The following is a 1,072,229-nucleotide window of genomic DNA, read 5'->3' on the forward strand; positions in this document are numbered from 1 at the left end:
AACAGGAGTCAATTGTTGAGTCCACAATATGCTTCTGTAAAACTGGGACTCTTCATTTTAGTCATCATTAGTTAGAGAATAATGACCAAAGGAAAGAAGCGTTGCACTGAGAGGAAGAGAGCGTTCAATAAACCATGACAATGTGCCAGCAAAACCTGACGGGGAGAAACAGAGCAGCACACAACAGGAGTTCCAAATGAAATTTCACTTTGAAGGACCTTATTCTGAAAATTGAGTTCACTACCTGGAAAATTTGACAGTACCTGCAGGCCACTGATGTGGGACTATTGTAGAAGGTGTTGGCTCACTGAAAACGTGTGCGTGAGACAGTTACATCACCTTACATCATAGGCACAGAGCTGTGTTTGTCTTTGTTTGTCCCAGAACACAACCTCAGATAAATAAATAATCAAAATACGACAGTAGATTAGTTTAGGGTGGAGGATAAGGTGACTGAACCTGTCGGTTCACTGTTTTTGTTGTAGGAAAACACACAGTAAAGTTTGGTTGTGTGTTTATAACCTGCTATTTATGGTCTGGCATTTTCTCTGCACAGTGGTCTGCAGTGAATGAAAATCAATTTCATTGCCACAGTACAGTATCTAATCAGACCAGACACAAGGTGAAGAGGTTATAGACCACAGAACATTAAACACATGTTTTTACTGTCTGTCTGTAGAAAGATTACTTGAACTCCTGACTGGATTTTAATGACATTTTTAATGAAAGAGGTGTTTTGGCTTGACCCAAGGACAAATACGTGAAATCCAATTAAAGTATTTAAAATACCAATTAAATTATTGAATGGTTTAAGTATAAGCTGCCTGTTTTGTAATGTGAAGCAGGTGTAAATTGTTTTCTCAACAGTGTAAGCTCTGTGGACGCTTGTGTGCTCTGCAAACAGCAGCTATGTTAACATACAGCAGGTACAATGTTCCTGGCAGTGTGAACAGTTTGTATATCATTTTAAAATGTGAACATATTTGCTTGTCAGAGGCACAAAGGCCCTGTTGCCTCACATCAAGAGAGTCACCAGCTCAAATCTCAGTTCAACCGAGGGCCTTTCTTTATGGAGTTATGGAGCCTTTTCTCCGTCACAGACCAAAAACATGTAGAGGTTTACTGGACACTTTAAATGTAGGTGACTGTAGGTGTGAATGTGAGAGTGAATGGTTGTTCATCCCCGCGATGATCTGGGGACGTGTCCAGGGTGTACCCCACCTGTCGCCCTATGTCAGCTGGGATTGACTCGAGACGATAAAGCAGTAAACAGTGAGAGTGAGTGAGGCACAAATGAACTATTGGCTAAAGCATTGAAAGGAGACAAAAGCAGATGTGAAGTGTTGGCATACGTGTTTGCACTTGATGAAACATCATGTAAAGATAGTGCTAAAATGCTCTGTATTTAAACTGCAGTGTAAGTAATGTTGGCATGTATCTTGTCCTAGTTTCTCTTGGACACAGAACACTTCTTTTGTTGTTCACATGCATTTCTGTGGCTGACTTGTAACCAAAACATTTTGTTGTTGTTCCTGTTTGTCTCAAGTCACTGTGGAGTTGAAAATGTGAGTAGGTGGAGCTGACAATGTTTTGAAATCAAGTAATATTTGAAGCAGATCTTTGCTGACATACCATTTCTTCCCTCTAAACCTGCTGTCCTGGTACAGACAGCTGGACCACAACTGTGGCAGCGAGATAGTGATGGCTCTTCCCCCTTTTGTTACATATCGACTGAAGGTCTTACCACGTCAGACAGCAGCCCCGACATTTCTGTTCAATATGACAGCCCCTGTCAGAGCAACAAAAGAAAAAGAAAAGGAAGGGAGGGACTTATTTGTAGTGTGCCCTTCACAATCAGTCTCAGGTGAATTCATCTGGACATTGATCATTTGTGCCCCGGTGCTTTGTCAAGGCAATCTCAAAAGTACAAACTCTGCTCTTTGTTTTTTGCCTTTTTCATGATTATGCCTTGGCTGAAGGGAATAAAGTTCACACAGGTAATTTAGACAAGATTTGCACCTAACTTACACACCTTTGTGTCAGCTCATTTTTAAGGAATGCGTTTAGGAAGAACGTTACCAGATCTGTGGCATTTGAGCACCATTTTTTAAATTGCTATTAAATGTCAATAGCGCATGGTGCTTCAGTTTAAAGTCGATGAAAAAGCACTTGAAGCTATCGGACTGAAATTAGAATTCAGATGACGGCACAAAGAATGGTTTTCTTTTGGGAGGATGATATTAAATCTTGCTTTGTAGGCCCATCAAAGAGGTGTCATCCCTGAGCCACATCAATCCTATTCTGCTTGAGAGAGGCCGGTCTTTAATTACATCTGTGTAATCTGTGATGAACCTTCCTGGGAGCAAATACCAAAACAAATATCCAGCTCCAAATATTAACTAAGTACATACAACAATTGGACACCTTGGACAACAGTGTAGAGACACCAAAGCCAATAAAAAAAAGACAGAACAACAGTGATTGTTTAAATGTACAAATTTGCACAGTTATTTTATCAGTATTTGAAAATATTCAACAATTAAAGTTAAATCAAACAGTAAGAATAAGTAACAATAATTAATATCAGCAATAATAGCTAGACTTAAAATCAGAACTTTTTAAATGTTTTTAAAATCTTTTTTACTGAAACACCTGAGGGAAGCAAATCAAAAGAGAACCCAGAAAAAAAGAACCACTGGAGTTTAGAAGAAGAAAAATAAATCACAAAATATTGTCATGACAACTCACACAGGATCACTCACTTCATATGTATGTACAGCACAGTCACTCTATAGCTGTACAGGACAGCGTTAATGACAGTGAACAGTCATCTCTGCAGTCGAACAGCCCTAACATCTGTATTGGCATCTGTATGGATTCCACATGTAAAGGCAGGGTGAAGCAGAGGAAACAACAGAAACAGGAAAGAAAAACACTTGGAGCTACCTGGCAAATTCTTTCTTTTTCCTTTGTATCACAGTTAGAGAAGTGACAGGCCTCCATTTGTTACTCAGACAGGACTGAGAAAGCATTGTCCTGTTCCGACAGAAACGAACAACCAAAAAAACCAAAAAAACATGGTCCCTGGCTGCATAAGACGCTGCCACAGTCCTGACACCTCCTCACTTCATTCAAGCTTGTTTCAGCAAGAAACATGACATCAACATTAGTTCAGAGGTGGATAATCATGTTTGTCTGTACATTAATCAATTACAGTTCATGTAGTAAATGTTCCTTTCTGTCAAATCTCACCAAAAACACGTTAACTGGAAACGATGGAATAGAAATGCAAAGAAACCTTTGGTCAAAGAGCGAAGCTACTCACAAGGAAAACAAAAAAAAATCATTCATCAGTTAAGATTCATAAAAACGACAAAATCAAAGAGCAAAACTCAAGTGGTTTTCTAAACGTTTCTCCCTCTTTCCAACAATATAGTTCAACCCTCTTCCCGTACATTTGGGTCTGCAAGTTATACTGTTTCCTCACAGAGGAAAGAAGGAATGAAAAAGGTGCTCTTTTCATGAAAGTCATGTTTGTTTTTGATTGTCCACAAAAAAGAAGTGCCAGCAGAAAGTAACCCCGGCCCAACCATATACAATCACAGCGTAAAACGACAACATCCTTTCCAGGGAAGGAATTTAAGGTCTTTAAGACGCTCTTGAAATTCTGAACCTGCTGAGAATCTGTGTTTGTACTTATGACTGTGTGTGTGTGTGTGTGTGTGTGTGTGTCAGTTGTTGGGTTCAGTCTTATATCGAGGCCGTCTTATCCTGTGTCTCTTCATCCTGCAGGCAACTCTTACGAACAACGGGCAGCGGGTGAGCTTCTGTGTTGAAGACCCAGTCCTCCAGTGGAAGGAGGTCATCGTCAGAGAACAGCAGGTACAAATACCTAAACACACAGGGAAATCATCCAATTTACATTCATTTATTCATATCTCACTGCATACTTAACTTAAAGACTACTTTTCAGGCCACATGAATACAATTTAAAGTTTGATTCCCTACTATACATTTGACTGTGTGGTTTTGACACTGGGATGTTATTGGCTGCAGTGGAGGTTGGTGTATGTTATTAGAGGACAATATGAAAAGAATCTTGATACAATCCAGGAACAATGTACTTTTTATTATGGGACAATTTGATGTCATAGAGTTCTTTATTTTCAAATGCAAATCACAAAATGCCAAGTAAATCACTATTTATCTTTGGTGTCAAATTAGACCAGTGCATCTTATGTATATCTTTTATTAGATTGCACAAATAATGCCTGAATTATTTAAGCACAGTTCGATTAAAAACTTGAGGCCAGCTTTGACAGTTGTGAGGAAGCCTTAGCTCTTTTTAGCCCGACATGTAATTTATTACATTTTCAAAGCCTGTCTAAAACTGAGAACAAAATGAATCTAATAGTTTCACTTATGACACAAATTAGAGCTTAAGTACAAAGGGAGATGAAAAATACTATTGGATACAGAGCAGTGTGTCAGCTCATTGAGATGGTATCAAAGTAATACTGCATCTTAGAGACATCCATGTTCTATTTTTTTTAAATGTCTTAAGTGCTTCAGCCAAATCATTTGGACTTCACAAGTAAGGTAACATAACACCTAAGATCAAGATTGTTATTAGTCTGGATTATTTTAGTTTGAAGATGCAGTGAGGAAGAGCAGAGCAGCTGGTTCTATACAGTGTATTGGTTTATTGTTAACATATTACTGATTTGTATATGTAACCCTTTCTTATGTGTTACTGTACTGTTGTACAGTGCATTGATTCAACGACACTTTCTGCTGAATCATACAAGCCATATTTTCTTCAAAGACTTATCTCTGCTTTCATCCGCTCTCTGGAGCAGTTTTATACCACTGGCCTCATTTTGTCACACAACATTGCTTTGTGCTTCCACCTACACCAACTTTTATGATCAGTCTGTTTTTAAGAGGATGTACATTAGTATTAGTGCTGAAGAGGGTGATACAGTAGCAAAGGCCAGTGTCGTACTGTCAGCTTGTCCTTGTCTTGTGTCTAACACAAACCATGTAGCATCCTGAATGCTTCTGTTGCTTAATGACCTGAGGACAAACTTGTAACTGCACATTTACCGTTCATGTTTGATCGTTTTGTTGTTTTCAAAAAAGGAGGATGACCTTTGTTGACTCCTAAGCATTGATGTAGAGATTGTCTGTGTCTCACAGTACAGTTCATGGATGGAACAGATAATGAGCTTCCTAGTGTCTTTATCCATTAATGCAGAATGCTACATCAAACATTAAGTAAGTTACACAGGTGGATGTCACAGCAGAGGCAGCACAGAAACCGAAAAGAATTAAGGAGAAGAGGAGCCTGGACAGGGGTGACCTGTTCCTGTTCCTGTTGGACTAGTAAGCGTTAATTGTTTGCTTATCATCTGTGCGTGTCAGGCTGTGTCATCCATCTCCTTCATAAATAAAGTCATTCAATGTGCATACGATGAACAAAAGAGCAGCAGAAGAACATAAACACCATGATTCCTTTATCTATTTATGAATACATGCATGTGTGTATGTGCTGGGCTGTAACACATATACAGTAAAAGTTATATCCCGTACACGACGAGCATGAATGAGTCGTCCAGTGAGAGAGTTATATTATATATAATATATGGTAGAGGAAACACTGACCTCGATATATATTTAATGACCGTTGTAACAAACGATACCGTTTACCAACTGTGGGGAAACAAACCTGAGAGCTAAGCCTACGTTGTGTTACTAACACAAGAGTTATAAATTAGTTATGGCCAGCACCCCATAAGCCAAGGGCCTCCTGCCTCCAGTAACCCAGGTTTGATTCCAAACTGCGGTCAATTGCTGCGTCTCTCACCACCTCTCCACCATTTGGTGCTGTGCTGTCCAATCCAATAACTAAATGCCCCATAAAACCTTAAAAATTAGATTAGTTGTTGAATGCATGTGCAACTCTTTGCACTGACACACTACGGCCCTTCTTAATATGTCATTAAGCAATAATTTACTAATAATAACCTTCTCATGGAAGTTGATGTCTATGTCTGCACCAAACATTGGCATACATTTTGTGAAGTGATACCAAAATAGGACCTACTTGAGTGTCTCTGAGAGGAAGAAGCTCTGTTGCATGTTGTCGTGACTGACTGTCACGGTGTAAACATCTCTGATCCCAGAGAAGCCAGACTCCACTCTGCAGTGCTCCTCAAGGGCCTGACAGGAAACAGACAGGGAGCCGGTGAGTGGAAGTGTGCGAACATACATTCAAAAACATTTATTTATGGACAAGGTAAAGACTACCTCTCACAGTTGCAATTTGAGCGCACTAAGTGATTGAGTATTCATTGTTCATGCATATTTAATCTGCCCTCACAGAGATGCCAGAGATGTACTTCTGTACGGACAGAAAACCAGATATTAATCTTATGTCAATGATTTACTCAGCACGTGTGTCTGTGTCTGTGTCCACCCCAAAGTGCATCAAGCCTCTCAGCCGTCTACACAATGGAAGTTTAAGCAAAGCTAAACCTGACTAATGCTCATGGAGAGTGGCTGAACTAACCAAGCAGATTAGCACATTATTAGCCGTGCTGCAAAAGGCTGGCTTTTACACACTAATTAACAAAGATCCCAATGTGTAAATGCTTGATGTTCATCAGAGAACAGTTGAACACGGCTTTCAACGTCTGTGCCAGATAATTAAAGGCCTGTCAAACTCGTCAGCCTGATCCCTGCACTTCTCTACCCACTAAATTAATGCTAAATATATCATGCTGCTCTTCTACACTTTACTGTCTATTAGCACATTAATAATGGTGCTCCCCACATCACCTTCACCTCATGATAGTGGGGTAGCTTAATCTAGAATGTAATGTCAAGTGCCACAAAATATCAGGGAAGCTATTACAGGGTAATTAAGGGTGTTAAAAGGAATTGACATAATCAGTGAGTGCAGTTTGTAAACTCCATCACTCTCAGGAAGGAACAGGGTAAAAACTACCAAACTACCTTGTCTGTGGATATTTAAGTGATACTAATCATTCATACTGTAAAGTTACCATTTTGTTCTCCTCTCTTTTTTTACCGCCTTCAATTTAATAATCTAAAGACAAAACAGTTCATACGGATAATGGCACTGGGATTTATGACCTAGTACAGCACATAACCTCCTGTAAAAATGTGTAAAACACTTAAAAGTAAAGCTGCAAATATCTTCTAATATTAAGGCCCACAACAAAAATGTTTACACATTAATATATTTTCTATGTTACCTCAACAGCCTCCCAGCCCCACTCTCTGTACTTGGGGTCGTGCGTCAGTCTCCACATGTACATGTAGCTCTCGATCACTTCTGGTCGTAGGATGTAATATCTGTCACTCAGCCTCGTCGCCGTGGCCTCAGCGCCGCTGTCAAATCTGAACGCTTCAGGTCCCAGTTTGGTGGCTGATAGAAATTAAGGACAAGACGACAGAAACATTAATCCCTGTCAGGTAACAGATCTGCAGGGGATTTCAAAATGTAACATCATTCAAAGCACACTAAAATGTTCCTGCTTTATTTAAAGGACAAGAGAAATATCATCAGTTTGACTTTTTTGTCATTCTCATTTTATCCCCTTCAACAACAATTCAGCAGAGCACAGATCCTATTCATGATGGTGCACAAAGAAATCTATTCTTGGCTAAGACAGGAGCGTTGGAATACCAACCTCTTAAATTTAGAAACACTTACATTTCATTATGATTTTTTTATTGTATCATATTCAGAAGCATGATATCCTTAGTTGGCTTTCTTTATGATTATTGATCACTGCTAAAACCAGAAGGGACTGAACCTTTGTTTATGACCTTTGTCTATTTAACTCCAACTTCTACATGTATGTTTAGTAAACTAAATATTTTTGATTACATCATATTTTAGTATAAACCATCCTGGGTTTGTTGGTTGATATTAGCATAAACTGAATATCTAAGCCTTAAGTGTGTTTGTATAATGAGTAATCTCTTTCAGATAAAAAAATCATTTGGTTTCTTTATCCTTAGAATACATGATAACTAGTTTGCTTCTGTCACACTCATTTCTCAAATCTTATCCCAGTTTTACTTTGAAAGGTAAAAATGCTTTATTATTTCTTTGTCATAACATTGACCAAGGTCTGTAGTTGCCCCTTTAGTGCAGCCACAAGTGGATACATGCAGTTTCAAAGGTTGTAGCAGTGACATGATGATATACAGTAAACTGCTTTTAGCAAATATAGAATCATAAAAGTGTGAATGTTTATTTATGATGCCTCTGTAGTGTCACAAAAACACAGCTCGTGCTACAGAGTATTTCAGAATGTCAGTTGGCTGCTGCATGGTTAAAAAGCTCATTTCCAGATAATGACCTCAGTGAGCTTTATTCAGGTCTGTCTGAGCAAGACAAACCTGGCATTTAAATAATTATAACAACACGTCAAACTCCTGTAATGCAATTGTCCCTCTGCTTGTCCTTTAATGGAAATAATATTTTCCATATTCTTCTATACTGAATATTAATCAGTGGACAAACATAGCAGTAGAATGAGTGTCATTATGGTATCAATATTAAGCCCAGGGTTGAACAGCAGCCACTTAAAGCGTATCTCTGACAGACAGCTACTCCAAAGACTACTAACCACCATCCAGTACCTTTTAATGAGAAAAGAGAAAGCTGGTGGATGACAATGACAGAGAGGGCCACAGGTTATGATTTGAATCACATTAGCTTACTTTAAAAGCAAAGGCAGAAGGAACCTGAGGATGATTCAACAGAAGAAGGGGCAAATAAAAGCTTGAAATTAGGAGAGGAGATTATAGTTAGGGCAAAGACAGATGCCAGGGAAGAGATCAAACATAAGTCTTCTCAAGAAAATCGAAAGTGGGTTTGCTCATCATTTTTTCCCTTGTTCACTTGTTCTTGCATTTTTCTCCTGGGGAAATCTTATAGTCTGTGACTGCAACCACGTCTTATACTCAGCCTAATTTATAGGTTAGAACCACAGTAAATTTCCCATGGAATCAATTTTTATCACAATGTTCTCTCTTCCATACACCATCTCCCTTTTTATTCTTCCTCCTAAATTACAACAAGCTGTTGCTATCTAACACACTTAGAGGCACCTTCACATCTGCTTCTTACAGCTGTAAGAAATAAGCAAGTTTCTGGCTGCTTCTTATTAAGCCTGCTGTCCCTCTGTTGAGGTGAAGACAAAACAAATGTTTCTCCTATTGAGTCAGGAAAACAAAGTTATTTGGATATGTGCTTGCACAAGGTACTGATGCATAGTCAACAATGATTGTGCTCGCTCTCACTGAAAACATTACTACCAGCATAGACACCATGGAATCAGATTTTTAGCAACTTTAAAAATAACATATATATATACCCACTAAAGTCTATGATATCTCCAATAATGTTTTATGCTTCTTCATCTTTATCTGGCTGTTTGACAGCCTTTCCAAACTGGAAAAAGAAGTCTGTGTAGCATTGTAAAACACTCACTCCCAGTGTCTGTAGAGAAAATCTGTAATTTTACTTCAATTGCATTTGTGACTTTGGTGTTTGAAAACATACATTTGGATTTACTTAAGTGACACAAACTTACTAAATGATGCAGCATTAGAGCAGCAGCCCCTGTATCCACATAAGCTAAAAACACAGGTTTTCTCTCTGGATTTATGGTATAGATTTAATTAGGTGAGCCTTTTGTTTAAAAGCATTAGATGTAAATCTGATTTTCTTGTGTTCCCACTGGCACCTAAAGTAGGACCTTGCCTCCCTATCTCTTCAAGGGTAAAATAAATGATATGTATACAAGTAACTTATCTTTTGATTTGACATGGAGGTCTTCATAATCCTAGACTTTTGCTCTCACCTGAGCGTGTGTAGCTTTCATGGCATGTGTGTGTAATCTCAGCAGCCAGGTCCAGGTAGTGTTGTCTCTTCTCTGGAGCGCCATCATCAGCCCCAATGCCGATCATTCCCCCAGAGAAGCAGGCCAGGTGACCCATCTTATGATCCAGGATCCCACCTCTCCACTCAGCCATGTAGGTCAGACCGCCAGGCGACTTCTGTACCAGATTAGCTTCAATTGCCTGTAGTCACATGCAGATGAGAATACTTCAGTAATGAATGACATGGACATCATTTTGATCCCCTAGGTAAGGTAAAGGTAAATAGAAAACTGTTTTTTGTTAATTTGTCTACACTTCATGTACAAATGAAGCCTGAATGTGTTTCCTAATCTGCATAATCCTACATAATGAGTTGCCTGTGTATTACTTTCCCAATGTTTGCAGGAATTACTGCCTGAAACCTGATAAGGTATTAAGACCACACATTATGTTCTTGCACTTGCAGGTTTGAATTTCTTACTTTTTATTATTTTAAATGTAGAAGCCATTTAATGCAGTAATAATAAAGTAATTCTCATAATTGATGGAATGGTTAATCATGTTCTTTACATGGGCCAGAGTCCTGACCTGACCCACCATCGTTGCTTTAACATGCATCCTTTTCTCACATGCCTGCCTGTGTTCATTTAATTGTTACTTTATTTATTTATTACCTCCATTCTACCTTGCTATAGTTCAAGTATATTTTATGTTTTAGTGGTTGGTGTCTGCCTTACACCAGTATTTTCCACTTGTGTGTCACATGGAGATTAAACTATAAACATCTGCATTTATACCCTTAAATTATGCATTTGTAAAACACAATCTCTGCTCTCCATTGATGGGAAAACAGTGTGAGAAGGTGGTCCTATGCAAATCCTTTAAAGGAAAATTTCAGTTTTTCAACTTAGTGCAGTACCAGCAGAACTAGCCTCTTTGTTGCCATTCGTTGTCAGTGTTTCGCAATCCATAAGGGAGAATACAGAAGGAAATCTCATGTGATCATTTTTAAATGAGTCATCATTTTCCCTCTTATACCGACTGTTTTTATGTCCCTCTTGCCCATTCTGTCTGGCCTGCTACTGCATTTGAATGTGGGTCTGTGATATTCTGCAGCTGCCACTCAGAAAGTTCTGATTATTAAAGTTTAAACTTTTTCAATCATTCATCAACTTTATTTTTAACATCTCTTTTAGGAATAAGGGAATAAAGGCAGCCCCTTTCAGATCTGCTCTAGCTAGGATGAGTGGGGTATTTGATAACGGTATTGTATTAGAAAAGTGAAAACCAGCATAGCAGCATGTAGTTCTCTCCTCAGAAACCTGTATTTATGATGAGGGTTGATCAAAAATACCGCCTGCAGTAACAGACAGACCAAAGTAATGTGTATCATATAAAAGCTAATACAATGCATTTTCTTTTATAAAAAAATCTTGAGGGTTGAGAGATCATTTTCGCAGTAATTATAGCACAGAATAATTGGAAACTGTTCTCTCATTCAACTTTGTTTTAATTAGTAATCTACTTTTATTTGAATACCAAAGATAATGAGTTGTGTTGCGCCTTAACCTTAGATCCCTCTAGAAACATACAGCAGTGTTTGTCAATTAAAATTCAGTGAGGTCCAGATAAACACATTTCCCCAAGCAATGGTCCGGTACATCGTCATAATATTAAACAATATGTTTTAGCAGAGTTTTTTGGAAATCATAAATAAGTTACCCCCCAAAAAACTTGTTTTTTCTTTTGTCATATCAATTATTTAAAAAATTAAATTGGGCCTGTGTAACACCATTTAAATATAAGGCACACAAGTACCTATTTTTAGAAGGTAGGGGAAATAATAAAATACAAAGGTTAAGTTCCCAATTTACCTTTAATGTGAATCTGTCTAGTTTGGATTAAAAACTCTGTTTTGGCCCATTTTATTTGCTGTGAATGAATATACTGTATTCGCCCTCTTCCCTCTACTTTGTGTGTGTCTCACTCACTGACAGTAGCTCATTGAGATTCACAGATGTGACTGGCTGACTCATGTCTTATCATTTAGAACATGTTATTGCTCTTTATTTCCCAGACTTCTAGTGCTGTAAAGGCTATAAAGGCTGCACCAGTTCAATCAGAAAGCCTTTGCCAAAATGTGGACATTCTCAGTGATTTATCAAGGTTAGAGCTGAGTTTTACTGTGTCTGAGTCCAGATTTGGACTGTGCTCTGCTTATTGGAAACCTCTGTCATACAACATATAACTTGATCAAATAACACATGGATCCTTGGCCATTAAATACCACATCACAGGGGAAAAGGGGAGTCTGTAATTAATGGTTCTGCCGCTGGCTTGACCTTTTGATGAGAACTGGTAAAAATCTCAATGACAATCTTAAATTACTGTCCTAAATGATTGCAACACTGTAATTGTAGCTGGAGGAAATGTTCTTTACTCTGACATTATCTTCATTAAAGAGGAACACAGACAGCTTCTCATCTATGTTATGCATACATGTACAGTACATTGATTTGATGAATACACAAGTAAAGCACTAATCACATTATGCAGTGCCAGGAACCTTTTCTTCAACAAAAGGCTTCAATTAGTGTTGATGCCACAGCACTGCAAGGTTAATGATGTACAAGATGACATCTTGTACATCATTTCAGTAGTATAATAATTTTTTTGGTAAAAATGAATCTGCCTACAGACAAACAAACACAACTATTCTTCCTTAATTTGATCACTTTTTAACTCTGAACCTGAGGACAGCATTGTACAACAAAAGAGCTGTTAAGAGCTCTAACACCATGTGTAACATTAACAACACTAACACTTTTGTCTGAAAATAGAAAAACAGATATTGTATTTTATCAGCCTTTTTGTGATTTTGTCTGTCTTTAGTTTGTCTTGGATAAAAGCACTATGTATAATATGTTATACAATGATGCAAATGAATGAGTAGAACACAACACAAGGTTACATTTTACATACCTCCAGTGCACTGTAGTACATGGTCTTTGCATCGTCATCTGTCTTGTCAGACATAAGATATGATTTGATGAGATACTCGTAGAAACTGTCCCCAAGGCCACCGATGGAAACATGATCTAATGAGGGAAACACATTTGTGTGTAAACAATCAGCGGTGTTATCATCAGTTCCATAGTCCATAATGTATTTGCAGGTCTCAAACTCTTTAAATCATTAAATCTAGATTCCTCTCAGCTGTAAGCAACAGCTCTTAGTTTTAAAATATTTATTGTAACTGATTCCAGATGCTGAGAGGGAGATGTTACACACTTTGAAAGGTGTGATTGTTGCCACACTGGTCCGTGCTGCGGGAGGCTCAATCCATTTTTGCACAGTTGAATTCATCACCATCAAACCATTTGCATGAATCATCTCTTCACAGACACATACTTAAAATAAATCCTATCTGGTTCCTATCAGTGATGGTAAATGTGGGGCATTCTATGTGGTATTAAAGAGTGAATGACTTTGAAAAAAAAAAAACAATGAACCATACCAGACTAACTGGAATCAAAGTGTTGTTGGTATCTGAAACATGTGGCTTCATTCTTACCCTATAGTAAAACAAAATGTAACCCTTCCTGGCTTTTATGGTGGACTAAACTATTTTTTTTGTCAAAACCTTAATTATGTAATCCACTTAACCCTAGGAGGAGAAGTTTAAAAAAGGGGTTGTTGATTTTCCTAGTGTTTGCTCCTGAAGATGAGTAATAATATTGCTGTGGAGGCGTGAATGAGTGTTCATCTATCCACTCATGCTCATTGTGCGCACGCACACACACACACGTGCGCGCGCACGCACACACACACACACACACACACACACACACACACACACACACACACACACACACACACCTTTACCAACTCCCCCACAAGGTTATCACAGTGCTGCTGTGTTTGTCCTTGATGCAGACAGATGAGGGAAAGCTGTGAAGCTAAAGCTTCTTTTTCCTTTGGGGCAGTAAATATATACAGTTTTGCTTCTCTGCCAGCTCACACAAAACACGCTCTCTCTGTAATCATCCAGATTACTACCTTAACAGTGGCAGCATCGTGTAATCCCCTTTTTTTGTTGTACCTCATTTTAGGTAAACCTCAAAGATCCAATTTCCTCAAGTAATTGAAACCATTAGCATTTTAATAACCCCGAGCAGTGGGAGCCATATAGCCACTGCTATGAGCCTGATATTAACAATGAAAGGAAATAGACAGATGCATGGATGGATGAAACAGCTAAAAGAGCTTTTGCACATGAGGTTGCTGAAGCTCTGCATGTGGTGTGAAAGCAGAGGAAGAGGTAAGAATATGGAACGATGTTTAGTGACTTCAAATATTTGTTAATTTGACCCACATGAGGGCACAACACAATTATTAAAATGAATGAATATGGAATTACAATAACCCTACTGGGGGGATTTTTAAATACATATGACACCATATTAAAAATATGTAAAAAGGTAACTATACTTGTCTTTCATTACAAAAACATGTTCACCTTTCTCTTGAAACCTAAATATAACCCTACATATTCTGTGTGTAGTAATTCAATGACTTACGTTGGACCCAGTTGCCACTGACTGGACTCAGGAAGTTGGGATACAGGCCGTGGGGTTTTTCAATCTTGTTGAGTAGTTTCCTGATGTTTATCACCTGAAAAATGCCACAGAACAAATGAGTATCAACAGGCTAAAGCACTTCAGGCTGTAAAGCATCTTAAAGGGAAATTAAGCTATTAAAGACCTGGCAATGGTTCAAAAAAATGTGATCATTGCTAATGAAAACTATAGCTCTAAGAAATCAGGGCTCATGTAAAACAGATTCCACATGCATTTTAAAACAAAGGTGCAAATACAAACATCATTTGTCAAACCTTTTCTCTGTAGATGGGATTGTTGGAGAGCTCAGTCAGATGGACAAATTCGAGGTGAAGGGTCCCAAACTCAGCCAGGATGCTGCTCCCGGCTGAGGCCCAGCCCCAACTCCAACTGGTTCCACTACAGCAGAAACAAAATTCAAAACAGGAAGACTAAGTACCATACATATCACACATAGATCATACACAGGTACATAGTGACATGTACATCGTGATGTCAGTCATAAGAATCTGAACTCCCATTTTTAAGCCTTGAGATCTGTGATTTGACCAGCACCATGTTGCTGCTGGAAATAAACAGACATCACCTGCACCCATTGGACGATACCTGTTTTCAACACACTGGTGTCCACACGTGCAATACTTTATCTTCTGGTTTTGAAAAGAGGACCGCCTCACTGAGAGGTGGACATCTCGGCCATTTGCACTCAAATTCTGTTTAATGTTTGTTTAATCTTTATCTTTTATTTCCTTCTCAGATAGAAATCAGTAACCATCTAATGTTTGACTCCAGTGGTCTTTGAACTATTCAAACATTAAGCTCTTACAGCTTATGGTTTTTAGTCTGTTTAACATATTAAATGTTTTTTGTGGCAAATGAGCTACATGTAGCATTTACTGGTTACATCTTCTAATACATATAGATTTGTAGATTTCATTCTTTTATTTGTTTTATTGTGATAGTAAATTGAATATCTCATGTTCTGGACTGTTGATCAGACAAGTAAAGATATCAACTTGGGAAATTATAGCAACCATTTTTCACCCATTTTTCAGGTTTTCAGAGTTATCAGAGCTTGTTTCAAAGTAACAATTTAGGATTTTAAAATTCAAATGTCTGCAAGATTATTTTGATGGTACATTAAATTACAGCAGGGTGAAGGGCACCACTGTTAAAGCAGCAGTCTGCATCGCCTGCCTATGGAACATCTGGTTTCAGGTCCATGCCATGCATACATCTCTAAAATTAAAGTTATGACAAGAGAGGTGTGCTGTTTATAATGAAGTCAGATCATCATCATCATCATAGTACACATTATTAGATTTACTGTGACTTGTACCTTCCAAAGACATCACATCCACAAATTAATAGCTGAGAATTGCAGTGGAAGGAACTTCTAATACATTATTTTAATAGTATTATCATTTCTATACATTTAAAGAAGGCTGAAATAAAAACAATGTGTTATATCTTTGCCCACATTATAACTTTATATTACTTCTTTACATCCCCTGTAGCATCATGCTAGAAGACAAGAATTGTAACACTTTAAAGTTCCATCATTTCACTGAGAAAATAATTGGCAGATTAAAGGATAATGAAAAGAAGTTGCAGTGCTATTAAACACTTTAAGAGGTGGAAAAAACTGACACCATGAGAAGTTTATAAAAGAAGGGTTAAATAAGAAAAAGACAGGACATTTATCCTCCACATGAGGGTCACAAGGCCGCTGAAGTCAATCCCAGCTGACATAGCGTGAACGACCCTGGACACGTCGCCAATCCATCGCAGGGCCAACACACAGAGATGAACAACCATTCACTCTCACGCTAACATCTGTGGTTAATTCAGAGTGTCCATTAACCTCTGCATGTTTTTAGACAGTTGGAGGAAGCTGAAGAACCCAGAGAAAACCCACACACACACGTAGAGAACATGCAAACTCCATGCAGAAACCCAGATATTGTTGCTGTAAGTGCGAGCCACAATGCTGCCATGTGGCCCATATGGGATTTATTTGTGGATTAATTGTATCAGTTTTGATGTATTCCCAATAATTAAAGTTGCGGATGAACAAGCAGCTGCTTAACATTTGTAACTCATTTTGTAAATACTTTGCTTTGTTCTTTTTATTTGTACCTTCACACCTTCTAATTATGACTGCATGAAATACTGGTTGGAACTTCAGATACTAAATTGGGTGCTTGCAATTAAGTTGTGTGCAGATGTCTTAATCTGATTAAAAAAAAAAAAACTTGGCATAAAACACCCACTGCAATATGTCCAGCAAATTAGTTTTCTGAACTCAATCTGTAAAATTACTGTTGCCATTAATTACTAAATTAATTTAGTGTTAACTGCACTGGTTTTCTTTTTTATGTAACTTTCTTCTTTTAACTTAGCTTGAACATTATGTGTCTGATAAAAGTCTTCAAGTGATAAAATGTCACTTAGAATCTATGAACATCAAGGGAGTCCTTCAGTGTTATTTCCTTAATGCTGTACAATGAACGTGTTTGTGAATGGTCACAAAGAGATTAGTTGAGGCAGAATGTACAGACTTTACATGACCTCTGATAGATGTTAGGGAGGATCAGGCATCCAGTAATGAGTTGAAGTGAACCCGAGAGGATGGTGTGGGTGAAGGCAGAGCAGAATCAAACTGTTTACAACTCTGCTGAATGCATCCATTAAAAGTTTGGTGGCTGCATCATTAGCAGCTCTGACTCGAGTCACATCTGATTCTTCTTCTTTAAGAAGAATCAATCTGAGAATTTAAGTGGAGGTGCAGAGCAATGGGTGATGAGTGGTGCTTGGCTGGAGAAGGGAAGCAGGGGGAAGAATAGGGGAAGCAAAAACACTAGGGGGTTAAATGGGGGTGAAATGATTTATGAATGAGTGCTTAGCACACACTAACTACCTTCCACATCGATCAGAAATATAACAAAATAATAATGGAAAGCAAAGTCAATATCTCTTAAAATTGTCATTTTGTGTTTTTTTTTTAGGATGTAAAATGCTATCTTTGGTAGGATGACACACATGTCATAATAACGTGTACGTATAAGTATTAAAATAATATTTCCAATGTTTACAAAATAAAATGTATATCTTTTTGTCCTTAAGGTTTGGGATAGTCATGTCATTGGCTTGTTTATTAGGCATAGAGAACTAAAAAGTTAGTGAATTATTCATTAGCTAATCCACTTTTATATGTTTAGAAAATGTACAGTTAAACTGTAAACTTGTAAAATAATGAAGAGCTGTTCCACCCACTGTCCAAAAACATGCAGAGGTTAATTGGACACTCTAAATTCCAGTGGCATGTAAATATACCTTTTCATGATTTTCAAAAGGCTGACATAAGATGGAAAAGTCAAAATGCTCCAAAATGTATTGACACTGACAATCCACTAAGAGATCAGAGGTATTTAACAATCCTCCAAACTGAAACTAAAAGTATTTTAAACAGTGGCAGAAGCAAAAAAAAAAAAAAAATATATATATATATATATATATATATATATATATATATATATATATATATATACACATATACATACATACAACAATCATCATAGAGTCACTTTTTATCTGTAGACCTATGGCAGTAAAACATACTTACAATCACACATGACATTATAGCATTATAGGAACAATTTGTCACTTTTGGTTTGTGAGAAGAGACTTCCCACACAATGTGACGGAGCCACAGGCTGTGCACCAGAACTCGACTCCCCTGTGTGCACAACGCTCGCTGACGGCTTATATTCTGCTGCATGTTGCATAATTATGTTCTCCTCTAAACGTGACGTGTGTGTGTCACATACACTCCATGTGACCACACTGTGGACCACATGGTTACTCTTTCCCATCTGCATCACAGACTAATGTTGGTGATGTAGCAGGAATTAACTGCAGAATAAGGTAATTAAATCTGCCAGCAGCTGTCCACTTTTCTGGGCGGGTTAATTGGTAACAGGTGGATGGCAGAAGTGCCAAGAAATGTATAAGATTAGGAAATGAAAGGAAGATGAGGATTTAGTGTTGAGCTCATATCTTATAAACATGCAGACATTGGAAGAAAAAACTTTGTCTGAGAACATTAGTTTTCAAACATGGTTGAATGACTGTGATACTTTAAATCCAGTCTCGTCGTCACACGAGCTGTTTTTTTGTAAAATGGTAAGAAAGATCAAGCAAAGTTGCAGCGTGGGTTTGTAAACTGACAATGTTCATTTGACTGTGACATTCACTGACAGTGCTGTTGTCTGCCCTTAATAAGGGTTCAAGACACATACTGTATATACAGAGAACATTTATTATTAATAATAATAATAATAATAATAATAATAATAATGTACAATATGAATTTAAAAACATGCACATATTATTCATATGATCCTCCAAAGTGTTTATGAAGATATGAATTCATATCCAAATGTCATTGGTATTATAAAGTCAAGTTGCCTGTCAAGTATGTTCAACATTTTTGAAGAAAATATCTTAACCTAGTTGGTAAACAGGATAAAAATCAGTATTGTTCACTGATAAATGCCTGTCAAGCAGATCATCTTTTATCAAGGATGGAGGAGGACAGTTGGAGGTGAAGGCTGGTGCTGAGACTTACCTCCCCAGGTTGATGACTCCTCTGGGAATCCCTGTCGGTGTGTTGAAGGCAGGCAGCAGCTTCTCTCCCAGCTCCATTGCTTTACTCTTAAACACCTGGAAAAGAAATACAGAAGGCGGCAACTTTTAAACCTGACAAACCAGTAACACAAAAAACACATTGACACTGTGAAACAAAAGTCATTACAAATGTGTATTTTACATAGAGGAAATAAAAGCAGCATGTCCTGTCTAGTGCTTATAGCACTAATAATCACTGTGCTTGGTTAGGATTTAGAGGCCCTGCACACTTTTCCTCCAGTTCTCCATCAATAGCTAATTATATGAAACCAAATGCTTGCTCCAACTGAGCTCCAACAGGATTAAGGCAATCTCATGGATGTCATCTACAAGAGTCCATTTAAAAATGATCTTCCTGTCAATCTTCAACAACATCCTAAAGGCTGGGCTAAAGTTGGTGCATCATCTTATGAGCTGGTGTATCACTTCCTATATTGTCTTTAGCCAGTGGGAACAATGTTTGGGAAAAATGTACTACTCTGAAGGAAGATACTGAAAACTTAAAAGAGACATCTGAGGCGTAAAGGGTGAAGGTAGTAATGCAGAGGCGAGAGGAAAAGGTGACATTCATACGACAGAAAGCCTTGGGGACGAGATGGAGCAGAGAAGTGACAGACGAGACAGATGTGCTACAACAGAGGGAAGGATGTCTAGACAAAAACAAATCAGAACAAAGGCAGAATGTGAGTTGGGCACCAATGTAGAGCAGTGACTCAACAGATAATTGAGGGAGATAATAGAAAAAATAGAGAAGTTAATAGTTAAGTAGAACTTTTCAACCAAGACTGTTTTTTTTACCATTACAGTTAAGCTGAATTAGTTTCTTGCAATCAGATTTGATGGTTCACATTCAAAGTCTTGCAGCATCTCCTGACTGCCCTATGTGCAAATACCTTTTTGCCTGCTTCATCATCAACAACCAAAATTAATGTTACATTTGTGAGAGCACTCGGCAGCAGATAGGTAAGAAGAAAAAACACTTGATCTGCTACAACCATCTATGCAACAAATGCATGGATTCTGATGCGACTGTTCTCACTCATGTTGCATTGCCACGTATCAGATATATAGTGTATTTAATCTCAGACCACATACTGTCGCATCAAAGGAAAAAAGAAATCAGACACAAGTCACTTTGGCCTGGTAATCTGAAAGTAGCCTATGTTCTCAGAAACTGTATGTCACACTGAACCCAGTTATGACTCGGAGAATACAATTTTGCAGTAAATTGGAGAAAATGGGCGCAAAGCAGTTTCTAGGTACCTTCATTTTTTCCATGGACTTTGTGTTGCTCTGCTCCTCAAACAGTTTGCTGTGTTAATAACTGGGCCAAACTGGTTACAGTTGGTTTCAGAACACTTGCATGCACCTCAGATTGCATATTTAGAAATCTCTAGAGAAATGCACTGTGGTACATGCACGTTTAAAAACAGGAGATAAATTGCAAAGGCAACACCTACACTATCTAAAAGACACCTGAGAGGCAGCAGTTTATATTTCACTCGTTCATTCTTGTTTACTTTTAAATAAGTTACATGATTAATAATAGTTAAACCCCTTTGGTTGGCATCTACTCTATGATTTACTGTGTGCCGCGCACAAGCTAACTCAAAGGCCATGTTCATAAATCTGTCTTTGTGCAGCACCACAGACCAACAGCATTGTCACCAGAGAGCCTCCTCCAGCACCGCAACTTCATTACTGAAGTGCTACAGTAATTAGACTTAATATACACTGTGTTTGCACCCTCCTCATCCAAACAGCCAGACATTGTGTAAACTTTCTCTAACTGTCTAATTGTGCAACAAGCACACAGCACTGATGTGATGTGACGGCCCACAGGTCCCTTTCTCCTCTTTCAGTTGAAATTCTCAATGAGACGACAGAGTAGGGACTGGACACAAATGGCTTTTCCATCACATGCGTCAGGTGTGTAGTCCTCTCTCTCATAGTAAACAACATCAGAGGCCGGCAGAGAGAGAGAGAGAGAGATTCTCTGAGAAACTTTTCTTGGCCTGCCACTTCTGCTTACCTCAAAAACCTTTGTATCTTGGCTTGTCAGCTTGTTGTGGCTGCAGTCTGATCACTGCATTGAGTGGAACACAGCACAGTCTGACTGACAGCTTATTTGCTATTGTCTAGGTTTCCCTTTACGTACCTGCTTCATTGTGATGCACCCAGGTGGTGACTTTAGCAAACCATCTACTTATCATATCACTCTGACATGCTTTTTGGGCCTTATTATTATCTTTATTTACTTTCATGCCTGCTCATTAAATTCTCATTCTTATTACACATTATATTGACAGACACAGCTCTCAATCCTTAGTCAGCTTCCGAATGTTTGTGTTTTTAACGTAAAGAGTGTTCAATTAAAGATAAGACTTGGCATGTTAACAAGTAACCCTAACCTTATTAGTTTTAAATTTAAAACTGTAACTGTCCAAATGCTTAAGAGTCTACATAGTATGTCACACTAAAAAGAATTCAGGCAAACACTTATTTCTCATTGCATATTTCGATGGTGAGAAAGTAGAATATCACAAGATTGGCATGAATCGCAGCCACAACTTAATCATACAAAGGAAGCCAAGCGCACTTGGTTTCACTTTCTTTTTCTCATTTGCAGGGACAGTGAAAATGTAATGCTGCAAATAAAGGACTGTCTGACTGGTTGATGGTATATTTTTTTAGCAGCCAGCAAAGAACTTCATCAGCTACACAAACTCCTGATTGTGTCAATGATTGTGAGTGAAAATGTGGGCTTTTATTGAGAGGCTCTTTATTTATTGTGAGGCCTGGAGATTGTAATGGATAACACGAAGGCACATTTTATCACCACTTCAAACGACATGCATGTGGTTTTCTTGATTGTGGGTCCAAATCACGTGAAGAGGAAATGCATAATGTTGTCTGGATAAGACACAGAGACGGTTATTTCATGCAAGCTCTTTTATTTTTGTGTTTCATAAACAGCCTAATCTAAAAACTTGCTGTGAAGCTTCTGATGTTCACTGGCTGAGAAGAAATAAAGGCATCTTCTTTAGACCACAGGGCTGCAAACTTATCTTTTCTACCTTTGATATTTTGTGCCATCACTCTAAACAAAGAGCCACATTTGCAGTATTTCTGTGCTACACTGGTTAAAGCAGTGTGCCAATTTTACCGTTAAGCAAACTTGTCAAATGACTTCACACAATGCTGATTAAGTCTATCAGCTCCACACAACTGTGTCTCTCATTATGGCAGTGTTTAGATCTCGTGTCACCTGGCAACATTCCCAAACCGCACACAGGAAGTGATTTGATTTGTCATTACAGACAAAGGCAACAGCAATATTGTGTTAGTAAAGTGAGATGACTGAAACCACACACAGAATTCAGTGATTTCTACTGCTCAAAAAAAACAGCAATTTGATGTGATAAATGCTATTTGTCTCCACCCGCACCCTGAGCTGCTGCTGCTGTATAATGTCCTTACAGATAAAGGAAACATCATAGAAATATTTAATAATTTGTGTTCATGAAGACCACAGACTGTTTTCATTGTTGAATAAAGTGTCAACAATGTATTTCATTGTTTGTTACAATGTTATTTACAGCCTACTAAAGCCCATGTTAATGTCTGTAATTGCCCCCTTTGATTGACTTAATCAACCAAAGGGGGATCATCTGAACATCTGTGCATGAAAAAAAATGATGTAAAGATTGATAACCAAAAGAGTTGACTTTGAAGAATAACTTTGCCACAGCTATTCACTAAGCAATTTTGATTCTAGAAACAAAGAAACAATAATTAATTTAATGTCAAGCCTAATATTCTAAATCTTTGGTTGCAAGGTTTTAAAATGTAATTAAATATTCTCCTAAAAACCCAATTGCATTTAAAGTTTGTCTTTTCTCATTGTGCTTCTTTCTCTGAACAAAGATCACAGAACCTTAAAATAAATGATAGTTTGAACTGTGGTCTGCATACAGTATGCTGTTGGCGTGGAAGATTTTTCCACCATGAAACACTAACATATTTGTATGCTGCATCCTTCATCTCAAAATGGGCTCTGTCAAGCAGCTGGATCTGACAAGACTGGCAGGAGTAGAACTTCTCTTGCACATTGATTTTATTCTTCATTTCACAAACTGCTGGTGTGAGCAGAAGAGTGCTCAGGTCACAGCGCCATCACTCTACTATGATTCAAGTCTGAATCTCAGCACCATGAACATCTTTGCATTTCAATATAACACCATTAGTGGTGTGTAATATTCACATTCATACATATTCAAGGTCAACAATGACAGCCTGCAATGTCTTTTGTTTTCATTTTATTATGATTGTCATCTGTGGCAGTGATTTCATCTCGGTGTTCTGCTCTTTCATTCCTCTAAGCTGTCATTTTCTGCCTGCAACACTTTTCAACATCTCACGTGGCAAAGCTGGCTGAGTAAGCGTGGATGCCTAAATCAGCCACTCGTGCCTGACATCAGTCTGCATAATTTATACAGCAAACCACTGCCTGAGAGATAGTTGGGGAACTTGTGAAAACGGATCCAATGAAATAGACATGAGGACTTCTCTGAAAATGAACCACAGCGGTAAAATCAGTAAGTTAGAAAACAAACAAGTAGTAGAAGTTCAATCAAGTTCTCACTGGACTGGAGCAGCTCTACTGTAAATGAGTCCACATTAAAGTTACAGTATAGTGTTAGCAATGTTCATCAGATTAAGAGAACCTCTCTCAAGTACATGAGCCACCCACCTATTTTCTACTCCTCCCTATGACTTGCTTAACAGGCCTTATACAAATGATTTCACAGTTTGCTGACTTCTGCTGTAGTGTTTAATAAAGCAGTTACAGTTACAGTCAATCATACTATTTTAGTATCTACAGTATATACTCTGTGTATCATGGCACAACTCCTGCTGTTACCCACAGCCTAATTATTATGAGTAAGATAGTACATCATTATATCTGCCCTGTGTGTTCACAAAAGTCAGGAATTAGGGTTAAGGGTGCATTAAGGATTCCGTGTGGTTGACTGATTATCATAAACACAGTATTTTTGTTACAGGGATGTCTCAGTTACAATCTAATTGGATTAACTGATTGATTGTATATTATTATAATCACAACAATAATAATAATAACAATCATCATCATGTTATTGTTATTACAACACATATTACAAATACCACTTAATAAAAAAAACCCTTGCTGATGTTTCAGACAAATTTATAGATATGTACTGTTCTATACTGTCATGATTACTGCACTGCAATATTTCCAGATAGGTGTTCTTAATTCATCACAATGAGCAAAATACAGAAGAAACTGTGACTCATTCTCAATTTCACCTAATTAACATAATTTTACCCAACCGGTTTTCTTCCTAAAACATTTAAAATATGCCAGCGTCAAGGGCAAGAGGAATGATTCTGTTCTTCGCAAAGCAACTAAACTAATAACTATAAGATGATATGTTTTTGCATAATAATTATGCTTGATGTTGTTGTTTTTTTTCTTTCTTTTTAGATTTAACCAGTAATGTACTTGTAAATATCATGAATCACTTTAATCTGGTTAAACCACAAAGAATTGCATGATTTACACCAAAGGAAAATCTTTGAAATTCACCCTTTTTTCTAGGATATTAAGCAGAGATTCCACAGTTAAATCATTTTACATTCATGTCTTTTTGACCCAGGAGTCCAACGAATATCAGCCCAAATAGGAGTAAATGTATGCACAACAGCAGGCAGCTATATGTTGTCGAATTTTACACTCTTTAAACCCCCTGATACCTGAAGCATCATTTATTTTGGGAGAAATGCATGCAGCATAGAGTTACGAGTACCCAAGATCTTTATGTGCTTTAAACTTTTCATCATCATTTCAAGATTTCAACTCCTGTGTCAAGAGTGTAACTCACAGTAAGTTCTGTAATTTCTTGGAATACCTCCTGAAATCAATTATATTTGCATATTACTGCATAGCCACCAAGTGGCAGTGTATGCTTCAGTATTCTTTGGGAAATCAGACAGTTATTTTTCCATTTAAAACTAATTGTTGAGTACAATGTTTTTGCAAAACCATGACCTACATGACATGAGATCCAGAGGTAAGAGTTAATACCAACATTGATAAGCTGTTAAGAAAGATACATGGAGCCCCCGGACATGTTTCTGGAGCCTTCTGTGAGCTCTCTGTCACGTCAAATCACTGTGAGTCATTGTATTCACACCTTGAAGGATAACAATGTTGGCACAATCAGCTACACTGGTGCCATACACAATGCTCCACGCACCAACAATAAGAGCTTTCCTGTCACATAGCAACAGCGTTACACCTGTTAATACGCCGGTAGATGTCATATATGATCAGTCCTCCCAGTCTCAACAGATCATACAGACCCAGTGCTCCATCAATAATTTAACTTTAATTTACGATTGACATCATAAATGAGGGAGAAAAACAGGAAGAAAAAGGTGAGGCTGATGGGGTGTTGAGAGAAGCAGTGGTTAGAGATGATGTCAGGTCCATTTCTCATTAGGGTCATAGCTGAGTTTCCCAGGCCTTGTGTGGGAGGACAGCAGGCACCTCCTGGCCTACTCAGCCAGACAGAAGAGCTAACAGGTAAAAGCCTGTGTGGGCACAGTCAGACACTACTCCCCAAGATACTGCTGGAAATGAGAGATCTTGTTGAAGTCTATGACAGGAAAACTGTCTGACACTGTCTGTCAGTTACATACAAATGGCTGAGACATTGCAGGGCAGTGTGGATAATTAACATCAACAGGATCTTAACTTCTTCTCTCAGAGCCTGCAATGTTTGTTAGTTACCTCATGTCGAAATATACTCATCATACAAAACAAGTTGGTCCTAAGGGAGGTGCTGGAGGGCAGGCTATGTGATCATTGAAATTCATTTACAGACTTGAAAGTACTTCTAATTTTATGGCCTGAGTTTGGAAAGTAGGGAGTTGGCAACCGTGTTAAGAGTACATTCTTAAGAGGTGATCAGATGAGAAACAACAATCCAGGTGAAAAATGACTTCACCAGTCTATCGGTTCTACCAAGTGCCTGAAATCGATGATACATTTGCAATTTGAAAGGGAGTTCCAAGGAAATCCCTCAAAGCAGCCAAATCATTTTAACACAACCTTTTTAAGACGTTCAAAGGTCAAAGGGGTGCATTGAGTTTCTAAAGTTAGCGCTAAGCCAGAGAGAGAGTGAACAGGACAGTTTGGCAACACAATTACTCACTCAGCTGTCGGTAAAGAGGTACTGCAATGAAAACAACTTACCCTACAGTAAGGACAGTGACAAACCAAAATAAATATGACCTAAATAATTAAATTCATATGCCTTGACTACTAGCTGCTGTCTATTGTAGAAAGTGAAGAGTTCAGCTGACCCATGTCCTATTTGGATCCACTACTCTACACTACACTCTACAAGGGACTAAATATTACAGTATAGAATAATGTTTTGGTTAGGGTTGGTAGTCATTGAACTGAGGTGAGGTGATGGGCTATGGGATGTATTGTGTCAGTAAATGTGACCCCAGGGATAGAGTTTGTGTGTCTCTGGCTGAGCAAAATAAACCTGATACGGTTTTTCAATGTCTATTTATATAGATATCTTGCCTGAATAATTGATAATATGAGCTATAGCTTGAAATGATGTTTTCTTCCTTTACAAAACAGTAAAGGAGTAAAGCATTATGTAACAAATGCATACAATACAAAAAGTACTTTATTCTTCTCTACTCTATTTCTTCAGTTCTAAAATTGAGTGTGTAACCTGACCCAGTTTCCCCTTGGTGATTATTAAAGTGTTTCTAGCAGAGCCAGGCTTCAAAGCATCGCTGGCCTCATCAAAGACTCAACACAGTGAGGGATATGGCTACTGTGATGCCATGTGTCTGTGAAAGCCAAATAGAAAGACAGATGTTTGTCTGAGACTGTGTTTATATCCTCTTTATGTATATGTCTCAGCTGTAAATCATGATGCCATATGACACACTTTCAAAGATTTATGTCAGAAGTGTAAAATTCTTGATCGCTGCTTCTGCAGGAGGTCATTGTGCTGTCAAGCAGCTGACTGAGTCGAAAGGCAGTGAATAGGTGCAATGGTGTGGGCAGAGCATACTTGTGCTGTCATGCATGTCAGCCCAAAAAGTACACACAGTTATTGACAAATATTTTGGTGATGTATCGTCCTAAAAACAGCCTAGATAAGAGCCAGTCAGAGCCATGACATTTCACTGCATTTCCTTGAAAACTGATACTCCAAACAGGGTGGGAGCAAAGGCATCAGCTCATTTCTTATCATGACAAGGTAGCTATAATATAATATACTCTGTATTAAAAAAACAAGTTTACAATTAAAAGCATACAAGGTCAAACTAGATTCCTCTTGATGCGGCTGTTGTCACAAGGTACAGTCTCCAATGGAACTATTGAGAATATGAGATGAGAATATAATAATAGGGGTGTACGAGATATTCTGAATTTACTGTCATCACAATAAACATATTGCAAACAACTGCTTGAACTGCAATAAGTGTTTCCATTTCATTGATTCAGCAGAGCTGAGCTCTCAGGGTGAGCAACATGCCCTGTCTCTAGATTAAGCAGGCTAAGAGTTGACTCTACCACTTATGTTTAGGGTTATTTTGAGGATTTGTAGCGGAACTTGTTTTACTTTTGTTTTTGCAGTTGCAATGCTCTCTAGTGAAATAAACAAAGTGCACCATCTTTCTTACACACACACACACACACACCACATGCCAGAGACAGCAGCTCAGCGCGATGCCGGTGAAAACTATTTTGAAGCTTGATATACCAACACCGTCTACTTTTCCGTCCACATGTCTTGTTAAGGTTTTACAGTTTTTTCTTGTTTATTAAAAACCAAAACCAATAAACAAACACAAAACTGCTCATAGTTAAGCAGCACTGGTACAGCAGCTGTCAGTGTTTATCTTAACTGAAACTGTTGATAGATTCTTTGAATGCTTCCCCACAGTTCAAATTAACTTTCAAACAGATGTAAATATAATACATTGTTGTTGCTGCTGTGCCTGGAAATGTCAACTGCCAAGAGATTGCAGTCTGTAAAATGTGTGTCACTCAGGTGCTTGTGAGTGTGTGTGTGAGTGAGTTTATACGTGGTTAAAATGAAGAAAAGTAAACATATCCACATGCTCAGTTTTCTTCTTCAGATGCCAATCTCTTCCTGTCCCAGGCTTTGACCAGGAAATAATTGTAGAAGCCAAGATATAGAAGACGAAGACAGCGGTGAGAAAAATAAGGTGAACTCCAGAGTGAATTTTTGGACTGACGATGATCCTGAATTTATGCTGTGCTTTGTCAATTTTATTAAATCACATATTGAACAATCAACTCAGCTCTTGAGTCAATGAGCTTGTTCAATGAGTGTGAGGAAGTAAGACTATCATTCACTAACAGGGCCTGAGGTCAGGTGCATGCAGAACATACTTGAGTGAGACACTGAATCTTTTATCAGTTGTGAGGTTGCTGTTATGCAGGTGATCAGTTAAGTGAAACCCCACATTTCCAGTGGGTACACTTCAGAAATACAGTAACAGAAGTGAAAATCGGGTGAATTTAGAATTCCATTGAGGCAGCTCCTTTATAATGTGTAAACTCTAAAAACACATTCACCATTGACATGCCTTTGAGCTTGAGTCAGCTTCTGTTTAATAACACTGCAGAGGTGTTGCTCATGACATGCCATTTTGGCTGTGATCTAAAATGATAGTTGTTGAAGCCCATATGGAATCAGCCCCTTAGGATATAAAGCATATGGTGTTATATTCCTCTCAATCTTCCATAAGCGTGATGAGGGAGCCTTCTTTCTGCACCAACCTCCATTTGTTAGGCTATCATCCTCTATGAGTCTACCTCAGGGACCTACTTAGATGGCAGTGCTTTCTCCTTGTTGATAGGCTTTGCAGGCTTCCTGTTTCCGTGTGGATGCTGTTGCCATGGCTTTGGCTGGAACTGTGCTGCAGTGTTTGCTAGCTCAATCTGTCTTGGGTGTCAGCTGGGTGGAAAATGTTGTGATTCCACTCATTTTCTCAGTGGTAGGTCACATCCATCCTAGTGCCACTCCTCTGTCTTCTCAATGGCACATATCAACACAATTCCCAACTTGGGTCGAGACACAGCTCGACAGTAAAGAGGATTGTTGTTTGGGGTTGGATGTGCTTCATCAGCTTGAAGGCAAAATAATGTTAGTAAAGCTGAAGAGAATGGCTTGACTCCTGCCAAAAGGCCCAGGTGCAGGATTCAGGCAATAACTACAGTAGCACTCATCAGCCAAAACAGAAAGGTCATATTAGCAAACCAGCTTAAATTTTATAATTAAACTACTATGCCAGACTGCTCAAAGTTTTCAGTTTGTCATCCACAAGGAATACCCGATATTTTTCCACTACTGCATCCTTTCTACATTATGCTTGCTATGGATGGAAGGGTTTAATTATGTAAACATTGCCATTAGTTGGCATTAGCATTATCATTAAAAACTAGAGATGCACCGATCTGTTATTAATATCGGCTCCAATGTTGACTGAATAGCCGGATTGGGTATCAGATAATGGCACAAATCTATGATGCCGATCTATTAACTTCAATTCTACATTTGCAAGTGTAACACTACGTCTTGCTATGTCATGCGTCATACACATGGGGTGAGTGAAAAAACTGTGTTCAGAAGTATTTTACTCTTGCTATGCCAACTAGTTTGCTGGGTACTACTGCAATATCTGCAAGGTAAATGTTACGAGGTGGTGGTAACACCACAACATACAACACTATGAACTAATCAAGCTCCTCCAAAGGGTCCATGCTAAAGAGCATGTCGAGTTTGTTGAAAAAAACAAAAGGAGAAGATGGTGAAGCAGCTGACTTTGGCGGACGCATTGTGAAGATGGGAAAACTTCTAGCCAACAGTGTGATGCAACACTAGTGTAGAGAGTGAGAGACCATTTAGCACAGTCTCCAACATTGTGGATGAGAAAAGAAACAGACTCATGTCTTAACGAGCAGAAATGCTTGTTTTCATGAGAAAGAACCTGCCATTGATGCTTCAGTGAACATTCTGGGTACAGACTGGGAGACGTTCACAAAGTGTGATTTCATAGTATGTGTTTGACTTAGTTAAGCTACTTGTTTGTTCTCAGTTCCAGCTGTATAGAATTATAGAATTTGGTATTCCACAGCAGTGGAAAGGTGGTCACCATGTCTGCAGAAGTAAAACTGCTGTTGGATCATATTTGACTTGCTAAAGCCTTGTCAGTAATACACTATAAAGTGAAGTAAAAGTGCTACACGTTATTGTTGTGCTTTTATGTTATGTGTCTGCAGACTTTTCAGCAACTACACATAATATCATATCCCATAGTTTATTCAACGACATTCAGGTTTGTAAAACCTGAATGTCGTTTGTCGTTTGAATTTGTTTTGAGTATTTCAGCACCAGAATACTGTCAACCTGAAACAAGACTCCTCTATATTTACTTTAGTTTTTGGGCTCAATTTTCAGCAATACAATAACAATAGGGAAAACAATAATGATCTTGGTCATTATAATTGTGATAATAAATGTTATTGTTACATCTCTGATTAGCTTCTAGGAGTGGGAAATGTGGACATGTACTGGCTGAATGAGTGTAAACAGTTAGTCCTGGTAACATTGGTGCTGCACTGATTGTGTGAGCCCATGGCAATGCCAGAGCAAAGCCAGGTTCTAAGCTTTTCCACCTAAGATTAGCACGAGTAAAATTGTGGTTACTGGCCCTTAGCCATTTCTACTGCAGTGTGCCAATATGATTCAGTTCACATTTTCCTCAGGCTGTTGGACAGTCTGATGAAACAGTAGTCAGACCACTAACTACAAAAAGAAATTGGACGGCAACAGCTGAAAGAAAGGCAGTTTTAGTCATGCCCAACAATATAACTAACCATGAGTCACTCTAACACTACCTCTTCAGAGGAGTATTTGGAGTTTTCACAAGAACTGGAATGTCACTCTGGGTCTGGACTGGAGAGGTTGGCTGAATATTTTTTCAACAGCAATGGTATCTCATACTAACTGGACCCCTCAATGTGCGAGGTCCCAGGGTCATCTGAGGCATCCCTGTCATGCCACAAATGTACCCAGCTCATAGATATTGCATTGCATCTAGCCTTTGATGCTAATTTAATGTTACTGCCCACCAAGTACAGGAAGAGAGACAGTGATGTGGAAGAGGAACACGAATAAGGGAAAGAAAGACGGACAGGAAACATTTGCATGACTGAGAAAGCAGGGATGTATAAATTATGGTTTTGCTTTTCTGTGAATTGAACATTAGGGGCTAAGTCAGTAAATGACATACAGTACATGAAACAAAACTATGTTGAAACAAGGAAAAATACTTGCCAATGTAACGCAACCTGTAACATTCTCAATTCTAATCACATCTAACAAGTGGTGGAGTAAGGTCCAACATTGTTGTTGTTGTCAACAGTAAGACAACATGGCCAGAAGTTCAGTATGTTCAATATATCTGTCCACTAAAGTCCACTAAGTTTTATGCCCTGCAAAACCCCAGGTATGACAAGGAAGAGGATAAGAGGAGAAGTAAACAGAGAGCAGAGCAACGGTTGGCACAACACAACAAATGGACGACTGCCAAACTGTTCAGAAAGCCATGCTTGAGTGGTATGTATCCCGTAAAATCTGCAGGGCTCCAGACTAACTTTTTGCAGTGGTTTCATTAGGTGGGTGCACCAGCACCAAATTTAGGTACGCCCAAAAGTTTTCAATGTGTCGCCTTTTATGCGTTGCCTTTTTGTCATGTTTGTTAACAGATATAGTGTGATGTGCTCTACTGTAGTGCGTTCAATTTAATTTTATTTGTATAGCCCCAAATCACAACATACATTATCTCCAGGAGAGAAAAAAACTCCCTTTTGACAGGAAGAAATCTCTGACTGAACCAGACTCAAAGATGTGCAGCTGTGCTCGAGTATACTGTCCTCCACACAGAGATTGGCCCTACCCCAGCACCCCACTCCTATGGCACATTTAATGGTGACAGTGGTTCGCTGGTTAGATAATCAACAGGTAGGGAGATGATATTAATACTGTGTACTGCTGATTCAGGTCCAGGCTGTTGAAAACACCCAGAACGTGTCACATTCTTCTTGGTTCTATACTTCTAACTGTGATCCATTGGTGAGCCCAGCCCACTCTACCACCATCATATAAAAAAAAGATTCACACACTCAAGGCTGCATGAGATTTCAGCACACCAGGACAATGGCCTACAGAAACAGAGCATTCATGAAGAATTTGATTTTATTTGTTTTGTCAGATTATCAGATTACCTCTGATACAGAGCTGAAAGGCTCTTCTGGACGTAGATCACGCTGAAGTTTTGTTTAAAATTTACAGTACAGAAGTACAGAAGTAGCTTTGGCTTAAATGCTTGCAGGGGGCTGTTTACACCACCCTGGAGGTTTTGAATTATAAGATGGAGACTTTCTGCTCATTTTATTTTGAAAACTCTGGTTGATGGCAAAAACATACGCAGTAAAAAAAAGGGACACATTAGCTTCCTGGATATTATCAGTCATGAGCTGACCAACAGTGAGTGCCAACAATTCCACCTTGCTGCCAGTCCAAGAGGAGAAATCCCAGTTCTTATTTTTTTTTGTAGATAGTCAGTCTACACAGAGTCTGACTTCAGTCACCTATGTGTGTGCATGTTAGTTGGTGTGTGGACGTGTCTCATCTGAGTGCCAGTGCTGTTATGCGGATCAGTGGTTGGCCCTAGGTCGGGACTCGGATGTTTAAAAGTTATTTTATTGATGCGTGAAAAACAATCCGCTTAACACAGAGCTACATTACCACTTGTTTGCTGATTTGTAACAACAGGGCAAATCCTGCACAGACGGGTGTGCAGCTGCACTCAGCGCAATAAAGGGTTGTTCAAGCATAGATTTGCTTATATTCTTTGGGGTGACCTATCTGGACAAATGAGTACTTGGTGAAAGTCATCTTGGTGTGGTTATTTCACTTATCCAAGCCTAAGCCAGCTGTAATCAAGAGAGTGCTTCATGCTGAGTGCCATTCATTAATGACCGAGCTCAGGGAGGGCACCCAGACTTTGTTGGACGAGTCACAGGTTCTGTCACCCTGAATAAGCCTGCTGTCCCTATCAAGCCTTAGAGAGCCGTGTCCTGGTCAGCTTGGATTAAATTCAGAGGGCTTCAGGGACATGCTGTATTCACAGTGGTGACAATAACGGAGCCAAGGTGTCTCCTAGGAAGGCATGCTGTCACTCCTGCCACAGTAACATCCATACTGGAAGCACATCTTTTTCTTTTTAATTTCTTTCTTTTCAGCAGCACCTAGGACTGCTACAACTTATTCAAAACCACAGTGGCATGTGAGAAAAGCCGAATTGTCTTTGTACAGGTATGTGCAAAGAACAGTGGATGCTGGCAGCTTCTCTAGTCCCCTAGCTTGAAGCTTGAGGTGGAGGATGTGTCACATTGTGAGGGCAGCTACCTGCTTGACAGCTGCAAACCATCAACAGGGCCATTTGTCATTTTTTCTTTTCTTCTTTTCTGTCTTTGTTTATCCTCATATGTCCTAATATGACTTCCTAGACAACTGAACTACCAATTTTCCATCAAACATCCCATTTAACAGACAGACATTAAAAACATCTTTAGTGTTCAATCACACTTAAAAGGTCAGCGTATAAAAACATAGGACTTTTAGATTCAGTGCAATGTGCTGTGACAAAAAGCAGTTTTCACATGCAGATTGCAGTTACAGTCGTCCAAGTGTCTGCACGAGTGCACAGCTCAACAACTTTGGCTCAATTAAATAAAAACAAACGCTTTTTCTTACATTTCCCATTCTTATATTCGTAGATGCTTTGTAAGCTTTATATTGCACCTATTATGCATCAGTGGCTTTGAAGTTCAATTTAGTTCTTTCTTTCTTATTTTCTCACAGCAGGGATTATTATGTTACGTTTACTAATCCCCTTAAAACTACTTACCCATTTTTAGTTTTTAGAGGGCCAACATTATAAGGCCAACAAGGCAAGGAGCAAGTACAACTTTAAGGAACTTTATATTGCATATACTTGACTTGACTTTCATATTACCATAGAATAATACATTTTGGTTACTTTGAAGCCAGCAATATGTTTTATCTTTCTTTTACCACTTAACCATATAATTACATTCTTTGAATGTCTCTTTATGACCATGGAAAAATGTTTTTCCATGTATAATATTGATTTTTCAGAGACAACACCCAAAGCTATACTTAATTCCATTAAACAGTCTTAATTCAATGGCCACTTAATTTAATGGTGCTTTTAAGTGCATCTCATAGTTTTAATCACAAGATGGAGATTCAGCTAAAAGACAATTGGACAAAACCTCTGAAGACCATGATATCCTGTTGAAAGTTCTCCAAAACTCCAGATTAACTGGTCACACTACTGCTTCTGAAATAATCCACTTCCACACACAAGTAGCTTTGTATTGGCAACAGACTGAAGTAATCTCCTTAGAGAACCAGACATGTTATTTCAAGAAAACAACACATATCAGTCAATAATTCAAAATGTGATCTTCCTGTAAAGTACACCTTGTTTAAACATTAAACTGCCTGATTGTACGGCATCCAGTAATGCAGAAAAAACAAGATAAAGTCCCACCTCTCTGTGCAATACCTTAAGCAGAATGTGGGCAGAATGTGAAGATATTTGGCACAAAAAGAAAACCATGCCCAGTCCTACTATGCTAGCCCTGTGCCCAATGGGCTTCAGCCAACTTCCTCACTTTGAAGCTGTCAGGACATTTTCTCAGTGTGAATGCCTGACAGACAAATCAACATGTACTCCCCACTGAGTTGCTACACAGGTTGATGCAATCACAGACCTGGTGACGGAATCTTGCCACAATGAGGTTCATTAAGGCCCAAATTAGCATGTCACTTTAAAAGCAAGTGCCCTGATTGGCTATGATTGATGTCAGTATGAGGGCATTGATTGTGCCAGTGCTTTGACAGAAAAAGGAAACTCTTCCCAGGAACAGAAAAAGGAAGCATTGACCTGATATGAGAGCTGAGTGAAGGTCACCATGTGTTCAATTCTTGGCTGTAATGAAATGCCGTGCTTGATGGAATTGGCCCAATCTCAGTCTCCAAAAAACAGTTTGGAAGATAGTAGAGGGATTGGTTGGAAATGAGCTCAAGGGGAGCAGAAAGAGTGGTGGAATTACCACAGAGAATTGACATGTACTGGATTCACTTTGAGTCAATGATGTGAAGGAGGCAGGTGGAGACAGGAGGAACAGGGCTGGTGCATCACAATGTCTCCTGGGATGTAATTACAGGTTAATTAAATGATCATGTTGGGGTGATATCTTTCACTTTTAATTTAGAGCATGTCTGTACATGTACAAGGAACAAGCTTTGCAGTAAATTCTTTCACACATTAAAAATCTTGCTGAGAGCTCAGGAGTGATATGCAACAACATGGAATATTGCCATGACGATATGACTTATGATGAATAAACAAGGGGAAAATTATGTCTGGTCCATTTAAACCATACCAAACAAACACTGTAAAACAATTCAAATGCATTATTTTAATACCCCCCCCCCCCCCTTTTCTACTCTAAACAAAAACATCCCTTACTACCTTCAATTGATAATACAGGAATAAAAATGCCAATCTGAAAATAAACACATTTTTTAATGAATGTAATCATTATAAATTGAGCCCAACTGCAATATTTTTTAATGTGATAGTCTAACTTATAATGAATAAGTGTAACATAACCTAATTACATTAAGTGCTTTGGGCTGGAGTTGGGTTCTGACATGGAAAAAAATGCCTCTTGAGTTTGGATCAGTCTTGGTTTCCATTCTCTGGAATATGGAATAGAAAGAAAGGACAAAAAGCTAAGCAAAACCAAACATGGAGCCCACGCCTGGCACTATGGAGCAATGGAGACACATGACCACATTAATGTAATCAGGATAGAGACATAAATGTATTTAACTTCAATCAGCAGATGCATTTTAAAGCTACAGTAAGTGTGAGTGGAGTTACAGAGACTCTGCTGACTGGCTCCAACTGGATCCATTTGCAGTGAACCATTGTGATGCATACCAGGTGCATAGCCAGGTACACATTTCAGTGTGTGTGTAGAAAAGAAGAAAGTTCAAAGAATCTGTTCTTCAATGAAACACGAGTTCAGTGAAGAAGCAGATTCAGGCTTTTTTTGGTGAAGGGATTGAGGAGCAGAAGTGAAGTGGTCACTGGCACCATGGTGTGTCCCAAAGCATTATGGGTAGATTATGCAATGTGAAGACATCAAAACAAATATGGCCCCTTCTCTTGTCCCTTCCCTTTTCCAGTTCCCTCAATTTCATATATTGTGCTGTTTTCATGTTGACATGGATAAGGTTAGACCATAGGTTACGTATCTTATACTAACAGATGACTCTGTTTCCTGTAGAAAGAAGCAGGCTGTTGACTGGCTAAAAATGTCAGTATGAGACCCGAGTTTAGCAGTTGACTCCTTCTTCCTGCCCAGTGAATTTATCATCAATTTAACATGTTGATTGACACCTGCCAACTCCAGTTACAGACTCAGTCAATAAGCACCAGCATACTCATCACAATGCAGTGTGTGTGTGTGTGTTTGAGAGAGAGATGAGTGAGAATGTAAGTAAGAATGTACAGTTTTATGGTGAATCAATCTTTTCATGGACTCAAATTAAGGGACCTGAAAACCCCAATCATCATCTCAGCTCATAGAACTCCTTCTGCTATTATAACAGTCTGCAAATGAAATTTAGAACAATAAATCTGATATTTATGGAAACTGACAAATTCAAAGGTTGCTTCTTTTGTTACTTACATACATACATATTTTAGTAATGCTAATGATCAGTCACTTTTATAAAATCTAAACAGTCAAGATGATAGCTTAAAATAGAACATTTTCTTTAACAAACTTTTCAGAATGAGGGAGAATCAGCTTCTAAAAGACAGGGTATTTAATGGATTTCTCAGTAGAATGTTTAATTGAACATCTCTGGGTATCAGACAGTTGGCCAGATGAATTGTCTTGGTCTCCAATTGGCAATTTCCCATTATTGTATTGCGTTGCAACGTGTTTGTAATAAAAACGAGAGAAAGCACTCTGAGAACGCAAACTACTGCCAAGGCTGCTCAGTTTCCCACATTGTCAATACAATTCTGTATATAGATCATGATTTTCCTACCTTGGGCCATAACCCACAATTATAGAAAATTTGACTTGACTTTTTGAGTTGCTCATAAACAGACTGACACATGTGGTTTCCTTGGTGGAAATTTAAAAAAAGAAAAAAATGACAACTGAAAAGCAATAAAATAACAGTTAGCTCCAACAAAACAGAAAAAGACCCATGTTTATGCCAAGCAAGGCTGCCTCTCTGTAACAAAAGAAGAAGAATTAGAAGCTGGTGGGGGAATGGGAGCATACAAGGACCGCATGTATTGACTGAATGATCATGATCAGCAGCATCTCTCTGCTCTAATGGTGTAACTCATGAGCCCATTTGTTGTTTACCAGACCCACAAAACCTACACAATGTAGATTTTTATCATCAGCTCTGCTCTTCATTGTCAGGTTATAGGTCCATACACCAATTGTAATTTTATGTCAGCAGAATTGTATTGCATGCATTACAAAATTCTGTATGAATTTCCAAACTGTTTTCTTAATTCATGAGGAAGTCTACAGTTAATGTTTCTGTTAACGCAAAAACATAATATTGGTGCTTAAGTTTCTGCACCAGCCAACACTCATTGTTTTGTTTACAATGCCAATTTTATGTTGCTTTACTTCTTTAATTATCATCTATTAATTTACCTGATATCAGCTTTGTTTCTGCAGCCTGAAAGAGAAACACTTGCACTTGTAACTCAAGACAAAGATGTTTCAGCTCATTCTATCACCAGTTCTGGTTGGACATTTTTCAGGGACAAAAATAGTAAAATCTATAAATATGCATAAACAAAAACAGCAAAGAAAAGGGTCACTATTATATAAACACATCTCTATTTTGGGAAACTACAAATTATAGACGGAAAGAAAAAGGCAAGTAGCCAGAGAGATAAATACAATGGGTGTCACAATATTCCAAATCCTCATTTTAATTTTCGATTTTAAAGTCACTATTAGATTTTGGTATTGCTGTATTTATTTATCTTTTAAACACAGAAGGCTGCGCCATTTTTGGTTGAGGGAGACTTGTATTTTACCAATATAAATAGTTAAAATGTTTAATTTTTAATTACAAACACTGGGTTTAGAGGTAAGAGGTTCAAAGCAGGTTTGAGGAAACCTGATGCTGCTGAAACATGTCTTATCTGAGTGTTTTGCACTGTCTTGGCACATCTGCCGAACATGACCAAGGAAGGGATAAATTATCGATTCCCCTTTTGATTTTGATTATGACACAAACCATTATTGTCTCTGTGTATATTCTCAGTCATCCAGGTAATAATTATCAGTCATTGATTCAGAAGCAACTGGACATGTAGATTTGTTGGTTTCCTTCTCTTCAACAAATCTACAATTCCAGTTGCTGCTGATTCAATGACTTTTGATCAAATCCATTTTTGATTATCCCTCTGAGAACTGTATACCTTCAGGACCCTGAAGAGGGCAGAGGAAATTGAGGTCCATCAGAACCAAAACCTCTCACAAAAAAACCTGCTTCTTTCCCTGAGCTGCCAGCCTCCTCACAGGCCAAGGTCCTCCAACTGTCACCTCACTGGCATCATAAACTGCTGTTTTTTGCACTCCCATATTACAAGATTGCCTCTAATTCTGATTTATTTCGAGATTGTGACAGCTCTAGTAAATCCAGAAAAACTAGTTATGAATGTGAAGCTTGGGATTACAGTCAGAGCTCTTGAAGTTGAATTCCTTCCTTCCTACATGTTTTGTACCATGCTGTGTGTGTATGTGTGTGTTGCTGCTTCCTCTATTTCAGTGTGTATTTATCTTTTGGCAGTCTACCTGTACAGTACCTAATCTGTGGTCTCACACATTAAGGTTTCATTTGTACTATACATGTACCCACTAAATGTGACATGTACCACCTGGCTACTGTCACCTGGTGATAAAATAGCTTCCTAAAAAGATGGCAGTTGTCCTACTTTTCAGAAAAGACCAGTCTTGGCCTTTCAGCAGAGTTAATACCTGATCTATGCACCTCTCCACTTGGGAACAGGCCCAGAACTGCGAGCTTAAGCCTGCATGCATATTAACCAATATATCAAACTCCTTTTCAACCCTGACTGTCAGAATGCGCTATAATCCTATTTCTAACCCTCTCAGAGTGATGGGTTCACTATGCCAGAGCTACCAGAGTGTGAATACAAATCCTTTTCGTAAAGTCAGCATTCATCTTCACCTGCACATTACTGCAGACTGAAGAAAACAATCTACAGCCTGAGATTAATGTCATGCACAACTGCAGCTTTTTTCCTTAGAGAAGGAAAAACTCCAAAAAGATATTAAGCTGGGGCAGTAATGACACTCATTTGCCTCCATGACTAACATTAAAATGTACCCATACTCACTCCAACTAGTTAGAAAGCAGGTTATACTGGAAGGCTCCCATGGTAAAGGATCAAACTAATGATTCCATTGGGGATGTTAGTTGGCAGCAAAGCACATAAAGAGGGACTCAGTAAAGACGAACAAGAAAAGGACAAATGAGGACTGTATAAATAATAAATAAGCAATTTACACATGATGTCTTACTAAATACTGTAGATGTCTGAGGGTTGAGTAAGATAAATGTATTTGTGCACCGGCATGGTTAGCTGCAGTTATTGGAAAAAGCTACAACACAAGAACTTCAAGCTCATCAGAAATAAAACACAACAAGTTATATAATTGTATATGAGTATTAAATGCTGCATTTAAAGACATTTTAAAGAGCAAACATATTAATTGAGAAAATATTCAACAAAGCTTTTGATAAAGAATGTATTGGTTCCTGCATGTATCAGCTCTATCATTTTATTACCATAAAACACAAATACACTATTTATATTATACTTAACAAAGGTGAACACCATGTACCTTTCACATTTTTCATTATCATCATCATTAACAATTCCAACACTGATAATACAAAGAAACTTGTAACTGATCTACAACATTTGCTCTCTGGTGACAGATCTGCTCAAGCCGTGTTAGCATCATGGTACAGTTAGGTTTGGTAAATTACAGTGCGATGTAGAACGGTAAAGCCCTGGGTCAGGCTTATGTTTTGACTGAGAACTGTACCTTTACTTGGTAGGCGGAGTGTGGGCTGTGCTCGATGGCCATGTCAGTGAGATACATATCGTGACATTGTACCGTTGCGACAACAAACAACGACATTGAGCGCGACACAGACAACAACGGAGGATATTCAGCAGCTTGTTTTTTTTCCTGCTTGGTTTCTTAGAATTTCTTATTGTACCTGACTAGGCTGGGAGACTGTACACTTAAGACTATGGTTTATGACTGAGGAGAAGCGCTATTAATCTGAACACCTCCCATGCAGACCGCAGGTGCTGGTCCCCTAATGCACCAAGTACTGCAAGCATTAGAGTATTCATAACATACAGCACAGTAGGATGGAATTAACACTTCCTGAATGGGAAATCACTGACAACAGGAGGAGCCCCAACAGCAAAATGTAATCCAACAACTAAAATGTAATAATACATTGTTTCAATAGAACTGATGATCAAATCCTTAACTCCTTCACAACATCGAGGAACCCTCTCTATGGTCGTCCTCTTTTCCTCCTGCCTGGCAGCTCCATCTTCAACATCTTTTGTCCATTTCTCAGCATCTTCAGCTCCACCACCCAGTTCCTCCTCCTGTCTTTGAGGCAGTGCTACTGTCTCCAAGCCATAGATCATAGCTCATGTCCGCCTTGTAGACGTTCTCTTTCACTTTTGCTGCTATCCTTCTGTCAAACATCACCCCTGCCCTTACACTCGTCTCTACCCACTCCATCCAGTCTGCGATCCCTTCTACACCTCTCTTGTGCACTGTCAATTAATGAGGGCATTTACTCATAAAAATAATCTGCATGTGACAGACTTTAAATGATGTAGTAGTAGTAGTAGTAGACTGGAGTAGAAAACTCCAGTGCATGAGAGTTAGTGGCCATGAGGTGCATTCATATACTTGTGCAAACACACAAGTAGGTAACTAACTAAATGCCTGCGGATGATGCATTCATGGAAACTCATGAATTTCAAACACACATGCAGGCCAATAAACAATCTGCTGCTGCCACCTTGTGTTAATAGGTTCACAACTAATTAGGTTGTCAGTAGATTAATAGAGAAGTATGTAAATGCACTTAACCCGTTTTAACGATAAATACATCAATTATCAATTGTTGTTGGAATTTTTTTTTGTCTCCCTTGGGAAAGGGGTTATGGGGCTGTCCACCTATCAATCGACATCTACTTGCCATTCATGGCTGCAACACTTTTTTTTACACTAGACAGTTTATCATCATTGCATCTCTATGGAAATGTTTGGATGCATCCTTTTGATTGATGGTTGAGGGACATCTCAGCAGTGGCATCCCTGAGCTCCATTACCCACACAGAAAACAACAGGACATGCACTGCAGCTGTAATGATCCATTGAAGACAGGAAGGGGTGAGGAAGAGCAAAGAACTGCCACTATGGCTCTGACGGCCATACATCCTCCCCAATCCTCAGCTGTGAAAAGAGTCCTTTCAAGTCTTTGTCTGCATGACAACCAAGAGCCTTGAAAAGCATCAGCTAATTGTGTTACACTAAAGGTGAAGAAACAGATCAACTGCAACCCCTGTCTGGTATCAAGATAATGTGTGTTATAATGTGTGTGTGTGTGGACGTGGGTGTCTTTATGTGCCTGTGCATGTGCTAATGTGTACATTGTAGCTAAAGCTTCAGTACAGTCTTTGGTGAAGATGTTAAGCCAATAATTTACCTGAGCTGTTACAGAGACGTGAAGCTTCCCCCAGGGATGACGTGAGGATGATAAATAATTGAATTTACCCAGGCAGTGAATAGAGAGATTTCATTCATTATTTACGGATAATTGATTACAGCCAGAAGGCCTTCTGACCTGTCCCACAATTAATGTACGCCGTTTTGGGTGCTTAATTAATGGCTACAGCAGCTTCATGATAAACACACACTCAATTACATTTGGAATTGAGAACCTATAGTTATGTGTGTGTGTGCTCTTTATTTCTATACTGAAATACAATTCAATAAGACAGACTTACAGTAGTCTTCTAAACCAAACAGGAGTATTTTTCATATTGCTGTCATGTTGCCTCTGTGGCAATGTTACAGAAGAAGTTTTCCTCTTGACCCAAAATCTGTCTACATTTCTGCTTTGGCTTGTTTGATCTGCAACCGTTCCTATCCCCAATTCAAATTCCTCTGTGACTGCAGCTGTTGCTGGAAAATATTCAATGTGGTACAGATTTCATATATAGATGGGAGTCACTGTTTTGAACATCAGCAATAAAGGCACAAAGAACCATTTACACCGGCTGTGTGAGATGCACGTGAGTAAAGCAAGCAATGTTTTTGGGAGTAGATCTCTCGTCTATTTTATGCACAAGCTGCATTCATCTCGCAGTAAGATGGTGAAAATGATCCTTCCCTGTTTCTGTGTCTGTATTTGTCATGTCACAAACACAGCACATCCTGTTTCTGTTTCAAAGTAAAAGCACTCTTAGTGTTTCTGATTCCATACATTTTTCTTTCAAAAAGGTTTGAGAGGATTTAAGTCTTTTTATGATGACAGACTTAATGTAAAACATAACTGAAGCTCCACGACGGGAGACACCTACACCTGGTGTGAATGACAGAGCTGCATACTGCATACACATCCAGTGTGAAACCAGCGTACATACTGTACATACTGGACAGACTCAACTGAATATGCTGCAAAACAATGATGTAGTGTTGAACACATTTTCATGCTGAGGCTTTTCATCTACTCTTCATTCTCACCTTCATGTCTAACAGGTATTTATTTTGTTTTTCTTTATGGGTTTCACTGTGAATGCAAATCTACATAATATGAATACATTACCAAGTCTCCTATGGTCTCCAGTGACAAATCAGCCACCAGCCTCAACACACACACACACACACACACACACACACTTTCCAGGAAGGCATTGATTGCAGCCAAAGCTGACAGAATCAATACTTTCAGTAATAAAGACCAGCTACTTGACCGTTTAAATACTGTTGCATACTGCACTGTAGGCAATAACTAGGCCTCTTTTACAAAATTCTTAGCTAGAGGAAAAACAAAAATATGTTTATTGCATGTCTGTTAATCAAAAGTATATTTTGAAATAGTAGCAGTTTTTTTGGAATGTATTCATCTCTTCCTCAAAAGCAATAACAGGCTTTTTATTCCTCCTCTGCTTTAATTGCTGATGGATGGAGAGGTGCACTGAAGCCTGAACATAAAGCCCAGAGGCTGTGAGCTATGCAAAGTCTGAATGAAAAAGCCTGAATGCTCTGAGGCTGACATAATTAAAAACAGCGTAATGAGCCACTGGATTTGATCAGTTTGGTCTTAGTTGTGCATTTTCTGACAAATATGTGTGTGTGCTCGCGTGTGTGTGTGTGTTTTTAATCAACAGATTGACAGACAATTATTGATTAATTGTGGGCGAAAAAATGTTAAACTTCATCAGTGATGTTGTTAGCCGTGAGTCTCTGACGCAAATAATTCAGAAAGGACGCATTTACCTCACCGCTGTTGCATTGATGGGACGCACACTGTATCCACTACAGTGCACATAAAGTAATTGTGATGCCCCATTGCAACAGAGCCTACACAAAATGCGTAGAGGTTGGTAGGTCTGACATTAAACTACGCTGCTATGATGTGTCACGCAAGAAGGGAATAGCGGCTTTCAGTTTTATTTTCCTTTATTTAACCAGGTAAAAAACTCATTGAGATTTAAAACCTCTTTCAAGAGTGACCTGGCCAAGACGGCAGCACTAACGCAGAATGTTACACCAAACACAAGACACAAGTAAAATACGATCACACACTACAGGAAAACAAGAGTGGGATTACAGGATTACACAGTGCAATCACAAGAACCAATTGATCTTATTTCTCTGTCTTTTATAATTGTCTTAAATTCCCCCAGAGCTACGAGATGTGTCAATTTCAAGTCCTTCTGCACAGCGTTCCAGGTAGACGGGGAACGCTGGGTAAAAAAGCATTTTTACCCAGTGAGAGAATCCACGGACATATGGGCAATGTGCGACGGCATATAATTAACAGTGACGTACACGATAGCTGCAGCCAGTAATAAAACGCAAAGCACAGTGGTATACAGAATCCAATTTCTTTAACAACTGATCAGGAGTGTTCATAAAAAGCAGGTCTCCATAGACCAACAAGGGTAAAAAAGTTGTGGTGATCAAATGTTTTCTGACTTGCAATGAAAAAGTTAATTTGTTTATGTGCATCAGTGCAGCAACTTTAGCAACTTTAGCCTGCTGGGAAAAGACGACTCCAACCAGTCATTGCGCTCGTTTCCATCCCAGCGTCCCGGCTAGTTTCCACGGGAGTACGGCACTGAAAACCATTCCAACGCTAAATAGTGTGTGTGTGTGTGTGCGTGTGTGTGTGCCCCTGCAGTTGATAAACATGACGTCCGATAAGGATACTGACAGGGAGAGAGAACAGCAGAGAATATGTGCCCCGCAGAAGTCTGTAAGAGACATTTTTCAGTTATTTCTGTCATGATAAGTCCTGTTGGAGGGACATAACATGTCCTTTGTGATTGTCAGTTAGCTTATGTCAAACATATTAAGACGTACATTTAAAGTGAATCAGAGTAATATAAACAACTGTATGGGTTTAAAAGGAATGTTAAATAAAAATGACCTTTTCTTCTTATAGAGTTCTTGTTTTCCTCATTGTCTATTTGTATGTTGAATATCTGACATAGAAGTGAGTGGGGAAGTGATTAGTAAGCATTTGAAAGATGCATATTAATTGTATGTGGTCAGCCAAAATGACAAATCAAAAGGTCATCGAAAAAGTGCATCATTTTTTCCTGGGACCCATCTAAAAGACCACCATTGAAAACCTAGCAACTTCACTGCTTCATGTTGTCACCTGGATCATATCTGAGGCACAAACATATCCTTCTAAGAGTCTTTGATTTTTGTGGGGGATGAGGGTCCTCATTGTATACAACAGTAAATTGATGGAACTGTTGCTCTGTAACATATATCTTGGCTGTTGTCCTGGCAAATATGCTGCTAGCATATTGAGTGACTCATTTATTTTGGCAGAGAGGTATTATTGGCCAAGCATATAAACAGCATATAGAGTAAGTTGCATGCTATGATGCATGTAGTATTTGAACAAGCTATAAATGCACAATTTGTGAGCTGTTGGTTATTAGATATTGTTCTTTCTCCGTGCCTCTTGACTCCATAATAAAACTGTAAGATGTTGGAGTGGAGCTGAGCACAGTTTTATTTTTTACTCTGCACAAATGGGATTAGGTGTTTGTGCACAGAGCAAAATGGGGTTATTTTGGACAAGAAGCTTTCCTTTCACAGCTAAGCTTACAGTGGGGACTACAGAGCACGGGACGGTTATTGTGCGATTATGATGATTCCCTTTCATCTATGGAAATGAAATTTCTTTCAAGTCCACATTTCAGCCTTTTAGCAACATACAGATAAAATGTACAGTTAAGTGTAGTGGTCGCACACATGCTGCAGAACACACACTGTCTGTTAACACATGGCACAAGAACACCAGTACCTTTCTTTAAAAGAAACACTATCATGATCATTTCACTTCCTGTGCTGAGATATAAAGTGTGTATATAAAAACTGTATATATATAATAGATATCATCTAAATGCCAATATCAGCATGATTACATGCTCAGTGATGGACTTTTTAAGATTAAGATTAATCCTGAATGAATTTCTTGTACCAGGTTGTTCCAGGTTGCTCCAAAAATGACAATGAAAATGTAAGATCACATCTTAATTTAGAGCTTTAGCATTCTGACATTGGCTAATTCAAATTAAAGCATAAGCATATGGAAGTGTCATTGGTTTTGAAGTACTGCACTAAATAGCCATTCTAAACAACAACCCAACATTAAAATCAAAAGACAGATATACCACACTTTTATTCATTTATCCCATATCTCATGTATTCTCTTAAAACTCAAGAAGCACAAATCTGCTTCTACATAATCAACAGGCACATATTGCATCATCTACACAATAAATAACCTCATACAATTCCTCTTGCAGTGGAATACAATACATCTCTCAATTCAACCCAAATCCCATATCCTTTTTACCCTCTCAACACAGCTTTTGTAAGAGGCAGCAATTTTGACAAGGGATGGTGTGTCAGAAAAAGCCCTGTACCCTTCAGCTCCCTTCAGCTTCCTTCAGCGAGCAGGAGAGTATATTTCTGCCTCTGCTTAAAGTATGGCTGAAAAGTGATCCTTTACATGCACAGTCTGCTCAGTGTACCACTGAGTCTTGGGTTGATTCAGTTGGTTCTTCTATATATATAGTAAATGATTATACTGTTAAAATAATAAAGAAAGAAAACCAGCAGGCATGATTTTTTTTTCTCCACTACAGCCTAACCTGTTCCACAATCATGCTCAGTAAAAGCACAGAGGCTGATATGATTTCTTTATTTCTAGCTGCTGCAGTGGGTGATGGGACAGAAATTAAAGAAGCAGATTGACCCAAATACTTAAGGTCCAGTGTGTAACATTGAAGTGGGTTTATTGGCAGAATATACATTTACTACCCACAAATATTTTTGTCACTTTAAAACTCAAACTGTTTGGTTTTTGTTTCAAATATTTTTATTTTTACAACAGTGGTATAGACTATTATGGCGCATTTCCACAGTCTCTACTCGCCTCGCCACGGCACGGTTTAAGTAGCGTTTCCACTAGCCTAGTACCTGGTACAAGAAATCAAGCCGAACAGAGCCAAACTGTAGATCACTTAAAACTACTTAACAATCCTAACAACGTGGGTTAATCTCCAACAACTGTATATGTTAAGATTTTATCGATACCCCTTATCGGTACCGAAACTTATTGATACTATAACATGTCATTTTGAGTAAAAAAATAAGGACGTTACAAGATGTTAAAAGATTCAACCTTTTTTTTATTATTACCACAAGGTAATAAAAAAGCTTCAACACAAAAGAAGCTATGTAATTACAAATGCTTTTCAAAAAAATTGGGGAGATGGCAAAAGCCCCATTCATGTTCAACCCAACAGAGTGTAAGTACAGACAGACCCATACATCAAACAGAACAGTGTAGAGGAGGCGCTTCTCAAGCTGCATTTGGTCCTAACAGTTTTTGTTAAGGAAAAACAACATATTTACTTTCTCTGGCAGCAGCCGAGACCTCTCTGGACAGACTGTGTCTCCTGTGGTTGAGAACACTTGTTGAGAGAACTTAACAAACTTACAACAAACTTACGGTGACTTGACGTCACAGAAAGGAAATTGGGTCCCGCTGCAGTCTTTAGTGCTAGCCGGGCTGCTAACTTTACTTGCTTTGTTATAGCAGTTAAACACGCCGCACTCCCTTTAGCTTCATACTAGGGACACAACAGTATATAAACTTGTGGAGTAAGGAGTTGAACCTTCTGCCACTCAGCCATAAGGGCATGGCTTCACAGAGGAAAAAGCTAAGCTTACGACACTACAAACAACTTCCTTTCTGGTATGCAAGGGTCAATGTAGTTCCCTGGCATGCTTGGGAAAGGGGGGGTTGAGCTCACCAATAGATATCACTAATTCTTACACACTGGACCTTAAAGCTGAAACACAGGGAGGTTTTCCACAATCACACCTGATGAACAACACAGAAGCTGAATGTGATTTCCAGAAGCAAGTAGGGAAGAGACAAACCAACAAGAGCCAGTGGGGGAAAAACTGTTCTATCATGCTGATAAAACCAGATGCAACTGTACTGAGGTGTGTCTTCAAACATTAATTCACATCACACATTTCAGTGCCACACAGTTTAGAGGTAATTCAGTGCTGCTTGGTGCAGGTGCATATTGCATGACAGCTGACATTTGGGTAATATTGTGGCCAGGGGCAAATAGTGCAAATGCAGCGCAGTTGGAAATGAGGTCAAGTTAGGAAAGAAATGACCAGCTGGATTACCTCGGCCAGGCAACAGTCACGACTAAGTAAATCACCTGTTTTTTTTGTTCCTCTAAAAGCTCATGCTTTGTCTCACAGCACTGTGATGTCCCAGAGTGGGAGGTGCAGAATCACCATTTGAGTGCCATTAATTAAATTAGCTTATGTTTGATGTTGTTCTGGTGGTGAAGTGTTTAATGTACAAAACAGTTCAGTGAACATGAATTCATACACAACCAAACACAGATGTCAGTCCATTAGTCTCTACTGTCCATTAAGGACATAAGAGTATGACACTCCATATGAGTACAATGAACTTTGTTTTTCCAATAACATTGTGATGGAAAATGTAATGAATGTCTGGATTAGGTTTATCAGCAAGTATTTCTACAGTCAGAAAAAGTGATGAACCTTTCAGACCAAAATACCAGAGATACCAGACAGTTTCTGAAAGTATCCAGTCCGTCCTGAATGTGTCTTACTAATGATCACAAAAATACATTTGGTGTTTGCTCGGATGGGAATGCACATGGTCACATTACTCAACAGGCTTGAATTGCAATCTGTCATCAGGAAGTATTAAAGACAGTTTCCTCAGCTTACGTCCTCTGACCTGTTGCAGTTTCACATTATTTTTACACTTCTCAGCTGACACACGTTGACTTATTTGATGCCACCTACTGCCACAATATTAACACTGATGACTCTGTAGTTTCTCTTTTTTCCTAATGTTTAAAATGGTATGTCGTGTTAAAGCAGTGTGGGTGGTTCTTTAATTAACTCAGCTCCTCCCAGCACTTTTTCACACATCAGATTTTTTGTGTGTTTAACTGAAACTGCTTTTCTTAACATTAACAAAGTGGCATCAGTGATTATTCATGATTTACTGACTGATTATTCATAGTAATAGAAGAAAGCGATAAATGCATATGGTGAGCATTGTACCGACATGGTCAGTGTTTATACTTTGTGGTTTGTTACATACTTTTACTTCTAATCATTTAATCATGCTGGTGAAATTCAAGTTATATTACATTATTCCACACATTCCATACATTATAGTATTTTTATTTTCAAATTTCTAAATAAACAATACCTCTGCTTACCTCTGCTAACATCACAACGTCAGATGCTAGGTCAGTTATCAACTCCTAAACTAACTTTATATATTTAAAGTTAATTTATATATATATATTTGTATAAACCTTGGAATTAAACTCCAAAATGCCACAGAATGGAAATATTCCCATCTGGTTATAAACATGTGCCATCACTGGTGTGACTGAGTAGTAATCACACTGGATAGTTTACAAGAAAAGACTTGCACCTGCAAACTGCTTAATTTGATCCAGAACATTATATTTAGAGCCTCACTCTTATCGTGAGGTGAGTTTGCAGATTAGCAGAATAACATTAACCTTTATCACACCATGCTCACAGATTGCCTTGTCAGTGTCATCAGGTTCTTTTTTTTTTTTTTTTGGCCTTTAGGTTGAATCTGAAATAAAAGCGAGCCAAAAATATGCTTAATACATTCACTCTGACACCAAATGCTCCCCCTTCTTGGTAATCTCTCCACTCTTTGTGATAACTCTTTGCTCCTCAGCTCTGTGACACTTTCACTTTCATAATTCTATGTAATAATTGCGTGTGTTTAGCAAATTAATAAGAGAATAAGGAAAATGAGAACTATGTCTATTTAAAAAATGAAAAAAGAAACAGATGACGGGCCTGGTGGGAAAGTTTATTAATCTGTGTGTGCCTGAACATCTTGTAACTCAGTAATGCCAACTACCGTGACAACCCTAATTATCACTGAATCTAATCAGGGGGAGCTGAAATGTTCTGGAGGCCTAGCAAGAATGGAAGAGTGAAAGATCATTTCCATATTCTTCTTGAGTATCAGACTGTAATTGAGCTTTAAGACATATTGATTGGTATTAGATGTGTTATGAATATCAATTTGCTCTGCGTGATTTTTGTCAAGCAGGCAGATAAAGGTCAAAATGACTGAGTCATAGAGCAAACATTGTTCCTCTGTTAAAGCTTGCAGCACTCACTGCAAACTAACATGGAACTGAGTTCTCTCTGCATTTAATGCAGTGACTTAATGGTGTTGTGACAGAGGGAAAACATCCAAATAGAAAAACATCTAAGATGAGAAAAATAAGTCATCTCTGAATAAAGTCTACATTTCTTGTGCAAAGTTGTGCTTGTGATATTTATATTGAGTGAGCCTTCCTCTGTCAAAATAAAACCATATTTAGATAGAGAAGTGGGACACCCAAATTAGAGGGAAACATGGACTCGTGAAAACATTATCAAAGCTCAGAAACCACATTCCCTCACAAAGAAACATCTAAAAGTACCAATTTTGTGTATTGCAACCAGATTTTAGCAACAGACACATACAGCCCATAGACAAATCATAGTTTCTGAACTTTAGAAGAGAAGCAGGGTGTCACAGTGTCTTCATCTTCAGCTGTTTTGGAGTAAAGTGGTAGAAACTGCATTTTCTCCTAACGGTAACGGTTCATTCCTCGTTTGGATTGAAGACCAACTAAGCATGAATGTGATTCTGCATAGAAATATCAAGTCACAAAATAAAAAAAAGTAGAATAGTTGCATTTTTATTCTCAAAAGAACATTCTGTGAAATCAGTTGCTGTGTTCCACTCATGCAGTTTATTTCTAGAACAAGAGCGTTGACCTTTACTTGTTGGACTGACAGGATTTTGCTAAGTAAAATGAAGTTCACAATGTGACTGTTACCAATGACTGTAGTCTGACTCATAATCCTCACCCGATAGGGCACAAAGATATGACCCCCTCTCTCTGCCTCTTATACTCCTCCTTCATTATTTTTTTGCTATCTTTTTTCCCAGCCTCCCATTCTGGCTTTCAATTTTTCTTTTTTTGCTTTACCTATTTGTGTATTTGCCTCTAGTCTGTCCATTGTCCTCCACACCAGTCTTTCTTCTTCTCTGCTTCTGAGCATCTTCCATGGGCACAAACTATCCATCACACGTGGGAGAGAACCAATAACACAAAGTATTTGGGGACCTTTCCCCTGGAAAATGTCACGTCTCTTTCATTTGTTATGATAAAAAAATCAAATAAGAAAATGAAAATGTTGTTCAGGTGATACAAAATGACACACTCTTTTTTAATATAATTTCCAGTAGCATTTTTAGTATTACCTTTTCTTCAAATGATTACACCAAACCTATTTACATTTTCACTTCCTTCACACACAGTATCACAATATTGGCAGCGAGCTAGACACTAGCCTGACCATCTGGAGCTATTTGAGGTTAAGTGTGTTGCTCAAGGCTGTCCACTTCAACATGTTGAGAGTAAGAGCTGTGGATGAGCCTCAAATCCTCCTGGACAACCTACTGAGTCACAGCCAGCCATTTTACTTAAGATGTTATCTGAATAACTAAGTTCCTGGTTCACATGAGATGTGTTGTGTGTGCGTTGCGTTTCTTCTGCGTTATGCTCGCCTGTCTCCCTCCCCACAATACCAGTATGTTTATGACGGCATGTTCCCATATTTTTCACTGGTGCCTGTGTGTGTGTTAGTGTAGCTTGTTTTAAATTCAAGACGGACTGATCGACTACCTGTTAAAAAGCACTGTGCTTTTTTCTGACATTCTCTGCTTGTTTTTAGTGGTAGTTCACAAACGTAACTACATTTGTGCTGAATTATACAGACTGTGTACTGAAATAGCTTTATTTATGACGACAGTTGCTTATAAACATAATCATGTTTTCCTCTGTTAAACAAGTGTGATTGTTGGTTGTCTTCACTGTCAAGCCTCTACGCCTTTAGCGTAGACACTAACACTTATGTGAAAGTGTCTAATATAATATCACGCTTGAAAACTGAACGAGTAGCATGAGCTCAAAAAATAGATGATGCGCGCCTCACGCGCTGTGAACACTCATTTGTTTACATTGGGGCCAAAATGAAAATGCAACATTTCTTATACAGTGCAAGTAGAATGGATCTGAAGAATGGTTACGTACTTATATCTAAAGCCAATGCTGGTGCTGGTGCAAACACATTGTTGTATTTTCTACATATTGGACAAACACACAATGAAAGCTATGCCAATGAGCTTTGCGGTCGAATACAACCAATTCCTATTTAGGTTTTTCACAAAATCTTCAGAATAATGTTGTTCATTTATACAAGTGCCACCACAGTAAACAAAAACATGAATTATATTCCAACAAGCAATTTATTGTATTAATATTACCTACAATGTTTGGAAAGTTAAGTAATGAGAGGGGTAGAAAAAGGCAGTTAGATGCCTTATGACTAACCACATGCTTTTTTTGTCTCTTTGAAATGTAATTCATTTCAATACAATAATATTGTAATGGAAATAATACTATTGTAATATTGTAACGTTTTACTATATTATGGTACCTCCTCAACATGGGCGGAGTCATCACAGCACGGCTGCATGAAACTTGACTCACTTCACTTCATTGTGAAACAAAAACAAGTACCAGGTACTATCGCTAAAGGAAAAGCAAAATAACCATGCTGAGGCAAGGCAAGTCGTGCTAGTGGACAAGGGCCAATAGAGTATGCCTAGCTGGCCATTTTTGGATCAGGCATTGCAAAAAGTTAACCATCTACTTTACCGTCATGCAAATTCATTTCAATGGCATTTTTCTCTGATGTCCTGCTAATTTCCTACATTAATACATACTATGTATATGTGATGAGTTGATACCAGAGGATGAAACTTGTCTGGTACTAGATATACAGCTTTCTTTCTTTCATACTGTCATTCTCTCTTGAGTCACCCCCTTGCACTGCTTCTCACCTTCTCATGCACTCTCACATTTGCTGATCAGCATAAAAAAACACTTCTTCTCTCTTCCTCACCTCTCCTGATCCCATTCTCCCTTTATCTTCTCTTTCCTTTTGCTGATGAGCATACAAACACATCTTTCTTCCCCTCTGCCAGCTGCTGCCTGCTTCTCTCTGTCCCTGCTGCTTTAGTTCAGCCTACAGGCAATTTTCACACGAGGCTGATTGAATTCGTTCACTTCCCCTTTTCTTACCCTTCACTGTTCCTGGGATGGGAAGGATATGAGACAATACGTTCTCAACACCACATTTTTATGCATACAAATGGACACAAACAAATGAAACACACTGCATTGACACACTTGCACAGGTCTACAGGTAGACATGCAGAGGTTGAGTTAACATACACACACCTACACTGAATGTAAATGGATGCATAGAATATGCACAAGTACCTGAACAGACACATGTTAATCCATGTGTATGTAGTGAATCAAACAGAACCACATATGAATTGATCCAAGGAGAAGAGATGCTACCATGATGAGAACACTGGGGGACATGTATGTATGAGTGACTGTTGAAAGATGCATATGAACCTTGAAGAATTTGATGGAAGGTATTTAAATTAGTGATGCAATGGAAAATACATTAAAAACAAATAGTGACATAGAATGTAAAGTGTGTGGCACCACATATGGCATTTAATCTGCTCTCATAATTGTCTCATAAATGTTAGTAAACAAAGCTTTTTGATGGTCAGATGGTACAAATACATCAAAATGATTTGTGAACTTACATCATAAACACACTTTGGAGTTTGTTGTTGTTAAAAAGCTTTTTCCCATTCAGTAATAACTCTGGAACTGAATTGTGTGCCAATTACAAAACGGCAGTATAAGTAGCAGAGATACAGTAGGTATTTTGTTCAACTTGTATAAATATGTATTAGCAGCCAGTTTGTAACTACTCCCTCAAAGTAGTCATTAGGTTTCTTGGACAACTGTTATGATATATGCATACATTTTGTTGTGCCGCCTTCTAGTATGACTCAATTTTTAATTAACAATTATCAATGAACTGTTTCATAAAATCACAATAGAAAACGTCCGTTCAAGGACAACAGCAAACATAGGCATCTAATGGCTACTTTAAAAGCCCTGCTGTCAGTGCCATCAAGTTGTGTGGGGTGGTGAACGATCTGAGAGCAGAACAAGCAGGAAGTGTAACAACCACACCCATCTGATGTTTAACCCAGGCACTGCTTCCTTAAGGATTAACCCTTCACCAAAATGCACACATTAACAGTGCATAAACAGGATCCAAATAACAGGATATTAATGGGCAGGTGGTCAAGTTCTGGTCAAGCACTTTTCCCGCAAACTGCTTTCCTCAAGGAGCCATAATCATTAACTGCTCCACAGCAACATTTTCAGCAGCACCAGCTGCCCAGTATCCTCTGGTCAATCTGGTTCCACAGTCTTGTAATAGTCTTCCACACTGTATCTCAGGTGCAGCAGCAAAGCACATTCACACCGTCACCTTTATCAATCAGATGAAACAGCAGACTCAGAGCAACAAACCCCTTATGTGGTTTGGGGTGGGGTGATAAAGGTAGCTATAAATCTCACTCAGAGAGACCCTTCACAAAGACCATGCGAGTGAGTCATGTGATGGATAACTGCGCCAGTGTAAAGGGCTCCAATACGTCTGTCAGGAAACTGAGATGGTGTTCTCCATCTCAGGAGAATAATGTGTACCACAAACAGTAATAAAGTCCAAATGCAAGGAAAACAACACATGGAAAGGGTCTGTAGTTGGCTGACAGAGATGGATGTTGGCACTAATCATACAATCTGAGGTCACAAAGAGACATTTTTTTCTCCAAATTTACTTCGGTTTGTTCTGATGTCCTAGTGTGACATGGCGAGGTCAAAGCACACTTTGTTTGCATGCTCATGTCTAAATGCTCGGAATAGATAATGTCATGTACCACTGATTAACATGTGATTCACATGTATGAATGGAATCGTAGATTCAGGTCTCTGTTGTGCTTCAGTAATGTATTCATATTTCACTTATTCAGCAGCTCTTTTTAATGCCGCTCTTGCCTCAATTCGCTGGGCCTGCAAATCAATGTCCATTAAAGCGACTTGAGCATTCATATGTCGCTGGATCCTGTGTCCATCAATTCTGCTCCGGCACAGATATCAGCCTCCTCAACCGAGTGGCCTTCAAAACAGAGTGTGTACATGGTCCAGGAGGCTGCTACAGGCACATTATGGTGACACGCTGACCTCCAGTGACTTCACAATAGACTGATAATGAAATGAAATGTTGTGTGGTTGTCACAGACACGTTTTAAACCTGCATTTACTCAGCCAGGAGAGAGTCTTTATACATGTTGGCGAGGCTATGCTTCACACCGTGATGCCACCCATCTTAACCACAGGCCTTTACAAAACTGTGACTTCTTCAAGGACACAACTGTCGCAAGTTTTTCAAGTAGAGCAAAGTAATTCTCATCCACTTTGCCTCATGAATTCAACCATGTCAATGTCAATTGTCAGCATGCTTCTCTTGCCTTTATGCAGCAAAGCAATGCTGAGACAGAATCACAAAGAAAAGTAACCTTGGGGCTGACTGCTTAAAAAGCATTTTCAGTTTGTTTTTTATTAATTTTTTTTATTGCACCTGATATAAATAATATGAATATGAAAAATAGAATAAAAAAGAAGCTGTGATCCTGGCATCTTAATTAACTTTAATTAACTTTCTCACTAAATTAAACTAAGTAGGCTGTGGTTGGGGTAAATACATGGGGAGAGTGTCTTCTGTGTTACTCAGAGAATACTTAAATGACGTAGGAACAACTCCTTCCTCATTTCCTTTCATTATATCATCTTACCCATCACATTACACAACAGGGTGCACCAGATGATGTACCTTCTGCTCTACATAGGTAAATACAATATGGTATTCATACAAATGTAGACCATCAACAGTGTTTACATTTTCTCAATTAACTAGAAAAATAAATACACACACACAAATGCATATACAGAAAAACAGGGACACTCCATTCTCATCACCAAACTGTAGGCCAGGTTGACCAGAAGCAGCAGATCTCAGCAAAGGAGGAAGATAGCAGGTATCTATTAATCTTACCTCTTCTCCTGTCAGGTAGTATGCCGACAGCAACCCACCAACGTAACGGATGTTCACCTCAAAGAGCGAAGCCTCGCCGTTCTGTTGAGCCGAGAGAGAGAGAGAGAGAGAGATTGTTTTGTCAAGTATCCTAATCAGTTAAGGTCTCAGGTAAGCAGCACCATTTATGGATCAATTAAAAACAACATAGTCATTATATTTTTTAACAGCTGGGATAGCTGGTAGACTAATTGTCCTGGATATACTCCGACCCAGATGTGTAGATAAATAATACACATCCAGCTGTGAGATGCCAACAAAAGACCGGCCTGTGAACAAAACTGATCACAGCCAATTTGCTGGCTTTTTAATAGATTTCCTTCCTGTATCAGATGATGTTATATATTTATACATCATTCTGGACTGTCTTTGTAGGCTTTGTAAAGTGTAGGATATACAGTATAAACACAAGAATCTTCTTTGCAGTATACAACAAAAAATACATGTACCCAAAGAATAGCTATATAAATAATGTCATTACCAATATATTTCTGATCATAGCTGTCAATCATATAGATCAACATTGTTGTATTAAGTTGTTTAAAATAAAAGCTGTTCTTTTTTTCTGTCTGGGGCTAAAAATATTGAATGATTTATCCGAGTTAATTTTCACCATACAAGGTAACAATAATGTAATTTTTTTTTTTTAAAAGATTTAAGATGCTTGTGATGACTCAGAGGAACCAAGCCTTGGGCGATAGTGGCAGTGAAACAGCTGGGTGCATTCCATGGCATATGGCAATCCACCATGTTTCAGACCTGATAGCTAGTTCTGTCACAACTGATGCATCTGATTGATTTTAATCTTCATGTACCAGAAGCTTAATTTTGTTCTATTGCATATTCACTGTGTTAAACTGTGTAAAAACTAATGTTAGAGATGGGTACTCAATGCCATACAAAGCTAATAACTTGACGTACAATGTAATGACTTGACTTTGATTCAATCACTGTCGTAAACTGTATGATTGCATTGTGTTAAAATGCCTGTTAAGGCTTTCTGACTTGTTACCATTTGTTGATGTGGTCAAGTTACTAAATTTCTAGGGTTTGTGTTTTTGCAGTTTTCATCATGATCAACACAATTAAGGTCGCATGGGGATATTTTTGACAGAATTACACAACTCTACTGATGAATTGATTAAATGTAGTCTCATTCATGAGTAAATGATGATGTACTCACAATTATGACAGTATAATACAAGGAAGTCAATAAAGTGGTGCAGTTAATTGCTAATGTCAATTTTAGTGCATTAGCATTAGCCTCACTGCCAGATCACTATCCCCAAGTGTGGTATAGTTCAGAGGGACGGCTGCCAGAAAAAATGTATTCATATAATTAAAGAAAGTCCTAAATCTTTACCTCAGTCAATATTCTACTTTATGTGGCTTGGGGTATAACACCAGAGGATTGCACTTTATTTCTCAGAGGCATTCAGGAGCAGGTTGTCTGTTGGTTGATGGACACATTAACCACTGTGGGAATAAGACTGATCTTCACTTCTTCTTATAAAGTAGTCTCTCTGACAAGCAGGCTCCCACGCTCCCCCACCCTTCTGTCTCTTTGTAAGCCTGCTGTAATGAAGATACCCTCTCCAAAGAAATCCAGGCAAGCCTCAAAAATCATTGTTCCCCAGTGTTTTGTTTTGTTTTGTTTTTGTCAGTGTATCTAACAACTCAATGGCGATTTGATGCAGATAAAGTTCACTCAGGCTCAAATGTCCTTCAACTCAAACCGTGCTGCTGTATGCTTTTCAAATGTAACGTGATGCTTATGTAATGTGGGATTACTGGGTAATTCCTACAGAAGTGCCAACCATTTACCAGTGTCATCTGTAAATGGAAACGTGCTTCGACTCACAATTTCTTATGTCAAATTTCTAGTAATCCTTTTATAAGGTGGCCTAGATTTGAATTTAAACTTGACTTACAGCTTCCCTCTGGTGTTACACCAATGACATTTCCCATGTGAGTGGCATGCTTAGTGTGTTATATTTAGGAGGTTTTATTGGCAGAAACTGAATAAACTACCGATAAATTTGTTTGCACAAATGTATAATCCTTTTCAAATAAAATGTTTTGGTTTCTGTTAACTTCGAATAAGCTTTGTTTACGCATGTACTTTAGGCCACCTTCTGCGCTGCCACGTTTCTGAATAGACAAACCAGCCAGAGCATGCAGTTTGCATTTTAACATGTAAAAAGACAACTTTTTACATCTGTGTTGAGTTGTCATCCATTTGTTACAATTGTTTCCATCTGTAAAGCAATACTAACAAAAACAATAACCAAAAAAGATGAAAAACATCCAGTAGTTTATACTGTATTTTTTTTCACTACAGCTGCAGAAACAAATATTGTCTTAAGGAAGAAAAACAAATAAGCACACAACACCTGGAAGTTTGCACAGGAAAACTAAAAACCATAGAACCTAAAGGGATTGTGCTATTGCTGTTTTTGTTTGCACACACAACATGCACTTGGTCTAATTCCTTTTCAAAGCGAAATAAAAAGTAATGCTACATGCGTTTCAATATGTCACCATAATTATTGCCTCTTACACTAGATGAAGGTTGAAGGATCCCGATACTCATTGACGGAGACCCATTGAGAAGAAAATTGCTATCTCAAGAGCGGATGATAAGGAAACTATAATTGGGTACCAGAGAGAGCAATTAGCTCCACACTGAAGAACAGCATGGAAATGAAGAGTCACTGGCATCTGTTCAGTTTCATATAGTATCATATAGATCTCTGTTTTTATAGATTTCTATACTCGCATTTTGTATAATAACGCTTAATGTACGTCAATGATCTTTAAAATGTGTTTGTCTCTTGATCTACGTCTCAGAGGAGCAAGCAAAATGTCTCCTTAAAATATTACTTCACCTCTCAGCAGCTTGGCAACAGAAACATTTTACAGGAACACATTTTGCAAATATAAACACTGATATCACTGAATAAATATGACTTATATCAGCTATATATTTGCTGTATCTTAACATATTTTCACACATTAACATGACAGCAGCTTGACTTCTTGTGTAACGTGTTTGTAACACTTTCAAACAAAGAACTCAGAGAGCAAACCTCACCCAAGGCTGATCAGGTTCAGTCAACACAGTACCATAACCAGATCACCATCAAAACCTCATTTCTTTCTTGAGCCATAAGCAACCTTCTCATTATCCAATAATGTCCTTTAAATGTTGAGCTATGCTGCTCAGACTGACAGACACATGCAGCCAAAAACCTCTGCTTCTTGTTGAAGGTAACAATTCCACAGTCTTTGTCGTGCATTACATAACTATGGATTAGGTGGTAAGAGTAAGGTGTTGAAAAAAAGGTGCGAGCTCCATTCCTAAAGTCAGCACACTGGTGACATTTCATGAGACAAAGCACCGTCGCCTCTGGCAGGGCAACGGAGCTGAGCTGTCTTGCCAACCCTGAAACGAGTAGCCCATTCACAGTAATGGGACTGCGATGGCTGTGATTAGGAGTGGGGTGTCTATTTATCACCAGTGATGGTGGTATTCAGCAAAGACAGAGGAAGGTACAGTGAAGGAGGAGTAAAGTAATGCTGACCAAGGTTTTGCAAATTAGACTTTTACTTCCAAATACAGGCTTAATAAATCACTTATATGGCTTTGTGTAAAACTTCTATTCATACTGATTCAACGAACTGAAGTTAGATACTGAACAATCCCGCAGGCACCGTTTCAAATTAAAGGACTTTGTTGAATTCAGTTTTTGAATAATATATTCCTCAGAAACATCAAGCAATTTATTTCATCATTGTAAACCGGACCAGCTGTTCTGATTTACACCTCATATCAACAAAAAAGCCAAACCCTGAGGCTCTGAAATGCAGCTTACACACACGAACCTGTTTAAATCTGTTTAATTACTATTACAAGGAATTGTGTCAACATTGATGTCTCACAATCACTGCATTGGCTTTAGTTACAGAAGGTGAAGATGAATAACAGCACAGCAGATTTTAGACATCTTCATTGTAAAACTGGTAAAAAACACTTGGACTAAATCAGCAGTATGTCGCTGCATGTACAGTCATAATCCAAGTTTATTTTTTAACATGAGAAACCTCCATCAAGGCCTCTCACTTTGTCTGTCTGTGAGCCACACAATTCAAACAGTCATGGATGGATGTGGATGGAATTTTACTTTGCTGGAGCCCAAGAAATAAAAAAAATATTATGCAATTTTGTTATTTTTTTAACAATTGCCAGCCTTGCGAGATAAGAGAGTGTAATGACACTGTGGGAGGGTGAGTGGAGGTAATTAAGCCAAAAGTAACAACATTGCACAAGTTATCCGAGCTCTGCACTTGGACTATTATAAAGATTATTTATCTGACTGATGTGGCTGCACGTAATATCATGTAACACCTATTTTTCTATTTCTATTTCCTATTTATCTTTTCTGATAAGGTTTTGATAAAAAGAAGAGATTAAAAATGTTTAAATGTGACTGACGGCATGAATTCATGATGGGGGGGAAAAAATCAATGTGAAGTAAATCAGAAATAATTATGAAAACTGTCATCATATCATGTAGTGCCGTCCCATGGTTTAATTGTTTGAACATTAATCCTTATCTTGAGTATGAAGATGAGTATAACTCACCTAAATTCTATTTTATGCAGTTTTCATACATTTGGTTCTGTCAACAATGTACTTGCAGATAAATTTAAGATAAAATGAGGGATCTCTCAAACCACTTTCATCCCCCCCAAAAGTAATTGTCAATGTAATCCACCAAATGTAAGTCAATACCAATTTAATTTACTGTGCTGCATCTCCATTCAAAAAACAAACATGTATGCATCAAAAATAACTGTTATCCTGCACGCAAGACAAAGGAATCAGTTTAGTTAACAACATCCCTCCTTTTTTTGTTTTTATCTGCACAGTGATCAAGCAGTGAACCTAATAAGTAGACAACATGAGGCTGTCACCACCACTGACACCAAGATAAAAGTCTGCCTCCAATTTCTCCATTCCCTTCATTACTCAGCCTGCTGTCTGATCACTGAACAGCAACACATTTGAAATGCAAAGTTCAGGCCTTAAAACTAAGAGAAAAAGTAAAAAAAAAAAGCAAAAGCACAAGCAAAACAAGTTAAGATCCACTATAAATACTCAAGTATTGGCTTTGGGTGAAAAACAATAACAATGTTTGGAGCAATAGTGCATGCAATAGAAATGATGTCATTGCAGCCAGCATGTTGGACATGAGAGCTCCAATAGTTTTAACCACCATAAACAATAAACACATCGAACAGAAGACTGGCCTGGCAGATTTAGCTTTTGCACCTCTATATGACCACAGACACAATTATATGGTGCTATATTTTTGTTGAGGAGCTTTGATGGAGCAATTAACAAAGTCCCACAGAGAAAAGTCAAATGTACGCTGAATCAAATACAGTTTGAGACTCCAAGATTTACCAAATCTGTCTCTTTTACTCTTTTACAGATGTTATTCTAGTAATATGTTATTATTATATTATATATTTGTTTAGTCGCTGCCTATCTACAAAGTTTATTTGTAGGCTGCATAGCCCGACACACAATAACATGCTGTACATAAATGCCTCTGTGACTGCTCGTAGGGAATGCACTTCTTTGGAAGCTGTGCCAGCTCCTTGTGCGTGTAAACAAGGCTTGATACACTTAAGCTGTTGTGGTAAATAAGTCCAACAACAGCAACATTTTTAATGTAATTTTAGCATAAATTCAAAGCTAAACTACTAATACATCCATGTGTTGTTTATGGTCTGTTTCAGAGTGATAATCCATCAACAAGTAATGTATATATTTATACAAGTCATTTGTCAACCATGGTAACACCAAGAATACAAGAGGCAAAATTAGCATTTTAATTGCTCTACATAACGTCTAATTGTACTGTACATAATTGTTTTGCAGAAGAAGCTACAGCAGAACAGAAAACTGATTAATGAGTGTAGTGACGCACTACATACAATTCTTATTTAACATGTATGTGTTCTGCTTCACCAGCACCATGCATTGCTGCTGATTGTTGGGTGGTGGTGTCTCTGTTGATGAAGATTCAACAGTCATGGCAAAGACTGCCATCGGACTCAGAATTGCCTGGGACACCAGCCTGACTGGCAATGGCTGCTGTGCAGTTCTATGCCAAGAAGCTGACAAGACTGATGCCCAGTGGGATGTCCTGCTCTGATGCTAATATAATGATTTACTGCGAATAAAAAGGCATCATTGTCACCGGGCACATGACTCTGAGCATCACTGCCATCGCGGCTTTTATTAGCTCCAACATTTCAAAGCCAAATTGACTGATGTGACGGAAGAAAATGACCAAATGAGCCACAGATAAAAAAAATTAAGCAGATGATTGCTTCTCTATCCAGAGCTGCTGAATCACACTAAACTGGCTGTGATTTAACTTAGCATTGTTAATTAACAGGGCCATTTGGTGGAGTAGTGGCTAGCACTGTTGCCTTGCAGGAAAAAGACCCGGGCCTTTCTGCATGGAGTTTACATGTTTAGGTGTGTGTGTGTGTGTGGGGGGGGGTTCTCTGTGTTCTCCGTGTTCTCCGTGTTCTCCAGTTTCCTACCACAATCCAAAAACATGCAGAGGTTAATTGGAGTGAGTAGTTGTTTGTCTCTGTAGGTTGGCCCTGCGGTGAACTGGCGACCTGTCCAAAGTGTACCTCATGTAGAAAGCGACAATGAACAATGAATTAATTAAAATGCAGTAACATTTTTGTAAAATGAATGTTGATTAACATGGAGAAATAGTGAAAGAGAACAATATTCTAATCTGTCGGTAGTTTGCCGAGTCTGGTTCAGGCTGCTCTCCACCCAGCACCTTCACGACAGAAAGCTGAGGCTGCTTTTCCTTTTATTATTCTATAGTATGCTTGAACTACACCTAAGCTATGATTAATGACCACTAAACCTCAGAAGCATGCTGAGCAGCATGTTAATGGAAAAGAAGCTCTTAACTTCATGTCAATAAAACAAAAATCCACACAGTTCAATATGTATTTACATTTTGTAAAAAGAGTGTGATGGGACATTTTACTTTTTACAGATTTCTTTTATATCAGTTTAAAGACTGTGGTGATAATTTTGTTAAGTTTTTTTTCTTTTTTCCAGAAGAAATAATGTATTATTACAGTACATTGACACGCTAACTGATGACAGACAAAATAAATTATACAACTAATTAAACAGAATTCAAAAAGAGATTTTGTTGGCTGCAGTAGGATGTGTATTTTAATTTCCCAGCAACAATCGAAACATCAAAGATGTCATGTCTCTGTAGCTCTCACATTTAAATTTTTCACAGCATATGTAATTATTGTGAGGGAGAACATGAGGACAGATGGTATAACAGAAGTGGACACAAGGGAGAGGGCAAGGTGGAGGCACATGATCTGATGTGGCGATCCCTAAAGGGAGAAGCCAAAAGAATATGTCATGGTTATCAGTCAAATGTAAATGTTTTTTATGAACATGACTCTTACAGTGGTCATATTCCCATAAGTGTAGTATATACGTCCAAGTAGAGGGGCATTAAGATAAACTACTGGCTCATGGTTCATATCCAATCAGGTTTGATTTATGTTATTTCTTTAAATAGGCTTATATTGTAAAGTATGGTAATTAATCAGCAGTAAACATCTCCCTAAACATTATCATAACACAAAAGAGAGAGTGCATATCATAACCATCTTCACTAAATCCATTAAAACATAAATTAACTGCCTAGTAAATTATTGATCAAATACTGACAGAGAGGTAAATTAGAGCTGAATTACAACCCAACACCCATCATGCCGCCATCTTATTCACTTGGATCCTGAATATCAATAAAGTATCTGTTTATTTCCACAGCTCAGAGCTTGTTTTCAGAGGTCTTGGTGTTCTCTTTACGTTTTGTGAACTCAAATACACACACGTGCAGGCAGCATCAGGAGCGCAGTACAGTGTGTCCAGCTCTCTGGTTTCTTCAAGGGGGATCGGTGGCTCCCCACCCAGTCCTTTATCACAATAATCCCGTCACATTGGATCATTTGATATACTTGGACTCACTGTTGTTATTCATCCTGCTTCAGTCCATCTTCACTCTCCCTCTCTGTGTGTGTTACTGTCTGCCTGTGTGTTCCATCATATGCCTCCCACTGTATTTATCCATGCTGACTGAGCCATGTCCCTCACTGGAGCGTCACTCACTCCCAGCGTGCAACCTGAGCTGCCTCTGCTACTGTATATTCACATGATTCACATGATATATTAAAGGCACATGTGTGAGAGGTCATTCACTGAGCTAATTAATGCATCATTTAAGTTTCAATACACTTTTCGACACAAATTACTGTACCAGTCCGTTCAATAAAAATATATTCAATTTGACCTTTTTTGTTTATTTAATAGTGGAAAAACTCAATCTTTTACAATTGAATGTTGTTCTTACAGCTGTAAGTGTCTACCACACACATCGACATGACCAAATAACTGCAATACCAGGTATATATCAGGTCATATGCAAGTATGCACTGTATGAATACTGCTGACTGCAAAACAAATCGTCCCTCAGTGATAGTAAAGATATTCATATCAGCCTCTTCTCAAACTTGAGAATGCTGAGGCAGAGTTTAGAATCTGAAAACACCCTGTGGCCCACCACAACATTTAATTATAACTCTTATCAACAAACACACACTTTCCTTTTTCCGCATGAAAGCAACCGCTCTATGTCTGACCCAACAAAACTGGCAGCTTCCACCCATGCGCTTACAATAAGAGATATATTACAGTGTGAATGTGAGGGGTGAACACATTGGGTGGCACCTGATACTAGCTCCCCACAAATCCATGGGTCTTTTTATTATGTATTTTACTGATCATGAATATTTACAATTATTTGAAACTTAGTTGCAAAACTGAAAATTAAAAACTTAAATGACCTCACCAATCTGCAGTACCTTTAAATCCCACCAGGGGGCTATGGCCAACACTGTGTGTATGATGGATGCAATGTGTCATGTGCTGTAACAGTAAAGCCACTTTAACAGATTTTGTCTGTTAAAGTGGAGTCAGCGTATTAAACGGTAAACAACACTGTGAACATCACCTGGTGTATATTAAAGCCTTTTCAGACCTGGTATAACTGGGAGAAATAATCCATCCTGACTCATCCAATCACTTGCAGTCAGCTTCAAGTGCTGGTTTGAAGACCCCCATAACATCCTGAATGTGACCTCAGATTCAATCACATACATTTGGAGGTGGGTTGGGGACACATGTAGACACATTCCAGATGCATGAGCACAATCTGTCCACCTACACAGCTGACAGGGTGCAGTTGCCTTTAAAGCAATGCAATCCACTTTACTCAGGACGGATGTTAATAGCTGGTCTGAAGAGGGCCATAAGGCCTCTGAATCTGATCCAAATCTGACCAGTAGCCTAGGTTTGCATTTACCAAATGAGCCCAAGAGGACAAAGATCATGGATGGTACAAAACATGCTGCTAAATATCTGTAATGATGGACCATCCACACAAAATGTCCTTTGCCCTCGATATCCTGAGAGAGAATGTCAGCTCAGCTTGACCTCAGCTTCAGGGCACAGTGTACTCACTGAAGCATCTCACTGGCACAGTAAATGACACTGCTTTCACTCAGACTGGGAGTGAGCTGGGTTTCGTTTAGTGCGGACAGGAGGTTGATAGGGGTCAAAAACAGTTCATCAGAGGTAAACAACAACCTTGCTGCTGTCACTTTCAAACTCAAACAAGCGTGTGAAAACAACTCACTAACAAATGCTTCAAAAACACCATAGAAATGGCCAAAGACTGAAAAATCTGCCTCAAGAACATGTGAACATGTTACATTAAGAAATAATAATTACCGTAAATTTCGGCCTATAAACCGCTACTTTTTTCCCACACTTTGAACCCTGCGGCCTACACAACGGTGCGGCTTATTTATAGATTTTTACTGGCTAACGGCCACCGGGGGGCACTCTCTAGCAGTAAACGCAAAAGTGAGACAGACGCGGGGAAAGATTTCGGCTGAAGATGAAGACTTCTAGTGCGCAAGAAGAAGATGAAGAAGTGTTTTCTTTTCTAACCAGGCGTGTTACTGTCGTGTTGGTGCAGTGTTTATTTTCTAACCAGGCATGTTGATGCCGTGTCGGTGCTGTTTTATTTTCTAAACATGCAGGCATGTTCACCCCGTGTTTTAATAAAAACAACAACGAAAAACTTCCATGTCGCGTCTTTCTATATAAATATCTCATGTTACAACCATATGCGGCGTTACAGGTGGGCCCACTTTTGCCCGTGGCCCACTCATTCAGTGCTAGTCACGTGCACTCACTCGCCATTCATAAAGTTGTTACATTCATTAATGATGCATTCATTAACTCCTTTGATAAGAGATTGAATCCGCTACTGGTTACAACATGAAAACCTGCAACCTATAAATGTACAAAATTAATTTCTTTCAAATTTAGCTGGTGCGGCTTGTAGTCAGGTGTGCTCAATAGGCTGAAATTTACGGTATATTTTAGCATTAAAAATTTAATTTTGAGCTTCTACATACTGGTGTATCTAAATCCCCAATACTGTTAATTTAGGGCAACTGTGGCTTTGGGTGGTGGTCTAAACCACCAGAGGTGTAGCCTACTGCAGATATTCATTTTTAAATGGAACAACCGTTCTAATATTTAATATAGTTGAGTGCACACACTGTATTGTCTAGATGTAGATTTCATAAGGTTGCTCTCCCCATCAGCCCCTGAACCAAACTTCCTCTTGTGTGTGGAAAAAGGTTTGTCCTCTGAGAGTCTGCAAGTAAATTGTGTACAGCACAAATCTTTCTGGCCTCTGGGCCTCTGTATCCACTTTTTAAGGTTGAACACATTTTACAGCAATAACATACCTGAGATTATTCAACCAAAAAAAATCCATTGTATCTGGATTATTTCAGCACTAGTATGAATACACAAGAGCTATTTTCTATGACATTTTGATCTGAGACATTAAACTAAAGCAGACATATTGTGTCATACATACTGTAAGCTGACATGAGACTTCAGGGAGATTTAATTGTATTTTTTTAGCAGGATGTATGGTCTTCCACAACAATCTTAAATTCCCACATTCTGCTTCATTGCTACTGACACAATGCCAGCTGTGCTTCTTTACATATGCCGGAGCACAACACTATACAGAGGCAAACAAACAACACAAAGAGGGCTTAGAGTCTGCTGACAGCTGTACAAGGCTGCACCTAGGCACAGTAGTGCTTTAAGCTAATGAGCACTAAATACAAGGTGTAACTGAGAATGATTGGAGGTGGGGAGGGTTGTCAATACTTCTGCGTTATCATAAACCAAAATAATTCCTGGTTTAAGCATTGAGAGATCATGCTAATTCACGAGAGAACACGTGTGTATCCGGTAACTAAAGTCAGGGGATCATGGGATGTGACTTGTGTTCGTGTACGGACAATGAATGTCTTTATCAAATATTTTCCAAATCCATTTACTAGATAATTAAATGGTTTGATCAAAGTGCTGAGTAGACTGTCATGATGGTGTAATTTCAAACTGTGTAAAGTGGACACAATAAATACATCTTTTTAATACACTTCATATCACTGTCAACATTTTGACCTGTATGTTTTTAATATTGGTGAAGTCCATCCAAGCCCACTCTGTTGTGGTCCTTTCATGATTTCTGTCCTGTTTAGTGATTCTTTGCTTACACGTGTCAACATGTGCACTTCCCACTTTTGTTTAAAAGCAGAAAAATGCAGCAGGCAGCATGACAGAAAACCACAGCTTCTTTCTCCAGTTACCCATGAGACTTCACACTCACTTAGGTCTCATGTGAAATGTGGAATTGTAGGTCAGAATGTGCTAATTATCGAGTCACTGTGTTGTCCTGCTTTGGCTCAGGAGACTTCCACTGTGGTTTATCCAGAGTTGCTGTCAGTGCATGTTGCTGAAGCAGCTTCATGAAAGCCATCGTATCAGTGATTGTGAAGGCAGAGTAGATGTAGTCTTCTGAGGAAAATGTGCTCTCTTTAGCTTCTGAGCTAGATGATTCAGGGTAAACCAGAATAGACACGTTCATTTTTGCACTATGTAACTTTTTATTACCCAAAAATAAGAGCTTGAAAATCATTTTGATTTCATTTTGAGTCACTGACTTATCGGGAGAGAATGCTGCCTCTTTCATTTCCACTCTGCACGTACACCTCTGTCCTTGCACTGTGTGAGTTTGGTGAGCGAGTAGAAGTGTGTAACTGCCAGAATCAAGCTCGGCAACTTCAAGGGTAATGCTGAACTGAGGTCAGTTAAAAAGTAGTAAAAAAAAAAAAAAAAAAAAAAAAGGCTTTCACCATGGAGTACATGGCAAAAATTAAATAATACTCATATAAAGAGAAAAGTATTATTTTTACTTTTTGTATATTGAACAAAACAGACTTCTTGAAAACTAACCCTCAAAATAAACGACAAAAGAATGATTGTGCTTGTATTTGCGGAGGTTACATTTTCAACAGGCCCATATAACCTATGTCTCATTCTCATTCTCATTGTTTGAATCACTTATGAAGATGAGATAGATAAGAAGACAAGATGACTTCAATAACACAGCTTGGTGCAAAACATACACACTAGGTAACAATTAATGCTTATTACTACTCTAGGTTTTTTTGGGGGTACTATTTACACTGTTGTAAGTTGATCTTGGAAACATTATTTGAAGGTCAAAATCCTACATTGTGTTGATTTGAATGAAAGAAAAAAAAAATCAGTTCATCTCTGAATTGTATATCAAACAATAACCATCAAGCTTTGTTGAGTGAATGAGCACAGAAACCCTTCATAAGCCTTAAACCCGAATTAACGAGAGCACATCGAAATGGTGAGGCTTGACTCTGTAAAATAACTCTATTTGTGGTTTATCTACTCTAGCATGGAACATCCTGTTCAACAATTATCGACTCTTTCCTCTTCTTTTGGGTTTTATCAAGTCAATATATGAGTGGATCTAACCTAAGAGAATGAAAGAAAGCAGGCAAAAGCCCTGACAAAGACAGAATCTTTGAGTTAAATGATCTGTGGTTTAATTTTACCTGAGATTCCATGACAACGCAAGATGAAAAATTCTGAACTAGGCAGTAGCTGTGATAGGAAGTAAAAATAACACTGAACAAAAGAGCAGGAGGAAGGAGATAGAGATGAATAATAAAGGTGATATGAGAGAATACAAACCAGTCTAAATGTCTTCATTAATCACTTTTCATTATTCTTCTATTATTAGTGAGAGGAGCTGTGATTCTATGCCCATAGACAATTATACAACCACAATTATTCCTGGTTACATTTTGTGTTATTAGAGATCCCTGTAATAAAACAAAACTTTATAACAATATGGTCACTCTAAATTGACCTTAGGTGTGAGAGGGAGAGTGAGAGTGAATGGTTAAATGGTTGTTTGTCTCTATATGTGGTCCTGTGATGGACTGGCAAACTGTCCAGGGTGTGACCCCCCCCCCGACCCTCCTGTGGATGATAAAGTGGTAGAAAATGGATGGATGACTACTCGTAGAGAGCATCGGCTGATATCAGTGTTTGCTGATCAGGTTGGACTGAAACGTACAGAACTGCTACCACATTTGTGTCCTGCTCTGTCTGTCTTTGTTTCACTGCTAACAAGTTATAGACCGGCTATCACTGTGTCCAGCTATGGATTATGGACAGGCTGGAACAGATAAATCTGACAAACTACTTTGCAGTGTCAGTGTAATGTAATTAAGAATAATGTGTGCAAGGAAAATCCCTGAGTGTGGAAGCAGAGGCACATGGCCTCTGCTTCTTTATTTTCCCTTACTGTAAATGCCTTTGTATGCAAAATGGATATGTTATAATTAGAAATTGATGCTATGCTTTTCTGGAACAAGATCTAAATACTCCAAGGCCATAAGACAAGTTTATTTGGACATATTAACTATTATTCAGTATACTCTTTGAGAGTATGGGGCAGAGATCAAATGCGAGAATCACTGCATAAAATAAAAACCAGTGTGGAAATTAATAACACCTTATTAATGGCTTCAAAATTTAACCCATTAACCATTGTTGGCTGATAATCTGTTTAACTGACCAAACTATATTGACAATAATATAGTGCAGTGGTTCTCAAACTTTTTCTGTTGGGCCCCCCTTTGGAGGAAGAAATTTCCCGGGGGCCCCGCAACTCTCACGAAATTGTAACAATGTGTCAAGTATAACATTTATTGAATCAATATTAGAAGAAACGTTTCACTTTTATTTCAATAATCTGTTGTGCAAATAACATTTTTGCTTTAGCAATACAAATAACCTCAATACTGCTTAGTGAGAAAGCAATTTTCAAATCAAAATATGAAATGTGCATTTATAACCATAATAGTGTCATTTTTTAAACAATAAATACATTTATATAACAAAGAATACTTAACTTATATCAATAATTTGCTGTGCAAATACCATTTTTTTTGTTTTAGCAATACAAATGCTGTTCCCTGCCAATGTTTTGAGACACAACACACAGAGAGGTCTTTGGTGACATTTTCTCTGCTTGGGTTTTGGTCGTCGTGAATCATTGAAGAATATATTTGTTAATTCAACCATTATGCCTATTCTGAGGGATGTAGTTATGTGATGCAGTTAGATTGCACTGCATTATTCCGACGTGTATCTGACAGATTACCATACAACGATATGTTTTCACTACTTTCAACACCAAACACAAAAATATGTGAAAATGTCCATGATTTAGTATTTATCTAAAACCATTCCATTAAAAATTGAACATAATAACCTTCATGGTCAAATATTTTGCAGAGCTGTTATATTACATGGTAACTCTCTCTAATGAAGTAGCAACTGAGCGTGTAATATAAAATGTGCAATTCAAAAAGAAAATGCATATTATGTATATTATTCATTAAAACAAGCAAAAATTACAATTTGGGATTTAATAATACATAATGTTATATTAACAGTATACAACAGATACTTCTTTAAGTTGTATCATAATGAAATTAGAACATTAGAACATTTCCTCAGGCTCTTGGGAAGCTTGGTTCAAGTGTGACTGGCAATTTGTATTTTGAATCAGTGAGTTATTTTCTCGACAAGAGCATTGTAGATGTGCAAACTACACGAGGCAGCACACTATCAACTCGATCATATTCTGCAACACAATGTTTGTAAAGCATACTGCAGATCCTCTGGGACTTTACCCTTATTTAGGATTTAAAACACACTTTTGTGTGTGTGTGTGTGTGTGTGTGTGCGTGCGTGCGTGCGTGCGTGCGTGCGTGCGTGCGTGCGTGCGTGCGTGTGTGTGTGGTATCTGTGTTTTTCTAGGTTAACAAAGCCTGACGCCATTCACACTCTCTCTCTCCCCCCATATTCTACTGTTCATTCATGACTCCATTCACCATTCAGGTAGAAAAACAGACCCATCAAATCCATAGTGCACAGATGAATTCTGATGAACTACTGTTCCTGAAAAATAACTGAATGTCATCACATCTATCAAAGAGCAAAGCCGCCATTTCTAAGGACTTGTAGATTATCCACTCCTACATTATTTGCATGGTTAATGAAAATAGCCCACAATAAGTCAGGTTTAATTGTCTCATAGGAGATGGTGAAGCTGCCTGGTACGATTGACCACCCCAGAAACCACCGATGAAGGCATGAGGAGTTGAGGCTGACGGATTGTGGCAGATCACACCCATGACAAAGTGTGGTGCGAAGTGTAAATCAGCGTCTGTTGTCTCCATGATTGGTGACTGTGTGGCGGCTTGTCAGTGGCTGCCATTGCTGGCTGTGTGCACTCGGGCTGTGACAGCTGACACAGCCAACAGCTACAGTCTCTCTCAGCTTCAATAGTCATCTGCATTCACCAGGACAGACTCGCCACTAAAAACTAGGGGTGATTTCATGTGTGTGCGCTCGTGTCAGTTGTCATGCCTCTCTTCGTTTGTGCCTTTAGTGAGAAACATGAGTGGGTGAAGTTAACAATCGTTGCACATTTGTTTGACCTTGAAACTAACAGTGATCACAACAGTGCTGAGCTCTACAACAGGTCACTTGACAGGCGTCATACTTGGCAGATGACTTACTAAGAGGACCAGCGTGAGCAGTGCTGACATTGACTTTTGGATGCAAGAGATATTGGTAGACATGCAACAGAGAGAGGTGCTAGACTAGCCAGGAATCAAACCTCTGGTTGAAAGACGATAATATGTCAATAATTTTCGATGCACAGTTTGTTTATGTTGACGGTGGCCGTGTAGGTGTGACTCCGCCTCCAAAGTTCGGATGCGAATTACAACGCACCCTCCCATACACAGCAAGCATGATACGAATAAAAGAATAAACAATGTAAGTGTAAGTTATCAACAACACTGATTCGTTAGCTGTGGATTTGTCTCTCGGGACAATCGACCACGATCCGAAAAAATAAGTTGCAATTTTGCACGTCAAAATTACTCGGCCAATGTGAATGCTGCATCGACAGGTTTGAAAAATATTTCAAATGTGCAAATAATTTGCACAAAAAAAAAACCCAAAATAAAAGTTGCTTTCAAAAGCTAATTAAGATAAATATTGTCATCAAACAAAACATCGCAAAGTTTAAATGTCATTGTCATTCTAGCCTTGACATGATTATTGGTTATAGCCTCTAAAGCCCAGCATTGACAGCCATAATGACAGAGCAGAGTTTGTAAACTTTATGTAATTACACACCAGTGCAAAAAAACACCACTTTTCCACATGGTGACAGTGAGGTAGCCAGGAAATGACCTCTCTACTTTACAAAACCACAAACAAACACGCCATCACAAATCTGTGAGCAGCACACCAGGCTTGCTGAATACAAGTGCTCTGCCACTTGTTGCACTTTTCTCTCCCTCCGTTTTCTACCTTAAACACCCCCATTTGATGCTCCTCTTTCCCTTTACTGTTTTATCACATTTTCTGCCTTGCAGAGACCTTACAGAGAGGCAGAGAATCCCATCAGTTGGTAATGCAGTGTGGCGGGTGGCCACACAGGAAGCTTTTGATTCCTGCTGGAATGTCTCCCTTTGGAAACCTGTCAAACCCGGGGCGACACAATGTTTGTGTTCAAGCACAAAAGCACGGCTTAAAATCAATCCAGCATGTGAGGCGACTGGTGACAACTTTATCGTGTTAATATAATCAGAAGGTCTTAACACCTTATGGTGGGTCAGTGGTTTGCAAGGGGAAAACCGATATATTAAAGGGAGCCACAGAATAACCAGGAAATAATGTAAATAAAGTGTCCAATTAGACAACAAGAAGGAGCATCTTACAGAGTTAAGGTCCAGGCTGTTCTGCACCCACTCCTTGGCATCATTATATTCTTCCATCAGTCCCATTATATACAGTGTGTCCAGTGAATCAATGACGGATGCTCCTCTCAAGCCACCTGTAAAATACATGAGAATTCAGTTAGTACCTGAACAAACACACATATTTAGCCATTGTGAGTCGAATATAAAGAATAAACTGCAATATGGTTATAAGTAAATAAGGACATTTTAAGTATTAATTAACTGTAAATCATGGGACATATTTTTCATGTAGACAATAATTTCATATGATTTAGTTGCATGTGATTGACAATGATGGACATCTGTATATGTACCTCTGTTTGTTCTTACCATGCCTTCAAGTGGTTTTGTGAAGGCTTCAAACTGTTCAAATGTTAACATGTTTTTGTAGCATTTGTTGTTATAACAGTTTATTATAAATATGTTTGACAGTTCATCCCTGAAGCAGGGAAGTTGCCCAACCAGATGATATTTTCTCTAAAGAACACCAAAGATGTCAAATGATTAATTTATTTGAGATATTTGAAAAAGACTGAATCAACAGAGAAAACGGAGTGAGTAGAACAAATAATGGGCTGCTACGTAAGTGGAGTTCTTGTACGGCAGTGTGAGTGATCAGACTTCACAGAAAGTCTTTAATGTTCCGATAAGCAACAGTAACTAGACAGTGTGGGTGATAAAAAGTAAAACATCAAAGTCATACATGTGGAGCTTCTATAATTGCTGCACTGATGTTGAATGAAGATGCTAAAACAGTTTTGTGTGACCCAGAAGCATCTTTTCTCTTAGATGCAAAGCACCAGTGATAAAGCATGAGCCACTGTATCATGGAAGTCAAGTCATTGAGGAATCAAACCACCACAGGGGAAACAACGAGTACTGATGCATTGATTACAGCAAACATCTATCAGCTGTGACAGGATTACACTGAGAAAGCTTCCCTTTATTACCTTACATGTTGTACATTATGTGGGAAATCTCATTTCAAGCATGGTTTCAGTGCACACCAATAATCTTACTATTGGCTTCATTCTGATTAAGACATTATTCCGATTACGATGTTTGCACGGCTGGCTAAAGGAATATTCCATTCATGCTCCAGTTTACATGTTACAAAGTATAATCTGATCTCACATGAGACTCACATCTCAGTTGCTTCTACTACTGTTAAATCTTCAATAGATCAATATGATCAAGATTGAAAAATGCCTGTTTTTCCCAGATGCACCGAGATAAAAAAAAACAATTCCAAATATTTTTGGATTTGAAGTGAGTTGTCTTTAACCTGACTTTTTACTTTAGTTGAGTGGGTTGAGTCAGGGAGGTTGAGTAAACTGCTGTAACTTCATTGTCATCTAATTGCACAGGTTTTGGTTGCTTAGTAACAACAGGGATGATAGGAGCACAACTGGCTTGAATACAAAAAGACATCAAAAAGCATTTCACAGGTTTTTTTGATGCTACATCGGCACAACCCCCCAAAACATGTACAGGGCTTCGCAAAATGGAATGCTGCATGTCATAATCTAGTCGTTATTCTTCCTGAGTGTGCACTTATTCTTGTAAATGTAGTCGGGAAATGCTGTTGTATGGCTGTGTATTTCTGAGACTTGTAAAGACTGTAAAGACAGTCATTGTTGAGTCTTGAATTTGTGCAGTGGATAAACCAGAAAAACACAACAAACGCACTCTACAAGTACTTTCTACAAGGTTTCGTTTGTAAAGCATATTTGTAACAATTATGTTGTGGATAGTTTCATTTCAAGTTAGCCCCTTGCTCTCGCTGTTAATTCTCATTTATTCAGGCATTCAGTCTGCTATGAACACACCATTTTGATTAGAATGCCTCCACCACACCCCCACACTCACTGATGGATGTCTTTAGACATCATCGTATGCCAACTATACTATAAGAACTATACTACATCTAAATGTAAAATGCTAAAGGGTGCTTATTCCACCCTGGCTGTCCTATGAGAGATTGTGCAGCCTATTCTGAACAAATATTATGCAAATGTTGCAGAGTTTCAATGACAAAGCTATAAAATAACAACAACCTTAATGAATAATAATAAAGAGTTCAAGGGCAGTTGGAAGTTTATAAACAATATTAGAATATTAGATAGATAATATTAAAATGAGAATAATAATTGAATATGTAACTAAATAGGCTGTGAATCAAACTGCTTGCAGGCTCACATTGTGGCTGACTTGAAAAAAATGCAATAGTGTGAAAACTGACATGGAAAAGTGATGAAAATTCCCAAGTGTTCATCACTGAGAACAATGTAGCCCGGAGTAGAACTGATCTGATGCAACCATACAGCAACCTGGAAACACAAAATCTTATAAAATAATTGCACCGGTGAGATTTAATAGTGATTCCAGATAACATCAAATATGCTAATGAACTTTGGGCAACACAAAATGATGAAAAGAAGAAAGTCTCTTTAAGGATTCTGCTCTCCATATAGCCCCATTGTTTGAGTTTGGATAGGTTGTAGTCACCTCCCACTTTCAAGAAGTTTGACCAACAGACATAGATGAAAGTCCCTCTGTACACAATTGGATAGACCTACAACCAGTCAAACCAATGATCTGGATGATGAATGCAGAGCAACGAAAAACATATCAACAAATGTGTTTGTTGTTCTTTTCTAGGAGCTATCGAGTAATGGCGTCTAATGACTTTTGCCAGGAGGAGGTCCGTGGATCAAGTTGCTTATAATGGAAGAGAGCGCCCAATTAGAAGACAGCTGCTCTTCGGTGGGCGCCACGCTGGATGTATACAAAAGCTGCAAGACGTTGCTTCTCAGCCATCATCGCGGTAAGCCCACCTCTTGGTTGCCTTTTTTTCAGTGTTTCTAAAGTTGGACAAAACCCCATCCTTGCTAGATTTGTTTGCGAGGACAAAACCAAATCACTGACTCTCACATGAGTTCACCCAAACTAGATTATAATATTTGTAAATACAGAACTACAGGTGTCCGAGGAAGAGAAATGCAGTTTTAAAGATAGTTTTTCTTTGTTTTTTTTTTAATTGTCTTTGTCCTGGAGGTTTCTCATAAAGCAACAAAACATACCAGTACTCGTCTTGTTGAATAGTACTATGCCATGGCTTTTATACAGTATTTCTATACAGTTCAGATAAACCACCCACTTCTAGTCTACTCTCTGAATACCCATTGTCTTTGGTTGTCTGCTGGCAAGTCACACCATCCCGTCAGGGCAGTGCCAGCCTGAAGCAAGACACATGTAGTACTACATAACTCTGCAGCACCATCTGCCAAGGTTGTTAGCCATGTTCTACTACATATGTAGTGTGAAGCAGATTTATGGTATTTACAGAAGTAATTCAAACTGTCACTCTATGATATAGGATGGGACTTTTTCAGTCTGCTTACTGAGCAGCCCTATCTCTATTCCATCACAAATGGTGATGTGACAGCCGAGAGGAGGAGTGTAATCAAATAGCTATAATGCCCTCTGGTTACCCAACCCAAGAGGCAACTCTCTGTGGCTGCATGCAAACTGCAGAGTGACGAAAATTTCTTTCTGAAAACAGCACCAAACCTAAGATGATTGATTGACTCTGAGGATAGATGCAGCAGACCAATCACTCACAGTGAACTCCTTTGGATTCCATGGTCTAAGGCCATATTTATTTCAGTAGCCCTTTACTTCAAATAGAAGATGCCCTAGGGATTGTTTGAAGAAAGGCACAATGGGTATTTGCTAGTGTGTATGAAAACTAATAATCATGCTCATTATGAAACTCGACTTTCTGATAACACAAAAACCTGTAGTGTTTTTCTTTATTTGCATTTGTATGCATTATAAAGTCCTCAATACATTTCACATCAAATTTGATGGCTCATCAGACTCATAAGTAATATTCATTTACTTACTATGAATGCTTTAGATAATGACTGAACAAATATGAATGAAAGGAATGGTTCACATTTTATTGGTCTAGTGATAAACTGTTACTATCAGTCAATGAAAGAGCTTCAGATTCACTACATTGGGTTGTATCACAAAAATGTGTGCTAATATGGCATTGGTTACTATTACTATCAATGTCAACAGTACCAGATCACAACACAAACGTAGGTACTTTTTTTTGTGCCAGAGCTGTTTCCATGAACCATTGTTTAAGTGGCATCACTGCTTTTCTTTGGAACTCTGCTACCTCTCACCACACACACATACAGAGGTTTGTGCAGTTGTTCTTCTTAGGTCACTACATTGACTTCCATTTATTTAGACTAAACAAAACATTATCCTTAACCATAACTAGTTTATGCCTGACCCAAGTACGCCCGCGCGCGCACACACACACCAGTGTGGAACCAATGGGTTAACACAAATATATTACAAGACTGTAATTTCCTGAAGCACTATTGTAATGCAGTTTGCTTTTATTTATTCTTTGAATTTGTTGTAAACCCAGTACCCAACCCAATCAACAGCTACACATGCCTCACAGCTTTGCATTTTACAAAATGCACTGCAAGCTAACAAACGAAAAATCTAAATCAAATCAATATTTGCTGTGACCACGCTTTGCCTTCAAAATAGCATCAATTATTTTAGGTATCCATGCACAAAGTCAAAGATTTTATAGGATTATAATCAGGCATATGGTTAACCACCTATAACAAACAGGTGCTAATGATCATCATAATGGCCTTCATATGAAGGTTGAATGAGAACGTGTAATTTGTTCTTTCGTTCTTCCTGTTTATCATGGAAGACGAATCGACTTACATGATTTTCGTAATCCTGTAGCAGCCTCAGCAATAAAACCATGAAGATCAGTTTCAACTGTTCTCTATGGGACGACACAGAATATTTTTTTTTTCATTGTGGTGAGCTTGACGGTGATTGGAGAAATGCAGTAAAACATCACTTCCAGGGAAGCTCAGCTTCTCTCAGACTCAATGGAACAGTGGGTGGGTCCAGACACTGGGCTTCTGCATGATGATTGGAGGAACAATCTTAAAGGTGGAACCCGTATTTGATTTGCAGTGTTGCAGAAACATCTAACAGCGGAGCCTTTTCTGCCTCAGTCCTGTGTGGATTTTGTGAGATAAGTCTTTAGACAAATTAGCTGGTCATTGTGTGATAATTTGATATAGACCATTTTCGTTTGTACATATACATATAATTATCGCGTTTCCTTCTTCAAGTTGTTCGTTTGGAAAATTTATGTAAGAATTTATGTAAAAGTAACTGGGCCTGAAATTAATTTCTCTGTTTCAAAGACCAGCATCCACCACTGCACAGGACACTTCAGAGGTCTTCTCAGGTCTATGGCTGGCCAAGCAAGAGCTGTTTTAGTAGACCAACAGTATTGGACAACTGTTGTGGCTGATCAGTGTTATGTGTGTTTAGGCAAGCTAAGTACACAGAAAGCCTTCAGTGTGACACTGGCTGGTGGATGTCCATTCATCATGGCTGTCACAGGCCAGTAAGTGTTGGTCAAGGAAGGGTTACATTAGACAGCCAGAGTCCACATTATCAATCACTCACTGCAGGACGGTTGTATGTCATGACAGCACTTCTCGAATATGCACCCAGCAGTGGCTTTATAGCACTGTTGAAATATGACCGCATCCTCTGATTTTTTTTTAACAAGAGGAAAAGAGGGAGGAGCAGAGACAGCTTATTCTGAGACTTGTATGCTGTGTTTTGTTGGTGAGAAAGACTTTCAAAAAAGTAAAATCAGTATTGACCAGTGCTATTGGGAAGACAGCGACATGACTCATTGCACAGCTTGGTTTTAATACTCGATTGTAATTGTTCAGTAGCTTCCTTCATCAATCTATTTCTGTATAATAGACCATTTTTATGTGTAATGGACTAATAGCATGAAGAGCGTCGTATGTATCATTGTACAGAAGTCCAGTCATTTTATCAAAGTGTAACTCATCAGATACATCTCTGCCACAGTGGAATATTTTCCTAATATTAACATAAACTTACGTAAGAAGAAGGAGACCGTGTTCATGCTCCATAGTCGAGGAGCACAGAGGAGACGAATACTGTTCCAGATCCAAAGAGGTGGAAATGTTTGGGGTTACCCCAACACACATGAATCCAGGTTCTGGCTCAAAGGGTTTTGGCATTTTGCCGACAAAACAGCTTCAACCGCTTTACACTGAGCATACGCTGCTCTGCTACCACTGTAAGTCTTTACACTGAGAAGGTTGACGTGCCGGTGCTTAAAAGTGTTAGTGCCACTTAGTTTTTGTGTTAGCATTACTCAGAGCACCGTCATTCTCATTGTTTATTTGTAACTTTTTAATTCTACTCCTGCGCAGTACTTCCACATAACCAGGACGAGCCCACAGTGTAAAGAAATAAAAAATAATTTACTTTAGGGACATGTTGCTAACAACGTTAGCAGTTCAAATCCCACGTAAGCTAACAAACTATTATTTTACTATGAGGAAGTAACACAACGTTTTCCTAATCAATAAAATAACTCTCGAATCAATACTTTGTTTCTGATTATTTGTTTTCATTGGAAGAAGGCCTACTGCCCACAGCTCTGTATTTGGGCCTTACTAAGCATGAGCTGTGCAAACTCTTAAAGGTCCAGTGTGTAATAATTAGTGACGCCTACTGGTGAGAATGTAGAATGTGGACTAACTGAGGACTACCACAATCACCCCTCCCTCTCCCAAGCATCAGGCAACTACGATGGACTTTGAATACCAGAAAGATATGTAAACACACTTTTTCATAACTCCTTCCAGTCTCCCACGCTGCTGTTTCCGCCTTCGTTGGTTTATGTATCAGACTTCTGTAGGCAGGTCTGTTCTTCTGTATTTGTAAAGTAAACTACTGCCTTTAAATGCAAAATGCATGTCTGATCAGGCTGCTGAAGAAACATGTTGGTGCATGCTGGTAGCCTCCAGTAAGCAAGTATTTGCCTAAATTTCATGAAAAGCTTAATCTAAGAGTATTTTAAAGCCATTATACACCATACTTAAATATATGTATAAAGAAACACTGAACTTCCTTCTAGTATTTTTAATATAAGTACTGTACATAGTTATTGAAAAGATTAAACATTTATTATATTCAATTAAAGAGTATGTGCCCAAATCTGGACAGACCATTTACATGGTATACACTCAGTCCTCAGGAGTTCTGAGTCCAGGGGACACACATTGCATAATACTGTAGTATACATGTATACACAACATATATACAGTATACATTCATCAGGGCAATTACTTATTATCCCTGAGGATATGATTCAGTGAGAACATGTATTCTCTAATTTAGTTTAACCAACATGTGTAGTGTATGATGTGCATGCACAATGTATGCAGACATGACTGAAATACCACTTCAATGTTCATTGTAAATTCCACTGACTGACTTCATATTAGAGGCTTAACCAAACAACAAAGATCAGATTTAAAAAAATGAGGTGCATGGGAAATCAAGAACAACAACATAGTTATAAATCTTTCATTTCAGCTTGAGATTCATGACACAAGCAAACAAAAGAATAAAATAAAAATATGTGGTCAATAACCCACCCTGTTTATCCTATTCACCACGTCAAAGTAAAGATAACTGATCCAGACACAGGGCGTCACACTAATTACACCACTCTGTATCCAACGGTTGCAAGTGACCAATTATCCATCGCAAGGGCAATGAGCATCTTGTTAGTGCTAATGCTACCTGGCACCAGAGAGACAGGGCAAGCCACTGTGATGTTAATGATATGTAGCTGCTTGTTATTCAGGTCACATGGTTAGTGCTGCAGAGAAAGTACATGGGGGAGATGACTCTGTAGGTGAGTGGACTGCAGGTAAGACGATGGCACTCACCAACAGATCGGTTATTAAAAAAAATAGAGTAAATTGAGAAAATGCCAGATTAAGTAGTGTTTTGGTTTTTGATTGAATTTTTTTTTTTTAACTCAAGACTCAAAATTTGTTCTCTTCACACTGGACAATTTGTGTTTGCAATTTATTTCGCATCCTCCAATCATCCTTTGAGAAGATGGAGTCTCAAGTAGTCCTGCAAACAGGATGGAGTTACCATGAGTGCAATAAGATCTGATAGCTTTGGTGCTACAAATCACTCATCATCTCAACCTGAAACATTTCTCCAGACAGGAAGAGCCATATTTGAAGAGAATCTGGGTGAGTAGGTGAAGGCCATAGAAAAAGCTGTTTGATCCATTTACTCTGACACATTGTTTAGATCATAAGAGTCGGGAAAGCCAATACCACTTCAAGGAGTATGCATTTGAGTTGTGTATAAGACACTGATGTAGTACCCATGGGGAGGTGGTATGGCTCAGAGAATGGAAAGACCTTCAGTTAGCTGCTGGAGCAGTGACATGTTAAAACTCTGAGTGTCTTTATCAGGGAAGAATTCCATATTGTGTGAGTATGACAAAAAAAAACTGGTAATCTTAATATGTTTTCTGGAGCTCTCAGTGATAGTATGATCATGGAAATGAAAATGTTGCTTTTTATCTAGTCATGTATGGTGCCTCCCGTAGATGGATCTCACACTTATGCATTACTTTAACACTCGATAGTGGGAATGCTTGGTGCTGAAGTAACTGTGTAACACAGGCATAGGTAGTGCAATGTTTGTCATGGTCAAATACACAGCAAGAAATTGGTAATGTTGCTTAATTAATGGCAATGTGATGTCTACTGTGTCTGCCACTGTTGGGTACACTCTGTCTGACAAAACACACTGGCCACAGGGAGAACAAACTTGTCTGAGAGGACAGGATTTGGAGGGTGTGTTGTTTGAGCGTAAGCACAAATGACATGATTGGCTATTTCTTTGTTGGAATATTTGCACCAGATGATTTCATTGGCTTATGCTTGCGCTGCTGCTTCTGAACTTCTGAGTGAGGCAACCAACCCACAGTGCAGTTCAGCAGCCCTCGAAAGCCTCCACCGTGTGTGTGAGTCAGCCTTTACAGAATACATTGATTGATAGTTGTGTGATAATTGACAGTCATTTGAAATAGAATAAGGTTTAGTGGTAGGGTGAGTTGTCTTTCAACTGGAAGGTTGTGGGTTCTAAATGCCAATGTGTCCTTGGCAAGACACATAACATTCCCCCTGACAGCTGTGCCAGCAGCGTGTGAATGAAAATGTACTGTATGAATGTGTAAGTCAATGGGTGTGAACGGGTGAATGGCAAAAACTGTGCTGTAAAGCAGCTGATTGAGTGGTCATCAAGACTAGAAAAGCACTATATAAATACAGACCATTACCATTTTATGCAATGGCATGCCTGAACAAATGAGATGAAAAAAAGTCTTTCTAACCTTTCCCAAACAACTGGTTAGTTCCCAGAATTGCCCACATGGACAAAATTTGAGGAAACAATTTCTGATTAGATCACATATCACCACGCACAGCCTCAGCTCTCTCCCACGCTGTTGCTCCATTTTCACCATTATTATAATCACGCAGATGAACTGCCCAGCAAAATTACTTGCATCTAATGTTGATTTGTGCTTTCCAGCATCATAGCACTAGGTTGGCAAGACAAAGGAAGGGCAGAGAACAGCAGATTAAATGTTTTCCATTATGAGCCCATCAAGGAGGAGGAGAAGGAAACTGAACCACAGGCTTCAGCTAAAATCACAGACAGCAGGAAACCTTTATCTGAAAGCATATCAGTGTTGAGTCTCTGCATGTTGCACTGTGCTGCTGATGAATATCCATCAGAGAGAAACGGTATTGTCTCTTATTGATTTCTGAGCTGCTGTGGGCTTTCATGAGTATCATTCTTCCACTTTTTTGAGCAAGTCAAGTCTATAACAATATATTATACTGCTGGAATATATAAAAGAGCTGAGGAACAGCTCTAAACCTCTGCTTTAAATGAACAATAGCTAAAGCCTATTTGAAAAAGCTAAATGTTGCTGGATAATTGATAATAAGATAATCACCACATCGAAGACATCATTGCATAGGTGTGAATGTGAGAGTGAATGGTTGGTTGGCTCTATGTGTGGCCCTGTGATGGACTGGTGAAATGCCCAGTGTGTACCCCGTCTATCGCCCTCTGTCAGCTGAGATTGACACAGCACCCTCCGCAACCCTCGATAAAGCGGTAGATAATGGATGGATGATATTACATACAAAGTCAATTGATGTGAATTTTACACTGGGTGTAAAATTATTTATTATTTGTCTGAACAGCAAAAACTACAAACATGTATTTATTTATTTTTTTTGATCAATTTGACAACAATTATCTTTTGTGTAATGAGAAAACTGTGGTACAGATTTTATTTGAGTAAACATGTAGGGTGGAATGGGGTATCAGCTTGAGGTCAACCAAGAAGGGTTGTTTTTCTGTTATAGGCAAAAAGAAACATAAACTAACTTAAATTAGCTAAATATGTATTTAACTCAAATCTGTGTTGTGTGTATGCACTGCAGTGCCTTTACATATTGTATATTAAAACATTTATAAAACAATATTAAATACATTAAAAAAATGTCTGTGAAATGAACTATGTTATTATGTTTTTGTTTATCAAAAATGGAAATAAAGAGCACAGTATCTGCAACTGAGGTGTTGGACTGTTGCACCTGTGAGTCTAAAAGAGTTTTAAAGAATACATGTCCACATACATACATGTTGACTGGTAATTTTACAGTGGAGCAAGAGGGTTTGATAGTTGATAGCTGGCTTTTAACAAAAATTATCAATAAACTACCAAAATGTCAAAGACTAAGCAGCCAATTTACACACCTTTACACAAATTAATCTAATCACAAACAGATACAAAATGCAAACTACCCAGAAATGATTAAAGAGGCGCCAGACCCTCAGCTATACACGTCAATCTAATTGCAGCAATCTAATTTGCCATAGTGGGGGTGCGTGTGTCAGTGCGGCAGCCCTGTCTGATATGACAGCCTCTCAGATGAGATTACACCGCACGCAGTGTTACTGAACCCCTCATCTCCTCTGCGTCCCAAAATCCTGTCTCTTGTATTTATCAGCAGAGTTGCCAGTACAATAGGAGAAGGGGATCATACATCTGATGCTATGTCAACCCACAACACCTGATTGGGGATGACAGCTAAAGCGAGAGGCCCTGATTAAGCAATAGACTACGGCACCACAGCAACGACTCAGTCAAGTTCATCTAAGTCAAATCCACAAAGTAAACAAGTGAAAGAAAAGTCCAGAATATCCCATTATTGATAAAACCTTACGCAGGAGGAGGTCAGCGGGATGAAAAATGAATTAAATGTTCAGTCTCAGGCTTTTGTGCGACACCTTGATAAATCAACCTTGCAAGCTTAATCTCAGATATCCAATGGAGATAAAAACGGGGCAGTGCTTCACACCCACCTACCAGACTTTATCTCATCTGAATGGAACTTTATGGCTCACTGGCTGTGCACTGAAAAATGTGCAGCCCAGCCAATTTAGGAGTGCTATAATAACCTGTTGACAAAGAGCACCCGTCAGCTGGAGGAATTAAACCAGCCATCTTAAAAGAGCAGCCGCTCTGCATCATTGGTGCAGCCCTGTGGGTATAACCTAGAGTTAGAGATGTATGTGTGAGTGTGTGCAAGTACTTTTTGTCTGTGCACATGAGCTCTTCTGTACATCTAGTTAGCACCTAAAGGAAAGTACTTTACTGTCAGGTTTCTAAAAGGCAGCAAAGAAAAAAAAATGTAGCCCCCTGGCATATGTGGTTGATTGAAACTGTAAGATTATTAAAAACACGATTTTAATCAAGTAAAAGACATGAACTTGCCCTTATTTAAATCAATCTGTATGATGCAAATTTAGAGAGCAATTCAAAAGTGACTGCAAATTGAACAGTACCGCTGCTAGCCCATCCACAATTTCACACTTAACTTCAGAGGAAATACAAACTTTCAAAGAAAATTAACAACACTTACTCAATATCAATTTCTATTTCACAGCTTTGTCCTTCCTTCTGTGAATGTCAGTGTCACCGTCTTCCATTTCCAGGACGCCAAAGGCTGTAGACACCATTCACAACCCCTCCCACCACCACCAAGTGTGGCCCATTGACCGTCAGGCTGAATGCTCAAATTTTTAAAGAACTACAGCAGAATATCAAGACAAAAACTATTTATTTCATGCATTTTACCACCACCGACATAGAAAACTTGAGACCTCATCCTGCCAAAAAATAGTGAAGATGAAAGTGCATCTGCGCAGGAGCTTGAGAGACACTAGACTGCAGAGGTCAACCTGTGCTGTTTTTAAGTGTCTGCTACACTCCCAGAGCCAAACGGTTTAAGCTATGATGATCACTGTAGGAGCAAAAGGACTTTTGCTCTGTGGGTCACTGGTGTGAGAAGAATTGAGACAACAGCAACAGAGACACACAGAAAGCGTTTTCACATAAGGCAACATTACTGCCGTAATGTGATAATTAATAGAGAAAATTGGAAACTAAAACATTCAAAACAAGTTAATTCAAAATAAATATGTTCAGACAGTGATGAATATTTGAACAAAATTAATGTAATTACTTTGTGTATTACTTTTTCTGAAACTAATCTTTTGGAATGGAATGTTTCAGAGCTGGAAAATTAACATTTAAAAAGAAAAGCTCCAGTAATGTAATAGAAATCTGTTAAAGTCGGCTTTATAGTTAAGAACACGAACCAGCCAGAAGTTGATCATGATGATGACACATGAGCTATGGTGCAAATAATTAATTGTATTCAATTATGTATAATTTTCTGGGCATATTTATACATTTTTTTTAAATAACTGGTATATTTATTTTGAAATTGATGTTTTATTTGACACGTATCTTTATTATTTAACACATTTCACTCTTTATTACCATATGTATTGATTAATCTATTTATTTTTCATTACGGAATTTTGGTCGTCCAAATGGAATGAATGAATGGTGTCTGAGGTGGAAATTCAGTGGAATTTCCACTGGGGATTGTCGTTGAGAAGACTAGAGATGTGATGAGTAACAGTGAGGCGTTTCAAAGATGACAAATGCAGAGATGACAGAATGTGTTAGCACTTAGGAGTCTTTTTTACTCTTCAGCTTAGTGAAATCTCAATCATGCTGTCACGGTGACAGCATGCAATCAGGCAAAGCTAAGAAGAAGTACTGTATATTAATACTCCTTAAAGCAAGTTAATGAAAGAAAATCTGCTTCCTAATACCACCACAAGCTGAAGAGGTTGGCAGGGAACACTTGTGATTAAAACTGCCAAACTCCATCTGATTACTGCACACCAAGCAACATGTTTCAGAGTGTAGACGTCATCAGCAAGATGACTCCAGCTCTGCGTCACTCCAGACTGATCAGTGAACACAGATTACATAAACTCAAAGTTTATGCATCCTAACAGAAGTGACTGCAATGAAGAAACAAAGCAAATTTGACCTTCATCCTAGTATCCATCGGCCTGTGACAGAATCATCACAGTAAAATGGAGTACAATCCCTTATCCTAATCCTCCTGCTACGTCATAAAATTTGCGAGCAGTTTTCATCATTTTGTTTATAATCCCCGATGCAGAGGCTTGATGATGTGTTCATGCCTGCTGAGGATGGCTTGTTCTAATCCAGTGGGGAAAGGAAAGGCATAGAGTTGTTGTTGAGGATAACAAAAGATATGCTTTGATGTTTTCCCATTTCTCTGCAGTAAAATGACTTTCTTCACAATGAAAAATTATGAGATGATCGAGGTCATGAATTTTGGTTTCTCAACTTATCTTTAGATAACAGGCAGAGTTATCTAAACTCTGCCTGTCTCCGAGTCCTTAACTTCCCAAAGTAGCTGCTGATCCTCATGAAACACTCCTGATCTTGAAAACAGCCATGCCATTATAATGCTGTCACAATCTCTGAGCACAGTTTGGGTTTGCTCTGATACCCCAGGCAGTTGTCGCAGCTTTAATGCCAGCAGATGCACAGCTATGCAGCCAGGACCATTATTATGTGCAGCGGGACAAAACCTGCTCTGACAGCAGGTTCACCCCCAGAGTGGATTATCAGAGGCTCGCTGTCAAGTCCCTCATCTGTCTACACCTTAACTGCTCCAGCATGCAACAGCAGTAAGGGTGAAATATTTTTCTCCATAGTTTGATCTCTGAGTGTAACTGAGTTCACAGAGTGAACTTTGCCAACTTGTCCTGACTAAAAGTTGATAAGAGCAAAACTATGTGGTTGTCACATTGGCTCCACTGTGTTGTTCTCAGTCCCTATGTACAATAACAAAAGGTTTATTGCATTATTTACACATGTAATGCATGTATATTCTTGCTTAAATGACTCACTTATAATATATTTGCTATCCTGTAAAGTGTAGCATATCCCTGCTGTGTGTTTGGACTTGCAGTCATTAGGTGAAAACTGGAAAACATGTTTTTTTTTTTTTTTACAGAATTGGAAAAATTTGCTTAAAAATCAACAGTGATTTTGATTAAAAATGATTTGTACCAAGTTCAGTGTTATTTAGATACAGATATTTTAAATGATCTATGGTTCTTAGGCATTACTGGAAGTGTGTCACTGGTATAAATTATCTCCCTTCCCCCACTGGAACTGTAGATTTCCATGACGATAAAATTGTTTTATGCCCAACAATTATATGACGTGTCCAGCCAGCAGTTTCAGCTTGAGGCCTTATCTGCCCCAGAACAAATAGGCGTTATTGAATGAGGGTTGGGATGTGCTCTCCAGACGGGGGAAAGACCAGATCCTGATTTGTCACCTAGCACCAGTCGCTATGGAGACAGATGATTTCAGCCCATGATGTAGCCCCATGGGATACAGAAATGGATGGGGTAGAAATGGAAAGTAGGTGGTGGATGGTGACAACTCTTCACTCTGTGACTCTAATGTGACAGCGGGTGATAGGCGCCATTCGTTTAGCCCTCCGTTTAAATCTAATGATAAGAGACGTTAACCACTCCCTCCCTTGTTCTCAGTGCCTGAGAGCAGACACAAGGCCTGCTTGTGTTGCTAATTGCAAATGAGGAGGGGGAAAAAAACTCAGTGCTTTGGCTAAAATGTGGGCGGGGGAGAAAGCAAGTGATTGTAAGTGGAAGTGTTTTCCAGCTGAATGCTTTAAAAAAAAAAATGTTCTTTGGATATGAAAAAGAGGTGGGGTTTGCAAATGAAAGGGGTGTTCAAGGTTAAGACTCACCGAGTCGTAACAGCAGTGTTTGCATGTGTGCATGTCTGCGTCCCGTCTTTGTGAATGTGCCGTCTCCGCAGAGAGATAGATGACGTGATGTTAGTGCTTTGTTTGCTGTGCAAGATTATAAAACCCCTCACCTCTGCAAAGGGGATCAGCTGTTTTATAAAAGTATTTCCCCTTTCAACTGCACCTTCAGCTAAAGATAACTGAATGATAAATAACCAATCATTTTCGCCATTGATCCAAGATATATCAAGTCTTCACTCGCACTCCTCTCTCCTCCACAGTTACCCATCACATATGAGCACATGGTAGAGCTGTACATCATCTGAAGAGCCCTTGGGATTTTCTAATAAACAGTACTGGTTTTAAATGGTCCCCAAGAAAACCATGAGAGGAAATGTGACAGCTTGGGCCTGTTTCACTGACGTAGCTCATTCTGCATTCCAGAACAGTTTGCAGCAAGAAACAGTGACCTTATGCTCTATAATTGCACCTCCTGGGATGAAGAAGGGAAAAGAAAAAAATGAGAGCAAAGTGGGGGAATAGATTACATGTAAAAATGGAAAAGATTATATAATCATAAAATAAAGGCAGACATTTTTTTTGTGCAGGAAGGTCTTTATTTTTATATTTATTGGAAAAGAACTAGATAGCAAATGTGAATTGCAGCATGTGGCCAATCCCCTTAACAGCCATAGGACATCTATTGTTGATGAAAAATCTCTGGCGTGAGGGAGGGGCAGCTGTGACACCTAATGTGATGTTCTCTCTTCTTTAATTACAATCACAGGCCTTGTCCCAGGCATCTGTTGGACTGTGGTTTTGGCTTTGTATTTAATGTGCCGTGTACCTCACTTAGGGACCCACATATGTAGGCACGAGTGTAATCACGTTCACAGAGGGATAAATATCCTTTTAGTCCCCCATTTAGGCCCTGGTACCTGTTGGCCTCTCACTTTGTAGCAACTGTATAAAGTGATTGAAGACAATGAAGTGAGCCTTACAGGATTAAGATGCCTCAGAGCTGTTACTGCATTAACATGTCACTAGTGCTCTCATGTTGTTGTTTTTTGTCAAACATTGTTTCATTATCTTAAATTCTGAGGTCACTTAATTACTGTACAGCCTGTACAGCCCTGCGAGGCAAATTGAGTTTATGTTGGGCTAATATAAATAATTTGACTTCTATTGTTATCTAAAGTTTTGTCAGTTATCCATTCCATAGTGATTCATTATCACAAACAGCTTAAAGCGGACCACGGTCAGCTTTTAACTTTATTTGTCTTGAATACAGTTTAACAATAAATAAGAGATTTGATCTTGTGCCTGTGATTATATGATAGATATGAATAATTATTCTTTAATTATTCTATTACTGTAATTTAATTCTCATGCCCAACAATCTGCAGGAGGTTAATATCTCATATATCTCACATCTCTGTTGTAGGCACAATGACATTATACTTTAATTATAAATACTTCCAGTCTTTCAAGAGCTTGAGACTAGTTGACAGAGTTGACTTGAGAAGGCCTTGACTGTGACTAAGGGAAAAAGAGACACTTCCTGGAGCCATAGAGCCTTCACAACAGAGTTCTCTTGAATTAGCATTCTATTCAGACTATGGCCTCAGTTGTAGCTCTCTTATGATTAACCATTTCTGGAGTCTGGTTTGCTTCCAGCAATACGATGGTAAATTAAAGTATCTAGTAAAGGAAATTCCAGACAAAAATGTCACAGAGTAGTCATAAACCAATTTAACTGAAGCAAAGCTGTGTTCATCATTTAATAAAAACAGAACAACAATGTCCTTGCTTGGCTTAGCTTAGTTTACATCAATCTGCTGGCCTGGAGTAGAGCTTTTCTAGATCATATAAGGATTTATTTTTAAGAATCGAGAATCTGTGCAACTTTTTTGCATCACGATTCAAACTGATGCCCTGTTTGTGTTGAACAACATTTATATTTAAAGCCAAGGGCTTCCTTCTCTTATGTTCTGAGCTACAAATACAGAACCATCACTACTGATACTTGTAGTTAATGCAATCCACCATAAAAGTAGGTCACGAGAGCTCTGGGAGCCAAACACTGAAAATGATTCACTGTACCAAGGGCTTTGGTTTGCAAGTTGTAGAGTTAACTAGTGTCCTAAAGAGAATGTGCAGCATTTTCCCACACACATTAATATGTTCCTTTTTAAAATCTTAAAAAGCTCACAATATCGTGACATCCTTCGTAAGCCATTTCCTCTTTCCTCACTTTTCCTCTAAAATGTGCCTTTTTTACAGTGTCATACGTCCCTGCCCATCATCTGTCTCACTATGACCTGATCCATGATGGCAAAAGCCCACCCTGTCTTGAACTAGCTGTCAGGTTTGTTTTTTTGAGGCTCAAAAAAGAGAAGGTAGGGAAATGACAGGCTGGGAAAATAACAAAAAGAAGCAAACAGAGGCTACAGCAGTGCTATCAGACAGTGACTTTTAGAAATATAATATGCAAAGAGCTACTGATCTCAAACTGAGGCATTTTCATCCACACTTTCGTTCCTTTGTCACTTTGATGAGTATTTGTTAGACGTGTATGACAACAGTCTGAAAGGGTGTCTCATTATGGTAACCCTATTACTATTGACTTACATATACATGTATAGTAAAACAGTGTATGTATGAGAATGAATGTATCAACTATGGTTAAGACGGAGCCTCTTTCAGCCTTGAGAGTCATGACAAAGAAAAGAGGAGATGGTTTACAGTAGAAATAGAAAGGAATGGGGGGTTGAGGGAAAAACTCAAAGGGAGATTACAGTAAAATGAAAGGATGCCAGGGAAGCTGTTAGGGGAGGAAAACGACTCGCTGTCCCTTGCTGTGGTTTGGCCTGTGTTTCTTTGGGTGTAGAGCAGCAGGGATGTTCTGATGATTCTCGGCATATTGACAAGCTTCTGACTACAACACTAACTGTCAATCCAGACTTGCCACATCTCTGTTTACTCTAGGGATTAAATTAAAAAACACAGCATCCAATTTCATACCTGGCTTCCCGCACCACTCTTAACAGAGTGACATTTACTCACTTGTACGATGCCCTTTTTAGCCTTCTCTCCCTGACTCTTAGTCTCTCTCTCTCTCTCTCTCTCTCTGAACTAGTCATAGGTAATATACTGTGTAGTAAACAACAAGAGCTGGATTTACACTGAATTGAAAATGGAAAAATAAATTTGATTATGGGATTATTATTATGGGAACCCCACTAGTAGAAAGGGTGTTCCTTCCCTTCCCCCCCAACACACTGGCTTAACAAATTCATCTTTTAGTGGATAGTCCCACTGAAAAGATGAAGATGGTGAGACGATGAGGGCTGAACCATTCATTGTGAGAAATGTTGTCAGAGCTCTTCAGAGAATAATTATTTTTAAAAAGTGTGGTAATGATAAAAAAAATTACACTTTGCATTTAAATCTTTCATACCCCAGGAGAAATTAAATCAACTGTTTTTGTAGGAATTTGACACTGAAAAATATTTGAATATTTATCCTGGATCAAACAAGGCACCAGGCTTAAGAATCTATGCCAGAGGTCACCACTAGGTGGAATGCAGTCTAAATCCAAACCCAGATGTTGTATTCAGCGTCAAATTATCTGCCACATTTAAAATGGAATAAAAAGTGGGACATCTCACTTTTTATTCAAGCACATATGTATGTGTGTGTTATTTGTAATATTTAACCTGAAATAAGAAGAGCATTTAATTTATAACCCATCCAGTTCAATGTAAAAAGTGAACATTTTAAATGCTGATTATTTATGATCCTTTATTTTGATTTGTTGACAACACGCAAATGGTGATGCTCATATTTTACAGTGCATCGCACTTAACCAACTAAAACGCGTTGGACATTATAATTTTCCAGACCTCTGCTTGAGGAAATGTTCTCTTTCTGGACCTCTCATGATTTTAAATGAACACCCCTGATCTTTGCCAGATCATCAGTGTAGAGAAGAAAGATGAGATTGAAGTAAACAATCCGTTGTGGCAACCTGTATCTGCGAGCAGCCAAAAGAACAGGATGATGATCATACTGGTACAAAACAAATTCCTCTGATGTGAAAGATTTGGCAGAGCTGCTATTCTAATGATGATTCATGCACCAGTTGGCAAACAATTGCTTTGCATTTTAGCTGCTGCCACCATTCTCATTTACTGAACATCGTGTGTGTGTGTGTGTATGTGTATTTATTAGGGCATTAACAGAAAAGCCGACGTGTCGACGTCAGTGGCACAAGTTGCCAAGTCATGTGTGGAGTCGACAAGGTGCGTTTTATGCACTTACAATTTCCTGACAATTCAATCATATTAGCTATATGTTTTGTTTTGTTTAAATGTCTTTGAGAAGACATGTTGATTCCTTTGTTTTTTACTATACATATTGAGTGTTAATGTTACAGAGAACTTTATTAGACTTAAGACTTTATTGACAGATTCAATTAAATTCATTAATGTCCTAGTATTAATGCCCAAGTACGCCCTAGTATATATGCATATATATATACAGTGGGGCAAAAAAGTATTTAGTCAGCCACCGATTGTGCAAGTTCTCCCACTTAAAATGATGATAGAGGTCTGTTATTTTCATCAGAGGTACACTTCAACTGTGAGAGGCAGAATGTGAAAAATCCTGGAAATCACAATGTAGGATTTTTAAAGAATTTATATATATATATATATATATATATATATATATATAATATATGTATATATTATATATATATATATATAATATATATACAGTATATATATATGATATATAATATATGCATATATATATAAATATATATATATATATATATGCATATATATATATATGCTCTCACGCTAGAGACATAGAGATACATAAAGTGACAGACATGAGAAGTCAAATTACAAAAACAGGACTGTGGTTCCCATAATAATAACAATAATAATAATAATAATCAGATTTTGATTGGATAGAAATCTTCAATCATTGGCATCAATAGCAAAGCAGCCATTAACCTCTTAGTTGAAGATAAATTCAGCTTTAACAGCACAAACCACAGCTTAACACAAGCAGTTGGTGCTGGATCGGTAAGTAATATAGAGTGATTGTTTGCTAATATAATAGCCATAACATTTTTATGAGTCGATATCAAGGCTCATTGCTGCGAGGCTGCTTTGGAGTCTACTGTCTGCCCTGCAGCAGACAGAAAATGTGTAATGCAAACAAATCATTGCAACTGACTCTATCAAGTTTAGGAATGATAGAGATGACTTGTCAATGGATTGTTCAAGTTCTAATACTGACAACACTACAGTCCATTAGCTTCTAATGTCCTTGGCTGTTAGTCCCTGCTAATGATGCCTTATATCACAAGTAGTGTGAGGAGAAAGGGCCATGAAAACTTATCTTGAGACATTACTGGTATAACTAAGAGAGCTCTTTTGCTTACAGCATATAAAAAGGCCATTCAACAAAGAAAAGTTAATTCAGTTGAATACATTGAAGTGAGTGGGAGATTCACTTTGGCATAAGTTACTTTATTTTGCACCAATAAAATCTGATGCTATAAATGTACTTATATGATTTAAATCTCACATCGCATCACTTATTCCTTCAACTCAAATGTATTGTTGAAGTTAAAGTTAGAACTATCACTATTATTGAGTGGAACTGTATCTTTGATAATCAGAATTTATTAAATTTGCATCAAACTTCACGCAAAATCTGTGTTTGTGTGAATTATTTGCCAATCTTGTAGAAAATAAAACCCTAGTTTTGAAATACAACAGATGAGCACGGTAAAAAGCAAAAGGACTCCTGTTAACTAGGAACTTGGCAACCTTGGAGCACTGACGGTGTAAAAACCAACACTGGAGAGCTTGCATCATCTCCTTAATAATCCTAAATCACATAGTTGTGAGGGCGGTAGTCTGCAGGAAGAGCAGACGGTACCATCCAAGTCTTATTAAGCGCTGATTCGCCCTTTATTAAAGGACTTTATTGTGGTATTTCCCTGTGGCTCAGCAGTGTTAAGTGACTGATATGCTCCACTGCAGAGGACCTGAGGACCCCACTGAGTCTACCTTCAATTAGAGGCTGTTGGGAACTGTGACACCTCTGGCAGGTTTTCCCAAACTGAGTGAAACATAAGTAGGATACAGTGACAAAAGCTCACTGAGGTGCAAACGGGTGCTACTTGATGATTTTCAGCTGATGGCTCACAAGAGATAAAGAACAGAGAAATCATTTAAAAAATATTAAATTTATTCCAGTAAATACAAATAATACTGGAAGGACTAAAAAAAGTTATTTTTGAATTTCTTTTGATTGTGGGAGACTATTATCAAGTTTGAGTGGTGAAAAATGTTTAAACTCACTTTTTTCTTTTCTTGCATAAACCCATTCAACAGAAAGGTCAACATGTCTTACAAAAAAAACTGCTGGATGACCTTCCAGGCCCAGTGTGCCTAAGGCAAAATGCTGACACTCACCGAACATGTTGCCAATATGCCCGTTTTTCGTCAAAGGCCGGAGCTCATTCTTGCCCCAGGCATACTGCTTGTAGTTGTCCCAGGCAAACTTCATCATCTGTAACATAAACAGAAACAGCCGTCACTGGGCTGATAGGCAGACAACCCAAACGTAATTAAATTGGTATAGCTCAAAGGCAAAGGAATGATAGCTTATTGATCAGGACAGGATTAAGGACAAACAGGCAATTATCACACATAAACAATAAGACTGACATTTCCCCTGCAGCTTCTCCTCCTCAACTCCTCGTAAATTGAAGATGAAATGATGTATGTCGTTAAAACGCAAGTTTAATGGATAAAAACATGTCTTAAAGAAGAAAGTTTTTTTAAATTATGCACTCCCCAACTAATGAAAGAAGTAAAAGATGCAATTTGCACAGAAGCAAACCAACTTTGATGCAGTAAAAAGTAAAACACACAGGAGAGAAACACATCTCTAGCAACACATTTACATTTAACTTTAGTGAGGGAGGGCTCAAGTTTTTTAATCTAATGAATATAGGAATTCACAAACAGAGAAATACACAAATAGAAATCATATCATCAATGGATTTAAATGTGTCTTTCTTTGGCATGTACTTTACATGTAGAGGAATTTCAACACAGTGTAAATTTAAATGCAGATAAAATGAAAATTCATATCAGTTCAGCAAAGGATTGTCATGCTGAATACACAATGGCTGGAAATAAAAAATTATAATGTATACTGTACATGTGCTCAGGGCAAAATAAAGTTAATTTAATTAAATTGCTAATTGCAAAATTAACCAAACGCAAATAAGTCGGTGCTCTCTGTGCAGTCAGTCACAAGATGGACAATGAGAGTGGAATTCCATTTTACCCCTGTGTGGACTTCACAGTAAAACAGTGTCATCTCCATTATTGCTACAAGAGACTCCTCCCTCTCTCAATGTGGGCTCAAATAAGTATGTGAGAAAAAAACAACATGAATCCGCTTTCCTCTCTGATGAGGCCTGGAGCTCAAACTCTTCTCATGCTGAGAACCTCATTACTGAAGCCTCAAATAATATACAGCACCAGTCTCACTTTTCACACTACAAAACACCAGCTCCTATAAAGTCTTGCTTAAAATAAATGTTACACATACTTGAAGGTGATTTTGATATTGTACCAGTTTGTTTTGTGGTTTATCATTTGTACAGCACCACACTTAAATGCATTAAGCACTGAAAAACATTTGCAGGTTAAAAGATAAAACCACCTCTGCTTTCAGGTATTTTTTTTTCTTTTGTTGCCTTTGTGTAAGGGATCAAGTCTGATTTCAACCAGTGTTTTTACAAACATATTTAGTGTACTTACAGAAGAACTCTTACAGTGTGAGAAACAAGCACAAAATGTGATTAAGGGAAAAATGCCAGTGAATCATACGGTGGAAATCAAGTGTGTTCACAAAGGTAATACTTTCTTCAGAGTGTTGAAAGAGGAATAATAGAACATTCTTCATCCATGGCAGAATGAAATCAAGAAAAAGTTTCACGTTTTATGTGAAACTTACTCCATAACTTATTCCATCTTGTATAATGTCTCACTCCTCTGCAGCTTTAAAAGCCAAAGTGTTTGTAGAAAACATGTTAGAACTCTGTGTTCCTCTCACTTTCTTCTAAGAGATGTAATGACAGACTAAACATCCCAACACAACCTCTGCAAAGAATTATCAAATGGCATAATGAAAACGGTGAGGGAAGCAGGACCTTATGACCATCAAATAAATAAATGTTGGGCAGAGTGGAGAACAGGCAGATAGGTATTCTGAAACTGCATGATTGAAGGCATAGAAACTTTCCAGTGGTAACATCAATCTGCTTTGACCTGGTGATTCAAGATTCTGAGAGATGTATTTAGTACAGGTTTACTTGTACTTAAAATGAATCTATCAATACTATGGATATAAGTCAATAGCAATGATATACAAAATGCTTTTAAAGTATCACTCTCTCTTGATTGCCTCAGAGTTTTCAAAAAAAAAAAAGGATCATGACTCAACACACATGGCTTGTTACGCCACATGCACACCGCACTCCTAGCTTATTTGGATTGACTGGACCAAAAAAGTCACATATGCTAATATTTGACTTATCGCGAACCATACACACCTGTGGGGGTAGTGTTAGAATCTGTGGTTGCTTCAGTTAGTCAGGTCTAGATTCAGCAACATTATGTGCCCAGAGAAATGAGGTCAGCTGACCAACTGACTGCGTTATTCAGGGATATTTCAAGATGACAAAATATGATTCATTGGGTTTAAATGGTGAAAGAATGGTTCAGGGAGCATGACACATCATTTTCACACATGGATTGGTCACCACTGAGTCGCAACTGTAACTCCACTGAAAATCTTTGGGATGTGCTGGACAAGACTTAACACATTGTTCCAACTCTCAACTCATAAAGTTCATCTACCAGTCAATTCCATCTACTGTATCTGCACAATTACACTCACATGTTCTCCAGCTACAACTCATGTCCAATTATGCCAATGTATAAGCCACCCCCACACTCAGCTCTCTGCCAGAGTGTTCTTTACCTTCAGCAGGCAAGTCTATCCAGAGTTTACCCCTGTTTTGACCTCCTGTTGCCAACTCTGCCTGTGACCTGCTCTACTCATCCTTGCCCTGGTAAACACAACAGCCTTGTACCTCTGACTCTGAGTTCTGCCTCTGCCCTGTCTGGCTTCTGTCAGCTCATTCATATGGCTGTCTGGCATTTCAGCAGAATCCCCTCGATGTGGGAGTTTGTTTCTCTGTTGCCTGCTGGATTCTCCTGGTACCACATCATCTCAGCGACTTTGTTGACCAGTGCATTCGTTGCTTGTCATTTGTCAGTGCATCACATCTCCACTCATCAGCCACTTCTGGGTTGGCAATCAATGAGTGACATCATCATCCTTCTCCAATTAGACTGCATTAAGTCTATGGCAGATCTTTGCATCCAGAGCTATCCTGTTACCAGGCTACAACCAGGCTATCAGGCTACAACTGCTCTATCAAAAATTTGAGTATGTTTTTTTTTTGCAGTGAAGAAATAAAAACATTATCAAGGCCAAGGTCCATACATTCATCAATTTTCTACTGCTTTATCCTCCACATGAGGGTCACAGGGCTGCTGGTGCCAATCCTAGCTTACATGGAGAAAAAGGTCACCAGTCTATCGCAGGGTCAACACAGATGGACAACCATTCACTCACACACTTGCATCTACGTGCAATTTTAGAGTGTCCAATTAACCTCTGCATGATTTTGGACATGTGGGAGGAAACTGGAGAACAATTTAACAATACACATATCCCATACATCGGTGTACATCAACTGGTCAACAAGTGTTAATACTGAAACAATTGGCCCTTTAGATCATTAATCAGACAGACAAAAAATGCTTATCATGTAATATACAACAACTTTCAGCTTGTTATAAATATTACGGTAAATAAAGTATTCCAACCTGATTTTCTTTCATGTTATCAATACACTCCCCTATCTCACAATGTACACAGTTATTTGAAAAACCTTCCGTGTCCTCATCAAAATGAAATAATTTATCAGCAAAGTCATGCTGCTCACAAACAAACAGACAATCACAGCCAAAAAACATAAACTCTATGACCAACATAATTCAAGAAATCGTAAGAAGATGTAAAACTGTCACACTCCATAACAACTTTTGGCCCAGTTTCCCTCTTCACAGTGAATATGTTTCATTCCAGTGGAGGGAAACGAATAACTGACATTGTCTTTTTTTTTACTTCCTGCTGTTGTGTGCTGTGAAGGGTCAAAGTGTGGGAAGACTGAGGTCATACAGCCGTAGGATTGCTGGTGTAACAACCCATCACTACAACACACACAGTGCTAATCAATAGCTGCCGCCAAAGCAGATCATGCCGCCCCTAAAGCTGCTTCTCCAATAGAGCAAACAGTTGAATGATTCTTTTTCTGAGGGCAAAAAGAATGCGGACATGATCTGACAGGACACCGTCTGTTCTTTGGTTAAAATAATTGGCTGGTTGTAGGGCAAACAAGATCAATAACTGAACACAGAGCCAGTGATTAAAATGAATCAGGGATTGACCAGAGATTCAACATGCCAATGCTAAGATTGTAGGTCAGGAGTCATGCGCATCAGGTCACACAGCAGCCACATCATTAAGTGACACATGCTGTATACAGTATTTGGTTACGACTGTTTCCTGTTTAAAAAACTACATTATGCTTAAAGGCGACATCGAATGCTTGTATCACACATATATGTTAGTTATGGAGGTCTACTTACATATATTAACTTGTTTTCATGGTTATAAACCTACTAGTCGCTGCAAACGAGCCGATCAAAATATCTCCTCACTGACGCTCTCATCAGCCGCGCTGTTTCAGACCAAAACCACACCCCCAGAATGTGGACTGTGTTGTGATTGGCCAGCCAACGAGAGCTTTCCTACTGTCCTGTGATTGGCCAGGTACCTGGAAGTGACGTAATAGATAGGCCAGCTCTCAGATACACAGCTCCCCTTCTGGCACGGTGGATGCTCTGCATCTCAGCAGCTACAACGAGAGTAGTTCTTCTTCTTCTGCGGTTGAATGTACGCAACCGGATGTGCCCGGACTTGTGCCGCACCAGGAGGTGCTACGGTGGTGAGAGGAGGGGTGAGGATTTCTGATGACGACATCAGATTAAGGAAGTGCCGATCCGCTTCGCAGAGCCCAGGAAAACAATAAAACCCTATTTTCTCAGCAGTGGCTGAACTGTTGTTCTGAAACTTTAGGGTTTCATAAACGAGGTAATTACGCAGATACACACACACAAACGCAGCGCAAATTGGAGCTTCCGGTCTATGTCGCCTTTAAGTTTTCTGTCTTGATGTTTCATGTAAATCATCCATTCATCCTTCATTGGAGGAGTCTGCTACCAAACATGGCATTCTGACACATAGACCAGCACCTGCGTGGTCCTGAGGTTGTGCTGTAAATTGAACACAGAACCCTATGAACCCTATTGAACACTAACCCCCTGCCCTATGTCAGAGTTTTGACGTATAATATAGGCATATAATATCACATAGACATACTGCATGTCAGAATTCCACTGAAAACTGAGAGTAGATCACGACAATCAAGTGTGTTCAAGCTGGTTTGCCCCTTTATTATAACCTAAAGGTGCAATGTCAAGATCAGAATCTAAAATTACTTAGAGAATTTAGGATTCTATATTTTAGACACTAATAAATGCACTATTATATTGAGGTTTGACTGTGTATAATGAACAACCTGACTGGATACAGGACACAAGCCAGCGTGATCTTCCTCAGGTGAGGGTGTATTAAGATAATGGCTGAAAATGACAATGTGTCCAGACACTTGTTTGTGTTTAAATTCCCTTAGCTGATCACTAAATTAGACATACATGAAATGTTTTGATACATATTCATAATAACAAAATGAATAAATCAATAATTGGCCAAACTGAGTAACAAGTTTTTAATAACAATTAAAAACCTGGATTATAGTCTTAGTCTCTATAATCTAAAATGATAGGCCAGGTTCGTCCCCTAACAAGGTGGTGAGTCACTAATGTTTGGCGACCGACATCTGATCTCATGTTAAGAACCTAAATCCTATAACAAATACAACAAGAGCACAGACATCCTGTAATTTAGACCATATTCATTTCCCTTTTCTTTATATGTATAATTAAAAGACATTGTATACATTATTTCATGAGTGACAGTTTTGAAATGCCACTTCAGTCTCACATGAAATCCATCCATCTCAAGTCTAAAAAAGCTTTTCATAAAGACCTTAACTCTGCTCTTCTCAGATTATCTAGAAACATACCATGTTTCCTTTTCAGGTCATAACACTCCCAGAGGAAATGACACCACAAGCGGGTTCAATTATCTGAGTGCTGGACCTCTTCCTCCTCACCAGCATGGGCCCTCAAGTAGTCTGCAGGGTATCCACTGCACTGTTCAGACTCACTGCACTAGTTTTGAAGAAACAACAGGATATGTGACCTTTATATGCTTCTGTAACACTAAAGCCTGGAGAAACTGATCCTTTAGGCCACACAGTATTGAGAAAACATGAAAGGAAACATATGTAATATGAACCAGTTTTGTTTTACTGAATATGTGCATCTGCCTTGTTTATGGTCTAACCCTGGATTTCCACTGGACGCGGAACGGCCGCGGAACGGCCGCGGCGCGGTTCTGCTTCGTCCTCTCCCAAACGTCAATCCCCACCGGGCGCGTTACGGCAGCGGCGCGGAGCCTTGGGAGCCAGCGGTATTCACGGAAGATCGCGCGATAATCTCGAACGGACGCGAGATCCCGCGATAGACTGTGTGTATAAAGGAAACAACAACAACACAGCTTCTTTCATTTCTCCACTTCCATAATCAGTCTCTCGTCGTCCATTGTCTCCGAGACCCTCGGATCAAATGACTGTTGACCTGGGAGCACCGTAACGTTGAGGTGAAGTTGTGACCTGCGTATTGTGTTTTATTTTGAAAGGGAGGCGGAAGTGTTTTACTTTGATACTGTGTCGGACTTCCTGTCTTGTGCGATCTGCTTCGTTGAAATTTACGAGGTTCAGCAGCGGCAACGGAAAAAATAGAACTGATTCCTATCGATAGCGCTGCGGCGCGGCGAGCCGCTTCTGGGCCGCTGCTGATCCGCGCCGCAGCGCGGCCGGTGGGAATGCTCACATTGATTAGAATGGAAGCGATTTGCAACGGCTACCGTTCCGCGGCCGTTCCGCGGCCGTTCCGCGTCCAGTGGAAATCCAGGGTGAGGACAAGCTGTCTCACTTTGATGGATATGTGCGTTTCTAAAACTCAAGGCTATAATCAGCCAGTCTCTGTATCTCCGTCTGTTGGAAGCACATCTGCTTTGCACAAACTGAAACTCTCCAAAGATACATAATCACAGATTGCCAACGCCAGTGAAGGGGGGATATGTAAATTTGGAAGTCACGTATGAAAAGGCATGAAAGACTGAGAGGGAGAGGGGGATTTCCAGAGAATTTCCAGAGAACTTCCAGAGAACTGCTGATCATTAGCGATTACATATTAGGGGGTGGAAACTAAGCCTCTTGTATGAGTTAAAAACTATTTAGGCAAAGTTGGATTCTTGGTGTATTGATTTGGAAACAGAGACCGGAACTGCAACCTGCTACTTCTGCTGCAGGTGCAGCCCATATAGCTGTCATTATTTTACTAATGTCCCAAAACTGTTTTTCCATATCACAATTAACACTAGAACACATGAGTTTTTTATTTCAAATTGTGTTTTCATTAGTGTATCATAACCTGATATTAACAATAGTTGTGTTTTCTTTACCACCTGAGCCCTTTATTTATACCAGGAGTGGATCCTCTTCCATAGAGTCCACCATGTTGCACTGCTGTTTCCTTGAACCTATTCAGAAATGGTATTAACATCTGGCTTGAAATGATGCAATCACACACTGACAGCACTAAGTATGAGAACAGAAACAACATGTAGAGGTGGTTTGGGGACACATGGCTATATTTTTTAGCTGACATCCTCTGAATCACTTCAGTTTTACACTGAACTGAGAGGATTCTTTTTTTTTTTTACCTTCACATAATTTACACATCTTTCTTTTGAACTGACATAACATCAGTGTGTATTTTAATACAGCACAGGTGCAGCCACATACAGTCACATGTGGTTACAGGAGATGCATCCAGGACATATGTCAATGCCAGATGTGAACAGTTGTACTTAACACTGTCCAAGAAGGCTTTTTGCATTAGTACATAACCTGAGGGCTACTGTACTTTCTACACTTTTAACTTAAGGTGTAAATATTACACCTTATAATAATGTATTGGTCCAACTATTGTGATTACCCCTCAGGTACTGTATAACGTATGCTTGTCTAATTTTCTCAAGTTGGAGGATAACACAGACATTACAGACAGCCTTGACATATTCAAGTCAGCAGTGTGGGGACATTTTTGTTTATCTCCAAACAAATGTATAATGTGAAGAGTACATTTACAGGATCACAACACCAGTGGCAAAGGGCAGCAAAGACATTAAAGTTTCTTTTAAATATCCTTTACTCCACTACTGCAAAGAAGGTCAGTGTTTAACAGCTTCAATGGATGACCCAGAGGGAAAGGTTTCTCTAACACAACATGCAAAAATAACAAGCAGACAGGAGAATGTCTACATCTGGAGCTTGGTAAGATTAATCCTCTGAGAGGATTATTGTAACTAATCTTACACATGGCTATCTATTGCAGCTGCAAACTCAATGCAACACAAACATAAACATGGTATATTGTCTTGCTATTCTCAAGGAACACTGTTTTTCCTTCATGATTTGACGATTCCAATTCTAAATTTTAAGTCTCCTTTTGTCTTGCAGCTCACTGACAAAAAATTGTGAATAAACAGCTACTTCATGCATGCAGAAAATACCAAAAAAATAAAAAAGCAGAAAGGTTCCTGAATTTTCAAGTCAAGTCCAGATATGTGTAGCTATATGATATGTGTAGCTGCCATGAAAATTCACATTCACTGTGGTTATATAGCTAATTAGCAAGAAATGTGGGCTGACGTAGTACTGACTGCTGGGTTTGGATTCAATGGCCCCCTGTGGCTTGGGAGAGGTAGATACACAAAGATCAATTGTTGCGCTGCATAATTTGTAGCTTATTCGGGACAATTAATTAGAGTGTAAGGCACAGCAACAGTGTTGGTATCACTGTCATCAGTAGTAGTGTGAGTTTCTCTACAGAACTGCTGCTGTGAGATCTCACACAACCTAAATACTTAGCCTTATATTAAACATCAGCTTGGATTTCACAGTGTTACAACACACAGTGAACTGGTGTCTGACAGCACGTGGGGGGGTTGTGGTGGTACAGAATTCAGCTTGATGCAGAGCACAAAACATTCACCTGCAGCTTTTTATTTAACTGGTGCTGAGCATCTCTGTCGCTGCTGGTTTGTCATATCAGCTGCAACTAATTAACTTAATAACAGTCCTAAATTAAACATGGCTGTTGATGGTTTGGGAGCTCTCTGCACTCAAAGATGCCACTACTTGGACTTTCAATTCATGAAACAGGCTAATGAAAAGAATGTCAAGGTGGTGAATTTATATATAAGTGCATGTTATGAAGCATTTGGTTTATACAATTATATGAATATAATTCTTGTTTGTTTTCTGTTTGAATTCTGCATGATATTTCAGGTTTTTTTCGGTCACTGGTACATTTCTCAAATCTTCATAAGTATTTGCAAAGCAGTAAGTGAATTTCTCAAAACGATCAGTACAAAGAGCACCACACACACGACAGCTGCTGTGATACATTATTTATCTTTCAAATATAAATATTTAAGTTAGTGGAAATGCTGGTGTCAGAATGACAAGTCATTGTTTGTAAACATGATGGTCAAAACGTTTAGTCACGTTGTCAATATAATGAGAGTATATTTTATGTAAATTGTGGCTGGGATTTTGATAACAATGATTGAAAAATTAATAAGGCTGCATATTTTCTGTCATACGACATGTATGAGTTTCAATCTTCCAATCTCCCAAGAGATTGGACAGGATCCATATTTACATTTCACTCTAAGTGATGATCTGTCAACAATGGTCTGGTCGTAGGTCTGTCAAAAATAAATTACATATATTTTAAAAATGAAGCATCATAGTAAGTATGAAAGATTACACCTCAGCGTGTATTGTTGAAACAGATATCTGTTTTCTCAGCAGCTCTGAGAGCTGCTTGATGTGATGACCGGCCCCCTGTCATTAGTGAAGGTCAAGATTCACCAGAGAGTACTCCAGCGATTGAGGACATACAAAATGGCTCAACCTTTTTCTATGATTTATAACTCATCTGTTCCAGCATAGTTTATGTGATGACTGACGTGATTAACTAATACCTACATGTTACAAAGTTAGAGTTCAAATTGTAATCTAAGAAGTGTACAAAAGTAACTGCGAAAAATTGTGACAGTATCAGTTTAAGACTTTAATCCAAATGAATGAAAATCTTTACTGCAAATAAAAAACATAAATCTAAAAAATAACAGTCCTTTTTGTTTCCTGGTCCATTATGATTATGAGAGAGTGGGGGTGATGGCAGATCCACACAGGATTCTAATATACTTCCACAGGAAGAACTGCCACTGGGACCATTCATGTGGAAAGAGTACACACTTGCGGTGCTGTCTGGAACTTTGGAGAACAGCATCCATCAAACAGCATGTGGTATGAGAGGAGAAGCATCCTCTCATCAATCTGAGTTTTGACAGGAAGAAATTTATTGCATTTGATTGTTTAAAATAGAGAAACCGGAGGACCGCAATGTAAAGTGTTGAAATTTGTTTTTGTGGGAACACGACTGTCACAGCTATTTAGAAACTGGTAAAGCCTTCATCATCCTCCAATCTGACAACAATCCCATCTCATCTGGTAACAGAGTTGAATGGAGGGATCTGCTGCTTTTCAGCATTTTCAGCATTTCACTGTGCTTTTAGTCCAGTTGATCCTTAGTTGCTGCGAGAGGTCATTATGTTTTGCTGTTGTGGTTGTGGACCAAATTGTAATCACTTCATATAAGAATCCAAGTGAATGTTTATAACATAATTGAAACATGTGCTTGAGACATTATGGACAAAACTGAGGTGGACGATCTTTTATACAGTGATAGAACGTAATCAGAACAAGACATTCCAACTCACTCAGTTCAAAAACACTCACACAACTGACAGTGGACCAGTAGCACAATCATTCTTTCTTAGCATAAACAACCATGGACCATTTTATACCACCTCAACAAGTATATCTTAAATGAATTCTAAATATTACAGTATACAGTATATTACAATATATATACAAATATACAATCCCTATAATCTGGGAGGCTTTGGGTGGATCATGGATTATGCATCACAGCCCGGCACCACAGGATAGCAGCCCCAAGACACTGCTGCATTAATGAGCTGCTGTGTCATCACCTGAAACCAAGGGGACCCTTGGCAGAGAAAGTACAGAATCAGCTTGTCCTCATTGTTTTGTCATGCACTTCCCACCTTAACTTCCCTCAACGCTACCCCACGCATGGAAAAAACACACGCTTCCTCTTGTTTCCAGCATTAAACCTGGTCTACACAACAGCCATTTCCTGTCTATTAATACCCTTTTTATGGTAACAGAAACTTGAGTGTCTCTGAAGGCCAGTGAGGGCTCATCATGAGTCAGCACAACACTGGTCAGTTACAAGCAAATCTCAATACAAATGGCAAGGTAGGGCAGCCAGGCAGGCAGCACTGAGCTGCAGATCAGCCATGCATGGAATTAATGAATGGTATCAACAATGGCTGATCAGCAGAGCAATAAAGGCACTGCACAAACACTAGTTAATGGCCTGAAATAGTGCTCCACCTTTGTTCCAAAAACTGTTTTTTTCACATAAGTTACAAAAAAGTGCAAAGGAAGAGAACCCCTAAAACTACAAGATATTTCTGTTTAGAATATGTCCTCAAACTCCTTGTAATTATGAATAATTGACTCTGCATCCTTTGGTGCGCTCAAAATTGCTTACACCTTCTTGCAAGACATGGTTAAATTAAATTAGCCATGAGACCAGAGTAAGACCAGAGTAAATTACAACTGATACAGACACGGTTTGTGAAGATAATGCCCAAATATTATCTTTCATATCCAGTGGTGGTCTGTCAGGGCCAGCAGGGCCTTCTCTGCTGGCCCTGACAATATCAAAAAAGTATTTTTTTTATTATTATTATTATTTATTTTTATTATTTGTGTGTCTGAACTTGTCTGAATTCAATTACTTTTTCAGTATGCTACGATTATATTTCCAGAAAGAATATGGTTATTAAACGCATCATAGCTCCGTGGACCTGCTCTAGTAGTATTGCTGGCCTTGCTGGCCTTTCGTTGAAGCTGCCATTTCCTATTTGGTTATAACTTTGACTTACGTCAACAAAACTGTTGATCGTAAATAGTGCCGGGGACGTGTTCCCCGCGTAGCTGACGCCTATGCTTATGTGGAAGCTTGTTTTTGTGTCATATGGTGGCTTGTGAAATTGCGGTTGCTGAGTGACATAACGGAAGATGTGGTGGTAATGATGCAGTAGCCTATAGATGCGCAGTGGTGTGCGTGTGCGCTATGGTTGTTGCAGATCAACTGTCTCATGAATATAGTGCATAATAGTGTGTTTTGTATGTGGTTGTGTTTGTGTGTGGGTTTTTTTTTTTACTGAAGGCCCTGACTGAAACCCCACAGTATGCTACTGTTCATATCCTATGTGTTCTTTTTTTCATGTATTCTGAAAGATTTCATAAAATAACATCCTATCTAGTTATGTGTATTATTTGCAGCCTTATCAAAATTAATATCAGAGCAAATCTTCTCAATGCAACTGTACTATGTTTTTTTTTTGTTTTGTTTTACAAAATGTGCACAAACATTTCTTGAATCCCTCTCAGTTTGGCAGGTGTCCTCACCGTTCTCTCCAAAACCCATCATTAGAAGAGATATGTGGCTTGTGCCAACTCGTCTCCTGAGTGCTTCCCACTGGTGGGTTGTGGATGCCAAAGCACAATAAAAGATTCATTCCAAGAGAGGGAGAATCGCCACAAGGAGCCCATTAAAATGTCTGGACTGGGGTCTTAAATTGTTGGGGAGGTAGACCTGGAGCATTAACGTGCCTAAATGGTCCTAGTAGAGCCTGCTGGCGGTGTAAAAAATGGGGAGAAAAAAGAGCAATGTGACAATAGTTTTGAACAGACATTTAAAACGATGCAGAGTGTTGCTGATAGTATGGCAGGTTCACAGCACATACATCAATGTTGAAGGTGCAGTAATGCCAAGCCAGCTACTCATAACCCTACTTAATACATGTCTCAGAGATTCTCAGGTGGTACGAGTCTGCACTGCAACCATGCCAGCTCTGTGAACCCTGGAATGACCTACTGTCCCTCAGTGTCAGTTTTGACACTCACAAGGGCAAAAGGCAACATAATGTGCAACAGCCGTTGTAAAAGCAGCCAACTGGGAAACAACAAAGAGAATGTATAACAGAGGAAAGTGTTGTGTGATGGTGTAACAGTGAGAGCAACAGACCAGGTGACAGACAACGCATGCCGTTCTACCTGGGAAATATGTGTGCTTAAGTCTAAATACTGAAACCAAAAATAAATCTGTCTTTGAAAGGATGTTTTTCAAACATTTTGACTGTGATAGTCACAGAGACTATGTTCCATGTTCATGTAACATCCAAATATAATCTTCCAGCTTGTTGGTCTGTTTTACAATCTTATTTTATTTTGTTCACCGTCATTAACATACTTGGGTGAATAGTAAAACAGAGAATGGATATTGGACTTATCCATATTCAGTGGTTGACCAGATGCATAACTTAACATCCATCCATCCATCCATCTTCTACTGTTTTATCCTCCACAGGAGGGTCGCAGGGGATGCTGTGCCAATCTCAGCTGATATAGGGGTACACACTGGACAGTACGTCAGTCCATCACAGGGACACATATAAAGACAAACAATCATTCACTCTCACAACACGCACACACAGGGAGAACATGCAAACTACATGCAGAAAGGCCCTCGTTCCAACAGGGGCTCAAACCCGGGTCTTCTTGCTGCAAAGGCAACCATTTAGGGCTAACCACGACACTAACCATGTGGCCCGCATTACTTAACATGATTTTCATATTGCTCTGTGTATGCTGATTTCCCAACATGTTCACTGCAACAATCTTTTAATCTGAAATTCATCAATCTAACCAGGTTCAGCAACAGAGCAGTGGTGGCTTCTACTTGCTTGAACCTGGGATTTGAACAGAACCTTCCTGCTGTGAGGCATTAGCCTCCATTAAAGATTAATGATTCACAAAACATTTAACTAAAACATACTAAAGATGTATACTCAGAGCTTCAGCTGGAGTCATTCTTTAAACTGACAACTCAAACAGTAAATTAACAATAAACAATATTTCCAGAATTCAATATTTACTTTCCAAAATGATGTCTGTGTGCACAAGAGCTCTCACGGCTCCAGTCGAACTGTTGTCCATCCTCCTACTCTCTCTGGATCACCAGACCAGCCAAAAGAAAGACCTTGCAAGAAAAGTTGATGGCATCTGAGCGGGGAGCAAAACTTTGTGGAGTGAGGAGTGGAGGAATTTTACCGCAATTGTTGTATGCCACAATAATTCAACAGCTAAGCTGCTGTCCTGTCCTCCCCTCTCAATCTTCCTGCAGGCATCAACCCCTTCCTTAAAAAAAGCAATACAATTACAGGGATAAGGGGTTAGTGAGAATTAATACAAACTATTCCAGAACTCTTACAGTATCACTGCAGAAAGGAAGTTAATGGAACAAGGGAGTAGTGACAGAATGACATACAGAGGAGGGAGAAGTAATTTGTCTGCAAGAAATTGCCAATTTGAGTGGGCTGCCTGGGAACAGGTTTCCCTCTCTGGGAACCACGATGTGTCTGGTGAGATTCACGATGGTGAGCCTGCCATGCTTAATCGAAATGAATTCTCAAGGTCCCCTGTGGAAAACTTCAAACAACACCACTACAGGTGTTTTTACTACAGGCTCTGGCAACTGAAGAGAGACTTTTACCAGAAGGGAATTACAGACAAGTAGCTGATCCACTTGTCTAGCTGAAATACACAGGGGACAGCAAATGGGAGCATAGCTAATAGATTTGGGTAAAATGAGAAGAGCTGCATTTTTACAGTGACACCAGTGACCTTTTTTTGTTTCAACCTGCTGGGAGCCATTTTCAGACTAATTTCACCTCATGCCTGCAACCAGATATCACCAACCCCCCATCACGATGTGCAAATGGCAAGTGTGCATTTTGTCTTTTTACCTGACAGACTATTCAGATGTGTGTTAGACTGAGGTAGTATCTGCTTCCACCAGCAACAATGAGCAACAGCACACTGTCAACTCAAAATAATTACCATTGTTGAAGAGTGGCAGGCATTACTCTATCTTTTCCTGTGCTGAGCTGACCATTGTGACATTTTGTGAATCTGCAGCACTGCTACATTTGGATAGAGAAAACTTTTCAGACAACTAACTGCAGCATCCGAGACAATACTGACATTCTCAATGATGTGTTGTGTGGATGTGTTTCACCTGATGAGCAACACTTGTCAAATATGGTTGCAGGTTTTGTGCATTTTTCCTCGACAGAAAGTTGAACTGGCTAATATGCAATAGTAGAGTCATCACTTAAGCTGTAGTATTTAACTTTAAATACAAACAAATGTCCGCTCTGCTCCGCTTAACTCTCTGTATTTCTCAGTATAACAACGATATGGTCTCATGTAGACAGCTGATCATCTGATAGGAAAATGCATGCTCTGTCAAGAGAACACAAAGCAAATAAATCACTCCCCAAAACAACTGCTTGACTACATGCCTGCACTTGCCAGTCACACACCTGCTGTTGTTTCTGCACCACACAGCACAACATTTCCAGGACAAGTAACTTTACATGAAAAGACAGATATACAACACATACAAAACAAAAATCAAATGTCTTGTGCAGCAGACATCTCTGCGTGTTTGTGCATTTGTGTCAGAGGGGAGGGAGAGAGGGATGTCGACAGCAACACAGTTGGCACAAATACGACCAAAGCTGAGTGACTGTGAAGACGCTTTTTGCAACTGTGCAGTAGAGGGTTAAGCATATGGCATATATGCAATGTTCAGTTTTCTATTTTCTATTTGGCTAAATACAATTTTTAAAGCAAGAAATGAGCCATAATTGTACAAATTCATTGTGAACTGCTAAACTGTTGGCTTTTGAAACACCTTCCTTTTACCATTGGACTCTTCACACCCTAAAGTTCTGAAAGCCTCTGAACTCAAATATGTTATGAACTACTTTCATCTTAAATGAGCAACTTCTCAGAAATGTATTTGGATACCAAATGTCAGGAGTAAATTAGCTTTGCATGTTTCCCCTGCAAACAGCAATAAATTACATTTTAAAAAAAACACCATTTGCATACCATGAGTTTGTGTTTTTGATGAACTGGATTGGTATGATGATGCAGACCAAAAAGATCGCATTAATGATGTAATTTATTATTTTCCAAACAAAAACAGACTGCTGCCATTTTTCTCAGTGGAGACAAAACCACCCGCGATGCCTTACTCTCATTTACCTTATAAATCATTCATTAAAATAAGTATTTAATAAAACTGATATAAAAGCAGAGCTCTGCTTTGCATTAGAACAAAAAAAAAACACTTCTGAAATTGTAATTTAATAACTGGGCCTGCAGACGTCACAAGCACAGATAAGTAGAATAACTTCGGAGAGGAACAATTCTGGAATTTCTTATCGCGATTGGACACCAGCAATTTAAAATGCAACATGCACTTCACTGTGTCATAAACGCAGGTTGATGGAAGTTATTCTTTTTCTTTGCCTTTGAGGTAGCAGGGAGACATGAGTCATTTTGGCAAAACAGGTCGACAGTTCTATTCTCTCACCATAATGAAATCCCAACTAAGAAAAAAAGCCCATTTTAATACTCAAGACAAAACCCCACTCACACAACAGTATACGCATCTGATCCCACAAATATCATCTTCCAGTAAAAACAATGGGAACAGCTTTGGAGTGGATCATGATAATATTAGCACATCAATGGACGCCTTTATAATTTTTTTTTTAACATTCTGTGACATCTGGCTACCGAAACAGATAATCACTCAGTGAATGTGCAACATGTTATTACAGATTAAGGTCAGAATGGCTGCAAACTGCATCTCTAATATAGGTCATAAATTCAAGAGAAATTTCATATTCGCATGCCATGTCAATAGATCAGATGTTATGAACTGAGACACAGTCAAGCACCATTAACAGTCTGAAATATGCTGGGATTTAGAGGTCAATAGTGATATTGGTATTCATTAATGATAAATCAGTTGAATCGAAGGTGTTTTGACTTGACAGACAGATACTAAAAAGTATTGAATTGATATTGACTCATTTTTAACAGTCACAAAGCTCCACAGTGAACTGGGTGTTTTCTATTTGAATAATCAAGCTGTCTAGTCAGTGTCCTCTGGTATCATCAGCATTTCTGTTTAATTAATGGCAGACATATTTAGTGGAGGTGGATGGAGGCAGGCGGGTGGAGGCAGACTCGTTTTCAGGTGATTTACAGTTAACTTACATTAGCAAGAACATTTCCAATACTTTAAATCAATGTTTTTGAATTTTGACGTCATCTGCTCGGGTTTTGTCCTGAAAGTCATAGCAGAGACGGTAAGTCTCTGCTATGACTTTCAGGACAAAACCCGTATGAGTGTGGAAGGAAATATTCTGTACTACTAGTTGGGCAGTGTGTTTTATTTACCTCTCCGAGGTTATCTAACTAGGTCTTTTGTTATGTTATTGTTTTGCTTGAGAGACCCCTAAACTGGCAGATACAACATTCTGTGCGTTTACCACTCAACAAGAAATTGGTTCTCTGTTAGTCATGCAAATTGATAGAGCTATAGTCTGCTACAAATAGTACCAATATATACTTTTTCATGTGTGTTATACTACATCTACATTTGTTCTGATGTTTTAAGTATTGCTGATTTCTGCCGATATGAGCTCTAATAAAACCTTCAACTTCATCATAAAACTTTGCTCTTGATAATTTGCTGTATTTAAAACACAGATAAGAGATTTATACAATAGAGAGTGAAGTGATTTTAATCAATCAAAACATACGAAGCCATCCCAATCTTTGCAAACCTCCTGCTGTGATACATAGTCATTCCCTGGGGGTTACAGTCATGACAACAATGTTTATGCAAACTGTAGAGGCAAAGCTCCCTACAGAAGCTCTCAACATCCAATAAATACCCACTCTGATGAAAATAAATAAATTATAGTGCCATAATGTGGCAGAAAAGATGCATAAATATTAAATATGGAAAGCCTGTCTGTGTATGATGCAGCTCCATTCTCTCTAAAGCAACCCAGGAAAAAAGTATATGCTACCTTGGCAGAGGACGGACCTTGAACTGGATCTTTTCAGACAAGGCAAATGTTCCTGCATAAATGACACAGCTCTAGTGCACTTAGTGTGGCTTAAATTATTACACATATTTCCATACAAAAAAAATCTCAACTAAAATCAGATTGGTCTTTATGTTAAGCTAGTGCAGGGAGAGTTACCACCACATTCAGCCGTTGTTGGTCCCCTGAGTTCTCCCACTGCCACAGACCAGGAACATGGTGTTAAAGTAGTTCTCTGGAATTAGGTCTCAGAAAAGCTTTCTGTGACCGAGTTTAAATCCATTTTACCCCCTAAAATGTGTCTCGGGAGGAGATGAAAATGAGTTAGCGTTAGTGCAGAGCCTTGCTTTTTTGAGCGTGGCAATTACAGAAGATCCACAGAGACAGAGTGAGGAATCTAAACGAATAGTGAGGTCCATCTTGGCTGTTTGGTGCGAGATTATTGTTTCACCTCTTGATCCTTCCCGTTTTCAGTGTTTCTTTTTTTTGTTTTTTTTTCATTTCCTTGTTTTCTCTCGTCTCATCTGTGCTTACCATTGTTTAGTAGTTTTATCTTTAATTCTCTTCTTCTTTAATTTCCCACCATGCCTGTTTCCATCTCTGACGTTTAAAGTTACCATCTGTTGTTTGCATGATTGACTTATGACTGAAGAGTAGGGTGGTCCTTATTAGGGACCAAAAAAATAAGTTCAAATGTTCATTGTTCTGACCCTCTAATTATGTTCTACTCCCTAAAATAATGGCACATGTAAATTTTTGTGAAGTTTATTTGATGTTTAGTGGTAGCTCAAGCGTCACAAAAATTACCTGTTGATAAATAATGCAAAACATTCCTTTCAGTTTAGTGTTTTTGTGTCCAATGTAAACATCCCACATAGAATCCCAATTCAGCAATTATTGTGTTTATTTAGGTGACATTTTCACTATGCAGTATGTTTGCTGAAAAATTGCCATTTATTCCCTTTAAGTCGTTGAAATATGGTAACTTCAAACTAAACGTAAGAAAACAAAACAGCTATTATCAGTTCTGATAAACATTTTCAGCCAGTTGTTTTTCTGTCGCTACATTCATCATGGTCTGCTTACATGCATCTGGGACATTCTCAACGGACAGATAAGGACTTTCTCTCTTGCATCCTTGAACTCTTGTCGCTCCTGCCATGTGGAAGAGCCATGGTTCTCAATGAGGAAGACAAAAGCTCAATGTGGACCTATACATTATGGCCATTCAGTTGTTGAAGTTCAGAGACCCTTTTTCAGCTACTTCTAGCTTCTTTAATCGACAGATACTGTTGAGACTGATGTCTGCCAAATGCATGCAGTCATATCCATTGAGCTGGAATTTTAAATTATTTTCTGCTCCTGTGCTGGTGTCCCTGTGAAATGCTGATAAGTCTCTGAAAGACTCACATTACAACCTTCTTTCTCTTTCTCTCTTTTGTAATCACCCCGCTGGGATTTGACTTATTACTATAAGTGTGTGTGTTTGCATGTGAGAATGTCTTATGTGTGCTGAAGAAAGGCAGACAAAGAGAGAAAGAGAAAGGAATAGAAAGTACAAGTGTGATTGGAAATAGGAGTAAAGGCACTAAAGCAAATGGAAGTAAGAGAGGAGGAGGAAGGCTTAGTTGGTCATCTTCACAGAGATGTTTGGAGGCAAATGTCTGCGTCTCCACTTGGCAGGCTGAGAGCAACGGTGAAACCTGTAGGTAGCTGACTCGAAAACAACACAGTTTTGTGTCTGTTATTGTAAATAAGAGTCTGATGTGCACACTGCAATAACAAACATCTGAAAGCCAGGTTTTTATGTTGGGCTTAAAACTAATGATGGCACGCCACCAAACATGCAGAGTTTCATGGCTCATCTGAATTCACATGCAATCCCGTTCATCAATAGCTATCAGGGCCAAGTAACTGCCCAAACACATTGATAGATAGTTTTCACTGACTAGACATTGATTAGAAGTGAAAAGTCCAGACTTGATCCAGACCTGGTCAATATGTGGTTTCAACCTGGAGGCTGCAGTAGATCATCATTATTTGTAATATAAAAACCTCTAAACTTTTCACCTGAATGTAACACTTTGTAACAGTACATTTACAACAAAATCTATTCACAATCTCACCTCTATTTTTCAACATTTTTATCATTTTTCATGTTTTCTTGTTGCCTGTGTGTTGCTTGTACAAACACCTTGGAGTTGGCCAGCCAAATAAAAACACGGGAGTAGCCATTAGCAAAAATGTGGCTTGGTCTGAAGCTTATTAATTAACATGTACAATTATGTATAAGACTTTTTTTCTTAGTGCCTTAACAGCATTGGAATGGTCTAGAGTCACAGAGAAGTTGCCTGCTTTAGGAATTCTGCATTGTTAGTTCACAACTAGAGCTGATCCCCAATAAGAACTCCTGAAAAGCCATTCATACACTGATGCAGGGCATGGCCTGGCTCAGAGGTGATCACAACAATAAGCACATTTATGGAACGTTCAAGAATGCGACTGGCATTTGCTTGATTACTTTTAGCTAGATTACTACATACGTATGTCATGGCATTGATTCAATAAGCTTATGCAATGTCACAACATTTATTTCTATCTACATTTATATTAATTTGAGCCTGATGGATCCTTGGTATTGTTGACTTGAAATACGCCTGAAAAATGTGCTCATCCACATTATTTTGGTGAACCTAGACTTGAACAATGATGCCCAAAATACACTGGTTGCAAAACGGTTGCATCGGAGCTGATATGCATCCATTCTAGTCAGCTGTGTGTCGGGTCTGCTCAGTTGCGGAAGGTCGGAGTGGATACGCAGCACTTCTATTTCTGGCGGATGCCACAGCAGAGCCACATTAATTCAGTAGAATCCATCACAAGCGGGAGAGGAAGTAGGAAAATAAAACATCCGGTTCACTTTTCAGAATAAAACACCCCGTGTTGACACCACATCGTATTTCACTTAACTACATCATGGAAAGAATCCTTGCAAGGCCAGTGGAAATTGGCAGAGCTCTGTGGATCAGAGCGCAGCACATCCATTCTTCAGTGCATTGGTTCTGCAACCAGTGTATTTTGGGGGTGAGGCAATCCCATAATAAAACTGCCCCCACAGGATTGTACAGTAGGCACAAAGCTAAATATTAAAGCACAGCTTTTTTGGACAGGCCATGGTCTTGCTCAAAAATGTTGCTGAAATGTTCCTATAAAAGGGGCTGATGAAGAAAACTTCAACAGAATGTCAGGACTTCAGTGCACATCTAAAAGCATCTCACCAACATCCATGCGATTAATATTTTGCTCATGGTCACATTGACTGTTTACCTCTTGACCCATTTCACCACCAAAATGTTTCCAGTCAGTTACAGTAATGATTACTGTCAAAGTGTAGGCCTATTTTAACCTCTATTTGGAGCTGCTGCTCCCCCTCCCTTCCCTGGAGTGGGCGCATCAAGATTCCCATCAGGCCCTCTTTGACTGAGAGGGCAGATGTCATTAGCATTGATCTCACCCTGTGAAAAACACACTGACAAAGGGCTGAGACAAGCCCAGGCTAGTCTCCTTGTCCTGGCACAAAGTCATCCCTCGCCCATTTCCCCTAAAGTGTTCAGAAGGAGGAAAACGGAGAAAACTGATTTTTTTTGTTCTCACCCACAAGCAAAAAGATTACCTCTATTCTCGAACAAAGTAGAGAGAGAAAGAATAAAGAGAGGGACAGGCTGAGGGAGAGGGGCTGAACTCAAAACAGGCCATGAATATTAAGGCAAAGGATAAAGAGAAATAGGAGTAGGACAGAGGAGGAAAAATAAAGCAGTGGGAGAGAGAAATACAAAGAAACAGAAAACATCTGGAGTCTCAGTTACTTTGAACCCAAATGCTTTATGAATTCAAATTTCAGTCAGTGTTCTCCCATTTCTCATAAAATGGGATAGATAAGGAACAAGTTCAGAGCTTTTGTGTGTGCTATTTGCAGCTTTATTTTATTTTCCTCGATTAGCTATTTCTATGTATGTATGTAATTTCCCATTTTACACTTCCATTCACTTTGAGAATCAACATCAACAAAGTTCTACAGAACTGATTTTTCTACAAAAATCTAAACTGCTAAGCTGTCCCCAGAGAATTGACATGACTGTGTAAAGTGTTTAAATCAGTCTCTGGAAAAACTGACAGTACAAAGAACAGCTCACTAACCCAGACAGAAATATCATTAGAATAAAAAGTGGAAAATTGTTAGTTTACAGCTGTTAAGTGTGTGGTGGAGTATGGAAATGGGACAGAAAAATGATGCTGGGAAAAAAACATTTGTTTCAACACTTGATTTTTGCTCAATTAGCATGCAGCTTAGGCTCAGCTGTAGAGCTGTTCACACATATATGCATGCATAAACAAAGCCATCCTTGATCACATGAGTGCCCAATTCCATTTTATGACTACACTGCTAATTTGACTAATGTGTTAGTGGGCGCTTGAGTAAACCAGCAGAAATGAAATCCGATCGAATTACAAACACCTGGATGGAGACAGAGGTGCGTTAAAATCTTCCACTGTCACCACCACTGGTGCAGCTGCCCTGATGACAGTGCCAGGTGCTAATCCACATAATCATGTATAAAAACAATCAATCAGACCGATAAATCCAGAGAATATCTGTTAAAAGGGTTTGGGTTAGACAGCGTATAATTTAGCAGCATGTAGAGTGACACCACACCAACAGGGAAGGAGGGGGTCTCAGGCTACAGTCATACTACTCTATTTTAAAAATGCATACATTCTGCTCCAGATATGCCTGCCATCCACACTACCCCAGCATATTAAGAAACGTTTAAAAATGTATAAAAACACCAGGGCTGCCCCCTCAGTATGAACGGGGGCAAAAATGGAGACACATTTGGAAACAATGATGAAGTTTACCCACATTCACTTCCTGACTGGTTCTTTTTAGCTACAACACGACTATCAGCTGTGAAGGACAAGTCCTGTTAACATGTTCAGTGACATACATTTAAGAGGTGTTTGTAGTGATGCAGAATACTTTTCATATGGAGCTGAAATAATGGTCTGGATGCAGATCACTTTTATTTGAAAATGTCTGTCTTCTGTCACACAATCTTCTTATAAACATAGAACTCTTGGCACTGAACAAACTCCTAAATGCACTGTCGTTAAAAGCATGTGTCTGTTCTTCCTAATAAAAAAAAAAACAGTCTGTCACATGATTTAGGGACCTCAGTGAAGAGTAGCAGTCGGCAGTTATGGCTCTAACAATTAATTGATTAGCAGTATCAACTGTTAATAACTGATAAATGAAGTGAATATGTTTTGGGGGGGTTTCCTCTATGACACTGAGCTGAATAGTGGAAAAACAAGACATTCATAGACAATTTCTATGAACAAATAATCCATAAACCAAGGGACTAACAGACAGGTTAATCAATAATGAAAATTGGTAATTGTTAGTTGCAGTAACACAGTCTGTAAAATTTGCCAAAGCTACTTGTTAGTTAGATAGTATTGTTAGCTACTTGCTAGTATTTGTATTGTCATGCAGGTGAGTATTTCATGATCCCTAAATACACAAATATGTGACCGTAACTCCACTTTTATCCCAAGGCTGAGTCCAGCAGTCTCTGCAGTCCCATAAAAGCAGCAAAATAAATACCTGCATCCACAGCACAATTCATCTTTAATGCTTAAGGTGCTCAGAGCTATGGCCTTCCAACACTTGTCCACCCCAACCTGGCCCTACGGACATTACTTACACCCTAGTGAGTGATGAGAGTGTGTGTGTGTGTGTTTGTGTGTGTGTGTGTGTGTGTGTGTATTTCAGAATTTATGTCTGCTCTTTACAGCTGGCAGAGGGTTTCTTGAAAGATGAAAGCACCCCCCCCATCAGGGTAAGGTCACTTAAGCCACTTTACATGACCTGGAGGGGAAACATGAACTGGGGCGCATGTGGAAAAGCCTCAACGGCTTTACTGGTTGTTAAACCAAAGAAAACAACATTCCCATAAGAAGGGCAACAGATAAAATGAATGTGATCAATCTCAAACAGGTCAAGGTGATTTCTGTGAATATACAGTCTGCATGCAGCGGGTGAATTGGACTAGTATCAGTATTAGGGCAAGAAATAAAAAGAATCTTAAAAAATGCTGTGCATGTTTTTGACATCTGAAGTGTAATTAAAACCAGATCTGTTTATTTAATAGAAGGATAAACAATATGGGACCAAAGAGAGGAAATGAGAGAAATTATACTTCTGTGAAGATCTAAAATGAAGTGGAGAAAAAAAACAGAAAACTCTCTGAAGATCAACACTACTTTGGTGGCAAAATCAAGCTTTTCTGTTGCTTAAACTGCTTTTCATGTCTAAATATCTCCCTTCTCAAAATCAGTTCCAACTCCATGTTTCTTATGAGTTGTTGTTTAATCCCTTTATTGGTCTAATTTGTTAATCTTAAATGGTTTGTCAAATAAGAAACATTAATACAGGGGGAAAAAGTAAATGAATATGTTTCTGAATTTAGGATCCTCAGATCCTGGGATTATTTTTCACCTTAACTAATGACTGTCTCTTCTTATCAGACTGGAGTCTCTGGTGTGATTTCTAGTCTGTGCTTTTAGCTTGGTCCCACAAACCTTCTCTGATCCCTTTTGACTCAGTCCACATGAGTTCTAGATGACACAGTCTGGTGAAGTGAAGGGAGGGAACATAAGAGAACATCATGCCTGTCTGAGCAATAAACCCACACATGCCTGCTACCGCTGCCCCTCAGTCATCCAGCAGGACATGGAAGCTCTGACTGAATGATAGGATACTTATCAAATATGCATTATGCAGTATAATCAGTCATGTAATGTATGGTTAGTGCCATCAGTATGTGGCAAGATGTGAATTATTCAATCCAGGGCAAACAGACAAGCACATTTGTTGTCATTGCTCTTTGACTTCATCCCTTTGCAAACACTGGAGTTTTTGAATCCAGATACTTTCTTTGCACAAAGTAAAAAGGCTGCAGATCTAATTGATTCTGCTCCTTCGTTCATCTCTAAGTAAAGTGCATTAGCCCCATCTATTATTCTACTCAGGCCCCATCGTCACAGTGCCCCATGAATAAATATGCAGTAATGTAATGTAAATGTAAATGTGATGGCTGCAGCTTTAGTATCAGTCTAACAACACAATCAGATTGTCCTCTGATTGTCAGAGTGACTCCAACCTAATTCAAAGTCAAGAGGAACTCTCCTGACAAACGCTGGACTCCTTAAAAGAAGCATTCGGATAAAATCTTATCAAGAGAGGTTAAGTTGGGTCACTCACACTAATGTGGAATAAGACGGATTTGATGTCAGATGTCACATTTGACTGGCAGACAAGAGGGGACAAGAAGTGACAATAATCTAATATTAAGATGTTAAGATCATTTCAAGTATAGTCAAAGCATAACTTTATCAACTAACAGATAACTCAACACACTTGTTGAGGACGACATCCTTTCTGATTGTGAAAAGTTCCCTCACACTTGGTAAAAGGAGAGATGAGATAAGGTGGTCATAGCATGGTACTACTGTATGTGTGTGAGTCACTGTGTAGTTTGCCAAACTACAATGGAGAGATTTCTAACCCTTCAGATGATCCACAAACATACCACAATCTACACTGTACGAGCAAAACAGGCTACAGTCATGATAACCTCTAATATTACAATTAAACATTTAATTTGAATCATTTAAGCAAGTTAAACTTCTTCATATGTAAATAAATAAAACAAATATTAAATGTTTTTAAAAATGTTAAATTTAAATTCTGAAAGCAAGAACACAGCTGAAGTTCTCACGGCAACACAAATTCTCACAACCCAAAACAATAATAAAAAAATTAAATGAAGTGGGTCAAGCCCAAGATCAACAGAAAATAAATGAGGCTATTACTGCGAGTAAACACAAAGAGCCAGCATCCATATCAACGTGAAACAAAAACAAAAAACTTGTATTAACTAAGATTGGAGTTAGTAAGGAACTTTACATGTAACACACCCTTTGGGACCATTTTGGATCTGTTACTGTTTGTTTGGTGATTGCACATAATAAACAAAAATCAACTGCCTCCACCTTGTCCTCTCCGTTGTGTCCTCTGATGTTACACTAACTATTCTCATGTCCTCCTTCACAACATCCATGAACTTTCTCTGCAGTCTTCCTCTTTTCCTCTTGCCCGGCAGCTCCATTTTTAACATCTCAACCTCGACTCTCTTACTTTATTTCCAAACCGTTTAACCTGAGTGAGCTGTGCACTCCTTCCTAAAACCATAAAATGTTATGAAAAGTGTTACGGTCCATGGCACGCACACAGTCAGATCTCACAGTTTCAGCTACAGTTGTAATGTGCATCTGTGAGTGGCATGCAATGACTTGTTTTCCCACTCTGTAGTCTGTGTGTGTATCAGTCAGGCTCTGTTGTGTCTGAGAGTCAACTGTGTGCATGTGCAACCAGGTTTTAATTTATAATTTCTGCTGTTGTTGATCCTCCTCGTTTTCTCTTTTGCAAAGTCTAAAAGGACACGTGCACATTCTTAAAAAACATCTAAAAAATTATTGTTGATTTGTTGTTGTTTTTTTCCCCCCCATCTTCAAAAAATGTACTTTGCGATTTATAAAGTCATTGTCCTTGGTTTTAAGTGGTGACAAATCTTAAGAAAACATTTTTTAATCTCAATGCGACTCAAGTCATCGTCATTCAGTGGCAAGCAAGGGAGCATAAGTCTGCATTTGTTTTTAGAAAACGCAAAATAGCCATTATTGTTAAATAATGGTACCCAAAGGACAACACATCCTGTGATGGGAGGTTTTGCTCCAGGACTGAAGACGCTTCATAATTTTCCATACATTAAATGATACAAAATATTTACTAGTGTTTATATATATATATATACATATATATATATATATATATATATATATATATATATATATATATATATATATATATATACAGTATATAATTAATTTCCACTGATCAAATTTTCCAAAATTATGTTTCACTCCTGTGTTATCAATTACTATTTTTTATTGTAAAGAATGTTGCAACAGTGTTCAGATATTAATATTGTCATCATTGTGCAGAGCAGTCTGTCATTTATGATCAGCTCAATTGCAACAACTGAAGCCGCTCAGATTCAATCAGATGTGGAGGGTATAAAAAGGAATATTATCACAAGGACAACAAAAGGCTTATTTGTAACTGTGAGAGGATGAGGCAAGCGGAAGCTTCACAGGGAGAGAAGTTTCAGAGACCAGTAAGATCTGCTGGCCAGTGATGAGGAATGGATTGTGAGCCAGTTCTGACTTCCACCCACTGTCCTGCTGGATCTCTGTGTCACACTGGATCCCAGCGTCAGCACACACAGAGTTCCACTTTGACAAACAACCCATCTTACAATGTCTAAACCCTCCAACCATTCCCTAGCCTTGCAGGCGACAGTTAATACACACATAAGTGGTGGCTACTCAGTCCTTTTCCCCCCGCAACCCACAGTACGCAGAGGAGTGGAACTTGAATGTGCGCTGGTGTGGAGCAGCACCATTGGCTTTCTGCGGTCACAGCATTTGCCACATTCTGTCACCCTGACACCTTTTTTGGCATTAGTGATGATAACACTGTCGAAAACGTTTTTTTTGGCCTCGATTTCTCATTAAGTGAAATTCCTCTTCTTGCCTCTAATCGCTGCGTTTGCCAGGAATATTTGGTCACTCCTGATCAATGAATACCAATCTGGGGAGTTTTCTGACTATTTATAGGCAACTATGGGCATTACCTGAAGCCCGCAAAAGCTTGTAGATGATGATTTGTTGATTTATAAAGAGACAGTGGCATGAAGCGTGCATGCGCATGGTTTCATAAATGAAAAGACAGACACTTTCTGTTTGTCAGGCATACCTACACAGTTTTATTAATGAGGCCCCTGGTCTTTCTCCTCTGTCTCTACGCTGCCTCTTCTTCTTTCCTTTTCTCTCCCCCTCTTCTCTGTCCCCCATTTTCAGCCCAACTGGCGAGGCAGATGGCTGCACATCTTTGAGTCTGGTTCTGCCAGAGAATCTTCCCTGTTAAAAAGGAATGGGTTTTTTTTCTCCACTGATGCCAAGCACTTGCTCATTGTGTGATCTGTTGGGTTCCTTTCTTTTCTCTGTCTATAGTGATTTGAGATATTTTAATTGGTTTGATACGAATATTAAGCACTTTGTAACAAGAAACGTGCAAGATTAATTTTTTTATGATTATTATGAAGAGTTCACACGCCCCCCCCCCCCCGATTGTACAGAAAGTGCCTATGAATGTCAAAGTCAAACCAATTAAATTACCATATACAGCTGCCATGAAACATACATTTTTGGCTGCTATCTTTATTTATTTTTTAATATGTATAGGAATGTGTGACCTCCCTGACCTGTATACTACTGTGAAACCGAAGTAAATGAGATCTGACTGGCACTGGGTGTAGGTATGTACTGATTGGCTCATTTGAATTTCTTCACCCTGGTGAAGCAAGTCACTGACATCCACTGCTGCCTTGCAGCACAGGAATCAATGCAAGGACAAGCAGCCGCACACGCACAACAGCACAGATTGCTATGACGGAGCATGTCACAGGTCTCCATGCAAACACACAGACATTTGCATGTGCACTGCAAATGCAGAAAGGTTCTGATAATGTCAACATGTCCACATATATTAAGCCAGGGGGATATGAGCCACTCATGTCATCTTTTTAACCACACTGAGCTCCGAGGCAACCTGTGACACTTTCTCCTCCTGCAGCTGAATACTGATCACACACGAGAGGAGAGAGTGAGAGTGAGACAGAGTGATGTAGCTGAGATAAGAAGAGAGTGTGGGTGAGCTACAGTATGCAAGCAGGGGGATTGCTTCTGATCAACTACCCAACTCATACATATGCAGCCGGTCACATGGGAGCAGACACACACACTGATCTAAACTACAAACTAATAGAAAAAAAACTGGGATGTTCTGCCACAACACCACTTGAGATGATTGAGGTGTCTGAATCCCATATTCAACATCCAAATATCGTCAAAGAATCAATGAATAAATGCAAATCCAAATTGTTGACTTCACCACATGCCAGCTGGCTGGTGTGACTTCTACCATAATTCTTTATGTATGAGCCCGCAAGGTACGGTGTCTGCTTTATTCAGGACTCTGAGGATCTGTGCTGCTGATACTGCTCAATTCCTTCAAGAGCTGCATTATGTAAAAAGCAAACAAATCACTATACAGAGGCTGAGTCATGTAGGTGCTGCTCTGTTCACCCCAATAATCGGAGAACAAACTAGAAAGAAGTGTAAGAATGGGCACTATTTTTTTTGTTTTGTTGTTGTAACTTTTCCAGTCACAACAAAGGCATAAACAAACTCAAATGAATGATGCGCTGAAAATAGAAGCAGGAGCTTTCACTGCACATGGAAAACACACAGGTTTATGTAACTGTGACGTAATATGCACATTAACCTTCTCCTGATTAACACACAGCTTGATTATACATAAGCTTAAATAATTATCGGTGTTTGGCTGAGGTGACATTTTGCTTCACATTTATTAGCAGTGCTGCTACGTGGCATGACAATATAACATTACTTACATTACATAACATAACATTATTTATTGTCTCTCTAGAGGTGAAATGAGACAAATTGTATAGAATTATATGTATGTAGGTATGTATGGAGCAGACTCATCTATTTCCTCCACAGAAGCGTACAGCTAAAGTAATGGGAGCGTTAAAGTAGTAGTAAGGGATGATGATTTACAGTGGCTTAATAGCATGGTAGCAAGGTCGGCAGTATTACTGCAAACACACTCTTAATTGTGCATATGTACTTGCGGGTATAGACTGCAGCTTAGCAGAAGAAAGCTATCTTGGTTGCCACGCATCGCATGAGTCTTCTTTTATTGCTACTACCAAGGAGCGTTTCCCTCCAACAGCTGGCACACTGACACTGCTCCATCTACAATATCTCCGGCATCAGCATGGCTGTGGTTTTTTTTTGGTGACATAAATGGTGTTTATGTCACCAAAAATGTTACAATAACATATTACTCAGATACATACTTTTACTAAACATTTTAAAGTGAAAGAAAATAAATTTAAATAGGGTTTAATCATGAAGTCCTGGAAAGACTGGAGGACTTCCCCCTAGTGGCACTTCAAATCATAACACGAGTGTATGTTGGCAGGTAACAGAGCCGGCCCTGGGCATAGGCAGTATAGGCAAATGCTAGGGGCGCCGTCATCCGCAGGGGGCGCCGAAAACGGAGGAAAAAAAAAAAAAGATGTTAGAGGAGGACTGACTGTAGCTCAAAATTAAATAAAACCACAGGACTTTCTGTAGTCTTTCTGTCTCCTGTGGGTTGGGCTAATGGTTGGGCCAAAATACTGAAAACAAGGGGGGTGTTCTCTGCAGACACACTGTGATCTGTGGAACAGGGGTGCTCTGAAAACACCCCCATTAGCACTTGGTACAGTCCTCCAGATGAAATCAAATTAACAATAGACTGTATGAAATTAACACGCAAAAAGTCAACTTATCAGAATTTGAGTCGAAACAAAATGTATCGATTGATTAATCGACCAGTCGACCGGGACTTTACAGCCCTACACCACAAAGTTTCCTCCCACGGCAGGTGCAAATTTCTGAAGGATAAAACAAAATTTTTTGCAGAAAAACTATCTGCAGTGAAGAAAGCTGCGAAGTGAAAGACAGCACTCTTCAATCAAAGAGGGCAGCCATCAAGATAAGACCGTTATCAGATTCACAAGAGAAACGAGAGGCTGGACAAAGGCGGAGGAATATGATCCGCTGAATAGCTTCATTGTTGCTGCCAACAAAACAGAGACTCGTTAAGGAAAAGAGGAATTCTTCTGTTAAAGTCCTCACATGGGACGAAGGATATATATCACAGTTAGAAAAGAGGAACCTTTTGAAAGGATTAGTGGATACTTTATTCGTGTGGTAAAGTCTTTGGAAAAAAAACATATAGAGCTGCTAATAAAGTCAAAAGTATTGTGTTATTCCGAGTTCAACAGAAGGGGAATGAATCTTGCTTTAGTGGACACCTACATTCACTTGCAATAAAACACAGAAACTAAGCAATTAAAACAGAAATTCAAACCATTCATGCAGCTGAGGTCAGAAACATAAAACTATCTATAAAAAGTTTAATAAAACATATACAGTATAAACTGAAATAATTGCAGGTATAGGTAGAAAGAGAGCTAGTGTTTCTCCTTGCTGACAGAACAAGCTACTCTTTGTGGAAATGGAGACACCTGGGAAATTTAGTTTGCACTTTCCTCCCTGATCAGCTGTTTATTGTCCACAGCTTCCTGAAAAAAAGCTGAGCTCGACAACTGTGTGCCACTATTTCTTCTCAACTCTCTGGGATACGTGCTGAGACCACCGCGTAACTGACAAAAAGGTGATACGTATTGGAGACGTGCAGTAATTGGGTGATCCAGCTGGTTTGCTTTTGCCTGGGATACTGAAGGTGACATGAGAAGATTTTGTAACTTTATCAAGAGAAGATGTGAACAGATGCACACCTAATTGTGCCCTAGGGCATTCATCCCTATCTATGGGTGGACCAGAGTACAGTGAATCATTAATCTTTCAATGGTGGGCCTACATGGACATATTCTGTGCATTTCAAGGACTCCTGTACTCCTGCTTTGAATTCCTAGGCCCAAGAGGGTGCATGCATGGGCCAGCTGCACATCACATGACACACACAGAGCAGCATATGAACATAAAAGTAAAGCATCTACAGAGAGAGAGACATGCACAGATACACACGCAAAGTGAACTATTCACACACATACAAAAAACACATTCAGACCTTCAAACACACATAAGGCACGTACTGGTCATCATTTATTTCATCGTGTCACTGTGCATAGATGAAGAAAATGTCATTAAAATCAAAGGCTACAAACATCATAAACATGAAGGACATATGAACAGAACAAGTGTTTCAACTTGACAAAACAAAACGAGGTATTGGGCCTAAAACACTTGTATCACATGGACCCCCAAACAGGATTCAAAATCCACAACAAAATCCTGGTCATATCACACACACACCACCACAACAGGCAGTGCTTTAAGGCAGTGGTCCCCAACCACCGGGCCGCGGACCGGTACAGGTCCGTGAATCAATTGGTACCGGGCCGCACAAGAAATAATTAATAAATTCAGTTTTATTTATTATCCAAGTATGAACAATCTTTTATTTTGAAAAACCTTTTATTTTGAAAAATGACCGGATTCTCTCGGTTACATCTGTGGGCCAAAATTTAACCCACAAGCTAGCAAAATGAGTAAGAAACAGACGTCTTTGGAAAGTTTATTTGCGAAGGGGAAAAGGCCCAGTGAAGAGACAGAAGAAGAGCCTACGACTTCCAAGAAAAATAAAGCTTTTAAAATTTAACAGACAATACCAGGAGAGCTACTTAGAATATGGATTTATTGCGACATACCAAGCCCGCTCTGCATAATATGCGGCGACCGGCTTGGACATAAGCAACACACTTCGGGTGTCATTGTCTACCATCACTCCCAGATGGGACCGTCTCATTACAGAGAAACAAGCTCAGGGCTCCCATTGATTTGGCGTTATGGTGAGTTAAAATTTTCATTCACTTTATATTCGTTTTTGTGGCGTATCGGTATCTTATTTTGCAGGCATGTTTATACGTTACCATAGCAACTAGAGTTAGCGTTAGAGCAGTGGTCGAGAAGAGGAGAGCTTGTGAGTCTTAGCGGGCACACAAACATGCAGAAGCGTGATCTGACGCTTCAAACTTTATTTCAGCTGTTTAATAATAAATAATATATTACAATATAATCAGCCCCCCCCCCCCCCCCCCCCCCCACCCGGGCCGCGGTAAAATTGTCAAGCGTTGACCGGTCCTTGGTGATAAAAAGGTTGGGGACCACTGCTTTAAGGGAAACCATCTGAACCATCAGACATCCATTTTGTTGCAATAACATTATGTCTGCTGGTGATAAGGTCATCGGTTTGTTTTTGCTCGATTAATCAAGAGTCCTGTTTCATAATCAACCTTTCAAACCAGGAGCTCAAAGTCATGCTGTCTGCGTTGACTGATGAAAATGACAGCAAACATATATTGACTTCATAATTATGCCATCTCGCACAGACTCTTGACTCCGACAGCAAACTAATGGGGCTACTCTTTAGGTGGTATCCCAACGTTCTCTGTAGTTTACAAACGACCTGGTGTCATTGCTGTGAGGCTGTATCAGTCGCTGGCTCTTTCAGTTATATTTTATGATCCTGGTACATACTGTATCTTTCTGTTAGCGTGTTAGCTTTTTTTTAATCCATGTGATACCTTTTATGTTTTGACGAGAATAAAATTTAAACTTACTACTATTGACATGACAATAAGAATGAGAAAATTAGGTGGTTCCATTGAAGAGAAAATGTTTGTGTCTATTTTGCATTTTGCAACAAAATATAAAGGTGTTTGTGACATGAGAACAATTCTACAGGCACAAGACATGAACAAGACATGGAAAAAGTGTCGAGCAACTAAATTCAGAGCGGAGTCAGCTGATATGTTTTTCTGCAAAGTCTGCCAGCGCGCGCGCACACATACACACTCGACTGGACCCATAAAAACACTAGTGACGACCTCTTAGCTTCTAAATCTCCTAAGAAAAACAAGGACAAACTGCATGCTAACAAGAGCACCCCTCTACAAAGCTATAAGCTTACAACTATAAGCACAAAGGCAGATTCAAAACAAGAATTTGTCTAAGACAGTCAGACAGTCCTCTAGAAAAACTTAGAAGCTCCAGTCATTTCTTTTTCTTTTTTTTTTCCAACTTTATTTATAATTTTTCCATATCAAAAGTATTTATACAAGCATTTATTGCACAAGTTGTTTATTTTTGTTACTTATCAGGTTGTTGCATTTTATTCAAACACATTTTAAGATGCTTCTTGCTGGTAAAATTAAAGAAAGAAGGAAAATTCAGTGTGCTCCCAAAAAACAACAGCTGTACAGTATCTTAGGTGAGACTCTGCATGGACTAAGTTTATCAGAATATAGTTAAACAATGGCAGTAATTGCCGTCAGTGACACTCGGTGCATTTACATGCCTGTTAAAAAAATAGTTATAGTCATATTAAGACAATAATTTGGTTCTCTTAATGTCATGTAAACACATTATTCTGGCTAAAAATCAAGCTAGTCTTAATCGGACTAACATACCCGGATAATGAGATTCATAATCTGATAACTCCTGCATGTATATGCTTAGTCAGACTGGAGTCAGACTTGGCGTTCAGCGCATCCTCCCTGGTCATTGAACCAGAAGTAGAGGGAGACGACATATAAACTGCAATGGCAGTGTTCTTCTGACAACACAGCAACCACAAGAGCCATGCGGGATCTAATTTGTATCATGATTAGCACGTACAAAACATACAGAACCACAGGATGGTAAAACGCGCCATTTGCGGTTTGTTTTTCCATGAGCTAAAGGTCAACAGGAAACTGATTTAATACACACTTGTGATACGGAGGCAGAGTCAGACATACATGGCTAATCCATTTTCTCCTCCGCATGTATGCATTTTTGTAATCACACATCACAGTATCTGGTAACTCAAGAAGAAGTCTATTTATTTTTTAAGTGAGTGAGGGACACATGGCCTGTTGAGCCAGCCCCTCCCCGTCTTCCCTTCAGGGTTCCCACATCCCACATCAATGTGACAAAAATCTGTGCAGATGGAAGCGGATTGTGACCCATGGGCCGCTTTATTCACGCTATTAAATCTGGATAATCCCAGATGCTTAGCTTGCTGCCTTCGACTCTCCTTTGGGCCCTAAAATCTTTCCCTGCAAATTAATCAGTTCATAATCTCTAACCTCCATCTTAACACTCAATGGAGGCAGAGACCAGCAACCAGCATCACAATTGTTGCAAGGACAGGACCCTAATCCACACAACACACACACACAACACAAATAAACATGAGCATTACATCCCAAAGCGCACATATTCTCTGTAATGCATTAATTTACACTTGGTAGTCATTTTGGATAACAAAGCCTGTCACATTATGACATTTTGACTCCATTAACAGCCTCCTGAGGTTATTCATGAGGCTATAACCACAAACACATCTGCCCAGGACAAAAAAACATGGGGAGAACACACTTGAGGAAAATTTGAACTGCACATGCAGAGACTGAAAATGTGCAACTGCATCAAATCTAACCTCTAAATAACCTGCAAACAACTACTGTGGGAGAGACATGATCTGTCACTGCACAGCTGACACTGCCACAATTCAGAGATAAAGAACAAATGTAAGTAAAATACACACTGTGCACACAGATGGACAGAGAGATAGACAGGCAGTGGAATATGAACTGGTGCTGCGTTAAAAAGGATGTGCTATCATGTCATGCAACCTTTGACACAGCCATTTCCCGCACCCCTAAAAACACCATCTACAGAAAGACAAACAATTCCAGATGATCTTTTCAATTATGTAGCTTACCACAAAGGGAAAGCAGAGCATTGGGAAGAAAGATGGGGCAGCACAAAGAGGTTAAAAGAGGAAGAGAGGGGCGATGATGACCATAAGCAAAGACTGAAAAAAGTGTAATAGAAGGATGGCTTACAACCACTCAGAATTAGGAAAATGAAATGAAAGCAAGAGAGTAAGAGAAGGAGCAGAGAGGCTGAGATGGAGGTAGGAAAATATTAAACAACAACAACCCTGGGATTGGGCAGTGGGGCAAACAAAAGCCCCAAAGTGACGTCAAGGGATTTGAAATATGGACAGTTGTGAGTGCAGTATGGCATACATACACATACACATACACATACTCGCACTCCTCGAGACATACACAAGATAGGCCTCCGGAGATTAAACTGAGGTCATTTGACCTTACTGAGGCCCACACAAACCACGCAGATCTAACCCAAGAGCAACTCAACTTAAAGCCACTGCTGTATCCTGAGGCGGGAGATTTTTATTTTTCCTTCTACTTCTTTATGCTCCTTTCAGACTAGCTACTCCAAAAATACATTGCCCTGGTAATGCTCTGGAAATTCCCGTAGCCAAGTTTATATCACAGTGAGTTGCATTTTTGTTGTTTCAACCTCACCCCTGAATCTGCTCCAAAGTGTAGTCTTTTTTTGTCTCCTGTTTCTTCTATTCTTTCACCACAGAAGCAGGAGACAGTTTAAGTGAAGATATATGTAGAATAATATATATATAGAACAATATATGTATGTTCAAAACTCTCACACTATTATGTGAAGGCTGGGACCTCACAAAATAACAGATACAACTGATAGAGAAAGAGACCACATTACCTGTTGAAAAGTGGCAGCAATCAGCACAACAGCAAATGTGGAAAAACAGAGAAAAGAAAAACAGGTTAGCAATTTTATTCATAGATAAGTAGTGAGCATTAAGCTTCTGAACAGTTCAAACTAAATTCTTCCAGAAAACAGGAAACATCCACTTCGTACACAGGTATACACTAAAACCAATGCACAGCAGACTTGTTAAGGCATTCGTTAGCATATTGATTACTCAGCTTGATGTTGTTCATTTTGTGATTGGCCAGGAGAGTTATAGTGCTGTCAAATCACACCAACATGGTTTTATATGGAAGCGCTTGATTGGGCCTATTGAAACATATAACACACACTTCCGCCTGCTCTGCCAGTGTATCTTTTTTTTCTAGAGGTAATTGTCATGCAGTGTTATAGGGTCTGTATTTGGGCCGGATAAGAGATGAAAATGCATGAGTGCCCTCATCTCCTCCTCACTGATATCTGAAAAGTCTAAGTGCTGGTACCTTTGCAGAGGCTGTACTTCTGCAAAACAACATGTCAGCCTGGACCATGAGAGTCTGCCAAACTAACAACAATCAAAAACTGTCTCATTATCTCCGTCAAACTCGCTATCATTTCATGCATGTCCACGTCAGACTGATGTAGCTGTCTGTTTTCAACTGTTGAACTGCTTTCTGAATCAATGAAGCAGACAAGACCCAACTTTTGGAGAATAATCAAGTACAAGAACCTTAAACAAATCCTAGTAACCAAGAACGAAATCAAAAAAAAATGGTATACACAGTTCAGCCATGTGATGGCTCTGCCATTACCAATTTTTTCACAGGAGACATTAAAGTTTTTACCAGTCTACAAGGAGGGTATGCTTTTGGATAGATTTGCCTGTCTGTCTATGATCACCATAACTCAAAAAAGTAAAGGATGTTTTTTTATGTACCAAAGAAGAGATTATTACATTTTGGTGCTGATTTCAACACATTTTTTTTAAAACTTGAGAGATAGGAGTATACAAACGTGTGGGAAACAGTGCAGAGGTAGCAATCTTACTCAGCGTGCTTCCTCTAGTTTGTTTGTTACCCCGGGATTCCACTGAATGCACATGCATCATGTTGTGTCTCTGTTGTGGCATCGGCAGTGATTTGCATCCACTTTAGTCAATGTGTGCTTTCCCTGCTTTAAACAAGTAATGGCTTGTAATGTTGTGGCTGTGTGTAAACATACATACACTGTTCTGTCGCAACAATAAAAACAAACCAAACCTTCCTTGTTTTACTGTTGGCTGAGCTGTGTGCTTTGACATCCCTCATCCTGCTGGTCCTTACTTACATGTGTCTCACCATGCAAAACACTCAGACACAACATATACTTTCCTGTAATTACTTCCCAACAAAAAAAAAGCGTTATGCCTTGAAAGACAAGGCATGACAAATGGAGGATACCAGAAAATAAATGCAATAACTGGGAAACAAAGTGTCAGTCTAAGCCCACTCTTTGTCCTCTATATAACCATCTAATGCAACAAGGTGTGGGGGCTGCAAGTGGGAGTTTACGCACAATATACAAGCTCTTTTTGAATTGTCTTAATCTTATTTTTCTTCACTAATATGCAGCATACACACCATACATAAACATATCAGTCTTTCAGACAGATTGAGAAGATAAAGCCTCTGAGCATCCATCGTACCACAACTGTTCATTTGCCTTACTTTTTTAAATAAACTTGTGCCTGCCCTTAAGCTTCAGTTCACCTTGAATGAATTGCAGACTTATTGACAAAGAGACACTTGCAGGATAATTTCACTGTCAGAGGCTTTATGTATAGTAAAGGGTCTCATATAAAAGGCTTCATGTCTGTCACAAATGTTTTAACATCATATGGACTGCAATGCAGCCTGTATCATTTTGGGGAATCTTTGATGTTGGCGGCATCACAAAAGACTCAGAAGAAAGCAAGTCAGTGCGTGCAGATGTGATTGACACAAGAGGCTGGGCAGCTTGTGTGGTTTCTTAATGATGCATAATGTAGACCCAGGAAGGGCTCTACAATTACACTTCAACAACATCTAGATATTCTTTACACCAGGAGAGAAAGGAAGACGAGGGAGGGTTGAGGCTGATAATAAACCTGTCATTCAAGATCTGAAAAATTCAAGTTGTTTTATGACACGAACACAGATCCCAAATGTGCTGCTAAGTACTGTACAAATATTGAAAGAAAAATCTCTTGCTGGTCAATATCTTTCATTTAGAACAAACAACAGGAAAAAAAGGCATGGAAATTAAGGATGCAGACTTATAAGCAAAACATCCATTATCAGCCCATTTTCACCATGTTGTCAGTAATCAACCTTTTATCAAAGATGGTATTCATAGATGCAGACGATGCTGTTCAGCTTGGAGGAAAACATTCCTCTACTTGACAAAGTAAACTTTTTGTTGTGTGTGTGTAATCAAAGGTAAGGCCTGGGCCACACTGGATGTGTCGCGTGTGCGTCACAGCTGCGTTGAGCTCACGTGCCTGTTCACACCAGCTGTGTTTCAATCGCACTGCATCTTGCTCATCTCCCCATACACGCTAATATGATTATGACATCATCTCTGAGAATCTGCACAGCTGCTAAAATAGTTCTTAAAAGAACTATTAAAAACATAATATTTATGTTTTTTTCTGTCTAGACACTAGAACTACACAGAGAAGTGTCCGTTTTATGTAATCACGCTGGAAGGATGTCAATAAAATTATTAACATATCTTTTCTCTGTCTATTTCACCTGGGAATGGCACGCATCAGACGTGAAAAAAGGCAAGACAGCAAAGCTCAAAAATAGACAGACACGTCTCACATGCTTCAGACACATGTCTCACACTTGCAGTGTGACCACTCATTTGTGAACATGGTGTGAACCAGGCCTAACATTAAATGTTATTTTTTTTAATATGTGCGTTTGACTGGATTATTCAAATATGCGTGTCTGGCGTGCATGCAGGACGTCACACTGGGGGTGTGGTTTAACCCTAGATTCCACATTGCTTTCAAAGGTCAAGATGGTCATTGGGATCAATATTCAATTTACAACCTAGATTGTGACACCCCTATTGCAACCCTGCGCTTTTTCACATGGCACACCTTTTACATTACATTACATTACATGTCATTTAACAAGGGAATTGAGTACAACCTGCCAGGGGTGGAGTTGAACTTGCGACCATGAAGTCGTTTGCACACAGGGTACACAGGGTACCAGTCTTAACCACTAAGCCACTCCACCCTGGTAACATATACAAAAATATATATAGATGAATTCTGAGATAACCTAAAATGTCCCCCTTAAACACTGGCATTTGCGCAGAATTTTGGAATCAGTGTGCCGAATAATGAAAAAATATGTTTGCATTTCTATGTTCTATGTAGAACTCTAGAGTACTGTACAAAGTCTATACACATAGGAAGCTAGTGATGAAAATAACAACTGCTCCAGCAGTGAGAAACAGCATGATGTGACCCCCTGATGGGTTGACGAAATTCAGGTATGCTTGTAATTATGTTTGAGACTAACACAGACACACAGACTGAGCAACCAGTTTCAGATGGAAATATGATTTTTTTTCTCCTTGTAACATCCTTCTGAAGTCTGTTTCATGTTGAAAAGAAAACATTAACCTGTGGTTTCATGATTCGCTGTTTGTTTATTTCACTTACAGTAGCAACACTGCATCTCCAAAATATTTAAATTTACTTGTGTTTGTTAATCATGGATTATTAAATTAAAAGCTAATCATAAAAAATGCTTGCATTTCTTCACTTGCTTGCAGGGATTCCGAGTGAGAAGAGCTACAACGACTCGTCAGTTCCACGAGTGCCAGAATATCAAACCGAGTTACAGCATGTGATGATTTGTCTCTGTACACACGCACACACGCACATATTGAGGAATAGGAATTTGTAGCAGATACTTTTCATCCCACTTTAAGATACAAAAAAATATTCATTGCTTAATTAGAAAGGGAATTGTTGGGTTAATAACATGGAGAACTGTAACCACTGCCATGCATGTACAGTAAATATAATAGCTAGGTACTGCAGCAAATCTAAGAATAACTATTTCCCAACATATTTTCATGATGCACCTCCTCTGATCTACTAATATTTACCAATATCTCTAAAATCAGTACTGCACAAACTGGCGTCCTTAGTAAGTCACCTGCCAAATTTGAAGATAGTTAGATAGTTAGATAGTTATGTGATTAACAGACAAATGAACAGAATATCTGTGTGTGTGTGTATGTGTGTGTGTGTGTGTGTGTGTGTTGGGGGTCGTGAACTGTGTGACAGAAGTGTGTCTTTTAGCAAGTTCTACTGATATCTCTTGCATTTCTTATCCAAATAACCTGCATACTGGTGCCCTTAGTAACTCACTTGCCAAGTGTAAAGACCTGTTGGACAGTTGTGCAATTAACAGATGACCCTTGAATTTATAGATAAAGACCACTGCATGTAGCAAACTATTCAGCTTGTGAGTGCACAGAGGAAACTGCCCCACTCTTTGTTTCTTTTGTGTGAGTGTGTGCAGTATGTTCAACATGTGTGTCCCAGCTTCTTTCATGTGAAACTGTGATTACATGTGTGCTGTGAGCTCATAAGAACAACAGGCAAGATAATCTTGATTCGGTGGTTGGTTCTCTTTGAAAAGACGTACCTTTACCTGCCGATTGGAATCAATCTGTTTGTTATAGTTATAAAAGATAATTTACTATCATTTCTTACATTCTGCTGAGAAGAGAAACTGAACATTGCAGATGTCATTACAAACTTAAAAAGGAAACATTTCCCACTTACCAAACTTTAAGTGTGAGTCAATAGCACAAACCCAAAATGTCAATAAGAAAAGTAGCAGAAAAGATAAGAAATGTCACACTTAATCCAAACAAGCACACACACACTCACGCACTAAGCCTATTAACAATCCCAATAAGCTAATGAAGGCTGGCTAAATCATGAGTTACTGAGCGCCTTTATACAAGGGGCTCTAATTGATCCAATAAGGCCATTAAGAGTTTGTGTGAGATGAGAAAACAAAAGCTAAGGCCATTTCACTGGCAAACTGCAGCTACTTACTCTGTGTTCATCAATAACCCACGCTAAGGAGACACAATGGAATTCAGACAAATGCATAGTCATTCACTGATATTAAAGCAGAGGCCTAAAGCCAGTGACTGTGCATTTAAAAAAAAAGCATCAAGGATATTTTACATGGCTTTACTTCTCAGCAAAAAACTCACAAGGTACTACCAAAACATTAGCTACTCTGTATTCCAATCCAAGGATGAAGACTTGAAGATCTGAAATGCTTCCAACATTTGCATTTATTACACTTTGTTTTTATTCAGCATAGGACAATCACCAATACAACAGTAATCTCAAAAACTGTGGTTAAATAAGGTGATTAAAAAGATTCTTACAGGGCCTACACTTTCCTTATTGCATTTTTTCAAATTGTGATTTCAATTTCAAAAATGATTTATTGTGTAGCCCTACTCTATGGTTTAAAAAAAAAAAAAAAAAGTGTATGAAAAGCCAATAAAACGAGGTAAAATCTTTTCAGGGTTTGTTTTCCTACTCCAAACTTCTGAAATACGTTTATCATCTTCCACTGAGAGATAAAACCTCTCCAAACAATACAGGCCAGAGATTTGTGCCAGGTTCTCTCCTCCCTAACCTCAGCATCCCATCCTCCTGTCACCATAAAACATTTGCCCAAAGACAAGAAGAGAGAGTTATCGATACACAAGTCAATCTATCCACTTCAGCTCCCTCCAAACACAGGAAACCAACTGTGTCAGCCCCTTGCAGATGGTGCAAGGGGCCATAAAGTCAATACCATATCCATCAGCTAAATAGACTGCCTCGCTCATGATTGTTTATGGTGGGGGGGAGACGGAGTGTGAATGTGTGTGCATTTGGTCTTTATAGTTTAGCCGAAGAAGTTGTGCAAACGTGTTCTCTCCCTCTCAGAGTGAGTCAATATGTTCTGTGAGGACAATAATGATTCCGAGAGGATCTGTTTTACAACTTCACAGTTCATCACTTGGGCTCAGAGCTTGCAAAGGTTAAATAGGTAAAGACATCTATGGTATACTAAACTTACTACAAAGGCCAATGCACTTCTATTAAGTCAAACACTTACTGCCCTGGGAAAGTAACTCCTCCGGGAGAAAATTTTGTGTGAGTGCAATGGGAGACTACAATCATTAGCCAAAAACCTGTTGTCTGCCTCTTCCAACTCCATCTCCTTCATACCCCCAATCAAATATGACACCTCAAACCCTCTATGTGTCGGAGTGTCTTTGTCTATCAGGCCAATGCTCAAGCAAGGGGACCCTGAGGAGGACAGCAATGTGACACAGTGACTGGCAGAAGGAAAAGTTATACCTGTATCTATATCTACTGCCAAAAGAAAGCTCTCAAAACACAGAGACTTCCCACAGTTACAAAAATATGTGATGGTACTTTCAGTTAGACTGACAGATGGAAACAGACCAGGATCTTAACTTTCAAGTTATTTTCAGAGCCTTTGTTCTTGCATATCTCTTTAAGTAATGTAGTAATGGCTCACTACAGAGTTAAGAGTAGAGAGAGTCCCCTGCAGTGAAATGCTTGGAGCATCTTAATATTCAGTGGAAGCTCAGGCTGGAATTATCAGAACCAGTCATGTAATAACAGCCAGTAGTTGTACCAGCAACCTCACTGTATGTATGCCATCGTAAATCACTATCAGACGGTATAAATCATTTTATGCTACTATTACTACTACAACTACTAAAAACGTCTAATCATATTAATAATCACAACAATATTTTGAATATGAATATGTTGAATATAAATACAATATAAAAAATAATGCACTTGGTTCTGCCACTCTTAATCATCCTTGGCAATGATCCCAGTAATGTGCATATGCACACAAACAAGACTGCTCCAAATCAGCACATATGCTTCCTTGATACACAAATAAATATCCCACCATGGATATCAAGTTACCCCCAACCATGACCTCCATTATGCTGTTAATGCTGCTAGATACGAGACAGATCTGCTTGCCTATGTCAGCTAATGGATAAACAACAACAGAGTGCATCTGGAGTCGAGGCTTGTCAAACAGTCAGCAGCATTCCTGCTGTCTTCTATGACTCATAGCTGGGAGTCAGTCATATGACCAGCCTCAGCATATAGGTTTCAGATACCACAGTAAACATAACTATAGCAGGCATAGCACTGCATAGTATAGCATAGCAAACACACACATTAGTACATCTCATGTTATGCTTGCCCGGAGAGTTAAGGGATCATCACAACACTAGCCTGATTTTGATTTTGACATTACTGGACTTAGACATTGGAACACACTAGAGCAGCGGTCTCAAACTCAAATGACCTATGGGCCAATGACTGTCTTGTCTGGTCAGTCGGGGGCCAGTCAAGTTAAAAAAAAGCCCAACTTTTTTTGGGAAAAGCAACAGTTGTGGTGGACATTATGAGCTCAAAATTACATATCAATATGCCATATTAATTCATTTTTTTATATGTACTCTATTGCCTCGTGCAAGCTTTTCCGTCTTTTACTTCTTGTTTTAATATGGAACAATAAAAAAAAAACATATTTATGATGCAAAATTAATCTATTAATTTAATAATAAAAACATATAAGAAATGACTTGTTACAACTTGATATTGTTTGGAGGGCCACATGTGGTCCCTGGGCCGCAACTTTGAGACCACTGCACTAGAGCATTAACAGAAAAGCTGACAAGTTGACGCGTCAACGTCAGTGGCACAAGTCGTGTGAGGAGTGGACAACTCTTATGTTTTTAATTCCTCTTTATGTGTGTGCGCTTGTGTACACAATGCAATCTCTCTGATTTAATTGAGAGTTGGGTCACCGCACCCCACTGGGGTGAGAGGTTCTGAGTGTGGCAGCGTGTGGTCAGAGGTCAACCTCATGTCCCTTAATGTCCCTTAAAGGACGAGTTCAATCATTTTTGTGTTTGCCACACTTATAGTGCAATCTTTTCTTTTTCATTCTGCCTCCTGTGCCTCAAAAGGCCCAGAGTAAAACAAACGAAACTGCATTAATCAAACTGAGTTTGTGTGTGGGGTTCTGTAAGACAACACCAATGTTAGTTTGTTTGGAAATGAGTGGCAAAGCATTAGACACTCATCTGTGCACTCTATCACTCCACTCAAATATCTGATCCACACAAGATCCCTGTCAAAACAAGGTTCTGACATAAATACTAAACTGGGAAAAGGTTTTTGACATTCATTGTCTCCTAAATTATTTGTCTGTAATATGTGTTGCTGATATGTTTCCTGTTCATGCGAACTGCTTGATTCAGCAGGCTTGAACCTGCTAAATTTTACATATAAGTAATGACTAATGTGAAGTCCCAACCACACTGATTGGCTTCTCCCTACTATCATGACAGAAGTTGTTATAAACCCTAATAGATTTCTGAACAGCTCACTTGTCTGATGCTAGCTGTTAGCTAGACTACAACAGGATAATCACCACTTTGATGCTAGTGTTAAATGATCCGTCTCTAAAGGATGACAGGAGGCTCAGCGGATGTCTCAAGGACAGTCAGCTCAAGCTACAAGGTTGGCCAAACAAGCACCTGACAGAAATGATAATGATTACCTCAGGAGAGGTTATGCTGTGTGGCCTCAGATTTTCTCACAGGAAGCAAATTTGTAGCTACATTACAGTAATTTGAACCTCATTGGAGGACACAGCCCATTTATTCCAAAGAGGGACCCACAAATTATAAGTTTGCATTTGTTTATATCTAATCCATGTAGGCTTGGCCCTACACTAAAGTGCCATGGAAGTACTACTATGGAGTAAATGAGGGGTTCTGCCACCCTCCACATAAACCAGTAAGTCATATGCTATTGGTCTGTCAATCCAGTTTTGTGGCACTGGGATTTGAAGAAAAGATAGCTGGTGGGTCATGTTTGTCAGCTGCAGTCAGTACTAATTGATGACCTACACTTCAGTGTTATTACAGACAATATTGCTGTGTGATGATTAAAAGAGTGCTGCTGTGGTCACTGAGGAGTTTATGCAGTTTGTTTACAGAACCATAATCATCTAGTATGCTGCTGTGCGCACCTACATTTTCATTCTGCTCTTTGAATCTCTTTATCTTTTTTCAGATTTTGCATTGTGCATTGTTTAGACCAGCTCCAAATTTCTGGACTAAACTGCTCATTCTGAGACTACGAAGATCATTCCTTTCCAATTTAGCACAAGGTCACAAACGTTTTAAAAGAATTGCATATCAATGCAAATATGTAGATCTATTTCCTTCTTAAGCATTTTGCTATAAAATATGTATAAAGGAAAGACAAATTTCAGCTATAACCCGAGAGATTAAAGTAAGTAGGGCTTTGTTTAATTATAGGTTAGACAAGGTTAGACATAAAGACATACAAACACTAAGATGGTAGATGCTGTAGAATTTAAACTGATTATGCTTTATGTAGGGGTGTCACAATCAGTGGCGATTTCTGGTCTTTGAAACAGGGGAATCTTAAAGGCTCTGCTTTCATGTATGTTTCTGCAGCGCTGTCAATCAAAATCTGGTTCCGACTTTCAGACCGTTCCTCCAATCACCCAGCGTCTTCAATCTTTTTTCTCTCTTTTAGCACAGATGGGTCTGCCATTTTTGGACTTGTCTAGTTTAGTCTATGATCGTTGTTTTTACGTCATGGGGAACCGAAAAATATTTCCACACTGGTAATTTCAGAGAAGTGGGAGGGGGTTCAGTCGATAAGTTGCCCATATTGGCAGTTGCCATGGTTACTATTAGAAAGACCGGTACCCTGTGTGCAAAAGATATCATGGTTGCAATGGTCGCAAGTTCAACTCCACCCCTGGCTGATTGTACTCAATTCCATTGTAAGTCGCTTTGGATAAAAGCGTCTGCCAAATGTAATGTAAAGATTCCCTGGCTTTTGCTCCTGTCATACACATTTAGCTTTACTACAGGGAAAGGGGAAGGAACTGCAGCTTAAAGCGGGGGGAGGGGGGGTCAGAAGATTAGTAAAATGTCAAAGACTGGGACTGTTCTTTTTCGAAATAAATAAAAAAAATGTAAGTTCCTGGCACATTTTGAGCCACAGCAAGAACCCCTGGTCATCTTTTCAGCTATCTTTACATTTTCACACTCAGTTTTTTGACAAGCACTATGCATCACCAACAACAGATAAAAGGAATGGAGAAGGCCAGATTATAACAAAACAAGCCTAGGCAGGCAGGCTTTTGCAAAACACAAAATAAGCTATGACCTCAAGGAAATGAAAAGGCTCCTCCAAACGCCTCTCTACGCTATAGACGTCAAGGTTTCGACAGGTGTTCTCAAACTACCCAACTCTGTAACCATCTAAAATTCATTTTCATAGGAAACTTTTCAGCTAAATCCAACAAAAGATAGTTTTAGAGAAGAGGCACATCTTACAGCTCAGCATTTGGCTGCCAACTCTCCACCTACATCTAGGCCAGATTATGCAATGTGGTCTGCTGACCACATTTGCCTGTATGACTAATCAGTGTGACAGGGCAAGCCTTTAGCCAACACAACTCAATACTTGCATTTGCGAGCAAACAGAGACACACTCAAATGGACAAAGACTTTGATCACTGGCTTAGATATAATCATATGACGCTAAGTGCAAAAACCCGAAAACATCTATTTTGGGCTGTGAGACACTTTATCATGTTGTGGAGTAGGGTTGGGCGATGTCCACTTAATTGCCATCATGGTGTTTATACATTAGAACACCATAGACAAAAGAACTGTTACTCCCCACACACACACTTGTGTGGTGTGGTGGTACTGCTGGCTCAGCAGGATTGGTGGCAGGTGAATTGACTGGCATGACTGTAGCAAAATGTCTGATCATGCAGTTTACCTTAATGCAGTAGTGGCTGGACTTGGGACCATCACACAAGATGGGATGATCAGGGATCTCGTTTCAGACTCATGCCAAGATAATTTCCAAATTCCATATTGTTTTTTTTCTTTCTTTTTCTGCCTTTTTGTCAATATCATGTAAAGCTTCATGCAGCTAACTGGAGCTGTTCAAAAATACCTGTTGGGGGGAGGGGACACAAACCAACAACAGATGTGAGACTTATCTCACCATAGCTTGAGGCTCCCTTTAGAATCCTTGGCTGGTAGGAGTGGACAGACCCCCCTCTGTGAATTCAATACATCATCTTGCACAATCAGCTCAAAAGTCACTTTCACCATGCTGGCTTCAGTGTCTACCAGCTACTGTCTACCATGCACATAAGCTTTTCCAAGGTCACCACATAACAAGTATACAGTGATACAGTGGATCTGAAATCACCAAAGGTCAAAAGTGCAGCAATCAGTCTTGTTTGGTTTCACCTCTCCTGTACAGACAGCACAGATCGTTGGCCTCGCTGGCTAATGCTGTCAATGGCTGAGCATGCAGTGCGACAGTAACCTTATCAGGCAACACAGTGATTACAGTTCAGGTAATGAGAGAGACATTTCTCATTTGTCATGCTCTGTGTGTGAAGCTGTGACCAAGCAAGACTGATGGAGCCATCTCATCACAGACACAATACCTGTAAAGTTGCAGGCCACAATTAATTGTACTACATATTAACACTTCAGAGCCAAATCCATGGTGATTGTTTTTGTTTTAATGGTTTTTGGTTTGATTTCAACTTTAGACAGGGTTATCTGTGTATGGCGTTTGTATGTTCTCCCTTTGTCTGTATAGGTTTCCTCTTTGCTCTCTGGTTACCTCCCACAGTCCAAAGACATACAGAAGGAGGTTAAGTTACCTGCAGACTAATTATGTGAACCTGGCAACCTGTCCACAACCTTCCAAGGATAAGTGGTATAGATAATGGATGAATAAATAGCAATTGGAGATAACACATTACAATAATAGCAATGTTGGAGCCAATATAATTGAAATACATTTTTTTTTTATTTGCAAACAGCAAGGTCTGTTTTGAGTATTGGTCTGTTGTTGTCACCCACCACCATCTACCCAGTAACTCAACTTATAGCGCTTCAACACAATGAATGCCAGCAGAGCCAGCATGTTATGGCCTGGGGTGTGCTTGTGTTATGTTTGGTGTACTTGTCTTCCCCTTTTTTTTCTGTCTCTTGTGTTTACCTGCAGTGTTGGAGGGTGGCGGAGGAGGAGGAGCTAACCACTTCTGACAAGGGCAGTGAGGCACACCTGGTTTCAATTCTCACCTGATTTACCTCCCCATAAAACCGGCTTTGACTTCACTCCTGTGCCAGATAATTCCGTCAAATCGGTAGAGCCAGTAGAAATTCTCCAGTTAAACTGCTCATGTGAATTTTTTGTGAACGAGTCGAGCATTAAAGGCGACATAGAATGCTTGTATCACACATATATGTTAGTTATGGAGGTCTACTTACATATATTAACTTGTTTTCATGGTTATAAACCTCCTAATCGCTGCAAACGAGCCGATCAAAATATCTCCTCACTGACGCTCTCGTCAGCCGCGCTGTTTCAGACCAAAACCACACCCCCAGAACGTGGACTGTGTTGTGATTGGCCAGCCAACGAGAGCTTTCCTACTGTCCTGTGATTGGCCAGGTACCTGGAAGTGACGTAATAGATAGGCCAGCTCTCAGATACACAGCTCCCCCTCTGGCACGGTGGATGCTCTGCATCTCAGCAGCTTCAAAGAGAGTAGTTCTTCTTCTTCTGCGGTTGAATGTACGCAACCGGATGTGCCCGCACCGGGAGGCGCTACGGTGGTGAGAGGAGTGGTGAGGATTTCTGATGACGACATCAAACTACGGAAGTGCCGATCCGCTTTGCAGAGCCCAGGAAAACAATACAACACTATTTTCTCAGCAGTGGCTGAACTGTTGTTCTGAAACTTTAGGGTTTCATAAACGAGGTAATGACGCAGATACACACACACAAACGCAGCGTTAATTGGAGCTTCCGGTCTATGCGGCCTTTAATTCTAACGTTTCCCTTTTTCTATGTTTGTTCTCGAGCGCTGCGCCTCGCTGCCCTTCGTTTTTCTGTAGACCTGCCTCCTGCCACCAGCCGCCTGCAGCAGCGGACACTTTTTGTTCAATTAAGTACTTGAAAAACCCTTTTTGTTAAATAAACTGTTGATCATCTACAGCCTCTTGCGTTTGGGTCCGCCTCTGTTCTCCAGGCCGTAACACAGCAAAGCAGCTAGCTGCTATGAATCAGAATGTTACCTAACCTAAAAAGCCTCACTACCTCTCTCAAACCCTCTCGACTCGACCAGAGAACACAAACAATGGTCTGCAGGGGTGATGCGTTAAAATATAGACAGCTGAAAGTGAAGAGGAAGTCAGTGCTGCTACTTTTCTCCTGGACAGGGAAACAAAACAGGGAATATCAGCCTAGATTCTCTCTCTCTCTCTCTCTCTCTCTCTCCCCCTCTCTCTCTCTCCCCCCCCCCTCTCTCTCTCTCCTTCTCCCTCTCATACGTTGTCAATTGATATTCAACATTCATCATTTTTTAATGGTCCTTTATTGTTGTTGTCTCCTCTCCTCATGTAACAATTATCATAAAAATGTAAACATCTGGACACTTATGTTTGTGGATGTGCATGATGTGCATCTCTGTATTTTGGAAAATTTGGCAAATACAATAACAATGTTTTAAATGGGATTGCAGCAACCATTTGAAATGCTTAAGTTTTCTTTTGTGCATAATTTTGCATATATCACCTTTAATGTTATCACCATAAAAATGTAATATTTTCATTTCTCATTTGTTCAGTATATAATCAGTCATCAGTCATCACCTACCGCTTTATCCTCCACCAGAGGGTCGCGGGGGGTGCTGTGCCAATCTCAGCTACATCGGGCGATAGGCGGGGTACACCCTGGACAGTTCGCCAGTCCATCGCAGGGCCACACACAGATAGAGACAAACAACCATTCACTCTCACACTCACTCCTATGGTCAATTTGGAGTGTCCAATTTACCTATCCCCACATTGCATGTTTTTGGACTGTGGGAGGAAGCCGGAGTACCCGGAGAGAACCCACGCAATTCAACTAATTAAATAAATTAGCCGTTCCTCAGAAGCTCTCTCAGAAGCATTCACACAGTCATTCTCCCATCTCTCAAACATACACATTCATGCCCTGGAGGATAACATGCATCTTTTTGAGGAGTTTGAGTGTATGAGACAAGTGAAGGTGCATAACACGACTGTAAAAGTAACAACTGTTATCACATTATGCACATACAGACAGATGCACAAGCTGAGAAAATGTGGCATGAGACACAGAGATTTGAAGTTGAAGTTAGGACTTGTAGGTTGTTTTCACACCTGATAGTCCTCTAGACTAGGTACAATTGGGGACTCAGTTCACTTGGGGGTTGCAACATTCAGCCGGTCCGAGTTTGCTTTCACTGCTGCACTTTAGTGAAAAGAACCGAACCTTTTGAATAACATGTTCCCCTTTCTCACTTGAGGTGGCGCTGCATCAAGAATTACTGAAGGAGGAACAAGGAACAAGAAAACTCGCTCATCTATTGGTTAATGCAGGCCAACAAAAACATGGCGCTGCATCTGTCTTGTTTTTTTTATTTTGTTTTTTGCAAACATACTACACATATACACTCTGTCATTGTTTCCTGGGCATCGTTCTACATCCACGTATGTTTTGGTTGTGTTTACCCACAACGCCCTGCATTATACTCACAATGCCCTGTGTTGTAGTCCGCTTCCTGCATTTGGTTCACTTAAAGCGAACCAAGACCTACGTTTTAAGGCGGTTTGCTTCTGTGATGCGCATCAGAGTTTGGTTGCGCATTCACACCTCCCCAAACAAACAGGACTTTCCAAGAAAACAAACTAGGAGGGCTGGTGTGAATGCACCCTCATAGATCCAGGACATAGACCTAAGGCACTGTAACATGGTTGGAATGACAAAAGAAACTCAAAGTGCTACAGTCTACAAGTATAATGTGGAAACAGGAAATTGTCTTGGGGATAGCCTTGTATACATATAAATAGAATCTGGCTGATTTTGCAAGCAAAGAAAACTTTCCAAAAATTGATGCGCAAGTTTGAGTGACATAACTTTTTTACAGCATACCAATATAAAGTGCATGCATGTAAAATTCCCCTAGAGACAAGGAACTATAGCTGTATTATACTACAAACTATAGCTGTAGTATATTACAAACAGTAGTCTATTGTATACAACTGCTGAGTGGTACTGGATTGTACCAGAGTGATGACATACATCATACCACCATTTTTTTATTCCAGCTTTTATCTTCAAAAAATAGATGCCTTTTATTTAGGCGTAAAATTCATGACATTTCCTCACTATTATTGTCAAACATTATTAAACATAAACATTATTATTGTGCTAATAGAAAATTGTACAAGCGAAGCAGCTTGATAAAGCACATTGGGAGGAAAAAAATTTAAATGTTAACCTTCACAGGATAGATATAGAACAACTATTTTTTCGCGATTTCATGGGCACCAGCAAAGAAAAATATTAGCCTGGAGCTAAAAGCTCAGTGTTGTGGATGTTATTATGCTAGTTGTGAACAAAAGTTACCTGTAAAGTTAAAGACAAGCAGTATTCACAGTCAGTCACCGGGTGTTTCTTCTGTTAATGGGTGGTTGATCCACAAGGCCAATGTTATCAACTGTGAGAGAAGGCAGCCAATTACAACACTGTGGAATGGGACAGTCACTCAGCTAAATGGCCTTCTCTTTGTCCACAGTAAGAGCCTCAGTCAGAGTGATGGAACTAAAGGTGAAACATAAAGAAGAACAGTGTTTTTCTTGTGACTGAAGGAATGTGGGTGTCAGGGTCCAACGACAACAAAGGCCAGAGGGGACAACCTGTGCTTTGCCACATACTTAATGCAGCGCGACTGTCAGTGATGACAGGAATTGAAAGGCTCAAGGAAGTGAGCTGGATCGACGTCTCCAGCTGACCCTTAATTCAGCTGGGTGCTCTCACATCCCTCATAATCCTGCCAAGAGCTGGCATTGTAAGAGTCCTTTGAATGAGTCCCCATCAATCCCCAGATTAGCTTAAAACAGATGTGACGAGAAACCACAATGAGGGTTGAGACTATTCAAATAATTCATTTACCAGAGCATACACACGCTCTGCTCTGCATGCACTTCAATATAGATATTACTATGGATGGTTGTATCAAAATATGCATTCATTCATACATATAATCTTAGTTTCATGAATCATAGTTTAAACCTGTAAAGTCAGAGCATTTAGTGATCTGCACATATTCACACCTTTACACTTTCCTATTTTACTAATCCCCATTCTAGGGTTTATAGAGATTTACCCCTTACACATTTGATCTTCGTGAGTAAATACATTGATCTCCTTGTAGCTCCAAAGAAACTGCCATGTCAAAGGTGGGATGTCAGAACATTAGCATAAAAAAAAACGACGAGATGTCAGTTGATGTAATGCCAACTGAACATTTGAGCATACAGCTCAAAGAGTGTTATCACATCCTACCACAGCATCCTGTTTCTTCATTGGAGGGAACGTGTGAAACCACAAGCCAACGAGCAAAACGCGGCTGCTGTTCGTCTGCGGAGCACAAAAGCCTGCTCTCTAGTAGCAGGCAGTGACTGGCTAATTGGTGCTCGGCGGGGGGACACACAAAAGCTGCAGTGATGTCATGGGGGACACTGTGGGGGATGCCTCCCCGAATGGTACACAGCATGTATGGCCACCCCTCTTTACCCTTCCAGACCTATTCATCACAACAACTCATGCGAAAGCGTCTGTGGATTTCAACTACGACAAAGAACGACAGTGTTATTGCCATTTTAAAGAGGCTCTCTGGTCAAGACTGCCTAAGTGTAGCTCTCCTTCTACACAAAAGGTTCCCAGAATTCCTTGGTATGATAAGTGGGTTGTCACTCACAACATTAAGCGTCTGCGGCCTCCCTCCAATTCTTGTTTTTGGGGTGTATGCCTTGTTCGCCCCACCCTCAGACCAGACTGTAAAATAATGGACGTCTTTGTTTCTTCTCCACTTCTCATCAAGGGGGTTGGGTGCTGGAGCATGAGCAGGAGGAGATGAGGTTTCTTCTGTGTCTCAGCATTGCACAAAAACAAGTGCAGCCTCTCGTCATGTACATCTGTGCCAGCTAGAGATGTGTTTGGATTGACACAAAGAAAGCAATGCTGCCTTTTGTGAAAGAGAGACAGGCTGGGTATCACTGCCTGCTGAAGCCTCAACTCACAAATGTTTCATCCTCTCGTGTCTCTTTCATCACTGTCTCTCGATACTCTCCATTTATCTCTCTCCCAGAGAGAGGACTACTCATTTTCTAACGATTTGCCCCTTCTGTCTTACTCTGTCACTGAGACTATCACTTTTATCCGGAAACATCAAACGTTGTTACACATTTAGACAAACATCTCGCAGAGAACAAACATACATTGGTTGTAAGTTATGTTCATCAGCCAGAGTATCAAAACCAGTTACTGGCATATTGGTGTAGAAATTCAATCAAGTCAGGAAACTGGAGGAATAGAGTTGCTGAGGATAGAAACTATAGTGTATTTTTTGTAGATATAGATGTGTATGAAATGTGCATGTTGATTGTCCAATGGTTAGTTTTGGATTAGGGCTGTGCAATTAATCAAAACGTGTGTTCCCATTATGATTATGATTACATTTACAAAAACAAAATTATAGAAACAAATCGATGACAAAATAATTAATTTTATTCTGAAACTACCACTTTTTATGTTGTAACAGTGTCTGACTTCCTGTCTGGCTCCGCATCCAGCAAACAGTATTGCCATGGGGGAGGTCGCTATATTTAGCGAGTATTCAGACCCCTCTAGCCACTCTTTTTCAAAAAAGCGACTCGACAAATCAAGCAACTTTTTCTGATGTTATTGGAGACTTTTGGAGACTGTGATGTGAAAGCATGCGTCGCTCTACAGGTCTTTGCACACAGGAAAGTGCAAACAATTTGAATACGTATTATAACGCACCCTCCCATGAACGTCAAGCAGGATCAAAGACACTTTGGTTACTGTATGAGGACAAGGGGAAGAAACTGACAAGGTCACATCCTACATAAATGATTTTTTTACCAGGTATCACAATGCCACTTGAAAACATGACATTAGTCACTGCGCTTCTTTGTGCCTCGACCTCTATTAGGAAAAACAAACAAAAGTGTAACTCTATATAGCAGATGCTTTTGAACAAAGGCAGGAGAAACAGGGCACTTGATTTCAGTGTGACTGGGGGGTAATTTTGAGAAACAACTAACAGAGGCTCTCATGTCTAACTTGGGTACATTGCAAAGGTATTTATTATATTTATATTTACATTCAAACAGAATGCAGTTTTCATTTTAAATTAATTTCATATCACTTGACTCTAGCCACTGCCTGTTTTCAGTTCCACATGTCGCACCGCTACAAGAGGACAACAGTAAACTCTTTATCTAACTCGCCATTCATTATAGTCTGTCACTTTGATTTTACCCATTTCATATCAGATGTCTGTCCTACATAGCAGGAACAAGAGTTGTTCACTTTTCATCAAGATAATTCACCATGGTAAATTCTGCTTCACACCAACGTCAATGGATCATATCAAAATCACCAACTAATGTCCAAGTAGATCAATGCAATGCCCTAATAGACCACCAACAGCCCAGTTTTCATTACTTTATTAACTCAGTAGAGTAAGATGGAAAAAACACTAAATGGGAAATCACGACAACAAGAAGAAGCTCCAACAGCTTTTAACTAACATGTAATAATGTTACAAAAATGCTTTGACTAAAACAAAGGGCCTAAATGGGAACTACATTTTAATCTGCCAGAAACACAATCTGTCAACCTGATCAAGATCAAGTGTGGCTCCTTCTTTATTTACAATATAACCTGTGGATGAGAAGATGTGTTCAGACACACATATGTCTCTGGAACACACCCATATTTATAAGCCAGTTTACAGAGAGAAAGAGGTTAGGTTATAAGCAGGTATTTGGTGCACAAAAAAGCAGAGAGGAGTCTCCTTAATGTACTGTAGGCTTGCATCTTCAAGATGTTGCTGCTGCTGTGCCTGCAGCTGAAACTGTCATGACACGGTAGAAAACCTTAAATGTGCCCTCTGCTGGATTCTAAGGGGTTCTATTAAACAGGCACTGTCGAGATGGCAGCCTGCACTTCATGCCAATAATTACATAAACAAAAACATCTACACACTATAATATTGATTAAATATATATGATTAAAATAGGAACATTCCAGTGAGATAGCAACTTTTCCTCTCTGTGACATTTATTATAGTTTGTGCTTTATTCGACAAAAAACTAAATCAATAAGAAAGTCCAGTTCTTATTAACAATATATCCATGGCCTAATTTGTCAATTATTTTACATTCTACAGTCTTTTACTCGGTTTTGTTACCAGACTGTGCAATGATAATGCTTGATAGGTTTGTGATGCTAACTCACCTAAACTGAGACTGACAGCATCCATTAGTGAATTTAAGTGTGCTCTCCATGTAACCAGGTGGAGCGTCTGCATCAATGTAAAAACCCATCCTCATTGCCATGCAACCCAGCTAACCAAGCATGCCCTTAGTGCCTTGACAAGCAAATAGGCCACTTCACTGGCACTGCTGCTGTAATTGGAGAGAAGATTTCACCTGGGTATGGCAGTGAAATCGCATGGCTCAGTGATATACCCAGAGTATATTCTGCAGGCAATTTACCGAGAGCTGCATTCTTGACACCAGGTGCTGCCAGCACTGCCTTCATCCTTGAAGGGAGATTACATACATGAAGCTTCAGGGAGATGCTCTGAACTCATTTGAGTGGGCTAAGAAAGCCAATAGCAACATTTGAATGCAGTGGCTGCTGTTTGACCAGAGAGGCGGTAGATTTTAATCACAACATGTATAATTTCAATACTTTACACTTAACAGTGAAGATTTGCACTTGGATCAACAAATACCATTACACCTAAACAAGTGGTTTAGGGGTTTAGTTACACATTAATGTTTTTTTTGACAGACGTCTGTTAGGATAAAATGCCTTTTTTTCCCTTCTTTTTCTTGCTTTCTTTTAAACAGCTGTTGGGACTCAAAAAATCCAACCTCTGCTATTTCTCTAAGGAGGAGGAGAAAGGAACAGGATGCACAACACTATGCTTGCTCATTACAAAAATCCAGGAAGTGATCATGGCATGGTTTTCATCCCAGTGGCTAAAGGCACTTTAACAATGTCAGACCCCCACATAGATCAGTCAGGTTGCTCAGTTCCCTGAATTCTTAAGCTAATCCTCTGAGAATTCAAAACACCATGAGAGCAATACACTAATTCTGTTTGGTTTGTATTGTTAAGATTCCCCTCACCAGCTGTCTCGTACTGCTTACACATTTGTAACAATGCCCTTATACATACTTATAAATTCTTCATTAATTAAGAAAGACTGGACTTCAAAACAAAGAAAATTAAGAAACTGCAAAAGCACAAATTTAATTATTCTATTTTTGATAGTTGTATTTTCTATAGCAATGGAAATATAACCCCTGGTATTTTTGTTGTTTTAAATCTATTACATAGTGAATATTGAATTGAAGCTCAAAATTAAAAAAATTAAATTGCAATCGCAATATTGATCACAGAAATCGCAATGAGATATTTTCCTCAAATTGTCCAGCTTGTTAGCTGCTGAATAATACGAGGCAAACAAAGGCAGATGTCAGATGGGCAAAGGATGTGAAAAAGACTGAATTGCTCGAAACATGTAACACAAATGGAAAGGTCATTAAAGTTAAGGTAACACTGAAATAGCTGTTGAGACATTACTAGATTTACAACTAATGATTAGAGGTGAACACTTGACTCACCAATAAATTGACTAATTGTTTCAGCTCTCACACCCCACTCTTTGTGCCACAGAACAGCTTTGTCCCATCCAGAACATGAAATATCAATTCTTCTATATGCTAATGTGATGTCAAAGGGGGCTGTAAAATCTTATTGAGTAGTTTTTCATAGTCGGGATCACAAAATGAGACAAGCCATCAGCCAGTGTACAGAAATTTCCCTTTATGGGCTTGACACAGTTCTAGTTACACACTTCAGCAGCTTAATAACTTACATTTAGGGACCCACGAAAAACAGATATTCTTACCTATGAATATACAAGACTATGCCACATACAAGGAAAACTGAGGGGGTGATTAACAATGAACAGATGTGACACTAAGTGAAACCATGATGGGGTGTATCTCCTTCTGCTCTACGACGTTGCCGAAGCTACTTGTCAAGCATTCACTTAGGTAAGCAAGGCAATATGTCTAATAGCACGCTGCTACCTATCCTCGTAACTGTCCCCTAAGAGTAAATAACCTACGTGTCAGCGGCTGACCTGACAGAAAATTGCCTTATTGATCCCCACAACAAATTCCTGGTGTGGCCTTGTCTCCCAGTACCCACAGCAGCAGTTTTTCAGAGGTACCATGGGGGAAACAATGTATAGCATGCGTGTGTGAGAGTGTGTGTGTGTGTTTGGACAAAAAGGTTTATCGGGAACTGGGAGATTACATTGTACTGCTGAGTCATTTTCCTTAGACTCTGGTGAGACACAGGAAATCGCTCTTGCACATTATCAGTTGCAATGAAAACTAAAATAGGGAAAGAACACATATGGCTTTACTGAAGCGGCTATGGGGAAAACATTTCTTTGGAAAATCAAACACATACAAAACAAAAGGTAGACATGCGCTTACTTCCATTTCAATTCTGTATATGGAGCTGTAATCTACAGGATGCACCTGGGGTGAGATTTTGACTTAAGCAGCAGCCTGTCAGTCCTCTCAAAGTATTCAGCCTCAAGGCACTGTTCAACACACCTTAGAGGGAACGTGTCAAATCATACACACAAACACCATTCCCCTGTGTGATCTTTGATTTGCTCTGGCCATCTGATAATCTTTTCTTCCTGTATTTTTTCTGTGCATTCAGGCTGCATAGGAGGAAGATTAAGGAAGATTAAGGAGGCTGGTTACTCTCACAACCTGCCCCAAAATAAACTGTTAAAAAAATCCTCCTGGTTCTCTTCTCTAATTTTAAATTTCTGAAGAAAATGTGGTGCACGGTCATGTGCTTCTTTTTTCATGCCACTGTACTAAGAGGTTTCATTGGTATACTACTTAACTTTAGACTATTTCAACACAAGCTGGGTGAAAATGAGAACTCTGAGACTTAATGATCAGCCCATTCTCATTCCAAGAGCATCATATACTGCCGCTCTGGCACGTACCTCAGCATCGCCTTACAAACACACAGGGTATCCTTCCACGTCTGGAGGAGATGCACCGGGCACATTAGCTCATCCACACTGTAACGTCAAGCTGGTACTAAGCAGTCACTAGCAAGAAACACATATACTACTGTTACTTATGATTATTTACGATATATTATTGGTCAATGCTGATAATATTGACAAAATAAAAGTCTGTCTAAGCCAACAGAGAATATCCCCTAAGCCTGTCCTGGATATTTATCCTAACACTAACCTCATACTATGCTATGAGGGGGAACTATTCCATTACATTTACTCTGTATACATTTACCCTTGTTTTAAAGATTGCTACTCCAGCTCTGGCAACAACTTTTAAAAGAGAGGCAGACAATAAATACAATTAGATGTATATTAATATTAGCAGAGCGTTTCAGACATGCTGAATCTGTCCCGTACGAACATACCAGTGAGTCTGTACATGCTCTAGTCTAGAGGAGCTCAGGACAAAGGGTTGTGATCACAAAACATGAGCATGTTCATCACCTCTGCATTACACTATGTTTCCAGTGATTCCGTTACTGCAGCTTTACCGAGAAGGAGTCCCTGTATCCCTTCTCTAACATTAGACGATCATATGTGTGTGCCAAGAAACCACATCAGGGGTTTATGAAAACAAATGCTTTAGTACATTGGTGTTCGACTCTGAGTGACAAGAACTAAATTAGAGCCAGACGTTTCATGGTGTTATCAGCCAACAGTTGACCCCTGGGGACTCATAAGACCTCAAACACAATTCAAAGATTTTCCAGAAAGCGAAGAGGAGGCACATGAGTGGGCTAAAGGAAAAGACTGCAGGATTATAAATTAAAGTGAATGATGAAGGAAGGAGTGAAAGAGCAATAACTTACATAGGGCCTTTAGCTAGGAAAGCAGAATTTCAGTGAAAACAGCCACATGACCCATAAATCGCAATTGTTTTCCTTGAGTAGTCCAATAAAATAAGGTAGTTCCACTCACAGGCTGGGGGTGGGAGACTACAATGTGCTGAACGGGCACTTTCCAAGAGCTGCTCTCCTGGACCCTGTGTCAATAACCGGCTGCAGGAAATTCCTAACCCTGATTCATTCAGACACTGTTTTTGTTAGTGAGGATGAGTGCGAGGTGACCTCTGGCCCGAATATCATCGACATGATGACAGTGAGAAGGCAGAGAGGACTGTGATAGTGCTCATCTCTGAGGGGAAAACAAACTGCACCCTCTGCGAAGTCAACTTCGCAGAAGTTAGTGTCTATAATGGACAACTTCAAAGCAAGATTTGCTAATGTTTCTAAATTTATGGCGATGTGATGTCTGTCAGTATTAGGTGGCCTTTGTCCAACAAAAAACTTCAGCAACAAGGAGAATGGTCTTGTCCAAGAGCTCTGTTTGGACAGTTTTACTGTTTGAGCTAAACACATAAATGTGATTTGTCTGGTTGGCACTTATGGTGGCGCTTGGAAAGACAAACATTTCTCAACTTCTGCCACAGACAACTTGAACAAAACAAAACAGACTCACAATGCAGTTCGGTGATGCTTGATGCTTGAGTTCTCAACGGGCCTGAAAATTACAACCCGACCCGACCCAGCACGCAGATCTGGTCGGGTTTTTCGTCCCATTTACAATCAGTGAGAAGTGTTTCAGTTGATGCACGGTAAACATTCAATCACTTAATGAGACTATTCAAGATTAGATTAAAAAGATACATTAGGTGATTGATCAATTCATTTCTTCGTCCTCCTAGTCACATGTATCCTTGTCTATCTATGGTCCTAGTGCTTTAGGATGTATAGGGTCTGTAGAGTACTTTTCTTCTGTACTTTAAACCTGTGGCAGGGTGTTGTAGAGTAAGGAGGAGGAATATGAATATTCATTGGATAATCCCCACCAACCAATTTTTGTTTGAAATGCCCATTGCTACCGTGTATGTGTGAGTCAGCCTTAAGAGTGATCGTTATCTGTCGGGAGGTAAGGATAGTTTGACAGTGCAGAGCCTCATCAATCAGTCTCTACCTGATGAAGATGGGTCACTAACATCTATTGGAAATAACATGATGAAATGAGATCGGAGATTACAGTTGGGTGCAAATCTGTTCTGGAAGCAGTAATTACCCACATGAACATCTGCAAAGAGGTTTGGCCGAGGCTGAGACAAAGCAACTTCCCTGCAAAATATATTCCAAGAAAGACAACATACACTGTACATTAACGCAGATCAAGCAAATGATGATGTATGTGTGTGTATGTGTAGAGGATGAGCTCAGCTGCTTGCTACAGTATGCAGAACCAAAATGATGCATGCAAATCACATGAGAGTTGAACTGATTGAAAAACCGCAAAAAAAAGTCTGGAATGTTCAGAGCATTTAGAAGCCGTACTGTTTATGCTAATGCGTGTCGGGAGACTTCAGGTACCCCAAAGCAATGGCACATTAACATTCTTGCTCAAATGTTAAGTGGATGAAAAAAGGGCTGATTCAGCACTTATATTACTGGGGGGGGGGGGGGGATAAGCAGGGGCCTATGGCACAAGGCAAAGACAGGAGAGAGTTGCGATGAAAGTGATACGGACATAGAATGGGGAGTTAACAGGCTGAAAAGATGTACTAATCAATGAAAATGAATATGAAAACTACAGGGGGAAAAAAAGAAATATCACTGTTGTTGTGACAGATGCTTCAACAACCTTTCATCCACCTCAAGGATGTTGGATGTCTATGTTGTGAATATAGAACTAACCTCAGTCATCATTCTAAACCCATAGATCCACACCTGCCCACCAGTTATGACTTAGAATTTTCCATGTCAGCTCATCACCTGACCCCATCGTCTGCCAGCCAGCTGCTCCTCTTTCACAGTTTACACTCTAGTATGTATGTATATATATATATATATATATATATATATATATATATATATATGTATATGTATATGTATGTATATATATATATATATATACACACATATATATAAATATAGATGATATCTATTAGTTACAGTGCTTCTCAAATCTGCTACATAGCCTTAGAATCTCTGCTTCCTCCCTACTGCCTCAACCTGCTATGATCAAAACCTGTTTGTCATCATATAACAGACATCTCTGCCTAAGTAATATTGTTTTATTTGGTCAAAGTGAATTTTGTGTGAACTTTAAGTGTAAGCTACCCTCAGGACCTAGTACACATTATTATTCGCACATGTACTCACATGTAAATTATTTGACTAATGAAAAGTATTACTAACTATAATACATAAATAATATATAAACATATTACCTAATTATTGACAAATAAATAGTTTATTACTGCTGCATGAATGGTTCACGCATTTGGAAAATAAAATAATCATTCTGTCTCATCAGTTCTACCTCCTCCGTGGTGTTGGACATGATATATAATGATTAAAAAAACAAAACAGAGGAAATGCCACTGGTGATTCTAGTTTGAAGATTTAGTAGCTCCTTCTCCAAAAATGGTCACAAAAATGTGACAAAATGGTTGCAGTGCAGAGCCAAGACTTGACCTTTTACCATTACTTTAATCACATGGGGGGTGGTACACTACATTAGATTAACAGTGGGACACCTCAAGGAGACTGTAAAAATAATGTATCCTCTGATACTTAAGTGTTAAGTGTTCAGGAGGACACTGCACTAGATATGGACACATTGTTTAAAAAAAACAAAAAAAATCCCCAAGAGCAAATCCCATGGCAACAAAAACTCCTCAGTGTGGGCCTGTGTTTTAACTGGGTTTTATCCAGTAATATTCAGCCCGTGTCCAATAGTGTGGGAGTGGTTATGCTTATTAATCAGCAGCCAGCTACCCTCTCTGAGCTGTTGGGCAGCTTCCTACTTGTTGGCACACGAATTGGGAATGGAAGCTGTTTATACGGTTTTGCTGTCTGAGGCAAACACACTGATTCATGTCTCCATGACATCAGGGTATGTTGCATTGATTTGGATTCAGTGCCCAGAGATTGCTCTAACTTTTACCATAACTGGCTTTTTCCCCAATTTTAACCTCAACTTAAATCTAACCTTAAAGTCGTCATCATCAAGGTCAAACATTAATGAACAAGTGTACTGTTTATTGATGTTTTACAGAAATGAATTATACTACCCAGAAGGATGTTTTTAAGTGTGTAATTGCTATAAAAAATAATTTAGTTTTTCTTAGCTTTAGAATAAGTCATGTACCGTAGGCATGTACTTTAGGCAATGGCCTTGCTTTAAAGAGGCCACCATCTTGCTTCTACATTTTTCTACAACAACACTAATAGTCTTTTTGTCCCTATGAAGACAACGAGCCCCCTTAATGTGACCGGTTGTAACAGTATCCACAACAAGGAGGGTAATAACTAGATGTCATGTGACATGAATGAAATTAGGTTCTGCCCCTTTAGGAACAGGTTTTGGTCTCAATGAAGACTGCTGGTTTTGACAAGGTCAGTGTTTATTCCAGAAAACATGCTAAAGAGGTAACAAAAACAAATAAACACACACAGAGTCTGGTTTCCATTACTTCAGAGGACATTACATTGACTTACCTTAGTTTTCTACTGGCCTAACCCTGACCTCATCCTAACATACCACATGTATGCCTTTAGCAAGTCAACCATAATGTGACTCTGTACACTAATGGGTAAAGCTAAATAATCTAAATATTCCTCAACAGTTGGGCTATGATATTGTACAGATGCATGTTCTGCAAAACGCTGTCAGACTCGAGTCTGTCTGTCGGTGCAGATACACGATATGCAAAACCCCCCCTTGTTGATTTTTAGTCGAAATTTCAGAGTTTCAGTAGACCAAGAATTTCTTTGGTTGATTACAGCCCTAATTCAGACACTACCTTTTTAAAGAGGCAACAGACAACTTTCATGTCCTTAGTGGTTTCTATGACTGCAGTAAAGACATAGCAGTAGCAAAACATTAGTAAAGACACCAGTACTTTTCCTCAGAGCTGATGTGTTGCATCAAAATAAGCTACAGTATTCTCTCTTTTGTCTGACACACAGCCTAGAAGCCAGACTTGGCCTTTCACAGCAACATGCTGATGATATGCCCCAGTGTGGTTTACATTACTGATGAGTTATATAATTACAGACAGTGTCACTGTCATCATTGGATATTAAGGTGACAGACAAACCAAAGTGACAGAGCAATGTAGCCCAGATTATAATATTAGTGAGTGAAACAGCATGGCCTCTAACTAAGAATACTTTATGTTTATTTCACTGGGCAGGATGATGGGAGCTAGGCAGACTTGACAGAAAACTCTCAACAGGCCGAGTATACTTGTAGAGCAGCACAGAATTTCTAATACAGAATAAAGACGGAACAACAAACTAGCAGATGGTGCAAAAAAGACAGAAAAGGAGAGCGAGTAAACGAAGGAGACTGAGAAATGTTAAAATCATATAAAACAATGTGCAGGTAGTGATGCAACAGAAGTGGAAATCCGAAGTTAAAGATTTAAGACGAGTTCTACAACCAGAAAGCTAATGCTCCCATTCATTCATACTCACAATAAATTATTGACGACACCACTGAATAAATGTGTTCAGCGTACAGGGAGGGGAAGATGAATTGCCCAGTGTGAGTCCCCCAAGATAACCTCTAGATAACAGCTGTAAGACCTGGTTTATCAAAATCAATGACTTGTTTTTAACCAACTACCCTGTTTACACACTAATTCTGTAAAGTGTGCCATCATGTTGACCACTCATTTCAAATTTGTGAAACGCTAAGTGTGTACTATATAATGAAATTGAAAATAGAAAGAGAGTGCAAAGCAGTTCAACAGCAGCTAAGTGCAAACTGCAATATTTATGCTAAATTCTCTAATGAAAATCATATATGCTGTTATTAGTTTGAGTCTTCAGAATGTTAAGAAAATCAGATAGTAATTCCAAATAAATCACTCATATAAAATTAAAGGCAATCTCCCTTTAGGTGGATTTAATATAGTTTATCAGATGGCAATAAGGAGGAAAACATCCTCCAATTAAATAGAGCAGAAAATCTTGATTTATCAGCCCACATAAAATTACTCTGCAATTATTTTCTTAGTCAATCAATCATTAGAGGCTTTAGTGGAAAACATTCCCCACATACAGATTCTCAGTTGTGATTACACACTGCTTTTCTTTGTCTTATGTAACAGTAAATTCAATTGCTCCGTTTATGTTATCCATCAAAAGCCTAAAACTCAATTTAAGGAAGTCACCCTGAAATTAAAAAAAAAATAAAATAAAAAAATTGATAAAGGTCATTTGTTCTAATAATCAACATTTTATTGACAAAATGATTAACCAATAGCAATTAGTAGTCGGGCTGATTGTTCATGATCATTTGACCTTAGTGTCACAACTTTTATGGTCTTAAACTCAGATAGTTACACCTATAGCTCTAAGCAGTTATTTAGATTTGACTTTCCTCTGAATGTCAAATTCAGTTATCTCCAGGGGTCTGAGAAGCAACATCAATCCTCTCTCTGGCAGGTTGCTGTGTGACTCCATGGGGAAATAAGCGAAAATCAATGCCAAAGTTTGGAAAACACTTTTGCATTAATACGAATAGTGCTTTTTGTAGCAGTGCCAACCCCTCCACTGTCAGCTTGGTATGCCTGTGGCGGCCTGTGCTGAACAAGAGTCCCATGTTTGTTTTGGTTTGGACTTTTCTGCTCCGTTAGCTCCTTCAGCTCTGTTAGCGTTGTGACTTCACTTCTGGGGCCAACAGACCCTGCATGTTCTGTTGCGAGCTTTGCTTCAGAATCAAATTAAGTAAAGACACATATCCAGATATTAGCCAGCTGCCGGAGGGAATATGAAACACGGATGAGTCAACTCACCACAATAAAAAAGTATTTGTATACATTCATTATCACTTATGAGTGCATCATTTCAAGCTTAATGCATTACTAATTACCCCCGCCAATGTTTTCAGTATCATCTGTCGGTTCCACTGTTAGCAGAAAAAGCAACTCAGCTGATTTTCTTGACCTTTCTTGACTTTTTGGTGGGAGAGTGTAGCGAATCTGAGTTAAGGATCAAATACTGGAGATGACAACATTGCCAGACAGGATGTTTTTCAATGCAATGGTTTCACAATAAATCCATCTAAAATATAAAAGGTATATTGGTACAGGTAAAATTTGGTGCAGATCTGGATACATCTGGATTTGAGTGTTGCCAGGGAGTGTGTGAGGTTATTTTGTTTTGACAAAAAAGAAAAAAAAACACTCCCTAAACCAGATCTGCATTGACCCAAGTAAACAGCAATTGATGCAAGTAAAAGGTATGGATGTTGTGCATAATTATTTCAACACAGGTAGGTAGTTAGATAGATACTAATCCTTATTTGTCAATAAACCTCACTGCTTTTAATTATGCACCAACACTGTTGCAATCTATACAAACGGCCCATGATGTCAGAATCAGTTATGCAAGCTTTAAATTACAACAGTAATTGCATCAGAGTCATTTAGCTACACTCGAGATTTCAGAAAATAATTGGACCCTGATGATAATCAGCATCATGCACCTTTCCAGTTTAGTCATTTAAAAAGACCACAGAAAATGTTGTAGTATGTTCATTTCCTCCTTGTGTAGCTCGTCTTAAACACACCTCCAATAACTGAGCCTTGAATGTCCATTTGTAACCATGATTCCCATGCTCTTTGATCCAACAGTATACTGTATATCTTTGCATCTACTGTAATTTATGCAAGATGCTCTGACAGCAACAAACCTTGAGGTCAGTTAGAAAACCATTTGCAAAAATAACAGCTAATCAGTTCTTTAACACATCACGGTGCTATTCAGCTCACAGATTACTCTACAATGTTAACATCTTTATGTTTCTTCATAGACTATTCACTATTGTACTACTATATAACAAAACAGTACAATGGAATCAGGCAATTGCTCTTTGACAGTAAGGCAAGCTCTGCTTCCTCTAAAATATCATAAAATAAATGGTTAAATGTGTTTACATTTCATTACTGGAAGTGCCCTAAATGCGATCAACGACATGACTGTTTTGTTCAGCTGTTTATCACAAACTGTCTGAGACAATTTTCCCCTCATACATTCCCGCAGCCGAACAGCACATTAAAACCAGTGGAAGCTCACAGAAACATAGACAACACAGAACAGTTTTTTTCAGAGCAGAGGGCAGAATTTAAATAACTGGGCCTGACATGAGCTTCCCCCATTTCAAAAACCAGCAACAATAGCGCAATAATACCACATATATATTATTTTGTATGTATGAGCCAGAATGACACCAAACACACAAACTCTAGTTCTGAGCACATTCACACTTAATTACCACCAATTACTGGCATAACAAGGATGTGACGTTAAACAGTAAAATGATTAATCCGTTCATGCTAGCTAATCTTTAGGCAAAAAGCACAGCTCTGAATAAAGAGCTGTGTTTTTTCACCAACTGATTTTTAAAAAACAAAACAAAAAAACAAATTTACCTACCATGATAAAAAAGTTACTTTGGTTTGTCTGGTCAAATTGAAAACACTTTAACTCATGGCTCACTGATACCTAACTGACAGAAATCAGTCGTAACAGAACTTTAATGAGATACACAAGGCCTGAATACACATTTAGTTTTTCTGCATCTGCTTTTAGAGAGCTCTAGTTAAATACAACAGCAGTAGTTTTATCTTTTATTCAGTTTCATATTAAAATGTCCTTTTGTATGTTTTACAGTTGCCAGCCTGTTTGCAGCTGCCTCCACATGACTGTATTCGCTTGGCCAAAAATGCCAAATATTATAATCTTATTGTAGTTTCTGTACCAAACCAGTCTACAAACTGCAGTAATGCATCTGTGCTTGGAACTGAAACACACACAACTGGCAGAAGCTGAAACAGATGTTGAATGGACTTGTCAGCATATAGTTGTGTCATGTAAAGACTCAGTGAGCTCTAAAGGTTTCAGGTTGAACTGTGTTTAAAACATTAATGTACAAATGTGCAAAGAAACATGCAGACTGCATCGAGCTCATCTGTTCGAGTCTCCTGCTGCTCTCTTCCGCTGAGCTCAGCACTTTAGGAAACGGTCATTGCTGAATTAATTGCAACTATCCATCTCATTTAGAAACTTAGAAAACACAATAGCAACGTTACTTCTACTGCACCTGCCCACAGCCTATCTCACACACACATTTTGCAGAGATGGGTCTGGTTTTCATTTACCATCATTTATCTCTTTCATAAGAATTTCAAAAGACGACATGCCAACATATGCTTTACATCTCAGCATACACATTCAATTCAGTGTTTTTACAAGTTAAATCAGTTTCAGACCCAAGAATATGGCTTTTACATTTGCTCTTTATAAAGAAAGACTATGATTTATTACAGCAAGGTTTTATCTATGGTTTAGTAACAAAAATGAGGGAAATGCACAAATGACAATACAGGTGGTCATACAGGGTGAAAACACACAGGTTAGTCAAATGAATGGTTAACAAAGGAAGGTTAACATGCAAATTTCCATCCAAACGCTATGGTAAGCTACATTCATACCATTATACATTTATACCACGTGAATAGTGACAGCTCTGAATCAGCAGTAATCTGAGTCCATAATAACCTAAAAGCACATCAGGTGACTATTCAAGTTCACTGGACATACACATGCACATGTACACAGGAAGCTTTGCTTAGTTTCAGTACAACTAATGAGAAACAATAATGTTGAAAATTAAGAACATATTAAAGTATAAAGTATTTCCGTTTTGAACCTGAACCTTTTCGTTCACTGCTGATATAACAATATGAATTTTTTGTGTACCACATATTATAAAAAAACGGGGGGACTGTCCTCCAAAGAAACCTCAAGTGTGGATGAAGACTTAATATTTACCACTGCTTACATCCAGCCATCAGTATTAACTTATTTCTTCTAGTTTTTTCTGTTTAATGTTTAATGTTTTTATACAGTTTTTCTGACTGGTTGATTGCTCTGTTTATAACAATTCAGTAACAGTATATAAATGAGTATAAAAGGGCCTGATGCATTGCACCACTAACCCATCTTTTTATTATTTAAGATTGTTACAATGATGTGCCCCATTCTTTGTGTTTGCATGAATGCATGACATGTCCTTAAGAATATCTGAAAAAATTGTGACCCCAAACCGTGATATGAACCAAGCCGTAGATTTTATTAACCATTCTACCCCCAGTAGCTTTATTCCATAAAAAATGCCTTGAACCACTTTCAAACAGTGCTGAACACATGCCTCAGCTGGTTTTTGAAACAGGACTTCAGGCCCTCGTAAGGTTGAGAGAAGTGTCAACATTGTTATGAATGGAACTTTAGGTATTTGACATGCAGCTTTATGAACACAAATACTGAATTGATTTTAGGGTTCATGTAATCGCACTTCAAGCTAACTGTTTTGTGCTTACGTCCGTTACACTTGACAGTTAAGGAGCTATCGATTTTCTTAATAAATTCAAGTGTTGCTAAGCTGCACATCTGTGAAGACAAAAATCCACCAGTGTGCCACGGACAGACCTATTAGGAAATCAAATCTTTCAGTAAATTCTGTCAAAATTTAGACTGACGTTAGTTCAGAGGGTGAATTTCATTTCAATACCACCAGCCATAAAAAAATACTGCACTTTATCATAATAAATGTTCTTATGTCAAATCTGTAATTATCATTATCATAACTGGGATATTGCTGCTTTGCTTTTATCATGTGAATGCCATTTCAATTTGCATTTTTACTTGGGGTAATTTAAAGTGACACAATCTCAGACAGGGATACAATAATTCTTCCACTGTAGGTAGAAGCCTTAATCTTTGACACGGGTCATCTGGGAGTGATGCATCATTGTCATTGCCACTGCTCTCACAGTGTCCTTAGATGCACAGCAGACATCATAATGAGAGAGCGGATGGCCAGACTCACATCACTAGTGTGAGGGAGCCTGATTTCGTTATAGCAGCAGGCTTCCACTCTAATTGTAGGGCAAATTAACGCAGAGATGGATCATGTTTTCAGCAGGGTTAGCACATGAAAAGTCTAATGAGATCATTTGCATGACCCAGAAGCACTCTGGTTCCAACACAATGGATAAAGGTAGAAAAGGATTTTGTTGACTGATTTTATGACAGTTGGTAAATGCAAATGTTGCTAAAAAATAAAAATAAGTGGGCATCTATTCAATTCTACTATTCTACCATGTAACTGTCTGGTTTGATTAAATGAAAATGGTCAGATATCTACTTTCCTACTCAATAATATTGTAAGTCACCAATTGTAAATATAACAGACAGAACAATCAAACATTATTATCAACTATATTATAAACACATTAATCTTATTATTCTTTCCACTAAAAAAGCTTCAGCGTCTCAATTCTCTGCCATGTGATAATGTATATTTACTTTTTGGGGATTTTCAAGTTGCCACCACCAAAGGCAGTCGTAAATAAAAATTGGCATCTATCATTATTCTATGACAAATCTATAAATCAATGCAGCATTGGCAGATAAACTGAGGTTTGTTGCTGCATCACTGAAAATGAAACCAGTAGTCATTATCGTGATGTCGCTGGTTAAAAATGAAAAGGTTGTACTCCCTTAAATGTACCCAACAGTCTTCAGTGAGTGAAAACAGCAGAAAAGTTTGATGTGGATTAATGTGACAATTCATATGAGCTATGAAAGAGAGGAAATTTTTAAGTTACAACAACCCTGTTTCAGTCTCATACCAGGCCAGAATACATTTTCAGTTTTGTTATTTTAGCATGTGAAACCTAAGAAAACAAATGCTTTAAGAACATGGAGGTCATTCACAGGTTATTATTATCAGTAGTAGTAGACTAGTGTTGTCACTCTTATTGTTACTAGTTACAACTACTAGTATAAACAACACTATTATAAACCATATTACAACTGTCTTAAAAACTACTCTGACAGCACTAAATACAGCTGTTATACTGTACATCTGTTCCTGGTCTCTCTCTTCTTTCTCAACCTCAACCTCAAATTTTTTTGCAGTTCAAATCATGTAACATTTGACTAACTGAAACATCACATTCAGGACTTCTTCATAAAAACAGCTGTCATAACTTTCGAAAGTAGACAGCTAGTTACACCCATTTCCTGTTGTTGAAATACTCTGTATCATCAACCACTCTTTTTTACATGAGAAAATGAAACCTTCAAATATTTGCTAAGGAGCTGGATAAAAAGAAAAGAGAAATTTTAAGGGGGCTAAAAGCTCAATGTCAATCTTCTTCACATCCTGTTGACATTATAAACTATTGTGTCAAAAATAGGAGTAAACATAAAAGTTCCAGTTTTAGTTTACAGTTTTAGAACATTCAAAGCTTCAAAGACAGACCCTTCTTTCAAAACTTATTAAAGAAGGACCCACTCTGTACACACGATCTCTCTCACATCCATCCAGTCGTCTCAGTCCAGTATAATATTTAGGCACAGGAAATGGGCCGAAGAGCCTGCACTGACACTCGTCACCCAATCAATGGTCAGAAAACTGGTTGTCCTCACATACAAAAACAGTCAGTCGATAGTGGAAAATCAAATCTGTTCCATTTGTTATTTCCTTTCCTTTCCACTGACGGCGGATGGATCAAATCGGCAATTATCTAGCCGGCCCATCATCCAACCTTGACAGACTCAAGAGAAATCTATACTGCTCCCTAATGAGCACTGAGCACCGTTGCAGCCATTTGATTAGGGACTTAATTGTGATAATAATGAACAAATACACCCAGTGCTGGCTAAAATGGTTTTGTAAGCATTCAGCTAATTAATGGCTATTTGCCCACTGATGCTGATGAATGAGAAAATCACAAGGGAGACACATTTTCTTCTCAACAAATGGAAAGCTAGACAGCACTGTGCTGACCATGAAACCCATATGAAGCATTGTCCTCACTTTGGGGGGAAAAAAAACCCAGATCCCAGTCACTTAAGGCCACTACATAAAAGACGTCTTCCTCAAAGCCAACTAAATTGTAGATAATAATCTTGACACCATTATTCAGCCATCTTGAAAATATGGGTGAAACCATGACACAACATGATAACAACAATGAACACAGACCAATCTGCAACGGTAGCAGCCGGGCAGCACACACTGGCCTCTAGTGATGCAGACGAAGGAATAATTGGCAAAGCAGGGGCAGTAAACATGCTGGAAGCCACACATCGCTAAGAAGCAGGAAGCAAGATAGAAAAAGAAGACAGAGAAAAGGTAGTAACCGATTCAGTGGCATTGCAAAACCACAACTAGGACTCAAAAGATGAGCAAGGAATGAGAAGAGAGCCAAGATATGTGGGGACACGCCAGGTCTTCTGGCCAACTCTAATGTTTCGCTGATACCCTGTGAACACAGGCATGTATGTTGTTTCTGACCAATTAGGCAGGCATAAAGGCATGAGGCTGGAACTCAGCTGGGGCCTCAGTCCACTGGTTACATGTAGGCCAGTCTCTCTACTTCTTTCCGATTTCTGCCTGAGCAATGAGGCCATAGAGGGAGGGTGATGGGTAGTTGGGAGGGACAATTTCATTTGGCCCGTGCAAAGGATGTCAAGCAGAGTCTGCTGCAAACAAAGCCATTCCTGGACCTTTCATCTTCTCCATTTTCAAACACATACACACACAAACCCGCACACAGACACATGATGCACACACACTGGCTGAAGCATGCGATGAATGTGTCTGGGCTAAAAGCATCTGTGCCGTGTGGCAAGGTTGTTGTATGCCCTTCTACTATGTTCCTTGTTCATATAGAGCTAATGATGCCAGCAAGAACAGGGCAAAAGCATGCCTGAGAGCCCTTTCTATTTGTGCCCGACCGTCATGACCACAGAGAAAGTAGAGAAAGCCATAGTAAAGGCAGAATAACGATGCAGATTTTTTGGTGGATGCAGTCTCATCAGAGTCATTATCCAAAAAGATAACAATGAGTAAGCATCTAGTCATGAATAAATGTGCATTTTCTGGTAATCATAGGCCTTCAAATGCCAGGATTAAGAGGTAGCTGTACAATGACCCCATTATGTCAGTAGTGCCGTTAAGTCAAGATAAATGGACTTCCATGGAACGCACTGCAACATCACAGCAATGGAAAGAGGGACACAGAGAGCAAAAAGATATTTGAGAGTCGGGTGACGCAACCGGAGAAACGTGTGACGATACTTTAAAGACAACGGCCAAAAAAAGTTGCCTAATCTGAGCTTTGCACTGTGTAAAATGTCGACAAATTCTGGTCTGGGACGTGACTGTCTGCTTTTACTGGCAAGTGACGCAAAACCTGTGGGCTACGGTAAACAGAGAGAAAGGGGGGCTTGGACAAACACAGCAAACAAGTAGATAGCTGATGCCTAATGTAAAGACTCAAATAAGAGCAAATATGGACATAAAAAAACTGTATTAACGAGGAACAACCTCTCCAAACTGTTGACTAGTCATCAGGGACCACAAAAAATATGAGCTGTGTAAGACTTTAAAATCGCTGAGGGGCATTTCTATTTTTCACATGCACCAACCCCCATACACATTCAAACACATAGGTACAAAAGCCCTTATGTTGTTCAATTCTGGGTGAAGAGTAGAACCTTACCTTTAAGGGGTAGGGAATTTTATTTATTTATAGTGTAACGCATGACGCACATCCATCCGCCTCTGGTCACACCAACACACAAACCGTCCACAGGAAAGCACACATCTAAACAAACAAGCATACTTGGACAAACATTGCTATCTTTGAGGACTCTTGCACTTACACAAAGGGGTATATTCACAGACAAACACACACTTTTTGAAAAGCATACCCCAACAGAGAGACCTACCCTGAAGTAAGTGGCCCTACCACAGAGGGAATGGGGGAAGAAATCTGCCATGAATGCAGAAGGGATGTGAACAACAATCTCCCCCTTCTCACCTCACTTCCTTCCTTTTTCCTCTCTCCATTTCACCCGATCACTGACTTCCTGCAGTAATTGCCTGAGGGAGAAGACCTGGTGCTGTATAGCTTAATCAGCTTTTACTGTCCAGTGAAAAGCAAGCCTCACTGCTTGGCTGTGATGTTTTTACCTGACATTTGGCTGTCTTACTGTTATTCTGCAGAAAGCTTATCCTGGATGCGGCGGCTTTGGACTTTAGGGTCATCTATCGAGGGTCCCAAGCCCCCTACGTTGTTTTTAATTGTGTCCATGCAGACAAGATGTTTTGTGCTGACTTCAGTGGGCAGCAAGAGAGTTCGCTGTGAAGCAGTAAATCCAAACTATAGTTTCCAGCATGCAAGCTTTTCACTGGTCAACACCACGTCAGCATAGAGCAACTGTAGTAAGAATGTTCAAGTGCAGCATTCAGCACACAGATAGTTGCTGTTTTAAACAAAAAGCATGAAGTGGAACCTTTTGAAGTACCACTATAGAGGAAAAAATGTATTGTCATGTGCATGCATAAGAATGATGAGATAAATATCACTGCTCAAGGCTTAACAGTATTTTACTCATCCACATGTAGCAGAAACAAACACCGAAACATGTCATAAGAAATTAAGACAGAAGAGCAGGTCAAAATTCTTCCAATGTTACAGTAGCTTGACTCATCACCATTAAAACAAAAAACACTCATGATTAAAATGTGCAATAACGTGCACTTTGACATTACATTAGTCTTACTAATGAGCTGGAAAAATAAACATAATTTGATCTTTTAACATGACAATAGTGAGTGTGTTCTATCAGAGGTAAGAAATATTTTAGAAAGTAACCAATGCCTAAAATAAGTATCTCGTAGACAATGTACTTCAGCTGGAGCTTTACAGTATTTAAATCAGTGGCAGAGAAGTTCTGGATCACATTTGAAAAATTAATAGTATTTGTCCCTGTTGCTATATTTTGCACGACATATCCATATGAAGCAGGCAGAGCTGAACCGACTCCCCCGCATAAACAAACCAAAGATAACTATGGGTGCACATTTGAAACACCAGCCACTGACATTTGCACAGCGTCCACAGAGAAGAGGAACACAAATGTTTCAGCTCTGTGGAGCAGTGTGCCTTTTCTGAAGACTTTGTTCGTCTATGGTTTCTTTCTCCTTGCTCAGTGGACAGCCATTTTCCTGGCTCAGACTGAAGGTTGTTTGGCACACCAGATTCGTAGTGGGAGACAGCAGGGGAAGGGAGGAAGGTCATGGTGTTCAGAGGCAGCTACAAGGTGCCAGCTTAACGGCCACATTTTATTCACACAGACAGCCGACTCACGGGTCATTATTACTGTAAGTTCATCAGTAACAAGCTCACTTATTCTTTAGGTTTTTTGCCTCTGGGCAAAAAAATGTTGTCTCAAATTATAAAAAGAAAATGCTGCTACCAGCAATGACAAAATCATCACCCTCAACACCCACAGCTACAGCTATCACACATGAAACCTTTGACAACAGACCACAAGGAAAAACTAGCTTACTCCACTTAGCAAGTCATGTTTTTGGATCCACAGATTTATGTCAAGACTGTCCGTAAAGGGGTTACCCACAAACAGCATTGATTACTTAACAGATGAAAAAAACTGCTACTTCCATTTCAAATTAAACACAGATTGCAAGCCGTACTAGACAGACTCCCCCAGCCCTTGCTTGCATGCCAAAGCATAACTCACACCAGGCCCGGGGGCCTTGTTTATAAAGCTTGCATACGCACAAAAGGTGGCATACGCCACTTTCTACGCAAAGTTTGGGATTTATAAAACACAAACCTGACGGGAAACATGCGGTCTTTCACGGAAACTCTGACCCATACGTAGGCACATTATTATAGTATTTTCTTTGCACACACTTACGAGACGTATTTTTAAACAAATAAACAACTTGTTAGTCCCTGAAACGCACACACACGCACTCTGTGCCACACTGCATCCAGGGTCAGCATGCACAGGAACTGGCTTCTACAGCATGTGATTACTGTACGTACAAATACAAACTGGCAAACAACACTCTTACAATGTCTAATGTCCTCGAACATTCACTAACCTTCGGGCGACAGTGGATACATATAGGTGGATAGCCCACTCACCCGCCCCAAACCCACATTGCGGGACTTAGGAGCAGGACTTAAGTGTGCGCTGTTGACTTTCACCAATATTGACCTTCTGCATTTACAGCATCTGACGCTCTGTCGCTGACTAGTCTCTCTCTCTCTCTCTCTGAGATTTGCAGTTTGCGGCTTTTCAGCTTCATGCTCGTCTCTCCCTTGGCAAAGGTCATGCCCTGTGGGTGCTCCTGCTGCCCGGGGTCTCTTAAGGTGTTCACTGGCATTGTTCCCGGACCCAGAGCCCACAGTGGCTGGCTGGGTCTCTGTCTTGGACAGAAAGATGCACTTTAGACGGACAGAGTCAGGCAAAAAGAAAAGGGCCCAGAAACACAGTGTTACCAAACCCGAGAGAAAGAGCAGAAAGACTAATTTCCGGGACAGGCGCAGACCCATGCCCGATGCCGACACGCCGGGCAACTTTCGGAAACCATTTAAACTTTTCTTGACACACTTGCCTTGCAGTGTTTTCTCCGTGGTCTTGACAAGAGTCCGAGACCATATGCTGCCTCCAGGCATGTGTACAGGAAAAAAAACAAACATATATTTTCGAAGAAGGATCGCGAAAAAAGTGAATCCTGAGAGAATATATTGAAGCTGGGCACAAATTAAACAGCAGACTCTGGCAAATGTGACAAACACAGCTCAAATAACAACTAAATGGATAACTACATATCAAACTTCGTATGGAACCGTTGCGTCAACCCACTTCGCCGCATTTCTAGATCTAACACTCCAACATTTTGTCCAAAACACACTCCATTCAAATGAAAGCTGAGAATATGCTGTTCCCAATGGTATACACCAAAGCATTACAGAGATCTAAGCCAAATAATTAAGACAAACATCGAACAGAAATCGGTTCGCCGAACGACAACTGTAAAATTGCTCTTACCTTTGATGTTTCAAGTGAAATTTTCCGCGCAAACAAAGCTCTGTCTGGTTAGAAGGACTTCCTGTGTTACATTCATACATTCCGGGAGTCTCTAACTGATGCAAAGACCCTAGGGGAAGCATTACCCTATCCTAAGGCAGCAGCCAGTCACGTCACAGCCAGGCGTTCTGCTGCTTCTCATTGGCTAACAAAACTGTCAATCAAAATTCCGAGATGACAGCATCCTTCTTTTAGCTGTGAGGAAGCCAATGAGATGTCGTCATATAGACCCGCTGAGATACAGGAGAATTAATTAATACATGAGAAAACACAAATGGCACAGATGTTTCCAAAATGTGCCAAATGAGTCCTCACCTCTAATTTCTGTACTAAAATCTCTCTGCTTCACTTGATCAAAATCCGACTTTGCAGATGATGTTCACATGTTGTACTTTGATCTGATTGAGTTTAGAGCTTCATCCCCATCATTGTGAACTTATTCTCTGTGTGTTTGCCATGACTTCAAGCTCTACAGAGACAGGGATACAGTTGGGCGTGTAACCAGATGGATAAACACAGTGACAACATTTCCAACTATAACTGTCAAACTCCGCATGCATGTCCATGCAGTAGTTGCACCTGTTCACTGTTAGCAAACACATAAACGAGACAAAGAAGCCCCGAGGACTTGTACTATTCCACTGGAGGAGGCTCTGCCACAAAAGGCTGCAGTGTGTCCCCCCTTTCACTGCAGTACTGACCAGCTCCGTCTCCTCCGTCTGCTACCCTCTTTCCATGTGAATGCGTCATACATTAAGAGGCCATATACAATATAGCCCACTTTCCTGACGCAAAGACCTTCATTTCACAGTACTGATGAAATCTGTGTCATTCATTAAGCAGATGTAAAATGCATTCGATACAAGGTGCTATAAGAACTGCAATAAATGCACACATCTAGTTTGATGTACGTGATATATTCAAGGCCAACAGAGGAGAGAGGGATGGAGGCTATAGTCTGTGAGCGAGGCTGGGTCCTTGAATTGATACAGAGCTCCCATCACTCTCTAATGTCCTCTTAGCTCTACAATTGCCATTTGTTTGGATGTGCTACATGGGCACTTTCACCATCTAGTATTTATTTCTTCACTGTAAGTAAGTTCTGACCTTACTTTAGGTTTCAGTCAGTAAAATACTTGATGATGATGATTCATTTAAATTCTCTGATTTCAGCTTCTTATATGTCAATATGTTCTGGTTCCTTTGCTCTTCAGTAACAAAGGAACAGTAAACTGTACATCTTAGGTTTTGTTTTCAATGAATAGACCAAACTATGCATCAATTAGTTAGATTAGACAAATTCATGAATGATTAAAATCATCACTAGTTGCAGCCCTCATGTTACATAGCTCTAAACTACAACTACCAAAGAAACTTTGAGTATCCCATGACAAATCATCCAATCAGGAGTGAGAACTCCACAAAGAGGTGTCCCTCTGTGCTCGTGTGGTTAGACAGTTCTTTCTCCTCTTCTCACCAAACACATTGATGAGGTCACAGGGAAGAGATAGGACAGACAGGAAGTGAGCCAAAAGTTGGCGAAAAGACAATGTTGCTGACAGAAGCTTTAATGTAAAAAGACATCAGCATCAAACTCCGCTGTTGCTCAGGTGCACATTTCTGTAGCGTGATCCCTGCAATCAATCCACTAATGCTGGAGCCAAGGAGGCTGCAACATAGCAGGCGACTCAGTGAGCCATGACATCACAGAACAAACCGTTTGAACATAATCATATTCATCCTGTTGGCCACTTTCAGAGGAGAGTGAACAGTCAATTATAAAGGACTTGCTGAACTGGGTAAACAGATTTGTTGGCATCCTATAAGGTCCTAGCTTGTGGTAGGCTGCCTTCAAACATTTGCCTTGTGTGGTCGGGCAGTCATTGTCCCTTGTATCACCCTCTCTTGGCAGTGGGTGCACACACAAGAGGGGGAAAGGTGGTAAGTCTGCTTTGCTGTTGCTGGCAGTTGAGAAAAACTATGTCCAGTCAAAGTTTAGGGATTGAGGCACTGAGTAGGCTGGACCAGACCATTTCTGTTGGCTTTGGGAGGGGAGACCCTCTCTCTGCTTTCCTTTTCAGCGGAAAAAAAGAAACTGCTTTTACAGAGCCGCTCTGTCTGTGCACCACAAGTCAAGCTAAGAGGATGACTAATACAAATTCAGTTCTGCTTGATTTTTCATGCCTCACAGAAACATACATCAAACTATGTTAGTTTTGTTGTTATAGTTACTCTTTGGTTTTGCATGTATGGACCTGGACAAAGCACAAGCTCACAATGTGTCAGCATGTGCTGGCAGCTTGAAATGTGAGCCTCTAGAAGAAAAAGAGAAAAGAAAAAAAGAAGTAATCTGGAACACTGCCAGCAGGCTTGAGACAGTGGGAACTGTAGCAACAACTATGGAACGTGGACACGAACACAGCAGCATGCACTGCATGTAAGCAGGGGCTGTCTGTTCTTCCAATGCCTTAATAAAGTGCCTCACTTCAAGGACATGCAATTAATATTCTGCAACAATAATTAGGCGGCAGAAGAGGGGTGACAAAAAAATAACAGACCGTTTCAACCCCAAGGTAAGAATTGAGCTCAGCATAACAGAGCAGGCAAGCAGAGTTATATTAGGTTGGCTTCCATCGGGCTGTTTTTATGTACAACCTGACTGGAAATCTTGAAATATTGTATCTAACATTTTACACTTGAGAGAGTAGGAAAAGTTGGCAAATTGATAAAAAGGTGGATGCAAATGAGTGAAGTGGAGAGACTTTCGGCAAATAAAAAAAGGGTTCTTAGGATTTCTAAGAACCCTTTTTTTATTTGCCAAAAGTCTCTCCACTTCACTCATTTGACTGCATCGTCCCTCCCACTTCTGCATTTCACTGTACTGGAAAAAACAGCAGAAACGGTGGATCCAGCAGGTGAGAGGAACGTGTGGACTGATGAGGAAACAAAAACATTCCTCCACTTGGTGCAAGAAGCAAGTATTATGACAATAATTAATTGAAGTGGCAACAAAATACACTGTACATCAGCAGCTATTGGCGCGCTTTCATCAACTGGTACCTTGTTATCCTTTTGTAGTGACACACTTTTGTGCCACCTACTGCTCAACTCAGCTCAAGTGAACTAATTCTTAATATTTGCTGTACAGCAGCTGACTGAAACACCAAAAAATGTGCTTTAATTTTAACCTAATCTTTGTTATTGGAAATGTAATATTTGACTTGCATTAGAAAAAGCATCAAAAGGAGATGCTACAAGTCAGTGGAAGCTCAGTACATGAGGGCAAATGACCTTCTCTGTCCTCTGATCTCTCAGCTATCATGTAGCACTTCACCTCTAGGTATGGAAGGCATGCGAGTAAGCAGCATGACACAGGGATAGTGGGCTGCAAGCGAGAGTGACAGCAGGACTTAACCATGTCACATGCCAAGGGTGAAACCCATCTGCACAATCTGCCCAATGGCTTTCCTGCTTCACTCGCCATTTCCTCTCCTCACCAGCCTTGAGTGGGTACAGATGTGTGATCCACAGACGGTCCCACTCTGGAGTCCTTATTGGACCCACAGGGCTCAACAGAGGTTGGCAGACAGCTTGAAGAGCTTCTGGCCAGAGTGGCACTGCACACAGTCAGTTGCAGGCAATTGTGTGCAGGAGATAGAGGTGCTGCTGCTCAGTGCAGGACAGTTTATCATTTAAACTGACATGATGGAATGGTTATTTACAGCTAACATTAACAACAAATGAGGCCCTTTTCATAATATGTGTAATTACATCCATGTAGCTAGATTATCCGTTAACTGGAAAAAAATAAATTGTCTGCCTCCACAGTAGAGCATGGATATTCACACAAAATCCAGAAATTATGGGTCTTGTTCATGACGATTGTAACATGGTAATTTCAAGTTCTTTTGGTGAATAGCCTGAAATCAGGTGATTTTTTAATTGCAGTGTATGTTTCCTCCTGGATGTCACGATAACTTGTTATTGTTGTTTGCCATGGTGATGGCACAACTCCATGTGGGCAGCACACGCACCTAACACCAACAACACACACACACCACACTTTTCCCTCTCCTTTTCTTCCTACTTTCCTGTTGCAATAAATCAAAGCTACAACCACCTGTATGACAGTCAAAGTACACACTCCAATGCACAGCTCAAACATCCTCACATGGAGAGATTATTTTTTTCTTCTCAACACACTTTTGTAACGTTTGCAGAATGTGATTTCACTTAATCTCATCAACAGACAGCAGAAACTTCCATGTCATCTGCTCTCCAACTTTGTAAAAAAAGAAAAGGCAAACTGCACTGGGTAAATTTAACTGATATGATTGAAGGAGATTTATTTTGTCTGTTTGACAGCAGCTTGGCAAACAACTTCTCCACTGTTTCTATAGAGATTTTCTGTATTGTCAAGACACAATCAATTTAATGACATAAATAGCAACTTCTTTCAAGTCTGTTTCATAAATCTGAATATGACAGACATCTATTCATCTGTTGTGTTCATGTTGTGACAGCATGACAAACTCATTTATTTCATGTGCATTAAAGAAGCACATTAACTCAGTGCTTTTATGTGGAGGAGGTAAATTCATCTAATATGTCTGACTGGATTATTTGAGCAGTGTGATAGATTACACCAGTGGTTACCAAAATATGAGATGTACACTCACATGCCACTTTATTAGATACACTACAGATGTTCATGCACAACCATCTCTGGTGTTTACAGAGAATGGTACGTTAATGCCAGAGGTCATAGGAGAATGACCACACTGTACAGAAGTGATACTAGGCAACAGTAACACAAATAACACTCGTAAGGATCATTGAATAACTGAATATTGCAGTATGACTTTCAGTCTAGTGTAGCAAAGGTCAAAACATAAATATTTGTATGCATTGCTCAAAGACACTTTGAGGTAAAATACATGTAATTACTTTGAATGTGTTACCTCACACCTATACAGAATATTTATGTGCTTAAGTATATTTGTTGTTTTCTGTCCATAAAGTTTAAACACTTTTTTTTTCTTGAATTCTCTCAATTTATACTCAAGGCTTTTATAACGATTATTGATAATGAATAAAAAATGTTGTATCATATATATTACTATATGGTCCCAACCTTACCACTTGATACAAATAAGATTTGCAGAAAACCCCTTGTGAATGCAGAACTCATTGAACTAAGGGTGCAACTCCTGACAATTAAGTGTCCTGTATACCTGATAGGTCTACATTTTTACTTGTTTTCAGAAGGCAACAGAATATAAGAAATTGTACAGTAACATCCGTTTTGTAATCTGATAGTTTATAGATTACTTTCTTATCAAACAATTATAATCAAATTATTCCGAGGGGCAAATTGAGTCTCAAAACTTCCAAATTACACAGATGAACTGCCCTGGATTAACCCTCGAAAATCTTATCTTCTTTAACCTCAGTTCTCAGTCTGCTGTATGACACCTGTCAACCCCCCTGCAGAAACATGTAGCTACCATGAATATGCCCCTGCACAGTCACTGTCAGTCTTACCTCTTTGACTTTCTCCCGGCGCTCGTTGGTCCTGGGGTCGCTGGGTTTGCCGTGCTCCCTCCCCAGCGGCTGTTTGAGCAAACATCTTTGAAACACCTTGTAACTGAAAGTATCCGTGTTAGCAACATGATCAGAGGACGTCTCTTTCTCTGAGGTGGACTCTGTATTAGACCTGGACAGCGTCAAATCCTCCTGAGCTCTGCCGCCGACCAGTCTCTCTCTCTCTGTCGCCTCATGGTGAGAGATTTGCGGTTTGCGGCTCTGACTTTTCAGCTTCGTGCTCGTCTCTCCCTTCGTTGAGGTCATGCCCCGCGGGTGCTCCTGCTGCTCCCGGGGTCTCTTAAGGTGTTCATGGGCATCGTTCTCGGACCCAGAGCCCACAGTGGCTGGCTGGGTCTCTGTCTTGGACAGAAAGATGCGCTTTAGACGGACAGAGTCGGGCAAAAAGAAAAGGGCCCCGAAACACAGTGTTACCAAACCCGAGAGAAAGAGCAGAAAGACGAATTTCTGGGACAGGCGCAGACCCATGCCCGATGCCGACACGCCGGGCAACTTTCGGAAAACCATTGAAACTTTTCTTGACACACTTGCCTTGCAGTGTTTTCTCCGTTGTCTTGACAAGAGTCAGAGACTATCCGCTGCCTCCAGGCATTTGTACAGGAAAACAAAAAAAACAGATACGCGAGATGTTTTAAACACACCCCCGTGACACTTGCAGAGCAGCGTGCACAGCACAGTTGGCTTTATCTCTCTATCTGCTGGATCTGCATAAGCCAAGGTTATCCCTTTAAGGCCTAAGCCTATTTTGTAGGTCTCTGCTCGAAAATTGAAATGCTCATAATGAAACGAGTATCTCTCTGCAACCACAAGGTCTATTTGAATACTTTGGGTGTCATAGTAAAGGGAACACTTGTGGAATTTGCTACTATGTGTAAATACCAGTATACTTGTTACTGGTACTGTTACTGGTAAATGAAGATGGCACCCAAAAAAATAAAAACATAAAAAGTCATTTCGGGATGAGTATCTCTTTGGAATGATGCAGATGTAACTCTAAACTTAGATCAGATCAAAATACAATATGTGAGCATCATCTCTGCAAAGTTTGATTTTGATCAAGTGGGGGGGGGCTGTCTGACACGAGCTGATTTTATCTACATCACACAATCACGATGAGCAAATCATACGCGCGCACGGACACACTCACACAACTGGATGTGACCAGAAAACACTATAACACTACATACAGTAGAAACGGTGCTGACATTTCACTGAAGCACTGAGCTACAACGATAACAGCGACAGCGGGACTACTGCTGTGCAGCGTGTGCGCCGTCCTGAAGGATACACGCACTTTTACGAGAGATAATCGCACGCCTCGCGGTCTGTCACGCCCGTGAACAAAGTTGTGTCTCGGTGCATGTTATTCCACGCCGCGCAAACCGCCAATAACACACGCGCTGGCTGCGGTGCAGAAACCTCAAGCGTGCAGCAGCTTCTTCTTTTCTCCTCCTTGTCTCCGTTTATAACAGACCGCAGAGCCACGCTGCTGCATTATAAGCTCCGAAAATCACATTAAAAAAAATAAGAAAAATAATAATTAATTAAAGCGCACGTCGTTTATTATTTGCTTTTCTCTCGTGCAGCTCAGCTGGAGGACGCAAATATTCATGTCCTCCTGTCTGATCAATCTCTCCTGTCAGTCCGCGCTCCAACGGTATCCTCCGGTTTCTCCTCTGGCGTCAACAACACGGGAAACAGATTAGTGGATGGCGTTTAAAAAGGAGAAGACGTGTTTTTGGGGGTTTTTTGTCCCGAGCCAAGTTGTCCTAGCCCAGACGATACAAATCCGTAGAATAAATAAATCCGTGCAGTGCAGCCCGCCTGGGTTTCCAACAAAGACAGACACGCCGCTGCCTCCGCCGCCGCCGCTGCTGCTGCTGCTGCCGCTTCTGCGTTATCGTCGCTCCGGTACCGATCGTGTCTCTCTCCCGCTCCCTCTCGCTCTGTGTGTGTGTGTCTCTCTGTCTTAGCTGTGTCGCTGTGCCGTGGGCGCTTGCGTGAAACATCGAGATGAGAGGAGAGAGCTGGAAATGCAATGTGGAAATGTGGGAGGAGGGAGGAAGAGGGGGAGGAGGGAGGAAGAGGAGGAGGAGAGACGAAACGGAGCGGCTCCACCACACAGAGGGCTGCCGGGATTTAGTGATGGATATTCTCAGCGGATTAGCGAAGCACTATTGAAGTCCTCTGTACGTTAGGAAACCACACACACTCCCGAGAGGACATGTTTGTTTAATCCCGGACTTTGTAAATAAAGCTTTAAATGCACATGTCTCACGAGTCTAAAATAATTCACATTAAATATAAACAAAAACGCCTATTATTAGCCAGTTATTCTTCTTTTAAAGTGCTGGCGTAGTTCCACAACCTCACTAGTTAGGGACAGGCCAACTTGATGTGGAATTTACTCACTTAATAATCATTTATCGTGTTTGTCAGTTGTTAGCTTTTCGTTAGCACCGGTTTGTGCCCGGACATAGATATCGTTCCCATGCACGACAGAGTTTGACACTGACTTTACAAGAAGCACAAGTTTGAAAAGCTCAGGAAATGATGTTTGTTTTGTGTATGTCACACTTACCGCTGCTTTGAATATTTACAGACTCCTCTACCAACATGAAACGAACAACCAAAAATACATCCCCTGGGATTTACAGTAACTTTCTCACAGGTGCAACTGCTAATTATTGCTGATTAATTTGGTACCGGAAGTGACGCATGTCGTTGAGTGTCAGCAATCAGCGTCACCTGTGTGTGTGTGGTTCCTCTTTACTTTCTGATAGTAAGATTATTTAAATGTACTAAAAAAGAGTAGCTTAGCATTTTTAATTTTAATTTTATTTGTTTTACTTTAGAATTTCCACATGGACATGGACAGTGATGGGGGGGTAAAATTGCGATGATGATAAGATTAATAAAAGGCAAGCTACATAACAATACTAATAAATACATATCATTAGAAATGAGCAGGAAACCACAACCCCCGTGTAGATCTCCTCTGTTTCTGTATGACAGCGTGGTCCTGTAATCACGTGTCATTTTATTGTTCTTGACGTTTTTCTATATTTGCACAAAGCTTCAGCAGAGGATGTGACAAATACAAATGAGGGGGGGCTAAGCCGTCTTTAAGACCACTTGTGGCGCGAAGTCTGTGGAAACCATGATGGAGACATTTCACTGGGAGTTCTGTTCTGTGTTTTTTATAGAGCAGTCTGAAACTGTCTTTAAAACTGTGTTGTCAGAATAGCCACAGGAGGTTTCCAAAGGCTATTTCAGAAAAATAGATACTTCACCATAATCATCGATGCCTCTGATAAATGTTGTTGTTCATGAATGCCATCAAACAGCGCTGAATGTTCACACGGGGCATCAGAATACTGCTAATGCCTTTGGGTAACTGTTTGGTTTTGTTATAATTTCACCCACTGTCTTTTTGATTTCAAACTCAAAGAATTGTTGTTTGCTAACACATGTCTCAGATTATTTTTGCCTGTTCTAGACTTCAGATTGCACTGTTGAATAAATACAGTTGACTTTATTCACAGAATAGAAGCATATTGTGTGATGAGCAATGATAACAAAGTGAACAAAGAAACCCCAGATGAAGGTTTTACTCACTCACCAGCTTTTTCTGGGGCTTTCAGCCGTATCATGAGGTCTTCATCGGTGGATAGTTTGCTCAGTTGTCATGGAGACTGAAGTGATGGCATGCAAACTCAGTGGCTGTTCAAATTTATCTCCATGATTGAGCAAATTCCATCTGCTGAAGAAGACTGTGTGATATGGTAAAAAAAACTTTGATTGTCAAATACATTTTCCTAAGCTCAAGAGTGAGCTTTCCAGGCATGTCTATAGAGATGCGAAGGTTCCACGGCCTACTTCAAATTAAAGCGACGCATGCAAGTGACATTGGGTCTTGTTAGGCTGTTTCTAGTCATGGTAAGATTGTTGGCTCATATCCATAGATATTTGTCCATAATGAATGTCATAAATACATGTGATATTTCCATATCCCTGTTTGAATCATGTTTTGTGTTATATTGGCAAACAGGGAGTTCATAAGTGTGTTTACATAAGGTTTGCATGAGCAAGACAGAAGATAAACGATACAGACAGTGTTTTCTTGGGTTTAAAATAAGATAGATGAGCTCATGATTTGGCCCTGTACCAAGGAGCCCACGCAGCACTATTCAACTAATTCACCTTGAGAGAACAAATGTCTGATTGGTTTTAATATTGGACTTTAATTGCAACCTCCAGCATCACCCCTCACAAAAGGGGGTGTGTGGGGGGGGGGGGGGGGGGGGGCTCTCTGTGGGTTCTCAGCGATCCGGTTGTCACTGTGTTGCCTTAGGTTATCCTTAAAATCGATGTATTCAGTGGAGATGATCAATGTCATTGGCATTCGTAACGCTGTGATGAACCTGAGACTCACACTGCACTCTCTACTGTCTCTGTCTCTGTGGTTGGAGAATTTCAGCCTTTCCTGCGAAAAAACCTGTATCTGGCACACGAAACTCCTTGGGCATGTTCTTTTGTTGTCACTCGTAGTCGCAAATGGCAGGATGAGCTAATTTTATGGTAATATGTACTGCATTTGACCCCACATTTTCACTGCTAAGCCAGCTCCCACTGCAGCCCTAATTGAGTCAGACTGGTTCTCTGTAATTTACAGAACAGAGAGTGAGGAGAGGACAGAACAATCGAATTAGCCGTCCTAGTTTGTGATCCCGGAGCATTTCCTCCGAGAGAGGGTAAATCTACGAAGCATGCTGTGGGCTTCATTGCAGGCTAAAGGACAGTGTGTCGTCAGGGAGAGGGGCTTTGTGATGGCTGAGTGTCTGTGTATGATGAGGATTAAACTCGGATTAGATTGAATCAAATGCAATGCAGTACAACTCTCCTGAAGTTATGCAGACACAGTTTTCAGTTTTAGAAATGTTAATTAAAGTTTATGTTTAAAAACACTGAGAGCAGGTCATATGTTTCTCATTCTCTGGCCCCTGGAAATAAAAATAGAAATAACACTTAAATACAATAAGATCAAGCACACAGCCTTTCTTTAACTGAGACCTAGATAATAAACATGGAATTGAAATTTTACTTTTTCAACAATGTCCTCATTTTTTGTAATTAGTTTTTTATTTATTCAGTATTTTCATATATTAACATGAAAAAATATATACAGTACATTATACATTGTTGTTGTAATGTAACATGGAATAAGTCCTTGGTTGTCTTCATATCCCGTGCAGATAATGTCCTCTACTCTACTTACCATTCTTACCACCCACAAACCACCTAAAATACACTTTATGCCTATGTTATTTAATAACCCTCAAGTAAAAACCTGGAAAAATCTCAGCAAATACATTTGGCGATCTTTGACTATGTCTGTCCATTGTTAGAGGGTTAGAGATTCAGGTTTATACCACTTATTTGTCATTGTTCTTTTACAAATTTTATTTCATATCCCACTGTATTTGTTCATAATTCTTTTCTCTGAAATATTTACATTTTTTGGGCACAACAAAAGATATAGAGATGATTGGCATCCAACTTTCTACCAACACTGTTTTTTTTTTTAAAACAGTGACAGGATTGACTTGGAGTCCACATGTCGCACAGTCCCTGAACAAAGACTTAATGTTAATGTAGATTTTTTTTTGGTACATTTTAGCTCATGGAAAATGTATATGTCGAATAATGTGCTTATTGTCGAAAAATAAAATACCAACTGCTGCCTTTATAAAACAACTCAATAGACAAATCAAGTCAGTATTTCTGAAAGGGCCAAGTTCTACACCAGACCTGTCGTGGAGCTTGCATGAAACTGCATCTGCCAGTGACAGCCTAGTTTATCACCAGGATAGATGAGTAAGGCAATACAGTCTTACTGCTACCAACAGACAGAGGTGAAATCAAAGCACAGGCATTTTTCACTGAAAATAAATGGTTTATTTAGATAAATGGCTCCCACAGAAGCCCATTTCTTATATAGTTTGCATTCACTCCCCACCGCCCCTGAAACCAACTGATGTCCAGATGCAGTAAATGATTTCGCAGCAGAAATGTCAATCATGGCGTCTGCTGACTTTTCATAATGCAGCACTACCACACACACACACACACACACACACACAGCATTTGAGTCATTAACATACTGGTGTTTTTTCCATTCATGTACAAACTGTATTTATAAGCACGCAGAGTAGATCTGGTGCTTCATGTGAAGCCATTTGGATGTGATTAATCAGGACACAGCTCTCAGCTGGGCTTTGTTATCAGACTCACTCACAGTTTAGAAGATGGGAAGTGATTTCACAAACAGAATGCAATAAGGAATAGAAGCAATGATTTGGTTTATCTTATTGCCGTTGATAATAATGTGAGTAGATATGTACTGTAAGAAAGTAACTTGCTCTCAAAGACACTGGCATTTTAGATTTGTTGTACAATCACATAGCGACCATTAATTTTCTCTGAAGCTGGATGGGAGATGCAGATAACAGTCTTTGAAACATTTCCTGCAGATGCTCACCGACTCTAATATACCCCGTGATCCATAACCGCTCCTACTCTTGTATTCAAAGATTCAGTTCTGTCCCAACCTGCGCTGATGTTTTATTCATCAAACGGGATGCCAATGAAAAAGTCCATCTCTGTGTTCTGCTCATTCCAATACATCAAACATTCAGCAGAGATGTATTGGCCCATGTCAATGTGTCCAGATTCATAATGTCACCGGCCCTGCGTGTTGTTTCTTGAAGCACTGCAGCAAAGCATTCCTTGACATTGGGAATCACGGGCGAGCTGCAGGATGTTTGATGCCGGGCCATAAATATCAGGAATAGCTTCATGGGGCGGGGCTCTGACCCGGGAACATGGTGTTAGAGTGACATAAACACAGTCTCTTCTTCACAAAGCATATTGTGGACATGGACCCCACTGTAACCGTACATGGACTCTGGGTCACTTGACAGGATGTGACACTGGCACCTGAATAGAGATGCGTATTCTCATTTAAATGGATGCTGTATATGTTTTTGACAGCACAATGTAAAAAAAAGAAAAAAAAGAATGAGTTTTACAAGAATTACAGTGGCCTTCACATACCAAAAACGATGTTGTGCACATAGTGAGTTTCCACTTCAAAATGTAAAAAGCACACTTTGACTGCTTTGTGTGTTCAGGGTTGCTGTGGGAAAATGGCAGCCTCTAGAAATCAGGGTCCATTGCCATAAGTACAAAACAAGAGGCACATTCTATCTATTCAACCAAATTATGTTTTTACTTTAAAGTGGTTATACGTTTATACAATCATACTTATGGGTAATATATTCAATTTCGATTGCCAATAGAATTTTTTTTTGTGTACATTTATTAGCATTTAATCGTATCACTGTAACTGCAACTACAAAACCTTACCTGTCAAATAAATGTAGCAGAGAAAAACATTTGAAACGTTTGTCATTCGTTAAAATGGGATATATGCATGTGCAATTAGAGAAGCATGGAAATTATAAAGGAAAAGAGAATTGTACTTTCAGCATGAAAGCAAATGCACTCACACGTGGTCACATTGCACCACAGCTACATGTTCACTACTTTGCTTACTGTGTGATACATTTATTTTGAAAAACTCTGCATCTTAACTGGCTTGGTGCATCCCTCATCTCTCCGCTCAACATAAATAGAACAGAGCTCAGATATTCACAGTGCAAATAGTAACAGTGGAACAAGAAGCTCAGCATTATTGCTCTGTCTGTGTGTATGTGTGTGTGTGTGTTTTCTTGTACTTCTTACCTTTTTAGAACCTTTTCTGGCATAAACAATGGTTTATGGTCTTAGTGAGGCAGAACATAATTTTGACGGGACTGGTTAAGTTTGGGAAAATAACACTTTGGTCCGGCTGTCCAAAAGAATAGAAGTCAGTGAGGGTCTCTAAAAGCAGATTTGCACAAACCTGTATGTGTGTATGTTATCCTCACATCTCATTGTGTAACAAAATATTTCCAAAGTACAAGCTGATGCCGAGAAACGGGAACATTCAGTCACTGTTGCAGTGGTGCAGGGTTTCTCTTGCTTAAACACAACAATTATCCATACATTAGAGAGCAGTATATGGACCATGTAAATGAGAGTGAATGCAACAGCAAACACACCATTAAGCTGATATAATGGGGCCATAGAAAATCTGACTCTGTTCCCCAATACAGCAATTAAGCGTGTCAGTATGTTTTCATTGTGCTAACAGATCATACAGTTAAATTAAAGGTGAAAAAGTAGACGCTTGCTCAGTAATGACAGGGCTTGTGTGGCTACACAGTGCCACCCATTGATTACTTTGTGTATCACAAGCAGAAACCTGAGCCCTCACCACGGCTGAATTTGAATACCTTTCATCCTGCAATCATTAAAAATTATTGTATTATATAATATTCACCGTTAAGATGTTGTGCACTGTGCATCACTAAAAAGCTAGAAGTCGCTGTCCGTCACAGAAGATTGGCAAATAACCACAACACTCTCTCCGTACCTCCATTTTATTCTGAGGCGACTGAGGGTCAGAGAGAGGCTGCTTCAATATTCAAAACAGGCAGCATCATTATGCGTAAAGAGCAACAATTCTAAACAATAATGAAGGATCCTGGGGGAAATAAACAGAGACACAACACAACCAATTTATCCCATACCTGCTAAATTTGCAGCACCATGAAAGGTTTAGTAATGAATCTGCTTTTACGGCACATTATAAAAACACAGTGTACCACTCCAATTCAAGAAAAGATAATAGAGTACAATGCAACCTCAATGGATGGATTATTCAAATCCTTCCTTATGCAAATATGTGTATGTATGTATGTATGTTGCATGGGCTGATATCAAAGACAGGAAACAGGTAAAACTGCAGATGCCTGACATTGTTCATTTTTAATTATTTCAACATTTCTCTGATCTTTTCAAGCCTATAACAGTTTCATGGTTAAAGCAAACACTTGAAAAGTGCTCTGTAAGAAGCTTGGCTTAGCTGTCTGTCAGTGATGTGGGGTTTTACTCTTCATTTCCCATGAATTCCTCTGGATGAGTATCAGCCACAAATGCAAATATGAAGCGGATTTTCCAGGCGACAACAATTTCAATAATTTGACTCTCAAATTAGAAGTCAGTTGACCTCACAGAGTGATGCAATTCAACAACAGCAAACAATTAAAACAAGTGAATTGTTTCAAGTGAGAGATTATCCGTTCCATGTACTATTACAGAATGAATGCAGCTTTCAGGCCAAGCTGGTAATTGTCATTTCCCATTTAAACAGAAAGAGAAGTGGAATAAACAAATGGTCTCAGCCAAGGTGGCTGCAGCATTCTCTCTGGATGAAAACCGCTGCACTGCCAAGCTGAATAACAGCATTACACGTTAACAAGGCCGACAGGTCAGACTGACTTTATTAGACTCCATTACCAAGTATGCAATTATAAAATGTACTCTAGGTACACAAATCCAAATCCTCCTCTCTAAAGAATACTTTAGGGACTCACACTGCAGTGTTTATTTTCTGTATAGCAGCTGACTGTACTGGTTAATTACTCTGCACGGCACTCCTCCTCCTTCTGGCCAGAGGAATTATAACAGGCCAAGGTGCCTGTGTTGATCCTGTATGTAATAAATCATTAAGCACATTCTAAATCACAAGATTAACTTATTTAAAACCACATCAGCCGAACCAATTACTAGTTTTCATGTTGTGGCTGATGTGTGCATACCTAGCTTTATACTTAGCTTCTCGTTAGTGTTCAACATTGCACGTGTTTGACATTTTACATACAATACATATGACAGCCGTGACTCACCAAACCAATCAGGCTCGAGTTTTGTGCATGAAACAGGTTTCACCAAATAAGCCTTCGTTGTTGTTTTGCATGAGAACAGACTTTGACACTCACATTGATTCTAAGGCAGATTGTATTACACAGGCAGTTTAATGTATATATATATCTCAGTACTACCTGTGATATCTTATTTTCTGGCGCCCCCCAGAAATGATCCTGCGATCCCTGAATCACGGTTAAGAACGGTTATATTAGATTAGCTCCACCTGAAGCAACTACTAAATCTAAGCGCTTGTAGTTGTGGTTTATTGTTTTGAGTCTTTATGCTAAGCTAAGACAACTGATCACTGGTAGTAGCTTCATATTTATCATGCTATCACAAGGATAACGTTAAAGCTACAGAGTGTAAAAAATTGCAAAAATAAAATTGCATGTTGCAGCTTGTGTGTTGGAGAACCATTGTTGCCTTCAGTTAGCATCAACATGCAAAATAGGTTTAGTTTGTCAATTGTGGGTTATTGCAAAAACCTGATGGTCTAAAATGGCGGACTCCAAACAGCTGATATAAATATAAAAGTCTCATTCTGGGATAATGAAAAACAAAAAAAATCAGTCAGTTCGTACACTTAAAAATATTAAGAATAATTATTTTGTCAATTCAATTTCTGCCAAATGAAAATAATGTCCAATAAATTTTACTCCCTTTAATCATCTGTTAAAAAAACTGAAAAAAGAAAATGTTGAACTATTCCTTTAAAACTGTAGTCCATAACTTTTAAACATGAATAAATGATCACACAATGCTGATTAAGTCCCTCTGTGTTTCTCAGTATAGCGGTGTTTAGATCGCATGTTTCACAGAGTCTTTACTGCGCTGCACACAGGAAGTGATCCGTTTTATGGCGAGACAGACGGAGGCAACAGTAACGTTGCGCGAGTAAAGCAAACAGACGCCTGCAAACAGGTTGGAGTTTGACTAAAAACACAAAGAAGCAGCCATGAAGTTTCACAAGTGAATTCCACTGCTCTAAAAACCTGCTCATTCAGCTGCTTGTCCCCGCCCGCCCCTGTGCTGCTGCTGTATACACACAAACGCTCCCTCAGTCAGGCCTGATAGTCAGGTGGAGAAAAATAGCGTCACAATACTTGTCTGTTTCTAAATCCAAATAAAAATCTGTGGTTAGTGACAACACGTGGACACAGCTGCATCATAAAGTAAAACTTTAATTTTCATACAGTTTCTGACTTTTGCAGTTTCACCTCGGGTTGTTAGTTTTCACTAGTCGTTACAGGAATGGAATGCTTTACGGCAAAAGTTAGCAAGAGAGTGCACACTTATTGTTCAGATTCTTATTTGTACATCCTTATAATAAATGTCTAATATACCTTTTTTTAATTTATATATTTATGTATGTATAGATATATATATTTCCTAGTCATGTGTATAGAAAATAAAACAATCTCATTATTGCAAAATTGAAATAGTCAAACTGCAAACAAGTAAATCCAACAAACACATGAAGATCAGCAAAACTAAAATGTGAGAAAAAGACAAACAAAATGGTCACCGCTCTGTCATCGAGTCATATCACGACGTTTGCCGCCGAGCAAAGACAGACAACATCCCTTTTTTTATAAGGCCCATCATGAAGTACATTCCTTTCCCCTGTGATGTGTATGTGTGTGTGTACGTTACATTAAAGCCACTTATTGCTCTCTCTAACATCAGCACGATGAGTTAAAGGTACTGCTTTGTTAAAGTGCTCAGTCACGCGCTTGTGTGTGTGTGTGTGTGTAAACAGAGGAACACAACAGGAGCTGGAATAGAGATTGATGAGGTAAACAAGGGAGGAAAACAGTCTTTAGGTGGTGGAGTAATGACAACACACTCATTACTGTATACTGGAAAAAAAGTATGTATACATCATGAAGCAAAATTAGTGCTCAACACTTTTCAAAGCACACTGCAGTTCTCAATCATTTCTACCGGTAAAAACGGCCATTAGAAGGTGTTTAGTCAACTGTCGCATGGCACTGTAGTTTGTCAGCCTGATTACATGAATATGCATCACGCAACAAATAATGTACCCGACTTAATAACCTGATGTTCATGGTGATGAATCTGAAGCAAAGTCTCCATAATAAACCACTCTGCATTTAACTCATCCTCTACTAGAAACCTTCCTAGAATTAGGAGCAGCAACCCTTCGGTTACAAGCCAAGTTCCCTTTCCACTTGGTTATGAAGACGCTGCTATGTCGATGAACATGAAAGTAAACTAATGGTTGCCTAACACAAATGTAAAACATGAAAGAACACCAGAGTGGCCTTATTTAAGAGTTTGTTATCAGCGTGTTTCATTGATTGAAGTTGATGCCTTCACTTTAAAGCGTTTAAGCTGCACAAGAACGTTGGAGTTTGGTTACAGGTAAACATGAGCAGGAAATATCAAAACAGAAGAAAACAAAAACAACAGAAAGTATCTGCAGTTCACACAAATCCTGATAAAGATAACAAAAGGGACTCAGACGTCCCTGAAAAACAAAAAATGTTTTTTTGTTTTTGTTTTACAGTAAAGCACTTGAAAGAGTAAAGCAGAGAATAAAATCATAAAGCTGAAGTGAATGAACAGTTTTAACGCTGTGATTCAGTCCAACACATTCAATGAAAACATCTGACATGACTTAACATATTTCACCAGTGTTTAAATAAAAAAATGATCCAGATTAAAGATAAAGACACGAGTGGTTAAAGCTAAACGATGTGTACGACATTCAGATGTTTGCCCCCAAAAAGAAGCATTTGGTGTGAAGAAGAACAACATGTAAACAATGATTCCCCCCCTTCTTTGAAAATAAGTCTTTGGACTAAATTAAAGGATATGCATGTTTTTTTGGTTTCCCTCTCCCTCTCAATCACAGCCCAAAACAATGTTATTCATGTTTTGTTTGGACAGGAAAATACTGCTTTGTTTACAGTCTTTATGTACAAGTGTTTATGAAGAAAGAAGCGACTGTGACCTTCCTGAAACCTGACGAAAGGTCTGAGACTCAGTTACTGCGGCACGAGGAGTTGAATTTGCGGCCAAATCATGAAGCCTGTGGTGAGACGATGGTGGCGTGAAACATCCGCGCTCAGATGGAGAGAAGCTTTTCTCACACACACCATTTTAGAACCCAATAAAAGTAATGTTGCACATAAATGTCCCCGTCCTTTTTTCACAACAATAAAAGACGCATGTGAGGATGAGGGAGAAGGTTCCGTCTGTCCTTGAGTCCTTCAAGGGTTTTTAACAACCGGACATATTCACCTCCGATTCCTTGCAAGTTAGTAACAATAATCATACAGCATGTTTTTTTAAGCGAGATCTAACAGTGCTCGTGTCTGTCTGTCTCCATGTGTGTGGGACGTTTCGACCAGAGACAGACGGGGATTATCCTGTGTGTGTGTGTGTGTGTGTGTGGCTGCTGCTTGTTTAATGAATGAAGCTATGTTGAGAAGATCTAACGTGACACGACAAAGGGAGCAGAAAATTGGACTAGCTGAAACAAAGAGTCATGTGTAATGTCTTTTTTTTTGTTAAAAACGGTACCAATTTCATAAAATTGGTATGGGGCAAAGTACCGTGGAGGAATCGGTATAGAGGTCCACATATTATCGATGATTTCCAGCCCTGTCTCTCTGCTGCATCTCTCAGCTCATGCATATGCAGAGGCTTCTCAGAAGAAACTGAACATGACTCACACAAGGAAACCAGATGCGAACACGATCATCACTCAGCTGCTATTCTCCTTTTAGAAAGTGGGACGAAGGAAACATGTCCGGGGCATGAAAGGGACTTAACACCCCCCCCCCCCCCCCCCGACTACGGATTTTTAATACAAGCACAAACAAAATACCTCATTAATAATCTTGAGTAACCATAGAAAGGCTTTTTTTTCTGATTTCCCTAAGCTGTAATGTGAGCCTTCCTGATGTAAGAGGATCATGGAGGATCAAATGGTCTTCAACACCTTGAAAACAGCTGGAAAAGTAGAACACTGACTCACTGAAGCTACTTTAGTCAGTCTGTCAAAGAAATAAACAAAGACTATTCTTCCTTTTCCTCACAGTGGGTACCGTGGAACATAGAATCTAACTGTGATTGGCACTTTGCTGTTCTGACTGTGAATGGTGCATTTATGTACAGTATGAGACATGAGAAACATGGATGTTACATTCACTGACTACACAGATTTACAGTATCAGTAGACTACTACCTTTCAGTCTTGCTCAGATGTGCAAACAGAGTTGTAAACTGTTTTAGTTTCAATGATTGCATTTTAATGCCCATATTTGTCTTTAGCATTGGTTTCTCTCAGTGTTTTGCATTGTTATACGTTTACAACACTTTAGTTTTAAAGGGTTTTCATAAATATAAGATACTATGGCATTTTTTCTTCTTTTTACATATTTTACACACCTATACTGCATAGAGTTGCATTTTTGTTTTGCAATGACATGCCTAATGTATCATATTTCTAAATGGTGAGGGCGGCGTGGATGGATTCCTGTGCAAACCTTAACTTGTTGTGAGTTACGCAGGACACAAATGCTGTAGAATGAAAGAAGGCATGTGCTAACATGTTATATACCAAAGCATATTTTGTGGCATAAAAGCTTAAAAGGAGTGTGAATTGGACAAAAAAATACTCTTACAACGCCAACAGTTGAGGTGTAAAGTGTTATAAAACATAACAACAAAAATGTTGATGCAGAGAAATGTGGTCGTGGAGTTAAACGGCAGTTGGTGTCCTTCATTTTGCAGAAATGTGACGTGACAACATGTAATTCAGCTGCAGAAGACGGGGAATCGAGCATGAGACTGACATCAAAAACATCTGTGCTGCATCACTGCCTGTCCAACAAGTCCCTCAAACAGCTTCGCTCCACATATGTAGGTCAAAACTATGCAATACAATATTAAGGGATTTCTCAAGTCCACATCAACTCCCTCCATAACCACTGGACAAGGCCATGACTATAAAGAACAGTGGTTCTTTTGCACAGAGACTAAAAACATCCACCTCAAACAATTAGACGTAAGTACCCATGAACTTATACATACATACATATATACACATATATATGTATAAATATATATGTGTATATATGTACACAGTATGTACTGTATATATACATATATGGTAAAACTAGCTTCAACTGGCAAAATCCAGCAATTTCAAGTGACATAATAAAAGAAAGAATGTAAAAAGTGGACCGAAGCGTTGATAGTGGAGGACCAGCATGTATCAGAGAATGTAGGTGTAAAGGTAAAACAAATATGTTAGCGTCATGGTCAAAAATAAGATCAACAACGACATCAAGAAGGATAAAGTAAAAAAAACAACATTGTCTGACAGTAAAACAGTCCAGACCTTTGGTAATGCATAGTTCTTTCCTGAATGTCTCAGACTATCAATCATAAACGCCACAACCTCTCTGTTTATCAGTGACAGCTGTACTCATCCCATCTAAAAAAATAAAGAGCAATGATAATAACAAACTAATGGCTCTCTTTGTTATTTTCAGTCTCTTTTTGATTCTAATTTCTGCTTTGTACAGCATCAGCAGTTTTGGCTTGTTTGGTTTCTGAACCAAAGTGATAGACGTAGAGCAGAGCAGCAAAGCAGCCCCGTGTAGCCTCATCCCTCTCTGTCTGCTCTGCCATGTTAAGGCAGAAAGGGTTCGTCCTCGTCCTCGTCGTCCTCTGCACTGGGACCTGGGTCACTGAGACACCTCATCAGCTTCTGCGGATCTTTCGCTGTATCCCCCTCCTCCTCAGTCTTCTTGTTCGGTCCACCTGGTCTATGGCGAGGCCTCATCACGAGGCCCTGGTCGTCCTCCTCCCGGTTGGCCCGTCTGAACTCATCGATGACGCTGACAGACTCTGGAGACTGAGGAGAGGCAAGGTCCACCTGAATGGATGGTACGGTGCCAGACGCCGGCTTCATACTGTAGGCTTGAGGGTCTATTGACAGAACAGTCGATGAATTCGCTTAAATGAGGATTTAAATACAGAACTATTGACATTCAGTCATTCCAGCAGCGTGCAGGAGCATATAATGTAAAAGGAGAGGGAAATGTGACAACACAGACTACACAGAGTAGACAAGAGCGGGGTTTAAGCTCTTTAAGAATATTTACAGAGCCCCAGACATGACATGGGGGGAAAAAAACTCATACTAATTGTTAGGTAAAACATGTGCATGAAATAATAATTTGATGCCAGGTTTTTGAGAATATCTTTGTAACTCATTCCCAACCTAAAATAAAACTCAATCACACTATCTCTGTCCATTTCCAAGCTTCAGTCCTCCAGGTAATTCATGAGAATGTTATTAATATTAATTTTGTGTACACATTATACCTATTTCACCCCGTGTGTGTGTGCGTGGGTTTTCACACTCACATTGAGATTGAATGGTTGTTTGTCTCTATATGTGTCCCTGTGATGGACTTGGATATGTCCAGGGTGTGACCCCGTCTATCGCCCTATGTCAGCTGAGACTGTGACCCTCATGTGGAGGATAAAGCGGTAGAAAAAGGATGGATGGACATTTTACCTCCACGGATCAGAGTTTTTTTCCCCCATGTCATGTCTGGGGCTCCGTAAATATTTAATCATATAACAGAAATAAAGGAAATCACAGTCATTTCTGATGCAACACATGCTAAATATTTCAATTTTAAAGTGATAGTTCAGGGTTTTTTTTAACATTGACTTTGCCATAAATGTGGCCCCAACACTCTGCCGTCACGGGGAACCAGCCTGAAACTCCCCCTTACTGTAAACAGATTTAAGCCTCACAACAAAAGGGTCACCTGATGAAAGCTATGCTTTGTCCACATCAAAGTCCATAAGGAAAATCAGCATTTTTAGCTGCTGGTCTACTTCTACCTCATTTGGTTTTTTTTCATTATGGAAAATCTGAATGAAGGATTTTTCGTTTGAGCTCACTGATGGAGACAACAACTCCTATGTGCCATGATGTAACACTGTCTGTGTAGATTCTCATTCATGCAGCTCAGAGTTTTCCAAGAGTTATTAAATCAATAGCAACTGGAGTCAAGAAGTCCAGCTGCTATTGATTTGATTCAATGACTTTAGGATCCCTGCATTTTCTCTATGGACTTTGAGGACTGAGGGGAGGGGAGCTGTTTAGGAAGCGACACAAAGTTTGCTTTAGCTATTCTCAAGATTCGTAAACAGCTGGTGATGTCTTGTCTCAGGCTGGTTTCCGGCGATAGCAGCGTCTTGGCGGCCTGCACAAAGTCAGCACTGACACACTGATGTGTCATTACCTCATAAAACAATACTTGAAAAAAAGCCTCAACTATCCCTTAATGCAAAAACTGAAACAAAAAACACAATAAAAGTGAGACTTTCCACGTGTAACATGCTTAACTACAATCACTGTTTCTTGGCTGTAATTAATCCTTTGAATGTGGCCTCTTCGATCATGTCATGACATCCCCTCATTATAAAATAAACAAAGAAATATGAATGTTAATAAGGGGGATCACTGGAGCATGCATGTTAGACTTGCTACTGCGTTATCACAACTTAAAAATAGACTTTTCTCTACGCTCACTACATACCTTCACAGATTCTGTTCCCTTTCTGCTGCTGAGCAGGTTTGAAATCAGTATTTCTCCCTAAAATGAAACCACACACTGGTTTACATGCCAGCTCACATGAGCAAACACATATCCGTCAGTGGGGAAACATCTTGCCACAGCTGCGTAGAACAGCAGTGCCTCCTACAGCGTTCACGGTGTGGTTGACTGCAGCTGTGAGCCTCGCAGAAATATAAAGACTGATCCCCGTGGGTTCAATCAAAGGTCTCCACTCACGTGGTACCTGACAGTAATATGGCGGTGGAAATAGAGTGTCTGCATTTGGCTGAGACGGAGACAGATGCGTTTACCTGAGGCCAGTCTGGCTCTGCACATTGTCGGGGAATCAGGAGGAGCAGCAGGCACTGTCAGGTAGTTATTCATCTCCTTTATCTACAGAAAACACGAGGATATCGATCGTTTATGGCACAACTTAGCTTTCTGTGTGTAATCGAAATGCAACTGCTGTGCAAAAAAAAACTTCTTTAGACATTTACAATCAATATATACAGAGCTCAGATGAAAGAAAAATGAGAAGAAATACATTTTGTGTCCTAGTCTCTCCTTTGGGAAGCAGAGCAGCCAAACTTAAAACAGCACAGCAAAACTCCATTAATCAATATCTCAAGACGCTTCATTAAAATGACGCCTTGCTTTTTTAGGTCTCTGTAGAAATCCTCTTCAGTCTACAGAGGCCTCTCTCACATTCGATTAAAACAAAATAAAAGATTCTATTTGCATTATGTAATTACAGCGTGATTAACTCAAAGTTTGTGGTGCGGCCACTCGCACGTCCAAATAAATCAGCCCTCGTTTGTGTCGAGGAAATTAATTTGGGGGACTGAAGGTGGACTCTAATTAGAGCACGTATCATCGTTTTAGCTGAATGACTTTGCCGCTGGTGACTTGTTAGGAAATTAGAAAAGTTGCTCTTTATCTCTTTAAGTATTTTTGACAACGACTGTCATAAACTGCATGACACTGTTTATGGCCCACTGCTAGTGTATTACCTGATCTGAATTTTATAAGCTCTCTTAAACTGACCAATCAAGACATGTTTGATCATGCTGGGACCAAGCAGCTGGTTATTTTTATTTTTTATTTCTCCTTTATTTAACCAGATAAAAGACCGATTTAAGTTGCTTTGCCTTCACTTAGACTGGTAATCGTACCTTCTTCTCCAGGTCAATCATCTTTTGTTTCTTTATAAGTAATTCATTGAATCCGTCCTCGTATGGATCCACCACCAGAGTGTGTCTGTTGTAGGAGCGCAGCTAAGGAAGACAAAAAAAGACAGTTTAAGGAACAAGTGAAAGTGAAATGACATGAAAAAAGATTTGGCTTTGTTACAAAACTTTAATAAAATTAAGTTCAGTGCTACTGATTTAATAAAAAAAAAGAACAATCAATACAATATAAAGTAATGTGGCAGGGGTACTTCATCATTGTAAATTGTTTTATACTCTAAGTTAATCATAATACAAGACAATAAATCTTTAGCTAATGAGAGAAACACATGCAGTAATCTCTCTCTGACGTTCCAGATGATAAGAGAAGCGTTACCCTCTGTCGTGTCCTCTGAAGGTTACTGCGCAGGATATTCCTGATCTCCTCCTCGCGGCCTCTCGTCAGCTGTGGCAGAGCTCTCTCTGCAGACTTAGCAATAGGAGGCTTCTTCGGCTGGATGTTCCTGAGAAACACACGGGGAAAAAAATGACTGTCGACGACAACAACTCATGTCTGTCATGTTTAGTTCTGGGAAGGCACAGACCCAAACTTCTTTTATGATAATCAAATAACACTTTCTTTGGGAGTCTAGTAGGGGTGGGATTCGCCAGAGACACCACAATACGATATTATCACGATATTGCAAAACACTTACATTGCGATATTCACACAACAGCTCTAGTGAGAGTGAGCACTTGGCACCATCTAGTGGACTGAGATGTTTATTTTTATTTTTATGCTAATCGCAATATTTCACTGTATTGATCAAATGTCTCCGAGCGAGTTGATCATTTTGTGGCTTTAAGAGGGAGATGAAGTTAATGTCAGTTCATTTACAAGTCTGATCTTGTCTCAGTCTTAGAGTGCAGCACAAATGAAAGCTGCTCGACAGACTGTGGAGATGTGTTTTTAAAAACACTCACACACTCATACATATAAAAAACAAGCTGAGCCCTGTGGTAAAAAACAAAACTGTTACTAAATGGTGGAGCAGACCAACAACCAATAACCAATAAATCAATTATAAAGTTTTCATAATTGTCAGAAATTGACAGAGGGACAGACTGATGAACTACTCATGGCCTAAACTGAAAAGAGAAATGTGGACAGTAATGAGTTTTAATCAAAACAAAAGTAGAATTTTTTGTTACTTTAATTCAGTTTATGAAATTAATTTAGACTTTTATTTTATTCCCTAAAAGTAATAAGCACTGTATATGCAAATTTTAAATGGGAAATAAAGTGATTCTTTTTTTTTTAATCTTTCTATACAAATATTTAAATTAGGCCAAGTAAATTGATTAAAATATTAAACTGCAATTAATCGCATGATTGTCCTTCATTAACTTGCGATGAATGTAACATTTCTTCAATCAATTCTAAATGTGCCTTGAAGGGAGATTTGTTATGTTTTTCGTACTCTTATTAAAATACTAATATTATGGTGTGGACAAATTGGTCTATTAAGATTCCCGCTGCATTGAATAGGGAGCATGCATCTATTCAAGACTCACTGCATGGAAACGGTGGAAGGCATCGCAGAAGGCAGCTTGACTCCCCCTCCACTCGCCACCAGCTCAATGGCCTGTTTCATCTCCATCTTGTGATAGAAGGCGATGAGCTGTGGCTCCTTGGAGCGCTCGCCTGCAATCAGGCACTTCTTCACATACTTCTTGTTGAAGCGGTTCAGTCTGAGAGCAGCAGAGCAGTGACAGAGGAAAACATTAGACATGGGGTTAAGAGCAGGACAGAGAGTGAGAGAGAGATTGGGCAAAGAGCACATGTACAAGCCAATTTGGTTAAATTGGCTTAATTAATCACCGAGTGCAATAACGTGACATTTATAATAACGCAGGGCTAGAATAATGAGCAGATTCTGACTGAACATGTACCAATAATTAATGAGTTTTTTAGAAAACAATCCAAGCTAATTATAATAAGTAGAGTTTGTAAACTTTTCTTTGTCAAAGTTTCACTGAGTGTGAGTCTGCATTTTAAATCACGTTAAGCATTTATCAACATATTAGATGTTGTATAGCTGAAACAATTAATCAGTAAACACTGCAGGTCTCTGGAGGACCACAAGCCGTAACGTCAATTCACTGTAAACCGTACTTGTCCTTCCAGTGGTGGTGTCCATAGTGTCCACAGATGTCCTCAATTCCAGTCAGTAGGTGGTCCAGGAACTGGGGATTTAAAAGATTATAGAAAGATTTGCATCAGACTCTTTTATATTATAATATTTTCAATCATTTTAACACAAGAAAGTTAATTAGAATCTAAGATCTGATATACAGGCCTGACAGGCGTCCATGTCACACCTGCTGCAATGTAATATCACTTTAAGCAATTTAGATCATTTATTTTGATACCACACACTCACACATGCCCCACACTGGAAACAACCTCCCCAGTTAGATAACCGACATCATTATCTACAACAGCAGGCAACTAGTTTGAAAACGGAAAACCAGCAGCAGCAGAACTCAGGTGATTGATTGGACTGTGTTTATTAACAGTGACAGCACAGCAACAAACTACCAGAGAAATGTAGCAGTGAATTTGTTGTTCAGACTGCTGCTGGCCCCGCAGGTCGCCCTGGTGCACATGACAGCCCGACAAACAGGGTTGCTATGGGAACAAGTCATTAAGCAGAGCCACAGAATTTACCTCTGCTTAGTCAGAAGTGGCTGATTAATACAAAGGCTCTCCTTCACTGCACAGATTAGCGGGTGTACTATATTTACAATACCGTAGATATAATAGTATATATATATATATGTTATGTACTGGTCAACAGTGTCCTCAATCTGGAGCTTTATGACTGTTTTACATTTTTATTTAAAAACAGGTAGTGCTTAAAAACATATTGTTTTATCTCATTCTTCCACAAAACCTTGCAAATTGAATGACTTCTAATTACGCAGTAAAGGCATATGATTTAAGCTTTTGCAATAGTATATATATATATATATATATATATATATATATACATATATATATATGACTGTACAGTATTAACTGTACTGTAGTGTGTATCAGTTGTCATCCCAGCTACAAACAGAGCAAATAAAACCTTTGAAAGATGCTTGAACGGAAACTCGGGGACGGCAATAGTAAATAAATATATAAATAATGCATTCATTCACAGCCTGCATAACAGTTGGATTGTAGCTCCGAAGACTGAATCACTGGTGTTTTACAGTGAAGGAGAAGCCTTTTGAACGCCGTGCTTCTCTAGCCTTAAGCACTGGTGAGTCACAAAGCCCTAAAGAGGGTCGGCTGTATGTATCTCTGCGTGCGTGTGTGTGCGTGTGTGTACGTGTGTGTACGTGTGTGTGTGTGTGTCTATCTAAGCTGTATTAATAGCTTCAAACACTCAGGGATTGTGGACCACGGTGGTCGCTCATTAAACTGTCTAACACGATAAGCAGAAGCTCTGTATCGTCATAAATGTCCATATTCTCTATATTTTCATATACAGTACGTTTATATATGTGATAATTTAGCAGTTTAAAAGGCTGTTTGATATATAACTAAGCGGGAAGATTGTTTGAATGGTTTTATGATCTATTGTCATTCATTATGCTAAACCAGAGATGTAGTATCACTGTGCAGCCAGTAGGTGGAAGCAGCAATTAATATGTGATAAAGAACTGGATGGATGGATGATGAATTTGAATGAATTTAACATCCCTTTCCATCCATTTTCTACCGGGTTGTGGGGGGAGCTGGAGCCGGCAACAAACAACTAGTCACTCTCACACTCACACCTATGGTCAATTTAGAGTGTCCAATTAATCTGATCCCCAATCTGCATGTGTTAGAGTGGGAGGAAGCCAAAGTACCTGGAAAAAACCCACACACACATAATGAGAACACACACTCCACACAGAAAGGTCAACAATTTTACATCATGACAAACATTAGTAATCATTTGTGCAGCACCTGTGTTTTCTCAGTCAAGAGAATAATGATATTCTTGGTGACATTTGTATTTCTGAAGCCACCTGTGTGCTGAGGAAGTGAGAATATCTTGCCTAGCAGGGGGTTACCTAACATTAGCCTGCTAAAAGAGGAAGATGATAAATATCAAAGTATCCGTCAAACCTCTTTCACATTCATTAATGTGGAAAACACTGTGTGGGCTTCAAAACACGTTGGAAGCTTTGTGACATTGTATGTGTCAATGTCAAAGAAAATCATCCACTTGTGACGGTGAAGGCTGTGGATGTCTGTGGGGATAATTTTACCTGCGTGTGGATTTCCTCATTAATGGAGCGCTTGGCCTCCTGTTTCTTCTTCACTGCCAGCAGCTCCACCAGTGGTTTAATGGTCATGCCCTGCAAAAGGAGCAAGGAGAACAAAACAATTAAAAAATAATAACTTGGACCCGTGATGTTCTCATGACCTTTCTCTAGGTGTCAGATTCATGTACAAAAAAACCTAAAGGTCTCCATGTACTCTGGTAATGATACTCGATGATCAGCACATCAGATCCTGAGTTACAAAGCAGAAAAGGCCCTCATGCGTTCATTCACTGACATCAAGTGTAAGCCGATCACAATTTAACAGCCTGACACATTTTCCAAATCTCTCAACAGCTGATGAACAAACATCAGCAGATTTCCACACAGCCTTTCTGCAGCAACACCTACTTTCTTTACTGTCAATCTCTCATCAGAGGGTGAAATGTTTTTCAAGTTGTCATAACTGTATGTTCAATGTTCAATTTCTAGTAAGATGAACATAGTACACAACTATAATATGACTGTGTGTGTCCACTGTTCCCTGGACATACAGTAGATTATTTGACAAAAACAAGGGGCACAAAATGTGACTCACATATAGCTTATAATTTTAATGTCATTTGCTGGAGTCTGTAAAAGAGCAAATCTTACCAGAATTTGTGCAGCACTGCAGAACTTCACCATAATGCTCATTTTATCTTTGTCAAATAACTGCAGTGTCTTAGGTTTTTGTTTATTGCACTTGGTCATATTGCGATTTCAGTCATTTTGTGATTAATTGTGTCTGTTTGATGGATTTTCACTGAGTGTAAAGCACATTATTATTTTGATACACTAGATAACCTGGCTAAAAAGTAGCTTTCATGGTGGATGACCATTATATTCTCAAGAGGAATATGATTATATCCATCAAAAGAACATTTTCAATACAAATAGTTGTAAAGGAGGATTTGATGTGTTCTTTAACCCATTTAACTTGTGACAGATTAATCAAAACAAACCAGCCCCTTTCTCAGAGGGTTCGCAGATTTCAGTTCTGCTTTCAATATGATCCAGAAATTGCACCATCTTAACGCTGTCTGTCTGATACATCTGCTCCACAACTTCCTCTCCAACAGGGTTAGGGTTAGGCACAACAACCACACATGCTCTCACCACCAACACTGGAGCGCCACAGGGTTGTGTCCTGAGCCCTTTTCTATACACACTGTACACAAATGACTGCACCAGCCCCTCAACCACTACCATATTCCTCAAATATGCAGATGACACAGCCATTCTTGGCCTCCTCACAGACTCAAACTCAATTCAGAAATGAAATGCAACCCACAACCCCGTCTCCTCCTCATCATCATCATCATCAGGAATGGCACAGTAGAGACAGTAGACCATTTCAGATACAGTGGACTCACAATTGATACATGACTCACTTTTTATTACCACACAACAGATATCAAGTAAAACGGCAATCAATCACCTACAAGCATTGTACAACCTATGTTGCTACATTGCTCCACCTGTTTCCTTAACATGCTCACCATAAAAAAATAATAATAAACACGACAACTAATACTCTATCAGATAAGCAACACTGCCACAAGAATAATTGGTCTACAAACTCCAAACCTAGAAAAAACAGCATTGCACATGCAATATCACAGGACACCTCACACCCACTCAGCCATCACTTCCAACTAGATTCAAAAGTATGAAATGCAATAAAGCATCTAATAATACCTTCAGCCATCTGCACCTTAAACAAAACAAAGCCATACTGTATATGTAATGCATGTTATACTCTGTATGTCTGATCTTTTTATGTCCTGTGTTTGATGCATGTTTGAGATATGCAAATGTACAGAAACTGTTGAAACTCATTTCCCCAAGGGGACAATAAACAAACTAACTAAAATGCTAATTCTCTAATTGTAGATAACTTTAGACGGTTAAAATTTTTAATTTAATTGCATTGCCTATTTTTACGTACCTGGTAGCATGACCCAAAGAAGAAACAATTACATTTAGAGTAAATATTACAAGATAAAGCATTTTAGTCATATGTAAATTATGAAAATAGGCATACAGTATATATGAGCACTTTCTAGTTCATCAATAGGACTGAAAATGCATAACCAAACATCAGTATGATTATAACCAGTGTGTGTATCTGCTTGATCACATCATTCTGAAGTGGACAGCAAGCAAAGGACCCTGCATACATTCATGTTTATTCTAAAGAAAGCACACACAAAATTACTAAGGACGTTATTAACTAGTAACATCCATTCCTTTGTAAATATATTCCTTCACTCCAAAAAAATAGAATGTGAATAGAAATCATGGTTATTCTTAGTATTTGGGTCACTTTGAACAGCTTTCTCTGCGTGTGATGATGTTTAAATCATCATATTAAGTACAGTAACGGTAACCACTGTGGAGAAATACAGACTCTTAACTGGACACACACATTGTACCTTTTACCTGCATCAGTTTTAGCGTCAGGCAGCCAGTGCTGAATCGAGTGGCATGAATAAAACATGCTTCTAATCCAGCCGGTAACGAGAGGGCATACGTCTCCCAGGTTTTATTTTCATCCCTGCCACTCACGATCAAATTCAGTTCCCAGAAATTTGTCCCACATTTTTATCAGGAGACTGGTTTATCTGAAAGCACCGAGGGGATGCAGCGCACAGTGGAAATAAAAATAAAAAATTGCTGCATAAATTCGCTCACCACCACCAAACCAGCATAGACAGATGCAAATGACAGAGCATGTAAGTAAAATCATACTGTCCATTCAAGTCCTGTTTTTAGAACAACGCATATAAATATAGGAACATATTTGCATTAGTTCTAAAAAAACATACAGTGAGGTGCTCATACCTGAACGAAGACGGTGAAGAAGATGACGGTGATGATGGCAGTGAGGAACATCTCTCTCATCGGGAAATGTTCCTTATTCAGCAAGAAGCCGAGGGAGAAGGCGATGGCACCTCGCAGACCACCATAGGCTATGATGAACTGGTCTTTGGTGGTCAGCTTCACAATGCGGAACTTGTTGATGATGAAGGTCAGGCCAACCACACCTAGGAGAGATTACATAATTAGGGTGGGTTTTAATGTCGCTTGTCCATTTTACATATTATTGTTAAATAGCATTCTTTCAAACCTTTTAAAGAAGGCATGAGCCAATACTATCAGTGTGAGAGCGATCAAAATCACTAAATTGGGAAAAAATGCGAGACAAAAGAGAAGAATGTACATATCTGCTATGGTGTATTGATTTATTTAAGCTATGTGGACTTTCATTTAAGATAAAGAGAATTTTGTGAAAAGACTGTATTGGAGCGACTTCGGTATCAGTAGATACTGAAGGCTGTGATATCAGTATCACAGTCAAAGACGCTAAGGCACAGAGCTGCCACTGAGTTTAGACAGTGACGAATAAATATATGAAAGTCAAAATCATACATTCTTTACCATAGTGTTTATAATTGACACATCTTATACAGCCAATTGTGATTTTCACCATGATTGGTTTGTGTGAAAATAAATATCTGTTTTTCTTTGCTCCCTATTTAGACACTGTTGACGCTTTAAAAATCAATCTGCACTCGCAGACATGATGCAGTTTTAATGAGCTATCCATTTCTCACAGACTCCGCTGTATGAATTTCACATCACAGCAATACACAGGAGAGTAGAAAATGCTATTTAAAAAGGGTACAGTACGAAGGATTTGTTTTGACATTACTGATCAATAACTTCATAATAACTCCTCATCATAATGTTACTGAAGTGATTTGAGAGAGAGAACGACACTTGTGCATCTCCACCTTTACGACCTCACAACTCAATCTGTAGTGTCAGTGTAGTTTTTTAACAATTACATGGCAGTTCATAGAGAGTGTGTGCTCCACTACAACTACTCTGCATACAGGTTGATTCGGTGGAATCCTTGCTATTCAAGCTCCTCCAACAACTTCCTACACTGCAAATAAACCTTAAAAAAAAGCAAAGTTTCAGACAACAAACACAAGAAAACGTGTCTGTCTGTGTTCGTCTGACGAGAGAAGTTCAGGACAGAGAACCACTATCCCAAAATCCTAGTGTTTTTTTCCAATTAACTGCAAATAGAAGCCAGCAATCAAATAACATTACAGCAACTCTGTCTATTGCAGATTAAAAAGTCACTAAAGATGTTCCCACAGAGTGGAACAGTCCAGTCACAGACTGATTATATTAGGAAACTTCAATCCATCAATCTTTATTTAAATAGCACTTTCATACATAAAAAAATGTGCTTTACATAAGAGCATCCCTACCCACCACACCCAATTACACACTTACCCACCCAGATACTGTTCATTCATACACCTTGATAGACACAACTAAGACAAATGAGCTGACTCATCAGTCTCATCAGTCTGCAGAACAACAACAGGAAATAAGAGCCAATACAAATATAAATTAAACAATACTAAAATAAACATCGGAATTCAATTAAAAGCCTAACTAAAAAGGTCGGTCTTGAGTCTACTCTGTTCTGCCCGTGGTTTTCAGGAAGGCTGAAGGAAATCAGCTTGATCGACCCTCAGCTCCCGAGGCTGTCAGTTCAAGACGACTTAACACAGCTCATCATTCTTTCAATTTCAGCCTCGCTCTTCAGTCTGTCTGCTTCTCTCACTCTCACTTTACAAATCACCAGCAGGATGACTTGTGACAAACTCAAATCAGCATGGAAATCATCATCAGCAGCGGCAGCGGTGTGTGTGTGTGTGAGATAAAACATAATGTATTTATGGTTCCTATTTTTTGGTGTGATTTTTGATTGAAAGTAAACCCCTATTAATTACTCCAAGTAGAAATCTGCAGTGACTGTCAAACCATGGAACCTCACTGTAACAAAGCAACATGAATTAATCACCAACATCCATGCATTTACCACAACTGCTCTCTTACATGTTATCCCTTATTTCCCCTTCAATTTACTTGACATTCGTGCATGGAAGCATTTCCAATTACTCATTGTGAGAAATGACGCAACAGCACTCACCCATAACTCGTGCCACCAGACACAAGATGACGGTGACTGTGACAAAGGTCCAGTTCCATGAATGAGGTCCGTCCACGGTGGCCACGCCCAGAAATATGAAGATCAGCGTCTCGCTGACACTGCTCCACATTTTGAGGAAGTACTTGATGGTGGTGTGGGACTTGTGGGATATATTGGCCTCAACATAAGGACGCATGACTGCTCCGCATGCTATTAACCTGAAAGAAAGAGGAAATTGTTCCAAATGGTGAGATGTCACTCAAAATGTAATGTAAGATTATTTTATATATCTTAAAAGAGATACTTGTGCTTGTGTGAATAGAGCCATCAGCAACAGTAAAGTCCACAGTTATTTATAAAACACAATGAGTGCTCCTGGCAGTTACCCTGCCTGAGTTCCACACTGATTATAGGAACATGTGACTTCGATAAAGATGTCTCCATCCCTGTCAAGTGACCACTTCTCTATTCCACTCTTGTGTCATGCAGTGGAAAATACAAAAAAAAGACACAATTCGTGTTTGATAAGCTGGAACAGCTGATCAACATTCACTGCATTCCTCGACCATGTCAATATTGGTTTGGCCGATTTGGTTTGGAGATAAAAGGAATTTAAACCGGTAGGTTCACTTATTCCTTCATATTAAAGGTTTTTAAACAACCACAGACAGCAGAGTGGCCATCACAGCGGGGCCTTGACACAGAGGGGACGCTGTCAGTTTATTATCACCGTCCGTCTCCAACATCAATAACTCAAAGCACCTTAAACAGAGAAGTGATGGCGGTGGTGATGAGATATGGCACTTCAGAGAATGTGGAGAGGACAGTAAATTTAAGCTTGGTTTAGATGGCATTCGATGAGATTAATTCATTTCAACCGTGGTTCTACTCGATGTAATATGCGGCTGACTTACTGTCCTAGAGGAGCAGCCTAAATGGATTTTCCCTGTGGTAGGAAGGCTGTATATATACTTGACATCTTATCACTTACAGCACTAAAATTCCAGCTACTTGCTTTAGCAAGTCCAGTGCCTACAGCTAACTCCTGAAGATGAGTGAGAAACCTACACAGACCTTTGCCAAGCAGGCAAGTTGTCGTTTATGTTTGTGTCCTTCCAGACTCGTACAGTATGAACCTGATGTCATGATGTACGTGCACGATAGCACAGCATAAAGGCAGGTTTACACATGCTTTTAACAGCAGCGTGTGTGCTGCAGGAGCACATACAGACAAACTGTGTTTTTCACACTCATCCAGTACGCAATCATAGGGGTCATTTCCTTTATATCGAAAGTGTCGGCTCAAAGATGGATAAGGGGAGGAGTACTCATTTAGAGCATGGCTCGGGCTGCATTTTTCTGTCTGAACTGAACTAAGCACCATGCAATTACTAAGCTGTATGCTGACCAGAGTTGTTGTTACCCTGTCCCCAGCGAGGAGCTGTTTCCATGGTTACTGCTTGATACATGTACTGTGAGTGACAGTCAATGCACAGATAAATGTGAAATAAAAAATTAAATAAAACCCATCAGGTTTTGTTTAAGCTGCGATGGAGTATACACACTTTTAACAGTGCTTATTATATTCTTCTTTTTTATACTATAGTTTTGTGAATCTCTGTTATTTTTCTATTCTTCGTTGAAGTAGCTTCTGAAAAAAAAAAAAAAAAATCCCAGAGAGATTCATAAAGTATTTTTGGCCTTTCTTTTACTTACGCCATGATGCCGGAGAGGTGGAACATCTCAGCTGACAGATAAGCCATGTAGCTGTACACAAAGACAAAAAGTGGCTCGATGACCCGTGTGTGGGAGGTGAAGCGTGAGGTGAAGGCAGACAGGATACCATAGATCGCTCCGACAAGAACACCACCCACAGCCACTATCAGGAACGAGATGACTCCAAGGAAGCAGTCCATCACCGTTACGGTGCCAGCACCTGCATATTCCTCAAAAAGGTGGTACAGCACCTGCAGGAGAGAGGAACAGGAGAGGGAATTCACTATTTGTTCTCAAATAGAACAAGACCAAATGTTCTCAAGACAAAAACTATGCACTTATGATTATCTGGCTAAGAGGAACATAAACTAAAACAGCCATGATGTCACACAGTGGATCATAAATCTATAGTAGAAGTTTCAGCTACCTCATCAATGCTATTTTCAAACATGAACTCTAGGTAATTTCTGGAAGACTGGGTGAGGACAGGGTTACATGGTCAGATGCATTTACCACAGCATGAGAATTTCAGGGACATCCAGGTGGGGAGTGGAGCCTGGCTTGAGCATACAGGAGACCTGTCCACTCTCTTGTTTTGGATTATCCAGAGCTGTTCACGCTGTGTTGTCACAGAAAATGTCCAGAGGGACGTTTACTGAAATGTGTTTTGTCACATACAGCAGAGCCCCCGAGGACTATTTCAGAGAAATGTCTGTACTTCTGCGCATGTGTGAAAGAAGCTGAAGAAGTCAAGTGACATTTATATTGCGATTGTGAAATACTTATTTTAAATATAGGATTCAAAGTAAAGGCTATTAAAGCTAACCTATTGAACCGGCACATTTTGCTGGTGCCAAATTGATAATAATACACCTAAAAAGTTCTGTGCCATGCATTCAATAAGTATTTTACTACTGAATTTATTATACCAACTCATAATGCCAGACAAGCACTCCTGGCTTTGAGCAGAGGCCAGTGATGAGTGGCATCCAGCTTGAGTAAGAATACACTGAAGCTAAACTTGTAGCTGAACATATGACCTGGAAACAATGAGCATGTAGAGGATATACTGGGAACGATTTATGGCACATGTTCCCTCTCGCAGATGTTTTTGTTTCCGCTCAATATCAAAAACACAACTCATTAAAGGTGACATTGACTGGCTGCATTGGAACGAGTCAACAGCTGCTGGTGCAGTGAGCTCACAGTAAGTGTTGGATCACATACTGTACGTTTGCAGCACACTGCAAGTCTAAAGCCCCAGTGTCATACTGTGGCAAGCTACACAGCACTGAACTGCTTATTAGAAACTATAAGATAAAGAAAATGAAAATACCCAGTAGATGTTCCAGTTTAATTAGATGATGATGCTTTAAATAGACACAGAGTTACAGCACCTAACTACTTAACTAGGCTGCAACAATGATGAAGGAACTTCTAAGGTCTACAAGCAACACTTCTGTATCTGTATTCTTAGCAAAAGACTGCCTCTTATCTCCTCCTTACTGAAGCACAGTCAAAACAACAAATGCAGTTTCTTATAATAAATGGAAGAATGAAAGTCTCCTACAACCACAAAAGGTCCTGCTTTTGTTCTAGTCACTCACCACAGTGACAGCATCGTTTAGCAGCGATTCGCCAAACACCAGGATGTGCAACAGCTCATTGATATGGATCTCCTCAAACACTGCTAGCACGGCAACAGGATCCACAGCTGAGATGATGGAGGCAAAGAGCAGGCAAGGCAGGAGCTCCAGTTGGTGGAGGTCAGAGGGGTTGGCCGGCTGTATCTGACATACAGCGTACAGCAGGCCCCCGATGAAGAAGGCGTTCCACAAAGTTCCCACAACAGCAAACATCAGGATTGTGCCCAAGTTCTCCATGAAAGGGCGGATGGGCAGGAAGTAGCCAGCATCCAGGATGATGGGGGGCAGCAGGCACTGGAAGAACAATCTTGAGTCCAGCACTGGTGGGACCTCCTCTCCAGCCAGTTTGATGAGCCCCCCTACCAGCAGGCCCACAACAATCAACAGGCAGCTTTCTGGCACAATGCCGGACAGACGAGGAATCAGGTGGAACCCTGGCAAAATAGATAGAAAACAAACTTCACATACAATGGCAATGAATGAAGTCACAGTAGAATTCAGATATGAACAGGTATTGTAATTCTAACTAGTACTAAGTGTGTGTGTGTGTGTGTGTGTGTGTGTGTCTGTCAGATAACACACAGATAACACACATTTCTCCCATCTGTTTTCTCATTGTGAAGCAACATGAAGCTCAGAACAGTACAGGAGCAATGAGCTGTGACATACTACAGTTCAGTGAGTGCTAGCACCACCCAGGTAGACCAAGTCTAAGTCTAGATGCTACAGAGCCTCACAGAAATACAAAGCAGTGTGCTACATGAATTAAATAAAAATGTTTTACACACAATTAAAGCTGTAGAAAGCAGGGTTAAAAAGGGTGACTGCACTCAAGGTGGATTGTCCCTTGTGACTGTTTGTTTGGCCATGAACTTACCAGCAAGAAAGACAATATGGCATTCTTTAACTTTAATTGGTGGGCAGAGAAGAGAAGATAACTGGTTAGACAACTACATCAAGAAGCATTGAATTTGGGTTGAAATTATTATGATTATACTGCATGTTTATTATATAAATTTGGATCATCCATTACTAAAACGTATATATACAAAGGCAATAAGAATGTGCAACATAGAGTGTCTTATATCGTTTTTTTCAGCACAACCTATAGGCAATCTGATTTTTATTTTTCATTTTCACCATCTATATAAACACACCTAAGCAAAAAGCACTCAAATTTCTTTTAAAATCGGATTGAATTTGTGAAATTTAGAAATACGTCAAAGTTCAAAGTTTTCTTGGCTTGTTTTTTATGAACAAAAATAAAAGAAAAATGGTCTATTATGTGACTTTTGCACAATTTTCACTATTATTATTATTATTATAATATCGCTTTTTTACATATATATATATAAAATAAATAAACTAATCTTATCTTTGACTCAACAACAAAATGCATTTTTAAACCCTGAAGATATGACCTATAAACACACACCCCAGGATGTCCATATAAGGAGTTGTGTATTATTCCCACTGCAATTTCCCAAGGGTGCACCTGCGGCACTGATCTGTCCCGTGTGAGCACTAAGGGTTAATGTCAAGGTCTTTGGAAACCCAAAGAGTAAATATATTAACACTGAGTACTACACTGAGTATTACACATGGGTTTGTTTTTGTTTTGTTTTTATAAATCATTACATTATAGCAATATTCAAGATTATCATGTGTTATCTTAATATCATGCAGCTCTAATCTCCAGGGTGCAAAATACTAAAGTTTAGACGTGAAGGCTCTCTGTGAGCCGCTCCCACCAGATAAGCAAAGATGGATGTACACATTGCACAGGAAACTGAAGACCTGATGCAATCTCTCCATCTCTAAGAGGGCTTCACCCATATTGACAAACGTTTAATGATATTTATTTATTGAGAGGAACCTTTCCACCCAAGGGACATGTACAGTTGCTTAGCATAACACAGATTGGAGCACCCTCTCTCATCAAACTACCCTCTGATTGGCATTAAAGTTAATACAGACTTGTGATTTTTATATAGGGTGTAAACAACACTTTCTGTAACAACCACATGCAAAAACATCATGTGTCTTTGTTGAACCTGAATACCTCTCCTGTCCTGAAGCTATAAGCCAGGGAAAGACTGTGACAACAAAATGAACACAGTATGTTAATATTATGGCCTTTTTGCTGACAGTAAAAGCTGTTTTCAATTCGAATACACTGCCATGAGCTCACATTCAGGAGGTGAGTGAAGCCGAAGCACTATGGAAATCTGTCAGCTTTCATGTGTCTCCTCGTTTATGAAATAATTCAATTTCAGAGCAGCTCCACATAATCGAAACAACCTTTTTCAATTATCTGCCATAACCAGAGGCTGCACAGGTCGTACATCGCAAATGGCAATGCCTTTACAAGCACATCAGGGAGATCTACTCCCAGACAACTGATGCTTTAAAAAGCCCGGCTCACACAGATGAACACCATCACCTTGTGCTGCTGCTCAGTTTCACATGAAATCACAAACTAAGTGGTTGTACACACTGAGGTGATCGACAAGACAACTGCAGCCTCGGCTTAAATTGTTAACGAAAAGGAATGAAGACATCAAAGTCATCCTCTGGTTATATTTACTACATACACACACACACACACAGCAAAGTGTGGCATGTTATTTCCCAGCTGGCAGTGACTGGACAAGCTCACGGCATTGACACACAAACACAAAAGAAATATGAGCCAGGTAAGGCTACATGCTCACATGCAGGCTAAACAATCTAACAGGGGTAGATAACAGAAAATTGTATATCATGGTGAAATACAAGCTGGAAGCACTGTGAATAATAATGCCACTGGAATAACGTGATAGCATATCTGTGATAGAAGTAGTGCCTGCTAACGATGACCTATATTTTGATCGACTGAACTACAACGACTACTTTATTTTCTCTTAGATTCTTTTGAAAATCAACACATTATGACTTGTGTTTTGGTACCAAAATGCCACGCCTACTAAGGGAAACCCAGTGTCAGTGACTTTGTTTACAAGGATCAGATTATTATTCTGAATAGTGCATGATTTCAATAATGATTTAATAAGAATATTTCATTCATACTCTTGTGTACATCATGTCACAGAGCTCACACCTACATTATGTAATACTCCACTAGGGCTGAACGATTTTGAATAAATATCTAATTCCGATTATTTTGACAGGAAATGCGATTGTGATATGATTCGCAGTATCAGAGGGAATGGTAATGTAATTTATTATTAAAAATAATAATAATAATAATGATAATAATAATTAATCTAAAATTATATTTTGACACACATTTTGGATTGAACAAATATTGCGTCTCCTGCGATTTGAAAATTGCAGTAAGCTATTTCGATAAAATTTCAATTAATTGTTCAGCCCTGTACTCTCTATACTGTATATACATAGAGTATATAATCCTATTATTCCTAAAGGTCAGGTCAGACTATCGTCTTTGGTTAATAATAGATTATTGCACTCAGTGTGAACACAATCAGTGAACCAGTAAGCACAGTTGTAATAAATACATAACAATGCTATTGATTGGCTACATAACGGTGTAACAAAATGCAAGAAACATTGTTATTGTCATGTAGCATTTGTGTTAAAGGGGCTTTCACTGATATTTGTCTTGGAGATCAAATGTGCTGCCTCATTCTATCAAGATCAGTGCCAAAAAAAAACAAAAAAAAACATGACTGCTGAGACCAGTCGCAGCACATATTTGATGAAACACTAAAAAAGGGCTTGGGACAAGTTTAGTAGAAAGCTATTTCAAGTTTACTGCAACAAGAGTGGGCCATAGCTACCTTCCTGTCACCATACATCCATCAATCTTACATTCAGGGCCTCTGTGAAAAGGTCTGCTACTGAATCTCTCCTCATAGTTGCATAAATGCTCGAGTCGATGATGATTTTTTTTAAGTATAAGGTATTCCATTTGTAAAACATAAGTTTGTATATTGTCAAGTAAGAAAACATGTATTATTGTGTAGAAAGCTTTAAAATACGAGACACATGCTCTGGTTGGTTAGTTCATTTGGGCAAAGCATGACCCTTGTCTTAGTAAATCTAAAATAATTATTCCAAGGCTACAAAAACTAAAAAGCAACAACTTTATTCACAACTGATTGCAAAGAAACATATTTCTGGGTAAAAAACGTAATTTCTTCTTCATATATCATCACACATTGGGCCTGAAAAAGTCAGTGTCTTATTATTAAATGTTTGGCAATTACATAGGACTGCATTTCGTAGTTTCTGCTTTTATAGAAACTACAGGAATTGTGTTAAGTAAGCAACAAAAACAAGTTTGACACACCTGCTGTAGCATGGACAAATGTGACCAATCCCTTTAATGGCAGAATGTTTCAAATGGAAATTTTTATGCAGAATTTGAATTCTGCTGACAGACTGTAAAAACATTCACAGCAGCCCATGTTTAAATACCTACACAAGCTGCACAGCTATAATGATCAAGCTCTTTAGGACAACACTGGGCAGCTCAGTGACACCATTTAGCACAATAGCCACAAAGTGTGCTCCCCCCGGGGCAAAGAGGGGAGGGGTGGGCAGGTAAACAGCTTTGGTTTGCTCCGCTTTGCTTACATTTGCACAATCAGCACGGTGGAACACCTAATTAACATTCACTCATCAGCTCAAAGCACTGTCTGTTGTGCAATGACCAGACCTTTACAATCACTCTGTCAGTAATAAACAATAGATTATTAGATTATTAGAAAGATTATCAACGCGTACAAGCCGGCACCATGTTTACACTTAATCATTACACTGTTACATGTTTTTTTTTTTTAGAGAGATTCTCTTTAGTAAAATCAGACATCTGAGTGAGGGGGCACATGTATTTGTACTGGGGCAGCAAGAAAACAACACTGTTCCTGTTCATGTTTCAGCAAACATGCTCAACAAGTGGGTGTGGGGGAATTATGGAGTTCTACGGAAAGATACTCAGAAAGCTTTTATTCTAAACAGTCCCAAAGAGGCCGGACATCCCCACATCTAGATGCTGGAGCCTGAGTGCTCTTTTCTTTCCAGAGATATTTATTAGAAACCACACACCACTCTCATCTCTACAGAGACTATAACAACCAGCTGGGTTAACAAAGATATTTTGTGAAAATTTAAAGTAAGCAAAACCTCATGTGTCTCCCTCAGTGAGATTATGTAGCAAGCAGGATGTGAATTCCAGTTTGTTCTTCAATTATCCAAAGCGCAATGCTTCTTCACAGGAAAGCAGGCTTCCAAATCAATGATAAATTCATCTCAACCCTCCACAGTCACTGTTTCATAACTAAGAAGCTTTCCCTTAAGGTGTCTTAGACATTTGGTACATCAGGGATCTCGACAGTGTGGGAGACACACGATAACAGAGCGCCTGCAGTTTTCCAGGATGCTAATTGTTTGCACACATTAGATTACACTGAGGGACTGGGTGATGACTTCACAATAATTACCATGATCATTTTCTTATCAACAATATAGAGCTCAATACATATCTGTACAATTTGTATGCATTACATTGTATACAACTGCTTTACATGTATGAGCATTCCTCTGTTTTGTGTTCATATAGACGTATGAACTTTTACTCATAACATTTTTATTTCCCACAGTTAACATTTTGACTGTAGCAATGATGAGTTTGAAGGGTTTAATAGGAATGTTTTTATTACTGGGGGATGAGCTTGTTTGGCCTGTTACAAGATTAAACAGGGAAAAAACAAAGAGCAGAAATGACAACAAGGTGTTGTGGATTCCAAAGAAATTAGGTCTGCTAACACAGAGCACCTGTTTCTGCAAGTCAGACAGTGGGGAACCTGTGACATTGCTGAGCTTTTCTGTGTGATACAGAATCCATCCTGTATGTTTCGATTACTACTAAAAAAAAAATGAAAAAAATGTTCTCTGTTGTAGATATGATTCTGCCTCTGTTTGGTCTTTGTGAACAGAAACAATATCACATGCTGCGTCACCTCTGACAACAGGCTCTGTGAAGCAATATTATTAGACCTGACTGAAGGAGCGTCTGTGTGTATACAACAGCAGCGCAGGAGCAGGCACAAGACACCCTGGTTTTTTTTATAGAGCAGTAGAATTAACTTCTGAAACATTTCATGTGCGCTTCTTCATGTTTTCAGTCATACTTCTGAACTGCAAAACACAGAGTGAGCCGTATGGAGTTGATAGGCTTAATTAACACTGTTTGACAATGGAATGATTCTAACAGACATTTGTTTATATTCAAATGTTACACAGTACATGCTCATTTTTAGATATGACCGCTGGGATTTCTTCACAGTAAATATGGTTTCCCTATTCCCTATGTCTAAAGTTACACTAACCTAACGTACAATCTGCTGTTTTCAACTGACTTTTAGTCCAAATGGTACATGTGCTCACATCACAGTTCAGATAAAACCTGATGACAGAACTCTCCATTCATCAAACCCTTTATAAAATGAATCAAGCACCACTGAATCCTGAAGTTGACTTGGAAGATCAAGCAGATTACATTATTAGAAGAGAAGAAGTCCACCGTCCCTCAAGTCAGAGTGACATTAAGCAATGAACCTGAGCCAGAGTACTTTCAGCTCACAGACTTCTGAATCTGAATCATGGGATTAAAAAAATATGCCACAATAAATTGTCCTTTAAAGCTCCAAAAAGTCAGTAAATGAATAGCGGCCATATAAAGATCATTAGATGTTCCTGCCAATGGTTTAATAGTAGTAAAACTGTATGGTATACACAGTACTTTATCACATTTGTATACTATAGCATAGTCAATCGGATTTTTGAGAGTTCTTCTACAAAAAAAGAGACTATCACCTGGATCAATGTGAGGACAAGAATTTAAGTTTTTATCATACAAACTTTACATACGTTTGTTAATAATACAGCATATCATTGTGTCCACATTGATCAGCCCAACAGGCACCATGGAAGACTATTCAGTAAATCACAGGTACTGAAATGAAACTGCTTAGCAAACCTTTCCAAACTGTTCTTATGACCAAGTGCTGCATTTACACAACACATTCAGTAAAATGACTACACTGTCCTCAATGAAAGGGCAAACAGGTCATGGCTGAATGAAATGAACGTATTACTGCTCTGGTGCCTCAAGCAATGGTGCACTCACCACTGAATCTAGAAATGACTCTCTTAATGACTGTTTTTATTCATGGGAGATCAGAAGGGACAAATGACTGTTCAACCCCAAGACAAAAAAAGCTCTCATCATGTTCAAGACCAAGGACAAAAGGCTTTGGTTAGGAAATCCCGGGGTGTCCAAACCTAAGTGGTGACAGTTAACACATTCTCAAGTCTCCCTTTCATGACTCCTTATATGGACTTCTGAGCTCTCCTCACTACAAGAGATTAGTAAAAACAGCCAGTGATCTTTGAAGAACCACTCAAGACATGGCCCATGTTGTCAAGACATATGGAGATATACAAGATAAATGTGAAGTGTACTCTTGCGACAAGCCATACAATATACATCTTGGCTGCTTGTCTATAATGACAGGTGCTACAGTATGTCACTGCCTCACACCCCAGCAAGGTCCTTGAAAACAGGGGAAGTGCTCTTTGACTTGTGAGCATGTGTACATGGTGTCAGTGTAGCCTGGTACTGGCTGCGTTAGCATTTCCAAAGCCAGGAACTGAGACCTGTTGCCAGGTAACTAATTGTGCATGGCTGGCCATGAAAAAAATATTTACACAAAAGTTTTAAGCAAAAAAAGGGACTAATAATACAATTATGTCATTGTTTTCCTAGAAACCTGCTGTCCATCTTTCCAACACTACTGACACGTTGGTGTTTGCAGGAGGGTTAAAATGTCTATTTTAGTTGTGAAAAAGATGTTTGTGTAAGTCAGTGTATGATTGTTTGATGCTGACCGTTGTGCGCCTCAAGTTGCCTGTGCAGCACCAGTGTTGGTTTAAATTATTAATGATGGCATACAGCTGGTATATGGTATTTCAGTATGATCCCCCATGTTATCTGCAGGTTTACACAGGCTATAGCACACAAGGGTGAAATTCCAAGCCGTGGCAATGGTTGTAATGTTACTAGAAATCTACTCTAAATGGAGTAAAATTCAGTGATGGTATTGACTATAACTATACACGCACCTTTCAGGGAGTGTGTGATAGTTCAACTGGGAATAAAACAGAGGGATTTTGAAAAGTAGTTGCAAAAGGAAACTGGAATTTACCAATTGTACAAACACAATAGATGGTGTGGTGTATGGCGCTGGTGTATGCACTGATAAGAAATAACCTTTACCTGTATGATAAAACAAGGCGCTGGCATACCAAAGAGGTCACCTTTTAAATCAAACATAAGAACGACTCTGCCCACTGCAATTAGGTTAATTATTAATATGCCCTAAGCCTATTGTGCCTGAAATGATGATTATGGCTTGTAATGCTGATTCATGCAAAGAATGTCAGAACCGTCAGACCACTACATTTTATGACTGCTAATGGCTACTGATGCAAATGCTTTATGCACTGACTGGATGTGTAATGAGCTTGTTCAATGCTAAGCAACGCTTTCCAAGATAAAGGCCATATGACTTTTTTTCTGTCATAAAGCTTCAGAGTTGACGATAAGGTGCAATTTGCTTTGACTAAAACTTTGCTTTAGGTGTGGTTTCTAATGAAGTACCTGGAATTTGTCCCAGTCATGATAGACAAGATCAACATGTCTTCAATAAATGCACTCACTCCATCATCACAGTCATGTAGAGAGTCTTAAAAAAGCTGGGACTGCGATTTAAAAAAATGTGACACTCACTAAACATATTCATCACCAGTTCTTTACTACAGAAGAAGCCTTTTATGGTCTGGACAGGTCTCATAGGGAACCATTCATTTAGTTATTCAAATACAGTACTGTGCAAACGTTTTAGGCCAACACCAGCTTTGTTGTCTTTATGTCTGTCATAGTCTGGGAACACTGTCATTGTGATTGGAACAATGTGACTGAAAGTTGGTCTGCAAGATGTTCATGAACTTAACTCATACAACATGTGTATGTAATGTCTTGAATAACCTGGTGTATTAGACATTTTTCACAGCAGATATTAGGCAGGTTCCAGTCCAGGTTTTATAGAGCCAGGGTCATGCTACTGTTACTAATACATGAAAAAAAAAATAAAAAAATTTTAAAACCACATATATGCTCTTGTGTTTTCTGGATGCTTTCCAATAAAGTGATTGAGAAATAATTATACGGTATGGTCATTATAGCATTATAGCAACAGGACTTTTGCACAGTACTGTAAATGCCCCATTTTTTGTGTTAATAGTGATGTTGTAGTCTTTCGAAAATAAATGACATATTCAATCAATCACAAACTATGACAACTAAAGGGTAGAATCATTTTAAGGTGCATACATGCATATTATAAGTTGTAAGAATGAGAAAAAAAACAAATCAATTAAGAAATGTACTATATGAAAGTGGTTTTTCCCTGTAAAACCACATGACACTAATGTTTACCATTGATGAATGACCACTCTATGAGCTACTTCTTACTAAATCTCTCTATGAATGTTTACAGTCTTATGCAGCACTCCTATTTCATATGGTCATAGTCTTTTAAGCAAGCCCATATCATGTATCATTACCAACTGTAAAGTAATTGTACTTTAAGACTGTTTAGCTTATGTTCACTCCCTTTCTACACTGCTACTCATAAGAATCAAGGTTCAGGTTGTAGTCCAACTTCCACTGCAACAGCAAATACAGTTTACTCATAACAGCAACTCTGAGTAATGTACCTTTTGAGGAGGTAACACGCACCTTCTCTTGAAAATTGTTTGACTAGTTCTGAATTATAAATAGCAGGTTAGACTAACTAGACTTGTTCGACACGTAGCAAGAAAGGATGTGACCGCTGGAAACAAGCAACAATTAACAAAAGGGCGTGTCCCTCTGCTCACTCATTTTACTCTACATCGGATATAAAAAAAGTCAAAGGTTCAATGTGACAATACATTCTTAGAAGATAGTAGTTTGATAATATAATGAATATTATTACACATTATTTAAACACAAGCCACACTCAACACATCATTGTTTGTAACTACTGGTAATGTTGTTTATGAAGTATTTTACGAATAACATTTAAATATAATGATGTATATATGGATTAAAAGCCTGTAGTATACCTGGATATAAGTAAAACGATGATGTCAAACACCCATTTACTAAACCCAGAGATAAAAACTTAAAGACTATACACTAAGTAAAGTCATTTCAGACATGAGCTCCAAGTTATGTCTGGAGAACTGGGTCCAGACTTTCTCCAGAGTTTGATGTTCACATACGATGAAAGCGGGAGTTTGCATTGGGGTAGACATGTTCACAAAAGCAGGAGAATCTCTGGAGGATCCAGGTGAAGGGGGTGGCACCTGGTTTGAGCAGGCAGGCAGCAGGACACTCACCCATTCATTCACTGTGGATTCTCCAGTTTCTCCTGCTGTATTCTCCCTCAGAAATGAATCAGAGATTATACTCAGAAGCTGGCAGGACAATCTCTGAGGCCACCTCTGCAGACATATGCAGCCTCACCACACAATCTCCAGCCTTCAGTGCATGACTGAAAGTGGCTTAAGCTTCCCATGGCAACTGTAGCGTTTAAGTCATAAGTTGAAGAAGAAGTAATTTCTGTGTAATACTTGTCTGCAGCCTAATCACAGGAGTGAAAATAGAGGGTGCTTCAGGACGTTAGCAATTACTGCACACTGACTCATGTCAGGGCAGAAAAAAATCACACACCCTGTCTTTTGACTTATATAAAAAGCTTTTGCACTTAAAAGTATTTGTGAGAAAAGACAAGAGGAAAGGATACCAGGAAAGGTGCTTTAGATGTGAATGGACTGTGGACATGATGTAGAGCCTGTGTGACCTCTCTAATGATGAATCAAGAGTCATGGCTGAACAGTGCAGCAGTCACATCAAATTACCCACAGCTCATTTCAGCAGTTCTGAGATAATCTGAGGCTTAAGGTCACCACTGTTCAATGCTGCTGTCGGCTCGCAAACCCATGTGGTCTCTTTTCTTTTCTGCCACCCTTCTACTTCATACACATTCATAATCCTTCAAGTTATCTCCTCATCTTTCATTTTCACTTCATGTCCTAATGTTGTGTCCTTACAGTGATCCATCCAAACCAGGCGGTCCCTCTCTGCCCTAACACTCCCCAGAGACACTGATGTTCCTGCTCAGGCAGTGAGACAATATCCTCTTCCTTGGCTTCAGACTGGCGTTCAATCAGCCCCCTGATGTCACAGGCAGCTGTCAAGCTGCTGGCTGCTCTCAGAAAAAAAGATTGAAGAGGACAATGCAGTGCTGGAAATTAGAACACAGTGAAGGATTGACAATAGGAGCAGACAGGAGAAAAAAGAGCAATAGGGGACGAAAAAGGAGAAGCACTAGAGAAAAATAAAAAGTTAGACAGACGTCTTTCAATGTTTATCAAAGCTGGGAAAACACCGCCAGTCAAGTCTAAAAAAAAGTCGTTACTTTTGAGACAACCCTCGTTACAACACTGGAAAGCACTGACACAGCAGGCATACAATAACAGAGCAGGAGGTTCCTCTGTGTTGAAAACGTGCCAGAGAGTCACTTTCCAACATCCACACTGCTGCACCAAGTTGCTTCATCATCACCCTGGCAAGAATAAGTACAACTCTGGCAAAAAGACACAGTACACGTGCCGCTGACACGTCTGATGAGTAACGATCTGTGTGACCAGCAATAAGGATCTTTGACCTGGACAAAACTGGTTGAGCTGTCCAGGTCAAAGTGATGTCAGCATACCGGTGGCATCTTTACTTGGTGATTAACAGGTGATTCAACACTTTCAAATCTATATCAGAATTTGAATGAACGCAACTTTGACATACTGTACGTATAGTGCAGAAGATTTGGGGTAATCTATCAAGAGAAACTGAATGCAATATTTAAAGTTACATTTTCATTAATTTATCCTAACTAGAACATTAAGAACTGTTGTCTTTTTATTACCTAGTAATTAGCCCTGTATATTACACAGCATGTCCTCTTTCAAGGTGTCACCATGTATTCCATGGGATTCCGTTACCTACGATATACATCACATCATTCCAATCCAACTGCCAATAATCACAAAACCTCACAGACATAAAAAAAGAGACCTTTGCACACTACTGTACAACTTTGCCCCGAGATGTCAATAAACCTTACATGCAGGTCCATAAATATTTCGATGGTCTCCTATGGTTTTTGACTGTTGCAGACTGAATACTGAAGTGAAGCTGACTATAAACAATTATATTACAAATCAAAATGTAGCACCTGTAAAAACAACAACAACTAACCGTTCATCCCAGAGGTGTCAAATTGACGGCCCGCAGGCCACATGCGGCCCCCAAATGGATTACTCGCGACCTACAACTTAATATCATGGTAGATGATATATAACACACAGATCGTAAACACAGCCTGTGTGGCTGAGGCACAGCTGCCAGCAAGGTAGCAGAATATAGACAGAATATAATACTAAATATATCTGCTGGCTTTATTTTGTCTTTATTATCTCATTATTAAATGTATTAATTTCAACATTAGATTACATATATAAGCTTGTTTGGAATTTTTAATTACAGTTGCCAACATTATTATTTACTTCATTTCAATAATAGATTTATTTTGCATCATAAATATGTTTTATTGTGAAGTATACATCATACCATATCCAAAGAAGCGCTGATGTGTGTGAGGTGTGCTGATCAGGGGTTATCCTTTAACTGCTCAGTGGCTTAACTGATAATTGAATCGGTTATTGTGCAACGCCAATAACTATGTTGCAATTTTTAGACTTTTTATTTATAGACAATCTCTTATCAGTAGTTTTATCAATAAGCATATAGTAGTAAAACAACGTCTTCTCTTTGTCAGTGCAGACTGATTAAATGTGTGTTTGTTTAACTGTGCATCTGAGCAACAGGCTGCAAACACACTCACCTGCAACAAACACACACACCTACAGGTCTACAGTGAAAGGCATTTCCTGAAAAGGCTGAACTGTTGGGCGACAGACAGACAGACAGACATTTAAAAGACAGACATGGCATCCGCATGATACTCACCTAATTTCATTAAAGAAGCCAGGAGAACCCATAATGAGATTTCAAAGGGCGTCTGTATGTGATGGTAGTCGAGGCTGAGCACAGGGAAAGCCTTTTTAGTGAAGTTATGTCCCACGTCCGCCTCTCTGTGGTTGTCTAGACTTTCCTTGTGGCTGACATCCGGAGAGCTGGCAGCTCCGTGGGGAAGGAAGAAGCCTTCCAGGACCACCAGCACCACCAGCAGGAGCAGCCCCCGCTCCGGCAAACTCCTGCCGAAGCCGGCGGAACCTGTCCTCAGAGGCATTTTGTTGAGCAAATTAAAGGCGACGAAAGAATAGTGAATATGTTAAGTCGGCTTTACAAACGCCAAACTAATTCAAGGAAGTTGGCTTACACTGAGTTAAGTTATAACTGCGCAACGTCTGCGTAACTAACGAATTCCTGCACGACCAAACGGACTTTTAACGTTTGACTCGACTACCTTTATCCCGACCAGAACGTTCTCTGCGGTCACGTTAGCTAGCTTGACTCCGGTGCGGTCGCTCGCAGTCAGGTGAACAGTCAGTCACACACAAAAAAACAAGACGATATGAAGAGTTCACTTTTACAACCCCACAGACAATAACGCTGTAAAACCGGAGCCTATCCTATTCTGCTATGTTTACAGCCGTGTTTCACAAGTTTCCCTCCGTGTCAGTGACCACAAGCAACGTCCTCGTCGGCGAAATGTGTCATTGGTGATGATGGAAGCGAGGAAGACACTGCAGCGGCGGCAGCAGCGGCATCATCCCATCCCTTCCGCGCCCCTTCCTCCTCCACGAAAGCCGGACAAATTTGGCGGTGCTCCGATACTGACCTTGAAGAGAATCCACGCAGCTGCCACATTGTATTTTACCGAGCACCTTAATGTACCTCAACTTTTTAACGTCAGTGCCCGTGTATGCGGCTCCCCTCTCTCTTTTCTTCGGAAGGACAGGACCTTGATCGGGGGCCCAGGTCGTTGACGGGATGGGATGTGCTGGTCCCGGGCTTCAGCTCACAGGCTTGACCCTAGTGGAGAAACCGAGTGACGAGTGCGCTCCTCTCTGCAGTTTATGTTTGGCTTCGCTCAACCTTCAAAACGCACACCCTTTCGCGGAGGTTTGGATGATGGGAGGAGGAGAAGGAGGAGTAGAGTGGAAGGGGAGGGGTATCTCCGACTATAGTGACACCTATAGGAATGGAGGGAGACCACCGTTCACCTGAGACATCCTGGGGAAGTCAGTCTGGCACCAGGATGAATCAGAATCACAGTCTGTTTAATTTCCAAGTCGGCATTCACATTCAAGAAGCTCACGTTTGGGATTTTGGTGCAGAGCAAACACTGTATCAAGAAAAGCCAAAATACTCCAAACAATAAAATAATGATGAATCAGATGAATAAAAATGAAGGTTCCATCCAAATCCTGTCCTTGCCCTTGATCTGCCATGTAAGAATATGTTAATGCCTTTGATCTACCCTCCAAAAGTCAATCCAAATGGAAATCTAAATATTTAAAAAAGTATAAAACTCTGAGGAAAAAAAATTCATGTTATATAGTATGTTAACAGGTCAGTAGAAAAGGGATACAATGCAATATCTAATTGAAGATTATATACGCACAGATACACAGACACACGTATATAAGGTTGAGAGGAGAGTCCCTGATATATACACAGTGCTGTGCACAAGTCTTAGATTCAGTATGTGTTCAATGGAACACGTACTGAAAATTCATGAATCTCATCCAATCATTTTATTGTTCTCCATAGTTTTATTTTTATAGACACATAAAGCTCAAACAGAGGGGGCAGATAATACAACTGAGGCTGAAAACCCCCTGTACACCATCCTCATGGCACCAGGACCATGAGGATGGACCATGAGCCTGTTGCTTCTGAAATTAATTTCACCTTTACGGACCTGTTCATGGATGGGATGGAATGTGTTTATTATGCCAGAGACTCACACAGAAAGATTGAAGTTGCAAAGTGGCCCAAATGACATATTTAAGAACCTGTATTTACATTGCCATCTTTATTATAACCATATTTATAATAGCATGTGTAAACAATTCATATTTCATTAAAGCTAATCCATCAAGCAGAGGTGTATACTGACTGTAAGTGTTTACACCGTGTGTCTGCATACTGTATATACTGCATGCATGAGCTATAAATGAATATAAACCTGTGTATGAACCTTAGCTTAGTGTGTTGAATAAGCACAAAATGCATTTTATAATGTACACAGTTTTGTTATGTTTAAGGGTCCTTCCATGGGACATGTATAGGAAAGTAGCAGCTGCTTTCTCTGGTTAACTCATCATTTAGTGAGTACTGCTATGGATTCTGTGTTGTGTTTTGTGTGGAAGCCAGTTGGGCGTGAGATGCACAAATGATTAAAAATAGGTTTAGTAGGCTTAAGCAAATGTCAGATGCAAAGGTCCTACAGACACGTGAAGCCAAGTGAGCCAAAGCAAACCTTTACAGTACATGTGGAACACAGTGAAATCAAACTTTATGAACTCCCAGCCCCTCACATCTCACATTATTTAATCATGCCCTGTTCTTCTAAGATAATCTGAAAGTATTTTAAAGCGCTCTATAATAATAAATTGGTGAAAGTGCCTTAATCTAAAGATGCTACAGAAAGTTTGGAAGCTGTAATATCTGCCAAAGTGAGCATCACTGTGTGGTTACTTTGTAAGGTGTCCAAGGAGAGAGTATACAGTACATAATTTCGGTGGGGGCTGTATTTTTCTTATAAATATGTACGATGCCCAGGAGCATCCAGGCGTTTGTGGTATTTTTTCCCCTCAAGGACACTGTAGGAATAATCTACATGCTTGTTGTCACTCAGCTTTAATATTCATCTCCTTGAATAACTGACTTGCCTGTTACTGCTAGTGTGACTATGATCACATGAATATAATTTTGGAAAAATGTTTTAGTTTAGTCTCAATCTCGGATTATAAAAAAAATCATGTCTGAAGATAGACATTCCCTCCATTGTCTGAATTCTTATGAAGCATGACCCAGAATTCTGAGCAGTGATATTCACAATAGCAGACTGAGAGGTGGTGAGAAGGAAGTAGGCTATACATTTCCTTTAATGATGCAACGTTTGTCAAGATGTCAAGGGTCAGTTTCAGCTTCCAACCAATCAATAGGACACTTCAGCAGAGCACAGGGACACTATTGAACCAAGATATGCAAAGATAATGACACAGGCCTCTATCTTATCTGCTGTTTGCTTTTGTTGGTTGGGTGTGTAGAAAAGGGAGTGGCCATATACTTGCATTGCAAGTTCACATTTATGAATGAATCAACATACTGGTGGATTTTAGCGCTGCACCGTTCAACGTATAACCCACATATAGTCACAAAGCAGTGACTTAAAGTGGGTCCGCTGTTATACAAGGGTGGGTTACAGGAATCAGCACTTCATAAAGCAGAGATTGTAAGATGTGAGATTTTTTTTTTTTATTTATTTTGATTCTTTAGAGACTAAGAGATTGAAAGCATACACTCACCAACCACTTTATTAGGAACACCATTTGTTTTAGGAGCAATGAGAGGTCTATTTTTATAACTTCTGCAGATTTTGCAGCTCCTCATTCCTATGGCTAACGCTGTGTTCTGTCATGTCCCAACGGTATTCTAATGAATTCAGATGTGGTGATAAGGAGGGCCACTGACGTTCACCAAACTCATTATCATGTTCATGAGACCAGTTGAAGCATTATGATGCTGGAAATAGCCATTAGGAGAATTGTTCAAGAGAATTGTGGCCCCAAAGGAGTTCACATAATCAGCTGCAACATTCAGATTGGACTGACTTGTATTTAGGGGACCAAAGTGTGAATGTTGGTCTGAAACCACTGGACTCACTTCTGCAACAAAACGGCGTACAAGTGTTGCGATGAATTTAGATTTGCTGCTCTTCTTGCATAGCTACAGTTTGTCTCAGCCTCAGTGTGTGTGTGCTAAACTGCCTATTATCCTTAACAATTAGGCCACTACAACAAGAAATGAAGCAAGACACTCGATGATTATAGTTTTGTGCTGCTTTCTTGTCTTTCAGACAGGAAATTAACCTTTGGGCGAAGACTCAGAACATTAATTGCTCAGAGGCAAAAAACCCTAAACAACAATGGACTAGACAATGTCTAGTCTGTCACCATTAATTAGGTATGGTTAGTGCTGATAACAGTTTACTGCACGACACACACATGCACTTCGACATTCTCAAAAACGTAAGGAGACAAAGCTGTTAGTCATTTCTGACCCTACCTATGTGTTTATCACTCAGTGTGACTGTGAGCTGTTTCAGAGGTTTAACAATGAGGAGAAACAGAAAACGGGTAGAAATCCACAACAATCCTCTGTTGTTGTCGTCACTTTTACCCCAAGTATAGAGCCTTGTCTGTACGATTGGCAGTTTTCATTTCTCTGTTACATGCTGCTGGTGCGACTTATACTCTCATTCTAACTTCTCTGTTGATTGTTTGTGTGTTTTGGAAATGTGTTTTGTATTACCCAATGTTTTAAGATCTTATTACTTGTTTTTAACCTCCAGCCCTCCACGGCCTGGCTCCAGATTATATTTTAGACTTTTAATCACTTACACCCCAGCAGCAACCACGGCTCTATCTCAGAGTCCAGATTGAAAGAAGGAAGACAGAGCCTTTGCTATCAGAGCCCCAAGACTCTTGGGGGGGACCTGCCCAAAGAAATAAGGCTGCCTGAGTCCGTCTCTTCATTTAAAGGTCCAGTGTATAAAATTTAGGTGAAATTATTTTCATTTGGCAGAAATTGAAAATAAAATAATGACACTTATCAGGTGATTGACACTGTGTACAATCACCTGATTGTATGAATTGTTTTTCATTACCCTAGAATGAGACTTTTATATTTATATCAGAAGTAGGGTCAGCTTTGCAGAGGCCATCATTTTGGACTACCATAATTGTACACACTGTTCAGATCCAGTGTAAAACATTGGCAGACATTAATTGTACTACCCCATTGAAGTATATCTGCACAACTATATTATCATTTTAAAATAAATGTATATGTATACAAGTATACAGCAGTTTATTTCATCACATTTAATCAGTTTTCAATTTGACTTCACCTTTTATTGGATTTTACTTTTCTGCATGGTTAAGCTCTTTGTGTATTGTTTTGATAAGCTTGTCTTTTCATTTTTATTATTATGCCGCTATCACTTACTCTTCTTGGAGTTTCTCTTTCTTTATTCTCTGATGTATATATGCAGGACTACTTTGGCGCTGCTTACACATGGGGTGGTATCATTATCACATATATGATTGGCTAAGCTGTACTCAGCCACCTCCCTGTTTGGTCCACGTCAAACCATAACCTACCTCTACCCACTCAGCTCTGTTGTGATATATTTATGATGCCAAGAGCTTTGCAGCATGAACCTGGATTTCTACAGCGTGAATCCAAACATCATCAAACCCATGGAAAACAAAATCATAAGCATATTTCTGTGGTCAGAGGATATGAGGGAAAACAACTCAAGAGGATGGAGCTAAGCACATGCCTGGCCAATCATAGACTACTTATAGCAGATGGACTATGTGCTGTTGGAGCTCATGAAACAAAAACTCTGTGGCTTCAAAGCTGCACTCTTGCAAATTGAGCCAGAAATTTAGATTTGATCAAAGGTAAATTGTGCCCTTCAAAAACAAATCCACAGAGTGCGGAAAATGTGGAAAACATCATTAAAGGTCAGGCAAAACATAGTCAACTCAAGTGTCAACAAAGCCTGCAGTCCAAAACATATTTTCCTCTGATTTTGGGAGGCTTTACATAATAATCCAGATGCAAAAAGAAAGCACAGTTCCAGTCAGAGTCAATTATCACCTGCAAAACTTCAAGGTTCCAAAGAGATTTCCACTGGAAAATATTTTTCTGCACATTGACAGCAAATTACTGGCCACCAGTTGCTACTAATTACTAGATGAATATTTACAGTCATTACTGTGTCCCAGATACTGCATTTTTGCAGTAGGTTACTGTATCATTTCATAATAAATGACTGTATATTGAGAGTTGTTTATTGTAACTTCACGTATGTCGTAATACTGTGATTTAGCAGTTCCTTTATAAATATTGTATTTAACTGGATAAATCATACTTAAAAAACTCACGTCAGGGGAGTTCCTTTATAGCCACACACACACACACACACACACAATAGTTTTACAATAATTTACGATGTGTTTTTATTGTAATTTGTGATTTATGGTGAAGGCGTACCAAGTCACAAGATATACAGAGCACACAAAAAAGCAGGGTGAAGTGATCTGCATACTTGAGTAAAGGTCAAATTAATTTTATTAATCAGACACCAAACTGCCTTCTCTTTGAGTGGATCACTGTCTTCACTAATCTTGTGATGGCTGAGCTGCATCACTATGGCTACAGCTGCAAGATCCACCACTGTCACCTCTCAGATTTATGATGATGAGCCAGCAGGATTCTGGGATGATACTTGGAAAAACAAATGGTGTCATGGCGCTGCTATGGATAAGCTCTTTACATGATGACAAGCTCTGACAGCATGTCCGTCTCCCAGCAGGGACAGAGGCAACAATATTTTGATGTTTTTAAGATCACTGTTGGTCAGAGGTTGTCATTTGAGGATTCTCTGGGCTTTGCAGTCATGTCTGACAAGAAGCAGAAATATCTGGAAAATCCCTCTCTCTCTTTCTCTCTCTCTCTCTCTCTCTCTCTTCATCTGTCTGGCTCGTTGTAAGATTGAGTCTGTTGCTGAAACATCTTTCACCCCCGTCTCCTTTCAGCCATTTTGGTATCACTGCTGTACGTACTGCCAGATCACATCATGCTTGATAAGAGCACAGTGGCTCCTGCAGAGCACTGGTGTCCTCAGGGTATCATTTTCATTATCTGAGATTAAGGCAAAGGTGTATCTTCATAATTATGGCCATGTGGTAGTCATTGACCTCTAAGGGTCAGACAGTGTTACACATACTGTAATTTCTTGTTGGAAGCTGACTGTGGATGACGAGCCACTGTAACCAGTTATCATTAAATAACCAAGAACCATCATAACGTCACAATGAAGAAATGTCACGTGCAGCAGGGGGTCTGTTCATGACTTGAAATATGTATGTGCACTGTGCAGAGTCGTGCTGTCCTGGACGTAGGAGTGGCAGCAAACTGAGCACAGCAAATGTAGGCGTTCAACTGGTGGTCTTCACTAAAAAAATGCAATATTAACTCAGTTAGTTGATTTCATAGTCTTCAAATCAGGTTTCTCTTTATTTTGACCAACATGTATGCCTTAGTTTGCTGGCATTTTATATCATTTTTTTTGTTTTAATATTACAAATATAATGATAAAATGACAGATTATGTAGTTCATTTATTGATATACTTTAAATATTTAAACTGAGCTGTGTGACCTTGATAAATTACAGTAATTCTAAATTACTACAAAGTTGCTTCTCGTTAAACTCCCTTAAAGTCTGAGTAATTCATTGAGAAAGACATCAGAGAAACATTTATTTACACTGGGAAGGAAGAGAACTGTAAGGCAGTGGTGACTTTACCAGACTATACTTTCGATAGACATTATACAGTGCAAATTTCCCAGGCTATCACTAGGACTAATAGTCATAATAGACTAATAGTTGTTTTAGCAAAGGTAAAGTTATTTCTTATGTTTATTATTAAAATACACCAGAAAATCCAGGAAATCCAGTACTTATGTCAGCTGATGCGGATGTACACACTGTGTTTGCAGCTTATTGGCTTCTTCGTGCGTTGAGTGGTCACGTGAAACTCGGCCTGTACGTGTGTGTACGTGTGTGTGTGTGCGTGCGTGCTTGCATCGACGCGCGCGCGCGCGGTCATGTGTGTTTAGTTTCATTTCCGCATTAGCCCGTAGCCTGTTAGCTTCTTGGCTATCCACTTGTCACATTTTGTGGAAAAGGCACGTTTATTATCCAGGACAGACAAACGCGAGACTAATGACGCTTACATGCAAACATTCCGACCACGTACACGTTTACTTAATTGTGTCTCCATGACAACAGCGGAGCCGTGTTGCGGATAAAGTCAAGCAGGAAGCGACTCCAGCGCGAGGAGACTCCCTGCATCATCCACTGTCTTCATCCGCAACTTCTGTCATCTGTCAGCTAGTCTGTGTAAAACGAACTGGTTTCTCCCACTCGTCCACAGTAGAAGTGATGAAGGTAGGCGCTGACTGACCGAGCACAAGTTCAACTGTCACATCTGCTCTCATAACTGTGTGTTTCTTGCCTCGTGCCTGGAAGAAAATACATTTTGCATGCACATGCTCTATATCTAGTTTTCCAACTTTAGCAATTTCAATGACTTAACTATTTTATATAAGCTTAAGCTACTGTAACCTTTACTAACTGTACAGTGTAAGTGTTTGCCTCCTTGTTGTATCCAGGAAACACTTGATTCTTATCACTTATTAACAAACCATCCTTGAGTACACATCCTCCATTGTGACATATTGTTTTTTTACAGTATTTGCCAGGATTTGATTTGGCTTAATTTGTTGATGATCAATAGTAGGGCTGATGTTAGTTTTTAATTAATAATAGAACAAATACTAACAAGGAATAAATAAATTGGTAATAAAACAACACATCATCAATAAAAACAAAAACAAAAAAACAGGATTAAGAATCACAGTGTTCACAAAGAGTTGTCATGTATAAATGAATAAGTAGTTTCCCACAGATTCAATACTCTGAAATGCTGATGCAGATACTGAAACTACTAGCTTCTGCCTTGAACCTTATCATGCATTCCCAGAAAATTCTCATCCTTTTTTGAATTATGCTGCTGAAAGACAAACATTATCAAAAACTATGATTATTCAGTACTGAAGTTATCCAGCCTTCATAGCATGTTTGTTCAACCGCTTTGTGTCCACCTCGGCAAACTGCAGTAAAGACGATGGAATACACTTTGCAATAAATAAGTCAAAGCATTTCTTTCCAAAGAAGGTGTTGTGATAACTTTCTTTGCTTGTATCATGTTCCAGGTGTTTGTCTGTCCCAGTAGAAGGCCCTTCCTGGTCTGGACCCTGACTCTTCAGCTGATCCTGTATGGTTGTGTGGTGTTTGCCGCTGAGGGCATCGACAACTGCAAATTGCTCTATGACTCTAAGTCCGACAGGAAAATCCTAAAACAACTGGAGCCACTCATCAATAAGAGGTAAGAGGTTCACGGTCTGTCAAAAACAAGCGACAATTTCATTATGTCATTTAGAATTAACAGCATCATTCTGACGGATGGTCCATTTAGTGTTGACTGTGTCTTGTATGTTATTATTTACATTTACTGTGATTTCTCTCATGTTGACAGCTTCACAGTCGAGAACACGAATGAAGGAGAGAGCTACACGTATGTGTTTCAGCTGTGTGGGGATGCAGGAGGTGTTCCAGGTGCTGGGGTTATTCAAGTGGACAGCAAGGGGAGTGAAAAGAAAACTACTGTGATTGGATTGTACAATTCAACACAAGCCATTGGAGGAAGTAAGTCTGTGCAGGATATTAAACATTTGTCATCCACATTTACAATGAAACAAAGGAAACTCGTTTATTTTATACATAAATTCTTCAAAAGTCAAAATCATGAAACAGGGTGTGGAAAATGCAACAAAAACGCTTGTCTGTACATATGAGGGCAGTAATGCAACATAATGGATGCCAACTGCAGTCATACACCACTAACAACATACTGTACTAGCACTCGTTGTACACACTTGATCTATCTCTGTGTAAAGAAACCACAGTATAGGTTAAGTTGCCGTTTACTACTGTAGGACATTTAAAACAACCCTGATTTACAAATATTATAAATTCAGAGGTTCACAGCAATGATATTGCCTGTGTCATGATGTCTTGATTTCCCATGTTTACAAATACTGAGATGATGGATACTGTTGTCATGACAATAGCCATTGTAATGGCAGTTTGAGACATTTCCCATTAAGTTTATTTGCTATTAAAACACAGACAGGAAGTGTGATCTTACACAGCAGACCCGTGTTTTATTGCAGTTTTATTGTTATTTGTTTATGCAGATTGTTTGACAAACATACCGACTTTTTCCCTGTTTCTGTGTTCCACCTCTGCGTGGGTCTGTGTAAGATCACCCTTTGTGCCTGTGTGTTATTGGCAAATAAACTTAATGGACAATGTTTTAAACTGCCATTACAATTAAGTGAGAACTGTGTACCCTCCTCCTACCTGTGCGTGCAATTAACACCACCAGGTGTCCCAAATAATATTACTAAATAAATATTTGTGACATGCCAACAATCAACATAAATGGCTCATACACGCATGCTGTCACATAGGAAAGAATAAAAAAGACTAAAATCATCTTTCTTCACCATTTTAGAGCAGATGATGCATTTGCAGGGTTTAATGGAATGCTATAAATTGTGATTTTCAAATTGTTTAGACACAAACTACAAGCATAAAAAAGCTGAAATTAACAGTTGAAATATTCAAATGACTCAAAGGACCAAATGTTTAGTATTATATTTGTCTCTTCTTCCTTCCCAGGTGACTGGATGATGTTGATCTACAGAAATGGTGAGGCGTATAATGTTCACTGCTCCAAGGAGAAGAGGAAAGCATTTGTTATGATCTCCTGCAACAGGAAGGCAGACATGGTAAAATCATCTAAATAATAATGAGCTTTATCTATATAACACCTTTCAAACCACAGTTACAAAGTGCTTTTGAATTCAGAAAATGGAGAGAAACGAGCTATAAAACCAGAGGAAAACAAGTAAGTAATATGAAAAACCACCTTAAAGAAGTTCAGTTAAATAACCCGGGGCTGTGAAAGTCAGCAGCAAAATCTTAAAATCAGTCCTGAAGGCAACAGGTAATAATGTAGGCCAGCCAAGGTAGCAGTCATATGGTCCTATTTCTCAGTCCTGGTCAGTATTCTGGCAGGAGAATTCTGTATAAGTTTTAGCTGATTGAGGGATTGTTGTTTGCTGATACTAGTCCAGTAAATTACAGTAATCTAATCTGGAGTTCAGGAATGCATGAATAATGGTTTCTAGGTTGTGTTTAGAGATATTTCTGAGCCGGTGGAAACAGGGCGATGAGCTTTTGATTACAAAACAACTGCATTCAGCAACTGTATGTGTCTGACCACAGCCTAATTCTCCCCACATATGCCGTGTTTTCTTGCCCCCTGATTCCTTCTTTAACTGTGTTGGCTTTCATTGATCCTCCTGCCAGGGCCAGCTGGAAGTGCTTCTGGAGGAGAGGGAGAGGGAACAAGACTGTTTTTACCTCTTTAAAGTGGAGTCGAGTGCCGTGTGTCCAGCTCTCCCATCCAAGCTCAGCACAGGCTCCATATTACTCATCATGTGTGTAAACATAGTAAACACAAACACTGTAAAAGCTGGAATGTAAAATGTTATGAATGATCAGTCACCATTCACTCTCTCCTCTCACAGTGGGATTTGCCTTCTGGCTGTTTACCTGATTGGAGGTTTCCTGTATCAGCGGCTGATTGTTGGAGCCAAAGGGATGGAGCAATTCCCAAATTACAACTTCTGGGTGGAAGTTGGCAACCTGTCAGCAGTAAGCCTGAGCCGTCTGAAAAAAACCTTGTCAGTAAATGTTCAGTGTTGCGTGGACTTTCATTTAAATCTTAAACTCTGCTTTACAGGATGGCTGCGACTTTGTGTGCCGCTCAGGAAATCGAGAGGATTCCCCGGCTTACAGAGGAGTTCCCACAGAGGCTTTGGAGGAAGAGCCAGAAGAGAGAGATGACCATTTACTACCAATGTGAACTCAATATGTCAGAGATGGGACAGAATTTTTCACAGTGTGACACAATGTACTCTTTTGCAGGTTAGATGAAATTGCTGCTAGACACGTCTGTTTTGTTTTTGTGCTGGTTAAGGTCAGGACCTGTTCACTTTTAGTGTTTATCCCAGAGCAACTACAGTCACCTAAGAAGGTTGTTAATCACAGGTCCGATAGACTTGTCTTTCATGCATCTCATGCTAAACATTTGGTGTCAGACAAATGAGCAATTCATAGAAGACTGCAAAGTGACAATAAAGCATGACTCTTCTTACATGGAAGTCCGTCCCAAATGGGAAATGTTAAGAAGTTGGATTTCTGTGTGATCTAAACCTAATGACATGTTGCTCTTTTTTTCTGCTTGGCTAATTATTGTTTTTTTGTTGTTGAAATGTGCGTGCAGGTTTCAGCAAGCTTTTCTTCCATGGGTCCTTAATGTACACTGACAGTCGCAGGCTATGAAACACACACACATGCTTTTGCCAGTATAATACGGCTTTAATTGAAATTATGAGAATGTAAGAGCTTAAATACTGTGACTGTGCTTTCAGCGTTGTTACACAAGTAGAAACCACTGGGGAAAAAACATAGAAAATGTAGATTTTAATTTCTATTTTTATAGGAGAAAGCTTGCGCTGACATCTATTCACTGCTTAGTGTCACTTTCTGAAATGTGAGTGTGAGGGTTGTAAACAGCACTTCCTCTAATTTCTTTCAGAGAAATTAACATTGTGGACTTCCTGTGTCAGACCTCCATGGTTAATGCACTCAGTCCAGTGAAGGACAATAAGAGGTCATTCACCTAGGAATTCTGCAGTTCATAATTTAAGATTCTTGAAGGCAGTCTATGTACTTGTATTTTTGTATAGAATTCATTGTCAAATATTGAAAAATTCCAATGTTTCCCATGAGAAAAGAAAGTAATAATGTAGTGTGCAAACTGAACTGATCTGCTTACCTAATGTGAGGTACACAAACATTATAGTCTGAAGACTGTTTAACCACATTTTAAAAGTCTTCTGGTGTCAATATAATTATATTATAATATATTGACGTAATAATAAGGATTTGATATTTTTACATAGATCTGGTATAATTATTGCTGCTCAGACGTAAAGCAGACCTTTTTTTACCTTCATGCGAAAAGTACAAGGACGTTTCATTGAATCAAGTTATTATGTTACTTTGAGTGTGAGCACTTTGCGTTTTTCTGTTTGCTTTTTGAGTTTTTTTCTTTTTTCTTTTTTCTTTTAATGTTGATGTTTCCTTTGCTTATTTTAGAGAAATATTCTGAGTCACAATCTGGTGGGGAAGCTCACAGCTGTGGTTGTTGTGAACTGAACAGCCTTCAGATTCTTATAATAGCCTGTTTGGTTCAAGGATGACTTACACACACACACACACTTTTGATTGCATTAAAAGAAATACCGTATGAAACTTGCTTCTGGTTTATTATGTCTTTTGAGGTGATGAATTCAGATAACACCAAAGTGCACTCAACTTTTGGCATTTATTGGATCTGAGTGTGTTTTGATAAGAACATTAAATGCATAATACATTTTTTATCTGCTATTTATATTTAAATGAACTCCACGGTTAAGATCCTGGATAATGAGCTCAGTTAATTATGTACAATTCGTCTCAGCAGATATTTAAGGAAACAGAATCGCTTTAAACCTTTAACACCGAGCGTATCGCAGTTGACACGTTGGCGCAAGCGCACTGTGCATTACCGTAATTACGTGACGGTTTGTGCTATCGGAAACACGCCAACGGTTTCTGAGAAGTTGCACGTCAAAGCCAACATGTGGTTATTACGGTAATTTCACTACTTTTCGCAGGAAGCTGGCGAATCAGAGGAGAGAGTTGGAAAAACGCCTGTCCATAGTTTCCATTTTTCTAAATTCTGGTGTTCATGTACAACTATAGTGGGTCTTCACTTTAAATTGTTAATACACAATTTTAACATGCAGTAAATTCAAAATAACTGCCAGATATTTAAGGTTATTTTGGAAAAATAACCACAATCACTTAGTTACAGGACATTCTCTGGTCCTGTAAGTAATGGACAGGCTTAGGTGTTAAAGGGTTAAATAGGTTCAGTTGAACAAATATTCTTAAGCCAGGCCTAAATGCTAAAAACATTTGTACTGTGAGAAATATTTTGATAGCACTTTACATTACGGTATGGTAACAATGTGGTAACTGTATGATATGGATTATTTCTACAGTTATCACCAAGGAGGTTGGTAATAATAATAGAAAATGTGTGTGGTGCATGAAGGAGGATGGATTTTATTTTATGGTAATCCCTTTTGATTCATAACATGGCAGATTCAGGAATCCCAAGGAATGAAACAGACAAAATATTAGTAATGGAATTCCAACAAGAAAGGAAATGTAGAACCTGATTTTCAAGGTCAAATGAGAAAATCATGGCCTGTGAAAGGATGATGTAATGCATCAGTGCTGGGACAGTGAGGAAAACTGAATATATTTGCATAAATTCAAATCAAAGTGGGAGAGGGCAGAAAAATAGGAGACAGCTGAAAAGAGCAGGTGATCATGAGGACAATAGTTCACAGTCATTTGAATAGTATACTTTATTCAAACATCCCATAATCACTGTGACAGAGAAAGTAGAACATGTTCTGAGTGAATAGAAAACAGTATGAAGAAGAGAGACGAGATGACAAAAACAATGTGTATGTTTAGATTTTCTAACCCTAACCCAAGACTGTAATGGATGATTAAATCCAGAGGGAGGCAGTAGTGCAACAGAATAAATGCCAACTGCTGTAAAATACCAAAGAAGTAGAAGAAGAAAAACCTAATAAAAAATAATGGAAGAATTGAGTCCAAAAGAAAGTTTATAATTTAGTGCCCAGTGGAATATTTTATTTTATTTTATTGTTCGGGGGTTTAGATAACCCTGGTCAATACTCCAACATACTAGGGGGCAGTAATGAACCTTAACGCAAGGTTTTGTTGTTGAAGAAAAAGACGAAACAGAAGAGAAGAGGCGGAGTTATGTTGGAGGCAAAAGATTGAGGCACTTTCATCGTTTGCAGCAAACAAAGACCAAACCATTAATTACATTTCATTTGGTTGTTGATAGGGACAGTTATATCAAGGTAAGGAGATTACTTTCACCTAGCTCGTCAATACTTTGTGATTTCTTGTCGGGTTGGGAGCCACGTAGCTGCTACCTTTTTGTGTACTAGCACTGCTAGTTTGTTAGCCCATCTCACTAACCTTGTGTTTTCCAACCAGTAAACGCCACTAATATAACGTTTTAAATGCTTTCCACGTTTTCTTTTTAAAATGCTGCACCTTTTATGCAAACGAGTGCTGCGTTTTAGACTTAGGTTCAATTACAGATAAGTAGTCAAAGTGTGTTGTAGTTAGCCTCAGCAGTTTAGCCACTGTCTTTCTTAGTGTTTTTGAGCGTTGCTCCGTGTTCTTTCTCTGATATTCATCAATCACGTTGACAGCTGGTCGGTTAAAGAAAACACCACGACGCTTCTCTTTGCTACGATGAAACTGTGACGGTGGTAACATCTGCCAAGCTCATATCAGTGCAGGCAGGGATGGAGCTGGCTGTGATTTATGGGCCCCTCAATACTAATACCTGTCATCTCTGTTTATAAATAAGTAACCATCGTTTTAGAAACGTTGAAGGGAGGGCCCTTGAGGTTTCTATTTCGTGCCAAAGAGGCTTGTAATTTGGGACTCATTTAAAACATAAACATAAAAACTTGGAATTCGATATAACCAGTAATGACTAATAAATAAGTTTTTTTCATGCAAATGTATCTGAGTCTGTATTTGCATTTTTATTAAATTATATAAGGTGTTTAGTATATGGGCCCACTGAGGGTTACACATTCAACTAAAAGTCATGCTGGGATACTACATGATAGAAATTACCAGTTTAAGTGATAATGGTGAAAGATCCATACAGACACTAAAAAATGAAATGCATCATTTCCATTTCAACAACATGGTGTTATAAAGAAAATAAAAATGGAAACATCTTAATGACCTCTTAAAACATTTTCTCTAACTATAAACACAAATGACACTGATTGCCTGGATTATCAAAATAAATAATCAAACATTTGAAAACAAGTTACATATTATGTCATTGTAAACATAATAATTTAAGATAAACTGCACTCTACTGCAATCATTTAATCAGTTCTGTCCTAATTTTTAAGTTCCAATATGAGGGGTGGGATTTCAGTCAAGTGGGCTGCCATTCTGTGAAAATGGTGAAATAAAAACAAAGAAAACTAACATGAGGAACAATATTCAGTTATAGTAGTTCAAACTATCTTTCACAATATGAATGTTGAGCATGTTGATGTCACAGTTACGCTTAACTTTTGATATATTGTGCAGCTGTTGTAGACATGTTTATTGTGTTTAGAGCACAAGTGTTTATCTCACAATTGCTTTTGGTATTGTGCAGAAAACATGGACGGAGGTGAAGACCAAAACATAAGCACCACCACCAATGGAAATCCTCAGCCGAGTGGGAACTCCCGCACACCCCAGATAGCCCACATGTCACTGTATGAGCGACAGGCTGTACAGGTGAGATTTTGTGTCCATAATATATTGCATATGTGAAAACTAATGTTTTACATGTTTCATTTACAATAATAGTTTTCTCTGCTGGATCCATCTTAAAACTCAAACTCCAATATGTCTGTTTTCAGGCTCTTCAAGCGCTACAGCGACAGCCAAATGCAGCTCAGTACTTCCAGCAACTCATGCTGCAGCAGCAGATCAACAACGCCCAACTTCATAACTTGGCCGCAGTACAGCAGGTAACTATAGCTAAACCAGAAAAACACAGGTATTAAAGGAAATATGGTCCGCAGAAGCATCACACTCATCCATTTAATGTCTGTATTAAAACCAGGCCACACTGGCAGCGAGCCGCCAGTCCAATACCCCAAACAACAGCATGTCCCAGGCAACTACCACTGTAAGTTTTAATTTCCGATATGTTTTCTAAAGGTTAATCACATGACTGGTTTATAAATGTAATGTGCATTTTTGATAAAAGTCTAATTTCCTATTCCTCACAGGTCAATCTTAGTGCCACGTCTGCAGTTGGGACGGTAACTAATACCCGTCCCCATGGCCCTGTCACCTCTACAACAACTCCAGCACTCAATCAGTCAGTGTTGCTTGGTGGAAACTCAGCAGGACAGGGACAGATGTATCTTCGGGTGAGTTCAAAATTATGTAATAAGAAAAGATGGTATTACTCATGTCTATGTCCCTGATAAATTAACTTTTATTTGTTTATGACAAAGCATATTGATTTGGTGATATTGAGCTTTCTCACACTGATAATCTCTCCCTGGTTCCTTACATAGGTCAACCGCTCTCTCAGGGCTCCCCTTGCTTCTCAGCTCATCTTTATGCCTGGTGGTACAGCAACAGCTACAGTAACAACTGTGGCCCAGACACAACCCCAGCAGCAGCAGCAGCAGCAGCAGCAACAGCAACAGCAACAGCATGATGTGGCTCCTACCAGTGCCCAGTCTGACAATGACCAGGTTTGAACACATCACATATATCTGTAATTTAAAGGTCAAAAAGGCAATAGCTGGGTGCAGAGTCCTCATTGTTGAGCATACATGTCAGAACAAAGTTGAAGCGATCATTACAGCTAATCCCAGTAAGCTGTCATGCCCGTTCAATCCAGTCACAGATGAAAACAGACAAATAACAAAATATATTATACATTTTATTTACCATGTCAGGGAACAAAAGGCTAGTTCTTAGTCATTTTGGAGCCCTTTTGTTGTTGGTAGAGCTCTTCATCACAGACATGCCTGAACAATATTGTCTGAAGTATTTTTAAACAAAACTTCAAACTGCTAGTTTCTTTTATTAATTACTTTCAAGCAGCTCATTACTCACTCTGGTGTGAAGTGGAACTTGGGAACAACACTCTTAACCAAAACAATGCAATTTTGTCATTCACTTCAGTGTAACCAAACGCATCAAGGGAGACTGCTGCAGAGGCAATTGTCATGAGGTTCTGTGTTTTTCAGACAGACAAATTCTCATGGCCGTTTTAATGTTATTTTGAAGGCTGAAACTGCACTGTGATGCCACACTCGATACTGGTATCACCAACGCCACTTCGGCCAGAGTCTTAAAGTCTGGGAACATTTCTCCAAGTGATTTCCCGATTCTGCAAGCACTCGCTTGAGCGGTAGAAAATCCCGCAGCATTCGCTCCTTTTGCCCCAGGGGCAAAGCTGCGTAATGGACACAGACGCTCTCCAAGGCCTCCAGTCCTTAGCTTTTCAATAAGCTGTCAGCACCTGGATAGCGAGAGGCATTTAGCACGGTGACGAGGTCGGAGATGATGCCCAAATGCTCCGAGGGGAATCTTTTTTCTGATGGATGTGGTTATCTCCTTGATGGTACTGTAAAGTGGAAAATTCTTGCGTGTCTAAGTGCGTGACTGTGATGTCTCAGAACCTGCCGTTGGCGTGACAAGGTAGTTATCTACGGCAGACACGGCACCGTCGGGATCATATTTAATTGTACAGGATCACTGTTAAGCCACTGTTTACGTGGTTAAGTGGTTATTGACGGTTAGTTATGGCAGCTCAACGTCTGTGTTCAATCTGTCAAAATGACGGACAGCCTTCAGATTTTTTTCTGTCATGGTAGAAAAATACCCTTCAATGATGGAGAATTCTCGGTTAACGCGACCCCTGGTCTCGATCGCTGGGGATTTAAAGTGAGCAGTGGTCTGAGCTTGAAACTGGCACTAGTGTTGTTGAGATTTGTAGAACCTTTTCCTTGCACCATGGCTGTGTAAATAAACTGAATGGCATGGCATCTGGAGCTCTATGATGTCATCCTGACCTCTAAGCTTTCAGAAAACTTTTTTTTGAATATGAGGGAGTGCTAAAATTGGCTGAACATAACAAACATTCCCATTTGAAAACAACAAGCTCTTGGTTTTCTCTTGTCCTTCAATGCAGCTGCCATCAGAGGCCCTGATAACAACACACAGATGTTTCTGTCACTCTGCTCAAGACATCAACACTGATCTATACATTAACATAAAATGTGTTCCCTGGTTTCTTGTAATGCTGAATGTTGCATATTCTTACAGGTTTTTTTTTCTCTTTTTCAGTGTAAAAACATGACTTTTTCTTTATGTTCCAGGTTCAGAATCTGGCTCTACACTGTGTGTCCACTCCCAGAGCAGTTTCTGTCAAATCTGAGCACCCAGAGCGGAAAGATGGTTCCAGTTTTCCTCTCGGTCAGCAGCAGCAAACTTTCTCCCAGACTGCTCAGCAGCAGCAAGTACAACCACAACAGCAACAACAAATGGTCAAACCCAATTTTGCTCAGCAGTCCTCTACCAACACTCTAACTGTTAAAGCTGGAAACCAGGCCATGACTGTCACCCCTGCTGCTTCTGTAGCTCCCTCCTCCACCTCCTCTGCAGCGCTCCCTCTTTCCCAGCTACTCCTGTCCTCCTCCACTGCCCCTGTGATCTTGGTGCCCACTTCAAATGTTTCTACCTCCACTCAGGGCTACCCCATCGGCTCAGTGACCCAAAAAGCAAACATGAACACACAGACTCTGGTGGTGCAGCCTCTTCAACAGGCCAGCACCACTGCAGATAAAGGACCCGTGCCTATCCAGCCCAAGATGGCTCAGGGCCACCGTTTACCCTTGCAGTTACCGCCTAGACACCCACCTCCCATTCTCCCAGCACCACCTAGCAACAGCCAGGCTATCGCTGGAGGACACAACCCTCCCCACATCCCCGTGCAGCTTGTAGGAGCCAGGCAGGGCTTAGCTGGAAATGCTCAGGCTGTGGCCCTGGCACAGGCTCGGGGCACCACGGCACAGGAAAGCTCAGCTGCTGGGAATGTTATTACAGCGTCTAACAACAATGTCATGGTAAGATCAGTGACTGAAAGGATGTACCTCAACAGTGATGTGGTTTTGGTTAAGCCTTGTTCATGCTACGACTGGGAGGATTTGCTTTTGTCACAATTTGATTAAAATTTTGCTATCCCTGCTAATAATAAAATAAATGCCATCCGGGCCAGAAGGGAATAGCAGGGTTTATTTTAGCTTTGCCTACTCAGTGTTCACTGAGCTAGAGCTGTAAGAATATGGGAAAAGATTCTGAGCCAAAATGAAAAATGCCTCTCAAACCCGCACAAATTTGAGCCTTTGAAATAACATGCTTCAAATGAAGCACAAAAAATATCTTGTTAAAACCCTGGGTTGTGGATAACACTGATAAACAAAATACTATAAAGTCTAATACTTTTATTTTTTATTTTTAGATAAATTGGCATTTGATACTTTAAGCTGTAAGAAAATGATTTTTCAATTCATTCATTTCATCACCCTAATAATTCAGTCACAGAAGTCGCAGCTAATTGTAGTGTATTGGCTTGTGATCAGCAGTTGCTAAGTGTGAAATATTCGAAGACACAATCCGCAGAAACTCGCCATTGCCTGCTGAATGTCACAGATCCATGTCATCATTTTAGCATGCTGGAGATCTGATCTGAGATCTGAGCAGTCAAGCCACCCCTGCCAAATTTAGACCAGGATAAAGGTGGCTGAAACGTGAACAGGAAAATGACAACGGCTCAGAAGAAGAAGAAGAGGGCAAAGAAGGAAAAATAGATAACAGCATTTAAAGTGACAGTAAAAGCTCATGAACCTGACCTAAATGAATCCTGGTTTAAATAACTCTTTTTTTGTGCTTTCATGGGGAGACCTGCTAGTATGGGCTCCTTCTAGTAAAAGATTGTTAACCATCACCACTCGCTCTTGTGTGTGTGTGTGAACTCGCAGTAACTCCCAATGAGAAGACGGCACGGTGTGTGATGCACAGTGGTCCCACGACTCTACTAGCTGTGTGGTGATGAGTTGTCTTTAAGTATTCGGTCACGGATCTAATATTTTCTGCTGTTTTCTTCCCACTTACCATCAGACAAAGCCTGTTGTTGGCTCTTTGAAGAGGAAATCTGACTGCGACGTACCAAATGACATGGTGACAGAATCCTCGGAGTCTGCAACAGTGAAAGACTCGGCACCTCCGTTATCACCTGCCCCTACAAAGGACTCAGGTAAGTCAATTTGTCTCCTTAATGAAAGCGTAAATTATTAGTTGTAATTCTTGAATGTTGTCATTACAAATCGGTTCCTTCTTTGTGTCTGTCCTCACTGTAGCTCCTCCTGTCACCGCTGCATTTTCATCTCCTCCCACCCTGTCCTTACCTGCACCACTGCCAAGAGTCGGGCATGGGGACAAAGACAGAGCTCCTGTTCCTCAGGCAGTAGTCAAACCTCAAGTTCTCACTCACCTCATAGAAGGCTTTGTTATCCAGGAGGGAGCTGAACCTTTCCCTGTAAGGACACTCTGCCATGAAAACACACATTTAATCATAGCTTGAATGTTGCTGGTTTTCCACTCTTTTTTTTTTCTGTGAAAGAAAGTTAATTGTCAGGCTTATATTTGACGTAACAGGTCGTAGGACTCCTCAAAGACCGAGATTTTGCTCTGGTTGGCCGCTCAGAAAACGGACCTCCATGTAAGTGGAGGAATGGATTTAAGAATGACACCATAAAGCTCCTTGTTCAGTATTTACTATTTGTAATTGTATCCTTTTCTCTTTTCTCAAGTGTTAAAGTGTGAATACTGCGGAAGCCTCGCACCAGCCAGTCAGTTCAGAGGCTCGAAGAGGTTCTGTTCAAATACGTGTGCTAAGAGGTAGGATTTCCACTAACATCCACTTAGAGTCACTACGTTTAGGTTTGGTTGTATTGGTATCCAAATTCTGATGCTGTAAAGACATCTCCACAATTTTACTGCAGTATTTTATATATACATACACGTGTGTGTGTGTGTATATATATATGTATGTATGTATGTATGTATACATATATATATATATATATATATATACACACACATATGTATGTATATATATATATATATATATATATATAAAATATATATATATATGTATACTTACATACATGCTTACATACATAATGTGACTAATTAAAAATGACCTCATTGAGCTCAGAGGGAGTGCCAAAATAAACCAATGATTATGTAACAGCTCAGAAGTGTTTATTCTGTATTGTCATGTCAATTCATAAGGCAGGTTCAGGTGACATGATGGCTAATATTTACACTGGCTATTGACGTTAGCAGGACAAACAGAGAGAGAGAGAGAGAGAGAGAGAGAAAAGGTGTTATATACTCAGTCTCTTGTTTAATTTGTGTTATTTCTTTAACCTTTCTCCTGGTCTCGTCCCTTAAAGTAAATTCAGTGGAGTTTTGTTAATGGAGAAGCCAAAATATTATGTTTTTTATTTAAATTTCTGGGTTTCGTTTTCTGGGTTTGTGGAAACCAAGGTTCGAGAACTTGTATTAACTTAGTTGACCAGGTGTTGTTTATCAGGTGTTTTTTTTTTTCTTTGGGACCAATTTGCTTGATGTGTGGCTTCCCATCTTTTTTTTTTCCTTTTTTGCCTCCTCTATAAATTTTATTAAAGTTAATCTCCTGATTCAACAGTCAAGAAAAACATACCAAACTTGAAACTTGCACTCATAGACAGATGTGTTGGGCAAACAACTTTTAAGTGTTTTTTTAAGGCCCACAATATATACACATTGCACTAAATATATGTTGTAATTATTTATATTTTTTAATTTCCATTACCATAATTTAGTGATACTCAAAAGGGTGGGTCATTGATAATGATACATAATGATGCTACCTGTTAAACTCATTGTTTATTGACTCTGCCCCTGGATCTGCAGGTATAATGTAAGCTGCAGCCAACACTTCAAGACGAGCAGGGGGAGAAGTGGTGCAGGAATGACACCACCTCAGTCGTCTTCTGAGAGTGCTGCCAAGCGCAGAGGCCCCTCACGCAGGAATAGTTCTAATATCTCCAGCAATAAAATGTCCAGCAGACATCTACCTGTCAAGGTAAGACAGTCACACTGGTGTTAACTTTGGTACGGTGCCGTGCTTTATCATCTATTTTACCCTCCAAATGAAGAAGACCATAAAACCTGTAACTGAGACCATTAACTCCTCAGGAAAATATTTACTGATGGTATAAATCAAGTGAGAAGTAGAAGCTAATTGACTTTATAAGAATCACTTTCACGTTGTTCACTTTATTATTCCTGAGTGACTCCTCAGACGAAATTGGAAGACTCAATACATTTTTAAATGTCATTTGTTTTCGATCCATCAACATTTCCTCTTTGTAAAGATTTGAGTCTTTGACCTGAAGTCATGTCATGTGACTATATTACTAATGAATGAATGCTGTTTACTGTCATTACCTTGTGTATTTGAATATCTGCACTTTTGGGCGTAGTGTCACTCTGAGTCCAGTCGCTCTGAGGACATGTCCAGTGACGAAGAGGAAGAAGAGGATGATTCCCCTTCACTTTCCCCGAGCTCTTCACGCTCCTGCTCCAGAGCAGAGCACAGTGCTCCTCGCTCTGACAGCTCGGCTCCTGGGAGCCTCCCAATAGAGGGCGCCAACTTTCTCTCAGCAACTCCAGCTCAGTGGGGCGTTGAAGAGGTCTACAGATTCATCTCCTCACTTCAAGGTTAGTGTTCAGTGATGAGAAAACAAGCAACAATTAGCTGGTCTCTCTCTTTGCACTGATTGTGTCATCTTGCCTTTTTCTGTTCAGGGTGTGAAGAGCTGGCTGCTCAGTTCCTGTCGCAGGAAATAGATGGACAGGCTCTCCTGCTCCTGCGAGAGGACCATCTCATCTCCACCATGAATATCAAGCTGGGTCCTGCTCTCAAGATCTGCGCCTCCATCAACAGTCTGCGTGAGTGAATGCAGCGGGGTGAATAAGAGGAACAGTTAATCCAGTTAAAACCTAAGACTGAGATCTCCTGGGACAGTGAGGGTGGGTTTTTATCAATAACATAACAATGGTGCTCAGTCCTTTTGTGAGGTGACATTAGGATGGACAGTTTACATTCTGAACAGTGAATGTGTTAAAGATAAATAAACAAACATCACTGGTCACTTTATTAGGTACACAGTTCAGAGATGGTCTTCTGTATACCTTTGTTGTATGAGTGGTTATTTGAGTTAGTGTTGCCTGTTTTTTCCATTTTCAACCTGTCTGTCCATTCTCCTCTGACCTCTGGCATCAACAAGGCTTTTTTGCCTGAGTGCACTGAGTTGCTGCCATGTGATTGGCTATTAGATATTTGTGTTCACAAGTAGTCGGACAGGTGTACCTAATAAAGTGGCCGGTGAGTGTGTGCATACACGTGTGAGTGGTGATCCTGGACAGGCGTTTGTCAGTTGTTTCCGTCGCTGTGTGTGGAAATCTTTTGTATGTATCCTGCACTGCCTGTCCTGCAGTAAATGCCTTTTGGGCAAAGATAATGTTGCCTTCTTGCTGTATTTCAAACAGTGCTTTAACTTTAGTGATTTGAATTGTGATGTCAGCAACCACATCTTCATTTCAATGTTTAAGTCTTTTTCGTAGTTGTTTGTGTTTTTGTACCATAGATGTTCAACACAGGCTCCAATCGCACCAAGCAAAGGACACTCAAAAAAAAAAGGCCTTGTATTTTAATTAGTTAATTTTACCAGCCATTAAAAGTTTAGTTTTTATACCTTTTCCATTTTATACTACAATCAAAATTATTTTTTCATGGATATGATCTAGTTTTAGTAGCTTTAATCAATCTAACTACCTGAGAATAGGTATTTCCTCACAGTTTACTCTGTCCTCAGGGCTAAGTGGAAGTTCTCTGTGTACATGTATGCAATAATCATACCAATAAAAAACTGTTACTGGAAGTGGTTGTGCGTGTTTTTACAACTCGTTGATGACAGCCATTGGGGAAGGAAATGGTTTATTCCAATGTAAATAGCTGTAGAGAAAACATGGAGTGTAAAAATAGATTATAAATATATAACAAAATCCTTTTCAATATACACTGGCACCAGGTTGTAAACATTTGTAAACCATCATATATTAGCAGAGTCCGCTACAAGTCCAGAATGCAGCAGCTGTACACGTGTCAAGTTTACGGATCTTAAAAAGTCTACGACTACAAATTAATGTGGTGTATTTTCCCAACAAACAACCTCATTTAAATTACAACAAATGCTTCCCAAATGTAAATCAATTATTTACCATATGCATGTTAATTATTTAACATAAAAGTTTCTCATTTTTTAACCTTAATGAAGTAGAAGTAGATGAAGAATACACAACAACATAAAGGCACAACATCAGTGTCTAACGCACTTGTAAACAGACACATTGCACATTGTGATGTGTGTCATCAAAGTGCACCACTGGGGCATTTGAGGGTAGTGCAATTTTCTTTTTTAAACGTGTTTTCCTGTTACAGGCAGTGATTAGAAAACTGTGTAGTTGTTGGCTTCCCCATATCCTGCTTCCTGCAGGTAGTGCTCGATGTTCACTGTTCCAGGCACCTTGAGGACTTTGTCAGAAGCTACTTTCTCTCCTGACGCCACTTTCTTGCTCACGTCGGCCAGTGAGGGTCGATCCTGATCCTTCCACTGGCAGCAGCTTTTGATGATGGAGTGCCTGAAGAAAGAAAGACGGCATGAACGGTGGGAGAAGTTCTGCATCAGAGCTGCGTGTTTTATCCTCTTTGTTAGATACTTACAGTGTGTTTGAGCAGTTGGAAGGTTTCTTCAGACTTTTTCCTCTTTGATGAAATTGTAGAAGTTCAGTAACGGGGATTTCTGAAAATGGAGCCTCACCTGGAGAGTAAGTGGAAAATATACTTTTACATTACATCACATCATTGTTATTTAACACATGTTCAGGAATAAAAAAAAACTATCTTTAGATAGATAATCCTTTCTATTTTTGGCCAGTACAGAAAATGAATTTGCCCGATATATCAAGTAAAGTAAAGTAAAGTTCTATTGAAACCCATTGTCAGTATAATTAAATGCTCTGTTTTGATTTTAAATTTAAATACTTCCTACACGATCGCCTAATAATGCAATCAGAGTTACTTTATTAGAGGATATGGGAGTGTATGGAACTCGCATAATATTATTGTATTAGACTGATTAATTGGTTGGCACAATTAAATAATAATTCTAAGTATTCATCAATTGATTTTCTGAATATTACATATTTATGTCATTTGTTATCTCAACTTGATAGATGTTGCCAAGTGCACTAAAGCTATTTTTTTAATTCAAATTTTTATTTGACAAACTTTAGTTTTCTGCGACTTGTTCCATGTATTTAATATTTAGTTGCTGAATAAATGTTTTTGGTAAGGAATTTTATGTATCATTTCTTATTACTAAACTGTTATATTTTATCAGATGGAAGGAATAAAAAGACAACTATCCAAAAAATCAAAACAAAACAAAAACATGGCACCAAGTATCGATTGGCATCGGCCACACAAAAACCAATCAGTTCACCTCTAGAATACAAGGTTTTAAATACAGTAAGGAGTTTGAGAAGAACGTACCCAGTGTTGCCATCTCAAACAGTAAGATGCCAAACGACCAGCTGGAAAGACACAAACACAGGTGAGTAGTGATTAGACAAACATAGACATCATGTCCTACCCAAACACATGAATTGAACTTACATGTCACTGCTGTTACTGGCAGGCTTCCTGGCTAAAACCTCTGGTGCCTGCCACTTCTTCATGCTGGGATCCTCTCTGTGACTGGGTCCCTGGTTCTTCCTCGTGTAGACTCCATGCAGACCCCAAAGCTTGGCCGTGAACTCCCTGCTGACCAGAACGCTGCGGGCGCGAATGTTTCCATGGAGAAGATCTTTGCTGTGAAGGAACTCCTGATAACACAACAAGACATCCCAAGGTCATTTTATATCTATTATATCATTTATATATATATATATATATATATATATATATATATATATATATATTTATATATATATATTTATATATTTATATATATATATATATATATGTGTGTGTGTATTTATATATATATATATATATATATATATATAAATATGTGTGTGTGATTTTGTTGTGTGTTGTGATCATGATAAAGTTCCATTACTAAATAATTGTGAATTGGTGAAATTGTTAATATTTCGACCGGGATTCTTTGAAAATGATGTCTAGCTCACCAACATACAGACCTAGTGATTTATTTTGAAGCGCCACAAAGGGGGAGCCTGCATTTTTCCAGTCTTTTGATACATTCTTGTTTTGTTTTTTCACTAAAAATATGTAGCCTATCTGTGATGCAAATAACTCATTCATAAGAACAAACTGTAAGTGATTTCATTGTTTAGAGCCATTTTAAGAGTTTAATGCTTTTATGATTGCCAGTTAGAAATGATTAAGTTTGTAGCATGACAACATTTGTAAAAAAAATTTGTAACATTCGTTCATTTGATTCCACTATCTGTAACCTTTCATGTGCATGAACCAAGTAAAGGGCGACAACAGACACAAAGTCTGTCAATCTAAATCTTTATATTTAAACATAAACACATACATTTCCATACAGGTGCATCAGGTCAAAAGATCATACCACTAAATTTGAAAGTCAAACATGCACCTTTGAAAAGTGTGTGTTAGTTATTAGCATGCTCACCAGTGCTGAGGCCACCTGTTTGGCCATTGTAAATATTCTTCTCTCAGTCATTTCACACGGAGCATCCACATTTTCCTGAAAATCAAAAAGAAGTTATTCTTCAGTTTCAGGGTGTTCATGTCATTTCATGTCTGAATGAAATGTACCACACATTTCCTACCTGTCTGCATTTCCACAGGAAGCTGAGCAGGTCTCTGTTCTCCAGCTCCTCCACCACGGTGACCAGAGGAGCTCGCAGGGAGACCACGCCGAGAAGCTCTGGCAGGAATGGATGAGGGCCAAGCTGGGCCAGGAAGGATGCAAAACCCAAGAAGTTGTGTCTCTCTTCAGCGTCAGCAGTGTCTGTGGTAACGAGGAGGTGAGAGTGAACGGTGACAGTGCAACACTGCAGCTACAGAAGTCTGATGAGATGACATCATTAAAGGTGCCATATGTAAGAAATGTATTACCTTAAGACTTTAAATGACCATGATGTTTCATCAGAGATTACCCAAAATTAAAATACTGGCTTCACTGATAACAACTGATTACTTCTTTAGTACCTGCTCTGGTGAGGTTCCAAACGAGCTGAGCCGATACTAAACGTGAGTGTCGTCACAGGAAGAGTCATGAACGCGATGTCCGACACAAGAATCGAACCAAACAAATGCGGTCACCGTAGATTAAAAATCCTGAAAACTAATCTTTGCAGCCATGCTGTGATGCCCCCGCCCACGTTGAGGAGGTACTGTATTGTAATGGAAAACCAACCAAACCGCATATAGAGTAGAGCCGTGCCGTGCAGAGGCGAGTCAAGGCCGTGCCGGGACCGTGTAGTGGAAAAGCGGCATTACTGTGTTTATGTTTTGGGCTGTTGCCAACCACCCAATACTGCAGCTGGAAAAGCACTTAAACATGGGATGCCTGTAGAATGAAAAGAGCTGCTAAACCCTAACCCAACCCTAAAAAAGCCTCACTACATCGCTCAAAAACATCTTGACCAGAGGAAAAGATAAGTCTTTAGTAGAAATGCGTTAAAATGTAGATTTGGAAACGCAGAGGAAGTTATATACTGGTGTGGATACTTTCTCCTGGACAAGAGAAAAACAGAGAACTTTAGCCAAAGTAAGCCAGCTCTCTCTCTCTGTTTTTATGGTCTGTTATTGCCACACTGTCATCTCCTCTCGTCGTGTGAAAATGATTCGATGCTGCTCTAAAGCACACATTCACTCTCAATCTCCACCTGTTTCTGACACTTGAGAATTAGATTCAGTGTTTATAAAAATAAAACAGATGTTGGGAAAATGATGTATGTGTAAGTGTTGAATACAGTGTCACAGTGGCATTTTAAATGACCGAGCTCACTGTTATCCTTATTTTACATATATAACATTTAAGAAATCTTTGGAACAAACTCAACAAAAATCTCAGTTCAACCAACTCACCATTCAGAACCCGGAGAACCACATTCCTGTTTTCCATGCGAGCCCTGTAGAGGGACACAGAGGAGTCGGTGCGCAGGCTGAAGGCAGCAGGCAGCGCGCTGACCAGGTTGAAGGACTCAGGCAGCCTCTGGCGGGGCAACTCCCTGGGCTGGGCCACAGGAGTGAAACTGGCCTTAAAGGGCTGCAGTGAAGGCTCAGGCGGGAGAGTGGATGACCTCATAGACACTGAGAGGCTCTTCGAGTTGTAGGTGGTCGGGGGACTGAAGGTGGAGTAGGAGTTGGACATGTCCAAAGCGATGCTTTCATGCTCCAGGACATTGATACCTGGTGGAGCTGTGAGGACAGACATGAAGTTTTTATTTTGGATAATTACATGTTTAATATTATGTAAGAATAGATGAGTGGATTTGATTCTTTGCTTGCTTTGCACTGTATATTTAAAACATTGGAAATACTTTTTAAGTTTAAGAATTAAAGTGTTTCCTAAGTATATTAGTAGTAGTTAAGGGATTTTCATTTTGTCATTCATTTTTTCCTTTTTAAAATTGCATTAAAATGTAAAATAATAAATGACAGTATACATGTCTTACAGGCCGAGCTTACAGTATTCAATTATCCCCCTCTGTTATCTTGTCTGTCCCAGTGTCTTACCATCTATACCATGCAGTATTCTCCTGGTGGTGGACTTTGACGACTGTGGACGGATCCGGTCGACTTTCTCCGGACAGAAATGCAACAGCAAAATGAAGACCAGAGTGACCAGGAAGCTGGCCAGCAGCAGGACGGGCACAATGATCACCTCCTGCTCATAAACACGGATCTCTGTCAACAGGAACACAGACACAAGGAAATAGCAGTGTGTGTAATGACTGAGCAACAATTAAGTGATCTCTGAGTAAGCAGGGCAGACTTGTTTGCACAGCGTGTGCCGGTATGTTTGTTCATCTCTCAAATGTCAGGACTTTATCATGTTCGAACACAGAATCCTCAAGGTACAATGCATGTGTGCAGATACAACTTACCACAGATGGTATCTCCATGGTCGCAGCGGTAGTCTGCTTCTGATAACGACATTCTGGCAAGCGTGGAAAGACGTGAGATTATTTTAGTCGCAGGTATTTATTATTTTCTAATGCACTCTCCTGTCCACACCCTGTGTGTTTGCAGTTATGGCTTCAGGATGTTCTGTCACAAACAGGTGAGTCCTTGTCGTACGTAGACAAATCAATGAACATGAATAAAACAACAGATTAAGTCACAGTGGGAATCCTGAACCCTGATGATGCCTCTGGAGCAGAATCTGTGAAGAGTAACTTGATTCTCTCAGGTAACCAGTATGAGACAGTGAAACTCTAACCAGGGACTAAAACTGTTGTTGTATATGCCACAGGTGGTGCCCCCGCAGGTAGAGGCAGGAGCAAGACACTTTTTTACCGATTTCTTTTCCCACTTCCTTCTATGGCCCATAGCATCAATTTCCAATTGAAAAAGTATAATAAATGGCGTCTGTTATCATGTCTGTATAAGTCAAAGTAAATAAGTCAATTTAACATCAATTTTAATGAGACCAAATACATTCTGGCGTATTTCTCGGGTGTATTTAACAGTTTTTGTGTAAAAGAATCAGTTAAGTTTAATTTAACATGATTACAGAGTGTATTTTTGTTTAAATGGGAAATGAGAAATGATTAACTCATGCATTGACTTTATTTTAACCCTCTGTCTTGTCTCTTGGTGTGGTAACCTCTCAGTAGGAAACTAAAGTCGTCGGTCTTGTATTATTCACACAGCCAGCGAGATTGTTGGAATATATATAGCAGACATCTATGTCAGACATTTGGTGCGAAAGGCAAGGCCGGTTTTAGCAAGCAATCACCATCCTCGAGTAATGGTGAGGAATTTGTTCCTCTCCCATCTATCGTAAGTTTGTTTTTGTTCCAAATGCAATTAATGCATCCGCTTTATCCTCTTTGACACTTTAAGCAGCACTGTATCATTTTGCTTATTTGTTTAATTCTTTATGTTGCTGATATATCGGTAGATGTCGGATTTTTGTCTTGTGTCCTTATGTCTTTTGTCTTTTTAAGAATTCTAGTGTTTGCTGCAAACCAAATTTCCCTCTTGAGAGACAATAAAGGTCTGAACTGACAACTGACAACAACAATGTGGTTCAAACATTCTAAATAGGCCTATGAAACGTCTGCATGTTATTGAATCAAGTAAGCAAAACATTTGCCACTCTAATCTTATAATCACCTCTCTTTCAATTAATAATTATAAGGAGTGCCCTTTTGTCTATGTAGGTCCCTGCCCCTGAAATGTCTGTGCACACCCCTGCATAGAGCAGTGATTCTCTATTATTTTTTGTCATGTCCCCCCCAGAGGACAGAAATGTTTTCACGCCCCCGAATTGAAATACCTGAAGATTGAAGAACCTGATCATTTTTATTTATTTATCTGTATAAACACAGTATAAGTCGTCCTGCCCTGCCTCTCACGTAAACATGGGCAAAGTCACTTAGAGGGAAAAATGTAACCTCATTATCATCAGCTCCAAGCTCTCCAAACCTGTCCATCTGCATTTTTGGACACATTAATCCAGCGTTTGCATTACACACCCACAACACAAACAGAAATGACGCAAACTGAAATGTCAAATCTGCACTCGGCTCGCTTCAAAGTACTAGAAATCAAAAGTCATGATGATGGCAGCAAAGTGATAGCTTTTAATAAATGAACACCAGCTCACTCTACCTCACAGCTTCTTGAGTATATGACCTGCTGTCACAGCATGAAACTGTCAGACACGAGAAATGTTGTGAAGAAATTCCTACCTGAGCTTCAATTTCTTCTTCTTCTTCAAAGAAAATGTCAGGTCCTGTTTATTACTGGCTCATGTTTCCCTTCTTTATGAAATCAGGCACTTTTCACACATCCTCCCAGTCCCAGCTGAATGTAGAGTGAAGGTTCAGCAGTGTGCTGTTCAGCTCTTCATTGTCTTGTGTTTCTCAGGCAATGTCAGGCTCAGGGGATCAATGTGCTGCTCTCTGTTTGCCCACGATCCACCGTCAGTGTTGTCTCAACTCCACCCTCCTCACCTGCTCCTTAAATGTCTCCTTCCTTCTCTGCTTCTTTCTGCCTCTGTGCTGCTCAGCTCAGGTGGTGATGCACCACACACTCACACATCAGGTGTATGGTAATCCAGTGCTGTACTGCCTCTCTACCACTTTGCACCATCACGTTCTGTAATTTCCTTTTTTTTGTTTTTCACTGTTGAAGCCGTCTATTATCAGCTGCGTAAAGCCCTGCCTCTCTTGTCTTTGTTAAGGAAAACAGGTCCTGCAGCTCCTTGCCATTTTTAGTCTCCAGCCTTTTGTAATGTATGTTTGGCCTTCATTGCACAGGAACTCGTATGACAAGCTCTGCGGTCTCTGGAATTTAGCTGACTTTTTCTTTCTATGACGAGGCATCAAAAACACTTAAAATATAAGAATATATTAACTTAAAATATAAGAATATATGAACATAAAATATAGGAATATATGAACTTAAAGCTCACTATAATTTTTTTTTTAATAAATATTTGTTTATACTGTACACTCACTGTAAACTAATGGCAACCAGGTACATTATTTACAATTTATAATGCAAGTGTGCTAGATACTTCTTTAAAGGGCTGTTTCACCCATTTTCCCCCACTTGGTCAAATGAAGAATAAACTTAAAATCATTATGATGTTGCTGTGTTTGTTTAATTCGAACCCATTTTTTTATTTATTTAATTTTTCCTGATCTTTTACTCATAAAACTTGTCAGAAACACACTTAAGAGTGGTTTAGGGCTCTTATTTTGCTAAGCAGTGCCCTGGAGGTTTACACAGTATGTAAACTCAGTATAATATACTGTATATGAAATTACAAAATCACAACGTACATTGTCTCAACAATCTAACAATTTCCGTTACATTTACAAACTGAATTACCTTTTTAATTACCACGCATTTGACAGCTTGTTACATGTCATTCAAACTATTTATTTGTTATTCACTGGAAATGTGCTGCTTGGTTTCAAAAAGCATTTACATTTTAAAACAATCAAAACCAGAGAGAGAGAGAGGCCACCCATAATTTATATCAAATGTAGACTACACCCTGAGAGCTTCATGTATAAAAAATGTTTGTTATTGAAGGCATACTTCCTGTTGCCAATATGTGGTGCAATTGTTATAGAATAGAATAATGGAATCCAATATTTGATAATGCATGTTAAAGCCACTATTGGCTGATATCCATATCACATTGTGCATCCCTAGTTTTTAGTAGTTGTTCTTATAGAAGAAATACTTTTTCAAGTTTTTTGGTTTTTAGTCGTAATTATTTTAAAATAAAACACACTTTTTTATATAGTATATCTCTATAAAATAAAACTCGTGTTTTTATGTAATTTTTTGTTTTAGTTGTCATTCCACAACTGTCTTTTCTTTCATTTTTTTATTCCATAACTGTCAGCGTCATTCGTGGTGAACCGGAAGTCGTCACGCTTCGCGCATGCGCAGAACAAATGGGGTTAGATAACAGGTGACATCGACGCTATTGAATGAGGGTGAGAGAAAGGACAACTTGGATCTGCGTTAAAGAACCTGGAACTGTAGAGGGCAGCGTTGCACCTCTTTGTGTACAGACTACCGGAACTTAGGGAGAAGAAGGCGGACGTCGGACTCCTCTTGAGAAACGTGAAAGTGTTTCAGAGCATGAAGATCATCGAGTCACTAAAAACAAAGCAACAACAAAGAGGGAGGTACTACTTAAAAGCCCTTATTTGCTAACAGCTAAATCACTGTTGTTAAAAACAACTTCCGAGATTTTTGTAGACTAGTGTGACGTCACAGCCAGCAGCCCTCTGTCAGGTTAGTTGAACTCTGTGCTCTGACTTTTACCCGAGTCATTACAACGTTTCATAAACTCCAGACTTACCACTGCTAATACTAAAGCTGAGAGCAGTGAGAGGAGAAGATGACCTCCAAGAAGGTGATCCACTTGTTCTACGACGTGGTCTCTCCATACTCATGGCTTGCCTTTGAGGTGTGTGCCTTTTCATACTGTGACTGACACAATAACAATCTGTGGCATGAACACATCTTCACACTGCTGTTGCTCTCATTTGTCTTTACAGGTCATGTGCCGCTACAGAAACGTGTGGGACGTGGAGGTCAAACTGCGACCTGCTTTCCTGGGTGGCATCATGCAGAAAGCAGGTAAATCAAGAGTTACTGTTGTAGTTACCACCTTCTACTATGCATTACATGTGCTGCAGCTGAGCAGCAGTCATTTGACACGTTTTACCTTACACACTATGACATGATTAACACATCTGTGCTGATGCATCTAACACCTAGTCATTTCAAGTTATTACAAAGACATCATTCTCTAACTGTGTAACAAATATTATTCTCCCATAAAGAAGAGATGAACAGGCCACAACATGACTCACCTTAAATGCTATTGTGGATTTTTTATATCCATTTTTAGTCTGTAGATAGTGTTGTTTGGAGAATCAGTATCAGACTGATACTGATTCAAGATTCTTTATCGTCATTTCACATGGTATTAGTGAAAATACACACGTTGAAGCGGAACGGTGTTCCTGACAGTGCAAAATTCACAATGTAATAAATAGCAGAATAAAAAAGGAAAGCTAAGAACTAAAACCAATAATAACACAAGACTCTGTGACAAGACACACAGTAAAAACACACAACACAGTAACGGACAAACACAACTTGACTCAACTCGACTTGTTTTCTTTTTTACTTTTCCATTAGTTATAGTACCTGGTACCCAGTGTTTTTTTTAGTACCTGCTCTAGCGAGCTTCTAGAAGTGCCGAGCCGATGCTAAAAAGTGACGTCAACAGACTGCCGGCCACTGATTGGTCAGAGAGTCTTGTCACTGATGTCCGTCACACCCACCATAAGCGGCAAGAGCGTTACAGCGAGGATACATGTCTGCTGTTCCCAAATATACACTGTTGTCTGTCAACGAGGTGCAGACGTTCCTGTGCTTGGTGGCTGACAGGCCAGACAGAGTTGGACAGAGCCACCAGAAAAGAGTACTTCCATGTGAGAAAGTACTCTGAAGTGATGGAAAACAACGTGCCTTATACCAAACCGAGTAGAGCCGAGTAGTGCTAGAACTTGTATAATGCAAAAGCACCAATAGTGGGAATGTTTTTCTCCTGGAACACACTGTCGCACATCTGCCAGGCTGAAATGTTCTTCATATGGGTTTTCACTGATACTGTCCACCAATTATAATTTTCGCTCTTCAGTCTTTCTGTATTTACTTTCACAGTGGCTCTCTGCTGATAGATCTGCCCTCTGACTCTCTTGGTGCTGTGTTTAAGACGGCTCAGAGATACCACATTGATTAAAAACAGGACGTACCTTATTTTTTGCCAAATATGGGACGAGGTTTGCAACCCAAGAGTCACCCTACCATTACAACATGTGTTGTCACTCATGTGTCCTGCTTCTCTGCCATGACAGGCAACAAGCCTCCAGGCCTGGTTCCAAACAAGTTCCTGTACATGACAAAGGATCTGCAGCGCTTGGCTCAGTATGTGGATGTTCCTCTGAGTCCCCCCGATGACCCCTTCGAGGCCATGTTCCAAAAAGGTACGTACAAGAAAGATTAGACTGAATCACTACTGTATGGTGGACTACTGTGTATATATACTGTATTTTATAGGTAGTTTAGTCTACATGTCTACATGATTATTGCTACATGTTCACTGACGTAACATGCATTCATGTAGACCTATATTCCATGTAAACACAGCTGTAATATTAAATGAATTTCGGTCTTATTCTTGGTGTAATTAGTGTTGTTTTATTGTCTGTAATTGGTGAGCCGAAGACAATTTTCCACCTCAGTGGACAATAAAGACCTATTCTATTCTATTCTACTCTACTCTACTCTACTCTACTCTACTCTACTCTACTCTATTCTATTCCATTCCATTCCATTCCATTCTATTCTATTCTATTATCTGTGAGGTCCCCGGGATATGGTGTTAAAGGATCCAGTCAGCCTCTTGAAAACACCAGAATTCAGCTGTGTTTCTCACCGCCTAATTAATTGAAGTCTGTTATCCACACTTTTCTATTTAAATGTCAAAAACATCTGGCATTTTTATTGCTGGGCAGGCGATGTGAAAACAGTTGCTTGCTGTGACTTAACTCAGACTTGATAAGAGCACAGAGAGCAAGCCAGAGCATTAAAGTCACAGGCTGCAAACTTAAAATGATGAGCTTAAAGACGTGGAGTGATCATGTTCTGCAGGTTAATGACTACAAGCTGCACATTTGACATTTCTCTCATCTCTTAATATGAAAGTAAGGATCAGTGCAGTTTTAAGATGTAAAAATGCACTGAATTTCTCCTGAGATTGAGCTGAGGGGTTGTTTGTGGATGATTGTGTGAATGCAAATATCCCATGAAGTCACTTCAAAACATTCTCTGGAGATTCTCCTGCCAGACATAATATCCAAATGAGTTGCATGAGTGAATGCACCAGGAGAAATTTAGGAGAGTCTTCAGTGAATGAGTTTGACATTTAAGTTCTGTGTTCTCTTTTCTTAGGCTCGTTGGCTGCGATGCGATTTGTGACAGCTGTACAAGAGAGGGAAAAGGATGGAGACAGACAAGTGGAGCAGGTGTCCCGGGAACTGTGGAGAAGAATCTGGAGTGAGAACAAAGACATCACCGAACCTGCATCACTGTCCGAGGTATCAGAATATTTAACAGGCATGACTGGTTACTTGGGCTTTGTCACAAGGTCTCCTTATTTTCTTGCAGGCAGCAAAGAAAGCAGGTCTGTCTGACGGTGAAATTAAAGACGCGCTGGAGCTGTGCACCACACAGCACATCAAAGACAAGCTGAAAAACACAACCCAGGAAGCTTTCGACGTTGGGGTTCGTTGTTTTTCTGTTTCTCTTGTGGATTCAGACAAGAAAGACAAAATATTACAAATATAACAATCAGAATCTTTTTTGGTTTGTCTTCACAGGCGTTTGGCCTCCCCATGTTCATGTATCGTGTTAATGGAAATGCAGAGATATTCTTTGGATCGGACAGATTTGAGCTCATGGCTCACTGCATTGGTGAGAATACTGTTACAGTGAGACGAGATAAAAAAGTAAGATTTTTTCACACATAATCCTTTTTATTCTCTGTTTCAGGAGAGAAGTGGCTGGGACCTCAGCCGCACAAATCAACGTCCAAAATGTGAAGACTGCCCTCAAATGTGTGCTTAAAGAATCTCCACTTTTCATCTTTATGTAATGATAGATTTGATTCTTACTAATGTTTTAAAATTCAAATGTGCCTTCTCAAGCTAAGCAGCAGATTTCCAGTAAACCTGAATAACAAATAATTTGTAATAATGTAAAGAACCATTGTCCTGTGAAATACGTGCTAATTAAAAAGGTCATTCAGTCTCTAAATGACACAAATATACATGTATGGTTTCAGTACTGTTAATATCTAGATCTATATCTAATATAATTAAATGTATATACCAATAGTTTCTAAAGTACCAGTATTCTAAAGTATTCTGGACTGGATTTTGAAGTGAGCAGTGTTTAACATGCTGGTAAAGTTAACTGGAAAAAGGACTAATGCTGGTTTACTGTTGCACGCACAAACTAATAATTCAGCCTCAGGAAAGTATAATCTCATCTATAATAGATGGTTAACCACTGAGGACACAATCACAGACTGATATATGATATTTTATATACATTATGTTTGATTTAAATAATCTCAACCTGTAAAATACCTGTTTAAATACCGCTAAATATTCAAATGTGCTCTCTGAACCAAGCAGCATTCAACTTGACATGAAATGTACATGTGTCCCATTAAAATACCACACATAAGAGTGAAATTTGACAAACCAGTGAACAAACTGAACTCATCAACTTTGAACCTTTGCTGTCAGTTTAATATGTTGCACTTTTCAACAAAATACAAGTTAAAGATTCTTAGCAATGTCACTGATATGTCAGTAAAATATGCATTTTCACAGGAATGCTATTTATTTATTAACTTTATTAACTTTTTACAAATTAAGTTATCCACAAGGGTGATAAAGTTGTAACCAAACAATGTCTACAATGTCTAAAATCTGTAAATGTACTGTATGTTTCCATTTATGTCTCCTCTTGGGGACTCGCTTGATCTTTGAGTTCAGTTGGACCCAAACTGTCAGGCAGAGGTCCTGGAGATTTGTCACTGAAAACCAGGGAAAACAGTATCACTTTGTCTTTAAGTAAATCGACCAGAAACATGCGAAGGATACATTTTTCACCTGTGCCATGTGTCTTACCTCTCTCCGTCTTTCTCCGTCTGTAAAGAAATTTCATAAGAGTTATTGGCTGAAGCTTTTATTCTATGATAAAGATCTTCTGTCTCGCTGTAGGTTTTTACCTTTGGCTTCTGTGATGTGCTGCCACTTGTCTTTTTGGTAACACCAAGAGTGTCAAAGGAATGGCTCCGCACTCTGATGGCTCTCTAATAAGATGAACACAAAGGGAAGAAATGTCAATTTCAAGTCGTGGTTTTAGGAGTTTTTGAAAGTTCAGAGACAAGGGAGGCTGACATGAACCTTAAAGTTTTCAATGAATCCTCCACTACCCTCAAACGCCCCCCGAGCACCATCAGGGCCGGGCAGAGCAGATGGTGATGGATCCCCCATCATGCACTGGGAACGTGAGGTGAGTTCAGCCTGCAGACTCTCTAGGAGCGATGAACGGGTCCGGTGCTTTGTAAAGAGGGAAAGCAAACAAGGCAGGAAGTTTCATTTGCCCAAGCAAACACCCTTAAATAATTAAATGAAGTGTTGTGCCAAAGAACCCGTCTACCTCTAATTTGCTGAAGCTCTCGGCCTTGTAGCAGGAAATCTCTGCGTTGATCAGCTTGGTCAGGAGAAACTCTCTCAAGAGAGATCGCTTCAAGTCAGAACAGAGGAGAAAAGAATTTGTGGAGCATCTAAAAAAAAAGCTGAATTTAAAAATTAAACTATTTGGGAAAGCAAGGCATGGACTGAAATGTTCACTGGGAGCTCAAGCGGAGGGAAATCCAATTCTGCTGGGTTGATGATCAAAGCAAAAGTGTGTAATTTAAAGCAGAAAAGATGATTGATGATGATGATGACTACACCTGTGTTCTATGGGCTCTTTGCACTGCAGTTATTTGACATGTAACAGGAGGAAAATCATAAGTGTAAATTACACTAATAGCTGAGTTCCATTTAGCTTCCTCACCTTCAGGGTGCATGCAAGTTCACTGTCACGGAAACTGAACAGGGCAGTGATTAATGTGATACGGTAACACTCGTGCTGTTCATGGCTGCAGAGCAGCGGGCCCATCCAACTGTCTCTATGAGCCAGGATGCCAACATGAACAATAGGAGGGCCCTAAAACAGACGCAACTAAATGGAATTCAGCCATAACTCACTGTGCTATTAACACTAGTACTTTTCTTCTGCTGACTCATGCTGCTTTGTGAACAGGTTTTTAATTTCTGTTTAGCTACTTTTTTTTCCCTTCCACCTTCTGTGTTTCTGTTTTTTGGATTTTGGTCATGTCTTTCATTATGTTGTATTTGTCTAGTTTTACCGTTCTATTTCATTTTCTTGTTTTTTTAATTGCTTTTTTTCCTCCAGTGTTTCTTTGCTATTCCTCTGCCTGCTCACTCCTTCCACACCTGCCCTCCCACTGCCCTGATCCAAGTGTTTTTCTTTGAGCCGATCCCCTTCCATTCTGTTTCTCCTCCTCATTCCCCTTCACCTGTGTGTCTCCTTCAATTCGGCCATATTTTAGTAGTCCAAAATTTAAGTTCAGTTCTTTGGTCAGCCGGTGCAGAGTCTTTTAGTTATGTTCCTGTTTGTTTTGTACCCTGCTAATCAGCTTTGATGAGAGGGCATTCATTTGGAATACATTTGAACTCTAGCATTTTGGTCCAACTCCTGAACTCTCTGGAGTAAGATGAGGTTATGTTTATCTGAAAGTTGAAGGCCAGTTGCTGGTGTAAACCGATTGAGTGACGTGATGTCCAGAGCTCCATCGCTGTATATATGGGGAGTTAAAAAGGGGAACTGATAACAGATGTGTGGGTGTGGCGATCCTAAGTAGCAGACAGGAAGGAGACAGGGATTGCAACAAGCATTACCATCTAAGATAGGTTTTTGTGAGTATTGAAAAACATAAAAGCAGCAGGTGACTCGTTGCACTTGTTGATTCTTACGTCAGTGAAGATGGGAGGTTCTGGGATGACTGGACCAAAAGGAGGAACGTCCTCTCTGGCAGTGACAGACACCTGTGGAAATCAGATAACAACTGTGGGAGCATGTCTCATAAACTGACTCCAATGCTATTATGAGCTAATTACAGCTTTTTACAGATATGGATATCACCTGAGCTTAATATTGACAAAACATTGCATTCCATTTCATAGTTTGTCCATCAGGGGGCAGTGACAAACACATTTTTCAAGTGTAAAATGTCCACATACTTAACTGCCTTGATCAAAGAACCAAATGTGGGATCACGTTATCAAAAAACGATTTATATGCTTTTTTTTGAAAAAACCCATTGATGCCCTTGCTTTTTATGTAATGTACTGGTATAGAGGTGATAGGTTTAAACCCAGGACTCTGCAGTAAGAGTGTTCCCACTGTTTCAGATACCAATTGCAGCATTGTTTTCCAAAATCCAGAGCCTATTGAGCTTGATAAAACTTTAGAAGAAAATCTGTAATCAAATTCAATGCTCTTTATTAACTCACCTGGTATGATGGTCCACCTGTCTCCTCCTCCTCCTCCTCCTCCTCCCTCTGAATCCTCCTGACCACCAGGAAACAGTGCAGGAAGTGAGACTTGACAACATTGGAGAGAAAGGGAGTTTGGCCCTCCTGGTACACCAAAGCTACAATGTCGTTACCAATGTGCCTTTTTCTTTGTAACTGTGTAGGATGTTGGCAAAGAGGAGGGGGAAAGGTGTGTCAATGTCTGATCAAGTAAGTTGCTTTAAAAAAGAAAGTGTTCATCTAGCAATCAGTAACTGACCTGCTGTGGGTCGCCCTCTGTGAAAGGCAGTTTAGTTGCGACATGGAACATGATTTCTCTTCCTTGAAAGGAAGTAAAGACTGCTTCACTTCCTGTCTGGCCCTGACACACATCCAGTCCTCCTCTGAACCTGGGAAAGGGAGCGTGAGGAGGAGAAAAGGTTTAATTGTATGCACTGCATTTTTTATTTCTGCAACAAAACAACAGCATCACACTTTTTACCCTGTGAAGCCTTGCAGCTGAACTGTCTCTCCCATAACGGACAGGAACTCTTTAAACTCATCACTTTCATCATTGTTACTAAGTATGTCCTCCTCAGTGAGCTAAACAGAGACGGATGGTGTCTGAGAGGGCGTGGTTAAGACACGGTGCCATATTTTTTAAATGAAAATACAGGACACTGTGAAGTCAAGCACCAGCCCTTACCTGTCCATCTCTCTGGTACAAAATGCCAAACTTGAAATTAGGAGACACTCTGTGTTCGTCAAATGCAGTGATGAGTTCTGGAGCCTGAGGGATAAGAAAGAGTGGTGAAATTAGATTATTATTGGTCTGTCTTTCCTGATGATTAGTAGTAATATTAGTTATGTTAGAGAGTGACTGATGTTAGACCGTTACCTTGAGGTAACTGACTGCTTCAAACTTTGACACAGTCACTCTGTCACAGAGCATCTAGGGAAAGAAGATTGGTTTCTCTTTAGATAAACCATCTGTGACAGAAATGTACATTCTAGAGTCAGAATATTTTTATAGCATGATTTTAGTCGAGCAGTCTTACCTTTGTTAACTCAACAGCTGATGGGATGTGAGGGAAGAGAGACGTTGAGAAAATTCCATGCAAAGAGCACTCCTTCATCCTGTGAGAAAAAGCAATATTTTTCTGTGAAACAGGAAATTACCAAACGCAACTGACTGAGTCATTCAAAGACAAATTCTCACACATGCAGGAATATTCTTGCTATTCTTTATATTAGATCTGCTGTGGACATCATTCTATCCAGTGAAGCTCAAACATCCAAGTGGGCAAATAAACATAAAAATAAACTCACCAGCCACTTTATTAGGTACAAATGTTCAACTGCATGTTATCACAAATGTCAAATATATCTATTATCAGCCAATTACATGGCACCAACTTAATGCATTTAGGAATGCAGACATTATCAAGACAACCTGGCGAAGTTAAAAAAATGTCTCAATGATGCCATAGGTAAAAGTACAATGACCTGACCTGGTAACTTAAGATTTAGAGTGGCAACAATTTACCACAACAGTAACTCAAATAACCACTCGTTACAACCAAGGTATGCAGAGAAGCATCAGGTCAAAATGTCCAGAGATCTTAACCTTAGAATGACCCGCAGTTTATTCTCCTCTTCCTCCAAACACACAGAGAGGACCAGTGGCCCCAAAGATGGATCCACTGCTGTGAAGGAGTGGTGGTACTAGGGAGGAAAAGTGATATATTTATTGAGATTGTACAAAAGTTATTCATTTATATCCTGAGATAAAACATTTTTTATGACAACTACAAACCCTTGAGCAGAAGACCTCACGGTAGACTTTGGCTTCTCCATCTCTTTCCATAATATCGTAGCTCTCTGGATCAAGGCCATAGTGGGAGGATGTGGGACTTACATCTACAAGCTTCTCCAGTGGGGGGTCTATCCACCAGCCCCCCGACTTTGAAGGGAGAATGAGTGGCAAGTCTCCATCTAATGTTAAAATCTGAGACTTAAATAGACACAAAAGATCACCTGATACAGCTGATGAGGGCTTGACTTCTTTATTGTTTATGTTTATGTTAAAAATGATCATGAAAAGTCGGTGTCAACACACACACACACACACACACACACACACACACACATGCACAAACACAAACACAAACACAGTGTGAGAGTCATTTCTGTGTTTGTTTGTAATTCTCAGATAGAAGACTAACCTTCAGAGGCAGAGGAAACTCGCAGCGCTGCTCATTGATCCTGCTGCCCTGATGGACAAGAACAACCAGAATAAACCTCTGCTGTTCAGGTATAGCTGGACACACACACCCACACGTAACACAACACAGATCAATCACCCTGCAACTCACCTGCAGCTTTTCAATGATTTCAAACAGCTCCGTGTCCTGATATGAAAACCACAGTCAGATAGAAAGCAGATGGAGAGAAAGAGGGGGAGAAACATGGGGAAGAAGAGGAACATGACAAATGACTCAGCTGTGAGTGAAAGCTGACTTCTCAGATCCGTCTATGGAAAGGCATTTAGGAGATTTGATTAGACTAAGAAAGGAAGGCGTATAATGAACATGATAATGGTATCACCCTCTGGTTGCTGCTGGCAGAGTGGGACGACTTGCTGTCACTGGCAGGAGAATCCAGGATGTCCAGTATGTTGTCTCCTGCAGGTTCAGGTCTGCAGCAACAGGTTGTTTTACACAAGACAGCACACTGTTTCCCTTCTCATGCAGTTTTGCTGGTGTTATAATGTTTACAATATACAATAAAGTTTGAATATTAACACAAAGGAGCTGTGATAAAATGGACACCTTATCCTCACCTCATCTCATTCCCACATGTGAATTTATCCACGCTGTAAACGGAAAGGCAGTGAGAGATACTCAGAAAGTACAACGGTCATTGTAAACTGACAGGATGACTAAAAATGATGCTGTAGATTCAGTATTTGTAGCTACAGATGTGACTTTTAGTCATTGTTAGTAAGAGATAAATCATGTGTTTACTCACCCTCCATATGCACCGAATGTGAAACTTCTCTTCCTGGAGAAGGACATGTCATTCCTCTTCTCTCTTTGCGTGGCTTTGGTGTCACTGTCACTGTTACATGTCAGTGTGTAGCACAGTCAATCAGGGCTGGCTAAGGGTTGAATTAATTCACTCTATCATTCTGACTCTCCTCCTCCTTCTCCTCCCTGCCCCCTGCCTCTCACTCATTTAAGCTTCCCTTTCCTCCTCTCTGTCCTGCTGTCAGACAGACAGACAGGCAGGCAGCTTTAACCCACTCAGGGTCGCAGGTGCAGGACCCTTTACCACCCATGCAGAGGACACAGTCAGGCTGTTTTTATGTGCCATTAACACAGTGTGCTTAAGTAAACACGTGTTTCGCAGGTAGCCTGAGCTGTAAACAAAACAAAACAAAGCAAAACAAAGCAAAAACTTGTAAATAAATGAAGAAAGGAAGGAGACATTTCCTCCCAGGCCAGTTACCCTTTGAGTCAGTGAAGAGCATCAATTATTAACAGCACACACAGTGAGGGTGAGGAGATAGACAGCAGGGAAGGGTGAAGCAGGCCTCTGGGAGAGAGACAGAGAGAGAAAGAAAGAGAAAGTGAGTGAGAGAGAGAGAATGTGAGGAGGGGGAGAAGAGAAAAATTTTGGTGCATGTATAAATGATCTATCATGACACATTATGACATTATGTCTATTAACTCTGAATATGAATTACAGTAAATTATGTTTGTGCAAGAAGTTGAAAGTGAATTTATCAAAGTGCCCAAAGTAAAATGTTTCTATTATAAATAAGTTAAACCATGGGGGGAGAAAGTACAGATGTAGATGTACAAATGCCACAATGTAAAAACAATTCATTGTGTGTTAAAGTCTGATTGACACAATGTACTGTTGCTATCAGTGTGAAGGAAATGTTTGTCCTGCAGAAAAATAGCCATGTGTCATTAGTTTATTTTTGTTGTAGATTAGGTTTAGAGTAACCTGAACTACTTTATACACAGTCTGGAGAAAGGCGTCGGGTCCCTTCCAGAATCAAATATAAATCTAACATGTTGTAAAAATGAATAAAGATTGATGGTGCAAGAAAATAGAATGACATTTTGGACCTTTTAGTGGTGCTTTTGTCTGTTCCTTTTTGTGAAATATTTGTGATTTTGAATCTTCACGATATATAATTGTGCCATCGGAAGTTTTGGAACTCTTATAAATCTGGAACTGCTAATCAATCATTGAAGTTCAAAACATTCAACACACAGACCCAAATTAAGACGTATAATAACGTAATGATGAACAATGTAGAATATTTCTTTTATAACAGTAACTAGGCCCGGGCTGTTTAATAGATTTAAATAAGTGAGTTAAAATCTATCTATCTATCTATCTATCTATCTATCTATCTATCTATCTATCTATCTATCTATCTATCTATCTATAGATCGATATACAGTACACACACACACACACACATATATATATATATACACACACATATATATATTACAATATTACAATGACATATGACATATTACAATGACAGAAATGTATCTGTATCTTTAAACACCACACTCACTTTTCTTTCACACTTTTCTTTCTGTCAGCCACTACATCCATTAGTCGGACAAGTATCTACAGAGAGCTGTTTATCTGTTGGTCAATTATTTATAGAATTCATACAAGTAGATGATTCAAATTCAAAATAATCTTAAATCCACTGAGCTTTAGTATTGTGTACAGTAGGCGGTAACAGCTTAAAAGAAGTGAACCAATTGGTCACTTATAACGTCACTCAAATAGTTTTGTACAGTCATTGGTTGATGTGTAAAAATGTCCCCGCCCCATTACATCGTCTATCGTACCCGCGGAAGTTGGTTTGTAGAGAGAGGACGCGATGTTGACAATTTGCGTGAAATAGTATGACACATAGCGACATTTTATTGTTGTTCCGCCAGATATTTTCGTACACGGTTGCAGAAATAGAAGAACGGTAAGAGGAAAGACACACATATATTACGTCTCGCCCTCTTTAAATCGGAGGGAAAAGGAGCAGTCTAAGTTAGCTTGCTAGCAAGTTAGCATCGGTATTTAGCCTTCAGCGGTCGGCGTTACCTGCAAATATTACCGCAACTTAATAACAGCAGTTTTGAGTGTGTTGTTGTTATATTATAGAGACAACGAGCGCACTGTTAACTATGTAGCGACACATTCGAGACAGAAAGAGTCACAGTGAAGCTGAAGCGTAGTAAAGCTGTCTAAAAGTAAACAGTGGAGTCGATGCCACCGTATCGTTACATCCTGCATTTAGCTGTTTTCGGAGTTCACGTGTTTTGTGACTTGGTCCTATCGTAACCTCGGTGTCAGAGAGACATGTTGGAGTGTGGCATGCTGGAGCGGGACAGGCAGACTTTGCGGAGACACTCTGCCGTCCTCTGCAAACAACTGGTGGTGGATGAGATGCTGCTTCAGCTGCTGCAGGCAGAAAACATCCTGACTGAGAGCATGGCAGAGAGCATCATGGTATGAGAGCAGCGATACATGACATGTACTGTTAGTTACACTATTCACCTTACTTTAACAACATACAACTTGAATGTAACGTGTTTAAATTGTTGTTAGTATGTTGTTGCATGGTCATTAGCAGCCTCTGATCAAGTTACGCTAAGTAAATATAGGGGCATCCTAATTTCATCAAAAATCTTTTAAATAAATAGTATAAAAGGGGGAATTAAAAGGTAGCCAAACATAAAAAAACAAATCATTCATGGGCCATCGTCAGCCCTTTCAAAACATCAGCCATAGAAAAACTCATACTGGTGCACGTCTAATCACTTTCTTTAAAAATGATTCTGTTTTGGAGTGTCCAAACATTGTCACACAGTGGCAAGCCAGAGAACTAACCTTGTCACATCAGATAACTCATACTTTTCAGGTTTCATTACCATTACTTGTGTGTAAAACAAGTTGAATCAATTGTGGCAATACAGATTGTGGTTATATGTTTTTATTCAGTGGTGGTGCACTTTATAATACAATTTTATTGACATGTGACAAAAGTGTGAAGTCAATGTTAAGAGATGTGGAAATATTGAATAACATGTATGATTCCTCTAATCTTTTGTTTTCCAACGTGATTCCTTCTACTCTAGGCTGAACAAACATCTCAGAAACGATGCTGGCGTTTGCTACTTATCTTACCAAAGCGAGGGCCCAAGGCTTTTGCCAATTTCTGTGCAGCTCTGCGAGAAACTGAGCAGCAGCATCTGTGTGAACTGCTTATACAGTCACCAGAAACAGATGGCAGAGACACGCACATAGAGGTGAGTGAAAATGTCAATTAAGAGCAGTGCACATCACTGCACACACAAATCACACCCCTATAATCAGCAGATTCTTACCAAATGTAGGGCAGTTTATAGACTGTTCTTTTTTACTCGCAGAGTATTCAGCCTGAGGAACAACCAGAGGCAGGGCAACAACTCATACAGACAACAGGAAAGAAGAGAGAGGTGAGCAGAACACTTACAATCCCTTCACAAGGATAACTGCAGGTATTTATTATATTGCTGACTTTCATGAAGCAAGTACTGAACAAAAACTACTGTTGTTGTTCGCTGCCAATGAAGAGAAGAAAAATCTGTTTTTTAACAGATTATGTCTTAAATAATGTAACCATTTTTAATTTCAGATGCCTTTGGACTCTTCTTTCCCATTTCCCACCCAGGAGGATATTACAGCCAAGAGAGTGAGAACACAAGGTGAGTGATATTAGTAAAGTATTGTTTGCATTCAGTATTGTATTTGGTGTTATTGTTCTGTTTCTTGGAGACCCAGGGCCGTGTCTGACTTTTGAACAATAGAGTTTATCTGTTGTTCAGTTTTAAAACATGACTAATATGAATGAACATAAAAACATCCTAGGATTAACCAGCAGCAATTTAGGTGAAGTTCATCTGTTTGCGTTGTTCCTTATGTAATCTTATCACTGAGGAAAGTGTAAGCCTCTTTTGGTCTGTCTGTGTGTACCTGCAGGCACCACGCCCCATCAATGACTCATTAACAGCACAAAGTAGTGTTGTCACAACACTGCTGCCGGCAGGAGCACACTTTTATTTCAAAATCTTCATCAAAATTTTGGTTTATATCCATGAACTGTATATATAAATGGACATGGTCTTCTGATTGTGAACCCTCATGATTCACAATTTGACCAGTTTAACAGTTTTTGCAAGCAGAAGTTCACCACTGTCACTTGCAACCAAGCTCTTATTGGATGATAAAGGCTGTCTGTTACACTGGTGTCCACTCATATGTGTCGTATTTTATCATCTATTTTCCTCTAAATGGGAACCTAATTTACTAAATGGACCTTCTGTTCTATTGAAGAAGACCTGAAACGTTTACCAATGTTATAAATCAAGTGAGAAGTAGCAGCTCATTTCCCCCCTGGTAGCTATTTATTATACTGTTATTTGTACTAATGGCTCTATATTTGTAACAAGCAAAGCAAGGTTGTGACAATTTGTTTGTGCTACAGAGTCCATGGAGTTCAGCCTGGATGCAGACAGTCCCATCAGCACTCCTGTTCTCCCGTGCACTGTCGACTTTTACCGTTCCCACTGCCAGCAGGTAAAAACACTTTTCTTCACAAGGTCAGCTTAATTCTCTTGTGTTTTCCTTGTGGCATCTTAAGAAATACATGTTATAAGTCTTCAGTGTCATACCAATTTTCCACATGTGAGTAAATAAAGAGCACTATATGCATACAACTTTAAATCATGGGCAGAATTATTTTTCTCATTCATCTATTTTTTCCTGATTTTTATGCTGTTTTTTTTTTATATTAATTTAATGGTTTGTTTTTCCACTCCAGTCCTACAGAATGAATTCATCGCCTCGTGGCTTTGCCTTGGTGATCAGTAATGTGACCTTTGACCCTTCTGCTACTGCTGAACTTGATACCAGGAAGGGAGGAGAAGTTGACGATGAGGTCCTCAGGAAGGTCTTCACAGAACTAGACTACTTGGTTTCTGTCCACAGAGACCTCACTGCTCAGGTAACTCACTCACACACGCACGCACACACACGCAGGCTTTAGATGGAATAACAGGATGTTGTTTGTTGCTTGAAGTATTCATTTTATTCACTTGACAACTTAAAACAGGAAGTTGTTAGAGGAAAACACTTTGACCTTGAATAATTTTTAAAAATAGAGTTTGTAGAAAAGATGCAAGTTTGTTTCACTAACATTGTCTGATCTTTTTTCTGGTCACGCAATCACTAAACAAACCCATTAAAATTATTTAGCCTGCTGAGTATGGTTGTCATGGTATCACTCTCAGCTTCACACATACATGTGTAATTATTGGCTGTTTAGCTTGGGCCACACTGGATGCGTGAGCAGCATGTTTGTGTTGTGGAACATCTTGCTTTTCATTTACACACACACATTATCATTTTAGAGCAGAAGCCTTTCTCTTCTACAATAATAGAAGCACTAGAATAAAGCTCTTGCCTACTTTCTTGATGAGACATGCACAGTTCACAGCAAAACAGACCAACAAAATCATCTTTCACCACAATTTTAATGTCTATACCTATTGAATATGTCACAAACACCTTTTGTACCTGATGATTTTAGTTTACTCAGACGCACAAAGAGAGATAGAGAGAAAGGCCCCATTACACCTGGCATTAAAATGCGTTTTCTGTGATTGGATTACAATTGGATACCGCCTGACCACGTGTAAGTACAGGTGTAAATACACCCAAGGCACATATGTGACCATATTGAACAGAAGACGAGGAGTCCATACAATAGCGCAACTTCGCGTCCGGCTAACGTTGTTGATATAGCGACACACAGGATGTGGCGCTGTAGTCTGCTACTGGAAATCTTTGCAGAAGAAGAGGGGGAGGTGACGTAAGGGGGTGAGGACTGTGATCGGATAGCGATTAGATCTTGATGTGACACTGGAGACACATGTTAAATCCAGGTGTAAATGCGTGTGGTGAAGCTCTATCGGAACACTATCTGATCACAGAAAACGCATTCTAATGCCAGATGTAAAGGAGGCCAGAGAGAGAATCTGCTATTCACATTATATAATTAAAACGTACATAGGGGTTTCCTGGAGTTGTAGAGTCCACTTTCTCCAATTCAGACTACTATACAGCTACAATATTTTTATTCCGATTCAGTCTAGATACTAAAACTGCTGTGAAAGGTGTCACTTTTATGTCATTTGTTGGTGTAAATTTCATTATCAACAGAACTTTTATCTATTTTGTTAGGAACCATGTGTGTCACGTGTGAAAAATAGGAGATGCCGAAAGTCAAAAATAGTGTGTGTGAACACTTTAATCTGTTAAATATGGGCGCTGAAATTAAAAACATGACAGAACGCAGCAGCGTCGCACATGCCACACATCTGGTGTGAACCAGGCCTTAGACTAGAGGGACTGAATCAAATTACTACTTCAACGCAGAATGACTGATCATTCAGTTCAGTTACTTCCACTTATTTTATTTGAACAATTTGTTTGCTGGTACCTTCCTTTTGCCAACATTGTTGGAAAGGAACAGCATCAGCTAAAGACGACACGCAGAACAGAGTGACAACATATGACATTGGTATGTGTCAGATACAATATGAAAAGTTGGCTAAGCTTGACTTTGTGGCCTGCCTGAACGAACACAGTCCTTAATTATCAAAAAAGAAATCTGCAAACCAGATTATAGAAGCTTATCTATATTTCACCATGTCTCTCCTCTTTATTATTTGTGTAGGACATGATGTCGTGCATTGAAAACTTCTCCAGACGACCAGAACACCAGACTGTGGACAGCTGTGTGGTGTGTCTGCTTTCCCATGGAGTGGAAGGAGGGATCTACGGCACAGACGGACAGCTCCTGCAGGTCTGTTTCTCCTTTCCTTCAATTTGAGGTCAAAAAATGTGTAACTTCTTTTCAGACATTAACATGTGACACTTGGTCATTTTCAGCTGGACTTGGTGTTTAAGGCCTTTGACAATGCACACTGTCCACTGCTGCAAAATAAACCAAAGATGTTTTTTATCCAGGCCTGCAGAGGAGGTAAGTCTGTGTAATTAGGAAGCAATCCAGATAGCTGTCAAGAATCATAATAAACGTAATACAATAAATATAAAACTGATGTTTTTAGTGACTACTATGATATCTGAGTAAATGTTAGTGTTTATACTCTATGTACTGTATGTGTTAAATCTCTGCTGCATCCTGAAACCAGGAACAGACGACAGCCCAGCCTGTTCCCCTACATGTACACATACAGTACATGTCTTTTCTTTAGTTAGAGCGTGTAATTATCCTGTAACTTAACATGCTCCCAACTAATTATTCAGTCTCTGTAATAATGGAGGTTATGGCTCTGACTACATAGATGATGGCCCTGACAAATCCTCACACCCCTCAGGAGCAATTCTAATTACTGTCTCCTCACTTCACCACAGAGCCCACTGCAGGTGCCAGGGCATCATGATGTGGTTAGCCAAATATTGTTGTGCTCCGGTGTTCAGGATTTAATGGGTTATGAAAATGCTGCTGCTGTTGTTGTTGTTTTCATAATAACTCTGCTGAACATTGTGTCCCCTATGTGATATTTTAGCTTGTCCCTGATCAATAATCAGGCTTTGTCTGGGATTTACTCTGAAGTTACATGATATGTTTCTGCATGGCTTCTGCACATCAACAGTGACATGATTGTGTAAATAATTTGAAAAGGACAAGATACAAATTGCTTCACAGGCAGAAACAGGTGGAGTCATTGTCTAGTGAGGAGTTGTTTAGTCATTTTACATGAATTTAGGATTTTGAGGAAGTTTTAGTTTCGTGAACACGGAACAGTCCCTGCTTTATTTGAATATTTTACTTCTTCTGTTATTGGCGACCCCTAAACGGAGAAGGTGAAAGAAGAAGTGTTATCAACAATGCACATTCTGATTGGTTAGATGTGTAGCAGACTTTGAAAATAACAACAAAAAGTGAACATTTGTAGAAGGCCTTTAGACTTTGAGCCTAAGTCGACTTCATAATTGGGTCTTATGTCGTAGTCTTTAGTCTTACAGACTGAATTTCAGTACCTCAGCTCTGTTTTTTCATCAAATATACAGTGTGTACATATGCTGTATATATAAGAAAGTCAGATGTTGGAGACTAAAGTGATACCTCGTTGTCTTCCAGAGGAGATGGACTGTGGAGTGGAGCAGATAGACGGACCAGAAAGAACCTGCTCACCGGGCTGTGAACAGCGAGATGCAGGGAGGGAAGGACAGGGTGATTCAGACCCCAGACAGAGAGGAAACCTGGGGAGGCCAAGGATTAAACTGCCCCAGCGATCGGACATGATCTGTGGTTTTGCATCTCTCAAAGGTCAGACAATTTGTAAGTTTGTACCTCTTTGTTACTCTGGCATGTATTTGTTTGTACAAATATGCAAATGTATCATTAACTGAAATATTAAAAAAAAACTGAAAAAAACAACAACTTACAAATGAACAAGTTGCTTCAGATATGCAGTAGTGGACACACACACACACATATATATATATATATATATATATATATATATATACATAAATATATATATATATGTATGTGTATATGTATATATATATATATATATATATATGTGTGTGTGTGTATGTATGTATATGTACATGTATGTATATAATAGAACTAATCAACCAGAGACAGTTGGGGGGGGGGGGTATATATACTATACTATACTACGTTTATATCAGCGCAATATCAACTGTTGAGGAATAATTAGATTATTTGTCTCTGTCCATGTCCTCACACAGAGTGACACTGAACATAGGAGCTCAGCTTCGCGGCTGAGACACAAATAGAGGTAGAGATGATTATTAGACTAAAACATTGAAATATGCCAATTCTGATATGATCATGTACTCCAAACGGACGGAGCAACATAACAAAGACAAGTTAGCTTACTGTTTTTATATGAGCTGTGATATGCAAACTGTTGCTGGCAAACTTTGCATTAGACTTTTTTATTGCCATCTATTTTTGTAAAATGCTGCCACACTGCCGATGTCAGCCAAGGTGTGGGAACCCAGCTTTTCTGTTTCCAGTAATTTACCTTCCAGATACCACCACAGCTCTGTCCTCCTACGTCCAATCTCTATGTACTGAACTATTTATTGTTTTATCACTTCCTCATGAAGGCACAGCAGCCATGAGAAACACCAAGAGAGGATCCTGGTTCATCCAGGAACTCAACACAGCACTTCGCCTCCACGCCAGAGACACTCACCTTGCAGACATTCTGGTGCAGGTGAATATAAAAGCACTAAATGTTCATATAGTGAATGCATGGTGTGAATTGTGCTGTCATGGCTGTGGTTTTCTCATCCCTTTTCTGTCTGTCTGTCTTTAGGTCAACAGGCGCATCAAGGAGCGGGAGGGCTACGCTCCAGGCACCGCCCACCATCGCTGCAAAGAGATGTCCGAGTTCACCAGCTCATTGTGCAAAGACCTCTACCTTTTCCCCAAGTACCAGCCCTAGTGTTAATGATATGCAAATATGAACATACAATGATTCTTACTCTCAGATCATTCCTTACAGTGAAAGCACACTGTTTATTCCTCTTCAGTCACTGCCACACACACATTCACAAATATCCAGCGGATATTTTCTGTGTTAAAACAGAAATACATATATATATATATATATATATATATATATATATTTGAACTTGGAACTGAGCAAGATATTAGCATACAATGTACTCATTTATCTGTGTCCATGCCAGTTGGTGGGTTTAGAGTGTAATCCTTTTTAATCTAAGACAAATTAGTTTTTTGTTTTCTCACTGCACAGCTACTTTGAGGTTTCATGCGTCTCTCTTTTTAAACTATTTTGTACACAGATCTATTTTTGTGGCTTTATTTTGTATGAGATTGTTTTTCTATTTTTAAAATCCCTTTTTGTTTTATTTTTACATGTTTGGGACGAGTTACCATTTCTTTGTTTTGTTTTTTATTGTAGTGACAGACAGGGGGCAGCACAGCAGAGAGAAATACATTTCATCTCTCTAGTCAATATTCTGCTGTATGTCCTACAGTTCAAAATGATCTTTGCTGTTATGAGCTCAGTCAGTGACAGTAATGAATTAACCGTAAATTGATAGCTGCAGGATTTGAACCACTCTCATCAGAGCTTTTCACTCTTTTGTTTTTTACTCGTACACTTAGAGGCAGCTTCAAACCAAAAACTCAGTGTTTTTGCTTGTGGATGTTCAGTCCACACACATGATTAGTTTTTTATGAACCGCAACTTTTATGAAGCCGTCCGCTACAACCCTGTTAAATTCTCCTCACCTCAGCTGTGTTACTGTGTATCTGTCAGGGGATTGTGGTGCTACATGTGGGGTCTTATACCTTCTGTATGAACTCTGACCTTTACACTTAACGGACTCCTTATAGTGTTTCTCCCTGTGCAAGTGCTACACACTTAGTCCTCCTCACCACACTGTGGTGTTAATGTATTTTATCTGATACCGTAATGGAAAAATATGAAATTCTTATGTCTTCCCAGTTTGCTACAGCCATGTGTGCCATGTGACAAAGATCTATCAGACTAATTTATCAGTGTGATGGTGCTGTCACAATAGATTGTGTCACTGAGGCACCCGCACACTCTTAGGAAATCTATTTCTCCAGACTGTGTGAGCATTGATGGTTCCCAGAAAAGGCCTGATCAGGCAGATTATGTTTTAGTTACAACAGTGTTGTAGTGAAGAAAAGAGAATATATGGTCGAAAACAGTATCGAACGTTTACCATCTGTAAGCAAAGATGCCTTTTAACTGTGTCAGGTGTTCCTGGTACACTTTATTCTGGTCTGTGCTGTGCTCAGGTCCATGGTAATAATCAGGGAAATGCTTCAAAAAAGGAAAGAATCATTGGAATAATCAAAAAAAACAAACTAGTCTTCCTGCGGAGTGACAAGTTGTGACAGTTGACGTTCACTGTCAAGATCTACTGTTGTGCCGTGTTGGGGGTTGGGAGAAGTATTTCATTCTGTCAACACCAGTCACTGCCAAATGTCCTATACAATAAACAGGCCATGGCTTTTAAACCAGACACATTTAAGTTGTCTTTCTTAATGTTTCATGTGCATATGTGGTTGTGTGTACAGACAGAGTGCATGAGGCTTCTACACCACCATGGCTGTGGCTGCTCCACTTTATGTGATCCTCCTTGCTGTTGCTGTGTTTGTGTGTGTTGTTCCCGGCGTACAGCCCGTCCTCTCCGTTCTCAGGTATAGTATAACTGGCACCCCACTATTCCGCTGCGCTCAGGTCTCTCTCTCTCGTGTTGTGAGTGGGACGTATGTATGTATCCGTCACGCTGCCTGCTGCCCAGTGATAATGTTCTTAGTGTATCAGATAGAGGCCCAGCCAGCTGTCCACAGTCATTCTCCCTTGACACACACACACGCACATGCACGTACATACGCACTGGCGGTCAGAGTAACACATTTCTCGCTGGCCTCCGGTGTAGAGATTAGGTTGTTATGTGCTGGCGTGTGGTCCATAAAGCTTGGCAGGGTTAAAGGGGATCTGTGTGTGTTTGTGTGTCTTTGTGTTTTTTTTTTATTTCGGCCGCCTGTCTCATCAGCATGAACCAGAATTCAGCGCAGTTCGAGATGTTTAGATCAACATGCATGAGTGGGATGTGGTCTCTGGGGGTGTGGAGCGGTGGTGGTGGTGGTCTTCCCTGAAGGCTTGTGAGCTTTTAGCGAATGATGTACAACATATATGCGCTGAGCTGTTTCAACCCCTCTGGATATCTGAACCTGCTACAGAGGTTAAGCAATATGGAGATCACTTTACAGTTCTGTGCATTTTTGTGGCGTGTGTTTTAGTGTAGGAGGGTACTTTTTTTCTTTCTCGCTCTCCTAAGGAGGGGGCGGCCATAGCATGTGAATGTTAGGAGGGATTGCCTTGCATCATTGGTTGATTAAGTGTGAGCTGTCATTGGGGTGTCGTGTGCACCTTTCCTGCTCACGTTGCAGGGGCAGCCCTATGGGGGGTGCCCTTCCAACCCCCACCCCACCACCACTGTCCAAACAAGAGCAACCCATCCAAAAACACACACACACACACACACCTAATGGCCGGCCGGCTGGTTGGGAGGGTGCTAAGGCTGCTAAGGGCAACAAGTGTGTGTGTGTGTGTGTGTGTGTGTGTGTTATTAGGTGTCTGCAGTTCTAATAAAGGAAAGCGCTGCGTCCTTCACTGCCTCATCAGATGGCTTTACTATGCTTTGTCCACTCGTCTGATATCTGTCCCTGTGCTTGTCAGTTCTGCAGTGGAGTTGAATGGCTCGCAGCCTCTGGATCACCTGAAGAACTGCTTTGTTGTTCAGGAGGGACGTGGGTTTTTTGGTTGTTTCTGTGTTTAACAACACGCTTGCTGTTTGAGCAGGATGTTTGTGTGTTTGTTTCTCATGGTGTAACGTGTGTGTACACAGTGTATAAGTGAGAGAGAGGGGGTGTTTGTATGGTGTTGCCCTCGTTATTGGAAATGCTGGGGTGTCCAGCGAGATTATTTTTGGATCAGTGACAGCGTGTCAATGGCTGCAGATGCGTCGCAAAGGAAGGCTCTGAGATACCAACAGACTCTGGTAGGGCTTTACCAAATCTTCTTTTACCTGCCTGCCTGTTTGCTGTCCTGCCCATCTCTAAAATGTCTCTCTCCTCGGCATTTAATGCTCCATCACCTGCTTATCTCATCTGCATCTTCCTACCTGTTGCGGCCGAACGGTTTGGGGAAAATGCTTAATTGTACTTTTTTCTGACAGGTGCTGGGATTGCAATTGACAATATTATGCAATATTATTTTTTAAGGCAGCTTTCAGCCATTCAGTATTCATTTTTGTAATGGATTAAAAATTGTTATAGAATGTTACCGCACAGCGTCGTTGAAAAAAATTAAAGGACGTAAAACATTAAAAGTGTTTAGGATTTGGTGGCATCGGGGCTGGAGTTACACACTGCAACCAACTGAATCCCATGGCGGACATGTGGACTGTTGCTGTGTAACATTAACGGCTCATTGTAAGATAGTGAAAACACAACGGTGCATAAAAAAAAAAATATGAAAACATAATTTTAATAATCCCTTAAATTCAATTTCTGTGAATAGATGCCCCTGAATCCTCCACATTGGACCTTTAACTACACTTCTTATTCAAGATGCGGTTGAGAATTAAAGATATGTATTGTTTCTAACACATTAATTGAATTGCTTAGATATCAAAAAATGTCGTTTCAAATTTTGTACAAATTATGATATACATTTAAAAAAGGGATTACTGTTATCTTTACCTTTAATCTTCCTATTCTGTATCTCATCTGCCTTCCTCCTCCTCCTCCTCTTCCCCTTTGCTGTTTTTCTTCACATTTCTGCAAACTCCATGTCATATTTATTTGTCCAGTCCTCAAACACATTATTGGTCTCTGCTTGCTTCACAACACCCACACCATGAAACATGATAAATGGAAAGTCATCCCTGCAGTAAACAGAGATTTTATTTAATATTTTCTGCGGTTCAAACACTAGGCTCTTGCATTTGAACAGGCATTGTTTTTCTTTGGATAGCCCAGGTTCTATCCTGAAGTACATTGCTCCTGTATGAACCTTCCTTCTCTCACCTATCTATCCTTCTACGCCTTCTTCGGTTGCAGCCTGGTAAAGTCATTGCTGTTTTCATGTGTTGGTGGATATAAATACCTATATACAGGAAACCTGAGCAGACAGGTTAGATGTACTTGTTGAGATGAAGTCATGTCACGATATCCTCCAGTTCATCTGTTAAAATACTCTCCCTGATTGATGGTCTTTCTTCCCAGGAACATCCTGAGATGTCTGCTGGTGCTTCACCACCACAGCCTCTTTTTTATTTATTTATTACAGTGGATGATTTTAAGTTTGATGATTTTGTGTTTGCATACATTTCTTTTAAACGTTGTTTTCTGCAGTGATGATGAATGATTGGATGGGTGAACGATAAATCAGCCAAGGTTAAAGCATTTGTTTTGTGTCTGTGTATGGATAACATACTGCATGTTAAAGGAGTGAGGATGTTGGCTCCTCTTCTCCTTTAAAAAAAAAAATAAGTCTAAATCCTGAATAAATCCTGAAACATCTCTCTCTATCTATATATAGATATAAATATAAGAATAAACCTCAGTTAATCACACTAATTACTGACTTCATGTCTCGCAGTGAAGTCGCGTGTTTCTCAGGTGTGAGAGCTTTGATTGCATCTGTGCGTGTATGCGTTTGTGTGTGAGAGGAAATTAGAGCCTTGAAGGATTTCAGGAGTTTATGTGTAGAGCTGTTAATAGATTGTTCATATAATTTATGTATTGATCGCAACATTATCTGAAGGTGTATATTTTCAGTTTGATGATTTAGCCAGCACAGTCTCCACTGATGACGGGAGTATAAATGGTAGACGTCCTCCTGTGTGTGTAAGTGTAGAGGTTAAGTGTTTTATTAAGTGTTTGGATAACTCATAACTGTTGTTTCTATTCCAGTTAATTGATAGTTTGTCATGTCAATTGTGTGTCACACTGAAAAACGGTCCCCATGAAACAAGGTTTAACATTATTATCTTTACACAATATACAGTAGAATAATACATATGCAATAATGTAAACTGAAATTTCCAAAGGTTGAACAGATTGTAAAATAATACTTAATTATTTGATATAGTAAATACAATAATATGAAATTAAATGCATTAATTCTTATAAATAAGAAGCATTAGGGTTCTGTAACCAGAAAATACAGGACATGTGTGCGCTAATATAATCTAATATTAATAAATAAACAAAGCACAATTTTCAGAACAAAATGGCTTCTACAGGCAAAGTCAGTATTTATTTAATGCGACTTCCCTTGACACCTACTGTATTATCTGGGGGGGGGGGGGGGGGGGTACTGTCTTCAAGATTTCTTAAGCAGCAATAATAATAATCCTTTATAGAATTATAATGTATGTTGAACCTTTCAAAACACAGTTCACAGTACTTTACACCGGGACACCGTTAAAAATAAAAAAATAATGTGATGAATAAAACCCTATAAACAGTAAAAGGAGAAAAGACACAAAGATAAGTGACGTTATATCATAACTTCATTCAGTGTTTAGAATGGTAAAGGTCATACACCAAGTACATGGTAAAAAATGTGTCTTTAAAGAGGAAAATGAGCTTTTCCATGAGATTCCCTCAGGCAGGTTATTCCACACTGTGGACGACCTGGTCACCCTGAGACTTCAGCCGAGTTTGAGCAATGACAACTAATCATATGGTGAATTATACCAGGCCTCATTCAGCATTTCTTTAGAGAGAGTTTTTTTCTTTAGATTAACTTTGTTATTTACGTCTTTCTTGGTACAGATGATCCTATGCTGCCTCTGTAATATTAGCTCTGTGTTTTTCTATCCAAATATGATTGCGCTGCATTAGTCAAATCAGGCAGTTTCCAGAGGGAATGGCAGACATGTATTTATGGTTATTATAGAATATGGTGGCCCAGTACTTTATAAAAGAGCTGCATACATATTTAGTAAATGTCTTGGAGGGAATAGCCTTCAGCTAATTTCATCTTGATTTCAACACAGACAACTTTTGACCTCTGAATCACCAATCTAATGCTGGCTAGGTGTGTAAAGCTGTGTTAACTACCTCAAAGTCAAACAGCTGTTGTTGACCCCTGACCTTAACAGAGAGGAAGCTCCCTGTGTGGACACGTGTCACACTGACACACAGACTCCTGCAGTGGGACGGGAACACTTAGCTGCTTGTGCTGGCTTACTGTGTTTGTGCTCGCCTCCATACACCTGGTTGTGTGTTACAGTGTTCGCCATGGCTGCGAGTTAAAGTCCAGTTTGTGTTGCGAGTCCCAATCTGTGAGAATGTCAACAGCAAGGAAATGGATCTCGTAAGTCTCATATGTTACAGCCTAATAAAAGGGATCATGTTCACCTGCCAAAAGTCTCACAGGCTGGAATGACTGGGACGTAGACGATTAAGCCATTCAATTTCACATGATATTGCAGTCACTTGATGTGTCTTTTCAATTACAAAGGTTACTATACTGTTACAATTAAACGAGGAGCCATTCCGTCAATGGCTACATGAAGAAATGCCATGTTAAGGTTGCAATAGTCTCAGGAACTTGTCATTGTTTTCATATAAAGGTTAAAAGCCTCCATCTGTCTCTACAAGCAGCCTCCTGGGAGAGGTGGGCCCAAACAGACAAACAGTGTGAGTGAGCGTGAGGTGTGGAGAAGTGTGTCGGTGAACATTGGGTCACACAGCTGCTAAATTTATCCACGAGTAAGGTTTCACCTCAGGGGTGGGGGGGTTGGATGGATGGCAACAAGGGGTGGTGAGAGGGAAAGTTTCAGGGGGAAGAGTGAGGGAGAAACGTGAAAGAGTTCAGGCACAGGTGACATGAGCTGGAAGAGCAAGTGCAAGGAAATCTGGCCGTGACATTTAAATGCAGTTAAATCTGATCTCAACTGTGTCTTAGTGTGGCTCTAATGTATGTGTGGAAAAGAAATAAAATACAAAACTGAAGATAATATGAATATGATAAGCCGGACTTAAGTAATGATGGTATTGTTGACACTATCTAGATAGATAGATAGATGTTCTTCATGTTCTCAGTAGAACACAAGAGTAAGTTTGGCTTTAAATGTGACCATTTCCATTACCGTCCTGGATTAAACTGACGTTCTTTTTCCTTTTATTTATGTAAAATGTGTATTTAGTATATTCTTTTAAACTGATTTATGCTTTTACTTTTTTTTTTACTTTAATTCATCTGTTAGACTGTTCCATAATTGAATCCAAGAGATTGAAACACATACGTTTTAGTTGTTTTATAGAGAACAAGATGGGTTTGACACTAGAGTATATCATAATAATATAAGTATATATATATATATATGGAGAGACAGCAGAAAACTAATTGTTTTTGGTTGATTGGTGGTTTAAATTGAAAGTTTATGTTCAAGTGTGGTTTTGTGAGGTACTGACTTACAGGCGACATCCGTACTACTATAGTTTTTCCTTTGAAAAAGGCATTTTTCAAACAAACACAATCTGCGTCCAGGCTAGTGATGCAGCTCCATGTTAGAAGTCATCTGCGTCCACACTAACACACCTGGATATATATCACGTGACCTTTCAATGGTGAAAAACAAGTGCAGACATTTGTTTTACACCTCAATGTTGAGAGGTAACTCAGGATACTGAAAATTAAACTTTAAAGAGTTAATTAGGGCTCCAACGAATATTCGATGAATAGATTATTAATCTATTACTACATAAATTGTGAACTATTTTGATAATTGATTAATCGGTTTGAGTGTTCAGTTTTCTGATTTCTTGACTTCTTAAATGTGAATATTTTCTGGTTTCATTGCACCATATAACAGAAATCTTTCAAACGCAACCCTTGGTGAACAAAACAAGACATTTGAGAACATCATTCTTTCCAGGTTTAAGAAACATTTTTCAACATTTTCTGACATTTTATGGCCCAAACAGGAAATTACAGACAGATTATTCACTGATGAAAATGACCATTAGTTGCAGCTCTAGTGTTAATTGAGCTTTCCATTCACCAGTGATGGTTGAGTTGTGGCCCATTAAAACCTCTCAGACAGTGATTGTGGGTAAGCGCCTCGTGATTTTCGAAGGTCTCTCGTTTCTGCCTGTTCTGCCTGCTGCGTCTTTAAACCTGGTCTCAGGATTGCTGGAGTAATGTGACAAGGGAAAAAGGAAAACATAGTAATATATAGTAATATAGATATAACCAGTGCTGCTGACTGCCGTGTTTGGTCCTCTGCACCCCACAGATGCTCGCTGTCTTCTAGTGGGGAAACAAGGAAAAAACAGATTTTTGCTATGTGCCAAAGGGCTCAGCTCATAAAATCTTTGCCTGCTTAAGCCTGCGATATCTTATGTTTGACACTTTATTTTTCTTTTCGACAGACTTTTCTGAATGAGAATCATAGAGAAAATCATAGTGTTTGAGGAGCTGCTGGTCTACTGCTGCCTTGTTTGGTAAGTTTGTGTCACTTGGGCACATTTGAGTGAAGGATTTCAATCACCAAAGTCACAAAATAATACACCTGAAGTTACTGGTGGAGGCAGTAAAGGATCAACAACTCCTGTGTGCTGTGAGTGAGCCTTTTATAGAGTGACACAAAGTTTCCAACCAATCGAGTGGCAAAACCTGCTCTTAGACTAGTAGAAGGCATAGATTTGATCAGGTGGAGCTAATATGTGTTCTTCCTTGTGTACTCGTTAGCAGCCAAGTTTCCAGTGCGGTTGAGACCTCTGTGTTTCAAGCAGTTTCTCAGCTTGGGACGTGCATTGGTGATGCTTAGCACGGATAAAGCTGACTATGTACTCATTTAACCACACTTCAACAACACCTGAACAGTGCTATCCTTCATTTCTTTACTAATAAAAAGCAGAATGTTTTAATGTACACAACATGATACAAAAAGAACCTTGTGCAAGTGCATGGTTTAAATCAAATCAGGTTTCTACATATATGCTGGTACGCTGCTTCCTTTGATCCATCCTTGTTTAGTGAACAGTGTAAGTGTATCCTTGTATGCATCAGCTTAAAAAGCACTGGGAATCTTATTATAGTAATCAAAACTTAATGAAACTAAAATGAAATCATGTTTTGGTCGGACTGACAGCAGCTGCTCCACATCATTCAAGACCAGTAACGAAGGATCCAACTTCCAGTGCAGCCACAGCAACCTAAATCACCACTGTCCAACAAACTGAGTGAACCCTGCTGTTTTTCACAGACAAATGCAAACATGTACCTGATGGGAATGAAAACCAGCAGCACTCTGGTCCACAGCGCCCCAGAAACCGTGTGTGTACTACTGGGTCACTGCAGAACAGCAGCTAATGACCCACTTTAGGTTCCACTATAGAGAAACGCTCATCTCAGGTTTAAGTTGTAGTGTAGCGAATGTAAAATTAGCCTCATAATGATTTATCACAAGCTGGAAGATGTGCATTATCCACCATTAAGGACTAAATTATTGTTTATTGTCCCTGTGCCAAATCTGGCTTTAGTAGATCATGTCATCTATGCTGAAGGTATTTAAAGTACAGTACAGTATTATCCATTCTCTTTGGCTCACTGTTAATGTTATGGCCGCCGCTCATTTATCAGGAATTTATCTTCATTCCTTCAGCTTGTGTCCCGTCCGCCTGGTAACATAGAATCTGCGGGATCAACCGTCTGACTGAGAATCAACGCTGCTGAATTAAGAGCTGCTGACAATTTATTGTCAGGCCTCAAGTGTCTGTATTAACCTCTACTGCCTTCCCCCTGTAAGTCTGTGTCTGTGTGTGTGTGTGTGTGTGTGTGTGTGTCTGTGTGTGTGTGTGTGTGTGTGTGTGTGTGTGTGTGTGTGTGTCTGTGTGTGTGTGTGTGTGTGTGTGTGTGTGTGTGTGTGTGTGTGTGTGTGTGTGTGTGTGTGTGTGTGTGTGTGTGTGTGTGTGTGCAGCTCTGACCATACCTGTCAGTCACTGAGCTCTATACTGTTTGCAGGTAGCAGGTTCTCTCTGTCTGTCACTCTGGCAAAGACAAGACAAAGGTATCCAGGAAAGGAATCATTTTATTATTTAATTTTATTCCCAGTGTGTGCAGCGACCTGCAGGAGGGACAGCTTACAAGATGCGGGAGCGAATCAACACTTTTCAGACAGTTCTGAACATTGACCAGTTCCTGGTAAGGTTAATTAGTTTAACTCAAAATGCTTTCTTACTGAAACTGGAACTTTCAGTCTTTGCAAGGACCAACACACCAGTGACTTAAGGGAGAAGTTGGCAACACTTTTTTTCTCTTTCTTGCTTCTTTTTTCACTTCAAATTAAATATTCCATGGTATGTCAACGCTAAGTTACATGTAAACCAGGACAAAAAAGGCCTCTGCGGTTGATTTTTCTCGGATTACTTGTTATGAAGGTGATATTCCAGGCTCGTGCATAACCCAGAACTTTACAGTTTGGTTGTATTTTCTCTTGGTCACGGCGGCGTGCCTTAATTAGAACATGACAGCTCGAACAGTGTTTGTGTGAGCCGTGGCAATGTTGTTGTTCAGGTTAATTAGTGTGTGCATATGGACGTGTGTGTGTGTGTGTGTGTGTGTGCGTGTGCGTGTACATGTGTGAGTGTGTGTGTACGTGTGTGTGTGTGGGGGGGGGGGGGGGGGTAATCTCTTGATCTGTCCGTCAGTGAGTGGGTCAGATTTTATCATTAACCTTGTGCTAAGGCACAGGACTATATTGTTTTAAGGCCTCAACACACACACGCACACACACACACAAAGAATCCATTCATACATACTTTTAAACACAAATGTATGCTTAAGAAGCTACAAACACACAAATATCTATGAATATGCAACACTGACACTAACCCTCTCATAAGATACACAGGAATGTGTTGTTATTTTTTTAATTAACACTCAATGTCACTCTGTCCTTGAACCTCTGCATCTATTAGCAGCTCTCACTACGACTGAAGCTCTCTCTCTCTCTCTCTCTCTCCGTCTCTCTCTCTCTCTGTCTGTGTCTACAAGCCTGTTCCTGCTTGTTTACACATGAACGTATTTCCTACCTCTCGCCTTTCTTATTTATTGTAGCGCTGCAGCATTATGCATTACCTTGCTAAGGGCTGCTCACACAGGTCAAATCCACAAATGAATTCAGAGGTCCTGACAGCTCGCCAGTGAAACCTAACACAGGCTTTGTATTTCTAACAAAGCCACGGGAGAAATGGTTTACATTCTGCCGTCTTCTTCATCCCGTGAGACCTGCAGTAAGCACAACACTAAAAGCTTGAGGTGTTACAATAGGGAAAGAAAATAATGATGCTGGGTGCAAGTGTCAGAGTCATACAGCGACGACCGACTATGTTCTAGTGTTTTAGAAAGATTAGAAAGGGAGGGAAGTGCAGGGAAATAATAAGAGCCACCAGGGGAGGTAGAGAGAATTTAGCTGGAAGTAAATTAGTGCAAGCAGAGGAGGAAGAGAGGAGAGGAGTGGGTGAGGGGGAGGGACATAGTCTGTCCTTGGATGTTCTTGACTGTGTGTGGGAGTCGTGGAACAGATAGAGAGCATAGAGACGATGGTGTGAATGTTCGGAGCGTGTGAAAGTTGGGAAAATGTCGGTTAGCGATGTCATTTTTTGGGCCCTACGTGGTTGGGATTGACGTAAACACAAGGTCACACGGTGACACAGAGGCAAACACACGGTTGAAAGATGGAGACAGAAGAGAGTCAGCTGACGTGAATGAATCACAACATTCAGTGTTTTTCTCACACTGCCGTCTTTGTCTCCTTTAGGTTATTTTGCCTTTTCAAATTCATTTCCCTCAACCAATTCAACTGTCTTTATAAACAATAGCTACATACAATATGCAATGATGATATGACTCGTGATAAATGAACCAATACTTACAGTATACAATAGTAATGTCTCCTGCTTTGTGTGCGCTGCTTACATACAAACAGAAAAACATTAAATGCATCATTTTCATCCAGCAACATAATCCTAATTGACTTTTTTAATCACATTCTGCATGTTGAGTTGAGTCTAAAGCAACATATGTAATACACTGCAAATCCAGTGTAACATGTGAACACATTATATAATGTTCAAATATTTAATATAGAGATTTTTTTTTCTATATCACTTGGATGTACAACAACAGCAGCTCTGTCACCACAGTGACAGCACACAGGTTGCCCTTGTGACTGTACTTGCTGGTTTTGATGGAGTCTGGTTCCAGCTCCTGTTTGATGATGATGGTGATGGATGAGTGTGTTGGTGTTAATGTGTAGTGCAGCAGTGGTGGCTGTGGTGGAGGTAGTCTGCAGTGTAGGACAGGACAGGACAGGACAGGAGACAGGACAGGACAGGAGACAGAGCTGCTGCTACATCATGCTGAGGGCAACTGATGAGAAACAGGTAAAAACATGACAGCCAAAGACTGCACCTGCTCTGGGTTTTTTAATGCTGTCATACTTAATGACACCTCCAGGCTTCTTCTTCTTCTTCTTCTTCTACTTCTTCTTCTTCTTCTTCTTCTTTTTTTTAAAATCATATATTACCTTTGGTTTATTTCCAATAATAGCTTTATTGGGTTCTGCTGTTTAGGAAACTAGATGCTGTGTGACTTACAATGTTCAATGTTGAACAAAAATTCAATTAAAACAAAGTGATATTAAAAACTCAATATTTAATACATGTATATCCTAGGTCTCTTTATGCTCAAGACAATGGATTTCATCTTTGCACATAATATTTGATTCATTTAACCAAAAGACGATACTTGGTTAGCTGTAATGTAGTTTTTTCTATTGGAGAATTTTTTTTTTATCTGACTTAAATCTGTAGTTTGTAACTCCTAAATATGTATATTAGTTCACACTATGCTGATTAAACACTCTCCCTGTGTTTCTCAGTAAAGTGATGTTTAGCTCTTGTGTCGCTCAGCAGCGTTCGTGCCCTGCACAGTGCACACGGTCACTGATATGTTTTATATGGACAGCTACTTAAGCACACTAGTAAAGTGAGACGGCTGCAAACAGGTTGTCCGTGAAAAGTTTCAGAAGTGGATTTTACTCTTCAAAAAAACCCATCATTCAGCTGTTTGATGGGATAATCACGCTGTCCCCACCCGTCCCTGCTCTGCCACTATATACATGCAAGTGCTCTTTCAGTCAGGTCTGATGGTACTGTTTGCATACAAATAATGTTGCATGATTTCTGTTCATAAAGAGCAAACAGGCAGAAGACCTCTGTAACATAATAACATCAACATCACTAAAAGTTACACACTGCAGCTTTAAGTGCCCAGCGTGAAGTGAGATGTAGCGGTGCGACTGCAGACTGTAACCAACTAAACCAAAATAAAATAAACTGTTGGATGATTTAAAGGCATTGAACAAAAACAGTGCACCTGTTTAAATTACACACCTCTATTTGAGGCTCTTTGTCGTGAGGTTCATGTATTACAGTGAACTGGTTGTGTGAAGCCATATTTTTTGAAGAAAGTGTCATCAAAAGGTACATTTATCAACTTTTCCTCGTCTTTAAAGGATTTAAACTTTTTTTTTCTCCTAACACCAGATAAGATTTCTGATTTGTTTCATACTTAAATTATCACTGCATGTAATTATGAGCGTTTAAGCTTTTGTCCTGGCGGGGCCTCGCAGTTGGATGTGTCAGCTCTCTCTCTCTCCCTGAGTGTGTGAACATGAGACAGAAATGTGTGGCAGCCTGCACTCGGTGCAATTTAGCGTCTTGCTTCTCTGTTTGCTGGGATGCATGTGATCTGAGGGGCTCAGTTGTATAAAGTAGCTGCTAAGCCTGGATCTGCACTATTTTATAGCCCAGTGTGAAATATGAAACCCACATGAAGTTACGTGAAATTATCTCTTATTATTTTTAACATCACTTATCATTGGACATTAAACACAAGTTATTACCTTTAAAAAAAATAAACACTTCGTCTTGATTAATTTTCAGCTCTGTTTAAGTGGTTAACCTTTATCTAACTTAAATAGTACAGATAAGGAAACATTTAAGTAACTTATGTATTTAAAAACAAAAGTCAACCTCACTTAAATGACAATTAGTTATTAGTTAACTGCAGCTTTAACTAGTAGATAAGTAAATAACTTTTACTAATCTTCTAGTCAAATATATGCAAGTTAAATAATGCAGTTAATAACCTTTAGTGATTTGTTTTGTTGTGGATGTTTTTATTCTTACTTTGAAATTCATGGACAGAAATATTTTTCCTTCATCTGAAAATGGGCTCCATCAAGCTCTACTATCAGATCTGAGGGAGCATGTGTGAGTATCCACCTGCAGCACAGGGGCGAGTGGGACAACAAGCATGTATCCTGTCAAACTGTTGGATGAATGGGCTTTTTTGAGCAGTAAAATTCACTTCTGAAACTAGTGCATTGTTGTCTGTCCTGATATAAAACAAATCACTTCCTGCGTGCAGCTCGTCAAACATGTCAGTGAGCGAGGCGAGGTCTAAACACCGCTCTCCTGAGAAACACGGAGCGTGTTGTGTGGAGCTGATAGACTTAATGAGCATTGTGTGAACTCATTTGTAACAGGCTTAAGTTGAATTTCCCCCTAAATGTGGTCACAGTGCATGGTTTTAGCGAGGGCTGTGCAAAAGTCTACACACAGGAGCACATGGTCTCAGTTTTCTGCCCATCATTGTGTGTGTGTGTGTGTGTTCATGTGTCTCTGTGGTCGTAGGTGTAAAGCACACACATAGTCAGAAGTGGAAGATGTGGAATGTCCGCTCTTCCTGGATCTCTTCCTCTGGATCATTTCCAGTCCCTGCCTCCACAGCAGCAGGAGGGGGGGCGGGGGGACGACGAGGCGTGCGGGAGGGTATTTTCCGATCTCTATGCCAGTTTAGTCTGTTTCTGCCAGCCAGGGTATTCAGGCTGGAGTGTATCCCTTACTCACATGCCACAACACCCCTCTCTGTTTTTCTCATCTCAACTCTGGATCTAGTTTTATCCTTCCCCCATGTCTCAGTTTGTCAGATGTATTTCTCCCCCTCTCACGCCTCTCTTCCCCCCCAGCTTCCATCTCTCATTTCTCCTCTCAGCAGCAGGTCTATCAAGCACATGATTTGTCGACTTGGTGCTTTCTCTTCTGAAGCTCATTTGCCAGTGTTTCCCCTCGTTCACAGCTGTACGGCGAGTACAGGGAGCAGCTGGGGAACTTTGCCAGACGGGAGGCTGCCCGTTTGCTGACAGAGAGACAATGGAGGAGGAGACAGGCGGGGGACAACGCCACGGCCTCGGGCCGCAGAGGCCTCGGCCGACGGCATCCCCACCACCACCACCATCCTCATCATCACCCTGTGACCCTGGAGTCAATCCACAGCCACACTTCATCCACCAAGAAGCCTCGTTCCTACTCCAAATGCCAAGGTGACTGGGAGGAATGTGATGACAATTACCAACATTCATTAGAAAGCTGTACACTTTCCATGGTTATAGTAGTTGATTCACTCAGTGTGGTAACCAGGTAACAGAGGTAAAAAAAATAGAAATAAAACAAAAACAAACTCCCCCAATTTAACTAAATACATGTCTGATCTACTGGTACTTTATTCAGTTATTCATTTCTTTCCCTGCACTGTTTGCCAGAGACAATTGAAAGCAAATGTGATAGTTGGGAAGGGTTTTACACAGCGTGTTACTGTGGGGAAGCTTCACTAAGTGCAAGAAAATGACTCACTTTTATAATTTTGCTGTCTGAGGAGACTAGAGCTCACCTTGTTCTCAAAGACTATAATACTTTATAGGAAGCCTGTGTCACAGCAGTAATACTGTGTTCTATGCGTGCCATTTTTATTTCAGCAAATGACTACCAAACACTACCACAGCTCCCCCTGTTTGTAATCTTCCTTTCTTTATTGCCTTTTGTGTTGTTTTTGCAAACAGTGCACACACATGCATTCATAAATGTGAGCACACCACGGAACATCCAAACCATTCTCTATACGAGGGGCAGCAGGGGATGAGCTATGTCTTCTTCACCATGTCCATAATCACACTGAATGATTCCCTCTCAGGCATTGTTATAATAAGCAACTGTCAGTAATTAATTCCAATGATGAATGGCTTTGAGGTGAATCATTCATTTTATCTCTGTCCTAGATTGTTTGGCCCGTGTTCGGCGGTACATCGTGAACAAGATGGGGGAGGACTGGATTTTCCTGGTTCTTCTGGGCCTGACTATGGCTCTGGTCAGCTGGAGTATGGACTATGCCAGTGCCAAGAGTCTGCAAGGTATCAGTGGCCAAGGTCAGAGGAAGTATTCATGTCAAGTCCCTTCTCCTTTTAGTTCTGTTTTTTTTCTTCCTTTTTCAGCCTATAAGTGGATGCATGGAGAGCTTAAGGGCAACGTGGCACTCCAGTACCTCGCCTGGGTTACGTACCCCATGATCCTTGTCATGTTCGCCTCGCTCTTCTGTCACCTGGTTTCCCCACAGGCCATCGGTAAGCTCTCCATCGCCTGTCAGCATCTCCCATCCTCTCCAGCAGCTGGTTTTACTTCTCTTTCTTTCTTCTCTCTAGTTTACTCACACGCACTTTTTGTTTTTTGTTTTTAGGTTCTGGAATCCCAGAGCTGAAAACAATTCTTCGAGGTGTTGTCCTGAAGGAGTATCTAACGCTGAAAGCCTTCGTAGCCAAAGTTGTCGGCCTGACTGCTGGCCTGGGCAGTGGCATGCCAGTGGGCAAAGAGGTAAAAAAAAAAAAAAAAAACATAATCTCCATCTTTTTCTTTGTTATTGTTTTACCAGTTGTCTTTTTCTGTATCTATCATTAATCCAGTGTGGTCATCCTCATCATTTCTTTGCCCTGTACTTTTCGTTGCCCATCACTCCATCTCTCCTTTGTCCAAGCTTGTAGAATGATAAATGATCTTCTGTCATGTTTTTCCCCTCTCCCTCCTCTCACGGGACTGAGGCAAATTATTCAAGCAGAATGCATTCATTCTTCCTGTTTCAGTAGCAGGGCAACTGTCACATCCAGCAACTTATAATGTAATTCATCTTCTCTTTTACACCGTGTCCCAGTTTAGACCCTTTGTTTTACCGACAATGTTTTACAGTGTCAGTGTAGATAACGTCCACCTTGTCCCATCACCTGCAGGGTCCATTTGTCCACATTGCCAGTATCTGTGCTGCAGTGTTGAGCAGATTCATGTCCATCTTCTCTGGAGTCTATGAGGTAAGCCAAGGCCTGGACCAAAACTGACTGTGTAAGCTATGAGCCTCATTCACCTCAAAGGAATAGTTTCAGTTCAAGTGTGGTTGTGTGAGGCATTGACACATTATCAACACTGACTTTGCCCCAGGCCCTGGACATTAAGGCTACCAGCAGGACGGAAATAAAAACTGATTTTAGACACTTAATAAAAGACTCACCTAATAAAATCAGCACCCCCTTAGGGGCATGATACTTTAAGAATGTTTGCCACTATTTCAGGCTGTTCGACAGCTTTTTCCTGCTGGAAACTGGAGTTTGTAAACTCCCAACAAAGAAAATACACACAGCACCATTAAGTAGGGGTGTGAATCACAGGGTACCTCACAACAAATATATATATATATATATATACATACAATATGCGATGCATGATCCACGATACCAATAATATCATGATTAAAATTATTCTATAATAATCAGTATATTGCAAGGGCAAGTGATGCTGACTATGTGTCAGTACCTTAAGAACCACACTTTGAAATATCCCTTTAATGCATTAATGAATGTTGTGTTCTGTCATCAGTTCATGTGTCTCAGGGTTCCCACAAACTCCAGAAAACGTTCTTTCCAGATTTGAGTGAAATTCATTGTTGGTTTTTTTTTTTGGCCATAATGTAGAGTTCATGAGATGACATCACTCATTCACTTCTTTGGACTCAGTCACCTTAGCAACCACTAAACAGAACTCCATGAGATGTTGTATGATGTAGATATTCATGCTCCCAGTCCTCTGTGTTTTCTCTGAATGGAAATGGGACATCCACATGTTTGGTTTTCAGTGAAATGTCTCGCTAGCCTCTGTCCTGCCCTTGACTTTTCATTCCTCTCCATTATCAGGCCAACTTCTGCAAGCTCTTAGTCTTGTTCTGAAAATGATTAGATGTCCTTGAAGATGTCATTCCTAGTCCTTCACTTCTATCAACACTTTGTAATTGACATGGTCTTAACTCACATGAGGCAGCAGCGATGCCAAACGGACCAATTTTGCGTGCTCTAGATTCATGGAAAGGTCCCTGATTTCAGCAGAAAGACAGAAAGTGGAAACCCCTTGTGTCCCTGTGTTGGCCTCGTCCTGCTAATGCCCTCCCTTCCCAGGTTCCCCTGTGTGTTTTTTTGTTTTTTTTTTGGCTCTCTCCCTCACACCTCGTCTGTGTTTGTGTCTCACTGTATTATTAGTGTGATGGTAATGTCTGGCATGTGAATTAACAGTGACCCCCCTCTCCCATCCATGTCTCCCCCCTTTTCCCTGATCTCTCTCTATCTCCACCCCCCTTTTTTCTTTCACCCCCCCCCGACCCGCACTTCCAACCCTCTTCCATGTCCATTTCCACCCGTGACCCTTAACCCCAGAATGGCACTCATAACCAGGACCTGTTGGTGTGTGCGTGTGCTGTGGGAGTGGCCACCTGTTTTGCTGCCCCTGTGGGAGGCAAGTCCCGCCCCCTTGGCTTGCTTTGACACAGGTCTCCGGTCAGCTTTGTCCTCCCGAAATAACATCAGCGGCACAACTGTGGAGATCAAATCTGACCTCAGACCAGTGTACTGTATTATAAGTGATGAGTAACACTGACTGAACTGAATAAACATTTAAAAGTATCATAATAGTATGTAATGTTCAGTCGACACCAGGAATACTTACACACATTTATACTGAGGGAATATTTATACCACTTTTTTGGTCTGTACACTAAATCTGACGGTGTAGTCATGAGCTATTTAGTGTGAACACATGGGCAAAAAGCTTGTTTGGGAAACACCATAAGGTTACAAAATGTAAGGCGAACAGGGATACATGTACAGACATGAAAGTAGTATAAGTATATACTCGAAACATGAACAAAATATCACCTACAACTTTTTAAATGACTGGTGCTTAATATTTGGACATGCAGCTATCAGCAAAGCTAAGCATGATGAGATTCTTTGTGTTCTCAGGCCTTTTCTGATGGTGTCAATAATAAAGTGTCATTTCAGAGAAGTTACAGGGAGCAATGTCATTCAAGGTCATGAATAATAAATACAAATGTCCTATTATTTCACAATCTATGTGATGTAACCTCTAAATAACACTGATTGTTTATTGCTGTCATTGCTGTGTGTATCCTCACCTTTATATTCTCCAAGTGTGATTTTTCTCCTTCTTAATCACTTTATTGTTTTGCCGCCACGCTCCAGTGAGCATTATTTATTCACTTTATTCCATTTTGCTTCCCTTCTGTCATTTCTCCCCCTGTGGTTCCACAACCTGTCCTCTCCACCTTGATCTTTTATTCCCTCTTTCTCAAACTCTCTTATCTGTCTGTCCACGCTTGCGTTCCTTCATCACATTTCATTTTCCCCTTCATCATCCCTCATTCTATCTCACCCCTTCACTCCCCCATTTCCCCTCCCCCTCTCTGTTTTCTGTGTCAGTAGAACCCTTATGGTTACACAGATATACTGACTGTTGGCTGTGCTGTGGGAGTGGGATGCTGTTTCGGCACTCCACTAGGAGGTACTGTACATCTGCACCACACAGTTTCTCTGTCGAGCTGAATGAACACTAACCCGTACACTAGTCTCAAGTGTTAGTTTTTTGTTTTTTTTTATTATCTTAATTGTTGAAGCATCTTTTTTTTAGCCATATTCACAAAACAAGCAATATGTCTTTTGTTTGCACAATTTTCTTATATTTTAAAGACAATTTTGTAAAAGTGCTCTGTTAATCAATATCCAGAGATATGAAAAGATACATTTGTTGATAGTAGATAAGTTAAAAACAACATAGAAAAGGAGGAATAAAGACACACTGTTTTACCTCCTTGTCTTCTGTTTAGCTGTTCGTCTTGTTCAGAATAATTTGATCTGATGCTCTGATGTTTATTTAACTTCTTCAGATGCTGATTATGCCCTTGTGTGTGTGTGTGTGTGTGTGTGTGAGTGTGTGTGTGAGTGAGTGTATGTTGAAGAGACTACATGCACGTGTGTGTGTGCGTGTGTGTGTGTTTTCACTCCCTGTGGTCTCCCTGTTGTGCATAATTACACCCTCAGCTTCAAGTGTTTTTGGTCTCATTCTGCATATTTAACTCATTTCTGTTGCCCCCCCCCCCTTCTATTTCTGTTTCTCTCTCTTCCTCTTCTTTACACTATCCATCCTCATTCCTCCTCTCCCTCTGTCCTCCCCCCCTCTCTTTCTCTCCACCACCACCAGGGGTGTTGTTCAGTATTGAGGTCACGTCTACCTACTTTGCGGTGAGGAATTACTGGCGGGGATATTTTGCCGCCACATTCAGCGCCTTCATATTCAGGGTGCTCTCTGTTTGGAACAAGGATGCTGGTGAGAGGAAGAGCGGACATGCACGCAAATACACAAACCATGACATTCTGCTGAGCCAGCGAAAGGATATGCTCCTTAGGAAAAACCAGAAGTGTTTTAAATCATCTTAAATCATCTTAAATCATCAGCATTGTGCACAGTTCCTGCATCCTGCCTCTTTCATTAGTTCAACAGCATCAACTGATTTTACTATATATCAATGTTTTAATAACTTTCTAACTGTGCAAGACACAATTTACAAAGGGAATCATTCCATTATTTGTATGGATTCACACGTTCACTCTCACTCAGAAAGTCATGAAATCGGCATCATTCAAATTCAAAGTGTCATCATTCATTCAAATGCCAAATAATATTAAATATTTCTGACTATGTTTTTTATTAATTAATTTCCTACTGCGTACTCATTGAGAGTCTCAATAGGGAACCGATCTTAGCCAATATCAACTTGTACACCAGAGATAATTTGAAATAGTGAAATATTTTAGATCATCTCATGTCTCAGTTTGGAGAATCCATAACCGTTAAGTCCAGCCTGACAGTTATACCCTATAAATATCTCACTGAATGGTCAATTATTGCATTTAGTTTGAAATATTTAAATTTGACAGTTGGCCTCTACTATTAAGAACATTCCCAGATACGAAATAACTCACGGTTCATTCTGTAGATGTACTGATCACAATTAATGGATTCAATAGCATCTCACATAAAGGTCCAGTGTGTGACATTATTTATTGTTTTATTGGCAGAAATTACAAACCATAAGTATTATGAGTTTCACTTTAATATATATGTATATATACATATATATACATATACAGTATATACATATATATATATATACATATATACATATATGTCTTTCTTTGGTTTTCTTAGAATAAGCCATGGGTAAATGTGCCTATGATGTGTGAGTTATACATTTTCAAGTAGACAGTTGCTATGCAAACATGGAAGAATGACCTAAAGAGAAGGCCATAACAATTTTCACCATTAGGTTCTTATTCACTGGAACTTTAAACTGCTATATTCAATATTTAATATTTCTATATCATTAATAAATCCAGTGAGTCCATGTTCTGTGCCTGTGAGAACAGTTCTGTTTTCAGACACACTAGGCCTCTAATGAACCCGACCAGCAGACAAAGTTAGTGACTAGCTGGCGAACACAGAGCTGCACTCACACTTCCATTCATCAGCAGGACAGAAACAAGACTCCAAATGAGTTCACAGCTTGTTTTGCTGCTCCCAAGTGGCCAGAAATAAGGCAATGCAGGTTTTAAACCTTACCCTATTTTGATCATAACACATGTAAATAAACAAAGTGAAGACATCACATTTTGAATTGGTCTGTAAAGGATTGTTTCTTACAGTTAGTTCCTTTTTTGTCTCTCAGTCACAATCACAGCTCTCTTCAAAACTAACTTCAGGATGGACTTTCCCTTTGACCTGCAGGAGCTGCCTGCGTTTGCAATAATAGGGTGAGGATTCTTGTGGGGATGAGAGTGTGTTCGTCCCTGTGTTTGTGTGTGTAGACATTCACATTTATAACACTGCTGTTATCTCCTGTGTTAGGATCTCATGTGGCTTCCTGGGGGCTTTCTTCGTCTATCTGAACAGGCAGGTGGTTCTCTTCATGAGAAGACCGACAGCTCTAACACGCTTCCTGACCAAACAGTGAGAACCCAACTCACACACACACACACACACACTGGTTTGCATGACTTCAGAGGATATGACATAGACTTACATTCCTTTCCTGGAGACTTACTCTAACCTTAACCATAATTGTTAGTACCCTAACCTCAGCCTAACTCAGCCTAACATTTCTTCTAGATATTTATGTGATGGGAACTTGATTTCATAAGGAAGTCCCCATAATGTGACAGTGTAAACAGATTTAGGTCCCCACAACATAAGGAATACACACAGCTATTCTCCTTAGAAAGCTGTATTGACCTTAACCTTAACTTTAACCTAACCACAATCAGATCTTAGTCTTAAATGTAACCAGTTCCTCAGAAATGAGGTTCTGCCTCATTAGGACCAAGTTTCTGTCTCCATGAGGACTACAGGTCCTGACAAGGTCAGAGTTTTTGCCAGGAAAGGTCCTAAAGAGGTAACAAATACACGCACATACACTGCTGAAGTGGATTAGTTCAGCATTTGGCTTAACAAAACACTGGGACTCTGGTAGCAGATTCATTCAAATGCAGTTTTTCTTCATGTCCCTCAGCTCCACTCTCTGTACTCATCAGTTTCACAACACCGGGCCAGTGCAGCAGCAAAGCCTTAACAACCTTTCAGCCACTTATTCACTCAATGGGTAGATTCACTTATCCTCCGAGAGTCGACAGTCAGGGAACATTACTCTTCACCATTAGACACCGGGGGAGAACCTGTACAATCACTCCACGTGCTCACTCACATTCAGGCGTTCATTACTGACATGTGCATCCCTTTCCTAGTCACGTTGGAGGTGTATTAGAATGAGCTTAACGTTTGTATAATGATTTAGTTGAATGATGCTCATATGTATAATATAATGTTGTTGTTTTAATATTTTAGGTGTGGGAAGTAAAATAGTTGGGAAAAGTATCATGGAAACTTCAAACCTGTGAACAAATAAATAAATAAAATACAAGCGAACATCAATGGGCTTAACTTCAATGTTTGTGTGCGTTTGTGCTCCCAGTCGACTGATTTATCCAGGTGCTGTGACTCTGATCATCGCCACCCTGACGTTTCCTCCTGGATTTGGACAGTTCATGGCTGGAGAGGTTAGACAGAATCCGTCTTCCTGGTGTGTGTTCATTTATATGCTATATGTGCTGTAAAATGAGGTGACTGGAGTCTACTGTGTGTTGGCATGTTTATGCTCTAAACGCCATGATCATTTGAATTTGATCTGCCACTTTAAGAGGAACTCCACTGATTTTACACATCAAGGTCTGTTCACACATCTCGTGGCCGACGGCTGCACATATGGAAAAATGCTGTAACAAGCCTTTTGTTGCGCTGAGGCGCGTGAAGTGTGATAAACATCTGATGAAGGTGTCGTCTGTGTTTGAAGTTGTATTTTCCGTCTAACTCAGGGCTTCCCCTGTGTACTTCAGGTTATTTGTTTATGTGAATGGGTTTGGAAAATGTGTGTTAAAAGAAAAGGGCTGCACAGAGATGAATGTGTAAGTGAAACCTGTGGTGTAAAGCACTTTGAGTCATCATCAAGATCAGGGCAACACTATATAAACATTTACTTTTAATAGTGCATCCAGATTCTCACATTATCTGGAATCTATATTTACCGGCATATGTCTAAATGGTCTGTATTTATGCAACACTTTTCTAGACTTGACGACCACTCAAAGCTGCTTTACACTACAGTCACTCATTCACACCTACCACTCACATATTTGAACAGCGTATCCATGTGCAGTGCTTATTCCATCACACATCGTTCATACCCATTCACACGTCTTTTGCCTGGGGATACATTAGCATGTAGGCTGGTGACTGCTGAACCACTGCAGCGACAGCAGCATAACTTTAGCATAAAGTTATGGATTGTCACTGATTGTTTTGGGGATGTGGGTTTTGGCCCAAACAAGACGGAATGATTGGATTTTGCTGGTGATACAAATACACACCCAGGAACAGTGATTGTGTTTGTTTTTCTGGCAGCTGATGCCCAGAGAGTGCATCAACTCCCTGTTTGACAACTTCACCTGGACCAAAATCTCAGGATCTCCTTCCCCGCTTGGCCTGGGACTTTCCTCAGCGTGGCTGCATCCTCACGTCAGCGTATTTGTCATCCTCGTCCTTTTCTTCATCATGAAGGTAAGTATTCCTCTAACCTGCGCTGTGCACAGCAGGTATTACACTTACATATACTGTACATGATAGCATGAAAAACGTCCGGGGCTTGTCTCGGTCCTACCTTGATCCTGTTTTTGTGTTGCAGTTCTGGATGTCAGCAGTTTCCACCACGATGCCCATTCCCTCAGGTGCCTTTATGCCAGTGTTCATATTAGGTAAGAGGATTTTGTAATGTGGGTGTAGTATCTTCTGCTGAGCTTCAGTTCAATTTGTCTTCAACAGCAAGTCTTATCTCTCTCCCCAAGGAGCTGCTTTCGGTCGCCTCGTAGGAGAGATCATGGCCACACTATTCCCTAACGGAATCCTGTTTGATGGGATAGTCTACCGCATCCTGCCGGGAGGTTACGCTGTCATTGGTCAGTCTGCTATCCTTACTGCTTGTGTTCCCTGAGCATAGCCCTAAGTACTTAAACTAAGTCATTTTTGTTTGTTGTTTTGGTTATTATTATTTTGCCCCTGTGAGTAAATAATTGTTAGTATATAAAAGTTATGCAATACAGCTTTAACGTGTATAGATTTGAGGAGAATGAATTCTTTAAACATTTATATATGTCACCTGGATTTTAATATTCTGGTCCTCTGTCTGCCCTGGCATTTAAATGTCTCATCCACAGGCAAATATGTTGATAAAGTCATCTGTATACCTGAGAGGCAATTAAGCTATTTGTTCTTGACCTGGCAGCAGCTTTAGTCAATATGTTATTTTGAAGATGACCTTGGAGTCTTACCACCAATTTAACCTTCAAAAGTCATTGAATACTCTGTCTCAGTGTGGTGTTCTGTTTCACCACGGAAATGAACAGATTTTACCTCATTAACTCCAAATAACCACATTATAACATATTACCCCAGATTGTCAAGGGTACATTTTTACTGCCTCTGGTACTTTTCACAATATATTTTCTGGGACAGGATCCAGTGAATGGTTATAAGCTGCAGATGGATATTTTTCTGCCTAACTCTCAACACTGTTAACAATCTCTTTCCAATGTCTGCTATTTTATTTTAAAAATACATGTATTTGAACAATTTCTCTGATATTTTAAAAATACATGTATTTGGACAATTTCTCTGATATTTCAAGACATTTGAGAACATCATCATTTTGCTGTTTGAGAAACACCAATTAACATTTTCTGACATTTCAAGCACCAAAAACCTAATAGATTCTGAAAATAATCATTAGAGTCAGCCCGAATACCGTGTAATCACATGTCTTACGTCGTCTTTGCCCTCCCCTCTGCTCTCTGACAGGAGCGGCTGCAATGACAGGAGCTGTCACACATACAGTTTCCACAGCAGTAATCTGCTTCGAGCTGACAGGTCAAATCTCCCACATCTTACCCATGATGGTGGCAGTCATCCTAGCGAACATGGTGGCCCAGGGTCTGCAGCCGTCTCTCTATGACTCCATCATCCAGGTGAAGAAGCTGCCCTACCTGCCTGAGCTGGCACTTGGGCACATCAGGTAAAGTCCGCAGCGATTTACGTGTTGACATTTTCCAGGTACACACCAGTTATTGTATTATCTCTGTCTCCTCAGCAAGTATAACATCTTTGTGGAAGACATCATGGTGCGCAGGGTGAAGTTCTTGTCTTCTCAGTCCACTTATCGACAACTAAACCATCTGCTTGAGAGCACAGCCCTGAAAACCATCCCGCTGGTCGACTCCAGAGGTAGAACCACTCACACCATCATAATGGCTGACTTACAAATGCTAAGTGGATATGTATACTTATTTGTACGATCTCATAATGGTGTTTGCTTTCTTGCAGAATTAGGGGCACAAAGTCAATTATTAAGCACAGATATCAGGATAACCAAAACAGCTAATTAAATAACTTCCCTAAAGGTTTGACGACTCTTTTAAATCCCTAGTGTTAAAATCTGCAGTCTTGCCATCACATGTCACTATTTTGTGACATCTGATGGCAAATGTGCAGATTCTAATAATGAAGGACTCCTCTACTTACCCCTTCCTTTCCCAAGCTTGTCAGGGAACTGAGCTCTGGCTCATCAGGCTGCTGCAGAAATACAGCGCTGCAAGATGGTGACCTCTAGCAAGGCTTTTGCCAAAATAAAAGGCTTGTTCTGAGGCTGAAATAGAAACCACACAATTGTATTTGATATTTGATTATATGCTTCTACAAACATACAGTAATGATGGGTTGTATATTCACTTTCTGCCAATAACTGTCCCTCTGCAGAATCCATGATTCTTCTGGGCTCCATAGAGAGAACAGAACTTCTGGCCATCTTTGATTGGTGGCTGTCACCAGAGAGGCGGATCTTTGAAACAGGTCCCAGTTCACCGGGCCAGGGCTGCAAAGTGAGCTGGGAGTCCTTCACCTTTGTTGACGAGGAGGGCGGAGAGGAGAGTGCAGACAAGGTGTAAAAAAACAGACCATAATTTGCTTTACAGATGTATGTTTCGAGTGGAGATTTTCTTTATTATTCTCTTAACTGTGTCCTCAGACCTCTCCAGTTCAGGAGGAATGCAATGGGCCGATCCCGTCCCCGAAACCTCAAGAGGCCTCCAGCAACCACGCAGGCTCAGGTGACAAAGCACTTCCATGCTACATACAGACAAGTGAACCCATCATACGTCACTTACTCTCTCCTCTAACATGTGTTGCTGTTTCATGTCGTCAGACCAGGGCAAGCTGCCATCTGTCAGGAGAGCCCTTCAGAGACTCTTCTCCACAACGTCTTCATCAGTCCAAGCTGAAACTCAGGTAAGCTACGAAGATCAACCACGCATGCTCATCACTTTGACCCCTAATGCCCGAAGGAGCAACACATCAGTGATTACTCTGTAGAGCTGGCAGTGACAGCTCAGACAGGGGCATCAGTCCAACATGGCAGCCCGAGCCAACCTCCCAAAGGAGAATCATGACATGCATGACAAACAAGGAGGAGCTGACCATGTCCTGCAGAATGATCAAACCACCAGGGGGCGTGTTATCGTCAACATCAGTATAGCTGTTTAAACTGTCCAACCACGTGTCCATCAGTCTTTCCCCTGTCTTTCCTCAGAACACCACGCCCCCTGCACTGACTGACACCATGTCACCAGAGGAGGTACTGTACACTATTGATTCAGCATCCACACAATCAAAGCATCCAAATCAATAACGAGAAACCCTGTACACTCCGAGTCTATTTCACTTTACTGTGATTGGCTGGTGCAGATCAAAGCCTGGGAAGAGGCAGAGCTGGACAAACCAATCGATATGGAGCAGATACGTATAGATCCCTCCCCATTTCAGCTGGTGGAAAGAACATCTCTGCACAAGGTGATCACTACATACAGCAGTGACCTGTTGAACATATGCTAAGAAAATGCACAGACATTGATTATTTGTGCAATATGATCAAGCTGTAGATTTCACAGGAATGTTGTAACACTATGTTTTTGGACATTACATATTAATTTTTGAGCTTTTGATGACTAACTTGGGATAATCTGGCAAAAAAGACGAGGCATGCTTAATTGTTGCTGGCAAAGGAAATACTTAAGATGCAAAAGCACATTCTTTTTTTTACTGATGTACAGACTGACTGACTGCGCTGAGATCCCGTCTGAGTCACAAATGCTCACTCTCAATGAAAACATGTTGGGTCACAATATACAAAAGATTTGAGACAATCCAACACCCAATAAAATACAGTATTTTAAGTATATTGAAACAGGATTTCCTGCACCAAAGTCTACAAAGAAAATCACCCCTTTAACTCTGACGCTGATGTCACAAAATAACACATTTGAACTTACAAAAGGAAGGAGTGAGCGCTTAAAAAGACCGTGGAAAAGACTGTCAGTGGTGAGGAAAGAGTGGTGAACATATTCTCAATATTCTTGTTCTTAATTTTAAGTGGCCAAACTCAAACTTTCCCCCATGATTTGACTGAGAGTGAGCCTCTGTCTCTTACTGGTTCACGGCACGGGAAAGTCAGCATTGACTGTGTGTTACTACATCATACAACCATGCTTTAAAAAGCAATGAACATGTAATGTAATGACATGTAATGTAATGTAAAAGCCTGAACTATCCCTTTAGTGCTTAGCACATGTGGCTATCCTAAATATTTATTAGTACACAGAATACAGACATTTAGTCAAAGCCCCAAATGTTAAATTATTCATTGAAAACAAAGAGGAAAAGGTCTTCATTTGAATATTCACTTTGTGTTTTTATTTATTTCCAGTGAAGACAGAAATCTGTTGCATGGCTCACTGCAGCTCGTTCTATGTTCATACGACCGTAAGGCTTTGAATCCCGAATGTTGGATTTAGTCGTGTGACTCATGTGGTGTTGCAGAGCCATATATGTATCACCTCTTCTTCCTGCAGTGAAATGTTTATGAGGAACAGTGTAGCCATGCAAGCATTATACTATCAGTGTGTAATGTGTTTCACACTGAGTGGATCATGTCACTGTCTCTGTCTTTACCCAGACCCACACTCTGTTCTCTCTGCTGGGTCTCAGTCACGCCTATGTCACCAGTATTGGAAAGCTGGTGGGTGTCGTGGCTCTGAAGGAGGTAATGGCTCTCTCTGTTTTTTAATCATTTTGCGTGTTTTGGGGTCACCCCCTCCTGGTGTGATGCTGTAACGCAGCCCTGACACAGAGCTGTGACGATCGCACGCTGTCGCTCTGCTCTTGTGTCACAGAGTGCATCTCTGCTTTATGCTGTGATTCATGGGATTATTCCATTCACCGCCCTCACAACTCAAACTGCCTGGATGTTCACTTAAGTAATCCCACATTGTCACGTTAATGTCTTCGAGGAATTCATTTTACTTCACCATTATGTCCTCAATAATATTCAAAATGACAAAAAAATCAAGCGGGTATAACAAAGGTATAATCCATATATAAAAATATGATGTATATCAATAGGTTTATGCACTTTGAGCTCTAATCTAAATCTAAATCTCGAAAGATTCACAGTTTAACAGGATCACACTGAAGCATTAAGTCTATCCAATTGTATTGGATCCATTGTGGGGGTCGATTAAATGATGTGATTAACTGTATTCATGCCTTTCTTATCTCATGTGCTTTGTGTGACATTGCAAATGAAGCTGCTTTGACAAAATGATGCAAGAAAATGTTGGATATTTGTCTAAGAATAAAGTGGTTCTGTTGTTATCTTAACCTTTAACCTCTTCCTCTTCCCCAACAGCTGCAGAAGGCCATAGAGGGCTCCACTCGTAGCGGGGTGAGACTTCGTCCCCCTTTCGCCAGCTTCAGAGACGCCAGCAGGAAAACCAAGAAGCACCAGCCTCCCTCGTCCACCCCTTCCTCCCCCACTAGAGACAAAGACATGTGGGGGGAGGGGAGCAGACATGAGGGGGAGATGGTGAGGAAGGAGTCTGAAGAGGACCTTGGAGGGAAAGCCTCGTCTTCTAAAGCAGCCGTAGGTTGTGACACTGCTCCGTCCTCACCCAGCAACGAGGAGAGCAATGGTGGCAGCTCCTCAGCCACGGGGGGAGACAGTGAGCCTCCTCAGGAGCCACTGTCCCCTTCTATCACCTCCCCTACCTCAGATTCACCTCCTGCCTCCCCCCTGTCACCCACCAATCCTGTCCTCACGCTGTCTTCCTTGCATGAGGCTGGAGACAGTGAGGAGTCAGATGAGCCCATATAGGAGGACTGGGTTGAGAAGAAAAGACTCTTGTCTGATTTCACTCACTTTGTCCCTGAGACAGAGCTGCTGTCTGGGTAGAGGAGTCGGCTCGACCTGCAGCCCTCACAGAACTCTCAGCTCTTAGCAGCAGGTGCACACAGCGCTCCTGACACTTGTAGTACAGGATGTTTTTCTACTCTTACAACGATCTCACTTTTTCACTCTCAGGTGTCTTCCTGTGTCTTCTGAACTGCAGATGGACAAACATATCCAGTCCTACATGTCAGTCACGTTAACACTGTCCATCCATATCCTGGAAATGTTGAATGTAACTATACGTCATATGTACTGCTGTCTGTCATTTCATTAACTGACAGCAATGAATTGTATGATAATGAACTAATACATTGATGAAGACTTAATGAATTTGACCGCAGGGTTAAAAACAATCATGCATTTAAAGTTTACTGATTGGAGATCATTTTAAATTATAACTTTTGCTGTATAGTAAATATTCAAGTCATTTTTAGAAAGAATAACTATTAAACCTGTCCACTATAGCTTATTTTAATCATTCATATTACAAATGATGACGAGCAACATGCTGACATTTACTTATTGGCATTGAACACAAAGTACTGAGACTGATGGTAAGTAGAGGGAAAGTTAAGGAGTGGAGGGTGTGAGTTACTTGTGTGGGTTAGTTAGTTTTAGAGTAAACAGTGGTGAACGTTCTTCCTGTTTGGAGAGAGATATGATACAACTGGAACATAAGTTACGCATTATTTTGATTTGAATGAGAACATCTGAGAAAAGCCCTGTAAAAAAAAAAAAAAGGTCTACCTGCTATATCTGGAAAACATTCAGTGGTTTACTGGGCTGTCAGACGTGTGCCTGTGCATGTGGGAATATGTTGAGAAAATCAAGTGCTAAGAAAATGGTTGTCTGACAGCATTTCAAACCTTCAAACCAAATATTCCAAATACAGCACATAGACAGGATGTTTTATTTAAGCTGGGCTTCGACAACATGTTCTCACTGCTGTTCCTGTTCACATCAGAACAACACGCACATCATGGTCCAGTTCTCCCTCTGCAAACACACTCACTCTACTCTCACACACCTTTCTTTATGTCTTTATTGAAGTGAAATGGAAGATTCTTTAAGGATGTTGATTCAAAATGACTTCAGCCACGTGTGAATGGTAGGGTCTATTGAATTTGGCTCAGTTGCTTGACAACAATAGCAGCCAGAAGAGGGATCGCAGCAGTGGCCAATCAATTACATGCAAATTCACATCCCTGAAAAATGAATTTGTGAAGTGAATGCTGTATTTCTACTGTTGTTCTTGCAATTGTTGCGGCGATAAAATAACTGTCTTTCAAAGAGGTGGAGGTCTGTGGCCTCACTGCCAGGGTCATCCATTGAAATTATAATTCAGGATATGTTTCTTTCTCCTTCTTCTATTTTTACAAAAGGCTTCAGATACAGCAAATAAAAAGTAAGTTTTCATTTTGAAATCAAATTATTAATGGAAAATTGTCTAATAAATGTTTCTGTTTGTGTTGTTAAACTTTGCAGGAGGTCCTCGACTTAGGAAAGAACCCTGACATGGCGTCTGATCAGCACTAATCGCTTCCTCACAGAATATTTCACATACTCATCAGTCTACGAAGCAACATTCTCTCACTAATACTTGTCACGCTCAATCTTCCATGAGATATTTGGGCTGTTGACATGGCTGATATCAGCATGTGAGTAACAGCATTCAGGGCTGAAAGGAAAATATCAAACTATGAACATGTTTATGATGTCAAGTCGTGTTCCAGACTCTTCAGTCTATATGTGAGCACGAACAAACAAGCTGTCATTAACATTCTTCTGGTGCAAAAGAGTCCCTAATAAGAACCAGAGAGGGAATGCCTTTGGAAAAGTATGTCAGGCCAGATTACACTGCTGCCACTTCCACGGTGATAATTGTTTCTCCTGACATCACCAAGGAGCTGGTCGCAGATTACAGTTTCCACCAAACACCCTTGAGAATGTAATTGTATGCACTTTGTAAAAAAACCCAAACATGTCCAGTCATTTGCACAAGGAATGCTGTTAGTTGATTTGTTTATTTGCTCTTTCTCCACTGGAGGAAAAGAAGAGGAGACAGGTATAGAAGGTGGGGGTCAGGGGGGGTCGGGGGGTCGGGGCAGTGGGGTGGGCTGGAGGTTCTGTCGTGCAGGAGAAAGAAGAGAGACAGGAAGAAAACAGAGTTGTTGACAGAAGTGAGAGAGGGAACCGTATGGAAGAACCATTCTGTGACAGCCGTCCAACAAGCATGCATAGGTGTGAGTGTTAGGAGGGTGCACTGGTTTCACCAGCCACGCTGCCTCATCTCAAACTAATATACCCAATTTCATACAGTTTTACAGAAGCCATCCAATTTTATACAGCATTTTTTTATACAGCACTTCTTTTGCAACACACTTCCAAATTATATCCATGTCCCATGTCTGACTAATTCATCATTAGCATTGTTACAGTTATTTTTTTGTTTTAGGCAGTGATTCTTCGGATAAGACAGCAGACAACTTACTGTACACTGACTGACAGACGTAGAGACACACACAAATATACACAACAGATACAAAGAGATAGAAAGAGAGAGACAAGGAGAAAGGGAGAGGACCAGAAGCAGATTTTGAGCGACATGCCTGCAGACAAGTTACTGTAACCCTTGGAAGATGGCAGTAGAATTATACAAAAAGAGGAACTCAACTGCAAAATCAGTCACTTATCAGGGACGTGGTCGGTAAACCTTAACATCCACAGAAAGATATTTGGCTTCTTGTTATTAGTGTATTCATTCATTGAGATTTAGTTCAAATAAAATGACCCAAACTGAAGCAGTATCTTTTCTGGCTAAATTGAGTCTATGTACATTTCTTTGAGAGTCCAGATAAGCTTTACACATGTTGCCCTCAAATAATATATAAGCAATAGTCTCCCCACCTCATTATGTCTGAGACTGATGAAACTGAGACTCATAGTGAAAAAGATACTGCTCCCAGAAGGGTTAGTACCTACATGAAACTATAGGCTGTACAAGCTGTCACATTAATCCTCCCCACCAAGTAATTGTTCAATAAATAAATGAATATGTGCCATTGTAAAGACATCCTGTTAGCAGTTTTGAGCCCTCTGAGTTGTAATGGTCCAAACCAGGATTAGTGAAGTTATCATTTAGAGCTGCCAATCTGTCCTTTTGATGTTTTTTTTTTGTATGTGTAAAGTGCTCAAAACTACATCAACACAAGTCTGCTTTACAGCCATGACACCTATTCTAACTTATACTTGAGGGGATTTCAACAAGTTAGTAGAAAAATAAACATTGTCCCCATCATTGCATAAAGAAGCAATCATAAAATAAATTCATTCAAGTCAATAAACCGTATATATATATTTTTTAAAAGTTTCTCACACAATCATCAAAGTGAGGGGAGAAGGTGCTCCCCCATAAACAGGGAAAAGATGGAAACAGTGAAGTTTGTCAGTGAGACATGCACAGAAAGTCCACTTTGTTCTCTGTCTCTGTTGAACTCCCCTCCTTGCAAGAACACACCCATTCTTCCTCGAGCAAAAGAGAGAAAAACAAAAAAAGAAATGACCCCATGCTTCCTCAAACATCATTCTAATCACTATCACACTCCAGGCAGCTGCTTCACAGTAATCATGATGAGCAGGAAGACACCGATCTATTCGGCTTTAGTGTTCAGCCCAAGCCTTCTGTTCTAATCCCTGATTGGCAGATTGAGCGGCACACGGGCTCGCTTTTCCCCACATGATCTCAGACCGACTGCTGTTTCCCCACTGATGGATTCACCAGGTGAAACTCTTTGATAGCTTGAGTGATCGCTCGATTTGCAACACAGACATTCCTACGTAGTATTTTTATGTGGAAAAAACAAATAAAAAAGAAAGCTATGAATGAGAGCTCGAGGAAACTCTTCCATACTCAGACTATTTACATCTATGCGACAGAGCCGACACTGGTCTGATGGTAAACCAGTGTCCTGCCTGCCTATTGCTGGTTACAATTTAGATATTTGTGTATGTGTACGTCGCTGTTGGAGTTAGTTCATTGGGGACAGCTTCAAGGGCAAAAGCTGTGTTGGAAAAAACTGAGGTTAAAGTCAGGGTTTGGTAGAGCTGCATGATATATTCAAAATATTTGAAAATGATCATGATATTTTTACGGATATAACTGGATATTACACTTGGCTGTATTGAGATTTCCTTTCCAATTCATTTTGCAGCCCTAGGTGTGTAGTCTAAATAAGTCTATGCAGTGTCCCCCAAAAGTGACCTGTGACAATGTGCGTGCAGGTGAGCCAGCAGTGAATCCATTTCAATCCGAGATAAATCTGAAAGACTCTCTGATTTATTGTTGCTTATCAAGAGAGTGTTTGGTCAAAAACAACCCTCATGTACTGCCTCCAGTCTGTCCTTCAGTACATTCAAACCAGTGCTTATCTAATGTACATCTGTGGAAAGAACACAAGCAGCTGAGGGTTCTGTGTTGTTAAGTGGCTCGGTTTTGGTTGTCGGTGGTGCTGAAAGCTTTCAGAGAGGGAACTGGGTAACATCAACAGTCCAAAGGCAACCTCTGATCTGTTGGATTGCATCAGTGCAAAAGAGATTCGCTTATGCAGCTCTGTCCTTTTTTTTTTTTCTTTCTATCCAACACTCAAGCCCACTGCAGGTCCACTGTGGCCCCCACCTGGGATACTACGGTTCAGTGCAAAGTCTATACAGTGCTGTATAGTACAGGTACCCCATAGTATTCTGAGGAAACATGCATACGACGAGACAGAGTAGGAAGCACACTATCGTACAGTACAATCCTTTTCTGTGCAGTGTTTGGTGTGTGCAGTCAGCAGGACAGGCTCGTCCCTGGGTTGTGCCTCAGGCATCCTGGTACCACAACAACGTCTAAAATGTATTTTTAGAGGGTTAAACTGCATTTCACTGAAATGCTGAAATATTTGTCTACTTTAATTACACGTGAGTTTGGGGTGAAAAAAACGATACTGTGTGTGTGTGTGTGTTTGATATACCAGGGAAATGAATTTGGTTGAACATGATCTAATACTGTATGTCGAGAAACAGCTGTAAACAAAGTAGTTCTCCCATAGGAAAACTATAATATCTTATCATACACTTATACATTGGTTTTTTCTTGTGTTCTTTTCTTTGCTTTATTACAAAATCATCCTTATTATTATTATGTTTTATTATGTTAGATTTTCATTATCATTATGATGACAGGGTCAAGTTGCTTGTCTTCATAAAAAGCATGCATGTTTCCAAGTCTCCTCCTCTTCACCTCAGCGTGGTTTCATTTCCTTGAAAGGAAACGTCTCTGTCGGTTAGTGCTCCTCCTTCTCCTCCTCTTCACTTTTCCACCCTCACTCTCCTCTTCCTTTACCTTTGGGATGTAAGGCTTACAAAGAAACAGGTGTCCTTTGTTGCGTCAGCTCGTGTCTCGTCAAGAGTCCAGTTCCAAATCTGTTTCGAAGAAGAATTCATCTCGCAAACCAAAAAGTCATGTTTGTGATACCTGAAAAGGAACAGATTAATAGATATATATTGTGTTATTACGCTCATTCCTCGCTGACTCCCTGATCAGTTTGTAATAAGGAGTCTCTTAACAGCCAGGAACTCAGTTGGTTGCCATGGAAGCGACAGGCCCCTCCTCTTCTTCCTCCTCCTCCTCCTTCTCCTCTAGTGTCTGAATGAGGCCTGAGGTGACATCGGAAGCCTTCCGCTCTGTGATTGGCTCGGCTGGCGGTTGCCCTGGACTACTGCCTCCAGAGGCATCCCCTTGTTGCGTGGGTGGAGTCAACGTGGCCGACTCCAGCTCCATGCACAGTGTCACCTCCTCTTCCTGGCCAGGACAGACAGACAGAGCCAAACACACAGCAGGTTCAATCATCTTAGCTTAACCAGAGCTTTGCAGCTAAATATATGAAAGGTCTGCCCTGATGACTAAGCAGGCTATTTTCATGTGACTCAAACACCAACGTCCAGTCTATTAACATAAGTTTATAGACTGATTTGTTCTCTAGGAGACTTTTGAATTTAAATCTACTATAAATGTGTAATTTTTTTAAAATCCAGCACTTTGTGTTCTTTATGTTTGTCTCCTCTTTGCTTCAGGGACCGTTTCTAGTTTTATGTTGGCTAATGACCTTGATACAAGATTTCATGTGTCAAGGTCATTTGGTTTGTCTTCTTTGTTACTGGTGTGTCCAGGAAGATTTAACACCCAAGGTCTCAGCTCAGCAGTTGCAAAGGTTTTGCATTCAAGGGCAAAATCTTATCATTATCATCATGAAGAAGATGTACAGTGTAAAAAATGGATGTAGTCTTCCAAATGCAAAACAAACTCTTGTTCTGAAGCTTCAAGATTCATGTTTTGACTGACATCATGTCAGATTTTCAAACCAGAAATTCACAGATGTGTGACCTACAACTAGGCTCCTACTATCTGTCAATCACAATTTTGTCCACTCTTGTGTGCAGCGATTATTATTTCCCTCTAAATTAGAGCATGATTTACAAAGTCGACATCATGTTCTATTGAGGGAGACCTGACATTAGCGCAGTGCTTTAGAGATGAGAGATTGCCTCGAGTCATTGGTCTTTTAAGAGATACTTCAGCAAGTCGGTGGTAAATTTACATAAAAATTAAAGATTCAAAATAAACAGAATGGTCCGATTGCAGTGAGGCAATACACCACAATGCAACCTCCCATGAATCCAAATACACGGCGAAAATGTTTCAAGGTTAAACCAAGGTTATTATAGTACATTTTGGAAATCTTCCATAGGGCAACAAAAGCCATGGAAATTGTGAAAATGTCCCCTAATATGTGCTAATATGACTTTTTTTTTAATGTAAGTTTATTGTTGTTTGTGGTTTTCTGTTTTCCTTGTTTCCTGTTTTATTTTGTAGTTTCTCCATGTGTGTACATTATTAAGTTGTACTTCCTGTGCTGTCTTCCCTCCTGATTGTCTGCCCCGCCCTAATGAGATTCACCTGTGTGTGATTAACCCTGCCTCCCTGGTGTGTTGGTATTTGTTTCAGTTGACCACGTTTTGGTTTGTTGCTGTAGTTTTCTTGCGTTCCAGCTCCCTACAGTTAAGGTATTTTATATTTTACTTGTTGCCTTTTCTTCCTCCTTTGGATTGTTGTTTTTAATTTAAAGAATAATTTCTCCATCTTTGTAACAAACAATGTACAAGTTACATGAAAGACAAACTGCAAACCCTCACATTTGATGACTTAACACTTGAACAGCAGATCTTATCACCTCAAGCAAACCCATGTCTAGAGGATTGGAAAGAGAACAGTGGAAAGTGTATGATGAAGGCAAATGCTGTGTCATTTGTGGTTAATTGAATAAAACCATCAGTATGTTCTTATATGGTGCAAACTCGGCACTTTACAGATAAAAATGAATCACGGAGGATGAAAATTGACGGAATCAAACTTGATGTCACCTCACCTTGACCTCATCCTCATCCTCCTGCTGCTCCAGCAGGGGGGAGTGTTCTGTTCCCACCATGTCATCTCCAGACATTACAGAGAGACCCGGCTCCACCACTGCCGCTACACCCATGTAGCCTCCGGCCTCGGCCTGAAAGGCCTCCATCTGCCCCGTGTTCCACAGATCCACCAACGGAGGGTGAACGTGATGGACCAGACTGTGGATGGTGCTGTTGGGCGTAGCTTGTAAAGAGTGGTTGGCGCTGTGCAGCCTGTGCTCCAGAGCCTAAAGGACAGAGGGATGAGACTGTGATCAGAACAGTTTGTGGCAGGTTATCCAAATCAAATCTGTCTTCATGACGTGCTGCAGGGTGACACAATTGTGGGGCAAAGGTGGACAAGATAAAATAATACTTTTATTGTCCATTTGTATTGTCTTGCATTCACCATTCTGACAGCCGTAGACAGCAGGGAGACATAAGACAAAATCAGACCCAAAAATGCAGCTATAAAAATATAAGTCTTTAACATGCATTACATTTTTAAATATGAATATAAAATACAAATCCCTAAAAACCTTCTCAACGGCCTTCCTAAGGGATTACTTTTGGTTCAGGAGTGAGATTAAGTAAACTGAGCACCCTGTAGCGCCTTCCTGAAGGCAGGAGCTGGTATTCCTTAAACAGGACATGAGACGGGTCTGTGGAGATCTTTGCAACTGCTGATGAAGCAGGTCTCCAAAAGTTGACCCACCACCCTTTTAGAACAGATGTTGAGAAGTTTCTAATACAAAGTGATGGTGGTTTGATGTCTGCCATCGTTGGGTGGATTTGTTCCAACAAAAAAGTATCATATCAGGGAGAAGAACCTCATCCAATAGCTCTGTGTGAACGGAGTGGTGTTTGGGCTAATAATTAATCATGATTGGATGATTTGATGTACTGATGCTTGTAAAGTTTAACTTTTGTCATCTTCTTTTGCGAGCAAAAACAAAGCAGCCGACCCACAGTGCAGTTCAGCAGCCTTTGAAGCTCCTCCATTCAAAGTGAATGACAAATGTTTCAGTTGACGCTTTCACCACGTATGTGAGAGTCCACTGTTGGTGTTGACGGAGAGAAAAATACACAAGCAAATCAATCCTGTTTACAATGCAGTCCTTGTACACGATACAGGAGTCATTAGGTGCTTTTGCACCACAGGATCGTTTACACTGTTTGACAGAACTGTGGGTAAAATATTGCCTTTTTGGCGTGCTCACATTGCATAGGAACTGGGAATGATCATAGTTCTATGCGAGTGAGTGATGTTTGTGTACATTGACTGTCCAAACTCATAAGCAATGGAGTGTTACTTACAACTTCCGCTAAAACATAAGCCAGCTCCTTACTTCTGGTCAAAACTTGGACTTCTTAAGGTAATGTGAGTGATTAGTTGTTTTAGTAGTTAATCCTGGGGCATTCAACATGGCCTAAAATGGAAAAGACAACATCTGTAGAACATCTCTGCATCTTTGGCTGACAGCTTACCGAAAACAGTCGTACTGGCTTTTTGAAAACCGGGAAGAGACCGTGCTTATAGTCAATTCTAGCAACGGCTGGGAACGACCATTCTTCTGTTCTATTTATAAGTTGCACAGATGGGTTCTCTTTTATAATGTCTGCCATGTTTGTTCAATAGCCCATAATGGACAAATCAAACGCTGACTCTAGGGAGGGCTTTTTGTGTTTTTATGTGAAGGCTCGTGTAGTTTACATATACAAAAGCAAAAGGTATTGTGTTGGTTGCCATCTGCAACTTCATGCCTAAATGCCACTAAATCCTACACACTGGTCCTTTTTAAAAGTTTCAGTTTAGATATTAAATAAGTTGAACTTGAACAAAAGCATTTCCCATGTGTTTAAGTTACTGTCTCTTTTCAAGTTACACTCACGATTAAGTTACATTAATCGTGAGTTCAATGTGACCTGTGATTAATACAAAATATCATAGTTCCTGAGTGAAACCTGTGTCTACAAGACTCAAAGAACCATAAAGAATCATGTCTGATAAATGAATCTAGTCACTTTGGAGTTTCAGAGATATCTGAAGACACAGAGGACCATGTAAACTGTTATTATAGTATTATTTTTTTGCTTGATAGAGACAATATCTTGATATAATCTGTGTCTGCTCTGAGCATTTGAAGTCCTCAGTGACTGCTCCAGTGCTCAAATGTTTATTCTGCTCACATATTAAATCTCAGCCACTTGTGCTGGAGCGTCTCACTGCAGCTACAGCCACACTTTGAGTCACACGCACAGACCTGGGCCTCCACCAGCTCTCCTACAGTCACCTGTTGCTGCTGATACTGCAGGAGCTGCTGCTGCTGGTAGTGCTGGATCTGCTGTATCTGCTGCAGCTGCTGTAGTTGATTCTGCTGCTGTAGACTGAACTGCTGCTGCTGTTGCTGCGACAGTAAGTGAGCTGCCGACTGCCCGTCGAACCCATTGGTCCCCATTACATAGGAGCCAGCGGCGGGAGATGCCACGCCAGAGGGCTCGTTGGTGATCGGCTCCCAGGCATCAGAGGAGGAGAGGCAGTAGTGGCCCTGGGACACGTATGTGTGAGGCCACACCTCTGCTGACGAGTGGTGCAATATCTGATCTGAAAGAAACAACAACAACAAAACCAGCAGCTGCAATGAATATGTTTCATGCTGATGACAGTTTTGAAGTTAATATGACAGTTTTGATATAATGAATTATACAAAGAGAGAAATGCATATACTATGTAGCTGTTCAGAACAAAGGCCTAGTTTAGACCAGATATTAACATCCATCCTGAGAGATCAATGGCACTTTTTCTGTCCCATAGAATACCAATATCACAACCTCGAATTTCACCAAAACTGATATCAGATCAACCCAGTCTTTTACCCCTTTTAACCCTTTAAACTTAGCTGGTAATAAGGCATTTGTGCTGATGCATTTACCACCTATCTATAACCTGTGTGGCAGACATCAGCATTTACATCATATCAGAGTTTACGGATCATAGTAGAACTGACTTTCCTTTTTGCGATATCCGATCCAGTGATTTTTGGCCAGTGTATGTGTGTGTTTTTGTTTGAATTTATATCTCCATGAGGACTAAAAAACATATAAACCTAAGGAAATGAGAACATTTTGGGAAAGTGAGGAGATCTTGGCGAGTCCTCATAATTTTAAAGTGCTTTTTCAAGGTTAAGTCTTGATTTTATGTTTTGTCCCTGAGTGTGAACAAGAGTGTGTGTGTGCGTGAGCAGTGGCGTGCACAGACATTTGGAAGGGCAGGGGCAAAAATTAAAAGGGCACCTACTGTGCACCGGTGGGGCAGGCACCATTACTGTATAATTTCCCACATTCTCACACGCCTGTGTAGACCTAGGGACACAGGGACATCCTTTACTGCACAGTATCATTTTCTATACAGCACTGAATATCATGTCCTCTAAGGACAGTCTTTGGGACACTTATGTAGGGACAGTAGGGAACTGGAAGGACACCCATAGAAAATGAAGTTGCAAGGTCATCTTACAGGGCACTGCATCCCTTTGCTCCCCTTGACAGGCACTCCTTTAGAAACAATCAATGTTTCAAAGTTTATATTTTGCTTTAGAGGCCACAAATGAATGGCAGCCAGTAGAGCACTTCCTCATGGTTTTAACCAGTGTAGAGGGTACTTTAGTGCGCGTCCTGTGACTCGAGGGCACTTTAGCACACAGCGTTTTCGTCCATTAGGGCACCAGGCGATTATCCCCCCCCCCCCCGTGCTCGCCACTGTGCGTGTGTGCCTGTGTGCATATGTAACTGCGTGAGTGGAAGGTAGAGAAAGAGAACAACAACATTGTAGTGGAAACTACACTGAGAAGTGTGATCAAATGGCTCAAGATGGATGTTAATACCATGCTTAACTGAGCCACACATGAGTCCTTGACCATTTTAAAACTCTAATGACATGGAACAACACAAACGTCATGGTTAATGTTTAAAGAGTAAATCTGGTTTTCATACGGTTAAGGAGAGTGTGAGGAAGTAATAAGTTTTAATTTTGACTTTGGTTTGTCCTGGAGCAAAGTGTTTGACTGGGATCTAGACCAAGAAAAAGAGAAATGCTGGCAAACAGAAAAGTTTTCAAACTGAATAATGTATTGACGGTAACTCTCTGGCACACCTTTATACTGTTCATTAATCACTTATGTCAAACTGCATAATGTAGACACAGCTTTGATTTTAGGCAGTTTATCTTTCTCACAAGAGAAGAGAGTAAACTGGGCCCAAGAGTAAACACTGCAAAACATTCTGTGCTACAGGTTCATTTGCTTAAAAAGGGTGATATAATTTTAAGTAAATTAATTAATGGAGCCTCATACCCTTAAGGAAGTTTATCTTAACAGCAGCTCACTGTCGCTATAATGAGAACGAAGTTTGCACTGCTGTGGTGTGGACTAAAAATATCTGCAGTCATGATACTATAAACAGATACAGTGGGCGGGATTACCTTCCAACCACCCATGTTGTAAAATGTGAAATTAATAATGAGTGAACCCTCTGCCCTGGAGATGGAACAGTCTGTTCTCGTTACTAAGCAACAAGACACATGTTATAATACAAAGTGACAGCACCTTTAACACAAATGTTTTGAAGCCTGCTGACCATGGGCGCTAGTCCAGAGTAACCAAGATTTACTTGTAGTTTATATATTCTATTACTTACTCCTACATTTCAGAGGAAAGTATTGCAAGTGTTACTGCTAATCAATATGTAAATTGATTACTGATTATTGTAAAGATTTTACTAGACGTGTTTAAGTGATTTTCAGAGTTACCGGTCCAGTGATTATGAATTAGTGACATGTAATGGTGAGACTGCAGATTGAAACAAACACAGGACTCCTGCGCTCACTCACGTTCTCATGCACGTCAGTGGCCGTCACACACACTATTTGAGCTGTAAGATGGCTCCCTCCACAAAGCAAGGTTCTTGCCTAAATTACATATGAAAGGCTTATTCTAAAGCTAAGAAGACCAAACCATTTTCATTTTAAAGCAATTACACACTTACACAAACATCCTTTTGAGAAGTTTGTTGTAATATATTCAATATCTCCTAAACGTTACATATCGGAGCTTAAATTTGTCCAATTACCCTATTAAATCATCTCGTGTTTTTAATATGAATTAATGTAATGTTATTTTGTAGAAATGCTGCATTAAAGATGAGGGTGGAATAAAGAATAAGGAAGGAGAAGAAGTAATGAATAATGAAATCCACAATAAGGCAGTCATACAACATCACGGAGGCCAACTGCAGTAAAAAAATAAAACCAATACTGAATTCAATGCATATTATATATTGTAAACATAAGTGTATTTGAGTAACATTTAACTTTGACTTAGTTTTTGTGACATCATATTGTCACATGTTTTAATGTATTACATGTATTAATAACAATGTTACCACATTGTTACATCATTGTAATGATTACTAGATTCTGTGGTACAAGCTGTGTTGATATGAGTTGCAGTCATGTTTATAGATCTTTACCTCGACTGGTGATGCTCTCCTGGTTGACCTCGCTCAGATGAGCCATGCTGCCCTGGTTTGATCCCGACCTCGGGCTCTCTCCGTCCATCGATGTCCAGGCTAGAAGTGTCGCCTCTGAGATTGCAAACTGCTGCAGGATACCTGAGGTGAGGATTCCAAGGTCGAGTCAGGATCATTGTGTGGGCCTGCCTTCTGTTAAATTGGCTGAATCGCTGGCATGCATCCCACAGAGTGAGGTGATGAGCACATAATTCTGCTGATGTGAGTTAACAGGCTCTGTGGAGTGCCTGTCCTCAAATCTCCCTGTGTGTTTTTGAGAGTGTGTTTGCACACCTGCAGCGAAGCGGGCCTCCTTCTCTCCATCGCTGAGGTCACTGTAGGCGTCATTTTCCAGCCGCCGCTCCTTTTCCCGCTCCTGTGTGGTCAGTCGACACTGGGAAACGCCCCCTGGACCGACCGTCTGCATACCCCAGTTCTGCCATTCAATCATGTGAGCGACACGACCCTGAGCCATGGCAGTGGGTTTTGTCACCCTTTCCTTCATGGTGCGAGAGACTCCTGGTGTAAAGAAAGGCCGCAGTGATAGAGTGGGATGTATGGCAATGAGGAGGATTTGAGTAAGGGGAGTCACAGAGTGATGGTTGATTATATGAGTGGATGGAAACAGAGTTGTGGCAGGAGAAATTGAAGAAGTGGATTTGATATTTGAGTTGTGTGGACAGTTGATGGAAAGAGAAGAAGAAAAGACAGACAGAAGTGAAATATGTTAATTTCAAATGAATTTCACTCTTTGGTTATCGGAGCTGTGATGACTGATGGGACTTTGGATTTCCAGTAGGGTTGGACTGATAAACAGTGTTGGCCATTTCATTGCATTACTGTTGCATTATTAATAATCACCATAGTCGTTGTTCTGAACTAGGTTTGATTTCCTTATAGTATATGTGAACATACTATAATGATATTAAAATGAGTGATTTTAAATTAAAGCTTTAATTGAATCCTGGATATTGTCATAAAGTATTATCTATTGGTAGGCTCACCTAAAGATAATTCCTTAAAAACATCAGTCAAATCCTGCTGTACTAAATTATGGTCTGCGTGAACATGGATTATGAGATTGGCTTGATGACAATGGTGGTGGAGATGACTGTTGCGTGTTTAATGAGACTAAGCCAACGCTTGTTCACTCTACATGGGGGAGAGGAGGCAGTGGATGTGTCTGACACAGGTGCATCATGGGTTGGAGCAGGTTAATTGGGGTGATGTGGCATGAGTAATGAGAGGTTGCCTTGTTGACAGGATCACTTACACATCTCTGCTTAACTGTGCTGGCTGAGCAAAAAACACATAACCTGCTCCTCCTCCTCACTGACTGACTGAGAATCTAACTCATGAATCACTACATGATGTTTATTGTTGTTGTTTTTAATTAGGATAAATAACTGCATGCAACAACAAAAAATACCAGCTGATGTCTTCACTATGGCTGCATTCCAATTTCTCATGTGACCAACATGTGATGACAAACACTGTAACACCCTGCGTCTGTGTGTGATCCTCTCTGATGGTGGCGCATGAAGATGAGGTTTATGAATAAATCAGAGGACAAATCAGTGCCACAACACACAGCGTGGCAGCTGCACTCCATTACACTGTATGCTGAAATACACTTCACTGCACTGCACTGTACTGCACAAGACAACTGGAGGAAACCAAGGACACTGGACTAAAACTGCACTGAACTGCACACAGTACAAAAACATCAACGCTAATGCTTGTTCAGGACGCCACAGTTTCACAACCATTTAACATAAAAAAAAACAACTACACTTCCCACTTATCACTCACCTGTTCTTAGAAAGAGCAACAAGATGATGATGTTTGTTTGTGCGTGTGCGTGTTGTGTTTATCATGCTGAATTCATTCCGTCAATGACTCATGAGGAGCCATTGACGAGTGTTATCACAGCGTGGAGAGGAAGTGATACAGGGGAACCCGTTAAGGGTGCCATGCTGACTCCAGCTCCCACTGAGGAAGGAGCCAACATGGGGTCGGTTTACCAGTTACAGCACAGACACACACCTGACACACCTGACAGAGAAGACTTAGCCAGTGCTCCGATGCTGTAGGGATTTGAGTTCCTTTTGAGCCTTGGCAGGATTGACGTGGTGTCTTCCATAGACAGCTAGAGGGGAAGTAAAACAAAAGAAAGAGAGAGGAATGGAGGAGGGGGAAAAAGTGTGGAGGAAATGACCGTATGGCAGGTGTGACAGGGCACACAAACACATCAGGACAGCGTGTGTTAAAGAGGGGTGAGTGGAGAGGAGAAGTGATGGAGATTTTGGGTTAATACAAAAGATAAACACTACATTACCCAAAGTTATTGCAAACCAGGAAGTGATTCTGACTGTGCTCACTACTGTGCACTACTACCATAAAATTGAAATAGACTGTAAAGCCAAGGGGTGAGGGAGGTCTTGTGGAGGGGGGGGGGGCACGAGCTGATTGCTAAAGGGTGAGTTAAATCAAATCAGGAGAAGGAAAGAAAGAAAAAGATAAAGAAAGAAATGTTGTAGATGAAGGAATGGTGTCACAACACTTACATTGATTCCTTCCCATGAAAATTCTGAACGTCCATGCTGAGGAGGAGAAAGGGGAGGACAGAAGGATGGGGAAAGAGTAAGAGTGACAGGACAGAGAAAAATGACATGCATGGAAGGGAGACGACAAAGAAGAGAGACGAGAAGACGTTTGCACATGGAACATGCAGAGGAGGTTAAAGAAATACAGAAAAAGGAGAGGGGAGAAAAGACGAACATAGAGGTTTTCCAAGAACAAGGAAAAATCAAGAGTCGAGGAGCAGGATGACAAGGAGAAGGGAGGGGATTAAACAGTTTATATTTGCTTATTTATGTACAGCAGAGTGAATATGCGGCAGACTCTCCTCTGTGATTACATGAGCTGACAAAAACACTGCAAGCCAGCTGAAAATTGTGTGTGTCTGAGAGAGAGATGTCAAACAGTATCTGATGCTGCAGACAGACAGGGACAGGGCCGAGGCTAACACGAACGTGTGCATGTGTGTGTGGAGGCTGGTGCTGGGGACAAAGCAGATAAGCAACAGCCACTGCCGCACCATGTCTCTCTATCAGCAGGACTGACACGAGTGAGAGCGGGGACATTCATGGGTTAGTAGCTGCCCTGATATGTTTTAACCTTCCTGCAGAAATGGACAGACAGTCCAGGGTGCACAAAATAATTTACTCAAATTAAAAATCAAAATTGGGCACATAAAGCACAATGTCTCTATATCTACTGACTGGGATTCCTGCAGTGCTCAGTTCCATTACCTACATTTGAAACTTTAATTGTACATCTTTTATGCTAAGCTAAGCTAATCATCTGCTTGTTGGAGCTTCATTTTTTCAGTACAAACACATCAGTAGAGGTTACCCACTGTGGGGTTTTCTGTGCAGAAAACCCCACAGTGCAGCCAGTGGCTGAAATATGATGCTGATATTTCATGTTTATATCAAAACATGTTATCTGACAAGTTCAAAAAGCATTAAATACACCAATGCAGCTTAAAACTATACTTGTACATCATTTCCACCACTGGTCTACAGACCAGCAAAATGGAACATACATGTAATATGATACTGGATGACATAATGAGGAGGAGAGACCAGGGCAGTGTTCACTATCTCCATTAACCACATGCAGTAGATATCCAGATAACCCGTGCAAATCGATATCAGCCTCTTCCCGTTTCTTTTCTTCTCTTCTTCTTTTCCTTGTAATGCTATTCTTTGCTCTCACTTGCTCCATCTCCGGCTCTGTACTCATCTCTCTCACTTTCCTTCTTCCTCTCCCATGTGGGTGTGTTGACAAATTTAACACACTATAATGGCATAGAGCTAAGCAGCATTTCCAATGTTTGTTCCAAAAGGCATGACAATGCTGGTGTGTGTGTGTGTGTGCGCGCGCGCGCGTGTGTGCACTCGTGTGTGTGTGTGTGTGTGTGTTTGAGTGTGCATCCTCTCCATGGGACTGGAGGGCATTCTGGGGCGCAATACATGAATAAATGATGGAATTAGTCGACAGTGCATTTGCTGGAGAGTTTTCAACATTTTAGTCCAAAAATGGTTTCCTCTCCTGTGTCCTGTCTCAGAGAGGAGAGGAGAGGAGAGGAGAGGAGAGGAGAGGAGAGGAGAGGAGAGGAGAGGAGAGGAGAGGAGGAGAGGAGGAGAGGAGAGGATGTATAATGTAGTGGAAGTTAAGTGACTGACATTGACATGACCTGCACTACTTTTCTAAACTACTACCATAAGCACCTTGAGTTACAGAGAGCTATAGTGGGGGGGGGGTTTAGCTCCACATGTACTGTAACTGCTGCTTATTTCAACCCGCAGCCATTTTGGTTCACCAGGTGAAGTGAGAACAGTCCTCTGTCAATAGAAGTCAACAAGCATGGCAACGTAGAGAGATCGATAAACACATACCTGCTCTCCATCCTTCTGGACCGGCACGCCATCTGCCGCTGAGAGCAGGGTGAAGGAGGAGAAGGAGAGACATAAAGTGGGAAAGGAGGGAGAGATATCAGTTTATTATTTGTGTTTAACTTAATTTGGTGATTAAACTAATCTTAAATCAAACAGAAGAATTGCTTTCACATATATTCATTTGTCCATATATTCATGAAAGGCAAAAATAAATAAACATATCAACAACACACCAGATCATACTTATTTATAAAAACATATATAATGAAATAATAATAAATGTAGGGTCTTGACACCATCGCAGCAACTGGATTGATGTCCAATCATGAAATGTAGCAGGTTGCCCCACACATGCTAGAAATCATTACAACACAAGGTAACAATTACCGATAATTAATCTCCAGTGAAACAGAGGGAAGATTACTTTTCACCAGAGTGCAAATAACTCATGGTGTCCTCTTGATGATTACATTCTGATTTATTTACATTCACAAGTGGGAAATTGCCATGTCTGACTAATTATCTTTCTGGCCGAGTTCCTCAAGAAAATCAGTCATTAAATGTGATTGACATTCTGTTTTCTGTCACAATTTCATTCACATGTCCATATAAAAGTATGTTCAGCTCCACATAATACTGTATACTGGGTTCCTCATTTTAGATCTTGTGTCGCCCAGTGACATTACCATGCTGCACATAAAACATGGATTTGTTTCATGTCTACACTGACAGAGGAAACAGCAACATTGCGGTAGTAAAGTAAGACAGAGGCAAACAGGTTGGAGTATGAATGAAAACACAAAGAAGCGCCCACAAAAGGTTTCAGGAGTGAACAATTCCTCTCAAAAAATCCCAGTTGTTCTGCAGTTTGATGGGATAAATACTCCTTGCCCCCGCCTGCCCCTGCACTTCTGCTGTATACACACAAACGCTCCCTCAGTCAGGGAGACCAAACAGAGGCAGAATAATAATATAATCACTGTGTGCTGTGTGATAACATCTCTTGACTTCCTCTATTATCGTTATTGTTGTTGTTGTTGTTGTTTTTACATACATCTTTTTGCAACCCTCTGTCTTTGAATGCAAACTTTTTTTTGTTTTTGCTGAAAAAACATATTAAGCTGCTGCATAATCATCTGATTTGGTCACTTTTGCTGCAGGACAGTCTGACCATTCAGCCACTCACCACATCTCTATCATCACCATGACCTTCATGATGTCCAGCTAATTAAAGTGAGGCCATGCTCCATCACCACAACTGTTTTGATTCTCGAGCATCCCTCATAAATTCACACTGTCTTCACCGTTTCAATGCTCTTCTAATCTCCCTCCACTTATTGAAGTCCTCAACATGCAAATTACATCTCCACAATGCCCCTATTGATACCAAGTGGATGATCATACACAAACGCATCCATCCAATCATCTGGAATACACTCTCTGTTGGATAAATTAGCATTATCATGGCTCCTCTCTCCTGGCTGTCCAAATCCTAATTAAAACATTGGTTTAATTAGATAGACTGTACTGGTAATGGAGTTTAAACACTGCTCTGGTCTCTGGGTGCCTGCTCTCAGTATCAGAGGGTCTATGCTCTGTGTGTGCAACTCTCTGAGGGGCGCACTCCTGTGTTAGCACTGTGTGTCGGTGTGGATGTGTGGATGTTGCTGAACGAGTCACGTTTTCAACAGCTGCACTTCCTCCTGAACTTGAAGTAACGGAGCAGAGTTGTTGGCTTTCTGGATGTCCAGTGATGCCTTTGACCCACTGACCCAGTGATTCAGAAACATCCGCTTGACTTTGTCTCTGTTGGGCTCTCAGATACGACCCAATCCCTCTGAACTCCATCCAAACACATCAGACCATGGCAAGGGCAGCAGACAGGGGAGAGACTTCATTCCAGAAAATTGACCCTTTGTACTCATTCAGGGAAGGGTGTGCCAAGTACCAGTCGGTACTAGCTTTATTTGTGCAGTTAACGGAATGTTTTTATTGCATATTTACTTTAGTGTTTTGCATCCTGCTTTGTTTGACCCACTTTGAATCAACCCACTTTTGTTATTTCTTCAATAGTTAGCAGCTTCTTCTTTCTATACCTGTGGAGATCATCACAGTAGGTACATGAAGTTACTGTATGTATAAATAACTGCTTGCTTTTATATTGCCAGGGTAAATTTACCTTAAAGGGGCACAATGCCAATTTTATGTGTCACAGTCAATTCAGTATTCACGCAGCAGGCTACACAGCCTAAACAAAGCAGATGTGTAATGCGTTCTGTCGCTGTGCAGAAGCAACTTAAACCGCTATAACAGTTCAGATCTTCACCACAAAACCTCTCTTACAAACCCTAAGTGTGTTTGGATGTATCCATTTACAATAAATAGGAACGAGATACAAAAAATGCTAAAGAGCCTTTGTAACTCAACATGTGCTTGGGTCTGAAAGTCTGCATCTGTATTGTTCCTTTAAATCTTCAGCTTGGAACGTCTATCGCCCCCTTGAGGACTTCTGAGTAATTATCAAAGCACTGCCAGCATCTCTACATGACCTACTGCTTCTATGCTTCTGTGGTACTCTGGTAAGTTAAGTGTTGTATATCTGTCTTTTATGGTAGCGTTACTCGTCCAAACTGCATCCAGAAAACTAAAATGCATAGTGCGGAAACAGCAGCAGCTGTGATAGGCATATCCAGGCATGAAGTCACACGGTTGTTTCGTGTTTTACTTTGTGTTCAGCTGGAAGATGATGCATTTTCAATATTGGACGAGCACATTTGTTAGAAGCCTGATCAAGATTAGAATCAAGTAGAATCCACTTAGAAACTTGTCACTTTACCATCACACTGTATAGCTGTTGTTCCTCCAACTTGCCTCCATCTGTCGTGATGTACATGGTTAATGGTCTGTATTTATATAGTGCTTTTCTAGTCTTGATGACCACTCAAAGCTGCTTTACACTACGGTTTTGCCATTCACCCATTTACACCCATTCACTCACACTTTCACGCAGCGCATCTATGTGCAGCGCATTTTCTGTCACCTTAGAATATTCTATACCCATTCCCACGCTCCCGGCACAGCTGCCAGGAGCAATGTGGGGTTAAGAGTTTTGCACAAAGACACATCAGCTGCCAACTAGTGGAGCCAGGAATCTAACCCACAACCTTCGAGTTGAAACACGTCTTGCTCTACCACTGAGGTACGTGCATCACTCAGCCTCACTCTGTGTGCAGCATGTGAACATCACTGGGCAACATGGAAAACAATGGAAACACATTGGTGTACTGAGAAACACAGAGAGAGAGTCCTGTGGAGCTGATAGCCTTAATCAGCCGTGTGTGAATTCATTTGAACGAAGCAGACGTTTGTTTATTTAAACCGTATGCACTACAGTTTTTACTACTTTAAAAGTGTTTGAGGGCACTGTAGCTGTGTCCTGTACTCACGTTTTCTATGAAAACAAAGAGCTTTGGATCAGCTGGAGGAGACCTATAACTGTCGATGTACAGACACTACTTAGCATTGGGTTTGTCACGTTTTTTCCGGGGTGTACATGTTTAAATTCTCCAGTTGAACTTTAACAAATTAATTATGTGTGACCACCGAAGGATTAGCCAGGCCATGTTTGATTTTTGGCACTGTGGAGAGTGGCGTGAGGTGATTACTTATGGCCGATATCAGTCAGACAAAGAGAGTTTTTTCATTTTCTGCCCGGGTGGGAGAGAGTGTCCCAGATTTCCTCCTCTTCTCAGTTGAAAATCTGCTCCGCAAACACAAACTATACATGACTATATGCACACACCCACACACTGTACACTGGGCCTGCAGCAATGTACAATATAATGCAAAGGGACACACACCGTGCCTCTCTCTTATCTCCATCTTTTTTCTCTTCAGTCCTCTCATTGCAATTTTTCAATCTCACTTGGCCAATTAGTAGATTAGCAGTCACTCAACCCCCCCATGACTCATTGCGTGGCTCACAAATTCTGTGGACTGCAGCAGTACAAACTATGACTTGGAAGCCCTTCAGCCTGAGCACAGCAATGCACCAGAGTGTGCACCGCTGTGTCTGTATGTTTATTATTTACTGTCTGTGACTCTCATATGTGATTACATCAGAGCACGAGCTTTATCATGCTGTGATTAGCCAGAGTTGGTTATAGCTCTCACAGTGTCACTATAAACGATGGTTCAGTAGTCACTGCCCTGCATCTCATTGGTCATATGGGACACTGAGTATTCTGAGTATTATTTCACTCTGGTACGTGCCGCTCTTGAGCAGCAGCACAGTAAGCAAATGCGTAATTCTGCTCCTGAGAAGGCAGACAGGATGCCTCCTTGAGAAAACAGCAACAACAGAGCACATGACCAGAGCTCTGAGCCAGTTTTTCCTCCCCTGGCACTCTCACTCCTCCCTCACACACACACACACAGCACTACAGCACTGGATACCCCCCTGTGGTCATAGGGGAGCCAGGCTGAGCTCAGGCACGGAGGAGGGAGGGGTGTGGTGGTGGGGGGGGGGGGGGGGGAATGGAGGGAGCAGTGCAGCCGTGCGTAACGAACAACCAAAGATCTGCAGCGACTGCACTGTCAAGTCGAGCTCTGGCTGTGGTGGCCTGACGACTCCTTCTGAAGTGGGAAGCATTTGAGCATCATCTGTCATTTTTACTCCTTTTGCCCTGCAGCAGTAACAGCGAGGAACCAGGGGTCTTGGTGCCTCTTCACTGTGACAGCTGCAGAAAAGCTGGTTGTCACGATGGGGTACCAGCTTGGACCGCAGCCCTCTTACAGCGATAGGAGCAGATGCTGAGTGACTGAGCTCCAAACTTCAGCAAGAACACAGCTGAGCGCCTCGGCCCAGATGGTTGGTAGAGTTCTTGTAGTGGAAATGGAGTTAAAGTGTGTCTCAGGAAAGATACAATCCACTCACACACAGGGGCTCTGATATACTTTTGCTGAAACACTCAAACACAGCACACGTTACTCCCATTAAGTTGGTGAAATGGCATCCCCACTCTGCATGTCATCTGTAGTCCTGACACGTCCCATTAATCTGTTTAGGCATGGATGATGTGACTGCCATCCCATATAAGGCTTCATCACTGACACAAGCTAAATAGGTAACAGTTGTCATCAGTGCACTGACTGAACTAACTGAACACCTACAGCACATAATATCTTGGCACAGTCTGCTGCAGCTCACTATCATAAACCTGATCATCCTAATGGCCTGCTAAATATATAATGAACATTTAGACCTGAAATGGAAAAATGCAGTTATTATCATTTCATTCTGTCAAGATGATGTGAAGAAAACCATCCAGTGAAGTTTGCAGCGGATGGTCCTTTGTAGGAAAGAAATCTTTGTGTGTTCTTGCTCTTTGATATTCAAAGTAGAAATCCTGCCTTTGAAAAACAGCATTTTTCTTTATCAGTGCAGTGATTAGGAGGCGCACGTAACACAGACACCATCAGCACTTGTCACAGACTAAAGCTGAGCACATTTACAAATGTCCATAAAATCACACACACACACACACACACACACACACACACACACAGATCAAATTGTTCTCCGTTTCATCTCATTATGTTTCAATTTTGTAACTTACTCACTCACTGTGGCTGAGTCACATTGTTTACAGTATAGGTATTTTATATATTTTTTTTTTTTGAGCAGCCACATACACGTACAGGCTGAAGATGACAAGCACAAGGACACTCACACATACACAGCTATAAACATTTTAATCAGAGTCCTGTCTATAATGATCCAGGCCTTTACCTGGCACCCATGACAAGGCAAACCATAACAGCACCCATTAGAGAGTATGACACACACATAAGACTTAATGCTCTATACATGCTACACTGAAGTCCTTGGGCTGTATGAGCATATGTGCTCATGCCCTAACACATGTGCAGGTATAGGGTCATCAGGCTGCACCATATTCCTGAGCTACTACATCACCGAGTCATTCACCTTGAATGTGTTCATGCGCTTCAAGGCTTTACCAACCTGGACGGAAGCCAATCAATCAGCCTTTGCCTCCATCTGTCAGATTGACTGTGTTTACACAGGGAGACTGGCAAAACTGCCAAATCCTGGAAATGGCATGAGCTTTTCACTGAAAATGTCTGAAGGCACGGTGCAGCGGAGGTGTTGTGTTTTTTTTGTTATTTAATGGAAGGGAATCCCACTATAATGCAGTAGAAAAGACAAGATGGTGAGAGAATGTGGTGACGCGCCTCACATTCTCGCACTACTGTTGATATTTACATGCACTGGCCTATAGGCACATAAATATAACAGCAAGAGTATGAATACATGAGGTAAACTGGAGGTCAAATCACAAGGGGAGGCATAAACACGTGTGCACATGTGACTATACACACACACCCACACATAGCCTACATTAACACAGGCTCAGTATGTTTAAATGACTCAATACTTTCATCGGCTGTAAAAAAAAAACATGGACACAACTCTGATTGAGAGGCTTTTAGATTTGCGATTTGATCAGCACCATGTCAGTTTTCAAACTTGAAATTCATAAGATCATATCACCTGCAATCACATTGGTGTCGACTCATATGTGCCATATCATCTATTTTCTTCTAAATGGGAACATAACTTACAAAATTGACACCATGTTCTATTGAAGAAGACCTGGAACTAGAAAATCAGAAAATTGAAAACTCAGGAAAATGTTTCCTGATCAAGTGAGAAGTAGAAGCTCATTTTCCCATAGACCAGCAGATTCACCCCCTGGTGGTGAACTGCTACTTCCGTGCTTCTTCGTGGGTGAGGACTATGTCCATTGTTATGTACTATCTCTCTACAAATAAATATGATATGTGAAAGGCTCTGCTTCTGGACAAACAGGTGAAACCTGTCATAGACTGCTTTAACTGCTGCAACACTGATCTGTGACATTTCTACACAATGAACTCAATGCCTTAAATTATGCCATGATTCATGTTCCCAGCACTCATTGGTACAGTGCAGCCCAATAACTGGATTAAGAAAAATGTCTCTGAAGCCTTCAGCACATTTATGAGTAACAGCATTATCAACATTACATTTAAAGTTGTGATCAATATTAGAAGACTATTACAAACTCTGTATTCAGCAGATGAAGGAATTTGCTCTGAATGAAGCATAATTATGAACAACACACATTGATTCACAGTGGAAAAAACATGGTTTGCCATTATTGTGTGCACCTCCCATCGACTGCATCTCAAGGCTTTTGCTCTCTGAGAGGGTGATGGATGGGGGACATCTCATCTCCACTGCATCCATCAGTGTCTGTGCTAACACTGATGATGGAGAGCTAAGCCAGATGTTGGGGGTCACTACTTTTTCCTATTAGTTTAAAGCACAGATGAACTTTGAACTCAGCCTGTTGTGATCGATTCTTGGTAGATTTCATCTTTAAACTTTGTAAGAATACGTTTTGCACAGCTAAATATTTTGATGTTCTTGGTTTTAAATAAACACAATAGGTAGGGCTGCAATTATTCAGCAGCAGTATCTCTATATAATGTGTTCCAGTAGCAATATAATCAAGCTTCGATATATAAAATATTATGTATACTGTGCATACACACAACACTTTTTAGAGTCTCCAGAATTGCGATTTGGCCTGCGCCACGTTGAGGTTTTGCAACCGGAAGTTCAGAAGTGTCACCTGCAACCAGGCTCCTGTTGGACGATACTTTATCTTTGTCTATTTCCCTCTAAATGGGAGCACAATTTGGAGAATTCACATCTTGTTCTATTGAAGAAGACCTGAAACCAGTGACTTGGACCAGGAAATAGACTTATTTTCATTCCATTAAAATCTTATTTTAACCAATGAAGCCACCCCGTAGTGACTATTCAATATATTCTTATATCCTGGTTGGCTTCAGGAAGATTATTTAATTTATTTACATATATGATCTATGATCTGCTCTCCTGAAGGTAACAGTGAATTGTATGTACTAACAACTTCCATGTGTCTGCAACTTTTGATATTTGGGGGATTTGGTTTAAAATAGATCAAACAAAGAGACCTCTAACAATCATATATAGCAATGTTAGATTCTGGGAAGTATAGGGGAATTCTATTAATTTTTCTATGACTATTACGAGTATGAATAAACTATGACTACAGAGACTCTATGATAGTTTTTCATTATGAATTTCGGTAGGTTTGCCTGCCATTGCAATGTATTACAAACAGATACTACTGAGTACTACAGCAGTGTGCAGGTACAATTAGACATCAGAGCCGGACCACGGAGCACACTCCCAGATTTGATGGAGGTGGAGGAGATAGTGTTACCAGACAAATACGTCAGGGGCTACTCCCGTGCAGAAACACATCCAGTCCTGCTGCTCCTGTTGATCTCTGCTTGGCAATCTGGACTGCAGTTGAGAAGGCAGATCAATAGCACACACAAAAGCCATTCTCACCCAGGGTAAACACAACCACGCCTCTACCCGACAGTGCCGCTGCTGATTATTATTGCATACAAGAGATTCACCGACGTGGGCAAACACACATGCTTGGGCTTCCCTTTGTTTACGTGTTCATGTGAGATTACATAGTGCACAGCTTTGGGTAATATTTGCAAAATGATAAATTATTCTATTAGAGAGAACTACATGAGACTGACAGCAGACACCGTGCTTTGAATGTGTACTCAAGCAATTTTATCACAGCTCCTCGTCGCTGATTAAAGAATGTAACTCATGTTCACGGAGCAGCCTTACTGGATCTGTAAGCTTCTGTGATCACTCGTATATAAATGAGCATCAACATTCGGGTGGCTCACAATCAGATTAATGTGGCACCTTTTCCAACGCCTTCAATCACATACTTTCAGCATCTGGAGCTGCCAAGTGTGTCTGGACTCCTGTCTTGACCTGAGTGTTGACAGCTGGATCCCAAATCTTCTTTCCTGCTCTGCAACGAGCCTGAGCTCAGCTCTGCTGTTGTATTCAGTTCACACCTGCCTCCATAACTGTGTCACTTCATACTCCTGGTCTAGTCCTGAACAATTAATTGTTTTCTAATTGTTCTGTTCTTTTACCCTATGTTCTATTCCAATTTAAAACAAATGCATTGAATTCTCATCCTTGTGTCAGAGAAAACTTATATAATATTTTGACGATATCTCATGTGGTAATGCTCCATCTTAAATTTAAATCTGTAAATACTGAATTAAAAATTGAGGTAAAAAGTTTCATTGTAAAATAAAATCTCAATTGCAATATATGTCAGAAATGTGGAATTGCTTGAAACACTCAGCCATACTTTCCACTGCATGTTTGTATTCTAGATTAATCAAAAAAATTCATCCCCATCAAGAATTTTCATTAATTACATTTGTGTTAAAGAAAGCAGTGGGTTGCACATACAGAAGCACACATGTGATCATGTCTGTGACCTGGTTTTGGCATCCATGACTCCTGTAAAGAGTGACACTCAAAGTGTTCAGGGGGATGTTGTACCATAGATATATTTAACATTTAAGTGCCTAATGTGCTAAGTGACTCATTAATATTAAACATCACCGGAGGTCTGTGTTTATTTTTACTTTGAGCATGATTCCTGCTACGTGCAGTACATGAATGTGCAGTGGAACATATCTCAAAATATATTCATACAAGCAATTCTTTTTTTTTTTTTTTACCTCAAATTAGTATTTATACAACCCCTCCCATCCTACTCTTTGCCGCTTAGCATCAGTCCTGGTTCTAGTTTCTTTACATGTCGTAATAGTTTTATCCAGGAGGGTCCTCACCTGCAAACCCCTCGCACCATTGCCTTCACACGTATGTCCCTCCCTTTGCCCTCTCTCCATCACTGTCCATCCATCCCCTCCTCCCTGCCAGCCTGCATCACAATTCCTCCTCTGCTGCTTGTGTCTCTCTCCCCCCTCTATCCCAATACTGTTCATGCAAATAATCAACTGTGTCATCACCCCTGAAAATGACATTATCCCTTTGCTTCTTTCTTTCTCCTGCCTTTCTCCAAGCCATGCCGTCCTATAAATAAGCACTATCAGAGCATTTCCATCTCCCGCCTCTCGCCCCTTCCTCGCCATCCTCCTCTACCTCCTACTCACACACATACATACTGCCATACAGCATCATAAATCAAGGGATTGGAGGAGGGAGGGGGGCATGAAGGTGGGGGATGCAACCACACACTCAGTAGCACATTTTAGCACATACCGCCTCTGACATCTTGCCTGTACACTGTGTAACCATACACTCACAGCTTGCTTTAACACTGCAATGATTTGCAAACAGCTTGCACACACAAACCCAGAAAAAAAAACACATACACACAGCCTTGTCCTGTCTCTATACAAACCATCTCTCCTGCAGGACCCTCATCCTGCTCCTCCTCCTCCTCCTCGTCATCCCACCACCCTTACACCCCCAGCCCACAATAAGCAAAGGACGAGAAGCTTACTCAGTCTCCTGGAGCCGATGCATCCCATGGTGTATTCACAAAGGCCCTGGATACAAGCGTGGAAGTGTAACCCAGACACCGTGCATTCTCCCTTCTTCCTCCTGCGACTCTCTCGTTCCCTTTTGCTTCTCTTTCTTGCTCTCCTGTGCTCTCTCTTTTTCTCTCTCTCCCTCCTGTGCTTGCTCGATCACTCTCTCTCCCTCCCTCTCTTTCTCTCTCACTCCCTTGCGCTATCGCTCTGTCTCTCTCTCTCTGTCTCTCTCTCTCTCTCTCCCTCCCTCTCTCTCTCCAGTGCAGTGTCTTAGAAGTGATCTGGTTAGTAAGTCAGTATGCCTGAGGGAAACAAATTGGACTAAATAAAGATGTGAGGCATCATCAACAATAACATATTTTAGCGAAACATATACTTATTTTATTATTGAAATATTAACGCATCAATATTACTGTAATATGCCTGTAATATTAGATTCATAATTGTGATAATAAAAATAATAATTGTCACTTTGGACCAAATAGCACATGTATTTAACAGCTCAGTTGCTGAGAGTGACACTGCTAATGTGGTTGGATTATTTGTTACCCGGAAAGATCCAAACAACCACAGGCAATAATCTAATGAGAGGTTAAAACAGCAATTAGAATGACAGTGTGTGTATTGGTGTTGCCAGTATCAGATCAATAGCACAGAGCTGAGAGTGCCCGGCTGCCATTGTTGTAGATATCTGCACTGCTGTAATATTGTTGAGCTAAAATGGGGGATTCTCTCTCTGTCTCCCTCTCCTGTGTGCGCTCAGCCTAACAATACACTGCAGCGGTTTCCTCGTGCCTCTCCCCTCTCCATCTCCCTCTCAATCACCCGCCACCTCCTCCTCCCTCCTCCTCCCATCCCTCTCTCTCTCTTTAACACACATGCACTGACCACTAAAAAAAACTGCAGGCACACAAAACCAAAACTAACACACACACACGCACACACACAGTACTCTGAGTGAATCACAAGTGTAGATCTTCCTCTACACCCTTTTTTTGTTTTCACCTCCCTCCCCATAATATGAGAGGAGTGGCTCTTTGATATTCATCTCTCTCATTTGACATGCATCTGTATCTCTATTACAACACTTAGATCCTGTCTTGTCACTGAGCTTTACAGTTGTACATCAGCACTTTGTCTGTTTTCTGTTTTTACTCCCCTCTGTGTGGGCACACCGCTGCACCTCTCCATGCTGATTACAATTTTTTCTGTGTGCCTGTTTTCGGGAAGTGTTTGCCCTGCAAATGATGCAAGCACAGTCTGGAGAGTGAGTGAGAGAGAGTGAGTGAGAGAGAGCAAGGGAGGGAGAGAGAGAGAGAGAGAGAGAGAGGGGGAGAGAGAGAGAGAGAGAGAGAGAGAATACTGTATGTGTGGACGGGGGATCTGTGTAACGTGGTCACTCATGTTTTGTTGACTAAACACACACTAAGCAAAGAAGAAAGAGGGAAGTTGAGCCGGACAGATGGAAGGACAGAACAAACAGATAGATGGGCAGATTGGGGGAGTGATGGGCAGGAAAGCAAAGAACAGTTGAGTCATGTGCCAGTAAGTGGAGATTAGTCTGTGTGAAATAAAAATAAAATTAGCACTCCACAATGGACAATCTTACTTATTTAAAGATCTGGATAGATTAAGAAGACACAGAGAGACGAATGAAGCAGCGACGGGTTATATGGTGGATGTGTGACTTTCCAGACATAACAAATCATATACAATCCAGCCAATCCCTGCATTGTGGGTTTATATATAGATGTGTTAGCTCTCTCTCTCTGTCCCACTGGAGCAGAGGAGATAAGGCTCTAAAATGCTGCTAGGGTCAGCTTCACTCACATGCACGTAATTGCTGCTGAAGGGAAAACTATGGATATTGTAGTCTAGTGTTTTCTTTACATGTTTCCATCTCTGAGCCTCTGTTCCCTCTCGATGTGCTTGGTGTTGTGCACAGTGTGGATTTTTTCTTTTTTTTTTTAGTTGGGAGTTATTTCTCCTTTATAGGTCATGCTACTGAGTCTGGAGTTGCAACTCGTTGAAAATAAATATGACATATTGAAGAGAACACAGAGGTAGTATTTGTTGTTGTTGTTTTTCTTTCTGTGAGAAAAGTTTTGTTTACATTAGCAAGAACCTTCTATAGTGCCATTTATCAGGAAATCTTAGTGTTCTCTTTTGTGTTGTTTGCTGAGGAGAAAACATCTGTGTTCATGACAAAAAAACAGAATCAAAAAGTGTATAAGAAAAAAACACTTGCTCTGTTTACAAAGGTCTTTTGTCCCAGCTGCACTGAGATTTTTCAAATTCAGGTGAAACTATTTTCATTTGACAGAAGCTGAAGATAAATACTTAATGTTTTAGTATTTTTAGTAGAATCATCTTGCTATTTTTCATTAAGCCTTTTATATTTATATCAGGAGCCTAGGGCAGCTCAACAGAGGCCACCATTTTGTACCATCCTGTTTTTACAACAGTGGACAACACTACCTTTAATGCACACTTTTAAGCTTTTGCTTTGATTTATCCATGTGATTGCATAGTTTATACTGTTGTATGTGTGTACTGTTTTGGTGGCAAATGAGATTAAACTTTCTCTAATCTCTAATATAATTTTGTTTTGGACTGCTGATCACCCAAACAAAATAGTTCCAGAAAGTAGCACCCAGTATTTTCCACAGTTTCCTGGTGTTTTGTGCTGTAAAGTGAGTGTATAGTCTTCAGATCACCCATTAATGGAAATAAGTGCTACTTATAGCCCTATCGCACACACTAACATGATTCATATTCATCTGTGACAACATGATGATCTATGGTAAAGACCATCAATGGCAGACAAGGTCGACCAAAGCGGGAAGAATTTCTTGACACTAATCTCAGTCATGATACATGAGCCGTTCACAGAGCTGACTGCCTCTCATGGTCTCTGTCCATTCCTTCCTTACACACAGTCACAGACACAGTCACAGCCATGCTAACAAAGCATGTTCCATGACATGAAACTGCTTTGCTACACATGACACAAATGTCGTCTATTATGTTCCTGTCAACACATCTGTTGTGTTCTTATCTGGTGTGATGATGCTGCACTGCATTTAAAATTCAACACAGCGCCTGATTAATGTTATCTTCAGGGTTTGCACACACCTCAATCCTATAATCAGTGCCTTTCATGTATCTGTCACTATCCGTCTGTCAGCTCCTGGCTGTTATGTCAGATTGCACCTCAAGGGTAATGAATAGCAGCTTTAGTACTGTGTCGTTCACACTGATGTCACACTCATCTGTATTTTCTAATTATAATATTCATACATTTCATTTATTCCCTGCTCTGTTAAAGCCACTGTTGCTGGTCTCTGTTATGATGCACATGTGTGTGTGTGCACGCACGCACACGTTACCTCATTATAATCTTTTCTGACCTTGTCCAGTAGTCCTCGTGTGGACCAAAGCCTGGTCCTAATGAGGCAGAACCTCATTTCTGAGGCTCTTATTTGAGGTTAAGGTTAGGTTAAGATGAAAAATGTAGTTAAGGGTGAGGTTAGGGGTAGTCATTAGTGGTTATGGTTAAGGTTAAGGGTTTGCCTGCCTACCCTAAATGAAAGTGGTAAGGTAGTATGTCTCAACAAGGAGAGCTGCACTAATGTGCGTGTTGAGGCTAAAAGGAAGGGGGTGTGGGTGGATGGAAGGTGAAGAAATCGATGAAGAGGAAGTTGATAAAAAAAGGGGTAAACAGTAAATACTGAGTGGTTTGTTGTGAGGGAAAGGGTTGCGATGGCGTGTGGGGCCAGTGGAGAGATATAAGTGTTGTTTTGAAAGGAGGATGTCTCTGATAAGGTGATCTCTTGTGATGATACTGATTTGTTTTGGGCGGTGGGAGATGGAGATAATGTGTATGATACTGTAAGTTGATGCCCTGGTATAAATATTCAGCTCACATCTTTTTGGGTGTGTTGTATTTTTTTGTTTTAGTGGATCTCTGCACATGTGATGTCTGTGTTTGTGCACTCCAGTTCTTATGCACTAGGAGTTCCCAGCTCTCCTCTATTATTTACAATTCCCTCTCCCTCTCTCTTTCTCTCCTCAATTACCCTACATTCACCCCAACCCTCCTTGTCTAGACCTACACCAGTTCTTCACTGTTTATCCTGATGCTTCTGTGTTAAGCCTGTTTCTCTTGTGTCTGTGCTTCTCAATAATCCTGTCTCTTCAACAGCGATTGAGTCAGTACCTATGCGTTTACATTTAATGTGCCCTCCTGTTTATTTCCAGCTAATGTAGATTTACTTACTGTCTGGTATTCTGGGGGAATCTTCTTCCACAAAGACATTTTAGTGTGGTTTGTGAGGCACAGTACAGCGTATGTGTCTGACATCTGCTGGCAGAACTGAAGCACTGCAGTCTAGTCCTAAAAAGCCAATGTATCAGATATCAGAACAGATATATTGATATTAGCCTGTCAGATATATTTCAGTTTATTTATTTTATTGATTTAGTAAACAGGGATAGTGTACATTAATTACCATTTCTGTAAATGCACCAGTGAGCCTGGGACTATTCTTCATCTGAAATCCCTGGACAGATGTTCCTAGTCAACCTAAAAGTAAAACACAATATTAAAATACAAAATCAATACATTGCCATTAAAAGTGAACAGAATAACAACAATAAAGACAAAAAATGTAAAATTCAAACGATAACTTAACAACACACAAGTGATGTAATAAAACAAAACAACACTAAGACAACATGCGAGGATATAATCTTTCATTTGAAGTTCCATGCTTGCCACTGATTTGATTTTGAAGCATTTTTATTCATGTTATTTGATAAGATCCTCCTCACATTCTGACACCAATCAAAAAATAAATTTGTCTAAGAAACGAAGGTGGTGTAGAAGTCTGGAAATGGTTGCAATAGCAGGCTACACTGCCACTGATGCAAGCGATACACCCTGTAGCTGCTGTTGGGTCTCTTGTCAAAGATCGGCCCTTAAAACACACACTGTCACTGTCTGAAGCCAAGAGGAGGAGAGAGTGTGCCATTACTCACCTGTAAACACTGTAAACACCAAACACTAAACCAATCAGTTTGGTCCTCTGATATACCTGTCACTTGGTAATTGGCTACTGACAATGTGTTTTTTTCCTTCTATTTCCATGCAACTTAATTTACAGATGGCTATTATGGCATTCATTTCAACAAATAACATAAGAACTGTTTAAGAAACTAATTACAGACTTTTGCTTTGAGCTATTTTAGTGGATTGTGCAGCTTTCCGTCTTGCACCTCCATCGTAGGCCACACTTTATGTTTAAAGGTAGACATCTGTGCTGTTCTACATTACAGCATCACCTTTGTCTGAAACCCCATAAGCTGCATAAAATCCAAACCTATTTAGTGTATCATTGTTCATATAAATGGAGTTTATGATATAATAGAAGCGTCTGCAATACCTGCCACATGATTTACCTCTAAAAGTTGAATCAACACCTTCCAAAAAACTTTGCAACAAAATCTTAACTGAGTATTGTTCAGTTTGCCTTCATGACTGCAGGATTTTTTGCAGAGATTGTATTAGGTTTTAGCAAGGAAAGAGAGAAGGGGGAGAGAGAAAGGTACTGACTCACAGGCAGCAGGAGATGGAGAGGGTGGAGTGGAAAGAAAGATGGGGAGGGAAATAAAAGAGTAATGTATGAAAGGCATGCAGGGAAATGGAAGGATAGTGGAGGGGTGAAAGAATCCAGCATGGGGGGTGGGGGTGGGGGTGATATGACACTTTCAAGAGGGAGAGGAACTGCTCGTTTCAAGGTTTGGCTGCATTCCAGGCTGTCTGGCTCTGATTCTGTTGGCCTCCTGTGTTTTTTTTTGTCGTTTTTTTTGTCTTACCTCCAGACTGACTGGACCCTAGAGCTGCCTTCTCCTTGCCTGATTCAAACTTTCCAAACTTCAGTCAGTAAGGTACCACCCATTGTCTGCAGCTTGCTGAAAAGGGACAGAGGAATGTTACATATAATGTCGCTTCTTACTGCCCTCACTCATCAAACAGGAAACAATATTAGCTCATGGATCAGCAAGAACAAAGAGCGACAAACAAACATAGACCTCTGCTCACAGATCATGCATGTCATGGGCAGTTTAAATGGGTTGAGATTTTTACCTCCAGTGCAGCATCAGCATTTGTGTGGAAATTTTTGAGTGGTAATACGACACATTTTTCATCCCAGTGGAAGTGGGGAGCCTGGAAACATTCTTGCGGGACAATGGGCTATCAAAGACCCCAATGACCACTCCCTGTCGTTCACAAACATGAGTCAGGGAACAGCAGGTTACACAACACTGACTGCAGAGGTATGCATGTATAATAACTCAACCAAGACCTTGGACATGCTTTCACAACATTCAAACGTAACTCTGCTCTATCTTAACCTGAGAGTCAGTGATCTGTCAGGGGGTGACAAACTCACCAAGACTGCAGTGAATCATATCATATAGACTCAGTCTTACATAAGTGTCGCAGTGGGATGAATTAATTAAATAATGAAATGAGTTTCCTTTTCTGTAAAAAAAAATTCCATACATTTATTTGATCAAGATTTGCTCATCGGATGTCAAACAAGAATGTCACAGTTTCTTATAGATTACATGAGCTATTAATTGTTGATAAAATGTTTGATTTTCTGATCATTTAAGCTCCAAACAAACAATAAGGTATTGATATCACACAGGTGACAACTGACTTAATCAATTTAAAGGTTTGTTGCTGGCATTTTACAGCAGTTGACGTCCTTGTGTTGCATTTCTGCTTTCCTCTTCTCCTCATGATGCAATGTGCCCTTTTTAGCTTCTTTAAAATTAAAAATGTGGTGAGTATAATGTACAAAATGGCTAGTGACAGTAATTTTACATTTCTACCAGTGTGTGTGTGTGTGAGAGTGAGAGAGAGATAAAATAACCTTATGTAATAGATCCTGCAGGTGTGCAGGATGGGAGGTGTCATTTATTACCAGGTTAAGGGGGATCACATCCTGATAGTTGCAACAGCTTGTTCATGATTTGCCCATGGTGTTCAGAAGTGTAGTCTGGAAAGCATTACATGTGTATTCTCTATAATGGAGCAAACTAATCATGTACAAAGAGATAGTAGTTTAGTGTAAAACAAACAGCAATGTGGCAGACAGAATAATGCCTTTACAATCGACTTTCTTGTGAAGTGAGAGGAACACATAAAAAACTGTCTTTTGTTGTTCAAGCAGTAACTGTCAACCTTTAACACAATGCAGCTCAGTTTGGACATACTTTCTTCAGCCACTGTACCTCACTGTGTTTAAACCCCAGACCGCCTTCACTGTCTGTATCTAATCAAGCCTCTCGCCCCATTATCTCTCCCTCCCTATGGCTCCCTCATTCCCTCAGTCTGACCTTACAAGGAGAGGCAACAGGGTTGATGTCACTGAATGAAGAATGCTGCAAGAATCCAGAGAGAAAAGAGAGCAGGAGGAGGAGGGGTCTGAGTGAGTGAAGAGTTTATGAACACACAGAGAGAGAGAGAGAGAGAGAGAGAGAGTGAGAGAGAGAGAGAGAGAGAGAGAGAGAGAGGTGCTGTTTACATAGTAATACACAAGTCCTGGGCTCAAGTCAAACAAGAAGGAACTTGTTTGGAAGGATGGTGTCATTCCTTTTCCAGACTGAAAAGCACAGGGGGAGGGTCTAGTCTAATAGCTGGAGAGAAGAGAGAAAGAGAAGTTCCCTTTACAGAAGTTTTTCACTCAGCTGCACCTAGAAGAGAAAAAGGAGAACAAAAGAAAGAGGGGGAAGTAGTAAAAGGGATATATCCACACGGTAGCTGCATTACCAAGGTAAGTGATTGTATCTGTATGACAATTGTAAGATAATAATAGGAAGTATTGGTCTGTCCTACTTTTTTGGAGCAGACTGGCACAGGTTATCTAATACTTTTTTATTATTATTATTAATGCATGTTAGGATGACAAAACAGATTTCCTTATCAGTCAGCTAAGTCTCTGGTTAACACCTCAGGGAATGACACTTGTGTGTAATATTTAATTTGACATTAAAAAGACAGAAAAAGGGTGTTTTTTAGTTGGGTAGGTCTCACTCAGTGGGCGCTGTTCCTCTGTCGGCTTTGTATTTGTTTGGCAAATGTAAATAAATGTTGCTGGAAGTACTGGAAGGTTGCTCCACCAGCAGCTGATGTGTACCGGTGATACGGAGTGAGCAACGCGGAAGCTTCAGGAGGAAGTCAAGCTAACAAAAAAGTTGACGCCGGAGCTTTGCTAGGCAGCCATGCAGCTGTAAGCTTTTATGTGCAGCGGTTCTCAGTCATTACTCTTGATGACAGCGGGGTTCACAGAGGCCGTATGAGGTAAGTACAAATGGGGCGGTGTTAGGAACGTTTTTGCTATACACTCTAGCTGCTGCTGAGCCGGGAGCTCAGGAAATTGGTAGACGAGAGTGTGAGTGCATCGATTGGAAGCTAACGTAGAAGCTGCCTGCTGTGATTGATGATAAGCCCCGGAGGTAACCTCACCTACACCTGTAGGTGAGTACATTTCTGTCGGTAGAGGCTAACTTGTGTTGAAGCCGTGGCGCTAAGTCAAATGGAGCTAAAACCATGCTAACGTTGGTACTAGTATAAACAATAAAGTGACTTCATTTAGCAACGTTCGCTTGTTAATGGGCAGCTATAGCTAAAAGGTTTAATTTAATGTTTTACAGTTCCACGTTTAATATCTTGTGAAAAGGGTTAATTATTTCCTGCTGAGTGTTTAGCTTGACCATTTACCCATTGCTGTCAGCTGTCAAAGCGCTAGCTAACAGTCGGCTATCTAATCAATGGTGTGCTAAGGAGGGTGGACCGGTATTTAACTGGGCGGTGACTAAGTGACGTCATTGCACAAAGGTTAGAGGCTTACAATGGACAGTAAAACGATTTTTGTTTGTAAGCAGTCCGATTAATGATAATCTCTTCATGATTATCTTGTCAATTGAGGCTCATTTGAGACAAAAACACTTGGTGAAAATAGGTGTACTTACAATGGATTTACAATAACAATGTGTGAGGCAGAGCTTCCCAGACATTAGATGTTTTAGGCCTTTACATGTTTTTCAAAACTTCTACAGCAAGAACGATTTTTGGGAGAGGAGACCATAATGCAACATTACTGATGCCAAGTTGCCAACTGCAGTAAAACACCAAAGAATAAGAAAAAGAGCTTTCAAGGTCCACACCCAGATTTGTACATTAGTAAGAATGTAGCTCAATGCTGAAGTAAACTGAAGCAGAACTGAGAGGAAAAATATATGCTTTAAATAATTTGTATATCCCTTTTTGGGGCCTACACTTTTGGGAAGCACTCATGTAGTGCAGTTCAGTACAGCACATCACTAATTTGGGTTTTGGTAACCGTAAACAAGACATTTGCAAATGTCAGCTTGGGATGACATTTCTATATTTATTTATTTTTTAAAGAAAAACACATTGATTGATAAATAGAAAAATACCACGTTTTATAATTTTGACTTTAAGCTGCAACTCTAATATAAATATCCTATTCAGGTCTCTGAGTACATTTTGTTCAGACAGAAGAAACAACAACATCCAGAAACCTGGAATGACATGTCGATAACCAGGTCACTCATGTTCCACGAAAAGTCTATACCCAGAAAGTGATCAAAACCAGGATGAGAGCCAAAAACTGGATAATAAGATGGATGTCGGGAGATTACATGTTAAATAAGGCTATTTTAGCATAGAATTACTTTAGTCAAACTGTAGAATGTGAAAATCCAGTGATTATCAGTCTCAGCCACACAGCTGTTGCCGTGCCTCTCTGATTTGTCTTTTCATCTGCGAGATAGGATGGAAGCATCAGTCTGCAGCCACAGTAAGCCATGTTCAAGAATAATTTATAGTGAGACAGCTATAGTCTGAGGTTTGTGTGGTGCGTCTGTTTGAAGAGTCTGGGATTATAGTTGCTGATGCCTCAGTAAATAAGTGAGGCAAAACGAAAATCTGTGAATGAAGATGATCTATGACTGGATACATGCTGCTCATCACTCACTGGGGTGACGAGAATTTCTCCTTTTAATCGTAGCCAACAAAACTCAGGTCATGCACGCTATTTTAGGGCATTCCTTTGCCTCAAATCACTGCATGTCTTGTCTTCCTCTTTGATTTTGACTCCCACTGTCTTGTGATGGTTCATTGTGCTACATCATTTCACTGCATGTCAGTTCAAGCAGACACAACTGTTCTTGTGAGAGCTTGACACGGAGCCCATCGGCTTATGTTGTCACCAGTTTCAAAATGATGCAGTTTCAATCATTCACCAACTGCTGTACTTCAGAAAGCACCACACTGGTTCGGATTGCATGGCCAGTGACCTGTAAGAATGGTCTCAAAAGGGTCGTCTGTCCCCACATTAGTGATCCCCAGCCCAGACACGCTTTCCCAGAAACTGTGTGCTATTTACATCAGAACAATAGAGAGTTTCGTAAACAACACACCAGCCACTGATGTAATGACTGACCAGATACAGAAGGAATTATGGGAAGTGCTTTCTGATTTTCAGGTTCTTGTTGGGTCAATAGATAAGGAACCTGCTTTATAAATATGGAAAATATGTCTGTTTTTTTCTTATTGTTTTCTTTTTATCATTACTTTCAAAGCATTAACAATGGTAAGCCCATTAAGGATGTTTACCAGAGTTGTTTTTACAAAGGGATATCCCCAAATGTTTAATTATAGCATCATAGCACATTGTGGTTAAAATGCTGTATAGAAACTTTCCACTGTGTGAACACGCACACACACATTTTGGTGGAAAAAGGAAGAGGGTTGACTTAGACATCATCCTATGACATTTCCACATATTACCCTTTGAAAAGTATTTGCTCTATGTAAACTAGAATGTAGTTCTTCTATGACCACAAGGCAATGAACTTCTACTCGGTGAAACAGTAAAAGGTGTAATAAACTCCACCTCACAGCTACTCTAGCTCATAGTCTGTGCCTCTATGTGAATCTTATCAAGAATGAGATTAAACACAAGGACAATAGAAAGTGCAGGACCTCAAATGCTGAGTCTCAACAAATAAGTCCTTGTTTGTTTTCCTTTCATGAAGAAGTGTCAGACAGTTTTCTAGGGCAATGATTTTTCAACTACGTCACTGAGTGCCATAGTCCTGCTGGTTTTTATATGCTACAAGGCAGTTAGGCTTATTACCTTCTCCCTCCACCCCATGTCTAAGTCAGTCCCTGATAAGGTGGAATGAAAACCAAATGGGCTGTGTTACCCAAACCAGAGCTGAGGACCAATTTTGTAGCCTGTAAAAAAACCATGTGGAGTTTATACAAAGTTCAAACGCTACATTACAGTATGTGACATATACTGAGGCCTACACATGGCTTCCTTCATCACAGCTGTAAAATAGAAATAATCAAATGCAGCCTCTACTGATGTTATCCAGATCAAGCATTTGGGTGACACCACTGAGTAAATAAGGAATGTACAAGAAAAAAAATGGTTTTAGTCTGTACATGGAATTATGAGAGTTAGGGAATGAAGAGAAGGGGGTTGATTGTAGTGTAACTGAAAACAAAAAAGGTGATGTCATTCAGTTGTAGTGCCAAATATGTTCCTTAGCTGAGGGTCCCTCTCAGCGCAAGCATCAGGTTTCAAGATAGATTTGAAGTAGGACTGTTGGGGCTGAGTGTGTAGCTGATCTCACCATATTAAATCCCTTTGGACCATATCAGGGAACAGATGGAACCTGACTGCAAGTTATTATGACTGTTGAATAATTGAGAGGGTCTTGGCTCTTAAAACATGGTAGCTTAAGTATAGTAATGAAAAGGCTTAATCACACGCTGTTGTCAAGTACTTATTATAGAAAGCCATTGTAATTCCAGGTGTTAGGTTTGAGTACTCTGTTGATATTCAAATGCTCAAATCTCATTTAAAGCCAAGAGCTTTATCTTCTTGACCAGACAATCTGTGTCCATATTAAGAGTCTACTCCACTCGACATGAAGAAGTCTCTTTAAGTGTGTAGCCAGCTATTTTCTTACTTAAAAAGCAACTGAATTTTATAGGTGTGTTTTTTTTACCATGTACCTTTTAGTAAGTGTGTGATTTATCTTTACGTTGCTGCATTTAATCAGGTTGACAAAATATTCACACAAAAAAAACACTTTGCCTCCACTGTCTAGAGCTTCACTATCTTCTAGACACATTATTTAATCAAGTTATGTCTTGTGGTGGTAAAACCTATTTTCGATTGCTGTGATTAATCATTGAAACTGTTGTTGTCAAATGTCTCATCTGGATTTGTCAAGGAAAACCTTGTCTGGTGACGTTGAAAACCTGAAACAAAATCACCAGGTTCATCTTGGATTCAGCTAAAATGTATATAAATAATATTTTTCTAATTACATGACAAAACCACAACAGTGTTGTAACTGTATGTAGAAGCTACCTATTAGAAATTAGAAATTAGAAATTAGAAATTAGAAATTAGAAATTAGAAATGCGTAAAGACTGAATCATGTCCATGTGGACTAAAGGTGTTGTGTAATCAAAAGTCTTAATACATCGGTGATTCATAATGGGATGCCGTATGACACAAAGCTCCAACTGACACCTCTGTCATAGCCTTGGCCTGGCCATATATGGATAAAATTATTTAACATACAAAAAAAACCATTCACTGGAGGAAGCTGATCCAAAAAAGCAGAAGCAGAGCTTCCTTATCAGAGGAGCTAGTTCTCTCATGAGCTTCTTGAGAGATGTTTTCAGGGGCTGTGAGGGTTTTCTATCTTGTCAGAACTTGACATCTACCTATGTGTCCCAACAACGAGGAATGAGGATGAAACACTCAGGCTTGTCCTGGTATGTTTGTTTGGTTTTTACTGTTAAGTCTCTCATCTAGTTGATAGTTTTCCAGTCCATGTCAGACTTGATCTTATTATAAAAAGGATGTCCTCCAAGAACTAACTCAATTACATATAAATAACTTGCCTTTGCTTTTGAGAGGGGTACAGCTGGAGATGCATGAATATAAAAAGTTAAAATTGGCAGAGATACGACAACTTTAGCTCTACAATAAAGCTCTAGTACTGTATTTTCAGTTTTTGATATTTTTTGGGTGACAATGTTTCTATTTTCCCGTTTATGGAAAAAACTTAATGCAGTGGGTTGTGATGCACTTTATATGAAATACCTATATACCATGTTATTATCATCATAATAAGGCATATGCAACAATTTCAGTGTAGCCTCAATGAATATTTAGTTTAAAAAACATCAGCAGAGTGTGAGTACAGATGTGTGCGTGCATATGTGTGTTTCCGTGTGTACAAGAGTAGGACTAAAGGACTAAAGGTTATGTTTAAAGGTCTCGTGGCCTTCAGGGAAATATGTTCAGACTTAGTGAGAAATCCTGATAGAGACACTGAAGTTTTTTTGTAACCACAAGAGTGTGAGGTAAATATTTGAGTGAACTCACTTTCTGACGCACCTCACATGAAAATGTTATGCCAGTTGCTATATTCTGCTTCAAACTAGTGTCTGTCTTACAACTTTAATACAGCTGTGTAAGTCACTTTAAACAGATGTGTGTTTAATATTGTAAATTAGCTTTGGTGTCGAGGAGTGTCACAATGTCCCTTTGTATTGGCTCTGTACAAAAACATGGCCAGAGGATATGTTCACACTCTGTTCACTGTAGCTCCTTTGGCAATGTGTTTTGTGGGTGTTGTAAGTGGATTCAATAACACTGGATTTATAAAATGTGCAGCATTTGTTTTTTTTACTACTACTTCTCTCAGTCACTTTTAATTGTTTTGGCTAAACACAAGGTGTCAAATCAGCTGGAAGCAAGAGTAGTAAACAAGTAAACAATAGGTACCAGTCTGCATAGTGTACTGTTTTGCCAGTCAATGTAAAAGTAGTTCATGTTTTGTATGAATAGGAAATTCCAAACAATATGCACATAATAATTATTTCTGCAAGCAATAAGGACACTCCTGCCAAACTAAACGGAGTGACAGGAAAGCTTTATTAGTGTAGTTGTCTCTGCAGCCGCCTCATTACCATCCACAATTTGTATTACATTTTACAAAAAGGAATTGCTTCTTTGTTAACGTTTTGCAGCGCTTCGGAGGACTGCTTTTCATCAACACTGCACAAAATGTAGTCTGAGTGCAATTGAACTCAGACCTTTGTGTGTGGATTGGAATTGTGACAGGCCATATGTTTAGTTGAGGAGCTGTCACCACTAATTCACCTGCAAAAGACCCAACATGCATGCGCTGACAGTCTGCTGATTTATGTTGGTTTCGTGTAAGAGTGAGACTCTGCAGTTGTTTGAACTTTACTGTGGCCTGTTCCATGTCCTTGTTGTGAAACAGCCTCCACAATAAGAAATGATGCTGTCCTGTGTAGCATCTTACTGTTATCCATCATGGTTCTTGTGTTTGTCCCCAGATAAAAACATAATAAAATGGAGGACTCCAACAGCAGCAAGCCGTTCTTGGTCACCTCCTCTCTCAACTTCACAGTCACCGCCCCATCATTCTACAACCAGCCAAAGAAGTTTGCTTCTGTAGCACCGCCACGGCCCAAAAGCCAGACACCTCCATCAGCTCCATCACCGGTACCAGTTGGCACCGGTGTGATTGGTCGGGTGGGAGATCTGCCTCCACCACCCCCATCGCTATGTGATTGTAAGTGCTCTCAAGTCTATCTAATGCTTAGGGATGGTGTTGTTACAGTTTGGCACAGTTAGCAATTCTTTGCAATTTGATTGTCAGAAGTTAGACGATACCAAAATAACTCATCTGTCCCACTTTTTTTGGCACAAATCTGTTGCCTTACCTGGCATTTTGGCTGACAGAGAATCATCACTTCCTTGACTGAATGAAATGGGGGGGGAAACACAAAACCTGCCATTATTAAATATATCCTGCATTACGACAGAGAGAGGATTCAAGACCAGGTGTCTTTCTTTTATAATGAATAATCAGCAGGCTGGTGACACTGTGTCAGCTATCATCATCCGGCTTGCAAGCCTGCAAGCGCTACATAGCGAGCTGAACTACACTGTACCTCTTGGTGTAAATGCAGCTTATGCAGAGGATCACAGATGAGATTTAAAAGAAAAACACAACAGTTGTATGTTGCTGTAAATTTCAAATAGTTCATAAATCTGTGGATTAAGAGGATAGTTGATGTTTTTGTAAGAAACACGTGTAAAAGCGTAAAACACATCACAGAAATCTGACAGGGAGACATTCTTATCCACCTCTGACTCATATTTTCACTTCAGGAAAGAAGCCATCAGAGGAACAGACTGAGGTTTTTAGTCTGTTCCTCTGACAGTTTTTTTGTTTACCTTTTGTATTCATGTTCTTTTTTTTGTTATGATCTCATAATTTTTTTCAAAGCATTAAGGATGTCTGATATGATTGACAGTAAAAGTAGACTGGGGTAATTAAAGACTTTTCTTTTATCACAACTTTTAACCAATCAACCCTCCTCATTTTTGTCAGACTTCCCACCCCCTCCTCCACCTCCTCCACTGGAAGATGATTTGCCAGCACCTCCCCCTGAATGTCATACCTCACCCTCTGCCCCTGATGCCCCCCCTCCCGCATTTCCTGCTCCACCCCCAGTGGCAGATGACCTGCCCCTCCCAGCTCCCCCAGAGGAGAGTGCCTGTCCACCCACCTGTCCTTCTCCCCCTCCTCCCCCACCCCCTCCACCTCTCCCTGCATCAGGTACCAGTCTTCCCAGTGCTGCTGTGAATCCACAGGTAAGTCATGATGGTATCTGAAGTTGCTTGGGCTGTCTGCATGTTTCTTGCTTGTGCTACATTTACAGTAGGTATAACTTTATAATGCGTTAAGACACTGCGTGTCTTGTGTCCTTTTGAGATTTTCCTGCAAATTATATTAGAATTAGTCTAGGGTAAATTGCTTCTAACAGGATTATTGCACATTTATGTCACTGACATCAGTTTTTAGACATGCAATGAATGGCTTATTGTATTCATGTCAAGCGTAGGAGTTAATTGCAGTTGGTTCGTCAGTTACAAATGCGTCAGTGAACAGAATTGATTGAATTATCGAGTGCGTCAAAACAGTACAAAATTCAAAAAGTGGTTTGACAGGACTATAACCCTTAACCCAAGTAAGCAAGGTGTTTCTAAATGCCTCTCAGAAAAACTTAAATTAATTGAAAATTAAATAATTCAACATTCAATACTCCTCTCATCCAACCAGGAAAATCAAATTCAAATGCTATTCATTTATTCATCCTCATTTATCAAATCATTCATTTTGTTTGTTTGTCATTCATTCTTGGGTTCTTGGTGTTCCGCCTCAGTAACTGCAAGTAACTGTATAAACAATAAGACATTTATTTTGTTGTGACTCTTTCTTCTTTCTGTTGTCCTCTACCAGAGACAGATGGAGAAGCAGACTAGCTTTGATCAGCAGCTGGACTCTCTGACTGACTTACTGTCTGAGATGGAGACCAGAGGACCCTTTAACCCAAAGGTAGCAATGTTGGAACAGGGAACACGCTCATTGAAACAAACGTTTTATGACACCAGTTGATAGAACTACATTCTGTAAAGAGCCTAAGAGCAGATGACGATGGTGTGAGGAAAGACATCAGACTTTAACCAAGAGGAGACTCACTGCACAAACAGGAGAGTCAGGCAGAAGCAGAACAAATTAACACTAGGTAGGTCAGTGGAAGTGGTTTGGAGAGATGCCAGGCTGGTTTTATGAGTCTTTCCTCATCTGCTCGGTTGAAAGCTCAATGATAAGTGAACTGCTCACGCAGCACACAGACTGAAAAAAAACAAGATGTGAGGTAGCTGGTGATCCACACTGAGGGGGGAGAGAGAGAAAGAAATGCACACAGAACTGAGTGGAGATCATGAGAGTGTGATGAAAACAAAGTGTGCTGCCAGAGGCCCAGTGAAAGGGCCATAAATGGAGAGTGTTTTTATCCAACCGGGAGGTACTGGATCAGGCAGAATAATGTTTGGCTCAAAACTGCAAAATAAATGTCAAAAAGATTAAGCTCTTCTGATAAGCTCAAACTGCATGGTGCTTCCAGTGTTTACTCTTAATCAAAGTACCTCATTCAGTATGATAAAAGTATCTGCTTAAAGCATTTCCGTGTGGTCTTTTACACTAGATGTGAAGTTTATTGTAATGATAACATTTTATTTTTTCCTGAATATATTCAAAACTAGGAACAACTTCTCTGGGATTTATTTCGCAGTAAATCAAATGTGAAAATCTCATTAACTTGTGTTTGTGTTCTATCCTCAGTTACCAAGCCAGTATTCTTCAGCACCAGCACCAGCACCCAAGCCTTCAGGTCCTCCTCCCACTGCTCCTAAACCAGCACTCTCCTTCCTCCCACCGCCTGAGATGGGAGACCGCCCACCTCCAGCACCTTGGGCCGAAGAACTAAGAGCCAGAACCAACCGTCAAGCCAATCACAACTCTGCACCAAACTCTGCTGCTCAAGCATTTCCGAAGGCCCCAGCAGTGGCACCTAAGTCTGGTTTTGGAGGGAGGACAACTTCAGCGGCTGCTCTGGCACAAAAACTGAACCAGAATCTGAACCAGACCCCTGCTCCAGTCAGTGTAGCACCGAAACCTTCTCCCCCCTTTGCCTCCAGCTCTTTCCCTCCACCACCCGCAGCACCCCCTGCAGCACCCCCCGCACCTCCAACTCCACCAAACAGCATGGTAGCTGCTCCAGCCTCTAATCACGTAAAGAGTTCCCCCTTTTCCACTCAAGTGAACCTGAACCAAAACCCTCCTGTGGCTGTGCCGCCTCCTCAACCCAAGACGATGGTATCTCCACCCTCTTCATTTAACCAACCAATGAAAACTCCCCCGTCATCAATGGTATGTTCCTACTTTATGACAGCGACTTTTTTTGTGTTACATAAAAGGACAGGAAGGTCCATGAAGTACTGAGAAATAAACCAACAGTTGAGCACTAACAGTGTTTTCAGATTGTTTATTTATGCTGTATGACACAATGTAAATAATGTATAGGTATGCACTAATGGCTATGTGTGTGTTTGTGTGTCAGCCCTCACCTCCTGCCCCAGTTCCTATCCCAGGTGGAGGCGTTCCTCTAAATATGAGGGAAGTGGAGGAACTCGAGAGAATGACTCAGGATTTCATTAAAGACATGGACAAACATCCATCAGTCATCACCTCCGCTCCTTCAGGTACAGCCATTCATGTTCAACAATATTATGCACATTCAGGTTTTTACACTTGAGGGAAGTTTAAAAAAAAAAAAAAAAGGTGATTCGCAAAAAAGGTAAAGACAAACAAGTGCAATGAAAACAGATTCAGTAATTAAATGATGATTTCTAGATATCCGGTGACTGACAAGGATTCCACGCAATTCCTTGTTTTAGTGCAAAAATAACATTTTCTATTCTATTCTATTCTATCACAGTTTATCACAGTTCATTGCAGTTCATGACTTCAGTTCATTGATATTGCAGCTTGTTGTCCTTTTGAAACCAGCCCACCAGCTACTGCTCATCTCTGTGGGCTGTCTCCTGATAATTGCTGAAACAGCAGTGGATGGAAACGCGCATAACTGAACATTTGTTTAAAATTTGCAAAACATTTTAATGGAAACCAGGTTGTTGTTGCTAATTACAGTCAGTGAGTACAGTAGCTTTAGCAGTACAACAAACCAAAAGTTAGGAACCGAGTGCCTGTAATATTCTTGGTGAGATCAAAAACAAATAGATTCATAAAGTATGTCCAGCAACTGTTTTATTTTTCCCACACACACACACACACACACACAAAAGAGAGAAAGCAGTTATTTTGTAATTTTGCTGACTGGTTGCAAAATGCAAACCATTAATGGTTATTAAAATATATTTATGATTCATCCTTTATATTCTACAGTTTAAATGGTGGACTTTTATTTATTCTTTGCTGTCTTGGCTCTTACCTTCTTTTCTACAATTTGATTAAAATGAATTATATTAGTAGACTCTTAACTATCTGCATTCCTCTCTCAACATTTCAGAGGTTTGTGGGAAATGTGGCGAAGCTCTATCCCGAAGTCAACCAGCAGTGAGAGCCATGGATAAACTCTTCCACTCCAACTGCTTCTGTTGCATGAGTTGTCATCGCCCCCTGCAGGGCATGCAGTTCTATGACAGGGATGGCGCTCCTCAGTGTGAGGACTGCTACACGGTGAGGACGATGTCACACAACCACATACAGAAACATGCTGAAAGTACATGACACAGACTATCTGCTGAGGAAACACCAATAATAAAGTGTTTGGTGCATAATCACAGTGTATGGAATGTGTTGACATGTTGACTTTTCTGTTTCCCAGGCTGCTTCAGGTTTATGGTCTTTCATTGTCTCGTCTTATTTTCCTTCTTCTCTGCCTCAGAGTTCCCTGGCAGTGTGTTCCAGATGTGGAGAGAGGATCACAGACCGTGTGCTGAAGGCAGTGGGCCAGAGTTTCCACGCCCACTGTTTCCGCTGCAGCACCTGCTCCTGTGTACTTGAGGGGGCGCCCTTCATCACAGATGACAACAACAACCCCTACTGTGTCCAGGATTACCACAGGTGGCTACTGGCTTTTCATTAAATGAGTCATTAAGCTAATAAACTCTTATATATTCATTCATTTCTCAGGAGAAATAATTGGTTTACCAAGAGCATATTTTCATCATTTTCACAGTGTATCCGTGTAAAAAACAGTTGGTTGGCTTTACAGGCTGTGTTTTTTTATTTTTTCAATTTCCTTCCTTTAACCAAGAGAACACTGGATGTTGTGAAGGAAAAGGGCAGCAACAGCCACTGAAATTTGGCTATGTCCCTACAGTGCTCCATGTTTATAAGAACACCCTTAGATTGTGCCCTGGATATGCCTGCCCCTAACATTCCCCTGGCATTTATAGCCAGGAAACACCACTGTAGCCATTTTACTTTGAAAACTCCAGGGCTGCCATATCAGTGTGGACGAGCAGAAACTGAGAACTTTGAAAATGTTGACAGTTTCAGTTAATTACTGTACATTCAATTTCTGATTGTTTTTTTACTGGCCACATCTATCAGCTGTGAACAAAAAGCTCCATTAACACTTACCTGTTTACACCAGCGCATGCATGCTCGTGTACCGGAATGGTCATGTGACACATATCATTTATTTCTGAAAATTATGTTTTTAAATGAAAAGGTTGTCATATTGATGTATCTGTACTTTTCCACCTCCTGCTGATACTGAATGAACTGATGGGATTTAACAGGGTTGATTAATCCTCACAACCATCAAGCACAGAAGCAACACATTTAATTTTGTCTCATTTGAAAATGTTGCATAAGATGTTCTGTGACTCTGAGTGTGACTGTATGAGGCCGTTTGACTGACAGCCTCTTTTCCACCTCTCTGTTCCAGGCGTTTCTCCCCTCTGTGTGTGAGCTGTAATGAGCCCATTATTCCAGCTCCAGGCAGCGAGGAAACAGTCAGAGTGGTGGCTCTTGACAAGAACTTCCACCTCAAGTGTTACCGTTGCGAGGTAAGACTTTTGTCATATTAAAATATATAAAGTAATATAGTGTATTTAACAAACGGTTGATAAATATTCTTGTTTTGTTCCTCGCAGGATTGTGCTCGCCCCCTCTCCATAGAAGCGGATGATAATGGCTGCTTTCCACTGGATGGTAAAATCCTGTGTATGAAATGTCACACTCAGCGAGCCAAGCAGGCTGCACAGTGATTGTGTTTCACAATGAACCAAATCCAAAAGCACAGGATTCACGCGGCTACCGTTTTTGCCTTTGCAACAGGGCTTTGTTCAGTATGTATTTGCAGGTGTGAATGTGAATGTGCTGAGTGAAAATGTTTGCATGCAGATACAGTGTAGTGTTCCCCTCGACTTTGTTCACTTCAGTGCAGAAGTAATGTACTGCATTGGAAAAAAAAAATCTCCCATCATCGTTTATTCCTAATCTCTCCACTCTCCAATCTCACATTTAGCCAATCTTTGTGAGCTTGAGCGTTTATTTTTGTGCCAATCTTATGTTTACTCTTAAATTTCCAGCATAACTTGCACAAGAACAGTTCAAAAAAGTCTGAATATAAAGCTGCCTTTCTTTGTTTCTCGCCTCTATATTGGTAGTATAGCACCATGTACTGAGATACTTCCATCTTAAATCTTTCAGTGGCTTCTCTGTTTCCCTGTGAACAATTTAACGATACTGACGTTGCTGAAACAGATTGTTGCCGTAAGGTGAGGAGTAGTGAGAACCTCCCACTGACCATTCCACAGTTTTACCACTTTTTGGCAATTGCTGCGCCTGCAAGCATGGTTAATGATGCTTCCCTAGAAAGTGCTTTATATCAGCCGATCTGCTCTGATAGCTTTGTAAAGTCAGCTAGGGCTAAATGTTGAATGCAAGAAAAAAGATCAAAACAGTGAATGTCGTTCTTAGTCTTTGTGATGTGAATCTGAGCATTTATGGGCATGCATTGAATTACGACCTCTTGCATTCTTTTGAAAAGAGAAGAACAAAAGAAAAATCAGCTTTTAAAAAAAAAGATGATGATAATAATGTTAAATGCTGATAGAACAGTGTTAAGTGTTTTAAATGCATGCTTTTTAGATGCACAAACATGTGAACAAACAGTATGACGCATATTTGCCACGCACAGATCCCATCCCACTAGTTAAAATATCAGCTGTATGGCTGACAGTAGGACCTAATATGTGATTGTTGCACAATTTCATCGTGAAATAAAATATTTCTTCAGAGTCACTTTGACTCTAAAGCCCCTGCACATGATAAAATCTTTAGGTAAGCACCATCTGGAAACATGATACTATAGTTTTTGTGTTCTCCTTTTGCTTTAATTCATATAATTTAAGGATTTTCTTTTTTCTACTATGTATTATGACTTCATGTGAATCAGTACTCAAATGTGCTGTTGTTACAGCAGGATATTCATCAGTAGAAGTGGTAGCTTTGAGCTTTAGGTAGCAGATGTTAAACACAGTGATCAAATATTTCAGAGCTGTTAGAAAGATTAAGAGCACTAAATCATACCCATGTGATATTTTGACATGTCATGTATGCTTTTGAGCCCTGTATTTTTTTGGTCTTTATCTTTTCTGTTGATTCAGTAAATACCACTATTCTGTCCATTATTCAGCTTTTCTACTTCAGTCGGTTCATGACACTTATATACCACTTTATTCTACTGTTACTGTACTGAATTTCATAGATAAAGGCCTAAAATAATATGTTTCCATGTCTATTTTGGGGATGTGCCTCCACTTCCTCTTGTTTTCATTCTTCCTTTTGATTTTAGCCTGATTTTCAGTTCCTCTTCCTGTGTAAGAAAATAGTTGTTACTCGTGCTTGCGTTGAGCCTGGTGCGGTGTAACACCAGAAAGTCTTTACAAGACATAACAGCAGTGATTCAGCATTGCATGTTAACTGTGTAGGCAGTGGCAGCATCTCCTCTAGTATTATTATGTCTTTTGTTTGCACCAACTGCTCCACCTTTGTGGAGGCCCTGCCTTTGTCATCACCATGTGGTATTTAAACATATGATGATGCCTTTACAGTTGCATTTAACTTTGTTGTGTTTTGTCCTATTGTATTACTTGCTGATGCCTTGTCTTTTCATATAACTTTTTTTTTTTTATAAGTTCCTGTGTATTATGTGTGAATGTGTATATGTTTAAAAACAATATTTAGCCCCACCCCTTTTCTCCACTGGCTGTATCAAACGATAAACAACTAAACAAATAAAAAAGCTAAATAACAAAATGTTTATTTTATCATATTTATTTATGCCAGCAGGTTCGCTCCACGTGACATCATGAAACGTGTTTCCTCCCAGATTCTCGATGTGCTGCCTCTTAACGCGAGCATCAGAACGTAATAACTGCTCTATCAGTTGCGACCAGCCATGTGTTGCGCTGATAATGACGACAGCGTCCATGTGTGCGTCTGCTTCTAAGGTGTGTTTACTTTCCAGGAAGAAGTGCTTGCCTTCATTCAATGCAATTATGACAATGTGTAGGCAAAAGCAACGTGCCGGCCTTGACTCACGACTTCCTGCTTTCTGTTCCCAAGCCTTTGCAAAAACTCAAAATACAAATCTTCATGTTGGTTTTCTTCACAAACCACAAAACATCCGCATGATTGTGAGGGAAATGAGACCATAGCCTTTGCTTCTCAGGGTCACATGTTGCTTGCAGACTTATTTTTATCAGTGTGGGATGAGGAGAGAGTGATAGAAAGAGATAGAGGCCTGAGATGACAGCTGTTTGACAGAGGGACAGCAGGAGGGGGTGCACGTGAGAGACATCGCATTTAAAAGACAGAAGAAACCCAGAGCAGGACATCCATATGCTAAGAATGAGTGAAACTCCAATAGAGCTTGAGGTAAGCTATGGTTGCTATTTTGTTATGAAGCTGTGTTTGCCATGTTCACATGGTAACGAGGCTGATGTGGGTTTTAGTTGCTGGAAACTGGAGTGAAGCCATATAACTCCAGTTATGAGGTTTTCAAATGTGGGGTTACTGAGTGAGGTCTGCACTGCTGAATAATGCTGGAAGCCAAAGGGCAAATAAAAGGAGCTTGTGTTAATCAGCATTTTCCAGTAAATGTTTACAAAGTAGCATAAACATGCTGCTCATATTATAGTTGTTTTTCCTTAAATGCTTTGGTACATTTCTCAAATTATCACTAATATTTGCACAGCAGCGTGTGCACTTCTTGAAAAACGTGTCCTCAAAGTGTGTGTCCTAATAGTCGAATACATTTCAAGGTGCTGTTGAAACAATATATTTTATCTTATGGGTTTTATTAAATATATCTTATGACTGTGACGTCTGTCTGAAACACCGGAAACACCGGAAGTGTGTGTGTGAGAGAGATTGTGTTTCTTATTTTTGTTCATTGCATGATATGAAGACAGTTGTGTTTTCATGAACCACGGTAAAAATAGCTGCTGCAGTGCAGTCTCTAATGATGGATCCTGATAACCTCACTAACTAAATACAGGAATAAAAGTTGCTGAGTCAAGTATCACATGTCATGTGTCAGCTGACCTTTTTCATGTAAACTATGGCTGGATTTTTAATGATAATGAAACACTTTTTCTGACATGATGTACTGTATATCTCTTTCAACAGTTACACAGAGTAACTCATTGCTGTATGTGAGAGATTGATAACAAGGGATTGGACAGGATCCACATTTGTAATTTACTCTATTGTTATTGTTGCTCTGTCAGCAGTGGTCCGGTTGAGGTCTGTTAAAAGACTGTGATATGAATCATAACAGTATGTATACACTATCACAGCTCAGTGTTGGATTAGACACCTGTTCTCTGTTGATAAGATGCACCTCTATGTGATAAAGTATGGAAATGGGCCCTCTGTCACCACTGTGATGTAGTCTATCAGTCCTTTGTGTGAATATACACTCACCAACCACTTTATTACGTACACAGGACACCTTATGAAGTGTCAGGACCTGGTGTGGTTTTACTTAACCTATCAGGAGTAAGGATGAGTAAGAATGACTGTGCATACTTTAGAATGTTGAAGTCATTGTTAAAGGTCCATTGTGTAACATGTAGGAAACATTATTATATATAAATGTAATCTATTAGCCATTAGTAAAAAAACAAAAAACATTTGGATTTTAATGCTTTAGAGGAAGCGTTACTAACTTTAGGCAAGATCCATTTTACAGCAGGCCATATGGAAACAAGCCACAGTGTGCATTTCATACAAAGAAAACAACATCGTCTCTGGTGTGTGAAGGCCACTGACGCACATGGGACTGGGAGGGGTGAGCAGAGGAGTCCTTGCAGTCTCACCACACTGGAACTTTAACTCTTCTGAAATGGTTGTGGGTTCACTCTGCACCTTTGTGCGGTTTATCAATTATATCATAATTAGGAAAGGTGTTACCAGATGATTAATAGGTTAGGAGGAAGAGGAAAAACACTCAGTAACACAAACTGTTTTTCATAAAATGCTCATAGACATCATGCAACTTGTGAAGAGGAGTTAGTGGTGAACATTGTTTAGGGTTGCAACTAGTAAAATGTCTTCTTTGGGCTTCTCCCTGTTGGGCTCTGTGTCCTCTCCCTTGTGTCCTCTTCTGTTACACTAACTGTCCTCATGTCCTCCTTCATTCTGTGGTCTTTGTATTTTCTTCTTGCCTGGCAGCTCCACCTTCAACATCCTTTGTCCAATATAATCACTATCTCTCCTCTGCACGTGACCAAACCATCTCAACTTTGCCTCTCTTATGTTATTCCTAAACTGATCAACCTGAGGTGTCCCTTGAAAGTGCTCATTTCTAATCCTGTCCATCCTGGTCACACCCAACGAAAATCTCAGCATCTTCAGCTCTGCCTCCTGCATCACAATCTCTTCTTCACCTCTCTTGTGCACTGTCCATTGCTTTGGATGGTTTAAACTCATCCACTTTCTCTACTCTCTACTCCTTGCATCTTCACCATACCACCTGTTCCACTTTTATTGAGTCTGACTTGCTCCGTCTAAGCTTCATTCCTCTCCTCTCCAGTACACACCTCCACCTCTCCAGGATCTCTTCCATCTGTCCTCCACATTCACTACAGATGACAATACAGTATAATCTGCAAACAACATAGTCCTGTCTGACTTCATCTGTCAGAAGAATATAAAAGACATTTTGCAAACATTTTGGCACCGTTGTTGTATCTAGTTTTTAGGATTTGGTTTAATTTAATTTCTTTTATTTATTCTATTCTATCCCCTCTTTATTATTATGTATTATGTTTCTCTAATTTCTGCTAGTTTATTTTGTTGATGTAATTTTACATTTATTTGCAGAAAAGTGGTAAATGTCATTCATTTAACGTTACTTCCTTACTTTCTTTCAACAACTAACACAGCATTGGGGCTAGCAATGGTCTGAATGGAGGTAAACTGCATTTATTTCTCTTACAATGTTAAACACGTCCTCAACAAGTGGTTAAAGCACTATGTTTTTCCACGTCTTACTTTTATTCTGTTTTTAAATTTGTATTACCTAAACCTTACACAAATAAGAGAGTTTGACTCTAATTTCTGCTAGTTTATTTTGTTGATCTTCTTTAATTTTACATAATAACCTATTATTACCTCTATGGAAGTGTTTAACATTGTCTTTTATATTCTTCTTCTGTCAAGCGGCACAGAGCTGACCCCAGATGTAGTCCCACCTTCAACTTGAATCCACCCATTACTCCAACTGCACACCTCACCACTGTCTAACTCATACAGTACGTCATCTAGATTCACAAAGATACAGTGCTAGTCACCCGGACCTTCTCTACACTTCTCCATCAACCCTCTCAGAGCAAACATCTCATCTTTGGTGCTCTTTCTTGGCATGAACCCATACTGCTGCTCGCTGAGCTTCACTTCTTTCCTTAACCAAGCTTCAACAAGTTGTGTTGTATTTTGTTAAACAATCTGCTCCAAATGTCCACTGCTGTCTCTCCAAGACATCTCCATATTTCCACAGGTATGTCATCTGGACCTCTTCATAGCTGCCCTCACTTCCTCCTTACTAATCCATTATCTCCCCCCAATCTGTCCTCCCCTCTCTCTCACTCCCATTTTCCTCATTCATCAGCTCCTCAAAATACAGATTTTCTTAGCACACTCATTACCATCTCTGCACATTCTTTCCAGCTCTGTCTCTGTGTCTAGCCAATCCATACAAGTCCTTCTCTCCTTCTTTAGTGTCCAGCCTCTCATAAACCTCACTATAAGCCTTTTCCGTTGCCACCTCTTTGTCAAACAGTTAGACTCCTGCCTGCTTAATCTGCCTTGCTGCCCCTCTTTCCACCATTTTATCCTTAGCTCCGCCTTGACATGCTTCCTTTTCTCAGTTTCCAATTCACGTGCTTCCTCTTCTTGCTTTCCTTCTTGGTTTTTCTTAGATTGCAACTACTGGAGTGGCTACATTTTGATTAAGGCCATCCGCTTCACACAGCTCTCAGAGTTTCTCAGTAGGTTGTATGTTTAGATCTTGTGTCACCTGCTCTGCATATTTGGAAGTGATTTGTTTCGTGTCAGGAGAGATGGAGGTAACCGCAACAGTGCACGACTGCAAACAACAAATATGAATGTAGTTTCAAGTATATTTGTTTTAAAATATTCAATTTCTACCATAAAAATAGTCAAATGTGAATACCATGTGGTATATTATATTGTTTTAACACTTGCTCTCTTCCAGCCTCAGCTGTCAATCCAACCACCATTCCAGCCAGAACTTGGGAAGAGGCTGAAGCCTCCTCCTCTGTTACTGGCTGACACTGAGCAACAAACACAGATTGAGCGTGAGACACACCAGCACCAAGCAAAACCACTGTGGATAAAACATCGAAAGCTGCTTCTCCTCTTGCTGGGCTTCTCCTTGTGTGCTGCCTTGGTAGGATGCATTTACATTATCTCTCGGAATCCTCAAAGCAAAAATCAGACAGGCCCTGGTAAGTCTCCACAGAGAGATGATGATGTAGCCCAGTAATCAAGTAAAATGAAGAACTTAAGAAACATTTTGTCTAACTTGTGTCACTCTTTCCCGTAGTGACATGTGTTTCCCCAGCCTGTCAGCAGGCCTCGGCCCGTCTGTCCGCGTCCGCTGACCCCTTCACGAAGCCATGCGACTACTTCTTGTTCACATGTGGATCTGACACCTTCACACCAGAGAGCAGGGGGAGAAGAATGGTGACGGACATTCCCGGATCTCCATGGAACTGGGATGGGACCACAGAGAGAGAAAACAGAGAAGTGAGAGAGGAAAAAATACTGGACAGGGAAATGGAGCTGCTGCAGTATCTGAGGGAGATTCTGGGTAAGAGAAATAATGACCTCTAACCTACACCACTCTGAGCAGTACTGCAGGTCAATAAAGGGTGTGTTTATGATATGAACTGTGTTTTCACAGAATCCCGTGATATCAATAATAGTTCAGCTGTGCAGAAGACCAGAACATTCTACCATTCCTGTTTGGACACAAGCTCTATAGAGACTGCGGGTGTGAAGCCATTCCTCACACTCATCCAGAAAGTACGACTTTCATATACTATACAACCATACTATATCAAAGCTTGTTGAATCTTCTTGAATGATATATATATATATCATTTTCATCCAACAGTCAGTGAAAAATTGTGACAAATAAGAATAATAATTAAAAAAAATATTTCTTGCCATATACATTTATTCTAGTATTGGTCAAGTGTTTGTGTTTATTATGTATTTAAAGTCTTGATTAGTGGAGCATGGATCACTTTTATATCACTCGTTTCACTTTGTTTTATAATTCTTTTATTTTATGTCTAATGTCAGGTCCAGTGTTGGGCAGTTTGCTATACTTAGAAATAATATTATTGCAATATTATTACCCCTTAATGAGTAGTATAAGAAACTACAAAGCAGTTATAAAATTATTTTTTTAATGCTTTACTAGATTGCAATTGGTTTATGTCCTTCAATGTTTGATTGTATTTACAAAAGTTATATTGGAATATAACAAGAAAACTTTTTACTTTCGATGCAAGAAATACATAAAGTAATTTAATTACTTTTCGACTAAAAAGTCATATTTAATAAGTAACTTATTGCTCTTCCAGGAATATCTTACACCAACACTAGTCATGTCAGGAAAATATGTGATAAAGATGTGTATGTCTTAAAACTGCAAAACAAATCTATCTGTGTGTACAAATACAGGGAGTAACAACTGTGTGTGTGTGTGTGTGTGTGTGTGCAGCTGGGGGGTTGGGCAGTATCAGGCCCGTGGAATAGGACTGATTTTAACTCCACACTGAGCACGCTGATGAGAGACTACGCCACCTTTCCATTCTTCAACGTCCATGTGGGGAAAGACCCAAAAGACGCTGCCCATGGAAAGACCAAGCAATACATACAGGCCAGTATGCATTAGGACTAATTGTAAGTACTAATAATGTGTGTTAGGGAGGAATGCTGCCACAGCAGAGAAGGCTTTGTGTCATTATTTAAAGTAGATACTGTATATGTACGATGTATATATACAGTATACATCCCTCAGAATTTAAAATGGTTACTGCAGTCCCACATTGTACAGCACGGTTGCCAAAGTTTATACTTATGTATACATAACTATTTGGTTCATTTCAGTGTGTCAGCAACCGGTGGAGATTGAGAGTGAAAGTGTGTCTGTCTGTCTGTTCTTCTCCCCTGGTTGAGACGTTTTTGAGAGGGGTAGTGGGGCTTTTTAGGTTTGGGAATGTTCAGCATTTCGTGCCCATAGCTGCAGCTTGCTGTGTTCAAGTAAGTGTCCTGTGTGTTGAAGCACTCCGAGCTGTGTTATTGGGTGGATGGCAGGTGGTTGCATAGCTGTTCAAAACCCTGAAACTAAACACAAACTGCACAATTGTAGATTTAATGTGATACATTTCTTACATGTCGCCCCAAAGTCTGTACTAAAGTCTCCTCTTTGTCAATAGATTGATCAGCCGGACCTGTTGATCCCGATTGAATGGAACAACGAGACGCAGAAGTCTCGAGCTAAATCTGAGGTTAATGTCCAAGCTCTCACTGACTACTAAAATCTTTTGATGAAGGCAACGTTCATTTATCCCATGTCTTATTTTCAATCCAGACACTGCGTCCCTTCTTGGCATTGTGTCAGCGGTACCTGGCTTTACTGGGTGCTCCTCCCAGCAGCAGCATTATGCATGTGGGCACATTCATGTCTCTGTCCTCTGAGCTCGCCGTGGCTGCTACGCCTCTGCAGCATCGTCTTTCTCAAGGCCAGCTGTATCAGCGTATGTCCATCAGGGAGCTACAGGTACAAGAGGCGAAAGGCTGGGAAACTCTACTATGTCTGAATCCACTTAATTAACTGATTTCTTTTTATGTCAATGCTCCCACAGATCCAGGCGCCTGCCATTGATTGGTTGGGTTGTCTACAGGCTATTTTCCAACCACTGCCCCTAGAAGAAAATGATCACATCCTTGTGCACAACCTACCTTACATAGTGCACATGTCCAGCATCATTGGAAAATGGCAGAACAAGCACGAGCTGAGCAACACGTAGGTAACAGGGAGCTCAAACATGCAAAAGAACCTTTACTTTGTTGTCAAGGTTCTTTTTGACCCCTTTGCTGACTCATTTGATTCCACACAGTGGTCCCCTTCAAACCTATATGGTCCTGAATCTGCTGAACACCCTGATGCCTGCATTGGACTCCAGATTCTCTGAAACTGCAGCAACTTTATCCGAGGTTGTGGATAAAAGTGATGGGGTGAGTCAGTCAACACAATGAACCATAACACAGTAAACATAAACCATATGTTTACGAACCGTTTTGTCTAAGTCATGTCTTCATGTCTTCTTTGTGGACCGACTCACCAGGTAGCTCCTCGCTGGAAACGCTGTGTGTTGGAGACAGAGAGAGGGTTTGACTCGGTCCTTACACACCTTCTCAGTGAGAGGACATCACACAAAGAGGTGAGGAGAGAATGTGGGGATTTAGAACATGATGAATGCAGAAGTGATGCTGAGAAACAGTTTAATCTGGAGTTTTATTGTTCAACAGGCTGAGGAGATTATTCATAATATCATGTCCACCTTCAAGTCTCAATTACACAAACTTAAGTGGACGAATCAGACGTCTCTCCAGACTGTTATGGAAAAGGTAACGCATAAAGCAAGAATTGATATTGTTCATGTACTTTGAACTGTGTCATGAAACATTCATGATATCATTTGTCCGCTGTCCAGGTTCAGTCTTTAATTCCAAGGACCACGCATGAGATCTCTAGTGAAGCCGAGCTTGATCTGCTTTTTTCTACGGTACACGACATTATGACGTAACAACAGATTTGGTTTTGAAGATATTACACTGAATGCAATACAGCTGTGTACATTAAAGAGATAGTTGAGGTTTTCTGAGGTATGGTTGCACAAGGTGATCAACACTGACTTTGCTGAGCATGCCACCAACGCCTGGACACCACCTTTTCAGGCTGGAAACTTAAACCTGTTAACTGTACTCTACTCGCACCAACGTACACAGAAAATCAGCAATGAATGCTGCCTCCATTAAAAAAAAAAAGAAGTAGTTTCCCTAGTGTGGGAGAATTACAGGTTTCCAAAGTTCAGTTTCCAGGTGGAAAGGTTTAACAATGAGATGAAGCAGCAAACATATTTTAAGATATCACAGACGTTTTATTAGGTGAGCCTTCTGCCAAGGGGCTACATGTGTTTTTCTTTAAATCCCTGCTGGCATGAAAGCAGTGCTGCACTCAGAGACATGATACGGAAGTCAGTGTGTCAAAGTATACAACCATACTTCAAAGAGCCTGAAGTCTCCCTTTAATATCTTATTTATCAACATACAGACATGGTCACTATTCTTTTAGATTTACATGAGACACACCAAGTATTTGGCCTTCAACTGCGACGTGAATGACGTTGACTTAACTCGTGTGTTTGCAGGCGTCAGTGAGCTCTCACAGCTTCTTCTCCAACTACGTCCAGCTGCTGTCCTTGTGGCAAAAGAGACGCAGAAAAGTCTTGAGTGAGCAAACCACACCGGTTAATAGGTGAGTGCTGGTTAAAATAAAATAGACAACAATTTCCAATCATTTGTTTAATGTTTGCTCATCTCTTCCAGTCTGTCTGTCACTCCCCTTCTCCTGGGTAACAAGCTCCTCTTTCCCATGGGAATGTTTATCCCGCCTGTCTTCCATCCAACCTATCCCAGGTAAAGAAATGGCCGGTTTTAAAAGCACTATATTAATATTAATATTATTTTATTTATATTGATCAATTTCTTTGACAAACAGGGCGATGAACTATGGTGTAGTGGGTTTCCTTATCGCCAAAGATATTCTCCACTTGCTTTTGCCCGACAGTAAGAGAAGCTCACGTTTGTTGTCTGATTGCAGTGTTTCTGAAATATACACATTGATATACTGTTGCCTGCGCTGTGACATGTGTGTGTGTGTATGTGTGTGTATGTGTTGTAGTTTACTCTCAGAGTGAGACGGTGCATGCTGTGGGGGAATGCGTGTGGACTCACTATCTCACAGTGACAGAAAATGTGAGAAGAGGTGGAGTGTTGTCTCTCTCTGTAGAGGAGCGGCAGGAGGTGTGGGTGCAGTATTCTGCACTGCAGATAGCACTGCAGGTGAGAAACCAGCTTCAGTCTGTGTGTGTGTGTGTGTGTGTGTGTGTGTGTCAACAACAATAAGCTCACAAATTCATATTTTGTCCATTCTGGTCCATTTAGGCTTATCACCAGAGTCTACAGACACGTCCGAGGGACACGTTCATCTTGGGTTTCTCACACACTCGCCTGTTCCTCTCTTCTTTTTCTCAGGTAATTTTTTTTTTTTTTTTTTTTTAATTCTTGCTTCCTTTCACCCCCCTCATCTTTTAATCTAACCTTCCCCCAGGTTAATTGTGACATTGACCTCTACCATGAGTTCATGCCCTTGGAGCCCTCCTTCTTGGTCACAGTCATTTGTGCCACATCTCACCTGTGTCCTACAAGCCTCCGGTGTCCCAGTAAAACCCAGCAACCTTTCTTACAAACATGCTGAAGAGACTTTCTGCTTTTTGTTAGTTAGAATTGTCTGACAAAATACTGACATCCATGTGTTGCTGTATAAATAAGCCAAGCTCACAGCGGATGTTGGTGAACTGTTGAAAGGATGAAAGTTTATCTACTGGTTGTACAAACACAGAACCACTGACATTCTTCTGTATAAGCCTTGATTGTTTTAAAGATGTGTTTGCATGTTTTGTCCATTGCACAAGCTGTTTAGTATTAATGTAAATAATGATTAAAAAGGATTTTTGAGATTTCTGTACAGAATTGCATCAGTGTGTAAGGAACAGATTACTGTTGTGTCTGCTTGTGAAACCAGTAAATCAAATGTATTTGTAATCACGTTGCTTTGTTCAGTTGTTACCAGTGAAAGACATTTCACTATTTTTCTTTATTTTATGCTCAGATTAAGTCGGGGAATCCTTTTTTTCCCCCACGGTATAATATATATGATATAATATATCATATTCTTACATCACAAATTATCAAGTGGTAAATGTTTTAATGGAAGTGTATTACAATCCATAGCTTCAGGAATTGGTTGCAACATTTGGTTATGGTACAAAAACATGGAAAGGGAAAATTTGGTAAGAAAATGAACGTATAGTCCACATGGTGGCTCATATACACTGAGCCAAATACATGTCTACGCTCGTCCATATAGTCCACGGAAAAACAGACATGTGACGCAATCTTTCTCCATCATATCCACGACGAGTCCACTGAAAAAGTGTCCATGTGGTCCCAACACAAGTCCATTCATCTGGTCACAGGACACCCCACACCTCCTCAAAGGCAGAGCACATCTTGGCACAGGTAAGCGCCGCAGAGAGCGGGTAGTTACTGATTGACACCGTCTTTTCTGTGTAGTCCACATTCACCTAAAAAAACAAACCAAAAAAACCCCCCAGAAAAGATCAGTCACCAACACTGCATTTAAAAAAAAAAATGCCGTGAATCAGCCGCCATGTAAAATGTAAACGCTGTTTCTCACCGCTCCATGTGCAAATGCTCCAATCACCACTGCAGCTGGTCCTTCTGGCACTACAGTCCGGGGACAGACAGCCTCTCCTGAAGAGAAGGAGGTGCTGATGCGAGGGCATCCGGGAGGCAGGTGGTCGGACACCGGGTTTTTAATCATCCTCAGAAGCTTCTGTGGACCATCAGCAGCTCTGACACTCAGCTTGTGCAGCAGCTGAACTGAGATGACGACAAAAAGAGGAAAGTAAGCAACAAAACGGGTGAGAAACTATGACACAAATGTCTAAGACCGATTGCCTACATATCAAAATATGTGCTTTATACACAATAAAGACACAACTGAGGTGGTATTTTACCCATAAGGCCACAGAAGCGGGGGAAGGTCCTTGGTATACGGGTCTGTGGGTTGATCTCGATTAAGGCGTTTTTCTCCGTGTGGATGTAAACCTGCAGCAGGCCTGCACGATTCAGTGGACTGTCCATCAACATCAGCAGACACTGCACAAGGCAAATAATATCACTATCATTATTATTCAGGAAATGTGTTATTAGTAGGAGCCAAAAAGGAAAGAAGTATCCACTTCATCTACCGCACACAAACAAATAATGCTACACAAGTGAGTGTGCAGTAACACACTGATACAACATACATCACTGTGGGGCTGCAACGATGAATCGATCATTTGATTACTAAACTAATCCTAATTTATAAGTGTATTTTTTATAATTCAAAAAAGCTCCCTGATATTTTGAGCTTTTTGAACATTTTCTGTTTTTTTTCCCTCCATTTAACAAAGAAATTATTAAAACATTTTCTGACCTTTTATGGACCAAAAACAAATGATATAGTTAGTTTGCCTGTATGAATATTTATACTAAGATATACATATTATATTAATAACCTGTATAAAATATTTTACCTACATTTTTGGAAGTTTGTTCAACTAAAGGCTGTTATGCTTTATAGATGAGTTTACAAATCAGTAATTACTAATCTTATGACTTTAATTCACCAGTGCATACCAATTTTGTACCAATATAATTAAAGCTGATAAAACCCATAATACAATATCATACTGTAATGGTGAACTTGATTATTAACAGTTTCAAGATGAGAATAATAAATACAATTAACTATACATTGCTCACCGTGTGTGTGAGTGTGATAATATAGTCACACAGCCATATAAATATAATTATATGGCTGAGCTTGAGACGCTGTAACATGAATGGGAGATTTCACAGTTGAAACATTAAGCCCTCTAGTGGCAAAACTGTGTAATAGAAATATTGTCTCTAAATTACTTCAAAATAGTACACTATACTGTTCTGCTTTTTCCTTCTTTTATCTTAAAAAATATCCACACAGCTGACATGGTTACTATGACAACAGTAGCATCTTTATTTCCTGTGTTTAGGGAAGCATTTGCATGATTATGTTTTGTTTACAGAATGCAACAGACTTACATTTTTGCTTTTTCTCATATTAGATTAGTCATTTTGACAAGTATCAGACTGACACTCTTCAGGGCTGTGTGAGCAAGAATCTGCTGATACAAATCACAGATCGTGAAATGTGGGGTAACGATCCAAGACTTTGTGCTGGGTTGGGGCTACGTGGGAGCTGAGCTCCTATAAAGAGTGTTTGAGCTCCCATGAAGGTAGTAAAATTGTCCATCTGTGGGGGGTTATGGGGGCATTATATGGTGCATGGGTGTGAACTGTCATACTGTCTCATTTCATATGTCATTTAAATAATTGTTGCAGTCTTCATGATATAATTTACCAAGTAGTGGACTGTTTGTGTGTTATTTTATTTTGATGTCAGTTATTAGAGACCCCCACAAAGTTGAGATTATAGCTCAAAACCTGACTTTGTGATATAGAGAGGTTTTCCCCCTTCAAAATAATAAGAAAAACTCTCACCTTTCCCTTTTTAAGCAACCAATAAAACACATTTAAATAAATAAGTTAAAAAATGGATTCTAAAAAAAGTTGCATTGACAAAAAGCAACACATAAGTGAGTACCTGATGTGTGATGTCTGGTCTTATGTGTCCTGGATTTCTTCCACTTTTGACGATCATATTTTTGTGCTGATCACAGTTTAACAGCTCAAAGGTTTTTCCAACCTGGAAAAACAAAACAAATCAATCAGTTCACTTGATTCCACACACATAAATCAATACCAATGTGTTTATAGAGACACATGTTTGAAGTTGACTTTAAAAGTACTTCCGTATATAGAATATATGGTGTTTTTGTACGTATGGCGTCATTGGTTCCAGTAGTTATGACAACAACACAGTGAAACCTTTACCTTGACCGTCTCTAACGAGGCTCCCTCCAGAATAACCACCAGTCTCCTCTCTGCCATGCGCGCGTGTAGGCCGCGCATGTATTTCACAGGTTTAGGTTCATATTCATCCAAATGTTCGAAGCCACGCTTGTTCTCAACTGGTTCCGCCATGTTGCTTTCTACGAGACTGTCGCAGGCGGTGTGCGTCAGAGCATACGTGCGCGTTCACGAGTGGATAGTAAACGCATAAACGTTTTTATGTTTTTAGTTTGCTTATCATTGTTGCTATTTTGAAAACAGAAATAAAGTGTTGTTGAAAAATAGTCATCTATCTCTAATTCTGGAAACTAGGGTTAACGTATGTGACACTCGTTCATCTGTGGTCAAACTGTTTGACGCTGAAATTCAACGCCCTCCTTACAAAGGCTGTTACGGTAAAAGCCTGCGAACCAAAGAATCAAGCTGATTTGTAAGGATATCTACATCCGTTTTTCAAAATAAATAGATGTCATAGATGTCCTGAACACAACTGTGTCTTGTCCAGAATTTATGGAAAGCTTTGATTGTATTACATCTCAAATTGAGAATTGGTTTCGATTAAAAAGGTGCAAATGTGGGATGTTTAAATTTAAATATCTCTAAAACTTTACAGTAAACATGTTTGGTTTTCAGTTTGCTAGTAGTAGTAGTCAGTCGGTCTTGAATGTCAGTCAGAATGGAGAATTTAAATTATTTTTTCCCCTCAAATATTATGTGCTTTCAAACGGGCACAGTGGTCTTGGTCTTTTATTTTGAAAACCGAATGTTGATATCTTTACAAATCAGCTAGATTGGTTCGCAGGTTGTTTATTTTTTTTTACCGTAAAAGCCTTTGTAGAGAGGGCATTAAAATTCAGCGTCAGATAGTTTGACCCCGAAGAAACCAGTGTCAGATTATTTGACTGCAGTCAATAATTGGACGTACGTTGAAGTTGTGTATTACATCTATGTATGGGTTTGTTTCAATCAAATAAACGTAGATTTTAGTCACACTTTTTTTTATATAATACTCAGATTATTTCACTGATGTCTGTTAATATGTACGTATACACAGTACACAGCCACAGAATTGAACTGCAAAAAACTCTAGCTAATGGTGTGTGTGCGCGCGTGCACAGGTCACCACCATGACAGCGTCATCAGTGTGCGCCGGATGTTCCTCTACAACGTGCTGTTGGAAGATTCACGTGTGAACATTTTGATCTTCCACATTTTCGCTAGAAGTTGGAACATAAAGTCACAGAGCAGTCGGTGAGTATGTGAACGTTTGTCGCTGAGATTCAGTGAGGCGAACACTCATGTGAATTAATGAACGTGATCTGCGTAGCTTTTATTTATCGACGCTGCGTGCGCTCAACTTGTGTAAAAGCTCCTTATCTTGTAATAACGTCACCTTCTCATTGCTGCTTAAATTAAACATCATGTGTTCAGTGAACAACCACGTTCGGTTTGGAAATGACCGTCACTGAGATCGTTTAATAACATGTTTGTCTGTCAACAGCCATGTCCTGAGTTTAAACGACCCAAAAACGTGTACACATTATGTACAAGGCAGACAAATTGGTAATAATAAGCAATAATAACCCATTTTGCAACATGAGAAATAGGTTTTCAATGCAGGCTAAAAATGTTTAAATGTTTAAAACTAAAAGATAGTCATGGTTAAAGTAAATACAGTAAGTTAAAAGTAATAATCCTAATAAAGAGAGGGGCCTATTTTTAAGGCCAACATCAAGCAGATTTTTCAGTGCCTTTTGTATTTTGATGCATTTATTTGCAGAACTTGGAAATTAATTTAAGTAATTGAAGTTCAGATCAGGGGATTTTTCAAGGTGTTTGAAGTGTGAAAATATTTGATGGCAGGTGGATCTGGGCTCTAAAGAGAAGTGAGGTAGACGGGTAACATGCTGACACAACAGTGATGTTTGCCAGTTTTGTCCACAAATCAAAACCATTCAATTTTATTGATTTTTTTTATATATATATATGAAGCAAAGAAACCAAAAAATATTCACATTTTAGAAGCTAACAAACACAAACTGATTCATTGATTATCTAAATTGTTGACAATTAGTTTAGTAATCAATTAATAATGGATCTTGCCCTATGTCAGCTGGGATTGGCACCAGCACCCCCGCAAGTCTCATGTGGAGAATAAAGCGGTGGAAGATGAACAAATGATTAATAATCGATTAATCGCTGCAGCCCTAGAAATGAATGCTGACTGAACAATTATTCGAATGATAAACTTCAATAGATTGCCATCTTCTGTATTTCAGGTTACTTGTGTGTAGCTCACCTTGGAGTCATGGGTCGGAAGTTGGATCCCACCAGCCATGTGAAAAGAGGGCCTGGAAAAAAATCCAAGAAACAGAAGGGAGCAGAGACTGAGTTGTCCAAGTTTATATCTGATGGTGACTATGGTTTCCTTTCCCCATCATGTTTTCACTGTGGAAATGTAAACAAAACACAATCTAGGCTTGGTCACTAACATGGTCTGTTTTTTTCTGTTAGAAGAGGAAACTGGACCAAAACGTATGTCAAGCAGATCCAGGAAAAGGTAAAATATTGACTGAATATGCACATCACGCTTGTTTGCAAGTAGCTTATTCATATTGTTTTGTTTTCAGAGCTGCAAAGAGAGTCCAGAATGTGAAAACACCTCCAAATATTGCAGAGAAAAAGCCCAAGAAAGGTAAACACGTCATTGTCTGTTAATGTGGTGGTGATGTTTTGCAGCATCAACATTTTCTTGTGTGTAAATAAACCCAGAGTTCCTCAGTGTTTGCTTTAACTGTTGCCCAAAACACTAATGATTTTATAAATGAGGTGTGGATGAAATAATTTCTGTAGGTGTCAGAGTATCTGCATTATTCAGAGTGTAATGCAGTGCAGATATGATGATGATGTGGACTTAATAAAATAATACAGCAACTGGTAAAGAAATTTATGTCAGAAATGATAAAAATGAAAAAAAGTAATTTACTGTATTTTTTTATCATTTCTCTCTTGCTCAAGGATTCACTGATGAGAACAGTAAATGGTTGAAACCTGCAAAGAAGAACCTCAAAGTTGGTGAAGCTGAAAGTGAGGATGACAGTGATGAACACTGGGAGGAAGATGATGAGGAGGAAGACGTGGAGGAACAGCCAAAGAAGAAAGGAGGCAAAGACCTGGAAAAGAAGGTTGTAAAAAAATCAGAAATTAAACAAGTGGAGGAAGAGGAGGAGGATGAAGACGAAGAGGAGGAGGATGAGGGCGATGAGGATGATGATGACGATGATGAAGAAATGGTCGATGATTACGGCACACTTGAGGACGGCAGTGGAGAAGAAGCCGCAGAAGATGAAGAAAGTGATGGAGAAGAAGTATGTGAAACTACCAACAGATTGTTTAACAAAGAAATATTTTTACTGGATAAAACTGCACATTTTGTAAATGTTTAAGGGATTGAATGTGGTAAATATATATGTTTTATATAATTATTGAATAACTACTTTCCTTGTTTTTTATTTCATATTCAGCTCCTTCCTATTGAGCGTGCAGCAAAGAAAGACAAGAAGCTGAAAAAAAGCATGGGTCTTGAGAGTGATGATGATGATGACGACGATGAGGAAGATGACGACGACGACGACGATGATGATCAAGAGAAAAAGAAATCTGACGGTGACATGGATGAGGAAGACACAGTACAAGCCAACATTGATGAAATGGATATATTTAGGCTGCCTGGGGCGGAAGAGAGTGAGAAAGAGGGTGAGCCATTTAATATATTATTCCAATAATATATTATGTGTTGAAGCATATTTACAAAAAATATTCTGTCATTTATTTCTTCTCTTCTGCATTTTTAAGGTGTCCTGGCTGTAGACCTGAAGACAATTTATCAAAGGATAAAGGACAACGTCGATGTCCTCTGTAATTTCTCCACAAAAAGGGAGGTGGGGAAAGACAGAAAAGAGTACATCACTCTCCTGAAGAAAGATCTCAGCACCTATTACAGCTACAACAACTTCCTCATTGAGAAATTAATAGACCTCTTCCCTCTATCAGAGGTGAGTGTGTGTGTTTTCTCATTCTCCTGTGGTACAGAACAAAACTTGATAGATTTAAAATGACATTTTAAATGCATAATAACAGCTTCATATAATCTTTTTTCTTAATTTCTCACCAACAGCTGGTTGATTTCCTCGAGGCCAATGAAATTCAGAGACCTGTCACAATTCGTACCAACACACTGAAGACGAGGAGGCGGGATCTTGCACAGGTTAGTGATGCCTTACATCTCACAAATTGAACAATGTGCTTGATTAATGCAAAAACTACCAGATAACATTTTGGCAGAATTCCTCATTGAGTCATTTGGTTCTTGTCAAATACTGATAAAAGCTGCCTCACACACTGAACATGTTGGTCTGTGTTTTTTTTCTTGTTAAGGCTCTGATCAACAGAGGAGTGAACCTTGATCCACTGGGGAAATGGTCTAAAGTGGGTTTGGTGATCTATGACTCTTCAGTACCTGTAGGTAAGTTTCACTACATCCACGTCAAAGATAAGACCGAAGCAAAGTTCACACGACTACACAACGTTCAGAGTCAGAGGATCATTGTCCATCCCACATATATTACTTTTTATAAAGATATGTCTGGTGAAAACCTGTGGCCTTTGTTTGGGTCAGTCCTGTCTCCTGCATTACACCATATTACACAAGGAGGAGTCGCCATCTGATGTGTCTTGTCACGGATATGTCTGGTTATGAAAACATATGTAAGAAGTGACATGTGATGTGTTTTCTCTGATTAACCACTGTTGTGTTCCTGTTTATTTTCCAGTCAAAGACTGTGTATAAAAAGAAAAAACCCATGGAAATGACATGGGGAATGATCAAAGCCAGGCTTAATTTAGTTACCTGGTTCACCAGTGGACGGATTAACTTTTACTATAGTAGTGCCATCACTGTTGTGTCTGTTTTACCGTCTCCCTTGGATTTCAGTAGTCTTCACCGGCTCCCTGCTCTCTGATTGGCTCTGATGGTTTAAGTCATTGTCGGATCAAATTTGATTGTGGTCAGCAACACAGCACAGGGGGGTCAGTGGGTCTTAGCGAGCCGTGCCGTTGAATATGTCACAATCATTAGCTGTGACTTGCCAAAACTCATTGGAAGCAAATAATCAGGCTACAACTCTTGTTGTGTGAGCGAGGCTCTTCTTGGTAGTGTTATTGGAGAATATCTCAGACCAATTGTAGCCTCAAAAGATTAAAGTGTAATCTTTGTCATATGTAAACAGGTGCGACTCCAGAGTATCTCGCTGGTCAGTACATGCTGCAGGGCGCGTCCAGTTTCCTGCCCGTCATGGCACTTTCTCCACAGGAGGGAGAGTTGGTGTTGGACATGAGCTCAGCTCCAGGAGGCAAAACCACTTATATTGGTAAGTGTCATTTGAATTATGAACAAATACTATAACCATGAGGTTTTTCAAACATCTGATTTTCTTGATAATTGAAAAATATTTTTTTGAGTTTTTAAAAAATTGTCAAGAATATGTGAGATTATTGGAACCAAACGGCGTTCTTTATTTTCGACCAACAGTCAAATACTTTAAATATTCCATTTTCACTTATCTGATAAGCTTTAAATAACTTTTGCTTTAAAATTTACTGAAATAATGCATTGAAAATCAAAGGAGTGAAATGCAACGACAGTCTGCTTAAAGATAAATGTGAATGTTCTACCTTTAGCGCAGCTGATGAGAAACACCGGGATAATTGTGGCGAATGATGCTAACGCTGAAAGACTGAAGAGTGTGGTTGGAAACATCCATCGTCTCGGCGTCACCAACACTGTGATCTGTAACTACGATGGCAGGCAGTTCCCGAAGGTACCATCCACACCTCCGTCCACAAAAACATGATCTCTGGTGTTAACATGTTCTTCAGAGTTTTATAGTTTGCTTTCTTGTTGCAAACATTGCACACAGGTAATGGGCGGATTTGACAGAGTACTGCTCGATGCTCCATGCTCAGGCACAGGTGTTATCGCTAAAGATCCAGCGGTGAAGACAAGCAAGGTAAAGCACTCTTTACACATACACCCATGTAGATAAGTTTCAGTGTCAGATCATGTTTAATGCTGTGTTCCTGTGATCCTTCTGCTTCTTGATAGGACGAGGCAGACATAATGCGCTCTGCTCACCTGCAGAAGGAGCTGATTCTGTCTGCTATTGACTCCGTCAATGCTGAGTCACCCACAGGAGGATATCTGGTCTACTGTACATGTTCTATCATGGTAAGTAAATAGGTTTTCTACCATGTGCACTGCATTTATCTGAGTGTGGTGTAGATTATGTTGGAGAAAGGCTTGGATAAAGATCATTAAATATTCCACTAGGTGGAGGAGAATGAATGGGTGGTGGACTATGCGTTAAAGAAAAGGAACGTCAAATTAGTTCCCACCGGACATGACTTTGGCAAAGAAGGTTTCACCAGGTAAATAAGATAACCATTTTGTGTTTTTCTCATCAAGTATTTGATTGCAAATACTTTGATCGTCAAGCCTACATTTCTTTTTTCATTCTTGTAGGTTCAAAGAACGCAGATTCCACCCTTCTCTGCGACTCTCCCGGAGATTTTATCCTCATTCCCACAATATGGATGGATTTTTTGTGGCCAAACTGAAGAAGTTCTCTAATGTAATCCCAACAGCTTCATCAGGGAAAGGTAACACATGTTAAATGACTATAAAACAGCTTTATTCATTAATGCTGCAATACTGAACATTTTGTGGTTTTGGTTGTTGGTGATGTTATTATTCTACCTGCGTTTAGACATGATGAACAGAAATGATGTAACATTATTTGTATACTGGGTCCTTCATCTGAAAATGGGCTCTGTCAAACAGTACTATCAGATCTGACTGAGGGAGCATTTGCGTGTATACCAGATTTCTCTTTTCTTGGGTGGTTCTGTGTTTTCAGTCATACTCCAACCTGTTTGCAACCGCTTCGCTTTACTAGTGCAGTGTCTTGACAAAAAAATGTAATCAAAATAACAAATTAACTGTGACGGGATGACGGGTTTAATCAGCATTGTTTGAACTGTTGACAGTGTTTTAAATCTAACATACATTTGTTTATATTTAAAAGTTACACACTGCAGCTTTAAGTAAGAATTGAATTGCTGTATCTTGTTGACTAACATAATATTTCTGTTACTAATTTAGAAGAAGAAGATACTTCAGAGGCTCCTGAGTTGATCGCAGTTACAGAACCTCCTCAGGCCAAACCATCCAAAGGTGACAAGACCAACAAGACTGTCCCCAGTCAAGCAGGTGACTCAAAGGAAAAAGCCCAAGCCAATGGAACAGCCGGCAAGAAAAAAGTAAACCTCGAGTCAAAGCGCAAAAATGCCTCGCCTGCTGGACCAAAGAAAGCAAAGGTCGCCAAGCTGGATAGAGACACTGTGAAAGGGCCAGAGGCTAAGAAGCCCAAGGAGAAGACAACGGACGATCCCACAGCAAAAAAGGCTAACAAACAAGGAGAGAAGAAAAAGCAGGCCATAAAAGTGAAACCAGGCAGCGAGAAAAAGAACAGAATGGGAAAGAATAAATTCAAAAAACTGAAGAATATGTTGGAAAAACTCGACAAAACAGTGTGACATTGTACACAGTATGTTAACATGCACCAGGTAATGTAAGAGATTTGTAGAGCTCCATTACAGATTTACTTCCCTGTGCTCTGTTGCCTTGTCTGCACAGTATGAAACATGTACAGATGGATTGGTCTGGTCAATGTTGTGCTCATTCAAGTTTAGTCCTTTTTTTATTTGTATTAATTGTGTTTCTTGATTAAATCGCAGAGTGGGACAACTTCCAGAAATCTGTGAGACATAATAAATTTTAACCTATTTTTCTCATCATTTTATGATTGTTTATCAGCATGTGTTTTACTTGTCTGTTAGGTTCATCTAAATTGTGGTTCCTCGCTCTTTTTTTCCGGGGCCATGGATACGTTACAGAAGGGAAACAATTCTAATGACCTCTTAAAACACCTTAACACCACACCAGCATATTCCTACTTCAATATGTGCTACAGTTAAAAACTCTAGTATTGTCTTTTCCCCTGTCATTAACTCGCACTGTTACAATACTACACAAGAGAGCCAAAATACCAGTGAAGATCTCTTTCATGCTTGAATGCAGTGCATAGCATTAACGTTCTGGTTCAGACTTTGCTCATGCAGTAAATATACAAATGTCCACTAGCTCACGAAAGCATCTATATTTCAGATTATTTGTTTACTTGTTGTTCTGCCTGATAACTTTATAAATTATTGCTTAACGCATTTAATTTAGCTCACTCAGAATAGTTTTAATTTTAACCAGTTATAATTACATTTTGTATGAATAACTTTTTTTGGTTTTGATTTAATTAGAAATATAGTTATTAATAATAATAAGTAATTCCTTAAGAAATATAATCTTCTATTTACATTATAAGCAGTCAAGTACAATGAAATTATCTTGGACTTAATTTTTTTTTTTTTATTTTAAGTCATCTTAAGTTATTCAGAACAAAACTGGAGCCACTTTTAACCAGGTTCTCCATTGAACTCCCTATTTTACTAAAATTGGTTGCAGTTTGTCAAGATATATTTTGTATTGAAAATTAAACTGGTTACAGATACATGGAAGGTGTACTGTCATATACATATATGTGTATATATTATACACACACACACACACACACACATATTTTTAATCACTTTTATTACTACTTAAATGAACTAGTGCCACAGAGTTTTGCAGAAGTAAATTCAGTGGGAACCTCCAGTCACGTTGGTCCATTCCGGACAGGAAGCTGTGGTGTTTACATTTTCCAAGATGGCGGCGGGGATGTATTTGGAGCATTACTTGGACAGTAAGCTGTTAAACGTGATTTAAACGTGTTGGGAAAACATCTCTACGTCATTAGCTCTTTTACGTGTTGTGTTTGGTCTTTTATTAAAGCTAATAGTGTATCCAGCAGTATGAGAAAAGGCGCTGCAACTGTTTCCTGACGGTCGGCGGTTTTAGGCTCAGTCTAATTGCTGAAATAAGCGTCGCACTGTAGCGATGGAAGGGGTAGATTCGTCACACTCACTGACCGTTTAATATATATTTGGTTTCTATTAACTTGTCGCTGAAAATTAGCTGCATCTGTACCTGTAATTCACTGCCATAGCCAATTTGGTAAAGCTAATTTAGTCGCTATTTGAATAGTGAGCTGGTCATCACTCCACACTAGAATAAGCTAGCTATCCTGCTTTCGTGATCATTTCCTCTCGATCTCGCTGAAAACGGGATTAAACACTTTGTTTGTTTCCTTTCATTTCACCAGGTATTGAAAACCTGCCTTTCGAGCTGCAGAGAAACTTCAATCTGATGAGAGACTTAGATCAACGCACAGAGGGTGAGACAAAGAAATCAGAAATAAAGGGATGTTTTACAACAGATCTAATATGTGGTAAAAGAACCATGTTAAACTTTGGCAAAAAAACAAACAAACCCATGTATTATGCTTCGGTTTCTGAGAGATTCCATTTGTTGGTCACACCATGAAAGTTTAATGTTCATGCTGCACAATATGAAGTTAATTTTTGACTTATCTTAACTTTAATCTTTTTGGGAAATACTAGACGAGTTCATCTTATTGGACATTTAAAATATTTCCAATGAAACAGTTATTTGCTTGATCTTATTAAAGTTAATTCCACATTAATGCCATATCATGGTGATGAAGTAAACATTACTTCATTGCAAAGTTCTGGTGTTTGTAGTACTGAGATTAGAGTACTTATTGAGTGTTAAAAGTCTTAAAATATCTCATATTTACTTATGAGTATGAAAAGTAATTTGGTATTCGGTGCACTTAAGTAGTGAGGTACAATTTAACGTGAGAATTATGATGGTATTTCATGACCTAAACCTGAGCATGGAGGTAAAAGAAATGGTCTTTAAAGCCTGAAGGATTTAAAAAACGAAATCAATTTTCGGTTATGCCTTTTTGCATTTGCTCAGGGTTAACCAGTGACTAAAGTCTAGCTTCCCCAATCTTGATTGTCTGTCCCAACCATAGGTCAGTGGTCCCAGCATCATTGGGCTTCCAAATTTCACCCTTATTTCCTAAAAGTAACAGTGTAACAAAGTTACAGGTGGAAAATGTATCGGAATAAAAGTAAGCAATTTATTTAAGCAATGTAGTTGAGTAAAATATACAAATATAGTACTATATTTGTTTAGTACTATATACTATAGTACTAACTAAACTAAATGCAGAATATGTCTTAATGAATTATGATTAATGATGAATAATAATAATAATTCACTTATTGTGGTACATTTTGCGTACAGACATAAATAAAATGATGTGCATGTGTTTGTTAAACTAGAAGGAAAATAAGCATATATCACCACTGTATTTGTTTTATGTATATGTAAAGATGGATATCACATTTGGTTGTTGTTTTACAATTTTTACTCTTTGTCTCTTTTTCTCAGATCTAAAAGGACAGATAGACTCTCTGGCGAAAGAATACACAGCCAATGCTCGGACTCTTTCCTCTGAACAAAAGCTGTCGATACTGAGGCAGATTCAGCAGTCTTACAGCAAATGCAAAGAGTTTGGAGATGATAAGGTTCAACTGGCCATGCAGACCTATGAAATGGTTAGTATGTTATCTATGAACATATGAACATTTTTATTAACATTTATTGAAAGTATTAGTAGGAAAACAATATATAGCCTCACAGTGCTGAAGTGAGATGATCTATTCTGCACCACAGTCTGGTAAAGTTCTATTTTTGTCCAGGTTGACAAGCACATTAGACGTCTTGACACAGACCTTGCACGTTTTGAGGCTGACTTGAAGGAAAAGCAGATTGAGAGCACAGACTATGATTCCACCTCCAGTAAGGGAAAAAAAGGTGTGTTTCCATTATTTTTCTGTAGTGACATGGGAAACTTTGTAAATCTATTCTTAGTTATATTTGTCACTTGTGGTTGTGTTATTTTCAGGAGATTCCAGACAGAAGGAAAAGAAGTCAGCTAAAACAAGGTCTAAAGTGAAGAGTTCAGATGAAGATGGTAGTCCCAAAACTGCACAGAAGAAAGTAAAACTTCTTCAGCCGTAAGTTGTGTTTACTTTTCAGGTTTGCAGTTAATAGTCATTCCTAGTTTGCTTTATGAATGTACACTCATTTGAATATGTTTGGTGCATCCCCAGAGGAGAATTCAACAACCCTTCCGCTAACTTTGGGAATGTGCATCCATCTGATGTGCTGGACATGCCGGTGGACCCCAACGAACCTACATACTGTCTGTGTCATCAAGTGTCCTACGGCGAGATGATCGGCTGTGACAACACGGATGTGAGTTTGGTTTTGTGTTGCAGTCTAGACTTGCATGTGCAAATGCCATTGCTTATTGCAATTCTAAATACAAAATCCACAAAAATACATGCAAAGAAATTGTGTCATAAAATTAAAAACATAAAAAAAACGTTATACGGTCATGGCAATATTTAGAGACAATTAGTATATTCTAGGTATCCTCAAAATAACATGTTTATATTTGTACAAAATGTTATTGGGTAGTTACTTGTAAATATTCCTAATTTCTTTTGACCTTTATCAGCCTGCCCAAAGAAGACATCATTTTATTTTATTGCTGTATTTGTTTAAATAACATAAACATTACGTATAATTCACATATCACATATAATTCTCATATCACGTAAAGGTCAGGATACTTTTATGGCACAGTCTTGACATTGGCAGGATAATCGCAATAAATTGAAATCATAATAATGTTATATATCAATAATTATATACACAGTGGACATTCATCCTTAAATATCCTTAAATATATTTCCTACATGCTGGAATTAAGAGGTTTAGGAGTCCTATTTTAAAAAAATATATAGTGTAAAAGGATTGATTTTGTTTGATCTGATAATGTGTGTAATGTAATATAGATAATGCTGTTTTGTCTCTATTCAGTGTTCCAAATGCAGGACAAGTAACAGTGTGTTATTTATTTTTTTCTCTGTAGTGCTCCATTGAGTGGTTCCATTTTGCGTGCGTGGGCCTGACGACAAAACCAAGAGGAAAATGGTATGACAATGAGACTCCACAATGCAAGCTGTAATGCAGTGTTTTTATTTTAACTGTGCAGGAGATAAAAGAGAATCAATCACCTAACCCAATCTTTCTATATATATTATGCAGGTATTGTCCAAGATGCTCCCAAGACAGAAAGAGAAAATAAAAAGCCTTGGTTTCCTGGTGCTGACCAAATGTGGACATAGAACAGTTGGAAAATGAGAAGAATATTTCTTTTTAAGTTACTCAAACATTTGGTTTCTCATTTCTTAACGTTTGGTGCTTTTTCTTTTGGTTTATAATATGTAATTTGCCTTGGTCTGATGCAGTGTGTGAGGGAGCCAAGTGGTTACAGTTATATTTAAATATTGATAAACTTTTTGTGTTAAACATTTTTTTTTTGTTTTGTTTCTTTTGGTGCTCTTATGGTTTGTGTGTGTGTGATTTAATTTTTTTTTTTTTTTAAACACAGATAAATAGTGAACACTACAACTGACCCTAATGGTTTAACAGTTTACATTTCCACGATACTCTATACTGTATCTACATATATGACCACAAACTTTAAGCATTTTCTCTAAAGGCAGATTTGCCATGGGTATGTTTTTGCTTTGTTGTATGGTTAGTTTCTTGTGCTTAGCCTTGGAACAGTTTTATTTTTTTAGTGTAATGAAGGCAAAAGAATATGACAACTAATGCTGCATCGTGACAGTGTTAGTCATCTGTGGTAGTGAGTTAAACCATTTCATTTTAACATTTGATTGAGTGCTGTATAGAAAGTAAAACATTTTGTGAAAAGTATTTCTGTAGCTGAAACATTGGTACAGGACAGAGGGGTTGATTTTGTTGTCAATCATTTGAATACAGCTACTACCTCAAAAACTGCCTATGTGTACTTTGTTTTGTAATTAATTTAAATCGAGGTCGACGTTTTAAATGCATCACTACATCTTTGCTGCTGTTTGTTGGTTTTCCAGTGGATGGTGCTGTTGTACCACTCCTGGTAAACACAGGCGCTTTAAAGTGACGTCATAGCTCCGTCCCTTTGGCGCGATGTTGGAGCAAATTTAAATCTGAACGTTCGGTGGCGGTGAACGCAGAGCACAGCACAGCACACTACACGGCAGTTACTGGCTGATATTGTCACTAACAGTACTGCGAGCAACAGAGGTGAGAGTTATCAGTAATTTCGTTAAGTATGAGTTGTTAACCGTCTCCAGCAGCAGCCTTTTCCCCCAACAAGCTACTTTAAACACTCGGTACACACGGTATGGTGGCTCTATAATTAGCATTAGCTAGTTGGCCTGTTAACTTTACTTACAGTAGCCGTTAGCTTGTTAGGCTAGCTAATTCACAACAACAAAGCCATAGTAGTGTTTGGTTATTATAGACTTATACGAGTTGTTAAACTTTCTGGAAAAATTACAGCTCGTGAAAAGTTCGTGTTGAAATAGTGTTCCAGACAAAATTAAGTATTGATGTGCTTGTTGCGGTCATTATTTAAAACTACGTGTTTTCCAACTTTTGTCGTCTGCTGTTCATATGGGTCGAAACAACACGTCCATTTTAGTTTTCCACCATGTTTCTCACTGTAGCTGGTTAAATTCTGCTATGGCTTGTATGACCAACGTTAGTTCTAAGAAAAAAGAGTTAGCAAATCACAAATGTAGAATACGTGTCTCCCGACAATACATTGTATTTTGATATTTTATGTACCTTCTTTATAATGCTGTTTAAGTATACTAATCATTACGTTGTGTTTTTCTTGAAGCAGGGATGTCGTGGGATTTCTTTTTACCTGTGTGTTTAGGAGACCTGGTTAAGACTGGTGGAATCAACCAGTATGTTGTCCAGGATGTGGTATCCCCAAAGCAGCTGCCATCCAGTATCAATAGTAAGTATAAAGGTTGATTTATAAATTTGAATCTGTAAGTTGTTAGCTTTGGGTATTTTCATAGTGAAATATTTTCATTAAAGCAAATTGGGCATTATTACATTAAGATATTCATTTCCTTCATATAGAATTTAAGGCTGCATTGCGGAGTCAGGGGCCTCTGTGTATACTGGAACACTTTGATACTGGCTACAGTGTGCTACAGTAAGTGTGGATCATACAGCTTGCTTTAGTGAGTTCTAACAATATCTGTGCAAACTAAAATCCACTGTCTTTCCTTTTTAGGCACTGTAACTCAGTGGAGCTGGGTGTTAAGGAGGATACTCTGGAAATACTAATACAAGGTTAAGCCTTTCTTGTGTTGCTGTGTTTAAACTGACTGAAATACAACCTTGATGTTCTCTGAACATGTATTAAATTGTTTCTTTTCAGTGGTTAGTGGCCTAGCAGGTTCCCTGCCAGCGGTCCTTATCACCGCGTCCCTCACAGCTGAAGAGCGCAAAGAGAAACTTAATGCATTAAAAATGAGTGTCTTCCTGCTCTGCAAGCTCACAGAGACCCTTGAGAGTTACTCATGCAGGCAGAGTTTTGTCACAGCACCTGGGAAGGTATGATTAATAATCACTCTGATGGCTAAGAAATGTTCAGATATACACCACTGCATGGCTATGACAGCCACATTGTTTGTCCAGCTGCTATAAATGCCCATTGATGAGATCATGGCAATTGTAATGATCCTGTCAGACCAGGAGATTGCAGTCTCTAGCCTGCTGTTAGATGGGTAGTCTTGGTGGTGTGGTGGAGTTTTATTGCACTGCTGTAAGGGCCCACCCACAGTAATGTGTCACCTTCTACATCTCCTGCCTCCCCCCAGAGCTGTGGGGTGGGATAGATACAAGATGACAAACAATGTATGCATGTTTGTTAATTTTTGTGTGTAAGTTATATGAATGTATGTGTATCAGCAGGCAAGAACTGCAGTCTCGTTAGCTGGTTTGGCAGGTATGAACTAGTCTTTGGTAATCTGAGGGCATTTATTGGCATATATTGTACTTTTATTTTTTATATTTGTTATCGCAGGGATTTTCCTAGTGTACTATTCATGGAAACTGATTGTATGAATGATGAATAATCAAGTATTTATTCCTTAAACAGGGTGGTAAAAAAGGTAAAGCTGGTGGAGAGGGACTGCTGCAGTGGGATTCAGAGAGAGAGAAAGTTCTGCAGGCCCTTATCCAGCTCCTCCAGCTGGATATCCGCTCCCTCTGGAACCTCTCCCTGGTGGAGGAAGAGTTCATCAGGTACTCTGTGCTATATGGGGATCTCTGAGCGTTAATACGGTATCAGTCTTAGCTGTCTTAATTGTAGTTTCCCACTTTCTTCTAGCATTTATGAAAATAGCTTTATTTTCACTACCATACCTTTTCAACCTGGAGCAATCCTTCAACTTCACAGTTTGTAGTTATTAAGTGAAGGGCTGCAATGGTTAATTGATTGCTAAATTAATGCCCAACTGGTTTCTTTGCTCCACATAACAATTAAATGATTATTATTATTTTTTTTTTTATTATTTTTTTCTTTGTGGACAAAACTAAGACGTTTGAGAACGTTATCATTTTTATGTTTGGGAAACACAGATCAACATTTTCTCAGACCAAACAACTATTTGATTAATCAACAAATTGACAATAGAAATAACTTGGCTGGAACCATAATTAGGTCTGAAACTCTTGTGTGCATCATGTTTAATTCCAAATGTATCACACCACAACATGAATGCATTTTTGTTTTGTGCCATTGTTCTCAAAGCTGTGTGACCTGCTGTTGTTACAAACTACTTGAGAACCCAACCATCAGTCATGTCAAGAACAAACCCACCAGGGAAAGTATAATCCACTTACTGGGCGTGTTGATCAAGAAGTACAATCACCTCCTTGGTAAGCCTTCACAAGCATGGTTATCCTATCATTAAGATTTGTAATTGAGGGAAAATAATAATAATAATTTTATTTATGTAAAATTTCATTGAGTACTTTCTCTGAACTCCTGCAGGTGCAAGTGTAAAGGTGATCCAGTTACTACAGCACTTTGAGCATTTGGCATCCGTTTTTGCTCAGGCCGTGTCTGTGTGGAGCACAGAATATGGCGTCAGGACTATCATAGGAGAAGTGATAAGGTCAGACCATCTTGTTTATGTGCACACTATGATTATAGTAAATATTGTTGTGGAAATATGATTTTTTACATCAGGTTGTGTAGAAATTAATGTAGTGTTTTTTTTGTTTTGTTTTTCAACCTTCTTACAGGGAGATCGGTCAGAAGTCTGGTGAGGAGCTTGCCAGGGAGGGGTCTGGGGTCAAAGCCTTTGCTTCCTTCCTGTCAGAGCTTGGAGCCCTGGTCCCTGATTTAATGATCCCCACAATCAGCCTGCTCATTACTCATCTGGAAGGAGAGGTACTGCACACCTGAACACTTTCTTTCTGCAATTATTGGGTTGGATGTGAACAAACTACACTGATGTAGACAGAGTCTGTTTGAGAGAGGCTGATTCCCAGTGCCCATGATATTCTTTGGGTCATCTGACAAGTGTATTATTGTATTAAACTGGGCATTTTAGCATCACATTAATGATGGTGCTTTACAGTTCACGCAAGTAGGGGCAGTGTGACAGTGAACCAGCATATGCCCCTGAATTGAGGACATTAAACTAAGCCATCATTCATTTAAATTACAGACCTGTGATTTTTCTGACCGCGACCAGCCATAATGGCTGCTGTGCAAAGAGTTCTCTGGCAGAATTTGTTATGGTAAAATAAAACCCCAATTTAATTGTTCAACTCTCATTTTATCCAATGATGAGACCAAGGCGAATATTAGCTCACTGACTGGGAGCGGGGTTCTTCTTTGCCTTGACTGGCAGGTAATCTTGGCAGTGCAGAGGAGGATTTTTGCTCTGCTGTAAGGGCCTGCCTACAGTGAACTGGCTTGACCCAAATTATTCCTCAACAGTCATTTTGGACTAATTGCTGGGATGATGCCGACAGTGTGCACACAGGTTTAAAAAGGCAAGAAGTTAACCCTGCTCCCTTTACTGTTCAGTTAGCTGTGATTTCTGTCTTTGGTAATCTGAGGGTAGGTTCTTGCTTTGACGTTTCCATGAAAATGCTGTAATGCATCACCCTTTTTCATGTAGGACTTCACAACTGTGGAAAAAAATTGTATTTCACTGACATTAATTTGATCAGTTCTCTAAAACCCTGTGTTTTCCAGAGCCATACAATGCGTGTTGCAGTTTGTGAGGTGCTGGGAGAGACCCTTGTCCGTGTCCTGTGCGGCGACAGCCTTGATGAATCTAGTAAAGCTGACCGTGACAGATTCTTTGACACTCTTCAGGAACATCTGCATGACACACACTCCCATGTTAGGGCACGTGTGTTGCAAGTATACACACGAATCGTCAACAGCAAGGTGTGTTCATTACACTTGTGTATGATTGTAAAAGCATGACATTAAGTTCCAATCTGGTAACAAAAACTGTCCTTTATGTGTTTAGGCACTGCCTTTGTGCAGGTATAGTGAGGTGATGGAGCTTGCTGTTGGGCGACTGATGGACAAATCTATAAATGCTGTGAAGAGTGCTATCCAGTTGTTGGCAGCCTTCATTGCACACAATCCATACAGCTGCAAGGTAAATCAATATGATTCAAAATGTAACTATTGGACATTGTCAAGTTTCACTATCTCACAGAAATGTCTGTCTTTTAGTTGAGCAGTGCAGATCTGAAGAAACCGCTGGAGAAAGAGACAACTAAATTCCGAGAGATGAAAGAGAAACTGGAGGGGAAAGCACCAGGTGTGTACAAACTGTGTTAAAGTCATTTATTCTTATGCCAAACTGTCATTTTGCCCAATGATGAGACCAAGGCGAATACGAGCTCACTGACTGAGAGCTGGGTTCTTCTTTGCCTTGACTGGCAGGTAATCTTGGCAGTGCAGAGGAGGATTTCTGCACTGCTGTAAGGGCCTGCCTACAGTGAACTAGCTTGACCCAAATTATTCCTCAACAGTCACAGTGGGGCAATTCTTGGGATAGTGCTGACAGAGTGTGTGCGTGTGCATGCATGTGAATTTATAAAAAGCAAGAAGTTCACCCTGCTCTCTTTGCTGTTCAGTTTGCCATGAGTTTCCTCTTTGGTAATCTGAGGGCCAAATTCAGAAATCCACTTACACTGCATATTATGACATACCAGCTTTTGCTTTAAGTTTGCATTTTGTTCAATTGAGCAAATTTGCATCCTTCTGATATCCCTTCCTGGATAGATCAATCAATTTTGATCTCCTCCTGCTAGTCTTTTATGTTTTAAATTGTCTGGTGTTTCAGTCACATTTATTATCATCTTAAGATGAAACACAACCATGTGTAGTTAATAAAAACATTCAGTGGCAAACTTTCCATTCTCTCCTGGCAGTGGCAGTGATTAAAGCATCTGAGCTTTGGGCCGCTATGGAACCTGAGCTGCTCATAACAGTCAGTACAGAGCTGGAACCACAAAGTGATACGGAGAAGGTGCATCAGGAAGATGAGGACGGCGGAGATGCAGAAGAAGAAAAAGAGGCAGAAGACGACAGGGCTACTGCAGTGATGATTGCCCAGTACCTCCGTGTTAACAAATACAGGTAAGTCAATGACCACGGTTGATCTGGGTAAGAGCTGACTTAAGGGAAGAATATTTTCCACCATACTGTCAATGAATCATAAAATGGATTTACATTATTTTCTCTGTGTTCAAACTCTATAGGAATGCTGTGCGTCTTTGTGTAAAAGCTCACAGCTGCTTCCCTGAATCTGAGATGTTTGCCTCTCTGTCCACTCTCACCCCTGAGACTCTAATGGAAACACTGGCTCTTATTTTCAAAGGTAAAGACTGCACTCACTTTATCAGCTACTCCTGTAGAGTGCTCTCAACTTTTACATTTTATTAAGAGCAAAAATGAAAACCTTTAGTAATCAGTTCTTTGGAGGAAGTTCATTTTACATTATCTTTCCATTTCATTTCATTAGTCAATAATTGTCTTAACCAGAGTGTATTCAAAGTATAGAATACTTCTCAAACCAGCTGCGTCATCCCTAATTTATTTCATTACTTTAAATGACTTGAGTTCAACACAGAACCTACACCAACACTTTGCAGCAGTTGAACTGTCACACTCCATTCAAGTCTTGTATGATTTCTTCTCAAGTCAAAGTCTTAACATTAAACTGCCTTTAATGTCCTCAGGCTCTGATGATGATGATGCCGCTGAGCTCAGCCAGAATATGCCGCCTACCCCACAGAAAGAGGGGGAGAAAGAGGGGGAGGATGGGGAGCTGAAGAAGCAGGAGATGTTGGTGCAATACCTGAAAGATACAGAAACTTTTGCTTTACAAGTGGAGAGGGCAATTTCTGTTATCAACACCATGCTCTATTTGAAAACCGCATCAGGTAGCAGGCAGTACAGTCACTCAACCAAACTTGTTCATATAGTAGGGCTGCACAATATACCATAAATCTATCATCATCGCAATATACATATGGCAAAAGACAGCTTAAACTGTGATAAATGTTTCCCCCACAGTCAACAGCGGCACCCGCTGTGAGTGCCGAGCAGCGCAGTGTATGTGTGTTTTCTGCATTATTCCTATAGCTTGAAATAAAATTTAATTACATTTTTTTTATATACATTAAACAATGAGATGAATTATAAATATAACAAATGTAAAACAAACATTTATTTGTATTCATTAATTATCACAAGTGATATCGTCATCGCAATATTCCTCAACGATATCGCATGATTTCCTAATTGTGCAGCCCTATCATATAGTGTTTGAATTTATGCTATAATGAGGGTATTGTAATAGTAAACGAAGGTTTTTGTGTTTGTAGTGGTTCAGGAGGCTGTGCAGTTCTGCGTGACAGTGTGCGAGTTCGGTGTTGCCAACTCTGTCAGTGGAGTGAGGAAGATGTTGCCACTCGTCTGGTCAACTGACACTGCCATTAAAGATGCTGTTGTTCAAGCCTACAGACGACTTTTTCTGAACCCTCAGGGAGACAACGTCAGGTTTGTAAAACATACCTGACAGCATGGGAAAACCAAATGCACATCATTTTCAGCCCCTAATGTAACATATGCCTGTTCTAATCTCATAACATGTATTTCCATGTTATTGTATGTTTTAGGTTCTAGGTAATTCAGTTGCCACTATCTTCTAGATTCCAGTTAATATCTAATGCATGCCATGTGTCAAATTATATGAACATTTGTGGTTAAAATTATGTTGTTATGCTTGCAGAAATTGAGTTTCATGTTGATGTTTATATTAGGATGAAAGCCCAGACTCTAGTGGACAGTCTTTCAGAGCTAATGGTGGATGCATCTCTGGGAACAATCCAATGTCTTGAAGAGATAGTGAGTAACTATGTTATTATTCTCACATGGCTCATTTCTATTTTTGATGATAAATTTAAACGGTTATCTGGAATATTTGAGAACACATTTGCAACAGCCATAAAATGCATACTGTATTTGTGCTAAAATATCTCTGTAGGTACAGGAGTTCTTCGGCAGTGGCAGCAATCTCCAGTCCACTGTTGTGCAGGTCTTGTGGGAAAGGTTTACTGGGAAACGAGAGACTTCCGGTGTACACAGACGAGCGGCAGTGTTACTGCTGGGTATGGCTGCACGGTAAGACCCAGATAACTTTGAATATCTTAAGAAATTAAGATAAGATATGTAAATAATCTGTATTTATATAGTGCTTTTCTTGTCTTAGACAGACATTTTGCCAATCACCCATTCGCATACAGCACATTTATATTCAGACAGAAAATAAAAATTATTTTCATAATTGATTAATCTCTCAATTTTATAATTGTATTTGTGGATGCTAATAAATAATAAATTAAGATGTTTGGTCCAGAAAATTAGAAATGTTAATGTTCCCCAGACTTCAAAATGTTCTCAAATGTCTTTTATTCCATTTATAATGTTTTGTAAAATGAAGCAAAGAAACTAAATATTCATATTTAAGAAGCTGAAAAATCAGAGAGCTTCTATTCATTATTTTTAAAATCACTGATTTATCGATTTTCAAATTTGATGGCAATTTATTCAGTAGCTGATTAATATTTGCAGTCCTATGCAGCAGGTTTTTTTTGTTTTGAGGGTTTTCTATCACACAGGGCTAAACTAGCAGATTAATTTGCTTCGTGAGTATGCTCCATAGAACACAGGAGTCATTTTATTATTTTTTCTCTTTCTCTCCCTTCCCTTTTTTCTGCGGGCCTGCAGTTTCATGTGTGGCCAAAGGAGCTGATCACAGAACAAGGGAGCGAAATTGCTTATGTGTGCTCTGGTTATGTCATGTCTGCTTGGCCTTTCATTTATATCTTTTGATTTATTTGACAAATTTTTGCTGGAAGAAGAAAATCAGTACTGCGGAAATCTTAATCGCATGTCACACCCAATCACTGCCGTCAGGAGCAATTTGGGGTGAAGTAAATGTAAGGGTTTGGCTTTTCATGCATTTGACTGGCTAATCATTTCGATATAATTTGCTAATGTGGCCTTAATAGGCAGCCCCATGTGATCCATCCCTGCCCACACTTGTTTTGTGTTTAAACCAGGGGAAAAAATGTTGCCAAATGTGAATCATTTAACTACCGTTTTTCTCCTGGCACTTGGATTTGTTTTAAGGAAACTAGGAAGTCCCATCACAACTTGTGTTGGTTCACACATTATGTGTTTTTGTTCACATTGTTATTTGATATATTTGTCACAGTGAAGAAGAGTAGGTGTGAACAACCAAAATAAGTGTGCCAATTTGTAGGATAAATAGAAATTGTGCAGCAGTATTTGTAAATAGAAACATAGCAGGTGCTGTTTATAATTACGTCATACTGTGGTTGAGAAAATTGCTTTTTGACTAGTAAGAATAAACCTGAGTTTCTCAACAACAATTTTGGAAATTATACTTAGAGCCACATGTAAATACAAAGGGAGACATTAATGCTTATACGCCAGTCAAACAATATAGGTGCAAAAATGAATACATACCTGTACAAATCATGAGGCAACTATATAGGAACATATGTCATGCATTTGCATATTATGATTATAGTTTGTAGAGATTGTACATTTTCAGCAAATTGGACTTTGTTCTTCAATCAGAAGTAATATTGATCAGAATCTCATATCTTAAACATTACCTTCAGATCCATTTTTTTAGTACAGGTGTAAGGTGGAATTTGAGATAACATGTCGTCATAAACTTAATTTCTTATTGTATAGTAAAATAAATGGGACTGTTTGTATTATTACTATACTATTGGTAAGAGAAAATCTTTTTAGTTCAAAGTGTTGAAAGTGTTGAAAGTTGATTGTTTTTATGGAATAGCTACAATATTTCTCACCACTCAAAGGCATTTTCCTTTTAGTCCTGCCTCAGCTACTTGACATTCAGCAAATCCTCTCGTTAGTCAGACTACAAGCTCAGCCTCGGCTCCTCTTCATTGTAATCAAAGTCACGACCATAACTAGGCTCCTTGCCAGCACATATCACTGAAAAAAATATATATATATTTTCTGTGTGTATGTGTTCCCCCTCAATCTACCTCAAAGAGTGCTGTTACTGTAGGGAGAGAGCAAAGAGACTATCTGCAGTCCACCCACACTGCTGCCTCTCCTCATCCAGCCAGCAACATTCAGAACATATTAAATCTTATGTGCTTCTCCTAACCCATCCTCCTACACGCATTATCTGGGCAGCAGCCTGGCAAGGCCAGCACACAGCAGTCGGGGTGATACAGGGCAGAGATGTTAATACTTCACTTTGCATAATCCTTTGATCATTATGGACTCTAACATATTTTACGAACTTTATGCTGTCTTGTAAAATCGCCTGTTTTGTATGTATATTAATCTATCAGGGCAGAGAGAGAGGTGGTTCTCAGTAATCTGGACACTCTGTGCTCCGTCGCTCTTGGAGAAAAAGTGACTGAAGACTTCCTTCTGGCCAGAGACTCAGTAATGACCATCGGCAGTATCACTGACCATGTCAGGGTAAGAAAATGGGAAATTTCACCTTAATCAAAGGGCCAAGTTGACTTGACATTAGTGGGTCAATGTGACAGTGTTAAAAAATTGTAAGACTCAATTTATATTGAAGGAATTTGTATGTTTCCTCAACTTCTAAGAGTTGTCCTGAATTCACTTTTGAGTTTTACACAGCACTGTACCTCCAGGATGTGTTTCTTTGAATTTCTTTTATTACGGTTTAAGTATAATAAAAGATCTGAAACATAATTTCTATCAATAGCCACAAAAATGTACTACTAGTTCTTATGGCATTCATTATGAAATATATCCTTAACAAAGAACCTCTAAATACAACACTGTAATGCAAATTCAATATCATGCATTTCAATATTTCCACCAGCAATCAAAAGGTGCTCCATTCAGATTGCCCCAGGACCATCAGCTCTTCAGCTGCCTGACCCAGGCCATTGCTGACGGTAAATGCAGATAAATGTGCCCAGTAAGAATATTCCTAGTGTTTGTCTTTGCCACTCATGTCTTCTTGAAATTGTTGGTATTTATTCCAGGTGTGGTGATGGCAGACCCTTACTGGCAGAGCTTCATGGAACAGGCTGTACGTCTCATCTACTTCCTAGCTGAATCCCCTGATCAGCTGTGCTCTCGGCTGCTCCATCGCAGTGCTCGCCTCTTGTTGGATCAGATTGCAGAAGGTGGGGAAGTTAACAAAGATCCTGACCAAACGCAAGATGGATCTCAAGAGTCCAGTGAACAAGGTGAGTTCCCACGTGTCTCCTTCTAAAGTGGAAATTTGTAGTGTAATATATAATCGGACTAGGCATTTTCTCTTAATCATGTGTCTGCTTGTCTCTGTTTCCTGCAGTGAACTGTGTGTGCCTAGCCCAGCTGTTGGCTCTGTGTGGCTGTGTGGCCTTCTGGCAGGTGTCCCACCTTGAGCGCAGTGTGAGTGCAGAGCTGCGGAGGAGAAGAGGAGAGACAGAAGAGAGGGAGGAGAAAGAGAAAGGCCCATCCAGCAAAGCCAAGGTGAGGAGGCTGCTGGATACATCTCTATTCTGTCTTGTTAATGTTGGTTGGCAGTGCATTTCCCCAATAATAATCATTATGTATTAGATTAATGAACAAAAAGATGAGTGATGGCATATAATTGTTCAGCTCATCAGGGAACAAGAAGATCAATGTCACCCTAATTAGAATTAGAAACCTTTTTAATTATTTTTTTTCAAATAAATGAAACAGTGGTTGAGTGGCATAAAACAAAATTCAGTTTTGACTTGCAATTTGATTTTCCCAATTTACTCTACCATGATATAATTGAGGGATATTTCTCACAAAAGAGAAGTTTCCATTGATTACTTAACCTATGGAAATCTATCTGTATTGACATTCAGTACAGCCCCTTTTTAAGTTGTTTTTGTTACTCAAAATACTGAAATGTCTATGTTGAGATTTACTCTTATTAAACTGTGTGAGCTTGTATGGCTAGTGTGTTAAAAGTAGTCTTCAAATTAACAAAATTGTAAATTAAAAGACATTTAATTATTTTTACAGTCATTAACCACAATCGCAGCATAACGGCAATCCTTCTTCTCAGCTGCTGGTATGAGTTATTAAATAATCTTAACCAAAGGTAGTTCCTAAATGAGACCAGTCAATGAGATCTGTCCAAAGAAGAAATATTGGAGAAGAAAGTGGCTTTAAAAAGACATTGTTTTTCAACAGCAAGCAGCCAATGAGAGCGCCATGGAGGAGGAGCTTGGATTGATGGGTGCTTCTGCTGAAGATACAGAGGCTGAACTCATCAGAAAGATCTGCGAGACTGAATTACTTGCTGGTAATAAAAACCTCTTGTCCGTTGCTTTAGTCTCCCACATTAAACAGTATTCAAAGGCCCTGTATAACCGGCATGAGTCCCAGAGTGAAAAAATCTCAAAACGCCATCCTTGCATTGTTCTGTATACAATCAATAGGAAACCGTGCTCTTGCATTTGCCATCTTCCTCATTGTTTCTTATTATTGTGTTTTGAGATTGCTTGTTTTACTCACTTAATGTTAATTTTTTTTCCTCCATTATGTCTCCTGGCATGGTTCAATCTGCCTCTCTTTCTGTGATTGTTTACATACTAGTGATATATACTTCTTCAAATAAAGATTTATTTAGAAAAAAAGGTTTGTACATATCCTACATGTTGTCTTGGTTTTTGGTGTATTACTGTGGCAGTGTTACATACATGCCTGGCATATGTACTCTAGTGTTATGTCATTTTGGGGGTTCCGTGTCTATGAAGGTATTTCTTGAAATTATGCAGTGTTTACGGAAAATGTAAAAAATAAAAAGATTGTGTCTAAGGCTTAAGCACCCTCTCCTACCACCCATTACAATCACAGATTTTGCTTGCACTGTATTTTCATATATATTTTTAACATGGTCTCCTCACACTCATCTTTTTCTTAGAGGAGAACTTGCTTTGTGCATTTCTTCCCCTGCTGGTGAAAGTCTGCAGCTCCCCTGGACGTTACTCCCACCCACAGCTCACCACTGCTGCCTGTCTGGCACTCTCTCAGTACATGATGATAAGGTAAACACACTGCCCTCATATCTGATTTAAGCAGTTGGTTGGTCAAAACTAAATCATTTCACCATTTTAGTTTATGAAGTAAAATACCAGCAGATTGACTGATTCTATTTTAGAAAGGGTGAATTGCTACGTTTCAGGATATTTAAACCTTTTTCTGCGTTTGTTCTTTTGTTTGACCTGATCCAATAATTACAACATTTTATCTTAAGCTGTGTGACAAAGTGGCTGGAAATCTGAAAGTTTTATGACATTTTATATGCTATAAAAACACATAATCAAGATAACCTCCAGATCATTTAGGTTTGTATGACTGCTAATTAATTAATTTAATTGTTGGGATAACATTTAATACTGTGAGGTTTTTTTTTTTTTTGCTTTTTGCCAGCCCATCTGTGTGTGAGGAGAACATCCGTCTCATGTTTACCGTGCTGGAGCGCTCTTCTCTTCCAGTTGTCAGAGCTAATGCAGTAATTGCCCTTGGAGACCTTACTGTTCGTTTCCCAAACATTTTGGAGCCCTGGACACAGAATCTCTATGCCAGGTAATGTCATTAAATTGATCAATCCCGAATGTTGAATAAATTTGTCGAACCCAGATCAGTGCCGAACTTAAACGGAGGGAAAAGAAAGAAGACGCTCTTCTCCATGACCCTGCTCAATGCTCATGAACTGCCTGTAATCAGACACAGCTGAGCGGGAGGGCTTTTATTGAACATGCTCAGTATCACAGGTGGTCAGTTTCACAAATTCAGTTTGCCCAACATCAATAAACAATAAATACAAATAATATTGAGGGCACAGTTCAACAGGGACTCATGATTATTATTACCGTACACTAACTGATGTTCTTTTAATTAGGTCCACATTATCATAATATCCATAGATTTTGTTGTTTTTCTGTGCCCAAGCTGAGGGAGGAGTTGAGTGGGTGGACTGTAAATGATGTTTAATCTCAGCCAACATTTCCCTTATGCTTGTACACTTGAGCCATCGACATCCAGAACCCACCACCACCGTCACCATGTCTGAGCGTGTTGTTCTTTCAGCCAGTGAAGTGTTGCTGCTGTCACAATGCTCCACTGAGCCACATGATGGAAAAAGTTTACTCTTTCCATCACGACTTTTTAATGGAGAGAAGCAAACTTTGAGATGATCTACGATGGTACAACTGTGATATCTTCCTTGTATACTGACCTCTGCAGTTGCCATGGGAACTGGCCAGCATTTCATGGCTTGTATAAACCCTCCCTCTGGTGAACTGGGGAGGAGTCTTAGCCCGAACAAGACAAGGGCACTTTTAGACAACGAACAACTTAATTTCTAGTGTGTTACAGGCTGTGACTAGGACCAATGACTAGTGTGTCGTAATTACATAGAGCGGTTGAATGAGCAGAAGGGAATAATTTGTTTGAAGTCAAAGGTTTTGCAAGCGTTTATGCTTGTAGGTACACTTTCATTTTAATAACACTTTATGGTTTCTATCTGTTTTTCCTGCACAAAGTTACACTAGTTCCCTATAGTCAAGGCAGAAGCTGACGTTTCTTTTGATGAAGTGCAGTTTTAATTGGAATGCCTGATAATGCTCTCATTGAGTTGTTTTGGGTGTGTAAAACATTCTGTTCTTTTCATAATGTGTTGGTGCCCTCATAATGTTCTTACCTGATAAGCATTTCAGACTGCTTCTTAATTGTCTCCTGTTCACAAATACCTCACTTTTCTCAAGGCCGCTGTCCTGGAGCTTACTGATAAGAGCATTAAAAATTAATTACCCTGTTCCTTACTGTTGTAAGCCCCTGCAGTGGTATATGATGTATGCCATGCACACGTGTCTGATCCTTTGCCAGGAGTCCTGCTCTCTGGCATACGTTAGAAATGGTTAATGAGTTTCTTTTATTCTGTGGTTTTGGATGAGGCCAAATCTAAATTGTTGTCGGAATGCAATCAGATTGTCCTGCCACAGCCTGTCCACTCCCATTGTCCACAGCTGAGGCAATGACAGTTATTTGGTTTCACTAATGTTCTGGGTAATTTTACTCTTGTAGAGAGCCTTTTTGTTTAGGATGGGGAAATGACAGCACCAGGCAAGGTATTTTGCATCCACTCTTTTCTGGGATTTTTAGTTGACATATTTACAGAGTGTTTAATGGAATGGATGTATTGGTCTGTCAGGCATTTAATTGTGTTCCCAAGAGGACAAATCCATTGTGGTCACCTTTTGTTTCCTCACATTGGTGCAATATCTAAAACAAAAAAACAACAATTTCTTAAAAATTTTTATTTTATTTTTTTAAGAATTAATAATCTTTGTTTTGTTGACTTTTCTTCAAGGGCAACAAGAGGTTCATGTGTGGTTTTGAATGGAATGAAAATGTTCCCTTTCAGAATGTTGTTGAGAATCCCTCTACTACTACAACTACTACTAAATCTACTAATAGATTTGATTCAAATTGTGTGTAATATTAAATATCCATAGCCACAATAAAGCTGAAAAGAAAAAAAATCATACAAGAATTTAACACTCAGACTGTTTTATTTTGGTTTGATCAAATACCTGTTGAAATGAATGTCCTTTCTGTCGAGTTGTGTACTGCTGATTAGCAAAGTTTAGTATGCTGACAAGTTAAACTCGGACGATAAGGAGACTGCAGTCTCTTTGTCTTGGCACCAAAGGGGAAGAAAATGATCTTGTCAGTAAGTTAACAGCCTCTTCTCCCCCTTTCAGGCTCAGTGATGAGATTCCGTCAGTGAGGCAGACAGCTGTGACAGTTCTTACCCAGCTGGTACTTAAGGATGTGCTCAAGGTCAAAGGACAAGTCAGCGAGGTGGCTGTGCTGCTAATTGACCCTGAGCCGCACATCGCCAGCCTCGCACTGAACTTCTTCAATGAATTGGCCACCAAGGTACACACACACCCATACAGAAGTCTCACTGTAGGGGGGAATAATTGGGAAGGTTTTTTAATTGTACTCACTGGTGTCACCCATTAGGACAATGCCATCTATAACCTTCTACCAGACATCATCAGTCGCCTGTCTGATCCAGAGAGGGGCATGAGCTCAGATGACTTCAACATTATCATGAAGTGAGTGTCGCTTGGTGTCTTTTTTTTGCGCGTTTGCTGTATTTGTCTATGCTGTGCAGGCAGATTCTGGACAAAGTGATTAGTTTGTTGATGCCGTTTTGTTTGTAAATGTTTTTAGGCAGCTGTTCTCCTACATCACCAAAGAAAGACAGACTGAGTCTCTGGTAGAGAAAATGTGTCAGCGCTTCAGGACTGCCAAGTGAGTATATCTCCACCTCCCATTTCCCATCTTCACACCTGTGACCTGTATCTTTTATTTTTCTTCTTTTTATTTTTTACCACAATATACCGTTTCCTGGCTCACATCTAAACTGCAGGGTATCATTTGTACAAGATGTGGGGGTGGATGAGCGGTAATTAGTGGGTGAAAAGAGATGGACAATTACAGAGGGTTTAACAGTTGAATTCACCTGTCACCTTCAGTCAGTGACATCGCCTTTTTCACTCATTTTGTCATGGAAACTGTCTTCCCATGTAGCTGAGGAATGTAGACAAACAATTGGCGCTCTTGGGCTTCAGTCAGCCTCTGACTCATACTCCATCTGTACTCGAGCGCGCACAGGAAGGGCATTTTATATTATACAATGGCAAAGTGAATTTAGATACAAAAGGTTCCTGGAAAATGAGATTTGTTCCAAATGCCAGAGCGAAGCCATACTCATGAGTAATGAGCTAATGAGCTTTTTGTTGTGCAGCTTGAATTTCTATGCACTTCACATAGTTTCAAATCTAGTTTAGTCCCTAATTCCAATGACTCTCATTGTACTTCTCTCCTCAGGACGGAGCGTCAGTGGTGTGACTTGGCCATGTCTCTGTCTCTGCTGTCTATGTGTGAGCGTGGCTTTAAGAGGCTGCAGGAGTGCTGGGAGTGTTACAGTGACAAGTTGACTGAACCTGGAGTTTACCAGCCTCTACTCTCCATCACTGCCAAGCTCCGCCGTGGAGCTAAACCCCAGTTTAAGGTACAACATACGAACATATAAAGAATTGGAGTATTTTGCCATTATTATTTTTTTGTGTGTACTTATCATGACTTAATTAACCAGGCCCAGGTAGATGAGTTTGAAAAGCGTCTGACTGCAGTTCACACACGTGGGCTGGAGAATGTAGAAAGCCCTGAGATGGACGAGGAAACCCAAAAAGAAGCACCCTCTGAGAAGACCGTCATGCGTACACCTTTGCCCGCCCGGGGCCGTCAAAGGACCAAGAGAGGTCAGTACTCCCTGGCTTTGTCGTTCAAAGGATTCTGCTAATTGTAAATGTGTGGATACAAGTAAATGAGGTGTGATTGAAATTAGCAAATGCTTAAAATCTACAACCTCTAACACAGGTCAAACAAAGCCTTCAACATCCAGCCATGGTGACGACAGTTTTATGACGCCTCGGAAGTCTCGCAAGTCCAAGAAACCGGTGATCACCTTTAGTAGTGATGAAGAGGAGGATGAAGAGGGTGAGTTTAACATCTTTCTGTGTAATATTTTTTTAAAATGTAATATAAAATTAATACACAGATGGATTCATCGCATATCATTTTATTTGACTTTTCTGGATTTACTTTATGAAATTGTCAGAAAGGTAATTTTACTTAAATGATAAATAAGGTGATTTATTACTTTCTTTCAGTTGATTTAATAGGTGTTGACATTTATTAAATTGATGGTGTAATGTGTAGAATTTAATTTCCTGTGTTTTGTATGTCTTATACTTACAAAATACTGATTATTGATTTTACAAGGATCAGTGTTTGGATTAGACCAGATTAAGATTTAGGACTGTTCTAAATCATCCTTAGATGCTTATAAAAACAGCACTAATTCAGAATCTGAGGATGTTTCTACTCAAGTTGCTAAAATAAATATACTGGATGATGTTTAGGTATTTTTTCTTTGCAGAAAAACATGATCAAATCAAAACTATAGTCAGTCAGAACACTTTCAGCTTGAGACGACTTGTCTTTCTTAACCTATTACTGTTTTCCTATCAGATGCTCTAATGGCAGAGAGTGAGACGCCTAAAGTGACAACACCCATCGCCCGTACATCCAGAAGAGCTCGCCTCAGAAACTGATTTTCTGTTTTTGTTGTATTTGTCTTATTTTTGTGTAACTTTTTAATCTTTTATCCAAAATGAAATTTTTTTGCCTTTTTTATTTTTTTAAAATCTTGTATATTTTTAAGATACTGGTTCTTAGCAGCAAACGGCAGTCATCTAACATGTAATAACAGACCCGAAACATCTTTTTATAATAAACCTGTTTGTGGTTTTGAACTCTTTGGCTGTCTGTGTCAGTTTGAGCTGTCATTCACAGGCATTGCTCGGATGCTGACACCAGTAAATGTGTGAGGAGTTTGGGTATATGCTGGGTCACGTCGAGTAAATTTATGCCATCTTTACAAGCAGCTTTGAATGTCTTTGTATCATGTGTTTGGACAGCGGTGTTTAACGGGCTGTCACAGCTTGCTCAGACAGTATAACTACCTCACATGCTTCAACACTTACTTTTCCTGAATTTCATTTTTTGCTCTTAACAGCATTTTCTGATATCAGACTTTTACCAGAAGAGAAAAAATACCTCCAAGTGCAGCTGTGTTTATTTGCAACTGTTCCCCCCTCTTGTTCTGTCTGACACATTTGCTGTTGCCTAGTTGGCCACCTCTGTTCTCCTGTAATCAATCTCTTTTGTGGGTCTCTCTCTGTTCTCTGCCTGCCACTTTTTTTTCTTCCTCCCATCTTCCTCCTACTCTCCGCTGCCTGCTTTTCCTCCTCCAGCTCCTCACTTCATGGACATCACATGTACAGTAGTTTAACCCCCTCCTCCATCCACTCCTCATCACTTATCTCGCCCACTTCCTCTCCCACACGTCCTCTCCGAAAAGATGAGAGGGGTGCGTTTCTGTATGTGATTGTTATGTTATGTAAAAACACTTTACCAACAACAGGCTAACGGTATGATTGCACTAGTAGTTGGGTTTTATCAGAGTTTAAATGAGTTTAGTGGGTGCTAAGAGAACAGACCTCTAACTTACAGCGTACAAACCTAAATTGTGCTTGTGGGTATTTAAACTTTCACGACACATGTTGCCTACAGCATGTGTTTTAATTAAGAGGACACTGATTGAAGCGTGTGACAGAGGTGAACAATCGCGGCTCAGTGTCTGATGCACATTGGTAATTGCAGTGTTTTATTTACTTGAAATAATTGGAGGCTGCTGAACTTTGAGGTCTGTGAGTTGGATGGCACGGCTCCTGTGTGTATTGTAATTTTGGTGGCAGGGGGTACAGGGAGCAGATGGCACTGACAGACTGTAACTTACACAACAGAGAGCAGGGAGGTCAGTGCATGCTGGGAAAGACCACAGAGACAAAGGTTGAGAGAGGGAGGCTAACATGCGCGAGGAGCATTGTTGCCACATGGCAAATGTATAATTCAGATTAGGCCGTGACACAAACCATGTGAATCCAGCCAGGTCACTTCATAACTCACTGCCCTCTTTGACAAAGTACTGGATCACTACTGCCCTCTGACCTTGATTTGTGCAGTGCGGCTGTGGCATCAGGATGGTGCACAGTACACACAGTCACCTTGGCAATGACAATCACTCTCCAAGGCTATGACATCACTCCACAAAAAGATGTGGAGGAGGAGAAGAAAATGGGGGTGGGGATCATGTCTTTCTCTACAAAAACCCTGCAGCATCCCAGCTTGATGCCCCAACATCCAGCTTCTTTCCGAGAGGACGGACGAAAAAAAATCATCCCTTCACTTCCATCACAGAGCGAGGAGTGGGAGGAGTCAGGCGAGTGAGATAGTGATGCTCCAGGCAGGTGCCAACAAGTGAGAGGTAGCTGCAAGACCAAGAGTGAGGGGGATGGAGAAGAGTCTGTGAGCGACAGAAGACGTTCGGAACCGTGACAGAAAACCAATAGGTGAGCACTTTCAATTTTCCTGTTTAGATCACGTCAAACCAAAAGTAAGACTTAATTCCATTGTTTTTTTTGTGAGCATTATTTTGCATAGAAAATTAACACATTGATAATATCTTAAAAATGATGCTGACTTATTTTGAATATTTAAATTCCATAATCCATGCAGCATAAAAACAGGGCAGAATTCTAGTATGTCATTAAAAATGATAACATCTCATTACGAACAGTTTTATCTTAAATCAAATAATCTTTTTATCCATCAATTTAGACCTACTACAGGAGAAAGTTTTTAAGTGTTTTCTTCATACATGTTTTATATAAATTAATGATGTAAACAGTATTTATATCCTATATGAAGTTACAGATGACTATTATGTGACTACCTTATGATTTGTTCTTTGTTTTTGTCTACTAACCACTTTCTTGTGATATGCCAATTTTTATGAAGGTTTTTAGGATAATCTTAATCCTCCTTCATATTCTCATGAAATTTATATTGTATCTTTTTTTTTATCTGTGGAAACATAATTAAATGAATAAACAATAATTCATTCCCCCTGGTTCTGTTTTATGAAACTGTAAAAATGCTTGAATGTGAACTGGGACAGCTAGAAGCCCCACATAATTATAATTTTTTAACATGTTAACATTTACATGTTCTTTGATCTTTTATAAAGAAATGCCATCAGTGCAGTTTTCTCTTGCTCTCTCACTGTATATTTATTTAGAATTGACTAAACTGCTTATGTCAAGACCATTTATTTTCTATGAAATGTTTTTCATGTGTGGAGATGCATTTTCTCCAACTTATTTCAAATCTATTTTTGTTTGTTTTTTTTGCAGCCAGAGTGTTTACAGTTTTCTCTGCACCGTCAGTCTGTCGTGCTCCTTATCTGCGCTGCCATGCTGTGTCCTGTGCTGCTTTGTGCCACTCTGCTCCTCCTGACTCCAATGGAAATCACGGAGTCTCGCGCTCTGCATCCTTCTCCTGATGCTGTGCAGGTAGAGTGAAAGGGAGGGGGGAGGAAAGGGGGAGAAAGGGGACCGAAAAAATTGAATGAGAAGTAATCTGAGTGGATGAATGGAGGATTCAAAGAGAACAGTCCAGATTGAAGGAGGGAGGAGTAATGAAATGCATCACTGATTGAATTATTCTCCCTCCTACACTCGCTGACAATTAAATTTAAATCTTTTATTTTTTTTCCCCTCTGCAGTTTATGGAGCAGTTTCTGGAACGTTACAATGACCTTTTGACCCTGGATGACCTGGAGAACCTGTTGAACAGTCCAGCAGAGGAGCAGTCCACCCTCTCCTCCTCCTCTGGGGTCAAATCAGCCGAGTATCCCAAATGGGCTGATGTACAAACGCAGCCGGAAACCCCCTGGCTGCGTCTGCTCAAAGGCGCTCTGGCCAATCAGAAGCGAGCAGAACCGGACCGGTCACGGAGAGGCTGGAACCGGGGATGCTTTGGGCTGAAACTGGATCGGATCGGGTCCATGAGTGGACTGGGCTGTTAGTGGAGGAGAGAGAGAGAGAGAGAAATAAAGACTGATGACATCCTTCTTAGCAGTGGCGTGCACAGACAATTCAGGGGGTAAGGGCTTCACAAGAAACAAGTTTCTATAAAATTACTGTATAAAAAGTGACTAAAATTACAACACAAATGCGTTTTTGGGACATTATTATACATTTTAATTAAGAGTTAATGCTATGGGCTGCGTTTAAAAAAAACAAACAAACAAAAAAACAATAGGAAATTAATATATACATATGTTTTTCAGAAGGGGGCTCTTATTTGGTCAGAGGGCAAAACAGCAGGTGCTTGAGCACCACCTTGAGTCTATCTGTGCACGTCCATGCTTCCTAGATTATAATACAGAGACACACACAGAGGTGTTGAGCTGCAGTGAAGGATGGTTACATGTCTGTAGACTTCATGTGGTGTGTGGTGTAAACTTGCTTATGTGGTGTCATGCAGCGTAGATCACATGCTTCACATATTTCTGTGTTCTGTTCAGCAGAGCAGCTGTAGCCTATTAAAAAAACCGTTATTCAGTGTTTATTAGAACATGTGAGCAGTCATCTTTACTTGTTGGGCGTGTATTTTTTTTTAGTCGATTGGCTCTTTATGTATCTGTAGTGTTGTCTGTGTACAGTACATGTGAAGATGTGTAGACATTCTGTGGCCAGAGGACTGTTTAAAATCAGGTGTAACGCACATGGATGTCCAGAAATGGTGGCACCTGCAATTCCTGAAGATTGTTTTCTATGTTTACTTATGATTTGCATGAATAAATGGATTTGTCATTTGCCATGTTGCTTTGTTTTTTCTCAAAGAAATTTGAATGATTGTGAGAGTCACTGACTCTAACCGCTTGTGCGTTACTAAATCGTGCAGTGACTCCTGGACAAAGTGACGTTTCCTCCACAGTCCTTCTGGAATATTTTTGGCAAATTGTAATTTAACAGCCGTATGTATGTACGCAAGTAAAGCCTCTGCTCTGCTGCTGATGTCACGCTAACACTGCAGCCAAGAACCCGGGGAAAAAATATCACATAGACATTCCTCCTTTTTTGAGGGATAATCCTTTTTTCATATTTATAGATTATGTATGCGTAAATTTGACGAAAGCCATACATACATATGTCATTGTGGCGCTGCCAGAACATGAACGGGTTAGTTCATGGAGGCAGTGATTTACATTTTAATGTGTGGAGAAAAAATAAGATCATAGTTATGCGTCATTGGGTGAGTTTTAAAAAAAAACAAACATGAAAAGATGGAAATATGGAAATTTAGAAAGAAGAAAAACAAAAGTTTTTATATGCAATGAAAATACTGACATAATTATCTAATAACCTAAAATATGTGTGACCATGAGAGTCATCCATTGTCCTGTAAATGTAGGATCTATTTAGAACTTTATTACCAACAGCAGATTCGTGAATGGAAATTTGGTCAACGATGTTTTCTCAGGCACAAAATGGTCGTAGATCTCCGGCAAACAGTTAGTTTCCTGTTCAGGATAAATAAAAACTGAAAGGCCTCCATCTTGTTCTGTTTAAAATCTTTGTACCTCTAAAATATTTGAATTATAAGAAAAAAGCAAACAAAGGAAATTGAAAGTGCCCTGGGCTCCATCTTCTTCAATATTGTCTGGCATTTGCATTTAATCATTATCATTATTTACAGTTAAATGTAACAAATACAAATATTTAATACAACATTTTAACTTTATATTAATTCTGTATAGATTTTGTTTTATTCAAATAGTTGAAAAAGTATTCAGTGTTGTTTACTCACTCAACACCAGATGGCAGTCTGAGTCTATTCATGTTTAGGTGTTAACATATGGAAACACTTGTGGACTTTGTACTGATCATTAAATAGAGGACAAAGTTTTACATACGTCCGTGATGTTGCGGAAAACCATTCCATTTATTATTGCTGTACTTTCTGTCATAATACAGTTTGTGTACTATATACACATATATATATAGATATACATACTGTATACCTATATATACTGTATGTAGCGAGAGAGAGAGTTGGTTGCTGTGTTGTAAAAAGAAAGAACATGTGTTCTGTATATGCAGCAGCATTTACAGTACTGAGAGTATAATATGGCCCAAGTGTTGAGTCTCCAGCCAGCCTCTAAACTTAGCCTGACCTTTACTTCCCCTCTTTGACCTTAAGCTGCAAAGCAGAGGCCAACACTGGCATGCACTCACTCGGAGTTGAGTTAGTTCAGCAATGCTCGGACCATTGGACTGCGACCATAAAACACACCAGCACTGTCAGGTTTAGATACAGACGGACAAGTCTGTCAGTCAGTATGTATATATGTATATATATATATATATATACATATATATATATATAAAATAAAAACTTCCCGAAATGACATCTTTGGTGTATGCTGTACAATCAGAGAGGAGAAGCCAGGCCATGGATAAGGTTTCAATTCACAGTGATGAAGCTCAGTGTGCAGCCAGAGAACCATTTCCAACACATTAAACAAATGTCTGTTACATTCAAACCGTAGTCAAATGAGTTCACACAGTGCTGCTTAAAGGTCCACAGTGTAATATTAACAAAGGGTCTAATTTTTCTTATTATTTTTCACCAGGTTTCTGCAGCAGCTCTAATGCATAAACCATTCAGAGTGTGCATTTGTTGCAATCTGCAGTCGCACTATTCTTCTTATCTGGACCTTTAAGTTTGAAGTGTATCAGCTCCACATGACTCTCTCTCTCTCTGTTTATCAGTATAGCCGTGTTGCCATCATGGTACAGTTTGGTTTGGTACACTATGCTACGGTTTGGATTGCTAAATCCATCGGTCAGGCTTGTGTTTCGACTGAGAACAGAACCTTTACTTTGTTGTGCGCTGTGCCCGATGGCTGCGTCAGTGACACACATATAGAGGTCGGTTATTTTGGAAACAAAAAAAAAATGTACCGTGCCATACCGAACTCAACCGAACTGTTCCACGAGGTGGAAACACGGCTTAGATCTCACCCATGAACGTTCCTGCACTTCACACAGGAAATGATTTGTTTTGTTTCAAAACAGATGGAGGCAACAGCAACATTGAGCTAGTAAAGCAAGACTTCTGCAAACAGTTCCAAATGTTCAGAAGTGGATTCTACTGCTCACCAGTTAAGGGGTAAACTCCCTTTGTCTCCACCTGCCCCTGCTCTGCTGCTGCTGCATACACACAAATGTCAGTCAGGGCTGATAGTTTTGCTGGACAGAGCCTGTCTTCAGATGAAGAGAGTAGCATGCAAGTAATGTTACATCATTTGTGTTCACAAAGACCAAACAGAAAATTTGATCAAATCAACAACTAAAATCATCAAAAGTTACACAGTGCAGCTTTAAACTGACATTCTCATTATTTAAATATTTTATAACATCCCTGCAAGTACTTTTATTTCTTTAACAATTCTCTAACAAATAATACATGTAAACAAAGTGTGACGTGACAGGACGTCATTCAGATTCTCATCTTTAAATAACTCATAACTTTTTTTTGAAAGAATTGAATGCAAAATGAGAAATATAATTGTAATTAAACTTTTTTCTTTTCTCAAAGGGATGGGGCAGCAGAGAGGAGAGGTGAGAGCATCTGAAAAGTGAAGGGTCATGGTCTTTGGACATTAAATGTCAGAGTCAGAAGACAGAGATTTGATCCCCCGTTTGCTCGCTCTCTGTGTGTCTGTATTTACTCAGAAGGTCACCAAGGGAGCCCACTCTTTTTTCACTCCTACATTACAACATATCTGATACCAAGGCCTCTTAAAGGCGGCAACAGTGGTGGCGCTGCATTGGAAATAATGTAAACTAAACAAAGGAACGTCTATAATAAGCAGCACGGGCTGTGAGATAAGAGAGAAGGTTCTGGCCTGTTTAACTCACATGAATTAAAGTGGCAGTGGCCCGTGTTGCATGCCTGACGACCTTGACATTCAGAGGAGGCGGGGCAAGAAGTAGACACCATTTTAGGGGTGTGGCTTCAAAACTTTGGTCAATCATAAAAAGTCACGGCGAATCTTTGCTCTTCCCCACTCACACTTGGAGTCAAGACAGACTGAGGCTTCTCACAAACGGTAAATGACTCAAGTAACTGAACAATTTCAGCTGCTGCTGCATGAACCAGCTGCAGGAGGGAATCAGTAGATGACGACCACCTGTTTGACTGAGCCTTGTGTGAGGTCAAAGAGGTTCACTTTGCTTTGTGTTGTTTTAGGTGTGAAAATGTAGAAATACAGTTTTGTTTAAATGAAGAAAAATCTTGTTACCGAACAGATTTCCTGGACCGTGGTCGTCACAAATATGTTATCAGTGGAATAATGTAGCAGGTTCTTTTGAACTCTCTTCTTATCTAAACAACTGTTAATGGCATCCAGTGACTGATAGTGTATGGCACAGTACATGTTTGGTTTAACACATCCTTCTCCTTCCTTCTCTCCCTGCAGAGGACTAGATCAACCCAGGCAAAATGGTGAAAGTCGGAATCAATGGGTAAGCAAACCTTTCTAATTTCAAACTGTATATTACTTCAACACTTAAAACCTCTGCCCCCCCCAAACTCACACTAACACACCCTCTAGTCACAGCCTTAGCTGATGACAACAGCTGTCTTTGTCTTTGTCTGCACATAGAAATACCCTGTGGTTATTTCTCACTGTGACTCTGTTTAAGTAAGAATTTAAGTATATTACTGAAACATTCAACTTTGTAGAAGGGTATGAATCAATTATGGGAAAGTGTAAAAGTAGTTTGTAGATAATAAAACATTTAATAGATGAGACTGCCAACCATTTGTTTCAGTTTTGAAGTGACAGAGCGCTTCAAAGGAATCCACAGCTCAGTATCTGTTAGTCTGTGAATAACTTTATTTTTATCTCATTCGTTTAAATGAGTGAGTCATTATTTTTGCCTGATAGACAGACAGAGAGACACTGTACAGCTGCAGGAAAAGTACAGACATGTTTTGTAATGCAGAGCCACATATAGCTCATCAGTGGTCTGTTATGTTTTTTTTTTTGTGCTCTTTGAACTTTAGCCCTAAGCTGATAACAATGTTGGCACTAACTTTTGACGTGCAGAGTGGATTGTTTTTCTGCAATGTGACGCAAGCGATAGGAGACGTGTGTAACTTGAATGATATCTAACGTAATCTGATGTCTAGTGGGTCTGCTCTTTATCTCCTCCTCCGTGTCCCCCCAGTGTGTGAGGACATTTGTGCCACAATTCTTGACCTGTGGTTAAAAAGTAACTGAGCTGCTGATCAAACAAGGCACTGCAGTCACCAATATTACCACAGCAGTGGTTGATTTCGACTTTAGCCCCCACAGAGGGAGCACGTCAGAGCTGTGCAGCATGTGCCTCCTCCCTGGGCGCCTCCTCCTGAACCCTGCCCTTTCTCTGCCTGTGGTTTCAGGTCTCTAAGTGTTGGAGGGTGGAGGGATATGTATGTCACACAAAGGGGGGAAAAAGAAGCTATAATCATAATGAACTAGGCCAGGCTGTAGTGAAACTTTATATATTAGACATTAGGTTTTTATAAAACTAGTGTTCATTTAACAAGCAGTTCTATTTTCACATTTAGTCGGACATCACGCCTCCTCCACTAACCTGGTGTCACACCACCATCTAGAGGCCAACCTGAGAAACAACACTGTTCATTTTTCAGATTTGGCCGCATCGGTCGTCTGGTGACCCGTGCTGGTTTCAGCTCCAAGGTGGTGGAGATTGTGGCCATCAATGACCCATTCATCGACCTGGAATACATGGTGCGTATTCCGTTCTTTTTTTCTTTTTTTTTAATTAGTACTATAATACTAGTAGACTTTAAAGTGATGAGTTTCAAGTTCTTTTAGAGACTGAGGAACTTGGAATATGTGTGTGCACACATTTTTCCCAGCTGCTCTTCATCTCCTCTCTTTAGGTCTACATGTTCAAGTATGATTCCACCCACGGCCCCTACAAGGGCGAGGTCAAGGTTGAGGGTGACAAGCTGGTCATCGACGGACACAAGATCTCAGTTTTCCATGAGTGCGTTTGAGTTTCAACCATCCTGCCTTTCAGTGAAATGAAGCCATTTCAATACACATGCACAACAGGGAGACTATGTGGAGTCTATGTGTGGGTGTATTTGTGTTTTTTATTATCCTTCACACCCTGCTTTCCTTTCACCTGCTTGTAGGAGGGACCCTGCCAACATCAAATGGGGTGACGCTGGTGCCCAGTATGTGGTTGAGTCCACTGGTGTCTTCACCACCATTGAGAAGGCCTCAGTATGTACCTGTGTTCTTCTGACACATTCTCTTTATGAGCTGCCTTTTCCATCAAATGATGCAGATCTAATTAGATTCAAACATATTTTAGGCTCACCTGAAGGGCGGTGCCAAGAGGGTGATCATCTCTGCACCCAGCGCTGATGCTCCCATGTTTGTTATGGGTGTCAACCATCAGAAATATGAGAACTCCCTGAAGGTTGTCAGGTAAGAATCAAAGTATCTCAGACAGTTTGGTTATTAGGTTGATCTGAAATTTAGTTTGAAGTTTTTTTTTGTTTTTTTTTACTTTAGCCTTTTAAGGCAATAGGAGGGATTCCATTAACCCATTCATGTTTTATTTTCAATATGTGGAATAGAAACACATTAAAAATTGAAGGAATAATTAAAATCACACACATTTTTACCTTGAGGGCAGAGGAAAAGTTAGCATATTGATTAAAAATGTAAATGCTGTAAGTAGTGACACACTTTGTGCCACCAACTGCTTATTTTGGTGAACTTACTCCCAATATTTGCTTAATAGAAGTGACTGAAAATCCAAAAAATGCTTTGTTTTCTATGGGATTTGTTACATTTGTTAATTGATGCATTAGACTGGTGCAAAGCTCACTAATGCTGTTCCTAATTCCTTCACAGCAATGCCTCCTGCACAACCAACTGCCTGGCTCCCCTGGCCAAGGTCATTAATGACAACTTTGTCATTGTTGAGGGCCTGATGGTGAGGACCAAACTTCTGAAGACAATATGGCAGCAAGATGATGTGTTGAGCTTATAATTTAATCTCTTCCTCTCTGTATTTGTCCATCAGAGCACAGTTCATGCCATCACTGCCACCCAGAAGACCGTGGACGGACCCTCCGGCAAACTGTGGAGGGATGGCCGCGGTGCCAGCCAGAACATCATCCCCGCCTCAACCGGTGCTGCCAAAGCTGTGGGCAAAGTCATCCCTGAGCTCAACGGGTCAGTATCAGAAACGTGATCTAAATATGTCTTCAAGGCTCTCTGTAAATACTCTTCTGATCTTGCGTTCCTGTATGTTGTGTTTCACAGCAAGCTGACTGGCATGGCTTTCCGTGTCCCCACCCCCAACGTGTCAGTGGTTGACTTGACTGTTCGTCTGGAGAAACCCGTGAGTATTTAACTTTACTTATTTTCCAAGGCTGGAATAATCACCTTTTGGTTAAATATAGTACAAGTTATGCTTTAATAACTTTATATTTCATAAAATTCTACGACTGCGTTATATAAAACAAAGCCTCTACTTTGCACCTCAGGCCAAATATGATGACATCAAGAAGGTTGTGAAGGCTGCAAGTGAGGGACCCATGAAGGGCATTCTGGGATACACAGAGGACCAGGTATGGTTTTTTTTTATTGTCATTTTATCCTTGTAGTGATGTGTTGATTTGTTTAATGTGGAGCATTTTCCTTGTTCTCCTGCAGGTCGTCTCCACAGACTTCAATGGTGATTGCCACTCCTCCATCTTTGATGCTGGCGCTGGCATCGCTCTCAACGACCACTTTGTCAAGCTGGTCACATGGTAAGCCATCAACCAGGATGACCTTGATGCCCTCACTTATGTCCAGTCATGCATGCTGACTCTTTTTTGCTCCTTTACCAGGTACGACAACGAGTTCGGCTACAGCAACCGTGTCTGCGACCTGATGGCCCACATGGCCTCCAAGGAGTAAACCAACCAACTAGCTAGTTGACCGTCCCCTGCACTGTGCCACATCTACTGCATTCGTCTGAATCCAGAGTTATACATTTAATACAATAAGTACAATAAGACTTGGTATCATTTATAACTCTGCCTGTTCCATCTGACAGTCGACCCCCATTATACGTCTGAGGAAAGGTCCCACAGTAAACTAAAAAAAATATCAAATTTGGTGACCAAGTGTTTTCTTTTTTATTTGTTGGGTTCCTTGTTCTGTTCTTGTGTGAGATGGAGTGAAGGTGTGAGAGTCTGTCTGTAGCACTGAGGTGCTGCAGTCAGTGATGGAATAAAGTCCTCGGTTTGTGAGATCCATGACCTCCTTGTCTTGTTTTGTCACTGCACAAAACACATTTTAAAACTGCACCAATGAGATTAAAGGTCCACTGTATAAGCGTTAGTGACATCTAATGGTGAGACAAAATGTAACTTATCCACACACCCCTTCATTTTGAAAGTGTCAGAGCTACGTTGGCCTTCAGACAGGATGTTGTTCTGCATAGATGCTAAATAAAGCCAGGCCGTTGCCTATGTTACGTAAAGGCTTATTCTCCTATAAATACATCAAGTCAAACATTTTTTAAATGCCCACTGGAGCTTTGATGCTTGCAGTATTCAAGAAATGATATTTGTTTGACTTTGGGAAATGATTAGAGTCAACCAACTCACATTTATTGTTGCCCTGCCACTTAAAGTCACATTTGTTTTCTTAATTTGTATTAAATAACTGGGTGCAGTAGCATGGCTAACCTGATTAAACGCATGATTCCTTTATGGATAATTCCACAATCTTTTAGTATAATCTGATCGACTGTGACAATCCCTAAAGGGAGAATCCCAAAGAAGAAGGATTCTGTGCCCCCTCTGAGCTCAGTGTAAAACCTTACAACCACTGGCTTCAAGTTTAATCAGCTATCACAGGTCAGTATGAGATTTTCATATGAATACCTGCAGGTTGTGCAAACTAATTTACCAGATTCTTGAAATATTGCTGGCTTATCCATCTGTATTATTACACATGGATATGTATATATATATATATATACTGTATATATATATATATATATATAATATATATATAATATGAGATCCTAGTCTTTACTCGATAACGCTACATAGATTTGTGTGATGCACAAATTAAGGACGATAATAATGAACTGATTATCAAGCATTTTAAAAATTTAGGTCAAAGAACAAGTCAAAATCAACAGGATGAATTAAAATATCATTTTAAAAAGAAACAGGGTAAAACTATTTTGATAAAAGTAAATTTGATTTAAAAAAAAAAAGACATAAAAGACATCACTGACTGCACTGAGCTGATCTCCTCCAGCAGGTCATTCCACAGTCTTGGGACTGGAACTGCAAATCTTCTGGACCTTCAGGATCTCAAAGCAATAAATAGCGTGTGGTACTAAAAGGTCTGAGATAGAAATTGGGCAGAGTCCATTAAGAGACTTTAATGTCAATCAATGAAGTCTTGGTAGAGAGCCAGTGTAAGGCAGCTAAAACAGGGGTGATGTGATCCTGTTTCTTTGCTCTGGTTAAAAGTTTGGCTGCAGTGTTTTGATCAGTTTGTAATCAATCAATTGCTTCTTGATTCATGCAGGTAAAAAAACCCAAACAGTTGCAATAGAACAGACAGGATGAAATAAGAGCATGATAAATTGCCTTTGTATATTTAAAATATTAAACTGTTCAAAAACTGTGCTGTTTAAAACTCAAGATGTTGTTTTAACATGTGAATGTTCAAACTGATGCAGTGGAAATGGCTAAATGAAAAGACACAGCCATAGAAGAGATATGGTTGAAAGTCTGTGCCTCTGGTGTTACTCATGCACACACAGCAGTTCACTTTTTCCACCGTTGTTCACGTTTCCTCTCAGATGATACAACTGTCCAATTGCACAGTGAGTAGTGGTGCTTGCCTGATCGCTCAGATTGTTATCCTTCATTACATCCGATTACTGAAAACATTAATGAATAATTAATACTGTTCCATCAGTGAGTCATCTGTAATGAAACCATTTCTTTGATAAGGCAGCTGACTATCACTACAACTGAAGACTATTTATCAGAGAAGAGTGCATGTGTATTTTCTGTCGTTTGAATTATCTGTCAGACATGCAATCCTTCCTGTAAACTACAGTAGTAGTTGGTCTGACACAGTTGTGGTGAAAAGCCCCCCCCCCCCGCCATCACATGATTTTCTATTCTATGATCTATGAATGATGCCATCGGAGACAAATGCAGTGTCTAAATATATGTGGAAAATGTGTGTAAGAGGAAATGCTGGGAGCTGCTAATGAATGCTGATGAATTCAACTAAAAATATTCAGTCCCTGCACTGACAGTATGAATATGATCATAACATTTATTATCATAGTATAGTATAGTCACTTCTTTGAAGAGAAGATGACTTTTAACAGCTCCCACTGACTCCAGACTTTGAAACCACTGTCAGTTTAACTGCTCTACACAGAAAGATATATATATTATATATTATAATACAATATGAATATTGATATTCAAGTAAAACATTTTGTTATTAGCTTTCATGTCTTGTGACCCACTGAATCCGAATTATTTCATATATTATTACTAATTGAAACACATTGTGAATCGTCTTTTATGAAAATATTATAATTTAAAAAAAAATATCATGTGACTCTAAAGCAAAATGACACATAGTTTTTTTGTTTATTTGTGTTTTTCTTCTTATTATTAATGTTGTTATTATTATTATTATTATTATCATCATTATTATTATTATTATTATTAATATTATCATTGGTACTAGTAGTAATAGTAGGCTAGTAGTAGTTGTGGTGGTAGTGGTGGTGATAGTAGTAAAACGTTATTGTCTGTGTATTTATTTACTTATTGTCTATTATTTAACTATATCATTTATTATTTTCACGTTAGTAGCTGTATGTTTGTGCTCCACAGATACAGAGCCTGATAAGAATGATCCGCTGTGTTTGTTAATCCACGGAAAACCAACAGTTAAGGGATCAGTGCTCCTCTGGTCGCGTCATTACGGTAGCTGTGCTCCTCCAATCCCGCAGCACCTGCTCCTGCCTGAGCTCAGCTCGCATCTTGTTGCCAGAACTTCAGAGACGCGGTGACTGTGGATTTCTTTGTTATTTATTCACGCTCTGCATCATTTTCCCCCCTCATTTCTTTGCTTTTTTGTAACCAGAACATTTCGCCGGGGTGAAGACGTAACGTTGCCGCACTGTGCAGCTCATCTGGAGGATGTTTATTTGTCGTGGATCTCCAGAGAGCTGTGATTCATCGTCAGCGGACGTTAAGACTTGTGAGCTTTAAGGATAAAATTGTTATTTAGAAGCTGATCCACTATCGGGTGACTGTTACTATCGGCGCTCACGTCTCCCTGCGTTTTTCCAGCTAAGTATTATTATTATTATTATTCATCCATCATTAGAGATTCTGTTGTAACAAGACATTCGCCGTCCGTGTTCATGCCAGATCTGCAGCGCTTTAGTTTTCCATACTATAGCATGAATCCATTGTTGGGGACCAACGCGCATCTCCATCAGCATCCACAGCAGATCCACTCTCCCGGACACCCCGACTCTCCCTCAGGTCTCCTGCCCGACGCCGTGTTCGGTGGACCGGACACAGCCTCCTTTTTCCTGGGTGAGCAGGGAGGCCCAGGGCCTGATCAGCCGGGGCCTGACTTCACCACCGCGCCCTCCCAGACCTCACCTTACCGCCACCACAACCACAGCAGCCTTTACCAGCAGCACCGCGCCGCGCCGCATCCTCCCGCAGCCATGGCTCTCAGAAACGACCTGGGATCAAACATCAGCGTCCTCAAAACCCTCAACCTGAGGTTCAGATGCTTTTTAGCCAAAGTGCACGAACTAGAGCGCAGAAATAAGATCTTAGAGAAGCAGCTGCAACAGGCACTGGATTCCAACCAGGGCTGTCAGGGTGGATGCTGTGGGAACAGGGCTCATACCCAGGAAGCAGGTGTGCAGACTGGATTTGTTGGTACCATACCTCTCAGGCCCGGCTCCCTCCCCTTCCACAACACCAACAACTCAGCCAGGAGACCTACAACACTCTTCACAACCCCTCTCACTGAGAACACCAGTTCAACCCAAACAAACACAAGTAACCCATCCATCACCATCAGCCACTGCTCCCCCTGTATGGACTCTCCTGGCTTCAGCTCTAAAGCAGTCTCAAACTCGGGCAACTGCACCAACCCTCCTCCAAGGTTCCTTCCGGGCACCATCTGGTCATACAACCACACGCGCAAGTTTGGCGCTGGTGCGGAGCGTCTGACCAGCCCTGGAGTGTCCTGGGTGCACCCGGATGGAGTCGGGGTCCAGATCGATACCATCACCCCCGAGATAAGAGCACTGTATAATGTCCTGGCCAAAGTGAAGAGGGAGAGAGATGAGTATAAACGCAGGTAAATAGACTGATTTTATGACACTTTCTCACTGGGCCTGGGATTGTCCTGCAGTTCACTTAATGCTCCACTCTGAAGGAGTGAGTAAGGTTGTAAAGCAGCTGCAGACCAGCTGTCTCCCACAGGAGCAGAGTCAGCACAAAACCTCTCCATCCATCACCTCAGCAGCCTGATCCTGTGTCCACTTCATGCGTGACCACAGAGGCAGGTGCTGCTGCTGGAAATACACCCGGAAAAAATTAACACGTCATTGGCTAAGTATAAAGAAGAATGAAGGTCAAAGCTTAGCGGGCTTGTGTTTGGATCGGCCACTTCAGAGAGAGCCGAGTCCTGGGCGGGGGCTTAGTTTACAGGAATATTAGGGATAGTCCATCAGAAATAAGGCTCATGTTGATGGGACAACAGATTATTAATTTGTCAGGCTGAACAACTTGAAAGACAAGACAAACTCCTGGCAGCTTTCCACTCAGGCTAATGTGGAGAATGATACAGACACTGTGATGCTTTGAAAGCACTTATATTGATTTTAGTGGGATGTACAGCATGACCTCGCAGTTGTAAGACCTACATTTAACTGAAGTAAATGTTTAAGTCCCTTCTTACATACACACCATACAAAGCATTCTCTGGTCCCAACAGGAAAGGCACTTTTTCGTTTACGCTACGTCAGATTAACAGCCATGGTGTTTAAATCTGATGAATTACAGATCAGATTTAACTGTTCACATTCATAAACTACAAGTGTCTTGCATCTGAACAGGACTGCCCTCTCAAAGGGGATCCATACATGCTAGAATGTTATGAGTATAATACAATTTCAGACTCAACATTAACCACAACTATCTACATAATCCAACCATTGTGGTTTCTTTTAAAGTTGTGGGGGAAAGTGATAGCATCCGCCATGAATGGCTTTCAGTAGCCTCTGTGTTGCGTTCACAGAAACACTAGGTTAATCACTTATCAGTTTCTTATTATGTTTAATTGTGGTACATTTGTTTATTAAATGTTTACACTGTGTTTTCTGTAAAGCAACACCGAGTCCAACAATCATTTTAGATTTTTGTCCAAACCCAACTCAATCTGCCTGGTCCCGATGGTCTTGGTCGGATATTTGTGCACTAAAGCGCACAAATATCTTTTTTTGCATGTCATTGTCAACAGAAAACATATTGAATCGCCAGGAAAATATAAGATGTACAATTATTGATCCTCCAAAGAGGAAATTCAGAAACTGAAGCTGTTGGTGCTAATCTGTGGGTGAGATTTAGTTCTTGAGGACTAAACTCTCCTTCGTTGTTCTTTGATTGTTGCTGTGCTGCTTGTGCAGACAGACTTAGCATATGTTTACAGGCAAAAACCCACATGGAGTCTGGAGACTGTTTTCACTCATGTCACATGGCCACATAGTGACCTAGGACAACATAGTGACCTAGGACCACATACTTTGTCCACACAGCTCTGAGAAAATCAGATCTTAGTCACTTTAACTGAAACAAATGAGTCATTTCAACCTGGTAATGTGAGTGTAGCCCAAGATATTGTGATGGAACTTCACTGTCACGCAGCTCTGTCACAGGTAATATTTTGACATTTTTAGAAACCCTTTAAATTAAAATGTCAAAAAGCTTTATCTCGCCAGGGTAATGTTTTTTTTTTGAATTTTTTTTTCAAGTTCTGAATCTTTATCCAGATCACCACCAAATTCCAATTATTTCTTCCTTTGACAATAATCCACATGCTCCCTGAATTCCTCCTTTACTTTTTGAGCTATGCTACAATGTATCATTAGATTAAATGATGATGATTTCACTTATTTACACTCTGTCCACATTTCCAGCATTGTGTATTCACACCATAGTCCTGCAGCTGTCTGTAAGTCTGGACGATGACTCAACTGTTCAAAATCACTGCAGTAGAACAGCGTGAGCTCTCCTTCAGGCTGGAGAACCATTTTCTTTTCAATTCTGTCATGAAGGATAGTCAGTTCAGTTCAGTTGTCTTTATTTATACCTGTAGGTAGATTATGTTTGCAGTGAACAGGGGCGTCCATATTTCACACAGACAAAACCACACATAACATGGGGATGGTTATGCACTGACAAAGGATTTAAACAGAATAGAAGAAGATAAGAAACAATGCAAAACACTAAAGACCATAAAGAAACCAGAGTGCCACAATAAAAGACCTGTTTTGTCGTCTTATTTAAACAAATTATTGCTGCAGAGATGAAGTTGTTCCTGTAGCACTTTGTCTTTGTCTTAGGACTTTAAATCTAACACCACAAGGAAGGTGCTAAAATTGGGAGTCATCAGTACAAATGGAGCTAGTTAGCCGCTGTAACTGTCTGGTATACAGCCACTCTGGGCATGGCTGTGACTCCACGATCAGCCAACTGGACCATTTCATGATCTGGTTCAGTGCGTTCTTGTCTCTAAAAGGCAGGTTTACAAACCCTAACACAATTCAGTGTAGTATATTTTCAGGATACGTGCTTTCTTTCAGAGTTTACTGCTGTACTTCCCGTATCCCAGCACATTCAACAATGACGGTTCCCTCATGTTATGTCCAAATGAGCAGCCATGCGTTCTTCCTAGAGAAGAATTACTGCAGTGCAGGAGACTGTTTGTGAATGAGGGAGAAGGAAGACTTGAACCTGCCAAGTGTGTGACATTGGACTTGGATTATTTGCAGAGCCTATAGATGATAATTCACTGTTAAACACTGTTACTATTCCACGTCTCCTTTTTGTTCAAGGACAACTTTTGTCCCTCCTCTTTCTCCTGTCCCACTCTCTGCCCACCACACTCTCCGTCCCAGGTTCTGTTTCTCATGTAAACCCAACACGATCCCACCCACACAGTGAACTCTCCCTCTCCTGTTCTCTGTCTCTCCTCTCTCACTGCACCCCCCGCCCCCCCGCGCTCCTACCCTCCACACCGTATCTGCAATGCAGCATACACTGTGAGCTGCATCTACTGGATGCGGGGGCTTGGCTTGCAGGAGGCGGCGCTTCTCGACTTTCTGTGCACTCTCACCTTCCCCGATCAAATGAAGATCCTGTTCGGCAACAACAGCTTGCGTTTCATGACTCAGTTTTCTTTCAGATTTAGTGTACCCCTCCCAAACGCCCCACCGCGCTGCAGCATTCTGCATTTTAAGCAGCATTTAAGAAAGAAGTTGCACTCTCTGCAGTGAGTGGATTTCCTTGGGGCACAAATGCACCATGTGAGGTGACTGTATCTGAGATCACATGCAGGGATGTGAGCTCAGGCTTTTAAACATACTGTATATACAGTAAGTGCAGACTCATGGGTCAGTCTGCAGTATCATATTGAACACTGATGAGATTTCTATTTTCTAATGGTTAAAGGTTATTTCATGCTCCAGTGTTTCGAGGAGAGCTTTGATTCACTTGAGCTCATCTTGTGTGTATTTGAATTAAGGCCGGGGATGCCAGGTCTGATCATATGTGGTTAGAGGAGATGCATCCAGGACGCATTTTAATGCCAAGTAATGAACAGTCATACTTAAGGCTGTCCACAATTGGATCAGAGGACTTAAGTTAATACCAGGTCTGAATGTTGCCAACGGGCTGTGGGGTTTTTGTTTTCACTTGTGTGATTAAGTCTCAAATGGCTGTAAAATATTTATGATACATTTTGATACATTTTTTATGTTTATGTGGATGGATTTTTTTTTTTTATAGATAATTTAAGGAGCGCTTTGTTTGGTACACCAATAATGAAAGTAATGATTTGAAGTTCAAGTATTGTTTTTTTGCTCATTTATAAAAAAATAAATTATATGTATATGGAAATATTTGAGTCCTAAGCTCTGAAAAACAAACTTTGGGATCAGTCTATTTCTCACACACACACGCACACACGACGCACGCACGCACGCACGCACGCACGCACGCGCACACACACACACACACACACACACACACACACACACACACACACACACACACACTTGGTAGAGATCACATCAACAACTCTGTGAATCCTGTTTCCCTGAGATAAACAATGATTTCCTTAATTTAAGAGCAGGGGTCATTGACGCTGATGTTCCATGCATGGTTTCTGTGACCTGTGTCTATGTCTAAGGGGACATTTGTTTGGGACAGAAGTTCTCTGTTAGTTTTCTTTCTAAAGTAGTTCCATACAGTCTATCACAGTCAACCTGAATCTTATTAATGTGTGTCTGCTCTGTTTGTTACATTATGGGACAGACTAAAGCTTATTCTCTCTCTCCTCGTTGTGTGTGTTTCAGATGGGAAGAAGAATACACTATGAGGATGGATCTGCAGCAGAAGATTGCAGACCTACAAGAGGTAACATTATATATGTGATCCTGTACTGGAAGCAAACAAGGCCGCAGACTAATAAAGTCCTCACATGACTGTTCTGAGTCAGAAAAATAACCAATGCTTAGATGATAGTTTTTCATAAAACTGGTACAAACAGGAAAGACTACTTTTTATTTTTGGTCTTTTTTCTCTCTCATTGGTGAGGAGTAAGCTCTTCATTTGCTTTGTGCCGCATGTGTCACAGCGCCGTTCCACTCTGTTATAAGTCAGTTTTCTTTCTTCTTCAGCCATCGATCATTCATCTCATTTAGCAAATTAAACTTCATTAATGTTGAACTGAAGAAAACTTTATGATGATCCTCCACCACATCTCACCTGCCGTCAGACTGACTGCCTTATCTGTGTTTCCTGTAGTCGTGTCTTTATAAATGCAATGGTTTGTTGATTTCCTGTGTCGAAGGTGCACGTGTGTGCACCATTGCTGGGAATCTGTACCTGACCCCATTTAGCAGACACAAGCAGCAAAACCCCATGTGAGACTGTGGGGGCCCTGACCAGTGTTCCTGTATGTTGAGACAGTTATAATGCCGTCAGAAAAATCTACTGCTCCCCTGACGAGATCATACAGTTACAACTTATAATGTTTATGGGTGCTTTGTAGATAAAATCTTGTTGTTTTAAAGAGCTAGTTCAGGTGTTTTGAAGGGTTTTTTGATGTATGAGGTAGTGCACACAGAGTCAATGTGCACGTTCTCCAGCATGCTGCTATCGCCAGTAACCATTTTGAGACACACACAGATATTCATCCTCACTGAAAACATTAAGGACACAAAGAGAAACGACATTTAAGCAACTTACAACCATGTTAACCTATAAAAAACAACAACACTTGCTTAAGTCTACTGTATCTCAAGAATGTGTTCACCAGTTCTTCTTGAAATTGGACAGCATTTTCAGACAGGAAACAGTAGTTTGTGTCTCTCACTCACTCTTCCACACCAAAGTCCGAAAATCAAAGTAGAGAAAATCAATGTTTTTACATCCCTGCCACACGAGTTGTTGATCCACTGCTGCCTCCATCACTAATTCCAAATGAATTGTGTCGTGACTTTGGTGTTTGACATCCTCCTTCTGAAATTACCAAAGTGACACAAACTTACAGAACAAGGCGACAGTCGTCCAGTTTCCACCTCCTAAGATATCCTAGCAGGCATAGATATTGCTAGGTGAGACTTTTTAGTGGTGAAAATCAGTTTTTCAGTGCGTCTTTGTCTCTGGTTCGCAGCGATGGCAGCACTCTGGAGGAAATCATAGCAACAATAGCATCGACTCTGTGTCAGTACTTCATTTTACACAAGCACACTTACACAAAACCTGAACTATCACTTTAATGATATCCACCTGCATGATGTATCCTGTCATTTCCAGTAAGGACAAGACTTTGTCAGGACATCTCTGTGTCAGTGTGTGCATGTCACACCTAGTGCTGACATGTATGTGTATGTGTGTGTGTGTGTGTGTGTGTGTGTGTGTTCTCCATGGCTTCCTTCATATTTGCAGGACCTGCAGGAGAGTGAAGGCTGTCAGGATGAGCTGGCTCTCAGAGTTCAGCAGCTGAAGGGAGAGCTGGTTCTCTTCAAAGGTCTCATGAGCAATGTGAGCACTGAACAGCCATTACACTCTTCTACCTGTCATATGAATATTTAGCTATTGGTAGTGAGCAGCTGTCCATATGCATTGACTGTTGCATGCATTTCTCCAAGGAAATATGTGGAAATTCATTGAATTATGTTTTGTACCACTGCTCCAATGGACAAGGTGCTATATCAGACATCTGATGTTTCTCAGAGTCAAGGAAGGATCCTCGGATGGCTGAATTTGAAGAGTGTTTCATCATTGGACTCCACTGCATGTTGTGAATCACAATCCTTTGCACATGCACGCCAGGTGGAACATTCTTGTTGAAGAAATGATGCACGTTGGCTAGTCTTTATCGGAGCAGACATGGAAGGATCCTTGACTTTGAGAAACACCATTTGTGACCCTACCAATGCATTTATCACAGTCAGCAGTCGTGTTTCCCTCCAACTGTGTTTTCGTTTCCTCCTTCTGCCTGGTCTCCTCTGTCCTCGCTGCAGAACTTGTCTGAGCTGGACAGTAAGATCCAGGAGAAAGCCATGAAGGTGGACATGGACATTTGTCGCAGGATTGACATCACGGCTCGTCTCTGTGACGTAGCTCAGCAGAGGAACTGTGAGGATGTGATCCAGATGTACCAGGTACGAGGATTAAGATAAATTTAACTACCTCTCTGTTTTGTTTTTAGATTATAGTTTGTTAAAACTTTGACTTTGAATATGTGCCTCAGGTGCCGAACAGCCAGTCATCCTTAAACTGCCGCCGGAAACAAACTCCCCTGTCGTTTAACGGGAGCGAGTGCGACGAGCCTGTGAGCACCTCTGAAAGCGACGGGGGCGTGGCCAAGGACGAGGAGCACTGTGGCTCATCAGCCAATCAGATCAATGAGGAGATGCAGAGGATGCTGAACCATCTGTAAGTGAAATGTGATGAGTGTAACAGAAGTGTCCTTCACTTTTGCACTTGCACTAATTCTCTCTCTCACTCCCTCTGTGTGTGTGTGTGTGTGTGTGTGTGTGTGTGTGTGTGTTTTGTTCAAGGCGTGAATGTGAGTTTGAGGATGACTGTGACAGTCTGGCCTGGGAGGAGACTGAAGAAACACTGCTCCTCTGGGAGGACTTCCCAGGATGCACTCTGCCTCCTGACCCCGCCCACCCACCAGGGGAGGTAGTGTTTTGATTTGAATGGCTGCACCAAGATCTGCACTCTGCTATACTTGTAATGCTCAGCGTTTGTTGAAAGGATGAGGCGATGATTTATTTAACGTCATGATGACGTGAGGAGATTGCAGTGGATTGCATGATTTCCACATGATTGCACCATGTAATTACACTAAAGCTGCTGTCACTGATTTGACTCTTTTGACCTTCGGTAAATATGTCAGTGACCAGAAACCTCCCAACTTGTGGATTCACTTTTCACCTTGATAGAGATGCAAAAATGTGCGTCCCATTTTTCATTGGTTCACTCGTCTGTCCAAATTAATTTGATGTGAAATATTTTTAAATACTTCAACAGCTAAAATGTATGTTTGTGATTATTTTATATGAATTAATGACAGAGCATGTCACAGATTTCAGCTTAAATTAGAATAATACAGATTTTTCTTCAGTTCATGACAAAGCCGCTCGTTGAAAAGTGTAATCAATTCAGTTTTGTTTAGTTTTATTCAGCAATATTATTTATATAGCACCACATCACACAACACCTGCATTCAAAGCAGTTTATGAAGTAAGGTTTATGTCTGTGGTTTACAAGATGTTCACAAATAGTTTATGCCTGATGTCTTATCATTCAGCTCTGTTTTTACTTCAATGTCTGGTGAAGTAGACACACATTACACGCCAGTAATTGCATCTGCAATGTTGACCTTGTCAGCACCAGTAGTCCTCGTGGAGACCAAAAGAGAACCTTACTTATGAGGAACTGGATAAGTTGAATTGTGATTCAGTTATGAGGTTATGAGGATATAAGGATGTGGTTAAGAGTGGGGATAACACTTTGTTTAGGTTGTCCAAATGAATGGAAGTCAATGCTTTGTCCTCTGACGTCATGGAAGCCAGACTGTGTGTGTGTGTGTGTGTGTGTGTTGTCCCTGCTGGAGAAGCTGCATCAGTCAGTGAAATTTGAGCTGATGGAAGCAGGAAGGCAGCTGTGTCTGATTGTTAAACGATTAGCAGACAAACACAAACATGTTTCTGTCTCTACGTGTCCGTGTATTTTTATCACTTGCAGATTTAACCTGTCCACAGATGACGACACACTCAAAATGTCTCTGTCCTTGCTCTCCCTCTGTAACCAGGAGGACACTCTGGAAAAGGTGATAAACGACACAGAGTGTCTGTTTAAGTCCCGAGAGAAGGAATACCAAGAGACAATTGACCAGATTGAGGTCAGACATTTTACTTTTTGATATCGTACTTCATGAACACTACATGCTTGTTTTTACAGTGTGTAAGTATGTGCGTGTGTATCAGGTTGATGCAGCTTCATTTAAGATTTAAAGCTATAATATGGACTATTTCCTGCATTGATATCCAAAAATGATGATTTAGTATATAGAGTAGTGTACTTGCATGAGCTAAAATGTTCCCAACACTCTGTAAAATTCATATAAATCTCTCTCTATAGATCTGTTTTCTTGGTAATGAAGTGTTTCATTGTGGTTGCTTTTTTATGACGTCATCTACATTATCATCTCTGCTTTAACTTCATGGACAAACCCCTAATGGAACTTTAGAGTGAGGAAAGGAAATATTCTGTAATAATATTCATTAGTCAGTGTGTCATGTTTTGCTTTTGCATTTGTTTTGTGTGTGTCTTTATCATTCATGGGTCTCGATTACTCAGCTTTCCTCGTAAAGGGCAGGAGAACTAAACCAGTCAAGGTTTTCCACATATCATCTAACTGGGTCTTTTCTTCTTGTTTTGATTGCGGCAGGAATTGCAACTGTGCGTTTGCGAGATGTATTGATTCATGCGTAATACGTATCAATGAGATGTCTGTTTTTCTGTTTAGATTTTTTAATATTCTACTGTTGTGTCACAAAACTTAAGCAAACACTTCAAGTACCGGAGTTTTAGGAGTGATTCTATTCATTTCTTTCCTCTTCCTCTGGTCCAGTGTGTAATATTTACGAGGCAGACATGAAATATTCCAGCAGTAGTTTGCTTTAAGACAGCAAATATAGACTGTGCTGTATTTACATTTCAATACTAAACGTGCGCTAGATCGTGATTTGAACGTGTCCCTATAGTTTGTTCAGAATCAGCTGTGTGTAGACTATTTTCATGAGTACATATACACTGTAAAAACACTATTGTAGCATTTCAGTTTTAGTTTGTTTGCTTAATGATTTAAAGATAAAAAAAAATCATTTGGTATGTATGAGTAATCATTTGGTTTTCATTGTGTACTGCCTGAACGGAAAAACCAGCCAGAGTGTGTGTTTCTTACTACACAGATGACAAAGGAAGGCTCTGATTTATAAACCTAAGAGTAGAGAGTGGAGAGAGTTGAGAAAGAGTGGTTACATCCTTTCCTGTATGTGAAGGCCACCATAGTTCCCTTGCATGCTTAGGAAAGGGAGGAGTCCTCAGTTTGATGCAATCTGCAGGGATACCATTAGATATCACTTATTCTTACACATTAGGTCTTTAATTCATGATCTTTTGTTTGTTTTTTGTTACAGTGAAACCGCAGCAGGGGTGTAATCTAGTTCATGTCTGTGATTTTACGTCATGTTTTCTGATTCCAGCTGGAGCTGGCCACGGCAAAGAGTGACATGAACCGACACCTGCATGAGTACATGGAGATGTGCTCGATGAAGAGAGGCCTGGATGTTCAGATGGAGACCTGCAGGAGACTCATCACACAGAGTGGAGACAGGTAACACACACACACACACACACACTGGCTCTCAGTTTGTTGTTTCTTTGACACTCCTCTCGCTTAGTTTTTCTTCTTTGTATTATTGTTAATATAGGTTTCAGATATTGTATCTTTTAATATGAGGACAGACAATAAAGCAGTCTTTTAATATGTTATATGTGTTATCTATATTAATATCGTATCTATATTATATGTGTTAATTTCTCTTTAAATAATGTGGAGATGATTCATTTAAAAAAAAGATCAGGCCTACTGCATGTAGAGTGCTGTTATTTATGTGGGGTTAAAATGAGGTGCAGATCTGGATCATGAGCTTATTGTTGGTGGCGTGAAGCACCTTTTAGTCTGGATAAGTTTGTCTGTATGTGTCTCTCACAGTAACTCTGCAGCGCCGTCGTCCTCTGACGAAAGTGATCACAAAGAAAACGACAAGTCGTCGGCGTCTCCACCTTCTTCCTCGAGCACTGGCAGATCCTGACACCTCCTCACACTGGCAATAACAGAGGCTGTGGTCATGTGACCTCGGCTGCATCCAGCTATACCACACCCACACGATATATACCCATGGCTATGGCAACACCATGTTTACATATGTACCTCTCCATTTAATGACTCATATCATTCACTCTAGTGCTGCCGGTGCGAATCAGCTTTGGTGTGAGTTGCAGCAAAGCTGGATGACGCTTGACGATTGCAAATTTACCGTAAGTCACTGGGATGAGGTCACTGTGATACAGCGAGGCAGTGCATTGCTGCAGGAAAGCTGAGCATGACTTATTCACTCCACACTCAGCAACAAACACTTGTTAACCTGGGCGTCTCTATGTTCATCCATGAGCTTGCACCTTTAAATAATCGTGTATTGTACAGGAATCCTGACAGCTTTAGGGCCAACTCCACCAACTATCCAGTCCTTTCATTTCTCTTAACAAACCAACAAAAACACAGTAGGCAGATGTCAGTCTAACAGTGTGGCAGCAGTAGGTTGAACTGGAATTGAGCCATGGGAGAGAAACTGATGGGTGTCAAATGTGAGATTGGTATTGATAATGGTGAGTTTGAGTTTTTAGAGCCTGATAAATGTCATGATTCAGCATTTTACTGCCTTCCAGCTGCAGATTCACTGCTTGCTTTGTATCTGTGTCATTTAAACCATGGGCAAAGCTAAAGGCTAAACCTAAATAAGTCATAACATCTGCGCAAATAAAATTCAATTATTTAAAATAAACAAAAACATGAGCGGCGTATAAACTGGAGCAGCAGGGGCTGTATGTCTGCTTCCCAACATGACAATATTGTTGGGTATAATACTCAAACATGTCGATCTTGTCGGTCTAATGATTATTTATTGGTCCCTTTCAGGTTCATTCCCTGAATTCAATCAGTTTGACCATATTGTCTGATACTGATGTGCTTTGCATTTTGTGGCTAAACTAAAAATACTGTTATAATGTTTCCACTACACTTAAAACAAATCTCTGCGGCTCCTATACAGCGTTGGCAGTAAGTACCAGCATCATTCTGGATGTTGCAGCTCTCAAATACAGATAATAGCATGATCAGCCACATCAATTTCTCAGTCTTGCACAACATAGAAGAGCCAGCAAAGCATTTTCAGAAAACAGGGGACACAATCAAGACCACTGACAGTGTTTCATAGCAAACATGTTGTACATGTGAAATGCATTGAACATCACAGATAATGTCTGTCTGAGGTTAATGAGAGACCTTAAAGCAGCACTGAAACATCCTGTTAATGTCGTCAGTTTAAAATGTAGAGCTGTGAGGCTCACACACGGAGAGTCACACACACACGCAGTGACACGCAGGTGTCACATAGGAGCTGTTAATACCTTTTATTTTCAGCAGAAATGCTTAGTTTAGAGTTTGTGCAGAGCTGCATGGTGAGTCACTTAAGGATAATGTGAGAGGGTTAAAAATAATGTAAGTTAACTGTGAGTGCCAAAAATAAATGAACTTTGACATGACTATAGAGGAAATTGCTGAGAAAAAAAGAAATTAATATAGCTGCCAAAGCTATTTCACCAAGGTGCTTGATGTATATGACTAAACCTCTTTTTGAGCCTATAAAAGTTTGCACACAGAAAGGAAGAGCAAAGCAAAAATGTATGAAACAATCAGCACTATTACTTGTAACACGCTGCGAATAGATAACTATACTCCTTCTGTTTGTATTTCCACATCTGTTTTAGATGTTGTAGGGCTGGGTCATAGAATAATCAATGGAAACTGATTCCATACCTCGTTTTTACTTTATATTTGTTTGTTTCTGGGCACAGTTGTATGTGATGTTTCATCCACACACTCACTGCTACAGTAAAACATGAATGTTTTAGGGGAAAAGCTCCCTTCTCCTTCATCATGGATTTATTATCAGACACTGTTGTCTCAATGTAAGTCCTGTCTGTAGTTTTCTGTGTGTGGTTCATCCAGGTGAAATGTGTTTCCTTGCTTTTGCCACGACTCACATTAGGTTACAATTTCAAAAAAAAACAAAAAACAACAACAACATCGATTGTTTAGGGTTTCACTTTAGTTTTTTTTAGGATGTCTGAAACATACAACGCACAAGTTCATTTAGTATAGTTTTACTTTTCACGCACTGAGTGAGTCTCTGTATGCATGTGCCAGTGTGTGTGTTTTTGGGTGTAATATGTAAAGTGAGTGTTTTTAAGGCTTTTACTGTGGCAAATGTACAACATGAAGAAGTTAGAAAACACCAACTCAATTTGATGTCAGTCTAGGACGTTGACTTAAGTTGTTAAAATGTGACACTGAAATGATTTTTGACTGCAATCACCTTCAAAAAATACACGTAGATTAATCAAATGACTGTAAAGGTTTTTTTTTCCATTGGTACTTTCTTTCTGAGTGTATGTGGTTGCCAAGTAAAGTCGCCTTAAGAAGAACTCAAGATTAAGAAATGAACTACTAATATGCAAATGCTTTAGCGAAATGACTGTATGATGGCTTTGATATATATACATATATGTGAAAAGGTAATTCAGCTTTGCATATGTACTTGTGTTTAAAGACTGCAAAAGAACAATGTCCACATTAACAAACCTGGAAAGAAACTTGCTTTGAATTAATATACAAATCTCATTAGCTTTTCAGTGGAGTTTACAGTGTGTTTGTTCATCACTTCATCTGTTTGAAACTTTGCCTCAAGACATTTTGATCACAATTGGCACCACACAATTTGATGATAATCCTGAATATAGAGCTGGTTCTCCAGATGTGTGACTTAGCAGCTTTAAACATCAAGGCAAAGCAATTCTGGCTAAAAAGCTTCAGTGCAGAGCTACAGTATGTAACGTGTCAAGAGGGAGTGACAGAATAAAAGATGAAACTGAATAACAACATGTGTGATTTTTTTTTTATCTTAAATACAGCAATGTTTGTCTCAAACAGAGGCTTTTTTCCGTTCAGCTAAAAATGAAAGAGTCATTCCTCAGAAAAGACAAAGAAATGGAGATATCGGGGTCTTTTGTGCGCAGGAATTCAACAGCAGCCTCTTTATCTTTCCAGTGACAAGGGTTCAGATACTGTAAACAACTGTCAAATTTCAGTTACATCAGAATCTGAAGGGGAAAAAAACCCTTTGGAGAACTACTGACTAAAGTGAAAAAAATTGAGGGTCCTTTAATGAATGGTTGCTCTCCCACAAATGGAAATTTCCCCCTCAACCTCTGAGAGGGTTTCAGGGGCTCCTGACACAGTAGGAAAATCTCAGGTGTAAATAACTGAATGAATGATGACTGAGGTTCATTTGCAGGAAGAATGATTCTCCAAATACTCAACTTTCCCATCCATGTTGTCGAGACCTTGATGTACTTTTAAATTGATAAAAAGAAGATGTCTTTAAGTTTTATGATGATGATTAAGTACTGTTAATGTAGTTAATCATGCTAAGTATGATTAACTACATTTACAGTTTTGGTGAAGGAATCCATAAGCAGTTGAGCAAAGCCTTTGTAGGTGCTCACCTTTGATTGGATGTGACTTTTTCCCTTTAAGGAGGTCATGTTTATCTGCCTTATTGCGATTAAGTCCTCATCACTTTTTCCATACTTTGGTGGCATAGCATCACTCTTGTTATGAAGACAAAATGTTCCTCCGAGATCCAAGGCTGGCACTTAACATGTATAGACAGTCTATTGCAAATGAATGAAGTGTTAGGATAACCACAACAGAAGGATAAAGTAGTCTTTTTTGTTGTTTCCAAAGATTGAAATACTCGCACACCATCCATGGATAGAAAAGCAATCGGCTTCCTCAGAATCAGGGTGCTAAAAACATGTAGGCAAATTGGACACTCTGAATTCACCGCAGCTGTGAGGGTGGATGGTTGTTTGTCTCTATATGTGGCCCTGTGATGGGTTAGCCTTTCACCCTATGTCAGCTGGGATTGGCACCAGCAATCGTCTTTCACGTGTATAATATTCAATAGCTGCTGTAGAAGATTATGTAAGAAGATCTTCTAAATATGATGAAAAATACGTTGTGACTTCAAATCTGCTGCTCCAACATGTTGAGGCAAGTTCACTGCTAAGAACATTTCGGTCTTTCTCTGCAGTCTTCGTCAGTTTCTACAGTTTGCATGGAAAGTGACGAGGCTTTGATGCTGTGATGTGATGAAGTGTTAGTCAGAGAGCAGACGAGGCACGAGAAGAAGCACGTAAACAGGACAGCAGCAGTCTGCCAAAGATCAGTAGGCGAGCGAGAAGACTGTAAGCAGGTAAGGAAACACTGAGACGGAGGATGGGCAGAGGGGCAGAGGGTGAGAGAGAGAGAGTGAGAGAGAGAGAGAGAGAGAGTGAGAGAGAGAGAGAGGAAGAAGAGACACACCTTGGGCAGGTTAACAAAACAAAAGCAAGATAAGCAAAGACACATCACATTGAAGGTAAGAGTTATTTTTTCATTATTATTTGTTGCTAAATTTCATCATATTTTAAGATCAAACCTTATTTTTACATGATACTTAGTATTAGATGCACTAAATGTTACAGAACATTGATTTGAATGTAGTGTATTTAGCACAGCATGTGATATCTGCCACTGATTTGATCGTTTTCCACTTTTTTCCTCGGTAGAATGGGACTTGTGCAATACTTTGTGACTGTCCCGTTGTTATGTGCCCAGTTGGTGCTCACCTCTCCGCTGGTAACAAACACCTTCCTCTTCACTGTTTGTGCCTGATTTATTGTATAGTCTTACAGATTATTTTCTCTCAAAGAATAGAAAATGTCTCCCACAGTCAAATATATGAACATGCCCTGTGTGATAAGTAGTTTAGGACTTTGCTGCATTGTTACAGTGGTTGATGTCTACTTGTATAAATGTGTTATCAGCTCCCACGGATGTACGATGGCACAAGTTCTGAAATGTGCCCTGCAGGTAAGGAAATTGTGATATTTGGCATGTGCTTCTTTTTTTGTGTCTTTTTCTTGTTTGGCTTTGACTCACTGCTATGATTAATATTTGGAAATTAAGAAACACTTCATAACTCAGTTCATATCTCTTCTGTCTGCTTTTTCTTGCACATTTCTGTCTTGTCTTGGGGAAAATTGATGCAGTGCAGCACCCTGAGTGCGTGCTGTATGACCACATCCTTAATTTACATGCAGCACGCTCATGTTCTCACTGACATCCGGTTGTTCTCACTCATGTCTCTCGCTGTCAGGTGAATATTTGAAGCACTCAGGCACAGAGTGTGAGCCTTGTCCTGCTGGAAGCTTCACAGCTGACTTTAACCGTGAAGACAGTTGTCATCGCTGCTTTGGAGACTGCAGATCAGGTAAACAAACTCCTGCAGTGAGATTGCATGTATGATAAACTGCTGTTATTAAAAAAAGAAACAATCACCATTATTTTCCTTTGTGTCAGATTATCATCTGAGGGTGGTTCAGAAATGCACCAGCACGTCCAATATAAAGTGCGTCTGTGAGGTTGGATTCACATGCTCTGAGGTGGTCCAGTACACAGAAAACTGCAGATTATGTGAAAAGATCCATCGACAAAACAACTCCAGTGGTAAATACTGAGCAGTTCTGACTTTCAACCAGGGTTCAACTAACCTCAACGTAAACAAACACACAGTTTCACTGACTTTAAGATAATGACTAATGCTGATACTGAGACTATGCATCAGTTTCTTACTCATGTGACACATGAGTAAGAAATAAGAAATGCTATCTTAGCCTTACCATTTCACTGAAGCAAACATCTTCAGTCAAAACAACCATTACAATCACCAGCCCTCCATTCAATTCCACTCAAATAATCAAAAGCATGGTTAATATGGGAAATATGAGTGTTAGTCATGTTAGACTGTTTTCTTGTGTTTTTACTTCACTAGTGATGCAGTTCTAAACATTTAAAACAGGTATTGGGTTTCTCCTTCAGTTTTTAACCAAGTGGCATGAATTGTAATAAGTCATTAATATGATAATTAATTCTGTTATGAAGTCAGTTGGAGTTGTCTCCATAGACACTGAAAAGGATTTGTTTTGGCAACACAAACATTGCACCTATCATAGTTTTATAAATGCCTCATAAAACACACATACATACTGTATTAATCATGGATAAACTCATTAACTATGGCTTATTAACATTTCATAAGGCCCTTTATCAGAAAGTAGGAATAAGTGAGTACAAAAATGCATTGGAGTCAAAGTGGAACAAGAATGTAACATCTGGTGCTTCTGAAGTAATCATTTGAAATGATCATGTGTAAACAATATAATGTCAAAGAGGCAACTCAGCTGTTTGCTCCTCAAGAAAACCCAAAATATACGCTCCGCGTTCAGCACTACACTGCAGACCATTGAGTACAGTGGAATTGATTTTAGTTCATAATTAGTCTCTGTCGCCCCCAAGTGGACAAAAAAGGGTTTGAACATATTACTGTTTTCTGTAGAGATTCATGGCCAAAGATTGTGATAACAAACAAACGAACAATGTCCAACTAGACAGTAGTTGTTGTTTTAAAGTCAGACATGGTGACATTTCCTCTCTGGTTTTTGAAAAATATGACATGACACACTGTGAAGGAAAGACTACACATTATCGCACACACACACACACACACACACACATAGACCACCTTCATGTCAGTTTTGTCCTCTGAAACAAAACCTGCGATGTTTTTGTTCTCCAGCAGTTGCTGCAGCCCCAGGAAATAATAAACAGATACCTCCCGCAATTTCCTCAGGACATAGCAGCACTTCTGCCAAACCCTGCCAACATTCCAAGTAAGTGTTGATTTCCCGAAATCCACGGACTGAATACTACTACTGCTCGCAGAGTTTTTTTGTTATTAAAGCTCTACATTATGGCTCTCACAATCTAGAATCTTAAAATGCTAGATTATTTTAGCATTTAATACAAACATTACAGAATCACAGAATAATTACAGAATCACTGTGATTTGTGCCTAATTAACACTTCACCCTTATCTCACACAGATGTGATTCTCAGTCTGACCCATCAACACCTAATGAAGGTGAGTGTGTATGAGTGTGGCGAAAAGTGCGTGTGAGAATACAATATGTATTGATATGTATTGTTCTAAGAGTCAATCATCTATTTTTTAGCTGTAGGTTTATGGTTTCATGGATGAAAATGTTGATCAACCTGGGTCAGGTTGCCATGGTTGCTGCACGGACATGATGAATCCAGCAGACTGGATTGTAGTAAAATATACAATATATCACAAACAGTGTGTGAACTGACATTATACAGAGAATACATCCTACTGACATTAATGACCTTCTGACCTTTCCTGAAACATCATCCTCAAACCTTGTCAACATCGTCTCTATATCAGTTAAGAGCTAGTATACAGAGAAGATAGTTTACAGCCAATTATTCTTCTTAATTTGAATCCTGTTCAGTTCAAACCTGTTTCTTTATCTCAGACACGACGAGAAGCCCGCTGGCAGCCATCTTGTGTCCTGTGGTTGTTATAGCATGTCTGGCTCTTGTGATCTTGTTCTGTGTCCAGCAGACGAGAGATGGCGCCTGTTTTAAGCAAGGTAAGCTTGTGTTTACCAGAACATGGTTAGTGTGAGTTAAACCTTTCATCTTTCATGAGTATGGCAGATATATGTTCTTATATATGATTGATAATTGTTAAGTTATCACTGGTGGATGAGCAGAGAAAATGACTTAATCTACTATTTTTCAGCTATTACAAAGCTACGTGATGAGGTAAGTGTCTAAAGGATTCTAGTGCTTATTCTTATAACATGTATTTTATATAAATGACATGTTTTTTCCCCCCTTTGTTTGTATGTTTGTCTTTAGGGGAGACAAGCTTCTGCTTCTTTCAAGTCAAAGGAGTCAAGTCAGTTCCCCAGAGACTCATTCAGTGCTAAGCAGCAACCACCATCTGTCTCAGCAGCCAGTCTGGGTACTTATGAATCAAATAAAAACTTTTTGATGTGAAATATAGATAAATAACTGTATGGAGTCAATAAGATAATGACAACAGGGGGAAATATGCAGCTGAGTTACTGTTAGGTTTCTGAGTCTGTCAGCAAGTCACTTAAAGCATTCCTCAATGACTACTCTTTACATGCTCATGTTCCTCAAGGTCCAGTCCATTTCCATAATCCAGGCACAGTCATCTTCAGCCTGCTCAGCCAGTTTTCAGGACAAGTTGGAACAACAGTTGTAGGCGAGAAGATGACCGATAGAGCGGGTGCCGAGGAAGACAACAGAACAGAAAGTCCCGTGTGTCATCCCTCATCTTCTCCCAGTCTTCATCTCTCTGAGGAGGAAAGGAGCGCAGAGAGCGACAGCATTTTCTTTCCGTCCCAGGAGCAGGGGAAGGACTGCCACATGTCCAAAGAGGAGGAGCTTTGATGCACCGCAGAGCTCCCAGAGGATTGGTGTCGCTGGTTTGGGACTATGACTCTAAGCACATTCTTTTAAAGGAATAATTTATAGACTACAGATGATTGTGGAGCACATTTCATTCCACCTCAGACAAACTGGGAGGGGACAAAAGAGCTCCGTGTGACATTTTTTTCTTCAGGTTTTGGGAAATAAGCAACTGGAACTTGATACATATTTTTAAGTTATAATTTAAGAATTCCTCTGTAATAGTTTTTGATAAGCTCTCTTATCTCTATCTAGTATTTGATATGATTGTTTTAATTTCAATAAAACAGTAATTTGAAAGAATACAGTGTAGACTTTTATTCACATATTTCATTCACATGGTGTGAATACTAAATACTGCAAAAATGCAGCAAAAAAGGTACAATGTAAAGATATTCTTTGTACCATCGTACATACGTACACCTTTTATCAACACAGTGCACATTCTCATGCACTTTAATCATCTTAAAGTGACAAATGTCAGAGTCATATCTGCACCCAGAGAAACACATCTGTCTCCAAAGCACGTCCTCTGTGGGTCCATTCACCTGCACTCATTGGAGTCATATTTTGTACCATTAGTCATAAATGTCCTGAGCAACAAAAGACGTTCTGCATCATCTGCGACTGCCTGTCAAATTCTTGCTCATCCAAGTTCAGCTTCAACACTCATCATCAGAACATAAATCAATAGGTTGGTCACATTTCCCACACACTTCTTGCACAGGCTTGGACACCACATCTTCCTCAGAGCACGGCGGCACTGGAACTGGTTTTTCAGTCAAAAAGTAGCCTGCACAACAAGAGAAGAGTGTGTGGAAACAACATTCAAATATGATTTAATAATCACTCAGTGAAAATAAAGAGTATATTATATAAAACATATAGTATATCCCTGCTTAAAGGTAATTTAGAAATAAATATATTGCTACAGGCTTGTCTGATTTGCAACAAAACCTACCACGCCTGGACCTGATCCAGCGAAGAAGTGGCTTTATTTTGGCAACAACAACGAGTGCTATTCCTGTACACAAGAGAGCAGTTATCACCAGGAACCACACGGTCTGATCTGTAACAATGAATGACAGAGACAATTTTAGAGAATGTACATAAACACTCACTGAAGAGAAAGTCCACTGATTTCATTTTTACATAACAGTGATCTTACATTACCTCTGATGGGTTTAGGGGATACAAGTGTTGTTGGGGCCTGAAGTGTAGAAGCTGAAAGGAGACGACATATGTATATAAAACATGGTGTTAATGATTTAGTCATTGTAAAAACATTTACAATATTACAAAGAGAAGAGAAATCCAACAGTTCAAAGTCATCAGTGGAGAGAAAAGACTGTAAAAGATTTGATTTAATTGCCTTTAACTGTTCGTATTAATAACTGTCCTCCTATAATAACTGCCGTCCCCGTCCCCCCCGCCCAGTTGCTCGGCCTCCTCTGTGTAATAAGTGTCATTCGTGATGAGACCCACCACCTCTGCAATATGTATGATGTGGTTGGATCTGGATCTGGCAGTTCCATTGTTGTGAACTGCATCAGCAAGGGGCACTTTTAGACGTTTCTTTGTATCTAATTATTTTGTATACTATTATTGGTTAAGTTTTCCTTTTGCTGCTCAACAGAGATGGTAGTTGTGGAGCCACATGCTTGAAGCAGAAAGTTAAATATATTATTATTTATGTGGTAAACTTGGTGTAGTTTGTTAATCACTTTTGTTAAATATACGACCAATTATGATTTACGTTATATGAAATACGTTTCATACGTTTATATGAAATGTGGTTGTATCATACCTGTAGTGGGCGGCGGGAGGGTGGTGGTGGTTGGAATGGGCAAGCACTGTGTGCACTCTTGGTCTCTGCATTTGTATCCAGCTTTACATCGGCACACTGCGTTATGTGTTGTGTTACAGTGAGACTTGTACTCCATGTTTGCTGCAGAAACAAAGCACAACAAACAAGCAAGTGTTATTCAAAAATAAAGCAAAGTCATGAGTCTGAGTGTGTGTCTTTACATGAATTCAGAAAATGTGAAATGACTCACACGTTGGGCAGGGCAGGTAACGAGTCTAGTTTTAAGTCACAAGACAGTTACATCGTCACTTCTGGAACTAACACTTTGCTGACAATGCTTTTTTAATGTTTTATGTAAAGCACTTTGAATTGCCTTGTTGTTGAAAGGTGCTACACAAATAAACTTGCCTTGCCTTGAAAACAGCATTTTATGCTTCATCGCAGGACTAGATTAAGACATTAAGTCATTTGTCATGAAATTACAATAGATTTGAGGCCTGAGGGTGAGGTCATGTGAGGTAAAAAGTGTGGCTTCTTTACCCTCTGTTGTAGACCAACTCAGGACAAAGTGTTGTTATATTGCAAGATAAATGTATGAAATATTGAGTGGGTTAAATCATACTTTCCACTGCTTTAAATAGAATAAACCCTGTGTTTGTGAGAGTAGTAGATTTTGACATGTTCATAATAAAGCTTTAAAGAGGTTTAAATTGAGACAATAAAGAGTTCTACATGTATAAACATATTCAAAGTGTTTAGGGCCACTTTTCTGCATTCTGGGTTGAAATAAGTTAAAAAACAAAAGTCAAGAGACTGAGAGTTTGTGTATTCTCTCTTCTGTGATTTCCACAATGACATTAAAAAAAAAAAAAACCTAAAACAGAATAACAGGCTGTTTCCTCACTTGTAGCAGAATAAAGACCTGAGTAATAACAAATGACATTTGAGTCTGAAGATCTTTCCGATGTTTACCACTTCTCTGCGTTTTTTTCTTTTTTTCCACCAACATGATGATGGTCTACTTTTTCAACATCCTCCTTCATCACTGGTGGGCTACGCTGCTGCTGCTGCTGCTGCCAGATGAAGAGACCCACCCTAACTCTGAACTGACACCCTTCCACTCTCTTTCATCTCTCTCTAACTGTGTCCCACCATCAGACATAGAATGGGAAATCCCCCGACCTTTGGTTTCATGGGCAAACTTCTCTGAAGTCATAATGTATACACACACAGAGATGAGTAATAGCCTGCTGCCTTCAAGAAGGTTGTTTGCTGTAACTGGTCAAGATTCGTGGTCATACACATCAAACAGATGTTTGGCATTTTACCAACAGTTGTCATGACATTATTATTATTTTTTTTTTTTTTTTTTTTTAAAGATCGGTGACCCTTTCTTTTTTGACTGTTTATCCACAAGTGAGATGCAAGATATAGACTTAAAATACTTGTTCTCCGTGCCTTGGATGATAATGCATGGATTGGCAGCTTTAAGGATTCGAATCTCCCGCGGAGCAGGAAGAGTTTGTTCATCTCTGTGACCAGTAAATAGCATAGCTCTCCATGTGGTACATCTAAAACTGTCCACAAGTAAAACTGTTACACAGATTGGATTGGGTCTCAAATATACCTTAAAATGCAAAACAAAATCAGAATTCTGGACTTACTTTTTTTGCAGCTTTTGCAAAGATTGCAATTCATGTCCACATTGTAGGAATCTCTGTATAGGCCCTCTTTGCAAAAGTCACACTTTATTTCACAAGAGGTTTCTTGACGCCAATCCATATATTTACCTGGAACATACACAGTCATTCACAGTTATAACTTATAACTCTGCAGCAAGACTGTGAAATATATCAAAAAATCACTGTACCTGGTTCACACTTGTTACAGCAAAACTTGGCTTCCTCCACTGGCCAGGCATATTCTGTCTCACTGCACTGTAGAGAATGTATAGAAGGAAGACTGCACAGGAGACTAAACGCAACATAACAAAGTAGCTGCATCTAAAGGGAACACAAGAAGAAGAGGGAGGAAACCATTAATGAATACAAAGTATTGGCTGACACCTGCTTTAAGATTCAAGCACACCTCAAATCATCTGTTTACCAATCTAAAGACAGCAAGTGAGGTTCCATGAACATTCATCTATGATATTCACCATAACGGGACAAGTTCTGACCCACAGCTATGGCTGAACATGTCTGCATTTAGTACTTACAGTGGAGGAGAAGCTGAGCCAAGATGTAACCTGAGACCCTCTGAGTATGAGACTGAGCAGGGGAGAGAAGAGTGTCAGGGGATTATTCATAAAATGTAAGTGGTGACTCAATATGAGAGTCTAATTTTGACAGTGTCTTTGCTCTTTTGCTCTGCCCCACTCTTTCTCTCAGCTTGCCTCTGTCTCTACTGCGACCCCCTGGCTCAGTGCACAAAAAAAATGCCATCCTCCAATTGCCAATTTTTTTTTTTTATTCTATTTTCCCCCACAAACACCTTGTTTCTCATTTCATACTCAATCAATCTTTTGGCTCCTAATCATTTTTCTTTTGAGCAGCAAGCTCAGCTGCATAATCAAATAGCAAACACTACTCATTTAACTTCACAACGTCAGGTAGCTCTTACAGAAAGCTGTTGAGTTGATCATTCCAAGAAATAACATTGCACTGACAAGCTGATTTGAATCTTTATGACACACAGGAGTGAGCAATACAAAGCTTTCATCTAACAGTACTAAATTCACACACAAAACCTCATTGAAAAGTGACATTAGTCATAGCTTGTGTGGACATATTAAATTATAAAATATAACGTGAGAACAAGGAGGCATCTTAGAAAGTACACAGTATGTTGGTATGTCCTTCCACTTTTACTGATGCTTATTTGTTTTCCATCACACTTTATTTCATCCACAGCAAAGCAACTCAAAGTGCTTCATAGGATAAAAAAAACTAAATAAATGACCAAAACACATAATAATAATAATAGTAGTAGTCGTGCAGTTAACAAAGCCTATCTAATAAAGCTAATAAATTGGTGTACTGATAAGGAAACAATGACTAAAATATAAGAATAGATAAATGAAGCGTTGGACAGCAGACATAAGAAACGATAGTAGTTCAGTAGAATGAAATTCAATTATAAGCAGACTGAAGCTGTCCAGGGTGTAACCCTACATCAGCTGAGATTGGCACAGCACCCCCCTCATGTGGAGGATAAAGCGGTAGAAAATGGATGGATAATATAAATTATACCAAACTGTTCTGTTCAGACAAGTCACATGTGATGCTGGACATAAAGCGAATGATGTTATTCTAAGAAACGACGTCTCTTCCAGTGTAAACTGAGTGGTTTAAGTTAATAAATCATAAACAACAAATTTGCATTTTCGTGCAGGTCTTCCCCGAACGCAATGACTAGTTTCTTTAAATGACCTCCAGTGTCTCCTCTGCAACTTCTCAGACTGAACACGAGGACTGGGAGGGTGAAGTGAGACCACTCAGGCGTTGCGTTGTACTTCTCTGTCCTTCAGCTCAGTTCTTACAGCAACCAGACCACAACATGTCAACCGTGAAAATAAGGCCTTTATAGTAGCATCTTAAAGGGGCTGCCACTGAGTCTGCGTGTGACGCTCTACAAGCAGCAACACAGAAAATACAGTACAGTGATGACTGGACAAGAGATGACTGAGCAGCAAAATCATCCTAACTGACTTACAGAAACTCAGATCACGCTTATCTTGAGGTTTCACTTTTAGTGTTGCTTGACCGTAAGGATAAGTAAATGTTAGTTTGATTAGAGATTTGAAGAATTCTTTGCCAGGAACATGTTGGTGTTGTTCCAGTGAAGTGCAAAACACAGACAAAAACCGAAGACATTGTTAGAATGTGTGCAGAGTTAGACAAAGACACACAGAGTTCAGTCCTCAGAGCTGAACTGACTTACTGCTGGAAACTGTGCACGAGTTTTTTTTTTTTTTGCTCACTGAAAAGGATGTGGTTTTTCTGAGGAAGTATTTGTCTCGCTCTGCTGACTGAGCTCTGTTGTGTACCAGCACATTCGTGTGAGGCTACACTGCTGGCTTGCTAATCCTAAGCCTTTTTTTAAATTATTATTATTGTTATCTTGCATAATGTTTATGTTATGTTTGATATCCCGAATTATGTGTACCTCTGTTTGCACATAATCTTTAGAGGAACGCCATACACCTAAATTACAATGTTAAACTGTGAAAACAAATCACAGATCCTGTGTTTTATTTGTAAACGGTAGTTGGTGATGAGGGGTAATGGTGGATGTTTTGTATCAATAATGCATCCACTCTTACTTTCCTCTCTTAAGCAAAGGATTAAACTCAGGAATAGCCAGTGTCCCTTTGTTCTCGTGGATTGTTCGGAGGGAAAAAAGGGGGGTCAAAGGGCGGAAGGGGCGGGTTATATAGGATTAGGGGCGTGGTCCAGGTAGGTGTGGCAGTGACGAGGCAGGTGAGGAGGAGACAGGTAAAGTGGAGACTTGGGATTTTAACAGCCACCCCTTCAAATGGTACATTTGAATTCTACAAATCACAAGTTAGTCGTCAGAGTTAGGTTCAAGTGGTGGAAGAATGAAGAGCCGGGCCACTGGTCTAAGAAACTTCTTGTCTTTAGATGTAACCTCTACAGTTCGGGTCCTTCCATCATGACTGGGTAGGATGCGTGATACTTTTCCTACAGACCATAAGCCTCTAGGCAACTGGGGGTCCATCAAGAGTACTACAGTCCCCTCCTTCAGATTCTGGGTGTCCTTTTGCCACTTACTCTGTGTTTGTAGGTTGGGAAGGTAGTTTCTAATAAAACAGGACCAAAACTGATCAGCTAATATTTGAGCCTCCATCGTCTCCGTCCAAGCATGTTAGTGTCTGCATACACAGCCTGTGGAAGGGAAGCATCTCGCCGCCCCATCAAAAGGATATTTGGAGTTATAGGGTCAGGATCTGCTATGTCAGAGGATGCATATCCAATTGGCTTAAAATTCAGAATTCCTTCTATTTCCACTAGGGTTGTGTGCAAGACCTAGTCAGAAACGGTTTGACTTCCTACAGTTACTCTGAGAGCAGTTTTAATGGACCTGATTTCTCTTCCCCACATTCCGCCAAAATGAGGGGCATTTGGAGGATTAAAGTGGAACTGTATCTGGGATTTACTTAACTGTTCTCTCAGGTGTGGATTCATGGCAGCAAATGCATCTCTCAGTTCTCTGTTTCCTCCTTTAAAGTTGGTGCCACAGTCAGAAAGGAGCTCAAAGGGCTGTCCTCTACGTGCAATAAAACGCCTGAGGGACATAAGAAAACTGTCAGAGTCAAGGCTATTCAATAGTTCAATATGAATGCATCTGGTGGTCATACACTTGAACAGTATTCCCCATCTTTTTTCTATCCGTCATCCCAGTTTAATATTTAGGGGGCCCTCAGCCTGGAGGAAGGTAGGTCTGCCATTTTCGGATAGACTGGTTTTGCCCGCCATTTTCTGCACTCAGTACATGACCATTGATGTTTTTTAACAGCTTGTCTGCCTCGGAGGATCCAGTAAGCACGGCGTATTTCGGCAAATACTCTATCAGGTCCTGGGTGCAAGAGTCTCATGTCATAGTCCTGAATCAGAAGCTGTGTTAGAGGATGTTTAGGGTCAAGTACTATGGGATGGATAGTATCAGGATCAAGATCTGTAATCTGTCTAAGTCTGCCACCCACTCTTATCACTTCCAGTGTTTCATCAAACTCGGGAGAAAGAGATAACAGACGGCTATGGGGGGAAATTTCTTTACCGGATTTCAGTGCTTGAAATTCCTCTGGGAAACTCTCAGATTGGGCATGAGAGATTAGTGCAATTTCAACTTTGGTTCTTGATATGCTTGTAGGGTCAGAATTTAAAAGACAGGTTGCGGTTTGCATTATTTTATAGGTGGCATCTAACAGATTTGTCCAGGAGCTGTATTCCTTTGGATCGGGTAAGTCATATGGCTTAGCGGTTTGTGTGAGACCACAGAAAAGAGGTTTTCTCAACTCTGTGGTTATCTCTTTAGCTGGGGTTGGACAGACAGGCCATTGACTAGAAGGGAGGTGAAAGAATGCAGGACCATTATGCCATCGATGTGTGCTAGTCAGCTCTTTGAGTGGCTTACCTCTGGTAATATCGTCTGCTGGGTTTTGTTTGGTGTCAACATACCTCCAGTCTCTGGCTGAGGTTAGTTCAAGTATCTCCACAGTTCTGTTGGCCACAAATACCTTATACCTGCAGGACTCAGAGTAAAGCCATGTTAATACTACAGTGGAATCAGACCACAGGAAAGTTCTGTCAATGGGGACCGTTAGTTCAGATTTGATCAGTTTACTTAGCTGGGCTCCAGTCAGGGCTCCAGATAACTCCAAGCGGGGTATAGTTAGCTGCTTCAGAGGAGCAACACGTGATCTGGCCATTACAAGTGAGACATTAGTTTCCCCCAGCTCGTTTGTTGTTTTCATATATGCTACTGAACCATATGCCTTTTCTGAAGCTTCACAAAAAATGTGCAGTTCTCTCTCTGTTACTTTTGATGAAGCATGGGGGTTGTTACCGTCGTACCACCTGGGAAAGGAGATGTGGGCCAGATTTGGAAGTTCACTCTCCCACTCATTCCAGGCATGTTCTAAGTCACTTTTAAGTATTGGCTGATCCCATTGCTTGTTATTTACCCAGAGCTGCTGGAGCAGGACTTTGGCTCTGGTGGTAAATGGGATAATGTAGCCCAACGGGTCATATTGTGAGGCCAGCACTTTATACACATTTCTCATGGTTAGAGTTTGGTAGGAGACAGGTCTGTGCCTATAGCCCAAGGTGTCAAAAACACAATGCCAGCTGGAACATTCCTTTAATATCTCCAGTCATAGCAACTCTATGTTGGTGGAAACGCAGTAGTACACCAAGCAGTGATGGACCTAATGTCGGGCCAGGGAGGAGCTGGTCATTTAGTGTTTGGTCTTCATATGTAAAAGAACAGTTGAATACAACACGGTGTTTACCATTATGCTCTACCAAGTGATGGGGAATATACCATGATTCTTGTGACCCTGTAATCTGTCCTGCATCAAGCTCTGCAACATAACCGGTCTCCTTCAGTTTGTTGATCTCATTATTGTAGATAGGCCAATTTAGGGTTTTTCTCAAGTTTGCGCTCAGATCGGCGTAAAAGTGGCATCCCCGATTCAAATGGGGCAGTCAGTTGTGGTGCATTTTTCTTTCTCAGCAAAGGGGTTGCATAACGTTGAGTTCCTCCTATGTCTAATCGTCTGGTCTTTGCATTCAAAAGGTCCATGGCTTCTTTATCTTGTTTTGATCTAGTGATTAACTTTTCATTTCTGAAGGGAAGGGTGTCTACCTGCCATAGTTTCTCTACATCATGTTTTAGCTCAGCATAAGGGTTAGCTTGTGATGTGAATAGGCATTGGGTGGAATCGTATGACTCACCAAGAGAAGTAGGTCCTTGTAGGGCCCATCCAAGCCTTGTTCTCACTGCAGCAGGTGCTCCCCTCGGACCATATTGGATTCTCTCCATCGGTGTGATGAGGAATGGGTTGTCTGATCCAATGAGGATGTGTGGCTGAACTTTAGAGAAAGATGTAAGTGGGAGGTCACGTAAATGTTGATAGCGTTGCTTGAGTTTCTCAATTGGATAACTCTGCTCAACAAACATGATTGTGTCAGCGGTGAAAGCCCTGTCAAACGAAAATTTTCTCTCAGGGCATGAGGCAGCAGATAGTTTGAGGTTTACTGTTCTGCCTTCTAGGGTCTCTGTCTGCTGTCTCACTGTGCGCAGCTCAAGGGTTTCTGGCTCTCCCTCCAAACCAAGATACTTAGCAGCACCTGGTAACAACATTGTACGTTCTGAACCATCATCTAAGATGGCATATGTATCAAATGTCCTATTTTTGTTGAAAAGTCTCACTTTAACTATTTTTAGTAGTACTTTGGGTGACATACTCTGTGGGTTCACATACAGCACCTTTGATGCTGTTTGGGTTTTATTTACATCATGTAATACACCTAGGTGTCGGCCATTACATTTGGGGCAAGGTTTCCTCAGGGTGCAATCCGCTGCTTTGTGGGTCCTCCCACATCTCCAGCATCTGTTTGTTTATCCTTCAACCATTTTGTCACTTTGTCGGTGCTCAAATCTTTCAAGCTTTCACAGTTTGTGAGGTAATGGGAGGTTGACTGACAGTATGCACACGGATACCTCGTTTGGGGTTGTGGCTGATATCCTGATGCAGCTTGTCCTCGTGGTAAACCTCCGTTCAGCACTGTGAAAAATGGTAGCCGATGGGGATTTGAATCTTTGACCTGCATCTCTCCTTTGAATTTGGGGACCACTGATTTGAAGGCTGTTAGCTTGTGCCACTACTGCCTGACATTCTGACTCTCCTTCCAGCCATGCAGAAAAGTCCACCAGGTTGTAGTGAGTATTGGAAGAGGCTGAGCGGGTGTGTCTAGCAAAGTTGGAAACTAGCTCTACTGGGAGTTTACTCAACAATCGCTGCACATGTGAAGCACAGGCCAGTTCTGCATCACCTTCTCTTGATTTCAGGGATTGTAACATGCCAACCAATGACCTCACTCTAACGGCAAAGTTTTGAAAACCTTCAGCATCTCCACGAGCTAATTTTGGGAGATTTAATAAGGTCTGGATCTCTGTTAGGGCCAGTTGATGTGGCTGACCATACTGACGCTCTAAGGCTGCCAGCGCCATGGTGAAAGGTTGTGGGTCATGGGCATAGGAAATTGCAATATGGCGAGCAGAGGGGAGACGTAAATGATCCAATAGAATATGAAATTTGTACAGTTCAGTTTCCTCTGCAGGTAGCAGATTAGTAAAAGCCATCTTTAACATTACAAATTCATGAGGATCATTATGAATTAAATAAGGGAATGAGGGTCCCTCAACTCGTGATGGATATCTGTTACTCACAGTTTGCTGTACAGGAGCCGCCGGTAGTAAGAAACTCGGATTGGGGGGAACTCCTGTAAACTGGGGGGCATATGAAACAGGGGCTGACTGGGATACAGAGTATTGAGGTTGAGGCTGTTGCACAAGCTGGTGAGGCACATGATGATGCTGGTATGAAACTACATTACTTGGGTGGTATGCAGACGGCCTTGAACTGGCTGATGGAGCTTGAGGTGTAGGGATAAGTGGAGGCTGCATTGCACGTGAGGGAGGCAGAGTCCCCTGAGCTGGTGGCCACTGACTGTGAGGGCCATAGCCAGCTAAGGCTATGCCAGCCCCCAGAGTTGGTACTGTGGGGCATGGGATGAAGAGGCTTGTGGCATATGGGTTGGTAGCATTTGAGGAGGCATGCTAAGTGTTGGTTGAGACAAAGGAGGGCGAATTTCATGCATGTGGGTAGAAGGGGCATCAGAAGATAGGGCTGATCTTACAGGCACATAGAGACCAGATTCTGAAGCTGTTGAGACTGAGCTTTGAGGCATATATGAGGCAGTTACTGGGTTTGGTGCTACCTGAACTAATGAAACTGAAGGTAATGGACTTGAGGGCTCCTGCTGTCGAAACTCTGGCTCATGTCTCACAAAGGTAATTGAGGGAGGTCTCTTCTGTTCACGTTCTACAAAGGTGGAGGGCTTATGGACACAAGGAAAAAGTGTTTGGACTGATTGGGAAATCTTTCCAGGGTTTAACACAGGTGCTGATTCGGTTAGGTTAGGTTCAGATTGGGCTTTCTCACACTGAGCTCCTGTGTCAGTCGGTACAGGCTGGTTCCATTCATATGCTGCTTGAGATTCCTGGGACTGTATGCCAAACTCTTCCTCTGAACCTCCCTCTGAATAACTCTGTTCATACTGTTGAACTCTTCCAGTTAACTCTTGCACCATACTCCTTAACTGTGCTACTTCCTGTCTTAATAAAGCTGTGTCTGAAGTCTCTACTCCAGGTTCTGCACATGCTTTTGTTTGTGGGGGGGGGGGGGCCTGCCATGAATTTCGGTTTGGTAATCTCGCAGATATTTCGGTGGCACCCTCTGTCGCTGTGGCCTTCCTTCCTGTTGTCTGCCATCAGCGTCGTCCTCATCAGGTAAAACAGCATGTGGATCCATTTTCCAACATAGATATTTATCTGGCTCGAAGGACCATGAAAAAACTGTACACTATAGTGGCGGTGATTCACTGAACATCATATGTTGGGTGCACATTTAAACACAGGATCCAGGCAGCTTTCCAAGTTCCAATATTTTATTTGTAAACGGTAGTTGGTGATGTAATGGTGGATGTTTTGTATCAATAATGCATCCACTCTTACTTTCCTCTCTTAAGCAAAGGATTAAACTCAGGAATAGCCAGTGTCCCTTTGTTCTCGTGGATTGTTTGGAGGGAAAAAAGGGGGGTCAAAGGGCAGAAAGGGCGGGTTATATAGGATTAGGGGCGTGGTCCAGGTAGGTGTGGCAGTGACGAGGCAGGTGAGGAGGAGACAGGTAAAGTGGAGACTTGGGATTTTAACACTCCTCATCAACACAGTAACACTTTCACAAAACACTTAATCCAAGTCATGTGACCCACTGACACATGTTGGATATGTTTGTTTCTTGCATTGATTGATTGATATTTGTCAATGTGTTTCTTATATTCATATTCATATACAGTATAAACACAATTGTACAGTATGTAGTAAAAAGTGTTTTGTCCTGTGCATAGAAATATCTGACATGATCTGGGGTCAGTTGGTCAGATGATATTGAAGCCACTGAGAAAGAAGATTAAAGTTTAAACAAAAATAAACTAAAAACACTTTTTTTAAATCTTGGTAAAAGTGAGTTGCTGTGATGTGATAGCTGTGCGATGGAAAGATGAACAGCCAACAACATTTAAAAGATGGATGATTCATGCATGTCAAATTGCCTGACATCATAATACAATTTGTGTATTAAATACAAAAGTGTATCACATGGCTGGGAGGCTGTTATTAAAATGCTGTTATTTTGTTCTCATAGAAGTTTTATTGATGGTAAATTTAGTAAAAAAAAAAAAAACATGTGATAAGGAGTGACTTGTGTCCGTCAAAATATCAAAGGAAAAACGTGTACTATATCAATCAAATAAATAAATATCAATTAAATTGAATATTGCAGTAGGAAAAAATATGGATGTAGTTTTTCTCCTTTATGTGTATTTGAGTTTCATCATAAATGTAGGAAGATTAATCATAATCCTGAAATGCAATGTTTGGATATGGATTAGTTTTGATATCCCTTTAGGGCTTTTTTTCTGGCATAAACACAGTGAATTGTGGTTAGGTTAAGGTATTAACTGGTTATTGTTACGGTGAGGGATAAGGCTTTGGTACAGGCTGTCCAAAGGAATGGAATTCAGTGGAGTCCTCATCAGGATAGCAGTGCAAACATGTGTGTTGTTATCTTCATAATCTATTCTCACAGTGAGTCACCCTGCTAACTGGCATTTAATCTCTCACTGTCGGGGCTTGTGTGCGTGTGTGTACAGTGGTTTTTTGTTGCTTCTTTATGATTTGTTCTGGTAAAAAAAAATCAATCAAAGACCACTGATCTTGTCAGGACCAGCTCTTAGGGATCATAGTCTGGTCCTAATTAGGCCAAACCTCATTTCTGAAGAACTGGGTGAGGTTATGGGTAAAATGCTAGGGTTACAGTCACTTCCATTAACCATAACCATAAACCTTAACCAGAATTATAATCAGTTGACTTTAGTTAGGCTGTCAACGTGAATGGAAGTCAGTGTATTAGGATATGGATTAGGTTATAATACAGTGAATGTGGGTGAGTCACCTCTAGTTGTCTTCATTCTCAGACTGGTGTGTGTGTGTGCGTGCGTGTGTGTGCACGCGCGTGCCTTCTTGCCAAAAACCCAACTTGTCTCGCAATTCCTTGAAACGAGCGCGTGACACACTCGTTTCCCGTTTGTGACCGCCTCCTCCACTCGTCCTCAGTCGAGAGGGTCGACAACCGTGGCGCTGCGCTTCCAATGAATACATCTATACCGTTTATTCAAACAATTATAGCACTTAATAAGTGGATTTATTGTGGAGCTGGAGTGAAGGAGTGTGCCTTTGGCGTGACAGTGGTTGTTCAGGTAAGTGACGGTAAAATCCTGACTGTGGGCAGCCAGAGGTGATTCATATCAGACTGAGTGAGACTGCGGTCCTGTAGGTGGAATGCGGTGCGTTCTGTGGAGCTAAACGGAAACCATTGAGACAAAAACGAACTGTAAAATAGACTGACTGTACATTATTATCGTGAATGCGTCAAGCATTGTTAGCAGTGAAGCTTATGAAGCTTGTTAAACTTTAGCCGTGTTGTCTTGTCAGAGCTACAGGGAAGTGAAGCCCGCGAAGCTGCCAACAAATATGTGGGAGTTTTTCTGCTTCGTTAATGTCTGTGTGAACGGTTTCCCGTAACATTAACTTATTTTCACACTGGCTTCCTGTTGTTTTAAACTATTCAACTCAACTTTGTTGATTTTGTCAATAACACTGATGCTATTGTCGCCGTAGCATTTTACTGTAAGTTTGTTTTATTGTTGTTTATTGTTCTCGCTTGTCATAGTTTGGAAAACTGTCTAAATTAGGTTAAATGACAGGTAAAGGTGTCACGTTCATACTGTTAGATATACATCGTTTGTATGCAGTGCAACGTCTTTAAAGTGAGTCCTTCAGGTTATACCTTATATCAGCTGTTTGTCCCACAATGTGTAGTTGTTTTTCTATCTATTTATTTAAAGTCTTTCCAGCAGGTTTGTTCTTGACAAGCTGTACATTAAACATTTTAAGCCAAGAGAATTGATCAAAAAGAATGGGGCAATTAAAAAAATGAATGTCTAAAAATAAAATATAACGGCACCAAAGCACAACACTGTACAACACTGTTGCTTTTGATTCCCTAGAATAACTTTTACCAGGAAGTGTGGGAAACACTGGGTCTGGAAAACCCAGCTCCCATTAACTCAGTGGAAAACTCAGCTAAGAACTAATCATGAAAAACACACATCAAGTATAATTATATTAAAGCTAATATATTTGAGATTTATCCGGTCTCTCCGTTTTCCTCCCATAGTCTAAAAAAATGGATTTAGGCAGATTAAACACTCTAAATGAGGGGAGTTAAATTTAAGGCCTGTGGGCCACACATGGTCCTCCAGTCAATGTCCTGCGGCCCTACATTTATTTTAAAATTATAATGAAAACTGCCCCAAGCTGACCAACAGTGGACAGTATTTTTAGAATAATAATCATAATACATTAGGTTACATTCATTACATTATTAAATTAAACATTCAATTATATATAAGCTTCTCTTGCCTATATTACAATTCTCTACATCAGGAGTGCCCCACACTTTTTCAGTTTGGGAGCTACTTTTAAAATGACCAAGTCAAAAAGATCTACCTTAATCTAGACCACCTGAAATGACCCTGCTTACATTCAGTTGTCATCTAATAAAAGAACTTTATCAGCTCAGTTTAATGTGAAGCCAGGGTTGTATATATAGTACCATTAAATAAAATGTGATTAAACAAGATTCATTCTGTCACTTTATTGTACCTTGTAGCTAAATAATAATGCATTTTTCCAGTCCACCATGACCCTGCTATCAGCTCAGTTTATTGTAACTGAGGTTTCACAATTAAAAGCTTCAGTTTCATTTTGCTCACACTGCTCATATGTTGAAGAAACCACAACCATAACTCGGGCCCCTTCCCCATTCTCATTACTCACGTTTACCCACAGACTGTCTGAAATATAATTATAGAATAGAAATTATGAATAAATACTAATGTAAATATAAATTAGTATCAATATATTTACCTGTGCTTTTGTCCACACAATATACCTGAGAATATTACTAAAATCGGTTGTACTGTGTATTGTTTAATTTGACCTGTGGTTTTACCTGCAGATGGCCTCAGATGGACTGAGTTAACCCTGTACGATGATGGAGGGAGCTGGAATAAATTGGAATAAAAAATCCCCTGTGGGCACAACACTACTCTTCATGGTGAGACGAACCTTGTACTTCACTGAATATTTTAAAATTGCATGTTAACATGCAAGATGAACAATACACTTACAATACACTTACTGATTTATTTATTTTGCAGTGTCTGGTCATTCTGTTGGCTTTGTCACAAACTGAAGAAGTGCACACGTGTCCACCTGATGACTACACCATAGAACAGGGGATTTGTTGCAACAAATGTTCTCCAGGTACACAAACGGTGGTTTCTCATAACTGGAAGGACCAACATTGGACATTGTCTGTCCCTATTAGATCAATTCTTCTGAAGTCTTCACCATGTTTACATGTGGCATTCATGTTTTCCAGGTTTTAAGCTTTTGGAAAAGTGTCGTGCTACAGGTCACAGAAGTACCTGCACACCATGTCCTCTTGGACAGTTCATGGACCAGATTAACTTTTCCCCCAACTGCAGGCGATGCCGACGCTGCAAAGGTAAACTATCACAACCTTTTTGTCTGTCTCAGTTTCACCTTCTCGATTTATCAGTGTTGCAGTTAATGGTTTGTTTTGTCCAATCTGTTCTTTCTTGTCAACTTTTTTACAGAAGCAAAGCATGAATATCAGGTGTCGCCATGTAATCGAGTCAAAGACACTGAATGTCGGTGCAAGGATGGCTATTACAGATTTTTCATAGACTCTGATACGTACGAGTGTCGCAGTTGTTCAAAATGTGGATCTGATGCAAAGGAAATACAAAGATGTAAGTGTTCAGACATGACACTGCATCATCATGTAGAAGCTATTCTATTTTTCCTTTTTTTACCTTTTTAGTTTGTCAACTGTGTTGTTTAAGTCATTAATATTTCATAATTACTTTCATTTTTGCACAGGCACATGGGAGAAAAACACTGTTTGTGAATGTAAGGAGAACTACTACAGTGTCAAAAACAAGTGTGAACCTTGCAAAACGTAAGTAATAACATACCATAATATGCGCTGTGAGCTTTTGGTGCATACATCATCATGCTGTGTAGTACGATTTTATTTTAAGCCATTGCTGGGGAAGTAAGTTTGTTGAATTGAAACTTGCTGTGCACTTCCAAATTTGGTCAATCTTTCCATTAGTTAGTTTCAGAAGAGGGAAGTATAAGACCCTAAAACTGGGATACTAACATTTGTTAAATATTTTGACCCCTGGGCTTCCTGTTTAATTTATATAATAATTTAAATTTGATCCATTTATCATAAACGTAACATAACATATTTCTTGAAAATGTGAAATTACCCATTCAACATAACACTAATAAAAAAAGTGACTGATGTTTTTGGAGGTCAGATATTTTATCATCTTTAAAAAGTGGGTATTTTTTAAAAAAAAGCTTGGGAAACAAAAGCTTGGTTTAGTTTTGTCACTCACTGTTAATAATTGTGACATATTATCACTCTTTGGTGTGTGTGAACATCCTGTGCAGTGGCCCCATTGGCTGGTGTATAAAATATGTCTCGGCCTTTATAGCAATCACTTCCTCTTAGGACGATGCCTCTTCCTCATCAGTGTTGTGAAACATTCTCTCTGTTCTCCACAGTTGCTCCCCCGAGTGCAAACATCACTGTGCAACGACTCTGAATACACAGAATACAAAAGGTGAGCACTCGTATCAGATACATGGTTAACAGAAGCGCTTTCACAAATGCAGTAGAACATATAGTGCTTTCTTATGTGCCTGTGCAGAGGTCAAACACATGCTGCAAAACTTGACTACAAGAGATACATCACACTTCAGAGTAGAGGTTGACACACCCAATGGCCAATATATATGCTATTATTATTATCACCATCATTATTATTCTTATCAATTATCTTTTTCTACCAGATAAAATACACCATTGCTTAACTTAAGTAAACATTTTTTGGACAGCATTTATAGCCCATGGGCCCTATTTTATCAATCTATAGCACATAGTCTTAAGTGAGAGGCACAAGTGCATAAGGGCGTGTCCAACTCTGCCTTTGCTGGTTACACGCCACATAGTCTAGGTGCAAAGTGAGGCACAGAGGTGTTGTATTTATTGTTCATCGTGTTACTTATCTCATATGAACAATTTTGATCAATGCTGGTGTAAAATTTAACATGACAAACCCTGGAAAATGTGTTTTTGCTGTTTAATGAAAAACCAAATGTATGCTTTTTTAACACGTGCCCATCTCCATATGTTTGAATTCTCATGAAGATCCTGATGCCGGACAAGAGTTTCTTATCAGCATAATTGCTGGAGTTGCAGTTTTGGCAGTGGTTTTGTTGGTGATGGTGTTCTTTATCACCCATGTGGTCACAAAATGGTTTACCAAGAAGAAGTTGTTAAAGGCATCCATCCAAGCATCTGATTTCGCTCAAGACTCTTCTGAGGTACAATGGTCTGACTATGTGCTCTTGTTTTATCTCCCTCTTCCTTCTATAGTCATTTTATTCTAATGTCTTGTTTCTTAGCAGGTTCTGATCAGATGTGAGGAGAATTTCAAAAACAACAGTGTCCAAGCTGTGCCCGAAAGCCTTGTGATTGAACAGCAACAGTCCAAACTGCCTGACTGTGTCCCACTGGAAATCAAGAGTGAGTATATTTGATACTGTACATAGCAACACAGGCTCCCCTGTGTGCAATCTCAAACATACAGAACGCCCATTGTTCCTACTCTCATCTTTACCCCTCATCACACTGCCCCTCTTCACTCCCCTGTCTGCAGTCGCTGACCTGATCTACACAGTGCTGGATCTAGTTCCTGTGCTGCAGGTGAAGCAGCTGGTACGTCTGCTCGGTGTGAAGGATACGGAGATCGAACAGGCGCAGTTGGATTACCGATCCTGCCGGGAGGCTCACTACCAGATGCTGCGGGTGTGGGCGGAGAGAGGCTCTCATGGTGGTGGTGGACGGGGTGGAATGCTCTACATGCCATTGTTGCAGGAGTTGCTGGACAAATTGAAAATGATGCTTCTGGGAGGGGTGGCTGAGGAGCTGGAGACAAAGTATGGCATTCCGCCATAACCCGAGCCAAGTGGAACAAAAAGCTTATGAAACCTAGTATTGTCCTCTTTAAGAGACGCACTCATGGACAGGACAGACTCAAAGTATAACAGACACACGATGCTAAAACCACAGCAGCAGTTTTTCTTTTTTATAAAGTGAACCAGCCTCACAGAGTGCTCTACCTCTCATACCCTTCATCTGCTCACAAGACGAGGTCAAACTACTGAGCGAGGCGGAAGTTCAGGGAGGCAGAGCCACAGGAAGCTGTTCTTTGCACAGTTAAATTCTGCTCCACCCTTTGCAAAGAACTTTCAGGAATGTATGTATATATGTACTTAATGTATGTTTGTTTTTTGAAGATGAATGGAATAGTTTTGAACCTTTTTTATGAGATATGTATGTTGTTCTTTTCTAGAGCTAGATGAGAAGATTTGATACCAAATGTGAGAGTTATTTTTAGTTTTCTATTTTAAAGCTGCTGTCAGTGAATTATGTAAGATCAAATACATTTTTAATTGCTTAATATTCTGACAACTATGACTGATGAAGATAGTCAGTAATTCTCATAACCCATTCCCTCTGGTCAAAAAAGCCATTGAATCCCGATGTAAATGGGTTTTTCACCAGTACAAAAATGTTCCATCTGCACTCCCAGGTGAAAGTGGTGGAAAAAAACACCAAAAGGTGTTAATTGCCTTTTTTTTAAAAAAAATCCATTTTAGTGTGAAAAATGGATTGTGACTGAGAGACCACTGAAGCCTCAGTGGTCTCTCAGTCTCAGGGGTCTGCAAACTAAACTTGTTGAATCACATCTGGTTAGTAAAAACCTCCCTTCATCAAATGCATTTATGAGGTGACCGTAGCAACAGACTAGAAGTGAGCTACAAGACAACATCACTGACAGCAGCTTTATCTCAATGATGTGTGAATATGCATATTTCTTTTTTTTTTTTAAAACATCTCTAAATAAATCAAAACATTTTTAAGACGTTAGTATCATATGATATATCTTTGGAAATAGAGAGGATTATAGTCTTTATGATTTGATACTGGTTTGTTCAGTACATTCATTGTTGAGTGCAATTTGTACTGTATCATATTTTCCTATAGCTTTATCAGATTTCTTTTTATTAAGAAGCAAACCATTATGTAGTCTAAGCCAGTTAAGCTACTCACATTTCAATGAGAAGTCATTGCAGGACGACCTGACAGCTCAATTGTTAGGGAGCAAAGCACATGGACAGACTCCTGACAGTGTCGTCTGACTCCTAGACTGTATACTTCAGAATACCAAAGAAAATCTTCCTAACCAAAGTTAGTACTCAGTAGTACACAGTATTACAAACATTCTTTTCATTTGTGTTTGTTGCAGAAGGAAGTGGAAAAGTTATTTGTTCATGTTCAATACTTCCTGGTCCTACTGACAAAAGGGATGACAAAAAAAGGGAACCAGACCCCTGCCACATCATGTCATAAACTTCACAACTTCATTAGCATTCTTTAAAACCCCTTTTATACAAGCATTATTCATTGCTGTGGAAAAACAGGACACACCTTGTCTCCGTCTGTCTTTGCCAAGCTATTTTTTTTTTTAAAAGACCAGTCCCAGCCTGCACATTCAGATATGAATCAGTCACTCTGTTGTGGACTGGAGACTTTTTCAAAGCACCTTTATCTTGTATCATACTTTATAAGACAGAAATGATTATTGAGTGAACGACTGTGGACAACTTTAAATGACAAAATAAAAAAAATAAAGATTTCATGTGTGTCTCTTGCACTATGACTGTCTGGTGTCATTAACAGGCTGTAAACCTTGTGCAGTAAACTTGTATTTAACTTGAGGCACACATTCCAGTGTGCAGCCTTTGACATTATTCAAATTTATAATGATCTCTCATCTGCTGCAGATTCAGCTGCCTTGTGTTTGGCCTAACCTGACAGTTTTTCCCTTTAATGTCGCTACATTCTCACAGCTTGTTCCATAATTCACTTCACCTTTTCCACTCTGTTCTGCATTTTTACCACGCAATCAAACACCAGGCTCTCATGGTTGACTGGCGTATTGTTCTCTTAAGAGCAGAATCAACTGCAACAACAAGGCCTGAGTTTTTAAAGTGATTTCTTCCCGCTTGCTCGGAGTGACCAAAATTCCCAGTTGACCTGAAATAACAACAGATCACCCTCAAAGAAACCCATCATGGCGCCAGCTCCACTAAGCACTTTCAACTGCGACACATTAACCAGCCCCGAGCACTGATTTGTTGGCTGCAGAATCCAGTTGTTCTCGTCGGGCCAGTTGAAGAGGGAAGGGGTGCAGGTGAAAGCCAGAGAGGGAGGGACCCATGAAGGTAAAGAGAGAGAGAGGAGGAGAAAGCTAACAGAAACCAAAGATGACTCGGTGAAACGCAATGGATTCAACCAAACCCAGGTAAATCACACAATATTATCTACAATAAAGTAAATCAGGTGGTGTGAAAATGTACAGGAGTGCAGTGTGTAGGAGCAGTGTGTAGGAGCAGCACAACAGACACCTCCACCTTAAAGCTTTTGTGTGGATCTGTGGGCTTTTCTTTAGCATTTGATTGGTTGTTTTACTGAGGCTAAAAAAAACAACTAAAATGCCTTTTTCCTGTTTTCCTTAAATGGGCCAAATCAAATGTAATTGTCTTCCAGACATGTGTAGTGTGTTATTGTGGGATAGAGACAGCAAATGTAAACATGTATGACACCGTGATGAAAGCACTTGCGTCAGTCTCTTGATGTTTGACATGTAGTATGAACAGATTAGTGCGGTGTTCCTGGCTGCAGTTTGTTTACTTGAGTAAGCTTTTTAGTAAAACTAGACTAAACCATGCAAATATGATCAGGAATGCCTCAGCACTGCTTCCACGCTGCACTTCAAATCCTGCTTTTTCTGTCAGGCAACACCATTGAGTCAGCAGAATGGAAACAGCATTTCTCTGCAACGACTGCAGCCGCAGATAGTGACATAATTCATTGAGACACAGTAGCTTCCTGAGAATGGAGATACAATCTTCAATGTAACATACAACCTGAGTAAGTGAATCGTGAGGTCAGGTCTGTGGGACCCAACAACCACAGATAAGACCTGGAGTAATATTGCGGTCTGCATATCTGTGTAACTGGAGATGCAGCCATGTGAAACACTAACAGTGTCCTGTTAAATTAGTGGGATGGTCTGAACATGCAACACTGACAGTCTAGTTACCTGCCTCACTTTTGCTATTTACTTACTTGCAATAGAAAATCATTTGCTTATGTATTACAAGATATTTAACATTTTATGGTATTTCAGTATTGGGAATACCAACTTTTGCATCAACAAATATAAACATTAAGTGCAAGTTTTGTGCTTTAATTTTAATCTAAACTATTCATACATTCTTATCCTAACACAGCAGCTCTTAACTTTGGGGTTGTAAAAAGAATGAATCGAGCCAGCTGTACAAAATCAGGACAGAGTTTATACAGCATCAGTTTCACAAATCAAAACATGACAGAAAATCACACTTGCGCACACAATGCGTTCTCACCATTGCCATATTCTGGTAATAAACTCACTTTGTGAACCTAATAAAGGGTCTGGTGTGGTCTTCTGCTGCCGTAGTTCACCTGTTTAAAGTTTTGATGTGGTGTGTGTTCAGAAATGGTCTTCTGAATACCTCAGTTATTATTAAGTTGTTATTTGAATATCTATCAGGTCATTCTCCTCTTAACTCTGGGCATCTTTTATTCTGAAAGAACTGCTGCTCACTGGATAGTTTCTCTCTTTCTGAACATTCTCTGTGAACAACGAGATGGTCGTGTGTCACAGGAGCAGCTTCTGAAATGAGACCAGCTCGTCTGTGCCACGTTCAAAGTAACAAATCATGTTTTTTCCCCACTCAGTTGGAACCTCAGTAGATCATATTAACCATGTCTACATGCCTAAATGATTTGCTACCATGTGATTGGTTGTTTAGATATTTGCGTTTTTGTACTTTGGTAGTATTGGTGTATTTTAATAAGTGTTTACTGTACAGTGAACATTCTACATACTGTATTTTGTCACATAAACACACTATATATACTCTATCTAGTTTTGACATATGCAACCTGCAACATGCAGACTCAGCTTTATTTTGAGGGGTCAAAGGCCGAAACCTAACCTGGCTTAAACACAGCTGTGTATATTTGTTTGTTTAAGATTATTAAAGATTCATAAAGCTTTAGCCCTGATAAGGAAATCTTAGTCAACTCCTTAAATTAATATGAGGGCACACACAGTCCCTTGATCTCACTCGCCCTAATTCTGGCAAAGATTAACCATGCGTGTGTTTCTCCTCAGCTTTTCCTCAAAATCACTGCATGTAAACAGTGGTGGAGAAAATGAGTCACAGACGGCGGAAGGGCCGGTGCTGTGGAAGGACACTGTGGACTGGGAGAGGCAGAGGGACAGTGAAAGCAGAGAGACGGATGTTGTCAATGGGACGCCACCAGCTGCAGAGATAAACCTCCACCACAAGGGGTCAGCAGACAAACAGAAGTTCAGTACACTGGGCTATCAGGCAAGTCAAAAAACTTCCATGTAGTTTTTTCATATATTGTGGATTATTTGATGAGCATTTGTTGAGGCTCAAAAGATGGTGTGTATATATTATATGTATTTGTTCTGTTGTATAATTCATTGTTTTATTGTTCCACTGTCATTGCTCTATTTTATATTGTTGTTTAACTCTGATGTAAGGTGGGTTTTAGAAAGGTGCATATGGATAAATGTGTAGTTATTATTTATTACTAATGAGCCAAGTTTTACTTTACTATGAAAAATGAAAACAATAATATTAAATCAAATTAACATTTCTCCCCAGCATATCTCTCTATTACTTCGTCTGTCTGTCTCTCTGTCTGAAAGCAGCTATTTCAATTTAAATCTTTCCTTTAAAAATACCTTTTGCTTGAGACTACTGCAGTAAGATTATATCAATGTGTACCTTTTCTCGACATGAATATGATTTGAGTGTTGAAAAATCTGAGGAAATACCATATACATACAATGTTCCCTGAATTCTGACTGAGACAGATATATTTACAGAGGCTTTTGCTTAGGCTTTTAAAATTCTGCACAAGTTCTGCACAAGTTGAAATGTACAAATGTCTGACTTTCCAGAGAAGGACCAAACAGAAGGTTGTGACTGACTTTGCAACAGTGAGTAAAGGAACATCTGCGGGGACCAGACCTAGAGCGGCGCTGAGGCAGGTCCTGTTCAGTCAGGGAGTGTCTGACAAGAACCCCGTGTCTGAGGTATTAACTTGTCTCATGTCTCATGCTGACATGTTTGGAAACAGATACAGACTTGCTCTCGAACCCTGTACGCCCACTCAAATAACTGAAACAACTGCACCGCTTTGGCGGCATATATTTTTTTTAGACTTCAGACGTTATGACCAAACTCATGTGTTCACAACGGCTGATTCATCTTTCCATCTCTCTGCCTTGTGCCAACTCCTCAGGAGCGAGGTCAGCTGGACGTGTTGAAGCGGGAGCTGGAGGCCTTCGCTGTGCCAGTCAGCCTGAAGTGGAAATGGAAGGAGGAAAGTCAAGGAACAACACTGGAAAACAACTGGACAGATATAGTGCACTCTCATTCAGTATGGGTCCTTTTCTTCAAGTACAATACCATAAAAATGAGACTGAATTGAAGTAGGAGGTTCCCTTTGTAGTTGAAGGCTGATACGGCTTATTCCTTTGTGCGTTAGAGCTCTACTCTTGTTCCAAACGTGTTCTGCTCTGGCAGACATACACATCGCTTTATTGAAACTCTACTCTAGTTGGAATAATGGTTCTTGAAACCAGAGAACGTATTCAACGTTGGTCGACAATTTCAAGCCCATTTGTAAGACAATTCTTCACCATTGCAAACGGTAGCAATAGACAAATTGAGACACCTTTTTTTTTTTAGAAATATCCATAAAAAATCCACTCACAGTTTTTGTTTACATGTGGCCCTAATCCTCTTCCATAACTGTGTTTGCCCATTGCAGTGATATACATCAACATGTCAGCCATCTTACCATCTTATCATCAATACATTACATACTGAATTTAATGCTCTAACACTGAAATGTAACTGATTTGGATTCATCGTTTTTATATTTAATGATTTATATTCATTTTCATTCATGACAGAAAATGATAGAGATCATAACATACCTTGACAAACATGGAGACATGCTGTAGGTGACTTGTTACCAGGGATACTCAGCAGTGTTGCATCCTTGTCACTCTCGATGCCGGCAACAGTTACACACTCTCCAGCGGTCAATATGACATCTACATATATGTGTCTATGCTCACTCCTCCCTTTTCCAGGTGTGTCAGGAAACCTTCACATACCAAAAAATATGTTTTTATTTGTTTGAATAGTAGCTTCTGCTTCAAAGAAACACACACTCTGGTTGGCTTGTCCATTCAGGCCCCTGTAAAGAAAAGTACTTACTTTTATTTTAAGGAATTCAGACACTTATACAAGCATACTTATGGGAAGTATTTTTACTGATTGTCTTCTTACTTTCCTTTTTTTCCCACACTCTTCCTCTCTGTCATTCTCATGATCAGACTATGTCCAAGATGCAGAGACACCAGCAGGAGGCGCTGTGGGAGTTTGTTCACACTGAACTCACCTACATCAACAAACTAATTATCATCAAAGATGTAAGATGCTGCTCATCTCTACCTGCTGCCGTTGTCAGATTCATATTGATGTAAACAGAGCTGTGGTTTTCCCTCACAGTTGGTGATCGCCGCTCTCGTCAACCTCCACCTGCATGGATTTCTCCTGGAGGTCAGTGTGCAGAACATATGCAGCCTCCCTCATCTACACTGAAAACACAGCACCTCACCAAAACTCATCTACAGGCCTATTTTCCACTGTTCTGCATACCACTGACACAGATCACCTTCCACACACAGAAACATCCGCTCAAGCTCATACAGAACACAACAGACAAGCACAAATGGAAATGTAGCACAACCAACACATTTCCACTGAGAGGATGGAAACTATCACAGCAGGGGAGTTTAACTTTAACACTTTCATTTTGGTTTTTAATGATGATTATTTTTGTTTTGACTCCCGCCTACTGATAGGTGACGACCGAGCAGCTTTTCTCCAACGTCTCCTCCATTCTCAGTGCACATCAGCTGCTCTGGCAGGAGGTCATCTATCCTATGTTACAGGAAGTCCGCACGACAGGCAAGCCCTTTGACCCAATGATGTTAGAGGCCGGTTGTCTGCAGGTAACAGCTCACTGTTTAAAATGCACTAAACACACGTGTGTTTTTCTGCCCGTCAGCAAAGCAAAACAACAAATTATCCATATACATAATTCTTCAGCATTTTAATTTTCATGTGACAGTTAAACTGATTTTAATGAGTAAAATACTAATACTAATAGTATTTTTAATTGTACTTTTCACATTATCAACCACTGTTTTCTCTTTGTGTCTCAGTTCCATGAACGTTTTCCCTCCTATCAGCACTACTGTTGGGAGGAGGAAAACAATCTTGAATTCACGCGCAGGCAGATGGAGAGCAACCCACATTTCCTCACGTATGTTCAGGTACAGTGAGGCAGCGTCCATGTGTACGACATGCAACATTAAACACGTTTAACTCACATTACATGTAGCAGACGCTTTTATCCAAAGCGACTAACAACTCGTGGTTAAACTTCACAAACTGAAATACTAACCTGAATGGTGGCTGAATGGCAGTCTAAGTGTAATGTAATGACTGTTCTGTTATTGGTGGCTCTGTGTGGTTGGTTACATCACTAACCTGAATGCAGGAATGTTATGAGAAATTAAAGTGTATAACAAGCAGCACCTGGAAATGCAGTAATGCAAAAAAAAACACATTTTAATTAGACATTAATGATGCTCTCTTGTGCATTAAAGCTCCAGTCCGTACCTTTTGGTGATTCTTCTGAAATTGTCCCTATTATGTTAATATTCTACCTCTGTTTGGTAGTCATGAACAGAAAAGATATTATTTGAATGCTTCATCCGTCATCTGAAAAGGGGCTCTGTCAAGCAATACTATCAGACCTGTCTGAGGGAGCGTTTTGAGCTGATGAATTCACTTCTCAAACTTTTCGTGGGTGCTTCTTTGTGTTTTCAGTCACACTCCAACCTCTCTTGCTTTCCTAGCGCAAAGTCGCTGTTGTCTGCACCTGTTTTTATGTAAAACAAATCACTTCCTGTGTGCAGCGTGCGAATGTCGCCAAGCAACACAAGACCTAAAACCTGCTTTACTGAGAAACACGGAGAGCGTCAAGTGGAGCTGAACCAGCATTATGTGAACTCACTTGACAATAGTTCAAATGTGACAGACGTGTTTGTTTTTAAACTTTACTTACGTACTTCACTTTTGAAGCAGACGCCTACTATTTACTGTACGTTTGAATTCAGCCCGTGCCTCTTGACGCTTGTCATACCTTTGCACTTGTCAACGTGAGTGGGAGGTGATACGTCTTTGTTGAACAGTAAGAGACTAAGAGATTACCTGGAAATGATTACTCGGGTGGGTGTTGAAGGGTCTGAATAGTATGAAACAATAACATCTTACTCACCCCGAGGGGTGGTTTATATACAGTATTGCTTTATTTGGAGATACATCATACTCCGTCTTCTGCTTTCCCACCAGTGGAGACAAATGGAAGAAGTGAGAATATGTTTCTCGAAATTATATATATATATATATATATATATATATATATATATATATATATATATATATTCCGTTTTCAGAAACAATATGCATACATATTAAGCAAAACTACAATTCAGTCATTGCAAAAGTCTTCACATATATATATACACTGTCTTGTTTAGAATTCATGAAGCTGCTTGCTTTTGTGTTGTCCCAGTGGGTGGAGACTCATCCTCAGTGTGACCGCATGCGTCTCGGGGACATGCAGGCCAAACCTCATCAGAGGGTCACAAAGTACCCGCTGCTGCTCAAAGCTGTGCTCAGAAACACCCAGGACCCTCATGTGCAGCAAATACTCAGAGGCATGGTGAGGATCTGAGACGCTTACACAGTACCATGACGCCTGTTTGTCCTCTACACAGCAACATAGTCGCCACTGACACACAGAAAAGCTAACTTTCTGCTCCTCAGCTGTCCAGCGTGAACAGTTTCTTGGATAGCATCAATGACTACCTGAGGCTAAAAGATGAGGAGCTCGCTCTGTCCATCTCTGCTCAGAGGGTGGAGGGATATGAGGTGGAGGGAATAAGTGAAGAAATTGACAAGGTAGCATTTATATCACATTTAAAAAAAATTGAAATTTAAAGTAAAATGTGTGTAAGATGTTATAGAGAAGATGTAATCTTCAAGTCCTCTAACATAATCACTCATGATGCATTTCCTTGACAGCATGTCAGAGAGATCAGCCAGTTTGACCTCACGTGTCCCATCAGAGGAGTGGGTCCTGGGGTGGTGCGTAGGCTGCTTCTGGAGGAGAACTTAAAGATTCGTGACAGAAAGGACAACAAGGTAATCAGAGTCCATGGACACACAGTATATTTGAAGTACAGCCTTTCCATAATTTTTTTTCTCACTTGCTCGTGTCTCCTTGCACTTGATCCAACGCAGCTAGAGGTGGTGGCTCTACTTTTCTCAGATGTTCTTCTAATGACGAAAGTCCAGAAGAAAGGAGAGCGACTGAAGGTGGTTCGACCTCCTCTGGCCCTGGACAAAACGTCTTGCATCGCACTGAAAGATGGCTGTGAGTGAGAGCATTTTGTTGTAGACACTGAGGCTTGTGGATTCTCTGCGTATAGATCTGATTATCATCTTCACTCTTCTTCTGTCAGGTTCATTTCTTCTCGTGGAGATAGGTGAGCTCAGGAGTGTTATGAATGTCTACATATTTGCAGCCGGCACCGCAGAGAGCTGCAGCACGTGGGTCTCGACCATCCACCAGGCAAAGGTAGAAAACAATATTTCTGACCAAACAGTGGACAGGATAGTTGTCCCGTTCGACTTGTAGCAACACGTGTTGGTTATTTGGAGTTTCAGTTGAATGGATCCTAATGTCTTTGCTGAGTTGATGTCATTTTGTTTCAGTGAAATATCTCCTCAGTGTTGATCAATGTAACATTTAGATAGCTAGATATGCATGTCCCAATCAGGATGAATCATCCTTGCCAATAGTTTAAATTATCCTCATGCTTAACAGGTACAACAGGTCTTTCATAGATGTATAAAGGGAAGGCTCTTTCTTTCTCGCCTTTCATAGCAACAATAAATGGAATCCTGAGAACTTGACTGAATTGTTATGTGAAACAGTATTACGTACAAATAACAAGTTCATCATTGGTTTATTTATCTTTTTATCTCTGTGTTTCATTGTCAGGTATCTCTGACAAACATGAGAAAGATGGAGAGCAACAAACAACTGGAAAACTGGAAAATCCAGCTGGAGACCAAACCTGTGAAAGAAGCACCGACAGATCATATGGAGACAAAAGAACATTTTGACGATGGACTTTCTGAGGACCTTAATATGCCACCGTCATTAAACGGGACGGTGGCATCTAAAAACGCAGAGGCACAGTACCAAACTGCAGATGATGTGATCGCTAACAGTGAATTAGCTTTTTGGCAGGCCCAGCCCAGTGACAGTAAATATAAGTCAGTACTTAAGAGTGTTCATGGTCAACAACAAGCATTCAAAGAATATGAATGGATAGAAATGGGAGTGAGAGGTTATGGAGTTGAGAACTACGCAATGGAAGACGAGCAAATAGTTGAGTCTCACATGATGAAAGAGCAAAGCATGGCCTTTAACCAGAGCACACAATGGACCCCTAATCTGGATCTTTTCAATCCTAGCACTGCTGAAGATCCAAGATCAAATACAATTGGGAGACCAAACAATTTTTTACCGGTAGGATTACCAGATGTGGACTACCCAACTGATGAAGATAGCACTTTAACGTTTTCTTACCAACCAACACTTCCCAAGGAAGAAAGGGGAGGTCCTCAGTTTCAAAGAGTACCAGGAGAAGGAGGACTATTAAGAAAAGGACATTCTCAGTCTGTGAATGAAGACATCAGGAGAAGGTCCAGTCACTCTGCAGACATGAAAGCGTCTTCAGAGGTTTGGGGGGTTTCAAAAGATTTGAAGACACCTCGGTTACAAAGGAGGAGGCCGGTTAGCGTCCACCAGGGTCTCTTCACCCAGACGTCCAGGCAGTACGGCTCTGCGCAGACTTGGACTGCAGCAAGCAACTCGTCTTCTAACTCTGACTCTGACTACAACCTCAAAAACAAGAGAAACTCTGTTCCTTCTGGCCAAAACACCGATTCACTCCGTGTCCTCAAGCTTGGATCCCTAAAACCAAACCAAGGCATGTTTGGGTACATGCATGATAGGGACACATCAGACCCAGTGACATTTTCTGAGTCTGAGCTGCCTAATCTGAATTTGCAGAACAAAATGAAAACCCAAAGGAGCGCTTCCATTCCTAATATTATGATTGAGGGAGGTCATGGACTTCGCCTGCACTCCAGCAGCCTTTACACTTTACCCCAAGAGCAAGACATACCTTTTCCTAACCCAGGACATTGTCCCTCTCGTCTGGAGGGCCTTCTGGAGAGAGCCAAAGTGAGAGTGAGGGATCGAGATGGATTAAATCCAGGGCGAAATGTGAAAAAGACTAATTCAAGGCCATATCCTCCTCCCTCCCCCTCATTTTCCAACACACCTTCACCCTCGCCCAGTGAGGGAGACCGTGACACAGAATGGGAGGAGGAGGAGGTGGAGCTGATGAGACACCGAGCGCTCACAGTGAGTCAAGGATGGAAAGAGCAGCTGGTAGATGGAGATGAACACGAGAGTAGAAACAGGTTTGTATGACCAAAAAGTACTCTGTTCATCATTAATTATGTTTAAAAGATTAACACACTGCCATTTATTAATCTCCATATTACTTATTATTTATTTGGAACTTCATTAGCTGGCACTAAGTAGCAGCTCCACTTCCTGGGGTCCACTCACAAAATGTGACAAAACATAACACTATGGAATAGTAGGTACAAAAAGTCTCAACAAATAACAGCTATGTGAAAAGAAACAGAAAAGAGTGAATAGTGATAGTGATTTGTACATATGTAAAAATAACTGTTATGTATGTGTGAACTCAAAATATGTAAATTGGAAAAAACAGACTATATCTGAGGATTTCCTTTCACTCTTAATATTAACAATAATAATTATAATCTCTTTCTGTTATGTATATATAATAGAATAATAAGATGTTATTTAACTTACAGCTCAGGTTTTCTTTAGATTGTCCCCACTGTCAACTCTCTAACTAGTGTCTTCAGAGCAGCATTTCATAGATTTTACATCACATGACAAACGTCATTCAAAGGAAAGACAGATGCATACTCTCAAGTTATTCATATTTGCTGGCATTGACTTGTTTTGTGTAATTGATCTTTAAGCCGTCCACCGAAATTGGTTCAATCAGGAGAGTGAATGAAAAGTGTTACTGATGAAGCCCCTTAAATCCCAGGAAGTGATATTTCCTTTGTATTTGTGCACATAAGATAAGGATAATAAAGCAATAATTCATAAGGCAATGAATTGAGAGCATGCATGTGTGAGTGAGAAGTGATGTAGTGTAAATAAACGCCCCGGCTGGTTTACCCATTCAGGCTGCTGCAGAAACAGGCACAAGATGGAGGCCATAAAGCAAGGCCATTGACTAAAGTACATGTAAAAGATAAAGGCAATGAAAACCAAACAAGTTAAACTAACATACTGAGCGTGTACATTTCTGCACATAAACTTGTGACGTAATATGTCACATCATACCTATACACAATAAATGTTTGTTTTACATTTGCTAAAACATGTTTTAATGTTTTAAAATTTGACATAAGAGACATTACATTTCTTTTCTTCAGTGTACCCTGTAGCCCATAATGTAATGAACTAATCAGAGTATTATTTAGATAGACCTAATCAATGATAGCTTATGATATTCTTGGATATTCACTATATTGATGCAATTTTACTTCAGTACAAGTAAAAGTACTGGTCTAAAAATTTACTCAAGTTAAAGTTAAATAAAAAGTAGCATGTTTAAAATGTACTAGTAAAAGTAAAAAGTAAAAGTTACTTAGTCACTTTTTTAACAAGGTTGGGGTTCTTTCTTGTGTTGTGCAAAAAGGAGAAGGGGACAGAAATCTCACATGAACTGTTTTTAATTTAAGGCAAACCTTTACAAATTAAAATGCTGACAAAATAAAATATGTAAACACATAATTTATCAGTCAGTGGGTCAAAGGTCACAAATGCTTTAACGTTCTCACTCACTCAGGGACATTAAAAACGCCAGTTCAATTTTCAGTTCAATTTAAAATGTAGTCAAGTACAGTACTTCAAAAAAACATACTATAGTAAAATATAATTATAACAAGTAAAGGTAAAATTACAAATTTAAAAAAAGTATACAAGTATACAAAAAACCTACTCAATTATAGTAATGCGAGTAAATGATTAAGTCATTTTATATTTTTGGCATGATGGAAACTCCTCATTAACTCCGTCCCTACAGTTATGATAAAATGTAAATTTAAATGTACTATCCATCGTGTGGCAGAGACCATACAGGCCCGGGAAATGTTAAATAGTTATGGTTTCTTTCTCTCTCTTTCAGTGTTGCCTTTTCAGAAGGTGTAAATGTGGACTGGCCAGGCTGGTGCTTTGATGATGAAGAAGTCATGGACCATTTACAACCTAGAGATGAAGGACTTCTGGAGGACATCACCCGTTCTTTGTCCTTTTTTGATTTTCGCCACTTTTCAGAGCATGAAGAGGGCGAGTGTAGTCAGGTGTAGTTCTGCTGCTGAACTGTACTGCACAGCCACAATCTGAGATCACGGAATGCAACACACCACATTTTTTGGCTTATCTTGAAAATGGAGTAAATAGTTTTAGTCTGGGAGTTGCAGCTCAGTACACTTTTCGTCGACACATGCCTTTACAGAAGGTATGATCATTGTACGAACCTGTAGTTAATGTATAATAATGTGTTTATTTTATTTTTACCTACAGTACATACAGATACAAATTTGTGTAACATATTTTTATATAATTAATTTATATCAATAACAATCTGATTTTATATAATGTAACAAATAAAAAAAACAGATTTATTTTTCTGTTAAAATGCACTTTATGTACAAAGCAGTCTGTTGTCACAATGTATATACATGCAAAATACAATCCTTGCACAGAGCAATTAAAACATTTACAGCTGAAACAGCACGATATACTGAACATACAACATTTCATTTTTTATTATACAATAATAATGTATTGGGGGAAAAAAACTGTGCAAACAAAAGCTTCCCAATTTGTATGAAGAAGACAGACTTAACTTAAGGACTATTTTTTGTCTTTAATGGATTTTTACTGTTTCACTTGGTTTCTTTCTCTCTCCTCACGCTCATTGGCGATGGTGTGAACAATTGTTTCCAGGGCTGGGTATGCAAACACTCTTTTCCTCTGTGGAGAGTAAAAAAATGCAAAATTATAATTATGAAACTAAATAGCACAATTAGAATGTATTACCTCATGTTTATATACATATATATATATGTACAGTATATGTATATATATATACTAATACATATACATATATACAGTATACACACATTGTATTATATTTTCATTGCACACATAAAATGAAAACTGTCAATGACATAGTTAAACACAGCATTCTCAGGAATCAAGTGACTTATTTCAAAACAAGCTACATTTTAGTAAGCGCATGCATTTATCACAAAGTCTTCAAAGCGTCAGTGCAGAGCAAATGAAACGCTTTAAAGGCAGCATTTAGATTTAAGGACATTCTTTTTATTCAACTTCTTCATTAAAATGTGGCTGTTTTTCCACATTCTTTGCTCCCGCTCAATTCTCAACAGACATAATGGTGTTTTCTTATTTCAGGATTTTGCTTGGAAAAGAACTGTAAAAGTATTCCAGTGAATGTCAGTTTTTGAAAGAAGCTCAGATATTTACCCTTTGGTGGTTCTTGTACATTTGAGCCACAACCAGCAGCAGAAAAAGTAGGAGCAAACTGAGTCCGACCAGAGCAGTGGTGTTGTGTGAAAAACCTGTGGATTCCTGTCCACTCAAACCACCTGTAGACAGAAACAAAAAAAAAGGTCAGATAAAGACACAATATGACGTTTTATGTGGACATCAGTCCAGCATGTCTTTGTGTCTTCCACTTACTCATCGTTTGAACATGGTAGGTTATGTTTCCCAGAATGCCTTCTTTGCCTGAGAAGCGACATACCCATGCGCCCCTGTTCTCCTCTGACACCGGGCTGATACTCAGCGTCTTCCCCGTCTGAATGGACTCAAAAGACTGTGTGCCGTTGACATCATAGCTCACATGAACCCATTCATAGTTGGTGACGTCCTTGTCGTCGGACAGCTGGCAGGTCACGGTCACGTAACCTTTTCTCTTTGATGGAACACTGCTTTCAACTGAAACGACACAACAATAACATGTACTTTACCGTCGCAAATGTCACTTAACATACAAATGTATTCCTTTGCCGTCATGTGTCTTCACATTTTTACGCATATTTTATTCTGCATAGCTATATTTTATATTTTAAGAATAAGGTTGCTGAAGCAACGCTATATGAACACACCTATGTGAACTCAAGCACAATCTGAAACCATGTCAGCTTACTTTTAGCGATGACCAGTTGCATGTCCCGAGTCAGCTTTTGTCCTTGTATGGTCCCAGAGCATCTGTACTTGCCCACATCCTTTAAACCAACCTCATTCAAAGTGGTAGACTTATCCCAAGGATTCTGAGAGGAGGGTGAGGATGGAGAAAAGGAGGGCAGCGGGAGACTGGGAGACGGTTTAAAAAGAGACCCAGGCTGCAGTTTCTCCCACGCTGGTGAGGAGGGAATCAGGCCCGGGGAGAAGATGCATGGGAGTGTGACTGAAGAGCCCACAGCAGCATACACCTTAGTGTTGTCAGTGGGTGGTTGGATGATTCCTTAAATGGACACAAAGGATTTTAAGAACATCTGCATGGAAAAATGACCATGCACAGTGTGATGTTTTTACAAAATGTGTGTTTTCTATGGACTATTTCTCCAACATCTCTCACCTCTCACTGTCAGGTTTGCTGAAGCTCGCCCCTCTTTGCCCTTGTAGCTCACCACACACGTCCAGTTTCCTGACAGCCTCGTGGCCAACTTTTTCCTCACAATGCTGTTAGAGCTGACCCCGTCTGAGGCGACCGCGGTCTCCGACGAAACTGGACTGTCGTTCAACATCCACCGCACAGAGGCTCCATAAGGCCATGGAGTCACATCACAGGTGACTGAAACGTCCCTGCCCAGTATGGGCTCGGATGGAGAGATGGACACTGTGATGGAGGATGAGATTCATGTTATTAGTATTAAAATAAATGCATGCAATTTCATGTAGAATTAAGGTACAATATTATATTCTTAGGAGAATATAGTATTTTAAATAACATTTGTCTTAATAAAATTAATACAAATTAATTAATTTGTCTTAATAAAAGATGTCTTTGTTATGTGCTAGAGTTACTATGAGTGTTGGTGTGCTTAGTGAATGCTTAGAATATGAATGCAAGAAATGAATAAGAACATGGGATTTGCCATTTTCTTTCTTACTTCACAGAACAAGTTAGGGGGCAAATAATCACAGTTAGTGACCAAGTTATTTAATATATTAAGGTCAATAAATATGAAAGATTAGTGTATATAGTTTATAATAAAATTGCAAGTCAAGTGTCAAATGGAATAAAACTAATGTAAAAAAAAAAACTCAACAACTGGCAATATAAAGAAAAATAATTGTGTGGTTCTTCTTTGATATCTGGGCCAAATAATACGCATTCCAACTTGACCATACTTTTTCTTTATTTCTGCCACATCTGGGCCAAATGTCTCTGCTTAGTGTTTATTAGCTGTGTAGATGTTTATTACCTGTGATGATTCTGAGCATGACCAGGTTTTTAGTGACCCGTCCTCCAGCCTCCACGCTGCAGGAGTAAAGTCCTCCATCATCCTGCCGCACATTGTTAATCAGCAGGCTGTAGTCGCCTCTTTCAAACTGGGGGTGAGGGCATTGGACACGTTGGATCCCTTTCTGTGTCCAACTAGAACCCCAGTACTGCAGGCCACTCTTTAGCTTTCTCCAAACTGTGCTATGGTAGGAAGTGTAACAGTACAGCGTCATTCATCAGCATATCAACAAAAGATTTGCTATGAATGTAGAGGGATTTGACAAGAAACAGGGAAAACATTAATAACAAGTGAGAAAAACAAAAAAGTGTCTTACCCTTTGTTAACTTTAGTCCAAATGATGGTAGAAGGAGTATTGTCTGTAGATTTACACAGGAGTTCAGCTGGAGCGCCTGCTTCAGCAAACACCTCTGTTTCATCACAATGAGCTCCTGAGAAAGAGACATTCACTTCAGAGAGTCTGCAAACACAAATCTACTTTGTTATTACAAATTAAGATGGTTAAAGTAAAAGGGAAAAAAGTTTAAATTTACCTGTCATTAGAAAAGTCATGAAAACAAAGGTGAAACACACCAACGACATCATTCTGCTTTTCAAATAAATCCACAGATGTCTCGGTAATCTCTTTCACTAACATGTGTTTTCTCTCCACTTCCTGAAAACTCTTTCTCTTTGCGTGATGTGCTTGATGTGATTTTCTGAGTTGGGCCGATGAGGTTTATATATATATACTGTATATGAGCCCGTGGGTGGTGACGGGGTAGAGTGTTTGGTAGTTCCTCTTCTGATCATGTGACTTACTTTGATGTGGTCTGACATTGACAGCCTGGAAACTATAAGACTGAGAGATAAACAGGGAGACCCACTTTCTCCCACGGATTCTCTCTTCTTCTTCTTCATTATGTTTTCTTACACATAACAATATGGCATTTATTATTTATTCATTTTAATTTTACTGAATTTTATTTATTATTTATTGAATTATTTGCAAAGTACAAACTACAGTACATATTCATATTCAGTGTAGTCTACATGAATGGCAGCATCATTTAGACTTGATTTTCAGAAATGGTTTGTAACAAATAAACACAGGTATCCTTTTTATTATATCATTTTGTTTTTGCATGGCTGCTACCTTGACCAGACCTTCTTTGTAAAATAGATTTCTAATCTCAATAAATAAGCAACATTGTCCAAATTCTGACACTGCAATAATGTGACTTGTTTACAAATACAGTCTTCTGTGTTATTCAGGGAAGCTCTGGTTGTTGCTGTGAAACTGAGATAAACAGAACTGCAATGCTAAAACCACTGTTATTCCATCATGCCGGTAGTGACGGCAGTAGTGTTTACAACTACGCGGTTAACTCACACTTCTCACCATCATCATCACCATTATCATCAGTATGATAGTGCACTACTATGGGAACAAGGCCATTTAGTGTCTTGGTTTGATGGATACTCATGAAAGTGAATCATCACCCCCATTCTCGCTTCTTTGTTTTCCTTGTCGTCAGTTCTTGTAGCACTGCCGCTAAAGTAGAAACAGGCCTACACTGCCAGAAAAACTCTTATCAAACACGCTGTGATCTGCTGTGGTTAATTGAAACACCTTAACACTGATGGGAACTAATGACTCTGTACTTAATTAGACTGATTTGATGCTTAAGGAGTACGATAAGGCTGAAGGTGCTTTAGAGACACTTTTAGTCCCATTTTGTGTAGCATGCAAAAAAACAGGATTCATATGAAATACAAACATTTACTAATGCTGTAATCAAAAACTGAAGTAAAAGATAGATATTATAAATATACAAATACTGTAGTTTTAATGTAAAAGATTCTATCTATCTATTGATCTATCTATCGATCTGTCTGTCTGTCTGTATGTATGTCTATATGTCTGTATGTCTGTCTGTCTGTATGTCTATATGTCTGTATGTCTGTCTGTGTATCTGTCTGTCTGTCTGTCTGTCTGTCTTCTGTCTATCTATCTAGCTATCTATCTATCTATCCATCCATCCATCCATCCATCCATCCTTCTATCTATCTATCTATCTATCTATCTATCTATCTATCTATCTATCTATCTATCTATCTATCTATCTATCTATCTATCTATCTATCTATCTATCTATCTATCTATCCATCCATCCATCCATCCATCCATCCATCCATCCATCCATCTATCTATCTATCTATCTCTCAGTCTGTCTCTGCAGACAGACAGAAGTCACGCTGATGGATAGCACCACCTAAGAGTGTGTGGGTGAAACCACAGAGCTGTTTTTCTTGTGGAGAGATAGACATCTTCCTTGGTAACAGCCATGTGACTGCTGTGTGACTGACAGTACAATCTTTTCATCTCCTCCACTCTTCCATCCACACATCATGTCAAAGACTTTCAGTCTTCAAATTTAAATATGTGGTCCTATAGTTGCTTTGGTTTATGGCTTCAGCTTGGTGTAATGTCGAAAACAAAGCTGGAAGAACAGTGGAGGTGAAGACTCAGGGGTTATCACAGTACAGTACAGCTGATGTTTAGTCACTACCACTGTATCTGAATATGAAGTGAAGGGACTGTGGGGGAAAATGCCCCTCATGTGGAAACAATTGAACTCTGAGCTTAAAGGGATGATGAATAAGTAAAAAAAAAAAAAAGGAGGGGGTGGAAAATAGTCAAATTTCTTCTGTAGAAATTTCATCAAATGACTAGTTTGTTCCTGTCCTAAGATCTCACAGATTTGCCTCTGCTCATGTCACTGACAAGAGCAGAGAATAAGACGAAGAAGAATAAGACACATTTTCTGAATTATTCTAACCACAGCTGTGGTTGGTTGTCAATAAATGATATGAAGATGGCATGGTAATCTATTCTGAATGTGTAGGTGATGATAAGTAATGTTCCACTTAGTTTTACTGGCAGAGGAAGTAGAATGCTGATGACAAAAGCGTCTCAGACATTTTAAAATTTCTCATGTCAGCATTTTGTCCAGCGCTGTGTCATCAGATAAACACTTTAGCAAAAAGGGGGGTTATTCTAACATAAAACAGTAGATTTTAACGCATTAATTGACTTTTACCCAACTACTTTGTATTGGTTAATTTCATAAGCCTGTGCACAAGATAGTCAAAAGTTAAAGTGAAGTGTGCAGCCACGTCCTACACACTTACAGTAAAGACACCGACCTTTCACTGCACAGACGTTTGTGTGGTGTGTTATGTTAAAGTTGAATGTTTTGTCTTATTTAAATTTCCACATGCCTATCGACATCTTAGCAAGAACGAAATAAAGACAATGATTTGTGCAGCAGTTGTTTCTTTGAAAATGACAAATATTCCACCCAGTTCTTTTAAACAGTAAGAATGAAAGTAACCGATTGCGTCTCTCCCTCGCTGTGTGTGTGTGTGTGTGTAGGTGTGTGTGTGTGTGTGTGCGCGCGTGTGTGTGTGTGAGAGAGTCTACAATGACGTTAGAAGTACAAACATAAAACCAGAAGTACAAACACAACATAGAGGTAAGTATAGTGGAAATATTCCCCTATAACATATCATGGAGTTGTAGTAAAAGTACCAAATGTGTGCTATACTTTTATCATTACCATTAAGTCTATGAAGCAATAACTGCACTTTGTAGGTCAGCAGTTTCATGCTTTCAGTCTTTTTTGTCTTTTATTTTTGCTGACACTGCTTCAGAGAGAGCTGCACAGCTGTGTTTGTACACTGATTCTCTGTGAGCTGATGGACCCTTCTTCTGTTTCTATTATATAGAAACAGAGACTTACATTTTCTATTGTAAGTCGCTTTGGATAAAAGCGTCTGCTAAAGGACATGTAATGTAATGAAATGTAATATATGATTAAACGGAAAAAATTAAACTTGATAGAAGAAGGAAACATGGAAACATGGTTGAAAAGAACAGCAACAGGTAAAATCATGTGCAGTGTGATTGTAGATGTTATGATGGTCCAGTGGCAGGCATGAGTCAATTTGTGTTCCCAGATATTTAAAAACTGGTACCTGCTCAGTGGATTGCTTTGAAGATCTACGGCCCCTCTGGGATTATCCAGTCCAGGTCTGACAAGTCTAGTGTCTGACCTGGTCTAGTATGGAGGACCAAAAGGTCCAAAATTAAATAAATAAATACACCATTAAATAATTAATTAATTAAATAATTAAATAATTAAATAAATAAATAAATACATGCAATTATTTAATGACACATTTAATTATTTCATGACACATTTAATTAATTAATTAATTGTGGCCCTTTTGGTCCTCCATTGTCTAGTGTGGTCTAAAAAGCAGTAGAATGTCCCTTTTTTCTGTAAAATGTTTCACAAATTTGGAAACAGTGTTTTGAAGACCCCAAAACACTTCAATTCATTTACAAACTTAGTTGGGCCACATTATTAAACCGAGAAATTTAGCTAGGCCAGACATTTTCCACAGCCAGCAAACTGCAGGTGATGACAAATTTAAAACCAGCGCACATGCATGTAAGGCACATCCAAAAGTTTCTACACCTGAACAGAATCTGGAGTACTGTTTTACCACTTTGAAATAAAACTATTTTGGTCAGTCTGTCCTCAAAGTGCATGAAAGCAAAAAAAAAGTGCACAGTAGTAGCTTTAACAATAGTTTCTCTTTACAATTAAAAAAAAGAAATGAGATTATGAGCATAATATTAGCAACAGCAACTCTTTGAAATAAGATCAATATTTGTCACATATGATCCACACAAAGAGCATCTGTCAATGCTATCAAACCTATGAGGATTCACAGAGTGCTGCATTCATGGTCAGCACTAGTGTAGGAATTTATGTAGGAATCTTAAGGGACAGTGAAAAATGTTTGTCCAGTTGTTATTTTCCTGATTGTTTCTGGTAGTAACACTGGCCGGGCCACTAACAGGCGTATTCGCAGTCTGCTGCTTCAGCGCAACTAGCGCCCTCTGCTGGACCTACTTGCACAATTCGCTACCGATGACGCTGTGCATTGTGGGACACACCACAAGATGGACGCGGCCACTGGTAGCATGTCGCAGCCTCAGTGAATGTAGTTTTAAAACGTTCCATGTTTGTATGAGGTTATACTTATATATATATGCTGTTATCATAACAAAGAGGCAACATTGTCGCGAGGTTGTTGACTGACGTGTAAACAGGTATTTGTTATGCTTATACTCTAACATCATGTGCTAGCTAATGCTAAAGCTAAGGGTCAGTGTGGAGGAGTTAAAGAGTAAAAGCCGACTATCAAACGCTTAAAACACCATCACTTACAGTCGCAAAGGTAATGATATATGTATGAGAACACAGTTAACTGTTCTACGGACGTTTTATCGTAGAAAGCGTCGGACATGTCCGTTGTGGGAGGTTTGCTGAGAGCTGGAGCGTCCTTCTGTCGGAGTGCTGCGAGCCTGCTGCAGTCAGCGAGGACTGTGTCCACTGGTGAGCACTCAAACAACAACAACAACAACACACTCCTTCATTTCATCTCAAATTCATTTCAAATATTAACAGGAATTCGATGCATTTGAGAAGCAACTCGTAGTCAAATGTGTTATTTTGCTCGATATACGGCTTAAATCAAACCATCAGAAAGTGTGGGACGTTGCCCCCCGGTGACCCTTAGAGGTATTGCAGGCTCTAGAACGTTTGCTATGTTTATAACATTCATAGCAAATATCTTGGTACCAGGGTATGTGGTCTGAGTGGAGCTGATACATTTTGAGTGTGTAGAAAATGAAACAAATGATACATTAAAGAATAATAAAGAATCACCTAATCTCTCACTCCATCATAATCTAATCTCACTATACCAGTGTCTAAGTAAGAGTAGGATGATGAGAGTGCAAATTATTTTATTAAATCTGCCTCCTGTGAAGTCCGTAGCTGTCTTTGCTCAGCCTATTTACACCTCTGTATTTAAATGTTGGCGGTACTTGGAGAGATCCATACTTTCTTAGGTGGTACTTAGTATAAAAAGTTTGGGAAGCACTGGCAGATACATATATATATATATATATATATATATATATATATATATATATATATATATATACATATATATATATATATATGCACTGTGGAAATGATAAGCTTCTTAGTTATGGCCAAATTGTTAATTTCAGTTATTTTGGTCAATGTAGAAATCATGGTTTATATTATGATTAATTATAGGCAAACATTGTTTAAATGTAATTTGTTTACTTCAGTGTTCTGTGTTTGCTAATGTAAAAATCTTGGCATTGCTTTTAAATGTCCATTTATTGTTTTATTAATTCTGACTTGAAACCTTGTGTTGTTTGCAGGTTCATGCTGCCGCATCCGGATGCATGCCATCCCTCAGCCTAAGGTTGTGGACAGGTGGACTGAGAAGAGGAGCATGTATGGAGTTTATGATAACATAGGCATATTAGGCAAGTGTCCTGAACATGATTCACTTCATTAGAGATGGAAAATCTCTCCATATCAAGTTAAACTGGCCATCCCAGCCCAATAATTAAAACTATTTGGTATATAGTCTGCAACTAAGGATTAAGCTGTGGAAGTGGTTATATGATATGAAGAACAAAAGACATAAAAGTTTGTGTTAGTTCTTGTTTTGACTAAACAAGAATACAAAACAAGACTATAAACAGTGTGTATAGTCTTACCAGAACTGTAACAAATGCAATTATAATTTTAAATACATAGATCTATTATCAGCGTCCTAAGCTAAGTCTAAGACTGTCCATAAAGTGATACTCTTATTTTTGTGCCTGCAGGAGATTTTAAAGCTCACCCCAAAGACATTATCAAGGCCCCCTGCTGGTTGAAGGGTTTCAGAGGTAATGAACTGCAGCGACTAATTCGGAAGAGGAAGTTGGTGGGAGAAAGAATGATGACTCTGGACAGACACAACATGGAGAAGAGGATCAATTTCCTCTACAGACGCTTAAATCGCACTGGCAAACATCGCTAAAGCTAAAGACTGTTTAAGTCTTAGCTTTGTTTATTCCTCTTCTCAATGTATATTGAAGGTTTTTTGTTATTTACTGTTTATTTTTCAAACATTTATTGGTTGTCTTTGAACTTATTATGGACTCACGATAATGATTGTCTTGACAAACAAATGACATGAGATAAAAGCCTGAAAATACTTTAATAAAACAGATTTGAAAAGAAGCCTTGTTAGTTTGTTTTTTAACCAAAGTCGAAGATTTTTTGTAAGAGTGAACACTGTCATTTTTGTTAATTGTTAATACTAAAATATAAAAGTTCCTTGCCTGAGTTTGGCCGAAAGACTATAAACTGAACTATAAAACCAAACAAAGTGTACACAGTTTTTCATGATGTACTGAGGTCATTGGCACTTAGAATGTTGCTGTAACAGGCTCCAGTCTTCTGGAAAGACTTTAAATAAGACTGTTAATGAAGAGCATGTATTTTGACCTCACTGTATGCACAGGGGCAGTGTTGGATTGAAACAAGAGAAAGGAACGTTTTTAGATAACGTCACTGTCTTAAACTGTTGGGAAAGTACATATATATATATATATATATGATGTGTCAAACGGGTTGTGAGATATTGAATTAACAGAAAAAAACTATTATTTTGTGGCTCATATTTATATTATACCTTTGCCAAGAGTTTTTTTTTATATATGTTTTTACTCTGAGTAATAACTCTGGGGGATAGGTTATGGTCAATTGAAGAAATGGGTAGTTTTTGTTGGTGATCTGGATCTGAGATCAATTTTTTAATTTATTTTTCTAAAGCAGCAAAGGGTCTGTGTCACTGTTAAGTTGGGGCGAAATCCAGATCTTGTTTTTCAGTGTCTTATGTTGGTTTAACCAACACTGGTCTACATTTCAGTGGATGTGAAAACAGCAACACATGTGCGGACTGTGGTGTCCACATGTGTCCTTTGTTTTTGTCCCGAGACTCGTGCACCTGTCCCCAGTGACCACTGTGTCTCCTGTCACTTCTCTGAAATACTGTATGCAGATGGTGAAAATCAAAATGGAAAATGTATAGATTCAAGGGCAGCAGCAGAAATGAAACAGAGAGATGTGATCCAGGATGAGCAGGAGCAGGAGGAGGAGGAGGGGCTGGGAGAATCCCAGGCCAGGGAGGAAACAGTCGAGTCAACACTGTATAGGCATCATGCACTGTACCGCAGTGTCGTCCTGCCGCCCCATCTACTCTGAGAGCTGCAGTACTGCGAAGTGTGAGGAGAGCGAGAGAGGGAGGGGGGAGGGGAGGGGAGGGGGGAGGAGGGAGGAGGGGGTACCGCACTGTCGATACGAGTCCAAGTGGAGGAAGCAGGAGCAGAGACGCATTATTGCAGTAGCCTACAGAGCCACAACACTTTGCGCGGACGGAACGCGCACAGAGAGAGAGAGAGAAAGAAAAAGAAAGAGGAGGAGGGGGTTAAAGAAATCAGCTGAATTTCATGACTGGACTTTTTCATTCATTCTCCTCTTTTAAAAAAAAAATTCACGCAGTTTTTCCAGCAGCTTCAGACGCTTCTGACTGAGGCAGCCGCGTGTCTGTGAGGACGCATCATCACCACCATCATCAGCATCACCAGGAGCATCGAGCTGCAGGAACCTGAAGTGGATTTGTGACTTTCCTCCTCCTCCTCCTCCTCCTCCAGCTTCTCCGGCTCACTCGTCCGCACAGTATTGCGGCACTTGGCCACAGAGAATCCGCTCTGCTCCACTGCGCCAACAACAACCTCCATTTTCCTTTTTTCATCAAAGCCTGGACTTTGTTCGGAACCACTGCCCACAAACCCAGTCTCTTTCGTCCCCTCTGTGATCTTTCATCTCTCTTTTTCCTGTCGTGGTGGTACTTCAGACCCTCCCTCCCTCGCTCCCTCTCCTCCCTCCCTCCGCTGCCGTGCGTCACTTCTAACAGCTGCATAGAAGATGTGAGTATTAATGCGGCTTTTCTGCTGCGCTTTTTCCCCCTTTACCTTCCACACAATAACAAACGCAGCATCTATAACCTGGAGCTGCACACGCACGCGTTTATAAACTAATGTTGATTTGCTTGTTTTATGTTTTCAGTCAAACTGAACTGGTTTCTCTCCGCTTGAGTGATTTTGCTGACGCAAGTGAAATTTTCCAGTCACATCTTCACTAAATAATGTATTGTAGAGTTGGCTGTTTTCACTCTTCAATGTTCAGACCGTGTTAAAACTTAAATCATCTCATAACACAGTATTTCCTCTTTAATGTTTTCTCTTAATTGTGATTTTTACGTGTATTCTTGCTTTGTATTATATTGGCCCTGTGTCATTTGCCCTGTTTCTGTTGTGCGCACTTTTCTGCTGTTTTAAAATAGTTGCAGTATTTATTTATTTTTAAAACCTGTAAAATACGGTGTTATAATACATGAGGTTATTATGGATTAGTTTGTAGGCTGCTTGATGACGAGAAACATTCATGTCACTGATGAGACTCAGACTCTTTGGTTCTTCATCTGTAAATGTATATTTCTTGGCCTCCAGGACTGACAGAGTGATTTGTATGAAACTGACCTGCAGCTGAGTCAGTGCTGCTCCTGAGCTGCTCAGCTTTGTGTCCCCTGTTCTCTACATGTTCCTCTTCCCTCTGCTGGTTTAACCCATTCCTCTTTTACTGCAAATCACTTTCCATCCTCAACTTCTCTCTTGCTATCACTGTACAATCCAACACTCTGAAATCCATCATATAATATTCTCTCCTCTCTTTTTTTCTCCCCTAAAATGTCTGGATTCTTTCTCTTAAACCAAATATGTCCTTCCCATTCCTCGCTTTCCATCTTGTGTCCTAGATTGTATCCCCTTTCCTTTAAACCTCATTTTAAATCCTAACCCTCTTCTCTCACCTGCTCATCTTTTCTCTCTCTCTTTTATTTCCCTCATTCCTCGCTCTACATCTACATCTCTCTTCTGCATATGCAGTTTTTCTCTTTTCATCTTCTTTTGCTGCATCTAACTGAATCCATGTTCTCCTTCAAACGATTGACACAAAACCTTTTCACCTTATCTACCTGCCTTATTAGTTAGCAGCTTAGTGAACTGTATATTATTGTTATATTTCATTCCTCCTCCTCCTTCACGTGCTTCGTCTCAGGTCTGCCCCAGATGCTGCCCCAGCTGGAGCCCCTGGTGCTCCTGGAGCCCCTGGTGCAGATGGAGGCCCAGCTGGCCCACCTCCAGGCCCACCCAACACCTCCAGCAACCGCAGGCTACAGCAGACTCAGGCCCAAGTCGAGGAGGTGAGCTGACCCAGACCAGACTAAGATAGAGAATCTCATCATCAAATACAAAGAGCCAAACCAAGTGTAAAATACTGTACGTCAGAGCTGTTCTCGTGTTTTTTTCTTACCAGCCTCTGCTATAAACTGCAAATGGACTTAGACTACTTATTTATTCATGCTTGTAATTTACAGCACACTATCTTCAGAAACTCCGTAACTGTGTTATTGTTCCTGTCATCTCCCCTCCACACCACTCCCAAATGCTTTCTCATCCTCGTCACTGTGGGCTAGGTGGTGGACATCATGCGGGTGAACGTGGACAAGGTTTTGGAAAGGGACCAGAAGCTCTCAGAGCTGGATGACAGAGCGGATGCTCTCCAAGCCGGAGCCTCTCAGTTCGAGAGCTGTGCAGCAAAGCTAAAGAACAAGTACTGGTGGAAGAACTGCAAGGTAGCTACATTAGTGAGGGTCCATTAAACAGACACTGAAATAAACTCATCATGTATTCACATTATGTCTGTTAGTATCTACTGTTGTGTATATAATGTGAATTAGCTGCAACATAGGATTCAAATTAAGAGTAAAAGTGCTATGGAGGTCTGAACAGATGCTTCATTGTAGAGTTCAAACTAGAGACTGAGAAATAAGCAGAACAAGACTCTCCGGTGTCCTATTTAGTTTTGTAATCACATGAAGTTATTGTATATAGATGCTCCATTATAGTGTCTTTGTCTTCTTTCAGATGATGATCATGATGGGCATCATTGGAGTCATTGTGGTTGGAATAATATTCTGTGAGTAGTGGATACACTTCTGTCATGTTGTTGAGAAGTGCAAGTGTTTATGAACATATGACTTTATTTATCATTATTTTAAAGGGGGAATTATCATTACATTTTATCTTAATGATTACATGTACATTTATAAATGCATATAAATGTAATCTTATTGGTCGAAAGTCTCAGCCTTTATCAGCTGCGTTTGGCTCCAGCTCCACCCGTGACCCTCGTGTGAAGGATAAAGTGGTAGAAAATGGATGGATGAATGGTTGAGAGAGCGAGAGAGAGAGAGAGAGAGAGAGAGAGAGAGATGAGTTTTTACAAAAATATACACTTATTTTTAATGTCACCGTATCATTATTACACATTGGCTTTCCTCCACATTTGCCATTTTACATTTAGAAAACACACCAGCTATTTATAATATGATGGCATGTAGTGTGGATGTGTCTGTGCAGCTCATTTTACAGGAAATGAAAGTGCCTAGATTGTTGTTATCTTATGATGGATGCCAGCAGGTATAAAGCAGCGTGATATGTTTTCATTTCTTCTCAAACATGGCCACATCTGTCTTGCCCTCTTCTGCTCTGATTCTTAATTATTCAGGACTTCTCGTGACCAAGTTTTTGTTGAAACCTGTAAATACAATATCAGCGAGAGTTTTCTGTTTAGTTTTAAGTGACTTAATCTTAGACTAATGACTTCCTCTCTTCTTCATCCACAGTATACTTCTTCTACTGAACTCAGCCCATCCGTTTAGATGGGTATGGACTTAAGAATGATACAAGAGGGAAGAGGGAAAAGAAGAATGCAACTCCTCCCCCTTTTATCTGTCCTCTCCTCCCTCTTTTCACAGTCTTCCATCAAACCATCTTGCACTTAAACATGACTCCAGTGTTTGTAGGTGTCTCTGCTTTCTTTGTCCCCCTTTCCCCTCCCTTGTTTTTGCTTTCTTCCACTGGTTTGACGTGAAGTCACACTCACTCTCTCCTGCCTCTGCACCTCATGTGCTATTGAAGGTCGCAGCAGGCAGAGAGAAAGGTGAGGAAGAAAGGGAACGAGGGAGAGAGAGAGAGAGAGAGAGAGAGAGAGAGAGAATCCCTGTGACGGGAACACGTGGGGCGAAGCCCAATGAACGGAGCTTTGGGGGCAAATGTTCAACGTACAGAGGGTGAACGTGTGCAGCGAGATTGAACCAGTCCTTTCTACACCCGATACACCAAAGCTTGTTCATATTAACGTTTTTGAAAGTCCTGCATTTGTAAATTGATACTGACAAGACAAAACTAACACACTCTGTCTCATTTCTGCTTATTAACACAAGGTCATGTTAGATTAAGATTATGCTCAACTTTGTTGTAAGCGTAAGTATTTGTGATCCAAAAACACAGTAGCATATAGCTTTTTCCAAGTTTAGCTGATTAGGGCTTTTATTAGTGAGTTTCATTTACTTTCCTGTCTAACATTTTCTCTTGCGTAGCTTCTTATTTCTCCAGTGTTTAGTATAAGTGAAGTAGATGAAGTGACTGTGTAAGAATAGTAGTTTTTTCTTTTTCTTTTTTTTAAAAAAAAGGAAGAATTCAGGGAACGATAGTAAAAGCATAGAAACTTTTTTTTCTGTCTAAATGAGTGAAATATTTCTCGACTGATAAGAAGTTATTGACAAAGTAGTTCCTTAGTGATGGTCGATTTTGTACTGGGGGTTTCGTACCACAGGAGGTGGTATGGTCAGTAGCAGCAAGGTGAACAGACGAGCAGCCACTTACAGACAATCTAACGTACACATGAACTGACCGCTCCGGCCCAGAGGAAGGTCTCTCAACTCTGACTTCCAGCGAGTCAAAGCCATAGACAGACGAGTGTGTCGTGTCACATTTCAAACAGGTACAAATGTCCACTTGATTCAAGAGTCCTGCTGAAAAAGTCTTTGATTGATTGTGGTTTAAGTCGACTTGATCTAAAAAAAAAGATAAAAAGAAAAATCGGAGCCATTCATTCCCTCACCCCGATCCACCCCGATCACATGACAACAGACTCACCTTCAGTCCAGTCACGGCCTAAATGAGGCGTTTGTTTCTAACTTGCATGGCAAACGGTGTCCATAGTTTTACCTTTTTGTGTGACCTGTGTATCTGCCATCTCTGAATCTAACTGCCGACTGTACATTTTCTTTCGTTAGTGGTATTATGGACCTATGTATATTTTCAGATCTGATAATTACTGCTTATGCAATGCAATGATGCTGAAGAGTTTGCCAAGACTTAAATTTACTTGCTTTAAGAAAAACAAAACAATATTCAGAGACTGAAATCATCTACTACTATTGTGACCTGTTAAAAACATGTAGTATTGTACAAGTACAACTATAGTGCACATCTGTCAGACTATGCTCCTGAATGTGTTTATAAATTCTTTCAGGTTTTTAGGGAGTTGTTGGAGAAAAGAAAAGCTATTTATTTTCTCTCTTTTCAGACTGATTTGGAGAGTGGATACGATTGTGAAAATATGAAGAAACTTATGCATTTATGTATGATTGTAGCAGTTTTCCAAAATTATCTGGTGATATTTTACAATATCACCAGATAATTGACACATCAGATATGAAAATGTGAGATTTACAACCTGAAAATGCAGTAAGAAATGCAAGTGGAATTGCGAAAAATAAATGCATGCTTACCACTTTTGCTGATGCCAATAAAGAAATCATCAATAAAACTGATGATTCATCGTTGTTTCATTTTTTTTTTCTTTATTGAACCAGTATGAACATGGTTATTTTCACAACAAATGCTGTACATTAGACAAATGTACACAACACAGCGACATATTAAAATACAACTATTTTCCACACTTTGGCAACTGGTAGGGCCTCCAGAGTCCCAAATATAAGTATTGAAATGGTAAAAAAGTTGATTTTGCATAATATGTCCCCTTTAACAGAATTACATTTATTACAGTATTTACTTATTGTAAAAACTGACGAATAACTTAAAGACTCACAAATGACACAAAGGAAGAGCTCAAGTTGAAGTCGGGATAATCTACCAGAAAAACTTATTTCATAACCTGGTAGAAGAAAATGACAGTGATGATGAGGAAACCCAGAATCCACCGATAGGAATCTGCAGAGAGAAAGACGAGCGTTAACATCCGGCTCAAGACAGTAAATGTACTGCAAATCAGCCACATTTCAACATGAAAACGTCAACAAATCCACTGTGTATTACAATTTGCTCAAATATTATATTTAGCGATTTCTAAATGTTGACATACACTAAGACTCTCTGCAGCATAACAATATTTATTCTTCACAAATAGTTTATTGTGACAAAATAACCCGTTTACATCTGTGCTGTTTAAACTACAGCTGTTTGGCTTAGCTTAGTATGAAGACTTTTCTTTTCTTTTCTTTTTAACACCTCAGTTTTTGTATAGATATAAATTTGTGTGTATTTCTGCAGTGACCTGTCGACCTGCCTGAAAATCACTTGAGTAATGCAAGTAAACACAAATGATCCAAGGACGCTGATTTCTTGATTAATACAATGTGACAAATCACTTTTCACCCCACTGCACTGGCGGGTATGTGTTCTTACTTTTAGTTTAATCAAGGGCACTGTTTACCTCAGGTTTTCCAGTCCATATTCAAATATCTTGTTACATTTACATTTAATAAAGAGTGTGTTTTTAAAAAGACAATGCAGAGCTTATACATTAAAATTTTAACTCTGGGTTAAGCAAGAAAATTCTGGAGATGATGTACAAGCATCTGCATGTTTCAGTACAGTACGTTGTCTTGGGCTTCACGTGGTCAATACTGCAAGCCAAATCCTAGGGAAACCACAGACGCAGCAAAGTGACAAGTATGCTGAGCATCAAACAGAAGACTTTTGGTTTTCCTTCAGTAAGGAGTTTTAGACTTGATGATTCACAAAAAAAAAAAATAAAACATGTCTACAAGAAATCGCAGTGCCGTTAAATCATTCAATTATGGAGCCTGGGTTTTATTGTCCATAGTGGAAATCCAAGCGCTTCAGGCTTTGCTGTCCTTCTTTTTGAACAGTCATTTGTATTTGTATTTGTATTTCCCACAAACACCAAACTGTTCCCTATAAAGACAACAAACATAGTTTATACCTGGTTGTGGACTTTGTACCAACACGCTCACAGAGAGCGGAGTGTCCAGGGCTGGGTGAGACACCATGCAAATGATTTTGGTGCCTGGGGAGACAGTGGGGGGCACAGCAAGGTGGGACGACAGGGAGAATGTCCCATCAGCATGCTGTCGATGGCTGGAAAGAGAGCCCTGATTCGGAAAGACGACGTGCTCTGTAGCGGTCGGAGAGAGATAAAACCATTCCATCTGAAGGGCAGAAGGAAACAGACAGTTATGAGCCACAGACAGTTAGGATCACTCTGTGTCTATGGCTTCATCCTCCACAATCCACCGCAGGACAAACACACAGAGACAAACAACCACTCACTCTCACATTCACACCTACAGTCAATTTGAAGAGTCCAATTAACCTCTGCATGTTTTTGGACTGTGGGAGGAAACCACAGAACCTGGAGAAAACACACACGGACATGCAAACTCTACACACTTAAGATTAGTAACTCAATCAAATATTGTCGCCTTAGTCAGATTGTAAATCAATCAATCTGTAAATGAGGAAGTATGCTCAGAGCTCATTTACTGTGTGTGATTTCTAGATGTAAAATATATAGGGATGAACAAATGCTTATTCTATTTCTGGTCAAAAACAAATAATAACCAGTGACGTGGTGACGTCCCACATAACAATCTGCAGTTCCATTATAAAGCCTCCAGAATCACCATTTGACCAGTGCCATGCTGACATTTGCAACTGAAGCTCAGAAGTGTCACCTGCACCCTGGCTCCTACTGGACAATACCAGCTGTCAATCACACTGCTGTCCACAGGTTATTACAATAATTTTCATTTTTGGGGACAGCAGCTCACTGGACACTGGACATATTGTGATTACTGTCCAACCCTCTCTAAACAGAGCCCAGTCATTCTGTTGATTTCACTTATTATTGAACAATAAAGCCAAAATCCTGCCAAATGCACTATTACTACCCGAAGACCCTCATCGGGTAGATTTTAAATGTTTGTTGTCTCTACGTTTATAATCCATTAAGGACTTCAAATGCCATGAGAACGTTATAAACTGAAGTTTACATTGATTTTATGTCTTTCTTTGATGTTGGTGATGGTAAAAAGTGATATTATACAGTATAAGGCTTCATCTAAATACATAGTTACAGACCTGAGCATCCAGGGGATAGTATTTACTGCAGTGACAGCTCAGTGTCTGCGGGGACTCTGTCTTCAAAACCAGCTTCTCCTCTGAGAGTGAGACACTGGGTGGTTCTGAAAAATGATGACAAACAGAGGATTGTTTTCAAAGTCCCTCTGTTGTAGATGCTCTGGATTTGAGAGATCAGATTATTGTACCACTTACGATGAACATGGAGTTTAATGACTTGCTGTGCGTGGAAACGGCCTAAACTGACGGTGCAGATGTACGTCCCCTCATCAGAAACCTTCAGCTTGTTCAGAGTCACAGAGACATTACCCTCACTAACAACCTGGGTGGCATCCATTCTCAAGTCTCTCTTGTCTGAATACACTGAAAACAGAATGAGACACATGTTGACCTAACTGATGAAACCATCATATACCAGGTTAAACCCACATGCATGTTCAGTGAATGTGAGACGTCTTGACCACTGACTGTTCCTTTTTGAACTACAGCACTTACCCACTGTGTTTCCATCTGCATTATCCAACCTTGTCCTCATTTCAAGCATCCTGCGCCCCTTCCCTCTGTGCTGCAGTCGCCATTCAATGCTCACTTCCTGCATTAACAGTATTTCATGCTGCTTGAAACCACAGTGGAGGAGGACGTCGCCTCTCAGCGGCGCAGGTACAGACGTAATGTGGGAAAACACCATGAATATCACTGGAGGACGGGGAAAAAAACAGCAGCAGGGACACCGGGATGAAGAATCTTATTGCCCGCCAAACATAAAGCTAGGAATTGAAAAGATTCAGTGAAATGATTCATGTATTAAAGCATCAAAGTGTAAGGAAGTAATCAGACTTCCTTACACTTGCCTTTCGCATGTGCTTCAGGGAACTATAGTGGCCTTTGCATACCAGAAAGGATGTAAACACTTTTTTAATAACTGTCTCCACTACACTCCTTTTTTTATTTTACAGAGCCAATCTCCGATGGTGTAGTAAGCTTCAAAAAGCATGTACTGGCTGGTTTGTCCATCCAGGCTACTGTAGAAACATGGCAACAAACGATGGTGGCCTCCACAAAACAATGCCCTTACTTAAAGTACATAAAATCAGCTTATGTTAAGGCTAAAAAAAATAATAAAAAATAGTTCTATATATGCAGTGCAGCTCACCCTCAGTCAGCAGTGTGCCTGCCTGGCTGAGCGGCAGACCCAGCTTGGGTTGCACCAGCGTTGTGTGGTTCTTCTCTATCACCAAGGTCTGCAGAATCAGTGAAGTGCTGAACTGAACTTCTTCAACATCAAGTGACACCATGAAGTAGGCTGGAGAGGAACTTCCCTCTGATCCATGCGGAGTGTAATGGCTTATTTCACACATCACTTCCTGATCATTGCAGTCAGCATGGAGCAACACCTCTATATGGGGGATCTCAACTGATGACACTGCTGCAGAGGAAAGGAGAGGTTCAACACAGTTTGTCTTCATATCTCAACCAATTTTACTTGTGAAGAAGGTGGGTGGGGTGCGGGGGGACCTTTGGCCTCGAACAGGATGTGGTCTGGATCAGGGACTGAGGGTGGGACAAACGGAGTGAGTGTTTCCAGCGATTCGTCGAGGGTCACTGCCACATCGCGAAAGACAAGAGTAGCTGGAGATCGTGCGAAGGCTGGTCCCATTCTTCCCATTCCAGCTCCCTCCTCCACCAGGTTGCACGACAGTACCACATCTGCGACTCCAGCAGCTGAGAAACAAAGGGGAGGATAGATAAAGATTTATTCTAGTGATGTCTTAAAAAAATGTAATTTAACCATGACTATATAAGTTATCCATTTTTACTTAATTGTATTTACCAAATGATAACCTGCATTCCATATTTTGTAGGTCTACATTTTTATCATAGTTTCCTAATTGAACACAGTTGCCTTTTCGATTACCTAGTGATTTGTTGATCTTTGCTTATTCATTGATTGGTTGTTTGGTTCATAAAATGTAAAGATTGAGATTGCAACAAAAGGAGGACTCCTCCATTTGCCCCTCCCTTTCCCAAGTGCACCAGGGAAACCGTGCCGTGGCGAGGCGAGTAGAGCCAGCGGAAATGTGCCATAAAAGTTTAACCAGTTATACAAACATATTGATGGGGGTTATATGAAATGTAAACAAAGTGACAATGTTACATACTGCACCTTTAAAGATGACATCAGGGACCTTCTATTAAAGAAACACTCAAAGCCATGGATTATCACAGAGTCGGCCCATGGCATTAGTAAACTGAACACCTGCTTAGGGCCCCGTGTTCACCAGAGGGCCCCTAGAGCATTTAATTATGTTATTGTTTGTGCATAATGGTGAGTCTTTAGCACATTTACATATGTTTTCAGACATATGTTCTTAAACCATTTTTACTTGTTTCAGATTCTTCAAGTATTTGATCATTTTATTTAATACTGTATTTTGGGAGTTATTTGACTTTTATTGTAGTGTTATGTTTTTATTTCTACTTTAATATCTAATGATAATGTAATAGTATCATTTAATATAGTTAATTTGTGGGTCACTTTAATTGTATGTAGGTACTATTATATACATATATACTATAATATACATATATACATATATTATAATATATGTATATATATATATATATATATATATATATATATAAAATGTATAATATATATATTTTTCTTAGTTTTGTGCCATTTTAAATACTAATCAACCATTCTTCTAACATTGCTACCATTTTAGTTTCCATTTTAGTTTCCATTTTAGTTTCCATTTTAGAATCCTCCCAGAAGCATCATGCTTATATACTTGCTGGAATATCAATATAACTGATGCTTCTGAATTTCTCTTTGAGATGAATAAAGTATCTATCTATCTATCTATCCATCCATCTATCTTAATTTAGTAATCATAATCTATAGATTATACATGGACTTCAGACAAAAATCATATGTTTTACACTGGCTATAAGATCAATTATTAGAAGGTGTATTATAAAGGTGTTTTTTTTTATGAATTTACACGTAATTAATGCAGATGATTTTGTTTGATAGGAAATTGGCAAGCCCCATTTCCTTAAAACATTCATCACTGATCTGAGACTTTATTTATTCATATTCTTACCACAAACGCACGTCTGGAAGAATCCAAACAAAATGACTTCAATCATCATCTTGAAGTCTGATTCCGTTGTTGTTTGTAAGGTTTCAGCTCGAGGAACATTAAAAAATAAATAAAGTGAACACAAACGCAGCACTTTCGCTTTTGATTCTATCTCAGCTGCAGCGAAAACAACAGACTGCGCCAAAACTGTTTAGTCTTTCTTTATCCTGATGAACAGCAGGCGCATTCTGATAAATATAAAGTCTAAGCTAAGAGACAAACTTGTGAGGTAGAAGAGCTGATATGTTCACCCGTGTGTGTGTGTGTGCGTGCGTGCGTGCGGGGAACACACGCAGCAGCGGAAGAGTAAAAGTGAAAGTAAGCAGCGGGATCGTCCAATCACAGAGCAGCATGGGCCGCGTCATCAGTCACGATGGAAACACTGAAAATATTAAAGCGAACCAATCAGGCAGCCCTTTACAGTTAAGGTTATGTTCGGAGAACCACAGGAGTCACCGAAATAGTAATAAAGTTGTAATAATTAAACCATTAATAAAACAAATATGCTACACACCAAAGTAATGATAAAATGTACCGATGAAACAAATCCATCAATACATTCTTTGACACAGAGTAAATATATTTTCCACAAATTTTTCCTCATATTTTTTTCTTTTCTTGACGTCAGTGTCACCGTTCTCGTGACCTCATTATGTGATTATGTGACATCCTTCTTGAAGAAGATTAACATATGTATTCTGTATATGATATACATAGAATAGTATAGTATGGAAGCCCATTTCCTTCACTTGAAAAATAAAAATATCTAGCCTATTGAGAGGCTAGATATTTTTAGAATAAAGTATTGTTATTAACCATCTCATAATAATGCAATACCAAGTCATAACTCAGTCATAATAATGAGATATCGTTGCATAATAATGGGCTACTATGTCAGAATTGTGCGATACTAAGTCAGAATTGAGACATTCCCATAATAATGATATTATTGCATAATTATGAGATGCTAAGTCACAATTCAGAAATAGTATCTCATTTTTATGATTGATAGCATCTCATATTATCCCAAAATTATGACTTACTACCTCATAATTGGGTACTTGGGTATGCATAATTTTTTCCCCCATGTGATATATTGTATATAAACAGGCTTCCATAGTAGTGTTGTGATGATGGCAGATGTTGTTATTGAACAGCTAATAACATGTATTAGTGCAGGCACGTCGTCTGCATTGTATGCAGTTTGGCTTTAATGTGAAGGAGTGCACTACAGACAAGATACTGCATTTGAATTTATTCCACTTTGTCACATTTTATTTTCATCATTCTCTCATCAGGTTGTAACTTATTGCTCAGTTCTCCTGCATGGTTTTTTGGACCCAGTCCACATAGTTTGCAACTTTGGTATAAACCCCATATTTTCCCTCCTTTCCACACTCGACCCCCCAGCTGACAATGCCTGCAGCCCAGAACTGACTGTTTTCCTCGATGGCGTAGGCACTTCCACTGTCACCTTGGCAAGAGTCCTTCTTACCTTCAGGAACTCCAGCACAAAACATGTTATCTGTCAGATGTGGTATTAGATTATTGCCTTGCTGCTTCATCTTAGCAAATGTTTGACTGCACACCTGCTGATCCACCACAGGGATGTGCACATATTTCAGCTTATTTGTTAAAAACCGTCTGGTGCCTTCATCTGTAATACCAAAGCCTGACACCATTCTAAAAAAGACACACAATGAACACATATGGTGAAAAAGACTCTTCATAAAACCAAGAGCAGATCAATTAAAAAATAAATAATAATTTAAATTGAATAATAGTTTTTTCTTACCCCATTGTGCCAGTGTGATATGCAGCATCCTGTGCTGGCAAACATAGGGGCATTATGGATGCCCTGAATGTGACCACTTCTTGTAGTTTGATCAAAGCAATATCATTGTTATAGTTGAGGTTGTCGGAGTTGTTGTATCCTGGGTGAATGTGGATTGAGGCAATAGACAATGAGGTCGGCAAGGTTTGAATATCAGTACGTCCCATGTGAATCTGGAAATCAACAACACAGGTGGAGATGAATGTCAATCCAAAACATGTTGTGTATGGACATGTACAGTATTGGTGCACTTACCTGTACAGAGCCAGTTGGTGGTGGATCTCCATATTGTGTTAAGACGTGAGCTGCAGTCATGATCCAGCGGTCTGCGATCACCATACCTCCTCCTCGCCCATTTACACTCACTAACACTTGCCAGGGGATGGTGTCCGCTGGAGCAGAACTGCCTCCAACGATCCTCTGATAGCTGGTGGATGAGAGGCTTCGAGTTGGCCGACCACAAACTGGATGGAATTCAGAGATGTTCACATATGAAAGGAAGCCGTGTTGTACTTAAGTATTAAAATTCACATATCTGTACTTTACTTTGTTATTTATATTTCTTGCAACTTTTACTCCACTACATTTCCTCTAAATATCTTTTACTCTTTATAACCTAATAACCTCAGAGTTCGTAATGATCTGTATTTACATAGAGCTTTTCTGGTCTTGATTAGCTGCACTACACTACACCTTTCACCTATTCACACACTTCAACATGGGGTTAAGTGTCTTGCTCAAGACAATTCAAGAGTCAGGAATTGAACCCACAACCTTGTAGTTGAAAGATAACTCGCCCTACCACTGAGCCACCATGGCTCAATCCTAACTCCTCACAAACTTAATTACAGTTTATATCAGAAAATTACAGTAAATGTCATATACTTTAAGACGTTTACTTAATATTATATTAAAAAAAATGTCATTTTCTGGTGAGATACTTTTACAAGCACAAGTATTTATTTTAGGGACTTTATACAAGACTGAAAGGAAGTTTGACACACTCAAACAATCTCCTCTTGTATCAATATTAGGTTATTATTCTGAATTGAAAAGTGATACCTGGTAGGCAAGTTGGTAGGACATGAATATCATTGTCGGACCTCCACTTCCTGTCTGCATCACAGGTGTAGTTGACTGATGAGCAGTGAGAACAGAACCAAATATATTAAAAAAAACACAAGAAGGTTCTAAACGAGGACCATCACATCATTTGTATAGATCACAACTGAACATTTACGTAATAGTAATCTTCATTCAAAATACTTCATGAAACATTCTATATATGTGTGTGTGTGTGTGTGTGTGTGTGTGTGTGTGTGTGTGTGTGTGTGTAAACGTGTTTCCAAGCCTCCAGTCATGGACTCTAGTCATGTAAATATCTCACCATTTTCACGTCCCAGAGGAGTATAAAACGGTTCATTGCAGCTGTACTGAACGACAGAATGGTACTGATTCTCAGAGCCGGACAGGAAATCCACCTTTCCATTCAGCAAGGATTCTGGTTTTCCACAATCAATGACTGCAGAAAAATAAAACAAGGCCATGTTGTTGTTGTTTTTTGTTGTGTTGAGACATGTATTTTGTTTTTGTTCTGAGATTAAAGATGACATACTGTGACACTCTGGCAGAGGGAGGTGCCAGTGTCCGTTGCTTTGGCACATGGTCGTGAAACTCTCAATCTCTTCACCGTCCTGAAAGTAGAACAATGACGGGAAATGCGTAGAGTCTTTTCATTTACAATGTCTAATATCAACATTCATTGGTGATACGAAGGCTTAAAAGTGAAGTGTGTGACTTTTAAATGTAAACAAGGCAATCAGAGGTGGCAGACTTCACGCCATTCACGCAACAAGCCTCTGTCGGCCTCTGTTGGTCATATTGGTAAGTGCAAGTGCGGAAACACAAACATATAAATGTTTACTACATTGTTACATGAGTTCAAACCATACTGATGAAGTCTATCAGCTCCACCACTCGGTGTTTAGATCTCGTGTTGCCTGGCAACATTCCTTAACTAACTGCTTTTCCAACCAGTGATTAAGTAATAATTACTTACAAAAAAAAAATTATAATTGTTGCCCCTGACAGTGTCATTACCCAAATAAAACAGCACATCTGTCTTTGTCTGTCCAGCCCTATGTGTGGAACCAAGGTGTCTGGACTATTGTAATAGTCTAAATAAGAAGGAGCTTGACCCCATTCAGGTCGTCCAAAACTCTGCTGCAAGGCTTTTTAATAGAATGGGCCCTGTTTTAGCCTCCCTTCACTGGTTGCCAGTGAAATAAGTATACATTTTAAAATCTTGACCCTAACCTTCATGGACATGTATTGGTGCCTTGCATGGTCAAGCTCCTCACATCTCAGCTCACTGACCTGCAGTCTGAGGTCAGTGGGCCAGATGTTACTTGTGGTGTGACATCTGGCTCTTTAACCCAGGTTAATGACCCAGTTGGAACAAGGGCCTTTGTGCATGGAGTTTGTATGTTCTCCCAGTGTGTACGTGGGTTTTCTCCGGGTTCTGCAGTTTCCTCCTCTTAGGTAAAATTGGACACTCTAAATTGACCGTAGGTGTGAGTGTGAGAGTGGATGATTGTTTGTCTCTATATGTGTGCCTGTGATGGACTGGTGAACTGTCCAGGGTGTACTCTATCCCCTATGTCAGCTGAGATTGGCACAGCGCCCCCTGTGACCCTCCAGGATAAAGCTGTAGAAGATGAATGGATGTTTTTAATTTTTACCCTTTCTGAATTGTATGTATTTTACTTGTGCCTTGTGGAGCTCTTTGTGATTCCATATCTGTGAAAGGTGCTATATAAATAAAGTGTATTTACTTAAATTTACATGGAACATAAAGAGGATTTCAACAAATAAGTTTTAAAAAGTGTTTTAGAAACCATTTATGAACTACACTTTTAAATATGATTGCTCAGTGTAATGAGAATAAGAAAAACAGAAAAGTCTGATCTAACCGTCATCAGCTTGTATCCTTGGTCACAGCGCACGTAGATGTAGTCTCTGTAGAGATATGCAGGCAAGTTGGGTGTGACCCTCCCTTTAGCTATACTGCCAGGTAATGGACACGGCACTCCTGAAGTGCCACAGAGAAGCATACAACAGAAGGGATTCATTAACTATCACTAATCAGACAGGACAGTGGCCAACATGTTCCGCCAATGGCACTTGTTACCTGGAAAAACCTCCAGTGGGTCATTTACACAGCAGCCATTTTGACATGACTCAGCAGGAACAGCACAGGTGTTACTGATCACACTAACGATGGCTGTGTCCTGTTCCTGGTGTGACAGTGAACCTGCAGGCACCATGGAACTGAGGGAGCTAAATGGAACTCAGCCATCATTCATTTGATGATTTACACCTACGGTGCGTTTCCTACTGTGATCTGTCAAAATGGCTACAGGGCAAAGGGCTCAGTGTAGTGTATAAGTGTTCATTGGCTTGTTACTTGTTACTGTGGTTGCTGTGTGTCTCACTGTGTGTGCTGTACTCCAGGCTCCAGCCTCTGCTCAGGCCGTCGTCATCAGTGTGGTAGTCCAGCGTCACGGTGTTGGAGTTTGTGACTATCACGCCTGGACTCGTTGTACCACAAAGCTTCACGGGGTCTCTGTCTGGAACGGTCACCTTTTAAGAAGAGAGATTAGTGCTTTATGTACTGTTTAACGTGTCAATGTATTTATCTTAGATCATGTATATACAGTATATAGCAGTGCTTCCCAAAGTGTGGGCCATGGCCCTCTGGTGGGCCTTGGAGGTAAAGCAGGTTGGCCTCAGAAAAAATTGTTGTTCTCAAGGAAAAATTTAAAAAAGCATTTTTCCTTTTTTGTTGCATTAATGTTGTCTGGTCTGTACACCATGTATTTGCAATCACTTTTTCCTCAATATTGATCTCACTGATTATTATTACTCAGTGGTACTTTACTTCAGTGTTGTACTGTATTGTTTTTAGTATTGTGCAAATCTGGGTGAGGGACTTGGAAGTTGTTTCATATTAAACCACTGAACTTGGGAAGCTCTAGTGTATCATATCTGATTCTTATTACTTGCAGCCAGTGATAGACACAGACTGGCCCTTGCTCGGTGTCCACACTCTCGATTTGGAAGTTGTCCGAAAAGTTGAGAGAGACAATGAATCCAGATTGTACAGAAATGATGTACTGACAGGAAATAGCATGTGGTGGGGAGACTGGATATCCAGGACTAAATAAGGTTCCTTCTGCTTCATTAAAAACGCCACCAACACAGGATACTGTAAAAGAAGAGAAGGGAATGAAATCACAATGATGTTTATACACCACCATCTAAAGGTATTATTATTATTCATCCTCTCAACTCTCTCATTCAATCTGCTGACAGTATGGTGACACTTTAGGAGACACAAATCTGTAGTAAGAGTCTAATAATATAATACTGTGTCTCACTGACTACCATTACTGTAAGATGCCACTCACCATGACCACCCCAGCCTGATCCTTAAGTGTTATTCTCTCAGTATCATTTGGCCTCATTCACTAATGTCTGCACAGAAATGTTTTTGATCTCCACACAAAACAAGTGGACAAGGAACAACAACTCTGACAGCCCAGGACGAGAGGCTGCAGAAATGATTAAGCATGTCGTCCTCTCCTCCTGCATCCTTTATATCAGTTTAATTTATTACGTAATTAACGTTTAAAAGGCAAGGTGAAGCTGTTTTCAGTCAAGTGAACTCTAGAATCTTGAATTACAACAAAAACACACACACACACAAGAGATTTTTGGGAGTGACGTAGACCAGTAAACAATTCAAGGAAAGGCCAAACTGTCACTTTTCAATATGAATATTCTCATGTACTCCACTATAAACATGACCAAACTGGTGTAGTTGAAGATTTGAACTGTGACTATAAAAAAGATGAAGATGATGAAAGAGCATCGATTTCAAGGTTAATACATTTAGTCAGTACTTTAATACATTATTGTTGTTGTTTTTAAATCTTGGGAAATTAAATTGAGGTTTAATATACTATGAATTTATATATATTTATTGAAATGGGTTAATTAAATTCCTTTTTATGCTGAGCCTTCATCATTTGTGAACGCAGAGAGTCTAAGGAAGTCATTAAGGTCCGATTATACTGATGAATCCAAGATTTATGCATCAAACATTCACACTCTCTGTGAATGAGGCCTGTTGTCTTTACTGAGTTCAAATGCTTGTTAAGTGTGGATTCCAGGCAGATTGCATGCATCACATTTTCTTATATTATTGTTTAGCATGAGCACACAAACTGTATATGGAGGAAATGTATGTGTGTAATACACACATGTACAGGTGTGCTGGTCTGAGTGAAGTTTGTAGCCATGGTGACAGGCGCAGAGGAATGAGCCCAGGGTATTTAGGCAGATCTGATCACAGAGTGGACCTGAGTTATCTCCTGGTGTGGCAGCAGAACACTCGTCTATGTCTGGGGGTGAGATCATTATTCATAAGTAGGGAACCATTCAGTGGTGAGAAAAAGGAAGTGACTGTAAGGTTGACAGAAGGAGACATGTTACCTATTGCCTGGTAGTAAGCAGAGAAGCCCACATTGTTCTGGCGTTCTGGGTTGCTGTTATCCGTCTTGAAGATGAGGGTGAGTCTGTTGCCGGGAGACAGGATGGGCTGGTCGCCGGAATGGTGGCCGTCAGCAGAATTCTCATTGCCACAAAACCTTCCCAGGACCCTTTCACCATAGAGAACCTAAGGGAGTGCAGTGGATTTAAAATCCTCATCAGGATGAAGAACATTTGTTGTGAAAACATACAGTGGTGTCTGATCCCAGTCTTGAAGAAACCACTTATTTGGGCTTTGATGTATTTTCACACTTGCTTTTTTGAAATGTATAAGACGACACTATTAAACCTTATATCATCAGATCTATATATATGTTTTAAAGGCAAAGTGCCATTTAAATCAAGGCACAGGTCTATAGTATAAACATGTGAAGACATCGAAAATGTCAATATGTGTGTAAATAATAAGATAAAGTGACCAATTTCAGTCAGGTTTGACAACGTTATCTATCAAACACTACCACATTCTTGTTTATTGAAACATTGCTTGAGACAAAATGTGGCGCTGACTGTGAGGGAGTCGTAGTAGCAGCTTGCAGAAGCTTCGATGTCCATGTGTGTGAAGGTCAGTTGGATCTGGTAGCCCTCAGGTACACTGAGGTCCCACCGCTGCTCCAGGTTGGGAGGGTAAGGCTGGGGATACTCAGGAGACTGGAGCTCACCGTACATCAGAGGCTTAGAGGGGGGCAGCAGCCAGCACTCACACACTGACCCTAACAGAAACCTAAACAGGAGTTTGATCTGTTTATCAGTTTGTGGTCATCTGAGCTGCTGGTTCAAAGGTGAAGCAAACAGGGAATGACAAACACAGTCAACATAACTGTAGACGCCACATTACATTAATGCGTCAATGCATTTTGAGACATTTACTCAAACTAAAAACCAGTAATATTGATAATAATAGTGAGGTACAGAAACGACACAACACAATAAAATAAGATATGAATCATACGAAACAAGATGATATACACCAGACATCTTGGAGTCAAAAAATTAATTCATAACAAATTGTTTTTTTGAAACATAAAAATGTCTGCAAATGTTAAAAATGAACTCACGGGATGATACAGAAAGTCCACTCCATCTCTAAATGTCTCTCTGAGTAATCTGATCAGCTGTTAGAGGAGCAAATGTCTCACATTCAGGTGAAACATTCATGTAAAACCAGTTTTGTGTTTCATGTGTGTAGCAACACACTGCGTTGATGCCAGTAATGTGTCTTGTTTGTCTTGGCAAAATCAACTTGACTTTGAATTGTAGACAGAAAAACAAGATATAATTTGGGTAAAATTCTTTTCTGATCAGAAGTAAATTACAGTTCAAATAAAATATAAAGAACAGTCTTGATTTATTTAAGCTTTTCTTTGAAAGTTCTCACATTTTTATGCCCCTTTCTCAAATTTTGCTCATTCATTCACTACCCTGATTCCACCACCAGAGGGAGTCACGCGTGCTCCTCAAAGACACATCTTGTGTCTGTCAATGATTTATCCCATCAGTTGACTATTTCAGTGAATGGAGACCCTGAGAGAAAGATTTTATATGAATCTTGATAAGAATAAGAATAATAAATAAAAAACACATACTCTGCAGGTGTTTTGTTGTTTTTCCAAAATGCCCTTTAATGCAAAAGTGAAGTATGAAATCATTGTCATTTTGTGAATACAGAATCTTTATTTTCATAACCATTGATGGTTTCAAAGTCTAAATCAATCCTGACATGGACTCAGGATTTGTAGCAAAGCATTTTCTCTGTATCTTTCCCCATTCTACGAGTTATCCACCGTATCGATGGTCTCCTTAATCCAGTCTACATAATTTTCAACTTTGGTATAATAACCCTTGTAATTCCTCAGTTTACACGGGGCACCCCAGGACACAATGCCAGTCATGTAATAGGGCCCCTCTCCTGCTGACACCATAGGTGAAACAAATGCTCCTCCACTGTCTTGCAGACAGCTGTCCTTCCCCGGTGCTCCAGCACAGAACATGTTTGCAGTGAAATCCATGTGACTGCCAGCCTTATCGTTGTAAGGTGTATTCTGACACTCGTTCAGGTCAGAATAGACCGAGATATGAGCATATTTCAGCATGTGAGATGTGACAAACTTGTTATTCTGCACATCTATTTTCCCCCAGCCTGAAATGGTACCTAGGTCGCCTTCCTCTAACCTTGAGTTTACCCCTGGCAGACATATGGGGAGGAGGTTTGGCCCAAACCTGACCCTGGAAGCCAATCTGATAAGTGCAATATCATGGTTAAAATTGGTGCGAGAAACAGTACCTCTGATGTACCCGGGATGAATTATAATCTTCTCACTGTTCATGACAACTACATCAGACAAGCTATTTGATGTCAGCCTTCCATCTACCACTCCACCATACAGCCGCAAAGAGGCTTCTCCTATATTTTCCACGACATGAGCTGCAGTGACAGCCCATCGATCGCTAATTAGTGATGCTCCTCCTCTATTTGGCGCTTTTATCAAAAGTGCCCATGGTATTTCTCCCAGCTTCGCAGTGACACCTCCCATGATCCTGCCTGCACTTGGTTGGACTGTTTCAGGCTTCCCGCACACTGAAATACACAAACAACGTCACTCGTTTAAAACACCAAAGGACGCACATCCAACATACGATGAGTTATATTAAAAAAAAAAAGGCATTTGAAGTCAAACCTGGAATGCATGTGGGCATCTTTGATGCTCCAGCAGCTGATATCCACTCACCACTCGCACTGCAAGTGTATGAGTCTGAAAGATTGAAGAAAGCGTAATAGAGGATTTAAATATGTAAAGAAAAGACAAAAAAGGGACACAAAACAGTAATTAGACATTGCAAGTTAGAAAATGAGCAGGAATACATTTACCCTTAGTAATTCCCTTCCCCTCTTTCACTCAATACTTATATACATCAATCATACATCATACTAATCATCCCTTATTATATACTGTATACAACTTGATACCATATAAACATGAAATAACACATTTCCTCATCCATCTAAGTACGTCTACATTTAAAAAAGGAAAGCCTCATCACCATCTCCTTCCAGTGTGTAGTACTTTGAGCTGCAGTTAAACTCGATCCTGTCTTGATACTGAGTGTGCAAGTTGTCTGAGTCCACCAGCTGAAGGATGCCATCATTAGGGATGACAGGATGACCGCAGTCCACAGCTACACGTGAGAACATGTGGAAGTATGAAAGATAGAGAAAAGGGAAATGAGACAAACTCCAAGATTTAATGAGAAATTGTTAGTAAAATCAAATTGGTGATAGTTGGACTCACGTTCACATGGGTAATTAGGGGTCCATGTGCCTGTACTCTGACATGTTGCCTTATACTGTGTTGGCAGGGTCAAGATGTTCTTCTATTTTGCAGAAGAAGAACTTAGTTCGTTTAAAGGCGATATATGAAAGAAGTGTATCATATTGACCATGATGTGTCATTGGAGATTGAAGAAAAAAAGTTAAAATACTATTTTCAATGATAACAACAGTGCAGCCAGCATAATAACACAATACATTTTCATTTAAACAAGCAAACTGTGTTTGTGTTTTGGTCTGTTGACACTGTTGACTAATATGCTTAACAAGTACCGAATAATCCAGGACTTAAAAAGCCTTGGTGCCCCTCTCAAAAACATCTTGGCCCAGTGGAGAAGAAAAACAAGGGTCTACAGTGGAAATGCATTAAAACACAGATGACTGAAAGGATGCTGACGACAGACAATAGTTCCAATGACACAGTTTATATGTTTTGGTAGTGTAAGTATATCTTGGTCGAAGTGCGTTTGTTGGAATATCTGGCAACCATGCCCCTGCAGTGTTTTCACTCAGGATTGCAGTGACTGTTTTAAACCCACAAGGTCACTGTTGCACACATTTCACATATATCTTTAAACATTTAAATATACAACGGATAAAGTTTAGTTTGACTGAACACTCACAGTGTTGACAAAATAACCAGGATCACACGTCACTGTCACTGTTTGACCAGGCTGATGTTGTGGTCTCAGAGGAGCTGCAGTAGAGTGTGAGGTCACCACTGCTCGACAGACCTTGGCTGAAATGAACATGTAAAAGAGAAATAATTTGCAAGGAGTTTCTTTACAGACTTTACAATAAATACTCCTTTCCTACTGTATGGCAGAGACAAGGACATGGCACCACATTACGTCTGGTCTTGAAGTCTAAAGTGAAGCCTTTGTTGGTGCCGTAGCCGTCAGTGGTGAATTTGATGATCACGTGGTGTGAGTGAGTAAGGAGTGGTGATGGAGGAGGTTTGTGACCACAGAATGGTCCCAGAGTCTCAGAGCCAGTCTCAATCTGGAAACAAAACATAAATATTTACCTTTGTTTAACTGACCACAAAAAATAACATGGCTGTAGATCTGACAGAGACAATGAATCCTCAATAACTGAGCTAGTGTTAGATGGAGATGAAATGAAGAAAGATATGAGCTGACATTAGAGAGATGTATTGTATATAGCAACACCTGGACAGGTGCTTTAGCAGATGAAGCTTTATGGAGAGAAAGAGAAGAGCAGTCTTGGGAAATAATTCCAAATATACTGGGAAATCCTGTCTATAGGAGATGTGCACAGTTTTCTTTTCTTTGACAAAACAATGGCCCCAGCATTAAAGCCAAAGCTGCTCAGAAAAGGGTTTAAAACAGCAAGGATTATGTTCCGACATTGCTGAGGAAAGAATTGTGATGTGCAAAAATCTGAGAAAAATAGTAACCAGTGGAGTGCCACAAGGTTCAGTATTAGGACCTATGTTATTTATTGATTGAAACTGTAGAAAAAAGTTAATCAAATTGAAAATATGGTTTGACTTCAATAAGTTATCACTAAATGAAAGTAAAACAAAATGTATGATCCAAACCTTGTTGGAAACTACACATAGAACACACTAAATCTAAATTATACAAATATATTGCTATTCTTTATATTGTTTATAAAAATGAACAGTTTGAATAAAAACTGCCTTAGGATATTGTATTGTTTACTTGTAATATGAAAGTCACACTTACAAAAAAATAGAAAAATACACAAAACATTTTTAAAATGCCTTATAAAATGCCTAGAATTAAACTTCAGAAAAGAGCAATTATATATATTAATATAAATAATAAATATAGCTGGATATCTGGAATCTGCCTAATCAGTTTTTCAAAGGAACTTTTATGTTACAATTTCTAGACATTGTATATTCTAAAACATTAGAGATAATTTTTTTGTGTGGTGAATAAAACTCTTCCTGTTTGCATTCAGACATTCTTTAGATTAAGAGAAGGAAATATTAAATGTAGATGTGTGTCAGTTTAGGGCGTAAAGTTATGCAATAAACTCAATGATGAAATGAAATTGTGTAAAACTCTTTTTGGAGTTCAAAAAAAGTTTGAAATGAAAAATAATTACCGCTTACACTGCAAATTGAAAGTCTAGTACTATAATTGTAAGTGCAATGTTTTATGTATTTTCTTGGTATTTCCAAGGCAAAAATAAGCCATGTGTTTCAGCCTATTCCTCTTTTGTTTATTGGCATTATTGTGTTTACTTTGTATATGAATGTAACCTAAATAAAGATAATCATTCATTCAAAAATCTTACATACAAACAGTGGTTTATATTTTATAACACAGGATTACCATGGAAACAGCCAGAATAGGATGAAGGGGTGTAAAAAATAAATTGCAGTCAAATCCACAAACATTTTCATGTGAACTTCCTCTCTGTTTGCTGCTCTGTTAGGTTTGAAGCTTTTGCAGCAACATGCATTCATGTGGTGTTTACAGTATGTCGTCTGACTCAACACGTACCCTCAGCGCGTCTATGCATTGACCGTCAGGGCTTTGCTCCACATCAAACGCCTCAGAGAAGTGCAGCACCAGCTGCAGGTGAGCCTCCACAGACAGCCTGTACTGACAGTTAGCATTCTGTGCGTACGAGCCAGGCCACGACGGACTGGATATCAGGCCTTTTTTCATTCCTGACAGATCCTCGCTACAGCTCACTGTGAGGAGGGATGGAGGTGAACTGTTATCACCATAATCACCATCATCATTATCATCAAAAGCACAGACACAGTCACCCGATTTCTTCATTCCTCTCCTCTTCATCATCCCACCCTCCACCCCTGTCACTCCCTGCTGCTCCTTCCTCTATTTATTCCATTCTCACTTCATGTTTCATTTTTGTTCCATCCTTCTTCACGTCTCTCTTCCTGTTTTCTTTGTTTGCCCAATAACCTTTAACAACAACAGTGATAAAAACAATAATACTTCTTACAATAACAATAATATCTGTACCAGTGCAAGTGTGGTTGTCTGTGCTCAGGAAGTAACCATGGTGACAGGAGCATCGGTACCCTCCGATGAAGTTGTGACAGAACTGGCTGCATTTGTTATCTGGGTCCTCACATTCGTCAAAGTCTAAACAGAACAGAGCAAATAAATCAGAGGTCAGCGGCAGAATAGCACAATACAACATTCATTTGTCGTATAACAAACATCCAGTAATTACTATTAACTGTATATAGACGCCAATCCATTATTTTTTATTTTGTTTATTTATTATTTTATTATTATTTTAGCAGGTTTGTTTCAATGTATCATTCAGTTATCTCTTTATTTATGTAAACTGACACTTAAGGGTCATATTATTTAATGAAGACATTCACTTTAATCATGTGTAATGAAACGGAAATCATTTTAATTACATTTTGAATTACATTTTTTCAAAACAAGCTTTGTTAGCTTTTTAGGAACAGGAATGAGTTCTTTCAGCAGAATTGAAAGTAAAAGTCTCATGCTTTTTAATTGGTGTGCTATAGATCCTTCATTTGTGAAACAATGTCACAATTACATGCAATTAGATCTGCAACTAACGATAATTGATTAATCTGTTGATTATTAGATAAATAATAAATTAATCGTTTGGTCCATAAAATATCAGAAAACCTTCAAAAATGTTGATCGGTGTTCAAATGAGGAAATGAGGATGTTCTCAAATGTCTTGTTTTGTCCACAAACCAAAATGATTGACTTTTAATGATTTCTTTCTTATCCAGAGCAAAGACATGAAGGAAAAACTCACATTTAACTTTGGAAAATCTTGTTTTAATCATGAAAACCGATTAATCTATTATAATAATTAATTCAGTAATCGATTAATAATCAATTCATCGATTCATTGTTTCAGCTCTACATACAATAGCAGTGTGACTGTGCTTTTGTTATATTCTGTGTGTGTCTCACCTTCCTCACTGTAAAAGCCTCTGAAGCCAGTGTACCTCCTGGTGTTAGAGAAGTCTGAGTGGAAAGAAAGAGAGAGGCAGCCGCCCGGAGTGGAGGCCAACGATGGATTCACTGTGGACTGAAGCTCCTCAAAGTCCATTTTGCCACACAGAGCAGCAATTAATTTTCCATTTGAAAAGACCTAGGAAAAGGAAATGAAATCTGTTCAATTGCAGAGGGTGTGATAAGATTATGTTAAGCCATTTTAACTTTACCTTCACTGCATCGTTTTCACAGTTCTGGCTGTCCTCCACGTCCAGGTGGATGAGCTTGAGGGTGAGGGTGTGGCCTTTGCCAGCACACCTGTTCCATCTCACACTGGCGTGGGGCAAATATCCACTGGGATATCCCGGAGACTCCACCCATCCCAGCAGCATGGAGTAAGTCGAGCAGGGGAGCAGAACGAGCAGAAGACTGCAGAGATGCGTGCAAGTTAAGACATTATGGGGAGTAAAGGCGAGAGTACAGGGAAAATGTGAACAGCATCGGTTTGAATGCAAATGTCCAATTTACAGTAAAATCTAAATCAGGTACATTGACATCTCATGCATGTTCTATCAGTAATCTGTAATTTCTACACCCACCTTAATCCTAACATAGTGATCCGATCAAATCTCTTCTTGAATGAAGAACCTCAATCCCTCGCCTTCCCCTTTTTGTATTAATTTACTTTCTGTGTCTCATACGTGCTCACTGCTACCTTCCTGTTCCCCCAATATTTTGCAGTCATAAGCATAAATATATCTATTTGTGGTTAGGCTTTTGTACATGCTCAGTAACGAGGGAGGGACCTGACATGATAGCCAAAAAACAAACTAACTGAAAACCGTTCCAGATGGAAAAGAGTTACAGAATCTCTCCTGGATTTTAGCTCAACAACATGCCCGTCCACGGTGGGACGAAGGGTCAGCTGAAACAATGGAGAGATGGAGTGAAAGGAAAGGGTGTGATGAAGAGAGGAAATGTCTCATTGTGTTGCTTTGCTTTGTGCAGTCAGTGTTCCAAAAAGTCGCACACACGCAGGTTGTCTCACAGTGAGAAGGCTAAGACAGGAAGGAAATGAGGAGAGACTCACACAGAAAGAGAGAGAGAGAGAGTGTATGTGTGTGTGTGTGTGTGTGTGAGTGACAGAGAGAGAGAGAGAGAGATGAAGGGGGAAAACAGCAGATGAGGGTCACTGGGGTTTTCCATTGTGTAGGATCAGAAAATACATAAGAAGCAGTTAAGACAGAGACATAGAGAAGGGGAAACACATGCATTCAGAGACAGATCACACAGCAGAAAGAGAAAGAGACAGAGCGAGAGAGGGGGCAGAAGATCACGAGAGTTGAGTGGATGAACATCAGTGAAACTGAGGCAGAGGAAGATTTCACGATAAGTGACGCGTTTGGAGCCAAGATAGCAGAGCAGGTTTAGGTTAGCAGTGTGTAAACGTATAGATATTTAACACCCAGGACGTGGACCAACGAATGGGCTTCATATGGCCAAGATGAATTGCTCAAACGAGGATATGTACCCCAAAGATGGAACATGCTGCAAACGCTGTCCTGCAGGTCAGTCTACATCACCAAGACTTCTTTATTCACTCTTTAGATGATGAAATATGTTACAGGTTTTGTTGTAAACGAAGAAACAGTGTCTTTTGTGTGTCTGGTCTGTAAAGATATTCAGCTTTCATGCATATACGTCTGTATTAGCTTCACCTGACATATAATTCTGATACATCTCAATTGTTTTTATCAGGAATGTATGTGCACAGGGACTGTGAGGGCCGGAGGGCGACCCAGTGTGAGCGATGTGGACACGAGTCTTACACAGCCACGAAAAATCACTTGAAACAGTGCCAAAACTGCAGTGTGTGCAGTTCCGGTAAGTCACACACATGCACACACTGTATTGTGTGTATATATGAAGCTTTTTCTGTCACGAAACAAATAGGCTGTATCTTCTCCTACCCCTCATGTTTTGTTGTTTTATAGTAAAAAAAACAAAATGGTGGAAGATGTGAACTTATTATTCCAGTAAAAGCCGCAGTACTTAAAGTTCAATGATTTTCATCGTTCTTAATGTTATTATTCTGCTTCTGTTTGGTCTTTGTGAGCAGAAAATATGTAACATTGTTGGTTTGCCGTATCCTTCATTTGAAAACAAGCTCTGTCAAGCAAAACTATCAGACCAGACAGAGCAGGGGCAGGCGGGGACAAGAAGCATTTCTCCTGTCAAACTCTTGAACCACTGGGTTTTTTGGAGCAGAATTCAAAAACATGTTTTCAGTCATACTCAAACCTGTTGGCCTCACTGTACTCGCACGACGTTGCTGTTGCCTCCGTCTGTCTTGACATGAAAGCAGTTACTTCCTGTGTGCAGCGCAGGAACGTTGCCCGGTGACACTCGATCTAAACACTGCTATGCTGAAAAACACAGAGAGAGCCATGTGGCTCTGATAGGCCTCATTTGACAAATGTTTGAATCCAAACAGACATTTAATATTAAAACGTTACACATTACAGTTTTCAGTTCTGTTCACTCAGTTCTAAAGCAGTGGCAGGACCTATATTTCTGAGCTAAAGTCCCAGGTTTACCGGTGTAACGTGACATTGTTTCTCACAGGACTGAGTGTTATTATTGTACTTTTCACCAACCAAACTCATTAAAGCATTTTGTCATCATTTTGTGGAAGGCAGAGAATGGGCCACACATGTGGATCCCTGATTTAATTTCTGTCTTCACTTTCTTTGACATCACAAGATAGAATGCATGAGTTTGTACGGCACTTACTGCTTGGACTGCACATTTAAATTTATATACAGTAACTGATGGAATTGCAAGGGGCAATTATGGGCTTTTGCATATCTGTGCTCAGGGACATGTAACCTGATAAAAACAGTGTTGTAATGTAACAAAGTACAAATACTTTGTTACTGTACTTGAGTACAAAATTCACATATCTGTACTTTACTTTGTTATTTATATTTCCAGCAACGTTTACTTTTACTCCACTACATTTCCTCAAACTATCTTTGTTACTTGTTACTACCAAATAAAGTATGAAGAAGAAGAAGAGTTGCTATTATGGTCTGTATTTATATAGAGCGCTAGTCTTGATGAGCTGCTTTACACTATAGTTTTGACATTGACCCATTCACACGCTGCAACATGGGCTTAAGTGTCTTGCTCATGGACACATACAGACTACTTAAATACTTTGACTTCTAAAACTTGAGTACATTTTATATCAGAAAATCACTTTTGATACCTAAGTTAAGATTTTACTTGAGTAAAATTATAAATGTGACTTCAACTTCAACCAAAGTAAATTTTTGGTAAGATACTTTTACTCAAGTATCTCTTATAGGTACTTTATATAAACCATATATGTACTATCCTTAAATCCCCAGTTCAGTTCAACACAAGCTGCATTTTAACATCCAGCATCCACCTGCAGGCTCCTTAACCTGGGGGTTTAAGATGTTTGCTCATCTGATACATCAGTGTAAACATATTGTCTGCAGGGAGGGATTAAGTCGAGACCTGGCCACCAAAACTAAACTAAAACGTGTATTGTGATTCCGAATCTCCTGATGATTGGTCTGTGATTCTTTCAGAAAACAATATGAGGAAAGCAAAACCCTGCACAGCTACAAGCAACACGGTGTGCGAGTGTGAGGCTGGTTTCTACTGTAGTAATGACCAGTGTGAGCACTGCCAGCCAGTGACTCAGTGTCCTGTGGGTGAAGGAGTGAAGTTTCAAGGTAGGCTTTCCTTTAAAACCTGCAAAATACCACGAAATCCAGCCTTCATTCACGTGTCAATTCAGAGTTAATTCAGAAGAAATCAAACCACATCTCATTTCTTCCTGCAGCCACCCGCACCAATGACACAGTTTGTGCTCCATGTGAAAAGGGGAGCTACAGCAACGTAACAGATTTCCTGTCACCCTGTAAATCACACACCAGGTATGACAATTTCTCCACTCTTACTGTTCCTCTTACACTAAGGGAGGATGTCAGTGTACGTCATGTGGTTAACTGTGGCTGAGTCAGATGTTAGGCCTCAACTCACACAGAAGTAGTCAGTCGACTAAATTCCCCATCGTGCACACTGACAGTCTGTCTGAGGCATTTGGGTCAAACATTTTAAAACAGCTGGAGTTTAACACACACTACTTTTGTTTTGTTTCTCTTTTCAGATGTGAGGATATAGGGAGAAAGATTAAAATTCCAGGAACCCATACAGCCGACGCCGTCTGTGACAATTTACATCGTAGGTCCACTCTTTACACTTCATACTAATGACACATATACACATAGGTCTGCTTTTCACTTCAAATCTTTTAGCTGTAAATAGAAATCAACGTGTGCAATGTAGCAGATGAATGCTTGCAGATGAAAGTGACTCAGTGAGTTCCTGGTGGCACTTGACCACGTTATTAGAAGAGAAAGTGATCAGTGGTCCCTGGTCTTTCCCACTGTGCAAATGAAATTACCCACAGTTCATAGTGTGTGACAAATAAAACATAGAAGGGGTGACGTTGACAGTACAAGAAAAAAAAGTGTTATAGAATATGCCATCTATAACTTCAAACTCTTTAAAGTTTTGTTGGCGTTTAATCCAGTCAAATAAGTAGTGAAACATATTTAATTCACATTATACTGACTATACTGACTATAATGACTAACACTGAAAAAGACCTGTGACACTTTTTATCTGGAAACAAAACTTAAAGCTATTTCAATCTCAGAAAAAGAAAAGGATGACATTTTAACGGAGTTTCAGTAAAGAGCACACAATCAAATGACATACTGCAGTAGAAGAATTCAAATGTGAAATGATGCAACTTCTCACTAAAAAAAAATATATATATAGTCAATATTTATAAGTTTATTCACTTACAGTGCAGTCACAAGGTAATAATAATTTTGTAATAGGGAGGTGATTTTATTGCAATGACATCTTATTTCTGATACAATTTGTGGGAATAACAAGATAATATTACAGTTATATACCATGTCATTTCTGCTTAATAGCTCAGTAATAAGAATTACATTCACATGAAAGTGTTTGTGAATGAAAATAGATAATAACCATATTATGAATTTAAATGCATCCTCCCCTGTCAAAGATTAATAACAGGATTTGTACACACATGTCAAATATATGATATACACTGTTTTGCAAGGTATTTTACATTTAAAATGTAAAGAATACTCATTCAGCTCCTTCTTAAGGTGACACTATTATAAATGTTAGTAATCACTCACTTTCCTCTCTGTGTTCCCAAAAATGCAGTGTGTGTGTGTTTCTGAAGAATGTGTGTGTCTCTCCCTCAGGTTGTTCATGGATGTTACCCGCAGGCTTGTGGTCAGGTCTAGTGTTGACCGCACTCGTCATGTTGGCTGTCGTCATCTGCTGGAGGGCAAAACGAAAATGGTGCAGAACAGGTGTGTGTGTGTGCGTGCAATGTGTCGCACGGGCCCTTGTGTTTTTCATCACCATATTTTACACACATTTTTGAAGAAAGAATGAAGAACATAAAAGGTCTTCTGACGTGGAGGAAGCATAGTGGCGGAATCTGTGAGAATCTTCATCTCTCATCTCCCTCCCACTGTTTCCTTTAAAATGATGATTAAAGTGTGCCTGATTTTCCTGCCTTAATAAAAAATATAATTTCTTTTATTTTAGGAGAAAATCAGAATATTTATCATCACTATGAGCTGTGTAACCTGCTTTGGTTACACAGCTCATAATGATGATATTTAATTAGGAGCTGTGTAACATGATGTAAGACACTGATCACGACAAACTGAATGGAGAAACCGCATCCTGTGCATATTCAGTCTGACACAGTTATTTGGTATAAAGTGACTCACTTCATAGGCAGATCACTCATACTGAGAAACCCGGTTGCGTATACGGCGAGCACAGTCACATACATGAATGAGGTTCGGCTGACGTGCTGCAATTTACTGTATTTCCAGTGAACCATGTGCCAACTCTGGAATTTACACAGGAAACGTAATTATTTAAGAAAAGGTTCAAGAAGAAGTGAGTTTTCATTTCAGTCTGTGTTGAGATTAAACATAGTATTCGATTTGTTTAGTCACTTTAGTTCATTGATAATGTTCATTATATTGTTCTGTATTTCAGTCAGATAATGATTCCACTCATATCACAGCTGCTGTGGGAATAATACACAACCCCTTATATGGACATCCTGGGGGTGTGTGTTTATAGGTCACATATTCAGGCTTTAATTGTGCAGAAGTCACAAAAGAGAAGGTTTTTACTTTATTTTTGTTCATAAAAACAAGCTAAGTGAACTTTGAACTGTGATGTATTTACACATTTCACAAATTCAATCTACTTTTTGCTCAGGTGTGTTTATAGAGTTGGTTAAAATGAATCTTTTTTTCATCAGATTGTTGTGCTGAATAAGTAAATAAGACACTCTATATTGCACATTCTTATAGCCTCTGTATATACTGTGATGTTTAAATAGTAATGCTCTGTGTTCTAAGGGTTAATGAAGGTAAAATGTCACATACAGGTGTTTAACTGTATGTAGTATTGAGCTATGAAGCTAGTAATAATGGTCTGATATTTGTGTGAAGTGTCTTCAGCTCTGCATGTGTCACAGACAGAGATTTAGTGTGTGGGAGTGTGTTTGTTTGCTGCTTGAATCTGTCTGTGTGGGCTCCAGACACAGTCTTATCTCTTGCTGCTTCTTGGACATGATGTCAATTGTGACATGTGACAAACCACAACAAGACGGCAAGATGAGTTCAATACTAGTTCAAGACTCATGTGGTGTGGATTTAGTTGTGTATGTGTTATGAAAAAGTCTTAAAAACTTAAAAACTCACCAGCAGAGACATTAAATGAGGTCTTTGTGGCCCCTGAGGTTCGGAGGTTTGCTTTGCTCCCGTCCAGAAAGTCTCTTGTCTTAGTTTCATTCTGATATTGACAGAACTGAAACATAAAAAAAGGAAGTATATTTAGACATCGTCTGTTGTTTGACTGAATGACTGGCTCTGTGTCTTGTGCTGTGGAGGTGGATTGACATGTTTATTGTAAAGGTTCGATGAGTTTCTCTGCCCTAGAAACTTGACCCCATTGGAATCTGTCGTGACTTATGTTGAGTCAAATCTGAAAAGTGCAGACTGCAAACAGCCTTTGATGTACGCAGATGAGTCACTGATTCAAAGACTTGAGTCAGTCTGAGCAGCCTGAGCAGGAACATGTGGATTTTACTGGTTTCTTTTTCTACTGTGTCCAGTACAGAGTCTGAAATTGGAGCATGTGATGTCAGAGTATCACAACTGTGTGTTGGTGCTGTGGAGCTGTGCGACACCTGCAGGCCAACTATAAGTGCACTGATGGCATAAATTGGTCATTTGCATCACACTTGATGCATAATGACTATTTTTCATGATGCTGATATAGAATCACAGGTGGAGATGTTGACCGTTTGCTGTGTTTTCTGTGTGACAGCCCGTCCCAGTGTTCCTGCTCCTCTGGTAAAGGTGGTTCCCACAGCAATAGTCACTTCGATGGAGCTGCCTTTTCCGTCCACTGAGCTCAACAACCACTGCCAAGAGAGTTTCATCGTGAAGGACTGCAAGTTACCACTTTTCCACCCAGGTGAGAAACACAAATACACCAAATTTACACATTCACCTTTTCTATTAGATATTGTTGTTTATGTATTTCTGGGGGGTTTATTCCTGTATTAGAGATACTGAGAGATAATGAGTGGAAAGATGGGATCTGACTAAAGCAGGGGTCTCAAGCTCAAATGACCTGAGGGCCTGTGAGCAGTGGTCACAGTTTTTGAAAAATATAAATATAAAATATTACCCCTAAGTGCACACAGATCAATGCCACAGGTGCACCTTTGGTAAATTGCCGTGGGAATTATACACAACTCCTTATATGGACATCCTGGGGTGTGTGTTTTTAGGTCACATCTTCAGGCTTTACTTGTGTGTTCTTGTTGAGTCAAAGTTAGGATTCATTTTATATAATTTTTTTGTTTTTGTTTTGTTTTTAAAACAACCTGGAAACTTTTACAGAAGTCACAAAATAGACCGTTGTAATATTATTTTTGTTCATAAAAATAGCCAAGCGACCTTTGACCTGTGACGTACTTCCGAATTTCTAAAAATTCAATGCCATTTTAAAAATATTTTTGCTCAGGTGTGTTTTATATAGTTGGTGAAAATCTAGATTGCACTAAAAGAAAGGATATAAGACTCTATATTGCACATTCTTATAGCCTCTGTATATATGTTTTGACAGCCTAAAAAGAACAATTCTCATGATGACTTTCACAGAATCTACAAACAAAAGTGTTTGTTATGACCTGGAACGACACATAGTTCACAATTATTTAAAAAAACATCAGCTTTCTTTAACCAAATGTATGATGCAAAATTAAATGGAATCAAAAATAAAAAAAATGACATGTGGACAAACCTAATTCAAACAATTGAAATGTAATACATTTAAAATTGTCATAAATATAATCTAATGTATTATTATTATTTATATTATTATTATTATGAAAACAGCTCATACCATACTACGTTCCTCATCTGATTATAACTTCATATTAAGTGGCAGGCTGCTTAAAACTGAAGACATCAAAACTATGAAAGGACACATGGGGAAATTAAGTAGTCAACAAAAATTGAAATGTTTTATATTTTCCAAATCCCCTTCTTTTTGAAGAGTTTACACCCTAGATATTCTCTCTCACTCTGTGTGTGTGTGTGTGTATAATATATACACACGCACACACACGTATAACACTGCACTCAGTCTTTCCTTGAATTTAAGTGTCTGTCTCCCTCCAGCACGAGTCTGTATCAATCCCCCACGTCCATAAAGGCTTGTGCCTCCATTATGATTGTAATACATCAGGCCTTGTGACGTGCAAATGATGTTCCACAGAGCGGCGGAAACATTACTGTGAAACATGGTCACACTGACTATTGATTTCATTAACCTCCTCAGATGGTGACACAGTCAGCTGCGACATGGACATTAATCTTCCTACAACACCACTGAAGCTCTCAGTCTCATTTCCTGATCACAATGGTGAAAGTGGCGGAAATCGAAGCAGCAACTTCTTCAGAACACACTCTGAGCCACAGGAGGACGAGTGGTGTGGGACATAAAAATAAAAACAAAAAACTAATGTTGACAGAAGAGCACACTGAGGAAGTGGAGAGGCAGCTTTTTTTTTGGAACACACCTTTCTCCCTTTTCTTAGCGATCCGGCTAATTGTCGCCTCCTGCAGGATTATTATGAGAACTTCATCTGGGATGATGTGATTTATGAAGAAGCAGTGGGTTAAAAATCCTCGCATCAACAAACTAAAAGAACAGTTACCATATAATCAGACCTGAGATGTTGATGTGTAGTTGTATAATAGGAGCTTCACAAGTAAAACATTTTTTTTTTATGATATCTATATTTCTATATGTTTAACTGAATGTTCTCTTGTGTGTTATTTGTGATTTTATTTTTTCATTGTTCAAAGGTGACAATTTTATAATTTAACAGTTAGGATTCCAGCATTATCCGTTAATCTTTATTCTTATGGTCGACTCGCCACGGTTTAGGTTGGTTTTCCACTACAAAATAGTACCTCCTCAATGTGGGCGGAGTCATCACCGCACGGCTGCATGAAACTGCGCTGACCTCGGCGTTTTACACGCAACACACTCGAGCGAGTGACTAGTGACTTGTAAAGCAGTTGTTTTCAGGGTAACTGAATCATTAGAATCAGTTCATTAAAACTATTTGTTCAGAACTTCCTTCATGACCGGAGCACAGACTCCATCTGACAAAGTCACTGGACTGAAATACAGCAGCACAGTCTGTGATGCTGTCGCTAAAAACACCAGACTCCTCTGTTAAATATTGAGATTTTAGACATTTCCCGGGTAATTTGTAGGAGATTAACCCACGTTTTTGGGATTGTCAAGTCTTTTTAACTGATCTACAGTTCGGGCATTGTTCGGCTTGATTCTTGCATCTGACGTCTCTTCCTGTGACGGCGCTCTGACCAGTCAGTGGCCGGCAGTCTGGCGACGTCACACATACCTACTCAGCTTGCTTGAACCTTGCCAGAGCAGGTACTAAAAAAAGTACCTGGTACCAGGTACTATGCTAGTGGAAACACAACTTAACCATGCCATTGTTGTTTTGTTTTTTTTCTAATTTAACTTATATTGTTCCAGATTCAGGCTGGTTAATGTACATTACAAATGTTGGGATGCCAAATAAGTCAAGTCTCATCTTCTTTTTAAGTAGACACTGTAATGGAAATGCTTGTATTTATAAAAAAAAAAAAAACGTTTAGATGTAGCCACAATAAAACACATACACACACCCGCACAGCTACAAGTGTAATATAACGTGATGTAGTAAAGATGAACCAGTTGACGGAAGGCAGATTTGTTTATAACTTTGTAAATAAGATAAAACATCAGTGTTGGGAATGTTTACACAAGTCCAGCGTCCTTCAGGCTCTTGTCTGCTCTCGGTGTCATCACACAGAAACAATAAACATGTACATAACATTATTTTTCACAGTTATACAGTCGCATGGGAATTATTAAAAAGTATTGTTGGTTATAGATAAACTTTAGAAACATGTTTAAGTCCACCACTACTACTACTACCACCATGTTTGGACCTTATTCAGTCTTCTGGAAAACTTGCTTGGCAATCACTCCTTGAACTCTCATCTCCTGCAGAGAGAAAAACACCACGGAGCAGAGACACATTAACACACAGTGGGTGGGAGGAGGGGTTATAAATGAACAGTGGTAATCGACGACGACAGTTTGGCACATCAAAGTAAAGCTACATGAGTGATGTGCCTAACACTGATCACATCAAAAAGACACACCATCCCTCCCCCTTCTCTCCTCCTCCCCATCATTTGACCTTGTAATCTGTTTTCCCAGCCTTTACCGTCCACTTATCTCGTCTCACCACTCACTCGTCCTCTGACTCCTTTCTTTAAAACCCCCGAAATCCACCGTTTCAAATGCTGGCGCTCGCCAGCATTTGCTTTTCAGATCCTCTCATAAATTGGACCCAGCATCAACAGTCCATTGTTTTGTCAAACAGACGCATGAGAAATCCTGTGACAGCTAATCTATAATCCTAAACCCTTTTAGAAGCAAGAGGAAGCAGCCCAGGCCTCTCCATTGACTTATTGTAGCATTTTATTAAAAGGTGCCTTCAGGGGTCTTGTCTTTGCCCTCGTTTTCCAAGTCTCTTTTTCATTCCGGCATGCACAGGCAAATCCTTTCTCTTCCAACAAAGACAGTATAGTGCAACAATAAGGCGATAAAGTAACTTCTAAACCTTGTCTTGTTCTCATGCACGTTCTCCCTCATTTAGCAGATCAAATTCAGCATCTTTTTCCTACTGTATCTCACATCTTGGTACATCCTTACCAGATGCAGTTTGTTTTCCTCCAGCCAGTGAGTCCAGCCTCGACCTTCTTTCTCCCCTCGCTGCACACAAACCAGTTTGTCTCCATCCCAGCTCACTGTGGTCTGCGTGAGAAACGAGGAGACAAAGAAAAGGAAAGGAGGCAATAATACGTTAGGGATGCAAATGTTTGGAAAACACCAGCGGAAAAGTAGAAGGGATGTCAAGCATGTCATTAGTATGTAAAGAAGCGCACACATTCAATCACAAGTGCCTTTGTGTGATACAAAAGGATTGCCGGGAGTTCAGTACGAGCATCAGCTCTTTCTCCATTTAGCTGCTTCCTTTTTGCTATTTTTTCCCCCTAAATTTAGACAAACTGCAGGTTCTGATTCAAGCACTTTCTAAATCAATGTGAAGTCATTTTTATCTTCTATTTAATTTCTTGCTTTCAGTTTCCCACACATCGCTCACTATAGAAGGCAAAAGGCTTGGTTTTAACAGCAGATGGTGGTTACAACACAACATCCCAGCAGGGGGGTACATTTGCTCACACACCCTGAATAAAACAAAAAGAATTGTGTAACAGGGAAGTGACACCTCGTATTTACTGTAAACATCCACGCTGTAAACTTTCCCCCAAACATTCCTTATGAATAATAAGAATAAAAATAAGGTCCTTAAAAAAAGAACATATCATATATTTGGCCCACTAACCTGACATGTGCGTCCATCAACAGGCCCCAGGTCTTCAGTAAACTCTTCACCAATAGTGAATTCCATGTTAAAGCACTTAAAAGGCGTGATTGTGTGGATCTTCATGGCACCTGTGGCCACGTCATGGACGATCTCTTTGCTCGGCTTCAAGAGACAAACTATCTTTCTCAGAGCAAAGTTAATGTCTAAAAGGAGAGAGGGAGAGACAGTGAATTATTTCATCACAGGGAGGTTTTGTTTTTGGGGGTTTGTGTGACCTGTGTTTTCATTTGCATGTGAGGAATTACTCTATTATTTAAAAAAAAACATACAGAAATATCCACATGAAGTGAGTTTGAGACCTCTGTGTTAGTGTGGGTCAGCTCTGTTTACATAGAAATATACAAGAAATGGAGAAATAATTAAGTACAATAGGTTTACGATAGGACACATAATGGAATAGAGTTAGCAGAGTTAGAGTTAAGACTGACGAGAGTGGATGAGGACAAGGAATTCACTTTATCTGTGGGAGTCTTGACTACTGCAGAGATGTGTGTGTGTGTGTGTTTGGGGGTCATGCAAAGGACACGCAGGTTTTATTACTCTAGTGTGATGCTGCAAATGAAAACGTCTCCACACCTTGAATCAGTGATTTAATATTATAACAACACAATAAGACATGGAATCTAATAATGAAGTGCAACAACGTGTGTGTGTGTGTTCTTAAGTTGTATGTGTATCTTTGTGGACCAAAGGGATATTTTGGCGGGTCCTCACATCTTTAAAGGGCTTTTGGGGGGAGGGGGGTTAAGACCTGGTTTCAGGGTTAGACTTGGGTTTAGGGTAGAATTAGGCTTTTAGTTGTGATGGGGGCTAAGGAATGTATTTATGCAGAGTGTAAATGTCTATTGTGTGTGTGTGTGTGTGTGTGTGTGAGCTAACACGGTGTGTCGTGTTACAGTGTGTGTTCCAACCCTGCAGCTAATTTAAAGAAAAAAGATGGTTCTTACCCAAACACGCGAGGTATGTGTCCATATTAGTTTGCTCCAACATCTGATACTTGCCGGAGTAATTTGGTTTAGACATGTTTTCTTTTTGCTTTGTGTTCTTCTTCTTCTTCTTGTTGTTGTTGTTTTTCCTCGAGTCGACTCCCACAGATCAACGATTTGCCAACTTGCTCGATATCACTTTCGTTTAGGCAACTTTAACAAAAAAATCACATGTGCACGAGATGACACTGAACTGTCGCCACTCCTTTGTTTGGTCCTCCACCTAAAGTAACGCCGGTCTCTAATGAATTCCTCTGTGGATGTGTGAAATCCCCTCAGACAGTAGTGACTCACTGAGAGCACACGGTTTTGAGCAGAACCTCATGTAGAGGGAGGTTCTCTCATCTTTATTTACGCTGCTCTCTAACAACAGGGATCTGGAGCAGGGGCGGGGCTTGTCCTGTGGTAGGCGGAGCTGTGGCTCTGCATGATGGACAATGTTAAGAGGATACAATGTTCTTTCTGTCCTTACACTTAAATATCAGCAAAATATAACCTTCCAAATCAACTTAATTTATAAAGCACTTTAAAAACAACAGCTGGAGCAAAGTGTTGACCATCAGAGATAAATAAAATATAGAAACATACTACCTAATATGTAAATTGTACATTTTAAACATGTGAATTCAACATTGGATTACAGTGAAGTGACTGTTTGTTCAGTGAAATGTATGTCCGGCAGTTCATTTAACATTACATTAGGGTTTATTTGACTGAAAATCAAAGTTTATTTCACAGCAAAAGCTTGATTCTAACTGAATTTATATGTTCATTCCACACTAAAAAGTAGTAAAATACGTAGAAATAGCAGCAGTTTCAAATTACTACAGTCACATAGTAGTACTGAAAGGATGGAAGAGATCACACACTATAATATCCACTGAAACAAAAATTTCATTATTTGCTCATTTCAGAACCCGAATTGTCAAACGATCAGTACAAAGCCTAAAGGAACTGGCGTCAATTTCCAAAATAAAAGCGAGTACAGACGTCCGGAGGAGTTCATTTTGAGTTGTCTTTATTTATGAATTAGCATTGTACAGCATGACATTGTTTTCCAATTTACTGTGTTTTTCAACATACTCTTACTGTAAAAACTACAGCTATATTTGATTTAGTTGTTTACAGAAAAATATTTTCAAATAAACAACTTTGCATTGTATTTCCATGTGATTTCACAATATTTTGGTGTTAATTCTACGGTCACTTTTTACAGTGCAGAGGACTTAAATGAAATCAAAAGCCCAAATTAAAGATTTAAGTGAAGTTATTTCCATTTCAGACTTTTTTTAAAAGTGTATAATCACTTAAATTATATTATATTATAAATCGGTCATTATAAATTGACCGTAGGTGTGAATGTAAGAGTGAATGACTGTTTGTCTCTATGTGGCCCCGCGATGGACTGGTAAACTGTCCAGGGTGTACCCCGCCTATCGCCCTATGTCAGCTGAGATTGGCGCAGCACCCCTCGCGACCCTCCAGTGGAGGATAAAATGGTAGATAATGGATGGATGGATGGATGGATGGATGTTCCCATTACCACAGACAGATCTTTATATAAACATTAGGAGCAGGTCTTCTCTTTGGAGGCCGCCGGTCTCGGAAGTTGGAAAAACAGCTGCTCAATACAAGTGTTTTGTCATGGAACGATGTACACTTAACAATAAAAACATAATCGATGCAGCATAAGTGTATTAATATCAAAAGACAGAAATAAGTGTCAAATTAATTAAATAACATGGACAACAGTAATTAAAACACTAAACAAGCTTACATATAATTTAATGTTGATTTACATGATTTGTGATAAAATAATTATTATTATTATTATTATTAAAATCATTAAAAAAATATTGCTAGTAAATATGTTTAGTATTCTATTCTCTCTATACTCTGGGTTCTCCAGTTTCCTCCTTCCTCGCACATGTGGAAGGGAAGAGCTAAATCCAACACACTGTACCTTTAAAAAAAGATAAATTTTTTCCTTTCCTGCTAAAATGTATGTTTTTTTAGAGCTTTCAGTCATTATTGTCACTAAGTGGCAGATCCACTAAAGAAGAAGGAGACACAATTAGACACACTTTCAGTCTTTATTTCTAACAACATTCATCATTCAGATGAGATGCCATTGAGTTATCTGTTTTTAAACCTGCAATTTATTATTGCATTAGGTCTTCACTGAGAGACAACTCACATGCTTGCATAAATATAATAACATGACACAGTTAGGGAATTAAAAGAACTCCTATTTTTTTCGCAATGAGCTGCTTTTCTTGTCTGACTTTGGCTTCTTTGTGTCCTTTCCTTTTGACAGATTTTCATAAACATCATCTTTTTGCCTGTAAAAAAAACAGAAACATAATCAGGGAACTCTTCAGCCACTCAACATAATGTTTTATATAAGCCACAGATCAGAGAGTGTTAATAAACAGGCCTGCTGCATGTGGACAATTTAAAGCAGAACAAACACACAAATCTTTCTTTTCAAAGTTGGCAGAGCTTCAAGTGGGTCAAAGTGCACAGTGTTTGCAGCTGAAGTATTCAGTGTGTGTGTGAGCCATTTTATCTTTGCTAATTGGGTAATTAGAACAATGGCCACTTTATACTTGATTAAGCTCACCTTTTGACCCTTGACATTTTGGCTCACAAGCCAAAATGTCAAAAAACATTATTCAGACAATACAACACAGAGAGGAGGGGTGTGTTCAATTATCTGTGTACACTGTAAAACAATTCACGTCACTTTGTTTCTGGTTGTGATCCATTTAAGCATCACTGTCATCATGAAATGTAAAAACAGCTCTGAGGCTTTGGAGGAACTTCTCATGCTTTTGAAGACATAGTGAGGGTTACAGTATCTCAGCTTTTGTTTGCACAGACAATTGAATCCCATCTTCTTGGAGATTGCCACGTACTGGACAACCTCTTTTGTGTGCACACATTCATTGTTTTTTTCATGCTCTTTTGTTTGGAGTTCCTGGATCACATTGTTGCTTTGAAGTCTGTTGTTTCCCCCTCTTTTTCTTAGATCACACAACATACTCTCCTGATTGCACTTGAGCAACCAGTTAAATCTCATTTTTGGATCCCATGATGAAAGCAGAGTTTTGATGACTGGTCACGCGCAGCCTCTTTAGCGTATTATTTTATAATTATTTAACGAGGACGTGTGCACAAACAAGGGGGGTGGTGTTGCATCATTTGTGAGTGGCTTGCTTTATTAGAGTATTAGGGCCACACATGAAGAAACAAATATTTTCTGCCATTAACCTCGACGTGTCAAGATCAAATTTGACATGCTACTGAATCGGGAGTTTATTGACCTGTTGGAACTCTTTTCTTGACTGTAAGTGGTGAAATATCAATAACGTAAAGTCTCTGTCTTTAGTGACGTTACTGCCCACAGTCTGAGACCGACTGTTCAGATTCAGTGGCAGTTTCTGCGGCACGGTCGCTCTCTCTGATGGACATGTCGTCTTAAATCTCGACATGATATTCCAACTTTAATCTTGAAATTTAGAGATTATGTCGAATTTAATCTCATCAAGGTAAAGAAATGATTTCTTCATTCATGGCCCTAATACTTCGTCGTAGCACTGAGATAATAAACATTCAAAGTTTTTAGACTGCAGTGAGTGCTTTCAGTGCACTTCTTTTAGATTAGATTACATTTTTTCCTCCTATTTTTCTACACACATTGAGCATAAATGCTGCTGTGAAGTCAATGGGGTGCAGATGATCCTTTGTCTTTGTTTTATTTATTTTTTTCTTAGTTGAATACATTCATTCATTTGGTGAGACTGCCACACATTCATAGTCATCTCAGCAGTTAACAGATTGTGGTTGTTCAGTGACAAACAGATAATGTTCACAGCACGACCACTGAGTGCTTTGGTTGAAAACACTTTAGAATCTAACTGCACCGAAAAAGAATCACGCATTAGACGAGGAAAAACAGGAGCTTGTGTCGCCTTCATGTCTCAGGTTTCCTGACTGGGAATAAAAACAATGGCTGAAATTGGATTTCATCCTCCATATTCAAAACAGATGCATTTTGCTGATGTCAGACGTGGATTATGATGCCCACAGACTGGGTGTGATCACGTGTAACAACCAGGGACTTGATGTTTGTACTAAACCGCCATGACAGTCTGTCTGGCTGTGAATGTGGAAATATTTCAATGGAAAGTGGAAAGTCAGTGAGATTCATGGAAGAACTCAAATGTCTGTCCAAAGTTTCCTCAAACAGTTGCTGAGTGTGTGTGTTTCTGTCAGGACTGCTGTTGAAACTTTAACTAGAAATTATACTAAGCCGTTACTTTTCTTGACTGTAAAATCAGTGCAGGTTTTAAGGAAAACAACAACGTTTCAACTGAAATTATGAATATTTCTTGCAGTGCAGTCTAAAGTCGTGTTTTTTTTTTTCAAGAAAGTAGGGCAGAGCTGTGAGGTTTGGAGAGACAGTGTGAATTCATTATATAAGGGGCATAAAAATCACACACACACACACACACACACACACACACACACACATACTCACTTTGAGACCTTCCTGCTCACTAGCGGGTGTTTGAGTTGCAGATTTCCATACTCAGTATCGACTTCCTGGGGAAAAGAGAAACAGAGAAGGTTCAGATATGACTGATACAGAACAGCTGAGGCACACACACACAGATCACATGACTTGTCTATGTGTCTATGTGATGCAGTGTTTTTTTTAGGGTCAGGGTCAACGTTCATGTTCCACAAGCTGCTCTCTGATAACATTTCCTCCCGCTGGTACTGAACCTCTCAGCACATGATGACACATGCAAAGGCCTATCGACCCACTTTATATATCTGTATTTACTTTTCATGAAGCATGTCTTTGTTATTTCTATTTCAAACACAAGAGCAGATTAAATCCCAGTGTTTGATGGTGAGACTTTGTTTTCCTGGATTCTGTGCTTGGGTGTAGCTCACCATGGAGGCGTTGTTTGTGGCTTTGGTGGACTGTATGTACTCGGACACAGCCAGGTAGATGAACTTGTACTGGGCCTCTGTCTGCACCATACCAGAGCGCTGCTCCCTCACCATCTGGATGTATTTTGGGATGTCAATATCACAGTCCATACCTGCACGAAAATGGATGGAGTCAGTATGATAAACAAAACAAAACAGAAAATGGTGAACTTTGAATGGACATTGTTTTTTACCCTGAGTGTCAATGGTCTCCTGGATCATGTCAATCACCATAATTGTGCCTGTCCTTCCAATGCCAGCGCTGCACAAATTCACGGACACAAGTCATTTAATATAACTTTGCATTCATCAAAACAAGATGCATTTAAAGGGTTTATTTGCAGACACTGATTAAGTATATTTGTACAAGTGTGTAATTGCTATAAAATAAAAAGCATTTGGTTTCTGTAGCCGTAGAATAAGCCTTTGGGGCGAGGGCCTTGTTTTACAGAGGCTGCCATTTTTTGCCGCCAGTGTGTGCATTTCACGTTTTGAAGCAGGAGCAAATTAAAAAGAGCAGCTTTACCCACATTAATGTAAATATGTAAAAAAAGGTGAAACATCAGAGAGAGTAGGAGAGGGAAGGAGTTGTCAAAGAGTGTTTCAATTATGAATATATGCATATGAAAGCCACTGTAGTTCCCTGACATGTTTGGATTAATGTGGAGTCCTGTGTTTGTTACAATCTGCAGTCTAAAAATACTCGCCCTAAGGATCACAGAATCATGCAAACAAGCGGTTTTAACACACAAAAAGCCTCAGTGTCCGACGTATCACACGGAAGAATTCCAAAAGGATCACTTGTAAGTTGTCTCAGGGCTCTTTTGTTCGACTATTAATCTTAATCCTGAAAATATGATCATTTTAATCTTTAACCTTTAATTTAGTCCGAGATTATGAAAGTCTGGAAACCTTGGAGCTGTGACATTTTTCACAGCATTAGACAAATAAGGGCATCCCAGTTCCAGCACATTGCACAATTAAAATGTGAGGATTTGGAAAAAACATATGGCCCTACAAATACATCATCAGCTTTGTGTGTGTGTGTGTGTGTGTGTGTGTGTGTGTGTGGACGCAGGAAACTCAAACAATGGCCTCTTTGTACGGCGGCCATTTTGACACAGGTGTTTCTGATCGCATGAACGATGGCTCTGTTCTGCACCAGAGCAGAGAAAGATAAATGGAACTCAGCCATCAATTATTTCAGTATTTGCACCTGTAACCTGGGAAACACTTAACAAAGCAGTGCAGTAACAGTAATATGAAGGTAATAGTATAGTAATACTTTAAATAATTGTGGCCTCGCTACACTCATGTGGTGGATAAAGCAGTAGACAATCGATGAATGAATGAATGAATGGACTAGAGCTGAAACAATTATTCGATTATTAATCGATTACTAAATGAATCGCCAACTATTTTGATAATCAATCATGGGTTTGAAGCTGTTTTCAAACAAGAGTTTGGATTGTTTCAGCTTCTTAAATGTGAATATTTTCTTCATTCCTTTGCTCCAGATAACAAAGAAATCATTAAAAGTGAATCATTTTGGTTTGTGGACAAAAACTAGTCATCATTTTTTAATGTTTTCGGACATTTTATGGACCAAACGATTACTCGATTAATCGAGAAAATCATTGACAGATTAATCGATTATGAAAATAATCGTTAGTTGCAGCTCTAGAATGAACCACCTTCTATTTAATGTATTTTCCAGGTTGGTAAGAACAATGTAAATGCTGTGGTAATAGAATATTACACTCACACCATGTTTTAAAATGTTAGACCAAAGGTTTCATCCACAAATCCATGATAAGTATCGGTTCTTTAAAGTCCCAGTATTGTGATGACTGCTCTGATGAGTCTCACACCTCCACTGTTTGTGTCCAAAGCTTCTTTTACGCAGGTTACATTTTTGTGCCCGACAAAAACAGCAGCTTTAACAGAATAAATATCAGGTACATTCACCTCCATCGTTACACTGGCTCTATAATCCCTGCTCTATCTTTTCTGTACCTGCAATGGATGACTATGGGTCCAGCATCAGAATTTTCAGCCTGTTTCACATTAACTTCAGTGAGGAAGCTGAGGACGCCACCTGGCTGCTGAGGGACACCATGGTCAGGCCAGCTGAGGTACTGGTAGTGCCATACTTGACGAGAGTGCTTTGGCTGTCAAGGGGGGGGGGAGAAGACACACAAGGTGAAACTATAACCAATGAAATGTGTTTGACATCAGCTACAGCACATACACAGGGACGAGTGAGTGCACTGAGGTGAGAGGTTGCTGTTTGGACGTTACCATGTGCATAGGAGAGATTTCCAAAACTCGGACTTTGTAATCCACAGCTTCTCTCTCCAACACAAAGTTCACCACGTAGCGCCCGAACCCCTTGGAGGTATGAAGGTCTGGCCAGTATGGCACACATTTATTCTGCACAAAAATACACAAATCATTTGTCACTTCATCTGAATGGTTCACTTCCAGCACACGAGTACAAAAAGCCTTTGAGTGGCTTTTGTTCTTGTTTGTTTGTTTTAGTTATGTCATGGGGTTAGGTTGTTTGACTTGACTTCTCTTTTATATGATGTGAATTTGACTGATGAGATTTTTGTCCTCTCAGTTATGAACTCTCACACTTATTGTAATAACACTAAGTAAATTGTGAATATTTTTACATTAGGGTTGTGTGTTGTCCAGAATCTGGTAATATGATACACACGTATTATCCGTATGCTATAATCAATTTTTCTCTTCAAAATAGTCTGTTTGAAGAAAAACTTTATATGCATAAATGAGTGAGAGTAGTGGGAGGAGGAGAAATAGTCAAATGGCCAAAAGTCTAATGCTAACTAGTGGTCGGAGGCTTAAATACAACACAGAACTAAAGTCAGAAAATTATTGTCAACAACGTTCCCACATCAGTACAAGTTTAAGTTGCATCCTCATCGTGTAAAAATGGTTGTGCTGACACTGACCCGCCCCTTCTCGACTTCTCTCGTTGTCATGACGATCACATGCGTGTTCTCCTGCCATACCATCTGCCAGAAATCATTGACAGTTGTTGCTAAACATCCCTGAGCGGCAATGTACATTTTCTGACCTCCGGACTCCCACAGGTTATTCTGCAAACAACGTCAACCAGTGAATCAACACACAGACACACAATCAAGACTAAAAACAATAATATGAATGACGCCGCAGCAGCACACGTCTGCCACTTTTCCTCTTGTCGTGTGCAAACTCACTTTGACGTAGTTGGCGTTGATGTAATCTGAACCCACAACACTGGGATCGGCGTCCTGCAGGATGACCCTGGTGTCATCGACTTGTGGGAGAAAACAAGTGGTGCACGGAGAGAAGAAGAGGTTTGGTCAAAATGAGCTCTGTCAGAATGTGGATGTATTCATTCGAAGCACGATGACAGGGAAAAACTCACAGGGAAGAATGTTCTTATATCTGTTTTTGCTCTTGTTTTCAAGTCGTTGTCCTTCCTCTCTGCTCCTTTTCACCTTTGCCTCCAACTTTTGCAGAGCCTGGCAGGAGAGATTACAGTTATTATTACTATTACAGTTTTATAATGACAGGAAATGAGAGAATAAATCTAACTGTCACTCAAATTGCAGGAAAAACAAACTACTCTGCATCTATCTAGATCTAAGATCTTATGGTGCTGAGGTAAGACAGATGTTCAATAGATGAATTTGTTGATCAATAGAAAATAATATGGCAACTTATACTTAAATACTTTTAAGTAATAATTGTATTTATTTTAAGCAATAATTAAACATTATTCATTGTCATGGTCGTGACCATTTTCCTTTTGATCTTTTATATCTTTAAGGATGAGCAAAGTTTAATAGATTAGTAACTAGTTTCTTAACCACATCAGTTACTAGAACTGATGTGGTTAAGAAAATAATGATAATTTTATTTCTTACAGGTTTTCACTGTGTGTTTCAGACTTATTATATTCTACCACCACAAGATGGTAGTCTATTACCTCTGCTTTAAAGCTGGACTCTGGTTAGGAAGTAAAAAAAAAAAAAAAAAAGTTGATTTCGACACCCAATGTTACCCAAGAAACACTGACGTAACATATAAATTAAAAAGTGAGGCCAGGTCAAATCTTACGTCAAACTCCTCCCAGAAGCCCGCCTTGCTGTTTTCTTCCTTGCCCTCCTGCTGTTTGGTCTGATTCAACTCTTTCACTCTGCAGTCGATGTCTGCTGCATTCACTCTGGTGGAGTAATACGGCTGAGAGAGAGAGAGAGAGAGAGAGAGAGAGAGAGAGAGAAGATTTACCATATGAAGGTTTAGCCCTAAAATATTGCAATAACCTGATAAATGAATGTTGAACCTTCTGTTCTGTGTCTTCCTACATCTTTTGACCTGATCTATAGACATCATCATTCATACCTGTTTGAGATGCACCCAGTTACCGGAAATCTCCTCAATGCCCTTACGTTTGTAGAACTCCACCAGATCTGTCAGTGAGTCGAACATCTCTGAGCCGCCCACTGTATACCTGTCATTCTGGACACACACACACACACAGCGTCAGAGTCGAGACACAGTCTGTACCAAATTGTCTGATAGTGGATATATTGACCAATAAAAAAAAAATAGATTTCAAAATTAGATCTAAAAGATCTCATTTCTAATTTTAGATTAGATCTAAAATGTACAAAAATACAAATGCATAATTGAATAAGCAATAATATAAAATAGGAATATAAAAGTAAACCCATCTTTACTCTCTGGCTTTCAACCCAGTACGAGATGTTGGTTTTGATCCTTTTTATAGTTGTATTGTATGACTTGTTTATTTGTGTTGTTTTTATACTTTCTACAGTATTTTATTGTTTTATTGTTTGTTCTTGTTAGGTCTATTAGGTCACACATTTTTTATATTTGTTTTATTTATCTCTGATGTACAGCACTTTGTTTCAGCTGTTGTTTTTTAAAGTGCTTTATAAATATCGGGGGTGGAGTGGCTCAGTGGTTAAGACCGATCCCTTGTGTGCAAAAGACTTCGTGGTCGCAAGTTCGACTCCACCCCTGGCTGATTGTACTCAATTCCATCGTAAGTCGCTTTGGATAAAAGCGTCTGCTAAACGACATATAATGTAAATAGTTAGAAGTGCTTTAAAAAAAATTGGATTATTAAGATATTTAAAATAATGCAGTAGTCCTCTTACACAGTAAAACCTGCAGTGAAACTTTGCCGTTTGTAACCTTCCAGTTATCTCTATCGTCACTGATGCACAAAATGATACACAATGGCTCTCATTTACACGAAAGGAGGGCACAGTATTTTCTGTGAGATCAACCACGGCTAAAAATAACATGCAAAGGCCGTGATGGTGACAGAAGATTATAATCTATGAAAATGAGGTTGAGTTTGCCTGAGACTGTGTGTCGCTGTGCTGTGTCTGACACTAGAAGCCATTTACAGAGAGTGGACAAATCTGTTGTTTTAGCAATACTATTTCTCCATCTCTTTACTGGAATAAAGTCAGAATTTACAGGAAAAATAACACAAATCACTCAGACAAAATGTGTTTAGTACTTTTAGTTTAGACCAAACCTAACACTTAAACAAAAGCAGGAGTTTGAGTGAAACCATAATCGATGTCATTGGTAAAACCTGACTTTGTCCAACTGTGTAATGTTGAAAAGGGCTAGTTTATCCAAGGCATTCGTGAGCTTTACATACATTTTTGCACAGTCCAGTAGTTTTTGGTTTCATACCATTCACAGTCAAAAAGGTTAACTATTTTAAGTATCTGTGAACAAATGTTGGAGAAATTCCACATGGTAACTAGTCTCCACATAAATAAACTATAAGAATTTCAAAATATGACCAACTGACACTCTGCTGTTGCACAACATGGGGAAATGAGACTTTAACGCTATTTCAAAGTGCACAGCACAGCTCTGGGAATATTTCTGTTTTTTTTTTTTTTTTTTTCATGTACTGTGACACTCTAAACTGAGGTCTGAGTGTGAGTGTGTGGGCCCTGCAATGGACTGGTGACTTGTCCAGGGTGTACCCAGCCTTTCAACCTATGTCAGCTGGGACTGGCACCAGTGACCCTCATGTGGAAGATAAAGCAGTGGATGGATGGATGAATCTGTTTGTTTTTTTTACTTTTGGAGGGTCAATAATAACCAAAAAACAACCTCTATATTTATACAGACGTTACCTTGCATGTGACACACACACAGACTCGAGAACCAGCACCCACCTGGCACATGATCTTGATGTGAGAGACCCGCTTTCTACCTGCTTTGCCCTTCTCATCCGTCAAAGCAGAGAGGACAAAGTCCCCGGGTTTGGACAGTGACTCTCTGACCAGGAAGGTCCCTGGCTCGTCTCGCTCAGAGAGGAGCGTTTCTGCATTTGGCCCGGACAGGTGACCGTGGTACCACCTGGTTCAGAAAAAAACGCAGACAGATCATTGACAGGGTCACAGTCACATTTCATTTTCATGTCCTGAGCTAAAAGTGTGGCTGCTGCAACCTGTAAAAAGACACACGACACAGACGTCCCTTATCTAGTGCTTTTGTGAGGAACCATCATCAGGCATCAGTCTGTTAAAGGCTGTTAAAGTGTGTGAAGTGTTAAACTATTGTACACAATCGAACCAACATGTTAAAAACAGCACATAGCGATGTTGTTAGACGCTGGTTATATTTATGTCCATCACTGTACTCTGCGTGTGTGTGTGTGTGTCGACATATGTGTGCACACTATGTTGTTTTGTGACTTAATTTAGGCAGAGTTTTCGATTTCTTCTTCTGAACTTCCTGTCTTGCGGTCGGAAAATTTCTGATGACAGGTTTCTCTGGGCGAGGAGGACAAAGTATTTATAACATCACCACCACCCCTCCCCCCTCCTCCCCCCTCGCATTTTAGTAACTACTGCTAACCCCACTATCACCACCATCACCACACCTGCATGCTCGCTCTGCGCTTTTTCAATTTAACACAGGCCACTTCTTTGATTTATTCACTCATAAAATCAGAAATATTTTCTAAGCTGAAATTAGAAATAAATAAATCGCCACATGACTTACTTACTGACGGCAGGCTGCGTGAGGCAGCAACAAAAACACAGTGTGTGCAAAGTGAAGAAGGTAAAGAACAGCCTGTATGACACCATGTGATCATTCTTTCTATTAATTTATTTACATGTTTTGTTTGATTCGTGGGCATTTGACCGGTGTGAGTGTGATATCTTCACTTCGTGTTAAATTTGATTTATTGCAACTGAAAACTGCCCAAACAGTGACCTGCTGAGGTGTGTGCACTGCTGAGAGAGAGAGCGAGAGAGACAAGGGAGATGAGATGAGGAAGACAGAGTGAGCAAGAACATGGTGGTGTGTGCAATAGAGGAAGACAAGTCAGGTCTGTCCATTGGTTTCAAAAGTGTCAAAACCTTAAGTTTCCAACCGCAACAACAAAAGGGAAGTTAGACAACTGACACAGAGAAGGACGACAGAGGGGTGGGGAGGACGGGTAAAGCCTCTAGCTTGGGTGAAGTACACAATCACACAATCACACACTCAGACCCACACACACACACACTCACACGCGATAGAAAGTAGTGTCCTCTATGACTCTTTGTCACGACAAGCTGGACATGAGCCCACTTTACTCAAACAGCAATTTCATGAAATTCTAAAGGAGAATGTGTGCGTAAACAGTGAATATCAACTCATAAGTATGAAAATACATTTGACAAATGAGCAAAACATGGATCGGAGCTCAATGTGTGTACTGGGGAACAGGATTTAAAAAAAAAACAAAATCAAAACCAGTTTCGTAGGCAGATGGAAGAACCCAACATGCAGAAAAAAGACAGTCCACATTTTACAAAATGAAATCTGTATTCATTCACAGATAAAAAGTAAACAATGAATGTATACATGTAAACAAAAGTATAGAAAAGTCTGATCATGTGAAATTAGGAAACATTCTAACAAATAGTGTGTGTTAATTAACACTTACTAAGGTATTTAAAGCTGCATTTAACCACAAACTGTAGTGTGACACACTATGGAAGTATTAGAGAGACAGAGCGAGACTACTGTCATTAAATCTAGGCAAGTGACAGCCGTGGGTTCTTAGTGTCTCCACTGTGGGGGGGTTGTTTTCACTGACTCACATTTTGACAAAGCAAAGATGCTAATGGCACCAAAATCATCTAAAAGAACAAGAAGAAGATGAAGAAACTTTTCCCCAAGAGGAAAAGATTAAAACTAGGTGAGACGTCAAACCTACAAACTGCACTCATTATCTGTAGGAAGTAAACAGCAGATTCTGCTCATCGCATTGGTTTAATACACTGAGAATGCCAGTGGGTGTGTGGGCCACATTCATCTACAGAGGGGCTGATGAAGAGTGTGTGAGGACAGTAAACATGCACCCACCTCTCAGTGGTGGGGTCAGAGCAGTTGAGCGGGTATTTGAGCTCGATAATGGTGCCGTCCCTGTCCTGTAGGATGCCGTTCTCTGCCGTGTAGTACTCCACCAACTCTGACAGGGTGGCAAACTTTTCCCCGCCATACAGGTCGTAGTAGTCTCCTGTGTTTTGGATGCGAATGTGTGTCACCAGCTCACCCACCCTGGAATGACAGAAAGAGCCGTTAGGCCAAACTGACTCACCTGCAAAAACAAAACCTTTCTAATGACAATGAAGAGAGCATCTCTGTCCCACGGTGTTTTAACAATAGGATGCACAGTACTACCATGGTGCCTACGGCTGGAGACAACTTCATATTAAGACTTTTTAGAACTCGCATTAATGCTGTGGCTCATCTGTGGAATATCAGTGTCCTGTTTTCAAAGATTCCATTCTGTATAATTAGTAATGTGATGTCAAACTTCTTTTGTAGGTTCAGTTAATCTCCGCATCTGCCACAGCAGTAAAAAACCGTTATGAGCACTTGTATTTGCTTCCAAAATAAGTTGACATTAAATGTTTCACCCGAAAACAAAAGAGGACAGAGCTTTTGAAGTAAGTACGTCCCTGTGGAGTCAGTGTCCTCCTTTTAATTAAAACGTTATCATTCTGTAGTTCCAGTTTTACCTAATTCTGTTCATGTTTTAGTGTATTTATTATTCTATCATTTTATTACTGTGTTTGTATTTATATATATATATGTATATATTATATATATATGTGTGTGTTTTTAATCCTCTTTTGAATGTTGTTTCAGAAAGCACTATATAATTTAAGGTTATCATATTATTTATCATATTGGATGTCTTGTTGTGGGGTCTACTGGACTCTGGGATGTGCAAAAGAAAGAACTTCAAATTGAGACTCAAAAGGAGAATGAAAGTATGAAGTATGGCCATTTATCTACTGATTAATTACAGATCTATGATCTCAATTTAATATGAACCTTTACGTCCTATGAATACAGACTTAAACTGCGAGCAACAACGCATTGAACTTTCTGCACGATGTAAACTCCAGCTCATGAAAACTTTCTCATACGACACTGTACTTGTCACCACTTTGACAAACAGAATGTCACTGTTTATCTCTTTGAACCACAGACTATGATCAGTGAATACGTGAGACACTTCGCACACAAACATGAACCACTTTATCACACACATTTCATATGACTCGGTTGTCATATTATTTTCTGTGTTGAGTCTTTTGTGTAGATCAGCTGAATTAATTGAAGAACAAGAGGCAAAAAGCATCAATTTAATATGTAATATATAAAATATATATTTATAAATTCAAGGTGACGACACCAGATTATGAAAATAAATCCAAAATCTGTGAGGATATTTTTATTAGGGTTTGCTGAGGTGAATAGTCCATGTGCTGCTGTGCTGTGTGTGCGCTTCATATTTTGAACCCTATGCTGTTTAATCATATCATTCAAAGAAGGGGAAATAAGATTTATTACCTGACAGACAGAGAGAAATCTCCGACATTCTTCTTGCTAGGTCGAGCCAGAAAGCTGCCATGGATGCCTCGATTCTTGAGTATATTTTCGGCCTCCAAGCCAGTGATGTCTCTGTGAAACCACCTGCGTTCACACACACACACATTGACTCACATTAAGCATCGATTAACAATTGATTATAATTATACATTTAAAGAAAAAGGTATTACATTTAATCAAAAAAAAAAAACTTGGTTTACGCCAGGTCATTTAGTCCCTTATTTTGTGTGTATATATAGATATATATGTGTGTGTGTGTATATATACGTTTATATATATATATATATATATACATATATATACATACATATATATGTATGTGCATGTTTGTTTTTTCAGCTTAAACCAATTTGATTCATTGAAATTATGTTTGATATTGATAGAAATCACTCATTGCCCTCTGAGTGCAGCCGCACGTGGTCATTATCCCTCACAATAAAGCTTGTGCAGAGATATAACTGACTCTGCGCTAAGCTCTTAAAGTCACTAAAACGACACATTACAACACTGTTTTTAAGAAGACCACGCCACAATAACAGCAATCTTCACGATTAACTGTGACGTGAAGCTGCTTCTTGCAACATTGCGAAGCCCAGGTGCTTTTCACACAACCACGTCAGCACTGACAGAATGAAATAGCATGTTTCAACATTTTTAACTGAACCAAAACAATAGAAAAAAAACAATAGTAAAAAATATAAAATGATTATAATATATCCCAACTGTAATATGCAACTTTCAAAGTTAGTCAGAGTCATGGGGCTAAAGAAGGATTAGTTTATCTTATCCTGCAAACCTGCAGCTTTCACATGAAGTTGTAATTAATGTAGTCGTAGGCACTTTAATTGATATTTCATCAGAAACGTTTTTGGTTGTTTTACTGTGGTGGTAACATTACACAGATAAATATAATAGTATAATGTATAATGTTTAAAAGTGCTGTGTTCTGTATGTTTAGTTTGTACATAAACATGTGTATCCCCGTTAATTGTGGGCTTTTACAAAGGCAAAGAGATGGACTGACAGGGAAACGATTACAGAAATAAAAGAAGCATCCATTCAAACTAAAGGTAACCTTATAAAAACGTCTCTCAACGAAGAGGGAAGTTTTTCAATCGACTACTGAACTAAAAGCATCATTTGTGACACAACTTCTTTACAGAAATGACACTCGACACATCACATACATCACATGATACAAGAACAGGGCACGACAAGTCAAATGCTGGGGAAAGACAGCGAAGGAGGAATGGAAACAGAGAAGTTGTCATCACGGCTTGCACAAAAAAAACAAAACAGAACACAACCAGAGTTAGAGAGTTAGCTAAGAGAGTATTACAGTGTCTGACAAAGGCCTGACTCACCGAACCATGTTGTCTCTTCTCTTCTGCTGGCACCAAAGAGAAGGAGAATGATTTGTGAAGTCACTTGTACATGAACGTGCAGACTTAAAGTAGATGTAATGTTTATCTCTGATCTTGTAAAGAAGTGTCTGTCACTCACTACTTCCTCAGTCTACATACAGCAGAATATCATTGGTTAAACTGAACACAAATGCTTTTCATTGTCAAGAACTTTCCCTTTTTACTGTCCGACTCTGAAAATGATCAACTCATCATCTCTCGGTTATCACAACACATCCACTAAACAACCCTTTAACCACCTGAACTCTCCTCGACTTAACCTCCCTCCAACCACTCATCTCTCTAACTCTCTGACCGCTCACTGTCCCCAGAAGAAAGCAGGTAAACACTTACTCTTCTCAGTTGCCTCTGAAAACAACTGACACCTCTCTGAGACGCTCCGAGACTGTATACGTCTCTGTCCCCTCCTCTCTGTCGTTTTCTCACTTGCTCTCCCCTTCCTTCCTTTTTATGTCTCCTTTCATGAAATAGTGAAAGCAAGAGGGAACCAAAACAGCAAAGAATCCTCCTCACCGCTGACAAACTTTTTTTTTTTAAACAAGACTCCAAAACGTTGTCAGACTGTCAGTTATTCCACATTGATTAGAGGAATAAAAATAATCCAAAAAGTGCACTTTGAGCTTCCTGTAGTTTGTCTCGTAGTCTGCTTGCAAGGCTTTCCCCTTCACCTGTCCACCTGTCTGTTACTAGTCTAGTGACTGTTTGCTCTTTACTTCCAGGTGTGTTTGTGTGTCTGTCCGTCTGTGAATGTGCAACACACAAAGGTCAGTCACACAGCACTTCCTTATTTGCAATCCAAACCCTCCCACCTCCATATAAGCGTGCGCATGTGTGTGTGTGTTTGTGTGTGTGTATATGTGTGCATGCATTATCTACTGTCAGTATTTCTGTGAATTCCAGTCATTATCAGACCATAATACCATGAGTTCACCATCACCACAGGCATTTAAAAAGCATAATGCACACTAATCCATATCTACTGAATTTATATACATATATGTATATATATATATATATATATATATATGCACCATGTGCTGTTTACTGCACACTACATGTTATCACTTTCATAATTATATTATTATTATTACAGTGCTGACTGAAGCAAATAGTCATTACATTTGTACATCTGCTTATTGACTGTGAAGCCTTTTTTTGTCTTGTTTTTTTAATACCTTGAATTCATATCTATTTCTGTTTTTTGCTTTGCTGTATATCATTGCATTGTTAAATGAGGCTTCTTATCATCTACAGGCTCCTGATGCACTTGCCTTATGTATACTGCTATATGTAAAGTCTGTGTTTTTCTGTCTTCATCATGCTGCTCTTAATTAATTGCCCCTAGTTGGACAAATACAGCTGTTTGAATCGAATTAAACTGAATTGAATTGAATAAATGACTTATAAGACACCTCTCTCGTGCATTTGGGTCCAGTTTTCTGGCTTGTTTAGGGAACAACAATATGACACCATGCATCATTAGGCAATTTCATCTTGTCTATCAGATAACAGATTAACACCACTTCTACCAGGAAACATCTCTTCAATATTGTCTTGATATAGAAGGTGTGATATTTTATGGAAGTCAATCCCAGAGACTTGGAAATGAAAGTCAAGTCCCTGGTAACGACTGCCATAAAATGGCATTTACATGACATGACATTTAAATAGTCAGAAGCATTATAGCATGAACAATTTTGCTTGTGTCACAATTTATATTGTGAATTGGGTCACAGGTTCCGATATTGAAATGTTTGGGGAACATTGTTTTATAGCAACACAGTTTTATGTCATTATATTTTTCAGTGGAAGTGGGATTAGGAAATTACCATTCATCATGTGTTGCTTCTACACTCATTATTATGATGAATGCTTATCACCATCACTTCCTCTGCCCAAGACTGACCTCACAACACAGACCTGGGATCATTCACATTCCCAAAAATGTATGGCAGAAAAAAGAAACACAACTTGTAAAAAAATCTGTAAATCAGTTTTGTTTTGCCAAGCTGCATCACACATTTGTGTTTGTTGTTATTGTCATTGTGAGCTCCTTTAAAAAACAAAAGTATACAAATGTGTTCCTAGCAGCAGAAAATGTCACCATCCCAAAAACTGCTGTAAAAACATAGTAAATGTATTCCTTGAAATGTATTTTATGGAAATGATTGTATTTTTTTGTTTTAGTTTAATAAACATAATGGCCTTTAAAGGGTTAAGATTTCAAAAATATTATTTATATTTGATATGTACTGTATATTTCAGGCTGAAGTAGCTTTAAAAGATTGACTAATTTAACGTGGCTAAAAAACATTAATATATAATGTTTTTACAGCTGTTTTTGGGAAGGTGGTGTTTTCTGCTGCTAGGAACAAAATATTTTAGTTCTTGTGTAGCTTAGCCATTTTAAGATAATTAAAGAAACTGAGATGACAGTTCTAAAGTTGACCAAAAATCAATATCCCTTGGAAAATTTGAGCTATATTAATTTAACACAGCCAAAATGGAAATGTCCCTAGGAAATCTTAAGGGTTAAATATATTTAATTTCTTGTTTGGTTCCTGTTAGTTTTCTTACCTTGTATGTACTTGGGTATTTTGTCTTGTTCTATCAACCTGCCTAGGGACTACAGATTTAAATTAACCAGTGGCAATAATCTGGCATATTTACCTGCTCATGCACATGAATGTGCACTGTCTCTACTACGTGAGCAAGGAAGGAAGTAAAAAAATAAACAACACAGTAACACTGTAAAGACATAAAGGTTATGCTGAAGCATGCATTGATACAGGTACAAAAACAGAAGTAACAAGAAAGAAACAATCTAACATACATCACAGGAAGAATTTACTTCACCTCATAAAAATGTAAGACACTCACCGCCGAGCCATGGTTTGGGTTCTTCCTCTCTGCAGGGTCAGTAGCAGAATTAATTTGTCTGTACAAGGAAGTGATGGGTCAAGTCCAATTTCTCCTTTGTGCTGATGTCCGTGATGAAACTCAGTGTCTTTTCACCTCAAACATAATAAAACTCACAGACAGCATCAGTGTACATTAACTACAGGTTAATAATACATTTTGGAGTCAATGTTAGTTCCTCATGTTCTGCAACACAGTCTAGTCTCTGCTTATCCTCCAACTCTTTGTCATGATAAGGCATCAGGCTCCATTACCACTGCAGCTGATCCTCCCACCCTGTAATTTACTTTAATTTTCTTAATTACCCGACTATCAATGGGATAAAATCTGCTTGTTCCTGTCGCCTTCTTTCCCAGCTCCGCCCCTCGCAACCTCTTCCACACACACAAAGCCTCTTTCTAATTTCACATCTCTCCTGAAAATCAGCATTTGCTCTCATGAAAATTCAACTCTAGCTTTCTGGGCGTTTAGGCAAATTACATCATGTATCATAAAGTTAGTTGCATTTTCTAGATCTGGCATCAGCACTCAAGCTACATCAACATAGTACTTTAGTTCAACATCATCTTCCTTTAGCTTGTAATGTTTAATCTATGCAAACAGCTGGACTAAGGTTTACTGCCTTTGTTATCTAACTTTAGCATTTAGCTAGCATTTGCTAATTAATACACATTTGAAGTGATGTGCACATAAACAAAGATCTCTCCTGTAGGGAACATTTAATGATTAAGTTTTTTTGAGACATTTGTGCTGAAAAGCTCAAATGTGAACATCACCAAGGTCAGTAGGACTTATCCCCAAGTGACAACGAATAAATGGACAACAACACTTGGTTGTTGACCAACTGATGATACCTTTAAAAGGATAAAAATAATAATACTGTACTTAAAACTGCACTGTGTCATTTTCTTCACATTCCAAATGTTTCTTTGTTTTGCGTTTGCAGAAGCAGCTTGACACTGGCTGAATACCCACACCTGTGTTTCATCACCACCAGTTACCTGCAGTATAACATCTCAGCTCTTAATCAGAATCTTTCACCTACTTCTTTCTTTCTCCTCTTTTTCTTTTTATTCTATGGGAACAGATACATTATTTGCATGCTACGACTTTTACCTGGAAACAGGCTCAATACTCGGTCAACAAATACTATCAGACCTGACCTGAGGGAGCATTAGTGTGTATACAGCAGCAGCAGGGACAGAAAGCTTTTATTGTGTCAAACTGCTAAATGACTGAGTTTTTGGAACAGTCGAATTAACTTTCTGTAGACACATGATTCTCCAACCTGTCTCTCTTTACAATCGCATTGCTGGGTGTCATGAGATCTAAACACCACGATACTGAGAAACACAGAGACAGTCATGTGACGCTAACAAGGTTTATCAGCATTGTGTGAATTCATTTGGCAATGATTTGAATATAATGGACATTTCTTTATATTTAAAAGTTAGGTTTTATAAAACACAAAGGGGTAAAATGCAGTGTCTGTAGCCTTTGCTGTGATAAATGCCTGCGTACCCATCATTCACCAACCTGCCTATATGTGTGTAGTTCATTGTGATAATGTTCAGTGTCTTCTTACAGTGATGGACGTTGTTTTTTGTCTTGAGGGCGGAGCTTTGACTCCTACCTCCTTCTCCGACACCGACCTTTGTTTCTTTTTCCCCCAGACAACTTTATTTATTGATGGCTATCTGGACATGAAGCAGATTTTTAACAAATAACATAACAAGTGTGTTAGGAACAAATTATGAACTCACCATACATCTATGACTTTACATGAAATGGATAAACCTTAACAAACTGTTGACTTTTTATTTTAGTAGTCCATAAAAACAGCAATGATAAAAACAACAAGGTGGTAACCATAATAATAATTACAATAATATTCAATTATGTAAAACAACAGAACAGACAAGAAATTAAATTAAGATTGCCATCGTCCTTCAAACCTTTCAATTGAACCAAAAGTTGTGGAGCTATTGCATGTCCATACGTTCGGGCAGGTAAATCTCCAGGGAGCAGATCTGTGATGCAGTGAGGAATGTCAAGGTGCTGGTTAGGGAAAGGGCTGAAGATGAATCAGGTCACCTGACTGAACAGGTGGAAGTTTGGGATGGAGGGTAAGGGCCCAGAAGGAGATAACAGTGAGAGTCTCTCAGTGAGGGGGCACTCTGCAGTAGAGATGCACATCAGTATGCCCTGCTTCTAGGTAACCACACACACACACACACACACACACACACACACACACACACACACACACACACACACACACACACGCTCTATTTCTCTCTCTTTCAGTCTCTCCACACACGCACGCAGGTGAGAACATGAGAGTTGAAAAAAACAAAACATTGAAATATCACAACTTTCTACATGTGAAAATGAGCACAATAAAATCCCTCAATTTCTTTAATAATCCAAAGGTTACTACAAAGCATCAGTATACTGCAAACATGCTGCTTTCACTCCTGTCTATCCCTGTCAGCTTAATGATACACAAAGTTACATACATGAGTTTGAAACCGCTGTACAGACAGAGCAGGACAGGTCAGTGGCGCTGCCTCTAGTACAGTCACGACGACAGTCCTCAGGTTGGACGCGTTAAATCTGAATCCCAGTTGAGGAGAACGACCTGTTTCGAGAGGAAAGAGAGAGGACTCTTCTGTTCACTCCTCTCCTACGTCTAAAGTTCCAGTCTTTTCAAAGTCCAGCAGCACAGCTGATGTTCCTCTGAGTCCAGAGATGGATGGTAGGTGCAGAGTGAGGACGACTAGCCTGACAGCTGTACATGATAGTCAAGGGGCAGGAGTCTGCTACATGGCGGGGAGGTGAGCGCGACTGGCTTTAGTCAGTGAGTGTGAAGTATGTAGTGTGACTGGTCAGCGAGGTACCTGCATTTGCTGTGAGGTCTGTGACTGGTTCTGGGTGGTGACGTCTGGACCCCGGCTGGCCAGTCGGCTGAGGATGTTCCGCTCGGACATTTGCAGCCGAACAGCAACTGGGGGTATCCGGGCAATGGTTGCTGGGAGACGTGTGACATCAGCCTTCATGTCGCTCAACAGTTCCTCGAGCTGTTTGAGAACTGCAATTAGAACATTGAATAGTGTAATTAAAAGACTGCTTTAGCATTTCTCCTGCTATACAAGGGGAGAATGTTTCCATACTTTTTAAGATGCAGTCATCTGGAGCAGAATTTGCTGTTCACATATGATGAAGGCAACGGGATATTGATGATAGTGTGATAGTGTCAGGATGGGAAGCAGGCTGCATCCATACTTGTCAGTTTTCTTTTGAAAAGTGCATCCATTCTGCTCTGCATACTCCTGCCACCCACACTACCCCAGCAGGGAGATCAAGGGTTTTGGATCACATTTTGACATTAAGTGGACTATATATATATATATATATATTAAAACTGTGTATTATTCAGAGTTCCTCCTGCTGTGTTCTGTTCTCACATGATCATATTCATGATATATACGAGGAGGAGAGCAGGACAATCTCCAGAGACTGTCCAGAGAAACTGTGGACATTTGACATAAAGCCCCAGTGAACAACCTCTGGACTTCAGTGCATGTCTGGTGTAACATTCACTTTTTCACTTTTTCTTGCAATTCACCTGTGTTACTGTTCTGTCGTCAACTTATCTGCTGCCTGCTTTGTTATTAGACAAGACAGAAAGTGATATTTCCGGCAAGACAAATGAAATAGGATCCCTCTCCTGAACTGGCTGGATATGGAAAGGAGAGCCTCGCAATAATAAGTTCCACACAGAAATGGATGGGAGACAGAAGTAGTCCTGAGGACACGGTGAAAGTTGTTGTTTATAACCACTCAGTAAAATAACATGAGAATATTGTGATGACATTGACACACCATACAACATCACACTATATCAGCATCCAAACTAGCCAACTAATCAGTAACTATTATAAAAATTCTAAAATGTTCCTGTGTCTAAACCCAAGCTTTGTACTTAAGCTTTGTACTGGTGCTTGGATTTTGAGGATGTCAACATGGACTCTGAGATTTACAATTGACATTTTCACTATTTTGTGACATTTTATGGACTTTCTTAGCTGGAGCTCTAAAATTGTGAAGGCAGGCTTCTCTTAAACACCACAAATGGATTACTGAGTGGTAGCGGTGCTTTTTTCTCTCACAAGAGGTTATGACAAGCTGTTTTTGTTCAAATGTGAAAGTTGCTCTATTTTTAACCTTTTGCACCTGATGTGGTTACATGTGCAGTTATAATTGGAGTACACAAATGTTAATGTCTGTGTTAAAACACAACATCTGTCCTGACACTATCCCTCTCTCAAACTACGCTTAAGAAAACATATTGTAAGATAACACTAATATTTATATTTATTTTGATTTCCTGTCCCCTCATTCAATGCAGTGCCTATAATATCTGCTTTTGTTATCTTTTTATCATGTGACATGTAAAGCACTTTGTGTGTTTTGAAAGTTGCTGTGTATTATCATATTATAATTACCACTACACAACCGTTACTATGTTTCTGTAGTCAAGATAATAGAGGTCATTAACAAAGTGCGTGGTTTTTCATCCCATCTCAGTCCCTCTTTATCGAGACTGTGCAGCCTCCTGAAAATAACTTTATTAATATGTGAATTTGTGGAGCCTTTAAATTTTTCATCATTGAGAATCATTCATATCATTTCCAGCCTCATGGCACATTGATTAAACCTGCCTCTTACATATATTCCATATGTTTACCTTTGTGCAGCACTGCGTTGGCAGGTTTGTTCCCTGACATGGACTCCTTGCTGAGGTGCTGGTGGGACTCGGCGAGACACTCCACCTCACTGAAGCGAGTGTTCAGGGCCATGGAGGGGTGAGCCGGGTCTTCTGTCATGTTCAGGTAGGCCGCTCTCCGCAACTGTTCCTCAATCACCAACGCCTGCTCCAGTAGCTTTACAGGAAAGACACAGAAATGCCCAGTGAGATATAAATCACACACAGAAGTCGCAGGGAAACGTAACAACAACTCAGCTCACCTTGAACCTGCGGGCAAGAAACTTGTTCTTGATCTCAAGGAAGTTTCCTCTGCTCATCTCCCCTTTGAAAGGCTCGTTGAGGATGGCAAACCTCACATCGTTCTGTACATCCTGCCACCGAGCGTAGCCATGGCTGAGAGACGCCAGGGTTATGGGTAACAACAGTTTCTTGTGGGTCATATTATCATCAAGGGAGGGAGAGACGCTGGATGCTGTTACAGCACACTTCTAATAAGCATTCCTATTTACCATGAATATTCATGAATAATTTTTCCTTCATGACCTAACAAAGCTGTGCACAACTAAATCTCCTAAAAGTAATTCAACTTAAATGCATTTTTTTAGCTGCATGGATCAATAAAAATATTTTTACTAATTACTTAAAAAGATATTCTGTAAAAATATTGAAGCCAGGAATCTCTTTCTCACAGAAAACAGTATGCAGTGTGGTATTTGTGTTTCATACTGCACTAATGTAATATGAAACAGCAACTAACGATCATTATAATTTGTAATTAATTTACCAATGTTGTTTGATCTCTAAAATACAACATTCCCAATTCAACTATGAGTGGGATGACAAATGTGTCTTTATCACACATGGGAGTTTAACTGGGGCCACATCCACACCACTACATTTCTTTAGTTTTTCAAGTTAAAAACAATGTGGGTCCAAATGAGCATTTCAACTGTGTTATCAGAAGTAGCCTGCATCCATAACTAACGCACCATATCACATGACCATTCAGGTACACAAACACAGAGAAAGCAGCATTTTCATATCTCTATTTTTCTGGGCTTTGAAACACCAGGTTAGTGTGGATGGCAGGTGTTCCAGGAGCAGAATTTATATATTTTTTAACAAAAATGACATAACATGGTTGTAGCTTAGATCTTTCTGTCAGTTGTACATTTGGAAGGATACTGTATGATGCCAGCCAGTAGCCAGTAGTCATGGCGACGGTGCCAAATCTCAAAGGTTTTCTTGGTGACAGTAGCTGCTCGCTCTTCATTCTGCCACAGAGAGTGAAGCTCTGGAAAGGAGGACAGAGAAGTCAAATGAGTTTACTGAGTGAGTGTGTGTGTGTGTATATACTCTACATATATGTGTGTGTGTGTGTGTGTGTGTGCGTGTCCACCTGTGAATCCTCCATCAGCTATGTTGAACATGAACCTCTGCTTGGTGGCTTTCTTCTTCTCCTCGCTGACGTTAACCACCGGTGCAGCTGTTCCCCCATCTTTGGTGTTCTCTCCATTCTGCAGTTTGCCAGACTCGTCTGTTTTTACACCATCCTTCTCTTCTCTTTGATCTGTTAGAAAAAAGAACAGCAACACGGTTGAAAAGACATGACCTCATTATGGAAATGTTCATGGAAATAAATGATGCTATGTGTTGTACAGTATTTACATTTAGGCATTTATTCATGACACACAACTTTTCTTTTATATTTTATAATGTTTAAGTCTCTTTATTGACTTGAATTTTTACTTGTCTGTACCTTTCTTCTCCTCTGTGGATGAAGTGGTGTCCATCTTTTCATCTTTGCCATTTTCAGCTGAAATGAAATTAACAGTTAGAATCAAAGAGAAGGTAGATTTGAAACATTTAAAAGCATTATTATCATCCATCTCACCTTTAGACTTGTCCTCCTCTAAATCCAGCATGCCCTCTGGACCATTGCCCTTAAGAGTACTTTTCTCCCCCACGTCCAAAGCCTGATCCTTCTCTTTTTCCTTTTTCCCCGTGTCTTCAACCTCCTTCTCCTTCCGTTCCTCTCTAGCTCCAGTCTCCTTCTCCTCCTTACCGGCTACAGCGTCCGACTCTCCTTCCTTCTTTTCAGGTGCAGGGGATTTTTCTGACTCATCTGGGATTTCAATTATCTTTGGGATACATATTTAGGATTAAATTAGATAAATCCAATTCTGAATAATATTCCTACCGATCATAAAAATGGCTGATAGTAGAATTTACCTCTGGATCATCTGTCTTCGTAGCTCCCTTGCCATCCTCTCCCTCCTTCTTTAAGTCATCTTTGTCCTCAAGTTTAGATAAATCCTCTGTAAAAATGATGTGTATGTTAAAATCCTTCCTCTGTTCTGCTTATATCACAACAATGTGGTGGTCTCAGACTTTGTCTCATAGTTTTATGGATGTAGCCACAAGAGGGCGTTAGCCTAACCTAAATTGTCAACAATAACTGCATTAAAATTTTGGCTGTAGCAAAAGTTGGGCTTATGCATGTGGTGGTCAAATCAGCCACTTTTTTAGGTACACCAGTTCAAGCGCTTGCTACAGCAAACATCTACCCAGCCAATCACATGGCAGCAACTCAATGCATGTAGGTACGGTCAAGAAAGCAGGCCTGCTTAAGTTCAATCTGAGCATTAGCTTGGGAAAGAAAGGGGATTTAAGTGACTTTGAACGTAGCACGTGTTGGTGTCAGAACAGCAGGCCTGAGCATTTCAGAAAATGCTGAGCTACTCTCATTTGTAAGCACAACCACCTCCAGGGTTTAGAGATAATGGTCCAAACAAAAGACAATAACCAGTGAGCATTAATTATCTTCAAAAAATGCCTTGTTGATGACAGAGGTCAGATAAGAATGGCCAGATTAGTTCAAAATAATGGAGAGGCAACAGTAACTCAAATAAAAAAAATCATAACAACCTTGGTATGCAGACAACTATGTCTGAAAGTACAAGACATTGAATCTTGAAGCAGATGGGATACAGCAGCAGAACACCACACCATTTGTACCTAATTAAGTGGCCGCCCACTGTATATGTGTGTGTGTTGTAGGACACTTCAAAAGAAATGTTTCTGCTTTGAAACTTAAATGAAATTACCTTGGTGTGTAAATGTGTGTATGTGTTTACCTGGGACAGGAGTGTTGGGCTGTGTGTCTGCAGGAGTCCCAGTAGAAGGAGTCTTGGGGTCTTCACCTGCAGCCAAAGCTACAGCCCTTTTGTTCTCCTCCAGTTCTGCCATCCAGGGCATTGACCATTGTCCATTAACATGCTCAAACTCCTGCACCTGTTTTCAATATGTCACTCTGTCAGTCATTTCATTTTATATCTTAAAATAGTAAAAGAGTAATAATAAGAAGTCATAAACACGCTGTGTGAAGCATTCAATGCTTTGTGCTGTGTATTCATATTACCTTTTTCCTTATGAGGGACATCACACCAATGCGCGTAAGCACATGTTGCCTTGACAGACCCTCACGCGGGACGCCGTCTGCAAAGGTCTCTGCTCCATCAGCCCCTGGCTCACAAAGGTGACGCATGAACAGGGACACGTAAGCCCTGAAAACGTGTGAAGGAGAAGGTGAAGGCATGTCCCCATATATACATGCACACATTTGACAAGGAAGCATGAGGAAAATAAACTGCAAATCAAACAAAATGACAGATATAGTACATGTATCACACTAAAATATATGTTACTCACTTGAATTCTTTCTCAGATTTCCCTCTGAGATCCCGCACCAGCCACTGGTTGGTGAAAGCGTCCTGAGGAGGCATCCCATAACGCATTACTGCATTCAGGAAAGCCTTCCGCTGCCGTGCATTGAACCCCAACACCTGAAAGGTTTTTAAGAGTTCAAGATGTAAGTTGCGCTGCATAAAAGGAAGCAAGGTTAAACAAGAAAAATGGCAGCCCCACTGTTCTGCTTCTTGATGTTTTGTGCTGGATGTTCATTTGGAAGAAAACCCTTCTCAGGACTTGGGTAATATCCTGTCTGAATTATATCTAATGGTGAGACTGCAATTTGCAACTAAATCCTCTGCTCACCCATCCCTTTCCCAAGTGCATCAGGGAACTACCAGAAATATGTTTACACTCTTTCTACACTCGTCCACTCTCCCTGTCAAAGGTTTTGGCTGATGTGTCCATTCGGGCTGCTGTAGAAACATGGTGATGTAAGATGGCAGTATACATTTTTGTTCTAAAGCAATTACACACTTACATATTTTGGGGTAGTATATTCATTTCTGCCAGTAAACTCTCCTCAATATTAGGCACTGGACCATTAGAGGAAACCAGATGACTGGATTTGGCAGAAAACTCACCTCAATGTTTCCTCCGACCCTGGCCAACAGCGGAGGCAAAGGTTTGTCCCTGTCATTCCTGAGCCCTTTACGGTTTGGTCTTCGGGCGTTCGCTGTAACAACATAAAAGCTGTTAGCATGTTGGAAATTCAGTGCACATTTAAAGTGACAGTCAATACAGTGAGAATTGCTGATGTATGGTCATGTGTGCTCTTAACGTCTTTAACGCTTTTCTGTGAAGATGTTCCACTTACAGCTCATCACTCTTGACTGATGCTGCTGAAGTTGTACCTCCTCACAACCTGTCCACACTTTTATATTACAAGCTTCTTCTTCAAACATGAAGCTTTCTAAAACACTTACAATGGACAGCATCGTTGTGGGACACTGTACTTCATTTAATAAAACTGTATGAACAGAGCCAGAACTGAATAAACAATGTATAAAATTAGAACAGAACATTTACAACTTATTACACCTATAAATAAAATAATACTAACACATAAAGGAACAAATTTGTTTTGAAACAATAATTAATGACATTTTTTATGTATACATAATACACATTTCAAACTACCCTTGGTAATAGTCAATATGAATTGAATACACATTAACTTCTTTAAGTGTTAGGGGACAACGGATTTATTTATTTTTCCTGAGTTATTGCTTTTTTCTTTCCCTTTTCTTCCTTTGCTTTTCTCTTTATTTCTTTTCTTGCCTCTCTACGCTCTGTGCAGATGATGCAGCAACAAGTGCTGTTTCCTGAGTTGTTGAAGTTGTCAATGTGGATATCGTAGCTGTCGTCTGAGTCTGAATAAAGATCTGCAGGGACGGTTTGAAGGATGTTAGTGAATGACACAAATGGGGCTTTAAGTGTTGAGATTATTTATAATATGTAAATTCATAAGCATGAACTACCTCCAGATTGTTAGGATGAGAAGTTAAAGAGCAGCACAATGACCACATCAATGAATACAACATCTATTATTACAGAGTGAGAGAGGAGCTACTTTACCACAGAAGGACACACATGGTAAAACAGCAGTGAATTCAACAGTTATCGTTACCTTCTGTCCGTTCATCAAAGTCTTCGTCGCCCTCCTCTGAGGCCACTGAGTAATCAGATTGGTTATCTGACTGATCCTCCTGCCAGTCTGAACAAAGCACAGACAGACAGAAAAGTAAGAAAAAAAAAAAAAAGTAGAAAAGCATATCACTTCACTAACAAAAAAAGTAAGTCTAAAGTCATCATGATGGAGCTGCTTTTGTTTACGAGTAGTTGCTATCTCAACATTACATTTTTACTTATTATCCACATTTATTTGTCCTTAGGGCTTATTTCTGAAAATGAAATTGAATTTCTTGATAAATACTGGTTTTATTTGAAAGTGTTTTGAAGCGCTCGGCTGATGAGCCAGATTGAATACTGCCCAGTCGTGAACAAACCAGATCTTAAAGCAAAGACTTTTCTATTTCTATTACTTTTAAAACATTCTCTTTTAAAAATGAGCATCTTCCTTTGAATAGGATGCTCTTTGTTATCATTGTTGATAATCTCCTCAGGCTACATCAACAGTTACACTACACTGTCAGCATCTTTGTCTACTAACTTGTTGTTTGTCACAGCGTATTATGGGTAAAAACCCAAAACAGCTGTGTGTACATGAGTGGGTGTTAAAAATGTGTGTATTATTTCCTGGATATGTTGTGATTCTGTCATTTCCAAGGGATTAATATTGCCTTTCTAAAGATGCTTTGTCAGAGAAAATCTTCAGAGCTGTAACAATTAATCATTGTGACAATCAACTAATTAGACAGCTAGTTTGTTTATATTTCATTTCTATATTTTCCTGTCTCTTTGCTCCTCTGTGACAGTAAACTGAAGGTCTTTGGTTTGTGGACAAAACATTTGAGGACTTTGTCATTTAACTAATTATTTGCTAAATTAACTGGCAGATTAATAAAAAATATTTTAAACTGATAATACTTTCATTGCAGCCATAAACACATTACTATGCTCTATCTTAATTCACAAAACATCATCGCATGCACACTCATAACACCAACAACAAACACAGACCAACAGCACAGCATTCATACACATGAAGAGGTTGCATTATATGTTGTTCTGTACCCTGTCTTATACCTCGGTCCTCCTGGGAGCCGTCATTATAGTTCACAGGTTTTCGAGTTCTTTTGCCTTTGCCCAGATTGCGGGCGAGATCCTCCTGCTGTTGCTCATAGTGGTGACGAAGTAACTTCTCCCAGTAATCAGGATCAACACTCTCCTCTTGCTTGATCACCTCCCTTTCCACCTCCTCCTCCTTAAAGAAATTAGACAGTACAGAGAGTGCATGTGTACGGTATTCAAATTAAGACATTTTATGTGAGTAAAAACTAATTAACATTGTCTGTACAGGGCTGAACAATAATGTTAGAGGAAGTTCTTGCTAAATTTCAGAATATTTGAGGCAATTATGCTACAGCTACTACAGAAACCCACTCAAATTTCACACAAATTCAGACAAATTCATACCTCATCTTCTTCATCTTTGACCACATACTGGGCCACTTTAAAGGAGCTGAGGTATTCATTCATGCTCTGAATCTCAGTGTCATCTGTAGCAGACTGGTCCCTGTCGAGCAAGCGATCAATTGCGTGGTCATCGTAGTGGATCACACTGCTGTCATCCTCCTTGTTATCTCCTGAAAGCAAAACAAGTCAAATAAAATTAAATCACAGTCAGTCCCTGTCACTTCTGTGACATCAGAGTATAGTTCAGAATAAGGACAAAAGCCAGATTATTTGTGTCCAGCAGTATTTTACTGTATGTGGGTTAAATCAACTCACCCTCTCCAAGTTCATCCTTGAACAACTCCTCTGTTCCAAACTTAAGGATATCATCGAGCTCTTGCTTAGACATGGAGCCGGTCTTGGAGCCAAGACCCGGCCGCACCACCAGGTGGGTTAGCATCATCTTCTTCTTCGCCACCTAGTGGAACAAAACAGGTGAAGATGAAGACATGAGCAGGTTCTCATGTATAATTGTATAATTTCTTCTGGTGCTAACTGTGACAGACCTGTGTAATCCTCTCCTCCACAGAAGCTTTGGTGACAAAGCGATAGATCATCACCTTCCTGTTCTGGCCAATACGGTGAGCTCTGCTGAAAGCCTACAACATAAAAACATCAAATATAATTCTTACATTTCATTCACATCAAGAAACCAACCCATGTAAATAAGGTGTTGCAGTTAGGTTCTGCGTACCTGGATGTCATTGTGGGGGTTCCAGTCAGAATCGTAAATGACGACAGTGTCAGCAGATGCAAGATTGATGCCCAAACCACCAGCTCTGGTGGAGAGGAGGAACGCAAACTGCTGAGCACCAGGAGCTGTTGGGATGAAAATCAGAAAAATAAGCAAAGACATTTAGACATTTTGGCATTTACAACATTTAACGTATGACATAGTAGCAGATTTTAAGGAATTCAAACACATGTATGTCCATGTCTAACCGTTAAAGCGGTCGATGGCCTCCTGTCTCATGCTGCCAGTGACTCCTCCATCAATTCTCTCATATTTGTAACCTTCATTCTCCAAGAAGTCCTCCAGCAGGTCCAGCATTTTAGTCATCTGAGAGAAGACCAGAACTCTGTGTCCTCCATCCTTCAGCTTCCTCATCATCTTCATGAGCAACATCAGTTTTCCTGAGGACTTGGTCAGAGCTGTGCCCTCATACATCCCATTGGGAAGTTTTGGTGCCTCCTGTAATTTGAGCAAAAATTTAGTCCATTTAACAAGTTTCATAATCCAGTTGCTACAACCGAACATGCACATTATTTTCTTTCACGTGAAAAACATGGATCATACAGTGGCAGCTGCAGGGAAGAGGTAGGGGTGATTGCAGCACTTTTTGAGGTCCATCACCACATTGAGCAGAGAGACTTGGTTTCCTCCTCCACGCGTGTTCAGAGCCTCAAAGTTGCGTGTTAGAATGAACTTGTAGTATTTCCTGGAGTTATGAAAAAAAAGAAAATTAACTCAGACTATATATCACTCCAAACATATTCTCCAAAATGTATTTTGTTTACTACAAATCTCCTGTTATCACATACTTCTGCATGGGGCTCAGCTCCACTCGGACAATGAGCTCAGTCTTCGAGGGCATGTGTTTGAAAACATCAGCCTTCAGCCTCCTGAGCATGTGTGGTCCCAGCATGTCGTGCAGCTTCTTAATTTGGTCCTCTTTGGCAATATCCGCAAACTCCTCAAGAAACCCTTCCAGGTTGCTGTAGAGAAAAAGAAAAAGAAAAATACAAGCTGAGTCATAGTGATCTCCTACACACTGTGTAAGAAAGGGAACCACATGTGCTGTAGCTAAGCACTGACTTGAATCTCTCTGGGGTCAGGAAGTTCAGCAAGTGGAAGAGCTCTTCTAGGTTATTCTGAAGAGGAGTGCCAGTCAGCAGCAGCTTGTGTTGCAGTGGGTAGTTGTTCAACACTCTGAAGAACTATTAACAGGCAAGAAGAAAGACACCAGAGAAACACGATGAATTAGACAATGTCATGAAAAAAAATACAATCAAGAAGATATGAAAACATAATAGGTATAGTAAAATGATCATTTTCAAAAGAGGGGGTAGATAGGAACACTAACTAAATTCTACAGTAAAAATAAACATAACAGTAATATTTAAAAAAACAAGAACACAAACCTGTACTGTATAAAGCAAGGTTTGTTTGACGGATTTTACCTTGGACTGGTTGTTCTTGAGCCTGTGTGCTTCATCCACCACCAGACAGGCCCATTCAATGGAGCCTAATACCGCCTGATCGATTGTAATCAATTCATAGGATGTCAACAGAACATGGAACTTGACTGGTGAGTCTTTCTGTGAAGCACAAAGAACACAGGACATCATCACTAGTAATTTAGCACCCCAAAATGCATGAGTGAATATTTCTATACTTAAGCAGCATAGATATTCTAACTCTCCTATAGCACAGCATGTGCTAGTATACAAGCACAGTACATATGTTCTTACCTTCATCCTGGAAGCCTTTTTTCCACCTCGAATCGCATTTCCCTCAAAGGAGAACTCGTTCTCTCTGATGACAGCTCTGCTGTCTTTGTCACCTATGTACGTCACCACATACATGTCAGGCGCCCACAACTCAAACTCTCTCTCCCAGTTAATGATGGTGGACAGAGGGGCACTGACCAGGAAGGGGCCTTTGGAGTGACCCTGTACCAATGAAAGAAAGGTGGAATTCAATTTATTTGGTAAATTAAAATGCAAATAGTTAGATTTAAGGTTAGATCAACCGTAAGTGTAAATTAACAACTGTATATATTTTGTCTTGCCCTGCCTTTAGGGTACACCTCCTTTAATGGACAGAGTTACTGTGTGTCACATGTCTGAAACCCATCAAGTAACACTAGTTGGCAGGAGAGGGCAGACTTTTATTTCACTGACACATTAAAGTCCAGTCATCAGCTAGGTTTACATTCACAATTCACATGAAGCGAATTAGTTCATTAAGATGAGCAGTAACTGACACAAAAGTCAGCAAAGACATTCACATAAAGAGTACAATTCCTTACCTCCTTGTACAAAGAGTAGAGAAACACAGCAGTCTGCACAGTCTTGCCTAAACCCATCTCATCGGCCAGGATAGTGTCAGTGGCCTGAGCCCAAGAAAACCTGAGCCAGTTCAGGCCCTCCAGCTGGTAAGGATGCAGAGTTCCTCCAGTGCTGTCCAGGTAGTCAGGCTGTCGGTCAAACTTAATGGTGGGCTGCAAGAAAGAAAGAAAGCAGGAGGAATATCAATGCCATGTCTGTCTGTGCTGCAGGTTACTTTTTTATTCTGCAGGGAGAGTACACCTGACAGTCAACCTTCTTTTTTTAAATCAATAATCCATTAGTCTTGCAAAGAATATGCAAGGCAGGGTCTGTTTCACAGTGACCAGGGTTGTGTTTGGAAAGAAGAAACTTGTTTTTAAATTCAAACTTTCAAAATACATACATCCACGACTGGATTAGCCGGTGGTCGCTCTGCCTTTTTGACTTTGACTGGTTTCTTCAGCTTCTTGCCAGGTCTGCCCTCGTCACCCACCATCAACTCTCTATAAGAAGAAAAAGCAGTTTAGGGGAAAACATACATATAACACTCTATGGGACTTACTGAGTCACTCCATACCTGTGATTCCAGTATGTCTGTTTGAAGGGGTCATATTCCGGAATGTCCATGTCTTCACTCTCCCAGGTTGACTGGTCATAGGGCAGATCTCTCCATTTTACCAGGTAATGTACATTGCTCTTCTTATCCACACTAACATAAAAAAAATACAGGATACAGGATATTACAACAGAACAGCATCACCATGTTCACTATCCAAGTGTGTACTACTGTGCAGTTAAGATATGATAACAGTTATGTTATGAGTGTATTCTGTCTTTAACTATTTTTCAACTTCATATTCTTTCCAGTATTTGTTAAAGGTGGAATTACAGTACTGTAACAATAAAATAATCACAAAATGTCACATACTTAATTGTGAGTTACTGGTGATGCTTATTTTAATGAGACTGTTTGCCCTACCTGTGGTTGAGGATGCGGTGGATCATTAACCACTCCATCTTCACTCCATAACGGTAAAAATTTTCCTCCATGTGGACAAAGAGAGGATCTTTGTGCTTCCTCTTGGTGCTTTTACCGGCATCACCTTCGCCTCCAAAATCCACAGGCGGTGGTTCATCCATGTCAGTCTTCCTCTGGAAGTTACGAAACATCACCTGGCAGTTCAGCTCCAACTGGGAGAGAGTGACAGGGAGGTAAAGAAATATGAGTTAAATATGTAGGGAGAGGGAACAGAAAAATGTGACACACTTGCACAAAGTCAGCTACACAAAGCTCATTCTCAACTTTGGGTGAACTCGTTGTTTTTTGTACCTGTAGCTCCTGCACCCAAGAGCAGTGCCAGTAAGACATATTGCACCATTTGACAAAGAACTCCCTCTCTCTGCGTCCCACCAGTGGTGGAGGATCAGGAGCATCAGCAGGCAGGTCAACAGAACGGGGAACAGGTGTGGGTGCTGGCGGCTCCCCCCAGCGCCATGTCAAAACCTTCTGGACTTTTCCCTTCATTGGTAGACACTGTTATGTAATGCAGAGGGAGGAGAAATAATTTAGGTATAATGTGTATAGTGTATAGTGAAATTTACAAGTATGATAGCAAAAGGAAAAGCTGTGATGGTTTTGTCTATAATACTACAGGTTAACTTATACACAGCAAAAAGAGAAGCTCTATATCTCAAGCAAAGGCAAGATGGAATGTGTAATTTGTGTGCACACCCACGTGAGCATGTGCACGCGCAGATGCCAGTGCAAAGCTCTCACCTTGCAGCGGGGGCAGATCCATTCTCCGTTGGGGATTTCGGGGAGAGGAGGGTTGAGGCAGTGAATGTGGTAGGAGGAGGTGCAGGTGTCACAGCAAAGTAGCTCCCCTCCATCCTTGCACACCCGGCAGTACTCAATGTGGTGGTCATATTCCTCCTCCACCCCTTCATCCCTCCTGTCTTCCTCATCCTCCCCTTCTGCCTCAGACAGATCATCTCTGGCCTCCCACTGGATCCCCTCCTTCTCCTGGCAGAATTACAGACAGGGCAGTGGTGTGTGTGTGTGTGTGTGTGTGTGTGTGTGTGTGTGTGCGTGCGCGTGCGTGTGTGCATGCAAGAGAGGGTGGGGGGTGTGGACAGGCAGGGAAGGTATGCGGAACGGAGTGAAAGGAAAAAGGGGAGGGGTGTGGGGGGAATTCAAGAGCACAGAGGGTGGAGGGGTTGTGCGATGTGTGCGTGGAGCCACACATGGAGCCATAGCCGAGGGAGGGAGGGAAGGGAGTGGGAGGAACAAGATGAGGAAATGGGGGATGGGGGGGGGGGGGAGAGAGAGGATAAATGGCAACATGAGCAGTGTGGGTTTGGGGGTGGAGGGGGGCAGGACAAAGAGAAGTGGAGAATGCAAAAAAATGTCAAAATCCATTTCCTATTAACTCTCATGTCAGTGCAACTTTGCATGAATACACTTTGACACAACGGTATTTTCATTACAGGTGTAATTGTTGCACTGCTGTCTCATACTTGGGTAATCAGGCCCAGCCTTAGGTAACACACACGACCAAGTGGCTTTATCGGCCCACACCAAGGGGTGAGATTACTGTACTCACACAATGTGGGCAGCTCCATTTGCCCTCGGGTGCTTTCTCCATGTCAGGGTCCAGACAGACCATGTGATAAGCTCTGGGGCAGGTGTCACACAAAATGATCTCTCCTCCCTGCTGGCACACTTCACAGTAGTCCTGGTGGTCCGTCTCATAGCCATCGCCATCTTCTGTCTCCACTGAGAGAGGATGTTTACACAATAGTTGCAGGAAAAATTAGGTGGGAAAATTAGAGGGAATTTGGCACACAAAATCAGCAGTAGACCTCACCCTGGTCTTGATTTGAGCTTATTTGACAAAGCAAAACCTCCAGCCCAGGACTATTTCAGTATTATTTCTATGCCAACCTTTTTTCTTTTTCTTTACACCCTTGGGCTTCTTCTTGGGACGGCTGCTGCGATTCGAGCCATCAGACACAGAGAAACTCCCGTCGTCAAAGTCGCTGTCAACATCAGGTTCATCTTCATCACTCTGACAGAGTGACAGGGAGAGAACATTGAGAACAAAAGAAATACTTGGTTACATTACAGTATCAACATTCTGACTGTGGTGATTAAATAAATAAAGGATGAAAAATATAAAGAGACGAAAAAACTGGATCTCACCGATGAGCGCTTCCTCTTGCTGTTGAGGCCTCCTAGTTTGATCTTGAGTGGAGCCACTTTCTTAGGTTTGGGTTTTGGTGGAGGCTTCGGTGTAGGTTTCGACTTCTTGCGTGCATTAGGACCTAAGTTAACACAGGGTTCAGACTCTGTTTAGTCAAGAAAATACACTCTAAGAGCTAAGCTTCAATAAATATTTAAAGCTACAGTGCATAACGTTTGGTGAAAATCACTTCCTGTGTGCAGCACAGAAATGTCTCTACACACCATTACACAAACTTTCATGTGGAGTTGATAGACCTAATCAACATTATGTTAAGTCATTTGATAATAGTTTGAATGTCACAGACATTGTTGATTGTTTATATTTAAAACACTAGAGTTTTAAGCTGTACCATTTCATGTAATAAAATAAAATGAAGAATCACTTTTGTGAGTCCATTAATAAGAAACCAAGTTTCTTATTAAATCAAGAATTTGCACATAATTACAATCAACTTGTCATCTAACCTTTGCCCTCTTTAGTCTTGGCCTTGCGGAGAGGTGGTGCTGGAGGTGCAGCAGGTGTCGGAGCAGCAGCAGCAGGAGTTAGAGCAGTTGCTGGTGAAGTGGCGGCGCCTGTCTCTGGGCCTCCGTCTGTCCCTGCCACCACCATGTTCTCCACAGCTGCAGCCACATTGGCAGCTGCCAGAGCTGCATTGGCAGAGGCACTACCCTAAAGGAGAACACAGCACAGAATCAGTCAAGTACACAAGAGGACAGTGACACTCATTCATTAGTCAGATTTGTGACCATTTTCACAACTCAGTACCTTGAGTGGGTTGTTTGTGCTAAACTCTCTCCACTTAGCCATCATCAAAGTCATCATCTTCGACACAGCGATCTTGGGGTTCTTTGCTGCAATTAAAGGCCTGGCAAAAAAGCAAGAAAACTGTTATTATGTTGTTATTATTATTGATTGATTCATGCCTAACTCTTAAATATCCAGAAAGAGTCAGAGTAAAATTTACTCATACTGCATACAGCTTTAAAAATAGTTATCTTACCTAACAAACTGGCTGAAGGCCTTGTAGTTGGTGAGGGAGCTGTAGTCTCCCTGAGTGAAGACATGGTCAATGTCTTTCATGCCCCAGGCCTCCAGCAGCTGAGAGGAGCTTTTAGGCTGAGACAGGAGAAGAGACGTTGAAAATAACAACCACAGGAGGTCATTTTGACATATCAGCCCTAAAGGAAGCACCTATTCATTCTGCAGCCCAGAATAAATTAATCTTTACCTGGCAGTCATCATCATCGTCGTCATCATCGTCCGGTTCTGGGTCTTTACGTTTGCTCCTTGAACTGGATGATCCTCCTTTCTCTGCTGACACACCTCCTTTTTTCTTGTCTTTGGCAGAGCTCAACCGTTTCTTCTTTTTCCTCCCGGGGGCATAATCACTTCCTTCACTCTCTGACCGCACACCACCCTCGTCTACATCCCTCTCTGCTGTTTCTCTTCCAATCAGGTGCTCTGGAGAGCTGACAGGCAATTCCTACAAGACAAAGTAAGATTTTAAGGACAGTGTTGCTTTTTAATGCACCAAATGAACACAAATTTCACATTAAAATAAAAGCTTTTATTCTTTGTCAGGACTGTGCCACTATGCTTGCCTGGGGGCTGCATGAAAAGTCCCACAGCTCTGCCAGATGATGATTCATGGCAAATTTCACATAGATCTGATACAATAAAGTCACTACATCTAATAATAATTACAGACTATTTACATCACACAGAATTCTCAAATGTGAGGAGTGACAGCATCAGTAAAGGTTCTGGTCAATTATACTATTCTATAGAAATAATGGTTAACCCAGTATTTTTTGGGTTTGCCATATTTAGGACTTAATTGATACACAGCAATTACCATCAAAGCATCTTTTTCACAGCAGGTCAGCCCCACTGTCTACTGTAAACAAAACTCACAGGTAAAACAGGACTAGCATGTTAGCTCCCCACTTGGCTACAAAAACACCAGTCAGTCTGGGATGTTTAGTGTAAGTCCAGTAGATCTGCGGGACCCTAAAATTGAGCCCGGTGGCTCACAGGAGACATTGTTATTGTTTTTATTGGGCACTGTTAGGCAGGAAATGAATCAATATCTGCTACATTCCACTTGCACTGTTGTTATACTTAGGTGCACCACTTCATGTAAGGAAGCCAGGTTGATAGTCGCAGAAACATGTACGTAGCCTGACATGTCCATGTGTTTAGAGATAGAGTTTGGTTCCTGCAATGATTCCTCCAAAAGAGATCTCTTATTAAAGCCAAATGCAATCTACGTATGTGTTACTTAAAGTTAGACAAATTTATGTATGTAGGTTTCAGAATTTTACTCTTTAATAATAGTTAAACTTACTAGATACTTACTCGACATTTTAGTTAATAAAGCATCAACCATAAATGCTCAAATCCGTTTAAAAAAACCTAATATGGGTCAATATGTCTGTGTTGTTTTGATGCAATATAAAAATGACACCTTTCTGAAATCTGTTGCTGGTTTTACTTTAAACCCTGCTGCTTTCTCTAGTTTAAAACTAAGGACTGTATAATGACCCACTTGATTTCTCCAGCATGAAGTTCACAGTGCGTCTGTGTTAATAGTGAAAAGGGTTGTTGACTCTGGCACCTGTCTCCTCCACTGGACACAAAATGGTCTCGTACTGGTAGGTCAAATCAATGTTGTTTAAAGATAAAGTTTTAAAAAGTGCACGTATAACAATCCAGCTTATTTTGGAGAGAAAAGACAGCAAAGGAGCGCACTAACCTCTCTGATGGGTCTCTGTCTCTTGCTGCTCCTGCTCTCTCCTCGGCTGCTCTTCTTGGCTTTCTTCTTCTTCTTGGACTTGGGTACCTCCTCTACGTCAGACAGAACAGCATCCACCGGCTCGTCCTCATCTGCTTTCATTGACAGGCAGTCATTAGACAACAGCAGAGAAGAGAAGCCGGGGACAGGAGAACTGCTGCAGGCCACAGGGAGGAGGGGGGGGGGGGGGGGGACCGCGCAATGGCATGGCTTGGCAGATGTTCATGCACGCCTACACGTACACGCGCGCGCGCACATATGCAAGTGCACATACAGGCTAACACACATATACCGTAAAAGCGACAAGAGCACGCGTTAAAACTTGCCTTTGAAACTTTGACAGCTCTCGTCCGTACCCGAGAAAACACACACGAGGTTCGGAGAGCAAGAAAGGGTTAAAAATAACTGTAAACACTTGCTCGCCAAGTTCACGAACTAATCTGTCATGGCGAGTGACGGACGAGCTCGAGCTGACTACTCCTGGCTAGCTTGGGGCTAACGTTAGCTTCTCGGTGAAGGCGAGCTCAAGTCGCGGGGAGATGGACCTTGTTCTGCGGAGAGAGAGACAGACAGGGAGGGAGAGAGGAAAGGCGAGCTTACCGTGAAGTAGTGAGCGCTCGTCCACGGCCCCAAAGTCTTCCCTGTCATCCTCGCTGCCCGACATCTTCACAGCGTTTTAATTTAATTTCTTGCTGGTCGAATTAATCCCTCGTAGACCTTGCTCCTCGGCGAGGGAGGAGGGAAAATGACGTGGGACTGTTGGAGAATGGACCGGGGGTGTCCAGGCAGGAAGGGAGGGGGTGTGGGGAGGGGGGGTAGAAAATAAATAATAATAAATGGCACCGGTTTGAAGCTGATCCTTACTCGTCCCATAATAATGAGGATACATGTATATTTGTGAGTGTGAACTCTAACAAGTTGAATAATTGGATTATCTGTGCATTGACATGGTCTGTTGTTGATTTTACAGGTATATTTCTCTGCATAGGAGTGAATGAAGCAAAGTGATCCACAGTTATTTCCAAGCCTGAGAGGCAAAAAATGCATCGAGTTAAAACAGTACATAAAAGAAAAGTTGAAAGCCTACCTTGACACGTTAGAAACTTACAGTAGTGTGTATGTGTGGTCCCGGGTCGAGGTGAGCTCGCCCTTTTTCTCGGTGCAGGAATGAACACAAGTCAGGCTGTTCGTGCGGCAGTTGTTGTCAGTTAGTGCTCGTTCATTGAACCAATGATTGGCTGAATAAAAAGAAAAAAAAGAGCCGCCAATGACCCAAAACACGTTGTTCCGTCCCCCCCCCAACCTCACTGACAGAGCTTAGCTAACATCTTCACAAACACACAAAGGGGGCAGACATCCCATAATAATCCCCCCTCCCACACTCACACAGGACTCTGCATAGTTACCTCGCAACGGACAGACCATAATACTCAGCCTGCCCCCACCCCCTCCCACGAGCACGCGCGCTCGCGTACACACCCGCACGCACGCTGCCACCACTAGACATACATGCACCAGGCTCATTGCATGCACAATCCTTCTCCTATCCACTAGTAGTCCCAGCCCCCTTAGCAACCCCGTTGTCATGGTGACACCCCCTCCACCACTCCCCTAAACAGACCATAATACTCTAGCAGTAACAGCATACATCCCATAATATACAGTACAACTACTAAAAGACAAGAAAGAAAAAAAACAGTCACATGGTCTCCAGGGAAGCAGAAGTCCAGTGCTGACAGACCATAATACTCACTCCATCAATGTCCACCTGGCAGTGAGCATGACTACTTCAAAAAGTCACAGTGTTCACTTTAGTTCCTGTGTGATCAGATTACAGCGCAGTGTGTGTCTGTGTGCGTGGGTCAAACAGGTCTGTCTGTCTGTCTGTCTGTCTGTCATAGATGTTTGTCAAATACACTCCTGTAACAACATCCTCAAGTCCTTCAAGTGCAACATAGACCAACAACAGGTGCTCAAGTGCACAAGAGTGATGGAGGGTGGACATCACAGGCCCAGCAGCAGCAGCAGCAGCAGCAGCAGCAGTTACTGTATGTCCACCTGAGTTTAGTTTTCCTTCTCTGTTGAAGCTGACGCTGTGTGCAACAATTAACAAAAAAAAGAAAGAAAACAGCTAAATAACAGGACGAACTTTTGTCATCAATCCCATATCAACCCATCCTCACATCCCTCCACTTTAAAACATTCCTGATAAAACATACAAGGCCCTCCATGTTCTAGCTCCGGCCGTCCTCCAACTCCCCCTCCAGACCACTTCCACCTTAGGCCTCCTCACGTTCCCCACACCGTGGAAGGAAAATGATATATGAAAGGCCACAGGTCAACCTCAAATTTAACAGTGACTCCACTTTTGAAGTGAGCGCTCTAGCACTATGGAACAGCCTCTACAGTTAGAGATGCAATTAGTATTAGTAATTATAGCATATATTGGAAAAGAAAAAGACAAATTAAACTAAACACACATTTTACAGACTAAGCTACCTCGTTTAACATTTAACTATGCATAACTATTTTATGTAACCTCTGTAAATGTTTTTTTTATGTATTGTGCAACACTTTGTAACTGAGTGCTTTATAAATGAAGCCTTTCTTCCTTACTGATACTGAAAGAAATGAGTATGTGCCTACCCTGCTGATTACAACTGAGTCAGAATGTAAAATATTCAGTGCTTTTATTGTAGGTATAGCCTGTGGGATGGATTATTGACAGAAACCCAACAGACTATCCGTTATGTATTTTTGTATAAGTCTATAATTGAAGTGTAAAAAGTGAATAATACCAGTTTGGTTTTAGTAAACTCTCGTCTTTACAGTAAGACAAGGGTTTGTAACCCGGTCAGAATAAGTGTCTTTCTGCATGGAGTTTGCATGTTCTCCTGTGTGTGCATGTGTTTTCTGTGTTCTCCGGCTTCCTCCCACAGTCCAGAAACATGCAGATTTGGGGATTAGGCAAATTGGACAATCTAAATTGATCGTAGGTGTGAGTGTGAGAGTGGATGGACCCCCCAACGACCCTCATTTGGTGTGGTGGAAGATGAATGAATGAATGAATGAATGGTTTTGGTAAACTTCAAATAAGCCTATTACATGGACTTTAGTCAAGGGCCTTGCTTAACAGAGGCCGCTATCTTATGCCGCCATGTTTCTACATCGGCCTGAACAGACAATCAAGCATGAGTTTTGCTTTTTTTAAAGGTTTATGACATAAATGAAGAAGAAGAGCAACATCCTGTCTTTTATATAAAGGTCACTGTAGTTTTCTGGGGAGAGGGAGGAGGGAGCAGAAGAGTCCTTCATTCTGAGCACCTGTAGTCTCACTGTCATTAGAAGTCACTTATTCTTGCACACTGCACCTTTAAATAAACTTTATTTTGTGAAAAAGTTGCCCCCACACTCAGCTTTTACAGTCACACTGGTGCCAGGACTGTCTTGGCCTGATGTCGACAGGGCAGAGAAAATGTGACATGTGAAAGATGTTATTTTTCAGATTACATCTGTGATAAATAAATTACACGCAAATTGAATATATTAAGAATCAAGGGTCTGAGCACATATAAACCATTAGCAATTATATAAAAGTTAAACATTTGTTGGAGGCCTGCTACAGCTCAGCATAGCTCTTCTCTATGTTGTTTTTAATGTCTGTATACATTCAAATGAATAAATGAATAAATCAAAGCTCCTGCCAAACATTGTTTAAGCTCATGCAGTGTTTGTTGTTCTTCACTGTTTCAGTCGTATGTGCCCAAATAACCCTGAAAAGGCCTCATGTGAGTCTAATCAGTCCAAACGGACACTTACTGCCACTGCCACGTGTATTCTCTCTGAGCTGAACTTTCTTATCACACTGAATATTAGATGAGGTGGGGAAAAAAAGGCTTGTAAAGGCTGAGGCCTCCTGTCACTGCAGAGTAATTACAGCTTCTCTGAAACGCATCTGCCTCATGTCAGTGATGTGACCGTCCACCATCAGTTCCTTGAAGTGTGACATATGCCAGCAGGTGTGCATGGCAGGTGTATGTGGTCCTGCTGATGTCAGGTGCAGGTCACATATGAGATACTTTCACTATAATGATCCTAATGAAACACAAATGACTGTATTGACATTTCGTTTGGGAACAAAAGAGATAAACATTTTTTGATCTAAGATGATGAAAATCCCTTGAAAGGTTCTCCACACTAGACTCATGATAGCAAATAACAATATGTTTTTCTCCACTTGCCTTTGGTGCTGCAGCATACTGTAGCATTTTTTAAATAAGTCAGTAATTAAATAGGGCCATCATTTGATTCTTCTTGAGTTTAAAAGGAGCATTTGATGGCCACACGTGGTCGTCCTGCAAAAAAGATTGACCAAAGCACTGAGAGAAATACTGATATGTCTTTGTTTTACTTATTCCACACAGTCTGACAGTTTCACACACAACGTGTTCAATATCATCCGGCACTGGATCTTTATTGGCCATTTATGATGTTAATACCAAGGGAAATCTTTAATCCTAAAACTCCATGTCTTTCATTGCATTACCATTTTATCACTTGTGCTTCATTAAATAAACATACACCAAAAAAAAAAAACCCCAGTGTGACATATTTGGTATGCAAAGAATCCTTGCAACTAGACTTTGAAAAAGAGTTTTCTGGCGTGAATGTCTGGCTGCACATCATGAGTTTGCTTTTGCTTGATGGAACCACAGGCATGCTGCTGCTTGTTTGAGACTGGCAACCACGCATTACTTTTCATTTGTCTTTAATTTCCCATGATAAGAAACGCTGAGTACGTAATGAAATTCTTCAGTGTTCAACATAAACCTTGACTTTCATGCAGGGAAAAAACCTTGTTGACTTGTACTGTACATCTGTGCTCTACTCCTCAAGGGCCAGACGAGCACTTATGAACAAGGACAGTATGACAGTATTTTATATTCACTGAAACACACTTTGTGCAGGAATAAGGCCAGAGGAGTCAAACTGGAAGCACAGAGGCCTTCCACTGCTCCCTCCACACCAATGGCCACTCTGCAATACTCCCCACTGTATGGTACATGCAGATCACATAGCAACAAAGGCCTACAGTATGTCTGCCCGTTGTCTCTTACTATCGCTTCAGTGCCCCTTACACATGCATGTATGCGCGTTCACATGCGCTCACGTGCAGCACAGTCACTCCTCCTTCCTTCTCCCTGCATCCCATTTATGCACCTTTCTTTCCATCTCACGCGCACACTTTGCAAACCCCCCCCCACACACACACACACACACACCCCAGCACCACCACCATCACTCCATAATATTCATGGGTCGTCCGCTCCCTCTAACAGCACCCACCCCCACCTCCACCACCACCGTGTGCACACAGCTCGCCTCCCACCCTGCCACCCCCACTTCCCTGCCTGACAACACCACCACCACCCGCCATCCCATAATACTCGTGCACACGCCTCGCACACATCCTTGCACAGCAGTGCATTCAGCTCTTTGTTGGCAGAGATGCCATTGCCTGAGCACTGTGAGTGTGCTCATGCACAGCAGTCATGTTGCTGCCTGATATGATTATTCCATCCACACCCAGACTGCTGAGGCAGGTACAGCCCTCGAGTGCAGAGCAGGGCCAACGCAAAATGAAGGAGGGAGCGAAAAAGGTGGTCGCTCACATTTGTATCTCACAATAATGACCTTGGATGGAGAGGGAGGTCATGGAGTCCAAAGTTACCCTGCGGCAACTATCTCTGAATGAGGCCAGTCATCATCCAGCACGGGTGGACAAAGTAAAAACCAGTTTAGTTTGCCCCCACCTCAGTTTCTCAGTCTGCCGCTGTCTCCCTCTATAACTAAGGGAATGCAAGTCATCTCTACGTATATGTCACGCTGAAGCTTTAACAAGTAGCCCCTCACACCCTGAAACCTGGCTACAGTCAATCAGCACCAGGCCATTTCAGCATGATAAAATGTCCACAAAATGGGGGAAAGATAAAGATAAGAAAAAGAGGGCAAGTTATTTACGAGAGAGGGGTGAAGGGATGAGCACAACAGAGGCGCCGGACATGACAGTGGCCAGCTCATCACCATGGCGTTGCTGTGGGAGACTGCGGAAGACGTCACTTGGAGAAACAGGGGACACAAAGGAGGGATACGACATGAGGAGGACAAAAAAAAGGAGGGAAGGGGGCCTAGAAGGAACCTGTCTTTAGAGATATAGACAGACCAGTGTGTGTGTGTGTGTGTGTGTGTGTGTGTGTGTGTGTGAGTGTGTGTGTGTGTGAGAGAGAGAGAGAGGGGGTGTGAGGATGCCATTAGAGGTGTCAAAGAGTTCAGGTAAATACAGTAACCTGGACTGGGATTTAAGGTCATAGAGAACAGTGTGTCCATGCTGATTACAAAACATTAAAGATAAATGCCCATAAAAATGGTGGATAGTTGAAAAGTGCTCAGAAATCATACAAAATATCTCTGCCAACACTTAACACGCCCCAACTTACAAGATTAAAGGACGAGAAAGAAATCCCTCTATCCTCTCCTTTAATTAGAACTGCTCCAAAACTGAGCGGGGTCTTCCTGGGGTCATGTCCTCCCCCTCTGCAAAATGTTATGCAAATCCATTCTGTAGTTTTTGAGTATTTCAGACAAACATACAGACACACCAAGAAAAACAAACTGCAGTGACTGTAGTTTGCAGATAAGACATCCAAAGTTGGCCCTAACTCTAATTTCCCCACTTTACAGACCGGTCTCAATATTTAACAGATACTGTTTAGCCAAAGAGCTAAGTTTATCTAAAGGAAAATAATGCTACTATTTAACTTAATTGCTATAGGCCAACTGGTTTGGTAAGCAAATGTTGTGGAATTAATGTCAATTAAGGTTTCTGTACATTATAAAGTTTGACAGGTGTTCAAACTGCGTGAATCAATCACACCACTTAACAAATTAACCCTCAAAGTGTGTTTTGTCACTGTTTGGACAATAAGAATCAAAAAAGATCACAAAAAGAATGTGGAAAATCAGTCTAATTATCATGATACATGTCAGATAATAGATAGAATTACGTGTCATTGTGTGTTTGTACATCGTATAACCAGTATGTCGATATCTACGTTGAATCTTTCGTTTGCTGCAATTGACTGAAATCACTATAATTATTGTTAAATTGTTGTTAAATGGCACAATAAAGGAGCATTTCACCAACAGCATAAAATAAGGATTTAGAGGAGACACTGTAGGAGTGAATAATCCTCAGTAAAACAGAACCTCATACAAATGATGTGCACTGAGTGACTAAAAGATAATCATGCAATATATATATGATAATCTGTGTTCCTATACACTAGAGCATAACAAGTAATGGCATATAACAAGAGAATCAGGTTTTAGATTCCCAAATATACCACATACAGTAAGTTAGTCATTAAACATGCTTTGTTAGTTTTTTGCTTTTTCCTAACCCCGGTGTAACACCCATCCAGCGTCTTTCTGCCCTCCTTCCCCTCCTATCTCGTGATTTATTTGCCTCAGTTCCAATATTTGTCGCCAGTGTGTTTTCTTCCCCTTGTCTAAATGTCACCCCTTCTTCTAAGACAATATAGGGAGTGGGAGAGAGGGAGAACGAGAGGGCAAATGTGGGGGAGATGGAGGAAAGGGAGGCGGGGGGCACTTGTAAAATGAGCAACAAAGTTTGGGAAAAATAAACATTAGGTAAGACACTCTGTCTCCCACATCCATGTACATATACGTGGAGACTGAAGTGCTGTGTCGTAGGATTTTGCAAGACATCCCATAGATCTATCTATGCTTTCACTACTGATTCAGTAATGACTTCAGTAAATGAAACAAAATGTGTGCGTGTGAGTGAGTTTCCCTATAATAAGATAATAATAACAACACACACACACACACACACACACACATTCAATCATTGCGTCCCTCTGTCTCCAGGACAAGCTCAGACTTTAGGTCTGATGTCGAACAAACACAACAGAGTGCAGATTTAAACAATTAAGACGTTGCGTAGTACAACTATAACGCGTTGTCAAAGCCTGCTCCTCCCTCAGTGGCATCACTCCACACCCAGGATCACGTCTGTCCTCTCTCTCCCACCCTCACTCTCTACCTCCCTTATAACCCATCACTCCCATCTCACTGCCCTCACTCATTCTTGCCATTTCAACCCGGAATGGACTCATTTGTTTTCCTGGGAGCAAGAGCGAGCACCTGCTGACACAGTGTTATTGGGCTTTTTTGTTTTAAAAACAAAACAAAACAAAGAGAACTTAATCGTACTTAGTCGGATTTTTGGTTAGATTTGTATAGATCTAGTCCAGTTAAATTGGAGAAGACGACTCTTTTCTTTTTTTTATAAATAAAGGATGAGTTTTGCCTGGAGCTCATAGAACATGCGTTTGCTGTCACTGACAGCTGAAGAAAAGAAACTGATGAACGACTTTTCTGATTAAACTTTGGAAGACGTTTGTTCAAACGTGAGGGGAGAGTAAGTGGATACCACGGAGGTGTGAACTGGTAAGAGTCAGAGTTACATTTACAAAGATATTTTAACCAAAGAAAAAGTTTGAATCATGAGTGTTTTGGTTGCATATTAAATTTGAATGACTAAGATAAATGGTGTGTACTTATGTAGCAGCGTCTTTTCTATCACACATCTGTCACACCCATTCACACGATGCTTGGGGTTAAGAATCCACAAACACATCAGCATGTAGACTCGTGGTGCTGGGGTTTGAACCTCTGACCTTACGTTTGCTCTACAACTAACCCACAGCCACCGGGTGAAATACCAACAATGAAGTTATTTTATTTTCTACTTGAGGAGAATCATACATGATGCCATGTTGAGTATTTGTGTTTGTGTCTATTCTGTTGACTTGTCATTTGAACAGATATGTGGGGACCATCCCCAGACCCTGGACCACAGATATAAGGCAACAGCTCAGCAGACACGCGGCCCGACAGACCGCCGCACCTGTGGAGGCAGGCAGCGTGCTGTCCTGCAAAGACACTAGCCTGACGCACGGAGACGGACAGACAGACAAGACAGTCTGATGCCAACTGTCTCCACTGTCAATCTCACGGCACCACTCCTCCTCCTGTTGCTATGGGCAACCCACCCCACCATGGCAACCAACTGGCTGTAAGTCTACCGTGCGAGGGAGGAATGGCAAGAGGGAGTTTGTTTGTCATGCTGTAACTTTTAAAAGATGGTGACATGTCTCTAAATCTCTTTCAGTCGCTCCCCTCTTTCTTTGTCTCACTCTTGGTGACCTTTTCTCTTTTCTTTCTCCTTGCCTTCACTGTGCCCTCTGTGTCTTTTTCACCCAGTCTTGTCCTTGTTTCTGTCCCCTCTAAAACTTTTTTTATTTTTTTTTACCCCCTCTATTCTCTTCATCTTTTGCTCCCTCCCTCAATCTATTTTTGCATCTTCCCTTTTTTTTTGTTGCCCTCCAAACCCTCTGTGAGTCATCATGCAACTCACTACTTTTCTGTCCCAGCTCCCTGGCGAGGCTGCCTCGCTCCAGGCCTGTGTCCGGTGCTGCCCCGTGTGCACGGCTGAGGGGGCTGACCCCAGGGCAGGTGGGGGTGTGCAGGGCGCGGGGGGAGGTCATGGAGTCCGTACGCAAGGCAGCCGAGATGGTCATAGAAGAGGTACGGCCACATAGTCCACATTTCCACAGGGTCATGACGTTGCAGTTTCATGATATTGTTCTCATTCTGTATCAGTGTGTTGGAGCTGTTTGTCTGTTATGCATGTCACTGTCCAACTCAGTGCCAGCACCAGTTCAGGAATCGCCGCTGGAACTGCTCCACCACACCACGTGGTATCAATGTCTTTGGCAGAGTCATGAACCAAGGTACAAACTCAAAAACACTGAGCAACTCTCTAAATTTTGATTCTCCTTTTTTTTTCTCACATCCTGTGCTCTATTTTGAATTCAGGCACTCGTGAGGCGGCCTTCGTGCACGCCTTGTCCTCAGCAGCTGTGGCAGTGGCTGTGACCAGGGCCTGCACACGTGGGGAGCTGGAAAGGTGTGGCTGTGACAGGAAGGTCAGGGGGGTCAGTCCTGAGGGTGAGCTTTTGATTTCTGTTGCATGATAATGTAAAAGGTGAATCCACACGGACCAACACAGAGCATAAAACTACAGCTCCGGTGGTCTCGGCTTGTTCAAACCTGTTAAATGTTGTCACAGCAGGTGTTTTCCCATCAGCTGTCAAACGCAGTACAACACACCTGTGCTGCGATAACACTGGTTAGATTGTACAATACAGTGTTGCCATGTGGACTTTTCATTCAGCATTATTCACCACTACACTAGTGTCTCTCTGTCACACCACAGGTTTCCAGTGGTCTGGGTGCAGTGACAACCTGTCCTATGGCGTAGCTTTCTCCCAGACATTTGTGGATGAACCAGAACGAGCCAAGGGGCTGTCAGCAGGACGGCCACTTATGAATCTCCATAACAACGAGGCGGGACGAAAGGTCGGCATGGTAGCACTTTTCTTTCTTTTTTTTAAAGGTCCACTGTGTAACATTTAGGAGGGGTTATTGGTCAACATTGAATAAACTAGCCAGAAGTACATTTGTATAATTGTTTTAAAATAAAACTCATTTGGATTTTGTTGCCTAAGAATAAATCTTTTATGCGTACTTTGGGCAAGGGCACAATTTGTGCTGCCATGTTTCTACAGCAGCCCAAAGTAGCCAGAGCTTATATTTTGTCATCACTTATTATGCAAACACTCTCTGGTGTGCAAAGGTCTGACTTGCTTGGGAAAAGGAGGGGTGAGCAATCTATAGCCTCACCATTAGAAGCCACAAATTCTTACACACTGGATCTTTGAAATGCCGCTTCTTTTCCATCTCTATAACTGGAGTTAGTGATATTCTCCTCCCATCATATTTAATATCCTGTCATCCTCAGGCCATCCTTCACAACATGCAGGTGGAGTGTAAGTGTCATGGTGTCTCTGGCTCATGTGAGTTGAGGACTTGCTGGAAGGTCATGCCTCCATTCAGGCGTGTCGGCGTCGTGCTCAAGGAACGCTTTGATGGAGCCACAGAGGTATCAGAATACACCCATTGTTTGTTTCACACCATTTAGTTTAGAAGGTGAACACAGAAAGAAGAAATATGCTGATGCAGATTCTGTATTAAGGCCACAACCTGAAATCATTGCACTCCTAGGTCCGCCTGGCGCGTATAGGATCCAGAACGGCCCTGCTCCCCCGTGACCCACAGGTCAAACCCCCCGCTGCCAGAGACCTTGTGTACCTTGCACCCTCTCCAGACTTCTGCCATCTTGATCCTGACAACGGTATCCCTGGGACTGCTGGTAGACGATGCAATGGTAAGATCGAAGGCAAAACTGTTCAAATTAATCTTTTCCACCTACGGGTCCAGACAGTTTTACCAAATGAATTAGCATTTTTTTTTTCCTTATCATTAAACTTAAAGCTGTAATGTGTGACTTTTAAATATAAACAAATGTCCATTACATGCGTTCGCACAATATTAATTAAGTCCATCAGCTCCACACGACACTTTCTGTATTCCTCACAATAGTTGTGTTTAGCGACATTCCCACGCTGCACGGGAAGTGATTTGCTTTACGCCAAGACAGACGGAGGCAACAGCAGCATTGTGCTAGTAAAGCCAGACGGCTGCAAACACAAAGGTGCGACCACAAAGTTTGACAAGTGATTCAACTGCTCATTCAGCACTTATATAAATGCCTCTTGCCCCTGCCCACCCCTGCTCACCTTCTGTATACACACAAGCGCACCCTCAGGTCTGATAGTAGTACTTCAGAGAGCCTGTTTTCAGATGATGGACACGACATACAAATACTGTAATCGTCTCTGTTCACAAAGACCAAACAGAGGAATAATAGTCACAACAAACAACCCAATTTACACACTGCAGCTTTAAGAAGTATGCGTATTTTGATTCATTCATTAAACACACTAAATATCTCTTAGAAATGCTTGGTTTTCCTATTCAAATTAATATAATTCACAAAAATGGCAGTTACAAAGTCAGAAATTCTCTATTATGCACAGATTTGCTCTCGTCATGATTCATATTGTGAATATATTTTGTCATCTTTTAAAAGTGGGTGCCAACATAAGCATTATGGGCAAACTGGCTCTCATCAGTTAAAGAAAGTGATGTTTTCAATTGAAACCCACCCCACAGGAACCTCTCGGCTGGCACCGGATGGCTGCGAGTTGGTGTGTTGTGGGCCAGGATACAGAGCGGGTCGGGCTGAGGTGGTGCAGCGCTGCTCCTGCAAGTTCTCCTGGTGCTGCTCAGTCCGCTGCCAGCAGTGCAAGAACACAGTCACTATTCACACCTGCAGAGTATAAGGCAGCATGAGAAAGGTGAAACCAACAGAGCAGGAAGACACGAGCAAACCACTGGACAGACACTTCTGAACACAAGACAAAACAAAGAAAACACAAACGTGAGATTATCTGCTTGTAGTTTAACTAGTTTTTTTTGTTGTTGTTTTTTTCACTTTTGAGCAGTGGAACTGTAGAATAGCACATTTAAAGAACATATAAACAAAGAAAGAGGAAAAAGCACCAAACGTACACTCCAAAGTACTAAGTCAGACAAGTGGTCTGTGGCAGACATGCAAACACACACACACACACACACAGAGATACTCTCATATCACTGAACCGACAAAGCTTTTAAAGCTGAACTTAACGACAACTAACATGGAAAACAAAGCTCTTTTTTTTTCCTTCTGCAAACTATTTACGTCGTATTATAGACTAGCAGGTTGTTTTCTGTATTTATGTTATTTTCTTTGTTCTGGTTTATTTATTTGTATATCTGCACTTCAGCCTCCAGCAGTGACATAACAAACAAGAATAACTTCTACTTACATTAGTGTCTGTCTCGTGTTTCGTCCCACCGTCATTTCTTCTGTGCGTCCCTGCACAAACCATTTCTGTTTGGTCTGATCAAGAAAATCTAATAAATACAGTAGTTTCATCCAACAGATGTTTCGCGGGTTTCTTATTGAGTAGATGTGTTCAACATTTTGTCTCACTTGAAAGTCCTGACTTGCTTGTCTGAGTTAGCTGCAACATTAAAGGTCACCTGTTCAGTTTCTGGCCACCGGAGGCGCTAGGACAGGGGTCTGCAACCTTTAGTATGAAAAGTTTGTCCCTTCTCCACCAAAAAAAATGAATCTGGAGCCACAAAAAGAAAGTAAAAGAAAAAAAATGATGATAGTTTGTTGCATTTATGAAATTTAAGAACTACAATAAGAAAACTGTTGACATTTCATTGCCATTATACCCTACCTTTTATACAGTAAAGAAATAAAAATGCTTTGAAATAAAACACATAATTATGTAGAGCTAGTCCTTCCATTGTTTGTAGAAAATGTATGTAATTAAAAGTAACCCACTTTGAAATAAATAAGGCAATATTTGGATTTTATGTACAGTAGTTCAAGATTGAGTAAACCTGCCTGGCATAAGTACTGTATGTGGATCTAAAGATGGACAAGGAGTCCAAATGGCTTCCTGTATTTCTAACACAATTTTTGTCGGGTTTGGGTTGGTATCTGACATAGCCGTTGGATGTGATGCACAAAACGTTCACTTGTATTCATCATCTTGATCTCTAAATAAGAGGTGTTTACTTTGAAAGAACAAAAATGTTTTTTTTGTAAAGCTACAAGGAGCCACTGCAAAGGGGCTGAAGACGCACATGTGGCTCTAGAGCTGCAAGTTGTAGACCCAATACTACAGCTTAAATTTCACTTGCGTTTAATAATTTCATTTTTAAGCCATTGCCAAATAAATGACAGTATAGTTTGGTTTGGTACAATACAGTTTTTTTCTCCTCAGTTTGTCACCGTTTGTCTCAACAAGACGTCAAGCTTAGTATGAGAATAGACTGCGCGCATTGAAGAGACATTACTCTGGTAACCTAAGGGAAGGGTACCGAAAAAGGGAACCAGTTGGGGCCGGTTATTTTGGTACTGTTCTTATTGGAAACGCAAAAAAAAATACATACTGTACCAAACCGTTCCACTCTGCTGAAACGAGACATTTCTGTGTTTCTTTGAGCAACAGAGATTTGAATCTTGTGTCACCTTGAGACTGATGGGGACAGAAAGGCAGGAACATTACATTAATGAGGCACAAAGGTTGCAACAGATTGTAGGAGGGCAGAAAACACCAAGACACACCCACAAAGTTTCAGTTGATTCTACTACGAAAACACTTGAGCAGTTTGACGCTATTGTGCCTGGGTAACAGAGAGGTGGGGCTGGTGTGAGACCACCTGGGAATACGTCATGTCAACGCAGTGTTTTAGTAATTACTAGAATTCTAGTCGAGTGATAGAAGTTACACACTTTAAATATATTTCTTTTTACTTTAGGAAAAAAAGGAATTGTCGTCAGCATATAATGGATACACGTGTTTTGGTGAAATATACTTATTTAAACTTTACAATCTGGTGTGCAGGCAATATTCTGCCACAAAGTTACAAAGCAAAGGCTCCTTTTCATGTCATTAAACCATTTTTATTAAAAATATCCTGTGATTACAAACACCCAGAAATTTACTATCAAAGGTTATCCTCTCAATCTCAATAAAGACTAAGACCTATCAAAAAAAATTACAACTTAATTTGTTACAGTATCAATTACTCAAAGTTGGTAGTCTAGCAATAAAAAAAAATCTGGTTAAAATAAAAAGTCAAGTTTCAAAACAAATAAAATTTTCCCAAAACAAAGTCACAGAATTAACACAGTATGAACAAAAGGAGAATAAAATAGAAAGTTATCTGGTGAAGGGAAATTGTTAAAGATTCACTTTGCACTCCCACAAAAGATACTGGGATTCAGAGGAAAGTAATCATTTCAGAGAGCTACCTTTGTATGGAGTGACAATATATTTCTTGTTCTTTCGTTATTCAATCCAAAATGGTCAGAGAAGCAAGCAAACAAGAGTACCATTTAACATTAAGTTGCCCCTTTAATGTACTAACAGTTCACTAAAAAACTTAATGTTAAATGTAAGCAAAGTGTTCAAAGGCAACTAAATAAAAGAATCTTTCTTTGAAAAAGAACGGAGCAACAGTGACAGGCAGGGGGGGCCCGCCCCACCTGGTTGTTTGTAGAGAGAACACTGCATTTAAAAAAATAATAATAAAAAAAAAAAGCTTTTAGGTGACACTTGCTGCATTAACTGCATGTTGAGGTTTTGCTGCCTCATCTGCTTTTATTTTATCAAAGGCACAATCAGTGTACACGTGTATTAGAATAAGACTCAATGGCACTGTGTCTCCCTTCCTCTTTTGTTTTGTCCTTTTTTTTTTCATAATAGCCATTGATCTTTGTGGTGTTTTCATTCACCCCACCTATTTCTTACACCATTATGTCTCCCAGTGTCGTTGTTCATCTATAGCAGAACGCACTTTTTCCTGGTTTTGGTCTCTGGAGGCTCCAAGGCTGCCAGGATGGCCTCGTCAAACACATTCTTAAGCCCTCGCTGGAAAACAAGAGTGAAGCATAAGTGAATTTGAGCCATTATGGGTTGTTTGTTTTACAACTACGCCGTGCAGTCACACACTCTAATATTTTGTTGGACATAACCCTCAGGCTTCAGTTGAATTTACGACACATTATAGACAAAAATGTCCCCTTCCAAAAAACTGCTATAAAAAACTTTACAGAGTAACATTTTTTTCTGCTTTTCTCTGCATAAATCTCTTAAACAACTGCTCAAAACTACCAAACACTGAATAATTTAGATGATTTTAACCCTTTAAATGCCAGTTTGATTACTTGATGTCACAAAAATATAAATATAATACATATAACAAATGTTATATACGTTAAAGATTAGTCGATATATTGATTTTGATGCTTTATTAGTATTTGTGCTGCATCAGATTTAAAATGTACTACCCTTTTAAGTCATAAAGGACAAACATTTCCATAATGGTGCCTAAGGGTTAAGCTTGATAGGTTTATACAATGTCAAATTATTTGTTTTAATTCCTTATTTGCATAAATGTTTTGCCTTTTTATATTTATGATGAGAGAGTTGGACTGCTGTGTTACGTCTTCTCAAGCATATACCAAACATTCTCAGTGGGATAAAGGTCTGGACCCTGTGCTGAGCAAACCACGTGTGACCATAATGATGTCATAATGTCATCTTGCAAAAAGCCAAAAAAACGTGGGGCCCTATTTAAACCATATATAGCACATGGTCCTAAGTGTGTGTAGCAAGTGCATTAGGATGTGACCAACTCCAATTTTGCTGGTTGCTGTTATTCCCTTTAAAAGCAAGCCAGGTACACCTGTATATGGTGCTTTGGGATTTAAATGGCTACTGCAGGGAACTGAAGAAGTGAATGCTTCTCTGCTAAGGAGACAGATCTGCTCCTGTGCAGGGTAATAATTTAGCAACATTATCAAGTTTCTGTGAATAGAAAATAATTGGTAGATTACAATGCCGATTACAAAAAAATGTCTACCTCAAGAGTGCAAGTGCATTTGCTCTCTTCACAACAAGGGCACAGGGTGTGAAAATTGACTGTGTTGGTTGGAAACTAACAACAACACTTGCTGTGCACTGCTCTTGCTTCGGTATTTAGATGGAGCCTGTTGTCACTCAGTATATCTAGGTAGTCAGCTGACGTAATTTTCTGAGCACATATAGTTGCTGAAGCTAGACCTGACCAACTGAAGCAAGTCCAGAGCATAGCACTGCCCCCACAGGCTTGTTCAGAATGCACTAAGCGAAATATTATACCCCATTCCCACTGGTCAAAAAAAAAACATTAAACCCTGGTTTAATCAGCATTCACTCACATGCCAAACGATCGCGATACTCGTGGGTTTTCAAGACCGAGTGAACACACATATTTCATCTTCTACTGCATCATTTCTACTACAGCACTATGATGCGCAGTTATTTACCGTCCGTTAGCAACAAATGTTTGTGACAAACTTTACTTTTTGCAACTTAGGACAACGCTAAATACTTGTTATTACATCGGTCACATCAATTGAACAATCGAGTGAAAGACGCACCAAAGTAAAAGATACAAAATAGTATCATAACATTGTCATTGGTGTGGTTTTTTTGGAGGGAAAGAAAACCACCAAGTGTGGACCAACCACAGGCAATGGGAATGGTGATGGTCACCTTTTTAAAGTGGGTTCAAAAAAACCCAGTTATACCGGCTAATTTTAGTGTGAAAGATGAGTATATGACTTTTTTGTTCAAGCAGACTATTTTGCTTACGCTTTAAAAAAGTGAGGTAAAATTAGTCTCATACCTGTGTAAGAGCAGAGCACTCCACATATTTGACAGCCCTGAGCTCACGAGCCAGTTTCTCTCCGCTCTCAGGATATAGAGGCCGCTGTTTGTTCTTTGCCAGCTTCTCAACCGTGTTGCTGTCTTCCCGCAGATCCACCTGTGTGCCCACCAACAGGAAGGGTGTGCGTGGGCAGTGGTGAGAAATCTCAGGAACCCACTAAAAAAGAAAATGATAAACAAAAGACAAAAATGTTTTGTTACTGAACAGAATGTGTTTTCATAGCACAAAATATAGAGATAAGTTCTAAAAATCTAGTGTTAGGTTACTGGTCAGATTTGTACTGTTTGCCTACTGGAAAAGGCTCATGACTTATTTCACACTTCTAGAAAAGGTATACAAATCAATTTGGCTTGTTTGCAAAATAATCTGGTGGAAGAAATTATATATTTCAAAGTGAAACGGTCACAGAAAATCTGTAATATTTGTAAATAATATCTATCCTGTACTGCAACATGACTGATGCAGCAACAAAAAGATTAGCACTATCCTCAGCCTTTATCATGCCGACAGGAATTTAATCACAGTCAATTGACAGAAAATTATAAACAGCTTAAATCATTTTTAAGCAAACATTGACAAATTTCTTCTTGTCTGATTAAGTCATCACTTTATTGTCAAGTGGCAATAAAGTGTATATCTTGGGGTAGAGCTGAACAATTTAAGGAAAAAAATCCTCAAAATATCTTTGTCTTCCAGTTTTGACCAAATCAAGATCAAGTTTTTCCCAAACTATTAAGAAAACGACAAAAGAAATAAATACAGAGAAAAAAAACCACCTTCTCTTTGACGTTTTCAAATGATGAGGGGGAGACGACAGAGAAACACACAAGGAACACATCTGTCTGTGGATAGCTGAGAGGACGCAGCCTGTCATAATCCTCCTGACCTGAGAGCAGCAGTCACAAAAAAGAGAATGGAGAAGTTTTTCCGTCAGTGTCACAGTGACAGAAATGAGACAGAAAAAAGAAACACAGTTTCAATGTTGCTCATGTTACCTGCTGTGTCAAAAAGGCCGAGTGTATAGGGCTCTCCCCCAATCATCACTGTCACTGCATAATTGTCAAAAACCTTTGAAAAAGAAGGACAAACATCAGATGACACCATGCAAGAGTTTATGTGTTAACCACACACAGTACTTTTTAATGTGACTGAGCAGTGAATCTTCTTACTGTAGGCACATATTCTGAGGGGAACTTGTTGGTCGTGTATGAGATCAGTAAGCAGGTCTTTCCTACTGCACCGTCTCCTACCACTACACATTTTATAGTCTGCATCTGCAAGGAAATACAAAAAAAGGAAACATCACAAGTGTGTCAACAACTATAGACCAGACAGTTATCTAGATGCTGAGAGAGGAAGTAACATACAACAACTTTAAATACATCGTATTGTCATGCATGCCTTGGTGCACTTGGCGCATATATTGTACTACATTATATTTAATATTTTGCAAAGAGCATATATTTATCATCTAATCATGACTATATTATATATTTATTATTTAGCCACACAGAAATCATTGATTTGTAGAGTATTTGGCACCAGAAAATAAATCGGCAACCATTTTATTGTCATATAATAATAGCATGTAAAATATATGAGCAAATTTGCTCATCCCAAATTCTCAAATTGTTTTGTTTTTGATTGTTGGTGAACCTTGACCTGTGGAAAATTATAACTGCACTATTGTGATATTTTAAAGACCAAACACATAACTATAAATTATAATCATTAGTTATAATTAGATATAATCATTAGCCCCATGACTATCAAGTAGTTAAACACACAGGGACTTTTTAAGGGAAGTAGGTTGTGCTAAACATACTTAGATATTTTCACAACAGTGAGCAGCTGAAGTAATTAAATGCTGACATTTAACATTTGACATACATAACACATTTTGAGCTTTACAAAAAATCCAAAATGGACTCTCATATGGCTGCTGTGCAGTAAATCATACTTTCAGCAAAGTCATTTACCTATGTGAGTCAACACATTCTCATTGAAATTAATGAAGTGGACAAAATAAAGACTGAATGTCAAAGAAAAGGTTCTTAGTTTATACAGGTTCAGCTACACATTATTGTATTGTACAGAGTAATTATAACACGTGGGGGGAAAGCACAGTTGAACATAATTAAATTGATTACATTATGGGGACTTTTCATGTAATCTGAGATTTTACTTCACATTGGGAATCAACATTTTGTACAAAAGAGACCCAGTACAGTCAGTTAGCAGCATAATGTGTGCACCTGGACCACTTTGTAAACAACAAAATCAGAAAAAGAAAGTACAACTGTAGATGAAGAAGATAGAACAAGGTAGCAATAATTAGGCATTAATCTATCTATTAATCTAAGCAACTGCAGTTTACAGTAACTACTTCCTTAATTACTTGTTATTAATCATTTGAAGGGAGGAGGTTTGGACAGAGAATCATTCCAGGACCAGTGACTAGCTTATGAAAGGCTCGACTTATTTCTGTTCTGACAGAGAAAACGTTAAACTGAAGCGGACTGTGAGACCTGAGATCATGATTTTTGACTTTTGAAGTGAGTTTCAAGATTACTTTGAATTGTCTTACTTAAATTGTCAGTGATTGAGAAACAAGAGGAGTGGAGGATCTTGACATAGGTCGTTCTAGGCTTGTTATTACATGTGCGAGCAAAGGTTTATTGATGACAGTGAATCACTTCCGCATTCTGTAGGTTGCATACCAAGGATGTTAAAGAAAGAAGAAAATGACGGCATATCTGTCCAGTGAGGTTTAGAAACGGACACCGCCAAACACGTACACCTAATAAGTACGTTTATCAGATAAACAGTGGTCTGAAAACAGTTTCAACTTAAAAACACACATTTAAAATGTAAAGGAACAGCCGACACGAGCCGAGCAGCAAACGGTGAAGGGAAGGTTATTAGCACAGATTTGGAGAAGTGTTACAATGGCTGTCAACAGACAAACCAATGTGTCAGTGATCTCACCAAGTACAATAAGTAAAAGTAAACATTAAACACCGAGCAGAAGAGAGTTCACTCAAACAGCAGCGACACTTATAACAACTTCATTAACCACACTCATGTTAGCCAACTCCACATCAAGCTGAGAGATCACCACATTAACACGGACCGACAAAACCCGGTAAACAAGCATTTCCTCTATTTACATGAACTTTATATGACTCAAGAAACTCTTACGATATATGTCCGATGATTTAAATGATAATAAATGATACAATTCAGACTGTTTTTCTGACTCTACTCACCGTTTTTCTTCTGGGAGGTTAGGCGTTGGTTACATCCGGGTTTGAGGGTCGAATTACTCTTTGCGCAGCCGCGAACAAGACGAGCCACGGCCCGTGGCCCACGTTCTTACCTGAAGAATGGAAACACCGCCCCCTGCTGGTCAACACACACTCCTCATTTCTCTGACCGGTTGACTCTATTTCCAGTAAATGTAACTATGTGACAACAATGTAAACCAATAAGATTTTCTTATTTCTCTCTATTGATATATTAAGATATTATATTTTTATTTTAACAGTGTCCCATTTCTTTTCCTCCTTTTTTGTTTAGTAATTTCATAATTCTCTTTTTTTTTTAAGTAATTGCTCTTCTGAATTCAATCTGCCTTTTCACTGGTACCGAGGTATAATATAATATCATATATTTTTAATATAATAAAATATAATATTTGTTTTTCTTTAACAAGATCATCGCTTTAAAAATGTGAAGGAAATGCTTTCTTTTGATAAATTTAAGCTACCGGAAGTCAAGTACGAGTAGCTCTGATGCTACCTTGACAGCAGTGTTTGCTTCTCTTTGTCAGAAGACTGACTTCCGTTTTCATGTTTTCTCCAGGTTTCTGGAATTTACTATCCACTGACACCAAGAGCTGTCACTGTTGGTAACGGTATAGCGAGGTCTTCGTATTATTCCGTGACGGAGCGAGTTAAAGCGCCTCTTATTTAACCTGCCCGCAGTTTTGAGCACATTCATCTGCTTCATCCTTGAAAAACGCGACTGTTTACCTTGCTAGCTGGCTAGCATCAGCCAGCTGAGTTAAATATCTCAGCATGTTTCGCTTCTTGAATGACGTTGATGACGACCCCTACATGATGTAAGTACTGGTATTACTCAAACTGCATTTAAATACTGTTATCTGTCGGTGTTTTACTAACCATACATGGCTGGTGTGGAAGATTGTTCTGTTTTTGCGGTGGCGTGAAGCAGGTACCTTTGACTCCAGCCAGCTGTGGTGGGGGCCTACGGTGGTCCACCATATTGGATTGACAATAACATAAAACCGCTGTCAAAGCTCAGCAGTATTTGTTGCTGCTGAATGCAAAAAAACAAACATCACTTGGTACAAGAACGTTGCAGTTTGCATCATGTTTGTTGTAGCTATGCTAAAGCCTTTTGTTTTGCATCTGTAATTAGTGACAGATTTAATATTGTTTTATTCTCATTTTCTGCTTTAACTGTTGATCAACTGAAACTTTACAATACAGTATGTATTATATAACACAGGTTGTTAAGCTCTAAAATAAGGAAGCATTCAAAAGCTTCCAATACAATTCCATGAGTGATTTTCTTTTGTTGATATTATTTTAATGTTAAATGAACCAGCATTCACAACTATTGGAACACAATAAGAGTTAGCATTGCAAATGTTTAAAAAAGATCAAGATTTACTTTTGTTTTCAGGTCTTGTACTTTGGTAAGCTTCTTGGTATTTTCTTTGCTTTCCTAAAGCTTACATGGTCAAGGCTATTATGAAATAAGTGGTTATGCCAGGGTCCTCCTACTTTGGAGGACTGGATTAATTTGATGTACAATATATTCATTATGAAAAAAACATATATATCAGATTTCAGGTGACTGTACATCCACTGTACTTATCCCCACCCCCCTTTTGTTTTCTTTTTGCTACACACACATTCTTATTGTCTTTTAATTTGTTTTCTGTATGTCTGATTGTCTGTTTAAAAACAAAAGTTTGTGTGTATTAAACATGGAATAATAAGATTAATAAAACCACTAGTTTCCACAACCACTATTTACCCCAAAACTGTAGAAATGCTTCAACTAGACTTGTACAGTGTTTTTCATGGATGTCTATGTGTGTCTTGTTCCAACTATTTTGGAGAACTTGCACATTTTCTGTTCTCTGTAATCACAGACCGTTACTAATACTTAGAGCTGTTTACTTGTGATCAGATCTGAAACAGATGTTAATACTTAGTATGAACAGAGGCTTTGATGTAGCGATCAGGGCTCTGAGGGGTCCAGACCACAAAACATGGTTCTACATAACTATATAGCTATATGTTTGTTGTCTTTGTGCAGAATTTATTTGTGACTGATCCGATGTTATGCTAAGAATGTTTACATTTAAAGCTCAATCATTTTAAAGGGGTAGTTTTTGGAAACTAAATTAATTTTGTTTACTGGTTCATGTCTAATGGCTGGTTCATGCTAACTTTATTAATATCAGACTCATGCTGGAAGTCACACAGTAGTCTTTACAGCTGATAATGAGCGTATGTCATTTCCTACCCATGCTGTAAGCAGTTGTCTAAATGAAATCTGTTACACAGACGCAGTACATCTAGTTTTCTGAGACTTTGGTGCCTGAAACTGAGTGAAACTTTTGGTAGGAAGCAGACGAGAATCATTTTGTGCAAGTGATGTGTCACATCTGCATAATACATTTGATAAATATTACTTCATAAATAATATTTCCAATTTTTCTAGGGATCCCTTTGCAGCTCACAGGCAGCAGATGAGCCTGTTTGCACCATTTGGTATGGACCCTTTTGCTCTTGCCCCTCAAATGCAGCCACATCGTGTACCTCGTAGACAGGTAACATGCTGTAATGTCAATTTATTGTGTTCATTTTTATGTGTAATGTTAATTCATATTATTTAAATTTGATTTTACAATTTGTTCTCATTTTCTGCTAGGCTGGTCCCTTGACCCCATTTGGCATGATGGGAATGGTGAGTATTTCAGTTATTTCTTCCACAGTAGCAAAAAGTACAGTCTTGTTTCCAAAATTAGCTTAAGTATTCCAAGGATTTATTATTTTGGCCTCTGTGGGGTTTTGATGGTTAGTAGTTTCATTGGATTTACAAATCTGCATTTGTTTATTGAGACCACATTGCACAAAAACTTTACTTTTACTCAAAGATAAATAATTGCATTGTTTGCGAATTTGTAGGTTAATAATGTAGTTATTTGTTTTTTTAAACTCTATTTTGTAAGTTCATGGAGGTTTGGGGGTGTTTAGTTCCTGACCATTTTGTCCCTCAAGGGGAAATTCGCTTTGCAGTTGGCAGTACATAAAAAACGCAATTTAAAAAAACAAAACAAGCAAGGATGTGGAACATAGATAACATAGACATACCCAGTACAACCAAAGATGGCTTCAATAAAGTCTATTCAAAATGCAGGTTCATAAACCCTGTCACTAAAAAAGGAATAAATGAGTCCCTGCTTTTTTAGTTGGTTAATACAACACCAACTTAACCAAGTGTGGTTGTATGTCACACCTATGGAGCTGAAAACCATCTTGAGACATGGACATTTGCTCAGGCTGGGAACATTTGACTGCCAAATGGGAATGACAGATTTTGGCCATTCAGTAGAGAGCTCAGCTAGTGAAACCTATGCCAGCTTTAGTATATGATATCTTAAAAATCTCTTATCTCTTTGTTCTTAAGGTGAGAATTTAACAAATCTCTAATCTATTTTTTTCAGGGTGGCGGATTCATGGATATGTTTGGCATGATGGGAGAAATGATGGAAAATGTGGTGAGTGAAGTATGTCGCCCAGTTTCAAATAAACAGAAGTAATTTCAATCATGACTGAAACTGGTATTTGAACAGTGCTCTATCTCACCTTGCTGTTTGTTTTTATATTTCTCTAGGATAGAATGTCCGGTTCACCCAACTGTCAGTCGTTCTCTTCCTCAACGGTGATCTCCTACTCCTCGTCAGATGTAGGGGCTCCTAAAGTGTATCAGCAGACCAGCGCAACAAGAACAGGCCCTGGAGGGGTGAGAATAACTTTGCACAATAACTTTTAGCACAGGGAGTGTTTTTTTAGTGCAGTTTAGACAGACACGATTAGTTTCATTATCGAACCGGGGCTTTAGTTTTTAAATCCAGGCGTGACTTTGACTTTCTGACCTCATTAATACATAAAATTATCAAAAGTTGCAAATATCATAGTTGTTTTACAGACATTCCAGAATGAGTGCAGCAGTAACCTGATTGTTTTTGTAAACCAAGTTGACTTTTCTCCTCAGATCCGTGAGACGCGACGGTCAATGAGGGACAGTGAGAGCGGCATGGAGCAGCTCGCCATCGGCCACCACATTGGAGAAAGAGCACACATAATGGAGCGTTCACGAAATCGGCGCACAGGAGACCGCGAAGAGCGGCAAGACTTCATTAACCTCGATGAGAGTGAGTCTTTCGGGTGATTGAGTGCAATTAGTGAGATGCATGTTATATTTGTTGCTTCTTAAATGTCCCCTCCATTCCTGCTAGCTGATGCTGCCGCGTTTGATGAGGAGTGGAGGAGGGAGGCAGGAAGGTACGTCCCGCCACACGCCCGTGCGCTTGAGTATGGACGGGATCGACGGGCAGGAGGTCAGCAGCTGGCTCTTACTGCCCCTCCTAGCTCGACGCCTCCACCAGGTCATCGACATGAGTCACCCAGACACCGTCAGCCCCAGCCCCAGCCCCGCCCACGTTATGACTGGTGAGAAGGTAAGAAAAACACTGGAGGCCAAGTTGAGCTAGTAGTAAATGTTGTCAGATTAATACAGACAAAGACGTATCAGCAGTACTCCTCTGATTTCAGTCAGTTTTAAGGCTGTGTAACTTTTGGTTACATTTGCTGTTGTTATTTTCTGGGTCATTGTGAATAGAAACAATATAACATTATGTTCATGCTGCATCCTTCATCTGCTTTCATTGGCTTACGTCCATCTTACTTTACTTTTACAATCAGCATTGTGTGAACTCATTTGACAATGGTTTGGAAGGTAATAGACATTTCTTAGTTTTAAAAATCTATAGTTTTAACCCTGAAAACAAGCACATAAAGTTATCAGATACACTGTAAGATGACAGTATTCTCACAAGTGTGTTGAATGTTACATTGTGTGAGATGACATCCATTTTTACAGCTCTTGTGGTTTGAAAGGAAAGAAAAGGATATTTATTGTCATTATACAACCGAGATTCGAGGTCACGTGGAGGGTTGATCAGAGCCGCTGCTACTGGCCAACCTGAGTGAATGTGTTTAACATTCATACATGTCAAACAAAATCCTTACCTGTGTTTTCTGGTCTTGTGTAATCTACTGTTTTCAGGTGACACACTAGACGAGGCGAGCAGACGGAATGATGGAGTTTAAGGAAGATTTCCCTGATGCTGTGAACCATGTTGAAGACAGAAGTTGATGCCTGCCACAACCTCCTGTCGTAAATGTTTGATATGACTGGACTGTCTATATATAAACAACGTATTACACACAACAAAGCCCTCACACACACCTAATAGTTAACATTTACAGTTCAGCTTCTTAACTGTTACATAGAAAACACACACACACGCACACACGTAAAAAGTGTTTTTGAATTGGGTTTAACTACACTCACTTTATACAGTAAATACACATTCTGAAAACTTAACATGTGTTTTTGTCCACGGCACAAAAGTGCTACAGATTACAGTGCATCTGCTGTACAGTCCATTTTATGTTCGTGAAGACACTAGTGTGTCAGTGAATTGAATTGTATACTGTTACCTAATTAATCTAACTAAATAAAAGTTCATTAAACATTGTTAGATAATTGCAAAATGTCTCGTCGTTGTGGTTGTGTTTGAGTGTGTACAGACTGTATACATACTTTGTTTTATTAAAAATGAATATCACAAAACATACAGATTTAAATGTGAGTGTGTAGTAGTTGGGGGGTTTTGGATAATGTAAGGTACGGGTTTAATGCCCCGGTGGGTTCATGTGGTTTTCATTACATTCATACAAGTACATGTGTTTACAAGTACATTTTATATTCTATTTTAGTTCATTTATTATCGTCTGAAACTGTTGTGTTTTCATTTGTTTTATCCATTAAAGGTACAGTGAGACCTCTGAGAGGGACCTCTTCCAAGGAGTCACAACTCCAACTCTGTCTGTAGGGAAGGCATTTTGTGTTTTTATACGTGTGGGGTGAGTGTGTGTGTGGGTTGGGGGGTGCAGGTCTTTTTGGGGCATGAAGCTGTTACATGGGGCCAATGCAGGCGATGCAGACCTACTCAGGCTTCGACAGTGGTACAATTCGCCCTGTTGTATGTTGATCTTGTAGACTTTATTTGAAGGTTGAGGTCAGTCTCCTCTGACCTCTGCCATCACTAAGGCATTTTTACTCGGAGAACCGCTGCTCACTGGACATGTTCTCTTTTCCAGACCATTCTCTGTAAACAGAGGTTTAATGGAAGAGAAGTCTCTGAATAAATGAGTCCAGCTTGTCTGACATCAACAGCCATGTTATAGTCACCTAAAGCAACTTTCTTCCTCATTCTCAAGTCATTTTGACCATGTCAAGTATGCATGGCTGCCATGTGATTGGCTGATTACATATTTTATATATTAACATGCATTTCAATAGATGCACTTAATAAACTGGCTAGTGAGTGCATGTTTTTCCAGCAGACAAAGTCAGCCATGCATTTACCTCCAACTGTATGTGCACATGTTCTGTCTCTCTTGCTTGTGCCTCCATTTTTCTAGGTCATGTGACATCCAGATGGTGCAGCCAATGAAAAAAATCATTCTTTTTTTACAAATCTCTCTCACAGTGGGCCCACTGCCAGCCTCCTCCTGTGCTCACTGTATCTTTACTTACACCCTTGACTATTTTTAAATCCTCCTCCTCCCCTCCTCCCTCCAGCATGTACTGCTCCTCATACCTGTCTACCTGTCTCCTTGTCTGCTTTAATCCTCATTACAAGAGCTCTGAAGTGCCTCGTCAAAGCAGCTCGTTTGTGCGCCTGCCTCTGCTGATATGTGTCCTCTGCAGTGTTTGTGATATCATCTGCCTGTCATCCACATCTGAGGCTTACAGATGTTCCTTTTCATTTCAGCAACAGAAACCCTCCGGTTTACAGCAGCATAATGACACTGTCTGGATTTGTGAGCAACTTCGTGTCAGGCAATGTGCTGGGACCGTATCTCTTACTGTAGCTACTGTGCTAATGAGCAAATACGAGCTGGTATGAAATCAGGACAACAATGTTGAGTTTATCAGTTGAAGCCTGGAAAGGTTGTAGTGCAGAAACACAGTACATGTTGCTCAGCATATTTTTATTTGTCCTATAGATGTGACTTGCCTTTCTGCTTCACTCCCCTCCCCTCTTTACATCTTCCAATGACTCACACACTCCCCCTCCCCCCGGCGTGTCATGTGTTTTCACCCCCCTTGTCCTCCCTCTTCACCACCACCTCCTCTTCCATCTACCTCTCTCCACCATAATTCTCTTGCTTTCTCCAGCAGGCTTCAAACACGCTGCAGGTAACATTTAAAAAGATTGATTCATTTCTCTATCCCCTCCATCACCCCAAGCCTCCTTCTCCTCCTCCTTCCTCCTCATTTCCCTCTGCATTTGTCTTCTTTCTACACCGTCTCATCTCTTCACTGGTCCATATTCCCTGTCACTGACTGAAACAGCACTGGCATTGAGCTGGCTTGTGGTCCGGAACAGGTTGGACAGTAGATAAATAAATAGGCATGCATTATTAGCTTTTGATTTATGTTTCCTTCTCTCTGTCTGAGTCTATGTGTGTATGTGAGTGACATCATGTTCCTGGGGAGCATCTTTTCCACAGCTTTCCATCCCTACGGCTGCGTCACTAGCATCACTGTGTGGAAGAGAAGTCTTCATTTTCAGATGAATGTGTGTGTGTGTGTGTGTGTGTTTTTTTGCCCAAGCTCATGCCTCTCTAATTACATGAGAATCAGTGTATAGTTGTATGTGTGAGCAGTGAACTGTCGTGTAGAACTAATGGTTAAATAATATGTGCCCATTTATTTTCATTTGCAGGATGTCTATTGTGAGCATTGTTGCCAGGGAGATCCTGGACTCAAGAGGAAACCCCACTGTGGAAGTAGATCTTCACACAGACAAAGGTTATATAAAAAAAAAAATCCCAATTTTGCTCTTGTCTGAAAATTTGACAATAAATACTGGCTAAAGGCAAGTCCAAACACACGTCTGTCTTTCTTTTTTTCATCCTCAACCGTTGACCCCCACACCCCTGGATACCTGTCCCTCGCCCTCCACCTGCCCATCGTTTGTCTTCCAGGTCTGTTCAGGGCTGCTGTGCCCAGCGGTGCATCCACTGGCATCTATGAGGCTCTGGAGCTCCGAGATGGAGACAAGACTCGCTACAAGGGCAAAGGTGAACACTTGAGACAAGACCCCTCCTCTCTCCTCTCTGTCTTTCCTCTATCATTCCTGTCATGTTTTCATTTACTCTCTGTCTTTTGAAAGTGGACTGACTGACTGACTCCACACGTCTCCTTCTGTCCTGCTGTTGCAGGTGTAACTAAAGCTGTTGGTCACATTAATGACTCCCTTGGACCTGCCCTTGTCCAGTCGGTGAGCAGGGATGCACAATCTAGAGGAGAGTGTTGGGGAAGATGATTGAGATGATTTAAACGTGGCTGCTTCTGTTTCAGGGAGTCAGTGTGATGGAGCAGGAGAAGCTGGACAACATCATGATTGAAATGGACGGCACTGACAACAAATGTAAGCCTCGGTCACGTCTCGTGTGCAGGAACAGTGTGTATGTGTGACAACATGTGTGTCTGCTCCACTGATTACTGAGTGCATGCATGCGCTGTGTGACTCATCTCTGTTTCCCTCAGCTAAGTTTGGGGCCAATGCTATTCTGGGAGTATCACTGGCCATATGCAAAGCTGGTGCAGCAGAGAAAGGTGTCCCCCTCTACCGTCACATTGCTGATCTTGCAGGAAATGGAGAGCTTGTCCTACCAGTTCCTGTGAGTCATTTAAAAAAAGTATTGTTAACACCAGTTGTCATAACAAGCTTTTTTAAGGTTTATTTTTTTCGATATTGTATCTTGAAATAAATCCACACAGCTGACATGATTACCGCAGAGTGGCAGACACATGTTCTGGTCCTATGATGGCTGTGGATCTTGTGTTTAGTGAGGCATTTATGTAATATTAAGGGTTCCTATTTCCAATATCTGTGATTTTTTACCAGTATCAGTCTGATATCTAAGTCAAAGAAACTACAGAGTATCGTATCAGCTCATCCCATCCCCATCCCCAATTGCCATTTAACATTTTCATCCCTGTTTGGCCCCAAATGTAGGCATTTAATGTGATCAACGGGGGCTCCCATGCTGGTAACAGACTGGCTATGCAGGAGTTCATGGTGCTTCCTGTTGGGGCCGAGTCCTTCCGTGATGCTTTGCGTGTGGGGGCTGAGCTGTACCAGACTCTGAGAGGTGTCATCAAGGAGAAGTATGGTCAGGATGCTACAAATGTGGGAGATGAGGGAGGGTTTGCACCAAATATACAGGAGAACAGCGAAGGTAAGCACAACCACTGCTTAAAAACAGTGGTGATTTGGCGAGGTGATTCATATGTATATATATATATATATGTGTCTCTGCTTCAGCCCTAGAGCTGATAAAGACAGCCATAGAAAAAGCAGGCTTCACAGACAAAGTGGTGATCGGGATGGACGTCGCTGCTTCAGAGTTTTTCATCGAGGGCAAGTACGACCTGGACTTCAAGTCTCCACCCAACGCTGCCCGTAACATCAGTGGTGAGGAGCTGGCCAGCATCTACCAGGGCTTTATTAACAACTATCCAGGTGTGTGCTCTTATGTGTGATTTAACTCCTATTCAGTTCAGACTAGAACAACAATGGAAGTTTATCTATGTGTATGCAGATCACACATCAGGTTCATAATAGCTGATGTCACTGACTATTTTTCATGCTTTGTTTCATTTTACGTATTTCTTTAACCATCTAGTAGATAGAGGTAGAGACATGGAGAATAAGGAATCTCCACACACAGCCTCGTCTCTGCTCCTGACACATGGCTATGTTAAGAGGTTTTAATTATGCCCTGCAGTGCACAGAAACAGGGACCTACACTTATGCGGCTGTCAGTATTGTCTTTCCTGTTGAAATGTGCAAGTCCGTGTGCATCTGTGTGACATCACTCCCATCAGTGCCATGTCACCGGTCATTTTGGCTCGTAGCTTGGTGACAACTGGGGTTCATAAGTTCACATGTGTGCAGACAAATGACGTGAATGCTGTCCCTTTCTTTCAGTTGTGTCAATTGAAGATCCTTTTGACCAGGATGATTGGCCTGCGTGGTCACAGTTTACAGCCTCCGTGGGCATCCAGGTAAATTTAATTTAATTTAATTCAATTCAAAAAACTTTATTTTTCCTCAGAGGCCAATTCAACGGCTCATAGAGCAGTCATAAAAACATGTGAGAAACAGAAAAGAAAAACAGGAAAAAGACGAAGAATAGCAGCAACAGAGCAAACCGAGGCAAGAGTAAGATAATGAAGACAATCTAAAAATTCACTCTAGGTAAGAAACTAAATAAATGAATACAGGTAAGCAACTATATAGTTAAAAGAGGTTAAAGCTGCTTAATGTCCACACTCCTGAGTTCCATGTGTAAAATCCTTAGTGTTTCTCATCTGCTTCTATAACTGCATGGTGTTCATTTGCAGGTGGTTGGAGATGATCTGACCGTGACTAACCCGCGCAGGATACAACGAGCCGTGGAGGACAAGGCCTGCAACTGCCTGCTGCTTAAAGTCAACCAGATTGGCTCTGTCACAGAGGCCATCAAGGCGTGAGTTGATTTTGTGATGTTTGAAGCAGAAATGTGACCACATGTATGCATGTCGCATTATATTTAACACTGTGTTCACCGCGTCTGCCTCCTCACGTGTCAGGTGCAAGCTGGCCCAGGAGAACGGCTGGGGAGTGATGGTGAGCCATCGCTCTGGAGAAACAGAGGACACTTTTATAGCTGACCTGGTGGTCGGTCTGTGCACTGGACAGGTAACACACACTCACACCTTTAGTCTTACGTTATGGCACCTTAACATAAATGGGAATATAAAATTAAACTAGATTAAACACTCAGGGAGCACAAACCTGTGCAAAGACACAACCAAAATCTAATCTGGTCTTTTGAGATGTGCTGCTCACATTCAGACAAACACAGGTAAAAATAATTTAAGAAACAATGCAGCAACAATGCAAAAGTAGCTCGTAAGGAAACAATTCTGTTGTAGCTCAAGTAATGCTATATAATAATCACACGTATAAGGCAAACAAATTATTATATAAACAATTCAAACAGAGATCAGCTAATATCTTGCAGTAGTTACGGTATTGATCGTTTTGAAACACAACTTGGGGACCATTCCTCATGCTGTGTGTCAAGATTTCAACCAAATTGAATACAAATGAAAACATTATTTAGATTTAAAATAAAGGAGCTATAAAAAGATAATGTGATTATGAAAATAAATATTTCCGTAAGTTCTTCTTTATCCCTGTCAGTTGATCTGATAATACTAAATATCAGTAATAATGCAGCTGTATCTGTCAGCCATATATATATAGATATAAGATATATATCTATATATATATAGATATATATACAGTTTATATAATATATTTTTTTAACCCCTTGCAGATCAAAACTGGAGCCCCCTGTCGGTCTGAACGTCTGGCCAAATACAACCAGCTCATGAGGTGGGGAGCATATACATTTTATTGTGAATGTGTATATGAGCATACTGTATACAGAAAAACTGTTATATCACTGACAGCATATTATGCAACTTGTAATTGAACTGCATTTCTCTGATTTCCCCTCGTTCTGCTGTTGTCACATTTATCGCATCTATCCATCCGCCTTCTTCACGTTTCTCTCCTTCCTCTTCCTCTCAGGATTGAGGAGGAGCTGGGTGACCAGGCTCGCTTTGCTGGACACAACTTCCGCAACCCCAGTGCCCTTTGAGTGCCAGTGCAAGTGAAACCAGTCTGTTAAATTTTCCCGAGAGTAATGTGATAATGACAGTTTGAGCAAAGTTATGCACTAAGACACACATTCAAGACTAATTAATTTTCACTGTAGCATTGTAGTTGCAATACACTGACCTGAACACAGACTCATACATGGTTTGTTGTCTTCACGACTCACTGCAGAACAGGTCTGATCTTTGTGCTGTCGTCTCCTCTTCTTTGTGTTGTTGTATCTGACGTGACTATCGAGCAGCTTGCTTCAAAATGTGTCTGTTACTTTGTCCACAGTTGAGCTTAAAACACGTTGATGGATAAATGTGAACTCAAAACCAAAGCTGTCTGAATTTGATTTGAGGTGAAACTGTCATGTATTTATTCTGCTGTATTCTCTTGTGAGTATGTCATATTAGCATGTTCAATCATATTCTCCTACTGGTTTTTTCAGTCGGACATTTACTGTGCATGACTATTGCTAAACGAATGCAGCACAGATCCTGCAGGAACTGAGGAGGACTGCAGGTACCTCTTTGAACTTTTTCAAAGTAGGTTACCACATTAATTCAGAAGGAGTTCATCCTGCACTTTTCTAACAGTTTAAACATGTGGTCAGCCAAAGAAACTAACTTTAATCATGTATGACCACTACATATATGTATCATGGCATACAGTGATGTTTGTGTCTATTAAGGTTTGTGTCTGGTGAATCTAAAATAATGCTCACCTATGATGCGCTATAATAATGAGTATTTTCTGTCATTGTAAACGGGTGCAGCTGTTACTACTATTACTATTACTATAATTATTTTCCTCATTATTATCATAATAATTATTATCATTGGAATAATGAATATTCCAAATGTCCCCACACCAAAAACATGAGGCTACATGCAGTGGGCTATACAAACAGTGTGTTGCCCACAAAATAGAGGGAAAATAGGAAACTATTGTTGTTTAAATAAGACAATAAAACTCGTCTTTTATCGACAAAAGGTTTAAATAGAAGTGGAAAAAAACTGTAGTACAGACAGAATTAAATATACAAAAATAAAATGATGAAATTAGTATAGTGGAAACATTGTAACGCGGTTTATTTTTAATCTCCTGCATGATCACTTCCGCTCGCGAGACTCGGGCTCACGCACACCGGTGCCTGACAACGACCCAGCGGCGCGAGGCCCCTCATCAATTCTCAGCTGCACGCGCTCATCGGTTACACGAGGCGTGCAGCAGAGGGAGCGCGAGCACGACCACGGAGGACGGACTCAATGCCCCGGCTCTGCTGCTGCTGCTGCTTCTGGTGACGACGATGATGATGATGGCAGAGGAAGGCAGGGCCTGCGCAGGCGCGTCAGGCGCAGTCTACTGCCGGGTTGCCATGGTTACCACACAATAGGAGACGGGACAGGGGGCTACGTGAAGGAGAGAGAGAGAGAGAGAGAGGTGGAGGTCTGCAGAGCCGCTTGACTGGACACACCGCCGCAAGCTTTGTATAGACAGTCAGCTGCAAAACATGGTTTTATGGTCCATTTGTTCATTTTTAAAACGCATTTGTGACGTCACTGTTATTAAAACTACTGGTATAATTACAACTGCGTGTGTGTGTGTGTGTGTGTTTGCCTCCCTCTTTAATTTCACCTCTGTCTCGTGTTTGAAAACAAAGACATTTGTTCGTGTTCAGGTTTTCATCGCGCGAGAGAGAAAAAACCCCAAACATGTGGTTCATGTAGTTTAATGTGAAGCAGCAGCGAGAGACTCATTCTTCTTACTGTAAAGGTGACTGGAGAGAGGGGGAGAGGGAGAGAGAGAGAGAGAGAGAGAGAGAGAGACCCTCCCTCCCTCCTTCCTTCCCTCTCCAGAGTTTGGCCCTCTCCCTGCGCCTCTCTTCCTCCTTCTCACTGCCTCACTACTCCCTCCTTCCTCCTCCTCCTCTTCCTCCCCCCTCTCTCTCTCCTTATGCAAATCACGCCCTCTCCTCTTTTCCCTTTCTCTCACCCGACGTGCATCCCTCTCTGTGGCTCTCCCTCCTCTACTGAAAATTAACTGTAGGACCTGGCAGAGAGGGGTGTTTATGTATTTTTTAAAGTCGTCTTAGAGGAGGAGGAGGGGGAGTATAGTCAGGGTGGGAGAGGAGAGGGGAGGGGGCTTAAAAAAGAAAAAAAAGGGGGGGTGAAAGGGGGTGGGGAAGAGACGAGGGTACGCATCAATTTGTACAGTCTTCAGTTGGCACCCCTGTTTTTCCCTGCAACGAGTGGAAAGACATTTCTTTTCCTTCTTCCCCTGCGTTATTGTTATGAGCGGATCCCGCTGCAACATGAGGCAGCAGCGGCGGCAGCAGCAGCAGCAGCAGCAGGCTGTGTTGTTGACAGACGCCCGGGCTGCGAGGTGTGCGTGTCAGCGTGCAGCAGCATAAAGCCACACAACAGAGGGAGAGAAAGGAGAAGAGGGAGAGAGGGAGTGGGAGCACGCATCGCTGGATAATATAGGTAAGGAGAAAATGGATGCTGTGCATGTGGAGGCTACTGGCCACGTTTGTGTTTTCTCTCCCTCCTGGTGTGTTTTTTCTTCTTCCTCCACCCCACACCTCTTCTCTTTGTGCCTTCATTATCATCACACTCCTGCGTTATGGCAGCAAGGGGAAGAAAAAAAAAAAGCGTCCCGGTGAATGAATGTGAACAGAGTGAGAGTGCACGACGCGCAGCCACATTCCTGCGAGGAGGAGGAGGAGGAGAGAGAGGGAGAGAGAAAAGGAGAGCCGGTGCGAAATGCTATGATTCGCCATTCCATGTCATCTTTTCTTTTAAGATGTGCACAGGCATCCATTCTGTGTGTGTGTGTGTGTGTGTGTGTAACCGCTGCTGCTGCTGAACACGACTCCCCCCCCCCCCCCCCCCCCCCCGTCATTGTAGGTGGACTCAGTGTGTTGGACTTGGACGAGGCTGTGGAGCTGCTCTCCACTGCGTGTCCATCAATAACATTTCGCAGGAAGAAAGAAGAAAAGAGTGGTTGCAGGGGTGATGTAAGCAGAGCAACTGCTGCTGCTGCTGCTGCTGCTGATGATTTGCATCACATGCAGTGTAATTTGTTGTTAATGCATGTGCGTGTGCTCGTGCCAGTGTGTGTTTGGCACAGCCATGCAGAGGGACCTGTGATGTCAATGCAGGTGCGATTGTGTGTCCGAGCTATCTGACCACAGACTGGACCACAGACTGGGCCGCTGGCTGCCACCACCTGTAACTGAGATTCCTACTGGGCACTGATTGTTTTCTCCTCCTGTGTAATAACTTTTAGTCATGTCTATGTTAATGAGCATTGCTGTTCATGCACTGCATTGCCAAAAAAAAACTAAACACAGGCCTATTGGTGCCAACTTTCATTATAATGCTCATGAACATGTGTCCACAGTTCAGTATTTTATTCTGAATTAGTCACTGCAGCATGCACTAATAATTAATGCCAGCCATGTGGAGCAGCTACAGTATTTACAGGAGCCAAATCACACACACATATTTACAGGTTACATACCAGAGTGTGTATGTACATTAGCAATGCAACCAAATATTTTTTTCACATAGTTCTACTGTTCTCTATTTTTATCCTCATTTATTATACACAAGCCATTGTTTTCATCATAGTGGACCATGGACGAATGGTTTAGACATTTGCTCACAGAGAGGTCCACCTATGTTTTCAGGCACACCTAAGTAGATCGAGGATGTCGGTGTTGTATGTTTCCCGAATGGCTGGCTGGATAAATAAGCATAACCAGGTCATGTGGGTTAACCACAAGTGTCTGTGGCTTTGGGCTGCTGGGGGTGAAGGTGGAAAGGAGGAGGAGGAGGAGGAGGAGGGGGTGTGGCTCCATGATTGGAAGATGTTATCTGGGGTTCTCTGTCTCCTGCAGTCTGATATCCAAAATGCAGTCGACCAAATCCACACCTTCTCTGTGCTGCATGTGTTGTGTGTGTGAGTGTTGGAGCTCGCAGTCATACTACACCCCTCCATGGTGCACACTGCTCAGTTTGAACTATTGGGCCATATGAGTTTTGGCTGCTGTGGTGGAAACAGAAGGAAGAGAGGAGACTGTTTTCATTGCAATGAAATGCAGTTGTGCCGACTCAGTGTGAAGCATGCTGGGAATTTATATGTTGCATCTGAGGTGGTGTTGTTGAAAACTCGGATACATCAGATTCATCATGTCACACATACCTGAACTCCACAGTCTGCAGATAATAGGAAATAATGGGTCGATATTGTTCTGATGCTGATAACACTCCCTGTACTCACACTGGCCCCAAACATACATGTCACAGTAACACTTGACTGTGGGCTGGAGGTGGCTATGATAGGTCAGCAGAGCATTATCTGTAATGGTGAACTACATGGTGAGCCACACAGTTGGTGGTAATGGTTTGCAGCAAAAAGACCTGGGTTCACGACCCGGTCGGAAAACAAGGGGTCTTTTTGCCTGGTTTTCATGTTCTCCCCGTTCTCCCCCGTGTGTGCGTTGGTTTTCTCCGTGTTCTCTGGTTTCCCCCCACAGTCCAAAAATATGCAGCTTTGGGGATTAGGTAAATTGGACACTCTAAATTGACCGTCGGTGTGAGTGTGAGAGTGGATGGTTGTTTGTCTCTATGTGGCTCTGTGATGGACTGGTGACCTGTGCAGGGTGTACCCCGCACTATGCCCACAACCCTTGTGTGGAGGAGAAAGCCGTAGATGAGTGAGTGGGTTAACTACATAGCAAGAGCTGCTAAGGTAACAAAAGTGATTTTTGTCCGGCATACACTGTAGGTTACGGTAGAACAACCTTGTCGATGGGAAGTGGTCGGTTTGAGCCGTGTGGCGTTTGAGCTAAATTAGATTTGATTGAATAGCGCCAGTGCTAGAAGATATATGTGATTTCATTGGCTGACGCCTCACAAACAAAGAATGAGAGGTGTTTCAGGTGATACCTGACACCTATCATAATATGTGTGAGTCCACATAGGTCACAGGATCACTGCATCCCTCACTCATATTCTTGTCACATGACATTGGTGGCAATGCTGGTCTCTCTTCACAGCCTGTGCTTAATGATCCATGTACATGACATTAATGTTTTATTGATTGCATCATATTTTATGTTATTATCTAACCATTAAATCAGTGATTTTGACCGGTATTGAACAGATACTGATTCTGAATATTGCTTTTGGCCAGTCCCAACAGATAAAAAAAAACATCATAGCATTACTGCACACATTACATCAGCTAATGGTTTCTGGGAATCATTGCAGGTCTGTCAAAATGATTTCCATGCAGATAAACCACCAATAAAATATTTGCTTATGTTTCTTTTACAGGTTTTGGTAGCTCTCGTGGTGTTAACAAACAATCCAGTCCAGAACCAGTTCAATCCCTGCAATGGCTTGTGTTGTAAAATGGATGTTATAAAGAAGAAAATATGAAAACAAGGACACACAAAGAATCGGTATGCACAAGGTCTACTTTTTTTCTTTCTCTCTTTTTTTTTAGGCCAGTGATGTCAGGGATTTAGTACCTGCCTAATTTGTTTGTGTGTGTAGTACATGAGGGAGTATGACTACATCATAATTAGTTCAATGTGTGATAACAACAAGGGTGACTAAGGAGTAACTTATTTACTTGGCCGTGAGATGTAGTACTGTGTTTAAAAAAAAAAAGGAGAAAAAAAAGCATATTCCATGTTTATGTAGTATTGTGGTTTTAAAAAAGTTATAATCCATGATTATGTACTACTAGGTGTTGTTAAACATTTAAAAAAAACAACTTTTAATTTTAAACATTAAATCATTAAACTTTTGTGCATTAGCATAAAAAATCAATTGACATTTCAGTCCACTAGATGGTGCCAAGTGCTCACTCTCACTCGCGCTACTGTGTGAGCATATCGCAATATATGATTTCGCAAATATAATGGTATATTGAAATATTGTGATAATATCGTATCGTGGTATCTCGACCTCGAGCGATGTAGTACTGTGGTTTTAAAACTACTTTTGACTCTTTGTCTTTCCTTCTCTTGCCTTGTTCTTATTTTCACCCTCCTCTCTTGTCTTTTTCATTCTTATTTTATTGTTGCCTTTGATTTATGCAAACCTTCTTTTGTCATATATCTATGCCTTCTTTAATCAACACCTCTCGCTTACATATTTTCCTCTTTCACTGGATTCTGGGCTTTGCAGATGCCCATGCGCAGTGGGCGACGGCGGGGGGCAAGTGAGGAGAGAAGGGGTAGACGCCCGCACCCCAGCCCCACTCGCCCTGAACGCAATGATCGTCAGACGGTTAGAGCCTAACTCTTTTGTCTCTTATTCTCTCCTGTCGTTTTCAACATAAGTTTATGTGTGTGCATGCGAGTATGAGGGTCATTACCAATAAAGAACTGTCTCTGTGTATTGAATTTTGTGCGTGCTGTCAGAGTATGAGTCATCATGATTGCTACACACCTTTGCAGTGTCAGTATTGTTCGGTAGAGTGGTTTATATCTTACTGCTTTCAAATCTTTGATGTTTCATGTTTGACACTGGTGCTTTACATGTGTGTGTTTGTGTGTGTGTGTGTGTGTGTGTGTGTGTGCATGCATGCATGCATGTGAGTGTGAAAGTGTGGCTTTGTTCTAAAAACAGACATAGACCTATTAGCTATTCAAAAGCATCACCACTGAATCTTAAGTCTTGTGTTGTTTTAGCAAAGAGGTGCTGTTGAGGAATTGGCTGGAAATCGCTTCAGTCGCAGATCACAAGGGCATGATTCATCAGAGAGTGAGGGGGAGGAACTTGTGTCTCCTCCAAAGAGGCAGAAAGTTCAGGTTTGTCTTACATTTCATCAACCTGTTACGTAAAGTCCAGCTGTAAAGCTATATCCCTCAGAAGATATGTATTTTTGCTTCTGCACACACACACACACACACACACACACAAAACTATCCTCTGCAAAAATGTCAAATTTTACCATCTTTCTTGTTAGGATTCAGTCTCTACTCCAAACCCTCCAGCGTCAACACACTCGACTGACAACTCGGCTCCTTCTACTGTCCCGCCTCCAACCTCCGTTGCCAGCCAGTCCCGTGAGAGTGACAATGAAGATGGCCAATCCCAGGGCAGCAGGAGTTCAGTAGTAGGGAGCCTGGCCAACAGCAGCAGCAGTCTGAGCAGTGGGAGGGATATAGACCAAGACAATCGTTCCTCGTCCCCAAGTCTCTCTGCTTCCCCTCTCGGTAGCCTTGACTCTGATTCCGACGGCCCAGACTCACCAAAGCAAGGAGAGAGAGAACGCGAGAAAGGCAAGGAAGGAGGTGCAGGGAAGATGGGCGCAGAGGAGAGGAGAGCACTACGAGAGGGGAGAGGGGAGGATTCCTGTGGCGATGGAGAAAAGAGAGATCTGGATGCAAGAATTGAAGACTGTCCCTCTCTTAAGTCCCCCTCTACTCCATGTTCTTCCTCTGGTCTCACTCCCTCCCTTCGTGGAGCAGGGGATTCATCAAATGACAGCAATAGTGGGAGAAAGTCCTATTTCTCCCTGGACTCCAAATTGATGTGTAAAGTTGAATATGGTGGAGCAGTGGGCGTCGATGGTGGTCTTAGTGGCAACCGACTGAATTCCAAAGCCAGCACACAGTGTGTGACCAAGACAAGTATCTCGGGAGGAGATTTCTCCCATAATAGCCCCAACATTCCACACTCCTTGCCCCCTCCTCTGCCACCTCCACCTGCTCTGAAGCCCTTGGAGCTTGGGGGACAAAACCTGTCTGCTGAGGTTAAGATAGAAAAAGCAGACAAACTCTTGGACAAGGCTCAGTCCACTCCTCCTTCACTACTACCACAGACGGGCCCTCAGCCACAGTCCCAGCATCAGACCCAGACCTCCACCAACCCTCACCACTATAGTTCCACCGGCTGGCAGGGTGGCACAGCAACTGGTTGCCAGGGGAACTGGGGCTACACCCGTTACCCTGGCAACCACCACCCACACCAACCACACCACCAGCCCCCAGTGCAGCAGCAGCAACTTCCCTCTGTTTACAATCCTCCATCCTCTCGCCACTCCTCCTCCCATCCCTCTTACCTCCCCCATCCTCATCCTCACCCTCACAGGGAGTACCTTCCCAGGTACACTGGAGGGGGAGGGGACAGAGAGAGGGGGACTGCAGGAGAGAGGGAGAGGGGAGTGAGGGGGGAGTGTGGGGGGAGGGAGATGAACAGGGAGTTCTCTGCTCCAATTGGCAACAACAGCAACAACAGCAGTGGGGGTAACAGTAATACTGCTTGTGGTGGAGTGGGTGGGCCCAACAACATCCAAGGAAGAGAGTTTGGGGGTGTGTCAGTGGGTCAGAACCGGGAGTTCCAAAGTACTGGGAGAGAAGGACCTAACTTAGGTCCTGAAAGAAGAGACTTTGGTCCAGCTTTCAGAGACAGGGAGAGAGAACGGGAAGGAGGAAGAGAGTTTCCTCTTCCAAACCAAAATCAGAATAGAGACTTTGGCCCCAATGGAGCTGGAGGGGGGCATCCCAGAGACAAAGATGGGGGTAGATGGGCTGAGTTTGGGAGTCAGACAAGAGAAGTTGTAGGCAGTAGTAACCCAAACAACAGCTCCATCTCTCAAGGAAATCCTCCAAGTTCAACTAGTGGGCTACCTGTCGCGCCCATGCTAAATCGAGACCCACCTGCCTCACCCCAAAACAACCCCAGCCACCCCTCTCATTCCTCTTTGCCTCTACATCCTCACCCACATCCCCAAAACTCATCCAACCGAGATTTCCCCTCTCCAATTGATCAGGCTCAAACCCCTTCTTCTGGACCTGAGCACTTTCACAGAGAGTACACTCCCACTGGAGGAAAAGAATTTTCCGCCGGAGCACCTGCTTCTGCTGGCACAAATCGAGAGTACCTTAGCTCCCCTGGGGTGACTCCAAACCTAGGGCGAGAGTATTCAGGGCCTGGTGGAACCCAACACCCACATACACCTCACCCCCACTACCAGTCTGGATCTAGAGACAGAGAAAGGGACTCAAACCTCCGAGAGTCTGCTTTGTACCAAAATCGTGGAGGCCCAAACCAACCTCCTGCACTTTCTCCTTCCTCCTCTTCCAGCCATCATGTACACCCTCCAAATGCCCCTTATCCCCCACCACCGCCACCTCAGCCGACTCTAGTCCCACCTCAAACCTCTCATGCCCAGCCTCCCCCATCAGCTATGGCACCCAGTGTACGTCCCCAACACTACCAGTCCTCCAACCAGACTCCTCCAACACCTCATTCTCCCTTACCCAGCCCATCCACCAATCAGATGGGAGGCTTCTCATCTTTTCCTCCTGGCTCCTCCTCTGCGTCCAACATGCCAGTTGTGTCATCCAGCTGTTCACCTGGATGTCGCCCCTCCCCTTTCCATGGCACTTTGAACAGCCACCCTCCATTCAGTGGAACATACCACTCTAATGGCAACAGTGGCAATAACATGGCCAACAGCAATAGCAACATTGGTGCAGCGAGTAGCGGCAGTACCCAGTCACAGACACTCTCCCCTCAAAATGCATTAAAAGGACCTCCACCTCTTAGTAACTCTGCCAACAACAACAGTGTCTCGACCTCTGCCTCCAGTTCTTCACTCCCCGGTGGAGATGGACAGTCAGATTCAGTCCTGCCTTCCACACCTGTCATCAAGGAAGAACCAATTGAAGAGAGGGAAGAGAGTGAAAGCCCGCCACCAATGTTAAGAAGTCCATCTCCTGAACCCAAACCTGTCGACATTCCTATCCACGCCAGTCAGTCAGCACGGTAAAGTCAAACAGACATTATAATCACCATAATTGAAATACTAACTGTAATGATCATTATTATGATGGTGATACAACCCATGATGGTCGTAATAATGATGTTCTACATGATGTTTGTAGGTTTCACAAGGTCCTTGACCGTGGAAGTGGGAACTCCTGTGCTCGCAGTGATGTCCTCTTTGTCCCGTTGGATGGCTCCAAGCTGTGGAAGAAGAGGAACGAGATGATCGAAAGGGCCCGGAGGGAGGTCGAACAACGGGCTAGAGACCTCAGAGAAAAAGAGAGGGAAAGAGAAAGGGAACGTGAGCGTGAGAGGGAACTGGACAGACATCTACAGGTGTGCACATTTGAGTGTTATAATTATGCTGCATGTCATATTTCATGAATTTGATGTAAAATAATTGATCTCTTTAATGCGAGGGGAGTAAAACAGATCTGGGCAGATGTAATTTACTGTCCACTCCCATTATCTCTGCAGCAACAGAAGGATGTCAACGCCGCTGAAAGAGTTCGCCAGGGTTCCTCGCTCTTCTTTCCCTCCTCGTCCTCTATCATCCTAGACCCTTCCTCTTCCTCCTCAGGCAACCCTGTCTCCCACCCTCCTCATCACCAGCATCATCATTCACATCCACATCCACATGCTCACCTTTCTCCAGCGCACCATCTTCACCCCAGCCTTTCTCACTCAATCCCCCACTCTATCCTCCTGCCTTCCATGGGTGGGGCTCAAGCTGTTCCACAGGGAGCCCTTGGAATAGGCTTAGGAGGTCCATACCTGGGCCCAGACACTCCAGCACTGAGAACCCTGAGCGAGTACGCCCGCCCTCATGCTATGTCTCCTCTCGGAGCAGCAAGTCGAGCCCAGGCTCACCACCAACAAATTCATCATGGTCATCCCCATGTCCACCCATCATTCTTCCTTCCTCAGTTCCAAAATCATGCCTTAGGCCACCCACACCACCTACCCACTGATGCAGCAACAGCTGCAGCCATCTTGGGCTTTTTGTATGGTGGCAGTCTTGAAGGTGGTCCAGGCATTGGTGGCCACCCAGGCATGGCAGGAGGGCCAATTCCTGGAGGGATTGGGGGTGCAGGATTAGGAGGAGTTGGTTTCCCTCATGCAGTAGCTGCGCATCGAGATCGAATGAAGCCAGGATTTGAATTTAAGAGTGATGAGCGGGTTTACCCACCAGTTACCATGGCTGATTCTGCAGCTCTTGCTCTTGCTCACTCACATTCACATGCCCATGCCCATGCCCATGCTCATGCTCATGCTCATGCTCATGCTCATGCCCATGCCCATGCCCATGCTCATGCCCATGCTAATGCCAATGCCCATGCCCATGCTAATGCCAATGCCCATGCCCATGTGCATGCACATGCACATGCACACTCTCTGCTCCTTGGAGGAGGTTCAGGAGGCTCTAATGAGGTGTCACTCTATGGTACTCCACCTCCCCCAACTCCCCCTGGCCCTCCACACCTGCAGAACCCATCCCTGGCCCCAGTAACGCGACCCCCCAACCCTCCTGCCCCTCAGTCTCTGTCCAATCCACCCCCTTCATCTCTCCTCCCACCATCACTCCCCTCTCACTCATCATCTGCACCGCCCACTGCCCCCACAGCCCCAGCAGCTCCTACCGCTCCTCCTACAGCTCCTCCTCCACCCACTCCACCAACCTCCAATGCCGCCTCACTTCATCATCCAGTACCTCATTCTTCTTTTCCCAGCTCCCTCTCCTCTCATCTGCCACCAGCGTCTGCTCCAGCCGATCCCCCCGAAGCCTACCCCACTCCCACCCGCTCACCTGCCTCTTATGAGCGAGACAGGAGCGGGGAAAGAGAGCGGGAGCGGGAAAGGGAGCGAGACAGAGCCACTTTGCCACCCTTTGATAGAGACAGAGAGCGAGAGCGAGAAAGAGACAGAGACAGAGACAGAGAAAGAGACAGAGACAGAGACAGAGAAAGAGAAAGAGAAAGAGAAAGAGACAGAGACAGGGAGAGGGAGAGAGAAAGGGCAGGAAGTGGTGGAGGAGGAACAGGAGGAGGAGGGGGAAGTGGAGGAGGCTCTGGTGGAGGAAGTGGAGGAGAAAATCTGGGACGTCTTCAGATGCTAAATGTGACACCTCATCATCACCAGCATTCACACATCCACTCACATCTTCACCTACACCAGCAAGACACAGGTACCCACTGCTACTAACAATGCTGTCATTGTCACTGTCAGGTACCTTGAGATCACACAGATGTTGTTACTCTGGAAACATTTTACACTTGAGTTGACACTTGGAAGACATTTGTTTACTTAAGACATAAAGGAGAAGACTAGTGATACTGTATGTACACTGCAGACTAAGTCACATCATTTCATGCAGAATGTCCACACTGTTAATTTTAAGTGATCAAACTGGATTTGCGTAGCCACACATAAAACCTAACATAATAAGATAATAAAAATTATAAAATCTTAATAGGCAAAAAAAATCTAAAGATTGAATGAGGCCTAGAAACAATCCCATTGTAGTACCTTTTTTTTTCTGTATGAAAACACATTTGTAGCATCCTTGGGTTAATGGGACTGACAATTCACATGAAAGTAGTTATGTTGAGTTATGCTAAATAATAAGCAATATTGTTTATATGCCAAATGTATCGTCTTTATTTTAAATATACATGCTGGTGCTTTGACTCATATTAAATATCTCCTGTATTTCCTATTACATCATTGGCATCCAGCGGCGGGCGGGGTTCACCCCCTGATGGACCCGTTGACGTCGGGGTCTCCTTTGACACGCCTCCCATACCCAGGAGCCACACTCGGCACCCCCATCCTGGCTCACCCCCTCACTGACAGCGAGGTGCTTCGCCAACAGCTGTTCGGTGAGGAGAAGGCTCCTCGTCCATGTACTCGTTCATTTTTTATCTCTAAAAAGTAAAAACTGCAGAAAGTTTATGAAGATACTTGTTTTTAAATATGATAATGATGACTGACCATGATGCTCTTTGTCCCTGGATATCCCCGCATGCTCCCTTTTTCTGGGGGGACAGGTGCTCCTTTCCGTGACTTGCCCCAGCCGTCCTCCCTCACTGGTCCCATGTCAGCAGCCCACCAGCTCCAGGCCATGCAGCAGGCCCAGAGTGCAGAGCTGCAGATCCAGAGACTGGCCCTGGAACAACAGTGGATCCATCACCACCACCACCACTCCCTCACCCAGGACGAGTATTACAGGTGAGAGGGCTGAGTGTGTCTGTAGTAACTGTTAAAGCAGTAAAGATTCATTATTTATTCATCTAATGACATTTTCTTCCATTAACTGACCATTTCTTTGTCTGTAAAATACCGTAAAAAAGGGACATTTTGTACTTGTTTAGATGTTTGTCAGTCCAAAATCCATACAGATGGAAAAACATTGGAGAATTTATAATGCTAAATATTTGCAGTTTTATTTATTTATTCATTGACTAATTAATCCAGTATTCATTTCAACTGACTACTTGTTTTCTCAGCACAGTAAGAGTAAGCTTCATCAGTGATACAATTTGCTGAATTGTTTTCATGAGTGTAAAGAAAACTGAGAATTTTCTTTTAATTAAAGAATTATTATTTTACTTGACATGTGACGTCTTTGGTTTACAAAAACCTTGACAATTGACACTGGTGAAAACATTCACAGATGGTAATTTTTTTATATGAAGGCTCAAGATTCTTCTGATAAATGTATTTCTAACTCGCCTTAATAGGTCATGAATGGAGGTTAGTAATGCTGACCTTCAACAGACTGTTGAGTTTAAGACAAATATTGCAGCTGCAGTTAGTTAGTCTTGTTGCTAAGGAGATTTCTTCCAAATACTATATATAGTATAGTATACATACTAGGGAATGGGACAGTATAGGATATTAACAATACGTTGCCATAAGTTGATCATTGTGAATTTCAGTTATCGGTATAATCACAATGTTGTTGATATTTCACATGAGTGACCTGATAGTACTGTCAAGCTTACCAACATACAGTCCTAGGGATTTATTTTAAAGTGCCACAAGGGGGAGCCTGCATCTTTACTGTTATTTAAGGATATCACACTTTTTAATAATCTCATTTAAGAATTTGGACTTCAAGTGTTTCTTAATAACATGTTTATTTGGTAACATTACTGTGTTCATAAGCTTTCAGAAAATGTGCAAAGCTATGGATGAATGTCCGTATTTGTGCACATTTTCTCAAAGCCTATGAATACGAACCAAAGACTGTTAACGTTTGTACATGAAAACAAGTGAAAGCATATTCTTACAATTATTTCATGATTTGTCACAATAATCATGACAAAAAAAAGCCTACAAAAATCCTATAATTGAATTAGCATTAGCTCTGACCTTAGCTGTGACCTCACATTGCCCTGTAACACTGTTTCTTCTTTGACCTTTCACCTTTCAGTCACCTGAAGAAAGAGAGTGACAAGACCCTGTGAGGGAGGGGCACAACAAGGAGCAGCATGGAGACAAACTGAGGGAACGCGCGTGTGTGGGCGTGCGCACGCGCGTGTGGGTGTGTGTGTGCGCAAAATGAAATGAATAAAGCAAAGCAAAAGCACTGGACTCAATAAAGGAATAAAGGCTGGACCAAAGGACAGGGAACTCAACACTCTAGAAAAAGAAGAAGAAGATTTGTGAAGGATTAACAAAAGAAGAAGGACGAGCAGAGTGTTAGAAATGTGCACCTTCATGAAGATCCAGCCTCCAGTGCTTCCCTGCATAATGTTCTCGAACTCCAGTTCTGTTTTGTATTGTGCTCCGTACAGTATATTAGATGGGGGGCAGCTATAGTGAAGTACAGTCTGTGTAAAATACTTTTGCCAGAAAGAATGTGTACATGAGTCTCTTTTATGTTATTGCATGTAGCTATAGGCGCTTATTCTGAACTGGTGGAACTTTTATGTTCTATTTTTAGTAATTACCGCCTCTTTTGTATTCGAGGTGTGTTCTATATGCATGAGACCAGCAATTTTAGTGTTATGTTTCGTTTATGATGAGTATTGTTATTATTATGATTAATGTTGTCTGTTTGTTGATAATGATATAATTATATATATACAGTACATATTATTTGTATTATTTTTTTACATTTTCATGGTATGGCAGGCAGTTTTTATTTTTAATTTTTTTCTTATTTTGAATTTACCTTGTGAAACAAGATGCAAATGAAGGGGAAAAAAAATCTGGAAATAAATTATAATCTTTTTTTCTAGTCTCGTGCATATTCGTGCGTGCACTAACTAACTAACCCCTCACCCCACTTACACACACACACACACACACACATATACATTCAAACTACTTCCCCTGTCTTTGTTTTATATAAGTCACTCATGAACAAAGCATATCAAATTCCCCACCACCCCCCTGTCTATCCTTCTGACTCCCCTTCTTCCTCTCCATTGGTCTCTCCCTCCCTCTCATGGTGAGTGTAGCTAATGGGAGACACATGGGATGAGTGTGAGATATGGGAGATGAGTTGCTCCAGTGCACAGCAGCCACCCTGTAAAGTGAACATTCCTTACTGCACTGTAAAAATGAAAAAAATATATATAAAAAGAGAGAAATGAAAAGGAGACAGAGCAGAAAAGGAGGAGCAGTGACAGCGTGATTTACAGACACTGCTGAAGTTTTCCGGGTGATGTGTGTTCTCTCCGTGTCCAGCTGCAGGAATCTCCTTGAGCCGGATACGGATCAGTGAAAACGACCCTCGTGTTGAAAGCCAGAGCAACTGCTGAATCGCAGATTTGGAGACATGCAGATCTGGTTAAACACATTCTCTTTCAACCAGATTTTTGTCTTCTACAACGATGCACTTTGGGCTTTAATGTTTTCTCACAAGATTCTCCTTTTCTGTCTAAAACATGCACCTGTTTTCTTTAATGCAATAAAAACTCATACTGATGCAAAGTTGATTGATAGCTGTGTCTGTAGGAGGCATCGCAGACAGGATGTGAAATACAGACCATATAGTCCATGCTTGTGAGCTGCTATGTAGGTTGAGTGTCATTAAAAGTCACCTTGAGTAAGTATGTCAACATAATGTTAAGTATCATCCAGCAGGACACATCTGATTTTCCCCGCTGGTGACATCACATCTGGTGATATTCTTAGCACTTCATCAGTCCTTTCTCAGGGTGGATCAGGACATTCTGAAAGGTGGAGATGAAAGATGAAATACTTTATTATGTATGCGGCATTTCATATAGGCCTGGTGTTAATGTCGATACAGTCCTGAGCGTGAAGTCACCTTTGTCGTCAAATAGGACAAATGTGAGTCATAATGTCGTCATATTTAACCTGCACCCTGGTGTTATATATATGATTGGTTTAGTGCATCAGATTGAAGAACCATGTCAGGTAACAGTTAAAGCATCAGTATGTAACTTCTGTCGCCAAAACACTGCAGCTTCTCTCTCCCCCACCCTCTCCCTCCGTCTCTCTCTCTCTCACACACACACACACACGTGCAGTCAGCTCAATGTTCAAGGTTCACTTTATTGTCATTCAGGACCAGCAGAAATAAATAAACAATAAATACATAACCCCATTATAATAGCATAATAATAAATAAAAGCTAGTTAATAGCATCATGTTTAAAAAAGATAAAGTGCATCAACAAATTTCCATCAGTGAACGTGTGGAACATGCAGAAAGTGCAGAGAACAGCTTAAGGCAAAGAGTTCACTGAGTTCATTGTCCTCACAGCCTCCTGCTATATTTGTTGTATATCCATCTTACGTGCAAATACAGGCAGTTGTTATGGAGATTTTTGATTATCAGACAACCTATGAGGAACCTCTGGAGTCAGTGATGAGTTAAGTTGAAAGATTTTATGGAAGACAGCTCAGATCCGAGGAGAACTGAGACAATGCTATCATCGCAGATTCTGGCGAGCATCATGCCAGGTCAGATACATATAGTTCGTAAGCCTTGAGATAGTGTATCCGGTCCAGATACCTGGTGCCTTGGTATCTTTGCAGGCAACCTTGAAAGGCGCCTAGTTTGTGTCTCATCCTAAGTTATGGCTGTTTAGGAAGCACTTGATTTGGATTGAGCCAGAATCTTCATTGTGATTATGTCTATAATGTCTATAATGTACATTCTACATTCTACTTTAACTTTTTTATATACAGTCTTAATGTTAATATCTTTATATATTGTACTTTCTTTGGTAATGCATGTTTATTATTTATTATCTTTATCTTTACTGTCTTTGCTGCTGTAACTATGTAAATTTCCCCACTGTGGGACAAATAAAGGACTATCTCATTTTATCTTATCGTATCTTATGATTATGAAATCCACCTGAATGTGCAGGTTTATTTTTAGCAATAGAACATTTTCTGAAACCTTTTGTTTTCAAAAAAAAACTTCCTGTCAGCTGTCAGGCTTTACGAGCGCTGTGTGCTTCTTCCACCTGGTCTGCTCAGTCTACAGCCTCAAAATGTGTCACTGTGTGAGCAGCACGGAAACAAATACACTGCTGTACTGAGAGTGAGAGTGAGAGAGAGAGAGAGAGAGAGAGAGAGAGAGTCACACAGAAAGAGTCTTGTGGTGCTCATTTGATGATGGTTCAACTCATTTGATTGAATGAAGCGGACATTTGTTTATATTTAAAAGTGAATCACTACGGCTTTAAAAGTATTTTTAGAGTCATTTTTAACGACATCTCTGCGGTTTATGAATTGATCTGCCTGGTCTTTGAGAAAAAGGCCCCAAGTCTGACAGCAACATGACTTAAAATGCAACAAAGAAAAGTGAGCCTGCATTTTTGGTCTCACATGTGAAACCAATTTGAGTAAACACACAGGGTCACGGGATAAACACCATTCTTTTCCAATATGTTTATTAAAATCACACCATCATTACTGAGGGCCAGTGTGTATCTACATTATAAAGGGTTAAATAAAGTAAAATGGAAGGAGTCATTGAGGAATTCCTTCACATTAACACTTTAAATCCAATCCAATTTTATTTATTAAGCACTTTTAATTGATGCACAGTAATATTTAAATCCATAAAATGTAGTAAAACAAGGGACTCAAAAGCAAATAATTTTTTTTTTTTTTTTAAATGAATTCTGTAATGTATGCAGTGCCAATGGAGTGAAGCCAGAATGGGGGAAATGTGTTCACAGTTAGCAGCATTTAGGACTAACTACAAGTGTAAAAGGGAGCCCCTCCCTATTGCAAAATATGCTCCTTCCTACATTTTATGTAGTTTTATGAATGCTCTGTTTTGCCTCTGACAGTTTTAATACATTTTTCTGTGTCACTACATTGATGCATCTGTTCATTGGCCAGCTTTCTCTTCCCGATGGAGCTATACAGTAACTAGTACCAGCACTAACTTTTTGCACCTGGCCATTGTCTCTGTGTCTGCTGCTCTGCTTCTCGTCCATTTTTTTGTCTTGCTGCCACATGAGCTGCTACACATCATGCAAGCTTACAGCGTTTATATACAGAATGATTTTCAAATACAATAGTCCTAGAATATTGTTATGTTGAAACCAGGATACGCAACCTAGTCAGTGAAACCTCTGCTTTACCACATCCTCCAACATGTCATTCAGCTGCCGGAGTATCATTCAAGCCTGCAGTAGCAGCAGCAAAGGACAAACTGCTGAGTGACACAAGTGCAGGTTTTCACCTTATTCGTCTCTGTCTCACCCAGACAATCAATCTCCTCTGACCTCTTGGCTCAGAAGGTCCCGGAGGATCATCTTGAGACACTGCTGAGCATCTTTAAGTGGTTGTAGACAACACACGGGTGACCCAAGCAGAAGCCACACTGTGGCTTTTTGCCTTCAGCGACACACCAGGGTCAATAAAGCTTGCCAGCAAACTGAGTGAGATTCAGCAATTTACTGTGACCCCCAATTATATCACATTCCATTACATTACCTGGTATCTCAAAATTAAATAGTCTATTATGTCATAAACAAAATGAAAACACTCTGTTCCAATAGTGGCACTAGGAGTGTGTCCTCTTTTGTGTGTCTATATTCTATGAGTGCTTAGTTGCACATGTGTGGGTACCTGCAGACCTCACATAACATCAGGCAAGTTTCCATGGTTACCGTCTTCTTTGCTTTCTCTTTTGACCGAATCAAGAGGTGCCACCAACTGGATTGGACAGCGACAAGGAGCATGCACAGTTTTCACATGAAATCTGGGCAGATTCAAACTGGAGGAGAGCAAATTCTGTGCAGGACCAGCAGAAAAGGGTGCAGATTACGAAAACATGGAGCCTAACAGACCTCTGCAGACAGTATGACATCACGTGGTGAGACTGCAGATTGTAACTAATACAGGAGTCCTCCTCTCAACACTCCCTCCCTTACCCAACAATGTCGGGAAACTATGGTGACCTTTACACACCAGAAAAGATGTAGTTTTTTTTTATTTGTTTGCATAATAAGCTTCCTTTTTAAAACTCAAAACACACTCTCTGGTTGATTTGTCTGTCCGGGCTGCTGTAGCAATGGTGATACAAGATGGAGGCCTCCATATAATTATCAAATATCAAATATCAAATATCAAATATCAAATATCTCATATGTATGTTCAGATGTGGGACTTGGGATTTGAAACCGATACAGTTAAACAGACTGATTTTCAGAATGTATGTAGTCAGAGATGTCCTGAACCCAGATATGCAGAACCTTGCCAGAAATTATGGAACAATTAATTTTTACAACATTTTGTCATACACATGTGGGACATTAAATGCGAAATGTCTCTAAAATGATACAGTAAAACAAATTCACTTTCAGAATGTGGGTAGGCATTGATGTCCTGAACTCAGATATGTAAGTCATTGCCAGACATTATGGAGCAATTTGTTTTTATATTACCTCTATTTACAGACAACTGTGGGGCTTTTAATATGAAATCTTTAGTTTTGCCATCAGAAATTCTTTGGTTAATGTTCTTCACTGGTCCCATATAAAAAACAAACAAAAAAAAAACCTGATTTCCCTCATATTTTAGTTGTCTTCCCGCTGTTGAAGTCCTGTGGATATAACATATTTAATCTTTCCTCATATGGACCGCACGTAAGGTTTATTAACATTTTGTTTTGAAAACCGGATGTCGCTAACCCTGCATGTACGCTCTGAGCTGTTCCGGTGCTTCAGCCGTTCTTTCTAGAATACATAATAAATGTATATTTAGTGTCGCCTGCTTTGTCCACGAACGAAGAAGCGAACGTCGTTTTTTGAACGCTTTTCTCTCGCTCGCTCTCTTCTGTTTACGTTTGTGTGTGTCTACTCTGTGGGCGTGGCTGACCTACATTCAGAAGCCCCTCCTCTTCCACTCACCTGCAGCTCATCTACTCATAAAGACTCCACGCCTACGCAGAAGACAGTTACTTTGGTCCCATCGCGCATCTTGTTTGAATCTTTCTGCTACTACACCTCTGTAGTTAGCTCCTGTGTGTTTTCTGTTTGTTTTTGTATAACTTGTAATGATACTGTTTCTCATTTTTCAGTGGACCACTGCTGCTCTTTACTGGTCCACATTCCTCTCTGCTGGAAACTCACCTATCAAACTGCTCACCTAGAATCTCGCCACTGCTCGTGCTGTGTCCCTGCCAGCTTCTCTGTGTCCTGTACATTGAGTCCAGTAACAGATCTGATGTTACAGTGCATCCTGGATGCATCTCCTGTGACACATATGATTGGAACTTGGGTCCCCACCCTTTGTTCAAACACACACTGACTTCATTACTGTTTAAAGTTTGCAGTTTTTATGTTTGTGGGTCACAAACAGAACCACAAAATTGACTGGCTCTTAGAAATATAATTATTTGATGATGGTGAGTGAAAAAACAGAGGATATTAAGAAAAAACCCACCATCAGCTGTGAAGATATTCATTAAGGTAAAGCTTGTGCTGGACCAAATCGATCAATGTTGGGTTGAAAACGGAGAATAGAAACAACAATAAAATATCTCATACAGTCCCACATGAGGAAAAAAATAAACAACACAGACCAAGCTATAAATAATAACAGATCAGAATCTTGATCAGAAACTGTGACATTTCAACAAATCCTGGTTATTATTGAAACCTGAAACCTTGTGTGCCTATTTAGTAGCAACAGAGAAAGAAAGGCCTTTGGCCACTGGGTTAATGGAAAGCACATAACTGTAGCTAATTTGCAGATTTGGAAACTGTCTGAGACACTCCAGTAAACAACAGTGAAGGTTTGCACAATTACATTACAATCATTGTAGTATTGTTCCAGTGAAGACAGATGTGGTCAAAAAGCCACTGCTGTGCTTTATATGCACAATTTGGAGCTGAGCTTCATCACATAATTCAGCTTTATTCTATGTGTCATCATTTTAATTGTGATGATTTAAGATCTTCTGCAGAGAACACCTGCATGTACACAAGTGCTCTCAGAGAATCACTCACCTTTGAGTGAGTGCAGCCTGACGAAATGATCCAGCTCAACAAGACGTTCAACAGTATCATGAGTAGCAAATAAAAGAGTTACTTCAACACACTTAACTCATTTGTTATCAGAAACTCAAGTGTGAACAAATATGTTGAGGAAATGTACCATTGGCCCAGAGAAAGGCAGGTTAAATGTCACTCCAGAGGAACACACACACACATTATTATGTTTGAGAATCAGGTGCTCTTTGGGTTGTATTGTCCTATTTTATTTTTCTTATTTTTTATTTTCTGATGCTTGTGAAAAACTTGAGCTTTACTGGAGCAGATTTTATTTTCCAGGCCAGGGAGAGAAGGCAGAATATATAGTTTAAAACAGAGTTGTAAAATAATCTAGAACTTTTGCAATTAATTGAAACATTAAATTGTATGTAATATTGGATGAACCACTGCAACTGTATTTTTTTCAATCAAAATATTTAGTATGATGTCAAAACATAGTCACTGAAGATAACTATTATTCTACACACACACACACACACACAGTCTGTTTTCCATGACCAAACTACTACTGGCCTTACCCTAACCATAATCTGATCCCTAACCGCATCCTAACCATAACGTTCAAAAGAACAAAGAAAAAAGTAAACATTTGTCCAAAACTAATAATAAAAATGTGATTTAAAACCTTTTTGATTGGAATCAAATCAAAACATTTGCTGGATCCCATTTGCTACTTCCAGCTAATTTATTAATTTTTCCCACTATGGTTTAAATAATTAAATACCATTGACCCACCAGTGGATCAGTAACAAAAGAAATCTGCAGCTAATTATAGTTCATACCCACAGGGATTCATTTGAAAGATTAGATTATGGTGATCCCAAATTTTTTAAAGACATCAAAGCTGAATATTGATGACAGGACACTGTACTGTAGACAAACCATAATGAGAACAATTTGAGTGAACATCAAAGCAAATGATTAATTTTACCATGTAGATATTTAATCCAAAATAAAACGTTACTTTCGAGCAGCATGTGTTTGCATCCTGCATATGTTCTTCATAAACGCTGGCCCTTCATTTGCCTGGTCGACACACTGCTCCTATTATTATTCAGATCATGGAAATACACTTTATGTGATGATCACGTTGATATTTTAATTGTGCAGCACTCAGAAATGAAGTACACACGCAGTACAATACACACTCAAATATGAACGCTGCCAACTGTGGTGGATTGATGAGAAAATTATGAATGAAATTCTGCTACTGCCACCTGCTGGAATAAAGTGCAACTTCTCCTTCTGACTGTTGTCAGCACATTACATTACACAATAGCAAAATATTTAGAGTGATGATGCTTTATTTTGTAAGAATGAAAATGAAGATCATTTGTAAGAAATTTGTAAGAAAACATGAGTGAGTGTATTTACTGACTAGTCACTGGCTCAAGGCTTTATAAAGGTCCATGCACATTCAGCTGCATAAATAACATTAACATAGAAAACAGACATTACATTCTTTTACATAATGAAATCATAGATGACAAATACATAACGAGAACATAGTATCCAAGCTCTTGGACATTGGACAAGTGGTGTTTCATTGGACAGGAACAGAGTCACGTCACGTGGGCATATGGTCCCTCTTGTGGACACTTCTTATGTGTCTGCCCAGAGACTCCATCCATTTAAAGGATTTCCCACAGAAGTTACACACAAAATGTTTGCCCTCAGTGTGGATGGTCTGGTGTCTGTTTAGAGCGCTTGTGGTGATGAACGTCTTCCTGCATATCTCACACTTGTAGGGCCTCTCGCCCGTGTGTGTCCTGATGTGAGCTGTGAGGTGGGAACAGTTGCTGAAGCGCTTCTCGCACACAGAGCAGCTGTAGGGTTTGTCTCTGCTCTCCTCGCTGCTGCTGTTGCTGCTGTTGTTGTGGTGGTGGAGTTGGTGGTAGGGGTGGAAAGGTAAGGTGGGCTCCTGCAGACTCACTTTCAGACTGGAAGGAGCTGAGATGAAGTCTTTGATGTCTGACTCAAGGCTCTCCAGTTGCTCTTCATCGTGGCTTATCCAGAAATCCCTGTGGCTCTTCTGCTGCTCCTTCTTGACCTCTGATGTTTCTGGATGCTCTGGCTCCAAGCTGCTGCTCTCATTCTCCTCTTCCTCCTCCTCTTCCTCACAGTGATGGGACTCCGGAGCCTCCATTGATTGATGGTGCTGCTGCTGAGGTGGAGCTTGGTGGTGATGGGTGGACTGCTGCAGTTGGGCTCCAATACATCTGTCATTCCGGGGGTCTGAAGGGGAAAAACACAAAGACCCAAATCACAATAAAAAACAAACAATTTGAAACTGCATGAGTCACAGTCAAGATGTCACTGAACCAACCTGACTTGAGAAGCTTCAGCTGCATCCTCAGACGACTGATTTCCAAATCTTTAGAACGACAAATCTCCTCTTTGTATTCGGCGATTGTCTTTTCAACAGCGCAGAATATTTCCTCCGCTGCCGCCGTCAGTCTGTTACTGAGAAAAGCTTTCAGGGACATCATTATGGACATCTTAAGATGAAATGTGAGGCGTTTGGTCGCGTTCGAAGACGTAGTCGTGCGAGTCCGAGAACGTCACGCTTCGCTTGTAAACACGGACATGAGACCGTGCCACGGAAAGGCTTGAATGTGGGGAACTGTCGCCCCCTACTGGTGTGGAGGGCGCATGTAACTCCTCTCTTTCTTTCTTTCTTTCTTTCTTTCTTTCTTTCTTTCTTTCTTTCTTTCTTTCTTTCTTTCTAGTATACTATACTATATCATACTATCTATAGTATGACAAACACTAATGGAATAATATAATATACACAGTGATACTTTTCTATGGCTATAATACATACATAGCAATATACAAAACTGTATAAAAATAACAATATTAAGATACAATTAAAAAAAAATAATGTAATGGTGATCAAATAGTAATCATGTCATCATTATATTTTCTTTTCTGTGATTATTTATGGTTTAAAAAATAGTGTTTGCTAAGGAGGATCTGGAAACATCTGCCATGTCACTTTAAATCAAAACTCATTCCCAGTAGTTTACCTGTTTGTGTCTCTTAGAACGTGTCACTGTCATTGTATGTTATTCTACACAAACAGTGAACAGGGTGTGTCGACAAACCAGTATACTTTGTATAAATAAAGGTTTACAAACCTAAAGCACCTTGTGTCCTTTTGCCCAAGATTCATTCACCTTTTCTCAGGTTCAATTCACTTCAGAAAAGATCATATGAAGTTATTTTAAGTTATCAAAATTGTATAGTAGAAGCAACAAATATATCACAAGGATAAAAAGAAATGAAAGGAAAGCACAAAAGTTTTCCATTCCAAAATAGGTCACATCTCTGTAAGGACACAACAAGTGAGGCCCAGCTGGAGCAGTTTTCATTTGACAACTTATTTTCTTTTCTTCATTTGATAAGTGCGTGACTCAGTCAAATAGTTGTTTTGAAAGAAACGGTTACAAAAGTTATAAGCATTTTCAAGGACCCGTACAAATCCTGTTTGCCCCTCACCTGGCCTCAGAAAACATGTTATTATACACAAATGAATGTGTGTACTAAAAATAACGACGAGAGCACACTTGGCACTTTATTTCGACCTAAATTCTCAGGTTGCTTTGAGTTTTATTTTGCAGTTCAATACACATTAGTCTATATACTGTAGGTGTGTAACTGGCAGATGGTGCAGACTTTTCCCTGATACATGAACCTTTTACTGCTCTGTCTGTTTTAGTTCAGTGCCAGGATAAAAATAGCAGTGAAATACTCCTCTGCATGGCATTGTTTTAGCTGGAGTTCACTCTTGTAATGAGACACCCTCAATCCTGAGAATACCACTGGGATTAGGATCATGTCTGTAGGAACACAGCAGCCTGAAGAGCAGGTTGTAAAAGCAACATAGTATATTTTCTGTCAATTACAAGACACATTGAATGGTTTTATGGGAAACCCACAGGAAAGATGCCATCAAGGCAAGTGACAAATGAGAGAAAACACACTCATAGAGTCTCTAAACCGTTTATTATGTTTCCTTACAGCCATCCAACCCTTAAACCCATCGACCATGACACAATGTAATGAACATTTAATGGACACCTCCCTTTTGGTGGAACAGCCAATGAGAGAGCAGCACATGCAAGTCTAGAGGGAGGTAAATAGCCACAGAAGAACATCATAACTATACATAAGAGACACCAATATTATTAACAGACAAATAAATCTAATGGACAAGAGCTGTGACACTGTTTACACATAGAGAGTTGGTAAAACTGTTCAAGTAAAGGCGTGGACTCCTCGTCCACCTCAAGGTGTAACTGTCCGTCTTTACAGCTTGAGCACTTGTGTGGAAGTTAGTATGCACAGACTATTTTCAGTGGACTCATTTCAGTGCAGTACAGTGTATGTGTCAACCTGTCCATTTTCTCCAGGAGAGAAACCGAAAAGATAACAGAACGAGGAAGGAATGACAACATGACACAAAATACTTTGAATAAAAAGGGGAAGATGACTAAGTGCTGGAAGTGAGGGAGGATGAAACTAGATCATCTGAATGGAGCTGGCCTCTGATCTGGTTCAGGTTTGTTTTTGTTTTGTTTTTAAACCTTGGCGTTAATGATTTCGATGAACTCTGGCTTGAGGGAGGCTCCACCCACAAGGAAACCGTCAACATCCTTCTGGGAGGCAAGTTCTTTGCAGGTAGCGCCGGTCACAGAACCTGAGAAGAGGAGCACAGACTCATGAGAAGAGATTGACGTGGGAAGTCACAACGAGAATATCTTCACCTCATCATTTCCACTGACCTCCATAGATGATCCTCACAGAGCTAGCTACAGCCTCAGACACATTGCTCTTCAGCCATTGCCTCAATTTATCATGAACATCCTGAGCCTGAGAGGTCACACAAAAAATTGACATATGAAGGGTTATGAAAACAGACTGTAGTATTTAAGGGTGAAGAAATATTCAGTGGTTTCTAATATTTACCTGCTGTGGGGAGGCAGTCTTGCCAGTGCCAATGGCCCACACAGGCTCGTAAGCAAGCACGACCTTGCTCCAGTCCTTTACATTGTCTGTGAAAGAGACGTGTGATAAGACGTGAATTTCTTCACTGATTGGACTCCAGCTAACACAAACATCCCCTGAAACAATATTCAGTGTGGATATTTATCTCCACAGTTGGGTTGTCATGAGCCATGTACCTGCGATGACCTTGGTCTGAGCATTGACGACCTTCTCGGTGATGCCGGCCTCTCTTTCATCCAGCTTCTCGCCAATGCAGGCGACCACACCAAGACCGCTCTCCAGAGCGTGGGCTGTCTTCTGACCGATGAGCTAGCACAACACAGGGGGGACAGTCATTTCGTTTTTTTGTCACACTTGACGTCCGGGCAGCACTGGATGCATGTGCAGTGTGTGACTAGCGTGCGGAATTCCGTGCGTCTCTGTTGTTTATACAGGGAGTGTGTCAGATCTGCTGTTATATGTTTTAAATAAGGTTTGTCTTATTTAAAATTATTATTTCTACATGCCAGAACTTGCATCTGTCACTGCAGCAAATATTTTCACAAAGAATCAATTCAGGCAAAACAGAAACGCTATCATTTTTTAAACTTTAAAATACGCACAGAATGTGTTGTGTTAGTGACATATTTACACTTGGAACTGTGGTGACAGATAATTGTCATCATCTTTTTCTGCTGTGCACTGCACACTGCTAACAGAGAAAGTAGGTGAGAGCTTGTTTGACTAGAGAAGTGTGAGGGTGAAAATCTGAGAGCCTGTGTCTCAATGAAAAGCAAGACTTTCCGCAGCCAGACCTGTTAGACACACTTCCAGTGCGGCCCAGGCCTTCCTTAGGTTCCTTAGCATAAGAGACAATGATAGAGGTGGTGTAAAGAGAAAGCACAAGATAAAATTGCCCAAAATTACCTCGTCACTCTCTCCAAAGACGTGGCGCCTCTCAGAGTGTCCCAGGATCACCCAGTGCACACCACAGTCCTTGATCATCGCAGGGCTGCAACAAATAATAATAATAATAATGATAATAATAATAATAATAATAATAATAATAATAATAACAACAACAATACACAATTATATACAATGAACACAAAAGAAGCAAATTGGCTCCATCTACAAATATTTGTAGTATTTATAATCTGGATTAAGTGTGTTATTTACCCTTATTTATTAGTCAGTATCACACTATAATTATTTTCCTCAAATGGACACATGATGTACCTGATCTCCCCAGTGAAGGCACCCTTGGCAACTTTGTAGCAGTTCTGGGCAGCAATACCAAACTTAGCATCCAGCTTGGACCTGGCAAAGTCCAGGTAGATGGCTGGAGCACCGCACACCACCTCTATATTAACACAGAGGTACAAAACAAAGCTTAGGCCACAGTGGATTGGACATTAATGACTATAGACCTTAATGTCAGATAGTGACTTAACAGTTTAAATATTTTGAATTGAAAATATACTCACTGCATTTCTAAAGACTTTAGGTAGAAAGGAATCATTATTGATGTAGAAGTGATGAATAATGGAAAACCACTGACCAACTGGTCGACAGTGTACTGTTGCTAAATACATTTACACAACACCACAGAGGCTTAGAGACATTAAAAATACATTATTATACATCTTTAATACTCGTGCCAAAGTGTTGTCAATTCTGTTGCTTTTTAAAATGATTCACATTGCACAATTATGTGAAATGTTTGCCCTTTCATGTGCAAACATGCTTTAACTGCAATGTGTTCTGCAAGAGCAGAGTTAAGACACTGACATTCAGAAGGTAACTGTATCTTTGGGGTTATGGGAGTCTATATTAAACACATCTTTGGTAAAGGTCATCTCCCTCTGGCCACACTCAGACCTCTCTGCATTAAAGGCCAGAGTTCAGCCACCAAAAGGTCACCAACATGTCTACATTCTGCAGAAGTCAAGGAAAAGTCAAGAGTTCATGTGGTCAAATAAAAGTATTTCAATATCCTTCAAGTGAAGAAAATCAGTGCAGTAGAGGAAACAAATGAACTTTGACTTTTAAGCTCAAAAAGAGACTGAGCGGTGGGAAAAGCCTCCTTGGGGTTGAGTCTGGCACAGTGCAGGGCTGGATTCATTCATGGAGCAAGGTTCAAGGACAGTCTAAACTAACAGTAACTAACAGTTTGCCTATGTGCAGACCAGGCCAGTGGCAGACACACACAGAACATCACAGTTGCATAACAGCACTTTACAGGCAGAGCATAACTGGCCCAGTGACAAAGGAAACAGGCCTCGACACATTGGCGTTTCCCTGAGAATCGAGCAATGAAAGAACAGCAGCGGTAAAATCGTGTGTTTGGTTTGTGTGAAGCCTGCAGGAAGCAGACAGAAGCAACATGGTGCTGCATTTAAGTGGTGTAGGACAAATGGTAGACTGGATTACTCTGAATGGAAGACTATGTTCAGTATAGGCATAAGGCAACAGGGCAATTTGCAGTCATGACTATTGTCAGTCAGTCATCATCTACCGCTTTATCGTCTGCCAGAGGGTCGCGGGGGGTGCTGTGCCAATCTCAGCTACATCGGGCGATAGGCGGGGTACACCCTGGACAGTTCGCCAGTCCATCGCAGGGCCGTCATGACTATTGTGTCCAAAATAATTTAAATTCACAATAGTACTGCGATAATTATTAGAAAATGCCTTTAAAACATTTGTAGATGTGCCTTCTGTCCATGAGCGATTAGATAATGTGTGTCTCTTACATTTGTTTTATAGATACAGGAACAAACTACTGATTATTGAACAAACTATGTTTTGTTTTTTTTAAAAAAGGTCCAGTGTGTACCATTTAGGAGGGTATGTATGTGCCACCATAATACCCCAACACATGTATGGACACACAGGGCCTTTAAATCTAAAGGATCTGGAATGACTGGAAAGACTCTTCATTGTGGGACATCAAAATAAATCACTAGGACTGTTCATTAGTAACCATTCTTAATTCACTACCATGAAATATTAACTATTTCTCCAGTTACAGTCATCTTGACACTGGCTTACATGGCTCGTGCTTATAGATCAGGATGCGATTTAGTTTAGTTCTGTGGTCGTTCAGTTTTACTGCCAAGCTCATGGGCAAATAGTGACAATAATTGTTCAACAAAATATCTCACAATAACCTACTGCAGGATCAAAGTGTGGATGTCAAAATGACCCAGTTTCCTTGAACGCAGCGTGCAGCAGCAGGCAGGGCTGCAGTTGTCTACGTGCCGCTGAAAACGCAACACCGACACTGACATGAGCGTCAAAAACCGCACAGCAGCGTGACTCACCTGCACCTACACATTTGACTGTGCACGTAGCTGTGTTTTATGTCACAGAATTTCACTTAATGCACCTTCAATAAGACATAAAGTGAAGAGGATGGAGGGTCGTGATGCTAAACGTAAACGTACACAGAGGAAGTGGCTCGAGGCCAAATCAGCTAACATTGACACTGACAGAAGGTTAAACCTTGTTTAGTGTTTAAAATCACATACCGACATTGGGGTCCACGGTGGCTCCGTTCATGGTCTGAATGAGCTCCCCGAGACTCTTCTTGTCTCCGTTCATCTTCCAGTTTCCACCAACGAAAAATTTCCTGCTCATGTTTGCGGTGTTTGGTTGCTTCGGAGGTGCTTGGTGGGAATTATGAACGGTACCGACGACGGTGTGCGGGAGGACACTTCGACTGGGGCAGGAGAGCAGGCGCCGGAAAGCAGTGTGGGAGTTTTATAAGCTGGACACCAGACCACTCCTATACTCCTCTTCATTGGTTAACGACAGCACGCACGCGAACGCATCACTCCATTTGAGGAAGTGAAAGAACAAATGTCATGATGCATTCAAAGATACTTGTAGGAGTGGGACTTTACTGTGTAATAAGAAAAATTAGTTATCAGTTATTATAACAATTATATTGATAAATAGGTTCTTAAAATGCAGCCACTCGACAAGTTAGTATTATTTAGTGACCATAGCTTTAATTTACAAGGAAAGCCTGAATGAGGTTGCAAATATATTTTACAAGATGGTCCTAATGGTACAGACAGCCATAATAACAAATTACAGCAAGGTTTAACACTGTAGTATAATATAAAAGTATAGTGTAATAGTAGCATATACAATTGCCAGCATTTAATGATCAAACAGGGCAGTTTGAATCAGTTCTACTAGATCTATAAGATTCAGCTGGTTTTGTAAATGATGCCAAGCAGAGGGAGCAGTTACCCTTCTCCCAGTTCAGTGTGGTCCTCTGGAACATTTAACAGAAATAGATCCTGGGAGTGAAAGCCAACATTTGACATCATTAATGAAAAATGTCAATGAAGTGATACTAAACCTAAGAGTGCTTTGTAAATAAAATAAACATCACACTTTGTAGTATTTTTTCTTTTAAATAAACAATGACAGTCTGTTTTCCTCCATAAAAGTATTTATCTAATATATAACTGATAGCAACTGTTAGCCTATATCATGTTTTTTTTCTTTACTTTTGAAGTATATACCCTCATTTACTGCACACTGTATATATTTTGACTATATTTAATCAAAATAAAAGTGCAAAGGTTAATTGAACTACAGAAATGTTCATAGTTATTTACGATGTCTGTCAGGTAGGTTGTTAAAACAATCTTGGAGAGGTCGCTGAAGAGTTCCAATAATTGCTTAAATAAAATTAAACTCTTGATGTTATGTAATAATGTTATGTAATAATTGAAACATAAACAGTCAAATACTTTTCCCTGTATTTGACTGCGATAGCAACCACACAAAAAAGGATTCTATCACATTAATGAGTGTTTTTGTGTAGTTTTGTCGATGAATTACTGAATGAATCAGACCTATAACTGACGCCACGTTTGGTTGGTTGAGACGACAGGGGCCCCGCCCTCTTTGTGCTGTCTGCTTGAGTATGGGCTCTTCTGATTGGAGGATATTATCCCTGTCTTGCATAACCCACGTATGCGTGGAAAAGAAAATTACAAATAAATAGACTTTACAAAGATGTTGAACACTATATTTTCTGCCGATATACATTGTATTATTGCCTTTATTGATACGGTCGCTGTTGTAAATGGTTTGAAATGTTTTGTCGTGACAAATTTTACACCATGATCAGACAGTATGTGTGCAAACAACTAGTGATGCCTGGGCAGGTGGAGCAGCAGAGGATTTGTTAGCTCTTTAGATATTTTTCTAGTAGGCTTCTTTTAAAGAGAAGCCCATAATAATGTTGAAATATAATCAAGTATACAGTGTGTCCCTTCATATCCTATCCAAATAGGGAAGTTATCTCAATTGTAGAGAGACCCCGAGTGAATTGTGCCGATTAGCATGTACTATTAGAGTAGTACGTTGTCATTAAAGACAGTCAAGGCAAAACTCTGAAGAAAATGGAGTAGAAACATACTTGAACTATTGTTTAATCTCCTTTACATAACTTCAGGGTAAACTGAGCTACTTATGTCGACATAATAAAAGCAAATGTTCTATTTAATTCTTGTATTTTCCATTTGCACATTCACTTGTGTAAATTATCGGAAAATATATGTAATGTATAAATGTATACATGTTTCCCATGTCAATAAAGCCTCTCGAATGAATAAATAGATAGACCACAGCCTCAAGGTTTGTGTATTAGCCTGTTGTTCCTTTGTGTCACCACATGAAAGCACACTTTCACCAAATCGTTAGTTCTGTCCGATTTGCGACACAGAGCAATTCTTTATCTTGTGCTTTGCTGCACTGCGTTCCTTATAGATACATATTAGCCCAAATATATAACCTTGATGGTGCGTTAAGAATCTAGATAACTAAACGAAACAAAGTACACAGTTTAACTGTGCAAGCGAGGGAGTCTGCGCAAGAGCGCGCTTCTGCACAAGCACGAGCGTGCAGTGGCCGTGGGTCAGTCGACTTCACCGAACCGTCGCGGCGCAGTCAGAGACATTTCCGCCCTCAAGAAAGATGGCGGCTCCCTTGATGGAGAAATTGTCGGAGTCGTTAGGTTCCCCGGAGCCAGCCGTTCGACTCATTTTATCCATTTTAGTCGGTGAGTTTCTCCTCATGTCATCCGTTATTGTGTTCTAGCAGCCGAGTTTTCCACCGTGACAGCTCACACACCTGCGTGTAACTGTCACGGCTAACATGACGGGTCAGTCAGGTACCGACAGAGCTGTAGCTTAAGGCTTTAAAACCGTCGTGTTGCTCTGCTATGTTGTAAACAGTTACACGTTTACAGGAGAAATGTGCGACTTATTTGTAAACGTGCTTGTGAATATGGGACACACGGGCTCAGCGTTCACGTTTCTTGCTAAAACATCAGCACCTTCTGCTAAAGTAATGCGGGCAAACCTGAATGAAGGTGTTGGTATTTGGCTAGTTTTCATAGTGTATACTGGTAGATAGTAGCAGGATCTGTTTGCCCTCTCATTAACTCATTTCCCAAACTAGACACATTAGAATTACACCCTCCTCCACCACCTCCTTCTCCTTCAGTGTGGTGAATTTGTTATTCGTGGACTGTGGGATTTAGTGAACGAGAACTTGAATGGGAGACCAATGTTGGTGAAAGAAACAGACGATGGTGTTGGGGGAGGGCAAAGCTTTGTTATGGAGAAAAAATGCTGCCAAAATATGCCTCCCACCATTTACCCCTCATTACTTTGAGTGGAGGGATAGAGAATTCAGTTGACAAGCACTTTTACATTCAACTAAACACACATTTTTACTCCAACAAATCTGTTGTTTCACTGTAGGCTGTCTAACAGCTTTTCTTCCAGGTAAAGGGTGGGAATGACAGGCAGAGTGTTCTCTGAACTTTGCTCAGACACATGGACACATCTATTTTACTCTGTGTGCAGCCCCACTCAATACCATTCAATAGATTGTACAAGGTCTGTCACACCATGGTTTGATTGGCTGGACTGAAACCTTCTGTCAGCCTGTTGCATGCTCGTTGTCCCGGTTTAATATTGTGGTCACATAACTGCTTTGAACGTCAGCAAGAGAGCCTGAAATGAGAGGAGGTTCCGCCAGCATTTCCTCTGCTATACATAGGTTTGACATGAGGTTATTTGGCCAGCCAACTGCTATGCAAGGGCAGCTGTATTGTATTCAATGGGTTAGTGGAATACATTAGTACTTAAAAAACAAACAAACAAACATAAAAATATGTAAATGTTTCACAAGAAGCCTGCAGTTCATCCTGCATGCAAGTGGTCAGCCAGCTGCTTCGCAAGAGCAACCACATAGTATTCCACTGTGTGCTACTTCAATAGTATTAGTATTCCAAACAACAAATAATAATAATAAAAATGTGCCACATATTATCCACAGATCAGTTTCACAACTGCATTTCCCTGCATGCAATTGTCTCATATCATTAGCCCAACAGGAGCTTTATTTTATCCTATTAAGGCTGGTTTATTTATTTATTTTTTAATGTTCACAAATGTTCACTAATAGGGGAGAAATGCATGTATCTGTATCTCAGTAATGTTGACGTCAATCCTTTCTGCTCATCACAGAGACTAAAATGAAAATAACCTAATTGCGTAATTTCATTTTATTTAAAAGCAAAGAGCACTACAAGCCAGCATTACTCAACAAATGTGTGCTATTTTTGTAATATACTGTACATTACTAAATGTTAAGTTGCCCAGGAGAATATTTATATCAGCAGGATGGTGTGCAGATCCAGTAGTGTGGCTCATTAAATCTACAGTTGGTTGTTGTTAGTTGGTTAATACAACAATTGTACTTTTTATTGAGATGAATTCATTGAACATTTGTCCAGAAATATAAAGTAAACCAACAGACCCAGCTGAAAAGGTAAACTCATGCCCTTGTTGGAGCATTAATATGTAATCCCTGCCTTCCTTGATATCTAGTAATTTCTGTGGTTTGTGGAAGGTCAATGTTTCAGAGTCTTACTACTGTCATCTACTCAGATAAAAGCTGATAGAGATGAGTCATTTTATCATCACTTTTCTTGTGATGATAAAATTCTCAGTGCAATTAGTCAAGAGTCCACACCACAGACCACTCTTCAAACAGCACAGGATCCCTGTCTGAGATCACAGAATATCTGATGGGGAAAATGTGATGGGAGGAGAGTGAGATGCTGAAGTTTTTTTTGTATATTTTTTGTATATTACCTATAAAAATTGCCCACTTTTATATTTCAAAGTGGAATGTACAATGTTGTGGTACCTCAGTGAGAGGAGCTCTGCAGCTCAAGTCTCCTTGGACGAGGGCTTAGATGTTTATGAGACAAGATTCCTTACATTTTCGAAAACGTGGTGGTGCTGCAAAGGATTGTTTCAGGGAAAAAGGGGATTCTCTGACAAGGTGGTGCAGCAACCAGCCACTTTTTAAACTGGCCATTAGAAATACTAGTACAAATTAATAACTAATGCAAAGTAGCACATTATGAGTTTATGAGTGAAGAAGTCCAACTGAAGCAGAGAGTGATTCAGTGTAAGAATTAAATCTGTAGTCCAACTCAGGGCAGTCATCTGGACGCCACATTTAAAAGCAGCACACACCACACATGCACACCAGTGGGGTTAATGTGTTGAAATGTGTGTGGCAACCATGTGTCTCCCCCCCCCCACCCCACAAGGTCATAATCGCTGAGGCAGCAACACTGTAGCAACACTCCTGATATAAATTTCTCTGAGTATTTGTTTCTCTGTGTCTCCTGCAGGTTATCCCTGTGCTCTGTTCTACAGACGCGTTTTGTTCCACCAGTCTTCCACAGTTATACATTTATTCCACACCTTCTCTGGACTGGCTCTAGCAGCATTCAACTTTGGTGAGATAAAGGGGAAGATTTGTGTTGTGTTTGTGGAGGACTGCACAGGCATAAAGTCCTCCATAGCTTTTTAAGAGTTGAAGTTTCTTTTGTTGTACTGGGGATGTTTATGTATGTATGTATGTATGTATCTTATCTTATCTTATCTTATCTTTAAATCCAGCGTTACTCACTAAACTCTATCTAACTCCGTATCCTTGAATGCATTTATGTTTTCCATGAAATATTTTCAAAGCCAACTTTGAAATTTCATTTCACTAAAGCTGACTCTTTGTCTCTTTGCATTTGCAGTGACCTCCATAACTCTTTTCAGATTTCAAAGCATTAGCATTTGCAGACAAATAAATGAAGGAACAATCTACACACTGACAGCTATTCAAGTAAAAAACATCTTTACATAGACGCTACACCATCACTTAAAATGAAAGCTTTAAAGTCACATTGATGAGTCACTGACACCATGAGATGTATGTAACTGAATGATAGTCAGACAGTATGTTTGTGACTGAAGTTACTGTATATATACAGTTAACCCTTCGGTCAGCATTTGGCATGCGTACTTGTCATTACCATATATACTTGTCATTACGGTAGCCGAGACATGATTCACCAGCGCATCACACGTTTGTGAACGTTATCTTGGAAAAAGGGGCAGAAGCACTCATACACTCATTGAATTCTTGAAAATACTACAGCTGTAAAATTTAAATAAATCCAAAAAAAAAATGAATAAGAAGGTTAAACTCCAGTTTGCTTTATCTGGGCTTGTTCGTCCAACTTTTAGAAATTTGACTTAGGCCTGTACATACTCCGCAAAAACAGAGGCATTTGTTCTTTTTCTCAAGGTGGCAAGAAGAAGAAGAACAATAACAACAAAGTTAGTTCTGGCCAGGACATTTCATTCTTTACAAGTGCAGAACGCCTGGGAAGTCCTCTTAGGGAAGGACAACATTTCCGCATTAACCACACCCACTTCAAATTTCTGGCCAGTTTTGTCAGACACCGCGCAAGAAAAGAGAGAGGGAGAACAAATTTCTCTGTTCTTGCAGAGTGTGCACAGGCATTTACATGTTTATTTCAAAAGGTCTAGTTTAGTGGAACTAACACAATTATTCGTTTTTTTCAAATATCATGTAAATGAACGGACAGATTTAACCCATCAAGTTGAAGAGTAATGCTGAACTCAGTGAAAATTAAGACTTGAAGTCATCAAATCTGTTGTCATCGTGGCATGTAGCTACTGTGACAGGTCGTCCAGCACAAGTTTCATAGTGTGGCTTTAACGTAGTGTACACACGTTAGTTAAGTGCATCAAGGCTGAGGAACTCCTTGTTGAAGATCAAGCTAAACGACTGGCAGGCAGATGAATCATCAATGAGTTACTAGTTAAGTAACTTCTCACTTGATGAGGAAGTAGATGTGGTTGTCTGCTGTAGGCAGGCACACAGGTTTGACCAGATTCATATGTAAAACTTATTTATATGCTTGTAGCCTTGTTTCTATAAGGCTTTATACAGTATAAAGGCTTATATTTTATTATTCAATATAATATAACAAATCTTTGATATAAATCAATATAATTGTGCAAAGTTATATAGTTGGGCAGATGGAATGGATGGCACTTCCTTGTGGAACCCAATGACATTCTAGACTTAACACTAACTGCTAACATTGATTTCTTTCTCTTTTCTTTATTCCACTGGGGCTGCACTTGGATTTTACAGCAGGTCTGTTGCTTTATCTCTCTCCTTGTGGATTATTTGTTTTTCCGGCTTTCTTTGAAAGCTCAGTTCAATTGGGATATTTATCATGTCTCTGCTTTGCCATTGTCTCATCACCTCTGCCAAAGCTAAACTGTGGAGAAGGAGGAAAAGTGCTGTTGTCATTTCCAGACCTACAAGTCACGCTTGACTTCTCCCACCATCAACCCCACCCCTCCTCTGTCCATCTCTTTCCCAGGCCCTCAGCTTTATCACTCCGCAGTATGCGTCCTTGTCCAGTTCCTGATGCTGAGGCTCATGGGAAGGACAGTAACAGCTGTCCTGAGCAGCTTTACCTTCCAAATGGTGAGCTGTCCTGGTCTTTTTGCTCTTTCTCTTTCTCTATGCACCCAGACTTACCTGTAGCAATGCCTCCTTGTTGTGCACTGCCTGACTTTTACTGCAGTGGCGCATGTGCTTCTACCCAGATTAACTGCATAGTCCTATCTCAGATTTTTGCATCTGCAGGATGGAGTTTCCTTTTATTTTCCTTGTCTGCGCTTACACACTGCTAGCCTTCTGTATGTCGAAGGGCAATTTACAGTAAAGCCAGTAATCATATTATCATATATAGTCCCATGCTTCACATGCCCTTTGTTTTTGCAATATTTTGCTTTGCTTTTTACCCGCACTATAACACATGTGGTGATGAAGCCTTGTGTTTACATAGAAATGTGTTCACTCTAGATTTCCTGTGAATTTCCTGATTTTGTGTTTTCATGCTTTTGTTTGTTACGTCTTTTTATTTAATTGTGTCCCTCCTCATCTTCCTGCAGCTATACCTGCTGGCAGGGTATTACTTCACTGCAACAGAGGAGTATGACATCAAGTGGACGATGCCTCATTGTGTACTCATGCTTAAACTTGTGGGTAAGTGGACACAAATCTCTTAATATTGTCTTAATATTGCTTAATATTGTTTTCTTGTTGTGTTTTATAGTTTCTGACAACGGTTACTTTTCCTGATTTACAGGTTTGTCGTTTGATTTCTATGACGGCGGGAAGGAACCAGTGAGTTGATCGATCTCTTGCTTTTTGCCTGATTGCTCATGTATATTTGTTTGAGTTTTGCTCATGTTTGTTTAATTTAGCGCTTGTCAATCTTTATTTTCCCTTTCAGCTACATTCGGTTACTAAATACAAACATGTCACCTGAGTAAATAGCCAGTTTACTATTTACTGGCATGACAACAGTTAGAAGTTAGAATTCACACAACAAAAGCACAATCATGTGTTAAGTGATATGCAAACAGCTGCAGGGCAGGGCAGTACCAAAATGTTTTTTTTTTCTTTTATATAATACAGTAAAAATAATAGAAGAGATGTCTTTTTGAATGTTTCTCAAAATGGAAGTCGGACAGTGTGTCAGATTGTTTAATTCACTGTGAGAAAGCAACAAAACACGGGTAATCTTCACAAGCCTTTTATTTTGAAAAGATACTCGACGATTGATCTCCATATTCTATGCCATCATAGTCTGTAGTGTAGACCCTGCATAGTTACAGGGTATGTTACCATGCCAACATAGCTATTCAGTACATTGACCATAACGCAGCTTTTAACCTTGATTCAAACACAAACCATGACGTATTAACTACAGCAAGGTCGATTAAACAAGCAAATGCTTTGTTGAAAAACAAACAATAGTAAGTTGCAGCACAGGAGAATGAAAACAGACCCAGCAGGCGAACTCAACAGGACTGGACACACATCCTCGCAGAGCATGGTGTGAAATGAAGCTAAGCAAAATAAATTGAAAACAGGAATAGTGTGGATCCTCAAAGCAACAGTTTAATAACAGCAATTTAACAAAAGGTGTTTTTTTGCTGGAGAATCCATAGTCTACTTTACTCTGCCTATTCCAGTGCTTAGCCTCAGTCAGCTCAGACTGGCTCTGTCTACTAAAGGGAGAGCAGCAGGAAAACACAGGACGAAACAAAACACAAGATAAAGCTAGCAAAGGTCTTACATAAGAGGATTTGTGTTGTAAACTGGATTTATGGAAATTGAACTCAGAACCTGTTACCAGACACAGCACAGTCTGGCTTGTTCATTTTTTTCAACATTGCACCACAAGAGCAGAATCTGGCCATAGTTGGATTCTGAGAGAGATGGCAGTGTAAAATGTATAGCATATGTATAATGACATTACTCGTACTGTAATTGCCCCTTTTGTTGCTTTATTCTCATTCTGTTTTCATCTTTTTTCTGTATGAAAATGCTTTAAATCTCGTTTGTCTGGTTTATATAAACAATTCAAATAATTTGGCCTCATCTTTACACAGTTGCAGTTCCTATTTTACTGCCTGCAGCTGAATTCCAGTTAATGAGTATTTAGTGCACTCTCATTTAGTTTATGATCATTGTAGATTTATTTTCCCTTTTTTTGGGCCCATCCTTAGCTCATCAGTTTTTTTTCGAAAATGCATTTCCTTCTCCTTTTTGTGTATGCTGGCTTCCCACATTGCTTTCACTCATATTTATCTTTCATTGTACCAGTCCCAGTTGAGTGCAGATCAGAAGAAAGCAGCCCTGCCGTCTGTACCATCTCTGCTTGAGGTCTTCGGCTTCTCCTACTTCTATGGAGGCTTTTTGGTGGGGCCCCAGTTTACACTACGAAGCTACCAGATGCTGGTGGCAGGGGAACTCACCGACTGCCCCGGAAAGCCTCCAAACAGGTACAGGTCTCAAGAGTGGGAATCTTGGGAGTGACCAAAATAAAAATGTGCTAAAAAACAAGATAGTTGCATCTTTGCAGTTAACACTAACATTAATACCTTCTCCTCTCTCAGCCTCATCTTTTCCCCATTCTTTATTTTTCAGTGTTATACCTGCTATGAAGAGGTTTGCTCTGGGTTTTTTCTTCCTGGTCATATATGCAATATTTGGCCCTCATTACCCAGACAGCTACTACTTAACAGATGAGTATGAGGTGAGAAAGATGCAGACATATAATCGGATTGTGAACTCTTACATATTTCAACTTTACACATGTGAAAACCTGATGATTCGTCTGTTTTGTCGACTAAAATGCAAAACTATTCTTCTCCACAGGCTCAGCCATTCTGGTATCGCTGTGTGTTTATTCTGCTTTGGGCTAAAGTCAATTTGTATAAATATGTCAGCTGCTGGGTCATAGCAGTAAGTATATTCACGTAATATTTCAGTTTGTGCATGCAGTGCTGTTGAGACTTGATGGCAAACATCTGGGCACCAAATCATCTGATTTGGTGCCTGAATATTATATACAATATATGCTGGTCAATAACTGTCTATTGTTATATGGTTTTCTTCAATGTCACAACAGCAGTTCCTAAAAAATATCAATTTAATGTTTATGCATCATGCACATAATTGATAAAGCTTTCCTTCACAAAACCCAATCTTTAAATATCTGAAATTTTGTTTAAGTTGATAATTATTTAATCAACTTATTTGAAATTGTATTATTGTGATGTCATAGTGCCCAGCCTTCGATGAAGCTGTGTTAATAAACAGTGTTGAGGTGAACATTAAGAATAACAACTGCCTACTACTGCCCTTTATATAGTTTTGTTCACTCGTGTGCTGATGATGTCATTTTTTCTGCGGCACACCTGCATCAGCAGTTTATCTGGTTCATGGTGTGATGTGACATGAGCAATGAGTGAAACTGCTGCGTCCTCTGTGTGTTACAGGAGGGCGTGTGTATACTCTCTGGCATGGGCTACAACGGTGTTGTAGATGGACGGCACCAGTGGGACGCGTGTGCCAATATGAAGGTGTGGCTCTTTGAAACCACGCCGCTCTTTGGAGGAACCATTGCTTCTTTCAACATCAACACAAACGCCTGGGCTGCCAGGTAAACGTGGAGCCTGCAATCTGTGAGCATGTGTTGTAGAAAAAAGTTAACTATTAATTGGATGACAACCGTCAGGTTGAGGTTAAGACAGTTCAATCCATTATCCACACGACTTCTATCTATTGTTATTTGTCCGACAAGAGTCATCGCAGGGAGGAGGAGTTTGTGGTTTTAAGGCAAATATTGAGAGTCAACTGTCAACATATTCATGAATGAAATTCTTTGCCCATGTGACACCATTTGATGCTGACCACACTGTGCAACGCTATTTATTTAACAGTATATTACATGGTGAAATGCATCAGCTACTTAAGCTCATTTTTACATTTTACACTTCAAAACCACACAGTTTTAAATGGACATAATAGTGACTGGTGAGTGGAAATGTGAAATGCCTGTCAACATGTAGATAATGAAGTAAATTAGGACTTTATGGTTGGTCAACGGAGGGGATTTGTGGCCTTTGGCCATAACAGACCTTGACATTTACTAAAAGGTTGGACCTATGAAAAGAACGTGCTATTTTTAGTCACATGTGTGCCACTTCTGAGGTTCAGTTCTCTTGACACACATTTAAGCAGTTAAGTAAAAAAGAGGTTCAGGTAATAATATGATAGCTTGTACTGTATTTAATAAATCTGACTGGAGGCCTAGTTTGAATTATGTTTGTTTAAGGTATTTAAATCATCTTGCAACACACCGTTTGTAATTCATATCCAGTTAAACAGGTAATGTGCTAATTCTCCTGCCAGATAGCAAGACACATGCAGATGAGAAGAAAAGGGCAGAGCTGAATGACTTGATTGAAATAAGGCCAGTCAAACCTCAAACAAGGAAAATGATGTGGCAAATGTGACGAAACAATTTTTCGGCGGCACAGAAGAGGCAGTGCATATTAAGGCCGCATGCTTCAGCCGCATCATAATTAATTATAATTCCAGACTGCTTCCCTTTTGGATACGTAGCATAAACATTATCTCAGGAGTGATTTAGGATAATTCTCAGAGAAGCTATTACTGCAGAGACGGGTATGATAATTCTTTTTAAACATGTACTGTAACTGAAGGATCCAAATCTTATGGTAGTAATTTAACATTTTGGATGCCAACTGCTGTAAAACACCAAATAAGAATTAAAAAAGATCAAAAACATGCTGATTATCGGCATAAAATAGTTGGTGAACCTGGTACGTAGACATCAAATGCTAAACTAAATGATTGCCTATCAACAAATGTTGCATTCACAGGAAGGTGTGATTTAAAAGAAAACAGACCTAATTGCACAGTTGCTTGTTCACATAGCTCTTCTTTGTTTATGTGTATTTACTATGCTGGTAATGCTAGAAGTAAATCAATTGTATATTAATGTAATGAAGAGGCTCAACTATTTTTTTTATAACAGTAGGATTTCTCTAGGGGCAGATTCAATTTGTAAATAAAATGAATTTAAAGTAGTCTTTAAAAATATTTGATTTGTGTGTCAGCCATTTGGTTTTTAATTTGAAAACATCTTGTGTATAACGCGTGTGTAGAAGGTGCAGGTGCAGATTTCTATAAAAGCACGCTGAGGTTCTAAGAAACTATTTCATTTTGTGCTTCACATACTTTACCTCACTGACCTTGCTCTTTAGAACTAATGCCATAACTTGCAATCAGTGTGCCGAGAGGGAGAAACACTGGTATGTGGACTGAAAACACAGTCTGCACCAAAATTATATTAATAAATAGACTTGTAAAATTTAGATATTTTAATAGAATCGCAGTTGCTATGCAACAATGAGGTCCAGGTGTGTGGTTGCCTTGTGGACACTGATAGCTGACTCATTATGCATTTCTCACCACCCTTGTCTAATTTTTTGGTAAGATAAAAGGAGAAATAAAGAAGTCTCCATTGATATTTCTTCCTCCTGTGTGTCCTTTCAGACATGTCTTCAAGCGGTTGAAATTCCTTGGCAACAAGACTCTGTCTCATGTGGCCACACTGTTGTTTCTGACGATATGGCACGGCCTTCACTCTGGTTACATCTTGTGCTTCTCCATGGAATTCTTTATCATCACTGTAGAGAGACAGGTACAGTGCAGTGGTGATGAGTGATGCAATAGTAATTATGTTCTCAAACATTTCTTTCAGGAGGTGGCAAGTGTGTTATTAAATGACTTAATACGGTTGAACAAATGCTTCCATGGCTGAATGCACTAATTACATATTGATACAGTCACAAATTGGCGTAATTTTAGAAGGTGATATTTTTGTTCTGTTACTATAATCATTGTCTGTGTGTGTGTGTGTGTGTTTGTGTTTGTGGCAGGCCCTCGCACTGGTGCGGGACAGTCCCTTGTTGACGAAGCTGGCCAACAGCCCACTCTACCCTCTCATCTATGTAATCCAGCAGTTTATACACTGGCTCTTCATGGGCTACCCCCTAGTGCCATTCTGCCTCTTCACCTATGACAAATGGCTCAAGGTAACACCGGAACTCTACCGTTAGAGTCACAGGTTCTGGATGAAGAAAAAACTAAATGTTTGTTGAGCATGTTGTTTCAAATACCTGTGAGACTATGAAATATGATTCAGGGGCTTTATTCTTCAAAATATAAATATGTAAAGCCCAGGACGAACTGCAACAGTTAGCGTGTGAAAATAATAGCAGTCAATGAGTAACGAGCATGGATGTTACTACTTTCCATTCCAGTCGATTCTTCTGCATCTGTGACTTTTGTGTCTGTATATTATTGTTTTTGGAATGGATATACAACAGTAACAAAATGGAAACATGTTTCATTTATATGGATCAGATACTAAACCAGGAAGTCACGGTCGGATCATCATCGATCAGCACATACCAGCCCTCTCTTTGAGTGAAATTGCGTTTCCAAATGAGTCAGATTATTTGTGTCTTTGTAAACACAGCTATTAAAAAAGGGAAACTGAAAGAAGTATGCAGTGGTGGGCAGAGTATATCCTGTTTGCTTGTCTCTGTTGGTCATCACACAGTTGGATTGACTCATGATAGCGCAGCGGCATCTTGTCATGGTTGTTTTTTTGTTTTTTTTAGTAAAACATTGCCAAATTACATGAGGAACTCAAAGGAGTTTATATATCCAAATATATGTGAGGTACTTGTTGTGTGCCATTTTGGCCTAGAGTCCTTTGCTTCGTCATTTCCACAACGAATGCTGATTCAACATACTGAATCAGCCGTAAAGCTGCCAACAAAAGCAGATGGTCAATGATGAGGGCTATAGATGACCATCGATGGCCAACCGTTTGTGATTCCAGGGCTTTAGATTATGATTGGTAACATGGGATTTCTCCATGATCAGAATGTAGAGCTCAAAAATGTATCCATCAGTAGGGATAAGAAACAAAACAATGGCTTTATCTCCTGAATGAAGTGTGTAGCTTGTATCATCACATCATTGAATTTAGCTTGGGAATGTGTCGGGAAATAGTAGAGAGGAGTAATTTGAATTGGACAGGTGTTAATCATTTATAATGATCTGAATGGATGATTCACCTGTTGTGTCATGTGTTTTTTTTGTTGTTTTTTACAGGTGTATTCGTCTGTGTATTTCTGTGGTCATGCATTCTTCCTCGTAGCCTATTTAATCATGCCATACCTCCGTAAGGCGCTGGTGCCTAAGAAAGAACGGAGCCCGAAAAAACAGGAGTAAACCTGGGTACTAAGACTTGGCATGGTAAGCAAGTGCAGGCCTGATTCACCTTTTGCGTTCAGTTAATAATGTTGTGTTATAGACAGACGTGAAGTAATGAGTGCTTTTCCTTCCAGGTCTGTCTAAGGCTAAATATCCACTGAAGGGAACTGTGACTTTCAAGGAGAAGAACGGAAAATATTATAAGGCCTTTAGTAATATATAAATATATGTTCATGTAAAAATAAATTTCTATATATTTTTGTGTTGTAAACGGGAAGGTGTTTTTATAAACATTCAGTGAAATGTTTACAGGAAATTACCATCGTGCCACGTGGGGTAAGTGTGAGCCAATCAGGGGTGATTTCCTGTTTGTTGAATCTTTTTTTTTGTGTTTCATTTTGAAGACATGTGAGCCGTGTACAACTTGAGACTTACATGCTGTCGACACACAATTGCACTCACTGTACATGGGTTCAGAGTCGGTCGCTGACTCTGTGTTTTTCGTTTCATTTCTGTCTCACCTGAGCACCTGGTTTCAGCAGCGCCCTCTGCAGGAAGCTGAAGCACGGTGCCGGCGCGTGGCGTTTTCTGTTTTAACACATCATGCATACGGCTTTCTGCACATGAAAATAATAATAATGAGGGGGTATTCTTGGAAATGGCTGCCAGTGGTTACACAAGCACTGTAAATCACACACTGTACATTAACACCGACTCAAAATGGCCTTGTATTATTGAATGTTTTTACAGTACATTTGTCCTGGTTTTAATTTGATTTGTGATTGGAAAAAAAAGAAGATTTTATAGAGTTTTAACAGCTTTTATGATAAAAGAAAAACATTTTGTAGCTTTGGATAAGATTTTTGTGAATGGATATGCATTGCTCCCTGCCTTTCCCACATTTGATGGTTTAGTTGTTTTTCTTGCCATACGTGTTCTCCCTCTGCTCGGTGTCAGCCACTCCTGTCTGTCTGTCTGTCTGTTGAGACAACTCTGAAATGCACAAATGTCAAAGGTCATAATTCCATAGACTCTTGCTCACAACCTAACAACTCTGTCACTACAGTTAATTCTTCAGACCGTCACTTGGTCAGTTGGTTTGTTTTAATCTTGAACTGGAAGCAAAACGAACAAAGGAAATAGAACAAAAGGGGAGAAAATCCACTTTTGTGTTTGATTTCACAGTTTCACCTGTTCTATAATTTAAAATAATCAAAAGTAGAAGCATCCCATTCCAATGACTCCATATTTTATTTCATCTTTATTGAGTGGGTGGGCTGGATTTTTCAGTGATGTGCTGAAGGACCCACTCAGACAGGATGAATCCCCCCCCCCCCCCCGTAGCAACGATCCAGATTTTAATAATATTTATACATGACATGGGGATGATTATTAATTAATGTGAAATGCTCTTTCAAGAGACTACTTTTTGCCTTATTCCTACCAAATGTACAAAGGAAAAGAAAATCTGAAAATAATGAATGGGGGTTGATTTTTTTTCCCAATACGCTTTTATAAATTCATTAAAATGCTGCATTTCAAGCAGGACTCTGTGGTTTGTGTGGACTCATTTGTGCTGCCTCTATACAGCCTGTTCTGGTACAAATACATAGGAGGAGCAGTCCTCATGGACCAAAGGCTGCTGTCAATGAGGCAGAACCTCAGTTACGAGGCTCTGGTTAAAGACTGCAGTAACATGGATTGTGGTCTGGTGTTATCTGGTTATTGATAAGGTTTTGGTGAGGCTGTCCTATCAATAATAGGTATGCAAACCTAGTATGTGAGTGTGTACGCTAACACTTCAGATACAAATGATTGTCTTGTTAGGACCAGTAGTCCTCGCAGAGGCTCTGGTAAAGATTGACAGAGCCGGCCCAAGGCATCAGCAGCTGCTTATTTCATTTTAGCCTTTGGCTGGCTCACCAACAGTGTGTGGAGAAGAAGTAAAAAACACTTATCTAATCTTATGTAATCTAGATAACATTAAATATCTTTATATATCTGACTAGTGTTTATCTTAAGTTATTTGGTTTTATTTTGGAGTTGAAGATTGCTCATTTAGTGCACATCTGTTCTAAGTTTTAAAAACCAGAGTCCTTAAACTGTTTTATTGTTCAATAACTATAATCACCACACTTGAATATGAATGTGCAAATTACTCCTAGACCATCTTTTATGATTTTACTACACTCTAATGTTAAAAAAACAAAAACAATAGTGAGACTCGTTTGGTGTAAATACCACAACTATAATTAATAGTTAATAGTTAATAGCTGTCTGCCATCTTTGCTAACAGTAATGCTTACAGGACCAAGTGTCACTGGTGGGCATGTAACACAGAGAAGAATGAAGATATTTCTCAACACAGGGGAAAGTGAGGTTGGGAAGCACCATTTTTCAAAAATACTACCCTTATTCTAGTAATACAAAGCTAAACGCAAATTGGTAAGTATTCCTTTAAGGCTGATGATAAGGCTCTGTTAGGCTACTCAAGAATCAAAACAAGAACAGCTGCTCAAACCTGTGTGTGTTCTGAGGCTTTCATTAAAGAGATAACATGAATTGTGGACAGGTCAAGTTTAAGGTAACCAGTGAATGCAAATGAGCAGAAGACAATGATGTGTCCTAATGAGACGAGCTGTGCTAACCTGACCAGAGACTTTTGCTGAGGCTGGAGCTGAGGATTAATGTGTGACTTGTGGTTAAGTGAAGTTAGGGATTAGGTTTGGGGTTGGCTGTCAAAATGATTGGCGGTCAATGAAGCATGTGTGCGTGTGTTCTTGTATGGGCATCTTTGAGGACCAAAAAACCATAGGTCTCAAACTCGTGGCCCACAGGCCACATGCGGCCCCTACTCGATTTTAGGAGGCCCACACCTTTAATATCAATTTATAATGAAAAGTGACCCACAATCTTCTCCTCCTCCTGTAATAACAACAACAACAATAATAATAATAATAATTATAATACATTCTATTCTACACATAAAAAAAAGACAATAAACTAGATGGTGTAATGTGGTTATTGGGAGCTTGATGATAGACAGAATATAACACTAAATGAGTGACCTGAAAGGCGCTTTTAAATTAAATGTATTATTATTATTATTATTATTATTATTAATAATAATAAATATGATTGTCAGTTACTGTCATGAACAGAGAGCAATATGTTCATAATAATAATTATACCTAAGTTTATATGAATCGCACTTATGTGTATATATATGAGCATGTTTAGTGTTTTTATTTCAGTTGTCGCATGTGTTATAAATGTTTTTTATTGTGAATTGTGTATCTTCCAAATCATAATCATCACCTTTACTTTTTTTTAATTCTGTAAACTATCATCATGACTATCATGTGTATAGATTGTGTTATCGTGGTGGAATCTTGTAATATGATTGATCTTTAGCTTATTTCCCACATAGTTGAACCTTTTTTTCCCCCATAATGCTCATGACCAGACTGGACACTCAATGGCCCCCAGGTCCCCTGCCATAGGGAGTGAGGACATTTTGTGAAAGTGAGGACATTTGGGCTGCTCCTCACAACTTTAAAGATGGTTAAGAGGTGATTTTAGGATGATGTTTAGGTTAAGGTATGAGGAGAGTTGCTATATGCACAGTGGCTATACTGTACGGCGCCAGAAGTACGAGAATACTGTTACTATAATCATTATGTGTGTGTGTGATCCGCTTGACAGGAGCACGCGGGGCAAAAATGGGTGCTATGACGTCATTTTGCAGAGATGTGGGAGACAAATGTTTTGTTTTAAACACAGTGGGTGGAGGAGGACACAGTCTGCTCGTCGTGCAGCAGCAGCAGCAGATATTAAAAAACTAGCGTGGTAGGATGAACTGCTTTGTCGGGCTCTGAGTCACTGTCAGTGTGCGTTCAACAGCGAAAAGAGCCAGAGCAGCAGTCTGTGACCCAGCTGGTGGGGAGGGGGGGGGAGGGGGGCGGAGAGAGAGAGCGAGAGACACGGAGAGAGGCAAAGAGAGAGAAGGACGCAGTGTGGGCGGGTTAAGAGATGCTGAGAGAGGGAGGAGACGCCAGCGTAACATTCCCACCGTTCTCTCTCCTCTCCTCTCCTCACAGCTGAAAAAACAAGGACATCCGTCCTCACATCTCATCACTACACCCGTGGCATTTCCTCACCTGCTGCTGCTGCTGCTGCAGCACAACATCTCTGGATCCCTCTGCGTGTGTGTGTCCTTCTCCACCTGGAGGTTTGGTTTGTTTTTGGTCAGCGGGGGATTGCCCGACCGTGCCGTGCCGAACCAAGCCGAGCCGAGCCGAGCGGCAGGGGTGTGAGGCGGATGCTGCGAGCGTAGAAGCTGGGTACCAACCAGGAGCATCACCGCACTCACCATGGTAATGTCAAAATGCTTCAGCTCATCGTCTGTAGTCAAACGCCTCTGTGTGTGTGTGTGTGTGTGTGTGTGTGTGCGTGCGGCTCTGTGGTCCAGTGTGTGTCACTAACAGCCTTGCCATGCAGCTGATTATTGTCGCATAACATGTTTCCTTTCTCTTATCCTGTGATGTGTGTGTGAGCGCTGCCTGAACAACCTGTGAACAGATGGAGTCTCATGCCTGCACCTCCTCGTTTTCTACGCATCTTCTGTATAGTGCATGTGTTCAGTCAAGGACTGCAGCAGTGGGGAGGGAGAGAGAAAAAAATGAAGAGCCTTGTTATGTCAATGAGAGCTAAAAACCCTCCCCAAGGACTCTTTCCTCAGCTGAGGCCACTTCCACTCTAGACAGCAGCTGTAATTTCTTTTAAATGCCAAAGAAACCACAATTAAAACACAGCAGCACTCACAATGGCTACTCTAGACTCACGTACACAGATGTGTACACCAAACACCAGGTATGTTCATGCTCCTGATTCCTAACACAAGCATGTCAGTGTGAAGACAGAGGAAAGCGTCACGACGAGGGTCATCAATGGCTTTATTTGTTCACTTACGCCGATTCCACATCCAGTTTTAGATCAGTGTCGCTCGCAGGCTTTTTGAGGTTACATGCGTGACACTGTCGTGGTGATTTTCCTTGCACAGGCAGCTCTCTGCATCACCTGACACAGGCCCGAGCTCAGTTTCTGCGTGTCTACCTCTCTGTCTGCTTAAAAAACTCTGCTGATCAGTTGTTGATGCATGTATACTGTATTCCTCCCCCTCTCTCCTCACCCCACCCTGTTACCCACCTCTACTGTTTTCCTTTCCTCCTTCAGATGGACAGAATGAGTATTCTCTCCTTTCTCCTCCTTTGCTTGACTTCGGTTGCCAATGGCAACAAAGGTCAGTCCCTCATCCTTTTAACTGTTAATTGTGAAATGATGATTTTTTTTTTGTATTGCCATTGGAGCAGTTCTTGTTTGACGACTTTATTGTCAGATTTTAATGCACATAGACAGACTCTTGTGACCACACGACACATTCTGTACCTGCTCAAACATTGTGTGTGTCATCCTCATGACCCATGTGTGCCTGTTTTTCGCCCATGCTGCTGACGATTGAGCTGTTTCCCAGCGTGTAGCAGATTTATCATCCTGGATAACCGTGACTCTGATTCAGCAGCATTGTTTCAGTGGTTATCGCGCTGAGGGGAAAGAGGCGAATGGAACAGGACAGCGTGGAGGGAGCGTGTGTCAGAGGAGGAGGTAGAGGAGGGCGATGCATGGGGGAGACGAGGAGGCTGAAGGAGAGATGGAGTGTCAGAGAAATGCAGCAAGAGGAGGGGTGTTAGGAGAGATGGAGGAGAGGAAGCTGTGACAGGTGAAGACATGGTTGAAACCACAGGCTGATAAAGAGGGAGGAGGAGGAGGAGGAGGAGAGAGAAGAGGAATGTGAGGTGCTCCCGGAGCATTTATACAGTAAATGTGTGTCTTATATAGATTCACAGAGAAGGGGCGAGACAGGGCGATGGAATGGGATGCCTCTCAATCTGTAATCCCAGATGTAATCCACAGGCCTGATGCTCAGATTAATGCTATATAGCAGAGGAGGGAGGGGAGGAGAGAGGGAGGAGATCAGCAGAGGGAACACGGCGCAAGAGATAAATGACCGAAAAAGAGACACGACAGCGGACTGTGATAACAGAGGAGGAGGAGACAGTGTCATCTTAGACCTTGAGAGGAGACGATGAATATCTCGGACCTGGGCTGGATATTAAACATCGATACTTTGTACGGATCAATATTTGTTTGAAGTAAATCGTATCAAAAACATTCTGGCATGAAAGTCTCTGTCAGATCTGTACTCTACTTGATTTTCCAATTTAATTTAAATATATTTGAGATTTTAGACTATTTATAATGTTCCTGCACTTGTTTGGACTTCTGCAAACAAAAAAACTGCATTTTGTTTTTCTCTTCGGTGGCTCAAGAACAAATAAGAACATGTTCTCAAGTAATATGGTGGCAACTAGTGATTGTCTTATTTAATAAGCTCCTGGTATTGATCCATTAGAAAAGGGATTTTAAAAAAGGTAAAATATACTGCTGACTGTTTTCCAATCAGTACAAACACCAATGATTTCCTCTTCTTTTCTCATGACAAACGAAGCATCACAAGGTTTGACACTTTTGGTAAATTGCCTATAAGTCACTGTCAGTTTTCAAAATAGATAGTGGTTGTTTATCTTTTGATTTGGTAAGTGATTCATCACCAAATTGTTTCAGCCTTAGTAAGTATTCATAATTACAATACATTTGCCACAAGCAGAACATTTCATGAATTTAAATAACGTAAAGTATGGACACATGAAATGAAAGGTACCTCACACAGTTTGAGGTCAAAAGCTGACATGAATTCATATTTATTATATATTTCTGAGTAAGGCACTTCAAAAAAACAAGCCTACCTTTGGTTATTCTTCCAAAATTCTTATCAACTCCACACTTTAAACACTATCATTTACAATGATTACAGCTACAGAGAGCGAGAGAGAGGGCGGTTTGATCAGATCCAGAACCAGCAGTGTTTTCCTCTCTCTCACAGATAAACAGAGAGGAATTAGTTACAGTCAGCTTTTCTGGTTAATTCACTGTGAAAACAACAAAGCATCTGCTAAACAAGAGTCCTGCACCACTGTCTGATTCTAACTCTGTAGCTGCCGGGTTAGGACAGGGAGGACAACAGAGGGAAGATGGTCGTCCTTGTGGCTCATTAACTTGATCTTTGATCAGTCAGCACAGAACATTCACCACAGTGATGAATAATTAATTTGCAATTAAAGGTTAAATTCACCGTAAACCTCGGGCATTTGATTTTGACTCCACTGGTTGTTGTTTTTTACAGCGTTATTGTGCGGTGCTCAGTGTGTGGAAGGCCAGTTTGTCTGATTGATTCGGGCAATACAGCCCTCAGTGTGTGATAAGGTGAAATCTTAATTAGACTGTCAACCTGCAAGGTGTGCAGTGGCACTTGATGTGGATGAGACAAGGTGGAGATATCACAGACGGATTCTATCATCAAACCGTGTGTGCGTGGTGAAATGCAGGCATACATTGTGTTTTTTTTTCCCACTCATGCACACTCTCACCATGTCCTTGTCCATAATGGAGTGTTAAAAATAGACACATTGGTTCCCTCTAATTGCTCCGTTTAACCCAAAGCCTCTTTGGTCTCCTCTCTGTGTCGTTCAGCCAATAAGCACAAGCCATGGATTGAAACAGAGTACCAGGGGATTGTCATGGAGAACGACAACACCGTTCTGCTCAATCCCCCTCTCTTTGCCCTGGACAAAGACGCTCCACTACACTACGCTGGTAACGCCAATTTCCTCAAATAATATGGAAACAGTTAGGTGGAAGAAAGAACTGGTTAAAAAATAAATGCAATTAAATATAGTATTAAAAACACTACTTGTCACAGTTGAACTTGAAATTTCTGGTGAGTGCCGACAGTGGGCAAAAGTAGGTCATATCAAGTGCAGCCATATTCAGAGCCATATCTCACCAGGCTAAATTGAAAATATTTTCACTTTGATTTTTGCGGACATATTGATGTTGCAGCTGTGTGACCAATCCGAGGTTATGATTTATTCATAGTAAACCTTGTTATTACAGAGGGAGTTTTGGAGCACTTGCAATCATATTTCCCAATAGTCTAAATATTAAACGCAATGTACTCACTATTTTTAGGTCATCGTGGTGTAATTCAACCCCTTCATTGCGAGAGCCGTCAGCAGCTCGCTGCCTCTGCGGCCTTATAAAATAAGGTTATCGTGTTTGCACTCAGAGTCCTGGAAATAACTGTGTTCAGTCAAGTTGCAGCAGATCAACTAGAATTACTCACGGGCTCCATGAAATCATTGAGCTCGTGTCATGAAAATGAGCACCTTCGACTCATGTCAGACAGAGGAGATTGACTCTTATTCTGACGGTTTTATTTTGAGTTTCAGCTGCAGTCTGCTTTAGTCTTTCCTTCCTTATGATGATTGCCTGTGTAACATAAAGTGGCACGTTAAGGAATTTCCAGAAATGTCTGCGCTTTTCTAATAAAAGACTGTTGTGATTATGTGCTGAAACCTTCACGTCTCATAATGACTCATTTCTGAGGTATTATGTGGCTATAATAATTCAAATCATAATAATTCATTATTTTTTAGGTTAGAGAAAGGTTTTATAAATGATATACGGTGCTTAACAAATTAACAAACACCACCAAACTATTTTTATTTATTTGGCAAATAACTGAATTGACCTTTTTTTTTATACCCAAATTTGAGTCGTCTCACTGGGCTTCTTCTCTGAGAAGTCAGACATTAATCAAGCTCAACATTCAACCACTAAAACATATTTTTTTCTGTTCAGAAATGCCAGAAAATAACTGTAATTCCACATCATAATCAAGAAATAATAATGTGCTTTACTATTTTTTTATTTTTCTTTGTAAAACAGTAAATTAGAAAACTCATGGATAACGATAATAATTATATTTTTGCATTAAAAATATCATTTTGTTTAAAGAGCTTGTACATACTGGTGTATTAAACATTACAGAAACATAAAAAATGATTTAGATAATTACCAATGCTGTTAATTTAGAGCAGCTGTGGCTTTGGGTGGTGGTCTAATACATTTGTTTAGCACTGTATATTATTAAAAGTATATATTATATTAGAGATACATATTTATGTCATTATAATACAGTTTAAAAAAGATTGATAATCTTTATTAAATTCATGCTGTAGGTCTTTGTAATTTGATACATTCACTTTATTGTCAAGCCTTAATTAATCCTCTTCCTCTTCCAGGTGAAATCTGTGGCTTCCGGGTCCACAATGGCCCGTCTGGCTCAGGCACTGTCCAGTTTGAAGCTGTGGTTCTGGACCGCTCCACTGGCGAGGGTCTGGTCCGGTCCAAGGAGCCGCTGGACTGCGAGAGCCAGCGAGAGCACAGCTTCACCATCCAGGCCTACGACTGCGGAGAGGGACCTGATGGAGTCAACAGCAAGAAGTCTCACAAGTTAGTGCACGCTAGGGGTGTAGAGGCAGATTAACTGGGCCGATATTTGCCGTTTTTTGTCACCGGACGATTTATTAATCGGCCAATTTAATGCTCCAAAAGTAAGTGAGTTTGTTATCCAACAGTTTATTTGAATCTGAACTCCTACTGGATGATAACAGCTGTCAATCACACTGATATGTGCCATACCTTAACATCTATTTTTCTCTAAATATGGACATCGTTTACAAAGTTGATGTCATCTTCTCTTGAAGAAGGAAAATATTTACTGATGTTATAAATCAAGTGAGAAGTAGAAGCTCGTTTTCCCTTTGAATTTCCTTCATCTATTCAATATTCTCACTCAGTTCATTTCTTCTTTATACATTACCCTTGTTTAATATAAGTATATAAGTGCACTGCAGCGCAGAGACAATGTGTGTGTTCAGTCGATATTGGTCAAAGTCAAGCAAATGTGTGTGTCCTTTATATTATTTACTGTACCCTGTTATATTGCATTTTTTTTCATTATATAACGATCAGCCTCGGCCCTTTTCCACCTCCTTCTCCTCCCAATTAAAACAAAAGATAGTCACAGTCACTGTTCAAGCCCTTTATTCTTCCTGTTATTACAATAATCTGCCTGTCTCTCCCTCCCAAGGGCCACCGTGCATGTTCGTGTTAACGACGTCAATGAGTTCTCCCCCGTGTTCGTTGAGCGTCGCTATGAGGCTTCTGTCCCAGAGGGGCGTCTGTTTGACCGAATTGTGCGCGTGGAGGCTTTGGACGCCGACTGCTCCCCGCAGTACAGCCAGATTTGCTTCTATGACATCATCACTCCCAATGTGCCCTTCGCTATTGACAATGATGGTGAGATTTCATGTTGGTTCTTGAAATGATAGTGAATGTGTGTTTGTCATTGTCTGTATTGCGTTCCCATACTCATTCTGTGCGGCCTTGGCTGCAAACAGCCACATTCAGATTCAACATTCAGACCAGTGTTCAACAAAATGTGCTCAAAGGTTGAAAAACAGGCAGCAGAGACATTGACGTCTGCATAGCAATAGAGCGAAAAGAGTGGCAGGTAATTTCTCTCACAGGTAGAAACCAAATGCTGTTAAAATAGACTTGTGTGTGGGTGTGCTTTTGTTCTGTTTCTGCATCAGTGTTGCAGCAGATGGTGGTTTGACGATAACATCCTTTTTCTTCCCGGCTGCTTGTAGATCCTCTAAGTTCTGTTCTTCTTAAGGAAAAGAATGAATGTCCTGAATCCCTCCAGTCGTCTTTGACTGGTTCGTGGGAGATCAATTGTGGCCATTTTGTAATGTGGCACAGCAGCTGTGCGGGTTCTTCTTTTAGGATGACTCAGCAGAATTGTCGCAGACTCTGATGGGTATTTTTTCATTTGCGAAGGATCAGCGTCTCCTTTCATTTCTGTATCGCACTGGTACGGCAGCACAGAGACCTTTTGTTCTAACCTTGTTCACACGCTGTAGGCTTGTCATTGTCGACTTTCTTTCTCTGTTGACTTTGTTTTTTTTTTTATCTTCTGTTGCTGCAACTCTGTCTTTTATCCCTCTGTTGCTCCTCTCACTGTGTCACAGCATCTTCTTCCTTGCCTTGTTTGTCAGTTGCCATGCTGAGCGCTGTCAGTCTATCACAGTTACTCGCTGTTACCTTTATCTCCAAAACAGGAAAACCCTTCAGTTTCCATTCACTTCACTTTATTGTAGCTTCTTCTGTTTTTATGCTTTTCTATTTGTGATGGTGACGGGGGCCCTGTTAACGTGTATGTGCCCTGATTAAAGCTTTATCACCGAGTGTCGAGTTGTCGGTGACTAATCGTACTATTTCCGTCTCCCTTTCATTCTTTGTTTCATCATTTCTTTCGTTCTTCATCTCTCTCGCTCCGTGTCTCTTTAAGGTAACATAAAGAACACAGAGCCGTTGGATTCGAAGCATCAGCGTGTTCACACCTTCTGGGTGACTGCCTTTGACTGTGGAAAGAACCGCGCTCAGGCTGACGCCCAGGTCGTTGTCACGGTCAAGCCGTCCTGCAAACCCGGATGGATCGGTAAGCAATGTCACAGTTCACTCTGTTTGTGCCCTGATTATTATCCTTGGATAATGGTGCTGCAGGGATGTGTGTTTTTTTCTGTTGCTTTGTGTTTAAAATTAGAGTCACAATGTGTGTGGGTTTGCAGCCTGGATGAATCCCAAGAGAAGAGTTTTAAAGAGGTGGCATTGACATGAAGTGATTTAACAGAATGATGATTAATTTAAGTGTTGTTAATAATTTATAGAATCATTCAATAGCAGTGTTTAAATTCACTGTGTTCTGAAATGTTAATTTCATGGCAGGCCATTTCAGGTGTCAACTGCCTAGCAGTTTCCAGCTAACGTGACTTTTTTTTGTAAGTACATTAAAATTGACATTTTATATTTTAAGAAGGCCATTATCAGGGGACATAAAGTGACAGTTATGTGTTCGGCGAGTATAGTATGGATGAATAATATGGAGGAATCAGCATTAAAGTAGCAGTAGGCAGAAATAGTTGATTTTTGAGTTTTATCTGCTGATTTTTTTAAACTTGCACATGTTTGACTCTCTGAAACAATGACATGTGTTTTATTATGTTTTTATTGTCCAATTCTCTCTTAGACTTTTTTAGCTTTCTTTGCTGCATGCTACTACATTTTCATTTAAAAGTGTTTTTAGCTCTTTTTCAAAAGTAATATGCGACCATATTATTACCATATTAAAACACAATCACAGTGTAAACAGGAAGTTGATTCCCTCCTCCAGTTTAAGAAAGTACAACCTTGGTGAACGATGGTGAAAAGTAAAACAAGGATTATTTTGTTAGACCGATAATTAATGGAGCTTTTAGTTCACAGCTGATAAGAACCAATCAGTAAGTGAATGCAGGTAATTACATAATTGTGCCCTTATTGCCCTTCTATAGTGAAACGTTGCTCTGAAGTTTTAGATTTAGTTTTAATCAGAGCCCAGAGGATGTGCAGAAGTGTCTTACTCTCTCTGATTTACATCAAGCTTAACAGTTACCATTAGGTTTCCATTAACTGGTCCAGCACTAGACTCCACTGTTTCTTTTTCTTATCAATAAATCCCTTTGAAAGATGTATGACAGGCTGCCAAGTCTTAATCATCTTACTATGTCTCACTGCTTCTGCTTTTAGGATGGACCAAACGTGTAGAGTACACTCCCGGGTCAGGCAGCATCCCCCTGTTTCCCAGTTTGCATTTAGAGACCTGTGAGGAGACCGTGTGGAACATCCAGGCCACTGTAGAGCTCCAGACTGGCCACATCGGGAAGGGCTGTGACAGAGACAGCTACTCTGACAGATCTGTGCGCAGACTGTGTGGTGGGTTCTGCTCTTACTCCTTAAAACATCCCTCATTTGCAGTCAGAATCTATTACATTAATCGTCCTCTCTGTTTTCTTTCACCAGGTGCTGTCCGGGGTGAGGTGGACCTCCTCCCTCCTCCTTCTCCTGCAGCTAACTGGACCTCAGCTCTGCCCACTCTCCCCTCGTCTGATTCTTCTCTGGTCTTCTCCTTCAACGGATCCAACCATGTCGCCACTGTGCCAGATTCGGTTGTCTCAGCATTGTCAGGCGACCACTTTACCCTGCAGCTGTGGATGCGACGGGGCGGCGCCAACATCCAGCCTTCGACCACTCAGACCCGAGGAAGTCGCAAAGAGGAGGAGACTATTGTGTGCAGCACTGTCAAGAATGGTACGTTATATCTAGGGTTTACGTTTCCAATTACAATGCGTTCGTGGTAATGATGAATTTTGGGCTGGTATCTTACTTCAATAATTTGGTGATATTGAAAAATGTTTTGTCATATCAATAGGGTTTCAATAGCAATAGTGTTTTTAGATGTGTGGAGAAACAATGGTCACTTTTTGTAAATAAAGTTAAATTAGCTTTTTCTCCCAGAAGGTCACCCACTCTAATCCACAGAGCTGTGGACGAAATCTCGCCTGGCTGATGTTCACAGCTTCCCCCTCTTCTTATAAGGTGCTCTTAAGAGAGAGAGGCACTTCACCTTAAGTGGAGAGCACAAGAAGAGTGAAGCGATGTAATTGCATCAGACGAGAATATTGTTTGAAAGAAGAAAAATGAAACAGAGAATAAAATATATAAATGTGTGCTATTTTCTTTCTTAATTCTCTGCAGAGAGAGCTTGGTAATGTTAAGATGTTTTGACAAGATTGCAATGACCTCCCATGATCCTCAGCTTCTCTTCTTGCCTCCTGCTCTGCAGATGACTCCTACTCACACTATTCCCTCTCCGTCCACGGCTGTCGCCTCTCTCTCTTCTATTGGCCCGACGTCTCTGCTGCACGGCCTGTCAAGTTTTTGTGGAAACTGGAGCAGGTACTGGGGGAATGACAACACTTAGTTTTGATCTTCTCACTGGCACTCTCACTTTCTTTTGTGTTTTGTACCTTAAATCAAAGAGTTGGTTGCGTTACTTATCATCTCAGTGTCATCCGTCCCATCCATCATCATGGGATTACAAGTCACTGGGGCTTTACAGAGAACACGCATGTGCATGTAATACACACAGCAAAAAGATAAATAACATTGCAACATTACAAGTCCCATTCACTTTCAAATGAAAAACAAACATGTATTACACTTCTTAATCCATTTTTCTGCACTTTAGTTGCATTATATGTGAACTGATGATTTATTAATTCAATTTGAAGTTATAATATGTAAAATGTGTACAACAGCTGCCTTTAGTGTTTAAAAGAGTTACTCTTATCCCAGATGAAAACATTGCAGAGGTGTGGTTGCCAGATTTTCCGAAAATATGGAAATAACGGGACATTGCATTACACTGTGTTCAAGCACAAACACATGCACGTACACAACTGTCCCATCATCAATATTGAACCTATTTGGTTAATTTTGGCGTGACAGCAACAGGCCATGTGTGAGAGTTAATGCATGTCTGCTTTAGAGGAACAGCAGAGAATTATCACATGACGAAAGGAGACGACACAAGGACAAATAGAACGATTCTGTAAATAGCCGTCTATAAAATACTAAAAAAATACTAATTATGTTCTTTCAAATTCTGATTTTGATGTAAAAACAATAGATAAATCATGCAACCTTACTCCCAAGTAGCAAAGGGCTACTATAGGTTTCTATAGATAAATAATATTAGGAAAATATGTGGGCATGAGACAAAAGCAAGCGATCACAGATTGTCCGAGCAAGACCACTGTGTAGATCTCAAGAATAAAGAAATAAACACTTTTATCAGTTTAACCACCTTTTAACCATTTTGATTATTTTTGATGTTTTTAATCAATCCCATTAAATGCTATCTAAGAACTTATTTAACTTTTTTAATCCCACATATTTTTAATAATACCACCCATCTTTTTCTTATAACAAAATATATTATTCATTAATATATTATTATTTTAGGGTGTCACATACGATTGATCAGGTGACTGCTGGGACTGCACGTGTATGTAACGATGTCTGGTTTTGACTGAGGCGACTGGTCCCAGACAGATTGACGTAGCTTGGATTAAAGGATGTTGAGCTGATACAGAGATTTGTCAAATCCTTCTGTCTGAACCAGCATATCTTATTAACCTGGTGTGTCTTTTCTGCACCCCCGCGTATCATTTATCCTGTCTTTCTGTTCTTTGTTTTCCTTTTCACTTTTTTTACCTTAATATTATATAATTATCTTGAGTATTTTAATCACAATTTACTTCTTCTTTCGACTTCTCCCTTTAGCGGCCACCACAGCAGATTCACTACTGATCTTTTACTTTTACCAGTGACTATTAGTTTACATGGGCATGAATATTCCGATATTACCCAGATTAAGATAATAGCCTTAATAACAAAATGCAGTGTAAACCCCCTTTCTTCAATTGTCTTCATTAACCAGAATAAGGTCATAAAAGGCAATAATCAGATTAGGATGTGCAGACTATGCTGATCGTAGTCACATAATGTGGACATGTATACATCTTAATCAGATTATAATATCCTATTGTAGTTTTTGCAGCAGTGTGTGTAACAAGGACGTTAGTCATAATCAGTCTGTAACAACTAACAGGAGTATGAATGGATTATTCATGTAAACATCATTGTTGAAATAGCATCTTATTCAGAATGAGGTCAGTAGTCTTATTATTGGTGCCTATGTAAATGTCCTATTTATTATTTTTACATTATTGTATTAGTACTTTATGCAGTTCATTCATTTAAAAGACTTCACATTCTGATTTCTCTCCTTGGTTCAAATGTTCTTTTGTAATTTGTTTAAATTGATCTTTGTATATTGTTGTTCGTAACCATGGCTTTGCTGTGCATTGAATGACTTATTAATCCCTGTCGAACAGGTGTGTGACAGTGAGTGGCATCACCTTTCACTGAGCGTCCAGTTCCCGTCAGTGACCCTGTATGTGGACGGCGTGACCTTCGACCCCGCACTCATCCACGACAACGGAGCCATCCCTAACCCCGCCCCCCGCCAGAGGATGCTCATCGGCGCCTGCTGGGGTAAATTTATGCTGAGTGAATTCACAACTGACATACATCTCATTCCAGTTTAATGAAGCATTTTGACAGAAATGAATGCAGAGCAGAGCAGAGCGAGGAATCCTGTTTTTTTATTCATTTATTTATTTACTTATTTTTCTGTTGCATCAATGCTTCAAGCAGCAGTTGTGTTTGCTTCCTCCTCTGCGTTCCTCTGCCAATCTGCAGTGAAATGTCACTCACCAAAAGAGAGCGGATTTTTTTTGCCATTTTCAGAACAAGCAATAACAAGTTATAAACCCTCATAAGGAATCTCAAGATAATCTGCCCAGACATTTTCTCCATCTCGCCTTTCACTCCCTCATTTCACTCCATTATCGTTTTGGTTGATGCATTTTGTCTTGAAGGGCTAATAATATAAGTGTCATATCAATTATTCAAGACAGTAGAGCAACACAAGAGCCAGACAGCTATCAGCCACTTACATCCCAACCACTGGTTAAAATAGGAAACTCTGGCTGCCAATTATTGCTGAGAACACACACACACACACACACACACACACACGCACACACACACGCAGATATATTCTTTTTCTCACGTCTACAGTGGAAGTTGCTCAGGCAGCAGCTGCTGCTGGATAATGAGGAGTTGGTGCATTTTTAAAATATATTCTACAGTTGTGTTTTTTTCCTCTCTTGCAGTGTTTCAGTCACGTCTGCTCTTTTTATTAGTTTTTTTCTGTATTTTTCTTTCTGTCTGTCTGTCAGTTTTTGGCACCTCCATCCATTCAATCACCTCCCGTTCATATCAATCAGTTATTTTCAAATCAAATTCATTTAAATCTGTTGAAACTTAAACTCAAGATTCAATATGTTTATTCGCCGTCTGTGCAAGAACTGACAGTCCAGACTGTAAAATGTCCAGAGTGTGTATAAAAAAACACTCTTGATGTATACAAACTTACCTACTACCTTGATAAATATGCAGTTTTGAGGGAAATATATGAGACTGTGGGAAATATTTAAACTGTACATTTTCCAACATTGCACTGTTTTCAGTTTTATTGCACTTGGAAAGTAGTGAGGGGAACACAATTATTCCACACAAGTTTATGGTGGAGAGTTTTGCCATCTTTTGACCTCAGTGGGCGTTGCAGTTTTTTTTTTACTCTTTTTTTTTTACTCTCTCAGAAAAAGTTCCACTAAGATTAAGAACTCTTTTCCGATGGGAGACCTGGCCAAGACAGACAGACAGACAGATATAACCTTTAGTTAACCAGGTTAAGTCTCATTGAGATTAGAACTCTTTTAGAAGAGAGAAACTGACCAACACGGCAGCATAACAACATTTAAAACAACAGTAATGATACAAACGCAGACTATCACCCACTCCATGAACACAATATACAGTCAATACACTGTACATTAACAGACATTAAGAAGTATCACCATGAAAACTCTACTAACATTTACAGTGACCAATGATGCTTTTCTTGCCTCTATCCTTTAAAATTGATATAAATCCCCTCAATGTGATCAGTTGTGAGAGTTTATGTGCCTTTTGTAATTTATTCCAAGAAGCTGGAGCAGTGTAGTTCAAAGCGTTCTGTCTTAGTTCAGCTCTGACTCTGGGGACCAACATTTGAGCACAACCTTTGATTATTTTTGGTTTATTTGCATACAAATTCAGATATGTAGGAAACAGGCCAGACATAGTTTTGTAAACAAACTCTGTGACCATACAAAGAGTGTAAGATGGAAGCAGCTTACAGTGATGGAGACAATGATAACAGTGCTACTAAGTATGGAAATATGGTTTTTAGTGATAGCGGTAGAACCACATGATCTATGGAAACCTGCAGGGTGACAGGGCACAAGGACGTAAGAAATGAGCTGAATCAGTGATGTGCTTTTATGAGACTTGAATTCAGTAACAAGTTATAGATATTGAGGGGAGGAGAAGGAGGGAGAGTGAAGCTCAGTGTATCATTTGTCCCACAGTAGTCTGAGCCTTTGGCAGCATATACAGGAGGAGCTGGTCCTTATCCAGCCCTAACTATAAGCTCTGTCAAAAATATTGTTTTATGTCTCCATTAAAATGAAGAGAAGGGATCCGTCGTCCGCAATGAAACAGGGAGTTGATTCAAAATGAGAGAGGCTTGATGACTAAAGCTGATTTGAAGCATTTGTGTGTTTTCTCTGCAGAGACTGAAGAGAAGCCCAAGGAAATACTAAACAACACCATCCCAGAGGGTAAAGACTCAGGTGACCCCCCGACTTTTCACTCTGTTGCCATGATGATGATTGCAGTCTATATAAGAAGGTGAGTGAGTGACAATCATGGCATTTTCATTTGTTTCCTGTTTGGTCTTTAGTGAAGTATGTAGGTGGTTACCATGGCCTGTTGTCCGGGGTGACGGTGCGTCCCGGCAGCGTGGAGCCTCACAGTGTGGTGGAGTGTCTCTACGCCTGCAGGGAGGGGCTCGACTTTGGAGACCTGGAGACGCTGGGCTCTGGCATGAAGGTAATACCTCAGAGAAATGACTAACACCACATGATAGTGATAGCTCAAATAATCCCTTTTGCATCTGGAACTAACACGTATCTCTGTTTACAAACATAAATCGCTCAACCCTTTTAGTCCTGAGCCTCAGTAACATGATGAACATTTATCTGAAAGTGTACATGAACGTGACATTTTCCACGTGCAGGTTCACGTGAACCCCAGCCAGTCTGTGTTGGTGCTGGAAGGCGACGACATTGAGAGCTTTAACCGCGCCGTTCAGCAGGTCACCTACAGAAACTCTCTGCGATTTGCCACACCAGGAGTCCGACCGCTTAAACTTAGCACCTCACTCAGGTACAACACACACAGACACACACACACACACACACACATACACACACGGGGATGGATAAGGTATCTTTATGTGCACAGACATCAATAATCACACAGATAATAGTCATCATGTCATAATGTGGGTTTATTGGTGGAAATGGAAGATGCTATCCATAAGTATGTTTACGTAAGTGTAGAATCACAAGGTTCTTATGTTGTTTGCCTTGTTTCTACAAGGTTTTTACTATGCAAACCAAAAATGGCTCCTCCCACCCGACGCTGAGAAGGAGAAAGTGCAGCCAAAGTGGAATAAGGGAAGAGCGCAGAGATATATGTATATATATATATATATAAGAAATATATTATTACTGTGTGTAACTGCACACAGAACAGGATTTTAACAGTAAACATAGAGGACAATGCAGTCTGAGAGAAAGGAGACAACACTGACGCACTGAAGGTTACATCACATAGTTTTCCTCTGGCTCCTCTGGCTCTACACAGATGAAGGATCACTCTCTGGCCTTTGACACTAAACTCATCAAATCTGGACCTTGCCTCGGCCATGATAAGAACTGGTGGGGCATGAAAGAAAAATATGTATAGCGAGTGTGTTAGAGTCAAGAGATAACGAGGAATATCTTATCTCCGTGTTGATTCAGAGACTTTGACAGAGTAAAGGGCAGTCACCACAACTATCTGCATGTTTGAAACATGTTTTTAAACGTTGCCGTATGAGCTTGTTATGTTTCGGGATTAAAGACAAGCCGTGTCTTTGATTCTTACCTTTTAACACCGCGGCTTGTGTGAGCGACCAAACAGCACCGCTCAGCCTCTGCACCATCCATGAAAATATCCCTCTCTGCTTTTGCAGTGAATCACCTCACTGTGAAATACAAAGCACACAGACTGTTTGCAGGTCAGTGCTCAACCATGCTTAACAACTGTGAACTGGCTGCCTGGTTTTCGCAGTCGCTTTTAGCTGATGAAATATTAATTCACCTTGGGAAGTACAGTCCATCGCATATACTGCGTGCTATATTGTGTGTTTATATTAATACTAGCAGCCTCCTGAATAATCAGAGCTCATCAAACTCCTGTGCAGATCTTCTCATTACTGTCTTTGGGGACTGTTGTTTTTGTGGCTTGTTTATCAGATTAAAATCATTACCAGGCCACAATCTGGTGCAGGAGATTTTTTCTTCCACTGAGTGTGTTTAAGTTACTGCTGATTCAAGGTCATGGGCAGATTTCTTTTTTTCTCTTGGTTTGGGCTAAAGTGCACCAGAGGTGTTTTTTTTCTTCTTCAGCATCTTTTATTGCGTGTGTAAAGATTAGACTGATTTGAGGCCAGGAGTTACCCAGATGGCTTAACAGCAGGCCCTTCTGGAGAGGACGATAGAAGCAGCTGCTCACTCTGATAGTGGAAATATAACACACACACACACACACACACACCAAATACACTCGCTCTGCTTAATCCCCTTTTAGATGTGCTGCTGAATTATAACGCAGATGAATAGGAATATGGAAGCAGCTTGTCATCAATCTGATTTGCTCTCCCGTTCTGGCAGGAAAATTAAATTTGTAACAGCAGAGCCTCTGTGGTCTGCGTTCGCTAACAGTCAAAGCAAAGCTTCAGACGAACATTTGAAGCCGATGAAGAAGAGAAAAATTAATTAATAGTATAATTACAATGTTATTCCATTTACCAGGCTGTTCATCTTTTTTATGTCCGTCTCAAATGTTTGAACGTTTCAATTATTGCTGCGGTTGTTCCATGTTGTGATAAAATGTTATGTTAAGTTTGTCACTCATGGCTTTTTGAACAATCACATTCCTCTTACCTCCCTCATCTGGATTTGAACGTTTTCTTAAATAAAACTAAAGTCGTGGATACATATATTACATTTAATAATCACTGTAGGGTTTCCATGCTCTGCAAATAGCCAGGTTATCTAGCCAGTGACATGATTTCTGACTCTTGACATCTTTATTTCTGACTTAAACACTTTTCCACACTCTTCTTTCCTTCGTGCCAGATGTTTCAACGAGGAGAGCTGCCTGTCCCTCAAGCAGCTGGAGGGCTACCTGGTGGTCCTCCAGCCCGACGCTCCTCAGATCTCTCTGTCCGGGGTCGGTCCTCATCTGGCTCGTCCTGCTCCTGAGTTTGAAAGTCCCCGTGGTGTCCCCCTTTTCCCCGAGCTCCGCATCGTCTGTTCCCTGTCTCACGCAGTCAACACAGCGGCGCAGGGGATGGAGGGAGGAGGTTTGTCATATACTGTACATAAAACCAGCTGCAATTGACGCACATTTAATGCTGCAGTGCGTAACTTTTGGTGATTTTTTTTTGTCGATCTTAACGTCATTAATGTGTCTCTGTTTTGCAAATGCTATCAGACCCACTTACTGTATATAAAAATTGATTTAGTCTTCAGGTTGCAAAGCAAACTCCTGGTTTTAAGCTTCGAGATTTGCTGCTGGACGTTTACAGACGTTTAATCAGGAACCTATCGGACAATACCAACTCATATGTGCTGTGATTTGCTGACTATTTTCCTCTAAATGGGAACATAATTAACAAAACTGACAGCATGTGCTACTGAAGAAATTAGTGATAGATTCCATTAACTGTGATGGAAAATATTCACTTACTGTACATTATAAATTAACTGAGAAATAGAAGCTAAGTTTCCCATCATCGTTTCAATCATCTTTTATCAGTAGAGTCACTCACTGGTAGCTAACTGCTACTTCCATCTCACTTCCTGGGCTTTACTTTTCAAACTGGAATAATACGTCTTTTTTTTATGCGTATTTGTGTATGCATATTTTGTGTATATATGTATATATATACGTATATGTGTATAAATACATATAGGTATATGTGGGGTGGACAGTATGGAAATAAGTTTTTAATCACATCTAACAAATCAACGACCGGGTTTTTTGAGCAGTATAATTATTGTGGGCATATAAATATCACTTTACTATTGCAATGTTTCTGTTGACTTATCTTTCTTGACATTAAACAACACACTTGATGGGTGCTGGGTGATCTAAATGCCCCTATACTGAGAGAGAGTCATTTTTTTTATATTTAAAAGTAACGCACTACAGCTTTAACATACTGTATTTCCTGTTTACCGCTCGGCTTTACGATGTGTTTATAGAAATAAATCAATAGTCTTTGTAGTCTAATTTGTTTTTTTTACATTCTTTACATCTTTTTTCCACTACTCTTCCCATCATCTCTTAGCTCTGATGTCTGACGCAGTGGCTCACACCTTGGATGGCTGTGAGGTCCAACCGCTGGGGGAGGAGTTAAACCCAGAGAGGGAGGAGCTTCTGGTGGACATGGATGTTGTGCGAGAGAGAGGACTGGAAATCATCAACACCACCGCTTATATTGCCATCACAGGTACACTGATTCACAAACAAAATGTTGATTATTATAGTTATTGTTATTATCTTCCTTTTATCTACTTTCAGTGAGTGTACAATAACACAAACTGCTCAAACTTTGGCGGAAAGTTAGTTTTAATTTAAAACTTTTCCATTGGAGTCTTTTAAATTCAGTATGATAGTCACAATGACCTCAGAGTAAGTCATCCATCCTATGCAGCCGCCCCCCAGCTGCCAATAAAACAGCTGCAGGCGACTATTCTATCCTCCTCCTTATCGTCCGAGTATTGACTCTCTGTCTTCTTTTTATTCTGCTCTTCTTTTGTTCACTGCTCCTTTCAGGTGCCGAATCCATCTCCGTGTACGAGGACGTCCTTCGCTCTGTCCGCTACCGAATGGCCAAAGGCTCAGCCCGCTTCGAGAGGCGGTTCCGCCTGTCCTGCTCTGAGATGAATGGTCGATACACCAGCAATGAGTTGACTCTGGAGGTGAGGGCAAACATCACACGCATAACATCTCTGCTACTGACATGGAAATTAATATGCTAAGATTTCAGCCTGGAAGTTTATTCTTGACCTTAGGGAAGTTCTTTGTGTGTGTGTGTGTTTCTTATAAATGAATTGTTTGGTCCATTAAATGTCAGAAAATGCTGCAAAATGTTGATTGTTGTTTCCCAAACCTGGAAATGATGACGTTCTCAAAAGTCTTGTTTTGTCCCCAAACCAAAATCATTCAGTTGTAAAGATTTCTTTGTTATGTGGAGCAAAGAAACCAGAAAATATTCACATTTTAGAGAAAAATCTGAGAACGAGTTTTAATTATTAAAAGAAAACTATTAATCGATCATCAAAAAAGTTGGCAACTAATTTAGAAATTATTTAATAATGCATATGTGTATGCATGTGAAAATGTGATTTTGTTACGTATTATTTGTTCCTGGATGTATGGTTGATTTAAAAATAACCCTAACCCAACACGGCTCTCTTCCTTCCGTCTTCAGGTGAACTTCCTTCACTCTCTGGACAGTTTGTATCACCCGTCCCACCTGCTGGCCTCCCAGCAGCAGTTTCTGCATCCATCCCATCATACAGGAGAGTTGAGTGGACACACCCTGCCCAATCCACACCGTAACTCAGGTGACGTTTCCCTCTGTTGCCTCTTACATTTACATGACATTACAAAGTGACATGTATAAAGCACCTTTGTAGGAAAAATACCATGTCATGAGATGACAGCCATGCATGGACATAGACGGTTGCGTGTTTCCACCAGCTTGCCTCGCCTCACCGCACCATGGCACGGTTAAGTTGTTAAGTTAAAAAGACTTAACAATAGTTAAAAAACAGTTAAAAAAAACTTAACAATCACAAAAACGTGGGTTAATCTCCAACATTTACCAGGGAAATGTCTAAAATCTCAGTATTTAACAGAGGAGTCTGGTGTATTTAGTGACAGCATTGCTGAATTTCAGTCTAGTGACTGTGTCAGACGGAGTCTTTTCTCCGATCATGAAGGAAGTATTGGACAAATAGTTTTAATGAACTGATTCTACTGATTGAGTTACACTGAAAACAACTGCTTTACAAGTCACTAGTCACTCGTTTGTGTTTGTTGCGTGTAAAACAAAGTCACTGCAGTTTCATGTAGCCGTGCAGTGATAACTCCGCCCACGTTGAGTAGGTACTGTTTTTGTAGTGGAAAACCAACCTAAACCGTGCGCTGTGCTGGGGTGAGGCGAGGCGAGGTGAGCTGGGACCATAGTGGAAAAGGGCCAATAGATAAACAGTTTTATTCAGTATTCCAGGTTGCATTTACACTGCTTTTTAAAGATCTTAAATCCAAACTTTCCAAAGTTTCATAGACATAACTTCAGAGGAAGTGGCCTCTTTAGTTTTTAAGCCTGAAGTGAGGAAGCAGCAGACCTTTATCAAAACACCTCACACACCTGCTGGAGATAAAACGCTGCAGCAGATCTCTAATGGTGCATGCAGCGATCTAAAAGTAATTACAAGATAACACTCTGAATTCAGAGCCAGTGCAACAAACAGTAAGTGCACACATCAGCTCTGGAGATTCAGTCCTGCAGTAACTTAAGAATGGTAGAATGATCAGGTTGAATCATGTCTTAGAATTAAAATCTGCCTTTAGAAAAATGATTTTCTAAATCATTTTAGCAGTGCTTCTAATAACCTGTAGGCATTCAGTGAAAATGTAAAAAACATCATGCAATGATCTGTTTTAGTTGCCGCCCACTATTACACCTAATAAAAAACAGAACATCACCACAGTTGTCTTTTTATACTGATTTTATTTTCTCTTCATGTTTTTAACAGTGGTACCAGGAGCGGCCACTGTCATCATCATGGTGTGTGTGGGTTTCCTGATTGTTATGGTGATCCTGGGTGTTTTCCGAATTCGCTCCATCCATCGCCGTAGTGAAGGTGCTGGGGGTGGGGCTAAGGAGGGCAGCAGCCAGTGGGACGACTCCGCCCTCACCATCATCGTCAACCCAATGGAGGTAAAAACCTGACCAGTAATAGCTGTTGACTGATGACACCTGTTTCTCACCCACCTGTTTTCTTCTCACAGTCCTATGAGTCTCGTATGGGCATCTGCGCTGACAACGAAGGCGAGGGGGAAGAGGAGGAGGAGGAGGAGGAGGAGGTAGCAGAGTCACCCGAAGAAGAAAGCGACGACCAGCGAATCATCATCAAGAAAGAGGGGAGGGATGGCAATGCCCGTCGCTACTGAGCCATACGTATCTCTGCACCACTTCTCATGGAAACCGCAAAACCGTCTCCCCAGTCACACACTTCACCACTTTTAATATCAACAACTGCTAACACCACTAGTATAAGGAATGTAAGCTTACACACACGACGCACAACACAGTCACTATAATACTCTTGACAGTCAACACCATCTGTGACCTATCGCCAACAACAGGCTGTTGTGCTTCACTTAAATGTTCAATGGCACAATGTATACAATTAATGTACTTAAACCACCCGAGCAAACCCCACCAAATTGTATGTGGTGCACCAGTTCTAAATCACTCAAAAGTCATGTGAAGTATAGTGTAATACTGGTTGAATGAGATTTTTTTAAAGATTGTATCCTTTTATTATAGACACAGAATGAATATTTACAACAACAACAACAACAACAACAACAACAACAAAACCTGGAAGAATCCACAACACACAGGCCTTGAACAGATCTGTAGACACAAGCCTTGATCCCAACAGGTCTCTGCTCTCCCTCATAAGACTGATATGAGAAGTCTGTGCACAAGCTCTTTTTCCACACATTCCTCTCAAACACTGTTAGCCACAGAGTGAAGACAGTGAGGTCGGACATTACGGTCACTCTCCAACTTATTCACAAGAAAAAAAATATGAAAGGAACATGTTTACTGTATTTAATGTAGAGCTGATTATCAGATTTGAGGACAATGGACCAATACACTTCAACCCGTTTACTCAAGTTTGTACTTGTACAGTACACCAACTAAACTGAATACTGTACTCTTGGCGTTGAGGCCATGCAACATCAGTGAGGTTTCTGGTTGAAAGCAGAGTCTTTGCAAAGTTACATCTTGTACCACTGGATGGGTAAACTTCACCATCTTCCATAGAACAGGTGTAACCTGACCTCTGAGCCCTTCTTCCTCCATTCTTAGTGACCGCTAGAATGTTTGTAAATGACTCTCACTGTTTCACTCACTGCACACTGCTGTGTACAATAGCTGCATCACATACACTTACAGACACTCCACGATGCCACCTGTGCTGTCTCCAGAATGTCAGCTCAGCTTGGGCAGTTTTGATTGTATTGATTGTAATAAATCTTCTGTACATACAGTTATGAATATTACAATATTATTGTTATTACTATTATTATTATTATTATTATTGCAGCCACCACTTTCTTTGCACACTCCGAGAGAGAGCAGACTTTGATTATACTTTCTTCCCCATTAGAGAAATCACTGTTACACCAGAAAACAGCATCATGATAATAATAGTAGTAGTGATAAGGATGATAATCCCCAGCTTGATGAGTGTGTCTTAATTTGTGTGTAATATTGTTGTAATTTAAGACTTTGTCGATATCTGAATCACAGAAAAAGGAGGGCACATCGTTGTGAAACATAGACACATCTCGCTGAGTTCATCTTTCACACTTTGCCATATATTTTTCACACTTTAAAATAGTTTTTCTATTTATTTTACACGCCATTCTTATATCATTGGTTCAACGAATGTACAACTTTGTGCTTCTCCTCACCGCTCCCTCCCTCTGTGTGTCTCTTGCTGTCTGTCTGTGTAGCCTATCAATGTGCAGTGCTAAACCGTCAGTAAATAAAGCCTGTCGTTTTTGAGTGTGATATTAAGAAGGAATAAACATTGCATTGATTAATAACTTATATTATTACGATGTTACTATTGGAAAATTACCTGTAATTATTGATACAATGATGACATGAGTTATGCTGACTAATTGTTATTGAGAACTGTCAGAAAACATTACAAAATTCATAATAAAAACACTATATGACGTCGCCATGGGAAACATTTTTTGGGGAGTAGGAATGACAACATAGAATATTACTAATTTCTGTGTGAATCTATTCCACCAACAGTACTCAAACTATTATAAACTGTATACCGTACATTATAGCAGCTGTAAAAATAAACTAAGTACATTTTATTCATCATTTAGGCCCTACAAATACTTACAAATTGTATAATTCTACATTTATGTCATTTGGAAATGTAAATTATTCTAATCTAAGAATGAAATGATAAAATGCTACTTACCTTTTCATGCATCTTTTAGTCAACCTAGTATTTTAGTATACAATCAGTAATAAAAGAGAGTATTGAAATCCATCCATCCTCTACCATGTTATCCTCCACATGAATCATTTACTGAAATATAATAAACAGATAATCCTATATAATTTAAAATAACATCTTTAAGCTAAAGTACAACATAAAACGGTCACTTATTTACAAAGTGTTAGTAAAATACAGTAAATACTGTAATCTGGGGTCTTTAGGGGCCCCAAAGAAAGGTCTGCATTGAATTTATTTATAACAAACAAAGAAACAGAAAACACTTGATGGTTGCTCATAACTTCGACATGTTATGGAGGTGCACAATTTCTGGCCTTGTCACCATTAAAACAAAAACAGCAACTAAAACAGTATAATTTAACATTGTTTTGTTATTGTGTACTTGAGGGGACACAGTTTGCAAAAAAAAAAAAGTGTAAAACAGGCCCCAGCCTTTTTAAGGGGAGGAAAATATAATTTACTGTCTCAAAAATGATCAGTGTATACAATGAATAATATGAAGTTACAGTGAAATAATAGCATTTATTTGCTCGCTAATGGGACACACCATCAAACTTCGCTGATAACGCTGATTTAATCAATACTCTTTTGTCATTTTTCATTTTCTTGAGTGGAATCCACGCGTAGGAATGCTGTTCCACCGTAATTTGAATGCGTATGCGCGCTTCCGCGGATGGGGACACGAATTATAACGAGAACTCGTACATTGACATTACACCGCTGACCTGCACTTACGTAAAGTCGTCTGAGAATGCAAAACCAACGTAACATTACGCGAGAACTCCGAGCGTCCACAGACGTGTTTTGTGGGTCATGGAGAAGGAAGGTAAATAAAAGAGCAACGCAAACGACGTTGGTGGCTGTTTTCACACGGTTCCCGGGAGGTTTGACGCGCTGGTTGCGGAAACTTGTGTCCTGAAAAGGGAGTAAAAACAGACGGAGAGGAGGGACGGACGGTTCGGCTCCAGCAGCAGCTGTCGGCGGTGAGATGAACACCATGCTACCCGTCTCTTCATGCCTCCGTTGCTCCATACTACAGCAGTCATCTCTGCACTAGCCCCTCTGTACAGGAGCTAGCCGCCACTGTTAGCTACCGTTAGCAGTAGTCGCTATTGATAATAGCTTAACGACTTATTAAATGTCGATATTTTTCTTTTTCAACTAGCTCTTTAATATGCTGCGTGTCGCCTTTAAACACCGAGTGAACGCAGACCAAGCTAACGTTAATGCAGATAATGACTGAACTAGAGTTAGCTTCCTCCTGCATTACAGACACTGACTGACACAGTGACAGTAGTTTGATTTAAAACCCGTGGGTCATTATCTGTATTCTGGCAGCGGGTTGCTTTGCAGATGCGTTTGTAAAATGTTTACAACAAAAGATGGAATATGTGTGATGGAGCTATTGTATGCAGTAGGTTCTGTGCATGCGAGTGTTTTAGTCACCTGTCTGAGATAGTGTATTAATATCTGACTAATCCTCTTTTACTTTGACCCTAATCATCATTCTGCAGCTGTTCACTGGGAATAAAATGTCCCTTTTGTATGTAGCTTGTTATTTGTTGCTTAAAGAGTCCACTTGTGGAATGGTAGAACTGTTCTGCAGGTTTTATAAATACTTGCCTATACAGTAAATAAGATGTTCAGTTTCTGTTTGACACTGTACTGTTTGACAGTAGCAAATAATACAAGAGGTTAACAAACTGTAAAAGTCAGTCACTTTGAAATTATTTAGCTTCCATTCCCAGCCATGTGTTACATTTAATTGTGGTATTTTTGTTAACAATATGATGATTTAGCTTTAAAAAAAAAAAAGAAAAAAGTTTTCCCTGTTAGTTTTTTGTTCTCACTCTAAAGGCTGCAATGGAATGTGCTGAACTAGTGGGACTGGAAGAGTGAAATGTGCAGTGAGTGTCTGTGTGCCTGATGAGACATCATGTCCACATTATTTATGGTTCAGCTTCAGTCAGGATATGGAAAAACAGCAGATGGAGGCATGGAGCTTGACTTTGCTAATGTGACACGAGGCGTGCAGTGTTGTGTGGACACCCTCGAGGGCTGAAGTTGCCTGAACATCGGCGATCAGAAAAACTAAAAATGTTGCTCTGTGCTTCATGGATGCTGTGAACTTTCTTGAACCCAGACTCAATTTTGTGGAATTTTCCAAAACAAAGAATGAGTAACACATCTCTTCACTCTTTTTGCAGTTCTCAGGTGATCTGATTGGGTTTGCCTCATCCTTGTGTTGCCATGGCGATGCGGGAGTTGGTGGAGGCAGAATGTGGGGGAGCCAATCCCCTCATGAAGCTGACCAGTCATATGAGCAAGGAAGGGGGGGCATGGCGGCACCGCTCGACACCGACAGTGAGTAATTTATAGATATCTGTTAAATGTTTAGTTCAAAGATGAATAGCTGCCATATTTTTCCAACCATATCTTAAATGTTGGCATGGGACTAATTTATTTTTATTTGAATTTTTATCCCAGATTCCCCCCACTCCTATTGAAATTGCAACAGAAGAAGAGGTTAGTACTGTATAATGCTGCATAATGTTTGATAAATATTCCTGCACACACTGTATGTCATTTCTTAAAACAGAAATAAAGCTGCCATTCTTTGTTTTTGTTGCAGCTGGTGAATGAGTTCCTTCAGGCCCCCCCACGACCCCCCCACACATTTGACATGGGTCAACTGCTGGAGGAGATGCAGCAAATTGACCAGCAAAGCTACAGACAAGCTCCACAGAGAGGTTCACCTTATTGAAATCATCATCATTATTGTTTTTATGCACATTTTGCATTCACGGTTCGGGTGTTGTGAACCATTATCTGCACTTTGGTTTCATAGCTCCAGATGTGGCAGCACTGGCTCTCTCTGGAGACTGGACGGCCGAGTTCCTCTCGGGTTCCGAATCTGCTTCTGCACCAGGCCTCATCGCTCTCGGTGATACAGCAGATGCTGATTGGACGAGAGAGTTTATTGCTGAGGCTGCAGGTTGGTGGAGTTTGTTTTACTTGCTTTCTCTTTTGTTCTGGAAACATACAGTGTAGTCTGCCATATATCAATTTCAGCTGACATCAAAGCTAATGTGCCTGACATGAATAATTTTGATCTTGCATCATCTGCCGTTTTTCTTTTTTTACAATGTGCCTCCCTGCTGTTTTTTGCTTTCTTTTCAAATCCAGATCCTGGGCGCTGGGCAGAGGAATATCTGGAGCAGTCGGAGGAGAAGTTGTGGCTTGGAGACCTGGGAGAAAAGGAAAATGAATGGTTAGAGTAGGGGTTAGGGGAATCGGATATAAAGTTTTGAAAATATGCAGATTTAAAAAAATAAATAAAAAATAGCTCCTTCAGCCACACTACAATAAATGTGGCGTGTAGACTACATATTTGTGGGAGAGTGAAAAAGAACAATGGCATGGGTAGCGAAAGGGTTTGAAAGCATGCCTAAACCCTGATAATATTCTTGTGCCTGTTGAATTTAAATCTTTCAAACTTTTAACCTTGACTGATGACATGGAGCGTGTCCAAGCATGAGCTCTTGTCAAAATCAAATGAAGCTTCTGAGCTGAAAGTGAAAGCTGCTGTGTAGTATTGGCCAGATGTCTAAGCACTGACCTCCAGAACTCACCTGTACAACATTTCATACAGTATATAGCATAAACTAGAACTGTTTCTTCTATAACTCCTCACATTTTAATGTTCATATTTTTGTCATTAACCTTGCAGGACAAAGGAGTATCAGGCAGGAGAGGAGCTCAGACAGACAGCCAATGAGCTTGTCTCAAAGGTTGATGACCCCAAGTTACAAAACACAGAGGTGAGCAGTATGTTTGTGGATTTCTGACTTTGCCATTGGATCCTTATGTAAAGCCTCACACCATTCATTTTACATATATGTCACCATATCCTTTCTCTTTGATTAGATTTTGTCTTTTGGCAGCATACTTCATTGTTTATGTTTTTTTTTCTCAAGGTCTTCTTGTGGGAAGAAAGTAGTTGGATTGGAAAAAAACTAGTGGTGTATTAGTATAAACCTGACCATTTAGTCATGGTAATGGTAAATGCTTTCTTGTTGTCATCTTTTTCCGTTGTTGTGTAGTTCCTGCGTTTCGTTAGGCAGATTGGAGAGGGCAGTGTCACAGTGGAGAACAGAGCAGACAGACAGCTCACAGATAAAGCTCAGGCCGTGGAGGCTCAGAACTGGGCCTCCAACCTCAACCAGGTACGAGTCACTGCCCACTGAGGAGGGGATGGTTGCGTCTGGGAATTCACTGGGGAAGCACTTTTTAGTTAACTTTAATACAGTATAGACTTGGCCTCGTGACTCATCACCCCAGTATCTGATGCAGAGTAACATTTTCCAGAAATGTAACCAAAAACAGCTTCTACACTGGCTGTAATATGAAGCTCATGGCTTCATAGCCGTGCAGATGGAATTTATTTAGCACAGAGAGGAATCTAAGAACTGTCAGCCTCTTCTCTTATACATTTAGTTTTTAATACACAGTCCAGCTTCAATTAAGTTATTTTGTTTTTATTTGGTTCTAAGTGTTACTCTGACTTAGCCCAACATTCAGTTAAGACATAAAAAGGCTGATGCCTGGTTTTGGATTGAACCTAATCAGGATACAGGAGATTCCAGTTCTACCCAGAAAAGAAAACAACAGATAAAAAGTTTGAAATGAAGAAATTTAAACTTTATTTACTGTAAAATGTAAGAGATGTAAGTCAAAATTATTTGTTAACAACTTATAATTACGATACGAATTCAAAAGTCAATATTGTGAGTCAACATTTTACAAAATTAAAGGAGAAGAGACAAAGGAAAGAGGAAGAAGAAGACAGTAATTCAACATTACTGATGCTAAATATCGTAAGACATACAACATAAAGTTTGATTTGGTATTGATACGTTTAAATGTGTCAAATAACATTATTAACTTTTTACTTGATAGATAGACATTTTGACACATAGCAGTTTTACTTTTTATTAGGGATGAAAAAGTGCCACAGAGTGGCATGTTTTGTTTTTGAATATAATGGACTAAAAGCTACCCAGGTTGTAGACTCTTTAACATGGCTTCATTATACTTGTAGTTACCCTCTAACATGTACTTTTCTTATTTTTTGACCTGCCTTCAAACTCCTGGCTTGCCATTCCCTCAATTAACAACTGCCATTCCTCCTGCTACTACTTAAAATGACTCCTACTATGCCTATGCCTCTAAAAACCCTCCTTACAAACTGCTCGCATCCTGAAACATTGCCACATAACCCACCACCACCATCCCACCTCGCCTTCTGCCTTAGTTCCTGATGGAGACAGGGGGAGGGAGTCTTCCCCTGGTTCCCCAAGAGAGGAATAAGAAGATTGAAAAAACTAAAGCTAAACAGGCAGAGAGGTGGGCCAAGGTCATCAGGCAGGTAGGACCTCTGTGGCCGTAGCAGCAATAGGTTTAATATTTTTATCTCCATTTATAAATTTTTATGGATGTCACAATCAGCTTCTGTGGCCCCCCGATCCATTACTTTTGAGTATCTGCCTGTATAAAGTCCAGATCCAATACGTGTCTTTGCTTATATAATAGAATGCACAGTACACAAAAAAAAAAGTAATTGTCGTTAAAATAAATAATATTCTTGACTGAGGTTTAGAGAGAAAGAAGAATCTCTGTCATCTGTCTGTACTGCCGCTGCTAGAGAAAAGGAGAGAAAGAGAGAGAGGGTGGGGGAGCCACCAGCTCTCTGTTAGCTAAACCAGCACTGTGTTGGATTGTGTTGATTGACACCAGAGCATTTAGGTTCATATTCTGCACAAACACGGAATATGTTGTTGTTGTGCTGACGTTCACTGACGCAGAGGGCAGAGTTTTATTAAAATATGTATGATTAAATGAAACGCAGCTAATATGATGGGGGAAATCGCCAATCTGCCATCAATTAAAAATGCTCACATTGGCTCCAGTCAGATACTTGAGATCAGGATCACGACATCCCCAATTGTTATGTTTTTGTTTTGCTGCTAGTGTTGTACTTTGTTATAGTTCTGATGAATAAGACACACTCAGCATTAAATTATTTTTTGCTGTTGCAACATGTTCTGTCTCAAAACCATAAGGAGTTGATTTAAAAAGAAAAGGAAGGAAAGGGAGAAAATTAGCTTTTTCTGTGCTGTGCTGTGCTGTGCTGTGCAGTGTCTTCCTTCATCGTTTCCACCATTTCATTCACTTTCCTCCTATATTTTTTGCTGTTTTAATGTAACCACCCTCAACTTAAATATGTTTTCATAGCTGCAGACATGAAGACTTCACTCTGTCACCCTGTCAATGCTCTTATTGCCGCTCAGGTGTCAGAAGAGTCAGCTGAAGCCTGGGTAGATGAGTTCACCACAACCGGACCAGTTTTCCAACAAGCCAAAGCTGCTGTGGAGGTGAGAGAAGCTCACAAGGTAAAGCTGCTGGGTATTAAATGGGAAGGTTACAGTGCATTGTGCCCTGGAAGTTGAAGTTTGAAATGGAGATTAAATAGCCAGTGTATCTTTCTTTTGACTTTGTTGTGCTCCAAAATACCATCATTACACACTCGTCTTCCATTAGGTTGGAAAACTAAAGGTCAAACGTGTAATACAGGATTGATATATGACGCGAGATGTGAGGTAATGATGTGTATCTCTGCCGCTTTGACAGAGTGATGTGGATTTCTGGGAGAAGCTGCAGGAGGAGTGGGAGGAGATGGCAAAGAGGGACGCAGAGAGCCACCCCTGGCTGTCTGACTTTGATCAGCTACTCAGTTCATCATACGACAAGGTAGATGTCAACCTGCTCACATCAACCAACTGCTGAGGAAGTTTTTACTGTATATGGGAGGATTTCAGCTATTTTCATAGCCCTGGAAGATATTTGATAACAGTGAATATTGCGTTGTTGATATGACTTTGCCATAATAAATCCATAACGTACATATAACATAGCTGCATTAGCATATCTAAAAATGGAGACTAGACTATTTGACTAAACTCCACAAAAACCCTTATTTCAGGTCAGGGTTATGGATCAGCATGTTGGTCCTCATTTGGTCTTTTTACTTTTCATTTGGCTACTTTCAGAGTGAGAGGGAGAATGGGAGTGAGGAAGGAAATACTTGGAGTTACTAGAAGTTAGCCAGTGTATTGTCTTATTTTTCACTAATGGATCACAACTACTCATTGCCATTTTGCTGCATGTTTTTCTGATGAAGCTCTTCCTGTAAAGCACAAAACCAACAATTCCAATAATTCCATGCTGCTTCCCACCTAGTTTGATGAGGGTGGGAAGCTGCATGATTCCATCGTCACACTAGGTATTTTGTTACCGTTCTGATTAAGAGCTAGCAGCAGAAATGCCATACTGTGCTTTTAAGTAATGGGTGTTGATATCTTTCTGCTTTGGGTTCAGTGCTAACATGTAATGTAATGCACTTCATTTCTATCACCTTTACAACGACCCACAGGTGCTTTACAAAATAAAAGCATTACAGACACGCAGCATAGTATCAGAACAAATTAATAAAATACTAATTGAAAACAGAAAAGGATTAAAAAAAAAACGGTGTCACTGCACTGCTGGGTATTAAAAGCCATACTTAATAAATATGTAACATTGACCCAGACAGTAGAAAAGCCTGTACAGACACATGAGGAAATTTAGCATGATTTTATTGATTTTATCTTAATGCCTCCCTTAAAAAACATTTCCTGTTTATCTCGATACAAAATATTTAATTTGAATTAAATGGAAACATAATTTAAATCCACATTCTCTTCTCATTTCTCTGCCCAAGCAATCGGTATAACATGTGAGAAAAAACAAAAAGAATAATTTTCCTTTATAGTAAGAAAGTAATTGTTGCATAAGCAACAGTTTACAGTTAAGCTCATTTATCATAGTTTATAGTTTGTGATATATATTTTGCAATATATACGTTGTGTATATCGATACTGCAATGATATCTTGTGCCTAAACTATGCACATGCATATCTGACTGAAAAGAATGCTGTATTTAGTTTGTTACTGCATGTGTGGTTCCCTGTTACAGAAATGAGCTCAGCAGCTTCTGTTTTTCTGCTCGTGTCCGTGACAGGGGTATCAGTTTGAAGACGACAACCCTTATTTATCCCATCCTGACCCTTTGTCAGAGGGAGTGAAGAGGATGGAGGCAGGAGACATTCCTGGTGCCGTACGCTTCTTTGAAAGCGCTGTACAGCGAGAGCCAGACAACCCGCTGGTGAGCCTCTGAGAAACCTGCAGTTTCAGTTGCATGTTTCAGTTTTTGAATTCATTTATTACTTTCAAAAACAGTTCAATAAATCTCATTACTTTTATTTTAAGTGGATCATCTCCCTGATAGAAAGCATTTGTCGTGATGCTTTGGTGTGGTTGCATCTGTTTTCTTTTAATTGCAGGCTTGGCAGTATCTGGGAACCTGTCAGGCAGAAAACGAGCAAGAATTTGCTGCAATCAGCGCCCTCCGCAGGTGAGAAATGACAATTGCAATATGAGAGTCATGATGACTGCAAAAAAATAAGATATTGGAGCTGGTCTGTTTCCTGTAAGGGATTTGGGGGAAATTCTGAATGATTATGAGTGATAATCAAAGGCTGCAATTGCAAAATGGTTTTCAATGAATCTAGATTAAATAGAATATTTATTTTCTGGCTTTTTTTACATTTTTCATACAGATGTATAGACCTGAAGAATGACAACCTGACTGCTCTGATGGCGTTGGCTGTCAGTTTTACTAATGAGTCGCTGCACAGGCAGGCCTGTGAGACCCTCCGTGATTGGCTAAAACACAATCCAAAATACCGCTCTGTTTGGGAGCACAGTGAACTCGAACAACAAACGGATGGTTCCAGGGACCGGGAGAAGGAGAAAGAGAGGGAGAGGTTCGGGTCACTGCTGCCAGAGTGAGTACACGTTAATTTTCTAGACTTTGTATACTACTATTGTAGTATTGAAATACTAACCTCTCACTGTCTTTCTGTTTTCTAGATCTTTGTTTACAGATGTCCAGTCGTTGTTCCTACGTGCAGCTAACTCTGACCCAGCCCAGGTGGATCCCCAGCTGCAGTGTGGTCTGGGGGTTCTCTTCAACCTCAGCGGAGAGTACGATAAGGCTGTAGACTGTTTTAGTGCTGCTCTCTCTGTCACGCCACAGGTTGGTGCAGAAGCCAATGCTGAGATCCTGATTTGTTTTTTTTGAATTCACCTTATCATCTTTCTCTCTACCAGGACTACCTGCTATGGAATAAGTTGGGTGCAACACTGGCCAACGGAAGTCGCTCAGAGGAGGCAGTGGCCGCCTACAGGAGAGCTCTGGAGCTGCAGCCAGGTTTCATCCGTAGTCGCTACAATTTGGGCATTAGCTGTGTCAACTTAGGAGCACAGAGGTAAAGAAACAGTATGTTTATTTATTGGTGTTAATTAGAAAAAATGATTCACAGTCCCTGATCAGACCCGGTATCAACATCCATCTCAGTCGATTCAATTAGAAGTAGTTGAGAAGCTGAGATCAAATCACATAAATCCACCAAAGTTTTGTATCATTATGACATCGTTTTGGGGAAAATGATGTCATAATCCCACCTCACTCTTGTCGTGGTCATACTCCTCCTCTTGTGTTTGGAGATTGGTTCTGGTTGGAATAAAGCTTTATTTTAAAAAACAACAACAAAGTTTGCACACAGCACACATGCCTTATGCACATGCTCGATGTCTTCTTCTGTGTTTGGTGTAGCAACATGACAGCGCCATGTATAGGCCTGGCATATGTACTACAGCGTGTCGAGTCATTTTATATAGATGAAGACGTTTCCTGAAACAATGCTGTGTTTATAGAAAACCTTTTCAAAATGAAAGAAAAATATCATTGATGTTTCGTTCTGTTTCCATGTGGATAGGACCTCATTCTAACACAAAGTGTGAAATGATGTACATAGAGCTGTCCAGTTTTGATCAGATCACCCATGATTGATGTTAATAATAGATGTGAACAGGGCCTTACATAGCAAATATGTATGTAAGAATTAATGAGATAGAAATAGTAAACATCTATATATAGTAACAAACGGAGGAATTGCCTGCTCACCCCTCCCTTTGTCAAATGGGAACGGAACTACAGTGTCCTTTTACATATCAGAGAGGATGTCCTATGTCTTTGTTTGTGTAGTTATAGTAAGCTTATGATTCAAAATGCACAAGATGGATGGCAGCCCCGCCCAAAGTAAGGCCCTTGCCCCTAAGTACAAAGCAATTATACATTTACTCAAAGATACTTATGGGTATTATGTTCAACTTTAACCAATAAACCCTCCTAAATTTTGCACATAGGACATTTTAAATACCTCTACCATTATTAGACTGAGTAAAGTCACAGTCAGAAGGATTGTGTGGTGGATAAAAACACTCGTAAAAACCTTAAGGTTGAATCACAATCCTGGTGTTCACAACACTACCTATGACCAAGGTGATTTTAATTGAGTTATTAACAGAATGTTGCAGCTAATGTAAGTGTTATCTATCTAAAAATAAGCTTTTCATCTTGTCCTGCTTCCCTCCTCAGAGAGGCAGTGGAGCACTTCCTCGAAGCTCTGTCTCTTCAGCGCCAGGCGTCAGGGGAAGGGGCGAGAGCAGTTCAGGGGCCTGGAGGTGCTGCAGCAACCATGATGTCGGACAACATCTGGTCTACCCTGCGCATGGCTCTCAGCATGATGGGGGAGAGCTCTCTGTATGGCGCTGCTGATCGCCGGGACTTGGACACATTATTGGCTCATTTTTGCCAGAGAGAAGTGGAAGGTGGGACTGAATGAAATACAGCCAGGAGTGGTGGGCTCATCATGTGTGAATGCGTTCTGCTGGGAGGTAAATGTTTGGCTGACTGAAGGAATCGGAATCAGAGTGGTGACGGTTAGCGAGAAAAGAGACACTGTGACTTACCTTCCATCCTAAGGACTTCATTTTGTGCTTGTATGTTTTAAACAACATCCATCAAATGTTGCAGTCTGTACTAGAAGAGAAATCAGCTGGCAGCAGTAATACAGTTATGTCGCTGTATTTGAAATGTTTGACAGTTCGTCCATTTCCTCCAACTCTGTTCATCTGGGGAACTGTTTTTTTAAATTTTTTTTTTAGATTTGTTCTCGATGAAGAAAGTAAATGAAAACGCATGAATGAATCACCTTTGATTTCACTAAGCGCCAGTGTGGACAGTCCTGTTAACTCGATGTTCTCATTTTGTTTCTCAACAGCAGGATGTAAATGAACTGTTTCTCTCTTTCTCTTGTGTCTCATCTCTTGTGTAAATTAAAGGTAAAGTGTTGCAATGACATTTAAAAAAAAAATAAATAAAAAAATTGTCTTGCTTTTTATCAAAAGCGCTTTCAAGAGAACAATTATAACAGTCCAGAGTACAAACACTAGTCAAAAGTTCAATAGTGGCTTGTTTTTCTGTTACCGATTAACCTATATATTATTTAAATTTTTTTAGTAATCATTTATCAGCCAGGACAACAAACTGACAACCAGCAGGACTGTTACTGTGTGTATGTGTGTACATTACAGTATGTGTGTGTTTTGGGGGTTTTGTGTGGGATATTAATCGTGCGTTAGGTCATATAATTGAAACATCGTTGATAATGATTCTGCAGGCTCTTATCTTGCCTTTTTTTCATAGCGCTCTTGTAAAACAACATGCTTCATTGTAAAATAATGCCATATTGTGTATTGTAAAATAATTGTTGCACTATAATTGTTTTCAGGCTAGTTTAATCCTGACTGCAATGTTTAATATAATATTCAGCAATAAAGCTTTGATTCCAAACCTGTTGATGATTTATTTGTTTTTTTAGGCTTAGTTTTTACAGACATTAAACAAAATGGCCAGGTGTCAGATGTACTGTACTGAAAATAAATGTTTATTTTAACTTACCTGATCAGAGAAAAGTGACCACAACTTCTATGCATTTAATAGCTGTTTTATAATAACTTAATTCCTGAAACTGAACTTCATTGTTCATTTATTCAAAATAAAGAAGATATTATTTTTATTATTACTATTATTATTATCATTATTATTATTATTGTTATTATTGTTATTATTAATAAATGTAAGCTTAGACAGTCTTTTGGGTTTGTATGAGTTAATGCATCTTTTTTAACAATATTTTTGTGATATTTTCAACCTCTATCTTCCATAGATAAATGTAGAAATGCATGCTTTGTTTTGTCCATTTTTCTCCCTAACCTCCCTAAAAAGAGTAACGTCTGTCCAGTTTGAATAGGGAGAGGCATGTTTGAACATAGTGTAATCCCTCAGTACACATGTGACAAACAGAACACGCATTCATATCAACTTTCAAATGTGTTTTCTGCAAGAAACCACGCCCACTCCTAAACCGCCGTGCTCCGAGCCTATCAGCGCCGAGGAGGCAGAGCGGAAGTGTGTGTTTATTGGCTCATTTAAAAAAAGAGTGTACGCAAAGCGCCATTTAAATGTTTTCAAACTCGTGAGTGAAATCACTTAGTTTTGAGTGTGGAGTCAGTGAAGGAGTTAAACTTTCGCGAAATATCGACTGGCTTTGTGTTATTTCAGGTATGTTGTGGTTCATGTCCGCTCATATAGTCTGTGTTTAAACTTTAGAGAAACTGTTTCAGTTTTAAAGGAAAACGAGGACACTCGATAACCGACCTCGTCTGTGTTAGCTTGTTGTTAGCTGTGTTTTACTACCCGTTACACTGCTTGTTATCGCGTTTGTATGCTATATATTCAGTGTTGTATATAACATGTGTAGGTGTCCGTTCAGTTCTGCTGCATAATGTGAAAGTACTTGTTTTTTGCTCAAATCTTCCTCTCTCGTATTTTAGGAATGTCTATGTAATTTTACGTACGTTTGTGTCACTGTGCTGTTCCTTTATTTTAAAATTCCAGTCATTTGTTTCATATTTTTCACTTTTTTTTTACAAAGTAAGTACAAGTAATCAGTCGAGCAGATTATTGTGGCCAGTTTTGCCTTTTTTGTAATTTGCAATTGGCTAGTTTTATTTGATATGTTTGTTCTCATTGAGGTCATTAAAATGTTTTTTTTATCCAAAAGTAAACATTTTTATGGCCATGTGTATGGATTATAGGTTATTTTGATTTGCAGTGTAAATGCAAAAAGCAGTATTGTCAGACATGTGATAGACTCAGTAAATTTACTCAGTAAATGTATATCAGTTAAGCAATTTTGTTTATCATTTGTTGTGAATAAACTGTCATTTCATAAAATGGTGCTTGTCAATGGCCAGGGAAAAACACATTGGTTGATCTCTAATTTCTTGTTATATTTTCCAGTTAACCTTCAGTAAGCATCATGGGATCCAGTGAGAGTAAGATGCCTGTATCTGCACCAATGAAACCAGAACCAGCTGTCAGGAAAAGTCACGCCAGCCACCTGATCGATCCACGCTCTCCTTCAACTAACGTCGACCGTACACCTATTCAGGTAGATAAATTTTTAGATTTCCGACCCAGACATAGTCCTACTGTAAGCTCAGAGGGAGCCATTTTAAAATGCTTCACACCATGTTTTTTTTTTTTTTTTTTTGCAGGTCATTGGGCCGGTGGCTAAATCTTCTGCTGTGGGGAAAAGTGAGTGTCCCCTGGCATTCACTGATCCCCGCTCACCGACTATTGGCATTGTCCGCACCCCTGTCAGAGAAGTCATGAGAGGTAACTATTGGGTAAAAAATAACTTTCAGCATGGTTCTTTTCCCCTCATAAATCATGTCAGACATGATGCTTTTAAACTTGTCTCCACAGCAAAAGTTGGGTCCTTTGCTCGCCGCCTGGGCATGCTTTTCCACAACGAATCTGAAGGCAAATTCACTGAAGCGCCTCAGAAATGCTTCAGTGATGCTGTGGAGGAGGAGGTAGTCTACAAGGATGAGGAGCTGGCTTCCACTGAGCCCCTCCTGACTCCTCAACCTTCTCAAACCTACAGCTCCTTGGCTGAACATGCTAACCTACTCGCCACTCCTGTGCTTGGGCTGCCACAGAGTGTGTGTACTTCAAGCCCCTTTGTGGTTCTTGAGGTGCAGGTAGAAACAGTAGATGTTAGTTTGGAGGAGGCAGAAGAAGCAAGAGAGTCTCCTCTTCACAAGAGACTAAGCATGAGCCTGATAACTTGCCATGAGGGAGCGCCTTCATCACAGGTCTTGGCTGAGGTGCATCATGACAGCACTTCTTCTGCAGTACCTGACGTGGCAGTGGAACTACTCGGGGATGGTGTGGATCATTCTTATGGCGTTCCTTCAATCACAGTTGAACCCGAGTCCCAAGCTGAGCCTTCACCAACCTCTGTAGTAGGTGATTCTCCTGTTCAGGTGCCCTCTGTACAGCCAGAGGAAGCAGAAATACCACCATCCTCTGAGGAAACAAAAGAGCTTGCCGAAGGAAACTCTTTGCCCCCTGCAGCTGTTTCTTCAGAGCCGCCAACCAACAACAACCTAGAGCAGCCACAGCTCTGCAGTGGCATCCGCTGCCCCACCTTTGACTCAAAGAGTCCCAGTCAGGTGGTGTTTAAGCCGCAGTGGTTGGGAAAAGGCTTTGGTGGCACTGGACTGAGAGCCAGAGGAGTGCAGGGGCAGAATGCCAAGAGAGGCTCCTCCCCCCTCGCCGTCCGTTTGGCCGTTAAGAATACAACCAACGAAAATAAGGGACACTATGGGAAAGTCAAGCAGAAAGGTGTGTAGTGGTGAAGTTTTTTTTTTTTACTCCTGTCACCTACAAACAGGATGTTGTCGTTTGATCGATGTCTGACTTTTTTTCTTTTTACTATTCTAGGTTCAGAGGGCCGCTCACCTCTGCAGATCCTTAAGGAGACCAACTCCCCCAGGGACCAACGTTCTCAGGTATTGTGATCCCTATGCTCCTTTCACACCAGCTTTACAAAGTAATGCTCATTTTAATTGTTCTAAAGTGAATCCTAACACAATGTGAATTCATTGTTGTGGTAATGTATTTTTTTTCTAGATGAAGCTGAAGGTGTCCACTCCAGACCGACAGAGGCCTGGACTGATGGACCGCAGAGTGCTGGCAGTTGCTGTGGATAAAGAGAACAGATGATGCACTGCAGCACTGTGTACATTCCTGCCACTTGTTCATCTCTTAAAACATGCTTTTATGTGTACAGTTCTCTTAAGCAGATTTTTCTTGTGTTTTTTGCCATTTGTGAATATTTCTTTGGACCGTAAATATAAATAAAATTATTATTTTAGCTTTAAATCTGTTTATCAGTTATCAAGTACTTCCTGTCGTCCTACTGTGCTTCTTGTGTTTTTTGAAATTTTTTGTTACATTTTAAATAAAACGGCGTTAAAAATACTTTTTTCCTTTCTTTTTTTTTTTTTTTTTAAAGTTCCCCAAGTCTATTGAACTGACTTTTAAAATTGTGCATTAGCATTTGTATCTAGTAGGACAGACGAGTTGTATTATAAGTCCACTTGTCAAAAATAAACACTAGACTTTTAATGCAGTATCCCAGGTTTATTAGACAGTTTTTAAGAAAGGTGAAATTGCTTTACTCGCACAGTGTATATTGAAAACAGTCCAAATTGCAGGGCATGGAGTTCAGAGGTTTTGTGTACTTGACACAAAACTTTCAAGACTATCATGCAGAGGAAAGACAGGTCATGTCCAGATTCAGAAGAACTCAAACACACAGTAGCAGTTATCCTCCGGGGGGAAACCAGCACTCGTACGAAGAGTCCTATTAGTCTTATTTTGTTAGTGCTTAATGAACCATTAAAATCATTTTATCATCCCATCTTGTCGGTTCAACAGTTTGCACAAAGCACTTTTCTGGTCTGACCTGAGTTAGGATCAGAAGCCAAATCCTGGTAAATATTGTCCAAATATTTTCAATCACATACAAAACAACTCAAACACTAATGTAGACATCTGCATACTATAACTTCATTTATACTTAAAATGAGGAAGTGACAGGTATTAAAATGTAAGCATCTAGGGAATCTACCGAAGCTAAGAACAAACAAAAGTCAGAAACAAAAATGCTCTTATTACTTAAATAAACACAAACTTATGCTTTCATACAGCATTTTAGTAGAGCTCGTGTAAACCTACACAGGCTGGTTCTGGACCCATATTCACTTCTATCCTGTCCAGTGTGCTACCATTTCAAATTTGGCAACTGTTCTCATTGGGTGAGATTTGAAATTCTGCAACAGAACGTTACTATTTTGAACCACAAAATAATTCACCATTAAGAGGAATCGTCTTTTCTGATATCCTGTACCCCATGACCCCCCAAATTCACCCATAATGCTAAAAGAAAGGAGAGAGCACAATGTGACAGAGAGAGGAGAAACCTTTCACATTACAGCCCCTCTCCAACATTAGATAGGACTTGGCACAATTAAAATACCATCCTTTCACCCTGTGTGACTCCTCATCCCTTCCTCTAACTCCAATTTCTTTTTCAATTTCTCCCAGGCAGATGTTAACGTCTCTCCTCCTGCTCACTGATGAGGAATGACCTCAGTTCCAGATCTTGAGGAAGCTGTCCCAGGATCCTGTGCAGCACGCCATGCCATCTGAGGATACTCCAATACAGCTCACTCTGTTATCGTGACCAGCCAGCACTCCTGTGTCACCACAAGGAAGACAAGAGACGGTGTAAGTATCACTGGATAACCAGTGAGGTTTCTATCCAGCTTTCATGTTTTCCACCTGTACTCACCAACTCTCTCTGCTTTCAGTGAGTCCCAGATGTTGACGTTGAAGTCGTCATAGCCGGCCAGTATCAAACGTCCAGACAGGGAGGGAGCCAGTGAGGTCACCCCACACATGATGCCGGAGTCCTGGTAGGTGATGAGCTCCTGGTCTGCTCGCAGGTCATACAACTTACAGGTTGCATCATCGGACCCAGTTATTATTGCATTTCCATTTGGGAAGAACTGGAGAAAACACACGCATTAGATTAGAAACTAGGTCGCCTTCAAGAGAAAGATTTTGGTAATCTATAAATGATATTCATTCCCACCCCAATTGAGTTGATGTCGCTCTCATGGCCTCCAAAGGTCTGCCTGCATTGACCCTCCCTGATGTCCCATAGCTTGGCCGTGTAGTCACACGCCCCTGAGATGAAAAAATTGAAGTCCGGGGACACGGCCAGGGACATGCAGTCTCCCTGGTGTCCTGTGAAGATGGTCTTTTCGGTTCCTGTCTCAATGTCCCATAATACGCTAAATGAAGGCAAAGACAGCGTTCATTTTAGCTACACAGGCTTTGGGAAGATGCAGCAGACTTTTAAAGTACGCTCAATCATCCTAATTTCTTACCAAGTGCAGTCCCCAGAGCTGGTGATGATCTCAGAGTCATTAAGGAAACGACAGCAGGACAGGTAACCTGGGCAACCAAAAAAAGCTTATATGAGAAACCATAGAACGTCCCGCGCACGTCCAACATCTAGGCATCGGTGACTTCAAGATTCTGTATTTCACAATCTGTGTCGTCTGACCTGTGTGTGCTGCCAGCTCACGCATGACCTTGACGTTCCCGTCCTTGCCCTTGAGGTTGTAGATGGAGCACATGTTGTCCAGACCACCACAAGCCACGAAGTTCCCCGAAGGTGCATAGGCACAAGTCATTACCCATGATGACTTGAGAGGGATGGCATTCACCTAGGATCACAAATGGGACTGTTTAAGCTCTTGTCTTCAACAAAAAGAAAGAGTTAGAAAATACTGTTTAAATCATGTGTTTGATTGGAAGCTAGAAATCATTAGATGAGCTAAAAACTTGTTTCATCAGGTTGTTATTATTGGTTCTACAGGAGAACACTATTTTCTGCTGAAGTTTGTAGGTTTGTTGACAAAAGTCAACAAATCTCTCAGATTCAGAGAAAAGTAAGTTGTGTTTTTAAACAATAAATGTTTGCTAAAGTTATATCATTCATTTAACATACTGTAATGTCACACGTACTTTTCCAAGTTATCTTAACAACCTGTTGCGGTTTGGTATGGTTGTTATTCAAATCTCATTTTTATTTCGAGTGAGATATGAGGGTTCAGATTCACCACACTGCTTTAAACATCATTTTAACACTGATTCACATGTGCATAATTATCCAATTTGTATCATCCATTTTGTAAAACATCCCAAAGTGTCATTATCTGTGTTCAAAATGACAAATAATTCAGCACAGCTTTAATGAAGCAGGTGAGCTGAGTTTGTGAGCATTAAATGTCACAGTTACATCTGCCTTCTTCCAACAATTAGGACTTTTAAGTCTTTTATTCAAACTCACCTTATTGGTCGTGATGCTGTCCCACACTATGAGTTTTCCATCTTGTGACGCACTGACACACAGCCTGGTGGAGTTAACATCAAAAATGACAGCGTGAGAAGCTGAAACATTTGTACTTTAAACACATTCACATTTTACAAGTTTAAATCAATACTTGTAATCCACCTCTCTGTATTCTAATTGTGTGCTAAATTTGATACGGTAAAACAGCAGGTGTTCTTTCAGCGTGTGTACAATATGCTGTGTATTTACTTGGAGTCAGTGCCCCAGTGCATTGCGTAGATCTTGGCAAGGTGACCTCTTAGTGTTTTCCTAGTCTTCATCTGGACACGGCCCACCACAGTGACCCCGGCCACTGCCTCCTGCAGCGTGGTGTCCTGCACTGCCTTACGTGCTGCCTACAGTATATGGAGAGCAGACGCATGCAGTGTACAGAGGGGATCAGGTCACTCCCAGTCACATTGATAAGACTGATAATCATACTGCTTTCTTGATCGCTCACAAATGACAAGAGGAGCCTACTTACAGTGATCTGGTCCTTTAGATTGTCCGCCTCCTTTCTCAATTGCTCCATTTCCCCCATGGTGATGGTTTCTGGGTATGTTCACTAATGCAGACTGGGAGAGAAGTCAGGAGAGCAGATAACCCCTGAAATGAGGAAGAAAAAGAGACAAAAAAAGAAGAGACAAATGACAAGAAATATTATTTTAAAGGAGTCAAGATTCATACCTTTATGCTCCATACGAGAATTGCACCTGCACGTACCTGAGCAATTTAAAGCCTCTCTAACTCCAAACTCCAAGTAAGTGCTATTTTGCAAGTCAAACTGGCCCTTGTCTGCTTTGCAAACTATAAACACGCAGGAGCACACAGAAACCCACAAAACACGCCTACACATGCATTCACTGACACGCACACGCACACACACCAATACATGTGGACCGCATGAATATTCGAGCATGACATTAACAGCAAAAGTATTTGCTGTTCGGCTGAAGTTGAGAGCACACATCCTCACCCTGAAATGTACACACAAACCAGAATGTCCTGAAATGCTTAATGTCATTTCGTGTATCAGCCCTCAGCCAGTCACCTCGCACTTCACAGCAAATTCACAAATACTGACAGGGGAGTGTGTTCCACTTAACACGTCAGTGCACACAAGAATAATGTTAATGGTTATTGAATTTAGTAATGTCATAATTAAAGAAGCAATCACCTAATGGACGAACCCACACAGTGTGACAAATGTAATCGAGGCACAAGTGGAAAAAGGCAGAGTCACGATCTCTGTGTTGATTTTACAGAAACAGAGCAATGCAGAGAGAAGAGCACAACACATGACAGTAACTTCATCATGACACGGCACAAAAAAACCAAGAATAACAGAACAACACTCCGCTTTCTCCTCATGTACACAAATGACTCATGTCTTACAAATTGCCATGATGGTATCTTCTTTATCTTACCTCAAATCTGACAGGACTGGACTTGTGATGATCTTATTGTTTGCAGCAATCTCTCTGTCTCTCTCTCCCCTTCTCACTATTTGAATGAGTATCCCTGTCAAAACACATGACCCAGTGGATTTGCCTCTAATTTGGTTGAAGTGAAAGGGAGAGGAGGGGAGTGAAGGTGAGAATGGTGCTGTAAAAGAAAGAGATTGCCTTTAATTGTTTGTCACTCTGCTGCTTAAATTGAATTAGAGATGTGATAAAAACTAAAATTAGAGTGTTGATTTTGTTTGGGGTTTATTGTAGTGCAATGCTCCAGAACACCTCAGCAGATACTGTGTGGGTGTCCCATCTAAAGCTGCCTGTACTCCAATTCTCCCTGAAGTTGGGAACAGGGGATTTTAGGCCTTTGTTCCAGGTGGGAAATTGCTTTGAAAATAAGTGTTGTAATGAATGCCTGAGTGTTTTTTTTTAGTCGTGCTATTACCCTTTTGCCATTCTGTTCCGGGGAACCTGCCATTGTTCTGTGTGATTAAATGACGGCTGGGTTTTGGTGGATGTTGAAGTGCATTAACACAGCCAGAGAAAAGTGGAGGCAAAGGGGGGGGGGGGGATGCGAGTGAGTTATAAATCCTACTGGCTGAGATTTTAAGGGAAGCCTTTTGAATCAAATCTGCTCTCATCCGATTACTGACTGCTCTTTGCATCTGGATAAGAGATGGGGGAAAGGATGGGGGGAGCAGATAGTGGGATGAGAATGAGGGCGGGGGCAGATGGACGAGGTGGATGGTGATAGAGGGAGTTAGGAACATGATTTTCTGCAGTTTACACCTGATATTCTGCAGTTTACACCTTATGTCATTCTACCAGTCACCGGTCAGAGTGCTGTGTTTACTGCACCAACAAAATAATTTAAGTTATGAGTGGAAATTCTTGAAAATATGGCTCCTGTTTGTTTGATTTAAAAGACCATATAGCTAGAACATTGTAGTTGCCATGCTTTATATTTGCTATACTAGCAGTCCATGTGAATACTAAACAAACAGATGGGCTGTACCAGGGTTGTATGTATATGTATACATATATATATATATATATATATATATATATATATATATATATATATATATATATGTATACCAACATTAGCTTTTGCTATGTTGTTAGCCCTCTAGTGGGGGCACTCTGTTGAGTAAAGAATCTCCAGGTGTAAGATTGTAGTAAATGACCACAAGACCTGCTTTATGGTAATACTGGAGTTGTGTCGCGTCTTTAATTTGCTGGACCAACCAAAAAAATCTGTCTGGTTCTTTTCATCCATGGTCAATTATTCAGTAGTTTACAAAAGCCTCACTTGATCCTGAGATATGTCAGTATTGTAGTGTAGGATCACACTCTGTAATAGAAGATTGTATCCAAAACAACCCAGGGTTAATGTGAATAACAAGTCATTGTTTCTGCTTAGAGCAGTGGTGAAGATTAAGAGTAAGATTGATTCTATATTTTACACTCTTTCAACTGTTTACCATAGTTGTTGTTGTGCAGCTTTTGTGTGGCAGTAATGGGAATCAGACCACAAATAAATGTGTTTATTTACTCAGAGTATCAATGAAAAACCAGTGCAGTGTGTTGATCCTATGTAAATCCTTCTGCTGCGTGTGCCACAAACTAAACTAAAGATAAAACACAAACAAGCTTGTAAAGCGCGTTTCAACAGAATGTTGATTTGCATGTCCATACTTTTCCAGTGTTAGTCCTACGCTCTGTTCAAGATCACAAGTACTTTGTGATGTAACGATTTGACTTTAAAGAATATATTGACTCAACACTTTAAAATAACTCTTTAACACTTAAGGATATTCTAAAAGTATTAACAGTAACATTTATTTTCAGACTTTTCGATCTGACCCTTTGAATCTGATTCAATAACTGAGCAGGATGAAAGAACTACACACACACACACACACACACACACACAGTCAACTACTAAGAACATTGAGTAAAACACTCTACTCACCAGTGAGGAAACTCCTCTCAAGGTGTGTTGGTTGATCTTCAGTCACTCTTCTTCCAATGCTCTCCCTCAGGTCGTTATCATAAGTTTAGCTTCTGGAATCACTCAGTGAGATATTCCTCCGTCACTCTCTCCACTGCTCCTATGAGGAACAGATGAGGATTGGAGGGATGAAGGGAGATCAGTGATGAAGGGATAAAACCCTGGGATGGACAGAAAGAGGGGTAGGAGGGAGTGGAGTGGAGTAGAGTGCAGTGGGCCGGGGTGGGGGTGAATGATACAGAACGGCAGAGGAGACAGTCGGGGAAACCAAACAAGGTGCAGATCATGGTTAGTGGGTCACAAGACACAAGCTCGGGTGAATCCGCATCAAAAACCAAGAGATGGAAATCATGGAGGGGAGGGGAAAGAAGATAAATAGAGGACCTGGGAGCATGGCTTTTTATGGTGCTGAGGTAGTCTTTAATAGATCCATGACTGGCAGAGGGGTTTGTGTTTTGTAAACCTGAGGTTAAGCTAATATTAGAACATTTGGGGCAGAGAGGAAGACTTGGCAGAGCAGCGATCACACAGTATACACCAATAATGTAAGACATGACTGCAGGATTCAGGGGAATGATCTTTCTGGTCCATTCATAAAATGTTCACAGATGTACGCTTAAAGGATAAGTGCTGCTGTGATCTTTACGGTACAGTTTAGTGTCAAAATACACATTTTCATTTGATGTTTGTAATTAAAAAGGGCACAAATACCTTCACTGATCCCTCTATTTCACTCGTTTTGGCCTAGATTTAACCTCTCATGGCATCTTAAAATAAACACCCTAAACTTTGAGCTTCCTAAAAGTTCACTGTATAACATATAATATATAACATATAACATATAACAACGTTTGGTTTTAGAAAAAAGCTTTGTGCACTTTAGGGAAGGGCCTTGCTGTGTGGAGGCCACCATCTTGTGCCACAGTGTCTCTACAGCAGAGCACGTGTGTTGTGTTTTGAAGCAGAAGCTTACTACAGAAAAGACAAACAGCTCTTCTCACACAAACCAACAAAGAAGGAGGAAACTCTTCTTTGCAGTCTCATTATTACATGTCACTAATTCTTACACTGGACCTTTCACGTGTGTCCTTGTCCATGGCACCCCACTGCAGTCGCACATTACCTAACAAAGTAAATCACCTGTTATGTAACATCACCGCAAGTGATCCCAGAACAGGATATCACTTTCAGGCGGTAGATTAGTTTAGAGACGAGAGAGTCCACGTTTCACCCAGACAACCTCGGTATCAAGTCCCCGAAATCAGCTCCTGAAATGAAATCTTTGAACAAGACATGGAACAATGAGAATGAAAACCTTGAGTAACAGGTGTCAGTTTTTCATACCTGTGTGTGTGTGTGTGTGTGTGTGTCTGTCCATCCAACAAAGCTCTTTGCACTGCCCCTTTAGCAGTGAGACAGACATGGTCCATCCATTGTCTATACCGCTTATACTCTGACCAGGATGGGGCTCACAGGGCCCACTGACACCTGTAAGATACCTGTAAGTCTAAACTAAGTAAGTAAGTAAGTTTAAACTTTTCCAGTTTAAACCAATATGAACGGGAGGAGTAGGAGTATCCAGAGAAGAGCCACACACACACAAACACACACATCATGTGAGTTTCCACATGCCATTTAAACTCAAACCTGTAACTGCCCCTTCATTGTACTGCCCAAGCAAGGAATACGTCTAATCTGCCCCATGCAGAGTTAACAACATGTCAGTGATGCATGTTATTTGGTTAATTGCTGCCGTCTACTTCTCAAGTGGATATGTTTTCAAGTATCACATAATGACTTTCTGAGTGAGCCCTTGAGGGTAAAAAGACTCAGATGACTAAACAGCATCCTTGTGCCCCAGCTGCTGTAGATTTTGGACTACTTTTGAGTACTTCTAATATCATTTCTGTTATGAAAGGGGGGAGGGGGGGGGGGGGGAAGCTGACGTGTGCGTGTGTGTGTGGTGTTTTTCTGGGTGTTTTCTGTCATTCAGCATGGATAAGTGCAGTTTTAAAGTGTTGACCTTTGCTCACTCCAGTGAGTTGACGACAGGAGCAGTCTGGTTGTTTTGGCTATTTTGAGTTGACCCTGAGTTTGGAGGAAGGGCATTGAGATGGAGCGTAAAAAAAAACAGCAAACAGAAACAGGAGCAAAAGAACAGTTTTGACAGCAGGTGCACAGACACAGGGTCACTAGAGAGAGCTATTTTCAGCTACTATGCAAAGACCAGTGATGTCTTCATCTTGAATTCTCCCTGTTATTATATCTGAGAGTGACACTGAAAACTGACCACAGAGAGATAATAGTATCTGAGACATAAGACCTCTACCACCATCGTCCCACATACGTCTGTTCATCCGCTTTATACTATCTGAGAATGATATTTACAGTTGCCTTCTGACAGACTGAGGGGTGGACATGGGGAGGAGGAGCCTCACACCACCTGAGCAACACGTGCTGGTGTCAGACTGGGATACAGGACGGACGACACATACGTATGTGTCTGCTCACACAGGATATCCTTTAAAAACAAAACATGTGAACACAGATCTGTGCTCAGTCTCTGAGAGCACAGATAGACACACATTAGTGATGTTACACAATCTCTTTCATGTTAAAAAAAAACAACAATGTATTTTTAGGGACAGAAGATGGACTTTTAAAAAAAATAAATGTTTTTTTACAAATGGGTTAATTGTATACAGTGTGGAGACATGTTTAGTAAGTCAGTAAAAGAAACAACCTTCACTGTTAATTTCCTTTTTCCCAAATCTGGTTTTCTTGCGTTAGACAGCGATTATTGCTTTTATTTATTTACTTTTATTTGCTCTTGCTTTTGTGTGACGTTTCGTCCCGGATTTGTTTCTCTCTTGCTTTTGGTCATATTGACATATGGTGGCGTATTTTGCAGCTGTGCCGTCCCGTTTCGCTTGTTTCTGTCCCTGAGTATCCTGGTTTTGCTTAGTCTGCCAAAGCACTTGGTAAACTTGTTTTTTACAGGTGATATGCAAATAAAATCATTAATATTATAATCATTAGTGCCTTCAATTATATAACACACCATAGTATTGATGTAGCGTTACAAAGAGACGAGAAGTTTGCACCGAAAGCATTTGAGTTTAGTCCATTGTTTACTCCATTGAATCATTGACCTTGTTTTGAAAAAAAAGGAGGTTAAGGATGGCAGAGATTGAGAGGGGGTGGGGTGACTGGATTAAAAGATGTATTGTGACATGAATGTAGAATTAAGGCAGGAATTTTGATCCTCATATTGTTTTTGTGTCTCATCTCACGATTACACCTAACAGTGGTGAAAAGCGTCATCCAGTCTGACCAGAAATCATCACCTCACCAGACAAACAATAAGTAATGTGGGCCACAAATAGGACAGTTAATGCGTGGAAGTGCAACATCAGGGATGAGTGATCCTGTCAACTGCTCGCTCCACATAGCTCACTGTTCTAGCGACTTCACTTTTATAGCTGAGGTGTTGGACCGGACGTAATTTCCGCTAATTGTATAAAACATGTAAAGGTGACATCATAAAGCCATGAATTTGATGCTTTTCTGCCAAGGGTGAAATTAGAGCAGTAGACGGCTGGGACACTGACGAGTGTGCATATCTTAGATACATTATCTAGACATGACACCCACTTATAGGCAGATTAATGCAGACTTTAAGTGAAATTAATGGCTTCAGCATGTGAGGGAGGCAAAAAGGTTAAACCCAAGGCTCCATTAAAACAGTCCTGCCGACCCAGTTCTGCTGCTGCTGCGGTGGGGGATTATAACACAGGGGGGAGTGAGAGTGTTAATATGGGCCATAAACGGTTCTCGGCTTGGTTCATAATGTACGAGACGAAAAGCAGAAGAGGGGGCTGACTGGACAGCAGGCACTGGTTGTAATGGGAAGGATAAGATGGAAGAGGGTGGTTGAGTGTCACTCCACTGGACGTGAATGACTAAATCATCTCTCGCTGGATTATTATTCCATATTCTAAATGGGAGTTTTTTTTTAAGCTTCATAAACAAATGCACTCATTTATGAGGGATTAACATTAATCTCTCTATTTCTATCCTTTTTCCTCCTGTGCACCTCTCTGTCTGCCTCTCTGTTCCCACGTCTGCCTCTTACTGCCAGGTTTCTGATACATCGCGCTGATGTGATTACTTTTAGTTACCCACTGCTGTGTTACTGTCTAATCACAGATCTTATCACATGCTTGTACTCTGTACAGGAAACTAAATGTTATCCTTTCATTTCTTTTCTTTTTTAGTTTTGATCAACTGGCAGCCACAGAGGGTGTAACAGATCACACAGCCTGGCTCTTGCACTGGTTAAGAGTCACATTCATTATTTTATTCTCCTCCATTCTCAGACAGGACAGGACAGCGGTTTCCCTCACTTACCTTCATCATATACAATATAAATACAGTATATACATGCATGCTTTACACAAAAATGCAGCAGGATGAGGAGAGCGAATGTGTGTGTAAAAAAACGGAAAGATAATGTGAAGTTTTCATGGCTGCTGTGTTGGTCCTGTGATGAAAGCACTGGATGCAAATGAAGATGTGTTCCAGTTCTAGTCTTTAAGGTTTGTTGTGGTTCTCACAGCTCATCTTTGCCCCCCGTCACCCTGCCTCTCCCTCTGTTCTTCTCCTTTGGTGCTTGGCTCCGAGCATTCCTGGTGGTGGTGGTGACGCTTCCTTTTCCCTCATCCTCTTCCTTTTTCACCACAGTATGTCCATCTGCCGCCCACAAGGCCTCTGCTTCCTCCCGCTCCTGAGGGACGGAGAGAAAAGTGCAGCAATGACATAATATAAAGAACATTTCCTGTGGCTAAAATCATAATATTTATATTCATCTGTACAGGAGTTATTGTGCATTTTATCTTTGTACGTTCTGGAATAATAACCAAAACCATTCATTTTAACTAACTGCGGTTAGTCATCAGTATGAAGTCTACACCAGCATAAAAACCATGTTGTTTTTGCTCAAAAGCAACCACTGGATTCACATGGGATAAATGTACATAATGGTAAACATTAAAACTGCGTGACAGCAGCACAACTAATTATGAAAAGCTAAAACAGACTCTCTATACAGCTAAATAAACTTATTATACTAACATTAGTTCATATTGGCCACTACAAAACAGCAGCCAAACCTTTTAAAGGTTACCGTTCTAACTGAGAGTATGTTTTCTGACTTTTGAATTTAACTTTTATCTCACTGACCGTGTTCTAATCTGTCCTCAGTTATCCAATCACAAGTGGACCCCGATAGTTAAGATCCAATCAGAAATCACATTCGTTGATAGTTTACGGAAACATGACGTTCTCTGGCATGCTACAATTTTACAGCATGTATTCATTTCTCAGGGCTCATACACTGATTTATTTTTAGTCACTGCTGTGATATTAACACGTATTGCCACATGGTGTCGCTTGTGTAATTGTTGGGGTCTCATTTCATGTTACAGTAGCACGAGTTGTGCTTTGATTTCCTCACCTCGTCTGACTCATTGTTCGTTCTCTCTCCAGCTGTCATTTGTGCAAACGCACACGTACACACACAGGAATACGGACACCTCTGCACAGTCGGTCCCATTAAAAACATCATTTTCTACAGCAATGACGCCCATGTGCATTTGCATATGGGGCGTGTGCGTGAGATGTTAGGTGTTAATGGTGTTAACAGTCAAAGCAGATGTTAATACCAGGTTTGAACTATCTCACTAAAGATGAGTCTGCGTGATGCTAAGCTACAGTCACCATTCAGTGAGTGTTTGGCTCCACAAATACACAGAAGAATTATCATTAGAAGATCATCTGGTATTTGTTTATATTTACAAATGCAATTTGTCTTGTAATGTAAAGTAAAATGTAAGTGAATGCTCATTATGATGAACCTAAAGGACACTGACATGGCATGACCACAGACCAGGAAGTGACAAAGCAACCACAAATTTGTGTTTTTTACCCAACCCCTGAGTCAAAACAACATGTGACTGCAGGAGACGGGTTTCATATGAGGGGAAGGTCGCTGCTCACCATGTCCCTGTAGATCTTGTCTTTCGTAAACCACAGGGCCAGCGAGCAGCGCCGGCCACTGGTCACTGCAGTAACTCCGTGGGGGTTTACTGGACCCGAGGAGAAGCCCACCAGTCGACCACAGCTTGGTTTGATTTGGGCCTGGGGGCAAAAGAAGAGGTAAAAGGTCAAAGGTCCAACAAATAATAAAGCAGGCAGGTTTATACATCCTGAGATTAAATGATTTCTGACCAAAAAAAATGTGATTAGGTGGAAAAGTGACTTACTGTTATTGTCTTTGCATCCCGGCTTGTGAAAAATAAATCTCCACCATTAAAGTTGTCATTCAGGTAGAGAATGGCACTGAAAACGAGAATGCAAACAAAATATATATTTCTTCTTTTCTCTATTTAATTTCCTTCTAAATTTTATGGCAACATGAAATATTTATAATGGTGATTGAGATTATTTTTGTGCACCTGAGGTCTCTGTGTATGAATGCTGGCGGTTCCTTCCAGCACTGCTTGGTGTCTGGCTCGAGGAGACAGTTGTCCACATGGACAGGGTGAGACAGGTCTGATCTGCCCTCCTGGTCACCTGAGAACACGCAAGATCAAACAAACAAAACATGTTTAAACTGAAAATATCACAACACTGAGAAACACTGCAGTGTTTCTAGTTCCACCACATGAGCAGATAAATCAAATTGGAGAAATTTGAATAGTGTTGTACCTGTGATAGCAGTGCGACAGACCAAGTGTGTGAAAGAGATGTGGAGTCCTGAGGGGCTTCTGAAGTAGGAATGCAGCAGGTCTCGCGCTCGCTCGCCCAGCTCGTGTAACAGCCTGGCATCTGTCTGGTTGATCATGCCGTCCTGAGCCAACTTTAAAAAAAGTTTTTAAAAAACATCAGCGTACAGTATGAAGCATTAAAAACCTATGCATATCATTTTAATATGAAAACCATTTTATTTACTTTATTACATCCACCAAGAAGGATGTGTTTTTGTTGTGTGTTTTGTGCGGTTGTGAGCAGCAATAACTCAAAAAATGAACAACAGATGTGGATTCCATTCTCTGGTGATGTGGGTAATGGTTTCATTAATTGTTGTTATCACTACAAATTTATCAAAGCAACTCAAGTTGCTTTGATAAATGTTCAGTCAAGCAGATAATGTCATTAAAAGGTGACTAAAATAAAGAAAAGATCTGTTACCTAAGAAAATATGTCAAGACAAATATGAATATGAAGAGTGTTGGAAAGATTTTTACACACAACAAAGTATATAACAAAAGTCATGGCACTTTTAATGCCGAAATGTTACATATTATATTTTTAATTGATTATTATACATAATGTGTCTACCTTCACAGCCCTGAGCACAGTCAGGCCCTCAAATGTCTCGTGCGGTGTATGTGGAGACCGTCGTCCTCGGTAACCATCTCCAGCTGACACCGCAGCCTATCAGAGACAAGCGCAAATGGAAGTTGAACGTGTTCCTGCTTCTGTCTGATATAATCTAATCCACTGCTAACCTGAACTCACCGTGGCTAACTGCAGTATTCTGTCACACTCTGTCTCAGTCATGACTCCGTCCAGTACTACACGATTGGTCCCGTTCAGCTTGTCGTCATCCATGGTGATGGTTACACCCACGCGAGGTACTGGACCACCTGGTGAGAGGGAAGTGGTTAATTATTAAACTATTATTAGTTATTAGTTATTAGTGCCACAGGCTCAACACATAAAAAAAACCCAGAAGGAACGACTGTCTGACCTGAGAAAAAGCCACTGTCGTCCACTTCATCTTGCTGATAACCGCCTTTCATTTTCTCATTCATTTTCTCTTGTTCAGCTCTAAAGGTAAAGCACACACACAATAATCAATAACAATACACCTGATGCTCCAGTGAGTGATTCACTTGTCTCCGTCTGTCTCACCTCCAGGCCTCCCTCAGTGATTCAGGGACAACTTTCTCTGGAGTCCAAAGATCCTACATGGACAATGATTATTTAACTCATAGATTACACTCATGTTATTAAAGTTCTTTACACGCGTGCATTAAAATAATTTGTGTCTTATTGACGTCAGAACTTACTGGGTCAGTGAAAGAAAAGGCAAGGTTCTCCATCCCAAAATACAGTAGCTCCTTTTCCTGCAAAGATTGACTGATGTATCTGACAATCTCCTGTGCAACAAACACAAACAAACTTGTGATCATACAGGATTACATTTGACAAAGAGAAAAATGAGGTCTATGTAGGTCTGTGTATGAAATGACTCGTATACTTCTATGGCTTAAGAGACAACAATAATATTTGAATGCATTTTTAGTAACTTAGTACAGTTTAATAATTGACAAAATACAATGAGAAATTTAAATCGTCACCAAAATAATGGGCTTAGATGTGTTACCTGAGAAGGCTGTATGTCTTGTGACTCTGTGTCTCCTCCTAGTGTCTCATAGTAGAGCTGCAGATTGTCTAAAGAGTCCTTGTCAGAGGGATAGAACAGGAGAAGGGAGCGCACAGACTGCACCGCTCCGCGAACATCACCAGCTGTTGGCAAGTATGAAAGCTAAATAAGTATAAATAAGTGTCACAAATAAGACACTGTGGTGAAAAAATATTCAACAATATGTCATATTGTGCATTGCACTGCAGCATCACCTTACACTAAATAAGTATCATGCACATGTTTAAACCCTGACCTTTAAACTGAGCTATGTGCAGATGCTCCAGCTGTGTGGGCAGGTAGTCCTCTTGAGCAGAAATCCTTCCAGGCCGTGTGGAAACCTGAATCACACAGTACTGCCGGCATGCGAGCAGGGAGAGAGAAAGAGCTAGATGTGGGGGGAAAAAATGCAAAAAAAAAGAAGCTGCTATGTCTTTTCTTTGTAACTCAACAGATAATTCCATTTTCTGTTGTTTTATTCTTACCTGCAGCCTTCTCGAACACACCGTCAACACCATTCACTCCCCTGTCCTCAGGCAGCCGTTGGGAGGACACCTCACACTGCACCCTGCACTCCTCTGTCTGCCGCAGAGTTTCATTCACACACTCTTTCCATTTCTTGGACACTTGCGCCCAGTCAAAGGCGGCCTCCAACTGGACTGCAGCATCGTAAAGGACCTGGGTTAAATGGGTTTGAGAACGATGTGTGAGGCATAGGCAGATGCCATTGCATGGGCTATTCAAACTTATTTCAGGCAAGTCTTGTCATGTTATAATAAGTGGGTCGGAATATACAAGCGCTGTTCAGACAGAGGTCTGAAACCAGGATTGGACTACGACAAGTTTGAATAACAGTGAAGGTGGGAGAGGAATTCAGTCCCTCAAGCCATAATTGGCTCACCATAACTACAACTCCAACACATTCTCTCTTTCAATACATTCATTTAAATTTGGCACTGTGTGATTGCATAATCACTTTTCTTTTTGGCTACAAGAGTAGATATCAATCCTTGTGTTTAGTCTCATTTACCAAAATAAAGTCTGAATTACTGTAAACACACTATATTAAACTGAGAGAAGTGTGTGAATTGAAACTGTTTCATGAATGACAATGGACTCACTATCATGAGTTACTTTATGTTGGATGTCTTCTCATAAGCACGTACAGTATAACAGCACACATGGAAACATGGGGACCCAAGGCTAATGTAACAGTGTCTTCAAAGGAAAACAAAACAAGCCCCAAAGTGAGTAAAGTGTTAAAAAGTGACTGCGTGTTTGCAGCACACATGGCTTGGGTTCATGGAGTATGTCTTCTACCTTTCATCTCAAATGGGGATGTTTGGTTTAGGATGGTTCTGTATAAAGCATCCTCTTTCTATTTATAACAGGTTTTACTTAATTGCGAATTTTTTCCTTTTGCATACAAACATGTTAATGTTGTAATGCATTTTGAATAAAAGGATGGATTCAAGATCCGTTGGAGAATGAAAATTCGATGGGCTGTCATAATTGCATGAGTCGTCCTTCTCTTCCTGTATCTGTGCCAGTGAGACACGCTGGGAAAGAATGTTGCCCACCCTGATATACTGCACACTGATCAATGGCTTGCTAGAACAGCCCCATTCTCTCCACTGCCTTCCTCACCCAGTGCTTCTCATTCAGGAACTCTCTGTCCTGAAAGTCCTCTTCAGTCACTCCTTCCATCCTCCTGTACTTCTCAATGTTGTTCCTCATCTCCAGGTGACTGGGATTGGCCACAAAGTATGTATGAGCTGCTGACGCCGCCTTCTGCAACTTTTCCAACTGAAGTGGATAAAGTGGAGAGTGTGAATGAGGACAGGAGTGTCCCTGTGACAAACAGCCGTGACATGAGAAACGATCACTTATGAGAACGTCTTTGACCTCTGACAGGCTGGGGAACAGCTCACCTTGTAGTACGTGACCTGCAGAAAGTTGTAGGGGTTGCGAGTGCCAAATTCATACTCTATGTCTGATGAAACAGGAAGCTGCCCTGCAGGAGTGACTGAGCGTCGAATACAGAACCGCAAACACTCAGCTCTCTGCTGAACCCAGTCCAATGCCCAGAGGTCCCACAGGCTTCCCTCCTCAGAGTCTGACAACACAAAAGACAGATGTCAAAAACATTTGGACATTTTCCTTTCCAAGTACCACCAGAGGAAGCTCGCATAGCACTTGTGGTGTGCGTGCCACACTTTGAGAACCATGGTCATAGAACAATATACAAATGATTTGGTGTCAACATTGTCACAACATGTTATAAAATAATTTAGTAAGAATGAAGTAAATTTGCATGTTGACATTACCAACAATTCAATTTTGCGTTGTTGCTTATGTCAATTATGTTTTTGTAACATTAGAAACAGGAATTTGATACATTAATGAAATGTTTTTCTAACACTGTATCATTAAGCATCACTTTTTTGTAAATCATGTAGTTCTTGTGGTGTGAGTAACATGTTTTAGTAACTTTGCATACATTTGTAACACCTTTGGTTTCAGAGAGTGTGCATAAATATCTAAACTTTTTTACAACTTTATCAAAGCATTTTATTATGTTTCTGTATATTATATTTCTATCATGTAATATGAATTCATTTTAGTCATATTACTCTTTAATAAATATTGTTGCACACATACTGGGTTTGTCCAACTATGCTTGCTCGTACACTGCATTTACTACAAATTTATTTAGATGGCCTCACTAGAATTTTGACCCTAAATTTAACCATAACTAGTAAATGCCAAATCCTAACCCTTCAACCTAACCACAATTTAAATCTTACCGGTTAAAATAAACCCGGTTTTGTTTCCATAAGGACTATTGGTCCTGATAAAGGTCAGTGTTTCTGCCAGGAAAGGTCCTGAAGAGGTCACAGATACAAGTACTACTCTTTGACTTCAATTCATTTCAACAGCCATTAGCCCATTTCTAAATGGTCCCTAAACCATAACTAAACAAACCTAACTTTAACCAGAGCCTCAGAAATGAGGTTTTGCCTTTTTCCTTTTTCAAGGACTTGGTCTCCATGCGGACAACTGAGGGTAAGTGTTTATACCAGCGAGGGTCCTAGAGAGGTAACTCTAATATGAACACACACAAACACACACACACACAACATTACAGAATATTTCCTACTTGATAGACTCACCCAGGTTTTGCAGTGCTTCTCTGCCTGTAGTCACACAGTCTTTATGACACTGTCTGCGGACACTGAGCAGAGATTCCTTGGTCAGGATGGATTTCTCCAGCAGCTCCGCAGCTTTCTGCCACTCCTGGCCAAAGTAAGCTCGAACCCCGCTGTAATACAAAAGGTCATAAGGCTGCAGAAGAGACAGGACATTAGCGTTGCCTACGACACCCGGAGCTGCTGCGTTGACCTGATGAGATGCTGAAAGAACAAAATGAAACGCCACGTATACAGCGAGAAGAGTGAGGAGCTGCGCCATGGTCAGTCTGAGGAACAGAGCGTCTGTGGGGGAGAAGGAGCTGGGACACGAAGAGGAGGAGGGACTATGAAAATGATCGGGGAAACGAGGAGATTCCTCCACTTGAAGAAGTGCATGTGTTGCATTTTATGTAATATATTAACACACCAGACTGTAAAAATATGAATAATTATTATTTATTTAATCTCAATGTCTTGTTTTAAGCAAATGTACACAGCACTGATTAACTTTTATCAACCAACTATACAGTGATTTAAATTCTCTGTGTGGTCGCGAGAGGCCGCCATGGGCAGGTTCAGCAACGTTACCGTAAGTATACTAATACAACAACAAGTTCAACCATAGAAAACTGTTTTTGTTTCCCTTTAGCAAAACAGACCTTCATGATTCTTAAATACAGAGGACCACAAGAGCCATAGAATTAGTTGAAATGCCTTCTGTTTATTATAACTGATTGGACAATACTTTTACTTTTAAAGTGATATAATAAATCATTGACAAATTATACAAAGTAATTGTTTTGTATTTTATTAATGGACAATTAAGAAAATAAGTACTAGAAAACAGTTATAGTCGATAGAACACATTTATATATTATGGGATTTAAAATAATACACTAAGTATTTAGCTTGGGTCCCAATATCCAGGTTGCTTTACCTACCCTGTTGCAAAAAATAACGGAATCAAAAGTTCTTTACCCTCAAATTACCACACTGAAATTCAATAATACTTATAACCCATTATTACGAAACACTGTGCTTTGAGTTCACATCAACGATAACATTTTTCTAAGACGGATGAGATACTGATCCAGATCCACCACATCCACAAAGCACAACACACATCAAAGTACTCATTTTCCTTTTTTACACAGTTGTCTTTTGATCGGATATTTAAAATATATATATATATATATATATATATATATATATATATATATATATACATATATATATATATATATCACGCATCATATAGTTTTTGCCTTTTCAAAAATAAATCTGCTCAATTTCAAAACCACCACAGGTGTTCTTATTACACACATTACGGTGACGCCTGTGTCAGTCGGCGTACAGGCAACTGAGTTCAATCGGCCTTCGTTCAACACAAGGCAGCATCTCATGATTCATTCAGCCGAACGCAGCCACCAGAAGACGGGCTAGACGACGGACACTCTTCCGAGCCGGTGAATTCAGAGGCGGGGTCCAAACTCAGAGGAGCAAGTGTCCCACTGAAAGGCAGAACTATCTAGTTCGTCATGGCGGATGTTGGTGAGGTTTTGATGTCGGTTTTGTCCACAATTCGGGTTCCGAAGCCTGGGGACCGTGTCCACAAAGACGAATGCGCCTTGTCATTTTCCTCGCCGGTGAGCCATCTTTCCTGTATAAACCAAAACGTCAGCTAACAAACAGTGTCCCTTTCACTTCTCCCTCCCTCCCACTTTCTCTTGTCGTTGTCCGCTGTTTCGTTATGTCAGTGTTGTCCTACTTTCAGCGCTGCTTTCATAGACATTTCTTTTGCAGCTAACTAGCTAGCATGCAGGCTAGCATCGAGCTAAGCTAATAATGCATTGTAACTGAAACTTAGCTGCTGTACCTTGTTAGCTAGCTAGCTAGCTATGTTAGCATGTGCTGTCAAACTGGCTGGCAAACTGCAGTGTTTTTATGGTCAGAGAATAAAGACATGTTTATGCAAAGTAGCCCATCGTATCACAGTCATTTTTAGGAGCAACAAGACAACACCGGACCTGTGAAAAAATCTGAATTGCATGTGTTGTAGGGATAATAATAATAGTAGTAGTAACAATAATAATAATAATAATAATAAAAAAGAATTCAACTTCCGGATTTTGCCTCGTTTATTATGGTGCTTTGTTTACTCTTATTTTCTTGTGACTGCGTTTGTCAATGTACCAAAATACCAAAGTAAATTCCTTTTACGTCAGTCAGCCCATGGCAATAAAACAGATTTGGATCGACAGGCTGATTTTGGAGTGAGTTGCCTAAACTTTAGCTGATGATGCTTCAACTTTAGATTGAAAGAGTGTGTCAAGGTTAGGAGATGTAATGATTGGTTGTAACATCCCCATGTCTTTTTTTACAGGAAAGTGACGGAGGCCTGTATGTGTGTATGAACAGTTTCCTGGGATTTGGTAGTCAGTATGTGGACAGGCACCATGCTCGGACTGGTCAGAGGGCTTACTTGCAAATCACCCGGACTCGTAAGGCTAAGGTGGATATCCTTCAAATCATTTATGTTCTTCAAAACAGTGGTCATTTCTACCACAGTGCCCACTGACATTCATAAACACCCACTCATATCCCTGCCTGTTCTATTCTTATAGAAGGAAGATGACACTAACTCTGGATCTGGACACCCCCCAAAGAAAAAGCCCACCAGATTGGCCATAGGCAAGTCCATTTAAGATTGTTTATACTAAAACATGAATCTATGAAGTAGATATTTATTGATCCTTTGGGAAGTTAGTCCTGTGTCATACAGCCCACATGTGATAACCTGTTCAGAGACAACCGTGGTATTAACGTCCGCCATGAATGATTGTGTAACAAGTGGACGCATGTGGCCACATTATTCTGCATATGTGAACACAATCCATTCTCAAGAACCATTAAAGACTACCTCCTCACCCGATGTCCTTTGACAGTGTAACAGTAAATGTGACACACAAACATTAATAGCGGACACATTTCTACAGTTGGACTTATTCAAAACTTAATTTTGGTCCTGCAACCATGCATGTAGTGCAGAGATGTGAGATCTGATCCCAGGTGGCCACAGGACACATTTTAATACCAGGTGTTAAACATTGTCATTTAGCACTCTCCACTTGCGACTTGATCACCCAGGACTGATGTTAATACCAGGTCTTAATACAGCCACAGTCAAATAAACAACATTTTTTGATCTGTCCAGGGATTGAAGGAGGTTTTGATGTGGAGCAGGAACAGTTTGAGGAGGATGTAAAGGTGGTCATTTTACCAGACCGACAAGAAGTGACATCAGAGGATCTTGGTAGCATGCCTGATGTTGTGAAAGAGCGGGTGAGAAACCTTGTATGTTTTTAGCAAGGGATATCATTCTGCTCAATGGGAACTTTACAAATACATTTGTAAAATTTCTGCCAACAACAACAGTCTTCATTGATCATTAATCATTGAGTTTGCTGTAATACATTATGTTGTATTTTTTACACAGACTTTATGGACTTAGTAATATATTCCTGTTGATTAATTTGCTGTCCCTTTAGGTGTCCCTGTCCATGGCGGGTATCATGGCAGCTGACTCAGTGTCTCATGCATTACAAGTTCAACAGTGGGACGGAGAGGTGAGACAGGAGTCGAGGCATGCAGCTGACCTCAAACAGCTTGACAATGGACTCAAAATTCCTCCCAGGTGCGATCTGAGATCACAACTGTTCCATAAAATAAACCCATGTTGCTGTTCCTTATAGATTAGTCACCTTAATAAAAAGCTGCTCCTATATTTCTTTCAGACTTGAGGATCTTTGTAATTGCAATACCAGTCTCATCATTTTGTTAAACTCCTATTAGTTGCAGTGCTTTATTAAATTCAGCAGAGTGATGCTTTGTTGTGTTAGTTTAGAAATGCTGTTGTCTCCTATAGCAAACATTTTTGGTCAGAATAAGCTGTTCAGCTTTATTAATCAAAACCTACAACAGTAGTGGAAGAATAAAAGTTATTAACACGAAAACACATGTTAACTTTGTCTCCATCTAAGTGGCTGGCGGTGTGAGATTTGTGACCTCCAGGAGAACCTGTGGATGAACCTGACAGATGGCAAAGTGATGTGTGGTCGCAGGTATTTTGATGGCTCTGGGGGCAACAACCACGCTCTTCTTTACTTCCAGGAAACGGGATACCCACTCGCTGTCAAACTTGGTACCATCACTCCTGATGGAGCAGGTAAACAGATGGCATGCCCAACTTTTCAATGGTCAATGGTAATATTAATATTTTTCAAGGACATAATATCCTTTAATGCCACGATGTAGGTTTAGTGTAAATGTGACAGTAATGGTTATAATTTTGACAATTGTTCTAAGAATACATATTTATATCACCCTATATCATCTTCTCTCTTTGTCCCTGTCTATTTTTCCTCCTCCTGAATTGACTGGCCATTTGTTTTGGAAAAACAGCCATAAATTTTACAAAGACAGTCTAAGGCTTTTTTGTGATTTCCTGCTCCACTTTGTATCACTGTCAGGATGCCATGTGTGTCTGTCCATATCTGTGTCTCACAAGTTTTTGTTATATCCAGAAAATGCAGATGTGAAGTAACTGAGGAAAATTATATGAAATATAGGTAAAACTTGAGAACATGCAGCAAGAGAGTCTGCTATTTATGGTCACACTGACCATCTTTGATCACTTGATCTTTTATTGACTCAACCATCAAGAAATATGAGATACAACACACAGTAACAAGATAAAGGTGAAATGTACTGGTAGCATTCTTCATTTAAGCATTCTTCAATAGATATTGTTTGGTTGTGCTATTTGCCCTTTGTCCCTGTTTATTGTGGTTTTTTTTAATTGTTTTTGCACAGCCAATTGCAGAATATATTTCCCCTTTATGGACAATAAAGTTATGACCTCTTCTTTAGACCACTTTAACATTAAGAAAAAGTATAGACAATGTATATTTGACTGAAACTCTTCCATGGCCTTTGATTGCCACTACTACATGTGATTCCAGATGTGTATTCCTATGATGAGGATGACATGGTACTGGATTCCAAGTTACCAGAGCACCTTGCTCACTTTGGCATTAACATGATGACCATGGAGAAGGCAAGTTTGTATATTTTTCTATGCTTTTTAGTTCAAGCAGACTATTTGATATAGTTTAATTTATCTCTCATTGACCATTTTAAATATCAGATCCGTCAATTTAGTCTAATTGTTTATCAGATCCTGTATGATTTATAGCTGGAGTGTTATAATTTTAGTCACAGATATTGGATTTTCACATATTACAAAACTGGGGCTTATGTTTGTGGTTTTGAAAGCCGCAGCAAACACTGATAGCTGACACTGACACTGCTTTTTGTGTATGTATTTCTTGGTAATACATATAAAAAATATATAAATTATTTATGTGTGTATGTGAATTATTGTTACTTAATATTTCTTTATACTGGCTGGACTTTTGTGGCATACCAATTATCTGCCTCCATTTCCTAGTTTCCCACCACACCAGTTTCTTCTCCAATTTCCTGCTGCCATTCATTTTATTGCCATCTACTTCTCCATTTACACAGAGTGCAGGCAACACAGTTGTCAAAATATGTGATGTCTGTCTACCGCTGTTCACTGTGTAGTATAATGTTGTTTCTTGTCTCGCTAATGTATTACTGCACACGTTTAATGATGTAACACAGACAGGGGGTATAGAAATTGTACTAAAACAGCAAGCGTAGTGATGATGTATTTTGTACTTTTTTGCCAGTCTGCCTGCTGTCATTATTACATATATTGGCTCTTTTTGCACATGATTCTCAGAACATTGTCCGAAGCCTGCTGCATATATTTTATTTGCTTGTGTCTTCAATTATTCACTTCCATGTGCAACTGATTTCTTTGTTATTAGACGGAGCGGACGATGACCGAGCTGGAGATAGCTGTGAACCAGCGTGTGGGAGAGTGGGAGGTGATCCAGGAGTCTGGGACAACCCTGCGTGCTCTGTTTGGCCCTGGCCTGACTGGCATGAAGAACCTGGGCAATAGCTGCTACCTCAACTCTGTCATGCAAGTGCTCTTCACTGTTCCAGACTTCCAGAGCAAGTTAGTACCCACGTTTTTTTCTTGCCTCCATGCTCCTGTCCCTCCTATTTTGACCATGTGACTTATATAAGTAGAGGACATTGTTAATCTCTATGCCAGGCAATGAAAAATGATATTACCATAAATTATTACAGCAGTAGAAGTTAATTATTTATTTTTAATTTCTTGAATATTCTAATCTTTGAAACGTTTAAGTCCAGCACTAGGAGTAAGATACAGAATTTGTGTAATGTATTTCTGCTTTCCAGGTACGTGTCTAACATCGACAAGATCATTGATGAAGCTCCAAGTGACCCCACCCAGGACTTTAAAACCCAAGTGTGAGTTTCATTGTGTGCTGGAGATTTTCAATGACAAGCTCCTGTTATTGCCATTGAATGTCTGCATACACAGTAGGAATGCAATAACAGTGTTTGATACAATGTTAGAAAGTCCACAATGCTCCAACTACCATCATACATTGTGGATAAAAGAACTCTTTAGCATTATTAAACACAGGCATGCTCAACTCTGCATGGAAATGTATAGGATAAGTCAAGCAATTGGACTAATGTGACTATTGTCCTAGTCTACAAGCACAAGTGGGGAATTGATTTATTGAATGAAATGTGTCCACCTCTGCACAAGGTGGCGATATGCTCCCTCTCCACTCTCAACCATTCTCAGTCTTCCTACCATCCATGTACTTGAAGCTGACAAAACATAAAATCCGTCTGGATTTTGCCATGTTTTTGTCAATGTTGTCTTCTTCTGCTGTGTACCTTCTTCTGTTTCTAGGGGAGAAATGTGGCATGTATGAGTAGTAATTCGACTTCCACTCACATTATCTGGGTGTGTTTGTCCTACTTTGAGAAATTCAACGTAGTGCCTTTTCAGTAGTCCTATCATGTATTTTAAAAGTCCAGTAATGTCATGTCAACACACTGATTTCTTTTACAGCTGTCGGCTACAAAGAATTAGTCTCTTGTGCTGTGCTGTTATGTTATGACATGTTGAAGAGTTACATTAAATGTTATTTTGGTCATTTATAGGACTTTGATACATTTGTTTCCAGCTTAAGCAAGAAAATAGTTGCCATCTAAACTGGTGAAGCCTCTTTGTGTCTTTCATTATCCTTATATGAGGATGTTATAGAATTTTTTTCTTGTTCCTACCAGAAATTAGTCTTCTCTCTCATTAGACAACACACTCCCCCTCAGCTGTTTAAAAAACAAAAATGAATGTAGGCCTATATCCATACCTCAATTTCCACTAAATGTGTGAAATTGAGGTATATTTTTGGATGTCCAGTGATGTTAGCTTTATTTGTTTGCTTCCCTCAGAGCCAAGCTTGGTTACGGTCTGTTGTCAGGAGATTATAGCAAACCAGCACCAGACCCTGGAGATGAAAACGGTGCATCTGAACCCAGGGTAAGAGGAAATACTTGTTCACAGTGGATTCACTGAGTGTAGTATTATCAGATCTCCATGACATGTTTATGACTTACCTTTCAGAGATGAGTGTGCATGTGGTATACTTAATATTGGCTCACACCATTGAAAAATCTGATTGTTGATGCTTTTTTTGGCAGGGAGACCAAATTGGCATAGCACCTCGAATGTTTAAAGCGCTTGTTGGGCGGGGCCACCCAGAGTTCTCCACCAATCGTCAACAGGATGCTCAGGAGTTTTTATTGCACTTCATAAATATGGTGGAGGTGAAGGAACTCTCTGCCTCTCCTACTCATTTTGATGATCAGCTTTTTGTTAATATTGCTCCCTTTTTTTCCTTTTTTTTTACCCACAGAGGAATTGTCGCTCTGGAACCAACCCATCCGAAGCCTTCAGGTTCCTGGTGGAGGACAGGATTGTGTGTCAGCAGTCACAAAAAGCCAAGTACACTCAGCGGGTAGATTACATGGTTCAGCTTCCTGTGCCCATGGACCAGGCTACCAACACAGGTGATGCTTGAACAGGATACAGATTTATATATAACACGTTATATATCCACTGCAGTGACTAAGACTAGCAGATAAACAAGGCAGTAAGGACTGTTTGTGAATCATCAGTTGTAGTTGTTTTGTGTTAGGTTTTCAGTGCAGTAAAGAAGTCCGTTATCCTGATAAGAAATGTCTAGTACAGTGGAAGTCACTTATAATTTATATTATGAACAGATGAAGCAGTAAAGCATAAAATCCCATCACCTTTGTTGCTGAATATTGAAATAGTGATGTATTGGATTATTTTATTGAACATAAGCACACCATTTAAACACTTGGAAATTAAGATCTGGCCATTACAGTACTAACCTAGATTGTACTAGTACTCATTTTAAAATTGGAGAATACAGTTTTTAGTGTTTTAGTATGGGCAGTCTATTTTATGAATTGTTATTGTCTATTATTTCAACTATTATTGTTTAAGCATTTCTGCATTTCGGTGGTATAGTAAACTGACAGGCGTGGGCAGTTTTGTGATGAAGCAAGAATGTATTTATATGGTCAGAGTTGGACATGGACAAATGCTTATCTATTATCCATCCATTAACCCATGTATTTAAGTGATATGAACACTCAAGAATAGTTCAAGTGTCCCAGACATGTGATGTGCAAGTGTTTTTCTTGCTTTTCTTTTCTCCCATTCAAATATTGCTGTAACAGAGGAGCTTCAGGAGGCGGAGCGCCGGAGGGAGGAGGGGGACTCATCAGCCCCTACAGTGCGTGCACAAATCCCCTTCACTGCTTGCATGGCAGTCCTCAGTGAACCAGAGGTTCTCACAGACTTCTGGAGCTCCGCTGTTCAGTCCAAGACTACTGCTACCAAGTATGATGCAACTAACCATTCATGTACAGGAAGATGATAACTGAAGCAAACCTCACGATAAATGTATTAATATCAGCTTGTGGCTCCTTTTTTCAGAACAACTCGCTTTGCCTCTTTCCCCGACCACCTGGTTATCCAGATTAAGAAGTTTACCTTTGGCCTTGACTGGGTGCCTAAAAAACTGGGTGAGAAAAGATGTCACTAAATTTGTGTGTTAGATAATTGTTTAGGTCCACAGTATAGTCTCGAAGGTCTGAAAATATTAAAACTCCTGAAACACATACAAAATTTAATGTCATATGCTCTGGGGTCAGTGTCATTTATCATGATGTATACTCTAAAGCCAAGCCACAGTATATAACGAAGCACCTCATACATTCTTTCAATCAGCATCGTTTAAAAAAGTCTAATGGGGTGGAATAGAATGGATTCTTTTTACGAACTTAAAAATCATTGTCACAGTGATGTCACCCTATTCTCTTCCCAGCATGATGAGGAAAACATTTTAATGGCAAGTCGAGTCGAGGTGTTTTACATATAATAATGTAAGACTTGTTCACATTGACCCATATCAGATTTTTTTTCACTTGATGTGACTCGACTGAATTTTTTTCAGGACTGTGAGGATAAAGAAATCTGATTATCAATTCAGGTTTTAAAATCAGACCTGTGTCACTTCAGTTTGTGGTCCTAGATCAGATGTCTATCCAATACATGGCCAAACAACATTAGTCCAAACAATCTCATTGGAATCCATGCGTCTTTTTTTTCATCAGCCTGCACATCACAGACAGCATGGCAAAACCAGATGTAAAACACTTGCTGATGTAAACATGAACCATCTGATGTCATCTGCACTGAATCGGAGCTAAACAATGTAGCTGTTAAAGTCAGCGAGGAAAATACAAACAAGAGCCTGTTGTTGTATGTTGATTCTGTCATTAAGGTTCTCTCAATCAAAAAGTTAGTTAGTCTAGTTAGTCTAGTTTGGTGATGTTGGGAGTGAGCAAAGCATCATGGGAATTATTGTTTTGTTATCCATTTGCTGTGAGTGTTACAGGGAGAATTTCTGTGGCAGAATGTGCAGCAAATGACAATGAGTTGTCAGGAACTATAAGTGATGAATACACACAATAAAACACAAGCAAACGACAACGTGCGGGCTAACTACAGAATACTTCCTTCCTTTCTCTCCGTAGAGGGTTTGGTCCAGAACTTATAGCTGAGATGTTAAAAGCACATGACGCCATTAGTGTTAGAGGCCACTGCACTTTCTGGAGTCTTAGGAAATACACATTCAGTCAGCCTCAAGAAATGTAATTTCTTTGAATTTCTTTCAATACCTGAGCAATGGATTACACCCTTAAACACATACAGAGACACAGTGACTCTCTTTGTTTGTTGATGTTGAAGCTAAACTTACTTCTACAAATGGAGCATTTGCACTATTTTGACAATAATGTAGTTTTGAGTGCTGTGTGATTTTTCTTCCTTGCAGATGTGAGTATAGATGTTCCTGATACTCTGGACCTGAGTGCACTACGTGCAACTGGACAGCAGCCAGGGGAGGAGCTTCTACCTGAGGTGGCCCCACCCTCACTTGTGACCCCTGATGTGGAGGTCAAAGGTATCCTGGGTTTCCACGAGGAGGACGACTCGCTCTACTCCCCACTGCTGTGTCAGTCTGTCATTTCTGCTCTTTTCCTTCCTCTTCTGTGACTCTTATTTGTCCATCCTTGTTTCCAACTTTTCTTCATTTCTGCCTTTTCTGTTTTCCCGAGTCCTTCATTTTTTACTTTATATCACGTGATGTGATTTGAGTTGAACTTTGTTTTAGCAGAAGCCACATATTTGTAGTTCTGTTTTGGTTGAATATGACTTGATGTTGCCATACATTCATTTGTTAACATTTTGTCAGTTTATTTTTTTTAAATTATGTTAATATTAAGGATGCATTTTGGACAGGAAAAAAAAGTAAAAATGGGCTTGGTAAATTATCAGTTTTATTATCATTATCATTTTTTCCACAAAAAATAGAAATCGGTAAGTAATAATTGAAGTAAACATTGAAGTAATTCAGCTTTTTCCTCTCAACGTACACTCAGCTCCAGTCCTTGATGACGCCACTGTGTCCCAGTTAGGTGAAATGGGATTCCCCCTGGAGGCCTGCAGGAAAGCAGTGTACTACACAGGAAACACTGGAAGTGATGCTGCCATGAACTGGATCATGAGCCATATTGATGACGCAGGTGGGTGGAGCAATGGAATTTACAATAAGTCTTGCTGCTTTTAATGTCTGTTGTATAGATTGTGCATGTGAATATGGAGAAATCTGTAGGTGCAAGGAAAGATTTTTTACAGTTTGAGCTGTTTTTGGCAGGTAGAAGAGATGGAACACACTGACAGAATGTCTCTCAAATGTAACTCCACCTTTGCATCATATGTTTTTTACCCTACTGTAAACAATATACAAATATACACTGCCTAGCCAAAAAAAAGTCACCACCTACAAAATAAAAGGGTCTGGCATATTTCGTTGGACCGCCTTTAGCTTTGATGATGGCACTCATTTGCTGTGGCACTGTTTCAATAAGCTTCTGCAATGTCACAAGATTTATTTAGTGAGAATAATGTCTCATGCTCCCTGAACCACTCTTTCACAATTTGAGCCCAGTGAATCCTGGATTGTCATCTTGGAATATGCCTGTGCCATCAGGGAAGAAAAAAATCAATTGATGGAATAATCTGGTCATTAAGTATATTCAGGTAGTCAGCTGATCTCATTCTTTGGCCACATATTGTTGCTGAACCTAAACCTGACCAACTGCAGCAACCCCAGATCATAGCACTGCCCCCACAGGCTTGTACAGTTGGCATTAGGCATGATGCACTAGGCATTGCAGATCATTATTATCTGTTAATGCCGTTTTCGAATAAAAGGTTGTAGAATGGATAAAGCCTTAATGTTCTCCTCTTTCTGATTGTCCACAGACTTCGCGGCCCCACTGGTGTTGCCAGGCTGCAGCTCTGGCCCTGGGACCACTCCCACCGAGAGCATTTCTGAGGAGCACCTGGCAACCATCGTCTCCATGGGTTTCAGCCGAGACCAAGCAACCAAAGCACTTCGGGCCACGGTTAGACTCATTGTCATGTCATTAATTTCAACACATATCGCGCAGTTTCATTTATGTATCACAACTGACCTGTATATAAAGAGACACAAAGTATTCTGCAACGTCTTTAAAATCCTCTCAGCCACTGAAAGAAATGGCATCAACTGTGTTTGGACCTTGAAATGAACTCATCACAAATCTCATAAAGCTTTTGGTTTTCGTTTCTTAGAGTAATATTCTGGACCGTGCAGTGGACTGGATCTTCTCCCACCTCGATGACCTTGAGTCCATGGATGTGTCTGAAGGAGGTCGCTCAGCTGCAGAGAGCGAGGGTCGGGAGCCTCCTCCTGGACCTCGTGTTAGAGACGGACCTGGCAGTAAGTCAAAGAGGGCTGAGATGAGACAAAATTCAGAACAACATTTACCTCAGATTAAATTTTTACCAATCAGTTGTAGGGAAGTGATTAGAAACATGACTGTTAGACAACTGCATTAGCATCTACACTGTGTGCACCATTATTAGGCAAGTAAGTATTTTGGCCATATCATCATTTTTATGCATATTATCCAGCTTCAAGCTGTATAAACTTGAGTGCTGATTTAAGCATACCAGGTGATGTGTATTTGTGTAATGAGGGGGGTGTGACCCAAGGAGATCAACACTCTATGTCAAGCTGTGCATAATTATTAGGCAGCTTCGCTTCCTCAGGCAAAATGGGCCAAAAAAGAGATTTAACGGACTCTGGAAAGTCAAAAATTGTAAAAAGTTTTTCAGGGGGATGCAGCACTCTTTAAATTGCTAAGATATTGGGGCGTGACCACAGAACCATCAAACGTTTTGTTGCAAATAGCCAACAGGGTCGCAAGAAACGTATTGAGAAAAAAACCGCAAATTAACTGCCAAAGATTTGACCAGAATCAAACGTGAAGCTACCAGTAACCCATTGTCTTCCTACTATTAACCATTTCCTGAACAATTTCTTCTGCACGACGGAAGCATCAAGTTAATGCTTCCAGCCCCCTCTTCTCCCACTTTCTCCTCTGTCTGTTTGAGTGAGGGTGTAAAACCAATTGAACCATTTAAAAAGAGAAAAGGAAATCAAACATTACATAACAGATCAAATGTGTGTCTCAAAAGCTAAATAAGAAAAAAGACGCAGAATCAAAGAATCAAACGTGAAGCTACCAGTCACCCATTGTCCTCCAGAGCTGTCATATTCCAGAACTGCAACCTACCCGGAGTGCCCAGAAGTACAAGAGAGACATGGCCAAGGTTAGGAAGGCTGAAACCTGACCACCACTGAACAAAACGCACAAGTTTAAACGTCAAGACTGGCCCAAGAAATATCTGAAGACACATTTTTCAAAGGTTTTATGGACTGATGAGATGAGTGACTCTTGACGGACCAGATGGATGGACCTGTGGTTGGATCAGTAACGGACAGAGCTCCACTTCGACTCAGATGCCAGCAAGGTGGAGGTGGGGTACTGGTATCGGCTGGTATTGTTAAAGATGAGCTAGTTGGACCTTTTTGGGTTGAAGATGGCCTCAAAATCAACTCCAAAACCTACTGCCAGTTTTTAGAAGACATTTTCTTCAAGCAGTGGTACACGAAAAAGTCTGCATCTTTCAAGAAGACCATGATTTTTATGTAGGACAATGCTCCATCGCATGCATCGAAGCACTCCACTGCGTGGCAAGCCAGTAAAGGCCTCAAGGATGAAAAAATAATGACATGGCCCCCTTCCTCACCTGACCTCAACCCTACTGAGAACCTGTGGGCCCTGCTTAACGGGAGATTTACAGTGAAGGAAAACAGTACACCTCTCTGAACGGTGTCTAGGAGGCTGTGGTTGCTGCTGCACAAAAAGTTGATCGTCAACAGATTAAGAAACTGACAGACTCCATGAATTGAAGGCTTGTGACAGTTATTGAAAAGAAATGTGGCTATATTGGTCACTAATTTAAAAGAAAAAAAAAATTTGACATGTCAGAAATGTTTATTTGTAAATTTTGAGTTTTATTATTCTCACTTTAACAGATGAAAATAAACAAGTGAAATGGGAACATTTTTATTTTTTCATATAGTTGCATAATAATTCTGCACACTAATAGTTACATTATAATTGTGCATAAGAAAGACAAAACCTCACTTTTACTTCCTTAAATATTCAGGTTTAGGTTCATTAACATTTTGGATTGACCTAGAGCACTGTATTTGTTCAATAAAATGAATCCTCAAAAATACAACTTGCTTAATTGTGCACACAGTGTAGAGTTCTATGTTCTTGCAGCAGTCGTTTTAGGTCTCGTTTTTATATGTCTTGTGTATTTATAATTGGAGGTAAACCTGTATTTTCATCCTGTTTTTCATCCAGAGTACGAGCTGTTTGCATTTGTCAGTCACATGGGAACAAGCACAATGTGCGGCCATTACGTCTGTCACATCAAAAAGGATCAACAGTGAGTGTGTTTTTCTTTTTAACTTGTGTTTCTGACTTGGAGATATTTTACAATGTCAAAGTGTCAACGTGTATTTAGAAGGCATAACAAATAATAATAATAATAATAATAATAAAAAAACATTGCAGGAATCAAACCTTACAAGAAAATAAATGGCAATTTTTTTATCTTTTATGTTAAGTTTTCCTGAAGCAAACAAAATATAAATGAGTTCCTGTCTGAGGAATGATATGCTTTCTGTTCTCAAAGCAGTTGTTTATTTATTCAGTATCAGGGGGAAATGTTAAAGTGTTTAAAAATATGCAGTAGGTGATTTCAGCCTCAGCAGGGGGCACCACACTCCAGCTCTGCTCTAAATGATAAACCTTTCCATAACCTCTCATGTGAACACAGTGGAAACTGAAACTTCAATTCTTGGTTGTTTTTTCATCCACTCAAGAAGATTTTATTGATTTTATTTTATATATATATTTTATATATATATATATATATATATATTTATATATATATATATATATATATATATATATATATATATATATAATAAAATAGATAAAAAATAGAAGTTAATGTCATCTGTCGTAGTGACTCAGGAAGTTTTTTTTAATGTGATATTTTTTGTTGTTTGGTTAGAGCAGATTTGACCAAACAGATGTTAATGAACTGTGTGTCCTCTCTGTTTCAGGTGGGTGATCTTCAACGATCAGAAGGTGTGTGCTTCAGAGAAACCTCCCAAAGACCTGGGTTACCTCTACTTCTATCGGAGAGTGGCTGAATGAGAAAGGGAGTGTTGAACACACACAACACGACATTCACAGTCACATCCCAACAAGCTAATTATGAATCTCCCGGCACGCTTTACAGTGACTTAAGTGTAAATAAATCCCTCAGATCGCATATATACAAATAAATTGGTGCAGATGTACAGATGAGGTGTTTGGGGAGGGGGTGGCAAATCATGAGCCTGTTTTAAAAAGCAGATTTAATCATGTAATATCTTGTCATTTTACAGAGTTAAACTGAAAACTAATTCTCTGTGAAAACATTTGTTCCAGCTTTTACTCAGTAAATGAATCTAGAGAATTCATAAAACCTGCTTCATAAAACAAGCCCCATAACTTGTTTCTTTGTCCATTCACTCATTCTTAAAACATTTGTTTAAGTGCCACTATTAACCATTTCCTGAACAATTTCTTCTGCACCTCCCCATCAAGTTAATGCTTCCAGCCCCCTCTTCTTTTATTGGACGGTTACTGCTCGGTGTCTCCCACTTTCTCCTCTGTCTGTTTGAGTGAGGGTGTAAAACCAATTGAACCATTTAAAAAGAAAAAAAGAAAGAAAAGGAAATGTCAGGAAATCAAACATAACAGTTCAAATGTGTGTCTCAAAAGCTAAATAATTAAAAAAAAGAAGTCAAAACACCAAATTCACTTGTTTTTTGTTAAAGGTTTGGTGAGGGTGATATTTGTTTTCTGTTTTTATTTTGCAAACACATCCTTTGTTATTTTTGCTGTGACAAATAAAGAATCGTCTTTCTGTCATTCTGCCGCCTTCTCAATCCGTGCATCATGGAATTTTACTGCGACTCACTACTTTGTTTTTATCTTTTTTTTCCCTATTTAATGAATTATTGGCTACAAAGTCACAAATGTGAACATCACTTGTGGAGTTTTAGGTATTTGTAAATAAGTGACTGAGCTGCTGTAAACAACCTTTCTCTGCGTCATATAAAAATAGCACGGTTCATAAACTGTAGACCTAGTTTACAGGAAAGTGCAGGCATGAAGAGAGCTCGGGTTTGCATTGGCCCACAACTTTCTGAAGTGCATGTTTCCCTCCTGTCTTCCGCCTTCTACAATTTCAATTCTACATCCTTGTGCTCATGATTTTGTTGATTTACCACACCGAGAGATTGAGGAAAGACTTTGGCCTTTAAAGCAGCACAGAAACACTGCCTGAAAATTACGGTAAGATTTTAATTTAAGAATTCAAATTAAAGAATCAAGTTTTATGTTGTTTAATAAATATTTGTGGATTCAGCGTGACCATTCTGAAGCCATCCGTGGGTTGTTCCGTCGTAAAGTTTAACTCCAACTTAAAAAGCATCAACTTGACATTAAAAAGGTTTCTAATTTGTAATTCTCTCTTTTTATGTCTAGTAATGACCACAGAGGTGTAATAAAGCTGTTCAAAGAAGAAATTATGTGCAGTGTCTCCAGACCTTAAGTGTGAATATCTCATTGTATTCTTATAACAAGCTCCATGATTTCAGTCTAAAATTGCTCTTCACTCTGTGAAGTGAAACATACTGATCACATGTTAAAGGAGAATAAATCATTTTGGAAACCAGTTATTCTGACCATTTATGGTCTTTGTGACTCAAATTGAGTTATTAAAGTTATTAAACTATTGAAATCATGAAACTGAAGAGTGAAAGAGTGCAATCACAAAACGATCAGAATCAGTTTTTTAAAAATAGTTCGTAAAACTCAATCAAGACGATTTGAAACAAGTTTACAAAACAAACGTCTAGCGTGAATTATTAATCATTTAAAGACAAAAAAGCTTTTTTTTATAAAAGTTTAATATCTGTCTGACGCATGTTTTTATATTTTCTAATTCAGATTGAGAGAGGAAGGAAGTAGAGAAGTTGCTTAGTGGGTAGAGATTGCACATTTGTTGACTTGATGCACAGCACCAAATCACCATGAACGACATTTTAAAATGTGTATTTAATGATCTGTTCTCCACAGAAACCATCATTTGTGCCTGTTTTTTTAACATCAAGAATGAAGGCCTTGTCCTGGTTTTGGTTTGGTGAGTTTAACGCTTGTCATTCGTATTCACTTATTCAATCTTTTCTGAGAAATAATGTGTGAATTATTCATCCTAAATTCAAGCAGATCCTCTTCATATTCTGTTTCCACATTTCTTAAAGTAAAATATAGAACGTATGCACAGAGATCATGGTGTCTTCCAAACGCAGCGTGCTTCATAACTCTGTTTTTTTCTGTTCAGTGGTGAGTGCAGTCTCAGCTGCAGGCAAAGGCGTCGTCACAAAACCCGGGCAGCGTGTCACTCTGGGATGTGGGAGCAGAAGCTCCTTCAGGAGCCTGGATTGGTTTCATGAAAGAAACCTGATTCTTAGTGTCAACGGAAGGAGTGGCACCAATCGCAAAGGTAGTCATAGAAGCAGCACCATATTAAAATCACTGTTGTCACTGGTTACATCCCATGCATTCTCCATTCTGTGTTACAGGCACAGCCAAAATCCTGCCAAGGTCAAAGGTGAGGCAGGGGAGTGATCTGGAGATCTCCGGAGTGAAGAAAGAAGATGCTGGAAAATTCCTTTGCACTTTAGACGGGGATTCTCATACGATCACGCTTTTTGTGGTCTCAGGTCAGCAGCAGATGCAAAGGACACTACACTTGTACTGCACAGTAAATACCCGTGTCTTTGATAGTATTCCTCTACTCACTTTATGCCTAGAGTTAGAGTTGCTGTAGATTTGAAAATAGTTAATGAAAATAAGAATGAGTATTGGCTCTGGTCCATCAAATAAAAATCCTTTTACACTACTAATACTAACTACCTCTACATCTATCTACCTACTCTTACAAGTAGGTAGATAGATGGATAAATGGGTGGATGTACCATCTTTTTCACCTCAGTTTTTATTGACGGTTTCCTTTTGAAAACTTGAGAGATCATCAAGTTTATTACGCAAACTTTACAAAACTATATTCTACAGTTATTTTCACAAGCTGTTAAGATGATTAACCTGATCTCTCATCTGAAACTGATTCAGTTGAAATTATGCTTTAATATCTCCAGCGTTCAAACATTTCGCACTAATACATTCAATTATGTAAAGATACAATTATCATACACAGCACAATATGACAGTTCATACACATTTCATCAAAGAGCAGTTCATAGGATTTCTCCCGAGTATGGTGTATAATGTCCATCTGGTGCTGTTAAAGCTGAAAAATCAAATCTGAGGCACTTAAGAAGGTGATAAGTTAAATTGGCATCAATATTTCACAGCAAATGTATTATATCAACAGTAAAAACCATTGGGATCTTCATTAGAGCACGGAGTGTAATGTGTTTTAAATTCAATCACCCCATTCTGCCATATGGGACTATGTGTTCACGCAGAGATCTCCTCTCCTGACTGTGTCTTGTCCCTCTGTCTCTGTCAGTCTCGACCAGTCCACCTGACGAGCTTCAGCTGGGCAGGGAGGGCACTCTCCAGTGTGAGGTAGCAGGTCTGCCCCCGGACTCAATCGTCCAATGGACAAGGCCAGACGGACAATTAGACTCGGGAACAGTCCATTTTAATCCTGTGACCCTCGCAGATAAAGGGCGATGGGTGTGTGGCTTCTCTTATGACGGGGACACATTCAATGAAATCTTGGACATCAAAATTAAAGGTAAAAACACTGCGCTTCTACCAAGTGACAACCAACTGTAATGTCACCCATAAGAATCTTTGGCAGGAACATGTTGAGGTTTTGCAAACAGACGTACACCAGACATCTAATGGTCCATACCAGCTGTCAATCACACTGGTGTCCACTCAAATGTGCTGTATTTTATCATCTATTTTCCTCTAAATGGAAACATAATGTACTAAACTGACATCATGTTCTTCTGAAGAAGACCTGAAACTAGTGATTGAGACCATTAATCTCCTCAGGAAAATGTGTAAATCAAGTGAGATGTAGAAGCTCCTGAAGACTTCCATCCAGACTGAGATATAATTTTCCTTTGTGTTTGGCTTTAACCAGCAAACTGAAGAAGACATTATATCATTATATCCATCCATCTATCTATGTACCAAAGATCCTGAATATGTTTTTTCTTCCCAACGAGAAATGAAACATTTGTTCTGTTTTCGTGTTTCAGAGTCCGAACCACTGACATCATCCCCTACCCAGAGTTCAAAGGTGGACCATAAGACGTCATGCACCAACTGTGCGTAAAGTGCTTGTATTAATGTGCGCAAATCTTCCTGTGACGACATATTGCTCTGAAAGTCCTTATGTGCATGATGTGTGATTGATTCATTTTCAGGTGTCTGTTCTCCCCCTGGATGTACTGACCAGCCACACCGTATTGGACTGGACGACTGGTGGCTGTGGGTTGCAATAGGAGTCGGCAGCTTCTTTGTGGTTCTTCTTATGGTCTGCATCATTGTTTTGTGCAGGAGAAACCGGAGAAAGAAGGTAAGTGGGGTCCATGAGCTGTTATTTTGAAGTTATTGATGTCTGAGTAGGAGTTCAAGGAACAAAGCAAACATTTATATTGTCATTTTCTTTTCCACTACAGAGAAAATTCCAGAGGATGATGACTGAGCGTCAATCAGAGAGGCCCAGAAAGTACTGCGAGTGTAACTGGTACATTTTCTTCACTTGTTTCTTCTATTTAATAAAACAACCCTTTTACCTTCTCTACAGTAATCTCTGTTCACTTTCAAGATACTTTCTAGAAGTCTGTATTCCCTTCATACTAATGGCTCTTTGACCTTCATTTTCACTGAGCCTTTTACAGAGCACTTCATTATTGTGTCGTAATTAGTGTGAGAACTTCTCCACTTTGCTGTCTTTATCACAGCCCGACAGCTGCGGCCAAACCACAGCAAGGACGTCACAAAGGGAAGCCGTCAGCTCTGCCTCTGAAACCCCTGCTAATGCAGTGACACATGAAAGACAGATCGAAGAGAGGAGCGGCAGAGCAAAAGAAAAGGAGAGAAAGAGAGGAGTAGATGGAGATTAAGGAGAAGAGAGAGAACGTGAAACAGAACCCCAGAGTGAATGTGGCATGAATGTAAATGGGCTTTTAAAAACTCCCGATGAAAAATCAAATGTAATGATGTTGACGCTTTGAGCTGTTTCACCAAATCTAACCAGTGACGTGAATGTGACTGGGGTCTAAGTTCCACTGCAACCGTCTGTGCCTATGTTTTACCTTTATGCAGCGTATGATTATATAATCTCTGTAGGCGGCTTCATCAAATCCAAGTGTACTGCTTTGCATCTTAAAGAACATTTGCCACATTTATACCTTTTTCTCTCATGTTGCTGTGTATTTGAATTGTATTGTTTGCCTTTGTTTCAGTTGGTTTGTAATGGACTGAAGAATTGCACTGAATCTTTTTTCCCCCCCTCAGTAAATAAACCACGTGGAAACTCAATTGAAGGAAATTGTTAATTATTTCTATGATTTCTATGAGAAATAGAACGAGGAAACATGATATCCAACATTATGTGCGTGTTTGTGTCATAACATGATTTCAGTCCAAACATGAATTGGTGGTAAATATCTGAACCCCAAAACTGGTGCAAGACAGTGCAGCTGTTCATACAAGTACTGTGCTACATAGAAGTGTAAGTACACAGTAAACACCTGTTCCATACAAGACCACCAATGACATACATATACATACGTATGTACTCTATGTACAAACCCACATACATACATGGTATAGAATACATACAGTACTTACATACTGTTCATAGAAACACACACAGGCATACTGTATGGAACACTCTACTTATTATATTCTGTGAATGCATACATACAACTTATAAAGCGGGGGTGTCAAACTCATTTTTAGGTCAGTGGCCACATACAGCACAATTTGATCTCAAGTGGGCCGGACCAGTCAAATAATAGCATAATAATAACCTATTGACAATGTTTCCCTTTGTTTTACATTTCATGCAAGTTTCTTTAAACAAAACATATCACAAACAACTTGACGTTTCTTGACAAGAATAAGTGCAATTTCAACAATATTATGCTTAACCATTTACAGGTATCTGTAACTGAAAAATATAATATATATAATATTTCACATTGTGATTAGATTCTAATCATAAAGTGACATTTTCACAAATTCATCCTGGGGGCCAGATTGGACCCAGTGGTGGGCCGGTTCTGGCCTGTGGGCCATATGTTTGATACCCCTGTTATAGTCAGTACAAGCATGCAAATTATACAGAACTTGCGTGGTGTAAATACACACATATATACTGAACTTACAGTCCATACATTCATTAGTATGTACTGTACGTGTATTATTCTGCTGTACAGAATTTAAAGTGTAGAACAACTGAAATGATGTGATCATAGACCTGTCTGACTTCCTGTGTGTGTGTGTGTGTGTGAGAGAGAGAGAGAGTAAGACACCTGCAGTGCATGCAGCCTACCAAATGTCAGAGCCAGACTCATCGCTGCACTGAACACATCACATGTGAGTACATCTAACCCTACTGTTGTCAGTGTTGTTGATTGTTGGTAGAGAGCGATTTAAACGAGAGAAGACATGGGTCAGGTTGCACACTGCTAAAAAAAATAATAATAATGATGATGTGACAAATGTTATTAAGTTCACTGGTGAGCTCCTCTCATTAAAACACAGAAACACAGGAGCAAGTCTGTACTGCAGCTCTCAAACCAGGTCTCATCCACACAATTTGAAAAGGGCCTGTGTTAAATGTGTGATATTCAGCCAGACATCGTCTACGAACTGACTCAAGCTCAGTTATATTGTATGATTTTCTCGTTGTTTCATCACAAGCCTGTCTGTGGATTTGACTTCATGGGACCAGACTTGATTTGATATTTGTGTTGTGCTGCTTCTAATCACACCAGCAACATCTAAAGAGATGTCAAAATACAAAAACCACAAAGTTTAGACCAAGGGATCAAAACTTAGGCAACAACAATAGCAACATTTTGCAATCGCTATGACGCTAAGCCCCTGCTCTTACACAAATAGACATGCAAACTAAATGTTTATATATATGATGCTTTAAACCCAGGAATATGTCAACTTGAATGTTCTTTATGTTACTCGATGTCAGCGGTTGCTAAGGGTTACAGCTTCATGGCACAAAAGCCAAATGACGAGAGCAATAAACTCTCTTTTGTTTCTTAAGACCTGAAAAGAAACATGACTGACTGACAAAATCATTCTAGTGGGAAATATCACAGCAAATTAAAACATACATTAATAAAAAGTATATGAACATTGTCTTATATATGCGCAAAATAAGAAGTGACCGATTCACAGAATAGTTGATTATTCTGTTGTTGTTTTACCTCGACTTAGGAAGCCGCACTTGTCTGTTTGTGAGCAGCATAACTTGAAAATTAAAAAAAATAAATTTGATTATGTTTTCTGTGGATGTAAATTATGGTCCAGGGAAGAAATGATCAGATTCTGGTGGTGATCCGGTTACATCTTTTTGATACTTTGGGAAAATGAGCGGGGGCCTTGGCCGAGGTTATTACTCTCTGAGTGCTTTCTCTCTGGTGTATTGATTTTATCAGCAAATAGTTTTTAATGTGCATAATTAAACTTTAGTATTGTACCATTCTATCTATATGCATAAGAGTTTGTTGCAGTCCACAAACTTTGTGTGTGAGTGTTAATTTATCGTACCACAAATATTCTAAATTCAGCGTAGACTTCGCTTCAAAAAACTGTCGCCCGATACTTTAGGACTTGTGTTGTTGTTGTCAGGCAATCAAACGTATTTTTACCTCTGGAAATGAATTCATCGGAATTTAGTAAGTTGAGTGTAGATCCAACCAATAATACACCCTTTCATTTAAGAGTTCCAGTGAAGTCATGACAGTATGATAGTGAGCTGGTCATACTGTTACACACAAAACCAGGGCCTGGAAACTGTAGCACCTACATGGAATTCAGCCTTCATCGGTTTAAGAAGAAGTAAGAAATAAGTCTGACATAAATTAACATTGTAGCTTCCGAAACCCAGTACTATGAAGAACAATAGGAACAGAAGTGAAACAATCTGTTACATAAGTAAGAGGTCAAAAAAATAAAGTTTAAAAAGAGTACAGTGCAATCAGAGTGCTTCAAACCAGCAACCAAATATATCTCAGTGGTTTTTGTTATGTATATCATTGCTCCAACCTCCTACTGTGACATGTCCAAAGCTCTCTTTTAGGAAAAAAACTGTGCAGATCACGAAAAAGGCTTAACATGTACTCAGCAACTGTTGTCAGTACTCTTTGATTTTGCCCGGAATTAAACAAGGCTCGAGTATTCTAAGTTAATAAGAACTGCACATGAAAAAAACAATAAATAAATAACGTTAAGTCAGTTAGGATCCAGTTTGAAATGACTTTATTCGGGAATGAACATTTGAAAAACTGAATGATGTATAACATGGTTGTAGAATTAGTGATAACACTATTACTGTATAATATTACAAAAATAATCAAATGCAGCGAACACTTTTGACCCAGATGTGTCTCTGTGTCGTCTTCACCTTGAAAGACTTCCACGCGGTGATACTGTGCTGTTGTTTCTGTAGACATTTAGTTTTGTGAGGTCATTTCAATTTGTATCAGTTTGTTAAATCTTCATTTTGACTCATATTTAATATTGCACCATAACTGCACATTGTGTGTATTAATACAGCGACACACTGTTGTATATTTGAGCACACATTTGAGTCCAGTGTGCTCAAATATACAACATATTTCAGCACACTGGACTCAAATGTTGACGCTCTGATTTGTTTTGAAATAGCACAATGAAATTTTATGTATATATATATATATATGTATATATATATATATATGTATATACATATATATGTATACATATATATATATGTATAAATATATATATATATATATGTATAAAAAAGATGTTTCCATGGTTTCAGAGAAGTAAAATAGTCTAGTACAAATATAGAACTAATATTTGCAGTGTACGGCTGAAGTCAGTCACACGCTGCTTTCTGGGGTTTTAAATCTGGGATTTATTTTAACGATTTACAGACGTTACCAATATTACGTTTGGGATCTTTGTCTTTACATTTAGATAACGGAAAACAAATCTCATTGTGTTGATCCAAAAACAATGAAGCAGAATAATAAAACAACTGTAAGTCACTGCTATAGACTGTATGTTTCAAAGGATATAATCCAACTATTAACTATTGTAGGCACGAGTTTAAGTCAATTACAAAAACTTTATTTGTCATAGCGGGCAACTCAAGGACCCAGAACAATCATTGAAAACATTTAAGAAGAAACTAAAACACAGCATCAACAAGCAGTTTAAATGGTCACCATTGAATACTGGTATCAAACTATTTGCTAAAGCACTAGCCGCTCCATGGGAACAACATATGTATTATCACATTTACGAGGATCACACCGGCTCTATCAAAAACCTCCACCTCTCTTCTTGCTCTCGATGTGGAGAAGTCTTTTGATCAACCTGAGTGTCATTTTTTATGGTCAGTTTACGCCACCCAGGCTTTGGCCATCACTTCATTACTATGATCAGTTTTTCTATTGACTGGACACTTCCTGTTTAAGATGTATCTTGTCCTTTCTGTCTTTGCTGCCCTCCTTCTCTTCGGTTATTTCCCAGGTTGTCTCATAATCATGAAATGATCTCTAAGTGCATATTAATGGACATTTACATGTAAATATGTGAGATTATAGCCAGGCTGGCTAATTTCCATCTTCAGTCCCATTGTCAGGTTGGTGTCCAGAGAAGAGAGAGAGAGAGAGAGAGAGAGAGAGAGAGAGAGAGAGAAACAAACAGAACAATGAGAACAAATGCAAGAAAGAAACAAACAACATAGCGCAGAGCAGAGCACACATCATAAGAAAAGTGTTGGGGGACCATAAGAAGTTATTGCACAAGATCGTATTGTACGATGTCCATAGCACACGTTCAAGGTCAAGGTATCTTTATTGTCCCAAAGCAGGGAAAATAGGTTTGCAGCCGGGAAGATGCACACACAGAGATATTCAGACATAATACAAAGATAGACAACAGCAGATAACATCATGGGCAGATTAAAAGAATCAATAGTAAAGATAAAATAGGATTTAAAAAAAATATATATATAAATAAATAAGCAGCATAAATGGACGCATAAAGTGCAAAAAGTGCAGGTGCACGGTGCCCATTAGGTTTCCACAGCCTGAACAATCTGTAACCAATAAACATGAGCACCAGGCAATTAGAAATCATTGCATTCGTTTGCATGAACGTGTGTGGAGATATCGTTGCACGGAATTAGCACACAAATGTGTATTATGTACACGTTATTACACTAAGTTAGGGCACATAGATGTACTTATGTACTTGTATAAATTACAAGTGATGCCCCATAGACAGACATATGGATTTAAACAAGGTTGTCACAACAGTTATTACAGTTAAAGCCATGCTTTAAGGTGTTTAGTAAATTAGGTGAGAGTGACTTGGTATTGAGGTCCAGGTTTGAGATGCATGAAAGGAGAATATAGCTGGACCATAAGTACTTTTCCCTAAGGGTTCAACACAGGGTTCAACACAGTCACCTCTAAAATCTGCTCTAATAAATCTATTTGAGTTTTTCTTAACAAATGCTGGTAGTTTGACCATGAAAATGTTGTAGCTTAATATAGAATCAGTATATTTAACAGTGTTGTCCTAATTTAGTCACTCAGGTTTCTTGAAGATCTGGCAGTGACGATATTCATTTTGTCGAGTACTTTTAAAGCTTGTTCATAGACTGTTTCAATATTTTTAGGGTTGTTTGACAAGCCATTGTCCAACTCTTGATGCTATGGGACATATGTGTCATTATCATTGTGTCAAAACATAACTTGGTTAAGTTGTTCCTCAGAAATCTAAAGTTGGACACACGTCTCGTCATCACATTCAGTCGTGCCTACACGTGTCTACACAGAATAATCCACATGTCTACTACTTATTCTGATTTCATCTTTATTCTGACTAGGCATATTCTATTATTTTAATCTGGTTCATCACACGATATTTCTGCCTCTGTCGACACAAACACTTATTCAAACCCAGTGTGTTGCAGTAAGGAGCCAAAATAAAAATAAAGTTTTCTTGTAGGAGTTTAGCAGCAAGTCAGTATTTCTCCAGCAGAGAGGCTCCATGTGTATTTCTTCTCGAGCTGTGTTCGCCTTACTCTATTATGAAATATATAATGTCTAAGCTGCACCGGGGGTGTTTTCATATGAGAAAATAGGATTCCCTTTTCATGGCTATTACTCAGTGTTCGTTTTGCTTGAAACACACACACACAGTCATTCAAAAATGAAACTGATATTTCTGAACCTGTGTGTATCCCTCCCTCTTGTATTTCCACTTGCATTGCTATCCCATCAGTGCAAAAACATCAAGTGCAAACACTCACATAAAGTTCGACAAAACCGTGGAGACACCTGCTTCACATTTGTGTCACATTACGTTGAGTGTGGCGCTTGTTTGGCTCCGTTTTCAGAGCAACAGGACACAGTTACAGGTGCACACTTAACCACTCTTATGTCTTATAGATTTAAAACAGCTGCCGTTTCACTCTCTTTTAAATTAAAACGATCGAATAGGTGATTTCCCATTCTGTAAACTCCCCACGTGTGAAGCTTCTCTTCCACACAGGTTTTACTTCTTCTTTACTTCTGTGCTGAGTATAGTCATGTGTTTAAGTCAGAAGCTGAACATGAATCTACTGTTCGTGACAGTATCATGGAGTAACCTAAACATACACTGTAGGCTCACAGGTCTGCACTAATGTCATGGGTTTCACTGTCATTGTTCCTTCAGTTCCTACGATCAATGACAACAATCCTTCAAAAGAAGGAGATGAAGGTCTGTTGTGTGTGAAGTGTAATGTTCCAGCAGCTGGAGTCTGACATATCAACTACAGTATGTCACTTCTCCACATTTACGTTTGTATTTATGCTTTCACTTCTGTCTTTTTTCAATCAAATTCCTCTTTTTTTTTTCTCCCTGATCAGAGTTTTTTCCCAGGAGTTGCAGCAGACGAGTGGTAACTGAAAGGGGAAGTTTGGCAAATTGAGCAACAATATAAACCAATGGTCAGCAACTGGTGGTTCGTGGGCCAAAACTGACCCACCAGAATTAATGTCCAGCTTCGTGCCATGACTGAATTTAAAAATCCAATTATAAATAAAGAAAAATGTCTTCACAAGAAATGAGAAAGTCACGCAGAATTCAGAGCCTTTATTCTGAAAAAGTTCTATGAGACGAGTAACATTCTGCGGCAAATCAGCCTCTTAAATGTGCTATTTTTGTACAACAGTGAATTGTTTAGATCATAAGAAAGAAAAACAGGTTTTGTCCGATGAAGATATGAAGTCTTGGCCCGGTATTCAATTGTTCAAAAAGTATTTACCGTACCTACATCCATATAAGGAATAGAAGAAGAATTGATCACAGTAAAGTGCAAATGTACCTAAGATTAGAGCTGAAACAATTACTCGATTATTTGATTGTTAATCAGTTACTAAATAAATTGACAACTATTTTGATAATGGATTTGAAGCTTTTTACATGATTAAAACAAGATTTCTGATTGTTTCAGCTTCTTAAATGTGCATATTTTCTTCATTTCTTTGCTCCAAATAACAAAGAAATCATTCAAACTGGATCATTTTGGTTTGTGGACAAAACAAGACGTTCATTTCCAGATTTAACAAACACTCATCAACATTTTTTGGACCAAACGATTACTCGATGAATCTTGAGAATAGTCGAAAATAAATGAAAATAATCGTTAGTTGCAGCCCTGGCTTTGAATAGTATTTAGCGTACCTACACCAATATAAAGAATAGAAGAAGAATTGATCACAGTGAAGAGCAAATGTACCTCATTTCCAAAGTTATATCAGCAAACATAGGATACTGTGTGTAGATGAGACGCTACAGTACTGAAACCCCATTTATTATTCTTTTGCTGACTGGTTTATTTTTGACAATAAGGAGAATGGCTGATTTATCTGAATGTAGCTGTGAATAGTAAAAGCCTCGCATGCACAAACAGTACGTGGGCACTGTGAAGCTGCGCAGCAGTTTTTCCGTTTTAAACCAACGTCATCAATGAACTCATGATCTAAAGTCACGTCTGCTGAGCCATGATACTGTTTTCCTGTGAAAAACTATCAATAACACAACTTCACACGTATTTGACTCTCTTCTCTCACCAGTCACACAAACATGACTCGGTGTGGATGTGAAAACTCTTCTCAAATGATTCCTGTGCGCTCTCTTTTTGTTGTTGTTTGCTCTGATGAAGGCGACGAACAACACAGTGACAGTGAATGAATAAATCATTTAGACAAACTACTGATGTTTACAGACGATGGAGGTGAAGTGATTGAGTGGGAGAGGCGGACGTAGAAGGGAGCAAACTTTTCTGTTCTTATCTGCTGTTTCACAACCAGCTTTCAAAGAAGCATGAATGAAGTTCCATGATGCAACAGACTCAAATGTTGACAGTCATTGAGTAGAATGTCAACTCGTGCCTGTTTCTCAACCTCTTTTCCACTGACATTTTGTTTTATTTGTGAAAACATCGCAACTGTCTCAGACACGTTAAAAACATCCAGTGCAATCACACCTCCTTTCCATCTTCTCGGGGCCTCAGAAACTTTCTGTTTCTGCTGCTGCTTCATCTTCCTGCTTCACTCTAATCTCACACTCTAACAAGAAATGTCTCTGAAATGTAGAGTCAAACCCAGAGAGCAGAGCAGTGAGGGAAACCCTCTGTAGGAGAGGACGGAGGACGAGGAGACCAGAGATAAATGTGAAAAGAGTGAATCACCCTTCCTTCTAGCTTGTGGCCCACACTATTTTGGATTTTCAAGAGGTGACACACACTCGCCCTCGTTGGGTGTGTGTGACTAATGAGGGAGTCCTCACTTTCAGGTGTTTTCCATCAAAATGACATTATTTCTGTTTTTGTCACGCTTCAAACTTATGTTGGACAAAACCTTTTCTGTGCTGTAGCAGAGCCAAGACTTGAAGGTGTTTTTTTTGTCGTAAGGAAGCGAACAGAGCGCTTGTTTCATATCGAGCTCAGAGGGAACAGAAGCAGGTGTGAACTCTTCATGAAGGCAGTACAGAGACAGGCAGAGAAACCTCAGAGAGACACATGACAAGTGTGCGAGATGTTTGTTTTGTCCTTGTTGTGGTTCTTGTCTCTAAACCACCCCGGCACTGTGTTTAAACACTGATCCATGCCATTATTTAGCAGGGGTAAAGCTGTCTTACACTTATTACTGGAGGAAGGTTTTTTGGTTTTGTTAGGCTGCTGAAAGGTTTACTGTGGTGTTATCAAAAAGAGGTACACAAATGAATTCAAACGTGTTGTAAACATTTGATTCTCTCCTCCTCACTGAGGCCTCCGTCATTCTGAATACATGAGGAGATTTTCAAGTGCATCATCAAAAGAAACAAACTAAATGAAACACCTGCCGTCTGCGACTGCCACTCACGTTTCATTTACCTTCCCTTAATCTTTCCACAAACTGTCAAATCTAGGAATTGCTTCAAAAATATGTCAAGGTTTAATTATTCATCCCGTAAGTTCTCCACACGGACACACTGTCGTGTGCCGGGTGACGACAAGCTGTTAAACACAGACTCAGGTGACAGATAATGAGATCCACAGATGTTACACTGCTGATGTTTTGAGTGCAGATAAGACTCCACAGCAGCAGGTTCTACGATCACAGATAAGCACAAAGCAGATGTTGTTGTCGTACTGTGTGTCATGCAGAGTGTGATCTGGTTTGTACAGCGGCTAATTGACAGTTGCGTTGCTTCATTTTGATAATGAAGTATAAACGTGCTGTTATTACAAACTAAATGAGTATACAGAGGTATGTTTGAATCAAGTCATGGAGGAGAATTCTTTTAAGCAATATCATAAGAAACTGTATTTAATATTTTGTTTAATATTGAGGCCTCTCAGCAGACAATGACGACACAAAGACTGTGTCAGTGCTGCTCTTATCTGAGAAAAACTATTGTTAAATGAATAAATAAAAGCAAATATAGTCTGATAACAATATTGTTCTAAATCACAGATCTCAGTAACATTATGTCCCTAATCTGTCAAGACCAATATGAAACTGCCCTTTTAAAAAAAGTGAATTACACAACATCACAGTGGTGTCAACTGTCATATCTAATAAATGTGTTATTAGATATGACGGTTGACACCACTGTGATGTTGTTTAATGGATTAAACGGAGCAACCGCTGCTTATGTCGGGTTATAAAACAATGAGGAAGAGCAAATTCTTCCTTAAACACAATTTAAACTTTAAACATGATATAAATCACCTCCATATGCAACTCATTCAGCCACAGGGTCATTTAGGCTGAAGATACTGTCTTTTTGTTTGTCCGTGTCTCAACATATGTCTATCTCTCATGTTTTTTTGTATGTTATTTCTTGAGAATCTGACAAAAATGATGGGAATGGGGAAAGAAATTGCTTCTTTAAACCAGATCTACATCAAATTTTGCAGCGTTTTTCTCTTTCCACACCGTACTTTTTGCATAATCTTACCGACTAATCCAACCAACAAAGATATAGATGAAAATATAACGTTCTTAGCAGAAATAACACGTGTTTGTTAAAGTTAAAGTTTGTTCAACCTCCAAACCAAAATGAGTTTTATGACCAAAATGAGTTCACGCCAATGAAGTCTCTTCTGCCGCACGCTCGTTGTTAACTAATCGTATCTCGCCGACCACAGTTGGATCAAGTCTTTACTTTTAATACTAAATAAGAATAAACAGTCAAACACTTTTCGCTCCAGCGATTCAAACACAAGTCACTGAATTCACAGCATGTGCTCAAACACGCCAGCTAACATCTTTTTCATATGAAAGTTCAGATTCTATGATGGATTTAACGCAGCAACGTCCGAGTACATCAGTTTAATATACAACGAGGAAAAAGTCAATTAAACATAATTAAAACTGTATGTAAATGATCTCCATATAAAGACAATTGAGGAGTGAGATAGTGTGGATGGTTTTTAGTATTTTACACAGAAAGATGGTTTCTTTTGGATCATGTACAGTATTTGCTTTTGTTCCACAGACTTCACACAGACATATTTCACACACATTTGAACATATTTGAGACGGGATAAAATGATCGCTTATGTAAGTGAAGAAGAGTTGAACTTGACGGGGAAAATGAACTTGAGTGATTCAGGATTAAAGATCCTTTATTTGTCGTTGTGCAGACATTTGCGTTTACATACTCACAAGAGAATGAGATGTCGTTCTTAAGGTGCAACAATAAAAAAACGTAGATAACAAAATATAATAAATAAGTCAACCATAGCGATAGCAGTTTAATGTAAAACTGACTGCGTCATGGAAATAAGAGAATTTATTTATTAAATATTTTATAATTATGAAGTCTCACATACATTTTTAATAACTCTCTAAACACAACTTCCCCCAAATTACTTTTTTTAATCCTTTCCCCCGTCGTCGCTCAAACAACTCGGTCGCAAATGTTTCATTTTGACTTTGTATTCATTAGCTGCTGCTTCTTTTCAAACAGTTCATAGCTTGAATGTCTTAATTATGTATCTACATCAGTTATGTGACCGGGGGAGAAATCAACTGAGCGATAAGCACAAACGAAGAATAAGATGTGAGCTGACCGTGCTGTGCATGAGACAGATAACAAGTCCACTGAGACTCTTCTCAGATTTCATGTCAAATCACAATTCTACCCAATTAAGATCAGTCACTTGTATGTTTTTGGAGAGATTATATTTAAAATAATGTGTATAAACTGTATATAAAAGTATGTAACGTGCTGATTAATGTATGGTGCCATCATTTTTTCTGATGTAATAATGTAGAGCCACATATACATTCTATTATAATATAACTGGGTTTTTTTATGTAAAAGCAAAGGTGAGGAGAGTTTGTGTGACTATATCAAACTCTTCTAATGTAACAGCCAATCAAAGGTCATTATTCTGACTTTGGGTTTCATCAACAACTGCTTTTTTTTTCTCCAGACCAATCAGTGGCGAGGGAGGTGCAACATCTTTTAAAAAGGTTTTGTTTGATAAATAGTCAACATTTCCTCTTCACACCAGACCTGAACACAGACGGACACTCCGGCGCTCAACGACAATAAGTATGTATACTGAATTTTGTTTTATTTTAGCGGAATATTCACATACTTTATGACATAAAATTGAATAAACATCAGTTTAAATGATCATAAACGACAGGCGGCCGGTATTGTTATTGGTATTGTCATCCTGACGTTTACATTTGGATCTTCATTCAAGATATTTCATTATTTTTTTTCAAAATTGTCATTTCTTATTTTGACATTGTAAATGTGTCTATTTATATGCGCTGAAATTGCATTTATTCATTTTTGTTGACCACAAATGTGCACATTAGACAGGCCAATGTCCGTGATAAAAAGTATTTTAAACTGAATTCTCATAAAAAGTTTGAGGTTCAGTGATTTTTCAGCTTATGAATAACTCATTTTTCTAACTTGTTTTTTTTTTAAAGCATATCATCGCTTCAACTATTTTTGATTTCAACTGCATGAGACATGAACTATGTATGCGTGTAATTTATTTAGCCTCGAGCAGGACTTTAAATAGTGAAAACCAAAAACACGTCCAGTCAAATTAAACTGTAATCTGGCCCATTTAATTTCCCTTTTTCTTTTTCTGTTTGCTCTCCTCCTCCTCCTCCTCTTCCTCCCCCACCTCTCCTCTGGGTTTGGCCCTCACCCTTTCCTCCTCGCCCTCCCCCCTCACGTCTACTCGTTGTTAAAGCTCCACCCTGACTGCAGATATGATCGTCTAGCTTGGTCTCTGGGTTACAGCTCCACAGGTGAACGTCTGTTGATCACCAGAGTCTCCGTCTGGTCCTTGGCCTCCGCTCTTATTTTAACGCTGATCTCAGTCGTGATAAATAATGCAGCGTTATTTGTTTCCCACTGATCCCGTCTGACTGCTTAAAATATCCATTACAGTCAAGTGTTTACACTCCTTGATCACATATTTAAAACATGCAGAAACCATTTGCTCTAAGATGTTTCTCTTTGACACGCACACACACACACCACCTAAGGTTTTAATACTTAATGTTGCTTTTCACCAGGCGCTGACAGGAATTACATTATGGATTTTTTTTTGTAAATATCAAAGCTTAGCTCTCTGATATTTATTTATTTGAGAGTCAAACGCATGGTATGTCAGGCAAATAGCTGCATTTATCGATGTGCTGTGATGGGAAATTTTCACTGAATATTGTGACGCTGACGAGACTCTATGACACCTCCTTTAATTATTTGTGGAGATTTCATAGATTTATTTATAAATGTGAGAGAAGAGAAATGACAGGAAATTAGAGAGACGACGATGATATGTGACAAAGGCACTCAGACACAAACAAATCATTTTATTATTATTATTATGCAATAGTATTCATCAGAAGCCTGGACATGAATGTTTTGTTACCAGAACACATTGTTATAGTTATACTACTTTCCCATTATTATCTCAATGTGCTTTTTTCTTCTTTCTTGTAATTTCAGTCAAGAAAATACTCTTTTACCCTTTTATATCGTATAATATGCTAAACAGCGACATGTTCTGCAGCAACTTTTAAATAGAACATTTTTTTTGTCCTAATAACTCTCAAACCGCGTTACACACATTTATGTGTTTTTTTTGCTCAATTTTGAACACCAGAGAAATATTTAAAACGTGATTCATTGAAATGTTACTGCCATATCACGTATAACTATTCTTTTAAAGTGTCAAATCACAGTAAAAGATTAAAAAGATTTTTTTGTGCACAATCATAACACACTAAGGCACAGGAGGGGTGGGAGGGGGAGGGGGGGCAGAGAGATAAGGCAGTGATACAGTGAGAGAAAAGAGTCACATCTATCTTAAACCACAGTCTAAGTGTGCTGCCGGTGCTGTGGTCTTTCTCTTTGTCTTTTTAAGCGAGGAGAGATCCGTCTTTCGTGGAACAGGGGAGGAAGAGAGGAGGTGTGCGACGCAGGGGGGGCGACGATTGGGATAAGAATCTGCACCTAGACTAAAATCAAGGCCCACCACAACCCGGCGTATATGCTTTACGTCTCTTCCCTCCCAATTTCTGTCTGTTTCTTTTCAAAAAAAAAACCGAAGCCCACCACAGGCCGCCTACTCCCGGCTCACTCAACTCTTTCTCTTTTATCTTGTGAAATCTCTCTAAATCTGAGACCACTGTTTGAGACCACTGTTTGCTTCCTGCTCAGTGGTTTTGACTTCTGTTGATACACGTAAAATGATATGTGTTATGATGTTTCTCTTATTACTTAATATAAAGTGATGCTTTTCAAATTCCTTTCTAAATTTGTCAGTTTACATTTACGTTGAATGCGACGCTTAAGTTGACCTCTCAGTGTCAGAGCGGCGTTGAATCAGAAGCATTTAATTGCAAAAGGCCGAGTTTGCTTTCGTACTAAATTGTTGAATAAGCAGTCGCTGACAGATTTAATATCCTGCCGCCTTCTTGTCTGTGAAAGAGCTTCAGGAGATATTAGAATCTGTTGACTATAATGAATCACAGACAAAAGTTAGAGCCCTCTGACACTGTTAGAACAAGTAAACTTCAAAATAAATAAAGTTCTCAGCGCTGCAAACCAGTTCAGCGCAAACGTTAAAAAATGTAAGTCAAATCTCTCCTGAAGAAAAACGATTTTGATCCATATTATATAAATACATTTTAGGACGAGACTTCATATTTGCGTCATATTATCATATTATCTTTTTAATGAATTCATTCCTTTGGCTAAAATATACATCACCATGGTCTGACCTGTGAAGCTATTCTGATGACACGCTTATATTCATACGTTGAAGAACACAACTTTTTCAAATCAAATTGACCAAAAAAAAACCCAGTTATATTATAATAGAATGTATATGTGGCTCTACATTATTACATCAGAAAAAAAATAGTGGCACCATACATTATCAGCACGTTACATACTTTTATATACAGTTTATACACAGTCTATAATTATTACGGTTACGTCAAGAAAGGACTTTATTAAACCTGAGAAAGATAAGTAACTTTCTGACCACATGTTTCTTGTACTTCTCTAAAGCAAAGATTATGTTGCAGTTCTCCTTTACCTCATTCAAAAATGAAATCATCAAATTGTCTTAAGCTTGCACAAAATGCTAAAAGACAGCGCACATGATTTAGAATGAATTTTAACATTAAATATTTCTTGCACATTATCTGCATTGTTTGTATGTAGAAATGTAAATTTCTAAAATGCCTGTTTTTCAGACTCTACAAACGAGGATGGGAAACTTCCTTCAGCCCGTCATCATTCTCTTCTCTCTGCTCGTCTCAACAACAGGTAAAATGCATTCATTTTCAAGCCATTTATTCATTTTTAACTTTTAGCAGGTTCGTTTTGTTGGATATGTTGTTGTGACGCGACGTCCTTGTCAATTTCTCAGGTGCTGTGCAGGTGGTATATGCCCAGGTTGGAGAGACGGTTAACCTTAAGCCTCTAGAGTTACAAAAATCACAGAATTATGTGTACTGGACATTTATGGACCTTCAACTTGGCTGGCGCAATCACCTCGGTGGAAAGTCTCTGACCGACGGTAACCAAAGCATTGAGCTATGCGTATATTTTTAAATTGCAATTACATTAAATTGCAATAGTGTCATTTCGGCGCTGACGGTCCTTTATGCCTTGTGTTACAGCTGAAGCCTGGAAAAATAAGCTGAGCATGACTGACGACTCACTGATCATCAAAGACATCCAACAAGAAAACTTTGGCACATTTCAAGTGTCAGTGTCAAGTCATTCTCCGCCCATCTCGACCATCGTACTTGTCAAAGTTGAGGGTAAGAGCAAAAATAAGGTGACGTGTTCCCTCCAGTCACATCACAGAGGGGGCTTTTATGCTTTCTGTTGTTGTAAATATGATCTAGATCCATAGTTCTCAAACTGTGGCGTGTGTACCACCAGTGTTACGTGTACCAACGGTGGTACGTGAGCTTCCTCTGGTGGTACTTGGAGGAAAATCAGAAATGCTGTTCTACTTTTTACCAGGGTATGTGATCGGAGTGGAGCTGAGGAATTTTGACCCGAGATCTCTCGCTCCATAATCTAATGGAGTGTGTGAAGTATATGTGAGGAAGAGGAGGATGATGAGAGAGCAAATGATCTTATCGGGAATGAATCTGCCCCCTGTGAAAAGTCTGTAGCTGACTCGATCTGTTTGCACCACTTTGAGTGTGCAGTTTGAGAACTACACGTCCCATTTATTTAGTTTTTAGAACTACTCATCAAGATTTTCTGGAGTCTAGAAACAAATGTGTTTGGTTCAAATCATGCTTTTATGCAGTGTGTTGAGATGTTTGACGCAAAGACTACAGAACTGTGTTCTCCCTCCCTAAATGAGTAACAGTAACCCACTGATTGTCATCATTCCCACTCTGTTTCTTTCTGTGTTATAGTGAGTAAGATCCCCGCGTCTCCTCTGCTGCCTGGAGAATCTCTGTCTCTCCATTGCAGCGCAGACGTTAGCCAGAAGCCTGAGATTTACTGGTTGGATCCCACAGGAGAGAGAAAGACAAAAAATGACGGCAGTTTCTCCACAAGAGTCACAGGCCAACACAATGGCGAGTGGACCTGTGTTGTCGCTCAACAAAAACATGTCAAAATGTCCATCACAGTTGTGGGTAAGTTACTTTAGTCTGCAATGAAATTTAGTATGCATGTGTTTTACAGTTTGAACCCTCATTCTGGTGATAACGTTAGTTCTCTTTCACTCCCTAATTAGATCTTTCTCCAGCTCCTTCACATGCTCAGTATACGTCCACATCTACACCCATCACCATCCCCTGCTCTCTCTCTCCTCACATCACCTGGGAACAAATCAAGGCTAAGGGCGTCCAGGAAGTTCACTGGCAATTCTTCCCTCGGCAGTCTTCAGGCGTCAGTGCTGTTAAGGCACAGAGGCTTTTCTTTCTCTCGCTCGAGTCGATGCTTTTCACTGCAGAGCAAAACAGAGACCTGAGGCCTGTTCTACAGCCCACGACAGGAAATTTCACTTTGACCAGAAAGCAGGGCAGAGAAGAAGACGCAGGAGACTACGTGTGCATGATGAAATTCAAAAATGGCGTGACCCTGAACACAACTGTACGCGTGGACGTGCTGCAGAGTAAGTGAGAGCAAACAGTGCAGCTCTTTGTTGCACTCACATCTGCACTGTGAACTTTTGTTTGCTTGTTTTTCTGTTTGACGTTTTAATTGTCTCTCGTACCATGCAAGTGTTTAATCTCTCTGCTGCTGCTGCTGCTGCTGCTGCTGCTGCGGAGTGTCTTTGAACGTGTCCCCGGTGTGACGTGTGTCTAATTCAGTGGCTAATGCACTTGTCTAGCTCCACTTGTTTTAATAGGACACAACGAGGTGTCGCTGTGCCAGAGCGGCGAGATTAAACAAAGAATTTTAATTGCAATGTGCTTTCTGAGCATTTATGATGTGAGACTGACATTTTCTCGTTATTGCCTGAACTGCCATTTAACCAGGAGCTTTTAAAAAGTCTTCCAATTTAATGGAGTAATTTAAGACTATGTTTATTTTGAGTAAATAAGCAAGAGGCTGATTTGCCTCCACTTTCCTCCACCCACCACAACAATTATTTACAAGATTGATAAAAAAAAAAAATGAGGTGCCTAAGATAACTCTGTTATTATTATTATTATTACTATTGTTATTATTATTATTGTTATTATTGTTATTGTTAGTAGTAGTAGTATTAGTCGTATTATTGTTATACTTTTTTTTTTTTTTTTTTTTTTTTTTTTTACTACTAGTAGTAGAAGGATCCATGACAGCTACATATTAAAGCCTCTTGGAAACAATATGTCAAGCAGTTCTTTATTTGATCAGTTTTTAGTCAATACAAAATATACCAAGAGTCATACAACATGGTTAATTTATTTCATGCAAGCGCTCAAAGTTTGACATTTTCATCATCAGCTATCTAATTTAATTGCTGATTTACTAATGAATTGTTTCTGCTTCAATTTTATAACGTATATTCATCTAATTAGTGTTAATTTGAGCAGCCATTTTGATCTTGACATAAGATCTTCCATCACAACTTTTTCTAAGATGCAAGTGCTGATTTCTCAGACAACTACAAAAGCAAAAGGCTCAGTCTGATTCAAAAATAAATGTAGAAAATACAACTTAATATACTTTGTTTCTCTCTCTCTCTCTCCCTCTCTTTCTTTAGTCATGGCCTATCCAGGAGCAGACTTACATCCCGGCCAGCTGCTCAACCTGACTTGCAGCATTGGCCATCCGCTGCCCTCTGACCTCAGGCTGCAATGGTCACCACCCAAACAATCACCTCAGGAGTTTGTCCATCACTCTGCTCATCTCACCATCCCAGAGGTTTCCACAGGAGATGCAGGAAATTGGGGGTGTTCTCTGTGGGAGGGCAAAAGGCGACTGACGTCAACTGTGATAACGCTGAGCATCGGTGAGCACAGGAAGTGAGAGGGCAGCAGGAAATACGACGTGGGCATGACCTTGTGGTCACAGTGTTTTATGGCAGAAACTTTGGTCTTCTCTCTGTATTTGACTGTTTGATCACCGTCTTCTTTCTCTTCATGTGCAGAATACAGACTGAACGTGTGGATGTTGGTGATCATATGCGGCGCTGCAGTCATCGTCATCCTCCTCGTCATCCTCATTGTCATCCTCTATCGACGCAGAAATGTACATTTAAATCACTACTCTATTTCTTTCTTACGAGCTCCCAAACAGCCATTATAGTGACATTAAAAGTCTGTGTCTCTCTCTGTGTTTGTTTGTTTTTGTGGCTGACATTAGCGGAAGATGAGACACCTCAGGCATCAACTCTGTCGATGCAAACAGTACGTATACTAACCATTTCCTGGACTGATGAAATGGCTCCAAGCACGTTTGCACACACACATCACTACAATATTCACATCATGAGGTTTATTATGAACACACACACACACACACACACACACACATCTATATGTTGTGTAGCTACATGCCTCTTTCCATAACTCACCCAGAAACCTGTGACTCTCTTTTTACAGCCCCAAGCCCAAAGGATTTTACAGGACGTGATAAATCTCCCACATGGACATTTTTAAGAGGACATGGCAACCAATTAAATTGCTGTCTATGATGAGGTGGATTTTTTTTTTTTTGGATCATATCTACAAACTGTGGACCTCTGTTCACAGAAAAATGTATCTTATAGCTGTACATATCACACAACTTGGATGGTTTCATGTTCATATTGTAAGAGAAAAAAAATCCATTCAGTTCTATTCATTTTTTGTGATCACTCTTATCAGTTCCTGTTTATATTCAGGTCTTTTAAGAGTAATTGCTATGTGATTTACATGTGTATTTTATGATTCTCTATAAAATACTGCATTGGCTTAAATACCTGCTGCTATAAATATGTGCATGTTCATATTGTTGACAATTAAACTTTATTATTCAAAGCAGAACAGAAATATGTTTACTTATATAAAGTATATATATATATATTTATATATATATATACACATGCTGATATAAAGAAGAATGAGCATTGAACAAAACTGTCAAAAATGTGTAATGAAGATTTTCTGTTATTGTGGTCCCGGGCCCCTGCAGTTGTGTGTGTGGGGTGATGAGGGCATCAGTGGAGTGAGGTGGAATCTCTCCACCACCACACAGTCTTCTCCTCATCTGTCTCTGACTGTCCCACAATCTTCAGAATACAAAGAAGAAAAAATCAGTGTGTTCTCTAATGTGTATGTGAGTGTGAATTGGCTCTGACATGCTGAAATGGCCGAGTGGTTTTCCATGTGTTTGAAGAATCTGTGCTTCACCTGAAGATTGCGTACAATAAAATAAAAGAAACAAAAACTTCTAAAACATTTTATTTTTAGTCGTTTTTCAGTTTTTCAGTTACCAACATGAACATGAAGTGTGACGAGATGATCTCGCACACCCCACTTTGTTTTCCAGGTGCTAGAAACATTTATCCTAACAAACTGCTGAACTTCCAAGATTGTTTTAGCTGTAGAATCCACCTGTGAAACCTTCTGGGGACACTTCTTGGACTTTTCAGCCGTAATGGTTTGCAAGCATCTCGCGTTTCTCGCACTTTTCGAGTTAAAACGACGCTGCTCCACATGACTCTCTGTACTTCTCAGTATAGCTGTGTTCTTGTGGCACCTTTGCACACAGTAATCAAAACAGAGTAAAAGAGTATGCGTGAAAACACAAAGAGATGCCATATGGAAAGTTTCAGAACTGAATCCTACTGCTCAAAAAAACCTGATTGTTCAGCAGTGTTGACGAGATAAATAATAATACAAAATCATTTCTCAAACAGAGGCAGAATAATAACGTCTATAAAAAAACACCCAAATTTACCCACCACAGCTTTGAATGTGACATATTTTCATTTATACACAAACACACACTATGTTCATGACGTAGGGAGGGGAATACTAACAACAGCAACAGACAGGAAGTTGGCCAGCAGACAGCAGATAGCATCGCTTTAATTGCAGTGCAAGTATTGTCTCCATCCACCTCCAGAGAAAGCCACAGTTTTAACTCTGCTAACCCAGCATGACTCCAGGGATGATAACATGGGGCAGTCCATCACTTTGCTCCAGACCTAAATATCTCAGAGGCTACAGGGTGACTGGCTGCAAAGCTGTTGGTTCCCAGAGGATGACTTGTAGTTATTTGTTCCTCCAGCAGCACTAGTATTTAGTGGATGGACTGTTCTAATGACTCTGGTGTTGTCAAGGTTCACTGCACACACGTTTAATTTTTCAGGTCAGTGAACCAATGTCTGTTGTTTTCCTATTTCTTCATCCTAATATGTAACTGAATCTCGGGTATAATGATCTAAATCTATTATCTAATATTGGTCAAAGCCAAGCCCTTGATTGCAAGTCTAAATGTCACATCAAGTCTTCAGTGCTTGTTTGTGCAAAGACAAAGACATTTTTGCTTTTATTCATTTCATATGTACAAGTTTGTAAGTCAAGAGTTGTCTACCTGTTTCCACTCACCTTCCTTCTCAATGTCAGTCAGTCCAATCCAGTAGATTGTGTAAATGGTTGCAAACCCTTTGCCTTCTTTTTCCTAAAAATGTGGTGCAGTGAATAAACATATTTGAAATGCAGAAATAAACAGCGCACATAAACACTTTCATGCTGTTTGTAAAGCAGAAGATTTGCACTGGAAGACCAGTTGTACCTGTCAGTGTCAGTTGTACCTGTCAGTGTCAGTTGTACCTGTCAGAGTCAGTTGTACCTGTCAGTGTCGGTTGTACCTGTCAGTGTCAGTTGTAACTGTCAGTGTCAGTTGTACCTGTCAGAGTCAGTTGTACCTGTCAGTGTCAGTTGTACCTGTCAGAGTCAGTTGTACCTGTCAGTGTCAGTTGTACCTGTCAGTGTCAGTTGTACCTGTCAGAGTCAGTTGTACCTGTCAGTGTCGGTTGTACCTGTCAGTGTCAGTTGTACCTGTCAGTGTCAGTTGTAACTGTCAGTGTCAGTTGTAACTGTTAATGCTCTGTATTTGGTTCCACCTGAGCGAAGGCTTCAAATACCAACAGGCCAATGAAAACCTGAAAGATTGAAAGACAGAGGTTAAAAACACAGATATGACATCACTGCACGTGAAAACCAAGCCGCTGACTCAGATAACACTTATGCCTGCAGTGTAAATGGGTCTCACCTTTGCTTTGGATGATGTTCATCACGACAGTCAGTAACTGTGACTTCTCCTCGCTGCTCCCTGTGTGTTTCATAGAGAGAGAGTGTGTGTGTGTGTGTGTGTGTGTGTGTGTGTGTGTGTGTGTGTGTGTGTGTGTGTGTGTGTGTGTGTGTGTGTGTGTACCAAAAGAAGAGAGCAGAAAGGACAGATTGCACAAATCTACCACACAGATTGGACGTTCATGGTCACTCAGATGGTGCAAAATCTTATAGCCAAACCAGTGATAACCTTCCATACCAGATATGATAAAATAAACAAGGATGGCGGCACTCTGGCATGCAGGTCCATCAATATTTACTGCTACAGGAGCAAAGTTCTTTCCCCGTCCCATGCTTTTTTCAAAATTGGCAAAGATTGATATCATAAAGGCATGGCTCAGCATTGATGGCTTGGATACTTTGGATACTTTGCGTGTGCATCTCTGCATGTGTGCAGAGTTATTAGTATGCTCTTTGTTAATAGAGCAGCTGCACGGATATCACCTCTGCACCACACAGAAACACCAGATGTCCACACCGTTGCTCCAAAATACTGTCAACTCTTTTTCTACACGTCCCATTTATTTATTTCTTTTTCCTGGCACCTAATCCCACAGCCACTGTCAGCTCTTGTGCTTCCCGAGGTTTTATTATTCAAACCATACTAATTAAAGCAGAAGAGGACTATTTATTTGTTTGTCCCTGAGTATGTTTCAGTGAGTTCAAATTTGTGGTTGCACATCACCACAAATTCTCATTGTTTGAGTGTTTGCGCTGATACGGAGGCTATTTATAAAAAAACAACAACACACGCGCATATCGTTCTTCAGTGACTTTCCTGTCATTACTTTGTCACGGCTCCAGTTTTCATTAATGTCAGTATAGATGAAGGTTGTCAATGGTTTTTGTTCTGTTGTGTTTCTCACATAATGTCCAGTTTAATCTATGACACATCCATTGTTCCCAGAATCAGTGCTTTCTTCCCAAACAAAGAAAGTCTCTACTTTATTCTGGAAAATCTCACAGCAATTATGACTGAGTTAAGAGAAACAAAAACTTAGATGGTGGACAAGCATCAACCTAAACATTTGTCACAAGATCTTGAGAGGGAATACAGGTGGTGAGATCAGTGGATCTCAAAAGGAGTGAAGTATGGCCGATTTTAACCTCTCTGAGCATGTTTGTTTAACACTGCAGCAGTGTTGTGGGCAGAGGGGGCATGGCTCCATAAATCAGCCAGCAGAAACACATTTAATTTCAACAAGATATATTGCTGCCGGAGAGAGGAGATACCAAAGCCTTTAGGGAAAAGTGGAGGTTCAGTTTAAAGAGAGACAAAGTGGGAGTGTTAACAAGGACACTGCAGAAATGAGGAAAAGTACTGCCGGTGTTCACAGAGGAATCATCACCAAGAGGGAGAAGGTCCACTCTCAAACATAGCAACAGTGTTTCATGTCCTTATATGGCAAAAATATGAAGAGATTATGTGTGTAAGATGCAGTTGGAGTACACAACTATAAGTACATTTATTCCAGGAGTGTACACATGCATATTTCCTTTTTTTTTATGGATCTACTTAACAACATTTTAGGGGGGAAAACTTTCACTTTTACCCGTTCGCCCCCTGTGATGCCCAGCAGGTTGTTGACATGAGGAGAGAATGGCCTACAAACCTTAAATGGGTTTGCTCTTTCCTGTCTCCCTGCTGCTTTGACATTCTTCCACTAGTTCTGCATATTTAGAGCCTGGGCACCAAATGGCAGGACTAACTGCTCTTCTGTCCAAAATTGAGAGCCTGCTCAAAATTTTGTATGTAACGGTCAAATTTTCCCTGCTATTTAATAATTATCTCTAAAAATATCTCTATTTTTTTTTTTATCTGCATCTAGCATAGATCAGAGGCAGATGAAATCCACAGCGGTAGCCAAGGCAACCCAGCTAAAAGGCAGACAAGCAGGACGCAACATTTTCCCCATCCAATAAGTTTCCTGAGAGCTGTGGGAACCAAAAATGTAGCTTGTACACAAGAGAAAAGGGGAAGGATATCATATGGTAAAAAAACTGTCATATTTACCATTTATTATTGTAAATGAAGTAGCACTATTTTTGGACTTACCTAGTGTAAACATGGGTTGGTTCACTGAAACACTAAGGTTATGAACAGAACTATAGAATCTGAACAGGGATTGTGTTGGTGTTTGTCTGCGTGAAACCTCCATCATTGGCTTCAATGCCGTTCTTCCTGGTTAACAGTGAACTCACAGCAGACCATAATCTGCTGAAAGACTCAGCACCGTGTCTGGTCTTAGTGTTTTGAGTCAGTGTGCCTCTCAGCCCTCCTGCTAACAGACCCCAGGAGGCAGTCATGGCAGCTGATGTTGGCTTTTTCACCAGTCCTGATTTAAACAGTGGTCTTCTTCACTCAGTGGAAGTGCCTGCAGGGGCTAATTCTCTGAAAAATCACATCTGCATGGCTTTCAGGGCTCGGTCATGATGCCAGCAGTAGTGTCATTCATCCACTGCTGCCAAACAGCTGCTGCGTTTGTGCTGCAGAGTAATTCTCTTCAGGCACAAAGGCCAAGCTAATAACTAATAAAATCTTTCACCAGCAGAACAAGCTGGATGTTTTTCCTGTGAACCCGGAGAATAAGAATGTGTCTGATGGGATTTGGCTTTCAAAAGTTTTACATATGAAGCCGGTTGCTCCAATCAATTGCTCTTGCTTGGCTAATACTAACACCTTATGCTGAATCAATGCTATTTTGCTCATTGTGACAAGATGTGTATGGCACTTAATACTGCAGCATGTCAGGGGGCTAAAGTAATACAAAGGACACCTCCGTAATTACTATTAAAATAAAAGGCAATATAGTGGCAAATCTTGTACTTACTATTTTATTCAGTAATAATGTGGAGATGTTTAAAGGACCTACCATATACTCAACAACTCTCTACAAAACCTTGCTGTCTTGCAGGAATTAACCCAAATGCAGGTTTTGGGCATTATTACGCACTTTTAATTTAAAAATAATAATAATAATACGTTTTAATATAAATTAAGTCAGCTTTTTGTGACCACCAGCACCTTATGACTTAGCTGCAACACAACAAAATGTATGTCCTCTGCTGTCCACTTCCCTTTTTGTGGTCCCATGCCCTAGTACTGGGGTCCATGAATTATTTGTTCAGGCGGCTGAAGGAGAGCTTCAGCTTGTTATTCTTTCTTCAAAGGGCAATGATGTGCAGACTTGAGACCCAATCATGTGCATATGAATCTGCTGACCCTCTCCTCAAAGCCTCAGGACCTCATAGACCAAAAGAAGCCAGTGAAACCAATGGGGTGAGGAGGAAATCATGGTTGTATACGAAGATCTTAAACTTTGCAGGTGTAGGTTTGACTTGAGCACTGCAGACAGCCAGGTTTCAAACTTTTGGTTGATGGATGTTGCGTCTTACAGGCTACAGTCAAACACCTTTGTTGTCATGTTTTTTTTTTTACTTTTCTCTCAGTGATGGATGGTATTTGGACAATGATCAGGCTCACGAGGATCCGTCTACTCCCCGGCACAAACATTGTTATCATGGACGGAACCTTATGTATTTCTCATTTTTTAATAATTCTGTTACTGACTGTGTATTAATGTTAGTGTGTGCATGTATATGTGACACTGTAGCACACACAAAGTGAGTACGCATTTGACCAAATCGTCTGCAGACTTTCAGTAACAGTAGATGTTATGATGCTTAATTGTGGTCAAACGATTCTACTCTGCAAACTCTGCTGTTACTCAACTCCACACCATCGAGTATTAAAGCAGTGAGCTGACAGCTATCATGCTGTGGACTGTTTTGTGTCTAATCAGGCTCCTAGGGACCGTATGTTTGTAGAGTCAGACTGCTTTCTTGATGCGTGTTGGCTTTTTGGCCTGCATCTGCGGCAGCACTGTCTCACAACCACAGTCTGAGTGTGCATGTGCCTGTCTGCCTCTCTGTCTTACTCTATCCCTCTGTCTGGATGATTATTCTCTTTTTACTTCAAGCTCAGTGTGCTTTTGGACACCTATAATTGGCAATAAAAAAGATAAAGCACTCTCTCCAGTCCAGTGAGGGTCACGTAATAGAAAAAGCACAAAAGTCCATAATTGTGAAATATATTTCCTGCCGGGCCAACACTCTTTGGCAGCTCTGCCTGTGTGTGTGTGTGTGTGTGTGTGTGTGTGTGTGCGTGTGCATGTGTGTGTGTGTGTGTGTGTGTAAGGATGACACTCTCATTTAAAACAACCACCTCTGGGACTGTACATAGCTGATCTATCACCACACACATACACACCATACACCACACACACTTGACAAAGAAAATATAGATGTTTTTGTGAGCAGGGAACATTTTATACAGTTTACAGTAAGTCATGATTAACTGTCCTATACATATATATATTACCATACAGGGGCGACGGTAGCTCAGTGGTAGAGCGAGTCATCTTTCAACTCGAGGTTGTGGGTCCGCTAGTTTACATGCCGATGTGTCCTTGGGCCAGACACTTAACCCCATGTTGCTCCTGACAGCGTGTGAATGGGTGTGAATGGGTGACTGGCAAAAGTGTAGTGTAGAGCAGTGTTTCCCAACCCTGGTCCTCAGGGAACACTGCCCTGCATGTTTTCGTGCTGGAGCAGGGCAACATCTAAATCATGCAGGGCATTGTTCCCTGAGGACCAGGGTTGGGAAACACTAGTGTAAAGAAGCTTTGAGTGGTCATCGAGACTAGAAGAGCGCTATATATATATGTATAAATACAAACTATTTACTATACAACCCATAAAATACAGGATATAAGTTTGCAGTATTAACATAACGGAACGCTTCTACAGCTTCTACAGCTTCTACAGCTTCTACAGCTTCTACAGCTTCTACAGGTTAAAGTGCCAAATATTTATTGTGACCTCTCCTCACACTTGAACAACAACAACAACAACAAGGACGCTGTCACTTTCTTGAACCTGGAGTGGAACCCTAATTAATGTCATTGGTAACACCTGTGTTTGTCCTTCTATTTCAAGTTGAGAAATACAGCATCTGCTGGGGAAAAAGTCTGTTGTGCCAGTTTGATTCAAGACATGCTTTACGAGCATTACATACACATGTTGTATGAGATAAACTTTCTGTCATATAATTCCGATTCAGATGCCGATGATCACAGAATTTGACAGAATCTCATAACAGTTTTATGTCATTCGTTTTATTTAACCTCATTCTCAGACGACTCGCCAAGAAATTTAAGTTTTTGCTGAAAACACGAGAGAAACTAACTCTGATGAAATTCACCAACCAAAATGAAACAGATTTAGTTAAATCACGTTACAACCCTGGAAGCATTATGATGACTCTCTATTCCTAAACATTCATTAATACATTTCTTATTGTCAGGTAATGCCTGTGCCATTATTACAACTCCTTAATAGAAGCCAAAACACATACCCATTATCTGTATTTATCCAATTTGATGAAGGAAAATGAAATTAGACTGAAGAAGATTTATTTTGGATTTCAGAGCTCATATAAAATAATTTATTCCAGCAATAGCAGCAATAAAAAAAGTGGATCACTAAATGTACAGAGGGGGACAGAGAGATGACAGTGGTGAATGAGAAAACGCTGCCATTTGAACCATGTGCATTGTTCTTTTTATTTTTCTGCTCTGGTCCAGACTGAAATATTACATCTCCCACTGAGAACATTGTTATAACATTTTTCATAGAGGCATTTATGGTCCCCACAGGATGATTCCTACTCATGTTGGCGACATCATGGTTTTTTCCTTTAGCACAACCATGAGGTTGCTTAATGTGCAAATTAACTAGATTTTGTACAGACATTCATGTTCCCCTCGAGATGAACATCTACAACTGCTGAACTGATTAAATCATGTGCAATCATCAGTTCAGAATTTAAAGTATGCTGCCACAATATTTTACTTTATGAACAAATATGTTCCCTGACACTCACTGTGTACAGTATATACTGTATTGTAGAAACTCAGCATCGTCAGGTTGTGAACTGAGCTCGTGAACTACACCACCCAAAAACACAGGTCAAACATGCACTTGACCTTCATTTCCTTCTGCCTTTGGGTCATTGAGTTTCCCCTCATCCTTTTGTCTTGCTCTGTCTTTCTCATTAACAGTCCAGCCATGACATCGTGAACTGACTAAAGAGTAGAAGCAGCTGTGCAGAACTCAGATGCTGCCATACTGCACATACAGTACTGAGTGTGTGTGTGTGTGTAAATATTTTGTTAAAGCATATGTAAATGTCTATTTCCAACATGATATGGATTTATTTCACAAATCTCATAACACTGGGATTAGTTGGGCTTAAAGCTGAAGTATGTAACTGTTCAGTATTTTAAAAAAATGTCATAAGTTACATTCAAACCATTGTCAGATGAGTTCACACAAGCCTATCAGACTCACACGACTCTCTGTTTCTTTGTGTATGGCTCTGTTTTGCTTTTGTGTCCGTGATGACTCAGAGTGACGTATTTTACATCACCACTGATGGAGAGAAGGCAGAAGCATAAAGTGACAGGGTTATCCCTGGTTTATTTGTTTATTTATGTTATTATGTTATTTATATTATATATGTTGATTTCCCAACATCTAACAGTTTGTTTCTGTTTGTAAACAGTTGTTCATTAGGCCCCCAAATTAATTAAAGAGCTTAACGGTTTAGTCTGATAGACAGAAATCTGTTTCATGTTTTATTACAGATCTATAGAGAATTAGCAAATTATTGACCTGATGAAGCCATTCTTCATTAGAAATCATTATCAACCCGTATGAAAATAGAAAATGTTACAGAGTGAAACAGAAACAGACAAGACTGGAAAGCTTTTGTGGCTTGTGATGAATTTAAATGAAGTAAGGTCTAATTGATACTACAGTACATAAACTGTGTTTAACCAAACCGTAATTTTATTTATTTGCAGACTGTTAAACTGCAGGAATGTAATAAAGCCGACGAGGAAAAGATTAAAGTCAAAAGTCGTTTCTTTAATCTTATAATCTTAGATCATCTTTGGAGCTGTGAAGTCTGATCCACGTGTAGTATAACAGTTCACCGCGAGATGACGCTGTACTCTCTGAGCCGAGGACATGCGTGTTGATTGACAGTTACAATTGTCCCGCCCTCGTCCCTTTACTGTCCAATCAGAGTTTGCGTTGCTTTGTTGTCGTACGTGATACTGACAATCGAGAGAGTGGCTATCTGCTAGAAACCAACAAAACAAGGTAAATTTGAATACACAGCCTTATTTCAACACGTTTGTGATAACATCTATGTGCGCAACGTATTCCCTGGTAATTTAGGCAGGGTGTTGATATGATTAAAATCACCAGGAAGGCTTTAAATGAACTGAGGCCTAGCGTCAGTGCTAATGTGAAGCCTTGCGGTTAGTTGGCCGTTAGCAACCAAGCTAGCATGACACATTGAGCTCTGTTATAGATCAGCCAACACTTCAATGAAAGGTGTGAGTATAACTGCACCCTCTCATGTGAAACTATAGATGTTATATGTATTTTTAACAATTAATCTGCCATTTGGAGCAGTTCTCTGTGTATATTAGGTCTTAAGCTTGGAAATTAGCCTGGTTATAATAGCGCCCGGCAGGTGCTAAGGTTTAGCTTCACTTTACCCTATTACACGATCTTCGCCTTACTGAATTACAATTGTTAATTGGGAAACAGTCAAAAGTGTATATCTTATGGTGTCATTTCCTACCAACATTATTTGTGTCACGATCACACTAACCGCATGTGGCTAGACTTTGTGTTAAGTGCAAATTATACTAATCATTTTATTTTAATATTTGTTAAAATACGCAATAAGTGATATCGTAACTAATGTTGTCAATTCCCCATTGTGGGCATCTCAGATCTGGCAGTACAGTATTAATAGTGGCTTAACTTTGTGAATCTTGTGTAATATCTGCAATAATGAAATGGATTTTGTTTGATTAATTGTTCATTTGAACAGTTGTTGTTGATTTACACTTTTAATCACCCATAACATGAAATTGGAATCATTGTCTTGAGTGATTCCTGCTCTTCTCTGCTCACTTTATTATATGCCACTGCAGTGATCTCACCACTGCTGGCCTTTTGTTATTAAAAGCCTTCAAGATTCAGTGATCCAACTCCATTCCTCTAAGTGACTTAAGTAATTTCCTTACTTTTTGACAGAATCATCATACATTCACACCAGCCACTTGTTTGACGTGTTGCACATGTTAGCCTCTCTGTCATCTAAGACCAGTTTTTTTCATTCTCCTCTGGCCTCTGGCATCAACACAGCATTTTTGCCCAGAGAATTGCTGCTCCCTGGATAGTTTCTCTTTTTCAGGCCATTCTATGTAAACTCTAGATATGGTTGTGAGTGAAAATACCAGTAGTTCAATGTAGTTCAACTGTCTCTGAAATACTCAGACTAGATCATCTGGCACCAATAACATATGAACATATCTTCATGCCTAAATGCATTAAGTTGCTGACATTGGCTGACTAGATGTTTGTATTAATAGTACTTGACCAGGTGTACCTTTAAAAAGTGGTCAGTGAGTGTATGTGCAAAGTCTAGCTTTCACAACTTGGGTTACATATGGGTATTTATATGCATACCTGTTGAAACGCTGCATAACATTAAAGGTGTTCAGCATGCTGTACTTAATTTTAGTGAAAAATCTAAATTGTAGAAGTGGTGTGCAGAGATTTTCACAGCCAATTTAAGTCACTTTTGGTTTCCAAGAGGATTATGGAAAAATGGATGACTTACTTCTTCATGGAGCTGTGTGTCTATTAAAGTGAGTGCTGCTGTTATGTGAGTTAAAGTACAATATACAACAGTGGATGCTCACAGCTGCCAACTCCAGTTTTAAATAGTTTTCCTCCTTGTAGCTTTGTACCTTTTTAAAAAAAAAATAAATAAAAAAAATGATATCATCTCTAACTGTCTATTGTTATTAGGTTCCTTGTGACTATATAAATAAGTATACAACATTAAAGTAATGATAATTGCAAAACAAATGCAATCGTGTTTGTGGTTCCTTTTATGCCCTGGCAGAGAACAGAAGATGCAATAGTTGATGTAGTGTACAAACTAAAGGAAAAAATAAAACAGATGACAATGTTCCCGTCATGAGTGTTTACTGAATAGTTTGTGAAAGTAAAATTAAGCATATGTGAGATGCTTTGGCCAGATTTACCTCAATTAAACACCTATATAATATTTTGGACTGACGAGTTAGACAACGATCATTGCTGTCAAAACACTAAATTGAGGGTGTTCCTTTCAGAAGAATAATGTCCATCCCTTACTGAGAGCTTACTCAGACTTGTAGAATCAATGTCAAGATGCATTAAAGCTGCTCTGGCAGCATGTAGTGACCTAACACCTTACTAAGACACTTTGTAATTGGTCTGTGGTCATTACTGCCTGACAAAACAATTTATCAGAGTGACTAACTCAGCATCGTCTTCCTGCCCTTTGAGAACTGAATTAGTGTTAGCAATTTTCACTTTTCAGTATTTCTTAAATTGATGTTAGGTTTTTTGTGGTCACTGAGGTGCTTTGTGCCTGTATAGCTGCATATTATTGACCAAGTCTTACCTAATTTACTTAAGTATAACCTAACCTAATATTTTTTTTCCACCTCTGTCCAATGATATACCCATTTGCCAGTTTCTCTCTTTAATAATTCAGTTGACGATCACAGATGGACCCAGTCTCACTATTCAGAGCGTCATTTGCCCTGAAATTCCTGAAAATGAATGAGATACTGTCTCTGAAACGTATAGTGTAGGTTAATTTGTTTGGCTGCAGTGTATGCTTGCTCAGCTGTTCAGCTTGCTAGGAAATATATGGTTTGGACTGCCTCGATAGCTTCTAGTGGAACACAATATGGAAGATGTGTATATGTGTGCATCTAAATTCCCTAGTTTTCAATTGGAAAATATATAAGCCTGGACTGAGAAGGGTAACAACCAGTCAGGCTGCCCTTTTATTGAGCAGTGGGTGTCCAGACTCTGTTGCAATAATTTTTGAAAATCGCCTGAGGTAATGAAACTGTTCTGATGTTTCTGCATTAATTTTATCATGCATCAGTTAAACTAAACTTCTTTTGTGTCTGATACAATATTTAAAATATCAGTCAATATCAATAAGTCCACAGGACATCACCTCACCTGGAAACATTTTCATTAGTGCTTTTAAATTCAATCAAAGCTGTTATCCAGCTTTTTTACTCCGAAGTTTGTGAGTGGCAAAGCCGAATTGTGGACATTGTACAGAAAACACTGTCGGGGGTTTGACATCAGAGGGTGGTCTGGGATTAACGTTGTGTGTAGTCGAAATATCAATTCAAGGCACATAAATATTCCTGTAGCCTCTTACTTTGGTAATTATTCTGGTTATTCTGCCCTCAGCCCAAAGTGCATTTGCTTCTTATTTTTATTATGTCTTTTTTTTACTTTTTATTTATGAGCATATTTACAATTTACAAGGGCATTAAGCAGAGTCTTCTTCCTACGGCTTCTTTCTTTAAGGGTCCCCACAGCAAATCATCATCTGTGTCCATCTAGCCCTAGCCCTTGTGTCCTAATGCACAGTGAATATGAACAATATCAAAACACACATGAAAGTCATTGAATGATCTATCTTTAGGTTTTTAATTTTTAATATTACACATAGCATAAACTATAATTATGGAGGTTTTGATCCATTCATTCATAATGGAGACATCTGTTGTATAAAATGTAAATAATTAACAATAAACGCGGCAAATGTTTTAATAAGGTTTATTGTGCCAACATAATTTGTTTGTTTTTGGTCAGTCTGTCAGTATGTCCAAAGTAAAGGGATGTAAAGTGAACTATTAGGGCTTTGCCATATCATATTGTTCATATCACAGTTATACCAGTATTATATTTTTATGTGATAAGAAATTGGCATATCGCAATACAAACAATATTAGCTTCTTGATGAAGCATTCTTTTCTACCTTAGTTCATATGCTCATAATCTAAAGCTACTGTCAGTGCACAGCTGCTGTCCTTTTTTGGGCATTCTGTCTTCCTCTTTCCCTTCCTCACCCTCACACGTGGGCATGATTAATCATACAAACACAAGAGAGAAGCGGAGGCAGGTGAGGTGAAACCCGTCTGTGAGAAAAAGTTAACTTCAGTGTGCTACCAGAAATAAATGCTTCTCAGAAGTAAAATTGCACAGATGTTCATCTCAAAGTCAAAACCATGCCAAAATATCAAGCATTTTTAAACACACGTTTCCCTGGCTGCTTGATCTACACCAGGGTAACAAAGCAGCTGCATCTCTGAACAAGCACAACGAGAGATGGGCTTTGACCTGTGTGGGGTGTTTGAGAGGAAATGCTCTTCCTGGCTCCACCACACAGATACTATAGATACGGTTTGGTGTAAAAGAAAATAAAAAAAATGTAAACCTACAATAACTTCATACATCCTGTAGCACTCCGATTACAGATTCTACTCAAAGCAAGGCTACATCATGTGCCCAGGATGATGAAGAAATAGAATAGTGACGGAATGTTTGTAACCAATAGGCATAAAGTGTTTTTGAATATTGTACATAATCTGCTCCATATGCATTTCTCATGTTGCCTGCATTTTTACAACCCAATTATTCTTCCACTATTTAAGTAGCTTTCTAGGTAAATGGAAAGTTAAGTGCTTTGGTCAAGTGTACTTTGCTGTTAGACGTTACATGAGGACTGAGTGTTTTTAGTCTCGATGCATTTTAGTCCAGCCACAAGTGACTGGGCTGTGTTTCAAAGTGCATAGAATTATTTGAAGATGCTGTGGATTTCTTTGTCCATTAATAGGTTTTTGTCATTTATTTATGAAAAACTGACGTGTTGTACAGAGACGACATTTTAAACATCAAAACAGTGACAGAGCCACTGCAGTTACTGAGTTGTTCTGTTTTTTTTAATGATACTGTGCTGCCCATACATGTATTTTGATCTGTGTCCATGACCTGTGTCCACTGGCGACAGATGGAGGTGGAGCAGCTCTTGTCTCTGTCAGGCCCAGCACTGGCCCAGGCTGTTAGCTCTCTGCTGGAGACCCCAGGACTCTACGTCTTCTCTGACATCCTGGAGTTGCCTAATGTTAGAGAGGTAAACACACTCATTTCACACTTCATCTTCCTCACTCTCTCTTTGTCTTCCAAGATCTTTTCACACTTCACCTCAAAGTCTGTCTTAATCACAAACCGACAAGTGTTAATGTATCCAAAGCATATTTAGCACTAAAATTATCAGGTATACCTGGGATTTTAGAACCCAGATGAAGCTGCTAGAAGGTGATTAACACTGCTACAGTGCCAGTGTTGTCCTGTATTGTTTTTATCTTATGTGTGAATTGTGATGTCAGGGTTGTGCAGGGAACTAAACAAAAGTTAACATGCTCAGCCGGGTCTTGCGTTGCCACTAGGGCTGCAATAATATGATTTTCTTTCATAAATGATTAATCTGTTGATTATTTTTCTCCATTTATCGATTTGTCATTTGGTACATAAAATGTTGATCAATCTTTTCCAAAGCTCCAAATGATGATGTGCTCATGTGTTCTTTATTTGTCTACAAACCAAAATGATTCCATTGTAGTGATTTCTTTTTTTATATGGAGCAAATAAAAAAAACTCTCAAACTGATTAATCAATTTTCAAAATAGTTGATTAATTTAATACTAGATTAATAATTGCTTAATCCATTAATAGTGTCAGCCTTAGTTGCCACTGATGCCAATTTGAGCAGAACCTGATAAAACTTTGAATGCCACGTTCACACACATTCCCACTGGTAAAAATCACGTTTAAACGTGGGATTATTTTTTAATTTTCTTTTTAATCAAATGGCAATTGGGTACAAAGTACAAAACATGGATAATGAACCGTTGGCTACTTAATGTGATCACATTGTTTGAGTAACATCAAGTGTATATTCTAGCAATATAGAGTGGTAATTAAGATATCCTCAAGCGGAAATGTGTGTACATTTATGTCCAGTCCAGTTAACACATCTATATATACGTCCAGAATGTAGTGCTGTTATAAACTCCATCACCTATTAAGTAGGTCTGTTATTTTTATTTGTTAAGGACATTAAAGTTCACATCTCACATTTACATTTTTTAATTTCCAAATGTCCCTCATTCATAGACTTAGACTTAGACTTCCTTTTATTGTTATTGCACAGAATACACAGCAGTGAAAACTGGCAACAAAATTTCGTTGCTTGGCAGCAGATAAGAAACCAACACATAGCATTGAATTTTTGTCACTTATGAGTTTTTGATGGGAAATGTCTTTTATCTTACTGTAAATACATATATTTATGTATTATATACATGTATATACATGTATTCAACTTTTTCAGACTAACTATGATTAATAAAAAGTGTTTTATGTATATAAATATAAGTAAAATTGTGCAAAAAGAGAACAGGAATGAAAACTGTAAGCAGCAATATGAAAAGAAAAAAAACAGTTAAATATTGCACAGATAGTGTCGGGAAGGGGGGGGGGGGGGACTGCTAAATTGTTATTTGGAATTTAGCAGTCTGATGGCCAGCGGAAAGTAACGTAAAGTAAGGCTTCCCTTCACAGGATGAATAAATACTGTCATATATAAAAGAGTCTTTTTGGATATTTAGTTCAGAGAATGTGATTCTAGACATTTATCATTGCATACACAGAAAGTAGACGAACTGCTGCTAGGCTCATTTATGTATTTAGTTTTATTAATTACTATGTTAAAAAGGTGAAGATACATTACAGCATAAAGTCTTTTTGTGTGCTATCAACTTCAGTTGACAGCACATTACGTTTCCAATATCAAATGTTTACCCCTTGAACCAAAACCTTTCTTTTTACTGTCACAGACAAGCGCAGAAACCAGGGAATAGTCACATTTAAGAGAGAATTTGGCACTCAAACTGATTATCTTAAAAAGTTTGACAAATTTAGTAGTTAATTTCTAGTCAATTAATGTGTGAGAGCCCTGCTGTGGATATGTTCTTCAGCCAGCTGTGTGAATTTCCTCCTGAAATTTATTCAAAACTGTCTAAATTTATGTAGTCGGGTCTTCATGTGGTCTCTCTTTTCCTCACAGCAAGACTCTCTTCAGATCTACTCAGTGTGCACAGATAAAATGCAGGTGCACAGGGTTTTTTTTTCCAGTATGGTCTCATTACTTCTCAGTTCTGTTCCCTCATTTTCTCCTTCCCCTCATCTGTCCTCTACAGCTGGAGAATGGCCCTCATGCACCAGTGTACCAGCTCCTGAACCTCTTTGCCTATGGAACCTACTGCGACTACAAAGGTACTGCAGTGGCAGCACTGTGTAAATAAGTAATATGGCAGCCGGTGACTCTTTTATTATGAGCTGTATATCTTTGCTGCAAGGCAGGCACCTTGACACAGAGGCTTTAAACACCCTCACCTGACACACTGTAGTCAGGTAATGCACAGAAAGGTTAGGGCAACTTTTTTTTTTTTGAACAGATGGACATTAAACTAATCCTTTGTGCTTTCCGTGTAATGCATTAAGAATCTTCTACAAGAAGTAGAACTATAATTATATCTAGTTTCATGCTGAATATCAATCAATAGCCTGGAAAAATAATGTAGCCTACTTTATTGTACCCTTCTTTTTGAGTCCTGCCATCAGACAGCATATTTACTTTCACGGTGTGTATAGAGAAGCTGTCAGAGCTGCAGTCTGGGGGGTGTGAGTCCTGTCACCAAGGGAGCAAGGCAGCAGGAGTCTCTGGGGAGCAACTTCCTTTCAGCTTAGTTCTCTGACTGCTCAAACAGCCCCACACTCACCTGCATGTCTGTGTATAAAGCATTAAATAGTTACTCCTTTATGTGAAACTTTGACCCTGAGCTCTTTGTTTGAATTTTACTGTCATGTCTGCGTCTGTGTCTGTAGAGAGAGCAGCCTCTCTTCCAGAGTTGACCCCTGCACAGAGAAATAAACTCCGTCATCTGTCCATCATCAGCTTGGCTTCCAACCTCAAGGTTTGTTTATTTCTCTTTTAGTTAGTACGGAAAAGTGCAGGTGAACTCTAATGGGTTTGTCTCAAAAATAGAAAATATCTTAATTTCTGTTACGTTGAAATTGCTGTAGTCATCATACAGCAAGATATTAATGATTGATTCACAAGTCTGTTTTTACACTCAGCATCTCTGTTTTATTTAGATGCCTAATCAATTAAAAAACAAGTTTTTGAGAGTTTGGCTGTAATTTTCAGTAGTTATTTCAGCTAAATTAGAAGTAAGACTTCAGAGGAGCCTGAGGGTTCTAGAGAGGAAATTACCAATGCAACCACTCATGACATTTTAGATATCTGACTTCGTTCCATCTGCATGATAAAGTATTAAATGTTCTTCTCTCATTTGCGCCCTCCAACCATGCTGCACCTCCTCTTATGATGCCCTTTTCTTTCTCTGCCCATAATAAATAATTGATTCATTATTCGTCGCCCATACTGTCCCTTTTTACCCTTAACGTAATGTCACTCTCCATTAACATTACTCCCTTCATTCTTGCCCCTTGTTTTCCTCTGTTATATGCCACTACTTTCCCTGCACGTAGGCTTGAACTCTCTAATTGTCCAGTGAAGCATTTTCAAATTCCAAACTCTCCTGTCGTTTTCATTTTGTCGTGACATTTAGACAAATGAGCAGTGTCACACTTAGGTTTTTGTCATTTTCCATGAAAGTGTTCATTTCTTTGTCCATTTACCTCAGTTCAGAAGATAATAATATGAGGATTAAAGTGTATTCCTTCCCCTCAGTGCCTGCCGTACTCACTCCTCTTGCAGCAGCTGGAGCTGAAGAATGTGCGGGAGCTGGAGGACCTGCTGATCGAGGCTGTCTATTGCGACATCATCCAGGGTAAACTAGACCAGAGGAACCAGCAGGTGGAGGTGGACTGCAGCGTGGGTCGTGACCTCGGCCCCAACGAGCTCCCAAACATAATCAACACTTTGCAAGAGTGGTCAGTAATAGGCCTGTTGTGGGTCTGTGCACACGCGTTGAGATTTATGTCTCAATTATCTGTTTTCCTAACTCACAGTCCCTTTGTGCCCTTCTTGTTTTTCTCTCCCTCAGGTGCACAGGCTGTGAGGCCGTATTGTGTGGCATCGAGGAGCAGGTCACGCGAGCCAATCAGTACAGAGAGAGCCAGCTGAAGGTTAAAGTCCAAGTGGAAACAGAGGTCAGTCCCCCATCCTTTCAGCTCTTCCACCCCACTCTCTCTCTCTCTCTCTCTCTCTCCAGATAATCCAGTCATTATAGGTCTCTGTTTTTTTTTGCTTCGAGCTACTGTTGGTATTTTAGTTTCCTCCTGAATGTATATTTCCTTTTCTGTGTCTTGTTTATGACTAAACTCATACAGCAGCAGCAGCAGCATGCTCACATCTCCAACTTCAAATGATTCACTGTTTTTTTTAAGTTAGCCTCAAAGGTTTGGGCCCCATAACAACTTTGAAAACAGGTTTTTATTAATGATTTCCCCTGTTTATACATGAGTTAAATATATAAATGAATTTGTGTTGTCCAAGGTCACAGTCGCCTCGCTACAAAGCCTCACAGCATTAAACGCTTTTTACATTTTTGGCCAGTATGGTTGCAGCATTACTGCATTACTGTTAGGCCACGGTCATACGTCGCATGTCCGTGCATCCGCTAGGGTCCACATGGCATAAGTTATGTCATCCACCCTTTTTCGCGGTGGTCCGTGTGGACTGTATGCGCCAACCGTGCATGCTTCCTGTAGCACAACACAAGATAACGATGAAAGCAGTAACCATGGAAACTTGCTTGACGTTATATGAGGAAGTCCACTGGTACACCACAGATGTACAACTCTGCGGTTCAAGAATACAAGGACGTACAAAAGAAGATGAACACCTGGAAAGTGGGATGTGAGATCGAGTACACGTGCATGGACACGGACCCTTCTTTTAGTTTGACCAAAACTGTGGTATGAATGCGCAGATGGAAATGTGACATGGCTCTCGACAGATGCAGATTGTGGTGAGTATGAGCATCCCTTACACTGGTTTAATCTTTACATTTGAATCTCTTTTTATGTAGGTTTCAAATCTGCAGAAAACATTAAAGGCCAGCGCCGCCTCTCCTTCATCAGGCCCCGCCCCTGCTGGAGCCGCCTCCAATCAGGATGCAGACCAGCCTGCTGAGCCTCGAGACCCCGCCTCCTCTCAGGAACCTCGACAGCCCGGCAAGAAGAGTTCAAAGGTGAAAGGGTGAGTACTGTGATGCTACCTCTTGTATTTGCTGTGGTTATGTGAACGTCTGTGGCTACAACACAAAGTTTATCTGCTTGACTGATTATAATGATGTTATAGCCACCAAGCGTTTGCATAGAAATTGTGTCCAGACCCAGAGTTTCACAAATTAAAGGCATTAAATATGTTTGGCCATGTAGAACAATTGTCTGGAATGATGTTTTATTCAGACTTGTTTTTGCAAGTAAGAATCCTATTTCTTCTTCCCAGACGTGGAAATAAAACAAATAGCTGAATGTGAAGGTTCTTTCTGTTTGAGTTTTTTTATCGCCGCTGCTTCATTTATTCTGTGAAGCACTTTGTAACTGTGCTTTTTGAAAGGTGCTTTATAAATACAAATTTACCTTGTTATAACTGCGGCGCTGTAAAGACTCAAACACTTCAAACACTAAATTAAAGCCATTATTTCAGTGTTCTTGTAGAGTGTGAAGTTAATTTAACAGAGAGATTGTGTTTCCATTTTTTTCCATAAACATAAAAAAACAGCTGCCAGTGTAAGTGGTTTGTCTGGGACTGTGTTTGTGTATGTGCATGTTTGTGTGTGTCTCTGCATGAGGTGTCTTTATTATCAGATGCACATCAGTGTTTTGCAGCACCACTCTGACTCTATCAGTCTCTCTCTCTCTCTGTGTTCTGCTTCCATCCGGCCCAATTACAGTTGGCTAATTTCACATCTGTCCTGGATTGTAAAATGTCACTGATATACAAATGCCCCGTGTGCTCTCCTCCTGAAAGAGCCATCTCCGCCCTCCAGCAATCAGACGCGATGCTTTTGCTCGTCTGCTGTTTATGTTGCAGCTGAACAGAAAGCAGTGATTATTCTCTGGCTGCCTGTCACATTTTGATGAAACGCAGAGCCCTGTAATTTTCATCACTCAGCTCTGCACTTCATTCGTATAGAGATTCACTTAATGTTTCAGAAATCCAAATTAATGATAGCTTAACCTCAATCCTCAAATTAAAATGAGTTCTGACACCATTTCTTTACAAAGCCATTTAAAGGATGGGGCTGATAGCACAGCGGTTATTATTAGATATTTGTTCTTTTTAATTTGAAGAAATCTGAAATCCTCTGAGAATCGTTTTAGTGCAGGAAAAGTCATTAGATGTTGTAGCACAAAGATGTTTGTTACCAGAGTGCTGCAGTAATGTGCTGGTTCAGTAGAGCAAGTGGGGAAGTCAAAATGAACCATAAAATTTAAAACATTTTGACACAAAACACACAAATTCTGTGTTTTATTTATTCATTAATTTATTCACTCATTCATATATTTATTGTTTTGGTCGTTTCCCTCTCAGGCTGCGTGGTAGTGGGAAGATCTGGTCCAAGTCCAACTGAAGATGAGGGAGAGACGGCGGCACTGATGGACACTCACTGAAAGACTGTTGATATGTGGACATGTTTTTGGACAAATGGATTCATCTAATGTGACCAACGTTCACAGAAAGAACCAGGAGGCTTCAGGGGACTTTTCTTGTCGCCTGATCTCGCCTTCATGGATTCAGAATGTCAGTGACTGGATATGACGGGTGTGACATTCACTTTTTCAGTTGTTTATAGCCTGACAGGTGGACTATATATATATATCTACACACACACACACACACACACACACACATACGTACAGCAGTTAGAACACATGAAGGCAGAACAGGCTGTCAAGTCACCACTGAGTGTGTATGTGTATCTCGTTATTGATTTGAAAATGTTCTTTTAGATTCATCCTATGTTGCTTTGTATTTTCTTCTGTCTGTTGAGACGTGTATAAAATCAGAATATAACTTGTTGGGAAATAAAACAAAGTCCTGTACTGATCGGGACTGTCTCATTAATATCACTGTGACGACTTTTGTTTTATTAAACTCACTTCAGACTGCATCTCTGGAGGGTGCACTGCTAAATGTTAACGCACAGAAAGGGGGCTACCCATTAGGAGGTCAAGCCATTAATTAGGGCACGTCCCCAAAGAGACTAATTTATTATAGAGCTGAGGCTTCCCCTGTGCACAAGCAGCATGGCTACACACACATTAATATTTTATATGCGCATGTTTTGCCCTGAGCCTCTGTTTCAGTGTCAATATTGCCTGCCACCCTTCATCACGCAGTCAAAATCATACCTGCTCTGTCCCCCTCACTCTTATTCTCTTTCCTCTCGGACTGGATATTGAACTCCAGTACTGAGGTGGCATCGACTGAATTTTCGGGCTGTGTATCGAACTTCAAACAAACTTTGGGCTGGGTATCAAACTCCAGTAGTTTTGTGGTATCAACCAAACTTCCTCTGTATCACCCAGTAATGAAAATGTGCTGTCATTCGATGTCTAATTTCAGTACTGTTTGACTTGGACCAGACGGTGCTTATAATTGTCTTGAGTCGTTCGGGGAAGTTAAATCAGAGATGGAGCTCATTCCCTAAAGGCAAACGTAGGAAAACGGGGCCTAACACGTGTGAGTGAGTGTGTCTGTGATGTGTTTTCAGAGGCTGGTACTTGTTTAATGAATGAGGGCATGTCGAGAAGATCTAAAGTGACGCAGCTAATTTAATAAAACACAAAATAAATGTGACAACAGAAAGTTGCCTCATGTTTGACTGTGAGAAGGCAACTGAACAAACAAGTAAAGATTTTTACCGTCATGTAAAAGTCCAGATATCCATACCATATTGAACATTTTTAATCAATGCCCACCCCTAGTTTTCTTCAGTTGTTCTTCATCAAGGCATCAATAAAGTGACGAGCAGCAACAGCGAGAGGGAAATAGTCCACATCTTTCTCCATTTCCCCAGCTCTTCCATCGTCTTTCCCCACCTCTATAAATGGGGTGTTAATTTCAGTCGGTGTGATTGAGCTTCATTGGTTGACAGTTTTCTTTTTTTTTTTTTTCTTTGCCAGACTGGAGCTGTGAGTTCTAACAGCTGTACACTTTTCACAGTGAACGTGTAATTGTGGGGAGAGAAAGGTGGCAGGTGAGCCGTGTGTGAGTAAATGAGTGATGATGTTGCGTGTGTTCGTTCACACTCGGCCCTCTGTGTTAGTGTTTGTTGTTTGTCCTCCATAGTTACAGATTGCCGCACCGTCTGTCGGTATGGGTCTCATAACTAGACGGTCATTAAAACTTCCAAGTGGAACCCAGCCAATCAATTAGTTTGATTGATCAGTAAAATGCCCAGATGAGATGGAAACAGCGGCTGTGCAGCAGACTGCTGGAGGATCTCAGCACACCCGAGTGGCATTTCTCCTCTTGCCTGCGCTGATTTTATTGACATTTGTTTGAAAAACTACACAGGAAATTCTTGCTTAGCATGCTGTTAATCTTTGTGCAGCGAAAGAATCCATATGAGGTTAAGAGATAAGGGGGAAGGCTTCAGACCCTTTTTAGCCGCTGCTCCTCACATGATTGGCACATGCAGGACTTTTTAATGCCAACCCCATGGTTCAAAATCAATGCAGGCGGTTGGACTAAATGTTTAATTCATGCAGAAAAAGATTAGGATATAGAGGTAGCTATTAAAATGCACAATGTAAGCCTTATCCTCTCATAAGTCCCTGCAGATCGCACAGCTCCCCTGGGGGAATTCATTCAGCATGCACAGAAATAAACAGATGCACAAAATGACACACAAAAAAACACCAGTAATGAGTCTTTATTGACCTTCCATGGTACGGACCACATTTCTACAGGAATGCTACTAAAAAATCACAAGACTTGGATATCTGGAGCACTGCACGAGTCACACATGATGCCACCAGTACTATGTCTGTAGTGGAAATGTGTGTAAGTGGAGGTTTCATGTCTCAAAGCTGCTTAGAAAAGTTGCCAAACACATACTGACATTTGGCTTTGAAAAGGCTCTATAAGACGTCTCTGACTGATAAAATAGACATTTATAAATAATAGATTTGAAGTAGCTCTCACAAATGTTCATACAGTATACATGCAGATTCATTGGAGACACAAATGATGCTCCTTTATGTACTACTTTCCTTTGGTGCACCCAAGACAGCTGATTTACTGTGGCTCCATGGTGATATGAAGGGAAATGATGATAGTCTTGTTCTTCTCCACATTTTTGATACTTGGCTGTCAAGTGAAAAGAAAATCATTGTTGTGGTTACATCAGTCCTTTTCATCACTTGTAGCGTTCCCATTTCCATGAAGACACAAATCTGTCTTTGTTGTTCGCCATCCAAAAACCTTTGGGAATCGTTGATTCTCAACAGGGATGCCTCTTCCATCTCATCTGTTCCAACTTTGAATATTTTATCTCCGCGCGTGGAAGTGCTTTATGCTTAACACACCTCTGCGTGGTCCAGCGGGAACAAAGGGTGCTCGCAGAGGCTCGACAAAGAGGTGAACGGCAGCCAGATAATTAAGAGAACAAATCATGAGGAAAAAAACTGAGACAAAACAGACTCTTTTATACATTGCAGAGGGAAAAAGCCACAATATTTGCATTTCAGGCACCCAAAGCAGGGAATAAACAGCAGTTTTCAGAGCGTGACATGTTAAGCACATTGCCGATTGGCTACATCTGTGCCAAACAGCTTTGTGAAATACCCCATTCTGTGTTTGGAGATGCTGAGAATGGCTTTTAAAAAAAACCTGCTCTGATTCTGTGCTGAATTTGGATGTTGTTTCGTGGAGATCTGAAGTTGACCAGCGTTACTTGTGCTGCTGAAACACAAGGAACAGTTGTGAAAGCACAGGTAGGGCGTTTAAGGGCTAATGAGATGCTGCATGGCAGTTTAACTTTGTGAATTAGTCATGGCAGGTCCAAGCACAGAGCAGTTGGGTAGCTTAGTAGAGCTCGAGGCCAGAGAGAGGATGGAAAACATGGAGCCACTGATTGTGATGCAGAGACACAATAACGAGATTTACACCCAAATAAGGAAGGAAGGAAATGAGTTTGGTTGTTTTTTTCAGACCTCAGGGAAGCCAAGGAGATTTGTGACGACTGGATACCTGGGATCCCTGAATTCACTTCACAGTTTGAGAGAAAATAAAACATCAGTGCAGGCACGCCCTCTGGTCATGTTGATGCTCCGCCACAGGCCCCGAAGAAACGTTTACCATATGGAAAAACAGTCACCTCAGAGGTTCACAACTGGGATCCTGACACAGCAAGAGACACAGACGGAGAGGAGTGAGAGAGAGAGAGGAAAAGAGGGAGGAAGGGAGGGGTGTGAGGGGATTTAGGGAGCCCAGATGATGGAGGAAAGAGGGGAGGAAGTGGAGCAGAGAGGCCTGGAGCTGGAAATGTGGTGCACACGCAAATGGAAAGCTGCAGCACAGGGGGACTGAGAGGGTTGCAAGGGGAAGAGGTGGAAGAGAAAGCGGAGGATAGTGGTGGAGGAACAGATAATGGGTGGGGGGGTGGACACTAGAGAACAGCTCTATAATTACGGTTGGGTATCATTTTGAATTCGACCAATTCCTGTTCCAATTCCAATTCATGCATCATGCATCTCAAGTCTCTAGTTCTTTTTGAAGTTTTCAATTTCAGTATGATTTTCTTTTGATATTTTTTTTTTTTTAAGGCATCAACAAAGGAAATATGTGATGTTTAAAGTGCACATGTGCATGTTTTAGAAAAACACAGCAGCTCACTTAAAGCTCCAGTGAGGAACCTCTATCGCCCCCTGTGGACTTCTGAGTAATTACCTAAACACTGTGGTCTCTTTCTGAATAATTAACCAAAACACTTCAGTCTCTATGACCCAGCTTTTCAGCTGTGTGATGCAGACGCGTGCAGGGACATAGTCGGGCAGTTGTTTAGTGGAGCTTCCATTTTCAGTATCAAAGTGAACGTCCAGGTTTATTTTTAGTTTCTTCTGAAATGTGTCATGGCTGCTTCTTGATGTTTTCAGCTGCTTTGTGAAGCTGTTACACTTTACTCGCTCTGTGTGCTTCTTCTGCTCAGTCGTGATGTAAAGAGTGCAGGAACGTTGGCGCAGACTCAAACACACACACAAAAACTGCTCCACTGAGAAACACATAGAGAATAATGTGGAGCTGAGTGGCTTAATCATTTGATAACACATAAGATATCAGTCTTTTCTTGTTGTACACTTGTGCAGCACAAGTGACGTTGATAGTTCCAGAGGTGGGGGACTCGAGTCACGTGAGTTGACTGGAGTCTGACTTAATTTGAGGACGTGAGAGTTGCTTGACTAACGTCGGTAAAAGCCTCGACATTAACGACTTCAGATTCGACTTAGACTTGAGTAAAACATGGGGTGTCTGCTTTTGCGGCCTTGCGTACAAACCTGGCAGCCGAGCGACACCACCACTACGTGAAATTTAATTCACCGCAAATCCCACAAAGGAAGGGAAGACAGGAAGTCATCTGGCTGCTACTTGAAGCTAGCACTAGTTAACGTCTTGGTGGATGAAAAGCTGGTTATGATTAACGTTAATGTGCCAGTTATTTTTAGCCTTATAGCTGAAATGCATTTGGTCTAACGGTTGTATGGGACCATGAAGCAGTCATGTGTAATACAGTTTTTCTGTTACAGATAATAAAACTCAAGCAGTTCTAAATGAATTTTGAGCATTTTTAAACGTGAAATATCTGGGAAATCATCTTCATCTTCTATATTCATACGACTTGACTTGACTTGCTTGATTCTTGCAAAAATGATTTTGGACTTGCTTGAGACTTGAAGGTTAAGACTTGAGACTTGAAGGTTAAGACTTGAGGGTTAAGACTTGAGACTTGAGACTTGTGGGTTAAGACTTGAGACTTGAGACTTGTGGGTTAAGACTTGAGACTTGAGGGTTAAGACTTGAGACTTGTGGGTTAAGACTTGAGACTTGAAGGTTAAGACTTGAGACTTGAAGGTTAAGACCTGAGACTTGTGGGTTAAGACTTGAGACTTGAAGGTTAAGACTTGAGACTTGTGGGTTAAGACTTGAGACTTGTGGGTTAAGACTTGAGACTTGAAGGTTAAGACTTGAGACTTGTGGGTTAAGACTTGAGACTTGTGGGTTAAGACTTGAGACTTGAAGGTTAAGACTTGAGACTTGAAGGTTAAGACTTGAGACTTGTGGGTTAAGACTTGAGACTTGAAGGTTAAGACTTGAGACTTGAAGGTTAAGACCTGAGACTTGTGGGTTAAGACTTGAGACTTGAAGGTTAAGACTTGAGACTTGTGGGTTAAGACTTGAGACTTGAAGTTTAAGACTTGAGACTTGTGGGTTAAGACTTGAGATTTGTGGGTTAAGACTTGAGACTTGAAGGTTAAGACTTGAGACTTGTGGGTTAAGACTTGAGACTTGCCTGTGACTTGCATATGTGGGAGAGAGCGATAGATGTGCTTGCACCTTCACCTCACACACGAGCAGATCCATCTCCTCAGCAGAGAATCACTCACTTATCTAGTTTCAAATAGCAATGTGCCAGGCGCAGGTGCACCTGGCTTGGAAAGGGAATGACAATGATTCGGTTTATTGATGTCAGGCTCAAACCCCAACTATGAATAATTCAGACATTAAATACAACTCCTCTGTAACTTGCACCCCACTTTGCATGTAGATTTTGCACCGTGTAACGAGCAGAGGAGGAGTTGGACACGCCCCACAGCACGTGCATCACACAGTTTAGACCATGTGCTACACATCGTTTGAATCAGGCCCTTGATCTTGTTACATGTGGAGTCTGTCCTTTGAAGGAGCCTTGGGGGTAGTTAGGTCTGGAAGTCTGTTAGAGGGTTGTTGATGTTTGTTTGTTTGTTTGTTTGTTGTTGTTGTTAGTTGCAGTGTTCATCCATGTTCACAGTTTTCCACAGAGCAGATGGGATGTGTGTGTGTACTCCACCGTTCACAAGAAAGTGAACTGCTCTGTAAGGAGGAGTCACCTTGACTTGTTTTTGTAATCATTAAGCAGAATCCAAATTCAACATTTTCTTGGTTCTACGCCAGCGATTCCTAAAGTGTTGGCTGTGAAAAAGTCATTAAATACAAATAAATATGTATTTGATTTTCAGTTTTGTAATGACGTTTTATATTGCTGTCAAACATGTATGATAGATATTCAGAAATACTTCATAAGGAATAAAACAAAGCCATGGTGTTTAAATGATGTGTTACAGACATGCAGTATGGGGATTAGGTCAATTGGACACTCTAGATAGGTGTGAGTGTAAGAGTGGATGTGTCTCTGTGATGGACTGGCGATCGGTCCAGGGTGTGACCTCGCCTATCGCCCTATGTCAGCTGAGATGGCACAGCCCCCCACGACCTTCATGTGGAGGATAAAGCGGTAGAAGATGGATGGATTGATTTTTCTTTTCTCTGACATGACTCAGGATAAATATTTCTACGTGTGACTCATTTGAGCAGCATAGTTCTCTTTTCAACTTTTCATGGACGCCTCTTTATGTTAGCACCGCTATACACAGTCATGTGGAGTTGATCGGCTTCATGGTCAGCACTGTGTGAACGATGGATGCACAATATTAGTATTAGCTGATATTGGCTTCATATATTTTTGGTATATCGGCAAAGACGCCAAGATCCCACGATATGACTGATGCTGACACCCTCTCTAACTATTTTCTTTTTATGTTTATTCATTTTCCACAATTATGAAAATGTCCATCTACATACGATGGACTCCTCCCATTGTCCTAAACAGTGAATTCCAACTTATCCCCCAAACAGACGAGAATCCACATCCACCAATCTATCCTGCTGCTGAACCAGAATCAATGAGCGGTTAAATAACATCAAGCCTACGGACCATTATTATGCACGGTCTGTCTGTCCTGACTGTTGTGTGTGTGTACTTTTATGTCTAACGTTTCTCTTGTATTTGTATTTTGTAACGTAGTGTCCTATGAACTGCAAAATGAATTTCAGTGAAAACTGAAGTTTTTAAATATCGTATTGTATTGGTTATCGGCTCATGCACTCCCGATGTGTCGGCATATCAGTTATCAGCACAGGTGTGAACTCACACTGTTTGTATTTAAAAGTTAAGCACTACAGTGTTTAAATACCCCCCCAAAAAAAAGAAAAGAAGAAAGGATGGGGGCTGGCTGCCTTTTCACAAGCCCACAGTGACTCATCTGGAGAGTGAGTTTAAAACACTGATACATCTTATGGCCACACCAACACTTCAGGCCTGACTTCTCCACAGAGAACAGCACTGCTGTCCAATTATAGTCCAGGTTTATCTGCTTACAGTGCACACAAAAGGCCTGAGAAGTCTGCCTCACACACACAATGAAGTCAACTTAAATCCAGAGGTAACGCACACACAAACAGACTCATACAGCAGACACACACACACACACACGGTGTGTGCAGAGCTGGCGAGGCGACTCATTACCTCTCCCTGTCTGTGAAGGAGGAGGAGGTGCTGTGCAGCGTCTGCCGGCTGTCCTCTGAAGCGAGGGAGCGAGGGAGTGCGAGGGTAAGGGGGGGTGCCACGCCACGAGAAAGTGGGGGTGGGTGCTGGGAACAACTGCGATCGTAACTGGGAGAGAATAACATTTCAATGGATAGATGGAGAGAGGAGGGTGAGGATGAGGAGGGGATAGAGGAGAGGAAGAAAGACATTTGGAATATCCAGAGGATACATAGAAGTCAGTGATAAGAAGGGGCAAGGAGACAAGGGGGGGGGGGGGGGGGGGGGGGGAGAAAAGGGGGAGAATTAGAGAAAGAGGCGGGAAAATAAATAGGAATAAATCAAAAGACAAATAATAAAGTTGGAGTTTGAGTAAGAGATTACAGTAAAAGAAGGTCAGAGAGAGCGGGAGATGATCGAGGGAGAGGATGAAGAGAAACAGATGTGGGAAAAACAGCAGAGGGAAGACAAAAGACAGAGGAAGAGGAGAGGGAGAGAGAGAGACAGAGAAACACAGTCAGAGAGCATCAAGAACAGCAGAGCCATTTAGCATCAGCGAACACATTATGCTGCCACTGTGAGAGAGAATTAGTGCACTCATCGGACTCATTAAAAAGGCTGTCAGAGGGGAGAGGGATGGGGAAGGAGGGAGTCGAGGTGGGGGGGGGGGGGGGTGCTGCAAAGGATGCAACAAGGCAAGGAAACGGACAGAGTGGTGACACATCATCATCACTGAGGTGTTGCACCGTTACTTCAGTCAGTGAGTTATGGTGACGACACGGTAGGGAGTCAGAGGTTCAGGCTCTTAAGAATACTTAGGATGCACAACAAAGCTGTTCTCACTGCCATAAAAGCCACAGTGCACTCACATCGTCCCTCAGTAACACCTGTCCTCTTTGGGCTCACTTCCACCCCATATGAACACACACACACACACACACATGCACTGTTCACACTTGACAACATTAACCACACTGACGATTTTAGCTCTGTGAAAATCACTGAGCACATATGCTGCACTTTTATGCTCATCACAAACTGGACAGTGGCCAATTTCTACTATGGACTATCATTTCAGTCCATCTGCACCATCCCTCCCTCCCTCCATCCTCCCTCCATCCTCCCTTCTACTATTCATTCTGTGGCACTTTGTCTAACACATGGTGTTATTTACACATTTATGATACTGAAGCACGTGTCAGTGGAGAGAGAGCGAGGCTGCTGCTGCTGCTGCTGCTGCCATGTCTCCAGTCTTGAATCCCTGCAATTCTCACTTTTGCGAGGCCAGCACGGCATCATCGGCTTTCCCTTCACAACAGGGGCTGGTGAAATAAGTTATAGAAACAACAGTAGCAGGCCTGTCTCACAGAGAGCAGTGCAGGCAGGGTTGCTTATCATGTATCAGCTCAAGGCAAACTGATGGATTATCTGTGCATCTGCAGCCAGACTGGCAGCACTGGGAGAGATAGTAGACTGGTGCGGGAGATAAGAGGAAGCGCGGCTGTGCTGAGACGGGCTGCGTTAGAGCTCGGCTGCAAGTGAGAGAGGAACCTCGGGGAAGAGGGGGAAACGCAGGAAGTCAAAAAGCTGTGAGGCAAAGGGGATGGGAGAGTTAGAGGAGGAGACGATGGAGGAGGGTGCCAAACTGAGATTACAAGAGAGTATGACAAAATTATGTGGAGGAGAACAAATTATTGAGATTCAGGCAATGAAAAGAAAAATTAATAACGGGTGAGGTGAACTGATAAGTGCATGACTGTGGGGAGGTAACACTTTACAGTTCACTACAGTAACATTATGGTGACATAGTAATGCCATTATGTTCTTAGAATAATCACCCAGTAATAACTTGGCAATAGCAATGAAAAATGTGCATGAGACATCAGGGAGGATCAATTTTAGCGTAATAATGTGTTATATAATTAAATAATTATCAATTTCGAGTCGCAAAAATGTTCATGTGAAGACATTACACTGATGGACGCCTGAAGTAACGCTCATTATCGAGCTATCACCTGGATATTATCTGTAAATGACTTATGGTGACTCGCTGTAACATTATCTCCTTATTACCACACCATTACTGTTGTTATTACCAAGCTGGAAATGACAGTAATATAACCTCCTCATTACAAATGCATTACCGTAATATTACCATGCTATTACTGTACAGACGTGGAGCTTGACAAGTCAAGAGTGCGTGAGGTGCAGGAAGAGCGTAGTCCCAGAGGTTAAATAAAGTGATGGTGTGATCGGCAAAGCGTGGAAGTGACTCACTACATCACAGCCATTGTCTGCCATTCCCGGCTAATGGCCATGTGTGCAACAAGCACTTCCCAGCAGGCCTGAAAATGCAACACATACAGGAGTCCCACCCTCACCCACATGTTTGCATGCTCTCAGTCTGAGAGGCTTAATAGCCGATGGGCTGTTAAAGCACATCGATACCAGTGAAGTCATATTACTGCCTGTGAGACAACAGATCTGTTTTGTTGCTTCCCTCCACCCAAACGGTTGGAGAGAATGTTTAATCATTGCCACTCTAATGGCTCTAAATGACACATCTGTGCCAACTGTGACTTTTAGGAACACACAAGTCATTAGTAAGCAATTACTCAGCGCTCACTTTAAGTGTGTGTGTGTGTGGGGGGGGTGTATGCATTGTGGATGTGCACAGAGCACAGACAGACACACCAACATGCTCATGCAAGCATGCAAGTTGAGCTTAAATCAGACATTTTCATCACGAGCCATCACTGAGTCTCCTCTTTAAAATAGCAACTTCCCTTTAAAATCAGTTTTTCAAGACTCACTAAACTCTCCAATCACTTAACACTAATGGAAAGCCCTGATTGGATTCTGTCTTCGATTTATGTCTGCCCTTCACTCCTCTTCATCATTGGCATCTGCCTATAACCAGGTCAAATGACAATTAGCCTCCCTTTTTGTACAAAGGTTCAAATATAGTTCAAATAGTAAATACATAAAACTAAAGTCTGGAAAAAAATTGAGTGTGTGTAAGAGAAGTGTCATTTTCTCTCTTATTTATCATCTTGTGATCTCTCAGGCTGGAAAACCTTCTTCATAATCGCTGCAAAACATAAATCTGCCGTAGTTAGAATGCCCAGAATAACCTGCTTTTACAGATTTATCACCTAATTTAACTCTGTTAGTGTTAAAGTACTCACTTGAAAAATATAAAATGTCATATTCAGGAGAGTAAGTCTCCTCCTCTCTGCACCTTATTCCATGTGCATTCTCCAAATTAGAAATTGTCCTAAAAACCCTGAGGTGTATTAATAAAGTGGGTCAGCGTTGTCCTCCTGCTGTGGGGCAGGTGTCCAGCTCCTGACAAGGAAAGTGAACTCTTCCTTCACTCAGTTATACACACTTTGTATAGTTTTGTTGCCACACACACAGATACACACAAGATTTTGGAGATGAGATTTGGTTCCTACCAGAGTTTGGCTACAATGATGACAGCTGTCAGGATGAGCAGCGAGGAGATGGTCACGGTGACGTAGAACTGAGGGTCCACTGTAACAGACACACACACACACACACTCATGCTGTTACTAATTTCGGACAAAGATCATTTATTACTTTATCCGGGACAAAAGAAGAAGAAAAAATCAGTGCACTTGGATGAAACATGAATTTGGATGTACAAGACTCTGGCCTCCAACTCTAACACCACTCTGATGACATTTTCCCTCCATTTTGCAGTTTTGACGGCCACTTCCTCTGTGTGAGTGATGAAAACTTCATTCCCCGCCACAAACTGAATCAGCCACACTCAGCAATGTGTCTGGCTTTACTCTGGTGACCACTAATTCCCTGGAGGACTCCTGCCACTTGTGTGTGTTCACATGAAACTGCAGCTCATGGTCACCTTCATTTAAAAATCCTTCATGTGCATCTCCTGTGCATCACCTTCCTCAGGCTCTGTCTCCTCGGCTTCCGTCCCTCGGTCCTCCACTCCCTCCTTGTCCTTGTCCTCCAGTGGTTTTTCCTCTCGGGGCTGCATGCTTGAGCCTGGATAAGGCCAGTCCTTAGACGTGGCGGTGTTGGCCTCCTGCTGATTCCCATGATGCTGCAGAGGGTCTGTTTCCTGGCTGGAGAGGAAGTGGTAGGTCTCGTCCTCCAGTGGCTGCGTGGGACCCCACACCACCGCCCACAGAGGGGTGGGTGTAACCTGGGCTGTGACGGACAGCTGGACAGACAGGGCGTCCACCTGCTCCTCGCCTTCACTGTCGTCACGGTTACAGGTGGAGGGCTGTATCACCACAGCAATCAGGAGGAGGGAGGCGAGGGCAGTCAGTCGTGCGACAGGAGAGATGGAGCTGGAGGAGAGATGGAGGGGGGGAATGAGAAGTGATGAAGTGACACAGAAGTTAGGTGAGAAAATTTACTGTCCACACACACACACACTACATGACCTCAACTACTCAAGACATTGATTCTCATGCCAGCCATCAATCTGAATGACATTTTATACATCTGCACACCATACATCCCTCTTTCTTCACCTCAGAAACTATCCATCTTACCATCTCTCCATCGCTTCGCTGTGTTCACTGAGACTCCGCTGCTGCGATCATCGCTCTCTGTGAGATAAGACACAGGGGCAAGTGAGGGATAGATAGACCGAGAGAGAGGGAGAGAGAGAGGGAGAGAGGGGAGGGTCCAGCTTTTTTATTTCCAGTCTTTTTGTCTCAGATAAAAAGCATGTAATCACACACAGCAGCAATAGTGTTGTCAAAAAACCTGCCACCTTTTTTTTTATTTAAAAACAAATCCCCCAGAGAGACTAAGAGAGAGTTTTAAATGTAGCACTTAATTGTGAGCCACATCTTTGAAGAGATCAACATCTGCACGCAAGTACACGGTACCCAGAAGTACACGGTCACTGCCTGCCCTGCTCTTTCACACACATACAGTGCACACACCTGAGCGCAGCACATTAATCATCATTAGAGCTGTCGAGCATGGAGCCAATACTCTCTATGACACTTTGAGCAAAGAAAGGCAACTTCCCATCTACAACTACTGCCTAAATGCCACAGAAATGTCACTTAATGACACGCACGCAACACCGAGAGACAGACAAGACACACAAACACACACAAACACACACACACCAACACATCAGTTATCATGCCTACCTCTGGCAGTGGAGAAAGGGAATGAGAGAGGGAGACAGAGAGAAAGGGGGAGATACAGAGAGCAAGTGAGGGGGAAAAAAAGCATCGGTTGCCTTAGCGACTGAGACATGTAGAGTCTGCCAGAGTACAAGAGGAGAGAGAGAGAGAGAGAGAGGGAGAGGGGGAGAGAGATGTAGGGAGGGCAGAAGACTGTAGCAAAGAGATTTAAATGCTAATTATGCGTGTGTGTGTTTTTTAAAAAAAAATAGGTTCAATTAAACAGACGCAGTGGAAAAGAAATGAATTTGACGAGTGAAACAGAAATGATACAGAGAAAGACATTAATAAGCTCATTTTGTGGGCGGTGGGTAAAAAAAGAGAAAAAAGAAACCCAACTTCAATTCTGTTTACAAAAAAGCAAGGACACCCTAGAGAGAAAGAGACAAATGCAGACAGTATAGAGGGGGAGAAGGAAGGAATAGATGGAATATAATTGAATTTACATTCGTTTACACAGGATGCACAGGCAGAGCGAGGCGGTGAACTGTTGTGTCACAAAAGGAACGTCGTCGGATTGAAATACACAAAAAAAGACAAGAGATGGAATTTTGGAGGTCAGAGTCTTAGTTTAACTTTATTATGAGTGGATGTCATATTTACATAGAAAACAATCTGCCTATCACTCACTCACACACACACACACACATACACTCTCTCCATCCATATGCTCCCCCTCCACATTGAGTCTGTCACACTTCTCTCCTCTGCTCCCTCCTTCGCTGTCACTTGGCTCACTCCCTCCCTCTCATTTCCTCTTCACGGCTGCAGGCCGTGGCGTCCTCAGCGTGAGAAACCAGCACTCACTGGAGAACACAGCGCAGCCACGATGAGGATCCCTCATCCTCCGCACCGTCAGACCGGCTGTGAGCACCATCATCATCATCATCTTCGAAATCTAAACAAGACGAGGAGGTCAGATACATTTGTCTCAATATGCATCACCTTAAAGGAGCAAATGTAACAAATGTATTACACTACGCCATAAAATCATCCGAGATGAAGGAAACATCAATTGAAACACTGATAACAACTATGTATGGTTTTTTTTTGGTGTTGTGGTCTGTTGTGCTACCCACATAAAAAGCCTCACTACCCCTCTGAAAAATGTCTAGACCAGAGGAGAAGCCAAATGAGGCTCTGCGGTAGAGGAGATGTGTTACACTAGTGAAAGCAGATAAGTTTAACACAGATGTGCCAACGTGGATCATCTTCTCCTGGACAGGGAAGCAAAACAGAAAGCTACAGCCAATATTAGCGAACACTCTCTCAGTCATGTGTGTGTATGCCAGTGGCGATTGCCCTAAGACAGCAAGGGAAGCTCAGCTTCCTCTAAAATGTCGTCATATACTGTATGTGTTGTGTTGTATTCACATTTCAGTACTAAACGATTAGAATGTGTCACTATAGTTCGTTCAGCATCAGTTGTTTATCACGGATGACGGATCGTCTTACATGATTTTCGTATTCCCGTATTCTCTCGTATTCTCCACATTAAAACCACCTGAGGCTCAGTTTCAACTGTTCTCTATGGGACGCCACAGAATATATTTGTTTGTTTTTTAACTGAGGTGAGGTGATTGGACAAATGCAGCAAAAAACATCACTTCCACAGAAGCTCGGCTTCTCTCATAGTTAATGAGCAGTGGGTGGGCGTGGATGCTGGGCTTCTGCAAGATGATTGGAGGAACTGTCCGAAAGGCGGAACCAGTTTTTGATTGAAAGCACTGTATGACAGCGGAGCCTTTTCTGCCTCAGTCCTGTGTGGATTTTGTGAGGGAAGTCTGGTCATTGTGTGTAATTTGCTCGGCGATATAGCCCATTTTCATTTGAACATATACACTGTGAATAAAAACACTATTATAGCATTTCAGTTTTACATAATTATCGTGCTTCTGCATTTGCAGAATTTATGTAAGAATTTAAATAACTGGGCTTGAAATGAGCTTTCCCTGTTTCAAAGACCAGCAACCGCCACTGTGCATGATCACAGAGTACATTGCTTTAATTGGGATGACAGCAACCGTTTGAAATGCTCAGGATTGCTGTTGCACATATTTTACATGCATCCCCTTTAATTAACATGGCGGCTTAATATGTAATTCCACAGTTTGCAATTAAGCGTGTGACTCAAGGCAATAGAGATGAAGTGTGAAATTACAGTGTGTGTCTATACCATCAGTTTCCTCGTCATCTTCTGTTTCCGCCTCTGATTCCAGGAAGCAGAAATCCAACCGGCTGTCTCTCTTCACTGAGACGTCACCTCTGTAACATTTGTACCCACAATTCATTCAAAAGCTATCATCAACACGTGTCAATGAATATTCAAACACAGACTTAAGTTTCTGGAGCAGTGTTCGCAGGTGTTGTACCCACCTCTGCTTCCCGGAGCTGGAGAGCTGCTCCCATACAGTGAGAGTGCGGCCTCCCGTAACCCACCGGTGGTCTCCACTCCCCGTGGCCCATGTCGCAAAGCAGAGAATTCTGGGAGCATCCGGCCAGGTCAGAGAAGCCAGGTAGCGACAGTGAGGCAGAGAGAATACTGCAGGCAGGAAATAAAAGGGAGCGGGGGTCATCAGAAGGAAACAAAGTGGTTTCGATTTCTTCTTACGACCTTATTGTGTTGTCACACACACACACACACACACACATCAGAGTGCAGTGAATAACTTGTGGTTGCACATGGTTTGCTCTGGAACTCACAATTTAATGCGCTCTCTCCATTTACCAGATCGTAGCAGGAGCCAATTAGGAGGCCTCCTGTCTGGTGGACACAATCTGTTACCGCGGCGATGCTGCTGTGATTGGTCAGCCTGGATGTTGATCCTGTGATAATTAAACAGATGTTAGGTGGAAGGATTATGCAACTATTCCAACATCTACCTTTCCAACTCTTTTCTTTTGCTCTCCATCTAACAAAGACATTTCTTAGATTATTTATAATTTTGCAATTTAAAGGTACAGTGTGTAAAATTTAACAGCTATTGGTGAAGCAAAGTTGGTGAGTTTGCATGTTCTCCCTGTGTGTGTGTGGGGGTTTTCTCTGGGTTCACCGGTTTCCTCCCACAGCTTAAACACGTGCAGGTTTGGGGATTAGGCAAATTGGACACTCGAAATTGACCATGGGTGTGAGTGTGAGAGTGGATGGTTGTTTGTCTCTATTGTGGCCCTGTGATGGACTGGGGACCTCTGTTTTGTAGTAATAAAAAACAGCAATTCATCCAATCAGGTGATTGTAGTATATATAAGTATATATATATATATTTTGTTTTGCATATTATTGTATCTTCAAAATCTGCCAAATGAAACTAATTTTACCTAAGATGGACCTTTTTAAAAAACACTGACACATGAAAATTAGGGTAGGCTAGGGGTAATGTGGTAATTTACAGCTAAAACGCCCCCCTGTCACATAATAATCAGGGGTGGTATGGCTCCACACAAGCGTATCGCATGCACACAAACTTACGGAGGAGCAGTAACATAAATGCTCAGTTTAACAGCCTCCTAACAATGTCCCAGTCTCTTTTACAAAGCATCTTTAGGTTTACACTCTTTCCATTTAACATGTATCAGCGTTTCGACTGAGCCATCAGCTAAAACCCATAGGCATGCAGTAAAGGCGCAGGTCAAAGTGTCCAAAGGGAGATCAGTGGCTAAGATCTCTGTCATCAAGGCATGCACCTCTGACCACAAATGGCTTAATGTGCCACAATTATCTAACACACACACACACACACAAGTGTGTTCAATTAACTCCAGAGCTCACCGGTCCTCCAGTGCAGGATCTTGACCCAGGCTTGACCATAAGCCAGGAACACTCTGTCTCCCCTCGGGCTAAGGGTCAGTCGCCCACCCGAGCCACTGCCACAACCGGTCACCTGAGCACTCCAGTGTTGGAGCTGCCTCAGGGGGTCTCGGTCTGTACACCGGTTCTCCCACACAGACACCCCTCCCTCAGACGAGCCACTGAACACCAGCGGACCTTGAGACTATGGAGGGCACAGGAGACATGGTTGTCATGGTGATGTTGAGTCTTTATCCAGTGTTGTGTGTGCAAGTGCGTGTTAAAGAGAGAAAGACAGGCAGAGTGTATATATATATATATATATATATATATATATATATATATATATATATATACATATATATATATATATATATATATATATACATATATATATATATATATATATATATATATATATAAATATAAATATATATAAATATATGTACTGTTTGTGTGAACAGTTTCAAATTTTCTGTGGCGTTGTGTGATACAAATGGATTATGTGCTTTGCATGATAAAAAACAACAACGAGGATAACAATGATGCGCTGTGCTTTAATGCTTCAGGCATATTTTTATGACTGAAAATTGAAAAAAAGTGCACATGCAGCTGTGGATTTCAATATTCATAAAAAACCTTTTTGCTCAAAATATGTACGGTGTGCTCTCTCTAAAATTGGCCAAGCTTACAACTAAATATCTTTGATTTCCATTTAAAAGGAATGAACAAGGGTAGCTTGTGTGAGGAAGAGTCTAGAAAAATGGCTGATTTCCTGAGAAAAGGCTCTTTTCTTTCTTTGTTTCTCGTTGTTTCTTTCTTTCTTTAACAAATCAGTAACCAGGACTTCAGAATCTTTTTGCTAAAAATCAAGGCAGCTTGAGCATCCTCAGGGTGGACGTTGTGTCACGGTCAGCAGGTCAGTAACCCACACACCTGGATGCAGGTGACAGCGTCCTTGTGAGCGTTGATTGACTGGCAGTTCTCGAAAGTGTGCCAGCTCCAGGCTTGAACTTTCCCCCCGTCTGCAGGGTGACAGAGTGTGAGGTTAACATGTGCTGACAGGCGGCTGGCAGTCATTATAGTTGGTCACGGTCAAACCCACCTGAGCCTGGCTGCCTAAACTCTATGTGCCTCTATCTCTCTGATTCACCCTGATACTGCCTCTGTTGCACTGACTAACTCACTGGCAGATGATGCCACTCGGCTCAGCATATTAGTGGACATGTAAGAAAGATATATGTAGCACATAACTATTAGTATAGAGGTGTTTGGATCATGTGTTGCCCAGCAACATTCCTGTGCTGCAACAGTAAAATGGTGCTAGTACAAACATGTTAGAGTATGACTGAAAACACAAAGTTTGACAGTATTAACGCTGATAATAAGACATTAACATAAAAAATGTAATTATTAGACAATTAGTTAAATAATAAGCTGTTGCCGATTAGTTAACACTGGTCAAAGTTGACCTCCCTCTTAAATAGAAACCAGTTATGCTGTAAATCTGATGTTATGGACCAATTTCTGACTCTGATTATTGTCCACTGTGTAACGAGCTTCTAATTTTCCCCACATATACCGACTGACCACACATAATCGTACCCGATCCGGTGATAATGTAGCCGTCTCCCTCTGGCACGAAACACAGAGCAGTCACAGCATTGAACGTGTAGATTGACTTTACACACTGTCCTGGAGGGAACAGGAAAATACTCATTTAATAGACAAGACACACACCACCAGTCAGCCAGGGATACAATGATTACAATGCACGTACACACGCACACACATATATTATCCACACAAAGCCCTGAGGTGTGCTGTAACTTAATACATATAGATGTATATTTGTGTTGTTGTGTGGTTAAGCGTACCAATGCTCAGGGCCCAGATCTTCACATAGCAGTCTGCTGAGCCACTCAGAATAAACCTCTCCTTGTCGGACAAAGACAGAGACCAGGCTGTAGGGAGGGCAAACACAGACAAAAGAGCGGGAGGGGATGGAGGAAGAGGAGGAGGAGGAGGCAGCGGGGATCAGAAAGAGAGAAACGGATGAGGACAGATAGATTAAGCTGAGAGGAAGGTGTAAATAAATGATGATGTTCAAAAAAAAAAAAAGGGAAAGAGACAGCTTACAAGAAAGATGCAGCAAGAAAACAGACTTTCTTTAAGATGTTGTGTGTAAGAAAAAGAAAAACAAATCATTAGTCAATGAGTGCAGTGTTTACACAGGTCAAGTGTGCTGCACTTCCACGCTTGATATTTTCAGTTGGGGTACTGGGTGTGAAGGGGAGGGTGGAGGTGGAGAGGAAGAGAGGCAGTTGGAGTTGACATGATGGAAGTTTGTCTGAATGCTTGAGACAGACAGTGTCTCTACAGTGTCTGCTGAGGTTATCTCTCACTGGGCTTGATCTGATGAACTGCTCCTTTAATTACCACACTCTCCTGGCATTACTCAGCTGTTGTTGTGTGTGTGTGTGTGTGTGTGTCCTCACCCAGCCTCTTGCAGTACTCAGGCGGAGGGGCGGATAGACAGGTAACCCCACCCGTGTGCCCCCCCAGGTTCTTGTGCTCTGTTGCCGTGGGAACATGCCACACCTTCACCGTGGTATCTCGGCTAAGAGGAGAATGGAGACGGACGGAGGAGTCAGAGTTGGTGAGAGCAGCCAGGATAAACAAGCCTTTGACATAAACCACAAGAGAGTTGAGTTGAGCGGAAGAAAAACAATTACATGTCAGACAGCGAGGGAAAGAGTGGAAGCATATTTAGTAATAAATTGGGTGAAATGTTCCCTTTTTCACACGTGCAATACTGTGCAAATCAGGGCTCTACCTTCCAGAAACCACCAGATTGTCGACGGCAACCACACAGGTGACGATGTCATTGTGACCCTCCAACTGCCTCAAGCGAAACTTCGCCTTCTCCCAAGATCCTTTGAGTGATGAGAATTCAGCTTCTGTGAGAAAAAAACGATTTGTTCAATTAGCAATGTTGACTCATCAGCACCCCGGCTTGTTAATCTACACACTTCTTCAATATGGATTAGTCTGCCACTGCAACGTGTGGCGCTAATTTAGCTCCAAGGGTGTAAACATGCGTCTGTCATCAGGGAACACAAATGCAGCTTTTTTTTTACACCATGTAAGCTTGTCAAGATTCCTCAGGGGCAAAGATGTACAATCTGATTTAAGATGTTAATCACAAATTAAAGCATTGCATTTTATTTTGAAAAATGCCTGCGATAAAACAGCAATGTTGTCACGTTTCCTGATGATTCCACCTTCTTGTCGCAGTTGCTGTTCCTTGTCAGACTCTGGACAGTCTGCAGACACGTCTTGCTTGTGACCCGACACCTTGGCCGGCTCTGTCTTTTCCCGTTGTCTGTCCACTGCTGTCTCCCTCTGCCTGGCAGCTGGTGATGGCGTTGCTTGAGCTTTGAACTCCTCTCCACCTTTAAGGACCTTAGAGGCAGGAGGCTTTTGTGACGGAAGTGCCCCAGGAGCATCCTCCCTGTGTCAGTTCAGAGAGGAAGGACCAGATTGAACAATCAGGATTCACAACATCAACACCTGTGGAGGTTTCTCCAAGCTCCACATAAAACAATAACAGTAGTTTTTAATGAGCTCCTGGTGAGTATAAGAGAGAGAATGTGCGTCTTTCACTGAGTTTGATGTTAATTCCAGGATGCCGGTTTCCCTAATCTGCACAAGGCCGTGAGCATCGTTAACAGACAGGATGACATCCCCGAGTGATGTTTACATGGTACATTACAAACAGTAGAAAGTTCCTGATTTTAGTAAAGCGTGACAGGATTTGACCTCCAGTCTGTTTTGATAGACATACAAAATGATGAAAGACTTCAAAGTGAATGTTGTTGCTTTTGAAGAGTTATCCTCACAAACACACACACACACACATGTACACCCACGATACATCTCCCTCACTTCCTTACACTTGTCTTTTCATCTTCTCCTTTTTTCTGTCTCCCACAATCCCCAGAGTTTGCTGCGGGCCAGAAAGCTGCAGCTGAAGCTCAGCCAATCTGGAACGCAGCTCCGCCTTCCTGGAGATCTAAGAGAGAGGAGGGCACGTGATTGGTTGTAAACCAAGCTACTAAATCCACAAGTTGTTTGTGAGCACATTACAACCAACATACTTGGCTCGTCTTGATTTATTAGCCTGGCAACTGGCAACATACGCCACACTCGTGATTGTGACTGATGAAATATGCATGAATGATTGAATTAGGTCTTTCTGCTTGATATGAAATGACTGTAGTACTAATTGTCCACGGTTTTTACCCAGTTTATTCAGTCTGTGCATTTTCTGAGAAAATCACCCTGCATGTGTCATCATCTCAGTTATCTCAGCTTGGGGCTCAGAAACATATGCATCACCAATAATTACCAGAAAGTGGGGTTGCAGCATGTGACACAATTTAGAAAATTTGTGTCTTACATGCACACAAATGTGACAAATGTGGGAAAGACCCAGTGTGTAAGAATCAGTGACATCTAATGGTGAGGGTGCAGATTGCCAAAGACGGGACTCCTGCACTCCAGCGCTTTTCTGTCACCCAATCAGCTGACTATCGTGGGTCTAGTTCCACCCGAACCGTACCATTACTCTGGTACACCAAGAGAAGGGTACTGAAAAATGGAATGGTTGGGACCAGTTATTTTGGTACTTATTTTACGTACTGTACTGAACCAAACCGCTCCACTCCTGTAGGAACATGGCAGCACAAGATGGCAGCCTCTGTAGAGCAAAAGCCTAAACTACAAATAAACTGCTTATTCTAAGGCAAAAAAAAACAAATGGGTTTTATTTTAAAGCTATTCTACACTTATACTGAAACATGATTTTGGGTAGTATAGTAAGTTTCTAACCAATAAATGTTACACACTGGACCTTTAAGTGGCTTCACACTGAAAGTATTCCTGGATTTTATAGTTACAATTAATAAATGCGTTAATTGGTTGTTCACTGAGGCATCACTACTATAGATACGTAGATACTTTGTCTAAACCATAGGTTCAGATAAAGAAAATATTATAATATATATAATATATTATCACTTATTCACAGTAAATCTATTGTACTTACCACAGCATCACACCTGACCCTGACCATCACTACCTAATGACCCTCAGCTGTAGCTGTAGGACCATTTCTAACATAAACACTAAACTCATAGAGACCAAACCTGGTCCTAATGAGGCAGAACCTCATTGCTGATTATTGGTTACGTTTAGGGTTAAAGTTTGAATTGTGGTTAGGTTAGGTTAGGGTCTGGAATTAACTGGTTATGGTTAAGTTAGGGATAACACATTGTTTAGGCCGTCAATGCAGTGTCCTAAGAAGGACAGCTGTGAAAACCTGTATGTGTGTATGTGTGTGTGTGTGTGTGTGTGTGTGTGTGTGTATGTGTGGGTGGGTGTGTGTGTGTATGAGACATTACTGCAGGCATTCATTTTCCTGTTTTAAATTAGCAATGAAAGGACAGTTCAGTGAACACAAAACACTGCTGTGGGGCCTGGCTATAACTTACAACACTCAGGTGCACTGCACTGCCCTTTGCTGGAGTTTCTTATTCTTTTCTGATGCACGTATGAGCTTCTGACTGCTGAGGGGGAAACTGTCAAATGTTTCACTTTCAGTCACTGATGGAACATCTGTTTCTTTAGATACACATTGTTATAGCTATTTCAATTCATAAAAGTACAAAATATCAGCATCATTAAAACAAAACAAAAGGAGATGAGAATGGCAATTAATATTCTTTTAGCAAGCAAGAGCATTCTCTAAGTCCATTATACTTGGTATAACTCCATACCACTTTATATCTTATATATACATATACATATATATGTATATATATGTATATGAGTGCACAGTCTGATACAGTATTTTACCTGATTTACATCACCATAGCTGATAAGTTATGTGCTTATCTTATCCATCTGTGTTTAGTGAAGCATTTACCTGATATTTTGGGTTAATGGATCATAAGGAATTTACCTTTTCCCTCTTCCAATATCCATTTCCATTTATTTTTACTAGAATCAGATGTTTTATTCACATACAACTTGTTTTATTGTTAATTGTATTGCTCTAACTTTCCATTTTATTGCATGACTTAATATGAGACTATTTGTTAAGCACTTTGAATTGCAAATTTGCAAGAAAGCGTAATTGATGTTCGATTGATCAATCGAACATTATTTACAACCCGTAACACTGTAAACTTGGCAGCTGTGTACACAATATTCTTTGCTGTAATGGAGTGTGAACTGTTTGGTGCAGGAATATGAAACCCTAATCTACAAACTGCTCTTCATAAACCTGGAAATGTTCATTTCTTCTTGTCTTTTATTAAAAACATTGACTTTAAACTGTGCCTGTGCTGGGATGAAGTCTGTTGTTGCACTTGAGGGAAATCTATTCAGGATTTGATTAACTCACATAGATCGCATAAAAAAAAGGCAGATGAAGTGTTTCTGTACCTTGAATCTCTCCTCTGGGCTCAGACTGATTTTTATTTCCAGATTCTCAATCTGTCTCAACTTCTTCTGTAGCTTCCTCACCTCCCCCATTTGCAGCACAGGCTTTTCTGCAAAGCAGCGAACCTTGAAATTCCACTTTAAACACAACTGACGTAATTTCGGGTTGAAAAGTCAAACACACAACAATAAACGATATAAGTGTGGAGAGGTTTCAATAAATGAATCACACGCACGGATCGACTGTGTGAGGAAGACGGACGTGTCGCCGGATGTTGACGACGAGGTAGACGACGTGTATTACTGTTTTTACAGCGCCATCTAGTGAATTACTATGGTATTAGCTTAAACACTGTTAATAACAACTTATTCATTTCACATGCAGTACTTTATAAAGGACATGGCAGTTTTATGTTTGCTACGGTTTATTTACACATTGGATATTAGAAGTGAGTTTGACCTCTGGTGGACAAAAGCTGTGTTTCCGAGTCGTAACTGTGATTTAAGAGAAAACAAACTACAAAACAACAATAGTGACGGTTTTATTTTGGTGAAATGTGGGCCCATGTTTCATAAATAATAGCAACGACGTCATGAAGAGGAAATGTGGCCCTGTAGCAATTCATGCTTCTTCAACTTATCAGACAAATGTTCATTTATGTCGATTTATGGCCACACCTGTTTTCATTATTAGTAAAACGGAATTTTACTATATATATATATATATATATATATATATATATATATATATATATATATAAGGCAAAGACATACTATGTCACAATGATGACATTTACAGTGCTAAACAAATGTATTAGACCACCACCCAATGTAAGGTTTATGCCACAGCTGCACTAAATTAACATCATTGGTAATTATCAAATCATTGTTTATGTTTATTTATCAGTACGTAGAAGCCCTTCAACCAGAATTATATTTTAAATGCTAAAATATAATTATCATTGTTGAATTCACTGTTTTTAACACAAAAGCACATTATTATTTCTTGATTCATCAAATTATAGTAATTTGATGAATTTATAGTTAATTAATGTTACACTTGATTAATTTCTGACTTCTCAGAGAAAAAGCCCAGTAAGCCAGTTTGTTATTTGCCAATAAATAACAATGACATTTTTAGTTTTAAACAAGAAATGTTTATGTTTTCTCGTTTCTATGACAGGTGGTCTAATTTGTTAAGCACTGTATGTACATCATGAATACTTATTTACACTGTGGACATTTCATATACTGTAATATTTAGAAATGTATGTTATATTTAATATATACATAAATATATATTTAGATATCTTGAGGAAGAATATATGTGATAATAGCATAAGTGACATATAATATGGTAATATGACTCTCAGTGTGGGGATATATTACACTATGTATTTTATTCATGACATTTCCTTGTGGGATTAAACGTTCCCTTTATTATATCTCTTCCCTCTCTATTATACCAATTCCACATCAGGTATGTGTGATATTTCAGGTGCATTACAGATTGTGCAGATTTGGGGGGACAAAATGTCGGTGTAAAGTTAAGTTTGGCTGTTTTAAAATAAATGTTTTTGGCAATGTAATATTTCTGTACTAGAGGGCAAAGTCAGGGCAAATAAAAATGTAAATATTTAGTATTAGTATACGTGAAAACTCATATGACCAAAACAGATCAGGGAGAAAGAGCATTTGTTAGCTTTGTTAGTGAGAATGAACTTTGTATTGAGGACCACACGTTTCCCAATCACTATTACTTACAAACTGTATCTACTCAAACGTTACAGTTGGAGCAGAAACCATATCTATGGCAGAAACACCGTCAAGACGTGTATTACAATTTCAATTCAAACATGAGCGGTCCCCTTTTACAGGAAGTGACGTCACACCCCGGGCTGCTTTTGTCTGACGGCCTCATCCGGAGGAAGTGAAGCCCAGACGAAGCAGCAGCCTGACCGGAGGAGGAAAATCTTCAAGGAAGCAAAAAAAAAATCGAAAAGAGGATAGAAAAAACTTAAGCGGTTTACAGGAATTTGGACACATTTGGAAACTGTGTCCAAATCGTCCCGGTGTACGGCAGTTTCGGAGAGCGAGACGGACTCGTCGGTTCCGGTAAAACCACTATCCTCCATGCAGTTGGTAGTAAAAACTGGGGTAGGTTTGTAGCAGCAGAGTCGCTGCTACAAACCTACCCGTCTCCACAGCCGGAAGTCTGTGAGGATGGTCTGTTGGGTTTTTTCTCGCTGTAGTTTTTTTTTTTTCATGCTTTGGTTTTTTTCCCTTGTTATTTATCCCCGCACACATACACACACACGCACACTCACTCAGTCGTATACAGTCACCCTGAGCTGCTAACTGTATGTTAATCAACACGGCGGCTCTGATTAACTTGAACAAGCAAAAGGCCGAAATGGAGTCATGCTGCTGTTGTTGAGCTATGGCTCTGAGACTGTAGACATTATACACGACTGATTGTTGACATTTCATCACAAGTAGAGACAACTGCTGACCTATATCGCCTCTGCTACCTCCACTCATAGCTAACTAGCCTGCTGTTTCTGATATTTTAAATACTGTATCCGTATGTTGACGCCATGAACCGAAAAAAACATTTTACAGTTGAAGTTAAGTAAAGAAGGTTAACTAGTACATAACCTAACTGATGGTATAAACAACCCTGTGCTTTAATGTTAACATTATATTTCAAACTAACCTAATGGCCTTTCTCTCTCCAGGAAATATTACAATTTTAAAAACATTCAATGTGTTTATATATGTATTTTCTTTTTCTAATTTGTATTAGAAATTATAACAAATATAATAATATATACAATATAAAAGTTGTTTGAGCAGAATCTATACAGAGCTTAGTATATAGACCGTGTAAAACTGTGTCAAGCATTGCACACACTCACAGATACACATGGCACATTATAGAGTGGCAGTTTATGTGATTTTGCATGTGCCACAAAATGTGCCATTGGTTGTGTTTCGTTCAGAGATCCTCTGCATACCTCTGCATACCTCGGTTGTGACTAGTGCTGATTTAAATCACCTTTCTGTCATCTCAAACCAGTCTAGTCATTCTTCTCTTTCCTTTTTCACACACTGACGTGTGTGAAAATGTCTTTTTTTTTGTCTGGCACAAACACAACACTACTTTTTCCCTATAGGATGTTTAAAAATGTTGATCAGTGTTTCCCAGATGTCGAAATGATGAATAGCATTATTCAGTTTTAATGATTTCTTTGTTATGTGGAGCAAAGAAACCAGAAAATATTCACATTTAAGCAGCTGAAAAATCAGAAAACTTGTATTAATTGTTGCAGCCCTAATTCGAAGTCACTTGAATCACCTCTATAATTAGATATTTACATTGAAAAGTAGGTGAACTGGAGCACCTGATAAAGTGGCTGATTAATGAATATTTAACTTGTGTTATATTGCTACAGAAGAAAATATTTTTTAACAATATTTTATTATCCAGTCTGAGCAATATGTTAATAGCTGCTTTATTTCCAGGTTCTTGTTGCTCACTTACTCACTGTCTTGTCATGTTACTGAGGCAGCGCACTGTCATTAGCAACACTTGTGCTTTTCCTTCAATGGCAAGTTACATTATCTGCTGCTGTGAAATGGGCCTATTTGTAATTCTGTTGGGAGTATGCACTAATAAAATGTAATATCAAATAACTATGCAAAGCACCTAGAGGCAGCTCCAGCCTTATTACTCATCTTAAAGAATGGCTGTTATGTTAAAATATGACTTTCACTATTCCACTTGATATTTAACTTTCATGGTACCTACCTCCTATGTTTAATTCCTGTCTAATACATTTACCACTAAATAATCCAGGATCCATGTGAACGTCCAGGAATGAGCCCTTAAACATTAGACATTATTCAAGTTGTATATGACAAAATGAATTAACCAGATGCTTTTAAATGTTGTCATCATGTCTTCCCGATTACACTGCAAAGTAATGGGCCACTTAATTACTCATTAGTACTATTTCTTAATCATTCTGCTAGTAGTATCATGCTGCTCTGTTTTGTTAATGTAGACTACATGTGTTGCTGTTGAGGGTCTATTAGATGCAACATGCCGAAATGATAAGCCTAAAGCAAAAGCTCTGCAATAAATCCAACACTGACAATGGTGCTTATGGTCAGTTTTGTTTTAGAGTTGTGCTGAAATTGATTTCACTTCATAGGCTCTTTGGCAGCTACAGTTTGTAATGCTCTTGAATTGTATTGCCTTATGTTAAAAAGTTATTCAAATCATTTATCAATTGCATCAGCACCACAAACTACAACATCTATAAAGACCATAAAGTTGGGTCTTACTCTTTTGTTCATTGATCAACAAACTGCTTTTTCCTGCAAGCGCTATTTCACTGAAGTCTGTAAAGTTACTTAACTGTTGCTGTTTTTATGTCCTTGCAGAAATGATGGAGGATTCTCATTTTAATTCATCATATTTCTGGTCTCCTGTCCCAACGGTGCCAGGACAGGTAAGACTGAACACAACATGACAAGTACATGTTAGGGCTCTCACATTTATTGTAGTACCACGGTAATGTCTTCCTGTTACACCCACCATTAATTTGAACTCATTACCACCAAAAACAAACTACAAAAATACACCAGATACACTGTCAAGGGAGATGATGGCAGTCCCCTATGTCATCATCTCCCTGACGGTAGTTAACCATGGTAAATAACCTTTTACTGCTTTTTAGTGATAAGTGTCAATAATCATTTGTTTATAAAGATGGTTCATTTTTTCCTGCAGCATCAGCTGACGTCAGCTCAGCGGACATTTAGTGGAACCCATTGGAACCCACAGGTTTATTATGTTTTTTTACTTTAAAAGCAGATGAGTTTTAAGCAACATGATGTATTGTGTGGGCCACAAGGTGGTGTACGTTGCTAGCACTGTTGCCGACTGAAGGTTGCCAGTTTGCATCCTATCTCAGGCCTTTCTGTGTGGAGTTTGCATGTTCTCCCAGTGTGTACGTGGGTTTTCCCAGTTTCCTTCCTCCCGCAGTCCAAAAACATGCAGAAGTTAATTGGAAACTCTAAATTGACCATAGGTGTGAGAGTGAATGGCTGTTTGTATCTGTTTGTTGGCCATGTGATGGATTGGCAACCTGTCCAGAGTGTACCCCACCTTTTGCCCTATGTGAGCTGGAATTGGCTCCAGCAGCTCCACAACCCTCATGTGAGGATGAAGTGGTAGACAGTGAATGAATGGATGATGCATTCTGTGACTTTTTTTTCTCACCCTGCACTGCAGCTGTGGTGCAACAGCTGACTTCCTGATGACACACAACTTATTTTGAATCAGTTTTGGTGCTAATGCTGTCACATTTTTTATTTTAGATACAGCTTTATATTGATGTTTTATGGTTTTCTGTTATTTTCATTAATTGCTTATCCCACTCTTTTTTTTTTTACTTAGATTTAGTGTGTTTTGATGTCACTTATTCTGTTTGTCATGTCTGTGCAGTCTATAAGATGTTTGTTAAGGGATGTCTCTGTCTTAAAACTGCAAAACAAATACACCTACAGGTACAAAAACAGGGACTTGAAACATCCAGGGTCTTCTGAAACTATTTCCAGATCTCGCATGTCAGAGCTAAATAATTTCATGTGACCAGAAAAAGAGGACTGGAGGAGTCCAGCAGGGTCAGATCAATATCTGATCAAATATCCTCTCTCCCAGCAGATTGAGAATGCCATGTTCCTGAACAAGATGAAGGAGCAACAGGAAAAGAATGCCTCTTTCTCTTCTTCCTCTGCATCCCACTACCAGACAGCTCTGCTCACCATCCCTACTCCTGGGGCTAAGACAGATGGTGGAGGGCAGGCTGGTAGTGCGGCACACCTCCACCCTCCTCACAGCACCCAGAACATCACGGTGCTGCCTGTCCCTTCCACAGGCATCATGACAGCAGGTCAGTGTGGATTTTCTCTTTTTGGGACTGTTCTTGTTTGCAGTCAGATCCTGTTTAGTTGTGAGTGATATTGTTGTGTAAACATTGGCTGGACTAAAGAATGAACCTCAATTTGTCTTAATTTGTGCTGCAACATTGGGGCTTTCCTCAAATAATATAACAGTAGCACTGTTTTGTCATTACTTGGGTTTCCACCAGATGTATGCATAATTTTGATTTGCACATAAAAAAAACACTTGAATGTAAACATGGAATATTAAAAAAAGCCTCGAAATATCACATCAAAGTTTTTATGGGTGAAGTAGGTGCAAAACAGTTGGCCTTTCAATAAAAAGTACATGTGAATTAAAACAGTTTCAGCTAATAACAGGATGTTTAGAAATCACATGACTGAAACATCCCTCTCACTTCTGCATTTCATTGTTCTGGAAAACAGTGGAAATGTTAACTACAGTTCTTTATTCTAACAGCTATCACTAATCAAGAGTGTTTACTCAGTGACATGGGTCAAGTCTCCAGTATCCCATAACTCATTATCCAGTCTGAACCTCACAAAGAGGCTGAGGTTAGTCTGTTTGTTAGTGAATACATGTCCCATCATTAAATGAAGTGACATAGAATACTAATGTCAGCAGTGAACAGGAAGTGGGCCAAAAGACAACATCAGTGATGACAGCTTTCATGCGTATAGCATGTTGTTAATCCAGTTTGGGAAACCGACACTAAGAAAGTCTGGACCTGAAAACTGTCCACGATGATCAACTTTGAATTCCCGTGTGAAACTCTGCCTGCAGTTTTCTCAATAATGTGATTTTTTTTTTCTGCCCACAGCGGGTTTAGTCATCACAACTCCTCAAGGCACACTAGTTTCTCCCACCTCCTCTCAGTCGTTTGTGTCTGGTCATCCAGCAACAACCATGATTGTTTCAGCGCTGCATTCTTCAGGTGAAATACACATCATACCACACATGCATAACACATACAAGCGCTGCAAACAGCAGTTACATCATTGAGTCATTAAATGTGGTTTCCCAAACCACAAAATGACAACATCCTCAAGCAGTTTGTTTTGTCCACAAACCAAGGATTTTCAGTTGTCTTTGTCATAGAGGGGTTTATCAGAGAAGTGTTTTCAAACGTGATCACGCCTGCTACATGATTCAAAAAGTGGTCCTTTCATCAGGCCTGGGCCATGGGAGAAAAAAGTAAATAGTACATTTTCTTCAGCTTGTTCTTGGAGTTAAAAGCATATTGTTTGAGCAGCACATTTTCCCAAGGATTTTCATAATTTAGTTGGTAAGCAAAAATAATCTTTCACAAATGAAAAGTTGTGTGTCACCTTGAAATATTCATGTGATTTCACCAAGACATTGTCCTTCAGGAAGAACAAAGCATCAGTTGTCACAAATGATCCAGTGTTATGTCCTTGCCAATTAAAAAGTCAGTTGTGCATGATTTGATTTCCTGCACCTCACATCTTTAAAAAGATAATTCTTTCCTCTCAACATTCTTCTTTTGATTTTGTAGACAAAAAAGAGGGGGATGGGACATCCCATGTTGTTGTGATGCCTACGCCCTCAAAACGAGGTAGAAAGAAGAAGTTGACAACAGTGGCCCACATTGGTCCTGCTGGAGGACATGAAACACTAGTACTGGCACATTTGACAGCTGGTGGCCAGGTAGGAAAATATAGATGTAAATAAATGCCATGTAGTCCATTAATCCAATAAGTAAGAATTTTATTTTTGGCAGGTGGCATCTTTGCAGCATCACAGTGGAGACCCATATGACCTATCCAATGAAGAGGAAGACCATGGTCCAAAGGACAGCACAAAGACGTACAGGTAAGATGCCAATAAATAATAACCATCACCAGCTGTTTATTCCCACTAAATGTTGCTCTAGCTTTGGAATGCAAGCACACCTGTTCTCTGTGCCCTGTCCAAATCAGCATAGAGATGTTGCGCTTTTATCAATGAACTTGCCGTTGCTTGAAATAAGCATCTGACACACACGCACAACTCCTCTAAACACACCTCACTGCATGTTGTGGCAGAATGTGCTTTGTAGTGGACATCTGAGTCCGTCTCTTTATGTATTTGAGATACAAATACATGAAAGCTTTGTAGATGCTCTTTGCACACACTGGACATGACCACTGCCTACTGTCTTCTGTCCTCTCTGTCTTTATATCGCATGCTCTGTCAGCTGTGATCTTTCAAGCACTCGTGTGTCCTGCTCTGTCACTTTTTAAATTAATTATGTACCTTTACCCTTCAGTTTTCGTCGATATCTCCTCTGACAACAGCTTTCCCTGTGTGTATGTCTCTTTCAATTGCCTGAACCAATTTTTGTCTTCATTGGTTTCTCTTTCTCTTTTTTGTCATCATTTCTTGTCACATCTCATTTTGTCCACCATTTTCCTCTCTCCTTTCGTCGCCCTCTCCTGATTTCTCATCTTCTCTTGTTTTCTTGTATCTCCTTCTTTGTATGTATCCTTTCTTTCTACCCCCTTGTTTTTCCATCTCGTCCTCCCCTCCATTCCTGTGTCTCTTCCGCCTGTAGGTGCCGGATGTGTGCGGCGACCTTCTTCAGTAAGTCTGATATGCAGATCCACTCCAAGTCGCACACAGAGGCCAAACCTCACAAGTGTCCTCACTGCGCCAAGTCATTCGCCAACTCCAGCTACCTGGCCCAGCACATCCGCATCCACAGTGGGGCCAAGCCTTACACCTGCTCCTACTGCCAGAAATCTTTCAGGCAGCTCAGTCATTTACAGCAGCACACACGGTACTGCAGACCCCCCTTCCCCACTTCCTGTTCCCAACTTCGCACCATGTTCCCTGTCCTTTTAACTTGTCCTGCCAAGTTCCTTCTTGAAAACCCAGACCCTGTGTCCTCTTCTTCCTCCTGGGGAAGAGAGCACAGTGGTCTGCAGTTGCATATTACATTGCTACATGGACGTTTGCTCGCATGCTGAAAAGTGACCTTTTCTGGAAAATTAGAATTCAAATCACACCTTTTAAGTTGGACTTCCATCCATAAAAAGATTATTCATAATTTATACACAAATCAGAGTGGCTATTAAAAATGCATGAAGCTCTTCAGTGTTTTTCCAATTGTGTGTGTGTCTGTGCTCACCTCTTGCTTTCCTAAATAGTGTTTGCATGGAATTGTGTTTTTTTCCCTCTTTAAACACCTTCACGTGTGACTTGTCTGCATGTTCTGTTATTCCCTCTGCTTGTTCCACAGAACCACACACATTACACGTTTAGATGTTCACGCAACTTAAAAAATTTAAAACTTAAAGACGAGCTTTGTTCCATTAAACCTTCCCATCAAATCCATCGTGTTACTGATTATCCTACTGATGTTTTTGTTCTTGCTTTCACTGTTGAATGGCCATGCTCAGTAGAGATCTTAGCTGCCGTGCTCTGCTTTCATACCATTGCTCTGTTTTTGTGTGTGTCCTTTTATCAACTGCATTTCTGGAGTTTTATACTGATTCTCTCTAATTGGAATTATTATGCTTAATAATATTATCAAAGTATAATAATTGTCTATACATTTTAAACATCTACTTTTTCGACGCTCCACGTCTCTGTGCTTGTCAGGGAGTCCCTTCTTGATTGGTCTTGAGAAATTCAAGGAAGTTGTATTGTCTTTTCACTTTCTGCCCTTGCAATCTCATTTCCCTTTCTCTGTCACCCTCCTGTCTGGCCTCATCAGGAATCACACAGAGTCAAAGCCTCACAAGTGTCCCCACTGTACCAAGTCTTTTGCCAACTCCAGCTATTTGGCCCAACATGTCCGTATCCACACCGGAGTGAAACCCTACTCCTGCTCCTACTGTCAAAAGAGCTTTAGACAGCTCAGTCACCTTCAGCAACACAACAGGTAAGTGAATCACTGGTCTTGGGTTTCTCATTTGCCCGTGTGTTTTACTGCAGTCAGGTTAGATCACCCTGAAGGCGATAGGAGTGCGAGTGTGTATGTACACGTTTGTGTTTGCTTGTGCTTTTATGTAGGATTCACACTGGAGACCGACCGTACAAATGCATCCATCCTGGCTGCGAGAAGTCCTTCACGCAACTCTCAAATTTACAGGTGTGAAAGAGTTTAGATCTCAAGCAGTGCATGTCATGTCTGTGTTATTTCCTGTACTACAAAACACTAAACTGTGCTGTGACCCTACTTTAGCTTTTTTCCTGTCTTGATTAACATCTTTTTCTCAGTCCCACCGGCGTCAGCACAACAAAGACAAGCCCTACAAGTGCACCAACTGCAATAAAGGATACGTAGATGCAGCGAGCCTGGAGGTGCACATGTCTACGCACACCGTCAAACACGCCAGAATCTACTCCTGTGGTCTCTGCAATCGCACTTATACCTCAGTAAGACAAATGTCCATTTCTGAAGAGCATTTCTACATGAAACATTATGAATCTACTCACTGGCAACAGACGCCTGGCAGCTACTTTACATCATGTAGTCACATGTCCACTGTTTCCCCTCTACCTATCCTCCCCTCATCTCAGGAGACGTATCTGGTGAAACACATGGAGAAACACAACCCAGACCAGTTGACTGCAACAGCAGTCGTGGCAGCACAGTCGGAACAACAGAACCAGAGCCAAACCCAGGGTCAGGCTGGGGCTCAGAGCCGCATTGAGGGCTCAGATAGAGGATCGAGCCGTGGTGGGGGAGCTGGAAGTGGAAGAGCGGGTGGAGGTCAGCAGGGACAGAGCCAGGGTAACTACCCCCAGACAGACAGCATCCCCTGTCCATTTGACCTGCACCAGTATAAGACAGTGTCTGCCAGTGACATCCAGTACAAACCAGTCAGTGTGGCTGACATTGCTTCTCACAAGGACCTCTGTCTCACTGTGTCAGCATCCACCATTCAAGTGGAGCATCTCAACTCTTAGAGGTGAAGAAAAGGAGGGAGTGTGGGGGACGGGGAGGTTAAAATTAATTCAAGAATGCAAGAAATGGAGGATGGAGAGTCAAAGGATAAAAGCAATACTAAGATGAAACAAGAACTATGGAACATTTAACTGTTCCTGAACAGTGGCTTCAGGCTGACAGGACAATGATAATGGTGACTCAGTATACTGAAGACTATAATTTTGTTTTTTGTTTTAGTTTGTCTCTTATTGTCTTTCTGCCTTTTTGATTTGTTTTCCCTTTGCTTAGCTGTCCTGTCTTGGTATAAAGTGCATGTAAAAGCTGCAATAAAGTGTGTTTGTCCATCACAGTGATGGTTTTACAAGAGGAAGAGAATCAAAGAAACAGTGCTTCTGTTGTTTTATCACCTCCTACTCTTCCCGACAAATACAGACTTGACCATAGCAACTTATGGTCTCTCTGTCGTTGAAATTGGTAGTTAATTGTGAAGGTAATTTTTTATACTTTCATACGGTCTTTAAGTTTTTATTGTGTTATTGCCTTTACTGTGTTATAAATTATGTGACTGCTATGAATTATTTTTAACCTCAAAGGGATTTAGAGTTCATTTCTTTTTCAGGAAAGAAAAATATCAATCAAGTGTGTATATATAGATATATACTACCAGTTCATGAATAATGATTGTATATTAAAGGGATGTGGTAATCCATAAACCTATCTGGACCCACTGACAGGCCTTCACATGACCTTCGGGGAAGTAATGTGCCAGTTCATGTTTCATGTGATCCTTTTGTGTACTGCTTTGTGCATATGTTCCATAAGTAATGTTATTCAAATGTGTATTTGTTATAAAACTTCCACGATAACATTTATAATGCTTCTTTATAGACATACTGACACATCAGAAAAATTGTGGGGGTGTTTTCTGCTTTTAATACAATAAACCCTGTGAAATGATCTCATTGGCAGTTTTTTCTATCCCAGATTAATGCCAAATCAAATGCATATCGCATACAGGTACATACAACTTCATCTGTCCTTTGAATTGGGATACTATATCCCACTTCTGATCTAATGAGGTTTTTTGTATTTCTGTCGATCTCTAAAAAGCCTAACCAGGGATGAGGATTACAAATTACAATTACAAAAACCGATACATAATCACTATGTCTTATAGTCTATGCTTATCCTTATATTTAATTTTATCAATTGATATATTATCTGTAAATAATTAAATGTAAAACCCTAAACAAACCAGACATTCAATAGCAACCTCAGGCAAACACATTATAAAGAATATGTTTTGCCAGCTGGCCTACAAAGGCACTCAAACGTAATAACGTTTGATTGATTTTGTCAATTACCTTATTGATGAAAAACCTTCATTTTAGGATTCGATACTATGTATTTATATTTGTTTATACATTTTATTTTGTATTTTGAAATATATTACACTCAGAAAAATACACGGAGAAGAGGAAAATATGCTGCGTATGTAATACATAGGTATGTGATTGAGTTTATTGTTGGAAGCGTGTATCTGCAGGAATGTGCAAATGTGTGTGAGGTGTTTACAAAAGTGGACAGTACCAAAAGAGGAGGGGGTTTACCGATTTACAAACACAAATCTTCACAGTTGCTCTGAGTAATGATACTCGGATTAATACTGTTCACTCGCAGAGAAGCTCTCTGAACAGAACAATCTTATAAAAAGTCAAAATGACCAAAGATCGCGTGGTTTGTGATCACTTGTACTTAGTTTGGCCCACCGCGCGCTGCAGTCTGCAGTGGACATGGCGTCACTGAAAAGTGTAGGAGTCGAGAAACTTCACCCATGTAAATAACGACTGAAGCAAAACTGCGTGTCAAGCTGTAGGTAGGAATATATAGTTTGTAGATTTTTAAATACTATATTAACCAGCTCGTTTTTTAGTATGCCCCGGAAAAAGCCATTCAGCAACAAACAGAAGAAGAAACAGCTGCAAGTCAAACGGGAGAGAAAGAGGGGTAACTACATTTGCCTTTAGCGTTACCGTGCTAGCGTTGGCAGTTAGCTAGCGGCTCATGCTCCACAGCTAACTTCCACAGCACGCTGTTTGCTTGTCAGTGAGTCTGTTGTTTAACGTTTAGATTTATTTGCCTGAAAACACAAGAACCTGTAAAGTAAACCTTCATGTTCTATATTAGCTAGCTCTACTTACAACTTGCTCTCGAGTCTGACCTGCGTATAACATTATGAAAAAGCTGACTTGCTTGTGCCAGAAGGGTCAACAACGCAGTTTTAATAGTTAACAATAGTAGACACAACACCAAGCAATATGACAATGTGTCCATTAGTCAATATTTCCAGGTGCTGTACATGTGCATGTGTTTGAGAGACCGTAGAAGTGCTTTGTAGTATCTTGAGCTTCTTCAGCTAATTTCTTCTAATCCGTTATATAAAGTACTCTGAATCACCCCTGTGTCTGATTGCTGCCATACACATTAACCTACCTTGCCTTAATTACCATCAAATGTAGTAAAATAATCATAAAAGTACATAAAATAAGTATAAAAGAGTACTTATGAGTACTTCTTCCAATATTAGACCTAACACTTTTAAGGTATCACAATGAATTCACTAACATTAATTGACACTCATATTTCAGAGTCCATGCATATAGTATGCAAGATTATTATCTATTCTGGTCTGTCCTCTGTGCAGTTCTCACTCAAACAAGCAGGGCTAATTAAAACGATACTTGCATATCTTTTTAACATGCACATATTGGGAGATGTATTTATTTGAGATCATTTGAAACAAATCCCAATAATTATAAATACCAAAGAATGTACAATAGTAGGGTAGATCAATTCATATTAAACAAGGTCAAGTGATCTGTGCATTGTGGTTAAACAGTCCAGGGCAACAGTATAGAGTTACTAACGTCAGAATAATTGGAAACAAGTACCTCTAATTTTCTACATGGAAAGCATGAGTCTTATTATATCAGTGAATGTTGGTCACCTTAAACTGCTGATTATTCGCATTATCCATTGATTGTTTAGTCTATGAACTAGTAAAATAGTCCAAACTGACATCTTCAAGTCTTGAATTGTAAACATTTTCAGTATGCAATCATGTAAAGCATGATGAAAAGCATAAAACAATTCAATTTTTGCCTATAAGAAAACTACAACTAAAACAGTTATTTGTTTTTCTTAATAGTTAATGATTTGTACCATCTATTACTTCACGAATAATTGCTGTTAGAACTTGTAAACATCCATTTTTAAAAAGAAAAGAAAGTGCATTGATGTATGCTGTGTTTTGCCCTCAATCAAAGGTGACACAGGTTCTGGACCTAGCAGTCGCAATGCCAGTGTGGAGCGAGGAGGAGATCGTCAGTCAGATACTTCAGACAGTGAGACCACTGATATTAGGAGAATAAACCAGCAGCCTTTTGGTAGAGATGGGAGACATGACCCCAACAGGTGAGTGGGCCGTGTCATTATGAACACAAATTCTGCTGAGATAAATATAGATCACTGTGTGACTTATTGTCATCATAAAAAGAGTAACCTGATGTGTCACCAGGATGCTTACAACTTTACTTGATAGCCAAGTATTGTCAGGGCATACAATAAATAAGAGTCCTGATTTTAAAACCTGCAACAGTAACTTCCTTTATTATAAAAGACCCACTTTATATCTTAATTGTTTTTGCCATAATAAACCCTTACTTTAAATGATCTTCTCTAAAATGTAAAGGTTCTTATATAAGTCAAATTCAATTTTGACATTTATTTTAAATGATCATCATTTCTCTTCTCAGGTTCCGACTGCACTTTGAGAAAGAGAGTAAAGAGGATGTGGAGAAGAGAAAGAAGTTGGCCATGGAGAAGACGTTGCAGCCAGTCTTAGACAAAGAACTTGAAATCAACATCAATGACATATATCCCTCAGAGAAAGGTACAGCTGCTAAACAAATAAATACATTTCAAAAATGACAGTCACAAATTAAGCCAAATGGATGCTCAGATTAGGTCAATAGTTTTGGTCTGTACTTGACACACTGAAACTTGATTATCCACTGCCAGGTCTTGGTTTCCCTCGGCGGCCATCTTGGAATTATGATATGACACGAGAGAGCCTGCTGAGGAAAGAAGAGAAGTCATTCAGAGAGTATCTTGATGATCTGCACTCCAGAAACCCACCAGGCTCTCTCAGCCACTTTGAGCACAATCTTGAGGTATGTAATTTAGCAGACATACTAGCAGAGTTAGTCGGTACTCACACAACATATTTGTTATATAAGTGCAATGTTTTTTGAGGCAGAAAAACTATCTTAATTAGTGCAGAAGAATTCCTAATTTGCTTGACCATTCTTGTGCAAAATTAGTTTAGTGAAATGAATCATTAAACCAGTGGTTCTCTATTATTGCCCCCCCCCCCGAATTTAAATACTTTTGAGAACCTGATAACTGATATCTGTATAAAACACTGTATGAGTTGTCCTGCCCTGCCTCTCACGCCTCCCCTGACACCTCACTACACCCCCTCTCCCGCCCCACTATTTGAGGAGTACTGCATTAAACCAACAACACAATTACTCTGCAGACTAATTTAGCCACTTGCATCTAAAATATGTAAATGGTGGTCACATACAATGAACTAAAAGCATCATTACATCATTTTATGGTCTTTTTTGATGCATTTCTTTTCTTGCGTTTTCCACTGGGAACAATCATCATCCTATCTTACCTACATGCTGTGTTATTGCTTAGCCTGTGAAAATGGTTATATTGTGTTTCAAAGCCGAAAAGCCTGCAGATCATTTATTTCAAAGTGTGTGGGCTGAGCTCAGGCAGCACATCACAGCGGGGCTGTAGCACTTGGTGATGTAATCAGTGACTCTCATTAATCTAGAGATGATGGATATTTAAGTAGTACAGAGGGTGAAAAAGTATATGAATGTGGCAAAGATTCAGAGTTACATCACTACATTACGGAAAAGCTTCCACATAATCATCACAATAAGAGAGTCTTTACACCTGTTAAAGGGATAGTTCAGGTTTTTGGTAGTGTGGTTGTATGACATACTGACACATAGTTGGTTCTCGCTGCGCCATGTGCACCCCTGCAGAAGCAAGCCTGAGATTCATTCATTCATTCATTCATTCATTCATTCATTCATTGTCTACCTCTTTATCCACCACATGAGGATCACAAGGGCCGCTGGAACCAATCTCAGCTGACATAGTGCAAAAGGCAGGTTACACCCTGGACAGATGGCCAGTTCATTGCAGGGCAAACATAGAGACAAACAACCATTCACTCTCACATGTTCACCTATGGGCAGTTTAGAGTATCCAATTAAGCTCTGTAGAGTACCAGGGAAAAATCCACACGCACATTGGGAGGACATGCAAACTTCCAGGTCTTTTTGCTGCAAGTCAACAGTGCTAGCCTCTATTCTAGCCATGAAAAATTGAATGGAAACGAGGAGTTGAAATTCTGGAATGCTTTTACTTACTGTAACAGGTGTACGATGTGCTGTGTTTGTGACACATGCGACAAATAAAAGTATTAATGAGCTGTTCAGCAGTGCTGAGAGCCTTTGCTGCAGCAGCAGTTACAGCTGAAGTGAGGCGTAGAGAGAGGGAGTGAGAGAGAGAGAGAGGAGTCAGTGGGTTGGTGTCACACTTTTTAAAAACTGCTGATGGTTGTGGCATATGGCATGTGGCACATTATCTCAAGGCTATGTACATAGTGAAGTATTATACAGTATATTGAAGAGAGAAGAGAAAACCCAACAGTTCACTCAATGAACATGCACTAGGTGTCAGTGAAGAGAAGAAACTCCTGACAGAACCAGACTCAAAGATGTGCAGCCATCTGCCCCGGCAGGTTGGGGTGAAAGGAAAAATGGGGGACAGAGGAGAGGGGAGGTTTTCACTGACATATCCTGCTCCTCCTCCTCTCTTAACTACCAGTAATAATATTATTCAAATGTTATTTATGGAACATAAATAACATTTGGCATACTTTGTAGGTTGATGGCGTTGTAATTCATTTTTATTAACACCTGTGAAGCAGAGTGATCTACAGTTAAGAGGCCCAGTGCTGTTATACTTGTGTGTGTATATATCTTGGAATGCCTCGTCCAATTAAATGAGTTGACTATGCTTCCCTCTCTGTAGACATGGAGGCAGTTATGGAGAGTGTTGGAGATGTCCGATGTCATTCTGCTCATTGTGGACATCAGGCACCCGGTAAGTCATCTTTCAATGTCTTCAGATTGGATCTGGCCACTAGATGGAGACACGGTCATGATCCATCTTTATACCAAACAGTGTTTTTTTTATTCATCTGTTTGTATATCTATTTGTAATGTGTTTTTCAAGCTGTCTGTTTGAAATAACTGTGACCTTATGTCAATACTGAAATAATCAAAGTAAATGGAAGTAGATATGAAGATGAAGAAAAATAATAAGTGAGTGAAATCGTTGTATTTAGTTTACCTTTCTGTCCAATGTATGTAATTAAGAGTTTAGCTCTGATTCAAAGTTAAACTGAATTCCAAATATCATATTGTAAGACTTCTGCTTCTGACACTTTGTACTCTCTTTATCACTGTCATTGCTGATATTATTTCAGTGAAGTGATTTCACTTCTGCTTTTTAGAGGTTCTAGGTTAATGGCAAAGTTAAAAATGGCACAGCTCGCCTCGAGCCTATAAATGAAATGATATATTGGCTTATTTGTTGTGTTATGTGTGTCCTCGTGTAAACCCCCCAGGTGCTGCAGTTCCCTCCAGACCTGTACCACTACATCTCAGGAGAGCTGCAGAAGCAGGTGGTTTTGGTGTTAAACAAAGCCGACCTGTGTCCTCCCCCACTCGTGATTGCCTGGAAACACTACATGACATCTCAATTCCCCCACCTGCAAATAGTCTCCTTCACCTCCCACCGTGGGCAGCCGTACAGCACAGGTGAGGAGAGGCAGACTGCAGGGAGTGAAAATTGGCATCGGGGGAATATCAGAATAACCTGTTAAAAATACCCATGTCTGTCTGTCTGTCTGTCTGTCAGTGCTCCAGAAGAAGAGGATGAGGAGGAAGGCTGACTGGAGTAATGCTGGAGGTCCTTTAGACATTCTAAAGGCCTGTCGGGAGATCACAGCAGGGAGAGGTGGAAATCTACTCTTTATCTACCGCACACATAGTAAAACCTGTGTAGTGACACATGCATCAGTTTGTCTGCAATATTCACGCCACTTGCTCATTTTGTTCACAGTCGACCTGTCCAGCTGGGAGCAGAAGATTCTGAGAGATGCTAATGCTGAGAGACATGATGGGGAGGAAGCAGATGAGGGAGCAGAATCTGTGCTGGTGGAGCATCAAAGTGACAGCTCCATGGAGATGAGCAGCCCATCAGAGGAGCTCTACAAAGATGGCATTCTCACTTTGGGCTGTATAGGTACAACCATGTGTTACAGAGACGTTCAGCCTTACAGCCATATTGACACATTGAGCACTCACTCTTGCTCAAGCATCAAAAATACCATGATATACCGTGTAACCATTAAAATTAAAAAAAATATACAGGGATATACATTTTTGGTCATACCACCCAGTACCATGTTTTGCCATTGAATTATTGCCAAGCTCTACTTCAGGCTAACATAAGCAAAGTGAACATAACTTGTTGATACTGAAGATCATCCTGTTTTTTCCAGGTTTTCCCAATGTTGGCAAGTCCTCTGTCATTAACAGCCTGGTGGGGAGGAAGGTGGTGAGTGTGTCTCGAACCCCAGGTCACACCAAATACTTCCAGACCTACTACCTCACCCCAACAGTCAAACTCTGCGACTGTCCTGGACTGGTGTTTCCTTCGAGAGTGAACAAGCAGTTGCAGGTATAAACTTACTTCCATGTACCAGGATCACCAAGACACAAATCATGAGAGTTGTTTTATGTAATGGATTCTAAACTTTTAGTATGTTACTACCTTTTTCAAATAAACATTTGTTTTTACCTCTGCCTTTTTGATTTTGTTGAATAGATTCTGGCAGGTATCTACCCAGTGTCTCAGCTGCAGGAGCCCTACAGCTCCGTAGGTTATCTGTGTGAGAGGACTCCCTTCCTCTCTGCGCTTAAGCTCCAACATCCCAGCCTGCTGGAGAAAGAAGCCCACCTAAGAAACGAGGGCTCAAACACAATGAGCTGGACTGCCTGGGATGTGTGTGAGGGTAAGATGATTCACAGTAACACCAATCTGTGATTGATATTCACAATATCCAAAAAAACATGTATTTGAGATGCTAAATTGTGTGTAACTGAGTTCTCAGAGCTACAGGGTATGGAGTCATTGTAGGTTTTCATTTTTATTTACTCTTTCACCAAATCAAATTATTTTGTTGTTTGTAAAGCCCAAATTGACTTCAGTTTCACAGCTTTCCTCGGTGACATGTACAATCTGTTCATGTAGGGACTTTCGCTGTCATTGGACCCTCGTTGTTGCTAAGGAACACATCTTTAGTTTTATGAAGCACATTTTGCACGTAGCACACTAAGTTTGCCATTTACTCAAGTTACTTTCACATCACCTGTGTCTCTGTGAAGCCAAGAGTCACTGCATAAGGACAGCTTCAGTGTGCTGCTGCTTTTATGAGATTATGAGTGTATGAATAAATAAACAGGAAACTGTTACCCTTTCAATTGTTAATAGATTTCGAAGAGTTTTTGGTGAAAAATTAAGGTCACTCCCACAGAGGAACAAGTCGTGATGGTCTTCTTTTTTTTTTTTACATAGGTTGCTTTATAATCTGTAATCAATTTAGAATAATATGTTCGTCATTTAGACCTGTTGCTTTAATCTCTTCTTTAGCTTGGGCAGAGAGGCGAGGATATAAGACGGCAAAAGCAGCTCGCAATGATGTTTATCGTGCAGCGAATAGTCTCCTGCGGTTGGCAATCGATGGCAGATTGTGCCTTTGCTTCAGACCACTTGGCTACAGTTGCCTGAGAGGTAAAATATGCTCTTCTATGATTCATAGTTTCAGCTTCAGTTAAAACAGCAGGTGGGTGGAATGGATTTATTGTGAAAACTATTTGTGGTCCACAGAGCATTGGGAAAATCACCCAGACCTGTCAGAAATCAGGGCACTACAAGGAAGGGTGACCGAGGAGGAAGGTGCTGGAGACCGGTGTGACGAGGAGGACGGGGAGTCCAGCACCGAGCCAGAGGAGGAGAGAGACAGGGATGCAGATGATGATGAGGATGGAGATGATGAGGATGAAGGGTTTGGGCGTCCAATGAAGAATAATGAAAAGCCATCTGGCTTCACTGTCAACATGTACAATGTCCTTCGGGAAAATGACTGTGAGTGATAAAAGACCAGCAGGAAGAGTTAATTGCTCTTCTCATTCCTTTCTTTCCTGAAATGTACATTCCTTCATATTTTTTCTCACAAATCCACTCCTCATATCACTCCCTTCTCCATACATTAACAATACCTGTTCTAACCTGTCTCCCTCTCCCTATAGTATACAGAGCAAACTCATGTATTCATGGTTGTGCCTCTGCTCTGCTTGTTCATTTACAACGCTTGTTCATTAATGTTGCTTCTAGCAAAGGGTTTGGTTTGGTTTGGTTTGATTTCAACTTATTATTTTGCATGAAGTTTTCAAGGATAAGTGAGCAGGTCATTTCCCTCAGGCTGGAATAATCAACCGACTGGATTTCAATCTCTTTATTGATAAGTGACCTCACAGCTGAGATGCCAAAGTTCAGGAATAGATGGGGGGGGGGGGGGGGGTACAATTCACTGTCAATATGATGTCATTCACTGGAGCATGGTGGTCAGAGCAGCTTGAGATTGAAGACCACCCCTCTCCATCTTCATTATCCAGCAAAGTCTGTCTCAACTTTGATGTTGAAGGGTGGAGCTGTTTTTCAGTATCACAACTTTAATAGAGTTTGATTGATTCATTTTTAATGAACTTGGTTTTGATTTAGATTGTCCATTGTGGTTTGTTTAAAGTACTTAACAAATAAAGTTGGATTGGATTGGTTCTGTATCTGAAAGTGATATTTAGTTTGGTGTAGTTCTACACAGTCAGCAGAAGGTTTCAGGAAATCATTGGATGGCAGAGAGAAAAGAGAGGGCATTGTGTTGCAGGGCGATGTTATTTCAGGGATTTAACTTGTAGTGTTTTAACTACTACAAAACTTTACCTTCAACACTTACACAGATTTACAGTATTTAGTGCAGGATTTGGCTACAGTTATTCTACAAGTTAAATAAGTAATGGAAGAACAGTGGAACTGATCCAAGTGAGACTGCTTAAAAAGATATCAGAACAATGCCACTTGCATCCGACTGTTTCCAGTCTTTGTGCAAAGCTAAGCTACATAGCTGCCAGCTGTGACTTCATGAACACCATACACACACGAGGCATCAATCTCCTCATTTAACTCTCATTAAAGAAGTTATCGATGTATTAACCCAACTGTCCAATTGTTCCTTTACCACACAGAAACAGAGACTGGCCTCTAAAGCTTCCCTCACCGCTACAACAATCCTGAGTGCTGTATTATTATTGTGTGCTGCTGTTGTACCTCATTCATAAGTTTAGACAGTGGGGAATCTCTATAGCACAGTGCTGTGTTACTATGTAATACATCACACTGCAGCCACGTGCTGTCATTTCTATCATCGGTACAATGTAAAGCAGTTATTCAACGCTAACATAATGTTAGAATCACAGAAGACTGGCTGTGTCTTTTTCTGAAATCTAGAAACTGACAGTGTTTGCAGAATGTCATGTAATGGCTTGAGGTGTGTTGAGGCCATTTGCTGTGTTCCTCATTTCATGCCTTTTATGCCTACTGATAAACTGGACTGCTTTCTGCAATAAAAAAAAAGAAGAATTCTCTAAACCACTGTGGTCTTTTTTCAGTTCCTTTGTTTTGTGTCTAATCCTATCTTTAATACCTTTTAATTTTAATGTGAAAGAATTTAAAACAAAAAACAACTCATTTAAAATGCACAAAATAGTGAACCTTTTGTCATGTCATGTCAAGAAAGCTGTACTGTGATCAAAGTGTACACGTTTGTATGAAATGATCAGAACCATTACAGTTGGTATAACGCCTGAATAACAGTTTACACTGTCACCAGCCACTTTATAAGGTACACCTCTTAAACTGCTTATTGATGCAATTACCATCGATGGTAGCAACCTTATGCATTTAGGCATGTAGACATGGTCAAGATGAGTTAAAATCAATAATTATTGGTTTTATAAGTGGCTTTGTACATGGCATGGTTGTTCAGAGCCACTTAAACAACCATGATGGTCCAGGGCCTGGTGGTCTGCTCTGTGTATCTCAGAAACTAAATAAATGATGTAAATATGCAGTGAGCAGCACTGCTGTGCAAGGTTGATGTTGAGGTTGGAGGATCATGACCACACTGATTTATGATAGATGATATAGAGGCAACAGTGACTCAAGTAATGGCATATATGATATGCAGGAGACCAACACACAGCTGAAAGCACAGCATGTCAAACCTTAAAGCAGATGAGCTACAGCAGCAGGAGAACTCACTGGACACTTTCTTTGGTGTACCTAATAAAGTGGCTTTTGGTGTATGTTAGTGACATTGTAAAGGTTTGCATATAGTAAAGTGTAATTTAATTTTAAAGTATTTCTAAGACTGAAAAGGTTCTACAAGGTCATAAAATCCAGATGAAAGAAGATATTTGAAGAATGCCGCATATCATTCCAAGAAATACCTGGAATGTGTTGTGTGTGATTTCTGTGCTCACTCGGGAGGCTTCTCTCTCTCCACGAGGAGCAAAGATGAGAATCTCGCTAAGATGAAGGACATGTCGTGGTATTTGTTTATCAAAGCACTTCCCTTTCTCACTTTTATCCCACTGTGTCGTACATGAGTATACGTTCAATAAAGCAGCATATGCTTTGGAGGAAGAGAAGCGCTCCAACAATAAAATATCACTCGGTGTCGTCCGCTGCACCACTGCGTTTATTAGCTGTGAAGCATATGGAGTGAATTATCACCTCTTCCAAATTCTACTAAAACGATTTCCATAGTCATCTCCTAAAAATGTGAAACGTTTCCCTGAGATTTATGTCCAATTTAAGTGCGTTATATCAGTGTTATTGTGGGATGACTGCACTGACAGTGTTTGTCAAATTGTTGACTCTCGACTCCCATCCATCTCTCTTGTCATAGTAAATCTGGCTGCTGTTACAGTATTATCTCATTATTTTTTGTCTGTGAACCATTGGGCACCATTCATGTGTGAGCCCAAACTGTGACGATAATCACTGCTGTGGAGTGCCATAATCATTATTTACTGGATGGAAGTGGGTGGAAATCCCCTCATTTTGCGTAATTTGGATTAGGTGCCAACTTGTATGGTACTCAGAGATGCTATTTGCTGAGTAGATAAACTCAGAGGAGGGAAGAGGAGTCATCGGGAACTCTTTCCAAATCACAGTTGCTTTATTTCCCCAGCTCGAGTTCTTACTATGTTATGTTGTGGCCCTCGAACATGTTTGGCAATAATTACAGCCAGACAAAGACCCCAGATTTACTGGAGCGTGACACCATAAATTTCAAAACTGTTAATTACATTCTGCTGTGTTATGCCCATGTGGTTTGAGTTGGATTTTCTTTTTTCTTTGTGCAAATCTTTCTCATGACGCAACCAGGTTGTTGTGGGGACTCTTGCCCTCTTTGCCCTTTTCTTGTTTGCCCTGTTTCTGCTCCCTGTGTGACCCCAGCTAACATGTGGGTGAGGCCAGGCGCTAATGACTTGGTTTCATATGAGAACCAGAGCTGGAGCGTGAGCAGAGCCGAGAAATTCATTAGTCTGGCTTTTATTTGCTCCCCTGTGCACCACACACACACACACACACACACACACACACACAGGTGAGACAGAGAGTGAGCGTGAAGTTGTAAAAGAGTTAGGGAGAACGTCAAGTGTTTTTGGCTCCTTTTAACAAACATAAATTAGACTCAAATTTCCCAATGTGTCCCATTACAGTGACTAACATTTCTACTGTGTACGTCATCTGGCAGGTAAGCATCTGTGGTCACTGGAGGGCTATCAAAGCATTACTGTATGTTTCCTGCAGTTTATAGTCAGGTGCATTCAGCTGATTGTGCACAGATTTGTGTTGTTAAATGTGTGTATGTGCCACATGTGTTGCCATGTGCTGCAGCTTTATCACTTTTTATAATAGGCGTTGCATTAACAATTATGTGGGTGCACTGCATGTGTTACAAACAGCTTTCCTTATCTGTGCATGTCAGCAAGTGTTGCTCTCTCAATATTAAGTGTCTCTGGCATTTTTCCACCATCGTTTCCCTTCGTTGTCCAAGTACCGTAGAAGAGGGTGAAGCCAGTCCAGAGAACTCCATGTTCTGCTGCTGCTACATGTGAGCTTTAAGTCACATACTTTCCACTCATATACAGAGACCACACACACATATACTGGTTTACAGCTTGGTGCTCCAGCAGTGCTGTGAGGGACAGTGAGACCCAGGTCCTCAGGCACAGATGTCCTCCACTAGTTGGTTTCCACTGCCATAAACTAGAGATTTGCAAAGTCTAGCACGTGTAGGTTCAGTTTTGTCGGATGAAGATTTGACACAAAAGACAGTGTGTTTGTATTTGTTTTTTCATAAACACTGGACCAGCAGTCCTCATGGAGACCAAAACCTGGTCCTAATGAGGCAGAACCTCATTTCTGAGGAGCTGGTTACATTAAGGGCTAAATGTGTGTGTGTGTGTGTGTGTGAGAGAGAGAGAGAGAGAGAGAGAGAGAGAGAGAGAGTGAGGCATCTTGTCACTTTGAGTTATTAGCGTTACATTGATCTATTAATCCCCTTCAGGTTGATCATGTGACCTTATACTGGAGATTATGAACCAATAAAACAACATATTACTGCATAAGTACTGTAATAAGACAATTCAATGTATATTTGTCATTGTTGAGCATTTAAATGCATTAAAGGAACAGTATGTAGAATTCAGGGGCAACAAGGGGTGAAGTTTCTTGTTTCAACCAAATTAATAACACTTAAGTCTATTTAAACATTAAATGTCCTCCCTAAAGTCAGTGTTTGTTCATTCTGGGCTTGGGCACAAACATGGAAGTACAAATTGTTGGGCTCTGTGGACTCAGGAAGGCTAAATGACACTAGACTGCAGTTTCAAAGCTTAATACACATTAACCGGCGTTTACATTAGGCTACATAGAGACAAATGTAGACATAGCACAGCACTAATTATTGCTTTGTATTGTTGTTTCAATACAACAGCACACTGTAATAATACTTGTGTTGGTCTCAGTGGTTTTCTATAAACGCATACCACTTAAACAGAGAGGCCAGAGAATACAGCTGAACTCACCGTGCTCTCCAGGCCCTCCTGGAAGGAGCGAGTCCCTTTATAACATTACAGAGCTCATTCTGAGGTCACAAAAACACAATAGACATAGATGAAAACATAATTGTAAGTATTGTATTTAATAACTGTTACTCTCCTTCTTATAATTCAATAACATACAGTATAAGTCATTTTATGCATAATTTTAAATTTATAGATTCATACTTTTAGATTCATACAGGAGGGATGTGAGTGTTTCTTCCACTATAAACATGTCAAGGCAAAGACTTTTAAAAACAAACATTCAGGCACAAAAACAATTTAACAGTGCAGTAGAGATCACCAGGTGATCATAACACACCCATATTTTTGCAACGACTCTGTAAACCCAGCACTCTCTCGTTAGGCGATCAGCACTCGGTAAACTCTCCCAGCAGTAAGTCAGCGTGGGGTAAGCTCCCAAACAATATTTGCCACAGTGGGCATTCAACGCCATGTGTACAGAGCAGCTTTCCCATATTCCTCCTGCAGAGGTTCACAATATGGCAGCTGGCTTTGTTTGTGCTTGAGCGAGGAGAGGAGAGGAGAGGAGAGGAGAGGAGAGGAGAGGAGAGGAGAGGAGAGGAGAGGAGAGGAGAGGAGAGGAGAGAGTTCTGCGCTCTGTTTGACAGACTCTCTGTGAAACAAAGGACTGCCAAGTCAAACTCAGTATGGGTCAGTGTTTCTGTGGTTTATACTCATGACTTCATGTAGTGCATGTGTTGTGTGTGTGTGTGATATCATATGTGCATGATTTTTGTTTGATGTTGCCTGTGTGTGTGTGTGTGTGTGTGTGTGCGTGCCTGGATGAATGAGACCTCGTCGGACGCCGGCTTGTGTGTTTGTGTCTGACCCTGTTTGTGAATTGGAGCCCATGTGTCAATAAGTATTTTTAGCACTAACCTCTCACTGCATTGCAATGGCACTCATTTGCACCCCTCAGAGTCCTCCCCCACACACCCTCCTGCTCACCCTCCTCACCCACTCTGTCCTCAGCACCTACAAATCTGCCACAAATTCACTCTCACTGGAAGGAGCCAGCAACAGCCTCTCTGAGAGTTTTAAAGAAAGGAAGGGAAAGTTTGAAACCAATGAGTGCAGATCAGACTTGAGTTACCATCGTGTTACCATAGCGATAACCTCCTTGGACATCGCAGTCAAGATTACTCCAGCAAATTAGCCCTTTTTTTTAATTTTCCAATTTGAATATAATAAAAATAATTACAGGATTGCTATAATTACATGTCTTCACACACTCAGACATCCTGGGAACATGGCTGTCTGAGGCTGCGTTCACCCCAGTTAAACTACTCTTTAAGCCAAGGTCCAAGGGGTGTGGAGAGGCTACACTTGTAATTGGTGAGGACAGAAGGGTGGAGGGCCAAACAAAGAAGATTAGAGCACATCCGACGGCGGTTATGGCGAATAATTCCCAAAGGGAGTGCTAATGTTAGCAGAGCAGAGAGATGGGAGAAGAAAGGAAGGCTATTCATTCCGAGGCTGGCTCAGACAGGTGAGGAGAGGAGGGAGGGAGGGGGGGGGGGGGGAGAAAAAGGGGAAGTAAAGTCCTGGAGCGGCTGGAGTGACAGTTTGAACAGGGGGCGACAGTTGTAGAGGAGCCTCCTAAATGCCATAGCAGAGGCTGCAGCACTCCACACTGTTAGATGTGTGTGTGTAGATTGTGTACAGATGAATAGCAGGGGATTTCTGATGGGGGGGGGGGAACCTGACACTCAAAAAGAGTCTAAACCACCACCACCCCCCCCTTCAGCCATGAGTAAGAGGACACACAAGTGTGCAGCTACAGCTGAGAGTTTCTTCAGTGAGTCCTGACCGTGTGTGTGTGCACAGGGTCATCTGGAACACTCACCCCACCAACACTGGACAATCCCACCTCACCCCCCCCTCTCTCTCTCTCTCTCTCTCTCCCCCCCCTCACACATTTCCCCTGACAACACTGAGCTCATCCCACTCCACACACACATTCAGCCGCACGGTCACATGAAAGGACAGTGGCGGTAGGAAAGGATTTATTCTTGAATGTCTTTGAGAGACGTATGTGAGAAAGTCTGGTGTTTGATAAATGTGCAATTATCTCACAGGAGATAATTAAAACCACAAAGTTTAAAAGGACATATGATAATTAATGACTGACATTAATGATAAAAGTCTTGGTCGTCACTTTAGAGCATGTCTGTGATGGGTTTTTTTTTCTTCTAGTTTTGGATTAAAGTATCTTACTAATGGATGCATTCCCGATATTCATGGTCCCCAAGATGATGAATCATTATGACTCATGTTCCCATGACTTTCCTCTAGCGCCACAAGTAGGTCACACGTTCTTCTTATCCTTGGAAACATGTCAACATCTAAGCGATTAATTAGGCCCAGACTATATGTCCTGATAACTCCTGATTTTCTACTGCTATTCCGAGACTATTCTCACACTTCTTGAAGGTAAAAGTTGGGATTTTAAATGACGTTTTCTATGGTGCCATCAATGGGGCATCATTTTTAATGATTGTTTACTTTGAATAAAGACATTTCATGTCTTAGTTTTATCTAGTGTTTATCTGGCACTGCTCTTGTTGTGTTGGATGAGATTAAATATCTTGGCCACCATATTAAGATTTTGTTGTGTTGTTTTTACATGTGAAATTCGTCTTATTCACAGAGTTCTGTGCCGTGCTGCCAATTTCTGTGGTTTTTATAGAAAAAGAAACACGCTGAGACTATGGTGGCATAAGACGGCTCCTTCAATGGCCAACATGGAGTAGTGCCAGTCAAATGTTTGTGAATGTTGTAATAAGACATTTCATGTATATGGTTTTACTGTATGTACAGGATGACGGCATCAGAAAATCATATTATTCATATTAGTCTGTTCACAGTTAAAGGTGGCCGACGTTTCCCAACTGATATGTAATGTGTATGTATTGTTTATTCATCCTATCAAATGATTTTAATCTCTTTTTATGCCATGCCATGGACGTCCCTTAATTAAGCCATAATAATAATAATAATAATAATAATGTTGATAATGTCAGTCAGTGTGCTAAGATCTGTTAATATTTTATTTAAATTTATATACACATTTTTGGAAGGCAACCCATAGCCAAGCGGAGAGAGAGCTTGACTCGTGACGGAAGGATTGCAGAGTCGAGTCCCCGCCAGGTCAAGGGCTGGGGTAACCTTGAGCAAGATACCCAATCCCTGATGTTGATGATTGGTAATTGGACACTCTAATGGCACTTTTCTACTTCACAGTCCCGGCACAGCTCGACTCGGCACCTTTTCTTTGCTTTTCCATTAGTGATAGAACCTGGTGCTTTTTTAAGTGCCTGCTCAACAGAACATAATAAATAGAAAGACAATGGGAAACGTACAGAGATCAGAGTGAAAAGTGAGAGGGGCTGACACAACAGTTTTCTTCTGTGAACACCTAAAAAGAGAGCTCCAAGGCTGCGATACCCACCATGACCCACTCACCCGGCCACCCACCCGACCAGGAAACTCCCCCTGGAGCAGATGCTGACCCTCTGACCCCTCTGACACCTCCACCGCTCTCAGATCCTCACCAGGGGCCAATCAAATACAACCTGCCTCGAGCCTGTGACACTGATAGTGACAGAGCACAGACACAGCAAAGCACACATGTGGAGTTGTACATTTACACACATGTGCACACTCACACGTTCATACATGTATGTTTGAACCAAACATAGACTTGAAGTGACACATGCCTGCAAAGCAAGAGAGTATCTCTGTGGAGCTCTGTGGGGTTTTTCCATGGACCATTTATTGGATTTCAATATTCCCAGTGAAAAAGACACTGGTAGAATGCTCGGTATGTGGTTTTACGCTGGTTCCCAACATACTGCAAGCTTCGCATTCTGCAAATGATCTGTGTTGTCTGAATCCTGCAGCCTTGCACAGCTGTCAGAGTCCGACAGGGCTGGACAGGCTGTGTGTATGTGTGTGTGTGTTTGTGTGCGTGTGTGAGTGCGTGTGTGTGCGTGTGTGTGTGTGTGTGTGTGTGTGTGTGAGTGCGTGTGTGTGTTGTCCCTAAAAAATGCCTTTGATTTTCAATTCAGATGTTTGTGTTTTTGACCACAGTGTTGTCAGAAAGGTGATAAATTCACGCTGTATTCTCAGAGTGACAGGCAATTGATCATCTGTCATCCCTCCTGAATAGACGCATTGAACAATAATGGTAATTTGGAAAACTTTTTTCTTTCAACTTTAAACACATTTTTAAGCCCCTCTCTTTGTCATGACAAGTGATGTGTCAGGAAAAGTCTTTCTTCTTCTTCCCTCTTCTATGTTCGTCCTTAAATATCATACCAAGCACTTTCCTGTCCTTGATGACTCATAAGTGATACAGCTTTCTCTTTCTCTCCGTTTCTCTCTCTCTCTCTCTCTCTCACACACACACACAAAATTCCTCACAGGATCAGACCTGCTTTTTATGCTTCACTGCTTTTCACTCAAAGCGAGAATGGGTGGAAAGGGAGGAGGAGGAGGAAGAGGAGGGGGGGGTGCTTAGTGACAACAAACCAAAACTCTGAAGGAGGTGAGGATATTCAGAGAAAAATGGGAAAAAAAGATCTTTGAAAAACAGTAACAGTGAAGTGAAAGTGAGACACAAAGAAAAGATAAGAGAAGGTATGGGGGAAGAAAGGAAACAATGCTGAAAAAGGGTCATCATTTTTGCCAGGGGATTTGCTGTAACCCAGACGACAAACAAAGCAGAGCCAGCTGGACTATGTGCTCAACAGAAAGGAGTGAAAAGAGAAGGGAAAGGCTCGGTGTGAGACAACACGGACTGAGAATCACTGTGCTCTCAGTCGCTGTGCTCATGTGCTCAGGAGCGTTTCTGGGAATAAGTGAAGTGAGAGATTTCTTCACTAGCATTTAACCTTGAACTTACCTTCATCACTTTAAAAAACGTTGAGTGCAAATCAAAGAACAGAGAATATGATTAAATCTTGATAAAAATGTAGCTGCGCAGAGAGAAAAACTCACAACACAAGGTTATGTTTTATGTAAAGACAGAGGGAAGTTTATCCATTAAACAGAGATGGAGGGAGGCAGGGGGAGGTTGTTGGTGTGGTTCAGCTCTGAATTGAAAAGTGGTGAGAGAATGTTAATGATATGCAGCGCAAACGAGGCCAAGCCAGATGAAAGTCCAGAAACAGTCTTTATGAACATGAAGAGAGAGGGAGAGTGAATGGGTGAGGAAGGGGGAGAGAGAGTGTGTGTGTGTGTGTGTGTATTTGTTACCTCTTTAGGACCTGTTCTAGCATTAACACTGACCTTGTCAGGACCAGTCGTCCTCATGTCCTGAGGCAGAACCACATTTCTGAGGAATAACACTAACCTGGTTATTAGTTAAGCTTTGATTTGGCTGTACAAATAAATGGAAGTGTGTGTGTGTGTGTGTGTGTGTCTGTGTGTGTTTGTATTTGAAAACACTCACATAATGACTCAGACACGCAAAAAGTGAACTTTCTGCAGCAGAGAGCGTGTCAGTGTTAGCTCCCTGTTTATCCAAGGTGTGGTCAGAGTGTGTGTTATATGACCTTTGTTGTACCTCACTGCTGAATGAACACCAGCTAAAGTTTCCCTCCTCTCATCTCAGGCCGACAGGAACACACACACACACACACACACACACACACAGTAACTACAGCTCAGTCTTTTCCTCCAGTCCATCTCCGTCTGACTTGTTCCACATTGGATTCAAACAGGGCCTTGCAACAGGGCAGTTAAAGCAGACAATTGCCTAGGGCCCCAAGCTGAGAGGGGGACCTCCAAGAACAGCTGAATATATTGGTCGACAGCAATGTCAATAAAAAGTCTTGAATTTGGATCCGAGTACCCGCTTTAAATGCTGAAGGATGCATTTTTATGGTAGCTTGAATTCAAACTCTCGGGACACACTCTGTTTCTCTGGGTTATTGGATAGCGTTACCCCTTGTCCCTTTTGCCAGCCGTCTCCATACTCCCTTGAAACACCTCTGGATTCAAACACACACACGCAAGGCCCTTTGAAAACATGAATTCCTCTCTCGCTCCTGCCTTGCCTCAGGGTCTCATATCAGCAGCTCTCCTGGTTCCAGCTCCATTGCTGTGTTTTACTGCAAACCCTGCAATCTGAGTCATTACAGCCTTAAGGCCAGTAATGGTATACAGTTACAGCACAACTACTCTGTAATAAAGTTTCTTTTAGAGGTAAATACCCTGTCAGGGTGCTGTGGCTCTGCAGGCCAGGTGCTGAGAGGTCGGACAGACAATTCATTGACTGTACAAGTTTATTTTATTAAAACAATCTGTCATGGTGAGGCTTTCTTACATGCATACATTCAACAAGGTGAAACTAGCACGCTGCTGTATCATATGTCATAATCCCAAATCTCAGCCCTGTTGTAACACACAGCTCTCTCTCTCTCTCTCTCTCTCTTTCTTCACACTGCATTTCACTCCACTGTGTTGTTGAGGTCCCAGGTCCCGCCCACACCTGCCTCTGATTGGCTGGTTCTGCTGCTGGGCTATTCAATCAGACACATCACTCCGCGCTGTGATTGGCCAACGCCAGTGCAGTTATGTAAATGAGCACCTGGTGGCGCCTGCTGGCTGCCGGGCTGCTCAGCCTCACTGTACCCGGGCAGGAGAAACACAAGCGGGGCACACACTCACAGAGAGCGGCCGTTATTCCCGGTCCGTCTTGTTCTCTTTGTGTCGAGATAAACAAACTATTTTACCCCCCAACACTGTCAAGTTAAAGCGTGTGTGTGTGGTTGCCAGTACCAACCGAGTAGGCTGCGGACTATTTTGTGTAGTAGTTGTGTGAGTTTGACACAAGTCGCTCACGGGGAGAAACAACTGTCCCTGGGCTCAGGTTGGATGATTCAAAGGACGCGGCTTGTTCTGGACAAGAAGACACACTTTTAAGTGTTTCCACTCAGACTCCACGCTACAGTGTGGACTGCTGTCAACGCGCACTTCTCTGTGTCTTTTAGGTAAGTAGTCAGCGACCTCCTTCAAATCCTCCGCGCTTCTTCTCCTCCTCTCCACGCACTTTACTCACAAATAAGTGGCTTTAATAATAGAGCAGCGGATAGACTATTTCCGGCTGTCTGTCTGTCTGTGTATATATCTGTGTGTGTGTGTGTGTCTCTCACTTTGTGGTTTGGCGTCTGTCAGTCTCGCAGTGTCACACAGACACGGCGGTTCTGGACTGCGGCCACGGGCTGTGGTGAAGCGCACATGAGGTGTAGCGTTGCGTTAGTGGGGCAGAGAAGTGTGTGACATGAGGAGCCTTCCACCGCGTAACTGAAATGTTCTGACAGTGAACATCATCGTCTGCTCAGCGTCTCCTAAATCTGAAACCCTGGCATCAGAGTAAACATTATTCTGAGCCCTGGTTTGCGCAATGACTAATGATGATGGTGAGATGAATATATTTCTGGTTACGCATCATAAAGACCACAGCATAACAATTTGTGTGATTTGCAAGTGACAGACAAACACACACTGTAGATACTACAATAGTCTCTAAGCACAAAAGAGCAATAGACTGAAGCCGGAGGCTTATTTTTTGCCTCACCTTCAATGAGATATCCAAACAGATCAGCAAATCAAATCTTACACCAAAGCCCAGATTTCACCAAGTGGAACTGTTGGTGGTTCAGTTGTTACACAGCTTTGAATTCCGGTGATTAAGATCTAGTGTAGTAGTTCATATTTTGATGGTATCTCATGCGTCATCTTGTTTTAAATCTTGTTTTTTGGAATGCAGCTTTATTTATAGTGCTTAAAATTTCACAATTTCAATTCAGCTCAATGGTGACTCCCAAAACTGTCATAGGCCATGTCATAGATGGGCTTCAATCATCATCAATCAATCAATCAAAGAAAATGTTCTTGGAATATTGCTACTACTTTCTCCTAAATGGGCTTTTATTTCCTGCATCCTGCCCTTCATCGTTCCTGATATTCCCCCAGATTAAACCTCTCAGTGTCACATGGCTGAGGTGAAGGTTGTCACAGTCCTCCTCTCCTTCACAGCCTGTTAAACTCATTGTGCACCGGCTCCACGTCACAACTCATTCACAAAAGCCTCACAAGCCAAACAAAAGTCGTTCTTTGTGGCACGTCGAGCTGTAAAACCCTGATGTATAGCTCAGTAAAGAAAGTCTAATGTTTAGGATGACCTCCACACATCCAGGTGGCGGCCATCGCATCGACCATTAACCCTGCGACCTCACAGCGCCACAGGTGACTTCCAGTAAGACTGTTGCATTCACCTATGACCTTACACCAAGGGGACGGATCTTCAGGGGAGGGAATCAATCACTAGAGTCATACCTGAAAAACTGTAAAAGACAGCCTGGCACTGGACGAGAGAACATTTCACACTCTGTGGAAAAGCTGCTACAAGGTTTGGGCTTCGAACAGGATACACATTTTGTGCTTTCATGAGCCAAAAGAAAGAGGCGGCGAGAGTAAATTGTGTGGCATAATAAGTGATTACTGAACTTTTCTGAGCTGGTGCAGAAATCACGGGAAAGATGTGCTCAAAGCACCTATTTCATTGTGTGTCCTTTTTTATTCGTGTAAGGCAGAAAGAGACGGCAACAGAGGGGTGAACATTTGGGTGTGACTGCATGTGTTTGTGTTGCCAGCTTGTTCCTGGGTGTTTGTGTGTGCACCTGCATCACAGAGGTGGTGATGAGGGCTGAACAATAAACTGTTTTCAAATTGAAACTGCATCGTGAAATGATGCAATTAGCAAATCACAAAGGCTGAAAATGAATGGTTCTATTTTTGACTGTTCTGTTGTTGATGCTGATTTAAAAACAATGTGATACAATAATTCATATCAATAACTTCTCATCCTTGCATTGAAGCACAGTAGTTTTAGTAGAATATTTTTTGACAACATCTCATGTGGCAACGCTCCATCTTGTTTTAAATCTACTTAATTGAACTGAAGCCTGACATAAAAAGTGATGTTGCAAATCAAATGGCACTTTACATTAATAACATATCAAATCCAGATTGTTCAGCCTTACTGCAGATGGAGGAACCAACAATGAGCTTAAGTGACACAGTAAAACACATTGCAGTCACTTTTCCCATCACATGAACACAGTTACTTTGTGTAGTTTGCTGGCTGGGGGATGGAGCTGAGGACCAGTGAGAGGAGGAGGAGCTGGGAGGAGGGATGGTGTGGCTCCATGTGCTGTTATCCAAAAGATAAAGAGGCAATAAAAGGCCTTTTTTTTTCTACCCGTTACTCCTCCCTCTTAGCTCGTGTAAGGAAGGCATAAAGTGAGAAGGAGCACTGATTGTTGGTATGCGGTCCCTCTCGGCAAGCATTGGTCTGCTGGAGCCCCGTCTAATGGGCATCTGGCTGCTAATTCTCCCAGTATCTCTTGAGAGCCGTTGGCCCTCCATAACTGCTTTTTATCAGCTGTAGAGTCCAGCCGAGGGGAGACAGAACGTATTAGGCTGCTGGAAAGATAAATTACGTGAGTATGTTTTGTAAATGCACACACCAGGGTAACTGGTTTTTATTGATGTTCCTCTGTCATGGCATGCATAGACGAAAATTACCTTAATTGCATAATATGAATTGTGGAGGAGTAGGCACAGAACACAGTCATTTGTCTGTGAAGTGGTTTTGTTTTTGGTCTTTGGTGAAATTAAGGATCACCAGCTAAAGTCTTGGAGAACTGTTTAAGTTTAAGTTTTGTGTTTTCACTGTTGTCCTGTGATTGGAAACACATGGATGCTTCGCCCACACAGAAGCAGGATTGGGTGTCCTCAGTGGAACCACTGGTTTGTCCAGTCTGGTTGATGATTGACCTCAGTTTGTTGTTGTCTCTCTGGCTCATTGTTGTGGTGGGAGTCAGTGCCGTGCTGTTTGACTGTTTGTGTGCCTCCAGACTGCTGACTTTTCTGAAAAGACTTAGAGCAGGTGAAAAGGAGTTCAAAATCTAAAGGCAAAGCTTTCACAATGACTCAATTGCATGCTTTGCACAGTTGCCTGGTCTTTATAGCAATGAGGCTAATGTGGGGAGTTCACCACATGAAAGAGCACAATGATGACACTGGTGATTTAAATCAAAATTAGTCTTTTATGAGACTTCTCTCAAAACAATCGTGCAATAGGCAGCAACTCCACTAAACCCTGTGTTTGATTGTAATTGGCTTCCAACAGACTAAGCTGAAACCTTATGCCTCGTGGAAGAATTCAATTTAGTCCAGTGACACAACACAGTTATTTTCTTCCTCTTCCTTCACTCTCTTCTAATCGAAAATGAAACCATTTGAAGACTCCACTGTCTCTTGTGTTCACCTTTTTTTCCTCAACCAATTTCTCCTCCAAGTGTGGACAGCTGGACTTTTCTATTGGATTTGCTGTATGCGTGGTCACATGCACAGCGAGCCTGACAACACTGACGGACAAACAAATTCTCCACGTTATCGGCAGTGACACTTCAGAACAGGGTCGAGAGTGTTGTTGAAGTTATTAGTGAGATCTCATATCTCTATTTGACTTCTTTTCTAAAAATCTCCAAAGTCCCACAAGATCAAGCCTCCCCGCTCACCCAGCATGCGTTCATCGTCCTGTCCCACTATCTCACCCTGACATCCAGCACACCTTTGATCCCCTAATTGATCATTCTGGCAATCTGTCTCTCTCAATATCCAACAAGGAACGCACATTATTCTCCTTCTTCATCTTCTATCTCTCGCCATTCCCTTTGAAGCAGCACTCGAGTCGCTCCTCCCTCCTCCCTCTGCTCATCCATCTTAGCCTCAGCCTCCCTTTCTTATCGTCCCTGTGAATGTCCTTATTTATCTGTTTGCTTTTCCCGTCGCCTCAGTCAGATAGCGATATTGTCGTGTGAATGGAGGTTCACTGGTGTGATACTTAAACTGCTGAAGTTGGTTCAGAGCCACAGTCTCTTATCAAGGGTACTGTGTCTCTGACACTATAAGGAACAAGTTTGGCAAAGGGATCGGGTGACAGAGGGCAGACTACTCATTCAAAGTTTAAGTCTAGAACAGAACGTAGAACTTGCAGATTGCTGAATTGTTTAAGTTTATGGATGATTTTGCATCAACATCAGCAGGAGGAGGCGTCCTCAATCTCAACCTTGTTTCCCCCTCAGTCTGTTAACTGTTAGGGGAATTTGGGAACTGCTTTCTCAGATAAAAAAAATTATCTGACGCCTTAAGGTGGCAACCGGTCCTGACGTCACCCGTAAGAACTCCTGTTTTAAAGCTTTGAGTGAGAGGAAAGTTCACAGATGTCTCTTACTGGATGATACCAGATGTCACTCACACTGGTGTCCACTCATGTGTGCCATACTTTATTGTCTTTAATTCTCTAAAGAGGAAAATAACTTACAAAATTGGCATCATGTTCTATTGAAGAAGACCTGTAACTCTTGTAAAACATGTAAAAGCAAATTATTGCATAGACCTCCATTCAAACTGACTTCTTTTTTCAACCAGTTACCAGGTAACAGCTCACTAATCTAATAACTGTTCTCAACGGCAGTATCTGTTAAATGACTCTGGAATATTCAAGTAGTCATTAAAAGAGCTACTCGTTGTTTCTAGAACACTGTCACACTTTGATTTAGAGAGTTTAAGCAGAACCAGAGACACCATCTGTGGTGTTTTTCCACTTGTACATTACCCACAATGCAAATTGTCTGAGATTGTGCAGGGTATAGTGGTTGAAGGAGCCGAGAGCTGTTTGCTTCAAGCAAATATGGGGGTGAGCTACAGAGTCCTGGTCATTTTCTTTCTACCTCTAGATTTATTTTACTTTGACTTTAGTCAACATTGCCTCTAGCGACAACACTTGAGGCAATTTCTCTGATTTTGTGCAGCTCTCCCCGGAACCACAAAAGGCCTAATGCAACTTTTTAAATCACATATGCATTAGCACTCACTTACTTGAGACTTACTTAAGACTTAAATGTGTAGAAATATGAAATGCCCCTGTCACTTCATGCTCCTTTCCACAGTAATTGTTTGTGGAAAAGTAAAAACCTCATGAAAGCTGAAAAGTCAAAAACTTGAAAGCCACAATGTGCTCTGTTCTCTCCCTCTTTCTATTGTTTATTTCACGGCGGTTCTGATGGTGTTTTCTGTTTTTATTTGACCACTTTCTAGTACACACTGTGCCTCTCGTGGCTCGGTATATCACCAACAGTTGCTAATGGCCTCTGGCAAAGTAAGTGCTTTTGAATCATTGTTGGATCGTGGAAGAAAAGTGTGTTCAATTTCATCAGAGGTTACCTTTTTATTTGATATCTCTTCTCTTCATATGATAAATTTGAGTTTTAACAGCATCCACGTTGTGTGGGTTGAACCTGTCTCTTTTTAGTGGAGCACATTAGCATCAGGAAGGAGTTGTGTGATGTGTAATTTAGCCTTTTTCTCTGCAAGGAAGGAGCAGGAGGAGGGGTGGAAATGTGATAGAGGTGTCAGCCTGTGCCCCAGGGTTTTAACATTTAGATTTAGTAAAGGCTAGATTTTAATGTTAATCACATCACCACACACTTTGGATCATAACCTTCTTTTTTGTGTGTATTTTTTTTGCTGCAGTAGCTGAACATCACACAACTCAGAGTCATCTTTTCTCTCAGTTCAGTCCAGCTCAGCTCAGCTCAGCTGTCTTTCATTAAAAATGAGACGAAGACATCTGTTCGAGGGTTGTGTTAGGCCTGACTTTTTTTTTTCTCACTTAAACTCAAAATGCTGAGTCTCACTGTACTCACTCCTGTTAGACCTGATCTCTGTTTTTTCTTTCTCTGCAGGCTATAACGCCTTCCTTCCTTCCATCCCTCTATCACTTTTCCTTGTTTCAGTAGTTACTTACTTGATGAATAATTACCAGCCTCCTGTGGGTGAAGAACTGCTCTTGTCCTACTCGAGCTCGTAGTCTCTCAGTTAAAATACTGGAGAGAATTTTACTCCGACTTCTCTCTGTCCGTGGACGTTTTCTCTCTGGCCATTGTGAGAGTCGCACCATGCTGTCACATGCCTCTCCTTTCTCCTCTCACGTCATCCTCTCTTTTCTGCCTCCAACCTGGTCTTGGACAGGTGGTGCAAATTGAGTTCAGGGAATTGGGCTACAGTTTGCCATCACCCTGCAAACCTAAAACAGCCCCGGTGTCAAACTAGAACCAGAGATGCACAGAGTGCACTCTGCTGCCGTGCTTTCATATTAACATGCGAATGTCACCACCACATACCTACAAGATTCTCATTAAGATCTTCACACCCATGCTTTAACAAAGGTCAAACTCAGAACTAATCTCACACTGCAGCACTTAAACCCACTGCTTGGTTCACTTACAGAAAGGTCTTTCAATACTCACTTTCACTAGACAGTGAAATTACTCTCCCACTGGCAGTTGAATTATACAGAGGAAAGAAGAGCTGAGGACAGTCTAACTACATGTGCCGACATGTATGAGGGTTCAAGCCCTAAGAACCGAAACTGTGCTCCATTTGCTGTCAATCAAAAACCAGTTTCCCAAGACAAATGCAAACAGACGCCTCATCGTGCACGGACGGAGGATTGTAGTTTTTGTTTCACATCACCTTTCACTGAACATTTTATTTTCATATTTTTATTTTAGGAAATCCTATCAAGCATTCATTTATCGTACTTGTCAGTGAAATAAGTTTAACTGCACATACAATATGTTGAAAAGATGTGTGCTTCTTCTTCATTTGTGTAATAAGCTTCTGCATGAAATCACCCATCTGGCTCTCTAAATAATTTTTTCTGCCTTATCTATCTCGTGATCCTCATTCCAAACTGGTTTTATGACCACCTATGGAATTCACAACCCACAGAAGAAGAAACCGTCTCCTGTTTGCTATGATGCTACTCATACAGACTTCATTCTGTTTGTGAACGACGTAAATATAATATACTATTTTTTGAGTCTTGTATTTTGTCATTGAAACTGTCTGAAAAATAGTGTAATTGTCTTGGTCATTAAATCCCAGTCTTGTGTCTCATCTCATGAAAGTTCCATCGCACCCCTGCTCTGGACCTTTTAGATGAGGTGGTATTGATTTGTGATACGGCATTTTCTGCAGTATCAGAGGCATTTCTGATGCACAGCTTCATTAGTTTTTGTGCGTATGGAGCTTTGCTGCTCAACTGAATGAAATATGAATTGAAAGCAATTTCATTGTAAAAGGACTCCCTCATTATGGTTCTTCACTAGCCACACTGGTTCCATCTTTGACACTTGATTTGCTCTGTTTAAAGCTCCAGTGTGTAACTTCTGTTGCCATAACACTGCCAGCGTTGCATAGTCAGGACTATAAGAGTTGGAAGCAAACGATGCATGGGTACTTAGTGGTGTTTCCTCCTAAGGAAGCAGGCAATGGAAAGGACGACTCTTGGTCCATATTCCAGCCGTTGTCTGCCACCTCGCCTCTGCTTCTGCCTTCACTCTGTCAGTTGTGACGTAAAATGCATCTCACTGCTGTTCAAGGCAGGAATGTCGCCACAGACGGGGAAAACAAAAAGAGAGTCGTGTGTAGCGCAAAGGCTTAATCTGCATTGCGTAAACTCATTTTACAAACGGTTTGAATTTAATGGACATTTGTTTATATTTAAAAGTTACGCGCGGCAGCTTTAAACACCGCAAATGTTACGTCCCCCTGGAAAGCCCTTTCTTCTCCGACATTCATGAATTGTAAGAAACAAAAACTTCCACCACAAGAATAAACCTCTTTAAAACATCATCCTGCCACTTCAACACACAGTCAAAACAGTGGCTTGGTGTCATTCTTTGCAAACAGGCTTATGTGACTGTTGTCGATGATGAAAGCATTCTTCACTCGCCAGATCAACCTGTGGTAATCAGTCACCATTTGTCTCCGTTGGCCATGTGGATACACTCAGCAGTGCTGCATTTGCTGTGGACCTGCCTCCATGTGTAAAGCACTGTTGTAGCTGCATTTTAATTTAGCCGGCTTTGTTTTATTCACCCTTTCCTCTGTCCTTCCACTGGCCTGTTTCTGATGAACTGTATCTGCACTACCAGGAAGGTGTGCTTTTATTTATTTATTTATTTTTCTAAGTGAGATATTGAATGAGTCATTTGATGTTGAGCATGAGCAAAGTTTTCCTGGAAACGTGTTCATTTTTGCAGTCCACTAGTTCTTCATCATGAATCACTTGAAGTTATCATGAAGTCTGATGCTGCACTTCCTCTGTTTCCTGTTGCTCCTGTTTCTTTTGCTTTTATGACTCGTCCAATGTCTTCATCATCCCTCGTTACTATGTTAACTGACTCATCCATCCTTCCCGCCTGCTTCCTTAACCTGCAGTTGAAGCAGAGCACAGATTTGGCACTTCCTTGTGTGACACACAACTATGCAATGTGATGACCAGTGTATGATCAACACCATGACTAAGCAAAGGGCACAATACCAAACTTTGCCCACTTTAACAGTGTCTGTATTTTTAGTTCTAAGAGTAAATCTCTTAGGTTACAAACTCACTATCTGAGGGGAAGAGGTTACACTGTGTCCTGGCTTGGTGGGAAAGAAATCACACTGAAGAACATCTTAATACTCATAATAAAAAACGAATGTGTGTCTTCAGTAAAAACCTGGAAACACAGTCGCACAGAAACAAGTCTGTTTGTACAAAATCAATCAAAAGAACCTTGTTTCTCACAATTTAAAGTGCTTGGACGATTGAAGAATAATTTGCACTCCCTTCTATCCAGGACACTGAGGGTAGTGGTGCGTGTGACCTACCCACCTTCCTTACACTCTGATGGAAACCCAAAACAAAGTGCTCACTCCTCGTGTCTCCCCTGTGACCATTAGTCATGTCTAACTGAGTGCACAGCGTGTTACTCTATATCTCGCCATGATTGGAGACTTAACACGTGATCCGAGTTAAATAGAAGAAAGCTGCTAAAGTAAAGAGTCCAGGCTCCAAAATGTTGTTAATCACAAGTGCTGTTTATTTGTATTTAAGGTGTTTGTAAGTGTATCACTGTTGTGTATTATGTGGTTGTTTACTCAAACGGCGTGTGTCAAGGTTCAAGCTGAGATGTCGTGACTTACCATTCAATCTTATATAAGAAAAATCAGATGATTAATCATCTTCAGACTGTGGCTGTCACACCATCATGAGGTTAACATATGTGCTTCTGCTGAGAAATGTGTCAACACTTACTGGCTGGATTATCATAATATGTGGTCAATTCTTGTTCCTTCTGAGTGTACCTTTAAATAAGTCAATATTTGACTTAGTTAACTAACGGTCACATTGTCACTAGCACCATGTATGCTTTGTGTATAGTCCTAAGTAGGACTAGCAGAGATGTAGCTGGTAGGGATGGGCACTGAAACCCAGTACTAAATGGGCCCTGGGGCAAAATGTTGTTCTGTAATATCGATAAGCGCTGACGTGAATGGTGCTGCTAACACTAGTTTTACTTAGGTTTGTCTGTGATGGATTTTCACTGTTTACATGGGGAAAGATCTGTGTGTCTCTGTCGGCCTGCTGTCTGTTTGTGCAGGAGCGGGGATGACTACTGCTGTCTGTCTGTCTGTCTGTCTGTCTGTCTGTCTGTCTGTCTGTCTGTCTGTCACAAACGCGCGCTCAGGCAGCGGAGCGACACACACTTACGTCGTAATGAAAAGAGCTAAACGTTCCAAAGTCTGGTTATATTTCACCAGAATTGACGAAAACAACAGCCGTTGCCTGGGGTGCAATAAGAGTTCTGCCTGTAAAGGTGGAAATACGAGCAAACTCACTAAACACTGAGCTAAAGTCACCACGTTCAGGTATGTTATATGATAGCAGAAACCCACGATGAGTCGCATCAATTATGTCACCATGAGTTAATAATAGCTTTTAGTCAGTTATAAGATTATCCATCTGTTAATGGTTCTAACAATGACAAATATGTCATTAACTAATGTACTGATTCATGTACAAACATTTATTGAATTCATTACAGTTCGGTTTTCTTTTCTTCTATCATAAGAGTCACTGTCAGTGTTGGTCGTTAGAACATTTTCAACATATTAAAAAGTTCTATTAACATTAAACTTCAAATTAAACTCTTTAAAATATTGCTGTTCCAGTTCTCCTGAATGTTAATAATGAAAAATAAGAAAAGGATCTTCTTTACTTATTTTGTTTAATTCTTTATCCTAAAAAGAACCATTAACTGTATCATTAAAGCCCTGGATTAATAAGCATTATCAAAAAAAAGTCTGTTAAAATCTTAATGATACACATCCCTAGTCGCTGGCCGACACTGCTCTACTGACAAACACAGAGAGTCATGTGGAGCTGATCGGCTTAATCAGCGTTGTGTGAACTCATTTGACAATGGTTTGAATGTAACTGTGACATTTGTGTGTAATTAAAAGTCACGCTCAACCAAACAAATCTATGTTTGTCACACAGACGGTGAAGTCAGAAAGACTTAAGAGTGAAACATGTTTATATTTGTAATGGTGAGCTCTAAGTATAAAGCTGTGCCGGGTCTGCAGAATGAGCTCTGAGGACACAGTTTGGTGAGTAAACTTTTTATGAGAGATAAACAACACAAGGCTGGACACCACCCACATTTTTTTTTATTGAATTAAAGTGCAGCTTTTTGCAGTTATATAATTGCACAGGCTCACTTTGTGATAGCAATTAGATAAATTGTGCAGTAATAATAGTCATCAGTCACAGTGAACATGATGGAAGATATCAGTGACAGAACACAATTAAGGGACCAGGCTGGACTTTAGAAACCAGTCCTTTAACAACTCATTCAACAGCAGTTTCATTGCAGCTTGGCTACTGAGAATTGTGACATTCAAATGATTTGTAAAACCAAAACTCATAAAGGAATAATATGTTTCTTGTAAAATGCTGGGAGGAATGTATGATTACATTAAGGTCCCTGGTTTATATCACTGTTGAGTGTCCAATCATGATAATGTGACTGTGAAAATATGAATCATGATTGATTATTTCAAAATTTCAAGCATCTGCGAGCTAGTTTTATGTTGAGTGGACACAGTGACATTGTAAATGGCAGTAGCAATGTAGTCCTACACAGTTTTTATTTAATCAGCAATAATTATCAAAAGAATGCAGAACCACCTGATCTTTAGGTCACTACTGCCATTTTGGACTGGCTTTGGTTTTATAATTGGAAAGAATAACGAATTCTAGCTTTTGATTCCAAGAGGAGAATGAAGTGAACCACTGCCAAGGCAATCCTGCTACTTCTTCACTGAGGCTCTCTAATTATAGAGACTCTGGCAAGCTATCTTTAATGATGCAACGGCTGCTAACTAAAAAAGTTCTCTTGTGCGTCTCTCTGCTCTTGACTCAGTCTGTCTTGTCAGGTGTTTTTGGATCTGCGGGACTGATACTGCAGCTCCTCGGAAACCTTCATTAGTCCTGTTCGTGGATTAGCCAAGACAAAACATGAGGGTGCAGATTGGTCTCCACGCTGCTGTCTCCTCCACAGCGCAGCAGGCCCTTGTCCCTCTCACTGAGCACTAACCACAGCTGTTCGAACAACACTTGACTTTTCCAGCAACAATGTTCTTGCATGGCTGTGGCCACTGTTGTTACCACTCGCTGAAACATTTGTCTGCTTTTCTTCCCATGGTTATTATGTCTCTGAATGTTAAATATAAGTTTGTTCTTTTCTTTTCCTCTCATTGACAAAACAGCGCTGAATTGCTTTTGAGGATGATGTTTTTTGACATTGTGGTGGTTGTTATGGTGATTGCCTTGTGTTTATGGCCCAATTATGAATTACCTAATTCTCGGCTGTTATTATGCGCACACGGTTTAGTCCAGTAGGCTCCATATTTCACTGTTTTGTCATCTGGCACATGTGCACTTACTCATTTGGAAGACTTGGGTGTTTTTTCTGCAAAGAAAAAAAAAACCCGTCAGCCTCTCTTTTGCTTTCCGTTTCTCTCCCCTCTTGGAACACATGCACCATGGATCGGTTGCGTTGTGTCTCTCATTCAAGACAGCTGCACTGGCTGGCAGTCCCTGAGACCTCCTCTGTGCCCACATATACACTCCTCATGCAGTCACACACACACACAGTGAGGCCATAATTTACTGTCTGTATCACCTCCCTCCTCCCAAATACACACACATGTGTACCCGTGTCATCACTGCTCTTGTTCCACCGTCTGCGCCCTGGTGTCCCTGAGCTAACTCAACTCGAGTATTCACTCTGTTTCCTTACATTCTCCCTCCCCACCTCTCTGGAAGACGACCCCCCCCCCCCCCCGATCTTCTGTCACTACAGCTGTGTGTCAGCTGTCGGCCTGTCCCAGTCTAGTCAGAGATGAAGCCGAAACACAGAGGGTCTACTGGGAAGCCTGGCCTGGCCCAGCTGTCACTCCCACTTCAGACTTCCACTTTTCATGAGGTTTCTTTCCTTTCTCTTGCTCCAGCATTGGCAGTCTGCCCCAATCACGTTTAAAAAGTAAAGTATGCGCAAATGATGGAAGTGAAAATGTGCTTATTTTTATGCTGCTGTGTTGGTGACATCTGTGCCAGAGTTATTATATTTCCCTTTTCCGTCTGTCCAGCCACCTGTCAAAACTATTCTTATGAACACAAGATCAAGGAACTCTTCATATTTGGCACACATGTCACTTAAACTAAAAGATAAACTGCTTAGATTTTGTGCTCAATTCCATTTTTATAAATGTACTGGGCAATATTTGAGGACGATTTCAGTACATAATGGTACACAAATCCACTTGGACTCGACGATGGTCAAAGCTTGAAGGTCAAGACCGGTGTGACCTGGCTCACATATCACGTTTCTCTTGTCTTTCTTCAGTAAACCACATGGCATTGTGACACCTTTTAAAACAAATGTTTAGAAGGATAAAATACCAAAGTGTGGACATTTTATATCTGAAAGTGAACATGGAACGAAAAAGAACCCTTGACCGTATTTCCTAGAACTTGACAGAGACATACAACCTTATTTCCATTCTTTATCTCTCATAAATGTATAGCTTGGTTAAAAGTTAGTTGTTTACTCTGAGATGAAGAATGCTGGTGCCAGTGCCATCGTCATCATCATCGTTCTCCTCCTCGGGCCTCACCACTGCTGGTGACTTGGTTCCTCTCAGTCAATGGACTCTACTTACAACTTGCATTTTACTGTGATATTCAGCAAACGCTTTTGACAAAGCTGCAGCACACAGACAGGACTGCCTGTCTGCTGTCAAACACAATGAGAAACAGAAACATATTTTCTTCTCTTAAGTAAAAAAGTACATTAATAATTGGTAAAAAGCAATAATGGATTACATTTTTGAAAATGTAACTAAATAACTTAGTACTCTAATTGCAGACCTCACACTTAAGATTACTCATAACATCAAATGAGTAATTACTTTGTTACGTATTACCTCCTGCAATGATATAGCCTCCCAACTATGTAGTACACTGATCATTAAGTTTAATCAACACTTCATTAAAAGATTGGTAACAAAAAAATAAACACTAATGGCTGTACAAGCAAGTGTTTGTACTTGTGCTATACTGGCATATTGTGTTTGTGTCTCCATTAAATCAAAATCTGTTCTCTTATACCCACTGGGTTTCATTTCCCCAAATCCAGCAGTTTTTTATTTATTTATTTATTTATTCCAAGTAAGCATCATCAAGTGGGTGCTCCCACTATACTCTGTCCTATCAAGGGTTTGACATCAATATTTTAGAGAAAACAGTTGATAGACATATTGTAATGCACAGATAAGGTGAAATCACGTGGACACATTAATGTGGTCGGCTAATTATTTACACTGTCTTCAGTTAACAAACAGCTTGTATCCTCTGTGAAGGCAGTAAAGTATTGTATCACAGCATTCTGCTGCCAGAGAGAAAAACAAATTGGGGTGTAAAAGTGGCCTTTGTAATACAACTTTGTGCTTGTTCCTCTGGAGTCTGACTCAGTCCTGAGCTCAGCATAAAAATGATGAAAAAACAAATGAGTGTAAGACATGCTATGGGAAGAGGAGCTGATGGAAATTGTGTTTTTTTTGCGAGCTCAACACCTCAGCCTAAACTGTTTAGTTTCTCATGCAGTTTCAGCAGACAGACAATAATCCTAAATAACATCCAGACCTAAATATCTTTCTTTCTTTCTGCAACAGGTATGCCTGTGGCCACCGGTGTGTCTCCGGACAGGTAACCAGGTGTGTTGCTGCTGTCATGGCCTTGCCTTCCCTGCGGCTCTTTCCCGTCACTGTGGTCACAGTCCTAGTCGTGCTGGTGTCATCTTCAGAGGAACACGAGTGGCATTTTAACCCAGGTAGGATTTCAAATACAAGCATGCAACAAAAACTAGATTGTGATTGATACATTGTTTGTTTTCCTATCCCCTTAAAACTTCCACGTTTGAAACAGCTTGACACATTTCAAGGTTGTTGTTGTTTTTTTTTATTCCCACCTACTCAAACATGGTTGCATTATTCATCTTTCCTCCACAGCAACTATCTGTTCCACTCTTCAACATTCCCCTCACATTCTCAGATCAGTAAGGCTCATTCTCCATCCACTATCAACAGGCTATCCTGTGTCCTGTCCCCGTCTGCCAGCCAGTCATGTGTAATAGGAGAACGAGGTCCCTCCCTCCCTGGCTCGTCAAGACCGCTAATGCACAGGCAGCTCATGAAAGTGTCAGTCAAAATGTCAGGGAAGGGAGCGCATGGGTTTAGTGAATGTGAGCCAAGTAGGTGTAAGCAGACATCAACCTTCTCACTGCAGCAGCGAGACTGTAAACGAGAGAAAACTATTGCCTGCTGTTTTAATTACATGCTGATTCCGCGGTCTGTAAATCCGGCTTGAGAGGCGGTGAAAATGTTTGTTTTGGTCAAAACAAAACTCAAATATATTCAATTTTCTGTTATGAAGATCAGGGAAAAGAAATGGCAAAAAGACAAACTGGGACCAGTAAATGTGTTTTGTGACAAAGATCTGATTTGGAGGTGAATCAACAGCTGATAAATGTATCTATTAGTTGACTGTTCAATGGTTTGATACTAAACTTATTGCAGTCAAATCTTAGTTAGTCAGGATAGATTGTGATCATTTCTTATGTTACAAGTTCTAGCACTAGAGCTGCAACTTATGATTATTTTGATATTCGATTCATCTGTTGATTAACATTTGGTCTATAAAAGTCAGTGTTAATCAGTGTTTTTCAAACCTGGAAATAATGATGTTCTCAAATTTTCTTTGTTATATGAAGCAAAGAAACAAGAATATTCACATATTAAAAAAACTAGCTCACTGTATGTAAGTACAGGGATAAACACCAGCCAAACATTAGCATGCTAGCATTGTTATTGTTAGCTTGTTAGCAGGCTGAGGTTAGCATTCCTCCTGCTGTGCCACATCCAGTCATTAGCACATTTACAGACTCTTGTTTAAACTAAAGCGTCAAAGCGTTTCTTCTATCAACTTCTTGAATTAGAGGATTTTCCCTTTATTCAATGATTGTAAGCTGAATGTTTAAGGATTGATTGGCAGGTGACACAAGTGATTTGAAGATGTCATCTAGGAATTTGTGATTGTGCGAAATATTTTGAGATATTTGAAGTGTTTTATCAGAAAAAGAAAGATAATCAATCATTTTCGGTTGTAGCCAATGATAATTGTCTGTTGACTGACCCGCCTCTTTATGGACTTTCTGTTACACTAGATCAATGTCACACAGTTTGAGATGTATGATCAAACTCTGGAAAGACAGCCACACCTTTTGTCTTCTTGAATCAAGTTTGACATTGAGTGCAGAAAGGTTTAGTGTGTGGGATAAAGTTTTATGAAAAATGACAGAAGGAGAAGGTGAAAGCAGAGGACAGTGGGAGGGAGGTAGGGAGGTAAAAGTATTGCAAATGGCATGGTGTTGACTGGTGAAGTGTGATGGCGATGATGATGATGATGATGATAATAATGATGTAATGAAATGAGCACCTGTCCACAGGGCGAGGATTAACTGTATCTATGTGTGAATTGTGTGTGTGTGTGTGTTTGTCTGCTGCACCCGTTGGGGTTTTTAGGGTTTGTCATGCAGCCCGACATTCCTGTGTGCTGACTCAATGACAGAAACTGAGTTAGACCCCCACTCACCCCCGCCTCTTTCTCACACCCTCAGCCCTCGCGTCCATATCACTGTCAGAACCCCTTTCCACTTTATCACTCCCCAAACCCTCCCTCAGCCTGTCGCCTCCCGTCCTCCACCTCCTCCCTCTCCTGACTGACTGCGAAGCAGATACCTGGGTCATTGGGTAATTCCGGCCTGGGACCATGTTATCTGGATCACTTGATAGCGCTGTTGCTGGAGCAGAGTCAGTGCAGATATCTCAAACATGTTGTGTTGCTGAATTTGCCCTTCATTTCTTTTGTTCCCCTCCTGCTAATCCCGTGGCTGTGGTAACCAGAACAGGGGCAATGAAGGATTATTGGAGTGCTTAGGAAGTTGCTTATGTGTGACGCAGAGCTTGTTGGAAAGAAAAATAGACAAAAAAAAACCAAGAATGGTGTAACCTCAGAGGAGACTGAGCATAGTGTCTGACAGGTTTTCCATATAAAATGTGAGCATGCACTCTGACATGCATATGGGTTTTAATGACTGTTTAATGTCATCTCTGATGGGACAAAGACGATATACTGGAATCAGTGATGCAAAACACTGCCATTTCATTCAACATGAACCTTTTAGTGCAAATGATTCCTGAGAGATTCTGTTAAAAAAAGGGAGAATTTAATGAACAGTTAAGTATATTTTTTTCTCCCTCCTCTTAGTGTCTTAGTGTCGGGTTATGAAGCATGGCGTCTGGAAGGTTTGACAAAGATGACATGGCCAGGGATGACTGCTGACATTATAATGGAAATGTTTCACTCTGACATGTACTTTATATGAATGAGAAAGTTGCTCATGCCTGAATCCAGTCTCTCTTTCCCCCTCTAACTCTTCCCCTGCAGCTCAGTGTCGCTACGCCCTGGGGATGGAGGATGGCACCATTCCAGACTCTGACATCACTGCCTCTAGTGCCTGGTCAGACTCCACTGAGGCCAAACATGGAAGGTGGGTCATGCGTGTGCATGTAAAGTAATGAGATTGTGTTCACCGGTGCTATCAAGTAGCATTTTCTCGTAGTCGGTTTCAGCTCAGTCTTTACTGTGCAATGTATTCAAAATGTGATAGAGCTTTACCATACGACCTAATCGAAGCACTAAAAGGACCGGTGTCGGTCGAGGAGTTTGTGGTATCTATGGATGAAATTGCATATTGCAACCAATTGAATCTCGTGGCAGACCCCATGAAAGAGCACATGCTGAGTAAATGTTCAGTTATTTTATATAACACATCCCAGAAAAGTAGAACAGTGATTCACTGTTTACAATCAGTATCTGCACCTGTAACCATAGCTACCTGTGATGTCACAGTGTGCTCACACATCCTGAAGTGCACGTCTAAATAAGAAAACTGATGGGGCCACTTTCTGGTTCATCCTCCCACAAATCTATCAGAGTACTTAAAGAGTCCGACCTGAAGCCAACCGGCTTTTTTCTGTCTGAACCCGAACTCTAATGTTCTTCATGTATAATGTGTTTGTTTTTTTTGTGTAACCCTGTCCCTGTCATGCCACTGTTACCATGGCTACTGCTTGGTTTCTGGCAGGGTACAACACATACACAATAAATATGTTTATGGTCCTACACCATATACTGTACATGTGGTCAGGCTGGCCCAGCTTACACTTTGTCCAGGTTACAGGTTCAAAATATTAGTCCAAACCTGGCCAGACCATAAAGTAATAGATGTCCACATTTATTTTACCCAAAAATAAATATTTATTTTATTGTGGCAGTCATTGGTTTGTTGTGTTGAGATATTGTGCAGACTGCACACACACACACACACACACACACACAATAACAACATGACTGACATAAATGAATGCAGACATAATTGGTTTTCACTTCATAGAGAAATAAAAGCCTGGAGCATTGAAAGTGTTCACATACGTCACAGTGTGGACTGATGCGTTTGTCGACCAGCCCTTTTTTTTTGTTGGCATCCTTTTAAAATTGTTTGTCAGGTGTCTATTAGTTTATGAAAGAAGATGATGGTAATTGTGTTACTGCTTTGTCTGTCTGACTGGCAGCAAGGTTAGAATCACAGGAGAGTGTGTGTGTGTGTGTGTGTATATTATGCTCATTTTACTCCATGGGTCTGTTTGGCTGGGTCACTCTCTTGGCTCAGTGTCTGTCCATGTGGAAGTGATTATTTTCCCTCGCTCTTTTAAAGATACATCAGGGAGACTCTGGGACGGAGAGAGAGAAAACAGTGGACATTAAAAAAAACAGAGAGGTGGATCACTGCTGTGGTGCATTGACAGTTGGAGAAAAATCCTTTTGGAAACGGGGTTTGAGGGCGGGTGCTGTGTTAAAAGTCAGGAGTTGAATAAAGAGCAGGTCGTTTTTGTTTTCATGGCAGTTCGTGCTCTGGGACAGTGAAATCTCAGCCTGCTGGCAGCATGGTGGTGCGAAGGAGCGGGGGAAAAGATGGAGGGAATGAGAAAACTGAGAACAAGGGTAGAGGAATGAATTGTTGGCTGGTATTTGGTGGTGAAGCGAAGCACAGACAGAGAAATAGGAGAGAATGAGGTGCTTGGCAGAGCAGCGTGCTGTAATGTTAATCCTGCTGGCTGGTGCACATTGGACTGAACTCTGCTCAGGCACATTCCTCTTCTCTCCCTCGTCTTCTTCTTTCTCTGCCACCGCCCTCCGTCACAGTTAGTGCTGATGTGTTGATATCATCCCGTGGTTGCGGCAGTTTCCGGAGGGTGATCTCACCCATCAAGCGATGAACAGAATTTATTGAAATACCAGTGCCACTGTCGGTGGGTCCGAGTTGATGTAGCGATTTGTTTTGGCGGTCAGAGCAGCAGCTTTCATTTTCAGAGAAGCCTCACAGTGGTCAGAGCATGGTTGTGGCCTGGCATCTGTTCCAAAGCTCCTTGAATGGGCCGATCCAACACATACACAGCCAAGACTGTGGTCTTCATGTGGCCACTGTGTGGTGGTAGTATGTACTTTTCTTCTCAGGCTGGATTGAAAAAGGTTCACAGCTGAGTGAACGTGTTTTAGCCGTGCATGTGTGTGGTCGTGGCCGCCCAGTGGAGCAGCGTGTACAGATCCTGACGTCCTTCACCAGCTCTCGTTGTGAATTTGGAAGAGCTCGCTATTTTTTCCTCTCCTTCTTTCTTCCTCTTTTTCTCTTTATTCACGAGCTTAATGTGTCCTCTGTGTTTTCCATCTGAAGTATCACTCTCTCTCTATTACCTACTGTGTCTTTAACTGCAGCCAAGTGCTTTTTTCCTCATTCAGCCAACATTGTCCCATTTATATGTTAATATCTGTGAAATTTAATATACATAATGATAGACGGGAGTCAGACTGTCTGTATTGACTTCTATTTTTTACCTTTGCATGATGCACTGTGGGGTTTCCTGCCCTCAGTCTTTTGTGGCTGCATTTGTATTTCTGTGATTGAATATTCAGGAATGGAAATGGGATTTAGTAAACTCAGTTGTATTTCTTTCTCTTTTTTTTAATGTTATTTTTCTCATTTGACTGTTCTGTTTCTCTCAGGTTGAGTAAAGGAGAGGGTGATGGAGCGTGGTGTCCGGCAGGAGCCGTTTACCCCAGTGCATCAGAATACCTTCAGGTCAGACGTTCACTTTATTCCCATATATTATAATTTATTGTTATTATTATTATTGAACTGCAGCCCAGCAGATGAGACTCTTAGCCACTTACCACTACCATCTTGTGTTTTGAAGCAGAAACTTACCATGCAACCAGGCTATCATAGTTCTCTGATGTACTTGGTATAGGGAGAGGAGGGTATAAGAGTTCTGTTAGTCTCACCATTAGATGTCACTAATTCTAACACACTGGACAAAACTGCTGTGAGCGATGTAATAAGGTAACTTCCTGTCTAATCACACTGTTGGCATCACCTTTCTCCCTACATCAACTCATGTTCCCGTGTTTTGAAAGAGGCACATATTCACTGACCAACAGTCTAACCTCATGAGCACAGAGGATCGCCCTTATTTGCACTTCTGGCTCCTGATTTCCTGAGCTCTGTGTTGTATAATACAGCAATTAAAAAGTTTTCCCCAGATTTAGTTGCTGAGTGTTGAGACAGAGATACAGTAGCTGTCAGAATATAGAGATATTTAACACCGATTTTACTGACAGCAGCTCCAGTAAAGCTTGATAATTATGTGCATACAACCATAAATATTGCTGTCCATCCATCCATCTTCTGTCGCTTTATCCTCCACATGAGGATCACGGGGGGAAACTGTGCCAATCTCAGCTGACATAGGGCAAAAGGCGGGGTACAGGTCACTCATTTATTATTATAATAATAATAATAATAATAATACATTGCAGCTTGTTTAATCTGGACCTTTTGACAGAACAACACTGTCTGTGTGTGTTCTCATGAAGTATCATCTGCTTCCTGTAGGTTGATCTGCACAAACTCCACTTCCTGGCTCTGGTTGGTACTCAGGGTCGTCATGCCGACGGGCATGGCCAGGAGTTTGCTCGCAGTTATCGGCTCCGCTACTCTCGAGATGGAGTGAAATGGATCACCTGGAAGGACCGCTGGAGCCATGAAGTAGGTTTTTTTCTTTTTAAATAATTGACTGCAGAGTCTAAGCCAAGTTGTTCCCCCTGTGTAAATACGACGTGATGCTTTGAACACTATTAAATAATTATACATAATAACAAAAAATACAGTCTCTATTACTGATAGGAAACAGTTTTAGAGACTGTGGCTCTTGGGTAAAAATATAACATTAACTGCAAATGATTACATTATTCATCTGAATGAGTTGTTATTGCTTTTATTTATTTAGTTTGGGATTGCTCCAGTTAAACACTGTTAAGCAGCATTTCTGTTGATGTAACAGCAGCAGCCTTTTGTGTAATAAAAGCCTTAACCTTGTGCAGATAGTGTTTCAGCTCTGCACTGTACCACTACACCGTAGCCTGGGATTGTAACCCTCAATCCCTTGAGCAGGAGAGGGAGTTATTTTTTGAGAACATTGTAAATATTCAGAAATTTGAATAAAGGCTGCTCTCACTCCAACTTCAGTCCTTATTTACCCCTTAAAGGTCCAGTGAGTTTGTTGATTTAAGATTTAATCAGAATGTGTCTTCAAATTCTGTTATAATAAATGACAGGGGAGAATAGTGATGGAGTGTATGGTTAAATATTTGTACTTCTCTGCTCTAGGTGGTGTCAGGCAATGAGAACACCTATGATATTGTGCTGAAAGACCTCGGCCCTCCCATTGTGGCCCGCATGGTGCGCTTCTATCCGCTGGCTGACCGGGTTATGAGTGTTTGCCTTCGAGTGGAGCTCTATGGTTGTGTTTGGGATGGTAAGTATGCTTCTGTTCCTCTGTTCACATTTCACTTGGTGAAGTTTGTGATCGTTCTAGATTTACTCCCATATATGAGACTGGAAAGAAGGGGTTTGTTCCATGGTAATGATTACGATTACGAGTTTTTTGCCATACATCCCTTGCATCAATTTGAGCAATTGCATCAAATTTATAGTCTCAGTGGGGTTTGCTGGGATAAAAGAAGCCACACTGTGATAAATGGCATTGGTCTCCCTGTTTCCCGAAGCACAACTCTGACTAACTGAGTATTTATGACTTGCTCACCTCCTCTCCTCCCTCAGACAGCATTGGGCTGCCTGTAAATCAGAGCTGTCACCAAGGCTAAAAGCCCCAGTTTGTGGTTTGTGTCTTTAGGGAAGACCATCTCTAAAATATGCTCTGATGTGGATTCTGAGGGAAAGTGAGGCAGTGCACCTCAGTGTATCCACATGCCAGAGATTATGTGGAATCTACAGCATGTCAAGTTTTATGCACTAGTCTCAGCCTCTGGTCTCGTCCCGCATTAGATCCTGTTGCGGCGCACTGTTCTTTCCTGTGTTTATTGTTTTACATTTGATATGGCCCAGCCGGACTCTCATGCACCCTCATACAGGTACACGAGACGCATGTCTGAGTGGGTAACCGCATTCAGAGACACTCACTTCACGTGCAACTACAGCTTACAGCACACACACTGCTAATCCTATGTGACGAATTGTTTATTATGGGAAGGAGAATGGTGGACTGTAATCTGTGTTGCTGACGTCACCTCTGCTCTCAGAGACTGGGCTGATTAGGTGTGATTTAGGTGTGTAGAGGCTTAAGTTTCACTGCCTAATGGTGTCTCTGGCTGCTCAGGCCGGATCGACAGACGTCTATGTTTGTTTTACTACTTAAAAGGCAGCTGTAGCCTTTTTCCCCTTCAGCAGTGATCACTTTTGAATGTTGGCTGAGTCTGACTCTAGCTGCTCATAAACAAAATGAGAAGCATCACAAATTAAAGGTGTTTCAGACTCTGCTTGTTCTTGTGTTTTCACATGTTTTGTGTCAGCAGTGACTTGACTAATACTGAATATTTCTTCCTGCTTCTGTCCCACAGATGGGTTGAAGGATTACACAGCTCCAGTGGGTCACGTCATGCACCTGCCTGGCATGCCTGTTTTCCTAAATGACTCCACCTATGATGGGAGCACTGAGCAAGGGTAAGACATTCAGCTGCTCTAGTCCTGATTGTCATTTTCAAACATTTTTGTATGAGTCATGCATTTCACTTGCACAAATGTGCATAAACTGCTCCACGTTTTTCTTGGACATGTACAGACACTGCAGCCGTGGCTTTGGCAAATATGATCATAATTAAGATTAACAAGCAGTGCAACAATGTGCTTCAGTCAAAAAATTATTTGCATCACACTTTTTTTTTCTTCTGGTGTCCGCCTAATCGAATGGGAATGACATTGTTTTCATTAGTCGCTCTGGGATTGGAGGCGAGTTTCCTGCCTGTAATGTTTTGGCAGCGAGCAAAGGAGAGTGAACTAGGAACTGTGGGGAGTGGTGTGAGGCGCGTTGTGCGGTTAATGGGGCTGAAATGTTTTGCTAGCAGGTGAGCTAAGACTTTAGATGTAATCCAGATGTATTTGTAGCAGATGTGTGTGTGTGTGTGTGTGTGTGATAGAGAGACACAGGGGGCCAAGGAGTGAAGGGAGCTATTAGCTAATCCTGTTGTGTTGCTTTGTATGCAGGGAGGTTTGTATTAGTAAGTGAAAGAGAAGAAGAAGAGGAAAAGCTATGCTTATTTTTCCTCTTTGCCTGCTGCTTAATTAATGTCCTTAGCGTGCAGCATTACATCAGCATGATGTGTGTGTGTGTGTGTGTGTGTGCAGGGTGCAGTTTGGAGGCCTGGGTCAGCTGTGTGATGGTGTCCTGGGAGGAGATGACTTCATACAAACCAAGGAGCTGAGAGTCTGGCCTGGGTACGACTACCTGGGCTGGAGCAGGGAAGCTCTTGGGCAAGGCAGCGTGGACATTGAGTTCCACTTTGAGAAACCACGTGTCTTCCACACCATGCAGGTAGGTGGTGGTGAATGTGATGCAGGTCATTGTTATCCCACTAGAATCTCAGACAGCGTTGGCTGGCTCTGAATCAAAGGTGTCATCGTTGTTCTCTGGTTCCCTCTCTGTGTTTTTAGGGAAAACCTCTTTCTAAAATGTTGGTTTAAGGCAGGAGGTTCTGCTAAATCTACAGAGTGTACAAGTTTACTCCACATTCACTTTGTTTCATCTCATGACAGAACTTATGTTAACCCAGGGCCTTTTGTGTGTCGCTGTGCAGGAATGTGAGACTCTTGTTTTCATACTACAGAACATATTTTGACACATCATGATGTACCAACACTGAAACTGATAGTATTTAATTATTGCACTAAATTAATTATATGGATGTTTTCTTTAATGAGTTCTCATACGCATGTTATTCCCCGGTGTTTTGAACACTTGAGTTGATGAAGTACTTTAATATCCTTCATATTTTGGACCCTCAGAAAATCTTGTAACGCAGCAGAGTATAAAACTAGACCAACTTTGAATAGCTTTGCAGTCATTTAATTAGTTTTAATGTGCCATTGTTTATGATGGGACAATGCATCTGTGTTCAGCTCTCTGGCTGCCTCTGAGTTGCATCAGTCTGTTTGTGCCTCTTTGTGGCTTTTGGGGTTAGTTTATGTAGCGATGGGGGAGATAATAGTATGAAGCAACCCAGTTTGAGTTATAACTGTGTTGTCTCGTCTGACATGGGTTGGAATTTGGGTTTGGGTGGGATTCACTCGTTGCATGTACATACTTAGCAGCACGATTGTTACAAAGCGACAATTCTCTATGGTCTTTCTGAGTGTTTGTTTTTCTTCACCTATTCGTTATTATTCCAGTGTTTCTCAGTTACCTTTAAAAATCTTTCCCTGCGGTATTCCAAGTGTTGTTCCAAGGCTTATCCTGTTTTTCCTGCCTTTTCCCCAGTGGCTTTCCCACACTGACCTCAGCAGACTTGCACCGTTATTCTCGCTCGGCAGAGCGGATATGTCTCACACACAGGTCAAAAAAATAAAGAGTGGGAACCTGAACCCCACTCCGACTCGACTTGTCTTTGCAGGTCAGGAGTTTCTTAACCTGCATCTAATCGTTTTCCCTCAGGGAAATGTGCTCTTTGACCGTTTGTCAGCCATAACCTGCACTTCCTGCAGGACGTTTATAAGACAGACTTGGGACACACTGTGATCTGCATTTATGAAGATCCACATCTGTCCTTTGGTAAGTTATGCAGAAATGTGGAAGATAAATGAAAAGATCAGAGGGAATCCAAAAATGTAGGTTGGATTTATGTGGAAACAAGTGAAATATAATGAATGCAATGTGGTGCGTCCAAGATAAACTTTGTGAAGGTCATTGAAGCTGTATTCCCTGAAGGAGTAGTGTATTACCTTGCTTCTGTTGACTTTGATTAGTCCCCACCACCAACAATAACACGGTCCATTTTGTCCCTTTCTAGAAAGAATCCGTTACACTCTAACTCAGCATCAGGTGCAGCTGCTCTTCCTGACTCTGTGTGTGTGTGTGTGTACTTCTCTGTCTTCTTGAGGACCAAAAAATGTATAAACCATAGAAATTCTTTATAAAGTGGAAACATTTTGACGTAACACCTTAAAAGGGCTTTTTCAATGTTAAGACTTGGTGTTAGATTATGAATTAGCTCCATGTTATGGTCAGGTTAATGGTTAGACATTTAGTTGTGATGCGAATAAAGGGCTAGGGAAGTGTGTGTGTAATTTTTTTTATGATCTCTTGAGGACCTTTTCTGGCGTTTCTGGGGCTGGATTAGATTATAATGAATATTAGGTTAATCGCGAACCTTGCACCAAAAAAAAGCTATCTCTTACTTAATTACCTATTCCTCCGATCTATAATTTAGACCCATCACTCGCTCTTTTAAGCACTTTCCATCTTCCTCTGTCTCCTCTCCTCTTGCCCCTCTTCCTCCCTACAGCAACAATGACGCCTCATATATTAAATCAGCTTTTATGGATTCCCCTCACTTTGGCCTCTGCCTGCTTTTAAAAACAGGACAGATATACATCTTCTACTACCTCCATCGGTCTTCTGTCATACGCTTTCTTTTCTCCCATCCTTTCTCTTCCCTCTGGTGTTCTAAATTTGTTCATTTGTGCTGCCGCTCGGCTCAGGTTGTGCCAAAGCAATTATAGTGTGAAGACGATGGGAATGTGTTTTTCTTTTAATTTTGTGTGTTCATTGAATCTCTTCTTCTTCTTCCCCATGAATAATGAATGATTTAAGTCCAGATTTTTCCTGTAGTTTTCCAGATGTTTGCACAGGTTGAACTATTTAAGTTGGCTTTTCTAATCTCCTATCCTTTATCGGTCTTTTTACATATCTGGCCTCACATACTTAATCTTCTTCCTTCAGGTGCACAGTAACAACCGCCACACCCAGGGCGTCCGAGTCTTCAGTAAGGTAGAGTGTCTTTTCAAGCCTGGCCTCCTGCAGCCCTGGGCCTCTCCCAGCCTCATGCTGCCTGTGCCCCTGGAGGATTTGAAGGACCCCTCCTCACGACCCATCACTCTTCCACTTGGTGGCCGCCCGGCTCAGATTCTCCGCTGCAAATTCTACTTTGCTGACCGCTGGCTGCTCATCAGTGAGATATCCTTCCTCTCTGGTAGGAAACTGCGTTCACGTCCCCTCCCCCATCTGCCATAATGTTAAAAATGTGTTTCCGTAGCTCCAGCAGGCAGTGTGCTTTGATTTTTATACTGTAGGTTTAAGGTTTAAGACACATCAGCATTCTTAAAATGCTTGAAGTGAAAGTCAAGTGAAGTGAAACTCTAAAATATATGAGTTAGCTTTTTCCTCAGATGTAATGTGACCCATTCCAGACCGTAATTGATTTGATTTATCAGCGTTTTTTTTATACTGAACAACTTTATCACTGTCAGGATTCAACACAGTTGTAATGGGCTATTTTACTTTCAAAAGAGTCTTTTGAAAAACAAGAGGACACATTTTTACCAACGTGTCATCTTAGTTATTCTTTCTAACCTGCTAATTATGTTTCAAAATGTATCAGAATGAGAAACAGAATGTGTTTACTGGAAAAATGCTTGTTTTTTTCCTCCGTCTGCTGCTATGACTGTATAGATGTTTAAAGGCGGAAACACATCCATGCAGCAAATAGTAATTGGGTTTTGATATCTCCCGCAAAGATTCTGTCTGTCTGATTGGAAGTGAAGTAGATAAGTCCTCTGTTGCTCTCCAGCTGAGACTGCTGTCTAATTAAACTGTCCTCTGTACTCAGATACACTGTCAGTTGTAGCGAGATAACAATCCACAAAGTGCACAGTAATCACACAGTCCTCAGGTAAGTGCAATGAGTTGACCCAGCTGTGGTCTATTTACTGGAGTTATCTGAGACATGTGATAACAATTGTATCTGTGCACTTGTGAGGTTTTGTGGTCCTGGTCTTAATACTAATACTGCCCAGAGCTCACTCACATTCAGTCATATATGAAACTTGCCACAGTGACTCTTTGTCAAACTGTGTGAATTCCCAGAGCGTCCTTTGAGCAGAGCCACACCAACTCATTATTTAAATAACCAAAACATTGTTGATATGAGTGTAGAAGTAAAATACAGCAACAGCTACTCCACTTTATAAGCTGTCAAATAAAAACGTAATGGAGCTTCCTGAAATGAATAGGGTTTGAAGCAACCAGCTGTGACCACAATTGGTGTTTCCCAACAGCTGTGGACGGCTAGATGATGTGTTGTGCCATGTGTATCCCCCTGTAAAGAAACAGCATGTAAAAAAAGTTCCTTTTTATTGAAGTACGCCCCTCATTCTTTCTCTTTTTATCCTTATCCAGAGCCGTTTGAGGAGGATGTGAAAGAGCCTGATTCATTTCCTCCTAATCCTCCCAAGATTCCTACCATCGGTTCCTCTTCTCCTCCTGTTAACCACACCTCCCTCTCGCCCACATTGAGCTTCACCTCCTCAAACACCACTGCGGACCCTTCTGGTGAGTCCTGCTCTTCATCCATACATCTCATGGTCTTTCTCTATCATTTCTCTGTCCATCCAGTGAGCATTATTTCTCACCTATTCTCATTCATGACCAGCCTCGCTGTTTCATCTACCCCTCTACGTACGGGTCTCTGCTGCCTCTCAAGTCCCTTATTTCTCTCTCACTGTCTCTCTCTCTCTCTCACTGTCTCTCTCTCTCTCTCTCTCTCTCTCACAGTCACCTCTTGTCACTGTGCTCATCTCCTTCCCTTCCCAGTTTTTGATGAGTTTGAGCATGTTGGCAGTGTGTCCAAGCCATGTTTCTAAAGCAGAGCCAAAGGCAGGCAGTGCCAAAGGAGGCCCACGTCTGACTGGCCTCCCTCGTCATCACAAGCTCTCAAATCCTGTGGCTTCAAGCCAACATTTGCTAAATCTAAGCCAATGCCAGATGTTTATCTCACAAATTCCATAATTTTTTTTTATACTTTTTATACTTCTTACTTTTTTTTTTTTTTTTTAAATATAATCTTTTGGCTTTTATTCATTAGAATGGATCAAAAATAAGAATAAAGCCAGAACTCTGCTATCCCTGATTTCCTCTCCACCTCACTCTCTTCTGAGTCTTTACCGCTTCTCACGCATTCCTCCTTTGTCCATCCCTCGCTCCTCCAGAACCCCCCACCAACAACACCTTCATGACGGACACTACTGGTAACTGGACACTGTCAGGTGAGAGAGAGAGAGTTGGAAAACAGAACAGAAACGGATAAGATAAACTGAGGGAGGGGAAGTCGCTCCGTCCACTCTGGCCCTCCTCCAGCATCTTAAAACTGTCCCACTGCTCAGTGGAGTATGAAGTATAATGGAGGGGGGATTACAGGGGCAGGGCTTTGGCACTGGGCTCCGTCCCATGGGTTTGGAGATATATGGTCGAGCTATAGGAAAAATGTTAACACAACTACAGCACATTATGTTCATGTACAATAACAGTTTGGTTTCCTGTGGTCTCACAAACAGCATGTCTTTTTTTCCAAGGGAAATTTCTTCTGTGTTCCCCACAGCTGAATGATGAGAGGCTTTTTAAAAAGCTGGAAATGGTTTTCTGTGGCGCGTATGCTGCTTTGTCTTTGGTACTGACTGTGGTTGGACGACTTTGTTTGGGTGTATTTATTACCTGCATCAGCATGGTGTTAAACTGACAGAGGGGCAGATGTGGGGGATGGGTTGTTTTCTGTTTTCTGTTTCTCCGGTGTGTGAGTGTGTACATGTATACATGGACATAAAAGCACCATGTATCATATTTGTGTCTGGTTTTTGTTTGCCTCTTCCTCTCAACTATTTCCCCCACTTATTATTCTGTAAACTGGTTTTGACTCTGTCATCTCTCGTTTGGATAACATGTCCAACTTAAACCTCAGATGAATAAAAAACAACAGCAAGATGACCTGGATAAAAAGTTGACTCGAGTGCTGTGAAGCAAAACATTGATTACATTTGGTTCTCATGCAGTCGCCTCTGAGAACATGAGCGGTCATACTGGATGAATACTCACACAGACACAATCGCCGTCAGTCTATTAAAGCTGATGGATTTATGCTGGTGTTTGTGTGGCTGCAATGAAAGGGTGAACTCATACCCACATACAGAGACTGTTGCACAATGTTTCATGCACGTTACATCAGGCTGATGAATACCTGCAGATTTCTTGGAATCAAGCACATAAAAACATTTCATTCCTGTATTTTCCTCCTGCAGGGTCAGAATTTGCAGCTGTGACTCCCAGGCCAGGCCTTCCAGTCGCCAAAGATGACAGCAGTAATACAGCCATTCTGATTGGCTGCTTGGTCGGCATCATCCTACTGCTGCTCGCTGTGATCGCTGTCATTCTGTGGAGACAGTACTGGAAAAAGATCCTGGGCAAGGTGAGCCAAACAGATGCAGACCGGTGAAAGGAATGGGACGATACACGATTTTATCAGGCAGCAGCACAAAAGACGCTCACAATAAGTTGATTATGGTGAATGAACCTGAACAGGATAATAGTAAATGGCAAAGTTGAAAATTCTGTAGTTATGATTATGAAGTTATGATTATTCTCATATGCCTAATTGGTAATCAAGTTTAAACTGGACGTAAGTGGCTGGTGTCGCCTTAAAAGGTTGTTTCTCCCTCAAGTAATATTCGGTCAGGTGGTCTTGATTTTATTAGCCATGTTTGGAAAATCATGTATCTTCGATACTTCTGTTGCCACTCAAATAAAAAACACCTACGAGCAATTTAGAGTGTCCAATTAGCCCGTGCATATTTTTGTACTGCGGGAGGAAGCCAGCGAACCTGGAAAAAACGAGTGCTGCTTTTCCACTATACAGTTCTAGCATGCCTTGACTCGGCTCGGCTCGGCTCGACTTAACTGGTTTATATTGCATTTCCATTAGGGATAGCATCTGTTACCTGTACCAAGGGAGCTGAGCCGAGTCCAAATGTGACGTCGATAGACTGCTGGCCACTGATTGGTCAGAGAGTGTCGTCACTGAAAGAATCATGAGCATGACGTCCGATACAAGAATCAAACCGAGCAATGCCGAACTGTAGATCAGTTAAAAAGACATAAACATCATGAAAATGTGCGTTAATCTCCAACATTCAGCAAGGAAATTACTAAAATCTCAATATTTACACAAAGGAGTCTGGTGTTCATGCAGGAAGTACTGAACTAATATTTTTAATGAACTGATTCTAATGATTCTTATGATTCAGTTACACTGAAAGCAAATGCTTTACAAGTCACTAAAGAAAAAAAATATTCATTCACTTCTTTCTACAGGATAAATGTCTCCTGCTGTGGTTAGGTTGAACTGTTCCTTTAACCAAGTTAAAATGATTGATCGTGAGCTAATTGCTGCCAGTCTTTTGGCAGAGTTCCACTCTATCTCCATCTGGGTGTGATGCAGTAATCACTTCACGTTCACTTCTACCTCTTCAAGGATTAGACTCTGTTTCTCCTGTTTGATCACCATCTGCTTTAGAGGTTTAAAAGGTATAAAAGTTGCAGTTATGTTTTACCTGCACTGAAATGAATCCTCTGCCAACTCAGGCACAGGGGAGTCTGTCCAGTGATGAGCTACGCGTCCACCTGTCAGTGCCATCGGACAACGTAGTCATTAACAATACGCACAGCTACTCCAGTCGCTACCAGAGGATTCACACTTTCCCCGAGGACCGTGACCGTGACCATGAGAGAGAGGGAGAAGGAGAGTACCAGGAACCCAGCGCACTGCTACGGCCGCGGGATCACAGAGACAGCACAGGTACGTCATTAACATACATGTGACAGCACATCACATGTAGTTATTGTTATGTTTGATACCCGTAGGGTCCATTTGGCAGGTGAACAATTAATCCTGGTGGAATATAAATTTTGAAACCACAAGTATTTAGAAAGTACATAGTAGTCATGTTATGGTATTTTATGTGCTAATCATATTTCAGTGTGTTTTAAATCATTAATAGATATTTTACCCACATTTTTCAATCCTAGTCCATTGTTCTATTACAGTTCAGTGTTTGTGGCCAAAGAAACCACATTTAGTTTTTAAATATGAATATGTGTCGGCATGCAGACCTGGAATGAAACACAAATATGACACAATCCATATGTATCAAATTCAGAGTTTGACAAATGTATTTATATGTGGTTTGTGCAGATTGCGTCATATCTGTGCCTTTGCAGCGTCAGTTGATCTATCAATAAGTAATCTCATCTGAAGAGAGGAAACAGCAAACCAGGGGGAGCAAAAAAAACGTGGCATTCATAATCAGGAAAACATTGGTATTTCATCACACAAAAGTAAATAAAACCACCCTGCGAAGAAGGGGATGCTCAGCTCAGAGGGGGCACAAAAGAGCTATTGTTCTGAGAGAGGGGAAGAAAAAGGGAGGAGGAGGAGGAGTAACCAGAGAAAAGACATTCTTTCACATGTATTCTAACCACAGGAGGTCTGCATGTGTCTTTATTGGGCGCCTGTTTGAGTTTGAAATAACATGAGTAACAGAAACATTATTTCATCCTCTGGTTCATGTTGTGTTTGGTTGCAGCCTGAGTGATGTTAACTTTGCCTGTTCCATGTGTCCATGCCCCCCCCCCCCCCCCCCCCCCCGCCCCTCTTCATGTGTTTTAATGGACATGCTAACATTGTTTTGTTGTGTGTGTGTGTGTGTGTTTTCTGTTTTGTGCCACTCTGTATCACGCCTATGATCCATATCATGGTACGACCTTGTCATGTGTGTGTCTTTGCGTGTGTTAATGTGTGTGTGTGTGCCCTCCCAGCCTTGCTGTTAAACAACCCAGCCTATCACCTGCTCCTGTCAGATCACAGAAAAGCAGTCCCCAGCAGCACTCAGGCTCAGGAAAAGATCCTCAATGTGCCCCAGGGTAAGACACCTTGGATTAGGACTAGCTCAGTCTGAGAGGGGGACCTTCCTCACCACCCACCTACTTAATCTATCCAGAGCAGGAGCATCTTAATTACCCTTGTAGTCTACTCTAGAAACAAACCACTATTTTGCATGTGGCCCTCACCATTCCTTCTGTTACTCACATACCTAGTCACTCATTCACTCACCACTTACAATGACTCATGCTTTGTATGAAGGGATAGTTTTGTGTTTTGGGGAATTTTCAAACACACAAACCTGGTGAATGAAAAACTCCTAGACGCTGCTGGTCAACCATGCTTGTTTTTGTGGGACTGTTGATTGCAGTGTGTGTTGTTCGGTAAACCACTTTACTGTAGACGGAAATCTCAACAACTGATTATGTGCAGACGTTTCAGGGCCCAGAGGAGGAATCCTACAGATTTCTTAAAATCTAGCACCACCGTCAGGCCAACGTTTTCATTCATCCAGTGAAATATGTCAGCATCGATTTAGAATCAACCGATGGTTGTTTCTCTGAAGATGTTTATAATCTCATGACTTTTCCTTCAACACCACCATCATTTGAATTATTTGGAATACTTTATGACCAAATACATGAAAAATGGAATGGCAAGCTGATCTCCCTCAGTTGTTAGCAGCTCAGGTTAAGTGTGTTAACACGTGTACAATGGAGATAAACAAAGTAAAGCAGGTGTAAGTTACGTGTTCCTGTTTCACCTGCTGGACACTTGTTGTCAACAGTTTTACACACTAACACTGTGGTTGTGTGTGCAATTAGTGGAAAGAGATGAAAATCCTATTATTATTTTAACAAAGCTGGTCTAGAGCAGCTTAGTCCCAGTCCTGTGACATATTTATCAGGGCTCAATTGTTAGTCATGCACTGTGTTTAAAATAAAACTACAAACAATGGTAGATTGTAATATGGTTTTAAAAATAAAAACAATAGCCCAGAGGATTTGATTTAAGAGGCTGTAGTCATCCATCATGTTACAGTATGGAGTCTTATTTGTTGCTGATTTTATCAAGAGTGGCTTCTACCTGCTGTCGACATCCACACATCAATTTAAGATAAGCTCAAGGTTGAATATCCTGTAGAGTACAGTCTGACTGTATGATAAAGACATTCATGAACGTTTCTGTCAAATCTCTTAATAAACTATTCAAACTGAACTGTAGACAAACTCAAAGTGTGTACAGTCATATGACCACGTCTTAAACATCCTGAGATGTTACACTAAACTGACTAGTATGATGAATTAGGTCAGAGGAGCTCTATATCATAATCTTCTGTTAAGTTTTGAAAGCTATCATTTTCAAAATGTGATCATGTCGTACAGGTTTGTTGTCTACTTCCTCTTTATTGTGTAACCAGTTTTCTATTAAAATGTAGAGCACATTAAGGTCATATTTTGAAAATCCAGTTATCTTATCGCAGTAAAGACAATGTTAGTTAGTTTACTGAGATCTTCAAAATGTAACATCCTGGTCACCACAAGGAGAAGAAGGCGCAACTTGGTGACGTAAATGAAGAGCAACAGCAGCTGTTGATACTTAGTCCATTATTGTAGTAATATTTGCAGTAAGTCAAGGAATGTTGTGGTTTCCTCATCAGTCCACTCACTCTCCCTCTCGTCCACAGTTTCCAGTGCAGTGAAGTGTGGAACCTGGAGTGACATTTCACTCACACTTTATTTTCTGACTCTGATTCCACTGCACTTATAGTAGCAGTTACTTTTTATTATTTAATTGCCTCCCTCAAGATTCTCTTGAAATTCAGTGAAATTTCCCAAATCCAAACTATCCCTTCATAACAAGTTGTCTGAATAATATGTAATATCTGATTCTTTCCCTCACAGATTCTCTCAATCTGTTTTCAATCACACAGTTCTTCTTAACGCAAAGTAATCTCTGCCTTTCATCCACCCTGTCTGTCTGTCTGTCTGTCTGTCTGTCTCTCGCTCCTCATTGCAGCCTGCGGTTTGGATCTGGACATGGAGAAGGGTTTCCCCCCAACTCAGGAGGAGCCTCCTCCCTACCCCGGCTCCCCTCCTTACCCTTCCCTGTCTCCCCCTGTGTCTCCCCCACTGCCTCCCAGCGTCCCCCACTATGCTGAGGCAGACATCGTGAGCCTGCAGGGTGTCAGTGGTAACAACACCTACGCGGTGCCTGCTTTGGCCTCTTCGAGCCCAGGGGCGGACGCCGCCCCGCTGCCAGAGCTGTCGCGCCAGTGTCTCGTCTTCAAGGAGAAACTGGGAGAGGGACAGTTTGGGGAGGTGAGAAAATGACCTGAATAAAGGTTCTGTGTGTGTGTGTGTGAGAAGGAGAGAAAGAGAGAGAAAGGGTTTTCAGATGATTTTGCTTTAACAATGTCTGTATTTTTTGCAATTTAAGGTGCACCTGTGTGAAATTGAGAATCCTCAGGACCTTCCTAACTTGGAGTTTCCCTTCAATGTGAGAAAAGGTCGCCCTCTTCTGGTAGCAGTGAAGATACTACGACCAGATGCCTCTAAGAATGCCAGGTCTGTGACATCACACACAGCTGAGCCTGCACTCAGCATGGTTTGCATGCTTACAATTCTAAAGCTCGGCCACAGTTAATTAAGTAAAGGGAAAAAAGAATAGTTGTTCTTCCACCTTTGACAACTCATCTCCTCTGTCACACATTCTAATGCGTTCACTGAACTGCAGCTTTATCACATGGATCACAGTAATTACAATTATTGGAAATAAACAATATAATTGGACAAGACAATACAATACAATATTTGCAGCTATAATACTCATAATTAAAACACCAAAAGTGTGTTTGTTGGAATGAACAATCCATATTATTATATTATGAAACTCAACCCAACAGAAATGAACCTTCATATACGTTACACAGACCAGCAGAAGCTGAGGGGAGATGATTTTTCTCTTGTAATTTCTCTTGTAAGTTAGCTTGGTCCCACATCTGTGTAGATTTTTGATACTCCCTTCACCAGCTACATGTTGACTTTTGCTGACCAGACACACACTCAAACACACACAAACACACACACACACACACACTGGTTTCCATGACTTCAGAAAACTTTGCATTGACTTGCATTCATTTCCTGGAGACTCAGTCAAACTTTAACCATAATTAGTACTGGCCTAATCCTTACCTTGACTTTAACCTAACCCTGACCTTCAGCCTAACCTTAAAACATGTCTTCGCCTTAAGATTTAGTAATGATTTTTGTCCTTATAATGGAAGACAAGTCTCCATAATGTGACTGTGTAAACAGATTTAGGTCCCCATTACATAAGGAATACAAGGTACACACATGCACACAGCCACTCTGTGCTCGGCAGATATAATCAGCTTGTGTGAGTTTACGTAACCGAAGGAATCATCCACAGATTTCGTAAGAAAGGTTCGTGAGAGTTGCAGCAACATGTGGAAAAACCACACAGAGCTGCAGACCAGTAGGTCTGAAGGTAGTCTGGTACCTCTTCACTTTTACCCTCATGCAGAATCTGCACCATTCACTGTTTATTTAAAAAAAATAATTGGAAAACAATCACAGCCCAAGTATAGGTGCTGTATCAGAGGAACATTTTATGTTGCAATCCAAGTTCAACTGAGAACTGCGGTCACAAACTAAATGGATGGATGGAGTCATGACCTAGAAACAGATATTCTATCATCAGCACTGTGGAAATCGATATGTATAAATCTTGCATCCCATTGATCAATACACAATTAAGACTGCAACAGTATAAATGGCTCATGGGAATATACTGTATATTATGGTTTAATACAGCCAGTCAAACTGAGTAAATGTTATAGAAATATCACAGATTAATGTATAAAAAGCTTTGAAGTGAAGGGGGACATGAATTCTTTTTGTGTGGCAACATTGTTAAATCTTTCTTCTGTCTGACTTTTCCTTTGTGCCCTGACAGGAACGACTTCCTGAAGGAGGTGAAGATTCTGTCTCGTCTGAAGGACCCAAACATCATCCGGCTGCTCGGTGTGTGTGTGAGCAGTGACCCGCTGTGTATGGTCACTGAGTACATGGAATGTGGAGACTTGAACCAGTATCTGTCCCACCGAGTGCTTCTGGATAAGACGGGGCCTACACACAACACCCCAACCATTAGGTAACACAAAAACAAACACCCCTTGCACACATTTACACAAATATTAATGCACACACAGACGTATTAAAGTGAAATGTGTCTTGTTTTCCCACAGTTACCCTGCTCTCATCTCCATGGCCAGCCAGATTGCTTCAGGAATGAAGTTCCTCGCCTCACTCAACTTTGTGCACCGGGATCTGGCCACACGTAACTGTCTGGTCGGGGGTGAGAAGGGTGAGAGCGGGGAAGATCCGGGTGGCGAGCGTCACATCAAGATCGCTGACTTTGGCATGAGCAGGAATCTGTATGCAGGCGACTACTACAGGATCCAGGGCAGAGCTGTGCTGCCGATACGCTGGATGGCCTGGGAGTGTATACTCATGGTGAGAGGACAGGAACGTGTGTATTTGTGTGTCTAGACGGTTGTGTCAACATTTTAGGAGGGGTTTATTGGCAGAAATTAAATACACTGCTCATTTTGTTTTGTATAAGTGTATAATCACTGTAAAATTAAAATAATTAGGTTTTTGTTGCCTTAGCAAAAGCCCTGATATGTACTGTGGACAGGGGCCTTGCTTTACAGACAGCTATTTTTTGCCACAATGTCTTTACAGCAGCCTGAACAGAATAACCAGTAAGAGCTTGAGTTTCACTTTTTAAAATGGACACTTATTACACTCTTTCTGGTATGCGAAGGCCACCAAAGTTCCATGAAATGTGTGGAAAGTGAGGAGTGTTCTCCATTTGTTACAATCTGCAGTGTCACCAGTAGATGGCACTCATACTTACACACTTTTAAGTTCTGAAGAAACAAGTAAAACTTAAATTATATATATATATATATATATATAAATACACATATAGAAAGAAAGAAAAAAACTAGATGAAAACATCTGATTAAAAAAACTACAAACTTGTTGATTTGCTTTCATTGTCTGTTTAATAACTTACCAAGAATGTATGTGCTGATGATGAGTTGGTGGGTGTGGTTTTCTGTTCCAGGGTAAGTTCACCACGGCCAGTGACGTGTGGGCATTCGGGGTCACTCTGTGGGAGATGCTGAGTGTTTGTCAGGAGCAGCCGTACTCCAACCTCACAGATGAACAAGTCATTGACAATGCTGGGGAGTTCTTCAGAGACCAGGGCCGACAGGTACGTCACAGTGTAGCACACAAACACGCAGAGCACACAAACACACAACTGCCCTTTGCGGACATTCGTTAAACCAAAACCAGAACCATTTAATAACTAACTCTTGGGAGGCTGAAAGCTGAGGTTTTGATTTGTTGTGTTTCAATTTCTACTGAACTAAATTGGCTCAGTATCACTATTACATTTGTTCATTCAGATAATAACACAGTGTCCTTTGTGGCTTTCACATACGAACAGATCCTAATCTGAAAGCTGCAACCAGAGCCTGAGCTCCCAACACTGTAGATTTGTATGTTATCAGACGCCCTCTAGTGGCTGCTCTTTTCAACTGCTGCAGTAATTAGATTACAGTTAATTGACTTATGTATGGACCGGAAACAATACAATGCTGTATTGCACACTGTAAAGAGTGTTTGTGGTTTTTATACATCAAGGTGTCAATGTATAAACATTAAATTGATATATATTAAACCTGGGTTTCATTGGTATTTAAGAAAACTATGTTGTGATTATTGCAGTTGTTCTTTTATTGTCCAGCTCTTCATTCACCTTTGTCCATGTCTCTCTGTCTCTCTGTCTCTCTGCTGCAGGTGTATCTGACCAGACCGGCCATTTGTCCTCAGGGTCTCTACGAGCTCATGTTGAGCTGCTGGAACAGAGACTGCAAGCTCCGCCCATCCTTTGCTAACATCCACTCCTTCCTCACTGAGGACGCCATGAATATGGTATAAAGTGATTTGGAGGAACATAGTTAGACGAGCAACATCAGAGGGGAGCGACCCTGGCTACAGTGTGAGGCTGTCTGAGTCAATGTGGTGGAGGTGCACAGCAGAGGCAGATGACAGGGGAACGTGGGTCGCTCGCTTTTATATTTTGTATGATTTGGGGGGAAAAAACGGGGCTGAGAGACCGCTGGTTCGGTTAACTTCCTCCTCAGACTCTAAAAGCAAAACTACCCCCAGCTTCACAGTAGGTAATGGTCCAAGCTACATTTCAGGGGTTGGTGGCGGGTGCAGTGTGCATAGGAACTTTCTCTTTTCTCTGATACTTTCAGTTTAAATGAGGGTTAAAGTGAATGGTGATTAATTGCTGTAGAGTTTAAAATACAGGAGGTGACGGAAGCATAGCTGCAGGAAATACTCAATACTAAAACCATAGCAAGCTAGGAAATAAACAGGTATTAAGCTTCATGACTTTACTTTATTAAACTTTTCAGATGCAGGGTGCTGAGTAACATACATTGTGGACTGGATATACAACATTCTGAACAGCCCACCTGCACACACAGGGACTGTCTTAGTACAGCATACATAACATGTTTTATCAGTCAGATTAAACACAAGTCTGTGAAAATGTTAGATGTTAACATTCAGACTGCCCAATTTGGAGGATATCGATAAGTGAACTTGACCCTTCACCAATTCTCTGTTGTAGCCTTAAAACCATATCTAAAGACCCACAGCCATGTTTTCTGTACATCTGTCCACGGCAGTATATCCACACTGCTTATCCTCTGAGTCGTGGGGGGAGCTCAAGCCAATCCCAGTCAATTTAGAGTCACTAATTCACCTAACCCTAATCTAATCTACACATTGGACTGTGTAAAAAAAAGCTTGGGTACCTGGAAGAATCCCACGTAGACCCAGGGAGAAAACACGTAAACTGACCACAGAAAGAACCTGGTCGAGATTCAAACAAAGAACCTTCTCGCCCCACAGCCACAGCTGTGAAGTCATTTTGAGAGTGATTTGGACCAGACACCAGCTGCCCCCGTTCTGCCAGGTGATCGAGTTTGTGCAGTCAAAACGTCAGAGAAAGTCACAGAAAAAAGACTTGACGACGATGATGCCAAATAGACTAAAGTCAAATCTGAGGACAAAGGCAGAAAAAGATGAGCCTGCTGCTACTACTAGAACAGCTTTTTCCAAGCAGAGGGACAATGTTGCCAGCCGGGGCAGTGGACGGGACATCTTCAGGTGTTTTGGTGATTTCTTTTTTTTTCTTTGAATCTGGATTAGACCCAGAAACAAAAGATAGATGTAAAAATTCCACAATCAGCTGCACTTTAACTCTATATGATGTCTACCCCGCCCCCAGCCATGATGAACCTCTTCTCTGTGAGGGGACTGATATGATTCCTGTCCATGTTGATTCTGATGCAGTTTACCTGCTGGGATTTAACAGTATATTTGACAGAGGAGACCAGAATGCATCACAGATGTGTTTTATAAGGACATGATCTCTCGCCAAACCATTAGATGTAAAATATTATTTTTAAAAAATATCATGGAATGGCACCATCACTTCATTTCTTTATAAATGTATGAAAACCTTTTGTTTTGAAACTTTATAGGGTTTTAAGTCATGTTTACTCATTATCTGTCGATAATCATTGAAATGCATTACTGTATTTTATTACAAAGACAGTTGCTGAAACAGGGAATGCTGATACAGGCAGTACTGATTTTAATGTCAACATTATCTCATGTTTAGTATGTTAAAGCTGACCACGGGAGAATCATGGCATCTACCTTACTGACTGTATGGCACTGTGAGTTTCTCCTGACATGATCCACATTATCAAGTACGACATGTTGACTGATTGTGAGCCGTCGTCATTTTAGTCATTTTTCATACACTGTTCAACCAAACCTACATTGTTTTTATATACTGTACTTAGACACTCCTTGATGTCTAACTTCATTCATCCTTCTGTTTCTTTGAAGTTGAACTTTATAGTATGTACATATTGAGGACAGAAATGTTAATTTCCTTTACTAATATATAGAAAGCTCTTTGTTACATTTGGGGTCTTCTGTATCTCTGTAGAACGCTTGCTACCTTGATGCCATTGTAATTGATTGTGTCGTCTATTTTTGTAGATGTTTTAATAAAGTTAATCTTTTCAAATAAATCAAGGTGTGTTCAAGGACGGCAATTTATGATTACTTTCATCTGTTATTACAGATTACAGCTGTAGTAACTAACCTTTAACCCTTCAGTGTATAGTGGTCACTAGAGTAGACAGCTATTCAAGAGCTATTTTTCTTGTATGTGTGTGGCCACCATATTGGACGCCAGTGCATCCCTCTGTCTACACTGAAAAAAATGACATTAACCAAGATGGCCGACAGGCAGCCTTAAATGTCAAGTAGCGCAGGAATATCTTACCAATACTTCTACAGTAGAAGAACCTTACAGAAAAAACAAAAAATGGTAACAGTCTTTAACAACTAAGGAGTACAAGTAACAAACTTACTGTCAAAAATGTAATTATAATCTGTGCAATAATTTATTTTTTCACACTTTACTAATGTGTTTGAATGTGGCAGCGTTTGGTGCTTTTCACGTCCTAATGAAAATGACTCAATACCTCCACCTTCTGGCCACACGGAGACTACACAGGCCATAACGTCATACTTTCCATTCCAGGGCAGTGAGGGCACAGCCGACAGGTAGATTTTACTGTGACTTTACCCGTAGTTCTGTGTGCGCATACGCACTATATAAGCCCATATAGTTTAGTGTGTGCGTTTTATGTTACCATCCATGGTTTTAAGGGCACTACGCTGTTGTACGGTAACTCTAGTTTTTTTTACGCTCAGGTTAATGTGAATTGATGTTGACACGCCCACCAGGTCATTCATACGCCAATTTTAGCCGGCAGCAACTACAAGATAACACGTAGCTAGCACTTTTCACTGCTTTCTTTTGAGGTAAAGACATATTACTACAAAAGATGGGTTAGCAGTTAGGTTGGTTTATGTTAGTCCAAAAAGAATCAGATACAATTTAAGACCAAGACAGAGGAGTTTTGCATCATCTTTGTCAGGGAGGAGAGACGTGTGGACTTCAGTTAAAGTAAGTTTTACTAAAAACTCTCTCTCTCTCACACACAAACACACACACACACACACACACACACTTTAGTAGTGTTGTTAGACTTTGTAAACTATGAAGCTGTTAACAACACATTTGTGTGAGACATTTCAAGCTATATCAAATCATTATATCAAAATATTCTTCTCCCCTAAAGTAGAAATAAAGTTAAGTCAACATGACTCGGCTAATATGCTGTTACTGATTTTTTTTTTTCTTTGACAGAAATATAGGATTGTTGGATTTAAAAATGTTATCTGTCCGATATCTCATCCAGTGGTTTTGATTACTATTGGACCGATAACGCTCATCCGTGGTGATGAAGTTAATCTTGTCATGTCAGTGTCTTTGATTCAGTACTCAGTACTTTGATTTGAGTCAGTACTTCCTAGAGTTTAGTAATGTGGACTGACTGTTATGAGGTCATCTTTAAAGTGTGGTAGTGGCATTGAGTGATCCTGATTTTAAATGATTCTATACCTTGTACACTTGCCTGCTGAACCACTGGTGTGGGTGATCTGTAACTGCCCACCTGGTCCCACGTCTCATGGAACGTGGAATGATATAGTAACTGTTGACTGTTGATGAACTGAAAATGAACTTATGCTAGTGGCTACCAGAAAAGACCAGCACAATACTAACTGTAGTGATAGTGAAGCTGAGGATGTTGAGGGAGGTGAAGATGCTGAGGAAACTGTGCCACTTCTAGAGCTCAGTGACAGAAAACAAATGTAAAAATGTTAAAATTAGACAACCAGTTCAAGGGAGACTTGCCCTCTTTTTAGGAGAGTGCAAAGTACATTTTGAGGGAACCGAACCAATAGATTTCATGCTTCCATTTCTTTTAGATCTGATAAATGAAATATTGCAACATACAAACCTGTAATCCTGTAAAACCAGTAATGACGTGACATATCTCAGATGCACATGAACAGTCCTGTGAGTGAGTCCTGGGAGTGAGCGCCAACATTTCCATCATTTATGAAAAATATAGATCCTCAGATAAGGAGATAACAAACCTAAGATGGCTTTGTAGATAAAATACATACAATAAGTACAGTGGATCTCCACCACACTTTGTATTTTTGTCTGTTTTCCTCTACTCGTCCCACAAAAGTATTTATAAATATATAACTGATAGCAACGGTTATAACATGATTTACTTTACTTTTAGAGCATAAAACCTAATGTACTGCACATTTTATATTTAAATGTGCAGTACATAAACTGATTTATCTAATATATAACTGATAGCAACAGTTATAAAATGATTTACTTTACTTTTAGAGCACTAGTGCTGCACCCGATCATTGTTTTTACTCATATCTCTTGGATTTCAAAGTCAGCACTGTACACACAGATGCCCTGAGTAAGTAATAAGCAAAATGTAGGACATTCCTTGCATTTATAGACAAATAACATTAATCGCATGTTTGACTTGTTAACTACTATCCATACTAATAAAACATTAAAACGTTACACACATCAAAGGAGAACACATCAACAGCTAACTTGGTGGTTTCAGGGATGAAAAGTAAGGGGTGGCTAAGCTTGCACTGCATAGCCTGCATAGCCTACACAAGCTTTCATGTTGAATAGGCAGTGCAACTAACTGTAAACACTATCTATCAGCGTTACTTGCACGTCGAGCACTGTGTTCGTTGCCTGCCTCAGCTTCACAGCTCCTTGTTTGCCATGCAGCCCGCTTATCCTCTCAGGGAGCCCACAGTGCTGTGTGAGTGAGAGGGGGAGTGGCTACAGTAGAGAAAGTCAATGTGTGTTTCTTTTACTGATATATTTAACAATATCTTTTGCATTACTTATCCAAACAAAGTCAAACTTGGTGATACACTTACTCGTGCCTGTAGCAGGAGAAACACACGCACGCACACACACACACACACACACACGGACAGACAGACAGACGATCCTGGAATATATAGATAGATAAAACCTAATGTACTGCACACTGAACATTTTATATTTAATCAAAAACGTACAACAGAACTACAGAAATACTTTCATAGGTATTTACAATGTCTGTCAGGTAGGTTGTTAAAACAATCTTGGAGAAGTCCTGAAGATTTCAGATAATTGCTTAAATAAAATTAAACTCTTAATGTTATGTAATAAGTGAACCAAACTGTCAAACACTTTTTCATATCTTTAATAGCAGTTATTTGTTGCAGCAGCCACATGAACACCTTTATGCGTATTTTTGTCGTTTTTCTGAATGAATCAGACCTATAACTGGACGGTTGATTGGGTGAGACGACAGAAGCCCCGCCCTCTTTGTGTTGTCTCTTTGAGTACGGGCTCTTCTGATTGAAGGATATTATCCCTGTTTTGCACGTACGTGTGGAAAAAGGAAAAGAAAATTACAAAATAAGTTGAATTACAAAGATGTTTGTTGAACACTATATTTTCTGTAGATATACATTTTGTTGTTGCTCTTATTGTAAGGGTTGCTGTTGTACATGTTTTAAAATGTTTTGTCTTGACAAATTTTACACCATGACCAGACAGTATGTGTGCAAACAAATAGTGATGCGTGGGCAGCTTATTCAGGTTAGAGGATTTGTTAGCTCTTTAGATATTTGTCTAGCAGGCTTCTCTTAAAGAGGAGCCCACCTTTGTTGTGCAAAAGAAAATACTGTTGTGACTGCAAGTGATCAAATATTGTTCTATGAGGATGGGTGGTTACATCACAGAGAAAATAGTTGTAATATCTATTTGTGTAATCCACTACTTGAGTGAAGCATTTTCACAAAAAAGAGTCAACTGAAATCTGTCATGTGTATACTTCTGTTCATATATTCAGGTTAAACTGGGCTACTAATATGTACATAATACAAGCACATTTATTTATATAATAAAAAGTACAACAAGCAAGAATGTTGAGGTCAGAAGACGGGCTTTGTCTTGATATGAGAGCAAATTCCATGCCAGGTACATTTTGTTGATAATTACTCTGTGGTGCCAGAAAATGCTGTTCAGCTCAAAAAACATACAATAACCATACAATAAGTACAGTGGATCTCCACCACATTTTGTATTTTTGTCTGTTTTCCTCTACTCGTCCCACAAAAGTATTTATGTACATATATATAACTGATAGCAACGGTTATAACATGATTTACTTTACTTTTAGAGCATAAAACCTAATGTACAGCACATTTTATATTTAATCAAAATAAACGTACAACAGTTAATCGAAATACTTTCATAGGTATTTACAATGTCTGTCAGGTAGGTTGTTAAAAACAATCTTGGAGAGGTTGCTAAAGAGCTTTTCACATTTTATCACATTTATAAGTGTTTTTGTGTAGTTTTGATTTACTGAATGAATCAGACCTATAACTGACGTTTGATAGCGTGAGACTGCTGAAGCCCCGCCCTCTTTGTGCTGTCTCTTTGAGTATGGGCTCTTCTGATTAGAGGATATTATCCCTGTTTTGCATAACCCACGTATGTGTGGAAAAAAAAATAAGTTGAAATACAAAGATGTTTGTTGAACACTATATTCTCTGTAGATATACATTTTGTTGTTGCTCTTATTGTTAGGGTTGCTGTTGTACATGTTTTAAAATGTTTTGTCGTGACAAATTTTGCACCACGACTAGACAGTATGTGTGCAAACAAATAGTGATGCGTGGGCAGTTTATTCAGGTTAGAGGATTTGTTAGCTCTTTAGATATTTGTCTAGCAGGCTTCTCTTAAAGAGGAGCCCACCTTTGTTGTGCAAAAGATAATACTGTTATCAATGCAAGTAAACAAGTTCCATTCTATGCGGATGAGTGGTTACATCACAGAGAAACAGTTGTGATATATCCGTGTAATCTACTACTTGAGTGAAGCATTATCACAAAAATGTACAATGTCTGTCAAATAGGTTGTTAAAAACAATCTTGGAGAGGTTGCTAAAGAGCATTTCACATTTTATCACATTTATCAGTGTTTTTGTGTAGTTTTGATTTACTGAATGAATCAGACCTATAACTGACGTTTGATAACGTGAGACTGCTGAAGCCCCGCCCTCTTTGTGCTGTCTCTTCGAGTACGGGCTCTTCTGATTAGAGGATATTATCCTTGTTTTATATAACCCATGTATGTGTGAGAAAAAAAATACAAAATAAGTTGAATTACAAAGATGTTTGTTGAACACTATATTCTCTGTAGATATACATATTGTTGTTGCTCTTATTGTTAGGGTTGCTGTTGTACATGTTTTAAAATGTTTTGTCGTGACAAATTTTACACCATGACCAGACAGTATGTGTGCAAACAAATAGTGATGCGTGGGCAGCTTATTCAGGTTAGAGGATTTGTTAGCTCTTTAGATATTTGTCTAGCAGGCTTCTCTTAAAGAGGAGCCCACCTTTGTTGTGCAAAAGAAAATACTGTTATGAATGCAAGTGAACAAGTTTCATTCTATGCGGATGAGTGGATACATCACAGAGAAAACAGTTGTGATATATCTGTGTAATCTACTACTTGAGTGAAGCATTATCACAAAAATGTACAATGTCTCTCAGGTAGGTTGTTAAAAACAATCTTGGAGAGGTTGCTAAAGAGTTTTTCACATTTGACCACATTTATCAGTGTTTTTGTGTAGTTTTGATTTACTGAATGAATCAGACCTATAACTGACGTTTGATAGCATGAGACTGCTGAAGCCCCGCCCTCTTTGTGCTCTCTTGTTTGAGTACGGGCTCTTCTGATTAGAGGATATTATCCCTGTTTTGCATAACCCACGTTTGTGTGGAGAAAAAAATAAAAAACGTTTGTTGAACACTATATTCTCTGTATATATACATTTTGTTGTTGCTCTTATTGTTAGGGTTGCTGTTGTACATGTTTTAAAATGTTTTGTTGTGACAAATTTTACACCATGACCAGACAGTATGTGTGCAAACAAATACTCATGCGTGGGCAGCTTATTCAGGTTAGAGGATTTGTTAGCTCTTTAGATATTTCTCTAGCAGGCTTCTCTTAAAGAGGAGCCCACCTTTGTTGTGCAAAAGAAAATACTGTTATGAATGCAAGTGAACAAGTTTCATTCTATGAAGAAATAGCAGGTTTCTCTTAAGGAGGAGCTCACCTTTTTATGATCACAAGAAAGAAAGTATTGTCTCATGAAGATGGGTGATGGAGGAAATAGGTGTATTATCTATCCATAGTATCTGCAACTTGAGTGAAAAATTATCACAAAAAAGAGTGAAATGAGATCTGTGTTGTGTATACTTCTGTTTATATACTCAAGTTAAACTGAGCTACTCATATGTACATAATACAAGCACATTTATTTATATTATAAAAAGTATCCTATGAGTGACCTTCCAATGAAAAAGGGTGTTGTGATGAAGTTCCCTACTGTCCCTACATGACAGTGTCCCAAAGGGTGTCCTTGGAGGAAATGATAGTCAGTGCTGTATAGAAAATGTCCATCTTTTGTAGACAACTGGTTCAAAGGAGACTTTCCTTCTGTTTTAGGAGAGTGCAAAGTACATTTTGAGGGAAATAATGTATTTTTTCATGCTTCCGTTTCTCGTAGATCTAATAAGTGAAATAGTGCAACATACAAACCTGTATATGCATGGCAAAAAAAGGAGAAAATCTGGCCTTCATGACATATCTCAGATGCACATGAACAAGAATGTTGAGGTCAGAAGACGGGCTTTGTCTTGATATGAAAGCAAATTCCATGCCAGTGAAGAGATTTGAGCAGATTCTGAGCTACATTTTGTTGATAATTGCTCTGTGATGCCAGGAAGTGCTGATAAGCTCAAAAAAACTTCTGATCAGCAGTCAATCCTGAAGAATATCAATGGCCTGATGAAAGGATCATCCCCTGTCTCTAAAGCAAACCTCTGGAACATGTAACAGAAACAAATCCTGGGAGTGAGCGCCAACATTTCCATCATTTATGAAAAAATGTAGATCCTTAGATAAGGAGATAACAAATCTAAGAAGGCTTTGTAGATAAAATACATACAATAATCATATAATAAGTACAGTGGATCTCCACCACACTTTGTATTTTTGTCTGTTTTCCTCCACTAGTCCCACAAAAGTATTTATAAATATATAACTGATAGCAACGGTTATAACATGATTTACTTTACTTTTAGAGCATAATGTACTGCACACTGCACATTTTATATTTAATCAAAATAAACTTATAACAGTTAATCGAAATACTTTCATAGTTATTTACAATGTGTTTCAGGTAGGATGTTAAAAACAATCTTGGAGAGGTTGCTAAAGAGTTCTGATAATTCCTTGAATAAAATTAAACTCTTGATGTTATGTAATAATTGAAACATAAACTGTCAAACACTTTTTAATGTCTTGAATTGTAGTTTTTAGTTGTAGCAACATTAAAAAACAACAACACGATTTTATCACATTTATCAGTGTTTTATGTAGTTTTGTCGATGACTTACTGAATGAATCAGACCTATAACTGACGCCACGTTTGATTGGGTGACACGACAGAAGCCCCGCCCTCTTTGTGCTGTCTCTTTGAGTACGGGCTTTTCTGATTGGAGGATATTATCCCTGTTTTGCATAACCCCCGTACGTGTGGAAAAGAAAATTACAAAATAAGTTGAATTACAAAGATGTTGAACACTATATTTTCCGTAGATATACATTTTATTGTTGCTTTTGTTCTTACGGTTGCTACTGTAAATGCTTTTAAATGCTTTGTCGTAACAACATTCACACCATGACCAGACAGTATGTGTGCAAATAACTAGTCATACCTGGGTAGCGATATTGGATTAGAGGATTTGTTAGCTCTTTAGATATTTTTCTAGCAGGCTTCTCTTGGGGTGGGGTCACCAAATAATTGTACAGTATTGTTTTCCCTATCTTTAAGATTTACTGGTAAATGATGCGTTTTAGTTTTTATGCGTAAGAAGAAAAGAAAAAAGTTGTAATTAATTGATCAAAACATTTATCTCTTGGAAATCTCTGATTTAAAATAATAATATATGAGGTGTTGTACAATAGCAGTTATAGATAGTCAGGAACATTATATTATGCACCATTTTAGGTTTCATTATAAAAGTTTTGGAAACTGATTTAGTCTATATCGAATGAACACAAGGAACACAAGGGTCAACAGTCACAATATTAAATAGTAATTTCAAAACATCACGGCAATAGATTTAAGTGATTAATCCATACTTTATTGTCTACAGTATCTTAGAACATTTCACTACATATAAAGATTTTCATATTGGACACTAACATACAAGTTGTTTCAGTTTTCAAAGACTAACATGCAACAACATATTGTTAAGGAAAGTAAAAAAGATTAGTGACAAGAAGAACCTAAAGCAGTATCAACTATTTGGCTTTCATCTACAGCCGTCGATAGTGATGGCTAATGGCTTACGATTGTTTAACAGATACACACCATTTTTCCCTGACAGAAGTGTAATAGGCATTTTTGACAAAGTAGAGGAGCCAACCTGACTTGGCTGTTGAGGAGTTTTTACCAGGCACTTGAGGGTAAAAAAAATGCATAAGGCTTTGCAGCTGGAAAACATTTGGATAGGTAGAAAAGGCAAAAGTGGGAAATATAAAATCACCCCCAAGTTCCCAATCAGAGGTACTGAGCTGTCACTCAAAACCCCCCACAGATGAAGACCCAAACTCTAAAACCTCTAAACCAAACTATAACACAGCATAACAATGTAATAGAAATTCACTATGATCAGTAAATCACAAAGTCTCCTGTATGTCGTTTCAAACTTCAGACAGCACGCACATCAAAGCAGCATGCTGGTTAGTTGGTTAGTTAGCAATCCTTCTTTACTCTTGTCATGTGACATTCAAGACTCCTGAAGACACCGCAGCAGAGACAATCGTCAAAACGTTTTTCCTCTCACTGTAACATACTTTCGCTGCCTTTCACGGGAAACCTCAAGATCTCGTTTCCACCAACCACCTCCTTTTTCTTCATCATAAAGCAAGCAAAACTATTTTTCCACTTTTAGTACAGCTGATATGATTGTGGGCAAAGTAATGTAGTAGTTACAATGATACATGTCGAGTAATCTAGAACCACGTCAGCTTTGTCTGCCTTTTTGTTAAATATAATTAAAGCAAAGCTGCGTCACATTAAGTACTTACTATAAAACAACTACACTAACAATACACATCAATAATAGTATGAGGTTCTGCTGAGATAAAGAGTTCCAACAGCATTAAGTGAATTAAAAGAAAAAATAAACCATATTTAAGAGTAAAAAAAAAAAGTAAGTGTTTATTGACTCATATTTACCCTGTGGATAAATATGAGTCTGATTTTGATGAGAGAGTAAAATCATGCATACTGAATGGTAAGAATGAAAAGAAAAAGACTTCACACTTTGAACTATCACTGACTACAGAAGATTCAGGCGCTTTGTCTGCTCCAGTCAAACTAAGTAGCTTCATGAATAACTGAATCCCTCACAGCTGCTTTTGCCGTCACCAACAGCAGAACTTACAACACCTCAGATCAGTGACATGGACAGACACACACAGGTGAAACACAAGCATGTACACAAACAATCAGACAGGACTACAGTGGTGACGGAGTCGTTCCAGTGGGATTCGGCACAAGAAGGAGGCTTGGAGCTCCTGATCTGAATATTAGTTGACACTGCTCCTCGGTACTTCTCCTTCTCTTCTCAATGGACACGGGTGGTCTGACCTGAAGCCTGTGAAGAACAAAGAATCAGTGAGAATACACAGGTATTTCTATTGTGTTGTCATTTCAAAGTTAAATTAAAATAAATAAAGGGAAGGAAAAAAGAGATGATATGGATATCAGAGTGCGTTACCTAAAGGGCTACACGACCAGCGCATAACCATTCCTACATAATGATGTTTGTGTACAATGCCAATTTCTGCTTTAATCGTCCAAAGAAGGAATGGACGAGGCAGCTCATACTTTCTATCAGTAACTCACTCAGATAGTTGAGCGTACCAGAGAAATATTGACTCCAGTCAGCTTCTCTATGGTGTGTGGCAGCTTGCTCATGATGTCCAGCACCTCTCCTGCCAGTTTGGCTGCTCCAACCTCGGAGCCACCACTGGACACCATGGTGATCTTCTTAGCCTCTGACAGAGGCTTGCTGATCTCCTCTGCCATCTGCAGAACAAAAAAAAACACTTAAGTCAATACACTGTGTAGTTCCTTGCTGTGAAAACGAACGGTAAACTTAAAGCTGCAGTGCGGGGGTGGGGTAGCTCAGTGGTTAAGACCGGTACCCTGTATGCAAAAGACATCATGGTCGCAAAGTTCAACTCCACCCCTGGCGGGTTGTACTCAATCCCCTTGTAAGTCTGCTAAATGACATGTAATGTTATGTAACCCTTTGTGATTTTTATTATTATATGTGTTATTATTATTATATATTATATTATGAATTTGACAACATGGTGGTAATCAAGCCAAACAATTATCACAACTGTGTGATGATGGAAGAAAAGGTGCTGGGGCTTTGGCCGAGCTAATCGACACCCAGACAGAAGAATGGTAACAAACAATGGCATCAAAAGGTGAGTGTATGATACTTGCTGTGTAATATATGGGGGAAAAAACACGACACATCCTGCAGTACCAAATTAACCACTCCTCTTTTGCGTCACCATTTTGTTTGATCATGCTCACTTATTGGTCAGTGTATCAGTGCAGAAGGAAGAAAACTAAAATCCTTTCTATCAGGAGGTCATGAAGCGTCCAAAACGGGATCAAATTATTTATCGTCTGCCACATGGACCAGCATTAGACTAGACTTTCTAAAAAAAATGTCCCTCCTTTTCCCAAACCAAAAAACCCCATCTACATTTGAGCATGTATCTGTGACAACATTTATCTCTTCATCCACCCATGACAGTCTGACTGACCAGTGGCAGTTTCTCCAGCAGCATGTCCACCATGGCTCCATCCTTGTACTGCTTAAAGGCCTCAGCCTTCTTGGCCATCTGCTCTGCCTCGGCACGACCCTTGGCCTCAATGGCGAAAGCCTCTGCGTCTCCCTTCATCTACACACAGACACACATGTTACTGATAAACTCACAAAAGAAGAGCAGAAAACTACCAGTCCTGCCCATGGTCATGTTTGGTAAAGAAAAAAAAAAAAGGATAAATATGACCACACAGGTAGTTAACAGTTGCAAACAATCCATAATGATAATAAAACCTGGTAATGAACACGTGACAGAAAAGGAGAAAAATAGAAATATGGCAAGACTCACTTTGATGGACTCTGCCTCTGCCTCAGCCTCCATGATGAGCTGCAAGCTGCAGGAGAGAAGAGACACTCAGTGACTCTTTAGTGACAGCAGATGATTATTACCAGGAACATCATCAGTGTTCTGGTCTGTTACTCACCGCTGGGCCTCAGCCAGCTTCTCCAGACGGTACTTTTCTGCTTCAGCAGGCTTCTTAACTTTTGCCTCCAGCTCCATCTCCTTGCGGATGATCTCCTGAACTTGCAGAGTAATCTGCTGCGTGCGCTCCACTACCTTGACCTGCATTGTCTCCTCCTCAATGCGCTGCTTTGTCTTGGCCACCTGATAGGGACAGCAGAAAAAAAAAACCTCTGATCACATATTATCTGCAATATGGATTAGTCCTCTTTGTGCAAACATCACATGGCAGCCTTATGAAAAAACCTGTGGACTAAGTGTATTTTTATTTATTTATAATTAATTACCCAAAAATATTTTTTTAACTGACAGGCATGATGAAGAACCTTTGTTATGTGTTCCTTTGTCCTCCTCCACCTGACACTCCACATGAGTCCTGATTGGAGGTTTTATTTCATGCTCTGTTCATTCAGTCAGATATTAAATAGAGACTGTGATCTGGTCCTCGCTACCACAAATGCAACACAATGCAGACCTGTGATGCCACCGTTTACACGAGTACAAGCAGAAACAGTCTGACAAGAACTAAGAGCTATAACACATAGCAAACAATTCAAAAGAAATTAGATTAAAGATGAGGTCATTAACAGATGACTGTACCTGGAGCTGATAGGCCATTTCTGACTCCGCCTTCTTGGTGTTGACCTCAATATCATACGCTGCCTTCTTGAGTTCGTAGTCGCGCTGAGATTTTGCCATCTCAATTTCATTCACGTACTGAGCAGACACCTTCTCCTGCATGGCATGGGCCTCCTGTAAATCAACAAATTAAATGATTGATGAGATTTGAGTATCCTGATGATCTATGTGAGAAAGAAGAATGAAGAATTAAACAAAAATGTGTATTTTACCCTGATGACAGCATCCCGTTTGTACTGAGCCTCTCCAATCCTGGCATCCTTCTGCACCTGGGCTGTTCTGGCTTTACCCAGAGAATTGAGGTAGTCCTGTAAGAGACAGACACAGATGGAGAGACAGTGACACTCAACGATAAGATAGCACAGTTTGACCAATAAGAGGAATGGTAGATGGATTAAACACATACAAGAGATGGTGAGGGTGAACTCTGAAGCTCTTAAGACTGAGGTCTAATTCATCACTAATGCACAGAAGATCAGATGAGTCAGAGACAGCGAGTCAATACTAATCATCTAAGTGCTTTACTGTAACAGAGGAAATCATCCCAGACTAAAAGCGTATACATTCAAAATATGGTTTTAGAGTGACACACATTCCTACTGCTATTGTAATTAGTGGTTGATGTTTTATTAATTAGACTCTTGTCATTAGTCCTCACAGAGGTGAAAAATCAGTATGGGCTTTGCCCAAATCTAGTCTCTACAACAGAAACATGAACCCAAGCAAACATGAAGTACCTGATCATCATGGACATCTTTGAGCGTGTAGCTGACAACACCGATTCCCATGTTCACCAAGTCAGAGGAGGCCACCTTGAAGACTTGCTCAGAGAACTTCTTACGATCCTGGTAGATCTCCTGCTCACAGAGAGGAGACACCAAAGGCATTACATACAGTGCAGTGGTGCACATTGAAGAACTTAGCTTGTTAGGGATAGAAAACATTAATTTGCAAACATCAGCACACAAACCTCCACAGTCAAATGAGCAATAATAGCCCTCTGGTGTCCCTCCAATGTTTCTAGTGCAATCTGGGAGATCTCTGCCTCAGATTTCCCCATAAACATCTGGCAGGCAGTGGCCAACATCTCCTTGTTCTGACCCTGGATCTTCACCTGTAAACAGCAGAAGCAGCTTTTGAACAAACTGTCTTTTTGTCACTTTTTTCTGGAAATACAACCTCTTTTATGTTTTAGTCTATCATGACATACCTGAGCAATGCCAGTGACAGAGATGGGGACACCATGGCGGGTGTAGACCTTGTCACTCTTCACATTAAGAGTCAGGGTGTTCAGTGTGATTCTGAGAAAAATTGCATAGACGTAAAAAACATGCCCCCTTTACATCTGGCATTAAAATTTGTTTTCTATGATCAGATTAGCACATGTTTCCAGTGTCCACATCAAGATTCGATTGCTATCCTATAATGGTCATTGCCCCATATGTTACCTCCTCTTCTGTGCACTGCCATATCAACAACAAGTCGCACTATCATATGAACTCTTTGCTTTTCGCCACAAAATGACTTCGACAAACTGAAAACTGACAAAAGCAGAGGAGACTACACAGATTCGTCACCACTTTCATGTTAGCTGTGCCCGGAGCCACCAACATATTTCTGCTCACTGTGTGTGGAGCTGAGACACATCGTGCATTTACATGTCTGTTCAATTGGGTCACAATGCGTCTATAACAATCCATTCTTGGGTGTATTTACACCTGTACTCCACCTGTACTCCATCCGTACTACCACAAGTACAGGCATTTTAATTAAGGGGGGGCAACGAGTGGAAACGCTGAGATACCAAAACAATGGTGTTTACACTGCACACATTTTTCACTGCAGCCACTGCAATGTCATAAAATCAGAAGAATCGTTGTGCCTTACGTGGCGACACCAATGCGAACAAGCAAAAGCAGCTGCTTTATTTTCTTTGCTTGACTTCCATATTTTTAATTACAAATTCATTCTATGAACCCTGACCTCTTGCTCAAATAGCCAGTAATCTAGAGAAGCTAAAACAACTACAACACTTCCGGGTGGGTGGCTGTATTATTGAAGATAGACCCTGCCACCTCTATGTTATCAGAAGGATATACAACAGGAAAATTGAAAGACATGCTTTTCCAGAACATGGTTCACTCTAAAGAATGATTAAGTGTTCATATTTCAGTTTTAATTCATTATTTGATATTATGAATGAGACACTATGACAGTCGAAAGTTGTATTTCAACACTGCATCTCAGCATTTACTCTCACCACCCCGTCACTACAGATCAAAGTTTTGGTTTCAAATGCACCTGCATACAGGAAATTTAGGCTTACTGTTTGATACAGTGGAAGGAAGTGTAGATGTGTCCAACTTAATTTACAGTCAATTCCACGGTCATTCATCTAAAGTCAGACACACTGCTGGAGTTCAAATACCCTGTTTTTTAGTTCAAGCTCTCTGATTTTGTGAAATGAGCCAGAGCATCGAGAACCAGTCTGAGTCAAACTCAAGCACAGGCCATTAATGTATCAACCGTTTATCCGAGTTTAGAGCAGGGGCAGAACAACTTTGCAGGGGTTGGAGTGGGTTTTGAAGAAATAAATGAAGAAATAATGCTGTCAAAATGAAATAGTACACTCTTACATAAGAGATAAACTCCACACAGTTGTAGACAAGAGGGAAAGAGAGAGGAACCAGATAAAAAGAAGCAACAGTAGATTTAAATTGCTAACCTCAAACCAGCTATGGCAACAGCCTGGTAACTGACAGTTAAACCATTTATTTGTTTTCCAGTACTTAGCAATGCTGTACTCATATAGGGTAAAAAGCAAAACTAAGACAGAAAAAAGGGATCACCTCTGGATCTGCTGAATACATGGGAAGACAAAGACCCGTCCTCCAGCAATCATTAAAGGAGGCGTTCGGCCACAGCCTGGAGAAGAGGGGAGGAGGAGAGAACACATAACATAAACATTACATGTCCAATCAGAAACACACAGCTTGTGTAGAGTAGTGAAGTTAAGGACATAGTTCAACTCAGAACCCTGTTTAACAACAATGTGAGTAATGCTTTTCATTCACATTGTTTTAACCCTACACACATGACACGAGGCTGGAAAAATCCAGGCTTACTTCAAGCTGACAGCAGTGTTGCTCAAGCTCATCTTATCAAAGGACATGATGATTAAATCAATCACATGACACACACATAAAACTTTTCTTTGGCAATGATACAAAATGCAGTGTGGTTTGTAACAACATAATAGTTGTTATTTCAACAAGGAAAATTGTGGTTTCTGAACATCCTGTATCATTGTGAGCAATAACAATGTAACTGTGAAATAAAGGAAAGAGACTATAAGCGCAAACTGACAGTTAAAATAAAGAAATACAGAAGAATTTTAATAAGTTGGAGTAAAAGGGATTTTGCCGTTTTCTGTTTAAAAAGCATTTAACATGATCATGTCCAGGCTTTATTTAAAGATAAAATATTCAAGTGTAACAGGATAAATCTTGAAAATGTGATGTCTATAAATCTACATTAAAAGAACGATATAATTACAACAGACCACAAGAAAATATCTTACCAGACACCACCATGGCTTCATTGGGTCCACATGTATAGAACATCTTGATTACTGGTTTTAAAGGGGAAAACAAACCTTAAGTTTAAGTCAACTTAAGTTATCTTTATAAGCACATTTTACCAAACTAGCAAAGACAAAGAAAATACTAGTTAACGGGAAAAGGGTTGCATGATTTCATTCAATACAACGCCCATCATTTACCTCCATAGATAATCACATTACATTACAATTATTATATTTGATGTATTTTCAATTATTTGGGTGAATTTGCATTTTAACTGGGTGGGATCAGGTAACAATTACATTTACAAATGTATTCCCATGTAATTATCACATTCTGAATAATTTGTAGTTTTATCTTGGGATTGTTTGGCTGTGGATGTAACCTAACGTATGTGGAATAACTCGTAGCCTCCACTCGACATTTGTCTGTGTCACTCAATTAAGCCAAAGCCTTTGGAACTGCATACATTCTCTGTGAGGCTGAATGTCCACCGCAGCCTCAACACGACCGCAGCGCTAACACATATCACGCTAACACATATCACGCTTATAGCGATAGTAGTAATAGTTGGAGTAAGACTTAGAGTTCAAAGCAAGACGTCGATGCTACGTAAGAACCTGTTTATTACAGCTAAAACTACATGATGCTCGTCAAAAGAAGCTAACGTGTATGCTAACATTCGCTAGCTTTCTTAGCTTTTAAAAGGCATTTGAATCGGGTCTGGGAAGATAACGTTCATACGCCTGTGAAAACGCCTGGCCCGTGACAATACAGTTATTATCTATACAAACGAACAATTACACAGATCGAACACATCATTAGTCAAACTTGTAACGTACCGTTATTCGTCAATATGCCAAAAAACTCGGTGTGTTTTATAATAAATCCAGAGAGGCTTCTGTTTTCACGGTGACGGGAAGCCTTGGAGAGGAATGGTAAAAATGTCTGTTTGTAGGGGGAAGTATGAGCTGACCACGCCCATCCCTACCAATGATAGGAATTCAGCGCCATCTAGTGGTGAATAGCTGTTTACTGCACGTTATATATTGATGAATTTACAACAATATTAAGATGAATATATGATTTCCTAATGATGGTCATCATTTATACAATAAGATAAACTGTCAAATGCAGAGTTGGTTTGAAGTAGGCTAGTCATTAATGTACAGTGATATCAAGAAATTGGAAAAACCATGTCATGATGACAAACATCCTCCACTAGCAGCAGTTATTTCACAGTCTATCATCTGCTTTTACAACTCAATCATTTCACAGACATGGAGAGCTTTGGATTTTCATTTTCTCCTTGTTTTCTCACGGTGTTATGGTGGAAACTGAACAGAGGCGTGGCTCACCCGTCTCCTCCACTCTTTCCTGTTGTAGATATTCACAAATATTTACATCTGAGATGATTATGCTTGCAAATTATTGCTTTGCAGGATTTTAATTAAAGACAATCTGCAAAGATGAGTGGGTGTTGGGCATATGAAATAAAGATACTGCCATGTGGAGATGGGGGTCAGTGGGAGCCCAATGACAAATAGTTGCCCCAGGGCCTTCAAGCTGCTCCAGACCTACTCAAGAAAGCCTGCTAAATGGACTATGTGGTGACAATACTTGCCCTGAGGAAAAGAGGGCTTTAGCCATTTACTGTTGGAAAAAAGAATACAATTGCTGTTGTTCGAAATACTGAATTTCCTCATTTTTCAGACTCCAGCCTCAAAATATCTGAATCAAGACTATGGAATTTTAAAACAAAGTATAAATTGTTTTTCCCTTTAATGTATTTCTGATGTGCCCTTGATTAACTGTCTGATCATTTTCTATACACCTTTGATGTTAAATGTTACATGAGCTCACTGGCGAGACGTCTCCCATGGGATAGGTAGGACACATGTCCATGGGTCATGACATTAGTTAACTGTCCTCCATTTTGAAACTAACATTTAAGCCATGTGTCTTCTCTCTGCAGGGTCTGTGACAGTAAGGCCAACATTCAGACTGCACCAGACATCTGATTTAGATATCAGTTGTGTTTTTTTCTGTCTCAAAGCACTGTTGCATCTGACTGACAACATGTCGTATCTTTAGTCCATAGCTACAGTGGGTAATGTTAATGAATATGCAAACAATGGTGATCGTTGATTAAAGATGTTCAGCTAAAATAGAGTTACTAAAGAAATGTTTGATCATAAAAGGAAGAAATCATCTCAAGTCAAGGACCACCTTGTTATTCACTTTGTTTTATTAGTTATTGTTTGTTTCAGTCCTTTTTGTAGAAGCAGTCACAGTTAAGTCTTCACGCAACAAGCCAGATTAATCAAAATTAGGTTGTTAAACTCCAGGAATGTCTTAGAGACATTAAGTCCTGAATGACCTGTAACTTCCTACTTTTAAATTATAACAAAACTGACGTCAGTATACAAAGCCCTAAACATCATCGAGAAAAAATATCTGACCATATTGTCAGTTTGGATGACATTGACACGGCTTCCAGTTCCACTTGTAAGGAACCTTGTCGTTATTTTTTGACCATGACCTGTCATTTGATTCACATATAAAACAAAGTTCTACTACAATGCCTTACTATAAGGATGTTTCTGTAAGTCTCTTAAAACCCTCCAGTTAATTCAAAATGCTGTAGCACGAGTTCTGACAGGAACAAGAAAGCAAGATCATATCACTCCAGTGTTAGCTTCTCTATACTGAATTCAATTTAAACCCTCCTCCTCATGTACAAAACACTTAATAATCAGGTCCCAGCCTACCTTAAATAGCTATTGTTCCTTATCATCCCAGAATGCAGGTTTACGTCTGGTTCCCAAAGGCTGTTAGAGTAGAATTGGAGGCAGAGCCTTCAGTTACCAGGCTCCTCTCCTGTGGAACCAGCTCCCAGTGTCGGTTCGGGGGGTCGGCACCCTTCCTTTTTCATAAAGCTCATAGTTAGCGCTGGCTCAGTGAAACATGAACTATCCATTCATTATGTTGTTATAGACATAGCCTGCTGGGAAAACACCTGTGGTGCACTGAGCACTCACTTTCTCACTCCCTCACTGAATGTGAAGTTATGACAGGACACTAACATTGTCCTCATTTTGCAGGTACCTGTGACTCCTGGACTGCAGGATCTAGATCCAGTAAGTATTATTATTAGCAGTAGTGTCGTTGTCATCACTATTATGTGTGATTACAATTATACAACTAGATAGATATCATGACTGCTTTTGAACCATCCTGACAGAACTTAATACACCTGTCTGCTCTGTTAACCCCTCCCTCTTTCTTTTTCTGTCCACCTCTCCTCTGTCCCCCATTTTTCCTTTCACCCCAACTGGCCAAAGCAGATGCTGCACATCTTCTGCCAGAGATTTCTTCCTGTTTAAAGGGATTTCTTTTTCTCTAAGATAGAAGTGCCCTGAGATAATGTACCCTGCGATTTGGTGTTATGCAAATAAGATTTGATTTATTATTCTGATTTGGATCACTTTTCATATGTGGTCAGTGTGAACCACAAAGGCTATGCTCAGATTATCAGACTGAAGCGTCTGATTACTTGTTTTTGTTTGATGTGACATAGATTTTATTTCAGGACTGAGTGGAAACAGACTTCCAAATGCCACTACAGTATATGGTCTTAGAACAGATATACTGTATCTGTTACCTGTCCATGGCACATGAGTGAATATATGAGTTGTTGTATTGTTGTAATCAATCTGCACCAGCAAAGTGGCAAAACCAACCAACAACGGAGGAGAGTTTAGAGCTAAATCTCACCCACGAAGCTGGAATAGCTTCCAATCTCTCATTTCAACACTGAGTGGTCTTACAAGTATGTGCTTTCTGTTGTTCATGATGACACATGGTAAAAGGTATCAATTTGCACAGGTGTGCCATTTCAGAGGGCTCCTGTGTTCACATGGACGTCAGATGCAAAAGAAACCCTTTAGATTTGGATCTGGAATGAATGTGAATAGAATAATATGGTTGATAACGTGAACATAGTTGAAAGTCACATGGAATGTGACGCTTTTCAGTTCAGATTCTCGACCACATAAGAGAGTGACCCAAATTACAATTAAACACATTCCATATGACTTGTGCTGTTCACGCTGTCACGATAATGAAGAAAATAAACCCTTAAAAATAAGCCCTTTAGAAGCAGTCACATTTACATTAAAAAAAAAAAAATATATATATATATATATATATATATATATATATATATATATATATATATATATATATATACCACTATCAACTTTAATTAGAGCATAATAATAATGGTGATGATATGATATGATGGATCCTGCAGCCTGCAAAATGAGGACAGAGAGAGATAGAGATGGAGAGAGAGAGAAGGAAAGACAAACTTGGGAGAGAAAGAACTAGGTTAATGACATAAAGCATATTCATACCCTGAGTGTGAGAGAGTGAGTGTGAGTGCACCACAGGAATTCCCCCAGCAGTCCAGGTCTATAACAGCATAACCAAGAGATGGGTCAGGTTTCTCTGAGCCAGCTCTGACTATAAACTTTATCAAAAAGGAAGGTTTTAAGTCTAACTTTTTCCGCCTGTCAAACTGTCACTGGGAGCTGGTTCCACAGGAGAGGAGCCTGATAACTGAAGGCTCAGCCTCCCATTCTACTCTTACAGACTCTGGGAACCACAAGTAAGCCTGCATTTTGGGACTTAAGTGAATTGAATTGAATTGAATTGAATTGAATATACTTTATTAATCCCTTGCGGGAAATTCCTTCGTCACAGCGCTCCAGTGTACAAAGGTAACGAATCTTATAGCAGCAATTTTGAAGATTACAAAGTCAAAAACTATAAGAATAAGTAAGAATAAAACAAAGAATAAAATTAAAAAGTTACAAGAATACGAATAAAATAAGAATAAATTTACACAGTTAAAAATTTCCAGAATATACCTTTAAAGCTTGTACCTCCCCCTCCCCCCATATTACAATATATACAGATGAAATAAAGCTTATTTATCCAACAGAAGAGTTGTACAACTTAATAGCCACAGGCAGGAATGATTTCCTGTGGCGCTCTGTGGTGCAGCGTGGTAGGATGAGTCTCTTGCTGAATGTGCTTCTGTGGCTGGTCAGCACATCATGGAGAGGATGAAGAGAGTTGTCCAGTATGGACCTAATCCTTGACAACATCCTTCTCTCTGACACTGCTGTCAGGGAGTCAATCTCCTCTCCAACAACATGACTGGCTTTGCGGATGAGTTTGTCAAGTCTGTTGGCGTCCCGTACCTTCAGTCTGCTGCCCCAGCACGCCACAGCGTAGAGAATAGCACTGGCCACCACAGACTCGTAGAACATCCGCAGCATTGTCCGGCAGATGTTGAAGGACCTCAGCCGCCTCAGAAAATAGAGACGGCTTTGACCCTTCCTGTAGAGTGCGTCTGTGTTTTTAGTCCAGTCCAGTTTATTGTCTACGTACACTCCTAAGTACTTGTAATCCTCCACTATGTCCACGTTGACCCCACGGATGGAGATAGGGGTCACTGGAGCCCTGGTCCTCCTCAGGTCCACCACCAGTTCTTTAGTTTTTGTCGCGTTGAGCTGCAGATGGTTCTGCTCACACCACGTGACAAAGTTGTCCACCACACCCCTGTACTCAGTCTCCTCACCCTTACTGATAAGTCCAACTACTGCAGAGTCGTCAGAAAACTTCTGAAGATGGCAGGTCTCTGTGCAGTGGCTGAAGTCTGTGGTGTACAGGGTGAAGAGGAAGGGAGAGAGGACAGTCCCCTGCGGTGCCCCAGTGTTGCTGATCAGTCTGTTTGATGTACAGTGCTGCAGGCGCACATACTGTGGTCTGCCAGTCAGGTAATCCACAATCCAGGACACAAGGGGGGGCTCCACCCGCATAGCTGTCAGTTTCTCACTCAGTAGAGCTGGCCTGATGGTGTTGAATGCACTGGAGAAGTCAAAAAACATGACTCTTACAGTGCTCGCCGGCTTGTCCAGGTGAGCGTAGACACGGTCTAGCAGGTAGATGATGGCATCCTCAACTCCTAGTCGGGGCTGGTAGGCGAACTGGAGGGGGTCTAGTAGTGGTCTCACCATGGGCCGGAGCTGATCCAGGATGAGTCTCTCCAGGGTCTTCATTATGTGTGACGTCAGTGCCACAGGTCTGTAGTCCTTCGATCCGCTGGGGCGTGGTATCTTGGGCACAGGAACGATGCATGACGTCTTCCACAGCACGGGGACCCTGTGAAGACTCAGACTCAGGCTGAAGATGTGGTGTAGCACTCCACATAGCTGGAGGGAACAGGCTTTCAGAACCCTGGGGCTCACACCATCAGGTCCTGCAGACTTGCCTGCATGGAGTCTCTTCAGCTGCCTCATGATTTGGTCAGCAGTGATGTGGAGTGAGGAGGTGACCTGTGGGGGAGGGGTAGGGGTGTTATCTTGGAGAGTGTCGTCACTTTGGGAGCCAGGGGAGGAGGAGGTGTGCGGGGGGCCATCACTGGAGGAAGAGGGGCTGTAGGAGGGGGGAGGGAGAGAGAGTGGAGTGGGCGCTAACTGCAGGCATGCAGTAGAGGAGCCCATGGGAGGATGAGCCGGGGTCACAGAGTCAAATCTGTTAAAAAACAGATTCATCTCGTCTGCACAGTCCATGCTGCCCCCAACTCCTCTATTGCTGGTTGGTCTGAAGCCAGTGATGGTTCTCATTCCACTCCAGACCTCCCTCATGTTGTTCTGCTGGAGCTTCCACTCCAGCTTCCTCCTATACTTCTGTTTGGCCCCTTTGATCTTCACCTTCAGCTCCTTCTGGATTGTTCGCACCTCCTCCCTGTTGCCAGCTGTGAAAGCCCTCTTCTTCTCATTGAGGATGGTTTTGACTTCCTTTGTTACCCACGGCTTGTTATTTGGGTAACAAAGGACGGTCTCCGGTGGGACGATGGTGTCAACACAGAAGTTGATATAGTCCGTTACACACCCCGTGAGCCCATCAATGTCCTCTCCATGCGGCTCACAGAGCGTCTGCCAGTCTGTCACTTCAAAGCATCCTCGCAGTGTCTCATAGGCCTCATCAGACCATCTCCTCACAATCTTTGTGGTTACAGGCTGGCTCTTCACCACAGGCACATAACAGGGTTTGAGGTGAATCAGGTTGTGATCTGACCTGCCAAGTGGGGGGAGAGGAGAGGAGCTGTATGCCTCCTTAGCATTAGCATACAGCAAATCAATGGTTCTCTCCTCTCTGGTGGGACAGCTCACATACTGTGTGAATGTGGGGAGTGTAGTGTCCATGGTGATGTGGTTGAAGTCACCCGAGATAGCAATGAATGCACTTGGGTGCTGAGTCTGTAGCTGGGCTATGGCAGAGTGAATAGAGTCATTTGCCGATGTCGGGTTTGCAGAGGGGGGGACATAAACAGCCACCATGATTACCTGTGAAAACTCCCTGGGCAGATAATATGGTCGAAGTCCAACAGCACAAAGTTCCATGTTCGGGTCACAGATGATCTCCTTGATGGTGATGTGAGCGGGGTTGCACCATCGGTTGTTTACCAGCACAGCGACGCCCCCACCTTTGCGCTTGCCGCTCTTGGCGCAGTCTCTGTCGGCCCGTACGGTGTGGAAGCCCGCGATGGAGACGTTGTCATCAGGAATATCCTGGTGCAGCCATGTCTCTGTAAAACACATTATGCTGCATTCCCGATACTCCTTCTGACTCCGGGCTAGCGCTGTCAGCTCGTCCATCTTGTTGCCCAGGGACCTCACGTTCCCCATGATGAGAGAGGGGAGACACGTCTTAAATCTCCGCTTTTCTAACCTCCGCTGTCTCACCCCATCGTTTTTCTTCTGTTTCAATCCTCCTCTGCGTCCCCGATGCGTTTTTCTCCGTAGTTCCGCTGGAACCTCTGCCAGTCTGTCCGCTAGACCAGCCGGCCTCAGGTCAGTCAGCTGTTCTCTGGAGTAAACAATCCGATCGGCTTGGACTCGTTGTGCTGCGATGCCGGTTTGTAGCAGTATCACAGCGAGCAAAAAGGCAATCATATTGACAACCAGCATATTTAAATAGAGTGGTTTTAAATAAAATTAAATAGTTTAAAAGTAAAGAAGTTTAACAAGAGAAAGAACGAATAAAATAAGAAAGAATAGGAAAGTTACACGGAGCGACTGCAACAGGCTGCACGCGTGTTGACGCATGCGCACTATGACACACATCATAAGTGTGTGTTATGATGATAAGGTAAAACTTGTCCTTTCAGGTATGATGGGACCTGATCATTAAGTGCTTTGTATGTGAGGAGGAGGATTTAAAATTTAATTCTAAACTGTGCAAGTGTAGATAAGCTAACACTGGAGTCTCTTTCTCTAGTTCCTGTCAGAACTCGTGCTGCAGCATTTTGATTTAACTGAAGGGTTTTAACAGACTTGTTGGAACATCCTGATGGTAGCGAGTTACAGTAATCTACTAGTTCTTTAGCGTCCTTTAAGGACAGAATGTTTCTACTTTTCATAATGTTCCTCAGGTGGAAGAACTTAAAGGCTGTTCTGGAAATGAGCTTTATGTGTGAATCAAATGACGTATCCTGGTCCAAAATAATTGACGCTCTTTGATTAATGTGCCATAATCCAACTTAAGTAAATAGTAGAAGTGTTTCCTCACATGTTTAAAAACATAGAAACCTCTAACTGAGTGTTACTGGACACCAGCTGCTCGGATTCTGATCAATCTTTCTGAGTCATTTCCACTCCCTGGTCTGCAGCAGTCACTGCTCCCCCCTCCCCCCCTCCTCTCAGCCAATCATAGCAGACAGCAGCTGCGTCTGACCACGCCCACTCGCACAGGCCGCGCCCCATTGTCGCTCTGGAAGCTCTCCAACCTTATAAATCCATTGTCTCGCACTTCCAGCCCAGTCTGCGGTGCGCTGCTCACTGTCCAAGTAACGCTTCTCCTGCTCGCCATTTTATAACTTTCGCATTCATAATGAGGGAAATTGTGCACATCCAGGCCGGCCAGTGCGGTAACCAGATTGGTGCCAAGGTAAGAAAAAAAAGCAGTGCTAAGATTGAATTTTTTGCACTAGAAAATGACAATTTTCACTAACTGTCACACCCCTGAATAATAATAATAATGCAGGAAAAGTTCATTACACTTTAGTATTTAAGTCTTACTGTGACAGATTTAATTAACCCAACAGACTAAGGAGCATAACTTTTAAATATTACTTTATTACATGTTATTCATTTAAATGCACCATATACATGAGTGATGTATAATGTGAACAATGTGATGCGAAAACCAATTGTAGCAGTGAATAGTTCTGTGTGAATGCTCGTGCACTGCAGTCACTGGTGGGTGTGCTCGCCTTACAGCATTGAAATAACGGTAATTTCACGGGGCTCTGGTGTCTAGAGGGGTTTTGTCCACGCCACGCCGGGCGTGTCTGCATGTCTACACTGTGGAGAGAGTCGAACTTTAAGATAATGTCTGTGGAAAAGGAGACAAAAACAGTGGAGAAAAGTCAGGTCTATTCTTCCCTGTGGCCGTCAGTCACAGCAGTCCACACACACACACACACACACACACACTCACTCACACTCACTCACTCCTCTGCTTTCTTTGTCTTGCACGGGCTGATATGACTGCTATTCCAGACAATGAGTGGGAGCTGCTGGGGTATGAGGTCCATTTATTACCCCCACACCAGAACCACCACTCCCCCTAATGGCTGATGGGTCAGCAGCAGCTCATATTGATTAGATTCGATTAGTGCTGGTTGTGGATGCAGCTGTTGTCTCAGCTGGTGAGACAGCAGAAGAGCTGTGGAAAGGGTGTGGCATGGACAAGAGACATTCTCCCCCCCCCCCCCTAAAAAAAACCAGGAGACATCATCAGTGATTTTGAGGGAATTAATTAAATTCACTCATCATATAAACATTTAAAGCCTTTAACAGTAGAGATGGGACAATATATAATATGAGCACATATTGTGATAGAAAATAATTATTCAAAATATGAAGATTATGGTGAATTTCTATCAACTTTATAATCATGAATGTGGAAAAACATTTATATTCCATATGAGTGACATATACTAAAATATACTAAACTACAGACAAAGTAGTCTGCAGTTTTCATTCCAGGACCTAACGCCGAATTATCTCATTCAACATTTGTGGTTTTCTTTTTCTTTAAAATGTTCACTAAAATGTATATCCTTTATCCTAAACATGTTATTGAAAATTACATTTGGAATCTTTTTGTCACAATAGTTGACTGTCCATATTTGTGCAAATCTTCTGAAACCTTGGGGATAAAAGACAAATGATGGTAGATTATGAGCAGAAGGCTCCACCCATTTACATTAAAAGATATTATCACATTAATATTGTGATTGGCTCCTATTCTGGTCAAGAAAATCATCTTAACTGTTTATTGTACCTAATAATTCTCCAGTCTTTCCTGTTCATCCATTCCCTATCATGCCTCATCCACCCAGTTCCACAGTAATAATTGCAGTCTGCTACAGTAGTTTCTTGTGGCCTGTTATTATCCTTGTCTCATTATCTCTTTTAGTTTTACAACTGATCATTTGTTACAGGCAGCCCATGCTTAAGTAGGTCCACGCTTTACCCTGGTTTTCAAATCCTATGGAGACAAACTTTAACAATGGCCCACATTTTACAGGCTCTGTCATGGTGGGGATGATGTGCCACTAACAGGGATTTAAAGCAGGGTCTGTCTTTGTAATCAATACAGTCTTTTCTCTGCCAACCAAATTAGGGGTAGGGTGGGGGAGGAATGAGGGAAACAGCTGATGCACAGTCGGTGAAGCCATTGCGTTATCAACTGACTTAATGTACACATAACTTGGGAGAAAGGCCTTTTGGACATAAATGCTGCATATGAGAAGCATTTTTATTTTTATCAGTTGTTTTTTTTATGTTTGTCCATTGTGGTTTTACTCGTGGCCTGACAGAGAGGATCCATTTTGTTTCCACTCCCCAAGGACTCATTGATTCATGTGTCCAGTGGGTATGATTGACAGGACTGCTGAAGGGCTACATTGTGGTGAATTAGGTCAGGGTGTGGCATTGCTTTCCAACTTATTGTCCTCATTCTTTCTCTGTCTTTATTTTTAGTCTTGACTGGTGGCTATCTATGTCATCACTTACAAGTGTTCATCATGTTTTCAGACCTCTAGCTCTCCTCTTAATTATTTCTTTGGCCTGTTCAGTTCAGTGATCTCCCTTGTATTGAGGTCACTCGGTCATTTTTGTTTTACATAGTCTTACTTGATACTTTTTCCACGGCTGTCTCCCAATCTCTTAAGCACTGAGATGCAATGCAGCCTGCTTATCCACATTACTCTAAATCCCCCTATTGCTGCTGTTAGCAGAAATCCAGACTGTAAGACCGGAAAAAATGTCTGAGTCTGAAGATGTAGTAAAAATATGTGCATGATGGATGCCTGCGTATGCAACAGTGATACCAGCTTACAAGATTTAATGCATGCACATACTTAAAGACCCGTGTGTGGTCTTTAAGGAGCAAACAAGACATGAATACAGATCTGATAACAATCGGCGTCTTCAGTGAACCGCAACTGCCTGCAAAATGAGTTGATGTTCTGTTTTGCTGGGGATTTTATGTGTGGCCTCTTTGTGCTGTCACGTAAACTCTGAGAGAACTGCATGCTGCTTAGTTGTCAGTTGCTGACGATGGAATATCACCAGCTGTGATGTATGAAATGAGTTCAGATATGGCTTAGTGGAAAGTGGAAAAATCCTGTCATTTACATCAGCGTCCAAAAATGCAAACCCTCTGCTGTTTTTCTCATTTAAAGTCCCCACTCCCACAAACCAGATCGCTAATGATAGATGCATCAGTCTTTTTTGCAAGTCGCTGCCACTTTTTCTGTTTGCAGTTCTGGGAAGTGATCAGCGACGAACATGGCATCGACCCCACAGGAACTTACCATGGGGACAGTGACCTGCAGCTTGACAGGATCAGCGTTTATTACAATGAGGCCTCAGGTTAGTTGTGTTCCTGTAAAGGGATGAATGCATTCATGTGTTCTGTATCTGCGGCTTTGCCATTTGAGATGTAACAGTAGATGAACTCTTGTGTCATACATTTTCCTCACATGAAATATCCAGTGTAACATCCAAAGACTGTGGTTTCCTGCATATTAAGCTGGTATGCGGTCTCTCTTCTCTTATTTTTCTAACTTTCTCTCCTTCTTTTGGTCACTTTGTTGTGAAGGAGGTAAATACGTGCCTCGAGCCATTCTGGTGGACCTGGAGCCTGGCACCATGGACTCTGTGAGGTCTGGGCCCTTTGGGCAGATCTTCAGACCTGACAACTTTGTTTTTGGTGGGTGGAACAAAGACTTTACTTATTGAGTGACTATAGACTTTTATAAAGTGGAGAAAAAGATTAGTTCACCGACGTCTTGCTGGTTCCCCTTCAGGTCAGAGTGGTGCTGGAAACAACTGGGCCAAGGGTCACTACACAGAAGGAGCTGAGCTGGTGGACTCGGTCCTGGATGTGGTCCGCAAAGAGTCAGAAAGCTGTGACTGTCTGCAGGGCTTCCAGCTCACCCACTCTCTCGGTGGTGGAACTGGATCTGGTATGGGAACCCTGCTCATCAGCAAGATCCGCGAGGAGTACCCTGACCGTATCATGAACACTTTCAGTGTTGTGCCTTCCCCCAAGGTAACATGTCCTTGTGAAAGATCTTGAGTAATCAGTTTTTACTTGAAGTATCTCTGGTCTTGGGTTTCTTCTCTAAAATCATGAGACTGAGGAAAACCTGTGTGTGTGTGTGTGTGTGTATTTTCTATCCTCAGGTGTCAGACACAGTGGTTGAGCCTTACAATGCCACACTATCAGTTCACCAGCTTGTAGAGAACACAGACGAAACATACTGCATTGATAACGAAGCTCTATATGACATCTGCTTCCGCACTCTCAAACTGACCACACCCACATACGGCGACCTGAACCACCTGGTTTCTGCCACCATGAGTGGGGTCACCACTTGCCTGCGCTTCCCCGGCCAGCTCAATGCTGATCTCCGCAAACTGGCTGTCAACATGGTGCCTTTCCCTCGTTTGCACTTCTTCATGCCCGGCTTCGCCCCCCTGACCAGCAGAGGCAGCCAACAGTACCGTGCTCTCACAGTTCCTGAGCTCACACAGCAGGTATTTGACGCCAAGAACATGATGGCTGCGTGCGACCCACGTCACGGCCGCTACCTGACCGTCGCCGCCGTGTTCCGTGGCCGCATGTCCATGAAGGAGGTTGACGAGCAGATGCTCAACGTGCAGAACAAGAACAGCAGTTACTTCGTGGAATGGATCCCCAACAACGTCAAGACAGCGGTCTGTGACATTCCTCCTCGTGGCCTCAAGATGGCCGTCACCTTCATCGGCAACAGCACTGCCATCCAGGAGCTGTTCAAGCGCATCTCCGAGCAGTTCACAGCCATGTTCCGTCGCAAGGCTTTCTTGCACTGGTACACAGGTGAAGGTATGGATGAAATGGAGTTCACCGAGGCAGAGAGCAACATGAATGATCTGGTCTCTGAGTACCAGCAGTACCAGGATGCCACTGCTGAGGAAGAGGGTGAATTCGAGGAGGAGGCCGAGGATGATGCTTGAAGATAGAGATCTGAAGGTCAAGACATCAACGCCAAAATGTAAAATAAAAAAGGAACAACCACAACAGTAACCAAGGAACCAATCTAGTGTTATGAGTATTGCTAGCATTCAGCTTCAGTGTGCATTAGAAATCCCTGTCATTCCCTGCAAAATAAAGTTATAAAATGAAAACGCGTTTCTCTTGCATTATTATGTGCATATATACATTTTACATGTCTGTTAAAATGTATCCATTACACATTAGTCACATTTCAAAATTAGATAATTGTATATCTATGTCAGCAAATAATACAGACAGTTTCTGTAGTATGTGGATAGTTTCCTGCAATCATAAAAATTGAAAGATTGATAATGTCTAGCCTAACAGTTGAGTTCATTCCACAGTGGCAGACACATAGATGATCAGACATGGTTATTATTAAATATTCCAGACGTACTGGAATATTATGTAAAGTGTCATTTTGTGTGGCCTGTATTTTTTTTATACTTTATTAATCCCCTTAGGGAAATGATTTCTCTGCATTTGACCCATCCTAGAATTAGGAGCAGTGGGAGCAATGGGGGTTGGGTACCTTGCTCAGGGGTACCCCAGCCCTTTGACCTGGTGGGGACTTGAACTAGCAACCCTCTGGTTACAAGCCAAGTTCCCTTTCCACTTGGCCTGATATTATACGGGCTGTATTCTCCACTAGTTTATAGTTATTAAGTTCATGACCAACTGCAACACAGTAACAGACAAAACGTTTTTTTCTTTCAAAGCCACATTCACAAAACTATCCAAACCAACACAAGACAGTAGCAGGTTATTAGGGATTGTAAGACAGTGAGACCACACTCTGGAGACAATAGATGAAACGTCACCACTCTGTATATTCTGCTCTTTGATTATCTGTAAATGAATTAATCAACTTGGTTCAAACTTCATCAGTTGGGGACAGTCCCACCACTCTGAAGTGTAAACACGGTCTCATTTGAAGTGTGTAGGTCTGATGTTCTCAGTGCAGGAAGTAGACAAGTCAAGGTGGCTCAACTGTCATGTGAAAAGACCCCATGGTGATTCAAAGGTCCTCAGATGGAAATAGCATTCCTGTGTAAATCACAATAGATATGTATATGTAAAGTGTCTGTGTTCTGGTGGGATATCTTGGATATAAGGGACAGAGCTCCCATTCACCGTGGAGTTTGGTCTGCTTAACAGAAGCTCCCACACATCAACTGTGTGTCACACAAATAATAGTTTTTATAATATAAACCATCCCTGAACTAGACCGATGTCAGATTTCTTGACAATAGGATTGAATTCTTAAAGGGTTTACATTTTAAATGATTGGTTAACTTTAATTCCCACAATATTTAAAAGTAAAGTTAATTGTTGTTTAAATGGAGTCAGATTAAATAAATATTTACTATACTTTACTTTACTTTGGAAAACCTCTTGCTAATGCCGGAAAGACAGAATACTTCTTGGGGAGAGATTGTTACTTGGCAGTAGATATTTCCTCCCCTACAGATTTATTCATCTATAAATAAATTCACACCAGTACAAAGTTATCATTATTTAATATTTGATTGGGCAATTAATAAAGTAATAGTAATTATCTGTTATCATCAATTTGACAATAATACATGTGATTTTCAAGAAACAAAATAGTTGATAAGTTGTGTAGATAAATGATGACATTAAGGAGCTTTTCCAACCCTTGGGGTTCCCTGGCGTTCAGAGGGACCAGGGCAGTTTCCACTTTGCCTGAATGACAAACTTCCATTGTATCAAACATATATTCTCTGGGCCAGCAGGAAAAAATGTACTGAAATTTTACATTTTCCTCTGACATTGATAAGCCCAGTGTGTATGAATTAGTGACATCTAATGGTGAGACTGCAGATTGTGACAAATGGAGGACTTGTGTTCTCACCCCTTCCTCAAGTACATCAGGAAAACACATTAAAAAAAATAAATATAATATAATAAAATACATTAAAAAAATTTTTTTAAATGATTATACGCTTATACAAATACAGATATTGAATTGAATTTCTGCATTGAATCATTTAAAATGTTACATACTGGGCCTTTGCAACACATACGTTTTATTGACGGTAACTATCATCATTTACATCACTTTGTTTATTTTCCTATTTATGAATTTACCTAAATGTTATATTTATATTAAATTATTTCTGCATGGAGTTTGCATGTTCTCCCCGTGTGTGCGTGGGTTCTCTCCGGGTACTCCGGCTTCCTCCCACAGTCCAAAAACATGCAATGTGGGGTTAGGTAAATTGGACACTCCAAATTGACCATAGGAGTGAGTGTGAGAGTGAATGGTTGTTTGTCTCTATCTGTGTGTGGCCCTGCGATGGACTGGCGAACTGTCCAGGGTGTACCCCGCCTATCGCCCGATGTAGCTGAGATTGGCACAGCACCCCCCGCGACCCTCTGGTGGAGGATAAAGCGGTAGATGATGACTGATGACAAACCAGAGTGGATTATCGTTCAGCCGTCGTTGTACGGTCCCTTTAAGACGTGATGTTAGCGCGAAGATAAATGGGTGGGGCAGTCACGACTCCTGTATGTTTGGTCCAATCAGAACCAGTTTAAGAGCGAGTAAGGGCTGAACGTCCAATAGCAACAGTTTTTACTTTGAACGACAGACATATCACCCAATTACGTTTTCTTAAATCACCACAAGGGGGCGTTGTAAATTATTTCCAGGAAGTGCTTGATGTTTATGTCCACTGAGCAACGCGAGCACGGTGAAGGTTTGTGTCTGAACTTTTCCAACAACATCATAATAATAACAATAACACGTCACATCCACATATTCACGCTGCAAATCAACACATGAGGTCATTTTGACAACTTTGAAACGCAGCTGTTTGAATTACAGTGAAGTTATCTCGTAAACTTCCTCTATAGCATTCATGGTAGTTAGTTACAAATGCAATGTTTAGGAATTGTAGACGGATAATGTTTAAAGTATGACTAAATGCGTTAGAAGTAACTTGTAAAATCATGTATGGGCTGATATAAACATGATATAAACATTTGGTTAAGGTTTTTTTTTCTGTCGATTTGTTTTAATACTGACCGTTGATGGTTCGCGTTTAGATCATTCCTACAAACTGGACGTTAGCAACAGTTCTGCAGCAAAGTATCTCATAAATGATTAGACTCAGCTGCATTACAGATAATCAGTTAGAAGTTAGCTGTTTTCACTGATAATATCAGTTAACTGTCGTTGGTTGAATTGCACTTTAGCATTTAAATGAATCTGTGTATGCACAGTAGACACCCCGCATGAGAAATGGATTCCACTCAGATGATCAATGACTTAAACTTGGAGTCAGATGAAGCAGAAAGTGAAGAAGAGGAGAATGAAAACCAAAGGGGTCAACCATTGGCTAAACTGTGTGTCTTAAAAAATGAACACATTCCTGAGACAGGTGAGTGGCTTACTGCTGCTTTTATGACACATTTGGTTTCATCATTTATTGTTTATTTACTTCTCACAATCAATGTTCTCCGTCTCTCCCAGAGTTTCCACTCTTTGTCGGAGATAATGTGCTGGGCCGTGACCCCAACACATGCTCCCTGCCTCTGCCCGCATCCTCAATATCTAAAAAGCATGCCATCATCTCCATCTCTGTCTATCGGAGGAGAGGTGCTCATGGTGATATGGATACAGAGGCTTTGGTGTGGGATCTTGGGAGCATGAATGGTACCCGCAAGGGCCGCTTAAAGCTGAGTCCTGAAGTACGCTATGCCCTCAGTGATAGTGACAGCTTGGTATTGGCAGACATCCCATGTCAGTATGTCACTGTAGACACAGTCTCTATGCAAGAGGACACACAGACTCCTGTGAGCAGGAATTTGGGAGTGAAGGCTGCGTTGCCTGGTGCCTCAGGAGAGAATGGTGGGGACAAAAGCACAAACAGTAAGAAATGTGTCAACGGAGGCACAAACACTACGGCATCTTCTACAAAGACTCCTGTCAGAATGGATTGCTTGTCATTTGAGCAAACGCCAACCCATCCACAGGGGACGCTGGTCCCAGAATCTGATTCAGACTCTGATGAAGAAAGTGGCAGAGTTAAGGCTCTTGGTATGTAAATCATGTAAACACAGAAATTAAGTGTTTTTTTTTACTGTATCAGTTTTTGTCTTACAACATTATCTTATTGTCTTTTACAGTTTCTGAGTCTGACTCCCATAAATCTAGTCCCACATTTTTGAGTCCCCCAAACAAAATCGTCCCAGAAAGGTATCTTAGCAACACCTATTTTAGTTTTTTTTGTAGCTCATTTCCTCTTTCGTTTATGAATTTTAATCCTTGTCCCCTCGACTTCCTCTGTTTTACAGTGAGGATGAAAGTCCCATCACGCCGTCCTCCTCTAAAAATAGACTTTACAGACACGTCAGCTTCAGCAAAGAGGAGACAGAAGTAGATGTGTTTGGACAGCCGCTTGAGGAAAAAAAGGCATTTGCAATTGTGGACGACAGTGAAGAGGAGGAAGGGAGGGAGGAAGAAAGAGCCACACTGGAAGGGACAAAGTCTCATACAAGTGGACAACATGTGCCGATGACAGAGGAAAGAAATATCAGTCTTTCAGGAGAGGATGAATTGCCTGTGTGTACAACAACACCCACCAGAGAAATGATCTCTGCATTTAACGTGGACAGTGACACTGATGTGGAGGGAGAGGAGGAAGGGGTGGTGTCTTCACCTCCTGTGACCTCGAACACAAACCCACTCAGCCGTCAGCTGCCAAACACAGCTGAGTATCGCATGGACAGTGATACAGACGTTGATGAGGATGAAGTTGCCTTGGACAAATCTAAAATGGTGGCGTCCTCTGATGACAATACCAAACCTACTCATGTAAATTCAGTTATCCATCCTGAGGGTTTCACTGGGGACAGTGACACTGATGTGGATGATGATGCTCCTGTGTCAGGCGCTGACACCAAAGCAAAACCTGTCTCATCTCTGAGTGCACCCACAGCTGACGCTGCTCCTTCAACACAGGTGAAGGATTTCCACTTAGACAGTGACACAGATGTTGATGAGGAAGAAGAGAGTGGATGTGAAACACACAAACCCCACTCTAAAGTCGATGAAGCCCCCACTAGATTGGATATGAAGACAAATGGGGCTGAATCTGCCTCTGCCATTCATAGCCTACAACTTGACAGTGACACAGATGATGAAGAGATGCCAACTCCAAACCTCGGTGAGGTTTCTGCCGTCGACATGGAATCATGCACCGTTACAGATGTCGGGCCTGATATTCTGTCTGACAGTGACACAGATGTGGAAGACTCATCTCCTCAGGTCACACCTGCGGCTGTCACAGCCTCGCCAGACTCTGCTGGTGCAACGTCAGAAGCTCTTCGATCAGATGACACAGACACAGATGTGGATGAATCCAGCAAGCCCCCTGCTGAGGATGGGGCCAATCCACCTGACCACAGAGGGGACAGTGATAGTGATACAGATGTGGAAGATAAGGAGGCAGATGTGGGAGAGGCAGGAAAGGACCACATCCCTAGCTTATGCAGAGAAAGTACACCTAGGTGGCTGGTTCCACTTCTTCAGAAGAGCTCTACTCCTATATTGACAGGTAATTAGTCAATAGATTTTCTCATGATACACACAATAGAATTGATTCATTAATTAATGTCAGATTCAACTACTGATTAGTCTCACAACTGATTGATCTATTTCTAACAGTATATTAGAAGACAAATATGCCTATTGTTCTCAATGTACTCAAAATAGGAATAGGTCAAAATGACTCTTTTGATTCAATTCAGCTGTTTCCAACACTTTAAATGTACAGAAATATATTACTATTCAAGGTGAAAGTCTACTGTCTCTCCTTAAACCCCCGGGACAAACATCAGAGTGAGGAGAAAAATATTTGGTGGCAGTAATTAGCCTGTGTTGTCTTTTGTTTTTGAAAATTGATTGAGTGTATTGGTCACAGAGGAATGGCAACTTCTCATTGTTGTTTGCTGTATGTTCTGCTGCTGTAGATCTCCTTCTAAAGCACAAATACACAGGGGAAACAAACAAGACAACCATTCCCATCATTCCATACTTCTTCCAAATGACATACTGTGCATTTAATGGATGTCTGTTTGTTTAATGGTTTAAATTAATCTTATTTTCACTCATCCTTTTAGAAGAAGAACTGGAAAACATGGACACTCAGGCTTTCCTTTGTCCCTCAGTGCCATTCAGACGTGCGTAAAATATTTTGAAAACATTTAGATTGCTGTTAACTTTATTCTAAAATTTCACTAAAATGGTTTATGTCTTTTCCAGGAGAGGTAGCACCTGCTATAGGAGCTGAAGGATTGTCATCCTGCTCAGGCAGCCAGGAGGATGAAGACTTTGTTGTGGCGGAGACTCAGTCTTTCGTTCTACAGAACCAAGACTGCCAAAACAACCCTCCAGAGGACCCCACTCAAACGTTTGGCCTTGAAATGTCTGGTGATGAAAATGGTGAAGAGTCCACTCAGGAAGGGTCTTTTCAGCTGGGATTGTCTGACAGCAGCCACCTGCAGTGTCAGGCCCAAGCTCTGGCCATGGAGAGCACCCAAGCCTTTGTATCTGTGGAGAAGATTGTGAATCTGGAAGATACCCAAGCATATGCGGCCGCTTTAGCTGCAGACATAACGCCTGCAGATATTGGGCCAAACCCGGAGGCTACACAGGCCCATAAAGAGGCTGAGGAGCCTGCCAGATGTTCAGGGATGTCTGAAAAAGCAGGTCAGAAGGATTTGGCTCTCGAAGAAACACAGGCATATATTTCAAAATCCTGCAGTGATTCAGATGATGAAACAGATGAAGATGAGAGGAAAAATACAATCGCTATGGCTGAGACACAACCTCTAGACGTTCTCACCTCGTGTGCTCTTGCCATGGCTGAAACCCAACTAATATCTGCCTTCGAGGAAGAGGAGAGTTTGGTAACAGACAAGGTTTTTACCTCTGCACAACAAGTCAAGCCCATGACACAGAATGACACAGAAGAGAGTGAGCAACAAGGGGAGACAGCTCAACCTCAGCAGAGACCAACTGGTGATGTTTTATCCATGGCTGAAACTCAGCCAATGAGCATATGTGATGATGAAGATTTATTTCCATGTCCACAGAAAAGAAGAGCAAAGCCACTACAACTTGAAGAGGCCCAGACGCAGCCTTTCATTAGTTCAGATTTTTCTGTTGCTGAAACTCAGCCTATAGCTACGAGTGAAAATGAAGACAGTGATGATGATGATGAAGACTCAATGCCTGGCCCAAGAAAAAGAAGAGCAGAAGCACTGCTACTTGAGGCAGAGACACAACCCTTCCTTGCTGCGGGAACTCAGCCCATTAGTGCAAGCGAAGGAGAGCAAAGTGATGTAGACAACTCAGTTCCAGGTCCACGGAAAAGAAAAGCAAAACAACTACATCTTGAAGAAGAGGAGACAGAAACACCCTCAAACTCTGAGCTCTCTGCATTTGAAACTCAGCCAGTGGATCCTGTTGAAGAGACTGAAAGTCAGGAAGAAGACTCTATTCCAATTTTACGAGAAAGAAGAGCAAAAGCGCTGCAAATTGAAGTTACACAATCCCTCTCTGATTCTGAAGTCTCTGCTGCTGCGACCAATCGTGCATGCGAAGGAGAGCAAAGTGATGAAGACAACTCAGTTCCATGTCCAAGAAAAAGAAAAGCAAAACAACTACATCTTGAAGAAGAGGAGACAGAAACGCCCTCAAACTCTGAGCTCTCTGCATTTGATACTCAGCCAGTGGATCCTGTTGAAGAGACTGAAAGTCAGGATGAAGACTCAATTCCAATTTTACGTCCACGAAAAAGAAAGGCAAAGGCATTGCAACTTGAAGAGGAGGAGACACAGCGTCTCAGTGTTGACACCCAACCTGTAGTTAGGGGTGAAGACGTGAGTGATGATGAGGACACTGGTCCATGTGAAACAAAGGCAAAGGCACTGCAGCCTAAAGAAGAGAAACCACTCGCAGTCTCTGAGGTCTCTGCTGTTGAAAGACGTGTACAACCTATGAGACAAAGGGACACACAATCTGAAGCTGAAACCAGTGGAGTGAGTGCTAGAAATAAGAGAGCGACAAGGGTGAGATTAAGAGAGAAGGAAGAGCAAGCAGAGAGTTCAGAACTTCCAAAGAGACGCACAAGAGGGAAGACCAGAGGAAGAATGGGAAGATCCAGGCCTGATGGCGATGACAGTGAGGAAGACAAGGAGGTAGAACAAGCAATGACCGTTACAGAGAAGAAAAGCATGAGACAGCAGCGAAATAATACAGAGGAGGAAAAGTGTGAAACTGAAACACTTGAGGAAGCTGAAAAGAGCAGCCTGATAGAGGAAGAACAAGGAGGAGAATGGGGAGAAGAGAGAGGTCATCTTGAGAGAGAAAAGGGGAAGATTGGTAAAGAAGAGCAGAAACGAGAGATAGACAGGCGTAATAGTAAAGAAGAACAAAAAAATGTAGAAAGGGAACAGAAAAACATGGAAGCAGAAAGAATACAGGCTGAAAATGCTGAGAGAATAAGACTTGAACAGGAAAGAGCGGAGAAAGAGAGAAAGGAGCAAGAAGAAAAGGAAAGAGTCGTTCAGATACGGAGAGAAAAAGAGGCACAGTTGGAAAAAGAAAGAAAGGAGAAGGAAGAAAAAGAGAGATTAGAGCATGAAAAGGCAGAACGAGAAAAGAAGGAGAAATTGGAGAGAGAAAAGGAAAGAAAGGAACGAGAAGAAAGAGAAAGGTTGGAGACAGAAAAGAGGGAACTAGAAGAGAGACTTGCGAGGGAGAGGAAAGAAGAAGAACAAATCAGATTACAGAGGGAAGCAAAGGGAGAAAGAGAAAGACTGGCTAAAGAAAATAAGACCAAAGAAAAAGAAACAAACGAGCGAGAAGAAAACAAGGATGAACTAAACAAGGCCAACGTGCCAGCAAGAGGTCGAAGAGCAGCTCGAAGATCTAATGTTGATCAAAGTACAATAGAGCAAGACTCCATTCTAGCCAGCGATGATGTCCCAGCAAGGAGAACCAGGTCTCGCTCCAACTCTTCCAACTCCATCAGTTCAGAGAGATCTGCCTCAAGCGTCAGCACCCAGCCGAGCCAGGGGAGAGGTCGAGGCAGAGGAGCAAAAAGGATGAGTGAGATTCCTCAGACAGTTACTGTTAGGAGCAGCAACAGGAGGAGGACGACCGTGGCTGCAGCAGCAACAGATCAGGACGTTTTTCCTCTTTCAAGATCTAACTCCACCGCTTCTCTGAACTCGGACATTTCAGGCTGCAGCGTGAGCTCTCTGACCAGAGGAAGAGGAAGCCAGCGGCGAGGAAGATCGAGGACATCAGAGGCTGCAGCTTCTGTCAAAAGGCAGAGTGATGACGATTCACTTCCCCAACCCACAGCCAGAGGCAGGAATAGCAGGAAAACAGAGGGATCTGCAAATGTTTTCAAAGAGGATGACGAGGAGAAGGTAGACGCTCAGCAGACTCATTCCACAAGGGGACAGCGCAGAGCCACCAGGAATCCTTCTGTATGTAACGCTGCACATGAGGATAACAAGTCCAATCAAGACGAAGGTCATGCCAGTGAGGAATCGCATCATTCTAAGAGGAATGTCAGGGGCAGAGCCCAACAGTCAGTCAGGAGTGAAGCCGTGGTGACACCAGCAGCTGCTTCTGATGGAGATGAGACTGAAGACAAAAGGAAAGGCAGGAAGAGGGAGCTGGAGGCAAATACAGGGAAGGATTCCTGCTCTAGCTCCAAAGTTTCCAAAGCTCAAACACCAGAGGCAACAGAGGAAGAAGTGAAAGATGAGATACCCGTCCAAGCTAAGAGGAGAGGTAGAGCATCTTGTGCTCAGACCAAGAATACTAAAGAAACTCCTCATGAAGTGGAGGTGAAAGAAGAGAAAATAGAGGAGATTGTTGCGAAGAAAGGCAGATGTCGGACTTCTGCCATCCAGAAAAACAGGAAAAAACAGCAGGAAGAAAGTGAAAATTCCTCCAGTTCCCTGGAACAGGATACAGAAGGGCAGTCAACAGAGGTAACTTGATTCATTTAATTTAAGGTCTTAGGAGGGTGTTGTTTTGATTAAAACAAATGTAATCATCAATTAAAGGGATATCTATTTTTTTATAGTGTTTTTGTATGTGGTACTGACTCATAGTCAGTGCTGGGAAGCAGCCTGAGCCATGGAGATTTGCTCTCTCTGGAAACCTAATGTTATAGACATGTCTCACCTTTTAAAGTCCTACATACTTAAGTATACAATCTCGTAACAAATTGTTCAGCATTTTACCTCACCATTAGAAAGCCTTTTAAAAGTAAAAACTGAAGTTTGTGGGGCTTTGTTAACTGCTCACTCCTCACAAGTTCAGAGAGAAAATCAAGAGTTGTTAGTCTTCTGCTGCCTCCATCAGTGAGTTCAAATGTGTTATTTTGTGACTTTGGTGTTGAAATCTTTCAAATTGAGTGAGGCAGCAGTAGACCACCAGCTCCTGTTTCCCATCTATCCATCCATCCGTCTTCTAGCGCTTTATCCTGAACACAAGGGTCGCAGGGGGCACTGGTGCCAGTCTCAGCTGACATGGGTACACCCTGGACAGGTCACCAGTCCATCACAGGGCCACATGGAGTCAGATAGGGCTGTCCAACAGTGACATAAAACCACATTCCTCAGATATCAGAGACTTGAACAGGCATAGATTTTATTATTTTTTTTTTTTTTAACCTGTGTCCCTATGGCAGCCATGTTCTCAGTGGGCTGTTTCTCAGGCTGTTCCCACAGGTGTGCACATTTGGCATTGAGTGACTTGTCAGTGCCTCATGCTGCCACACTTAAAGAAACCTCAAGAATCAAATTTAAGATTGGAAAAGTGGAGCTGAGATGTGTACAATGAGTGTCCAGGAGCCTCTGTCCTTGAGAATCAAGGCTTTTACCTTGGCCGAAGGCCCCGGTGCATTTCTCTCTGAGTCAGCCTTTCCAGCCATCATAATGTACTGCATCAACAACAGGGACTGTCTAGTCTCTCCCCACTCTCTTGGCAACAAGAGTGGTCTGACCTGCTCCACATCACCATTAATGCAATAATGAATTAAGGGGCTTAGTGGTCACACAGTTACTTCCCACTGCTGTATTTATGCCCTCTGCTTTCTTTTACTCTTCCTACGCTTATGATTCTCCTTGTTTGTTTAGTATTAAACCCTTGTCCGTCGACTTTCTTGCACTATTGCCACCTCCTCACAAACATTCCTCTCTCATTTCACAGCCACAGACTCTGACCAGCGGCGCATCCCGGAAACGACAGGCTCCTGCGAGCTCCCCTCTGGTGGCAAAGACTCCTCGCTCCTGTGCTTCCTCCCCTGCCCCTGGTGGACGAAGTAAAGCTGTGAGCCAGGCGTATAAAGTCAGTGTGACTATTTGAGTTTTTGTCTTGCTCTCTGCTTTGTATTTGGATGACGAAAAGCCATTCTCCACATTTATTTTAAATAATACAAGGGAATGAAATGTTGAAAATGAGATTGAAGATTGAGTTTGCGTACAAACAAGTTTAGGAGAATCCCTAAGTTTTGTATTTTATCAGCTTTGTCACACAACCAATGTGCAACATTTCTGTTTCCATGTGGATAAGACCTGAGATCACAGTCATCCCAGTATAATAGGGTATCACATTCACACCAGAGATGTTTAGAGTGGTTTAATTTATGTCCAAAAACACACCTTTTTATGTTATTTGTTAAAATCTTCATTATGTTGTGAAAGCCATCAGTAACTAGAGTCTAGGAGTCTGGAAAAGGTTTAGGGCAACAGCAGGCTTCACTGCATCCAGCGCAACAGTTCCCACCTCCTCCTGTCGGCTCTCTCGTCAAAGCTCTGCTCTCAAAACACAAAAAACATGCTCTGCCTCTCAACTGCTAAAAGTCGAGTGAGTGAGTGAGGGAGGGAGGGAGGGGGTGAGAGTGCTGTGAGGACAACTGCACATTACAAAAGTATTTGTATTACAAGGGCTACAGACATCTTTCTTTTTTTCCAGATGAATTGTATTTATTGATGGCTTTCAGGATGTGTGGAGAATTTCAACAAATTACAGACTGAAACCTTCACATTTCTGTTTGGTTTGTGTTGTGAAGAGATGGTTTTCACACTGTGTGTGTGTGTGTGTGTCTGTCTGTCTGTCTGTCTTTCCCCCCTCAGGTGCTGTTCACAGGTGTAGTGGATGAATCTGGGGAGAGAGTTCTGGCTCGGTTAGGAGGCAGCATGGCTAAAGGTGTGGCAGACATGAACTACCTGGTGACTGATAAAGTGCGTAGGACCGTCAAGTTCCTTTGTGCAATGGCCAAAGGAATCCCAATCGTCACTACACACTGGCTGGAAAAGGTTAGTTATCATATTTCTGATTCTGAACTGAACTGGTATTAACATTTGATCACAAGTAGATGGTGCTAAGTACATTAATGTTCCAAAATGCATCCTGGATGTGTTTCCTGTGACTTTCCTTGTGATCGGATCTCACTCCCCGCTTGCTTTATGCTAAAACAGATGTATGCACTTCTGTTGACAGAGACCAAATGGTCTTTTAACCAGTCTGAATGTACAAATGTGTCTGTTATGAGTGTATTTGCATGTTTTTTTAAAGAGTGTAAGAGAGAAAGAAAAGTCAAGAGGGGCTCAGTGAGTCAGTGCACCATTATGCGTGCTGCTCTACCATGAAATGATAACATTAGGGAAAAGCAGTTATATGGCCATCAGTGTTAATTTTTTCACTGTTCAAACTGGACCAGGTCACTGGATGTCAACTGTGGAGGTCATATTTGATTAGTGTTTACTATTTGCTAAAGCATGTGTCCACATGTGTCCTCAAACCACATCTGAATGTTGTCTGATGATCTGAAGATGCTTTCAGGACACAATGGGTACATTCACACCTCAACTTACATCCAAACTCCTCCGCATTTATTTAGAAATGCATAAATTGTGCTCTGGATGTGCCTGTCGTCCACACTACTCAGCATTTTGAGCCCCAAGAAATGCTGCTGGCTCCGTTTTTGTTTGAAAACTCCAGGCCTGCATTGTAGTATAAGTCTGTCTTGAAATGATGACGTATTTGCCTGCATTCTCTTTCTTATTCTTATTAATCATGATTTAGCTGTGAAACAAAAGTTACACTAAAAACACTTCACTTTTTTTAATGAAAGAAAACCTTGTTCCTATTTTCATAATTGTTGTGTAGCGTTAACAGCATTTTCTGAAACACAGCAGAGGAGAGAATCAAATTCTCATATACACAAAGATGCCCTGTGTACCTGAATGGTCACACAGTGATAGACATGTGTGTGTGTGTTGTGGTATGGATGCATATTCATTCTGAAATGGCGCTAAAACACTCATCATTTTGATCTGAAAACGCTTGTTTTCAATGAAAACCTAGGAGTGTGGATGTTGCCTGAGAGCTGAACACTTGCTCACTCATGACAGGTGTTAATGACATTAATAATAATGTTATTATTGTTGACACACTCATACAAAGTCCCGCTGTAAACAGACACTCTATTCTCCTGCCCTGGTGTTTCAGAGTGGTAAAGCCGGCAGCTTCCTGCCTACTGATGCTTTCCTCGTGAAGGACGCGGAGCAGGAGACGAAGTTCAGTTTCTGCCTGCACGAGTCTCTGAGGACGGCGAGGAGTCAGCCTCTCTTACAGGTTCTCTAACTCAATCATCCTCATTATTTCTGTGCTTCTGTTTTGATCGTGAGTGTGTCAGTGCAGTACTTCCCTCGGCAAAAGGCGCACAGAGGACGGATAATACTGAGCAATAGTGAGCCGTCATGGGAATCCAGACGTGTTATTATGAGAGTCAGTCACAGCAGAGCCAAGTGTCAATTGTTTCCCATTATATTGTGGGCTTGTAGGAAGTAATTTGTCATCTACTTTCAAATACAGGTTACATTTTATGGGCACTTCACATAATGAAGCAGACAGTAATATTTCCATTTCTCTGACTGCACTCTCATCAAGGCGGTAAGAGATAGTTAGATACAGCATACGCTGATACTATTTATTATGTAAAAACAGTGTAAAAACAAAAATCCAGACACAAGATTCTTTCCTGTAAAGATTAAAAACAATGATATTTGTTTAAAGACAGTGTAATTTATCTCTCAGGGATATGAGATCCACGTTACAAAATCAGTGAAGCCGGAGCCAGTTTACATGAAAGACATAATCTCCTGCAGCGGAGCTACCTTTCTACCCAAGATGCCCTCTTCTCTCAAGGTACCAGGCATTGTCGTGTTTCACATTAATTAAATCAATATGAATCTGTGGCAGTCTGTGTTCACAGCATCTGAATCTCAACCATTCTCTTGTAGCCTCAAACGGTCGTGGTCTCCTGCGAGGAGGACTGGGCGCTGTGCGGCCCGGCTGTCGCCGCTTCCCTTCCAGTCGTCACGGCTGAGTTCATTCTCACAGGAATCCTTCAGCAGAGAGTGGACTTTCAGTCTCACGCTCTCTCTGTAGCTCCTGTACAACCTGCAGGAGGCAGAGGGAGGGGCAGGAAGAAGACATAGCACCAACACGGTCCACAGTGAATATTATGCACTCAGTCATTCACCTACATAGTGGAGCAGCCAAGTCTGTGCCACTGTGTATTTGTAGATACCTTTTCAAACCAGAGGCCGACAGAAGCACTAGTGAGTCAGCTGTTTTTCTATTTGACAAAAGTCCTTTTTCTTTTATACATATATTGTCAATACTGTGTCATTTTACTGTTAACTGTGAAGCGGTAAGAAGAGAAACTTGCGTTAATTGTACATGTTTCTGTTTTGTCAGAGAACAAATGAAACAACAGTAAGAAAACCAAAGGGAAAAGTGTCTCTAATGGGCCGTATGCATGGCAGCCATTTTGACAGGTCACTGTAGGGAAATGACAGGTGTAAACCGTCAAATGATTGATGTCTGAGTTCTGTTTAGTGTCCTCAGTTTCAGCGTGCCTGGTCGTTCACTGTCACTGTCTGAACTAAACAGAGCTATTGTTAATGTGGTCAGTGTCACCTCTGCTTTTTATGTTAATCATGTCAAAATGACCATTATATGCAAAGGGCCTGTTCTCTCAGTACAAGTCTTTATCTTTGCCTTGTACATATGGAATCATGTAGTTTTAACAAAACAAATCCCGACACCATGATAAATGAATCGCTCTTTGTCACTCTCCTAATCCTGTATTCTTCACCTCTCTCTCTCTGTTTACAGTAACAAAAACAAGAATTATCTCTGCACTATCATTAAATTGCTGCTGCTATGTGCTAAGTGCTTAAAGTCAATCAGCCTCTCTGGCAGGTGACCAGCCATGTTGAGACAGTTGTGTGTAAATCATGTTTGGATGGTGGAGACTTGGCATTGTGATGTGTTTAGAGATCCATCAGCTCAGGCAGCCAGTAGACTGAAAAAGTAAGATGCTTGTTTCCTGAAGTGCATAGTGCCTTTTTATACCATGGAACTACTAGTACATCTGTTGTTCCTGTGTCTCCATTAACTATCACCACCCACTCCATTAAGGCTTCATTCAATCCTATTTCCTCCAGGGATGAGACGCGATATACGTACCTGAATGCTGATGCTGCTTCTACATCAATATCTTATGATGTTTGCTCTCGCCATGCATTTATCTACTGTCTCTTTACTTCTTAGCTCATTGTCTTCAACACACACTGATCAGCCACAACAGTAAAACTGCTAACAGGTTCTAATATTAGTGGCCAAACTGTATATTTTTGACTTGGTCAAGCCATAAAACATTGAATAAGAAAATGAAAGTACAGAAAAGGTTTTAAATCAATGAAATCTTTCCAAACAAGACTGCTGTATCATTGGTGTTCAAATTAAAAACATGTATTAGCTTGTAATTTAGTATTTAGGCCTGTTGTATAAGCTAATATCTTGAGTTTGTATTTGCACCAAAATCTGAAATCTTTTTCTGTTATTTGTGAAAACATTAAATGTGTCCCATAACCTGAAAGCACACGAGTGTGTCCATTTAATGTGTTTCTCAATTATTTCGATAAAATCACGTCACATGGAGACCCCAGTCACATTAGTTGCTTGGTTAAGGAACAGCAATTATATTATTGTATTAGTTATATAGGACCATACAGTGCATGCAAAATAATTTCAAATGATGGTCAATGTTAATGGTATTCACATTGCGGGTATTTTTGCACTGAGTTCTCCAGATGATTTTCATTGGACTATTCTGTTTGGACTCTTTGTTGTTCTTTCTATTTTCTTTGTTCGAGTTTTAGTTCTTTGTGTCTGGTTTTTTCTCTGGTGTCCTGTTTTATTTTGTAATTTTTTTTTGTCAAGTTTTACCTCCTGTCCTGTCTCCTCTCTTGATTGCCTGCCCCGCCCCACTGCATTTCACCTGTGTCTGATTAGTTTCACGTGTGTCTGATGAGTCCTGCCTCCCTAGTGTTGCTGTTCTTTGTGTCCTCAGTGTGTAACTGCTCTCTGTGTTTTGAGGGATTTTTCTGTCTGAGTTTTACTTTAAGCCATTCCACCTGTGTTGTTTTGCAACCCAGAAGTTGGGTCCTATTTTTTTGAAAAACATAAGCTACAGGTCTAAGGTCCAGTCTGAAATTGGAACTGGAGACCGTTTTATTGCACTGGATCAAGGACAATGAACTCTAAAATGCTGCCAGAGAGAGAGAGAGGGTTAGATCTAGTACCCCATGTGTGTTTCATTCAAACACAGATTAATTGTATAAAGTCTAGTAATCCTATTTAAACTACAGTATGTGGAACATGGCATTTATGTCATCATGCTTCTTGATTATCTTTATGACTTAATATCTGTGTAACCTGTGATGTCTTGTATGAAACATGGCTGAAATTGGACTTTCTGGCTGTCCTTGTTTATATTATCAAATTATGTTTTTGGGGTGGGAGGGTGTATTTTTTTAGTTGTTACTAAAAATATTGTTAAAAAAAAGAAACTAAAAATTGAGTTGACTATTTGGAGTTTTTTCCTTTTTATTTCTCACCTTATTGACAAAACCCAATATTTTCACCTCAAGCTAAACTACCAATAATACAGATTTAGTTAAGGGAAATACAGTCCATGTGTATAGAAACATCTGATGTGAACACACCATGATTTTACTGTCTGAGCTTTGATGCATGAGTGGATGCTCTCTATCTGTGTGTGTGTGTGTACGTGTACGTGTTGCAGCAGCAGCAGCAGCATCCCTCTTCTCCTCCGTGGACCCACTCACTCACTCACTCACTGATCACTCACTGCCTGACTTGACTTTCGGGGGGTTGGCCGGTGTTTCCCGACATTAGTCGAGTGTCTCCGAGCGCGAGCAGCACAGCCCGACATATTTTGATCATCCTCCAAATGTTGAGCCCGAGTCGTGAAGTGCAGCTCTTCAGGGGGGAGAGGTTGGAGAGGAGGGAGACGGCGAGGCAGAAAACACGCAACATCCACGCACATTTTCACCTGTGAAGGAATCTCCGCAGCTGCAGCGTCTGCATCTGAGAGGTAGGTGACCTGCTGAGCCGTGTGTGTGTGTGTGTGTGTGTGTTTACCTCACTTACATGTATGTGCTGCATCATGTGCGCGTGTTAAACGCAGAGCAGTGCGTGACGGGTTAAATTCTGCAGTTTTTTGGTGGATGCGCTTCTCTGCTGTCCCGGCCCGGCGGTGACTGATGATGGCACTTCATTAAAGCTGTGAGCTTTTATTTATTCATCACCTGCTACACGTCATTCCACTGTCACGGAGGATAGAACGTGAGGTTATAACGCTTTTGCTGGTGGAGATGAATCACCTTCATTTGATATTTTAGGCGCATTTGATTATTTTCCAGCCTCATAGAGGGACTCATAGAGGTAAGAAATAACATGTCATACTTATGTTTTACAGCATGCGAGTCATGTGCATGAACGAAATGTTGAATTTATGCTTTTTCCTTACATATGAGAGACAATATACTGCATTTATCTGATCTCATTTTCCATATATAGGCTATAAGAAAATTGACATTGCCTGATAGGCTTTATGCTGTATCTGTATGTTGTCTTCACTTAAAAGCCTTAATAGCATCCATTATCTGAGAGTGTTGTTCAGCCTTAAGGCTTTCTGCCTGTGTCACCTCTGTCTGCAGTGTCCTGCCCGAAACAGTAAAAATCAATCAGCTGATCCACCGTCTGTCTTTACATTATCAACCTAATCCATGTTTTTAGTCTTTATCATGATTTTCTCCTCTTTTTTTCCTCATGTGCACCCATTTGAATGAATCTGACAGGTAGCAAGCAATACACCCATCAGACGATACATTAAAACCAGTTCTCTGTTTTATTGTTTTAATGTTTTCAGTTAATTCAGGTCATTTTTATATCTACCTTTTCACTTTCATGTCCATTTTTAATCACTGTCTACATAGAGTATTTAATAGATCCTATATCCATGTGTTCTGAAATGAGATCTTGTTCATTTTAGTTCAGTACAATACTGCACCTATTTAACTGTTCTGTTGCTGTGCTCATGCTTCACATTGTACACTTGCAGTCTGTGTTGAGGGAACTGAGGAAAACCTGCTGCTGCAGGATATATCTGACTGATCATTTCATATACTGTATATTCTGGTTGTTTGAGTCTTGTGCAGCATGTGATGTTGCAGAGACTCATACTGGGATCATCAGAGAGGAAAATGGGAAGTTTTTGAATTTTAAATGCACCAAAATATTACCAAAGGGAAAAAAAATGGTGAAGTAAACATCCAGCTGCTTTCACAGTGCAGAGATTCCCCTTTTCCCTATTTTAAGCCTCATGATTTATAGATGTCAACTGCTGTGAGCAAAGGGTACAGTGTGTGTGTGTGTGTGTGTGTGTGTGTGTGTATAAATGTGTGTTTGAGCTGACTTTTATAAGCCTCCTCAACATCAAGTGTTGGCTTTATCCTCGTGTCATGTTATTTCTCTTCACTGCATGTGCAAAAAGGGGGGCAAAGTGAAGATGAAAGAGAAATAAATGATGATGGTAGAGACACAGAGGTAGCTTTGTCAGGTCACCACATCTGCAGTCATTGAAGGCATTTCCGCCTCTTTAAATCCACTCGACAAAGACCTGTCTGTCCCTCCAATGAGCACGGAGTTTGGAGTTTGAACTGACACAGGCACGGGCTTTGATTTCAGAGTGGGATGCACAGGCTTGGATTATATAAGACAAGGAGGAGGAGAGGATGAAAGAGACATGATGATAAAAAAAGAGAAAGAGAGAGACGGAGTCAATCCAAAGAGAAGTGCTAAGAAAAGGGGGAAATGAGAGAGATGCCCCGAGATATGGAGCAGGTTCAGGGTTGAGAGGAGGGGTGTGTGTGTGTGTGTGTGTGTTTGTGCTTCTTAAATAATCTGTGTAGACACAGACAAACCTATGTTTGTGAGGACATGTTGACCTTGTGAGGTCCATACAACTTTAATGGGCTTTTCGAGGATAAAGTACTGGTTCTAGAGTTATGCATTTAGCTGCGATGGTCAAGGTTAGGGTTAGGGGAATGCATTATGTCCACACAAAAACCAGCTTGTGTATGTGTTTTAAGTAAAGGCAGCAGAGGAAGACGGAGTGACTTGAAGTGGGTTGTGATTGTGGCAGAAAGTAACACTTGATGTGAAAACTGTGACAGAAGTGAGAAATCAGGAGTAAATGAAAGGCACCAGTGACAGAGTGCAGAGTCATGTGAGGACTGAGAGAGAAGCTGAGTGAAGGGAGAAGGATAACAGATGGCGTTTATGTCTGGGCACATTGTTCACAGCCCAAAGACTCAAAGTGTCTGAATATGCTTAGAATATAGCTTTTTGCATGCGTTTGCTTGTTCGTGCTCAGTGGAGCTGTTCTTAAAGTGTTTCGCTTTGGCCTCAATTACACACGAAATAGTACAAGAGAAGGGAGGACTTTTGTTGTCACGTCCTGCACAGACACAGCAGGTTGTCTGTGGTGACTGTACAGTGAGGTCACGTGCTGGGACAAACAGATGGACCCAGTTCATGTTTCTCTTTCACCAGAGCCAACCAGTCCTACATTTTGGATTGCTGATAATTAAATGACACTTACATGGGTCATCACTCTTTTGTGTGTGTGTGTGTGGATGCAGTGGCCTTTAACAGAATTCCCGAAACAAAGTACAGTAATAAAATTACTGTGTAATGCGAGTTATACAGATGACTGCTGCAAAGGTCAGGGAAAGCGTGTTTGCCAAGAGATGCTGCTCTGTGTGATGCAGTTTGGTTCCATATTTAGTTTCAGATCAAATAAAATCAGCGGGCTTTTAGGCCTTCCTGCCCAGATGTGGCAGACGGATGATAATAACTATGATGTGAAATGTTTGTTCTCTCGACAATTGGAAAGAATGAGCTGCTCTGTGCTGTCGTGTGTGTGTGTGTGTGTGTGCGTGTATATATAACACAGACTTGCAGACACAGTGAGGAGGAGATGCCTCAATGCTGCATCAGCTCCAGCAGGAACGTGAACTAACTGCTGTGTTACAATAAGACTCTTTAATCTTCACTGTGTCTTTATGAGCTTGCTGCAAAGTGTGACTGCGAACACTGCAGGTGTTCCCTCCCCCGTACCCCTCCTTGGCTCTGTAAATGAAAACTGCAGCAAGTCTCTTTTGCACAAACTCTAGATGTGTAACCTCAGCGTTGCAGAAACCATTCAGATCATGAGAACATCGTCCCCTCAGAGTTCAAATTAATCACGATCCCTCTGAAAAAAACAAAGCCCTTCACAGGATCTGCAGTTAAAGATGTGCTCGCTGCAGGACATTTACTGGATGAAGCTCAGCCAGGTCTTTACTCACATCACCACTGTTTATGTTGGGTCGTGAGACATGAATTATTTGGGTTTTTAAACTCTGACATATAATCAATAGACAATCCTATATCCTCAATCCTCATTCAGATGCTGGTGGCCCTGGAAAACAAACACACACAGTTAAAGAGGAAGGACCTTACAAAGATGGGACATTTTAAACACTAAGATTGATCCATAACTCTGGTCTGATTGTAAATTGAGCTCATATTGGCAACATTTCTGCATTACACTATTCTAAAATGACAAGATTAATAGTATTTGCATGCTCCAAAATGATTCCAACTCTCTTTAAATACATCCATCCATCCATTTTCTTCTGCTTTATCCTCTACTTGAGGGTTGAGGGGGGTGCTGTGCCAATCTCAGCCGACATAGACCGACTGTTTCATTAATTTCGTTCACCTATAAATGACGTCCTGTGCTTTTGGAGCCGCTGCTGTGTTTTCCTTCGACTTTGCCAGTGAAAATAAACATTTAAATGCTCATCTGTACTCAATAAAATGTGGGGACTCTTCAGTATGAAGCCACACATCTGCTGCTCTTTCAAATATTTCACAATAAAAGCCTTGTTGGAAAAAACCCCCGATTGGAAATGGGGACAAAAGTGCTTGTCTATTGAAAAGGGTACAGTATGTATTGTGTTAGAAAGAAAAAGCCATTTGGCCCTTTTCCACTATGGTCCCAGCTCGTCTCGCCTCGCCTCGCCTCGCCTCGCCATGGCACGGCACGGTTTAGGTTGTTTTTCCACTACAAAAATAATACCTACTCAACGTGGGTGGAGTCATCACTGCACAGCTGCATAAAACTGCAGTGACACAAACAAGTGACTAATGACTTGTAAAGCAGTTGTTTTCAGTGTAATTGAATCATTAGAATCAGTTAATTAAAACTATTTGTTCATAGACTCTGTCTGACACAGTCACTGGACTGAAATACAGAGGCAGGGTTTGTGATGCCGCTCGTGATCAGCAGTGCTGTCGCTTATTACACCAGACTGCTCTGTTAAATATTGAGATTTTAGACATTTCCCTGGTCATTTTTGGAGAAAGATGCATGTTGTTTTTGTGTCGGACGTCTCTTCCTGTCCCAATCAGTGACCACGTCATGCATAGAACCTGTTCAGCTCACTCGGAACTTCTATGCTAGTGGAAACGCAACTTAACCGTGCTGTGCCGAGGTGAGGCGACTCGAGCCGGTGGGAACACGCCCACTGACTGCTGTTCAGCAAAGATGAGATTGTACAGCTGTAGTGAGGTGAATCTTGCTTTCGTTGGCCGGTTGTTGTCACTTTTTAGAAAATGCTGATCATTGTGTGACGTATACAACATGAAAAAAGCTTGAATACAAAGTGACTTTAGGGAAAAAGACTGAGGATCAGTCACTTAATCAGCAAGTGAACTGAAGCTTTCCCATCTCACCGTCCATCGTCATTAATGTAGTTTTTTTGTTATTGCTTTGAGACTCAGACCTTAGTGACAAAAGTGACATGTATTGCATTTAAGCTATAATAACACCACTCGTGGTTTTGTCTATAAAGATGTGATATACTTGATATGTGAAATCCACACAGGCAAAATCAGAGAACACTTTTTAACTCTCACAAACTTGACACGCACACTTTCATTTTAGATCCTTCTCTGGCATACATGTGCTGTATAACCTTGACTCCACCTGACGATGAGCACTGCAGGTGTTCCTCCCCTCCACAGGAAAGTTGTTGCCTTTGCTTCGCCCTCCTCTGATGTCTCAGCACAGAAGAAAGCTGTTCACATCATCAATATTTCCCCAGAGCTGCAATTAATCAAGATCCTTCTCAGAAAACCTCACTTGTTCTTGTGGAAATTATGCTTATTTGTCCAGTTCCTTTTCTCATTCTGGACGTTTCCTGTTTCCTGAAGACACAGTGTTTTCTCTGGCCAATGGAAGTCATTATATACTGTATATATATACGTGTGTGTATATATACAGTATGTAATGTGTGTGTATATATGGATCGTGTCAGATGTTATCTTAAAGAAGCAAAGTGGAAATGATGTTGTATACGTATATATGTGTAATTGTTGAATCATTGTGAACAGAGTAAATAATATTTCTAACTTTCTAATTTTACCTCTGATAAGATCTATGTGCACATGCATCTCTCTCACATTTTATTTAATCTGCTTTGACATCTGGAACAGTCTATGTAGCTTTGGGGGGAATAATCTTAATGATTGCTTTTCAGCCATTACTCAAACTAAAATCCATCTTTTCGCAATTTTCTAGATACTGTTGATATATGAATCAATGTGTATGAACATGTTTTTTTTTTCTTTTTAGACTCAAAAGAATCCGCCAGGATGGTGACCGTCAGTGTGATCACACTCAGCCTCCTGGTCACTGCAGGTATGTAGAGAAAAATCATCTCGTAATGATCTGGAATGATTGAAATTGCATCTTGTGTCTCTTTTGGTAATACTCATCTGGTCATGTTACAACTGTATTATTTATTCATTCAAATCACTTTTTTTATTAGCTGTTACAGGGTTTAAGGGTCCAGTGTGTAACATTTAGTGAGAGTTTGTGGGCAGAAATTCAATTTTATTTCTATAGCAGCAAATCACAACATACATTATCTAATGGCACTGTGCATAGTGAGGCCTTTACAATATTATAGAGAAGAGAAACACAACAGTTCACACACAAGGAGGAACTCTCTGACAGAAACACACTCTGCCTCATCTTTAATAACGATAATATAAATGATAAGATAATATAAATATATTATACTATACATAAGTATATTGTGGTTTTTTGAGCCTTAAAATAAGCCTTTTATAAGTACAAATCAAGGGTCTTGCTTTACTAAGGCTGACATCTTGTGCGTCCATGTTTTCATATCAACTCTAACACACTTGTGTTTCACTTTAATTGGAAGCTCATTTACACAATGAGGAAGAAAACAACACCAATGCATTAACCAAGAGTGCAATCTGCAGTCTCACCATGAGATGTCAATAATTCTCACGCACTACACCTGTAATGGTGCTGGAACACTGACTCTATTTGTCTCTGGACCGTTTTGTTTCTTATCCACTGTCAGAAGAAATATCAACACATTTAATTTAGTAAGAGAAGAAATTTGAATTTCAGTTTAAGTGACAAGACCAAGTATTATTGATTCATGTTCTTTTATCTTTGTTCACAGTTCTGTCTGCCCCTGTGACAGGTAAGAAGTGTGTGCCTTCACTCATAAATGCTAAATTGTAAGTTCTCTTTCTAGTCTAATGTCTCATGCTTTTGTCCTCCTTCTGTGTCCACCTTTCTGTGTCCACCGTGTCCTCCAGTTGATGAGGATTTCCGGACCTTGTTCCACGGTGAGGACTTTCACATCATGCTACCTTCACTCAGGGCCGAGGTCATGTTTAAGAACAGGTCCGCTCCACGGGCGGCTGAAATGGTCCTGATGCGGGACGGTGCTGTGGACCACAGTCGGACCAAACTCAATCACCACCACAGTCACCTCATCATAGAGGCTGTGGGTGAGGAAGATGAGGGCGTGTACACGGTGAAGAATCCGGAGAAGCCTGAGGAGATCAGGAGCATCACACTTATAGTCCGAGGTACGGGTTGACACGTCTGCTGCATCGCATTCTCACACAAGGTTAAGAATCTACTGAAAACTCCAAATTCCTGCAATTTAAATTCATTTTAGCAGCAGTTTATTTGTGGTTTTAAATGGACATTTTACACGTTTTAACACATCATAAACAATAAATCTAGTGTTTTTATCCATTTATATAACCACAATGCATTTTCACTGCCGGGCAAACCATATAATATATGGTTATTTATATGTTTTGTTTTTTTTTCTTTCAAACTGTCCTTGTTTTGTCTGAGCTTCAGGCTGAAACACAAAAGTAAAGTACAGAAACATACTTCCAATGGTAGACATTTTGCTGTTAGGAATGGAACATTTTCACTTTATCCTTTGCCACAGGATGCCATTAACATTACATCCACACGATGGAAAAGAATAAGCTTCTTGTATCTGATCTGGAGTCAGAATCAGTGTAGTGTCATTTCCTCTGCCTGACTCATGCCTCATGTTATCCGACACATAGTCCTGTTTGTCTGAGTGCTACAACTCACTGCTGTGATGTCTCCGTGCTCTCTGATGATTCACTCTGAAGAGATTAAACACACACACACACACACACACACATACACACACACACATGCTTACACACATGTTGACTTCAGTGTTGCAGTAGGTGAAAATGTGCCATATGGAAGAAGTGCAGTGTATGAACGTGTGTGTGTGTGTGTGTGTGTGTGTGTGCTCAGAGTGTGAGGGCATGGCAGAGCTGCCAGGCAGTAATTATGCAGCTCTTTAACTGCCAACCCGCTCCTTTCTCCTTCTCTCCCTGTTGTTTTCCTGTCTTCATCTAGTCTTTACTGTCTTCCCCCCCGTTTGGTTTATTTCTACCCTTTCATTCCGGCCGGCCTGATATTTTTGGATCATTGCTCGTTTGTTTCTCAGCATTTTGTTCCACATTACTTTCTTCTGCCACCACGTTCCCTCTGCCCTCATCTTGTTTTCTTTCTTCGCCTGAAGCGCATCAAAGCTCGTTCCTAAATGAGTGACATTTTGTGCATGTACTGTCTTTTACAGATTCCACGTTTGCCCTCCAGTCTGCCTTTGTTATGCAAGACAGGCACCCCACAGTCACAGGCTGTTTTCAGATGCTTTGCTGGCATCCTGTGATACATGCAGATAATATGCAGAGAAGATAAAAGTAGACATGATCAAAGTTCGCTGCTTTTTGTGCTTGAAATGTGGGAGCAGTAAAAGGATCGCAAACTTGAAGTTTTTAGTGAAACATCTATTCCTCTGCTGCTGTCAAGTGACATAAATGTTTGTTATTTTGAAGGGAAGCAACATTTAAATTAAGTGCAGACTCTGGTTCAGCAGTGTTCCCAATGTGGGCCGCTGTATTGTTTTGGTTTTTAGAGTGCTATGACTGAAAGCTATGAATTCCATTTCAGCCCTTGCGCTACCACTTAGCCCTTCTCCTCCATTTTGTGTGATCACATGAAGGCTTGTGTGTTGATTCTGGTTGAGGACGAGGCTGAAGTGTAAGCCCTAACAAGCCCTACAAACAGATTTTTCAGAGACGCACTTTAAATACAAACTCTGCCTTCAGAACCCACCGCTGTGCTTAACTTTAACTTTAATGCTCTGCTCTTGTGGCCTTCACTAAGGTGAAGGAGGCAGGATTTATTTATTATAAGGCCATGTTGGTGAAACTACCCCAGTATCTGTGTTGCCTCACGTCCTCAGCCAGGGCAGCCACTCCTGCTCATCACACCAGCTCCTCTTCAGAGATCCCAAAATTCACTGAGAACTTGGTAAAAGCTTTTTCCTATGCTGCAATTTTGTCAAGGAACAATCTGCAAAATTCACTACACCTTCTGACATTTTATTTCCCTTTGCAAATTCAAAATTCTACTGACAGACTGTTGTACAGCAGAGTGCAATAATATTCTTAAACTGGACTTTAAATGATTTTATGACGTCTTAAGTGTATGTATGTTTATTATTATTAATAAATGCGTTTTGCTCCCTCAAAAAAGAGATTTAATCTCAAGGGGACTTCCTGGTAAAATAAAGATAAAATAAAATAAATCAAAAGATATGGAGATTTTTCCCAAGATTACGCAAATCCAAGAAGATTTATATTAACTCACATTGGTTAGCATGTTGTGTAGCTAAGCTAACCATAATTAAACCTTTTTACAGTCTCTTTTACTTACGTAAATGTGTCTACTATTATTAAAGAGATTGTCTGACTCCACTTTGCTGCAGACAAGCGTTTAATAATGTCTAATGCCCACAACAGCAGTATAATAACAGCTTTCAAAGATGGCATGTTCAATCTTCAGTAAAACGACTTTGCGTTATGACATATCATATTCTTGAAGGGGTTTCCCATTTCATACGGCACATAAAAAACTTTGATATGTACTTTCTACTGCTATGAAACATAAACTCACTACACAAACAAAGAAGAACTGCTTCACCAATATAGGAGATGGATGAAACCGCCAAGAGTGGTTTAGAAACATGGTTTCCATATTTGTGGTTTGCGAAGGCCACCGTAGTTCCATGGTGCTTGGAAAGAATGGGCTGAATGATGGAGTGTTGGTTATAATCTGCAGTCTCACTTTTGAAGTCAGTCATTCTTACACACTGGACCTTTCAAAACATTTGAAACGTTTGACACATTTGTTCAGGTTGGGCCGTTGTGGTCTGATCAACCATCGGACCTCGTGATTTTGGTTGTATAATGATAGTAAAGATCCTTTATTTTCCTTTTAAATGTCTACAATGTAACTGTAAGTAACCTTGTGTTTACAGCTCTCCTTTTATCTTCCAGATTGCTCCAATGAGCAGATCATTAGATATGGAAACAACTTCCATATCCCACTGTTGGGAGTGACTCCTCCCATCACCCTGGAGTACAGGCCCAGTGCTGTGGAGGCCAACCAGACGTCGAGGTACACTCTGCCATAATACTCATTTATGACATTTCCCCACAATGATGTGAAACACTGAGAGAGCCTGTCTTCCCCACAGACCAGCTCTGGTGCTGCTGACCAGCACGGGGATGTCCAGGGACGGCTACCAGGGTCGTATCAGCGTCAACGAGCGTCACATCAGGCTTAGTGCCGTCACTGGTGCAGATGAGGGCAGCTACACTGTCAGGGATGACGAAGGTGTGATACAGAGGAAAGTGTGTCTCAACGTCAAGGGTGAGAGGACAGACGGACGTTTTCTTCTTACTCGTTTTCAATTGCCAGCACCTTCTGTCAGGATGTTGTTGTTTTCCCTCTGTTTGTCATCCGCTTCTTGTCTGCAATAATGGCTTTTTAAAGACCCAAATGTTAATGGGCTCTTGTAGACTAATGCACTTTCAGTGATCTATGGCCTTCAAGCAGAGCTGTGATGTATTTACTCTCTGTATGTCCTTCCCTGCTGTCCCTCTGTGTCTCAGAGCACCAACTCTTTGAGATCCTGCCATATGGTGAAAGGCTGACGATCAAGCTGATCCTCAACAGCTCCTTGGTCCGTCTTTACTACAGCCCTGATTACGACCCCACACCCCGACTTCTGCTCAACAAAGGAGAATTCACAAGTGTAACAGAAGCCTCTTGTTTCTCTTTATTCCTACTGATGTTATGACTCTTTATTTTATAGTATATGATTCTTTAGATTATAGTCTATGATTCTTTAGATTATACCATATGATTCTTTGGATTATAGCATATGATTCTTTAGATTATAGTCTATGATTCTTTAGATTATAGTCTATGATTCTTTAGATTATAGCATATGATTCTTTGGATTATAGTAGATGATTCTTTAGATTATAGTATATGATTCTTTAGATTATAGTCTATGATTCTTTAGATTATAGCATATGATTCTTTATTTTATAATATATGATTTTTTAAATCACTAAATCTGTATTTTGTATATATCTCTGCACAGATGTTTAATGTACATGGCTGCATTTCTCATAAAAAATCAAAAAACACATTGGTGCCTCTTACCAGTAAACATAAAACATTTAAAACTGTAACCTGTTAAATAATTACAGCTTTCTTAAGTACAGTTCCTGAAGGACTGACCTGTTTTGTGGCCGATGAAAGCTGCTAATGTCCATTAGCAGCTTTCCACTCACTATGACCCACTTTTGTATTGTAGTGTGAGTCATGTTACATTAGGGTCAAAGACTTTAGTCAATGGTTATGAGTGAGGTTTATGTTCAGTCATTGATGGGTTTTTTTTCTTCATAAAGTTTTTCCATGTTGATGTTGAGATATTTTTGTATCTATAACTGTTGTCTAGGCTCAAGAGGAGCTGGGCCTCGAGGAGCGTCTCACCATGGAGGATTCACTGGTTTTTCTCGATCAGGTCAAGGATTCAGATGCAGGCCTCTTCAAAATTGTTGACATACTGGGATTCACTGTGTCCAGCATCAACCTGGAATTACAACGTAAGGAAGGGAGGAATGGTGAAATAAAACAACACATTTCTTGGATAGATGCTAAAGGGTGGGGGCGGTTTCTAAACATAGTGGAGCCAACATAATTGCTTTGTGTCTAAAAAGGAGAGAATGATGCCTTTCTTTGTCAACTGTGTTTCTAGTGGAATTTCATCACGTCAGTTGAATTATTTACTCCCACTCCTGTCCTTCTCTTCCCATTTCCCACAATGCCTCCATGCAGCCTACCAACTGAAGCCACTGTATGTGGCCATCATTGCCCTGCTGGGCCTACTGGTTTTCCTTCTGTTGGTTTGTCTGCTGTCATGTCTGATCAAAGTGAAGAAGAGGTCAAAGAGGGCTGCCGCCCTGGAAAAGATTGCCCAAAATGCTGGCAAAGAAGATGAAGGAGAAGCGTTCAGACAGGTGAGAAGGACAAATACTGTGTACAGACAAGTGGCAACCGGTCGTGACGTCACCCATAAGAATCTGATCTCCCACTTGTAAGCCTCCAGAATGGTGATTTGGCCAGTGCTACAGTCATCTTTATGACAATATCAGCTGTCAATCACACTGGTGTCCACTCATATGTGCTGTATTTTCTCTAAATAGGAACATATTTTACAAAATTCTTGTAAAATATGTGCTTTTGAAAAGACCTGAAACTATTGAGTGATTATGTTCGTCTGCTGTTCAGCAAATGTTAAGAGTGAATGGTTATGATCAGGGGTGTCAAACTCATTGGCAGTCAGAGGCCACATGCAGAGCAGTCTGATCTCAAGTGGGCCGGAAGTGTTAAATAATGATATAATAACGTATAAGCAACAAGAACTCCAATGTTTTCCCTTTGTTCTGCATTTAATGAATATTTTCACAAAACATTATGACATAAACCTGAACATGTGATGCTTAAGTTTAGCATTTACACATGTGTATTGCAACTTACAGATCAAAACATTTAGTCACAGGTATCTGGAAGTATAAATTCTAGTATTTCACATATGATTAGAACATGCCAAGATTATTTGACTACATACTATCTCTGTAGTATTCCTGAAACTGAAGTGTTAGCTAATGAAAATACAACCCCAGTGGACAAATTAGGAATTACTGTATGTATAACTACATAATTGTTCTTGATTATCTTCAGTGTTGTGTTAACTTTCCTGCTCTGCTCCTGGACAGTGGTCAGGGAAGCACAGCTACAGGTTAACACCCTTGCTTCTACAGATAGACAGGGGATAAGCAGGTGGAAACTCGGGTGATCTGCAAGAGTCTGAGTGTTAATTTCTCTCAACAGACTCGGAACACAACACATAATATTTACCCCACTTCATAGTGACTAATGCTAACTCTGCTTGTACGCCAGCTTCTCTCTCTTCACACATACTTGCTCTTAAAGGGGCCGCAGCATTCTTACAACAGTACTTTACACAAATATTGCAATCTCATTTTGCGAGCCGGATTTAACCTTTTGGTGAGCCGGTTCTGGGCCGCGGGCTCTATGTTTGACACCCCTGATGATGATGATGATGATGATGATGATGACGATGATGATAAAAAAAGTCCAGTGACTAATGGAGGAAGCTGTTTGTGTGTTGAATGTTGTGTTTTCCTCATCAGTCCACACATTCATCCTCTCATCCACCATTTCTACGTCGGGTGACGGTGGCTCTGTGGAGGAGCGAGTTGTCTTTCAGATGGAAGGTTGTGGGTTCATGCCCTTGTGTCCCTTGGCAAGACACTTTTTAAGCCCACGTTGCTCCTGATGCCGACAGCGTGTACATGGGTATGAAAGATGTGTGATGTGTGAACATGTGAGTGGATGGGCGTGAATGGGTGACTGACAAAATTATAGTGTGAAGCAGCTGTGAGTGGTCATCGGGACCAGAAAAGCGCTTTATAAATACAGACCAAAATAATTTACCAGTGCAGTGTAATGTGGATGCTGTAGAATCACATGATTTCCCATCTTTTATTCACAAAATTTGCTTTTTATTTGACTTATATTAGCATTAACTTTTTATCAATACATCAACTTTTCCACCTCCGTCAAGCATAAAAACATTTATGCACTATTTCAAGATATTTTTGAAATGTCCATTCGTTCAGGTTTTCTTATGCACAATTTTGATAGTGTGCATGAAAACAGGCGTAGTAGTTTAAGGAAACCCACCTAATTAAAATGATGTGACTGTTTTGGGTTTCTGTGTGCATCTTCACAGGTGGTGAAGAACATTACCAAACTCAGCGAGGAATCCAAACATTCCCAGGCTGACAATACAGAGAAGTCTCAGAGCACTGAGGTGGATATTAAAGTAAGATTATGAGATATATATTTTCCCAAAACAGCATCTTTGAGAGACTTTTAATAATATTTCAATTTCTCTGCGTTCAGACGGCTGCAGCTTGTTCACAATGCTGCTGCTAGAGTCCTCAATAAGATCAAGAGAGAGGATCACATCAGTCCAGGTCTCAGATCTTTGCAGTGGCTCCCTGTGTGACAAAAAGATATAATATTACTGTTGGTTTATGAAGCCTTAAATGCTTTTGTGTCAAAATAAATCCCTGATCTGCTGCCATGTTATGAACCCTCCAAGCATCTCGGGTCTTCTGGGACAGATCCACTTTCTTTCTCCAAGATCAAAACTAAACACATCTGTTTTTGATGCATCACATAAATGGAGCAAATTCCCAGAAAACCTGAGGTCTGTTCCAACTCTGTTCTTTTAAATGGGGGCTGAAATCTTTTCTGTTGCCACTGCCTTTTATGTGAATAAATTAGGTTCTGTTCAGTGATATCTTGCACCATGACCTTTTTCCCCCAGTTTTATCCAGTTTTAACTTGTTACTTTCCTCCAGTTTATTTGACTCTTTAAGTCTTATTTCTATGTTCCTTTTATTGTCTTGTATGTCTCCTGTATCTTGCCATCAGGTTTTATGTTGTGTGTAAAGCACAGTGGGCTGGCTTCATGTTCAAAGGTGCATTTCTAACAAACCGTGCTTGTGTGTCTGAACTCAGGGTCTGGAGGTTTCCTCTAAAGAGGTTGGACTCGGTAACTTAGACACCAGTGACTCCGGTGTTGGCTTTAACACCGCCCTCCCACTGGACACTGACACTGATGTCCCTGATCAAATCCCTGACTCTGAGCCTGTCAGCATCTCTGTTGCTTCTGAAACCAACCCAAATCTTCTGTCTACTGCTGAGTCCAAGCCAAGTGCTCCACCAGCTGTGGAGCCCAGTCAGGGACCTGAAACCAAAGCCAGCCCAACACCTGAGACCAAGAAAACCCCTGATCAACCAGCGGAGGTCAAATCAAATGCCCCCGATCAAGAAGTCAAGCTCAGCCCAGCCCTGAGCTCTGAGCCCAAGGCTGGTCTGAGTCCAGCTGATCCAAAGCCTGCATCCAGTCCAAGCCCAGAGCCTAAAGCAGCTTCTCCTAAAGCCCCAACACCTGAAAGTAAGAGAGCCCTAACTCCCACACCTGAGACCCCAAAACCGACCACGCCAGAACCCATCACCAACGGTACACCTGAGCCGGGCCCAGATTCAAAACCAAGCCCAGATCACACTGATAGTATCGGTGGCTTGGGTCCAAAGGTCCCTAAAACCCCTGAAGTGGAGCTGAAATCTGGTGGTGCCGTAATAGAGGGCAGCAAGGACGACACTGTGGCTGAGGGGTCAAGCGCCACCTGAGAAGCACCCCTGCAAATACACAACAAAAGCCCTGCAGATCTTTTCCATTTACCACCACTGTAGACAATCGAACATCCCCTACCAAATAACACCACTGAGAAACCACTGAGACTTTGGTTTAACATGTCTAATGCCTGAACAACAACTTTACCTTAACACTGGGATCTTACTTGTCTATAGCTAACATTTAACACTTTTCTTATTCAGCAACACTTCACACAACACACGCAGCTTGTTTTTGTTACCTTCACAGTAAAACTGCCAGACTTCAAATTTGAAACCTTTGCTGAGTTTACAACTAAACACACATAAGGTCTTTTTTCTAACATACTAATTCACCAACAAAGGTTTACAAGATTTTATTAAAGCAAGGACGTGCTTAGAGCTCCTTATTTGACCTTAACTAACCATCTTTTCCTATTTACGTTTACAAGCGTGTGGATAAAACAAACAAATCTTTCTAATTTTAAGCTGTTGTCACTAAAATCCTACTAAAATGTACAGTAAGATGACGTCTTTTCATTACACAAACCACATTCTGTTATCGGCAGTTTATATGAAGCTGAAAAGTGATTGTTATATTAACATCATAGAGAAAAACGATGCATGTAAAGTAAAGTTCCTACTCTTACCAAGCCCAGTATTTATGGAAAATTAGATGATGAATTAGATAAAAGGTGTTTGCAGGCTGATCAAAGTCCCGATCAATAATACTACAAAATAGAAAGGTCCAGCCGTTTATTTTCCTGCTGTATGTTTATTTGGAAATTTCAGTGGCTAGAATATGTTTTGTTGTGTGAAATCATCCTGTCATTCCTTCCTTGACCTTTTTCTCTTCCCGGCTTAAATTTCGACTCACTTTCTTCCTTATTGAGTTCGAACCAGACACTGAAACTTTTACTTTCGTTGACAATGTCTGGGAGTCGTTCTGCAGAGTCGTACAAATCTGAAATATGTTAATACTTTATGGCTGGCATCTTTAAAATACTCACCAAAATACTCCTGTGAGGCCTTTATTATGGTGTGTCGGTCATGTGGATGTTCAGTGAACACAACAGACTTGTAGCAGAAACTGGTTTGTGTTTTTTCGGAGGTGTGCAGCAGATACGGCTTTGTCAAGACAAACTGCATGGCTCTACCTCATTATTTCACAGTCCAATGAAAAACAAAGACTCTCCAGGTTTGATGCACTGTAAACAACAAAGATTTATTGAATCATTTTTCTTTTTAAATTAAAACAAAGCACAGTAAAACAAGCGAGTTAATTCAACTAAATGATTGGTGACGTGTACAACGGGCTCCTGATGAAAAGACATTTTGTAAAGTTACTTAAAGCCGAAAGAGACAACTTTTTGTATTAAACCTGTCGTTATGATGGCGTAATGGTGATAAAAAACAAAACTAAAAAACGACACCATCCTGATTTATAGTCATCCTCAATAAGCCTTGTTTTCACTGTTATTCTCTTGACCACTGGGACAGGGTTTTCAAATTACAGCACAAAGGAACGATGATGACGATATAACTGATGATATTCCACATCCAATACACACGTACAGCAGTAATTCCGTCTTTGCTGCTTCTTCACGACTGTTGTCTGTTGCCTCTTAAATATCAGGCGAGATATTTCAGCATTTACTGTACACAAGCCATAACACAAGGAAGGTTTAGATGTCAGATTCAATACTTACTGCATATCAACACGCATGTGATATGGGAAGTGAAGCAAACAAAAAAAAACAAGGTGCCTCAAATTAGATGGATTTACAGACTTTATCAGACTTTCAGGTCACGTTACAAATACAGAAACAGAAACATCTACTGATAAGAGACACCGCTCTTATTCAGCCTGGCTCTGTGAAGGAAATACAAACCAATTTTTGCAATAATTAAACATTTCTACAGACATACAGTTCAATTACACACACACACACACACACACACACAGGCATGCACACACTTGTAAATACTGCATGTGTATGTTATTTTAACCCCACAAAGGCTGAATGTTCTTAGTGTATAGAATGATTGATGTATTATACAAAAAAAGACTTCTAAATTTCTCACCAACCCAAAATCCATAATATAAAACATATATGCATACTATATACTATTTACACTAATATTTACTAACATCTCAAACTAATTCAAAAACTGAATATTGTGAAAAAAAATAGATGAATAATTCAATATTATTTCCATTCCAGCCTGATGATACTCACATCTTACACTGTCTCTCACAGTATTTACATATTGTATTAAAACATTTAACCTGTACCACTTTAACCACTGACTGCAGCATGAACCACAACAACAACAACAACAGGCTTTTATTGTCCTAAACTTTTTTTTTCCGTGTGTGTGTGTGTGTGTGTGTGTGTGTGAGAGACCAGAGGAGTGACGTTTTAATATTGCCGTTATTGTGCACTGGGGATTTGCGTGTTCACATGCCTCGAAGCATGTATGTACAGTACGACACGATTTCTGATGGCGTGTGTGCTGCTGTTTGTACAGACCAATCTACTGTCGTCGCTGTGAGCTTCTCCGTCTGTTGTGAGTAAGGTATCCATGTATCTGCTTAAAACTGTGCTGCAACGTGCTGTGCTCAAGTCACACGTGTGAATCTGTTCAAAAAAGATATTCTCTATTGTAACTTTGAGGTGTTTGAGTGACTCTCGTCTTTGTTTTAGTGCCTAAAACATGTATCAGACGGTCAGCCTGTATTCAGTCATGAGCTGACGCCTTTTTTTTTCGTGTAGGTAGTGATGGTGATATCACTTCCCTGGGCCTATGGCGCGCTAACGTGTAGGAGAGATGTGGCATTTTGTATAAAGATGTTGAAACTGGTCAAGTCTGCTGCAGTATGTGAGAAAAACAGCTTTGTGTGAGTTATGTTGTGAAGAAAACCACAGAGGAAACGGCACTTTCATGTCCCACCCCTACAGAATAATGTCAGTGATTGTAAAAACGAAGCCACTGAGAGGAGCAGAGAGAGAGAGAGGCATTAGTGCATTAGTGAGACGAGCCTCTAACGATATCACCAGTCTCTTAGCGAAGGCTCCGTCCGGCGGTGTTGGAGTTATTATAGCAAACAGGTGCCAGAGGAATTCTGGTTTCATACACACCTCTGTTAACCCACTTATAGAAACCACCACTGTTAATAACACTGGCACCTCTTGCACTATGTGCACTGCCTCTCTGTTTACTTCTGCTGTTGTGGCCTGGGTGGAGTGTGACGTTCCTCGTGTTCTACCCTTTTTGCACAACACTTCACACAGATGTTTTCTAAAGAAATGTTTTTGGGTTTTTTTCTTTACTTCGTGTGTAAACAAATACTAAGAATAAACAAAAAAAGAAGATGATTATGACACTTGCTGTGCTGTTGTCTTTGGTGGCGAACAGACTTGCAGGAGGACAGTTTGGTCTCAGAGCTGTCTGCCCCACTCTCCGTCTCAGTCTGTTATCTCACTCAATGTCACACGTCATTTGTTCTGAGTGTCACATGCCACTTTCTCACCCCGGGTCCCACTATTTCCATAACCATGCAGGACATGTCATGGCTGAGCAGGCACAACTAAGATATTTATAATCAGGCCAACGGTCACATATTAATGCTGTTAACAGCTGCTCCACAGCTCCGCAGCTTCGGCTGCAAAATACAGATAACATGATTTGCTTTTTTAATCTCGTTTGCAAATACAACTGCATGAGTGGAAGAATCCAATTAAATCACATTTATTCAAGCATATTTCAAAGATATTTAAGAACTAATTCAAAGATGCACATAAAATACAGTTTGTGGATACAGTAACAGTCACAGTTTGTACGTTTTCTTGAGAATATATAATGTGAACATTCTCCATTAACAGGAACGAGACCTACAGCACTTTTTATATCATTGCATCAACGTAACCTTGTTTAGATAAGTGCTATATAAATATAGTTCTTAGTAGTAGTAGTAGCATTATATTAGCATTAGTATTACAAGTGAATAATATTTAGCACCGTAATCAATGAATACTTAATAATTTTATGTTGTCAATCGATCAAAGAAAAGTGGAAAAATGCAAAAAAATCTGATTTTGCCTTCTACTATTACTACTACTGCTACTAATAATAATATCTAATGAGTTGACTTAAGAAAGTTTAAGTTTTAAGAAATAAAGACTTTCTTTGGACCATCCCCCATTTTCTTCTACAGTTCCTTATAGTGACGGGTTAAAAATCTCAATCGGTGCTGTGTTGTTTCCATCATCTGCGTCACATGGGTTATAAAAGGGGAACAGGGGAACCATGATGGTTTCCATGGTGAAGGTGTAGATTGGTGCCATGGTAACAGCATTATAGAAGGACACCTCCTCCTTTTCACAGTCTAAGAAAACTCCGATGCGTTTAAGGTGGACAGACACGACGACTTTGGTGGGTTTTGGGTCAGTGCAGGCCAGGACGGATCCTTCCTTCAGTGCCAGCGTCCAGAGGCCACTGGAGGTTCCTGTAGCAGCCATCTCTCCTCTTGGCACATCGTCTTGCGCTACACCCAGCCTCCATGCTGTCTTACCACCCACCTCCACCTCCCAGTAGTGTCGGCCCGTGGTGAAGCCCTGACGACCCAATACACAGAAGTAGTAGTTAAACCGCCGTGGGTTGTCCTGGCAATCATTTGTATCTCTATCCTCCTCAAACCAGACTGAGGTGCAAGACTCGGACAGGGAGAGCTTAGGGTGAGCTGTCTCGGGGTCAAAGGTCATTGAAGTAATATCTGTAGGTAAACAGATAGTGACTTAGGTGAGTTCAGTGGTTGTTCTGCATGTGCTGTGCCAAACATCACGACAAACACACGTACTTGGATAAAGGCAGCTTTTCATATGCTTCCATATCCTGTACTGAATGGGCCCCACAAAGTGGCCGGAGCGCACCTCAGTGTCCACCTCTGCAGGAGGAACAAAGCTCACCTGAGACCTGTTTCAATAAAATGAGACAAAAGGAGAAGACTGAATGATGGACGGTAGAATAATAGTCCTGGCACACACACACACACACACACACACACACAGAAACACTTAGAGGATTAATGTTAATCTGCAGAGAGAGGAAATACCAATCAAATGCACACATTAGATTAAAGAGTGAGGAGACACAGTCAGTAAAAAAAAATGATTTAGGTAAAAATCACACTTAAAGAACAACCTGCCTTTTTATAAGGTCTTGAATTTCCTGTAATGAGAGAAGCAGTTTAAATGGTTTAAATTGATCATCATTAATCATCATACAGCATTTTAAACCTGCTCTCTGTGAAACCTCCAAAAAACACTTTCCATTGATTCAAATCTTTGGTTTCCTGTTGTCAGCTCTTGCCTCCTGTACTGCTCTGTGCTGATCATTCCTTTTTGCTGACTAATACAACGGCTGCTGTTTGTCCTTTCACTTTTAAATGGATAAATTGATTAATGACTTGCAAAAGCAAGCAAGTCAACTCTTCAGTCAATCAATGTCTTTATTAGTGATTAAATAAGAGCCAATGAGCGGCTGCAAAACAGGTAACAGTGTTACTCAGCAAACCCTGTGAGGTAAATCTGCTGTGTCATTTTGCTCTTTGGCAGCTTGGGTTGGTCGGTGTCATGGTGGCAGCTGGCATCCATAGCGTCGCATTACTGCATTCTTCTGGATTTGTCATCCTTGTAGATTCCGTTTGTTGTTTATTTATTTTCTAGGTTTCTCACAGCAGGTGGACTCCACTCCTTCTTCTTCTCCTTGTCTACAAGGGTGTCAGTCATACAGCTCATTTTATAAGTACAAGAGTTTATAAGTATAGGCAAAGGGACTGGCTTCAGTTTTCAATACAGAAAAGTGATGTTAAAGCTCCTGCGCAGAACTTCTATCGCCCCCCCTGTGGAGATCTAAGTCATTACCACAATGCTTGGTGCTGAGTGGAGCAGCAGCAGCAGCAGCAGCAGCTGTGACATGCAGTCAGCTGGTCAGGCGGTGTTTTAGGGAGTACTTGATTTGCTTAGTGTTCTATTGGTTGAGCAAACATTTCCAGTATTGAATGATCATGTCTTTGAAAAGCCAAAACTGTGTTATTAAAATAAGATCGAATGCAGCTGCCTCGCTTTACCAGCAATATGTAGCTGTTGTGATTCCACCTTGCCTCCATCAGTCATAGCATAAAATGCGTCACACAACCGTCACAGGTGACATGAAAACAAAACCCACTGCCACTGAGAGGGGTCACTAAGAGTCACACATAAATACTGTAGTCATGATTGGATGAATCAGCATTGTGTAAACTCATCTAACAATGACATTTGTTTCTATTTCAAAGTTATGCACTGCAGCCTTAAGTTCTCAAATTAACAAAAACAAATCAAGTCAGTATGTAAACTCCCTAAGATCCTCTTCTCCTTTTTCCTTTGCCTCTACTGCCTCCTCTCTCTCTTACAGCGTTACAGATTCCACATAAATAGTCCAACAATGACAGAATTATTTAAACAAGTCACAAGTAAACTGAGTACAAGCTTGTCCCAGGCCCTGGGGAAAGGCTAAAAGCGAGTCATGTGTTGCTGAATGTTTTATGGTGTTCAAGCTATTTTCACGCTCCTTCTGTCATCAAGCTGACTCCAGATTTACATCCAACTCATCAAATTAAATTATTATTAAACGAAATGAATAATATGATTAAACAATAATCATATTCAGATGTATTTGTTAGAGAAAGTTCTTCCTCACTCTCAGCAACTTAGGAGTCTCCTCCTCAGCCAGTTTTCTGTTGAGCACTGTGATCGCTCGCTCCAGGTCTTTCTCTTGCGCTGCTATCTTCTTCTCTCTCTCCTTCAGCTGCTTCAGTTGCTTCTGTCTCTCCCTCCTCAGTCGCTCCAGGTCCTTACACTCCTCCTCCTCCAGGAAGCGATGAAGGTTCTCGAACTCGGCTCGGATTTCTCGCTCTAGGTCATCAAACCTGGTCTGTAGAAGATAAAGGGAAAGGTGGAGGGTAATTGTAATTCCCGGCTGTAGTTAAGACTAAAACAACTTTCAAATTTGATTTCAGCACGAGTGTGATGAATATTTCCTTTGTGTTCAACAGGAGTTTCTATGTAAGGCTGTAACAATACCTCAACTTCCAATGACTCTACGTACGTTGTCCTCTCTGCTTCTCTGCACTCATCTGCCTCATGCTTGATTCTTTTAATAGACTGCACAAGTTTTTGCTGTAGGACACACACACACACGCACACACACACACACAAAGGAAAAGTAGATGGGAGAATACATACTTATGGAACTGTCAAAAACGTACCTACAGGTCGTATTCAGGGGTTGGCCAAAACGACCCCTAGTTATGCTTCAGTTGGACGACACCGTTTGTATATGAACTTTCAAATAAGTCCAATCAATAGAGAAATGCATCTGATGTCAGAGACTCTACAGACAACAGCAGGTTGAAGCCATCAAAGATTAATCTTACCTTGAGATCACAGAGAAGATTCTTACTGCAATTGTTGTTGGTGGTGGCGTTTTTGTGGTTTTGGTACATCCCAGTTTTCTGTAAAAGGGAGAGAAAACTTGAGAAACAAAAGAGAAAAACACATGACACGTGACATGCCAGCATCATAATGAAAACATGCAGACTAAATCAACAAGTACATACATACAAACATAAAACTAACCACAAAAACTGTATCGACAGGCACAAATCAGAAGCAACAGACTGAGACGTGTGACTGTAGCTGCCGGGGGGGCTGGCTGACTGGACGACAAGTGACTGGCAGTGGCAGCAATTTATGGCAGCGGACAGAGAAGTGTCTATTTCTGTCCTCCTGTGTCTTTGGAAACAAAGAAGGTTCTGGCAGTGGAGTCAATTAGATATCATGTTTCATATCAGCAGTTGTTCTACCTGGAAGGGAGACAATACATATTTATACATGCTGACAGGTTTATTTTAGTAAGATTTTTCTCTAATCTTTGCATGTATGAGAGGATTCAGAGCAACATGAGATATTTAAGTGTACTTTTTGGTCTGATAAAGGGTGGAATTTACCACCCATTATAAAATTCTGATATCTTCTGAAATATTTCTGATTAAATGGATAGATGGAATCTTCTAAAACTTTAAAATTCAAATAACATTCTTGACCAGTAACTTGACTTGCAGATACTAACCTTACATTTAGCTTTTAGAATAGAATAGAAATGTCATTGTCCAGCCAGAACAGGCACGCTATCCATATACACGATTAAAAACAACATTGTTTAAACAAAATAGTAATGAAAATGATACATAAAAAGATAAAGATAGACAATGTTGCACCATCACTACACTCATTTCCATAATACCTTTAAGTTTGTTCTTTTTCTGTCCTGTTCCCTCTGGTCACACAGCGACACACAGGGTGTCTGGCGGTCGGTCCATGCACTGAGGCACTGAATCATCTCTGCAATTGTTCCTCATCTATAATTCACAGTGCTGGCTCCTGACAAGTGAGTGTGCTGAGCGAAGATGCAGCTACAAACACAGTGGGCTACAGTTTGCTGCAGGTGGACACTGACAGGGTGATTTGAATAAAAACACAAAGGCCTGCTACATGGAGGCATGCATGGCATTTGCTTTAGCTGTGAATTAGTGCTGCTTATAATATGTTAAATAAATAAATTGACCATTAGTTTCACTTTGATCTGGAATTAAAATAATGTGATTCCTTTTTTAACAATCGTATAATTTCAGCACATAATATTAGCATAACACACATGTAAATACAAGTAGTTATGGTAGTACCAACACATACACAGACATGTTAGTATGTGACAAGATTACTACAAACACTCAACATAGATAAATACTGCTACAATAGTATATCAACAAACACATACAGTACACGGAAGTACAACTAAATATATATGACTGTATTACTACAAGCACATACAGGTAGAGAAACTATATATGACAATATACAGCAATACTTTTGTTTGTCTTCAAATTGATACATCGCTCAGAAATATCAATAATATAATAATATATTTGACAGTGTTACATACACATACAGTAAACAAGAAATAGTATTAAAAAAAACTTCAACGGGAAGGTTGTGGATTTCTCTGTGAGATGAATAAAGTATCTATCTATCTATCTTGATTCTCTGCTCCGCTAGTCTACATGCCGATGTGTTCTTAGGCAAGACACTTAACCCCAAGCTGCTCCTGACCGCTGTGCCAGCAGCATTAATGTGTGAGTGAATGGGTGTGAATGGGTGAATGGCAACACTATAGTGTAAAGCAGCTTTGAGTGGTCATCAAGACCAGAAAAGCACTATTTAAATACATATAGCAGCATATAAAAAAACTACTATAATAGTATTTCAACAAACACATACAGTGTACAGAAGTACAAATAAATATATATGACTGTATTACTATACACACATAGAATATACAGAAATACTACTGTAATATGACATAATTACCACAAACACATACAGGTACAGAAACTATATATGACAATACCTTTATATGTGAAAGTTTGTCTTCAAACTCTTACATCACTCAGAAATAGTGTTATATGTTTTTCTACATACACATACACCATACAGAAACTAAGTGACATCATACAGAAATACTGTTATATGTGACATAGTTACTACAAACACACAGAGAAATACCACTGTATATATCACTTCAAACACATACAACATAGAAAAAACCTATTATATATGACAGTGTTACTAAAAAAAAAAAACATACAGAAACACTGCTTTATAGAGCAGTAATACTACAACACATGCAACTTAAAGTACTACCATATGTGACAATGTAAATACAAATAGACCAATAACAAAAAAAGAAAAAAGGTTAAATTGGTAATAAGTAAATACAGTAGGCTGGTATGAAATTATCAAGAAATGTGCATCCGAGCCACAAAACACAGAGAATTATCTGAGTTTGTTCGTCTGTAACATGTAAACAGTAAATAAATAAATATTTAAATAAAGCTCGCCGCTTATCGCGTCGCTTAAAAATGACGTCACGACAGTAAACAAGAGCATGTCGCACAGACCGACTCAGCCAAGAGGTACTACTGTTTTTCACGATATCGTATATTTTTGTACATTGTTGGAATATCGTGTGCACGTATAACATGACAGTGACAGTTTATTTTCATCTGTCTGTGAAAACAACTGCTCTGTATCGTTAGCGAGGGCTATCTGTGTAAGCTAACGTTTCCCCTAGCTTAGCTTAGGCATGCAGCGCACTCTGCATGCCACTCTACACAAACAAGTCATGTTGTTTACATTTTATAGTTTTAGTGTGAATATATGCAATAACGGGTTGTCAGTACATTCATCATTGTTTGTGCTTCTTGTGTTGTAGATATGAACGGTCAAGCGGACGTCGAGGTCGACTATAAGCGGAAATACAAAAACCTGAAGAGAAAATTAAAATTTCTAGTTTATGTGAGTCGATGTATTATTAGCATTATCAGCATCATTTAGAGCACATACAGTCATGCCAGAGACTGTTTTATTTTTCTAACCAAAATACTTCTGACTGTCTGTTGGGTTTCCTTTTCCAGGAGCAGGAATGTTTTCAGGAGGAGCTGAGGAGAGCACAGAGAAAACTTCTCAAAGTTTCCAGGGACAAAAGGTAACGTTACTTGGCGTGGACATAAAAAATTTAAAGATATAAACATTGTTATGTGCCTGCAATAAACATCATCTTCCGTCCTTCAGCTTCCTTTTGGACAGACTGCTACAGTATGAGAGGATAGAGGAAGACTCCTCAGGTACATCTTTATGAATATGCAGGTTTTCTTGCTATACAGTTGCTGTAGTATGTGCACATGAACATATTGTATTTACGGCTCTGCTGAAGGATTTAGGATTTCCTCTCTTCTGGTCCAGATTCAGATGCAACAGTTTCTTCAGAAAACAGTGAAGTAGAAGGTCCCAGGGAGAGGGAACGAGAACGAGAAGGTGTAAAAAAGTAAGTGTGATATTTTTATATAGAACTCATGTGTAAAAAAAAAAAAGAAGAAGAAGAAAAGAAAAGAAAGCTGTTGTATAACCCTGAGGATACAAACAAATACAAATAGTGATCCTGTTTTTCCCCCTGAGTGAACACTGCCCACTAACTGTCCAATCAGTCTATTGAACCAAGTTTGGACAAACATTTTTACTTTAAATGCTTTTGCTTTACACTTTCCAAAAAACAAAAAGATTCTTTGCACAATTTTCAGAGACAGATACAAAGGACTGTAGTGACAGGACTGGAAACTCATATGCTATACTGCATACTGCAAAATAAGTATTTCATTTTATTTCTCTCAGGCGAAGAAATAGTCCTGGGGCATGTCTTCCCTCATCATCTTCCCCTCATCTCTCTCTGCTGTCCCATTCTGGTGTTAACCCTCTGCAGTCATCGGGCTCCGGACCGTATCTCAACACTGTGAGTATCCACCACCATTTTTTATATAGTAATGCAGCTACCAGCAGTAACATTTCAGTCATTGTCATCTCATGAGCAAATAATCCCTGTTTTATTTGACATTATTTATATAATTTGATTTTTTATTTTATTCATGAGTTTTTTTTATCTTTGTTTTGTTTGGTCTGTAATGGCTTCACTTTCCTTGCATTGTTCATTCTTCTATGTTTTTTGTGTTTGTCTTTCTTGCACATTGCCTATGCCTGTGGGCATATGTGGTCATTTGGCAAATTTGATCTGCGTGTGTGTTGGGCAGATGCCCTTCCCACCCGAGTATTTGGCTCCTCCAGCTGAACGAATGAAGAAAGAGAGAAAAACAAAGACGCCAAAAAACAAGAGAGAGCCTACGGGGAAGGTGAGAGAGGAAAATAGAAAAAAATGGGTCTTGGTGATGATGATTAATATATTATAGACACATTACTTACCTGTGTGTATTTGTTACTTCCAGTATATTATATTTATTATATAATATATTTTGGCTACATTACACTGTGGATGCCTCGGTAAAAGGAATACAAATATCTTCATGTTGATTATTTTACCTTTGTTGGACAATTTTTTTTCATAAGTTCATATACATACCACATGCTTTGTCTTGATTTACTTTGGTTTGCAGTTGTATGTCCATATCATCCATCCTTCATCCAACAGTATTACTATCTTTGCCTCTATCAACCATAACATCTTTGTTTCATCTCATTACTCATCAGGTTGTTGCAGCAAATTACCCATCAGCTCCTACAGCTCCTCCAACAGCCAGTGGCCCCTTCAGCTGGGTTCCCAGACAGATGCTCAGTGGAGATGCAGCTGAGGAGGATGGAGAGAGTGACTTAGACAGCGACAGAGGAGATGAAGACAGAGGAGAGGGAGATGAGGCTGAGCTAGTCATTGACATTCCTAATGAGTGAGCGTGTGTGTGTGTGTGTGCGTGCGTGCGTGCGTGAGTGAGTGTGATGTGTTCATAAGCAGGGTTGCAGAGAGGCTATTTGTGTCCATGTGCAGGAGCAAAAGACTCTGACTGTGAATGTGATATTTCTGTATCCACCAGCCACATGCCACAAAATGGAGCCTAGCACCCCCCTGTGGACTTCTGCTTAACAGCAGTGTTGCAGTCAAAATATCTCACACATAAATTTGGGTTTCTTAAATGATGTCAAAAATGTATGCCTTGTAAATAACAGCTTATTGACTTTTAATTATCTGTGATGATTGGACACTTTTGTATGCAGTTCAAGCTGACTTATCATTTTTATTTACATTTTGGTACATATGGTAGTACATTGTATAAAAGGTCAATCAATTCACAACTATGGATACAAGTAGGTGTGTCTTTCAGAGAGAGGGAGAGTGTGCATTTCTCACATTGTCTGTCTTTGTCTCGACCATGTACTGTTAAAAACAGTACTTTAAAGCTGAGTAGAAGTTTAAAAATGTTGACTCCTCATATTTGATCGGCACAGGCAGTTTTGACACCTTTCATTTGAACAATTATGATGACATCAAAATCATGATTATATCTTTGTGTAATGTTTTTTTTATTAATGGCAAGTGCACTGTTTTTGCACCAGTCCAATTATGTGCCAGAGAATAAAATGCAACTGTTATAATTTTAGATGACTGGAATTTTTTGTTCAGCGTGAATTCCTGTGTCAGTTTTCACGTACATATTCCATTTAGCCTAAAACAGTTGGTGAGTGATATTGTATGGTTTGTTTTTCTCAAAATATTTCTCAATGTAGTTTTTCAGATCTTTGAAATATGTTGAAAGGATTAAATGCAGCCTATGTATAGAATTATAGCAGTCTGATGTAGTTTCTGACAATATTCATTATTTTTCTAGAATGGATTTTGTTCAAGATGGTTATATCATGGGATTTATGCTTGTTTGCTTGATGTTTCTGCAAAAGACTTGGCTCTAATGCAACATGTCTGGCTGGATTCCACCTCTTCTAGGTTAAGAGTGCTAGTTATTTTTCTGGTCATTCCTTTACTTGCACACAGGTTGTGGAATTACATGCCAGTTGTTTTTGCAGCATGGCTAATTGTAAAGCATAGTGCCAACATCATGTCTCGACAGGCTCGTTTATGGGGTGGAAGGTGATCTGCAAAGTAAAGCAGTGATTCTTTGTTTGAGAAGTCAGATTTCAAGGATCACAGCACTCATAGGGTGAGATGGTGACCTGTGACTGTGACAATGTCAGGATTATACTTTAATGAGAGTTTCATGAACAGATGTCGGAAATTTTAGAGCTCATTTAGAACACATTTTACCAGAACTTTCATGTGATTAGTTCTGTTTGTTTTGGAAGTATTTCAAATCAGCGCTTTCTTTTGACGCAAACTCTGCACATTCACGTACAAAGAAAACCAACTGGAATGTGTTAATCGAGTGAGTGAGTGACTAACCTTGCACAGAGACCATTGTTTGGGAATGCAGACCTACAGGTAATTGACAACATGTAGTGGGCGTGGGCTTGTGTTGTGTACCTAACAGCAATGCAAGTTAAAGGTGTAACCATAGAGAGTGAAAGAGGGAAGGGTGGGGTGGAGGTGCAGCCAGAGGGAGCGTCAAGAACGTGGGTGGAACTGACAGACGGGGCGAAGTTGTCAGGGAAATGAAGGACTAAGCAAGACAGTGTCTGCAACACAGAGTGCAGCTGACATCAACAGAAGACAGAGACATGGTTGGAGAGAACAAGGAGTGACTGAGGGGAAAAACAAGAGATCAGCAGCCAACCGTTGCCACTTTATCTTTTCCATCTATATACGGAAACCACTGGATAATTTATAAGCCTCTCCCTCTGGCTGTGTTGGAGTGTGTGTGTCAAAAGAGAGAGGGGCTCTGCTGTGCTCACCACCAACATGCTGTGTCCTGCTGCTGTCAGTGTAGTTGCTGCGGCTGTCTGGCTGCTGGCAGTGTTGGGCCCAGGCCTGTCTCTTTCATCTGAGGACAACTCCGAGCCAGGCTTCACCCTTTGCAGTCATTGCTTCTACAGACAGACACCACCTCAGGGAGCCTCTGCAGAGCTGCTGCTGCATCCAGTCTGCCACAGACTACCCAAGGGACAGACGTTTGCCACACTGTCCAAACAAAACTGTGACACAGCTGTCTACTCTGCCTTCTATCTCAAGCATGGATGGACAGAGGGAGAGGAGGGGGAAGACCTTTCGGTAAGGACACATTTACTGTGTTGTTTAAAGTGGTAGTAGCTGTTTTGTAATGATGGGATATGGGGAATTAAGTAAAGTATAATGGCACCCTTTCCCTCCCTCATTTCCTCCATCTTTGTGGGTTTATGTGGGTGTGTTTCTTCATTTGTGTTGTACGCTTCTACTTCAAATTGGGAAACATGTCATTCGGGCTGCTGTAGAAACATGTCAGCGTTATATGGCGGCCTCCATAAAAGCAAGGTCCTTGCCTAAAGAACATATAAAAGGCTTATTCATTTTAATTGTACCTATATGGATATGTTAAAGTAAATACAGTGGATTAAAGCTAGTACACAAATGCAATTCCACTCACTCCATAAGAATTTTAGTGATTGTTTTTCTTTCTTTCAGTCAGAGAAAGAGGACAACAACGTTAAAGTGCCAGTACCAGCTCTCCTCAGAGATCCTTCTAATCCCATCTTGCCCTCAGACTCCCCTCTGCAACACTGGGACTCAACAGTCACAACACTGGTTCAGTCAAGCTTTATTCCCCAGTGCAGCACTTTAGGGGGGGATCTTTACGTCCTGACTGGGGCGGGAGGTCTTCAGGCTGCTGAAGATGGAGATGAGGAGTGTCAGACGGAGCCTTTGTGGTCTGCTGTATGCTGTGCGGTCCCAGAGGGGAAGGGTGGCTTCAGCACTGGATTAATCAGAGAGACGGGAGGGAGGGACAGGCAAGTGAGCACAAAGGAGCTGCAGGAGATGCTGGGAATGGCAGAGATGTTCTCCGAAGGCTGCGGAGGAGCAGACATAGAGACTGTTGGAGCTGTCATAGGTCTTCACAGTGAGGGGAACCCTGAAAATATAGAAACCAAAAATGTAGATGCTCCCAGCGAAGAGACACAAGAAAAAGATGCAAAATCAGTCTCTACTGATCCAGTTACTGAAGGAGAGAATAATGTTAATGCTCAACCAGAGGATGTCACTCAGGAAACTTCAGCAGAGGCAGTGAAATCAGAGAACAGCAGTGAAGAGCAGGGTGATGCCAGGCGTTCAGGAGCTGTCACATCAGAGGCTCCTGAGTCATCAATGGACCGTGAGACTGTGGATGAACAGGAGGCCGATGAAAAATCCACCAGTACTCTGGTCTACCTCCTTTCCACTACTGTGTCTATTCTTAAAGCGCCACTGCATCCTGTGGTCTCCACAGTCTCCCAGTTATCTGGTCAGGTGAATACTTTTTCAGTATTTCAGTGAATTTGTTTGATTATAAGTGCAAAGCCAAGCTTTCCTCATTACACCACAGTTTTTAACACGGGATGTTTAAGCACAAACCATAATAACGCTGGTGATATCTTTGACTCTTAAGATCACCACAGTGAGACCTTCGAAAAAAACATGTCAGAATTTAAAAACTTTTCTAGAGCTCCAGCAGTATGCGTAAGTTGTAACATGCTGAGCACTGCCACTCATGTCAAATAAAATCAAGTGTAATACAGTAAATAATTTATTACAAATATAAGTGTAAAAAAAGATAAACATGTTTGTAGAAGCTGTAGCAAACTTGATGAAATGCACCAGCAGTGGGATTCTGCAGCAGAAGCATTTCTCATTTCTAAGACTTCATGACTGAAAGTATTGTTTGTTCAGTCTTCTTCCCTCTGGCTGCTGTTTTAGAATGACTACAAGAAAAACGAGTACAATAGCTTCTTTTATTCCTGTGGCAGTTGAAAAGCTTTGTTTACTGGGCCGAAATTTGTTTCCTTATTTATCTAAAATTTGACAATGATTGTTTATTTTTTCTATTAATTATTTTATGATATTTAACCTAAAGCCACTTTCAGTGTTTTTCTTAATATAACATGAATTTGCATGCCATGGTTTGACATGTATTTCTTGACATGCTTTCTTACAAATTTCCTTTGGGATAATAATTAAGTCATGAAGACATTTTTGCATTTAAACACAGTTTCAGAGTTGATGAGTAAAACTCCTCATTCTGGTCCGTGGGAGGAGCAGATAGGAATGAGGTGTGGTCAGGAAGAGGTATTCACTGTGTTCACGACATTCTCTCCTGTCCTTATGGCGTTTCATCACTCACTCCTTTACTTTTGTTTCATCAGGTGACATATGTTCTTCAGGAAGACCTTGGTGTTCTCTGTGGCTTGCCTGGAGAAACCTTCTCCTTGCTGCACCTCTTGACATCTGACCTCTTGTCCTGGATGGGCTTGGGTGTAGATTTGGTACTAGGTGCTGGAGAAACCTGCTTCTCCAACGTCTACTACTGCACCTCCTCCATGGTGGGAGCCCTGTTCAGCAACTGTCACACTGGCGTGACTGGTGTGGGTACCCTGGCCGGTGACACAGTTGGGGTATTTGGTGGTGCGTTGGATAATGCTTGGTGGGTGACCAAGTTCTTTGGAGGGCGTCTGTGGGACCACAGTGAGGGATATGTAGGAACTGTGATGTCAGAGATGGGGGGTCAGACTAAAGCTGTAGGTGGAGGGTTGGGGAGGCTGGTGTGGAGAATTGGAAAGGGAGTGTATAATGTGTTTTGGGTGGGAGGGGGTACCATAATGGGTATCATAGATCTGGTCTTTGGCTCAGTTAGAGAGGCATTTGGACAGGAGTCGGAGTGAGTCAAGGATCAGACTCAGGATGAGACTAGGGCCATCAGTAATAACAAACTTTTTTCTCCAGGTTTAGTTTGTAAATGTCTCAAAAACAAAAGGAAAAACAGTTTAAGTCATTTGATGTCTTAGCTGTTATAGAAGAATGGACACATGAAATGTAAGCTTCCTATCTTAGTGGGATACAACGCACTGGACAACTTTTTTTTGCTGTAGTTCACTCACACACACACACCATAGCAGAGCTGCTCTGCTAGGCCAAGGACAGGAGGAGCCGGGGTTTTAATCTGACAACTCTGCGACCATTGGACAATCCTCTGCTGCACAGCCTCTCTGTTCATGTGGTCACACAGATAATGTAGATACACTTCACTGTGGAAGCTGGCTATTCAAATAATCTACTGAATCTCCGAGAAGATTTAACTGTGATTTAAAACACACTGTGCTTTTGGATGGAATTCTAATGACTACTCTTGTGTGATACTGCATGTGTACATTTGAATAAAGTGATTGCTGCCAAGCCTTAGTAACATGCACCAAGTCTGTCTTTGTTTATATAGTGACATTTCTCTTTGATTTTGAGGTACTTGTACTTTTACTTAACTTGAATACATAATACACTTCCTCAACCTTTCCCACAATGATTTCAGTTACTTTGCTCATTTACACAATCAGTTTATAAGATGTATCACATTGTTTTAGAAACAACCCAGAAGTATAACATGTATTTTTAAATATAGTAACATTATTGCATACTTGTAAACAACTTTGTGATTTTCTATTTGCAGTTTTGTGAATCTACTTTTCTTGTCTCAAGTTCAAAGGAGACTTTTGTACATTACATTTCTGTGACAGCAACATTCCTGAAACACTTTGCAGACCATTGCAGTTACTTTAGAGAGAACTGTTTAATATGCAAACATCATATGGTGTGCTGATAGCACAGGATACTAAAAACTAGGTAATACTGGCTCCACCTCTGCCACCCATAGATTAGTAGCAGCATTGCACATCAGGGTGTACACCCTGCCTGAAGAAGAAGAGGATGAGAAGAACTGTGATGAAGAATTCAAATCAGATGCATTTGTATAATGCCAAATCACAACATACATAAATACATACATACCCTGAATGTGAGAGAGTAAGTGTGTACAGTGAACAGTATTTTCCCCAGCAGTCTAGGTCTATAGCAGCATAAATATGGTTCAAGTTTCCCTGAGCCTGCTCAAAATATAAGCTTTATCAAAAATGAAGGTTTTAAGTCTAACTTTAAATACAGAGTGTGTCTGTCTCCCGAACTGTCACTGGGCGCTGGTTCCACAGGACAGCAGCCTGGTAACTGAAGGCTCTGCCTCTATTCTACTCTCATGGACTCTGGGAAGTAAGACTGCATTTTTGGAACTGAAGTGATCTGTTGGGATGATAAGGTAAAAATAGTTCTTTAAGGGTCTGATGGGACCTCCATCTACAACTGTGATTATAACAACTATAATAGTAATAATAATATAATAAAATAAAATAAATGTTTTGTTATTATTGCAATAACATAATATTAATATAATCGACTTGCGTTATACTTACTTTCTTACTTTAAAATATAAAGCCGTTTGTGGCCGGAAGTAGCGCAGGAACCCGGAAGTCTTCTTGATTGCATCAGACGCAGGGAGGCGGTGAGACTCATGTGGCTCTGTCGTGTTTGCTAACTTAAGCTGACGTCTCTCTGTGTTTCATTCAAAGGTATGAACAACACTTTTCCAATAATAACACGCTTTTTGTAAAGACTAAATTAAGAACAACTTTAGAACAGCGGCTTTGTGCACTGAGACGTACAAAGCTCTCCGTTTGTGCCAAACTTAGGTTTGGGTTGGTTTGTTAGTTTGCATTGGCTAAAGCTAACTAGCGTGTTTGGTTAGTTTCCTAAAACCTGTGACAGCTGATAGAAACCTGCTTTGCTGGAAGATGGATGGATAGCAGCTGAGCTAAGGAAACAATCGCCTTACATTGCAAAACAGTCTCTGTTTTCCTCACAAGCCTGTTTGTTTACATATTGTAAAACATTCGTTCCTCTTTAAATGCCACGAATAATAAACACACCTATTCCACTGAGGTTTCTAATACTATTCCAGGCATGCTGATTTAGCAGCACTTATATTTAATAGTCAGAACCACTTAACAATGTAGAACCATCACTGTTTCTCCACCAGAGATGGCCACTCTCTATGTGTCCCCCCACCCTGATGACTTCAGGAGCCTTCTGGCTCTCTTAGCTGCAGAGTTTTGTCCTTCATCTCGCCCTCGAACCATCACAGAAAACCCTCCTGCGTCGCTGAATGCCAGAGCCAGACCGACTCTGGTGCTGGGAGCCGGAGAAGGTGACACTGTCCTGAGTGGGGCCAGTGCTGTTGCATGGTATCTGGCCTCTCAGGGGAAGACGTCTGGTGTCGGTGTGAAGCAACAGAGCCAGGTGTGGCAGTGGCTGAGCTTTGCAGACAATGAGCTCACCCCTGTGTCTTGTGCTCTGGTCTTCCCACTGATGGGGGTGATGGGAGTAGATAAGAAGGTGAGATTACTTTGGTATTTATGTGGCTTTTTCCTTGTGCGATAACTGATTTTCTGCATAGCACATATTCTATATTGTAAAACACATTGTAGCCCTGGTTTAAAAAGGCACTAAATAAAGTTCAACTCAAAGTTTGTCATCATCATCAACATCATTATATAATTAAATTGCAGCCTTTGCGATGTACTTATTATATTGTTTCAAACTGTGATTTTAATCTGAAAATTATAAATTGTGTCTCCTTTTATTAACCTTTCTAGTTAGTTACTCTATATTGTGTTTCAGTACTTGTATGATATTTGTACATTTCTACCTATTGTGTTTTCCTTTTTCTTTTACTGGACTATGGGTTCTAAATAAAGTCTAATTTGAATTGTTATACTTGTGCATTTCCAGCTCCAACAGAGTTCACGTGCAGAGTTGCTGCGTGTTCTAAAGGTTCTCAATCAGGCACTGGAACCAAAAACCTTCCTGGTGGGAGAGAGCATCACCCTGGCAGATATGGCTGTTGCTACAGCTATCCTCCTTCCGTTCAAATATGTAAATATGTTCTACAAATATTTCATGTCTTTCTTCGTTGCTTATTATCCTTGATGTCCTAGTTTGAACAAACCAGCTGACCATATTGTAATTTTTTATCTGTTTTAAGGCATTGGAGCCTTCAGACCGGAAGATGTTGGCCAATGTTACCAGGTGGTTTACAACCTGCATTAACCAGCCACAGTTTCTTAAAGTGCTGGGGAAGATCACTCTGTGTGAGAAAATGGCGCCAGTCACACTGGTGGCAGCTGTTGCTTCGGAAGTTAAAGTTGTTAATGGTGGTCCTGCTGCTGATTCTGCAGGAACCACAGATGATGGTCAGTAAGCTCTGTGCCACACTTGATGAATATTTCTTATTTGTGTAACAGCAATCACAATTTTCTGGGATATTTCCTATCTCAGGTCCCCCAAAGACCGAAGCTCAGCTAAAGAAGGAAGCAAAGAAAAGAGAAAAGTTGGAAAAGTTCCAGCAGAAGAAGGATATGGAGGCAAAGAAAAAGACACAGCCAGCAACAGAGGTATAGATGCTCAACTTACACAATCAGAAGTTTCTTGTAAACTTAAGTGCATGTTTGAAAAACAAAAATATAAATCATATGTGTTGTTTGTTTGTTTTTCCTCCTTAGAAAAAAGCCAAACCTGAGAAGAAAGAACTGGGAGTGATCACATACAACATCCCTACTCCTCCTGGGGAGAAAAAAGGTGACTAATGGCAAAAGCAAGATGAGAGTAAATGAAATGGAAAGAATCAACTCATCCTTATTAAGTTGATGTGCAGTTGAGCCCACAAAAAGTTGAAGCCTGTTTGAGACTAAAAAGATGGCCTGCATGAAGTTGACTAAGAACAGTGTAAACCAAAAGTCTATTTTGTCTTTTTCTCTGCTGATGTCAGATGTCATCAGTCCACTTCCTGACTCCTACAGTCCTCAGTATGTGGAGGCTGCATGGTATCCATGGTGGGAGAAGCAGGGACTCTTCAAGCCTGAGTATGGGGTAAGTCATCCTCCTCGTGCAGCATTAACACATTGTATTAAAATATATTTTTAAAACACATTTTCAGAAGAAAATATACATGTATCCATCAGCTGTATTTCACCTAGATAAGCAGTAGGTGGTACACAACTCCATGTCACCACAGAAGAATAAGAAAGTGCAGCTTGATGACTTAAATAAAGATTGCCAGTAATGGGACGTTGTGGTTTCCTCATCAGTCCACACATTCTTCCTCTTGCCTGTGTATCAGCCACTTCTGCTTCTATTGTAGTTCAGTGAAATATGGTCTAAGCATCCTCTTTTATTCGCTGAATCTTTTTCCATTGCACTTATTTGTATATACCTTTTATTGACATACCAACTAGGGCTGCTCGATTATTGAAAAATAATAATAATCATGATTATTTTGGGTCAAAAGTTGAAATCATGATTATTTATTAAATGATTGTACATTGTTGAATTTACCTTAAAATAACTATAAATTATTGTTGGTTGTATATACAGTGCCTTGTGAAAGTATCCGGCCCCCTTGAACTTTTCAACCTTTTGCCACATTTGAGGCTTCAAACATAAAGATATAAAATTGAAATTTTTTGTCAAGAATCAACAACAAGTCGGACACAATCGTGAAGTGGAACGAAATTCATTGGATAATTTATACTTTTTTAACAAATAAAAAACTGAAAAGTGGGGCGTGCAATATTATTCGGCCCCTTTACTTTCAGTGCAGCAAACTCACTCCAGAAGTTCAGTCAGGATCTCTGAATGATCCAATGTTGTCCTAAATGACTGATGATGATAAATAGAATCCACCTGTGTGTAATCAGGTCTCTGTATAAATGCACCTGCTCTGTGATAGTCTCAGGATTCTGTTTAAAGCGCAGAGAGCATCATGAAGACCAAGGAACACACCAGGCAGGTCCGAGATACTGTTGTGGAGAAGTTTAAAGCTGGATTTGGATACAAAAAGATTTCCCAAGCTTTAAACATTGCAAGGAGCACTGTGCAAGCAATCATATTGAAATGGAAGGAGTGTCAGACCACTGCAAATCTACCAAGACCCGGCCGTCCCTCCAAACTTTCATCTCGAACAAGGAGAAGACTGATCAGAGATTCAGCCAAGAGGCCCATGATCACTCTGGATGAACTGCAGAGATCTACAGCTGAGGTGGGAGAGTCTGTCCATAGGACAACAATCACTCGTACACTGCACAAATCTGGCCTTTATGGAAGAGTGGCAAGAAGAAAGCCATTTCTCAAAGAAATCCATAAAAAGTCTTGTTTAATGTTTGCCACAAGCCACCTGGGAGACACACCAAACATGTGAAAGAAGGTGCTCTGGTCAGATGAAACCAAAATTGAACTTTTTGGCCACAATGCAAAACGATATGTTTGGCGTAAAAGCAACACAGCTCATCACCCTGAACACACCATCCCCAATGTCAAACATGGTGGCGGCAGCATCATGGTTTGGGCCTGCTTTTCTTCAGCAGGGACAGGGAAGATGGTTAAAATTGATGGGAAGATGGATGGAGCCAAATACAGGACCATTCTGGAAGAAAACCTGTTGGAGTCTGCAAAAGACCTGAGACTGGGACGGAGATTTATCTTCCAACAGGACAATGATCCTAAACATAAAGCCAAATCTACAATGGAATGGTTCACAAATAAACGTATCCAGGTGTTAGAATGGCCCAGTCAAAGTCCAGACCTGAATCCAATCGAGAATCTGTGGAAAGAGCTGAAGACTGCTGTTCACAAACGCTCTCCATCCAACCTCACTGAGCTCGAGCTGTTTTGCAAGGAAGAATGGGCAAGAATTCCAGTCTCTCGATGTGCAAAACTGATAGAGACATATCCCAAGCGACTTGCAGCTGTAATTGCAGCAAAAGGTGGCGCTACAAAGTATTAACGCAAGGGGGCCAAATAATATTGCACGCCCCACTTTTCAGTTTTTTATTTGTTAAAAAAGTTTAAATTATCCAATAAATTTGGTTCCACTTCACGATTGTGTCCCACTTGTTGTTGATTCTTGACAAAAAATTTCAATTTTATATCTTTATGTTTGAAGCCTCAAATGTGGCAAAAGGTTGAAAAGTTCAAGGGGGCCGGATACTTTCACAAGGCACTGTATCTTTACTCACACTGCGTGTTTAACCCAGGGATTCCACTGGATGAAGACCGGGTCAGGAAGTCAAACACCATTACAATATTAAGTGTTATTTTCACAGTGAAAGCCCATTTTTGGGATAATCGTCTTGTTTCGATTATTTTGTTATTGTAATTGAAACTATTTACTAACTATTAATTTAAACATTAAAGAACAACAATATTAATAAACACCAACCTTTCCACCTCCCTCAAGGGTAGACATTTAAATTTAATTGTTTGTGTTTCCATTTAAGCCTTTTTAATGCCAAGTCAAAATTTGTGTAACAACGTTTCTCCTTCTCTTATTATATTCTGCAGAGGAAGAGCATCAGTGAGCAGAACCCTCGTGGCATGTTCATGATGTGCATCCCACCACCTAATGTGACTGGATCACTTCACCTGGGTCATGCACTTACCAATGCCATTCAGGACTCTCTGACCAGATGGTAACCCACATATAGTCTTTGCAGTTACACCCGTGTGTTCATGCTTGTTGTGGTCTGGAAGTCATGTGTTGAATTGGTATGCTTTATTCCAGGCACAGGATGCGAGGCGAGACCACGCTGTGGAACCCGGGCTGTGACCACGCTGGCATTGCCACACAGGTGGTGGTGGAAAAGAAGCTGAAGAGAGAGAGGGGTATGAGCCGCCATGACCTGGGCCGGGAAAAGTTCATTGAGGAAATCTGGAAGTGGAAGAATGAGTGAGTTGAGGAAGATATCAAAGCTCTTAAGTGCAGCCTAATGCTTGAATAAAACACAATGAAAATGTTGATTTACCTTCATAGGAAGGGAGATCGCATCTACCATCAGTTGAAGAAACTTGGCTCCTCTCTGGACTGGGACAGAGCCTGCTTCACCATGGACCCTGTGAGTTTTCTGAAACCCTTGGACTAAATAGAAGTATGAAATATTCCTCATTCTAATGTCTATTAAATGTTCTCTATCCAGAAACTTTCCTATGCAGTCCAAGAGGCCTTTATCCGCATGCATGAAGAAGGAGTGATCTACAGGAGTAAGAGGCTGGTCAACTGGTCCTGCTCTCTAAATTCTGCCATCTCTGACATTGAGGTAATTTATCTTTTTGTTTGAGAATTTTACACAAGGTCCTTGAGGTTGAGGTTGGACCAAAGACACAAAACAGACACAACAGCTCACAGATGAAGCAATGTCAATTATTTTGTAACAATGGTCTGGTATTTGTTAAACAGTCAACAGTTCTCATAGTCACTACGTTGGATGCAGGAAAATGGGCTTGTCTGAAGCAAAGTCCAACTTCAGACCTGGTATTGACATTTGTCCTGAGCGATCTTATTATAAAGTGCCCAGCGTTAACTAGTCATACCTGGCATTAACACATGCTCTGGATACTGTGACCACATGCTATCAGATCTCTCCCACGCTGTATGTAAACACACACAGTCGTCAGTTCTTTTGTGAGGACAAAATTATGTTTTCAAGAGTCTGACTGTACATTTGTGATTTCTGTCAGTGAGTTTGTGTTGGCGGAGATTGTGTTAATGTATATGTTTACACCAAACAACCCCCAAATGTCTTTTTGTGTCTAGAACTGAAAATACATGTAGGGACGAATTGGTGCGTTCAGACCTGTACTTAGACTTCTCTACTTGTGATCATTCAGGAGTCTGAAAGGATATTATTACCAGATCTGATCAGGGTTGAGTCATTACAGCGAGACACTTTTATGAAAGCATGTTTGAAAAAGCAAGGCTTCACTGGTTAGCTGTGGTGAGTGGTCAAATAGGGGACAAACCAGCAACAGGGTTAGGGTTACTAGAACCAAACACTAGAAGGCTTGTGACCCCAAAAACACCCGTAAATGATTTTGCATATGTGAAGAATCTGTTCATAGAGAATAGGTCCACAGTTGATAAAATGAAAAAAGATTTCATAATTGCTTTGGGCAGGATTAAAATAACATAAGCTGTAATGCAGTGTAGTTTGGGGCACCTGTGACCCTGTCATTAAGGTTGTGACCATGTCATTTTCTCTTGATTACATGATCTGGTTTGTTTGCAGGTGGATAAGCGGGAACTCACTGGCAGGACTCTCTTACCTGTGCCTGGTTACAAAGACAAAGTGGAGTTTGGGGTCCTGGTGTCTTTTGCTTACAAGGTTGATGGATCAGGTGTGTAAACTAATGGGGAAATAATGTTTGAACAAAGGTAAGGTACCTGCCTAAGTAATAAATTTGCATTGTTCTATCTCAGATGAGGAGGTGATTGTGGCCACAACTCGTATTGAGACGATGCTGGGAGATACTGCTGTAGCCGTCCACCCTGCCGACCCCAGATATCAGCATCTGAAGGGGAAAACGGTGCTGCATCCCTTCTGTGACCGCAAGATGCCCATTGTCATGGATGAGTTTGTGGACATGAACTTTGGAACAGGTAGGTTATTATTACAGGAAAAGACTAGTCTGCAGTGTGCTGTGAATAATAAATCATTAAACCAGGCCACTTCCCCTCATTATTGCCTCTTTTCCTCTCACTTTTTTTTACCTCTGCACCATTTTCTGTTCAGGTGCTGTCAAAATCACCCCAGCTCACGACCATAATGACTACGAGGTTGGAGAGAGACACAATCTGGCCTTCATCAACATCTTGGATGAGAATGGCCTGCTCATTAATGTGCCTCCTCCCTTCCTGGTACACTGTCTCATTATCGACCGTCCCAGTGCATTTCCACTGTGACACTTAAAGTCATCCCTCTCCATAGTTTGCCAGGTGTGGCAATTTTATTTCCTAATCTATTCTTTCTGTCCTGTAGGGCATGAAGCGCTTTGAGGCCAGGAAGGCAGTCCTGCAAGCTCTCACTGACAGAGGCCAGTTTAAAGAAATCAAAGATAACCCTATGGTTGTTCCAGTCTGCAGGTATCATTGAATTTATGAGTACCAGTGAAACACATTAGATTTTGTTTATGTCTAGTCATTCTGTTCAGGATCATCTTCTGATTCTCTCTGTGTCTCTATCGCATCAGTCGTTCCAAGGACATCGTGGAACCGCTGCTGAAGCCACAGTGGTATGTGAGCTGCGCAGACATGGGGAAGCAGGCGGCTGATTCTGTTAGAGAGGGACGTCTCAAAATCATCCCTGAGCACCACCTCAAGACCTGGTACAACTGGTTGGACAACATCAGGTAATTGTCATAATTGTCATCATTGTTTTGAACCTCACAATAAAATGGCTGTGTGTTCAGTGTGTAAGAATTAGTGCCATCTAATGGTGAGGTTGAAGCGTGTGGAACTGTGGTGGCCTTCTCATACCAGAGAGGATGTCATTTTTCAAGCATGTTGAGTTGTCCGTCAACTGACAATTTCCCCATAGTTAGAGATGTTACTGACTGTTCTTTGTTGGTTTATGCATCAGATTTATGTGGACAGAGCCATTCTTCATTTGACATGTGCATGCTCTGGTCTGGTTTGTCCATTCAGGCAACACTGTCGCACAAAATGTTGGACTTTGTAAAAGCAAGGCCTCTGTCTAAAGTACACACACAAGCAATTTCTTTAAGGTGGTGATACACCTGTACAAACAGACTTATGGGTAGTGTATCTAATGTCTGCTAATATACCCTCTTAAATGTTACACACTGGACTTTTAAAGATTATTGCCATCGATTAAGCTGCAAGTTGGTTTCTTTATTTATTTGATTAACTTTGTAAAACTTGTATTAATATTTCACAGAATAAAAGGTCTTCATGTTGCTCTTTTTAATGAGTAGCAACCCAAATAATGCTGCAAACATATTATCAAGTTTTAGTTTTTAAATCCCTGAATGGCCTAGCCCCGCCCTACCCCATATTCACCCGCTTGCTCTCTCAGGTCAGCTGATCAGCAGCTCCTGAGTGTGCCTAAAACCAAGCAGAAGCTCAGAGGGGATCGTGCCTTCGCTGTCGCAGCTCCAAAACTTTGGAATGATCTGCCTCTGCACATAAGACAGGCCTCGTCCTTGTCTGTTTTTAAATCCCTCCTTAAAACCCACCTTTTCTCTTTGGCCTTTGACAAAAGAGAAAGCTGTTTTATCTCATTTTGAACCTTTGACTTATTATGACTTTTATTTATTCTGTATAGCACTTTGGTCCACTGTGGTTTGTTTAAAGTGCTTAACAAATAAAGTTGGATTGGATTGGATATCAATTTACCGGTTAATTGATAATTGATCCTAAATTAATCAACTACTTGTATAATCCATTAATCAGTGTGTCGGGTTGTTTTTTTGGTCATTAAAACAAGCAATCTGATTGTTCAGTTTCTTTAATATGCCTATTTTCTGGTTACTTTGCTCCATATAACAAAGAAATCATTAAAACTGAATAAATTTGCTTTGTGTCGAAAACAAATTACATAAACCATAAACAGATTAAAAAATTGTTGTTGCTGAATTAATTTTGTTGACCCACTGCACATATTATCCACTAATTGTTTTAGCTCTGGACAAGAGAACGATATGAATTTTAAGCAGATATGTAGTGAGTCCTTTTAGATGTGATTCATCCATCTTTTTTTCAGGGACTGGTGCATCTCTCGGCAGCTGTGGTGGGGTCACCGTATCCCTGCTTACTTCATCACTGTCAATGATCCTTCTGTGAAACCAGGAGAGGTGAGACGAGGTTCACATGGTTGCTAAAATGTATTTGTGTCTTGTGCTGCTTGTTTTCTCTTCATTTATTTTTCCTCTTTTTGTTTTGGTCCTCTAGGACATGGACGGTCATTACTGGGTGAGTGGGAGAACAGAGGAGGAGGCCAGAGAGAAGGCAGCACAGCGCTTCCATGTGTCTGTGGATAAAATTTCCCTCAGACAGGGTAAGAATATCCAACAAGTTCTACAATTATGATGATGATTATTCAATTGCTTAATGTTATGCGACTGCACAGAGTCATGTGATTTAATGTATTCTACAATACATTCAACCAAACTACATAACCTGTTCCTGTGTTTCAGATGAGGATGTTCTGGACACTTGGTTCTCATCTGGCATTTTCCCCTTCTCTATCTTTGGATGGCCCAATGAGGTAAAAGAGTGAAGTCTTTCTACTGACGCACATGGTACCGTTGTCTCTCTGGTTGCTATTACCATAGACCATATATAAAGAATGAACACAGGTTCTTGGTTTTTCTGGGTTCTTCCTGAATGAAAGGAAGTCGATGGGGAAAATGAGCTACGACTTCACATTTGAAATATGTTTGTAAACATTTTCCTGAAGAGTTAATGGTCTCAATTCATAGTTTCAGTTCTTCTCCAATAGAAAATGATTTCGATTTTGCAAATTATGTTTCAGTTTAGAGAAAAATCCACAAAGTACGGCACATATGAGTGGACACCAGTGCTATTGCCCTGAATACATCTGGTATTGTCCAATGGGAGACTGGGGAAAGGTGACATCACAGAATTTCACAGAGTTTAGATTCTTATAGGTGATGTCACAACTGGTTACTAGTACTAGTAATGTCAATTACAGTAGATGCTCAAGTCTGCTAATTATATAATAAAGTTAACAATGTATAATGTACATGACACTAGTTACACACAGACACAATTGAATAAATAAATAAATAATGTTCTTTAACATTCAGTTTACTCTACAATCCTGTGGTGTTCTGGTCTTGGGTTGCTTCAGTTTTGTGCCCAAAAAACTAGGTCAGCTGATTACCTTAATGTATTGAATGACCAGGTCCTTTGGGCATATTCTAAGATTAAAATGTCAAGGATTCATCAGACTCAAATTGTAATACAATGGTTCAGGGAGCATGAGTCATCGTTTTCACACATGGTCTGTCCACCAGAATTAAACCCCGTTAAGATTCTTCGGGATGCGCGCGAGAAGATATAACACAGTGGTCCAACTCCATCATAAATACGACAATATTTATAATAAGATCTTGGTAATTGAGTAATATTGCGTAAGCTTATTGAAACAATGCCACAGCGAATGCGAGTCATAATCAAAGCTTAAGGCGATCCAACACAAATTGGAAGTGTGACTCTCTTTTTGCCAGGCAGTGTACATTTTAGGTCGTGCAGTTTATATATCTGTAAATGTTTGTGTTTGCAAACTTCTCTTAGTCCGAGGACCTGAACGTGTTCTATCCTGGCACCCTGCTGGAGACGGGCCATGACATCCTGTTCTTCTGGGTAGCTCGTTTGGTGATGATGGGCCTCAAACTGACGGGCAAACTGCCCTTCAAAGAGGTGGGACCTGTCGAAACTGCCAAAATGGCAATGTAGTACACCATATAGTATTAGTTTTATCAAGTGGACATGCTGCTGTAATGAGGTCTTTCATTGTGCAGGTGTATCTGCATGCGGTGGTGAGAGACGCCCACGGAAGGAAGATGAGCAAATCTCTGGGCAACGTCATTGACCCTCTGGATGTCATTACAGGGATCTCCCTCGAGGTACAGCCCTGATCACAATTTGATGCATGTTCAGATACACACAGTCTCCTCCATCTCCCTGTTGGGTTGTCTTTTATATGGTCGCCACACTTTCATTGCTCCTCAGAGGCTCATATTCTTATGTAAGCTTTATTAAGCACCTTTTTTTTTTTTTGCCTCCAACAAGCTTTTATTGAGGTCATCAATCTCTCCACTCGCTGAGAGGTGCTCAGTCAAACATAGCTGGACTGTCCTCTAGAGGGCACTGAATGACTGGTAGTAAACTGCACCTTGCCTGGAATGTTTTTCCTGTAAAGGTGTTTTTTTTTCCTTTTCTTTGTTCAGTAAAGGAGTGTCTCACACACAACATAACACATTTTTCAGTGAGAACATTGCTTTTTATTCTCTCTACCCTCCAGGGTCTTCATGCCCAGTTGATAGAAAGCAACTTGGATCCTCTGGAGGTGGAGAAGGCAAAGCAGGGCCAGAAGTCAGATTACCCAAATGGTATCCCAGAGTGTGGCACAGATGCTCTCCGCTTTGCACTGTGTGCCTACACCAGCCAAGGTGAAGTTGTTTGTCTTGCTGTGTGTTCCTTTCTCCCTTGTTGTGCCTCTATTGGCCCACAGCCTGCACATCTGCTTTGAATTCACAAGATGTATCAAAACACCGGGCTCAAAAAACCCAACCATTTCAGTCCTGTCAGTTGTCAGAAAACTCATCTATTTCTGTGTAAAGTGAATTATTATTTATTCCGTCTTGCGTCCCCCAGGTCGGGATATCAACCTGGATGTCAACCGCATCCTTGGTTACCGTCATTTCTGCAACAAACTGTGGAACGCCGTGAAGTTTGCCATGAAGACTCTGGGAGACAACTTTGTACCTTCAGAGAAAGCCCAGGTGAAACCAGGAGAGAAGAGCATGACTGCTCCATGCTTCTGATTCTTGTTCATTTGGTATCATAAGAATCATATTTTGGGCTTGCAAATGTATTTTTTTGGGGGTGTATAGTTTTCCTGTTTATTATTCATTGACTTAAACACATTGACATCCACCTCTGGAGTCATGTTAACTGAATGAAAACATTTCCTCTTTTTTCATGGTTCTGTTGCACCCAGCTGTGTGGAGATGAGAGTGTGTCAGACAGGTGGATTCTGTCTAGAATGTGTGCTGCTGTGGGCTTGTGTGACGCTGGCTTTAAAGCCTATGACTTCCCAGGGATCACCACCGCCATCTACAACTTCTGGCTGTATGAACTCTGCGATGTCTACCTGGTAAGAAAATAGAAATAGATTATGTGAGGGCATGTCAACAGTCTTTATATGGAACATAACAAAATCCACTACTGTTTTTAACATCTCTTCTCAATGTCCAGGAAAGTGTCAAACCGGTGTTCAGTAAAGCGGAGGAAGACAGCGTCAGCCAGAGACAGGCACTGGTGTGCAGACAGACACTTTACACCTGTTTAGAGGTCGGTCTACGCATTCTGTCTCCTGTGATGCCCTTCGTCACTGAGGAGCTCTACCAGAGGTTACCACGGAGACGGCCTCAGAGCGATCCACCCAGCATCAGTGTCACACCATACCCCGACACTGAGGAGGTGAGTTTGGAAAAGAGAAAAATATCTCTAATAGCAAACTGCCTTACAGGGGCAGGTTTAAACATCATTGACTGTAAATATGACTCACTCAAGTTAATGGTTGTGTGATGTTTCATTAACTTTTACATGATTTGATGTAGTTCTGCTGGCACAGTGAGGAAATCGACCGCGACATGGACTTCATAATGACCGTGATAAAGACGACCCGGTCACTCAGGTCGGACTACAACCTGAACAAGCTCCGGACTGACTGTAAGATGTCACACACATAAACTTAATTATAAGTTAGAAATGACTCTAAAGAAATATCAAATGAATTTGAGGGAGAAACACAAGTATGTTTCTGTGTGTTAGTCTAATGATGCATTTTTGTACATTTCCATACAGTTTTAAGGTGCTGGTACTCTACACTGATGTTTCAAAGCATTCAGCTTTTCTACTGTCATAATAATACAGTTGATAATCCAAGCGTATGTTGAGTTTATGAACCGTACAGCATGAAAACACATTCTACTAATAAATAGCAGATACAGAAGGTAGTGTTGGCTCGGGAAGCTGCAGTCGTGAAACACGACTCACACAGTAATGCGTTGCTAAAAATAATCAAGTGATATATAATATGTAACACGGACGGGGATATTTTTCTGCTTTAAATTGATGTTTCTGTTGTGGCAGATGCATGTACTTATAGCCGTGTTTCCACCAAGTGTAACCGTGCCTTTCAGCTCCCCACAGTAGCGTCTGGAAAAGTAAGCCCTGATCTGATTTGCATTTGCCTCATGGGGTCTATTGGCCAGATGGTGATAGCTACTTAAATGGTGCAACACAGTGTGGCCCACCGATACATTCAACAAAGAAGAAGAATGGGACACATTAAATACTGCTACGTGCTAATCTTATTTGTTTAAAAAGAAAACACAATCAGCTTTAAATCCTCTCTCTCTCTCTGTGTTGTAAAGAATGCCATTTTTAAAAACTTTTTCATCCTGTTGTTGGCCGGTAGTGATGCTTATTTGTTGAATAGACTGCAGTATCTTTAGCACTGCCCTTTAGTGTGGCAAAAAGTGAAGCAGTACTGATTGGTTATTTTTGTACCCTAAACCATGTTTGACAAATAATTGTCAAACATATGGAATTGAATCCAACTTTACCACTTGGTAGAAACAAAGCTTTTGACTTACACAAGGTATTATTAGGATACGAAAAGTCACCAAACCTATGGATGGTTCAAAATGAACTTTATTAAAACAGACCACAGGTATTCACTGATGAGGAACAACGGTAAAACCACTCACTGTTAATGTTGGAACTTGTATTTGTTGCTGTTGTAAAGAGACACAAAAAGCTGCTATCAGCATACACACATATGTTCTAACCTTTTACATGAGTGTTCAGGGCAATTTAATCCGTAATGCATGTCGTCAGTTAGATACTGTGACGTTGGCTAACCTTCAGTGTGCACTCCTCTCTCAGGTTATCTCCAGTGCATAGACTCGACAACAGCGTCCCTGGTGCAGAAGTACAGTCTGCAGATTCAGACCTTGACGTATTCTCAGGCCGTCATCTCTCTGACAGCTAACCAGCCTGTCCCTGAGGGCTGTGCTGTGGCTATTGCCTCTGACAGATGTACTGTCAACCTTTTGCTCAAGGTGAGGGCTGGTAATCTGCTCAGCTGTGTTTGGTCCCTCCCATCTGTGATGTGCAAATACATTAGTCTTGGATTGGTTTAGCTGCCCCAGACGTGAGACACTAACCACGTGTCACTCATTGACTTTATTTGTTTAGACGAACATTACCTGAATTAGAGCAGTTAAAAAAGAGCACAATGCACATACTGGGAATACTATTGAAGCAGATTTGCTCCATTTCAATAATAATAATATTTCCTCTGTGACTTGAAATAACCTCATAAATGTTGCCCTGAACTTCACCTCTGTCGTCTTCCCACAGGGTCTCATTGACGTGGAGAAGGAGGTAGCGAAGCTGATGACAAAGCAATGTGACTTGGAGAAACAGATAGAGAAACTGAAAGACAGGATGATGAAGAACGACTACAAGGAGAAGGTGCCAGTGAAGGTGCAGGAGCAAGATGCAGAGAAGGTGGGATAAATGAATTTAATTGGCAGGGTTTCTCTGGGAGTGAAAGGTGTGAATAGCAGGTAAATAATCACTTCCTTTTCTCCGCAGCTACGACAGAGCCAAACCGAACTTGAGAAAGTGAACGAGGCTGTGAGCAACTTCAGGAAAATGATGTAACTTTACACCGCAGCGTGATGGAATTAGGATTTATTTCCACTTCTTTCAAGCTAATTTTCATAGTCCAAGATGAGTTTGGTGAGAAGGGAATTCAAATAAAGCTTAGATCATGATCGTCTTCAGTCGTGTATTCTCCTGTTAATCACTGCTTTACTGTTTGTTAAACATTTTATTCAGCAATGAACAAATTAAGTCCATTATGTCAAATATTTTATTCAGCATATTTATTAGAACATTTTAGAATACAACTTTGTTCATAGAGATAATGGCCACAGAAAAAAAAAGTTTGGCTGCATTTTTTAAAGATTAAAACATCATTATAAGAAATTCTAGTGAATGTATTTCTCTTTATAGTTGCTTCTTTATAAATACAGCCAAAGAAAACAATGGAAGGAGTGAGTGACGGCTTGTTCTTCTACCTAAAATGCATCCCTTTCTTACAGTGGAAAAAGTATGATGTAATTAACCTTAAAATAAAAAGATGTGCCATATTTTACATGTGAGGGCGTAGTAGACCAGATCTTTCCAAATCCCTCCACAGCATCACTATAGATAACAAATCTGTCTTAGAGAGAGGGATCAGGAAGAAAACCACAGTAATACATTCACAACATGCTTGGAACACGCGCTGACCACGGGCCATCCAAACCCTCTGCTGCTCTTTTCCTCTCCTCCCTCGTCCTCCCTCCTCTTCTCTACAGTCTCCAGGGTGCGTGAAACTCGGAGGCGGGTAGAGGAGTGCAGTGTGTCGTTTCAAAGTTTCGCATGTACTTCCGTGCCTGAGAGAGAAAGAGGAGAGACGGCGGAGGACGGAGGAGGAATGGCAATGAGAGGTGTGGGAGGGCAATGAAAAAAAAACCCAGAAGTGCACAGCTTGATTATATTAAGTTTGGTCTGTCTGGCTCAGTGCCTACAAATCTCGCCCATCTCTTAAGGGTTTACAAGGAGGTGAATCACGTCCAATTCAGAAGGCATTACCAGGGGAGGGAAAGCATAGCATTAGCTGTAATTGATGGCACTCCTCTTGTTTGATGTTAAATGACTTCAATAAGCTGAGCGTGGTGAAATATATTACACCAGTCAACCTGAGAGCACAGGTGAGCTGGTTTCTATGGCAACCAGAAAAGTGTTTCTCAGTGGTAATGATGTCTGCAAGTAGCTGAGGTTTTTTTTTTTTTGAGTGCAAGAGAAGGGGGAGGGAAAGCCTACAGCAACAACATTGGGTTTATTAGAGATACAGGAAATTAGACTTGAAGATGAAGGGAATCGCCATTAGAATATGGAAAAACTAGACGATAAAGACGACAGGTGGCTTCCTTTTGACCCAGACAGTGTCCACACGCTAAGACTGAGTGCAAGGTTATCAACAGATTGTTTACTTACCAAGAAAAGAGCCAGCTGCCGCCTTCCCTCTAGAGTCATATCTTCACCTGGTAACAGTAAGGGAGTGAGTCGATACACAGACACTGAGGTGGTAGATGTAGCTCGGAGGACTGTGCCGTGTGCAGTCTTATTTTCCTAGTAAATGTGAAAGGACCCGGGGCTTACCAACGCTCCATGGAAACACCGCATCTCTGTCGGCCTGATAGGACTGCAGCACCGACACACACCAGTCATCGTCCACTTCGTAACCACTGTACACAGATGCTGCAGGGGCAAGAGTGAGGCAGCATTACATACACACCACTGCGTTTTATTTCCTCCCGTCATTAACTCTGTTTTACATAAACGTGAAACACACAAACCTTCCTCTAGGTGATTGGAGGCTCCCAGCCACTGCCTGACCACTCTGATCCCTTCATCTGTCATTATTTTGGGGTACCTGTGGCAGGAACATAGCTTCACCACTTAAACATGTGTCACTCCATTAGTCCTAATAGACGGAGCGTATGCATAAGTTAGAAGATTGATGTTATACAGCATGAGACTCGCCTGAACTGCAGCAGCTTGAGCAGCAGGTTGTTGCCTCTGTTGGACATGACGTCCTCTGGACCCCTGTAGAATAATATACAGCGTACTGGTCAACAGTTTGCATCTAAGAGCAGTCTTAAATAGTAATTTTTCAGTTAAGCAGCAGTAAGGTGAACCCAGACATGGTGTTTTGTTGTTTTGATCATTAGCCTTTATGCATCTATAGACATCTATAGAGCAGTGCTGCCTGTGACTGAGCAGATGGAGAGAGGGAGACATGCGGCAGCGAGCAGCTGATGGTTGATGCACTCCTAAGTCCTCCAGCTGATTTTGACAGAATTATGAACAAATGTAATATTTACCGCTCTGCTAGTTCTCCGTTCTTTTACAAGAACTCTAAAAATGTGTGTTTAAATCGGAGACTATTCCATTGCATCAGTGCGAGCACAGACAGATGGTTGGGATGGTTTTCTTTTGAATTTTAATTCTCTTAAAAGAGAAAATTATGTTGTTTTTATGTTATTATTCCCCCCCCCACCCCTACTGTTAAGTAGTGACTGAAAAGACTAAGCACAAGGAACTGATGTGTTTTTCCACTCTGTGGTTTATCGTTTTATTTGTGTAAGTGGACGACATTTGTTTGTTTCTAATGAGGTTAAATTCCCTTTTAATTTGCTTTGGCCAAATGAAATCAATTATAAAGAATAAGTCTATCTACTGCTATTTTCAAACTTTTGGCGGAATATTCGCATCCATCGTCAATTTCAACTGATTTGAACTGAATTTCAAAATTCTGTGCTTCTCTATACGAGAGGATTCAAAACTGGACTGTGGAGACTTACGTTGTGGTGATGATCTCATCTTTAGTTCTCCTTATCAGCAGGACTGGTCCCTGGTACCTGAAGGAAGAGGAGGAAGTGTGTTAGTCATCAGCTGTTATCACTGTGAGCTATGAGACATTGTGTAATGTTCAATGATGCAGACTTTTACATTTATTACTGGTTTCACAACAACATCTCCCACTCACTTGAGAAGCTGATCTGCGTTGTTCAGGTTCATGTACTGTCTGACTGTGTGTTGGACCAACGGTCCTGAGGGAGAACAAACCGGTCACATGTTCAAACAAAACCATCCAATGCAAAACAACAGTGTTCACAACCTTAAACCTCTGGTACTCACTCCAGCTGTCAGGCATGACCTTTAGGGCCAGAGGCAGGAGGTCATCAAATGAAGCGTCCAGCACCAGTGATTGGACCTCTGGGTATGACATCGCAGCCCAACTGGCTGAAAAAGGAAGAAAACAAAGAGCAAGGATAAGAAGAATCAGGAAGGAAAGACGACATGTTTCATGTTCACAGCATAACCAGTCCAGTGTGTAACATTATCAACCGTAAGTACTATATGTAAGAGTAACATTGCTTTAAAATAAAAGTTGCTTGATTTTCATATTATCTGCACTTCAGGGCAAGGGCCTTGCTTTATGGAGGCCACAAATGGACGTGCAATACGTGTTTTTTTGAAGAAGAGGCTTACTGCAGAAATGAAGAACGGGCCATCCACGTAAAAACATGGCAGAGAAAATGGGTTGAGAGCATATTCTACATCCTATCCGGTATGTAAAGGCCACCAAAGTTCCATGATTTACTTGAGCAAGTGCTATAACCCCTGTTTATTGCCCTCACTTAGTTGACAGTCATGTGTAGTTGTGTGTACCTGTGAATCCTCCTATGGACCAGGCATATATGATAATTTCACTGAGCTGGAAGCCCAGTTGATGTGTTGCAAACTGGATCACAACATCCATGGCATTGGCCTCATTCTGAGGGAATGGTACTCCCTGGCAAAAAGATAAAACAGTACAAATTTTCTTTTTGCATTTTAACAAAATGTCACAACAGACAAGTTACCTTTGATACAGATTTACAATATTTGAATTCCACCCTAAAGATCTAACTGATTGCACTTGCCCTCTTGTGCAACACTGCAGTGCTTAGCTGAAACCAGAATATCAACATACTGTTCTTCCCTACAGCGCTCTTTGCTCAGACTAAGTGAAGCAAAGGTTTAGAAATACATGCAGTACAAAATATGAAAACACTGCTTACTGTACTCCCACCAAAGCCAGGGTGATTCCAGCCCAGCACAGAGTAGCCACCTGCAACGCACATCAGCAACAACTGCATCCATGATTCTAATTCAGAAATGTCAGCCTGATGGAAAAGTCTAGAAAAAAGTTGAAAATTCCTCACCCTCCAGTGGAGTGTTCATGCAGCCCACCTCATAGAAGCCTGCGTTCCCCTCACAGCAGATGACCTGTGACACAATTCATACATTTACATACAAGAACCATCTTTAATGTCACTTATGTTTTGTTAAATCCCAGAACAAGCCCAGGTCACAGGCACTAATCTCTGCAGACATTTACCAGAGTCCTGCCTCTCTGTCCTCCATCTTTCCGTCGATCCACAAACATGGTGTCGATCTCATTACCATCACAGGCCACTAGCTTGTTCCGTTGGCCATCAAACTGTGACGAAAGGAAGAGAATTTAACAAGGAACGATGATAGGTATTCGATTAAATGAGTACATACGGTGAACGTGCTCATTAATTTACCTCTTCTATTAACTTGGCCTGGCCTTGCTGGAGCATGGGCCTCATGGCTTTCTGCAGTAAACCTACAGAACCAGGGTACAGCATTCTTCTCCCAAATGAGTGAACGATGAGATAACTGCAGAGGAAGATAACAGACATGAGGTCACTAGTAGTAACCAAATACTACTGTGTTTTTACTGGAAACACGGTGAAGTTCTTGAGACCATGCTGTTACCAATTACATTTACCTGATGATGTGGCATGGCAGAGTGCGGACTGAGTGGAGGACACTATCTGCTGCTCCTCTTAATCTGGGCTCTGGCTTCAGCAGAGAGACGCCAGCCCTGGACAGTTTCCTGTCACACACACACACACACACACACACATTCAAACGCCTGTGAGTGGATTTATTTAGTGTAATTGGCCTTTTGTACAGCAGCTTTCTTTTTGACAGGTTATAGAGGGAAAATGACAAGTGTAAATAATCAAGTGAATCAAATGTCTGAGCTTCATTTAGCTTTCTCAGTTTCAAAAAACATGTTGGTTCACTGTCACACTGTTCTGACTTGGGCCTAGTCTATACGTAGATTTGTATTTTTTTTCTCCCTCTGGTTTTAAAAATAATCCTGTCCACACATGCTAAGATCTCAAAAAACATCTTTGTTCACATGGAAACCCACTGTTAAGTCACATAGAACTGCTACCTGTCCCTGTAGGCAAACAGATAGCAGAGTTGAGCTATTCCTCAACATCACGTGATAATACAAAGTGAACAAAGCATCCGACGCAATTACACAATTCGCCTCAAGAAAACAAATGCAATGATATCACAAAGTGATATCAAACACAGGAGAAAACGTCATGTAAATGGAGCTCTTACAATTCTTAAACCAAAGCTTGTATGTGTATGAAAGGCCAGACAGTGCACTTTTCAAAAACACTTGCCTGCATAGAGACAGGGCCTTGAATTAAACATAGCCATCGTTAATGAGATCAGTAACACCTGAGTTTTTTCCTGTGTCAAAATGGCTGCTGTGCAAGTGACTGCACTCAAAGTGATTGTTCAGCTCTACAAAGCTCTGTTTGGAAAAGCAGTGAACGGATAAGAGACCGAATACTCACGGAGTGCCCGCCTCTGTCCAGCTGAAATCTGAGGGCCAGTGCAAGAAGTCAAAGTCATAACATCTCAGCTTTTTCTTAAAAGAAAGCACAAACAATTTGTTAAGTTTAGATTTAGTGTTTTAATAAATAGCACCACAATCATCAAGAGGACAGAGTCTGAACAAATACAGTCCTAAGGGTGAGTACCTTATGTTTATGTTGCTTTGATCTCACCTTGTTTGCTGGTGTGTTGTTCTTTTTGGTTTCCTCAAGAATAGAGATAAACTGAAGATAGTCAGTGTTCCTCCATCTTTCCCATCCTGGGGGGAAAACGGAAAGAGGAAACGAGTGAGGAAAAGAAAGTGAAAATAGCGACACAAGTTTCGCAAAACTTAGTACACTTAGTGGTAGCAGATCTTGTGTAACTGGAATGTTAAATAGGTCATTGGCATGCATATACAGCATTATGTTATAAAGGGTTACATTAAATTTGAGCAAGTCTGACCAGTTGTTGAGTTCTGTGGGCTCACCTCTTAGAAAGGCCACTCCTAGAAGACACACCAGCACAGTTCCCACATACTGACTCACTGGAACCAACTTACTGCTGCAGATGTAACCTAAAAATAAATGAAGCAATAAATGTACATAACCCCCACATGTCCACCAGGCGTGAGCCCCATTAACAATTACCAGCACAGAGATTTACAGTCTGACGTTTTCCCCAGAAGCATGTACATAGATCAATATCAGAAGCTCAATTAAACATTAAGCAGTAGCACACAACCTCAAGTAATTACTTTCTATTGATGTGCGGTCTAACTGATTGATACACTTGAGTAACTTTATATTAATCTCACTTGTAGGACATCAGTACCAAAAACTCAACCCACAGTAGTAGTTTGTCTAACATTATAAAGAAGAATGCCACCCAAGAAGAAAAACTTCTAGTAAAACGTGTCACGTTAATGTCCTTGGACTAACAAAGCAGTCTCTTATGATTGATTCTACTCACAAAGCTGTTTAACAGTTACTGGAGAAGGCATTGGGAATAGAGTTGATATAATACAATCGACTGATGTTCACTGCTGACCATTACACTGCTTTATTCTGTTTAGACCTGTTTATGTATGAAACCAAAACCTTTTCCAATTAAATATACCCAGTCCTAATTAAAACTTGATCTATATATCTTCTGTCCCCCACTGAAACATCACCTCTTTAGTTTAAATATCAAAACTACTTTAACAAATTTGATCAAAATTGATCAGAAAATATCAGTAAATGTCACATTTACACAGAATGCAGCCAATCATATTAAATGTACATACATGTAACTGTAGGGGCAGCAAATTCTCACACTTGATGAGCTATTCCTAACAACCTATAAACCAAGGTCAACCAATCAATATGGGTTTCTCTATGGCTAATGCTGGAGCTGTTATAATGTAATATGCCAGATTTGTTTGAGCAGTTTTCGTTTTAGCTTCCCCAGATAAAACATCGAATTTTAACAAATGACACGTAACATTAATTATCTTAAATAAACATGTATTAAAACAACACTTGTGATCTGTATCCAATCTGCATTTTGTCTCTACACTGCATTTATATTTTAAATAAGAATATATGAACTAAATAAAACATACAGTACAAGCTCTATTACATAATGTTTGTATGAAAAATAAAGTTTTGTACAAGGTTCCAAGAAGACATTTAGTAATAATTAGGTAAGAGCCAATATTATGATATGCAGTATCTGTGTAATACTAGTCAACATTACTGTGTCTGACAGCGGAAGTAAAAAAAAACCCCATCGAATCTAATATAAACCAAAAAGCCCTAAATATTCACATAAATGCTTCATTAAGCACAGGCTGTAAGGAGAGACAGGATGAGAGAGAAAACATAACTGCCACACTTTAAAACGAAAGCAAAACAGGCGAGCAAGCTACCTGATAGCTCTACCACAATTGTAAAATCTAGCATTAAAAACAGGCTTTAATAAGTGAATTGAATAAATGAACATACCTTTCCTGTACAGATAGCAGAGGAGGATAGGAGAACTGTAGTAGGACAGGGACCATATTGCTGAAGCCTGAGGGTACACACGCATTATTTGACTAACTATCATTATTGTTAATACTATTATTTCTGTCCAGACCACCAGTCACAAGGATATACTGACCCAGCCGAGGATGCTGTCGGTGTGTTTCTCGAGACTCCTGGGTTGGTAGTTCCATCCCTGCGGAGGAACACAGAGGAAAGTGTTCCCACTATGAGCACTGCTGCGGCTAACGTTAGCTTAGCATGTGGCACTAACTGTCATGTAAATATAACCGGTAAACGGTTACAGCACACACTGTACAACGTAGCTTCTGTGAGACTTAACATGTGCGCATGTTTCTCGTCATCATTCGTTCGTTTTCACGTCCTTTCTCTTCATGTCTTGACTTACTTTCACTCATTTTTACCTGCTTTCCAGCTCCCATTAGCACAACCTACCCGATGTCATTCCTAGACAAAGCTACATTTAGTCTGGCTGCAGCCGTGACGGTTTGAATAAAAACACACTGCACACGTGAACACAATGTGTTGACTAGCGCTTGTCTTTCATTCATTAATTCATTCATTAATTCATTCATTTATTGACAGTAAGTGTCACCGCGGCTGGGACTGCACCCCTTCAATAACGAACACCTGACACTTCCGGCCCGAAGCAGCACAGAGGCTAATGTCATTAAATACAGCTCAATGTACACACTCGTTTGTCGTTAAACAGAAACAATAAGACAGACGAATATTCATACCCTTCTTCCCACTCGGCTCTCGGGTCGAGACTGGTCTGGTGAGCGGTGGATTCGTTGCAGATGAGGCCCTAAAACACAGCGTAACCACAGCCAGCCAGCCATTCTTCCACTAGTACGTCGTCTACGGAAGCTTCTACTGACCATTAATCTCAAGCGCGAAAGGAAAAATATAGTAGTAGTCATAATAATTACAAAAAAACGACTACCACAGCAATAACAAATTATCAACCACACATCAAAAACCACGTGTTTTAAGATTACGTGCGTGGTGAAAATACATTTATTTAGTAATGTTATTGTCAAATTATATCATTTAGTCATTTGTCATTTAGTAACTGGAGCAAAGCACATTTACTACATTGTACATATGCTAAATATTTAATTTGGCTGAAATAGAAAATGTATTATAAGTGCTGTATTATTAATTGTACTTATCTAAAGGCTCTGACTTCTTCCACAACTGTTGACTGTTAAAAATGGCCTTAGATGTATAATACACTTGCCATTAAATACTTCAAAGGATAGTGGGGTTTTTTTAAGCAGGGGTGTATGAGGTTCTTATGTGCAGTCAGTGGGTTTTATACATTTGATAGCATTCAGCTCATTGTCTGTTTGAAAATGGGGATTGGAGAACAGGACACCATTTGTGCATTGATCTGATGTGAACAGGGGACAGCAGAGAATATGTGTTGTAGCCCTTTAAAAGAATATTTTCAGAGGTCAAGCAGAACACAACATTCATACATGCACAATGTACTTTTCCCATTTTTGATTGACTGCCTGTGTACAGAACATTTTTGGAAAAGGTAAACAGGTTTTTGCCATAAACCTCTGTCGGTGTGTTCCAGTTCCCCAATCTCTCTCCAAACAGACAACATGCTAAGCACGGTCTGGTTTATGAAACACAGACTATGCATAAAAACATCAAACACCCAATAAAAAACTTTCCCTTTGACAAAATTGTAACATCAATGTACAAAACGAGATCAGGACAATATAATACAGAGACTGAAACACATAAGGAACAATTTAGAGCCTCTTCTCAAAGCATGACATTAAAAAAGCATTATTAATAATAATAATAATAATAATAATAATAATTAATGATGATAATAAGTTAAAGAACAATAGCTAAGTATGTAACAGTGAGAAAACAAGTGAGCCGTGTTTCCCCTGAAGCACAATATACTAACTCATACATTCAGTTGCAACTATTGTTTATAAAGCCCTTCTGTTGCAGATTGGAACTGAGCAGATGTGACAGCTGCATGAGGACGAGATGTGGGTAGGTGATCAGCTTTGACACTCCTCTCATCTGAAAACAGAGCAAAAAAGACAAACTTGTGCAAAAAAACTTCCACCCTCAAGTTTCTTTTATTCTTCCTTTAGCACAAACAGCCTACGCAGCAGCAAGGACAACAACAACAACAACAACAACAACACAATCAGCAAAAAGCTCTGCCTGTCAGACTCAGCACATGGAGTCATATCATGTCTCGATGCCAGTGTGATGTTGAGGCCAGTTTGATTGGTGAGTGTGAGAAGAATTGCTCGAGCGGATGAGTGACGGTGGAAACACACACACACACACACGGTTCAGCATGCATAAACACACTCAGGTGATGCAAGGCCTTTTGCTTACCGCTCTAGTTCCTTATAGACATCATCCTCTCCTCTTGGCTTCAAATCCTGGCATAAGATGATAAGGAGAAAGGAAGACATGGAGTGTGGTGCAGTGAGGAGGAGGACAAAGCAACAGATTCATGGCACTGAGGCCAGATTTATGTCTCGCCATTGTGTGATGAGATTGATTTGCTAATACCACTAATGTAAGGCTGACAGTTGATGTGCAGTGGGTTTATCTGAGAGAGGCCTGACAGATTGGTGAAGAAGAATAGCAGTGTGAAGTGAGACATATCCGATGACAGCTTGGGGAAGGTAGCAATCATCGGACTGAGTTGTCTGGATGCATTGATGTATCACAACTCTTCACACACACATGCACCACACCCCAGTTTGTGTGTTTATAATGTGCAGAGGATGGTACAGTAACTCACCATGTAGACCGAGCCCTGGGGAGGAGCCTGTTGGTAAGAGAAGAGAGGATAACAAAGTGGTTTAATGAACAACACATGACAGAGGAGTGTTAAGGGAGGGTTGGGAAAACAAAAAGAGTGGGAAAGATGTCAGCAAATGGTATTTAGATACTGGAAATATCGGAATGCATACCTGTTTGACATCATCAGGATTCTCATAGATGTTCTCTACTTCACCAGAGGGGACAGACAGAGACTGCTCAATACCTGGGTGCAGGGAGGTAGTCATCAGAACAGTCTCTCACACACCACACTCAGTTGTACAGAGAGGAAAGAGGAGGGGGCAGATTCATTACGGCGACCCCAGAGGATGTCACGGCTCGCATCACTCAGTGGCAGCAGACAGGGGCCAGAGATGGACGGAACACACAAAGCTGTCAAAGAAAGAAAACGCCGGAAGACTAACCGCGATCAGAAATTTGTTTCTGTCTCCATAGCAACACACCAACAGCCACAGCAACCAGGGGCACCAGGAGTAATAAAGCAGAGAGAGAAGGGAGCTTGGAGGGGGTGGCAACACCGACATTCACTACAAAAGAAAGAAAGAGAAAAAAATATCAAGAATGTTTCCAAGAACAGTGCTAATGTAAAACTTGTGGAGCTCAGGATGTGTGTGCTTGAGACGTTATAGCTCCTCATCCCCCATGTTTGCTCCTTTGTTCATGAGGGGGTGACCTATTCTTTACATGAACACTCCAAGAAATATTTTAAAGATGAGTTGCAGTTGAGCTGTTTTCAATATATTGCACACATTTACATCATGCTGCTGTCAATTACACACAGTAAAAAAGCCCGGAAATCCAGGCTCTCCCAGACACAGTGAACAGTCTCTACAACAGTTCAATAAACATCAATTTGACAGAATCGCGGTCTAGACAGGAAACGCAATCCATTTGAACTGTAGACAAAAAGAAAAAAGGCAGCAAATGCTGTCAGGTCATTACACAGACCCACAGCAAATGTCACTTTTGATCCAAGTTTTTGCACATTTACCTTTTCTCTGTTCCCTTTAATCCATACAGAAATGTGCTGTCCATATTGTAAGGACATATTTTTGCCTAGCTCTAGCAACAAAATCAACTTCTATCTCATGTACAATCCTGTGGTCATACTTGTGCAATAACCTTGGCATATACAGTAAATGCAATATTTTCGTGTCGCAGCATTTATTATGCTGAGAGTTCTATAGCGTACCATAGTTATTTAACGTCTTATTACTGTTTATAATGAGTAAAAGTTTCCAAAAGGAGCCTACAAGTGTCTTAAAAAACAAAAATAAACATGTTAGTTTCATTTTCATTAACAGAATGCTTATTAGAATCATATAGGGTTTAGTGAGTGTAAAATAAAGGGTTTGCTTCACTTCAAACTGATTAGAACAGTAAATAGAACTAAACAACAGGTGAATCACCATCATGACAAACCACTCATAACTAAACCATTATCCCACTCTAGTCTCACTCTAAACAAATTTTGTGGGAAGAGCACACACTCGTGATCAGCCTTATCAGGTTTGTTTGTATAATGAGGGTGACATCAGGCTTGTAAAACATCACCACAGGGCGACATGCGGGGGGGAGGGAGGGGGGGGCGCTTGTTTCCACAGTGACGGCTGTAATTTACTGCACCTGAGCGAGCGCTCTGTCACTGCTCACACAGTGCAGAGCTATTAGATCTGTCAGAGAGCTTAGGGTTACAAAAGAAAAGAGAACGAAACAAAAACTAACCGTTAAGATAAGATAACATATCTTTATTGTCATTGTGCATGTGCAATGGAATGCTGTTGGAGCAAACAACCCCAGATGCCTAAGTGTACAATATGTGTGTATAATACAATATGTGACCTTATTTAAATAACATAAATAAAGTCAAATAAATGTAATATATGCACAGATTGCTATGGACATAATAAATACACTGATATTTGCAATAAATGTAAATAATATATAGAGTAACTAACACCAACAGTTGGTGACAGGTGACACCAGTACTCTTTTGTGCAGCTATCTTCATTTGAGGTTGTCTAATGGACAGAAACCTGGCAGAAAGTCCTCTCACGCATTCTCATCAACTTTCCACAAAATTTGTTTGTGAAAGAGTTGGCCCCGGGGCTTCACCTTAGCCCCTGTGCTGCAGCTTCAAACTAATCAATCATTATGTGCTGTGTGAGGTGTAATTGATTAGTGAGTATGTGTAGAGGTTGCTAATGGAATACTGCAGTGAGTGCTGACCCCAAGACTGACCTGTACTGTTCTCCATGCCAATTTTAACGCATGAATTATGGTAATTGAGTGCAGTGAAGTGAGGGATAAATTCCCCTAGTTTCTCTCTCTCTCTCTCTCTCTCTCTCTCTCCCCCTCTCTCTCTCTCTCCCCCCATCACTGGTGTTCTCTACTTCTTCTCCAGCTCATCTCTTTCATCTTAAATGAGGTAGGGTTTGATCTGAGTCAGTGTGATTGTAAAGGAAGGTGACTGATAAAGAGGCACAGCAAAGAACTGTCAACATGCTTTGCAAACAATAGGCTAAGTTTCTATTGGACAACGTCCCTGACATTTGAAGTATTTGTGTGTCACAAGACACAATGATTGCTTGATTTCTTTGCATTTGTTGAACTGAAAAGAAATGACATTTCTGTTTTGACAGGAATGAAATTGTGCAGCGTTGTTTTAACGTCTATTCCTTGTACTGTAGTCAAAATTCTCCAGGAAACATTGGACAAATGTGACACTTGTCATTCAATTAAGATTTGGCTTTCTGATCCAACCATCCTTATGGTCGTACCATCAGTGGTGCATTGAGTTACGGAGACTGAACTTGTGTCTTGTAAGGGATCCATTCAACTGTCATATCCTCCTGTGCTCCCCCCCCCCCCCCCCCCCCCCCAGCCCCCAATACAATAAGCCTGAATAATTTAGTTTTTGTGGGGAGAGATGTCCTCAGGTCCTGTCTTCTTATATTTGCACATCACCTGGGTGAGTGTGATGAGAAAGCTCCTAGCATTTATGTTTTATATTTCATAGAGGTGGAAGTTAAACAGAGTATTAGAACTGTGGTGGATTTATATAAATATATATTACAAGACTGATTTATGCTGGAATTATCTGCAAAGCAAAATCTTGTTAGACAGACCTGTTGACTTTCCTGAAGGAAACTAGGAAAGAATAACATGCTGTGTCTGTCTGGAGCTTTTGCCTCTTTAAACTGTGTAACATGAGTTTATTTGTATATACTGTTGAGTGGCTCACATGCACATACAGTACTGTACAAAAGTGATGACTGTACATATTTATTTTTCTGCCTCTCTATTAAGATACAATCAAATGCAGGAGACGTGCACTGAAATAAATGGCTATTTTAAAAAAACAATTTTTAAGAACAAAATGGCTATTACAGGTAAAATCAGAGCCTCCCTTTGAAGCTTTTCCCAGAAAATACACTTTAGATTTAATCTGATTTATTTCTTTCATGGTCCCATAATGTCCAGGTCTGAACTCTAATGTCGGTGCAGGACTGTTGGTGTTTTATCAGCTGTTTTTTCCCTTCCAAATATGATTCCACTGCATTAGCAATGTGCTTGTGATTGCTGCCATGTTGAAAATCAAAACCATTCCCAGTCAAGCACTTTCCAGAGGGGATGGTAGAAATGACCATTTGATTACGTTTCAACCTCTTTATTATAATAAAACCAGTAAATGCAGGACATGTGTATGCAGTATCAAAAAGAAAAGGAGCTAGCTAAGTGGCCTTCATACAGTCCAGACCTGAATATTATAAAGGCTGTGTGTGATCAAGAAATAAATAAAAGGCTAAATCTAAAGAAGAACATTGGGTACTGCTGAAAGGAGCCTGCATGATAAAATATACGAGGACATCGTTTAAGAAAATGTAAGAAATAGTGAGATAGTGCCAAGGTAGGTCATACCAAATACTGACTTGCCTGTAAAAGCCATTATGTTCATTATATTTATTCCTGTTTGGTTGTATGAGTCGAAAGAGATTGGAAAAGAAATATGGATGGTCATCACAATTTTTCTACAACAGCAAACGGCCTGAGACTCGACCGTCATCCACATCGTGGTTCCTGATTGCCACTGAGTTACAAGTCAGCCAGGATTGCTGATAATACAATACACTGTTATATTGTTATATATAATACATCTGAGAACAGAAAAGTGAAACCTCACCCTTTTCCCCATCTTTAGGGGGCAGTGTGACAGTGTGTGTGGCCCAAATGGTCGGTCCTTTTTTCATATTTATGGTGCAGGTGTAGTTTCCAGCTGTGTCAGAGGTGACTGGTAAGGGCACAGAGGTGGTGATGACGCCTGGTTTAACACTCGAGCACTCCAGACGCCGATTTTTGTCCTGGTAGGTCCAGATGGCACGTTGTATGTGGGACACCGCAGAGTACTTGCACGTCAACTCCAGCCTTGAGGATGAACGACTGGCCTTAACTGTTGATGCGATGCAGAGTAGGGGGAGGGTGGAGGAGGAAGGGACAGTTTGACGACGAAGAAATGGAGAGAAACAGAGAGGTGGATGTGTGAGTGAAAAAGACAGGCAGGGGGGAAGAGAAATGTCAGGATGAGAAAGTGAGTTAAAGGGTAGTGTGTGAATATAGAAAAGGCCAAGGACAGATGGAGAGTAATGTGGTATAGGGGGAAGTGATATAAAAAACAAAAAAACAATTCAGTGGAGGGTCAGAATAATATATATTCATTAAAGTGATTTGCTGCTAATGCATCGGTTGACTGTGACTGATGCTTAGTGTCTCATCAAACTGAAATGAGAATCCATCTGGGTGTAATCAAGCTCCACAGACTCTCACACACGCACACATAAAAACACACTCATTTCAACCTTGATTAGTGTGATCAGTGAGGGCCACCTACAGCCTTGGTGGGAGGGCAGCAGTTATAATCACACATAATGATACTTATAATGAGGTGGGGTAAAAATATAGCATCACATGATGGGTGTGTGGGTGGATGTGTGTCTGTGTGTGTGTGTGCGTGTTTGAGGGATGCAGATGTGTGAAGCAGGGTGACAGTGACAGTGACGGATCGGCTGGTCACGTCTGGGCAGCTGTGATGGATGCCAGTGGGACTGTGATTAGTAAAGCTTTCCAAGGCCGCCATGACAGGGCATTGTATGTGTATGAGTGTGTATGTGTGTGTGTGTGTGTGTGTGTGAGTGCAAATGTATTCTGTGCAAAGGGTGAGGACTCCCCAAGGTGTGCGCATAGAAATCAACAAGTGCTCATTTCCTCCTCTTTAAATGTATGAATTGAGCAAATGTTGCATTTCATGAGCAATTTTGAAGATGTATTCATTTTATTATGTGACATTTCACCAATGTCCATGTGAAATTCTCATTTTGTTTCTCCCACATAAATCCCAGTGGATGCTGTGTGGTTACAATGCACTGCAGGCAGGACGTGAGAAATCCTCTGCTTATTGTCACGATGCCACCCTTTCATTTTGCCACTGTCCATATAAAGGGACAGCTTTTGGGTTGTTTTTTTCTGCTTTCTTGTAAAGAGTAAGTAAGGTAAGCTTATTAATCAACAGGGTACATTTCATTTGTTTAATTATAAGCATTAATCATGCCAATAAATGTGAAACTATTTAGGATAAGCTACATGCCGTAATTAGATCCTGGCAAACAACCAGCAACTGTATGAACAGATAAGTGGTTGCAACGTGCAAGTTGTTTGTGTGAAGATTAAAGAGCGCTTCGCTGTGTGTATTTTTCAAAGCCAAACTAAATGTTTTTTTTCTCCCTTTTCCCCCCAAGTCAGTAAGCTTCACTTCCTGTTTCTATAGCTTATATATATATATATATTTATATATATATACTGTATATATATATATATATATATATATACATATACATATATGTGTACAGTATAGCATAAACCATCCTACTGATCTCTACCTTTCAGCACGCTGAGCACTGTCCTCTGACTGAAAGCATTGTCATTTTGGAACACCTCACACGCGTAGAGGCCACCGTCACTGACGTCAGGCGTGAGCAGAAAGGAGAAGCTCCCAGCCTCTGCGTTATAGGGTGGGCCAGCAAGCTTGAGTCTCCTGCTCTTCTCATTCATAAAGCTGGAATCCCTCCAGCGATCATACTCATAGACACGCTCCATTTTACTTATGTCTCCAGGTGTCCAGAACAGCTGGACAAAGTCGCCCTGGACATCAGGACACTTCAGGTTTAAGGAGATCTGTTCCTGTGTGGCAGTGGAGATCTCATTGTCTGCAGGCAACAAGTAAAGAGGGAGGATAAACCAGAATGATTGATAGATAGATGGAGAGGAAGATGTCACACAGGGGCAGATTTAAAGATACACCATTGAAGAGAGACATAATGACACGGATTTTTGAATAAAATGGGAGACAATGAAAAGTGAGGGAAAGGCAGCATAAACAGAATATTGAGTAGGGGAACCAAGATAGGGGAAAAAATTCTCCAACAATAGGGATTAGGTTCTTATATGCTGAGATACTTAGTCTTGGTCCTGCATTCTCTGCTCTGCCTGATTATCAAGCTGCTGACACAGGACTTTAATACTGCTTGTGCTACCAAGTCACTCACCGTGTTTTACATCAGTGAATGAGACAACTTTGTCAGCTGTGGAGAGAAAGGAGAAGAGAGAAAAAAATGAGAAAAAGGGAGGAAGAAAAAACCCCCAAAACAAAAACCAAAATTATGAATAATACATACACGTTGCAATATAATATTCACAGGAGGACTGGCTGAATTTTAGTGCAGATCTACAGTAGATGTTTGAATCTTGAAACTGTGCTGTAAAAGTAAATACTTTGAAGAACTGTAGCTACAGGATGCTTAAATAAATAATGCTGCAGCTGAACTCTTTACACTGTAAACAAAAGCAACAACATATGTATTCTATTCCTCAGTATTTCAACATTTCTCTTCTTCTGGTCAGTCTTACCAATGGTGACGTTCACCTTGAATGTAAAATGAGTGCTGCTGCTGTTACCCCAGGGGTAAACTGTGCAGACGTAGATGCCCTCATCACTGCTCTGGACCCGTGGCCGTTTAGTCGCTGTTACCACGTTTGCTATTTTCTCACTCTTCAGTGACATGCCTCCAGGTGATGTCCAAGTGATTTTGGTGATGGCAATGCTGGGATAAACACTGGCGTTCATACGTAGGGTGCTATACTGAGGAATGACTGGAGATGGGAGGATGGAGACTGTTGATGAGAACGGACAAAGGAAATCAGTGGATCGGTAGATAAATACATGCTGAACGGAGGAAGGAAGAAGGAAGGTTAACCTATTTTCTACCTGTAAGGATAGCTAGGAGGATAATCCTCTCTTTCAGTTTCCTCTCCTGCTGCTTGATCAAACATGAGTAGAGACCTCCGTCCTCCATTTTGGGGGAAAACATCAGAGAGAAAACCCCAGTATCCTGAAAGTTTGGGTCAGTCAGTCGCATGGATGCCTTCGAGGCGCCACCAGAGAACTCCTTCCTTTCATTAGCTGAGAGAACCAATTTCCATTCCCTGGCACCATGAAGTGACTTCACCATCCAGTTTATGGACACAGCACCTCTCATTGTTGTATCAGTACAGACCAAGGTGGCAGGCGAACCCTCTCTAGCCACCACAACATCATTCCATTCTAAAGTAGAGAGTACACAAAAGTTTTGGATTAAAGAATGTGAAGTATTTTGTTGAGAAGAATTGCATTGCTTGACAGGTTCTGTTTTCAGATGAAGGAAGCAGTTACATCACTTCTGTTCATGAAGGCCAAACAGAGGCAAAATGTAGCTATTGGTGCAGAATTGAATCCTCTTCAAGCAATATTTACATGTTCATATGGTTATTATAAGAGTTATCCGCATCATAATTGTACCCTTTAATTTGCGCAGGCCACGAAAAGATCCCTTCTTTGAGCAGTTTTGACGTGAACGATGTGAGACAAAAACCCAGTCCTGTATTTATGTAAAAATGTCTTCTGCAGTTCAGCTGAGGCTCATTTGTGGCCTTTAACATACAGAGTGAGTGTTATCAAATAGATGATCTTATTCCTGTTTTTGCCAAATTCCATTTTTGTTTCCCTGGACAGCCCTTTCATGCTAAGATGCACCAGATGGACAAGTAACAGAAAGTGAAATATTTGCATGGACGTAACTGTACATGATTTATCTAACAAGAAACAGTATATGTATGTTAACTTTAGCTGTCTTATTTTCATGGGTTTACATTAAAGTCCATCCATCCATCCATTCATCTTCTACCGCTTTATCCTCCACATGAGGGTCGATGGTCAATCTAGAGTTTCCACTTGACTTAATCCCCATATTGCATGTGGACTGTGGGAGGAAACCGGAGAAAACCCACACAGTCACGGGGAGAACATGCAACCTCCCTGCAGAAAGGCCTACATTAAAGTCATCGGAGAAAAAAAAGAAAAAAGTCTTTGCAGAGAAGAACAAAAATCACAAAAAAAGTTTTCCTTAGGTCTCTCCATAAAATGATGAAGTTCTGTTCGTGTATGATCATTTGAATCAGAGAAACGGGTTCATTCATGCCTGCTAATCTAAACCTGCCATTAGCTGCATAATTATCCCCCCCTTTCCAGTAAGAGCAGTAGAAATGAAATTACGGAAAGCATTTCATACCTGTGTTGCTGACATGAGAGGAATGCACCACAAATGAAGAAACAAGCATACAGGTGAGAAACGCAGTCTCCATCACACATTTAAACCAGCACCAGCTGTCCCTCCAACACTGTGACCTTTCTAACGTCTCTCCAGTGGACAAAGTATTGTTCATTTTCCTACAGTATTACCAGTGTCCCTGACTGACATGTTCACAAATTTGTCGCACTTTCGGCCCAACAGGATGTGACTCGACAGACACTGGGATAATCAGCAGGAAAAGCCTGTTGGTTTTGTGTGTTTGTGAGTGTGAGGGAGGCTGATAAACTACATCTACCAAACACTTCACAGATGAAATTCTGGCCGATTTGCTACAGTACGTCTGACCCTGACATTTATTCTCACAAAAAGATGGGGCATGTATTCCTGTGTATGACACTGTGAGAGTGAAATTGAGAAAAGGATGTGATTAGCAGAAAGACGAGGATTGAAGGAGATGAAAAGGCGAGAAAATAAAGACTTTGGGTTAGTGTGGGTGCGCAGTAACCCCTAGGCAACTTGTCTTTACATCCCATAAACGTCTTTAATTAAGCTAAAGGTATTATCAGCTCCTCTGAGCATCATTACAGATTTTTCCATAATTACCATTGGGTGAATGGAGGTGGGGAAGAGGGACAACGAGGGGAAGAGAGAGAGAGAAAGAGAGAAAGCAGCTATGTACAGTGGGTGTCTAATGACAGGGAAAGAGAAAAAATGGAGAGCAGAGATGTGAAGGGAGAGGTGCTCAGACAGAACGAGAAAACCCATGGAAAGGAAAAAGTATGAGAGAGTATTGCAGGGGAACAGATGAGGGAGTGAGACTTCAAAGAAGCCTGTGGCTGGTGACACAGAGTGTGCCACTGATCCTGTGGCCCCTCCTCCATGGGTAAATAATCACCATAAGCCTTGGCTCTGCCTAATGAATCCACTGCCAATGAGCTAATATCTGTTAACTGTGTGCTTCATTATCACTGCCACAGACCCCCGGAGAGCATGAGGATGGAGGACAGGATGAATAGCAGTGAGGAGTGAAGGACAACTGGACAAAGGAAATCGAATGACATGGGTAGAGGGAAGGAGGGAGGGAGGGCTGAAGGAAGGAAGGAAAGTGAAGTGTAAATGAAGGAAAAGTGTAAAGGCTGGGATGTGGTATAAGTTAAGTGGGTGGTAGGTGGAAAGTAGAAGGTGTGAAGGTCGATTTGCTATGGCTATGAAAAATGGATGAAGGAAAAGGAATGAAATTCTCTATTTGGAGGTCCACGTTATTTGAAGCTCCTTATTCTGCCATGAACATACCATGGTACAGTTTAGCCGTGTGTACGGGTGGTCCCTCCCCTCTGACTCTCTACATCAGTGTGCGGCTGCAAATGAACATGTGGCGACGTCAAGTGCTGATGGAATCTGACGTTTCATTTGCACTGCGGATTCACACAGGGAATATATATACAAAACACAGTCTACACATTTCATTTACACAATTTGACTCTACCTCTGATCCTCACTGTGTTTCCAGCTCCTCAACATTGTACAGTTTAGAAAGAAGGCAGCGATGCTGATGAGACATTTGAAAGTGGAACAGAATGGAGGAAACAGTTGAAACTGTGGATGTAATTACACTGGCTGCAAAAACACTTGGGTGCAGGGATTAGAACTCTAAACCAGATAATGCCTCAGCCATGTTTGCGCCCCATGTTCTAGTAGAAAATGTGGCAAAATGAATTGCAAGTTGTAATATTATTGTAAAAAAAAAAAACCCAAACAAATCAAAGAATCTTATCACAAATTGACATGACGTTAATGAAGGCATAGGACAGGCATGTAAAGCACTTTGCTTCAGTCACTGCTGTGTGTGTTTGTTTTCATTGATGCTGTCTGTATTTGTGTGTTATTAAACCATTATCCAGGATCACTACCTCCTACACTACCAATTTCACCTCTTGGTGCATCAAAACGTTTGGCTTCTGATTTTTTTCTATTACTGTTTCAATAAATATTAAATTATAGTGAGATATTTAACATTTTCTGTAAACGTTGTTTCTCAAGGGAAATTAATGGAGGCAGGAAAGCTGAATCAAGCACAGATTTACAGCAACAGCTCATTACGTAGTGAGCTCATTCATTTTCAGTGAACCAACAGCAGAGGGCGTAAGACTCATCTGTTTCCACGTAATATACCCACCAGAGACTGTGTCTTTTTACTGTGAGTTAGATTAATTGGATACAACCTATATATGTATTGATTTTCCTTTTCTCTCTCTTTTTTTGTAGAAAGTACACTCACTTTATTTAGTATACACATGTTCAGCTCCTGGTTGACTTCTTGCAAATGTCTAAATCAGCCATCTCAATGCACACAGGCATGTATAGAAAAGGCAGACGAGCTGCGGAAGTTCAAACCAACCACGAAAATGGAGAAACGTATTTTATAAGCGTGACATGGTTGTTACTGCCAAACGGGGAAGTTCTGAGGATTTCAGAAACTGCTGATTTTCTTGTTTTTTCCACGCATCTCTAGGGTTTACAAGGAATAGTCTGAAATGGAGAAAATGTCCTCTGTTCTCTAAGAGAGAGGCCAAACATACTTGAAGCAATAGAAAAGAACAGTAACTCACTGCCACTAAGGTATACTCAATTAGAGAGATTTCTTTTTATCAATTCAACCCACTCGAAGTATCTGCTGTAAGGGTTTGGTGGGGGGGAAACTAAATCTGGGTCACGTAGGGACTTTCCTGAATATGAAATCATTCCTCTTGGATATATTTCTTGTTTTTTAATTCATGAAATTAATCTAAAATCAAAGTAAAACCGGCTGAGCTTCAGATGCTGTCGCTTCAACAAGTTGTTCCCGGCGAAACCCCTCGACTAATAACTGTGTTTTTAGGGGGGGATGTGACGCCTCTCACCCTGATGACGTCACATTCTCTATAGCTCGCGCGCGCACGCGCACACACACACACAAACACAAGTCGGGCTGCGCGCTCACAAGAACTAGTTGGAGCAGAGTGAGAGAGAGAGAGCGCGAGCGAGAGAGACGCCGAGCAACAGCAGCACTCACACACTCACAGAGCAGCAGCAGCAGCGGGAGGTAGTTTACACCTGTGCGCCGCCGGAACCACTTCAACAGGATTTTTCCTTTTTTTTTTAAATTCACTTAACAGAGTCCGCGTTTAAGGCGCAGTGTGGGACACTTGCATCGAAAGGCTGTGTCGGAGCCCTGTTTTGTCCTGCAGACACACAAGTTATTTTTTGTCTGGTAAGAGTATAAGTTTTTGTTTTTTTTTACACCGGAGCCGAGAAGGCACCTGAAGCTGTTGTTTGAATCTTGCGTCGGTATCAGAGACACAGACGGACGGTGGTTCCAGCAGGAGCAGCGGAGTCAACCATGGCGAGACATGACGCCCGAAACTGGATCGGACTGTTCTGCCTGGTGTCGTCGATTCTCACAGACCACGGTAAGACAACATCACTGGTCATCATTTAAGTCTTAAAAAAAAAACTTCCAACTAATTGTTCATGGTTAATTTTGCCCGGAGATTTATTAATTCACGAGGACACTCATTTAAGTGCTCGTGACCACCTGTCAGGGCGGTGACAGGAGCAGGAAACACAGCAGGTGTCGCTTTGCTGTTTATGTTTTTTCTCTTTAAATGTTAAAAAACCCTTTTCTTCTGAGTTATTCTCACAACATAACGTGAGTTTCTCTCTCACTCCCCCCTCACACTCTCAGTATTTCCCTCACTCCAGCCGTATCAGCGTTTAGTCCGAGTTTCGGTCGGTGACTCAACAGCCATTAGCTTTGCTAAGGTGTGGCTCTGCTGTGGAGCTAGGTGCTTTTTCCCCAGGTGTTGTCGTTTCGGTCTGCTGTTCTCCGCTTTAGTGACTGTTCCAGTGTGTATTCTCTGCTGCTCTCCCCCCTTAAAGCCTCCCCTCTCCTCCTCCTCCTCACTCCCGCTCCTTTTCTATCCTCTGTCCTCACATCATCCTTTATTAGTTACACTTCACTTGACAAAAATGGGTCTGGTGAGACTGTTAATGCACACAGAGAGCGACGGGGGCGTTTCTCACATTTAATAACTTGGCTATATTTTCAATTCAGTTAATCACAACCATGTACACCTGTACTGTCAATTAAGACTTTAAACAGGGTAACACCCCCCCCCCCCCCCCCCCCCGTCTCCATGGCAACAAGTGTTATACAAGTTAATTATTCAGGTGTTTTCCAGTCCACTTGAGGTCAGGTTGCTTATACAGAAACTAAAATCACACCAGGTCCGTTTCCCATCAATGCGTATTTTTGATTTACTTTAAAGTAAGAACTTAATAAATGAATTCAAGTTTTTTTTTTTAATGCTTGAAGGAGGTTTAAATGTTGGCTTTTTGATCAACTGTAAATGCAAACAAGTGGAATCAAGCCTCCACATTCACAATGGTGAATAAGAGGAGGTATGTGTGAACTGATAATGAAAGCACATTAGTCCTCGATAAAGTGAGAAGTATATCTACAATAACAGATCGGAAACAGCATAAAATTCCAATCGCTACTGACTCATCACCCTCAAGTGGTACCAAATTTCAAATAATTCTGCTTTGAATGTTGACACACCCTCACTTTTGACTGTGAAGCAAATGAAATTATCTGAACTAGAAATAATATGCATGGGTGGATTATTTAGTGTCAGTGAGCTGGTTCTCAGTCATTTTACTGAAAAGAATAAAAAGAAATGGTACAGTCAACACTGTAGAAGAGAGGATCATTTGCTTGGTTCAGAAGCTTCCACTTTATCACTTCACTGCTTCAGATGGATTTTGGGATGTCTGTCAGACAGTTTGGAGAATTGAGAAGGGTCTGTCTTGCCTGTATGCAAACAGTCCCATTTGCTTATTTTAATATTTTTGAATGTCATGAAAATCTACCTCCAGTGTGAAAAAAATAAATAAAGCGGCAATACAATCCAGGTGCTGCTGAGAGAGAGCTCACATTGACTTAATATAGCTTTGAAAAATGTTCACACAACAAAAAGTGTCTGGTGTGTAAAGGCCTTCATCCTTGTTCTGTGTTGACCCAGACTTTACATTTTGCGCCACCTCCTGTGTGAACTGTCCAACTAATATTCTCCAAACAGCAGTGGTTGGAAACACACAAATGTGCAAAGGAAACCTGGTTGGTGAAATGGCATGCAGTTAACCTATTAACATATGAATGTGTGTGGCATGAAACCAGTTCAACAATACCCCCCCCCCCCCCCCCCCCCCGGTTCTTTGATAGGACAGATATTTGTTTTGTGCTGGAATTGGGGCAAAAATGTAGGACTAGATCTAACACTCAGTGCAGCTACAGTAAGATAAAAATGTTTTCAATAGTGTGCTGTAATCTAGTCAGCTGTGGTGGTGTTTTAATCACGACTTATGAGCACAGTCACTCTTGTGACTTATTCATGCATTTGACAGAGCATGAAGTGCTCTCAAGGGATAGAGAAAAGTGGGGAGAAAAAATCAGAATGAAAGATTTTACATATTTATGAGTGAGGAAAAAGGACTAGTCTTTAATTTGAGTGTTTTGTTTTTTTGTTTCAATAAACCTCTGCCCTTTTTTGTGGAGGGGGGGTGGTGTAATAGTTAAGGTATGTAACTAATGCTGCAACCACTGCAGGAACACAACTTCTGTACATGATTCCCATTACCACATGGGCTTTGACAGCACTTACCTCGACCTCCCGTCCTGATTCTGAGAGTGTAATTACTTGCGTAACACTGCAAAGTTTTCAATTTACTATGCCCTAGATTTAATGTAAAAATAATCAATATTGAGATTGATGGGGATTTTAATCAAGGCAGATTTCTTCAATTACACATGTATTTTAACAGAGGATGGCCAATGGGGGTCTAATCTAATCTCTGAACCTACACTGTGTAACCAACCCCCCACCCCCAAGTTTGGTTTGTGGGAGACCATAGATGTGGGTCAGAAAGGCTTGGCCCATTACCATGGAGATGTTTTTATTAGAGGAAGGGTGGGCTTATGTGTGGGGGAGTTTGGGTGGGGGTACGAGGCTGTGCAGTATTGTCTTTATGGCTGAGAGTGCAGTGAGTGTGCAGGGGGTGAGTAGTCGGCTGCCTGAGAAACTGTTGAGCATGCAGGGTCACAGCCGGGGGGGGACGCTGCTTCCTTTTTTTCTCACAAATAAACATTTCACAAATAAACATCTCCTTCAGATGCAGAAGCCTCTCTTGGTGGTTCTTATCAGTTTTGAGGAAACGGGTGGCTTTTTTGCTGCAGCTTGCTGCAGTATGCGGGGTTGTGGCTGAGTTTTGGGATTGGCTAAAAAACCAAACAGACAGCAACTGATTAAGACGGGCAATGCCCCACCTCCCCTCTCTCCCACCCACCACTCGACAGCCTCCGTCTCTCCCGCCAACCCTTGCTCCCTCCCCCACCTCTGCTGTCGAGAACATACAGGAGTTCTTGTTCTCGTCTCTTTGTATTTTCACCTATCTTTCAATCTCCTGTCTGCGCTGTTGTTTGACTGACGGTACTCATTGGGTTATTCCAATGGGCTTCCTCCCCCGACACTCAGGCTCTGTTTGGACACAAGTCTGTGTTGCCTATGACAGGAACATCATGCAAACAGACAGGAAAATAAACCACTTGAGAACCTCACCACGGTCTGTCACCAAGGCTGCAGGATTTCTTGTCCTGGTCCTGTTGAGATGGTGTGTTTTGCATCCCACACGGTTAGAATAGCTAATGTTGTATTGATGTGAAGAGCTATGAAATTTCCAGCATCTTTAACGCTTACACAAACACACACATCCAAAGGATTTTGCTCTTGCCATTTCCCCACAAATGAAGATACCCTGTGAGAACATTGCATTTCTGCCATAAAAATAGATGATGGATCATGAGTGGACTATTTTTCCATGCTAAATAAAGAAAAAATAAATAAAATAATGAAAAAGAAAGTCTTGAGTATCTCGTTAGTCCCCTTGGTTCGAGGGGCTTCGGCGTTAGTTTAGCTTTTGCGCTAATGGCTGTCACAGTCATGTCCCATCATTATGTAAATTAGCTGTCCTCACCCCTTTTCTGCAGCCCTGTAAATGTCAGATGGATTTTGAAAAGGTCAGGTAAGCCTATGTGTGAGTATGGATGTTTCGTTTTAGGTTAGATAAGGACTACTGCTTACTTACTAAGAACCCTTCCTGTGTAAATGACACATCAGTTATCGCCGCCCCTTGTAATCAACATTGAGTTCATTGATACAGACAAGTATGTTCAAATTGATAGTTTAATGGAGATGTGAGTAATTCCTATCGAGTCCAGTTATTTTTGAATAAGTATACAGCAGATAAGAACTTAAGATATTTAAGCTTAGTAACAGCCTATTAAAGGACAATTTAGCAGAAGGTACTTTTAATGTCAGAAGCTACATTTACTGACCACTTCATTAGGTACACAGGACACCTAGTTGACAAGAGTGTAATTAGTGTGGTCTTTTGCTGCTGTAGCCAGCCTGCTTCAAGTTCTTACACGTTTTATGTGCATTCATATGGTCTTCTGCATACTTTGGTTCCTAAGAGTTGTTATTTGAGCAACTGTGAACCAGTCTGGCCATTTTTCTCTGACCTCTGGCGTCAACAGGGATATTTTCGCCTTTTCACACCATTCCCTGTAAACCAATAGTCTCTGAGTTGATCAGACCAAAGTCACTTGATTCAAAGTCACTTGACGTCACTTTCCTCTCCCATTCTGATGCTCTGTTTGAACTCCACCAGGTACCATGTCTACATGCCTAAATGTATTGAGTTGCTGCTGTTTAACTGGTTGGGTATTTGCCTGGACAAGCATTAAACTAGTGTGCCCAGTAAAGAGGCCAATGAGTGTATATTGATTCATTTCAAATGAAAGTTTGTAGATATACTAATACGATGATAGTAAATGTGTATAAAATATGTAATTTGGACCAAAAAGACAAAGGATGCATCAGGCCCATTGTTGACTTGGTAAATATTATCTGACAGTACAGATGACTCAGAGGCGAGGGGGTTGATGAACACGAGTCACTGCATTTTATTGTGTTTTTGGCTGCAGTATTGGACCACAAACACACACACACATGTACTGCTGGTGATGAATAAGTGAAGCAGCCTAAGGCCAAGCCTTTAAGTCAGATGACATTCCAATAATAGGGAGGGATCCATCATGTCAGTGAATGACCGCACGTGTGTGTGTGTGTGTGTGTGTGTGAGTTGCTGTGGTGTGTTATCGTCCTCATCAGCAACCCTGTTATCTATTCACACATATCACATCCGAGGACACTCTTTTTCTTACTTTTCATGCACTGTTCATTTAACGGTCTGCCTGAGAATGCTTTTCCCGGCACTTGGTGATAACGTCATGGCTGTTAATGGAGAACCAAAGCCAGGAAAGTTATGTGATGGTTAGTTGTGTGAAATGTGCCCTGCTGCTCTCCACCTACACATGCATGCTGGGTGGATGGCGGCCCGTGTTGAGGTCACACAGAGAGCCCCCCATAGAGATGTTTGTGTTTCACTTTCAGGGTTACCAGACTCCCGGAGCCTTTCCCATCTGATCTGAAGGGAAATTAATAGCGACCCTCCTCTAAGAAGAAATGCCAAATATAATTAATATAAATATAGCAGCTGAGGGGTTTCCAAAAATGCAACTGCACTGGGGATGATGTTCTTGGCAGAGTTGTTGGGTTAAACCTTTATCTGCGCTACATCAAATCTCTTTGCTTTAGCTCATACATTTATATCAGTTCACTGCAAGGGACCATTCCATAATGTTCTGTCACCACCCACATGTTCCTCCATAATGGAGTGTTTTAAGACTTCTTTTATATGGATGTGAAAAGGCACGTTGTTTACTTTATTTTCCAGTCACACACATTTACACACCATTAGACAAGATGCCTTTAGCCAAATCTGCGTTTTTCTATGTCTAACGAACCCCCGATGGAATTCAAGGAAATGCAGGTCATACCCATTCCAGCTCAGTCAATGTGGAGAATGAGTAGTAGCTCCAATTGAGGATCCATTGAAAGGCATCCAAAGTCTTTAAAACAAAATCCCCTTAATTAACAGGACTTGGAAGATGGGTGTCTCTGTGACCCCCTCTGCAGTGAAATCACTGAGAAGGAGCAGAGGACTGAATGGGGGCACATATGCCGACAATTTCAAATTCCACACAGAGGCACCTTGGCAGAATGGATGAAAGAGGATTTTTTTTTTAGAAAATTGTTAGGGAGTGAACCGGCAAGGCTAAGAATTATCAGCTCATTTGTAATTTAGTCGCACCTCCCTCCTCTCGTCTTCTACCGCTCTTAAAGCATGACACACGTATTTAACAGTCAAAGATCCTCCCATTATGGACAGTAAAAGAACTGCTTACACTAGCTTTTCTCTTTTTATTTTAGTCATATGACCTGAACCCTTTCTCTTTGTCGTTTTTTCCCCTCCGTCTTTGTCACTATCTCTTTATTTCACAATTCTCCTCTCGCAGCACTTAGCAGATCTGAGCACCTAAGGCACTGAGGCCCTTGACGGTGTCCCCATGGTGAGGAGGGGACATGGTGAGGAGGACATTAGCAGTCACCTTAATGTGTCTAAATGTAGTTTGCGAGGTGGAAGGTGGTTTGCGTTATTGATCCAGTATTGAATGGTGGATGATGCAGTGCCCTTATGTGATATTGAAAACATTTAGGGCTTGCTCTGTCGGCATGACAGCACCATGAAACATTGCTCTCTCCCCTCCTCCTCTGCTAATCCCAGCCTGTGTCCTCTCTGCTGACCCATTACTAGCATCTCTGTCTCTTTTCATGCATGTTTGTCCTCCTTTTATCAATATGTGTAGCCCTGCAACACCACACATTTACTCCCCTACATACTGTAGATGTGCTGCATCTTCATCGCATCCGACTTTATCAAGGTCATGTCAAATTCACACTTCTCAGCGGCAGTGGACCGGCTATCTACAAGAGGAAATTGAATTTGGTGTGACGGGGTCTTGTGAGAACCACAGAGTCATGCTCCTCAAAAACCTTCTGCTCACCAACTGCTTTCAATTCAGCCAGCTTTCCTCTCTGTCTCAGGAGATTTATCTGATGAGAGGGTAAAATTACATACTGTAATAAAAGGAAAACAAACTGTAGCCTAGAAATAAGAAAACATACTATGCCATCACTGTGATGATGTACAACAGGTTTATTTTTCATTAAAGCACGCGGGTCATGTTCATATGTTTCACAGGACCATCTGTGTTGTTTTGAGCCTAGAACTCTTATCGTGTCCCTGATATCAGCACTTCATGTCGTTCCACTTGTTTGTTTAAAAATGTGCTGCCATGCTACGCCAATAAACGAGCAGCACAGTCGTCATTAGTCCCAAGAGCCTTGAAATGGCAGGAGCATATAAATCCTCCCCTAGAAGCAAAAGGTATGTTAAGGTCAAACAGAGGCAGCAGGTTTATTCAGTTATCAGCTCAGTGTTTAGTCAACAGGGTGTGCAAGAGTTTGTTTGGTGTTGCTCCTCAGGGAGAGCAGCTTCTCCTCTATTTGAGCAATTTGTCTCATTCATCTACCTAACTGATTGCCTTCTCTTTAATCGGCCACTTGCTCCCCACTGCCCCATCACATTTGTGCCTTCACTTTCATTTCACCAACTTCATTCATTCTTCCTTTGCTCTCTCTGTCTTTCTTTGTCTACTTCCTTTACTAATGCTTCCAACTTCCTCTTCTCTGCAATTTGCTGCACATAATTGATCCATCTGTTCAGTAAACTACTACATCTTTTCTCCTCTTCTCATCCTGCTCTTTCTTCTCCTTCTCCCTTTTCCCCCAGCCACGAAACCCTCGTTTCTGCTTCTGTAATTGGATCGTCTTACTCGCTCTTGTCTCCCAATCTCCTTCCCTCTCTTTTTCCTAATTCATCCTTCTTCTTCTCCCCTGTCCCACCATCCAATTCTCCAGTTGTCTCTTCCACCCACGTCAGTCCCAGAGTTTCACTTAAAGCCTATCCAAACTGCCTCTGTTACTTTTGTTACTCTTATTTGCTCCTCGTCCCTCACTTTACTTTTTACCTCATACCTCCTTTACAGCCGCCACCCTCTCTATTGACATGTTGACTGCAGGCATCTGAGCTCCCTACCTCCCAGAATTAGGTCATCTGTTTGTTTCTTTCTCCACACATCATTCATTCGCTCTCTCACTTCTCTCCTGCCTTCAGTCTCTTTCTTTTTTAATGGCATAGAACACCTCCCACTCCAGCCTGGTGGGCATCTTTTGAAGGTTAAGTTGGTGCGACACTTTTACTGTGTTTCACCTCACCTTACCCCCTCCTCCAATTATCTCACCCTCGCCTCCCTTGCCCAGCCTGTGAGAATGACACACATCACTGCCACCCTTTTGCACGCAATAACAAAAAAAAAGAAAAACACAGACAAGGAGAACAAATAGTTCATGTGTTGCGGACGGCACGTACAAAGTTCCCAGGGACGTTTGGCTGATTTGATGGTTGAATCACTTGATTACTGTACAGAGGACAGGAAAGGGGAAGTGACAGAGCAAAGTAAGTAAATGAGGGAGGAAAGACTGGTGAAATGAAAACAGATGCAGGATTTTTCCCCCCGCTCTCAGCAGAGCTAACCTGTCATGCAGTCCCGGGATCAGGCTGATTATGTCCACTCCCCTGCTGTTAGATGCTGTCACACGCCCGTCTCCCCTGCAGGCACTGACGAGGCCAATAATAAAGCTCCACTCATCTAACAAGAAGTTCACACTGAAGTTGAAAAGGGATTACATTTGAAGAGTTGATTCTTAGTGTACAGTTTAATACAGTCCAATACTGCTGCTTACTGCTGCTGATGCATGTGTAGAATCAATATGAATCTACACTTGTTTTGTTCTTATCCATTTTAATCATGTTATTAACTAAACTGTAAAAATATGAATCCTTCTACAATTCAGCCTGTATATGTCAATCAGTGTCTTATCTGTTGTATTACTTGTTCTTCAAATATTGTAGAGCTAAAACTATCAGTTCTAATCCATAACTTAATTACAAAAAGATACTTAAGAAGCGACTACTTCGGTAATAGAATAAGGATGACTAATAAATAAAATAAAAAATAAATGATCACACTAGCAGCAACTTTTTCACATTAACTTCATATAAAGCACTGAAGTCTGAGTTACTCATTTTCAAACAGTGCACACATGTTATTTTGATCTGGACATGTGGTTTCACTTTATCTCTGTACATTGTAAGTGTGCAGAGAATGTGGGACTGCAGCAACCTTGGGATGTTGTGTTAGGTCAGTCAGTAAGGCGGTCAGCTGGCTGCTGCTAGACAAAATGATGCACTTGGTGTCACTGAAAACAGAGACACTATTGTTCTCCGCCTGAGTTTAGAGACCCTCCTCCTCCCTTCCCCCAGACTCTTCCCCATAATCCAGGTGAGCCGAGGGAGACCACTGAAAAGGACATCTATTGTGCTCCCTCCCCCTTCCCTTTCGCCCCCCTGCACCACACCTGTATCAATGGACAGGCCTGCCTTTCAGTAGTAGCCCTAGAGGAAAGTGTCCCTGTAATAAGAGATGATTTGATACTTTAGCCTTGAAATGGAAGCTGATGGAGAGGCTTTTTTTGTTGTTGTGGTGCCATTTTAAAATGTTTCACTCAAGCCATAGTGTGCTTCTCGAAGGGTATTTGGTTGCAGAAGGTTTGATATTTTGCATTGCGATAAATTGCTATTAAGGATTTAACAGATTAAGAATTTATTCATTAATTTACCAACATCTGTTTTCTTTCTCCTGTCTGTACCTCACATACTTTTAAATGATGAGCTATAGCAAACAACAAGGCACACAACACACACATCAACCCAGAACACTGACGTAATTAGAAAAGTGCTGCTCACATAACTTGTGAGCATGTGCAGTAAATGTGCAATGTTTAGATTCGACTAAGTTTCTATCTATCTATTGTTGACCATCACATCTTATTAATTCACTAAAAGTTAAGGAAAATGCACAAAATTTGCAACCCAAATTTGGCGTTACCTATGCAATATGTATGTTTTATTGTGTATGTGTGCGTGTTTGGCTACTTGCTGTTTTGACCTATCTTGGCCTTGTAAAGAAGAGCCAGGAGGGAGGAGAGTGAAAGAGTCAGGAAGAGTGAGACGGACCATCTTCTCTGCTGCCTAGTACTTGTCACTGAGGCTCTGGTTGTGGGCTCACTCCCTCGGGTTGCTTGGTGCCATCTCCTGAATCGTCCTTTTAAAAAGGCTTTTAAAGGACACACTTTAACCACATACTTCTGTCCTTTTACTCCGTTCATATTCTTTCCTCTTCACACATCAAGCTGGCGGCTGATTTGTGCACCAGTGATTCATGAATTTATCTCTGGCATGGCACAGTCACGCAGGGTGCACACATGAGTGTGAGCAAGTGTGTGTGTGTGCGTGTGCGCGTGTTATGCGTGTGTGAATTCTGAGCAACAGAAGAAGGGAGGATGCTGGAGGGAAAGGTAGAGAGGGAGAAGGGAGAGGGAATGTGCCATGATGCCAGCCTTGATTAGAGCAGCAACACTTGCCGTTTAAACACACATTTAAATAGACACAGCCTTAGGAAGATTGGGGGTGGGGGACTGAGGTGAGGAAAAGGATGTGGTTCCTCTAAAGCAAGTGCTTTCAGTTGTTCTGGTTTTAAATAGAAGTCCCTCAGGCTCCACCTTTTAACTTTCTCTTGTTCATTTGTTTATCTTCTTCCTCCAGTCTTCTTCTCCATTTTGTTCTCAACTTTTGACATGAAATTGCTCTATCTGGCATAGATTATTGATGTCTGCCATAGATGTTTTTCTTCTCTTTCCTTCTTCCCTGAATTCTTCTGCACAACTCTGCTCATTTGGCTGTCATCCCTGTGCCAGTCAGCTCCCTTCCTCTCATCCAATTTATCTCCCCTCCTCATTCTTTCCAGATGACTCTCTTCCCTCTGTCTCTCCCGTCATCACATCAGTCCCCCACCCCACACCCAGTCTCGTTTTCCTCTCTGAACCTGATTTGGCCTGTTTGTCTCAGTTTTGAGTGGCCTGCTTTGATTTCCTCTTCGTCTTCCCCTTGTCCTTTGCTCCTCCTCTGTTCTTTTTCTTGTTTATTTACATAGAAAGAGATGGCGGTTGAGCTGTCAGGATAGATTGATGGATGGGGAGAGGCCATGGGTGAGGGGATCTGGGTTGTTGATGGACGCTCCTGTCAGTCAGGATACTACTTAAAGTATTGGCTGTTTCATTATTGTAAAAAGGTCCTTCCCTGGAGGACTTGTCAGTTATATTAAGGCACTCACCTCGGAGTGCCCATTTTTCTCACTGCTGGTGTCCTTTTGGTAGCCATAGATCTGACATTATTTCCATAATGCCACTATCAAGCTAAAAGTAAAACGTTCTTTCAAAGCACATTGGCATTTTAGAACATACTACAGTCAGCAGAGATGATGCCAAATTGCATCTCTGCCCTTGAAGAAGCTTGTCCCTTGTTGATGACATAATTGAGCAATGTCAACATGTGACAAACTGAGCTTAGCTACATCGGATGAATTAATATGAACTGTGTAGGAGGGGAGCCTATTCATGATTTTCAAGTGCTTGTAGCCACTCGGTGCTTTTTGCTCATCTTGGGAAGCAATCACACCATGGAGCAACTTATCTGAGAAGCAATGAAGACTAATGCTAAATTGTCTTTTTCTCCCAGTAGTTGGTTTCAATTGGTATCATATTCTTTTTTTCAAGTATAATGAATACACTTGAGTTTTTACTTGGCCATTTAAAGGTGACCCTGACTTAATTGTCCTACAAAAAGTCAGATACCAGCATTGTTATCATACTTGCAATGAAGTCCAGTCTAATTATATATTTAATTCTAAGTTCCATATTAGGTTAGCTTGAAGCAGATTTTAAGGTCACATTGATTGAATTTCTTCGGAATAACCATATAACACATTTTCTTGTACTGTATATAATGTGTACATTTATTGGATCTAATTTCTAACTTTTAAACTTAAACTAATGCTAAATGAGTTCACATAATAATTATTAAGCCTATATAACTTGACTCTCTGTTTCTCAGTATAGCAGTGTTTTGTTCTTGTGTCGCATATGACATCCCTAGACTGCACAAATTATTCATTTTATGTGATTTATTTTTACGAGTTGGGATATGGCTCAAAAACATCAAGAAACACCCATTAAGAAGTGGATTATACGGCTATTAACACCTGTGTGTTCAGCAGTTTGACAAAATCAATATTATTTATTGCAACTGGGTAGTGAAGGAGGGGACGTCATTTAGGCATACATCTTGTAGAGACATTGGCAGAGTTGTAACTTTCAACCTAAAGTTCCTGTCCATCTAAGACCTGGTAATGGAACATGTATTCCTGGAAAGTGAAAATGGAATCAAAAACAAACAAATTGGAGTGAAAAACAAGAATACAATCCATGACTGTTAACAAAGCTTGCCACTTCAGTTTCAAATACATTTCTTGTTCGTACTTTTACTTTCTTTGAGTTAATATAGAAGTAAAGAGAGTGGAGTGTGAGTTCAGCAGTGCTGCCTCCAGTTGCACCAAAGCCAGGTCAATACACCCACTGTGTAACATAAGATTATTACAGAACATACATCTAGAAAAAGTACAGCAGTACGTCCAAGGTGATAAAACAGTGATAAAATGTTAACGTCAACTCTAGTTATTTTTCACATCTCAGTTTGAGCCAATAAGCACAAGATGCTTTTTGCAAAGCAGTGGCATCACACCTTTTTTTTTCTCAGTTTATTTTTGCCATAAGGATGGAACAAAACCAGCCCTGCTCTTAGCTGTACAATACTCATGCCGTATCCTTATAGTATGTGTCAGATATATCAAGAGCTGAAAAGGAAAAGTAAGAACCTTTCCTTCGACATTAGCATGTTGTGCAAGACGTAATTCACATTATTACAACAGTTTGTAGATTACGCTGTGAATCATTTGATTCTAACGTCAAAGGAAGGGATGATGAAAATGATTGTTAAATGCAGCCTGAGATTATAAATGTTTTCATAATGTATGTATTGAAGTTGTATACATTCAGATAGCGGGGTCACCCGACCGAACCTTGAGAGGAGTGTAAGTGGAGAGTTGTCCTGTCATAGTGACTGCTACTCAGAGGGACTTCCTGATAAATTGGAGGCACTGGCTGGTTTAACACAAAATCATTAGATCAGCCCATTTGTGCTTAGCCTGTAATGGCAAGAGTGACACTAGAAAGGAATTGTCCAAGATCATCTGAATGGCGTGCAGTTTGATGAGCAAGAGGAAGAGGCAAGTGCAGACCATGCTGTTAGAAGTAAATATATGTTGGCAGTAGCTAAAGGGAGGAAAAGGGTGAGGGTGCAATGGCGAGGAAAGAAGCCTCAGTGGCGATAATGAGACACAGGTACGGCTCATGGAACTGCATCCCCTATCAGAGAAGATGGGAAGGCTGCAAAGTAGTCACAGATTCTGTAGCGTGACAAAATGGAAGATGCGATGCAACATTTCCCTCTGATAGGACATTATTATTTATTAGCATGCACACCCTCACAGGAGTTCTTGAACAATCACCCGAAAAACAGTGGGCACCCTTGGGACATGTCATTACTCTGGGCGCTGAGGCTTTTTCTGACTCTCCATTAATTTGCATCTATTTTGAGTGCCTAGTTAAAAAATCATAAGTGCAACACATTAAAAGCAAGCACGGAATGCAGTCACACAAAAGCACTGATTCTGGGTCTTTGTTTGTAGTTCATCATCTCTGATCACTTTGGTTAGACTTGCCTTTCAAAGTTATGCAAATGAATGAAAAACCAAAGCTTTGCAACTGATGTGAGTACTTGACTGTTAATGAACTTCAATTTGGATTTGACCTAGTGCTGGGCTGTTTATTTTTTTTATGATATGACTTTTACGTATAGCGCAAGACTAATATATGAACAACAGAACATGGCACAGCAAAACACTGTTCGACCCTTGTCACTGCTGCACTGCACATGCTAAGAAGTAACTGTGATAGTAACTGCATCAATAAGCACTTTACTACACCAACTTAGCAGAAAACACATATTAGAGAACCAATAATGTATGCAGTTACACACACACACTCAATAGTGCCGCTCGTTTAGTAGCAGAAACACACACACACACACACACACTCTCAACTGCACCTGGGTTAGGGATCCCACTGGAGAAAAAAATAATACTGTTGTATAGACTGAACGTTGAAATTTAAAATACTGTGATATAAATTTTTGTCATACCCCCAAGCACTGGTTTGGCCACTAAAAACAGAGCTGTTGGATTAGATAGAAACACTGCTTAAAACTGGTTAGTTAAATGGAATCGGTGAGGAAAAAGATTAGAGGGGCCAAGGGGAGAATGAAGGTGACAGATTGAGATAGGAGAGGGTGGGAAACAGAGGAGGCACAAGAGGAAAGAAGTGCACAAGCTGAACAAGCTGCACAGGAAAAGGTGTTAAGACACTGTCAAGGATATTGAATCAGAGAGGTGTGAGCAGAAGTTACACACTCCCTGCCACAGGCAAGGTGGGGCGACTCCTGTTGCTGCTCGACTTGTTTTCCTCCACAAACTTTGAGATCAGTCAAAGGCATGAACCAGATGGAGCGTTCAGGAAGGCAGGGATCCCCACAGTAAACAGTGTGTGCGGGCATGCACGGCGTTGAGAGAGGAATGTGACCCAGAGCAGGTGCTGTCAGCGTGGGCCTGTGAGTCCATGGTTTGTTTGAGTGTTAGACATCAGAGAGAGTAAAAGAATGGCCTTTGTATTCAGCCAATACTGAGTGAGTAAATATTTTGGAAGGGGCTTGCTGTGTCAGTAGATTGTTCTTTTAGGCAGCAGGGGTGGCAAGAGGAGGGGGGGGAGATGAGAGGAAAGGAGACGACAATCTAAAGGAAACTGTGAAGCAGCAGCCATGTTTATTCCACCATGTAGAGACATGGACACAAATTGAGCTTTGTCCTGCACCCAGTCTAAGCAACGTTAGCACTTGCTGTGAGACCTGGAATCGACACTAGCACAAACTGCTGTGATCTTTCCCCTTCATTTGCTGCCAAATGACATTGCTTACTCTGCTACGGGGGTTGCCCTCGCTGCCAGTGGCTGTTATCATGAATGAACAATGTGTACTTCTCAGAGTTCTTACCTCTCCTCAGGAAGCCTCTCCACAGGCTGGAGGTGTAGACTGCAGGATATGAAGCTGGGCAGAAGATGATGTTCATGCTGAGGCAGCCTTGTTAGACCAATGTTCGATGTGTCTAATTTTCTACTGTGGGAACATTGTGTGAATAGACGTGGAAACGTAAAGCACACATACACGGCTAACACGCATGCCGCAGCGTGACCTTCACACCGCCCCGTTGTGTTGGATGTATGCTTCTTATTTTTTTACCATTGTGTTAGGGCACGACAGCTCCAGTGGGGATGAGGGATAAGAGGGGTCATTCATTCATCTCACTCTCTCTCGCCCTCACACACACACACACACACACACACACACACACACACACACGCACATGCACACACCTCCCTCACAGGCCTTTCATCTTTACTCTCACAGGCTTCTCTTGTTCTGTCAGTCTCACTGAAAAGAAAGAAGGCAAGAGATGGAGGAAGGGTATTCGGGAAGGGGTGAGAATGGGGTGGTTAAAAGGGATGGAAATAAAAGGACAACAAGTGAGTGGAGTGGATTTCCTGTTCATGCAAAGCCGTCTTCCAACCTGCCCCACCCTATTCCATCACCTCCATTTGCAGAAACAGTAACAGGTTGCAGATGCTCTTTCTGCTTCTGTGCTCTACCATCTCTGGTTTTCTCTTCCTTTCCCTCCACCATCTATCTCTTTAATTGTATCGCTCTCATATCACCCCCTCCTCCCTTTCTACACTTCCTCTGTCCATCTTTGGCTCTCCCTGGGGCTTGCCTCAGTGGGTCGGTTCCAGTCTGTCTGTTTGCTGATGACTCCACTTGGAGCAGATGTGATGCTCAGCAGCTGTTGCTCTGCAGCCCAACCTCCCTCTCATATCTCTCATTGCCACCTCTCCAGTGTTTTTATGTTCTTATTTATCCACATGCCTTTTTGTTCCCTGCTCATTGCTTAACTGTAAATTGGTGAGCATGTTTTTTATTGTTGGATCTCTTGTCATCTCTGGCCAGCCTCACTAATTTGTTGCATATTTGTTCAAACCATATAGAGATTTTTGTCTGGAGCATGTGTGTATTATGCGCTCACAAATGCTAACTGTCACACTGTAATCATGTATTCAAATTCTGGCCATTGATGGCAGTTTGGGAGAGGGCAGAGGGAGGGCATTGTTCCTCCATAAATCAGGGCAAATTATTGTGTGTCTTTCATTACAAATACGTGTTTGCATGGGTTATTGTTTATCTTCGCCGTTACATGCTGTCATTCAGAGCCCGGCCCAGAGCGTCAATAAGATGTTCGGAGACAAAATGTGACTTGGGCACATGAAGAATGATTAAGTGGGTTTTATTTGGGCTAATTCCCATGAGTGGCCTGCACTTCTTCAGATAGCCTTGTTAGAATCATTATTGCTCTCTCTCTCTCTCTCTCTCTCTCTCTCTCTCTCTCTCTCTCTCTCTCTCTCTCTCTCTCTCTCTCTCTCTCTCTGTCTCTATGTGCATTTGCTCACTCAGTGTCTCTTTGACTCCATCTCTGTGAGGGTTGGCTGGTAAACAGAGCATCCTCTGACAGGTGCCCTCTCGTCTAAGATTAGAGAGAAGCAGGATACGAGATGGAGTAGGAGGGGAGGGTTCACATCATTGTGATGACTTCAGCCCAGAGAAATCTGTTTCTGGATAGGCATGTGGTTGCATCTGTGTGGCAGGCGGCCAAATGTGCGCATAAGCGCGCATGTGCGTGTCACATCTGTAATTGGTTGCTGCTGCTCAGCCTCTGATCTGTTGGAAATCTGGGATCAGCGTGGTAGATCCGCTTGTTAATCAGCAGTCAGTGCCCGTGCACAGAAACATCAACCTGTGCTCTGCTCTGAATCCCGGAATATCACTGCGCTTGGGATTTAATCACAGAAATCCCTTAATGGGAAACTTTATGAGCAGTCTAATTTGAGGATGTGGAGATAAAACTTTGCAGTGTGTTTGTGGCACTGACAGTGTTTGTGTGTCTCTTGTGCTCATGAGTGAAACACTGATAACACTGATATTGAACGCCACTTTGCCCCTGCACTTTGAGATGAAAAGATTACGACAAGGCCAGATCACTGTTGGCTCTATGCACTTTACCCTCTCTGGTCTCTCCTTTCTGAGACCAGTAAGTTTTCATGGTGGCACACAGTACAGCATGGTTGGGAAATTCACAAGAGGGAATCATCGCTCTTTCCCGGTTCTCCTCTGAGGACCCTGCTAATTAGCTGGCGTCTGTGATTAGTTGGCTTGTGTTTGATCTGCCTCGCTCCTCTCCCTGGTTGTCAAGAAAAGGCTGCCTGTGCCGCGAGTTGCACCGAACACACACAAAGACAGAAAAAGAGGGACACAAGTTGTACACACAGCGGCAGATTATTCCCTGGCTTTTCAGAGAAGCTGCAGGTGGCTTCAGAGACGCACTGTGTCATGCACAAGCAGACAGCGTCATAAACACCCGTGAGCTGCAGTGTTCAAAACCAAAGAATGCAACACTTCAGTCGAAAGATTGCGGCTGTTAATATGTCACTACTGCATACCAGGAACGTTGTTTACTTTCACTTGGAGAGGTTCACTCTGTCAATGGAATTCCCCCGAAAAACCAGATGTTACAGTGCTTACAACAGCAACACTGGGTGTGGGAGGTTAGCTGCGAAGTGGATTTACTTAACTTAAACCTGAGTGATTACAGCTAAAGATGGGCAAATTATCAATGTAATTAGATTTCAGCAAATCCCCCTTTGCTACCTGTTTTGCATTAGGTCTCAGTGGCCAGGCACAGTGGGGAATATTCATGCTGCGTGTAATATGACACAAATAAGAGCAATTCTTTGGTGCATGACGGAGCACTGTCTAATTACACGGAGGCTGATATTGAAGGGCCTGTCTGTCCTTGAAGCTGGCCACTGGAGCATGTCTGTTCATACTGTCATCTATCCATCCCTCACTTCCCAATCCTCTCTCTGTCACTCTGCCTTAAGGGAGTAGATGGTAAACAAAGGCGTCGGCAACCCCGTGTAATAACGACTTGACAGGGGACAGCACCAGCAACTTGTGTGTGTGTGTTGTTGTGCTCTTCCTCATCATCTGTGGGAAGCGGCTTCAATCTTCTGAGAGTCGGATCAATTGTAGCATCATTGTCACTGTCGAGCCTTTACAGTCTAAAAAAAACACTGGTTCAGACTGATGGAGGTGAAACTTGATCCACCGCTTTTATCCTTTCTGACAGGTAAACGTGCTTCAAACATTTGGTCTTGTTGTATCAACAATATAAAACTGCTAGATAAGACACTTTCTGCTATTCTTCATGTCCCCCTTTATCTTATAAGAAGAAAGGTTGTTTATTTTTTAGGTAAAGGTAAAAAGCCATAATATGTACACAAAACTATGCTTAAAAACTGAGATTGCATCAGAGCGGAAGGAAAGGTTTTGAGGATAACAGTTGACGATTCAGAGTTGTGGTATGAGCCCTAACCATATGATTATTGTCACACCCACAAGGATGACTGTACTTCATTTGTGTATTTTATTTTAATCAGTCTCAATAAGTAACGTCATTGTTTCTATTATTTTTCTTCAATGACAGATTGAAGACAGATTTTCTATTTCCTGTGTTTTTTACCTGTATGTTGACATCTGTGGATGCTGTGTTGTATTTATTTATCTATTTTTTTAAATCAATACTTTAATGTTATAACACCAAGGAAGATATAGAACTGTACCATAGTGGTTTCACATCATTGATTCAACAGATTCTGTAGTGAAAATACCCCAAAGCCAAGCGTGCTGTCTTTAAATTAAAAATGCTCCAAAAAACCTAAAAGTTAGGATCACATATGTTATATAAATTCAGCATATGCTATCTTCAGAGTTTACAAGCCAGGATTAACAAATATTTGGTGTTTGCTTTGGAGCAATCAATACAATTAATTGGCAATTAAATTAAACAACATTTTCTGTAGATAAATCACAAAAAACCCACAAATTAATAGGATTTTTTGACAGTGTTTGATAATTAAATAAGGTAAATGACAATTAAGAGTGTATTTATTGCAAATGGATCAGCACATATATCCTTAGTAATGTTTATCAGTCTCTTCTGAAGTCCCCTTGACCTTGTATTTTTAATTTGCAGGTTTCATATCTTAATCACTAAAGGAGTGAACAGCCTGTGTATTGTTCACACTCTTTTTTTTTTATTAAAGTTTATTGTCATGTAGTCTCACTCTGTTAATGCTGGAGAATCTTGTTAATTGGACTGAAACGCACAGGGACTTGGATTCCTATGTGACCAGCAAATTCTAAGGAAAATGGTGCATATAATGAGTCTCTTTATGTGAGGGATTTTTTTTTTTCACTGCTGCCACTGGTTTTTATGCTTTCCTGCTTTTAAGAATGTATTTTTCTATGCTTTTCATATCCTCTGGCCTTATGGTTTTTTCTTTCATTTATTTATTGGTAAGTTGTGCTTTTAAAGTGTTTTTTTTTTGTTCAGAGAAAATATCCAGTTATGCCACCCTTCTCTTTTGGTCTGTCTCCTGTTGTGTCCTGTTGTTCATCCATCAAAACAATACAAAAATATTCTTATACAAGCTGTCATAGTGACTGTCCTTCATAGAATAATCAAAGTTGATCTTAACATTTAGTATAAAAGGAAGAAATGGAAAAATAGCAGAGAGTGACCCCGAGTGCCAACTCCTCATACGACCTTGTAATTTATGACTGTTCCATTGTACGCTATAGTGACTGCAGTCCTCTCCATCTTTCTCTTTTCCTTTTTTTTTGGCTCTGTTCATATTCTCCCTCCTCAGTATCACTTTTACCCTTGTCCGTTATGGACACACGATAGAAGGCATGTGTTGAAGTACTAAGTTTCATCTTACCTGCTTCCTGTTGAGGCTGGAAGACAATGGACTGCTCACCTCCTCCCTCCCAGCTCCTAGCACCCATACGGGAATGGAACTCTGATGCATACAATGCAGTTGGTCTTATAGACAAAGCATGCTTTTGTGCTGCCTTAATTGCTTCAGTTATCTATTGTCTCCCATTCCTATGGTTTTGTTCTGTTTTGCCAGATCTTACTTATCTAATGTTTAGTAATTGTTGCACCTTTCCTGTCACTGAAGAGCTCATTTGTCTTTGTGCAAAAATATTAAATAGAAAAGCTTTAGATTGCCCTAATTATATTTTCAAAATACAGGGAGACTTATCGGTTGCAGACCTTTCCTTGTCCGATGGTAGTGCACTTATTATTCAAGGTTATTTTAATTATAAGTGTGGTGTTGAATCTTGCAATCCAACTTTCTGTCCTCTCAAATCTTTCCCTGCAGACTGCCTGCAATGATGACTTCCCATCGGTAATTCAATCCAGCTGGATGTTGTCGATGAACACAGTCATTGGTTCATCATAATATTGGTATACTCCTCCTTGTTTGTTTGCCTGTGGTGCCTGACCTTCTGTCTTCCATATGGCTGGCATTGATTTGGTAACATGCTGTGTGATCCTCCTGACAGACTAACCGTGCTAATAGCCGTCTCCCTCATATCACAGCGCTACATTTTAATCCTTTTAATGTGCAGTATAAATTGGATCAGTCTCTCACCCTCTCAGCTGTGAATGAGGTGCATGTTGACAATGTTGTTGACCAATGGGCTCATCTGTAGTGAGCTGAGTGACACTGTGGGAAGTGCAGCTGGGAAATTGAGCCCTCCCCAAGGTGACATTAAGGTGAATGCTGGCCAGAAACATAGCACCGGAAAACGCAGCTGTGTTTGGGTCTGAGGGTGGGGTTGCCATGGAATTCCTCTCACTTTTAGAGGCTTTTCAGATTTTAATTCTGGGAAAGGATCACACCCAGCCTGAAATATCTTCTCTGACACCTTGGTAGACGCTCACATCCAAGTGTTGTTCTGGAGGTGAAAATAGGACGCATAATCACATTATGTTAACAACTGACACAGTGTGAGGCGGCTGTGTGTGTACACACAAAATTATGCATAAAGAGATCGACAAACGCACACATTCCGTGTTGGGTACTTGCACATGTACCTTGCACTTTGGCTTGATCCTTTAAATCTTGGCTATTTCCGAAGTGAGATGCTGCCAGACAGTGGATGTGCCTGCACGCTCACACTTCCATTCTGACACACAAGTCATTCAGAGAATGGTGTCTGGGCCTTTTTTTTTGGACAAGCATCCTGCTAGACCTGATAAAGAGGGGAAAGTCTTCATCTGAATAATATTTGTTACTTTAGATCAAGATATTTCTCAGACACTGACCTGAAGACCTGTCCCAAAAATGCCCTAAAACCTCAGATTTACATTTTATGCACTGAATGCAGAAAAGTGAGTAGTAATATTACATGCAGGGCTAAAATAGCAGGTCCTTTACAACTCCCATAAGACTGATGGCACACAGAGCTAGAACACAGAAGTCAGACAGAAAAAGAACTAGCACAGTAAAACTAGTCAAGGAAAAGCAGAATGAGCTCCAGGGATGAAAAGGATTTATTCCAAAATGAAAAGACAGGACAGGACTATGTCATGGAGGAGGGGCGGGGGAAGAAAGTGAGCTATGCCGGGAGACGGCAAGAGCAGTGGAAGTAGAATGATGTGCAGTGCCCGAGCCAGGAGCCGCAGGGAAGCTCGGTGTCTGTCTGCCATCCAACCAGTAAGTTATTCAGTCACTTATTCAGTGGGTTGGAGCAATGGCAGTAGGAAGGAGGTATAGAAGCAGCAGTTATTTGTTTGGCTCTGGAGAGCTGTGTCCACTCTGGCCACAATAAACTACCTCTTACAAGTGAGACTTTACTGAGCCTAACAGACCCGATGCTAGAATAATACTTGCAATGCCATAAAACTGCACTTGTGCCTTATAGCCTCGGCTGTTTTCTTTTTGTGTTTGGTGCTTTATACACATCTCCTTTACACGGCGGCTGTATTTCTTCATGTTGTCGGCCACACTTTGTTGCTGTCTCTTTTGTGTCTCCTTCCCACATTCGCTCTCTTTCCTCCCTCTCTCCTGGGTCAGGTACAGTGTAGATGTTGGTGTCTATCAATAATGAAGAGATGAGAGGAGGAGGAGGAGGAAGAGGAGTGCTCACTGCTGTCTTTCTTACCCGGGGATGAATTATTCACCCACTGGAGAAAAGTGTACCTCTTCATCCTATGCGTGTACAATCTTGTGTTCCTGTGACTGACTGCCTTAATGTGGTTATGCTTTACCCAACAGCTGTACATTTGCAGATGTTTTGTTTTTACGCATGGTTTTCCCTTTGCTTGGCAGATACTAAATGATTAAGTATGTTTTGCATGTTGTGAGGGTGTTGGTTTCATCCTGTTGAGAGGTACAGCAAAACAGAAAACAGAAAAAGCTCCATGTCTGATGGATCTCTTCCACTTTTCCAGTTCCTCTCAGACAAACATGATTTTGATGTTTTCTGACCTGTTTGACCAGCGAAGCTCACTAAACTGGCAATATTCTTTGTACATAACTGAGAATGGAAGATAGAGGAGGAAAGAGCAAGAGAGGTCCACAGAGAGATGTATGCATAGCTATTGTGAAGGTAATGTCGTGTCAGGGCTGTGGCCGTTAAATGGCTGGCAGATTCCATTGTGAAAAGACATGGGCTGAGGTTTCTCAAAGTCGAGGTATTAAAAGCATTAAAATGTCCTGTCATATCGTGCCTGAGGTATGAGCTGATCAGGAATCACTCAAGTTGTGTGATTCTTGTGTGAGCAGATTTTATTTGATGGTATGATGTCTAAAAAGGGTGAGATATTTTTGAGCTGTAATAGTAATATTGTAATCCCCTGATATGTTTGCGAAATGTTATCATACCACCACTGTTCCATCCATGCCTAGTTGGGTATTTGCCCGTTTCCAACACATCACACAGTGTTTCGTGTCACGGCACGGCTGAGGTTGTGACCCAGATTTGGATGCAAGGGGTTGTGGCATTTCCAGCTGATGGGCACACGTTTATTTATTTTGAAAGTCTGAAATGTCATATTTGAAAGGTTTTTAAACTTCCCCCCTGGGTTTTTTTTTTATTATTAAGATGATACATTTAAGTGAATTGGCAAATGCTTATTTTTCCAAATGATATTTTCGCTTAGGTCCTAGGGCTTGTTTGTTATAAACAGGCAAAGAAATAAGAATATGCATCAGTGTACAGATGCATGTGTATACACAAACACACACACACTTATTAAACACACACACACACACACACACACACACACACACAGACCTCCCTGTGCAGATTTCTCCTCCAGCTGTTCACTTCTTCTTGCCTTCTTTGAAGCCTCGCTGTGTCCCTCCTTCCAAACCTCCTTTTCTCCTTCTCTCCCCTTCTGTTACCTTTCATTTCTGCTTTCTGCCCGTGTGTCTATGCCCCTTTTCTTTCCACACTGTCTTCAGAGTCAGTTATCATATATTTCATCATGTCACTGTGAACAAAGTGAAATGTAGCACCCCCTTTTTTCTGGCACCTTTTATTCATCTGCTCCTGTTGCATCACAGGATTGTGGTTTTTACCTGCTGTCTCCTACATGCAACTTGGCTGTAACACCAACCACTGTGTTTCTTTGTCATATTTCTCAGTGAATTAAACACCCATGGTGATTTCTTTCTTTTTTGGTGTGCATATATCATGTGATAGCTTTGAAGTCTTTGGACTGCACTGCTTTAGCAAACCCATGTGCTTTTGACCCAGTTGCATCCGTTAGTAAAGCTTACAGCATGAAAGGATTATAATAGAATGTCACAGGAGAAGTCCATAATGGACAGTAGCTGTGTCTAAATGTAGCTTTCTCATGTGCTATCGATTAGGTCTCAATGAGAGTCCAGTGAAAAGGCCAATGTGAAGACAACACATCGCAAGTCTTCATTTCCTAGTTTTATTCTTGGCTTGTCAAAGTGCCTCGCCTGTCAAAGCTAAGCTGCATTCCCACTCTGCTCCCTGCATACCTAAGTATCCACGTCTAGATGTGTGTATGCATGCACAGCGTGTGCACGTTCATTGTAGGAGTGTGTGTCCATGTGTGTGTGTCAAGGTCAGAGAAACCAGTGCTGAAACGGTGTCGGGTAGCAGCGGCGACAGCGGCGACAGCGGCAGCAGCAGGCGGCAGGTTTAGGTTGATGCTGTTCCAGACTCCAGCTGATAACCGCTAATAGTACAGACCAGAGGCACTTTAACATGACATGCAGCCACAGCAATGTCACTGTTTTGGTTCAGTCACAGTAAAGCTAAAGTCACACTTGGCTCTTCCAAATGCTTTCTAGCTTTGACTGTTGTCATGGTAATCAAGGTCCAAATCAGTATTCAAATGCTGCATTGGTTTTTTTGAATTATCATAAATGCATTACCATGAAAGTCTTGGTCACCCATGAAATAACAATATTATTCCAATGTTATATATTATGCGCTAACATCCATTATTATTAGCTGTTTTCAGACAAGTGAGTTTAATCTTAATAAAAGTTTGTTGTCTGTCACCTTTAGAACGACAACAGTTGCAGCTAAATGGGTTAGAAAAGTTGAGCAGAACTTTAGATAACATCTGCATTTTATGAAGCTGTTGAAGAACTGGAACTGGAGTTTGGCAAATCATTTCAAAACTGTAAGGTAATAATGTCCTGATGAAATGCTGCATGCTAACACACTATCAGGCCAAATCTTTCCCACCTGTTGTTGGGGGACGTGTCATGATGCAGCACCCTGTCGTCGTCACGTCTCAGTTCAGGTCATTTCCAGTGAATGTCATCCCTAAGTTTCCACAAAACGGTAGTCTGACCCTGGGGGACAAATTTACTGTGCACAACCCTGTGAAAATTACAGTTACATCAGTAACAAAAGCTGCAGTATTACACTATCTAGAGCCATAAAGGGAACGTATTAAAGATTTAGGGAAAAGGAAAAAGCTTTTGCTCTCCAAGAGGCATTAACAATTTAGCAAAAAATGATTGCCTTAAGTTTTTTGTTATGATGGCTCTTTATACTAGGACAATGAATTTAAATGTATTATGAGGGTGAAATCCTGACTGCCAGCTTCAATTCGGTGTTCATATTCATATTAGTTAGTAGACAGTGTAGGAATTGTAACCCCATCATTGTTCTGACTACCGATTCCTGCTGTTAATATTAAGTCACACACCTGTGGCGAGCAGTATCAGAGTAAGTGCTCTAACACTTCAAGCTAAAAGTTGGCACCTTTCTGTTTCATTTAACTCCATTTGCTTGAGCAGAAAGTGACACAACATGGGTCTTGGACTTGGACCTACAAGCTGCATTGAACAAAAACATGAGTTCAGGGTGTACCCTGCCTTTTGCCACATGTCAGCTGGGATTGGAGAATAAAGCAGTAGAAAATAAATGAATGACCATGTGATAACAAAGACCATCATGGCAGCTTGCAGTCCAAAGTGAACTTGAACAAAAACTCTGAGGGTTGGGCTGTTGCAATATCTTTTTCTCTCTTACTGCACAAATTTGTCGAACCATTCTGCTATGATATTAACCATGGTGGAGTTAAAGATAAACTGCACTTTTATCAGTGATGGGCTATTGCTTGGCCTAATACATGTATGAAAAAAATCGTTGATCATCATGAAATATCAATCTAAAATGTTATCATTTCAAAATAAACTACTTCTATTCCATCTGTGATCCCCCGTTCTGGTTGTGTGACACTGCACACTTATATACTGCAGTGCAGGGATAGAGAGAGAGAAACAACTCACTAACTGCATCATGTTTTTCAGGACTCAAATGCTCTTAAACTGAGAAAGCAGCCCAGAATGTGCCTTTTCCTGTGGGGAAAACACACCTCAAGTGCTGCCCTTGGGTCCAGATTGTGGTATGTCAAGTCTGTGAGTTTGAAAGGCAGACTGGGAATCATTAAAATTCTCATGAAAGAAAATAATGTCCAAGTCAGAGAAGTCAGGGAAAAAGAATACGAGACAGATTCCATCACGACACAATGGTGACGCTCCATTCAGCACTGTGTACTGCCTCTATCAAAGCTATTATTCTTTAAGAGTGAAGAGGGTGGGCACAACAACAACAACAACAAGGCGGTAATGGAAATGGTGAAATTCTCACAGACTTGGAAGAATAATGAAAGTGCAGAATGCTTATTTAGACGGCAGTGTGTTGGAAAGGCCAAAGCAAAACACACCCACATAGTTTCTCTCTTACACACACACACACACACACACACACAATATGGACTACAAGGAGGCAATCTTGAAGAATGTGGAGAATGAGGGCTCGGCTTCACCTGACAGTACATTGCCTCGTGTGTGATGAAATTGCAGACTCAGTGAGCTCTGAAGGCTATTAGATATTTTAGGTGATGGCCTGCACTCCATGTTCCCCTGACACGCGTTTTTCTCCACCATACATAGTGGGGATCAGGCAGAGGACATGACTGCCATCAGGTGTCAGAGTGAGCCAGCGATGCAGCGAGGCCGTTAGACACAGGTTGATAAGCGTATGTTCAGTTTTTAAGCTGCTGCTGGCGCAAATGGTCTGTAGAGAAAATTAGGATTTTGAGTATATTTTTTGGCTTGCTCTCTTGTTCCTCTTCACTCATTCATGCTCTCTCTCTTCTCTGTCGCTCTCTCTCTCTCTCCCCCTCTGTTAACAGACTCACTGTTTCTCACTAGGTCAGGTGTGGAGACTACCCTGTGTCTCGCTGTTGCAAAGCTCCCTCCTCTCATCTGCCTCTCCTCGCTCTGTTTCTCGCTACCTGTACTCACCTCCCCCTCCACCTCTCCATTTTTAGTTTCTCCCATTGCTTCTCTCGCTTGGCCTTTTTCCCCCCCACCACTTACTCCCTCTCTTACTGTAACTTCCCTTTCTCATATGTGTCTCTTTTGTCCCTCAGCTGTCTTCTGTTAACGTTGTTTATAGCTCCGACTGTCTCCCCTTCAAAATCATCCTCCTCTCCTCTTTTCTCATCACTTTGTCTTTTTGCTCCCCCCTTCATTCTCTATTCTTGGCACTGATTTCTCTTCACACCCTTTCATCCCCACTTTCTTTGCACTTCACCTCCCCGACTCCTCATCCTCTGCACTCGTCCTCCATCACTTTAGCATTCGTAGGCTGTCTCTAGTTTCCTTTCCTTTCCTTTCCTTTCCTTTCCTTTCCTTTCCTTCCACATTCATTTTTCTCTTCACAGATGAATGGTGGGAAATATGGAAATGTCAGTGTGACCAGGCTGGGGATCAGAGAGGACTTTGTTAATATGGCAGGGCTGTCGCAGTGCCATCAGTATTGTGTGTGTGTGTGTGTGTGTGTGTGTGTTTGCACATCATGTGGGTGGTAAAGATGTAATCATAGGTGACAGGACTTAGGATGGTGACATTTGACTACTTGACAGTGTTAAAGAGGGCAGTAATGTTGTGCATGCAGTTGTCGTTTTGTGTGCCTTTTCGGTTTGGTGGTGTTTCTTGTATGTTAACTGCAGGCAGCAGAGCTAAAGTAGAGCAGCAGTGACACCAGGCTTCTGTTCTCACTCTCCTCCCCTCCGACCTTCTCTCTCTCTCTCTCTCTCTCTCTCTCTCTCTCTCTCTCTCTCTCTCTCTCTCTCTCTCTCTCTCTCTCTCTCTCTCTCTCTCTCTCTCTCTCTCTCTCTCTCTCTCTCTCCCCCTCTCTCTCTCTCTCCTCTCTCTCCTCTCTCTCCTCCTCTCTCTCCCCCTCTCTCTCGGACGCTCCTCCCTTCTTCTCACTTGTACCCTTGAACTGTCTTCTGCCTCGAACTCCCTCAGCTCCTAATTCTCTCCAACTCCCATCTTGCGCTCCCCTGTTTAATGTCCACAACACTCTCTAAATATTTATGATGACAGTTACTATTTCAAATTCAACAGTGCTATTGTGTATGACTTTCCCTTCTCTGACTAATAACCCAGAATCTGAGAGACTGCAGAGCAGGGGTTTAGGAGCTATGATGGAGGATGAGGGTGTGCACGTCTCTGTATGTCTTGTGTGAAATATTCATTTCCCTGGGGCTGCATGGAGTCTCATAAGCCCGGTCAGTCTCTCATCTGAGCTGTGGCAGGAGTTTGACCTGCCTTGCTCTTCTCTTATCGCCTCAGAATGACAGTCAACTGTGTCTGATCCCCACATTATGTTGGGCACACAACAGCTGTACATGTGTTTGTGTGTAACTTCAGTGTCACATTGAGCAACGGACCTGCCATGTCGAGCTGACTGACTCCATCCATGCACCCCGACTAAGTCAAGTTATGAACGGTTTCACTAATCGTTTATCTGCTTGTCTTCAGCTCCCGTTACCAAAGCACATGTTTTACTTAATCAGACGAGTTCAGGAGGTAGTTAGCTCGACAACAAAGACTCGAGACATTTCCAAGATAATGCACCAAGAGCGTGACAAATGTAATTTGTGCTTTTTGTCTCTACTTGCACAGATATGGTCATTTATGCTGTGTGTAAGAGCGGCAGTGAGCAAGCTGTTCCTGTTTCCTGCCATATAAGTCTCTCTGCTGCTCCCACAGGCAGCTCAGTGGTTGTCCAGAGGTTCCTCTGTGGCTACAAGGGGGTTGTTTTGTGGTTGTAAATTGGGCTGGTCTTGAGAGAACCAGTGTTATTCTAGGAAAGCCTTTTTTCTTCGACTTGCCCGCTCTGTCTTTCGCTCATTCAGCCATCTTCTCTTCTTCTGTAATGATATCTCACGTCGCCCCTGAGAGCCCAATGTGTGGTGTTTATTGCTGATCAAAAGGTAGAGACGACACTGCCCTTTGGTCTTATCTCCTTTCATATTGGTTTCACGTGTGTGTTTGTGTGTTTGTATTCCATCAGCCCTCCAGATCATATTAGTTTCAACACAACAGCTTTGGCTCAGACTGGTGGAACTAGTTCTGCGAGTAATTGTTTGTCTTTAGGGGAAATGGTGTTTCATTGGTTCACTTGTATGTGTGTAACCTGCTGATGCGTGTGCATGAGCAGGTTACACACGCAACCAATGAAACACCATTTCCCACACACACACACATACATTCATACTTCTGCACCTGCAGCAGTGGCTGCAGACATTTGGAGTTCCACAGGTAATCCCCTCTCACTTAAAACAGGAACCATCTTGCTGACATACACTAATGCCCGCTTACTCATACAAGTAATTACATTTTCGTGGACACCTGGATTACACACACACACACACACACACACACACATATCTGCATACACACAAACATACAGACGGATTGTTGTTCCTAAATCTCCCTTTGCTCTTTATGTCTCTCACACGCCCACTGACGTAACGCACTAAGAAAAGTGTATTTATTTTGACTCTTAACTGTTACACAGGAATGTGTTGGCACAGCAAATGGCAGGCTACTGAACAGCATAACCAATCCTGATGATTTATGATTTGTGTGCAAAAGAGGACTGGTTTTTCTCCTTTTTTTGTAGTGCAGCACAGATTCCTTTTAATATTTAGTTCCATCCACACATGCACAGTCATGGAGAGTTACCAGACTCTTGGCCTACTTGCCTGGGTTCACTAATGTTGTCCTCTGTTGTGCCCGACACTTCCATACTGTCCTCATTTATCATCAGCAGGATCTGCTCATATTCTCGGCTCCCTTTCTGTGTCTCTTCTCCTGCTAGTTGGTAAATAAAAAATAGATAAAAAAACAAGAGATGTTAATGATTCCTTCTTTATTTTTTCTTCTAGGAGTGATGGGTCAGCGAGTGAAGGTGGAGCCAGAGGTTTTGTCGTACCCTGGCCAGACTGTGAACCTACGCTGTGCCTTCACTGATGCCACTGGGATTCAACTCACAATGGTCAGATACACACACCCATGATGCTATTGTTTTTATTCTTTTTTTTGTTAGTATTTGATTTTTTTTCTTAATACCACCACACTTGTAACTAGGTTTGTGATATGAAATTCCAATACAAATGTCAGTTTTATCTTGAAACTGCAGCTCACTATAGTGACTTGACATAAAATAATTTGCTGAAATTGCTTTGGACTACAATTTTCTTTCACAGTTGAAGTGAACAGACATCGACCCTTAAGTGAATTCACAGTTTATTATTTTACTAAACAAATGGGTGTTTTCAGTATTTGTCAACAATGCATCGTCATGATTCTGCAGGTGTATGAAACTGATGAATAAGAACAAATAAAATGATAATACAAGTCCATGTGCCTTGTTTGTTTGGCACATTAAAACTTTAATCTAACAAATCATAGACCACAGAAATAATCCTAAGGCTACTAATGGTTTTTTATTTTTTTTTTATCACATTTAGGCTTAATGTTTTACTTTGCCAAACAAACAATACTAAGCTTCCTTTTGCTTTAGGGGATTAAATATGGTAATAGAAGCACTTCTTAGCTGCATTTCAATGAAGTCGGGAGTGCACAATTCTACTTGTTTCTGTGACAAGCGGTGGAGAGAGAAAGAGCACTGGCTCTGAAAAAACCCACATCCATATTCATACCTTATACTATATTCAATTATTTAATTGTAATGTTGTTTACGCTGCCCTGTGGAGTTTACAGCGAAACGTTTCCATTTATTAATGCACGACCAATGAGGCACATTTCTCAGTCACTGCATGCACCTTTGCCTCTGACCCCCTGTGTCTGCTCCCCCACAGGTCACATGGATCTATGAGCCGAAGGAAGGAGAAAGGATCAACATCGCTGTGTTGCACCCCAGCTTTGAACCCAACTACCCTCTCTCACCAATGAAGGGCAGAGTCAGCTTCTCACCCAGTCCCCCAGACGTGGCCAGCCCTTCCATCCAGATAAGCGATGTTAGGATGACCGATGAGGGGAAGTATGTCTGCGAATATGCTACCTACCCAATTGGCAATGAGCAGGGCATCACCAATCTTATTATGCTTGGTAAGTCACCAATATCATCTGTCATCTGTTCATAGTTTGTATAAATGCAAAGTACTACATATGCCCACCTATCTTCTTAACTCTCTCCCTCCCCCATAGGCAATATCTAGGTTAAAAGTGTGTCCATCTGGGCTTAATTGCTGTTTTAAGTGTTATTGTCAGATCAATTGTGTTCCTGTTAATGCAATGGAACCATTGGTCTAACCTTGGCCTGCCACCAATGCCTCTGGTGCGTTCTCTTTTCTCTTGACACATCATGCCTCCCTGCCTCCCCTCAGGCTCTATATTGATCTAGCTGCTTGTCATGCCTGCCATCAGCCTCTGTCCAGCCTGCTCTCCTCTGATCCCACACAGAGGGCAGTTTGGGGGGGGGGTTTTAAGGAGTGAGATGCAGGGGTGGGATGGGGCGGGGGGTGGGTTGGGGGGGTGACAGAAACCGTTAAGTGAATTCTAGAATTTGCTTATGGGATTGCTCTATACCAGTCAGAGACATCGTGTTTCATTGGTCAGTGTTCAAGATATGGAGGGGAAGTGAAAGACAATTTGGTGTTTGGGTATGTTTGCTCATCATTGTTCATCAAGTTAGGCTTTGGAAAAAGAAAAGCCAGAATAGGAGGAGAGAAGGGGGATGAGTGGGGGACAGAGGATGTTTGGAGATTGAGCCTTTGGATTTGTTTGTGCCAGACTGTTGACTCAAATTGTTTATCAGTAATGGTACACATTATCTTTTCCCTCAGCTGTCTTATTTCCATTTTGTGTATTGCTATATCCTTTAATCTTCTCTTTGCCACTTTGTGTCCTTTTCTCTCCCGTCCGTGGTCCATCCTTACATCAATCTGTCCACCTATCCATCAGCTAAGCCTCAGAACTCGGCCTCCGTCGTAACAGTGGAAGCAGGCACTAAGCCGGTCGTTGTAGCACGCTGTGAGTCCATGGACGGCCGCCCTGCTGCCAAGATCTCCTGGGTGACCGCAGCCACTGGTAATGGAACAGTGGTGTCAAAGACTAGTAATGACAACACTGTGACGGTGAGCGGAGAGTACCGCATGATTCCCACTCCAGCAGACAACGGGAAAGACATCAGCTGCGTGGTGGCACACAGGACCCAGGCCAAACCCGAAAGCTTCCCATTGAAACTAGCAGTTCAATGTAAGTCTAAATGCACACAAACACATTTTCTAACTGCAGAGTGACTAATTAAACTCATTGCTTTTGTTCTCCTGCCTTCTGCCATTCATCTGTTCTTCCCTCAGATGCCCCTCAGGTGACAATAGTGGGTTATGACAATAATTGGTACGTGGGTCGTACAAATGTGGTGCTCACTTGCCAAGCTACTGGAAACCCTGTCCCAATTTCTATCCTATGGAACACGTGAGTATTAACGCATCCTTATGTTCTCTTGTTTTCTCATCTTCTTTTCCCTTTGTCTGTCATTTTGCCTTTCATGCCCTGCATTCGGGTCCACAGTGTTTTTAGAGCTGTGATAGGTACTTTTAGTATTACTACTTCCACCCTGTAACTCTGATTGTAGAGATAGGTGTATAATTTCTTATAATAGACTCTGTGACTTCCAATTTACCCCGGGCATAATGAGAAATACCAATCTCTCAATCTTTTTCTATTTCTCTGTCTTGTATTTTTCAAGTTTTATCAGGCACTAACATAACTGTGACAAAATATGGACAAAAAGACCAACTTTAAAAAGAGAAAGGATGTGATTTTTGGACTTGATTCAGCAGTTTTCTTCATACCCCCACCCCCCCACTCTATGATAATAAAATTGCCTTTTAAGAAAGGGGAAACTGATTTTTATTTTTTCTGCCTTCTCCCTTTTCTCCTCTCTCCTGGCAAATATGTTATGCAGAATGTCAGGAGTGATGCCAGACACGGTGCAGATCAAAGGCAACGAGCTGAAGGTACTGAAGGTGGACGAGGCTGTCAACACCACTTTTGTTTGTGAGGTCAAGAACCGCATTGGGACCACCAGGGATCAGGTCACAGCCATAGTCAGAGGTGAGTCGAAAGAACACAAAGAGGAAGAGCGCACAACACATACATGGTTCCAAAGATGTAGGTCAGATAACATTCAGAAATATGTTTAAAACACAACAAGTTAGTCACACACAAAAAATGATTACAAACAGATGTCTTTCTCTGGACTTGGCCCTGGACATGCAAGAACTGTTGCTGTCGTCAAGTCTAAATCGGATTTTCATGAGTTTCAAATGTCTAGGTGAATTATAAAGTGTATAAATTGTACACAGTGAATGTGTTAGTAAAGCATGTGTATATGAAAAACACACTTGAGACTCACCTGGGTCTCATTCATCATCTAAACCGTCTTCTAGTTTGTAAATGAAAACATTTTACGCCCTCTGTTCTGATGAACTGGAACCGATGCGTGTTCATCACACATGCTACACATTTTCTCATGTGCTACACTCTCATATCTTTCCCCAGGGATGTACCATGTTCCACCACATGATCACACACGCACACACACACTTTCTCTTTGCTGAGGACTGTCTTGGGTCTTGTGACTGTCTAGTTTAGGGTTAGAGGTTCCAGCTGCTCTGTCCATTGTGTGTGTGCGTGTGTGTGTGCGACTGGCTGTGTAAGTTTGAACTTTTACACACTTCTGTATTCTCCCGTTTTCTTGTCGTCTGTGTTTCTTTGTTTGGTATTAAGAATGCAGGGGACTTCTGTGTGTGTCTTTGCATGCTCACATGTTAACACTGTGTCATTAAAGTCTGTATTCCTGTGCAGTACCCCAAGCAGAGATTTGAACAAGGTTCTTAGTAGTAGCGAGCATTGCGAGCATTGCACATGGAATAAATTATCCTCTCTCAAATTTTGTCTTTTCAAAAAAAAAAAGAAGACAGCATTTCGCTTCCTCTATATTCATGATCAAAAAGGCGCCAGAGTAGTTTCTCAGCAGTATCCTTGGCCATCACTAATGACAGGAGAGACTAAAGCAAAGCAAATGAGCACTGTTCATTAGAGTCGCTGTCTTGAAGAGAAGCCAGCAATCAGTACAAGTGATATATTCCACTCACAATGACACCAACTTTAAAATCAAGTGGATTAAAGTGTTGCCCTGGGTTCGGCTGAGACCAGACACTGTGTCTGCTTGTGTATGTGTGCTTGCAGATTCGTTTACATCTTACGTCTGCGTGCACTAAAGCACATGTTTCTGACTTAAATCATCCTGAATGATACCGCAGTCTCGTTTCCAGAAAATGCCTAAGCTGCCTCCTCACCAGGCCTCACTCCTGCATTTCATACAAAATACATGCCTTTCCACTCCACTGCCACATGGCTGCACCTAACTGGAAGTTATTTTATGCTGACATAGGGAAGCCGTGCTCATAATGGGGGAAAGTGTATATCTGTGGTGGCTCCATCTTAAAAGCCACTCCGCTCTTACTTGCCCTAATTTACTTTTTTATTTCCCCTGAGCTTGGTCTCTCTTTATTTTTTCTCCACATTTTTCATCAAGTCCCTTGGCTGCTTATAGTGCCACAGCATACGTCACCGCTCCTCTGGGGCCACTGTGTACTGCTGCATTGTACTGTTGCTGGCTTCTGCAGCTCAAAGGATGCCACCATCCCCTGCTGTGTATTACACGCACGCAACGAGCTGGGCGATCCAAAGATCCAGAGAGCGGAAAGAGGAGGAGGAGGGTGGTGGTGGTGGTGGTAAATGAAAAGCCGGTAAATGTGCACCTGGATAAATTGTTGCTAGCATGTCCTCATATTGGGAGATAGAGAGATATAGAGAGAGAGTGTGAATATGTGCGGATGGAGGGAGCAGATGCGGACGGCATTTGAAATTCCCATGGGAATTTTGTGCCACTGTATCCTAGCTCCATAACTAGTGGCCTCCAGTATCTCTCAGGAAAGCGTGTGTGTCCATCTATCTCCAAGTCTCTCAGAGCGGATCAGTCACCCACTGCTGCTTCAGCTTCTGGCTGCTGCTCTCCTCACTCCTCCATTTACTCTCTCACCCTGTCTTCTATCCTATATTTACACTCCTCGTATCCTCGTATCCTTGTATCCTTGTATTCTTCATCCTCTTTCTTCCTTTTTTCTGTCCTCTCTTCTTCTGGTCATCTTTCTTGTCCTCCCGTCTCAAACGTCCCACTGTTTCCTTCTACTGTCATGTCCCTCCTCCATCTGGTCTTGTTCTCTCGCAGCCCACTACCTCCTCCCTCCATCCTGCTCCACTCTTACTCCCTGGCGGAGGAGGAAGATAAGATGTGAGCAAAATTCACTGGCAGATAAGAGGTGAACAAGGCAACCAGTAAGTGTTGGGGCTGAATGGTGTTTGTAGAAAGCAGAGGAATGGGAGAGTGAACTCAGGTTTAAGTGAATTGAAAGAGGCCATAATAGTCATAACATAGTGCAGAAAAGACGGAGACTGACTCCAGATGGAGGTGCAGTGGAAGCTAATGTGAATGTGTGTAGACAAACAGGGCTAAGAAGGGACGACAGGCAGGCGTGAAATGGTCAGCACCTGCTACATAGCAGGTCCCCCACTCCCCTCTGCCCCACAGCTGCATGACACACACGGACACACACACACACATCCATGCACTGGTGTGTGGGTGTTTGTGAGTGTCCTCTGCCCTCAGTCTTGTCCTGTGCACCTGGAGGCAGAGAGAGATGGATGTCCTCTCTTCTCCTTGCCTCTCCGCCTCTCATCTTCGATCCTGCTGCTTAGTCACACACAAATGTATCCTAACTTGCTCTCCCTTTCTCCTCCATTCCATTTATCTCTCCCTCACTATCTATTGCTGCAGTTTGCTCTCTTTTATTGCATCACTCATCCTCTCCGTTAGCATATGCTCTCTCATCCTCCTTATCTCTCACAGGTTGTCTTTCAGCCTCTGCAAGTCTGGTGCTGATCTCCCTACTCGGAGAAGAGACTCCTGCCCCCAGCATTCTCTCTCTCTCTCACTCACTCTCATGTCCATGCCATCTCACTCTCTCTCTCTCCAAGCTAAACACTTAAATACCAGTAGCTCTTCCTTAATCACAGCTTAGTAGTCTCTATCCCTCCCATCCATGCCTTCATTCCAGGCTTCTCTCAAGGGGCGGTTCCTGTGTAGCTAACCCAGATTTCTTCCGTCCCCTGGCCCATCCTTCCGTACGAGGTTGTCTCTGCAGAACCTGAAAATGTAAACTGTTCCTGTTTGAATCCCCCGCACGGTCTGAAGGGCTGTTCAGTTCAACAGAAAATAGATTTTTCTCTGAATTGCATTTTTTTTCCCTTTTTTAAAACTCATCTTAGCACAGAGGTTTAGAACAAGGGACTTGGGCCCTTACCTCTACTGCGTCTGATGGAGTCGAGTCTCCCTCCAGCCTGCCCCTCATTAGCACGGGCATGCACACACACACTTGAACACATGCATACACACATCCCACATGCTGACACAGAGTACTACATAGATCAGGTCTAGTTGCAGCCCAGCCCTACAGTAAACAGTAATGTCTTTGTCTGTGAGTTTGTATGTCACATGCATGTTTTCAGGGTTTTTTTTTTTTAATGTCTTTTTGGGGACAACGACTGCAGAGATTGCAGTCCATGTTACTTCTGCTCCAAGTCCCTCGTTACTTGCAGTCACTTGGAGCTCACAGTTGTGCGGGACGTGACTTCGTCAGAACATGCTTTTTCATGTCTTTCACAGTATGGTGTTTCTAGTGAGGGAGGGGTGTCTGTGTGCGGGTAGTTATTCATGTTTGTTTTTGGTTTGTTTTTATTCTCCCCTTATCCACAAAGCATGCATATTGTATTTTTTCTGCTGGCTCATCCAACAGCATGGGTTTATGGGATGTCCTTTTTTCCACCCATTGAGGCAAATTCCACTGGTGCTTTGTGAGGATGTCTGTAGGTCTGTAGGCCCAGTACTGAGAGTCAGTGGTGGCTCCTTTTCATCTCTCTGTTGAATCTTTTAAGCGTTGTCTCTTTTAAGTGTAGAATACAACATGAATCATCCTTCACAAATGGATTTTGAGCACTGTCTTTGAGAAAGACACTTAAGTGCAGTCTCAAGCAACATATTCATAATAAGTGGATGGAATTAGGCAGAATTTGCATTTCAATTTGAGTTTAATTCCATTTGATGTGATGACTATGTGTAGCATTATCCATCTCCAAGTTTGCAAAGAGATTGGTGGCTGAGCCAGAGCTCCAAGGAGCCTGAGACGATAATGCATTTCTTGTGTTCCTGTTACAAGTGGTCACCGAGGGCTGGCTACCACTCTCATGTGTGAACAGTGGTGATTAGCACTGCTTTGGGGGAAATCCGAGGGTAGAGAGGCAGCGCACATGGGAGACTGGTGGAAGAAATTGAAAGGAAAGCAAGAGGAAAATGTACCCACATGAAATTATTAATTTTTTCTCTAGGCACATGTTGAAAGTGATGCAGAACGCAGTAGGGGAGAGAGAAGTAACATATGACAGAAATACAAATGACAAAGGAAATGGATTTAGAGGAGATGGAGTGTACGCAATCAACAGCTGGTGAGGTGGTGGCAGAGATGGAGAAAAGGCGTTTGTAAATGAGTCGAGAGGCAGGAATGAAGCGAGGAGCAGAGCGCAGGTGTAGACGGCAACAGACTACCATATTCTGTCTTGACAGGAATCAGTGTTACAAGAGTAATTCTTTCAGCTCTCTGTACACTTTACAAGAGGGGCTGGCTTTCAGATGGGAATGACAATAAAATTGGCCTGAACTGCCACTTTCAAATTTAGGCAGGGATTTGAACTGCTGCTTCTGCTGGTTAATCCTCTGCAGCAGCTCGTGAATGTGCAGTGAGTGGAAAGGAAAGCAGGAGCAACTGAGAGGATGTTCAGCTTAGTGAAGGTTCATGATCACTATTAAACAGGGACAGGAATAATAATGAAAAAAAGAATAATTATTTGCTCACCACCACTCTTTATGTAGTTGTGTTGTGAAGTTCATGTGCTCATATGTGAGGTGAGAGGTAACTCTTTGTTTCATTCCATTGATGTTTCTGCAATAGTCTTCAGAATCTAACATGAGGTCCTTGACTTTTTTTCTGCTGTGGCCTCTGAATATACAAGATTATCTAAAGAGAATAAAATGGTTGCGTAAACTAAAAATAGTGTTTTCACGTCAGCTATAGAATATGCCTCACTTGAATGCTGTAAACCTTGTAAAAAGTGGCATTGATACACGTTTGTACATTTTATGGTTTTCTTCTCTCTTCTAAAAGTTACTCTACGCTTTAAATCTCTACAGAAGATACATTTCAAAGCACCTCTAGTCTAAATCAAACTTAAGTGCACCCATCCTCATTTCTATTTAAATGAGTGTACTTGATCTTCAATGAGTTTTATAGTATTTATACAAAATGCATCATATTACAGTGAATGCACATTACATGGGTGGAGATGTGTTCTAATGCCAGGTGTGGAAGGATGTATTTAGAGCTGCTCACTCGTGATTGGATCTTTTAGGACACGTGTTTTACCCCAGGTTCAGAGATGATGACAACCTGGGTGACACGGTCACAGGAACTGTGCAGAGCGACTACCCTGATTATTAAAAACCTTTCCAAAGCAGCAATGAAGTGCTTCCAGTGACATGATTGACACTTTGGTCTTTGGTGCCATGTACTGATAGCTGGCATTCAATCTGTGTGATTGATTTCATTATGATCGGATTTTTGACTCTGTTTTATTTCGGCAAAATCTCGAATTGCTGCAAACATTTTTATTTGAGAAGTCTTCTAATGACACATTGGAGAAAATACTTGGTTTTGAGATCCAGAAGAAAATGCTTAACTTGATTATATTCCTTAGAATGATACTGAAAATAATTGCCACGATGAATTTAAAACATTTCAGCAATACAAAGCCGTAGTCTTAACTATTGTTTGCCTTCTCGACAAAGAAAGTTGTATCTTTTGGAGTTCAAATACCTGCTTTGAAATACTGCTCTAATATTGCTGCAGAAAGATGTTAAGGGAGTGGGAAGTGTGAGTTCAGAGAAAGCACTATATGAGTGACTAGTCCTATGGGATGTTTTTCCAACCCTGATTTAGACACTACTACCTCTCTCTCTCTCTCTCTAGGCTTTTTTGAACACATAAACAGAAATTGTGTGTCACATGGAGGAGCCCTAGTTTTGTGTTGACTCCCTCCTTAGCCAGTGTGCATTGTCTAATTTACAATAAAGTTAAAATGGGATCTTTGAATGCGTGTGCAGTTGTGCTGCAGTGCAAATGGTCACACATGTTGGACTGACATGTGCTCAAACAGAGCCTGTGGTTCACACGAGCAAAGAGTGGTGCCGTTCTCTCCCTCCGCTCTTTGTTCATTGCTTCCAGGAGGAGTTTGTCATTCGGCTGTGTCACACTGTCACTCACTCAACCCCCTGCCTCCTCCTCCTCCTCCTCCTACTACTTCTCCTCTTCATCATCCAATTTCCACCCTCCCTTCCACAATCCATCATTATTCTCCTCCCCAGCATGGCCTCCACCTGTTTTGCCCCCTGCACACACCCGTTTCCACTCCTGCAGAAAGTGTGTGTGCATGCGTGTGCGTCCTGCAACTTTTCTCCCCCCGGCCTACCTTGTGATTTGTTGCGATCCTGTGACAGACCTTTGCTGTTCAAGGACAACACAAGGGGCAACGTGGCTGAGACTTTGTTGTGCTGTGGCTGTGGGAATGTGGACAGGAGCAGCTCTGAGGGAAGAGGAGGAAATGCCAATGTAGCTGGAAGCTCAGTACACATATACACATACAAGTACACACACACACACACCTGACTGTACTCGCACCTCAACACTTAAACACAACCCCTATCTTCTCTGTGTTCCTCTCCCCATTCCTGTGTCTCCTTTTTATGCTGTCTCTGTGTTTCTCCTTGCTCTCTCTACGTGTTTCACACGGATCTCTTTTTTCCACTTTCTCAACCGTATTCCTTTTTCTCCCCTTTCTCCCTCCCTGCCTCTCCTCCTTCCTACAGAGCCCTCAGTGAACCCATCCAATGCTGGTGTGGTGGCGGGAGCTGTGATTGGCTCCCTGCTGGCCCTCCTTTTGGTCGCCGCCCTCATCTGCGTCCTTGTCACCCGTAGCCGCAGGCAACAGCAGGGTTACCGCGCCAATGGCGGCAGTGACATGAAGACGCGCATATTTGGCGGTGGCAAGAAGGCGAGCAAGAATGGCACAAGTGGAGGTGCAGGGAGTGGAGGAGTTGGAGGCGGCAACAACAATGGGCCCATCTATGTTTACGACGAGAGCTCATCCCACCAGGGTATTGGAGAGAAAAACAACCATCACCAGCCGCTCACCATGGGAGGTCGGCCTGAAGTTGTCACCACTACTCCCACTGCCCAAGACATCCTGTTAAGCAGTGAGTTAGATGAGGCAGAGAGGAGGAAGTTTGATGAGCTGGAGGAGGAGGAGAGGTATGACCACTTTGGTGGAGGTGGCCCCATCCTTCAGCTTCGCCCACACAATGACCAGGAGGATATGATTGGAGACTATGATGATGACATGGAGTCCCATCGGGACGGCTCTGTCATCTCACGAACTGAAGTGTATGTATAAAGGAGGAGAAGACCGAAAGAGGAGAAAAAGGAGTGAAAGGGGAACCCTCCCAAGGATTATGTGATTTCAGAAGAGAAAATTATACCACTTTTATTTTTAAGATATTGATTTTAAATATAGCCCCTTATTAATCACAGTGCAGCCCCAAAATGAACTGAATGAACAGAAGGGTGAGGTGGGATACGCTGGTCCCCAAGAGTGGAAAATCAGAAAAGAAACAACCTCTCTCTCTCACCACTTCTGTTCATGCTATCGCTGTCACCAGGACCCATGACGAGGACTCTTGACAGACTAAAAGAGAGAAACAATGTAGTGTAGAAGAGAGGAAATGGAATCATGATACAAACTTGGCTATAAAGGAGGCGATGCACATGCATATTCACACTTATTCACCAAAACCTTAGAAGTGGATGAGGCTGTCGAGCAGTTTTGTTTAGCCTGTTATTCTTAATTCTCTGGTGGGAAACGTCTTGTTTGCACTGTGCTCTGACAGCTGGTAAGTAGTTAGTGTATAATGGAGTATGGGGGATTCTAAAGGTATAGACGGTAACCAGCAGCAGATTTAGAGAAGAGAAACTTTTACTTTTCTCACGTCTGCTGGCAAGTTCTCCTTTCCACTCTCTCTGCCTGTCTCTCTAACTTAAAAAAAACAAAAAAAAACAAAACATCTTCACAGGCCGCAGTAGACACTTGAATTTACTCAACTTAAATTGAATATTTGGTCCTTATTTACTGTACAAATGCTGCACAGCTCATTTTAACCAAGTAAGTTTGTGGAGTTTGAACCGTTTTCTTCAGGTACTTTGCTGCAAATTTTGATGCTGTGCCTGGAGGTAAGAGACGGTAAACAAGAGAGGAGAGAATGAGATGTAGTCAATGTGACGGGGTCGAGGGATGGAGAGAGCAATGCAGGAGAACTAGAGAAGAGCATGTCTCTTCTTCTCTCTTCCTCTTCATCCCAGTCTCTTCAGAGCGCTCCTGACAGGAGGAGCTTGAGTGGTAATGAGCCGTGAAGTTGCTCGCTTAGCCAAGACCCACAGATTGCCACCACTTATTGTTTAAGATGTGGCAACCCCCCCCCACCACCACCACCACCACCACCACCACTATCTCTCTCTCTTGCTCTCTCTCTCTCTCTTCATCCCTCACTCCCAGTGTTTATGGGGAGTTCATGATTTATCCCAGGCAGTGTTGAGGTCAGGGCCACAGAGACCAGGCAAGTATTTTACTGCTCCTGATATGTCAAACGCCCCACTTACTCTATTCCTGCCCAGCTTGCCCTGACATGCCAGGACTGAATAAGTCACCTGGAGCGGCCATGTTCTCTCCAGCACACGGTCACTCCACCACCAACTCCTATACTGAAGGGGAATGACTGGTTTAGACTGAACTTCACCTCAAAACCAGCGTTTGGATCGATCCATATTCAGTGAGATCATATAATATTTCATTCCATTAGCGGATGTTTTTAAATGTTGCAAATTGATTGTTGCGTCCACAGTTAAGCAATGGGAGGCATATTGACTAACTGGCAACATGCAGTGAAACGGCCCTTTATGATGCAGCTTCAGGGCTGATGGTCCCCTGACTGTGAATTTATCCTCATAACGAGCCACCAGAGGCCAACTCAAAGACAGTATTCCATGGCAGCTGTACACTGCTGTCTGTGTGCATATGTCATTGTATCTACGCAGTCACTGGATGACTGTGATGGACAATCTTAGAAGAAGAAGCTCGATTCTAGCGTCTCTAATCATGCTTTTTCTGAACTTTTAATCATCTACCCTTTGATCCACTGAGAATGTGGGGAGCATGGTCTGGAGATGAGTTCACTGACCTTTTAGTAGCCTCTGCAAAGATCTGGGATGTTCAGCTTGCTGCAGGTCGTGGCGTCAAATGCAGGGTGACCCACTGCCAACAGCAAGGATGACTGCATTCCTTACCGTGACTGTTTTTACCCTTGAACTATAGATGTGGGACACTCGCGTACAAGTATTCATATAGAATCAGACAGCTCTTGTTTGCCATTATTGTGGTGTCTGTTAACCTTCAGAGAGGTGGAGAGAGAAAAAGAGAGCAACACAGTAGGCAGATGACAAGAATAGAGGCGGTGTTTTATGTTGGAGCACCGTCTGGCATATTGTAAGGCGGCGTGTTCAATAGGATTATTGTGTAATGGGCCTTAGTTTATTCATAAATGCAACTCCTGTCAAAGCCGAGTAAAGTACATTTACTCAAAACAGCTGATTTGTCACAACCACTCAAAATAAAGATTCATCACTTATTTTTGCACTTGTGTGTGTGTCACCACTACAAAGCAAACTATGAGTGTAATATTTGTTTCATGGGGTTAAAAAAAAAAAAAATAGCATTAAGAGACAAAACTGCTTTATGTACATTTTGGTGTGAGGTATCCGTGGACTATATATGTAAGCCTTTTTATTTTTATTGTGAAAATGTGGATATTTATGAAAATGTAAATATCAGATAATCAGTGGAGGTAGTGTTGTGGTAATAAACATGAAGGAGTTCTGGGTTGGCTAACCCTAAAGTTCAGAGGGCATTTAGAATGTAATTAAATGAATACCATGGTTGTTTGGTTTACTGAACGAACTGAGCCTAGTTTACCTGAAGCCTAACCGTTTTTGTTAATGTTAGCATTGCCTGCAGTTCCACATAATAAGCACACAGTATTTTATTTTTTGCACAATTGGCTTATTCTCCTCCTTGACAGACGTGCTGCACAATGCAAAAATACACACAATGCACACTGTATAATTTATCAGGTAGACTGTAACTACACAAGAGATTCTCTGTGTTGTTTGCTTAGTGTGAGAATATAATTGTCAGTGTGTGTTTTCATGATGCTTTGAGCCTTTGGGACATTCCTTCCCATCATGGGGGCTATAACCCAAGTAGCCACCTTTTGTCACCACAGAAAACTGGCAAATGAAAGATATTATTGTGCATTTCTGAGGCGTACACCCATACTGTACATATACATACACAGAATGCAGAGAAACATTCTCCCACACACAAACACCCCTCAGTCACTCTCATTATGCTCACTCCCACAGCCAAACTGTGCAGAAGACACCTCATACCTGACAACTCTGCCATCTCCTGACACAAGCCCACACAAATTCATTTGCACAGCCATGCACACACACACACACACACACACACACACACAGACACAGACAACTTTTTTTCCCTCCTCTTGCTCAGTTGCTCCATCAGGACATATACTGTGTCTTGCTCGACTGTAAAGAGTCGCAGCATGACGTGTCCCCTTGCTCCACTGCTTTCCATCCCCCAAAATGTCCAGCTGGTTCCCAAACCAGCTTGGACAGGTATATGTTCATACATGTGCACTTTCACCTAGTGTCAGAGGAATAGACTGTTCCACGTTTGTTCTACATGGGACAGAAAGCTTTCATAGCAAAGCCCCCCGCAGGACTTCTTTTAATGCTTTTACATCGTCACAACTTCCTACTCGTGTCTAAAATGCTTTTCTCACTCCCACCTCTGACAAACACGCATAAACGCACATATTTGCCACCACAATACCCCAATGCCCCAGGCAGGCTTGTCAGATCAACAAAATGCTTTCAGAGAAATCAGCAATGCTGTTCTAGGTCTAGCACAAGGTTAGATAAAGATGCCCAGTATCGTTCTTCAGAAATCTATATCCTATTGCTATTTCCCCAGCTTCACACATGTAGTGATAACTAATCAAAGCCTTTAAATCTCCATCTCACTCATAAAAGGACAAAAAAGATAAATCCTTACTGTGTACATAGTATAAATGTATAAATATGTAGCAGAGAAAAAAATTACTAATTTATGGTGTCACATTGGTGTATTTCTCTGTGACAGCAAGCATGAAGAATTTATTTTCTCCTATTACAGTTTCTCCTTTCTGTTATTTTGCAGTGCTTTATAATTTATGTTTTCTGAGTGCTTTATTCATGACTGCTGCGCTGTGATTGCTGCCAAAACTGGCAAATGTGCTTCTTCTATACAAATGAACTGTTCACGCAACAAAATGGTTTTGTCCCAAAATGTGCTTTTTATTGTTGACAGCTTTGTGTAAAAGTTCTTTCTTTTCTTTTTTTATTTCCTTCGTTTTTGTATTTTTTTTATTTTAAATTTAAATTTTGTTCTTCGAGGAGTACGGAATTACAGTTGTTGTCAATATTTTGTGTCGAGTCTTTCTATATTTTTCTTTCGCTATTAAAGACTTCTTGATTTTTGAAATGTCCCGGTGTTGCAGTCTGTGGTATCTATTTCTTCTTTTCTTCCCTCTGTCTCTTAAACACTTAGCTGGGATGATTGAGGAGCCAGGTTGAACCGAAGCGTCACTCATTGATTCTTACTGATTAGATTTATAGATGAATTGATTGATATGAAGTGTCCTCTCTGTCTCTTGTCACCCATCATTTTCCCTCCCTCTCATTTCTGTGTGTGTGTGTGTGTGTTTATTGGAATAAGTGAATCCATTTTGTGAGTTACAGTTGTCCTCTACTGTAGCTCCACCTACTTAGTATATGTAGCCTGGTTGGCTGAAGTAAACTTGCTGCCTTGGTAACAGGTGTATGTGGGAGACTGCTCTATTAAAAGGGCACATATTCCATGTTTTCCATCTGAGCGTGGCAGTAATGAAGATCACACGCACCTTCACTTAAAGATGCACATATTTATCTTCATATCCACTTTAGAGCCCAAAGCCTCCACACAGCCACAGCGAGGCGAGGATGGTGCTGAGGAATGCCGCGCTGCAGCCACAGTGGCTTTTCCCGCATGGAGGCAGTTTGTGTTTTCAGTTGGGGAATGTGCAGGCCAAGCTGAAACTCTGTGAATGGAGCGCCTCTCAAAGGCTGCATTGTTTTAACTGTAACGAAACCAAACTGGTTTGGTTAAATTTTAACAAAAGGACATGTCTGTGTCTGTGTGTGTGTGTGTGTGTGTGTAGGTTTATGTGTCAGTGTGCTGATGTGTCGGCGCATGTGTGTAGTCATGCATGCGTGTGCACCTGCCTTGTTTGGTTTATATACAAAAACACCCTCTGTGTCGCCGCCGAACGACACAATATAGACAGTTTATGTCTTTTGTGGCAGCGTGTTGCCGATGAGGCCGCCGTGTTCTCTGTGTCATCCTGGCTCCTTGTCACTGTTCTTTTTTTTTTTTTTGCAAGCTTCTTCTGTCTATGCACAGCTATTTACTGTGAGTCCAGCCCACCATCTGGCCTCTCTAATTGCTTTGGATTTGAGGCTGGTGAGATAGAGAGCACTTACACACAGACACATGCTGACTCCTTTGGTTTTCCATCTGAATATGAAGCAGAAAATGCTTTCCTGCTGCCGATGAGAGTAAAAGCTTTTGCCACGTGCTTTTTTTTGTGTGTCTGTATTCGTCACCAGAAGTAAATCAGAAGTATGCATCACATGAAACGGGTCAACCCACAATGTACGACCTGGCCTATATGAACTAACCTGGATCTGAAGCCAAAGTGACAGCAGCTACACCAAGCACTGCTGCTGTGCTGAACATGAACCTCCAGTGATCAGACATGGTGCAGTGCCCCTGAGCAATCCAGCGAGTCGGTAGTTGCCCTGTGTGTGTTCTACAGAGTGAGCATGGAAGTGTGTCATGCAGTGTGTAGTATGTTCATGTGTTTAGGCACCTGCTGCTGCGTGCTCAGCTCAGTTGCAGATGGCTCAAATTGTCTCAGAATGTTTGCTGTGTAAACGTGTTACATAGTTGATGCACCTATTGTCGTCCTGCCTGCACATCTCCATTCTAAACCATACTGTGGCAAGATGAGCTGCACTGTACCAATTGGTGGGAAATGCAGCTTTTGTGTGTAGCCATACATTGAGCTCCCAGCTCTGGCCACTATAGTCACAATGTTGATGAAACATCTGATTTTGTGTGTGTGTCTGTGTGTGTCTGTGTAAGTGTTGAGGGGTTATAGAAAGAGCAACTCTGGGCTCTCTGTGCTAATAATATCACTGTGCTCCTCATTTGACCTCTGACCCTCCAGCTCCAGACCTCCATAATAAATCAGTGAGAGTCAGTGATGAATGGCCAGGCCTGTTGCATGGACGTCTGAGGGATGAATATAGTGATTGTATGTGGGAATTAAAGCAAATATCTCCCTCTGACCTCAATTATCAAAGTCTTTTCTCGGATATTTGTATTGGCTTTAAAGCACCTGACTCAGAGTGAATCACAGAATCTCACAGTCACTGAAATATTCATATCTTTTACTGTTTTTTAAGCTAACAGTCATATTTTTCTCATTGTTTAAACTAAACTCCAGTACACTGAGATTGACTAATAGCTGTCGGTGTAGTACGTAGACCTCCAGTTTTAGGACAGTGACCCTAAGCTTGGAGAGAAGGCAATTAAGAGGTTTTTATGGTGAAACAATGAAATGTACTTGCCAAGTGTGTTCATCTGACCTCAATCCAAGCACACATTAGTCTGCTGAAGAGGACAGTGTAGGAGAAAAGCTCATGAAGACAGTAAGACTGAAATGTCTTACTGAGAGATAACAAGTCACTGAAAGTCACTTGTTTTAAAAAGACTTTTTCAAAGTTTGTGTTAACTCCAGTTCTTTTTTTCCCCCCATACTATAATAACACTAAATGTCTGCAGCTCTAGCAGCTCTTTATGTCTGTTCTTTGGCAAAGTGGTGCTTTGAGTTAAACACTACTCTCAGCATGTTATTATGCTCACAGTGACAACGCTGAGAAGCTAATGTTCAGCAGGAAAAGAAACTTAGTTTACTATTATTGCATATGTTTAATATGTCATTTATTCTCTAGGTGAGTTATAAATGTTGGATTTATAAAAAAATCTACCTTCATGTTTTAGTTGATCAAAAAGGTTTCAAATTATTACTCTTTTCATTATAATTTAATGGAAATGAATCTGTTGAGGTTTTTCAACCAAAACCATGTGAACCACATGATGGAGTTAAAGGAATAGATCACCACAGCAATCAGTGTTAGTTAGTTGTTAAGATATTTTAGTCTGACACAGTGATAGTTAGCGTTCTAACTCTGAGTCACTTCACAGAGTCTGTTGCTGTCTGGATCATGTCGACTCCTGCATTCTGTATGACTTTGCTGTGTTTCCCACACCTATAGTCATTACTTTCACTCACTACAATTTCCACACTTCATTGTTTTATTTAAATGAAATTTTGCCTGAATGTGGTTTTGAAAACGTCTTCATTTCACACCGTCTGAGGAGAAAGATTGTGACAAATTGGAGACGGAAAGTTATTGTTTTCTGACCATGGTGATTTGTGAAGGCTGAGCTGGATTAAGTTATTTCTCAGTGGGTAAAATATTGTATAATTTCTGTACTAATATATCATGTCTTATCTGAGTTTGGTTACTTTTGTAAAGTTTGTTTTGAGTAGTTTTTGAGAAGCCAACTTGAGTTAACAACCACTTACTGTATCTTGTGTTTGCTGTGGAAACCTGCTCATATTACTGAAGATTAAGGCGGTCAGTGATACACTTGTATGAAAAGGTGTTATGTTAAACAGCTATTAATGATCAAGAGTGTTTGGTCAGTGAGTCAGGGCTCTAACAGTACATTTAGGAGAATACCTTGACACTTTATCCAATACTGAGCCACAAAAATATTGGCAAATATCCAGTATCCACTATGTACAAATGAGTAAAATGTAAGGGCGAGACTGAGACTGTGGTGACCTTCCAGAAAGGATGATGTTCTTCTGTTTGCAGAGTGAGCTTCGCCTTCAAAAAGTGAAATAAGTTCTGGCTAGTTTGTCCTTCTGGGCCACTGTATAAATACGCTGGCTCAAGATGACCTTGGTGAAGCACAGTCCTTGCCTAAAGTACATATTAAAGACTTATTGTAGATTGAAAATCATTATTTGAAAGTCATTATACACTTGTACAAACATACTTTTGGGCTGTTAATTCAATTTCTGCCAATACATCCTCCTAACTGTTGTGCACTGGCCCTTAAAACTCTGAAGAGAGTATTTGTATCATGTCGATCAAGGTGAAAACAGAGCACAAAGGAGGTTACCGTTGTAAATAGTCGCAGAAAATTGGAAATCATATCATTCCTCTTCCTCTTGCGGTAACTGTTAACATTTGATCTTCTGGCTTCTGGACATTCAGTTTGCTGAAATGTGTGTGTGTGTGTGTGTCTGTGCCAGACACAGACACACTCAGACCACGGCAGACAGACGGGGGGAAATGGATGCTCCTGTTTCCCCTGGAGAACCCAGGGCGTTTACTCTTCCTGTCCTGTGCTGACAGGACTGGAGGTAACATGGTGGTTGGAGTGCATTGTTGGGCAGATGAGGTAAGTCTCCCCCGAGTTTAACACATGCTTGGCCAACTACGGGGAGGGCAGAGAAGGGCTAGGAGAGAGCAATGGAGTGAGGGCAGTTTAATGACGGGGGGGGGGCAAAGAGGGTGTGATGGTGTGTGGAGAGTGAAGAGGTGTTGCAGGGCTGAGATCTGAGGCTTTGTGCATTGGCAGACGCTACAGAGAGTTAGCTGGTGTATAAATTTAACAGTGACTAATGCAAGATTGAATAAACAGGAAAAAGAAGAGAGGAGCAGTTGATAAGGATGGAGAGAGCAAAAGGGTGAAAAACAGAGGAGAAAAAGGGAGGGGAAGCCTGATTAAAGATGGAGTGGTGAAGGCCACGTGAAGGGAGGAGGATGATGAGGGCTGAGTAGTTGCAGCTGTGTTGATTTAGCTCCACACATCATAATGTGTGCACATGTGTGCCTGCCTGTCTGTGTGATGGGGAGAAGGAAAGAAGCTTTGACATCCTCCGAATGCCGCTGACCTCGGCACATCTGCACAAACACCAGCCGCTACCAGATGGAAGATGCAGTGAGACTGAGTGTGTGTGTGTGTGCGTGAGTGAGTGTGTGTGAGTGAGTGAAAGAAAGGCCCCAAAGGTCTTCACGCAGTGACTTACCTGGAACAAATCCTGTTCTGGAAAATGAAAAACAAATAAGGTTATGTGAATGCAGTATGACCACCAGGGAGTGTAACTTTTAGCAAAGTGTGTGTATGTGCACATTTGCATGTGTGTACCCCTTGTTGAGTATGAATAAAAGAGATTTATATCAGGGAGAGAATGGTTTGTTGCCGCTCCTAAGAATAGATTCTGTGACGGAAATGATTTTTATGCTGTATGCAAGCCTCCCTCTCTTTCTCTCTTCTCTCTCACTCTGTCTCTGTGTGTGTGTGTGATTTTGTGTATATTTGCCCTGAAGTGCATTGCAGATCAAATGCACTTGCTGTCTAATTCACCGTCTCAACAGGCAGCTCTTACAAAGTACATGCACACACTGGCACATGCTTCGCCGGCATCCACTCAGATCTAAACACACAGAATGAGAGATGAATATGAAGATGGAAACACAAATAAGTCCACAAATATTCAGTCGCATGGACTCTTTAGTAAACGCCGGGTGACGGTGTTCATGTTTGTTTGTGCATGTAAGTGCGGTGCAGATGTTTGCTCCTCCGACAGTATGGAACGTGCATGCAAATGTACGTTTTGTCTGTGTGGGAGTACCAGAAGTTTTCTGTTTTTCTGTTGAATAACAAATATTTAGCTGGTGGCTGTGTTTTCCTCACGGGACAATCGTTTTACATTATTACTTGTGCTTTTATTGTTATTATTTATACAAATAAATAGAGCTTCAGTGTGGTCTGTTATGGATTTAATAAGAAAATATGTAAGTGAATAATTTGATATGTGTATATATATACACATACATATATTAGCACTCATTTATTTTACTGCATTACATTATATTACTAAATGATACTATAATACTGTGAGCTTTTCTGATATTTATTGTAGTTTTATGTTAGGTTATGAGATATATCGTGGAACACTCAGGTTAGCCATTTAAAAAGGTAATAATAAAATATTGTAGTGATATCGTATCACACACAGAAAATGAGTATTAAGCCGTCCCTAATGCTGACTTTTTAGCGTGTGTGTTTCACAGATAAAACTGAATAGCTCTATTTAGTACTTTTAGTGTTGTGTTTCCTCTGTAAGTCCTCTGTAGTGTGTGGAAGAGATGGTGCAGACTGTACTATGCTCCTTTATCAGCAGTCCACAGTGATGTTATCTCCAGTGGCTGGTTCCACTGAGGAGTAAAACCCTTTTTTCCCTCTTTCTCTGTTTGACATTAAATAACCCGCACAGTGTAGAGCAAACTGTCGGAACCTCATAAAATCTGTGTGTGAGTGTGTGTATTTGCATGTCTGGCTGCTCATGTGCATGTGTCAGCTCCGTCTTTATGTCCACAGACGTCTGTCATCTTATCGTGACATCGTTCTCCCTGTAATCACTTCTCCTGCCCCTTCCTCCGATCTTCTTATCGTGTGCTGTGGGCTAAATATGAGGGCGTTGTAAATTTGTTTAAGAACAGTGTCTGTGTGTGTGTGTGCGCGTGTGTGTGTAGCCCTGCATGCATCCTTTGAATTACCACAGCCGACACTGTCCAGACAGTCCTGAGGGGAGAAAAACCCTTCTAATCATTCCACTTCCTCTTTTCTAATTTCCAACACATCTTCAGTCTCTGGCTATTGAACCCAGAGGCTTCACTGTAGAAGGGAAATACACAGATTGATTACAACCATTAGCTATTACTCTAAGAAAAAAACCCAAACCACAAGCTGTGGCAGTATCAGCCGTTAGATACGTTCCTTTGCGCTCATGTGGACTTTAGCTGGCCATCTTGTTAAGTACACAGGAAACCGACTAAAGTGGCAGGAATAGAACCCGTTGCGGTGCTCTGCTGTCGTTGTCCATTTGCTTCAAGGTTTGACGTGTTGTGTGTTCAGAGACCTCTGGCATCAACAACTCATTTTCACACAGAACTGCCACTCACTCGTGAAAATCCCAGTAGATCAGCAGTGTCTGGAATAGTCGGACCAGCCTCTCTGGTCATTTTAACACCTCTCTCCTCCATTCTGATGCTCGGTTTGAACTCGACCACTCCTGAATGAATTGAGGTGCTATCCTGATGATGATGATGATGATGATGATGATGATAACGTACATATATACGTATCGTGCAGAGACACTGTAGGGATCCTTGACCATGCAACCACATGCTGTGGGTTCTCCAGCATATCCTTGGCCCGGTGTTAACCCCTCCTCTCCTCCAAGGTCCTCAGTGATTTCCACAGGGCTGCCTGTCACTCAGCGATGCCCACGGGCGACAGTGGGAGCTGCCCCCGATCCACTGTTGAAGTGCACCTCGGTGTATAATGTGAGAAAGATAGTGTTGGAGGGCGGTGGGAAAAAGCTGAGCATTGCAATGCAAAGCACAACAGGACTGCACCATCTCCTGTCTGTTCATCTGTCAGCGTAGGCCGTCAGTGATGGAATAAATGGTCTTGAATGGACAAAAGGTCTTATCACATAGGAGGAAATTAAACGTTATTCAAATTTGGCTTTTGGTGTCACAGGGGCGCTACGTGAAATGTTTATAAACAGGAGTCGATTATTGCGCTCACATATGTGGACGCGGTCTTTGTTGCCTCGACACTAATAACTGGTCCATCTCACCTTCGGTGCTCGGATCAGACCATTCATTCTTCAACAGAAGCAGTGGGTGGAGACGTTAATGGAGAATTATGCTCTCCCCGCTGTGTGTAATAGCGAGGACTTCTTTGTTGTGCTCCAACAATGGAGTGTAAACTGAAGAAATAAGACGGTACAAAGCACGCAAAAGGGCGCATGAAGACATGGAGCCGGTTGTGATTCATTCATGTTCCAGTACATTTCAGTTCTCCTACATCATTAACCTCTCAAACGACCATCGTTCCCTGGGAGAGTCAGAAAAACACAACTCTCACAAACAAGTGTTTGTGTTTATCACGGTGTGCTGTGGTTCTCCGGGGGATGTGAGTGTCACATGACTCCCAGTTCCCTGTTATTTATCTGTGTATTACACTCAGTGTCCAGGTACAGCTCGCAGGTCATTTATCCTCCACAGGTTTCCACCATCCTGATATATAGAGCAGTTAGTTTTTATATGAAAACACTCTGCCCGCAGAGCAAACATGCCTGCATATTGTCTAGCGTCAAGCACCTGGTTTGACACAGTGTTTTTCTGGGTGTGTTAAAGTGTGTGCGCTGACTCCTCTTTTTTCCCGGGCATTTATCCTATTTTAAGGCCCTTTACTCTGCTGTCGTTCTCTTAATACCACTTTTACACCAGAGCTTCAGGGTTTTCTGTCACACGTTTGCTATTCATTAGTGTGGATAGGTGGGAGAGGTAGCAGCAGACCACTGCAGCGTGTGTAAATGTGTAGCATTTACTGGAATGGGAATATTTAAAGCTGTGACAATGATTTTCTCTTCAGCTTAAACAGGATATTTTTTTTTTTTTTTTTTAATAGCCCTGTGCTACAAAAACTCATATATATGCAGTTTACAAGACAAGGAAAAGTACATTTGTAATATTTAGGTTGTTCAAGTACTAGAAGAAATGATTGGGATCTTTTTCTTGACTAATCAAAATAGTTACAGGTTATTTTAGTTTCCGCTGTAATAACAGGATGTGTATTTATGTTCATGTGATGCTTGTTTGCATGCGTGTGGTGTTCTCTGACTCACTCATTTGAAGTCATAACAAAGTGGAAAGATATGACTGCAGCCAGATGACTTTTGATGGCTAGTGCATGTAGATAATGGATATATGCAAATGTGTATGCATTGTTATGTCCCCATACTCAGTGTGTGTTGGTGTTGGCTCTCTGGTGTGTTGGACCCCACACCCCCCCCCTCCCTCAGTGAGGAGGCGTATTACTGTTACTTGTCTTGGTGCAACGAGCCAGGCCTCGTGTTAGGCAGGTTGAGCTGCAGGGGGAATTTTGTAACACTTGACCTGTTTCACTGAGTCATTTGTGTGGATGAAGAAAGAGAGGGAGAGAAGAGGGGGGAGCAAGCAGAGGAAGGGCGGGCATGGAAGGGGGGAGGGAGGGAGGGGGGGCACTAGTGGTTAGGGGTGATTGGAGAGATGAGTGACAATGAAAAGTGATCGAGGGAGAGCGAGAGAACAACAGCTGGGAGAGCCGGAGGGAGGAGAAATGAGATGGCAGTGCCTTCATATTTCTTCTTTCTTTCATCCTCCCCTTTCACTCTCCATCTCTTTCTCCCACCCATCCCTCCATCTCTGTCCTTCACTCGGCAGCGTGGACTGGCTGACTTGTCCCGCTTCTCATTATTCACTCTTTCAACCTTAAAGGTCACGAGCACAAACTCTCACAAAGTGCAGGAATATCAAACCTATTTATCTAACTGTTGCTGCCCGCAAAGTGTTTGTGTATGGACACACACAGTTCCACATTTGTGTGTGTGTTGTGCATGTGTTGTTGTGCATGCTTGATGTCGGCTCGCCGCATACATATTAATAGTGTAGTTTTTCATCCGGGGAGCTCAGCTGGTGGGCTCCTGCCTTGGAGGAAGGATTTAAGCCGTATATCTAAATCAGTGGCTACTTATTTTCCCTCCCTATCTTCTCTTCACCCTTTCCTCACTTCTCCTGTGTGTTTAGTGTTTATTTGTATTTCTTCACTGTGTCCTCTTATGTGCAATGTGTATTCAGGAGTTAAGGCCAAAAATGCATTCTGTCATCTACCTTTCAGTATTTTCTTTATCATTTAATAGATAGATTAAATCATTTGCCCTCAGTTAAGATGGAGAAAGATGAAAGATGTTATTCAGTATATTTTACAAAAGAGATTTTTATACTTAAATCAGCAGTGCATACATTTTAAACATAAAAAAAAAAAGTCTCTTAAACTCAGACCGTTGTGAAATGCTGATTAAGCTTTTCAGCTCCTGACAACTCTCTGTGGTGTTTCTTCATATAGTGGTGTTTAGATCTCAGGTCACCCAGCAACGTTCCTAAGGTGAAAAACAATAAGTTATTGGTTTTATGTCAAGACAGATGAAGGAAACAGCAACACTGCGCTAATGAAGGGCACAAAGAAGCGACCACACCAAAGTTTCATAAGTGACTCCTACTGCTCAAAAAAACCTGGTTGTTCAGCAGTTTAATGGGATAAACACCTCTGGCCCCTGCACCACTGCAGTTTTCATGGCAGATTTTTGATTTCCAAGAGGAAAAGAAATTGGACTGGGACTAACTGGAAGGTGGCCAGTTCAAATCCCACGATGGATCAGGGCTGTGGTGCCTCTGAGCAATGCACCAAATCCCTGATTGCTCCCACAGTGCAGATAAGTGCTGACCACTGCGTACACTACTGGTGTGTATGAGGATGAGTTTAATGCAGAGGTGGTCAAATTCACTAGCACTAATTGACGTGTGCAAAACTCACTAATTCTAATTCTAAACACACTAACGCTCCCTCAGTCATCAGTCATCTGATAGTCTTGCTTCGCAGAGCCCATTGTCAGATGAAGGAACCATAATACAAATAATGTAACATCAGTTCTGTTCATTAAGACCAAACCAAAGACCAAAATCACCAGAGGTCGCACACTGCAGCTTTAAGGGGAAAGAAAAAGATAAGTGTATATTCAGGCATCACAAATCACATGTACGTGTGCGATACCGCTTCACGACTTTTTACTCCTCTGTTGCAAAGGCGTCTGAGCAGGTCAGGGTCAACAGAAATGCAAAAACAGTGCTCTTGTCTCCCTCCCTTCTCCTTCAACTCTGCTTTCATTACCCTCCTTGTCTCCCATTCCCTCTTGTCGCCTACTCCAGCGCTCCTGCCACAACTGTGTACAGTACAGTCGTAGCCTTTCTGTTGTGCTGTGACGCTACCATGGCGACTGCTGGCTGCTAGCGTGTCCTGTGGTGATACAAGCTTGGACATCAGTTAAAATAGGGCCTGGTGTTTGGTGACATTTAGCATTTTTTCCGCAAAAATTATGCAGCTAGTGTTGACATTAAGCCTTATGCATAAAATTCATGATATATGTGACACTTCCTGTAGGCACTGCAGCAGAGAGAGAGGCAAGTGTGTCGCAGATGACACACACACACACACACACACACACACACACACGTTCACACAACTATCCTTTTTAGGACAGATTCATTCATTTTTATAGCCTCATTTAAACCTAATCCCTTAACCATGACCAGTTACCCTAACATAAACACAATTTACATCTTACCTCTAAACGTAGCATGTTCCTCAAAAATAAGTTCTGCCTTGTTAGGACAAGGTTTTGAAAAGGGTGTTAAAGAGGTAACATGCAAGAGCACACACCATTATATACAATAGCTTCACTGTGTAATAAAAAATCAGGGCCTACACATGCATTTAATCAAGCTTGATGAATGCATGTGAGAATTACGTGTTTCATGTTTCCCTTCATTGTCGTAGCTTTGTCATGCGCTCACTCACACACACACACACACAGACAGACACAGCACACCACAGCACTTTGTTCATTCTTTGCAGATTAATGCTGCAACGACACCTTTTATGATCCCCAATTTATGCCAGCAGTAAGGCAGCCCCACTCTCTCTGCTGCCTCTCCTCTTATCTCCTCTGCCTGACGTCTCTGTCTTCTTCTACATGTGCGCTCAATGAAACAATGGTGCTTTTTAGTAACGAGCAATGAGTTTGTCAGGTTTTAAAAAAAGTAGGGGAAGACAAATGGAGGGAGGGAGCGAGAGGATGTGAAGATAATGGGCCTCCGTGGTGATTAACATTCCAGAGTGGCACGTCAAAGAAAGTGCCACTGTCCTATTGTGTCTTCGCTGACAGCCAAATGAACAGAGGTCTGTGGACGAGTTTCGTCTGTGTCACAGAGGGTAATAAACATACCGTGTCTAATCTAGATCTCGGCTGCTGCCGGTGTGTCTCTCTCTCTCTGTGTGTCTGAGATTCTCTACATGTGTCTGTCTGCAAAACTGAGGGTGACACACTCACCCCTTTTATGCTTTGGTGATTGGCACCCACATTTACACAGTGCAGCCAGCGTGACGGTGAGTGAGCTGTTGGTCAGTGAGTCATCCAACGAGCTGACTAACCGGTCATTCAGACTGTCACATGATATCATCAGTTTCCTGTCACGCCGTCATGACACACCTGTCACCTGAAGCGAGAGGGAGAGCAGGTCTGCATTTGGAAGTGTGTGTGTGTGTGTGTGTGTGTGTGTGTGTGTGTGTGTGTGTGTGTGTGTGTGTGTGTGTGTGTGTGTGTGTGTGTGTGTGTGTGTGTGTGTGTGTGTGTGTGTGTGTGTGTGTGTGTGTGTGTGTGTGTGTGTGTGTGTGTGTGTGTGTGTGTGTGTGTGTGTGTGTGTGTGTGTGTGTGTGTGTGTGTGAGAGGGAGTGTTGTCTGAAGCAGGAAATGGTGTTATGTACAGAGTGAGGGCTGTTTATATAAAGGCTACACTAACATAGTACTGTGTTTCAGTGACTATACATAAAGTTTTTCCATTACTGTCCATGAAGATGGATCTTAACACGGTTCCATTTATTTCTTGAAAATATCCAATTATTCTCTAAGCTGTAATTAAACCATGTTAATGTCAATAAGAGCAGAAACAATTTGTTGATTGAGTGATTAGTCAATGACCAAAAACTGTAATCATCAACAATGTTGATCAATGATCAAAGTCGATTTTCATTCAAGGATGCCAAACAATATCAAGCTCCAGTCTCTGCGCTGTGGGGATTTGCTTCAGCTTGTCTTGATCTCTGGTCTTGGGCTGATGTTCTGACAGTTTGAAGGCTTCAGGAAAGATTTGATCGGCGTTTTTAAATCTATAAATTCAGAAAAAGGCGTTAAGACTGCAGTTAGATTCAAGAGTAACTTCAGACAAACACTATCAAGCCTTTATGTTTTCATAACTCAGTGTAAGTACACGATAAGCGGATGAAGATTACATATTTAAATATTAACAAGTTTCATTCGAACAAAAATATTGTGCAATGGAAATATGGTCCTCTGTCTTGTAAACAAAATAAATAATACAACATTAAACGCTTGCAAAAATGGCATCAAAGGTCTCAAACATTTGACGCAAGCGTCTACGCATCTTCATGTGGTGACACAGGTGACACAGGTGACACCACTGGGACCTAAACTCCTAAACTTGTCATTAACTGCTGTGTTTTTGATCTACAAGAGGACAGAAATACAATTCTGCCTCAGGCGTTATCATCAATATTCCCTTCATTTTTCATGCTGAATATAGGCCACGAATGCCTGGCTAATCAGGTAGTCTGTCTGGAGGATGCGCGTGGATTCAGTGCTAAGATAAGTTGAATATCCCCAGTCCCCATCTTTGATCCTAATGCCTCATCCTCCCATAGATGAAAATGTACATCTGACTTCACTGCCGTTCCACACGCGCAGTCAGGTGTGTTTTGAAAGCTGAGCTGAGCAGACAGGTTTTTAAGCTAAGTTAAGCCAGGTATTAAATTTACTGCCCATCTAGGTGTGTTTAATCGTATCAACTTTTGACTCTGACTTCAGAGAGAAATGCCTGTAAATCTTTTCTCAGAAAGGCATCACAAGCCTTTGCATCACCCGGCCTTCTCTCACTCTCTTCACTGTTGTAATCACCACATGCTCGCAGGTAGTTTGAGCGCACGCTGTTGTTCTCTGAGCATCGTCGGGTGTATAGCTGTGTCTTTCAGGCACATGTGTTACGCATGCACATGCACATGACTCCGTGTGCCGTGTGTATGCGGGGTCCCTCTCTTCTTGCGTGTGCTTAACTGCCTCTGACACATCTGTGGCTTTTCCAGGCGAATCAGGGCCTGTGCCAAACTGCCAAGAAATCAATGCAACAGACACTGCCCCCCTCCTCTACCCTCATACACCCCCCCCCCCCCTGTTCACCCTGCCCCCCCCCCCCCCCTCTTTTATTCTGTCTCTTCGCTCTCCTTTTCCTCCCTGTGTCTTGCTCGGAGCCCTTATTAAAAATGAAGTTAGTATGTGCTGCATATTTAAAATGGTCATGGATGGATTTAAACGGCTGATGGTATTTAGCGTCTCCTCAGGGAGTTGCTATCAGCCCTTAAGCTGACTCCTCTGACTGGAGCCTGACTGACTGGTGAGTACACACTAAACCTCTAATAATGACTTGTGTACACACAGTCGGCTCAGTCCATGCATGTGCACACGCACACGCACACACTCTCATTATAGTGCACTGCTGCTTTGTGACAAGGACCCTAGTCACGTTTGTTTTGTGTGAAATGGATGCATTGCAGTGTGCGATTCTGTGTGTGTGTGTGTGTGTGTGTGTGTGTGTGTGTGTGGACTCATCGGTCAATAACTCATTAGTTTGTCTGCTTTGATGTAGTAGTGTGTAAATGCTTTTAACTGTATTTGAAAACAACTCTCATCGTTGTCTATGTGTGCGCTCGTGCGTGCGCTCGACAACAGTCAGAGTAGATGTCACACTGAGCTCCTTCAGATGGAGCACCAAGTGTTTCTGTCATGTTTTCTTTCATGCTGGCTAGCATTTGTGCTCCAATCTGCCCGTAAGTGTCCTCCACTGAAACACTATTGATTACCCCACACACTCCCAAACACAAATACTGCTGTTGTGAAACACACACACACACACACACACACACACACACACACGCTGACTCCTGCACAGAGAGAAGAGCAGGAAAAGGACAAACTGAGGAGGAGGAGGAGGAGGAGGAGCTTAAATTCTGATAATGAAACCTGTGTCTGCAAACATATTCAGCGGCTCTACCTTCAGTGCTCTCAATAACACGTGTGTGAGTGTAAGAATGAGAATATAGTATGATTCATTATTGATGCTGCAAAGGGGTTTTAATGGCAGCCACTCATCGTGATGTAGTTTGATATATGTTCAGCATCTAAACGTCTGTCGTTGGCAACATGTGAGAGGTACAGTGTGTCCATAAATATGAGCATTTGCATCTGTGCACGTGCACCCTGTACAGCAAGAGCACGACATGTGTGGGTGCACCAGAGCTTGTGAGCCCCTGTGGGGACTGACATGCACGTTTGGGAGTATTCATTCGCACGTCAGAGATTCTGGGCTGTGACTTAAGTGCGGTGCTGATGTGTGATGTACGGTCGACAGAGCCGCACAATGGACACAATGATAACCTTTGAGAATTTTGACATGAAAAACAGTTGCAGGACCCAAATGAGATGCACATTTCTGCTTTATTTTTCCCCCTCACCGATTTATCTACAGAGGCCCAGATGTGATGTGTAGCAAGAGTGTGTGCATCTATCTTGTCTTGTACCAGAATATAGGTTGCATCCTTTTTACCAATGCATACCTCACCAGCACTCCATCTCCAGCAGCCAGTCAAGCACATTTAAACACTAATGAAACCATCCTTTATGTGGATGCAGATAAATTGAACTCTGTATGCTTTCTTCTTTCCATCCTGCCTGAATTCTTTTGTTCGTGTCCACCGGCTCCCAGTGGCAGTGCAGAAGTGAATGGCAATGCAAGAAACGCCGTTCTTAATGAGCATCTGAATTTGAGTTCTGCAAGAGCGTAGGTTTTTTTTTTTTTTTTTGGGTTGTCTCGACAGCTCACATTGTTGTGGTTTCTCTCTGGGGGCATTGGCTGAAGAGCAAAGTGAATGAAAGTGGCGAGCACACGGGGCCATTATGGCTCAGTGTGTCATTAATCAGGAGCTGATGAGAGGCAGTTTGTGGGGGAAATGGGGCCTATTACAGCTACGGCACTCCCAGGACCACGCGTGAGGCTCTTTTAGCTCGCTTACGTTATGGTCAAACATGCAATAGTCACAAACATTTAAATGGAATGTGTTACCACTTTTCATATCAAAAAAAAAAAAATTCTGCATAGCGATCACTGGGTTTGTTATCAAGCTAAAAGAGAAGGGACATTTTCAATTTTTCTAGTGCCACAAATACTTTTTCCCCCTGATTTGATTCTTTCCCTCCAACACATCTTCACAGTCGACTTCTCTACCCTCCAGCTTGAATCTTCCATTCTCTCAGTTGTCTATGTACTTTCCTATATGTTACACTCTCCTTCCTTCCTTCCTTACTTACTCCCTCCCCATCGCTGTCTCTTCTTCTGCGCGTCGTTTCCTCTCTGACAGTCTGTGTGAGGAACATGGTAGGAGGGCGACATGAAGTGTGTGCTCTCATGTGAGTCAGCGAGGGGAGAGAGAAGAAATGAACTTACTCTCCTCACTTTGGGGGGTGGGGGGGCTAGCCACGTCCTACATATCACCCCCACCCCCCCAATGTCTCATTATATCTAACATTTTTACCCGGCGTGCAAGTACATGGAGGACATTGCAGTGAAGCATCCTGCTGTAGGGTAGAACTCTAAGAAGGTAGAAGGAGTCTGAGGCTGTGTGTGTGGCTGAGTGGTGGGTAATGAGGTGAGAGTGCCTTCAAGGTAGAGGTTAGCAGTGGTTAGGAGGGCAGGTAAACATACCGGCTGCACCACACTGGTGCCTGGCCTCAAGGCTGCTCTGATACTAGTAGAGGGGGAGAGAGGTGGTGTGGGTCAGAGGGGCGAGGAGTGTGGAAAAACCAGGTCAAGAAGACGGATGAGAGGCCTCAAGGCAGTGTGAGGTAAAATAGGAGGCCGCACAGTCTCACATTATGACTGTAAAGTGTGGTATTTAGTCAGGAGTTTCCGTTCTAAAAATCACTTCCAATTAAAGCGGCTGCTAAATATTCAGCATAAGTACTGAGTACTTCTTACAGACTGACATACAAACGTACTGTCAATGTAGGACACCTGCTGCTTTTTAAAAGGCTCATGAATGTCTTAGCTTTGTTCTCGCAGCATATGAAGCATATTCACTTTCATGCAGACAACAAAAGGAAAATAAAAAAAAAGAAGAACTTTGGAGTTCTAGAGCCAGGATGCAGTTAGCTTAGCCAGATACAGTCTTTGTTTTTTATATATAACTGCTTAAAGAATTCAACATGTTAATTAGTGAGTTTAGTTGTTGTCAGATCATTTTTTTAATGCGGGGCCGAAGCAGCTGTTTCCCACTGCTGCTGGTCTGTATGCTAAGCTTAGATAATACAGACATGAGAGTGCTATTGATGTTTGCTTTCAATTAAATGTTAATGTATTCCTTTAACTGTTAATTGCTTAAACTTTTTAGTGCTGTGGTAAATTAGATTTTATGATTTCTTTTATGATGAACTAGAATGAATATGAAGTAGTATTCCTGTCTGATGTGGTACACAACATTTTAACGGCACATTTCATTGGACTTTTGCTTTTGATTTTTAGTGCGTACTTCTATCTCTGTAGCCAACATTGCAACATTATTTATCTTAATGATAATAACAACCTTACATTATATTACATGTACATGTATTATTGAGACCTTTATTACCCTATATTGTTTCAGTATGTTAACACACTGCAGTATGTAGCAGTTTCACATCACCACTTTAACTCTTACAACACAGAGCACTTTGGCTGCTTGTTTCCATTAGTATGTTTAAAATATATATAGTATATACAGAGGTTATAAGAATGTGCAGTATAGAGCGTCTTATAGACTTTTTTTTCAGCACAACCTAGGCAATCACCAAACACACCTGAGCAAAGAGTACTCAAAATGTTAAAAATTGGATTGAATTTTTCACTTTTTTTTATGTTTTTTTATTATCTATTTTGTGATTTCTGCACAATGATTGTTTCTGTATATCACTACCAAACATGTGATATAAAATGAATCATAACTAAATAAATATGTGTCCTATAAACACCCCCCCCCCAGGATGTCCATATAAGGAGTTGTGTATTATTACCATAGGTGCACCTGCGGCACAGATCCGTGCCCCCTGAGTGCTGAAATTGTTCTTGTATTTGGACGTGTTTTCATAAATGTGCTGACATTCTGACCTGTGCTTTTTGAGCACTTGTTCCTCTTCTGTGAAGTGTCTGCTCACTTTTCACCTCCGTTACTTCCCACCTTTTTCTGCGTGAAGAAGGGGAGAGCGAGCGAGAGAAAAGAGGAGAAACAGCATGTGTACTTGTAGAACAACAGATTATTCATGTCCTGAGTGGACAGCTACATTTGGCTAATGCAACTCTGCTTTCTCTGCTGGCTGCAGTCAACTACCTCAGTGCCAGTGTAAGTGGACTGTAAATATTGACAGGGAGACAGCGAGAGGCGAGCAGCAACCTTGTCAGAGGGAGACGGAGGAGAGGGGATGATGAAGGCATGGGGAGAGGGAGGGAGAGAGAGACAGAAAGGGAGAGTTCCTGCTTTCTCTCAAGGCAACTGAGTGTTCTTTGATGCACTGTGGCAGGGAACACGCCATCTCCTCAGAGAGGGAGAGAGGAGTCTCTCTCACATAAAGCTTTCTAAAATATCAAAATTGTCAAGACTGGCTCAGATGACTTGACAAAACAACAGCTACAAGAGAGATGCTGGCAATTTAACATTTATTTATAATCAACATAACAAGCTAAACCAAACATAACCTATATCTGTAATCAGGTGAATCAGTTGTAAATGCAGGTGTATGGATGTGTGTGAGTGTTGGATGTGAAACTAAGAACAAAACAATGTGAGCTGCAGGACGCCAGGCTGGAAATGGTGAGAGAGAGAGAGCACGGCTGGACTGTTGGGCTTTAAAGGCACAGCCCCGCCTCCGTAGTAACTGCACACACCTGTGATGCATAGGCTTGATTGCCTGCCTGATTGCCTGTGTGAAACAAAGAGAAAGGGAGAGAGACACACCTACACACACTAGAATACATTTACATGCACACATACATACCAAGAAATCAAGCTATAGGAATGGATCTATAAGGGTACAAACCATTTGTTGCTGCTGTTGTAGAAGGTTACGAGCTCTGTAGCTCATTTGAACATTGGTACGTTTTTGTACTTTACCTGTAATAGAACATTTCTGCACCTGTGGTGACACAAATGTACCTTTTATATCCTGGTACAAAAAGGTACCCAACGTAAACGTGCTTACTTTATATGACAAACAAAGAACATTATTAGCAGTATTTACAAATATAAATCAAAATGTGTTTAATGAGCTCCCAACTAGTTTACAGCTTTTCTAAATGAATCTCTTTTCAGCTCATTCCAACCAACGCATTGTTCTGCGAGAAGCATAAGGCTGTTCAGCATTTATCATGACTGAGTGCAACAAAAGCAAAACTTCATTTCATTTAGGTTGAGTAGAAAGTACACTCACTATGCAAATGCTTAACCCACATGCAGAGTTAGAGTCAATTCATTCAGTGTTTTAACACTTAAAGAGGAACTACAGGCTTTGTACAGTAGCAGTTAAACACATCTATCTTGACGGTATCAACAGACTTGTAGCATATTTACTGTTGTCTCACTTTATTCCTGCGTTAATAAATGTGTCATTTCCACTTTGAAGGTATAGCTCAGGTGTATTCAGCTGAGGTTGGATGAAGCTCCGACAGCAGCGGCTGCGCTGTGTGCACCCCATGTGCTCACTCTGGCTGCCAGCAGGGACACAAGACAAACAGATTGTCGCCACTGAACTAAAGGGTCCCCGAATAAAATCTACATCGACTTAAGTTGATGACATCTTGGGAATTCTGCTAGTCAGCCTTTTCTAACTGAAAACTGTGGTTTGTGCCGCTTTGTAAATCACTCACTTCCTGCACCAATGCCCGTAGGGAAATTTCACATCTAGGCGCACAGGAATCGTTGCTCCACTGCTGCCTCTATCCGTATGTTAAATGTTATTTTGTGACTTTGGTGTTCCAAATCTTTTGGTCAGATTGATCAAAGTGACACAATTTCACCGTAAGCAGCAGCTCCTCTGTTTCTATCGAGCTAAAAACGCTGATTTTCTCTGCAGATATTGGTGCGGGAGAGTGACCAGTTTACAAAGCTTCATTTCCAGCCAGAAACATATTCTTAAGATGTCATAGACTTATAAGCAGGTGTATATTTTATTAGGTGAGCCTTTTGTTAAGTTCTTAAAATCCCCTTTTCCCCATTTTTCTGCTCAAAGCAGGTTAGTGCTGCCTGTGTGTCAGTAAGTAGCTCCAACAACCACACTCCAAAAAGCCTGAACTATAACTTTGTGCACATATCTGCCAAAAATCTGGTCGTGAAACATGCGTTTTTGAGGTTTATGGCTAGTGAACGTTTACAGAGTGTACTGCCATTATGACCCATGTCAACATGACAGCCCCTGCTGCAAAGACTCCAATGATCCCGAAATTATAATCTGATTAAGATGTATAAAGGTCCGCCTAATTAGTGCTGTCAAATGAGACTTGTGAGCTTGTGTTTGTAACATGGGGAGCTTAGAACACGACATGCTTGCTGTACAAATAAATAATAAAGTCAAAAGAACACGATTGCTAGGCAGCAGCAACACACCAGAAGGCTCCACTGGGAATTTGTAATGTGATGCAATGGATGAAAACGGTAGAAAAATAGACTAAAATTACAATTCACCAAAAATAGACTCCAGTTAGTTATTTAATTGGTTATTTGAATTTACTCCTCTGGTAAACACAGTTAACAAAAACCCATAATAATACACTAAATGTGGCATAAGATCAGAATACTGTTTTAATCTGACAGTGACTTACAAATCATATAGTTCTGTTTACACGGCACCGTCCATTCATATCAGAATATTTAGCCTATGTTGGCACACGTTACTGTTTATTTTGGCATGATAATACATAAATGTGTGAGTCACAAGATGATGGAAAACAATATTTTACTCCAACCACATTATAGGAATTAAATTTAATTGCAGGACATTTCTATCAGCGTACTGTAAGTTGTTTAGTCAGTCAGTTCAGACCCACTTGCCCCTGTAATTGTCCATCTTTGAACACTTACTTTACAATAATGGTGCGTTGCCTACCCTTTTAAAATCACCTACCATTGTGATCGGTGTTTCTTAGAAATGTTTGAGCATTACTTGGATTCCTGGCTGAAAGGCAGCACCAAACGAAATCCACCTCTTGCTTTGTGTAAAGATTATTTCCCAGTCTATGAAGGTTTCAGATTCTAGCAGCAGAGGAGGTAACAACAGTTTTACATCTCATTTCACACGGCACTCTGATGTTTTGACAGCTTGTGATTTTGTTCTTTGGCACCGACCATCATCCAATGTGGACGTTTTTGAGAAAGGTTTGAATGACTATTACAGCGGATCGTTTTGTGCGAGCTGGCTCACCACTGTAATCTCAGAAGATTGCATCAGTGTCAGCCAATTATGTGCTATTGAACAACTGAAAGCCACTAGATACACAAGTCTGTGACAAACGGAAGCAACATTTAAAACGGCAGAAAGAAACATTTGTGAAAGCTCATGTTTGGATCCGTTCTCCATGCTGACATTGAGACCAGGGAGAACGGACTAAATCAAATTCTCTTCTTAAATGACATTATAGTGATGCACTTGTCTTGGCTGAGGCTATGGAAGCAGCTCCTGTATGTTCCAGCCAGACTGATAGCGGACCTTAATGTATGACACTGACTCTAATGAGAATGGACTAGTGCGAGTGGACTGAGCCATGTGGGGTGAAACAAATAAGTTTCTCTGTCCATGTCTGCAGAGTTTTGCATAAAATAAATGAATTCAGAAAAAGAATGAAACCGTAAAACTACTATCAAATCAAATCAAAACTAGCAGTACAATTACCAGACGCATTTCAGGAGACTAGATTAAACCACACTTAGGCATGCTAATGGAATTGGGCATCATTTGGAAGTGTACAACCATGGCTTCATTGCAATCTCTTGTACAAAGAGTTTAAGGAGGTTCTCACACATTTTTGTTTTACCATTAACAGCTGTTCTCGGGGGCCCTGCCAGCCCAGGGCTGCAGGCAACAGCCTACTTTTTCTAACTGTTGCAATGCTTCTGAAAATGTCTTATTTAGCAGAACAAAATGAAAACAGCTACTGAGAGCGTAGTGTAGCAGCACAACACAACAAGCTTGATGTTCCTGAGTTCATTTAGCTCATGAATACATCACGGGTCATTGAGAGCGACGCATGAACAACATCAACATTCTGATCAAATGTATTCCTCTCCATGATTCCGCCCGAATCATCACTCACACAGGGGGCGGAGCTTGACTTCATATTCATATATTCATGAAGACTGACACTTTTTTTTTAAAGAGCAAACTTTATAAATATGTGATTTCAGATCGGTGACATCACACAACGTTCAACGTGATGTCCTCAAATCCTTTTTTACTGATCAATCATCACGGTGCACTGTTGCTCGGATACAGAATGGATAACGAGATGAAAAGTGACCAGATGTGATGAAAGTGTCCCCTGGTTGTCGTGGTCTTCCATCGCGCGGCGTCTCCCGTTTGCCTGTGTGATCCTGTTGTTGTCGGTGATTAACTCAACAAAGCGGCACGACCGACCAATATTCAGTGTGTCTCAGGTGCCACATTAAATGCACAGCGTAAATGAAATGAACGCATGACACGGGAACATGACGAACCCCTGCTGCTGGTGTAATGACATGAGGGTGATTGAATAGAAAAACCATATCATGATCCTCCAATATTATTAAAACTATTTAATTATCATTTCCATTATGATTTGCATAATAACAATGCAAATAAAGACAAGCTGAAACCATTACGGCTCACACTCGACTAAGTTATTAATGAAGCTCAAAATGATCATCCAGCCTCACAAATCAAAGATTGGATGTGAGTTTGTATTTTATTTAAATGAACCCGTCTCACTAATTATGATTTTGTGATCACTGATTGGCTGCGTCCTCCCCTCTTGTACCTGAAGCTTGTTTAAAAGTGCTCATTTATTTGCTGTCAGTGATGATTTCTGTACCTTAATTTTGAGCCGAGTTCCACATTTATCATCTTAAGTACCATCCCTGTACTGCAGGCTACTTTTCTGACAAATGCACCTTCGGGTGCAGAAATTATGCCGCTACTTCAGTGCCAGTGACATGAATTTAATCCTCAATTCAGCCACAGTTGACATGGACAAGGCTGAGCTCAGGAAGCACAGTAGATTAGAGATGACCAGCATCCCTGATCTGCTCAGACTCATAAAAACCACAGCGTCACGTACACAAACCAAATATATTCAGTCCATCTTTCCTCCAGTCATATTGACAGAGTCTGTATCCTCAGTCATGGCGAGCTGGTCTTGTTGTCCGATTTGAGCACAATCGATGCGACGTGATTTGTTTATTATTATTATTATTATTATTATTATTATTATTGAAATGAACAGTAATGGCATCATGAGAGCGGCGGCGGTGGCAGTGGTGATTGTGGTAGTGGGTGTAGCGGATCTTCATCTGCCATAAAATGAATGTTGGAGCTGCAGCACTCAACACTGTGGCACTCGCATTGATTGTGAATAATTTAAGGCTTGGTGTGCAGACATAGAGGTGTGTGTGTGCGTGTGTGTGTTCAGGTCTGCAGCTCATATATTCCCTCTGGTTGTGTGGTCTTGAATTTGACATATTTCGGTTTTAATATTATTTCTTTCACTCACTCATCTCCCCCTAATTCCATCCTGTGCAGTTGTCCATGCTCTTGATTATTGGGTTACTGTGTTGCAGCTCAACCTGAATGAACATGTCAATAGACACATTGTGTGTTAAAGCGAGTTAACCTCTGAAACTAAAGGCTTGGATTTCTCTTTCCTCTGAGTGAGCAATGAGATTACACGTACTGTTCTTCTTAATCTCTTTCATTGACCGTCAATTCATTCTGTCCTAATCTCATCTCCAGGCACTCCGCTGTGACCATGGCAGCCTTGTGGGTTTTTTTTGTTTTTTTTGTTATTTTTTCATGCTGCCTGGGCGTTACTGTAGCCTGTGTCTGAGTTCAAAAGAGTCAAATTTCATCTGAAACCAGTTTGTCCTGTTGTATTCAGACTCTGCAGTTACAGCAAACCACTGCTGAAACTCACGTTTCCAACTATAATCAACAAAGGACTCATTTTCTGGGATTAAAGGGGAATATTAGATGAAGTCATTTTCTTTCAAATGTTGGTGTGGTGATCAAACTCTGATGTGTGTAATTTCATGGACATTGCTCAATTTCGGGGTAAAAAACCTAATGGACATTGACTCGGAAGTTGTGAGGGAGGAAGATGATCTTTTAAAGAGACAAGCTAACCTGTGACCCATAAGAATGATTGTGATTTCCTGCTGCAGCACTTTTGAAAATGTATTTATTTACCAGTGACCTTGAAATCTCTTAAGCCCGAGGACAATGATATGTATGTATGTGAATGTTTTTCCCTCTGTGAAAGCTGTGGACTTCTGATTTTTAGATTGGTCTGTAGGCATTCAGTGAGGTAAAGAAATCATGTGTGTGTGTGTGTGTGAGGACAGTTTTGCTGAAGAGGTCAGAGAGGGTAATAAAAACAGGCTTATCTCGACTCATTAGGCACCGGAGATAAGAGATGCAGCGGGAGACTCTGCAGATTTGTGCTGTTGTATTACCGGGCCAGACGAGCAAATTCCAAATTACACTAGCAATGGAGCGGGATGACAGGAAATATGATGGGTAGTGTTGGGGGAGGAGGAGGAGGAGGGTGAGATAAATGCAGCAAAAGCCTGTCCTGTAAGGGTGAAGCAGAGGATAGGCCAGCGTGTTAACCTTAATCCCTTCAGGGAGAGGAGTAAACACACAGGAAGAGAGAACAAGGGATTGAGTGGAAAATAAAGGGATGTGAGATCTTTGTCTTCCCACTCTCCTTCATCCTCTCAGTGTGTGATCAGCCAGTTGCAGGCATCAGCCGGGAAATCCCTCTGTACTTATCTGAAGCCATCCTCCTAATCACAGCCTTCACCGACAGTAACTTGGCTCCTCCTGCTTCCCTTCTCCCTCATATCCTTCCCTCATTCCTCTGTCCTCACCTCCTTCCTTCTCCAATGTCACAAACCCCCCCCCCCCCCCCCCCTTTACTCTTTTGGAACCTGTCGCCTCTCCTCCACTTGTTTCTCAATAAATCCTCTTTCGCGGAGTACCCTCTCATCATTTCAGCTTTCCTGCCAGTGACTCATATTCACCAAGTTGTTGAGCCGCCTCCTGAAATTATTCTTTTTTTTCTCCTCCGAAAGTATTTTGAGACAGAAATGAAGAGAAGACGGAGGTAAAAGTGAAAAAGTTAACAGCCACTGGCTGCAGAGTTTCAGCCACACATCCTGCTGCTGCTGCTGCTGCTGCTGAGACTCTGCTGGTCATTTTAACTTGCTGGAGTGGGTCTGTGGTCATTTCAGACAGTTGCAGTCAACCATCCAGCCTTATCTCCTCTCCCTCCTTCACTCCCTCTCCATCCTCCCCCTCGTCTCCGTGTGCCTCGTGGGAGCGCGGTGGCCTATGGTTGACTGGCTGGCCGCGCGGGCATGGGTGAGCGATGAAGGGCTCTCATATAGGAAGACATACATGTGAATGTGACTGGCTGCTCCGTGCATTGATCTGTTTGCCGGAGTGAAGTTGACCTTTAACTGAGTTTTGAATGTGGGCCGTCTTATTCACAGTCAAGCAAAATTCACCACCGTGAAACACATGCGGCAGCGGCGGCGGAGTTTTTACGTGTGCTCGTCCTGGGTCTCCTTTTATCAAAGAAAAAAAAAAAAAAGGACCTGTCCACAGACATCTTTTGTGTGTGCCCGTGAAAGGAAAGGCAGTGGGTCAGAGGTCAAGCTGCACACAAGCATGTTTGTGTAAATATGTCAAACTGAGTGACGAGCGTACAGCACAGGATACCAGGCAGCTCTAAATACAAGGTTTTGTTGGTGTGTGTGTGTGTGTTTGTTGGGCTTGCATGAGTGTGTGTGCATGGATGTTTTCTACAGGCTGTATGTGGGTAAATACCTCTCTGGTGGTTTGTCCTTGGCAAGAAGCTGCAGGGACTTCAACAGGCCGAGCAGACACTATGTTCACATTGACAGACACAATCTCTCTCTCTCTCTCTCTCTGTGTCTGTATGTCTGGGATATTTCATTAGTTTAAGACATGGCTGGTGTCCAGAGTGGACACGGAGGCCATGTTCTCAAGTCATTCACACATCAATCCTCTCCACTGGCCTCTTTTCCTGCGGCTCTTTTCTTCCCTATCAGAAGTTATCTAAGAAGAAAGAGCAGCTTCACCTGAACCTGCTGAGTGAAAATGGCACTGGTTTGATAATGGATGCCTGTGAGATAAGGGGTGGGTGGGGTGAGAGGGGGGGGGGGGTCTGGACTCTGTGGTGTGTTAAAACAACCCCGAGACCAGAAATGGAGGAGGAGGATGGTGTGATGGTAAACAGACATGACAGTGGAATGAGGAAGCAGTAACACAAGACACTGAGAAGCCAGGCAGGTATCAGGTTTAGAATGAAACCAGTGTAGCTTTGGCGTTAAAGTGACACAGTGCCTCCATGTGGCAACTGCGTGGTATTACACATTTTTTTTTTAGGTGGTTTAATGTGATGTGTTTAATGCCAAATTTCACTTTCAGCCGCGGGAAATCTAATAAAGACTTGAATGCCAGCGAGTAAATCACATCACATCCAATCTGAAGGCTTGTGTATTGTATGAGGTTTAATGAAGGCTCCCTAGACTTTTATTTCTCTCTGTTTCTATGTAAATCACCATGCAAAAATGGGAAATGAATAAAACTCCCACTGCTGAACCATTATGGCTTAGAAAATGCCAGAGTAAAAGGTTCTATTATTTCCTTCCTGACGGCCCTCAGAAAAATCCGACTAATTATTATTTATTGTTGTTTTAAAACTCATCACTTGAACCTGAAGCCCCCGGTTGGACAGATTCATGAATGGTCTCTTTTCATTTCCTGCAGCTCAGCTTGAGTTTCCTCAGTGGAGCTGCGTTTTCTCATCTCTTTCATTAGAGATGTTTCTGAAAGTGTTTCGCTGCAAATCCCAGAGATTGAATTATTGTTGTTGGTTATGATTAAAAGAGACTTTGACAACATTGTACATCAGCTCATTCTTCAAAGCTGCACCAGGTAGATTGCTTCAAATAGTCGAATGACGAATTTTACCAGCAGGTTATTAAAATATTTAAGTAAGTTAATTTCATCCAGACAGATGGCACAGGGCGACCTCTCCATCCCTGAAACTCTGCTGGTGTTGATCTGCTGATCTGTTTTTTAGCATTTATTGCCTGATTCTGTTTTCGGCTCTTTCCCGTTGTTAAGGTGTCGATGTGTGTAGGCAGTTGTTGATGGTGCAGGAGAAGCCATCTGTCCACTGAAGAGACTGTTTAGCACCCGCTCTCTCTCTCTCTCTCTCTCTCTGACCTGCTATGATTGGTCAAAGTCTTGTGCGATGGCCAGATTCTGCAAAGGCTGTAAAGAGAGACCAGAGGAGGTGCAGATGTGTTATTCTCACTTTCAGGTCTCTTGATTTGCTTTATGGCGAAAGGTTATTATGGAACTCGTGGTCAATTGCTCCAAAATCCTAAATAAACAACACTGCTACTGCAAAAATAAATAAATAAAAAACAATACAGCCTATTCTATATGAATTAAATTGATAATTATCTTGCTAACAATAATAAAATAAAGTCCTTACCTCCTTTACTTGCCATGTTTGAGTTGAATCCTTTAGAATGAAGCACATGGCATATAAATAAAACATATTTAACTGTGTAATGTGTGTTGCTGTGGTAATTTGTGTCCCTACACAAGCTTAAAAACTACTTTAGATGCAATGAGGACACCACATGTTGGTTTTGCTCCCAAGATAAGATGAATATAAGTTTTTGCACAAAGGGAATAAAAGAAAAAAAACCCTCATTAAAAGTTTCTCTTTTTTTTTATTATATTTAGAGAAACGTTTGGATCATCTTTGAAGAAGAAGGTGCTACTGCTGTGTTTCTGTCTCTTTCAGTTTCTTCTTTCATTTCAACCGCCCGTAATTCAAAAACCCAACATATAACATGAATTAATGATGGTTTTTGAAGCTGATTGTGTCGATGACGCAGAGAAACCTACACATTCAGGTTTTATACACGAGCAATATAACAACAGAGAGAGAGAGAGAGAGAGAGAGCGGGCCAAAGCTTGTGTGAGGTCAGCAGTAAAACATGAGTATTAATGAGTGGTAAAGAAAAGAATGAAATGTATTTTAGTTATTCAAAGTAGTCTATTGTTAGAGGAAAAGTATAATTAGGGGACTAACAACATTCAGTCATGACCCTTCCAATTACAAGGACCAGGGTTTGTTCTCATCAAATGAGCTTCAGATCCTCTCTGCCCTCTTCCACCCCATCATTAGCATAATCCCCTGGGAATATGGGGGGGGATAATGAGCTGGGTTGCACCTTTAGTAAACACATGGTGTGTGTGTGTGTGTGTGCGTGTGTGTAAGTGTGTGTAAGAGAGTAGAGAGCCTGCTGGTTTCCTGTTCATTGTGGTTATGGTTCATTAGTGGATCCTCTGCATGATTCCTCTGGTTCATCCTAATCAGCCGTGTGTGACTCCACACACTAATCAATATCCTTCCTGGATTTACACACACACACACACACACACACACACACACACACACACACACACACACACACACACACACACACACACACACACACACACACACACACACACACACACACACACACACACACACACACACACACACACACGTATTCCTCATGCTGATCGTTCTCCATTATACACGAAGGCCACACTTAATCATACGACTTACAGTAAAGTGGTTCCCAACATTGGGGGCAGGGCTCCTCTTAAGTAGTTACAAATAAACAAGTGTTCAGAGGACGATTAGCAAATTGGGAGGATGAGAAAAGGTAATTTAATCATTGTTTTCCCAGCCTTTCATTTAGTCTTTAGCACAGATATTTTGTCCTCCTTTAAGAAACACTGCAGTCACAGAACTTTTGGACACGGGCTTCATTTCCTTTGCTGTTTCCTAAGTTTTCGGACACACTGGTCAGCCATCTTCCTTCATTAAAGAATAATCAATGAAGATCGAAGTCACTCTCTCATCTGGTTACTGGTTCTGAGTGGTTGCCAGGTAATCGTTGAAGGCTCCAGGAAGTTCTTGCTGTTGGCTGTTTCTTTAATAATTGTTACAGATGGAGATATGGTAGACATTTGTCCACAGAAATTCAAATTGTCAAACTAGTCCTTTAATTCTCACATTTTAATGTTAATTGTTACATTTCAGTGATCTGAATGACTTTGTACAGCTCATTGACATTTTATTTTGGGAGCTGATGCGGCAAAGAGAACCACACGTTTACATTTAAATGAACAAAAAGACCTGGATTATAACTCTTATAACGCTCTCTCTCCTTCTTCCTCAGACACTCGTCTTCCAGAGAAAGGAGCGACTACAGGGAGCATCATCGGAGCCATCATCGGAGTCATCCTCCTGTTGGCCATCATTGGAACAGCCATCGCCATGTACAAGAAACATCGCAAACAAAAGCTCAGCGGAGAGTGAGTGATGGCTTTGTGTCTGTCTCTGTTTATCCTGTGATGAACTGGTGAAGTGAGAGGGAATCATATTTGTTCCATCATTGTTCTCATTTTCATTTGAGTAACATCTTTAAAATGATTACTGTGGGATACAAAGACTATACAAAGAGTATGTGTATGTGTGTAGGTCAGGACAATATTTCATCTAAAATGGTCATTTGACACTCGTTTTGGCTTTAAGAAATTTCAATAAATTGTTCAGTGTCAGCAAGGATGAGCTCCAGTTATGCTGCTTTTTTCACTACATGGTCCCGGCACCACTCGACTCACCTCGGCATGTTTTTTTTGCATTTCCATTAGCGATAGTACCTGGTACATGGTACTTTTTTAGTACCTCATACTATGTGTGACGTCGTCAGACGGCCGATCACTGATTGGTCAGAGTGCCGTCACAGAAAGAGTCATGAGAATCAATCCAAACTATGCCGAACTGTAGATCAGTTAGAAATCCAACATTTAGCAAGTAAAATGTCTAAAATCTCAACAGTTAACAGAGGAGTGTGGTGTATTTAGTGACAGCACTGCAGAAAGTCTGTGATCGTGTGCAGCGAGCGGTGTCACAAACCCTGACACTGTATTTCAGTCCAGTAACACAAACAAGAAAACACAAGTCACGGCAGTTTCACTCCGCCCCCTGTGATCACTCCGCCCCCGTTGAGGAGGTACTATAGTGATGGAAATCCTGGTGTAGAGGCGAGACGAGGCATTACTCCCAGGTAATGGACGGTCACGGCTCAATATCTCCGTTAATCGTTTGCCAATAGTGACTCACCCTCGTGTGATTTGTCGGAGCATATTTCCCTTTTTAATTAGATTCTAGTAAAGACGAGAGCAGTTTGTGAAGCATTTATAACGACGTCTGAATCCAGAGGGATCAATATGTGATCAGTGTCACAGCAATGAGCCTGTCACAGTTAAACCATGGTACACCCTTACTGTCAAACTGAGAAAATAACAAGACAATCCAAGTGCGTGTGATGAATCATTTCTGGTGTCGTACTGTTCTTAAGTTAATGTAATAAGGATTCTAACCCTGAGATTTTCAAATCTTGACACTTGCAATTTGCAGGGCCACAATGAAAAGAACATTTAGAAGTGCAGACATTTCCACTTCTTTATTTTTGGGGGGTGAGGAATGAGCAGGAAGAAGAGAAATGAAGAAGAAAGAATGCTAGAGAGACCACGAGGGTCAGAGTGGAAGAAGGCCACACAGAGAGCAACATGTGAAGAAATAAGAAATAATAACATGTCAGTGTGAGGGATGAAGATGAAGATGACAAGGTTTCACATTCAGAGAGAGGGACAGAAGCAGAGGAGGCAGAGGAAGGACAGTCAGGGATAATCCAGCCTTTATTCCAGCTCCACCACATGCTATGTTTTTATTCTATGTGTAAATTCCAGTGCAGTGACGGTAAAATACAGTAAAATAACACATTTTCAGTAAAGCTTATATAAGGTTAGAAATGTCAGTCAGTTTATTTCAACGACACGAGAATGCGGCACATGAAAACATCTGAACAAAGCATGTCATTGTGATTCATGATGTTGTAAACATCTGGACCACAGTATCAGTTCTGAAATCAGGGAATCAAGGAAAAAATATGTATTTGCATCACAGATATGTGTCATTTTAATGTTTGTTATAAATCATGAGGTCTTGGAATGACTGGAAACATGCAGACGCCCCCTTGTGGCATTTAAAAGTAAATGACGAGGATGTATGTTAGGAATCTATAAAATATTAACGATTTCCCCACAATTATTCTGATCATAGAAATTCTCTATGGTTAAACTATTGTGAGACTATTTATATCATCCTATTCCTACAGAGTGATTACAGTTTATTATTATTATTATTATTATTATTATTATTATTGTTATGTTTCTTTCATTCCTACACGTCTGCCATGACTCACATCAACATGAACGCTGTGTTTTTCAGGGGTCCACCCAAGTACAAGCCTCCTCCCCCTAAGAAGACCAACAACATCAATAATGGGGTGAGTCACCATCCATGAATCCCTGTACATTATTTAATGTTATTTCTGACTCATGTATATGTACTGTGTGTGTGTGTATATATATATATATATATATATGTGTGTATGTGTATCTATGCTCAGCAGGGAACCACAGTTTATGCTGAAGCGGACGACAACAACAGAGCGCTGCCTTTGCCAAACACTGCCCAGTCTTCTGAACACGACCACATGTTGAATGCAGAGGTGATACTTTGAAAAACAAACTTACCTTTTACTGCGTTTTACTATCAGACGCATTGTTTTTCTTTTTTCTTCATTTATCAATTCATCTTTAGAATCTGACACTTTATAAAGTTTATTTACGTTATACCCTGTATCTATTACATTCACTTGTGTATTATGACCTAGTTTTTTTTGCTTTGTTGCTTCAATAATCTTATGTTTATTCAATAATTGAAACCTTTAAAGCTGCTGGATCCATCAGTGGTTCTGTTTGTTTTCATGTGTCCTGGTAAAACTGCAGCTGTTGTGTTTCTAACGGGAACAAGCACCTCTCAGAATAATGTAACTCTGAGTAACTGCTCAGTTGCATAAGGAAAATATAATGCGGCGTTTCATTGATACAAATTGTATTCTGCCATTTTTACTTTTTTTTACTACTTCTGCCAGTTTACCGTCGAGCTGCAATCTCGTCATCAGTCGACTCTCTCGGTCTGATTTTTCCGACTTTTTCCGACTGTATTTGGCAGAGATTCTGTCATGATTGGATTTTCATCAAACTTTGGTTAATGGTGTGTCTCACTGTGTCGTCTTTGCACTGTTACAAATACACTGATTAGCCCGAGGAGCACTTCACATCACTTTACCACAGCCAGAACATTTCAGAGAATGATGCTGATTGCCTCTTGGATTTTTGGCTCTTTTTATTTTCAAAATGATGCCGACCAAGCCAAGATTGGAAATGGCAGAATTAATTACACAGCAATTTAAATTCCAAACACTAAGTTAGTTGTGTGCACTTAGTTTTTTAGTCGTTTATTTGCTGAAATGGAAAATGCTGCCCATTGGTTTGTTTTGTCGCAGCGTTTAATCGCTTTAGAATAGACATTTTTTAGTTTTCCTGGAATTAGAATAAGACTTTTAAATGTACTTTTGGGAAAGGCTTTATGAAGCCACCATCTTGTGCCACTTGTGCCACAGTAGCACGAACAGACGTGCATTTTGAAGCAGAAGCTTTTTATGCAAATGAAGAAAAATGAAACAAACCCACATAAAAGTGATTCATGGAGGAGGAGGAGGAGGAGGAGACAGAAAGATGGTGGAGGAGTTAAAGTGCTTTTACATCCTTTCTGGTATGTGAAGGCCACCATAGTTCAACTATGTGTTTGGGAAAGGGAGGAGTGAGATCTGCAGTCTCATCATTTATTGTCACTAAATGTTTTTTTTTGTCTGGTTGACCCATGTTTGACCTTTCATCATACACCAGTGATGTCACGTCCTCACCCTTTTCTTTGCTGTTGCTGTTGTTGTTGTGTTTTAGCCCCATGACGTCTACCATGAAGATGATGAGGATGAGGAGAGGGAGCATTATTACTCTGCTGCCCCCTCTGGCTGGGATGACCCTCAAGACAGCGAGGTCCTGCCTCCGTACGTGCCCACAAACCGCGACGTCCAGGACCATCACAGAGGCCTCAACGTCGACCGCGGGGACAGCTTCATGTCCCCCGCCATGTTTGTGTGAGGAGACGGTGTGAGAATCCACAGAAGATATTGACCTGTGTAAATATGAATGAATGAATGAATGAATGAGTGAGCGAGTGAGTGAGTGAGTGAGCGAGTGAGTGAGTGCGTGCTCATTTCTCAGAGACAACATTTGAACGTGGATGTTTGATACTTACTGTAGGTATGAACTGTAGATTGGGGGTTTCTGTTTTTTGTATTTTTGTTTCAGAATATTTATCTGCGATCGGATTATGAGCAGATTTAACGCGGTCAGTTCTTTTGTGACCGTTTTTTAAAATCCTGATCAGATTGAGCCAGCGAGATACAAAGTGTCACCATGAGCACAGCTGTAGAAATATAAGAAAGTTATTATTTTTTTTCTTAAACTGGGAATATATCAGAGACAAAATAGTTTTTAAAAACCTTACTTAAATGTTTCAGCATGTTATCATTTATCACAAAGACATGAGACAGTTGTAAGTGTGGTGAACAGTGAACTGTGCTGCATTATTTAACGCAGAGCTGTCACATGCACACATTATGGGATGGTTTGCAAAGCACAACATTGATGTTACCTCTTTGTAGCTGTCTGCTTATGTTGAGGAGTGTGAAGTGGACGTAGAGCAGCTGCACGTGGAGAAGCTTTTAAAGCTTTTAGCTCCGGCACATCTGGCAGCGTGAGGACGAGACGGCCTGACGACAACAAAGCCGTAAACTGCAGTGAATGGGAGTTAACTGCTGGGTCAAAGCTGTATTTATGTGTTAATGTTTGTAGTTTATTAGACTTTTTGTGATTTCTGCATCTGGCCAGCACAGCAACAAACAACAATAAGAGTTATGGATTTATTTAGCCTGATGCTTTTGGCCTGTAGCCTCTCGGCTGTAGCATTTCTCTCTATCTGTCCTTAAATCCCTTGCTCAAACAGTGACTTGGGATATCTGTTACTTAAGAAATACTTTATTATTATTTGCTCGATAACAACGTGTTGATGTGGATTAGGATAAAACTGGATTAAGCCGCTAAAACCCGGTAGTAATTCATCTCAGGATTAGATCTGACTAACTGGAGCTCAAACCCAGGGATGATGTCACTCAGTCACTGTGAGTGTTCTGATGTGTGCGACAGTTAATCACCTTTATTTTTGTCCTTCCTTCATCAACTCCAAGATGTCTGCATGTGTGTTAGTGCCAACCAGGTGTGTCTGTTTTCTCTCTTAACTAGTGATGTTGGTTTGAATTTGTCCATTATTATTATTATTATTATTATCATCATGATTGATTTAATTCTCAGACTGATCATGACAGTTGTTGATTCAATAAACGTTTTAACTGTGATCCTCATAGAATGAATGAATTAATGTGAGTTTTTTCTTTTCACCTCTGTTGTAACGCCATGGTTTCACCACACGGTCGCAGTGTGGACTGAAAATGTATGAACACTCATCTCCTTATGACTAGAGCAGAGAATACTGAATAATCTGTTTAAAATGAATGATTTGGTTATTGTTGGATATTGTCAACGATTTTATTTATTTTTTTAAATCAGAAAACGACAGTTGAGGACAGAATAACTGCAGACACTGCATCTGCACTGCCTACTTATGTCCAGGTGGGGGCTCCACATTAGGGAGGATGAAACAGCTGGAGGCTGATCGCAGTCGTTCTCTTGCTTCCACTCTGGGTTTTTCTTTTTCTTTTTTCTTTGCCTGAGTCATCTCTTTCTATCTTAAGCCACAACTTCCTCCAATCACAGCCCACGAAGACGTCTAACAAGAGGAAGACCTTTTTTAGATCAGTGTGATTCATTCGCAGCAGTGGTGACACTGCGCCAAACAGATGCAGGATGTACGGATTACATGCATCACCTCGTTGCACCACTGACTCACATGTATATATATATCTATATCTATATATAAACCACTTGTGTCTTGCAGCTTATCCATATTAATTGCTACGTGGTGCAGCAGCGTCCTGACAGAACTCAGTGCAGATTAGCCTGTGTGTGTGTGTGTGTGTGTGTGTGTTATTGCAGATGAGGCCGAGGCCTGAATATCAGCCTAATATGACTCTGCATTCTGTTCCCTCTCTATAATCTCATCACACACATACACAGTGATTTTACTTTAGGTACTGACGGTGTTATTTGTTTATTCCTAACCTACAGTATGATGTAGCTCTGTTTAGTCCAATATGCAACACCAGTAGTCGGACAAGTCTTATTTCTCTCCTTGTCTGAAGTCTTTACAGCCTAACGACCAAACTCTTTTTGGGCGTCAACCTGGAGAGTCACCTTCAGCTGCACGCTCACAACTACTCTCTGTCACTATGGAGCAGCTCATCTCATTTTGTCTAGTGTTGAGTTCAAGTGGAGCGACTGATCGTAGTACACAGTACATCCTGAACCAAAAGCTTTCAGAACGCACAGAAGTAATAGGTTGTGAATATGATACAGTTACGATTCTGCTGTGTTTGTTTACTTCACATTCTATTACTCTTTTACTTTTATTTATTCATTTAGACGTCAACGTTTTGTCAGTTTGTTTTTGTGTTTTTGTTTTTTTTTTCAATCCCAACTTCCTCTGTTGTTGTGGGATTGAGACATGTCTCTCAGATCCATTGTGTGTGATAATCAAATAACACATTTATCTCTGGAAATCAGTGAAAAAGGTGGCCCTTTAATACTGTAAACAACCCCATTTAAATGCACTATATTTGTATACAGGGACTGACATTTCTTGCTATCTTTTGCTGATTTTTGTTTTTGATGTTGTTCTGATGCATCTTCATCTGAAAATTAGCCCCGTCCAGCAAAACTATCAGACCCCTCAGTAAGGCAGCGCCACTGTGTATACAGCAGTAACTCAGGGAAGGCGGGCAGAGGCGAGAGGAGTTCATCCTGTCTGTGTTACATTCTGTCAGGAGAATTCACTTGTTGTTGTTGTTGTTGTTGTTCCCTCCGTCTGTCTTGATGTTAAACTTCCTGTGTGCAGTGTGGGAACGTCACCGGGAAACGACGAGAGAGTCGCGTGGAGCTGGTAGACTTTGACCTCAAAACCTCAATGGTTTGAATGTAACAGGCATTTGTTTATATTTAAAAGTTACTCACTACAGCTTCCAAAGCAAAGGCCACGATAACACAGACAAGGACTTTTGTATTATTCATACTGAGTTAAGTCCTGACATCTTGTGAGTGTTGCACATTTTTAAAAATGGTTAAAGATGACGTCTGTGATTATCTAATGCATTCTTTCTGTACATTAATGTTTTTATGAAAACATTAGATCAATATAAATGATCTGGGAGTGGGGATCTCTCAAATGACTGCGTATTGATTGACGGAATGTTGGATTGCTATGGTGGGAATACAGCACATTCTGTTGGTGCAGCACTGAGTGTAGAGAGAGACAAACTGGAGACATGAAAATTCAATATGTGTGTTTGTGTTGTTTCTGTGGAGAGGAGAATGACGGAGAAGCACACACTCGTGAAGGGGAAACTGTGTCACTTTCCTCATAAACTAGCAGTGATCGACTGGCAGTTGTGATTGCGGCATTACAGGATTAAGTGTCTTTGTGGACTGGCAGCCAGGTAATGAGTGAGAGAGAGAAGGCAGAGAATAAAGCTCTCATGCCTCCAGTGCTGCTAAGCTGGTTAAAAATAGAGGCAGAAGAGAGGGATTGAGAGAATCGGGATGGAGAGAAAAGATGGGGGATGGAGGAAACGACGGATTCAACTCCGAGTAAAGTAGACAAGCAGGGATTTACCGGGGTGACCTTGAAACGCCACTAAAGCAAGTTTGTGGCGACCTGTTAAAGACACACACACACACACACACACACAGAGAAACAGTCCTCATGTTGTCACTCTGTGATTCCTGGTGATTTGTGAACAACCTGACCTGATGGACAATCTCTGCCTGTGCTCATCATGTGTATGACAGTGATGAGCATGCTTGGCTGCATGCTGTTGACTTGGTTGGTAAGTAACTACACACACACACGCACACACACACACACACACACACACACACACACACACACACACACACACACACACACACACACACGTTTGTGCAGTATTCCTAGTGACAACATAAAGCATTCCTTAGCCCCTTACCTTAACCTTAACCCTTGCAAATAAACCCTTAACCCAATTCTAACCCTAATACCAAGTCTTAACCCTCAAAAAAAATAAAAAAATCAAGGGGTGACAGAGTGTGAGTACCAGCCAAAATGTCCTCACTTTCCCAAAATGTCCTCAGTCCCTGATAGACACCCATACAAGAACACACCCACACACACACTCATGTTTGTGCAGCTTACCTTTGAAGGACTCGCATTGACTTCCTTTCATTTCGACGGCTTAAACAAAATATAATCCCTAATTTCAACCCTAACCGCAATTAATATATTTGCCCTAAACTTAATCAGTGCCTCATTAGGACCAGGTTTTGGTCTCCGTGAGGACTACTGGTCCTGACAAGGTCCTAAAGACACACACAAACACACAAATGCAAGCCTGTCTAAACATGACAAGGTTGAAACGTTGAATGCTCTTGAATATCTATTTTAGGAGCTGGAAATAAGAATAGATTAAAGCAAACGGTGATATTTAAGCAGCGATTTGACAACGTTGAATCACCTGCATCTTTATTTATCTATTAGAGGATGAAGTGAAGAAGACGAGGTGCTGGTTTTTAAGTAGACTACAGTTATAGCTCTCTGTTTTTTTACAAAAAAAAGGTCTCTTCACCTCCATATTTGTCTTTAAAAACCTTTGCTTTAATTGTTTGTTTGTTTAATTCTTGTTTTCCATCATCTCTCCATGTATCTAATTGTGTAAACACCAGGCCAGAAGGACGAGCTGCGTGAGAGGACACCAAGAGGACGAGGGAGGCACAAACGCTACAAACACTGGCAGCGCGGTGAGTGACACTGTCGAGACGCCCTCGCAGCACGGAAACATGCGAGTCTGGAGAGGAATGGAAAAAAAAAAGAAGGAGAAACTGATCAGAACTGGCAGAGAGAGAGAGAGAGGGGGGGAATATTTTAGGATTAAAGAGGAGGTGAAGGTGGAGGGCAGACGAGGCCAACGCACAACTATAGGGAGGTCACAGCCATTTACTTTAAATTTGAACTGTTAGTTTTACAATCTTGCTTTGTAATTAATTAATTAATTCATTCATTCATTCATTGTCTACTGCTTTACTGTATCCTCCACGTGAGGGTCATGGGGAGCTGGAGCCAATCCCAGCTGACATGGGTACATCCTGGACAGGTCAGCAGTCCATCACAGGGACAACACACAGAGACAAACTACCGTTCACTCTCGAATTCACACCCATTTAACCTCTGCATGTTTCTGGACTGTGGGAAGAAACCAGAGAAAACCCCCCCCCACACACACACACACACGGAAAACATGTTAACAGAAAAGCCCTCAATCTGACTTGGTTGTGAACCTGGACCTTCTTGCTGTGAGGCAACAGTGCTCGCCACTATGCCGCTGTGTGGCCCCAAATATTCATAAAAACACACCATGACATTTGCATCAAATTATTATCTGCATCTTCAGATTATGTCCAGTAGAAATGATGAAACTATGTGTAAAATCCTGATCTCCTTAAAGTTAAGGAAAGGGTTAAAAAAAAAAATAGATTTGTAATTTAAACCAGAATCTGCATCAACATTTAATGTGTTCTTCTCCTACATAATCAAACAAACATCAATGAAAAAACATCGATAATAATCATATTTTAGAGCTGAAGCACAAAGTACTCTCATGATAAAGGAATTTAATCCCAGATCACTATTTAAAACATGAAAACCCATGGAGCAGCACATACTTTATACATATTTGCACATATTTGGTCAATGTGTGCGAATAAATAATCAAATAAGCAAGATATTTAATTAAATTCAAACTTTATTAAAAGCGCTCATGAGCTCTCCATAGCAGATACAAATACATACATCACATGATTAATCAAATACTAACTAGTTGCAGTTATTGCGCTAGTTTTTTCTAAACCTGGTTGAGAAATAGAAGCAGCTGTTTTCAGATTTTTAACTTTTAACTTTAAGAATTAAAAACAACAACAAAAAAGTGCAATAATAACAAAAGTAAAGTAAAGTGTAGGCTGTTTCATGCAGTGAAGTCAGTCGATTTATTTAGATCGATATTTAACTCCCTTGGTGAAGGTTAAAGTTAGGGTAAATGCTTAAATGCTTAAAAAAAAGTATTAATGCAAACATAAATACTACATATTAACACGAGTCGTAACAACCGTAAATATCTGTGAAAGGGTTTCTTGAGGCGGCCATTTTAAATGCTGTAATCCTTTCATAACACGTGTTAATCATTGTCTTTGCAACTGTGTGTCACAGCACTAACAAACAAACAAACAAACAAACAAACAAACACTGTGAACAAAGCAAACAGTGTCAAACTGCTGTGATCATGTTTGCACAGAGATATTCAATAGAACAGCACTTTGCTCTGACACACAGTGAATAAACACCGTGACTGTTGCTCAACATGGTGACGTCATTACGTCTTCTTCAAAGTGACGTGTAAACGTGTTTAACAGCCACCTTTAGTGTTTAAAACAGTTACTGTGGTTTTACTGTATTACCATTATAAACCTGAACCATCTTCACATGTTACAGTAACCGTGTGAGAGAGGAAGTGCGTTGGCTTCAGAGCAGCAGCAGAGAATTATTATCACATGATGTGAGGGGGCGACATGTAAGACATGATCTACATACAGAGTTATGCAAATTCATAAATGTGTATGAGATGGAGGGAGAGATGGTGTTCAGGCACTTTTACACGCTTTGGTATCAGTCACGTGGTTCTCCATCACTAGAGTAGCTCCTCCACGTCATAGCACGACTGCACACGACTGCAGTGACGGCACTTTATACACGACACAAACTAGTGACCAACAAAGCAGTTGTTTTCGGTGTAACTGAATCATTAGAACCAGTTCATTAAGAAGATTAGTTCAGTACTTCCTGCATGAGCGGCGCACAGACTCATCTGACACAGTCAGCTGATCAGGTTGTGATTGGGCCAATACTCAATACTGAGATTTTGGACATGACTTTGTTAAATGTTGGAGATGTTTCAGGATTTTGAAGTCTTTTTAACTGATCTACAGTTCAGCATTGTTCAGGTTTGATTCTTGTGCCGGACGTCGCACTCATGACTCTTCCAGTGACGGCACTCTCTGACCAGTCAGTGGCCGGCAGTCTGTCAACATCACATTTTAGAGCAGGTATTAAAAAAAGTACCAGGTACTATCACTAATGGAAAAGCAAAGTAATCTGATTAGAGAACTGTGTAGTGGAGAAGTGCCATTAGCGAACCTTAGCTAAAGTTCCGTTGCTTCCCTGTCTGTGAGTAAATTATCCACACTAAAATATCTTGTCTTCAATGTCCTCTGTGCATGCAGTCTCTATATTTGACCTGGTTTTTCTTCTCCTCTGGTCTAGATATTTTTTTAATTTATAGCTGCAGCTCACTGTGTTCGAGTATAAATGTGCAAGCCGTGTTATCGGGTGTAAATTTCAATTCAACATTTGGATCATGATCATGATGGTTTTATGACTTCATGCACCACGTTAGACTGTTAGCATGTTTGTCAGGGCCATTTGTCTCATAAAGGGCAAATATGAAAGTGGAAATAATCTTCTGTTCCTTCTGTCTTTCTTTCCTTCTTTCTTTCTTTCTTTCTTTCTTTCTTTCTTTCTTCAAATCTTGAAATCAAATCTTGAACTAAATGTGTGTAATATAAACGACTAATATCAAATGTCTAGTGAGAGACTCACACGTGTTATATGTGTTGAGTTAAAAACACAGTAGTGACGATGAGTGAGTGAATGGATCTGCGTGTGTGTGACATTTTGCTGCTTGTTTCCCAGTCGTGACGCTGACTGGTTTAAAGTGATGCTTAATATTTAATGGCGTCAGCTCAGGTTGCATCATCCCTCTCTGTACCTGCACCGTGACTCTCTGTTTGTAAATGTCTCCATGTCTCCTCATTTAGACGGATGAGATGTCCAACATGCCCTTTAAAATCTATGCTCACAGCCATTCCAGCAAATTATGTTTGTCCACAAACCAGCGACTCATTTAGTGTCAGCTGTTGTCGACTCGTGCACAGCGACAGCCTCTTCCTGTGTGTGTGTGTGTGTGTGTGTGTGTGAGAGGCTCAGTGAGGAGACAGTGTGACCTGTCTGTCCCCGACTCATCTGTAATGTCCAGTGCCTACATTTCAGAAGGAAGCTTGTGTTGCTGGGCTTGAATGTAGAGGAGCCTTTAAGCCCAGCAACACCAGATTCCTCGTACTCAGGTCACGTTTTGCTGAGTCTCAGCTCTTGTCCAGTCGAACAGGGGAGTGTCTTCTCTCTCCAATCACAGACATGAGGTCTGCACTGCAGATGCAGGTGCTGCAACGGTGTGGATTTTTTCTTCTTACCTTGTGAAGCAGCCTAGACAGAGAGAGACAGAGAGACAGAGAGAGAGTTCTTTAATGACCTTTCGTCGTCACAAACAATAGCCTCTGTCATTTGCATACAGGATGAACGTGTTAGTGCATAAGGTGAAATATGCTGCAGTCGGCAGGATGATGATGTCCTGAATTCAGCCCTTTAGGTTTTTGTGTATATATGATCAGTTATATACACAAACAAGTGCCATGTACACGTGATAATAAGGGCTACATCAACCACACTATTTGCTAATCACAAAGGCTGCAGATTAATTCTGTGGTCTATGTTGTTATATCTTTGAGTTCTTGTCCTTGTGTTGCAGAATTTAAGTTCTTTTATAGATTCTTTAACCCTTCGCAGAGCATTTTGGCTGCTTTTTTCCATTACTATACAGTATATTCAGAGGTTATAGAATGTGCAATATAGTGTGTCTTATATCTCTATTTCAGTACAAGCTAGGCAAACTGATGGGAAAAAAAAACACACCTGAGCAAAAAGTACTGAAATTGAATTGAATTTGTGAAATTTGGAAATACGTCACAGTTCAAAGTTCACTTGGCTCATTTTTATGAACAAAAAGGAAAGAAAAATCACTACTAAAAATGTGATATAAAATGAATCCTAAATTTGACTCAACAACACATAAGAAGATGAAAAACAAAATTTTTTTAAAACCTGAATATGTGACCTATAAACACCCCCCCCCCCCCCCCCAGGATGTCCACATAAGGAGTTGTGTATTATTCACATGGCAAAAAGGGTTAATAGTTCAGATTGTTGTTGTTGTTGTGTGTAATCAGTGTCGTCCCCTGGTGGCTACTGAAAATATTTATGCTTCCTGATTGGCTTCACCGTGGTAATCCTTTTTTAGTCTTCACTGTCAGCCGGGCTCACGCTGCTTGATTAGATCTTTGAGGGTGAAACCAACCAGTCGAGGCCTCCGCACCCAAACACTGCCAGATGTTTCATTCACCGCCGATGACACAACATTTGAACAACACGAGTGCCTCTCCAGTTCGCGTCCAAGCTCCCTCCTCTTCATCAGCCTCATTTCATTCCATCTAAAGCCACATTTCTGGGCACGCGTACAACGGCGCACCAATCAATCCAGACGGCTGCCAGGCAAACACTTGAATAACAACATGTTTTCACAGTGTAATGAACGGCTAAATTGATCATTCAGTCAAAGTAAACAAGTCACGATTTAGCAGCACGGCACCGAGTTAGCATGTGCTAGTAAAGATGGTGTATATTTATAAATATTAATATTAATATTAATAAATATTGCTTGTTTGTCAGTTGGAGTTACTCATCTCAATTAGCTCTATGTGTGTGTGTTTGTGTTGCCTCATCAGGACCTTTTGTCAGGCCTTCTGGAGACCTGTGGTCCTCACAGGGACATAAGGCCAATGATGTTATGACTGAGGCCTTCTGGGGTTCTTGCTTTGGTTTTAGGAGTAATATGTGAGATTAAGTCTGGGTGAAACATGAATAAGATGTGGTTTGACTAAAAGAGAAATACATAGACGAGTGTGTGTGTGTTGTTTAGGACCTTTTGTGCCATAAACCACGCCCACAGTTTGTCTGAAGTGCCGCTGATGTGCCGTGTGTCGGCAGATGTCACACAGAGACGTCACTTCCTAATTCTATAAATGTCTGCTCTTCCTTTCTTTTGTCTAACCGATGGAGTTTAAACTCTTCACTTTGCAGATCTAATATGGCAGAACTGACCGAGTCCAAATTGACCTCTGCCACTGTGAGCGTCCTCAGGCTCAATCATATGGCGAATGCATCAGTGACAGTAACACAGCTGGACATAAATGACAACTGTAGTGCTGCTTGGCGGGTTATCTGCCCCAAGTAAATGTTGCTAATGTGTCAACTTCAACATTTCATTTGATATTGTTAACATTTAGTTTAGTAGAACAGTTGTTGTCAGTTATCGCCTGAGTCTTCCCCATAACATCAGAGCAAACTGAGCACTGTTAAAATGTCATTGGAAATATCATTAAAAGGCCAGTAAATGTACTTTGACATAAGTTTTTAACTCTATTAGTAGTAAAATATGTATAAAAAGATTTCAAACCTTTTAAATTATGTGTCTGTATGTCCAAACATGATATGAAACCTAGAATCATTTATGTCATGTTGATAAATGATGAATTCAACATTTTAGCAGATACAGTTTCAGCACTATTTCTGTTCAGTACGGAGAACATTTGAGAAAACGCTTTGGTGTTTTCCCATCAGGCCGGTTCAGACTCTCTGTCTCTGTCTGTCTCACACCTTCCTCCTTTGAGGACATGAGGACATGAATGACCTGTGATTTACTGCTATAACATGTCTGTGGCAGTTTAAATGGAAATGTGACAATCCCCCAGGCTTAGCCAAGGATAAGGTTCTGCTTCACTTGTCTGTGCGTGTCTGTGTGTGTGTGCGTGTGCGTGCGTGTGCGTGTGCGTGTGTGTGTGCACGCTGCATGTTCCACCATGTTGTCATGCATAACCTTGGGAGCTCTCTCCTCTGAGGCTTCCCATGATGCTCAGAGGACAACATATGAGCCAATCAGCCATTAGGGGTCATACCATTCAAATGTCTCTGGAGACTTATGTGTCCCCCCCATACCTCCCCTTTCATCTCACTCCTCATTACTCATCAGTACACACACGCTTACACACACACACACACACACACACACATGTGCAAGTGCGGATACGCAGCAATAAAATCAGACTAATCAGGCTCATCATGAATTCACTCAAACGAGAAAGAGCAGAGAGTGAAGTGAGGGAGAGAGAGGTGAGGAAGGAGGGGACAACTATGTTCAGGACACGAGATGCAGAGAGACACACAAGGAGAAAAGGGAAAAACTGCAACTTAAGCTATTTTCTGCCACTTGCACTCAGCACTCTGAGTTCTATTTCTATTATTTGCCTTTTTCGTGATAAAATATTAAGTAATAACCCTCCAGGGAGCTGTTTTTATACTCCTACAATCCATGCATAAATGTCGAGGAGAAATCGTGACACAGTGCAATTAAACTGTTCTAGTTAAATTATGAAACTCAATTTAATTTCCTGTAAAATGAACTCTGAGCTCTCCACTTTTTATTGTCTTTCTTTTCAAATTGTGTTTTTGTATTTTTTTATGAGCCAAAGACAGTTTGAACCTAATATAAATGAATGAATAAATAATGATTATGTTACTTGTGAATCAAACAGAAGGTTAAGAGTCTGTCCTTCCAAACAAATGTTCTGTGTTTCAAAAAATAATGTGAATTATAAATAGAATAGTTGAACGGATAAAAGGCTGAGGTCAGATTTGTCATAATGAGGAGATTAATGGAGGAGGTCCAGGTGTCAAAAGGTCATTTTAACAGAAGGTCGGACAGTTTTTGGCAACACAAACTGGTTTTTATGTCAGCATAGTTGCTATGTGACCAGTGAGAGGTAGCATTTCTATACATACAACACAGTGACAGGCCGGGAGAAGAATTAGAAACTCTTCTCGAGAAGGAGAAAGGTAACACTCTCATTAGTATCCCAGCAGCAGACTGAAGGCTCCTGGCAGGAATCCAACTGTACTCTGCACAAGTCCAGCCTTGAGGAGATGAATAGAGCAGCTTCTCATCACCGGGGAGGGATTTAACGAGATGAAGGTCTGCGATGGTGAGTGTAGTTGAATCCATCAACACCTTCTTCTTTTTTCTTTTTTTAAAAAGCGATGTCATGGGTTTTTAAATTGTGACACTGCAGTTACACTTTTAAAAACATCTTGTATCTTACATATTCCTCTGTGCACTGACAGATAAGTAGTGTAGTAATCAGCAAAATAGCAGGGGGATGGGAAGGAGGAGGAGGAGGAGGAGAAGGGGTAGATGCTGGGACGACCTCCTCCACTCTCCAGGGACATTTGACAGGGTGACCCTAACAACCTGCATTGACTTTTCTATTCAACACTACACTTATTTTGTCTGTTGAATAACAAATGTGTCCGTCACACGCACTGCGGTACATACAGTGCCTGTCAGTCATACAGACAACTTGGCGCTTGCGGACTGTCAGCTTCCATTTGGACCGCAGCCTGTGACTGTACGTGTGAGTGCACACAGGGGGACGGAGCAGTGGCCAGTGGAGAGCCAATTATCTAATCACTTACACACTCAAACACACACACACACACACAAACACTCACACACTTCACGCTCCCACCGAGGGAACAGAGTCAGTGAGAGTCTTAAAGTAATAAGCACACAGCAGCTTCTTTCTGTCCGAACAGAGCACAGAATGAGGACAACACACACACACACACACACACACACACACACACACACAAACACTCACTGGTCTCCATGACTTCAGAGAACATTCAGAGAACCCATAGTGTGACTGTGTAAAACAGATGTAGGTCCCCACAACATAAGGAATACCAGGTAAACACACATGTTTGCACGGCTATCCTTTCAAGGACACTGCATTCCTAATCCCTAACTTTAACCTTAACCATAATTCAAATCTTTGTCCTAAATTTAACCAGTTCCTCCAAAATGAGGTTCTGCCTCATCAGGACCAGGTTTTTGTCTCCATGAGGACTTCCGGTCCTGACAAGGTCAGTGTTTATGTACACACCAAAACATGTCTCATACAGTTAAAATGAAGTCATATTAATATAAATGAATACTTTATTTTAATCTGAGTGTATATGCGTGTGTGTTTTATCTGATAAGCTCTCTGACCTTTTCAGGACCAGTTATCCTCATGTAGACCAACCTCATTTCTGAGGTTCTGGATGACGTTAGTAATATGTAAATTGTTGGTTAGGTTAAGGTTAGGGTTAGACATTAACTGGTTATGATTGTCCAAATGAATGCAAGGCAATGCAGTGTCCTCACCTGTGTGTGTGTGTGTGTTGTATGTGCATGTGGGGTGGTATATAGAACCATCAACAATAAATACAACAAGAAATGTTTTAATAAAACAATATTGCTGAATTTGCCTTGTTAGCATAGCATTGGACTAACACTTCATCACATTGACTGATTGGGCTCAGCAGCAGCAGCAGCAGCAGCAGCATCGAGACCCCCAGTCACATGAACACACACACACGCACGCACACACACACACACACACACACACACACACACACACACATACTAGCCCCATGGCTAAAGAACACACTGACGCACACGGTGCATACAGAAGTGCTGACCCACACAAACATAGTAAGGCTCACTAATCTCTCAGTTCCGTTGTTACTATCCTCCTCTTGCACACTCACCACATTACAAACTCACACCAACAGAGTCTCACTCTATCATGTGGAACAGAATGGGCACAGACCGGGGTGCATCTGGGTCTGCGGCACTGCTGTGTCTGCTGCTGACGTAACATACGCTTGGAGAACTGGAAACCTTACTTGACACTTTGCAAGTGACCACATCCCCGAGATTATGGAGGTTATGATCGACGCTAATTAGAAATAACGTGTTCAGACGCACAATCAGCCGGGAGTCTCACTCTCTGCCCAGTTCAGAGTTTCACTGGGACACTTTAATTCATATACTGAAATCACTCTTGTGTCTGTGGCAAGAGGCAACGGGAGGTGACGTCACCCGGAAGAATCAGAGCTGCTGTTCCAGAGCCTCGAGCGCCTCAACCGACGCCATGTTCATGTTAAGGATTTTACAACTGAAAAATTCCAAGGCGTCACCTGCAACCAGGTTACTATTTGGATGATAGCAGCTGTCAATCACACTGGAGTCCACTCATATCCACCAATATCATCTCTTTTGCTCCGGGAACATCATATTCTACTGAAGATGAACTAAAACTACAGCGAGTGAGAAATGAACTCCTCAACGCATGCAGATGTTTACCGGAGTTATAAACCCCACAGACAAACAACCAGGAGCTATTCAAGCCATTCAATATATTCTAACTTCCAGTTGTCTATTTTATTTCTATGGTCTGTGTCTGTTCAATAAATACAAACCTACCAACAAAATAAATGCAAAATCTAAATTTTCCCCACAACTTAATAGTAATTCTTACAGATTTGTACGAATTAAACAATACATCTATTAGATATTTATAAGCATTAAAGGTGCTGGTAGACAGATTTTCAGTGTACATGCACAGCTAAGCTCATTGTACACACAGGAGAGTGTTATCAGACGTCTTATTTTATACGTTTATCAGTTCCTTAGAGAAGATTTTTGGATTTATCATCACCTTCGCCTCCACTTCTGCCACAGTGCACGCCACTCCCCAATTAGTTGCACCCATGGCTCATTACCCGCTCAGCTCTCAGTGTGTAGTCTCCAGTTTACCTCGAGTATAAACCTGCAAGCGTCTCACATTCTCCATTGTTGTTTATGCTTATTGTCGCTGAGTGAGACTGCATTTGTCTTCAATGTTTGTCTCCACATTATTACCTCCTCTAATCACCAGCTCTATTCTTTTTTTTCATCCTTTTCATCCATTACTGATGAAATTCTTATGTAATGTAAGAGCGTGGTGTGATGTCAGTTTAATCTGGTTGACGTCTGCATGTCTGGCTCAGGCAGAGGGAGAAAGGGACAGAGAGGTGGAGTGCGGCAGAACTGCACAGCTGTACTTTAAATCCTCTTAGTGTTTCCACATTTCTATCTCTCGTTCATTCATCTGCATCTAGCTGCGTGTGTAGCAGCAAATGACCGTTGTATTGCAGATTATAACCTCTTTATATCTCTCCGACTGTGAATTTCCTCCATTGCCAGCGCCCTGTGCTATAAGCTCCTTCTCCTTTATCCATCCCTGTTCTTCCATCTCGCCATCCCTGGGCCCCCACTGCAAGGTCGTTCCCAAGGACGTCCTGCTCCCAGCATCCCCTGCCTGATTGGCTGATAGCTATTAAAGGGCCTGTTCTCACACGAAGCAAGCACACATACAGCGACGCTATACGACGCTCATTGTGCCCGTTTCTCCTGAGGCTGCACACGGTGCTCTACACACACACAAGCTCACATGTACTGTACATGCAGCAGTGAATTCACAGACGCTCATAGACTCTCCTGTCTCTTAAATCAGGTTGGGGCAGAGCTGCTGTTTCTCTGTGTGACAGGTCACTAATAAGAGTGATAAAAAACATGCTTGCCTATGCTCCCATTAGATTGAAGCAAACAGTTCCCCTCACGATGACTGAAAGTGACATTCAAGCTTAGACATGAACAGCTCAACTCTTCAAAGCAGCAAAATGGCCACCGCTGCGAACAAACCGAGCCACATGTGCAGCCTTGGAGCTGCAAGAGTGGTTATTAAAACATAATACGAGTACATTTCTGATCCTTACAACTCAACACCACTTTACTCAAGCACACCACTCAGTCCTGCAGTCACCTGTTTAATCTGCTGTGTAATCATAATGCTCAAACCAACATTTTTATTTGAGAACAGAACAACACGTAACCTAGAGGATCACTACTGCCAGAGCTCCTGTCATTATACTTCATTTTCAACTGCAATGTCCATCTGAAATTTCATTAAATATATAAAACTACTGTGACCCTGGAAGAGCTTAAGACTTCCCGTTAGTTTAATGGAAATAAATTGACACTCAAGGAAAAAAGCTAATTTGATTCCTTGTAGAATGAATTTAGAAGATAGATGTTGATGCTGATCTCAAGTCTTTGTACATCAGAACCTTGCTAGAGACTATATATACACATATAGACATATATATATATATATATATATATATATGTATATGTATATATATATACTAAGTACATTTAGATATTAGGCTGCAGTCGTGTTGTGGTTGCATTCTGCATTCAAGTGCAGACGTTAAAGTTGCCTGAGTAAAGTCTCAAACTCGTATCGAGGCAGTTTCCTAAACATTTGTATGAGTCAGGGATGGTTGATATGTGTATAATTTCCATTTTAATGTCAGGATATTAGCATATAAACATTTGTGAAACCTTAATGGAAGTGGAATTGTGCTTTAAAGTCATCCTGAGAATAAATACCCACTAAAAGGCAGTAACATTAAAATGGAAAACAAGTGCTTCCTAATGGCCTTGCAGACTGACTGACAGACTTTATTAAATGCTTTTTAGTTTGACTCATGCATCTTTCAATCATTACTCTGTGTTTATGAACCACTGATGGGAGAAGAAGGAAAGAGCAGTTGATGATTTTGCAGCGAAATGCGTCCGTAAAAGCACATCTGCAAGCTATTTATAGCTAAACTGCAGAAAGAGGGAAAAAGAAGATTGCAGGCTGACTGCAGCTTCAAATTAGATTTGCGTTTCCAAATCTTTGCAGTCTGCAGAGATGAATGGAACTTGTCTTTAAGTGCAATTCAAAGCAATGTTTTAGCTAAACACACAGAGGAGGAGGAGGAGGAGTCACTGTATTGAAATCTATGCGTGCACTCAAATGATATTTGAAAGTATATGTGTCAAAGGCACTTTGCACTTTATGAGGCTTAAAGTATATTCGTCTCCTCCAATTTAGTTTGAATATGTGGTTGATGGCAGACATTCTGTCATGTCACAGGTGTAATTAATACCATGAAAAGTGGCTGAGAGCGCCGTGCTTCTGTGGGTGCTGTTTCCACTGATTACTGACACTCTCAAATAGCATGAATGTCACCGTTAATGTTATTAGTAACACCTGCACTTCTCCTGCCACGACTGCCTCAAATGTCTGCCGTGGAAAAGCTCTGCGACGCTCCCAAGGCTGATTCCTGTGCCTTTGAATAGTGAGGCCGTCAGTTTAAACCTTGTATCAGACTCAGTGTTTGTGAATTGACTGTAAATTGTACAAAACAACATTAAAGTCTAATTGCTGCATGTAAAATAGCAGAAAATCTTTACGTAAACAAATACTGCAATCATAACATATTCAGCAGCTTACACTGATGTAATGATGATTTGGTTTTATATCACTAGATATATTTCAATGAACATGTTTTCTTCTGTGATGACATTAAAAAACAGAATATTTCCAGCTGTATGTTAACCACCACAGGTTTACATGTTTCCAGTCCTCACCCACACAACCCCCCCCCTCCAGCCATGTTGTTCACACTGCGCTACATACCATCATTTACTGTTCAGTCTAGTATGTACTGACACACGCTGGAACACGCACTCTCACTGAAATGGCTGCCAGCAGGGAAACAAGGAAGAAATGATTTGAGCCATTTAACGAAAGACTTCCTAAATCAAATATACACCTGCTTTAGTCCGGATGTGTTAAGAATATGTTGGTCTCTTTATCTCACTAAAGACAGCCTTTAATGACCAAGACTCACTCCCTTTACCAAAGTCCATGGATAAAATCTGTGATTTTTATGTCATGGCACACAGGAGTCTGATATTGTACGGCCTGCAGCTTCGGTTTTATAACGTATTATTTATGGCCTGGGGCGGAGTCGTATAGTATGAAATAATAATAAGAAAATCTGGTAAGGAGTTGTGCTTTGAAACCAGAGACCTCGCTTCACATCCCAACTGTGGCAGATAGATACAGCCATTCATCTTTTATTATTATTATGATATCTGACTGTGATAACTGTTTTATTCATTTTTTTCACTCTTGTGTGGCTTAACAGTGCATTTGTATGTAACTTTTAGTGTTTCAAAACTATCACATGATCAAATCTGGCCCTGGTAAAAAGAAGGTTTGGACACCCCTGCTTTAAACAGACATGGACTCTATTACATGACCTTTTCTTAAGTGGCTCAGACCAGTTGTCCCTTGCACAGCCAGAGACCGTGAGCATGTGTATCTTGGCCAAGTCGGTGCTGACAATGTGTCAGAACCTCACACAATCACACTTTGTAAAACATGAAATATACAGTTTACAGAGTTAAAGTAAGTTTGCAATTAAAACTTTAGATGATTTGAGCGTGTTTCACACGTTCATTCTTCTTCAGGTTGTGACATGTTCCTGACATATTTCGGTCAGGAGTCGTTGATAGAATCCACACACACACACACGCACACACACACACACATACACACACACATATGAAAATTGTGCAATAATTGATTTTGATAGCAGACAAATCCACAGTTCATTATATTGACAGATTCCAGTCTTTAGCTCGTTGTGCAGATGTGTGTTTACAGACTCTCTCCTCGTCTCACCTTTCTTCTCTCTTGCCCTTTAACACACACATCTGCAGTTTCACCATTACCACACCTTCACTGACAATCCCATGTCACTCTTTCCACACTAAATCCCAGCGGAATGTTCCACCACCCACCTGTTTCTTTCCTTCTTTAACGCTCTCTTACTCATTTCTTGTCCTCTTCACCTTGTCCCCTTGCTTCCTTCCTTCCCATGGTTTATTTCGGTCATCCTCCTACAGTACATAATACTACGTGCCTCCTCACGATCTACCCCCTGAGATGTCAGCGGTTTCATTTTTCTTCCTATCTCTCTGTCACTCTCTTTCTTTCTCATCTTGGTTTTTTCCCCACCCTTCTCCCTGTTCTGGACGCTGTGAGTGGAACACAGATTATAGAATTTATACAACTGGATTAGGTTGGATCACCTTCACACACACGCATTCCATACACTCTGTCATTCTTGTAAAGCGTCCTTAGTGAGGACACTCATAGACAAAATGCATGCATTCCTTAGCCCCTTACCCTACCCTGAACCATCACAACTTAATGCCCTTAATAGAACCCTTAACTTAACCCTAACATAAACCCAATTCTAACCCTAACCCTAAAACAAGTCTTAACCCTCAAAAGGCCACTTAAAGTTGTGAGGTCCAGCCAAAGTGTCCCCAAGGTCAAAATGTCCCCACAAAGATAGGTTTGAATCAAAATGTGTGTCAACAGTGAACAAGAAAACTGGCTCATCTGTTGGTTAATGTAGGACAACTTCTGTTTCCTCCACATATGAGCAAAACGTGGAGCTGCATGTTTTTTATATGTGACCTCAGCTTAGCCTGATGCATTTGCTTTGACACGCCTGTTTCTTCTGGTATTTTACCTCATCCCCATATTGCATGTTTTTAGACTGTGGGAGCTAAATTAAGTTTGGATTTACTGTATATTTCACAGCTTAAACTACACTTTTGTTATTACAATATAAAATACTGGCTATCAGGACTGAAGGTACCAGTAATGTCCATGCACCCGTCCCTAATGGGCAATTTTAAGTCACCTCCCTGATGGTCAGCTAATGAAACGTCTGAAAAGCAACCGCGACGCTGCCTCAGTTTCATTGTATCAGTGAAAAACAGCTGCCCTCACTGCATCGACTGCAGGTGTCAATTCTGCGCCTGTGTGAGAGGAAACTCCTTTCCAGCAGATGGCAGTAGTCTGTACGCATCATTGAAAAAGGGAAACTAGAAGAACTATTCAGCGCCACATATTCAGTGTTTGTTTATCTTGTGGTAGTGAGGGACTTAGAGGAGGTGGTTGACATAAATGAGATCCTCGTTTGGCTTTGTCATTTCTATGATTGTCTGGAGTTAACCAGTGATCACTCTCACAGACAGATGCTGGCACTGATTGAACGTGCTGAATTGCCCGTAAAATCATCAGCAGAGCTCCTTTTAACACAGACGAGTCTATGGTGCTTAAGATGGACTCATTAGTTTCAGCGAGGAGCAATCTTATTTCAGTGTCCCTGTGCACAAAGCCAGGTGCAAAAATAAATTTGCCTGCCACAGAGATGTGACTCCTTATCTAACAACTTTGAGAGGACCAATCATTCCTCCTGCAAGCGACGCCTTATCGTCCATTATCAGTAAAGCCCCTCACAAGTGCTTGTGATGTTAAATGGGAGCAAATCCCTGCAGCCAGGTTCCACAGAGTGTATGCATCCCCATTTATACCGTACACATACACATGTTATTTTGGTGTACACACATGAGTAACGTGGTGACATGATACTCATCAGCAGCCCTGACTCACACATACAACAACAATCACTGACCATCCACTCACACCCTCATGACTCTTCCTGTTGGCAGAGTCCTGTCCCGTGTGGTCATCCACTCGTCCAGGAACACAGATCAGTTTTATGTAAATGACAGTGGCGTGACTGTGACACAGCGACAGTCTACATGTGTAGAGGTAGAATCAGTGAGAACGACAATAAGTACGGGTTTTGTCTGCGTGTCATCTTCCTCTCCCTCGCTTTCTTTATCCCTGCACCCCCACCACCCCACCCATTCCTCGATTTCTGACTCAGCAGAACAAGTCGGAGACAAGGTCATCTGACTGCTGTTGCTGTGGAGATTGAATTGGGGGATGTTTCCCTTCCCCCCTCCCTCTGTTCTTGTGCTGCAGGGGTGTGTGTGTGTGTGTGTGTGTGTGTGTGTGTGGTGGAGGGAAGGAAGGAGCGAGAAACTGAGGTATGACTGAGGTCACGACAGGATAGTAGTGGCAGCCATTTTGGTTGCAATGAGATTGAAAGAACTTTATTAGCAGCAGCGGCAGCGACACAGTGACAAAGTCACCCTTAGGGCAGCTTCAGGATTAAATGATACCTAAATTTAGTGAGTCCTTACTGTCTATATGGTGTACATGTCTTGACACTTTTACAGTGCGGAAATCCTTTTAAGATATTCATGTTGAGCAGGATTTCTGATCACATTACAGGAACTAAAACTGACCTGAAGCTGTAGTGCGTAACATTTACTTCGATTTTTATTGTGGATTTTATTCTAATCAGTAACATTAATACAACATTAACATGTCAGCTGTTATTGAAAACAGAAGTGGATTAAACAGGGATAACATTTAACATGATGAATGAGAGGGATTTTCCACAATTGGCAAATACACTTAACCTTCGCCGGCGGATAACTCCAGAGGATTACATAATTGACCCTTTTAATCATCTGTCCTGTTTCAGATAAATAACACAAAGCAGCTGCAGCACAACATTTCTGAAGAGTGTTTTGATTGACTCTGCTCTGACTCTTAAGCTGAAGCTGTTCTGCAGCTCTTGATTTTCCTGCTGATGTTTGGTCAATGTTGAGGCCCCACAGCGAGAAAAGCCAGTGAAGCAGAGGCCACAGTCCGATGCCGGGACACAACCGATGACTCTCAGCTTTCCCTTGCAAATCATGCATGCATGCATGCGTGTGTGTGTGTGTGCGTATGCAAGTCAGCAACTTTGCATGTGTGCTCTCACTGCTGCAGGAAAAACGTGACCAAAGGCCTGTGATGACAAACTCGGTGCTGCACACATAGACCAGCTGTGCTCTCACGTTCTTTAGCACTGTTACAGTTACAATAAAACACACAATCTGTCCCGTGTCCTGTCCTCAGCGCTCGTCCTCGTTACTTCACTCTTCATGTCCTTGGCATGCCTCCCTTTCTCCACCCTCCCCCACCCCCACTCGGTTTCGCCATCCTGTTTACAGGAAGCAACTTGATTTGTTTCAGACGTTCATTCCTGTCTCAGTGTGGACACTTAAATGTGTTTGACTGCCCTCATAAAATACTCTCAAGCGGACACCAAGAGACATAATTATATAGCTTGAACAAGCATTCCTTGTTTTTGAGGAACAACCAGTTTCACCTTTGAGTGCAAGTCTCCACACATCAGCTGACAGTGCTGACGCTGCACCTGCTCATATAGACAGGCAGGTTGCTCATGCCACTAATGTGCAGTGATGTTAAACTCTGGCTCCTATATGCATCTCTCTCACACACACACACACACACTGAGTGTGCTGCTGCATCCACAGGCCTCAGTGTAGTCCAGCGACACATGGATGGATGTGTGTGTGTGTGTGTGTGTGTGCGCGACATGACACAAGACAGGACCAACACGAACCCATGGAGACATTCAGGTG

The 1,072,229-nt window shown here is 40.4% G+C and overlaps 64 protein-coding genes, 2 long non-coding RNA genes and 8 other non-coding genes across 131 annotated transcripts; 49 read left to right on the plus strand and 25 right to left on the minus strand.

The window, feature by feature from the left end:
* Positions 1-2,481: 2,481 nt before the first annotated feature.
* LOC131471944 (mannosyl-oligosaccharide 1,2-alpha-mannosidase IA) lies at positions 2,482-181,094 on the minus strand. 3 transcript variants are annotated; one of them, XM_058648765.1, is made up of 13 exons: positions 180,974-181,094; positions 178,333-178,730; positions 95,753-95,849; positions 74,038-74,153; positions 56,572-56,652; positions 19,174-19,268; positions 14,819-14,945; positions 14,505-14,598; positions 12,907-13,022; positions 9,906-10,125; positions 7,281-7,453; positions 6,107-6,222; positions 2,482-3,892 (listed from the first exon to the last, which is right to left on the minus strand). In XM_058648765.1, the coding sequence occupies exons 1-13, from the start codon at positions 181,008-181,010 to the stop codon at positions 3,751-3,753; spliced, it is 1,812 nt and encodes a 603-aa protein (XP_058504748.1). In that variant the 5' UTR covers positions 181,011-181,094; the 3' UTR covers positions 2,482-3,750. The 3 variants fall into 3 exon arrangements, with proteins under 3 accessions (XP_058504748.1, XP_058504747.1, XP_058504746.1); XM_058648764.1 differs by lacking the exon at positions 180,974-181,094 and having other exon boundaries at positions 14,819-14,942; positions 178,333-180,429; XM_058648763.1 differs by lacking the exon at positions 180,974-181,094 and having other exon boundaries at positions 178,333-180,429.
* An 8,337-nt stretch (positions 181,095-189,431) lies between these two features.
* On the minus strand, positions 189,432-224,112 carry slc9a1a (solute carrier family 9 member A1a). Of its 2 annotated transcripts, XM_058647402.1 has the most exons (13): positions 222,942-224,112; positions 209,741-210,213; positions 208,134-208,384; positions 206,418-206,635; positions 204,245-204,447; positions 201,365-201,454; positions 199,227-199,297; positions 198,626-198,802; positions 197,448-197,574; positions 197,057-197,158; positions 196,196-196,277; positions 195,867-195,923; positions 189,432-194,235 (listed from the first exon to the last, which is right to left on the minus strand). In XM_058647402.1, exons 1-13 carry the CDS (start codon positions 223,222-223,224, stop codon positions 193,937-193,939), a joined length of 2,433 nt encoding a protein of 810 aa, XP_058503385.1. In that variant the 5' UTR covers positions 223,225-224,112; the 3' UTR covers positions 189,432-193,936. The 2 variants fall into 2 exon arrangements, with proteins under 2 accessions (XP_058503385.1, XP_058503386.1); XM_058647403.1 differs by lacking the exon at positions 195,867-195,923 and having other exon boundaries at positions 222,942-224,105.
* Positions 224,113-230,848: 6,736 nt separating this feature from the next.
* Positions 230,849-236,260, plus strand: m6pr (mannose-6-phosphate receptor (cation dependent)). The gene is made up of 7 exons (XM_058646687.1): positions 230,849-231,193; positions 232,021-232,193; positions 232,344-232,513; positions 233,552-233,661; positions 234,245-234,375; positions 234,466-234,592; positions 234,681-236,260. The coding sequence occupies exons 1-7, from the start codon at positions 231,188-231,190 to the stop codon at positions 234,801-234,803; spliced, it is 840 nt and encodes a 279-aa protein (XP_058502670.1). The 5' UTR covers positions 230,849-231,187; the 3' UTR covers positions 234,804-236,260.
* Positions 236,261-237,665: 1,405 nt separating this feature from the next.
* Positions 237,666-247,707, plus strand: phc1 (polyhomeotic homolog 1). The gene is made up of 14 exons (XM_058647640.1): positions 237,666-237,954; positions 239,295-239,419; positions 239,545-239,655; positions 239,751-239,816; positions 239,920-240,063; positions 240,214-240,396; positions 242,032-242,778; positions 243,833-243,968; positions 244,072-244,250; positions 244,370-244,433; positions 244,525-244,612; positions 245,675-245,846; positions 246,247-246,484; positions 246,572-247,707. Exons 2-14 carry the CDS (start codon positions 239,300-239,302, stop codon positions 246,721-246,723), a joined length of 2,400 nt encoding a protein of 799 aa, XP_058503623.1. The 5' UTR covers positions 237,666-237,954; positions 239,295-239,299; the 3' UTR covers positions 246,724-247,707.
* A 546-nt stretch (positions 247,708-248,253) lies between these two features.
* styk1b (serine/threonine/tyrosine kinase 1b) lies at positions 248,254-255,174 on the minus strand. The gene is made up of 10 exons (XM_058647641.1): positions 254,750-255,174; positions 252,938-252,990; positions 252,567-252,737; positions 251,916-252,248; positions 250,652-250,833; positions 250,492-250,566; positions 249,504-249,712; positions 249,381-249,421; positions 248,550-248,646; positions 248,254-248,467 (listed from the first exon to the last, which is right to left on the minus strand). Exons 2-10 carry the CDS (start codon positions 252,987-252,989, stop codon positions 248,275-248,277), a joined length of 1,353 nt encoding a protein of 450 aa, XP_058503624.1. The 5' UTR covers position 252,990; positions 254,750-255,174; the 3' UTR covers positions 248,254-248,274.
* Positions 255,175-256,488: 1,314 nt separating this feature from the next.
* On the plus strand, positions 256,489-260,430 carry gstk1 (glutathione S-transferase kappa 1). Of its 2 annotated transcripts, XM_058648780.1 has the most exons (8): positions 256,489-256,820; positions 256,905-256,995; positions 257,087-257,168; positions 258,458-258,586; positions 259,554-259,699; positions 259,770-259,886; positions 259,982-260,075; positions 260,154-260,430. In XM_058648780.1, exons 2-8 carry the CDS (start codon positions 256,927-256,929, stop codon positions 260,201-260,203), a joined length of 687 nt encoding a protein of 228 aa, XP_058504763.1. In that variant the 5' UTR covers positions 256,489-256,820; positions 256,905-256,926; the 3' UTR covers positions 260,204-260,430. The 2 variants fall into 2 exon arrangements, with proteins under 2 accessions (XP_058504763.1, XP_058504762.1); XM_058648779.1 differs by having other exon boundaries at positions 256,490-256,995.
* A 465-nt stretch (positions 260,431-260,895) lies between these two features.
* Positions 260,896-267,163, minus strand: rap1gapl (RAP1 GTPase activating protein-like). Its single transcript, XM_058648777.1, has 19 exons — positions 266,792-267,163; positions 266,604-266,636; positions 266,369-266,459; positions 266,137-266,172; positions 265,987-266,034; positions 265,578-265,775; positions 265,389-265,486; positions 264,820-264,898; positions 264,660-264,713; positions 264,468-264,551; positions 264,264-264,364; positions 264,042-264,171; positions 263,762-263,938; positions 263,222-263,293; positions 261,837-261,923; positions 261,581-261,736; positions 261,403-261,486; positions 261,302-261,321; positions 260,896-261,207 (listed from the first exon to the last, which is right to left on the minus strand). The coding sequence occupies exons 1-19, from the start codon at positions 266,836-266,838 to the stop codon at positions 261,126-261,128; spliced, it is 1,677 nt and encodes a 558-aa protein (XP_058504760.1). The 5' UTR covers positions 266,839-267,163; the 3' UTR covers positions 260,896-261,125.
* A 1,490-nt stretch (positions 267,164-268,653) lies between these two features.
* On the plus strand, positions 268,654-277,933 carry casp2 (caspase 2, apoptosis-related cysteine peptidase). 2 transcript variants are annotated; one of them, XM_058648693.1, is made up of 11 exons: positions 268,654-269,308; positions 269,938-270,108; positions 270,229-270,297; positions 270,477-270,546; positions 271,326-271,417; positions 271,662-271,844; positions 273,579-273,707; positions 273,794-273,884; positions 275,010-275,210; positions 276,014-276,123; positions 276,226-277,933. In XM_058648693.1, exons 1-11 carry the CDS (start codon positions 269,159-269,161, stop codon positions 276,352-276,354), a joined length of 1,395 nt encoding a protein of 464 aa, XP_058504676.1. In that variant the 5' UTR covers positions 268,654-269,158; the 3' UTR covers positions 276,355-277,933. The 2 variants fall into 2 exon arrangements, with proteins under 2 accessions (XP_058504676.1, XP_058504677.1); XM_058648694.1 differs by having other exon boundaries at positions 275,010-275,198.
* A 1,389-nt stretch (positions 277,934-279,322) lies between these two features.
* On the plus strand, positions 279,323-308,082 carry clcn1b (chloride channel, voltage-sensitive 1b). 2 transcript variants are annotated; one of them, XM_058648506.1, is made up of 23 exons: positions 279,323-279,478; positions 291,649-291,892; positions 292,625-292,756; positions 292,838-292,966; positions 293,080-293,213; positions 293,624-293,701; positions 296,156-296,234; positions 296,931-297,056; positions 298,456-298,540; positions 298,635-298,736; positions 299,755-299,839; positions 300,741-300,896; positions 301,021-301,090; positions 301,181-301,291; positions 302,190-302,403; positions 302,479-302,612; positions 303,144-303,325; positions 303,412-303,493; positions 303,589-303,671; positions 303,973-304,017; positions 304,128-304,232; positions 305,395-305,481; positions 306,127-308,082. In XM_058648506.1, exons 1-23 carry the CDS (start codon positions 279,428-279,430, stop codon positions 306,589-306,591), a joined length of 2,979 nt encoding a protein of 992 aa, XP_058504489.1. In that variant the 5' UTR covers positions 279,323-279,427; the 3' UTR covers positions 306,592-308,082. The 2 variants fall into 2 exon arrangements, with proteins under 2 accessions (XP_058504489.1, XP_058504487.1); XM_058648504.1 differs by lacking the exon at positions 279,323-279,478 and adding an exon at positions 287,126-288,887.
* A 143-nt stretch (positions 308,083-308,225) lies between these two features.
* On the minus strand, positions 308,226-334,882 carry fam131bb (family with sequence similarity 131 member Bb). 6 transcript variants are annotated; one of them, XM_058648510.1, is made up of 9 exons: positions 334,664-334,882; positions 324,183-324,220; positions 322,284-322,319; positions 321,772-321,865; positions 320,011-320,232; positions 319,678-319,818; positions 316,446-316,756; positions 314,133-314,399; positions 308,226-312,508 (listed from the first exon to the last, which is right to left on the minus strand). In XM_058648510.1, the coding sequence occupies exons 1-9, from the start codon at positions 334,689-334,691 to the stop codon at positions 312,284-312,286; spliced, it is 1,362 nt and encodes a 453-aa protein (XP_058504493.1). In that variant the 5' UTR covers positions 334,692-334,882; the 3' UTR covers positions 308,226-312,283. The 6 variants fall into 6 exon arrangements, with proteins under 6 accessions (XP_058504493.1, XP_058504492.1, XP_058504490.1 ...); XM_058648509.1 differs by having other exon boundaries at positions 320,011-320,235; XM_058648507.1 differs by having other exon boundaries at positions 320,011-320,235; positions 321,763-321,865; positions 334,664-334,881.
* Positions 334,883-339,001: 4,119 nt separating this feature from the next.
* Positions 339,002-342,000, minus strand: LOC131471030 (uncharacterized). Of its 2 annotated transcripts, XR_009241965.1 has the most exons (4): positions 341,690-342,000; positions 340,572-340,976; positions 339,206-339,279; positions 339,002-339,090 (listed from the first exon to the last, which is right to left on the minus strand). It is a non-coding gene; the product is annotated as an uncharacterized LOC131471030 (long non-coding RNA). The 2 variants fall into 2 exon arrangements; XR_009241964.1 differs by having other exon boundaries at positions 340,572-342,000.
* A 268-nt stretch (positions 342,001-342,268) lies between these two features.
* On the plus strand, positions 342,269-357,566 carry zyx (zyxin). 3 transcript variants are annotated; one of them, XM_058647239.1, is made up of 10 exons: positions 342,269-342,541; positions 349,192-349,430; positions 350,256-350,518; positions 351,168-351,263; positions 352,053-352,640; positions 352,831-352,972; positions 353,800-353,969; positions 354,178-354,356; positions 355,189-355,309; positions 355,397-357,566. In XM_058647239.1, exons 2-10 carry the CDS (start codon positions 349,208-349,210, stop codon positions 355,508-355,510), a joined length of 1,896 nt encoding a protein of 631 aa, XP_058503222.1. In that variant the 5' UTR covers positions 342,269-342,541; positions 349,192-349,207; the 3' UTR covers positions 355,511-357,566. The 3 variants fall into 3 exon arrangements, with proteins under 3 accessions (XP_058503222.1, XP_058503223.1, XP_058503224.1); XM_058647240.1 differs by lacking the exon at positions 342,269-342,541 and adding an exon at positions 342,914-343,068; XM_058647241.1 differs by lacking the exon at positions 342,269-342,541 and adding an exon at positions 343,105-343,245.
* Positions 357,567-357,639: 73 nt separating this feature from the next.
* Positions 357,640-367,611, plus strand: kel (Kell metallo-endopeptidase (Kell blood group)). Of its 2 annotated transcripts, none has more exons than XM_058647238.1 (18): positions 357,640-358,187; positions 362,032-362,284; positions 362,383-362,649; positions 362,743-362,864; positions 363,571-363,729; positions 364,289-364,360; positions 364,444-364,632; positions 364,718-364,878; positions 364,973-365,090; positions 365,201-365,296; positions 365,385-365,483; positions 365,570-365,641; positions 366,287-366,393; positions 366,465-366,554; positions 366,637-366,704; positions 366,820-366,980; positions 367,083-367,172; positions 367,249-367,611. In XM_058647238.1, the coding sequence occupies exons 1-18, from the start codon at positions 358,152-358,154 to the stop codon at positions 367,393-367,395; spliced, it is 2,307 nt and encodes a 768-aa protein (XP_058503221.1). In that variant the 5' UTR covers positions 357,640-358,151; the 3' UTR covers positions 367,396-367,611. The 2 variants fall into 2 exon arrangements, with proteins under 2 accessions (XP_058503221.1, XP_058503220.1); XM_058647237.1 differs by lacking the exon at positions 357,640-358,187 and adding an exon at positions 359,846-361,882.
* A 274-nt stretch (positions 367,612-367,885) lies between these two features.
* On the minus strand, positions 367,886-370,885 carry emg1 (EMG1 N1-specific pseudouridine methyltransferase). The gene is made up of 5 exons (XM_058647242.1): positions 370,704-370,885; positions 370,414-370,515; positions 368,741-368,882; positions 368,398-368,603; positions 367,886-368,284 (listed from the first exon to the last, which is right to left on the minus strand). The coding sequence occupies exons 1-5, from the start codon at positions 370,851-370,853 to the stop codon at positions 368,171-368,173; spliced, it is 714 nt and encodes a 237-aa protein (XP_058503225.1). The 5' UTR covers positions 370,854-370,885; the 3' UTR covers positions 367,886-368,170.
* Positions 370,886-371,839: 954 nt separating this feature from the next.
* nop2 (NOP2 nucleolar protein homolog (yeast)) lies at positions 371,840-378,635 on the plus strand. Its single transcript, XM_058648650.1, has 16 exons — positions 371,840-371,972; positions 373,001-373,135; positions 373,236-373,281; positions 373,352-373,416; positions 373,740-374,089; positions 374,246-374,477; positions 374,577-374,776; positions 374,899-374,988; positions 375,159-375,246; positions 376,010-376,150; positions 376,461-376,600; positions 376,700-376,789; positions 376,885-377,007; positions 377,110-377,207; positions 377,302-377,438; positions 377,941-378,635. Exons 2-16 carry the CDS (start codon positions 373,030-373,032, stop codon positions 378,372-378,374), a joined length of 2,340 nt encoding a protein of 779 aa, XP_058504633.1. The 5' UTR covers positions 371,840-371,972; positions 373,001-373,029; the 3' UTR covers positions 378,375-378,635.
* Positions 378,636-379,538: 903 nt separating this feature from the next.
* ing4 (inhibitor of growth family, member 4) lies at positions 379,539-383,742 on the plus strand. Its single transcript, XM_058647320.1, has 8 exons — positions 379,539-379,636; positions 380,096-380,167; positions 381,256-381,422; positions 381,567-381,681; positions 381,773-381,884; positions 381,981-382,125; positions 382,808-382,869; positions 382,984-383,742. Exons 1-8 carry the CDS (start codon positions 379,600-379,602, stop codon positions 383,021-383,023), a joined length of 750 nt encoding a protein of 249 aa, XP_058503303.1. The 5' UTR covers positions 379,539-379,599; the 3' UTR covers positions 383,024-383,742.
* A 154-nt stretch (positions 383,743-383,896) lies between these two features.
* Positions 383,897-401,772, plus strand: ncapd2 (non-SMC condensin I complex, subunit D2). 2 transcript variants are annotated; one of them, XM_058647318.1, is made up of 32 exons: positions 383,897-384,027; positions 384,632-384,751; positions 384,880-384,955; positions 385,037-385,095; positions 385,184-385,359; positions 385,907-386,052; positions 386,561-386,688; positions 386,804-386,927; positions 387,058-387,205; positions 388,022-388,219; positions 388,305-388,439; positions 388,517-388,604; positions 389,221-389,428; positions 389,551-389,669; positions 390,031-390,234; positions 390,679-390,853; positions 391,117-391,201; positions 391,341-391,477; positions 393,721-393,853; positions 394,230-394,305; positions 394,396-394,602; positions 394,710-394,870; positions 395,567-395,678; positions 396,300-396,423; positions 396,809-396,964; positions 399,145-399,322; positions 399,410-399,504; positions 399,623-399,703; positions 400,283-400,466; positions 400,551-400,716; positions 400,835-400,954; positions 401,489-401,772. In XM_058647318.1, the coding sequence occupies exons 2-32, from the start codon at positions 384,634-384,636 to the stop codon at positions 401,569-401,571; spliced, it is 4,200 nt and encodes a 1,399-aa protein (XP_058503301.1). In that variant the 5' UTR covers positions 383,897-384,027; positions 384,632-384,633; the 3' UTR covers positions 401,572-401,772. The 2 variants fall into 2 exon arrangements, with proteins under 2 accessions (XP_058503301.1, XP_058503302.1); XM_058647319.1 differs by having other exon boundaries at positions 383,904-384,027; positions 384,629-384,751.
* LOC131472022 (small nucleolar RNA U85) lies at positions 385,455-385,784 on the plus strand. Its single transcript, XR_009242055.1, has one exon. It is a non-coding gene; the product is annotated as a small nucleolar RNA U85 (small nucleolar RNA).
* On the plus strand, positions 387,599-387,886 carry LOC131472023 (small nucleolar RNA U85). The gene has a single exon (XR_009242056.1). It is a non-coding gene; the product is annotated as a small nucleolar RNA U85 (small nucleolar RNA).
* LOC131472021 (small nucleolar RNA U85) lies at positions 388,657-388,959 on the plus strand. Its single transcript, XR_009242054.1, has one exon. It is a non-coding gene; the product is annotated as a small nucleolar RNA U85 (small nucleolar RNA).
* Positions 401,773-401,872: 100 nt separating the features above from the next.
* Positions 401,873-405,743, plus strand: nppcl (natriuretic peptide C-like). Its single transcript, XM_058647321.1, has 3 exons — positions 401,873-403,431; positions 404,275-404,433; positions 404,646-405,743. The coding sequence occupies exons 2-3, from the start codon at positions 404,335-404,337 to the stop codon at positions 404,946-404,948; spliced, it is 402 nt and encodes a 133-aa protein (XP_058503304.1). The 5' UTR covers positions 401,873-403,431; positions 404,275-404,334; the 3' UTR covers positions 404,949-405,743.
* Positions 405,744-408,951: 3,208 nt separating this feature from the next.
* Positions 408,952-413,268, plus strand: gapdh (glyceraldehyde-3-phosphate dehydrogenase). The gene is made up of 12 exons (XM_058648541.1): positions 408,952-409,043; positions 409,413-409,458; positions 410,633-410,732; positions 410,888-410,994; positions 411,146-411,236; positions 411,328-411,443; positions 411,876-411,957; positions 412,048-412,199; positions 412,290-412,368; positions 412,514-412,597; positions 412,683-412,780; positions 412,862-413,268. Exons 2-12 carry the CDS (start codon positions 409,436-409,438, stop codon positions 412,929-412,931), a joined length of 1,002 nt encoding a protein of 333 aa, XP_058504524.1. The 5' UTR covers positions 408,952-409,043; positions 409,413-409,435; the 3' UTR covers positions 412,932-413,268.
* A 2,749-nt stretch (positions 413,269-416,017) lies between these two features.
* On the plus strand, positions 416,018-429,670 carry iffo1b (intermediate filament family orphan 1b). 2 transcript variants are annotated; one of them, XM_058648137.1, is made up of 9 exons: positions 416,019-417,404; positions 421,684-421,744; positions 423,281-423,376; positions 423,859-423,999; positions 424,089-424,273; positions 424,399-424,525; positions 425,661-425,750; positions 427,117-427,247; positions 427,629-429,670. In XM_058648137.1, the coding sequence occupies exons 1-9, from the start codon at positions 416,443-416,445 to the stop codon at positions 427,726-427,728; spliced, it is 1,893 nt and encodes a 630-aa protein (XP_058504120.1). In that variant the 5' UTR covers positions 416,019-416,442; the 3' UTR covers positions 427,729-429,670. The 2 variants fall into 2 exon arrangements, with proteins under 2 accessions (XP_058504121.1, XP_058504120.1); XM_058648138.1 differs by lacking the exon at positions 423,281-423,376 and having other exon boundaries at positions 416,018-417,404.
* Positions 429,671-431,938: 2,268 nt separating this feature from the next.
* On the plus strand, positions 431,939-436,407 carry si:dkey-260g12.1 (tumor necrosis factor receptor superfamily member 14). Of its 2 annotated transcripts, XM_058648225.1 has the most exons (11): positions 431,939-432,177; positions 432,368-432,437; positions 432,626-432,671; positions 432,958-433,071; positions 433,161-433,307; positions 434,437-434,530; positions 434,744-434,781; positions 435,197-435,313; positions 435,466-435,488; positions 435,585-435,690; positions 435,874-436,407. In XM_058648225.1, exons 2-11 carry the CDS (start codon positions 432,369-432,371, stop codon positions 436,143-436,145), a joined length of 1,026 nt encoding a protein of 341 aa, XP_058504208.1. In that variant the 5' UTR covers positions 431,939-432,177; position 432,368; the 3' UTR covers positions 436,146-436,407. The 2 variants fall into 2 exon arrangements, with proteins under 2 accessions (XP_058504208.1, XP_058504209.1); XM_058648226.1 differs by having other exon boundaries at positions 431,939-432,437.
* Positions 436,408-449,916: 13,509 nt separating this feature from the next.
* Positions 449,917-456,782, plus strand: tnfrsf1a (tumor necrosis factor receptor superfamily, member 1a). Of its 2 annotated transcripts, none has more exons than XM_058648727.1 (10): positions 449,917-450,095; positions 451,919-452,017; positions 452,121-452,226; positions 452,345-452,470; positions 452,583-452,738; positions 452,869-452,947; positions 453,565-453,623; positions 454,211-454,386; positions 454,468-454,588; positions 454,722-456,782. In XM_058648727.1, exons 2-10 carry the CDS (start codon positions 451,952-451,954, stop codon positions 455,018-455,020), a joined length of 1,188 nt encoding a protein of 395 aa, XP_058504710.1. In that variant the 5' UTR covers positions 449,917-450,095; positions 451,919-451,951; the 3' UTR covers positions 455,021-456,782. The 2 variants fall into 2 exon arrangements, with proteins under 2 accessions (XP_058504710.1, XP_058504711.1); XM_058648728.1 differs by having other exon boundaries at positions 449,918-450,095; positions 454,471-454,588.
* Positions 456,783-457,335: 553 nt separating this feature from the next.
* On the plus strand, positions 457,336-468,927 carry plekhg6 (pleckstrin homology domain containing, family G (with RhoGef domain) member 6). Its single transcript, XM_058647781.1, has 15 exons — positions 457,336-457,433; positions 459,354-459,573; positions 460,176-460,310; positions 460,520-460,657; positions 461,625-461,720; positions 461,800-461,850; positions 462,156-462,305; positions 462,519-462,629; positions 463,937-464,086; positions 464,191-464,325; positions 464,449-464,568; positions 464,668-464,800; positions 464,889-465,004; positions 465,431-466,926; positions 468,747-468,927. The coding sequence occupies exons 1-15, from the start codon at positions 457,414-457,416 to the stop codon at positions 468,925-468,927; spliced, it is 3,252 nt and encodes a 1,083-aa protein (XP_058503764.1). The 5' UTR covers positions 457,336-457,413.
* LOC131470754 (lymphocyte activation gene 3 protein-like) lies at positions 468,488-473,387 on the minus strand. Its single transcript, XM_058646691.1, has 8 exons — positions 472,653-473,387; positions 472,436-472,550; positions 472,081-472,301; positions 471,231-471,491; positions 470,799-471,116; positions 470,330-470,587; positions 470,114-470,235; positions 468,488-469,597 (listed from the first exon to the last, which is right to left on the minus strand). The coding sequence occupies exons 1-8, from the start codon at positions 472,702-472,704 to the stop codon at positions 469,502-469,504; spliced, it is 1,443 nt and encodes a 480-aa protein (XP_058502674.1). The 5' UTR covers positions 472,705-473,387; the 3' UTR covers positions 468,488-469,501.
* A 3,725-nt stretch (positions 473,388-477,112) lies between these two features.
* On the plus strand, positions 477,113-479,291 carry mrpl51 (mitochondrial ribosomal protein L51). The gene is made up of 4 exons (XM_058648057.1): positions 477,113-477,286; positions 477,470-477,572; positions 478,436-478,543; positions 478,892-479,291. Exons 2-4 carry the CDS (start codon positions 477,482-477,484, stop codon positions 479,086-479,088), a joined length of 396 nt encoding a protein of 131 aa, XP_058504040.1. The 5' UTR covers positions 477,113-477,286; positions 477,470-477,481; the 3' UTR covers positions 479,089-479,291.
* Positions 479,292-480,413: 1,122 nt separating this feature from the next.
* On the plus strand, positions 480,414-484,696 carry LOC131471887 (synaptobrevin-like). Its single transcript, XM_058648681.1, has 5 exons — positions 480,414-481,042; positions 482,232-482,376; positions 482,650-482,808; positions 483,101-483,152; positions 483,862-484,696. Coding segments are annotated over exons 1-5 (375 nt in total). The 5' UTR covers positions 480,414-481,040; the 3' UTR covers positions 483,879-484,696.
* Positions 484,697-485,934: 1,238 nt separating this feature from the next.
* On the minus strand, positions 485,935-491,854 carry tapbpl (TAP binding protein like). 2 transcript variants are annotated; one of them, XM_058648680.1, is made up of 8 exons: positions 491,539-491,854; positions 489,947-490,153; positions 489,585-489,854; positions 488,927-489,127; positions 488,627-488,794; positions 488,432-488,535; positions 487,275-487,500; positions 485,935-486,259 (listed from the first exon to the last, which is right to left on the minus strand). In XM_058648680.1, the coding sequence occupies exons 1-8, from the start codon at positions 491,585-491,587 to the stop codon at positions 486,192-486,194; spliced, it is 1,293 nt and encodes a 430-aa protein (XP_058504663.1). In that variant the 5' UTR covers positions 491,588-491,854; the 3' UTR covers positions 485,935-486,191. The 2 variants fall into 2 exon arrangements, with proteins under 2 accessions (XP_058504663.1, XP_058504662.1); XM_058648679.1 differs by having other exon boundaries at positions 485,937-486,259; positions 489,585-489,857.
* A 965-nt stretch (positions 491,855-492,819) lies between these two features.
* On the minus strand, positions 492,820-507,062 carry LOC131471288 (uncharacterized). Its single transcript, XM_058647783.1, has 23 exons — positions 506,914-507,062; positions 506,545-506,743; positions 506,291-506,471; positions 505,343-505,465; positions 504,854-505,047; positions 503,204-503,354; positions 502,976-503,091; positions 502,315-502,396; positions 502,067-502,201; positions 501,703-501,777; positions 500,798-501,602; positions 499,535-499,748; positions 498,968-499,151; positions 498,736-498,876; positions 497,473-497,678; positions 496,906-497,053; positions 496,384-496,502; positions 495,027-495,105; positions 494,799-494,933; positions 494,474-494,548; positions 493,667-493,875; positions 493,373-493,584; positions 492,820-493,260 (listed from the first exon to the last, which is right to left on the minus strand). Exons 1-23 carry the CDS (start codon positions 506,925-506,927, stop codon positions 492,891-492,893), a joined length of 4,167 nt encoding a protein of 1,388 aa, XP_058503766.1. The 5' UTR covers positions 506,928-507,062; the 3' UTR covers positions 492,820-492,890.
* A 363-nt stretch (positions 507,063-507,425) lies between these two features.
* LOC131471372 (tumor necrosis factor receptor superfamily member 5) lies at positions 507,426-516,692 on the plus strand. The gene is made up of 8 exons (XM_058647890.1): positions 507,426-507,882; positions 508,073-508,198; positions 509,935-510,081; positions 510,192-510,285; positions 510,519-510,592; positions 511,660-511,770; positions 513,821-513,970; positions 515,345-516,692. Exons 1-8 carry the CDS (start codon positions 507,810-507,812, stop codon positions 515,506-515,508), a joined length of 939 nt encoding a protein of 312 aa, XP_058503873.1. The 5' UTR covers positions 507,426-507,809; the 3' UTR covers positions 515,509-516,692.
* An 86-nt stretch (positions 516,693-516,778) lies between these two features.
* On the minus strand, positions 516,779-519,836 carry rbp5 (retinol binding protein 1a, cellular). Its single transcript, XM_058647891.1, has 4 exons — positions 519,491-519,836; positions 518,502-518,686; positions 517,808-517,909; positions 516,779-517,090 (listed from the first exon to the last, which is right to left on the minus strand). The coding sequence occupies exons 1-4, from the start codon at positions 519,564-519,566 to the stop codon at positions 517,037-517,039; spliced, it is 417 nt and encodes a 138-aa protein (XP_058503874.1). The 5' UTR covers positions 519,567-519,836; the 3' UTR covers positions 516,779-517,036.
* A 1,767-nt stretch (positions 519,837-521,603) lies between these two features.
* On the minus strand, positions 521,604-536,691 carry ptpn6 (protein tyrosine phosphatase non-receptor type 6). 2 transcript variants are annotated; one of them, XM_058648646.1, is made up of 16 exons: positions 536,269-536,691; positions 535,876-535,898; positions 534,473-534,595; positions 532,973-533,167; positions 530,785-530,968; positions 528,953-529,069; positions 528,668-528,790; positions 527,973-528,069; positions 527,782-527,861; positions 527,512-527,658; positions 526,835-526,966; positions 526,550-526,704; positions 524,728-524,795; positions 524,495-524,646; positions 524,073-524,137; positions 521,604-521,871 (listed from the first exon to the last, which is right to left on the minus strand). In XM_058648646.1, exons 2-16 carry the CDS (start codon positions 535,881-535,883, stop codon positions 521,778-521,780), a joined length of 1,740 nt encoding a protein of 579 aa, XP_058504629.1. In that variant the 5' UTR covers positions 535,884-535,898; positions 536,269-536,691; the 3' UTR covers positions 521,604-521,777. The 2 variants fall into 2 exon arrangements, with proteins under 2 accessions (XP_058504629.1, XP_058504630.1); XM_058648647.1 differs by having other exon boundaries at positions 535,876-535,901.
* A 3,967-nt stretch (positions 536,692-540,658) lies between these two features.
* Positions 540,659-560,985, minus strand: chd4b (chromodomain helicase DNA binding protein 4b). Of its 6 annotated transcripts, none has more exons than XM_058647505.1 (40): positions 560,712-560,984; positions 560,204-560,359; positions 559,565-559,698; positions 558,038-558,292; positions 557,810-557,925; positions 557,575-557,674; positions 557,274-557,478; positions 556,767-556,888; positions 556,509-556,632; positions 556,168-556,340; positions 555,342-555,587; positions 554,895-555,098; positions 554,544-554,755; positions 554,142-554,273; positions 553,968-554,067; positions 553,546-553,737; positions 552,986-553,186; positions 552,695-552,832; positions 552,330-552,451; positions 552,056-552,229; positions 551,811-551,952; positions 551,456-551,705; positions 551,208-551,332; positions 551,020-551,112; positions 550,790-550,931; positions 550,475-550,644; positions 550,073-550,262; positions 549,006-549,092; positions 547,960-548,051; positions 547,337-547,470; positions 547,047-547,191; positions 546,763-546,919; positions 545,858-545,943; positions 545,520-545,766; positions 545,385-545,441; positions 545,025-545,195; positions 544,811-544,919; positions 543,886-544,018; positions 543,605-543,800; positions 540,659-541,945 (listed from the first exon to the last, which is right to left on the minus strand). In XM_058647505.1, the coding sequence occupies exons 2-40, from the start codon at positions 560,265-560,267 to the stop codon at positions 541,743-541,745; spliced, it is 5,943 nt and encodes a 1,980-aa protein (XP_058503488.1). In that variant the 5' UTR covers positions 560,268-560,359; positions 560,712-560,984; the 3' UTR covers positions 540,659-541,742. The 6 variants fall into 6 exon arrangements, with proteins under 6 accessions (XP_058503488.1, XP_058503492.1, XP_058503491.1 ...); XM_058647509.1 differs by having other exon boundaries at positions 550,085-550,262; positions 559,565-559,695; positions 560,691-560,984; XM_058647508.1 differs by having other exon boundaries at positions 550,085-550,262; positions 560,691-560,984.
* Positions 560,986-568,044: 7,059 nt separating this feature from the next.
* Positions 568,045-572,616, plus strand: wnt4b (wingless-type MMTV integration site family, member 4b). Its single transcript, XM_058647940.1, has 9 exons — positions 568,045-568,135; positions 568,513-568,763; positions 569,122-569,275; positions 569,397-569,481; positions 569,567-569,698; positions 569,967-570,109; positions 570,552-570,692; positions 570,815-570,977; positions 571,826-572,616. The coding sequence occupies exons 2-9, from the start codon at positions 568,675-568,677 to the stop codon at positions 571,993-571,995; spliced, it is 1,077 nt and encodes a 358-aa protein (XP_058503923.1). The 5' UTR covers positions 568,045-568,135; positions 568,513-568,674; the 3' UTR covers positions 571,996-572,616.
* A 1,540-nt stretch (positions 572,617-574,156) lies between these two features.
* cdc42l (cell division cycle 42, like) lies at positions 574,157-580,386 on the minus strand. The gene is made up of 6 exons (XM_058647248.1): positions 580,264-580,386; positions 578,164-578,268; positions 577,990-578,062; positions 577,771-577,880; positions 576,953-577,150; positions 574,157-575,151 (listed from the first exon to the last, which is right to left on the minus strand). The coding sequence occupies exons 2-6, from the start codon at positions 578,266-578,268 to the stop codon at positions 575,062-575,064; spliced, it is 576 nt and encodes a 191-aa protein (XP_058503231.1). The 5' UTR covers positions 580,264-580,386; the 3' UTR covers positions 574,157-575,061.
* Positions 580,387-580,797: 411 nt separating this feature from the next.
* mlf2 (myeloid leukemia factor 2) lies at positions 580,798-585,959 on the plus strand. 2 transcript variants are annotated; one of them, XM_058647246.1, is made up of 8 exons: positions 580,798-581,117; positions 582,755-582,863; positions 582,965-583,000; positions 583,761-583,823; positions 583,931-584,059; positions 584,312-584,471; positions 584,556-584,777; positions 585,386-585,959. In XM_058647246.1, the coding sequence occupies exons 1-7, from the start codon at positions 581,074-581,076 to the stop codon at positions 584,771-584,773; spliced, it is 759 nt and encodes a 252-aa protein (XP_058503229.1). In that variant the 5' UTR covers positions 580,798-581,073; the 3' UTR covers positions 584,774-584,777; positions 585,386-585,959. The 2 variants fall into 2 exon arrangements, with proteins under 2 accessions (XP_058503229.1, XP_058503230.1); XM_058647247.1 differs by having other exon boundaries at positions 580,799-581,117; positions 583,761-583,814.
* A 1,505-nt stretch (positions 585,960-587,464) lies between these two features.
* On the plus strand, positions 587,465-592,455 carry LOC131471031 (gamma-enolase-like). Of its 2 annotated transcripts, none has more exons than XM_058647243.1 (13): positions 587,465-587,590; positions 588,120-588,205; positions 588,382-588,477; positions 588,619-588,677; positions 588,758-588,827; positions 588,947-589,080; positions 589,419-589,641; positions 589,728-589,925; positions 590,394-590,470; positions 590,810-590,934; positions 591,038-591,146; positions 591,790-591,848; positions 592,047-592,455. In XM_058647243.1, exons 1-13 carry the CDS (start codon positions 587,481-587,483, stop codon positions 592,114-592,116), a joined length of 1,416 nt encoding a protein of 471 aa, XP_058503226.1. In that variant the 5' UTR covers positions 587,465-587,480; the 3' UTR covers positions 592,117-592,455. The 2 variants fall into 2 exon arrangements, with proteins under 2 accessions (XP_058503226.1, XP_058503228.1); XM_058647245.1 differs by lacking the exon at positions 587,465-587,590 and adding an exon at positions 587,682-587,780.
* Positions 592,456-594,307: 1,852 nt separating this feature from the next.
* atn1 (atrophin 1) lies at positions 594,308-607,160 on the plus strand. 3 transcript variants are annotated; one of them, XM_058647466.1, is made up of 10 exons: positions 594,308-594,604; positions 597,464-597,591; positions 598,325-598,426; positions 598,831-598,950; positions 599,109-601,915; positions 602,035-602,251; positions 602,393-604,100; positions 604,651-604,818; positions 604,963-605,143; positions 606,351-607,160. In XM_058647466.1, exons 2-10 carry the CDS (start codon positions 597,565-597,567, stop codon positions 606,382-606,384), a joined length of 5,364 nt encoding a protein of 1,787 aa, XP_058503449.1. In that variant the 5' UTR covers positions 594,308-594,604; positions 597,464-597,564; the 3' UTR covers positions 606,385-607,160. The 3 variants fall into 3 exon arrangements, with proteins under 3 accessions (XP_058503449.1, XP_058503450.1, XP_058503451.1); XM_058647467.1 differs by having other exon boundaries at positions 604,651-604,794; XM_058647468.1 differs by lacking the exon at positions 606,351-607,160 and having other exon boundaries at positions 604,651-604,846; positions 604,963-605,106.
* A 7,343-nt stretch (positions 607,161-614,503) lies between these two features.
* Positions 614,504-616,008, minus strand: LOC131471520 (zinc finger protein 184-like). Its single transcript, XM_058648114.1, has 2 exons — positions 615,745-616,008; positions 614,504-615,653 (listed from the first exon to the last, which is right to left on the minus strand). Exons 1-2 carry the CDS (start codon positions 615,914-615,916, stop codon positions 614,986-614,988), a joined length of 840 nt encoding a protein of 279 aa, XP_058504097.1. The 5' UTR covers positions 615,917-616,008; the 3' UTR covers positions 614,504-614,985.
* A 1,399-nt stretch (positions 616,009-617,407) lies between these two features.
* Positions 617,408-622,160, minus strand: tpi1b (triosephosphate isomerase 1b). The gene is made up of 7 exons (XM_058648812.1): positions 621,938-622,160; positions 619,647-619,770; positions 619,335-619,419; positions 618,605-618,737; positions 618,390-618,475; positions 618,206-618,293; positions 617,408-618,120 (listed from the first exon to the last, which is right to left on the minus strand). The coding sequence occupies exons 1-7, from the start codon at positions 622,044-622,046 to the stop codon at positions 618,002-618,004; spliced, it is 744 nt and encodes a 247-aa protein (XP_058504795.1). The 5' UTR covers positions 622,047-622,160; the 3' UTR covers positions 617,408-618,001.
* A 1,449-nt stretch (positions 622,161-623,609) lies between these two features.
* LOC131472014 (U7 small nuclear RNA) lies at positions 623,610-623,666 on the plus strand. Its single transcript, XR_009242048.1, has one exon. It is a non-coding gene; the product is annotated as a U7 small nuclear RNA (small nuclear RNA).
* Positions 623,667-624,242: 576 nt separating this feature from the next.
* lpcat3 (lysophosphatidylcholine acyltransferase 3) lies at positions 624,243-638,063 on the plus strand. Of its 2 annotated transcripts, none has more exons than XM_058648448.1 (13): positions 624,243-624,492; positions 627,151-627,258; positions 629,215-629,324; positions 629,795-629,888; positions 629,992-630,029; positions 631,518-631,696; positions 631,842-631,950; positions 632,073-632,159; positions 632,696-632,859; positions 634,782-634,929; positions 635,168-635,323; positions 636,414-636,557; positions 636,650-638,063. In XM_058648448.1, exons 1-12 carry the CDS (start codon positions 624,408-624,410, stop codon positions 636,531-636,533), a joined length of 1,398 nt encoding a protein of 465 aa, XP_058504431.1. In that variant the 5' UTR covers positions 624,243-624,407; the 3' UTR covers positions 636,534-636,557; positions 636,650-638,063. The 2 variants fall into 2 exon arrangements, with proteins under 2 accessions (XP_058504431.1, XP_058504432.1); XM_058648449.1 differs by having other exon boundaries at positions 624,254-624,492; positions 629,218-629,324.
* Positions 638,064-640,519: 2,456 nt separating this feature from the next.
* Positions 640,520-663,330, plus strand: clstn3 (calsyntenin 3). Its single transcript, XM_058648289.1, has 19 exons — positions 640,520-640,891; positions 641,751-641,817; positions 644,166-644,288; positions 645,779-645,989; positions 646,630-646,838; positions 647,893-648,042; positions 649,170-649,355; positions 649,443-649,730; positions 650,266-650,378; positions 652,382-652,541; positions 654,728-654,787; positions 654,898-655,046; positions 655,234-655,382; positions 657,404-657,630; positions 658,621-658,782; positions 659,109-659,254; positions 659,767-659,902; positions 661,100-661,284; positions 661,356-663,330. The coding sequence occupies exons 1-19, from the start codon at positions 640,889-640,891 to the stop codon at positions 661,515-661,517; spliced, it is 2,886 nt and encodes a 961-aa protein (XP_058504272.1). The 5' UTR covers positions 640,520-640,888; the 3' UTR covers positions 661,518-663,330.
* Positions 663,331-664,387: 1,057 nt separating this feature from the next.
* pex5 (peroxisomal biogenesis factor 5) lies at positions 664,388-675,464 on the plus strand. Of its 4 annotated transcripts, none has more exons than XM_058648407.1 (16): positions 664,388-664,611; positions 665,836-665,992; positions 666,116-666,154; positions 666,261-666,378; positions 666,477-666,623; positions 666,815-666,899; positions 667,359-667,449; positions 667,732-667,854; positions 669,979-670,080; positions 670,319-670,438; positions 671,751-671,894; positions 672,073-672,143; positions 672,349-672,576; positions 672,662-672,827; positions 672,902-673,059; positions 674,232-675,464. In XM_058648407.1, the coding sequence occupies exons 2-16, from the start codon at positions 665,879-665,881 to the stop codon at positions 674,476-674,478; spliced, it is 1,953 nt and encodes a 650-aa protein (XP_058504390.1). In that variant the 5' UTR covers positions 664,388-664,611; positions 665,836-665,878; the 3' UTR covers positions 674,479-675,464. The 4 variants fall into 4 exon arrangements, with proteins under 4 accessions (XP_058504390.1, XP_058504392.1, XP_058504391.1 ...); XM_058648408.1 differs by having other exon boundaries at positions 664,389-664,611; positions 669,979-670,062; XM_058648409.1 differs by lacking the exon at positions 667,732-667,854.
* A 673-nt stretch (positions 675,465-676,137) lies between these two features.
* On the plus strand, positions 676,138-679,031 carry cdca3 (cell division cycle associated 3). The gene is made up of 6 exons (XM_058648545.1): positions 676,138-676,259; positions 677,001-677,151; positions 677,258-677,378; positions 677,469-678,392; positions 678,492-678,559; positions 678,681-679,031. Exons 2-6 carry the CDS (start codon positions 677,020-677,022, stop codon positions 678,771-678,773), a joined length of 1,338 nt encoding a protein of 445 aa, XP_058504528.1. The 5' UTR covers positions 676,138-676,259; positions 677,001-677,019; the 3' UTR covers positions 678,774-679,031.
* A 125-nt stretch (positions 679,032-679,156) lies between these two features.
* Positions 679,157-685,593, minus strand: gnb3a (guanine nucleotide binding protein (G protein), beta polypeptide 3a). 4 transcript variants are annotated; one of them, XM_058648548.1, is made up of 10 exons: positions 685,447-685,593; positions 683,445-683,622; positions 682,502-682,623; positions 682,228-682,373; positions 681,976-682,039; positions 681,187-681,349; positions 681,008-681,074; positions 680,710-680,911; positions 680,407-680,623; positions 679,157-680,311 (listed from the first exon to the last, which is right to left on the minus strand). In XM_058648548.1, the coding sequence occupies exons 3-10, from the start codon at positions 682,556-682,558 to the stop codon at positions 680,205-680,207; spliced, it is 1,023 nt and encodes a 340-aa protein (XP_058504531.1). In that variant the 5' UTR covers positions 682,559-682,623; positions 683,445-683,622; positions 685,447-685,593; the 3' UTR covers positions 679,157-680,204. The 4 variants fall into 4 exon arrangements, with proteins under 4 accessions (XP_058504531.1, XP_058504530.1, XP_058504529.1 ...); XM_058648547.1 differs by lacking the exon at positions 683,445-683,622; XM_058648546.1 differs by lacking the exons at positions 683,445-683,622; positions 685,447-685,593 and adding an exon at positions 682,741-682,837.
* A 4,230-nt stretch (positions 685,594-689,823) lies between these two features.
* p3h3 (prolyl 3-hydroxylase 3) lies at positions 689,824-697,469 on the minus strand. Its single transcript, XM_058647753.1, has 16 exons — positions 697,150-697,469; positions 695,908-696,092; positions 695,624-695,782; positions 694,462-694,654; positions 694,233-694,364; positions 693,938-694,080; positions 693,621-693,710; positions 693,463-693,515; positions 693,299-693,378; positions 693,067-693,194; positions 692,887-692,982; positions 692,254-692,404; positions 692,001-692,118; positions 691,809-691,884; positions 691,543-691,683; positions 689,824-690,271 (listed from the first exon to the last, which is right to left on the minus strand). Exons 1-16 carry the CDS (start codon positions 697,445-697,447, stop codon positions 690,098-690,100), a joined length of 2,217 nt encoding a protein of 738 aa, XP_058503736.1. The 5' UTR covers positions 697,448-697,469; the 3' UTR covers positions 689,824-690,097.
* Positions 697,470-698,530: 1,061 nt separating this feature from the next.
* On the plus strand, positions 698,531-713,196 carry usp5 (ubiquitin specific peptidase 5 (isopeptidase T)). 2 transcript variants are annotated; one of them, XM_058648110.1, is made up of 20 exons: positions 698,531-698,813; positions 699,551-699,679; positions 699,792-699,858; positions 700,382-700,509; positions 700,716-700,861; positions 701,208-701,392; positions 702,189-702,283; positions 703,083-703,276; positions 703,525-703,596; positions 704,599-704,686; positions 704,848-704,973; positions 705,063-705,216; positions 705,916-706,078; positions 706,175-706,263; positions 707,577-707,756; positions 708,184-708,327; positions 709,070-709,212; positions 709,421-709,568; positions 711,571-711,655; positions 712,341-713,196. In XM_058648110.1, the coding sequence occupies exons 1-20, from the start codon at positions 698,706-698,708 to the stop codon at positions 712,432-712,434; spliced, it is 2,538 nt and encodes an 845-aa protein (XP_058504093.1). In that variant the 5' UTR covers positions 698,531-698,705; the 3' UTR covers positions 712,435-713,196. The 2 variants fall into 2 exon arrangements, with proteins under 2 accessions (XP_058504093.1, XP_058504094.1); XM_058648111.1 differs by having other exon boundaries at positions 707,577-707,705.
* A 136-nt stretch (positions 713,197-713,332) lies between these two features.
* cd4-2.2 (CD4-2 molecule, tandem duplicate 2) lies at positions 713,333-717,843 on the plus strand. Of its 2 annotated transcripts, XM_058648113.1 has the most exons (9): positions 713,333-713,622; positions 714,409-714,472; positions 714,674-714,835; positions 714,915-715,055; positions 715,865-716,095; positions 716,571-716,639; positions 716,739-716,890; positions 716,994-717,061; positions 717,279-717,843. In XM_058648113.1, exons 2-9 carry the CDS (start codon positions 714,445-714,447, stop codon positions 717,361-717,363), a joined length of 936 nt encoding a protein of 311 aa, XP_058504096.1. In that variant the 5' UTR covers positions 713,333-713,622; positions 714,409-714,444; the 3' UTR covers positions 717,364-717,843. The 2 variants fall into 2 exon arrangements, with proteins under 2 accessions (XP_058504096.1, XP_058504095.1); XM_058648112.1 differs by having other exon boundaries at positions 713,333-714,472.
* A 1,013-nt stretch (positions 717,844-718,856) lies between these two features.
* Positions 718,857-737,502, plus strand: cd4-1 (CD4-1 molecule). Its single transcript, XM_058648067.1, has 11 exons — positions 718,857-718,920; positions 729,545-729,666; positions 732,852-732,924; positions 733,028-733,177; positions 733,281-733,424; positions 734,040-734,264; positions 734,366-734,746; positions 735,827-736,075; positions 736,214-736,314; positions 736,429-736,472; positions 736,668-737,502. Exons 3-11 carry the CDS (start codon positions 732,867-732,869, stop codon positions 736,696-736,698), a joined length of 1,383 nt encoding a protein of 460 aa, XP_058504050.1. The 5' UTR covers positions 718,857-718,920; positions 729,545-729,666; positions 732,852-732,866; the 3' UTR covers positions 736,699-737,502.
* Positions 737,503-746,470: 8,968 nt separating this feature from the next.
* Positions 746,471-758,580, plus strand: cops7a (COP9 constitutive photomorphogenic homolog subunit 7A). Of its 2 annotated transcripts, none has more exons than XM_058648558.1 (8): positions 746,471-746,630; positions 751,426-751,548; positions 753,677-753,752; positions 754,365-754,453; positions 755,215-755,435; positions 755,549-755,654; positions 756,536-756,705; positions 758,047-758,580. In XM_058648558.1, exons 2-8 carry the CDS (start codon positions 751,426-751,428, stop codon positions 758,084-758,086), a joined length of 825 nt encoding a protein of 274 aa, XP_058504541.1. In that variant the 5' UTR covers positions 746,471-746,630; the 3' UTR covers positions 758,087-758,580. The 2 variants fall into 2 exon arrangements, with proteins under 2 accessions (XP_058504541.1, XP_058504542.1); XM_058648559.1 differs by having other exon boundaries at positions 755,233-755,435.
* A 3,123-nt stretch (positions 758,581-761,703) lies between these two features.
* pianp (PILR alpha associated neural protein) lies at positions 761,704-770,191 on the minus strand. Its single transcript, XM_058648633.1, has 4 exons — positions 770,033-770,191; positions 769,558-769,636; positions 766,082-766,228; positions 761,704-761,862 (listed from the first exon to the last, which is right to left on the minus strand). Exons 1-4 carry the CDS (start codon positions 770,124-770,126, stop codon positions 761,841-761,843), a joined length of 342 nt encoding a protein of 113 aa, XP_058504616.1. The 5' UTR covers positions 770,127-770,191; the 3' UTR covers positions 761,704-761,840.
* A 137-nt stretch (positions 770,192-770,328) lies between these two features.
* On the minus strand, positions 770,329-771,363 carry LOC131471852 (uncharacterized). Its single transcript, XR_009242035.1, has 3 exons — positions 771,265-771,363; positions 770,650-770,706; positions 770,329-770,442 (listed from the first exon to the last, which is right to left on the minus strand). It is a non-coding gene; the product is annotated as an uncharacterized LOC131471852 (long non-coding RNA).
* A 483-nt stretch (positions 771,364-771,846) lies between these two features.
* On the minus strand, positions 771,847-781,845 carry si:ch211-154o6.3 (uncharacterized protein LOC563854 homolog). Its single transcript, XM_058646698.1, has 13 exons — positions 781,598-781,845; positions 779,044-779,162; positions 778,372-778,601; positions 777,924-778,047; positions 777,586-777,707; positions 776,965-777,051; positions 776,693-776,782; positions 776,024-776,112; positions 775,070-775,292; positions 774,004-774,126; positions 773,677-773,842; positions 773,477-773,565; positions 771,847-772,198 (listed from the first exon to the last, which is right to left on the minus strand). The coding sequence occupies exons 1-13, from the start codon at positions 781,685-781,687 to the stop codon at positions 772,104-772,106; spliced, it is 1,647 nt and encodes a 548-aa protein (XP_058502681.1). The 5' UTR covers positions 781,688-781,845; the 3' UTR covers positions 771,847-772,103.
* A 1,667-nt stretch (positions 781,846-783,512) lies between these two features.
* znf384b (zinc finger protein 384 b) lies at positions 783,513-793,422 on the plus strand. Of its 9 annotated transcripts, none has more exons than XM_058648273.1 (12): positions 783,513-783,709; positions 786,044-786,111; positions 786,393-786,446; positions 787,326-787,557; positions 788,389-788,502; positions 789,085-789,236; positions 789,310-789,401; positions 790,123-790,347; positions 791,287-791,454; positions 791,586-791,664; positions 791,793-791,951; positions 792,096-793,422. In XM_058648273.1, the coding sequence occupies exons 2-12, from the start codon at positions 786,046-786,048 to the stop codon at positions 792,483-792,485; spliced, it is 1,731 nt and encodes a 576-aa protein (XP_058504256.1). In that variant the 5' UTR covers positions 783,513-783,709; positions 786,044-786,045; the 3' UTR covers positions 792,486-793,422. The 9 variants fall into 9 exon arrangements, with proteins under 9 accessions (XP_058504256.1, XP_058504258.1, XP_058504257.1 ...); XM_058648275.1 differs by having other exon boundaries at positions 789,325-789,401; XM_058648274.1 differs by having other exon boundaries at positions 787,329-787,557.
* An 825-nt stretch (positions 793,423-794,247) lies between these two features.
* On the plus strand, positions 794,248-802,466 carry gnl1 (guanine nucleotide binding protein-like 1). Of its 2 annotated transcripts, none has more exons than XM_058648881.1 (12): positions 794,248-794,472; positions 795,792-795,939; positions 796,281-796,417; positions 796,546-796,697; positions 798,649-798,720; positions 799,247-799,439; positions 799,540-799,638; positions 799,744-799,926; positions 800,186-800,364; positions 800,512-800,698; positions 801,337-801,477; positions 801,574-802,466. In XM_058648881.1, the coding sequence occupies exons 1-12, from the start codon at positions 794,400-794,402 to the stop codon at positions 801,837-801,839; spliced, it is 1,830 nt and encodes a 609-aa protein (XP_058504864.1). In that variant the 5' UTR covers positions 794,248-794,399; the 3' UTR covers positions 801,840-802,466. The 2 variants fall into 2 exon arrangements, with proteins under 2 accessions (XP_058504864.1, XP_058504865.1); XM_058648882.1 differs by having other exon boundaries at positions 794,252-794,341.
* An 11,105-nt stretch (positions 802,467-813,571) lies between these two features.
* ddr1 (discoidin domain receptor tyrosine kinase 1) lies at positions 813,572-854,155 on the plus strand. Its single transcript, XM_058647445.1, has 20 exons — positions 813,572-813,940; positions 828,153-828,310; positions 830,986-831,088; positions 833,662-833,737; positions 834,551-834,703; positions 835,325-835,472; positions 836,575-836,677; positions 837,359-837,545; positions 839,949-840,198; positions 841,404-841,556; positions 842,213-842,269; positions 843,296-843,462; positions 844,635-844,848; positions 845,868-845,972; positions 847,951-848,252; positions 848,371-848,498; positions 849,913-850,110; positions 850,205-850,472; positions 851,092-851,241; positions 851,832-854,155. The coding sequence occupies exons 2-20, from the start codon at positions 828,211-828,213 to the stop codon at positions 851,970-851,972; spliced, it is 3,003 nt and encodes a 1,000-aa protein (XP_058503428.1). The 5' UTR covers positions 813,572-813,940; positions 828,153-828,210; the 3' UTR covers positions 851,973-854,155.
* Positions 854,156-857,694: 3,539 nt separating this feature from the next.
* LOC131472012 (U7 small nuclear RNA) lies at positions 857,695-857,751 on the plus strand. The gene has a single exon (XR_009242046.1). It is a non-coding gene; the product is annotated as a U7 small nuclear RNA (small nuclear RNA).
* A 1,044-nt stretch (positions 857,752-858,795) lies between these two features.
* On the plus strand, positions 858,796-858,852 carry LOC131472011 (U7 small nuclear RNA). The gene has a single exon (XR_009242045.1). It is a non-coding gene; the product is annotated as a U7 small nuclear RNA (small nuclear RNA).
* Positions 858,853-859,441: 589 nt separating this feature from the next.
* On the plus strand, positions 859,442-859,498 carry LOC131472013 (U7 small nuclear RNA). The gene has a single exon (XR_009242047.1). It is a non-coding gene; the product is annotated as a U7 small nuclear RNA (small nuclear RNA).
* Positions 859,499-860,071: 573 nt separating this feature from the next.
* Positions 860,072-860,128, plus strand: LOC131472015 (U7 small nuclear RNA). Its single transcript, XR_009242049.1, has one exon. It is a non-coding gene; the product is annotated as a U7 small nuclear RNA (small nuclear RNA).
* A 2,166-nt stretch (positions 860,129-862,294) lies between these two features.
* On the minus strand, positions 862,295-870,751 carry flot1b (flotillin 1b). Of its 2 annotated transcripts, none has more exons than XM_058648350.1 (13): positions 870,617-870,751; positions 869,774-869,824; positions 869,043-869,118; positions 867,404-867,494; positions 867,164-867,307; positions 866,931-867,050; positions 866,406-866,501; positions 866,155-866,307; positions 865,517-865,698; positions 865,381-865,426; positions 865,030-865,167; positions 864,107-864,271; positions 862,295-863,837 (listed from the first exon to the last, which is right to left on the minus strand). In XM_058648350.1, exons 2-13 carry the CDS (start codon positions 869,814-869,816, stop codon positions 863,808-863,810), a joined length of 1,284 nt encoding a protein of 427 aa, XP_058504333.1. In that variant the 5' UTR covers positions 869,817-869,824; positions 870,617-870,751; the 3' UTR covers positions 862,295-863,807. The 2 variants fall into 2 exon arrangements, with proteins under 2 accessions (XP_058504333.1, XP_058504334.1); XM_058648351.1 differs by having other exon boundaries at positions 864,089-864,271.
* Positions 870,752-878,657: 7,906 nt separating this feature from the next.
* Positions 878,658-883,594, plus strand: tubb5 (tubulin, beta 5). Its single transcript, XM_058647102.1, has 5 exons — positions 878,658-878,798; positions 881,686-881,794; positions 882,024-882,134; positions 882,232-882,476; positions 882,611-883,594. The coding sequence occupies exons 1-5, from the start codon at positions 878,742-878,744 to the stop codon at positions 883,421-883,423; spliced, it is 1,335 nt and encodes a 444-aa protein (XP_058503085.1). The 5' UTR covers positions 878,658-878,741; the 3' UTR covers positions 883,424-883,594.
* Positions 883,595-886,085: 2,491 nt separating this feature from the next.
* Positions 886,086-899,476, plus strand: mdc1 (mediator of DNA damage checkpoint 1). Its single transcript, XM_058647101.1, has 12 exons — positions 886,086-886,186; positions 886,713-886,870; positions 886,963-887,529; positions 887,619-887,688; positions 887,787-889,048; positions 889,614-889,673; positions 889,756-893,507; positions 894,733-894,870; positions 895,659-895,841; positions 897,037-897,162; positions 897,625-897,735; positions 897,831-899,476. Exons 2-12 carry the CDS (start codon positions 886,732-886,734, stop codon positions 898,026-898,028), a joined length of 6,606 nt encoding a protein of 2,201 aa, XP_058503084.1. The 5' UTR covers positions 886,086-886,186; positions 886,713-886,731; the 3' UTR covers positions 898,029-899,476.
* A 1,238-nt stretch (positions 899,477-900,714) lies between these two features.
* Positions 900,715-919,427, plus strand: si:dkeyp-77h1.4 (uncharacterized). 3 transcript variants are annotated; one of them, XM_058648166.1, is made up of 11 exons: positions 900,715-900,997; positions 906,650-906,715; positions 907,518-907,538; positions 907,657-907,932; positions 910,750-910,870; positions 910,950-911,125; positions 911,368-911,510; positions 912,225-912,372; positions 912,605-912,786; positions 914,586-914,678; positions 915,383-919,427. In XM_058648166.1, the coding sequence occupies exons 2-11, from the start codon at positions 906,670-906,672 to the stop codon at positions 916,055-916,057; spliced, it is 1,881 nt and encodes a 626-aa protein (XP_058504149.1). In that variant the 5' UTR covers positions 900,715-900,997; positions 906,650-906,669; the 3' UTR covers positions 916,058-919,427. The 3 variants fall into 3 exon arrangements, with proteins under 3 accessions (XP_058504149.1, XP_058504151.1, XP_058504150.1); XM_058648167.1 differs by lacking the exon at positions 900,715-900,997 and adding an exon at positions 901,115-901,347; XM_058648168.1 differs by lacking the exon at positions 914,586-914,678.
* A 349-nt stretch (positions 919,428-919,776) lies between these two features.
* Positions 919,777-924,470, minus strand: si:ch73-54f23.4 (zinc-binding protein A33). 3 transcript variants are annotated; one of them, XM_058647960.1, is made up of 8 exons: positions 924,389-924,470; positions 923,703-923,877; positions 923,520-923,597; positions 923,167-923,262; positions 922,784-923,017; positions 921,249-921,271; positions 920,901-921,016; positions 919,777-920,816 (listed from the first exon to the last, which is right to left on the minus strand). In XM_058647960.1, the coding sequence occupies exons 3-8, from the start codon at positions 923,586-923,588 to the stop codon at positions 920,263-920,265; spliced, it is 1,092 nt and encodes a 363-aa protein (XP_058503943.1). In that variant the 5' UTR covers positions 923,589-923,597; positions 923,703-923,877; positions 924,389-924,470; the 3' UTR covers positions 919,777-920,262. The 3 variants fall into 3 exon arrangements, with proteins under 3 accessions (XP_058503943.1, XP_058503941.1, XP_058503942.1); XM_058647958.1 differs by having other exon boundaries at positions 923,722-923,877; positions 924,389-924,469; XM_058647959.1 differs by lacking the exon at positions 924,389-924,470 and having other exon boundaries at positions 923,722-924,076.
* A 1,583-nt stretch (positions 924,471-926,053) lies between these two features.
* ino80e (INO80 complex subunit E) lies at positions 926,054-929,141 on the plus strand. 2 transcript variants are annotated; one of them, XM_058647936.1, is made up of 8 exons: positions 926,054-926,117; positions 926,417-926,499; positions 926,619-926,689; positions 926,776-926,828; positions 926,947-927,028; positions 927,373-927,490; positions 927,786-927,884; positions 928,240-929,141. In XM_058647936.1, the coding sequence occupies exons 1-8, from the start codon at positions 926,090-926,092 to the stop codon at positions 928,435-928,437; spliced, it is 732 nt and encodes a 243-aa protein (XP_058503919.1). In that variant the 5' UTR covers positions 926,054-926,089; the 3' UTR covers positions 928,438-929,141. The 2 variants fall into 2 exon arrangements, with proteins under 2 accessions (XP_058503919.1, XP_058503918.1); XM_058647935.1 differs by lacking the exon at positions 927,786-927,884 and having other exon boundaries at positions 926,074-926,117.
* Positions 929,142-930,061: 920 nt separating this feature from the next.
* Positions 930,062-933,318, plus strand: LOC131471290 (uncharacterized). The gene is made up of 3 exons (XM_058647787.1): positions 930,062-930,700; positions 931,091-931,909; positions 932,803-933,318. Exons 1-3 carry the CDS (start codon positions 930,392-930,394, stop codon positions 933,316-933,318), a joined length of 1,644 nt encoding a protein of 547 aa, XP_058503770.1. The 5' UTR covers positions 930,062-930,391.
* A 1,583-nt stretch (positions 933,319-934,901) lies between these two features.
* vars1 (valyl-tRNA synthetase 1) lies at positions 934,902-949,926 on the plus strand. The gene is made up of 29 exons (XM_058647410.1): positions 934,902-935,046; positions 935,514-935,869; positions 936,266-936,409; positions 936,519-936,726; positions 936,812-936,927; positions 937,036-937,111; positions 937,302-937,402; positions 939,872-939,999; positions 940,092-940,256; positions 940,341-940,422; positions 940,504-940,623; positions 941,593-941,701; positions 941,784-941,963; positions 942,097-942,221; positions 942,343-942,446; positions 942,554-942,712; positions 944,086-944,176; positions 944,274-944,379; positions 944,519-944,589; positions 945,642-945,767; positions 945,869-945,973; positions 946,372-946,519; positions 946,725-946,852; positions 947,071-947,226; positions 947,328-947,552; positions 947,693-947,804; positions 949,026-949,201; positions 949,503-949,652; positions 949,740-949,926. The coding sequence occupies exons 2-29, from the start codon at positions 935,516-935,518 to the stop codon at positions 949,806-949,808; spliced, it is 3,834 nt and encodes a 1,277-aa protein (XP_058503393.1). The 5' UTR covers positions 934,902-935,046; positions 935,514-935,515; the 3' UTR covers positions 949,809-949,926.
* Positions 949,927-950,005: 79 nt separating this feature from the next.
* abhd16a (abhydrolase domain containing 16A, phospholipase) lies at positions 950,006-958,543 on the minus strand. Its single transcript, XM_058647411.1, has 20 exons — positions 958,222-958,543; positions 957,600-957,656; positions 957,443-957,509; positions 955,945-956,031; positions 955,649-955,734; positions 955,436-955,509; positions 954,562-954,669; positions 954,335-954,449; positions 954,145-954,246; positions 953,969-954,032; positions 953,825-953,874; positions 953,433-953,556; positions 952,899-953,003; positions 952,747-952,810; positions 952,562-952,618; positions 951,741-951,803; positions 951,554-951,630; positions 951,357-951,455; positions 951,192-951,238; positions 950,006-950,587 (listed from the first exon to the last, which is right to left on the minus strand). The coding sequence occupies exons 1-20, from the start codon at positions 958,402-958,404 to the stop codon at positions 950,504-950,506; spliced, it is 1,713 nt and encodes a 570-aa protein (XP_058503394.1). The 5' UTR covers positions 958,405-958,543; the 3' UTR covers positions 950,006-950,503.
* An 851-nt stretch (positions 958,544-959,394) lies between these two features.
* g6fl (g6f-like) lies at positions 959,395-969,097 on the minus strand. Its single transcript, XM_058647412.1, has 11 exons — positions 968,977-969,097; positions 967,638-967,973; positions 967,280-967,543; positions 966,919-966,954; positions 966,253-966,579; positions 964,503-964,769; positions 960,724-960,846; positions 960,451-960,524; positions 960,279-960,305; positions 959,864-959,910; positions 959,395-959,536 (listed from the first exon to the last, which is right to left on the minus strand). Exons 1-11 carry the CDS (start codon positions 969,047-969,049, stop codon positions 959,533-959,535), a joined length of 1,578 nt encoding a protein of 525 aa, XP_058503395.1. The 5' UTR covers positions 969,050-969,097; the 3' UTR covers positions 959,395-959,532.
* Positions 969,098-971,984: 2,887 nt separating this feature from the next.
* Positions 971,985-1,051,261, plus strand: si:ch73-22o12.1 (nectin-2). 3 transcript variants are annotated; one of them, XM_058647171.1, is made up of 10 exons: positions 971,990-972,446; positions 1,001,957-1,002,066; positions 1,002,893-1,003,142; positions 1,003,998-1,004,291; positions 1,004,396-1,004,513; positions 1,005,007-1,005,155; positions 1,046,037-1,046,172; positions 1,048,154-1,048,211; positions 1,048,335-1,048,436; positions 1,049,734-1,051,261. In XM_058647171.1, exons 1-10 carry the CDS (start codon positions 972,377-972,379, stop codon positions 1,049,932-1,049,934), a joined length of 1,488 nt encoding a protein of 495 aa, XP_058503154.1. In that variant the 5' UTR covers positions 971,990-972,376; the 3' UTR covers positions 1,049,935-1,051,261. The 3 variants fall into 3 exon arrangements, with proteins under 3 accessions (XP_058503153.1, XP_058503154.1, XP_058503155.1); XM_058647172.1 differs by having other exon boundaries at positions 971,991-972,446; positions 1,048,338-1,048,436; XM_058647170.1 differs by lacking the exons at positions 1,046,037-1,046,172; positions 1,048,154-1,048,211; positions 1,048,335-1,048,436; positions 1,049,734-1,051,261 and adding an exon at positions 1,012,141-1,016,984 and having other exon boundaries at positions 971,985-972,247; positions 972,332-972,446.
* The last annotated feature ends 20,968 nt before the right edge of the window (positions 1,051,262-1,072,229 follow it).

This window comes from Solea solea, chromosome 13 (genome assembly GCF_958295425.1).
Source record: "Solea solea chromosome 13, fSolSol10.1, whole genome shotgun sequence".
NCBI lineage: Eukaryota > Metazoa > Chordata > Actinopteri > Pleuronectiformes > Soleidae > Solea > Solea solea.

Excerpts from the sequence above, each read along its gene's own strand:
- LOC131471944 (XM_058648763.1), bottom strand. The coding sequence starts at position 178,899 with ATGGTTTTCCGAAAGTTGCCCGGCGTGTCGGCATCGGGCATGGGTCTG. Across the intron at positions 14,599-14,818 it reads ATCCCATCTACAGAGAAAAG|GTGATAAACATCAGGAAACT; the intron begins GTTTGACAAATG and ends GGCATTTTTCAG. Across the intron at positions 3,893-6,106 it reads TTCCTCTCAGAGACACTCAA|GTATTTGTACCTGCTGTTCT; the intron begins GTAGGTCCTATT and ends CTGTGTGTTTAG.
- slc9a1a (XM_058647402.1), bottom strand. The coding sequence starts at position 223,224 with ATGCCTCTGAGGACAGGTTCCGCCGGCTTCGGCAGGAGTTTGCCGGAG. Across the intron at positions 208,385-209,740 it reads TAAACGATGCTGTCACTGTG|GTGCTGTACCACCTTTTTGA; the intron begins GTGAGTGACTAG and ends TCTCTCCTGCAG. Across the intron at positions 196,278-197,056 it reads TGATTGACCTGGAGAAGAAG|ATAAAGGAGATGAATAACTA; the intron begins GTACGATTACCA and ends TGTTTTCTGTAG.
- m6pr (XM_058646687.1), top strand. Across the intron at positions 232,514-233,551 it reads AACACAAGCCATTGGAGGAA|GTGACTGGATGATGTTGATC; the intron begins GTAAGTCTGTGC and ends CTTCCTTCCCAG. Across the intron at positions 234,593-234,680 it reads AAGTTGGCAACCTGTCAGCA|GATGGCTGCGACTTTGTGTG; the intron begins GTAAGCCTGAGC and ends TCTGCTTTACAG.
- phc1 (XM_058647640.1), top strand. The coding sequence starts at position 239,300 with ATGGACGGAGGTGAAGACCAAAACATAAGCACCACCACCAATGGAAAT. Across the intron at positions 243,969-244,071 it reads TGCCCCTACAAAGGACTCAG|CTCCTCCTGTCACCGCTGCA; the intron begins GTAAGTCAATTT and ends TCCTCACTGTAG. Across the intron at positions 245,847-246,246 it reads GCAGACATCTACCTGTCAAG|TGTCACTCTGAGTCCAGTCG; the intron begins GTAAGACAGTCA and ends TTTTGGGCGTAG.
- styk1b (XM_058647641.1), bottom strand. The coding sequence starts at position 252,989 with ATGTCGTTATCAGAAGCAGACTACCGCTGCGACCATGGAGATACCATC. Across the intron at positions 252,738-252,937 it reads CCATGGAGATACCATCTGTG|AGATCCGTGTTTATGAGCAG; the intron begins GTAAGTTGTATC and ends TCCTGTTGACAG. Across the intron at positions 249,713-250,491 it reads AACAGGTGGCCTCAGCACTG|GAGTTCCTTCACAGCAAAGA; the intron begins GTGAGCATGCTA and ends TTGTGTTATCAG.
- gstk1 (XM_058648780.1), top strand. The coding sequence starts at position 256,927 with ATGACCTCCAAGAAGGTGATCCACTTGTTCTACGACGTGGTCTCTCCA. Across the intron at positions 258,587-259,553 it reads CGAGGCCATGTTCCAAAAAG|GCTCGTTGGCTGCGATGCGA; the intron begins GTACGTACAAGA and ends CTCTTTTCTTAG. Across the intron at positions 260,076-260,153 it reads GCTCATGGCTCACTGCATTG|GAGAGAAGTGGCTGGGACCT; the intron begins GTGAGAATACTG and ends TCTCTGTTTCAG.
- rap1gapl (XM_058648777.1), bottom strand. The coding sequence starts at position 266,838 with ATGTCCTTCTCCAGGAAGAGAAGTTTCACATTCGGTGCATATGGAGG. Across the intron at positions 264,365-264,467 it reads TGTACCAGAGAGATGGACAG|CTCACTGAGGAGGACATACT; the intron begins GTAAGGGCTGGT and ends GTCTCTGTTTAG. Across the intron at positions 261,737-261,836 it reads AGAGCTTCAGCAAATTAGAG|CACCGGACCCGTTCATCGCT; the intron begins GTAGACGGGTTC and ends CTCTTTACAAAG.
- casp2 (XM_058648693.1), top strand. The coding sequence starts at position 269,159 with ATGTTGGAGTGTGGCATGCTGGAGCGGGACAGGCAGACTTTGCGGAGA. Across the intron at positions 270,547-271,325 it reads CAAGAGAGTGAGAACACAAG|AGTCCATGGAGTTCAGCCTG; the intron begins GTGAGTGATATT and ends TTTGTGCTACAG. Across the intron at positions 271,845-273,578 it reads ACAGAGACCTCACTGCTCAG|GACATGATGTCGTGCATTGA; the intron begins GTAACTCACTCA and ends TTATTTGTGTAG.
- clcn1b (XM_058648504.1), top strand. The coding sequence starts at position 288,735 with ATGAGTGTGTTGGTGTTAATGTGTAGTGCAGCAGTGGTGGCTGTGGTG. Across the intron at positions 292,757-292,837 it reads CAGTGCCAAGAGTCTGCAAG|CCTATAAGTGGATGCATGGA; the intron begins GTATCAGTGGCC and ends TTCCTTTTTCAG. Across the intron at positions 304,233-305,394 it reads AAAGAACATCTCTGCACAAG|ACCCACACTCTGTTCTCTCT; the intron begins GTGATCACTACA and ends GTCTTTACCCAG.
- fam131bb (XM_058648507.1), bottom strand. The coding sequence starts at position 334,691 with ATGGGATGCATCGGCTCCAGGAGACTGA. Across the intron at positions 324,221-334,663 it reads CATCGGCTCCAGGAGACTGA|CGGCAGATGGCGTGCCGGTC; the intron begins GTAAGCTTCTCG and ends CCCTGCTCTCAG. Across the intron at positions 316,757-319,677 it reads GGAGAGCATCACCAGTCGAG|ATCAGATATTGCACCACTCG; the intron begins GTAAAGATCTAT and ends TGTTTCTTTCAG.
- zyx (XM_058647239.1), top strand. The coding sequence starts at position 349,208 with ATGGAGGACTCCAACAGCAGCAAGCCGTTCTTGGTCACCTCCTCTCTC. Across the intron at positions 350,519-351,167 it reads GTGCTGCTGTGAATCCACAG|AGACAGATGGAGAAGCAGAC; the intron begins GTAAGTCATGAT and ends GTCCTCTACCAG. Across the intron at positions 352,973-353,799 it reads CATCACCTCCGCTCCTTCAG|AGGTTTGTGGGAAATGTGGC; the intron begins GTACAGCCATTC and ends TCAACATTTCAG.
- kel (XM_058647237.1), top strand. The coding sequence starts at position 361,814 with ATGTTTAGATCTTGTGTCACCTGCTCTGCATATTTGGAAGTGATTTGT. Across the intron at positions 364,361-364,443 it reads AGTCTCGAGCTAAATCTGAG|ACACTGCGTCCCTTCTTGGC; the intron begins GTTAATGTCCAA and ends TTTTCAATCCAG. Across the intron at positions 366,981-367,082 it reads CACTGCAGATAGCACTGCAG|GCTTATCACCAGAGTCTACA; the intron begins GTGAGAAACCAG and ends TGGTCCATTTAG.
- emg1 (XM_058647242.1), bottom strand. The coding sequence starts at position 370,853 with ATGGCGGAACCAGTTGAGAACAAGCGTGGCTTCGAACATTTGGATGAA. Across the intron at positions 368,883-370,413 it reads GACCAGACATCACACATCAG|TGTCTGCTGATGTTGATGGA; the intron begins GTACTCACTTAT and ends TGCCTTGTGCAG. Across the intron at positions 368,285-368,397 it reads GAGCATTTGCACATGGAGCG|GTGAATGTGGACTACACAGA; the intron begins GTGAGAAACAGC and ends TTGTTTTTTTAG.
- nop2 (XM_058648650.1), top strand. The coding sequence starts at position 373,030 with ATGGGTCGGAAGTTGGATCCCACCAGCCATGTGAAAAGAGGGCCTGGA. Across the intron at positions 374,090-374,245 it reads AAGAAAGTGATGGAGAAGAA|CTCCTTCCTATTGAGCGTGC; the intron begins GTATGTGAAACT and ends TTTCATATTCAG. Across the intron at positions 375,247-376,009 it reads TGACTCTTCAGTACCTGTAG|GTGCGACTCCAGAGTATCTC; the intron begins GTAAGTTTCACT and ends ATATGTAAACAG.
- ing4 (XM_058647320.1), top strand. The coding sequence starts at position 379,600 with ATGGCGGCGGGGATGTATTTGGAGCATTACTTGGACA. Across the intron at positions 379,637-380,095 it reads TTTGGAGCATTACTTGGACA|GTATTGAAAACCTGCCTTTC; the intron begins GTAAGCTGTTAA and ends TCATTTCACCAG. Across the intron at positions 381,682-381,772 it reads CTCCAGTAAGGGAAAAAAAG|GAGATTCCAGACAGAAGGAA; the intron begins GTGTGTTTCCAT and ends TGTTATTTTCAG.
- ncapd2 (XM_058647318.1), top strand. The coding sequence starts at position 384,634 with ATGTCGTGGGATTTCTTTTTACCTGTGTGTTTAGGAGACCTGGTTAAG. Across the intron at positions 400,717-400,834 it reads CCGTCAAAGGACCAAGAGAG|GTCAAACAAAGCCTTCAACA; the intron begins GTCAGTACTCCC and ends CCTCTAACACAG. Across the intron at positions 400,955-401,488 it reads TGAAGAGGAGGATGAAGAGG|ATGCTCTAATGGCAGAGAGT; the intron begins GTGAGTTTAACA and ends TTTTCCTATCAG.
- nppcl (XM_058647321.1), top strand. The coding sequence starts at position 404,335 with ATGCTGTGTCCTGTGCTGCTTTGTGCCACTCTGCTCCTCCTGACTCCA. Across the intron at positions 404,434-404,645 it reads CTTCTCCTGATGCTGTGCAG|TTTATGGAGCAGTTTCTGGA; the intron begins GTAGAGTGAAAG and ends TCCCCTCTGCAG.
- gapdh (XM_058648541.1), top strand. The coding sequence starts at position 409,436 with ATGGTGAAAGTCGGAATCAATGG. Across the intron at positions 410,733-410,887 it reads TCATCGACCTGGAATACATG|GTCTACATGTTCAAGTATGA; the intron begins GTGCGTATTCCG and ends TCCTCTCTTTAG. Across the intron at positions 410,995-411,145 it reads AAGATCTCAGTTTTCCATGA|GAGGGACCCTGCCAACATCA; the intron begins GTGCGTTTGAGT and ends ACCTGCTTGTAG.
- iffo1b (XM_058648137.1), top strand. The coding sequence starts at position 416,443 with ATGCCAGATCTGCAGCGCTTTAGTTTTCCATACTATAGCATGAATCCA. Across the intron at positions 417,405-421,683 it reads AGAGATGAGTATAAACGCAG|ATGGGAAGAAGAATACACTA; the intron begins GTAAATAGACTG and ends TGTGTGTTTCAG. Across the intron at positions 424,526-425,660 it reads CCGCCCACCCACCAGGGGAG|GAGGACACTCTGGAAAAGGT; the intron begins GTAGTGTTTTGA and ends CTCTGTAACCAG.
- si:dkey-260g12.1 (XM_058648226.1), top strand. The coding sequence starts at position 432,369 with ATGGGACTTGTGCAATACTTTGTGACTGTCCCGTTGTTATGTGCCCAG. Across the intron at positions 432,672-432,957 it reads TTCTGAAATGTGCCCTGCAG|GTGAATATTTGAAGCACTCA; the intron begins GTAAGGAAATTG and ends TCTCGCTGTCAG. Across the intron at positions 434,782-435,196 it reads CCCATCAACACCTAATGAAG|ACACGACGAGAAGCCCGCTG; the intron begins GTGAGTGTGTAT and ends TCTTTATCTCAG.
- tnfrsf1a (XM_058648727.1), top strand. The coding sequence starts at position 451,952 with ATGATGGAGGGAGCTGGAATAAATTGGAATAAAAAATCCCCTGTGGGC. Across the intron at positions 452,948-453,564 it reads AAGTGTGAACCTTGCAAAAC|TTGCTCCCCCGAGTGCAAAC; the intron begins GTAAGTAATAAC and ends TGTTCTCCACAG. Across the intron at positions 453,624-454,210 it reads GAATACACAGAATACAAAAG|ATCCTGATGCCGGACAAGAG; the intron begins GTGAGCACTCGT and ends ATTCTCATGAAG.
- plekhg6 (XM_058647781.1), top strand. The coding sequence starts at position 457,414 with ATGGATTCAACCAAACCCAG. Across the intron at positions 459,574-460,175 it reads TCAGTACACTGGGCTATCAG|AGAAGGACCAAACAGAAGGT; the intron begins GCAAGTCAAAAA and ends CTGACTTTCCAG. Across the intron at positions 464,801-464,888 it reads CATCGCACTGAAAGATGGCT|GTTCATTTCTTCTCGTGGAG; the intron begins GTGAGTGAGAGC and ends TTCTTCTGTCAG.
- LOC131470754 (XM_058646691.1), bottom strand. The coding sequence starts at position 472,704 with ATGATGTCGTTGGTGTGTTTCACCTTTGTTTTCATGACTTTTCTAATG. Across the intron at positions 471,492-472,080 it reads CATGCTCAGAATCATCACAG|TGTCCATCTCTCCATCCGAG; the intron begins GTAATAAACATC and ends CCTCCATCACAG. Across the intron at positions 469,598-470,113 it reads TGTACAAGAACCACCAAAGG|AGGAAAAGAGTGTTTGCATA; the intron begins GTAAATATCTGA and ends TACTCTCCACAG.
- mrpl51 (XM_058648057.1), top strand. The coding sequence starts at position 477,482 with ATGTCCGTTGTGGGAGGTTTGCTGAGAGCTGGAGCGTCCTTCTGTCGG. Across the intron at positions 477,573-478,435 it reads AGCGAGGACTGTGTCCACTG|GTTCATGCTGCCGCATCCGG; the intron begins GTGAGCACTCAA and ends TGTTGTTTGCAG. Across the intron at positions 478,544-478,891 it reads TGATAACATAGGCATATTAG|GAGATTTTAAAGCTCACCCC; the intron begins GCAAGTGTCCTG and ends TTGTGCCTGCAG.
- LOC131471887 (XM_058648681.1), top strand. Across the intron at positions 482,377-482,649 it reads CTCAGGCCCAAGTCGAGGAG|GTGGTGGACATCATGCGGGT; the intron begins GTGAGCTGACCC and ends ACTGTGGGCTAG. Across the intron at positions 482,809-483,100 it reads ACTGGTGGAAGAACTGCAAG|ATGATGATCATGATGGGCAT; the intron begins GTAGCTACATTA and ends GTCTTCTTTCAG.
- tapbpl (XM_058648679.1), bottom strand. The coding sequence starts at position 491,587 with ATGATGATTGAAGTCATTTTGTTTGGATTCTTCCAGACGTGCGTTTGT. Across the intron at positions 489,858-489,946 it reads CATCCTGTTCGAGGCCAAAG|CAGTGTCATCAGTTGAGATC; the intron begins GTCCCCCCGCAC and ends TTTCCTCTGCAG. Across the intron at positions 489,128-489,584 it reads AGGCACACTGCTGACTGAGG|TGATATTCATGGTGTTTTCC; the intron begins GTGAGCTGCACT and ends CCCGTCCTCCAG.
- LOC131471288 (XM_058647783.1), bottom strand. Across the intron at positions 501,603-501,702 it reads GATGCCCACATGCATTCCAG|TGTGCGGGAAGCCTGAAACA; the intron begins GTTTGACTTCAA and ends TGTGTATTTCAG. Across the intron at positions 497,679-498,735 it reads AGACCAGCACACCTGTACAT|TATCCTGTGTTGGTGGCGTT; the intron begins GTGTGTATTACA and ends CTTCTTTTACAG.
- LOC131471372 (XM_058647890.1), top strand. The coding sequence starts at position 507,810 with ATGGCCAAGATGAATTGCTCAAACGAGGATATGTACCCCAAAGATGGA. Across the intron at positions 508,199-509,934 it reads CTGCAGTGTGTGCAGTTCCG|AAAACAATATGAGGAAAGCA; the intron begins GTAAGTCACACA and ends TGATTCTTTCAG. Across the intron at positions 510,593-511,659 it reads CGTCTGTGACAATTTACATC|GTTGTTCATGGATGTTACCC; the intron begins GTAGGTCCACTC and ends TCTCTCCCTCAG.
- rbp5 (XM_058647891.1), bottom strand. The coding sequence starts at position 519,566 with ATGTCTAAACCAAATTACTCCGGCAAGTATCAGATGTTGGAGCAAACT. Across the intron at positions 517,910-518,501 it reads TTGATGGACGCACATGTCAG|ACCACAGTGAGCTGGGATGG; the intron begins GTTAGTGGGCCA and ends TTTCTCACGCAG. Across the intron at positions 517,091-517,807 it reads AGGAAAACAAACTGCATCTG|GAGATGAGAGTTCAAGGAGT; the intron begins GTAAGGATGTAC and ends TTCTCTCTGCAG.
- ptpn6 (XM_058648646.1), bottom strand. Across the intron at positions 530,969-532,972 it reads TCTGACCCCACCACTGAGAG|GTGGTACCACGGTCACCTGT; the intron begins GTGGGTGCATGT and ends TTTCTGAACCAG. Across the intron at positions 529,070-530,784 it reads ACATCAAGATCATGTGCCAG|AATGACAGGTATACAGTGGG; the intron begins GTGGGTGCTGGT and ends GTGTGTGTCCAG.
- chd4b (XM_058647505.1), bottom strand. The coding sequence starts at position 560,267 with ATGTCGGGCAGCGAGGATGACAGGGAAGACTTTGGGGCCGTGGACGAG. Across the intron at positions 556,341-556,508 it reads TGTAAAGAAAAAGAAAAAAG|TGGAGACAGAAGATGGCGAT; the intron begins GTTGGCATAGAA and ends ATCCTCTCTCAG. Across the intron at positions 553,187-553,545 it reads TCTACTCTTTGTACAAGGAG|GGTCACTCCAAAGGCCCCTT; the intron begins GTAAGGAATTGT and ends TCATTGGTACAG.
- wnt4b (XM_058647940.1), top strand. The coding sequence starts at position 568,675 with ATGCCAACTGTCTCCACTGTCAATCTCACGGCACCACTCCTCCTCCTG. Across the intron at positions 568,764-569,121 it reads ACCATGGCAACCAACTGGCT|CTCCCTGGCGAGGCTGCCTC; the intron begins GTAAGTCTACCG and ends TTTCTGTCCCAG. Across the intron at positions 570,693-570,814 it reads GCTTTGATGGAGCCACAGAG|GTCCGCCTGGCGCGTATAGG; the intron begins GTATCAGAATAC and ends TTGCACTCCTAG.
- cdc42l (XM_058647248.1), bottom strand. The coding sequence starts at position 578,268 with ATGCAGACTATAAAATGTGTAGTGGTAGGAGACGGTGCAGTAGGAAAG. Across the intron at positions 577,881-577,989 it reads CGGCCTTTTTGACACAGCAG|GTCAGGAGGATTATGACAGG; the intron begins GTAACATGAGCA and ends TGCTGCTCTCAG. Across the intron at positions 577,151-577,770 it reads TTGAAAACGTCAAAGAGAAG|TGGGTTCCTGAGATTTCTCA; the intron begins GTGGTTTTTTTT and ends TTTCTTTTTTAG.
- mlf2 (XM_058647246.1), top strand. The coding sequence starts at position 581,074 with ATGTTTCGCTTCTTGAATGACGTTGATGACGACCCCTACATGAT. Across the intron at positions 583,824-583,930 it reads TGGAAAATGTGGTGAGTGAA|GATAGAATGTCCGGTTCACC; the intron begins GTATGTCGCCCA and ends ATATTTCTCTAG. Across the intron at positions 584,472-584,555 it reads CTTCATTAACCTCGATGAGA|CTGATGCTGCCGCGTTTGAT; the intron begins GTGAGTCTTTCG and ends CATTCCTGCTAG.
- LOC131471031 (XM_058647243.1), top strand. The coding sequence starts at position 587,481 with ATGTGTTTTCACCCCCCTTGTCCTCCCTCTTCACCACCACCTCCTCTT. Across the intron at positions 589,081-589,418 it reads AGCTTGTCCTACCAGTTCCT|GCATTTAATGTGATCAACGG; the intron begins GTGAGTCATTTA and ends CCCCAAATGTAG. Across the intron at positions 591,147-591,789 it reads TCGGTCTGTGCACTGGACAG|ATCAAAACTGGAGCCCCCTG; the intron begins GTAACACACACT and ends AACCCCTTGCAG.
- atn1 (XM_058647466.1), top strand. The coding sequence starts at position 597,565 with ATGAAAACAAGGACACACAAAGAATCG. Across the intron at positions 604,819-604,962 it reads GGAGAAGGCTCCTCGTCCAT|GTGCTCCTTTCCGTGACTTG; the intron begins GTACTCGTTCAT and ends CTGGGGGGACAG. Across the intron at positions 605,144-606,350 it reads ACCCAGGACGAGTATTACAG|TCACCTGAAGAAAGAGAGTG; the intron begins GTGAGAGGGCTG and ends TTCACCTTTCAG.
- LOC131471520 (XM_058648114.1), bottom strand. The coding sequence starts at position 615,916 with ATGTCCATAATGATGTCCCTGAAAGCTTTTCTCAGTAACAGACTGACG. Across the intron at positions 615,654-615,744 it reads GCTGAAGCTTCTCAAGTCAG|ACCCCCGGAATGACAGATGT; the intron begins GTTGGTTCAGTG and ends TTTCCCCTTCAG.
- tpi1b (XM_058648812.1), bottom strand. The coding sequence starts at position 622,046 with ATGAGCAGGAAATTTTTCGTTGGTGGAAACTGGAAGATGAACGGAGAC. Across the intron at positions 619,420-619,646 it reads GCCTTCACTGGGGAGATCAG|CCCTGCGATGATCAAGGACT; the intron begins GTACATCATGTG and ends TATTTGTTGCAG. Across the intron at positions 618,738-619,334 it reads TCTTTGGAGAGAGTGACGAG|CTCATCGGTCAGAAGACAGC; the intron begins GTAATTTTGGGC and ends GTGTTGTGCTAG.
- lpcat3 (XM_058648448.1), top strand. The coding sequence starts at position 624,408 with ATGGCGGCTCCCTTGATGGAGAAATTGTCGGAGTCGTTAGGTTCCCCG. Across the intron at positions 631,951-632,072 it reads ACTTAACAGATGAGTATGAG|GCTCAGCCATTCTGGTATCG; the intron begins GTGAGAAAGATG and ends TCTTCTCCACAG. Across the intron at positions 632,160-632,695 it reads TCAGCTGCTGGGTCATAGCA|GAGGGCGTGTGTATACTCTC; the intron begins GTAAGTATATTC and ends TGTGTGTTACAG.
- clstn3 (XM_058648289.1), top strand. Across the intron at positions 649,356-649,442 it reads ATCTGTGCGCAGACTGTGTG|GTGCTGTCCGGGGTGAGGTG; the intron begins GTGGGTTCTGCT and ends TTCTTTCACCAG. Across the intron at positions 658,783-659,108 it reads CGCTTATATTGCCATCACAG|GTGCCGAATCCATCTCCGTG; the intron begins GTACACTGATTC and ends TGCTCCTTTCAG.
- pex5 (XM_058648407.1), top strand. The coding sequence starts at position 665,879 with ATGGCGATGCGGGAGTTGGTGGAGGCAGAATGTGGGGGAGCCAATCCC. Across the intron at positions 666,624-666,814 it reads GTTTATTGCTGAGGCTGCAG|ATCCTGGGCGCTGGGCAGAG; the intron begins GTTGGTGGAGTT and ends TTTCAAATCCAG. Across the intron at positions 667,450-667,731 it reads CCAAGTTACAAAACACAGAG|TTCCTGCGTTTCGTTAGGCA; the intron begins GTGAGCAGTATG and ends GTTGTTGTGTAG.
- cdca3 (XM_058648545.1), top strand. The coding sequence starts at position 677,020 with ATGGGATCCAGTGAGAGTAAGATGCCTGTATCTGCACCAATGAAACCA. Across the intron at positions 678,393-678,491 it reads TGGGAAAGTCAAGCAGAAAG|GTTCAGAGGGCCGCTCACCT; the intron begins GTGTGTAGTGGT and ends TTACTATTCTAG. Across the intron at positions 678,560-678,680 it reads CCAGGGACCAACGTTCTCAG|ATGAAGCTGAAGGTGTCCAC; the intron begins GTATTGTGATCC and ends TTTTTTTTCTAG.
- gnb3a (XM_058648547.1), bottom strand. The coding sequence starts at position 682,558 with ATGGGGGAAATGGAGCAATTGAGAAAGGAGGCGGACAATCTAAAGGAC. Across the intron at positions 681,075-681,186 it reads TGAGCTGGCAGCACACACAG|GTTACCTGTCCTGCTGTCGT; the intron begins GTCAGACGACAC and ends TTGGTTGCCCAG. Across the intron at positions 680,912-681,007 it reads AGCTCTGGGGACTGCACTTG|CGTATTATGGGACATTGAGA; the intron begins GTAAGAAATTAG and ends GCCTTCATTTAG.
- p3h3 (XM_058647753.1), bottom strand. The coding sequence starts at position 697,447 with ATGGCGCAGCTCCTCACTCTTCTCGCTGTATACGTGGCGTTTCATTTT. Across the intron at positions 693,195-693,298 it reads CGACAGTGGCTTTTTCTCAG|GTGGTCCAGTACCTCGCGTG; the intron begins GTCAGACAGTCG and ends CCCTCTCACCAG. Across the intron at positions 692,119-692,253 it reads CTGTCGCACTGCTATCACAG|GTGACCAGGAGGGCAGATCA; the intron begins GTACAACACTAT and ends GCGTGTTCTCAG.
- usp5 (XM_058648110.1), top strand. The coding sequence starts at position 698,706 with ATGGCGGATGTTGGTGAGGTTTTGATGTCGGTTTTGTCCACAATTCGG. Across the intron at positions 701,393-702,188 it reads CATCACTCCTGATGGAGCAG|ATGTGTATTCCTATGATGAG; the intron begins GTAAACAGATGG and ends ATGTGATTCCAG. Across the intron at positions 709,213-709,420 it reads CCAAAGCACTTCGGGCCACG|AGTAATATTCTGGACCGTGC; the intron begins GTTAGACTCATT and ends TTCGTTTCTTAG.
- cd4-2.2 (XM_058648112.1), top strand. The coding sequence starts at position 714,391 with ATGATCTGTTCTCCACAGAAACCATCATTTGTGCCTGTTTTTTTAACA. Across the intron at positions 715,056-715,864 it reads CACGCTTTTTGTGGTCTCAG|TCTCGACCAGTCCACCTGAC; the intron begins GTCAGCAGCAGA and ends TGTCTCTGTCAG. Across the intron at positions 716,096-716,570 it reads CTTGGACATCAAAATTAAAG|AGTCCGAACCACTGACATCA; the intron begins GTAAAAACACTG and ends TTCGTGTTTCAG.
- cd4-1 (XM_058648067.1), top strand. The coding sequence starts at position 732,867 with ATGGGAAACTTCCTTCAGCCCGTCATCATTCTCTTCTCTCTGCTCGTC. Across the intron at positions 733,178-733,280 it reads TGGAAAGTCTCTGACCGACG|CTGAAGCCTGGAAAAATAAG; the intron begins GTAACCAAAGCA and ends CTTGTGTTACAG. Across the intron at positions 733,425-734,039 it reads CGTACTTGTCAAAGTTGAGG|TGAGTAAGATCCCCGCGTCT; the intron begins GTAAGAGCAAAA and ends TCTGTGTTATAG.
- cops7a (XM_058648558.1), top strand. The coding sequence starts at position 751,426 with ATGGAGGTGGAGCAGCTCTTGTCTCTGTCAGGCCCAGCACTGGCCCAG. Across the intron at positions 755,655-756,535 it reads AAGTCCAAGTGGAAACAGAG|GTTTCAAATCTGCAGAAAAC; the intron begins GTCAGTCCCCCA and ends CTTTTTATGTAG. Across the intron at positions 756,706-758,046 it reads AAGAGTTCAAAGGTGAAAGG|GCTGCGTGGTAGTGGGAAGA; the intron begins GTGAGTACTGTG and ends TTTCCCTCTCAG.
- pianp (XM_058648633.1), bottom strand. The coding sequence starts at position 770,126 with ATGCAGCCCCGAGAGGAAAAACCACTGGAGGACAAGGACAAGGAGGGA. Across the intron at positions 769,637-770,032 it reads GGAGACAGAGCCTGAGGAAG|TGGACCCTCAGTTCTACGTC; the intron begins GTGATGCACAGG and ends TGTCTGTTACAG. Across the intron at positions 766,229-769,557 it reads ATCATTGTAGCCAAACTCTG|TTACGATCGCAGTTGTTCCC; the intron begins GTAGGAACCAAA and ends ATTCTCTCCCAG.
- si:ch211-154o6.3 (XM_058646698.1), bottom strand. The coding sequence starts at position 781,687 with ATGGGGGAGGTGAGGAAGCTACAGAAGAAGTTGAGACAGATTGAGAAT. Across the intron at positions 776,783-776,964 it reads GATCTGGGCCCTGAGCATTG|GACAGTGTGTAAAGTCAATC; the intron begins GTACGCTTAACC and ends TGTTCCCTCCAG. Across the intron at positions 776,113-776,692 it reads CTACATTATCACCGGATCGG|ACGGGGGGAAAGTTCAAGCC; the intron begins GTACGATTATGT and ends GTCACCCTGCAG.
- znf384b (XM_058648272.1), top strand. The coding sequence starts at position 786,046 with ATGATGGAGGATTCTCATTTTAATTCATCATATTTCTGGTCTCCTGTC. Across the intron at positions 787,558-788,388 it reads CACAGGCATCATGACAGCAG|CGGGTTTAGTCATCACAACT; the intron begins GTCAGTGTGGAT and ends TTCTGCCCACAG. Across the intron at positions 788,503-789,084 it reads TTCAGCGCTGCATTCTTCAG|ACAAAAAAGAGGGGGATGGG; the intron begins GTGAAATACACA and ends TTGATTTTGTAG.
- gnl1 (XM_058648881.1), top strand. The coding sequence starts at position 794,400 with ATGCCCCGGAAAAAGCCATTCAGCAACAAACAGAAGAAGAAACAGCTG. Across the intron at positions 799,927-800,185 it reads TCTCACTTTGGGCTGTATAG|GTTTTCCCAATGTTGGCAAG; the intron begins GTACAACCATGT and ends TGTTTTTTCCAG. Across the intron at positions 801,478-801,573 it reads TGGCTACAGTTGCCTGAGAG|AGCATTGGGAAAATCACCCA; the intron begins GTAAAATATGCT and ends TGTGGTCCACAG.
- ddr1 (XM_058647445.1), top strand. The coding sequence starts at position 828,211 with ATGGCCTTGCCTTCCCTGCGGCTCTTTCCCGTCACTGTGGTCACAGTC. Across the intron at positions 828,311-830,985 it reads CGAGTGGCATTTTAACCCAG|CTCAGTGTCGCTACGCCCTG; the intron begins GTAGGATTTCAA and ends CTTCCCCTGCAG. Across the intron at positions 836,678-837,358 it reads GATGGGAGCACTGAGCAAGG|GGTGCAGTTTGGAGGCCTGG; the intron begins GTAAGACATTCA and ends GTGTGTGTGCAG.
- flot1b (XM_058648350.1), bottom strand. The coding sequence starts at position 869,816 with ATGTTCTATACATGTGGACCCAATGAAGCCATGGTGGTGTCTG. Across the intron at positions 865,427-865,516 it reads AAGCTGGCTGAGGCCCAGCG|CTTGCAGCTCATCATGGAGG; the intron begins GTGAGTAACAGA and ends TCTCTCCTGCAG. Across the intron at positions 865,168-865,380 it reads CAGAGGCAGAGTCCATCAAA|ATGAAGGGAGACGCAGAGGC; the intron begins GTGAGTCTTGCC and ends GTCTGTGTGTAG.
- tubb5 (XM_058647102.1), top strand. The coding sequence starts at position 878,742 with ATGAGGGAAATTGTGCACATCCAGGCCGGCCAGTGCGGTAACCAGATT. Across the intron at positions 882,135-882,231 it reads ACCTGACAACTTTGTTTTTG|GTCAGAGTGGTGCTGGAAAC; the intron begins GTGGGTGGAACA and ends GTTCCCCTTCAG. Across the intron at positions 882,477-882,610 it reads GTGTTGTGCCTTCCCCCAAG|GTGTCAGACACAGTGGTTGA; the intron begins GTAACATGTCCT and ends TTCTATCCTCAG.
- mdc1 (XM_058647101.1), top strand. The coding sequence starts at position 886,732 with ATGGATTCCACTCAGATGATCAATGACTTAAACTTGGAGTCAGATGAA. Across the intron at positions 889,674-889,755 it reads TCCCTCAGTGCCATTCAGAC|GAGAGGTAGCACCTGCTATA; the intron begins GTGCGTAAAATA and ends TGTCTTTTCCAG. Across the intron at positions 893,508-894,732 it reads CAGAAGGGCAGTCAACAGAG|CCACAGACTCTGACCAGCGG; the intron begins GTAACTTGATTC and ends CTCATTTCACAG.
- si:dkeyp-77h1.4 (XM_058648166.1), top strand. The coding sequence starts at position 906,670 with ATGGTGACCGTCAGTGTGATCACACTCAGCCTCCTGGTCACTGCAG. Across the intron at positions 907,933-910,749 it reads CATCACACTTATAGTCCGAG|ATTGCTCCAATGAGCAGATC; the intron begins GTACGGGTTGAC and ends TTTATCTTCCAG. Across the intron at positions 910,871-910,949 it reads GAGGCCAACCAGACGTCGAG|ACCAGCTCTGGTGCTGCTGA; the intron begins GTACACTCTGCC and ends TCTTCCCCACAG.
- si:ch73-54f23.4 (XM_058647960.1), bottom strand. The coding sequence starts at position 923,588 with ATGTACCAAAACCACAAAAACGCCACCACCAACAACAATTGCAGTAAG. Across the intron at positions 923,263-923,519 it reads ATCTTCTCTGTGATCTCAAG|CAAAAACTTGTGCAGTCTAT; the intron begins GTAAGATTAATC and ends TGTGTCCTACAG. Across the intron at positions 921,272-922,783 it reads AGACTCCTAAGTTGCTGAGA|GAAATTCAAGACCTTATAAA; the intron begins GTGAGGAAGAAC and ends CTCTCATTACAG.
- ino80e (XM_058647936.1), top strand. The coding sequence starts at position 926,090 with ATGTCGCACAGACCGACTCAGCCAAGAG. Across the intron at positions 926,118-926,416 it reads CAGACCGACTCAGCCAAGAG|ATATGAACGGTCAAGCGGAC; the intron begins GTACTACTGTTT and ends CTTGTGTTGTAG. Across the intron at positions 927,491-927,785 it reads CCGGACCGTATCTCAACACT|ATGCCCTTCCCACCCGAGTA; the intron begins GTGAGTATCCAC and ends TGTGTTGGGCAG.
- LOC131471290 (XM_058647787.1), top strand. The coding sequence starts at position 930,392 with ATGCTGTGTCCTGCTGCTGTCAGTGTAGTTGCTGCGGCTGTCTGGCTG. Across the intron at positions 930,701-931,090 it reads AGGAGGGGGAAGACCTTTCG|TCAGAGAAAGAGGACAACAA; the intron begins GTAAGGACACAT and ends TCTTTCTTTCAG. Across the intron at positions 931,910-932,802 it reads TCTCCCAGTTATCTGGTCAG|GTGACATATGTTCTTCAGGA; the intron begins GTGAATACTTTT and ends TTGTTTCATCAG.
- vars1 (XM_058647410.1), top strand. The coding sequence starts at position 935,516 with ATGGCCACTCTCTATGTGTCCCCCCACCCTGATGACTTCAGGAGCCTT. Across the intron at positions 945,974-946,371 it reads TTACAGGGATCTCCCTCGAG|GGTCTTCATGCCCAGTTGAT; the intron begins GTACAGCCCTGA and ends TCTACCCTCCAG. Across the intron at positions 947,805-949,025 it reads GAACAAGCTCCGGACTGACT|GTTATCTCCAGTGCATAGAC; the intron begins GTAAGATGTCAC and ends CTCCTCTCTCAG.
- abhd16a (XM_058647411.1), bottom strand. The coding sequence starts at position 958,404 with ATGACTACTACTATATTTTTCCTTTCGCGCTTGAGATTAATGGTCAGT. Across the intron at positions 951,631-951,740 it reads CTCAAGCTGCTGCAGTTCAG|GTACCCCAAAATAATGACAG; the intron begins GCGAGTCTCATG and ends TTCCTGCCACAG. Across the intron at positions 951,456-951,553 it reads CTCCAATCACCTAGAGGAAG|CATCTGTGTACAGTGGTTAC; the intron begins GTTTGTGTGTTT and ends TTGCCCCTGCAG.
- g6fl (XM_058647412.1), bottom strand. The coding sequence starts at position 969,049 with ATGGAGACTGCGTTTCTCACCTGTATGCTTGTTTCTTCATTTGTGGTG. Across the intron at positions 960,306-960,450 it reads ATCCTGATGATGTCAAACAG|GCTCCTCCCCAGGGCTCGGT; the intron begins GTATGCATTCCG and ends TCTTACCAACAG. Across the intron at positions 959,911-960,278 it reads CCCAGGGCTCGGTCTACATG|GATTTGAAGCCAAGAGGAGA; the intron begins GTGAGTTACTGT and ends ATCTTATGCCAG.
- si:ch73-22o12.1 (XM_058647170.1), top strand. The coding sequence starts at position 972,377 with ATGGCGAGACATGACGCCCGAAACTGGATCGGACTGTTCTGCCTGGTG. Across the intron at positions 1,003,143-1,003,997 it reads CACCAATCTTATTATGCTTG|CTAAGCCTCAGAACTCGGCC; the intron begins GTAAGTCACCAA and ends CCTATCCATCAG. Across the intron at positions 1,005,156-1,012,140 it reads GGTCACAGCCATAGTCAGAG|AGCCCTCAGTGAACCCATCC; the intron begins GTGAGTCGAAAG and ends TCCTTCCTACAG.